General features: G+C 43.2%; 11 protein-coding genes, 2 long non-coding RNA genes and 2 pseudogenes across 35 annotated transcripts in view; 7 read left to right on the top strand and 8 right to left on the bottom strand.

Moving 5' to 3' along the window:
* Nucleotides 1-26,415: 26,415 nt before the first annotated feature.
* brinp2 (bone morphogenetic protein/retinoic acid inducible neural-specific 2) lies at nucleotides 26,416-167,462 on the bottom strand. Its single transcript, XM_056421463.1, has 8 exons — nucleotides 167,107-167,462; nucleotides 121,395-121,585; nucleotides 119,125-119,306; nucleotides 99,901-100,006; nucleotides 76,464-76,700; nucleotides 37,323-37,545; nucleotides 30,057-30,363; nucleotides 26,416-28,873 (listed from the first exon to the last, which is right to left on the bottom strand). The coding sequence occupies exons 1-8, from the start codon at nucleotides 167,460-167,462 to the stop codon at nucleotides 28,052-28,054; spliced, it is 2,424 nt and encodes an 807-aa protein (XP_056277438.1). The 3' UTR covers nucleotides 26,416-28,051.
* Nucleotides 167,463-309,999: 142,537 nt separating this feature from the next.
* astn1 (astrotactin 1) lies at nucleotides 310,000-772,960 on the top strand. 2 transcript variants are annotated; one of them, XM_056421820.1, is made up of 24 exons: nucleotides 310,000-310,318; nucleotides 389,477-389,658; nucleotides 416,406-416,656; nucleotides 416,974-417,116; nucleotides 423,899-424,048; nucleotides 439,466-439,573; nucleotides 441,207-441,353; nucleotides 447,834-448,001; nucleotides 469,098-469,182; nucleotides 475,250-475,324; nucleotides 482,635-482,772; nucleotides 495,142-495,292; nucleotides 544,428-544,594; nucleotides 549,025-549,219; nucleotides 557,872-557,999; nucleotides 588,741-588,845; nucleotides 596,565-596,753; nucleotides 719,393-719,670; nucleotides 724,862-724,995; nucleotides 726,607-726,758; nucleotides 750,492-750,627; nucleotides 755,611-755,711; nucleotides 757,613-757,796; nucleotides 770,250-772,960. In XM_056421820.1, the coding sequence occupies exons 1-24, from the start codon at nucleotides 310,000-310,002 to the stop codon at nucleotides 770,485-770,487; spliced, it is 3,924 nt and encodes a 1,307-aa protein (XP_056277795.1). In that variant the 3' UTR covers nucleotides 770,488-772,960. The 2 variants fall into 2 exon arrangements, with proteins under 2 accessions (XP_056277795.1, XP_056277796.1); XM_056421821.1 differs by having other exon boundaries at nucleotides 310,026-310,318; nucleotides 416,406-416,662.
* LOC130198689 (5S ribosomal RNA) lies at nucleotides 598,650-598,778 on the bottom strand (annotated as a pseudogene).
* On the bottom strand, nucleotides 599,123-599,239 carry LOC130198685 (5S ribosomal RNA; annotated as a pseudogene).
* A 326-nt stretch (nucleotides 772,961-773,286) lies between the features above and the next one.
* On the bottom strand, nucleotides 773,287-874,204 carry pappa2 (pappalysin 2). 2 transcript variants are annotated; one of them, XM_056420651.1, is made up of 27 exons: nucleotides 872,489-874,204; nucleotides 870,732-870,964; nucleotides 868,518-868,748; nucleotides 867,771-868,369; nucleotides 855,850-855,998; nucleotides 851,746-851,885; nucleotides 850,216-850,369; nucleotides 849,597-849,789; nucleotides 848,007-848,140; nucleotides 836,020-836,202; nucleotides 833,654-833,960; nucleotides 829,594-829,722; nucleotides 829,412-829,497; nucleotides 823,509-823,705; nucleotides 821,422-821,529; nucleotides 818,129-818,264; nucleotides 817,841-818,015; nucleotides 817,132-817,197; nucleotides 816,929-817,028; nucleotides 814,964-815,141; nucleotides 810,741-810,954; nucleotides 805,152-805,320; nucleotides 804,013-804,145; nucleotides 802,779-802,900; nucleotides 799,512-799,583; nucleotides 779,433-779,531; nucleotides 773,287-774,493 (listed from the first exon to the last, which is right to left on the bottom strand). In XM_056420651.1, exons 1-27 carry the CDS (start codon nucleotides 873,432-873,434, stop codon nucleotides 774,371-774,373), a joined length of 5,376 nt encoding a protein of 1,791 aa, XP_056276626.1. In that variant the 5' UTR covers nucleotides 873,435-874,204; the 3' UTR covers nucleotides 773,287-774,370. The 2 variants fall into 2 exon arrangements, with proteins under 2 accessions (XP_056276626.1, XP_056276627.1); XM_056420652.1 differs by lacking the exon at nucleotides 829,594-829,722 and having other exon boundaries at nucleotides 872,489-872,703.
* Nucleotides 874,205-877,664: 3,460 nt separating this feature from the next.
* cop1 (COP1 E3 ubiquitin ligase) lies at nucleotides 877,665-896,077 on the top strand. 2 transcript variants are annotated; one of them, XM_056421181.1, is made up of 20 exons: nucleotides 877,665-878,353; nucleotides 878,498-878,557; nucleotides 879,114-879,211; nucleotides 879,465-879,529; nucleotides 879,677-879,778; nucleotides 884,429-884,497; nucleotides 884,587-884,646; nucleotides 884,736-884,815; nucleotides 885,277-885,340; nucleotides 885,603-885,717; nucleotides 886,709-886,844; nucleotides 887,013-887,156; nucleotides 887,490-887,598; nucleotides 890,056-890,137; nucleotides 890,238-890,354; nucleotides 892,262-892,379; nucleotides 893,339-893,463; nucleotides 893,587-893,747; nucleotides 893,838-893,882; nucleotides 894,963-896,077. In XM_056421181.1, exons 1-20 carry the CDS (start codon nucleotides 878,004-878,006, stop codon nucleotides 894,978-894,980), a joined length of 2,118 nt encoding a protein of 705 aa, XP_056277156.1. In that variant the 5' UTR covers nucleotides 877,665-878,003; the 3' UTR covers nucleotides 894,981-896,077. The 2 variants fall into 2 exon arrangements, with proteins under 2 accessions (XP_056277156.1, XP_056277155.1); XM_056421180.1 differs by having other exon boundaries at nucleotides 879,659-879,778.
* Nucleotides 896,078-897,251: 1,174 nt separating this feature from the next.
* On the top strand, nucleotides 897,252-923,246 carry xrn1 (5'-3' exoribonuclease 1). The gene is made up of 41 exons (XM_056420743.1): nucleotides 897,252-897,469; nucleotides 901,017-901,249; nucleotides 901,887-901,984; nucleotides 903,085-903,194; nucleotides 903,292-903,402; nucleotides 903,495-903,580; nucleotides 903,711-903,798; nucleotides 903,942-904,110; nucleotides 904,308-904,375; nucleotides 905,073-905,210; nucleotides 905,545-905,690; nucleotides 906,654-906,743; nucleotides 907,419-907,575; nucleotides 907,668-907,787; nucleotides 907,889-908,058; nucleotides 908,384-908,501; nucleotides 908,629-908,724; nucleotides 909,049-909,152; nucleotides 909,832-909,966; nucleotides 910,062-910,224; nucleotides 910,909-911,022; nucleotides 911,118-911,216; nucleotides 911,306-911,421; nucleotides 912,093-912,239; nucleotides 912,653-912,742; nucleotides 912,873-913,008; nucleotides 913,149-913,205; nucleotides 914,871-915,003; nucleotides 915,081-915,150; nucleotides 915,717-915,903; nucleotides 915,995-916,087; nucleotides 916,170-916,241; nucleotides 916,490-916,522; nucleotides 916,623-916,703; nucleotides 916,823-916,960; nucleotides 917,084-917,213; nucleotides 917,299-917,471; nucleotides 919,083-919,199; nucleotides 919,346-919,448; nucleotides 919,577-919,770; nucleotides 922,883-923,246. Exons 1-41 carry the CDS (start codon nucleotides 897,395-897,397, stop codon nucleotides 923,231-923,233), a joined length of 5,109 nt encoding a protein of 1,702 aa, XP_056276718.1. The 5' UTR covers nucleotides 897,252-897,394; the 3' UTR covers nucleotides 923,234-923,246.
* A 10,954-nt stretch (nucleotides 923,247-934,200) lies between these two features.
* col15a1b (collagen, type XV, alpha 1b) lies at nucleotides 934,201-1,002,593 on the bottom strand. Of its 2 annotated transcripts, XM_056420364.1 has the most exons (43): nucleotides 1,002,459-1,002,593; nucleotides 1,002,176-1,002,240; nucleotides 974,401-974,588; nucleotides 964,919-965,128; nucleotides 964,378-964,530; nucleotides 961,995-962,069; nucleotides 961,358-961,450; nucleotides 960,829-960,943; nucleotides 960,624-960,655; nucleotides 960,359-960,541; nucleotides 959,834-959,860; nucleotides 959,679-959,741; nucleotides 959,523-959,600; nucleotides 959,384-959,446; nucleotides 959,151-959,300; nucleotides 955,927-955,980; nucleotides 955,769-955,804; nucleotides 950,337-950,465; nucleotides 950,174-950,233; nucleotides 950,041-950,076; nucleotides 949,851-949,892; nucleotides 949,550-949,612; nucleotides 948,523-948,558; nucleotides 947,764-947,847; nucleotides 947,609-947,674; nucleotides 947,278-947,313; nucleotides 946,867-946,929; nucleotides 946,692-946,781; nucleotides 945,963-945,998; nucleotides 945,776-945,829; nucleotides 944,310-944,366; nucleotides 944,025-944,084; nucleotides 941,346-941,427; nucleotides 940,825-940,850; nucleotides 940,622-940,720; nucleotides 940,370-940,514; nucleotides 939,903-939,967; nucleotides 939,208-939,339; nucleotides 938,978-939,082; nucleotides 938,524-938,598; nucleotides 938,187-938,384; nucleotides 937,455-937,570; nucleotides 934,201-936,707 (listed from the first exon to the last, which is right to left on the bottom strand). In XM_056420364.1, exons 1-43 carry the CDS (start codon nucleotides 1,002,467-1,002,469, stop codon nucleotides 936,485-936,487), a joined length of 3,774 nt encoding a protein of 1,257 aa, XP_056276339.1. In that variant the 5' UTR covers nucleotides 1,002,470-1,002,593; the 3' UTR covers nucleotides 934,201-936,484. The 2 variants fall into 2 exon arrangements, with proteins under 2 accessions (XP_056276339.1, XP_056276338.1); XM_056420363.1 differs by lacking the exons at nucleotides 1,002,176-1,002,240; nucleotides 1,002,459-1,002,593 and adding an exon at nucleotides 978,342-978,893.
* A 3,891-nt stretch (nucleotides 1,002,594-1,006,484) lies between these two features.
* LOC130197525 (solute carrier family 12 member 7-like) lies at nucleotides 1,006,485-1,046,652 on the bottom strand. Of its 4 annotated transcripts, XM_056420222.1 has the most exons (27): nucleotides 1,046,373-1,046,652; nucleotides 1,045,828-1,046,010; nucleotides 1,035,821-1,035,912; nucleotides 1,035,088-1,035,219; nucleotides 1,029,505-1,029,651; nucleotides 1,027,410-1,027,464; nucleotides 1,025,827-1,025,957; nucleotides 1,025,626-1,025,735; nucleotides 1,025,418-1,025,522; nucleotides 1,024,470-1,024,681; nucleotides 1,024,161-1,024,328; nucleotides 1,023,868-1,023,966; nucleotides 1,023,701-1,023,758; nucleotides 1,023,298-1,023,472; nucleotides 1,020,246-1,020,364; nucleotides 1,020,005-1,020,103; nucleotides 1,018,415-1,018,534; nucleotides 1,018,213-1,018,317; nucleotides 1,017,719-1,017,887; nucleotides 1,016,609-1,016,804; nucleotides 1,016,327-1,016,496; nucleotides 1,015,979-1,016,110; nucleotides 1,014,392-1,014,499; nucleotides 1,011,369-1,011,538; nucleotides 1,010,748-1,010,762; nucleotides 1,010,366-1,010,499; nucleotides 1,006,485-1,009,183 (listed from the first exon to the last, which is right to left on the bottom strand). In XM_056420222.1, the coding sequence occupies exons 2-27, from the start codon at nucleotides 1,045,991-1,045,993 to the stop codon at nucleotides 1,009,092-1,009,094; spliced, it is 3,279 nt and encodes a 1,092-aa protein (XP_056276197.1). In that variant the 5' UTR covers nucleotides 1,045,994-1,046,010; nucleotides 1,046,373-1,046,652; the 3' UTR covers nucleotides 1,006,485-1,009,091. The 4 variants fall into 4 exon arrangements, with proteins under 4 accessions (XP_056276197.1, XP_056276196.1, XP_056276198.1 ...); XM_056420221.1 differs by lacking the exon at nucleotides 1,046,373-1,046,652 and having other exon boundaries at nucleotides 1,045,828-1,046,306; XM_056420223.1 differs by lacking the exons at nucleotides 1,027,410-1,027,464; nucleotides 1,029,505-1,029,651; nucleotides 1,035,088-1,035,219; ... (1 more) ...; nucleotides 1,045,828-1,046,010; nucleotides 1,046,373-1,046,652 and adding an exon at nucleotides 1,026,573-1,027,400.
* A 305-nt stretch (nucleotides 1,046,653-1,046,957) lies between these two features.
* On the top strand, nucleotides 1,046,958-1,058,274 carry LOC130197526 (uncharacterized). 4 transcript variants are annotated; one of them, XR_008832484.1, is made up of 11 exons: nucleotides 1,046,959-1,047,305; nucleotides 1,048,957-1,049,543; nucleotides 1,049,628-1,049,913; nucleotides 1,050,141-1,050,245; nucleotides 1,050,354-1,050,444; nucleotides 1,050,620-1,050,673; nucleotides 1,055,521-1,055,655; nucleotides 1,056,037-1,056,171; nucleotides 1,056,364-1,056,432; nucleotides 1,056,537-1,056,631; nucleotides 1,057,919-1,058,274. It is a non-coding gene; the product is annotated as an uncharacterized LOC130197526 (long non-coding RNA). The 4 variants fall into 4 exon arrangements; XR_008832486.1 differs by having other exon boundaries at nucleotides 1,046,963-1,047,305; nucleotides 1,048,957-1,049,170; nucleotides 1,049,774-1,049,913; XR_008832483.1 differs by having other exon boundaries at nucleotides 1,046,958-1,047,305; nucleotides 1,048,957-1,049,913.
* Nucleotides 1,058,275-1,083,680: 25,406 nt separating this feature from the next.
* LOC130198337 (cysteine-rich secretory protein LCCL domain-containing 1-like) lies at nucleotides 1,083,681-1,105,027 on the bottom strand. Of its 3 annotated transcripts, XR_008832621.1 has the most exons (16): nucleotides 1,104,620-1,105,027; nucleotides 1,103,667-1,103,958; nucleotides 1,097,859-1,097,977; nucleotides 1,094,970-1,095,102; nucleotides 1,091,670-1,091,785; nucleotides 1,091,231-1,091,331; nucleotides 1,090,799-1,090,966; nucleotides 1,090,621-1,090,681; nucleotides 1,089,232-1,089,298; nucleotides 1,087,949-1,088,079; nucleotides 1,087,763-1,087,806; nucleotides 1,087,583-1,087,655; nucleotides 1,087,196-1,087,265; nucleotides 1,085,825-1,085,958; nucleotides 1,085,441-1,085,593; nucleotides 1,083,681-1,084,382 (listed from the first exon to the last, which is right to left on the bottom strand). XR_008832621.1 is itself a non-coding variant. In XM_056421489.1 (15 exons), exons 1-15 carry the CDS (start codon nucleotides 1,104,736-1,104,738, stop codon nucleotides 1,085,542-1,085,544), a joined length of 1,680 nt encoding a protein of 559 aa, XP_056277464.1. In that variant the 5' UTR covers nucleotides 1,104,739-1,105,027; the 3' UTR covers nucleotides 1,083,681-1,085,541. The 3 variants fall into 3 exon arrangements, 2 of the variants coding, with proteins under 2 accessions (XP_056277464.1, XP_056277465.1); XM_056421489.1 differs by having other exon boundaries at nucleotides 1,083,681-1,085,593; XM_056421490.1 differs by having other exon boundaries at nucleotides 1,083,681-1,085,593; nucleotides 1,104,821-1,105,027.
* Nucleotides 1,105,028-1,109,762: 4,735 nt separating this feature from the next.
* Nucleotides 1,109,763-1,122,899, top strand: LOC130198443 (neuropilin and tolloid-like protein 1). 2 transcript variants are annotated; one of them, XM_056421609.1, is made up of 7 exons: nucleotides 1,109,763-1,109,805; nucleotides 1,116,540-1,116,581; nucleotides 1,118,187-1,118,314; nucleotides 1,120,140-1,120,368; nucleotides 1,121,065-1,121,178; nucleotides 1,121,272-1,121,416; nucleotides 1,122,240-1,122,899. In XM_056421609.1, the coding sequence occupies exons 1-7, from the start codon at nucleotides 1,109,778-1,109,780 to the stop codon at nucleotides 1,122,760-1,122,762; spliced, it is 1,209 nt and encodes a 402-aa protein (XP_056277584.1). In that variant the 5' UTR covers nucleotides 1,109,763-1,109,777; the 3' UTR covers nucleotides 1,122,763-1,122,899. The 2 variants fall into 2 exon arrangements, with proteins under 2 accessions (XP_056277584.1, XP_056277583.1); XM_056421608.1 differs by lacking the exon at nucleotides 1,109,763-1,109,805 and having other exon boundaries at nucleotides 1,116,457-1,116,581.
* On the top strand, nucleotides 1,122,796-1,125,725 carry LOC130198444 (ATP synthase subunit C lysine N-methyltransferase-like). Its single transcript, XM_056421610.1, has 4 exons — nucleotides 1,122,796-1,124,178; nucleotides 1,124,573-1,124,710; nucleotides 1,124,820-1,124,870; nucleotides 1,124,971-1,125,725. The coding sequence occupies exons 1-4, from the start codon at nucleotides 1,123,897-1,123,899 to the stop codon at nucleotides 1,125,190-1,125,192; spliced, it is 693 nt and encodes a 230-aa protein (XP_056277585.1). The 5' UTR covers nucleotides 1,122,796-1,123,896; the 3' UTR covers nucleotides 1,125,193-1,125,725.
* Nucleotides 1,124,085-1,126,780, bottom strand: LOC130198445 (uncharacterized). 5 transcript variants are annotated; one of them, XR_008832630.1, is made up of 5 exons: nucleotides 1,126,412-1,126,780; nucleotides 1,125,855-1,125,902; nucleotides 1,125,008-1,125,126; nucleotides 1,124,528-1,124,701; nucleotides 1,124,085-1,124,202 (listed from the first exon to the last, which is right to left on the bottom strand). It is a non-coding gene; the product is annotated as an uncharacterized LOC130198445 (long non-coding RNA). The 5 variants fall into 5 exon arrangements; XR_008832632.1 differs by lacking the exon at nucleotides 1,125,855-1,125,902 and having other exon boundaries at nucleotides 1,126,412-1,126,778; XR_008832629.1 differs by lacking the exon at nucleotides 1,126,412-1,126,780 and having other exon boundaries at nucleotides 1,124,528-1,124,721; nucleotides 1,125,855-1,126,405.
* Nucleotides 1,125,824-1,153,433, top strand: part of LOC130198442 (E3 ubiquitin-protein ligase MARCHF6-like) — a 50,927-nt gene continuing 23,317 nt past the window's right edge. For 3 of the 6 annotated variants that reach the window (XR_008832627.1, XM_056421604.1, XM_056421602.1), the window contains exons 1-25: nucleotides 1,125,824-1,125,959; nucleotides 1,126,988-1,127,087; nucleotides 1,127,293-1,127,366; nucleotides 1,127,470-1,127,613; nucleotides 1,128,007-1,128,079; nucleotides 1,128,171-1,128,351; nucleotides 1,128,837-1,129,077; nucleotides 1,129,432-1,129,493; nucleotides 1,129,809-1,129,841; nucleotides 1,133,317-1,133,368; nucleotides 1,136,362-1,136,420; nucleotides 1,136,520-1,136,600; nucleotides 1,136,851-1,136,919; nucleotides 1,137,611-1,137,685; nucleotides 1,137,920-1,138,054; nucleotides 1,138,168-1,138,287; nucleotides 1,140,834-1,140,934; nucleotides 1,141,069-1,141,206; nucleotides 1,142,900-1,143,092; nucleotides 1,143,198-1,143,267; nucleotides 1,143,370-1,143,551; nucleotides 1,143,630-1,143,764; nucleotides 1,144,082-1,144,171; nucleotides 1,145,927-1,146,059; nucleotides 1,146,644-1,146,779. Coding sequence is in view for 5 of the 6 variants with exons in the window: in XM_056421604.1 (XP_056277579.1) it covers nucleotides 1,125,941-1,125,959; nucleotides 1,126,988-1,127,087; nucleotides 1,127,293-1,127,366; nucleotides 1,127,470-1,127,613; nucleotides 1,128,007-1,128,079; nucleotides 1,128,171-1,128,351; nucleotides 1,128,837-1,129,077; nucleotides 1,129,432-1,129,493; nucleotides 1,129,809-1,129,841; nucleotides 1,133,317-1,133,368; nucleotides 1,136,362-1,136,420; nucleotides 1,136,520-1,136,600; nucleotides 1,136,851-1,136,919; nucleotides 1,137,611-1,137,685; nucleotides 1,137,920-1,138,054; nucleotides 1,138,168-1,138,287; nucleotides 1,140,834-1,140,934; nucleotides 1,141,069-1,141,206; nucleotides 1,142,900-1,143,092; nucleotides 1,143,198-1,143,267; nucleotides 1,143,370-1,143,551; nucleotides 1,143,630-1,143,764; nucleotides 1,144,082-1,144,171; nucleotides 1,145,927-1,146,059; nucleotides 1,146,644-1,146,779 (2,696 nt within the window). In the remaining variant the exon portion in view is untranslated. The other 3 variants (XM_056421606.1, XM_056421605.1, XM_056421607.1) reach the window with 3 other exon arrangements.

The raw sequence follows: 1,153,433 nt of genomic DNA, 5'->3' as shown, positions 1-1,153,433 counted from the left end.
GGCGGACTGGAGGAGGGAGTGGGGGGGGGAAGTCCTCCTGAGCCACAACACCAACCTCAGCGGAGGAGTGGGCTTCCTCTTCTCCAGGGCCTTCAGCCCGCGGTCACTGGAGGTCAAACACATCGTGGAGGGGAGGCTGTTCTTTGTGAAAGCACGGTTCGACCTTTTTTAATGTTGTTTTAATTAATGTCTATGCTCCAACAAGCGGGGCAGAGAGGAAGCTGTTTTTATCCAAAATTAATGATGTTTTAAATGACTGTGCCTCGGAGGATTTTTTATTCTTGGGGGGGGATTTTAACTGCACAGAGGATGATTTTAAAGACAGAAATCACACAGAGCCACATCCAGCTTCACAGCAGGTGCTGAGGAGGCTGGTCCATTCTCATGGCCTGGTGGACGTGTGGAGAAGGATGCATCCGGACTGCCGACAGTACACATGGTCCCACGTTAGGGAGGGAAGGATCTCCTCAGCCAGGTTAGACCGTATTTATGTTTTTAAGCACCATTTTAGTATTTTAAAAATGTGCAGCATTGTTCCGGCTGGTTTTACTGATCACTCTTTGGTTTTATGTCATGTTTTTATTAGGAACTTTTTACCCAGGAGCGCATATTGGCATTTTAATACAGTTTTAACTTTCGATAGGAGTTTTAGAGAGGTGTTGTTTTAATTTGGGGCATTTTAGGCTGAGGAAGAGTGATTTTAATAATCTTAGGCAGTGGTGGGACCGTGGTAAGGTAGAAATTAAGCTCCTTTGTCAGCAGCACACTTTCAACGTCACTAGAGACGTCACCAGATCTATGAAGGACCTGGAGACTGAGATAGTGGACCTAGAAAGTTTGAGTGAGTCCACAGGAGATCGAGGACATATTGAAGTCCTCAGTAAAAAGCGGCTCTCGCCGACCTGTTCGGGTTAGAGTACAAGGCGCACTGGTCAGGTCCGGATTCCAGCGCTTCGCGGTGATGTACACTCCCTCTATCTTCTTCTTCGGCCTGGAAAAGAGGAGTGGCCAGGGGCGAGTGATCCAGTCACTGCTCACGGAGGCAGGGCAGTGCGTGGTGCAGCCAAGCCAGATCCGCAAGCGAGCGGTGGGGTTTACTCCTCCCTTTATGCCACTGAGTATAGGGAGGAGGGAGAGTCGGAGGGGCTCTGTGGGAGCTGCCTCAGGTCTCCGAGGAGACTAATGAGGAGCTCGACAGACCCATAACCCCCAAGAGCTGAAAGCTGCCCTGCAGGAATGCAGGAGGCGCGCCCGGATCGACGGCCTCCCCGCTGAGTTTTACAAGAAATACTGGGATGTCCTCGGAAGGGACATCCTAGACGTCTTCAACGAGAGTCTGGCCTCTGGTTCCATGCCGATATCCTGCCGGAGGGCAGTGCTGACGCTACTGCCAAAAAAGGAAACCCGCAGGATATCGGTAACTGGCGCCTGTGTCTCTGCTGTGTGTGGATTACAAGCTTCTGTCCAGGGTCCTCGCCTCCAGGCTGAGGGGAGCTATGGAGCAGGTCCTCCATCGGGACCAGACCTACTGTGTGCCCGGCAGGTCCATGGTGGATAACGTCCACCTCATTCGGGATGTTTTGGAGGTCTCCAGCTCGTTGGGTATGGATACTGGTCTGATTTCTCTAGATCAGGAAAAGGCTTTTGACCGCGTTGAACACGGTTTCCTCTGGAAAGTTCTGGGGAAGTTTGGGTTCAGCGCTGGTTTCATAGCTAAGATCAAGGTGTTGTACAGTAATGTTGAGAGTGTGCTGAAGATAAACGGCAGGCTGTGTGCTCCTTTTAGAGTGAGTAGAGGGGTCCGGCAGGGCTGTGCTCTGTCCGGGATGCTCTACGCACTCTCCCTCGAGCCCCTCCTCATTAAAATACGCTCTAGCCTGCATGGTTTGGTTTTACCTGGTTTTAATGGAAGAATGATTTTATCGGCGTATGCCGACGACGTCGTTGTTTTTATTAAAAGCCAAAAAGATGTAAACCTTTTAAATCAAATAGTACATGATTTTAGCACGGCATCATCAGCGAGGGTGAACTGGAAGAAAAGCGAAGCCCTCGCTGTGGGGGAGTGGCGTGGCGGCCTCCCGGTTCTTCCACAAAAACTCATATGGAAGACGGACGGTTTTAAATATTTAGGAATATACCTGGGGAAACCGAGCATGGTCCAGAAGAACTGGGAGGGCGTCACAGAGAAGATAGAGGGGAAACTTTCCAAGTGGAAGTGGCTGCTCCCCCAGATGTCTTTTAAAGGTAGAGTACTGGTTTTAAACAATCTTATTGCATCCCAACTGTGGCACAGGTTGACCTGTTTAGACCCTCCTCGGCTTCTTAGCCAACATACAAAAGAAGATGGTGGATTTCTTTTGGGAGGGTCTACACTGGGTGCCACAGGGGTGCTGTTTTAGCCAGAGAGGAGGGGGACAGGGCCTTGTCCACCTGGCCAGCCGGACGGCCACTTTTAGATTACAGTTTGTTCAGAAGTTTTAACGAGTCCGGGTTTTAGTGTGGCGAGTCGTGGCCAGCTGCATCCTCAGTCGTGCTGACAACCTAGTGCTGTACACTGCTCTGTTTTAATAGACCCAAGCTTTTTAAAACTAAGTGGGCTGCCTCCTTTTTATCAGGGTGTTTTTAAGTCGTGGGCCCTTTTTAAGCACGAAAGGTGCCCACAGTCTGACTCTCTGTTCTGGTTGTTGAGAGAACCATTAATTCACGGGGCAAAACTAGACATTAGCAGCAGCGTCACCCCTGGACTAACGGGGGCGCTGCTGCGAACAAAGACCCTTTCTCTGCAGCAGTTGGTGGATGCAGTGGGGCCGACGCTGAGCGACCCCCCTGTGGCGAGGAGGCTCCTGGAGCTGTGGAGGCAGAGGCTGACCGGGTTGGAGAGGAGCCTCCTCAACGACTACAGCCAGCAGAGAGCAGAGCCGGACCCTGCAGACCCCTTCCCAAACATCTCCCTCAGCCCGGGGCTAGGGGGACTCACCGGCCCCCTGCTAAGAACGAGCCACCCAGAAAACTGCACACTGAACAAAGCAGACAAGAAGACTTTGTATTTTAACCTCGTGAAGAGCATCAACAGGTCCAGACTGTGCAACAGACCGCCCACTGTGTGGTCAGAGAGACTTGGGCATGGAGGCCCTGGCCCGCAGTGGGGGTCCTATACAAGCCTCCCCTAAAGAAAAGGACCGCTGACCTCCAGTGGCGGATTTTACACGGTGCTGTCGCGTCCAACGCTTTTATTTCGGTAATCAATCCCGCTGTCCTGAGCCAGTGCCCCTTCTGTGACCTCCGGGAGACTATTTACCATGTTTTTAACGAGTGTAAGAGACTTTTGAGTTTCTTCGCTCTTTTAACAGTGGTTTCTAGTCTTTTAATGTGGTTTTACAGAGAAGGTTTTATCATGGGAGCTGCCTACAAAAACAGAAAAGAAAAGTGGCAGCTCCTAAATTTTTATCCGGTGAAGCAAAAATGGCAATTTATTTAACTAGGAAGTCCCGGGTGGAAAACAGAGAGGGGCAGGAGGCCAAGGCAGTGTGGCTCTGTAACATCAGAGCCAGACTCTGGCTGGAGTTCAGGTTTTACAAACACATTGGAGACCTGGATGCTTTTAAACAACGCTGGTGTTTTAAAGATATTGTTTGTTCTGTGGTAGAGGAGGAGCTGGAGTTTGCACCACTTTTTATTCGGTAAAACATGTTTTCTTTTTTTAATGTTTTGTTTGTTTTTATTTTAAATAACCTGATTTTTTAAAACACTTTATTTGTAGAGAAACGTTGTGATGGAAAAAATGTAAATTCTCTCTCTCTCTCTCTCTCTCTCTCTCCTTCAGCAAGCGGCATGGAGCTGTCATCCTGTCAGTCCTCCATCAACCAATCGATTCGCCTTCCTCTGCCCGGCCAGGGACAAACGCCTGTATTGCAATCCCTCTGTTTTCTCGCGCTCTTCTTACCTCTTCCCCAGACCCTTTTCTCTCCCACCTCTTCTAAGTAGTTTTGGCAGGGTGGATAAATAATCCATTCTAAACTTTATTTCACCTGGACAAGAAACATTGCTCTTCTAGACGGAGGTAAATAGTGGTGTGCCAGTGGCGTTTAGAAAGACTGATAAAGGGTGGGCAGGAGTGATCGTCTCGTGGCTCAGACTAAAGTATAGCCAGATATATTCAGACCGAAAGGCCTTTTGGTTTCCAATCGTTCATCTTGCTGACATTGACTTTATGTTCTGTGGGGGAGGATTTGACTTTGCCCCAAACCAATCACGAATATGCAACCACTCTGATATTGTTTTCCTTAGAATAGAGTTAGCATGACCTCAAAGACTGACTTTAGATTTCTGTGAACCAAATTATGACTTGCCTTTACTAATACAATTCTGTATTCGCGAGTATTTAGACTGCGCTTATATGAAGACACAGGCTGTTCCAAATCACATACTACCGTAATGCACACTCCACACTCATTCAGTGTGTGCTGCATAGTACACACTCGATAAAGCATTCATTTCCCAGCAGGTGGTCAAGACAACCAGCGGCTCCATCTCAACTGAAAACGATGGCATCGTGTTCCAAACCAGGTGTTTTTTGGATAAACTGACCCCATATTGGGAAAACATATGGTTCTTTCCTTTCCAGAAAACAGATTAAAACTAATAACAGCTTTCAGCCTGGCTCCATTTCTCACAATTCTGACGGCCACGTTGGTCTGAAGGCGCCCAGGCAAGGCGAAGCATTGTGAGGCAGTTGTTCCATAAGCTCTTGTCTCATATTTAGAAATGATCTATTTTCTCTACTTCGACAAATATATATATATATGTGTGTATATATATACAGTATATGCATATATTGTCATGTGCAGACCTTATAGGGTTAATCCTGTCACTGTTTTGATGGGCAAAGAGAACAACCAATTAGAGGTACTGAAGATGACATGTGACAAATAAAGTTTTGCTTCTGATAGCGAGAGGTCCACTGAAACAAAGTGATGCCCCACGTTCTTTATTCCTCCGTCATTATATTCCCGGTAACACCGGGTATACAGCCGGGATCGCTGTACATAAACACATGTGCTGACAGACTGTCACGCTTGTAGCTCGTAGCTAGCGCTAGCTTGAACATGGTTATAATGGCTAATTTATTATTTCTTGGCCTACTTTTATGAAAGCAAGACTTGCAATAAACGTTCCGGTACTAATCTGAGTTAAGGCTGCTCATCATAGTCGGTCTCCACGTGTTCAAGGGGACCGGTGACGGTCTTCGCTCCCAGCCTGACGCTGGTGTGCTCGACACGGGCTCACGCAGTCAAATACTGTGCATGCCTCCTTTCACAGTTCAATATGATAGGCTATCGCAACCTGCTGACAGGGCGGAGTCACCAGAGAAGTTCAAAATAATAGTTTTTTTCAATGTCAATCGGCTCAGGCACCGAAAGGAAGCACCGAAATGTGCGTTGCATTTTGATCCGGGTGGCACCGGTTGTATTGGAACCGGTTCTCCTTTGGGTATGGGGGAAGGGGGGGGGGAAGGGGGGTGGGGAACAAATAAGGCTTGAGGTTTCATGGGACAGAAATATTTCCCCGTCATTATTTCCATCCCTTTCTTTGGAGTATATTTGAGGATTGGGATAGTGTGTGCTTACGGGTCTTCGGAGGATTGAGAAACCTTTTACTGCCAATCAAGCTAAATCAAAGCGGTGCAGAAAGTGTGTGGAAGTGTACCATAGATTCACCGAGAGGATTTATTTTGATTAAATCAATACAGAGAGGGTTAAGAACTCGATGCTACGGCAACGGGAGCCAAATTAGGAGAGCAAATAAGGGGATCAGTGCAGGAAGGCCCGACATGATCTACAGTGGGTACGGAAAGTATTCAGAACTCTTTAAAATGTTCACTCTGTTTCATTGCAGCCATTTAAAATCCAAAGTCAATTTTATCTCATTAATGTACACTCAGCACCCGATTCTGACAGAATATAGAAATGTAGAAATTTTTTCAAATTTGTTAAAAAAGAAAAACTGATATATATATATATATAGATCCTGGCTGTATACCCGGTGTTAACGGGAATATAATTACGGAGGAATAAAGAATGTGGGGCATCACTTTGTTTCAGTGAACCTCTCGCTAGCAAGCAAAACTTTATTTGTCACATGTCATCTTCAGTACCTCTAATTGGTTGTTCTCTTTGCCCATCAAAACAGTGACCGGATTAAGTATTCAGAACCTTTGCCCAGTATTGAGTCGAAGCACCCTTTTGTACAGCCAGGAGTCTTCTAGTTTTTCACACCTGGATTTGGGGATCCTCCGCCATTCTTCCAAACAGATCCTCTCCGGTTCCATCAGGTTGGATGGTGAACGTTGGTGGACAGACATTTTCAGGTCTCTCCAGAGATGCTCAATTGGGTTTAGGTCAGGACCCCAGAGTCCTTGTGACTTCACATCTCATGGGGTCATCGGACCCTATGAGACGGCATAGATCCTATCTGCCTGATGGATCATCGAGGTCTGGGTCGTGGAATTCCTGCTCCTGACTACGCCACTATCCTGTTGAGACTCCGCTCACTGTTGAGACTCTGCCCACTCCTCCTCCCCACCGCCATCTGCCTGATGGATCGTGGAGGTCTCCATCGTGGAATATGCCTACTATAAACTATTCATACACTGTCATATTCATTGAATGTATTTAAACTCTAAATATGTCCTCTGTACACATTACATCTATTGTTCTGTCCATCCTGGAGAGGGATCCTCCTCTGTTGCTCTCCTGAAGGTTTCTTCCCTTTTTTCCCCCCTGAAGGGTTATTTGGGAGTTTCTCCTGGTCCGATGTGAGGTTTTGGGGCAGGGATGTCTATGTACAGATTGTAAAGCACTCCGAGACTAATTTGTAATTTGTGAAATTGGTCTATACAAATAAACTGAATTGAACTGAATTGTCTGGGCCAGTCAAGAATGGTCACAGAGTTGTTCCGAAGCCACTCGTTTGTTATTTTAGCTGTGTGCTTAGGGTCATTGTCTTGTTGGAAGGTGAACCTTCGGCCCAGTCTGAGGTCCAGAGCACTCTGGACGAGGTTTTCTTCCAGGATATCTCTGTAATTGGCCGCATTCATCTTGCCTTCAATTGGAACCAGTCGTCACCTGAAAAACACCAAGGCTCTTCTCCCACGCTTGCTCAGTTTAGCTGGACGGCCAGGCGTAGGAAGAGTTCTGGTCGTCCCAAACTTCTTCCATTGAAGGATGATGGAGGCCACTGTGCTCTAAGGAACCTTGAGTGCTGCAGACATTCTTTTGTCACCTTGGCCAGATCTGTGCCTTGCCACAATTCTGTCGCTGAGCTCCTTGGGTAGTTCCTGACATGCACTGTGAGCTGTAAGGTCTTATATAGACAGGTGTGTGCCTTTCCTAATCAAGTCCAATCAGTTTATTGAAACACAGCTGGACTCCAATGAAGAAGTAGACCCATCTCAAGGAGGATCAGCAGAAATGGACAGCATGTGAGTTAAATAAAAGCGTCACAGCAAAGGGTCTGAATACTTATGGTCATATGATATTTCAGTTTTTCTTTTTTAATAAATTTGCAAACAATTCTACATGTCTGTCAAGATGGGGTGCTGAGTGAACATTAATGAGAAATAAAATGAACTTTTATGATTTTAGCAAATGACTGCAATGAAACAAAGAGTGAACAATTTAAAGGGTCTGAATACTTTCCGTACCCACTTATTATATTCCTAAGCAGTGTTATATCTATATCCTAACATCTAACAAAAGAAGCTGTAAGCTGGTCAGACTTTGGATATCTATAAAGACACTGAATTTCGTTGATGGATCCAGATGCTAAAACTTTCTTCCAGGAGCCGCCTGGCATTTTACAACAGAAGTCAAAGGGGCCGACATTAGTGACCTATGAAGGAGAGTTCTCTGGCTGAGAGGGTTAGGGTTGTCTTTATCCCCAGAGATGTGGAATACAACAGTCCAAATATAAATCAGAAGGTATTCTTTTATATCACTTCACTGTGGATTCTAAAAGGTAAGAGCAGGGAGATCTTCATGGGAGATAGCGAGTCACACAGTGGTGATGTACATCGTCTGAAAGATGGGACCTGAAGATTAATTTGTCAAGTTGTTCTAGTGAGAAATACATTTAAAAAAGTATACAATGGTGTTGAACATTATGATAGAAGTATATGATGGCCATTCTCATAAGTTGTTGCAGCATTGTACATTGGCTGATACCATTTGTTTTACCACACAAATTGATTACCGTAGTATGATTTTGAAATTCCTCAAATTATATAAAGGTAGCAAGTCCTTTATGAGCACCAAAGAAAAATCTGTGCTGTGATTTGGTATACAAACATTTGACATTTGTAGATTTCTGTAAGAATTGCTTTTTTTGCCAATTGGATGGCGAGCATCCCCTAATTGTCAATATACATAGAAAAGTAACACATTTTCAAAATGCTCTATGTCTCCCGTTTGTTGTTGTAAAGTTTCATGGGACTGCAGTGACTTAAGTTTTAAAAATGATCTTATTGTAGAAAATGGCCTCTATGGGGATTATTAACACGTCACAATAATTGAATAGGGCAACAAGAGTCTCCGCTGTCAACTCATTACCAATTCATACAATTCTAAGACTGCTTCAGGACCCGAGTGTACAGAAATATAAAAAAATATCACTTTTAGAATAGGCGAATGTAGCAGGACCGACGCCGCTACCCGTGGGTTTCCCCCACCAGCACCAAGGACCAGCCAGGCACAAAGAGGTTTCGCTCAATGACATATTTATTCTGTCAGACACACACCGAGCAGACCGCCAAACATGCGCCTCTGCTCACTTCTCCCTTCCCTCCAGCTCTGCTGCCCTTTATACAAGCAGCATCGGCTGCTGACTGATTGCCACTCAGTCAGAGCAGCTGACTGATTGTCAACCAGCCAGCAGCCGAGGCCAGATTGGGGACAGCTGCCACAGCGAACATTTGTTCTTGGATGTTTTTTGCCTCAAACTGTACGGGCCAAGCCTCAAGGAATCTCATGTTTGTGAAGAGTAGAAACATTCACATATCTTCAAGGTCAGAGGTCAAGATAAGTCAAAGATGGTTATGTGTTTTCCCTCAAAAGCCCTATAGCCCAACCTTGGAGCATCGTTCAGCCCCCTTGCTGTAATGCTCGCATCACATGGAAGTATACCAATGGATTCTGTTTGGACGTCTTATTTCATGTGGTACCGGTACTTTCACCTTCAGCCTGCTAACAGCGTCCTAAACAATATAATTTTCTCCTGGATCACAGCATTGACAGCCAGGGTTGGGAAGTGATGATTTATTGGAACCTACAAATGATGCACATAAACAGTGGAGTCTGTCATTTCCCGTGAAGACGTATTAGTCTCTCCGCATTCCTTTGAGACCTCCCACTTTTTTCTTACCGGTTTCGTTCCTCGGAGATTTTAACCCACAACGGAATGAGAGAATGAGTGATGGAGCGAGTGCGTTTGGTCGCATAAAGTAAGGGAAGGACAATAAAAGGATGACAAATTGAGAGGCAGAAAGGCTGGCTGACATGCAAATATCCCCCAGTGGAATATCGGTCCCTTGCGATCGAGATCCAGGCGTTTGAGCGCGAGCCTGAACAGAAGCAGGCGGTACACAACAGAACAGTTAATCCTGTTGGACTGATGAGACTTCCTGTCATGACAATTATCGCTTTGATAAATGACTTTTTTCACGGGAAAATATTTTAAATGTTAGAGTGATTGTGGACAATAAATCACTGAATTGAATATTTATTATTAAATGAATCAATTATCATTTATTAAAAAAAATAGAGCCAACATTCCCTGCTTAGCTATTAAATATCTGATAATCTTTATTTTTTTCTGATTTTGTATTTAATTTCTATATACACATACATATATATATATATATATGCATATACTGTATATATACACACACATCATATAAAGGAGAACATATATTGTGTATGTTAACAGTCCGATATCCGTTGTTTGTCAGTGCTCCATGATAACGGCTTCTACAGGGAATATGGCCGAAGAGGTTTTTAATGTCCTCGTTGTGCTTTTTTTTTTTAAAGTATCGGTTCAGGCACCGTTAAGGCACCGGTATCGTTTTAAAAGTACCGGATTAGCACCGGTTTCGGAAAAAACCCAAACGATACCCATCCCTCGTCATGTCAGTGTCACAAATGTATCACTGCCAACCCGATGCTGGAAGTTAGGGTCGAGTTTTGTCTTCGTACGATACGTTCAGAGAAGTTTATTATATTTTTCGTGCTTTTCCCAACTACACAGTAAATTTTGCAGTGTTAAAATAACACTTAAAGAGTTACATTTAACACTATTCCCGAATGTATATGGTCCCAATCAGAATTTGAGTTAAATTGACTCTTGCCCAAGTGTTGAAATTTTAGAGTTAAATTGAGTCTAAATAGAGTAAAAATTTAACACTACCTAACACTGTACAGTGTTAATCAAATTTAACACTACAGGTAAATAACTCTGGTGAGTGTTAATATAATTCTCATTAGTGTTGATAATTTAACTCTTATGTGATAACAAATCAACTCCAATAGAGTTAAATTCCCATCTTCATTAACACTGTATTGAGTTGTCAAAAGTTAACACTAGAAGGTCAAATAACTCTGGTAAGTGTTGATGTTACACACTACTGTGTTGATAATTTACTCTATTACAGTGAAAACACAACACTGACTGTGTACAATTCTAACATCCATTGACACTGGCATTTTTTAAATTAATGTACTCTTTGGAGTAAAATTACATCAAATTCATTTTCAAGTTAGTTTTTTTTAAACATACCAAATTAACAATAAAAAAATAGTTACCACAAATAATGCATTTCACATTTCTTTATTGTGCAGGGCAACAATACAAAACATTGACCTTAGATCTGCATGAAATGGCAATAAGGGACAATGTACAAGGAGGAGTCTGCCATGCCGTACTGCATTTGAAGATCAAATGGTTTAAAATAAAACAGGTCATTTATGTGCAATACCTTGACAAGCCTGTCAGGATGCAGCCTAACCTTAAAGGCATGGTAATGCTCATCGAAACAGATGGTTTCCAGCAAGTTTACACAGAGCAATACACAGTCATCTTTAACAACAATAGTCCTTATCTTACAAAACACAGGCATTTCAAATGCTACCTCAGTACAGATAATGAAGTTGGGGCGGTACTCTGTACCATAATGTTTTATCCACTTCGCAGAAAACACACTGGTAGATGATACAGCTCCAAGTTTGAAAGCAATCTCTGAACCCTCTTTTAGCTCATGAAGTGTCACCATCTTTCCTGGACCTAAAGTTAATCTTCCCTTGCTGAAAGACTCCCAATACATCCCCTTACAACTTTGATGCTTTTTGGCTAATGTCAGTGTAATGTTTTTAAAGCTTTTTAACTGATTCTTGAAGAATTTATGTTTGGCCTCATAACGCATGCACATGTGCAGAACTGGGCCGATGTTTCGAATATTACGAGGGTGCTTGAAAAGCCGTTGATGATCTGTGATTAAATGTTTGAGGTAAATGGTCATGCCTGGTGAAAATACAATATTTACTATCTGTAGAAGCAAAGGTAGAAGATGCCAGTGTTTATCACCCGTCTGTATTAAATCACCAAATATCAGAGGCATATTTCGCAATAAGCACGAAGACTGTATGGCATTCAACCCCAAATCATTACTTGCATCAAACAACTTTACTCTTGGTGGACGGTTTCGCTGCTGATTGAAACCATAGTCAAAAGCATGTATCCTACCAGCCAGTTGTTCAGCATTTAAGAAGTGTTCCTGAATGTACTGCAGAACAAGTTTGACCTCAAACTGGCCAACACCCTCTAAAATGTCATGCATTATATCCACAGAAAAATTGTTAGCTGTGTTGAAATACTGAAGTGAATTCAACAGACAACTGCATTTCACACCATATAAATAAGGTAGAGTAGGATTTGTTTGTAGAGTTTGACAGTGCTGTGCATGCATTGCGACAGTTCTTAGTACAACTTCCGGATCATCTTCACAGAATACAGTTTGAAAACAATGTTTCTCAAGTAGACAAAAACAACAGCAATATCGAGCACTAAATGACTCCACAAAGCCAAACAGACCGTGCAACCCAAGATTATCCCCAGTGACCTGAACTATGGTGCCATGAATGACACGTTTTAACATGGGAATTGGAAGTCCCTCCATCTCCAGTAGTTTCAGATCATTGACGAGTGGCTCAAGTATCAAATTAAAACCATAACGCTTGATATCCTGTGCATGAAAAAGGGCAGACAAATGAATGTTAACCAAAGATGAATTAAAGATTGGGGGGAAATTTCTTAATGTAAAATATATAGCACCTAATTTATGCAACCCCTTTTTTGAGCCGAGGGGATTTGCAGTTTCAAAGTCATCGTAATATAACTGAATCTGCAAAGCATCTTTTTCCGTCCTAAATAAGGGACTTTCTTTAAAATGAGTAGCATCACTCAAGTCTGCAAACACTCCTTCTTTTGGGCACATTCCTGAAATTGAACATATCTGAAAGTTCAGGATGTTTAAAAAGTGTCTTTACGGTTTCGAAAATGGGAACATATGAAAATGTATCGGTTACAATAACCTGGTCATATGTTCCAGTAACCTTGTTTCTTTTCCTGTCAAATCTTGTGCCAAGCACCTTTTCAACAGGTTCTACATCACCCCATTTTTTTGTGAAGAGTTTTTTTCTTTTAGCCTCTGAATTTAAGGGTGTGAATGGGTTTTCTAACTATTTGAGAGATTGTTCTATTTTGTTCTTATATTCTGTGTCCCGTGGAGATAAGCACTGTAAAGCTGCATCTTTAGCCTGACTATGAATCTCAAAAAACACTTCTTCCATGGATGAAACAAAACTATTTACAGTAGACTGACCTAATCCAGCTGCCTTGAGTTGTGCGACTGCACAGGCAGACATATCCACAGTGCTCCCATTGGAAATTCTCAATTGTTCAGATGTTGTGGGCGTCTGGTCTACATTAGCAGTCACAGAAGTGGTGGCTGCCTCGTCTGCATTAGCTGTCATCAACTCTCCTGCACTGCTTAAATTGACATCAGTCTGAACTCCTTGGTCATTAAAGTCAGTATGTTTGGTGTTCAAATGTTTCCTAAAACCTGAAAAAGTACCAAACACACAGCCACATCCAGTCTGAACACATTTAAGGCGAAGATTTTTTCCAGGCAAGTAACCATGAACCAAACGTAAATGCCTGACAAGTTTATTTGAAGAAGTTAACTCGGCCTGACAAACAAAACACTTCATGATGTTGAGTAACTTCAAGCACTAATGGAGCAACCTCGCCCTAACTTCGGCAACACGAGGACTCTCTTTGACTTTTCCAACATCGATGTTGTACACAGTCGATTGGATAAACGTGTACATGTTGTGGAGCATGGTGTTGAATGATGTGCCAAAAACGAAATGTGCCTTGAACAGTTCATCAAAAGCACCAAGAGAAGAGGTTGACCTGCAAGGTATGGCATTCTTGTCAAGGATGATGAAAAACTGGTGGATCACATTCTTCCTAGCACCGACAGCCAGGAGGTAGGGTTGAGTGCTGGTAGTGATAGTATCAAGGTGCTCTTGGATGTTTGTCCCAGTCTGAGAAGACAAACACAAGGAGAGCCATTACAATTACATAGTAATATTATCAGTATTGGGAACTATAGTAAGAAATGTAAATGATCAGTGGTGGGATTTTAAAATTAGAAAATTAGAAAAATTAATAACCTTCTTGAATACCACAAGATGCTTCTCTGCTTGGGATGCAGACACCTTTCCTGGTTTCTTCCGACCCTGAGCAGAAGGTGAAATCAGGTGCAGCAACAGTAAAAGCGAAGACAGGTCGCCGTCCCAACCTGAAACAGTTTTGTTGTTAACACACATCAGTATATCTGCAATGTCAAAAGAAATAGCCTTTAGTGCTTTTGAGGTTTCCTCAGTATACACCATGTTATCTTATATTAATATCTCAAATCAGCTTTACATATGTTAATAATCAATAGTTTACACATTTTGATATATTTCAAGTCTGAATGCAAAACAACAACAAACGACTTACCAAAGTCCACATCCACTTCAGTGCCATCCTCAGAAGGATCAGCTGCCAGAAGGTGTTCCTCAAGCTCCTTGATGGATGGAAGCTTTCTGCATTGTTTGATGATCTTTTGCTTAAATGTGGTTGGCCACTTCTCCAGAAGCTTGCCTGATGTATCCTCTCCAAACATCAGAACAAAATCCTGTTCAACCTAGTGTAGGGATGTTGGGGGACAGTGTCAGGATTTCATAATCTGCCAAACGTAATTGTTAGTTGTTGTTAGTGTCAATGCCCATTTCCTGTTCACAAGTGAAATAAAATGCTTGAAGATTAAATTGATCCCCAACCAATTTGATACATTTATTAGCCTTTTAAAAAAGATCCCAAAAGGTTACTTTTCTTGATTTTAGCATTCATACCACAGTAAACTGAATATCTTTAGGTTGGGAGTAAAATAACTTTTGAGGATGTACTTTTAGGCTTTAGGAAACACTGATCCCCCACTTAAAAATATAACTATTTAATAGAAAATAATCATTAATTTTACCACGAGTCGTGTCTTACATTTTGCATCAATAGTTATGGGGTTAGGGAAGAAGAAACATAGAAAACGTGAATTAATATGCACAAACACACACATAATACAATTTTAAAAAATAGAGGACTTTAAATGTAGCATAACCTTCTGGATATTCCAGTATATCAATTTTAAATAGCAACATTATATTACTATTACAACTTAAGTCTCCGTGAAATGTCTTACCTGCAGCCAAAAACTCCGTCAGAGTTGGTTCCGTTATTCGGACAAATTTTTGGACACTGCCGAGTTTCGCCTTCAGTAGCATGGCCCCTGTAAAGAGTAGCAGCACATTGGTCAGTTAAAAGTCTCTTTAGTTACACCCCGCGCACACCGTTAGCTTGTTGACGTTACAGCAGAAAGCAGCAGGAGCCGTTTTAGGGCTCGATCACACCAGACCCGATTCTAAAAAACGTAGCCGCACCAAAAACGCCAAGGCAAAAACACGCCGGGCAAAACAGCGCGGTGTACCTGTGGAACGGACCTGCGTGCGCAACTAACCGTTAATTTTGGGTTCAAGATATTTAAAATATGAAAGTCGCGCCGTACCATACGAATCAATGGTCTAGCGGGCGACGCGTTTTTGAGAGGCGCGTCTGGTGTGATCGAGCCCAGTAACACACGTCCTGCTCCTCTCGCTCTCAACGTGGGTCTCTGACGTAGGACGTCAGCACACTGCACTGTGCGCTGTTAGCTAGTCTGTAATAGTAGCTGCTAGCTTCAATGCTTCGCTCGTGCTTTAGCTTGAGTCATGATGTTGTTCTGAACGAGTCAAATAGAGGCGTGGCTGCGAGTTTCAGCAGAGCTGAGATCAGCTAACTTAAATCAACAGATGACTGCATAAAATAGATAAATATATTAATAATATACATTAATATAAATGTAACCGATTCAAATGTCCTCTCAAAGTCAACCATGTGGCTGCAAGAATACAATATCAGTAGCTAGCAAACTTAAGTACTTGAGTAGCTAGTAGTTTCATATCACGTTGTACGTAGGCTTTCCCGCCCGCACAAACGCAGCCAGGGATAATTAGTTAAGCTAACATTAGCCAATTTAGCATACTCCCAACACATAGTTTTAGCTATTTCATCGTCCTCACAGGCTTTATAAAGACTACAAAATAATCACCCCTCCACACTGTATTAACAGCTCGTCGTGCTGTCGAGTTTAAGTTAACTAACATTAGCTTGTTAGTCTTAATTTGTTGAACGTTGACCACACATATAAGCTAGTTCCCAACTCGGTCATGTTAGCCCATTGTAATTTGTCATTTTAAAATGCAAAGACAGTTGGAATAAGGCGAGCCAACATTATTAAGGTATTCTAAATGTTTTCCCCTGTTGAAATGCCAAAATAATGTCTTTAATAGGTGACTAAAAGACACTTACCGCAGTCGGTCGACGTTAGGAAAAGCGCGCTGAGAAAAATCTGTTAGAGCCGTTAGAAATGAGGTGAGGAGAGAGGCGTGGCTTCTCAGAGTACTTCTGACACCACTGTTTTAACTCCGTAAATGAACACCAACACCAGGGGGCATCTTACTCAAGCTGTTGTTGAAATAACTCTGAAAGAGTCAATGGACTTTGACACTGCATATTTAACACTGTGGATTTTACTGTGTAAAGTCCATGCTACACGTGTCAATTTATTATTTTTTTAAACTTCCATCTTCAAAAAAAGCTACAAAACCACCCAAAGAAAATCGTAATTTGATTTAAAATAACCACGGTTGTGCCGGAACTACATTACGCAAGTTACGTCACAAAAAACAAATCTACATTAATGAAAAGCAGACTCTTTACCTAAAGATCGCTGTGTTGGACCAACGCCTCTATTCCTTCCCTTCGGGCTTCTTATCCGTCCCAGATTGATCATCTTGTTGACAGTGCCACAGGCTCTCTGAGTATGACACTGGACTCGATAGCCCCTCTGAAGAAGAAGACAGTGAGGAAGAGGAGGTTTGCTCCCTGGTATAACCCTCAGACCCGCAAACTGAAGCAAACGTCACGAAAGCTTGAACGCATATGGCGTTCAACTAATCTCGAAGAATCCCGCTTAGTTTGGCGAGATAGTCTTAAAACATATAAGAAGGCCCTCCGTAATGCCAGAGCAGCCTATTACTCATCAGTAATAGAAAAAAATAAGAACAACCCCAGGTTTCTCTTCAGCACTGTAGCCAGGCTGACAGAGAGTCACAGCTCTGTGGAGCCGAGCATTCCTATAAACCTCAGTGGTAATGACTTTATGAACTTCTTTAATGAAAAGATTTTAACTATTAGGGACAAGATTAATATTCTCTTGCCCATAACCAGTGCCAATCTGTCCTCAAGTGGAATGGCCTTGGAAACCGCTGTATGCCCTGGTGTATATTTGGAGGGCTTTTCTCCCATCAACCGTGACCAATTATCTTCAACGGTTTCTACTTCGAACACGTCTACCTGTCTCTTGGACCCCATCCCGACGAGGCTGCTTAAAGATGTTTTGCCTTTAATTGGCGGCTCTCTATTAGATATTATCAATGTGTCTCTGCTAACAGGCCACGTACCACACTCCTTCAAAGTGGCTGTTATTAAACCTCTCCTGAAGAAGCCCACTCTGGATCCAGAGGTGTTGGCTAACTACAGACCGATCTCTAACCTCCCTTCCTCTCCAAGATCCTTGAGAAAGTGGTCGCAAATCAGTTGTGCGACTTTCTACATCATAATAGTTTATTTGAGAAATTTCAATCAGGATTTAGAAAACACCACAGCACCGAGACAGCACTGGTGAAAATTACAAATGACCTCTTAATGGCAGCAGATAAAGGACTCCTCTCTGTCCTGGTCTTGTTAGACCTTAGTGCTGCATTCGACACCATTGACCATGACATCCTGTTACAGAGACTGGAGCAGTCGATTGGCATTTCAGGCACGGCACTAATTTGGTTTAAATCCTATTTATCAGATCGATCTCAGTTTGTATTTGTAAACGATGACGCCGATAACCACCAACGTTAATCACGGAGTTCCACAAGGTTCTGTGCTTGGACCAATTTTATTTACCTTATACATGCTTCCTTTGGGCAATATTATCAGGAAACACTCCATAAACTTTCATTGTTATGCAGATGATACTCAACTATATTTATCGATAAAACCAGAGGAGAGCAACCAACTCGGTAAAATTCAAGCATGTCTTAAAGACATAAAAACATGGATGACCTGCAACTTCTTGATGTTAAACTCAGACAAAACCGAAGTAATTTTAATCGGCCCTGAGCACCTCAGAGATCAATTATCTGGTGATGTGGTTTCTGTAGACGGCATTGCCCTAGCATCCAACACCACTGTAAAGAATCTTGCCGTTATCTTTGATCGGGACTTGTCCTTTAACTCCCACGTAAAGCAAATCTCAAGGACTGCATTCTTTCATCTACGTAAGATTTCAAAAATCAGGCACATCTTGTCTCAAAAAGATGCAGAAAAATTGGTTCACGCGTTCGTTACTTCGAGACTGGATTACTGCAACTCCTTATTATCAGGCTGCTCTAATAAATCTCTTAGGTCCCTCCAGTTGATACAGAATGCTGCAGCTCGTGTTCTCACTAAAACTAAGAAAAGAGATCACATCACTCCTGCACTAGCTGCTCTGCACTGGCTCCCAGTAAAATCAAGAATGACTTTTAAAATTCTTCTCTTAACGTACAAAGCCTTGATTGGTGATGCACCATCATATCTTAAGGAGCTTGTAGTACCATATTGCCCCACTAGAGAGCTACGCTCACTAAATGCGGGACTACTTGTAGTTCCTAGAGTCTTAAAAAGTAGAATGGGAGCCAGAGCCTTTAGTTATCAAGCTCCTCTTTTATGGAACCAGCTTCCAATTTCAGTCCGGGAGGCAGACACAGTCACCTCGTTTAAGAGTAGACTTAAGACTTTCCTCTTTGACAGAGCTTATAGTTAGGGCTGAATCAGGTTTGCCCTGGTCCAGTCCCTTGATATGCTGCTATAGGCTTATAGCTGCCGGGGGACGTTTTAGGATGCACTGAGTACCTATCTCCTCTTTTTCTCTCCTTAAGGATGAATTTTCATCTCTCAATCACACGTTACTAACTCTGCTTTCTCCCCGGAGTCCTTTTGACTTCACGTCTCATGGGGTCATCGGACCCTATGAGACGGCATAGATCCTATCTGCCTGATGGATCATCGAGGTCTGGGTCGTGGAATTCCTGCTCCTGACTACGCCACTGTCCTGTTGAGACTCTGCCCACTGTTGAGACTCCGCCCACTCCTCCTCCCCACCGCCATCTGCCTGATGGATCGTGGAGGTCTCCATCGTGGAATATGCCTACTATGAACTATTCATACACTCTGTCATATTCATTGAATGTATTTTAACTCTAAATCTGTCCTTCTGTACACATTACATCTATTGCATCTGTCCATCCTAGGAGAGGGATCCTCCTCTGTTGCTCTCCTCCAGGTTTCTTCCCTTTTTTTCCCCCTGAAGGGTTATTTGGGAGTTTTTCCTGGTCCGATGTGAGGTTTTGGGGCAGGGATGTCTATGTGTACAGATTGTAAAGCACTCCGAGACAAATTTGTAATTTGTGAAATTGGGCTATACAAATAAACTGAATTGAATTGAATTATCGTCCTAATTCTTCCTCGTTCACGATTACGTTGATAAGATACAAGAATTGATATCCAACGAATATTCACGCATCACTTTTCGTCGGTGAAAAGGTGGAAAAACTGCATGGCTAACGGATATAATGTGAGAGATCTCAAACATTTTGGAATACCACTTCCTGCCAAATAGTGTCACAACCACGCAGATGACATAGGCATTGATGTCTGTACATGTAGATTGGATAGAAACGCTGCCCCATATTTCTTGATATTACACACTCCTTTATGGTAAGGGGAAAAAAAAAAGCCTTGAAAAGGTTTATAGAAGGCAACATGGGAAATGTGATGCAATCCATCTTCTACAATGTGACACTTTCTTCTGCTAACACGAGAACAGAACAATAGAAGCATTGTGCACAGCATGCACTTCAGGGCTGCTGCTGGCAACTGCAAGATAAACACGCAAACAGAACATTATTCATAAAATACATATGCTCAGAAGACTCGTGCAGGTCGACGACGAGATTTCCTTCAATGCAGAGTTATGAGGAAAGCATAAAAACAGGTCGCGTTGAACTCAAAGCCGGCGTCGTATTTCTCTCGAGGACATCGACTATAAAGGATGCCATACGAGGATGAGTGTCTGTATTTCCCAAAGTGATGCATTTCCTTCTTCATCTTTCTTTGCACTCAGACTCTACATTTCCAGTCGTCGGGCATGAGTTAGACCACCTGGGCCTCTTAGTTGATTTATGATTGATGGTTTCATTCAATCAGTAAGATACGTTGTGATGCACCTTTTCCTCGATCAGGTTTATGTGTTTAGTGATATTTGTGACTTCCCCTTTCTTCATCGTGTCGGTACGCTCGTTGGGAGACGAGCCGGTCCTCATCAGCATCGATCGCCGCGCAATGCATGCTGGTTGGATTTGCGTCCGACTTGATCTCGACTTACATGAGAGAGGCGGCCGCAGTTTTTTAAAGCCAGTAGATTTCCACTGACTGCATGATGGGAAACACCTGGCTGATCAGAGAGTTGATTGGCTCTTAGAACAGACGGGGAAAAAAACACGTTTTGGAGAAAATACTTTTTTCTTTCCAGTGTCGTTGTTAATAGTTAACGGTTTTGATTTGTTGGGTAATTGTTTAATCTTGTGCAATGGTCACTGAGGAAGAAGAGGAGGGCCCAACATTCTCTTCCTCTTCTCTGTTGGCTAGATGGGGGAGCATGAGAGTCACACTCAAGTGTCCTATGTTCCTGTTGGGACCAGGTTACTGTGTAGTGGCTCAGTCCAATTAGAATGATATATATATATATATTGCTATTCGCCAAGTGGGGTAAGAGGGTCGTCCTGCAACCCCAAGGTCGTCGGTTCGATCCCCGCTCTCCCCATTAGTTGCAAGTCGAAGTGTCCATGAGCAAGGCACTGAACCCCCAGGTGCATCACTGCAGCCCACTGCTCCTTAATGACTCAGGATGGGTTAAATACAGAGAATACATTTCATTGCCTGTGTACCTGTACTCTGTGCAATGACAATAGATTGAATCCAATCCAAACACAGCAAAGTAGCGCCGAACGTAAGAGAATGTTCTCATTGATATGATCATTTGACACCAGCAGCCATTTGCACCTAGATTCAAGATTACCCCCCCCCCCCCCCCCACATAATATCAATTTGACATATGATTCATCAGGAATGTGGTGCTACAACACAAGCGGTGCAGACCATCACAATTGTCCTTTGACTTACGAATTTTTCCTCAGCAGACTTTACAATCTGTACACATGTGTCATCCCTGACCTTTGACCTCACATCGGATCAGGAACAACTCCCAAGAAAATAGAAAAAAACCTTTCAGGAGGAAAAAGGGAAGAACCCTTCAGGAGAGCAACCGAGGAGGATCCCTCTCCAGGATGGACAGAACAATAGATGTCATGTGACCAGAAGGAATCATGACAGAGTAACAAGACATTCCATGAGTATGACATTTTGCTTTTGCAGTTCAAATGTGCAACAACCAATGTGAGTTTTCACTTCACATATTGGGCGACGCTACAGAAGAGAGAAACGGGAATGCTACCTCTAAAAAAAGAAAAAATATATGAATAAACATGCCCCTATCCGGGCGTTAATATGATTTTGTTTGACCATGTCTCATTAACGAGAAGGATGTTTGGACAAGTAATATTTTCATCAATTTTCCCACTGCGTTTAGGGATCAGAATGCAGTTTTCAGAGTGACCTTGTCTCTTCATGGTTGGAGGTAATGAATGAATTTGCCAAGTGAGATTTGGAAAGCAATATGAGGAAGGAATTCTTCTTTTTCTTTCTCTTTTTTTTGCGCTGCGTCGTGTGACACCGATGAGCCGTATCGGACCTGCATTTTTTTTCTCCGTCTACCACGATGTCTCACCGATACACTCGTACTCGACCGCCTTTTTCAGTTTGCCTTTCTGCCAAGGTCAAAACGAGCTCCCGACTTTGCATTTCAATGCGTCTCCAAACATGAATCATTCCTCCCGAATACACTTGTATTAATGTTATTTGCATATCATTTCAAAAACCCTGGAAGTCTTACAGTGTTATTGATGAGTACGTCAAATGACCCTCAGGTCCCACGCGTGCCATTCAATTCCACCACTTCTACCTCATTAATTCAAACATCTGACTTCCTGAACGTAATAAATCACTGAGTGACGAGCAGCCTGACCCCTCTCACCTCGCCCCCCCCCCCCCCTCCTACTTTTATTTCCTCAACCATATCCCACCACACACACACACACACATCTGACGTTCTCAACCTTTTTTCAGTGATGAAATATATCATATTTTATATTTGTATCACATATTTTCAACATACCCAGTGAAATATGTTTACCGTCAATTATCCCCGAACCAGCGCAACGCATATTTGGTTGAAAAAAATATGTAACACTCAGCACTGGGTCATCAGTGTCTGATTTAGAATATAACAAATTAATTTAAATTTATAGACTTGCATTTATATTTAATAAAAAATGTATTCAATAATGGATACTAATTTTAAATATAATTTTGAAAAGTCTCACGCACCCCCAGGGGTACACGTACCCCCATTTGAGAACCACTGCTCGATGTCATCTGTTACCTTTTCAATCTGTCCCCCCCCACTCTTACACTTCTTGGGGGGGGGGGGGGGGTCCAGAAAGTTTTGGCATGTGCAGTCTAAATAGCGCTCTGATGGATTAGCTGTCTTTAACGGGCTTGAAGATTAGTCCAAGGGCGAAGCCGCTCGTGTTTCTCGTGGTGCCGCGCCGAAGATGAATAACTGTTTATTAACCCGACGCGCAGCGACTCCGTCCACCACCTCATTACGGCGAGTCGGAGAATGAAAAAAAAGTTGGCCGACGTCGTCCATTTCTCCGTCACTCTCTCTCTCTCTCTCTCTCTCTCTCTCTCCAGCAGCAGATAAACCAGCGGCCTGATGTAATGTGACAGTGTGCGTTCGGTTCTTGTTTGTTCCCTGACAACCCAGGAAATTGGCTTTTCATCTTACAAAAAAAATACTGCACTCGGTATATTAGAGGACATTCGTCTTATTATGAGGGGGCCCGGGTTGTAATTGGAAGTTAATGCATTAATTTTTTCCGAGGCGATGCGGCGAGAGGGCCAAGATTTCCCAGGACCTTTGTGCCATTTAAAAAAAAAAAAAAAAGGTTTTATGTAGGAATTGCGGAAAAGCTATAGGTCCGATTTTTATAAAAATAGGTGTCGGGGGCCGAGGAAGAACCCAAAACAATTTGAAGCTAATCTGAATCACTTGCTGGATGCACAAAAGTAATGTTTCACTTTTGATTCCGCGGGGGGGCTCAGACATCCCCTTAAGCGAGGGGCGGGGCTTATCTTTGTGGCTCGTCTCTGTAAAAAAACGTTATAATTTCCTTCATCCACCACGGAAGAACTCACCACTGGTTCTGCTTTATACTCGTTGAAGACGTCCCACAAACGTCGGAACATCTAACGCCCTCGTGTTTGGGTTCATAACATTAATATCATATATATATTTATACATACTGTTGTAGGAGCGCGGGAATGAACGCTGCGGACAAAGTTAGTTTCTTTGGCTGCACACCTCTGAGGCCGTTTATTCCACTCACACAAACAAATCCCTCGTGACACTGACAACTCGTGACCTTTAACCCCTCAACGCCACCTCGTTGCCCTGGTTACGCTCCCAGCTCTTAAGGGACCCGGTCACGTATATTGTAAGCCACCACCCTACTAGTCCTGTGAATGATGTGATCCAAACAGAGTCCCCTACATACGTCCCCCCAGAATTCACCAAGACTAAAGAACAAACAACAACACTCAAAGTCTCGGGGCCTGAATCAATCGTCCAGCCCGACTCCACTTTGCTGGAGCCGGAACCGGAGGCAGAACGGCCGTTACCGGAAGCTTCCGGGCCGTGCAGCGGCGTGGTGGAAGTGTAGGAGGACGCCCGCGCCGCGGGGGTTCGGCCAACCTTACCGGCTGGTCCAGGTCCAGATGTGCTGGCTTAAGGCGATCCACCGACAATTGCTCCAGCTTACCGCCGACACCGACTTTTAAGATGTTCCCTTAGCGTCGTCCGAACTTTTCCGAGATATTGTGGCGCTCCAGTATTCAACAGCAAGACGAGTACTCGTTCAACGGATTGGCTTAGGCATGATGAGGGAGATTGGTTTAGATGAGGACATCAGGGTAAGCCAATCAGAGGCAGAGTAGTATAACAAAAAGACAAGGAACAAGAAAAGTGTGATTATGTCATTATGCAAACATAATTAACTCTCTGCATGTGCTTCTGTTTCTATTCTGTTCTCGGGCAATAGGCCTTTTTAAATAATGTCCATTTTGTTTTCAGGATAATGGGTGTTCGGACAATTGGGCTCTCCGTCCAATGGGCTGTTGTGGTTCTGAATAACAAGCCGTTGGACCAGCTGAGGTAGTGACCTACAGGAACATGGTGGCCAAACAGTGTTTTAACAGAGGTTGTTTTTGGGATGTCTATATGTACAGATTGTAAAGCCCTCTGAGACAAATTTGTAATATATGAAAATGGGCTATAAAAAAAAAACTGAATTGAATTGTTGACTTTATTGAGGTCAGTTTTGCTGATTCTCTGCTTTAAAAAAAAAAGTGGGTAAAACAGTTGTGCAGCGAGGAAGGTCGTGGTGAGGAAAGAAAATTATGAACTCGCTACGAAAATACATGGCTAAAGATGCTCAAGCATTTACCCTCTTTGATATTTTTATGATGAGTGTTTTTTTTCAGATGCAGTTTTAAAGAAAACATCAACAACAACCACCCTGTTGTATTATTACACTTCCAAATGGTTTTATAGAAGAATAGCAAAAACATATATGATATACATGTGACCGTCGCCGAGCAGATTTTCAGATTAACGAGGGGAGGTCGCTGGGTGTTGAGTCCACGTCTTCAGAGACCTGGATCCATCGCGGTCCAGGATCGAGCTGCACTGGACAGAGGGGGCGGGGCCAGAGGAGGAAGTCATGATCCATGGGGCTCAAACACAGTTGATGCACAATGTATTTTTCCTCATGTAATATTTTGTATGTGAAGATGTCGGCCATATTGTCCGCCAGGTGAATTGTTTTTGTTGCTTCTCTGCATTTTTGTTTTCTCGTCACGTGTTTTTTGTGTTACAGATGAGCTTAAACACAATGTGTTGCATAACGACAAAAAAGGGTCTGTGAATCCTGTGTGTGTGTAGTAGTGACTCTTCTTTACTCACAGGTGTGTGTGTGTGTGAATTGACCTGGATATGAAGCGTCAGAAGCACAAATTAATATCAAATGAGTTCCTTAATAGATAAGGCAAAGCCTCCTCCTCTTCACCTCTAATACGAAAATTATAAATACATAAAACTATAAAAAAATCATCAGCAGTGATATTATCAGTTTAGTGCATCTATGAATAATAAAACAATAGCTGACACCATAATTATTATTATCATTCTTATTATTATACCACGAAAAATGTAATTTTAAACTAAAATAACTTTTTAGTTAGGACAATATCCTGGTGAACACACCCTGTGTTTCTATGAGGTGGATAATTCCTGAATGTGAATTAAAAGAAGAGCGTGTCACCGTTGGATGTTTACTGGATGTCTTCAGCCGTCTTCAAGAGCAACTTTAAAAGCTCAACTTCAAGACGCAGGAATGGAGACGATGTAACAGGGGTGGCTTTTTTCTTTCTTCCTTTTAACTGACCCTCAAATGTTTATGTCCCTGTTGTATTATACCGTCTGACTGCTGTTCACAGCGAGAGTGAATGTGAAGACACACGGAACACGCCGGTGCCACTTCATTAGGCACACCGAGCTAAAGCTGATGCAGTGTGATGGAAGCGTGTAGTAAAAGCCGGCCCTCGTTAAGGTCGTCATGAGGAGCTTTTCAGTTTGGCAATGTTTAAAAAAGAGGTGTTGATTCAACTTAATGGTCCGTACATTACAACACACATCTACAGCACCACACATTACAGCCTGTGAAACGGATGCATTTGTGTTGGCCAGGTGGACCGAATAAAAAAAGGCAGCAGTTGTAACCCAATTGGTTCACTCATTTTGTTCGAGTTTTTTTAATTTTATTTTAAATTTTATTTTTTTACGGGGTTTAATCTGGAACACTGGCTTTGTCTTGTATTAGCACGTGTTGGTTCCTTGCCAGCTTCTCTGTGTGCATGATCGGCAAAACTCAATCATAAAGCAGTTTATTATGCAGTGAGGATTGGAAGCTATATTAACTGGTACTGAATATATTAACCGGATCACTTTAACCACAAATATCAATCACATTGTATTTGTTAATGTGAAAGGTAAAGAAAAAAAATCACAATAAACACCCAGAAGGGTACGGATACCGATACCGTCCACAAGGGGCAGCAGGTGGATGAGTGAAGAGTCGTTGGTCAAAGTTGACGTCAGCCACTAATTTTTTTATACTTATATAATTTTTATAAAGTTTTTGAGATTTTGAGGGAAGGTGGTTGGATTCTGAATGTGATCTGCAAACATGGCACACCTGTTACGAGAGTGATGATTGAAATCAAAGAAGGAAGAGAATCCCACATAGATAAACCACTTTGTTTTTACTGAAGCAAGCTGAGCACAGAAGAACTGCTGAAAATGACATACAAGGTTTTATTGACTTTCAGTGAGAAATTAGTGAAGTAAATGTAGAATCATATCGAGTATCATCCTGGTAAGTACCATCGCCGCCCTGCAGGGAAACCTTGTAGCTCCAGTCGCCGCGGTAACCGGCAGCTGACATTGGACGAAAAAAAGAAAGAAAAGAAAAAAAGATTGTTTTATTCGAGTCCAAACCAAATTATTGAAGAAAAAAAAAAGATTTTTTTTTAAAACCATAAGAGGCACCAGGTTCAATCAGTTGCAGAGTTTGTCTAATTGGAGAAAGAAGGTTTCTGCAGAACAATAACAGTATATGCGAGTGCTGGTGTGCACGAGTGACTCAAAGTTTCACGACACCAAAATCAAAACAAGTAGCTGCAGAAAGTGGGACTGGCATTTACATGAGAGAAGAAAAAAAGCGACATTACCACTTATCCTGGAGAAAGTGTCCGTTGTCCTGTGTGGGTAGAAATATTGAAATATAAAAATCAAAATACAGCCTCTGCTGAAAAAAAAATCAAACACAGAAACTAAATGTGCTTCTTATCTTAACATTGACTCTCCATATAAGGCGTGAGTTTGTTTTTTGTTATAAACATTTTTTTTGGTCTTTGCACTCGGTTATTTAAAAAGCAAATGTGCACTTGTCCACACCCGGGGTTAGATGGAGCGTTATTTACAGCGCTGTTTTCCTCAGACCTTTTTGTTTTCCACAGTTTCTGCCTCCCACCCAAAAAAAATAAATAACCCAACAATTAAGATAGTTTGCCAATGTGTTCACCTTCTTTTGGTATAGACACGCCACCAAGGACAGAACATCACTAACGGGGGCGTCTCACTCGGATGTTGAGCATAGATACTGTACTTACACGTTTTCAAATGCCGGATAAAATGGAAGGCAAGGGGAGGGGGAGTTTAAAAAGAAATATTCAAAGACGGTAACAGGATTCAGGTATATCAAATTCTAAACCGTGAAGCATAATATAACTCATTCACCACATATATCATATTATCCACCCTCTAACCCCCAACCCTCCCAATGAGCTTGTTCCGTAGCCAAAGAAAATAGTGTTAGAAAAGGGGAAATCTTCTTTTTCATTTACTCATGTTTGAAACACCCCTTAATATTTCCTCTTTACATATCAAAACCACCTTTATCTTTGCAAGGCAGATGTCTTAGGTATACTTCATGACGTCGGCTCTCTAAGGTTCCAAAAAGAAAAGAAAAAAACAACAATCTGTGTTGAGGGAGTCTTTTTAACTTAATCCAGTCGTACAGTTTGCCAAAAGCAGGGCAGTAATAGCAAAAAGGTAAACCTCCAGGTTGTACAGGAGAGCTTCTGAAGGAGTCCAAGTATCAGCTGTTCTCTCAAAAGTCCACAACATCACTCCACTGTTCATCAAAAGACTCTGGTAGCAATTTTTTTCTGGCAGAGATATGTCAAGAGAAAACCTGCCATGAGTAACTGTAAGAAACGCCTTTAGAGTTCTAGATGTTATTAATCCAGAGGCTTTGGGTCCAAGTAGATGCTTGTGTTGTACCTAATTAGTCTAGCAGCAACTCCACTTACTAGCAACACTTCCAGGAACCCTGACTCAAGCGAGCTAGCTGCAAAGCTGAGCCCGCTCCGGTTCAGGAGAGGGATTGGGAAGCTTGGAGTTGAAGAGCTGCAGAGAGTCCTTGATGCGTGCCACCTCTCCGACGGACAGCTTGAGCCGGTGGCGCAACAGACACGAGAACAGGTCCAGGGGTTGCGGCGCCGGCGGGGATAGCCGGTTGACCCGGTCCCTCATCTCCAGCAACATCAGAAAGGCGGCGTCCTGGGTACCCTGCGTGTACGGGTAGTCCAGTTGGAGGATGAGATCCTTGATGCCCTCGGGGTCAAAGTGCAGGCTGTAGCCAAACACCTTCAGTGTGTTGATCTTCATGTACCCGAGGTTGGACGTCTGGTCGTCCAGGTCCAGCGGTTCGTAAAAGAGAGTTTCGTTCACCGTCGGATCGTCCGTGAGTATGCGGCTCCGCAGGTAGATGTGTACCGTTTCAAAGAAGGACTTCCACGTGTTGCCCATGGTCAGTGTCCAGTTGTAACACTGGGCCGTGACGACGGCGTCCAGTCGAGTTCTCTCCCAGTCGGGGAAGTCCGGCTGGTTCACCGGCATGAACCAGCTCTCTGAGTGACTTCCCCCGAAAGGATTGACGTAAATCGCAGGCACGGGCTCCAGTGTCGAGTTCTTTGTCAAGCATATCTGGAAAGAAATGCCCATCAGCATGTGGATGAGGTTGGACTTATTTTTGTTACTCTTGAGCGTCAGCAACATTCTCTTCCTCCAGGCGGGGTTGAACCAACTGCCCAGGCGGACGTCGTTGCTGATGTAGATGGCGTGCACCTCGATTCTGCTGTCCAGTCGCTGAAGCAGGTACTTCACCTGAAGAGAGATTAAAGAAACGTGAGATCACATTCAGCGTTTCAGGTCGACAGACACCAACAGACAGATCACCAAGTATGCTTTCACAAGGGAACACGTATTCTCTTTTCATGGAACTCTGCAGATGTAAATGCAGTTATCGTATTCTTGTGCCGACCAAACGTAATTGTCCGGAGGTGGTGGTCTTGGACCATTTTTTAGAGCAACCCTAGTGCGGTTCCATTGCGTTTAAAACCCAACCCAATGGGGTCTCGGACCTCTTTATAGACTGACTTGGACTTCTGCAGAAGTCCCATATTTTCTTCCCATCTGGGCCGAAGAGAACTGTTACGCCCCCCTGACTCCTAGAGTCTTAAAAAGTAGGATGGGAGCCAGAGCCTTCAGGTATCAAGCTCCTCCTCTTTTATGGAACCAGCTCCACCTTCAGTCCTGGAGGAGACACAGTCGCCTCATGTGGACTGAAGACTTTCCTCTTGATGGTCTTATAGTTAGACCTGAACCAGGTTCACCTGGTCCAGACCTAGAGATGCTGCTATAGGCTGATAGGCTGCTGGGGGACGTTTAGGATACACTGAGCACCTCTCTCCTCTTCTCTCTCCTTATGGATGAATTTTCATCTCTCCATTACACATTACTAACTCTGCTTCCACCCCGGAGTCTTTGTGACTTCACAACTGGACAATTGGACCTGGCTGTGTCCGACGCCTCCTGCCCAGTGGGTCGGCCTCTTGTCATGGCCCTGCTGATGCGCTGATTTATACATATTTGTTACGCCCTGTGTACCCCTAGCATTCCTAGATAGGCCGTAACAAGAACCCACAGAATATGCTTAGTGGTCCACCATAATAGTCCCATTTATATAAAGTCATTTTAAAATAAATTTGAGAAGCTATTCACTGCATAGAAGTGACAGCTTTTGACACAAGAAAGATGAATTCCTTCCTTGATACACGCCCCTCTAGCAAATTCGCTGAACTTGCTTTTCCCACTGACATTGTGCACAGGACATAGCTTTTATTTTTAACTTGTGTTGTGTTTGTGGGTTTTTTCTTCATTAGCTGTTATGAGAGTTATATTTTTGTGTCATGCTAACATTTGTGCCATGGTCTTAAGTGTAATCAGAGACACTGTCTTTGGAACCACAGACGTTGGACCACATTAGGATATGAGAAGCTTTGAGAACCTCGGCATCCGGCATGTCCAGGTCCAAATTCAAGTAGTGGTCGAGGGACGCGGCGACGCTCGGCCGGCAGGAGCCGAGATGGAGGAGGTTGCCGTGATGACAGGCTCCGCATCGGGTGGCGTTGTCGGCGGCGCAGGAGGAGCAGGAGGTGGAGGAGGTGCTCACCACGCAGGGAACGGCTCCCTGGCAGGTGGGCTGCCCCGCGGGGCAGCTGCAGCTCTTCACCTCCTCGGAGAAGGAGCCCTGCACGCCGTGCTCATTGCAGTAGAGCAGAGACTGAGCCCGGCTCAGCCAGAAACCGACGGGCCTACGGGGGAGGGGAGAAAATAACACAATGCGTTGTGTATACAGCATATGGAAGGAGGATGATCCTAGTTTCACATTCGGACCACATGATGATCGCAGGTAAACGAAAATATACGAAGCAGAAATGTTCGTTTTTACTTTCCATTTTCATTATTTAAACGACCAATGTGTAATATATGTACTGTATTTATTTATATAATGACCAGATGTGTCGTACCATTCCGGTACTAAACGCCTGTTCATGTTTTTGATTGGTGTGACATATGAAAATAATTGGCAAGCAACCACGGCGTACTGCGGCCATCGGATCAAATAAAAACTGGACTGCAGAGCGCGGCCGGCAGGCTTTGTTGTCCAACCCGGCAAATTGAAATGTTGCGCTCGCCTTGAGGTTGTGCAGGTCGGTTCAGTGTCCTCAACCTGGCAACCGGCCTGAACCACGACTCTGGGGAAGGGGGAGGGGTGGGGAGAATATATATATATATATCCACTTTTATTAATCCCCAAGGGGAAATTAGTTCTCTGCATTTAACCCATCCTTAGTTATTAAGGAGCAGTGGGCTGCAGTGATGCGCCCGGGAAGCAACTGGGGGTTCAGTGCCTTGCTCAAGGACACTTCGACTTGCAACTAATGGGGAGAGCGGGGATCGAACCCACAACCTTGCGGTTGCAGGACAACCCTCTTACCCCACTTGGCGAATCGCAATATATATATATATATATATATATATATATATATATATCATTCTAATTGGACTGAGCCACTACACAGTAACCTGGTCCCAACAGGAACATAGGACACTTGAGTGTGACTCTCATGCTCCCCCATCTAGCCAACAGAGAAGAGGAAGAGAATGTTGGGCCCTCCTCTTCTTCCTCAGTGACCATTGCACAACATTAAACAATTACCCAACAAATCAAAACCGTTAACTATTAACAACGACACTATATTTATAATTTGGACTGCAGTGCCAGTTTTATACTCCCTCTGTCTGTGTTACATATGAAAGCCTTTAATTCAGACTAGTACTATGACGTGTAGCTTGGCTGAGCCTTTAACTACATGTTATCCACTTTTCATGGTAATGCTGGAGTTGGTTTCAGAGAAGCCAAGAAAGGAGTTTTAAAAAAAAGGTATAAAAGAGATTGTTATTGGAGCATGTGTGTGTGTGTGTGTGTGTGTTTGTGTGTGTGTGAGTAACTCTGTATCACACAGGCATTTTATCTAATGGAGGCAAAAAGATGTCTGATTGCATCGAATTCCATGAGAAAAGGACCCGATTTCTCACTTGATTTATTATCTCGGTACAAACCGAGATGGCGACGGCCAAAACGCCGAGCTCAAAGTAGCAGTCCACCAATCGTTGATGTCACAGTGACTACTACATCCACTTCCGATACACAGTCAATGGGGTTGAAGGCAAATCTTCTTCCTGTGCCAGAGCTAGAAAAATGAAGTGTTGCTGTGAGTTGAGAACAACCTGTACGGCTTAACTTGAAGTAATGTTCTCCCTTCTTTTTGGATCGATACCAGTCAAACTGTATGTCTGGAGCAGGGAGGCAACCAGCTTATTAAAGACTAGAAGCAGGGGGAAACGGCTAGCCTGGGTCCATCCACTTCATTAAAAATATAAGCTCACCACCACCTCTAAATCCCAGTCATTTACACTTGAAATGGTTGTTTAAAGGATAGGCTGGGAAAAAAAAGCCAGTGAGTTACAGAGTTTTCTGATTGCTTTAAACTTTCCGACTATATATACAGAAGAGAAAGAGATCGCATAAAAGACATAACATTTCCTGTGGGATAGCCCATCAGCTGTGTGTGTGTATATATATAAATATATATATGTGTATATTTATATGTGTATGTATGTACTGTATATATGTGTATGTATGTATATATATGGATATTTATATGTGTATGTATGTATATATATATTTATATATGTATATGTATATATGTGTAGAAATATGTATTTATATATATATGTATATATATATATATGTGTATATGATGTAAAAATATATACCCGCTCTTTGTGTATGTATATGTTTATATGTGTATATATATAGAGACAGAGAGGATATACATTTTTTATATCCCATGTGCTTCTTCCATTTCTCATCCCGCCATCTCTCAGATTATTCTCAAAAGGCATGAATTTAAAGTTAAAGGGGGCAACATTGATGACAAATGTTGAATAAGAGCCTTTAAATGATAATGTGCCCATAGACCACGCTGACAATCACCTCATGTGCTTTCCATATTCCATAGTTGAAAATGTAATTTATAGTCCACATTACTTCAAAATTGGATTGTTTATCCGTGGCAATTTGACACCTTCTTTCTTCCAGCTTATGGAAGGGTGAGTGTTTGGTGTGACTGCAGCGAGAGATGAAAATGCAGACATCCATAAATTACCGTCCACTTTGGCACGGTAACGGCAGCAACAAGTTCCGACTGGAAATTGGCTCTGCGGAGAGAGATTCGATCCCCGGGCTAAGTTCAGGAAATCACACACGACATTGCCCAAATGCTCGAGCAATTCCTACCCCTCAGGCCTATGTAAATAGACAGGGGGAAAAAAGAAGAGAAAAGAATGGTGATAAAACAAATGGGTTGTGCAGTGCAGCAACGGTGGAGCTTTTTGTGGCTGAGCGGCCCTCGAAACCGTCGTGTTGCTGCTAGGAACTGGGTTACCACTGAGTGATGGGGTGAGGCGGAGGGGGAGGGAGAGAGAGGGGGAGGGAGGGAAAGTGGAAGATGAAGGGAGAGAGGTAGAAGAGAGGGAGTGAAAGAGAGAGGGAGGGAGGGAGAGTGGAAGATGAAGGGTGAGTTAGAAGAGAGGGAGAGAGAGTGGGAGATGGAGGGAGTGAAAGAGAGAGGGGGAGAGAGGGAGAGTGGAGGAGAGAGGGAGAGTGGAAGATGAAGGGAGAGTTAGAAGAGAGGGAGCGAGAGAGTGGGAGATGGAGGGAGTGAAAGAGAGAGAGGGAGGGATGGAGAGTGGAAGATCGATCTCAGTTTGTATTTGTAAACGATGACGCCTCGATAACCACCAACGTTAATCACGGAGTTCCACAAGGTTCCGTGCTTGGACCAATTTTATTTACTTTATACATGCTTCCTTTGGGCAATATTATCAGGAAACACTCCATAAACTTTCATTGTTATGCAGATGATACTCAACTATATCTATCGATAAAACCAGAGGAGAGCAACCAACTCTGTAAAATTCAAGCATGTCTTAAAGACATAAAAACATGGATGACCTGCAACTTCTTGATGTTAAACTCAGACAAAACCGAAGTAATTTTAATCGGCCCTGAGCACCTCAGAGATCAATTATCTGGTGATGTGGATTCTGTAGACGGCATTGCCCTGACATCCAACACCACTGTAAAGAATCTTGGCGTTATCTTTGATCGGGACTTGTCCTTTAACTCCCACGTAAAGCAAATCTCAAGGACTGCATTCTTTCATCTACGTAATATTTCAAAAATCAGGCACATCTTGTCTCAAAAAATGCAGAAAAATTGGTTCACGCGTTCGTTACTTCTAGACTGGATTACTGCAACTCCTTATTATCAGGCTGCTCTAATAAATCTCTTAGGTCCCTCCAGTTGATCCAGAATGCTGCAGCTCGTGTTCTCACTAAAACTAAGAAAAGAGATCACATCACTCCTGCACTAGCTGCTCTGCACTGGCTCCCAGTAAAATCAAGAATCACTTTTAAAATTCTTCTCTTAACCTACAAAGCCTTGATTGGTGATGCTCCATCATATCTTAAGGAGCTTGTAGTACCATATTGCCCCACTAGAGAGCTACGCTTACTAAATGCGGGACTACTTGTAGTTCCTAGAGTCTTAAAAAGTAGAATGGGAGCCAGAGCCTTTAGTTATCAAGCTCCTCTTTTATGGAACCAGCTTCCAATTTCAGTCCGGGAGGCAGACACAGTCACCTCGTTTAAGAGTAGACTTAAGACCTTCCTCTTTGACAGAGCTTATAGTTAGGGCTGAATCAGGTTCACCTGGTCCAGCCCCTTGATATGCTGCTATAGGCTTATAGCTGCCGGGGGACGTTTTAGGATGCACTGAGTACCTATATCTCCTCTTTTTTCTCTCCTTAAGGATGAATTTTCATCTCTCAATCACACCTTACTAACTCTGCTTTCTCCCCGGAGTCCTTTTGACTTCACGTCTCATGGGGTCATCGGACCCTATGAGACGGCATAGATCCTATCTGCCTGATGGATCGTCTGGGTCGTGGAATTCCTGCTCATGACTACTCCACTGTCCTGTTGAGACTCCGCCCACTGTTGAGACTCCGCCCACTCCTCCTCCCCACCGCCATCTGCCTGATGGATCGTGGAGGTCTCCATCATGGAATATGCCTACTATGAACTATTCATACACTCTGTCATATTCATTGAATGTATTTTAACTCTAAATCTGTCCTTCTGTACACATTACATCTATTGCATCTGTCCATCCTGGAGAGGGATCCTCCTCTGTTGCTCTCCTCCAGGTTTCTTCCCTTTTTTTCCCCCTGAAGGGTTATTTGGGAGTTTTTCCTGGTCCGATGTGAGGTTTTGGGGCAGGGATGTCTATGTGTACAGATTGTAAAGCACTCCGAGACAAATTTGTAATTTGTGAAATTGGGCTATACAAATAAACTGAATTGAATTGAATTGAATTGAGTTAGAAGAGAGGGAGAGAGAGTGGGAGATGGAGGCAGTGAAAGAGAGAGGGGGAGAGAGGGAGTGGAAGATGAAGGGAGAGTTAGAAGAGAGGGAGCGAGAGAGTGGGAGATGGAGGGAGTGAAAGAGAGAGGGGGAGAGTGATATAGAGAGAGGTATAGAGAGAGGGAGGGAAAGTGGAAGATAAAGGGAGAGTGGTAGAAGAGAGGGAGAGGGAGTGAAAGAGAGAGGGAGGGTGAAAGATGAAGGGAGAGTTAGAAGAGAGGGAGAGAGAGTGGGAGATGGAGGGAGTGAAAAAGAGAGGGGGAGAGAGGAAGTGAGAGGGAGGATGGAGAGTGGAAGATGAAGGGAGAGAGGTAGAAGAGAGGGAGAGGGAGTGAAAGAGAGAGGGAGGGAGAGGGATGGAGGGAGAGTGAAAGATGAAGGGAGAGTTAGAAGAGAGGGAGAGAGAGTGGGAGATGGAGGCAGTGAAAGAGAGAGGGGGAGGGAGAGATAGAGGGAGAGTCGAAGATGAAGGGGGAGTTAGAAGAGAGGGGGAGAGAGTGGAAGATGGAGGGAGTGAAAGAGAGAGGGGAGAGGGAGATAGAGAGGTAAAGTGGAAGATGAAGGGAGAGAGGTAGAAGAGAAAGAGAGAGAGAGAGAGAGCACAAAGGTGAGCGCAGGAAGAGGAAAGGTCTGTCAGGTAAATTGAAGTTCTCTGTAAGCGAGTGCTGGGCTGTCAGTCCTGGGAGAGGACTTGATTACACCGTGTCACGGTACCGTGCGGGTAGTACCTCACCGCACAAAGGCCTCCGCCAACCGGTAACAAGACCCTTCATCCCTCTCTTAGTCTGCAACCCGCAGGCACATCTCTCTTCCACATTCTCTTACTTTCTGTCCTCCCTCGCCTCACCTGCTTTTCCAATTTCTCCGTCGGCGCGGCAACAAACAAAGCTGCCACGGAACGACGGCTGAGTGAAGCTTGCGAGGGTGTTTTCAGACGGGTCAACCGCGGCTGTAGAATTGACTCCGGCAAAGGGAGTCAGTCAGCCTGCCAAATTATTAGTCAAAGGCGGTTTCAACAGCACCCGTGTACTTTTTCCTTTTTCTTTTTCTTTGTCAGTGTGGTTCCAGACGTCTGTATGCTGGCACATTAACAACATGTTGCCCGGCATCGTGAGGAATTACAACCAAACTGGACGATCCTGAACCTCATAATTAACTATTAGTAGGTCCAGATGAATAAAACCGCTGACAGAATAACTTTTAAAATCGCTAGTTTCTGTTCCAGGCTGCAATATTCATGAGGTAAAAATAACACCATGGCATGTTGGTTTATTTCCAGTATCTAAACTGCTATTTCTTATGTAAAGATGTTGATGACAATTCCTTTTGCATGAAGTTGTTTCTAGGCCAGAGTCACAGGTCATTCATACCGATGATTCATTCGGGTACCTGCGGGCTACAGCTATCCACAGAGTGTTGCGAGGACGCTGTCATAATGCCCAACTGTTGTACACACTGAGACTATCGTACAGTCTTTTGACAGCACGGACGACACATAGCTGAAGCCGCAAATATGTATATCTAGAAATACGTGTTTTGGATGGGAATCGGTTTAAAGGGTAGCAATTGTGTACCCCGCTGGCATGTTTCCCACCTGTCCCGTGTGTATCACTTTTCGAGGTGTTTTATAGCCAAATTCAAAGCTGAGCTTATTTCCAGATAGATGGTTCCGAGTTTTCCCCAGCGCCCCTCTTGAGGCGGGCTGTTAGAGAGCCTACAGCTGTGATGAGTCGGCACAAAACTTCTCGTCATATTAAATCATGTCTTCCTCAGTTTTGGGATGGGTTCGTTGGTCCCGTTTGTCAGCAGGATTACGTAAAAAATACTGTCCCCCATCATCATTAAACTGGGTGTATACCGCGGACCGAGAGAGATTCAGATGTGGAGCAAATCACGAGGCAGATGCTCTCATCATATTTCAGTTATGGAAACTTTAGGGAAGTATGCGCTCCCCGAGTGTCTTTCTACTCGGGTTTGACTCTGGGGCTTTTGATGTGGCTCAGTGGTTAGATGGTTTGTCTTTTAATCAGGGTATTGGCAGTTCAATTCCCGCCCTAGTCGATGTGTCCTTGAGCAAGACACTGAACCCTGAATTGTTCCCTGTAGCTGCGTCTCCGGTGTATGAATGTAACATTATTGCAAGTCGCTTTGGATAAAAGCGTTAGCTAAATGACATGTGATCTAATGTACTGATTCCCGCAGTGTGACGGCGGCTTACCTCTCCCTGGGCAGACTGATGCGAGGGTGTTTGGGGCACCGCTTGCTCAGGGCGAACAGTTTCTTTACGACCTTCTGGGCTTTGCCCATGACCAGGGCGGTGCTGGACTCCAGCTGGGCGTAGCGCTTCTGGAGGGGCAAGTCGGCCGACCAGAACCTGGCGATCGTGGACGTGTTCAAGAACCGGTCGGCGGGTAAGCGCTTCAGCAGGGCTTTGAATTCATCTGCGGGGGGGGGAGTTCAAGGGAGGGGGACAGAAAGAAAAGGTAGAGAAAATGGAACAAATTGAGATGAGCTCTTAAGATCTTGTTGTAGTTCCACCCTTTTCTTTTGAGCAAAGCCATCCACTACCCTCTATTCTATTCCCAGATCTGTGCAAAGATAATGAGTGAAAGAGCAGGAGGAGGTTCATCTGTCACCAGAATAAAAATACAAGAAGCTGTTGTGTTCTAATGATTGGCAATTACAGAGTCGACAGATGTGCTTTAGTCTGACCTTCTACTCGTTCACCTCCCGGTGAGATGATCATCGTGTTCGCAGTAGCGCCATTTGTATCATTGTCACTTAGAAACACTCGTTGTCCGATTGTAGGGTATAGTGCCGCTTAAAGATGGTTGTATGTGTTTGAAAACCCAAACTAGTTATGACAAAAATCTATAATCGCATGCTGATGAGACCAATTACGACTCGTGGTGACGATGGTAGGTGAAAATGAAAATCAACCCCAGAAGAGAAATTACAAAAACAGTTCAGCAACAGCACCAAAAGCAAGTTTGACATAAATAAATGTGTTCAGTTTCAGTCCAAGGCATTTCATTTCACTCAAACCTCTACCAACAACACGTCAGTCAAACCCATCGCGGCATCGTAATGAACTCAATCCATAATGTCACTGAGCATGGGACATGACATGTGTTAGATTTCATTAAATGCTGAGGTCAAACTGTTGTGTGAACACAGAGCACTAGATTGCAGATCTCTACAAAGTTACATACAGAAAATGTGTTGTATGACCTTATTATGAGAAATGTTAGAAGGAGGCGCGCACTTTCATTAGACCCGTCTTTTCAATGTCACATTACCCAGAAAATATTCCACATGATTCTGTGCCATAAATCATCTGGCACGTCAAGTTCATAGATGGTTTAAAATACAGAGGCAGCCACCATGACGTCAGCCACAGGTTTTCTAAAGAGCCTTTGTGGCAGCTGGCAGCCGGAGACGGCATTCACCTGTCAGTCAAAGCGGCCATGTTCTCATATCCTTAAAGCCTCAATATAATTGAATAAGAACAACAATACATTGTTGTAAAGTTGCTTATTTTAACATGGAGGTCAATGGACTTTGACTCTTTTTTCGAGCCGACCTCAAGTGGTTACTTGAACTCCAGTTTTTGGAACTATCGAGTTTTCAGCACTGGAGTTCGCCGATTGGTACGCTTATGGTAAGAGTTCAATCTTTTTATTACCGTGACCTTTAGTTTGTAAAGTTGTCTGTAGTGAATGTGGCGAACGTCTTCAAGCCCGTTCTGAGAAAACCCCGATGACATCGACCTCCAGGGTTGTTCAAGGAGAATGAGTGGAATTTTGATGAATGATAATTCTTTGTTTAATACCAATACAGGGCTTTTACTTCACCTACTGCAAGAGAACTCGAATGAAAACTCCCGATGTTTTAAAAGTGAGAGCCCTGAGCTATTATTTGAGAAAAAGAGGAACATATGCACGGCTTTACTGGCCTCCTGTTGTTCTGGAAATGTTCTCAATGTTCTGTTCCGGAAAGAAAAAAAACATTCTCAAAGTTTTCCTCGATGTCCGTAGTCAGAACAGCATTGTACCAGACGCATGGACATCCCAGCCAGACACTGATCACATCAAATGGATGTTATTTCACAAGTGTGTGTGTGTGTGTGCTGAATCTCCAACATAAAAAAAGACCATTTGAGTAAATTGTACTTTGAATAACAGCGAGGCAAAAGACCACCCCCCACGCCGGGTTTGCCAAGAGCGTTCCGGTGTTGAGATCATCGAAGTTCCATTATGAACCAGAGGGCAAATATTATGCCAGTACGAAGCCTCTACGGGAAACTCAACACCTATTATTTTCTTTTTTTTCCTCCCAAAGCCAGCTGAGTGAGACTTCTCAGATTGTTCTGGGTCCGCCGGAGAATCCCATTCCCAAGAGTTGTTGTTGGCACGAAGACGGCGAGGTAAAGCCAAGCTGAGCACAGCTGATGAGACGTGAGCCTATTACGGTGTTCTGTGATCCCAGATGACACGGCGGTCCGCCTCTCCTTCCTCCTCTTCGTCTGTCTTGGTTTCCCTTCTGACAGTGTGTCTCGTGGTCTCTTACGGGGAAGTTGCTGATTATACTTTTGATGCACCAGAACATTAATATTTTCAGCTGCTTTTAGAAAAGACGTGCTTAAAAAGCTGAGTTGAAATAATTTGCGAAAAATTTGCTATAGAAATGATGCGCATTAATACATTTTACTTCTTGACATTGAAGTGAACACGTGTTTTTGTATTTTGATTGATATAGCTTTCAATTTTGGATTCTTGGTTCATGTTTACACTTTTGTATATAGTATACGGTTTTCTATCTATATTTAATGTTTAGAAAATGGTCTGTATTATTCAGCATGTATTCTTCTGGTTGTCTTGTAAGTTTCCTAAAGTTCAGCCTCACATACACTACCATTCAAAAGTTTGGGGTCATCCAGACAATTTCGTGTCTTCCATGAAAACTCACTTTTATTTATCAAATGAATTGAAAATTGAATAGAAAATATAGTCAAGACATTGACAAGGTTAGAAATAATGATTAATATTTGAAGTAAAAATGTTGTTCTTGAAACTTCAAGCTCAAAGGAAGGCCAGTTGTAAAGCATAACTGTTTTCAGCTGTGCTAACAATTGCACAAGGGTTTTCTAATCAGATATTAGTCTTCTAAAGCGATTAGCAAACACAATGTACCATTAGAACACTGGAGTGATAGTTGATGGAAATGGGCCTCTATACAGCTAGAGATATTTCATTAGAAACCAGACGTTTCCACCTAGAATAGTCATTTACCACATTAACAATGTATAGTGTGAATTTTTGATTAATGTTATCTTTATTGAAAAAACAGTGCTTTTCTTTGAAAAATAAAGACATTTCGAAGTGACCCCAAACTTTTGAACGGTAATGTAAATGGTATTTTTAGGAGAAAAAGCTGGAATTTAAAACAAACTTGGACGCATATTTGGATAGTGGCGCCAAGTTTTTATAAAGCAAATAAACATGTTTTCTTTAGTTCGATTGAAGCCTAGAAGGCACTCAAATAAAACACAATATTCCTGAGCATGTATTCCTCTGACTTCATGGCTCATTTAGCCAGAGCACACATTATTACAATATAGTCCATTAATCTCATTTCAGGACCACAGCCTCAGTTATTCAGCATACACGGCACACTTTGAAGGCTAACATATCATAAGCTACAAGATCCACATTAGCGCATTGCATTGTAAAGCACATTTTGCATTGTAAAGCCATATTGTCAGCACGTCCGAAATAAATCAACGCACTTTCTAATGACATTTTAACATTGTAAATGGACACATTAAACAGGTTGCCACACAAACTGGAATTTACTGCGATTGTCGGGGTTGCTAGATAATTGTTCCTTCCTGTAAACACAACCAGTTATCCATAGCTACTTTCTTCCAATACGGCTCACCGAGTAGTCAGGTAACCTCATCTGAAAACCTTAAGAGTGCCTGTTGCGTGGGGCCGTGAGGAATCAGCTCACGCCCGAAGCTGTTTTGGTTATCCAGCCAGATTGAGCATCTGCTGCTATCATAGCGAAGCTGGCTCACAGCTCCACTGTCTCCACTGCTCTCCTGAATCATCTGCACACTCTTCTGCAACACACCACACACTAACACTGGACTTGCTAAACCAAAACACTACACATACTATACCACCATCACACTACCCCAAAGACAATCACTGCCTGTGACCTGGAACCGGGGCTATGCTACATGATTACCTGCGCTCCTGATCGGCCCCTGCCCTGCCCTCTGGTGAAGATCACCCTCTGGACGGTCCGGCTGGGTGAGGTATGTTCCTCTGGTGAAGGTGCTTGGTGACCACCAGGAGGTGGAGGGATTTGGTCTGGGGACTGTGACCCTTGTGTGGAGGATCTGGGAGGACATCTGGGATTGTGTGGGCCACCATGGGGGACATCATCCTATGACATCACGGCATCACATCACACCACCAACCCTTCAACAACACCACCCATCACATCCCCAACAACACCCAGGGACCTATCACAGCTTCCTGGGCAGCGGAGACAAGATGAAGAAATGAGCTCAGGTCTGGAGACGCTTCAGAGAGGGAGAGGCAAGCGCTGGAGCAAGCCTGAAGGGAAGGAGAAGGGAACAGGAGGAAGAGGGAGGGCTGAGGAGGCTGACCTGAGGGAAAGAAGTGGTCTGCTGACAAGGGGCTGAGGCAGATAACTGGCTTCAAGGGGGGAGGAGACAGGCAGGACAGCCCTCCCTAATTGTTCTTTCACACTTTTTTCAATCCACCACCATCACTCCTCTCCTCCTCCCTCCCCTCACACCCCCCTCCTCCTCTGTCCCCCACCCTCCCCCCCCCTGCTGAGCTGCACATCCACTCCTCCCTCACCCCTCCCTCTCTCTCCTCTGAAGAGAGCTGTGAGCACCAGGTGGTGAGCAGCGCAGAGGCGCAGGTCCTGCGCCACCCAAGAAGCCCCTGCAAGCCCTGCCTAGGGTAGCCCCAAGACCTGGCCTCCTGCTGTCTGGCCTCCTGCTGCGCCTCCTCAACGTGCTGTGGAAGGCGCTGAGCCTGATCCCTGTCCCAAAAGTCCCAACACATCCCTGTCCCAACCCCCCCACAATCTGGCCTCCCCCTCCCGCCACCGACCGGGGTGGCCAGCTGGGTGTGATGCCACAGGTCGCCGGCTGGTTCTTGGCCACCTGGGACCTGCATCATCTATCACCCCTCCTCTTGATGGCTTGCTACCTCGCTCTCAGTGGAGTCCTGCACTGATGTCCCTCTGCTGACCTGTCTAGTCGTGATCCTTGTGAGTCACTTTCTCTGACTCCAAGTCATGACTTGTGAGGCTGCTGATTGCTCCTGCCCATGCTGTGGCAGTGAAGTCCATGCCTGGGACCACCACTGATCACACACTACTTGGATCACAGACAGTTTGTCAGACATGTCAGAATGTGCTGTGTGTTGTGTTGGGAGGAATGGGCCGTGTGCTGTCTTCCTTGGTCCTTCCCACACTCTGCCCCAGGGACTTTTTCTACCACCAGTAGTCAGTACAACACTGAGAGTAGTGGTCTCATTTCTCTGTGGTGGGGTGTAGGTGGGGGGGATATTAGGGAGGGGCAGGAGGAGTGGTGGGTGTGACAGTGGTGGTGTGTGATGTGAAAAAACCGATGAGAACCTGGCCAAGACCAGAGAGATGGAGAGGAGCTGGAGGAGTGGAGAGGCTCCTACACCTCCAGTGTCCCTGGGTGTGGAGGTGACATGGGGTGGGAGATGGACATGGTACCTGGCGACAGAACTGGCCAACTGACTGAAACTGAACTGAACTGGAAATGATCTGGGCTGAAAGGCTTTCTTTTTTCTTTTCAAGAAAGAAATCCTTCAACGTGTGCAGCAAGATGCTGGATTATTCTACCAGTTGTTTGTGCTGGGTGTTTTGTCTGTTTGCTTGTGTGCTGCTGGGGGGCAAGCACCAGCCCAGCCGTCAAAGCACTTAGGGAAACTGGGCTGGGAAGGCTGGCTCCATCATCCTCAGCACTGGGCAGGGTGGTGGTGGGTGAGGAGAGGAGGAGGTTGAAGTGTGGTGTGGACCACCCCGGACCGGACCACCTCCACCACCACCACAGAGGAGTACAACCTCCTCCTCTCCCTCCGCTCCGCTCCACAAGGAGAGAGGAGAGAGAACATTCACCTGCTGCGGCCTGAGAGGCACAACAGCTCACCTCTTGCCTCCATCCCTAACCCCTCCTTATATTTTTTTTTTTTTTTTTTTTTTTTTTTTTTTTGTGTGTGTTGCTGCTACTGACTCGACAAATTTCCCCTTGGGGATTAATAAAGTATATATCTATCTATCTATCTATCTATCTATCTTATCTCAATCATAATGCCCCCCCCCCCCCCATGTGATTTATGACCACAAGCCGGTGAGATCGATGCCTCCGGACGCCTCAACGCGCTCTCACTTCCCTCCATCTTTCTTTTGCTCCCTCCATCAGAGTGGCACACATTCATACACATCCACCAACTACCTCCCCAACCCCCCTATTCCTTGTCCTCTTTAACACTCCCTGCGCATTATTCTCTCTCTCTCTCTCTCTCTCTCTGTCTCTCTTTACACACTCTAAGAAGTAATCATTAGCGCTGCCTTCCCGCTGGAGGAATTTGTCTGTCTGTTTTTCTCCCCTCGTCTGACATTTATGACTCTGTGGCCTAAATTTATGGACAATTTGGCTCACTCAAAATCTATAAGAGAAAGAGGCCATTCCCCCCCCCTTACCTTACCCACACACCATAACGGGTGACCGCGCCGCCCTGAAAATCTCCATCTCCGGGCCGAGTTGGTGATTCATGACATCAATAGGTGCAGGCGACAGCTAAGTGACTGGCTGTGTTGAGGCCTGTTCATTTAACTCCTCACGAGAATGTAGGGGATATTACAAAGTCATGGTTTGAAGAGGCATCTACGGTGGAGAGAGAGAGAAGTCAACCAAACTCAAGCCAGCAGTGTGGCTGTAGGGGTAATAAGGGCAGTCCGTCCATCTCTTTAGTCCAAAAGGAAGTTTAATGGTTAACTACGGGAAAGAACTATTGGAAAAACATTGTGACGGACATTTATGGCTGTGAAGTCCAACGATTGGACAACTTTTTGGATGTATTGCGATCACTGTTGGTACTTAGACCTATGAAAAACATATGCACTGTAATTCGTATAAAAACCCACGTGATTGTGAGCCAGAATGAAAAGAAGTCTGAAGGTTGGGGTGGGTGGATGGATCGAGCACACTGTTGGCGACTGTCTTTCTATGGATTGATGGATGGATTGATTGATGGATGAATGGAATGGTCAAACTGTTGGCGACTGTCTTTCGATGGATTGATGGATGGATTGATGGATGAATGGAATGGTCAAACTGTTGGCGACTGTCTTTCGATGGATGGATTGATGGATTGATTGATGAATGGAATGGTCAAACTGTTGGCGACTCTCTTTCGATGGATGGATTGATGGATTGATTGATAGATGAATGGTTGGATTGATGGATTGATTGATGAATGGATGAGTCAAACTGTTGGCGACTGTCTTTTGATGGATGGATAAATGGATGGATGGTTGGATGGGTAAAACTGTTGCCGACTGTCTTTCAATCAGGGGGTTGGTGGTTCAATCCCCACCCTAGTCAATATGTCCTTGAGCAAGACACTTAACCCTGAATTACTCCCTGTAGCTGTGTCTACTGTGTATGAATGTAACTCGCGAAATGTATCTAGCTTTTGTTATTTTACTTGCATACTCAACGAATGCCAGCTCTGTAAGTTCGGTAATGAACTATTTATTTCACATAACAAAAAACAATCCTGAATTTAAACTTTTTTCTTTTTCTTTGCCTAAACGTGCTGCGTCTCTCATGTTGGACATTTATAGGCGAACTAACAAAAAATGGAAAATAACTTAGCGGGACACATTATGACGGTTTATGACCGGACTTTGCACCACTGTGATTTCAGTGTATAGGTACCAGTACAAGTCGAGCACAGCTCAGATTTTCGACTAATTATGAAAGATTATTGACTGATCTGAAAAATGAGCTTTTTGTGATGAATATATCATGTATTTACTCAAATAAACAGGGATTTGGTCAATTGGACATAAATGAAAACATAAAACATTCTAATGGTTATCATTGTATTCTGTTATGATCTGTAATATTTGTTTGCGAAATTACACAATTCAAATGATTACAAATATTTTAATTTAATTAAGTTTATTTTGTATAGACCAAAATCACAAATTACAAATTTGCTTCAAAGGTCTTATGAATTGTATTGTCATTTAAATGTTTGGGTTTGATGAAAAACTTTGGGTGGGCATTATTAGTTTTTAGGACAAAATGAGATTTTAACACATCATGACAACATCATAATGTACCTTTTATTGAGTAGATAAACCAGTAGGTAAACCAGTGACATAATTTCAGGCATCGAACCAACAATTTGAGACGTTTTAGGGCCCGTCCTGCAGCAGTAAAAGGATTTAAAGCCATTTAAACTATTCAAAGCCGTTTCCTTCCTGTATCGTTCCTGAGCTTCAAAACTATTTCGTCCCGTGATTCTTCTGACAGCGTCGGCGGCCTCAGTGGAGCGTACACAGGGCTGGCGTTCTGTCTGATGTGCATTCTGAGCTTGTCTCTTCGTAGCAACGCTCACCTTCCTTTGAGGGGATAATGTTAATCTGCAAGTGTACATATTTGGTTGGCAGCCTAATGTTTGTGCTTATTGAATCGTATTATTTTTCTCTCTCATCCCTGTGTGCTTTGAAAAAACACTCAGTTTCTCCTTCTTCTATATACATAGACTTTTTTTTTTCATGATGTGCATAATTAAAATATTCTGAAACATTTACACAAATCAGCTCTCTTTCCCTTGCATTTCCTCGCTGTCAAGCGTCACTGTCACAGATGGAATTAGCCTGTCACACATCTCGAGAACATCTCCCTTGTCTCCAGAGAGCGTCCCGTTCCCCCCCCCCCCCCCCCTGGCCACGGCGCCTCCTGTTTGCCAGTCACATCTCAGATCCTCTCATTAAATCATTAAATCCCACACGATTCCTCCCAACAACGACTTCAATAATCGCGGCCCCCCCCCCCCCCCCCAGCTCCTTTAACTAGTTGCAAACATGACAGACAATAAGGTTGCTGTTACGATGTCTGCATTTCCTCCTCCTCCAATCAGCAGCAACGCCGGCTGGGGGGAGACGGAGCGGATAAAACAGAGGGTCCAGAGCTGTCGAGTGAGCTGCTATCTCCATCACTTCAAAGTGTCTCAGCCACATGAAAAAAAACGTGCCATCCATCATACGCCGCTGCCGCCGCCGCTCGTCACGCAATAGTTAGCGGGGAGGATTTTGGTGCTGGCAATCTCTCTCTGTAAACGTTAAAAACGTCAATTGTCTCACAATAAAACAAAACTCATGGAATAAAAAATATATATATACATATTTTTATTTAAATATAAAAGAATTTATACACTGTAGAGACGTTGTAAATGTCAAAAACGTCCATTGTCAAATATTAGAAATTTATGTATATATACAGATATATAAAATGTACTTTTGTTTGATTCATGGATATTTGTACCCTTTAGAGTACATTCAAAATAAAACGTAATTAAAATGTATTTTTGTATTTGTTTGTATATATATATATATATATTTATTTATTTTTTAATAGACTGTAGAGACGTAAATGTCCAAACCGTCCATTGTCAAATATCAGAAAAAAACAAAACTGTATTTATGTGCATATATACTGTATATATATATATATATATATATATATATGAGATGAAAAGTCTCAGTGAAAAGTGTAAATGTTCAGAGCGTCCATTATCAAACATCTGGATCTGTGAATCCTGTCAAAGAGCTGGAGGGTCTCTTTTTCACTCAGCAGCTGATTGATTCATCACAATACGCACTTAATTACATTTGCTCCTCAATAAACGAAGCTTTTCGGTTTTCGGATTAGCCCATAATCCCCTAAAGACTTGCTGTTTTTCCAGACACATCTTCCGTAATTAGTTGAAAATCCTTCTCGAGGACGTGGGCGCCGTCTGCGCTTGACTCGGGCTCAACTCAAATTCATGGTCGACTATACGCCGAACTATTCCTCATTAGCGGAATAGTATTACAGTCGCATCCATCCCTGCAGAGGCTTTGGGAGACGCATCAAACAGACTGGAGCTGTGTTTCATCATGTGCTTTAGAAAGGAGAACATATATATATATATATAAAATATGTATATACACATCATAGCAGTAAGGGCGCAGTAAGTGACTTCTGTAGTAATGCTCTGTTCAAAAAGCCTCTTATTTTACATTTGATAAAACCTTGTTCTGATGCGTTAAACCTACATTTGGACTTCTGAAATCCCAGCAGCACAAACTTCTGAGCCTCGACATCAGCGTTGCCTCTGAATATGACCCGGCCGACTCTTTTTTCAGTCGTAGATCAAGTGCTGGCCTCGATTTAAGCGTCATATTTTTAGAACGCCATGCTCCAAATGCAAACTGTGGTCAGCGCATTTCTACATGGAGAACATTAATGGAGGATGTTGGGAGGGAAGCGGTGGGAGGAAAATGTCATGCTTCCCACAGTGCAGCAGACGATGATGACGAACGTGGTTGTATTGTTGCGTCCCGTGTATTAACGGAAGCATACTGATGTTTGTAACTCCTCAACTCTGACTTCATATCATATTGAAAGACATGGGACAAGTTTGGTTTCTTGGAGATCGTCAAGTGAGCTCCCTGGACCTCTTGGAGCCTCCTCTTTCTGTAACGCTCCGATCATAGTATCTATCTCCCCAATCTGTTCCAGCGAATACCACCATCTATTCCGTGAATTGTGTCTCGATGGCGAGGCTTTCAGTTGCACTTTTGACTGAGCAGGAGTCAGTTGGAGTCGTGTTTAGATTTAGAATTATAAAGCTCTTCGTAAATAAATACCGCTGATATGAGGTTCTCGTCGGGAAAACAGGAAGGAAAGCCCGCCTCCTGCTTGATTCGATTGGCTGCATTGGCCGAGTGTGACATTGATGAGCGGCGCGCCTCCGCGCCTCGCGCTTAAAGTTGAGAATATTTAAACTTTTAACCGCGCCCAAAAGGCGTTTAAAAGGCGCGTCTTAAAGGCGCGCTGCGCCATAGGGAATCAATGGTTTTCTGGTGTGATCGAGCCCTAAAGGAAGACCGTACATCTGGTTCTGACGCATCAATTTTCATAGCGAGTCCGAAAATCTCTTTCAAAGCTCAGGTGTGTGTCGGCCATGTCAATATGTGACTTTGGCATCTCGAGGTGGGAGTAACACAAACACACAGCAGTGTACACAACTACTGGCAATGTATGGGCACACAACAGCCTGTGTTTCATTTCATTTGTCCACAAACAAAACGCTTGCTCGTCACTCTAATCCCATTAAAGCAGTTTGGCGCACCAAACTCTTCCGAAGTACCACCATCTCTACCTGCTAGCTGATTAATAAAAGTGGTGTGATCCTTGTACTGTTATGTCAGCCCCCCCCCCCCCCTCTCCACCACCACGAGCTGAGAGGACACCGTGTACCAGTAGCTCTCATTCTAATTCTTCACCCGGTTCACCGAGCTCCATCTTTTCAGTGGAATACAAATAGACTAAATGACAGTCCAATTCCCTCCACTGTCAGGCGGTGCTGCTGGGGGGGGGGGGGGGGGAGGTACTTTGGGCACCTAGAACCCACGAAAGATGACATACTTTTCAACCGGCGTGGCATCGGCCTGAGCGGAACTGAAGCGCGCCTCGGTCAAAGCCCGACGTGTCAATATCACAAACCCAAAAAGAAAAGAAAAATCCAAAACGGGTGTTGGATTTCACACATACCGAACACGCCACCACCCCCCGGGCGTACCATTATCAAAAGCCATCATCATTCCACCGGCGAGAGACACGACATGGCGGTGGGAAGCAACGCTATCGGTGTGTGTGTGTGTGTGTGTGTGTGTGTGTGTGTGCCCTTATCGGCCTCCTGTGGGTGATTGTAACATGAGGGAGGAGACGAAAAATGCTCCAGCCTTCTCCGAGTCATGAAGAAGATCAATCTCAACTAGGAGCCACGTTTTCTCATTCGAGGTTGGTGAGGGGGGACATAAAAGCCTCGTCACTGACGTTCGAGGCAGAGGGAAATGTATAAGTTGTAAATAAAAAAAAAGAGAGGATGTTTCAAAGCCAGAGTGAGGATCACATCCTTGTGGGGTGTAGAAATGCACAACCTGGCTGGTGGTAAGACTCCTCATCGTTGACGGTTGACTATTTGTATGCACACATTAGGGAAAATGTTACTTTCATTACACTGGCGCCACTCAAACTAAATCACACACACACGATCCTCCTGTAGGACTAAGAGGTGTTATTCCGATCCCAGTGAAATGTTGCTACGGTAATACTGATACACACTGAACTGCCAGAAGCATCCGGAGGCCCGACAGCCTGTTTATTCAAATGTCTCCACTGACTGCGAGGTTTATTTCACAATCCCAACCTGATTCATGTAAATCTGCCTGGTTCCTTAGATAATTATTTTCAGTGTCAGTGAGTGTGTGCATCTGGGTGGGTTTGCTTTTTGGCTTTATGAGCGTGTGTGTGTGTGTGTGTGCTGGGGTTAGGAGAAGGTTCTGAATTCACATTAATTCCACATTTACCAGAAAGACGTTGCAAAATGTCCCACCCTTAGGGATCCAGCGGAAGTGTTTCTGATTTAATACCTGTACTTCTTAAACAGCGTCAATTACGTTGTGTCTACGCAGCTTGTTAGCCAGAGCACGCACCAATCGGCAGCTAGGGGCGTGGCTTTTGGTGTGTGTGAGGTGACTCTTCGTTCTCCTGGACAGGTTAGCGTATATGCTAACCTGATCCGATGTGAGGTGCTGGGTCAGGGATGTCATATGTGGACAGATTATAAAACCCTCTGAGGCAAATTTGTAATTTTGGATATCGTGCTATACAAAATAAACTGAATTGAATTGAATGCTAAAGCAGCATCAGTTCTATCATATTTGGGGTGTATTTCTTCATTGAAAATAGATTAAAGTACACCTTTAATCAGTGTAAAATAGGATTCCTCTACTCTCATAACTGTCTTTGTTAAGCCTTTGATTGATACATGGTTCATCCAATCACCTCCCATGTATTTCTCTGAAAGTGACACTTTCAAGAGAATTTCCAAATCCCTCAGATGCTTCTGTTTTACCAACAATCTCAGGTCAGATTAATTGAAAACGGGACTATAGAAAAGTTATCGGGTTACCTTGATCGGAAGATACGAGGCATCAAAGAATAGTAAGTCAAGAAAATCAGCAAGAATAAGGGAATATAATAAAACATGAGTGACGGTTGATTGGCCGGTCGGTCGGCCAGAGGTACTGTATTCATGAAGGAACCACACGGTCTTCAAGTCCTTGTGTTTGGCACTTTATTGTGTTACTGTTCAATTGCATGCCCTTTTGTGTCAATTGCAGAAAGGTGTGCAAATACCTTTTGGTAATCATTATTGCAATAGGACTTTAAACTTCTAGTTAGCTGTTAGCTTCAATTTAGCTAGTTCAATAAGACCTCAGCAGGCTCACTGATGTAAATGGCAGTATCAAAAGTCAGTTCTATACAATCAAAAGTTAACATGCTCTTGGTTCTGCAGGGCTCGAAGGAAATATGAATATATTCAGTCTATTTAGTCTATTCCATAAAATGTTTGGAGACAATTTAACAAGCACAGGAAACTGGTTTTAGAATAAATACGGTCAGAGGCGTAAAATAAAGCAAATTTAAAAAGGCACAAAGGAGTAGGATGTTTTAAAGAAAGCACAACATGTAGTAAATCACAACATATAATAATCCTTGTCAATCATCCCTTACGACGGACTAGAAGCGTGCAGCTGGTGCCAGACTGTAACCTCCTCTGTAATTTCATATTCTTTTCACAAGTCAGTTAGAGGTTGCCAAGTGTTGGACGATCTTATCCGTCAAAAAGATGTAACCAATTCCCTCAACAAAACACACTACAAAATAAATAATCTACATTCATACGAATCCTCTCCTTTCAACCATTCCACCCTTCAGACTCAGGAGCTCAATAGCTTCCTTCAACTTCCAGCTTTGCATGAGTAAAAAAAAAAAATCCTGTACTATTCTCCGGGTCAGATTGGGATGATCTCATCTGAAACAAACACCTCAGGAGGCCACCGTGCCTATAACACAGCTGTTTGAAGACACACTACCTGCCTGACTCACGCCAGGAGATCAGAAATGGATAATGGATTTAGGCATCATATCACAGAGCTGGGTGGATGGAGGGGAGGAGGGGCGGCGGAATGGTCAGTGGTTGATATCTAGCAAGCTATTTTCAAGAGGCTTCCACCTGAAACTATTTAATTTACCCGTGGAGAGAGCTCTCAGAGCACAGGTGCTCTTTACAATCTTCACAATTGCACGGTTGCGAGCGGAAGGTCGGTCAAGGACATTGTGACTGCTGTTGCTGAGAGAACGGGAGGAACGTCGTCGGTTCTCTTCCATTATCATCCACCGTGATTGACAGTCTGCGTCCGACTATAAAAGGTGTCGCTGTAGTAAATCGGAGGCTATTTGGTTGAAGGATTTGGGAAATCACTTTTCGGCAACATTGTGTTCTGGAAATGGAAATGTTACCAGTTACCAATGCGTGTTTTACATTCAAGTCTTCATCTCCCTAAATGCCACCACTTCAGACGACGCTGGCATTTCAACAACAAAAAATAGAGACGTCTTTCATATGTGCGAGGCTGGCGTCATTGATTCAAACTGTGTAAGTGGCTCCAAAACACAATCAATCTGTTTCCCCAGCAAGAACTGAGAGTCATTTAAAATGTCACTGTTTTTATCGCAACACAAGAACGCAGACGAAACAGCCGGTGCTACGTTGTTTTCTTTCCCAAATGTTGAAACTCATTCCATCCCTCATTTTTCACAAAACTGTATTTTTTTGGTTTGGACAGCAATTATCCTCAATCGTTCGATGCATTACTCACAAACTGCTCAAACTAAGATGGACATTTAATATTGCAACACAGATGTAAACAAATTAAAGGCTGCATTGTATAAGATATATCAAGGGCAGCTGTGGCTACTGATGTAGCTGTGTCTACTGATGTAGCTTACCACCACTGGGATGACTGTGTGTGTGACCACTGGACTCTGGACTCTGTAAGTGACTTCGGGTATTTAGAGAAGCGCTATATAAAATTGAAGGTTATTATAATAAATATACTCTGCTCTCGTTTAGAAAACGTGTCCCTGTTCATTTTATAAAGTGTTGTTTCGTAACTCCGAGAAGCTTGTCCTGGAGCTCGCCATTGGGGACAGATGTGACTTCGGTCTCTCGGTCAGTTGTACAAAATGTGTGGTTTGAAGTTACGCGACACGGTGACTTTTCCCAGCTGTTACGTTGCCTCAAAAACAAACTTCAAGCCACCGCAAAAATATTTTTTTTGTACTGCGATTAAATACAGTTGAATTGATAGGAATGTTACTTTGTTAGAGACCTAGTTTGATGCTCATCATCAAATAGGAATCTCTTCAGTCTGGCCAGCGCTAGCTGGCTATGGAGGTAACTATCAACCCCATAATTCATTGTGAGCTGTTAACAGCGGAGGCGTATTCATTCATTACTCCTCTGACTCTCTTAACTTGCGTACCTTCTATTTCATAACTGCCCAGAGACGGACTGCTCCGTTGTTCCATTACTCAACTCATCATCTATTTTACTTCCTGTCTTTTATTGATGTTTGCTGGTTTATGTTCGCTCTTTAATGGTTTATGCTTATTTAATCTGCCACCCCTGAGCCAACAATACTCAGTATTCAACCAGGCGTGCCGACATTGTCATCAATTAACATTCTTTCTTACGCATTGTGCAATAATTTTCGCTGCCGTGCTTGCCCAAAGGAATCTGGAAATTGCCGCGATGGGGACTTGTACTGTAGGTCTGTTGGGTTCTGCTCGTCAGCATGTGAGCAAACCCTGCAGCAGCCTCCCCGTTATTAATAAAGTATAAATGGAGGACAGGTGCATGATGGCAAACCCCTACTTAACCGTTTTAAACCATTCCTTAACACGCAGACCTCAGACATTAAGGGGGAGCCATTCCGGGGTCTGATGGCTTTGCCTAATAAGGGGGCATTAACCTTTGATGCTCCCAAGGTCTCGAATAGCAGAGGCAACCCAGATGGGCCCAGCGCCGCCTTCGCCTGCAGACAGATGGGTTCTAACGGTGCAGCCGCTCAAGCTGCAAATGATCCCGAGTTAGAGACGCACTCTGTTTATGTTTTTTTATACACCTTTTACATTATCGCTGAGGTTCCTTTTTATGTGTGAAGGTTATGAAGCCAAATGGATAAGTAGGCGATCGGCGTTGTCAGTGATTTACGGAAACGGCACCCACCAAAGATGATTTGCCGTCGGAGCCACTTTACATGCTAATATTTGGATTTTACAAACTGCACTTTCAATATTTATATTAAGACCTGCCATATGCCTGGTAAAAGCAACTGAAAACCCAATCATCAAATTCATCCCATGCAAAAGACTAGAAGACTTCACCCAGCGCTTATCTCCCTTCTAACTTATATTTGATTCAACAACGTGACGGGGCTCTCGGGATTGCAATGTCCACGAGTCGTTTTTTCCAATTCTACATCTGCCGGGTTGATTTAATACAATACGTTCTACAGACATACATGGTCCCCAGAAGATGAATCCCCTTCATATTCATCTGGCACCACCGTGACGTTTCCAATGTCTCCACGACTATTGGTGGGACTGCCATGCAATCTGATGCACACGTTCCCAGGATGCATTGCAATAACTGGGGCTAACCTCTGGCTTTCTAGCCCGAGAAGCATAACCAAGTCAAATGACGTTACCATCTATCATCTACTAAATACGGTAATATTGTCACTTTGTTTCAATTCAATTGAATTCATCTTGAGATCCTTCCGAGTCACTTTTAAGGCACTTATTGCACATCTGGGTATCTGGCGTGCCTTCTAAGATACAAAGGGCTGCCTTTTATCAGAAAACATGTCATTCAGATATGGCTCCCCTGCCTATGTCACATAGGAGTATCTCCACCCGTACCTCGACACCTTCCTTTTCCTGTGCGCCATATTGTCTCGCAAGCCAATCAGAGTGGACTGTCTTTCATACAGAGGGGTATACAGGTATCTTATAACAGAGAGTATGAGACAAATACTGTGTTATTTTGAATATTTAGGCATCTAAACATGTTGTTCCCAAAATACACGTAAGTAAGAACCGTGATATGTCCCCTAAAAGGACAAAATAAGGGTGTTGTATGCTGTGCAAATTGTAAAAGCCCTTTGGACTGTATGAATAAGTAGGAGTCAGTAGTTTTATTGTCACCTAATATGCTGACACAGGGAGTAAGTAAGCAGGTCAACCTTGCAACTAAATGAACAAAAAATATGATATCATGTTTCAATTGTTGCCGTTAACTTATCGACATCAAGGTCTATCTGCAGCATCCCCCCCCCCCTCCCTCCCCACCCTGAGTGTTCTCTGAAGCATCCTCTTCCTGAAACGACTCAACACGCCAAATAATACGACTTTCTGCTCTCTCTCTCCGCCTGAAGAAGAGCCATTTTGTTTTTCAATGCTTGAGAGTGTTCACCTTGTGATCCCTACAAGCTATGCTTTTGGAAAATTACTATACCTTTTTGAACGCACAAGGTGAAACCACTACCTCGCTCGCATTTTGTAGTTTATATTTGATGTTTTTTTCCTTTCATCCCGTATCTGTATCTGAGGCGTGTACAGAATGCTCTTGAAACCGCAGCAACAGTCAAAATACTCACAGGCTGCTAGGGATGAGAATTGATAAGATTTTAACGATTCCGATGCCTTATCGATTCCTGCTTATCGATTCGATTCCTTATCGATTCTTTTATCGATTCTTATTGGGCAAGGCGAAAAAAGAGCACAAACGGGTTTATTTACATTAATTTTCTTTTATATAATTTTCTATAATGCTGCACACACCATATACAGTATGTATACATACACATTTACATTTTTTTAAATAACCAAAAACATTTATAAATATTCCTCTTGAACTTAAAATAAAACTTACATAACTTAAATAAAATGTATTGTTTAATTTAAGCATGTTCCTAGAAATTACAGTGCTCCTTCCTTTTTTTTAAAGGGTATATGAACTGAGCTGCCAAAAATTAAACTAGCAGTGGCAAATACCAAGTGTGCAACCATCAATTGTATGGATCATCAACAATTCTTGTTCAGAAAAATAAGCATGTCTGCTTTCTCCGCGAGGATACGCGATCTCTCAGGACTTATTGTGTCTCCAGCCGTGGAGAACACTCTCTCAGATGGGGTGGAGGATGGCTGAACACAAAGATATGAGGAGGTGTACAAGACGTGCTGTAGCCTGTGACCCAGACAGACGACCAGCCTCTGAACCGGTCTGACTCTGAACCTCATCAGCTAAATTGGATGGCAATGGAGATTATTTATAGAGTGAAAGCTGGTTTACACAATGAAACAAATGGCACGAACAAAATCGCTGAATTTGCTGAGCTGACATAAAGCCACATTAAGAGGGGAGGCAAACACTTCCTCTGCCTCAATGTAGGGGGCTGACAATGGAAGATTATATAGCTACGCTAGCATAGCTATATGCTAAATTTAATAATGGATTAAAAATCGATATGCTCAGTTTAATAATGGGTTAACACGATAACGCGAACGTTTGCTGATAACACACGTCCTCCGATAATTAACACCGTTATGATCAAACATTTCTCAAACCTGGACTTTCAATCCAAACGTGAAGTGATCAATAATGGGAGACCAATGCCGGAGCTCAAATGTATGCTTCAAACGAAGGGACAGAAGATAACTTGATCGACTACACACAATAAAGGCAAATTGCTTCACACAGTGAGTGGTTGTGAGCACTTTTGAGGAGTTTACCTTGGAACAGTGGTCCCCAAACTACGGCCCGCCTCCACATTTGGACCGGCCGCCTGAACAATACCAGAGACGCGTTCCGATTTATTATTTTTTTCACCTGGCCCGCTGCCGTTGAGATTGCAATGAGACACGGAGAAAATGTGAAGTGGTGCTCTTCGCAACAAAACATCTTTGATGGGACGTGTCGCGTCTCGGCCAATCAGCGTTCAGATGTCGACAGCGTTTGGGAAGTTAGGTTAGCTTGAATGTTAGTCCGCTACATCTGCTGCTGTCACGCTGCACGGTGTAGCGATACTAACAAAGGACCCGTACGTTAAAAATGATGTGATTTAGCATATTTTTAGTATCGATACTTCATTAAAAGAGCGATCAGAGCGCAAGCGCTGCTTCGCTCCGTTAAATGCTGTCTGCACGCGCAGCGCTCACAGCTAGTAGCGCGCGCAGCGCTTACATCGAGTGGCGCGCGCAGCGCTCAGCCATAATGCGCGTACACAGGTGAGCACACTCTCACCTCACACTAGCACTTTTTGTCGTGTGAAATAGAGCCAAACTTTAGAACGCCTCTGCCTAGTTGCCATGTTTGCTGCAGTCTGAAGAAGAAACTAAAAAAGTTTGCGCATGCGCAACGCCACAGAGGACCGTTAGCAGAACCGTTAAAGAATTTGGCTGACGATCCCAAACAATCGGTTCACTGGGAACCGGTTCTAAAACAGAACCGGTTCTCGATTCCCATCCCTACAGGCTGCTTACACGACACACAATAATCACCCTCTTGGTGAGATTAATCATCTTTCTTCATCCTTGATGGGCAATAATACGGCCATTTTGAAGTGCTGACAGCCTGAATGTGCACGTGCAATCCCGAGATGGCAAATTGAGCCTTGGCTATTTCCTGCAGCGGCGTCCTTGACGTTGTTCTGTGGCAAGTGTGTCGGGAATGCAGGTGAGAACGTCTCTCCAACAAATCACTTGGATTTGGAGTCATCCACCCTTTTGTTTGGTCTCGGTGGAGCTGAACAGCTTCTCTGGCAAGACTTCCGAGACATTTTGGCGGCCCAGGGCGAAGTAAAGGGTTGGGGGGCTTTGGCTGCATTGAGCTCTCCTGTGTTCGGGCACAAAGGGAATTGCTTTGTACCTTGCCGGTGGGCCGGTTTGGAGAGATTGGTCGAGATAAGAGATCACCGCAAGGGATTCGACGAGCAGGTTTGGCGGCGAACTTGCGCCGGAGAACTGAAAACAGACTTCCCCCAACCTCCTCCCCACGCTTAACCTTTCAACACAGAAGGGAAATAATTAAAAGTTCCAAATGAAGAGCCCCATTGTGAATTTATGAATAGCAAATTCAGGTCCTAATCATCTGCGACCAATAAGGTGCCGACTGCTAAAGGCGAGTGATGAGGGGGTCGTAAATGTCCGATGTCATCTGGCGTGAAACGAAAAGGTGATCGGCGCCCCATCGCGATGACTTGTGTCTGCCGACTGGCCCTGACTGACGTAAACAGATATAAAGTGGTTAATGAATCGGCTGCTTCGTTAATGGAATCGCAGCAGAACTGAGTGGCTGAGACACTAATTGTTTCAGCTGTCTTTATAATGGGGTTTTGGGCTTGAGACGGAACAGGCGGCGAATGTAGATGACTCGTTGGAGAAGTCTGCTCTTCGTGCTAAAGCTACTTCCGGATACTTTTAAACTAGTTCTAGAACAGTCTTTTAGAATAATTTGAAACTGTATTCAAGAACGCAGCTTAGTTGTATGTTAACGTCATTTTCAGGACTTTTTTTTACCTTAATGTGCGTTCACACCAAAAGCGATGCGATTTTTTCGCGCAACTGAATCCCATGAAAAGTCAATGTAGCGTGTGGCTGCAATAGACGCAACATTTTTCCCAGCGGCGTGTTTGGGGCGACGCAATGTGGGCGACGCATTAACAGCGGCGCAATTGTCGCCCCTAGTTGAAATATTTCAACTTTGAGGCGATAATTTCGCAACTTGGGCCAATCAGCTCTCAAGTTGCTCTGCGCGTGATCGCTGTCCTGCCGCAGTTGAATCAGAACAAGAAGGATAATAATGTTCTGAACACAATAAGACGCGTTTAGATGTTCCGCTCTCGTCGCGCTGGAAGCGGAAGTCTTTCAGACGTAACAGTAACTTCATCGGTGAAAGTCAACGAGCTGTGTGAGTCTACGGGTGATGTCATGAACCCAAACACAAGGGCGTTAGATGTTCGTTTGTGGGATGTCCTCAACAAGTATAAAGCAGAACTAGTGGTTAGTTCTTCGTGGTGGATGAAGGAAATGATACGGTCTTTACGGAGACCAGCCACAGAGTTAAACCCCGCCCCTCACGAGCGTCGCGACGCTCATGGCGTGAACACGGCAAATGGTCGAGCGAGTAAACTCACGCGTTTTGGCCGACGTGACAAATCGCGTCACTTTTGGTGTGAACGTACCTTTAGAAGTAGTACAACTCATTACGACTTATCAGGCTCGATAGATCTAAGCCTGTGTCTCTGAATAAATTGCATCTATTTGAAATATGAAGGTGTGTGTCCCCCCTGTCTGACTCAAACTCTTCACCTCGTAAAAGTTCATTCGAGAGGACGCACTTTACAAGGCTCTGAAAAGAGGAAAAAAAAGCTTCGGAGGCTCGTTAATGAGCACCTCATTAACTGGGAGGCCTGTCTGCATGGCCGCATGCAGCTGAGACTCACACTTAAGCGCACACACACACACTCACACACACGCTGTGATGACATTTGATAGGCTGTGTGTGTGTGTCCGTGTTCTAATTGAGTCTCCAGAGATTCCAGTTGGCACACATGGCACCAGAGAAGCCTCGGTCCAGCCAGTCAGGCCAGCAGATTAAAAACTCTGCCTTTCAGAAGAATTCCCCGACTCCGTTAGCCGGAGTTTCACCCGATCGGTTTGACCCGTCCATCTTGACTATGATTCCATTAAAAGTCCATGCATTTTGGGTCACAAAGTTAGACGGCAGTTCATCGTGCTATCGTGCAACTGCGATTTGTAATCCTCCTTTAGTGTATTCAAAAAAATTAATACAACGTGTATCTTTGAGTATCTTTTTATCGCCCGCCGTGTCTCTGGACACAAAGTAGCAGCTCGGGGTCGGCCGTGCACTCAGCTGTGTTATCCCCTACCGGCAGTGGGAGTGGTGAGTGATAAGTCAGCAGGCTGTCAATGGCAGCAATAAAAGTGTGAGTCACCGCAACCACCAAGAGGTCCTTGAGCGTGCAACCATAAGCGACCTCCATAAATATTATGCAGCTTGCTGCAGTAGAACACGAGATTGGACAGACGGTGAGTTGCACACACTCACACACACACATTTGTGAACGATCGCATTATCGTCCAGGTGGAGATGATTTCCCCGCGCGAGATTAATAAAGTATCTATCTCTATCTATCTAATAACTGGTGAACTGCAGTAGAGTGATACTGTCTGTGGTGTTTGTCACTATGACATCATACAAATGATGTCACTGTTCATGTAAAATAATGAATTCAAACGCAACATAGAGGCTTCAGTTATGCTCTTGGATTCATTATTTTGGTGAAAAATGACATACCTGTGTTTCCAACACTGGTGAAGCCATATTCATTATAATGGAGCTCAGAATCCTCCGTCGCCTGTGTGTGTTTCTCTCACCTTGCTAAATCCTCAATTTGCTCTCCCAGCATCCCTCAGTGACGCCGAACAAACCCCCTCGTTCAAAGTTCAAAGCGCCTGTTTACAGGTGGGCCACCTCACGATGAACCCTCGCGGGGTTTTTCCATCTCCGTCCGACTGCGTGGCCGAGCCCTCCGTGACTCGGTGTGACTCGCACCGTCCCGTTAAATGGTGTATCTGGGCGCCCCCCCCGCCTTAGTTCCGCTCCACGGAAGTCGTCTCCAGGAAGTGAGCCAGGCGACGCGATGAGAGTGTTCATTAAACCCCCCCCCCCCCCCCCACTAGAGAAAATAAAGGTACCTTCTCCTCTTATCTCTATCTTCGTGAAGAGAGTTTTTCTCCAACCTTGGGGGGGAGGAGTAAAGGGTTAGGGATGAAGAGTATAACGGTCCAGGCTGTGTTACTGATCCTCCTTTTATCCCCTGCTGTGAAAAGAAAATAAACTCTCCCGGCTGCGTTCAAAGAGTTTGATGTACTGTAAAACAAATTAAAAGTACGGCCCCCGTCATTTAAATCTTAAACGAGGAAGAACCTGAGCTACTCCCGTCTCTCCCGTCTCATCATCTCTCTTCCACGCATGCCATTTCCTCCCCTTCCTTTTTAATATTCCGCCACTTTCCTTTTGATGAATAATACTTTTTATTCATCTCCTCTGTCTTCGCATTCCCTCTCTCTTCTCCTCCTCCTCCTCCCTCCCCTCTGCTCTCACTTCTCATTTCCTCCACCCAGCCCCCACCTTCCCTATAATCTCATCTCTCTTGCCTCTTTCCTTTCATGTCCTCCCTTCTCTCTCTCTCTCTCTCTCTCTCTCTTCCGTGATTTACTCTCCTCCCCTGCTCCATCTCATCCTTTTTCCTCCTCTACATGTGTTGAAGGATTAATGGCGACCGGGTTATGGCTTGCAGAGCCACGGTGTCATCACCTCCTCTCACCCGGAGCAACGTCCTGAGACGAACTGCCGCCCGCTGCCTCTTTGTCAGCTCGTGCCCTTGGGCTATTTATAGGCCCGCGGTGTGATAAGTAAGGAAGGGAGGCCAAAGAAAGGGAATATTGAGTGCCACTGATGAGCTGCTCTATTTTTCATGGGATCTTGCTTCTGTCCGCCGTCACTTGGGGCTATGTTGTTTCTGACCAAAAATAAATGCAACAACAACAACAAAAAGACTACCTCTCTGTATCCGTCAGTCCAGAGTACGTCTCTTTCTCGCTATTTCTATATAATCATCTATCCTCTCCATCCCCAAAAAAACCCTCCTCCACAGACATCTGTGCTTGTTAGCCAGTGCCAGCGGTCAAGTCTTCTGGGCATCATACTGACCACTCGTTCTGTCCTCCTCCCTGTTCCTTCTCTGCCTTCACTTGTGTTGCTGTGATGAAGAGTTTTTTATCAGCTGGGAGTCGCGGTAGCTGTCGAGGCAAGACGTTTCGACTGCAGATAGAGACAACCGCTGACCTCTGAAGTCAGACACGAGGAAGAGAACATCAAATAAGAAAGATGAAGGGAGATTACGTAAAAGAGATAAGAAAGAGCAAAAGCCAAATGAAATACACTTGCTATATAGTTGGGGAAAAAAGTAAGAATCTTGTTCTCTCAGTCTGGGAGTTTGTTTTTATACCTGGCATATAAATCTTATTATTTTGTACTTTTCCCAACAGATTTCAATGTACATAATATCCATTTAGAAATATGTGTTATTCAATTGAATCCATGTACTCTATCAATCAGGCAAAATGTCAGCAAAAGAAAAACAAATATTTCATCACAGATTAAATTAATGTTTAGAACTTCGGGGGTTCATCTGGAAGTCCTGACTGCTTTTCATACAACACCTAGCCTCGCTTGTTAACAAAATTAGCAAAACGCATTCCATCTTCGTGATAAGTAAGTAAGAGATTTGTAATTGCAACTCTTTTTCTTGAGTCCAGCTTAGGACTGGTTGTCATTTGAAATATGATGATGCCAGACCTCAAACCAGCAGCCTTAAAGTGATACTTTAAGGGCCCCGTCTACATCCGGGATATGATCACACCGTACACCCCGGCACGTTCGCTCCGCTCGGCAACAGCCAATCGACTTGTGACTCCTGCACTTCGATCTAATCACTCGAAATCCAGACGGTTTGCTGTCCTTGCTCCTCAGTGGTGGAATGAGCTCCCCACTGACATCAGGACAGGAGGAAGTCTCTACAGCTTCCGCCGGAAACTAAAAACACATCTTTTCCGACTATGTCTGGATTAAAACACAGATTAGCACTTCAGTGGCACTGAAATGGCTCTTATTACGGGACTTTTGTAGTTCGACTATCTTGAAGAAATGTTACTTTCTGTATTCTTGTTGTTCTTAGTTTGTACTCTTGGTTGAATGCCCTTATTGTAAATCGCTTTGGATAAAAGTGTCTGCTAAATGACATGTGATGTCATGTAATACTGATACCAACAGAGTACTGAGTTTGATATCATCATTTCAATGGAAACGGTTTGTGTGCCACTTGCTAGTTATTCCCTGCCATGCAGCGGACATGACACAAAATCGCTGACTTTAGCGGGTTAGCTTAATCAGCACTGTTGCCCCCGTCAGCACTGTTTGCTGCTAGCCACTGGCATCTCTTCAAACACTCAAGCCTGGTTTGAAACGTTGGCTAATTGTTATTAGTTTGTGACGTTAGCTAGGTTTAGCCAGTCATTTAGCGTGCCAACAGACGTGTTGTCATAATGTGAGTATGGTTCTCTCAAAGTGAGATGGACTTGTTAGATGGAAGAGGGATAACATAACTTTTCCTATAACAAAAGGAGTATGCACTAAGTAAGAACAAATTAACATATGGAGGATATCATTGGCATGGTAATGATTATTGTTATCAAAAAACTATTTCATTTAAGCATCACCAAACCACCAGTGTCTCTTTTTTCATAGTCAGTGAATCCGTTGTCTGGTGGATATGTTTTCACAGCATTTTTTTTTTTTAAAGAAGATGTGAGATTTAGACATTTCACAATTCTCCTATTTATTGGAAGAAATAAAATGCTTTGCAATTCCAGTGGCTGGTAACCGTGTGTTGTTATATGTCCGTGTGTTTCCATCACCAAACAGACACACACATCCACAGGACTCCTTAATCACTCTTTAAATGCTTTTTGCTCTGCTGCCGGTTCCTATCGCAACTCTCAAGACCGTCACCGGCGAGTGAGCCAGAGAGGGAGAGCAAACTTACTGACTTGACTGGCTGTTTTTTAGACCGAGATCATCTGAATAAACTTCAGTACCACAATAATCACACCGCATGTCCGCGTCAGCAAAACATAAAAGAAGACCACATGGCCATTTAAGTGAAAGATCTCGTGTTGAACCAAAACAAAGTGTAAAATGAAAGAAAAAAACATCCTGCAAGTGTGTTTCTCCTCATCTTGCCTAATTAGCTGTGACGGATAAACAGCAGAGCATCTGGATGTTAGACGCTCATTAAAGAGACAGTAAAGCAAATTGCACATGTAGATTGGCCGTTTCCGAGAATGAATGGAAACGGTCTGGAGAGAGAATAATGATGAGATTTAGTTGTTTGTCACGTCTGACTGTACATTTGGCCTCGGCGGTGGAGCTATAAGAAAGGTCAAGGACTCACCAAAATATCACAAATATTCCTCTGAGGGAGTGGAATATACTCAGTAAATTCCATAGAGCACCTTAAATGAGCAGTTACGTAGACAACCGAAGAGTTGGTTGAAGAAAAACATTGCCTTTACAGCGGAGATACGAGGGAAAGGGGGTATGGGTAGGTGTCAATCATCTGGAGATCATTACTATCAACTTTAAAGGCAATGTGGCCGTCGTGAGATGGTTTGTTCCAGAACAATAGTCTTATAATTGAAGATTCACACGTTTCTACAAGCATAACTATCCATATAAAGTTAGCAGAGTTTCAGTTAATTACAATTTAGGTGTTATTTTTAAAAATAATTAGTGAGAATTTTGATAACCAAAGTAATTGCTTGGAAATGGGAACACAGCAGCACCGATACAAAGAAGTCTGATGGGGCGAGAACCATAAGCCGTCTAGTCTAAATCTAAACTAGTCGAAAACAAAGACTGGATTGGGACCAGTATGTGGGCTCAGGAGGTTTTATTAAGAATTAAGAATCTCTTGAGTAGTCTTTTATTCAACATGTATATCTGGAGTACATCTTCAAGCCAAAGGAGGTAGCCTTAATGTTCCTATCGTTCTGATAATAGTAGCTGGTTGAGCTTTATTGAACCAAAGCTGTTTTATCTATCAGGATCATTGAAGTTGCTTTTGAAATGTCAGGAATGTCCATTTATACACACATTTGAGTCAAGATTCAGAGAAGAGGTCTGTTGTTAATAGGGTTGTACTGGTTTGACATTTTCAAGAAGTGTGTCCAAACCACTTTGTTTGGAGGTAAAACTGAATGTTTCTTGATTTCAAAGGAAAACGGTGCGCATACAAACACAGTAAGCACCGTGGGTTAATTTAAAAATGTGATCATTTGTGATAGTTTGGTTCATTTTCTTTTTCCGAAAATAGATTTTGTGTAACCTGACTGATCGTCTCACTGCTGATGTTTTTCTGCATTGCAATGTTGCTGCATTCCCAGTCATAACTGTTGAGTATGAGATTAAGAGAGAGAAGGAAGGACACCATGGTATGTCTGCAGACTGCTCACTGCCTCCAGAAAACTATTCTCCATATTATTGTGACACTTAAATCCACAGAGGACTGATCAGAAACACAGAGCTTAAGTGTGGTACTGCTTTGCCATCGTGGCTAACCCATCCACCCACCCTACAAAGGACCAGCACATGCCACACACACTTACCCCATAACCAGAAAATGACGTTTGCCTCACTTCAAATCTTTCCTACATTGTGCTATCACAGTTTTTTGTCTCCCTTTGTTGGAGCACAGTGGTCAATACCAGAGAGCATGACGTGTACCTGAGTGTTTGATCCAGAGGCACGAAGACAGTGTTGGCAGGCCAGGTGAACAAGTCCGTGGCTGCCTTGTTGCCATTGGCAACAACTTTAGAAGAAAAGAGAAATGCCCGATGTTAAAGCACGCCGGCAACGGGTTTGTGTTCCAGAGTGACTCATAAGACGTTTTGTCTTTTCATTGCGAAGCAGAGGAAAAAAAGATTAAATCTAACATGGAAGCAGAAGGGGAAGGGGAAGATTCTCAGAAAAGCCCCCCCTGGGATCACGGACACAGTCGGTCAGATAGGATTTGTAACTATGAGTATCACACGCTAGTTATAAGAATTTATGGAATCGCCTCGCAGAGCCGACGTCAGTCGATGAGGAAGGAGAAACGCTCGTTGGCAATCAGGGGTCCAGGCCAAGGGGGTCGACACTGAACTTCTACCGCTCTGAAACATGGAGAAGACTTCAAAGAGATACTTATTGTACAAACTCCCACTCTGTTTCTGTTTGACTATGCGGTTACATTTGATCTCAAGAAATGAATGAATATATACAGGACTGTCTCAGAAAATTAGAATATTGTGATAAAGTTCTTTATTTTCTGTAATGCAATTAAAAAAACAAAAATGTCATGCATTCTGGATTCATTACAAATCAACTGAAATATTGCAAGCCTTTTATTCTTTTAATATTGCTGATTATGGCTTACAGCTTAAGAAAACTCAAATATCCTATCTCTAAATATTAGAATATCATGAAAAAGTATACTAGTAGGGTATTAAACAAATCACTTGAATCGTCTAATTAACTCGAAACACCTGCAAGGGTTTCCTGAGCCTTGAAAACACTCAGCTTGGTTCAGTAAACTAAATCACAAGTATGGGAAGACTGCTGATCTGACTGCTGTCCAGAGGACCATCATTGACACCTCCATCAGGAGGGTAAGACACAAAAGAAGTTTCTCAAAGAGCAAGCTGTTCACAGAGTGCAGTTTCAAAGCACATCCACAAAAGTCTGTTGGAAGGGAAATGTGGCAGGAAACGCTGCACAACCAAGAGAGATGACCGCAGCCTTAACAGCATTGTGAAGAAGAGTCGCTTCCAGAATTTGGGGGAGCTTCAAAGACAGTGGACTGAAGCTGGAGTCCAGGTATCAAAAGCCACTGTTCACAGACGTGTCCGGCAAATGGGCTACAATAGCCGTATTCCCATGGTCAAGCCACTTCTGAACTCAAGACAACGGAAGAAGCGTCTGACTTGGGCTATGGAAAAGAAGCACTGGACAGTTGCAGAGTGGTCCAAAGTCCCCCAAATTCTGGAAGCGACTCTTCTTCACAATGCTGTTAAGGCTGCGGTCATCTCTCTTGGTTGTGCAGCGTTTCCTGCCACATTTCCCCCTTCCAACAGACTTTTTGTGGATGTGCTTTGAAACTGCACTCTGTGAACAGCTTGCTCTTTGAGAAACTTCTTTTTGTGTCTTACCCTCCTGATGGAGGGTGTCAATGATGGTCCTCTGGACAGCAGTCAGATCAGCAGTCTTCCCCATACTTGTGATTTAGTTTACTGAACCAAGCTGAGTGTTTTTCAAGGCTCAGGAAACCCTTGCAGGTGTTTCAAGTTAATTAGACGATTCAAGTGATTTGTTTAATACCCTACTAGTATACTTTTTCATGATATTCTAATATTTAGAGATAGGATATTTGAGTTTTCTTAAGCTGTAAGCCATAATCAGCAATATTAAAAGAATGAAAGGCTTGCAATATTTCAGTTGATTTGTAATGAATCCAGAATGCATGACATTTTTGTTTTTTTAATTGCATTACAGAAAATAAAGAACTTTATCACAATATTCTAATTTTCTGAGACAGTCCTGTATATATATGGACAGGGCTTTTAACTCATCTAGTCAGTATTGCCAGCATTCCGCTGTGATCTCTGATGTGATTCTCCAGCCTGGCAATAGAAGAACTGGGAGCGACTATGGGTGAGTGGGTAGCAGGTCCGTCTTTCAATCAGGGGGTTGGAGGTTCAATCCCCGCCCTAGTCGATGTGTCCTTGAGCAAGACACTTAACCCTGAGTTGCTCCCTGTAGCTGCGTCTACAGTGAATGAATGTAACAGTACTGTAAGTCGCTTTGGATAAAAGCGTCAGCCAAATGACATGTAATGTAATGTAAAAGAACTGTAATCTTTTACCATTCCATGGCTGAATAACAACATGATTGGGTGAGGGCGACCTTCACCGAAGGTTTCATGAAATCCATTAGAGCTGAATTAATGTTTAAAATGTGTGTGTGTGTGTGTTTGCCCTGATACAATGGAGGGAACTCATCACTCGGAGGTCAGCTCGGCCACTGTGCGTTTGAGTCAAGTATGTTGTCGAAACTGAACGACTTTTTGGAATAACTTTTAAAAGCTATGTTTGGAGAGAAGTGCAAACTGTGACAAAGAAGTCAATTGTGAGAAGCAGCCGAAGGGACATTCAACTTGGCCCGAGATAATGAACGTCTATGGATGTTTACCCCCCCCCCCCCCAGCCCTTCACCACCACTACCACCACCGTTTGGATTCTCCCGCTGCTCATCACTCTCTCTCCTGGCTATTGTTCACACTAGAACAAACCACCCAGCCTGCCGGTGAGACGGGGGAAGATTGGAGCCAAGAAGCCGGGACACGTTGCTCCCTTCACACTCCACATCCTCACCGGATCATCGATTATCCTCAGGCATTGTATCTGACACTCGGAGGAGAGTCAATGCAGGCCAACTCACTTTTCATAGGCTCAAGCTCATCGCCGAGCAATGTCAATAATGGGACACAAGGAAAAACCAGTGGCGATATGTTTCACTTGCAATGGCTTCTACATTATCTGTGCAAGACATTCCTCTTGATGGTCTTATAGTTAGGGCCAAATCAGGTTCACCTGGTCCAGACCTAGAGATGCTGCTAGAGGCTGATAGGCTGCTGGGGGACGCTTAGGATACACTGAGCACCTCTCTCCTCTCCTCTCTCCTTATGGATGAATTTTCATCTCTCCATTGCACATTACTAACTCTGCTTCCTCTCCAGAGTCCTTTTGACTTCACGTCTCATAGGGTCCATTGGACCTGGCTGGGTCTGATGCCACGGCGCTGCTGATGCCCCGCCCACTCCTCCTCTCTACCTCCATCTGCCGAGGTCTGGATCGTGGAATATGCCTACTACCAACTATTCATACACTCTGTCATATTCATTGATTGTGTTGTAACTCTGTATTGATTCCTTCTGGTCACATGACGTCTATTGTTCTGTCCATCCTGGAGAGGGATCCTCCTCTGTTGCTCTCCTGAAGGGTTCTTCACTTTTTTTGATGTGTACAGATTGTAAAGCCCTCTGAGGCAAATTTGTGAGAATGGGCTATACAAAATAAACTGAATTGAACTCATAGTGTAATATATTGTATTTCTACAATGAGAAGAATTCTACTTTGAGGTAAAGAGGGTGAGGCTTTAATCAGGTTGATTAGCCCGAGGTCTTCATGGTATCTGTTCAGCTTTCCACACACATGTGGACGCCGCTGGCTATTTGTTTGAGAGTGATTGCACAGGGACTCTTACTGCAAATAGCAATTATGGATGTGCAGCCGACTCCAAGTGTCCGTTTGCTGTTCAGCATTTCACCGCTGAAATGAACCCTCGAGGCCCTCAAGGACCAAGTTGTCAAGATGTCCATGCATCAGGAAACTTGGATCTCTTTGTATTATTTCTGTCTCCACAGTCACACAGAGCATATTACATGCGTATTTAATCTTAATAACTCTTTCTGCTTTGTGCCTAACAGTTGTTTCCTCTTCATACAAATGGATATAGCGATGCACTTAAAAAACGTCGGGCTGGTTAATCAGCTGAAGGAACATCCGTATGTCTGAATCCCTGCAGGTCCTAAAGAGTATACTGTGTATTTCTATTTTGGGCATTTTTTTCTTTTATTATTGAAAAATATATATTTTTCTGCTGATGATACCATTTTATCCTGCAGACACCGCCGGCAAAAACTATTTGCTTTGATGCACTGGTCAATTTGGATTTTCTTGGCTCTGTGTCTTTTTGTCTCTGGATTTATCATCAATTCACCAATAAAATAGCATTATTTGATGACTCATTTGTATATTTACAGTAATATTTTCAGCAATAGGTGCTCAGTGTATTCTAAAACGTCCCTCAGTAGCCTATAAGCCTCTAGCAGCATATCTGAACCTTAAACTATAGGCTTATAGGCTACTGGAGGACATTTTAGGATACACTGAGCACCTCTCTCCTCTTCTCTCTCTCCTTATGGATGAATTTACGTCTCTCCATCACACATTACTAACTCGTTTTCCTCGCTGAGGTCTTTGTGACTTCATGTCTCATAGGGTCCATTGGACCTGGCTGGGTCTGTTTCCTCCTGCCATGGCTCTGCTGATTACCTTCGCATTGAAAATGCGGAAGGTTATGTTTTGATCGCCGTGTATTTATTTATTTATTTGTATGCGTGTTATTCGCAAAACACAAAAAGAATTAAACCGAATCGCATGAAATTCGGTGGGATGATTGGTTATTATCCGGGGACCATTTGATTAGATTTTGAGATCAATCGGGTCAAAGGTCAAGGTCATGATAAGGTCAAAATCTTCTTTTTACCATAGCACGGTAAATTTTTATCCAATTCAAGATTCAAGATGTTTGCAACTAATGCCAACATGTTCATAATTCAATGCCCAATCTTGTGATATGCGAAGGTATGCGCTCTACCGAGTTCCCATTCTAGTTTATTCAGAGTTCTTCCTGATCCGATGTGAGGTCAAAGGTCAGGGATGTCGATATGTACAGATTGTAAAGTCCTCTAAGGCAAAATTGTAATTTGTGATATTGGGCTTTACAAAATGAACTGAATAGAATGGAAAAGCTCCTACAATATTAACAACTGCGACAACAAAAGCATGCAGGAAGAACAATTTGGTTGAGGGAACAGACTGAGAAAAGAAGAAATGAAGCGGAAGCAAAGACGACGGTCTGTGCCAAATGCAAAAAAATAAATGACAAGATAGAGGAACATTGCCAAATCTTGAGCCGAGCGAAATCCATCCATGGGACAAAAATAATCCTTCCTTCCTTTTGTTGTTTTGACAAGTCCGGGAAAGTGCTCCATGTACTGAGACGGTGTGCTCCGTGGCGCCGAGATTCAAAGCAGCGAGCTCCTGAATTCATGCCAGAACTATTTGTAGGTGGAAACAAGTATCAAACAGATTCCTGTTCGCTTGCAGGGATGCTTTTTAATTAACACAATGGAGGAAGAGAGACAATTAGACCATTTGTACTGCATCACTGAACTACACGAGGAGCCACGCGATGCAGTCGGATATTTAAAGGGCCGGTTCACCCAGGAAAAAGAAAAAAAACATCTCGTAATATTCAGCTATGCTGGTTTGGAGAAATCAATCTCTTCCTTTTAGCACAATGCAGATGACTGCTTTTTAATAGAAACTATTAGTTCACAATACTATTCTCAATGCTGTGAATGTCACCAGGGAAATTCCATTGACCAGAAATCATCAAAACCGTGACACATAATATTAAAACTGTCTGCATGACTAGATGCCAACTGATGAAAACTGGAAACAAATTACATTTTATGTAATCAGGTTGAAGCAAAACTCTAAAACAATTACTTTTATGAAAAAGATTGTGGAACAAGATGTATTGATCATGCAAATATACCCAGGCGCCTGAAAGAATAAGTTGACATGTCAATGTTTCTGTTTCAAGAATATATTTCTTCTTCTTTTTCTTCTTCTTCTCCTTTCACCCTCCTCTTTCTTCTTCTTCTCTCCTATCCTTTCACCCTCATATTTCTTCTTCTTCTTCTTCTTTTCCTTCTTCTTCTTCTCCTATCCTTTCACCCTCCTCTTTCTTCTTCTTCTCTCCTATCACCCTCATATTTCTTCTTCTTCTTCTTCTTCTTCTTCTTCTTCTTCTTCTTCTTCTTCTTCTTCTTCCATTAAGGCTCATGATAACTTAAAGACAGCTCCAAGCCAAGTTTAAATAGTATTCATCCACTCCATCCTCTACCATTAACGAACAGTTGTGATGCGTACTATGGTGTATTTTCACTAACTTTGACCAAAATATATTTTTTTCAAAACTCAGTTTGTATAGTGTCAAAAACTGGAACCCTGATGAGGGAAATCACGGGACGAATCTGTTTCTTATACAATTATAAAGTCCCCCTGTACAGAGTGACCGCCATATGGGAGTGTGGGTAATTGAGTATACAAGTCGTGCTTTTTGATTACTTCAATGTGTACTTTGCCGCTTGGTCTGACTGGCGGTCCTAATTGTCACAACCTACTTCTTCTTCTTCTTCTGGACATTGACGTTGGAAATTGGTTCAGCCAGCAATGCTCTTCCAATTAACGCGCTGCGACTGTTGTGAGCTCCAGCAGCTAACGATGCCGTGGTGATATGTAGTGAAGATAACAAGCGTTTCAATATTCCTCTGCTAATGAAGAAGCTGCTCCGCTAAACAAAAAGTCCACGGCCACACGATCGTCTCTCTGGGGCTACATCGCCGGTTATGAAGAAAATGTATTATTAAGACGGGTAACGCTAACATTTGACTTCTTTAGGTATTAAAAGTCCCGGCTGCAATGTTTAGATGATGCAAACAAACGGATGCTGACAGGTTAAGTTTACTACGCAATATGTTTGCATTACACTTAGCTGATGCTTTTTTCCCCCTAGGTCTCACGGGACACGTAGAGAGAGACAGTCCCTGCTTACGTGTCCCGTAGATTTCAAACTGTCATCGTGTCCCGTAGATCTCACACTTTGGACTCCTAATGTCCACCACTGTTATTACGTCACATGTAGCTGACACCTTTATCCAAAGCAACATACAATCATGTCCCATTCATACACCGTAGACACAGTGTTTTGATAAAGTACACATCGACTAGGACAGGGATTGAACCGCCAACCCCCTGATTGAAAGACGGACCTCCTAACCACTGACCCACAGTCGCCCATCATAGGCTAATATTTGCTAACATGCAAATAAGCACAAAAGAGAAAGTGATATAATGTTTTCATTATAGAACGACAAGTACTATTACTTTTAAGTACTGTTGCTTTTAAATACATATTTTTGTGAATATGTATATATATATATACCCCAAACATTTAAAATGGGTTTTATGTAAAAAATAAGTTTAAAAATGGGCAAATGTAATCATTAAAAAATATTTAATAATACACACACAAAAAAATCTAAAGAACCACATTGAAAACTGTTACAATGTATTTAAAAATGAACTAGTAAAGCGTGTGCGGTCGGTCTCGATGTGCCTGGTTGATCAAACCTTGTGAATGCTTTTCATTTGATGAAGATTCTGGGACATCTTCTCTTTCCTCTCTCGGCGGGGAGCTGCCTGTGACCCGCCCTCGGAGCCGCGAATTGAACCTCAATTACAGAGCAGCTCCGTCTTGTGTTTCATGTACGAGTGACCTCATTAGTCACTTACACCTTTCTTCTCGCTCTCCACGACACATATGATGGCCCAGAACTCGCATTTCCCACACCAGCCGAAGTGTAATATTTCAAAGCTCCGGCTTAATGGCTTGGTTGTTGGGTGAAAAGTGTTATTAATATGGTAATTCTAGCTAACCCCTCTCAGAATACCATTATACTATAGCCTCTTACATTTGGCCCTTCCACCTGCGCAGAGTTGCGTCTCAGGTCGGTTAATCAACTCCTGAGGTCACACTTTGGGAGGAGAATGGAGCTGCTGAACGCTTTATGTTTATTTCTACTTAATCTGAATCGCGTATTACTTACTCTAAAGTACCTGGTGGTTATGATTGAACATGGGCACCGTAGTCAATCCCACACACACTGGCCTGCCACCTGCAATTCTCCACTAGGGCACCCAAAAGGTATAATATTATAGGGAAATAGATATACTAAAGCACTAGGATGTGGTTCGATACAGAGGGCGGGCAGAACCAGGTATCAGGGAATGAAGCTGACTCAATTTCCCGATTTCAGAAAACTAAAAGCTGCGATGTTCCAGACGCAACTTATAGAATAGAATAGAATATACACTTTTATTAATCCCCAAGGGGAAATTAGTTCTCTGCATTTAACCCATCCTTAGTTATTAAGGAGCAGTGGGCTGCGGTGAAGCGCCCGGGAAGCAACTGGGGGTTCAGTGCCTTGCTCAAGGACACTTCGACTTGCAACTAATGGGGAGAGCGGGGATCGAACCCGCAACCCTGCGGTTGCAGGACGGCCCTCTTACCCCACTGAGCTAAAGCCGCCCCAAATTCATTCACACCTTCCCAGGACATCTTGCCTCCGACATTAGATCCATCCAAAAAGACAAGTAAAGAACACACTCGCAGGGAGAGAGAGAGCTCTTATGTCTGTTATATAAAATATATATACATATATATATATACACACAAATCTATTAATACATTTTTTAAAAATATATTTATCTATATATAAATATATTTTAAAAAGTATATATATAACTGTATATATATAAGCACATTTATAACTGTATATATATAAGTACATATATATGTGTATATATATATATATGTATATAAGCTTTGTTTTGAGGGTATTATCCTCATTTTATTTTGTGTGTGTTGCTGTGTCTTGATGCTTTGGCAATATTGTTGTTGCAACATTCATACCGATAAAGCCTTATTGAATTGAATCGAGAGAGTGAGTGAGTGAGTGAGTGAGTGAGTGAGTGAGAGAGAGAGAGAGAGAGGACTTTAGATGAAACGTTGGCGATGCACTGGATACGGACCTGTGGGCGTACAGTATGTGTGCATCTCTTCTTCTTCTTGTGTGTGTGTGTGTGTTTGCGTGCTCGCGTGTGACTAACCAAGGAGATATTTATAGCTCATTACTCAAACACACGTTGCCTCCAAAAGTACTACGAGGCCTCTTTTTTTTCGAAATAGATTTAACGACAAACAGCACAAAGTTAGGCTCTTGGAAAAAAAGAAGGAAAATAAACACGACGTCAGCGGGACAAGAAAAAGGCCTCGCAATCACGTGTCTTACCCCCAACATCGCCTTTCAATACCCTGCCGGTGCATCTTTATAAAGATTTAATATGCTGCAAAAGAAAAAGAAAAAAAAGAAACTTTTGCAAAGTCAGGTGCTGCCACAATGAGTCTAAGTAGATGCACAGAAATGCTGTTTACCCCAGTAATATTACTCGCTAAGCAATTTTAGAAGAAATGGCGGCGCGCGCGGAAGACACACACACACGCGCACACACACACACACACACACACACACACACAGCGTTTAAGAGAAGCTGCCAGATACCCGTCTCCAATTAATTGCTGCCTTCACCTTCCGAGTCATTCCGAGAAGTGAACCGGTGATGTGTTGACATGGAGCAGCAACACACACGCGGGAAAAAAAAGACACTTCAGCTACTTCATGAAGTGACACCTGAGTTGTTCCGCATCGTCAGCGCCGACACACACACACATCTCTTCTCATCTTCTCACGATGAGCGGTTGTGATGGGGCCGCCTGGCGAGGAGGAAATCCAGACTGCGCACCTGATGGGGCCGTCGCTGTGGCTCAGCACGCTAACGCGTAACTTCCACGCGGCTGAGCGCCCAACTTTGTCACGCGGCCGTTATGTCGAGTAATGCAGCGGCTCAGAAAGTCCTAACGGGCCGGATCCCGGAGCGATCATTTGAGTCACGGGTTTTGAGGGACACGCTGAGACGAGAGTGACTCCACGTGTAACTTAACCTCTAAATCATCACACATTGATGAGACGGCTACTCTGAAGCTATCCTTTCGGTTTCATTACATTTAAAAATGTTCCCTATTTATTCTGATCCCCTTTCGAGATTTTTATGGGGGAAAAAAACAGGAAATTTCTCTTACATATTAAACGGTGAGTTCATAAGCAGTCAAATGTGCTCTTGTTCTGTTGCCAGGCATCGTATTTGGTCTGAACGGTGTGTTTAGCTAACGGAATCACCAGTACACACACACACTGCTGAGTGCATCGCCGCAAGATACATTCATCACACAACGACTTTGAGCCGCTGGTTTTTGAGTCTGAATACACTTTTTTCTAACTTCTGGGAATTGTTTTGCAAATGCGACATGGTTTTTAAAAGTTGGACTGACATGTTTGCCTCCAGCCTGCACACTTTTGGTATGAAAACATTGTAAAAAAGGATAAGTGCGGCACATTTTGCCGCATTTTTATTGTTATTATTATTATGACCTTTTCAGCTTCCCCATTATCACTTGTATTTCTGTTTCTTTATCACTCTCTATCTTTTACATACTACCAGTTAGTCAGAGCTTCGGGACTCACGTGTCCAAGTGGAGGTTGTCGTGGGTCAAGCTGGCCTACAGCCAAATAAAATTCGGATGAAGTCGATGTTGAATAGAAGTCGTTAACGCAGTGGTCGGCAGAGATTTTAAAGAACCTAATGCAGCATCCGACATGGTCTATTCAAAGAAATCACATGGCTGTGCAACAACCAGTGGCTCCTGATTAGACGCTCGGTCCTTGTCAACCACGAGTTGATATCAGAGATTCGTTGGATTCACTTCAGTTCCTTGGTCATTCCATCTGCCAGATGGATCACGGAGGTCTGGATCGTGGAATATGTCTACTACCAACTATGCCATGGCCCTGCTGATGCCCCGCCCACTCCTCCTCTCTACTTCCATCTGCCTGATGGATCATGGAGGTCTGGATCGTGGTCCATGCCTACTACCAACTATTCATACACTCTGTCATACTCATTGAATGTGTTGTAACTCTGTCATGAATCCTTCTGGTCACATGACATCTATTCATCCGTCCATCCTGGAGAGGGATCCTCGTCTGTTGCTCTCCTGAAGGTTTCTTCCCTTTTATCCCCTTGAAGGGTTGTTTTGGAGTTTTTCCTGATCCCATGTGAGGTTCTGGGACAGGGATGTCTATATGTACAGATTGTAAATTTGTAATTTGTGAGAATGGGCTACACAAAATAAACTGAATTGAATTGAAGTCATTTAGAGCTTACTTGACAAATCATCTCAGTCTAAATAAAGAATATATAAACTGCCTTTTCCCCTATATAACAACAGCCCTACCAGAGCCCCTCAAGCCCCCTCAGAGACTCTGGAAACACATGTACAGTATGGCATAGTTATGATGTGTCTATCTGAGGAGAAATCTGCATCAACAGAGCTGTATTCCAGATAAGTTATCATCACACTATGCCGACGACTGCCCCGTGTTCATGTTCAAGGACGGCGCAACACTTCACAGGTACACGCTGCGTGAACTAACTGTTGTTAAAAGAATGAACTGTATCCAGCTTGGAGCTGTAAATCATCAACATCCCATCCGCCAACTGAACAGTCTCACACAACACAGTTTCTGTTCAGCGGTCCAGACTCGGTACATCCTGTCGCAACGCCGAGCCAAACAACACATTTTGGTCAAGCAGCCTCTCAGAGAAGATTTTTAATGAAAATGGTTTCTTGGAAAAGCTTCGTTTGAAAGGTTTAAACTCTGGAGAACATTTCTAGTCAAATTGGAGTGTTTCATTTTTGTAACCCACAAAAAATTGTGTTCATTACACATATCATTGTAGCCCGTGTACCTGAGTCCATGAACTCTTGGTTGAAGCCATCCCAGGCGTCTCTGCTCTTCTCCAGGTTGCCCTCCATGACCTTGATGTCGGCGAAGGGACAGTTGCACTCTGGGAAGCGCGGCGAGCAGCGGCACCAGCAGTCGTTGTCGCGGCAGAGCAGCTCGCCCTCCGAGTTGCACGCCACGTAGCTGAGGGCCGCCTCCACGAAACGCCCCCGCAGGAACTCTGGCAGGACATCTTGCAAGCCTAAAAAAAGAAGGAAAAAGGGAACACATGGTAAGGTATCACTTGTATTTTAATAGTAAAGTGTGTGTTCACACGTTGTTTTTTTGAGGGCTGAAATTGGACATGTTGAGAATATGGAGCGACATTTTTAGCCTTTAAACAGAAAATGAGGGACTTTTTTTCATATACATTTTGAAGAACATTGGGAATATTTTGCATAGAACATTTACTAAGTATACCATTTCTCTACGGATTGTAAATATTGATGCACAGCGCATTTTAGAAAACACATTTCCTTAGAGCCACAGTAGCCATAACCACTGGAAATCAACTGTTTGCAGAGACATCTGCTACACAACCTTTTACAAATTGAATGTACAAATTCAAATTCATATAACTTGATGATAAATGATGTTGTGTTTTCACAGTATCTGACACTAACAGCTATCGTTCATGTTCCAATATATACAGCAGAATAAGAGCTAATTTAGTGCTCATATGCACAGAGATACTGAAGCTCACAGCGTGTCTTATATTATCTGAGGCAAATAGAAAAGACAGGAGCTCATTAGCTGGCTGTGTTTATTGACTTTTGGTTAAGTGAGCGCTCCACACCACAGACTCCAGCGCTCTGCATGTGTAGCGAGGCCAAAACATGTACAATGATGCTCCAAAGGACCACGTCCTGCCTAACCAATCAAAAAGCACAATCTTGATAAAATGTTGGTCCAACAATCATTTCCAAATGTCATCTTCAACTCTGTGACGACTGGGAGTGAAGTAAATAATATATTCTTATATTAGCACATTGGAAGATCAATTACAACGTGCAAATTAGAAACTTTCTTTAAATAATAATCAAAAGGCTAACAGTGAGGATAGATTTGGACGGGGGGGGGGGGGGGGAGCTCCCTCAATTGTCACCACCAGCTGCCACTGGTATGACCAATCTGCTTCCCTAACTTCTTAATAGTGTTATAATTAGTGGTAAGGAGATGAGTTTCCTCTGTTGGGTGGCAGGACTTAGCCTTAGAGATAGGGTAAGGAGATGAGTTTCCTCTGTAGGAGGCCAAGCTCAGCCTTATAGATAGGGTAAGGAGTTGAGTTTCCTCTGTAGGAGGCCAAGCTCAGTCTTAGAGATAGGGTAAGGAGATGAGTTTCCTCTGTAGGAGGCCAAGCTCAGCCTTATAGATAGGGTAAGGAGTTGAGTTTCCTCTGTAGGAGGCCAAGCTCAGCCTTAGAGATAGGGTAAGGAGATGAGTTTTCTCTGTAGGAGGCCAAGCTCAGCCTTATAGATAGGGTAAGGAGTTGAGTTTCCTCTGTATGAGGCCAAGCTCAGTCTTAGAGATAGGGTAAGGAGATGAGTTTCCTCTGTAGGAGGCCAAGCTCAGCCTTATAGATAGGGTAAGGAGTTGAGTTTCCTCTGTAGGAGGCCAAGCTCAGCCTTAGAGATAGGGTAAGGAGATGAGTTTTCTCTGTAGTTTTGGGTTTTGTCAGGTTGAATCCGTCCCTCGACCAATTAAATACCCGCCACTATGCGCCTCTATCTGTGTGGAAGGGCAGGAATCCCCTGTGAGAAACTCATGTCCAGACACACTTCCACTCACAATAAAATCTATTCTGAGATAAGTTATATCACTGGTCAGGCTGTTCTCTGGTCAGGGCTCGTGGCTATTTACTGTGAACAGACTGCATGCTTGTGATGAGCTGAAATGAACACGTGTTGCTGAACATTGTAGAACAACTTGCGTCCTCTAATGGTGGGGGGGGGGGGGGGGGAACATCCCACTTTCAACCACACCGCTTTGATGATTTAAATTCTACCAAAAAATAATAATACTACTGCAATGCTTAGTGCAGGGGCCTCAGTCTCATGACTTCGCTGTCTATTAAAAACAAATCAAAAGCCCACATCTCAAAAGGTCGTCGTCATCCGTGAGGAAGCAGCAGGCGGCGTTCAGTGTTCCCGCTGCGCCCCTGAATCCCGTCCGTTGGTTCATGTCCGTCCATCCGTCTGATAATCACGGAGAAACTCCCTCGCCCTTTTCACTCCGGATGGCTTCCAAGTCAAATCTACCATGGATATGCACGCCTCTCCTCCAGTTTATCATCTTTCAATGGCTTGGAAAGCGATGGAATTAGTCACATTTCTTTCCTCTGCCATTCTTTGGCAGGTGCTTTGAGGTTCTGTGTGTGTGTGTGTGTGTGTGCGTGTGCTAGTCGTAAATCTGGCAGGGTGTTCTTCAGTTTTTGGAGAAAGCTAAATAACACTCTTCCCAACACCAATCGCGATCCAACTCTCTGTCTCTCTTCCACCTCGCTGTTTGTCGAGCTGTCTTTCTAAAATGTTTTCTTTTTTCCTTCAGGCACAATCACGCTGTCACTCTGCTGAGAGGCCATGTGGTCATTTCCATCAACGGAAGTAGTTTCTAAGTAAGCCTTGGTATAAGGCAGGGGTTCCCAAACTTTTTAGACCACGCACCCCCTTCTACATCCCGACCGGGTTCACGCACCCCCAATCCCCCAAACCATAAAAAAAAAACGCAACAGAATGCAAGAGTTGTTGATGGGGGGGGGGGGGGGGGGTGCTAGTGAGAGTGTGCTCACCTGTACGCGCATCACGGCTGGGCGTGACGCGCGCCGGCATCGAGCCGAGAAGAGTTGTTGACGGGAGGGGAGCGATGCGCGTTATGGGAGCGGCGGCGCTGGGCTTAGCCCAGAATCAGAATCAGAATCAGAATCAGAAACAGGTTTATTGCCAAAGAATGAATGTTTTCACAAACAAACGAGGAATTTTTTTTGGTGGAAGGTGCAACATTTGGACATGACAAACAACAATCAACGCAAGGAGGGAGGAGGAGTGGGAGGAAGAGGGAGGAGGAGGAAGAGGAAGGAGCGGGAAGAAGGAGGAGAGAGGAAGGTGGAAGAAGAGGTGGTAGTCCTGGGGGTGACAGTCAGTCAGTTCCGGGGTCCATTGATGAGCCCGACCGCCGTCGGAAAAAGCTATTGGTGTGGCGGGAGGTCGTGGTCATGATGGACGCAGCCTCCTCCCGAGGAGGGACTCGAACAGGAGTGTCCAGGGTGGGAGGGTCGGCGACAATCTTTCTGGCCCGCTTCAGTGACCTGGAAGTGAACAGGACCTGGAGGAAGGCAGATTGCAGCCGATAACCCTCTCGGCCGAGCGGATGATGCTCTGCAGCCTGCGCTTGTCTTTGGCTGTGGCTGCAGGGTGCCAGACGGTGATGGAGGAGCAGATGATGGACTCAACGATGGCCGTGTAGAACTGTACCATCATCTTCCCTGGCAGGTTGAATTTCCTCAGCTGCCTCAGGAAGAACATCCTCTGCTGGGCCTTCTTGGAGATGGAGCCGATGTTCAGCTCCCACTTGAGGTCCTGGGAGATGATGGAGCCCAGGAAGCGGTAGGACTCCACAGCGTCGGGGAGTCACACAGGATGAGAGGGCGGGTGGGGCTGCATTCCTCCTGAAATCCACAACCATCTCCACTGTCTTCAGAGCGTTGAGCTCCAGGTTGTTCTGGCTGCACCAGGTCACCAGGTGGTCAGTCTCCCACCTGTAGGCGGTCTCGTCTCCGCCAGAGATGAGTCCAATGAGGGTGGTGTCATCCGCGAACTTTAGGAGCTTGACGGACTGGTGACTGGAGGTGCAGCTGTTGGTGTACAGGGAGAACAGCAGAGGGGAGAGAACACAGCCTTGCGGGGAACCCGTGCTGGTGGTCCGGGAGCCTGAGACGTGTTTCCCCAGCCTCACGTGCTGCTTCCTGTCGGTCAGGAAGTCTGTGATCCACCTGCAGGTGGAGTCGGGCACGTGCAGCTGGGAGAGCTTGTCCTGCAGCAGGGACGGGATGATGGAATTGAAGGCAGAGCTGAAGTCCACAAACAGGATCCTGGCGTAGGTTCCTCGGGAGTCCAGATGCTGGAGGATGTAGTGAAGGGCCATGTTGACTGCATCGTCTGCAGACCTGTTGGCTCTGTAGGCGAACTGCAGGGGTCCAGGAGTGGGTCGGTGATGGTCTTGAGGTGTGACAGGACCAGCGTTCAAGGACTTCATGACCACAGAGGTCAGGGCGACGGGCCTGTAGTCATTGAGTCCTGTGATCTTGGGTTTTTGGGGACGGGATGATGGTGGAGGCCTTGAAGCAGGCTGGAACGTGGCATGTCTCCAGGGAGGTGTTGAAGATGTCGGTGAACACCGGAGACAGCTGGTCAGCACAGTGCTTCAGGGTGGAGGGGGAGACGGAGTCCGGGCCCGCTGCTATGACTGGGGTCTGCTATTTAAACAGCCTGCTGACGGATCTCTCCAGGATGACGCGAGGCGTCGCTGAGTTGCTGGAGAGTGCTCCAGAGGTGTGAGCCCCTGATGGGCTGGGGAGGGTGGGCTGATGGTCTGTGGCTTGTTGGTGGGGCTGTGGGGATTGTCTCAGGACTGCTCCATTGTCTTTCAAAGCGGCAGTAGAACTCATTTAGCTCGTCTGCCAGAAGCACATTGTTCATGGAGTGGGGTGATTTGGGCTTGTAGTTGGTGATCTGCCTGAGCCCTCTCCAGACAGAAGCAGAGTCGTTTGCTGAGAGCTGCTGTTGCAGTTTCTCAGAGTACAGTCGTTTAGCATCTCTCACCGCCTTGCTAAACCTGTATTTGGACTCTGTGTACAGGTCCTTGTCCCCACTCCTGAATGCCTGGTCCTTCTGCAGTCTTAGCTTCCTGAGCTCCGCTGTGAACCAGGGTTTGTCGTTGTTATAACTCACCCTGGAGCTGGATGGAATACAGCTGTCCTCACAGAAGCTGATGTAGGAAGTTACAGCCTCTGTGTACTCATCCAGGCTGTTGGTAGCAGTCCTGAAGACATCCCAGTCAGTACAGTCAAAGCACGCCCGTAGATCCTCCAGAGCCTCACTGGTCCACTTCTTGAACTTCCTCACCACAGGTTTGCAGAGCTTTAGTCTCTGCCTGTATGAGGAATCAGATGAACCATGACGTGGTCAGAGTTTCCCAGTGCAGCTCGAGGACGGCGTGATAGGCCCTGCTGATTGTTGTGTAGCAGTGGTCCAGAATGCTCTTCTCTCTGGTAGGGCATTTAATTAACTGTCTATATTTAGGAGTTCGTGGCTGAGGTTTCCTTTGTTAAAATCCCGAGTACAATAACTAAAGAGTCCGGGAAGGTCCGCTCCACACACCGTATCTGTTCGGCGAGGGTCCGCTGTGCCTCGTGCACGTTCCCCTGCGGCATGTAAACTCCGGCCAGGATGAATGAAGCGAACTCACGTGGGGAGTAGAAGGGTTTGCAGTGAATGATAAAGATTCCAGGTCCGGCGAACAGTGCTGTAGAATCACCGTTACGTCGTTGCACCAGCCGTTGTTGAGGTAAAAGCAGATTCCTCCACCCTTTTTTTTTTACCGGAGAGCTCCGTGACCCGGTCCGCTCGGAACAGCTGGAAGCCAGCGAGCTGGAGCGCAGAGTCTGGTATCGAGCCACTAAGCCATGATTCCGTGAAACACAGAACGGAGGATGAGGAGAAGTCTCTGTCTCTCCCCACCAGCAGCTGGAGTTCGTCCAGTTTGTTGCACAGTGAGCGGACGTTGGAGAAATATGCCCGGCAGCGCTGTCCGAGATCCCCGTTTCCGTAGCCGTACAAGCGCTCCCGAACGTTTCCCTCTCCGCCGGCGTTTCACCACGTGGGCGAAGGTGAGCACACCTTTTACAAAAATGTCCAGTAACTCCACAGAAGTAAAAAACGTTGGAAGTAAATCCGCTGGAGTTGTTCCCCTGATGTTCAAGAGCTCTTCTCTGGTGAAAGAGCTCTGGGAATCCCAGCAGAAAACAGTATTTAAAACGAAAACAATAAAAAACATCGCGCACCAACACACCGAGGCGACCTTTCGCGGCGCCATCAGGAAGAGTGAAGCAGCGAAATTTGTCGACATAGAAACACTCTCAGACAGCAGCTTGCTGTTACGTGCGCCTGCTGCCAGTCTGACTCCGCTGTTTTGGGTGAATGACGTCACGTGCGACCTGGAGGTGTTAACCACTTGTGTGCCAAATCTTTTTTCTTTTGTTTACATTCGGGGCTAATTAAAATACATCCGGGGCTTTAGCCCCGGGTTTTTTAGCCTAGGGACGCCACTGGTTAAGACCGAAATGACACTTGAGAGCCCTGAGAATGTTTAATATTAATTATTACACCATTAGACCACCATTACATTTTTCCTCTCGCGCACCACACTTTGGGAATCCCTGGTATAAGGAGTCGGATCATTTCGTTTTGGACTCTTGGTTGATGATACGGAGACATAAAGGAATGAGAATACCTGATGCCATGGTGCTGCTGATGCCCCGCCCACTCCTCCTCTCTACCTCCATCTGCCTGATGGATCATGGAGGTCTGGATCGTGGTCCATGCCTACTACCAACTATTCATACACTCTGTCATATTCATTGAATGTGTTGTTACTCTGAAATGATTCTTTCTGGTCCTTCTGGTCACATGACATCTATTGTTCCGTCCATCCTGGAGAGGGATCCTCCTCTGTTGCTCTCCTGAAGGGTTCTTCCCTTTTTTCCCCCTGAAGGGTTGTTTGGGAGTTTTTCCTGATCCGATGTGAGGTTTTGGGACAGGGATGTCTGTGTGAACAGATTGTAAAGCCCTCTGAGGCAAATTTGTAATTTGTGAGAATGGGCTATACAAAATAAACTGAATTGAACATTCTGTTTGTTTTCTACTCCTGATTTTTTTTCGTTTGTTTTTTATAATATTTTTATTAAAAATGTCCTCAGTTCCTCGAACATAATTGATTCATATAATTGTTCCTTTCTTTCACTGGTGGCTTAAAAATGGATGATATTGTACTTTCACTTGCATTATATTAGTTATGAAATTGTCAGCTCAAATCAAGCCATCTGATTGAATACAATATGCACATGGCACAGCAATGACTTCTAATTCCTTCACACTTTAAGAAGCCATCACTTCCACCAACAGGGAGCAAGTAATAGCTACAACATGATACAGCATGCAACAAAAAAAAAGCTTCAAAATGGGAAACCTCACAGAGGAGTGGATGGAGCAGAATAGGATTCACCTCCTGAATGACTTCAGGTCCCCGTGTGTTTCTCACCATTACCACTCCCTCCTCAGCACCACAAGTCACACACTATCTGTTGCAGGTCTTGACACCAGAGAGATGATGAAGTAGAACTATTGACCACTTAAACCACTTGAAAGTGGAGCAACATCCTGCCGGGCAACCCACCTCCACCCATCAAAGCCCACCTGCTGTAGCTAACCCTTCCTCAATAGTTGCACAATCAATGATGTAAATAAAGAGCTAAGTATTAAAAATCGACATAACGCTAGCATGTGCTGGCCGCTAGCGTTAGTTCCTCAGTATGTGCAGGCAGCCAGGACATAAAGGCCTATTTTATTTTATTCGTAGTTATTCATGAGAAGAAGAAAAATCATTGATACCCTGAGCTATTGCTTTAGTACAATGGGTTATTGTCAATGAAATATATAAACAACTAAGAGCGTAAAGCTCTGCAACTTTTTTGAACCAGCTTTTGTTGAATGTTCAATCTGCGTTCATCCGATCAATTTCACACCCGAGTAAAGTCCCATTTACTTATACAACACATTTAAAAGCAACAGGAGTTAATCCAACGGGCTTTCCAGGGGAGGCCGATGCCTCTATAGCCTACCGGTATCCAACAAATAAAGACATGAATTCCATATAAATAAATAAAAGGACAAGCACATAAAAGTACAAATGTAGTAAGAGGATAGGGGAAATGTTATTATTGTATGATCCAACAGTGGGTGTCGGGGCAACTGTGGGTCAGAGCTTAGCAGGTCCGTCTTTCAATCAGGAGCGGTTCAATCCCCGTCCTAGTCGATGTGTCCTTGAGCAAGACACCCAACCTGAATTGCTTCTGGTAGCTGTGTCTACGGTGTATGAATGTGATTGTATGTTGCTTTGGATAAAGGTGTCAGCTAAATTACATTTAGTGTAATAACAGTAGAACACACACCAGTAAGAGGTCGGTAGGAGTCCAAAGTGTGAGATCTACAGGACACGTAAACAGGGACAGTGTGAGATCTACGGGACACGTAGACATGGACAGTGTGAGATCTACGGGACAGGTAGACATGGACATTGTGAGATCTACGGGACACGTAGACATGGACAGTGTGAGATCTACGGGACACGTAGACATGGACAGTGTGAGATCTACGGGACACGTAGACAGGGACATTTTATAGAAAGAAGAAAATGCTAAATGCAAAAAAATGACAATGGGAATTCAAATAAACTTCATACTTCCTCTTACGGTTGTCAATACTTCTAGATCACAACAACCTGGAGTCTATTAGGTGAGATCAGGACTGCTTATGCGTTACATTGGGTGTAGAGCCGAGACATAGTGTTGTTCGGACAGTTTAATGGGACAACGACAGTGTGTTCACCTCCATTGTGAATACCTCAAGAGTTGCTGCACATACATAAGAACATGGTGATGAAGAAAACGCCCCCAGGGGGCTTCCTTCCATTGTTTTCCATTTTGATTTATAGCCTATTTTAACTTAAATTATAATCAATCGAACATGGGTGCCATTTTTATTAATGACGTACTGCTCCGTGGAGGCAGTATTAAGACACTCGTTTAATCACTCAATAGATCAATCAATCACCAACCCCTCCACGCTGCAGAGGGGAGCAGTTTGAAGCCATCGATCGCTTACACGGTGAGAGTTCAAAGTGGAGTTCAGCCGACAGGTCATCTGTCAGCGAGGGCAATGTAAGTAAGCAACGAGGGGAGTCGGGAGAAACGGAGAACAGGCTGGGTGGTCAGGGAGAGGGAGGTAGGAGACTAATAAGGCATGAGAGGAACTGTAAAGTGACTGAAGGGGGGACACGTTTAAATGCAAGCTGTGCTAAGTGGCATACCATTATCTACTTGTACCTTTCTCTTTCTATTTAGAGTTACTTTTGACAATAGAGTATTGAGCTTGTAATGAAACTGAGCAGTTCTTAGCTGTCTAATGCGTTGAAAAGGTAACTAAGATTTAATTCAGTTTATTTTATATGGCCCAATATCAGAGGGCTTTACAATCTGTACATATACGACATCCCTGACCTTTGACCTCACAAGAAATAGAAAAAAACCTTTCATGAGGAAAAAAGTGAAGAACCCTTCAGAAGAGCAACAGAGGAGGATCCCTCTCCAGGATGGACAGAACAATAGATGTCATGTGACCAGAAGGAATCATTACAGAGTTACAACACATTCAATGAAAACAATAGAGTGAATGAATAGTTCATTGTAGGCATGGTCCAGAATCCAGATCAAGCTTAGGCTAGTTTATGTTAATGGGATAAAGAAATTCGATGTTTCTCAAAGTATACACCTATACACTCTGTCATATTCATTGAATGTGTTTTAACTCTAAATCTGGCTCCATGGGAACAGCACTCAGCACGGCCAGCCAGCCAGTCACTGCTGGTCCTGAATGAGCGCTGGAAGCGGCTTCATCCAGACACTCGTCCTGGAGGCGGAGCTGTGCGACTACGGATCATATATGAACCCAGACACAGGGCGCTTGATGTTCCGACATTTGTGGTATTTCCACAACAAGTATAACGCAGAAATAGTTGTTAATGTCCCATGGTCGATAGCTGAAATGAAAACTGTTTTACAGGAATGTGACCGGGCTATGTGCTGGTAACTAGCGAATTAACCGCAAAGTGTTGAGCGAGTAAAATCAGGTAAAAAAGCGTTGCAAATATTCAATTCCAACCGCTGAAATCTTTCTTTGGTAATGCAGAAGGACATGAGGTTGCTGGGCTCTCGCATAATCAAACAGCGGACACGATAGCCAGGTCAACTTCTTCTGACATTTAATAAGTGGGACCCCAAGATGGCGCGATTGAGATTCTGACGTCACGTGAATACGCTCTATATGTACAGATTGTAAAGCACTCTGAGACAAATTTGTAATTTGTGAAAATGGGCTATGCAAATAAACTGAATTGAATTGAATTGAAAAAAGTCAAGGATGCTTGAATAGACCTTCCAGGTCAAGTTACAATCACAATTCCTATTAGGATTAGGATTTTGGATTCCTCTTAACATGGATACAAAACACTTAAGTCTATTAAAAAAAAAAGACGAATAGAGTATTATAATTTCAAAATGAATACGTTCTCCTACACTGAAGACTATACTGAAGAACAAAGCAATTCTACTTTGCTGACTGTAACGTTGCTCTGGTGGGAATGAAGCCATACTATGTGAAAATCTTCTGGTTCGACCCAACCGTCTCTCTCTGCCGTAACTTTTAAATGAGGCTTTATAGAGCAAATATCAGTGAGGATTCAGAAATGGGATTGACTATTCTCCCTTCAAATTGGTCCTGGAAACAGATTTTTTGGCAGACTGATAAGGTGATGAGAAAAGTTAACTCATGCTTTTCCCTTCTTTCCAAAGTCTTGAAGAGGATATGCATATCCTCCACAATTCATTGTGGGTGTTCTTACGCAGATGACACGCTTGTGTATTCTCGCCTCTAAACAAAGGATTCGGTCCTCGGTGGGATTCAAAGGGTGCCTGTGGGCGGGATTGTATGAGATTCAACTGTTGAAGGATCCTTTCGTAAAAAGTGTCTGCTGACCACGTTAGCTGGTGACCCATCAATGCGGTTGCTCGTAGTGGAGGCAATACATTTGAAATACATGCCCATCAGTGTTTATGATCTATCTGAAGATAAATAGAGATTATGGAAGGAATAATATTTTGTCTTTTTGCCCGGCAACCGTCCTATTTCTTGTCTGGCACCTGTTTCCAGTCCCTCCCGTTGATTTCAGGACCGATCTCTGTTTCCTTCTGACGGGAGCTTTTAGGGTCATTACCCAGAAGGTGTTCCTTCCATCCAGCCACAGATTTAGATCCCCCCCCACCCTCCAGTAGACCAGAAATAACCGACTCACAGGCCCTTCTTGTTCTTTCTCTCAATCTCCAGCAGAGACCACACTTATCTTTTACATTTTGGGCAATTCAAAGCTCTTAGACTCCCTCTCGAACCAACACCCCTCCGTTACCAGCGTGTGTCCGAGTGCTCGATGCACTCTTGCCGCTATGTGCTCCCTGCTGTCGAGGCGATGCTGCTGCTCGTACCCTTGGAGGACTTGGCCTGCTCTCAGAGCCTTGGGCTCTGGCGGCAAATCAGCTTCAACGCACGGTCCAGTGGACGGGCTGGCACCGAGGGTGCTGTATCACACACATACCGTTCCGTCTCGTGTCATGTTTATCTCTATGTCTGCCTTTTTATTCTTTCTTTCCCATCTGGCTGTCAATTGGATTTTCTGCAGACTTGCTGCAAAGCAGGCAATGCTAAACAAATTTCAGCCAGGGGTTGTTCTGTGCTCTCTCACGATAGATTTGTGTTCTTCAGAAAAGACATTCAGCCACATGGCCAACGAATGCAAAAACAAAGGCAGTAATGTTGGGAATAGATAGACTTTGAGTCTAAAAAAGGGTAAAATGCCTCAAAGTGCTTCCTCCACCTTTCGACATCCCTCCCTCACACAACCCTTACATCCGAGACTCTCGTTTAGGCATTGTGATGTCAGAGGCGACAGCGGCGGGGCATTTTGTCGAGCCGTTTTTGTGTCGCGTTGCACACTTGACAGGTGGTGTGCTGAGAATTTGTTTCAGTGACTGCCCAGAGTTGGGCCCGAGCAGTGGGAGCCATTTGACAGGCCTCTCGCCCTGCAGGAGCTCACGAGTGTCGTACAGCATCTGTCCCCAGGCTCGGCTTCCGCTATTGATGGAATTCCAGCAGAGTTCTGAAGGCGCATTTGGGGTGCTGTGTCAGGGGCAGGAGGGGGGGTCCGTTAGAGGTTTTCCTGGAGTCCCTCTGAGAAGGCCACCGAGCAGCTGTCAGCAGGCAATGCTGTCCTTTTTTACTTGAAAGCGGGGGGGGGGGGGGGGGGCCTGCAGGTTTATTTGTGTGCTTTCATTATGAAACCCTTTTCTGGCTAATACACACACAGAGAAATTACTTTGGCTGTGTAATATGCTGAGAGCACATCTATATTTCGTTCCAGGGACATCTATTATACATGCATATTTATGTCACCGGGACCCTGAACACACAATAGTTGGAATTGAAAAAGGAACATCTGCTGGTATTTAAAATGGACTGCGGCTGTGTGTACATACTGTACGTTTACATAGTTTTCATGAATTCATGATATCGGTTTTGCGGATACATTTTTTTGCATTGAGGGGTTTTTGTGTTATGGTCGAGGTCGTGATGGATTGAGTCAGTACAGGTTCTCTGTGTTACATTTACTCGACTGCGAGAGTGCGAGCCAAGGTCCAGCATAGACGTTTTTTACGACTGAGACAAGTACATTGAAGCCTTGAGCAGGGAAAACTTGAAAGCGTCTCGTCGAGAGGGGACAAGTGCCAGGGAAGCAGCTTTCTACAAGAGAATGCAGAAAAAGGAATAGGGCATACTATTACATATTAAATGTTCGGATTTATTTGCTAAAGTCCTTTCAGGGTAGAATACAAATAAAGTGAATACCACTACGATCAGTTCTTTGTACTGGAGACCCTAAACATATTCGTCGAGGAGGACTAAATTGCCCATTTTGTACCTACCAGTATGAAAGGGAGATCAAAGTCTGGTGGACTTACAATGTGTCTTTTCTTATTTCCAGCCTGAGGTGGAAGAAAGCTGTTTGGCTCGGACAATTCTCTATATGTATGCAATAATGTGGACAGGAAGGGTATGAAGATCGGAGTTTTGAATGGTATGTCGGCAAGTGGACTTTCATGCAGGAAAATATGTTTGCCTCCTGCGACAGACCTGCGATTGATCCTCCACTACGCTCCTATGGAGCCCACACTATCATTAACTCCCATGTTACTTTGGAAATTTCAGATAGAAGCATAATGCATATGTATTTGAAGAATATCTCCAGACATGTACGTCTTATGCTACGTTCACACCAAAAGCGCCGCGATTTGTTGCATCGCCTAAAACGCGAGAGTTTACTCGCGTGACCATTTGCCGTGTTCACGCCAAAAGCGTTGTGAAGCTCTGCGAGGGGCGGGGCTTATCTCTGTGGCTTGCCTCCATAAAAACCTTGATCATTTCCTTCATCTACCACGGAAGAACTTACCACTAATTCTGCTTTATACTTGTTGTGGACATCCCACAAACGTGCGAACATCTAACGCCCTCGTGTTTGGGTTCATGACATCACCCGTAGTCTCACACAGCTCGGTGACTTTCACCGATGAAGTTACTGTTACGTCCGAAAGACTTCCGCTTCCAGCGCTATGAGAGAGGAACATCTAACGCGTGTTATTGTGTTCAAAACAGTATAGTCAGGTACTCATACGAGGTTGTATTAAAGAGCTCCGGGTGCCCACAAACCGCAACGATAAGTTTGTGCATCTTGTTCTGATTCAACAGCGGCGGGACAGCGATGACGCGCAGAGCAACTTAAGAGCTGATTGGCGCGAGTTGCGAAATTATCGCCTCAAAGTTAGTCCACAGTGTATCCTAAACCCCCCGATCTTAAAAACTCTATCTCAACGATTACTTTGTTGAGGACACTGTCCACTGACAGACTTTGTGTTGGTACGTATGCCAATGAGTTCCTTGGAATGGCGGAAGTGCGATGAAAGGGGGGTTGAGGGGCGAGATTGAATAAGTACACGGGTATGAACAGAGGGTTGAGTGAGGAACGATGATGGGCATGGGCGAGAAAATGTAGCAGCAAGGCCAAAAGCTTGTTTTTTGACAGCGAGGTGGGAGGGCTGTGGGCAGTGAAAGGCTGCAGGGTTTATGTTCTCCAGAGGACTCTTCGATACACTTTCCTTCGCTCTCATCACAGGAAACCACAGGACGGCGATGAAGCAAGAGTTCACACTGAGATGTTGCACCAATCCTCCGTGTCGCTCCGTGGGAGGGGGGGGGGGGGGGGTTGGCCTTGCTGACACATTTCCTGGCCCATGCCCATCATCGTTCCTCTTTCAACCCTCTGTTCATCCCCGTGTACTTATTCAATCTCGCCCCTCAACCCCCCTTCTCATCCCTAATTGTCCAAACCCCCTTTCATCGCACCTCCGCCGTTCCAAGGAACTCATTGGCATACGTAACACCACAAAGTCTGTCAGTGGACAGTGTCCTCAACAAAGTAATCGTTAAGAGAGGGTTTTCAAGGTCGGGGTGTTTAGGATACACTGTGGACTACGCTCAGTCCTGAGAGACGCTGATTTTGTGGACAGATAAATGCGACCGGATGGACTTCTAAAACGTTCTAATCTTCCTCTTTTTTAATCTTATCAAATCCACACTTGAGCTTGTTATATTTTCTCAAACCTATGGATTTTTTTTCTTCTTTTTTTTTAGCATTATCTTTACACTCAAGTTTCTGAGTTGCCTCCTATCAGGGCTCTAAATATGGAAGCATGAGACGTATAATTTTAGCGTCTGTACGGGACTTAACTAATTCCAGAGTAAACCCATCTGCGTCATTATTTGAAGATGTAGTATAAAAAGCGAGAAAGTCCTCTTCGGGCAGGTGGGACGGGGACGTTGGATGGGTCAAATAAACATTGGGAAACCAAAAGTCAACATTGGCTTATTTTACCGTAGTTTAGTTACGTAACTTCCACTCCTAATTTATTATGCAGTTACATAACGCCAGCATATTTTTTCAGAACAATCATTATTAGAACCCCAAACATGATCTTTGCTAAAAACCCGACCAAGTACTTGAAAAAGTAAAAAGTAAAAAAAGAAAAGTAAACCTACGCTGGAAGAAAAGACAGTTTGCATTGAGCGGAAACTGACCCGTCGCCCATGAAACGTCCAAAGCGGACGCTAGAGGGGTACAACATGGTCTCAAGCATAGGGCCACCGACCAAGTGTCGCTATTTGCCGACGTTGGGATCAAGGAAGTGTTGTCATGACCACCACAGCATGTCTTTCTGTGCGATTCCATGTTTGGAAAGGGCAATGATTCAATCACAATCGTCTGGGGAAAAGACAGACACCGGCTAACGTCTGCAGAGTGGATTAATATTTAAAATGATGGTACTGGGGAGCCGAGGGAGATGCTCCTGTTATTATTAACACGTTAGCCGGGTCGCTGCAGGTCCTACCAAACCTTCTGTCAGGGCTGACATTCAGAGACGAGCCACATGTAGGCCACGGACACTGTTGTCTCAGCCGCCTTCGGGTGAAGTTGGTTCTCCGTAACCCTTTGCGTGTGTGTGTGTGTCGGGGGGGGGGGGATCTCTTTCCTGAGAGAAGATTACGTAAACTGAAAGCTGCTCGATTCAACTGGTGCAGCGGTTCCTGCATTTGTGTCCTGGACTCTGGATGTGTTGTTGACGCAGTCATATTCCTACCGCCAGGCCCGGGGTGGGTAATCGGGAGAGTTCCCGGTGGGCCGCTTCACTTCTGGGCCGGTCGAGAATTGTATTTGTTGACATTTATCACGTTAGTCCATCTTCTCTTAAAGTGGGCTACACACGTTCCGCATTCTGACACCGCAGCCTCTGCATGGGTTGTACCATGCGAGGAAGTTCACCCCTCCCAAATAATAGAGTTGGTTCAGTCCATTATGGAACCAACCAACTCAATTTGAGAGAGGAGCACTTCCTAATCGAGTTGGTTCGGCCCTTCGCCGTCTTTTCCAAAAAGTTTTCTCAGCTCCTGATAGCTGGGCCGGCCCGACCGCAACGATACGCGTCAGGGAGGATGGACGGGAGGAAGAGGGAAGGAGGGGCTGAAAAAGCCAGGTTGAAAAAAAGAAAGGCATTGGAGGAGGATGCTGCCAAATGTGCCAAGCTTACAGATTTATTTTCAAGAGGACAAACACAAGTGTCAACTGGTGAAGAGAGACAAAGGCCTCATGATTAGCAACATAACTATTCGGCTAACGTTGTAGCCGTGATTAATATCATTGTAGCGTTGTCAACCTATTCTCAAGCAAAATATTAAATTGAATTAAAATATTAGCCTTTTAAATCACCCAAAATATGGCAATCCATAGACTTTGCAAATATTATGGAAATATTGATATATACTATTGATATTGAAGTATGCAGTAATATCACTCTTAATTTTTCTTTGTAGCTTCGGAGCAGCAGATAAGACAGTCTCCTGCTGAAAATGATGAGCCCGACATTTGCAATGAGGAGGCCATGACTACAGGGACAGGTAGAGAGGATAACAGAGGAAACGATATGAATTAAAGTTATATATTCTAAGAAAGAGCAGTATATGACAGTACTTGATGAACCAATATGCATTGTTTGCTCAGAAGTGTGTGTAGTAAAGGAGTAAATCACCACTATATAATACTCATGCAGAAAAATGATAATGACCATGACAATGACCATGACCATGACAATGACGGCCCCCATGAGGTCTCACTCCAACAAATCTGGCCTACTGCCTAATCTGAGTCTGACACCCCTGCTATGCCCTTCTGCCTTTTTTTAATGTTATGCATATTTTTTGTTAACTTCTCATTTTAAGTGGATTATTATTGTTGTATTTAACCTTTACATTATTTGTTGGACCATGGTATTAATAAAAGAACTACAGGATAGTAAGAGCTGAACTGTTGCTTCATTTATCCAATTTCCACGACCATGAAAAAAGTGGGCTGGTCTTGAGCCTGAAATTCCCGGGCTGAAAAGTGGCCCCACTCCGGCCCTGCCTACCGCCCACACTCAGACACACACATTCACATCCACAACACAGCTGCACGACTAACAACCCGAAGTGGAGCGCTAAAAGACTAAAACAAAACATTCGGCACAAACGGTAATGACGTTGCGAATCCACTTCAAAGCATGCCTCGGAAGTCCAGGCTGAGGTCAGGCTGTTTTTTTTTGTTGACAATCATTAATGACGAGAGAAGGACGGCCGCCTGAAGGTACACAACACACACAAACACACACACAAACTCAGTGGAGCATTGAGACATTCAGGGAATAGAAAACTTGTTTCCACTTGAGAATGTACAGCTTCCGAATTTCCACCGAATCAACACGAAATGATGTCACCCGTTTCTGTCCTAGAATTCTGATAGGGTTGCTTTTTCTTTTTCTCCATGACTTATCAGCGGTGTAGAGGCTCAACACACACACACACACACAGCGGTTCATCCTCCAACAACGGAGGGGCTTACATGCAGCATTTCATCGCTATTAATTGGCTCGTCGGGATGTTTTCTGAAGCAAGCTTGTTGTTGTTTTTTCTCCTGAGCTTTCATAAGTGGCAAAGACGTTTTGAGGGAAGGGGGGGGGGGGGGGAATCAATACATGCACCTATGTTGCAAAACACGGAGGCGGAAATCTTTATGACTCCTTTCAACGTTGACAAAGGCGGTGCAGACCAGATCTGCTCTTTTTGCTCTTAGCTTTTATAATAATAGCCTTGGGAATGTACACTACCCATCTGTTTATTAGAGGGAACTGACATTATTTAGCTGGAGGAAACTCAATAAAATAGGTTCCAGTAGTTTAGACTGTCCAACTCAGACAGACCAGACGTTGCTGTGGCTCAATAGGATCCTAGTCGCGTGTCCTCTTGTCTGCGCGACATCACGGTCGGTATGAATAGTTTTGATGCTAAATATTGGCAAACGAGTATTCCGCATTGGTATGTACATGCCTTTACTTGGAAGTACCGCACAGAGCCAAATAAGCAAACATTATTTGAATGTGTCTTCCCACAGAGATACACATTACTTAAACGTAGCTTCAACCCCATTCCTTAATTGATGATTGCGCTATAGGCACCTAGATACAGATTTTACTTTGCCCTACGAAAGCTAGAAACAACTTGCATGACCTAATTATTGTTGATTGGGCTGCCGGGATCGGAGTTCTGAAGTTCCATTCAAAAGCAAGCCATCAGACGAATTGGCTGGCATTAGAGGGTTGAGTCTACCCTCGGATGTTGCTGTGTTTCTCCAATCCCATTACAAAATCCACAGACAGCAAATACATCATGAATTACACCATTAGCAAATAGAAGGACACTTTAGCTCTGTAACGGAGTGCAATACAACCCATATATAGAAAGTATATATACATATAGGGCATTTAAGAGATTACATTTTTAGCAAAAATACAGTTAATCTACGACCAATGTCTTATTTACCCACACATACATCTTTCTTAGAACTGGACCTGACAAATGAGGTGTCTAAATGTATTGTTCCTGACCTGTGTGTACAAATATGTATTATTTATAGCTCAATGTGAAACTCTGAATGCCCTTAAAATGTATTTTCTTAGCCAGCCGCTTTAAAAAAACTATTATGTGTGTATTCTGAAACATAATAGTTGTTTAACATGACAGCGTAACTCTATTGTACCTTCACTGTGGTCGACAACATTATCCCGTCTTATATCTCAATAACAGCATCTCTTATTAGTCAAGGGCCACTTTGAAACTGGAAATATATTTTCTTTTTATCATCCAACTTCATGTTTAGCAATTCCTTCTTCATCCGTGTCACAGCACAGAGCAGCTTGTATAACACATTGTGCTGTGCTATTAATATGTTCTTATTGTTGTGGGTTCTCCAACACCCCTGCTGACACAGCAGTGTGAAATTGTCTTTTTTTTCTTTTTTTACTGGCACTGAACAATCTGTAAATCTGAGTGGGACTACACATTGTTCTTCTCTACCAGTGCAACACATCCTTAGACAACCGTTGGTATGATATCTTACGAAGAGCTACTTTGTTATTTTTCTACAAATATCCAGCAACCAGAGCAATCAGTGTTGAGGTATCAAAACCACCTGGTTAGGTTCGGAAAAGATTGGGATGTGGGTTAACATAACGACGAAAGTGACATTACTTAAAAATTTTAACATTTGTTGAAAATTACTTTTGGGTTCAAATATCGATGGTCCTGGTGTTACATAGGTACAGAAGTACGTCAACGTCTGGGTTAAGACAACCATAGAAATGGTGTTAGGCAACAAATCAGTCACAGTGGGTTAATCACGGATGTGGCGTAACTTAAGTATTCAAGTTATGTGACAAATATGTCAATGTTTGGGTTAAAATAACTACAGATGTGTGTAGCTGTATAACTTATGATAGCTAAGTTTAGGTACACTCTGTCACTCATTGATTGTGTTGTTTCTCTGTCATGATTCATTCTGGTCACATGACATCTATTGTTCTGTCCATCCTGGAGAGGGATCCTCCTCTGTTGCTCTCCCAAAGGGTTCTTCCCTTTTTTCCCTGTGAATGTTTTTTTCTTCTATTTCTTGGTAGTTGTTCCTGATCCGATGTGAGGTCAAAGGTCAGGGATGTCTATGTGTACAGATTGTAAAGCACTCTGAAGGATAATTTGTAATTTCTGATATTGGGCTGTATAAAATAAACTAAATTGAATTGAAACTGAATGATTCGTGACATTTAAGTCAACTTATTAGTTTATATAAATGCATAATAATATTCATTTTATTATCACATCATATAAATATGGTTTGACACATTATGTTATAACAAACATGTTGATACATGCAGCTTTAACTTTTTGTTTTCAGGTGTGGGGTCTTCAGGTTATCACGTGACAATGTTCTAGGCTTGTTAATACCGTAATAGGTGTGTGATGACGAGTCTAAAACACTCATACATGGAGAGGAAAACCTCACAATGCCTTATCCAATACCGGATTCTTACAAAGAGACGTTATTTGTTAGACGGCACACCGCAGCCCGATCCCATGCTGATAATACTCATCACTTCAGAAGCACAGAGCACGTCGACCGCATTCCAACACTATTGCCTTCGGCCCGCCGTGGCAAAGCAAATTACACTTAAGCTTAGGAGAAATCTGAAGCGTAGCCACTGTGGAGCAGCCACTCGATGAAACGTGGAAAAACCTCGGGATTAGGACGGTCCCAAAGACGAATTTAAATGACGGCAATAGAGTTTGGTCCCCCTTTAACTTCTTTTTTGGAGGAGGTTACAGATCATTGCTGGTAATGAATCTCTTAAAGGAGAGGAACAGGCTGGGTGGACAGGGAGCATAATGGTATTTTGATATTCTCTCCTTTCTTTTATGCTCTTTTAATATTTGTGTCCATTAGCCAGTCTGCCCACAAGCCTGTGATGTTCCGGTGCGTGTCAAAAAACATCATCATTTCAGCAGAAGTATCTTCTACTGGATTATTACGTGATACAATCCACAGAAAATTGGTTCACTCATTCGTTACTTCGAGACTGGATTCCTGCAACTCCTTTTTATCAGGCTGCTCTAATAAGTCTCTTAGGTCCCTCCAGTTGATCCAGAATGCTGCAGATCGTATTCTCACTAAAACTAAGAAAAGGGATCACATCACTCCTGCACTAGCTGCTCTGCACTGGCTCCCAGTAAGATCAAGAATCACTTTTAAAAGTCTTCTCCTCTCCTACAAAGCCTTGATTGGTGATGCTCCATCATATCTTAAGGAGCTTGTCGTACCATATTGCTCCACTAGAGAGCTGCCTCACTAAATGCGGGACTACTTGTAGTTCCTTGAGTCTTAAAAAGTAGGATGGGAGCCAGAGCCTTCAGGTATCAAGCTCCTCCTCTTTTATTGAACCAGCTTTCACCTTCAGTCCTGGAGGAGACACAGTCACCTCATGGAGACTGAAGACTTTCCTCTTGATGGTCTTATAGTTAGACCTGAACCAGGTTCACCTGATCCAGACCTAGAGATGCTGTTAGAGGCTGAGAGGCTGAGGGGGACGCTTAGGACACACTGAGCACCTCTTTCCTCTTCTCTCTCTCCTTATGGATGAATTTTCATCTCTCCGTTACACATTATCAACTCTGTCATATTCATTGAATGTGTTTATGTTACTCCTTTTTCCCCCTGAAAGGGTTTTTTCTATTTTTTGGGAGTTTCTCCTGATCCGATGTGAGGTCAAAGGTCAGGATGTCTATCTATACAGATTGTAAAGCCCACTGAGGCAAATTTGTAATTTCTGATATCAGGCTATACAAAATAAACTGAATTGAATTGAATAGAATGCCTCAGAAATGGAATTATCTCTTGGTCATTGAATAGAAATATGCGATGAGCTGGTTAGACAGCCCTGGAAACTTAAAATGCTGACCCCATTGAAAATCCAAGGGATATGATGCTGTGACCCTGAAAAATTGTGATGTAAAAAAAATTAAAGACGGGAACGACGTAATATATTTTTTTAAATCTTATTTTCTATTATTATTTATTCACAAAACCAAACAGTAAGGATGAAAACGTCCTTCTTATTCCTACCTAGAAATTATTACAAAACAAAAAACATGAACTTTTTTAGAGATGCTAGGTGAGCACAATGTTAACACACAGCATCACTGTGGAGAAATGTTTCATGCATAGACTGTATAGAAGAAGTGGACATGGTTATAATACCAATTACTGGCAAAATGCCATTAGGCGGTTTAATTCCAAGCGGACCTGCTGATGCAGACGTGGCGCAGTACATCAGCGATAGCCGGTACAGACACAGCCTCTTTTCAACAGGTCGGCCGCCTGTTCGTTCCTTTTTAGGATTAGCCACGTTCTGTAACCTCACATTGTTTACTCCTTCTATTCATATATATTCACTCAGCCCACGGATTTTTACACCCATGCTCCTTATTCCCCGCTCGCCGCGGTGATTGTTTTCTACTTGTGTCACGACAATGAATTCCAAAAACGAATGGCGCTCCCAGTGAAGTAACTGATCATCACGAGTGAAATGTAGACTGTAGATAGTCAACACAAAGACTTGTTCTGTCTGTGTGGCTGTGAAACTGGACACACAGCCTATTGCATATATTTGTACCCTATCCTCCCTTTCTTTTTCCTCTGTTTTATTCTCTGGCACTTCAGCATCAGTTCTATTTTTTCTTATCTGTTGTTACTGAAGCACTTTAGTGATCAATCGCGGCCCCTCGCCAGACGCTCAATTAATGCGAATAACTGCAACCCCGTAAATCTGCACCATGGACAATATTAGTGTTACGGTTTCGAACCCGCCACGGGGTTCGAACCCGCCACCTCTGTGTTCTGCTGCTGGAGTTCCTGTGCGCTATCCACTGCGCCGTCCACACGTTACCATTTAGACACTCAGGCTCATCTGAGCCTTCCTCCCTGGTGACGAGCTGACTGGGCGTTGGCACTGCACACCTGCTCTAAGTTACAAATCAACACCAGAGACTACAAGAACCCGGTCTTCACTCCTGCTCCTCGCCAGATCATCCCATAGACTCACCTGGCAAGTACCAGGAGAGGCTTTGAGCTACATTGTTGCTATCCGTACTTTGTAGAGCTGTTTTCAGTACTTTTGCTGCATTCCTTCTGACACCTTTTTTCCACTCCAGACCTGCCGTGCCACGACCCCCTGCCTGGACTCTGACTACTCTTCCGAATGCCCCTAAGTATCGTTTATATCTTCTATATCTACCTGAATACGTATGCTTAACAACAGCCTGTGAGTTTTATGGATTCAGGTATATATATAGAGATATACATCGATTTGCCTGTTTTGGACATTAAAACGCCTCGTTAGGCATTACCTCATTCCCTGCCTTCGGAGTACTGCATTTTGGGTTCAGACACCACTCAGTCCTAACAATTAGCCTGATTAGCGCAGTTGTATGCGAGATTAGCCGTGCACACGTGCGACACAATCTCACGCCTGGCGGAGTTTATTAAAGGTTGTCAAGCCTCGAACGTTGCCAACGCTTCTTTTTCTGTTGTCAACTGTTATTCAAACACAAAGGATTGACACTTTGTGTGGGATTTCCTTCAGCGCGCAGTGATCCAGGTGCAGTTGAAAGGGGGTCAGGGAGGGGTCAGTGTGTACGGTCCGTTGACAGCTCCACCCCCCCCGAGAGACAGAGAGCCGGTCACGGAACAACAGTCATAAGAACGACTGCAGCGTAAAGGTAAAGGATCATCCCGGCCAACTAGTACACAGAGGAGGTCAGAGGCTTGGCAGGGGGGCTGTGTGTGTGTGTGTGTGTGTGTGTGTGTGTGTGTGTGTGTGTGTGTGTGTGTGTGTGTGTGTGTGTGTGTGTGTGTGTGTGTGTGTGTGTGTGTGTGTGTGTGTGTGTGTGTGTGTGTGTGTGTGTGTGTGTGTGTGTGTGTGTGTGATCAAGCCTTACCCTTTAGGTGGATCTTATTTTCTGGGCTGTGCACCAACACCGAGCTAACTGAATCCAAGCTGTCATAGTTACTGCAGCCGAGAGGGCCCGTCCTTGTCTCGGTTACCTAGGAAACAAGAGGAAGGACAGATCTATTTCAAATATATGTTACTGTTGTTGCATCTCTTTTGGCTCCCTCCACACAACGACACATTAGCGCTGAACGAGGCCTCTCTCTCTCCCACCTGCCGCCGCCGCCAGGGAGAGACGGAAATGTGTGTGTGTAAGAGTGAGAGAGAGAGAGAGCTACACAGGTGTTTCTGAGGAGCGGTCTCAGATACAAAGGGATGGTCGAGCTGAGTCGGGTGTCTTGGTCTGATAATGACCGGCGGTGCACGTGTGTGTGTGTTAAAAAGCAGGGGATATTTGTAGTGGGTGCGTCAGATGTTAAAGATGAAGCATTGAATAGGGTGATCAGAATTATTAAAATAAGGAACATGACTTTCTTGGAATATTTATATAACTTCTTTTGACTAATAAGAGACAAAACAGGAAATATAACATTATTTTTTTCATTGTATAAATCATAACTTGTTTTTTTACCCAGGCGCAGATACAAGGCCCACTGTCCAGAGATCCTCCCACTCCACTTGCATTGTTGGTATCCTGCCCTTCAGGACCCATTATGCTCAAATAACAGATCTCCATGCAGGGAGTGAAGGCGTAACTCGCCAGTGCTAAGACTACATTATATGAAACGTCATGTTACATTCATACACTGTAGACACAGCTACAGGGAGCAATTGAGTCAAGGACGCATCGCCTAGGCCAGGGATTGAACCAACAACCCCCTGATTGGACGATGTACCTGCTAACCCCTGAGCCACAGTCGCCCTTCTACCATGTCTCCATGGTACCGTGGTCCAAACTACAAATTATTCACACGGGCAGTAGATTCTTTATGGTCACTGGCAATCTGCATCTGAAGAGGAAGGGGAGGGGCCAGTAGTCGACCATTGTGATTGAACCAGCATACAGAAATAGCCAGAATGGAATAAACCGTTGTTTCCCAACGACAGTTTCCCGCCACAGTGGCGATTCCCCTGTGGGCTCCTAAGATCAAAGAGTCAGCGAGTCTAGCTATCGTCTTCAAGCTGTCTCTCTCCTGGGGCGCCACCTTCCACGTTTTTGCAGTTTTGCGTTTTTTTGCCAGCTTCAGGCGATTAAAAAAAACAAAATGAAAAATGAACTCTACTTTTGCACGAGGCAATGTCAATCTCACATCAGGACAAACAAGGCAGGCAAGGAGATCAAGAGGAGGCCCAAGGCAGGCCCAAGGCAGCAGCAGGAGAGGCCACCAGGCAGCCAATAGCCAAGGCAGGCCCAAGGCAGGGCCAAGGCAGCCAAGCGGATCAAGCCCAAGGCAATCAAGTCAAGGCCAAGGCCCAAGGCAAAGGCAGCCAGCCAAATCAATCAAGCAGGAAGGAGGCCCAATGGGAGCAAGAGAGGCCCAGGCAGCCAATAGGAGGCAGCAAGCAGCAGGCAGATCCAGGATCATGCAAAGCAGGCCCAATGCAGCCAATAAGGCAGCCAATAGCCAAGGCAGCAACAGCAAATAGGATCAAGCAGCAAGGCAAGATCAAGCATCAGGATCAAGCAGCAAGCCCAAGGCAGCAAGGCCCATCAAAGGGGAGCAACAGGCAGCCAATAGGATCAAGGCAGCCAATAGCAGGCCCAAGGAGGCCAATAGGATCATTCAGGATCAAGAGAAAGAAGATTCAAGATTTGTCACACACACACATTTGTCACACACAGTAACATGAAATAAGTGTGATGAAAGTGGCAAGTGCAACAAGTACAAGTACACAACATTTACAATAAAAACAACATAAAAAACACAGTGTGTGTGTGTGTGTGTGTGTGTGTGTGTGTGTGTGTGTGGGCAGGGCAGTTGTGGGGTATGGGTGGGGTCCTGGTGAGGTTCACAGTCCTGATGGATGGAGAAAGAAAGAAACTCTCTCTCTCTCTCTTCAGCGTGCGCGACTCTGGAGGCGCACGGAGGCGCCTGCCTGACCTGAAACAGTCTGTTGGGTTGGTGGTCATGATCCTGATCCTCTGCCTCTGCACCCTCTGGTTCACCTCCTGGTACACAAGGGGGGGGGTGGGAGGTGTAGTGTTTTCCAGTCAACGAGCCGACTACTCTCCTCAGAGCCTCCTGGTCCGGAGCGCCAGAGCCAGGCCACCAGGCTGTGATGCTTCCTGTGAGGACGCCCTCCAGAGTCAGTAGAAGGACTGAAGGATCCTGAAACTTTAAATTTCCTCAGCTGCCTGAGGTGGTGGGCGCTGCTTGCCTTTTGCCTTCACAGAGTGTCTGTTTGTTGACCCATGTCAGATCCCGTGATGTGGTGGACCAGGTATTTATACCCGCTCACCTCTCCACAGTAGTCCCGTTAATCCCCAGTGGTGAGTACGTCCTCTGTTGTTCTCCTAAAGTCCACAATCAGCGATTCTAGTTTTGTGACATTCATGATGAGGCTGTTGTCCTGGCACCAGTGACAGATCAAGAGTCAGGCCCACCACCAGGCAAAACTTTTGTTGACCTGGACCTGGCCACTTGTGTGTGTGTGAGTACGGACAGGGAGGGGGGGCTGGCTGCAGTCCGGGGATCTCTGTGTTCAGGGTGAGGGAGGAGAGGTGTGTCTGCACCCTGACCACCTGTGGCCTGGTCAGGAAGTCCAGGATCAAGCAGGGCACAGGGGTTCAGTCCCAGCTCAATCAGCTTGGGCCAGTCTGGAGGGACTATGGTGTTGAAAGCTGAACAATAGGATCAATGAAGGCCCAAGGCAGTCAATCCCCCCCCTCTCTGTGTCAGATGAGAGGGTGTGTGTGAGTACCTGGGAGACAGCATCATCTGTGGATCTGTTTGGGGATCAAGCAAACTGCAGCCAATGGATCAAGCAGGAAGGCCCAAAGGCAGCCAATAGGATCAAGACAGGAGGCCCAAGGCAGCCATTCATACAAGCAGGAGCCAAGCATTCTTGGGCACAGGGACAATAGGATCAAGCAGGAGGCCCAAGGACTCAGCCAAGGCAATTCCTGTAGGATGTCAGGATTCCCAAGGTAAGCAATAAGATCACTTCACCGCCCCAAGGCGGGGATCATGGTTGTACTACAAGGCAGCCAATAGGATCAAGCAGGAGGCCCAAGGCAGCCAATAGGATCAAGCAGGAGGCGGGCTTTCCTTCCTGGTTTCCCGACGAGACACCGGTATTTAATTACGAAGAGCTTTATAATTCTAAATGGAAACACGACTCCATCTGACTCCTGCTCAGTCGGAAGTGCAACTGAAAGCGCTCGCCATCGAGACACAATTCGCGGAATAGATGGTGGTATTCGTCGTACTCTTCCCCCCCCCCCCCCCCCCATCCTGGCTCTTTGTGTGGAGGAAACAAAGAAGAGTCTCGGTCATGTCTAAAGATCGCCGAGCTGAAGAGGTGCCCCTGAATTTTTCCGTCATTAAGCTCCATCACAAAGTAATCATTGCCCACATATCACAAACATCAGTCGTGCTTCATACATGCGATGGCAAATATGAAACATGGAGAGCATCCCACTTGACATGCTGTGAAAGAGATGGGCCGCTGCTAATCAGGGCGACACAATGACGAGAGAAAGTGACACAAAAGTCAAGTGTACATAAAGACACAAGACCAATGTTGAAAGAGCCGGAGACAAAAAAAAGACAAAAGACCAGGGAAGAAAGGGAATAAAAGGGTACAAAAGGACATCCAGAAGAATGAATAAGTGAGAGCGCAACAACTAGTTAATTTCCAGAGCCCGAGCCATTCTCCGGCTTAATTACGCAATGTGGTAAATGGCGCCCACCCTCACACTCATACGCCTCGCACGAAGACGGCATCTATTATCCCCCAGAAATGGAAGTTATACCTTCAAGGCGCAAACAAAAAGCGATGCATCTCTCCAATATATCTCCGAGAGAGACATCGCTGTAGATGTAGTCAAAGATAAGCGAGACGTAAAAAAAAGAGAGAAGCAATGGGGTGATTAGCGGCGGGGGGAGATGCCGTTTTGGGTTGTTTCTCGAGATGAGGGCGAAGATAATCTCTGCTTTTAATAATGAGCGTGACTCAGCTGCTGCATCGCATTCCTGTTTTTGTTTTAAATTCAGACTTCTACGAGTGTGTTCAGGTTGAACTAAAAGAGAATATTCCTATTTGAGTGTTGCTAAATTAAAATTAAAATGGTTCAACTAGAGTGGAAAATGTGCACTTGTCCTTGAGTCATAAGCATATTGAGCTATAAATATATTATGGATTAGGGAAGTAGGAGCAACAAAAGACTTTTTTACATTATGTATCGTCAGTCGGGTTCGATGAGCTCGGTCATTTGATATTCTCTCGAAAACATTGAGCCTAATTCATTCATTTGTGTTCAAGAGAAACCGTAATCATATTCTAGGTTATATTATAATGACGTGACAATTTAAAAAACACACTGACGCAAATAATTAATAAACAAGATGAACGTATTCTGCCGTTAAAAATCGCCAAATATAGGCTTACAGGCTGCTAGCTAAACCATTGTTTTCCAATGGTACGCCTTTTAAATGCAGCGCTGCGCGTTTTTCTAGCGTTTTTTTTAAGCGCGCATAAAAGTTAAAATGTTTTCAACTTTAAGCGGGAGGTGCACAGTCGCACCGCTCATCAATGTCACACTCGGCCAAGGCAGCCAATCGGATCAAGCAGGAGGCGGGCTTTCCTTCCTGTTTACGTGTGGTATGAACTGCGGGAAATTCAAAAGAAAATGGCAAACTCCGACGAGACACTAAAATCAGCGATATTTAATTACGAAGACCTTTATAATTCTAAATGGGAACACGACTCAACTGACTCCTGCTCGGTCGGAAGTACAACTGAAAGCGCTCGTCATCGAGACACAATTCGCGGAATAGATGCTGGTATTCGCCGTACTCTTTCCTTTTTTTAATATATAGATCGTGAACCCAAAACCTCTTTCCTCCTCCTCATCCCACAACACGTCTGCTTAAATCCATTTAGTAAATGAAGTTGTATGGCCCGGTTGCTCACGCAGGCGCTCCACAGGCGCTCCACAGGCGCCCCCGCGCTGTTTTGCCCGGCGCGTTTTTTGCCAAGACGTTTTTGAAGCGGCTCCGCTTTTAAAAGTCGCGTCTGGTGTGATCGCGCGCTTAGGATACACTGAGCACCTATCTCCTCTTCTCTCTCTACTTATGGATGAATTTAGACCCCAGAGAGCGATCCTCCTCTGTTGCTCCGCTGGAGATTTCTTCCCTGTTTTTCCTGATCTGATGTGCGGTCAAAGGTCAGGGATGTCGTATGTGTACAGCCCAATATCACAAATTCGTAATTTGTGATATTGGGCTGTATAAAATAAACTGAATTGAACCACTTGTCTCACAGTGGTCCGACGTCCAAAACTCAACGTCCAGACCGTCCAGGTGTTTCCATTTCCTGTTGGCCCTCTGAACGCGAGAAGTCCCCACGGAGATATTGTCTCGTGAGCAGTGTACAGGAAACAGTTACCCACTCAAAAATACTACCAGACTTACATCTCTATGTTTACCGCCATCACTTCCTCTCTGCTTGAGAGTGTTGATGATGCTGATTATCAAAAGTTCTATCCCCGTTGTCTGCACTTTACACTTGACTTTTCTCTGTTTGCCGAACCCAGAACGACGCTGTTCAAAGCGGAGAGCTTTGAACAGCGTAGCACGAAAACACACGCTGAGCTTGTTTGTACCTCGGCGAGCGGCTACACCCCCCCCCCCCATCTCTGCCTTTGTTCATAACTCCCAAGAGCCCCTTCACTGAGTCGATCTTTCAACCTGGGCCATTTAGCATTTTCATTTTCATTTAGCAACAGTGCAATCAGTGTTTCTCACGGCCCTGAAACCAAATTTATTTTTTGGAACGTATTCCTCTCCCTTTTTCATAAAGATTATGATTACTGATCTCAGAACAAAGAAGAACAAATGTACACTTGTATTGATCCCACAGTGGCGCATTTGACCCCTCCTTAGTTATTAAGGATCTGCAGTGAAGCGACCGGGGAGCAACTGGGGCGAGGGTTCAGTGTCATGCTCAAGGACACTCCGACATGCAACTCATGGGGACGGCCGGTCATCCCCACAGAGCTACAACCGACCCATCCTACACCGATGTAACCGCATGACTGTACCCCACCCAGGACAACACCATCCTCATCAAATACGCAGATGACACCACCATCCTGGCATTCATCAAGGGGGGCGAGTCAGGGTACAGGACCCTGGTGAACAACATATCGTTCTACGGAGAGGAGAACGACCTCATCCTCAACACAGACAAGACCAAAGAGATAATACTGGACTTCAGAAGGAATCCTCCTCCTCTGCAGCCTCTCATCATCACAGGGACTGGGGTGGAGAGGGCTGACGGCTACAGATTCCTGGGAATGCAGGTGACATCTGACCTGAGCTGGACTCTTCACACCACAGCCACAGGGAAACAAGCCCAGCAAAGGCTTGACGTCATCAGGCTGCTCAGGAAACTGGTCTGAACCGTCGCCCTCTCACCCAGGCCTCCAGAGGACTGATAGAGAGCATCCTCACCGCTGTCTGGTATGGTAACACCACCCGGGCGGAGGAAGGCTCTGCAAAGAGTCATACGGACTGCGGAGAGGATCACATGGACAAAACCTCCTTCCATGGACTCCATGTTTGTGCAACCTGAGACACGGCAGAGTGGACAGCATCGTCACCCACAGGACACGCTTCTGAAACAGCTTCTTCCCTGCCAGCTTCTTCCCTGCTTGATGGCAAAACAGAACTATTGAACAATGTGGAAACAATAACACGACACCACCTCAGCTCGCTTATCATGTACTACAGTGGTCCCCAAACTAAGGCCCGTGGGACGGATACGGCCCGCCTCCACATTTGGCCCGGCCCCCTGAACAATACCGGAGACGCGTTATGATTTTTTTTTCAGTCTGGCCACGCAAATCCTAGACTAGCCCCTGTCAAATAGAACGGAATAATGGCGGAAAGGTTAAGTAAGAGAATAAATAATGTTATTTATTTCCTGACTTTTTTCTGTGAAGATCCCGGAAAGGGTTATTACTATTTGGTTATGTGTGGCTTTCTGGAAAACAATAAATGTTTACATTTAGGCACCCCTGCGATCGTCACACTTTTTCTGTTACAAACGGACCCCGGTCCCCATCAGAGGTAGAGAAAAGTTATGTGGCCCTCACAGGTAAAAGTTTGGGGACCCCTGATGTACAACATGTAAAATAATAAATACTATTACCATCTGTGAAAATGTGCAATATCCCCACATAACCTTCCTCCACCTCTCAAAATGTGCAATATCTGCATATAACTCTCCCCTTTGCCTTCTTTTTTCCACAAGCCAGGATCAGCACTCAGGACTAGCCTATTTATTAATATTTGCCCTCTGTTTTTAATGTTGAGAACCTGTTTTTAAAACTGTATTTAAGAGTGTTCATACCACCACCTTATTATCGTGTGTTTTTATCTCTGTTGACTCGGAAAGCCCTGCACAATAATTCAAAATGTGTCTGGACTCTTTATGCATAAATGGCAAATACGAAACCTTGAATCTTAACATTGCACTGCATATCAAAAGATTACCCTTCTCTTGCCTTCCTCTTAAAGTAAAAGAAAAAAAGTGGATTTCAATGAGCTCCTGCATCTGAATCTGAAGACCGAGCACAACTGGAGCTGCTCCGCCACGTCATTAGGGGCCCAACGGCAGGCATGTGCACAAGGACTCCCTAAAAGGTCAATAGAATCTCGGGCTGAGCTGTCATATTGAATAGATTGCTGTTCTTATTGTCAACACAATTCATAAAAAAAACACAAACCAACTATTATCTGTGTATTCAAAGCCTGGTATATCTTATTCTAATGCTGCGTTCACACCAAAAGCGAACGACGCGAATTAAGAGGCGCGAAAAATTTGCCTCATGTTGAAATATTTCAACTTTACCGAATAATTCGCCAGATGGCGAGTTGCGAAAGACGATCAGCGTTGAGATGCTCCGCCGTTGGTGAATCTAACGGCTGCTGCTAGTCATTCACGGAGCTGTGTGAGCCTACGGGTGATGTCATGAATAAATATATATGATATTAATGTTATGAACCCAAACACGAGGGCGTTAGATGTGTCAATGTTTGCGGGATGTCCTCAACAAGTACAAAGCAGAACTAGTGGTTAATTCTTCCGTGGTGGATGGCGGGAATGATAACCGTTTCCACGGACTAAAGCCACAGAGATAAGCCCAGCCCCCTCTAAAGTGCGAAGGACGTGAAAAGCCACAAATCGTCAAGCGAGTAAACTCACGCGAGTAAAGCGTTGAGAATATTCAATACGCTTTTGGTGTGCACGCAGCATTAGGCTCCATGAAACTTGTTCCTTTATTACCATAGACGTCTATTTTGACTCAATCCCACATAAACTGCTGTAAATACTCACTAGTCAAAAGTCTATTGATCTAAAAAAAAAGTCCCTCCAACAAATACACTTGTTCCTCCTGTTTGAGTAATATTTGCAAAAAGCCACCGTGCCCAGCTGTTTTAAGACATGACTTATGTTTGTGCAAACTTACAAATGCACAGTTAAAAAAAAGAAGAAAAAATAAAAGTCAAGCTTTGATTTTTTCCCATCCCTCCCATGTCCTCTACTGCACCTAATAGAAATTGAATTTTCAAAAGCACAATTTGTGCACAAACACACAGATCTCACTTCCCAGAAGTCACCTCTCCTGCTATACGACATCCTCAAAACAGCCATTTTTTTGACACCACAAATCATTACGGGACATTTCAGTAGCAGTGAATGTCAGGATATGGAGTTTTTGTGTCTTGTGTCCTGTTTTATTTTGAAGTCCCCTTCTCTCGTGTCCTCTGTTTCCCTGCACTTCCTGTCCCTGTGATTGTCTGCCCTGTCCCTGATTACTTCTACTTGTGTCCAATCACCTGCGCCTTCCCTGTGATTGTCTGCCCGGTCCCTGATTGTTTCCACCTGTGTCCAATCACCTGCACCTGTGTATTTAAACCCTGTTTATTTTCGGACTGTTTAAAACCCAGAGATTAAAGTTTCTGTGGGACGGTGTCGGCATTTGGATCCTCGCTCCCTGTGAAGGTGTTGAGTTTCAAAATGTGAAATGTTTTTGTACAGTTCTATGAACATTGCGCTTTTTTGCTAGATTTTTTTACCAACAGTATATCGATCAGGCGCGTCTTAGGCCTATTTTAGGGGGCTTCACAAGAAATTACTATCGACATCTCTCTATTCCTTGCATTAATATTTTTTTTCTCCATTGAATGGTATATTTGACACTGCACTAGTTCATCTTTGTCTCAGTGATGGTGTCCAAATAAGCATAAAATATCACTGACCCTGAAATGAACTGTTGGATACAATGGATAACTGGGCCCCCCCCCCCCAAAAATTAACCAAACTTAACCCTCACCATGGGGCTTAGCCCCCCCCCCCCCTTTCTTTTATTCCTGCAAGCGCCCCTGATATCGATCAATACAAAAAATGTTCATCTGTACCAAATGTGTGTTACTGCAACATGCGAAGGTTTTAAAGAGGATAAAAGTTTCCCTGCTGATTTTGGCTCTAGAAAGGCGGCAGCGCCGTGGTAAAAATACTCCTTTGTGCCGCACGCCGCCAGTTTCTCCCTCTTTTTTTTTTCAAAACTGCAAATTGCACACAGGTGTTACCGATTTTTATTGTCTGGAGCCTCGACTAAATGCGTGGCTGAGAGAACCTGCGCGTTACTGCCAGAGATAAAGATAGTGTATATCACAGCCAACTCCCACGCGACGTTGCAGCGACACCGAGCCCAGAGGCGTACGTGGACGCGGGTCAAGTACCGCCCACGCGCCGTCACTTTCCTCTCGGGTGACGAGTTGATCTGGCAGAACATGCACGCAGCAGGTGGCTCGCATTGCGGAGATCCTCATTTAGCAGAAACACGCAAAGGATGCTTCACTCTAAAGTGGAAGTGGTGGCGCATTCCTGCACCCGTAAGTGTGTGTGTGTGTGTGTGTAAGCGGGCGTGCTGAATCACTGTTTGCTATGAAATTGCTGGAAAATTGGAGTGTTTACCTGAACTGTCTCCAAGGAGGAAAACAGTTTTATTTCTGTCCCCATTGATGTGATTGTTTTTGGGTTTTCTCCATCTTTTGTTCAGGTGACAGTGATTCATAAGAGTGAAAAAAGTTTTCGTAAACTAAACATTTCTGAATTTCTCCAGACATATGTTTGTGATGATCTTCTTTTTTAAGTGTTGAAATAATTGATTTGTTTTCATGAAAATCCATTTTTGTTGGATTACATCGTTGATATGCAAATGCATGCAGGCACATATAATCATTATTATGTCATACGGGTGGTGTGGGAGGCAAAGCAGTGTTTGATACATGGCCTCGGGTGTAAAACATTTTTTGTATTTACATGCAATATAAAAATAGTGATAATGAGATTTAGAAGTGAATATAAGTTAAAGTAAAGTTACCAACACATATTTGTAGCTTGGAGTAGTTTGGAAATGTGTTGAAAAGAAGCTAGCTAGATTAGCCTGTTGGACCTAAGTGACATCATCTTTTCCAAACTAAGCCCACCAGCCTCATACCAGTCTGCAAAGTGTGGACAAAAACATCAATTCCTTATGTAAATTAACCAAAACTGGGGAATTGTATGAGCCATTGTCAGCATTACTCATAGTTCGTACTTGAAAAAATGGGGTTTCCGGAATTATTTTTCAGGGACATATTTTTGTCTTTATCAAATGAGATTGTAGATACCCGGGTCACGTCGGCGATCTACAATGTCGACATCGGGCAGCAATTTCCATTTTTTTGTCTTTGACATACAACCTCAGTCAGACGCTAACTGCCAAAAAAGCTTTAAGTTGTTCATTTAAAGTGGATATTGTTTCAAATAAAGACGACATAATGGACCTTCCAGGCTTTTTTCTTCAGTGTGTGTGTCAGTTTGGACTTTTCTGTTCTCTCGTTATGCCCGTGGTATTCAGGGATTACAACTAAATCATATTTTCATTCACTGTTTGGTTTCTCCTTTTCTGATTCATACTGAGTTTCATTGACTTAATCCGGAGGAAAATTAACCTCAAAGATGCGGGCGGCATCCCGTACCGCCTGCTGCACTGAAGATGCGGGTCTTAGCGTTTCAGACTTTGTTGTTTTTGCAGACGGCGAACACATTTGAATTGCAATGTCGGGTTGATTTTCCCCGTCCTCCCGGAGTGTCTTGGTGTCTGTGATCGCTCCGGTTCTCTCTTCGTGGCACGGTACTTCTGGGGTAGCAGCTGTCTTCCTGCTGTTGCATTCAACTCTCCCTGTTTCAATGTGAATTTTACTAATGTTGCAAAAACTGCTAGAAATATATACGAGGCTTTCTACTTTTTTGTTTTTTTGTTTTTAAGAGTCGTCGGTGTGTCCTTGCTGCTGACAGCTGGTGATATTTGAAAAAATATGCCACCGTGCATTTTAGAGCAGTTCTTTCTTTTCTCATGTCCTTTTTCCTCCACTTTGTGCACAGGAACCGTGATGCAGAGTAACCTTCAAGCTGTTGTTTTTTCTCCTTGAAAACAAGAGTTAAAATACTATCAAGATAGTACACACTGTTACAACCTGTGTGCTTCCTGTTTTATTTTGAAGGCCTTGTCTCTGGTGTCCTCTGTTTCCCGACACTTCCTGTCCCTGCGATTGTCTGCCCTGTCCCTGATTGTTCATGCCCTACACCTGTGTCTTGTTCCCCTGTATATTTTCAGTCTCTTGTGTACTGTTAAGTTGTAATAGTTTATTTTGATTTTGCACATTTACAAAAGAAGTCTTATGCTTTAACTTAATACATATAGAAAGATATTATCATAGGACTTATTTGGGAGAATATTATTCTGACTATTATGATTTATTGTAGAGCATTAGGGAAAGACACTGTTTACTGTGTTGACTGATAACGGACTTTCAGCCAACAACAAGGTGTGAGAGGTTTGACTAACTGGCGAAGAGTCGGTGATTGGCTGGTCTGCGACTTATACTCTTTGTACCGGGTGGAAATCGCTCTTTCGTTCTTGACCCGGGTCAGACAGCAACACTTGCTTGAACCTGTACCTGTGGAGCCTGGATCACTACGAAACCCACAATCGTGAGCTTTTGGTTGTTTGTTAAACTTTTGTTTATACTTCTTGCCGTTAAATATCGTTAAATCGATTCATCGCATTCCAGTCCTGATTTCCATCGAGCGCGAGGGGCCCATCATAACTCACCCTTTACTACTCCTTGTTCTTCATTCCATTTCACAGTAGCTTGATCCGTCATGTTTAAATCTATTCAGTTGTCGATTACAGTTGAGAAGGTACATTTTTTTTTCACACCTTTTGAGACTGCAGCTTTTAAAAGGATGCGGCTTATCTAACCAATGAAATTACTAAATGGGTCACAGTGGACCAATGTAACTGTTTCTGCAAACTAATGGCTCGATCACACCAGACTCGACTCTCAAAAAAACCGCAGATAATAGTTACAATATCAGGGTTTTTCCTGCATAGAGAAAATTTGGGCGCGCGCCTAAGCCGTTTTCCCGAGCGCCTATGACAAATCCCGAGCGCCTAAGGCAAAAAAAAGTCTGCGATGGAAAAAATAAAAACTGTGTTCATCAGGTGCATGTCAGCGAATATGTTCTCAATAGTATGTTTCAAGGAGGCTACAACCGAACCCTCGTTCTGTTTTGATCAATCGTAATCGAGTTCAGTGTTTCCCCTAGGTTTACAGCTTCAGGGGGGCGGGACTAGGCGGCGCGGCATCGGGCTCTGGCGACGAGCGGAGATGAGTTGTTGACGGGGGGGGTGAGAGTGAGAGTGTGCTCACCCGTGTGCGCGCATCACGGCAGAGCTTCGATGCCGGCGCTCGCATTGCTCTGTCGCGCGAGCCGAGAATTGTTGACGGGGGGGGGGGGGGGGGGGTAGACGTGGCGGGTGGAGATTTCACCCTGTTCTAATGGTAGGGGAAACACTGGAGTTGATAAGCGTGTCTTCTTGTTTGATCAATACGCAACTGTGAGGTGCGCGAATGGACCGAGCAGACAGCTGCTGATCACTCACTCAACAGCCCGACCTGCTCGAACAGACGGTCAAGCAAGACCCAAGGCACCCAATCAATCAAGCGAGGCACAAAGCTCATCGATGTCCCACTCGGCAAAGGCAGCCAATCGGATCAAGCAAGAGGCCCAAGGCAGCCAATAGGATCAAGCAAGAGGCCCAAGGCAGCCAATAGGATCAAGCAAGAGGCCCAAGGCAGCCAATAAGATCAAGCAATAGGCCCAAGGCAGCCAATAGGATCAAGCAGGAGGCCCAAGGCAGCCAATCGGATCAAGCAGGAGGCCCAAGGCAGCCAATAGGATCAAGGAAGAGACCCAAGGCAGCCAATCGGATCAAGCAAGAGGCCCAAGGCAGCCCATAAGATCAAGCAAGAGGCCCAAGGCAGCCAATCGGATCAAGGAAGAGACCCAAGGCAGCCAATCGGATCAAGCAAGAGGCCCAAGGCAGCCCATAAGATCAAGCAAGAGGCCCAAGGCAGCCAATAGGATCAAGCAGGAGGCCCAAGGCAGCCAATAGGATCAAGCAGGAGGCCCAAGGCAGCCAATCGGATCAAAGAAGAGACCCAAGGCAGCCAATCGGATCAAGCAAGAGGCCCAACAATCGGATCAAGGAAGAGACCCAAGGCAGCCAATCTGATCAAGCAAGAGGCCCAAGGCAGCCAATAGGATCAAGCAGGAGGCCCAAATCAAGCAAGAGGCCCAAGGCAGCCAATCGGATCAAGGAAGAGACCAAAGGCAGCCAATCGGATCAAGCAAGAAGCCGAGGGCAGCCAATCGGATCAAGCAAGGGGCGGGCTTTACTTCCTGTTTTCCAGACGAGACGCTCGTATTAGCGGTATTTAATAACGAGGAGCTTTGAGAATTTTAAATCTAAACACTCCTCATCTGACTCCTGCTCAGACGGAAGTACAACTAAAAGCGCTCGCCATCAAGACACAATTCGTGGAATAGATGGTGGTATTCAATGTACTTTTTTATATACGTATAGCTTGAACCCAAAACCTCCTTTTTCCTCCTCCTCCCACAACAGACGTCTGCTTGAATCTATTTTGTAAATGAAGTTGTATCGCCCGGTAGCTCACGCAGGCACTCCACAGGCGCCCCGGGCTCTTTTGCCGGGCGCATTTTTGCCAAGACGTTTTTGAAGCGGCTCCTTTTAACAGTCGCGCCTGATGTGATCGCGCCCTGAGGCTGTTTAATTTCCAACACTGAAGGAGAGGACTTCAATGGTTTTAGCGCACAGGAGGACGATGGCGAGAGTGATCAATGACTTTTGCTGGAAGATTCCTATATTTTTGCCGAGAAAATGTGTACTGTTCAATTCTGATACTGAAGAAAAGAACTTTAGTATTGTTAAAAGTACTGTTGTGAAAAAAAGCATTTGCTCTATATGTAGGTAGTTGTGGCTGTTACCGGCATTTATTTAATTAAAAGTTTTAAACAATCTTTCCTGTAACATCTAGTCGCGTTAATAACTTATGTTTCAACGAGGACATCTGCGGCTTATAGACAAGTGCGGCTTATGTACAATTTCTTTTCTCAAAAATTAGCAGGTGTTGTCTATAGTCCGGAATTTACGGTAAGTACTACTTTGAGGACATATATATTCTTAATTGTCTTTTCCCAGGATTCCAGTGTTTTGTTTCAGCTCAAAGCTCCCAGATTTCCCTTTCCTGGTTTTCCAGACTTTCCAATATTTGGTCCCCGATTTTTCACTTACGTTTTCGTTTTTCAGACCGTTGCAACTTCCCAACTTGAGAGGAATTGATCCATCTACACCGATTTAAACTGGATTCCACTCTTAACACAATCACTTGTTCCTTTTTTCCTCCTCTTTGTTGAGGTAGGTTCAATCTCCAAGACATCATTCCATACGTGGAAAGAGGTGAACAACTTTAAACGCCTCGCTGTTACTTCCGGTGGCTTTTGAGCTCCGCCCTGTTTTCCCATGTCCGATCGTTAGTTCGAAGTATCTCGCCAATTGCTTTGTTTATTCGTTTACTTGAAATAATTTCTCCATGTTCCTTATTGTTTTATTAATTTACAATAATTGTGATCTTTTTCTATGAAATCAATATCATGACTTGACAGCGCTGGATCGTTTTGTCATATTTTTGGGAATAAAATACCTTTTTGTTTTCCAACTTTATGTTTGAGTGCTGCTTTTGGGTCCGCGTTATGGTTACCAGATCATAACACACACAGAACATGACGGTGAAACTCTGAAACTAATCCCTCTTTTTACAACCAGTGTTTTTTGGGTGCTTTCACAAGCCCACATCTAGTCCGTTTTAATCAATTCTTGGTGCATTTCATTTAGGGAGCTGTGAACTCGGTATTCGCACAACAGAACCCGAGTGTTGGCATCAAGAACATGATCCGACCCAATAGCAGTCCACAAAAATAGCGACGTCCATGAAGACTTAACAACTGGAGACGAGATTTGTTCACCCGGTCAAAGCAACTATTGGAGCCTGAGATGAAAAATCTTAATGCGCTCCCTCGTTCATGCCGTTCTCAGCATATTCATTTATTAAATTGCGTACTGCAAAAAACGCCTCGGACTAAATGGAGAACGCACCAAAAGGTATCAAGACTAGACTCTGGCTTGTCAAAGCGCCCCTAATGATCCCAGTCGTGATGCATTGTGCTCCCTGTTGGTGAACACACAAACATAAGGGTTTAGGCTATAAGACGGGACGTCATTTAATATTTCTCTAATTGTGGCAATGTAACATAAAACTACTTCCAAAACTTGTTCAACGCCCATTAATCTTCAAATTCAACGTGTTAACTTCTGACAACGGGGAAAGCCTGGGAGGAAAAGTAAACCAGCGGTGCATGTTTTCTAACACAATTGTAATTAATCAAATTACCGCAGGAAGTAATTACCACTGAGGAAAACTGGAGCCATGACTGGGGGGCTTTGGTCCATTGGAAGGGCGAATCCAGTGTTTTACAATGGGATGAATATGGATACAGCCATAATGGCCACACACAGCTGTCCATGATTTAGTGTGTGATTTAAAGCATTTTTAGTTTTGCAGCAAAGATAAAAGCCAATTTGTTCTCGGGCTGCGGAGCCCTGGAGGTTAACGCAAATCATTGTTTACATCAGCTGTTAATTCACTAAATACTAAAACGAGGTGCTATACAGGGTCACTTAATAATTCCCAAGGCTGGATCCACTTTTATTGAATCTTCGAAAAATGTGAAACTTTAAAAATCGTCTACCACAATTTGACAACGTAATTACACGTCAGACATGTGGGGCCGTTGGGAGTTTTGGGATTCAGGTCAGTTGTCTGGTTTGTAAATGGTTCATTTCTAACACAAAGTAAGGAACTTTTTAACTGGTTCTGAAACTGTCTCACTTTAATACCGACAACTCCATGCGACCTACATAAGTAAACGAGAACATCTGAGAGAAGATTGTTTAATTTTATACCTGAGAATTATGTGAGAACAAGTAATGTTGGTTCCACCTTAACCGATTCATGACTTTGTGGAGGAAATGTGCAACTATTAAAATCACAAATATTTGACAATATTTGCCTGGGATTTTTTGGGGTCCTTCGGGAAGTTGAATTTCTATCTTGACTAGATGTATTATTGCATAATTTTACTTTTAGGGTATCCCTATTTCCCACTGCTTTAAATGTGACTTTCCATATCGTTTTGAATTCCACTCAAACACTATTCATATGGTAAATATTTTTTTAGCTTCACACACAGAATTACAGAATCCGACAAATTGTCAAAGTCACTGAGGTCACACCGGTAAATTCAACACTAAATATCACTAGATGGATTGAAACCAGACTAACTGATGCGGTAAACAGATCTTGATGGTCACATGGCACATGGCCCTGCTGAGACTCCGCCACTCCTCCTCTCTACCTCCATCTGCCTGATGGATCATCGAGGTCTGGATCGTGGAATATGCCTACTACCAACTATGCCATTGCCCTGATGAGACTCCGCCCACTGTTGAGACTCCGCCCACTCCTCCTCTCTACCTCCATCTGCCTGATGGATCGTGGAGGTCTCCATCGTGGAATATGCCTACTATGAACTATTCATCCACTCTGTCATATTCATTGAATGTATTTTAACTCTAATCTGTCCTTCTGGTCACATGACATCTATTGTTCTGTCCATCCTGGAGAGGGATCCTCCTCTGTTGCTCTCCTGAAGGTTTCTTCACTTTTTTTCCCGTGAAGGGTTGTTTGGGAGTTTTTCCTGATCCGATGTGAGGTCAAAGGTCAGGGATATATATGTGTACGGATTGTAAAGAACTGAGACAAATTTGTAATTTGTGAAAATGGGCTATACAAATAAACTGAATTGAATTGACATTGCTATTCAACGTATTTATTCCTAATTGTCGCCTTTTTTGAAAAAGATAAAGGTATTGGTTCAGTTCCGCTCACTTGATTACCCCCCCCCCCCCCCACACACACACACACACACACTTACTGTAAATATGTGTTGTTTTTTTTTTTAAATAGTGTGTACTTGTTGCTTGCTGCATCCTGCTGAGCATTGCCACTTTCATTTCACTGCACACCCTGTGTGTGTATGTGACAAATAAAACATCTTGAATCTTGAATCTTGAATCTTGAATCTTGAAATGTAGCAAAGGTGTAGCAATTTCAATTCCTTATCAATTGAGGCTGTGCAGATGATGCGGTTCTTTGGCCTGGTGCTGAACCATCAGAGTGGTGCTTTTCTGTGATGAAGCTTGTCAATAGAAACAACAGCTGTATTAGTAAGGTTAGAGTTCATCTCCAACAAACTTTCTTTTAAATTCAAATTGAATGTGCTCGCATCCACTGGAATAAAAGATTCCGGGAGCCCTTTTGTGTTCTCCGTCTCTCACGCGTAGAACCATTTCAAGGCTTTGTGAGCAAATATGTTGAGCGACGAAATGTTTTCATCTTCGAGCGAACTCTCGGCAACCTAAACGGTCGCTTCTCACCTGCACACGCGCGGCGACTTGTGGAGCGCCCGCGGCGAAACGCGCGGCGTCGACGCCCAGCGAGCACACTTTTTTAATTCGATTCGCTAAGTTGAAGCATGAACGCACAGCGCACCTGCTGCCGCGGCGCGGGCATCGACCAATCGGCTCTCAACCACACAGAAAAGAAGAAGTAGCGATTGCTTCCGCTTCGCCTCTAGTCCAGAGGAAAAGGAGCTGGAACCAGGCGCAGGAGATAGCGGGACTCATTTGTTCTGAGTACTTGGTGCAGATTTCCAACATAAATCCGTTCCTCTTTGCAATTAACGATGAAAAAGAGCTCACGCTCGGCGATGTGTTTCGGGGTCTCCTCGCGACATGCCGTGTCGCTGTGTCGTACGCGGGAGGAACTGACTTGCGTGCTGAATAATAAATGAATTGTTGAACCACTTAAAATTCTATAATTAGTGCCACTTTGTGCCATAAATCCAGCAGCTTTGATCAGAACTGATGAATGACCAGGTGTTTTTAACCCCCCACGTGCACACGCACACCCACGGGACAGCGCACACCAGCCTGTAACTCGGTCCAGATGGCAAACAGGATGCAGAAATACACTCCACCCCCTCAACTGGGACTTTAAAGAAACTTGACATTTGCCTCTCTTTAGTGCCTCTGTGGGTTGCCGTGTGCTTCTAATCCAGCCTGCCATTTATGAAAATATTTTCCTCTCTCTCGTCTCTCCCCGCAGCTTTTAAGCAATGATGCACCTTGGAAATCTTTTTTATTTATTTTTTAAATGGATTGTTTGTGTGCATAACCCTGAGAGCGAGGGGATTTCGGGGGGCTATTTTGTTACCGGGGCAGCACGGAGTGATACGTCCAAAAAGGGACGGATTTATCGGAGCGTTTACCTTGAAGCGTGGACCTGGGGGCCCGCTAACTCAGAAGTCTGCGGGTGTAAAAAAACAACTATTTCATAGTATTTTTCGACTGGCGCTTCGTACTGAAACGGACTCTTTCCAGCTCGGTTCGACAGCGTGGCGTAGAATACAAACGTGGACACGCCGCCTAACGTCGGTACGGTACCTTGATGGCAGCGGTGGCAATCTGGAGGTGGTGCAGTCGCCTCAGGGTGCTCTCTCGATCCGTGAAGTAGGACGCGGCCAGCTGATGGAGCAGCTCCAGAGACACCACCGAGCTGTTGCTGCTACCCTCCGACTTCTTGTTCAGCTTCTGCTTGTTCAGGAAAATGGTCAAGGACTCCTCTCCTGCAGAATCAATAATCAGTGGATAGAACTGGTTAGTTTGTCTCACCTGAACTCTCGTCATCTCGTTAATGGGAGAGTCACTTCCTTTATAACCGTTCAGCATGCCATGACTGACTATATATTATGTGTGAGGGGTTTCGGTCAGCAAGTACATTTTTTCCCCATAATCGGCAACGGCATAAGACATTAGAAAAAAATTAAATTAAATAAATATTTTTTTTAAACTCACACACACACACAGATGCATACATGCATTTTTCTTTCTTTTTTTTTTCTTCACAATACTCTGACTTTATGATGTTGTGTCCACTGTTTCGTCGTCCTCTAGGTGTTATGTCTATGTATTGTCTTGTAATAAATTTAAAAAAGGAACAAAAAAAGAACAAAAGTGAAAATATAAATGAAATTTGGGATCAGTGTGCGTTCGCTCAGCCACGATCTAACCGGCATGCAGACCGGCTCAGCCCATTTAGTGGAGGCTGTTAATTACATATAGAATCTAACTATTATGCCGCTGCATTCCTCTTTATCCTCCGTCTCCCACGCTGGTGCTCCACCGTATACATTAAGTGATAAGTTGCGGCACAATTAGATGGCCGGGGATGAAATGTTCACCTGAAACGTCACAAACATCAGACGGATTGTTCGGAGACTGTGAAAGCAGAACTTGTGCTTCATGTGGACAGTGTGTGAGTGGGTCGGGAGACAATGTGGCCATTTTTGGAAGATGAATGGGTAACATTGGCTTCAAATTATTCAGTTTTGTCCCGATATAAAGCCCATTACATCTTTTATAAGCTGGTGAAAAAATCGCAGATAATTTTATAATTTCACGATGGGGTTTTACCGTCTGAGACAAAGTCACCATGACGTCACCCATTGGTTTGTGGATATTCTGAAGCCGCAAGTTCAAAATTGTGACCGTCACCATCTTGTAGGTGACAGACGAATTGCCCCACTAGAGAGCTGCCTCACTAAATGCGGGGCTACTTGTGGTTCCTAGAGTCTTAAAAAGTAGGATGGGAACCAGAGCCTTCAGGTATCAAGCTCCTCCTCTTTTATGGAACCAGCTCCACCTTCAGTCCTGGAGGAGACTCCGCCCCCTCATGGGGACTGAAGACTTTCCTCTTGATGGTCTTATAGTTAGACCTGAACCAGGTTCACCTTGTCCAGACCTAGAGATGCTGCTAGAGGCTGAGAGGCTGAGGGGGACGCTTAGGATACACTGAGCACCTCTCTCCTCCTCCTCCTCCTCTCTACTTATGGATGAATTTTCATCTCTCCGTTACACATTATTAACTCTGCTTCCTCTCCTGAGTCCTTGTGACTTCACGTCTCATAGGATCCATTGGACCTGGCTGGGTCTGATGCCATGACCCTGCAGATGCCCCGCCCACTCCTCCTCTCTCCCTCCATCTGCCTGATGGATCATGGAGGTCTGGATCGTGGTCCATGTCTACGACCAACTATTCATACGCTCTGTCATATTCATTGAATGTGTTTATGTTGCTCCTTTTTTCCCCCCTGAAAGTTTTTTTTCTATTTTTTGGGAGTTTTTCCTGACGTTTATCATGACGTCGTCTCTTTTAGCGCAACAACGGTCTCTGTCCAGTTTTGCGGGTGTGTGGGGGTGGGGAGCCTTATCGATATGGCACGCAATTCCGTTCTCAGAGTTACTTTTGTCTTCGGAGATTTAGGCTGAAAATGAATCCCATCAGAAAGAGACATATGAGAAATGGGTCAATTGAACCCCGCCTCTGCTTTGTAAAGCTCTTGTAGCGCCACGCAATGTTCATCAGAGGGAAGGATGAGTGGAACATTACTGTCAAACAGACTTGGTTGAATGCTGCAGGTGCACGGTGTTATATTGTAATTGCAGCTTTTCACCCTTTCCCTTGAAAAGAAGAACCTCGCATATACCCCACACTCTTCCTTCACCTCCACCTCCTCCTCCTCCTCCTCCTCCGCAGTGCACTTACATGGGCTACGACTCCTCCGAGCCGTATAATGAGGAGCTCCTCTATTTTTGGTGCGTCCCGAACATTTTCCCAACCCCGAGAATATAAAAGGCGAGCGTGTCACCCTCACCTCCCAGGGTAGCAGAGACGAGGAAGTGGGTCCCGTACTTCTTGATGAGGTTCTCGTTGATTTGCTGCAGGGTCGGCCGTCTCCCCAGTAACCGGAGGTTGCGCAGGAACTCCGGCGCCAAGGGCAGCGGAGATCTGAGGAAATCTCTCTTCTCGGTTGCCAGGCTGTTCACCTTCCAGTGGCTGAACTCCCTGTAAAGAAGCACACGATAGAAGGGTTGAAGTTCAAATCTCAAAGGTAAGAAGGAGGGAAATATGAACTTTTTCAAACAGAAAATAAGCTGAAAATGTGGCGGGGTGGTGCTACGTATCTCTCTGAATTAATTCTGACTCAAAATGTCACAAATGCTTCACCATACCTCCCCTAAACCTTTTTGAATTTGTGCCCTACAATGAACGGGCCCTTTCTTGTCATTTCCAGTGTGTTGTACGAGGATATAGTCTATATGTACACATATTTTTGCATCTCCGTTAGCCGTGATCTGTCTTGCTTTAAATGCAAACCGGTAGCTTAGAAGGGTGATTATGCGCCTGAAGTCTACATGGTATCTTCCAAAAACATCTGAAGAATAATGTATACAATTTAGCAATGTAACTCGGTCGCTATCAACTAGACATTAACGAATAAGATGCCTCGGCTGGGCGACTACACAGAATACAAGCAATCCAACAGAATATACCACCCAATCCAACCTAATTGCTCATATATACAGTGTTCCCCCTACCATTATAACAGGGTGGCTGGGCGCCACCCTGAAATCTCCACCCGCCACCCTGTAATTTTCTCTATTGATCGTCTCTACGTGTCGCGTTAACACTTCTCAGCTCTCCGTCTTGCGTACCGCAGAGCTCCGATGCCGGCGACATATCTGCGCGCATCTGTATATATATGTATCTATACATGTGTATATATCTGTATATATATGTATGTATATATGTGTATATAGATATATATGTGTATATATACATGTGTATATATATCTGTATATATATATATCTGTATAAATATATCTATGTATATATATATTTGCAACGTAAGGGCCACTTGAATTCAATTCATTTTGATGACTTCTCAATGAGTTAATAATTACACGCTTACCAGTGGAATTAAGGACATTAAATTAGATTATTTTCCGTTTGCTGATGATATCATTGGTTTGAATATCGAGGACCTTGAGATCGGTCACTGCCGAGGTGCTGATCACAATGCCATATACGGTTAAAGTGAAAGGCGTGTAAAAAGCAGCCCTATCTGGTATGTTTCTGTGGAAAAGGGCAAATTAGTAATACCTTCAGTAAAAAGTGTTGCTCATCAACAACCCCACAAACCATTTTCAGACTTTGAGATGTTTCTTTTTGGTTTTCAAAGCTCGCAAATTGTTTTGATCCAGTTTCACAGCTGTTCTATATATGTTTACAGAAGCAACACGCAGCTATTTTCAGCAAAAAAAGAAAAGAAAAGCTCTCTGAAACCCACTGTGCACAGACAACCAGAGCAAAAGGTGGTCGATATAATTTATCATGAAGCAGCTAAAAGGCAATTTGATCAGGTGTTAGTGGAGACCAAAACAAAGTTCAAAAGTAGACTGGATATTTTAAATAATTCCTAGTGGACTAGAAATGAATGATATTGCTCTGTGCTTGATAAACAATCTGCACGATTTGTAAAATTGCATTTACAAATTCAAATGCAAAGCCATGTTGCCCTTATTGGCCAAATACTAAAATCCAGTCAGGTCAATCAATCACTCTCAATATGATAATGTAAAAAAAAAAAACCATTAACATTTTACTGTATTCTTTGTAGTTAATTATTTATTTTTAGATTATTATCCACAGATTAAGTAGAATAAACATCATTTTGTTAAGGATCACTACTGACTATTTAATCCGAAAGATTAAAACCATGTCAGAAATAGCTTGGCCGTTTCAACTTAATGGAAAGCAAATCATAGTATTTAATTTGAATAATTAGTTATTTGAACATAATTAATTTCTGACGCAGTAATTAAAATATCTTTCACAGCACCAAAAGCATCCTAATGCTTGTTATGGACCTGTTTAAATGTATGCCAATGTTGCTTACCGTGACTGAGGCTCTCTCAGTCCATTGAGTTCTATGGTAAACGCGTCCTTTGGATCAAGTTGTTGTATTCTTTTACCAAAAAAAACCAAAAATTCTAATTCAAACCTAAGGAAACAATATTTATTGGGGCTATTTTTAGGAGCAGATTTAGCGCTCTACAATATTTACGGCATGTGATTTCACTTTCATTTTGGACAACAATGGAGATGTATGGTATAGAGAAGTAATCTACAACAGGCTTTATAAACCTGTTTATGATCAATTAAATGTTGGACATGACATGTAATGTAATGTGTGTTTTCAGAGGATTTGTTGACAACAAGATACATGCTAAACAGCAGTCTCTTATCTATGTGCACTGGCTGTTCCTGGTCATGAGACGTGACATGATGGAGCTGAGTGAAATTACAATTATTCTAAACCACCTGGTCAAGAGAAAGAGGAAGATGTGTTAGTAAATAAAGGTAACAGGATGGTTAAACATTGAATCGGGTCAAAATGACCCAAAGGCGAGGGTTAAATATTTAATCGGGTCAAAATGACCGAAGGCAACTAAGGTTAAAAGTGTTTCCTTCTTTTAAAGACAAAACTTCACACAGAGCTGTGTTTTCAAAGAGGCTCCTACATATACAGTGCCAGCGAGGTATTTAATATCGTGGATGATAAATTGTTTCTTCAGTGAAACATCAGATTAGTAAAAAAAAAGAAGTATATTGAGACCCCATTGGTCCTGTCATCTTTAACACTGAACAGCAGAACCAGTGGCCTTGGTAACTGACTGACATTCACATATGTCCTGTTCACCCTCTGGAGGCGGGGGGCATTTTATACATTTTACAAAATAAATTAAATTCACCGTTTAAAGTCTTTTGCATGTGACACACCCCCACGTGTTATACATCAAACATTCCAGAACAATCTCAGCTCTGAAATGAGCCTCATTGTCCTCGCGCCGTGTTCTCTGCTCTCTGACTGACAGGCTGCTAAATGAGCCTAACCTGTGAGGTGGGAGGTCCTTTGTGATTTACTGAGTGTTCATTGGTTTTTTTTCCCCCGAAATGTTGACAGACAAACGGATTGACCAATCACGGTGAAGGTTTCGTGTGTCGCGTTCTCTCCGCGCCGCGTCACCCGACACGTCGCCCCTCTGTTCCTCTGTGGATCAGAGGGGGAGACGGGAGGAAGGAGGAGCAGGAGGAAACCCGACTGATTCATCCACGAGTTAAACTGATTTCTGCTCCTTATTTTCGCGGAGAAATGATTGTTTTAAAAACGGAAACAGTGTCAAACCGTACTGCCGCGGTTTAAAAAAAAAAAAAACTTGCGTTAATTGCGTTACAATATTTTAGTGCCTTAACACGGCCAAATTAATCGCATAGATTAACGCGTTAACGCTGACAGCCCTAGTATATATACATGTGTATATATATCTGTATAAATATATCTATGTATATATATATTTGCAACGTAAGTGTCATGCGCAGTCCAGGTTGTCGCAACGAGAGAGGACCCAAACGCCGACATTATTGCACAAAAACAATCTTTACTCCAAGAAACCAGGACGACAAAACACACGGACCAAACAGTACGAAGCCACACTGGGAATGAGACGAACAGGGTTTACATACACAGGCAAGGTGAGAGGATTGGACAACGGGGAACGAGACACAGGTGGACACAATGAGGGCGGGGCCAGCAATCACAGAAGGAAACAATCAGGGCCAGGGCAGACAATCACAGGGAGACAGACGACACAAGGACTTCCAAACAAGACACAAAACTAACACAAACTCAGATCATGACAGTACCCCCTCAAGGGACGAATTCCAGGCAATAGCGTTCCACAAGGGTGGGTGGAGGGGAGCGGAGGAGGTCCAAGGCTGCAGAAGCAGTCCGGGGCGGGCCGCAGGACGATAACCAGGCCGAGGCGCGCTCTGGAGGCGGGCGGAGGACAAGAGCGGGAGCTAGGGACCGGGCTCAGGAGAGGAAGTCCCAGGGTACGGGGTCTGGGATGGGGCTCTGTGGGACCAGGACCAGGCGACGAGACATGGGAACCAGGGCTGGACGGACAGCTCACGGGAACCGGGATGGGCGGGACGGGACACGGGAACTGTGACTGATCGACGGAGGCGGGATGAGGAGAACCAGGGCCGGGTGGGAAGGAGGCGGAACACCGGGGACTGGAGCCGGAACACCAGGGACTGGAACCGGTGACGGAAACCCAGGGACTGGAGCCGGAACACCGGGGACTGGAACTGGAACATCGGGGACTGGAACTTCAGGGTCTGGAGCCTGTGACGGAACCGGAACATCGTGGACTGGAACCGGTGACGGAACTCCGGGGACTGGAACCGGAACCTCGTGGACTGGACCCGGCGACGGAACACCGGGGACTGGAACCAGAACATCGTGGACTGGAACCTCAGGGTCCGGAGCCTGTGACGGAACCGGAACATCGTGGACTGGAACCTCGGGGTCTGGAGCCTGTGACGGAACATCGGGGACTGGAGCCGGCACAGGACCACGGGCCCGGAGGGACTCCCACATCTCCTCCAGAAGTACCTGAAACTTAGTTGGCCCGGCAGGAACCGTGCAGTGGAAACTGAAGGCTGGGTCCATTCTTGGTGGCTTCGTTCTGTCATGCGCAGTCCAGGTTGTCGCAACGAGAGAGGACCCAAACGCCGACATTATTGCACAAAAACAATCTTTACTCCAAGAAACCAGAACAGGACGACCAAACAGTACGAAGCCACACTGGGAATGAGACGAACAGGGTTTACATACACAGGCAAGGTGAGAGGATTGGACAACGGGGAACGAGACACAGGTGGACACAATGAGGGCGGGGCCAGCAATCACAGAAGGAAACAATCAGGGCCAGGGCAGACAATCACAGGGAGACAGACGACACAAGGACTTCCAAACAAGACACAAAACTAACACAAACTCCAGATCATGACAGTAAGGGCCACTTGAATTCAATTCATTTTGATGACTTCTCAATGAGTTAATAATTACACGCTTACCAGTGGAATTAAGGACATTAAATTAGATTATTTTCCGTTTGCTGATGATATCATTGGTTTGAATATCGAGGACCTTGAGATCGGTCACTGCCGAGGTGCTGATCACAATGCCATATACGGTTAAAGTGAAAGGCGTGTAAAAAGCAGCCCTATCTGGTATGTTTCTGTGGAAAAGGGCAAATTAGTAATACCTTCAGTAAAAAGTGTTGCTCATCAACAACCCCACAAACCATTTTCAGACTTTGAGATGTTTCTTTTTGGTTTTCAAAGCTCGCAAATTGTTTTGATCCAGTTTCACAGCTGTTCTATATATGTTTACAGAAGCAACACGCAGCAATTTTCAGCAAAAAAAGAAAAGAAAAAGCTCTCTGAAACCCACTGTGCACAGACAACCAGAGCAAAAGGTGGTCGATATAATTTATCATGAAGCAGCTAAAAGGCAATTTGATCAGGTGTTAGTGGAGACCAAAACAAAGTTCAAAAGTAGACTGGATATTTTAAATAATTCCTAGTGGACTAGAAATGAATGATATTGCTCTGTGCTTGATAAACAATCTGCACGATTTGTAAAATTGCATTTACAAATTCAAATGCAAAGCCATGTTGCCCTTATTGGCCAAATACTAAAATCCAGTCAGGTCAATCAATCACTCTCAATATGATAATGTAAAAAAAAAAAACCATTAACATTTTACTGTATTCTTTGTAGTTAATTATTTATTTTTAGATTATTATCCACAGATTAAGTAGAATAAACATCATTTTGTTAAGGATCACTACTGACTATTTAATCCGAAAGATTAAAACCATGTCAGAAATAGCTTGGCCGTTTCAACTTAATGGAAAGCAAATCATAGTATTTAATTTGAATAATTAGTTATTTGAACATAATTAATTTCTGACGCAGTAATTAAAATATCTTTCACAGCACCAAAAGCATCCTAATGCTTGTTATGGACCTGTTTAAATGTATGCCAATGTTGCTTACCGTGACTGAGGCTCTCTCAGTCCATTGAGTTCTATGGTAAACGCGTCCTTTGGATCAAGTTGTTGTATTCTTTTACCAAAAAAAACCAAAAATTCTAATTCAAACCTAAGGAAACAATATTTATTGGGGCTATTTTTAGGAGCAGATTTAGCGCTCTACAATATTTACGGCATGTGATTTCACTTTCATTTTGGACAACAATGGAGATGTATGGTATAGAGAAGTAATCTACAACAGGCTTTATAAACCTGTTTATGATCAATTAAATGTTGGACATGACATGTAATGTAATGTGTGTTTTCAGAGGATTTGTTGACAACAAGATACATGCTAAACAGCAGTCTCTTATCTATGTGCACTGGCTGTTCCTGGTCATGAGACGTGACATGATGGAGCTGAGTGAAATTACAATTATTCTAAACCACCTGGTCAAGAGAAAGAGGAAGATGTGTTCATATCAAGTAGCTGATCATCATTTCACCACTTCACTCTTGTCACAGCGGAAAACCCCGTGGCATGCAAAGATTATGCAAATAGCAGAAGAAAATGTACAGATCCACCTCATGCGCATAATTTTGCTGGCAAAGCAAGAGCCGTTGAATATTAGCACATTATATATGCATTCTCTCTGAGCAAAAATACCAGCGGTGACGGTGTTTTCCCAGAAGCACTCTCCCCGACACACACAATCACACACAAGAAAAAAAATACTCAGAGGGAGGTACATATACTGTATCATTGTTTCTTACAGTGCCTTTTTGTAGTCGAGAGTTTACTGTCCCCGACAACACAATACTGTAATTATGCTGTTGCATTATGATAACACAGAGAGACATGCAGAGTTTCTTAATAAGCACTAGATAATATGCATAGGTCATTCAGACGGTATTGTAAAGGAGGAGCAATGGGCGGTAATTGGCTTGTAAGAGCTGTGTTGCATATTAGTCTTCAAAGGAAAGCTTAGATTTCTAACCGTACAAACCATGACAAAGCTTTCCTCGGGAGCATATGGTCTAGTCAACTAGTGCTACATTAGCAGGTTCATTGTCACGTTATGCACCAATTAATGTCTGTGGCCCGGCCACAATCACAGTGCAACTTGTATCATTAGTTCTGGCCACGCTGTTGTTGATGTGTTTTTTTCTTCATGAAAGCAGAGCAACTCGGGGAGATTGAGTCTGAGGGCACAGTTCAGAGCTGTCAGCGAAATGTGTAGAAAGATAATTAGAGTGAAAACACAAGAGGGGCTAGAGCGGTATTGGCCTTCCCAACTCCTATCTATTTGCCCCTCCGCAGTGTGTGGCCGTTACTTTATCTGAACCATCTCGCAAACTGTAAATAACTATTTCAATGATCAACCCCTCAAGCAGTTCTTGGATTTCAAAAGTATTACAACAAACGCATCATGTTACATGTGAAAGTCCTTCAATTCACATTTTGATATTTTGTCATAATACTATAAAAATATGCAGTCAAGCTGCTTTGCATCCAACAAAACAGCAATTATACAGATATCATATTTAGAATAACATTACTATCTCCGTATCGCTCTTCGAACTAAAAACCATGGATTTGATCAACTGGACTCTTAACGCAATTGACACCATCTTCTCGACGAGAAGCTCGGGTTCGGGAAACCTGCCCGTCCTGCCGGGACGTTGGCAGCTGGTTACACGATGGACGCGTGGGAGCGTCGGCGTGTCGTGTTCCTAGCGGCCCTTTCCGTGGAGGACGTGGAAGACATCTACCTATTCGGAACTATGATTACAGGATTTATGCTGTTTGGATTTGGCGCTGCCCTGGTTTATCGGACAATTAAGGAAAAGGTGACAGCTGTTAAAAGCCCCCTAAGGCTGCCCGAATGCGCTGGGTAGAGTTGTTGGGACTCAGACTGCGGCATTAAACCGCCAGATTGATAACATCGTGGAGAAGCTGACGGCTCTGCAAATGAATTGGATCGATTTGAAAACCTCTTGGAAAATGGGAGGAAAATGGAGGGATAGTAGTTGCGCAAATTGAATGCAGCTACTGGATGACCAAACAATCCCAATCTTATCTGCTTTCGGCTCCCTCAACCAGAACGGGCCTTGGCCAAGGCCGTGACGAACAACAACTGCCCTGAAGATCGCTGAAGTGAGAATCTCTCATTCCCTTCCCCCTATCCACAGACACCTGTGGTTGTTGTCTCCCCAGGACCTTCCAAGGCTATCTCCATGGCAACGACCATCTTGCGGACTGAGAACTCTGTCTGTTGTGGCCTGGGGGATGAAGACATACCAGGCCACTCATACACAAACTTTCAACACACTGATATGCATTCACCACCCTCACCCCCATCCCACGCCTCCGCCTGCTTCGTACCCCAGTGTGACAGGACGGGGTCTGTGACTGGCGCCGTAATGGCTGCTGGACCACCCAGTATTTGGCTTACCTCCCCCCCCCCCTCCTCCATGTTGCAAATCATGTTTAAAATGTATGTGCTTATGTGCTCTCTCCCCTCATGTTATGCTGTAATCTTTCATCCTTTCTTGCCATTTTGTTGCCTCTGTACCTGTACTCTAGCAATGACAATAAATTGAATCCAATCCAATCCAATATTTGCAATAATATACTTGTTGATTTGGTCACATGTATATTATAGTTAGTCGCTTTTTCGGGCACACAAGCAGCAATCTAATGTATATCGGGTTGTAGGTAAAAGTATATTTATGTTGTGAACAGTTGTTGGTCGTGATTGCATCATAATACATATTTCCTACTGCAGTGGACCATAATGATATTTGCTGCTGAACTCACGTTCCATTTAGTTTTAAACCATAGATTGATAAAGTATCACATGTACACAAAATACTGTGAATGCAAGTGCACATTCCTGGATTACCTTCTAACATGAGTGGTTTAATTCTTTTGTTTACCTTCACTCACTGACAGATGATGAAATGATTGACTTTGTGATGAAACCCTGCCTCTTATTATAAACAGCTGAGTATAGTATTTTGGTAGTTGATAAGCCTTCAAACTCATGGATCCAATTGCACTCTACTGGATTCTATTTTATAATTTCCCATGAACCTGAAACACAATGATCACACCAGAGGAGCTAATTTGCCTTTTAGTTATAACAGGATGTTAAAAGAAATCAATATTATTATTAAAACTGTCTTTTCAGAAGGAATTTTCCCTTTTGTCGCTCAGCAGGACCCCAATTTCGTCTCGTTTCCTTTTTACATCTGTGAAACGAGTTGAAAAAAATGTTTTTGTCTGGAGGAAGTTTGTAGTTGCATTTCTCAATTCTCGCATTTCTCTCAAGAGGCTGAAGAGCACTTCTCCGCTAACGCACAGTACACCTTGTGTTTAGTGAGCATGGAGCAAAAACATGAAAGGCTTTTGGTCCCGTTTAAAACGTTGCTCAGTCCAGCCTCTTGTGGCCGAAATAAGTATTACAAAAACAAACACTTGTTGACCGTGAAAGAAAAAGAAAACGATCACAGATGGATGAAAAAGGAACATAAATTAAATAAATTATCCCGGCAAAACTCTTTTTACTTTACTTCTTAAGGCGTAAAACAAACAATTTAGACCAGACATAATTCTGAGTATCTTTTCTCCTATCATGTTTCATGGTATATGATATATTCTCCCAAATTTGGCCTCCCCAAATCTAAAACGGAAACCCTCTATATGTCCAAAGGCTCTGAATCATGTATTTACAAAAACCAAAAAAAGTGAGATGCAGCAACTTCTTTTTAACACAAGGACTGAAAAATCCCAACTAAAGCAAATAAATATTAAAAACGAACAAATATCTGCATAGCCAAATGATGCCACAGTAATATGCTCCCTCTTTCCTGTTCATTTGAGTTCTTTATTTGGAGCTTAAATATGACTCACTCGTGTCGAGAAGACTCTCTTCTGAACACCCACTCCTGCCATATGAGTAATAACTGTGATGTTTTCCATCTAACAGTTTATTGCATTTTTCACACACCTGCCAGTTGATTCTTTTATTACAGCCGATCCAAGAAATCTTACTGTATCCAGGCTGATAACCGCATGATAACTGCTCCTCGCTGCTTTATCCGTCACAGCGACCCTGCTGATTGCTGCAAACACACCCCTGCTTGTTTTTCAAAAATAGGCTGGACACAATCAGAGGGAGATGATTGCGGTCTGTTACAAAACCGACGCAATGCATCTGAAAGAAATACCACCATTTATGAAGCCGATGCCATTTAATTCTCTCGAGACGATGCAACAATATTTTTTGACAGTTCGGTACGACATTAAAAGGGAATTTATAGCAACCCCGATCATCAGCAGTGTTGTTCCAGCAAATGATTTTCATGAAGTAGTGAGACTTGATGGAGGAATATGTTCCTCGTGTGGATATTTCTATATGATGGACTTCATAAGCAAACATATTTAGAGATACCTTAGTATCTTGAATTGATCTTTCTGTGTAGAGAAAAGGTTTTGGTTTCCACAATTCTGATTAAAAGGAACTGAAGGAAAATGTATGGCATTATATGAGCAAAATACTATATCGACAAATCCAAATATACAAATAAAAAAAAGAAAGCCCTTTTTACACAATACTTTTTTTCTGCAATTTTTATTTTAATGGTTAGTTAAAATAAGATTTCAAAAAAATAGTTTTACGACCCGAGTGGCACACAACCAGCCGAAGTCAATCCAACTGTGCTGCTTGGAACAAATATAGATATTATAATTTCCAGCAGCAGTTAAATGACAAATACAATTTTGAATGTGAGCAAACTACGACAATTAGTCGGCAGCTAACGCAACGCATCAGCGGGCATTAATTTTTAGCTCAGCGTTTTAGTCCGGCGAGTCACGGGACGGTGTCACCGTTAGCTAGTCGCTGATGAACTGGAGCTGATGGAGACTGATGTGTGTTTTCTGAGCCGCTCCACGGTGGCTGAGCGTGGCACGAGGAGAGCCGATGGCGACGGAGACGCGCAGGGGGGGGGGGGGCTTCATTTGCTTCTCCGAGAGTTAACGGGGAGACTGTCGGCTGCCTATTTGGCTAATGATGATAGATGGTGTTAATTAAAAGGTTTTAGCACTGCGCTGATCGCGCCTGCAGCTCCAGCAGAGGGGATCTTTGGTTTTATTTATGTTTTTGAACATGGAGGTGAGAAAAAACCTGCCTCTGCATCAAATGTCCCTTTGATGTAAAAAAATAAAAATAAATAGCACTTGGACGCTATTAGCTGTCGGATTCAGAGAGCTGTGGATTATGTATTTACGAAACCCCACACAGGAGGAGAGGGGAGCCACTGAAAGGGTGTTTTACATCTGTCAGGGCAGTGTTTAATGATACCTCGCTCTATGCAACGCCGGGCATAATTTATCAAACATCCATACACACAACATTGATCTGAACTCGTAGTTTAGCTAAGTATTAGCTGTACTAACGTCAGCACTTATGTACTCATACGCTCGCATCTCTCGGCCATCTGAGACCTGGAGATCATCTTCGAGATCAGTACAAAAAAAGCTTTTTAATAAAACCAGGACATGTGTAATCCTTTTTCAGGTTAATGCTTTGTTCTTTTCTGTCATTATTATATTTGCATTTTCATTTGTATTGTTTAATTGTCTGATTTTATTTCATAGCACGCCTGATTTTTTAAATGTCAGTATCACCTATGTAAAGCACCGTGACATTTTATTTTTTTAAAGTGCTGTAAAAGAATATGATTAGAAGTATTACTCATGCTGTATATTATAATAATTAACACACTGACGATGTGTAAACGCCAAACAAGAAGCACCGCCTGGGCCGGGGAAAACGTATCCGTCTCTGGAGTTGCTAAAAGTTTCACTGTTCGCCCGTGAAAAGCTCCACCAGCTGCAGATATGCAATCGATGATTCAGTCACGTTATCGTAAATCTCTTCTATTTCAGCTTCCACTCATGTGATGGAGGTGTGTATTTATCCATCCATTCTAAACGTGCGTGAAGCCCTAAATGTACGTTTGCCATCATCATCAACATCATCTTTGCTCATTGTTAAAAAGAGAAATATTAAAAAAAACTGGTTTACAGGGAAAGGATAAAAGTTAACTTCCATTTTTTTTAAAAGAAGAGAGAGAATGTGAGAGAAACCACGAGTTCAGTTCCACCTCCCTTTCCCCCACAGCACGCCACAGGCCTATTTGTTCCGAGCTCGGAGTCATGATGAGAGGTTTGTGGTGTTGAAAGCGAAGCAGAGCTGCGACTTTATAATGAGCAGTTTCACCTGAATCGGCGACCGCGGCGTCACCGGGTAACGCCAAGTGGCCCACATGCTGTTCCCGACTGTCGGTTGGTGGAGGAGCTCGCCACCCTTAAAGAGCCACGGTGAAAGCCGAGCTCTCAACCCTCTCCACCGTCACCCTCGGCGGGGATGAGGGTGGTTTCGCGAGGGGGGGAAGGGTGGTACAAAAATTCTAATAATAATCTGCCGATTTTTCCTCAACCTAAACCCAATGTAATCTGGGATGTTTGCTGCTGTCTCCCTGTCACTGAGTGGGATTGAAATATAGTTCACTAGAATTAGAAATAAATATAAAATGGGAAAATGCTAATAATAACCACAATAATATAAAATGTTGCTTTTTTTTGCTTTTTTTTGAAAGCCATCTGATCATTCTATGCTACGTGTGTGCTCTGATTAAAAAATATACTCTTGAAACAATAGCCATTTGGTGTTGTTATTTAGCCTTTGCTGAGGCCACGGTGCGGCTTGACGGAATCACATTTTCAGAACCGCATTTTTCCGCCACTGCAAGGCTATGAACGTGAGATTGGCAGTTTGAGCAAATTGTCAAATTGCCGAGTTTTTGTGTGTTTTATCTTACCACAAACTTTGAATTAAAAGCTGCTCTACACGAGTTTGGTTCTGCATTTAATGCAAACCATGGTGCTGCATGTATTTCTCCACCAATTAAGTCAGTCATTGGAGTCAATTTGTGTATGCATGACATGTTAATGAAATGTTCTCTTATAGAGGAAAAGGAAATATTAAATATATCATTTGAAGTTAAGGAGCTAAAACATGGAAACACAATTAGTGTCGTCATTCAAAATAAGGCTGGGCTGCACCAACAAGGATTCATTTAATCTAAGATCAGTTATAATCAGAGTTTAGCTAAATTAGGTATAACATGAGTAGATTCAGATTCAAATCAAGCCGACAGTAAGGGGTGGATTTACAGCCCGGTGGTCCAATCTCCTTGTTCAGCTCCAGAATTTCAAAATTCAGCCGCAGCAGCGTCTTAAAACTCAACTGAGTTGAGATGGACCGGAAATCTTTTTCTGAAGGAACTATTATTTTTCATTAGTCCATCTAAAAAGAGGCAAACATTTTAAAAGTGAAATCTCCTCAACTGGATCACAAAGGAGTTTAAATTAAATCTTTCGCAACTGTTAACTAGTTTAAAAGTTTGACGACTTAATCCATGGACGACATGCTTTATCAGTTGGTAACAAACGTGACCCTTTTTGTTAAACGTCGAAAGTATACCCGAATGTGACAGTATATATTCACTTCATTATCAGCGCTGCTTTCATTATCTTTTCATTGTTGACGAACAGCTCTTGGACCCTTCTTGGATGCCACAGTGCATGACCTATTTGGATGTATCATTCACACGTCAAACGATGTGACGGATCTGTCCCATCAGTTCCGCGTTTACAACCTGGAAAGCAGCCAGACGGGTTTCGACTTTTTAAGAGCTCGATGCCACTGTTTGAATCCCAAGTGTCTTCAGGAATGTCGGGAGCCAGTTGGAGCGCTAAAATGTGAACTGCTCTTGAAGATGAAATCTTTATTCCCAGTATGGACTGACGTTCCCACTTTTAGGAGTCCGTGTTCTTGATAATTGCCCCCGAACCTCAAAATAACCGAAGTTCTTCAAACACTCAACCAATAGTTCTCGTGCTTCGCAACAAGGGCTGCTTTACTTTTTAAACCCCCGAGAGCCGGAGTCCATTACCCCTGAGATCTGAGTTCATTAAAAGTCCCTCCTGTCTTTCGGGAGCCCAGTAGAAATAGACCCTCCACCCAGCCCGGCAGGTGGAAGCCAGCGCATGATTTTTTAATGACCTCTGAGTTGCTCCCACCAGAGTCATTATACTACGTCTCCTGAAAGGGATTCAACTTTCCCTTGACTGCAAGGGACCCCGACCGGGGGGCGGGGATCCCGTTACGACGGCTAATGACAGGAAGGGAACGTTACAGATTATGTTATGGCTTGATGGTTGATTCAGTAGTATTTCCAGGTGAGCGCGGTAAAGTTTTTTCAAGTGAGTTTGGGGGGAAGTCAATCCAATTTGAATGTTAAATTTGAACGGTGTGTCCTAAATCTGTGCGAGGCATCACCTGCCTACTTACCAGGCTGGCGTATCTAGGTTGAGTGTCTGTCAGCTATTTAAAAAATGTTTCACGCTTCAGCTGAATCTTGTTGGCTTAAGACACCTCACTTTATACAATATGTCAAGGACACTGCTGGGATTTCACATGATTGCAGGAAATTGAAGGAGACATTTTTTTTTATACTTTAAAAAGGCTTTAAGTTGAAACTTTAATATGAAGGTTGAGAAGTAATAAGGTAGTAATTATAATTATGTAAAAACATTGAGAAAATATGGTAAATGGTTTCCAGACAATTTTTATTTTTTATTGTTGTTATAGTTTAATTTATCCGAGAGATACAGTTAGGATTTTCGTTGATAAAGTATATTGGCATATAAAGTGAATTGTTGCACAGTTAAACCAACCATCCACAAATTACCGTGGTGTCGTGGTCCAGACTTTGGTTTAGTTTGTTTCCTGTTTTATTTTAAAGATCGTGCTTCCTGTGTTTTATTTCACTTCCTGTTTTTGTCTTTTCCCCGCCTATTTTCTTACTCACCTGTGTATTAGTTAATTCGTCTTTTGTGCATTTAGTCTGTGTGTCTCCTTGTGTCAGTGTCTGGTCATCTTCCTCTTTTTCCCAGTGGGCTGAGTCAATCAAATGCTCCAGCCATAGTGCGTATTTTACATTTCAAGTTGCAGGTCTGCAAATTCGGACGCATTTGCTTCTTAATTTTTTGGAAAGAGTCCGAATTTGGCACTAATTATGGGTACATTAGCGTTCTCGATGATTATTTTCAAGTATTTATTCAGTTCGAAGGAGGACCCAGAGGCAGAAGACAAGGTAGGTAGGTCGAATTAAACAAATAAAACACATTATTAACAAAAAGCCGATTGCAATATATATATTTTTTAAATGGCAGGAAACTCAATTCTGAGCAAATCACGGCTGTTTAGAAAAACACGAAGGCTGAAAACACACAAAGACAAACTAAAGGAGAACTTTTAAACAGATACGGGAAAGAAACGTAACAAAAAAACTCCAGACCACGACTTCAAAATGCAAAAGAAAATGTTCAATTGTTAGCAGACATCTGTTTTCTACCAAATAGATTTGTTTTAAAAAGAAAACATCCACACTGTGCTGAGATGTGGTTGTTTTCACAAATTTGAATAAAGTGAATACAGTAAGCATTTCTTGAAAAAACATATGAATTGTCTTATACTTAGTACCAAATTACATGGTTTGCAAGGACTATCAAAATGACATATATGGCTTATATTGTAACATGGAACTACTTGGATGGGTTTAAACGTAAGGGGCGGCTGTAGCTCAGTGGGGTAAGAGGGTCGTCCTGCAACCCCAAGGTTGTCGGTTCGATCCCCGCTCTCCCCATTAGTTGCAAGTCGAAGTGTCCTTGAGCAAGGCACTGAACCCCCAGTTGCTTCCCGAACGCATCACTGCAGCCCACTGCTCCTTAATAACTAAGGATGGGTTAAATGCAGAGAACTAATTTCCCCTTGGGGTTTAATAAAAGTATATAAAATAAAAAAAATAAGTGTTCATGTGACATGGTATGAGACACCATCAGTTGACAGAGAAAATCAAGTTATTCTGTCCAGATACATTTATGAAAAGGGCGTGTTAAGTGCTCTTTCAGTAAAGGAGCTCAGTACTTATTCCACAACCCACATAACCTTTGGAATTACAGGTTAAGGTCACACAGTAATCTAAACAGTCAGTTTTATAGGTGGATGTGTCATAATGTTACAAGGAATTCCAGTTTAATATGGATTGAAATATGTCGAGGTTGAGTTTATGAGCAAATAAAAGTCGGATATATGTTTTTTGGAACATATACCCAGAACCTGATGTATATGTCGCGTTAAATATTACCAGTTTATATAAAGAATCCAGAAAAATGGTCTTGTGCACTGGATATATATAAATATACACTACCATTCAAAAGTTTGGGATCACTTAGAAATGACTTTATTTTTCAAAGAAAAGCACTTTTTTTCAATAAAGATAACATTAAATTAATCAGAAATACACTCTCTACATTGTTAATGTGGTAAATGACTATTCTAGGTGGAAACGTCTGGTTTCTTATGAAATATCTCCATAGGTGTATAGAGGCCCATTTCCATCAACTATCACTCCAGTGTTCTAATGGTACATTGTGTTTGCTAATCGCCTTAGAAGACTAATATCTGATTAGAAAACCCTTGTGCAATTGTGTTAGCACAGCTGAAAACAGTTATGATGGTGATATAAGCTATACAACTGGCCTTCCTTTGAGCTTGAAGTTTGTAGAACAAAATTAATACTTCAAATATTAATCATTATTTCTAACCTTGTCAATGTCTTGACTATATTTTATATTCATTTGATAAATAAAAGTGTGATTTTTCATGGAAGATACGAAATTGTCTGGGTGATCCCAAACTTTTGAACGGTAGTGTATATATTGTTGTAATCATCCTGAAATAATAAAGGCTTGACATGGTTTGATTCAATAGTGCTGAGCTTATTCCAACTTTAACGGAGGCTGTCTGAAAACATTCTGCAGAGAAAGATACAACAATAAAAAAAACGAAGGTAACCCAGAGGATGGGTGGCGTGCTCCGCCTCTGCACGTCAACCCACCTGCCTTCCTGTATTAGTATCAGACCGGAGAAATCAAGAAGCCTTACTTCCCCCCCCCCCCCCGTGTGTCGTGTGTGTGTGTGTGATGTGTCCTATTTCCGTTCAAAACAGGAATAAACCACATACACACAAAAAACAACTCGGTTCTCGGATTATTAATATTTGTATCCGCTGCTCCGGTCCCCAGAAGAGAGCCGAGGTCCATCACTTCCCCACGAGATACCCTCGTCTGCTTTGAAATGGATTCATTTCGAACGAGAAGGCTTCAATTTTGATTGTTTCTCCGGCTGAATAATTGCTTTGAAGGAAACTGAGATTAAATATCTCGTCCGTCTTTGACATATAAAAAGTGCCCTGCCACAGTTCATTTATTGAGATACCCTCTGCCTGGTACTTTCTGCGGCTTTCCAGTAGCACATTCCTAAAAAAAAAGAAGAGGGCATCGCTACGTATATGGGTAGTTGAATTATTCATAACACTTACCGCAAGGGGAGATTACGAATTCATGTCCATAGGTATCCCCAAATCACAAGGCGAGGTAGTTTGGAAAGTAATTCTTAAAGTAATGGAATGAACGTACAGTGTGGTTACACAGATTGTGTGCACGCTCATGAAATATGTAGGGGGAAGGAATGGCCAATTAGACACACATTCCTTTTCCCTTAATAGCACTAAGAATGAACTGGTAAAATACTCACTGGGATATATTAGCTCTCAGCTCCTTTCATTATCGTCTTGGTGGCTTTCTGGCTGCTTTCTGTTTCAGTGTCTGCAGTAGGGGTGTAACAATGGCTGCTTTCTTTGGCCGTTTATTTCACAACTGCTTTGTTGTCTGCGTTCAATTGTGTTCTCCTGTCATTCCAGCCCGGTCTCAATCCGAGGATGTCAGATACTCGCGCTTATGCTGCAATTTTTTGCCGCGAGTAGATCCCATGTTTTAAATTAACTGTTTTTATGTGACCTTTTGTATAGGTCAGGTTTTTGAGCTGATACAAATTTGTATCAGATAAAGATGGCGAGCTACCCACGAGTTTGATCAACATGATGACTGCCCACTTTGACAAAGTTTATTTTTCATTATAAATATGTGTACTTAATTTATGTTCTTTATGTTCAGTAAAAATCCTTAAAACTCAACAATTTGATTTTGTGTTTTTCCCGCACGAATTGAGCGCCATCGTCGAACCTGGAGACAACATCCATAGACTTTGGTAAAAAAAAACTTGAAATTGAGCCACAGGTTACACTTAACATTGGGGAAATAATTGACTGGGACCTTATATTGGCTCACTATGTTTATAGAATGTAGTCCCAACATCTTTTGATAAACAATTTTGTGAATTCATACATGTATAAGTATAAAAACTATTCTTGAACATAACCTACCTTCCAAATCCCAAAATTGTTGTGAGTGCTAGAACTCAAATTAGTGTGGAAGTGCTCCATATACAATGAATTGAGAGTTCTAGATGACACTCGGAGCACCCAGGGCTACATATTCTGTTTTAAGAGCAGAGAACATTGCAATAGAATAAAGCAAAGTTAGAAAAAAGAAAACAAAGTTTCTGATTTTCCATAAAATCAGCATCTCTTTCATTGTCTATGGAGCAGCTTTAACTTTGAGACTTACTTTTCTGGTTTCTGGCTTTGAAAGAGCGAAACTCATGTTCACACATATTGATTGAGCTTTGCTGGGCCATGGAAATAATATATTTTAATTTTAATTTTAGGTGTCGTTGCCCTTTAACAAATATTTCAATGGCTCGAGTGAGATGAATGTAAATTGGGTGTGAAATGTGTAAAAAGCCATTATAATTAATTGGCTCATATTGCAGAATGTTATTGCGTTAAAAGAACAAGACGTGGAGAGAACTTTTCTATTAAGAGGACATTTTCTATTCATATCCGAGGAATGTATGATAATGTATGAGTTTACACAACATTTCCTCTTTTTCTCTGGCCCATCCTCGATAGTCCTCTTCTCGTGCCTCTGCCCCACTTAAACATTAAATATACCCTGTCATAGAACCTAAATTGCTGCTTCAGAAAAAGTCATAATTCAGCTTGCCAACAAAAGCAAAAAAAAGAGACGTCTGTTTGTCTTATCTCGTGATCGGGACCATTTGAACCAAATACGATCTGGCATTGTGAGTGACACCTTGGCCTCCTCCGCCAATGTGACCTCCACCACCAATTCCCACCACTTTGTGAAATGATACGGAATCATAATTCAAATTGACTGTGAATTAAATTAAAAGAAAGCGCGCACCGGTAGCCAGCCGACAAATGAGTGTTGTTTTAAATGCCCCACTGTATTGCCCTGGAGGCTTTCCCCCCACAGACAATCTGCAGAATAACAAAGAATGGCTTTGTTTTACGTTTTCATTTCTTAATGTCTCCAGCTGGGATGAAATAATTGACTCGGTACGTGTTAAAATGCAGATCCCGTGGCACTTATTAATGCTGTGAGCTGTTGACTAAGTCCTGGTGTGATGCCATTTCTACCTCCACATTCACATTGTGCACGGATATGTGGGCATGAAGACCAATTACAATCCAATCCCGGTGCACGAGTATGGGGTGAAGATTGACTGCTGCAAAAAGACTTCCAAAATATAATGGTTATTAGAAGCGGTTGATGGCAGCCCTGATAAACACAGCGCCCTTCCAACAGGAGGCAACTGCTCTCATATTACTTCCAATTTGACACAGTGCTCGCTGCAATATATTGTGTTCAGCAACCAACCAGGTTTAGAGGGGGTGGCATCAGTTGATCTTTGCTTATGCTTTATGAAGAAAAAGCAATAACTTGTATGGTTCAAAGTAATTCAAAGCTCCCCTTCATTATTATTTCATTTCAACAAAGACCAAAAGAACAACTGAAAATGAATTATCACCCAACTCTACTATTCTACAAACCTTACCAAAGCGCTTTAAGCTGGCGGTCTTGGTTTACTTCTTGTTTCTAGTGAAGGAAGGCAGCTGATTTCAAGAAAAAATGCATTATTAAACCCAAGTACACACGTTGGCTAGCTAGTGTTGTCTATGAGCCAGATGTTTTATCTCTGAACTTGGTGTACAACAAAAACAAGAGTAGATCATGAATAATAGATGTACTGGGGATCTGAAACGAATAACAACATTATTGTTGCTAGCACGTTAGCCAAAAGACGGTTTTGGAACTTGATTTTTAGCCGCACACATGTCAGTAACGTACATGTAAACAGGCAAGAAGTCTCAAAACGGTGTTATATCGACACCGCCCGCAAACAAAGAGGAACAATAGCATTCCTTTCGTAGTCAGAAGTGTGCTTCTTGCTGCTTCACGTCTATGGTAACTCTCTTCTGAACTTTTTTTGAGTCTCCACCAACTCCTGAGAAAAAAATGTTTTGCTAGCTTTATCGCTTGGCCTTTGGAGCAAGGCTGGTAGCATGTTTGTTTGTCAATGAAAAGAACTGCCTGCTGCTGGAAACAACGTTGATGAGAGAACATTGACCGAAGCAAGACGGAGGCCATTTATCAAGATGCGTTCTTGTCTACTTGTGGACTCGTGAATCGTCATCAGTCGCGGCTCAAGTACCGTTCCAATTCAAAGTCAAAACGCCTGGATGAGACTTGATCCACCCATTTCCCCGAGGATGCATCAGAGATGACTTGTGCGTACTTCTGGTCAGCCAATATCCCAGAATGCATTTCGCACCAGCGACAGGGAACAATGGCGGAGGAGAAAATACACGACTTAAAGTTGATCTTTTCTAAATACTACTGTTGTTGAGTCACGGAATGTAATTTTAAGATGTTTTCAGGCGAGACGGTGGTTGTTTAAGCGTAACATCTGTGGTCGGTTTGTCAAGATTCAGCAGACTAAAAATATGTGCCGACGATTTCGGAGATTTGAAGTCCTGCTCGTGGCACCAGTGAGACTCGCAGCACCGGGCTGTCAACGAAATGCTTGAAGTGAATCGGAGTTCCCTCTGGTAAACAGTTACCGTTTTTATGGCTGGGGCTTTTATTGTGAAATAAAGGAAGTGGATATTTTCCCTGTAAAAATGTAATCTTTTATGGTTTACAAACTTTCTAGTGTTGAGGATTTTAGGGTTCCGTGTATCGTGTAATACTTGGATTTCATGTATTGTGACCAAATCATTTACAAAACATGCTGTTAGTTTAGAAATGCAATCCATTTTATTTCCGAGGCTACATTTAAATGTATAAAAATCCAACGGGGCCCATCGGACCGCCAAAAATCAACACTGACCAGTCTTCAACTGTATCTATCTTTGTTTTGGCATCGCCTTGTAGCATTTTTTAAATCTAATTACATTACTATACTACATTTGCATGCAGCCGTTGCTCCGCAACTCTAGCGGACCGAAATCTGTGCCAGGAAGTGCACCTTGCAGCGTCCTAGAAAGACCTAAAAAAGTCTGTGCCGTGGCAGTTTGCTTGCCTCCATTAGTTTGCCAGTTCCCAGTGTGCTAAACATTAGGCGTGCTGCCAAACAACACAATGTGGAAGAATTAACTGGTTCTTAGCAAAACCTGGCCAGCGTCTGCTCTTATCCATATGGTCAATTTGTCTTCCGCTCTCACACTGAAGGGAAAACAAATGAGAGCACACACACACACAAACAACCACTTCCATTATCTACCCCTTTCCAGAAACAACACTGGCATCCTACCTTTTTCCTTCTTCTTTTCACCAATCATTTTTCTTGTTAACTGACCACCTCCCTTTCTTTTTATTCCTCTCTCATTCTCTCTCTCTCTCTCTCTCTCTCCCATTGATTGCCTCTGCATTTGCTGTTTTGTCTCGCTGTCTCAGTCGGTTGTTCTGTAAGCCCTTTGGCTATCTCAAACCGGAGAGTATATTCCACCCACAGATTTGTCCGTCAATCATGGGAGTGAGGGATACGCTCAAACAAAGCAAAACGACTGCTGCAAAAAGCGTCAGCAATAAGTTAAGGCCAGAAAAGAAAGGGAAATGGTTGAGAGAAGTCAGGGTTTTCCTTTTATGGACAGTGAAAGCAGACGAGAGTTTAATTTCAGAAAAAAGGAAAATGACTTTGATTACCCTGACCCAACATCGTGTTGTATTCGGACAACATTTTCAGAAGCCAATCTCAAACTTGGTTTGATTTGGCATACTTGCCAAATACATCCATCTGATGTCAGTGGAATTATGCCTTTTTATGTATTTCTGTCTGCTCGCCAGATCATGAGTCATTCTGCCTCAAGACACAGCAGGGTGAAGAAACGAGTCAACCTGCTGCTAAAATAACTTCAGATGCCAACGTCCATGGCAACAATGTGAAATACCCAACTGGGTTTTGTCAAGAGCGTTTCTGAGGATGGTTGCCAATGGTTACATTGGTTACGCAGCTGTGTAGATAGACCTTTAGATAGTTACATTCTACTTGGTTTTCCTGGAGAAGGAAGAGGAGAATTCCGCTGAACTGAACTTTTATGGCAGATGCATTTACACTGAGACTTGTTCTAAAGGGCTTTCAGAAAGTGTGAGTGAAGAAAACAAGGACACTGTTGCTGGATGGAGTCGGACGAGAGGCAGCCAAATCAAAACTGGCGATTGACCATTTTAAAAAGAGAACTTTATATGTTAATGATGCGCGCAGATTGGACATATACTGATCCTCCACCTCAGCACACAGAACAGAACGTTGGTATTTTAGTTTTTCCTGGATTTCTCAAACGGACGGCTCTAAAAATCTTTGAACGTGGGTTCTCAGTTCAGTCATGTGTGGTGGCAACTCTTTGGTTTTGAAAAGACCAGAGGGGGGTGCAACTAAAGCGTAGTAAGCCACAAAGAGTCTGTTTTTGACAAGTTGGGAGTGAGAATGTCCATCCATCCATTTTCAACCGCTTATTCTGGGGTCGGGTCGCGGGGGCAGCAGACCCAGCAGGTCGACCCAGACTCCCCTCTCGCTCACAACATTTTCCAGCTCATTCTAGGGGATTCAGAGGCGTTCCCAGGTCAGCCGGGAGATGTAATCCCTCCAGCATGTCCTGGGTCTTCCCTGGGGTCTCCTCCCAGTTGGACGTGCCTGGAAAACCTCTAAAGGGAGGCGTCCAGGAGGCATCCCAATTAAATGTCCGAACCACCTCAACTGACTGCTTTCGACGTGAAGGAGTAGCGGCTCGACTCCTGATGTCTGAGCTCCGTACCCTATCTCTGAGGCTGAGCCCGGCCCCCCTTCGGAGTAAACTCATTTCTGCCGATTGTATTCGCGACCTCGTTCTTTCGGTCTCTACCCAAAGTTCGTGACCATAGGTGAGGGTTGGAACGTAGACCGACTAGTAAATTGAGAGCTTTGCCTTTCGGCTCAGCTCTCTCTTCAGTGAGAATGTGTTTTAACAATTCAAACCAACATCAAGGACGGGGGTACACAGGATACACATTGACACACTGCTATACGCCATTCAAGAGAGGCTATAAGGCTGTCTCTCTCCCTCCGTTAGGGAAATCAGACCATGCCGCCATTTTTCTGCTTCCGGAGTATAAACAAAAGGAGGATGGAAAGAGCGTAGACGAGGAACGTAATGCGGTGGTCTGACCAATCAGAGGCTGAGCTACAGGACGCTCTGAGTATTGTCGACTGGGACATGATCCAATCCAGTTCCAGTAGCGTCAGCGTTGGATGCAGCAGTAGCAATGAGATAGCAACGCTTAACGGGACACCATCGCCCCACGTAAAAAGTTAGGGTCTTTCCTAATCAAAAGCCGTGGGTTGATAGATCCATCCGTGAAGCTGTGAGCGCGCCGCTGCTGTACTAACTCCTGCTCTCCCCGCAACATGGACGTAGTACAAGGCAGCGTCTCTGGACTGGGGAGGAGAGGGTGAAGAAGCCAAGAGGAGTACCGAGACAGAGTGGAATCACAGATGGAGCAGCCGCGCACACCAGGCGGCTATGGCGGGGGCTACGGACTATCAGACAGATCACAGAGACAGAGAGCAGAATGGTGAGATCCCTAGCGGACGCGGACGAGCCATTTTTATGCACGGTTTTTTGAGGCTAACAAACAGCGCTTAGCTCGCCGGCTACACAACAACAACACCGTTAGCCGAGGTGAGTTCTACAGCTGGGGATGAACACACACTCTCTGTGACCGAGCACAGTGTGAGGAGGGCTCTGTTGAGGGTGAACACCAGGAAAGCTGCAGGTCCAGATGGCATATGGGCGAGTACTGAAGACCTGTGCTAACCAGCTAGCTCCAGTGTTCACCACAATATTCAACCTCTCCTGGCTGAGTCCGTGGTCCCGCCTGCTTCAAGAGATCCACTATTGTCCCTGTGCCCAAGAATGCTTCTCCAGCATGTATGAATGACTACGACCGTGCCCTCACCTCGGTGGTCATGAAATGCTGAGAGGCTGATAAAGGACTACATCTGCCTTTCCTCCTTCCTCCATGGACCCGCTGCAGTTTGCTTATCGCCCAAACAGATCCGATGATGCTGTCTCCCAGGTACTGCACACCACACTCTCTCATCTGGACAGCCAGAGGGGGCTATGTGAGACTACTGTTCATTGATTATAGTTCAGCTTTCAACACCATAGTCCCTCCAGACTGGCCGGCAAGCTGATTGAGCTGGGACTGAACACCCCCTGTGTGCTTGGATCCTGGACTTCCTGACCGCCAGGCCACAGGTGGTCAGGGGCTTCACCCAAATCCTCACCCTGAACACAGATCCCCCCAGGCTGCGCTCCTCAGCCCTACTGTACTCCTGTACACACATGACTGTGTGGCCAGGTTCAGCTCAATACCATCATCAAGTTTGCGGATGACACAGTGGTGGTGGGCCTGATCCGACCAACCGAGGAGAAGGCCTACCTGGAGGAAGTTGCTGATCTGTCACTCTGGTGCCAGGACAACAGCCTCATCATGAATGTCACCAAAACTAAGGAGCTGATTGTGGACTTCAAGGGAAGGTACAACACTCACCACCACCACTGGGGGATTAAGGACTACTGTGGAGAGGGGCGGTATAAATAAATGGGAGTCCACATCACCGAGGATCTGACATGGTCAACAAACACAGACACTCTGGTGAGAAGGCAGGCAAGGCACCACAGCACCTCAGGGACCTCAGGCAGCTTTAAAGTTTCCCAGTCCTTTTCTCCTTCTCTCCTACTGAGAGTAGAGAGAGAGCAGCAGAAACATCACTGCCCTTTGGCAACTCACGCTCCACAGGACACAGGAAGGCTAGAGAGAGAGTGCAGCTGCTGCACGCACTATTGAACACTCCCACACCCTGCAGGACTTGCAGGCCACCAGGAGGTGCAGACCCGAGCGGCAGGATCATGAAGGATCCTCACCACCCCAACAACAGACTGTTTCAGCTGCTGCGGTCAGGCAGGCGCCTCCGTAGTCACGCTGCAAGAACAGAGAGACTGAACGGAGTTTCTTTCCTCAGGCCATCAGGATTGTGAACTCCGACCTCACCAGGACCCCACATAGACCCACAAACTGCCCTCTTAGGCACACACACACACACACACACACACTTACTGTAAATATTGTGTTGTTTTTATTTGTAAATAGTGTGTACTTGCCTTTGCCCTTGTTTGCTGCTGCCATTGCCACTTTCATTTCACTGCACACCCTGTGTGTGTATGTGACAAATAAAACATCTTGAATCTTGAATCTTGACCCCGTCAATCGAAGTAATTACATTATTACATTACATGTTATTCAGCTAACTCTTATATCTAAAGAGACTTACAATCATGTTACATTCATACACCGTGGACGCAGCTACAGGGAGCAATTCAGGATTAAGTGTCTTGCTCAAGGACACATCGACTAGGAACCGCCAACCCCATGATGGACCTGCTAACCACTGAGCCACAGTCGCCCATTATCTAACGTAGTTAAGAGTTTGGCAATATTTATTACAAGATGGGAATAGCAGCATACACTTTAAAACAAACTCACTCTCCTGAAAAGGAGAAATGGTTGTTCGTCCTCTCCAGTGTGGTGATTAATCATTTGAGCGCATCAAGAACCATGTCCCATGAAGAATAAACATACCATGGTGATTTACATTAGAGGACAGTGTTGCTAAAGGCAATTACTACAGCCACACTATGTCAGTGATACGTAAACCAGGCGACATGAGTCCCCATTAATTACTGAGGGAACGCAACATTGGTGTCCGTCTCTAAAACGCCAGCAGAGAGATTAGAATTTTCAAATCCGTTAAATGGATATTAGCCGAAGTGAAATCAGAGACTCATCTCAGCTCTGCCTCGTGGCTTTCTTCCAATCTACACGTTTTCTCACTTCCCTCGATTTTAAATTCATGAGGGAACTCCCCTCCGGTTCAAAACCACCTTCCCAAACTCGTGCACCCACTGCATGGCGCCGATAATTAATCAGCAGGCCGTTTATTAAGTCAGAAAGCTGCAGCTACCCTCCTCTGCCTTCAATACTGCCAACCTTTCATCACCACCAAGTTTCCAAAGAGTTTTTAGACTTATAATAATTTAAGTGTTTCCAAATCAAATACTTGAAGATTTCTTGTTGCACCCCAAAGAAGGCCATTTGACTCTTTCCCAATACATTCAGCAGAAGGTCGCCATCTCGATGTCGATGTCTTCAAACAGTCTATGTGAAGAGATAAATAGCAGTACAGCGAAGAGGGAAAATATGTATTTTTTGATTTTAGGATGAACCGTCTGTACACAACTCAAACAACGTTTTGCCGTTCACGCGTTGCGGGAAAAGTAAGCCAGCCGTGCAGCTTTCATTCCTTTATCTGAGATGCTTGAGGGGTTTCAATCCAGTCCCGCCTGCCGCTAATAAGCGTTCTGAAAAATGGAGTCACACTTGTGCGAATGGATTTTAGAGCGCAAAAAAACATGGCACAAGAACAATCCCCATAAGTGGTTTCAATCAATCGTGAAGGCAAAATTACGTGAACTAACAAAGGATCATCTGAGTTTGCCTTGACGAATTACCCCCGTCATTTTCTTTTTTAATTAAAGTAAAAGGCTCATATTTATACAAGATTTCTTTGAATCGATGGTAACTCAGGGTCTAAAGTCAAACTCATCTAGTTTCTTGTAGAAAGACCAGCAATATGGAGGTTAAGTGAACAGCAGGGAAGATAAAGAGGAAGAAATAGAACAAATTATGCCAAATGCTTTCAAATGTCCCTGTATGCCCAAAAAATAAGACGCCAATATAATTATGAAATGTATAAATATATGTATATAGTAGATAAGCAACGTCACAAGGCTTTAAAAACAGACATGTAGCCTGTTGAGTAAATCTAGACTAAAACTAGCGAATTGGTCCCAAGTGTTTACTCATTGGTTTACAAATCAAATTATAGTACTGCATGGTGCACATATCACAACTCGATTCGGGATATGGAATATTTTTCCTTCAATATCCAATTCACCTTTCAACAACATCCCATGTCAACATGTGTGACTTCACAGCGCGTTGAGAAACACAATGCAAGCCTCGTGCTTCACCGCACGGCAGCCCTGCGTTAATAGGGTGACCAGACGTCCTCTTTTCCCCGGACATGTCCTCTTTTTGAGACCTAAAAAATGCGTCCGGCAGGGATTCCCAAAACGTCCGGGATTTTGCTTCGTCGGATATTCGTGTTTCTCTGGGTCTTTCACAAACTAGTATTTACCCCTTACAAGTTTTGGAAATGGTATCTCCCTTACGTTCCACCTTCTTGCGCGAGCTCTGAATGTAGAGAGAACAGTCATTGGTCGACCGATCTAAGTGTTGCCAGATACACAATAATTATCCTCCAAATGCAACCATTTTGAGCCTTTGGTACGATACTTCACCGTTTGCAATCTGGCAACACTGAGCACCTTGCCACCTCCACTAGTTGCATTGTTGTTTGTGCGGCATGCTGTACACTACAACCAGCGACGCCGCTCCCATAACAAGCACTACGCGCTGTGCGTAGGGCACCAAGTCCTAAGGGGGCACCACAAGATAGGCAACAAAAAAAATCCTCATAGTTATAATAATTATAATGCCGATAATATTTCAGTCTAGAAATATTAGGCACCTTTTAGGCATGTATATCACAAAACAGGCAGAACAAGAGAGATGTTTAATTGCTCAGCACCCCGACACACTGACTACGACTACCCCCCCCGAGACGAAGTGTCCTCTTTTTCACAAACTCAAATCTGGTCACCCTAGCTTTAAAGACAACTAACCGATGAGCCATTTCCTGCCCGTTGTTCGTGACTGTGGTCAGAATTTGATTAATCCGCACAGCTGCATTTATCTTGTTTGTGGGTTTCTGCTGGAACAGCATTTGTTCTCCACTCGTGAAATGTAACTCCAGAGTTAGAAGTTGTTTACTAAAATAGGAAGTAGGTTTACTCGTCCTATATTTAGAAAGAGATGCGTCACTCTGAGTTGTTGTCCAGTTAGGGCTGATTTCCTACTCGGAGACGGTAATAAAGCACTCTGAGACAAATTCGTAATTTGTGAAATTGGGCTATACAAATAAACTGAATTGAATTGAATAATAAACCTTTTTTTGCTTTAGACTGCCAGGAGCAGCGTCTTCTCGCACCACAAAACAGGATCCAATGTTTCCAGAAACAAGAAAAATACCTTGCATCACTCTGCGTTGGCTCAGGTAAGGCTTTTATAATTACATTTTATGTGTGATTTAATCTATAATTCAATTTATATATCAAATTCTTCATCACAGCATGGAAAGTGGGAACATTCTGATTCACAAACATACGACTTGCACTTGTCCATCTGGGGAGCTTGCATGGACGAAAAACATTGGTCAAACTCATCCCTTCCAGTAAAATACCTTTAAAATTATAATCTCGAGTCATATTGAAGGGGGAGGGGGGCGATTGGCTGGCATTCACTACAACGGGCAGCCTGATTGGACGTGAATGTGAGCAGCTCGCTAATCAAAGATATCTCCAAACTCGGCCGATCAGATCGATTGATTCTTTGGAACCCATCCCCCATGTGTCTGTGAGAGGAGACAGGAAGAGAAGTCGATTGTGTGTGTGTGTGTGTGTGGTTAGGTGTTTTTATTCAGAAAACCTAATCTTTTGATGATGGAAAAGAGGAAAATATTGCCTGGATTTCCATCCCATCAGTGCTGTATCTAATGTAATCTTCTTTGACGGAAAGCTCCTTTTGATGTTTTATTGTCTGTGTAGCTCAGAGTTCTTTTCCTGCACTTCCTTCCATCTTTCTCACTATCTCTTTCACTCTCTAAGGCATACACACAGACACACACACACACAGGAAGCTGAGGGTATAATATGTGTGTGGGTTAGGGGTTAGCCTTGATTTTTCTCAAAAGGACTTTCATTTCGCACAAGGGACTCCTGGGATTCGGTGCATCGGAACCAGGAAATGCAGTTTCCGCTACTCTCTCGTACGATCTGTGCACCTTCTGGTCGGCGGCTCGATGCGGGGGCGAGAGACGCGTTGGCAAGGCCGCCTTCCAATTTTCTGTTTTTGGCTCGCGAGCATCAAAGTCGGTTAAGGCGAAACAAAGAATTAAGATTATTGCACATTTGAATACAGTTGCCGTTTATTTTTGGGCCTAAATTCACAACTAATTTGATTTTGTTTCACAATTCAGCAGCTGCCAATCTGTATTTTACCGCCCATTGTGATGATTGTACTTACTGTTAAACATTATGAAGTCAACCCTCTGAGAAGTGATGTGACCTTCTCTTCCAGTGTTTGGCTCCAGCATGAATACTTTGCTGTAATCTAACAGATGAAACGGGAGCACGAATGACCTTCTGAAGATCACGTCGACAGAGAAGGGACCTGAATATGAAATGTGTAGAAAGGACGGTTTTATAGAACGGGACCAAAGAGAAACATGACGGATGGTAAATGGCCTTGTACTTGTATAGCGCATCTAGAGTCTTCCGACCACACTACTCGTTGTCATTCACACACATTCATACACTGATGACAGGGGCTGCCACCTGTCAATCACGACCCTAATCAATAATTCATACCTGTTCGCAGGAAGCAATTTGAGGTTAAGTGTCTTGCCCAAGGACACATCGAACCGCATAGCCTCTGATTGAAGGGCGAGCCAGTTCCACTACGGAGTCGCCCCCCCCCCCCCCCCCGCCGAGTCGCCTGATGATCAGTGACTTGAGGCTGCAGGGTAACGGTGGCCAACGTGGTACTACGTGGTTGGCGTCGAGGGTTAAAAAACACAGCATGGTTTGGCTCAAAATGAGTTGTAAGCTTGGAACGTAAACGTGGGCACATTTCAATGACACGATTGGCGCGAATGACGCCAACGGCTCGGCTAGAGCGAAGCTGAAAATTCGCCCGACGCTGAGTTGCGGAAGCCAATCAGCGTTGAGATGCTCCGCCCGTCATCACTGACGTCGTGCCGTTGGTGAATCTAACCGGCTGCTGCTGCTCTAGTAGCGGTGGAAGCGGCAGTCGTTCAGACGTAGTCGGAGAAAGCCGAGCCGTGTGAGCCTACGGGTGATGTCATGTATACATATATATGTATAATATTAATTAATTTAATTTCTGTAGTTTTTGTACAATACAAAATGTCATCATAGATGCAACCTCAAAAAACCTAACATCGACCAGGAAAAAAAAAAAAATAAAAGGGGAAAAAAAAAAAAAGAAAAGGAGAGGGGAGCAGCTGAGAATCTGCAATAGGCCAGATGGAAGAGATAATCTGATGTAATGTGTTAAAATACAGATATGCATACAAAAAAATAAAAAGAAATTGACAGAGTTAGAGAGTGTATATAGTTCATCCTCCAGGATGAGACTGTGAGCAGATGCAGACAGCGGGTGATGGAGGAGGTGAGTGATCCACATGAGGAGTGACAACAGTGTGGGATGAGGTAGGACAAGGCCCACAGTCACCCAGGGAGCATCCCAGGGGGATAGGATCTCGCAGCAGGAGGTCCGTCCCATGACCCATGATTCAAGACAATTGATTCAAGATTCAAGAATTTTTGTCACATACACACAGGGGGTGCACACACATATGTGGTGCAACTATCAGCAAGTGATACTGTCAGCAGGAATGTGTTACAACACAACAACAAAAAACAACAACATATTTACAACAAGTGTGTGTGTGTGTGTGTGTGTGCAGTGTGTGGAGGGATGTGCAAGTGGGGTCTATGGGGGTCACAGTCCTGAGTCGGAGTTCACAGTCCTGATGGCCTGAGAAAGAAAACTGTGCTCTGTCTCTCTGTTCTCTGTGGCGTGACTTGAGCGCCCTGCCTGCCGCAGCAGAGCAGCTCTGTTTGGGTGGTGAGGATGATCCTTCATGATCCTCTGTCTACTTCTGCCTGCACCTCCTGGCAAGTCCTGCAGGGGTAGTGGGAGGGTTCAACAGTGCGCTCCAATCCGAGCCTTCTCTGCCTGAGCCCTTCCTGTGCCGGAGCAGCCAAGTTGCCCTGTGATGCTTCCTGTCAGGACAGTGCGCACACTCAGAGTAGAAGACTGACTGAATGATGGGAAAAATTTTAAATTTTTCAGCTTCCTGAGGTGGCGCTGCCCTTCTCAGCTGCCTTGCCTTTCTCACCAGGTGATGTTGTAACCGGGTGATGTGGATGTGTGATGTGAGTGGGACCCCTCGTATTTATACCCAGTACCCTCTCTCCACAGTCTAGTCCCCAGTGAGTCTGTTGGTCCTTGTTGTACCTCTCCACACCTCCACCTATTCCCGTGGGGCCTCTTAGTTTGGTGACAGAGGCTGATGAGGCTGTTGTCCTGGCACCACTCTCCAGGCACTCACTCTCCTTCCAGGCAGGCCTCTGTCAGGCCCAAACTTGATGATGGTGTTGGAGCTGATGATGAACCCAGTGGTGGTGTGGGTGCACAGGCCATGTGTGTGCACAGCAGGGGCAGGGGGGGGCTGAGGACTGAACCTAGGGGTATGGGAGATTTGGGGTGAGACTTTGGACCCTGACCACCACCTGTGGTCCTGGGCACACCTGTGGCCTGGCGGTCAGAGGGTGTTCAGTCCCACCCAGCCAAGCAGCTTGCCCAGTCTCTGAGGGGCCTATGGTTGAAAGACTAACTATAATCAATGAACTATATCTCACGAACAGCAGTCTCACATAGCCCCTCTGGCTCTCCAGATGAGCAGGTGTGGCAGACAGTATCGTGAATCAGCATCAGTTGGAAAGCAACTGCAGCGGGTCCATGGAAGAAAGGAAGGGAGGAAGGGGGAATCCTTATCCAGCCTCAAAGCATTTCATGACTCTTTATGTGGGCATGAGTGTAGTAGTCATTCAGTAGTCATTCATACATGCTGGAGAAGCATCAGGGGACAATGGGCATCTCTTCAAGCAGGGGACCCCACGACCACGGGCCAGAGAGTTGGGAAGCTGGTGGGAGCTGGGTTGAGCCAGCTGGTTAGCAAGGGTACAGTTATGCTGCCCAGATATGCCACCTGGACAGCTGTGTTCACCCCTCATCCCTCCCCTCCACCACCCTCTGGTCACAGAGAGTGTGTGTGTGTGTCACAGAGAACTCACCTCTACTCCCAGGTGTTGATGTTGTCGTGGCGCTGTAGGCTTGTTGTTGCTAGCCTGAAGCCTGTTAGCCTTCAAGTGCAAATATAAAATGAGTCGTCCGCTGGTCCGCTGCTGACAATTCTGTGAGGTATAGGCTGGTCTGCTGTGGTCCCCTTGTGAGAGTCCGTGGCCGCGCTGCTCGCCTGTGTGTCGCTGCTCCATCTGTGATTCCTTTCTGTCTCGTACCTCTCCTCCGTCCTTTCATAGACTCCTGCCAGTGCCACCTGCCTTTGTGCGGATACAAGACCGGGAGTTATATAGGCAGTACGTGGGCGTTCACAGCTTTCATGGATGGTCATCATGGATCCGGGCTTTTTTGGTTGGAAAGACCCTACCACCGTGGGGGTGCGAGGGGGTCCGAAGCGCTGCTATATGCTCTCATTGCTACTTCCGCAAACTCGATGACCCCATGATGGTATGAACTCAAACACGAGGTCGTTAGATGTTCTGACGGTTGTGGGATGTCCTTAACAAGTATAAAGCAGGACTAGTGGTACATCTTTCCGTGGTGGATGGAGGAAATGATAACCGTTTCCACGGAGTACAGATAGAGATAAGCCCCGCCCCCATTAGGCGCAATTGAAGCGAATGACGCGAATAAAGCACAAGTTGTCGGGCGAGAAAACTCACGTTTTAGGTGAGAACGCAGCATTAGGCCCCTAGAGATTGCAAGAGTGTGTGTGTGTGTGTGTGTGTTGGAACATTGCTCTTGCAGTCCTCGAAGACGCCACAGGGGGTGCTATGTTACGAACTGACAATAAAATGCACGGTGGTCGTGTCATCTGCAAAGAAGTGGAATACAAACTGTTCAGAGGCATCTTTTAAGTAGTTGTTCAATGGATTGTTTCTTTCTAAAGGCGCAGCTCTTCATGAACTATTTCCGAGCCGAGGATTCGAGGCTTTTTTCCGTGAAGACTTTCACTGCGAGTTATTTCCTTATCTTTGAATTGGATAATGGCCAAATGGAAAGGCACAAAGACTTGTGTACACAGACGCACACCCACGCAGTCCTCTCTCACTCAGTCTTCCAGAAACGTTTTGTTTTGACAGATTTGGCTTTGCATTCCGCTTTTAAAAGCCAAGCCTCGTCTGGATGGCTTATATTAAAGGTTAATGGGAAATCTCGCTCTGAGAGAGCCTTAAATCAATTTGTAGTTATTCACTTTTCTAAGGACGGGACAAGGTCTCTTTTATATTCACATGCTGCTTTACTGACGCTTTACTTCACACAATCACTGTTCATTTGAAAAAGGTAATACATCAGTCATTATGGCCGTCTCCCTGAGCGCAGGTTAATGCATTACGAGGGTCTCTGATGGAGCACTGACTTCTTTTCACTCGTCTGTTTCTGCGAGCTCAACCGAGGCCTCTTGTGCTTTCTGCTCAGAGAATTCTCCGGGGGCCGCAAAGCAAACAGAAACGAGGAGCAGCCGTCTTGTTCTTTCAATAAGATGTATGCATACGCTTCTCTTTCTTTATCTCTCCCGCTGTTGGTGTGTGTGTGTGTATATATGTTTATATATATGTATATATGTGTGTCTGTATATATATGTGTGTGTATATATAGTAGATGCATCTGTGTATATATATATATATATACGTACTGTATATATATAAATGTATATTTATATATATATGTATTTGTGTATGTATATGTGTGTGGATATGTATATATGTATGTGTGTATATACATATGTATGTATATATGTATACATATATATATGTGTATATATGTATATATATATATAGAGAGAAATTTATACATAAAAATATATACAATATATATTATTTTTTTCACGTGATGGTGTTACCATCGTAATCGGTATCAGTTTGTTCATAGAGAATTTTTTTTCAGGATGGTTCGGACTTTTGGAGTTCTGGCCGCCAACCGTAACTGTAAGGTCACGGTGGCCTTGGCCTTTGACCTCAAAACCCTAATCCGGTCATTGCTGAGTCCGCGAGGACATTGGGGCGAAATGTGAAGCGTAACATTTAATAACAACAGTTAGTGCTGAATCAGGTTCACCTGGTCCCGCCCCTTGATATGCTGCTATAGGCTGATAGGCTGCTGGGGGACGTTTTAGGATACACTGAGCACCTATCTCCTCTCCTCTCTCCTTTGGATGAATTTTCATCTCTCCATCACACATTACTAACTCTGCTTTCTCCCCGGAGTCCTTTTGACTTCACGTCTCAGAGGGTCATCGGACCCTATGAGACGGCATAGATCCCATCTGCCTGATGGATCATCGAGGTCTGGATCGTGGAATTCCTGCTACCAACTATTCATACACATATTCATTGATTGTGTTGTTACTGTGTTTTAATTTGTGTGTAATGATTCCTTCTGGTCACATGACATCTATTGTTCTGTCCATCCTGGAGAGGGATCCTCCTCTGTTGCTCTCCTGAAGGGTTCTTCACTTTTTTTCCCCCGTCAAGGGTTGTTTGGGAGTTGTTCCTAATCCGATGTGAGGTCAAAGGTCAGGGATGTCTATGTGTACAGATTGTAAAGCACTCTGAGTAAAATTAGTAATTTGTGAAAATGGGCTATACAAATAAACTGCATTGAATTGAACACGTGGAGGCAAAGAAAGACGAGCATCTCCGGCCGAACTTTAAAGGTGTGAAAAGACCCAAAGACCGACGGCGACATGCGTCGCTGTCGCCTTCACTTCTTTTGTTGCGCAACTTTATGAAAAAAAGAGAACGTTGGTCCGCCAATTCAATTCAATTCAGTTCATTTGTATAGCCCAATTTCACAAATTTGTCTCGGAGTGCTTTACAATCTGTACACATAGACATCCCTGCCCCAAAACCTCACATCGGATCAGGAAAAACTCCCAAATAACCCTTCAGGGGGAAAAAAAGGGAAGAAACATTCAGGAGAGCAACAGAGGAGGATCCCTCTCCAGGATGGACAGAACAATAGATGTCATGTGTACAGAAGGACAGATTTAGAGTTAAATACATTCAATGAATATGACAGAGTATGAATAGTTCATAGTAGGCATCACACAAACACACACAACCACACACAGTGTGACCAGCAGGGAAGTGTTCCCCGCCACACAGGCTGTTGCCTCCTGACTGTTTCCATCACAGAGCCGCGGGCCTGTTTCTGACCCGCTGCTCGGTTCCCGGCAAGCGCTCTGAGTCTCTCGTGGGCCACAGAAGAAGCCCTCAGGAAGAAAAGAAAGAAAAAGGCCAGGCGTACTCCCCCCCCCCCCACCCCCACCCTGTGTGTCAAATCAGCGGCCAATCTTCCTCGAGTCCCCCGTAAGTAGAGGTGGAAATTAGACGCAGACCCCCGTCCCTGCGGCCGTAAGAACCGCTTGACGTCTTTGTCGTTTCAGGAAAGATGGGAATGGAAAGGAGTGTGATTGTTGCGCAGTGTGCGTTTGTTCCGTCACGTCCGGATCCACCCCGAGGAGGACCGCTACTCTTCTTTCGTGTTTGAGGCGATGCCATGTTTGATTTGGCAATCGTTTTGAGGGGATTGCAATCAGTCCGTCGGACTGATTTGCATTTTAGCTAAATGGTATCAAACATGACACTATAAATGTATACAATAAATTAGCATATACAAGACGGTAGCAGAGACATAATAGGAATCAAGAAAGGTATGTTTTCCTTTTGGGAACCAACTAATAAATGTGTGAGCTGAAATCAAAATGTAATTCGTAAATAGATTGTGAAAATGATTGTCACAGATTAGGGCTTTAATTTATTAACACAATCATTATGTTTTATTAATGTTCTTACCTAACTAATAGTATAGCCTACATATTTCTCAGATATTTGTAAAAAAAAAAAAAAAATCCACCAGAAGAGCCAAAGAAGAAATCTTGGAGTTAGTTAGTCAAACTGTCCAAACCCCCAAATATTACGTTTAATTATCATATAAAACAAAGCAAAGAAGCAAATCCTCATATTTATTACATTTTAAGCACTTTTGCCTTTTTTGGTTGATAATAGCCTTTTGCCGATTCATTTTCAATCTAATTTATCAACTAATATGTCATCTCTCCAGCCGATATAGTAATATGAAGAAAAAAAACACTTGGTCTCTCCCGGTTGGAAACAAACCAGCTTAGCTACTACTTCTCGTCGGACACATTTACAAGAGCAAAAATAATAACGTTGAGGTCTCTCGCGCCAATAGCCATCGCGGAGAAGAGGAATAGCACAGAGGTCACGACCCCTCCCTCCGTACACAGCCCTCCAGCTTGTTTGAGTCGGATCAACGACGAGATTAAAGAATTGAATGGATGCACATGTGTGATGGATGTGGCTAACGTGCGCTCCCATCTCCATTACCCCTTATTAAAACGCTAATGAGAACAGAGCCCATTGTGCTGCTCCCGGTCTGTGGACGACTAATGCAGAGGACAGACTGCCGGCGCCTATCCCCCCCCCCCCTCCACACCCAAATGATCATCACATATCAATAAAGTCAGGAGTGTAATTAGAGGCACTGGGGAGGTGCTCTTCACACCCGAAGGAGACGATGTGTTCTTTTCTCGCTCTTTTGTCCTTGTCCACGAGACGCAGGATAAGTGGGATCGTAATTATGGTCTAATTGCAACATTATGGGCTTGATTTGGACCGCCGGTCCTTTCAGTCAGACATCCATTGTTCTAGACGCCATCACCGCCATCACCGCCATCACCCATCCGATTTGGGAAATGTTTCATCATTAGTCCCATCAGAAGTACACCGAGTAGCATTTGCGGTATATAGCACGGAAAATGTTTAATATTTCATATTAAAAGTCACAACAAGGGCCATTTTTGTTGTTGCAAGAAAGAAACTGAAAGGCTTTTAAAAAATTTGACTTAAAATGGACTCTATCTGGATCTGCTTGGGGGGGGGGGGGTCTTGTTTCCTTGAAGCCCTGGTTTCAATGCCACTGTCATACAAAAAGGGATGAAGTGTGGCCGTTTTCTCGAGGAGTACTTTAGAGCGGGAAGCGCTGGCTGAAATGGACAAGTGCTTTGTTGTGGTGGCAGAATGCAGGAGGAGGAGGAGATGAGAAGCAGCAGCCATTTCTGACGTAGCAGGAAGCCGTGACCTGATCCTATCTCGGATGGAGGCACTTGCTTTGAGGACTTCATTGGGAGATGAGTGACCTCATGCAGCACCCCCTACTGACGCAACAATCTGATGCTCCCGGTTGCCGAGTAACTGAGAGAAACTTCATTTCCATCAGGAAAAGGAAGTGAAAAACACAAAGGGGGAGTATCAGAACATTTAGGTTGTTTTATGAACTGAAAGAAAGGGTTCCCCACACACAATCCTCTTCATAAATTCAATTTCAATTCAGTTTATTTCATACAGCCCAATGTCACAAATTACGAATTACGCCTTTACAATCTGTACACATACGACATCCCTGACCTTTGACCTCACATCGGATCAGGAAAAACTCCCAAATAACCCTTCAGGGGGAGAAAAAGTGAAGAACCCTTCAGGAGAGAACAGAGGAGGATCCCTCTCCAGGATGGACAGAACAATAGATGTCATGTGACCAGAAGGAATCATTACACACAAATTAAATCTATTGATTCCGTTGCATCTGGAAAGGTACCCGAACTATTTGCGATTGACACAAATGATCGCAAATACAGAGCATCTCGATCAGGGTTCCTACGGTCATGGAAAACCTGGAAAACTCATGGAACTTTGTAAACTTGTTATATTCATATGTTCATTTCATGCACTTTGATTAAAAGAATAAACATTTCTAGAAATATGAAGTATTTTTAATCAAACTATTGTCTCTCAATCAGTTGTGTCATTTAAGGTTATATACTCGTGTGTACGCCGAGATATCACAACATGTTTGGTCATGGATATTTATTGGTCAACATGTTTATGAACCCTGTTATTCAGGCTTCAGACCATAAAGGTGCGTTCACACCAAAAGCGAAACTATTTTTCGCGTCGCCCAAAACGCGTGAGTTTACTCGCTCGACCATTCGCCGTGTTCTTGCCATGAGCGTCGAGATGCTCTGCGAGAGGCGGGGCTTATCTCCGTGTCTCGTCTCCGTAAAGACCGTTATCATCTCCTTCATCCACCAGAATAACTAACCACTAGTTCTGCTTTATATTTGTCGTGGACATCCCACACACTAACGCCCTCGTGTTTGGGTTCATGACATCACCGTAGGCTCACTCAGCTCGGTCACTTTCACCGATGAAGTTACTGTTACGTCTGAAAGACTTCCGCTTCCAGCGCTACGAGAGCGGAACTCAAGAGCTGATTGGCCAGAGTTGCGAGATGACCGCCTCAAAGTTGAAATATTTCAACTCGGGGCAAAAATTGCGCCGCTGCAAACGCGTCGGCCACATCGCGTCGGCCACATCGCGTCGCCCCAAACGCACCGCCCGGGAAAATATTGCGTCTATCGCAGGCACACGCGTCTGTACGTTGACATTTCATGGGATTCGGTCGCGCGAAAAAATAGTTTCCCTTTTGGTGTGAACGCACCTTTAGGCCGACCATCGCGATGCCGCCGGACACACCTGTAAGAAGGTTTTCCCTCAGTTCATAAACGGTTCATAAATAATCGCTCACTTTGAAATATTGTTGGATTTCAAGTGTTTTGCTATGTTCCTGTTCGGACCGGGTCGAGTCCCCACTCTGGTCCTCCCCCCTGCATGCAGTGGTTCGGTCTGATTAGGGAGTGAGCGGTTGCTCGTACTCTGCTGTGGGGCTGCGGTTCAATTTGCTCTTCGTTAATATTCTCAGAACTTTTTGTTCTTTTTGCTCGTTTCGTTCTGTTTATTAATAATAAAAAAAGAAGCGTCATCTTTGTCTCTCCTCGCCTACAGGCGCCCGGACCGCCTCACTATAATCCCTCATTGATGTCGAATTACTCCCAGTAATGCCGCATTACTAAACCCATTGTAGGTGTTTACATTACTTCTCTAGAATAGCTGACCTTGCACTTCCTTGTTTTGCATCGGATCAATAAAGTTCATCCCACTTGATCCGGAGGAAGGATACAGAACACGACGACACAGATTCAACTGCAGTCTTCAGAGGATTGAGATTCGGGATTACCAATAAACCAGCCTCCTGTGATCACACGCTCGAATAAGATGACACACACACACACACACACACTGGCAGGAGAGCATCAGCATGCTGAAGCGGAGCATAAATACAATTAGTCCATGTCATGCAAATATCCTAGCGAGTAAATTGCATTTTTTTCTTCTTTTTGCATTTAGATTTTCTGGCAGTAATAATTGTTGTTGTTTGTAGAAATCAGACAGGAAGAGTTTTCCATGTTCCCTCAGTTCGCCGTGTGATCACAGGAAGTGTCCCGCAGCTAGAGAGGCAGACTCCTGACAAGACGTAACGCTTTTGTCACGGAAGAAAAAACGTCACCCGTCATTTCACACACACACACACATCTAAGTGATGCTGTCACTTCAATTCCACTTGAGGCGCAGAGAAAGCAGTTGGGTTTGGGTTTTTAAACGAAACGCCTCACGTCAGGAGAGGAATCTTTCACGTGTATCCATAAGTCACCGTCGTATATATGTAACCGACGACGATTTCAAAACGGACATCATCAGCATACTTTGTTTTATATATATAGAACTTGACGACAAAATAAGTTCCCGATAATTAGAGCGTCGAGCTCTCTACCTTTCTGACAGCCTGCGACACCTTTCAAGAGAATCTATTTTTAAAGGGAGCAGAAGGGGTATGTTAAAAAACGATTATATATATTTATTTCCAAGTAGAGGAAATGGAAAATTCAAATTGCAGCCTCAGCTGACGCGGCGTATATTCATCACTTTTTTTTTTGCTATTCAATTTGGGATAATGGTGACAGGGGCCGGCGTGAACTCTGGACCCGGCTGCATTATTCATACAGCGTGGGGCTAACGGCCTGCACACACACACACACACACACACACACACACACACACACACACACACACACACACACACACACACACACACACACACACACACACACACACACACACACACACACACACACACACACACACACACACACACACACACACACACACACACACACACACACTCCTCTCTCTCCAGACCCTGCTGTAGGTTCCAACCCATAATTTGCATTATCATGGTTAACATCAATAACTTTAAAAGGTTAGGTGTCAGCTGCTTTCGTTTCCTGATCGGAGAGCAGATTATGTCGGTAAATGAATACATTCAGATTATTTCTCCACTCTTAAAGCAGGTTTTGCTTTCTACTTTTCGAACTGAAAAGCCTTACTTACTCTAATCTTCAAATAATTTGGTTCCCAAACTCATTTGTTCATTTAAAAAAAAGAGAAAAAACGAAGGAAATTTAATTAAATATTAATACTAGTGAGTAAATCACTGTGCTGTACAACACAATGCATACATTGATTGATGGGAGTGGGGGGGGGGTTTACATCACCTGAAATTAGTGTATGCACATTCATGTTTCTCTGATTGTAATTCATATATACTTAAATATCACAAGTTGTAATGCTTCTCATGAAAAGCTCTGACTTTAATCTCTCACACAAAATACTAATTTCAGCATTTCCTCTGATCTCTGTTCATCTAAAAGGCTCTCAACGCATTTTAATTATAAAAAATATACGAGTATGAGCTTACCGTAAAAATCTGTTGTCTTTTTCATAGAATTACTTTGTATTCATCAACTCATGTAACATGATGCTAACTCAGTTCTTCAAACCAATATAAATAAAACGATACCAGTATTTTTTTGTGAAGGAAAAACAAATACAATTTATTATTATATAATTATTATAAGTAGTATAATAGGTATAGTAATAATAACAGTAATATTAATCAAGTTTAACAAAATGATTTTATTAAAATACCACTCATCAAAGAAAGGGGAAACAAATTATATGAAATAATTAGGCAATTTCAAATTAAAAACCTCGATGGAAGCTGATTGCGACTGCAATAGAAAAAAGAGACTCGGGTTTGCCTTCCTCCAGCTTTTAGAAGAACAATAAAAAAGTCAAATATATTTTCTCAAGTAATCCAATTAAAGAGTTAATGGACTCTCCAAACCAACGTTTCATTCTCCTCCAGCACTGGAAACACCATCTTAGAATGACAAAGGGGCTCTTTGAGATCCTTCCTCCACACAACAGATATATATTTTATATTTTAGCCGCTTGGATTGAATTTCAACCCATCCCGTGTTTGGACAATGATGCACATTCGGAGTAAAAGCGCTGCAAGATTTGTATTCAACGCTCTCGTACACAAACGCTTGATGGAATTCTAATATCTCTGTATTTACAAAAGAAAGAGCCGAATAGATAAACATCATCAAATTAACCTCCAGCGTTTGTTTCCGTGCATATTAATCATCTTGTCACGATGTGGCAATATTTTCTTTACTCGGTGATGTTTGCTTGAATAAGAGTTGGCCGCTCAACATCACACAGGAATGTTAAAATATCTTATGTATGCTTGGAGTATTAACTTTGAACGTTGCCAGGGGAGTGAGTTTGCGTATGTGTGTGTGCGTGCTCAAGAACTGCTGACTCGTCACCCACTGCTCTTAACCAGCCCCCTGGGCAGCCAGTGAGACACGACTGTGAGCCAGTGTGTGTGTTTGGCCATGAGCTGAACTACCCAGCTGACTGCAAATGTGGCTCCGCCTCCAGCACAGTGATTTCCTGCCTTTTTTGCCCCTTGCGCCTCACCCTCGTGGTGTACATGCATATCGTAGTACGTCCATGAAGCCGAAATAAACGCTGCGGTGGCTGGGGTGTGTGGTTAGGCTCAGCTGTGGAGGGGAGTGGGCGAGGGGCTTCAGGGAACAGGTGCCGGGAGGAGGCCTAATTGGCTGCAGGGGATCAAGGGTTGTTGGCTATTCCCCTATATCAGGTTCGATAGGGATGGAGCAGTGGTAGTTACAGACACGCTGTCATGCATTCATCATATCAAGCTCAGTCTTTGTTTAAATGAATATATATATAAAAAAACTCTTTATCCTACCCGACCATCAGATCTACTTCATCGTCCTCGATGACTGGATACATTCGTGATAACTTTCAAGTAAATCTATTTTTATGACCTCTTAAAGTAAAAAACTGAAAACCATTTATTCTAAGAGGAAATGAAAATTCTAATTACAACCAAAGCGGACATGGTATATATGTGTATATATATATGTGTATATATATATATATATATATATAATGTGATAGAATATATATAAATATATACGCAATGTGATAGAATATATATATATATACACATATATATATATATGTGTATATATATATATATATTAGGGCTGTCAATCGATTAAAACAATTTAACTAATTAATCGCACATTTTGAAATTCATTAATCGCGATTAAAAGTTTGTTCTTTTTCTTTTTAAAGACTAAACTTCACACAGAGCTGTGTTTTCAAAGAGGCTCCTACCTATAAAGTGCCAGTGAGGTATTTAATATTGTGGATGATAAATTGTTTCTTCAGTGAAACATCCAGATTAGTAAAAAAAAAGAAGTACCGTATTTTCCGCACTATAGGGCGCACTGGATTATAAGGCGCACTGTCAATGAATGGTCTATTTTCGATCCTTTTTCATATATAAAGCGCACCGGACTATAAGGCGCATTAAGCGGAAAAAAAACAGTCAGATAAGTCAGTCGATCAAACTTTATTAAACGCGTTCACAATAATTCTCAACATTATTCAAACGTTAATGAGCGTATTCACAATAACTACCAACCTTATTCAGTTGTATTTTGGGATCCTTTTACACACACTGTAATATTATGGTGAAGCACAGTATTGTAACGGACTGAGGGAAATGTTATGTCCGGATGTAACTGAACGTCTCACGAGCTGGTAGCTGTGAGGCGTGTCTGTGATTGGACAGCGAGTGATGTTGTTGTGTATGTTGTTGTGTTCGGGTTCGGATCGGAGCTATGACCCGGAGCAGACGTGAAGCTGGTTTTGAGGTTTCACGGCGGTTTGTTGTCGTTTGGCGAGGCTACGCCAACAGTAGCTTGTTCTATGTTCCTTGAATAAACACCCTATAAGCCATCTACGTCTCGTAGCGTTCCTGACCCAGGGTCGCTACAGTATGTATTACTCCGCGACGTTCCTGGCTACGGTAGCCGTAATGCTGCAAGCGGTGCGGCTTTGTAGTTTACCAAAGTCGTACTAAAACATTTTGACTTAGCGCCGTGAGCGCCTTGTACCACACAAAATCGCTTAGAGGTCAGTAAGCAAAACCAGAATTAATCCATATATACGGCGCTTCGGATTATAAGGCGCACTGTCGTTTTTTGAGAAAATTAAAGGCTTTTAAGTGCGCCCTATAGTGCAAAAAATACGGTATATTGAGACCCCATTGGTCCTGTCATCTTTAACATTGAACAGCAGCAGAACCAGTGGCCTTGGTAAACTGACTGACATTCACATATGTCACTTTAACCCTCTGGAGGCTGGGGGCATGTTCTCCATTTTACAAAAAAATGTTAATTCACCTTTTAAAGGCGTTTTAATGTGACACATACCCATGTGTTATACATCAAACATTCCAGAACAATCTCAGCTCTATATATTGAGGCACATTGTCCTCGCGCCGTGTTCTCTGGTTCTCTGACTGACAGGCTGCTAATGAGCCTTACCTGTGAGGTGGGAGTCCTTTGTGATTTACTGATTGGTTGTTTTTTTCGCAAAATGTTGACAGACAAACGGATTGACAAATCACGTTGAAGGTTTCGTGTGTCGCGTTCTTTCCGCGCCGCGTCACCCGACACGTCGCCCCTTCATTCCTCTGTGTATCAGAGGGGGAGACGGGAGGAAGGAGGAGCAGGAGGAAACCCGACTGATTCATCCACGAGTTTAAACTGATTTCTGCTCCTTATTTTCGCGGAGAAATATTTTTTTTAATAACGGAAACAGTGTTAAACTGTACTGCCGCGGTTTGACACTCAGAGGAGTGTAAAAACTTCAAGGCACACCGGAAGTAAACAAAGTTGCGTTAAAATATTTTAGTGCGTTAACGCGGCCAAATTAATCGCATAGATTAACGCGTTAACGCTGACAGCCCTAATATATATATAAAATGTGATAGAATATATATAAATATATACGCAATGTGATAGAATATATATATACTGTATATATATATATATATATATTCTATCACATTGGACATTACATTTTTGCCGGCAATAACACTGCCACAAAAGTGTCTATTTTACTCCGTTTCTTCTCTTACTTGTTGAATACTGGACCATTTATCCTCTACAGACCTCAAAGAATCATTGAAACTCAACAAGAGAAGAGAAAATCCAGCTCTCACGGCGCATTCACGTTCAATGTGCGATGAAAGCTTCCAAGTCGACACTTCTCGGTCCTCTATCTCACACACGAAGGTCAGTATATTAATCACGAGGAGTTCTCCTTCGCCTGTTGAGAATGGATACTGTCGTCTGTGCGTGTCAAGTTGGAGGAAAAAGTATACTTTTATAATAACATGACCCTTTATTCACAAAAAATATGCAAGTATGGATTTTTGGGGCATGTAAGTTCTAACAATTTGCATTTTTGATACATGTATTTTTTTTAAAAGGCACTTAAGTGTACTGTCAGCTAGATCACGCCATTTTCCGTTGGCTGGTTAATTTTTTAAATAAAAAAACACAGTATCTTTTGATCTTCTTCCGTCCCACACACACACACACACGCACACACTCCTATATTCCCAACAGTGGACCTCCAGGCTACTCCAACCAAGTGTGTACCTGCTGTTTCTGGAAAAATAGAATATAACATGTACTTTGCAGGTCATTTTATGCGTGCACACGCACACAAACGCACACACAAACACATACTTGTAATCAAATCCCTGTGAGGACCTTGACTAGGAGGTGTTGTGTGGGGACACAACACACACATCCTTGTAATCGCATCCTTGTGAGCACCTTGACTAGGAGCTGTTGCGTGTGGACACCACACACACACACACACACTCTGACACCTCTCACCTGTAAATCTTGTATCTGGTAGAAAATCCCTGCTGGAACCTCTCTCTGAACTCCATGTACTCCGGACATCGGTGGAAAGGTCCCTTCTCCGACAGCAGCCAGTCCAGCTGCCCCCCGCTCTGCCTCGTGTTGAAGCCCCATGCTGAGGAGCTGGACGAGGCTGAAGACGAGGACGAGGACGAAAGGGAACCGTGGAGCACCTTCCCGCCGCTCGCCCCGCCCACTTGTTCAGCTCGGGCGGTCCACGGCAGCCATAGCAACACCCACGGCAACCATAGGAGCATCAAGGAGGACGCCGACCATTTAGCAAGGCAGGCGGAGCACCTCTCTCTTCTCATTGGCCAAGGAGTCGCCATGGTCCAGGTGGTGATGTACTAGGGCACCTAGGACCGGCATTTCTTCTGACAGTCACCTCCCACTGGCCTGAACAACAAGACACAGAACAAAATATGCTTTACTTAATATGATGAAACATTTAAATTGGAGTCACAGTCATGCGGTGGAAACTACTATTGTGATTGCGGTCCAGAATAATAAAGGCAGCACAACGTTCCCCGAAGTGGTATCCATTAAAATCAATCATCACGTCTTCATGTTCGTTCTAAATGTGCATGTGAAGGGTATTGTCAGAGATATTTGTAAAACAGCAAAATAATTTCACATATAATCAATGTATGAACAAGGTTATTTTGTGATTGGGCGATTTCATATCAGTTCAATCTGAGTTTTACAAAAGATTATCTTCTTCATTATCAACGGATCCGCGTTGCAGACGGACACAGACTTCACACACAAAAGAAGATCGACCCAACCAGAAAGCCACGACATACAATTGCCTCTTTTACAAATCTCGTGACATGTGATGTCTCACGAACACCATCAATCATTGCGTCTTCATGTTAGTTGTAAATGTGAATGTGAAGGGTATTCTATCTGCATGTCAGGGACGCACATAATTACTGTCATCAACCTTTGAGCATTAATTTAAATGTACAAATCAGATAGGCGTTGCTTTCCTTCCTCCAAAGAAATGACATTTTACTGATGAGGGCACTGCCTCTCGCTACAACGGAATATTGGGCGTCTCTTAAGCCATTTAGAGTTTCTCATCTCTGGACAAATCCAATACTCTACTTATGCCACATGTATGTATTAGAATTGGTCATGTGTACGAGTTTAAGTCATTATGACCCAATGTGGCAGATCAAAGGAGCTGTTGACTTGTGAGGGCTTTCAATATGACATAGGTTTCTGTTTCACTTCAGACTTTAACCATCCACCTGATGGTTAATCCGGCCTGATGGATCACGGAGGTCTGGATCGTGGTCCATGCCTACTACCAACTATTCATACACTCTGTCATATTCATTGATTGTGTTGTAACTCTGTAATGATTCTTTCTGGTCACATGATATATATTGTTCATTTTGTCACATGTCATCTATTGTTCTGTCAATCCTGGAGAGGGATCCTCCTCTGTTGCTCTCCTGAAGGGTTCTTCGCTCTCCTGAAGGGTTCTTCCCTCTTTTTTTCCCGTGAAGGGTTGTTTCGGAGTTGTTCCTGATCCGATGTGAGGTCAAAGGTCAGGATGTCTATGTGTTCAGATTGTAAAGCCCTCTGAGGCAAATTTGTAATTTGTGAAAATGGGCTATACAAATAAACTGAACTGAATCCTAAAATGTAATCGCTCACGGGCTTCTATCAGTCTACACTGGGAGAAGATCAGCGGGCGTTCTTCATACCCAACATAACGGCTGAAGGTGGAGTGAGGTGGTTTAGCGGCAATGGACCCAAAGTACAAGGAATATATATATTTGCCTATGATTAGCCTTTTTTATTTTCAGGAATAGCACACCATGAAGTTGACATTTCTCATTTCCCTGGCGGTCTCCAGCGAATCTCGTCGGTGTCCAATATAATCTATTAATTATCTTGAATTATGTTCTGTCGAGTTCAGAGTTGGTTTCAAAATGACCTCATTAACAGTATCCGAATGATCGAAAGGTATTAGGAAGAGAAATAGTGACACTGAGGTTCTAATTTGCAGATAATGGGTCGGGGCAATACAACGGTTGCTCTTTGAGCCGAGAAGGTAGGCTGAACAATCGAGAGAGAAAGATTTAAATGTTAGCTGCAGGTCTTGACCGACAAAGAGAGGCATTACTCCAAACTTTAGGCAAGGAAATTAAATGTGACAGAGGGGAAACTTATTTTTGTTAAATGTATTTAAACCTCTATTTAACCATTGAGATTTAACCCGGCCAAGACAGGCAGCAACATAAGAAACACATAGTTACAAACAAAAAAACACAGAACAAGACGAGTTCAAAGAAACAAAGTTTCATAAACAAGTTAATTTAAGAAACTGACATTTTTGGGAACCTGCCTGCATTTCTTTCCTTTTATATTTATATGCATATGTGGGGTTACCTTCAGAATGGAAAGGCGTGACACCAGTTTATTAATGCGCTTCAATGTCGCTGCAACACTGAAGGCGTTAATCTCACTTTCGAAGACAGGGGCTAATTTTGGACTAAATCTCTGCATATTACCTCCTTTTTAAAAACGGGGGAGCACCGAGATGCTTGGCGGGGTAGTTGGGGGTGTATTTCACCCCTCTCTTATTATTTTAGGTTTTAACGGAAAAGCAACGCAATCCTTTTTTTCCTGTGGGTAAATTCGCCCAACGGTGCATTACAGACTGCTTTCTGTTTTTCTTTTCTTTTTCTCATGCTTTGTGTGTTTGGACAGCGATGTCATCACCCGCCTCCAATGTGATCCGGGGTGTCATCAGCATACACGCACACGCGTGCCAAACCCAAGGCACCAAATCACACCGCGGCTCGAGCGCACAGCTGCTACGTATTTAGTCGTCGCGGACAAAACACACACGCTGCGTTCGCACTCTCCTCGAGGTGACACTTCTCGAGACTTTACGGCACCCTTCAGAAAAGTCGAGGCTTGCCCCTCATTTCGCAGGATTGCCGGAGAGGAGTCTCCGGGGACGAGTCGTCGTATCAGAATGGAGATGTAAAGCGGCCGCACGGAACGCTTTAAGTGGATTGGGATGCAGAGTATTCCCTGTTTATCGTACAAACGAATTAGAGAATTAATTTCAGGTGGATGAATGCAGGCTCAGACATGAAGAAAAAACAAAAACAATACTCGGGGCACTGCATTTTTAATTTTCACTCGATGCACCGAGAGATTACCGCAGTATGAAAAGGCAATTAGCGAAATCATCTGTCAAACGAATGTATTTATGCTACTAAAAGCCGGATGAGAGCCTGATGGTTGGGACGGTGTGCTGATGCAGTTTCTGTGTACTGGCCCAAAGGTAACGCTGCTGTAAATAAAGAATGTGCTGCCTAGTGGATCATCCTTCTGAGGGAATCACGTAACATAGAATAAAAAACCACGCATTCCACAGAAAAACCAACAGGTAAATATGCCAAATGTTCTCTATTTTCAATAAAAATGTGTCCTATTACACAGAAAAGAGTGTTCAGAGGTAATAGTACGTAATGTGAAACATATACACTTACATTTGGATTTGAAGAAATTAACAAATTCACAAGCGCTGCATTCGGACAATTTGGAAAAAAGCGTCGGCTCTGCACAATTTATCTTCTGCACTCCCAGTGGACAGGAGTGGTAGTGTTCCCAAATACAGGAGTCCCTTTAGAAATAAGACTAATTGGCTGGTGTTAGCACCCAGGCTTTTAATCAAATTTAATGGATTTTGGTCATTTTAGGTGACTGGGTGATGATTTGCACTTAAAAAAAAATGAAAAGTAAGACTTTATTCCAATAAATCTGCCCTTCCTCTCATCCTGGAATCACCTCACTGATTGAAAACCTAATGTCCATTCAAGTTATTACAACTCGTCATAGAAAACTTGGAAAAGCTTACACTTGACCGTATCCGAGTGCAAGCATAATCTGAAAGGCATTTTCACTTTGCGACTTTGAAATGATGTTTCATCATTGTATAAAAGAAATTTTACTTTTTTTGTGTTTTTGCACTTTTCTTTCTCACAGCAAAACAAATTAGCATATAAACAATGTATATACAAGGTTATTTTATGATGATTAGGCAAGTTTGATGTCAGTCCAATCTGAGTTTTACAAAAAATTATCTTCATCCACGCTGCATCCAGACTTCAGATACAAAAGAATTGAGAGCAGCAAAATTCAACCAATCAGCAAGCCACAACATCTAATTGCCTCCTTTACAAATCTCGTGACATGTGATGTCTGACAAACGCAAATAGTGTTGCAGCCCGACTGTCTGCGACAGAGCAATGAGACGTTGAGCTGAACCTTTATGAAGCCGACTGAAAGGACAAATGACGACTCTGTTGGAATGAAAGAGACATGAAGGTGAGATGAATAATGGGAAGGGATGAAAAGAAAAGCACCGAGGAGAAAAATCTATAGGAGTGGAAAATGATGCGAGGAATGTTTGTCTCAAAGACCTTGAGTGTGTACCCATAATGCACTTATTTCAAGTCACTGCTACAAGGAGGATACAGAGGAGATAATGGTAAATTAACCTGTACATGTATAACTCTGTACTAGTCTTCCGACCGCTCAAAGCGCTTTAACAATACATGACATCATTCACCAATTCATACACTGATGGGAGGAGCTAAAGTTACACCAATTAGGAGTAGCTAACATTCATTGTTTGCTACTCTGTAGGCACAGCTATGAGAGACATTTGGGGTTAAGTGTCTTGCCCAAGGGCACATCGACACAGACTAGCATTGTTTTTCTTCTTGCCTGTTCTCCAACTGTTCCCTGAACCAAAACCTGAAAATCTTTTTGCTTTTCGTGGACTTTACTTCCCGCTTTTCTTTTTACAAATACTAGCGAAGCGTCTGTTTTCGGGGGCTGATTGCTCGCCCCCCCCCCCCCCCAGGACTTCAGCGTTACGGCGGATAAGTCGATTTGGATGGACGATGGGCCAGGTATCTGAAGGAGAGGCACATCTCGATGGCCTGTCCTTCTTTTTATAGTCAGCTGATGGAAAGCATGTCTACTCATGGCGAACCAAATGTGGTCACAAGAGCACGAAGCTAAAAGGGACTATTTACCATCGTGGTCGAGAGTCTCGGTCTAAATCTTGTGAGAATCGTTCGAAATCTTCAGGAAGAGGTCTTAATATCAAAAGGCTGAAAATCAATCTAGACCCAAGGGACGGCGTGGCCTTTTGCAAATATATTTATCTGGACAGCAGACTGGATGAGTGGACGTAGTCATCGTGACATCACCTGAAGCCTCGGGTTGGACGATTTTGTTGTCGCCACCTTGGATGACGGCCGTTACCAAGTTGGTTTTGGCAACCAATGAACATAAATTAACATTTGGAATGTTGAAAAATGACGTAGAGACGCCGTTTAGGGCTCTGGTGGCGGCTGCGTCATGTCAATACAGTAAGCCCAGCCCTAAAGCGTCCCCTGCTTTATGGTCTGTTTGACTCTAAACGGACCCTACTCTACTAAATGAACATCATGCTGCATTGAAGAAGACTTGAAGCTAGAGATTGAGACATAAACTCATGTTTACAATGTTTACTGAGGGAATACATCAAGAGAGAAGTAGAGTCACTGTATAGACTTCGAAACAACCAGAGGAGTCGCCCTCTGCTAGTTAGTAGAGAGAATGCAAGTTTGAGGACACTTCCGCATCGGCTTCACTCGGCAGGATGTTGCCACTTGGACCCACAATTTTAAAAAAACTTTTTTTTTTTCCGAGATACATTTAGAAAGTTCCAGACCAAAGCATGAAGTTCATGGCTACAACGCCTTCATCTGGCCAGAATGACCCTCTGGGACCAGAGCGCACACTCCCAGAGGGACAGATGCCTTCCTTCACAGGCAGAGGCAGTATAACGTATATACAGGACTGTCTCAGAAAATTAGAATATTGTGACAAAGTTCTTTATTTTCTGTAATGCAATTAAAAAAACAAAAATGTCATGCATTCTGGATTCATTACAAATCAACTGAAATATTGCAAGCCTTTTATTCTTTTAATATTGCTGATTATGGCTTACAGCTTAAGAAAACTCTAAAATCCTATCTCATAAAATTTTAATATTTCCTCAGACCAAGTAAAAAAAATATTTATAACAGCTGAGTGTTTGTCAAGGCTCAGGAAACCCTTGCAGGTGTTTCGAGTTAATTAGACAATTCAAGTGATTTGTTTAATACCCTACTAGTATACTTTTTCATGATATTCTAATATTTAGAGATAGGATATTTGAGTTTTCTTAAGCTGTAAGCCATAATCAGCAATATTAAAAGAATAAAAGGCTTGCAATATTTCAGTTGATTTGTAATGAATCCAGAATGCATGACATTTTTGTTTCTTTAATTGCATTACAGAAAATAAAGAACTTCATCACAATATTCTAATTTTCTGAGACAGTCCTGTATATATATATATATATATACTGTGTGTGAGGTGGCTTAAACACCTTGGAAGTGTTATTGACTCCGAGGAGACGTCGTCCCCTGGTTTCTCCTCTACTCCTCGGAGCTGTGAGCTTTGCCTTTCAAATGAAGCTCTGCGACTCCTCTAAAAAAAAATAAACGCCTCCCCCCTCAGAAATAAGTGATCCCCCAATAATTGCCAGGTCTCCCTCAACCCCCCCGAGTCTCCCCCCCCCCTCTCCCCCACTAATTATCAAATGCATAAAACATGTGGCGAATGCCAGCGAGACAATGTAGGGGGTGGGGGTTAGAAACTGTGAATTCTTAGACCTGACATTTAATGTTTGTCTTGCATTATTCACACACCCTTTGCGTATTTACCCTTCTCCCTCTCTCTACCGACTCGAGAGGGTAAAGCGAGGTAAGATTTGTAAAAATTAAAAGAAGAAGAAGAAGAAAAAAAATCCTGAACATCTCGAATCCATATTGGTCGAGGGAGAGGAGGGAGAAGGATAGGTCGTCCGGGTGGAATGGAAAAATCGACCACGTGTCGCGTTCAAACAACATCTCGTAGAGTCAAGGGGGGGAGGGGGCGGCTCATGTTTTTATTGGATTCATTATTTGTTTTTTCTCCTATCGTCGCCTTCAACCGGTAAAGTGCATCTCGTAGTCCTCTGTTTGCACAGAGAGGGAGGATGGGTGGTGGGGAGGGAAATGAGAAAACATGGAAAGCTCTTGGAACAGTGATGAGAAGCGTGGGGGTGCGGGGGGGGGGGGGTGGGGGGGGACACACAGATTGACGGCATCTTAAGCCGAAAAAGAAGAAGAAAACAAATGTGCCTCTTGGAAGAAGTGCGTCCCGTCGCCGTCGGACTTCCCACGCCGAGGGGACAGCAGCTCGTGTCCAACGGCATTACATCGAAAACAGATATTTCTATCGGTATTAAAATCCCAGTTTTCCCTCCGCCGCAGACGACGTGACATCGCCAGCAGAATCCATCGCCGCGCAATCACAGCAGCTGGGAACCCTTCACTCGGTCTGACGCCGCGGACCTGTGTATCCGCGCTGATTGTGTGCGTGTGTGTGTGTTTGCACATATGCTGCAGAGGCACCTCATGCCGGGTGGGGGGGGGGGGGGGTGCATCAGCATTAGAGGCCAGCTGTATTCCTTGAGCCGAGCGCGCTCGCTTCTCGGCGATTACGCGAGTCGGCATGCAGCGATCGCCGGCCAGCCCAACACACCTGCTCTCGCCCCGTAGCTCAGGGTCAGCTCACACTGATGCCGAGGGAGGGGCGGGGAGGGGGGGTAGAGAGAGAGAGAGCTGGACGAAAGCGAGTGGTAGGGGGGGTGGGTGACGCTAACGGGATGGGATGGCAGTCGAAGGAGAGACGAACACGGAGGTTAAGAGGGAGAGACAGAAAGAGAGGGAAAGGAGACGAGGAGACGAGATCCCATCGACATTTGGATGTGAGCTTCACTCGGTGGGGGGGGAGGGGGGGGGTGAAGAGCCTACGCCGGACCTTGGGTGGACAGCTGAAGAGCCGCAGGTGTTTTACTGGACACCCCCCATCGCAGCTCTCCCGCTGACCACTGGCTTTAAGGCATTTCATATTTCTATTACAGGTTTTCAGACATTTTATGTTTTTCATGATGCCAATGAGGCATTCTCTAATGATAACTTGTTGTAGTAGTAGTAACAATTATTACTTAAATGTTTATTTTCTTTCCAATTTAATTCATTCTAGCTTGGCCTTATTGATACGGGAGGTTCAGGGGAAAAAACGATGTTGCCAAAGCATCAAAATGCAAAATAAAAGTCACACTAATAGGGTCCATTGGACCTGGCTGGGTCTGATGGTCTGAAGCCCCGCCCACTCCTCCTCTCTACCTCCATCTGCCTGATGGATCACGGAGGTCTGGATCGTGGTCCATGCCGACTACCAACTCTTCATACACTCTGTCATATTCATTGAATGTGTTGTAACTCTGTCATGATTCCTTCTGGTCACATGACATCTATTCATCCGTCCATCCTGGAGAGGGATCCTCCTCTGTTGCTCTCCTGAAGGGTTCTTCACTTTTTTTCCCCTGTGAAAGGGTTTTTTTTCTATTTCTTGGGAGTTCTTCCTGATCCGATGTGAGGTCAAAGGTCAGGGATGTGGTATGTGTACAGATTGTAAAGCACTCTGAGGCAAATTTGTAATGTGTGATAATGGGCTGTACAAAATAAACTGAATTGAATTGAGTTTGTACTCGTGGTTGAATTGTCCGATTGTCTCTTTGGATAAAAGCTCCAGCTAAATGACATGTGATGTGATGTAATGCAACAATAGCAGCCGCACGTTGCCGCATCTTTCCGTCCCCGAAAGGAAGGCCGGAATGACCTCCTCCACGTGTGGACCACTCAGAAGGGAAGATGAGCCGATGTGCAAATGTGGAATAATATCTTAAAACCCTGCCGCACCCCTCGCATCTTCTAGCTGCCGAGCGGCGCAATCACTCTCGGCAGAAAGTGATATTTGCCGAGCTTGTTTAGGAAATGACGACTACGCCTTTTTTGCCAAGAAGTCCTCGGGTGAATGGAGAGAACAATAAAGCACGGCTTGTGCGCCGATGTGTTCAGTCATACGGTGTTATGATTAGAAATAGGGAAGCCGGTAACATTTTCTCTCGGTGCGATGAGGTAATTTGACTGTAAATCTTCAGAGAGAACGACACGGTTCAAGCGGGGAAATAATGACTTTTAGCCGTCAATATTTCATGAGGCTTTTCTCCAATCTCCAAATCCCTCTGAGACGATTCGGGGCTGAGGCCCCGCCCACTGAACTGGGGGGTAAGAAAAACGGGAAAAAAACGTGTTAACAATCCAGCGCAAAGGGAAAGATCAGGGGGTTAGAGTTCTTTTTTTTACCGCAATTAAAAAGTGTGACTGGATTAATCAGCCGAGGAGACAATAGGAACGGGGCATGAGAGGGCATCTGATTAATAAAAAAAAAAGGAAAATAAAAAGAGAAACATGTAATTGCCTTTTTCTCAGCTTTGGAGCGCCTCCGGGCTGATTCGATTTTTAAACAAGCAGGTAGTAGAAAACCCACTCAAACACATACACACACACACACACAAACGTCTGGATAGCAAATCAGCAGAGCAGCAGCGTAATGGCAATAATGTAGGGAGGCACTCTGATGTGTTTGGGTTTGGGAGCTGCAACCTCTGCAATTTGCGTGTGTGTGTGTGTGAGTGTGAGTGTGTGTGTGTGTGTGTGTGTGTGTTCACGTCCCTGTGCAGCACATGTTACATCCATGTGTGTTCCCGTCTCATCAGTGTGCTCCCTGGTCATCCTCCAGCTCGACAAACAAGCAGCCATATGGTCAATTAAGGCCCATCAATACCTCGGCTAACATCCTTACCGGCTGATAATTAAGAAAAGCACAGCCTGTCAGCAGCTCGCTGTGCTGGAAATCATATTATCCCACCTCACAGAGCACGCCAATGAGGAAGACTTTTTTTTTTTAAGACCTTGCTTGACTTATCACACAGTATTAGCCATTATCTTTGTTCCAATGATGTCTGTACTGTCTCAAATGAACAGGCTAATTCAAGAAAGAAAGAAAAAATACGTCTGCTCGAGAAACCATGGCACAAAAAACAAGAAATTAATATGTGAAATAGGCCCTGTTTTGTCGATTGGGTTTTGGTCCCAACTTGCTCTCGAGGCCAAGACGGATTGGCTTTGGTTTCGACAATAAACCTCATGGTACTGAGGGAAAAAAGTGCAAAGAAAGAAATATATGTTGTCATCTAAAAACTACTATTAGGAACTTTCATTTTGTGTTGATTTTTGCAGGGTCTGTCAGGGTCGGTCAGGAATGGTTCTGGTTCTTCCTTTACATGGGTGTCGCTTTCGGCGCCGTCCAAGCCACTATGTGAATATAAACTAAAGTATTAGTAGTAGTAATAGATCCATTAATAAACATCTAATCCCAGGAGATGCACATGAACAACAACAAAAACAGGACTTTAGGGCATCTGGGAATCTGTCACCTGTCACTCAACACACTGCATGATTCATTCATAAATAAGTAAGTAAGGTACAACGTCTGTATGTAGGGTATCAGCCGGAGTGAGACAGACGAAGAGGCCCAATCACAGACGAGCATTCCCCCAAATGACCGGTGCCTTCCAGCCTCCTTCATTAAATCCACTGGAAAGTTGTTGACAGGTAGTGAAGTAAAGCTGCAATATTTAATGAAAAAGTAGTCGGCCGCAGGGCTTAAAAAATGCAATCAATTGCAAGTTGCTGATTACCTGCCTCAAACTGGTATTAAGAATCAGGGGAAACAATTTGATATCGATCAGTTATGTACAGAATAACTGGGCTCTCAAAGTACAGATAACTGTAAAGTGCTTCTTGCATCCTGAGGCATTGCGGAACATTGGATTAGCTTTGTTGAAATGCCATTGTACCTTCAAAGGATTATCAGAGAAGTAGTAGAAATTAGCCTAAAAACAGATTTAGTTATTTAATTTGAAAAATGTACTTGAATTATGGATGATTTCACAGAGGCAACCTTTCACAAGATGCTCTGCACGTTGTCACGCTTCCCTTTCCACACTGTCATTGCAAAATGTTTGAGTGGGTACAGTGTTGTGGATGGAAATCGCAATAATGTACATCTTTACATTTGGGCTCAAACGCACAAACAAAGAAAAGGGGCGTGGCTTATATCTGTGGTTTTAAGGTGCGTTCACACCAAAAGCGAAACTATTTTTCGCGTCGCCCAAAATGCGTGAGTTTACTCGCTCGACGATTCACCGTGTTCTCACCATAAGCGTCGAGACGCTCCGCGAGGGGCGGGGCTTATCTCCATGTCTCGTCTCCGTAAAGACCGTTATCATCTCCTTCATCCACCAGAATAACTAACCACTAGTTCTGCTTTATACTTGTTGTGGACATCCCACACACTAAGGCCCTCGTGTTTGGGTTCATGACATCACCCGTAGGCTCACTCAGCTCGGTCACTTTCACTGTTACGTCTGAAAGACTTCCGCTTCCAGCTACGAGAGCGGAACTCAAGAGCTGATTGGCCCGAGTTGCGAGATGACCGCCTCAAGATTGAAATATTTCAAACCGGGGTGAAAATTGTGCCGCTGGAAACACGTCGCCCACATCGCGTCGCAGCCACACGCGTCTACGTTGACTTTACATGGGATTCGGTCACACAGACATTTGTTTCCGCTTTTGGTGTGAACGCACCTTAACTCCGTGGAATAACTCACCACTAGTTCTGCTTCATACACATTGTGGACATCCCACAAACGTTGGAACATCTAACCCTCCCGTGTTTGGGTTCATAACATTAATATAATATATATATTCATACATAACATCACCCGTAGGCTCACACAGCTAGGTGAATTTCACCGACTACGTCTGAATAACTGCTTCCATCGCCATCAGAGCAGCAGCATCCAGTTAGATCCACCAACGATGGAGCATCTCAACGCTGATTAGCTTTCGCAACTCGGCTTCAGGGGAAACATTTTTTTTCTCCTGTCTGAGCATTTCTCTCCTTTTTTTCCTCCCTCTCTCCGCCTCACTAGTTCATTTCTACTCCATCTTTGAGTACGATAATTACACAAGCTGACAACTACTTAGTGGAGCAGCCCCATGCAATCCGCATACATGCACACTGCAACATCTCCTTTATTAGTTGCTAGTTTAATCCCTCCCAAATAGGCCCACACAGTCGGCTGGGCCTCGGTTGATATTCTGCGGGCGGTAGCAGAAAGGGGCCATAGGGGATGGGGGGGGGGGAGGGGAACTCAAATTACACCGTAGCATACAGCTATATGGGCTCACCTGAGGCGGTGCTTGGAATATTCATGAGATTCACTTAAGCCAATCTATCCTTTGGCGTGAACAATCTGCTTTCCTGCAATGATGCAGAGTGGTCACTCATTGACACATTGAAAATTGCCTGGAAAAATTAAAATTAAATTTAAAAAACCTAAACGTGGCAGAATGGGAACAGGAGCTGGCAAATAATGTATGTCAAGTACTTACACAAATACATGAATACTTCATTTTGAGTTCAAATTTAAAGCTGCACTAATCACTTTTATGTATTTGTGTGTAACTTGTAGAAAAAAATGTGTTGAAGTTACCCGTAACATTAGCAACTTACAGTCCTCTCTTATTGATATAACTTAAGCTCAGATGTGCACCTAAAGACTTAAGCTAAAGTAATTATAATTAACAGAGAAGATACAAAGCAGGCCATAGAATATTTAAATTAACCAAATGTCAGTGTAAACAGGTATGTCTTGATGGAGTTTAAATGATATTATGGAATCTGAAACCCTTAGGGGTGCAGGCTGAGCATTAACCGTTAGCTAACCATAGTGTAGCATTTACAAGCTAACAGGGCAGATATTTCGCTCGGGTAAAAAAACAAAGTTTTTACGTCCAAAACAGAAGTGGAAGGAGAGTGAATATTTGTCAGCTGGTCAGACACACACCTTGACATGGATGCTATGTTGCTATGTGTCTTAATGGCTACTTATATTTAAGTATGAAGTTAGCCAATTGCCTCATTTAAACTCTTTGTAAGCTAACAAGGTTTGCTAGCTGCCTGGAGATTGGCTGAAGGTGCCAACTTCCTGGAGAGGAGAAGTTTCTCAACTACTGTCCCAGTGCAGAGGCTCGCATAGGAGAAATATAATACATATAAATATAAATATCATGACATACATAGCAGTATCATAGCTGCAATGATTATTCCCACTAATACACGGACAAAAGGGCTTTGACCGAAAACACGAACTAACCACAATGTCGTGATAATAGCTCGACAAGCTGATTCCGAAGATATTCAATGCCACAAATAGAAACCACGTTGGCAACCGTCCACATCCATTAATGAGCTGATGGCAGCTTTTTGGGGACATACAGCTGTTTTAAATGATGCCTCCAGATTCTAGTTGTAGGATTGTAGAGGTGCTACTTGGAGAGTTATAAATTGGTACTGCCTAACTATGCTGCCATTGCCATATCAAATTTGGTCATGGGGTTAGTTTTTAATCTGTGGATGAATTTGCTGATTTTGTGCAATCATATGCTTTTTTTATTACACTGATGATTGCTGGCACATTTCATGTCAGTCTGAAGGTGGATTGATTTTTGGAGGTGTTTCAAATTCCTATTAATATAGATCCTCTTGCGTTGGTTAAAAGCCTCAGTGATGGTGTCAGTCTAGTAATATTTTCAGCTGCCTCTGATACTGCAATTCGTGACGGGCCGCCGGTTTGACCGGCGGCATCCATTAATCAGCCGTGTAGTGAATTCTGCCATCTGCCAATACTGCTACGTTGACAACATAAACCATTAATGGCTTGAAATAAGCCATAGCCAAAAGCCCTTTGCGTTTTAAAGAAAATCCATTATCAACCAAACAGCTGGATATTTACCGCTTGGTGATTAGTTACAGCCATCGGAAGCTTCCGTAGAGTCTGACAAACATAAAGTACAAGCCAAACCCACAACGACAGGACGGTGTGCTGGATGTGTTGCTACTCAGACAAACCCACGCCTCCTGCTTCGTCATTCCGGACTATGAAAATAGAATAAAGCTCCTCCGCCAGTCGTTTGCCCAATAAATGATGATGCATACATGCAATCGCTGAGCTTTTTGTTTATGTATTCACCAGGCCAGCCACAACTAAAGGCTGCCAACGTATTCTGATCCACAAACCTATGAAGTTTTTTACACAATCAGTACTAGTGTTTACAATGAATGGGACTGATGGAACAGTTAGCAGTACCGACTGGGTATATCATGTCAAAGGAATACGCTCAAGGAACAGTTGGCTGTTAAATTAGCTGGCTTAAGCTCTGATGGTCTATCAGAACATTGCCAGGAAGGCCATATGTGTGCTAATGGGCCAGCCATGGTGTTACAATGAGTCCGGTGATAAAGGTGGTCAATGTTCCCACTTGCCAAATCGCTCCGATCCACACCGACAAACCTGGAAATGGAGGGGGACGAATTCTAATTCAAACAGTTCTGTATCAGTTCTCCATAACCATATCTCAATTTCTTTGGAAAGCAGTCATTTATGGCTGCTGTGCTCAGACATTGGACACACGCAGCCAATACTTGATGTGAATGAGAATGAGGAGCTCATCAAGAGGCAGAGATTTGCATGATTCAGTGGAACGTGACTTTCCGCCAGTAAATTGGGATTAAGGAAAAGGGTTGGATTTAAAAAGACCCATCCTACAGGAAGCCACAACCAGTGGGGTGAGTACATTTAATTAAGTATTGTACTTATAAATACAAATTTGAGGTACTTCGGTAGGTCGATTTTCAAATTCACTACATTCAAGTTGAAATGATTGTACTTTTCAGACGTGGTTCTAGAGATGGCAGTGTTGGTCTGACAGCTCCTAGGTTGGTCCACTACTTTTGTCCAAACTGAAATATTTTAAAAAGCTATTAGATTGATTTCGATGAAAATGTGAAATTGATCCCTAACAAGTCCTACTGACTTTGGTAATAGCCCAACTTTTCTGTTTTTACTTCTTTTATGTCATGAGATTTACTTTACATTAGTTCACTGAAAATGTGCCATCCCTTGTAGGGCCATCATCAGGTCAATATACAAGTGTCCAATACTTTGATGAAGTAAATACCAGCCATCCGAATGATATTTGGATAAGTGTAAAATTCCCATCATCCTCTGCCGCAGTTCATGTTTAGTGCTTATTAGCGAATGTTACAACATTAACATGGTGGACGAAGATATGTCAATTGTAGTTGTATGTTTAAATCTTACCAAACTGAACATTTCTTAATCATGTACTTTAAAAAACTTTAAAAAACACAGTTTTTTAGCACATGGTTAAACTTTATAACTGACCTTTTTGGTGCTCTGCTGCATTATGGGAACCTATTTATTATTTACATAGTTGGATCTCAAGTGCATTGTAAGCTGACATTTCCCCAGACATAATGGATCCTTTGTTCAATGAGTTTGACTTCATGGTGTTTTGGTCACACTTGCGCTGACAGGGGCTATGCCATCCCTTTTTAAGGCCATTTCCCAAGATAAGTAATGGCCAACGCGGAACTCATTCATCTTCAATAAGTGGTGAGCAGGCAGGTGGAGAGCCACGGGCCATCTGGCAGCCTATACAGGCAAGCGAGTTTGTTCTAAAACTGTCATGTTTATGCTCATTCAGCGCTCGCCCACACGGCTGCTAAGCCACAGTTTAATCTTACAGTTTCTTTGCTTGACCTATGAAACGACACTCAATCACATCGAAGGTTAATAACGTGTAATAGCCACATTTAGCTGTGCCGTGAATTTTCATTCAATTATATACGCTTAATTGTCCTCTCACTTATGGCAAGGTGTTAAAGAGCACTGCAGAGCAAGCATGACCGAGTGGGTGATTGACATCAAAACTTTATTTCAATGTCAAGTAATTATTTGAAAGGGACAATGTGGAGGAATTACATGGCATCGAACAGTGCGGTGGCAGATAACATACAACCAATTTGCATGCCAACGTTTGTTCATAAAATAATTTCCACATACAATATCTGCACATGGCAACTACAGCATGGTTACGGTTACACTAAAGACACATTACTTAACGAATCAGTTTAACAGGACGTGAGAACAGAAATCCAGGAAGCTGCTTGTCAAACAAATCATATATTTTACTTAAATCAATTCAAACATTAATTTAATTTAAAGTTGGAAGTCTTAACTACACCGCTGGTCGTAATTGATTCATAATCACTGTACAGACATGAAATTCGTAGACATTTTTTTCCCGGAGCATGAAAATAATTTAAAGGAGAAATCTGAAAATTGATAAACTAAGCTTTACATGTCACCTGACAACTTCTGTTTTGAATGCACAGACAACCGGTAATGATCTTCTTACTTAAAAGTGGGAATCTTTAAGATTTTCCTTTCACTAAATATTTGTTAGTCACTGTCTACTGCCAAAGGTGGGAGCACAGTCGTGTTTGAGCCCACCTGAGGAATGTATTGCAATATTTATTTATTTAGTGGTAAGAAAAAAATCATGTATTATTATTTTCTACATTCTATACATGTCAAAAACGATACTGTGCACCAAATCCTACAAAAGTTAATATGGACAAAGACTCCAGTCTGTACAGTCCCTTTTTTTTCACTCAAATGTAAACTCTAAATCAACAAGGACTGCAATCTCAAGGATTGCCTTTTAGTAGGGAAGCAAACAAGTTAATTTTGTATAATTTCCAAGGAAATTGTATCAGACTTGGTCAAAGGAAAGACAAACTGCCTTTTGTTAGAAGACTTCACTGTTTCATGTCCCTTAAATTCATCCAGCTGCTTTGACACGGCACCAGCGACACAATACCTGCATAACAGCTGGCGGATTGGTCAAACACCATGCTGTCCCATGGAAAACTACCTTTAAAACTGCTACATTGTTTAGCTGTGTTGTTTCGGCGCGTTGTTTGGCTACGTTGTTTGGCTACGTTGTTTGTCTACGTTGTTTCGCCACGTTGTTTGGCCACGTTGTTTGGCCACGTTGTTTCGCCACGTTGTTTCGCCACGTTGTTTCGCCACGTTGTTTCGCTACGTTGTTTCGAAACTGCTACATTGTTTCGATACTGCTACATTGTTTCGCTGTGTTGTTTGGCCGCGTTGTTTGGCTACATTATTTTGGCACGTTGTTGCGCTTCATTGACAGACATTTTTGGTCCAGAAACATCGACATTCAACATATCTTGAAGAAACATACCAAGATGCATTTTTGGGGATCGGTCTCTTGCACTATAAACACAGGCTGGAAAACCTTGCATTGTCCAGCCACAGTCAAGTGTCAACTGCTTCATACCAATTTTACCACGGCTAAGACAGCATGGGTCTGCAGATGGCCTCTTTCTTGATGTCTTTATCCATCCTCCCAATAACACAGTGATAAATCCAATCTTTGACTATGATCATTCTCTTCTATATCAAATAGTTTCTGGGCCCAGATAATGTGTTGTGTTGTCCCTACTAAGCGTGTGGGGGCCAGACCAGTCACCATTGGTAAACATTACATTCTGTTTTCATTACTTTGGTATTTTCTGAAAACATTTCTCATTTGCTTCCTCTATTTCTAGATGGCCAGACAAATATATGATCCTTTCACTGTACTAATCATACGGGTCGCATAGCATTCGTTCTAGTACTCCTAGTTCTTTTATCATTAGGAGAAAAGGTTCGATGTGGAACCTCGATTCATCTTTTTGTTCGGAACACTCCATACTCTCCAATAATCTCTACATCCGAGTGTTTTTAATAAACAGTGGAGCATCTGTTGCATAATTCAGAGGTCCTAAAACTTCCTCTCCAGACCAAAATGAAAAATGTAATCCCATCCCGTGGGGCCAATGTAGCCTCATTATTCATTGCCACTAGGTGTCTTTTGCAAACCCCAGCAGAGCGCAGGGCCGGGAAATATTGTATGTCCCAACACATAGTTTAAGAGAAAAATAGAAGCTTATCCAGTGCATGTGTGGGATGTGATGTTTTAATTCTGTGTGGGCCGAGCCAGTCACAAGCATTGTGCTTTCTGCTCCCGTCACCACAGAGGATGGGCGTAATAGAGCAGGAACCTTCGGGACCCTGTCATCACAGAAACAAATTCCTCATTGTAACAGTATCGCTGCCGGAGGCGACGGGTAATCAGGGCCAATTGCGAGGACATCGCACGTGTGTTACTTGCTTGCTTTAAGCCGAACACTTCAGCCATAATGCAATCAGCTCGTGTTTGCACGACGGTAAGGGAAAAAAGAAAACTCACATCCTTGGACCGTTTCCAAAGAAAATCATCGATGGGGAGCGTGTGTTTCTATTTAGACCTTATTAAAACTGTGCAAATGTAATCTGGTGAGCCACAAGCGGTGGAATTTGAATTCCTAAGACTGGCATTTTGGGTGAATCAATAAAAGAGGAAAGTCAAGGCCTTTTTATAGGCTGGCGTACATTTTTCTCAAGATGCATCAGTCTATTGGGACACCCTGAAAAGATATGTCTACCAGGATGTCTCAGGCTCAAGGAAATTCAGGATTCTATTTATTAAAGTTTAACAATATTTATTGGCAAAAGTTGATAGACTATTAACATTCACGATCTTGGGGCCGGAATGAGACCAACTGCCAAAGTCCAACACAGCTCTGGTCTCTATGTCTGGCTGGCTCAATCTGAAAGAACTCTCCTTCGGTACAAATTCAGCTTTATTTAGGAATCAGTCACTCCTCTAACACTTCAAACGTTAGTAATTTGCTAGTTTAAACAATGCAACACTTTGGTTGGCTTACGGCCAAAACAAAATGGCGGGGTCAAACGTCATACTTCCCGGTGAAGGACAGGAAGCTCCTTCAGAATAAAACTTCTCATGTTGCCTTCATAATAAAGGTAACATCGCAGGTTTCCACCGTTTTAACTATCATCTCTAAACAATAAAATATCATTAATTCCCACGCATCATACAGTTAATTGTTACACTTGTCATCACATACAGTTATAGTGTCTTCCTCTTGTACTTTACAATACATTCATCTTAATATTCTTCATAATATTCCCTATAAATGATCATATAACCTTCTTAATGCATTGTACTGTAAATATAAGACTTCCTTAATGTACATGTGCAAATTAAAATAACCGATTCTAACTCTACACCCCCGAGAGAAACACTGTTGGCCCACGGTGAAGGAGAAGGCTTGATTAAAGGCGTATTCCTCTTTTCAACATCATCAGCAGCAACCTGCCTTCATTTACGGGAACGCATTCACAGCTCATTGAAATGTGTTTAAGAAGTCTCCTCATCTGTAACAGACATACTCGACAGTCTCTTGGGTCTCAGTTGGTATGGATACCTCACACACCCACACACACATGCGCACACACGTGGGGAGTGTATCTCCCACTGCATCACAGATAGATTGAGAGCTATTTCTTAATTATCCCTTCCCCCAGGATTCCTATAGCAAACCATTTAGTTAGCAGCACTGCCTCCTCAATAAAGCCAGAAGAGATCTTGTAATTGCTTCACCAGGCCACAGCGGTAACACTTCATTTGGCAGAGCGGGAAAACTGCAGCCGTGTCATCCTAATATTGGCCCGCCGGTGCAGCGGCACTGTTATTTAATCTCCACTGGAACAACGGCGGTGGTTTTGAACCTTTTCCCTGTATCGCATCACACCGATCTAAATCAGGTCAGTTGAAACACAAAAGTGTCAGTCAAGTGTTTCGGTAACTACTGAAGAAATGACATGTAAGGCCGTTATTAACCTCGTGAGCCTGTAATTCCACAGCCACATGCTGTTCTTCGCCCTCGCCTTCATTTTCAAGCTGGATTTGCCACACAGTTCATTATCGCTGCTCGCAGACAATAATTCATCTTTGGCCCTTGTGAATATGGAGTGTTATCTCTATGCAATTTTCACCTTGAGGAGAATCTACTGTAAACCATTTAGCAGCGCTGTTCTGTTCTTCAAGCCTGGCTGGATTAGCGCTGGGGAGTTCCCGTAACATCGGAGCGCCCGAGGAGTACCCAATTATCGCGGTGTAAGCGACACGCAGGGCTAGAAATGAGCACAAAGCTGAGAGTCATTGTTCATGGCAAAATGCATGATTGAAAAACCTAATAGCAGTCTATATTTATGATAATGACCAAACATTTCCAAAAGCTAGCGCAGAGGTCCGATGAATCCAGGGGCTTCTATGTGGACACTTTTAGGTGATAGCTGGTTGGTTCCAGCTTTCGTAGATATAGAGACGAAGAATAAGGCTCCGGAAATTGTAGATAACACACAGAATCATGTTTGTTTTTTCATGTAATCATAATAACGAAGTATGAAGAAAAGCAGAAGCCTTAAGCTGCTCTTCCGAAGTTATTTGAACCCAAACCACAAACTTTTCCGAAAACGAACAAATCAGTTTTGTTGCCAGAACCTAAACAAATACTTCACGATATTTTCCTTGCCTCAATGTAACCGAGTAGTTTCCTGTGTTAAGTTAATTTTGAAACGCCTGTGCGCATGTAATGAGCGTAGATTGGTTGGTGGCTTTCGGAAAGAAGAAATCAGGTGAAATCTAAATCCGGTCTCAAGTGAACAGTCTGTAGAGATAGATGTCTCTGTTGAGTAACAGTTATGAGTTTGGGTTTTAGTCGAACTGTGAAGTAGATTCACTGAAGCACAGCATTTGAATAGGAATTTAAGGTACTTGAACCTTACTTCACCCCTGTATTTCCATTTTGTGGTACTTTAAAATCCTTTTATCCAAAGCGACTTACAATCATGTTACATTCATACAGGAGCAATTCAGAGTTATATGTCTTGCTCAAGGACACATCGACTAGGGCGGGTATGGAACCACCAGAGGGACCTGCTAACCACTTGCCCTCAGTCCCTAATGCTACTTCACTACCTCTCTTCTTGTCATAAACTCAAGGATGAAGTGTTCCTTTGTGTGTTGATGATTGAACTTCCAAAGCTAAATAAACTCTTGGAAAACCTCTTGGATCAGCGAGAAAATCCATCATCACGAAGCTAAAAAAACGCCCTGTTTTCAGAGATTTGTGGTTCTTGCAGGACAGCTAGGGTACAAACATGTATGGATATGATGCATTGCTGTAAAATGCAACATATATTATTCCAGCAGTAATATTTACATGTTCAATACTTTAAGTACACTAATACTTCCATACTTTGATATAATTAATTAATTAAGGGTTTGAATGCTGGGCTTGTACTTGTAGTGGAATATATTCAAAGTGTGCTAGGGGTACGTTTAACCATGTAAATGATCTGAATACTTCTTAGAATACACACATTTAAAACATCCATGCACTCCTACCTCCTCGTATAAAAATGCACGCATATCATGTTTGTATAGATTAATCTAATTGGAATTTTGCATGAGGTGTTTTTTTTTTACGTGTTGTATTTCCATTGCGCACAATGTACATTAATAAAGTGGATATTCTGTTCATTTTTGCTTCCTGTGGTTGCAGCACCATCGTACTCATAATGACGAGTGCAGAATAGAGGCATGTACACATCGGCTCCTCGCGGGTAAGGAGGCTTCAAAAGCAAAATGGCCACTTTGAACGAGCAAAGTGTAAGAGCAACAAACATATTGCATCACCAACAGCCCCGACCCCCAAACCTCTACTCGCCGGTTTTCTGCTGGAGATAGAAAATGATCAGAGTCGCGACACTTTTTGAGAATAACCAACCACCTCGTTGGGACTACAATGTACTATAAGCGCCCAATAACAAGCCCGAGTGCTTATGATGCCTCATGAGCAACTCTTACCGCGAGCAGTTACCGCCGGAACGCTGCCAAACCATAATTAATGTAATGAGGATAAACGCTCACGAAAAACGTCCTAAAACCTTTGCCGCCGTCCCAGAGAAACTCCGCTGCTCTGAACCGTGTCGGGCCCGGCAGAAGGTTCGGAGAGCCTAATTAACAGCGGCGGAATTAATTCCTGTATCAGTTTACGATTAACACGGAGGAGTTTTTCGCAGTGAGATTGAAATCGTGCCCCTGGTTTTGGATTTTTGTGCATATTCCCTCTCTGTATTTGTTTGCCACCTGTGCTTATCTCTAGTCTCTGATATCTTTATGTCCTGCGTTTGAGGCTCTGTTAAGAATCGGAGCACACAAGGTTTTAAATCACAAAGCATTCAATCAAATATTTAACTGTCCTTAACATCTGTTCTGTCCATAAACCCACGGCAGCCAATCAGCCCTTCATCTCTCGCTCGCTTGTATTGTTTCGCTTGATGTTCATTAAAAATGGAAAAATGACAGAAATTCGTTCTGCTCGGAATTCATTAGGAATTGCGGTTGGTTAATAATTACAATTGACATATACTGTAGTTGTGTCTTACAGAATTGTAATGTTTCTATTCAGTACTTGATTGCTAATCTAAGATGAGCAGTTTTTTGTTGTTTAAATAGCTACATTGAGTGTATGTGGACCACGGGAAGAATAACCAGTTCTGATGCTCTGTTATGAAACAAGAATATATATATTTTAATTAAACCACAATAATTGCAAGAATCTCTTTTACAAAAGAGTTCTGGCCAAGATGGCTGACGGTTTCACACAACCACCGCATAAAAACATAGATAACAGCATAAAGTAAAAAAGTTAATGTAATTTGGTCAATACCACGATCCTCCATTCCACAATATTATATGATATCGGAGATCACTACCGATTTGTGCCTGTCAATCAGAGCGGCGGAGGCGGGTCCCTCCTGGGTCTCGCCCCGTTTCACATAGAAACGGATGGGATGGGAAATGTTGCTCTCTTTCTCAGCTGTAAGACAGACGGTCCAAACCAAGAGCAAATAATAACAGACATCATCCATTCAGCCTGAACACTGTCTTCATGTCAGCCATTTATCATGTTAGTGAGGGGTTGTTCAGTTCTGTGTGCCCCGAACAATGAGCGGCGAGTGATGTACCCACCGTTTCCAGTCAACACCGGAGCTGCACTGGCAGGAACTTCACTATAATGAGAATAGCTGGCACAGTTGCATCGATCTCATCCAGACCCGCAAGAAAGATGACCGCGAAACAATGGTCGAACAATATGACGGCAAATTTTTTGTGGAAACAGCCATCAGTGAGAATGACCCCCATCCCTCAACAGATCGGCAATGTGGGCAGCTAGTCAGAGGTCTGGTGACTAAAATATAATTACAGCACGTTGCTGAACCGTACGTGTTTCAGAAAGACATTAGTGATGCTGAGCATTGGTCGGGACTACTGGACCTCATATTTCCTAATCAGTGTAATTATTTAGTAAAAAAAAAGCAAATGGTTTGTGTCCTTCATGTGCGACTTATTAAGATCCACTGAAGCCTTCACTTCGAGCGAGAGTAAAACTCTGAAGGTTAAGTTAAATATGATTATAGGCTGCTAAAAAGTTTTTAAAAAAGAAGAAAAAAAGAAGCATATTTCTAAACAACCTTCCCTGTCTGTATCGCTTCCTTTCCCAGAATTTCACCATTCATGTGCACCAGACTTTGTCATTGCGTCGGATCGTCTGGTGGAATCTTTTAATGCGACGGTACCCGGGAGACGTAACGTTAGCCGGGGAGTTCTTTAACGTGATTGCAGCCACCTCATTTGTGTGTGTGTGTGTGTGTGTGTGTGTGTGTGTTGTCTGTCAGCTCTTTTGAGGGGTTTTATGTTTTTATTTTTTATTTTTTATATGTGAAGACACAGAACCCACGGTCCTTCCAGCATTTTTTCAGAGCTGGATTTCAGACAGCAGCTACAAGCCGCGTCGCAGACTTTAAAACGAGTGCCTAAACTCAACCACTTCACAAACTTGTAACTCGGTGTAACTCCGCTCACGCAGCCATAATGCACTCTCTCAGCCTCACCTTACCACTCTGGTGGATGAGATTTAGAAGGCGAGAGGTAAAGGTTAACACAGAGGGATCAATGTCGATGCATTTGCTGACATATCCCTAAATGACTCCCGCCACTATTTTGAAAGAAAAAAAAATCACTCCCAATACACTCAGAGGGCAGCTCTCATTGACTTTCTACTTGTCTGTCGGTGACTGTGTATAGGTGTGTGTATGTTTAATTGCCACCGTCCCCACCACTCCTCCAACAATTAGTTTAATGGAGCGTTACTCCAGTTTCTGGGTCGAAAGGGTCAATACATCGACATGAAGCACAAGTGCAGCCACTCATATCGCCCTGGGCCATCGTACACGGAAATCCACCACTAGAGCCAGGGTGTTGCCTGGTAAATGGTAACGGGACCTGTATCATTAAGTCTTCCGAACACTCAAAGCACTTTAACACTATATTACATTATTCACCCATTCATACACTGATGACAAGTAACATTCACACACCGTAGGCACAGTTACTGGAGCAATTTGGGGTTAAGTCAAGGACATGTCGACATGGGCTAACGGAGCCCGGGATCAAACTGCCAATCCTCTGATTGAAGGACGATCCCACTCTATCAACGAGAGAGTCTGGGAGCGTTGGGGAGAACGATGTGCGAGTCGTGAAGACGAACAAGACTTTCCAAAGAAGGAGATTTACCAACATGTAAGTGATCAAAATATACTTCTTGTATGCATCCCATATTCCCATCTGAACTGTATGTTCATTATATTGAGTCTGGATTAAATTACTTTACTTTATCCAGGTAAATCTAATTTTATAGTAAATTGCAATGGGATTGGATTGATGGAATTAAGGGTAATCTGTCATAATTTGATGGAAAAGCTTGTGATTTCTTCATCAAAATGGATTAAAATTACAAAAAACATAATAACGGTTTCCTTGTAAATAACCTTTGCAACGCAGTGCCTGCATTCCTGAGTAAAGTTGCATACCATCTACTCTGCACACAAACCCAAACCTTTACCCAGTGGCAGTATCTTGCTTCTACACTGTATGTATGAATCGTCATTTGTGTAGAAATTGGTTATATTCTATAACTTTGGACCGAATCGGACCAGCTATTCTATTTTTGGGTCAGCTGTACCTCATGTGGGAGAGTGGTCATCCTGTAACCACAAGGTACCCGGTTCGATCCCCATCCGTCCTCGAGCAAGACACTGAACCTCCAGTTGCTCCCCAGGTGCTTCACTGCAGCCCACTGCTGCTTAATTACGAATGGGTCAAATGCAGAGAAGAATTTCCCCACTGTGGGATCAATAAAACTCTAAATTCTTTCTTTCTATTTACCATCACACATGCTTTTCAAATAAAGCCAAATCGGTTTCATTAAGCTCAATTAGCAAAACTGAATACATTACAAGACTGAATCCTCACAGGGTTGGCACACGGATACTCCAGTTCAAATAAGACCAGCCTCCTTAAGTGGAGGCATTGAGTAAAAAGTGGCCCGTATTAGGAAAAGCAATGACTCTGTATCTGAAAAGCACACTCCTGCAATCGTGTGTCCAAACCTTGAGAGGCCAGAAAAGAACCAGTTCAAAGTTATTGATGGGAACACCAAATGACAAGGATGAATTTAAAAAGGAGCCAAACAAATGAAAAGGGAAGACTGAATCTTTTAAAGCAACTTCAGCTCTAAATGCATGGTCTAAAATAAATGCAATACATGTATCTATGTTAAATGAAAAGTGGACTGTATTTATTTTAAAAATGTTGACTTCCTTTATTAATTGCGAGAGAAAATATGTACTACATTAAAGCTACTGTGCTCCAAAGTGCCTTTGGCAAATATTTCTCCGTCTGAATGCTCAGTACTGTCCCCGTTAAAAGCGATTACCCCCAAAGCCACCTGAGATACTGTCAACAGAGGACATCTGTGGAGACGCACCTTATCTCCCCCTTTTTTCGATCCTCACACTAGAAATGAGTCTTCTGAAAGAGTGCGCCATAGTTTTCACGTCACATCTCAACAGCAACAGAGTTTGCAAGTTTGCGGTCCCGATCTCCAAGGTAACGCTAAAAAGAGAGGAGGGGGGCGGGGCTACTTTACATTACATAACATGTCATTTAGCTTTTATCCAAAGCGACATACAATAAGTGCATTCAACCAAGAGTACAAACTAAGAACGACAAGAATACAGAAAGTAACATTTCCTCAATGAAGTCGAACTACAAAAGAACCATAATAAGAGCTATTTAAGTGCCACTGAAGTGCTAATCTGTGTTTTAATCCAGACATAGTCGGAAAAGATGTGTTTTTAGTTTCAGGCGGAAGATGTAGAGACTTTCTGCTGTCTTGATGTCAGTGGGGAGCTCATTCCACCACTGAGGAGCCAGGACAGCAAACAGTCTGGATTTCGAGTGATTAGCTCGAGGGGGAGGAGTCACAAGTCGATTGGCTGTTGCCGAGCGGAGCGAACGTGCCAGTGTGACCATATCCCGGATGTAGACGGGGCTCGATCTGATCCGGAGCCCACCATTTCCTTTAATCTAGCCATTCACATTCGTGCTCTTTATTCCTACGAGCGCTTTAGAAATCTGACATGCAAGCAAGTTTATTTACCCATTCAGCATGGCTGCCTTGCCTCTGATGTCTCGGGTTCACATGAGGTGTGTGTGCGCAAGCTTTTATCACGGTGTTGTTCCTCTCTCTCTGCCCCTCAGGTTACAATGTGCATCCACTCCGTCCTACTGCAGATGATGTTCCTGAGGTCTGTTCAAGGTTTTTCTTTTGTTTGTACACATGCATGATTTAGGTTGTAAGCAAAGTAGATTCATCCATTCCTGTTCTCCCTGGGGAACCCCTCAGCCGTCCCTGGCCAGATGAGGTGTATAATCTCTTCCGCTTGTTCTAGGTCTACCCCGAGGCCATAACCCAGTTGAATGGGCCTGGAAAACCTCTAAAGAAGACAACTCGATGCTCACAAAAATAGGTAAAGGTCCTGAACGTGGCAGAATGCAATACTCAAGTCCCTTTGTTTTAAACATTTGGGATTTCAAACTATGAAGGTATATTTTGTCTCTTTTTTTTAGAGCAAAGATTTTTGATTTGCATCCAAAAATAATCAAAAAATTAAAGAAAAAATTGATATATTTTCACATACAAATGAGAAATCTGTTCTCGAAACAAGAGGATTTATCATGTCTCATCGTTTCGATTACAAAGACCGAAGACTAGAGAGAAGAGTCAATAATGTCGTCTACTACAGTCGTACTGCACTCATAATTCAATATTCAATAATGAGAAATGTGTGCGTGCAGACCAAGACCAGCATATGCAGGCAGCATTTTACAGACTGTTACTGAGAATTCCAAACAAAACTGTGACGCCAACAATGTGAGTTTGCTTTCAAGTTACTTATCAGTCTACAACCTTTTCAAAATTCCGGGAGGATTTTTTCGACATTCGTCACATCTACTGACATTCGGGCTTCTAATCTTGTTAGATCTCCGGGGACGTGTGATTCCAGTCAGAACAACAGTTCATGTCAGCCCAGCCTCTCGTTGTAATCCTTCACACACCAAAGGACAGTTCAGGACCCGGGAGATGTCCGTAAACAGCCGAACATGTTTGAAATTCTAATGGTGCTTACGATGGAATCTGGACTGTAAATGTCTCCGAAACGTTCGGGCCAAGTTATGATCCGCCCGTGGACTGAAGTTTACTCTTTCTGTGGGGCTCTCTTCCCTCTTCGTCCACATTCTGACTACATAGTAATTCTGTTTTACATGAACACATGGTGTTGTGGGCAGGATTATGACATACCCGTTCCTTTTCTTGACTTGTTGCCTTTTTTTGTTGTTGATACTGTTTCTTTATGATAGGTTGCTGAAGGGATGACGCCATGGCAAATTTCCTTCGGAGTTGGGATTACGACAAAGAAATGTATGATACTTATATTTTGTTCCGCAAAATAATCTTCACAAATGTGAATGAACACCAATTCTTCAAGCAAAAAAATAATGTTTGTCTGTACACAACCTCCACCTTGGTTGCCTGGCTTCACTCCACCACCACCAAGCTTGATGGGTTCACCGTGATAACGTTTATTGCCCCTGAACACCTCTGTAGTCTTCATTAGCCACTTGTGAATTCTTAAGCTTTTACACATCTCAAAAAGCAGTGATCCAACAAGTGGGATATCTAGTGACTTGTTGTATGTTCTAGATCAGGATCTCGTGTTAACCACAGACTTTTCAGACCATAAAGACTCATTCAAAAGACCAAGGAAGAGGGATTGCAAACAACTAACTCATTCCAGGTTTTAGGACTCATTCTTGCAGCATTTTATTATTTTATCTTTTAAACCTTTTGTGAGAAGAAGAGCATTATCGGGCAGGGAACTTATTTGCGAGCACATTAATACCGAAAGGCGTTTGTATCTCGATGCGATTGTCTTGTTAATGAAAGACATTAGTCAAACACATTACTGCTCTGTTGCTGATTTTATTCGTGCCAGTACAATGAGAAAGAGTCTGACTTGGAAATATTGAAAAGTTGTTAATGATTTCAATTAGATTCAAATTGCTCTAATTTAGCCCCAGTCCATTTATAGTGTTGAGAAAGATGGCAGAGTGTCTCTGTGGGTGAGAAGAAAACGAAGGATCTCAGATTGGAGGTGACGTTAAATCTATCACTGTGTCCCAGTGTAGTGTTTAAGTGGATTAAGTTGTCTTATCTCACTGTTAATGTTGATGTATGCTTATGGTATATGTGCTGTGGGTTTGAGCAATTACTGGCCACTAACGAGACTTACTTAGCCTTTTAACTCAAATGATTCAGTGCTTTTAGTGAGACACATGGGTTGTGTTCAGGAAGGGGCATATAGAGTCCCACTGTCACTTTTATGCAATGGTAACTAATGGTAGGAAATTGGCAGTAAACATATTGTCCACATACTAGCTATTTGTGCACAGCAAGTCATTAGAAATCATGAATGTCCAATGCAAAATATTGGGGCAATACATCTAATATTTGTTAATTCTGGACTAAAATGGAGGATTCACCAACGTACTGACTGACACTGGCATCCCTAGCTGCTAGCGTGGCTAACATTACATGACATCACATGTCATTTAGCAGACGCTTTTATCCAAAGCGACATACAAGAAGTGCATTCAACCAAGAGTACAACCTAAGAACAACAAGAATACAGAAAGTAACATTTCTTCAAGAAAGTCGAACTACAAAAGTACCATAAGTAAGAGCCATTTAAGTGCCACTGAAGTGCTAATCTGTGTTTTACTCCAGATAGTCGGAAAAGATGTGTTTTTAGTTTCAGGCGGAAGATGTAGAGACTTTCTGCTGTCCTGATGTCAGTGGGGAGCTCATTCCACCACTGAGGAGCCAGGACAGCAAACATCCATCCCTAGCTGCTCGTGTGGCTAACATGTTAGCCATCCCTAGCTGCTAGCGTGGCTCACATGTTAGCCATCCCTAGCTGCTAGCGTGGCTAATATGTTAGCTGCCGATAGCTTAGCTTTACAGATGTTGATGTTTGCTGAGGAGAACTCCAACAGTCTTTGGATTCAGCCTTGAGAAAGGTGTAGCTTAGCTCACTGCCTGATCAGAAATATATTATGTTTGATGAGAATTCAGCATATTGATGAATCCAGAAAGAAATGTACAAAAGTTAACTCAATACATGCCCTTCTGATCACAGTATTGACTCCACGGAAATCTGCTTTGGGTGAACCGATTGAAATAATATTGAGTTCAAAGAATCACATTTGAAATACAACCGACGTCATCCAAGGTCTAAAGTTCATATTAATGATGTATTTTTCGTTTTTTACCTTTTCAAAGATAGACTCTGACAGTAAAGTCTTGAATTAATTCTAATAAACCACAATGTCCAGCGAAGATCAGTGAAAAAAAGGAAAAGGCAGCAGATATGTAACTAATAGAAATATACATAGGAAGATGGTGAATAGTGACAAGTCGGCAAGAAGATATTGCATTGGGACAATTTAAACTAACAAATGTACCCGTAATGAAATGATCAATGATAATTATCCCATGAGTAAACCAGTAAAATCCCCAACAGATGCTCACATCTGGGGTCCTGGGCTCCCAAGTAGACTAGCCTGACCACATCATTAGTGCTGATCCTACTATTACAGCTCCTGGTTTGGCTTCATTCACTTGCATGAAGGAACATACCGAGTCACTGACATAATTATCTTTCACTCTAGGAAACAGGATGTACCAAGCTTGCAGTGTCCTGTCGCTTAAAAAAATGAAAAAAATCAATAACACATGTATTGCCTTGACTCCAGAGAAGTTGTGAGGCTAAAAATGCTTCTTTAGGGAAGTCATTTATTCCCGCTGTCTGTAATAGTTGCCGGCGCCTCTGCAGTGTCTGCTGAGTGATGTTGTTTCCTTCCTGCACCTGTTTAAGGAGGGAAGCTACTGCGCGGCTGCTAAATGGGGGCGGCTTTTCTGCATCTCCGAAAAGAAACAAGGGTGAAATTGATCACCGCAACTCTTCCTAGGCCCCAGATTTAAGCAGCTCTAAGAGGTTTTATTTTTGTTTGTGTTTTCTTGTGGTCATAGCTGCTTATTTCCCCACTATGCAAACGTCGGGAACGCCTCCCCGAGGCTCTTTAGAATTGCCGCTGCCATTCGACGCTTCATTTTCCTCAAAGTGATACGGTTGTAAAGTGGCTGTGTCGATGGGCTTTCATCCCACCCCTAATAACACGACAGCTGAGCTGAACTGAGAGGAAAGGAGATGAGGAAACCAGAGTGGGACTGAAGGAGCTGGGTGATGACCTCACAGATAACACAATGCTGAGGAGGGGGGGGTCATAATTAAGGAGCTGTTGGGTCAATTAAATGTCTGTAATAGATACAGCAAGCATCTCAAATCATACGCGTGAAAAACAGATATTAATCAACATGCTGATTTGCCAGAAACATTTTGGAGGATTTACAGACAAGGGGGATAATTGGTAGACTTGATGGCTTTGGACCCCTCAAAGACAAAAATAAAATGTCAATGTTAGGGTTAGAGTTGCGATGTGTTACTCTGAGAACCTTTTGTGAATAGATACGCTCCGTTTGTGTGTCATTGTTTTTGCCAGGACGAGCACAAAGACAAAAAGAGCTTCTTTACATACACGTTAGACATTTCTTGAACTGCTCTGGTTTCTGGTGCATTTTAAGAGCTTTCAATTCAATTCAGTTTATTTTGTATAGCCCATTCTAACAAATTACAAATTTGCCTCAGAGTGCTTTACAATCTGTACACAGACATCCCTGACCTTTGACCTCACATCGGATCAGGAAAAACCCTTCATGGGGAAAAAAGGGAAGAAACCTTCAGGAGAGCAACAGAGGAGGATCCCTCTCCAGGATGGACAGAACAATAGATGTCATGTGACCAGAAGGAATCATTACAGAGTTACAACACAATGAATATGAGTGTATGAATAGTTGGTAGTAGGCATGGACCACGATCCAGACCTCCGTGCTTTCACGATGTTCACTTTCCTTCAGTTTTCTTTTCTCTCACTAAAGTGGAAATCCCTCTCAAACCTGGTCCACTTCAGAAAGGACACCCCCCTCCACCTCCCCTACCACTTCAATTCCCATTGGACACCATTAAAACCTCTTGGGTTCGAAGGATCAATAAACAGCCCGGAGAGCTTTGCTGCTATTTTTCCCCCAAAAAGAGAGAGAGGGGAAGAAGCACAGGTGTGTGACAAAGGCAGGAGAGGTTGAGAGAGGCTGCTTCTGGATATAAAAGAGACTTTCAACACAAAGTGTAGACAGAGATTGATGGAGGAAGTTGCCTCCAGATTTAGCCTTCAGATTGGTATCTATCATACGCTCCGGGGAAATTAAACTTGTTCGCCTCGTACAGTGCTTGATCTCATGAGAGCCGAGTTCAAAGTAAATAGTGATGTGAGCGTAGAAGGATGTGGAAGATGGCACTTCAAGAGCTGCATTAATTGTCTCCATATATAGTGTCGGTGCGCCGAGAAAAACCACTTAACGGAGGCAAAAGGCACCGTGGCTGGAATTGATTGCATAGAAATGATCGGAATGTCTCCAGCTGACCGCCAACCGCAGTATAGGTCGCACGCTTTCTTTCAGTCGAGCAGCAGTTGCATTTTTTTGTTATCGACTAAACAAGGCAACTCTTATTTTCGTACGCAGCGGTGTCGTGGGCCTGAGAATATTCCCTTAACTTTTCTCATAATTTGACGGATTTCTGTTCTGCCATGTCCCTTTGAGTTCCTCCCTGCACTCCTTCTCACCTACATTTAAGAAACTCATTTGGTTGAATAAAGTCCTGTGTAGAAATATGTATATCATTATAGTATTGTATTTGAAGAAAAAAACCACTTAACTTCCTGATTGACCTTTTGCATTTGAATCCTTCCTTGAGGGAGCTCCATCTCCATCTCCATCTTGACTTGCGTCACGTATGAATATGCCCAGAAACCAAAATGGCCTTTCCACATTCCCTCTTCCAGCTGGAATGAAAGGTTATTAACCAATGTTTTTATAACTGTTTGATATATTACCCTCTTGGTGAGCATTTGTTTCTTATTCTAATTAAAGTTCCGACATTAATTTCATTTTGTGGCTGACGAAGGCCCTGCTGGAGTTTGAGCTGAAGGCGTTTACGGTGAACCTGCATGATTACGTCTGCTTTTGCCCGGAATCCGCCAACCTTAAGGAAGGCTTTATAGAAATATCAAATATTCCCGCTGACAATCATCAGAATTAAATTGAGACTGTTTCATAACCAGTTAAAAGAATCCTTCCTAAGTCTAATGCACCTTTTGTGATCAGGGAAAGCAGATATTTTCTTTCTGTTATGCCGCGAGTTACATGTTCCGATCTTTATGTCGTCCATATTGTAGCTATTGTCTTGACAAGTGTTGTGTTTTTACGCGGCCTTGTCTCTTCAGAGAGCCTTTACTATCTCTTCAGACATTTACCTTTTACATTCAGACCTTGTTTTGGATTCACACGACCACAAATGCATTTTGGATGTTTTTCTAGGGCTCGGCCGTTACTGTGGCGTTATATAATGACGAGCAGGTGGGTTGGGCGCTGAAGCTCAGAGCAGCACTGTCATGCCAACCAGTGGCGGCTGGTGACATTTTGGGGGGGGGGAGGCGCAGTTGGGCGACGCGGTTTAAATAGCACTCAACAATGAGAAGAAAAGAGGTTTTGAGTAAAATATTGTAAAAAACAAAGCTTTAATTAAAGAACACAGCGTGCTCAACACTGTCCAATAACAACTATCAACCCACTGTAACTTTGGGCATGAGAGGTTCAGAGCAGAATGCTTTAAGAAACTTTGGGTTGGGTTTCAGAGGTTTACAAAATAAAAGAGTTTCACCCTCACATGAAAGAGGTTCAGAGCAGAATAGAGTCGGAAAGAGATGCATCACATGTTACATTGGGTGTTTGACAGAGTAGACCCACTACGTGTTAAGAAAAGTAGCCCTCCTCTCTTTAAAGTTGGCAAACTTCTCAATAACTCTCTGGTTAAAGTCAATCATATCTGTGACGAGCCTGTTTCTATTATTCTGGAGGGAATGTGTCTGTTTTTCAGAACTTCTTCGTTGTGTTTTCGATGCCAGTTCGGTCTCCTTCTGCTGCTCTGCAGACAGGGTTAGCTTCATGCTGTTAGCTAGTTAGCTCCATGCTCTTAGCTAGATAACTGCGGCAAGATTCGTGCTTCTTACACTTGTCTGAAGCTCTTTAGATCCCTCACCCCGTTGTAGTCCAGAGAGTTTCAGTCCCAGGACTTTGGAACAACAGACAGGGGAAACTAAACAGCGCATTACTCACTGAGCTCCAGCTAACCAGCTTCGGTTAGCAACCTGCTCGCGTAGCTCCGTGGAGCTCTCTGGGCTGAGGGGACGATACCGGTCTCTGATTGGCCGAATAGTCCAGTCACGTGAAATAAGAAACAATGTGATTGGCCAGGACGCACATTTTTGTGCCCCAAGATTCACGTTTCATCCGCCAATGAGAAGCCGTCCTTGCCGAAACGACCGTGAAATGTTTGCTCGCTGCCGCACGCACATGTTTGGACGGCGCCCCGAAAATGGGGCGGGGCTTCTCTCCGTGAGGATGAGTGGCGATATATTATTTATGTCACATTTAACTTAAGTGGTTGTTGACAGGCTGACGGTCTCCCACACACATTTAGCGCGTCAACACGGTATATATTTATTTATTCTTTTTTTGTTGTTGGCCGCTGTCACTTCTCTCAGTGTAGGAGAGCGGCTCCGTGACGCCGGGAGCACATCGCCCCCGGCAACGCTGCCATGCCAACTCAAATCATGTGTAAAAAAACTTTTAAAAACTCAACAGTCACCCCCGGGAGGGGGGGGAAGAGATAAAGCCGGCAGCTAACGAGAAACAAACACCTCTCTGTGCTCTTGATGCTCAGCAAGGGCTGGCCACAGAGAGAGAGAGAGAGAAAGAGAGAGAGAGAGAAATTGAGATAAAGGCAGGGGGGGGGAGAAATATGAGAGAGAGAGAGAAAAGGGGTCACCATGAGAGAGAGAGAGAGAGAGAGAGAAAGACGGGGTCAAAATGAGAGCGAGAGAGAGAGATGACTAACCAGCGAAAAAGAGAGTTGTAAGAGTGTTTTTTATGTGGCAAATGACACACTTGTCACCTGATTTAGAGTTGTTATATCTGCAGGACGATATATATATATATATATATGTATATACATATATATATTAGGGCTGTCAGCGTTAACGCGTTAATCTATGCGATTAATTTGGCCGCGTTAACGCACTAAAATATTTTAACGCAATTAACGCAATTATTATTATTATTATTATTTTTTTAAACCGCGGCAGTACGGTTTGACACTGTTTCCGTTTTTAAAACAATCATTTCTCCGCGAAAATAAGGAGCAGAAATCAGTTTAACTCGTGGATGAATCAGTCGGGTTTCCTCCTGCTCCTCCTTCCTCCCGTCTCCCCCTCTGATACACAGAGGAACGGAGGGGCGACGTGTCGGGGACGCGGCGCAGAAAGAACTCGACACACGAAACCTTCAACGTGATTTGTCAATCCGTTTGTCTGTCAACATTTCGGGGGAAAAAAAACAATGAACACTCAGTAAATCACAAAGGACCTCCCACCTCACAGGTTAGGCTCATTTAGCAGCCTGTCAGTCAGAGAACCAGAGGACACGCGCGAGGACAATGAGGCTCATTTCAGAGCTGAGATTGTTCTGGAATGTTTGATGTATAACACGTGGGGGTGTGTCACATGCAAAAGACTTTAAACGGTGAATTTAATTTATTTTGTAAAATGTATAAAATGCCCCCAGCCTCCAGAGGGTTAACGTGACATATGTGAATGTCAGTCAGTTACCAAGGCCACTGGTTCTGCTGCTGTTCAATGTTAAAGATGACAGGACCAATGGGGTCTCAATATACCTCATTTTTTTTACTAATCTGATGTTTCACTGAAGAAACAATTTATCATCCACGATATTAAATTACCTCGCTGGCACTCAGGGGCGGCTTGTCCATAAGGGCGATTGGGGCGACGCACTGCCTCGGGGAGAAAAGAAAAAAGTCGCATTCTACCACTAGACGTCTGCTCTGCCTCTGTATGTCATTGTCCAATCAGGTAACAGTCATTCAGTCAGCCTAAAGTCGTGCTTCAAATGGCCCCGCCCCTTCTGGGGCGACTTTGGGCGAAATGAAAATCGCCCCAGACCTCTCCCATTGACTCCAATGTTAAACCCATTTTTTTTACAAAACAGAGCTCTCAATGCATTCTCTATGGCTTCCGGGAGGAGTCGACCGTCCAGGTCTTGTCATCAGTAATCGACGTAAAAGCGTCTCTGTACGTCATACAGCTTCGACAGAGGCGTATTCAGTCGAGATGGCCGGTGCTCAGGCCAACAGCAGCGATTCAATTCTTTCTTTGAAAGAGACTCCTTTCGATCGGCGTAACAATGAAGACACATTGGCAACAATATAAGTCGGACCTCCTAGAGCAGTGGTCGCCAACACGTCGATCGCGATCGACCGGTAGATCTCGGAGACGTTCGCTGTCACTCTCCAAAATAAAATTAAAATAAAATCAGAAACACATTGTTCCTCATTCTCGAACATTTTCTAAAGTGTCTTCTGAAACGTTTTCTTCCTGACGATCGAAGTCAGAAAAGATCTCCGCCTGATTTTAATGAACGCCTGTAAACGGGTTCTCTGACAGCCGTGTTGTCAGCTGTGCTCCTGAAAGAGGAACGTACCACTACAGGTGAGGCGCAGGGGAAATGCAGAAAGACCTTTATTGATAACTTCACATGTTACACAAGGTCAAAGTACAGAGACATAAAACTAAGTCATCAATAAATAAATGTTGAGATGCCTGTACCTTAGTGTAAATGTTTACGTTACGGCATTAACAAGTTGCGCCTGCGCATGCGCGACAGCCGAGATTATTGGCGATTTGCCAGGTTTTACCTCCGTGAGTTCGGCTTTTCTGGTGTTGCCCTTCAAAACAAAAGCTGAGCTTTTTTCTTGTCTGGTGGAGCAATCTGGTTTACTTGAAAGTGATTACAATTGCATTTATTCTATTATTTGAAAAAGCTCAGATGCAGGAGTCACAAATGGTGATCTGATATTTATTATTATTATAATTATTTAAATCTTGTTGAAAAAAATCACCAAATCAAAGACCAGGAGCTGGATTACTGACAGCAGCTAACAGACGGCCTCAGACTGTCTGTGCTTATGAACTAACTACAAGCTCACAGACAGAGTTCAGTCACAGCCGTCACACTGACTGGAGTCACATGACTTGATGGCATTGTGATGATGCTACACATAGACAGCTGTCTGAAAGTCTGTGGTTTTGGGTTAATCATTATCAAAAAAATTGCCCCCCCTGAGAATTTTTTCAGGAGCCGCCACTGCTGGCACTGTATATGTAGGAGCCTCTTTGAAAACACAGCTCTGTGTGAAGTTTTGTCTTTAAAAAGAAGGGAAACACTTTTAACCCTTGTGTTGCCTTCGGGTCATTTTGACCCGATTAAATATTTAACCCTCCCCCCGCCTTTGGGTCATTTTGACCCGATTCAATGTTTCACCCTCCTGTTACCTTTATATTTACTAACATATTTTACCCTTTGGGTTCAATTTGACGCCAGCAATTAAAACCTCCAGAAAATTATTAGAATTAATATTGTTTTCCAAGTTTAAGTGTGAGGCACTTTATGTTTGTTTGTTGACTACCGAAAGAACACCGACATTAAACATTGAATGGGGTCAAATTAACCCGAAGGCGGCAGGAGGGTGTAATATTGATTCGGGTCAAAATGACCCGAAGGCAACACAAGGGTTAAACGGTGAATTTAATTTTTTGTAAAATGTATAAAATGAGCCCAGCCTCCAGAGGGTTAACGTGACATATTTGAATGTCAGTCAGTTATCAAGGCCACTGGTTCTGCTGTGTTCAATGTTAAAGATGACAGGACCAATGGGGTCTCAATATACTTTTTTTTTTTTACTAATCTGATGTTTCACTGAAGAAACAATTTATCATCCACGATATTAAATACCTCGCTGGCACTGTATATGTAGGAGCCTCTTTGAAACACAGCTCTGTGTGAAGTTTTGTCTTTAAAAAGAATGAACTTTTAACTTTTAACTTTTAATTGCGATTAATCGCGATTAATTAATCGCAATTTCAAAATGTGCGATTAATTAGTTACTTTTTTTTAATCGATTGACAGCTCTAATATATATACATCATAGGAATTGATAATCTGTGATAAAATGATTGGTGCAAGAGGAAGAAGTATTACTTTAAAAAAAATGTTTTACTCCACACTGTTATTGGATTAATTGTAAATTACATATATTTACATATATATATTTATATATATATATTTCCAATAGCGAGCATGGCCACTTTAAACAGTAAGAACACCTTCCTCCACCACGTCTGCACAAAGTGCCCATTAATCGCCGCAGTGATTACCGAACTACCCTTAAATGAAAGCTGCTATTCTCCATTTCCAGAGGCCGTGATTAGACACGGAAGTCCTGGAGGAGGAAACGGCCCTCGCTCCTCCTTCTGTGGCCGAGGCGCCGTTTAAAGTGGATCCCGAGGGGTGGAAGAAGGAAAAAAATTGTTAGTGGAAAAAAAGATGCATCGGAAAGCAATTGTTGCTGTATCCGCCTCGCGCTTACTCTCTTTGTATTCCTTACATATTCTCTCATTCCCCCTCTCAAAAAACTCTTTCCTCTCGCCCTAAAAATCCATATCCACGGGCATCCTCCCTATCTTCTTTTGAGCTTCGCAGGAAATGGAGGAGCAACTTCCCTCTCAGGCTCTGATTCAGCCTCCTGGCTCTTCATCAGCCTGCTTCTTCATCGCCATGAATCACATGTATTTATACTTCGTTAAACAGGAGAGAGGAAAGGGGACAAAAGTCTCAACCTAGTACATTAAATACGCCGCCTTCCTTGACTGTACGTCTTAACCTTCCCACCTTGCCGATAAGGAATGTGTGGCGTTGCAAGGAGGAAACACAAGAGGTTAAAGATTGCCGATTCAGACGAGCTGCAGAGAGAGAACTTGTGTTATAGGTTGACGAGAAGCCTGAAGGCTCAGTGGGAACCTGATAGGGGTTAAAAGGGTTATCCATTTGTGTACCGCTGAAAGGCAAAGACCGTCTCGTCCATCATGGGAGTCGGTATCTGACAGGAAGGCTTCTCCACAGATAGGATCAGCTAAACTAAAGCACGTATATCACCGCCAGTTGTTATAGCATTTATCTTTTTTATACTGTTTTCACATGGTCGGCAGTATTTATAAAAATACGTTATATTGCAGTACTGAATAATCATTTTGATATTTGTGACACCACAGAAGATAAAAGTGTGATCTTCAGTCAGTCAGAGGAAGTTTAGATTCATCCCTCATGGGTGGTGACGCGGCCAGAAGACAACCGTCTGATCGATAAGTTGTCAATATGACTTCACGGTTACTCCTTATTCGTACGTAGACGAGACATTGAACCAACAACCTTTTCAGTCAGCGCTCCCCAGCGTCGGTATGCGACGCACAGGACTTTCAACTTATTTAAATATGAGAAAGTCAGAGACACTGATGTAATTAAACTATGCCATGGCCCTGCTGAGACTCCGCCCACTCCTCCTCTCTGCCTCCATCTGCCTGATGGATCATCGAGGTCTGGATCGTGGAATATGCCGACTACCAACTATTCATACACTCTGTCTTATTCATTGATTGTGTTGTTACTGTGTTTTGATTTGTGTGTTATGATTCCTTCTGGTCACATGACATCTATTGTTCTGTCCATCCTGGAGAGGGATCCTCCTCTGTTGCTCTCCTGAAGGTTTCTTCACTGTTTGGGAGTTCCTTCTGATCCGATGTCAGGTCAAAGGTCAGGGATGTCTATGTGTATAGATTGTAAAGCACTCTGAGACAAATTTCTAATTTGTGAAAATGGGCTATACAAATAAACTGAATTGAATTGAATAGAAGTTGAATGGATCAAACCGACATTGGACTTTCACCCAAGACACTGGTTAAAAATAAACAACTATTGACTCATTTTACTTAGTTTTTGTTGTGTAACTTCCTTACTTCACCGATTCCAGTTGCATTATTTATAAGTAACAACGGTACTGTAATTGCGAAATTGTACCTACTTTTAAATGTTGAGCATGAATGCAGCTTTGGATTATTAACTATCAGGTAATGGTTACGTTTTAATTTTGAAAAGCTCATCGGGGGGATTAGTCATCCAGAGACTGTTCGGGGAACTAAAAGGAAGTTAGAAGTTCAAACAAATGTGCTAATCAACAACCTTTGTCCTTGACATGTGTCATACTGAGCGACAGTGGGCGAGCACAGTCGTCCTTCAATCAGGGGATCGGCGGTTCGATCCCCGGCTCCGCTAGCCCACGTCGATGTGTCCTTGGGCAAAACACTTAACCCCAAAATCACTCCCACTGCTGTGCCTACAGTGTGTGTGTGTGTGTGTGTGTATGTTAGTTAGTCCTGAGCAGCAGGTAGCACCTTGCATGGTAGCCCCTCCCTTCCTGTTGATTGATGTCAAGTAGTGTTGAAGCACTTTGAGTCGTCAGAAGACCAGAAAAGGGCGTAATTGTACCATTTATATAATCAGAGTTCTTTGTTCCTTGTTGATTTCGACCTTCTACAGTTTACGTAAGTCCATTTGACCTTTTCGTTTCTAATCACAATGACACAATTAGAATTGCGATATTTCCTTTGCCAGTTAACCTTAACATGTATAGCACCTTCAGTGAATCTCAGGCAACACAGTTTAGGAGAAGAAGCCCTGAACAAGATCCTGATTTTTTAAATTGTTGTACCATTGGAATCATTTTGTTCTCTTCTTGCCCAAAGTCCTCGGGTTCAATACAATGCCACGAGTTCTCTGAAAAGCGTTTACACAAGTAATGTATTGACACGGAGGTCATGACAAAGACAACTATTGACACTGAGTCCCAGAGGCCAACATCCATCTGACCTCTATAGCAGATGTGAATCTGTAGCCGTTTGATGGACATCCCAGTCTTTAGGCGGTCAGTCACCACAAGACGAACGCTGGCAGTTAAAACAATGTTTTAACCACTAAAGATCATAAACTGTAATATAGTACACAGTTATTAAAGGGCTGTGTCATTGGAATGGAAGCACTATGTCATACCTCCCTACAAAACGTAAGCTGTTTTCTTGCCAGAGGCCGCTGATTCTTCCAATTACATATTTTACGATAATGAATCAATTAGTTCAATGTTGTGTTTAATTTAAATGCCGAACAATGGTGCGAACGGAAAGGGCAATGGAACACGATTTCTTAAAACTGAAGGATAAACTAGTGCTTAAGGGCATAGTTAGGATAATGACACATCATGAGACATTAACTTTTAAGATTATAATGAAATACTTGAAGTGCCATAAATAAGTAGAAATGAGTTAACAGACTGGTAAATAGGCGGTAGAAGTATAACAAATCAACAACAAGAAAGACCAATTAACAAACAGGGAATTGGGCCATCCAGCTCCAGGTGCTCTGCCTAGATGAACGAGTTCTGGGGGGGAAACCAGTTAATCAGAAAACCAATTTACAATCCCAGTTTCAGGGTCCCTTGATTTGTTACAGGTGTGTTGGCAAACAAAATGGAACAACAGGAACGGCACAGAGCTGCGGATATTAAGACCATCTGGTGTCTGGCTGGCCACTGACGTCTCTTTGCCGCCCTCCTGTCAGTCATTGAAGGATTGGTTTTAAAACACAAACGTTGGTTTTTAAAACACGAATGTTGGTTTATGAAACGCTGAATGGTTTATGTCTGCTCCTCTGCCACATCGGGAACCATCCAGACTGCTCTGGTGGCCTCGGACAGGTGAGCTGTCGGTCCCCCTAGGGTAAAAACTAAGAACTGCAGGTAGCTTCTGTTCTTTAGTGTTTGCCGATTGTTAAATCACTGCTTTCACTACACTATTATTCTTGTATTTTATGCATGTATAGCTTTTTGTAAATTGTTTTCATTACTTTTTAAATATTATTCAAATGTCCATTTATACAGTTTTTCTTTCTATTTTTTAGTCCTCCAATTTATATAGCTCTTTGAATTGCCGTGATGTTAAAATGTGACATATATTCATATCAAACACTTGCCCTGCTTGTGTCTCTTTTGAATTGTCTTCACATCTGTATCTGTTTATAAGGCTGTCTGACGGATCACGTTTGATTTTATTGCGTGTTGAAGTTGTTGAATAATGATGCTCGCTGTCCTTGAATCTTCTGTGATAGATGGTATTCATCGTAATACACATGGCAGCTTGTTGAGTTTCCCTCGGCTTCAAACTGTGACGCTCTATGTGGCTGTAGTTATGTTGGGAGTAAAAGAGAAGTCGCATTAAGAGCAAAAAAAGTCTACAAAGTATAAATCAGGACTTTCACCCAGGCGACTGAGGTTTGAGTCCCACGTGAAACCAAAAGTCCTGGTTGCCTAATTTTAAGTATGTAACGTAGCCTCCTTAACTATGTAACAAAATTACTGATTTGAACTAGAACTACAATTTGTACCGTAATCAAGTAGTTGCCTGAACCTAACTACCCAAATGTTTTTAATATTGAACACAGAAGTTAATTTTCTTTCAAGAAAATCTTAAAGAAAGGCTACATTTGAGAAAACTCAAGCTAGAGGGCGACGTAGAGCGTCATAGTTGTAGTGTAGGACCATTGACCAACTTCAATAACATGATTTTATAATATAATATAATATGTTCTCCAGTTTTACAAATGGATATAGAGTCTCAATAATATTCCAAGGCTTGAATAAAATAGAGGGTTAAACTGATGTACTAATCCCTACCGGAGGTGATCACGAGCCTTGGAACGACTTCCAGAGAAACATCCGGAACAATATGTTTTTGCACTATTCAGTTATTTTTTCCGAATATCGGCTTGTTTCAGTAATTTCCTCCATCAGTTTTATGCAGAAATTCTTGTAATTATCAATATTCTGTGTGGGTTGTCCGGAGTACTCAAATCCAAGACGTATCCTCATAATTAGGCCATTAGGGCCGATACGTATAAAAAAAGCCAGAATCCACAATAAGACAATATTAATGCGCCGACTCCAATGGCTCGTGTGGTTCATCCTGGACCCCCTTATGTTGTGGGCCAGCTGTTCAGCTCAGCGATCTGCATCTGTATACCATCCCATTATATTTCCATGCCACTTAAGCTGATGGGGAGAATGTGTTGTGGAAAAGACGTTAAGGATCTGAGGTGGCCGTTAGCGAAGCGGTGGGATTTATTACGCCGGGTAGTGGTTTCTAGCGATGATGGGCATCAGCAGTAAATAAACTGGCTCATCAGTGCGGCTTTCAGTGCACGACCGCTGACAAAGCCCCGCGCCACAAATAGCTCGTGACTTACGATTGCGATCGGACGAGAGATCGTTTTAGAATAACGTGATGTGACTCTGCGATGTCAAAACGATTTGGACCTGATAACCCATGAGCAAACACATTGGAGCTGAATGTTGATGAGTTAACACGTTTCCTTCACTGACGTGTCGCTTCTTTTCATGTTGTTGGTATAGTTCAGGTGGGTGACCCTGATCAATATAGACATAATTATTGATGTATATAGAAGGCATGTGAGGCTTGAGACTTTGTCACAATAGTCTTTCTAAATTCCGAACTCATTTATTTTTTATTATTTCATTTATTTTGTATCGGTGAAAACAGTTGGTGGGTTGACAGGTGAAAAAAAAAGAAACCGCTTTTGCCACGATCTTTTAAAAAGGTTATTTTCATAAAATCCTTTGTTCTAATTGCAATACTAGTTTCATCCACAAGAGGCTGAAGTGCGCCACCACCCTGCGTTCTAAAATAGGACTTCAAATATTCATTTTTTCTCTCATGTTTTGAACAGGCATGCACTCTAAACACGGGATACAGTGGTAAATTATGTAAAGGAATATGAAAGTTTATCCTGACCAATCATACTTTTTCCATCGTGATCGAATCATAAAAACAGGAGATAAAATCGAATCAGATCTACAGGATTAAAACACCAGAATATATTTTTCTTGTCTCCTAGGGGAACCGTGAATATTTAATAATAAATAAATAAATATTTTTTTATTTATTAGTGTAGCGTATAACGTTCTTCTTCAAACATGTCCATGGCAACACCAGACAACTGTCTTCCCCCGCAGCGTTATATATTAAAATCTCCATAACAGTCTGTGTCGTGATCTCTGTTAATTCGTCATGCTGTTTAGGGTTAAGTTGAGTGTGTCACTGCTGTCACATCTTATTATTAAAAGTGTGTTTTGGCAGATAGGAGTTCAGATGTTTGGTATAGTCTGATCCAACCAGGTCTGCCTGATATAAAATATATAAAATATATGCAAATGCATTCATCACAAATATGAAATATTGTTTACAGCCGTTTCCCACATTTATGATTTGAAGGTTGTTCATCGTTTTGTCCAATTATGAGAAAGTGTTTTTAAAATATAGTGGAATAATGTTGACATACACCAGTAGTTCTCAAACGTTTGCAGCCTTGATAAGGCTACTCTCAATTCATGCTCAATATTGAGCTCTTGTTTTGAAGGGCAACGGCAGGAAAGCCGATCTCACGTAGGTAGGATAAGGCAAGTCGCCAAGAATCTCGGTCGTCGCACGTGCGCAGCGTAACCCGGTAACGCCGTAATGTAAACATTTGCACGAAAGTACGGGCATGATGCTCTTTATTACCTTCGCATTGAAAATGCGGAAGGTTATGTTTTGATCGCCGTGTATTTATTTATTTGGATGCGTGTTACTCGCATAACTCCAAAAGTATTAAACCGAATCGCATGAAATTCGGTGGGATGATTGGTTATTATTCGGGGACCATTTGATTAGATTTTGGGATTGATCGGGTCATAGGTCAAGATCATGAAAAGGTCAAAATCTTCTTTTTACCATAGCGCGGTCAATTTCTATCCAATTGGCATGCAACTAATGCCAAAATGTTCATAATTCAATGCCCAATCTTGTGATATGCGAAAGTATGCGCTCTACTGAGTGCCCGTTCTAGTTTATTAAAGACTTAGTTTTATGTGTGTGTACTTTGTAATATGTGAAATTCTCAATGAAGAAATCAGCATTTCACCTTGCGCCCCGCCCCACCTGTAATACTAGAGTTTGAGAAACCACTGATATACACCAACAACTGTCTCTTCTTTTCATGCTAATTTTCCAGCGTGCCCAAGCTCCAAATGGGATGTCGGGGTGAAGTAATTACACAAAAGAGCGACCACAGAGTGAGTCTCGCCCGTCACATGTACTCAGCCTGGGGTCCTCCACTGTAGGGTTGACTGGTCCATCCACCCATCATCAAATGGCAACATATGCCACTGTATCCTTCCCAGAAGCCCCTTGTGACAGTTGACTCAGGTATTTGGAATGTTTTTGCTTCTGGGTACAACAGGATACTGACACTGAGCTGACTTGTTTGGACCTATGAGGTGTCATGGTTGCCAACTTCATTGCAAGTGTGAAAAAGACTTTAGCGTGTGTAAGTGAACAACACATCATGTGTAATAATGAATAATGTTGTGTTCGACACCAACAAGTCTGTTAAGTAGAAGAACCATGTTGACGATGTCATTCTGGAGTGAACTCAAGGTGTTTATGGACTTATTGTTAGAGACCTTTATTGTTAGAGACCTTTGCCCGAGGCCAATCCCCTTCATGGGTTCTTTTCTGGCCTGCGCGTCATCTTTCCACCAAGATTGCTGAAAATCGGGCCATGAGTTTTTCTGTTATTCTCAACACCGAACAAAAATCATAACATTTTTGGCAGAGGTGATTGGAACCACCCTTAAAAAATGTTAATGTCTGTTGAAAATGACAAAAAGCTATTCTTTCAGCTAACTTTATCACATTTCTTGAGCCTTTTCATCGGCTGAAAGCTCAATCTAATCCATTCAAACTAGAAACTAAAAAGGGCTCCTGGAAAGCACTGACCTCCACCAAGGCCGTGCCGTATCTCTCAACGCTAACCAAAGTGAAGGAATAATTATTTGTGTAATCGCCCCCGGATCCGCTCTAAAATGTAATGGGCGCTCCCTTGACCCTCGCTAAACCGTTTACTGAGTTTCACGAAAACCAGGCAAGTTGTTTCTGGATTCCTTCAGACAAACACAAACAGAAAACATCAACTCAAGTACGTTTTGCTATATTGCTTCCAAACTGTAAGCAAGTAAAATAAAAACCTTTCAGGGAAACAGGAGACCAACATATCCTCCAGACACTCGCTCTCAGGGCGCCAATTTAATGCATCGGATTTATCTTTGTGCTATTTTACTATCGCGCTTCGACGTGAGAGGATACGGTTGCGGAGGAAAGTGCAGGGAAGGCGTCGGGGTTGTAGCTGTGTAACGTTAGACGTATTGATCGCGGTTGAAGGGAAACACGGCAACCGTTTGTGGCGTTTGGTTTATGCTCCGCCTCCAAAGTGCTTCGTGAGCACTGCAGTACAGCCGTGCTTCAGCCTTCCACTAAGTAAAGTACTGGGTTAGGTTGAGGTAATAAAACTACTTAGTAAAGTACTTGGTTAGGTTTAGGTAATAAAACTACTTAGTAAAGTACTTGGTTATTAGGTAATACAACTACTTAGTAAAGTACTTGGTTAGGTTGAGGTAATACAATTACTTGGTAAAGTACATGGTTAGGTTTTGGCCACTAAATTACTAATAACTCATTTCTTCTCAAAGCTTACATGCAGCGTGAGTTCATCACGAAGTACCATCAGAAAAACGTATCAACAATCATCGTCAATGTGGGTCCAGACCTCTTTATTTGAGACGTTTGTAACTACATGTCAATACAAATAAAGAGCGCTGCTTCACCAGAACATCTACATGTGCTGCACGTTAATTCATCACTTGTGAAAAACTGTTTCATCACATAAGATAAACCCCAGGGTTCACGTTGCTCTTTCATTTGACATTTACAATACCTACGTACACTTATTGACTGTGGCCGCATCCCATTCATGAAATGTGTCTAGTTCTGTCTTCTTTACATGCTCTTTTGCTGTTGCATAAAATATGTCTTCTGGCCACAAAAGTGATTTTTCAGCAACTCCGGTCTCCGGCTGGCTGGTTATTTAATTTAATTTTAACGACGCTACTACATCTCCGCGGAGACCTAAAATGGCAGCAGATAGATCTGGCTTCGAGATGAAAAGGTTCACCTTCGTACACTGGAGTGATGTTAGCTGGCTTATTTTCAGAGGCCGGTTTATTACCGGTCTCCTCAATATCTATTGCGTGAGGTGACCGGTGTAACGTGATAAATCACACAAGTCCGGCGTTCGCATATTTCTTGTGTTGGCTTTTTTGCCAAGGACAATAAATTAGCCCAGTATAAGTTTTAATAAAAGATAATATCCGATAAACAGTTTTGGGTCCTTCCAGCCAGGCGACTCCAGGATGTGTTGGGTTCCGATATCAAACTCTCTCTCCTCTCATCTGGGCTTGCGAGGTTGCAGGCAGTATTTCTTTGGCACAAAAAAACTAAAAAACGCAGCAATATGCAGAAGACACCCCGCTGCATATGTCAAGAAGTGTGTTTATAAAAGCCGCCTCGTCTCTTTCCTTATCTTAAAAGCACTCTTGAAAGGAGCTTTATACATTTAGCCTGCAGGTGTTATCTTTCATCTGTCCATCTCATTTTTAAGTCAGATCTGCACTCGGATGTATTCACACATCTCAAGTTAAAACACTACACATATGTATATAAATATATATATATATACATACGTCTTACACCTGACAGGCGCTTGACTTTTTTTCTCATTTTTTTTTTCTACTTCTTACTCTCGGAGTTTCACCGTGGGTAAACCGTGATAGATGGCAGCGGCCGCGGGGCGTGACGGGGAACGGTGATGGATGGCGTCGGTGACAGCGGGCCACGCCTTTTGTGGTTTCCGTCCCTCGAGAATGGCCCCAAAAAAAAGTGCCGTGATGAATGGTTCCACTTTAAGGGACTTGATGGGCCGCTGCAGTCAAAAACGTTACTCCGAAGAAAAAAGTTATCCGGCGGTATTAATTCCGGGCGGATTCTCTCTGTCCAGCTCACGGGATGGAAATGATTTTCCTTCTTTATTATTATTCTGATTATTCATAATTAATTGCAAAAAGATTCCCTATATCTATCACAGTTTGCAAAGTTTTAGCAGGGCATGAAGGACTCACAGGGTCGAAGCATCCTCTCCTGCTGGCCTGAGGAGGAATTACAGGGTTTTATTTTTGTCCTCAAATATCAAATTTCACTTCTTTATGAATAAGTGTAGCCCCAATAATTCACTTCAAATGTGTACACAAAACATATTTAAACCTCAACAATCAATTACAAGCTAAAAAGGAATGGCTGAAAAATATATTAAAAGCCTTTTTGTACAGAACGGCTATTTTAGGATTTGTTTTCATAATAATTATGTGATGTCGTGTAATATCTATCGCTCATACTTGACTAGTAATATATAGAAATGTGTAACTATTACATATGGAGGTGTATACATGCTTTTAATGTTTGTGGTGAGGGGATTAAGCAGAAGGGTGTAGTAGAATTGTTTCACATGTGCCGTTAAATATAGTTTCCTTTTGTTGATAAAGAAGGTTGAAATTCATTTGTAAAGCAATCGTATTGACAGAAAGACATTTCCATAACCTTATTGCATTATTGAGTGGCCATTAGCATGAATCTTGGTATTCATTTCAATATTGTTTATGTTATGTGTTTCTTAGTAGTTTATTATAATTCCCATAGTTAAAATAAAATATATCTTTTGTGCATTAAAATATTATTTTTGTAAGTTAATCAAAAAATACATTTATATAAAAATATTGTTATCGTTTACATAATATTTTGACCACGTAGAGTAACTAATAATCACATGACGCATGATCACACAAATCCATTCAAATGTTATAAAAAATGATGTAATCTTGTTTATCTTTTTACGTGGATTTCTCTATACTAACATAACTTCAATAGATCCGCATATAGAAAAAAACATGTATTATGATTGCTTATGTGTCTTGTTTTTTTGTATTTCCCCCAATTTATCTATACTATAATGTTTATTTTGTGTTAATAGGTTACTGCTGTAAAGATAATACAAAGAATTCCACCCTAAAAAGGGACAACACAACATGAAGAACAGAAGGTCACCGAGCATATGAGTGCATCTTGAGCACAGAGCGTTTCCTCATGGCCGCCCCCGTTTCCCCTCCAGAGGCAGATACTCTCATCCAGCACGACATCCCATAAACTGGCCATCTTTGTACCGTACACATGGCAGCGCTTTGCTCCAGGCCAAAACTGACAGATTGCGATGCGTAAAAAAAAACCACAACCAAGACCGTCCTCGTGTGACACTTCCTGTTCTCTACGTTGCCTCAGGTGTACGGTACACACTCGACTAATAAGCAACCTCGAAAAAAACAAACATCGCACACTAAACCGCATAAATGCTTACACGACTCTTCCACACTCCCCCGCGATCTGATTTATTCATGGGTGCTGATGAGGCTGCGAGGCCAACGTAAGCCTGGTTGCATCATTGTGCGGGTAAATTGCTGTTAGTCGGAGCCGCTTCCCAGATTTACAGCTCCTTAATGGGCCGGAATTGGAGGAGCGATGGTCGGTTTAATTAAAGAAGCTGAAAGAGCTGAGGAGCAGCTTCCAGGGCGCTGAAGGAGGAGCAGGACGGGGCTGGCTGATCAAGGGTGGCTAGGTGTGTTTACAGGTGTTTAACATTATTTATTCAGGGAGTTTGTACAGAGCCTCTGCTAGAGAAGTTTGGTATTACGGCAATAGTGCACATGAGGGTTATTACATCGTTATTACATACTTTTTGTCATCATTCTTCTCAGGAATACATACGTACAAAGTCATTGTACAGGGAGTTTGAACGGAGCACTTTTCCTCTTATTCCAGCGTGCCTTTATCATGTATCTCCAACACAGTTATCTACTGGGCCTGTGCGAGAGAAATGTAGCAATACGGAAATATTGCACCGCGAGCCATGAGGGTTATTGCATCATTTTTGCCATCATTCTTCTCAGGAATACATACATACGGAGTTATTGTACAGGAATCAGATTTCAGAATCCAAGTCCAATTTCTAGTCTCCGTTAGCTCTGTTTTTGGTCTTCTCATGAAAGATTATCTGGTTCTTTAGCCTCCTCAGACTTTGCCGCAGCAAAGTTGCCAATATTCTTGGCAAATACTTGGTGAGAAGGTACTCTTGTTAGCCTGTTACTGGTAGAAATAATCTCCAGAGGTGTTAACATGATCAAACTTGAATGATCTATTCCCTAGAATATATGATAAGAGGAAGAAATACCGGACGGAAATTTTGTGAGCAACTTCACGGATCTTTATTTTTCCTGTAATTGTCGTTACTTCTTGAACTACACTTAAATCAAAGTTGACGTGCATGTGCGCCTTCCCCGTGCACGTTTTGCCTCCATTTTTAACCCAGCCATTACATAATCCCCTGCGGGCCAGCTCCTTTTGCTTTTTTTTTCACCTGAAAGTTTCTGGATCCATCCTGCTGTGATTCTTCTGTGATGAGCAAGAGGGCAGATGCACCCTGAGGAGCTGCTCACGGTTGCTTATTAAAAGACAATGAAGCTGGGACACTGGTGGTATAATGAGCCTAAAGAGAATACCCAGCATATGTAATTCATAGCTTTGAATATCCTGAATGGCACCATATTGGCTCCCGATATTTCCTGTTTGACGTTCAACAACTATTTTCCACACGTATGTCGAACAATATCTGCATTTCAATGGAGACAGCCTTCAACTGCCAGTCAGAAATAGTCCTGTAAGATATATATATATATATAAATATATAGTCATCGACACAGATGTAGTCATTATTTGGCATTATTCACCGTTTGTGGAGCAGCTCCATGATTGGTGTCTCCCTGACGTCGTCAATACAGAGTCTCTGCTAAGCAGGTAAAAAGAAACGAGCACATTGTGAACCATTTTAACGTAAAATTTATAATAATAATCCATTTCATTTCTATAGCACTTTTTAAGGTACTCAAATACACTTTACATGTCACATTCATACACCGTGGACACAGCTACAGGGAGCAATTCAGGGTAAAGTGTCTTGCTCAAGGGCACATCGACTAGGGCGGGGATTGAACCGCCAACCCCCTGATTGGGAGACGGACCTGCTGACCACTGAGCCACAGTGGCCCAAAAAGCTAAAAGTGCCCTATAGAGTTGTTTTATCTAGTAAGAAATGCACACAAGCTTGTACTGCTCTCTTGTTGTGCATGTAGTGTTTCCGGCCTAAATTAATTGTGTTTCCTTGAGGTCCAAAGTGTCAAATCCATTTCCTTTCGCTTTTGAGCAATTTTTGGGATCTCTCAAATTCCACAGAGCCGTCAGAGACCGTATATAAGAACGTTGTTGGTTTGGGAACTGCTTGTTTTGAAGCCGTGAGTTCTTTTTGCGACCAGAGAATGGAGACGACCATATATGGAATGTGCAGGAGTTGCATAGAGACGCCGTATATGGCTCTGTCAATCACAGTAAGCCCCGCCCTAAAGCAAACTCTGCTTTGTGGTCTATTAGACTATAATCCATAATTTACAAAATGAACATCACGCTGTATAGAAGAAGACTTGAAACTAGAGATTGAGACCACAAACTCATGTTTACAATGTTTACTGAGGGAATAAGTCAATATAAATAGTATATACTTCTATACAACCAGAGGAGTCACCCCCTGGTGGTCAGAAGAGAGAATGCAGCTTTAACACATGAAGCATATACTTCTATACAACCAGAGGAGATGCCTCCTGGTGGTTAGAAGAGAGAATGCAGCTTTAACACATGAAGCATAGACTTCTGTACAACCAGAGGAGACGCCTCCTGGTGGTCAGTAGAGAGAATGCAGCTTTAACACACGACGCATATACTTCTATACAACCAGAGGAGACGCCTCCTGGTGGTCAGTAGAGAGAATGCAGCTTTAACACATGAAGCATATACTTCTATACAACCAGAGGAGATGCCTCCTGGTGGTTAGAAGAGAGAATGCAGCTTTAACACATGAAGCATAGACTTCTGTACAACCAGAGGAGACGCCTCCTGGTGGTCAGTAGAGAGAATGCAGCTTTAACACACGACGCATAGACTTCTATACAACCAGAGGAGACGCCTCCTGGTGGTCAGTAGAGAGAATGCAGCTTTAACACATGAAACATAGTCTTATACACAGCCAGAGGAGTCGCCCCCTCATGGTCAGTAAAGATAATACAGCTTCTACACATGAATCATATACTTCTGTACAACCAGAGACTGTAATATTGTTTTAGATGTTTTCAAATCGGCTGTATTCACACACTGAATACCCAGCTCCACTACTCCATAGCACTCTATATATTTGAAATTCTATAGCTACTCCTTCATATATATTGCTGTTTTTTAATATTTTATTTTCTTGAACTGAATTTCTGGCTCAGTAAATCGAGTATTACGAATCCATCTCAGAGGAGTCACTTTTTGGGGACTGCCAAAAGCTGCTGTGGCCCAAATTATACACGTATGGCCACTTTAATCATTAGATCAAATAACCACATGCAAAAGAACATAATGTCCCAACATTTTTGAAGACATTACAAAATCGTCTTTAGACAACCATCGAACCGTCTGGGTTCGCCCTTCTCCAGGCGGGTTGATGAAAAGCCCGGCGATGCCGATAGAATCGTCCCGTCCCCTTTTCATTTTCAAAATGAATCTGCATCAGCTCCGTGCTCCTTTTGTGAGGTTACAAAAGACGTGATTTATTAGTCTGACACGCACCCTGGCTGCTCCGGGACTCCGAACACACCTCCTTTATCTTCCCCCCCCCCCCTCGCTTAAAGCCCTGAAATTGCAATCACAGATACACAGACACACCCAGAGCGAAGGCGCAAAGCATCGTACAATAATTCACATTTCATCTCTTATTCATTAACTTACTCAACCTCAGATTTAGAACCTCATCAAGCCCCTGGTTCGACACGCTTTAGAGCGGCTGTGTCTGTGTGTGTGTGTGTGTGTGTACAGAAGTCCATAGGAGGGAATAGAGGCCACAGGGCTTATCTATTAACCAGAGAACAATCTCAATGACCTTTCTGTCTTCGCTAATTTCACACAATGGCCCGACCTTTAAGCGGGTCCGTCGCTAGTTAAGGATCTTTACCCGCGACAATGGCACCACGCCGACAACGAGGGCTGTAATTGTCTTCTTCATTATCACCGAGCCCCTTCCTCCTTTTTCACTGGTGGAAAGCTGGTATTGAAATTATTCATTTTTCAGTTTATTGTGACAAAAATGTTTCAATAATCTAAATCGAGCGCTTTGCCTCAGTTGTATCGGGTAGCAGTGCCTTTTTTTTCAGCATCAAAAGGTTGATTGCTCGTTGCTGGGGGGAGGGGTGGGGGGTGCCTGTCAACGCTTTACAATGTAATTAACGTTTTTTTTGTTCAACCGCGAAAAAACAACAAAGTGTAAAAATGACAAGTTGCTGCTTTGATGCTAAACTAGGCTGAAGTAGGTTTACATTTTTATTAATTCATGTAGCCCAGTATCTCAGATTAGTTATGTGCCTCAGCGGGCTTTACAATCTGTACACATACGACACCCCTGACCTTTGACCTCACAGATGATGACGATGGCTGTGAGATGAAACCAGCGCGGTAAAAAGTAAATATTTCACCACCTTCTTCCCTTTCAGTTTGTGGCGTCACTCTGAGTTTTTGTCAGAGCATGTCAACGCGACGTGTTTTGGTCTTCTTCCCCCCCCCGACAGTAATCTGGTCATTTGATTTCCCTCAGCGGCTTCTTAAAGGCAACAGAATGGAGGCTTAAGGATGAGCATAAACTGCCCCACCCTTTTTTTCATCCATGGCTTCATTTAATTGACTAATCTGCTCCGCTCGGCCCCTGAGCGCAGTAATCCAGTTGTTGACTCAAAGAGGGGGCCCTCACTTCAGATAAATGAGAGGGGGAACATTTTTTTTTTCAAAATATCCCAAACCGAAGCTGAATCTTCGCCCCAAACAGAGAGAAGGGGAAGAAGAGGTTTGAGAATTCTATTAAGATGTACCAAACGACAGTTGCCAAAGCCATTGAATCCCGCTTCCGTTCTGCTTAATCCTAGCCCCCCATAGATGTGAGCCTGCAGGTGAAGCAGGATGGATGAGTCATAGAGAAAAAGCTTAGAAGAGAGACATACTATATATAAATATATATCTACTGTGTATATACATATTTATATCTATATATAAATATATATTTAAATGTATATATATAAATATATCTAAATGTATGTAAATAAATATATATAAATATATATAATATATTTATATATATATATAAATATATGTATATTTCTTGTCCTGCAGATGAAAACAACTAATAAATCAGGTGACAATAGAAAAAACACTTGTCACTTTTTCGCGGGTTGTCGTGTGAAATGTGTGCGAGGGCACAACAGTTGCGCGAGTGGGTGTTGGACATGAGGGGTGGCACTTAAATTTAGACGCTGAACCCTTCTGTCACCTCTCTTAGACACACACGCACACTCTCTCACCATCTTCCCTCTCTCTTTTCTTATTCTCTCCCTCCACTCGCTATCATCAGCAACATAAAACGAGTTGCGTGAATCGCGCGACGGACTTTTTATGGTGGCGACGCACATTTGCATGATGGACAAGAGAGGACGTCTTGAGAGTTTTCATGAAATGCAAATGCAAAGTCGTGTCCTGTGTGTTTTCCGTATTGATCTACTCACAAGATGAATCACACACCTTCTGCCTTCACATTGATGCAGGGTTTAATTAACTGAAGGCTTTCACTTCACACAGTATTAAGCTTCTTTTTGGAGGATTTAAATAAATTAAACTGGTTGGACATTGCTGGATTATACAATTTGATTTCCACTATTTCCAAGCAGCATTTATCAATATTTTCATATTTACAGTGGATCAAATGACTAATGCGGGAGGTTTCCCGAAACTCTTCCAGCTCTTTCTTTTGGTTCTACCACCTGCAAGTTTACTCTTTTAGTTATTTTCCTTTTATATATATCTATATATATATAGATATATATTTAATAAAACCATTTCTGTTTTTCAAAAGACTTTTCTGTCCTTCCATGAACAGATTACAGTTGTGAAACTTTACAGGTGTGTGGTTAAGATTTAAATGAAGTCCCGACATCAAAGCTCCCAAGTGTGTGTTCCCATCGTAAAAATGGCAATAAATCGGATTAATTTTTCATTCATCAACCAACTTCCCCCTTACTCAGCACCCTGACAACGTTAGCGTCAAGCTGGGGAGACGGTCCAGCCACCTGCTTTGCCCTCTCCATCGCCGTGCAGTGCATGCTGGGAACAAAAGTTATTGCTTACTTTCTATGTGTGTCGAATCCACAACTCTTGACCGTAATAAAACCTTGAAATCCCTTGTTGACACATTATGAATAATGTATTTGTCCCCAGTTAATTCAGATTAAATAGCCACTTTGGTAACATGTGAATAAATATAGTCTGGGAGTTTATCTCAACGTCAGGAAAATACCAGAAATACATCCCAGAGGCTGCAAATAATAATTATTTCATGATCCGATAATAATTGTTTTTGGTTAATCTGCTCTTCATTTGATCTCGGTGCCTTTCTACAAACATTAAAACAATAGCAATTGTGTCCTTTAGAATTAAAAGCACAGACGAGCCCTTTCCCGCCCTGACAGCAAAAGAGGGCGGAGCCAAGGAGGGGTTAAATGAGCACACCTGTGAGCTGGGGGAACCAATCAAGTCACAGAACCAGCATGGAGATCAGAGAGAGGAGCGAGAGTGGCTGAAGGAGAAGGAAAATAAGTTTATGTAGGATTCAGTTTGTCGTTAGCTTGAAATGTCAACGGAAGCAACTTAGGAACGGAGCCGGCTGATTGGACCACGTCATGGATCCCTGAGGGAGGAGGACGGATCCCAGTAGTGGGCTGTTAAGGAGCAACTTGGAAGGTAAAGACCGGACCTGGCTTTGATGCCACAAGATACTGGAATGGTGTGTTCACACCGGACGCGTCGAAAAACTCCCACTGCGCTTCTCGCTGCTCTCTCTCTTCTTCTCTCTTTGATACGTGTCTCTGAGACTTTTCCACCTACGGCGGCAGATCTCCTCTGCCATGAAACACATATGCCAGCGGTTGGTTCATAGTAAAGTACAACAAATAGCTTCTCCGACCTTCTTCCACGCTTCATCTTTATAGCTACGGTTTCGGTAAGTAAAAAGAGTCGTGTCATAAAGTTCGGGGTCCCCACAAACGGCGACAATAATCTTTTCCTCCATTTTCTCAACCGGCAGGACGATGACGAGCGGAGCTGCTCAACGCTGATTGGCTGACGCAACTATGACTCACGCGTTTTTGCTGCCGGAGTTGGGAAATTTCAACTCGCGCGTCGACGAGCTGCGTCTGTTCGCTCTGTTCGCCCCGCGGCAAACGCTCTCTTCGTGCTGCTTCAAACGCGTCTGACGCGCTGCTCGCTGGAAAATACGCAGCTACGCAGCTTCTACGCAGCTGTGCATTGACTTTGCATGTAATCTCGACGCACGTTGAAATTTCGACGCGTCCGGTGTGAACACACCATAAGTCCCTACAAACCCTACTCTCCAGGCGTGCCCCTCTCTGTTTGCCAAACAAACACACGCACTGAACTGGACTTTCCTGAACTATCCTAAGACACTCACTCATGGAGTCTGATTGAACAGACCTACCAGTCCTCCCTTCTCAACGCATTCATCCCCCCCCCCACCCCCCACACGTCTACATGTTATTTAGTTACCTTACTCACGGACATTTATGGCCATCTCAGGCCTCTATTTTAGTTTCTCTTGTTGCTCATGGACAGTGGGCTGAAGACTGTAGGGAGTCTATTCCAGAGTTTGTCTTTTTGATTTGTCCGGTTGTATTTAGAACGGAGAAGATGGTAAGCGAATAAACATGTATTTTTGGTTTGTGTATTTTTCTGAAACCTGTGCCCTTTGTAGCATTCACTTAAAGTGACAGTTTAAAGGTTACCCGATAAACACATTCTCCTGTCTGGAGCCCAACGCCTACCTTTAACGGTTTAAAGGGAATCCTACGCTCCAGTAGTGACACACCGAAGCTGCTCTGTCACTGTGAATAAGCTCCCGTTATTAATACACAATAACCAGCCATCTGCTTTGTGAATAAGAAACCACGTGTGGGAGGGGTTACACTGTACAGTAGAATATTTGTGTTTGATTTTAAGTTCCTGGAGATGTGTCTTCCATCTCTGGTTCTTCCAGTTATGAGCTGGGCTAATCATTAAATACTTGTTGTAATTATTGCTGCATCAAATCGGTTAGTGAAAGGTATTCTGGGAAAAGAACAAAAGGTTGGCTGAATTTAAGTGCAGTGGCCAAAAAAGTGATTTAGGAAAACAATGCAAAATCAATCCGGAATAATCAGGAAAGCTTTTTCTTAATCGGGCTTTCCAGTTCTGCATCTTCACGGAGATTTCTCTTCTCTAGCATATTTAAGCTCGTTGTTTTTTGTTGTTTTTTCCCGACCAGTGAAGCTTCTAGCAGCTACAGATATGTCTTTGTTCAGGCATTGGTGGAAACAGCCCATAATAAAAGAATAAAGATTATAGGCCAGGGGTTCAGAAGCACAACTTCCAACAAATGCTAATGGACAAAATAACAACAAAACAAAGATAATGCTGGAGCGTTAAGATGAATGTACTTTATGCTTAACAAGTACATTGAAACCCAAACCCAAAGAGAAAGCAAAGCCAAAGGTAGATTACAAACGGTGAGGTCAAACAAAGCAGGACTAAACTATTCAACAATTAAAATGCAAATAAAGCAAAACAATACATAGACCACATGATAACTAACCTTTTACATATGCAATAGAGATAACTAACTATTACATAACAATGTTCCTTTCTCATTTTACATAAGTTGCGTAAGTACATAAGTTACGTATTTACGCAACTCACGTACTTACGCAACTCACGTACTTGACTCATTTTGCCCGATAAGATTCCATTATTAATTTTCTATTGAGTGCCATTTAAAAAAGTATGGATGTTTTGTAACAAACGTTAACACGTGACAGGAAGTGTCTTTGGGATCTGTCACAAAACCCGTAACGTATATTTGTTTAATGTGACGTACTTTGTTTTGACTCCAAAATGTATATTTGTGATCTGGCTTTGCTAATCATCTCTTAGCAAAGCCAGATAATTGTTTCTGCAAACATAAAAATATAAATTTGATCAGTTACATTGATTTGTTTGTTGATTTAAAATAGTTTTAATAATGTTGTAGTTATGTGTTAATGTGTCTGTGTCATCATGATAAAAATGATTACACTTGTGTTGTCAAATGTAAACATTTTCGACGTCCCTCTGGAACAAAAATCATGATTGTTCTCATTTCATCATTCATTTTTTAAGTTTTTGTTTTTTCAGTTAAAAAACAACATAAAGGCAGTAGTACAAATGCCCCGTCACCTTCCAGGACTGTGGATTGGGAGCGTATTGGTGTATCTCTAAACTTAATTTTTTTTGCAGGGAATTGTGTGTTCGTGCATTTGTGATTTCTTTTAATCTTTCAATCATACTAACTACGTCGAGCACAAAAAGTATGTGGTTGGACTAATATGTACAGTATGGATTCATGTGTATAAAGGAACGTGAACGTTTGTCTGTGTGAAATTAATCTTTTTTTTTTTTGTGCACTAATAAAATATATACCTATGTTTTGAAGAAATCATATTTAGTTTTTCCAATTAGGAAGGGTTCGGCAAATGCACTGATGAAGCGTGCAAGGTTTAGTACCTCCAATAAGGTGAAGAACCACTGGTCTAAAGAGCTTGCCAGCAGTCCGGGCACACCTTCCCCAGACTGACGAAGGACATCTAATCGTTGGAGGATTTCCGTACGCGCCGCCTCCAGTAATCTGAAGTACATCACATATCTGGCCAAGCTTCATTTCAAGAGTCTAGAAAACAGATAAACGAGTGACAGAGATGGAGATAACGCTAATCCCAGAGTGTATTTGGGTCGAAATGGGCGGCCGCTGCACAACGACAAAGGAAAGAACGGCCCGAGGGCCACGGGGAAGTAGAGGGAGGTAGAGGGGGGGGTTAGAGAAAATGGTTACAGGAAGGGCGATAAAAAGAGAAGTGGCTGGATGCAGAAGGAGGGAAACTTAAATGTTCATTCGAGGGACGTGTCCGGCATTGTAACAGCAGCATAGTACGCACTGTACCATGGGCACCCTGAAGCTCATGATTACTTTGTAATACAAATACTACAACATAAGCAACTTGTCACAGCAATCCCAGTTCTGACCATCTTCTGGGTCAAGGCTGCTTTTGTGAAGAGGTCAATATTTGTCCTAAATTGCATAGAATTATATCGATAATCATTATGTGGACTTTATTGATCCCACAGTGGGGAAAGTCTTCTCTGCGTTTCACCCATCCTTAGTGGCCGGGGAGCAACTGTTCAGTGTCTTGCTCAAGGACACATCAACATAAAATTAATGGGGGTGGGGGGAGAGGGAATCGAACCGAGTACCTTCTGGTTACGGGACGACCCCTCTCCCCTATGAGGTACAGTCGACCCAAATGGCTGTACGGCTATGGTTTGGGTATGATTGGACAAATAATTAAGATATTCACATCCAGAAAAGATAGTCTTTGGGTAAAAGCTGCATGAACAGATATTTGTTTTGGTCACTTGGGGGCGACACTACGTGATAAACAGAATATCTCATTAAGCAAAGGATGCACAGGGGCACTGCGGTGCCAATTAAGCTATTTTTACATGCATTTTTAGGGCCACTTGGGGATGTCGGCACGCCAGGATATTGACATATTATTAATTTATAGAGTTGTTGGAAGGAAAGAAAGCCCTATTTTTCACTTCACGCTATCGTTTCGTACTTTTGAAAGCCCGAACCAAAATGATCGTCCCTCAGATGCCGTACCCCAATGCAGTGAAGAACAAACCAGCACAATACAAATTACACGACGCACAAGATAACTCGAGAATGGGGAGCGGTGACAAAGAAAACAATGACCACATTAATTGCTTTAAGAAACAGCCATAGCACTGAGCTAATTTTCCCATTACAATTTAATATCCCTGCCAAGCATTTCCTGATAATAAAATCCACTTATGCGCCGACGCAATTTCATACTAGGTGAGAACATTTTAGTTTCCAATTACAAGAACATCGTAGATAAGCGGGCAATATAATGAGATTGTTGGGATGGGGTGGGGGAGGGGTCAATGATATAGAAAACACAATCCAGTGGTTGTTGGCTTTTTATCCTAGCAACAGTGCTTCTCCAACCAACCACGTTGTGAGTTCAGTCTGGCTGTGATGACGAGGACGAGGGATGACGAATCTTTTCAGGGCGAGATCTCTCTGACGGAATAAAATGTTTGACTAACGTGTCAAATATTTGAACTCTTCAAAGCAGCCGACATGCTCTTGATCTCTCTCTCGACAGTCATGAAAGTGTACACGACGACCCCCGGTTAGAAAAGATGATGAAAGATGAACAGAGATTTGTTTAGTTTAGTTTTTGTGTCTATCTCGCTGTTATCTGGAAGCCCCGATGAATTCATTGAATTACAAAGCCAGAAAATCAATTTTCACTTGGCGGGGTACACAAACGTATTACCTTGAATATAATAGACACAAAAATACCTCTGCATTTCATTAAATGTTTGGTAGGGATCTCAAGCAAACTAATACTTGAGTGACAAAATGCATTTTAAAAATCCAGGGACTTTTTTTGTGCATGTAATGGGTGTATGTACATTGTGACATCATCATGGTGTGTTCAAATGTCATGTCAAATATAGTTTATTGTTAAAAACTTCAGTCAAGAAGAATTAGTTGACAAATTGGCACTCTCGATTATCCACCAACACTGCTTTTGTTGTTGTTGTTGTTGGTTTTACACGAGCAAGCTGCACCAGCCTCAGCATCTGTAGCTCAGTTATTTCTCTTTGGATGGTTTACAGACAAAAACATCATTTCTTGTGCGTTTTGGGTCCATAATCAATGTCACTAAATTGCCCCCGCCTTGTATCACTTTGTGTTGTGTTGTCTGTGTGGATGGGCCCGCCTACATGAGCCAGCACCCATACAAGAACCTTTTTGAGAACACTAAATCCGAGCCTGGCTCGCAATGAATTAATTTTGGCAGATACAGATTATTGATAGAAAATGTTGCATTTTTTAAAAACATTTTGGATATTAAAAATTTTTTTTGCTCAGGACTTCTAATTAGTGGAACACAATTTAAAAAATTAATTTGTTTGTGCTTGTGGGGAAAAATTTTTTTTGCCCTTATTACAGATGGCATTACTTTTGACAAAGAAAATAATTGAATGGATGAATTAATTAACTTTTTTCCTTGGATAAAAAAATCGTCTTTATAGCAAACACTTGACTATATCCAACTTCACAGTTGTGATTATTTGCTAGTCTAGAAACAAAAAACAAAATTGACCTCATTCATTAATATGTGCATAGACACGCTCCAACTTTATGTATAAAATAAGCGTGAACCAAAAATTACCATCTTCTTGCAACACGTTCGTGAATCCGAATAATTCAGGAATTGACAAGCTTGTGTCCCGCTATCTGCAATTAGCATAATGTAAGTTTCACAGTTTTTAAATATATTTGGCCTATGCTTTGGTGAATGAATGGTTTAAATATTGTTGTTTTCCAAGAAAGAAAAAAATCGTAAATTGATGTGGTTTAATTGGGGATGGATTTTTTACATTTTCTAAGACAAATTCTCTAAACACATTCTCTAAACAAATTCAATATGAAACTCCGAGACGATCGATGAATCCTGCAGCTGAGCATGAAAACGTTGGTACAAACCGTTTCAGCCTTGATTTGTGAAAGATAATTCAGGTAATTTATGTTGATAGTCTTTTTTTCTCCACCGTGTGATTTTAATGCGCTCTAATATATATTGATTGAACAACTACCAGAGAAAACAAATAGCCGACTAACTGATTGATCAAATAATCATTAGTTGCATATTTTGGCCGGCGTGAATGAAACTACAACCGGCACTCTGTCTTTTCTCTGCAGCGTTACTAATACGATGAATCTATCAACTTCCATCAGTTATTTATGACGCCTTAACAGTCCCGCCTAACCACATACATCACGACTCCTTTTTTAATTAGCACTGAATGGCTCTTGTCACAATGACGGAGAAGGGGTTGGGAATATTAATGGGCTGGTGACGGTCGGGGTCGCCATGGAGCTGTCCATCCCCCCAACCAATGCATCAATTCACCATTCAGCCTCCATTGGTGCTCCAGCAGCTCTACGCTTCCTTCTATTTAGTGAAAATGGTACAATTCCGGCTATCGCAATTTCTACATCTGTCGGAGTATTATTTGAACGTGCATATTTTTGTATTAACTTTTCTTTTTCCCCACCCTCACTCTACTTCTACATTGTCCACCAGACTTCGTGACCCAAACCGAACCACCGAATATGTATAAAAAAGAAGACTGACAAATGTCAGAGTTCTTTTATGGCTGGATGAAAAGATATTTATTTTTCGGAAATGCAAGGGAATAGGCGAGTTATATCCATGTAATATTCAAAGCTCGGTAGAGGGAAAGCTTTACAAAGGTGTCAACAGCTTCTCCGCCTGTAGCACAAACCTGTACGTGCACAAATCCATGACTCAATTATCAAGCCCAGCTCACTTCCAGCAGTGGCATGAAAGCGTAGAAACGCACGAGGAAAAGAAAATTAACACGGCCATTTTATTTTTCAGTACTTGTCAAGAAAAGGAAGCCCCCATATTTGTATTTGTTCTTTGTACAAGAACAATAAAAAACAAGCAAGTAATTAAAAAATAAGTTTGGAGATGTTCAGGGATCCCTTTATATTAAGTTGTGACATCAGCTTTGCCTCTGCTTCTTTTAAGAAAGTGTGATTTTGTTCTACACTCTTAACTCTGAGATTCGCTAATCACGTTAGCTTGTGAGTGAATACGCGAAAATGCGTACAGGGTTTGAGTGTTCACTCAAGCACACGGGGATGACGATGCCTGTCCTGTGTGTGTGCCAAAAGTTAGTGTGCTTTCATATAATATTCAAACGCTCCCATGGGGCTTTTACATCAGGGAAATATTAAAAGCTCCTCCATAACCGCTGCTCCCTGCTTTACCAACTGTTCCGGCTTAATCCTCAGACGGTGGAGAGAGACTCCCCTGAGAGCTGCCAAGTGAACTCAAACCCCGGCATCGTATTCCGTGTCCCTGCCCCTCAAGCAAGACTTGGTATTTAATGCATAGGTGCGCCGGCTGGCAGTGACGGACGGGAAAGGTGCGCTGAAGTTGAAGTTCCGCTGGCGACAATGCAAAGCCGTCAGAACAGAGGCTTGCCTGTGTGAGACGCCCCGCGAGGAGAGGGAAGGAGGTGACTATTCAATTATAGTTTACAGAAACTTTGGCTGTGAATTTGTGACATCAATTTAACTTTAAAGCCGGGGTGATACCACTTAGGTCTGATGTAGTTATAGGTACCCACCCCCAAAAAACATTTAAAAAAACAAAACAGGTGCTTGGTAGCGCCCCAATGCTTCCAACTGTGACACTTTTAGATTCCCCTCTAGCGCCAGTTTTGGAAGTGTAAGGCGTGTCAATTTACGCTCGATACATTAATATTGTCTTTTCATAATAGACTTCCATCTTCATAGGAAGTGTGTAGTTTGCTCTCTTTACGTGCAGTAAGTGTCTTTTCAAAATATGCTTCCAACGTGGGTTTACCTGGTTAGGCTTAAACAGAAGTTCTTGGTCAGGTTTAGAAAATATCATGGATCCAGTCAAGTAGCTTTTTGTTTCATGAAATGATTAATTCAGTATGATTAATCACACACTCAATGACACATGATAACTATCTTTATTAAGTATGTAATAGAGATAACTTGCTATATTATGTAGGGATGCACCGATCCGATCGGCGCCGATCCATATCGGCCGATATTGCCATTATCGGTTTTGATCGGCGTTCTCAAAACGGCCGATCAGATGACGTAACATCTGCGAGAACTATCAGACGTTAGTTAGCGGAAGGATTTAAGTGACAACATCCGGTTTTGCAAAGTTCGTGGAAAGAACCATGTGAAACAACATCCGTTTATCAAAATAAGATGTCGACAAATCATACACGAACATATAAAAGTAAACTATGAACTGATTTTGTATCTTTATAGATCTTTTCTGAGATTTAGCTTAAATTATGCTAACATTAAAACATTTTTACTGTACCAAGGAAGAGTTTATAAAAATAAGTCAGACTTTTGTATGTTAAAAAAAGTCCTGTAAATAGATTTCCCCAAGAGTTCCAGGAAATTAATGATGCAGATGTGTTCCATACATATCTGAAATCCCCTACAATAGCAATCAAACAATTTTAATGTATCAATTAGGACATTTTTCAAAGTAAAAGTCCGAAATGTTTAAAGAAATCTGTAATTTCTTTCATGTTTGAGTTGCTTTATATATGTATTTCCTCATAGTCCTAGGCAATAATGCTACACAATGCTTCAATCGACACCGTGATCGGTATTATCGGATCGGCAGATACTGATTCCAGTGATCGGTGGTCGGTATTATCGGTGATCGGCAGGTACTGATTTCAGCGATCGGTGATCGGCAACAAAAACCTGATCGGTGCATCTCTAATATTATATAACAAGCATACTTACTCATTTTACATAAGTTGCGGAAGTACATAAGTTGCGTAAGTAAATAATGTACGTACTTACGCAACTCACGTACTTACGCAACTAACGTACTTACGCAATTTACGTACCAAAGCAGTTTACGTACTTAAGCAATGTACGTACTTACGTAACTCACGTACTTGCGCAACTCACGTACTTCAGCAACTCACATACTTACTCCCATTAAGGAACACATTTTTTGTATTTCAAGTTTTGTGGAATGTAAGGTTTAAATGAGGAGTATATGAGAATTTGTATGTTGGATAATTTTCGGAAAGAAGCAAAATAGCCATTTTTTTATGTTTTATGATTTAACAGCTCTACGTCAGATAAGAGCTTCAGGCACAAACAAGGTTTGATAACACAACCCTTCAGTCATGTGCGCTGCTTATTGAGATGATGAAGGTGCTGCTGGATGAATATTTAACAGTGATACCACGATCATAAATCTTGTCCATGTGTCAAGGCCTTTACACACTCAGTGGGATATTCATCACCATAGACGTCATGTTGTGGAGCCGGTAATGTATACATTTCTCTAACAAGCACGGGAACCTGTGACACGTTTGCCCAACACAACATATGCAGTTTTCTCAATGCTGTATATCTAATTTATTTCATAATGTAATGTCTCCCATCATGCAGCGGGTGTCTCAACGCTCCATTCTGCGGCATGCTACATTGCGCTCTGCCTCGGGGTACAGACGTGGGCTGAGACATGGTGCAGTCCAGCCTTTTGAAGCCTGCTCTTTCATTCTCACGTCCCCCTCTTTTGTTCACACTTTCTTTTTCACTGAAAATATAAAATGTAGCTATTTGACATAAACACTTTTTATTTTTAAATACCATGAATTTAGGTGGGTTGCAGCTTTTTCTTCCATTCAATTTCTTTCATTTAATTCTGTAGCACTCATTCACAGGGTCATTTGTGTTTCTTTTCATCTTATACACTGAATTCTTGAATGAACCCGTAATGCATTTCTCACAGTTCACCCGACAATGAACCGGTCATGTTGTCCAATTTGGCCACATTAGGGTAAACTGAGGGTTTTGCAGGAGTCGGCCAGTCGATCTCAGTCATTCATCCGATGGATAAAGAGACCTCTGTGTTGCTTGTTCTATTTGAAAGCTGGCCTCTGAAGCAACATCCAATTTTTGTTCATCAATCACAGCACCGGCGAGAGACCCAAACGTTGGTGACAAATACTGGCCGATGCCACCAAACCCCCGACAAAGACATACGTTGCCAAAGAAGTAGAATGGATGAAATGTTTCAACGAATATCACGAGTTCCCGGTGAGGAAAGACATAACATCCACGGCACATGCAGGCAGGAGAGCTAGTCCTGGTGTACATTTACAGGACCTCGGGAGAGAAAAAAAACAACCTCTACGGCTGCTTTTAAACATCACACTCACAAAGGAAAAAAAACGGCCAGTTGAAGTCAGTCTCGCTCGGCGAGCCTTGTGAAAAACAACAGTGGGATGTTTGAAATGGGCCTCGTGTGCTGCCAGACTTGAGAAATGCAAAAATGAATTGGGCTGTGACCACATGGAGGAGTAGCTGAGAGGCCTCAATCTGAGCAGCTCCTATATGACGGTGTGAGTGAGTTACAGTTCTGTTCTGCTTTTACGCTATACTCCTGCATGTGACTGGATGACCTCACGCTTAAGTAAAAAAACGGTGCTTTGGCTGGGCCCAAGAACCATGGGCATGGTGGCCCCTAGCATGGTGGCCCCTAGCATGGTGGCCCTTAGCATGGTGGCCCCTAGCATGGTGTCTCCTAGCATGGTAGCTCCTAGCATGGTGGCCCATTGCACGGTGGCCCCTAGCATGGTGGACCCTAGCATGATGGCTTCTAGCATGGTGGGCCCTAGCATGATGGCACTTGCATGATGGCGCCTAGCATGATGCTGTGTATGAACGGGTGAATGACATGTAGTGTTGAAACCAGAAGTTACCCAAGAAGGTGGAGCAACACTGAATAATAATAATACATAAAATTTCTATAGCGCTTTTCATAGTACTCAAAGACACTGAAAGAGATGTTTTTAGGTAAACACAAATATTACACTTTCGTGGGAAAAAAATAAACTGAGAATAGGCTTAAAGTTCGGAAGACGAAAACACAGACAACCTAGAGACCTGTCAATCACAAAGTGGACTATTACCTTTAAAAAAAACGCATGCTGTCTTGAAGAAGACTGAAAACAAGAGATTGAGACCATAAACTCATGTTTACTGAGGGAATAAATCAAGTAAAAATTGGGTAATTTTCTCGACCTGAAGCCATTTGTGCGATCAATGCTGCTGTTTTACTGTTTTCCAATGTCACCAATAAACAATCCGGTCTGAATTGCTAGCCCCCCTTGATGTAGTGTTCTGTAAAGCAATCCAGCTGCATTCATGCTGTTAACGACCAGACTTATTTTTGCAAACCTGTGGAGTTTCTGCCAGATGGCCATGAGAAATGATGAAACTTTTCAGAACCGAAAACCCTGCTTTGTTCCATAATCACATTATTATTATTATTTTTATGCTGGCATCTAATAAAAGCCATGAAGCACCATCTTCTCAAATAAAATGTTCAATCATTATTAAATGGCTTTCAAGACATGTTCTTTTGTGCAGTTTCTTAATCGTATAAACTATAAGTGCTTATGTCACTCTGCACCATTTATTCTCTATAACGTAGAAAGTCGGACTAACTCAAATGAACATCTTTCATACATAAAGAATGGCCAGGCAGTATTATTTTTTTCCAGTGTGGTGATCTTAGTTTTTTTTCTTCTGTACAAACTATGTGGGTGGATATGATCAGATCATGTATGCATAGTCAACCTGCAGTGGTATTATGAAATCTGCCAATGGCACCATGAACCTCTCTACGTGGGTGCATAAGCAACTGGAAAGTGAACCGTAAAACCGAGCTACGGCATTTTTTTTGAGAAGCATCCATCAGTTTTTTTTGTGAAAGAGTAAACCAGCGTATAGCGGAAGCAGACGCAAACGTTTCCAGACAACTGTTTCTGGGATTTTTATATTTTGATGCGTAGTAGTTACAGAGCTGGGGCGGGGGGGGCGGGCGTTGCCTGTGTTTTTAAAAGTTGACATGACCCCCTTCTGTCAAGTGAGCTTACATCGTATCACTATTGAGCCGTTTGGAAACTGTTAAGTACATTCCGCGCGTATTGATCCGGTTTCATCAGACATTTCTGGTTTCCGGCCACACCGCTGTACCGCTTGTGCACTCCGATTCTCACCCACGATGTGTCAATTTAAATCTCTAAATCCGATGTGATCTCTTTCCTCTTTTTCGTGATTTTCCGTCTCAACTTCTTTCTATATTTTTTCTTCTTCTCCAGGCAACCGATCTATTTTCTACTCGGCACTCTCACTCCTCACTTGCCCCGAGGTAATCGAACACATCGCCTCCTGTGTTAACGGAGCGTTTAAAATCTTTCCCCGAGCTGGAGGTCGAATCGCTTTTGTGCTTTTTATCAATAAGCAATAAAGAGGGAGACAGGGAAAGCGCCGAGCACACGCCGGGCCACACGAGATCGCTGCATGATGGCAATAGTAATGCCAAATCCATAAGTCCGTATTTCATCCAGGAACGTGGAAGTGGGGAGCGGGATTTGTGTGCCGACGGCGGCCATTGCGGAAGCACCCCCCCTTCTCTCCCAGCACTCTCTTGACAAATGGCCTCAATTGTCCCCAATATTGAGTTCTGCTGAAGAGCAGCCTATTATTGACCTTGGAGAGTTAAAAGTACAGCTCGATGTAGAGAAACGAGTAACGGCCCCCCGACATCCATTTCCCATCAATCAAACTTCAGTGTCCTCTTTAAAAAAAAAAAAAGTGTGTGCATGTGCGTTTGTGTCCTCAGAACCCCATTGTTCAGCCCTTTGGGCACGTTGCTCGGTTTAAATCACCTCATCAGCTTTAACGCCCCTTCTGTGAGTTGATTCGCCCATCGCCTTCCCGGTCAAGGAGACACGCGCTCATGCACATTTGATTCGCTGATTACTTCGGTCAAGGAGACGCACGCGTACCTTCGCCCACCTTCACCTGACATCGCTTACAAAAACCTCGCTCTGCAGCCGACGCCCTCCAGAGGACACACGGGTCTCGGGGCGTCTTCGACCGGGCGTCGCTGCGTTGGGAGCGCTTTGATCGATAGGTAATCCCTGATGGAGGCGGCCCCTTCCTGAAAGAAGTTCACTGGATCCCGGCCAGACGGCGAGCAGAATAATAATAATAATAATAATCATTTATTTTATATAGCGCTTCTCAAGGCACCCGAAGTCGCTTTACAGAGTCCAGTAGTCATACACACACACACACACACACAGTCATCCCGGTGGTGGTAAACTACATCAGTAGCCACAGCTGCCCTGGGGCAGACTGACGGAAGCGTGGCAGCCAATCAGCGCCTACGGCCCCTCCGACCACCACCAACATTCATTCACATCCATACGAACCGGGGTGAGGCTGCGGTGCATGTCTTTATGATGGTGGGGGAAACCGGAGTACCCGGAGGAAACCCACGCAGACACGAGGAGAACATGCAAACTCCACACAGAAAGGACCTGGAACGACCGGGACGACCGGGATTCGAACCCAGGGCCTTCTTGCTGTGAGGCGACAGTGCTAACCACTGAGCCACCGTGTTGAAGGCAGGTGATGATCGACATCCGTCTTTGGAGTTCAGGGGGGCGGGGCAGACGAGGGGACAGAGAACCCAGCAGGGCTCTACTATGTGTTATAAATGTGTTATAAGCTGCTGCTTGTCAGATGGTTCATGAAGAGCACCTTTGTGTCCCGACTGGTAAAAGCTCAATGAAAAATGAAGCAGCTAGAATCTGTCTTTTGCCTTCATTGGGAAAGGTTACAATGGACCCTCGGCAAATGACAACTTGAGTCATCTCGAACCACAGCGACCAAACGTTCGTTCCACATCTTTTGAAAGAGCGACTGAATAACTGAGAGGATAACGACTCATTTAAAAATGAACTATGAGATTCTGTGTAACTTTGTTCCACCATCTGCCATTGCAAGAAACCGCCTCCTAACTACCACTCTTGGTCAGACAGGGCCAAATAATACGAGGACTAATTGGGTCTGGGCAGAATACCATTTTACTGGATTGCTCGGCTCTGTCTGCCGATGTGTCTCGTATCGTATCTGACTGGACTCCGGTTCAGCTTTGGACATCCTGTATAATGCCAGGAGAACATTTTTCTGTTGAACTTAGTGTAAACTGTTGTAGTCACGGTAGTCTTTCTGAACTAGACTTCTTGTTGGTCCGGTGTTGGTGTACTTGAGTTTGGAATTATCCTGAAAACGGTTAGTGTCAGATTTGATTGTTCTCTGGTCTCTTTTGTTAGAGAAGGACATATTGTTTTCATTGTTTTTAAATAGATTTTCGCTGTGTTAGTTTGACTCTTTTTCCAATATCACCAATAAACAATCTGGTCTGAATCGGGTAGACCCTGTTCCTGTGTTTTTCTACCGTCTACTACAACTATAAATTTAGTTTAGTTGGATTGAGGATGCAACTGTGGGCCTTCTTCCCATTTTTGTTCTATAAAAGCAATCCACTAGATAACCTTGTTTTCGTTTTAATGGTTTTGAGAAACATTGAGTGGGACCCTTTCCTTGTTTAGTTCCGTAAGGCAGCTTCTGTTTTCCAGGTAATTGCAAACAAGGTCAAACGTGTTTTTTAGTTTGTGTTGTTAAACTGTCCGGAAGATTCACTTTTCTCCAAATTCGTGATTTAGTGGAAAACAATTGGGATCATGTTTAAAATTCTGTACCCTATACTGTTTTTTTGCCGTGAAGCAATTTGGTAAATGTCTTGTTATTGACCATTTGAAGGCAACCTAGAACTCACTGAAGCTAATTTTGTGGAAAAATGTTGGATTGTGTCAAACATTTATGACCCTATATAAATTCCCTATATTTTGCTGTCGGTTAATACAGCAGGTTTCCTATATTGCAATTTCCCAATATAGTAGAATGAATTTGGGGAAAACCTTCAAATGAATAAGTATGAAACAATCGGATTGGGTTGATAAATGTGGACCCTCTTGCTCTTTTGTGCTGTACAGCAATCCATCAAATTAAATTTCCATTTTAGAGGCAATCAATATAAAATCCCTCAATGTAGCAATGAGCTTTACTTGGCTGAGTGATCATGATTCGTTTAGTAAGAATCAATCATTTTTGTTTTCCATATTCTCACATTGACACTTTGATGTATTAATTGCTGTTAGCAATTATGATTGTAAGTCAGCCAACCAGTGCAGTCCAACTTTCCCCATGGATTAAACAGATCGATTTATGACACTAGTTCACCTTTTAAATATGGCAAGTCACAATTGGATTCACAAAGGGACGGAACATCTGAAATGTCCTCTTTTGATTGGTTTCTGTTCATGTATATTCATTTTTGCTTGAAGGAAATGACTTCCCTGATTACTCCCTGGATAACGGTTACGCTTCCAATTCAAATCTGCCGTTGAAGTTGAAGATATGATCGGCTGCATTCACCAAATGTTGTTGTTGTACAAGTTAGGAGCATAACAGATTATTGTCTACATTTTTGGAACGAGTGCAGGCCTTAAAGTAAATAAAAATGAAGCGCCGCATCCCAACTGGATGACTCAGGGTTTCACCGAGTCGCAGCCGACAGCGAGCTCCCGCTTTCCAATTACACGCGGGGGGGGGGGACTCTATAATGCAGAGCAGAGATCACAAGATGGTCACACTCTGCTTCACCGTGCTCTGAAACCGGCCGGTGGTGGTGGAATGTAATCTTAAAAGGAACATTTCAATTTTCCCACCATTAGTTTTTTCCGGAGATATTAATTAAGCATAAACCATTAATCTCAATTTTTTGCCCATTTCTTTGCTGTCCCTCTTTACACTCGGTAAAACACACTCTCTCCCCCCCCCCCCCCCGCCCCATCCAGTGAAGTCAGAGTGCTGCATAAACCGCCGTGCAGCAGATATGCAAACAAAAACATCCGCTGCATTAGTTTCAGTGCACACGTCTGATTTAATGTTAAAGTTGAGCGCGTTGTGGCTGCACTGCAGTAAAGACACCACATGGCGAGTTATCGTTAAGCTCCACTCTGTGATGAGACACCATGAGATGGTTAATAATGATGAAAGCTGGACTGCTTCAGGAGTGAAATACTAAATTAGTCATTATTTGTATTTGCATAATCTGTCCGTTTTACATGACCCGTGAAAGTGAGCCGGCTCACGAGAGGATTCAAATGCATCGATATACACTAGATTAATAATTTAGATAATTGAACCACATCTTTGGTATTCGGTTGCAGAAGTAAAAAACGAATGCTAATATAAAGTCACATTGACATTTGCAAAAAAACTCTATAACTAAGACGCATTTAACGCGGTTTTAAGAAATGTAATGCACAAGTTTATCTGCCGGGTTGATGACTCAGGAAATGAGATCATCATGTTTTTATCAAATATAAAATTCAACCCTACACGATACCAGTCCCAGCTGTGGAGACACTGGTACAGCTGTCTATTTATAAAGCATGTGTCGCTCTTTGTTTGTTTTTTACTTGTAGTTTTAAATGTATTTTATTTTTAATATTTTGCACTATCTGGACCTTGAGTCTGTAATCAAAGTTTGATTGATTGATTGACTATACTGTATACCTTGTCCACAGCATGTCGTGTGGCTCACTTCATATTTTTGGTGTAGGATAGTATTGTTTTTGTCTTTTTCTCATTAATGTTTATTGAATATTATAAATTTTTTCGCGGCCTTGAATTAACCCCAGTTTCCATTCGGGGGTTGCACATCAGGGCCAAAAAGTAGGCAAGGCTACGGGACCAATTTTGGGGTCGAGCGTCTTGCCCAAGGACACATCGACATGCACTAGCTGAGCCGGGGAATCAAACCGCTGATCCATCTGATTGAAGGACGACGCTGCTCTCCACCGAGCCGCAGATGGTCATCCTTCTAGCCTGTTCCACAAGCTCACCATGTTAAGTCTTCCATCTTCGCCCCATATCTTCAGTACTGAAGAAAAAAATCAATACGTACTGAACAAATACATATATGCGGTTATAAAACGTTCCTGATCCATAAAGATCTGGAGAAGAATAAAAGGAATGTACTGCTATAAGCAGGAAGGGAATATGAACCCATCTCATCGCTTACGATATACCTAATATGTACCGAGTGCTGTGTAACCGATGCGCCCGTAGGTTCAGATATCTTTGATTCCTCTTGGATGAATGTGCATCAAACATTTAGAGCATTTGTTTTTTGTGTTGATGACCATTCACTCAAAAAGGTCAGGGTTCACTTCTACAGCCTCGTTCCTCCCTGTAACGCCCGCGGGACGCCGCCTCGTGAATAATGTGCATCCCGCCCGCCAGCCAACGCCGATGTTTTTTCTTTTCTTTTTCCAATTACCACACGAGCTGTAATTCCCTGGTGCTGGAAGTTATTCAAAGAAATAAATAAATAAAAGAAAAATGAGTGTGTGTGGGGGGGGGGGGGAGGGGATTCAGAGGCTTGACGTTCTCATTCTGGGCCAGTAACAGAGTTTAATATGATATTGCTCTCAATCTCGGGAGCAAATCTTCTCCCTCGTAAAGAAATCAATACCACGCCTTTTCTTTTCTTCTTCTTCTTTGCTATGCTCTTTACTCTCTCTTGCCGCTGCTCTCCATCCCGTTGCCCCTGGTGCCCGACTCCGAAGACACAGGGAGTGCCCTTCAATGGGAACTCCTCTCGGAGGTGTAACCACTGGACCTCCACGCCAGCTGACCCCTTCCTCCTGTCTCTTCCCTGAGTAAAGGCGTTAAGCCTGAGCTCTCCGGTGACCTGCAGGGACCCCCTCGGCCCTCTCCCTTCCTCACACCTTTCTCTCTCCCTCTCTCTTCGGCGGCCAATTAAAAAGCAGAGCCAGGCGGTGACGCCGAGTGATTGGACGAGCCACCGGGCCCGTTTCCCTGCACCACGTCTCGCGGTGTCAGTGTCTCATCCGTCTCTTTTTTTTATCCCCGCCGACTTCCCGGTGTCCGATAAATCGTTTTTCTCAGCAAGCCGTCTTTGACCGAGGCAATCAAGAAATTCCACTTTCATCCGCCGCCGATATCAAAGCCCGGCTTTGCCGTTGAACCATTAGATGGTGACTTTTGAGACGACCCCGGGATAGTTTGGTGAGCGGATGTGATTCATTGTGATGTGACAGGACCGTGCGCCCAGAGGGAAACGCATCCTGGCCACACCTGCGCCACAGAGGAGTTGTCATTTTACAGCATTTTTTTTCAGGGATGAAATGCAGCTGGAAGAATCAGTGAAAAGTGTCTTTAGATCCAACAGAGGCAGCAGCTGGCCCGGCGGACAGCACCCTCCTTCCTGAGGGTCGATTCGCCTTTCCCCTTGAGGGGAGCAAGGAAGGAGACCAAACGGACATGGCGGATTCCCAATAATGGATGATATGATGGATACGAGGGACTCTAGTCCAGCGTGGCCTTCCTGACATGTGGTCCGGAAGGAAGGGAAGACCAAAGGTATGCTATCCATATCTCTAATGGGGAGGGGTGGGGGATGGGGGTCTTTTAAGAGGACGTATCCTGCCTATTTTCAGGTTGATATTTGTGTTCTGGGTTTCTATCACGGCATGTTTACGTGCCTTTATGTTGTGTTTTTTAAAGGGAATATTCTGAAATATTGTTGTCATATCTACCAGTTGACTTGAAATGATGCAACACCTGTTTGTGGATATTTATGGATGTAATCATGTGTGTTGGACAACTTTTTTTTGTTGCAGGATTGGATCGTCTGGACCTTTCTACGGCGTCACAAGACCGTTTCTATTGGTTTGTGATGATCACTATGAGGCTTCAAAAACGTTGACTGTAGCTGCTGCGGTGGTCCGATCTTGACAAATGGAGTGGATAGTTAGAATCACAAGAATCATAGGTTTCCAGAACCATATGGCACGAGTACCTAACTGTATTCAACATTGGTCCGAAACAGCCCAGCTTCAGAGACACCCAATGACTGACCTCAAAGAGATACACAACCAAACACTTGGGAAACACCCAACCCATGACAAAGAAAACACAAAACGACCACGAAGAGACTCAACCCCCAAAGAGAGACCACAGAGATGCACACGAAAGCAATAACAACAAGAGGCTGAACAACTATACGCGATGTGTGTCGTGTTCTTGTGGAGAAGAGGCGGTGGGGCCCAATTTGCTCTGAATGGCTTGCGAGAATGTACAAAATGTATTTTCTACTCCTATGAATATTTTTTTATCCGGAGTGGCAGAAAATGGGGAAACATACTCCAAGTTGCTGCCTTGAAATTACTCTTGTTGACACTCTTTTACATCTGGCATAGAGAGGCAACGAGTCATCAGATTTTAAATGATGAACAATGTCCGGCCCTTTTGCTCACACAAAGACGAAAACCCATAATTGACCAATTTTGATTATTATTATTATAACTATATTTTTGCCAAATAATGTTCCGTCCATCCAGTAATAGATGCATCAGCCAGTCGTTTCAGACTAGATGTGGAGAGTACTCCTACGGTCTCCAGCCAAACGTCATTTGGGCTTTAATTGGTGAGAAAAGCTCGGAAATATTTTGTACTGAAGACATAATTCAGTGAAATACATAACTGGTTATGTGGATCATTCAGTTGATTTTTTTTACTTTTTAGTCAATTCAATAAAACTTTTAATTTCCATTCACACAGAATGGGGTCAAAGTATATTTGTATGATTGATTGACATATAAATACAAGTTGAGAATGAAATAAAATAAACTGAAAAGAAAAAAATTGTGCAAACGAAACTACCTGCATTGTTAGATACCACCAGAATACAATATTTGTTCTTCATAACCTTTAATAATGTGATGCGTGTAGTAGTATAAGTAGTATGTGCAATGAGAAATCCCGGTTCAATGGGAAAGGCAGATAATTAAAATGTATGCGATAACTTTATTAATAGTCATTTAAATTTATGCCAAAGAGCACATTTATTGCCCTGCAACTAGAAAAATGGAAATATGAATTTCAATTAATTCCATGTGACCTTTTCTTTTTACATTCTCAGAAAAAAAAGTGGGCGAGAGAATAGGATTTTTATATTCAATGGAGGCCCCAACCACAATGGAGTAGGGACATTGTGTTTATGTGGGAGGTGCTACACACTGATTACTTGATAAATCTTCGACCTATAACTTATAATACCGCTCATTATATTTTGTGCTATGGATTTGCCATGTACACATTGTTGTCCTGTAAATAGAGGATCTCTCATTGCTCTTTTTGTGGCGTCTAAAAGTAGCTCCAGTCCCCCATGTAAATGTTGATTATATTTATTATATCCACCAGGAGATAATGAGATCAGTCGTGTGTGTGTGTGTGTGTGAGCATCTCTGTGTCAGTCCATGCTCCACCAAACGGAATAATAAAACGCGGTTGCAGTGACTCGCTTCCTCAGAGCGTTTGATACGTTGTGATCGCATCTGCACGGATTAAAGAGATATCTGTGTAAAATAGATATGCCGGCATCGTGGTCCAGGCCTACGACTAATTATTCATCATTTCTATCATATTCATTCAAATTCTGTGACCCTATAACCCCCCCCCCCCAACGCCCAACCCCTCCTATACACTGATTTGCATGTTGGAACTTTCCAAAAATAATCCCCGCCCAAAAAAGAAATAATATATATATATATATGCCAGGATGACCACACAACAAAGGAGAAACACATCTTCTGTCACAGAGAGCCTCTGATGGAGGAGCCTCAAGCCCCATCGCTTCAGATCACGTTTATCATGACAAATGAACACACACACACACACACACTCACAAACACAACTTTATGCTTTCATCAGCTCGTCTAACCCGGGGTTCCATGACCTCTCTATCTGTCACACTGAATTTACCAGACACACACACACACACAGCCTTTATCCACACACTTTAAAGTTGATTATTTGGCCACTAGGCACAGATGAATGCACACACACATATACACACACACACACACACATTTATGAGCCGCATCTGCCCCCCAACCGGTGCTTACAGATGTGTAAACACATGTAAACAACACACCTGTTCACCCGAATAAATGCGTACTACATCAGCAGTCTCTCTTAACCCCCTCCCACCGCCCCTCCCATGCTTGGATCCCTCCCAGTCAATAGCAGCAAATCCCCCTCGCAGCCTCTAATCCGATGGGCGTCTATTGGAGCTCAGCTAATGAATGCACGGGGATCATATCGCAATAATCTCTACGAAGCCTCTAATTGAACCGTATGCTAAACGTGATCTACGACTCCATCAGGGAGCCGACGTCTCCCCTTTTTGAAAATGTTGGTGACCTTGACTGGCTTTAGTGTGTCACTGTCGAGGCGAAGGTCCAATCCCGTTAGAGTTTTTCAGCGAAGCTCGACCTGATTCAGGCCGGTTCAGCGGCGGCGCCAAAGCGAAAGCGACGCGTCAAACTTGGAACGACCTCCGATCCCTCCGGAGGAAGTACGGAGCCGACATCTTAAACACAGCACATGGTGTGATTGACCTGCGTTGACCTATTTATTCTAGAATTACATGAAATGAAATAGACTTCAATGTCGTTGTTGACTTTATACTATTGGCCAACTGTTACCCAAAGCAGCTCACTTTGATGCAGGCAGATGAAACCATTCTACTGGACAGTGGTTAATGATCCGATTGAGTTATAGCTCCGCCCCTTGTCACATGTTTCAGTTGTTTTTCATACATTATCAAAGGCTGTTTGTCACTTCGGCTCGGCCAACTGGTTCTCTGGTGCCAAACCACATAATCTGCCCTTTATATTGTGTGTGTGTGTGTGTGTGTGTGTGTGTGTGTGTGGGGGGCTACAGCACATAGGACAGGAGTGGTTTACCCTTTTATGACCAACGCAATTATAATGACCATTCGCTAAGGCAATCGGTTTTATACGCGTACCTCGGGTCGCAGCTATTCACATGCACCGACGTGACACGCAACACGCTGACATGCACGCAAAGCAGTTGCCCTAGCAACAGCACGTCAAGGAAAGAGCATCCTGTTGAGATGGACGTGAATCGAATAAATACGGTGGGTCTTCGTCTCGGACTACACAGAGAGGCTAAAACCCAGGGTATCCATTAAAAAAGCAAAGCGCTGTACATGTTGAGTGCTCAAGACGGCCTCATGTATCCGATAGCAGAGAACATTTCCTTTGACAGGAGACGTGCTTCCTTAATAGTCCTTCCATCCTTCCTGTGGCCCGGCCTCGTTCTGGAAACTCTGGAGCCTCTCCGAGCTGCTTCTCAGCCGCACAGCTCGAGTATCTGCCTGTATTTCTCCCCTTAACTGCTTTATTATTTATAAATATCGATCGGGATCAAAAGTCTCTCGTACTTAATTCACCCTTCAAAGACGGCGCACGCACACAAACACACATAGACACGCGCGCACGCACACGCATCTACCCAGAATTGAATTTTAAGATATTCATGCCTTTGGTAATGAAAATCAATGTGTTTCGCTTTTTGCTGTTGTCAAATTTGATGTTGGATTGACATGAGCGCTTGCCAAAAAAAAAAGAAGGCACGCATGACTAATATCAAAAGGAGCACGTAGCGGTAGTTAGCCAAAACGAGCGGGGGCGGGGGTTATTAGCCCTCATTTTTTTATATCTTCACATGAATTAAATATGTAATCAGGCATGCAAAACCGAGCCAGGAAAAATTGGGTGTTTTGAGCTTGGCTGTAAAATGCCTCTTCAACAAATAAATTAGCATTATTTGGTGCATGCTTATTGAGGGAACACATTTCCTACCTTTCACTTGACTTTCAGTTGAGGAAAGTATCACGTTTCCCTGTAACAACAAAAGAGAGGCGGATAAACTATGTGCTGATGTTTCCTTTTCAACGCGGATCATGATGAACACAAAACCTCTGCTGCGAGGTGCACAAACTGAAATGGACTCGCCCATCATATTATATCCTTTATTTTTATCATTGTAGTTCAAGTTAAGCCAAGCTGATGCTTTAAACATACAATTGAACTCTAATATTGTGTCTATATTTAAGTGTTACTCTAAAGCTTTACTAGGCTAGCATGTAGACACATACTACTTAGAATGACTGTATAAGGAGGTGTGGTTGCATACAATGACACATAAAAGGTGTTTGGACTATATCCCCCCCCCCCCCCCCCCCCCAAACACATGATCTCAGAGTGATAAGCATCTACTGATTAGTGTTGGGCCACTGAAGATAGAAGAACTCCACAAGTGAAAATCACACCATTACACCAAGCCATTCTCATTGTACCCTTGGCGGCATAATGTATCTCACCCGGTACTACAGTTCGGTTAGCTTTAGTTCAAGTTTGTAGTTTGGGTTAAATTTTAGTACGGGGGCTGGCCAGATATAACACTTGGTAGACATTGTGTGAAATTAGCATTTATTTTGTAGCCACATGGGGGCAGTAGAGTTTAAGTTATGCATCAGTTGCGTCATAATATAGATAGTTACTTTTCAGACAGACATGGGAAAGGTACCCTCAATGGCAGATCCGTTGGTCCAGTAGCTAACCCAGACTAGTTAATGCTCTCTTTAAAGTGTAACGCGTTGGCTAAATAAGGGCTATATACACATCCGGCAGACACTGAGCAGCATTAGCATTCAGTCAAAGTAATGTCAAATATTCTCTCTCCTCTTAGTAGCTCTAGGTAGGATAAGGTACGCTCTTTTGCCTAGCAACAAAGTAAAGGTATTTTATCCTCACCACTAAGCCATCTGATGGATGGATTTTAGCTTAAGATGAATCGTTTGCAACAAATACAGCAACGTTTACACTGTTTTGAAGCGTTTATGTTGCATTGGTTTGGGGTTTTGCGGTCAGTTTGAACCGAGGGCTTTCACAATTGGTTATAAGGTTTTTTTCCTTATTATGAAACCAGTCAGGAACTGCCAGTGGCGCTACACTGGTAACATAGTGGGCATGTCGTGGGTTCATTCACAGCCGCCACCTGCCAATGCTGAACATTGATGAGGTGTGACCAAACCACACAGTCAATGTGCCAAAAGACAATGAGCTAAAGATCATACACGGTTACATCACTTTCAAGGGTTTCCCTGGGGGGTTTATTCTTTGTATACCTCTGGTCTCCTGTTGGCATCTCTGCACGACACACCACCAACGAAAGTAGGTAATCTCTTCTCTCACATATGGAACCACGATCGCAATGACTGAACGGGCAGGAAGGTCATCTCGCGGCATCCTCCCAGATGTTCTCCGCAAAAAACGATTCGGCAGCCTGATAGGTTTTTAATAAGCGCATCCGGGCCGCTCCACTACATCCCACTCTGAAGCGACCCACTCAATCAGAAAGGGAATGAGGCCGATGTTTGGCCCGTAGAATGTATTCCAGGGTGCGCCAATATCTCACTAATGTGGAGGGCCACCAGGTGAGGCCGTGATCCGTTCCTTCCCACGACGGGCAGATTCTCTTCCCGCCATGCGTGACATAATGAACGAATATAAAGTAATGTGTACGGTCTCTCCACTTCCCTTTCATCTCTCTCCACCTTATGGAACTAACTCTCGCCATAAGACGACTTGAATACCTGAATCTTGATAAAGGGTCAGGAAAGTGTACAATTGGTACATTTCTGCAGCATAACCTGTTTAAGGCTCGAGTCAGGGTGGAAGAATTCACCTTCATTGGCGACAGTAGATAAAATCAATGCCGGAAAAGGGGGCGCGGATGTCAAAACCAATGACTCGGGAGGATTTAGTTCAATACGCTGATCAACGCCGCAACTGGTAATCATTGTGTTTCTCGCCGCTAAACGTCCTTCCCAATCATCGTCAGGGAGCGGAGGCGAGGCGGGAGGATCGGTGACAGAGAGAGACTTGTAGTGCTTGGACAGGGCATGAATAATGCACGGCTCGAACGCTGGGAGAGTTTGGTGTTCCTTAATGTTTCTTCTTCCAGCGTCTGACGGGGACCTGGATAACAGGGTCTAGACCTCGATATCACTTATGCACGACTCAAAAGTAACATTGCGCTTCATTTCCAAACCACAGCAAACCAGTAAACACAACTGGATGGCGTTGGTTTGTCTGAGAATGTGAAACGACGGCAGTTCGCTCTTCGGGAATGGCCAGGAGAATCGGTCGGTGTAAAAGAGACTGTTAAATCAAAGGAAAGGAGTTCTATTTCTTGGAAGTGTAGCTCTGATGAACTAACCCTATAATTTGTATACAACCCATGTGAGTCAGGACAGGGGATGTAGAGTATCCGATGTGAAACCAGAACTCATCGTTGACTTCCGAATTTAAGCACCACATCTAGTTATTTTAAACGTTGACTTTTATGTCACGTCAGCAGCTTACAATTGTAACGTATTTCCAAAATTGGATGTCTGGTAAAGTAATAATTCAGCCAACGACCTTCTCTCGTTCTCTCCTTTCCAACGGGATGATTTATTCTCTGATCTCACATGTAAAATACAAGCTCGGTGCGATTGCAATCACAGCGGGAGTCCTTTTCAGTCAGCACAGGTCAAAACCTTTCCCAAAACAAGTCCGGCTCTTCCAGCACCCACATTCCTTGACGCCGTCCTGACCTCGGGTCACTGCTGGTGTTGCTGATCATTTGTAAATCACATCAAAAGCAGAAAAAGAAGACAAAAGAAGATGAAGAAGACACAAGTTATCTTGGTGTTCGAGTTGGGAAGTTCGAAGGGGAGTGAGAGTAGATTGTATCCACATGTGGGGGTCCAGAAGTTGGAAAATAGTAAAAGAATTGGGTGTGCGTTTATTTATTTTTTGGTTCTGAAAAATTGTGACGATTCTCCTCAATTCCACGATAAACTCAGCGGGACGTTCAAAGACAACATTCCGTGACAACCACGAAGAAGACAAAGTTGTTTTTTTACTCAACCTTCCAGAAAACAAATTCCCGGTGGGAAAGACGGACCAATCCCTCAACTGATTGTCCAAAGAAAAACTCATTAATGAGATCGACCTTTTTTTTCCTCCACAACTCGACAGCTTAGTCCGTCAGAATACTCGGAAGCGGCTTTAAAAAATGTTTTTCAAAATCCTCACTGGATTAAATAAAAAATAGATCATTTTTTTTCTTCTTTTCTTCCTTTTATGCAGTAGTAAAAGGGGTATTAAAGTAAAACAACCCATATGCACAACACACACACACTCGTTCACCCCCTGTGTAGATTGAGATGTTAGCAACCGCTTCAGTTGGGAGCCCAGCTAAGGATGAATGTACACACGGAAAACAATGGAGCATTAGCCCCCCACCCACCCACACACACACCTTACTCCAGCTGCAGTGGGGCTGCATGCAGCGTCTCCGTGAGAAGGGGGCACACACTTTGATGTACGAAGAGAAAAGGAGATGGGGCCGAGAGGAGAGAAAGAAGGAGCTTTCATGTCGCTCCCGACCGACACTTTTTTGTTGTTGCCTTGAACGAGGCGCTGAAGCAAGGCACACCTCCAAGGTTTCAGATTGTCAGCGCTGCAGATCGGAGCGGCGGCGGCTCGGGTTATTGTTTCCTCCTTTTGTTCTTCTTTTCTTTTCCTTTTACCCAGAGGTGCTCTCTCTAATGACTCTAATTTCTCTGGCAAATCTGTCTGATAAGAAATTCAGAGAGCTCAGCATACCAGCTGCTGGCAGCATGTTTTAGAGGTCACCGCGACTGAACAGCCACCTATAATTGGAGTTGAAGTCTAACTATAACAAAGAATAAGGATGGTCTTCTTAATAGAATACTGAGTGAGTTCATCCTCATGAAGGCGATTGAGAACCACCTGCGCTAATGGGTTGATTGTTTCAGCCATTTGTAAGGTAATTATGTCGAAATGTATCAGATTCCATCAATGCGTCTTCAATCTGAGCGTTTGCAGCTTTCTTTGTGTTTATTATTATCTGTATTTAAAAGGGACCATGTACAGTTAAAACATAGATGTCACCATTCGATGCACTGTACCAGATTGTCGCTTCAGCTAATTTGCATCTGTAGTCCCCTGACAGACCTTACAACATAAAACAATAACAAAGAGTATATGTGTTAATAGTAGGATAAATACACACAATGCAAAGTTACAGTACAGTATTTTAAATTTATGAAGAACAAAAGTAAGTATTAAAAACCATTAAGAGTGAGTAATTACCTTCGCATTGAAAATGCGGAAGGTTATGTTTTGATCGCCGTGTATTTATTTTGTATTTATTACCTTCGCATTGAAAATGCGGAAGGTAATGTTTTGATCGCCGTGTATTTATTTATTTGTATGCGTTGTTACTCGCATAACTAAAAAAGTATTAAACCGAATCTCATGAAATTTGGTGGGATGATTGGTTATTATCCGGGGACCATTTGATTAGATTTTGGGATCGATCGGGTCAAAGGTCAAGGTCATGAAAAGGTCAAAATCTTCTTTTTACCATAGCGCGGTCAATTTGTATCCAATTGGCATGCAACTAATGCCAAAATGTTCATAATTCAATACCCAATGTTGTGATATGCGAAGGTATGCGCTCTACCGAGTGCCCGTTCTAGTTCATTTATTTATTTGTATGCGTGTTCCTCGGATAACAAAACAAGTTTTAAACCGAATTGCATGAAATTTGGTGGGATGATTGGTTATTATCCGGGGACCATTTGGTTAGATTTTGGGATCGATCGGGTCAAAGGTCAAGGTCATGAAAAGGTCAACATCTTCTTTTTACCATAGCACGGTAAATTTGTATCCATTATATTAAGAGGGAGGAACTCCTTGCAGCCAGGTTCCAACATGGTGGAAAACCCGAAACCAGAACATTGAAGGGAAAATACGATACCCAACCATTTCTTAGTTATATTTCTGTTGGACGCTCCCCTTGAAATACAGCCGCTCCAAGGAGCACTCTTTTCCAGACTCCAGCTGTGTGGCTGCGGATGGACTTGAGCACAACCCTTCTGCTCCCTGAATTAGAACAAACCGACTCAAAATAAATGGGCATCAGATCAGAGCCGACATGTGTAAGATCAGACGTCTGACTGTCCATCACGATTACAGTAATGAGGACGTCCGCGCCCGGACGGATGACCCACAGCCTCATACCAGCTCGGAGATGAATGAGCCTGAGATGAAGGAAAAAGAAGAAAAAAAGAAGACGTATAGCGGGAATTCTGCTGACCGACGGGCAGGTGATAGGTTTTTTCCTCTCTATATCATGTAAAATACAGGTGAGGGAGGTGAAATGATGAACAGAGACCGTAGTATCTTTTTAAAAGCTGAAGCTGGGGAGCGACCAGACGACGCGTTACGAGCACGACGACCTCCAAGACATTCCGAGAGCACCTTTTGGTCCAGCTTTTATTGAAAGCTTAATCACACACACACAAAGGAGAGAAGTGGAACTGAGACAGGTTATTATATTCTTCCCTTTATTATTTATTATTTATTCCTTATCAGACTCCCCAAACAACCTTACCGGGTGGGTGGGGAGAGCGGGGAAGCTCCTCTGATTGTTGAGTTTAAGATACGGTAAGCAAAAACATAACACACATTTATATCTCTGTCAGCAGGGTCAGCCCCTCGGCGGCTCCCCCCGGAGGGCGTTAGGGGAACCACTCGGCCTACTCCACCCACCTCGACGTCAACCTGAACTTTACGTGACATCAGTGAAGTCTTCAGTTTAACGAAGCAGAAAACCTCCAGGTAGACTGCAGATCAGTCAGATTACAAGTTTGTGAAATCTCATCGACACTTAGTGTGTAACGGATTGGAGTTCTGACTTGTGTTGCAATGAATTTAAAACTTTTAATGTGAAGACCTGGCGTACTCACGAAAGCCAGGGAAGACTTGAAGGGGGGTTTATTAGATTGATCATAATGTTGCGGCAGGTGATCTCCATGTTGCCCCGGGCCTACTGCCGACTTGACATTTCCAGATAAATATCTTGGTTATCACTGCAGTGGATGATTTTCTGTGTCGATCTGGAAAGAAGGAATGAAGTCTCTTTATCTGTATTATTCCTTCCGAGGAGGAAAGTTCTGACACAGCTTCTCAGGGAACTCTGTGACACAAGATTCAACGACGCAACAGTCACAGCCTTCTTCATACAACATGTACGCCTCTTAGCCCCCAGTCAAACAAACAAAAGTGCTGATTCTGGTTTATTCGACAACTTTAAAGAAGAAGTCCCCTCTCCTTTGTCCGATAGGGTCAGCTCCTTATCTTGATCACGACTCAGAGACCTTGTATCTGCTTCCCCTACCCTCCAGTGTGGGATCCCATTAATTTGACTAGCAAGCTGGTGTACTCCGTCTTTTCCCAAAACATGACGGTACTATATTTTACCATTACATCACTCTTTCCCTGTACGTTACAACAAGGTAAACACGGTCAATGGAAATGTTGCGATCCATCCGCAACAGACTATTGTCCATTAATGTCGACGCTTTCTGTCCCTATGTTGCCATTTGCACTGAAACCCGTAAATATCTAGTCGAGCACTTTATGGCAAGAAAATAGCGAACAGGACATTATTGACGATACAGTACTGCCTCGGGTACCTTATTGCTGTTATAATACGGTTGCCTCCGACATTATAAATTAATAATAAGCTGCACAAAATAGTTGGAGCCACCAAACGTTGTGTATCGCATTTCAGTAGCTGAGAGAAAATTGTCCCTGTGTTTGGGGCTATAAATGTTCGGATAAATATAAACAGGTGTGCAGGACATTATGGCTCAATGAAGTACACCCTGTGACACACTCTCAACCAATCAGCATGCTTGATTTCATCTATCCGTATTAAATCAGACAATACGTAATTTGCCATGCCAACTTAGACAAATTCACCAGATACAAATATTAGAGATGCACCGATCAGGTTTTTGGTGCCGATCACCGATCACTGAAATCAGTACCTCCCGATCCGATAATACCGATCACCGATCACGGTGTCGATTGAAGCATTCTATTTATTGTGTAGCATTATTGCCTAGGACTATGAGGAAATACATATATAAAGCACCTCAAACATGAAAGAAATTACAGATTTCTTTAAACATTTAGGACTTTTACTTTGAAAAATGTCCTAATTGATACATTAAAATTGTTTGATTGCTATTGTAGGGGATTTCAGATATGTATGGAACACATCTGCATCATTCATTTCCTGGAACTCTTGGGGAAATGCATTTACAGGACTTTGTTTAACATACAAAAGTCTGACTTATTTTTATAGACTTTTCCTTGGTGCAGTAAAAATGTTTTAATGTTAGCATCATTTAAGCTAAATCTCTGGAAACGATCTATAAAGATACAAAATCAGTTCATTGTTTACTTTGTTCGTGTATGATTTGTCGACATCTTATTTTGAAAAACGGATGTTTCACGTGTTTTTTTCCGCTAACTTTGCAAAACCGGAATTGTCACTTAAATCCTTCCGCTAACGTTATCAAAACCCTCGCGCGCTCCCGATGGAATGTGTTTAGCGTGAGCATCAGTCTATAGGGTCAGACATGTGAGAGTCGGCTGAGTCGACCCAGTGATTCAACTCGGGGGACGGGGACGCCGCTCGCTGCGTGACGATCCCCTCGTGGACCTCTCACTCTGCGGTCCTCGCCGGGCGCATCGTCTCCGTTGCGGTGCGCGGCGATTGAAACGTCTCTGATAGTTCTCGCAGATGTGACGTCATCTGATCGGCCGTTTTGAGAACGCCGATCAAAACCGATAATGGGAATATCGGCCGATATGGATCGGCGCCGATCAGATCGGTGCATCCCTAACAAATATGAAATAAATTGGCTGATACAAGGTGGACTAATTTTGTATTGACTTAATGATTACTAGTTACTGACGGGAAACTCGGATGCCATATTTCCGTAACGATGCGAGCTGCAGTCCAGTCGGCTCCGGGTGAGTGCAGCTCTTTGATGCAGCAGGATGTTTGACTGAGCAGACACATTATCTCTCGGATGCGAGTGTTTGGGTTAAATAACACTTTAAATGGATTTGCATTACGGTCCTGGCCGAGGGCATTCCCCACATAAGCATCATCAGATACGGGATTTGAGAGATTATGCATCTGACCGTCAGCGATAATCAAAGCAATTGGGCCATGAGGTTTACCGTTGGTATGTTTTGGATCGGCAGCTGGAGACTCTGACCGGAGTCACTGCCCACCGAAGTGTAAACGCCGAACGTGTGTTTTATTACCGTCGCATTGAAAATTTTGAAGGTTATGTTTTGATCGCCGTGTATTTATTTATTCATTTGTATGCGTGTTACTCGCATAACTCAAAAAGTATTAAACTGAATCGCATGAAATTTGGTGGGATGATTGGTTATTATCCAGGAACCATTTTATTAGATTGGGTCATGGTCAAGGTTATGAAAAGGTCAACATCTTCTTTTTACCATAGCGCGGTCAATTTTTATCCAATTGGCATGTGTAACCCCCGGCCCATGTAGCTCTGTATAATATACGATGGGCGGGTTCCTGTGTTGTGTTTAACAGAGGGACGGTGCAGCCAACTGGTTCATAATGCACGCCACAGCATATTTATTCACGAAACTAAACTAAACACCAATCCCCATACAACGAAAACCCACAAAATGTATATAACTCGCTCTCTCTTCCTAAGAACCTCTACAATACCACAAATACAACCACCACAACAAATATATTAAATATCACAAATAAAACAAATAACACAAATGCACTCACACCACACCCTAGTACACACACACACCAACCACACCCCGGTTGCAGGCCCGAGTCGTTGCTGGAGATCGTAGTGACCTGAAACGGTCAGCACATCTCGTAACAACACTAATAATCGCTACTCGCGATTATTAGTGTTGTTACGAGATGTGCTGACGCTTCGAAGCGTGTGTCGAGTAATGGAGAGGGCGTTTCCTCGAAGAGCATATATAGGCTTGCTTCATTTAGGGGAGGAGCCAAAAATGATGACGTCCGAAGCCTCGCTGCCCGGCTGTACCACGTGACTGCTTCGGGAAGTGGTTCAGATTTTGCCGGGAGGTTTGACAGCAATATAAACCCCTCAGGCTCCATTCAAAATGTGGGTTGTTGGTTGAGAGTTTGGAGAGTTTAGAGAGAGAGAGATAGTTTGGAGAGTTAGGAGAGTGAGGAGAGAAGGATAGGTGATAAGATGGAACTGTTGAGAAACTGTTATTTCTGAATAAAAATGAATAAAATGTCCCCTGTCCTGTACATCACTGTCCAAGTTAAACAAGCATATTCAGTCCCCTCTTCCTAGTTACACACACACACGTTCACTGTCCTCTGCCTGCTTAAGCCCATGCCATTTTCCTAAAGTGACATAATTACTTTATTACATAACCTGCCATATCATATGATACTACCATTTTGGGAACATTTACACACAGAATACATTCAAAAAATATTTCATTATGCACATATGTGATAATTTATGTACAGAAATTATTTGGTCATACATTTTTGAAATGCAGTCATTCCCAACAGCCATAACAGACACAAAAATTCAATGCATCACATTATGTGGTTCAGATACAGCTGCCTGTGATTATACACTTGGCCAGTAGGTGAATCGTGAGCACATGAAGCTTCGAGTAATGAACCCTTTCTCGAACCAATTGGCTGAAGTGGTTCGATGCCTCATGAGGCTTCATCTCACCATCACTAGCGATTATCAACACTACTACATTTAGTCACTGGGCAGCATACATTCAACACACTGAGCGTTACCTGGTGTAGATCCTACAGGCATAACTATTGGTCAGCCCTTTGTCATCCCACCATGACTTTGACGCAGCTCAACAGCTGTTGCTGTCACCTCTTTCACCACCATACCTCCGTTGAGGCTACGCCCCTCTAACTGATAGTGAAGCTGGATTGGCGGTTGGTCTCCCACACCAGAAAACAATGACCACCGATCACCAACTCAATTAGAAATTTAAATAAGCAAAACTAATTAGAAAACTCAAATATTATTATATATATACACCTTATTATTATTATTCGTAACTTTATCAAAATATATTATCAGGGCTACACATGCAACTAATGCCAACATGTTCATAATTCAATGCCCAATCTTGTGATATGCGAAGGTATGCGCTCTACCGAGTGCCCGTTCTAGTTTTTATATTTTTTACACTTAACTTTTAACTTTCGGTTATTGTACTTTATTTTTCTGTCATGTTACATTTGCACACACCCCATGAAGCTTTTTTTGCAGTATGAAGTCATTTCTCAGTCCCGTTTTTATCATTTTGGTGAACGGTGTGACAGACCACACCGTTTCTACTCGAAAAACGATAATACAAAATTTGGTTTTCGACATTTATTTAGATGTATCTACCATTCTATTCATATATTTCACTTATTTTGCGAGCCCAAGAACGTTTGGTAAACCAATTTCCAATGCCGAAACAGTTCGTCCCAATGAGTAAAGGTATGTTTTCACAAGTGATATGAAGAATTAAAAAAAATCTAATTTTAATTTTCAGCTTTAGGGCCATAATATCTCATTACACTTGTGCCTTCAAGTTTCAAGTTTCAAGTTTCAAGTTTTTTATTGTCACATCCCCTTTTATACAAGTATAATCGGTTCGTGAAATTCTTATGTGCAAAACACCCGACAGCAGTAGCAGACTAAAAAAAGAATAAGAATGAGAATAAACTATACAATATCCACACACAAAAAAGAAGAAAGTATTAACAATATATATATAAAACAGTGTAATAGAATATACATCATGACAATATATATATATAAAACAATGTAATAAAATATACACTTTTTGAGACTATATATATATATATGTATATACATACAATATATATATACAATATATATATATATAAACAATGTAATAAAATATACACCATGGCCATAGATATTCACAGAATATGTTCTGGTGTGTAGTGTTAATGAGGGTCTCAGTCCTTGTTCAGCAGCCTGATGGCCTGACTGAAGAAGCTGTCCCTCAGTCTGTTTGTCGGCACTTGATACTGCGGTATCGCCTGCCTGACGGTAGAAGGGTGAACAGTTTGTGGCGGGGTGGTTATTGTCTTTCAGCATCCGTTTGGCCCTGGCCACGCACCGCTTGGTGTATATGTCCAGGATGGAGGAAGCTCACCTCCAACGATGTACTGTGCCGACCGCACCACCCTCTGTAGTGCCCTACGCTCCAGGGCGGTGCAGTTCCCGTACCAGACGGTGATGCAACCTGTCAGAACACTCGATGGTACTGGTGTAGAATGTTCTGAGGATGCGGGGGCCATGTTGAATTTCCTCAGTCGCCTAAGGAAATACAGGCGTTGTTGTTTTCACCACGTGAGTGGTGTGCGTGGTCCATGTGAGGTCCTCGGAGATGCACGCCGAGGAACTTGAAGCTGCTGACCTCTCTACTGCAACTCCGTCTATGGAGATGGGGTGTGCTCTCCTCTCCGCTTCCTGTAGTCCACGATCAGCTCCTTGGTCTTCTTGACGTTGAGGACGAGGCTGTTCTCCTGGCCCCACTGTACCAGTGATCCAACCTCCTCCCTGTAGGCTGTCTCGTGTCAAGCCGGTGATCAGCCCCAACACTGTTGTGTCGTCAGCAAACTTGATGATGACGTTGGAGCTGTGCATGGCCGTGCAGTCGTGGGTGTACAGGGAGTAGAGGAGAGGGCTCAACACGCATCCCTGAGGGCCCCGCCGTGTTGAGGGTCAGCGGCTCTGAGGTGGTACCGCCCATCCTCACCACCTGGCGGCGGCCCGACAGGAAGTCCAGTATCCAGCTGCACATGGTAGAGTGCAGGCCTAGACCTCTGAGCTTGGTGTCGAGCTTGGCGGGAACAAGTGTGCCTCGTTAAATAGAGAGCTGAGATCATTCTGCATTTTTTAAATGTAAAACACAGTATGTGTCATATAAAAGGTGAATTTAAGAAATTGTTTCAAATCGAGAAAATGACCCCAGACCCCAGGGGGTTAAAGGGGTTTGTTTTGTTCAGTTGAAGAGTGACAGAGGTGTCCGATGCTGTCTGGGCCGTAAAGGTCCCTGAGGCAAATCTGTGATGTTCAGTCATATAAATAAAATTGACTTGACTTGGCTTGACTGACTCCAATGAACCCACTTGGCAATATACACAGTAACGTGAAATCGATGGTCACTAACCAAAATGCATCTACCGCGGTGTGTGTGTGTGTGTGTGTGTGTGGGGGGGGTGGGGGAGGACTGTTCACAGTGAGGTCCGTAGATCATCCAGAGAACAGATGTTGCAGGTATTGCTTTCTTTAAATGTAATCTTTTGGATTATACGGGCTTCGCATACAGAATTCCATTCATCTGCACTCTCCTGATGTCAGACAGAAGCTTAAGAAGAAAGAAAAACCCAGATAAAAACAACTTATGATCCACATTGTTAGATATTGATAATGGCAGGAAAAGGCATTCAAATATTTTTGTGACTGGTTTAATTCTTTGGAAAAAGTACAATAATGATAAGCTGTAGCATGGGAGACCATGTGAACCATTTTTAATTGTCAAGTATGGTTTGATGAAGACATTTTTATATAATGATCAAATGTTAAATTTATATGACGCATAGTCATTTGACAGAAGACCTGGTCATAATTCGATGGAATAATTAGATCTGTTTTTATACTCGTGATTTGACTGAAATATATTTCCTTTATCACAGGAGGAAACCTCCGGTTCAGAAAAGTGAAGCCAATGCTGATGTTAGAAGTCAATAGAAGATGACTCCACTTCTCTCTTGATTTATTCCCCTCAGTAAACATTGTCAACATGAGTTTATGGTTTCAATCTCTGGTTTAAAGTCTTCTTCAATACAGCATGATGTTCATTTAATAATTGATGATCCATTTAGAGTCAAACAGATCATAAAGCAGGATATGCTTTAGGGTGCGGTTACCTTGTGATTGACAGGTCTCTACCGCGGCATCTTTAACCCTTTAAAAATTTATTTTCAGTTCATAAAGTTTATTTTAACATTCCGGTCCCCTGAACGTGTCTTATTCAGCATCCGGCTGAACTCTCTCATCACTTGTGGTCAAAAAAATCAAAATGCAGGTGACCTCCAAAAACCAAGATGGCAACCGGCCCAAAAACTAAATGGTGGATGCCTAAAACCAAGATGCATACATGACAGGTCGGTCCACTCATTCAGTGTGGGTAAAGTGAGTATCAGAACCAGCAGCAGGGCTTGCATCAGTTCTGTCATCGATGGCTTCAACCAACCATATCAGGGTACAGAGAGAAGGCGGGACCGTCAATCAATAGTCAATTACTCCACTTGTCATTGGACGGTAACGCCTTCCTGATCCAGCTCGAGTGTATTGCTTAAAGATTTTTCACTAGCACATACATATAAATAATGTACATAAAAACATCATGTGGGCCAATCAATACCCGACACGGTTCATAAAAGGGATAAAAACAGCAGCTGTGTAGAAATACCACATAGAGCAGGTTTATGAGAAATCATATTTCAAAGGTTGACGTTGTGTACCTTGCTGCGCTCATTTTCATGGCAGTGCTTTTCTTTTAAAAAATAATTACCACAGTGACTAAAAACACAGGATTATGTTTTGATACAAGCCATGATAACATGTAACGTAACTTTAATTTGCATAATACTATCAGTCTCATATGGAATCGCAAACATTACATTTTTTTATGTATTATTTATTCATAATTGAATAATAAATCTTTTGACTAAATTGTGTCGGTAAATCGATCCAAAATGTGTGAATTGATTAGAGAAATTATCAAAAAAACTTTTCTGATTATCACTGTTTTATTGTCTTTTATTTGTTGGCGGATCTTCATTTAAAAATGCAAATTCTTCTTAAAAGTCTGTATTTCCCAATGACAACTTTTTCGGTCAACGAAACCAATCTCCGCCCCCTTCACCTTGCAGCCAATCACATTTAGGGATCCAAAACACTGTGGGATGCAGTCGGTGGTAAAAGGTCTGAAAGGGGTTGTCACGAAGATGTCGTTCAGTTAATTAGCTTTTTTAGTTCCGCTAACCCTAACCCTATTAAAAACTTTTTTCTTTTAATTTGTCAGGAAATAATCCATGAGAACTGTGGCATGGGCAAGTTCGACTAAGCCCTCATCTTCAGAGTGAATTTGGGACCATATTGGATTGCCAAATACGAACACGTCTGTCAATTTATTCACATGGAGACTCACCAACCTGACGTATGTGTTGAAGGAGAAAGGCTCATGGTGGTGTCTGATTGTAAATGTCTTGGAATCAACTTTTAAAAGTACGTTAAAAAGAGGTGACCAGTACTGTGGGATTCTACCTGGCAATTCGGACCATGATTAACTATAGAAACAACCAATTTCTGCAAGCCACGATATTATCCCACATAACACACAATTATGTATCTTTTGAACCGGGCCACAAAGCAAGCGTGACAACTCTGAAAAACCAACTTACAGAAACACTCAACCGAAAGGCCGACAGCCATCACCATTTGTCGTGTAGGACAAGTAAGATTTATTAGTACAATTCGGACATTTCTGAACATTTTGCAGATGCTTGCCTGCACCTCCAACATCGGGGACGGAGCGAGTTTGGGCAAATGTTCTTCTCAGTGAGAGCCACCACCGAATTAAGAGAGAGCAGTAATGACATAACCTTTACACTGAAGAGGTGAGAGAATGTAACTGCTACTTAGTATTGTGCTGTACGGTAGTGCCGGCTGAAGCCTCGTACTGAAAGCATTAGGCCACTAATGTGTTCTAACCTGCCCAGAGACCAGAGGAAAATTAGCTCATTAGCTAACTCTGGCACATTTATACTCAGATGGCAACTGAAAGGTTGATTAATGTGCACTGTTCCCAGTTAATGAATGAATTACTTTATGAATGGATGAATAAATAACAAAGAGATTCCATCACGTAATTATAATGGCAGAGGAAAATGACTTATCCTCATTTTGAGCTCCAAGATATGAATTTATGGTTAATGAATGACTTTAGTTGGGGACATTTTTGGAAAATATGCTTCATCTGCTTCCTGGCCACGAGTGAGACGATACAGCTTACTCAAAAAGGACTGCAGATAGCAGTGGGTTAGCTTAGCTTAGCACAAAAACTGGAAACACAACTAGCCCGGCTAATTTTTAAATAGTTTTTGGACACAAAATCATTCTGACAATTTGTAAAATATGTCCTCGTCCTTAAAGCAAAGCAAACCAGCCTTAGCTTCACATTTGCTCGTCTCGCCCTTAAAGCAAAGCTAACCAGCGTTAGCTTCCAGGGTTTTTCCTGGGTCAAAATGGGTCTTCGGTGCTCTCAAAACAGAGCACGGTCTGTGTCTCTCTATCTATTCACGCACCTCACAGTTGCGTATTGATCAGACAAGAAGACACGCTTATCAACTCGATTACTATTGATCAAAACAGAACGAGGGTTCGGCTGTAGCCTACTTGAAGCATACTATTGAGAACATATTCGCTGACGTGCACGCGATGAACACAGTTTTTGTTGTTGGTTTTTTTCATCGCAGACTTTTTTTTGCCTTAGGCGCTCGGGATTTGTCATAGGCGTTCGGGAAAACGGTTTAGGCGAGCGCCCACATTTTCTCTATGCAGGAAAAACCCTGGCTTCACCTTTAGCGCACGGACACAAAAGCGCCATTCAGATTTATTTTCTCAATCTCGGCGAGAAAGCAAAACCGATCTATTCCCCGAAATATGTCGAATCACTTCTTTTAAGCGAATATCAAAACTGTCCATTGGTTTTCAGCCACAGAATTATTTGGGACCATTTTCTTTTCAACACTACTTTAAAACCACAGAACCTCCAAAGCGTTGTGGTTCCTCAGGTACCGAAGAGACGGAATATAAAACCCATTGTTAACCCACGGCAGGCTGGCAGACGGATGGCATAAGCACCTCCACACCGCCCGCAGACAGAGAAATGGTTCCACGGCCATACTTTAACTTTAAAAGCCTTTACACAGTTTATCTTTAAAAGCACAGGCCCACATGCTGAGGGATGAGACTGCTGGCGAATCTGAAAGTCTAGCTATTATGTATCAATCGTTGCAACAAAAAAAAGGCTGCATTTTCAATATCTCCCCGTGTCCTTGCAGTGTGAAGGGCAGAGCCGTATCGTATAGCACTAGTCAATCTCCAAAGAGCACACGCCTTTACATTCATACATGTAGCCGATGCGCTTTCCTGCGGAGTGACTAACAGCGGATCACGCTTTGCTCTTCTTTGGCGTTTTGAAGCGGGGGTCAAAGGTCGGCCCTGAGAATGCGCAACCTTGGTTGGTTGTGAGGGGGAAATGAGTGGTAGAAGTGAGAGCCAGTAAGAGAGGTCAAAATGGATTTCTCTTTTCAGAAAAGGACAATATGAAAGCAGGGATATTATCTTGTCTGTCATCGAGAATACTTTCTATTATTGTGATTGGAGAATGTTCCAGAAGACTCCAGGAGAAATTCAGCCACCTTTCTTTAGAATTTTTTCTCTCTTGCAGAATTCATTTAATCTGAATCCATGCTATTGGGTAGGAGGTTTGAAATAAGGCTTCATCAAAAACACAGATGCTGCCTCTCTTTAAAAACTTTATTTTTTAAAGTGAGAGCGCTGGTAATATCCGCAAAAAATTATACTACATCAGTGAGAATAATGAAACTGACATCTTTAAGAGGTCGTTTCTGGAGTCGTTAGCTATGAAATGTGTCTGTTGAGGCCCATCTATTTCAGCTGAGGGACACTAGCATATGAAGTTATTTTCATACAGAGGAATGTACTTTTGCACATCTATATTAGCGGCTCCAAAAGTACAGACTGGGGACCACCCGGTGCCTTTAGTTGACTGTACCGCAGGGCTCTGAGCAAAATGAGAAGGGGTTTGAATTATTATTTTTAACTCCTTTCGCCAAGACGTCCCTGCACTGAGAGAATGCATGAACAAATAAGCGGTGAGTTATGTTTCTTTTCCCTCCTGCTGCTTTTATCATCCTAGAAACTGACAGCTTCATGATTCTGAACCGAGACAACAAGCGGCAACAAAAGCAATATTAGAACTCGTCTTTCCTCCTCCTTGGTGTCGTCTAATGCTGCCTGCGGTCTCGCGTTAGGGATGAGCGCTAATCTAATAAACATGCCAGGCGGGATGTAAGTGCTCCGTGATGCATTTGTATTGAGAGGCTGAAAAGATGTGAGAATTATTATTATTATTTTATTCCAAAGGCGTTCTTATGTGTGACATTTTCCAGATTTATTTCCCCTCAAAATAGTCTAAAATAGGACTTTTATTTTTTTTAAAACGTCTGCTCCCAACTAGCTCAGTTCATTGCGCGGGTGAATGTCTTGCCGTTTTTTAGCTAACGCTCCCCGAACAGGAGGAAATAGAGCGTTTGTCTGGGACTATTTTAAACGGTGGATGTATAGACATTTGGTGCTCTACTGAGTATTTGGGGCAGCGGGACGATATGTGTGTGTGAGTGTGAGTTGGGAGGAGTCAGAAGAAACTAGTGTGTTTGCATGTGTGTGTTCATGCTAACGAAGGAACATGTCTCCCGTTGCAACGGTGTGGCTCATTAATGTGTTTTTTGGACAACAGTGTGACATAGATAAATCATCTCAGGTATTGTACACAATTTTTTATTGTACAGTATGTATTCCAAATCAGTGGGGAAAAGTTTCACTGCATTAACCCTTTATTTCAAATGGCCCAAACTTTTGTCACACTGTAAGATATTCTCACTAAAGGGGCACGTCTCCTGTGGAAAGTGAACCGAGTTACATCACCGGGATAAGTCGTTCTAGGTGTGTCATGTACGGTGAACAGGAAGTACGTGTTACACACTGGGGGGCATGAAGTTTGAAGGATGGTCAGACTGGTTATATTACATTGAATTGTGTTGGGAGTTTGACAAACACAAGGGAATAAAAGAACGGATATCTTGGCCTTTGCTGCATTGATTTTTTTACCACTTTTCTTTTCTTTTTTCACTGTTTTTTGCAAGCCACCCCAACTATGGAAGTGTAATACTAAATCACTGGTGTACCCTTTAATATCCTGTTATTGATTTCAGCCATATTGCCTGGCCCTAGTCTCATGCAAATGTACTTCACAGGGGAGGCTCGATGTGGAAAATGTTGGGAGTTTGCAATATCAATAGTTTCTGTTCATTTGGGGTATTTGACTGTTGTCGAAATCAATCCTACAGTATAATGGTCCATATTAGCAATAGGGCTGCAACAACGAATCGATAAAATCGATAAAAATCGATTATTAAAATAGTTGGCAACGAATTTCATTATCGATTCGTTGTGTCGCGCGATTATTACGGCGCTCAATAAGTTACGGAGTATAAACAAAGTTGAGTTGAGCGCAGAGCGGCGCAGGAGAAACAAGAGCGGAGCGAGAGGGAGAGGAGAGACTGAACGCTGCGTTCTGAGAGCCAATCAGCGCTGAGCTGCTCCGCTGTTGATGAATCTAATTGGCTGCTGCTGCTCACGTGGCGCTGGATGCGGAAGTCCTTCACGTAGTCGGAGACATTCACGGAGCTGAGTGCGCCTCCGGGTGACGTTATGAACCCAGACACCAGGGCGCTACATGTCACGACGTGTGTGGCATTTCCACAAGAGTATAACGTAGAGAACATGGTTATTTATTCCGTGGCGGATGGCTGAAAATATTTTACCATGGAGAAAGGCAACAGAGATAAGCCACGCCCCCTCACCGTATTAGGCGTTTAACTCATAAATAGCCAACTCAGGAGAGTAAAGCTGTCAGTCTGTTTGTGACAGGTTCATCCACATGACCAGTGAACAGGGTTCATCACCATGGTGACCAGTGAACAGGGTTCATGCTGACCAGTGGATCTCCAGGACCTTTCCATGACTTTAAACCACATTTCCATGATTAAACATTAAATGAAAACTCTGTGTATACATGAACAAGTGAGAAGATGTAGTATTTAAAATAACAATGAGAATTCCAAAGCATACCGTATATATACCGTGTAAATTAACATTTGAATAAAACAAATTTGCATTACTTTTCCAAATATTTTGGGATTTTATTTTTTTCAATTACTTTTCTAGGCCTGCTAATAGCCATTTAAAAATTCCATGACTTTTCCAGGTTTTCCATGACCGTACGGACCCTGTTTTGAATAAAGGGTTGAAAATTACAGTGTTTTTGTCTCCGATTAATCGATTAATCGATAAAATAATCAACAGATTAATCGATTATCAAAATAATCGTTAGTTGCAGCCCTAATTAGCAACACTAACTGTTTCAGGCAATCAATATTACCTTTCTACTGCCCTGATGTCAGCCCAGATGTACACTGCCATTTACCATTAATTGTGTCATTAGTACTATGTATATCATGCACTCAACCTTTCATTTATATTCACCGTGTTACACAATTTCATGGAAACGCCCCAGGTGCCCCTCACTTCATTCTATATATTTAATGTATCTACTTTCATAGCGTACACTATTTGTTGCCTGGGTCCTACTTTGCCATGGACCTATGTTCCCAGGTTCCTTCTGTCCCAGGTTCCTACGTCAACAGGATCCTATGGTCGCAGAATTATATGTACTCAAAGTCTGATGTTTCCAGGGTCCTATGGTCCCAGATTATATGTTCACAAAGTCTGATGTCGTCAAAGTCTGATGTTTCCAGGGTCCAAAGGTCCCAGAATCCTATGTTCCTAAAGTCTGATCTACTCAAAGTCTGATGTTTCCAGGAACCTATGGTCCCAAAGTTCTATGTACCCAAAGTCGTATGTTTCCAGGGTCCTATGGTCCCAGATTATATGTTAACAAAGTCTGATGTCGTCAAAGTCTGATGTTTCCAGGGTCCAAAGGTCCCAGAATCCTATGTTCCTAAAGTCTGATCTACTCAAAGTCTGATGTTTCCAGGAACCTATGGTCCCAAAGTTCTATGTACCCAAAGTCGTATGTTTCCAGGGTCCTATGGTCTCAGATTGATATGTTCACAAAGGCTGATGAACCCAAAGTCTGATGTTTCCAGGGTTCTATGGTCCCATAATTATATGTTCCCAAGGTTAGGGTTATGGGCAACATCATATTTAGCACTTTTTTATCAGGTTCCCATTACGTACTATAACTTGGGAACCAGTCCGTTCTTTTTCCCAGGTAGCCCAAGACGCACGTATTTCAACGAAAAAAACTAAAATGTGTTGTCTTCACCTTAAAAAAACAGTTCTGGTGCCTGGACCTAAATGGAGCCGAGGGGTCCAGACCAATCGTGAGTAAATGGCGAGCTGGGAATGATAAGAGGTTGACGGAAACACAGAAAGCTTGGAAAGGAAACTGGGGAACACAGCACCTTATGTCTCCTTTCTTGATATGTGTGACAGGACCTCTCTCCCACCCCAGGACTGTGCCGGTCTGGGGTGTTAGGTGTAAATCTAAATGCAGCAGCCCCCCCCCCCCCCACCCCCACACACACACAGGATCTCTTCTGGGGCCACATACAGTCCTCAAGGCAAAGCAGCTGACAGGTAAATGTTGTGCTTACATGCTTCAGTGAATCTGTGAGAAATTGCACAGTGCAAAACCGGCATTCTGGGTGAACGATGGAGCAACAATATCACACACACACACACACACACACACACGCGCGCGAAGAGACACACTGAGAGGAGAGAGAGGAAGATATCCATTGGGGAGGAGAGACCGCAGGAGCACAGACACGCGCGCACGTCAGTGAGATGATGCAAGGCGGAGGTTGGAAGTCAGATTCAGCTCGTTTCTGTCACATAAGAACCGGGGTTTTACGCACGCTCGCGCGCCTGGCAAAGTTCTAGTACGCAAAGATTTCGCACACACACGTGCGCGCGCGCACACACATACACACGCATACATTTTCAAAAGGGCTGTCATCCAGTATCTGCAATTCTCATTTAATGAATAAAAAACAAATAAAACAAAACTTAAAATCAGACACAATGCACAAGAAAAGAAAAGAAAACCCTCGCCGTGTAATTATACTGACGCCTGAAGACCCACGTGTAACCCCCCCATCCCCCATATGTATTTGCACGCGCACCCTCAACACATATTGACAAGAAGGAACACACGTTCCTCCCGCCGCGCATCGGACGAGTCCCTGTTATTTCAGATCGGTCTCTCTCTCTCTCTCTCCCTCGACCCCCCCCCCCCCCCCCTCTCAGCTCGTCGATCATGCGTCAGGTCTTTTTCGAACGCCGCCACACCGCAACTGACCGTTCGCGCACGACCGGGGGGATCTGGGCGCTGCGCGTAAAATACAAAAATGTGCGCGCCAGGCAAAAAACGCGCAGAGCCGGACTCTTTCTTTTTTTGAACTGTACACTTTTTTTTACTTCTTCATAATAAATTCCCCTCCTCACGCGTGGAGACACGCAAACTCACCCGGGGTGCGAGCGCAGGTCCTCCCGGTGCGTCTCCTGGCGGCGTGTGTCCGTGTGTATCCAGTAAAACAAAGATACAAAAGAGAGTGCAAGAAAAAAAAAGGTGCTAACGAACAAGTGGACAGCGGCCAACTGCCACCGAGTCACCGACTCCCCTCCTTCTTTCTCTTCACCTCTCCACCCTCCTCTCTCTTTCCTCTCTCTCTCTCTCTGGTTCCCTCACTCTTCCCCTCTTCCCGAGGGCAGGTTGGGCAGTAATAATCCAGACATTGTCCTCTTCATCAGAACATCAGTGAGGAAGACTCCGTGTCTCGTCGCGAGGCAGGACAGTTCGGAGGAATTTGGAGTGGAGACGCTGCTCCAAGTCCCCGGACAGACGGAGCTCTCCGAATTAAGATGGCACGTGCGTTTGCTTTCAGGGATGAACAAGAAGAAGAATAAGTAATTCCCAGCTCTTCTCTCACTTCCTTCACAGGACCCCCTTTAAAAAAGCAGCAGAAGAAGAAGAACAAAACTCTCCCTTCAGAGGAGTCCGAGCTCACCTGCGGCCAGAGAGGATGCGCGCAGGTACCACACACTGTGCACCCTCCTCCTCCTCCTTCCTAGTCCTATGTGTATGTTTTTACTCCGCGTGTTGTTATTCCCAGTCTGCTGGGTCTCTCCGCGCCTCGGTCATCACTCAGTGTCCAGCCCGGGCGTTGTGTTGCTCCAAGTCGCTCAGGGAAGCGTGTCTCTCTCCACCAGCGCTCTCCGCCCCTCTCCGCTCTCTTCCTCTCTCTCTTTCCCTCTCTCTCGCGTCTCATCGGCCACGCCCCCTCTCTCGCTGTCTTGGCAGCGATTGGCTAAAAACCGCAGAGGAGGAGGAGGAGGAGTTGAGAGAGGGAGCTGCGCGTTGCAATGATGCGCGCTGAGGAGGAGAGAGGGGGGGGGGGATAGGAGAGAGAGAGATAAAACAGAGGAAGATAGACCTGGGATGAACGAGAGGATGAAGTTTGAGAGGAAGATGAGAAACGTGGTATGAAAGAGGAGTTAAAGAGGAGGGAGAGTGTGTCAGCCGGGAAGGATAAAGGATGCAGAGAAAAACAGCAAGGGTGTGTGTGTGTGTGTGTGTGTGTGTGTGTGTGTGTGTGTGTGTAGGGTGGCTTCATGTGTTTAAGTCCTGGCTAATGAAAGGAAAAAACGCTTCTCTTCTTTTTTTTTTTTTTTACCCTCTCATTCACTTGCAGGGCTTTGGCCAAATTCTGTCTGACAACGTCTGCAATCAGTCGCACGCCTTCGCCCGTCCGCTTCTCAGAAGGTTCTGGTGTGTGTGTGTGTGTGTGTAAGTCCGGCCCTGGGGGGCGTCGGGGAGGGGAAAGTAAGTAAAAGGCCCCTGAAGCCGCCTCCGTAAAATGGAAGCAAATGAGCTGGGCCCTCGGATATTGCAATTGGTCGCTGTGCAGCCGTACATGTGAGGGGAGGGGCGTGTTACATGAAATCACTCGGCAGGCTCTTTTGATTGATTGGGGGGGGGGGGGGGGGCTGATTTAATATGGACTCGGTTAACTCGGGAGACACGTGGAGCGTTCATCACCGGCAGCCGGGCATGGAGAGAACGTGCCGGGCGGGAAATTCCTCCTCAGATCCATCTGCGGCTATTTTTAAGACTCGCGTCACTCCCTCAAATCAAAAGGGGTCAAGGGTCGAAGGCGGACAATGTTGCGCACATTTCATACGGGGGGGACTGTGTTTTATCCCCCAATATTTGAACAAAGAAGACGTTGGAATCGGACTGCGTGGTGATACTTTCACCTCACAGCAAGAGCGACCCTGATTGGATCCCAGGGTTCGGGGTAGGCGGTACTTCTGCGTGGAGTTTAGCTGTCCAGGATGTAGCCCGCCTCCATCCCAATAACCACGAGAGATCGACGCCAGCAAATCCATTCTCCCCCAAACCACCACCGCGACCCTGACCAGGATTAGTGGATCAGATAAAAAACGGATGGATGGAAGACATTGTAATCGTTAGACACATTCATATTAATGTTTGCGTCCATATGTCATGACATTATTAAGAGGGTTTATAGAACGGGGGAAGCTCAACTCAAGCAATCTGACATTACATAACGCAGCGCTCTGACACCTTTGGACCTTCGGCGTCGCTCTGCGTCTGCGATGAACTCGTAGGACTACGGTGTTGTCCATGGTTGCTTGGCGACATAGTCATGGGGGAGGGGCAGCAAACAACCAAGGGAACGAGTTGCAAATGGAAAGTGGAAACTGATCAAATCTGCTCTGAAATGGAAACAACGTTGATGTACGTGTGGATCGAGCTAGAACCCATCATGAATATTCAAAAACTATGTGATGCAGGTCGCGACACCAGAAGAAATCATGGCCGTGCAACCTACTTCTGAAGGTGAAGCCAATTTGGAAGTGCCTTGAATATGCATTCTCTCTCCTGGCCACCAGGGGGCTTCTCCTCTGGTTGTATAGAAGTATATGCATCATGTGTTAAAGCTGCATTCTCTCTACTGACCACCAGGGGGCTTCTTCTCTGGTTGTATAGAAGTATATGCATCATGTGTTGAAGCTGCATTCTCTCTGCTGACCACCAGGGGGCTTCTCCTCTGGTTGTATAGAAGTATATGCATTCTCTCTACTGACCACCAGGGGGTGAATCCTCTGGTTGTATAGAAGTCTATGCATCATGTGTTGAAGCTGCATTCTCTCTCCTGACCACCAGGGGGCTTCTCCTCTGGTTGTATAGAAGTATATGCATCATGTGTTAAAGCTGCATTCTCTCTACTGACCACCAGGGGGCTTCTCCTCTGGTTGTATAGAAGTATATGCATCGTGTGTTGAAGCTGCATTCTCTCCTGACCACCAGGGGGCTTCTCCTCTGGTTGTATAGAAGTATATGCATCATGTGTTAAAGCTGCATTCTCTCTACTGACCACCAGGGGGTGAATCCTCTGGTTGTATAGAAGTATATGCATCATGTGTTGAAGCTGCATTCTCTCTCCTGACCACCAGGGGGCTTCTCCTCTGGTTGTATAGAAGTATATGCATCATGTGTTAAAGCTGCATTCTCTCTACTGACCACCAGGGGGCGACTCCTCTGGTTGTATAGAAGTCTATGTATCAATTGTTGAAGCTGCATTCTCTCTCCTGACCACCAGGGGGTGACTCCTCTGGTTTTAAAGAAATCTATGCTTCATGTGTTAACGCTGCATTCTCTCTACTGACCACCAGGGGGCGACCCCTCTGGTTGTATAGAAGTCTCTATAAATGACTCTACTTCTCTCCTGATGTATTCCCTCAGTAAACATTGTAAACATGAGTTTATGTCTTAATCTCTAGTTTCACGTCTTCTTTAATACAGCGTGATGTTCATTTAGTACGTTATGGTCCATTTATATTTAAATAAACCATAAAGCAGGTTATGCTTTAGGGCGGGGCTACCTTGTGTTGACAGTTGTCTCTGTCAGCGTTTGGTTGCACTGTCTCTAACCTCTAGTGTCGCTATTGGTTGCAACCCCCCACCCCCCCCCAAAAAAAGATGAAAATGCAGATATCAAGATTACAAAAAGGTATTAAGAAAACCAAGAGCTGTCACGCCAATCAAAACACCTCCAACTAACAAGTGAAGACAAACGAATCGGGAGCCGTTATTAATGTCACCCGGCAGCTTCTCATTGGCTACTAAAGGGCTATTTACAAAAAACGCTAATATGAAGTCAAATCTCAAAAAATAATATAGCACTAACCTATGATAAAGAAAATAAATATGCTCGCTGTTTAGTAGAGCATCCACTTTTCCATTGCAGCCACCTTTTGGAAACCAGCCTGAGATTTTATTTATGAAATCAAGACGACATAAGTAAAAATGTGTCTATGACTTTCATGAATCCATTGTTGATTATGTTTTCTCAAATAGAAAATGAACGTTACAGACGCAAATCGCACTCATACAGTGACATATCTTGACGCTCACTATCAGTTATGAATGTAAAAGAAGCTAATTTCACCGCATTAACAATTGATGTCGATGCAATTCATCACCTAAATAGACCTTTTTCTTTAGGGCAGACATGTGACTGGGGAAGAAGAGCACAGGTGTTCCAGAGAGGCAGGTTTCATGTTTCATTATTCACGCCTGGCTTTGCTTCCTGCCAAGTGTCAATATGACAGTTGTGGAAAGGTAATTTACAAATAATATTTTCAGGGCTCTCAAGTGTCACGCATTGAGCGTGAGACTCACGCATTTCGGTCTTAACCCTTGTGTTGCCTTAGGGTCATTTTGACCCGAATCAATATTACACCCTCCCCCCGCTTTAGGATTAATTTGACCCCATTCAATGTTTAATGTCGGTGTTCTTTCGGTAGTCAACAAACAAACATAAAGTGCCTCACACTTAAACTTGGAAAACAATATTAATTCTAATAATTTTCTGGAGGTTTTAATTGCTGGCGTCAAATTGAACCCAAAGGGTAAAATATGTTAGTAAATATAAAGGTAACAGGAGGGTTAAAAATTGAATCGGGTCAAAATGACCCAAAGGCGGGGGGAGGGTGTAATATTGATTCGGGTCAAAATGACCCTAAGGCAACACAAGGGTTAAGTCACGCACTCCCGCCACACATCGTATTTCTCACGCTGAAAAAAACTCTCGGCTATTTAATGTTTTAATGTGCAGCCTTAAACATGAGCTGGCCGCGCTGCCCTCACCGTGGAGGAATCAAGCGCTCCCTTGGAGTTCTGCTGTGAGGTGCCACTTATCACCCAATCCAAAAAAAGAAATGGGCTACACAATAGCCAATCAGAAAAAAAAACGTATCTGTTGTATCTGGGTCAGATTTAATCCAGCAACCAATGAAAATAAAGCATCCTGGAATTGCTGCTGATGGAAATGTCACTCTTGCCTGTCTTCAAAACTTGAGAGCCCTGTATTTTACACCTTCCTTTTGATTCAGTAACTATATATTTAGGTACGGTACATCCGCAAACTTATTATTCGTGTCCACTGAAGAAACTAACATTTATTTGAAGCGGACTTGTATCTGTAATTCCCTGAGTTTGATATTTGATCCCTATTTTCTGACCTGCTCCCTATTTTGAGACCTGCTAATTATTTTTTGACCGGATCCCTATTTTTTTACCTGCTCCCTATTTTCAGACCTGCTAATTATTTTTTTACCTGCTCTCTGTTTTCTGATCTAGTCCCTATGTTCGGATCTGCTCCCTATTTTCTGACCTGCTTCCTATTTTCTGACCTGCTCCCTATTTTCTGATCTAGTTCTTATGTTCGGATCTGCTCCCTATTTGCTGAACTTCTAATTATTTTTTGACCTGCTCCCTGTTTTCTGATTTGCTCCCTATCTTCTGATCTGCTCCCTATTTTCTGATCCCCCTATTTTCTGACCTATTTTCTAACCTGCTCCCTATTTTGATTTGCTATTAATGCCAACTCGACACTTTCTTATAATCTTCCCACTTTATTTTGCCGTCGAGCCGCCATCACACAAATTTGTCACATTGGTGGTTGCAAGGTATTGTGTAAAAATACGAGCCCCCTCCCCTCCCCCGATGCAATGAGCTGTCAAGAGTCCGTGGTCATTTCACGGATGTACGTGAGAACAAGTCAGGGAGGAAGACTCTCTTTACACGGCGGGTCATGCATAGTGTCTAAGACCAATCTGATGCGGCGCGATGTCTCTAAGCCAATCAGATCGTTGCTGTCAAATTTTAAAGGAGTTCTCTGCTCTGCTGCCACACTCAAAGAAATGACTCATTGAATGAACTCAATTAAATTGTTGGCAGGTTTTCCATCCAATAATTATATGCAACTCCAACTCAAATTTAGCACATCAGTGCAATACAATGTAATTAAGTTAGTCCAACTCATTTGTATCAAATACATCTAAAATAAAATAACGATATTCATTAAATTAAATAAATTTGTGTTTGTCCAACTCAAAATATAAACTAACTAACTAAAAAAATACGCAAACTCCACACAGAAAGAACACCCCGACTGGGAATTGAACCCATGGCCCTCTGGCTGTGAGGCAACAGTGCTAGCCACTACACCACCGTACAGCCCTGAAAGTGTGTTCACCTCATGCAAACAACTGATTTTCAGAAGGCGCATGCGCAAAGGGTAGTCCTCAATGAAACACATTTATTTTGAGTTGATATGCACACCATCTAACCTAAATAAATCTAATAAATGAAAGTATTCATACATTTTGTGTTACACCCATTAAATATAAATATCTATTTTTGTAATTGATTTATTTAAATTGATCAAACAATATTTAAATGTGTCACCTCTAAGAAGGGCTTGAATCGTTTTTGTGAGTGTAACTTAAATAAATCTAATAAATGAAAGTATTCCTACATTTTGTGTTACACCCATTCAATATAAATATCTTCGTTTTGTAATTGATTTATTTAAATGTATCAAACAATATTTAAATGTGTCACCTCTAAGAAGGGCTTGAATCGTTTTTTTGAGTGCAGCTGTCGTTTCAGCTCGAACCTGAAGGCGACCCTCCTCTACCTCAGTCACCTCCAGGCAGCAACTCCTTTCGTCACCACCACCAGTGCCTGGACTCCCGCGGGGATTCTGTGGGAACTCAGCGTCACCGCCCCTTGAGTATCCTGGTTCAGGACAGAGTCTGATCGCCAAAGACGAGAAACGTGGTATGAAAGAGGAGTTAAAGAGGAGGGATTCACGATTCCATTTTTGTTTTTCACTAATGAAGACCACCACAAAAGTTATGCGAGTTTACAGTTGTTTTTTTGTGAAATAAAGGAATGAAGGGATGATTATTGTGCGGAATGAGAAGGGAAGAAGGGTCGTGAAGAGCGGGTTGGAGGGGTGTGATTGGAGACTGCTGGCATCTGGTGGTGGTGGAGACTCGTGGGTGGAGACTCGTGGGTGGGGGTTGTCTCTTGTGAAGCTCTGGCGGTGCAGAGTCCCCCATTGTTCCTATAGTCCTGTAGGAGAGAAATGGGAAGACAAGAACGGGGTCCGGAAGGAGGGATGTCGGCGCTGAGACGAAGAGGGAGTGAATGGTTCGACGTGTTCAAGTACCGAGGGCTCGGATGATTGGCTGAGTAAGGGGCGTGGCCTTCCTTCCCAAACTATGTTTATAAAACACCATTTACCGATGGAATACAGATTCTTGTTGAATTCAGAGTTCAAGTCACTCCTGAATGAACGAGCGTCGGGAGAGTGACTTCTTTCTCCACTCAGGGAGACTTCTGGCTTTTAGAGAACATGGACAGCAGTCTCCGGGACAAAGGTTCAGGTTCAGGTTACTTTATTTGTACCCGTACAACTCGAAAAACATTACAATCAACACAAAAGAACAGACAAACATGAGGATAAGACTACACAAAGCCATATACTGTAATTCTGAGGTGTTCCCCCGAAAGGTCCTGTGCGTTATTTTAATCCCACACAGTTGATGTAACGGAACTAAATACTGCGTTATGTCGAAGACAACAAAACTACCGTGTCACGAAGAGGATTGTGTTATGGGTTAAAATAAGTTTTGTTTGGAGACATAGTTGCTTATGGATAAGGACCCGCTGCCACAGTGTGCGGCCGGCAGAAAGGGAAGTTGGTTATATGTGGACTGACATCAGAGGAGCAGTCCAGGCCTGGTTTGGCAGAGCAATAAATAGATGGACGCCTTGCGGTGTGAGCGCTTCACGGGGACGGCGAGCGCATTGGACCGAGTCCCGGCGCCGGCGGGATCAGACGAGCGCAGGAAAGCAATGTGAATTTAGAATTATTTTTTTTTCATCGTCAAAACATTCACCACATCCCGGGCGTTGTTGCTGTTGTGTCTGGTTCGGGTACACACACACACACACACACACACACACACATACACAACAGCTCTTGGCAACTTCCTCAAAAAACATGTTTTCTTTAGCTTTTTTTGTTGTCTCGATGGCGATGGAGCTGTTCATTAACAGCATTTTGAAAACAGAATCGTGAAAGTACCCCCTCCTCGGTGACGGCGATAGGGGAACATTTTATTGGCAGGACGAGCCGGTGTTAGAGCGAAACCATTCGGCATTTTGTTAACACCACGCACGCCAAGTTTAGCTTCTTTTTTCTCTTTCTTTCAGTGCGTCCTGGATCGGAGGTACGCTCGTGTGGGTGAGATCACTCTCGTCACACCTCCACCACCCGTCTCGAAACAAATGAGGGATTAAAAGCGGAGACGTCTAGATGGGAGAAGAGCAAGAGGATGACAGAGGCTCACTGGAATCCACAGGAGATGTATTTCTTTTGTCTCGGGGCTTAGAAAGTACAACACCCACTCAGTGGCTCAGCTTGATCTCTCTTCTGTATTATTACCGGGACTTTTCTTCCTCCCTTTTTTCTCTGGCCTGTGTGTGTCGTGATTTTTAAATTACTGGACAGCGGGGACATTTTTAAAATGCATTAAGTATTATATCACAGCCGAAAGATCTCACATGTTTCTTTTCCTCACACGTGAACAAGCAGGAGTGTCTGATGGCCGCTATCTCACAGGAAGACAGATGCCCTTCTGTGACAAATGCCAACACCAGAAGTGAAGCAGCCGATCAAACAGGGATACACGATCAGATGGGTGGTAAAAAAAAAAATCGAAAAATGTCTCCACAGACAGATGGAGATTGGCAGATGTGTAGCAAGTCAAATCCAAATCAAATTTTTATAGTAACCCCCCCCCCCCCCATACACACACACACTTACAATCTTAGTCGGACACCTGTGTCAAAACTAAATGTTCTATTACCATACAAAATGTAGGTGTCATCTTGAACCGTAAATGGTTCTTCAGAGTGATGCCACAGAAGAACCATTTCTGGTTCCACAAAGAACCTTTCAAACCATTTCCTTTAATAGTTCTTCAAATAACCTTAGATTGTTCTGAAATTGTTCTTTAAGGCACCATTTTTGGTTCCACAAATATCTTTTCAAACCAGGATTCATTAAAGAACCATTTCCTCAAAGAGTTCTTCAAAGAACCTATAAAGGTGCCTCAAATGAAAAAGTGATGCCACAGAAGAACCATTTCTGGTTCCACAAAGAACCTTTTAAACCATTTGATTAAATAGTTCTTCAAATAACCTTAAAAAATGGTTCTTTAAGGCACCATTTTTGGTTCCACAAATATTTTTTTAAACCAGGGTTCTTTAAAGAACTATTTCCTTTAAGAGTTATTTCAAATAACCTATCATGGTGCCTCAAAGGAAAAAATGGTTCTTCAGTATGTGATGGTTTTTCTGTGTAGTATAGGAGAAGAGAGCCGTTATCCTCTATTCACTTGGTTGATGAAATATTAATACAAGAAGATGACTCCAACCTTTTGTAGAGAATTATAAAGAGAGAGAAAGTCCACGTGGTAGTTGCTCCTGGTGGACGGATGGGTCAAACCAACAGGACAGAAGTCAATGTTGGCTTATTTAACCATTCTTTAGTGATGTAACTGAGGCCCACTTAACTGACACTGCTTTAACATATGATATCATATGATATTCCTTTATTCGTCCCACAGTGGGGACATTTCAAAAATCACAGCAGCGGTGCACATCAGAGCATCAATGAAAATAAATATAAAACACAAAACTAAATACTAAAAACTAAATACTAATACTAAATATACAGATATTAACATATATTAATATAACATAACATATATTAAGATATTAACATACTAATAATGTTAAGTTTCACTTTGAATAATAGTTCTGACAACTACAGAGGAACTAACTTAGGGTCTAAGTACTTCCTGATTGTGTTCCCACCTCATCCAAAGAACCATGAAGATTATGAATACTATACCAATGACGGACAGCAGCAATACAATCCACATTTGTTCTTTTTTATTTCTTGATGTTTGACTGATGTTTGAAATAAAAGGAGATGCAGAGGAGGAGAAGGAGGCTGACAACTAGAGAAGGCCTATCTCAACTAACTGTGATGGTTATTTATTCTCTGCTTTAGAACATAACCTCCATGACAACAATCAATCGCTAACTTTTTACTTCTCTGCTTCACTCCCACTGATGTGTCTTCACCACTCTCCTCTCGCTTATTACCTCCAACCTCTTGCTCCGTCTCTCATTGTCTTATTTTCAATTGGGTAATGCAATTCAATTGCAGAGGGCTTTACAATCTGTACACATGCAACATCTCTGACCTTTGACCTCATCGGATCAGAAAAAACTCCCAAAAAAACAGAAAGCAAACTTTCACAGGGAAAAAGAGAAGAAACCTTCAGGAGAGCAACAGAGGAGGATCCCTCTCCAGGATGGAGAGAACAATAGATGTCATGTGACCAGAATGAAGAGTTACATAAACATTCAATCAATATGACAGAGTGTATGAATAATTAGTAGTAGGCATGGACCCCGATCCAGACCTCCATGATCCATGTAAACAGAAGAGAGGAGAGGGCATCAGCAGGTCCATGGCAGGAGGCAGGTCAACGGAGGCAGGAGGCCGGACCCTCTAGGCAAGAAGCACACCGAAGGAGGCAGAGCCAATGAGGTGAGAGGCCAGGCCCTCTAGGCAGGAAGCACGCCGAAGGAGGCTGGGCCAATGAGGTGAGAGGCCAGGCCCTCTAGGCAGGAAGCACGCCGAAGGAGGCAGAGCCAATGAGGTGAGAGGCCAGGCCCTCTAAGCAGGAAACACGCCGAAGGAGGCTGGGCCAATGAGGTGAGAGGCCAGGCCCTCTAGGCAGGAAAGATGCCAAAGGAGGCTGGGCCAATGAGGTGAGAGGCCAGGCCCTCTAGGCAGGAAGCACGCCGAAGGAGGCAGAGCCAATGAGGTGAGAGGCCAGGCCCTCTAGGCAGGAAGCACGCCGAAGGAGGCTGGGCCAATGAGGTGAGAGGCCAGGGCCAAGGGGCGGGAGGCGGGGCCCAGCAGCCGGACGGGCTCCAGACACAGCCACGATCCAAGGAACCGTGGCTGTGAGGCGAGAAGGCACAAGGACTCCAGGGAAGAAGTAGAATTAGTAATGTACAATAAAGAGGTGTGAATTCATCTATAAGGAGAGAGAGAAGAGGAGATACACCGTCAAATTTGCAGCGTCAATTTAACACTTATAGAATTAACGTAACTCTGGTCAGAGTTATTACATTATATTCTGGCTGGCCTGCGATCCCCTACAGCTACAGGGATGTGATGTGCAGAGTTGGTAGGGAGAGATTAATGAGCTCCCAATAAGGGAAGAATACATTTGGTGCCGACACATACAGATGTATTATTTGTCCAATAATAATCATTGTCTCTGTTTTGTTTTATTACAAATGTGATATCTTTGGATTTCAGAGTTTATAGGGATCGTGGAGATTTGTTTTACACTCTCACGTTTGAATTTTTAACGAAACAAAAGCAATACAACCATACATAACATACTTATTAGAAACAATGACATTGCCTGAATTTACACACAGACAGAAGAAGTCAGCTCCTATAACTGTGAAAAAGAAGAAGAAATCGTAAGTCTGTGAATCTTCGAGCCGCAGGCAAATCATCTTTTCACGCGGCGGCTCTGATAGCACACGCCTGTGAAGCTGGGCCTGCGGGCTATGAAACGTCTTCACACAGTTGGGACACCTTTGTGGCACTCAAATAGACACCGACGTGCCACAATAACATGATTATTTATATAATTGTTCCAAAGAGGATGGTATTATTTACTGAAACTGATCTGTAACCTTGCGTCACTATCGGCTGCCACTAAACACGTCGCTACACAATCCTGTACGCAATAAGCTCGAGATAACGTTCAAGGTAAGTAAGAGAAATGAAAAATCACACTGACATTTATTAGAAAGTATATATTATTATAAATCAAGAAAGATATTAGATTACATTTAGCTGACGCTTTTATCCAAAGCGACTTACAAATAGAAACCACTGTGCCATAGCTACATTTTAGGCGGGAAAACATTCAATGGAGAGATGAAAATGTATCTATAAGTAGAGAGAGGAGAGAGGTGCTCAGTGTATCCTAAGCATTCATAAGGAGAGAGGAGAGGAGAGAGGAGCTCAGTGTATCCTAAGCGTCCATAAGGAGAGAGGAGAGGAGAGAGGTGCTCAGTGTATCCTAAGCGTCCATAAGGAGAGAGAGGAGAGAGGAGCTCAGTGTATCCTAAGCGTCCATAAGGAGAGAGGAGAGGAGAGAGGTGCTCACTGTATCCTAAGCGTCCATAAGGAGAGAGGAGAGGAGAGAGGTGCTCAGTGTATCCTAAGCGTCCATAAGGAGATAGGAGAGGAGAGAGGAGCTCAGTGTATCCTCAGCGTCCATAAGGAGAGAGGAGAGCAGAGAGGTGCTCGGTGTATCCTAAGCGTCCATAAGGAGAGAGGAGAGGAGAGAGGTGCTCAGTGTATCCTAAGCGTCCATAAGGAGAGAGAGGAGAGAGGTGCTCAGTGTATCCTAAGCGTCCATAAGGAGAGAGGAGCTCAGTGTATCCTAAGCGTCCATAAGGAGAGAGGAGAGGAGAGAGGAGCTCAGTGTATCCTAAGCGTCCATAAGGAGAGAGGAGAGGAGAGAGGTGCTCAGTGTATCCTAAGCGTCCAAAAGGAGAGAGGAGAGGAGAGAGGAGCTCAGTGTATCCTAAGCGTCCAAAAGGAGAGAGGAGAGGAGAGAGGAGCTCAGTGTATCCTAAGCATCCATAAGGAGAGAGGAGAGGAGAGAGGTGCTCAGTGTATCCTAAGCGTCCAAAAGGAGAGAGGAGAGGAGAGGTGCTCAGTGTATCCTAAGCGTCCATAAGGAGAGAGGAGAGGAGAGAGGTGCTCAGTGTATCCTAAGCGTCCATAAGGAGAGAGGTGCTCAGTGTATCCTAAACGTCCATAAGGAGAGAGGAGAGGAGAGAGGTGCTCAGTGTATCCTAAGCGTCCATAAGGAGAGAGGAGAGGTGCTCAGTGTATCCTAAACGTCCATAAGGAGAGAGGAGAGGAGAGAGGTGCTCAGTGTATCCTAAGCGTCCAAAAGGAGAGAGGTAATCAGTGTATCCTAAGCGTCCATAAGGAGAGAGGAGAGGAGAGAGGTGCTCAGTGTATCCTAAGCGTCCAAAAGGAGAGAGGAGAGGAGAGGTGCTCAGTGTATCCTAAGCGTCCATAAGGAGAGAGGAGAGGAGAGAGGTGCTCAGTGTATCCTAAGCGTCCATAAGGAGAGAGGAGAGAGGTGCTCAGTGTAGCCTAAGCGTCCATAAGGAGAGAGGAGAGGAGGTGCTCAGTGTATCCTAAACATCCATAAGGAGAGAGGAGAGAGGTGCTCAGTGTATCCTAAACATCCATAAGGAGAGAGGAGAGAGGTGCTCACTGTATCCTAAGCGTCCATAAGGAGAGAGGAGAGGAGAGAGGTGCTCAGTGTATCCTAAGCGTCCATAAGGAGAGAGGAGAGGAGAGAGGTGCTCAGTGTATCCTAAGCGTACAATAGGAGAGAGGTGCTCAGTGTATCCGAAGCGTCCATAAGGAGAGAGGAGAGAGGTGCTCAGTGTATCCTAAGCGTCCATAAGGAGAGAGGAGAGGAGAGAGGTGCTCAGTGTATCCTAAGCGTCCATAAGGAGAGAGGAGAGGAGAGAGGTGCTCAGTGTATCCTAAGCGTCCAAAAGGAGAGAGGAGAGGAGAGAGATGCTCAGTGTATTCTAAGCATCCATAAGGAGAGAGGAGAGGAGAGAGGTGCTCAGTGTATCCTAAGCGTCCATAAGGAGAGAGGAGAGGAGAGAGGTGCTCAGTGTATCCTAAGCGTCCATAAGGAGAGAGGAGAGGAGAGAGGTGCTCAGTGTATCCTAAGCGTCCATAAGGAGAGAGGAGAGGTGCTCAGTGTATCCTAAGCGTCCATAAGGAGAGAGGAGAGGAGAGAGGAGCTCAGTGTATCCTAAGCATCCATAAGGAGAGGAGAGAGGAGAGGTGCTCAGTGTATCCTAAGCGTCCATAAGGAGAGAGGAGAGGAGAGGTGCTCAGTGTATCCTAAGCGTCCAAAAGGAGAGAGGAGAGGAGAGAGGTGCTCAGTGTATCCTAAGCGTCCATAAGGAGAGAGGAGAGGAGAGAGGTGCTCAGTGTATCCTAAGCGTCCATAAGGAGAGAGGAGGAGAGAGGTGCTCAGTGTATCCTAAGCGTCCATAAGGAGAGAGGAGAGGAGAGAGGTGCTCAGTGTATCCTAAACGTCCATAAGGAGAGAGGAGAGGAGAGAGGTGCTCAGTGTATCCTAAACGTCCATAAGGAGAGAGGAGAGGAGAGAGGTGCTCAGTGTATCCTAAGCGTCCATAAGGAGAGAGGAGAGGAGAGAGGTGCTCAGTGTATCCTAAACGTCCATAAGGAGAGAGGAGAGGAGAGAGGTGCTCAGTGTATCCTAAGCATCCCCCTCAGCCTCTCAGCCTCTAGCAGCATCTCTAGGTCTGGATCAGGTGAACCTGATTCAGGTCTAACTATAAGACCATCAAGAGGAAAGTCTTCAGTCCCCATGAGGCGACTGTGTCTGCCTCCAGGACTGAAGGTGGAGCTGGTTCCATAAATCTGAGGACCAGATGACCCAGGTACCTCGTATTCCTGCAGTTGTCCCCCCCCCCCCCCCCCCCAGGGTCACGCTCGTAGACCATCTCCAAATCCACAAAACACAATTTGAGAATTCACACTCGACGAGTCAAAACACCCGAGTATAATCCCTTTTTACATTTTCAATGAGAGCTTTGCCCTGACTTACATGAGATAACGGAAGAGAAACTTTTAGTTCCGCTAGCTTTAGTTCTGTTGGTGCAGTGTTTCGTTATCCAGCAACAGGCTCATTTTTCCTTCTCTCTAATTGGTGGAGAGCTACAATGTGTCTGATTGGTTGTCTGCATGCTAATACTTTCTTATTACCGATTGGGAGGCTACAACTACAGGGTCGTGTTCATTTATTCTGGAATAGTGGAGCTACGTGGTTTTACATCATGGAGAGGATGCAGCTCACTGGCAGCAAACGAAAGAAAAAGACGTGGTAGCAAAAAATAATAAACATGGCTCCAGCCCGGGCGAACAGCAGAAGTTATTCGCAGTATTTCCATCGGGCATCAGAATTATCACCTCATTAAAAATGAGCAATTGTGGCGGAAAAAGAAGAAGTGTATCTGCACATATAAGATTCACCTGTGAGGAGGAATGTGATTCACTTGTTCCTCTCTGGGCTCCTTTCTGAGTGTCAACGCACTGCGAGTGTGATTCTACCACAGTGGAGACTCGGTTAAGACATTACTTCTCTAATTAGACCGAGAATAGAACACGATGGCGCACCTGCTTCTCTCTCTCTCTCTCTCTCTCTCTCTCTCTCTCTCTCTCATTCACTCTCTCTCTCTCTCGCTCTCTCCCTTCCAAAGGCAGCGGCCCATTTAAAACTGAAGGACCCCCAGAATAGGAAATGAAAAACAAATAATATTTGATATCTATGCTAATTACAATATTATTATTATTATAAATTTGAATTTTTTTTCCTCAATTGTCTTATAATTGTATGCCAGTGTCTTTGGTGATATACCAAAAAAAATATTTTTTCATACGTAATCAAGGACAGGTGGGTTTAGAGTCGAGTTCAGAGATTAAGTCAGGGTTGGAAATCTTCAAAACATTTTTGATATTCCTTGTTTGAAATTCTTAGTACATCCAGAATCAAAAATAATATTATATAATAAATTAAATGCTCCGACAGAAAGAAAAGCATAAAATCCGGTATCACTGTTTTTGGTCTCAAAAATACCAACCCTGCTTATATGTTTAGCGTGACTTATTATTATTATGTCTTTATTTATTATAAATTGTACACGTACGTTATTAGCGCATGACATAATTAGCCCTATAGAGACTTTCCAGGCTTAAGCTACTAATAGAAAATAGTTGCCAACATTAGCACAACACACTTCACATCATATTTCACATCAACAAACAAACTGTTGCGTAACTTATTTGGTGTCAATTATTCCCAACGAGAGCTAAAGCTTCTGGGAAATGTAGTTAAAACGAGCAGCGCTGCCACCGGCGTCGCCGGAAATACTTCAGCGTATTTAAATTGTGCCCGTTGCTTACTGAGGGAACAGGAGGTGTAGCACTTAAATCATTCGGTACAATTTGGGGCTAAAAAACAAATGAATCGGCACAACATGAAAGAACTGCACGCGTCGCACATTCAGCCGCCGTTTGCATTTCCTCCGCCGCTCCTCGACCATTTCCGCTGATTTAAATCCACTTTGGAGCTAAATTTGATTTGACAGTGTGTAACACTCTTCCCCTGTGTGTTGTAGAACACACACACACACACACACTCAAAACTCGGCCGGCCTCAATGTCACGACGGCGAGGCAAAGACAATTTCGGTGTGTGAATATGTAAATACGGTCACGGCGCGGTGACATTTGCTGCCCTCGTTTGGCTCGTTCCCCGAGACGCCTCCGAATTAGAAACCTTAATGACAACCAATCACGCACAGATGGTCAAGCTCTGGGGGCGCACGGCCCGCCTGATGCCCGCCTGGGCTCCTTGTGGCATCGCTCTTCATGCCAACGACACACACACACACACACTCGCACTCGTACAATGGACAATATGGGGACGCACATGCAAACAGGCTTGCCGGCACTATCATGCTAAGAAAGCAGGGACAATAGAACACGTGATGTAGAACACACACACAGTGCACACACACACACACACACACTCACACTTGTACAATGGACAATATGGGGACGCACATGAAAACAGGCTTGCCGGCACGAGCATATTGAGAAGCAGGGACAATAGATCGCATGATGCAGAACACACACACACACACACTGCACACACATACACACACACACACACAGTGCACACACACGTACATCACCTAGACAGATGCCACCCGTGCCCATGGGGGTGATCACGGTCGTAACTAGAAGGTCAGGTCTTGGCAGTCCGTTTAAGGCCAGTCGAGGCTCTGCTTCTGTGTGTGTGTGTGTGTGTGTGTGTGTGTGTGTGTGTGTGTGTGTGTGTTTGTACAGGGGTTATTGTTGGGTGTCTCAGGTAATATGTCCGGTGAGGCTTTGTGGCAGATGTCGACCATCCGTCTTGTAAGGGCCGACATATTGGAACACTCCCTGCGGTCACATCTCAGGAGGCGGAGAGAGAGAGAGAGAGAGAGAAAGAGAGAGAGAGAGATTGTGTGGAGTTTACACAGAGTACATAGTACAGACTCTGGCCGGCTTCCTGCAGTAATTAGTTTGACCCGTCTGTTTGTTCTTCCTGCCTCTATTAGATGGAAAACGTTGCTTTTGGGAGGAAACAAGTGTTTCCCAAGGCAAAGGGAAGGAGAACGATCGCTGACGTGTGCCGGACACAAAGAAGTCGGTCAGCAGATGTGTCATGATGTGTGTTGGATGTTCTTTCTCTCTAAAATAGACTTCTGTTAAATGTCAATATTAGATTGGATCTGAAGACGCATGTGTTATTTTTTGTCATTGTATTGAACACATTGAAAATGCGCTCGCAGCTCATTTAGGATCAGTGTGGGAACGGAACTTGAAACGGCAAAACATCCGGCAGACAATAGACCTACAGGAAGATTTTTTGTATCATAATGATAAATTGGGTCATGTGGTCATAGTTTTGATGAGTTGTGTTTGGCATTTGGTCCGTCACCATCTTGTTAGGTGACCATGTCGTGACGAGAGGCTGGAGCAGTGACTGGGATGCGCATTGCTACACCTCTACCTCTAGCATACCCTGCATTATGGTCTGTTTGACTCTAAATGGAGCATTATTTTCTAAATAAACATCATGCTGTATTGAAGAAGACTTTAAATTAGAGATTGAGACCATACACTACAGGAAGCTATCTGGAAGGTAGGGACAGACTCATGTGCAGTCGTCTCCGGTGGTTTCTTCCGTAACCTTTTTTAAAGGAAGGACAGTTAATATACAGTATATATATATATATATATATATTAACGGAGCTCTGCCGCGTGAGCCGAGAAGAGTTGTTGACGGGGGGGGTGCAAGTGACTTTTTTTCATCGGCATCGGAGCTCTGCGGCGCGCGAGACGGAGTCGGAGTCGTGTTAACGCGACACTAGAGACAGAATGACATGCTGCTGTAGAGACGCACCAACAACAGACGGATTGAAGCTCTATTTCTGCATCGCGTTAAATGCGTTAAAAAAAATTATCTAATTAATCCTGTAATGTAATCATAACGCGTTAACGCGTTATTTTTCACAGCACTAATATATATATATATAAACATATATATATATATATATTAACAGCTTAATATATATATATATATATATATATATAGACACTACCGTTCAAAAGTTTGGGATCACTTAGAAATGACTTTATTCTTCAAAGAAAAGCACTGTTTTTTCAATAAAGATAACATTAAATTAATCAGAAATACACTCTCTACATTGTTAATGTGGTAAATGACTATTCTAGGTGGAAACATCTGGTTTCTAATGAAATATCTCCATAGTTGTATAGAGGTCCATTTACAGCAACTATCACTCCAGTGTTCTAATGGTACATTGTGTTTGCTAATCGCCTTAGAAGACTAATGGATGATTAGAAAACCCGTGCAATTATGTTAGCACAGCTGAAAACAGTTATGCTGGTGATATAAGTGATACAACTGGCCTTCCTTTGAGCTTGAAGTTTGTAGGACAAAATTAATACTTCAAATATGAATCATTATTTCTAACCTTGTCAATGTCTTGACTATATTTTCTATGAAATGTTCAATTCATTTGATAAATAAAAGTGTGAATTTGCATGGAAGACACAAAATTGTCTGGGTGACCCCAAACTTTTGAACGGTAGTGTATATATATATTAACAGCTTAATATATATATATGTATATCCGTTTTTTTAAACAAGACAGTTAATATATATATATATATTAATGTTTTTAAATAAATATTTTCTTTTTTTACATATATATATTAACAGCTTAATATATAAATATATATATATTTATATATATACATATATTAACTGTTTGTTTGATAAATACAGTTTGAGATAATTAGTCAGACTTGGAACTGCCTCATATGCTTATGTTGCTAATATAGCTAGTTTACGTTAGGGGTGTTCCCGACTGGGAATTTACACTTGCCGTACTTTTGAATTGACTATCGGGGTTTTATTTATGGAGGTGGAAAGGGGGGGGGGGGGTGCTCATTTGGCTTTTTGGCTTCAATATTTTCCAAAACAGAAGAAAAAGAGCTCAAATACACAATAAGGTTGGCATGAGAATGGATTTCATAATAGAACCTATTCCATGCATTCACACGATTGGTTGAAATATTCTGAGAGGAGCCTAATTCTGAACACCATTGTCAAGAGGCCAATTACAACCAGGTGCACCAATTCAACACGCCGCATGCCTCATTTTGAGGTCGGTGGCACCAAAAAACGACTTTGTGCTTCACGGGGAAGCTCAAGTGCATCTCAAATAACGTTTGCATGGGTGCCAGTCGACGGAGACCGAGGGAGATGGAGAGATCCATACACAGCCATAGCACCGCGGCCATGTCGTAGTATTATGCCTCATTATACATCGCAAATTATCCGCCACTTGTTTCTAAATGTATCGACTTTCATCGTTGGCCGCTCATTACTGCGTCCGTCGGGTCGACGAATCGCAAGGTGAGATGCTGACGAGACGCGACACGCTTGTCGATGGTTGGAACATGGGGTGTGTGTGTGTGTGTGTGTTACGCTGCACCGACAACAGCGTGCACTGTAAAGACTACAAAACACATTTAATTGGCCCTGTTCGATGAAAGCTTTCTGACAAATACAAGAGAGCGGGATTACCAACTGCACAACAGTCGTTGGCTTTATGGTCGACACATTTAATTAGTGATCGTATGGAAAGCCAGCTGCACGAGTCCAAACGAGCGCTCCTTTTCATCCGTCTTTTTCATTTGCCCTGATGAAAGTCCTTCCCTTTTAATATCTAAATGCCCTTTAGTAAGTGGAACAGTGGGAGTCGTACGTTTCGTTTGGTGAGTGAATAATGTAAAAAAATACATTTAAGCTTACAAAGCTGGAAGCTTTGTTGGTGTAATAATACGTCATGCGAGGACTCTTGAAAAGGTTGCTGACGGCAATAAATCCATTCAGACATCGCAGGGTGAGGATGCATCCATCAGCCTTTCCCAGCATAAAGCCAATTATCGTATTTAAAAAGGTATACAGTTCAGTTTTTTTCGATTCAGTTTATTTTGTATAGCCCATTTTCACAAATTACTAATTTGTCTCAGGGGGCTTTACAATCTGTACACATAGACATCCCTGTCCCAGAACCTCACACAGCATGGTTGTAACTCCAGTCTACAATGTGAATAAGAGGATTTTATACTGAATCTCAAAGAAACTGTCATTATGGCGAGCTTGTTTCATATTGCCCCACCAGAGCGCCACGTCACTAAATGCAAATTACTTGTAGTTCCTAGAGTCTTAAAAGCAGAATGGAGCCAGAGCCTTAGTTAAGCCCTTTTATGGAACCAGCTTCCACTTGGTCCGGGAGGCAGACACAGTCACCCTCGCTAAGAGTAGACTTAAGATCTTCCTCTTGACAGCTTTATAGTTAGGGCTGAATCAGGGTTTGCCCTGTCCAGCTCTCGATGCTGCTATAGGCTTATAGTTGTCAACGTTAGATGCACTGAGTACCCATCTCCTCTTTTTCTCCTTAAGGATGAATTTCATCTCTCAATCACACGTTATCAACTCTTCTCCCGGAAGTCCTTGACTTCACGCCTCATGGGGGTCAATGACCCTATGGAGACGTGCATGATCCCATCTGCCCGATGGATCGCCTGGGTCGCGGAATTCTGCTCATGACCACGCCACTGTCCCTGTTATATTCCGCCCACCTCCTCCCACCGCCTATCTGTTGCCTGATGTGATCGTGTGGAGGTCTCCATCAGGAACATATCATGAACTATTCACACACCGTCATATTCATTGAATGTATTTTAACTCTAATCTTGTCCTTCTGTACATATTACATCTATTAATTCTGTCCATCCTGAGAGATCCTCCTCTGTTGTTTCCTGCAGGTTTCTTTCCTTTTTTCCCCTGAAGGGTATTATTATTTGGGAGTTTTTCCTGGTCCGATGTGTGAGGTTTTAAAGCAGGATGTCTATGTGTACACAGATTGTAAAGTTCCTGGGAGACAAATTTGTATCAGAATTGGGCTATACAAATAAACTGAATTGAATTGAATTAGCTCAATGCTTCAAGAAAAGCAAAGTCGTCATTGTGCGCTATGTGGAGGTGGTACCGCTTCTTGTTACCACAGAAACAAAAGTACTATGCAAATCAAATATCATTTGAATAAAACCAAAAGCAGACAAAAGGTCATGCGAGTTGTCTAAACAGAGTAAAACTCCATTATGTCCAACCAAACTGGATATGAAGCTCAGCTGAAGTGTCCCAAATATTGATTTATTCTCTTATAATTGAGGTCAGGGAACACTGTGTTCATTTAATAGACGCGCCAGTGCTACAGTCAGACTTGACAATGCCTCCAGTGATTTCAGCTTAAAACATCCTCTGTTTTTCATGGCTTATCCTGATCCACGTCACGGCGGTAGCAGAATAAGCAACATCGTCCGAATGTCTCGCTCTCTAGCGACGTCCTCCAAGGATCCCAAAACCCCTCTGGGGGAGATGACCGAGGGTCCTTCCCCAATTGGATACAAATAGAATACCTGAACAATTCTTACCGAGACTTGGTCAGTGGCACTCTTCATCACTTTTGTCAGAAACGGTCCATGACATGCATACAGTCTCTTTTCAGAAGAGACTTCTAGTTTTAAGGGTTTATCTATGGAACAAAACTACTCGGCAGTCGGTTAATCATAAAAAAAGACGATGCTTTGGTTTAATACAAACAGGTTTTGTTGAGACAAAACGGAGGAATTCTTCAATGTTGCCATTGTTCAAGTTTCATTTCAGTTCCTCATCAGTTCAGCTCACTTGACTTTGGCTAAAAGACTGCAAATCCCATAATGCACCACCACCAGGCCAGTGCAGGACTGCTAAGTACTTTAAGTTGGAACACTTGGATATGGAAGGTCTCTCAAATAAGTAAATCAGAAGCTAAAGTGGTGATTAAGGGACGAATCAAAAAGATATGTCAGAATGAATGGAAAGAAGGGAGCAAAGGAAGATTACATTTATTGTTAAACAGATGTTATATTGGTTTATTATTAAACAGATGTTTAACAATAAACCACTGGTTGGGAGTGCAGGGTCTTGTGGATGAAATAGGAAAGAGGAGAGGGGGATGACGAGGCTGAGGAATGGCCATACTGGGCTTAATAGTTCACTCTGTGTGATTAAAAAACATAATTCTGGAAAATCTGACTTCTGAAGAAGAGGAAACGGTGTGTTGTTGTTCTGTCAGAGGTTCGAGTCAGCGAGAGATATCTTAAAAAGGGGGTTAAGAGAGATGAGAGAGGGAAATATAGTGACTACTGTCCTAAAAAAAAACTTTAGTGATATATGCTGGAAGGTTCTGTTTGAATATTTAGAGGCGGCACGATTAATGAATAGAATATGAGTTATTTAGTTTTTATGTTTTGTGTCTGCGCCCACAGAGAACATGTTTTGTTCTTCACGTATAGAATGCTGCTCAAGGTCTTCGTCACAGTCCGTTTCCGTTGGGATGAACATCGGCATCGGAGCTCGGAGCGTCGCCGCCGTGCCGACCTGGATGCAGCAGTTAGAAAGACGGACCCAGGGTGGGGCGTCCCTGTTGGTGATCTACCTACATGACCGTGTCCGATGTCTGGAAGGGTTCGCAGCCTGGCTGTTCTCCCGGTTCTAGATCCTGAGCGTTTATTCTGATGTTTTATCCGACTTCTCACTAACAAGAGCCTCTTTCATGTCATCTCCATTCAGCCGCTTCTGTTTGCCGCTCTGAAGGTGCGTTCACACCAAAAGCAAAACTATTTTTTCGCGCGACCGAATCCCATGAAAAGTCAACGGACAGACGCTTGAGGCTGCGATAGACACGATCATTTTCCGGACGCCGTGTTTGGGGCGTTTGGGGCGACGCGATGTGGGCGACGTATTTACAGTGGCGCGTTTTCAGCGGCACAATTTTCGCCCCGAGTTCAAATATTTGAGGCGGTCATCTCACAACTCGGGCCAATCAGCTCTTGAGTTCCGCTCTCGTAGCTGGAAGCGGAAGTCTTTCAGACGTAACAGTAACTTCATCGGTGAAAGTGACTGAGCTGAGTGAGCAAAACTCTGATCCAATCAATGCGCCACCCCACTTGGAACCCACTTTCAAATGTTGGATGCTAATCTTAGCTGTGGTAATGTCATTTCTACCTGCCAGAGCTAAATCTGGTTAAAACATTAGGTAACAAAGTATTAATTAATTACTGCAGATTACACTGTGTACGGACCGTGATTGTTAGTGGTTAGTGATGCCTTTCCGTGAGCACTTGACGCTGAGACTGGCTGACTCCAGGTTTTGAAATATGATACCCTCTGAGGCATGCCCATTTTTGACAACTCTGAGGCATCAGGTAGTGTTGACTGCCAGGCTGCTTTGTCGTTGGTATACAGGTTAACTCACAGGCATCCAGTTGGTTTTAGATACCTGTAGAGCGGACATTAAGAGGGGCTACTCGAGTACTACAACACTAGTTATACTTTGTTACTCATAGCAAATTTGGATACTTCTTGTTAGCATAGGACCATCTGCAAGATCCTTGTTTTCCACAGTCACCTGGTTGGTGGAGCCTCCGCCCAACCCCATCTAGCCTGCTGCTCCGTCACCCGCTTCCTGCTATCCGGCCTGCTGCTCCTGGCCCCTACTGCCCCATCCCAGCCGGCATTTTCAGAATGTCCACAGCCTTTTGAGGACATGCTCCAGGCAAAGGTGAGCCTCAGATTTCATTTTAACACATTCAATTAATGAAAAACAAGTAGATATGTTTAGGGATGATAGACATGTTATAGAATAATAATTGAATCAAAATTTCACCAAAATACTGAGTTCGACCTACTAGTATTTTCACTCTAATCTCAAAATGTCCCTTTTCACCATGTGACTGGTTTCCCCAGAGCCCATCACAGTTTTGGGTTATAGAACATCTGTTGGGATGGCAGTAAAGACAGAAGGACTATGTACAGACATTACATGTGTACAATACTGTACTGTATGTAAAGAAGATGAAATCTAATATTGTTACGAATAATATTGTTGAAACATTGAAACCTTCTTTGAGTGTGACTCAGAAATTATTTTTACAAAGATACCAGATAACGGTGGAGGAGATCAGGAGGAGGACTGCTCCACCTGATTGCAAACTATTCAAAGACAGACCACAACAAGCGGCAGATACAAACTGTCCATCACGACGGGCATTTAAGCGCAGGCGAAGACAGCGAACCCGTAACTAGTCTTTCCCCAGTTTTCCGACCTGTCCCACACTGCCCCAATAAAATATTTAGATAATATTTATAGTGTATTAAATTCTGCCATCCTTCGTGCTTAGTAAACTAAGCTGTTTGCGTGTGAAATTTTGTTTTACCATTTTACTGTGTGTATGAGGGTTGTATTTGGCCTTTATTTTCAATAAAGAATATGTCACACCCCATCAGTCATGTCTCTCCTCCATCATGTGTGTGTCCTCTGACGATACATTTGTAAAAAATAATTAATGTAAGTTGGGGTTTCATTAACTTGTAACACTCTACTGGAATAAACCCTTATGTGAAGCTGTAGAAATTAGTGTTGACATAGTGTTACCATGACTATTTGCCTTAATCCACATGCCTAACATGTCGGATCTGTAATTTACACCATGCGATTTCAGGCCCAGCTAGCTAAATTATCAGACTAGTTAAATCAAGATGCCAAGTTCAATACACTTCCAATTCACGACACATACACAGTGATGTAGAACATGAAGATATTTAATTAATGAACACAACAAACAACAAATTGCTAATTGTTAATATTTTCAATGTGTGTCAACACACTTTTAAAAAATATCCACCACCACCTCTACCATTCCTGGCCCCAAGGTGTGCGTGAGGAGGTCAAATTGATCATTTGACCTCACCTGGTTGTGAGGTGCTGGAGCTGTTGTCTGGAGGAAAAGATAAAAACATAAATTCAGGATAAATAATGTCTATTAAACCTGTCAGAGCCCAGATATAGGATGTGGAATATTGCAAATTACTTGAACTCCGTGGCTCTCCCTGTGGCCACAGTGGGGTCTGATGCCGGCAGCATGGCCACTTCTTTAAATTCGATGCTCCTGGCAGCCAGAGCACCGACAGAGGAGCACAGGTCCTTGGCTTCGCCTTAACAAAAATGGGAAAGACATATCATGACACGAACACAGTATTAAATTCAGATTTGATGCACATACCAATGTGACAATGAAACACTTATTGACACTGGGGTGTAATAGTTTGGAGCTGGCTTTCTGAAGTTCTTTATTGATATAAAGTAGTCTTTAAAGTCTTTAAAGTAGTTCTTTATTGATATAAAGTAGTCAACACTACCTATGATGCCTCAGAGTTATCCAAAACTGGTGGCAGTCTCAACATCAAGTGCCTCACAGGCATCCAAAGCTAATGGAAGCAGCCTGGGGTCAGCCCCTCTTAATGTCCGTCTAGATGCCTTACAGGTATCTAAAACCAACTGGATGCCTGTGAGTTAACCTGTATACCAACGACTAGGCAGCCTGGCAGTCAACACTACCTATGATGCCTCAGAGTTATCCAAAACTGGTGGCTGCCTCAGAGGTATCCTTATTCCAAAGCAGCCTGGAAGTCAACCAGTCTCAACGTCAAGTGCCTCACAGGCATCATTTGAAAGATAACCACTAACCATTAACAATCACTCAAATACAGTGATTAATCTGCAGTAATTAATCTTACTTTGTTACCTAATGTTTTAACCAGATTTAGCTCGCTAGCAGGTAGAAATAACATTACCACAGCTAAGATTAGCATCATCTATCTGCTAGCTAGCAGGTTGAAATAACATTACCACAACATTAGCCGGCCCAAAAATAGCTACGTACCTTTGAAATTGTTGAACCAAGTGGGTTAAATGCGCTCCAAATGCGCTCCAAGTGGGTTTGGCTCCAAATGCGCGGGTTTGAATATGCAATGCGCTCCAAAAAGTGGATTTGAATATGCGCTCCGCTCCAAGTGGGGGTAGCGCATTGATTGGATCAGAGTTTTGCCTGGAAGGCGCCGGTGAGGGCTCAAAACACCATCGAGCGAGCTGAGTGAGCCTACGGGTGATGTCATGAACCCAAACACGAGGGCGTTAGTGTGTGGGATGTCCTCAACAATTATAAAGCAGAACTAGTGGTTAGTTATTCTGGTGGATGAAGGAGATGATAACGGTCTTTACGGAGACGAGACACAGAGATAAGCCCCGCCCCTCGCGGAGCGTCTCAACGCTTATGGCGAGAACACGGTGAACGGTCGAGCGAGTAAACTCACGCGTTTTGGGCGACGCGAAAAATAGTTTTGCTTTTGGTGTGAACGCACCTTTATGCTGCGTTCACAGCAAAAGTGTTGCGCATATTCTCAACGCTTTACTCGCATGAGTTTAATCGCGTGACTATTTGTGGCTTATTCGCGCCTTAGAGGAGGCGGAGCTTATCTCTGTGGCTTTACTCCGTGGAAACAGCTATCATTTCCTCCATCCACTATAGAAGAAATAACCACTAGTTCTGCTTTATACTTGTTGAGGACATCCCACAAAAATGTGCGGCAATCGCAACCATTCACATCTGTAAATCGACTTTTCATGGAATCTACTCGCTTTGGGTGTGAACGCAGCATTAAGGCCTTTCTCTCGGTTGTGTGTCCCCAAATAATGCATTCTTCCTTCTTTCTAGGGTATGATTTTTTTTTCCAAGTGACCTTTTCCTGTCTCTGCCAGATGTCGTCTGCAAAGAGAAAAACGTCCTTTACCGCTGCCAAAGCTTGAGTGGATACATTTGTCTTGTTCTGCTGTGGAGTCAGATCATTATCAGTCTTGTTGAATCACGGCGCATGTACTTGTTACGCTGGCATCTGGTGGGTGGCCTTCATATTCGTGATGGAGATCGCTGTTTCAACTGAGGGAAGTGAATACATTTATGGTTAAAAATCCTCGACATGTTGGAGTCAAAGGTTTTCCCAGGGTGAATACTGGTTCTCTCTTTTTAAAAAAATTGTTAGCACTCAAGAAATCTGAAAATACTGTTAACTGCCTTGAAAAAATAATTTTAGGAATAAAACGCTTCATATTTTAGGCTATAAATACAATATGAACAATCGAAAAAAATTGGAATATAGATAGATAGGAATGAAATTGGAAACTTTGGCGGGTACAAGTGCTACTGAAGTGGAGATTTATGGACTTTAAAGATATTTTTTGTTAAAATACATTCATGTATTAAAAAAATATAAATAATTTTTCAATATGTGAAATCTACAAACTCAAATAGAAAAAGCAGTACAATAAACCCCTAAATGTGCTGAGAAAATGTTGCACACATGTACCAGCGTTTCTTATAAATATCACCACTTTGATATGAAGGAGGCTATTCATAATATAAAAAAAGTAATCGCAAAAATAAATTTTATTGACATCAAACTGCACGATAAAAAGCCAACATCTTTTGGTGCATTTTCAAAAGTCCAGGGACGCGTGTCATTTTATATGCACAATGTCTTTTCAAAATAAACTTCTATCTTTCCAGAAAACAGCCCAGTCAGGTTTAGGCAACACAATTACCTGTTTAGGTTCAGGACACGATTTTGGTTTGTGATAAAATAACTACAGATTTAGCGATATTTAAGTAAATAACTCATAAATGAACATTGACTTCTCGTTTCACGAACATTTTGACTGATCCACTCATCTCCCCTCCGGCCCTTCCTGTGTGGGTCGTCTTTAAACTTCCTGTTTCACGGTGACTCGGAAGACATACAAATTGATTTTGATATTTACAATTTACAGCGCATTAATTTTTTTAACCGCAGATTTAATTACGAACGCCGGATGCGAACAGTCAAGACATTGCCTCCACTTCATGTTAATTATAATACAATTCATTTTTAAATACATTATTTTGAATTACCCATAACTAATTAAGACTGAAGGAAAAAATAAAATACCTCACTGTGGGTCAGTGGTTAGCAGGTCAGTGGTTAGCAGGTCCATCTTTCAATCAGGGGGTTGGCGGTTGAACCCCTGCCCTAGTCAATGTGTCCTTGAGCAAGACACTTAACCTTGAGTTGCTCCCTGTAGCTGCGTCTACAGTGTATGACTTTAACATGATTGTAAGTCGCTTTGGATAAAAGCGTCAGCTAAATAACATGTAATGTAACAAATGGAGAGAGCGAGGAGAGAAACTTAGATAACGGCATCTCACTATTTTCCTCGCCTATAATGTATCTATGACACAGTGGCTTCTATTTGAAAGCAGACAGTTTTCATTGAGACATTGCATATCCCCAAATGAGGCCCTCGGAGTGTCCTCGGACTCATTCGATGCAAGGCTCACGAAGAAGGAACCGAAATGGGAGGAGCTTGGCGACAGTGGCGAGTGCTCCTCTGCATGAATACGTCAAGTGCTCTCGCTGTTGAGGGGAAAAGCTCTCCAAATATTCCCCGTGCCTCGGGGGTTTGCACAGTATCGGTTTCTTATGTTAATTCCTACCAGTAAAGCAGTCTCCGGTTACCATGGCGATGGCTCGCTCCTCTGCAAGCATCGATGGTAACGGGGGACCGGCCTGCAGATGCGCTAACCGACGACGATGGTGCGTTAAGCCGGAAGCACAAGCATGCTAAAAAAAAAAATGTTTTTCGTCCACATGGATCTGGACATGAATGAGTGAATGGTGCCTTTCACGTTCAAGAGGCGCACAATGGCCGCTTGTCCTCGTTGGCGCTTATTTTTGGAAGACGGCCATTTAGTCCGACACAAGCGGCCCGACTGTTCAGCGGGACCAGTCCCCGTGTCTCGCGTGTTTTGAAAGAAGAAGAAGAAAATGCTTTTATAAAAACTGCTGAGGGCAGCAATAACTCACTCGTCTGCAGTGTCACATTCAAACCTAATTTTGAAAGATGTGCTGACGACAGGCTAATCCCTTCATCACAACGCTCTGGCTCACCGTCGGGAGACAAGAAAGGAAAAAAATAGCTCTTCTGATTTATTACTTTCTTCACTTCGCTCCATAAATATATCATCATACATATCTTCTCAGATTGGCTATCTCTTTATTCAGTCGTGGAAAGGGTTTTACTACATACTTTACTTGAGTACAATTTTGAGTTATATTTGAGTATTTCCATTCTCAGCCACTTGACTCTTCTACACCACTATATGTATGGCATGTCTTTAGTTATGAGTTACCTCGCACATTCAGATCAATAATACAAAATATAATCAACTAATAAATGATGGTGTATCATTTTTGGTTGAGATTAAACTCCCCATGGGAGAAATTCTCGAGCTTCTCTGCATGAGCCCAACATTCAATTCAATTCAGTTTTTTGTGTAGCCCAATATCATAAATTACAAATTTGCCTCAGTGGGCTTTACAATCTGTACAAATCCAGATGGAGGTAGAAAGGAGGAGTGGGCGGGGCATCAGCAGCGCCATGGCATCAGACCCAGCCATGTCCAATGGACCCTATGAGACGTGAAGTCACAAAGACTCCGGGGAGGAAGCAGAGTTAAGATGAAGATGGAGAGATGAAAATACATCCATAAGGAGAGAGAGAAGAGGAGAGAGGTGCTCAGTGTATCCTAAACGTCCATAAGGAGAGAGGAGAGGAGAGAGGTGCTCAGTGTATCCTAAATGTCCATAAGGAGAGAGGAGAGGAGAGAGGTGCTCAGTGTATCCTAAACGTCCATAAGGAGAGAGGAGAGGAGAGAGGTGCTCAGTGTATCCTAAATGTCCATAAGGAGAGAGGAGAGGAGAGAGGTGCTCAGTGTATCCTAAATGTCCAACAGGAGAGAGGAGAGAGGTGCTCAGTGTATCCTAAACGTCCATAAGGAGAGAGGAGAGGAGAGAGGAGCTCAGTGTATCCTAAGTGTCCATAAGGAGAGAGGAGAGGAGAGAGGTGCTCAGTGTATCCTAAGCGTCCATAAGGAGAGAGGAGAGGAGAGAGGAGCTCAGTGTATCCTAGACGTCCATAAGGGGAGAGGAGAGGAGAGAGGAGCTCAGTGTATCCTAAGTGTCCATAAGGAGAGAGGAGAGGAGAGAGGAGCTCAGTGTATCCTAGACGTCCATAAGGGGAGAGGAGAGGAGAGAGGAGCTCAGTGTATCCAAAACGTCCATAAGGAGAGACGAGAGGAGAGAGGTGCTCAGTGTATCCTAAGCGTCCATAAGGAGAGAGGAGAGGAGAGAGGTGCTCAGTGTATCCTAAGCGTCCATAAGGAGAGAGGAGAGGAGAGAGGTGCTCAGTGTATCCTAAGCATCCCCCTCAGCCTCTCAGCCTGTAGCAGCATCTCTAGGTCTGGACCAGGTGAACCTGGTTCAGCCCTAATAACCTTTAGCAGCTTTAACATTAAAATGATCCACACATTAATACATCAATGACAGTAATCCAATATTATAAGTTGGTATTTGTATTTCTACACTGTGCTATTGCACCAACCAATTGCCAAGATGGACACCAGTTAAAAGTGCTCAATCGATGATGCGTCGGTTACCTTTTGGTCAACCTCAATTGGATATGATTGATCAGACTTTATTAGAAATTGTTGCATTTTTCAAAAACATTTATTCCAAGCAAAAACACGAGTTAAATTCATTGTTCAAAAGCTTTCTTTTTTAAATACAGCCCTTATTCAAGTTGAAATGAGAGCAGAACATATGTGTATTCATTATTAGAGCACGTATTATCAATAATTCATCCAGTTAAATTTGAAAACTAATAATGAATATTTTGTTTCGACGTTATTCAATTGACCTTCCTTCATTTCATTTGAGGGTCAGTTGTTGACGACATAACAGACATTAATACAACCGCTAAGCTACTTCAATACTGTGGCAGCTGTGGGGGGTGGGGTCTCTAATTGGCCTCGGGTGCTGGCTGATTGGTAATCAGCCGGCAGCTGACACCAATTAAACAAATTAGAGACCCCACCCCCCACAGCTGCCACAAATACATATGGACCTCTTACTGAGACATTACTGAGATGTTCTGGAGCTTTCTTTTAAAAGGTTAGATCAGACCAGGATCACGATCACGGCGAAAAGTTGTGTAAAAAAGTGATCTTTTGACAGTGTATTGGCATCATAGCAGCAACGTTACTACCGTTTCGATGACTCATAAGCACAGATATATCTAGCCATAAGCAATAATCTTTCCCGGACTGTATCCACACTGTAATTGCTACAATGCACATGCTGCAGAAAGTCATTGTTATCGAGATATGTTCAAACTCATCGGGCTGTTCGCATAAACTGTTTTGAAAATTAATTTGGTGTAATTTTGTTTATGAGCTGTGTAATCAATATGTACGTGATCAACCTAACCTCTAACCTTGAGCCAGGACAGGTAGCGCGCTATAGAGGGTTACAGGTTTAGGATGGAGGACGGGACATTCACCCAAAGCCAGATATTAAACGCAGGGTTGGTAATCTTTTTTTTTTCAAACACATTTTTTTGCAATTCGAATGGTTGCGATTGACGAACATTTTCGGCGGGCGACGCAAATGAGGTATGTTGCGCGAATCAAAAAATTCTCCTCACTCGCCTTTAACTTTCAATATTTAAACTTTGATGAAAAATTCGCCCGCCGCCGTTGTTGAATCTAACTGGCTGCTGCTACTCTAGTAGCACTGTAAGTCGTGAAAGTCACCGAGCTTACGGGTGATGTTATGTATAAATATATATGTATATAATATTAATGTTATAAGAATAAGAATAGAATAAGAATATACACTTTTATTTATCCCCAAGGGGAAATTAGTTTTCTGCATTTAACCCATCCTTAGTTATTAAGGAGCAGTGGGCTGCGGTGAAGCGCCCAGGAAGCAACTGGGGGTTCAGTGCCTTGCTCAAGGACACTTCGACTTGCAACTAATGGGGAGAGCGGGGATCGAACCCACAACCCTGCGGTTGCAGGACGGCCCTCTTACCCCACTGAGCTAAAGCCGCCCCTAAAATTATGAACCCAAACACGAGGGTGTTGGATGTTCCAACGTTTGTGGGATTTTCTCAACAAGTATAACGTATAACTAGTGGTTAGTTCTTCCGTGGCGGATGGCGAAACTGATAACTGTTTCCACGGAGTAAAGCCACAGAGATAAGCCCCGCCCCCTCTAAGGCGCGAATGAAGCGAATAAACCCCAACTTGCGTGCACTTGCTGGTGTCTCAAGATTAACAATCCTGCCTTTAATTTATTCATCACAAAAGTTTGGTACTAAAGTAACGCCACTTCCTGAACACAATCTTTCTCTTCAACCTAACCATGAAGTTGTGTGACGTAAAGATGTTTCACATTGCAGGGGGTTTGATTGCTCGTATTACTGAATAAACACCGATAAACGGTGAGCACATTCAAAGCAGAAAGGAACAAAAGGTTCTTTTTTTCCTCTTCAAAAGGCCGAAAAAGACTGCAATGGCTCAATTTTGTAACAGCCGACATCTGTGAGAGATTACTTCTGATTGACAACTGCATAAGAGGATTTGTGGAGTAAGCTCCAAAGTAAACTGCATATTGTTTTAAATCCATAGGTAGGCTTAAGATTGAGCTTTCTGTGATGAAAATGGTTCTTATTATTATTGTAACGACGTGCGTCATGGCAAAAGTGCTTTCCACACAGTCAAAGGAACCCATTCCATAAAGGGCATACCCACATGGACATGAACAGGGAATTATGTAACTGTAAACCGTTGCAATCCTCCAGCAGCGGGTTAAAGGGCTGAACGGTAATCCAGCCCCGGTTTGTCTGAAGTGACACGTTTGCACCTTTTTTAAAAAGGGCTGTGGCTGCAACCGCCGCGGGATGATTCTGAGACAGTTATTGGAGCTCCAGCGGCACGATAACAACGGCCTTTTTGAAAATTTTATTTCTTTTTTCAGGCCCTAATCAACTTTACAGCCCACGCAGAGTCTGAGGGGCGAGCGAGCGGGCCGGGGAAGATGAAGCCTCGCTGTAGTTTGGCAACGGGGGGAAGAAGAAGTCTCAAGATGAAAACAGGGAGATCTTTCTCTTGATCAGGCCCCTCGGCCGGCCCCCACCCCCCCACCACCGCTGCACCTGCTAGTCACAGCCCCTGATGTATGTGCTCTCTTCTTCCCCTCCCTCTCTCTCTCTCTCTTTCCCTGTCTCGGCTTTCACTGACTTTCTTTCTTCTCCTCAGTCTCCTCCCCTTATCCATGCCATTCCAGCGCTTTTGATTATCGGCAGCGACCCAGAACTCATGCGGGCGAATCTATTAGATTCCATCTCAGCCTGGCGCTCGCATTCACGGGAAAAAACCTATTCTCTCTCAGAGTCTCTTCCCCTTTGATCATGAACACCGGATCCCTGAATAATCCGGGGCGAGAGTCGGGCCCGCTCGCTCATCTGCTCTGTTCATCACTGTGTAATGCGTCGAGTCGAAGGGTCCGCGCCATACGTCATTCTGCCAGAAGAGAGGAAGTCTTAGGAATCAATTAGTGCTAAAGTAATTGGAGAGACAGAATGGGAAGTTTTAGGGATTCTTCTACAGGGAAGTTGTGTGCAGCTCACGCTCTGACGGAGAGGTCGGAGGCCCCCCCCCCCCCCCCGAGCTGCAGAACAGTGACGGTAAAGATCACAGCGAAGACGCCATACATACTTCGTATTCAGAATAACGCTATATAAGTTTGAATTATTCTTATTATTACTACTGCATGTAATGAATTATTAAAAGGAATCTCTAAGGCTGGCATTATTCTGTATTTTTCTGACTGTCGACCAAAACCAGCAATGCTCTACCTCCTTTCCCAATGCTCTACCTCCTTTCCCAATGCTCTACCTCCTTTCTCAATGCTCTACCTCCTTTCTCAATGCTCTACCTCCTTTCCCAATGCTCTACCTCCTTTCTCAATGCTCTACCTCCTTTCCCAATGCTCTACCTCCTTTCTCAATGCTCAACCTCCTTTCTCAATGCTCTACCTCCTTTCTCAATGATGTACCTCCTTTCTCAATGATGTAACTCCTTTCTCAATGCTTTACCTCCTTTCTCAATGATGTACCTCCTTTCTCAATGATGTAACTCCTTTCTCAATGCTCTACCTCCTTTCTCAATGCTGTACCTCCTTTCTCAATGATGTACCTCATTTCTCAATGATGTAACTCCTTTCTCAATGCTGTACCTCCTTTCTCAATAATGTAACTCCTTTCTCAATGCTCTACCTCCTTTCTCAATGCTGTACCTCCTTTCTCAATGATGTACCTCATTTCTCAATGATGTACCTCCTTTCCCAATGCTCTACCTCCTTTCTCAATGCTCTACCTCCTTTCCCAATGCTCAACCTCCTTTCTCAATGCTCTACCTACTTTCTCAATGATGTACCTCCTTTCTCAATGCTCTATCTCCTTTCTCAATGCTGTACCTCCTTTCTCAATGATGTACCTCCTTTCTCAATGATGTAACTCCTTTCTCAATGCTGTACCTCCTTTCTCAATGATGTACCGCCTTTCTCAATGCTGTACCTCCTTTCTCAATGATGTACCTCCTTTCTCAATGCTCTACCTCCTTTCTCAATGATGTACCTCCTTTCTCAATGATGTACCTCCTTTCTCAATGCTGTACCTCCTTTCTCAATCATGTACCTTCTTTCCCAATGCTCTACCTCCTTTCTCAATGCTCTACCTCCTTTCTCAATGATGTACCTCCTTTCTCAATGCTCTACCTCCTTTCTCAATGCTCTACCTCCTTTCTCAATGATGTACCTCCTTTCTCAATGCTGTACCTCCTTTCTCAATGATGTACCTCATTTCTCAATGATGTACCTCCTTTCTCAATGCTGTACCTCCTTTCTCAATGATGTACCTCCTTTCTCAATGATGTACCTCCTTTCTCAATGCTTTACCTCCTTTCTCAATGCTGTACCTCCTTTCTCAATGATGTACCTCCTTTCTCAATGATGTACCTCCTTTCTCAATGATGTACCTCCTTTCTCAATGCTGTACCTCCTTTCTCAATGATGTACCTCCTTTCTCAATGCTTTACCTCATTTCCCAATGCTCTACCTCCTTTCCCAACGCTCTACCTCCTTTCTCAACGCTTTACCTCCTTTCTCAATGCGTTACCTCCTTTCTCAATGCTCTAACTCCTTTCTCAATGCTGTACCTCCTTTCTCAATGCTCTACCTCCTTTCCCAATGCTCTACCTCCTTTCTCAATGCTCTACCTCATTTCTCAATGATGTACCTCCTTTCTCAATGCTGTACCTCCTTTCTCAATGATGTACCTCCTTTCTCAATGCTCTACCTCCTTTCCCAATGCTCTACCTCCTTTCTCAATGCTCTACCTCCTTTCTCAATGATGTACCTCCTTTCTCAATGCTGTACCTCCTTTCTCAATGATGTAACTCCTTTCCCAATGCTCTACCTCCTTTCTCAATGCTGTACCTCCTTTCTCAATGCTTTACCTCCTTTCTCAATGCTGTACCTCCTTTCTCAATGCTGTACCTCCTTTCTCAATGATGTAACTCCTTTCTCAATGATGTAACTCCTTTCTCAATGCTCTCCCTCCTTTCTCAATGCTGTACCTCCTTTCTCAATGATGTAACTCCTTTCTCAATGCTCTCCCTCCTTTCTCAATGCTTTACCTCCTTTCTCAATGATGTAACTCCTTTCTCAATGCTTTATCTCCTTTCTCGTTGCTTTACCTCCTTTCTCAACGCTTCACCTCCGTTCTCAATGCTGTACGACTTCTCACCTACTCTCTGACACCAACCTCCCAAGCCCATTCCTTTCTACTACTGTAAGCCTGAACATTACCCAGCAGGGCTAAAATATAGTTCAACACCAAAGCATAGATTTCCCTCCAAAAAATGACAGAAAATATAACATATGAAACAGATTTAATGGGTTATTGAGAATGCTCGCGCAACCCTGTGGCACCTTCATTCAGGGAGATTTGTTTCCCCCGTCATTCTGCACCATAAGTAGCCATGACGTTAGCTGAAATGCACTCGCTAACGTTGTTTTGTTTGTTTTGGTCGTGGAAGTTAGTGTAAGCATCAAATGAGTGTGCGATTAGTTTATGTATGTAAGTTATTAACATTAGCCCCAAAGACATTCGCATGGTGCAAATGTTAATCACACAGATGTACATATTGCATTTATTACAGTTTTTCTCGATTGATTACACACAAAAACTGGAACTTATAACACAATGACCACAACCTGTAACTCATGTGCCAACTCCCTAAACCAATTCTGCTAAACTATAAGCACAAGTATCTGCTTTAGACACAGATTTTAATTGTTACCCACACTTTATTCAAAACACTAAACACCATCCTCTCTACTTTGCACACTTCATCAATGCCAAAACCTCCTTGTGTCTAGACAGAACACACTGCTATTCAATTGGCAAAACTTCCATTTCCATGGCTGTTGTGCAATTTGGAATCAAGGCTTTAGCAATATATGGGCCACAGGTGACCTCCTGATTTGAAGAAGAATGGATGAAAACATGGAAGTTAGAGGAGACTAGAGAGGCAGAGGAGTAAGGGTAAGAGGACGAGGATGAGGACGAGGATGAGGAAGAGGAGGAAGAGGTGGAAGAGGAGGAGGAAGAGTTGGAAGAGGAGGAGGATGTTGATGAGGTCCTGTGGCCAGACAGGAACCGATGACAGGACGAAGACACATTTTGTTCTTCCTTTTTTATTTACACTTTTCTTTCTTTTTTTGTTGACTGTTGTGGTCTATTTTCTAATGTTTGTTCTGTGAAACAATTTGAAAAAAGAAAGAAACATTTGTTGTATATGCGTGTGTTATTTTATTTTTTTAGTTAAAACATTATACATTTACAATATTTTACAACAGGAGAAAGCGTACAGTAACACTGGACATGAAAAGGCATAATGCTCCGGATAAGGCCTTCATACTGGTGTTTTCCCATTTCATCGTAGTGTTTTCCATTGAGCACATCAGTGTTCTATCGATGCTGAGAATGTCTACTCATATGATGGGCTGTGTTTGTCATTTGAAAACAAAATACCCTTTTGAGGTGACATAACACTGTTTTGAAAGCAAAGTTGCAATTTGCAGGAGATATAAAGGGTTTTGCATTTTGTGAGTGGTTTTGGGATTTGTGTTTAGAGTTTTGAGAAAACGAGGCATGCTTTCAAAAAATGTGTTTAAGCAATTGAGAAAAACTGTAATATTTAAAGTATATTTTGCGATCAAGGTAATAAAGGAACATATCACTCAGGGTAACATCGTGTTTGTCACACATGTTGGACAGCAATGGAGCTCAATGGCACAGGGAAATAAGATACATCCAGCTTTGAATACAAGGACCATTCTTCTGGTGGGAATACGATCATTGTTACTTCTGCTCTTTTTTTGGAATTTGTTGACTTGAAGAAAAATGGAGAACATCAGCAGCGTTATCCATTAAACTGCACAGAGAACTGCCATTTCAGGTAATGCTGACACAGTGAAAATCATCCAAATGATCATTTTTAGCGTTTCTCTGAGACCAATGTACCAGAAAGGTTTCACTCCGTCCTTATCTTTGTTGTTATTACTTAGTTATTCTGGACTGTCCAACAGCACAGAAGAAAAAAGAAAAAAAGGGCGAACGCATCGAAACACACTTGATATTATTTGAATACTGAAGAATTTTCCACCCCCAGTGTCTTTTAAGAACCACCATCAATAACGAATGAGTGATAGTCTGGGCACTGTTTGCTCCACTTATTATCTCCAATCACAGTTAACTTTTTATGATTTCTCTGTGGCTGGCAGAGGCCGATCCACTCGCCTCTCTTGGTCTTGATTTCTATTTATTCATTCATTTATTTGAGCTTAGATCCCAAACATTGCCCTATTTTGGAGTTTACAAATATTTCTGACGATGGAAGACTAGGAGAGGAATGGCGGTTAATAGGAGACCACAGGGCTGCTTATATATTAAATGGACGGACAGTGGTGACACAGAAAACACAATCTTCTTTTCATATAAGCTTTGCATCCAAATCCAAATCGTCAAAAGAGTCGTGGGATTTAGAGTCTTAAAGCCCTCAGCAGGTTTGAGTCCCAATGAGATAACAATAGAGTTTTACTCTGTATGTGATGTGCTTGTTGACTGTTTTCTTGATGTCTTCATTGTAAAAAAATATCAGCAGAAAGTGAAATTTGATTTAAGTTCTTACCGTAAAACTGCACAAATCAATATTTCTATATGAACAATGGATCAAATTAGTAAGTGAAATGGGACAGCCTGGTCTCCTAAAAATCACCTCCCAATACAACAGAAGTGCATTGTTAATCCAGTTTTGAGCGGTTTTCTTCTGGATTACAATTTTTTTTTTAAAGTATCACAACAATGTTTCAAATCTAAATACAGAAGTTTGTGCAATCAACTGGGGAAGACAGATTTCTGTTCAGGAAATGTATGCAAATTAGCACAAACCTAATAAGATAATGCCTCATTTGCTGAGGTAATCATAACATTTCATTAAAACTTTTAACACAAGAAAATCAATCGCTTTTATGTAAATTTTGTGATGATATATATTCGTTAAAGATGCCTACATTCCCCTGGGGTGATCTGCCCTTGTCAGCAGTAACAAAGGCGCCTCAATGCTTTCTGCTGAGCTCAGCATGTGCTAAGCAGATAATAGGTTGTGGTTACAGGAGGTAAGCAAATGCCAATCAATGATCTATATATATATATATATATTCTCTTGTTGAGCACCTTGAGAATTACAGTTTTTCTCAAAACTGCACACAGAAACCTGAAAACCTCACACAAAATGCTAAACCTGACACTCCCTTTGCAAGATGACTCTTTGCCATCAAATCTCTTAACTGTTCACAAAATGGAACTCATTTGGTACACAGCCATTTTTTCAAAAGACACACATACATTCATTGAGTACACACAACTAAGCATGTGCTGCACACTACCAAGCATTTACAGCACACAGAAGGGCAAAACTGAAAACACAATCATCGAAATGGAACACACCATACGAATGACAATGACTCATTTCTCCTTTTTCATAGTCAAACTTAAAACAGCACACAAATATACAGCAAAAAAAGGTTTATTCTGGTACACAGAGACAACAGTACAGTACTGTAAACCGGCCTGCTCAACCCCCCCCCCTTCACAGAAATTCCAGTAATTAGGCATCACGCCTCCGGTTCCTGACTGGCCAGAGGGGCCTCATCTACATCGCAGGCAATGTTATCCCTGTCCAAGCAGCGTTGGAAGAATCGCCTCGAGTGATGAAGCCCTGACGGGCCTCGACAGTCACGTCGCCGCAAGCCTCCTCCATGGCCTGGAGCATTGGGACCTGGTCCTGTGGGTTCCGTTCGTATACCTTCCACCTCCAAGCTGAAAATAATTCCTCAATAGGATTCAGGAAGGGTGAATAAGGTGGAAGGTACAGAACAGAAAAATGTGGGTGATCCTGGAACCACTCGCGCACTTGAGCAGCCCGGTGGAAACTCACATTGTCCCAGATGACAACATGATCGACCCGCTGTTGGTGTCATGATAAGTCACGGATGTCGCAGAGAGAGAGGACCCAAACGCCGACATATTCTGCAAAAACCAATATTTAATTTCCAACTACTAACAGGACGACAAACACGCGGACCAAACAGTACGAACCCACACAGGGAATGAGACTAACAGGGTTTACATAAACAGGCAGGTGGAGGTGGTTGGACAACGGGGAACGAGACACAGGTGAACACACTGAGGGCGGGACCAGCAATCACACAGAAGGAAACAATCAGGACCAGGGCAGACAATCACAGGGAGACAGACGACACAAGGACTTCAAAACAAGACGAGACACAAACTCCAGATCATGACAGTTGGTCATCTATTTGGCCAGGTGGTACCAGCAGGTCATGCAGGGCATCTAGGAGGACGAGGAGACGGGCGGTGTTATCGGCCCCGAGGTGGGCATGATGGTGCAAGATCCCATGTTGATTCATCGCAGCACACATCGTGATGTTCCCACCACGCTGCCCGGGGACCTCAACAATGGCCCGCTGGCCAATGACATTTCTGCCCCTTCGCCTCCTCTTTACCAGGTTGAAACCCACCTCATCGATAACGATGTACTGGTAAAGTACATTTGCTGTGTCGTGTTCCTGGATCCGCTGACACAGAGAGCATGAGAATGCAAGTTACAGTATGGACACAGTGGGCTACAGTGAGACACTGTAGAGAAGGTACAATATTGAATGACAGGTACATGCATGTGTCAGTGCTGAATGTAGGGTACTTACAAGCACAAACTCTCACCGTAACTCCTTGATACGGTCTGTGTTCCGTTCAAATGGGACCCTGTCCACTCGTTTCATCCTCATAGTATTCCTTTGAAGGATGCGGTCTAATGTGGATCGGCTGACAGTCTGGACATTTCTAAAGGATCCTCGCTTTTAATGCTGCAGTCCTGATTGCAAATTGCTCAACAGACCTGAATGTTTAGAGATTTGACTATTTGTGTGTGGTAGGTTAATGCTTTGAGATTTTACTTGAGAAGTGTGTGCAACAATTGAACATTGTGTGTAGTGTTTTGACAACAAGGTGATGTGTAATTGACAGTGTAAACAAAAAAAATCAGAGTCTAATGCAGATAAGGCAGTGTGAAGTAGTGCCAAATTGGGTCGAACGATTGGTACATGAAGAGAAGGTTGTGCAAATTGTGCCGAATTTTAGCCTTTTGGGTGTTAACAACTGTGAAAAACTGTAAGTTAAATCCAGTGGCGGCTGGCCAATAGAGGGCCACGGGGCCCGGCACCGCCTTGAACCACAACAATTTTTATTTAACTTTGTCTAACTTTTAAATTAAGTTATCATTCTCATGTCACCATTTCAATAAAAATGTGTTGAGCTTGTATTAAACATAATATAAGAAATAATAGCGCTTAAAACAAAGCGCATATTTTGCAAGATTTATTTTTATTAGAGCAAGAAAACATGAAATAAATGATGTCAAATAAAACAGTCAAATAATATGAATAAATACATAAATACAAGTCTTTGTTTAGAGTCCTCCCTCCACTCCTCCACAGTTTTCAGAGTCTGGCCGGCATCGAGTCTTTCGGGCTGAACACACTGGCTGTAGGTTGTGGACCTCGACATGGGTGGTCCAGGAAGAGGAAGCTGACCAGCAGGAGGAGGAGGAGGGGGAAGGCCAGCAGAGGTCGGGCCGGGCTGCCCCCCATCTGGAGGAGGAGGAGGATGCGGGGAGGGGACCTCAAAGAGGAAGGGCAGAGGACAGCCCATTGGCTGGAGGGCAACAGCCGAGAGAACCTGGCCAACACACAGAATGTTTTTCGACTCCTCATCAAACAATACAACACAGTAGAGATTATAAAACACCAGAACAGCTCCATGTTGAACTCATACACTGGGTCAGGGGCCACTGGGTCAGCTCAAAGAGCTGGATCTCCATCTGAGCCCAGCGACCTGCAGACCTCTGGAGAGAGAATGTTGGATGTTCCATCTAAACATTATACTTCAAGATCATATCGAACAATAAATGATAATGCAGATCATGCGACACTTATTCATTGTTTGAGCTCTATAATAAAACAGAGGAACGGTTACTTAACAGGATTTTATTTACTCACATCAGTTTGTAATTCCAACATTAAAAACTCTCCAAGATCACTATCTATATATATATATATATCTATAAATATATATATTTTGACTGTATATTGTCACTAAATGTGACTGTGGTTGGCAGGTCTGTCTTTTAATCAGGGGGTTGGTGGTTCAATCCCTGCCCTAGTCGATGTGTCCTTGACCCTGGACTGCTCCCTAGCTGTGTCTACGGTGTATAAATGTAACAGGATTCTTAGTCGCTTTGGATAAAAGAGTCAGCTAAATGTAATATACAAATCTATTGTTTGTTGTATTTCGGAAATTATCGAATCAGAATAAAGACAATAGTTGACGTTGCTTTGCTATTTTACCGGTTAGAACTAAATCAAACTTTTATAAAGAGTAGAAAAAAATACACTTGTCAAATAATGGCACAACTAGGTCCTGAACCCCAACCATCCGCCATATTTGTGAATGACAGAGCAAAGTGGTCATCCTGTAACCACAAGGGAGCAGGTTCGAATCCCGTCCTCCACTTCATTGTGTCTTTTAGAGAGACTCTGAACCCCAAGTTGCTAAAATGCAATAAGTTATTATCTGAAACAAATACAATAGGCCGTGTTCACACTACTACGAAATCATTTAATAACACGTACCTTCCGCTAATTTTACACTGAGCACTATGACGGAGTTTTAGACGAAAATACCGAGGACGGGGGAGTTCGGAAACGCTATAAAATAATATATATATAAACATTTATTCTAAATATATATATAAATAAATATACATATAAATATATATATTGTTTTGTTGTCAAATCCCCAGGGCTGCCGACCCTTGACTTAGGTAATTATGATTTTTTTTGTGACTGGTCCCGTTAGAGATCTATGCTTGGCCATTACTGAGCCATTTGGACAGTTTATCGATCAATTACAGTACAAGGGGTCATCATCGATTGCCACACAGTCAATGTTCAGTGTCCTATACAAAAAAAAAAGGTAAACAAACACGTGATTATTGTGTGAAACAAGGAGTGTTTGTTTTCAATTCCGTGAGCGCCTCGTCACTCGCCCTCTCGCTCACTCTGCTTCTCTCTCTCTCTCATCCAGCTGAAGCGAGAGAAACAGCGAAAGGAGGAGGAGAAGGAGAAGGGAGGGGGGAGCGAGAGAAGGAAACCCGAGCGACGGAGATGGCGAGCGTCAACATGGGGCCGAGACCGCTGCCGCGTCCGCTGCTGCTGCTGCTGCTGGGGCTCGCGTGGGTCCTCATGGCCGCCCTCGCGCCCGGCGTCCGAGGTCTGAACGGCCACGAGGACCAGGACACCGAGTGCAAGATGAAGAGCGTCACCGTGTCGGCGCTGCCGTTTCTGCGGGAGAACGACCTGAGCATCATGCACAGTCCGTCGGCCTCCGAGCCCAAGCTGCTGTTCTCCGTGCGGAACGATTTCCCCGGCGACGTCCTGGTGGTGGACGACCTGGAGAACACAGAGCTCCCGTTCTTCGTCCTCGGTGAGTGCCTGAAACGCGACGCGTGTGTCCGCCGCTCATTAGCCGCCCCCCCGGTCCTCCGCTCACTCTTAATGTTTTACACCGGAGCACCTGTCTTGTTAGCTTAGGCCTGGTCCTCTTCCATGTTTCCACTGCTCCGAAAGACTCTTTTGGCTATATAACAACCATTATTGATACCTAACGCCATTACGCAGCGTGTATGTGTCATAATTACGTCAACCAACGGCTGTTAATTACTTCAGCGGCTGGTATTGATGAGCGAAGTCAACACTTAGCACCTCCAATTGCAATAATAGGCCGCATAGCATCCATATGCTAACAAAATAATATAAAACGCTATATATATATTTATTTATTCCCCCATTGTTTTATTAACCATACTCGTGTCAGACTATAGCGTCCCTTTCATGCCTTGCACGCGCCTGGCTCGGTTAGCTGAGCTTCATGTGTTGGGCAACTACTTGCTAGTGAACGCGCACGCACACTAACGGCGGGTATGCAGCCAAACTCCTGTCACGTTTGTGCAACTTTAAACGCGTCTCCATTTTTGTTTCCCCTTCTGTGCCTGTCAGTAACTTCAGTCATGGTTCACGCCGTCCTGTCCCTTTTTACTGGCTTTAATGAAACCGACATTTGACACCAAGTTGAGACGGAAGTAAGTCCACTTCCACCCGGCGGTCAGTGATGTTCGAGGAGCGGTGACTTTGACGGACAGGCAACGCAAAAGTTTGCATCGTGGACGGCCGCTGTCCGAGGTTCTGATTGGCCGCTGTCCGAGGTTCTGATTAGCCGCTGTCCGAGGTGCTGATTGGCCGCTGCTGCTGCGAGGATCTCCCCCTGCTACTCAGAGCACTGTGTGGTTCGCAATATTACACTTGAACACACACTTTTGTCAATTTTGTGTCCTTTTTTCGTCATGATTAAGTTGTAATTTAGTCTTTATTCTTATTGGCCCCAAGGCGGCAATCGACCTGCGGGTGTGTTTGCTGTTGAATAAAAGTCACTGAGCCATCTCATCTGTCACTTTTCACAACAGTAGCCTGTTTTTAAAATGCATTTTTTAACATATATTTTTTATTTTGTAATGGATGCTGCAGTTTTCTCTCTCGTGGCAGATGTGACTGAGGACGTGAGCAGCAGATCGTTACATCTATTTAAGGGAGGGTGTGACGTGCAACTGGATTTGTACTGATTACATGTCCAGCATCCTCATCCCCGAGACGGTCATGACAATCACGGAGGTTTTACTTTTTCCACAAACTCAAAACTGTAAAACTTGAAGCATTAAGAACCCAGAAGAGATCATTTCATACCTGCTGAGCTTTAAATCACCCGCATTCAGCTTTTTAAGTTTGTTGTCCAACCGGCTTAAACTATACCTGCAGTTATGCAAACTGCAACAATTAATTTTTCCTTTTGAATCATCAAATAATGGTTCAGACTCCAAAGTGTCAGAAAGTAGTGACACATTTTGTTTTAGATCCCAAGATGAGGTCTTTTAGATTGCTTATTCATCTCTGTTAATCTCATGATCAGTACCGATCAAGATTCAAAAGATTAAACATGACAGTTTACTCTTGCTATTTGACGACCGCAAATAAATAAAACATTGTGGGTCGGACAAGTAAAAAAGGACTTTGGGTAATTAGATTTCTAAAAACAATTGCCTGGACAACATCTGAAAGTGTTTGGCCTTTTTTTTGTTTCTTGACCAACCATAAACCTTTGATACCTGATCACACATTGTGTTTATGAGCCAGTCCTCAACTTGCTCTGTCAGTCTTAAAATTACAGACGTTCCACAATTTTTATCTTCATTGCCGTTATAAATTCCGATATCTAATAATTAGGGCTGTCAGCGTTAACGCGTTAATCTATGCGATTAATTTGGCCGCGTTAACGCACTAAAATATTTTAACGCAATTAACGCAACTTTGTTTACTTCCGGTGTGCCTTGAAGTTTTTACACTCCTCTGAGTGTCAAACCGCGGCAGTGCGATTAATTAGTTAAATTTTTTTAATCGATTGACAGCCCTACTAATAATATAATAATATTATTATTATTATTATTATGTAACAGCTCTATATCTGTATTGGTGTAATATGATTGCTATCATCGTTGCTATGGCCTGGCTTAGTTTTAAACCTGTTGTAAAACTCAAACGAATAAATACAGAGAATAAATTCCATATATAAGTTTTTTTTAATCATCTGACATTTTGCTAGCTGACTCTACACTCTCTGCTCGCACCTCTGCCTCATCGCTACTGAGCATGTGCAGCTCTCCACCGAGACGAGACAAAGTAGACACCGGAGAAGTATTAATAACGTCAAAAAGCACTGCAGTGTGTGTATATAAATATAATATAATATGTGTTTTTTAATTGACAGACCTATGGATTCCGGGGATGTTTGCAGAACTATTTTAGTTCCCTTTTAAAGGCCCGAGGCCAGAGTGTAAATACACACTGGAGAAGCTGCAGCCTTTCATTCATCTATTATTATTTGTTTCCTTCTCTTTTGTCTGTTTAACAAAACCTCTTCCGTGAAACACGGGCTGCCAGCTTTGAATCTTAAACAAATAAACAGGACAGCAGGCTTATGGAAGCACCAAAACCCCCGGCCATGTGGGATGAATGCAGGCCATGGTTCCTCCAGCGGTGGACGTGGTGTGTGTGTGTGTGTGTGTGTGTGTGTGTGTGTGTAGGGGACATTCTGCCAGGTGCTTGGAAACCGTGATGTAAAACACACCGCGAAGTGTGGAGGTCACGTTGGCTTTCTTTTGAGTTGACAATCTGGCAAGACGGACTTTAGGTTTAAGGACGTTTACTGGATACGGCACAGATCTGTGTTTATCGCGTCTCAGGATGGTTACGCCATGTAATGTTGGAATTAATTGGATATTCCACTCGATATCCATCGTTTTAGTATTGGATACTCACCGTGTTCAGTATGGGGGGGGGGGGGGGGGTGCGATGCTCCGTGTGTCATGTACTGTTTGGTCCAGATCCTTTAGAGGTAAAGAGGCACCAATTGCAATTTTGTTCGCATATTTATTTTTTATTTTTTTCAAAGTCTGATTTTCTTATCGAACAAAACTGCCCCAAAAATAACTTCAATTGTCCATCCATCACACATTCTAAATGTTATCTTTTTGACTTTGTTATTGTCAACTACAGAGGTTGTTTTGCAGAATATTCAATATGAATAGGAATCACATGGTAGTTTTCTTTTTCTTTTTTTCTTGTATTTGCTTTGATGAAAATGGCTCTCGTCATAAGTTCTTCGACTGATGTAACATTAGCCTCTTAAAGCTACGGGTAAGAAATCATAATTCCCTCTGATGTCTTCTTCTGTGTTTCTGTGAAAACATCAAGTGGATTTATTTAAGTTTATTACATTGGAACACATCATAATACTGTTTTTACAGATTAACTATTTCTGTTATTATACAGTTACTACGGTGTCCGTTACCTGAGCAATGCCACACTGTCCCTCTTCCAATGCACCGCTCATTGCTCCTGGCCCTCTGAAGGTCAGACTCTGTCGAGGATAAACATTAAATTGAACTGTAATTTGTTCAAAGTGCTTCCTCCTCTCTCCACATACATATTGTCCCTTTTTATTTTGTTTTTTCGAGTTTGCATTCCAATATGTAATGCTGCGTTCACACCGAAAGCGTTGCGAATATTGGTGGGAGTTTAGTTGCTTGACTATTTGTGGCTTTTCGCATCACTCGTGTCACTCGCGCCTTAGAGGGGGCGGGGCTTATCTCTGAGGCTTTACTCCGTGGAAACAGTTATCATTTCCTTCATCCACCACGGAAGAACTAACCACTAGTTCTACTTCATACTTGTTGAGGACATCCCACAAAGGTCAGAAAATCGAACGCCCTCGTGTTTGGGTTCATAACATTAATATTACAAATATATATTTATACAAAACATCACACGTAGACTCACACAGCTCGGTGACTTTCACCGACTACGTCTGAATAATTTTCGCTTCCAGCTCCATTAGAGCAGCAGCAGCCAGTTAGATTCACCAACGGCGGAGCGCCTGAACGCTGATTGGCTTTCGCAACTCGACGCCGGGCGAATTTTTTCGCCAAAGTTTAAACATTTTAACTTACGGCAATTCACGTGAGTCTATCGCAACCATTCGCGTCTGTACATTGACTTTGCATGGAATCTACTCGCGAGAAAAAAATTCGCAACGCTTTTGGTGTGAAGTTATCAGAACGCTCCTGGAGCCGAACCCACCCGCTCGCCGCTTCCTGTTCCTGTGGCGTGGGTCGCATATCGGCCGGCTGTAACGCACAGTGTGGAGGATAAGAAGGAAAAGGGGAGTGGCTTGTGTTTTCAGAATTTATTTGTGCATATTTTTATTTATTTGTAACTCACCTTTTGTTGTTTGGGTTTTCAACAACACAACAATACATATTTTCATACATTCACTTTCTTTGTCAATTTCTCAGTTGTATGTCTAGAGCAGGGATTCCCAAAGTGTGGTGCGCGAGCTGCCTCTAGGGGGTGCGCGAGAGGAAAAATGTAATGGTGGTCTAATGGTGTAATAATTAATATTAAACATTCTCAGGGCTCTCAGGTGTCATTTCGGCTCACGCACTCTCGCCACACATCGTATTTCTTACGCTGAAAAAAACTCTCGGCTATTTAATGTTTGAATGCAGGGGTGCTCAATACGTCGATCGTGGTCGCCGCAGAGCTCCGACGCCGGTCCGCGCACATCGAGACGGAGCAAAGAAAAAAGTCACTCGCACCCCCCCCCCCGTCAACAACTCTTCTCGGAGCAAACTCGCACACCCCCCGTCAACAACTCTTGCATTCCGGTGCTTTTTTTTTTTTAAGGTGTGGGGGATTGGGGGTGCGTGAACCCGGTCGGGATGTAGAAGGGGGTGCGTGGCCTAAAAAGTTTGGGAACCCCTGGTCTAGAGAACAACACACATCACATGGTGCTCACTCCAAGAACAACAAGAAGAAGAGGGGAAATAAGGCCGATAATGAATGGAATGCATGAAACAATAATGAAATACCTACAATACAAATAAAATAAAGTAATTTAAATCATAATTGTCCACTCCTGAGTGTAGTAATGTATCCTCCTCTCCAACATCTCGTCTTCGGCTACCCCCCGGGTAATCATCTGTAAGTTTTTTAAAGACCTTACAGAGACACAAATCAGACTATTTTTTTTACATTTTTTCAGCCGAACAGTCTTAATGTTCTCGTCAAAGTTGAAACCATGAAGCTGTAAAGCCTCATTTTGGGAGGAGGCACACTGAGATTCTTATATTTTCCTGAGCCCATCAACCTCTTTTGAAATAACATTATTTCAACAGTGTATCTGCTTTTTAAATGTGTGTGTGTGTGCATGTGTGTGTGTGCGAGTGGGGGTTGGGGGCCATTTAAATCCCCCTGCCCCACCTATACTTTTTTACAGTGGCTCGCATTTTCTCTCACCAAATTGCTTTCCCTGTGAAGCAGCTTAGAAGCAATTTGAGAAAGGAGGATGGATCGTCTCTGACTGACAGTACATTTTAGCCTTAGGACCCCGCAGCCACTCGTTAGTGTCGGAGAAGCCCCGGGCCGCCTTATTAGGAATTTACCCTTTTTCGGTGTTGTGCCATAAAGTGTGAGGAAATAAAGTCGCCCTCCGGGACGGACCGCGGCTGTGTTGGCTCTGGCAGGGATATTCTGCACATTTTTTAACCGCCTCCCGTTCATATCGGCTTTCTGCGACAATAATTTGGCTTCCACTTCCAGAGGAAGTTTTGCATTGCAAAGATTCCCACAACTGAGAAGCAGGAAACTTTCCACCATTTTAAGTCATGGAATAAGTCCCCTCATCAGGTCCCCTCTGAACATGAGTGTTCAATACTTACAGTGGCGATAAATGCTTCACCGCGCTCAATCGGACATCTGCCGACGGAACCCCTCCCCCCCGAAAGGTTATGACAAAGCATTATGGGTTCTGCTTACCCACGACTCCTCCACAGAGTCCTCTCAGTGTGAGTGGACACTGGCCACAGGAATGAGCACCAGAGGAGAAATAAACCGACGTAAACCGAGGCTTTTTCTCGTTCGATATGAATAATCGGTGGGAGGAATAGTGGCAGTGACCGCCGCTCGGAGACAATGGACTGTGGCCGCGCTCCCACCAGCAATTAAAGCCGCCGGTGGCCGGGGTAACCTCTCCTGGCCTCTACAAGCAAAACAAAACAACAGAAAAGTCTGCATTTGTTGAATTGGAAAGTTTTAAACTTCAAACAACAGCGGTGACTTTACGGCGGTTGATCACAGTGCACCGCTGACCGGTCGGCACATTCTGTAATGTTGCACATCGAGCATGTTTTGACGGTTGCGAGTTGAAAGTGACTTTTTTGCCTGGTCATTAAAAGTGAGAATTAGCTGGCTGGTGAGTAAACTGCTGATTCAGATGTACCCCCCCCCCCCTTGGGGTGTTTGAGGCAATTTCTGTGGGCTTGGTTTTTGGTGCTGTTCCCTCCACACAAACTATGCATTCATCTTTTACATTGGTTGGTTATGCCTTTTTTTTTGTGCCAGCATTAATCTGTCAAGTAGGAGACACATTTCTACGCACATAAAAAAAACACAACTTTTATGTAATCAAGGCAATGTTGGCAGCACATGTCGACTCGGGGGAATCACCCGCGGTCCATTTCCATACTGAACGCCCATGTTGAATATTTGAGTTGTATAACGAATTTGCCATATGAATATGTACATGTCATTATTCATGTACCTTGCTGGTGGAAATTACTCTATCTTCTGATAGATGAATTATTTTATCACAAAATCCAATTCCCCAAGAATGTATGGCTTTATTGTTGGGCTTTAACCCTTGTGTTGCCTTAGGGTCATTTTGACCCGAATCAATATTACACCCTCCCCCCGCCTTAGGATTAATTTGACCCCATTCAATGTTTAATGTCGGTGTTCTTTCGGTAGTCAACAAACAAACATAAAGTGCCTCACACTTAAACTTGGAAAACAATATTAATTCTAATAATTTTCTGGAGGTTTTAATTGCTGGCGTCAAATTGAACCCAAAGGGTAAAATATGTTAATAAATATAAAGGTAACAGGAGGGTGAAACATTGAATCGGGTCAAAATGACCCAAAGGCGGGGGGAGGGTGTAATATTGATTCGGGTCAAAATGACCCTAAGGCAACACAAGGGTTAAGCAACGTGCCCCTACGAGCTCTTTCTCTTGTGGCTTCGTAGGGCATTGCTTTTCTGTCACTCACACAGACTCCAATTATTCACTGTAAAATATTTGTTCTCAAACAAAGTATGAAAACCCTGCTTTTTTCATTATCCTTTAAATGTAATTATTTTATTTTTAATTGTGTGTGTCGATGTGTGTATATATATGTATTTTTTTATTTATATACAAACAATTCAAAATAGAATAATCATATACAGAGATTATATACAGGACTGTCTCAGAAAATTAGAATATTGTGATAAAGTTCTTTATTTTCTGTAATGCAATTAAAAAAACAAAAATGTCATGCATTCTGGATTCATTACAAATCAACTGAAATATTGCAAGCCTTTTATTCTTTTAATATTGCTGATTATGGCTTACAGCTTAAGAAAACTCTAAAATCCTATCTCATAAAATTTTAATATTTCCTCAGACCAAGTAAAAAAAAGATTTATAACAGCTGAGTGTTTGTCAAGGCTCAGGAAACCCTTGCAGGTGTTTCGAGTTAATTAGACAATTCAAGTGATTTGTTTAATACCCTACTAGTATACTTTTTCATGATATTCTAATATTTAGAGATAGGATATTTGAGTTTTCTTAAGCTGTAAGCCATAATCAGCAATAAATCAGAATAAAAGGCTTGCAATATTTCAGTTGATTTGTAATGAATCCAGAATGCATGACATTTTTGTTTTTTAAATTGCATTACAGAAAATAAAGAACTTCATCACAATATTCTAATTTTCTGAGACAGTCCTGTATACTTCGTAAAAATTGTGTTTAAATATAAATATGTATGTATATATAGTGTTTATAAATATAAAGTTTATATATAAATATGTGTATATATATAATAATTATTTTATATCTACATCCATATATATCTGTATTTATATATTTGTATGTATATATAAATATATATATAGTTATATTACGCATGTAATTGCAAACAATTCGGTCAAATGTAAAAAGACACAGCTGTAGTTCAGAGTTAGTTTAATTAAAATATTAAGTTATGCATCTTAACACTCAGTCAAACTGATTTAACGTTACAGTGAATAAATGATAAACCCTTTGTGCTCGTTAGATCCTCCAAACCAAATTATATCTCATGTGTAACCGCTACGGAGACATCAGAGCCAGCAGAGCATTTCAATTAAAAAAAGTCCTGCAGAGAGCAGCATATTATATATATATATATGAGATCAGGCTGCTCTCTGCGTCCACACTGAGTTCACTGCTCCCGCGTGCAGAACCTCAAATCTCCGCCGCATATCTTTATCAGGCTGAATCATAACAAACCGACCACAGATTAGATTTTTCTGACTTTTCCAACTAACTTATCGCCTGAAAACATCCTAAAATGACATTCCGTGACTCAACAACAGTCGTATTTAGAAGAAGTCAACTGTCAGTTGTGTATTTTCTCCTCCGCTATTGTTTCCGGTTGCTGGTTCGAAATGCATTCTGGGATACCGGCTGGCCGGAGTACGCACAAGTCTCCTCTGTCCACGAGAACACAAGGATACAGAGAAGAATGCTGATTGATAAACGGGTCATGTTCCAGTGCCAGTTCGTCTCTTAATATTCTATGAGCCTACCAGTGATTTACCCTCGTGTAACTACCCGTGTACCGGAACCTGCTTCGGTATTTGTTAACCTGCTTTTGAGTCTGCTTTTTAACCCTAACCCTGTGGCTCCCATTCAATATTTAGTTTCTTTCATTTGGGAGGGTCTGGCTATTTGTCCAATGGCGAGTTGCCTGAACTGAACATTGTCGAATTTAAATGTACATAACCGTGACTCAGAAAACACATTTTGGTTTACTGCTCATGTAGAAATGGGCTGAGCCAGAACCAAGCCTCGTACACTTGCCGGAGAAAAGAGGACCGAGGGGGTATTTTGTCACGTTTTCCATCTGTTTTATCTCCACCATTACTGGCTTGAAAAATAAATATATATATATATATATATATATAAATATTTCAGCTTGGCAGCTTCGCTTCTTATGCACCTTCACCTCTGCAGCCCTGCACCCAAGGCACTAATCCTGTCTCAGTTTCATGTTAATTAGGGTCAATCGGTCGGAAATAAAAAAGTCTAGAGCAGAGAAGATGAGCTCATTGCATCATCAGTTTCTTTTTTTTATTTCAACTGTCCACCCGGGAGGGCCTTGCCTTCAGCACAACAGCATCCCCCACTTCCTCCGTTGCCCTATGTTGAGGATAAATCAGCTATTTACATCCAGCGGACATTAAGGGTTGTTTTGGTGTCCGTGCACGGCGAGGACTGCGGACCGCGGGGGAGAAGCACAGCAGGAGACGGAGGGGAAGCAGCCACAGAGACACGGTGAGGCGCGTAGCTGCCGGTGGATGGTTTCCACGGTAACGCGATCGGGTGCTGAGACGGGGGATTTAAATGTAAACATATTTTTTTTTTTAACCCTCACCGGAGGAGGAGAAAACAGGAGGGAAGGAATGCATTGAGTCCACATGCTGCTCCTATCTGAATGGTGATCATCAGAAACAGAACACTGAGGTTTCACCCCCAGTTTCCGCTTTTCCTCATTCTACAGTTTCTCTGCACGATTAAGTCTTCCATGCATCTTAAATCTATTTCTAATTTTAGACTATTTTAAAGTTGTTTGACTTGTTTAAATGTGTTTCGACATTTAGGTACGTGTCACTGTAAGACTCATGATGGAGTTTGATGGGAATTAATCAAAAATACTGGAAATCATTCATGTTTTCTGAAGCCACGTCAATCCTTTATCGAAATACGTCTAATTAGTTTGAGCTTTTTAACGTTTGCGTGCACCCAACGTTAAAAATCACTAGAACTCAAAGACCGGCGGTTCTCCGTCTGGCAGCAGAGAAAGCAGAACCGCCATTGACTGGCAGCCTCATTAATGTTGTCAATGTGGAGCTCCACCAAACAGGTAAACGACGTGAGGTATGAAGTGTTAGACACGTCGGTAAAACCTGTGGAGAACGCTCGTCGTGATCACACATCTGTTACTGGTAAGGTCATTTACTTAATGTTAACCATGTAGTGGGGGTCTCAAACTTTTTGGGATCACGGATCCCTTACATCAGGGGTCGCCCAACCCCCGGGCCGCGGTTGGAACCGGGTCGCGGAAAAAAAGTGAATAAATAAAGTTTATTTTTTTAATCATTCGGAAAAATCTATTATTTTGAAAAAGGACCGGATCCACCCGTGTGTACGTCTGAGCTGCGTTCAGGAGTCTTAAAGTTCGGGTTTATCGCTGCAGGCGAGTCTCACGCGCCGAACCCTCTGCTGGCGGCACAGTGACAAAGAATCTTAAAACAGATTCAACCTGCTCAATGAATTCTGTCACTTCAGGGAAATGACAACTGTTTTCAAGTTGGTCGATAAAGTCGCTGCTGTGTGGGCGAGTGAACAGCGGAATATTCTACATGTTTCAGACGTTGACCGGGTGGAAGAGGTTTTTAAAAGAGTTTGAGCGGTACTCCAACCACAAAAGACCCGGCTGCAAAAGAATAGACCTGCAACCCATTTGTAAACAAACCCACCCGGTGAATCGAGCCCGTCCGAGCAAGAAGAAAATGTGTTCGAGATGCAAATGACGGTGGCCTTAAGGGACATTTCGCACAACAACTCTGCCGGTGTTCTAATGACAGCGACCAGAACTCGGTTTGGAGCAGCGGACCAAACACACGTCTGTGTCGCCGTCTCCATTAGCGGCTCGTTGCAGGTCAACAAGCGCACGGCTCACACTAATTCGGCGTCATGATGAGTTGTAGTTTTGGCACTTTATGCCCTTCGTATACTTGTATGACGTCATATTTATTACGTCATTTATATTGCCGGTCCGTGAAAATAATTCCTGACATGGAACCGGTCCGTGGCTCAAAAAAGGTTGGGGACCTCTGCCTTACATGACAGAATTTATAATGTTGTACTTTCAGAAAATGACCAGCATGGTGCTAATAAATCCAGACATTTAAACAAAAATACATTTAAAAACGCTTTATTTTTTTAAAATAAGGAAGTTCTTGTAACATATTACAATCTTTGGAGCTCTGAACAAATCATCAGGAAAAAAAATGGAGCAATAAAAGATTTAATCCAGCCTAATTACCAAAGTTATTGTAATATTTGCATTACGCTCCATCACATGCTTACCTCACTAAACTACTCACTTGATGAGCTCACCTAATTCAGGTGCGAGCTCGTCTCTCACTGTAGAGACTTCCTCCGTCGTTGGAGTGATGGATGACAAGCAGACTCTGGGATCGTCCGCCGACCGAGGCTTCATCGCTGTCACTGCGGAGGATGACGACTCCATGCTGCGTTGACACCCAATGGTCTTTACTCGTGTGACTATTTGTGGCTTTTCGCTTTATTCGTGCCTTGGAGGGGGCTGGGCTTATCTCTGTGGCTTTACTCCGTGGAAACAGTTATAACTAGAACGGGCACTTGGTAGAGCGCATACCTTCGCATATCACAAGATTGGGCATTGAATTATGAACATTTTGGCATTAGTTGCATGCCAATTGGATACAAATTGACCGCGCTATGGTAAAAAGAAGATTGTGACCTTTCCATGACCTTGACCTTTGACCCGATCGATCCCAAAATCTAATAAAATGGTCCCCAGATAATAACAAATCATCCCACCAAAGTTCATGCGATTCAAGTGGATGTTGACCTTTTCATGACCTTGACCTTGACCTTTGACCCGATCGATCTCAAAATCTAATCAAATGGTCCCCGGATAATAACCAATTATCCCACCAAATTTCATGCGATTCGGTTTAAAACTTTTTTTGTTATGCGAATAACACGCATACAAATATACAAATATATAAATATATAAATAAATAAATAAATACACGGCGATCAAAACATTACCTTCCGCATTTTCAATGCGAAGGTAATTACGCCATCCACCACGGAAGAACTAACCACTCGTTCTACTTTATACATCTAACGCCCTCATCTAAAAGAGCGACGTTGCATGGCATGTTGTTGTTGTTATTGTTGTTGTTGGGGGAACATGTCTTGTATCCTCCTCCATAGCTTAGTTTTTTTCTTTGAAGGCGGCGATTTTGTCGCCGACTTCCAGCCCGGGCCCGCTTCTTTGAATATTTCCTCTCCCGTTGTCCCACCGGGCACTTCCTTTGCCGGACAGGAAGTCCCTCACAGAGGATAGCAAACCTTTACAATTAACTGAGCTTCACTCCAAATGGATGCCGATTGGTCCGACTGACTATAAAGTCGCTCACAGGAACTCGATCTGTGTTCAGTAGCTGTGACATCACGTCCCGTTATCTTCCTCGTCGGTGTCATTTGAGAGTGGGATAGCTTTGAGTTCATTGGCTGCCTCGGTCCCGGGCTTCATCTCACACATTTTAGCCGCCGTTGGAAGTGTAACTTCTTGTTTAGTTGTCCGTTGGGCCCCATATAAGAAGCCCCCTGTGCGCCCTCTGAAGTTGTGGTCCGGTGAACTGCCCGTGTTCTCCGGCCGGTTGATTCCTCCCTCGTTCGACGGAAGAAAATGGCTTCGTGGCTTTGTTTGCTGCCGCATGAGGACACCTGGCGCCATCTTGCTCTCTGACTGATGCAACAGCTGCTGCATGACGAGTTTGAAGGGACTGATTCATGACTGACTGACGTGATGTGTCACAACCATATCAGAGTTTCTAGTGCCCTACAGCCAGACTACTTGTGGTTCATTCACGCACAACGTGCCAGAGAGGGGGCGTGGCCTATCTCCGTGGAAAAAGTTATCATTTCCGCCATCCACCACGGATGAATTAACCATTAGTTCTGCTTTATAATTGTTGTGGACATCCCACAAACTCCCTCATGTTTGGGTTCATAACATTGATGTCATATGTAGGGCTGCAACCAACGATTATTTTAATAATCGATAATTCTTCAGATTAATTGATGAATCGGATAAAAAAACAAAAACATTAATTTCCAAACAAGGACCGACAATGCATTACTCGGACGACTATTTGTGGTTTATTTAATCGCGCCTTAGAGGGGGCGTGTCTTATCTCTGATTGCTTTGCTTCCTAAATAAACTCATAATTTCCTTCATCCACCATGAAGAACTAACCATTAGTTCTGCTTTATACTTGTTGAGGACATCCCACAAACGTCGGAACATCTAACGCCCTCATCTGGGTTCATAACATTAATATCCTAAATATATATTGATACATAACCTCACGCGTAGGCTCACACAGCTTCGTGACTACGTCTGAATAACTGCAGGGTTTTTCCTGCATAGAGAAAATTTGGGCGCGCGCCTAAGCCATTTTCCCGAGCGCCTATGACAAAAAAAAGTCCGCGATGGAAAAAATAAATAAATCACCGCTGAGCGAGGCGCGCGCCGGCATCGGAGCTCTGGCGCGCGCGAGCCGATTAGAGTTGTTGACGGGGGGTGGGGAGGGTGAGAGTGTGCTCACGGCAGAGCTTCGATGCCGGCGCGCGCATCGCTCTGTCGCGCGAGCCGAGAATTGTTTGCGGGGGGGGGAGATTTCACCCTGTTATAATAGTAGGGGAAACACTGGAGTTGATAAGCGTGTCTTCTTGTCTGATCAATACGCAACTGTGAGGTGCGCGAATGGACCGAGCAGACAGCTGCTGATCACTCACTCAACAGCCCGACCTGCACGAATAGACGGTGCGCGGTAATTTTTCGCCCGAGTAGAACAAATTTCTACTTTGCGTAGAATCTCCTCGCGCGAAACATTGGCATTTGGTATGAACGCAACATTAGCAAGGCCACTTGGGAACAGCTCGCCAGAGCAACTTGATCTAAAGATAACGTGAAGATCACGCCAGATTCTTCAAAATCTAGTTATCAGAAAGATACAGTAAATCCAAGAATAATCTGATTTACCAAGAAAGCCTATTTGTGGAGAATTTAAAGACGAAAAAAAGCAAGCAAACCAATAAATCAGTCCAGGGCAGAAAGTCACACTCGACTACATCACCATTTTTTTCGCCGGCTCCCTCGCAGCGTGTTGATATTTTTTTTTTAAAGAAATGGCTACGGCTGCCCACATTGTGTTTTATTAGGCTGTCGGACCGGTGGAGATCAAGGGAGAGAGAAACTGGAATCTGTATGCAGGCGCACAGAGGCCAGTGGGAGAGCGCTGAGAGCTACACAAACAGTGCGGGCAATGCCTCCAAATATATATTCTTCTTACAACCTTCGCTTTAAGATCAAGATGTAGCAATTTATGGCGACCCATGAACAGGCGGCCCTCGGAGACCTCTCGAAGCAAATAAAATTCAAGATTGAGGAATCTTATCATTACGTGAACACACACAGACACACACACACACACACACACAGACACACAAATCCGGGGGAAATTCATGAATACAGAAAGAATGTAAAACGGATTCCGCCGCGGCGCTCGGATAAGCTTCCGTCAGAGGAAGCACGTGGGGGAAGATCTCGCGGTGAGAGCGGCGGGCCGGTTTCTCCGTCCCCCCCCCCTCTGATGTCCTGATTTCATCACCCCGACAGAAGCAATACATCTTAATTTGCCACCGTCATCACGGGCTGGCCTCGATCTGTCAGCTCCTCGACCTCGGGAGGAAGGTGTTACACTCCAGAAGGACATCGGTTCAAATGCAGTACGACATCCTTTCTCACCGTCTTTTTCTGTCAGAGGGCCAGTTAGTTTGAGGTTGAACTCGGGACAGTTTGGGTTCTCCTGATGAATGCAGTAAAAACTCTAAAACTTTGAAGTCATCGCAGACTTTGATTATTAAATCGTGATAAAACTGCATTGAATCAATTTATCTTAATAAGAGCTGTATCATATTCTTGTATGCGATGTATGCCTAATATGCAATATCAAAACCAGCTTAATTGTCAGTGATTTATAAGATTTTCTCTCACTGCAATATATCAGATAACTTGATTGTTTGAACTTGATTACACTTTATGCAAATATTAAGGAGCCTTGAAACTGATGAGATGTAAAAGGATATGAGCATAGGCGGAAATGTAACTGAAGGCAAATGTTAGTCCGAGAATTAAAACCAAAGAAATATACATAAAAATAAAGTAATATAACTTTATTCTTGTCCTTTTTAACCTCAAGACAGTTGGCAAAGAAATAACCATACATCGATACAATGAATTAACTAGTCATCATGCCTAGGGAGTGGTTACCTTGTGAGTTTTATACAGCCTCTATGTCCAAATATGGTCACTTCCCTTAACTGGTTGCAAAAAAGCCAAGTTGCCGACGGCCAAAAAAGCCCAAGGCGTCGGACAAATAAAAATAACTAATATCACAATACCAGAACTTGTCTCTGAAATCCTTTACTCCCTGCGCAGAGAAGATGCACCGTCAGAGTCACTATTAGTCTGCATGAGGAGACACTGAAGAGTGGCAGTTCACATGTGGGGGGTGGGGGGCTGCAAAGGAACGTCTGGCTTCAGGCTGTAGTCAGAATAAAAGGGATTGGGTCAGCAGTGGAATCAAAACATCCAGAGGTTAATGTCTGGCCCGTCCAAACAAGCGATTGATTACTTGACAAGATTGTACGGGGAGGGGCGGGGATACTTAAGGACCACCAATGGAAACCAAAGGCAAAGTATTGGTTGCCAAGTCCCTATAATGGTCGCCAATGGCAACCTCACTGTTGTGCCGAGTACCCCGTGTCTTTTTAAGCCCGCAGTTAATTCAATCAGCGCCCCGATGTCGTGGACATCCGATTCATTGCATCTGTTCCCGACAGATACTCGGCCTCCTGATATCCGATCATGACTTTTGTCAATCAAATGCAGCTTAATGGTCAAAAGTCTGGAGCCATGTTTGCAAGAGTCTGGAGTGAAACACTGCTGATCAGCAAGCCGTCTGACATGTTGAAGCTCGTGTTTAGTTGACTTGCTTTTTATTTGCAGCTGTACCTACTGGCACATCTCACTCTCCCCGTGGCATCTCCTGGCCTTGTTCTGTCAGCCTCTCCGTCTGAGCCTCGCCGATCAATCAGTCACAACCCGAAATAGGGCACAGACACAGTAAAAAAAACAAATACAAAATAAATAAAAATGTTTATCGGATCCCGGGTCATTCCTCTTTTTCGCTGTGGCCTTGATATGTCAAGCCTGGCATGTTCTTTGACTGAAGAGGAAGTTAAACGGACTTTTTTTAGCTGGCCAGGTTTGCAGCTCTCAGAAAATATTGCTGAAATCTCATCCACTGAAAGCCATCATCCCTAAACGGGAGCACTGATTGGGTCACGCAATCATCCACACTCGTTAATAAATAATCAGCTTTTTCTTTCAGATTGGTCGAATCGCGAAACGTGCAAACAAGTTCCCGTCAGGCCGTCCCTAAAAAGCCGACATTCTGAGCCTTCACGGCTTCAGTGCCGTCGTACGACTTCATCCATTCTTCAATCGGCACGCAAGTTCCTCTTTAAACGCTTAATGTGCGAATGGAGTGAATGATCCACCTCCATAAAAGTTGTTGGAGAAGTTGGAAACGGGGAGGGGGGGGAGTGGGGGGGGGGAGTTTGGAATATTCCCCCCCGAGCGCTCTGCTTTATTTTTTTAACGAGCGAGGCACAACCAACCAAGGGATATGATTCTATTTCTGACTCTAATACCGCGATCCATACCTCTTTTTTTTTCTTCACCAGAAGCCTCTTTCCACAACTATTTTTTATTTTTATTTTTTTCACCAGAAGCCTCTTTCCACTTTTTCCATTCCGTCCAGTCTCAGGACGACCGTGTCAAAGGTGATTTTTTTTTTAGACGAGACGAGGCTGGCGAGTGTTTCGCGATGCATGCCAGCCGCGCGCACGTGTTGGTGAAATATTTACATAGATAGATATATACTTTTATTAATCCCCAAGGATAAATTAGTTCTCTGCATTTAACCCATCCTTAGTTATTAAGGAGCAGTGGGCTGCAGTGATGCGCCCGGGAAGCAACTGGGGGTTCAGTGCCTTGCTCAAGGACATTTCGACTTGCAACAACTAATGGGGAGAGCCGGGATCGAACCGACAACCTTGGGGTTGCAGGACGACCCCCTTACCCCACTGAGCTACAGCAGCCCCCAGAAATGCTCATGAATTTTCAATTTCTCAGCTATTGCTCCGCTGGGGAGCTCAGCGCCAATAAACCATGCGGGTGGGAAGCAAAATAGAGGTTGTTCATTATTTAATGGACAGTGGTGCGGGGGTTTGGGGTTAAAGACTGACCAGTAGCAGCTTTGCCTTCAAGCGACACTTAAAAAACACACCAATCAATACATTTCAATTGTAAAGGAGACAAACGGTAATTATCACGTCTCACCTCTCTTTGCAAACGTCTCGGCCTTTTCCAAATCGATAGGTTAAGTGCAAAAAAAGTGCAAACGTTGAATTTGTAAAGCGTGAGCAGGACGGTGCGAATATATTTTGATCTTCGGCAAGAGTAACTCGCAAAATCGAACAAACTTTGCAAAGAACGGGAGGAGGCACGAATACAATACTGCAATACAGACGGAGCCCAGGAGTTTGGTTTAGCAAGTGTCACAACACATTTGCAACTGATTCAAAAGACCAGAGGCTCGAGGGGTTGCCTCGGTTACAAGGCAACTTTTCTCTGATTTGTTTTCCTACTTTGAGATAACAAATGTCTACCGGAAGGAGATCTCCACTTGAAGGCCTGCAATAAGATATGTGGGGTGCCGGAGGACTTTGCTCAACCTTCTGACGAGAGCTTGGAAACATGGCAGCGCTGCGTGAGCTCCTCTCAAATCTGATGAGTTCCAGCAAATAGTTTCATAGGGGATGATGCGCTCTGTGGAGCGGTTGTAAAAATTGTATCCAAATTAGTTTGAACTCGTTCTTCTTCTTATGCTCGCGTTCACTCGCGTGACTTTACTCGCTTGACAAGTTGTGGTTCATCTGCTTCATTCGTGTTTTAGAGGGGGCGGGGCTTATCTCGTGGAAACAGTTATCATCTCCGCCATCCACCACGAAGAACTAACCACTAGTTCTGCTTTATCCTTGTTGAGGACGTCCCACAAACGTCGTAATATCTGACGCCCTCGTGTTTGGGGGGGTTTGTAACAGGAATGAACAGATCTTTCCTTCTTGATAGAGCTGTGTAGAATGAAATACTACATTGTTGTCACTATTATTATTAATTCAACTTCTTTTGACACAGGCCGTTTAATAGGATTATAAAGCCTTTAAGGTTTTACAATGACCCATCCATTTTACCAAACCATATACAGTAAATAGGACTTTATTAACATTGTCACCCAAAAGTAATTTTAGTGTTAATGTCATGTTTTTGAATCCTCATTGTTACAAAGACAAATTCATAAAACAAGATTTGTTTTTCTTGAGGCGGAAGACAAGGAGAACAAGTCGGAGGACAGCAGCAGCGAATCAAATTCATCGGGGAATTCATTATGCTCATTCGCCAAGTTGAGGCGAATGAGCCGAATTGTTTGCTTCGGCCTATTTCCGTTATTCGCGCCACCCGGCAAAAATGTGCGCCAATCGCAAATATTCACGTCTGTACAGTAGATCTGCATGTGTTCTACTCGCGCGAAAAATTCACATCTCTTTTGTTGCATTAGAGCTGCGACTGTAGTAAAAAACTAAAACTGTACTTTTTTTTTACATGGGTTGTTGCAATTCCAACTTCTAAGTCTTAACAATATCTCATTTTTGGGACTCCCTCTCAATAAGAAATGATGCAAGTGGTAAACTAAAGCCACGACTTCACAATGATTCTTAAAAAAACCGGAGAATGGATGATTTTTCTGGCCGATCACGATCTCCCGACATTACGGGGATGGACGTTTTTTAACCAGAGTCGGCACCTCGCCGGCTCCTTTCATTACGAGATATCAATTAGGAGGATTTGTTCCTGTACCTTCCAGGCTGCTGTGACTCTGAGCCATCTTGTTATCCCCCCATTCCTTCTGCCTGTCAGTCCCGCTGCTAACTGATGCCAGATCTGCCTCTGTTGTTTCAAAACGCAAGTTAAGCATCAGCTTCGCATCTGTCTGCCGTTCATCTTCGCGTCTGTGTACTGACAAGACGTGTTCGTCACGTACCACATCGAGGACGTGCGTGACATATGCAAAACGGAGCTCGGCAGTCGGCGTGCGGGAGTCCTCCGACTCGTCGAGCGCGCCTCTCGAGTAGGGATGGCTATCGTTTGGGTTTTTTCCGATACCGGTGCTAAACCGGTACTTTTAAAACGATACCGGTGCCTAAACGGTGCCTGAACCAATAGTTTTTTTTTTAAACGCACAATGAGGACATTAAAAACCTCTTTGGCCATATTCCCTGTAGAAGCCGTTATCATGGAGCACTGACAAACAACGGATATCAGACTGTTAACAAACACAACATATGTTCTCCATTATATGATGTGATATGTATCGTCATGTGCAGACTTTATAGGGTTAAACCTGTCACTGTGTTGATGGGCAAAGAGAACAACCAATCAGAGGTGCTGAAGATGACACGTGACAAATAAAGTTTTGCTTCTGACAGCGAGAGGTCCACTGAAACAAATTGATGCCCCACGGTCTTTATTCCTCCGTCATTATATTCCCGGTAACACCGGGTATACAGCCGGGACCGCTGGACACCAACACATCTGCTAGCAGACTGTCACGCTCGTAGCTAGTAGCTAGCGCTAGCTACGAGCTAGCTTAAACATGGTTATAATGGCTAATTTATTATTTCTTGGGCTACTTTTATGAATGCAAGATGATACGGTACTAATCTGAGTTAAGGCTGCTCGTCATCATCGGTCTCCACGTGTTCAGGGGGACCGGTGACGGGTTCACGCAGTCACACACGGCGCATGCCTCCGCTGTCAAACTTAAATATGAGAGGCTATCGTAACCTGCTGACAGGGCGGAGTCACCAGAGAAGTTCACAACAATAGTTTTTTTCAATTTCAATCGGCTCAGGCACCGGAAAGAAGCACCGAAATGTCCGTTGCGTTTCGGTCCGGGTAATACCGGTTGTATTGGAACCGGTACCACATTGGCACCGGTTTCCGGTACCCAACCCTACTCTCGAGTTGCTTACTTACAGAGAACGGGAGAAAGAAAGAGAAAGAAAGAGTTAAGCCGGAGCTCGCCCGAACATTCCCACAAATAGGGAGCGACGGTAAGCTGATGATTAAACCCCTCGAGGGCGACAGGTAAAGGGAAGCGGGAGACAGCCGGCGTGAGCGAGACGGGCGGGAAGGCGACAGGGAAGGAGACTGAGGGCAGGAAGAAAGATGGGGATGGGGGGGGGGGGGAGGAGGTAAGACAAGGTCAAAGCGCCAGAGAAAGAGTTGGAGGAAAACAAACACATCTACATGGGGAGGAAGCTGAAACACTAACGGAGAGAGGCGAGCCGGTGGATCTATTCGATGAGCGCCAGTAACTGTCAGCGGGTCCGGGGGCCCGAGGAGCTGCGTGCTGATGAAGCGCGGCTTTGTTTGCTCGGCAGTAATGTCATCAGCCTCAAGATTAATGGGGTAACGGAGCCTCGTCGACTCGTGATCTGTACCCGGGCCCACCTCCGCCGACGAAAAACAGTGTCACCATCGCAGTGGGAAGTTGTACCGACGATCGTTAACGGACAATATATTCAGGGATAACATTTAGAAGTTGATGATTTGAGTAACTCAATGAAATAATGTTTGGGTGAGTAAAAAAAAGCCTGGAGCCTAGTTGACCAAAACGACCAAAAGGATTTAAATCTGCCAGCTCGGATCGGTATCGGCGGGGAGTCGAAAGAGTGATCAGGGATCGGCGACGTGAGTTTTACGATCCGTTGCACCCCCGCCTACTTAAGATCGTCATTCCAAATATTCAAACTTCTGTTCGTCCATAAGCACCAAACCTCTCAGCGGTTGTCTGGAGGTAAAACGTGCCGACGGCCTTTTGACCGAAGCTTTCCACCGGCATGTTGCACTGAACGCACTATTTCTTGCGCTACACGAACGGGCTGACCTTAAATGACAAAATGAAGAAAAAAAAGGATTTTCGCATGCCCTAAAAATACCCAATGGAAGCAAGATGTTGCATCACGCTGTAGTTGACGGAGCCCAGGAAAGGAAACCTCACTCCCACCCACTGGGAACTTTACTGTCGGCAACAAAAAAAGTAGTTCCAGGCATGATGCATTTCTGTAGCTATCAGTCTCGGAGGACTTGGTCGTGGAGCCCTCGATTCTAGTTCCTTCCGAGCTCTTTCCCCTCTTTTGTTGTCTGCCGGCATCTTGTCCTTTGGGGACAGGCACTTGGGGAGAGGTGGAATATTAATAATTATCGTCCAATGAGGCGATCCTGCATAGATAGACGGCAGAGAAACCGTCCGGATGGAGCAAACTCGTGCGATCATTTATGAAGCGGAACCTTCGTCATTATGTCAATACTCTCCAAACCCTCCTCTTGCATCTTTCATCTGGAAGAAAGTAGTTCCAGTGTAAACCATTCGTCGTAGGGCTGGGAATCACGCTACGATATTATCACACTGCGATATTATTGAGATTTTGCGATCTGCTGACTATTGCCATGTCAAACATGGCGAAATATTGATATTTATTTTCCTAATTTCAAACTTGATAAAATCAGTTTTGATCTCATAACGTAAAGTTTTTTACTCACTGGTTTATAGCCGATGAACTCAAAACATTGAATTTCATCAACTCTTCCCTTTGACTTTCTTGAAAGTCATCTATAGTGTTGATTGGCATAGAAACAAGAGAAGATTGCATTTGTATTGTTATACAAGTCTTAACTTTAGTAGTTTTAATAAAAGAATAATTCTGTTATCCTCAGAAGTGTTTTCTTTGCTTATCTTATTTGTAATCTATTTTCCCCATCAACACTTGGCCGCACCGTGTCTGTCACCTTCACACGCGTACTGATTGAGCCCCTTCATGTGTTTCAAGTTTCACACTGGGAAATAGCAGATTATGCTGAATCCAAACGAGCTGACGTTGCACATTTCACCGTACAGCTGCTTTACTTACATATTTCCACACGGAGGCCCCCCCAGCTTGAAGAGCAGAATAAACAAAAAAAATAAGAGCTCGATGGAATAATGAATGCTTAAAAAATAAATGTAGTCTTTAAAAAAAATTTGAAAGAAATACTGAAATAGATGATAAACAAAGTATAGTACATTTTCTCACAATCCGATGGTCTAATTGATTGATTTAAATTCAATTTGATATAATTTAATACCACTACTGCACACAGAACAAAAATGGTTCTTAAATGGTTCTTTAAAAGGCTTTGTGGTTCTAAGAAGAGGCGTTTGAGGCATCATTATAGGTTCTTTGAAAAACTCTTTTAGGAAATGGTTCTTTAAAGAACCCTGATTTGAAAGGTTCTTTGTGGAACCAAAAATGGTGCCTTAAAGAACCATTTTTAAAGGATCTTTGAGACACCTTTATAAGTTCTTTGAAGAACTCTTTAAAGAAATGTTTTTTGAAGAACCCTGATTTGAAAGGTTCTTTGTGGAACCAAAAATGGTGCCTTAAAGCAACACTATAACAATTGTACCTTAAAATAACAGCTTGAAAAAAATTGTGCCGCTACAATGACTTTTAATATGGCGATTTGCGGCTCCGCCATTGCCATCGGGGGTCTGTGGGGAAATAACTCCGCTATGTAAGATTCTGGAGCCGCCCGCTCCGGGGCGGATGTATTTCGACCTGCTTTTTGGCAGTGATTACGCAATGTCATAAAGTGCCACTCCACGCTCGCAGCTCCAGTATAAGGGTAGCTTTTTTATGTAGCTTTTTGGTGTGGTCAACAATATTGTATTCGATCACACGTACTCCACATTCAAACATTTAGAAAACAACGTATATAGGCTGAAACGCGACCGGTATTTCATCTAAACTAAATGTTGTCATTCTTTTGGTTATGTTGTAACAATTCGCCCTTAGCAACTCAATCAAGGGGAAAAGGTACAATATGCTAATAAAAAAAAAAGGGAATGGGCGGATCTGCGAATTCTGGTGTTAACGCTCTCTGCTCAAATGGTCGTAAAAGAAAAACACAGTCGATATACGGAAACCCAAATGTTATTATATTAAATCAAATTCAATGCATCTGCAAGCCCCCAAAATGAACACATACACTAAAAAATCAAACCCACTCAAAACGAAGTATAATCCCCGGATCCCGACAGTCCCCAAAGTCTTTGCAGTCCCCCAAAACAAAATTAAATGACTGCACCCGTACACCGCCCCCCCCCTCCCCCCAAAAGCCGGCAAACAGCTGACCGACCAGGCGGAAACGTGGCGAGGCGCCGCGTTCACTCCCCGCGCTACTTCACCCTAGTCCGGTAGGTGCTGGGCCCAGTTCACAGTGTTCCTGCGCAGTCTTCGTATTAGTGATCCCGTCCGTTGGTATAAATCCAAAATAGAAACAGTCGCCGGATTGCTGCCGTTCTGAGTCCGCCGCCTGTCAGCGCGCTCCAAACAAAAAAACCCTCGCGTCACCTCCCCCTCGTCACCTTTTATAACCCGTGACACGTACAAATAATAACAATAATAATAATTATAATTATAATACAGGACAACACATGATCCCAACTCAATACAAGTGTCTGCGAGGCTGCGTCTATCGTAACTGGGTATTTACGACACTGAAGTAAACGTTAAATACCTCAAAAACTGAAGGGGGCGCTAAAAGGGAAAAACTACATAGTGGGGCTTTAAAGAACCATTTTTAAAGGATCTTTGAGACACCTTTATAAGTACTTTGAAGAACTCTTTAAAGAAATGTTTTTTGAAGAACCCTGGTTTGAAAGGTTCTTTGTGGAACCAGAAATGGTGCCTTAAAGAACCATTTTTGAAGGTTCTTTGAGACACCTTTATAGGTTATTTGCAGAACTCTTAAAGGAAATGGTTCTTTAAAGAACCCTGGTTGGAAAGGTTCATTGTGGAACCAGAAATGGTGCCTTAAAGAACCATTTTGTAAGGTTCTTTGAGACACCTTTATTGGTATTTTGAAGAACTCTTTCAGGAAATGGTTCTTTAAAGAACCCTGTTTGAAAGGTTCTTCAAAGAACCAGAAATTGTGCTTAAAGAACAATTTTTTGAAGGTTCTTTGAGACATCTTTAAAGGTTCTTTGAAGAACTATCTAAGGAAAATGTTCTTTAAGGAACCCTGGTTTGAAAGGTTCTTTGTGAAACGAACAATGTTTCTTCTATGGCATCACTCCGAAGAACCATTTTCGGTTCCAGATAGCACGTTCATTTTTCTGTGTGTGGAAAAACAACAACAGATTATTGCGTAACAACTGTTTGGACTGTTTGTACATTTGCAGTTTAAAACATCCAATGATTGATTTTCTTTTCTTCAAAGAACCTTTACAAAGTAGACGATATATATTTCTAGATGGCTGACTCTGTGTTGGTCGTTGGTTCGCAGCAGACTTTCAGCCAAGAAGCTAATTGTCCAAAGCAGTGAATTGATGTGCCGAGCGTCCCACGACGGCCGTAAAGCCCGAATGTCCAGCTTCAGACTAACAAGAAGACATTTTATGTCCACCCTCTACTACACCCTCGTCTGTGTCCTTTCACTCAGCCGCTGATCCCGCACAAATGGAATGCTTTAAACCTTTTTCCTATTGAAGTGACGAGTCTCTCTTTCTTCAACAACGGCACTGTATTACAGTTTGGAAATTGTACAGGCTCCTCATGAATTATCTTGAGGGAGACGCAAGACATAACAACACCACTGAGATGGGAAGATAACAATACCTCAGGATGTCCTTGCCAAAGGAGTCACCATTAGCTTCCATTCTTTTCACACCGTCTCCCCCAATGGTCAGGGCGTGGGGTGAATCAGCCTGTATCTGCCGTTATCCAAAAATAAGCCTTGAGAATAACACTGCAGGGTTTGTATGGTCATGGAAAACCTGAAGAAAATATAAAGTTTATTCAAATGTTTATTTCCAGGCCTGGACAAATCCTTGAAAAAAAAAAATCATGAAAATGTGTTTGATTCATATGTTCATTCACACAGATTGATTAAACAAATAAACATTTATATAAATATTTATTCTTTTAATCAAACTATTGTGATTTAAGGTATACTCGTGTACATACCGATATTTCACAAAATGTTTGGTCATGGAAATTTGTTTTAAAGTCTTGGAAATCCATTGGTCAACATGTGTATGAACCCTGACACTGTACAATATTCCTATCACCATTAATTCTCCTGGAATTCCCAAATAGCCAAGAAACCGTATTTGCCACAATTACGAGCTCCGACGAGCTGCACTGCCTGATGGATGATTCTAGAGTTCATTGGCTCCCATTGTTTTTCGAAAAAAACAATTGTTTCTTGGTATCGCCACAATAATATGATCCAAGATCTGAAAAGGTACAGAACGTCTATGGGTCCACAATGACTGGGGATGCAAAATGACTTCTAGGTATTCCCAATGGTCAGGATTATCGATATTGTTAAAAACTGAACTTGATTAAAGGTTAATTCATAACATCACCTAAGAGAGGAATGGGGATGCCTAGTTGAAATAATTGGTTATTTCATTAGAAAATCACAATATTCCCATTTAGGAGGGGAATGGTGATGCATAATATTATCTGGGGATGTAGAGATTGACAATGATCTGGGGCCTCGGGATACAGAAAGCTTTTTTTAGGGATACCCAATTGTAAATATAATTTTTACACGATTTTAAGGAATCCATCCGGGATGCCCAATGGTTTCTAGGAATGCCCAATGAACAGGATTCTTAAATAATAATGAAAACTCGCATCCACGTGGTGTTCTAATGAATTGGAAAACCAAATTTTCGCAGTAAAAGGGTGGAATAGGGATGCCTAATATTATCTGGTGACGCACAGTTGTTTTCGAGTGGTGCCCAATGGTTGAGGGTCTTTATCTCTCTACTTTACATTTTCTTACAGAATGTTAGCAGCCGGGTTGAAAATGCACATTTCATTTGAAGTGATGGATTACAGCCATCAGTACAGCAGCGTGCCCCTGACGGCTATCCGTTGGCGATAATGGGAAGCCAAACTCCACAGGCAGAGATATGGCCGGGTTTAGACTTTGGTCGGGCAGTTACGGGGAGTCAAAATGTCCTTTTTGAGAGACAAACGCAACTTCGGCTGTTGTGTTTCTGCGGCCGTAGTTCAGAGGAGATGTGTGGCTTCGCATAATAAGCGGCACAGCTTCATATCACAGAGTTTGGGGGAAGAGTCACATCGGTGTCAGAATAACTGTTTTCTGAATATCTCTTCGGTTCTCACCCCGGACCCTTCTCGCGGCGACTTTGAAGCGTGTACCTGAACCCGACGTCTCTGCCTGTGAGGGACTTTTGCAGTGAAGCCGGTGCTCCCTGGTAGAAGGTGGAAGTGAACATCTGCCGGTCTCAAAACATATGGCCATTAGGCCGTTTTTGAGTGCCAGCGCAGAGTAGGGCGGGAGGCCATAACTATTTATCTGACGGGACCCCGCAACATAACCCTGTCGGCGGAAACAATAAAAAGGGAACGGAAGGCTTGATCGCTCACTGTAACCTCACTTTGATTCACGACGCTCGAACAAGAATGTCGCATCACACAAAATGACTTCTCTGATGTCTGAGAGGCACCCACACACACACACACACACACACACAGATGTGATTGCATTCACGAAGATGCATCTGCATACATTTTCTCCTTGTCTCTCATTGTTTGTGATGGAGTTCCACAACTCTCCTCCTCTGGGCCATATGCGCAAACAGATGTTATCGCCTTGGCCCCGAGGACCTGCCTTCACAACTGAAGCTGAGGAATTGTGTTTTTTCTTTCTTTTTTGTGTTGTTGTCGTTGCTTTTGGTTGTATAGCAGCATTCAACATTTGCATTCCACAACACACGTTTCACTCCAGCTGCACTATAACAACGCCTTCCTCTTCCTCACTGTCAGGAGGTTTTTTTTCAGGGTTCGTACTGTGATAGAAAAACTGGAAAAGTCAGGACATTATATAATGGCTATTTCCAGACCTGGAAAAGTTCTTTTTAAAAAAATCCCCAAAGTTTTGGAAAAGGCATAGAAATTCAAGTATGCATTTACGCTGAGTTAAACAAAATAATGAATATGCTTTTAAAAGAATGACGCTCAAAATATAATTCGGCATACGCTCTTTCAAAGCACATTTTTTCACGCTGAACGCACCTTATCTGAAAAGACATAAATGTTTATTCTTTTAATCAAATTATTGTCTCTCATTCAGTTGTGTTATTTAAGGTTATATACTGTATGATATGATATGATATTCCTTTATTTGTCCCACAGTGGGGAAATTTCAAAAATCACATCAGAGCATCAATGAAAATAAATATAAAACACAAAAACACAATACTAAAAAACTAAATACTAATACTAAAGACTAAATATACAGGGGGGGGAATAAAGTAATGTTATGAGTAAAGTAAAGTGCTGAGTCTACTGCATTGTGTTGTGCAATTGGAATGTGTATGCTTTGGAATTGTCATTGTTAGTTTAAATATAACATTTTCTCACTTGTTCATGTGAATATACACCGAGATTAAAAAAAATGTTTGGTCATGGAAATTTGGTTTAAAGTCCCGGACATCCATTGGTCAACATGTGTATGAGTTGTGTTTTAACGGAGGGAAATAACATTAACATTTTTTTTTGGTGAGCCGACTTGGCTGAAGCTCTTTACTGAAGTGAGACGTCCCCGTTTCTGAAGCGTGCAGATAAACCGCAGCCCGCCACACGTGGTGAACTTCAATACTGCTCCGGGCGGCTGCCACACAATTAATTTCACACGGATCAAATTATCAGAAAACACAAGAAAGCACTCTCCTAAGTTTGCCCCCCCCCCCCCCATCTGCCCACCGCCGAGCTCTATTAATATGCCTCCATCTCGCAGCATTCTTTCCCGGGCCGGTGAAATTAAACCACAGCCTGCTTTATTTACAAGACCGTCGCGTTTAATTAGCGCGCCGCCGATTCAGCAGCCCGAGTACCCCTCAAGAAAAGAAGTGCTGCTTTGCTTAATTACTGCAGGAATTAAATTTTAATAAAGCTAACAGAGGAACTCGACACGCAATCGGGGAAGCCATTAAGTGGATGAAGAGCAGGACGAGTGAAATTAGTCTTCTGGTAAAAAAACAAAAAAATGCAACAAGGCCAAGCGCTCTGAAATTGACATTTGATTAAAGCGTTGCAGGAGATATGAAACTTTTTCTACATTTTGTTTTGTTTTAGATCTTTCGCAATTTGTTTTCTAATACAGCACGACAGCAATATGATTTCCATGAAAGAAATCTGCGCCTCCTGAGAAGTATCAGCGCATACTTTTCCCTTTTTGTTGTTGTTATTTTTATTTGGGAAACGCAACACGTGACGACTAACGATGAGTTATCATCTGATGTTGATTGGCGCCGCGCGGCTCGTTAGAGAAGCGGCCGCTGCACCGCCGTGGCGCTGAGGACTGTCCGGGCCTCGGACAAATGAGAATTCATACGCCCGGCATGACAGGGACGGCAGACATAATTAAGATGGATGTCGGTTTGGCTCGATGCTGTCGCAGTAAAACAAGCGCTCCCTCGCAGGAGAAAGCAAAAAAAGAAAAGAAATGCGTCGCATGGTAATCACCAATTTGGTGCTGCTTCGGCCTCGAGGATAGCATTCCCACAAACTCCGAGCCACGGAAAGGGAAGCCTGCAAACTCTGAGCCACGGAGGGGGAGAATTACTAGTGTTAAAATAAGCAAACAAAGCAGGCTTTTTGGGGATTTTGTTTCTTTTATGACTATAGTCATTACTCCGTCCGGCATATGAAGCAAACAGAAATGTAAGAATGCATAAAGACATTTGTTGGCGGTATAAACTGTAGCCGGTAGTGCAAGTTGCTTGTAAAGAATACAAATAAATACAAAATAATTGTCAAGAAGGAGGCTGATTGCTTGAGGCTCTTTGCCACTGTTGTCTCTCAGCTCTGCCAAAACAGTCATTGTGAGTCATTATTCGTGAATGTATGGCTCCGTAATGACTGCACAGAGCGTCTACGCTTATTCACCGTTGGCGCTGGCAAAGTAACTTGGATGCTGACATTTTCTGTCAGGAAATGAAACGTCTCAATTAAGAGACTGCTGCGCAAGTAAGTGTTCATGCAACGGGGCTAAATATGGATTCATGTCACGTAGTTTATGGGTTTAATGTGTTCGCTATAGCATTAGCAACTCTATCTCCCGGATTCTTTTCCTCAGAAGCTAATACTTAGTCCTTTCACGACATGAATCAAATGTTCCCGTATGAATTGAAGTTTTATGATATTAATATAAAGGCCTGAAAGTTACCACCATTTTTCAGTGACTTTGATTTCCATGAATTCTATGTAACTAGGGCGGTGACTTAAATCCTAGGCATTGAAAACCAAATATCAACTGATAAAGGAAAACGATTGGATAAAGTAACATTTTTCTCTGGAAAAAGTTCCACTGAGAGATATGAAACCACAGACTATGTATAGGAAGTGGACGTCGTCATTGTGACCTGTCAATCACAGTAGACCCACCCTAAAGCATGCTCCTCTTTGTGACCCTAAATGGACCATAATCTACATAATGAACATCATGCTGTATTGAAGAAGACGTGAAACTAGTGATTGAGACCATCCACTTATGTGTACAATGTTTACTGAGGGAATAAATCAAGAGAGATGTATATTTCATTTTCTATAGACTTCTATACAACCAGAAGAGTCGCCCCTGGTGGTCATTATAGAGAATGCACGTCTTAAGACATTTCCACACATTCCGCCTGCATGAAAAATAATTCAATTACATTTTGACATTATTTAAAGAATTTTCTTCATGTGAAGTCACTGTCTTCGCTCCATTGAATATACATTTCAAGACTCTTAAATGCCATCATATTTGAAAAAGAAAGATATGCTTGGGGGGCCACAGTGGTGGCATCTTGACATTAATGTGTCCAAACAGTCTGTTGCTATGGAACATGTTGAATTAATTGACTTGCTGGCCATCTAAGCGACGAGATCTGTGTCGTCTTCCTGTTCAATTAGCATTCATGCTAGTTTAGTTAGCAAGCTTGCTATCTGCCACTGAGGCAGAGCCAGAATAGGATAAAGGGTTCAAGTAGGGTGACCAGATTTGAGTTTGTGAAAAAAAGGACACTTCGTCTCGGGGTAGTAGTAGTCAGTGTGACCTAAGCATAACTCCTGCATGATGCCCCCCCTGAGATGGGAAAGGGACCCACGGCGGCGCGCCGACGCTGGGGGCTGAGCGATTAAACATCTCTCTTGTTCTGCCTGTTTTGTGATATACAGGACTGTCTCAGAAAATTAGAATACTGTGATCAAGTTCTTTATTTTCTGTAATGCAATTAAAAAAACAAAAATGTCATGCATTCTGGATTCATTACAAATCAACTGAAATATTGCAAGCCTTTTATTCTTTTAATATTGCTGATTATGGCTTACAGCTTAAGAAAACTCTAAAATCCTATCTCATAAAATTTTATATTTCCTCAGACCAAGTAAAAAAAGATTTATAACAGCTGAGTGTTTGTCAAGGCTCAGGAAACCCTTGCAGGTGTTTCGAGTTAATTTGACAATTCAAGTGATTTGTTTAATACCCTACTAGTATACTTTTTCATGATATTCTAATATTTAGAGATAGGATATTTGAGTTTTCTTAAGCTGTAAGCCATAATCAGCAATATTAAAAGAATAAAAGGCTTGCAATATTTCAGTTGATTTGTAATGAATCCAGAATGCATGACATTTTTGTTTTTTGAATTGCATTACAGAAAATAAAGAACTTCATCACAATATTCTAATTTTCTGAGACAGTCCTGTACATGCCTAAAAAGTGCCTAATATTTCTAGACTGAAATAATATCGGCATTATAATTATTCTAACTATGAGGATTTTTTTAGTTGCCTATTTTGTGGAGCCCCCTCAGGACGTGGTGCCCTCCGCACAGCGCGTAGTGCTTGTTATGGGAGCGGCGGCGCTGGTTGTAGTGTACAGCATGCCGCACAAACAACAATGAACTAGTGGAGGTGGCAAGGTGCTCAGTGTTGCCAGATTGGAAACGGTGAAGTATCGTACCAAAGGCTCAAAATGGTCGTATTTGGAGGATACTTATTGTGTATCTGGCAACACTGAGATCGGTCGACCAATGACTGTTCTCTCTACAGTCAGAGCTCGCGCAAGAAGGTGGAACGTAAGGGAGATACCATTTCCAAAACTTGTAAGAGGTAAATACTAGTTTGTGAAAGACCCAGAGATACACAAATATCCGACGAAGCAAAATCCCGGACGTGTTTGGAATCCCTGCCAGACACATTTTTTAGGTCTCAAAAAGAGGACATGTCCGGGGAAAAGAGGACGTCTGGTCACCCTAGTTCAAGAGAATAGAGGGATGGATGTCTAGCGTAGTGTCGGCTTTAAAGTCCATCTTTTGAGTCTTTCAAATTAGTAAATGCACACAGTTTGGATATTTAACAATGGAACCGCACCATTTTTATTTGTACATATTACAATATTATTTTTCGCTTTAGCTAACGTAATACAATGAAGAGGGACTTCGTTCTAATTTCAGTATCCTCTTTAGAATAGAAGCCGCGGGTCTCGGTTGTCTGTGTCATTCCTCCCTCAGGAGCACGGAGGACTAGATTCATGTTATTTGCGAACATATTAGTTATACTGGTCTCTGTTTTTTAACCGTAATTGCCTGAAATCCTGACATTCTTGATTGCGTGACCTCGGTGATTGAAGAGCAGCTTTCTCCGAGGGAAGTGAAATATCCGGGTCGGTGAACAATGCTGGCGGATCGAGGAAGCAGAGTTTGAGTGGAAATCGATGCAAACTTCCGTACAGTACAAAGACAAGTGACAGGGAATTACCGAGGGAGAACAGAGAGTGAGTCAGACCCAAGACCATGTTAAATGGTTTCCTTGCTCCTCTCCAGTCGAGGAAGAAGTGTTCAGATTTTAAATGTTAATAAAAGCAAAACCACATGTAAAGCATTTAACACCTGATCCTGATTCAATTCTCAGTACAAAAGATAAAAGCCCTCATTAAACACAATAATCCTTCACTACCAAGAGGGCATTTTAAGCCATATTATATTATTAGAACTGACACGATCTGATGTATCTTACAAGATAACCACGTGTTTAACAGCATTTCTTATTTGACTCAGTAACTCTTAAGCTAAAGCGCCTAATGGTTTGTTGCACAGAACCATCTGAAAAGGACGACTGTGGGTCAGTGGTTAGCATGTCCCTCTTTCAATCAGGAGGTTGGCACTCAATCCCTGCCCGAGTCGAGGTGTCCTTGAGCAAGACACACTGAATTGCTCCCTGCTACCGAATGTAACATGATTCTAAGTTGCTTTGAATAAATGCATCAGCTCAATGACATGAAATGTAAAAGCCGTCATTGGAAATTGTTTGACTGAAGTATTTTTTATCTTCTTTTTTTAAAGCGCCTACTTCTTGCACAAAGTCGGTCTGGAGTAGAGCGAGAGCGTATTTTCTGGCAATGTTCTTCATTGCTCTTCTTTCAAAGGAAAAAAATGCTTTCCACTTCTGATATAACTGAAGCTACCGCGGCACCTACGCTCACCTCTTCAGAAGCCGCCATAAGAGTCTTTGCGGCAATACGATACCGCCGTTATCGCGCCATTCATCAGATCAAATGAAGTCAATTCAATTAAGTCGGGAGGTCTATGACAATGTGTGTGTGTGTGTGTAAATGAGCTCATTAGCATATCTAAGCAATTAGGCAGCTTGAGATCTGACGAATGCATGGATCATATTGGCTGAGCAGCTGTAGCAGTGTCGAGCCGATTCCCACCGGCTCCAGTCGCACCATTGGCTTTACTGTAGCTCTGCTGCTGCGGGGGTGGGGGTGGGGGTGCTCTCCACATCCTGCCAAAAGCTGGCTGCAGGTCGAAAAAAAAGAGGCAGTAAGAGACAGGTCTGGTTCTCGCCGCCGGAGTCTGAGCTGAAGGTGAACTTGGATTATTTGGTCTGATCTTGCATTGAATCTGACCCGGTGGCACCGACGACAATCATTCAACACGAATGCACGGTAAGTGTTCTTGCTCATGGGCAATAGAGGTGTCGACATGAGTCACCAAGTTGATGACTTCCAAAAAAAAACTTGTCACTCGACTTGGACGTGGACACCAATGACTCTCGTGACTTCACTTGGACTTGAAAATACTTGATTCCTACATGAGGGCAATGAATAAAAAGGTGTCATATAAAAGCTTGCCACAAGTCAATTAAATACCCTTCATGGCCCGAACCAACTGGAGTTAAGGCCATTCATTGGCAGCAAGTCGCCACTTAAATCCCCAGATCCACTTTGTGAGAACCAATTTGACGGCATCCAATCAAAATACGGGAGGGATCCGTGAGGAACTCGGGAATAATACCTAGGATAAAAGTGTAGCTCTTGCCTTTTTTTATTCAACCGCAGCACTACTGCTCTTGACTTTCTGCTCCGCTTCTGTCATTTGAATAGCTTACACAAGTCATTTAGCTCTTCTTTCCTTTCACATCACCCGCTCTCTTCGATTCACGTTCAGCATCCTGATTCTCGTTGTCTCTCCTCCGTGAGAGCACTTTCAGGACGCGTCTGGGAGGGAGTCGAGCAGAAAGACATAAGCTAGCACATCTCCCGAGAGTCACAGCGCAAGCCAGTAAATATTAGGTTAATTGCTCGAGCACATTAGCGCCTGTTCCTCGCGGTTGCCATTAGCGTCCATTAAGATTAGCTTCCCTTTAACTCGACAAGACGCGGTTGAGACCGGGTACGGTGCTGAGGGACGTCGAGCTTTTGCCTCCTGGCCGTCCCTCAATAATTTACGCGAGGACACAATGAGTCCTGACGCTCTCCACGCGGTACATTAATCTGACTCCATTACATTTGACGTGCCGTATTGCAGCAGTCATCAGTTAGCTTGAGCTTAATGTAAACGCGCAACAGCCACATTCATTTCAGATGGTTTTTTAAATGACCGAAATACTTTTTTTATTATACTTTAATATATTTATTTGTTTTACTACAGTAGAACACGTGTTTTAAATTTGCACATGTGATCTTAGCTCAGCCAATGAAAAGGCTTTGTCTTTCTTCAATAGATCGCTGCCACTTCAGAGCATTTTTTTAACATTACGTTAACCAGAGTTTCTGTGGCTTTTCGTTTAATTTCACAGCATTATTTTTTGCTAACTTTGTCAGGATTCAGAGCTTTCTTTTGTACTCAAACTGATAAATTAGCTTTTAGAAGACTGACTTTTTTTTCTTCCCCCTAAATGATTTCATAACTAAAACCGTTTTTGTTTTGTACACTTCTTGTTACATTGGTTTGACCTGGTATAATACATTGTTTAGATTTAAGGATTATTTTTGGGGGGAAATTATTATAAAAAATCTTGTTGCCAGTCTGGGTTTAGTTTACCATGCGGAACATGTGTGCAATAATCACGAGATTGAGCAATAACTTGCAGTATCGCTCCAAAAAAATCCCTCTCTTCCGGCTTTAAGTAATCCCAGCTGTTTGGGCCAATCAGCATCCTGCGGTATCTTCTGGGTTGGTTTAAATGTGTGCGATGCGACACAGAGAGGCGACTGCTTGATCAAAGAAATGTGATTTCTAAAGAGGTAGGAAGAGATTCATAAATTGCATCACTTTTATCAGAAGTGGGGAATGTTTCTCCTCCCTACTGGCTTGAGTTTGATCGACTGATTGGTTCATCCGATCACCTGCCAAGCCTTTTTTGAAAGTGCCTGTCTTTTTCCAAACGGTTCCAAATGTTGGCGTCTCAAACGAATCGGTGTACCGCACCAGCTGGTCACTGTGATGTTGCACTGTATGTGTGTGAGGACCTCACTCGGCTCTGCTTCCATACGGACTGGTTTGTTTTTCGTAAACATGACTCACTCTAGGACAACAGAGAATAGTACAGATGTTTCCAGAATTGCTTTCATTCATGTTCAACCGTGAGCCTTGTTGACGAAGATACATTCAAGAGTGTTTCTTTTTCCATTTAATTTCCATAAATCTCCATAAGAGCATTTTGAAAGAAATGAAACAGAAATGAGCTCTTAGGAGTGTTAACATGAATTAGATGACATTCATATACATGTGGACATTAATCACGACATGTTCTCTTAACCCATGTGTTGCCTTCGGGTCATTTTGACCCGATTCAATATTTAACCCTCCTGTCGCCTTCGGGTCAATTTGACCCGATTCAATGTTTAATGTCGGTGTTCTTTCGGGAGTCAACAAACAAACATAAAGTACCTCACACTTAAACTTGGAAAACAATATTAATTCTAATAATTTTCTGGCGATTTTAATAGCTGGGGTCATATTGACCTCAAGGGTAAAATATGTTAGGAAATATAAAGGTAACAGGAGGGTTAAACATTGAATCGGGTCATATTGACCCGAAGGCGACAGGAGGGTGAAACATTGAATCGGGTCAAATTGACCCGAAGGCAACACAAGGGTTAAAGCACATGGGTCAAACTCGGGACCCGCGGGCCACATCCGTGTCGCGTCATTCACTCGCCTGGCGGAAATGAGGCGTTAATCACATCTAGATGCACGTGTGTGTGTGTGTGTGTGTTTGTGTGTGTTTGTGTAACCACATTGACTTTGTATTAACAAACATCCCCAGTTCCCCCATTATGAATTCGTCCATCAGGTCTATTTCAGTGGTCACTAAGGTTGAAGTGAGTGCTGCTTCATGTGTTTCAGTATTTATAATATAATCAAAAGAAAAAGTAATACTGAAAACGTGAAACTTTTTTAATGACACTTTTTGTTTAATTTATTGAGAGTTTGTGTATAAAAGCTGCTCCTCAAGACTCTGACTTGTAGAGCAGCTTTATGTGTCATAGGTTCAGTGAGTGAGCCATAAGTCACATCTTTTGAGGCTTTTTAAAACTACTTCTCACCAGACTTTTTCATTTCATGTTTGTGCATGAAAGCACTGTTTAGTATTTGGTTAAGTCTGAAGTTACTGAAAAGCTATGTATGTTGTATTAGATAGATAGATATATACTTTATTAATCAGGCATGAGAATCCCTCACCTTTCGGCGAAATTCGCCGTTTTGAAACCAAAATAGGTGACTGACGTGAATCGTGTAGATCCGAAGAGTTTTTGTTTTGGGGTAGGGGGGGGGTCAATTGGCCGGCCGGCGTTTATGAGATTGGAGTGGGACACGGAGAAAATGTGGAGTGGTGCTTTTCGCAATAAAACATCTTTTTTGAAGCCAATCAGCGTCAAGATGGCTTCAGCGTTTGGTGGTTTAGGTTAGCTTGAATGTTAGCCCGCTATCTGCTGCTGTCACGCTGCACGGTGGAGCGATCCTAACAAAGTACCCGTACGTTAAGAGCGATGTGATTTAGCATATTTTTAGTATCGATACTTCATTAAAAGAGCGATCAGAGCGCACGCGCTGCTCCGTGTCGAGCTGTCTGCGCACACTACGCAGCGAGTGCCGTTAAGTGGCGGAATTTTCGGCTTTAAAATAAAAATTAAAAAAGATGCCAGAAGTGAAATGTTTAAGTTCAGTCTGTAAAGTTCTGCTACTGTAACTCTCCAGTTGCTCATCCTGATGAACTCTGTATCATCTGGTCAGATACAGACTAACAGTCTCATAGTGATAATCAATGCTATGATGGCTCCATGTAGTTTCATTAATATCTTGTAGGCTAATACTAATAATACTGCCATTTGTTAAGTGTTGAAAAGTTGGTAAAAGTGAACCATACAGATATTTTATTTATTACTATTATAGATAAATATACCAGGATCGTATTTATGGTACTGTTTTATGGTATTGTATCAGTATCATGATATTTATGGCAGGTATGGCATAGATTAGAACATACGTGTCAAACTCATGGCCCGGCCAAATGTGCCCGCCACGTCATTTTATGTGACGGCATTCTTGTGTCCTTAAGATTCACTTGTTGGTTCATAATTGACTGTAAAAGGGAATATAAATAAATAGTTGTGTTGTGCATACTGTGATATTCTGAACACTCAGGTTCAAACTGCAACATCTTTTCATGAAATACATTTGAGAAGTTAAAAATATCCCTCGATTTAGGTCTCAGCTTGTCATTCAGGGGTGATAGTGCGTCCCAAAGCCAGACCAGTGGAGAACCACTGCCCAAACCAGTGGAGAACTACTGCCCCAGACCAGTGGAGAACCACTGCCCAGACCAGTGGAGAACCACTGCCCAGACCAGTGGAGAACCACTACCCAGACCAGTGGAGAACCACCTGTCTCAACTGTGACAAAGCTTTTAACAAAGTTAATGTAATAATGTTTGTTTGATCTTTGATAAAGTAATGTGGGTTAAAATAAATATAATTAAATAAAATAGATGTATTGTATAATATTAAATACATTTGCATATATAGTTATACATTTATATAAGTACACCTAAATAAACAAACAAATGCAAAGACAGTTATTTAACAATATGTTCTGGAATTATACCGTGTTAGTGACAACCGGCCCTTTGAGGGCAGCCATGAGGCGGATGTGGCCCTCGGTGAAAATGAGTTTGACACCCCTGGATTAGAAGATCGTGACAACCAGGTAGAGGCAGAACAGACTCAAGGAACAGACTCGAGGCTCAGCAGAGCACAAGACTTGAAGACTTGTTCACGCCAAAAAAAAAAGGAAGTTGGCTCATGAATGACTATATTATATACAATATTACTATTATTATAGGGCCCACTGACTTGGTGTCAGAATGGAGGAACTATAGATTATCATACAACGTCCAACATCGATGTTCGTGGAAGTCACCAGCACCCCAAGGCGCGCCTATCCTTCTCACCTTTTTCACCCCTGACCCGTTTTCATGCCTGATTAATCCCCAAGGGGAAATTTGTCGTGGCAGTAGCAGCACCAATAAACCAAACACACATGAATAAAAAATAACAAATAAAATATAAAAACAGGGATGAAAGATATAGAAGCATACAAAGCAAAATATAAAATAAAATATATATGTATATATACAACATATATGCATACACAATACACAATACTAATGACAATTAAACTAAATATAAAAACACCAAATATAGACAGTGTGCAAAATGCAAAGTGTGTGTGTATGTGTGTAGTGCAAATGAAATGTGTGTGTATGTGTGTAGTGTAAATAAAATAAATGAAATGTGTGAAGTACAGATCAACATCGTGTGGATATGAAGTTATTATTGCAGTTATTGCACTATGATCTGGCAAGAGGTGATCTGTTGTAGAGCCTCATAGCCGTCGGCAGGAATGTTCTCCTGTATCTGTCCTTGTGGCAGCGGAGCGTGAGGAGACGTCTGGAGAAAGTCCTCCTCTGTCCCTGTAGGAGGTGGTGGAGAGGGTGGTCCTTGTGTCCTTAAGATTCACTTGTTGGTTTATAATTGAGTGTAAAAGGGAATATTACTATTACAGACCAGTGGAAAGCCACTGGTCAGACCGAGAACCACTGCCCCAGACCAGTGGAGAACTACTGCCCCAGACTGGTGGAGAACCACTGGTCAGACCGTGAACCACTGCCCCAGACCAGTGGAGAACCCACTGTCTCAACTGTGACAAAGCTTTTAACAAAGTTAATGTTATAATGTTTGTTTGATCTTTCATACAGTATTGTGGGTTAAAATAACTATAATGAAATTAAATGGATTTATTTTATAACATTAAATACATTTGCATATATATTTATACATTTATATAAGTACACTTAAATAAACAATTTAAAAAAATGCAAAGACAGATATTTAACAATATATTCTGGAGTCGTTAGAATTATACCGTGTTACAGTTACAGCCGGCCCTTTGAGGCGGATGTGGCCCACGGTGAAAATGAGTTTGAAACTCCTGTCTTAAAGGAAACATACAGCTAAAATTAGCATCTTATTACAATTCATTTGACAAGTTAATTAAAAGATAAAGTCACTAAACATGGAGTCAAAGCCCAAATAAAACACATAGTACCTTGTTCCTGTTCCATCTCCGAGCTTATCAGTTCATAGAGTAACTTATGTACTCATGAACACCTTTTCCTACAGTACACCGTCAACTAACGTACTTTTTCGCAATGTTACGAGATTTACATCGACTTCCGGTCTCGCCGGAAGAGCTTCAAAATAAAAGGACATACAACTTACAAAGGCACTTACAAAATAAAGGCTTAGGGGAAATAGTCACCATATTAACACAACCTTTTCAGAGTCATTTACACTTACTATTGACCCACAACTCTGAGTGAGTCCTATATCCGTTGGTGATATGTACGCCACAAGGTTGTCAGTAGGCAGATGGCTAGTGTAACTTGTACAAAACATGTAAATTTGTTGGGGATATAGCACTGGCTTGTAAATAGCCGGAGACGATCTCTTCATTTTCCACCTCCAACTCGTGACCATTTTTAATCAGGCACCAACCAATCACCCTCATATTTGACTCCTGGCATTTTTATTGTGCTTTTTAAAATGAACACTATTAATAGACACTCGGAATCTCATACATTTAAGTGGTCCTTTACACATTGCTTAAAGAAATAAAAGGTGTTTAATTTCAATAAAGTCGATGACTCCTTTGTCACGGGAATAATTGGTTTTGACATTCCGTCACCCCGAGGGCTTTTATTCCCTCTCTCTCCTGCAGTTGAAGACATACAAAGGAACGTTATGGTGCTGGGCTTTGATATGTACTGTACGTTAGAGATTTCTTACATTCTGCCAAGCAGCCTACATGGTATTTGGAAATATAGTTTTTTATTTCCTTTGTTTACATGTACAATAAATAGCACTAACACACAGTTTGTATTGGTCATGGACAAACTGGGAAAGTCATGGAATAAAAAATCCAAAAATGTCTAAAGTTTTGGAAAAGTCATGGACATTTGTTATTTTCATGTGTGCATTTACGCTGAGTTTTAAATAATGAATATGCTTTTAAAAGAATAACGTTTAAAATATAAGCCGGCATACGCTCTTTCATACTCACAAATCTTTCGCGCTGCAAGTGAACGCACCTTATCTGAAAAGACATAAATGTTTATTCTTTAAATCAAACTATTGTCTCTCATTCATTTGTGTCATTTAAGGTTATATACTGTATGCTTTGGAATTCTTATTGTCAATTTAAATACTAAATGTTCTCACATTTTCATGTATGCAACGAGATTTCAAAAATGTTTGGTTATGAAAATTAGGTTTAAAGTCCTGGAAAAGTCCTGGAAATCCACTGGTCAAAAGGTGTATGAAGCCTGCTAACATAATTGGCAGAACCACCTTAATATGATGTAGACAATATATGACGATAGAGAAAGCTTAATATTGCTTTAATAAAAACAATATAAAACATGTAGCCCCGAAGTTTAATAAATACGAACAATCAACTGGCGGCAACTGACTTTGAACATTCGCACCACTTCCCGCCATGTTTCTATTCCGTTGCCTTTGCCAACGCCCTGGTGACCGAGGGTCCGGCTGTTCTCCCACTTGTTTATCACACAGCGTACAAATGTAACTCTGTTCATTCTTTGGCTCTCCTTTGTGGTTTAAAACCAAAAGAATCAGCAAAAGGGCGCATTTTCAGTCTTTTTAAGAACAAAAGCCATCTTTCCCGCTAGAGTAGTCGCTAAATGGATTATTACCAGACAACAACATCAGAACTAAAACATCTCCAAACGGCCAGTCTGTTTAGAAAGTTGTGAACATATGACTGCATATATTAAATGTGTATTGTACTACAAGACAAAGACTTTTAGATGGTTTGGTTGTCCTTAACGCAGCGTCGGCTTACTGTAATTGGTCAAGATTTGTATTTACTGTTCACCTTGGAGGCACGAGAGAAACATTTCTTTTTACCCAAGAATTCGAGGTTGATAGAGGATGAGAATAATATACAAATGGTCTTTTCTAGGTGAAGTATCCATTTTAACTTGGTTATAGACGGTCCTTAGCTGACTCATTGAGGCTTTTTCTCTGTCTTAATATCTTAAGTCTTAATATTTGGCGGTACGGATAATCCACAATGCCTTTTTTTTGATGGTTTTGCCTTTTTTGAAACCATGACATTTGAGTCATGTCAAAGGTTTTTCTTCTTTATTGTCTGCTAAACGAACATCTGCTTGTGGCGACATAAGACTCGGATGAGATAGATTTTACTCTCACGGTTCTCTACTTGGACCAGTGTCGACAAAGGGAGTATGACCGCTGTTAAAATTGTCAAGTGCAGAATTGTTTTTTGAATTCTGTTTAAACCAAAGCCACAGTTCTGAAAACTCTGGCGCTCGTTGGAAGGTAGGAAACCCTCATTCATCAGGGGGAAATCCATGGCCACGCTTTAGGTAGCTCCTCATCACTGTGCACACACTAATGACTCATTAAACCGCAGAATTGGATTCAGTGTGGAAAATCCACATTCAGGTGCAGCGCCACTATGATGTCGCCTCCGGCAGGGCTATGCGATTCTAAAAAAGTTTTCACAGTAATTGTGCTGAACAATTTTTATGTGAATAAAAGTGAATTAGATAACTGTCGCTATAAGTCTTAGAAAAGATGACATCAAACCTGATTCTCACTTTTTCAGGTGCCTCATTAAAACTGTTTTTTTCCCTTTGGGTCAGAAAGTCTCCACGTATTAGTATCTCACTCACTTTCTGTTTTGTTTATCATAATGACTTTACTGATTAGCACTGTTAACCAAACGGCAATTAGCGTTGGCAGATGTATCATCATTGAACGCGCTGCAGAGTGCCACAGGCATGAAATCACCCTTTTCAGATATCTGGGGCTTCAAACAGCACAACACCTGTTTTCTTTTAAAGAATGGCAGAAAGGAGTCATTGACCGGAAGCGCTGTGCCAAGCGCTGTGCCAACGGCTGCTTGTTTCAGTAGTGGCGTTTTGCTTTGCTCTTTTTCTTTTTCTTTTCACGTTTTTGTCTTAGTACGGCCTGACCGCTCTGCACTGCTCAGCTGATCGCGCGCGCCAGGCAGAAGGAAGCTGCCTGAGACAGACCTGTGATCCCGCAGGACCTACGGAGAAGGGCTCGCGGTTGCAGATCGGATACAAACCGGTACTCGTCCGATCATAACGGGAACGTGAGGTGGCGAATAATAGACGGATGAGCTCGCGCGCTGGTAATGACCGAGAGGGTCCCGTGAGAGGAGTCCATGGTGAAGGCGGCGCTTGCGAACACTGTTGAACTGTTATTGTGGGGATGCGCCTGCCATTTGCGAGAGAGAGAGGTTCCGCGCCATTGTGTGTTGTCGGTTGCCGCCATCAGCTGACGCTGAGGAAGCTGTGGACACCATCCACTCTGGAGGCTATGACGCTCGCCACACAACTGCTTCGGTCAACGACTGGGATGTGCTGTGTGGACCGCACGGGAGGACATCAACTCGCTGCTGCGCCCCAACAACACCTGGGACCTGAAGGCTTCTTGGCGCTAAGAAAGCAGAAAGCTGCTTTCAGGTCTGGAGAGACTGAGATGAGCTGAAAGCCGTAACCTGAAGGGGAGGGCAAGGACTCCTGGGAGGGTCCTGGAGCTGGGCCAAGCAAACCCAAACCAACACAAGTGTGGTCTGGAGGTGAAGCAGACTGGTCTGCAGATCAAAGGGGGGAGAGAAGGAGGGGGGGGCTCCTGAGGGGGAACGAGCTGAAACTGTTTTTTCAATTTTCAGTTCCTTCAGTCCTCAGCCTCCCCACACATCACCTCCCTCACACCACCTCCTCCCCTCTGTCCCCCCTGCCTGCTGCGAGCACGATCGCCAGTATGGCAATCCACCCCCTCTCCCTCCCCTCCTGACTGGCTGACCGAGGTGGGTGAGAAGACAGCTGGAGAAACTACGCAGAGCGAAGGTCCCTGATGGCATCAGCCCAGGGGGGGCAAGACCCTGCGCCCCCCAGCTGTCTGGTGTCCTGGCGCCTCTTCAACCTCAGCCTGAGGCTGGGAGGAAGTCGGCTGAATGGAAGAAGTGTCCCAGTCGTGTCTGGTCCCTCTCCCCTCAACGATCACCGACTTTAGCCGGACGCCCTCACCTCCCATGTGATGAAGGTGCTGCTGGCTGTGCTGGTCCGGCGGCCCGACCGCAGGTATCATCATCGGTGACCTCTGCATTGGACCTCTGCACTCGCAGTGGGCCGACCATCATGGTGGACCCAACCATATCATCTCTAGCTGAGCTCGAGGATGTGTCTCTGTCTGTGAGTGTCTTTCTTTGACTTCACCAGTGCATACCATCCAGCCACTGCTGCTGAGTGAGAAAGCTGCTGAGAGTGGAGCTGCCGTCCACCATCTCCTGGATCTCCATCTCCACTGGACCCTCACAGGCAGACCACAGTTTGTCAGAATGTCGTGTGTGGTCAGTGATGTTGATTGTGATGTGTGGAAGCCCTAGGTTCTATTCTGTCCCCCCTTCACCCTGTACACCAGTGACAGTACGGAAACACGCCATCTGCATCTGCAGAAGTACTCTGATCTTTCTGCGTGTCGGTGTGGGGGGGGGGGGGGAGGACAGGGCAGAGCAGAGCAGGCAGTGGTGAGTGACGATGAGATGAGAACCAGAACCGAACAAGACTGGGTGGCCAAGACCAGAGATGGTGGTGGAGGCGGAGGAAGGCGACACAGCCTCTCCCTCTGAGTGAGTGGGGAGTGGTGGTGGTGTGGATGGTACAAGTACCTGGTACCTGGGGCGTCGAAGTCGCAGCCGACTGAACTGGAAGGCCAACACGCTGTGTTGTGTACAAGAAGGGATGAGTTTTTTCTTTTTCCTGCTCGATCCTTCAGTGTGCAGCAAGATGCTGGGTTATTCTACCTAGGTTGTTCGGTTGTGGCCAGTGTGCTGCTTTTTTGCTGTCTGCTGGGGAGCAGCATCGACACCACACCCAGCTTAACAAACAAAAAACTGGTTGAGCATCATCATCATCTGCCAGCTGGAGGAGCACCTGAAGTGGTGGTGGGAGAGAGGGTGAAGAAGAAACTGGTGTATTTTGACAACCGACCACCCTCTCCACCACGTTGCTACTGACTCGACAAATTTCCCCTTGGGGATTAATAAAGTATATATCTATCTATCTATCTTGTTTAGCAGCAAGTAGGTCCCATGTCCTCTACAGTGTACTACTATCATCTCTGCACTCTATCAAAGACACACATAACAACTTAACACCTCCATGTCCTCACCGCAAGCTCTCAATGAGAACTGAACCCTCGAAGGGAGCGCAACGGGCTCGCGGGGTTGGAAGACAGGAGCCGGTAACTGCGGTCACCTGGAATTCTATTCTTTTATTCGTCATGGCCTTTCATCAGGCGTGCTGGGATGCTGTCAGACAGCGAGGTGCTTTCAGACAGTCGATCAACTGCTGTCCAAAAAAGCAATAAAGCAGTGCATCGCATCGATTGAAAGTTCGAAAGCCCTGTGAATTGATTTGAAGTGTTTGAATCGATTAGAATCAAGTTGAAGGTCCCCGTCGTTGAGGATTTTTTTCCCCTTTTGCTTAGCGATTACCCGCAGAGCACGGTTTGCACGGCTAAACAGGAAGCGGGGGTCGCTTGGTTGAGACATGCTGAGCTGCTTTAGTTTTAGTGGCTGAGTTATGAGAACAGCAGAAGGGCTTTCTCTGCGTCTCCGGTCTAAGAGTAATTGACAACGCATTTGAGTGCTTAGCCTGTGAGAACTAAGAGAAGTTTGAGGCAGTCAAAGGGTGTTTTCAAACCCTCGGTCATTTTTTCTGGCGCCAGGGAACAAATTAAGTGGATGATTTTCTACGAGGCAAAACATTCCATCAAGACAGAATGCTGTCGATCATTGGCTAGTGTTGTTGATTGTCTAGAAACAGGAAGAAGGTCCTTTGTGCACAAAAGTACTCACAAGGCTCGGTCAGATCTGTTTTAGGTTTGCTAGCAACGGATTGCGCTCAACCCCATCTCTAAAAGCAAAGTCAGGGTTCGTACGGTCATGGAAAACCTGGAAAAGTCATGGAATTTTAAAATGGTCATTTCCAAGCCTGGAAAAGTTATGGAAAAAACTTAAATCATAAAAGTTTTGGAAAAGTCATGGAAATGTGTTATAATCACATGTTCATTTACGCCGAGTTTGAAATAAGTAATATGTTTTTTCAAGAAAGACACTCAAAATATAAGCCGGCTTACGCTCTCAATACGCACAATTTAGAAAAGATTTAATGTTTATACCGAGATTTCAGTTTGGTCTTGGAAATTTGGTGTAAAGTCATGGAAAGGTCATTGAAAAAGTCATGGAAATCCATTGGTCAAAATGTGTAAGAACCCTGAAAGTACACCTGGTTAGGGGGACACTGAGCACTTCGAAGTTACTTCCCACCGCCAATGACATGCCACAGAATTTGTTTGTGACGAGCGAGACAACTTCCTGTTAGGAGTCCCGGCGCAATTATTTCGGTATGATTGTTGCTGAGTCTGATTCAAATGGGAATAAATGGTTTCAAACCTTTGCTGTTTACTACGGACAACAAGACAATAAAGAGCAGTCTATGACCAGTGGAATACATAGTTTTTTTAAATACATTGTCCAAGAAGTGGATAGTTATAGAAACTGGTTGCAGCACCCATAAAACCCAATGTTGGTCGAACGTACACAAAGTAATCACCACCTGCGATCATAAAATAAAAACAACCCGCTTAAGATTTCATAGCCATCTCTGGATTGCCTAGTAAATTATTATCTCCATATGCAGAACAACCCCATTAAAGTATAAATGATTGTTTCACTGACGAGGGCGTCAGCGTATAAGCATGAAGCGGCTGAGGTATTCCTAAATACAATCCACCTGCCTGTCCATCTCACTCTGTGTTTTGATGAATATTTAATTTTTAATTCACACCAAAACACGTCACCCATCCATCAATCACTGTCGACGGTGAGATTGTAAATGAAACATTTTTAAGCCTTCTTTCGTACGAGGGGGTTCTCTCCGTTTCCTAGCAGCCGTTGCTCTCGGCATTGTTTCAGGAAAACTTCTGCTACTGGTAGCTCTACTGGTAACAGGGTTCTTACGGTCATGGAAAACCTTGAAAAGTCATGGAATTTTAAAATGGTCACTTCCAGGCCTGGAAAAGTCATGGAAAAAACTTAAATCATAAAAGTTTTGGAAAAGTCATGGAAATTTGTTGTAATCACATGTTCATTTACGCCGAGTTTGAAATAATTAATATGATTTTTAAAGAAAGACGCTCAAAATATAAGCCGGCGTACGCTCTCAATACGCAACATTTTCTACATTTTTCATGTTTATACCGAGATTTCAGTTTGGTCATGGAAATTTGGTTTAAAGTCATGGAAAAGCCATGGAAAAGTCCTGGAAATCTATCGATCAAAATGTTTAAGAACCCTGTGGTAAGATACCAGTAGAAGGGACCGCAGTGGGTGAGTGGTTAGCAGGTCTGTCTTCCAATCAGGGGGTTGGCAGTTCAATCCCCGCCCAACTTGATATGTCGTTTAGCAAGACACCTAACCCTGAATGGCTCCCTGTAGCTGTACGGTGTAAGATTGTAAGTCGCTTTGGGTAAAGGCGTTAGCTCAAATGAAATATAATCTAATATTGAGCTATCATACAATACCTGAGTAGTCGACAGGCAGAATATGGGATTTGATGAAACATCACGTGACTGCTGAAGATAAATTAATTCTAATCAAATGAATGTTGGACCATGATGTTGGATTTAAAACACAATATTGCAACCAGCAGAGTCGCACCGAGTCAGACAGTTGTAGTTTTATGAGTGCACATACTTTAGTTGGGGTGGCCCCGTGAGGGTTCAACCTCCTTCTATAGCAGCGCCTCACAGTGTTTCTCTTTTATGGCTCACTCCTCTTTGATGACTCCTCCCGCAGCGGAGTGTCAGCCTTCTGGCGGGGGAAGTGGGGGGCGGGGGGGGGGACATGTTTAGGAGCTGGGAGGATTTACTGTCACGGCGCAAGGGGATGGGTTGCAGGGATCTGTTCGGGGGGGGGGGGGCTACGTCTGGTTTTGAAGATGCTGCCGTAGCCAGAACCAGCAAAGAAAATGTTCCACTTCCTCACTTTATTTGTTTTTCACATTGGTGACAAATGAAGAAGAAAAAAAAGCAAATGGCAAGAAATTGCGCACTACAATAAGATACATGCATGAAATATGGAAATAGTTGGACATTTTGTCAAATATAAGCTGATGCGCTTTGGATGAGCAGATTGATTCATGGTTGGTGGTTGGGACGAAGCCAAGCTAGCTGTTTCTATTCTCTGTGCTAACCCGCGCTAACGGGCCATGATATTTAGCCTACTAGTGCAATACATATTCTCCGATAAGGAAAGTAGAAAAAGAGCATTCCCCGAAATTCCTGGAAATAATCACTGTCCAAATGATCTATTTGATATCTGCCTAGATATCTCTACACAGACACTGAAACCACCATCAGGAAGAGTAGAGGAATAGTAGATCATCCATTGTTGTTTTTTTTACAGTAAAAATGATATACAGGACTGTCTCAGAAAATTAGAATATTGTGATAAAGTTCTTTATTTTCTGTAATGCAATTAAAAAAACAAAAATGTCATGCATTTCTCATTCATTACAATCAACTGAAACTTTGCAAGTTTTTTTTTTTTAATATTGCTGATTATGGCTTTACAGCTTAGAAAACTCTAAAATCCTATTGTGTTTCAGGTGTTTCGAGTTAATTAGGCGATTCAAGTGATTTGTTTAATACGTTTTCTTAAGCTGTGTCATAAATCAGCATAATAAAAAGATAAAAGGCTTGCAATATTTAATGAGAATGCATGACATTTTTTTTTTTTTAATTGCATTACATTACCTGAAGAATGTTCACAATGCAAAGTGGATCAACAAGAAGGGCTTTCAAAAACTAAATAATGAACACATGAGCAATACAAATGCTAACATGCTGCCCTGTTGGGAAGGAAGGCATGTCATCAGAATTGTTTATTGGCCAAGAACGTTGAACATATATGGAATTTGACTGGGTGAAAGGTGCATAACAATCAACATAGACATATAAAAATAATAAATGGTGCAATCGTAGATACATAGGGTAAATAACAAACAGATAACAGTACTTTAGTGCATGGAGACACAAAAGGTCAAACAAAGGTTAACAAAGAGGATGAAATGTGGGTGTTCAGCCTGCGGAATGACATGTACTGGGAAACATTGTAGATTAAAGATGGAACATAAAAGCACATGAAAATACCTCATCTTGTGACGAAAGATCCTGAAAGATGCTAAAATTAGGGAGTCAAAAGTATAAAATACCCGCAATTTGACATCATATCTTTTGGACGTTGTCATGGTCCTATAGTGATTTTTTACAGCAGTGTACTGTTCCAGTTGTATTTGCACCATTTTAAGCCCTCCCTGTCTCTCACACTTGACCATCTACCAGGTGACGTCAGTCAGTCCTTGAGGGTTCAGGGTTTGAGGCCTTCAGGGGGGCATTGGGATCGGGCCACAGCTTGAGGGTTCAGGGTTTGAGGCCTTCAGGGGGGCATTGGGATCGGGCCACAGCTTGAGGGTTCATGGTTTGAGGCCTTCAGGGGGGCATTGGGATCGGGCCACAGCTTGAGGGTTCAGGGTTTGAGGCCTTCAGGGGGGCATTGGGATCGGGCCACAGCTTGAGGGTTCATGGTTTGAGGCCTTCAGGGGGGCATTGGGATCGGGCCACAGCTTGAGGGTTCAGGGTTTGAGGCCTTCAGGGGGGCATTGGGATCGGGCCACAGCTTGAGGGTTCAGGGTTTGAGGCCTTCAGGGGGGCATTGGGATCGGGCCACAGCTTGAGGGTTCATGGTTTGAGGCCTCCAGGGGGGCATTGGGATCGGGCCACAGCTTGAGGGTTCAGGGTTTGAGGCCTTCAGGGTTCAGGGTTTGAGGCCGAGGTTCAGGGTTTGAGGCCTTCAGGGTTCAGGGTTTGAGGCCTTCAGCGGGGCATTGGGATCGGGCCACAGCTTAAGGGTTCAGGGTTTGAGGCCTTCAGGGGGGCATTGGGATCGGGCCACAGCTTGAGGGTTCAGGGTTTGAGGCCTTCAGGGGGGCATTGGGATCGGGCCACAGCTTGAGGGTTCAGGGTTTGAGGCCTTCAGGGGGGCATTGGGATCAGGCCACAGCGTTCCATAGAGCCCTGTCACATTTTTTAATACGTTGAACCGTTGACGTTCTACCGGCGAGAACTTTCTTTGACGCCTCGTATTCCAAGCCGAGTACAGGCCGCTGCATTAGGACGCACACCCTTTTAACATCTCCAAGGTGTAGACGTTTAATCCTCGTCTGAATCAATGTATCCACCTAGATTAGACGAATTAAAGGGGTGGGCGTTACTTGAAAATCTATCTGCGCCCGTGTCTCGCATCAGTTACGCTCAAGGGTCGCGCTCTCAGCTGTGGGAAATAACCCCGAGCCACAGGGTGGTTGTCGGGGCGGTTTATGTTTATGCAATGTCAACTACGCTTCCCCATAATTAATATCACCTCTAAACTTGAAAGTCAATATTCTCCCATAATAATTAACATTCACCTCGCCCCCTGGCCGAGGGTCAGCTGATCTTGACATTTAGTTCAAAGGGATATTATGGTCAGGGATGTATAAAGCACAGGGTCAGACCGGCAAGTAGTTGCCGATTGTAAAAAAAACTAACCGGGGATGAAAAGGTGACAAATTAGATTTCCCAATGGGATGCTGGAGGAAATCGTTTGTCTTTTTTTATTACCAGAAAGGTTTCCTGCTGTATGGTCATGCACAGACCTGTCTGGAAGCAGGAGGAGGATGTAGACATAACAACACCATCCCTCCTGTGCTTTAATACCATGAGGTGTGCTATGTAGCTCAATGTAATTGTAAAACCACAGCAGAGAAATCTGACCCCAGGGCTCTCAAGTTTTGAAGACAGGCAAGAGTGACATATCTATCCCCCCCCCCCCCCCCCCAGAACGAAACTTTCGGATATCAGTCGCGCGCAATTCCAGGATGCTTTATTTTCATTGGATGCTGGATTAAATTTTACCCAGATACAACAGATAGGTTTATTTTCTGATTGGCTATTGTGTAGCCCATTTCTTTCTTTTGATTGGCTGATAAGTGGCACCTCACAGCAGAACTCCAGGGGAGCGCTTGATTCCTCCACGGTGAGGGCAGCGTGGCCAGCTCATGTTTGCGCGCTGCTGCACATTAAATAGCCTAGAGTTTTTTTTCAGCATGAGAAATACGATGTGTGGCGGGAGTGCGTGACTAAAGACCGAAATGAGTGACTGTCACTCTCAATGCGTGACACTTGAGAGCCCTGCTGACCCTATGTTTGGGTCAATATACCCGACGATACACATTTTACTGATAAGGAAAAATTACTTTGGCACCACGCACCTACATTGTTGATGTTCAAAAATGAAGTTAGATTCATAAAATTGTGTTACGTCAGAACATTGTTGGTATTTCAAAACGTTCGTCCGGTCCATTCATGTGAATGTGATACCTCCAGAAATGACCGGAACGTAGCTCTTCCAATTTGGCACAAACCTCCACTTGGACTCAACTATGAGCCGATTTAGAATTTGGTGGTCAGGAGTCACGGAACTCTCTAAACATATGTTTGGCCATAACGCAAGAAATCATATGCTAGCAGTTTGAAACAAATGTCTAAAAAAGTATAACATGAGGAAGTATAACAGACGTAAGCGTAAATATAACATAATACTTGTTGGCGGTGGCATACGACCGTGAGGCGGAGATTCTAGTTTGATTTCGTAACACATTGAAATTTGTTAATTGCAATGTATTCCTTTTTCAAAATGTAATCACATCAAATTAAATTGATAATTCGTGGAAAAGACATATCCATCCGACAGTTCTGTAGTACGGCCCTCAAACCCGTTCCACGGGTTCGGTGTGGATACTGAATGTTTTGCCATCTCTCCACAGGGATTAATTTGTTCGAAAAAACATGTATTATTTGCATAATTCATCAACAGCTTGTTTTGTGTATGGATTAAGGTAATTATGGGTTACTAGTAAATCCGTCTCCTTGTACACAGTGAAGGGCGGAGGGATCGGGAGCATTTGCATGATAAAACCAACCGTGTCCAACAACGTCCAGGAGTGAAATCTCCTTCTGCTTACAGATCTCCATCTGCATGTCAGATTATTAAGTACCTGAATTCATTCCCTTATGCCTTTTGTCATAGCAATGGGAGCTGATTTTAGTATTGTAATTCCATAAAGTTGTGGGGGAATTTTAAAAGATAGATTAAGAAAAAAATAGTTATATTTAAAGCAAGAGACGTCGAAGTCCTGCTTCATCAACACTGTTGGCATTGAGTGTTATCTTCTGACTTAGTTTATACAGATGGGTAACATCTGCATGTCAATGGAGGTGTTAAGACCCGCAGAACACATTTAAATTAAAATGTCAGTCAGATCACACTTGAATGTAATCTGTACGGGATCACTTTCTACACCAAACAATCCATCCATCAAGTTGGAAGTCCTCTGAAACTCTCCGTCACAGAGGAGCCCGTCCTTCCTCACCCATCGTTTCATTGGACACAGGAATGGCCGCCAGATGTTGTGGCACATTACGGTCCATTGAGCAACATTTCTGTCACAGAACTGTACGTAAAAAGTAACTTTATTTTTATGTGATTTGAAGGGATCCTTCCAACCAATTATATGGCGGACAGTACTGAAAGCCAAACTAGCGTAAATGCTATAAAAAAGTAGCCTCATTACAACTTTTTCTATTTTAAGTTCATGACGATTGGACCGGTCGGCGTTCATCCAAACAATGTTAGCATCAATCAAAATAGGTATGAATGAATGTAATTCTATAGAGTTAAAAAAACAATAGATATTCATAACGCTTCCTAGTTTGCGGATGATCGCCCAGTGTCTTCACACTTTATGTAGAGAGAAAAAAAGATTTCACTTTTCACTATTGTGAATGACTTGAGAAATTGCTTTTCCATCTACTGACACCATCATAATCCCTAACACGAGCCAAATCCATGCTTACCCAGAATGCTTTGACTTGGGAAGCTTCTTTCAGAGACACATATGACATACAGTGTTAACACTCTTACTTCAACACACACACACACACACACACACTATTTATTTAAAATCAAATTAACAATGTGAATAAACAGACGAACATATCCATTTTATTGCATTCATCTTGTGAGGTGGCGGCAACCAGCTCGTCGGCAATTTGTCACGTGATTGGAGCTCAAGATTTTTATACATACACACACAGGGTGTGCAGTGTGTGAAATGCAATGTGCTCAGCAGGAATGTGCAAGGGCAACACAACACACACTATTTACAAAATAAAAACAACACAATATTTACAGTAAGTGTGTGTGTTTGTGTGTGTGTATAAAGAGGGGGTGTGTGTGTGGGTTGTGGGGGTCCTGGTGAGGTCGGAGTTCATGGGAGTAGAGTTCATAGGTTGCGCAGCCGGCACTACTCTCTCTGCAACCCTTCCTGTGTCCTGCGGAGCAGTTGCCAAACCAGGCTTCCTGTCAGGACGCCTCTACAGCTCCAGAGTACTCCTAGCCTCCACTGTAGTCCCGGTCCCTAATCCCCAGTGGTGAGTCCTCTGTTGTCTGTTTACCTTCCTAAAGCATGTGTGTAGAGGGGGTACAAGGGGGGCTGAGGCGGGGGGGGGGGGATCCTGTTCAGTGAGTGGGGATTTGTGTGTGTGCCCACCCTGACCACCTGCAGCATCCGTGTGGATCTGTGGGGCGAAGCAAACTGCAGCGGGTCCATGCCTCAAAGCATTTCATGACCACGGTGAGGGCCACGATCGGTAGTCATTCATACATGCTGATCTCTTTGAAGCAGGCCGGACTCAGCCAGCAGAGGTTGAATATTGTGGTGAACACTGGAGAGCTGAGGTTAGCACACAGGTTCAGTATCGCCCAGATATGCCATCTGCAGAGTGTGTGTTCATCCCCAGCGGTAGAACTCACGCCGCGCTCTAACGGTGTTGTTGTTAGCCACGAGAGCTAGCGTGTTGTTGCTAGCCAACCCCGTGCATAAAGGTCCTATAGGTCGTCGGCACTCACCATTCGGGTCTGCTCTGGTAGTTTCAGATAGTCCGTAGCCCTGCCATAGGGCGCCTGTGTCGCGCTGCTCCGTACGTCCCCATGTTGCCGACAAGACGGTTATGAGCAGGCAAGCAGGGCGTCACAGCTTCACGGATATCAACCGCTTTGGTTAGGAAAGTCTAACTTTTACCGTGGGCATGATGGTGTCGTTTCGTTAAGCGTGCTATGCTACTTCGCTTACTTCCACTCTCCGCTGGCGTGAACTGAACTGGATTGGATTGATCCTGTTCCAGTCTATAAACAGCCTGTAGCTCAGCCTTCTGATTATTGGTCAGACCATTCGTTCCCTCGTCACTACCGCTTCAGCGCGATCTTTCCGGAGGGAGAGGGAGAGAGACAGCCTGTAGCCCTCTTGAATATAGCAGTGGTCCAACGTTTTTTTTTTCTGGTATAGCGTAATGTGCTGGTGAAAAGTTGGCATGACTTTTTTAGGGTCCGATAGTGCTAGTCCGGTGTCCGTGTGGTGTGGTGTGTGACGGCGTGTGTGATGACTGCCGAACTCCCGGGGGAGGAAGAAATGACGATGAGATCATCAGATGTTCCAGTTTTCGAAGCAGGAACGAGAAAGACACAAAACTAAAAAAGACACCGCTGAGGAGCTGCGACGGACGCGGCGGACACAGCCGCGCCATCACTCTGCGTGCGATTACCGTTAGCTGGATGAGAAATGTTAGCTGGATGAGAAATGTGCAGATCCTGAGCCCCACGGTGGACCAGGCCGCCGATTCTAGGTCTGCACCCTGTTTTAATTTAGATTAGGCTCGGGGGAAGGTAGCACGGTGATCGGGATGAAGCCGAAGCCAACATGGTAAAGTAATAATATTTTTTAAAAAGAAGTGCGCAGCTCTTCTCTGGGCGCTCTCGTCTTTCTGGACGCATTTAAAGGAATGGAGGCTGTCGATGATCTGATTGATTTGTCCCTCATCTTGGTGACTTGCTGATGAATGTTTTCGATATTATCCGTAATTTTGTTATGCGTTTCTTTTTTTGGCGTCCGTCACAGCTTTTCCTGATCCGATGTGTGGTTTTGGGACAGGGATGTACAGATTGTAAAGCACTCCGAGACAAATTTGTAATTTGTGAAAATGGGCTATCCAAATAAACTGAATTTAATTGAATTGAATTGGTAATTGGCCATGACACTTTAAAATACATGTTTTCTTTATGGCTGTCCCTCCGATTCACGACAGGACGTTTTAACTGTCAAGTCTGCGGGCTGAAAATAAAGTCTAGCTCACACTGGGTCTGGGATCCGGTCAGCCAGACCACATGCCGTGGTGGTCTGGTATTGAGTTCTGGTCTCAGTGTGGTGCGGACAACATGCACCAAACGTTCGTCTCCATCATTTTCCTCCGACACGGGAGTTCCTCTACCGTGGAGAGCAAAGAGAAACCCTCGGGCTGGAGCACAGCTGAGTCCTGTTGAGTTGTTGCTGAAAAACAACAGGTCCTTCAAATTAAAAGCTTAAAGCAAACAGGATAACTAGGGGACCTTTATTTTGAATAATTGATAAGAAAGTGATTCTTCAATAAAACAAGTCTGCTAATACAGCAGGGAGGAAGAGAAGGCTGCCACTAATAATGGGGCTTTTGTTGTGAAGGATGTCTAAGAAATGAAAACATGCAATAATCCACCGGTTTTATTTAACCTGGCGTAGCGTCCAATCTCGGCTGTAGCTGGACACAAGAAATGTTGAATTCGGAATATTCAGATAACGTATTGCTCATCGTGGCTGACACTTTGTTGTCAGAGTCAAATGATGATGAATAACTTCAACTATTGAGGTCACAAAAAGGTTAACCTTGACCCCCCCGTCCCCGTCCCACGAGCACAATCATTCACATACGTAGGCGTCTCATCCATCACGTCTCAGGGAAGTCAGCGGCAAAAGCAAGATCCAATTGAAACGCAGAGTGTCAGATAGCCCCCCCCCCCCACCCCCATCAACGACTCTGATCCACCTATCAGCACGCAGCCATTGAAAATCACCTCCAATTTGCTCCATGACTGGAGATTGCGAGGGGGGGGGGGGCGGGCATTGTTCCGTTTAACGGGGACGAGCGCGTCGATCATCTCCAGACGAAGGAGGAAGAGAGGGAGGGAAGGAGGGAGGGAGAGACTGACGTGGGGGTGGAGAGAGGGGGGAGGGGGGGTGTAATCTTGCAAAATCAGTCGGACTGAAAGTACAAAAAGTCTTCGATAAAAGGGCTACCTTATTGAAACTACCACATGACCGCGGCCGAATGCGTGCTAGAATACACACACACACCGGAAATCACATCTGGTGTAAAAAAATAGGAAAGAAAGAAAGAGGCTCTGATATTTCTCTACAGAGGCCGTGAAATATCTAATAACAGCGACAGTGACTGTGTATTAATTTGACTCCTCCGTGCGTTTACACCCCCCCCCTCCCGGCTTTGTATGCTTTAGAAATTGTCCGTACAGGACTACAGGACGGTGCTTCTTTCATTTCCAACCTGACAACCTCGTCTCTGTGTCGCCGCTTCCGAAGCCTCGCAGCGGGCGCAATGACACCGAGAGTCACCTTTTTGTTTGAATTAGAGCTATGTCCTCAAAAAATTTCAATTAATCTTTTTTCCCTTTCTTCTGTCTTTCGCCCCGCGACCCTCGTCGGAACCCTCCCACCGAAGCCTTTCTGTATTCTCGTGGCCGCCGTAACCGATCCGCCAACAAAGAGAAGTAATAGAAAAAGCCCCGCTGTGCCGAGCTGGAGTCAAAAACCCTGGGAGCTGGTTGACATGCAGGGTGTGGAGGTCCCTGCAAAGTTATTGAACTTCTTTTCATTTTTTCTCCTTTTTTTTCTTTTTCTTTTCCCAGCAGCTTTTTATATTACCTGGCCTTTTTTTCTCTCCGTCTAAAGCCGGGAGCCTGCTTTTTTTTTTTTAGAAGGCTCACTGCCCCTAGATTAGGCTCTGCTAGGTTGTCTGTGTGTTTGTGTTTGTGTGTGTGTGTGTGTGTGTGTGTGAGATCAATGAACCGGAGCCGTCTCGTGGTCAGAGCAGCGCGGCGGTGGTGGTTGAGATTTGCGGCTACATGCCGCCAAGTGGCTGGATGGTGATAAGTTCATTGTTGTGCATCATGCGTTCCCTAGATAAGCCCCCCGGCACATTGTGTGGTGGGGGTTGGGGGGTGGGGGGGTTGTATGGGTTCGCCGCCGGCGTAAGCCAATTACGGCCAGTCAGCGTTCTGGCCAGCTGACGTTCCCACCTGTCGGGCTGTTTACTGTGTTTTGTCAAATGTACCACGTGCACACGGGTATAAAGGTCCCACGACTAAAAATAACGTTTTACATGCAGAAAACTGGCAGCCATAATCGTCCAGTGTATTAAAAGAATCAAGTGGTGGTGGTTCTAAAGACAACTGTTGCAGAAGCTTTCTAATCTGAGGAGATAACCCCTGTGTTACCGCTGCCCGATACTGGAGACGACGAGGCCGTACCAAAAGCCTGACCTGGAGACTAGAGGGGATGGAGGGATGCCGCAGAGTTAATGAGGGGATGGAGGGATGGAGGGATGCCGCAGAGTTAAAGGAAATGTAGCGTCCAGATTTTATTGAGCTTCATGCATATCGGTGTGAGGCCCCATTTGTGCTCGGTATTGCAGTTCCCATCTTGACCAATCGAATAGCCACGCCGTCACATGTGGGTCCCTATTTATTTTTGTAATGTTTGCAATCAACACGACTAGCATTCAACAATTATAATCAAGTGATTATTTTCCCTATTTTTCATCAATTTATTTAGTTGTTGTTTTATTATGTTTAACAAAAATATCTCAAACATAATTATGTCAAATCACAGTGTACTAAGAAGCCACAACTATCACTACAAACAAAGTAATGCAACTAACCATCTACAACATTTGCGTATGAAATGAATCATTAATTGATGATTGATTTTTATTTCAATTGACTAATATATTCAGCTAAATCTTTCATCCATTCAGGTAGCCGAGAGCAAAAAGATGATCTATAAAGATATATAAAACTGAATTGAATTGAAAGATGGCAACAGCTCAGTGATTGGGAGAAAAAAAGACCAACCAATCACACTAGGCGTACATTGTTATTCGATCCATTCAGCATTGATGTTTTTGTCTGAAGCCAGCCTTCCAGTGGATAACCATGCCTCACCGTAGCGAGGGGCGTGGGGGGCTCAACCGACTCCAGTCGTGGCTTATACAAATCGCCTTGCTTTCCTCACGTCTCTCTGCTTTTCACTGAAGTGGGATAAACGGAGCGGATGAAACAATGCGTCGTTACAAGGGTTAGAGAGCGTGCTCTCTTTCCCGCTGAAACATCCTACCACATATTAACAGGTCCCATATCAGGTATGAAGGACATGAAAAGTCTGCAACAAAGTTCTGGGTACATCAAAGACTTAAGTGACCGAACACAATAAACTGAACATAAACCAATAGGACGATTCAATTATTAGTATTACAATGATAACAATCAAGATAATACACCACAACACTTGGAACCCCCTTACCAATACCTGATTTAGTATTAGTAGTTAGAACAGAATCAAGGCAAAACTCACGTAAAGGTGACGGAACGGAAGCTGAACAAAATTCATTCACGCAATTCACGTCATTCACGCAATTCACGTCATTCACGCAATTCACGTAATTCATGCAATTTACACAATTCGCGTCATTCACGCAATACACGTCATTCACGCAATTCACGTCATTCACGCAATTCATGTCATTCACGCAATTCACGTCATTCACGCAATTCACGTAATTCACGCAATTTACACAATTCGCGTCATTCACGCAATTCACGTCATTTGCGCAATTCCCGCCGCCCGGCAAAAAATCTTTGCATGGGATCTACTTACGTGAAAAATCCCCAATGCTTTTGGTGTGAGCGCAGCATCAGCCTCCTCCGATTCGGGTCTTGTTTTCATACTCTCGCCGGTTAATTTAAACCAACAACGTAGTCGTGGCTGCAACAGTGAAAGCGGGCTGTGCCGTGACTGACGTCAATTATAAGATTCGTTTAGCTTTCACTGCTTTGCACGTTCCAAGAAAAGGTTCAGTTAACCGAGTTAGTATAGTAGTTATTGTTGTGTCTGCAGCGTATTATAGTAGCGACGAGGCCTCTGGGGCACCTTTTGTGCAACATTTACATTTAAAATATGACATTAATCACAAACATTTCTTTGGGGGAACTTTTGTCAAGTCTGAGACTGCGAACAACAATCAATATTTGGCCTTGCACGTCCATGTCTCTACTCAGGTAGCTGAGGTGTTTTTTTCTTCTTTTTAGCTTGATCTATGGTAGGAAATAAAAATCCAGATATTTCAGCCTCATTCCTGTTTAATAATCCCTGACATTAAAGACACAGGAGACAAGTCTGGCCATGTGCGAAGGTCTTGCTTCACAAATGAAGAAAGGCCCAGGCTTAACTTTCTCATCTTCAGGTACATCTGGCTCTGCTTGTCAGTATGGGACCCAGACATTCTTGCATATTATTGTTGTGATTGGGAGGGTCTTACCTTGCCTTCCACTCGATGCAAGTTGGGAACGTCTTTCATCCAAAGTTATATCCCAGAAGTTTAGGAACATCCCACGATTACCTCCATGTGGACATGTTGTGATTTTCTCTGAACTTTTTTTAGTGCGATAATACATCCTTATGAGGAAAATGTTTATTGCACAAATGTAATGGCCGTAGCATAATGACAGCAACGACCTCCAGATTGGTTCCCGATAAGTTTCCAATATAACTCTGTCTGCCAACGGGAAAATGAAGGCTGCATTCACGGCACAAAGGAAGCGTGTGAACCATTGACGGATAGGTCTTTTGCTCTTTTCCCATAGCCAAAGAGTACCAACGTAAGTTATTTGCAGTCACTGTGCAAAAAACAAAAAGGCGGTTTGGTAGAAAAACTGAACGCGCTCGGGGGTCTTAACAACTGTGATACCACTTGGAAATGCTGAGGAGGGAAAAGGTTGTCTATTTCCACTCAAATGGTCCTTGCTGAAGGGAAAGAAGGAAACAATTATTTACGGTGAGCGAATCTGTGAAAACAAATCCTGGATTGCATTCGTTCACGACACTACTTTTTATTCAGTGGTTTATCAGCACTGCGGCCATCGTCATCCAAGCGTGAGCTCCTCGCTTGCTCTGTATATTCTTTATGAACTAGTTATTCAGGCGGTGCTGAGGTACTTGCGGTACTTGGCAGGCATCCTAAATTGCCTTTTGGGAGAGCCAAGCAATCCCCATGGAGCGCCATGCTCAAGTAGTCAATGTGACGTGAGTAGCAGGGTCACTTTAATCTTTCTATTTGAGTTTTTTCCTCTCAGCTGTAAGACTTTTTTACTTCTCAAGTGGGACTGTCTGGCACTTGATGAAAACTGGACGGGTAAATTGCCAGGGCACACGACTGGAAAATGCCTAAGTGGAATTGTTTTTGGCAATACAGGGAAGTAATGCCAACCCCCCCCCCCCCCCCCCAAAAAAACAGAATATATGAAAAAAGACTGAGACGACTGGTTCCCACATAATATGTTCATGCCTGTGGTAAAGAGAAAAAAGAAGAGAAAAGAGAATGCATGAAGAATGAACAGCATCTGGAAGCTGATCCAACGAGCATGGGAGCGCAATGGGGATTAAAGATCTTTTACCACCATCAACACGCATTTCTCTGAAGCTGTTTTCCCATTCCAACAAATGTGTTCGCCAATGAGACGTAACAGCAATTCTAATTGCTCTTCGTCTCGGTGTGTGTGTGTGTGTGTGTGTGTGGGGGGGGGGGTTGGTCGACACCAAGACGACTGCATTACAGGCGAGCCTATAAATGGAGTCTGTTAATCTCATTCTGCACGGAAGCGGCGCTCGGATACCGTGCTACAGGTTGGCCAGTGGTTCTTAGAGGGGAGGGGGGGTTGGGGGCATATTATACATTCACCAACGGGGGTTTAATTTTTGTCTCATTGGGAGTCTAATCTATGACTATGTAGCCCATATGTCCTACATGAGAAAATGTGTTTTTATTTTTTCCTGGCTACTTAAAATGTTAGTTTACCCAAATTATAGACCTATTGGTATTCAGAGGATTGGACGTAATGTATCACCCACCCAAAAACTTGTTTTACTTAGTAGCTACAACGTCATGCTTCGATCCAGCAGCCATATTTTTAAGAAGGCATTTTCGTAGTATTTGGACCCTCACATTCTAAATGACATAAATGTACTATAAGATTAAACATGAAAAAAAACAGGATAATGGATCATGAAGCATAGGTTGTCCTTGCTCTGAGACTCAATGACACATTTTCTAAATGTATTTAAGCAAAATCCACGTCTTCAACATGCAAGAGTCCAAAGAGTCGGCATTCCCAGCTTCGTTCAGTTTGCCTTCACTCACTTCCATTCAAACGGCTTCTTTTTTTCTTTTGGGAAACTCTCAATCTCGGCAACAATGCAATCCATCTGCTCCGTCTGGCCTCCGATGGGATTCATCTCGGTGATGACATTTGCTGAAACTCTGCAGGATGTGTGTGACTTTCCACAAGTGGAATTTCTTATCAAGGCCAAGTGGGGTCAGTCTTGTTGAATCTCATCAAACCAAGCGCTTCATGCATTTTACAAGGAGCTGCCGGCAGAACCGCCTGTGATCTCGGCTCACCTTGAAGTGGACCACCCCCTCCTCGACGCTCCGTGTCCCATACATAATCATGCAACATTACATTTTAAATGAAGAACTTCTCAAGCTACCACAAATTGCCGATTGCCTGCTGTCTCGGTTAATATGTGGAGTCCCGCATCGAGTAGCTTGTTAGGAAAAGGGGCCGACTTTGATTGATTGCGCTGTTTCCTACTCTCAGTCATGTAGAAAATTGGCAAGGCCGAACGAAGAGCACCTTAAAATGAGCCCGGAAGCGGTCCACGGGGATGTTTACGCGCGTCTGTGAATGGCTCGTACAGCTTTTAGTTTAAAACTCGATGAAACTGTAGAAATTGCCCTAGAATGGCCTTTCACTGCTTTTTGAGTCGATGTTATGATTATGTTAAACAAAGGAAAGAATGGAGGCCAACGCAAACCACCTCAGTGTCGGCTGAAGAAGAAGAGAACATGTTGCTAATCGTTTAGCTTCTCCTTCTACTAACCGCCACAGGCTATATTAGTAAAAAGTTGGAGATAAATATTGCTAATTGGCGAAACTATTAGAGAGACGGCCAGCTGTGGGGATTATTCTCTCTAATCAGTGTAGCATGATAGCATGGAGGAACTGGAAAGCTGACGAGCGAACGGCTGGCTGCTTAGCTAGCTTGCTAACGTTGCCATATTTTCGTGCTGATTAGCCAAAATGGTAGGAAAAGATCTGCTCACGGCGATGTGCATTCCTCAACTCATTTAGCAGCTAGCTAGTTCGCCACCTATCTTGCCGAGTCCACCATCCTCTTCTGTAAGAAGAGCCTAACAGCGGGCTAGCGGTCAGCGGCGGCCTCCCACCGGCTCTCCTCCCTTCCAGGAGCGTAGGTTGGTGACATGTTCGTGGAATTCCTGCTACCAACTACGCCACTGCCCTGTTGAGACTCCGCCCACTCCTCCTCTCTACCTCCATCTGCCTGATGGATCGTGGAGGTCTCCATCGTGGAATATGCCTACTATGAACTATTCATACACTCTGTCATATTCATTGAATGTATTTTAACTCTAAATCTGTCCTTCTGTACACATTACATCTATTGCATCTGTCCATCCTGGAAGGATCCTCCTCTGTTGCTCTCCTGAAGGTTTCTTCCCTTTTTTCCCCCTGAAGGGTTATTTGGGAGTTTCTCCTGGTCCAATGTGAGGTTTTGGGGCAGGGATGTCTATGTGTACAGATTGTAAAGCACTCCGAGACAAATTTGTAATTTGAGAAATTGGGCTATACAAATAAACTGAATTGACTTGAATTGAATGTTAACTTTTCTCAAGTTGCACTCACGGTCCTCGGTGCGACTTTACATATTGACGGTGAAACCGGGATGAAATGAGAAGCAAACGGAGCTTGCTAGCCAGCGAAGGTCTTCAGAGAAGTATTCCTTCGCCCACGAGACATCTGCCGCCATGTTTACTCACAGGAAAGTGGTCCATTGGCCGTGTTGTATGTAGGGATGTCTTGGATAAGGATTCTGGCCGTGTTTGGCCGGTTGCTTCGGCAACAGATGGGTAACTTGTGCTTGTGTTGAAGCAGCAGTGGAGCGTTCACACCCTGAATTTTGAATTTTAGATATGACCTCCAATCAAAATCCCCCACTCTGTATCTCTCTCCCGTCTTTCTTTCTCCCGGCCGACTCATCCCAACCAACTCCGACTCCACCGACCCTCCTCCTCTACTAATCCCCTTTCAGTAGCTTTAATATTAGTGCCACCCCCCCCCCCCCTTTCCCCCAGAAAGAGTGGCCTCTTTTACTTTTCTCCCCCCCACCCATCCTTGCTCTAACCCAGGGGTCGGGAAGCTATGGCTCGCGAGCCATATATGGCTCTTCCGGTCACGGCATATGGCTCCGAGACAATTTTGAGTTGAAAAAAAAAAAAATCTCCGCCCACCCCCCTGTCATTTTCTCTATCGCGCCAGATTACAGCAGAAGTAATTTAAGGTCCCTTATCTTAAAGAGCACGTCTTTGTTCTTTTATTAAACTAAACGTCTGTTATTGATCGTATCTACACAGCAGCATGTCACTTCTCGGCTCGCCGTCTCGCGTGCCGCAGAGATCCGATGCCGGCGTGTGCGCGCATTGGAGCTGAGCAAAGAAAAAGTCATGCACACACACACACCTCTCTCTCCGCTGCTGCTGAATCCCAGTACAAGCACACACAGCTCCTCGACCATATGGTCCCCCGCCCCTCCCCCCCCCCCCGCTGGGCAAACAGGCTTCGGGAAGAAAAACAAGATTTATTTTTTCTCAGCGCCGTTTGGCTGCTGATTTTCCCTCAAACAAATCTGCTTGCAATTGTCCTCCCTTCTTTCTGAGAGAGCCTGCCAATATCGGAATGTTCAGGCACGTTGAAATTTAAAACAAACGCGTTAGCCCGTTAGCGTTAGCCTCTTGTATCGGCCGCCACCACGGTGCTGTATATGGGTTTTAATAGAGATGCACCGATCAGGTTTTTGGTGCAGATCACCGATCACCGATCACTGAAATCAGTACCTGCCAATCCGATAATACCGATCACCAATCACAGTGTCGATTGAAGCATTCTATTTATTGTGTAGCATTATTGCCTAGGACTATGAGGAAATACATATATAAAGCAACTCAAACATTAAAGAAATTACCGATTTCTTTCAACATTTATGACTTTTACTTTGAAAAATGTCCTAATTGATACATTAAAATTGTTTGATTGCTATTGTAGGGGATTTCAGATATGTATGGAACACATCTGCATTATTAATTTCCTGGAACTCTTGGGGAAATCTATATACAGGACTTTTCTTAACATACAAAAGTCTGACTTATTTTTATAAACTCTTCCTTGGCACAGTAAACATGTTTTAATGTTAGCATAATTTGAGCTAAATCTAAGAAACGATCTATAAAGATACAAAATCAGTTAATTGTTTACTTGTATATGTTAATGTATGATTCGTCGACATCTTATTTTGAAAAACGGATGTTGTTTCACGTGGTTCTTTCCGCTAACTTTGCAAAACCGGATGTTGTCACTTAAATCCTTCCGCTAACTTTATCAAAACCCTCGCGCGCTCCCGATCGAATGCGTTTACCGTCAGCATCAGTCTATAGGGGCAGACATGTGAGAGTCGGCTGAGTTGACCCAGAGATTCAACTCGGGGGACGGGGACGCCGCTCGGTGGTGAGGATCCCCTCGTGGACCTCTCACTCTGCGGCCCTCGCCGGGTGCTTCGTCTCCGTTGCGGTGCGCGGCGATTGAAACGTCTGATAGTTGTCGCAGATGTTACGTCATCTGATCGGCCGTTTTGAGAACGCCAATCAAAACCGATAATGGGAATATCGGCCGATATGGATCGGCGCCGATCAGATCGGTGCATCCCTAGTTTTTAATAAGCCACAATGTCTGGAAGCACCGTGTTATGTGAGAAATGGACTTTTCTCACCAGACTACATGTCAACGTCGAGGCTGGACCGGTGCAGAGCCGTCAGCTCCAAGTCAGACACTTCATAGCTTCCCCCAAAAGGAAGACACACATTGAGGCGTAAGAGAAGTGGCTGAATGGATTTTGCAGCCTTCAGGTTGGCAAAGAAAAGTGTTTGTTTTTGGTTATTCAAACTGATCAAGCACAAATCTGAGGATGTGAATTGAACCAAAATCGTTTTGGATATGTTTGTGGCTTAAAATAAGTGTTTGTAGCTCGCATACAACTTACTTAAGTTACTGAAGGTATACTTGTACAATACATCGTAGGCTATATGTTACAGAAGTTGTGTAACCAACATGTTGGAAAGAGAGAGAGAGAGAGAGATGGAGAGAGACGGAGAGAGAGACAGACATAGAGGGAGAGCCATTGAGAGAGAGGGAGAGAGAGAGGGAGAAAAAGAGAGGGAGAGAGAGGGATAAGGAGAGAGAGAGAGGGAAAGGCTGAGATAGCGAGAGAGAGAGAGAACCTGCATACAGTATCTGACCGAGAAACAGATCTCAGTCTCCTGAGATTCAGAAGTTAAAACCCCCAAAAGGCCATTTGCGTGGTAAACAAACAGAGGCAACAACAACAACAACAACAGCACAAGCTCTGAAAACCTTCCTCACACATGTGGCAATCCTCTCAATAAATGAATCGTCTCAATATCCCACACATTTGCAGGTGCAGCTGATACACAACAAATAATAAAAGAGCTGGCTTTGATTAGACCGTGTCTTATTCAAACTACACAGCCGTCCCGCTGCATTGTGGGTGATTTTGCCTCTAGCTCTTTTAGAAACAACTAAAAATATATATTTGCAACCTCTCAATACTTATGTACTGTACAACCTCAGTGTAGAATACAATTTCCCATGGATGGGGGTGGAGGTTGGAGAAGTATTGACAGACAGATGAATGCCTTAGCTGACAATATAGAATAATGCTAATTACATTCAAATGTGGTGTAACACACAACTATTAGCCACCATAAACTGGTGTGAGTTTATTGATGTTTTCTTTTGATTGGTAATGACTTCAACTTTGCATTTCCAAGAGGAAAGCAATGTTATTTTGGTCATTCCAAATGTCACAGTCATAATAAAATCAATTTAGGAAAGATGGATGCACAGACATGTACGCGAAAATGTACATTTTTGAGTCCTAGCTTTATATTATAGGATTATAGGAAGGGTGGCACGATCACTGAAGGACGTGTGGATGAATCGTGGCATCCAGAACTCTGACGAGAACAAAAAACAATGCAATTTGCAAAGACGCCACATCCATAGATCATATTTACCTTATTCAATTCAATTGAATTCTGTTAATTTGGCATAGCCCAGAATCACAAATGACAAATTTGCCTCCAGAGGGCTTTGCAATCTGTACACGACCGCAATCCACGAAACGCTTTCTTCATGAAACATGGAACCGAAAGCTGAGCAGGACTCGGCTGTGCTTGGAAGAAAGGAAATCAAATGTTTATCATCTTGATATTTGGAGCAGTGTGTACTCTTCAGCTCTTCAGGAGAGCACTCGCAGCGGTGAGAATCGATATCGAGACCTCAGAAGTTACTCTTTTCTCTTTAGAAAAACAACAACAACCTTCGACTTTTACTTTGGAGCCTGTGTTTGTGTTTACGTATTCATCTTTCTGGAAAGCAGCAGAGCAGAACGCATGCATGCTGATTCCAGATGGAACCAGATTCATATTCACAGCGCAGGACCACCAGAGGCCTGCATGACATCATTCACCCATTCACACCCATCCAATCACTGGTGGGCGGGGCTAAAGCTAACACTCACACACCGTAGACACACCTACAAGAGACATTTGGGGTTAAGTGTCTTGCCCAAGGACACGCCGGCATGGATTAGAAGAGCTGGGGATCGAACCGGCGATCCTCTGATTGAAGGACGCCGCAGTGCACACAATCTCATGCAGAATATTCTCATATATATATATAGGGAAGTTCTGAAACTGGGCACTTCGCAAATGATGGAAAACAGGTTTCCGGACGCGCGTGAATTAAGTTATCAACATCAGGAAGTGTACAACAAACATTCAAGGCCTCACGATCGTGCTCTTCATCGGCTCCCGGCTCCTCCGCCCCCTCAGCCTTCCAGCGTCGGGGATACCTGTTGAAGTATTTTCACAATAAAAGTCCTGTCTATTATTGTCTGCATTAAAGTCACTTTCACAATAAAAGTCCCTTGTCACTTCACGGAATTCAACCGGCTTCGTCAATCTATAATACTAACACAGTCACTCTCATGCAGCATACATTAATTCTTGCCATTTACATTTGCATAGAGTAAACAGTACCCCTATGCTTCATAATACATTAATAACAATATCAATATTCTCCCTAATATTTTCTATTATAATATCTTTCTATATGTATCAATTTAAAACATAAGACCTCTGCAGATGTTACCAAAATAAACTATTACAACCTAACAATATATATATGTATATATATATATATATATATATATATATGCGGAGACATTACAGCGCGTGCCACGTTTTTGATTGATGGTACTTTGTGATCCGTTGGTGTGGTTGCCATGGGGATACATATCGTCACTCCCGTGTCCTTTTCGCTCGGCGCGAGCAAACAGAAATCTGAGCAGCGAGAGCGATACAAGAGTCGTGCCGAGCGTGTTTGCTCTGAATCATAATTCAAGCGTGACTCTGCGACGTAGATCGGGATTCACTTTCTCCGGGGAAAAGAAGTTGCAAAAAAACCCAACCGATGGACACTTTTTAGATCGCTGTGCATGTTCAACTGAAGACGTCCGATGCAACAGTTTGTTTCGTCGCGTGGGAGTCGGAGGCTGAAACAGAGGAACACTGGGAGACAGGGAATTTAAGCACATGGTAACAAGACACAGGTGGGACCAATCCTGACACTGATGAGCATAGGAGACAGGTGTGATGACAGGTGAAAACAATCAGGAAGCCTGGAATGAGAGAAAGCGAACATAAATGACCTGAACCTCTCTAGCATATCGTCGGGTGCACAGTACCCCCCTCTAGGGCCAACTCCTGATGGCCCAGGCTGATTGTAAAAGCCTCAGGACCGTAACCCTTCCAGTCTACCAGGAATTGCTTGCCCCTCCCTTACGGACGACCTCCAGTAGTACGGGACCTTGTAACGTCACCCCTTCAAAGAACTGGGCTCACACCGCTTGATTCTACTAACGTGAAACGTTGGGTGCACTCAAGGTCCTGGCCAAACCTTTGGCCTGGACTGTAGGAGGGGCCCCCGCCGATGAATCCCATAACGGCCTTCATCGAGAGCACCAGCCCAAACTCTGCGACAGCGTCTGATCATGGCATGTGCCGATGGAACCATCACCATGGAATGGAGACCAGACCGCCGGCCAGAAGGGTATGTGGGCAACCTCTGGTTCTCGAGGAGACAGCGTGGCGTAGGCGACGTGGCGTGGTCTCTAGTTCTTGGTTCAGGCGCTCCGACTGTCCATTTGACTGAGGTGATATCCTGATGACAGGCAAATGATTGTGGACCCCCCGTCGGAAACATGTCATTAGGGAATCCATGGATCCTGCCCATCTTAACTTGAGATGAGGTCTGCCGCCATTACATTTTCTTCATGGATGGCCACCAGAAACGTTGTTGAATTAAGTGGAAGGATGGTCTTCTACTAAAGAAAAGTGTCCACCTGATATATTCTAGATTCTTGTGATCTGTCCAGACTAAAACGTCCAGCCAGTGTCTCCATTCACAGGTAAGCACATGGATGCATCTTGTTGTCTTCTGCAGAACGTTGAGACAGTACTCCTCCAATTCCACCATAAACTGGCGCTGGGGATCTGGAATGGTGACTTTCGCAGGATCCATTTGGATATGATTAGAACACTGAAATATTCAAGAATTCCGCAAAACCTCATTCACAAAAGCTTGAAAAGGAATGGGGGCCCGGTAAGAGATCATCTTTTCCGGGCATGAGCGAGTTGATGACCGCTGCTGGCAGTAGAAAGCTGGATAACATCCGGGTTATGCGCGACGCCTCTCTCTCTCTTTTCAGCGGTTATCGATCATCCTGTCTCAGTGGAGAGCCTGCTGGTCCTTTATCGGTTCCGAAAGTCCTGTGGAAAAGGCCGCGAAGAGCCGGAACATTTTGTATTTCGCGCTGACTTTGTCCAGTTTTCCCCGTGATGAAAAAATCACCCCCGCCCACACCGACAGAGCGGAAAGCGCTCTTGGGTCGGGGTCCATAATGTGGTCCAGTCTGCTCTGTTACGATCTCAGACACACCAATCAGGATGCATAGAGACAGGTGGTGTGATGACAGAAAACAATCAGGAAGCCTGGAATGAGAGAAACGCTGTGTTTATCTTGTGAAACGGACACTTCACCCCCCCCACCACCAATCCCCATCACAGAAATCTGCCCTCCGCTCCGGAGGACGGGCTTGAAGGACACCCTCCTTGTCGTCGCATCGGAATAATGATCCGTAGATTAGCACCCCGGCTCCGCTCCCCCCCCCCCCCCCCTCTCAGCCTTGAGGATGTGGCGTTCTCCCTAATAGTCTTTCATTACAGCGACATTCGGGGGGGGGGATGCTTTAAGGAATCAATAACGCCAAAGTAATCCTTGCTTATCGGCCCTCTTGACCACATAGGACGTCCCGCCGGAACGGGGAAAAGCTCCGTGAGAGGAAACTGAGACGCTGGCTGCATTTTGTGGCGGGGAGTTACTTTTTTTCCATCCGTTTTTTTGTAGTTTCAATTTTACATTTTGTATTTAATGCACATATTTATATTTTGGTTATTGTGTGATGCATTGGCACATTTTTGTAAAAATAAAGGTATTTTAACCCTTGTGTTGCCTTCGGGTCATTTTGACCCGATTCAATATTTAAAAGCGGATGACATGTAGGTCGACGACGTGTTCTGGTCTAACATTTTCGAATACAATTTTTTTTAACATTTATTTTATTTTGAATTTTATTTTGTATTTTGTATTTCCTTTAATTAATTTTTAAAAAAATTACATGTATTTATTTAAAATTTAAAATTTACATTTTCAATGTTTGTTTTTAGTTTTCTACTGGGTTGTGATTATAATCTTATGAGTTTTGCTCTCTATTGCGCCTACGATAGTTACGACTTGATACATTGTTTCATTATTTTTACTTATACGATACAATGTATACACTTCACTTGTGTTGAATAGCATTACATCTGCTTCAGGAGAACATAATGACACAAAGTATTCCGTCATTCTGCGGTTCTCCTTCTAATGCCGAGTAATCATTCTAAAAAAAAAGACAGAAAGAAAAGAAACCCTGGATGGGAGATTGCAGCGAATTGCAGCATCTCGTGGACCAGAACCGCGTCTCATCACCTTCGTTGTGTTGCCAGCAAAACAAAAGATCTCATAACCTAATCCATAATCCAGACTGCATGGACACCTCTTAGAATACCTTATGTTACATTTTTGTATTCATTTTTTTCTTGTAAAAAACTGATAACGGGGCAGGCAAGAATCCAACGCCGTTATATCACCGGATCTTTCTCCCTCAATCCGACACCCGGTTTTACTGTCATCACTGTCATGAACCCCCGAGGTTTTTTCTAATCTGCTGCTTTGCAAAACCGGAGCTCTTTTCATTAACCTGGGACATTTTTTCCTCCTCTTCTCCATCTCCCTTTGAATGCCACGCTCATTCTAAACACATGTAAGAAAAGCTGGACATGTGGAACCGTCGCTAAACCATCAGGTTCCTCCGTCAATCGATTAGGGGAGCGGAACAAGAATAATGCTCTTTGAGCTGGAATCCTCTTTGTCGGTACTACCCATCCGATAGTGCTTGGAATAAAACATTAGGCTTTAAAAAAAAATAAAAAAATGTTAATCCTCGGGATTGATGCCGCCTCGATTTAATGGGAACTCCTTTCAAACGAGACGGTTTCTGCATTCGGAGGACGTACACTAAGAACGCGGCCTAATCAGATTACAGTGGGTGGTCGCTCTCGCTTTTTTACCCCGTCTGCTTTCCAACCTCTTTCTTCCTTCCTTTCCTTCCTTCCTTCCTCCTTCCCTCTCTCCGAACTCTCTTCTAGCCCTCTTACATGGTTTTGTGTTCTCATTAATCCAGCTCTCATGGAAAACTGCCCCCCCCCCCCCCGGGGGAGAGAGAGAGGGTGAGAGAGAGCACACTTTTTAATTTGTGTTATTATTATTATTATTACTATTATTATATTTTAAAGGGTCACACTCGTTTGCATTGAGGTTAAAACCAGTCGGGACTCTTCAAATCTGTTTCCACGAGCAGAGGGGAACTCCCTTCCCACTGCGGCACAAGGGGCATCAGTCATTGTCAGGGCAACATCTTGTTACACACACACACACACACACACACACACACACACACAGTGTCAGTGTGTTGGGTCTGTAAACAGGTTGTAATCTATATTAGGGTTGTGGCTGTTACCCAGCATGCTCGTGTCTCTTCTGCCAGTAATCAGCGTAATGGTCTGTCTCACAAAAGGAGGTTCGCTCTAACGGCGGGGAGCGCTACACCGGGGGGGGGGGCTTGTGGTCTTAACGTGTGCACCAGGTATTAATGATGCCGGCTCTGACCGTGAATAGTTTAAACCAGGTAAGTGCTTCAGGAGGTGGGCGGCATGGAGTGTGTTTTGGACAATTACATTTGAAACATCATTTAGATAAATACTTTAATTGGGAAGAAAGCCTGGGAGGTGAAGGAGGGAGGGGGAGATCTTCACACTACTGGTTAGCCATTAAAACACGACTGGTTTTAATGGCTAACCAGTAGTGTGAAAAGTTGTTTTCCCCGCGAGGTTCGCCATAACTCTTTTTAGCGAGGTTAGCAAGGCTAGCATGCTAACATTAGTGTATAGTAGTATGCTTTTGTTAGCATGCTAGCCTCCGTCGACGAGCGGATTAACTGTCGCTAACCTCGCGGAAAAAAAAGCTTTTTGTGGCTTTCATATTGGTGAATTTTTCTGGACAATGTTTAACCTAAAGGACTGAGTTATGCTCAGTTTTGACTTCCAGATTCGTCGACTCGTCTAAGTTTAACTCCAACGGAACTTCGTCAGCTAGCATAAATACAGGGAACGCTGCATTTTAGCAGGAGTATTTGCTTTTGTTCACTCTTGGCTTCCCTTTTATTTGGCAAAAATGCATTTATTGTATCTATTGAATAACAAATGTATTTGATAGCTCATCATATAATGGTATGATTTATATGGGTATAACATAAGGATATTATATGGAAATAATCTAGCATTGACACATTTGGGGAACTCGCACCAAAGGGTAATTCCAAATTATTCAACAGCGCTCCAAAAACACAAGTAATACATTTCCCGTAATGCAACAGTTCCAGCTTCCGCTATACCCCTGTGTTTCTAACATTATTGCCCTGGTTTGTAACTCAACACTTGTGTCGTTGTATGAGATCATGGACGATGTTTGAAAGCCCCGTACTTGAAGGAGGCGGGGCCAAAGGTGGCGTGCAACTCGATACGCGCTCCCGAAGTAAAGCCTCGCCTGCAGCTACATTCTCAGGAAGTAATCGTTGTCTTGTTGTTGTGTAGCTTGTGTTTATATTTAGATCTCTACGCTGGGCCTGACAGGGACTCGTGGGGGGCTTTTGTCTCGTGAGCGCTGGGCATCTCGAGCGTTTTGATGCCTTACCTTCAACTCCCCCCCATGGCTTCCCAATCCTCCTCTTTCCCGCCCGATTCTCACCTCCCACGCCAACACAAGTGCTCAGTTCTGTTTTCTCTTTCTTTTTTTCTTTTGATCAGGCCTAATCCTCATTATTATTTACAAGTCGCGATTTCTGCCGCAGCGGAAACAAGAAAAAAAGAAAAAGCCGGCGGCGCGCCGCGGACTGTGATCAATTATGGACAGCACGCTAATGGGCCGTGTCCCCTCCCCCCTTTCTGCTGCGCATTGTGCTCCACGCCGCCTCTCGGTTCAGTTCATCGTGACATCTGTGTGGAAAAATGAAGCTTTGAATAATTCTAAAAGCTAGAAAGCCTGTGCACTATTTGGGTAATAAGTGTGTTGGCAGCGCCGCCGCGTGACGCTTCCAATTAGCGAGATAGTCTGTTTTATGGCTGGGAGTCCAAAGTAACCATAGGAAGTACAAATGTGTGCAAATTAGAGGGGGGGAGGGGGGACATACAAGGGATCTGATCGGATCCTCATCATGCATGTGAGAGGGAATGAGGGCTAACCGCAATGAGAACTCTGAACCAGTCATCACACAATGCAACACACACTTAAAGCCCCATCATGGAGTTTTTCCCTTTTAGCGCCCCCTTCAGTTTTGGAGGTATTTAACATTTACTTCAGTGTCGTAAATACCCAGTTACGATAGATGCAGCCTCGCATACACTTGTATTGATGACCAGATGAAGTCAGAAACCAATAAATTATGTCAACCGATAAGGTAAGAATATTCAAAGATTTTACATAAATATGACTGCATAGTTTTATTCATTGTGATATAGAATAGAATAGAATAGAATCAGCTTTAATGGCCATGTAGGTTTGCACATACATGGAATTTGACTCCGGTTTCACTTTGCTCTTCCGTACTTATACACACACACAATATACAATAAGCGGGATAAATATAAAAAAGACATTAAAGACAGTAGTCAAAAAGTGCAGATAGTGCAGATGGAAGAGTCTGATTAATTGTTCATCATGGTGACGGCCAGTGGAAAGAAGCTATTTCTGTGTCTGGTGGTTTTGGCGTACAGTGCTCTGTAGCGCCTACCAGAGGGCAGGAGTTGGAACAGCTTGTGTCCAGGGTGTGAAGGGTCTGCAGTGATCTTTCCTGCCCGCTTCCTGACTCTGGCGGTGTACAAGTCCAGAATGGAGGGAGGCTGGAACCAATGGTTCTTTCTGCAGACCTGACGATCCGCTGTAGTCTGACTCTGTCCTGTTTGGTGGCCGATCCAAACCACACAGTGATGGAAGAGCAGAGGACAGACTGGATGATGGCGGAGTAAAAAAGGATCAGCAGCTCCTGAGGCAGGTTGAACTTCCTGAGCTGGCGCAGAAAGTACAGCCTCTGCTGGGCCTTTTTGCGGATGGTGTTAATGTTGGAGGCCCACTTCAGGTCCCGGGAGATTGTGGATCCCAGAAACTTGAAGGTCTCCACCGCAGGAACAGTGCTATTTTGTATGGTGAGCGGGGATAGTGTTGGGGGGCTCCTCCTGAAGTCCACTGTCATCTCCACAGTCTTGAGCTTGTTCAGCTCCAGGTGGTTCTGTCCACACCAGAGGACCAGCCGTTCAACCTCCGTCTGTCGCAGACTCGTCACCGTTCCTGATGAGGCCGATGACCGTTGTGTCGTCTGCGAACTTCAAGAGCTTAACAGACGGGTCCTCTGAGGTGCAGTCGTTGGTGTAGAGCAGGGGATCCAGGTGCGCACGGGGTGCGTGAGCTGGTCTAGGGGTGAGGAAAAATGTAATGGTGGTCTAATGGTGTAATAATTAATATTAAACATTCTCAGGGCTCTCAAGTGTCATTTCGGTCTTAACCAGTGGCGTCCCTAGGCTAAAAAAAAAACTAAACCCTCCGTCAACAACTCAACTCTCTTTCTGTTGCGTTTTTTTAAGGTGTGGGGGATTGGGGTGCGTGGTCGGGTCGATGTAGTGCGTGGTCTAAAAGGTTTGGGAACCCCTGGTGTAGAGGGAGAAGAGCAGTGGAGAGAGCACACATCCCTGGGGGGCGCCAGTGCTTATGGTCCGGGTGCTGGATGTGGTTTTTCCCAGCCTCACCTGCTGCATCCTGTCTGTCAGGAAGTTTGTGATCCACCGGCAGGTGGGGGCTGGCACGGCGAGCTGGGAGAGTTTGGGTTGTAGAACCTCCGGGATGATCGTGTTGAATGCAGAGCTGAAGTCCACAAACAGAACCCTTGCATATGTCCCTGGGGAGTCGAGGTGTTGCAGTAAATGGTGCAGTCCCATATTTATTGCGTCATCCACCGACCTGTTTGCACGGTAGGCAAACTGCAGGGGTCCAGCAGGGGCCTGTGGCGTCCTTCAGGTGGGTCGACACCAGCCTCTCAAGGACTTCATGACCACAGATGTCAGGCGATGGGTCTGTAGTCATTTAATCCTGTGATGGAGGATTTCTTGGGCACCGGGATGATCAAGGGCGCTTGAAGCAGGAAGGGACTTCACAGCTCCAGTGATCGGTTGAAGATCTCCGTGAAGATGGGGGACAGCTGGTCAGCACAGACTTTCAGGCAGGAGGGGGACACGCCGTCTGGGCCCGGAGCCTTCCTGATCTTCTGCCTCTGAAAGAGCCGACTCACATCCTCTTCGCAGATCCTCAGTGCCGGTGGGGGGTTGGATGGGAGAGGTGAGGCAGAGAGTGGAGGTGATTGTTCGATGATGGAGCAGTTGGGCGGGGTGGAAGTGGGCTTGTCGAACCTACAATAGAAGACATTCAGGTCGTCAGCCAGTCGGTGATTGTCCTCAGTGGGGGGGGATGGTCTCTTGTAGTTGGTGAGTACTTCCAGGCCTCTCCAAACTGACGAGGGGTCGTTGGCTGAAAACTTTTTTTCCAGCTTTTCAGTGTAGCTCTTCTTAGCTACCTTGATCTCTATCGGAGATGAATGCTAACATAACCAAAAGAATGACAACATTTAGTTTAGATGAAATACCGATCGCGTTTTCAGCCTATATACGTTGTTTTCTAAATGTTTGAATGTGGAGTACGTGTGATCGAATACAATATTGTTGACAACACCAAAAAGCTACATATTCATAATTTACATAGGAACGTGTAATTCATTAGAAGAGACTTCGCTTGCGTCGCCCTTATACTGTAGCTGCGAGCGTGGACTGGCACTATATGACATTGCGTAATCACTGCCAGAAAGCAGGTCGAAGTACATCCGCCCCGGAGCGGGCGGCCCCAGAATCCTACAGAGTGGAGTTATTTCCCCACAGACCCCGATGTTCCATGTCCTGTTCTGTCTCTTCTGTGTCTCTCTCTGTCTTCTCTGTTCCTGCACCTGCCCCTCAGCCACTCTTGTCTCGTTAATGTCTGATGTCGCATAATCTGTTTCTTTTTATATTGTGTCAGTCTTTCCTTCCCTTGTCTGCTGTCAGTCTGCGTTCTTGGTTCCTGTCCCGTCGGCTCTTCCCCGTCTCTGATCCTGCCTGCTTCTGACCCTGCCTGCCTGCTCTGCCCTGACCGCCGATCCTCTGCCTGCCCCTTTTTGACTTGTTTATTATTTAACTGTTTTGCCTCATTAAAGAGTGCTTTTTGTTATTTATATTGAATCCAGCCTGTCTTTCTGCGCCTGAGCCTCACCACGTCACACTTCCCTTGACACGATGGCAATGGCGGAGGCGCAAATCGCCATATTAAAAGTAATTGTAGCGGCACAATTTTTTTCAAGCTGTTATTTTAAGGTACAATTGTTGCATAATGTTACTTTAATAACCACACGATGAATACAGAGACGATGGAAGGTAGCACATGTCGTCATTTTTCAGGGAAGAAAGGACAAAAAGTCTTGTGAAAATACCGTGAAGTTCTTTGTCTGTGAAAACCATCCACACTTTTATTTAATAATCCCAAAAATAATGAGGGGCTGATCGCAATATGGCATTCAAAAGATCGGACCTACTAGGTGTGTGTGTGTGTCTGTAAATGTCTTCATAGACAAATCAGTTTGTTTGTTTTTTGAGAAAAAGGAGATTTCTGTTTCCCGTCACAGCAATGTGACGACTGCATTTCAGCGTCGAGTTGAATCCTGCTCCACGTTGACATTCAGTCACTGAAGGAGCTGAAGAAAAACACATTCAGCCCAATTTGTATCCACGCATGTCCTCTGACCTGCAGTAAGAAGCTGCACTCCGTTGCAGCAGCAGAACGATGCGTGGTGTTGAATATGAAATCCAGCGAGTGCATTTCATATTTCATACCTCCCCTCGGCGCTCTTACCTCTCCTGACTTAGGAGCCTGATGCATCTCCGCTTCACACTTACATAAGTAACACAGAGCTCTCCGTCCGTCATGCATTCCTAATGTGTTTCTCCGTGTGTGTGTGTGTGTGTGAGCATCACTAATACAGCGAGGAGTTGCGTTGTGTTGAGGAGGCCGAGGTGTGGCATGAAGCACAACGCTGCGTCTGCTATGCCGCTGTTTCATCTCCATCTATTACATTTCAGAATTCCTTCCTCCTCGTTCCCTCCGAACAAAGACTTCTCTCTCTCTTACATTTTTACAAAGAGCATCCAGTGATCCACCATTTTTTTTTTTACATAGTGTTCATTAATTTACCTTTAAAGTAGTTTTTAGCCATTTTCTCATGTGTTTGCTATACTGTATTGTATCTGTGCTATTGTGGCCAGGTCGTCTGTGTAAATGAGAATTGGTTCTTAATTGATTTCAACTGGTTAATTAAAGGTCATATATATATATATACAGTATATATACATATATATATATATATACCTGGTTAAATAAAGGTAAAATATTTATATATACAGTATGTATATATATGTATACATGGTTAAATAAACACTATATGTATATATATATATATCACCACTGAGCCGGAGTACACACAATCTCATGCAGAATATTCTCATATATATATATATATATATATATATATATATATGAGCTCCTGTAGCTGATGGAGGGGTTTCAGGCTTTGGCTGTTCCTGACCCCCCATTTATTCCTCCACCCCATCATCCTCGTGTAGCAGAGGCGCCACAGAATGTCATTGCATATTCATAATTGAATATTCATCATGCATAATAATACAAATTCAATGACTGGATACAATGGTGGAAACTAGAGGTGGAAAGGTTCCGAAGCCGAGACACGTTTTCTCATCAGGCTCAGTGCGACACGTGTTCTAATATTTAGTTTTTAATTTTGGTGCTGCATCGGTGTCGTGTCAAGAAAAACTTTATTTCCAAAAAGTCGGTCGGATACATCCTCCAGGGAACGAAGTGAGCTCTACCTAATGTCACAGCAATCCACTCAAAATATGTTTTAAAAAAAAAAGTATTTCAATAAAAAACTAAATATGTCAAACCGTTTCAAGGCAAGAGAGGGAACATGTCAGAGATCACCAACATCCTGCGGAGTCGAAGCGTCCATGAATGTCAGAACTAAATATCATACCTGCCGCTTAGAAATCACATTTACATTAAATGAAAGGGAAGATGTTATGAGGGAAGCGTACGTATTTTTGTGTTTTATATTTTTTTGACCGTGTACGGGTGGTGGAGGGATTCAAACACAACAACACAGGCCTTTCACCTAGGAGACTGTTGTTTGTGAGAACTGAGAACTTTGTTTACTTAAACATAACCAAGTCATAGTGTTCTTGCCTTATTTGATAAAAACATTAATAAAAAGATTTCTGTAAATGTGCCAGTTAGCCAAGAGGCTATTTTTTTCATCTGTAGTCCAGAGAGGCAGATGTCATAAAACAAACCTAAAAACATAAGATTACATATCCACTGTTTGTACAGTATTGCTTTTTGTTGTTTTTGTTTTGTTTTGTTTTTGCACTTCACGTCCTGAGCCGTAAAACCATTTCAAACTGCGATCTTTATCCATAAACATAATTATATATATAATAAATATTACAATATTCCACATTGTGACAAAGTTTTAAGGGTGTTTATTCTAAATTTGTTATAAATTCTCATTAGTATCGTGGATATAATGACACAGAGAGTAATTGGATTGGATTCAATCTATTGTCATTGCACAGCGTACAGGTACAGAGGCAACGAAATGTATTCTCTGCATTTAACCCATCCTGAGTCATTAAGGAGCAGTGGGCTGCAGTGATGCGCCCAGGGAGCACCTGGGGGTTCAGTGCCTTGCTCATGGACACTTTGACTTGCAACTAATGGGGAGAGCGGGGATGGAACCGACGACCTTGGGGTTGCAGGACGACCTCCTTACCCCACTGAGCTACAGCCGACAAATAAGTTAACAAAATGACAAATCAGGTTACTTTAATGCAGCTTTTTACACCAATAATCAGCTGAAAGCTGAACTCATTGAGCAACATTATTATGGCTCGTATTACTTACTTTAAGACATTATAATTTACTTTTTTAAAACTTTTAATAGTATGTAATACTTACTTGTAATGTGCTTTACATTGTGTGTATTGTGTGCTCTTCTTACCACATATATTGTTGTCGTGTGTCTCGTCCTGTACTGTTTGTTTTATGCTTATTATGGTCTGTCAAAGAACTACAGATCAGCTGTGTCGCTACAATCTGGTACAGTCGCATCAAATGGTGACATTTTATGTTGTAACTGTACATGGTCCCTTTTTAAATAAAGATAATAAGAAAAAACAATACAAGTAAAGACCCTTATTACAATGTTGTTCATGAGTGCGTATCACATTAAAATGTTCAATCCCAATGTTGGACCTCGGCCCATCACCACCACGAGGTGTCATTTCTGGTTACTTACATTACGTCCGCTACTCAGAACTCATCCTGTGTCCTCTTTTTGTCTCCGGGCAGAGATCTCTGGTAATTCCGAGGACATCCCCCTGGTGCGCTGGAAGCAGCAGTGGCTGGAGAACGGCACACTGCTCTTCCACATCCACCACCAGGACGGCGGCCTGGGCCCCCCGGAGCCCACCGGACACCCGGCCACCGACTCGGCCAAGGAGGAGCTCCGCATCCTGCACATCTCCGTCATGGTAAATACAAACTCTTCCGTTCCCGAAAGCTGCTGAGAATAGAAGAAGAAGAAGAAGAAGAAGAAGAAGAAGAAGAAGAAACGAAAAAAAAGTTCAATACCACTAACATCTTTTCGTTTCGACGTGCTGTCAAAATAACTTTTTAATGGTCCCAAAATCTGTCATTTGCAAAAATTAAGAAGATAAAGGAATTCTTTTTTGTCTTCTTTCTTGCCGTTTCATTAAGATGGATCTAAATATATCAAGGAGTCCCCCCCCCACATCTCCTAAAGCTAAAACACAGTTGTAAAAAACCGTCATTGAGATAAGTTAACGTGCTCCTCTTGTTTTAGTTCCCCCGTGTGCTCCAAATGAAGCAGCTGACTCTTTAATAATCATGTTCACTTATATAGCACTTTTTAAGGTATTTAAAAGACAATTTACATGATACATTCATACACCAGGGAGCCATTCAGGGTTGAGTGTCTTGCTCCAGGACACATCAACTAGAGCGGGGATTGAACCTCCAAGCCCATGATTGGAAGACAGCCCTGCTATCCACTGAGCCACAGTCGCCCCAAAGTAAAGGTTTAAGGAGAACGGTCAAAATAAAATAAATCCAACAAAAGGCAACAACATTGACAAATTGGGTTATTTACAGAAGGTATCTGTGTCTACGTTTATCCCAAATGTACACGACACTCAGAGTAGCTTAGAGCTGACACACGGAAGTCAGGGATGGGCAGATGGAGTTGGTATTTCTTGTTCATTTCGGTCCCAGAATGCAGATTTTCTCACGCCCGCACTGTATCAAACCTTATCTGCTCCGCCGGGCGGAGCGGGAAATGAATCCTTAGATCTCGGAGCGCTTTCCCCTCTCTCGCCTGAGGAAATGCATATTTATTAGATCTTAGATATGCCACACCTACTCCCCCTACAACTGGGCTGATGGCTGATGTGTTTTTTTTCAGAAACATTGAAGACGTATTATAGCTGAGCACGCAGGTCGTTTTTGTCCGCTCGGGGTGGAGAGACTTTTGCCAGGAAGCCGCGTCTACCGAGATGGGGGCGGGACGGCCTTAAGACAAATGTCCTTGACCTTGAACCTTTTGGACGCGCTGGAGCGTTGGCGTGTCTTTTTACGTGGAAACGACTCTTCACTCACTAGACATCACCGCGGAGTCCAACAGGGGAAACCGTTCTGTCTTTATTTGATAGAGATAGCGAAAGAGAGACAGGAAACGGGTGGAGAAGGGAAATGGCATGCAGAGACAACCAGGGTAACTTCTCTGAAGGTGCCTTGAGATAACAATTGTGGTAGTTTATTGCATTTCATACACTGTGTGAGGTGAGCATAAAATAGCTCATGGCTGAATGCAGCTGTGGGGCGGGGTGAGAGCAGGACCCTCCAGGTGATTGAGCTTGTCACCTTAGAGAAACACCTTTAAGTAACTTTTATTTTGTGTCAATACTCTGAGACAAATTTGTAATTTGTGAAAATGGGCTATCCAAATAAACTGAATTGAATTGTCAAATGTTGGCGGTTTCTGTGCACTAACGTGGCTGGCCGTGTTTCTGAGCTCCAGAATCCCTTTTGAAAACCGTCCGAGTTCTGGTTCGTCTGAGTGTCTGTGTAGTTTGTCGGTTGCACGGATGACAAGTATTAAGCATAACTATCTAGAAATAGACAGTCTTTTCTTCTTCTCCTCATGGCTTTGTTTACTTGTGTAGATCTGATCAGAGAACCGGGTAAAAGTTCCTCACCCTAACTCTAAATGACAACCCTCTACAAGTCTAAATTCATCAGCAAGCCAGAGGGCATTAGTCATCTTCGCGTTAAAATAAAATCCCGACTTTCTTTTCACATTTACAGACAGCACACTGCAGCAAGGAAGCAGAGCGTTTAATCAGCCGTGGTTCATTGGCTGGCCACCGCGCCCACCACGAGACCGCGGATGCCTAATGGATGAGTGGGAACTCTGGCATTTCCCAGGCTCGAAGGCGAGCCAGGCTTATTATTGGCCTAATCCTAAAGGGGAATGGGGTTCAATGAACTGCGCCTCAGTCGGGTTCCTCCAGCCTTAATGAGGACCACAGTTCATGTCAGCCGGTCCTGTTCTAATTCGGCGTTGAAGCCAATTTGAACCAAGAAGTGATTCATTGTCAACAGTTGTACTCTTATTATTTTTGAAGCGCACTATTCTAAAGTTTGAGTTTCCTCACGCAGGGTTCAAAGCATCCCCCCCCCCCCTGTGCATTCACATCCAACAAGGTGACCACAATGTTCTCCTCATCCATAATAGATGATTAAACTTGTGTCTGCCTGCACCGACCCCAGGCAGTCCATACGCACATGTTCGGCTTCAGCAGAGCCGGCTACAAAGTCCAAATGAGTCAATGACATCATAGGGAAGACTGATAGGGGTTTCCAATCTCAGGGTTTTGATTCAGTGTAAAGGTCTGCTGGGATGAAACAAAGCCCCTCCCTGTGCCACCATGAGACCATTCGTTTTTTTTATCCTGCGGTCAAGTTTCAAGTTTCAAGTTTCAAGTTTCAAGTTTTTATTGTCACATGCCCACTTAAGTATAGTTTATTGCATTGAAATTCTTAAGTGCAAAACACCAAAACACCGATACAGCAGTAAAAAGAAAAAAAAAGAATAAGATGAATATAAACTATACAATACAAAAAAAAAGAAAGAATTAACAATATATATATAAAACAATGTAATAGAATATACATCATGGCAATATATATATATAAAACAATGTAATAAAATATACACTTTTTGAGACTATATATATACATACATGTATATACATACAATATATATACAATATATATATATAAACAATGCAATAAAATATACACCATGGCCATAGATATTCACAGAATATGTTTCTGGTGTAGTAGTGTTAATGAGGGTCTCAGTCCTTGTTCAGCAGCCTGATGGCCTGACTGAAGAAGCTGTCCCTCAGTCTGTTTGTGCGACACTTGATACTGCGGTATCGCCTGCCTGTGGTAGAAGGGTGAACAGTTTGTGGCCGGGTGGTTATTGTCTTTCATCATCCGTTGGCCCTGGCCCGCACACGCGCTTGTATATGTCAGGATGGAGAAGCTCACCTCCAACGATGTACTGTGGCCGCACCACCCTCTGTAGTGCCCTACGCCCAGGGCGGTGCAGTTCCGTACCAGACGGTGATGCAACCTGTCAGAACACTCTCGATGGTACTGGTGTAGAATGTTCTGAGGAGGGGCCATGTTGAATTTCCTCAGTCGCCTAAGGAAATACAGGCGTTGTTGGGCCCTTTTCACCACGTGAGTGGTGTGCGTGGTCATGTGAGGTCCTCGGAGATGTACGCCGAGGAACTTGAAGCTGCTGACCCTTACTGCAACTCCATCTATGGAGATGGGGTGTGCTCTCCTCTCCGCTTCCTGTAGTCCACGATCAGCTCCTTGGTCTTCTTGGCGTTGAGGACGAGGCTGTTCTCCTGGCACCACTGTACCAGTGATCCAACCTCCTCCCTATAGGCTGTCTAAAGCGGTAGATGGGTGATCAGCCCCAACACTGTTGTGTCGTCAGCAAACTTGATGATGACGTTGGAGCTGTGCATGGCCGTGCAGTCGTGGGTGTACAGGGAGTAGAAGGGCTCAACACGCATCCCTGAGGGGCTCCGTGTTGAGGGTCAGCGGCTCTGGTGGTACGCCCATCCTCACCACCTGGCGCCCGACAGGAAGTCAGTATCCAGCTGCACATGGTAGAGTGCAGGCCTAGACCTCTGAGCTTGGTGTCGAGCTTGGCGGGAACAATAGTGTTGAGCAGCGCTGTAGTCCACAACCAGCATTCGGACCAGTTCCTCCTCCAGGTGGAAAGAGGCGGTGTGAAGTGCCATGGCAACGGCGCCGTCGGTGGATCTGTTTGACGATATGCAAATTGCCATGGGTCCAGCGTGGCGGGCAACATGGAACAAATGAAGTCCTTGACCAACCTCTGAAGCATTTACTGACAATCGAGGTGAGGGCTACGGGTCTCCAGTCATTCAGGCAGGTTACCTTGGGGTGTTTGGGACAGGCACAATGGTGGACATCTTGAAGCTCTCAGGAACAACAGCCTGGGACAGGAGAGGTTGAAGATGTCTGCGACTCCTGCCAACTGGTCTGCACATGCTCTGAGGCGCCCGGATGTATTTGGTTAACTGGGAGGGCTACGGCCCGGAAGAGAGATGCTACGTCCCGGCCCGACACATCCTGGAGTTTCACCGCAGGCACCCTGACCAGCCCTCAAAGGGCTCCGTGCCCACGGGGGCTACTGAGCCAGACTTTCTTCCCTCTATTTCTTTGGCAGCATCAGACATCGGGAAGGATGAGGAGGAGCCATCCTCCGATAAGGACAACTCACCCGCCGATGAGGAGAGGGTGAGATGTCTGAGGAGTATTAGCCCTTCTCCAGATCTCCTCCTCCCACCCGGCATGGCGATTTGTTTGGGACGTCAGGAGCCGTCCCTTAGAGTTTCAGCTCCACAGCTTCCTTCTCTTGGTTGTTTTCATGTCTGCCTTTTTTTTACTAACTCTCATGCCATTCCAGGTCCTGCTTCACACCTGATCATCCCTCATTCCCTTCACCTGGTCCTCATGCCCATCTCACCTGCAGCCCATTCCCTCATTAGTCCCTCACTCCTTAGGTCCCCTCACTTGTCCTCTGCCAGATTGTCTTAGCGTACTGTGTTTCTTTGTTTCCGCCTGTTCTGTACTGCAGTGTAAGGATTATTAATTGTTACCTCTGTCTCATGAGTCGTGCTTTGGGTCCCTGGTTATCTCACCTGTCAATCACCTTGTAGCCCCGCCCTAAAGCATAGCCTGCTTTCTGCTCTATCTGACTCTAAATGGACCATAATCTACAAAATGACCTCATCTTCATCGCGCTTTATTGAAAAATAATTGAAACTAGAGATTGTGATCATAAAGTCACGTTTACAATGTTCACTGAGGGAATAAATCAAGAGAGAAGTAGAGTCATTATATAGACTTTTATACAACCAGAGGAGTCACCCTCTGCTGGTCAGTAGAGAGAATCCATGTTGAAGACATCCGCTTCACTTTTCAGAACAGGATGTTTTCGACCTGGTAAGAGGATTGGAAACCCCTTCAATATTTGTATTGATGTAACGGGAACATTTGAAAGATTTCACGAGGATCTTTTCATCTCTTTTGGAAAGTACACAACGATAGAAAGTACACAGGGTGATAGCCAGGACTTTGAATAGTCTAGAGGCCCCTGCATGATGCAATCCCACACCCCCTTTGGAGCAATTGACTAGCTGGACAAATGTAGTGTTGAACCTCAAAATAATTGTTCATATTTTAAATTGTGTTTATTATTCATTTTTTCTTTATTTTGTTTAATTTTATTTATTTATTTGCTAAATTGATATATACTGATCCTCTAAATATCAGAATTGAACTCTGGTGTATGTTTTTATTGTTCTGCGTTGCGACGAAACGTTAAGTTGAGTTTGTGCCGTTCACCCTGCGGCCGTTCGCCAGTGATCTTTGAAAAATGACGACCCTTTATTATCATGAGCCGGAGCCACAGGGAGACATGCACACACACACACGCACACACACGCACAAACACACACACACACACGCACACACACGGACACATACACACACGCACACACACAGGGACATAAAGCATTAGTTTACGGGAGAGAGAGATGGTCATCGTGACACGGCTCGGCTCGCAGGGTATTGACATTCATGCGGTGACCTCCTCTAAAAAGCGGTGTTGATGGCATTGATCGTATAAACCTTAAATCGATGCGGCCCGACCACTTGTAAAGCGGCCGATGCTCAGAGCATCACAACACGGCGTGCTTTTGAAAAGCTTGCAGAGCGCGGCGGACCGATCCATGGCTTCCCTTTGGGGCGGTGCTGCTGCTGGATCTTTGTGATGCAGCGAGGCTCGGTGTCTCGACGAAATCCAAACAAGCAAATGAAAAAGCACACTTTAATAGAAAGAATCTTGCCCAACGGGACCTTTTCATTCATGTGTTTGACAGAATGTAGTCATTTTGGTGGCAACGTCAGCGGATCCCGTTTTGAATTGTGCCATGAATTACGGATGTGGTGTTTTATTTATTTCTTTATTTAATCTGACGTATAGCTTTACGACATACCCCACATTTTCGCGATCATTTCTCTCAAAATTATCTATTTAAATCGACAGATATGAATCAAGGGGTTAGGACCTGTTGAACGTCCTAGCTTTAAGCAGCTCATCATACTAAAATGTTTATAATTCAAAGCAATTATTGAAACAAAAGAGCAATCATTTTATTTTCTAATCACTGTATTTGTCAGTTTGGGCCAAAGAACACAGATCACATTACGAATTGTATTTGTGTATGCATGTTTCTTTTCTTTTCTTCGGATCAATTGGAGAATCAATAAAGAATCAGAATGACATCAGTCTCGATAAAATATAATAGATTATTAAAATATGTGGAATTCATGCTACAATTAAAACAGGATAATAAAAACAAACAAAGAAAAAACGATTATCTCTTGCCAGTGACCACCTTACATATTTTTACAGAAAGAATGTTTTACCGTGGTTCACCAGCAGGGGGTCACGACACGTTCATCGTGAGCACTTTTACACGTTAATAATAGGTTGTTTATTCAGCGGAAGTTACCGAGTAATGCAGCTTATGAACGTTCACAGTATGGATGCACAAAGTATTTAAAAGTCATGTTCTCCCTTTTATTTTATTATTCTTTTCAGATAAAATATTTGTTCCTCTTCGTTGGAGAGGCTAAAACTAAAATGCACCGCGGCGCTCCCCCCTGTCTTTTATGTATTTCCACACGTACGATCCACGGTAACGGAACTCAAATTAGATGAAGGCGCTCATCTGAAAAATAGCCAAATTCATTAAATGTTCAGAGTCAGAAAACGGAAGGTCAAAGGAGCACGACTACAAAAAGCATGGATCATTTCTCTATGAATGCGTTTCTTCCATTAATTTCCTCTCTGTGTGTTTTATAAATAAGACCTACAAGGGAGCAGAAGTATCCTACCTTATTCTCCCCTTTTTGCACATTTCTGAAGGAAGAGCTCTGACTTTATACTTTAGACTTTTAGCTTGAATTGAAGGTCTTCTACAGACTTTATAAAAGAAAGGACAATTATGATCACAAATGTCGCCTTTGACTCTGGCTGCTGTAATAACTTAATGAATATATATCTCTAGCTTAATGGCCACTTGCACCACTGAAGATTAAAGTGACCTCTTAGCTGTCACCTCAGCTGCCTGTTCAGAAACCATAATTAGCCGTCCTTACACACAAACTACATTTTTAAATGTTTTTTTCAGATCCGAGCAATAAATAGGAAAGTTAACGACAGTGTAAAAAAGAAATGCGAGACACGTTCGGTGTCATCTGAGCCCAGGCGCTCGATAGCCGTCACAATTCGCTACGTCGTGAGGCTTTATGCAGAACGCTTGAGACGTTATTATTGCCGTTGCATTCTACTGCATATTTCTAATTCTCAGAACATTTTGTAGAAACAGTGAAATTGCTACAAAATGAGTCGGTCACACCTGAGCGACGCCAGAAATTAGTTTTGGATTTGTGCAGATGGAAAAGAATTTATGGCAAGTGAAAATCGAAACAAATTCAATGCATATTTATATATATATTAGTGCTGTGAAAATAACGTTAACTCAGTTAATTAAATTACAGGTTTAACTAGTTTTTTTTTTTTAACGCATTTAACGCATGCGCAGAATGAGCTTCCAATCCTTCTGTTGTTGGTCGTCCGGACGAAAAAAAGTCACTTGCAAAATGAGCCCAATCCACCACTTCAATCTGAACTCTGTCCGCTCTCATGCAGACGGTCTGTTCATCGGTAATGATCCTTCCGAGGTTCACCTCCGGAAACCTTGTTACGACTTTTACTTCCTGTAGATCAGGTCTCAACATCGCCGATCGCGACTCGCCAGTCGATCGCGGCGTAGTGTCGGTAGATCGCATGACATTAAAAAGATTGGCCCGCCCCTGACATTTTCTCTATAGCACGCCTTCGTTCTTTTATTTAACTAAACGTCTGTTGTTGATCGTATCTCCACAGCAGCATGTCATTTCTGTCTCTTCGCGTTGCGTTAACACTTATCGATCTCCGTCTCGCGCCACAGAGCTCCGTGCGCGCATCGACCGAGCAAAAAAAGTCACTTGTCAATCTGTCCACCTGTCCGTGTCCGGGCCGGTGAGGTTTCAGCTTGCAGCGGTGTCCCGCCGTCCCTTTCATCACGGCCCAGTTCATGAAGAAAACCCACACAGTCAGTTTGCCTCAGCAGCTGCCAGAGGAAGACTAGAGGCCTTTAGATTGTGTCATGGTGGAGTTAATGGTTGATAAACAAGAGAAAATGTTCTTTTAACCTCCACAGCTTCCTTCTCTTGGTTGTTTTCGTGTCTGCCTTTTTTTTACTAACTCTCATGCCATAAAAAGCGGCGTTGATGGCATTGATCGTATAAACCTTAAATCGATGCGGCCCGACCACTTGTAAAGCGGCCGATGCTCAGAGCATCACAACACGGCGTGCTTTTGAAAAGCTTGCAGAGCGCGGCGGACCGATCCATGGCTTCCCTTTGAGGCGGTGCTGCTGCTGGATCTTTGTGATGCAGCGAGGCTCGGTGTCTCGACGAAATCCAAACAAGCAAATGAAAAAGCACACTTTAATAGAAAGAATCTTGCCCAACGGGACCTTTTTATTCATGTGTTTGACAGAATGTAGTCATTTTGGTGGCAACGTCAGCGGATCCCGTTTTGAATTGTGCCATGAATTACGGATGTGGTGTTTTATTTATTTCTTTATTTAATCTGACGTATAGCTTTACGACATACCCCACATTTTCGCGATCATTTCTCTCAAAATTATCTATTTAAATCGACAGATATGAATCAAGGGGTTAGGACCTGTTTAACGTCCTAGCTTTAAGCAGCTCATCATACTAAAATGTTTATAATTCAAAGCAATTATTGAAACAAAAGAGCAATCATTTTATTTTCTAATCACTGTATTTGTCAGTTTGGGCCAAAGAACACAGATCACATTACGAATTGTATTTGTGTATGCATGTTTCTTTTCTTTTCTTCGGATCAATTGGAGAATCAATAAAGAATCAGAATGACATCAGTCTCGATAAAATATAATAGATTATTAAAATATGTGGAATTCATGCTACAATTAAAACAGGATAATAAAAACAAACAAAGAAAAAACGATTATCTCTTGCCAGTGACCACCTTACATATTTTTACAGAAAGAATGTTTTACCGTGGTTCACCAGCAGGGGGCCACGACACGTTCATCGTGAGCACTTTTACACGTTAATAATAGGTTGTTTATTCAGCGGAAGTTACCGAGTAATGCAGCTTATGAACGTTCACAGTATGGATGCACAAACTATTTAAAAGTCATGTTCTCCCTTTTATTTTATTATTCTTTTCAGATAAAATATTTGTTCCTCTTCGTTGGAGAGGCTAAAACTAAAATGCACTGCGGCGCTCCCCCCCCCTCCCTGTCTTTTATGTATTTCCACACGTACGATCCACGGTAACGGAACTCAAATTAGATGAAGGCGCTCATCTGAAAAATAGCTAAATTCATTTAATGTTCAGAGTCAGAAAACGGAAGGTCAAAGGAGCACGACTACAAAAAGCATGGATCATTTCTCTATGAATGCGTTTCTTCCATTAATTTCCTCTCTGTGTGTTTTATAAATAAGACCTACAAGGGAGCAGAAGTATCCTACCTTATTCTCCCCTTTTTGCACATTTCTGAAGGAAGAGCTCTGACTTTATACTTTAGACTTTTAGCTTGAATTGAAGGTCTTCTACAGACTTTATAAAAGAAAGGACAATTATGATCACAAATGTCGCCTTTGACTCTGGCTGCTGTAATAACTTAATGAATATATATCTCTAGCTTAATGGCCACTTGCACCACTGAAGATTAAAGTGACCTCTTAGCTGTCACCTCAGCTGCCTGTTCAGAAACCATAATTAGCCGTCCTTACACACAAACTACATTTTTAAATGTTTTTTTCAGATCCGAGCAATAAATAGGAAAGTTAACGACAGTGTAAAAAAGAAATGCGAGACACTTTCGGTGTCATCTGAGCCCAGGCGCTCGATAGCCGTCACAATTCGCTACGTCGTGAGGCTTTATGCAGAACGCTTGAGACGTTATTATTGCTGTTGCATTCTACTGCATATTTCTAATTCTCAGAACATTTTGTAGAAACAGTGAAATTGCTACAAAATGAGTCGGTCACACCTGAGTGACGCCAGAAATTAGTTTTGGATTTGTGCAGATGGAAAAGAATTTATGGCAAGTGAAAATCGAAACAAATTCAATGCATATTTATATATATATTAGTGCTGTGAAAAATAACGCGTTAACTCAGTTAATTAAATTACAGGTTTAACTAGTTTTTTTTTTTTAACGCATTTAACGCATGCGCAGAATGAGCTTCCAATCCTTCTGTTGTTGGTCGTCCGGACGAAAAAAAAGTCACTTGCAAAATGAGCTTCCAATCCACCACTTCAATCTGAACTCTGTCCGCTCTCATGCAGACGGTCTGTTCATCGGTAATGATCCTTCCGCAGGTTCACCTCCGGAAACCTTGTTACGACTTTTACTTCCTGTAGATCAGGGGTCTCAACACGTCGATCGCGACCTGCCAGTCGATCGCGGCGTAGTGTCGGTAGATCGCATGACATTAAAAAGATTGGCCCGCCCCTGACATTTTCTCTATAGCACGCCTTCGTTTTATTTAACTAAACGCCTGTTGTTGATCGATCTCCACAGCAGCATGTCATTTCTTTCTGTCTCTTGCGTTAACACTTATCGATCTCCGTCCTCGCGCCACAGAGCTCCGTGCATGATCGACCGAAAAAAAAAGTCACTTGTCAATGTGTCCTCCTGTCCGTGTCGGTGAGGTTTCAGCTTTGCAGCGGTGTCCCCGCCGTCCCTTTCATCACGGCCCAGTTCATGAAGAAAACCCACACAGTCAGTTTGCCTCAGCAGCTGCCAGAGGAAGACTAGAGGCCTTTAGATTGTGTCATGGTGGAGTTAATGGTTGATAAACAAGAGAAAAATGTTCTTTTTAACCCTCCTGTTACCTTTACTTTACTAACATATTTTACCCTCGGGGTCAATTTGACCCCACCAATTAAAACCTCCAGAAAATTATTAGAATTAATATTGCTTCCCAAGTTTAAGTGTGAGGTACTTTATGTTTGTTTGTTGACTACCTAAATAGCCCTTTAAATAAATAAAAAAGTTGATATTTCTTATGTTTGACACAGTGAAAAACAGCCTGGGGTCAAATTGACCCCAAAGAACACCGACATTAAACATTGAATGGGGTCAAATTGACCCGAAAAGGTAACAGGAGGGTTAAACATTCTGTTTAGGATGAAGATGTATTAATGTTCCATATGGAAGAAAACTGCTAAATAACTGCTGAGTTGCAGCACCATTGTATAGAAGAATGTAAAAATGTATATATCCGTCTTTTTTCATAAATCTCTATGTTCTCACAAAATATACCGAGAATATCGGTAATATGTGATTAATCATGATTAATCCACAAAAACCTGTGATTAACCCGATTAAAATGTTTAATCGTTTCACAGCCCTAATATATATATATATATATTTATATATATATAAACAGTATATATGTGTGTGTGTGTGTGTCTATATATATGTAAATAAATATATATGTATATATATGTGTGTGTATAAATATATATATATATATATCTGTGTATATATATATGTGTATATGTATATATATCTGTATATTTATATATAAGTATATATGTGTGTATATATATATAATATATATATACACACATACAGTATTTATAGTATATATATATATTATATACTGTATATATATGTGTGTAGATATATGTATATATACATGTGTGTAAATAAATATATATATTTGTGTCTATACAGGACTGTCTCAGAAAATTAGAATATTGTGATGAAGTTCTTTATTTTCTGTAATGCAATAAAAAAAACAAAAATGTCATGCATTCTGGATTCATTACAAATCAACTGAAATATTGCAAGCCTTTTATTCTTTTAATATTTAAAAAAATTGTAATTGCATTACAGAAAATAAAGAACTTTATCACAATATTCTAATTTTCTGAGACAGTCCTGTATATATATGTGTATATATATATGTGTGTGTATATCATTTTGATTTGTAGTATTATAGTACTATTTTTTTCAGTACCTTATTCTTCAGTGGTATAGGTATGTTTTTAATCACGGTAGAAACATGGCAGCACGACTGTGCAGCTGGCATCGTTATTTCTTTCCTCCCGGAGAAAGAACCTCCTCTCGGTCAGTGTCGGAGGGAGGAAGCACCTTTCTGACCATATGCTTCCTAGCTGATCTATTTGTGGACACTCTGTCGCAGGTTAAAAGGGATATTCTGTTAATTGGTTTATTCATTCCACCCGGGACACTCCATCTCACGGTGTCACTTCATCAGTGACTTCCAAGCCCTTAATGGCAGCGCGGCCGATAGCCGGAGCACCCCGCGCATGCAGATGGTGCCAATGTTTCACTGCTGCACGTTTTCTTCTGAACCAGGAAGGGAAAACCATCAGTCTCAATAGTTGCAAATGTGCACAGAGAGACTCACAGATGCAAACACAAAAATTCACAGATGCAAACACAAAGATTCACAAATGCAAACACAAAGATGCACAAATGCAAACACAAAGATGCACAAATGCAAACACAAAGATTCACAGATGCAAACACAAAGATTCACAGATGCAAGCACAAAGATTCACGGCTGCACGTTTTCTTCTGAACCCGGAAGGGAAAACCATCAGTCTCAATAGTTGCAAATGTGCACAGAGAGACTCACAGATGCAAACACAAAAATTCCCAGATGCAAACACAAAGATTCACAAATGCAAACACACAGATTCACAGATGCAAACACAAAGATTCACAGATGCAAACATAAAGATTCACAAATGCAAACACAAAGATGCACAAATGCAAACACAAAGATTCACAAATGCAAACACAAAGATGTGTTACGAACTCAGACACTTAGGAAGTAGGACCCAATTGCACGACCCGGGAGACAGAGATAAAGTATTTGTAAGTACTTTATTTTTCGGTTCTGCAGTGAACAAAATGAAAGCGCTCACGTAGTGAGGGATCAAAAACTTTTCAAGAGCACAACATAACCCGACCTGATCATGGCAAAAGACCAGGCAGACTGACAAGGAACACTGGGAGAGACGGGAATTTAAGCACATGGTAACAAGACACAGGTGGGACCAATCAGGGGCGGGGCTGACACTGATGAGCATAGGAGACAGGTGTGATGACAGGTGAAAACAATCAGGAAGCCTGGAATGCGAGAAAGCGAACATAAATGACCTGAACCTCTCTAGCATATCTGTCGGTGCACAACAGTACCCCCCCCTCTAGGGCCAACTCCTGATGGCCCAGGCTGATTGTAAAAGTCGTGGATAAGAGTCTTGTCTACGATAAATGAAGCAGCTATCCAGCTTCTAGCCTCAGGACCGTAACCCTTCCAGTCTACCAGGAATTGCTTGCCCTCCCTATTACGGACCTCCAGTAGCTTACGGACCTTGTAAACGTCACCCACTTCAAAGAACTGGGGCGGTGGAGGGGGCGGGAACAAGTGTGCTCTCACACACCGGCTTGATTCTACTAACGTGAAACGTTGGGTGCACTCTCAAGGTCCTGGGGTTGCAAGCGTGCGACGCCGGGTTGATGACTCTGGACACTGGAAACGGACCCACAAATCTCGGAGCCAGTTTCTTTGAGGCGACATGGAGTGGCAAGTCTTTGGTAGAGAGCCAAACCTTTTGGCCTGGACTGTAGGAGGGAGCGACCCTGCGATGAACGTCCGCAACAGCCTTCATCCGAGCTGAACTTCGGAGAAGAGACTGGCGAGCACCAGCCCAAACTTTGCGACAACGTCTGATCATGGCATGTGCCGATGGAACCATCACCTCTTCCTCGTTGTTAGGGAAAAGTGGAGGCTGGAAACCATTGACACAATGGAATGGAGAGAGACCTGTGGCCGCCGTAGGAAGGGTATTGTGGGCAACCTCGACCCATGTGAGGTGGTCACTCCAGGTGGTCTGGTTCGGGAGACGAGACAACGTGGCGTAGTCTCTAGTTCTTGGTTCAGGCGCTCCGACTGTCCATTTGACTGAGGGTGATATCCTGATGACAGGCTGACGGTGGCACCTATGAGTCGACAAAACTCTTTCCAGAAGGCGGAAATGAATTGTGGACCCCTGTCGGAAACAATGTCATTAGGGAATCCATGGATCCTGAATACGTGATTCATCATGACCTCTGCGGTGACTTTGGCAGAGGAAGCTTGGTCAATGGGATGAAGTGAGCCATCTTTGAAAATCGATCAACCACTGTTAGAACCGTAGTCTTGCCTCTGGATGAGGAAATCCTGTCACAAAATCCATCGAAATGTGTGACCAAGGACGATGGGGAATCGGCAGCGGCTGGAGCAAGCCCATCTTAACTTGAGATGAGGTCTTATTACACGCACACACCGGACAAGCCGCTACATACTCGGCCACATTTGTCTTCATGGATGGCCACCAGAAACGTTGTTGAATCCTGAACATTGTTCTTGCTACTCCCGGATGGCACGAAAGCACAGATGAGTGAGCCCAGTGGATGACCTTGGGTGAAGAGCCTCAGGAACAAACAGCAGATTGTTGGGACACTCGCTAGGCGCTGGATTCATGACATTTGCCTCTTTAACGTCTGACTCCACTTGCCAGGAAAAGGCTCCGATCACCCGGTTAAGTGGAAGGATGGTCTTGGGCTCTACCGCAAGTGGTTCGGGATCGTAAAGACGAGACAAAGCATCGGGTTTTGATTCTGAGACCCGGGACGAAAAGAGAGTGTGAAGTTGAATCTACTAAAGAAAAGTGTCCACCTGGCCTGACGGGAGTTGAGACGCTTAGCCTTTCTTATATATTCTAGATTCTTGTGATCTGTCCAGACTAAAAACGGTTGCTCTGCACCCTCTAGCCAGTGTCTCCATTCCTCGAGGGCAGCTTTTACAGCTAACAATTCCTTGTTTCCCACGTCATAATTTCGCTCTGCCGTTGTCAACTTCCGCGACAGGTAAGCACATGGATGCATCTTGTTGTCTTCTGCAGAACGTTGAGACAGTACTCCTCCAATTCCCTCATTGGAAGCATCCACCTCGACCATAAACTGGCGCTGGGGATCTGGAATGGTGAGTATGGGAGCTGATGTGAATCTATCTCTGAGAAGTTTGAAAGCAAGATCCGCCTGGGGGGTCCACTTGAAGGGAACCTTAGAAGAAGTCAGAACATGCAGAGGAGCAGCAACAGAACTGAAATTCCTAATAAACTTCCTATAGAAGTTAGCAAATCCTAGGAACTGCTGAACCTTTTTCCTGGAGTCTGGTGTGGGCCACTGGGATACTGCACTGACTTTCGCAGGATCCATTTGGATATGATTAGGTGAGACTATGTATCCTAAGAAAGACACCTCTTCTGTGTGGAACTCGCACTTCTCTGCCTTGACATATAGCTGATTATCCAGTAGTTTCTGCAAAACTTGGCGGACATGGTTAACATGAGATTTAGCGTCTGGGGAGAAAATCAGTATGTCATCCAGATACACAAACACTGAAATATTCAAGAATTCCAAAACCTCATTCACAAAAGCTTGAAAACAGCCGGTGCATTGCACAGTCAAAAGGCATTACCAAGTACTCATAGTGACCATTCTGAGTGTTGAATCCAGTCTTCCACTCATCCCTTGTTTTATTCTAACCAAGTGATATGCATTTCTTAAATCCAACTTGGTGAATATCTTGGCCGTTGAAGCAGTTCAAAAGCAGATGACATGAGTGGCAGAGGATAGCGGTTCTTCACCGTAATGTCATTTAGTGGACTGTAGTCTATGCAAGGTCTCAGAGACCCGTCTTTCTTTCCCACAAAGAATCCGCTCCGGCTGGAGACGATGAAGGACGGATAATCCCTGATTTGAGTGAAGAGGAGATGTATTCATCCATTGCTGTTCTCTCAGGTCTCGAAATCGAGTAAAGTCTCCCCTTGGGAATGGGGCTCGGTAAGAGATCAATGGGACAGTCAAAATCTCGGTGAGGAGGTAGCGACAAGGCTTTAGACTTGTTAAACGCTTCTTTTAAATCATGGTAACAGGAAGGTACCTTGTGTAGATCAGGATAGTCAGGGTGATCTATAATGATCCTACTAGAGTCTGTTGGTGCATTAACAACGAAAGTTTACACCTGCCCTTACAATCCTCTCCCCAGTCTATAACTTTCCCTGAAGGCCAGTCTATGTGAGGATTGTGGATCTTCAGCCAAGGAAACCCCAAAATAATCGGGTGCTGAGTCGACTCAAAAATATGAAATTGCATGCTCTCGGTATGGTCCTTATTTATAGTAATCCGTATGGGCTCAGTGCAATGGGTAACTGTGAACAACAAGCGGCCGTCTAAGGCACTGGCACTAACAGGATGAGATAGCGGGACAGTTTTATTTTTAGCTGTTTGACTAGGCCCCAGTCTATAAGGCTTTCGTCAGCCCCTGAGTCTATTAACACACCCTGGTCAATGGTCTGATTGTTAATACAAATGTCTACCTGAGTAACAGGTCGAGGAGGGAAGTCTGCGGGAAACTTGCTCACCAGCGCCCTCCTTTTGACTGGTGAGCACGATCTTTTCCCGGGCATGAAGCGAGTTGATGACCCGGCTGGCCGCAGTAGAAACAGCAACCCTCCGTAGACGGCGCTGCCTCTCCTCCAGAGAAAGCCTGGTTCTTCCAAGCTGCATGGGTTCACCGGAGTCATTCGGAAGTGTAGTCCTCTGATGGTCCGGTAACATGAGCTGGAAATCCTCCGCTGGCGGCGCGACCCTCCGAGGCGAATTCTGGAAGCTGGGAATAACATCTCGGTTGCGTCGACGCTCCCTCTCTCGTTCGAAGACGGTTATCGATCCGGATGGCCACAGCGATGAGGATTCCAGATCCCGGGTGTCTCCAGTGGAGCCAGCTGGTCCTTTATCGGTTCGAAAGTCCTGTCATGAAGGCGTCACGAAGAGCCGGAACATTCCATCCGCTGTCCGCTGCTGCTGTACGAAACTCGATGGCATAATCAACCACCTGACGGTTGAGCTGACGTATTTGAAACAGTCTTCTGCTGGCCTCCGTAGCAGGCGATGAGTGGTCAAAATCGCCTCATAGTCTCTATGAAATCGGCCAATGAGTAACATAGTTCGGTGTCTCTAGACCATTCTGCAGTAGCCCAGGCTGCAGCTCTTCCCGTTAAATGAGACACCATAAACGCCACTTTACCATGCTCAGATAAAAAAGCTGCTGGGTTGTGTTGAAAATGCAGATCACACTGTACCAGAAAGGCTCTGCAATTCGAAGAGTCTCCGGAAAATCTCTCCGGAAGAGCCAGCCGTAACGGGGAGGAAACAGCCTGACCTGGGTCGTCAGCTGGAGTATTGACAGGCAAATTCTCAGCTGTGGATGACCTCACCAGAGGAGCAGTCTGTTGATGAGTGAAAAAATTATTCATTTGGGCAACCAGTTGTTGCATCTGTGTAGATAATTCTTCCTGAACCCCGGCCTGGCGTCCTCTCAGCTCTTGTATTTCCGGCTGACTTTGTCCAGTTTTTCCTCGTGATGAAAAATCGTCACGCCCTGTACCGACAGAGCGGCGTGAAGCGTTCTTGGGTCGGCTGGGTCCATAATGTGGTCAGTTCGTTCTGTTACGATCTCAGACACTTAGGAAGTAGGACCCAATTGCACGACCGGAGACAGAGATAAAGTATTTGTAAGTACTTTATTTTTCGGTTCTGCAGTGAACAAAATGAAAGCGCTCACGTAGTGAGGGATCAAAAACTTTTCAAGAGCACAACATAACCCGACCTGATCATGGCAAAAGACCAGACGAACTGACGAGGAACACTGGGAGACAGGGGAATTTAAGCACATGGTAACAAGACACAGGTGGGACCAATCAGGGGCGGGGCTGACACTGATGAGCATAGGAGACAGGTGTGATGACAGGTGAAAACAATCAGGAAGCCTGGAATGAGAGAAAGCGAACATAAATGACCTGAACCTCTCTAGCATATCTGTCGGTGCACAACAAGATGCACAAATGCAAACACAAAGATTCACAAATGCAAACACAAAGATGCACAAATGCCAACAAAGATTCACAAATGCAAACGGAAAGATTCACAAATGCAAGTACAAAGATTCACAGATGCAAACACAAAGATGCACAAATGCAAGCACAAAGATTCACAGCTGAGCGATGCGCGCGCCGGCATCGGAGCTCTGCCGCGCGCAAGCCGAGAAGAGTTGTTGACGGGGGGGGACTTTTTCTCCCCGGCATCGGAGCTCTGTGGCATACGAGACGGAGAGCCGAGGAGTGTTAACGCGAAACGTAGAGACAGAAATGACATGCTGCTGGTTAGATACGATCAATAACAGATCGGTCAGGTACGCAAAGGCGCGAAGTAACACAAGTGGCATTACGCATTGTTGATTATTTTCGCGCATGCGTACCTGCGTACCAGTTATGTGCACCCCTGATCATTCATACACTGATGGGAGGGGCTAAGGTTCCACCCGCCAATCAGGAGTAACTAACATTCACACACGTTAATACAGCGTAGGCATAGCTACGGGAGCAATTTTGAATATATATTGATATTGGAAAAAAATTGAAACCAGAGATTGAGAACTTAAGTTTCAAGTTTCAAGTTTCAAGTTTCAAGTTTTTATTGTCACATCCCCTTTTATACAAGTATAATCGGTTTGTGAAATTCTTATGTGCAAAACACCCGACAGCAGTAGCAAACTAAAAAAAGAATAAGAATGAGAATAAACTATACAATATCCACACAAAAAAAGAAGAAAGTATTAACAATATATATATAAAACAATGTAATAGAATATACATCATGACAATATATATATATAAAACAATGTAATAAAATATACACTTTTTTGAGACAATATATATATATGTATATACATACAATATATATATACACTATATATATATAAAACAATGTAATAAAATATACACCATGGCCATAGATATTAATGACGTTAATGAGGGTCTCAGTCCTTGTTCAGCAGCCTGATGGCCTGACTGAAGAAGCTGTCCCTCAGTCTGTTTGTGCGGCACTTGATACTGCGGTATCGCCTGCCTGACGGTAGAAGGGTGAACAGTTTGTGGCCGGGGTGGTTATTGTCTTTCATCATCCGTTTGGCCCTGGCCACGCACCGCTTGGTGTATATGTCCAGGATGGAGGGAAGCTCACCTCCAACGATGTACTGTGCCGACCGCACCACCCTCTGTAGTGCCCTACGCTCCAGTGCGGTGCAGTTCCCGTACCAGACGGTGATGCAACCTGTCAGAACACTCTCGATGGTACTGGTGTAGAATGTTCTGAGGATGCGGGGGGCCATGTTGAATTTCCTCAGTCGCCTAAGGAAATACAGGCGTTGTTGGGCCCTTTTCACCACGTGAGTGGTGTGCGTGGTCCATGTGAGGTCCTCGGAGATGTGCACGCCGAGGAACTTGAAGCTGCTGACCCTCTCTACTGCAACTCCGTCTATGGAGATGGGGGTGTGCTCTCCTCTCCGCTTCCTGTAGTCCACGATCAGCTCCTTGGTCTTCTTGACGTTGAGGAGACACACGTGAGGAGACACACGTTCCAGCTGTTTGCCCCGAAGTTAGCAACAACAGACGGCAACAAACTTTTAATCTTTTAATTTTTTAACCTGTATCAGGAAAACACAATTTTTAATGTTAACATGTAGATATGTGTCTTGGTTTGGTGCATCCCTCATGATTACTGACAACAGCACACACACACACACACACGTCTTCCCTTTCCGCCCACCGCAGATCCAACCAGAGCACACTGATGCTGAAAATCTGCTTCTGGAAACATTTAAAGGTCTCCGTAAATCTCAACTATGATCGTTATGGATGAGAAAACCCGACAGGCAGTCATTACCTCTTCCTCCTGGAACGTCCCTGAACACAATAGCCTGCATCCTCGCTTATGAGGCCTGTTCCAGCATCCAGGTGCATCGACTACACATAGAGGGAATAAAAAGCAATTTTAACTGGTCTGTTTAATTGAAGACTGTTTGTCATTAGCATCCCATGAAGGCTGCTAATGTATAATGTGACTTTTTTTCAATTTTTTAAACGTACCGTAGCTTTAAATGCAACAGTCTCTGATGATGCTACATTAAGAAACACTGATTTCGTAATGTCTTCTCAGCTCTTTGAAGCACCCGACTCGAGCGGCTTCATTTAACTCCAAAGGGAATAAATGTTTACGTGACAAATGTGCGTCTTCTACACCCCCCCCCCCCCCCCACGCGCTATCACCATCAACAGCTTCATGCTATATTAGCTCTTGCGAAACACACCAAATTGAATCTAATGGTTCAAAACCATTCCTATCATTAATACTCATCTCCAGGGCTTGTGCGACGTGTGTAAAAATTGACTTTCACGTCTGTTCAAAGTCAAAACCGGATCTGTATTATACTTCGACGGCATTAAAACACTGTCAATTTCCAGCAATAGCATCGTGGCCTGATATCGCCTCCGTTCTCCGGCCCTCCGGCGACTACACGACGACGCTGATTGCGTTCGAAGCGAGGAACTTCCTTTTTGCTATCTCGTGGCTGTCAAGACGATCTGGATCTTTCCGGCCCCCCCCTCCTCCCCCCCCTACGTCTTCATGCCTCGCATCCCAGAGACTAAGTGACAGATTGATAGCTCAGCTCTAATACCATGCCGGTCTCCGTCAGACGGAGTCAGGCCGCGATCTCCTCTCTCGTTCCATTCAGGACTTACATGACAGGGAGTGTAAGTCATGAGGAGCACTCGCGCCATTATAACATCATCTTCATCCGCTTGGTAAGTGGATTACGGGGCCGCGGCGCCGGCGCGCTTCCATGTGTGGTTTGGCTTTATTGGCTCTCGAAGGAGAGGACACGGCCCACTTAGTCCTCACATTGAATCCAAGTAATGGCTGACGCGAAACAGCTTTTTTCCATTTGGTCCATGTTAGCCCCGTCTCCGCACGGCCGCTAATGCAGCTTGATGGGTTTTAATTACATTTGTCACGAGGTAGATTTGATTGAGGGCCATTTGAAGTACTTGACATTTGACTTGTTCTGGTTTCCTCAGGGAGGACTGAAGCAATGGCACGGCTGAACATTACATATACACTTTAATAGTTACATATGCTCAGTTCTGAAATTCCTTGACTCGTTATTAACATTAGGACCAACAAGAACAACATTGTACCTATTCTCTCATGCTGCGTTCACACCAAAAAAGTTGTGAATGCTTTACTCACGTGAGTTTACCTGCTAAGAGGGGGCGGGGCTTGTCTCTGTGGCTTTACTCCGTGGAAACAGTTATCATTTCTGCCATCCACCACGGAGGAACTAACCACTAGTTCTGCTTTATACTTGTTGTGGACATCCCACAAACGTCGGAACATCTAACGCCCTTGCTTTTGGGTTCATAACATTAATATAATATCATAATATATTTATACATTACATCACCCGTAGGCTCACACAGCTCGGTGACGTTCACCTGTTACGTCTGAATGACTGTCTCTTCCAGCGCCAATAGAGCAGCAGCAGCAGTTAGATTCACCAACGGCGGAGCATCTCATCGCTGATTGGCTTTTGCAACTCAATGCTGGACGCATTTTTCACCAAAGTTTCAATTTGAGGCGAATGATTCACACAATTCGCGGCAATCGCAACCACTCGCGTCTGTACGTTGACTTTGCATGGGATCTACTTGGTGTGAACGCAGCATAACAATTAATGTTTTCTGTCATACAAAGTAACTTATGAACTTAGCAGAGAAATGTGTCATAACTGACCCTTTTCGGGCCCACACTGTCACTAACTGCAGCTCCTTGAGAGATATGAACTCATTTTTTGGCAAAACCTTAAAAGAAGCAGGAAGAGGGGTTGATAATATGCTTGAAGAAATGATCAAGGATATCAAACTGTTAACCTAACAAAGGCATTAAAGAACAACACAAAGCACACACTTTATTCACCGTTTCATTCATTGAAAATCCAAAGCGGCATGTGTCGACATTCAGTACAGTGGCTAGCGTAGCATAGAAGAGTTAATGCTCGTTCATGATGCGCTAACGTACTCTTCTAATAGCCAGTTCAATCAGGAGAGACTTATTCCGAATTCAACAATAATCCTTATTACGACGGTAACAAAATGGAATTATGCACGATCTTTTGCGATCGGACTCTATCCTGAACCAGGATACACAAGGGGCGGTGACGCAGAGTTCTGATTCGCCAGAATCCCCCCTGGAGGCCAGACACTGGTGGTGGTGGTGGTGAAGAAAGGAGTTGCTGCCCCCTGCTGTTGAATAAGTGTATGACTGCCTGCTGCCTGGTGGTGGCTGGGGTGGAGGAGGGTCGCCTTTAAAGTTTGACAACAACGATCTGATTGGCTTAGAGACAACGTGTCGCATCCAATTGGTCGCTTGAAGTGGAACCCCGCCCACATCAGCCGATGGCGTAATCACAGGGAGATTGACACACTATGCATTACCCGCCTTCTAAAGAGATTCTTCCTTCCTGAACTACCGCTAAAGCCCCATATGGGTTCGACACTTGCAAGGGTTGGCCGTTGCTACACTGTGATTGGCTCGTCTGCCTTTGAGGGGCGGGACTTGGCGTATGGTGTTTCAGCGAAAGAGCAAATTCAAAAGTGAAAGGGAATTCATGCACTTCGTAGAAAGAAACATCCCATGGCAAGTTAACACCTGGTTTAAGCTTCATTTCACCCGGTCACAGAGAAAAGCCTTTCAAACAAGGAAATCCCCCCCCCTCCTCCCCCCATCCCACCCTGCAGCCCTGACAGATAACCGCTCCAGCGCCCCTCTCTGCAGTCAGTCGCCTCCGTTTTAATCAACGCAACAGTCGACACGGGTTACGTGGCGCTTCACTCGAGGCCCAGCGGCTGCACGTTCCAATGTCTCTTCACACCGCTCTCCAAAAGCTACATGTACATCTGGGAATGTGAGCTGACAGCCAGGGACATTAACATCTGTGCTTTCATCATTTTAGAATGAAAGAAAAAGTAGTCAAACTGTTTTATAAGCAGGGTGTCAGCCTCGATCGGAGTGAATGTGACCTTGTAACTCAGGGGCATGGAAGAGTGGGAAAGGGGGGGGTGGGGATTGACTGACTGACTGTATGATTATTTTACTATATATTTGAAATATTTCACAGTATATTAAGCTTTTTCGTTTTCGTTTGCTATTAAGAACTATCCGACAAGCCGTCTACACACTTGTGAAGTTGATGTTGCTCATACGTTAGCAAACCATTGTTGAATGCAGTCATCGGGCAACATGAACATTAATTTGTCCAATATTCGCTCAACCTTCTCGCTCTGTTTTGGTCCCCACCAACTCCTGAGGGAAGTATCTCTTTAGTGACTCTTTAGCTTAATTGTTCACTACCTTAACGAGCTAACGTTGTTAGCTAACGCATGTTGGAGCTCGGCAGATATTATACAGTCGGTTTTATTTGAGCCTCTTTTGCTGATAATAGCTGAAACTGGTGAGGTTAAACCAAACAATGCCCGAAACTGGCAAGCTAGATTTAAAAAAAAGAAAAAGTCCAACCAAAAAACACCGGTAACCTTTTTGCAGTGAAAGTTGCTAGTAGACCAACACACTCCCCCAAATGTACATTATGAACATAAACACATCCTAAAACTAGAACGGGCACTCGGTAGAGCGCATACCTTCGCCGCAGCCACATTTTGGCATTAGTTCCATGCCAATTGGATCCAAATTGACCGCACTATGGTAAAAATGAGATGTTGACCTTTTCATGACCTTGATATTTGACCCGATCGATCCCAAAATCGAATCAAATGGTCCCCGGATAATAACCAATCATCCCACCAAATTTCATGCGATTCGGTTTAATATTTTTTGAGTTATGCGAATAACACGCACGCATACAAATAAATACACAGCGATCAAAATATAACCTTCCGCATTTTCAATGCGAAGGTAAAAATACCAAAAGAATGACTAGCAAACCCTGCCTTAAATGAAAAACGGGTCACCATATAGTGCGGATGTATACCCAGTAATTCAGTTTCATTATGGAATATGTGGGTGTCCTTAACTGCTGTCTTTAGTCTACGGTCAATGTGTCATTGACTTCATCAGTGACTTTCAAAGTGCTGAAAATGTAATCATTACTAACTAAATTACTCCGCTCTCCTTTTGGACCACTTGTGCATGCAGATGTCTTGGTGGTGTTTGTTATGTCCTTGGTTATGCAGATTAAAGCCTCTACTTTTGCTTTTTCAATTAATATGACCAACTGAACCTCCCCTATTTTTCTCCAGTCTCAGATTTCCCAAAATGCATGAAAGGGGATTTTTTTCAAATGTAAACGAATGATTAAAATCCATGTTTCATTTGATCGTTTTTCGCTTAGTTTTTCCAAAACGCTGCTCGTTTGACTGAGCTGACACACAGTTTAGCTCTAATAGATTGATTTTTTTTTTTTTCTTCAGTTTTCACTTAACCTCTTGTTATTCAACTGTTGTGCTGGCCAGACTATCGTCGGGCAATTAATGTGTATCATTGTCATTTGGCCTTGTACCTCTCAAATCAATCAAACATAATTAAAAAGGGAAGGAAGTGCAGCACAGACGGAAACATGTGTACACACCTGGCTGAAGGGAGCACTTCAACTAATCCCACCTTGACATTTTCACAACTCGTTTGTTTGACATTTTCCAAATTGTACAATGTATCTGATTGAGATTTTTCATCAGATGTGGTTCACGTAACTTATGGGTCCAACTCACAATCTGTGTGTTATCTCTCCTCATCTTCAAAAAACATCCCTTTCAGTGACCTTTAAAAATGCAAATAATAGGATTAGATTTTTTTTCTTCTTTTAGAATCGGCAGAATAAAACTGAACATAAATCTGCGCTGTTGGCCTTCTTTCATGGAAGAGATGTGTTCTGTTATTCAAACTGACAGTCGCTGTCTCTCTCCAGTGTTTTCCACGTTTGACTCGCCTCGACTTTGATCCGCATCCAGCTCCTCAGCCACGTTTCTCTTTGACTCCCTCCCCTCCCTCGGTCTCATTTTCTCTGCGGTTTATGTCTGATTCTGTCACTCTCTTCCAAAAGGTCTAACGGGAGAAATGTAAGAGAACAAATTATTCGGTTTGTCGACTACTTCTGCCAGGAGTCAAATATTGCAGACATTAGAAAGAAAGGAAGGTTGGAAATCCTGGAAACTATTTTGTTTTGGCTGCAAAATATTCACTCAAATGTTGATTAAACCACGCTTTGCTGGTTCAGCGTAGAACTTACAGACTTACCGTCGTTTAGTTGAGACGTAAGAGGGACTTCCACACGATGTACAAAGCAGCAGTGTCGGTTGTCTCGGCCCTCGTTGATGAAACGTTGTCGGTATCTATAGAGGTGAGCCGAGGCTAACGCATCTCAAATCAATTCAGCTTATTTTAGAGAGCCCAATATCACAAATTACAAATCATCCTCAATGGGCTTTACAATTTGTACACATAGACATCCCTGTTCCAGAACCTCGCATCGGATCAGGAAAAACTCCCAAATAACCCTTGACGGGGAAAAAAGTGAAGAAACCTTCAGGAGAGAACAGAGGAGGATCCCTCTCCAGGATGGACAGAACAATAGATGTCATGTGACCAGAAGGACAGATTTAGAGTTAAAATACATTGAATGAATATGACAGTGTGTATGAATAGTTCATAGTAGGCATATTCCACGTGGAGACCTCCACGATCCATCAGGCAGATGGAGGTAGAGAGGAGGAGTGGGCGGGGCATCAGACCCAGCCAGGTCCAATGGACCCTATGAGACGTGAAGTCACAAGGACTCTGTGGAGGAAGCAGAGTTAATAATGTGCAATGGAGAGATGAAAATTCATCCATAAGAAGATAGAGGAGAGGAGAGAGGTGCTCAGTGTATCCTAAAACACATGTCATCGATTGCACCTGTCCTTATTCAGAAAGCCTCATTTGATACATGGTGGAATGAATAATCACAAGACTGTATTTCATTTGTTTTATGCTTCCCTTTCATCAATGCCAACACTTGCTGTCACTCCATAAACTCCCAAGTGGTCAAACTATTCCATCTAAAGGAAATATTGAACCATATCTCTAACAGTCGGGGACCTCTGCACTTTCAATGTTTATAGCCGCTGACCCTTGCCCACATGGAAACGGGCCAAGTGCTTCTCTGTCTCAAGGTGAAGTGACCGCTCAGTCGCACGAGAGCTGCTGTCCTTTCAAAACATCGTCGGTGTTATTCGCTAAATTGCCTCTGGAGCCTTTTTTATAAAAAAAAAATCTCTACTGTTGGCATCGCTGCTTTGACTTTGATCCGTATCCGACTTGGCAAGATTCTCTCAATCTGTTCTCCCCTTTGACTCTTCTGTCTCTCTCTCTCTCTCTCCCTCTCTCTCCTCCCCTCCTCTTCTCCAAATGTCACCCTCCTCCCCCCCCAGGGCGGGATGATCGCCCTTCTGCTGTCCATCCTGTTCTTGGTCCTGATCCTCTACACCCGCCGCCGCTGGTGTAAGCGCCGCCGCATCCCCCAGCCGCAGAAGAGCGCCAGCGCCGAGGCGGCGAACGAGATCCACTACATCCCCTCGGTGCTGATGGGAGGCCAGGCCCGAGAGAGCTTGAGGAACTCTAGGGGTCAGGGGCCCAACTCCAGCGGCACCCTCAGCATCCGGGAGACAACGATTTTGGACGGGTACAAGTAGGATTTGGGTCGATGGATCGGGTTTGGGGGGGTGGATGGATGCCGAAATGCCAAAAATGTTATATAATTCCACATTTAACTCAGAGAATAATCGATTTGAATCGCTTGAAACTCAGTACTCGGAGAGCAGCTGCGCACCTTCTTTTTTTTTTTATCCCGAAGATTATAAAAGTTTATCGTATCTATACTTATTCTGTTTACCGCTCCGTCAAGCATCTCAGCAGCTTGTGATGTTTACTCTGATTTCGATCAGTCAAGATCGTGTTTCCCAAATTGTTTTTTGTTTGTTTTTTACCTCATCCCCTCAGGTACGAGTATGACATAACGGACCTGCGCCACCACCTGCAGCGGGAGTGTATGAATGGGGGCGAGGAGTTCGCCAGCCAGGTCACCAGAACCCTGGACTCCCTCCAGGGCTGTAATGACAAGAATAGTATGGACCTCACGCCTGGTGAGTTGAGACAGGTCAATCAAATAAAAAGATACAAGCAAAACAGCCTTAAAGTTCCACTGATCCATAATAAATCCAATGTAAACAACACAACAAGACCACAGAGAGGCAAAGTTAGCAAAACATTTAGCACTTCGGAGAAAAAGTTCTTCAGGAGGTGGAGACCAAAGCCTGGTGTCGAATTTTTTTTTTTTAATCTACATACAAATGCAGAAATATATTTGTTATTTTTCTTTTACATTTATAGAAATCGAAATGTATTCATGTGTGCATTGGAATGTATTTGTGAATCCTTCTGCGTACATTTGTAAATCCAATATATTTGTGAATTATTCTATTGTGAATCTTTGCGTTTGCATTTGTGAGACACTGTGTGCATTTGCAATTATTGATACTGATCTGACTCCATAACAAAGGGCCGCAAACATCAAATGCATCCTAATATTGCAAAGAAATTAGCAATGAAGCCGCTTTGATGTTAAAGCTGAATTTAATTAAATTCAATTCTGTTTATTTTGTATAGCTCATTATCACACAATACAAATTTGCCTCAAAGGGCTTTACAATCTGTACACATAGACATCCCTGACCTTTGACCTCACATCGGATCAGGAAAAACTCCCAAGAAATAGAACAAAACTTTTCACGGGGGAAAAAAAGGGAAGAAACCTTCAGGAGAGCGACAGAGGAGGATCCCTCTCCAGGATGGAGAGAACAATAGATGTCATGTGACCAGAAGGAATCATTACAGAGTTACAACACATTCAATGAGTATGACAGAGTGTATGAATAGTTGGTAGTAGGCATGGACCACGATCCAGACCTCCGTGATCCATCAGGCAGATGGAGGTAGAGAGGAGGAGTGGGCGGGGCATCTGCAGCGCCATGGCATAGTTGGTAGTAGGCATGGACCACGATCCAGACCTCCATGATCCATCAGGCAGATGGAGGTAGAGAGGAGTGGGTTTTATTATTTGGAGCCAGCATAACACCTGATACGAGTTACCTGTGACAGCTGTCGGTTTTCACGAGTGTCTAATCAGCTGATAATAAGAACTGCTGTGTTTTCACTCCATGCACCACCATGTGTTGCTAAAGTTCTACAAACTGGCTCAAAATAAATCTATCAGCTGGAAAGATTTTAACGGGATTGACGAGCCAAGGGGGTTTTGAGCTGGTTACAATTTGCAACCTCACCAACAGTTGCCACTGAATCCTCCACGGTGGACCTTTTTAAAGTCACAGTCATGTCAATTTCTCTGTAAAGTACTGATCAAACAACTGTGTGCGATGCGACAGTTATGAACCCACAGAGAATGTTCCACTCTTCACTACATAGAGCTTAACCACAATTTAGTTCAAGGGTGGCGAGAAACAGGACTCAGAATGAGCTCGACCATTGCTGTATTTCTGCTGGATGTGTAAATAGGAAACATATTCCCAACAGCAGCGTCATACGTCAGTCAACCTTGTTCTGCTGCCCTCAAATCCCCAAAATATTCCTTCTTTAACTGTTTAATGTGTAACCTTATTCATAGAGATGCACCGATCAGGTTTTTTGGTGCCGATCAACGATCACTGAAATCAGTATCTGCCGATCCGATAATACCGATCACAGATCACTAAAATCAGTATCTGCCGATTCGATAATACCGATCAAGATCACTAAAATCAGTATCTGCCGATCCGATAATACCGATCACCGATCACTGAAATCAGTATCTGCCGATCCGATAATACCGATCACAGATCACTAAAATCTGTATCTGCCGATCCGATAATACCGATCACTGAAATCAGTATCTGCCGATCCGATAATACCGATCACGGTGTCGATTGAAGCATTCTATTTATTGTGTAGCATTATTGCCTAGGACTATGAGGAAATACATATATAAAGCACCTCAAACATTAAAGAAATTACCGATTTCTTTAAACATTTAGGACTTTTAATTTGAAAAATCTCTTAATTGCGACAGTAAATATGTTTGATTGCCAGGCTAGGGGAAGTCAGGGACGTCCTGAACACATCTGCATCAGTCGTTGCCTGGGACTCTGAGGAAAAACATATCTAGAGCGCCTCAAACATAAAAAAAATGACATTTCTTTAACCATTTAGGACTTTTACTTTGAAAAATGTCCTAATTGATACATAAAAATTGTTTGATTGCTATTGTAGGGGATTTCAGATATGTATGGAACACATCTGCATCATTCATTTCCTGGAACTCTTGGGGAAATCTATATACAGGACTTTTTTTAACATACAAAAGTCAGACTTATTTTTAGAAACTCTTCCTTGGTACAGTAAAAATGTTTTAATGTTAGCATAATTTAAGCTAAATCTCAGAAACGATCTATAAAGATACAAAAGCAGTTCATTGTTTAATTTTATGTTAGTGTATGATTTGTCGTCATCTTATTTTGAAAAACGGATGTTGTTTTACGCGGTTCTTTCCGCTAACTTTGCAAAACCGAATGTTGTCACGTAACGAAATATTGCTCAACACTGCATCGTCAGCATCGAGTTTGTCTGAGTAATATATTGGGACACCAGCAGAGTTAAGTGCTTCTTATCTTGTGCCTTACTTTTTCTAACAATTTTGAATTGCATACTAACTAGATTCTGTGGCAGAAGCTTCCACTTATTACAAAGCCTTATTTATTCTCCTCCTGCACAGACCTACGATTTATTTTGTGAGAGACAAAGTAGTAAGCTTGCATGTCAGAAAGGTTACTTTAGCTGGTATTGGAGAGGAAATACAAATAGTTTTCGAAGCAGGCAACAGTGTGATTACATTAGCACAGTTGGAACCATTTAGATAATGAGAGAGGTAATTAGATTTTTAATTAAATACCACGTGTTATTTTCTCATATCGGTGCAAAGTAATCATCAAACGTATCGTAGACCAAATGATGGTGGACTATAATGTGAGGTTCACAAACACGAAAGGCACACCACAACTGGGACCGCAAATACAAATGTGGCCCTCGAACAGCAGTTTTCATAATCCGTGGAAGAACATGAGCTGTTACTCCGTTAGACAGTCCACCAGACATGAATATCAAACTGCAGGTATTCACTCGAAGAGTTTACTGCTCACACTTGGAATAATCAAAAGGCAGAGAACTCCTCCTAGGAATATCTATTTTTAATAATCAGTGGACATTTGAGTTGAGCACCGCTCCCACGAGGACGACTGTATGCAGTGAAGCAGGTTTGACGAAGATATGCCCCCCCGCCCCCGCCCCCCCCACCCCCTCCACCACCACCGCCCCTGAATTCTAATTAGCGGCGCATTCGCTGCTCGGATTCATTAAGGCAGCCATTCCCAAAGTGTGGCCGCGAAGGTACTGCAGGTGGGCCGCGAGAGGTCATTTACAATAAATAAATAAAATGTTTTTAATTTTCAATTTTGAAAAGTTTGAAATTAATATAAAAATATTTATGATTTAAATTACGTGTTATTCTTTTATCTGACCTTTTTTTTAAATCCGTGACGTGTCTTGTATCTCGTCAATAGCGGGAAATCTTAGTTTATGTTTTGATCAGAGTTTTGATCAGAGTTGTGATCAGCGCCGCCGTTCCCATAACGCGCACTACGCGCTGCGCGTAGGGCACCGAGTCCTGAGGGGGCACACAAAATAGGCAACTCAAAAAATCCTCATAGTTACAATAATTATAATGCCGATATTATTTCAGTTTAGAAATATTAGGCGCCTTTTAGGCATGTATATCACAAAACAGGCAGAACAAGAGATATATTTAATCGCTCAGCACCCCCCCCCGTTAACACTTCTCGGGTCGCATCGCTCTGCCGTGATGCGCGCAAACACAACCGCGCGCATAGGTGAGCACACTCTCACTAGCACACAACGCTCGCCGTGGGGGCCGCAGAAGATTTTCAGATTTCAAATTGGGCCGCGGCATTCTTGAGTTTGGGAACCGCTGCATTAAGGGATCGGTCACAGTGGAGGTGCTCACACGCGGCGGCCCGATGAACAGCCCGACCCCAGGGATGATGGAGGCGGCATAAACACGTGCATTATGCATTTAAGATGGTTTAATGGGTCCACCTTAAATTCTACAACGGTTCTTTAGGGTCATGCCTGTTGACGATGCTAAATATATATTGATTGAACATAGTGAAGTATATTTGTTAGTATGGCAGCTTTGCTCTATTACATTTCTCTGTTAAAAGTTTACAGTGTAGATTAAACTTTTAGCCATCCAAATACGAAGCGTTTCATGTGCACTTGTTATTGAAACACTGAACCACCTATGCTAGCACAAACAGGCTAACATGCCAGTTTGTGATAGCAAGTTAAACTTACATCTCTTAGTTCTGTTAAGAGATCATATTTATTGATACATAACCCGTCATGAATGTCATTGACAGTGCTAAGAAAGGGTAATGTTTAGCATGTTGTTAGCGTGCTAACAGTAGCACCAAACACAGCGGGCATCTGAGGCTGGTTGGCAATGACTCGGCACAAGCTAATCGCGTTCCAGAGTGATAACAAATCTTTGCACGGCAATCCAGCCGGTAGTTTTGAAACAAAACAATAAATGTGTTGTAAAAGAGGTGTATAAGCACTGTGGAGATAGAAAAGAAACACTAAGCCAGTTGTAAAATTATATTTAGAGTTTAAATACATTCAATGAATGTGACAGAGTGTATGAATAGTTCATAGTCAGCATATTCCACGATGGAGACCTCCACGATCCATCAGGCAGATGGCGGTGGGGAGGAGGAGTGGGCGGAGTCTCAACAGTGGGCGGAGTCTCAACAGGACAGTGGCGTCGTCGGTAGCAGGAATTCCACGACCCAGACCTCGATGATCCATCAGGCAGATAGGATCTATGCCGTCTCATAGGGTCCGATGACCCCATGAGACGTGAAGTCAAAAGGACTCCGGGGAGAAAGCAGAGTTAGTAACATGTGATTGAGAGATGAAAATTCATCCATAAGGAGAGAAAAGAGGAGATAGGTACTCAGTGCATCCTAAAACGTCCCCCGGCAGCTATAAGCCTATAGCAGCATATCAAGGGGCTGGACCAGGTGAACCTGATTCAGCCCTAACTATAAGCTCTGTCAAAGAGGAAGGTCTTAAGTCTACTCTTAAATTAGGTGAAGATGCAGGTGATGTAAGCGTGATGGAGCTAACATTTTATTAGGACTATACAATCTGTGAAATGCATCTTGACATGTCTTTGGGAATAACACTGACAAGATAAACCTCTTGTGTTGTTAACAGTTCAGGTTTGATTAATGTGAATTGCTTGCGTGCCTAAAAGTAACATTATGCAACAATTGTATCTTAAAATAACAGCTTGAAAAAAATTGTGCCGCTACAATTACTTTTAATATGGCGATTTGTGCCTCCGCCATTGCCATCGGGGGTCTGTGGGGAAATAACTCCGCTTTGTAGGATTCTGGGGCCGCCCGATCCGGGGCGGATGTACTTCGACCTGCTTTCTGGCAGTGATTACGCAATGTCATATAGTGCCAGTCCACGCTCGCAGCTCCAGTATAAGGGCGAAGCAAGCGAAGTCTCTTGTAATGAATTACACGTTCCAATGTAAATTATGAATATGTAGCTTTTTGGTGTTGTCAACAATATTGTATTCGATCACACGTACTCCACATTCAAACATTTAGAAAACAACATATATAGGCTGAAAACGCGATCGGTATTTCATCTAAACTAAATGTTGTCATTCTTTTGGTTATGTTAGCATTCATCTCCGATATCACAATGAATAAAACTATGCAGTCATATTTATGTAAAATCTTTGAATATTCTTACCTTATCGGTTGACATAATTTCTTGGTTTCTGACTTCATCTGGTCATCAATACAAGTGTATGCGAGGCTGCATCTATCGTAACTGGGTATTTACGACACTGAAGTAAACGTTAAATACTGAAGGGGGCGCTCCAAGGGAAAAACTCCATTATGGGGCTTTAACTTTAACATACAACTCATTTAAATTTAAAAAAATAAATATTTTTCAGTGTTTTTAACTCCTTCTCACTCAGGATAAAAAGGTAACTTTACCGTATTGACAAACAGAAATTCACCAAATATGACAAGCTGATCTTGAACAGCAGATTAATTGACAATCATTTAATATTAATATATATATATTATAACATTATTCCACATCCTGTTTTATTATATGTATGTATATAGACGTAAGATGTAGTTATACCTGTCCAGTACTTAAAGATACCTTTTTGGGGATTTTGTTTTTGTTTTTGAGGAGATACCATCTTATTCTGAGGGTTAATGGGGTAATTCAATTAACAGTAAAGGATAGAACCTCTCCAAACGTTAGGCATCATCCTCTGGGGACAATTTTTTCACAATCCAGCAAATTGTCAACCAAAGTGCTGGTTTTATTACATAATGGGGTTTTATGATATTATTTTATTTTTTATTGGTTCCCTGGAATTCATATCATATTATTTACCAAAACAGATAATTCCCTCTAAGAATGTGTTCAGTACATTCCCTTAATGGGTTTTAATTTCAAGCCAGCTTTTCTCCCCTCAGTAAACAAATTGCCAGCTGTGTTTCCTTGAGCATCACTACACTTAATCCCTGCTACACTGTGGTTTTAAAACCTTCAACATCCAGCCAACAACAACACAATTATTATGTTGTTGTGTCTTCATCTTTTCCAAGTGGCTGCTTCCTCGTTCCAGAGAGAAAGCTTTTAAGTTCGTGCCCGCCGCTTCTCCCCCGCTCTTAACCGTTATCCCGCTCGTCCGCAGTGAGCGACAACACCAAGCTGGCCCTGATGAACAAGTACAAGGACAACATCATCGCCACGAATCCCATCGACAGCAACCACCAGCAGAACACGCTGCTGCCGCACAACACCTCCACCAGCCAGCGCAAGCGCCTCTCCAACAACACCCGCGGTAAGTCCACCGGCGCTCTGTCGGAGACGAGCGGACACACTGACAGCCAGATGATTATCTTTATAATTTTTTTCTTTTGAGACCGTTTGACAGGGTTCTTACGGCCATGGAAAACCTGGAGAAGTCATGGAATTTAAAAATCCTTGAAAAAAATTAAATCCCAAATGTTTTGCAAAAGTCATGGAAATTTGTTCTATTGAAATGTTCATTTACACAGTTTGATTAAAAGAATAAATATGTATTCTTTTAATCAAACTATTGTCTCTCATTCATTTGTGTCATTTATGGTATATACACCGAGATTTCACTAAATGTTTGGTCATGGAAATTTGGTTTCAAGTCATTGAAAAGTCCAGGAACTCCATTGGTCAAAATGTTTATGAACCCTGGTTTTATTTTTATGAATAGCAGTGTTCCCCCTTCCATTATAACACCTGAAATCACCCCCTGCCCCTCTGTAATTTTCTATATAGCGCCAGATTACAACTAAAGTAATTTACGGTTCCCTTTCCTAAAGAGCAGATCTCCACCTTGTTCTATATTTAAACTTTACGGCCGTTTGTTATTGATCGTATCTACACAACGGCATGTCATTTCTATCTCTACGTGGTCGCGTTAACACTTCTCCTCCGCCACCGATGCGAATAGACTCTTGCATGAAATTAGTTAAAGACTTCTTATACTGCAGTTCATCTTTTTTTAGGTTGGCAAAAGCACCAACTATAGGTGTTTGTGCGCAAGATGGAAGAAAATAAGACGTTCGGCATGTGTTAAATTAACGGATAGAAAGAAGCTTTTCTGGTGCGTTGAGATGAGGGAGACGCCATTGATTAATCTGTCACAGTTTTTGTAATCGACAAAGAAATATTTCTACATTTCTGAAAGAGTCATATTTAAAGACACAAGTTTATAAAAAAAATGTTGAAGTTAAATAATCCTGATCTCATTATTGACCAAAATCAACCTGATTTGACTTTTGGCTGCGTAGAACCCCTTGAACGTCGGATTCACAGTTATGTTTCTACGCATCATTGAAAACGTTTCCGATGAAAAGGCCCAAAGTGGAGGTACGAGGTGTCGGACACGCAGCAGTGTTACCGATCATCGCCCAGCGGCACACATCTTTTATCAACAATTGTTTATCTCTCGCAGCTCCGCAGGATGCAGGAAACCACGGCGAGTCACTGAATGCCACTGCGCAGGTTTAATCATTGACAACATCACGGATGCCCTTTTGGAAAACTCCTAAGGACCCCGAGACATTTTCAACTCGCTGGGCAAAAGTTATCAATAATACAGGGAACCAATACTTTGCTCGAAAATAGAGGATAAACTCTGCGTTCTAGATGGGAGAGATGAATGCCCTTTGGACCCTGACTCTGTAAAAAGTGTTCAGTGGGAATGTGCTGTGCTTGTTTAGCGAACGGATACACCTCGCGGTTCTTTGCGGTCTTTTCGACAACATCTCTCAAACTGTATTTCTTGTCATTCCCCCGTTGAAGCCAATCCGAAATGCTTTATTTTCTTACACTCATGTTACATTGATACACGGTAGACACAGCTACAGGGAGCGATTCAGGGTTCAGTGTCTTGCTCAAGGACACCTCGACTATGGCGGGGATTGAAAGACAGAACTGCTAACCACTGACCCACAGTCGCCCTGAGGTCGCATTGAGGTTTTCGGAAATAAACAGTGTAGTCTGGCTTAAAAAATTGGTTTGTTAACTATGTAAAACGTAAACGATGAAGCATAAGTACGGAAGACACATCAACATTATCGCTCGTGTAAAGGAAACCAGTCTCCTGGTTGAAAGTCCTGTGTTCATTTGACCCACCTTCTCACCTTTCATGCTGCGTTCACACCAAAAGCGTGACTATTTGTGCGAGTAGATCACATTCAAAGTCAACGTACAGACGGGAACGGTTTTCAATTGATGTGAATTTTCGCCGGGCGGCGCGAATGACGCGAATAGAGTGAAGCCAAAACATTTGCGAGAGCCAGTGTTTGTGAATCTAACTGCTGCTGCTACTCTAGTAGCGCTGGAAGCGGCAGTTATTCAGACGTAGTCGCTGAAAGTCACCAAGCTGTGTGAGCCTACAGGTGATGTTATGTATATAAATGCTATATATATGAATAAATATATATATATGATATTAATGTTATGAAACCAAACACGAGGGCATTAGATGTTCCGACGTCTGTGGGATGTCCTCAACAAGTATAAAGCAGAACCAGGGTTTAGTTCTTCCTTGTTGGATGGCGGAAATGATAACTGTTTCCACGGAGTAAAGCCACGGAGATAAGCCCCGCCTCCTCTAAAACACGAATGAAGCGAATCACGCAATCGTCGCGCGAGTAAAGTGTGTGAACGCATCATTACACGATGCGTTATTTATCACGTGTGCATTTACATTTACGTGAGTACAGACTGCATTCAAGGAATCCAGGAGCATTTACTGTCGTTCCGTAACCCGGGCCGACCTGAGCAATGCAGTCGCAACTCTTTTGCGACACAATGTGCCAAGCACAACAACAGAACAACAGTGGTGCATTCTTTTTCATTTGCGTCCAGAGGAAGGTAAACAGCAGAAACCAAAACAAGTTTCTGGCCAGAAAAGTGTTGCCGACATCTCAAGGATTACATTCGACACGAGGGAAACATCGTCCCTCAACTTTGACTGATTGTGTTTACATCAGTGATGCTCGGTGCTCAGAGCCCTGCTGGGGTTGCCTTCGTTCCTATCGATATCAGACAGCCAGCACGAGGCTGGGTGGTGGAGTGGCCTCAGATCCGTATCTGCGTTAGCTTATCGTCCATCTCGGCTCCTCTCGTCGGGGCAGTTTAATGGTATTTGGGCTGGTTGGTTGGTTGGCGATCAACTTCAAGGTCGGCTGCAATTAATCCAGTCCCCACGCTTTCCTTTTGCAAAGTTTTTTTATGTATTCTGTCATATGCCATTAGAGCTCCGCTAATAAACATGGAAAAAAAAACATTTTAGCGAAATCCATGAGAGCTACGAGCATGTACATGCGATGCAAACTGACAAACAAGATAAATAAGTGCATTCTTATTGCACACTGCAGGGTTCGTACGGTCATGGAAAACCTGGAAAAGTCATGGAATTAAAAAGAAGGGTTCTTTCCAGACCTGGAAAAAGCCTGGGAAATTAATTAAATCTCAACATTTTTTGGAAAAGTCATGGAAATGTGTTTTATTCATATGTTCATGTGCAGTTTGATTAAAAGAAAAAAAACATTTATATATTCTTTTAATCAATTTATTGGTCTCATTAAAATATATTTAATTCATACGCAGGGTTCGTACGGTCATGGAAAACCGGGAAAAGTAATGGAATTTTAATATGGTCATTTCCAGGCCTGGAAAAGTCATGGAAAAAACTTAAATCATAAAAGTTTTGGAAAAGTCATGGAAATGTGTTATAATCACGTGTTCATTTACGCCGAGTTTGAAAGAATGAATATGTTTTTTTAAAGAAAGACGCTCAAAATATAAGCCGGTGTGCGCTCTCAATATGCAAAATTTTCTACATTTTTCATGTTTATACTGAGATTTCACTTTGGTCATGGAAATTTGGTTTAAAGTCATGGAAAAGTCATTGAAATCCATTGGTCAAAATGTGTAAGAACCCTGGATACGGTATAGAGGTTTCAGTTGATGTAACGGGGACATACACTATCCCATTATGATGAACAAGTGAAAAGGAAAGGCAGCAAAGAAAAATGTAAATGTCATTTTTGGGAAATTTCTACTTGACCTCGGACCACAATGCACTTGGCTGCCCAGAGGCTTTATTATCAGCCCAATTAAAAACAACTGTGCGGTGTTAGTCGCCATGGAGGAATACAACCTCATTAAGAGAAAGTACCACAGAGTTTTTCTCCCAGCTGTCAGCAGGGATTGTGTTTGTTAAGCTGCAACACAAGTGAGGAGGTATTCAGCTGTGCCTTTCATCACAGACGCCATCCAACGCATTTGTTCGAGCAAGCGTCCATTTTTTATTTACTTTGCGTTCACGAATGGTGGGACGTCAACGCGGCTCATGGAATATTTTGGATTCTCGAGTTATGCGAATATTTGCAGTGCTTTACTCGCGTGAGTTTACTCGCTTGACTATTTGTGGCTTTTTGCGTCATTCGTGCCTTAGAGGGGGCGGGGCTTATCTCCGTGGCTTTAATCCGTGGAAACAGTTAGCATTTCCACCCTCCACCACGGTGGAACTCACCACTAGTTCTGCTTTATACTTGTTGAGGACATTCCACAAACGTTGGAACATCTAACGCTCTCGTCTTTTGGTTCATAACATTAATAGACTATATATATTTATATATTTATACATAACATCACCCGTAGGCTCACACAGTATGAATAACTGTCTCTTCCTGCACTACTAGAGCAGCAGCAGCCAGTTAGATTCACCAACGGCGGAGCATCTCAACGCTGATTGGCTTTCGCATCTTGGCGTCCGGCGAATTTTTCGCCAAAGTTAAAATATTTCAACGCGCCTATCGCAACCAATCGTGTCTGAACGTTGGCTTTCGAAAACTTCGTAACGCTTTTTGGTGTGAACGCAGCTTTAGAGGAGGCACTTTTATTTCCTGTACGACCTTCACTGTTTCCGTGCCCACCTGCACTCAGCATGGCTGTCCAGCTATAAAAGTTCAAATCATAGAATTAGAGAAAAAATAACGTTCCTGGAAACCCTTTTATCAATATTTGGAGGATGAGAACAAAGAGCGAATGCCCCCGAAGGCCCACACAGTGGAGCATCTCCAAATAACGGTGTTGGAATATTTAAACTAACTTCACTGCCCTGAAACCCAACACAGCCTTATTTACTTTCCCAGCCAGTATGCAAGGCTTTATACCAAAGTGATGAAACAATCTAAAAGGTCCAAGGCTGTGTTCAGACACTCGTGCCACGTCCCCAAAAAAAAGACTCCTCATTCATTTGAATGAGATCGCTCTCTTGGCACAACAAGGTTTTCTCAAAAAAACAAATGTCGGGTCCTCTGGCAATGTCGCCCGGCAACGTGCTGCGTTTGCCAATCAGACGTTTGCCACTACACATTCCAAGTGGTTACTTTGAAATGTGAATTACATAATTGTACTGTTTACCAAGCCATGACAAGTTGTAAAATGCTGCCCGGTAGTGTTAATGGAGATAGATTACAAATTGTTTTAATGAAAGCGAGCCCCAGTGTGTGTATGTCTTCCTGACCTCTTGTGGTTCAGTGGACAATGACTCTTCAATTCAGTTTATTTTGTATAGCTCAATATCACAAATTACATATTATCCTCAGCGGGCTTTACAATCTGTACAGATACGACATCCCTGACCTTTGACCTCACATCGGATCAGGAAAAACTTGCGGGGGAACAAAGGGAAGAACCCTTCAGGAGAGCAACAGAGGAGGATCATGTGAAGATGTCATGTGACAGAGTTATATAAACACACACAATGAGTATGGCAGACACCCTATGAGTCACAAAGACTCTGGGTCAGTAATGTGTGATGGAGAGATGAGAATTCACCCATAAGTAGAAAGAGGAAAGAGGAGATCGGTGCTCAGTGTATCCTGAAACGTTTCCCAGCAACAAGGCACGATCAGTGGGAAGTTGTCAAAGTACTGAACATTGTTTTCAGGAGAAGAACACGCTGCACCTCGGACAACGGTCCATATGGTATGTTACGAAATTAATTTTGGGTGCGATGTCCTGTATATATCCAATACTCCGAGCATTGGGCAACAACACAAAGATCTGAATCCGTGTGTCTTCTGCTTGTTGCGTACGTTGGTAAGTTGTCTGCGTTGACTTGGTTTCACACGGGGTCATAAAGTAGGACATCACATGACTGGCTTGTGTCCTGCTGCACACTCGGAAACCAAACGGAGGAGGTCTCCTCGTCTCCTCGCCTCCTCGTGTCCTGGTAACGAACTGGGCTCCTTGGTCCTTATTTTTCATCTAAAGGAATGCAGAGTGAGAAACCAGACGGTGGCGGAGGACGCACACACGGATCCCTGCACGCTCATTATAATCGTTGTCTCAAGCTTTGTTTGTGAAAGTACACGGATTTGCCTTCCTAATGCATTCAACACACACACACACACACACATACAGGTTGGTGTTCTCCAAAGCCAGCTGCATAGGAATGAAGCCGTCTCATCAGGCAATTCGATTTTGAGATTTTGCAGTTTTTGAGTCGCCGGTTCCAGTCGACAGTTTTCGTCTCCGCCATAAAATTATGCACAGACGGAGCTGATGTAGACAACTTCTGTACACGTGGGAGGAAGAGGAGGGTGAGGAGGAGGAGGAGGAGGAGGCAGGCGAACGGAGAGGCATAGAAGACACCTCCACGCTCATTATTGATGAACCCGATTGATGAGTAGGCCCCGTTGGGTCGTGGACTCGTGTTCAATTCAATTCAGTTTATTTGTAGAGTCCAATTTCACAAATTACAAATTTGTCTCGGAGTGCTTTACAATCTGTACACAAAGACATCCCTGCCCCAAAACCTCACATCGAACCAGGAAAAACTCCCAAATAACCCTTCAGGGGGAAAAAAAGGGAAGAAACCTTCAGGAGAGCAACAGAGGAGGATCCCTCTCCAGGATGGACAGATGCAATAGATGTAATGTGTACAGAAGGACAGATTTAGAGTTAAAATACATTCAATGAATGTGACAGAGTGTATGAATAGTTCATAGTAGGCATATTCCACGATGGAGACCTCCACGATCCATCAGGCAGATGGCGGTAGAGAAGCGGAGTGGGCGGAGTCTCAACAGTGGGCGGAGTCTCAACAGGACAGTGGCGTCGTCGGTAGCAGGAATTCCACGACCCAGACCTCGATGATCCATCAGGCAGATAGGATCTATGCCGTCTCATAGGGTCCGATGACCCCATGAGACGTGAAGTCACAAGGACTCCGGGGAGAAAGCAGAGTTAGTAACGTGTGATTGAGAGATGAAAATTCATCCTTAAGGAGAGAAAAAAGAGGAGATAGGTGCTCAGTGCATCCTAAAACGTCCCCCGGCAGCTATAAGCCTATAGCAGCATATCAAGGGGCTGGACCAGGTGAACCTGATTCAGCCCTAACTATAAGCTCTGTCAAAGAGGAAAGTCTTAAGTCTACTCTTAAACGAGGTGACTGTGTCTGCCTCCCGGACTGAAGGTGGAAGCTGGTTCCATAAAGAGGAGCTTGATAACTAAAGGCTCTGGCTCCCATTCTACTTTTTAAGACTCTAGGAACTACAAGTAGTCCCGCATTTAGTGAGCGTAGCTCTCTAGTGGGGCAATATGGTACTACAAGCTCCTTAAGATATGATGGTGCATCACCAATCAAGGCTTTGTACGTTAAGAGAAGAATTTTAAATGTGATTCTTGATTTTACTGGGAGCCAGTGCAGAGCAGCTAGTGCAGGAGTGATGTGATCTCTTTTCTTAGTTTTAGTGAGAACACAAGCTGCAGCATTCTGGATCAACTGGAGGGACCTAAGAGATTTATTAGAGCAGCCTGCTAATAAGGAGTTGCAGTAATCCAGTCTCGAAGTAACGAACGTGAACCAATTTTTCTGCATCTTTTGAGGCAAGATGTGCCTGATTTTTGTAATATTACGTAGATGAAAGAATGCAGTCCTTGAGATTTGCTTTACGTGGGAGTTAAAGGACAAGTCCCGATCAAAGATAACGCCAAGATTCTTTACAGTGGTGTTGGATGCCAGGGCAATGCCGTCTACAGAAACCACATCACCAGATAATTGATCTCTGAGGTGCTCAGGGCCAAGTAAAATTACTTCGGTTTTGTCTGAGTTTAACATCAATAAGTTGCAGGTCATCCATGTTTTTATGTCTTTAAAACATGCTTGAATTTTACCGAGTTGGTTGCTCTCCTCTGGTTTTATCGATAAATATAGTTGAGTATCATCTGCACAACAATGAAAGTTTATGGAGTGTTTCATGATAATATTGCCCAAAGGCAGCATGTATAAGGTAAATGAAATTGGTCCAAGCACAGAACCTTGTGGAACTCCGTGATTAACGTTGGTGGTTATCGAGGCGTCATCGTTTACAAATACAAATTGAGATCGATCTGATAAATAGGATTTAAACCAACTTAGTGCCGTGCCTGAAATGCCAATCGACTGCTCCAGTCTCTGTAACAGGATGTCATGGTCAATGGTGTCGAATGCAGCACTAAGGTCTAACAAGACCAGGACAGAGAGGAGTCCTTTATCTGCTGCCATTAAGAGGTCATTTGTAATTTTCACCAGTGCTGTCTCGGTGCTGTGGTGTTTTCTAAATCCTGATTGAAATTTCTCAAATAAACTATTATGATGTAGAAAGTCACACAACTGATTTGCGACCACTTTCTCAAGGATCTTGGAGAGGAAGGGGAGGTTAGAGATCGGTCTGCAGTTAGCCAAGACCTCTGGATCCAGAGTGGGCTTCTTCAGGAGAGGTTTAATAACAGCCACTTTGAAGGAGTGTGGTATGTGGCCTGTTAGCAGAGACACATTGATTATATCTAATAGAGAGCTGCCAATTAAAGGCAAAATGTCTTTAAGCAGCCTCGTCGGGATGGGGTCCAAGAGACAGGTAGACGTTATTGGCGTTATTCTACTTAACAAAAGGTTCCCTCCACTCAACGAAGATCAGGTTTCCCTTCGCCGCGGTGATAACCGCGAGCGCCATGACGCCGTCCTCCCGTAACTTCAGGATGGATGGGATGGAAACGAGCCAACGGCAACAATATAACGACGACTGGAGAGCGAGACCCCGTTGGAGCGCATGAAGCCAGATGTTTACCAAAACATTATTTATTTTTTATTTGGAAATATTGACAGGTACGCAACACAGTAAACATGTACTTTAACCGATACTTCCGTTGTTTTTCATCTTTTTGGTCCCACCCGACCCTCCGGGACACCCACCTAGAGGACAGGACAGTAAATACATAAAGATTAATGAAAAAGAGGTCACCTCATTTCGCCGAGCCAGACGTCTACACACATGCACGGACCTAAACACACACATCTTTATTTGTTTGTGTTTGTTTCTGTTTACATTTGGCTCACATGACGCCATGTGGGGAAGACTGCTTTTAGTTCCTCGTCCTTTGTTCAATACTCAGTAACGTCAAAGCCAAAAGAACGATGAGAAAAGATGACTTCCCTTCTCTCGGAGACGCCGGCCGTCATTAACCCTTCATCTCCTGTCGTCGGTCCTCTCCAGCAGACGTCGCCGTGACGACGATCTCCGCACACATTCTCCTGTTCTATGGCATTTGCCGTTTGTTTTTGCGAACTTTTCCAACACCCACGCGTCAATCCTACTCAGCATCTGCGAGTGTCTTTGATCCCGCAGCTCACAATTAAATGTGAGAAAGTGGAATATGGCGTCCAATTAGCTCCACAATCTAGTGAGCCACAGATCATGATTTAGATTGATGGAATATGTTCACGTTGTGGTTATTTGGGTTGAACACAAATGTCTAACGCTCAGCCACGGGGGGGGGGGAAACATGTTGTCACATATTGGACTGTTGAATCGTTTCACACTCGTTAGGTTAATTAAAACTAAAGGTGCGTTCACACCAAAAGCGAAGCGATTTTTCGCGTCGCCCAAAACGCGTGAGTTTACTCGCTCGACCGTTCACCGTGTTCAGGCCATACGCGTCGAGACGCTCCGCGAGGGGCGGGACTTATCTCTGTGTCTCGTCTCCGTAAAGACCGTTATCATCTCCTTCATCCACCAGAATCACTAACCACTAGTTCTGCTTTATATTTGTTGAGGACATCCCACACACTAACGCCCTCGTGTTTGGGTTCATGACATCACCCGTAGGCTCACTCAGCTCAGTCACTTTCACCGATGAAGTTACTGTTACGTCTGAAAGACTTCCGCTTCCAGCTACGAGAGCGGAACTCAAGAGCTGATTGGCCCGAGTTGCGAGATTACCGCCTCAAAATTGAAATATTTCAACTCGGGGCGAAAATTGCGCCGCTGAAAACGCGTCGCCCACATCGCGTCGCCCCAAACGCGCCGCCCGGGAAAATATCGCAGCCACACGCGTCTGTACGTTGACTTTTCATGGGATTCGGGCGCACGAAAAAATAGTTTCGCTTTTGGTGTGAACGTACCTTAAGAGTGAAGGAAGCTGCCATAACCTTATTGTCATCCCGTTCACGAGCATATGTTCTCCGTTTCTTGGAGTCTGTTAAATACCAGTGGTATACTTGAAAAAAAACAACAACATTAAAGCTCCACTGACGTCAAGTTTCTTAGTAATAAGTTTGCATGAAGAAAAGCTGAAAAAATCCACGAATCAAGCCAAATAAATCTTTGTTGTCTGAGACCAAATTGATCAATTAGTGAGCTGCAGTCAACGAGAGCCCAGATGACCTCTCCCCCTCCCCCACCCCCTCCCCCGCAGAGCGTTATGGCTTGTTCATGCTATGGTTATTAATATTCCAAATTGAAACAACTTCTACACTGAAGTGAGGCAGATGAACGGTTACACACACACACACACACACACACACAGAGATTCCATGCTTTATTGCTTGATTTTATTAATTAGTGGAAGTCATTTTTTTCTACTTCGTCGTATGTATATATATATATATATATCCGGCTTCTTCAGAAGTCCGCTCTCCTCTGCGTCTTTACGTGATTCAAAGCTGTGTTTTCATCACGCCGAAAAAAAGAAAAAGAAAAGTTATTTTCATTTTCTTTTTTTTACGTCTTTTTTTTTGTTTTGAGATTTTGAAATGCACGCTGCTCTTTTCTAATGAATCTCGCTGAGGGGAGCGGTTGTATTTCCCTCTTACAAATCCTTCTTTTCATAAGCTGTCGTCCATGGCAACCCCCCCGGTCAGGAAGGATTGTCCCCCTGGTGTCATCTCCCCCTATTCTCTCCCCAGCTTCTTCTTACTCGCGGCACCTTTCTGCTCCGGCTTCAATGACGGCTGATGGATACCCGCCGTGCCAGATTTTGTCTTAATTCCTCAGGAGGCCCGTCCACTCTCCTCTCTGAATGTTGAAGGCCCCCCCCCCCCCCTGCTGGTGGAACTGAACCCGCGAAACCCTGTGGAAAAGCATCTAATTTCCGCACTAATTGGACATTTTCAAACTATACGGCGGTAAACTTTCATATTCTCGTTTCTTTTTTTTCTTTCTTCTTGACTTGGTGCTGTGAATGTTATTTCAGCTTCAGCTCACCTCAAACGCTTTTTGTTGTTGTTGCTCTCGTGCTTCACAGAGAAAGAAAAAAACAAAAACAGGATGTCTCACTGCATTAAAAGTTATTCCAGTGGAGTACTTCCAATAATGTGGCCGACGGTCCTTTTATGTTCTCTCCTCTAGTAAACTCAAAGCGGTCCTCGGCGGCTCTCTGCTCCATTCAGGTGTTTCAGAAAGCCTCATTTTTACCAAAGGTTGCGAGCTTGAGAATTCTAATGAAATATTAAAACCCCATATTAACTGCTGGTTTGGTATAAAAGTACAAAAGTACAAGCAATAAAGCATGCCTAGAATTTGAAAGTGTTCTCACAGAGCCTGAAATAAGGAGGCTGAAAATTAATTGCTGATTTCCAGCCCAATTGTCACATTTTTCCAACTGAAAAAAAAGAGATAACAATATAATATGGCTTTATATAATGGCTTACATGTTGGTGTGGATATGGAAAAGTCTGTCATGCCAGCCACTTTTTGCTGAAATTATGAATTGATTGTGGATCGACTATCGCCATATTGCACCAGTATTGTTGGGTTTGACTCCCGGTGCCTCATCAAATATTTACACATTCACATTTTTTATAAATAATCATCAGTCATGTGGTTACAATCATTGGGCAAATAATAAAGGACAGCTAGAACAGTGTGGGGGGTTTGGTAAAATGCCATCTCTTGACTATATTTACTTAATGCAGTGGTTCTCAAACTGAAGAAAGATGTTCACGCCCCAAGAATATTGTAACAAAATGGTCCATGCTAAATTTGTATTGAAATAACAACTTTTTGTGACTCATAATATTTTGCAATCACTGTCAATTTAACCAGATTGCTCCATCAGACAAACAACTAATGTCTTTTCAATTACTTTATTAGAATACTAATACAGTTCTATCTGTTCAAAAAAGAACTCGGATTTGGCAAAAAAATGCTTATTTTGGCTACAATTAACCTGTTTTGCACTGAATATCTTTTCAAGATATTAACAATAAAGTGCAACCTGTGAAAAACTAAACAAAACTCAAGTGCAAATATTTGTCAATAAAGAGCTGAGTTTTACACTGCATATCTTTTGAAAACAACAATAGCGTGCAACCTTTGCAAAACAAAACAACACAAGTTCAGATATGTGTGAGTCATCAGGTGTTCTCATTATTAAACGGGTTGCAGGCTTGATACTGCCACTCTCAATAAAGCTCAATGTTGAGCTCTTGTTTTGAAGGGCAACGGCAAGAAAGCCAAACTCACGGAGATTCTTGGCAAATCGGCAAAAATCTCGGCCGTCGTGCACACGCAGCCTAACCTGTTAACGCCGTCACGTAAACATTTACAGTAAAGTACAGAAGTTTTGCGTTTTATTTATTAATGACTTACGGCGTTTCTCAATTCAAAGTACACGAGTACAGACTTGTGTTCTTTTGGAGTCTGGTCTTGGGAGTCCAGACTCCGGAGGACGGGAGGACGGTCTTTCTGCGATTGGGACAGCAGCTGACTTGATGACGTCACCACATCAGCTGTTCTTGCTCCTGGGTTTACTCTAATTATTCACTGTAAATTATTTTTTACAGTCAAATAAACAAAACATCCTAAAATGACATTCCATGACTCAACAACAGTAGTATTTATAAAAAGTCATCTGTCAGTTGTTTATTTTCTCCTCCGCTATTGTTTCCGGTTGCTGGTGAAATGCATTCTGGGATATCGGCTGGCCAGAGTACGCACAAGTCTCCTCTGATGCATCCTCCGGAAAGTGGGAGGATCAAGTCACATCCGGGCATTTTGACCGTGCTTTGCGAGAAGCGAACTTTGAATTGGAACATGTACTCGGGCTGAGACTGATGACGTTTCACGAGTCACGAGAACACAAGTAGAGGAAAGTACGCACAAGTACTCATATTGAGAAACGCCGTTCGTTTTATGTCCGTGTACTTTGTAATATGTGACGTTCTCAATAAAGGTCTTGAAATAAAAAAAATCTGCTTTTCCCTTCGAGTCCCACCTGTAATGCCTTGGCGCTCCACTAGAGGGGAGAACCACTGACTTAATGTTATTATTTTTCTGAGCGTGTGACTCCTTTAGTCCAAGTTAAAAGGGTCGTTTACCGTCGTGTGGTTTCATTGGCTCCACCCACATCATCTCCATTAGTACCGACGTACTAGAAGAAGAACAACAGGCGAGACGCCGAGGCGCCCACAAAACCAGCAGAAACCAAAATCTAATCTAAAAACATCATCAACATCCTTTCCAGGGAAATGATTGCTTTTGTTCCAAAGGGTAATGTAATACAGTGAGACACCTCTTTTTACAGAACTTTATGTTTTTACGTGTCACACATTATTAAAATGTCCCCGCACGCTGAATATTTAAGTATTTTTGCCTCACTTTAAAGAAAGTTGCTCTGATGTGATGATAAACTAAAATAATGTTCTACTTTCACAGAGTTTAATCTTTTAAAGCAGTCGTAGTTATAACTTCCAAATGTGCATATATTTTGTAACTCTTCAAATGTTTGTGTTCATTGCAGTTTTTTTTCTTCTATAAGAGAGATAATTACATTTCTGTGATTTATTTTGTCTACTACGGGGGATTTCTGATGAAAAATGTTAAAAAGTAACATTTTGAAACCAGTGCTCGAGATATAAATCCTGATATAATAGAATGCATGGCTTTTATGCTGTGATGGTCAGTGGATCAAACATCTTGGTTTTCATGGAAGTCAATGGGGACACTTTTTGAATTATTTGTCTGTATTTTGGCAATTTTTTAAAACTTATTTTAAAATAATTTCAAATTAAAAAGCACTCCTGCAACAATGGTTGCCTTATGCATTAAAACAGCCGAACAATGCCGGAACTAAAAAGCCAAACTTGTCGGAGCTGGTGATGCACAGGAGTCAACTTTTGTTATTTTGTGTTTCTTGAAACAATTATAATAATTTATATTATAACAATATTATATTGAAACACATATTTCTCTCTTCCCCAATCACAACATGTGTCTTTATTTGACTGCAGCTTCTTAATAGCACAGTGAATACTTTTCCTAAGGCCTTTGTTCCTTGCCCGTAAACATTACTTGAATATTGCTTTATTATTAAATCAGTCGTGTGAAATTCTGCTGAAAGAATGGCGTCATCAAAAAATAAAATAGAAAAAGAACTGCCATCCCACTTGTGAAGTGAAGCAACCAACGGCAACATCTGCGCTGTCAGATAGTCACGCCTGCTAATTATATTTACACTACGCATTCATTTCTTCAGTGCGCATTGTTCTAAAAGCAACAATTTGAAAAGCTGATGAAGCTGCTGTCATGAAAAGGTGCTTCTCGGTCTGCCACGTTGTCGTTGCTGCCAACTGCGTTCCCCTTCGCACGTTCATTTATTATTTTCGGTTGTTGTTCCTTCTTCTCCAGTTTAATCAAACGCTGGGGTTCTTTTTTAAAGCGCTCGTCGCTGAGCAACGTTTTGTTTCAGTTCACACGCGTGTCCCGCTGAGGCAGCAAATCTTTGCTGCATTGATGCCGCCCCCCCCCCCCCCCCCTCCTCACTTTGTGATGATCCGCTAAACGGACGAGCCTCCATACATGCCCTCTGAGTAACGCTAATGGCTGAGACGCATTACAGGCACGACGTACTGTAAGAGCAGCTTCTGTTATGATCGTACTGTAGCTTTAAAAGGCGGCCTCCTGCTTAGAAGACAAAACAATCCCAGACTAAGCTTTCTGCTTCCTTCTTTTTCTTTCTCCACCAGTAGTTCTTCAGGGCTCGTTGTGGGTGTGGTTAGCCTCAACTGCAGAGTGGATGGAGGGGGGTGTGGTTATGTGGCAGCGGGGGTGTGGTTATGTAGCAGCGGGGGTGTGGTTATGTGGCAGCAGGGGTGTGGTTAGTCGCCAAATCAACCATTACAGTAAAACCAGCACACTTGCGGGAGGAAAACGTGTTTTTCAGACTTTTCTTGAATATATAAAACGGGGAAACTTCTGCATGGCTTCCATCTCCAATAACATCCATTTTATTGGTTGAAGGGCATTCCTCTGATCTGTTCCAGCCTCGATGCCGCCGGCTGCCCTTTCTCTGACATCCTCCGTGAGGCAAAATACCCAGAATTTTTTCTTCAATTTTGTTCCTCTTCTCAGATCTATCTTTTATTTGAATCCCACAGCGGGTTCAACATTCTTGAACCCAGACGGGGACTCTGGAACGGAGGCCGACAGCGAGCCTCAGCTGGCCTTTTACACCGACCCCAACCGCAGCCGGCGCCGGAGTCGAGGTATGAGAAACGGTAACGCCAACAGCGCGTGGGGCTCAGGGGGTAAGGAGGACTCGCACACACACACATGGCATCACCGTCGCCGCAACGCATGACAAGTAACCTTTTGCAGTGCAGATGGATGGCTCCATGGTGTGTGTGTGTGTGTCCGTGATTATGCCCCTCCCCTTTTTTCAAAAGGACATACATGGAGCTTTGTGTTCACGGTGTGTGTTGTGTTCGTACATGTGTGTGTGATTGTGTGCTCACACACACATGCCCCTCCCCTTTTTTCAAAAGGACATACATGGAGTTTTGTGTTCACGGTGTGTGCTGTGTTTGTACGTGTGTGTGTACTTGATTATGCCCCTCCCCCTTTTTTCAAAAGGACATAAATGGAGCTTTGTGTTTGTACATGTGTTTGTGTGTCTTTGTGTGTATTTTGCACAGTAGTTGTGAGCATGCAGTGCTGATCTCAACCTGGTCGACTGGAACAAGACAGGACGACGAGATCGGACATTTTTTTCCTCCCCAGTATTTTGATATCGGATTGCAAATGAAGAACATAACAATAAATAATATTTCCCGTGGCAAAGTGATGGTGCGGCCCTTATGCTGCAGCGTCAAAGTGCAGCAATGGGGTTGTGGGAGAGCGGCGTCACGTTAATGCATAAGATAAAAGAGGCAATGCCCTCGAAATAATAACTGCTGTCAGACGGCGTTACGAGCCTTCGCGGCGGCGCCCTCGGAGCCAATTACTCCCCCCCCACGCCGCCGCGCGTGCACAGGTGGCGCCGACGCAGAGGCGATGCCTCCAGAAGTGCAGCCGACACCTTTAATTAGAGCGAGGCTTTAGAATAGAACAAGGGGGGGGGGGGGGGATTGAAATGTTATGAAAATTTGAATCTACTTGTGAAAAAAAACTTCTGTGTTGAGTCACTCGATTGAATAAACTTTCCGCCGCGATACGATAGGCCGGCTCTCCCTTCAGAGGACGGCCTCGGGCGGCGGCTGCCCCAGTCATTTAAAAAGTGACAACGTAATCTACAGTTATTCTACCGGTGAGAAACTAAACCTCTCTTTGAAACAGAGCGCGAGTGGCTTCATTCAAGGTCACTGTGTGTGTGTGTGTGTGTGTGCGCGCGCCGCCCTGCGGGTCACACGTTTAACACTTTCCGCGTTGCACTCTGGAGAGAGAGAGATAAGAGAGGCATTTTGTGCTCGGGCAGAGCGAGAGAGAGAAGAGGGATGGTGGCAAAACAACCGCTTATCAAGGCCCATGTCTCCTCTTCTTCTTTTTCTTCTTCTTTTTCTTCTTCGTTTTCTTCTTCTTCTTCTTCTTCTTCTTCTTCTTTGTATCCCTCCACATCCTAGCCTTTGAAACCTTATTTCTGTGCCACTGAGCGGCGTCCCGTCTCGACCCCTCTGAAGTCTTATTTGATCCCCCAAAAAGTGACTTTCATGAGCGCTGAGCCCATAAAATAAAGACTCCCTGTGTAAGCTGTTTGTGTTCCGCCGTGTGTGTGTGTGTGTCTGTAGGGGGCATGTCGTGGTGATGGGGGCTTATAAAGCAAAAATGTAAATAAAACCTGGCACCTGCTTCCTACTTCTTCATCGTGTGTTGTTCCCACCTCTCTCCCCCCCCCCCCCCCAGGTTCCCCGCGGAGCCCCATCAATAAGACCACCCTGACGTTGATCAGCGTCATCAGCTGCGTGATCGGCCTGGTCTACTCCTCACACATGTCCTGCAGCATCGCGGTGCGCGTGATCCTGCACGTGCCGGAGCACCTCATCGCCGACGGTAAAGACGCACACACACTCTCACACACACACACACACACACACCCTGTTTGTGCTCAAAGCCCCCGGGGGGGCTTAGCTGGCATTTCTCCCCGGCGCTCTCCCGGGAGTCCGGCTCGTTATTCCTCTCAAACTGGGAGCCGCACGGGTTATTTTTTGCGTTCAAGCTAAGACAAAAGGTAAATGCCAGGTCCCCCCCCAGCTGAGACCCCACGACAGATGTGCCCTCAAAGCATCACAGCACATCGAGGCCAGGTCGCGGTGACCACCCGCCGCTGGCCTCCTTCATCACTCTTCCCCCTCGCGCTCTCTCCGATATACATCTGACCACTGCGGATGAAAGGGTGTGTGTGTGTGTGTGGGGTGGGGGGGAGCATTGCAGGGGGTGCGACTGGAGTCCAGATATATTATAGACTACGAGTGGGACTTACTCATCTATCACGTGAAGGGCTGATTTCATTGGGAGCCTTAGCCGGCGGCACCAGGGAGGGTAACTTTGAAAGCGGAGATGAAAGATGACTGTTGAATTACAAAAAACACCGGGACCGATTTGGAATGTTTCCATACATGTCTTTGCGAATCTCATCGGACTAGATTTTGACGTCGCGGCGAATCAGCCGAGAATCTGGATTCCGAGGGGGGGGGGGGAGTTATTAATGCCAGCAGCTGTGCAGGTGTCCGCCCTGGAATGCTCTGCAGGGAAACACGTGGAGCGACACCTTTTCTCCTTGACTTTCAAAACGGGGAAAGCAGGGTTCGTACGGTCATGGAAAAAAACCTGGAAAAGTCCTGGAATTTCTTAAATGGTTATATCCAGGCCGGCCTGGAAAAGTCCTTGAAAAAAAATGAACTCTCAAAGGTTTTGGAAAAGTCCTGGAAATGTGTTCTATTCATATGATAATTTACGCCATTTAATTAAAAGAATAAACATGTGTGTAAATATGCATTCTTTAAATCATACTATTGGTCTCTCATTCATGTGTGTATACTATAGGTGTATATAAGGTGTATACTATATGTGTATAATATAGGTGTATACTATAGGTGTATACTATAGGTGTATAGAAGGTGTATACTATAGGTGTATAGAAGGTGTATACTATATGTGTATATCAGGTGTATACTATAGGTGTATACTATAGGTGTATAGAAGGTGCATGCTATAGGTGTATACTATAGGTGTATACTATGTGTATATCAGGTGTATACTATATGTGTATATAAGGTGTATACTATAGGTGTATACTATAGTTGTATACTATAGGTGTATAGAAGGTGTATAATATAGGTGTATAAAAGGTGTATACTATAGGTGTATAGAAGGTGTATACTATAGGTGTATACTATAGGTGTATACTATAGGTGTATAGAAGGTGTATACTATAGGCAGGCACGTGCACAGATAGACCCCTAGTGGTGCTCAAGCACCAGCCCTTTTGCCCTGGATGAGAAAAGTGCCCTTTCTGCTGGAGCCACATTTTTTCTTCATTATCAGTATTTAAGAAATAAAGTTACTCTCTGTCATCAAGTTCCCCCAAATGTGTATGGATGTCTGTCGGGGCCCTCCTCCACTTAGAGCGCAGTAAACGCAAGAAAAAACAACACTTGTAATAACTATACTTACTAATTGAGAATGAGGTCATGCCAGGAAATATCAGACTTCCGTGAAAACGTTATAATGCCTCAGTCTGATATTTCACGGCATGACCTCACTCTGGGTTAGAAAGTAGTTATTACAAGTGTTGTTTTTTCTTGCATTTACTCTTTTCATCCGAGCGGTGGAGGTTAGTAAGTCGTTTATTATATGGCATTTTTTCGCTCCTAATGTTTTGTAAATAAAAACAAATTGTAATATGTCATTTTGTTCAGCTCTCATGTCTTCTCACGACACGATGTGTTTCAGGTGTTTCCTCGCAACCAATTACTTAACTTCAAGTTATAGTGATCAATAGAAAAATCATTTTGCCGATGGGTGCCCTTTTGGGGGGGTTTGAGCATCTGCCCCCCAAAATGTCTGTGCATATGCCTGACTATAGGTGTATAGAAGGTGTATACTATATGTGTATATAAGGTGTATACTATAGTTGTATACTATAGGTGTATAGAAGGTGTATACTATATGTGTATATAAGGTGTATACTATAGATGTATACTATAGGTGCATACTATAGGTGTATATAAGGTGCATGCTATAGGTGTATACTATAGGTGCATATAAGGTGTATACTTGAGTATACACCGAGATTTCACGACATGTTTGGTCATGGACATTTAGTTTAAAGTCATGGAAAGGTCATGGAAAGGTCATATAAATCCATTGGTCAACATATGTATGCACCCTAGAAAGTAATCATTTGTAGATGTTCGTCTGTTTCAATAACAATGTCGACCCAGATGGACTGTAACCAAGGACAGGACAAACTTTTGCAAATGGCGACCCTGGAGTCTCAAAGGGAAATGTGGGTTCATCATCTCAAATGATATCTTGTGGAAATAGATGATACATGTCCAAATGAAATCCGAAAGCCATCACCGGCCGTCTACCGGAACCTAATAATACCAGTCACTCAGCTGCTCATGAAATTGGAGGGATGTTCAGAAACTATCACAGAATGGTTTGCAATTGTAGCGACTCGCCAGAGGGTGGATATGAAAAAAAGAAGAGGGCCAAACAGCCAAGAGTCTCCACAGGCTTATAAAGAATGTTGATATGAAGCAGGAGGAACATATTTCTTATCTTTGGTTAGCTCCTCGGCAGACGAACATTTGTCAAGACGAACATTTGGCGAGCCAAATGGCCTCAGGAATGTCGCAAACTCAATACCTGTACAAATTGAAAGGCTCCCAAATATTCATGCCAAACAACAATCCAACCAATCGTCGTTGAGCGGGTTATTGCTGAACAGTGGTGGTTGAGGAAAATTTCAGGGGATCATTAAAAATGTCCGTTCTGTCTCCGGAACCATCAAGAAACCATCCAATACATTCAGGGGATCATCAGAGTGGTTGGGATTCATCCTCTGGTAACCATGGAGACCTTTTCTACGTGTCATGGCAACAGACGGGGAGTCGTCCGTGTTATCATCTTACAATTGCAACCCTTTCAGTGTGTGTTTTCACTTCATGAAAAAGTCACCCTCATATTTTGGTTGCCTGAAATTGTGTCCTTCAGCGGCTGTACTTACAGGGTTCGTACGGTCATGGAAAACCTACAAAAAGTCATGGTTATTTCCAGGCCTGGAAAAGTCATTGAATTGAACAAAATCCCAAAGGTTTTGAAAAAAAATTCATGGTATGTTAATTTACGCGGTATATACTGTATGCTCTGGAATTCTTAGTGTTAGTTTAAATACTTCATTTTCTCACTGCACTGATATTTCAAAACATTTGTAGTCATGGAAATTTGGTTTAAATTCAAAGAAAAGTCATTCTAAAGTGATGGAGATCCATTGGTCACCATGTTTATGAACCCTGTACTTAGCTCCGCCCTCTCCAGACCAATAATTAATGTTATGGCGACTTTGTCCACTTCTTCAACGCAAGTCTATGAGTTATGTTGTTCTCTTACTCTGCACCTTCCTGTCAAGGTTTTCTTTTCAATTCAATTCAATTCAGTTTTATTTGTATAGCCCATTTTCACAAATTACAAATTAGTCTCAGAGTGCTTTTCCCACGCACTAAGAAGGATGCCCTCTTATCAAAGACCCACTGAGTGACTGAGGATGTCACGGTTCCGTGGAGCGGCCATCTTGGACTGTAGTGTGACACTTTCTCGTAGCTGTTTGTTCTTTTTTGATGCCCAAAATGTTTGTTTGACGTAATAATCCATGAACAAAATTTAGCACATAAAATGTGCCATTAAAGAGATAAAGGTTGCCGATGGGTGTGTAAAGTTTGAAAGATTTAACGAGCTTCTTCATGACGTGGGACGATTAGACATACGAGATGTGAATGGCCATTAGCGGCATGGGCTCTATTTTTAAAGTGATCGTCATCGGCATGAAGTCATTTCATATGACCCGGTGCATATAGGGACAGGTGGCCTCCGACTTCCTGGCTGGACGTCTTTGGTTTTGGCTGGTTGTATTCTCAACACGTTTCATAAATACTCCTCGCCTCGGGATCCCCCAGAATGAGCTGGACAATGTGGCGGGTGAGAGGGAAGTCTGGGTCGGCCTGCCTGGTCTGCTGGCCCCGCCCCCCGACCCCGCACTAAGCGGATGAGAATGGATGTACGTATGTAAATATGGCTGATGCAGTCCTTGTCTTGTTTTTACGGTGGCCTTGAGGGGTCAAAGCACAACACTTTCCAAAACCACAAAACATGACATTTCAATTCAATTCAGTTTATTTTGTACAGCCCGATATCATATCACAAATGATAAATTTGCCTCAAAGGGCTTTACAATCTGTACACATTTGACATCCCTGACCTTTGACCTCACATCAGTCACATAATATGTCGTTATGCTTTTTCTTTTGCTGTTGTGTTTCGTGAAATGTTTTCTTTTTGTGAAATAAGATTTTTTTGTGAAATGTATGAAATATGGATCAAATGTTTGTGTAGCGTGTTTTGTGTAGGCCTAACGTGATATGTGAAATTTGTTGTCAAATATTTTCGGGAAATACTTTTTTCCGTCTCCATTCAAGTTGATAATCCTAACCTTCTTAATCCAAAATTAGGCCCAATTTATCAAAAAGTTACCGTAGTTGAACGATGCAAGTTTATCAATTTGCAGCGAAATAACTTATTAAAAAAATGTCCACATTAAAACTTTGATTGAAAGCGCCCTACTTGTTGTTGGCAGATGTAGACAATGTGTTGACCCACCACTGCAACGCAACACTACTCCCATCACATTGCTTTATTTATGCCACGACTGCTGCTAATAATACACGTGAAGATTGGAGGAAGGGAGGGCTGCTTGTTGCAGATTGATGGGGAGTTCAGGGGAGCTCAGAAACTGTTGGTAAATGTCGGTGTTTTTTGAAGCGTAAAACTTCAGAGCAGCCAGGAAGGTTTTCCGAGTTTGAGGAGTGATTTTCTTTTTTTATTCTTCTTCCAGATGCTCGACATGATCCGAGCCCCTCCTCACCAGGGGGCGTGGCCAATTTAATACCCAAAAATCACCATTGATTGAAATGCACACTTTGCAAACGGCACTAACATGCCATTTATTTATTCATGACATTGTCAGAAACTTTCACCGTTCTAATCCTCGCACAAATATTTAATCCAAACAGCGCGGAGCAGGACGCCTACAAAACGGGCTATTTTCTTCACCGTCGGCGCATTGTGTGACTGCGGGGCAACAAGGTGGCGGCCTGTGGTTCCTGATGATAAACCAACAGGAGTGTCAGTCCTGCTTATTGCAGCTATTGTTCCATCAGCCGAGCACAGTGCGAGTGTGTGTAGCTTCTGGCTGGATTTCAGCTCAAGCTTCAAGGATAACAAAGAATCAGGATTATTGTTTAATCAAATATCACAGTGGTAGCTGAGAAACTTGTTTGAGTTTAAAAAATTTTAAATTTCATTTGGGTATTTACCTCTAAAGCTGCGTTCACACCAAAAGCGTTGTGAATTTTTCACATCCCAAGCAAAGTCATCGTACAGTGCTGAGCGATTAAACATCTGGTAGGAGTTTATAGCATGCCGCACAAACAACAATGAACAAGTGGAAGCGGCAAGGTGCTCAGTGTTGCCAGATTGGAGATGGTGAAGTATAGTACCAAAGGCTCAAAATGGTCTTATTTGGAGGATAATTATCGTGTATCTGGCAACACTGAGATCGGTCGACCAATGACTGTCCTCTCTACAGTCAGAGCTCGCGCAAGAAGGTGGAACGTAAGGGAGATACCATTTCCAAAACTTGTAAGGGCGTAATAACTAGTTTGTTAAAGACACAGAGAAACACAAATATCCGACGAAGCAAAATCCCCGACGTTTTTGGAATCCCTGCCGGACGCATTTTTTAGGTCTCAAAAAGAGGACATGTCCGGGGAAAAGAGGACGTCTGGTCAGCCTAACTTACTTCAACGTGCGAGAATGGAGTTAATCCCACATATTTGCATCATTTGTGTCATTTATTTCTATTATCTGAAAAATTTCCCCTTGGGGATTAATAAAGTATATATCTATCTATCTATCTTAAGTTTGTATGTGATCACGCTGTGCTAGTTTTCTTCGCATTTGGTTAAAGTACCTATATTTAAATTACCTATATTTAAAGTACCTGTATTTTTACATTACAGTTTGGACCTGCTGTCTTAAAATAATGAGATTTGAGCTGCATTGAAGTCCACAATAGACGGGGTGGTGTTTTTCCTTTTCATATTTGAACTCGTGTTTTTCTTCTTCTCATACCTTCCTGCTTTCCCATCCTCCCTCCACCTGATATTTATTTCCTTCTCCCCCCTCTCTCTTTCATCCTTCTATTCGGTTTTCTTTCCATCCCCTCCTCCTTCCATCCTCCTCCTCCAGGATCCAGGTTCATCTTGCTGCAGGGGAGCCAGCTGGACGCCTCGGACTGGCTGAACCCGGCGCAGATCTTGTTGTACTACCAGCAGAATTCCAGCGGGCCGTGGCTCGGCGAGCTGTGCGGACGGCGCCTCCTGGACCCCTGCGAGCACCAGTGTGACCAGGAGACAGGTGAGCCCAGGACACAGGGTGGTTACCTCGACTAGTTTCCATCGTCAAATCCACCGAGAATAATTCAATTCAGTTCAGTTATATTTGTATAGCCCATTCTCACAAATTACAAATTTGCCTCAGAGTGCTTTACCATCTGTACATATAGACATCCCTGACCTTTGACCTCACATCGGATCAGGAGAAACTCCCAAACAACCCTTCACGGGGGAAAAAGGAAGAACCCTTCAGGAGAGCAACAGAGGAGGATCCCTCTCCAGGATGGACAGAAGCAATAGATGTCATGTAGACAGAAGGAATCATTTCAGAGTTACAACACATTCAATGAATATGACAGAGCGTATGAATAGTGGACCACGATCTAGACCTCCATGATCCATCAGGCAGATGGAGGTAGAGAGGAGGAGTGGGCGGGGCATCAGCAGGGCCATGGCATAGTTGGTAGTACGCATATTAGAGTTACAGATTGTGAAATGTTGGCATCTTTTACCTATTCATTACGTCCATAGAGATATTTATTATGAGGGTTACGGGTGAAAGATATATTAAACACTATGCAGATTCAGTTGGCATGTAGAATGCAACAAGGAATTTCAATGATAGCCTGTGGATGTTGGTTCAATGTGCACAACATTTATTTTCAAATCGGGTAAAAAACATTATAATCTGTGTATGCTTCAGTTACTCTGTCAGCAATAGTGAATATGTATATGAGACAGGATACCGCTCAGTTTCACCTTTCATTAGAGCAGAAATAAGGAGTCTTTATTGGAAAACGCCTAAACATACCCTTAGTAATAAACACATGTAAAATCTTAATTTTCTGTGAAATTATAATCTACTTTTTACTTTGCTTTATGCTATTCTCCCATTGTGTTTTCCACCTTAAAAGTCCCAGCTATAATCATCTGCAGGCATCTATTTGACAAAAATATTCAGGCAGAAATAGAAATGTCCTACTTATGTGTGTTCCAACTTATACTCCTCAATGCCTGCAGCACATAAAGTGATTCTGACTGTTAGGGGGAATTACACTTCAGAGTGTTACCTTTCAAAAACCATTACTTTGGGCATGCCTGGATAGGCGTTTTTTGTAAATTTGCTACGAGGTTGAACTCTGTTGAACCAAACAGCGCGAGCCAATAACACAATAACACGAATGATGGTAACACCTCGAAGGTGTTGCACTGATAGGGCACCGTGGCCTAAATGTCAACTGTTCTTCTTCCCATGTTCCCCCATTCGGTCGCCTTGTGCACATGCGATGATGAACGGATTCTTTAGGTTTTGCATCTGAAAAGTCTTTTCTCGCGTTCTGTCGCCTCGGTGGCACTACCTCTTGAAAAAACCCGGTTTCAAGAGCGCAAAAACACATGTTGAGTCTGACATCTATATTTTTCAAAATATGTTATTTACAGTGAGAACTGAGCGAGAAGCAAAAGCCTCCCATGGGATCGTGATGAAAAAATGAAGGAAAGAAAGTGTAAAAGATCAATGGGATCGTCCAGTAAATTTGAAACGCAGAACAAAGTCTTGAAGTTTGACGCCATCATAGGTAGGGATGGGAATCGAGAACCGGTTCTGTTTTAGAACCGGTTCCCAGTGAACCGATTGTTTGGGATCGTTAGCCAAATTCTTTAACGGTTCTGCTAACGGTCCTCTGTGGCGTTGCGCATGCGCAAACTTTTTTAGTTTCTTCAGACTGCAGCAAACATGGCAACTAGGCAGAAGCGTTCTAAAGTTTGGGTCTATTTCACACGACAAAATGACAACGACGCCACTTGTAACGTGTGTAAAAAGTCTATTTCGTCGTAGGGAGGAAATATGACAAATATGAATAAGCATTTGAACACAGCATGGAATTAAATGACAGGAGTGTCATGTGTTCGATGCAGCAGCAGCTCAGCTAACGTCGGCGCTTCAGCTCTTTCTGTCCAAGGTAAACTCCTCAAAAGTGCTCACAACCACTCACTGTGTGAAGCAATTTGCCTTTATTGTGTGTAGTCGATCAAGTTATCTTCTGTCCCTTCGTTTGAAGCATACATTTGAGCTCCGGCATTGGTCTCCCATTATTGATCACTTCACGTTTGGATTGAAAGTCCAGTTTTGAGAAATGTTTGATCGTAACGGTGTTAATTATCGGAGGACGTGTGTTATCAGCAAACGTTCGCGTTATCGTGTTAACCCATTATTAAACTGAACATATCGATTTTTAATCCATTATTAAACTTAGCATATAGCTACGCTAGCGCTAGCGTAGCTATATAATCTTCCATTGTCAGCCCCCTACATTGAGGCAGAGGTCGTGTTTGCCTCCCCTCTTAATGTGGCTTTATGTCAGCTCAGCAAATTCAGCGATTTTGTTAGTGCCATTTGTTTCATTGTGTAAACCAGCTTTCACTATATAAATAATCTCCATTGCCATCCAATTTAGCTGATGAGGTTCAGAGTCAGACCGGTTCAGAGGCTGGTCGTCTGGGTCACAGGCTACAGCACGTCTTGTACACCTCCTCATATCTTTGTGTTCAGGCATCCTCCACCCCATCTGAGAGAGTGTTCTCCACGGCTGGAGACACAATAAATCCTGAGAGATCGCGTATCCTCGCGGAGAAAGCAGACATGCTTATTTTTCTGCACAAGAATTGTTGATGATCTATACAATTGATGGTTGCACATTTGGTATTTGCCACTGCTAGTTTCATTTTTGGCAGCTCAGTTCATATACCCTTTAAAAAAAAGGAAGGAGCACTGTAATTTCTAGGAACATGCTTAAATTAAACAATACATTTTATTTAAATTATGTAAGTTTTATTTTAAGTTCAAGAGGAATATTTATAAATGTTTTTGGTTATTTAAAAAAATGTAAATGTGTATGTATACATACTGTATATGGTGTGTGCAGCATTATAGAAAATTATATAAAAGAAAATTAATGTAAATAACCCATTTGTGCTCTTTTTTTCACCCCTTGCCCAATAAGAATCGATAAAAGAATCGATAAGGAATCGAATCGATAAGCAGGAATCGATAAGGCATCGGAACCGTTAAAATCGTATCAATTCTCATCCCTAATCATAGGTCAACCAGTGTAAGTGACCAATGTGTCCGTGTACAATGTAATGCATTAAGTTTACTAACTACAAGAATGTTGGAGTGTGCAGTGTCGCGGACCCCAGCCGCACTACAGTGAAGCGTACTGATATTTCCAGATTTGCTTTTATTCATGTTCAACCATCAGCCCTATTGACAAGATAAATGTATCAGTTTCTCCTTTTCCATCAATCTCCAGAAGAAAAGTAAGCGCTAAGGAACAAATGAACAGAAATTAGTGTAAACATTAATTCGATGACATATAATATACATGTGGACATTAATCACAACATGTTCCCTTTCTTAAAGGGCACATATAACTAAACTCTAGCATTAGCATCTTATTACAATACATTTTACAGGTTAATTTGGTTCCAGCTCGGTGCTTAGCCGTTCATAAAGTGACTTATGTACTTCAGAAAAATACTCATGAACACCTTTTTTAACTAACATACTTTTTTTGCGATGTCATGTTACGAGATTTACATCTACGTCCGGTCTGCCGGAAGAGCTTCAAAACAAAAGCACCCAAAACATACAAAGGAACTTGCAAAATAAAAGCTTAAGGGAAATAGTCACCATATTAACGTAAACCTTTTCAGTCATTTACATTCAGACCTCTGCCACGGTTTTCATAAATTGAAGTTCTACAAAAACATAATGTCATAATGACATAATGTCTTCATTATGCTGATGACAACCTGCATGATGTTTTTGAAGAACTTCAACCATTTTTTTCCTGGTAACTTTTCAAGAAAGTAGGAGGCTCCTCCAGCCTGAAGACTTCATCTTAACCAAGCAAGTATTCACCACGCCGTGGGACGAGGCTGCTGCTGGCTGCCTACAGTTCACTGTCTAAGGCCACATTTACACATAGCCGGGTATTTACAGAAACAAATATTTCTGCCCCTCCGTTTTCAAAAATAACGTCGTACACACAAGGTCATTTTCAAAAAAGTTTCTGTTTATATGAACCCGCATAAACACGCCCCCGGGCGTCATCATAACTATGCCAAACCTGTAGTCGGCAGTGTAACGAGAAGGATAAAGACATGCAAACCAATCAGAATTCTCAAAACCAACAACAACTAGGAAAAACACGACCAACTTTCTTTTCCTTTAGAGAGTAAATATGGCGCGAGGTTCATTTGTATGGACAGACAGCGAAGTGGAGCTGCTGCTTCGAGTCGCCTTAGATTATAAGGCAAATGAAGCACTCGATAATGTGGATTGGGAATCATACGTCTTGGGAGTATAGAAAGCTGAAGGACTGCTGACCTCCGTGCAGTTTTTCGCCTCTGCTCCTCGATGTAAAAAATCAGTTGTGTTTGTAAATACAAACAGGCCAAAATGGTTTGCATTAACGCACAAATGAGCACAACTTGACACCATCCATGATCAGTAAGCAAACTAACTGTAAACATCGGACGCTCACATGACGTGAAGTATTTTTAGTCGCATACTGTGACGTTTGACAACCTAAAACTCTGTTTGACCTAGTTTACACGCAAACACAAAAACGGAGTTTTCAGAAATCTCCGCTTTGGCCGGAGTTTTTAGAAATGATCGTTTTCCGTGATAAAACCTCCGTTTTTGTGTAAATGAAAGGCCAAAACGCATGAAAATATCTGCGTTTTCCCATTGTGTAAACAGGGTCTAAATAGCATCTTTTCTCACCGCGACAACATTTACTGCTGCATCATGTTTACTGCGTAGTGGACGTAATGAGTGAAATGCAGCGGAGAGCGCCTATCTGCACAGTAAATCTGTCTGCTGAGTGTTTGATGGTTATTTATTTGTGCTTCAGAACGTAACCGCCGTGAAACGGAGGAAATAACTTAGACGTAATCGTCAAAGTAACTTTTACAACGCCAATAGACCTTCACGTTTTTGTTTTATATCATTAACAAATCGACACATCAGGGCTTGAAAGGAGTCACGAGACCTAAATGCTCGAGCTAGTTTGTGTGACATCTCACCAGAACCAAAAACAAACTCGTATGGGGTGTGTCAATCAAATTAATGTCAAGAATCGACAAGAAGAGATATAGCGCTGGTCTTTTACTTTGACACTTTCATCTTTTGACTGGTTTTGTTGATTTCCAGTTTCATTTCAAATGTTGGAAGAAGACATTTTACTTAAAAAACCCTGTAGAGCTAACGTTAGCAGAGACATTAGCATATCGTTAACTAGCGGTAGCGCTACTATGCTACGCTTGCGATACTGGAGGTGTACTGAATGTAAACACTTTTTAATGATTGTAACTGTGAATTTCAAAATACGGGCTTTACATTGTCTTCTGTCTGGTGATGTGGTGGTTCACTTTTACACCTGTAGCTTTAGCTTCTACCCTGTTTGTGTGCTCTACGTTCTTATTGTTTTTATCTATTGTTTTTAATGTAATTGTAGTTATTACCTTCGCATTGAAAATGCGGAAGGTTATGTTTTGATCGCCGTGTATTTATTTATTTGTATGTGTGTTTGCGTGTTATTCGCATGAGTCAAAAAGTATTAAACCGAATCGCAGGAAATTTGGTGGGATGATAGTTTGTTATCCGGGGACCATTAGATTAGATTTTGGGATCGATCAGGTCAAAGGTCAAGGTCAATGTCATGAAAAGGTCAACATCTTCTTGAATCGCATGCAATTTGGTGGGATGATTGGTTATTATCCGGGGACCATTTGATTAGATTTTGAGATCAATCGGGTCAAAGGTCAAGGTCATGAAAAGGTAATAATCTTCAATTGTTATCCAATTGGCATGCAACTAATGCCAAAATGTTCATAATTCAACGCCCAATCTTGTGATATGCGAAGGTATGCGCTCTACCGAGTGCCCGTTCTAGTTTTTATTATATAGCTCCTCGGATGTTTTAATTATGTGATGTAAAGTGCCTTTGAGTACCTTGAAAAGCGCTATATAAATCGAATGCATTATTATTATTACCTTTTTTATCTTTTTTTTTACTGCTGAATCCGTTTGCATATATCCTTCAAATACATATTTTAGACCCTTCTGGATGCTTATCTTTCCATCCTATTTCTTCATGGAGTGAAGTCAGTGAGTCTGTGAGAGTGCGGGTTTGGAATCGGTCTCTTTAGGTGCTTTTAAAAAGAGATTGAAAGAGTTGGAAGAAGGTTCATCTGGTTGTAGATGTGTTTTTTTATACTACGGTATGTGCCCCTGTGTGAACTGGGATATGATGACCTGAGTCTAACTTTTGGTTTTACTTTTATTGTGATCTAAACAAATATTTTCCTTTTTTTATTGTCTGTCACTGTTTTATGTTGTATCTTGTAACAAATATTTTTAATCTCAATGAGGCTTTTCCTGGTTAAATCAATTTAAATAAATACATTGATGGAGGAGCATCAGATGGGGCGGAGCAAAGGGTCAACTCTCTTATTCCACCAGGTCATACAGTTTTTTATATGTTTAATTCAGTGGAAAAAGGGGAAGCTCCGCCTCGCTTCATGTGCAACTTCGTGGACAACACATTTGTCTGTGCAAAGCTTTAAAAACTGTGTGTAGTTCGAGACAGAGGAGGCACTCTAGGTCTCGAGTCCCAGTCCGGCAAAGCCTCCACAACTCGCAGCGGTTATCACTCGCTGGGGCTTTAATTGTTTACACTTGTGACCATGACTATGCTCCACTACACCGCAGGGCCTGGAAATGGAAAATAGATTGTCTGGAGCACTTGACCTGACTTTCGGAGCTGATCAATTAGTTTTCATTTGTACTACCGGGGACAGCAGGAAGTAAGAACCATATAGTTTAATCTGTATGTATTTTTCGAGTGGAGAAAAACGTAAAAAGGACAAATTTAAAATCTGAATTAATTATCGCAGATAAACTGTAATGCGTTTATCTCAAGCGACTGGAGAGGGAACAGATTTTGAGTTTTTTTTTTACAAAGGTCAAGGAGTAATTTGCCAAAATGTTAACGACTGCTCGGAGCTCCTTCATCTGGTGTGAAATCGTGGCCAAATTGCTTTTGCTTTAAAAGGTGAAATCAACATTTTAATTCATGAGATTGTTTCCTCGAGGAGCAACAGTCCAGTTTTATGTAAAATAAATAATAAATAAAACATTCAGGTCCCAGCAACAGTTTCAATGATAGAAGGAACATACATCATTCTTATTACTTAAGGAAAAACAAACAAAGAATAAAAATAACATGGCACGTCTGATAGGTGTAACTATTAAGTCAGCAGCACAACCACAGTCAAGGCATCCGAATTATACTTTAATTACAGTTCAACTCATTAAAGCCCCCGTTGTTTTGATGGAGACATCTGGTGGATTACCACGGCAAAATAAATGGTAATTATGCATTTTTACAGGGACAAACTAAAATACATGCCTTCAGCCCCGCGCTGCATCTCCTAACCAGCTACCACTCAGCTCACCGCCCCTCCAGACTGCTGGAAAGAAAACCCTGCCGAATGCCACGATAAATCAGTTTGGAGCCACTCCCCTTCTTGATGTCGTTCACTTTCACTCATTAGTTGCGCCATATGCTTGTTTATTAAAAATCTCACTCAAATTTGATCCAATATCCGGTTGAATATTATCGTTACATTGGAGTGAGCAGACAGCATGGTGGTCTGTGTCCAGTGGTGCTCAGCTTTTTCTCGCGTGAGTTTGATCGCTTGACTATTTGTGGCTTTTCGCTTCACTCGCTTAATTCGCGCCGAAGAGGGGGCTGGGCTTATCTCTGTGGCTGTACTCCGTGGAAAACGTTATCATTTCCGCCATCCACCACGGAAGGACTAACCACTATTTCTGCTTCGTACTTGTTGAGGACATCCCACAAACCTCGGAACATCTAACGCCCTCGTGTTTGTGTTCATAACATTAATATCATATATATATATACATACATGACATCACCCGTAGGCTCACACAGCTCGGTGACTTTCACCGACTCCGTCTGAATAATTGGCGCTTCCAGCGGTACTAGAGTAGCAGCAGCCGTTAGATTCACCAACGGCGGTGCAGCTCAATGCTGATTGGCTTTCACAATTCGGCGTCAGGCGAGTTTTTCGCCAAAATTTCAATATTTCAACTTGAATTTCACCTCATTCGCAACCATTCTCGTCTGTGCGTTGTCTCTACATGGGATCTACTCCCTCGAAAAATTCTCAAAGTTTTGGGTGGGAACGCAGCTTAAGAGGAGGGCCACAATGAGTATTTACGAGTGACACGGTGGTATCACTTTAACGTGTCACGTTGTTACACACAGTTACGGTACGCCGAGTGCCGGGTACATTCAGACGCAGTGGTATGATTTTGGCACATGGTCAAAGAAGCATTGCTATTTTATTTTGTTCTCATTCCTTTGTGTGACTTCGCTGTTAATATTTTCTAGCGTTGGTGTCACGGACCATTATTTGAGCCATACGCGGTGAAAGCCATACAAAAAAAATGGTATTCCGCCCTGCACACCAGTGTGTATGTGTGTGTGTAAAGGACCCTTACGCTCTGGCTGGATGAGCGATGGCTTGGAACGATGGGTGTACCCTGATCTTGATGGTGTGCCTGAAATGACTGATGGACGTTCAGTAAAGATGTCAATAACTTTTGATTGATGCCATGCGGTACATGCATTTTTTTCCTTTGCGACCTTAAAAAAGGAGTGAGAAAGAAGTAAATCCATTTCGGTATTGTTGTACTCCAGCATTAATATGTACTGAACTCTGAGAACGAGTGACTCACAACTGCTTAGAATTTATATCTTGTCACAAAATTGCTTTCTTATGCTGTCGGCTAAACACCTAAACCAGAGACTGGTGTTAAATGCAGCTGGTGCCATGTGCTGAGAACTCAAATCTGATGCTTAGGGACATTATATATCATGTAATTCCAGCGACTCGTTATTAGAGAAACGTTTTACCCCCAATTTCTTTTTTAAACCTTCATATTGGGGAAAAATTCCTGCTAATTAGCTAATCTTTGCAACAAAATTAGACTTAAAATAAGGTTCTTCATCACCTGGATGAAGTGCATTTTGCTTTTGCTTGCTGTTAAAACGATGAATATTACTCTTCTAAACTGATGGCTGTATATGACTGTATATGTACGAAGTGGACATAGTCGCATTGACGTCACCCGCCATTTTGAAGCATAGATATCTGCATTTAGGCCGTCGCCATCTTGTTTTCTTGCAACCGGTGAACTGAAGTGACCATATTAGGAATGTGGAGGAGTGACGTAGAGACGCCCTATATGGCTCTGGTTGCAGTAACGACCTGTCAATCACAGTAAGCCCGCCCTCAGGCATGCCTTGCTTTATTGTCTATGTGACTCTAAATGGACCATCATTTAATAAATGAACATCATGCTGTATTGAAGAAGACTTGAAACTAGAGTTTGAGATCAATAAACTCATGTTTACAATGTTTACTGAGGGAATAAATCAAGAGGGAAGTGGAGTCATTTTCTCATAGACTTCTATACAACCAGAGGAGTCGCCCTCTGGTCGTCAGTAGAGAGTACATCCAATTTTAGGATAGCTCTTGGTGTCTGGCGGTCAGTTTAGGAGGCGCTTTATTTGATAGGCGGCTTAGTTTTCTCTGAGCATAGCGCACGATCCATGCGTCAGTACTGCAGTCGATCAGGTTTGTTTACTTCTATCGGAGCAAAATCGTGATCGCAATTCATATTGAAATATTGTGCAGGAAATTGGCCCAAATAAAACATCTTTTTTGTTGTTGTGATATGCCAGGGGTCCCCAAACTTTTTCCTGTGAGGGCCAAATAACTTTTCCCTTCTCTGATGGGGAGCTGGGGTCAGTTTGTAACAGATATAGTGTGACGGGGGTGGGGGGGGGGGGGGGTGCAGGTGACTTTCTTTTTTTCACTACGCCAGATCTACGTCGTTTGATGAAGCCTCAAATCTGTTAGACCTACAACTACAGTCATTTTATTGTTCTGACCACAAATCTAGATAATTATAATAAACAGTTTAAGAGCAAAAGGCCCTCCGCTCTGACTAAGCCCTATAATAACAAATATACATTGTCATTATATATAACATGGTTAAAGTCATTCATGAACCAAATTCCTTTTTTTTGGCCTGAACAGTCCTCAAGGACTTTTCCTTAAGTCTGTTCTGTCTCTCTCTTGTCACGATACTAACATTATAAATTCTATACGATCAAGTGTAGAGTTACATAACTTTACAGACTGTCTGCATTGTAGAAAAAGTACTTAAACATTTCACTTCTGGCAATTTTTTAAATTTATTTTTAAAGCCGAAGACGGTCTCAAGAGCTCCGCCGCTTCCCTCGCTGTGAGCGCAGCGCAGACAGCATTTAACGGAGCGGAGCAGCACGTGCACGCTGATCGCTCATTTAATGAATTATCGATACAAAAAATGTGCTAAATCACATCGATTTTAACGTACGGATACTTTGTTAGTATCGTTACACCGTGCAGCGTGACAGCAGCAGATGTAGCGGGTTGACATTCACGCTAACCTAAACCACCAAACGCTGTCGACATCTAAACGCTGATTGGCCGAGACTCGACACGTCCCATCAAAGATGTTTTATTGCGAAGAGCACCACTTCACATATTCTCCGCGTCTTACTGCAATCTCAACGGCAGCGGGCCAGGTGACCCCCCCCCCCCCGTCCCAAAACAAAAATGTATTGTTTTCCAGAAAGCCACACATAAACAAATATGCATAACCCTTTCCGGGACCTTACCTAACCTTTTCGACACTATTCCGTTCTATTTGATAGGGGCTAGTCTCGGATTTGCGTGGCCAGACTAAAAAAAAAAGAAAACAAAAATCATAACGCGTCTCTGGTATTGTTCAGGGGGCCGGACCAAATGTGGAGGTGGGCCGGATCCGGCCCGTGGGCCGTAATTTGGGGACCACTCTGATATGCAATTATCCGTCACTCTCTAGAACAATCAGTAGGGATTAGAAGAGAGTAAGAGTAATTTTTATAAATGATACAGAGATTTTGTACTTGTTTATCTCAACCAATTCCTTTTTTATATTTCAATGGCCCCCCTTGCCTCTCTGCTTTATTCAAGACATTCAAAGTCCAAGCGACGAGAACAGCGTGCTGATAAAACAGAATAGCATAACTCTGTGTTGTTTAACGAGCGCTCTGCCAGTGAATACATTTTGATCATCCCCGAATCCACTTTGCAGGGAGCGGAAGTCTGTAAACAGAATAATAAAACGTTGTTTTAACAAGTCCTTTAAAAGTCCTCATCTCTGCAAGTAAATATTTTTTATTCTTCTTGTTCTATGTTTCTAATCGTTCAGAAGATATTAAATTATTAAATTCAATGATCTCCTGTCATACATAAGTTCTTATGTTTTTTTTTTAAGTTCTCAAGACGTTTTATTCTCTTTTTTTATGTACAGCGCTTATTAATGACACGTCCTCTGTGGAGGCCTTGAAAGCCTCGCCAGCAAAAAACAACAACTCACTTTTAAAAATAGCTTTGGCTTGATGAAGACGGTGCATGACAGAGGCTAAGAGAAAGAGAAAAAAAGAAACTTTAAATGAGTTTCTTTATGAGAAATGCCTTCATTATCTTCCCATTAGATGAGCCTTAAATAAGTATCAGCAACTTAATAAGCATCGCAGAGGTTTTTTTAGACATAATTCCATAACAAATTCTCGGATTCAAGTAATAGATCTAATTCTAAAAAAAGTATTATAATAATAAATAATAAATAAATAATAAAAAAATAATAATAATAAGAAAAAAATATATATATATATATTACATTATTATTTTTTTTCATTTATTTATTATTATTATTATTTATTATTTATTTATTTATGAAGAAAGTGGCCAGAATGGATAATTTTAGTGTTACCTGGTTACTTGGAAAGTCTCCGCCGGTGCGTCACTCAAACTTTAAGTGCAATCTCACATTTAAAGAGGATTGAAGCGTCTTTCCTGTTTTTGCATCCATTATGCATCAGAGTGAGCTCCGAGACCTTTTAAATGAATCAAAAAGCCGGGGCCCGGTGTGTCTCACGCCTGCTTTCTTGGAACCGTATCTGAGGTTCGCCCACGTACCTAAATCCACGCTCCTTAAAAAAATTAAGTATGAGCCGGGTGGGCCTGGCAAGGCGAGGCCTCTGTAATTGTGTTGTATTTCTTTTAATGATGTGTTTGTAACAAAACTGTCCTGCACAAGTGCAATTATATACAGTGTTTCCCCGAGCATTATAACAGGGTGGCGCCCCGCCGTGGGTCCCTTTCCTATCTCAGGGGGGGCATCGTCAAGGAGTTAAGCTTAGGGCACCAACATGGCTAGCAGCGGCACTAGTCCCGCCCCCCTGAAGCTGTAAACCTAGGGGAAACACTGATATATATATATATATATATATATATATACTGTATATATGTGTGTGTGTGTGAGGGGGCTGCAGGAATATTGCACTGTCGCTGTAGACGGCTTAACTCCAATCCACATTGCTGCAGAAGGAGATTCTGCAGCAATGAGATTTGAACATGTGCATTGTGGCATCACCTGTTGGTTTGAGGACCGACGTTAAGAAGCCTTCGAATTCGCCGCCGACCATTTTTAAATAAGGCCGTCACCATCTGGGCTTTTTTTTTTTTTTTTTTTTTTTTAAAGTTACCAAATTTGAAATGCGGAGGAGTGACATAGACATACAACTCTGGTAGCGGCGGTGTCCTGTCAATCACAGTAAGTGAATCATTTTGTCATGGACTCTCATACAAACAGAGGAGTCGCCCCCTGTTGGTCAGGAGATAGAATGCAGCTTTAACACATGAAACAAAGTCTTATATACAACCAGAGGAGTCGCCCCCTGGTGGTCAGGAGAGAGAATGCAGGTTTAAGACACGTTCGCATTGGCTTCACTTTAGGCTTCACTTCAGGGGGGCGAGTTTCGCTCCAGAGTATTGGATTATGTGAAACACACAAGGACTTGTCTTCCCTGTAGGATATTCCCACATCATAACTCACACGTAATGGATCAGCGTGCGGATGGATATCTAAGTGATGAGCCGAGTCATTTTGTCACAACAATTAGTTGCTGCCCACTCAAAGGATCTAAGGTTCCGGGCTATTTAAAAGAAAATCTGTAAATGTTCTGATCGCACTAACATCACTTTAGTTTTGTGTGTGTGTGTGTGTCATAAGGTGACAAACAGCAATGAAAACGAAGCTGGCTCAGCACCTGCATATTCAGCAATTAGGGGATGTAACACCTCGCGAGTGTAGAACAAGTTTAAGCTTGAGTGGCGTGACCTCAGAGGGCAATGAAACGGCAATTAAAAAGCAAGGCATGGCGTCGAGCTTTGTTCAGCTGTCTTTGCAGCTAATCTAAATGAAATGCTGAAACTCCTGTGATCTCATTTCCCTTTTTCTACTTTTTTTTTCTTGGACACAATTTACACTGTCAGTCAAATTGTGAAATTGCCTTCCCGGTGTCAATTATTTCAGCACTCTCGCTGCACATTTAATAAAGCGGCAAAGTATAAATGGTGTTAAGAGAAGGGGTGGTTTTCAGTCCACTACCGCACACCACCGGGGGAAACATGTTTGCGTAAAGGTTGGAAGGGCAGAGCGTGCGATTGAATGAGGTAGCTAAGCAACTGTACGAGCGCTTTGAACTCGACTTAATTCAACGGGGATGCCGTGGATTCATTTGAGAGGCGGGGAATGTGGGCTTTGCACATTTTGGTTTACTTGAAAGTGATTGAAATGTTCTTTATTCTATTATTTGAAAAAGCACAGATTAACAAAAAGCAATAAAAAGTCAGCATAGACCTGGGGCATGAACAATTTTCTTCCTCTAAAGAGGAACGTGACAGAAAAAGTTTGAGAACCACGGGGCTCAACTGTTTAAAACCCAATCATCTGTTTCTTATGTGAATTTATTTCCCCCATCACACTTTGTTGCTCAGTGAAAAAATGTTTCTCATTACGGATCGACATGAAGACCAAAACTATGAAAACAGAATCGGCATGTAACTCACGGCATGTAATTCACCTGAGCCAGATGTCTATGTCTCTGGTGAGCGGCTCCAGATAGTGCCTGAATATAAATACCTAGGTATCTACCTCGACTCAAACCTTTCTTTTAAGAAGCAGGTAAAAAACGTGGCAAAGGTTGTCAGATTTCATTTAATCAATTTCAAATACATAAGAAATAACTTAAACATAGATACTGCAAAACTGTACTTTACCGCAATCATCATTCCATATCTGACCTACTGCTTAACCAGCTGGGCTCAAGCAATTCAAATCCTGCATAAGCAAGCTCTAAAAATACTGGATCAGAAGCCCAGGAGTTATCACCACTGTGACATTTTATCTAAATACAGTCTCCTGAACTGGGATAACCTCATTAAACTCGCCAATATGTGTCTCGTTTTTAAAGTTTTTAATGATATGGCTCCTCCCCCAGTTGGTGAATTTATTAAACAAAAAACACAGAGTAGCAGACAAACTAGATCTGTGGAGAGAGGCGACTGCGTCGTCCCATTTAGGAGGAGTTCTTTTAGTCAGTCTGCCTTTTCAGTGAAAGCAGGACACCTCTGGAATGCCCTGCTTCTGAATATACGCACTAGCAGAACTTTTTACTCTTTTAAACACGGCCTGAAGAACTGGCTTATTACCAGTCAGATGTGTGAACATGAACTGTGACTCCCTCCTCAGTGATTGTGTAAATAATTATTGTTTTTATGTCCGTTTAAAAAAAAATTTTAAAAAAGAAACCAGCTCCTCAGACTTTCAGCAGTTTGGTCAAATGTTTGTTTTCTTTCCCTGCTTTTTGGTTAATAGTTTGCTTTTAAATCAAACGGACCGAGCTGTAGAGCTGAAAGGCTGAGCGGTTTCTTTGAGTCATGTGTCTGGACATTAAACAGAGCACTTTTCATATGATCTTTCTTTCCTGGTACCCTAGTACCTATTTGAATTTGACATATCAGACACTTCAAGTTGTTGCTGCAGCCCAGACTGAAAGAGCAAGTTCATTTTAAAAAGTGCTCTATTTTCTCCCTTCGTCATCCCCCTTCACATGCCGTGAACCTCAACTAACTGAAGCACTCGAATTGCTTTGTATTGTCGGGTCAAAAAGCAGAAAGTGTTAAGTAAAAAAAACGATCTGCCAGATCCTAGTGCTGGAAAAAGTTCCGGATTCAGAAAGTTCTAATATAAATTTCACAGGATGCTATTGGCTAACCCTTACAGGAGGAGGGCTAATCTTATCTACTAGACAACAATGCTACTCCCACTAGCATACTTCATATACATTCCTTCACAATAGGAGTTTTCAAAATAAAATGTCTGCTTCCGGTTAAAACAGCTGTTATGACGATCTCTAGTAGAAACTCCCATTCTGACTCCGCCTCCCAAAGTCAATACATTTCATTCATACTCACGTCATGCCATAGTTATAATAAGCATAAAACATCTTACAGTTGCAAGAATAATATAATAATCATATTTTCATTGACAGTGACTTTCTTCTATGTTTTCAAAATACATTCTTTGGAATATCCTTCATAATATCCATTATTGATTTTCCTAGCTTTCTTATGTATTAATTTAAAACCATAGAATTTCTTATTTTCATGTGCAAGTACATCTAAAAACCATTACAACTTTACAAAAGACAAAAACGGATGTTGGTGGTTTGTAGAGCTTGTACGGGTTGGGTGTACAGTTCCAAGTCACTAAGCGGTTACTATCTCCTTTTGTCTTTGTATCGCTTTATATGATACATTTTCTTTGTTTCACTCGATTGTACTCGTCATGGACAGAATTCAACAGTAGAACAAAGATTGATCTCGACTATGATCATGCCTTTAAAATACAAATGCCAGACTGCTATGGTCACGTCTTTTTTTCTTTTCCATTCGGGCACCACGAGCAGGTCAATCAGCGAGTCTGATTTCCTTTTAGCCTGGCAGGTACTGACAGCTGACCTTTATCCATTAACAGTGGAGTACAAGCCCAGGGCCCGTGCCCTTCATTTGCCTCCTATTGTGCATGAGCGGAGCATGAGCGGAGCATGTTGTACGCGTTACCTCCGAGTAACCCTGTAAAACCACCGGTGAAGGCCCCATCACTCATACCGAGGCAAGTCAAGGCCGGCGTTTCTCCTGGGTGCTGACGGACGAACGAATAGTTGACGCTTCAACCGTTCTTTGTTAAAGGCTTCACGCCAAATGCCCAGCATGGTCTCAATCCACATCCCTCCACCATTATGTTGTTCTCCACCAATTGGGGAGGTGTTGAAAGATATGGCTCATATATATCAATCAGTTATCAGTAGATCCATCCATCCATCCATTCTTATCTGCTTAATCCGGGGTCGGGTGGTGGGGGCAGCAGACCCAGCAGGCCGACCCAGACTTCCCTCTCACCCGCAACACTTTCCAGCTCGTTCTCGGGGATTCCGAGGCGTTCCCAGGCCAACTGCGTTATCAGTCCTGGGTCTTCCCCGGGGTCTCCTCCCAGTTGGACATACCAGGAACACCTCTAAAGGGAGGCATCCAGGAGAAATCCGAATTAGATGCCCGAACCACCTCAGTTGACTCCTTTTGACGGGAAGGAGTAGCGGCTCAACTCCAAGCTCCCTCCTGATGTCCAAGCTCCTTAATCCCTATCTCTTAGGCTGAGCCCAGTCATCCTACGGAGGAAACTCATTTTGGCCGCTTGAATCCATGATCAGCTATCAGTAGATATTCACCCTGTCTTCATATAAAGCCATCCCACTTGGGGTCCTGAACCAGGGGTTGACAAACCCTTTTTGTATCACAGTGCCTCTGTTTTTAAGAAGATACCGCTGAGCAGTGTTGCATGTGATCCTATTAGCAGAAAGTTGCCGTAGGCCTGAATGCTTAGTGAATTTTGGAAAACCGCAGTCCCCCGACACATTTTTTCTTTTCTAAATAATGGCCAGTGCCAAGTGTCTATTCATTAGACTAATCACTGATCTTAATCCCTTCCCTTTCAGGTTGGGGATGTCATTCAGTTAATGGGACTACTGAAGTCAGATAACAGTGAAAAACTGAGCCTATTAAAAGTAGACATTGGGAGTAAGGATGTGCGTTAATTTCAGTATTTATTCCTCGGCTATCTGGCATTGTGCAATTGATCTCCAGGAAGTACTCGGACAGAAAGTTATCCAAGGAACCCAAAGAAGTTGACCAAGTGGTTTGAGGTGTGAAGTAAGAATCATCGTAGTTCCTAGAGTCTTAAAAAGTAGAATGGGAGCCAGAGCCTTTAGTTATCAAGCTCCTCTTTTATGGAACCAGCTTCCTATTTCAGTCCGGGAGGCAGACACAGTCGCCTCGTTTAAGAGTAGACTTAAGACTTTCCTCTTTGACAGAGCGTATAGTTAGGGCTGAATCAGGTTTGCCCTGGTCCAGCCCCTTGATATGCTGCTATAGGCTTATAGCTGCCGGGGGACGTTTTAGGATGCACTGAGCACCTATCTCCTCTTTTTTCTCTCCTTAGGGATGAATTTTCATCTCTCAATCACACGTTACTAACTCTGCTTTCTCCCCGGAGTCCTTTTGACTTCACGTCTCATGGGGTCATCGGACCCTATGAGACGGCATAGATCCTATCTGCCTGATGGATCATCGATGTCTGGGTCGTGGAATTCCTGCTCCTGACTACACCACTGTCCTGTTGAGACTCCGCCCACTGTTGAGACTCCGCCCACTCCTCCTCCCCACCGCCATCTGCCTGATGGATCGTGGAGGTCTCCATCGTGGAATATACCTACTATGAACTATTCATACACTCTGTCATATTCATTGAATGTATTTTAACTCTAAATCTGTCCTTCTGTACACATTACATCTATTGCATCTGTCCATCCTGGAGAGGGATCCTCCTCTGTTGCTCTCCTGAAGGTTTCTTCCCTTTTTTTCCCCCTGAAGGGTTATTTGGGAGTTTTTCCTGGTCCGATGTGAGGTTTTGGGGCAGGGATGTCTATGTGTACAGATTGTAAAGCACTCCGAGACAAATTTGTAATTTGTGAAATTGGGCTATACAAATAAACTGAATTGAATTGAATTGAATTGTGTTTTTTGTATTTGTGATTTACTGTTACGGGTAAATTAACATGATGTGAATGGAGGACAGAACATGACTTAAGTATGAATAAATACATAAATAAATACAGGGATGAATAAATTAAGGCTTAAATCAATGTATAAATAAATAAATACAGGAATAAATGAATAAATGCTTAAATCAATGTATAAATAAAAAAATACAGGAATAAATAAATGAATGCTTAAATAAATACAGTAATAAATAAATATAGGAATAAATTAATATAATTTATACCTAGACAGGGCATCATTAAATCAATCTATTTCTACATTTCTGTATTTCTTCATTTTTTATGTCTATTTATCTGTCCACACTTATTTCTTCATTTATTTATGCGTGACATGTATCGATCCTTATATGCAAATAAGCTGAAGCAGTAATAACTATAACATGTCTTGTAGCTTTCCTGACACAGGGTCGCTACCCAGGGTAGGCTAAATCATAACAAACCGACCACAGATTTGATGCTTAATCTACTAATTTCTTGCCTGAAAAAAATCCGAAAATGACATGCCATGACTCAACAACAGTAGTATTTAGAATGTACAGACAGGAACGCATTGATAAACACCGTTCGTCTACAGGTCCAAGTGCTAGGGATCGGTTGCTTCGGTCTTGCTCCCCTACTTGACCAATCCTGTTTAACAATGAGGTTCGGACCACCCCAGCTCATTTTCATACAAGGACACATAAATGTCACACATAAATAAATGAAGAAATACGTGTGGACACATAAATAGTGACATACATTAATAAAGAAATACCGAAACGTAGAAATAGATTTATTTAATGATGTCCTCTTTAGGTATAACTTATTCCTGTATTTATGTATTTATTCCTGTATTTATTTATACATTTACTTAAGCATTTATGTATTTATTCCTGTATTTATTTATACATTTATTTCAGCAATCATTTATTTATTCCTGTATTTATTCATGCATTTAATTATTTATTTATACTTAAGTTATTTTCTGTCCTCCATAGCTACATTATCATGGGGACCGAAAACATATTCTCAATATCAGCTACAAATACCAGTTGGGGATGGGGAACTGTTGTGCTTTCCAAAGTCAGAGAGTCGGTTTTCTTTCTCACTCCCAAGATAACAAGACACAGAACAGAGTGGAGTTTTTCAGTGGATGCCATTTGGCCACGAGCAAGAGGAAACAAAAGCAGCAGCTCACTCAGCAGACAGATTGATTACCAAAACCCGCCAGGAAACCCACTCTCTCCTTCCTGCTCGCGGGTCTGTAGTCACACAACTCGGGATGACTTTAAATGTGCACTTACATTTTTGTAAATGTTTAATTTTCTTGGGCTTTGTGTCTTCCTTCTTGTATTCCTTCATTGTCTCTAGATGTGGCCTCATGTTGGAAAAAACAACGGCGCAACATAATTAATCCCGTTAGCTTCGGGGCAAAACTACGGCACTCGGGGAAAAGTTTGTCCATCTTATTAACAAAGTTCTTACTACTCTGGCATTTGTATTCTTCACTTTAGCTTTATGGCGACCGAGATCTGCTTGTGAAACACAGTGATTGATACGTTTAAGAAAGCGAGCTAAAGAAATCAGTAATCCTGAAAGCCGTTGCACGATAGCTAGCCGTGAACAAACCAGTGCTAACCAGCCGAACACATTAGCTCGCTAGCTGGCCGACATTCGCGAAGGGAGTTAGCTCAATGACATTAGCTAAGGGAGCTAGCTCACTGACATTCGCCGAGGGAGCTCGTTCAATTGCCAAGCGGGAGAGCAAATAAGCCAGCTGTCACTAATGCTGATGTTCAGAGGACAATGAGAATTATAAAACAATTTTCCTTCATATCTCTAATGCTGCGTTCACACCAAAAGCATTGCAAATTCTTTGCACGAGTAGATCCCATGCAAAGTCTACGTACAGACGCGAATGGTTGAGATTGATGCAAATTGTTTTCCGGGCGGCATGTTTGACGCAAATTGCGCGGGGCAAAGAATTTGCCTCATTCACCTCAAGTTTAAATATTTCAACTCTGCCGAAAAATTCGCCCCACGCCAAGGTGCGAAAGCCAATCAGCGTTGAGATGCTCCGCCGTTGGTGAATCTAACTGGCTGCTGCTGCTATAGTAGCGCTTGAAGAGGCAGTTATTCATACGTAGTCGGTGAAAGTCACCGAGCTGTGTGAGTACGGGTGATGTTATGTACAAATATATATGTATATATGATATTAATGTTATGAACCCATTCACAAGGGAGTTAATATGGGATTTCCACAACAAGTATAAAGCAGAAATAGTAGTTAGTTCTTCCATGATGGATGACGGTAACGATAACTGTTTTTACGGTTCAGGGTTGGAAACATTTATTGGATTATGAGATTTTTGGTTTACGGTTCAAGAAATTACTAAGTGAACGAGTCCTTCCTTTTCCGATGTTATTTTCCGACTAATGTTTTTATTCATAGAACCTGTCATACAATATGAGGACCATCGATTTTCCACCCGAGGCAAACAAATAATTGTAAAAACTTTACACATTGAGGTTTCCATGTCACAACAAGTGTGACAGTGAGCCAGTGTTTCACATATTGTGTCCTTATCAAACCTTTCAGGATACCTTCCGTTGGCATGAGGCACAATGCAGAGCTCTAGTCGCTTTCATAAACTGCTATTGCCCGGATATTGACGGCCACAGCTCCTTTTTAAAACGCTCCCTGCTGGAAAATATTGCTTTGACCAAAATATGGCTCAAATCTCGTGAGAGAAACCCAACAACGACTACATCATTAACAATAAGAGATGAGTGAGTGTTTTCTAACCGCTTGAAGAGGATAATCTTTTGGATGGCTCTAATGGAGTAGAAATTAAGCAGAGGAGCAAAAGGACTTCTCCATTGAATGAAGAAGTTGGAATGAATTACTGCCTTTCTGTTTGCAGGACAATGCCTTTGCCTCGACGGCTACATGAAGGACCCGGTCCACAAGCACCTCTGCATCCGCAGTGAGTGGGGGCCCAATCAGGGGTAAGTAATGATAATCACCCTTTGACGTCTTTACGATTGCTCACTATCGGCCAGAGGAAATATTAGGAAAGTCATATACAATGAAGGAATCCTCCCCTACATGTTAAACAAGGCCATTTATTGAGTTGGAGAGACACAACCAAACGAACGGTGATGAATTCATATTCTGAATCGGACAAAGTAATTTGCTTCATCATAAAACATTTTTTTTAAATGTCAGACAGGACTAAATATTCACACAGTATGGCTGAAATCTGTTCTCTGAATTCACAAAGCACACTGGTGAAAACACATGCCGTGGAAGGCTCTCACATGTTTACTTCATGGTAATAAATAAAAAGCCTCTTTGAATGTCACATGATGGATGGCCATCAGTTTTCTGTCGGCAACACAGAGATCCTCATGATTGGTCCTGAAAAGCCAATTTTCGTGTGGCCCCTATCTTCAAATACATACGCCACTTATATATGAGAAATCGGGGTTTTCTTTTTTTTGTCTCTGAATTAAAATTTGAAAAAACAAATACATGATGTCATTAATTTTTGTTTTTGTTTTCTTCTTTAGTTCGATAGCGGAAATGAAACCTTGTGGCTCTTTTGTGGATCTGGAGACCATCTCTCATGCCTTTTATGACTCCATGTCTTGACTGTTATGACTAACTCATGTCATTTATGTTTCGCGCCTGCAGCGAGGCTCTTCACTGGTACCAAGGAGAGAGCAAATCTCTTTTGTACTTGCAAATACAGACATTCTTTGAATATTCTCCGATAGGTTTTCAATCCATTTCTTTGGCTGGAAACACGATTCCCTCGCTCCCTCTTCTACGCTCGGACCCATCTGGTCCTCTGATCCTTGTTATTTCAAAGTTCAATTACGAAACTTTGTGGAGGGCTTCTTTTTACAAAATCCATTTGACTAAATTAAAATTGAGTTAACGGTGCTTTGAAAGTAATTAACAAACCTACCGACCGAACCTTCCTGCCTGGCTGACCCCGTACGACCTGTTGTCACTGTGACATCATCAGCGGTAGTTTCTTGCTGATTTGACTCTCCATGAACAATAAATATGTCTCTAGCTAAAATTGGAGTGCCTCTAAACCTTTAAACACTTTGGCCTAACAAGAAGACAGTGGTATGAGTTTTAGCACAAGCATTACATCACTTTTCGGGCTGATGGTGAGTCAGTAAAATAGTTTGAGATTTAATCAAAGTTCCTGTGGTCAGCTCATGTCTTTAGGTGCAAGGTCACTTCTTCTATATTACAATAATGATTTCAAGTGATGACTTGATATCGTTTGGCATTGAAAAATGCTGTTTCAGACCCCCGTCCAAGGAATGCATATCAACGCCTAATTGGGTTCACATCTGCTTGTTATAAAGTCCTTGACATTTGGCTAACACTACAGACATATAGTGCCAACCGCTGGGTGACCACTAATAGTGTGTGTGAAGGGGGGGGGGGGGGTGCTGCTCCGGAAAGTACTTCACACTTTAGAGACACATTAGTGTTGAGCTATTGGACGGTTCCTTCTGGGATTACTACGGGATTATGATTATGGATTACTTTTATATCGTTAGTCGTCTGTCAACCTTTTTTCTTTCAGTTCTGGAAATTCAGACTGTGAAAATATACTCATTTTCTCAGAGATGATGTCATACTATTACTGTGGCATTTTTTTTCTCATTTGTATGACTTGGTTCTTGTTATAGTATTGCTGTTAGTTAATTGATAGCAATGTTATTGTATATGAGTGTCAAGACCCCCCTGTGCTCACCTACAATATGTCACACACACACATGCCAACCAGAAAGACACTCACCATGATGCAATGAGACGGGAAGCCAACTCATTAAACCAGAAGAGCCACAAAATAACAACAGACACAACGGGAGTATACACAGACCAAGAGACACAAACAGACCATAAAGAGACACACATTGATTACAAAACGACCACAAAGTGACCAAAAAGAGACACAAAACAACCACAAAGAAACAGCAATGCCTTCAAAGAGACGAGATTACCCAAAAAAGACACAGAACAACCGACAGATGGAGGCAATTTAGAATATAAAGGTATAGAAAAAGAACAACATTAACATGTTCAGAAAAAAAATATATATATGTAAACATATTAGTGCTGTGAAAAATAACTCGTTAACGCGTTATGATTAAATTACAGGATTAATTAGTAAAAATTTTTTTAACGCATGCGCAGAATGAGCTTCCAATACGTCTGTTGTTGGTCGTCTCTACAGCAGCATGTCATTTTTGTCTCTACGTGTCGCGTTAACACGACTCCGATCTCCGTCTCGCGCGCCGCAGAGCTCCGATGCCGGCGTGCGCGCATATCGGGACGAAAAAAAGTCACTTGCACCCCCCCCCACAACAACTCTTCTCGGCTCGCGCACGGCAGAGCTCAGCCGCGATGCGCGCACACTGGTGAGCAAGTTATGTGCACCCCTGTGTATACATGTATATATCCATCTTTTGTCATGAATCTTTATGTTCTCACAAAAATATACCGAGAATATCGGTAATATGTGATTAATCATGATTAATCCACAGAAACCTGTGATTAATTTGATTACATTTTATTATCGTTTCACAGCCCTAATATATATATATATATTTTTTCCCTTTTAAATTGATTATGAGCTGGAAACTAAGCAGCAATGTGATATATGACAGGCAGACACCTCATTAAATACAAAAACAAAAACAGTTAAACACAAGTAAATGTAGTTTGTGTATTCAAATTCAAATGAAATGTTAATGAATAACACAATGAATCAATGTTCAATGACACTTTCCCAATGATTTTATGAATTAGTTGAAGTTAATGTTGATGTATTGTTCAGGTTGTCAGATGTGTTTTTTACTTCATTAAAAATGTCGCCCATTTGTACCAAGCTGTAACCTGGATGACTCGGCAGATTCATTTAAGCGCATCCTGCGTTGGTTCGTCACCGGGTTACAGCGAGAGCAACCGCGTCCTTTGGGGTCCGTGGCATCACCGGCAGCGCGCCGTCTTCCCTCCTCCTCACTCCCGCTGTTAAGAGAGACGCGTGCGTGAACCGAATTCTGTCGGCTCGGGTGAGAGACGGAAAGAAAAAGGCACGCCGCCGTCTTCTCGGGTAGGGGAAACCTAGGGAGGAGAGGAGCGGGAGAGGAGAGATGGAGAGGAGGGGAAAGGTTTGAGGTGCGAGGCTCACACCGGTACTTTATTGAGGGAAATAATCGTGCTCTAATGACAGGTACGGTAGATAACTGTCGTAAGAGCGCCGGCGGCGCCCAGGCGCAGCGTCTGTGGCGGCTAACCTGTCGCACTGGAGAGGACACGGGTCCACACGGGTCACGATGCCCTGTCCTCTCTTCTGACGAACGGCCCGGTCACGGTCTCATGCGAGGAGGGGCAGGAAACTTCGGGCGGCGGACACGACGCGCGGGGGGGGGAGAAAAACCGAGCGCAGGGCGTAAGACCGAGTTAAGGGGAGAGGAGGCGGAGATCAGTAACTCCTCTATATGATTCGCGATCGTTCGGGCCTGATGAATGACGCGTGCACATAGACAGTGGTAGCTGTTATTCTCGCACGCGCACCCGGATGATGTCAGATCGATCTCCGCGGAGAGAAATGCTGGGTATTCAATAATCTAGTCTCCTTCCAAACACGCTCGAGGTTACTAGGCTCGTAGAGTGGCTGGCGGGACACTTATTAATATTCTTATTCTTAGGACAAACTCCGCGACGAGGACTCGGTGTTACGAGTCCCTCTCTTTGTCCCCGAACCAACCACGGCTCGACGGAGAGACGGAGGTCTACCGGCTGCAGCGATATCTCTCTTTAGTACAAAATGTCAGTTACCAGTGTGTGAGGAATCAGTATGTGCCCTGAGTGACGTAGATCAGTGGGTGTAGCCGTGCAGATGTCGCTCAGACTCACCTCGGGCGGCGGGGTCCGCTGGTCTCGGTCTCCTCGGGCGGGTTGACGGGTGAAGAAATAGGACTCACAAAAAAGTAGGTCCACGAACCGAATGTAAAGTTTAAGACTGCAAGGCAGCCAAGTATTTTATTCAAAAAAGGAAGAAAGAAATAAACAAAGTACAATTATTAATGATTTCCTCTCGGGAGCCTGCCTTAAAAGTCACAAGAACTTAAAAACTCTTTTCTTCAGCCTTTCAGAAAAGAAAGAAGAAAAATGGACAGGCGCCCGTGAGTTCTTCACGGACGCCTGACGCAAACCACAACATATGAAAAAACCCTTTTTTCTCAAAAACTCTCCCAAAGACCCTCACAAACTCTCTTTTCCTTTTCCCTGTCCGTCACCTTTATACCCTCGGCTCCTCCCACTTTTACCGGATATCCGTCCCCCTCTTTGGGGTGCTGATGGGGGGTTCACCCCCCCCCCCTCTCTTCCTGAGAGGTTCTGGAGAGACTCTCTGTCCCACTTCAAAGAGGGGGACCGTTGTCTTCTCTTATCTCTCAGGCATTTAGGGTACCCGCTTTATGATCCTTTCAGACCTGGTGAGACTTCCCGATGCCAGTGACATCAAACACACTCTAACCGGGGGTCAGGATTCAGAACATATTGGGAGACATATATCACATTATCATATCAATGACCATTGATCTACAGGCAGGTTAACACACATGAATCCAGGCTGGTGTTTATTCACTTCGTAGTAACAGCCTCTCTGGCCCATTTGGTCAGGATATGGGCTTCGAACACCCAATCAACCAGGTCTTCATTTGAGTATCACAAGAGGTGCCATGGTCCTGTCGTGTCGAGCCGGTTGTAAACGCCTCCGCTGACCCCTCAGGACCTGTGTTCTGTCACACCTGGCCCTCTGCTTCTCGTCCCAGCGATGGCCTCGATGCTTTCATCTGATTTTACAGCCACTCTCCCTGTCGGCCGGCATGATGGATTCCTTGTTGCTTTCCTATTGTCGTAGTCTAATGGAACTGGGGTCCCCTTTGATCTGTTTTATTACCCACATTCCGCATTTACTTTTCCCGGCCTGGTCTATTCTCGCTAATCCCAGAAAAATTCGCATTTATTTGTCCCACTTCTAACACCGCGCTGTGCATGCATTACCTTTTTCTTCCCCTCAACGTTGTTTTTTGGGAGACATCTGAATCTTCCTGTCAGCCCACCCAACTGTGCACCTCTGGGCCTCGTCTCCCCGCGGTGACTCCGATGTGTAACGACCGCGGCCCCGCGGCGCGTTGAAGCGGCTCCCCCGTCTCCTCCCCGATGTTCTTTTCTTTTCTCTTTTTCGTTACAGTGTGCAGGAGTTTGGTGGGGAATGACATCGGGCTGCGGTCACTTCGCCTCCTCACTGTTTAGTCCCCGAGCTGCCACTCCCCATTAATCTCCATCATTCTCCCTCCTTCACCCCTGCCTCTTGGCATCAGTCTCATACCCTGCCTTCTCTCTCTCTCTCTATGTCTCTCTGTCTCTCTCTCTGTATCTTTCTCTCTGTGTTTCTCTCTCCATCATTCTCCCTCCCTCACCCCTGCCTCTTGGCATCAGTCTTGTACCCTGCCTTCCCTCTCTCTCTCTCTATGTCTCTCTGTTTCTCTCTCTCTCTCTCTGTCTCTCTCCCCATCATTCTCCCTCCCTCACCCCTGCCTCTTGGCATCAGTCTCATACCATGCCTTGTGTCTCTCTCTCTGTGTGTCTGTCTCTCTCTCTCTCCATCTCTGCTGTCTTTCCGCCGTCTGCTCTCCTGCTCTCTCCATCGCCCTCTGTGTCTCACTCTCATCCCTCCCTCCCCGCAGTTAAATGGATGCGAGCCAAAGTTTCTCAATTGACATGTTTACACACAGCCCGCCTCGTAAATAATGCTTGTGATTTGCGTGGGCGGGGCATGGGAGGGGGGGGGGGACTCTGGGAAGGGCGGGAAAAGGATTTGAAGTGAGACACTGAAACCCAGCTCATGGGCTTTAAGGAGTGGTGGAGAGGGTTCAAATAAGGGGGAGGACTGAGAAATATAAGTTTATTATTTATATTTTATTCCCTCTTTCCTCTGATCCGTTTCTGCTTCTTCTGTTTGTTTTTCTTCAGTCCCTGGCCTTACACCATCTTCCAGCGCGGGTTTGATCTGGTGATGGGAGAACAGCCCTCTGATCGCATTTTCAGGTAAGGGGGGGGGGGGGGCGGGGGGGAGACTGAGGGTTTTATCTAATACGCTTTTCTTTTTTTTATAAAGAAAATTGCACAGGTTTAAATAACTTTTTGTAATTCTGCAACAGGTTGGAAATACTGTCACCTTAAAATGTGTTCTGTAATGCAGTGAGACCATTTTCCTATTTTGAAATGGGACAAGCTGTCACGCCGATGTCACAGGTAGCGAGGTGCAGGAGCTCATGCGCAGAGAAACAAGCCGGATCGAAACTTCAATAACAAAAAGGCGCTCTTTAATGAGGCAAAAAACACCGAGGAGACAGAGTAGAAAGAGTAGACACAGAACAGACACAGAACAGACCCTTACACATGCAGTCACTTGTGTTCTGATTCATCTCCGAGTAACACGTTTGTGAAATGTATTGGAAACAAGAGTCTTAAATTTGATGGGCGTAAATAATAATGAGGAAATAATAACATGTGTGTCGCAAAAGTTATTATTTCCTCATTATTGTGGCATTAACGTCTCTATGTTTAAGGTCCCAACGTGATTTTGAAGGGAGTCAGTACTTTCCTGAAGTCAATTTTGATCTGCCCTTGATGCAAATAGCTATATCCATTAGAGGTTTTCAAATATCAAGAAAGAAAGTTAATTATCCGGTTTCCAGCATAATTAAAAATCATAACCTTTTTTTTTGGAGCTTGCCGCATGGAGTGAGATCAGCTCCTCAGCGTTTAATTGATTTCCTAGCTTTATTAGCCATGAGGGATACGCATGGATTTAAATTTTTAAAAATGGGCATTTTGATTGGACCACTCCAAAGTGGGCGGGCTTAAAATGCCGAACAATAAGGAGACACGTATTCCTTGTTGCTCAATGTCACTGATGGATTGATGGACGAATGGCATGTTATTGGCTCAGTGTATCCTAAACGTCCATAAGGAGAAAGGAGAGGAGAGAGGTGCTCAGTGTATCCTAAACGTCCATAAGGAGAGAGGAGAGAGAGGTGCTCAGTGTATCCTAAGCGTCCATAAGGAGAGAGGAGAGGAGAGAGGTGCTCAGTGTATCCTAAGCGTCCATAAGGAGAGAGGAGAGGAGAGAGGTGCTCAGTGTATCCTAAACGTCCATAAGGAGAGAGGAGAGGAGAGAGGAGCTCAGTGTATCCTAGACGTCCATAAGGAGAGAGGAGAGGACAGAGGAGCTCAGTGTATCCTCAGCGTCCATAAGGAGAGAGGAGAGGAGAGAGGAGCTCAGTGTATCCTAAGCGTCCATAAGGAGAGAGGAGAGGAGAGAGGAGCTCAGTGTATCCTAAGCGTCCATAAGGAGAGAGAAGAGGAGAGAGGTGCTCAGTGTATCCTAAGCGTCCATAAGGAGAGAGGAGAGGAGAGAGGTGCTCAGTGTATCCTAAGCGTCCATAAGGAGAGAGGAGAGAGGTGCTCAGTGTATCCTAAGCGTCCATAAGGAGAGAGGAGAGGAGAGAGGTGCTCAGTGTATCCTAAGCGTCCCCCTCAGCCTCTAGCAGCATCTCTAGGTCTCTCCAGGTGAACCTGGTTCAGGTCTAACTATAAGACCATCAAGAGGAAAGTCTTCAGTCTCCATGAGGCGACTGTGTCTCCTCCAGGACTGAAGGTGGAAGCTGGTTCCATAAAAGAGGAGGAGCTTGATAACTAAAGGCTCTGGCTCCCATCCTACTTTTTAAGACTCGAGGAACTACAAGTAGCCCTGCATTTAGTGAGCGCAGCTCTCTAGTGGGGCAATATGGTACGACAACCCATAACGGGGGAGTTTTTCTAAAAGACTTCTGATCTTTGAAAACGCTTCAACTTTTGTCCAAAGGGGCCGCCAAAATCGATTTGTATGTCCAGGCCTTTTGAATTATGAACTGTAAAAACGGAAAAAAAGCGTAGCTGTATTGTTCTTAAGTTGTCAACGCGCCGCTGTCTTATTTTCTTACATTTGGCATCAAGCTTTATTCTCTACTTGTAGCCTTCATTTTCCCTGAAGATTGCGACCAATTTAAACACCGATAATGTCATCAAGCGGTAGCCCATTACATCTTGCTATTATAAGACATGTACTTTATGATAATAAAGTTTAATAAAGGGATTACTCTTTTTATTAAGCACGATTGGCATTTCAGGTAAGCGGGAACCTTGTGTTTTATCTAACCTGCACCAAAAAAAAGTAACGAGTTGTAATTCTGCAACAGGTCGGAGAGACTGTCACCTTAAAAGGTGTTATGTAATGCAATTTTGGTACTTTCAAATAGGACAGTCACTTTTTTTCCCTTCTGCCAGGTCAAGTAATCATTGTGTTTCATCTCCAACGAACACGTTTGTGAAATTTATTTGATAATTGCCGTAATTAATAAAGAGGAAATAATAAGTTTTGCGACAGTGTGGCCTCGTCTTTCTGAGAAACACAATGTTTCCCCCAAAAAGACACAGCCGATCTAACGGAGGATGCACCACCAGTGTTTTATTATAAGTGCGACAGTGCAGCAGCAAAAACAACAGCTGGCAGTCCCCCGTACATCCGAAGGGCTTAAAATCCGTCACCCTCCATGCTGGGTATGTTCCCCCCCCCACCCCGCCTCTAAAAGAGGCCCTTTGGCCTCTAACTCCATCCAGCCGTGTGGTTTAAAAAAAAAAAGTCTTCGTCCTCGGGTTCTGCTGCCGCACAGCCATCCATCCTAATTTCAAAAAACATTCACCAAAGCAGATAACACCGTTAAACACAGGAGCAAAATGAGCCAATTAGAATCGCAGCGGAACTCGGAGACAAAGCCGACTCCGGGATGCAAAATGCTTCAGCGTCGAAGGAGATGAATGCACACACACACACGGCGAGGCAAAGAGGAGGGGGAGTGGCCCTCTGAGGACTGCAGCTTTGTTTTCTCAACAACACTTTTTTCTCTCACGGGGGACTCTCAGTGTTTTCCACCTCCAGACTTTCTCGCGGCGGTCCGTCTACGTCGTGCAGCGTCGCGCCGGTCCCCAGTCGTCCATTAAGATGGCGGCGCTCGTTAAGCGGCTGCTAATTTGTTCCCGCGGTCACCGTGCGCGCGTACGTCACACGGCATCGCAGCGAGAGTTTCAGCATGCAATCCCACAAGAGATGACGCCATGACTCGTGGGAGGGTCGATGACAGCTTCCTGTGAAAAGAAAGAGACAACGTGGACATTTTTGTCTTTTAATTGACTTCTCGATGCCGGTGTTAAATGGCAGCGCTTTGATCTGCCGAAAAAAGAACTTGACTTTTAAGCAAAGGGAGTAATCGGGCAGGATGTAATGAAGTGTTTCCACAGCGGTGCAATCACCGTGTTCTTAAAGCGACCGGTGACACATATGCACGCTGGCCTTTGCTTATGCTAAGTTAGCAAATTAGCAAATGCAAATTGCACAATTGTGAACGGGGGTAATATGTGTAGTCTGCATAAAAGAACAAAAAAAGGCTGTTAACCATTCAATCAACAAGTCCCCCCTCCTTTGTGCCATAAGTAAGAATGCATAATTCATAAGCGCTAATATCGCGTTTGATGTTAATTAGGGTTCACTGCTACGCTTAAACGGTACCTGTTGTGATCTCGAATGTGTAGCCAGATCAAAAGATAATGTGTTTCTAAAGGTTATTCATGCACTGACGGTCCAGTATTCAATAACAATACGTAGTTTAGGCTGTTCAAAGTCCCTCAACTCCGACAAGCTTCATTGCACTGGTGCTTGAATATGGCGCAGGTGGTGTGACGTCACATCGTTGAGCGATCGACAGCCAACCACAGTGGATGTGTTCAGAAACCAATGTAAACAACGTCGAGCGCTCGCAAACAAATGCTGAGAACTTGATAATAATATAGAAAACGGGCGAAATATGGACGATGAAAGATTGTCAGATTCAGCAACTGGATACTTGTATGAACCATTAAAAGCAGACTATCCCCATTTAGTGAATTGTGACAGCGATGATAGCGATGATTCTGATGAAGTTGATGCCGAAGGACCGCCGGTCCAGATGCTTCACCGTGCGGACCGTGCACGCAAGTCGGCGGACGTTTGGTGCAGTTGTGGGAAATGTGTGCCACAAAAAACAGACATAGAGTGCATTTGTTGTAAAGAACACAAACTTATGTCCGATGATATAGTGACATTAGACCTCATCTGCTTTACACAAAAGCGTGAGCTTGATAGCTACATCGCGCATAAGCCAGCGCTGGAGATGTCTTTCATTGATGCAATGATCGGCCGACATGTTCGGGGGTGCTAGTGACTTTTTCTTTGCTCCGTCCGTCCCGATGCGCGCAAACCGGTGTCGGGAGCTCCGCGGCGCACGAGACGGCGGGCAGAGGACTGTTAACGCAACACGTAGAGACAGAAATGACATGCTGCTGCTGTAATGTGGCGCTATAGAGAAAGTGACAGGGGGGCGGGCCAATTTTTTTTATGTCATGCGATCTACCAATACTACGCCGCGATCGACTGGCAGGTCGCCGCGATCGACGTATTGAGCACCTCTGATATAGATTGTGTAATTCTTGAGGCCACCGATCTATCCCAAGAAGCAACGCGTGTAGAAGTGGCTCCGGATTGGCTGAATTCCTTTCAACGACTCTACGTCATAGTGACCTTTGACATGAGTAAATAACTGGCAAGATGTCTGCGCCCTGAAGCGTTCACGGACTCGGAATGTTGACAAAGAAATGTAAAGCCTCGGGCTATGCGTGACTTGTTGACAATAGCGGCGGGGAAAATATGATTTATTTGATGCGCCTAATGGATGTAGCACGTTGTTGTTTTTGACTACAGGTACCCTTTAAAGTTGGAGAGTGTCGCGTTTTAAAGATTGATGATACTCATTCAGTGTGTTTACATGATGGTATAATTCGAATCTTGCTTTAGTCGGACTATGCTATCTTTTGGGGGATCTGCTATTATCCCAATATACATGGCAGTGAGTAATTTGAATCATTGGCCGAAAGCATCTCATATCCGATACGATAGGTGGCGCTTTCTTCATTACCACTCGTGGTGATACAGCCATTTCCGCTTGACCTCTTCACCACTACCAACAACAACCAACAACATCAACATTTCGAGAAAGAACCATGAACTTTAGTATGTTCAACTCCTTCAATACATGAAGCATAAATTCTGTCTGCTCTTCGGTCCAGAAATGTGTGGTGGCTCTTGTGTTCTCCAGAGCGTTGTTTGTTTGTTTTCTGCCGGCCAGGCTCCCGGCAGTGACAACTCATCGTCTCTTTCGACTTCCGGGTCACGACATGGGAGGGAGGGAGGAGGGTGGCGGGATCTCAAGCATGCGCAAAGACGCAAAGTCCAGTTCCTAATCCAATTCACCGTTACATGCCGCGATAGTCGAATTATCAACCGGATCGGATCGAGTTATCCAGGGGTGTTAATCGGATCGTAGTCGGACCGCACATAGTCGAACAAAGGTGTTTACATGAAACGGATAATTCGATTTCAGTCCGACTAAGCCAGTTATTCGAATGCATGTAAACACGGTCATTGACTCGCAGCTGAAGAATAGTGTTGGAGCTCTTCTTCCAACACTCCGTTGTTTACAGATGTATAGCCCTGTTTGGTCCTTTCGGCCCATTATTTATGTTTTTCTTTGGTTGTGTTCAGGGTTTCTGGTATTCATTGCGGCCATTAGCTCACAGTGTCCTCCTGCTCAACGAAGAGCTCTGAAAAAAAGGAAACCTTTGCTCAAAAGGTGATATAAATAAATATGTATGACATATAAATATCCTCAAGGCAACTTGATGGCATTATTATGAAGCGCTGATGCAGCGGAAAAACCATTTGTCTTTGAAATGACGTGGATATGGATATTGTTTTTGCACAACGGGAGAACTAGGACCTTGGTGGAGTGTTTACCTTAAAGGGGAACTGCTCCAGTTTTATACGTGAAGATCAGGATTTTCTCATTTCCTTTAGTTTTTCTTACCCCATAAAGTAAATATTTGGTCAGCATTTCTTTTGAGCCGAGGGATAGAAAAACCGTCCTGCACTTTGGCCAATTCAAAAACCTTGATGTTTGTTTTGAGTCAAATGTTTTCTCAACTAACACATGGAGTCCCTTGGAACTAGATTCAGAACCTGGTGTCCCCTTAGGGCTCGATCACACCCGACGCGACTCTCACAAACGCGTCGCTAGCGAAACCATTGATTTCCTATGGTACCGCCTTTCATGCCTTTTAAATGCCGCGTGGCGCCTTTTTCTAGCATTTTTTAGGAGCGCTTAAAAATATTCTCAACGAGGCGCACCGCTCATCAATGTCACACTCGGCCAAGGCAGCCAATCGGATCAAGCAAGAGGCGGGCTTTCGTTCCTGTTTACCCGCTGAGACACTCATATTAGCGGTATTTAATTACGAAGAGCTTTATAATTCTAAATCGAAACACGACTCCAACTGACTCCTGCTCAGCCGGAAGTGCAACTGAAAGCGCTCATCATCGAGACACAATTCGCCGAATAGATGCTGGTATTTGCCGTACCTCTTTCCTTTTTTTATTTTTAATATCGTGATCCTCCGCGCTATTTTGCCTGGCGCGTTTTTGCCAAGGCGTTTGTGAAGCGGCTGCGCTTTTAAAAGTTGCGTCTGGTGTGATCGCGCCCTGAGGCTGCGTTCACAACAAAAGCGTTGCGAAATTTTGCGCGCAAGTAGATCCCATGCAAGGTCAATGACGGACACGAATGGTAGCGATTGATTCACATTTTTGATGCACGGCGGCGTGGAATGATGCGAATTGTGCTGTGCGAAAAATGTGCCTGGCTGCTTCGATCTATATACATATATATATATATATATATATATATATATATATAGGCTATTCATTTTATGAATCCAAACACAAGGCCGTTAGATGTTCCGACGTTTGTGGGATGTCCACAAAAAGTATTAACAGAACTAGAGGTTAGTTCTTCCGTGGTGGATGGCGGAAATGATAACTGTTTCCACGGAGTAAAGCCACAGAGATAAGCCCCGCCCCCTCTAAGGCACGAATGACGTGAAAAGCCAAACAACGACACTCGATGGAACCGTTTGCTTTTTGGTGTTTTTTGCTTGGTTGCAATCTGCAACTTCACCACTAGTTGTGCCAAATCCTATATGCTGGCTCTTTTATGTAAACGGCTTCAAGGCGGTAAAACTCAGCACGGCTCGTTTGATGAAGCTTTTCAATCCTTTTTCCCAATCTTGTTTTTTTCCGATGGGTTTCTGTATTTGTCCTTTTCGTGTGTCACAACGCCATTTTTCTTTCTTCAATCTCGACCAATCCCCGCCCCCTTTCTCGTCCTCTGCAGATTCACATACACCTTAGGAGAAGGGATGTGGCTGCCGTTGAGCAAGAGCTTCGTCATCCCGCCCGCCGAGCTCGCCATCAACCCCTCGGCCAAGTGCAAGACGGACATGACGGTCATGGAGGACGCGGTGGACGTACGGTGAGATAACGTTTGCTGGTTCCATTTTCCACTGTTAGCGTTTCTCCCGACACTCAACAGGAAAAAACTCCAACCAAAAAGAAGTAGGATCTTGCTAAGCTTTGAGATTTTACCCCTTCTCATATTGCGCCATTCCAGATGAAAATATATATATTGGCTTTTCTTTCTTAGGACCATCTGTTTTTTCTTCCTATCGGTATACTCTTACTTAATCAGCATTTGGTGGTTTTTTATTCGTTATTGTTGCAGCGAGTCTTCAGCGGCCCGTTGCGCTTGATGCTGAGGTCTTAGCGGTCATGATTTAGCGGGTAATAAAACTTTAACATCTCACACAAAATCAATTATGAAGAGGCAGAGAAGCTAGGGTGAGGGGAAAATAAATAAATAAAGAATTACTCGGCTATAGAGTGCATTTCGATTGTTAAATGGATCATAATTCCTCCAAAGAAAATGTACTTTTGTGTCTGTGTTGCAGCGAGAACCAAAACAATGCTGCAGTATTAAAGTGGACTCGGCCGAGGCGCATCAGAATAAAGGGGCGGGGCTCAGAGATGGTAGTGTTGTACAAAACTTCTTGATAAAAAAAACCCATTATGACGAAAAATACTCATGATTGGATGTCTAGACAGCTGATGGAGTTTGTTGTCGTGTTATGTGTGTGTGAGTGTGTGTCTGTGTGCGCGCTGAAAGATGTAGTAGATCGTTGTGTGTCACTATGGTTCCCATTTCACATTCTCCAATAAACTGCAGTTGTCACTATTAAATGTTAACATTTAGAGAAATAAATTTAGCGGAAATTGCTATTGCAATCGAGCATGAAGAGATCCTCGGCTTCAAACAATGATTGAGTGGTTATTATTAAAAATGGCTCCGGATAAGTCATCGTCTGTACTTTTAGCTCTTTTAATATCTTCAAATGCGTGATCTGGGCCAACCACTTCCTCCGGATGACATTACAGAATGTACCCATCCGAACACAGGTAATGACATCTCCTTTGTTAAAACAAGAGTTATTGATGACGTTCTGCTTCCACAACGCATTTCCCAGAGGAATTGGAGGAGCCGCTCACAGCTGGAAGAAAAGATGAAACTAGTTGTTGTCACACAAAATGTGTCTAGTTTCATTATCAGTCGCATTCTTAAGTTGCACTTTCAGTGTTGTTTGCCTGTTAGTCAATGGTTGAGTCTGAGTAATTGTGTCTGAATCACAGTTAATTTGCATAATTTTTTTAATGGCCAGCCGGGGGCGACTCCTTCGTTTGTAAAAAGAAGTTTCTGCAGACTCCTCCGGTTGTATAGAAGTTACTGCGTCGTGTGTTAAAGCTGCATTCTCTCTCCTGACCACCGGGAGGTGATTCCTCTGATTGTATAACAATCTATGCTTCATGTGTTAAAGCTGCATTCTCTCTCTACTGACCACCAGGGGGCGACTCCTCTGGTTGTATAGAAGTCCATGCTTCATGTGTTAAAGCTGCATTCTCTCTCTACTGACCACCAGGGGGTGACTCCTCTGGTTGTATAGAAGTCCATGCTTCGTGTGTTACAGCTGCATTCTCTCTCTACTGACCACCAGGGGGTGATTCCTCTGGTTGTATAGAAGTCCATGCTTCATGTGTTAAAGCTACATTCTCTCTCGACTGACCACCAGGGGGCGACTCCTCTGGTTGTATAGAAGTCCATGCTTCATGTGTTAAAGCTGCATTCTCTCTCTACTGACCACCAGGGGGAGACTCCTCTGGTTGTATAGAAGTCCATGCTTCATGTGTTAAAGCTGCATTCTCTCTCTATTGACCACCAGGGGGCGACTCCTCTGGTTGTATAGAAGTCCATGCTTCATGTGTTAAAGCTGCATTCTCTCTCTACTGAACACCAGGGGGTGACTCCTCTGGTTGTATAGAAGTTTATTCTACTATAGTTCTCTCTTGATGTATTCCCTCAGTAAACATTGGAAACATGAGTTCATGTCTCCTTCGATACAGCGTGATAAGTAGGTGTATATTTCCCCTCCTCCTAACCTTCCAAAGGACATAACTATACTCTTTATTCAGTGTTCCGCATCGTTCCGGATCAACGGGAGTTAACGTGAGCGCGTGTGGTTTGACAGTAGGACTGTCCGTGTGAACACAAGAGCTGGGCTAATGTAATTAGCGGTGGGGATTTGTCTTTTAGTGTATGCCGGAACATGCCCCGTCAACTAGTGAGTGCAGCACCACCGTGTCAGATCCGGCCCTAATTCACCCGATGGCTATTTGTCCTGTGAAAACCACGTCGGGTGAAATTAGTCTCGCTCGAATGAAGATCCCCATCATCGTTTTTTCTCATTAGCATGTGGGCAATCAAGGAGTTTTTTTTTCTTCCTCTTTTTCGTTTCCCCTGCCACCGGACAGTTTTCGAGCCCTCGAGGAAACTGACCATGTTTTTCCAGCTCATTATCGGGGGGGTGTGTGAGGTCACATTCTCAGGTTTTAACATCATATCCCATCATATTTTAAGATTTGCCGTGACAAATTGTGGGCCTTCATAACATGCAATAAAAGAACAAAATTAGTCACTGAGATTTTACGAGCTTATTATTATTATATATTATATAAATGTGTGTTTTGCCTTTTTTTCAAACCTGGAGGGTGTCATGATGATCACATTGTGCAATCCACATTTTCTTCATAATGAAAAGTTAGAGCAAATATCTCTGTAAATGGAGTATTATTGGAAATGCATAAAGCAATATGACACAAATTACAAAAGGCGACATTATCAGAGGAACATAATAGTTATGATAATACATCTCCAGCTGGTGTTAAAGATGAAGAGATATTGTTTTGTATCGGGGGCTCCTGCTGTGTGTTTGTTCTTGGAACAACTTGCATTCTCATATTTATGTGTTTTCTCCTGTTAGCCATTAGTAATGTGCATATTTAAAGATGAAAAATTTTACAAATAGATACCATTATTGTGGAAAAAACTGGAGACAATCACTAAGAAGATGTTAACACACACATGCATATATTTATATATTCATAAATATATATATATACAGTGCATCCGGAAAGTATTCACAGCGCTTCACTTTTTCCACATTTTGTTATGTTACAGCCTTATTCCAAAATGGATTAAATTCATTATTTTCGTCAACATTCTACACACAAAAACCCATAATGACAAAGTGAAAACTGTTTTTTGCAAATTTTTGCAAATCTGTTAAAAATAAAGAACGAAAACATAACATGTACATAAGTATTCACAGCCTTTGCCATGACACTCAAAATGTAGCTCAGGTGCATCCTGTTTCCACTGATCATCCTTGAGATGTTTTATTGGAGTCCACCTGTGCTAAATTCAGTTGATTGGACATGATTGAGAAAGGCACACATCTGTCTATATAAAGTATCACAGTTGAAAGTGCATATCAGAGCATAAACCAAGCCATGAAGTTCAAGGAATTATCTATAGACCTCCGAGACAGAATTGTATCGAGGCACAGATCTGGCGAAGGGTACAGAAAGATTTCTGCAGCATTGAAAGTCCCAATGAGCACAGTGGCCTCCATCATCCGGACATGGAAGAAGTTTGGAACCAGCAGGACTCTTCCTAGAGTTGGCCGCCCAGCCAGACTGAGCGATCGGGGGAGAAGGGCCTTAGTCAGGGAGGTGACCCCGATGGTCACTCTGACAGAGCTCCAGTGTTGTTCAATGAAGAGAGGAGAACCTTCCAGAAGGACAACCATCTCTGCAGCACTCCACAAATCAGGCCTGTTTGGTAGAGTGGCCAGACGGAAGCCACTCCTCAGTAAAAAGCACATGACAGCCCGCCTAGAGTTTGCAAAAAAGCACCTGAAGGACTCTCAGACCATGAGAAACAAAATTCTCTGGTCTGATGAAACAAAGATTGAACTCTTTGGCCTGAATGCCAAGTGTCATGTCTGGAGGAAACCAGGCACTGCTCATCACCTGGCCAATACCATCCCTACAGTGAAGCATGGTGGTGGCAGCATCATGCTGTGGGGATGTTTTTCAGCGGGAGGAACTGGGAGACGAGTCAGGATTGAGGGAAAGATGAATGCAGCAATGTACAGAGACATCCTGGATGAAAACATGCTCCATAGCGCTCTGGACCTCAGACTGGGGCGACGGTTCATCTTCCAACAGGACAACGACCCGAAACACACAGCTAAGATAACAAACGAGTGGCTTCGGGATGACTCTGTGAATGTCCTGGAGTGGCCCAGCCAGAGCCCTGACTTGAACCCGATTGAACATCTCTGGAGAGATCTGAAAATGGCTGTGCACCGACGCTCCCCATCCAACCTGATGGAACTTGAGAGGTTCTGCAAAGAAGAATGAGAGAAACTGCCCAAAAATAGGTGTGCCACGCTTGTGGAATCATACCCAAGAAGACTTGAGACTGTAATTGCTGCCAAAGGTGCTTCAACAAAGTATTGAGCAAAGGCTGTGAATACTTATGTACATGTTATGTTTTCCTTCTTTATTTTTACTGTGCAAAAAACAGTTTTCACTTTGTCATTATGGGTTTTTGTGTGTAGAATGTTGAGGAAAATAATGAATTTAATCCATTTTAGAATATGGCTGTAACATAACAATGTGGAAAAAATGAAGCGCTGTGAATACTTTCCGGATGCACTGTGTATATATATATATAAAATGTATATATACTTTTAAATGTTTACATTTTTTGTCAATTTAATTACAAAAATTTCACACACTTATCCCACAGGAAAGCCAAAGAAAATAAATGAAATCCCAAAAGTGAAAGTATTCCCTATTTACAAGTAAACATAATACATATATATAGTTTCTGTTTTGCTTGTTAGCACTGCAGGGCCCCAAACCCCCAGTTAGGAAACACTTGGGAAAGACCATTCTTGTCTGATTTATTTATTGCACATAAACCCAAAATAACTACTTTATTAAATTATCTTTAGAGACATTCAAATTATGCATCTAAATTGTGTTGGGCATCGAACACATCGGTCTGAAATACACACACATGCACACACACGAGAAGGAGCAGTTTGGGGTTTCGTTGCCTGGCTCAAGGGCACCTCGGCAGTGCCCAGGAGGTGAACTGGCACCTCTCCAGCTAACCGGTGCACACTCCGTACCGACAGAGGTTAACAAATCAATCCGGAAATAATATAGCGATTGTTTGAAATGTGATACGTGGCGATAAAAAGAACAATTCCAGTCATTCCAACTCAGATTCTTAAGGGCAACTGTGGGGCAGGTCTGTCTTTCAATCAGGGGGTTGGTGGTTCAATCCCCGCCCTAGTCGATGTGTCCTCAAACAAGACACTTAACCCTGAATTGCTCCCCTTAGCTGTGTCTACGGTGTATGAATGTAACATGCAAAGTGTCTTTGAGTACCTTTAAAAAGCGCTATATGAATAAAATGTATTGTTATTAGACACAATCATAGCAGCACTGCAAACAACAGTAATGGAACGTTTTTGTATCTCTTAATTTCCCTATCTGACCAATAACGCTCTTGGAAGCGACGCATTACGTTATGTTTTTTTATAGTTGCATCCTTGTTTATTTCTTGTTTTTTTGTCACAAAGTGCATCATAATAACTGTAAATTAATTCCGTTCAGGGGTACAGTTTGACAATTTTCTACCCCCCTCCCCCACGCCCGCCCACCCGCCATCTTTTTCAACATTTCTTTTAAATTTTAATTTTAGCAGCTTTCTCTCCACGACGCCGTGTAAATAACTCATTTCCGTCTGATCTGGGATCTGATGAACGCTCTTGTGCGGTGCTCCCCGGGGGGGGGGGGGGGGGGGGGGACATAGCTCACACACATCTTGAAGCTGATTCACTCCACCTTGTCCCACGTTTGATGATCATTTGTCACTCCGGCAGATGGATAAGTAGCAACGAGCCGTGATCTGCCTTCCCTTCACGGCAGTTATGCCTGAATGAGGGAATCAGCCGCCGTGGTTGTTGTTGTTGTTGTTCTCCCGGCGTGTTTATTAGTGCTCTTGTTGCATCGCCTTGAGCCTTGCTGCAGAAGACTTGTGTCCTGCTGGTTAGACACAATTGTATTATTCATGCCTTTCTTATATTTTAAGCTGTGAGGCAAATCGCCATAATTGAAAACACCATATTCCATCTCCTCTTTGCTTCTGCGTTGTATACAAGCAAATTGAGTTGATATTATTCTTCTTTCTTATTAGAAAAAGAAAGAAAAAAACACTTATCAAATGCATCACAGAAGCAATCTTTAGAAATACATTTACATTAAAATCTGCCCCTTTTTGATGATAATTTCCACTCCTCTCTCTGAACTCAATCACTCACTAATGAGGAAATTGCACGGTATAACTTGTCATTTAAACCTCAGGTGGTACTTTTTAGTGCAAATGGGCTGAATGAAATGTTCTTTATGCTGCTTGTTTTGACGCACATGTAGTTCTAGCCCTCTCCTTGTTTGCTATCCTTGTTAATGGCGCCCAAGAATTGAGGCTTATTACAGCTGTTTGTGACCAAATGTTAAATGTATCTCAGGTAGTGCTTAGTGCCCATTGATTTTCATCACAATCGATATAGGTTGTTAAAATTATACATTCTACAATTTTTCTTGCCATTTTGAAAAAAATATGTTTGTAAAATAAAACATGGGTTTCTCTGAGCAGACAGATACAGTTTCAAGGTGGTATTGATGAGCAGTAGCTCACAACAATTCAATTCAGTTTATTTTGTATAGCCCATTATCACAAATTAGCCTCAGAGGGCTTTACAATCTGTACACACACGACATCCCTGACCTTTGACCTCACATCAGGAAAAACTCCCAGAAAATAGAAAAAAACACTCACGGGGGGAAAAAGACATCTTCAGGAGAGCAACAGAGGTGCTCTCAACATGCCTGGGTGGTATGTTGTGAGCTCGTCACTACTATTGGCCGTGGTTTGCACGTCTTGAAGTCTGGAAGAAGGTTTCGCACAGAAGGATTCTGAAAGTGCCAAAGAATTAGCCGTCATAGCCGTGGTGTACCGGACCCCAGCCGGACAATAGTGAAGCATACTGAGGTTTCCAGAATTTCCTTTATTCATGTTCAACCATGAGCCTTGTTGACGAACATACATTTAAGAGTGTTTCTTTTTCAGAAATAACCTTAAGAGCATTATGGAAAAAAATACAACTAAAATGAGCTCTTACGAGTGTTAACATGAATTAGATGACCTTCATATCTACATGTGGTCATTAATTACAACTTGTGGGTATTTTATCATGGCTAAGAAGCCATCACAGTACCTGATTTGATCTGACCGCTGATGAGACCTCAGCAGGTCCGTACAGTACGCCCACATTCTTCAACCAAGGTCAACACCTTTGCACTTTGAGGTCCAATAATACAGGGGGAATCAAAATAATAGGGTCTAAGGTAATTTTCTCGATTTTACACAATTTCTTCTTATAGGCACTATACATTAATATTTTCAGAACAACCTCAGCTCGCTATATAATGGAGTTACATTATCTTAAGGCACAGTGTAAAAGTGGTAATTTGGCCCTAAAGCTGAAAGGTTGAAGTCTGATTTATTAAAATGCTTCATATACAAATTATACTTCAATTCAATTCAGTTTATTTTGTATAGCCCATTATCATAAATTACAAATTTGCCTCGGAGGGCTTTACAATCTATACACATAGACATCCCTGTCCCAGAACCTCACATCAGATCAGGAAAAAACCCCATGACTTCATACTACAGATCAAGCGTCATGTGATGTATGCAAATAAAAAATTAACATTGTTTTCAAACAAAATACTCACTATATATTTTAGTCTCTTTTTCAAGAACGGTTTTCCAAACGAGAACAGAACACACAATTCCACAAATTCCATTCAAGGGCGGAGCTCGACACAAACGCCACACGGCCCGCCCAAGCTCTCGGTGTAACAGTTTAGCTCCACACCTTCCTTTTTGGATTAGTTGTTTTCATCCTGTCTCACTAACTATCATGTCATTCCAGATCCTGCTTCCCATCTCGTCAGTCCAACTCCCTTCACCTGCCTCTGATCGCTCCCTCGTTAGTCCCTCATTACCTTCACCTGGTCTTCATGTCCATCTCACCTGTTGCCCATTCCCTAATTAGTCCCTGTCTACTTAGGTTCCCTCACTTGCACTTGTCCTCTGCCAGATTGTCTTGTGTTTTTCCGACCAAGCCCTCAAGCGTTCCACAGTTTGATTATTCTGTCTGTTCCGATCCTGACGACGTTCTCAGTAGTGATGGTGAGATGAAGCCTCATGAGGCATCGAACCACTTCAGCCGATTGGTTCGAGAAAGGGTTCATTTCTCGAAGCTTCATGTGCACACGAAACCACCTACTGGCCAAGTGTATAATCACAGGCAGCTGTATCTGAACCACATAATGTGAAGCATTGGATTTGTGTGTCTGTTATGGCTGTTGGGAATGACTATAAAAATGTATGACCAAATAATTTCTGTACATAAATTATCACATGTGCATAATGCAATCTTTTTTGAATGTATTCTGTGTGTGTAAATGTTCCCAAAATGGTAGTATCATATGATATGGCAGGTTGTGTAATAAAGTTATGTCACTTTAGGAAAATGGCATGGGCTTAAGCAGGCAGAGGACAGTGAACGTGTGTGTGTATAACTAGGAAGAGGGGACTGAATATGCTTGTGTAACTTGGACAGTGATGTACAGGACAGGGTGTGGTGGAATAAATGTTCCGATGCCTTGTGAGAATTCAAAAGTATTTTAAGCACGGTGGTCTTATCACACTTTATTATATAGTAACAAGTTCACAAATGATCAGAATGTGAGCCAGGTACAAACAAGTGGACAAGTGAGTCAACGAGACCAATAAGTCATCAGACAATAAGTAATCACACAATCAAGTCATGGAAACACCCAGCTGAGTGGAGCAAAATCTGAACCCTCCGAATGAGAAGTCTCAGACTTAATGCTGCCTTCTTGGTTGATTCTCCTCCTCTTTATACACCTCGCCGAGATGTACACATTCCAGAGTCCATCTGTTTCCCCTCAAGTCATCTGATTGTGACCTTTTCGGTTGGTCCCACCCAGATCATCGGTGATGTGATCTTTTCGGTTGGTCCCACCCAGGTCATCGGTTTGTGACCTTTTCGGTCACCACCCAGGCGGTTTAGATTACCCTCCATGGCATTTGGGAGAGACAACTGTTAACACATTTTCTCCTCCAACACAGGGGACATTTTATTCATTTTTATTCAGAAATAACAGTTTCTCAACAGTTCCATCTTATCACCTATCCTTCTCTCCTAACTCTCCAAACTATCTCTCTCTCTAAACTCTCCAAACTCTCAACCAACAACCCACATGGAGCCTGAGGGGTTTATATTGCTGTAAAACCTCCCGGCAAAATCTGAACCACTTCCCGAAGCAGTCACGTGGTACAGCCGGGCAGCGAGGCTTCGGACGTCATCATTTTTGGCTCCTCTCCTAAACGAAGCAAGCCTCGATACGCGCTTCGAGGAAACGCCCCCTCCATTACTCGACACACGCTTCGAAGCGTCGGCACATCTCGTAACAACACTAGCTCTCAGGAAAGAAACTTTGTTTGAATTATCTGTCTCCTGAGTCGTGCATTTGGGTCCACCCCAATCCCGTCGTGACACTCGGCTTGCTGCGTGCATCACGTACGATCTTTTGAGAAGGACACGGAATTACGACGTCTACAGATATTTCGGTTCCCTGAGATCTGAATATAAACATTGCGTAAATCTCGACTCCACGGGGTTAATGCCCCCACACACCAAACAGACATCAAAGAATTCACTTATTCCCTTGAGTTGAACGGCCTATCAGAGTGATTCCTCTGATGGGGCAAAAAGCCATCAACAAGGGGATTAATGTACAACACACACTGCCAAAACTAGGGTACACAAACGCTCACAAACAGCATGAAATTGGCGGAGCGTGTCATGGTCTTTCGGATTGTTAATACCAGGAGTAAATGCAAGGCCCTTGATCAAATAGCATGACTCAGACATTCTATTCAGATTTAGATCACAAGCTAAAACTAGATATATTCATGTACCACTGTCTTTTTGTCCATTTAACTTTGTGTAGAGCTTCATTGTCGCCGATTGATTTGTTCCAAATATTTGTTGCACTTTCATCAAAGAGCGTTTACACTTTTTTACTTAAGAAATACATGCCCCCAGGAGAATGTACCCTTTAAAGGACTAGGGAGTAGGATTTAGGAGGATCCACTGGTCCTATTTCACAAGGTGGATGATAGTATCATGGATGATCTTATCTTGCCCAATTTTTCCCATGCGCTGACCGATAACCCTAACCATTGGTGTCTTTTGACCATTCATTAGAATTGCCTCTTTTCCACGGAGCCAGACATCTTTCTACGAGAGCCCGGAATGGACAAACCAAACACTCACTTTTCGAGAGAACCTTTTACGATGTTGAGTTGAACCAACCTTAAATCAAACCGATGATATGTTGATCAGGATCAAAGGAACACAAGAATTGATAACCAGCACTTTCATATTTTTTCAAATGTGATGAATGTTTCTCTGTAGCTTTACTGAAGAGAAACAAAACATGACTTTTTCGTTTGTTTTTGCTTGATATTTAGGTTGTGCTGCACGCAACCGTTGGATGTGTGTCTCGACTGTAATTGCAGTTGCCAAATAATTTCGCATTCTCACTTGCTGTGAGTTTTATCATCTGCCAGGACTCTATTCAATAGGTCCCTTCTGAATATATAAATCAAAGCAATGGGCAATTATAAAAGAATAATTGGTTTGTGAGGTACCATCAAGTTTACTATGAGAGGAAGGAACTTTATGTCCTTTCTCACGGGGAGAGCAGAAGAGTAGAGGGAATTGGGTGGCAGTGCCTGAGAGGTCCTCGCTTTCTTTATGTCCCGAGACAAATTCATGGCAATACCAACACGAGTCCTTGTTCATCACAAGCAGCATGTATCCGCTCTAAGAAAACAATGAGGTCCTTTCCACTTTGTTGTCCATCTCTATCAAATCCCAAACACTTGTATTGCTGTCCTTGCAAGAAGTTTACGAGGAACGTCAAAATCCCGTCAACGCTTCGGGCGAGGTTAGAGCTGAATGGGTTCACGGCACGATTCATCTGGCACGTTTCATCTAGCAAGCCTACTACCTTGCATCGCAGTTGTGCTGTGAAAAGTCGTGGCTCTTTTCATGATGACTGTACAGAATGAATTAAACATGCAAGTGTTTGTGATTCATGAGAATAGATATGTCGTCATTCGGTGAAATGTGAGAGCATAGTGTCACAGCATGTCTTTCAAAGTAGAACACTGAGGGACCACGTCCTTTTGCCACATGAAACATGATCTAAAGAAATGTGATATCTGAATCAAGTCGAATGAAAGCATATTGCTGACTCAAACTCAGTAGTTCATTAGTAATGCCTTACTCTCATTAGCTTGTTTGAAGTTGATATACAGTGTTACTGACACCATTTCAGAGCTATATTTTCATGTGTTGTAAATGTCTTCTTCTGACCGTGTCCACGAGGACCCCCTTGTGATGTAAATGTCGTCATCAGACAGTGTCCACGAGGACCCCCTTGTGATGTAAATATCATCATCCGACCAAGTCCACGAGGACCCCCAAGTGATGTAAATGTCATCATCCGACCGTGTCCACGAGGACCCCCATGTGATGTAAATGTCCTCATCCGACCGTGTCCACGAGGACCCCCATGTGATGTAAATGTGGTCATCCGACCCTGTCCACGAGGACCCCCATGTGACGCAAGTCCTGATAGGATAAGAGAGAGAGAAATGACGAAGCATGATAGCCCATCTACAAAGCAATCAATCACCTCACGTAGGTGATGACAGCAGGATGTAGTTATGTCATCTAAAGGTCTTTAGTGCACTCGCATCATGCAATGTGAAGCCAGAACTACCTGGATCTAATCTATACAATGTAAAATACCCCTGGGTTCTAACTTTAAGGTGTAAATAAGGTCCTCAAAGGTTAGCACTCTCAAGAACAGCTCGTCATCGACCAATGAGTCCACCAAAGGTTTGGTGTTTTTTAAAGTCTGCTCCGGAAATTGTCAGAAATAAACTGAGTTGAAGTGGTTGAACAGCCCACTTTGCTGCAGTGATGTCGCGAGGTGCTGCGCGGTGTCAGTGCGCCATGACATTGTTGTTGGATGTGCACCGGCAGTCTTTCCATCGCCTTTCATCGACCCACCGAGCCTCAATGAATGTCGCACTGTACTCTGAGAACTCAAATCAGTCCTCGGTATTATTAACACACAAAACAAACGTTCCCACAACTAAACAAGTTTTTCTTTTGCCCACTCCTTTCCACCTCAACAGAGAGGAGCTGATGATCAGCTCGTCCTTCGAATCGTTGGAGGTCCTCCTGGACTCGTTCGGGCCCGTCAGGGACTGCACCAAAGACAACGGAGGCTGCAGCCGCAACTTCCGCTGCATTTCGGACCGAAAGCTGGACTCCACCGGATGCATGGTGAGTCATCTCTTTTTTATTAAAAAAAAACTGTGGCTGGGAGCTGCCATACGTTTGAGCCAAAGGGTCAGAACCTAAACTTTGCGTTATATTTCTATATAAATCACATTTAAAGTGCTCTCCAGCCGTACAGCAGTACAGTCGGTTCACATCCCTTTTATGATTGATACGAGTAGATGACACTGAAAGCCTTCACCTCCAACACTCCTGGGATTTTTTGATCCGACGCCCACTCATACGGCCGAACCTACTTCAGCAGTTCATATTCCAATGTTGAAAAAAAATATTTTGTTTCGGCCATCAGTGTTTTAGTCTTGTATAAATATTCATGAGCATATCTACGGGGCCGAGATGACCCGTATCAAGGACAAAGCATCAGACCTGCACACAACAGCGTGTCCGAGTAGGCAGTTTGACTCCATCTCATATACCGCCCTCCCCCCCCCGTTGGTCGACAACGCATTCATTAACTCTAGGTGGTGCTTAGCAATCAGGTTTATCTTCCGTCGCCATCTGTCGGGGACTCCAGCAATACCGGTCTCGTTATTTGCAGAATCTTAGCGCCTCCTGCTTGTGTTTTGCATCTGCTAAATCCCCCCCCCCCCTCTTTCTACTGATAAACTGTCATGTGCCCCCCCACCCCTCAACAACGAAATCTCTTTTCAAGTACTCTCAGGTGGACTCGGGAGATGCTATTCATGCTATCCAGTACACTCCATCCTATCCCAAACAGCTTGTGAGAGGGTTTTTAAATGGAAAAATGTTTCATTTTCAGATTAGAGCATATGCATGCATCTCCAAGCAATTATGTATGTACGGTAAACAGTAGCACGGAGTATTTAAATGTTATTGTGACAGGCATGCGAAACACGTGGAGCACGATTATTGATTACTCCTATTCTCTTCCATCAACATCATCTGACTTTAATCACCTAGTCTGAGGCTCAACGTGAGTATTGTGTACACTGTAAAAGCTCATTCTCATCAACTCAACATACTTTAAAAAAACTTCAAGTTAATTAAATGTTACATGTACGTGTTTACAAAAAAATGCAGACGACCAAGCTGAACAAATGTACGTCTGAGAGTTCGCTCAACTCATTAAATTACGTTTCTAAAGGAACATGATCGGCATGTTTCCCAGCATGCGTCTTTTGAGAGTGAGATTATTATTTATTTATTTTAATTTAAATTTTTCTTGCTGTTATGTCATTTGGAAAAGTCATGGGACTTTAAAATGTTTATATTAGGACTGGAAAAGTTCTTGAAAGAAATATATTTTACATGACATGATTCCAAAAGTTTTGGAATCATGTCATGTAAATTTGTTGTGTTCATATGTTCATTTACGATGAGTTTTGTATCATGAATATGCTTTTAAAAGAATGACGCTCAAAATATAAGCCGGCATACGCTCTTTCATACTCTCACATTTTTTGTGTTGCAAGTGAATGCACCTTAACTGAAAAGACATAAATGTTTATTCTTTTAATCAAACTATTGTCTCTCATTCATTTGTGTCATTTAAGATATACTTACTTACTTATGCTTTGGCGTTCTTATTGTAAGTTTAAAACTAATTTGTTTTCACTTTTTCATATCTACACCGAGATTTCACAAATTTTGTGAAAAGTCCTGAAAGTCCATTCGTCAACATGTGTATGCACCCTGTGTAATGTAGGTGAGTCATGAGTTGAGTTCCCAGTGTAATACCCAACACTTAGATTAGTGGGCATGCTCCTGCATATAGTTTAAAAAACTTAAACTACAGCAGCTGTAATCTCCTCACGTCAAATGAAGACAGAGACGATTGTTGAGTGGTATTTTTGGTTATCATTAGTGACAAAGCCCCCTGATAATTATATATTATGTGGCGGAAAAAACAAAACCAAGTATTTTAATTGCCTTAACAAAAAAAGTAATTTTGTTACCTGCATTTTTGTTCTCTATTACTACAGTTTACAACGTCAACCAAGTGTTTATTATTGCAACCGCAATCCAGTTGAGAATATGTTCCCCCCCGAAAAACCTAATAAAGAGTTCAGTCCAGCTGTGTGGGAACGAGTTGACTCAGACACTCAACGCTAACATCTACAATAACACACAATAACAGTGTTAAGAATTACATGTTGGAATAATTCATGGTTTGCCATTAGTTTGTTTTTTGTATTAGCATGCTCACGTTAGCTAATTAGCACTGAACATAAAAAAGACAGGGTTTTGTGGGTATTTGTTCATAGATCAAACTACAAGTACAATTGTAATGTTGACCTGAAGATGGCGCTACCATAAAAGTTTGTCTGTACTAATGCCACGGCAATCCTAATAGTTGCGTAACTATTATATTTTAGTTAGTTAACAATAATAATCCATATTGCGCTTTTTAAGATACTTTACATGAATACACCGTTGACACAGCAAGGGGAGGAATTCAGTTATTGCTCAAAGACACATCGACTAAGGCTGGGATTGAACCGCCAACCACCTGATTGGAAGGCGGACATGCTAACTGACCCGCAGTCGCCCCAAAAGTTAGCTAGTCCAATCAGTGTAGATGGTAATAGAAGTGCATTAAAGGAGTACATGTATCCGTTGTGCTCAGCCATCACATCTTCAGTCGTTCCCATATTTTGTGAAATCATTTTTGCTGTTGGCCGTGTAATGTTGCCACGCTGAAGTAACTTGTAAGTGTCAACAGTGACGTTCAGGCGCAGCCAGGCGGCGTCTTTGCCGAGTCTTGGTTTTTGGTCGTTCTGTAGCTACTTCAAGTAGAATCCTGAGCAGCTACAATACAAAGAAGCTTCTATTCGCTGATGCAATAAATCACTGAGCTTTTATGAGTCTTAGTTGTGCCTTTCATTAAAAAACTAATGCCAAGAAAAACCACCATCAATGCTCCCACGTTAACCACAACATATCTCACTTGTAAATATAACGTATCAGTGGGAATCAATTGGACTCCACGGGGTAGTGTCCTCTATCTGAAATTGCTTCGTACCCGGTGTGATGGGAGGCGACCGAGTTGCAGCCACGTTGCACTGAAATGTCAGAGACCAAAATATCCATCCAATTTCTGTCTTGTACCAAGAGATGACAGTGGGGAGATTTCAAGTCAGGGCTTTGAAGTCGAATGGACATCTGACTTTGTCACTCCGTGCAGTGTTTACCAAACTTATTTTTTTCTGTGGACCCACCTTTAAAAAAAATAAAATACAAACTATCACACTCCAATTCACAATTTGAGTTATCTATAAATCGCGAGAAGAGCGAATTTGTGCTTAAATGAAAGTTCCAGACTACCTTTACTGCCATTTCCACTGGGGCATATTGTAGCGATATCATCAAAACCGTTTTATATTTATGTTATTAAGAATAAATTACTTTACAACTGATACCAAATAAATGCATTTAGGTGGATTTTGAATTTCATTTGTTTTGGTTTCCTTTCATAACATAAGATTAAATATTATACTTTGGCTACCATTATCAGAACAACATTAACATTCAGTCTTCCTTCGTGTGGCCTAAAAGGTGTACTGCAGTTATAAGAAAGAAAAGAAAAGAACTACATTTACACTTTTATTGATCCCACAGTGGGAAAATTCCTCTCTGTATTCACCCATACTCAGTTGTTAAGGAACAATTGGTGATTCACTGCCTTGCTCAAGGACATTTCAACATGAACTAATATGGAGAGCGGGAATTGAACCGGGTACCTCGTGGTTACGGGATGACCGCTCTCCCCCATGAGCTACAGCAGACCCACATTTTCTCAAGATGTTAAATAAAACAAAAAGACTGTTGTCCCGATATTCTTCCTTTACACATTATTGCTTTCAAACAACAGCTTCCATCTACTAGGTGGCTTCATTATGTTGCTCTTTGTTGCAAATCCTTGTCAAAAGCGGACAAAAATATAATATTTATATCAAATGTGTTCTCTCTCAAATGAGTGCAACATGAATCCAGTAAAGAGACGTCTTGCCAACGTTTGGAGGTGCCAAGAGACTTTTCTTTTGTATTTTGTTCTATTATTTATTGTCCTGTTATATTTTCATCCCTCTGAGTATATTGTATAAGTATCATGTGATATTTGTCTGAGAACACTTTGTGCTTATTCGTTAAACATTTCTCTTCCCATCATGCATCATGTTCACTGAGCTTCACGGACCCTCGTTAAGTCAATTCGGAGACACCGTACGGTGTGAGCGATATATGATAAGTCTTTCTTTTTTTACTCTGATGGATTTAAGATATGTTTTTGATTAGCCCGGTCAAACAGACACATTTTAAATAGAAGGTGGTGTTTGGCACCACAACTTCCGGTGTCTAGGGACTTCCAAAAAACATTCACCAAGAATTCAATAAAGTTATTAAAACAAGCCAGAAAGATTTTATTAGGGTCTCCCAAAAATATTTCGTTGTCTTTATTTCACGTTTATATCTGCAGTACACCTTTAAGCCACACGAGGGACCCCCTCGGAGATGACATGGTTTTTGTAGACGAACCAGGAAGTTAGCGTCGCACCGGTTCCCGCCATTTTTATTTGTTTATTTTATCGCAGAAAAATAAGCTCTTTGTCAAACACAGAATATTATCTTCACAAATTAACTCCACTTTTAGAATCTTCGAAGTGTGAATGCAATCGGCAGATGTAAAAAAACACCGTTAAGCCACGTATGTCACATATGTGTGAGGATGTTTTGTTGTCTCTTGCAGACATTTTGTACTAAGACAGGTAAAGCTGCACAATTAATGAAGGGTATGTACTGACATATGTTATGTTGTTGAACCAAACATTTACATTTCTTAAGCGTTGGCCTTAATTCAGGCATCTAACCCAAAACCCATACATTTCCATGTTTTCAGAATCATCCCTGCACCACTGTAAAGCCCATTGACGCCTGCGTGCAACATTAATATGAACGGTTTAGCGAATGAGAGGAAAGGAACAGAGCTGATGAATCTGTCCGCTGTCATTCATAATAGATAGATAGATAGATGTATACTTTATTGATCCCGCAAGCGGGAAATTACAGGCAGATCCAGGAAGATTACAGCATAACACGAGGGAAGAGAGGAGAAAATAAAAAAACAACCCCCAGAATATGCCCCTAGAGGGATACAGTGTGGGAGCAGAAAAAAACACCTCAGCACAAAAGCACATACATCTAAACAAGACGTGCAACGTGGACGAAGGGGGGAGGGGAGGTAAACCAAAGACTGAGTGGTCAAGCTCAGCCGTAGGGGGGCAGAAGGTAACCAGCGTAGACAGGCAGCCAGCCATCCGGCAGCCCGTTAGAGCGCCAGTAGACCACACTGGGGGCATAAAGCAGGCGAAGGCGTGGGATGGGGGTGAGGGTAGTGAATGCATATCAGTGTGTGTGTGGAAGTTCGTGTGTGAGTGGCCTGGTAAGTCGTCCTCCCCCAGGCCACAACAGACAGAGTTCTCAGTCCGCAAGATGGTCGTTGCCATGGAGATAGCCTTGAAATGTCCTGGGGATACAACAACCACAGGTGTTTGTGGATAGGGGGAAGGGAATGAGAGAGGTTCTCACTTCAGCGATCTTCAGGGGAGTTGTTGTTCCAGTAACGGCCTTGGCCAAGGCCCGTTCTGGTTGAGGGAGCCGAAAGCAGATAAGATTGGGATTGTTTGGTCTTCCAGCAGCTACATCCAATTTGCGCACCTACTATTCCACCACTTTCCTCCCATTTCCCAATAGGATTTCAAATCGATCCAATTTCGTCGGGCAGCCTTAGGGGGCTTTTAACGGCTGTCACCGTTTCCTTAATTTTCCGATAAACCAGGGCAACGCCAAATCCAAACAGCAGAAATCCTGTAATCATAGTTCCGAATAGGTAGATGTCATCTACGTCCTCCACGGAAAGGGCTGCTAGGCACAAGACACGCCACGCGTCCATCGTGTAACCAGTTGCAACGTCCCGGCAGGACAGGCAGGTTCCCCCGAACCCGAGCTTCTCGTCGAGAAGACGGTGTCAATTTCGTTGAGAGACCAGTTGATCAGATGATCAGTTGATCGGTCCATAGTTTTAGTTCGAAGAGCAATGAGGAGAGAGTCTCTCAAGTATATGACAGACAAGACATGACGATAGGAGCCAAGCAGGGAAGGGAAGGTCATGGGGAGGAGAGGGAGAGAAAAATGCGACCGCCTTCGGAGAGAGCCAAGAGATATGATAATGTATGAAACGTCATGATTTATCATACATTGATCGCTTCAAAATGGCCGATTCGCCTTTTCAAGATAAAAAATGAGATGAAGTGGAAATGTGTCAGTTTTGAAAAAGGTGCGCCCCCAGAAACAGAAGGTGAAGAGCGGCAACACGAGAGGCGGCTCATTAAACCAACTGCATGAACGGGCTCGAGGTTGCATTCTTTTGAGATGACATCAGTTGCATTCGGCTGCCTTTATATCTCTGTGTTCTAAGGAGACATTTATCAAAGCCCCCCCCCCCCTCACCTGCTCCACCCTGAGCGTCTGCTGGACTTCTGTCCCAGAGGAGATATTTCATTTTATTCTTTTCTTTACTTTCTAAACATACTTTTTTTTTCCTTTATATTTTTAAACAGACTTTTTCTAAACAAACTTTTTTTAAATTCTTTATTTTCAAAAACAGACTTTTTTTCTTTTCTTTATTTTCTAAACACTGTTTTTCTTTTCTTTATTTTCTAAACAGACTGTTTTTCTTTTCTTTACTTTCTAAAATAGACTTTTCTCTTTTCTTTATTTTCCAAACAGACTTTTTTTCTTTTCTTTACTTTCTAAAAACAGACTTTTCTCTTTTCTTCATTTTCTAAACAGACTTTTTTCAATTCTTTATTTTCTAAAACAGACTTTCTTTTCTTTATCTTTTAAAACATCATCTTTTTATTTGTTAAAGCTCGGTGTTCTCGCCCCACATTCCTGGTCTGCATTCTATGAGCTTTCCTTCATTTGCTGAATCTACCTAGAAGTCACAACCCAGACGCAGCTGCTGCTGCCTTCGTACATTAGATAGTAATTACACGCAGTGAGCGGAGTACAAATTGACTGGAATTGGCAGCACGGATTCACCCCGTGCTTCTATTTATGTAAATCCGGCCCACCGAATGTGGACCGTTATCAATCACAGAGGAGATGCAGAGTGGGAGAGGCAGGTGAGTTTAACGAGGGACTTTCACAAGCTTCTATACGACTGGGCTGCCGATTGTTTATTTGGCGGCAGCCTAATTGCCTGATTTTAATAATTATGATTTTGTATCCTTTAAAAGCCTTTACAGCCTTTTTATTTTTGTGTGCAACTCATCTGCACATCAATAGATTTTTTTTACTAATGCTTACATAGAGCATAAATACAACGCAAAGAAAAAGCTCCATAGTTATTTCCGGCGGAGAGGAAGGTTGATCTTTCAAAGGCAGCAATTACGTTTTGAGTAACAGACAAATACAATATAGTGTTTCCATAGAACACAGACTGAATATATAAGAAGTAGACGTGTTCATCGTGACATCACTCGTTGGTTTGTGGACTGCCAGTATCAAATCGTTGAGTTTGGTGATGTGGCTGTCGGCCATCTTGTTATTATGCCTGTCGTCTATTTGGCTTTTTGCAATCAGTGAACGGAAGTGACCACATTTGGAAATGAGAAGGAGTGAAGTCACATACCCACCTGTCAAACACAAGGTAGCCCCGCCCTAAAGCATAACCTGGTTTATGGTCTTTTCGACTCAAAATGGTCCATCCTTTGCTAAAAATACATTACGTTGTATTGAAGGATTGAAACTAGAGATTGAGACATAAACTCATGTTTACAATGTTTACTGAGGGAATAAACCAAGAGATAAGTAGAGTCATTTATAGAGACTTCTATACAACCAGAGAAGCCGCCCCCTGGTGGTCAGTAGAGATAAAGCAGCTTTAACACATGAAGCATAGCCTTCTATACAACCAGAAGAGTCGCCACCTGGGGTCAGTAGAGAGAAAGCAGATTTAACACAGGAAGCATATACTTCTACACAACCAGAGGAGTCACCACCTGGTGGTCAGTAAAGATAATGCAACTGTAACACATGAAGCATGGACTTCTATACAGCCACAAGAGTCGCCCCCTGCTGGTCAGTAGAGAGAATGCATATTTAACACATGAAGCATAGGCTTCTATACAACCAGAGGAGTCACCCCCCTGGTGGTAAGTAAAGTGAAAGCAGCTTTAACACATGAAGCATGGACTATGACAGAATGAGTTTTAAGACACGTCTGCATTGGCTTCAGTCAGAACTGGAGTTGAGGACAGACACACTGCATAACCTTTAACCTGAAGGCACATTCACTCAAAGTACGTCTCAAAAAGGGAAATTCAAGGCTTTACAACCATCAGGCTCAGACCCACAGTAGGATTCTGCTCGTCGTTCCTCCGGCTGCGCCAATCATTTCAAACCTCTCCTTGAAAAAGTGTTTGCACCATTCCCAAATTTGCACGGCTGCCGGTTTAGTTCTCATGTGAAATATTCGCTGACGAGTATTCTGCTTTTTCCGTGCCTCTCGAATAGCTCCCCACGGTTCCTCCATGGATTGGTTTCGTGTTTGAATGAGACGTTTCACTATTATGCTTACAAAAACTCTTAGTCATTGATCTTTGCTTGCATACACACACACACATCGTGCTGTGCCCGCCCGTCACCCCGCGGCCCCGCTCCCAGCTGCCGTTGCATATATTAATGTGTGCTTTAGTAATTATCTTGTGCCTGTCAAGCTTATAAATGAGCCTCTCATCCGCCTAATCAGGGAGGTACAATGGCCCCTAATCAAATAACACCTTGTCTGCGTCGGCGCCGCCCGCGGCCGGTCCCGTCGGCGCCGAAAAGCCCTCGAGAACGCCGCTGCCGGCGCCTCTCGCCGTGCCGGTGTATCGCGGCGGAGAGCGTGATAATCAGGGGACGACTGTGAGCGTAATTAGCTCCGTCTTGTCACTTTTTCTCCTCGCTGGGGGAAGCGGGTGGATGTTGTCCCCGGAGCAGATTGCCGCCAGGATGGAGCGACAACCGGCTCATACGAAGTTGTCAGGGCATTGGTATAAAAACCTGCAGCGTGTTCATTGGCCACGGTTCCTTCGGTCACGGAAAACCTGGAAGTCATGGATCTTTAAAATGTTTTTTTCCAGGCCAAAATATATCCCAAAAGATTTGGAATAGTCATGGAAATGTGTTGTACACATATGTGCATTAACGCCGAGTTTTAAATAATTAATATGATTTGAAAAGAATGATGCTCAAATTATAAAGACGGCATACCCGGGGCGCACATTCTTCGCGCTGCAAGTGAACGCACCTTAACTTTTAATCAAACTATTGTCTCTCATTCATTTGTGTAATTTAAGTAAGTAAGTAAGTAAATCTTTATTTGTATAGCACCCTTCACAACACGAATGTACAAAGTGCTTCACATCCTTAAAATAGGTAAGATAAAAATAATAAAATAATGAAATAAAATAATAAAATAAAAATAAAAAAATAACATCAAACAGATCATTTACGATTTAAAATCAGAACATAGAACATGCACAGGGAGCAACAATCTTAAGGTTATATACTGTAAGCTTTGGAGTTTTAAATACTAAATGTTGGAGCACATCTATCCTTATTGGAGCACATCCATCCTTCTTGGTGCACAACAACCCTTATTGGAGCACATCCATCCTTATTGGTGCATATCCATCCTTCTTGGTGCACATCCATCCTTATTGGAGCACATCCATCCTTATTGGTGCATATCCATCCTTCTTGGTGCACATCCATCCTTATTGGTGCACATCCACCCTTATTGGAGCACATCCATCCTTATTGGTGCACATCCATCCTTCTTGGTGCACAACAACCCTTATTGGAGCACATCCATCCTTATTGGTGCACATCCATCCTTATTGGAGCACATCCATCCTTCTTGGAGCACATCCATCCTTATTGGAGCACATCCATCCTTCTTGGAGCACATCCATCCTTCTTGGTGCACAACAACCCTTATTGATGCATATCCATCCTTATTGGAGCACTTTTATACTTATCTTAAATCCATCCTTCTTGGTGCACATCCACCCTTATTGGAGCACATCCATCCTTATTGATGCATATTGTTAAGTATTCAGAAATCCCCTGGTGCTGAATCGAAGAAAATGTCCGGAGTCGAAAAGTTCTAATAAAATGTATTTAATAAAAAGTATTTCCAATCGTTGATAATAACTAATAACTGTTCAGATACAGAGTATAACTCAGCTGAGGGAGCCTAAATCACTGCGTCCACAGACCGCCAAAGCAGTTAACTGTCTAACAGAAGTCAAGCTCACTAAATCTAATCCTCAACTGAGGGCTTCTCACAGGATCACGGCCTACATGCAGCTAACCTGCATGCAGTGCATCTCTGCCATCATCCAAAGGTCAAAAGCATTGTCTCTCTGGTCAACATATGTTTTTATACCTCCCGTTCGTCCCGGCCCCAGGGGAGATATTCACTTCTCATTGGTTAACCTGTCTAGGTAAAACATTAGTCCTAATCCACTCATTGGCTGAGCCGTCTGTCCGTCAGTGTTGAAAGCGTGTCCACGCCTCTTGACACTTGAAGTCATCTGTCCCTCTTCCTCTGCGTCGTTCTATCCCCTGCTCTGAATGGCATCACAGGGGTCCTCAGGATGCCTCTCAGTCTGCTACCCCCTGCTCTCCGAGCCAGGTGTGAACTTCGGGGGAAGGGGATCCCTTGCTGCAATTGATCTGTTTCTTGTCACACAGAAAGATTCATTTTACCAGTTGCAGTAATCCATTAAATAATAATCCACAGACATTTACCAAACAATATTGTAAATTATTAAACAACACACATTCTATAACAACATGTATGAAGTTATGGTATATTAGTAAATCCTAATTTGCACATTGCTTTAGTAAATTGTCTAATTCAACAATATCCACCCTTATTGGAGCACTTTTATACTTATCTTAAATCCGTCCTTCTGGGTGCACATCCACCCTTATTGGAGCACTTCCACCCTTATTGATGCACATCCACCCTTATTGAAGCACATCCACCCTTATTGAAGCACATCCACCCTTATTGATGCATATCCATCCTTCTGGGTGCACATCCACCCTTATTGAAGCACATCCACCCTTATTGATGCATATCCATCCTTCTGGGTGCACATCCACCCTTATTGAAGCACATCCACCCTTATTGATGCACATCCACCCTTATTGGAGCACATCCACCCTTATTGATGCATATCCATCCTTCTGGGTGCACATCCACCCTTATTGGAGCACATCCACCCTTATTGGAGCACATCCACCCTTATTCAAGATTCAAGATTCAAGATGTTTTATTTGTCACATACACACACAGGGTGTGCAGTGAAATGAAAGTGGCAATGCTCAGCAGGAATGTGCAAGGGCAACAAGTACACACTATTTACAATAAAAAACAACACAATATTTACAGTAAGTGTGTGTGTGTGTGTGTGTGTGTGTGTGTGTGTGTGTGCCTAAGAGGGGCAGTTGTGTGGGTCTATGTGTGGGTCCTGGTGAGGTCGGAGTTCACAGTCCTGATGGCCTGAGGAAAGAAACTCCGTCTCAGTCTCTCTGTTCTTGCAGCGTGACTACGGAGGCGCCTGCCTGACCGCAGCAGCTGAAACAGTCTGTTGTTGGGGTGGTGAGGATCCTTCATGATCCTGCCGGCTCTGGTTCTGCACCTCCTGGTGTACAAGTCCTGCAGGGTGGGAGTGTAGTTCCAATAGTGCGTTCAGCGAACGCACTACTCTCTGCAGAGCCTTCCTGTCCCAGCGGAGCAGTTGCCAAACCAGGCTGTGATGCTTCCTGTCAGGACGCTCTCTACAGCTCCAGAGTAGAAGGACTGAAGGATCCTCTGGGAAACTTTAAATTTCCTCAGCTGCCTGAGGTGGTAGAGGCGCTGCCTTGCCTTTCTCACCAGAGTGTCTGTGTTTGTTGACCATGTCAGATCCTCGGTGATGTGGACTCCCAGGTATTTATACCCGCTCACCCTCTCCACAGTAGTCCCGTTAATCCCCAGTGGTGAGTCGTCCTCTGTTGTTGTACCCTCCTAAAGTCCACAATCAGCTCCTTAGTTTTGGTGACATTCATGATGAGGCTGTTGTCCTGGCACCAGAGTGACAGATCAGCAACTTCCTCCAGGTAGGCCTTCTCGTCGTTGTCGGAGATCAGGCCCACCACCACTGTGTCATCCGCAAACTTGATGATGGTGTTGGAGCTGAACCTGGCCACACAGTCATGTGTGTACAGGGAGTACAGTAGGGGGCTGAGGACGCAACCCTGGGGATCCTGTGTTCAGGGTGAGGGATTTGGAGGTGTGTCTGCCCACCCTGACCACCTGTGGCCTGGCGGTCAGGAAGTCCAGGATCCAAGCACACAGGGATGTGTTCAGTCCCAGCTCAGACAGCTTGGCGGCCAGTCTGGAGGGACTATGGTGTTGAAAGCTGAACTATAATCAATGAACAGCAGTCTCACATAGCCCCCTCTGGCTGTCCAGATGAGAGAGTGTGGTGTGCAGTACCTGGGAGACAGCATCATCCGTGGATCTGTTTGGGCGATAAGCAAACTGCAGCGGGTCCATGGAGGAAGGGAGGAAGGCGCAGATGTAGTCCTTTATCAGCCTCTCAAAGCATTTCATGACCACCGAGGTGAGGGCCACGGTCGGTAGTCATTCATACATGCTGGAGAAGCATTCTTGGGCACAGGGACAATAGTGGATCTCTTGAAGCAGGCGGGGACCACGGACTCAGCCAGGAGAGGTTGAATATTGTGGTGAACACTGGAGCTAGCTGGTTAGCACAGGTCTTCAGTACTCGCCCAGATATGCCATCTGGACCTGCAGCTTTCCTGGTGTTCACCCTCAACAGAGCCCTCCTCACACTGTGCTCGGTCACAGAGAGTGTGTGTTCATCCCCAGCGGTAGAACTCACCGCTACGCTTAACGGTGTTGTTGTTAGCGGCGAGCTAGCGCTGTTGTTGCTAGCCTCAAACCGTGCATAAAATGAGTTCAGGTCGTCCGCTAGGGATGCGTCGGCACTCACCATTGCGCGGGTCTGCTCTGGTAGTCTGTGATAGTCCGTAGCCCTGCCATAGGCGCCTGGTGTCGCGCTGCTCCATCTGTGATTCCACTCTGTCTCGGTACCTCCTCTTGGCCTCCTTCACCGCCCTCCTCAGTCCATAGACCGCTGCCTTGTACTCGTCCATGTTGCCGGATACAAGACCGGAGTTATAGGCAGCAATAGGCGTTCACAGCTTCACGGATGGATCTATCAACCCACGGCTTTTGGTTAGGAAAGACCCTAACTTTTACCGTGGGGCGATGGTGTCCAGCGTTGCTATGAGGCTCATTGCTACTTCCAAACTCGCTGACGTCACTGGAACTGGATTGGATCATGTCCCAGTCGGCGACACGCAGAGCGTCCTGTAGCTCAGCCTCTGATTGGTCAGACCACCGCTTCACGTTCCTCGTCACTACCGCTTCCGCGATCTTTTGCGGTACGGAAGCAGAAAAATGGCGGCATGGTCTGATTTTCCGAACGGAGGGAGAGAGACAGCCTTGTAGCCTCTCTTGAATGGCGTATAGCAGTGGTCCAACGTTCTTTCCCCTCTGGTAGCACACGTAATGTGCTGGTGAAAGTTCGGCATGACTTTTTTTAGGTTAGCCCTATTAAAGTCCCCAGCCACCACCACAGCCGCGTCGGGATACTTGTTCTGATGCCGACATAACACATCATGTAGGTCCGATAGTGCTACGTCGGTGTCCGCTTGTGGTGGTATGTAGACGGCTGTGGTGATGACCGAGCTGAACTCCCGGGGAAGGTAGAATGGACGGCATGAGATCGTCAGATGTTCCAGGTTCGGCGAGCAGGAACGAGAAAGAGTCTTAATGTTCTTGGGGTCGCACCACATGTTGTTAGTCATGAAACAAACCCCTCCACCCTTAGATTTACCAGACTCTTCCGTTCTGTCTGCACGGAAAACAGAGAAGGACTCGGTTGGGCATATGACTCGATCCGGCACCAGCGGGGTCAGCCATGTTTCCGTCAGACAAAAGATATTACAGTCCCTCATGTCCCGTTGGAATCTGATCCTTGCCCTAACATCATCCATCTTATTTTCCAGAGACTGGACGTTAGCAAGAAGGATGCTGGGCAGAGGTGGACGGTGGGCTTGAACTCTCAGTCTGTTCCGAATTCCGCTCCGTTTCCCTCGATGTTTTCGTCGTCTCCCCGTAGTAGCGGCTCCACTGTTGTTGATGTGGTTCGCTCGTACGATCTCTGCCGGCCACGCTGGATCGATGGAAAAAGTGGACAAAAACCCTTGTTTTGCGCAAAAGTTTATGTCCAAAAGTGTGCTGTGGTCGTATGTTGTTAGTGCCGATGTGTTTGTGGCAAAGAAAACATTAAAAATAAACACAAAAACTAAAAGAGCGCACAATCTCCGCGGAGCTACCTCGACCGCGTCTGGACACGAAAGCACAGATGAGTGAGCCCAGTGGATGACCTTGGAGTGAAGAGCCTCAGGAACAAACAGCAGATTGTTGGGACACTCGCTAGGCGCTGGATTCATGACATTTGCCTCTTTAACGCCTGACTCCACTTGCCAGGAAAAGGCCCTGATCACCCGGTTAAGTGGAAGGATGGTCTTGGGCTCTACCGCAAGTGGTTGGGGATCGTAAAGACGAGACAAAGCATCGGGTTTTGATTCTGAGACCCGGGAAAAGAGAGTGTGAAGTTGAATCTACTAAAGAAAAGTGTCCACCTGGCCTGACGGGAGTTGAGACGCTTAGCCTTTCTTATATATTCTAGATTCTTGTGATCTGTCCAGACTAAAACGGTTGCTCTGCACCCTCAGCCAGTGTCTCCATTCCTCGAGGGCAGCTTTTACAGCTAACAATTCCTTGTTTCCCACGCCATAATTCCGCCTGCCGTTGTCAACTTCCGCGACAGGTAAGCACATGGATGCATCTTGTTGTCTTCTGCAGAACGTTGAGACAGTACTCCTCCACCCCTCATTGGAAGCATCCACCTCGACCATAAACTGGCGCTGGGGATCTGGAATGGTGAGTATGGGAGCTGATGTGAATCTATCTCTGAGAAGTTTGAAAGCAAGATCCGCCTGGGGGTCCACTTGAAGGAACCTTAGGAGAAGTCAGAACATGCAGAGGAGCAGCAACAGAACTGAAATTCTAATAAACTTCCTATAGAAGTTAGCAAATCCTAGGAACTGCTGAACCTTTTTCCTGGAGTCTGGTGTGGGCCACTGGGATACTGCACTGACTTCGCAGGATCCATTTGGATATGATTAGGTGAGACTATGTATCCTAAGAAAGACACCTCTTCTGTGTGGAACTCGCACTTCTCTGCCTTGACATATAGCTGATTATCCAGTAGTTTCTGCAAAACTTAAGGACATGGTTAACGTGAGATTTAGCGCCTGGGGAGAAAATCAGTATGTCATCCAGATACACAAACACTGAAATATTCAAGAATTCCAAAAACCTCATTCACAAAAGCTTGAATAACAGCCGGTGCATTGCACAGTCCAAAAGGCATTACCAAGTACTCATAGTGACCATTCTGAGTGTTGAATCCAGTCTTCCACTCATCCCCTTGTTTTATTCTAACCAAGTGATATGCATTTCTTAAATCCAACTTGGTGAATATCTTGGCCGTTAGAAGCAGTTCAAAAGCAGATGACATGAGTGGCAGAGGATAGCGGTTCTTCACCGTAATGTCATTTAGTGGACTGTAGTCTATGCAAGGTCTCAGAGACCCGCTTTCTTTTCCACAAAAATCCGCCCGGCTGGAGACGATGAAGGACGGATAATCCCTGATTTGAGTGAAGAGGAGATGTATTCATCCATTGCTGTTCTCTCAGGTCTCGAAATCGAGTAAAGTCTCCCTTGGGAATGGGGGCTCCTGCACGAGATCAATGGGACAGTCAAAATCTCGGTGAGGAGGTAGCGACAAGGCTTTAGACTTGTTAAAAGCTTCTTTTAAATCATGGTAACAGGAAGGTACCTTCTGTAGATCAGGATAGTCAGGGTGATCTATAATGATCCTACTAGAGTCTGTTGGTGCATTAACAGGTTGCTAAAGTTTACACCTGCCCTTACAATCCTCTCCCCATTCCTTAACTTTCCCTGAAGGCCAGTCTATGTGAGGATTGTGGATCTTCAGCCAAGGAAACCCCAAAATAATCGGGTACTGATTCGACTCAAAAATATGAAATTGCATGCTCTCGGTATGGTCCTTATTTATAGTAATCCGTATGGGCTCAGTGCAATGGGTAACTGTGAACAACAAGCGGCCGTCTAAGGCACTGGCACTAACAGGATGAGATAGCGGGACAGTTTTTATCTTTAGCTGTTTGACTAGGCCCCAGTCTATAAGGCTTTCGTCAGCCCCTGAGTCTATTAACACACCCTGGTCAATGGTCTGATTGTTAATACAAATGTCTACCTGAGTAACAGGTCGAGGAGGGAAGTCTGCGGAAACTTGCTCACCAGCGCCTCCTTTTGACTGGTGAGCACGATCTTTTCCCGGCACGGCGAGTTGATGACCCGGCGGGCCGCAGTAGAAACAGCAACCCTCCCGAAGACGGCGCTGCCTCTCCTCCAGAGAAAGCCTGGTTCTTCCACGCTGCATGGGTGCACCGGAGTCATTCGAAGTGTAGTCCTCTGATGGTCCGGTAACATGAGCTGAAATCCTCCGCTGGCGGCGCGACCCTCCGAGGCTAATTCTGGAAGCTGGGAATAACATCTCGGTTGCGACGCCCTCTCTCTTTCGAAGACGGTTATCGATCCGGATGGCCACAGCGATGAGGATTCCAGATCCCGGGTGTTCCAGTGGAGCCAGCTGGTCCTTTATCGGTTCGAAAGTCCTGTCATGAAGGCGTCACGAAGAGCCGGAACATTCCATCCGCTGTCCGATGCTGCTGTACGAAACTCGATGGTATAATCAACCACCTGACGGTTGAGCTGACGATTTGAAACAGTCTTCTGCTGGCCTCCGTAGCAGGCGATGAGTGGTCAAAATGCGCCTCATAGTCTCTATGAAATCGGCCAATGAGTAACATAGTTCGGTGTCTCTAGACCATTCTGCAGTAGCCCAGGCTGCAGCTCTTCCCGTTAAATGAGACACAATAAACGCCACTTTACCATGCTCAGATAAAAAGCTGCTGGGTTGTGTTGAAAATGCAGATCACACTGTACCAGAAAGGCTCTGCACGAAGAGTCTCCGGAAAATCTCTCCGAAGAGCCAGCCGTAATGGGAGGAAACAGCCTGACTTGGGTCGTCAGCTGGAGTATTGACAGGCAAATTCTCAGCTGTGGATGACGTCACCGGAGGAGCAGTCTGTTGATGAGTGAAAAATTATTTATTTGGGCAACCAGTTGTTGCATCTGTGTAGATAATTTTCCTGAACCCGGCCTGGCGCCTCTCAGCTCTTGTATTTCCCGGCTGACTTTGTCCAGTTTTCCTCGTGATGAAAAATCGTCACGCCTGTACCGACAGAGCGGCGTGAAGCGTTCTTGGGTCGGCTGGGTCCATAATGTGGTCAGTCTGCTCTGTTACGATCTCAGACACTTAGGAAGAAGGACCCAATTGCACGACCCGGGAGACAGAGATAAAGTATTTGTAAGTACTTTATTTTTCGGTTCTGCAGTGAACAAAATGAAAGCGCTCACGTAGTGAGGGATCAAAAGCTTTTCAAGAGCATAACATAACCCGACCTGATCATGGCAAAAGACCAGACGAACTGACAAGGAACACTGGGAGACAGGGGAATTTAAGCACATGGTAACAAGACACAGGTGGGACCAATCAGGGGCGGGGCTGACACTGATGAGCATAGGAGACAGGTGTGATGACAGGTGAAAACAATCAGGAAGCCTGGAATGAGAGAAAGCGAACATAAATGACATGAACCTCTCTAGCATATCTGTCGGTGCACAACATTACTCAGGGTGGAAAAATATTGCGTTGACCACCTGTGCAATATTCACATAAGAAAAAGAGATCCACTTGATCTATTTTTGACCTAGGCGGTAAATAAAGCTCAGTGTTCTGTAAAATACAACATTGTTTAAGTAGAAGCTACCTATCAAGGATGGTGGTCGTGTCAAGGTTCTGAAAAGTGCCATAAACATGCATTCTTTCGACTGACCACCAGGGGGAGAGCCCTCTGGTTGTATAGAAGTCTGTGCTTCATGTGTTAAAGCTGCATACTCTCTACTGACCACCAGGGGGAGAGTCCTCTGGTTGTAGAGAAGTAAATGCTTCATGTGTTAAAGCTGTATTCTGTCTACTGACCACCAGGGGGTGACTCCTCTGATTGTATAGAAGTATACGCTTCATGTGTTAAAGCTGCATACTCTCTACTGACCACAAAGGGGGCGACTCCCCTGGTTGTATAGAAGTCTTTAAAATGACTCTACTTCTCTCTTGATTTATTCCCTCAGTAAACATGAGTTTATGCTCCATTTAGAGTCAAACAGACCATAAAGCAGGGTATTCTTTTGGGCGGGGCTACCTTGTGATTGACAGGTCTCTACCATGGTGTTGTCTGTGTTTTCGTCTTACAAATATAAAACCATTTGATAGTTTGTTTTCATTTTCTAAAAGTGAAACATGACATTTTGGTCCCTTCTGGTAGAAACAAAAAAGATGGGGACGGCCTGAATGCCTCACACTCAAACCGTCTCCTATACAGTCAAGTAAACACTTTTATTTCCAGTAGGGTTAGGAATTTTATTCAGTACCAGTATCTTCAAATGTTGTCATAATGTATGTAAATGTTGGAAAGACTTTTTGGTAAGATGAACTTCCAAAAGTATACATTATTTATAATAAACACACGGCTAAATTGCGCTGGTGAGAATGTCGGTTTGAATATCTGTGCATCAATCAATTACTGAACGGTAGAACGGTGAAACCGAAAGTGCACCTTTTTAAAAAACCATTTCAATTATTAAAAAAGAAAAGAAAAAGAAAAAAGGAAGTGAATATTCACAGTGTTGCCTCAATTATTGCCAGCGAATAGCTACGCGTCTCCTTCGCTGACTTGTCTGCTGGTGCACACCAATGATGCTACGTGCCTAACGCAGCGATCCCTGACCTGCGTTTGACTTTTTAACCTCAGATAATACACACACACACCAAAAGAGCATCTGGAAGTTGCCATTATCTCATTAGCTGACAAAACATCAAACACAAGCTTCAGCGTTAACTTTCCGCCCAGTATTAATAATGTTAACGTTTTAAAAATTATAATGCTCGTCTCACATTCTTTGAGTTTTTAATTATTTTGTGGCTAAGCATTCAAATGCCACCCTTGATTGTTAAAGTTTGAGTTGGAAAGCATCCCATTCAGCGATTCTGATTCCTGTGAAAAAAGCCCTTGTCGTGGAAGATGACCTGCCCCTTTAAGACGTGTCTTCAGTGGCGTCCACTTGACCTCAAGTCGACCCCGATGATTTGTGTTGCATGTTTCTGTGAAGTAGGGGGGAGGGGTTACTAAATCTCCGAGCTGTTTTGTCCTGCATCGAGCCGAATGAGGGGCTGACCTTTGACCTGCGGCGCTAATCTTATCGCACTGGCCGCAAAAGAAAAAGAAGAAGACATTTTAAAAAACATTCCCTAAACTCAACTTTCTCCATATTTAAGGGACGTTTCTCTGTGAAATTAACACTTCCGTGGGGTTCTTCTCTCTGTCTGCAGTGTAGAAGAAAAAGCTTCCGGCAAATATATCATCGCTGTGCTATCAGTCAAAGAGATTTTATTTATGTTATGCATATAGTGTGTAAGATAGATATTACTGTTGTGCAGCAAAACACAGCTTTTTGACAACAACAATCATCCTGTAATAAGTAGGTACATGTGTAAAACAAAGTAAAGTCTGCATCCTGTGTGAGTGTGTGTGTGCATGTGTGTGCGTGTCAATGTTTGAGACAATGCAACAAACAAGGCATTATCAAAACTATTATTCAAGTAAGTCGACAGCAACTGTCTGTCAAATAAAATGAAGAAAGTTTCATTGAATAATATCTCTCTCTTCAAATGGATGAATTATAAATAATACAAAACTCTAAACAATAAATAAATAAGTCCAATAAGGGCCAGATTGAACGAAAATAATGATAAGCTTTTGAAAAATGTGCATCATTATGAACTCAAATTATATTTGAACTGAATTGCCTTTTCCCTGCAGCTTCATAATCATTTCATTCACACGTGAAGGGACGTCCATCAACAACAAAAAAGCCCCGGATACTATATTCTTCTCATCCTCTAAAGTGAGACATGTACTTTATTTGAGGTTATTAAACTATGGGTTCAGCTCTCGTCTCTCCGTGAACATCACGAGCATTCTGATCAGAGTGGGCTCCGAGATTGTTTTTTATGTGCCTTCCTTTTGGATTTGAGTGCGTGTTTGCTCAACTAATGGGTTGGTTGCCACTTTAGCAATGGCCTTCAAGTTGTTAACATCTGTATGACATTAGTGAACGTCTATGTTACGGTTTGAGCAGTTTCCGACTAAATGTACGCACGGTTATGAACCCGGAGCAGCATTAGTACGGAGTGTGTTCTATGGTTCTGTAGATCATCATCCACTCCCCCTCTAATTGGTTTTAGATGGCACTTAATATGACGGATCCCGAATAACCCAGACGGCGAGGGTCTCGGGGTCGGGTTGTAACTGGTCCATATTATATATTATTCCAACACTTTCCTCGCGTAGGAGCGATTGCAAAAGTCTCGGACAGAGCTCGAGGACGCTCTGGTGGCGGTCTGCGGCCATTCAGAGCGAATCGGAGGCATCGTGCCTTCGGCCGTTGCGCTCGGGGGGGGACCCGACGCCGCGCTACCTCGCCATCGTTATCGGCACAGCCACGAGAGGTCCTTGTCAGGTCCATACAAACATGAGTGGCCGCCGGCGTTTGAACAAATAAGCATTGCTGTCATTTCTCTGATGGGTTCAGTCTCGAAATGAAAACAAATAACACACACAACAGGACCAGCTGAATTCAGAGAAACCCTCCAAGCTACTGTTCAAATGACCTTTTCACTGAAGAGATATGACACGCAAGCAAAAGAGATTTCAACACAAAGTCATGGAAATGATTTTAAAATGGCCATGAATGTAGAAATGTTGAGGATATCATGTAAAAAGAAAAATGTAAGTTACGTGCCACGTTCAAACCACTGCTGACGATCTGTATCCTCACATTGCCTTTTATTAGTATTATAAGTATTTCTAAAGTAACCAAAATAAACACATTGGTATATGCATTTAGAAATGTAGATGATAATGTAATTTTTTTGTTTTTAAGTTACGTGCCACGTTAAAACCACTGCTGATGATCTGTATCCTATTATAATTATTTCTAAAGTAACCAAAATAAACACATTTTTGGTAAAGAAATGAGTTTAACCCTTGTGTTGCCTTCGGGTCATTTTGACCCGATTCAATATTTAACCCTCCTGTCGCCTTCGGGTCAATTTGACCCGATTCAATGTTTAATGTCGGTGTTCTTTCGGGAGTCAACAAACAAACATAAAGTACCTCACACTTAAACTTGGAAAACAATATTAATTCTAATAATTTTCTGGAGATTTTAATAGCTGGGGTCATATTGACCTCAAGGGTCAAATATGTTAGTAAATATAAAGGTAACAGGAGGGTTAAACATTGAATCGGGTCAAATTGACCCGAAGGCGACAGGAGGGTGAAACATTGAATCGGGTCAAATTGACCCGAAGGCAACACAAGGGTTAAAGCAAGAGCAGCAAATGTGTGTTGTAAAGTCAAAGGTGGTATTGTTGGAGTTGGACAACATCACACCACCTGGACAGGACTCACTGGAAGAAAGAGCGGTAGACTTCTACGTTACATCTATTAGCGTTTTATTCAGAAATCAGGATACAGGTGGACAATCATTTGTGGACCCTTCTCCAGAGCTCTGACCGATGGCCTCGGCACCGGAGAAAAAGACCACGACTTAGAGCGCGTCATTTTTTTAAATAGCGAAAGGCACAGTTCTGATTCGTCAGGAGATAAGGGGTGTCTTCTCATTGGTTCTGTTGCCTCCGCCTGCCGCTCCTTCATTGGTTCTTCTCGTCTGCCAATGAGTGCACATGTATTGAAAAGGTGGGGGAAGAGGAGATAGTCCCTCTCTTGTAAGAAGACTCCCTTCGGGGCCTTATCTCTTCAGGAATGGGGCCTGGATCTTCTCCAGGCCCCACACACCGGGGCTTCTTCCCATGTGTGAGTGTGTGAGCGTGAGGGGATAGGTGAAGGGGGTGACCTCAGGAGAGTGTCTAAAAGGAGAATAATGGCCACATCTGGACCCTTCCTATGCTCTGAGAGTATAGAGAGCTCTTTGTATGTGATCACCTCCGGAATCACCAAGTGTCACTGTTATCTTTCTTTAGATCAGTCAGGCACCAGAGTGCTCCGCTGGAGATTTTAACTTCCATTCAGTGTTTTCCATTTTACACATAATCTATATGCAAACAATACTAAGCTATGCTAAACTATAATATATATTCTTTAACAATCCCTCTTTTCACATCCGCTGGATGTGAACCCTTCCTCAGGGAATATTTATTTCCCTCTTTATGCCAGATCTTGTCATGGCCTGGCCTCCTCGTCCTGTTTTAGCTCTGTCATTTGACGTGAATGAGTCTCCTGAAATACAATCTTTCGTTGCCTAGATTAAGGTCCCATAAGACCTGTAAGATACCTATTTCTCGGGGAGAGTGTCTCTCTCTGTTAGGGATGGGAATAGGGGCGTGGTTTCTGTCATGTGGTACTCCGATCCACCCTCTTAGATCTTCCCTCCTAGGGAAGTCAGTAGGTCTGTGTGCATTAAATCTAGTGTGCAGGTGTCAAAGGAAAGAGGTGAAATTGAGAGTGGTCAGGCAGGGGGGGTCTTGCATCCTAGCGGCTGGTGAGTAGCAGGTTGGCATCCTGATAACCAGTTGACGATCCGGTCCCCGCTGCAATCCATCTGCTTCAACCCTGGCTGGTCCTGGAAGTCCTTCTGGTCCTTCTGGTCCTCTGCTCCGCCAGGCGCCTCCTCCGGCTGTCGATGGGGTCTTTATCTGGCTGTCTTGAACTGGATTTCGTTTGGATTGTCCTGGTCAGGCTTGTTGTTGTTCTTCCACTGGTGTCGCATGGGCCCTGGATCTTCGATGACCTCATGGCAGCAGCATCGTGGGGTAGCTGTGCTCTCATTGCTCCTCAGTCTCTGCTTCCTCAGCCTTCCTGTTGAGATATCTGTTGATGAGACCGCTATCTCTAATCCCCAGAGTCTTAGACTCAAATCAGCCAATCCTCACTCAAAGGTGAGTCCAGGCTTTAACACCTAGTGATTAGTTCAAAGTTCCGCTAGAACAATGGAGGGTCAAATGTCACTAACCCACGGTCCAAACGTCGGTCAAGTCACTAACCAAGTATTTTCAAAATAAGAGTCTGCCTTTGTTATTGTCCATATTAAAATCATTTTCACATTAAAAGTCCTGTCCTTGTTATTGTAAGTCACTTATGAATGAGAAAACACAACACAACAGCCACTAGGCCGGCTCTATACAGAATGTGACACTTGACTATAAAAATCGTATTTTTTCTATATTTAATAAGTATCTAATACTTTCTAGGCTTGAATTGCAATCTAACTGAGTCGGAGGAACAGCTTCACCCCGTGTGGAGGAATCATCTATTAAATGGCCATCCGTCCCAACAGAGTCTTAATTACTTATCCAATCTAACTTTATTTATCTTTACTGGTTATGATAAACGTAATTGATCCTATCTGTGGCCCTTGACTAGGGCATAGAAATATTCAAATCCTACTAGGATCTGATAGCAGGCAGGTATTCGTCCAGCACCTCCTCTCTCGTGCCTTGAAAGCATCATGGGAAAACAAACAGTCGCACCTGGTGGTGCAGCTAATGGCAAGTCTCACACAGTGAACAGCTGATCTGCAAATGTACAATGTGTTATACGGTCTCTCTCCTTGAAGCCTCCTCTCTGGGCGGCCAGAAGTCCTATGACTTCAAAACACCATGTCCACCTGGGCTCAGTCCACTTCCCATGTGAACCTTCGAGTCTTACCCAGTCACCTGGTTCCACTGATGACTCATCAGCTGGCTCCTATTGGGCTTCAGCAACCTATTTGGAGAAAAACTTAGATCTGGTCAGTTATTATTTTTTTTTTCCCAGAATATTCTCTGAAATATGTCAAGTCTAGGACTGTCTCCTCTTTGTAGACCCGCATGGGTCTTCATGTCAATAACTCATGGAGAGAAATGTTCTCCTCCTTGAGGATAATTTAGCCATCATTGTCTCAATTGCTTCAATTGTTGATTAGCTCATGACTATCACCTGTGGGCAATAGAATAGACTGTGTGTGAATGTGCTCTAGAAATATTTCTCAACTTCTTGTAGGTGTTGGTTTGCAAAATGTGTGCCATTGTCAGATCTGATTCTCCTTTAACAGCATATCTCAGCATCAGTTTCTTCTTTAGACAATTCACCACTGTCTTTGCAACCTTTCATTGCCTGTCCTCTCTCTGTCTCCTTCTTGTCTCCTTTCTTTCCAACCTTTCTTTGCCTGTCCTTCCTACTTTCTTTTCCTTCATGTAATTCAACTTGCTTCAATCTATAATATTAACATACAGTCACCTCAGGCAACATACATTAATAACAATATTCTCCTAATCTTTTCTATTATAATGTCTTTTGGCAGGTTCTTCTCTAAACCTCACATGACTAATCCTACGATAATGGCAAGGGTCAGTCCCATGACCATTAGAACAGTTTGTCTGCCTTCCAGCTGTTCCTATAGTGGTTTACGGGGGCCTCTAGCAGGGCTATCAGGATCCCGAAACCCACGGAACGACCTCTGTGGCATCAACATTTTTCGATCTGATTGTGTTTCTGTCAATGTCCTTGTTGGACAGGTGGCTGGGGCACAATGTGTCAGGTGGCCAAGGTGCCTCTGCCTTACCCTTGACCTGGACCATGTGTGAAGTAACCTCCTTCACTGTACAGACCAGTCCACCTAGGCTCAGTCCACTTTCTTTTGTGAACTTTGACCCTGACCCAGTCGCCAATTTTGACCTTTTGTTCTTCCCCGCTGGTGTCGCATGGGCCCTGGACACCTGCAGGGAGCTGTGGTAAGGATGTTAGCTTTTCATGTAGTCACTCATTTCGATCATTTGGACATCCAGAGGCACGTGACCTCCGTCTCTGGGTGGCCCTGGCATTGGTCTTCCGTCAGTATTTCATGAGGGGTCAAATGCTTTTGGCACCTGGTGATGTTCTCATGGACATCAGAGCTAAAGGTAATGCTTGAACCCACGTCAACTTGGTTCCCTCACAGGCCTTAGCTATCTTTCCTTTGATTGTTTGATTTGCTCTTTCTACCAGACCTTGAGATTGAGGATGATACACCGAACCATATTTATGGGAAATCCCCAGTGAGGCCTCAACTTCTGCCAGCAGTTTGCTGTTAAAATGTGCTCCATTGTCTGATCTGATTACTCTGGGTATTCCGTACCTGGGTATGAGTTCATTTCTCAACCACTTTACCACGGAAAGCGAGTCTTCTTTTCGGGTCGGGATTGCCTCCACCCTCTTGGAGAACCTGTCTACCATTACCAACAGATATCTCTTTCCTGCGACTACATTATCTGGTCCCATGTCTGTGTAGTCTATCATGATTTCTTGAAGCATGCTGAGGAACCGGATCCCATGGGGACTGAACGGCTTCTTTGCATTGTGGTTTCCACAAACAGTACATTCATCACAATACAAATTTACCATACTCTCCATATGTGGATGCCACCATAGGTGATTGATATTCATCAATGTTCTCTTTTTCCTTCATGTGAGGCCGCAGCATCTTTTAACAGAAGGCACGAGTTGGGCAGGAGCCACTATTCGCCATCATGGCTTCTCCATAGTCCTCTTTAGAGGTGGAGTCTCTGGTTGCTCCTTTTCTTCCCCATGACACCACTCATAAGGTCCTGCTTTAACTTGTATTTCCACTAACTCGTTCTCAGTTAGTTCAGTCTGTTGTGGTAGTTCTGGTCTGCATATCATCTGTCTTGGCACATAGCCTCCTGGCTTTGGCTGCAGCGTCTGCTGCGTCATTTCCTGTGCTGACATTGTCTTTGGTGTTTTTGTCCTGTCCTTTACATTTCATCACGGCTACTTTTCTGGGCAGCTGTACTGCGTCTAGTAGCTGTTCCATCTGAGCTCTGTGTTTGATTGGTTGGTCACCGAGGTGATAAAATGTCGTCTGACCCATGCAGGGTCAATATGTACAGCTCCATGCGCATACGCAGAGTCTGTGTAAATATTGGCTGTCTTTCCTGTGGCCAGAGTCAGTGCTTGAGTCAGTGCGATTACTTCTGCAACCTGTGCTGATGCTGGTTGTGGTATTACGCCTTCTTTCCTGATCTCATATTCACCTTCTTCAGTCTGCTCTACCACTGCATATGATGCTTTGTTTCCTTCCTGTGTCCTATAGCAACAGCCGTCACTGAATAGGGTCATGTCTGGGTCTGTTAAGGGGGTGTTATGCAGGTCTATTCTTAGCTTGTTCTCTTTTACTGCGTGTTCTTCACACACATGTGGAGGACCATTCGTGACTCTGTCTGCCATGTTGTTTAGTCCTGTCTCATAGGTTACATTAGAGGCCGACAGGTGTTATGGAGCTTGGTCTTTCTGGCTGCGCTGAATGTGAATTCTTTGCTCAGCAGAAATGCTGCCACACCATGTGTTGTGTGTATCATTACTTCATGTCCCATGGTTATGTGTGCTGTTTTATCTAGTGCCTTGGCTACTGATGCCACATATCTTCCGCATGTGGTTTGTCCTGTCTCTACTACATCTAATTTAGATGAGTGGTAAATAATACACACCTGTCCTCTTTGTTTCTGATACAGGATGGCATTGACAAAGCCATTCCTTTCAGAAACATCAAGGTGAAAGGAGAGCCATAATCAGGGCTCCTGAGGGCCGCAGCTTGGGACAAAATCTGTTTAACGTTCGAAAAGGCCTCTGAGGCCTCTGATGTCCAATCCAAGGTGGCTGTCATGTTTCTTGGACCTGCAATGCGCACTATGTCCCTTAGGGGGGCTGTCGCCCTGTGTAGTCTGGTACATGTGAACGCTGTAACCAGTTAGGCCGAGAAATGAGAAATTGCGACTGTCTGTGGCTTGGTGGTGTAGATGCTTTCTCTTGGCTGTTAGTTATAGTGAGTCCTTCTGCTGAAATCTGTCTGCCTAGAAAGGTAACCTGTCGTCTGCAGCACTGCACTTTTTCTTTTGACTTTGTAGCCCTTATCTGATAATAGGGTCAAGAGTGCCAGGGTCATGTCCAGACACAGCTCAGCTGTTTCTGCCAGCAGTAGGTCGTCAACATACTGAATTAACACAACACCTGCTGGGATCGTTAGAACAGACAAATGTTCCTTCAGTGCTTTGTTGAACAGACCGGGGGAGTCCCTGTATCCTTGTGGTAACACAGAGTATGTGTAGCGCTTACCATCATGGTAAATGCAAAATAGGGTTGACTTTCAACCGCCAGTGGTATGGAAAAGAATGCATTCCAAGTCTATGACAGTGAAGTATGTCATAGTGGGTCGTAAATTAGTCAGCCAGATGCGGGTCTGGAACGGGAATGGGTCAGGTATCGTGTCGGCTTAATTATTAAAGAACGGTTACATTTATTTATTGGCCCCAAATCAAGGCCCATTTTCCAAGTTTTAAATTTAATTAATTAATGTATTCCAGGGCTCTCCCTCTCCAGTACCTCTGCCTATAACAACCATTCTATGATTTAAAATATATCTAGTCTGTTCCATCCTTAAGGGATGCTTGTGATGATTAAATTGGAATCGCACGCAGTTTTAACTCTACCTCTATGGGAGCTATCAGAATCAGTCACACATCAGTTCACCCTTCAGTCCTAAAATGTCTGAAAATAAGTTAAGCATGTTGTCAGTGTCCCCATGATCAGTGTTCTCTACTATGTGTGTGGCTAAGCATGTGTCAAACATGTGTCTCTTAATAATGACTGGACCTCGATGTGTGTGCAGTTCTTTAATGTTTCTCAAATGTGGAGTAATGCTTTGTGCACTCAGTCCGTAGCATCAGCCTCTGCTTTCACCATTGTTCTTCTCTGTGCCTCCACTCTGGACAAACTGTGATGTGGAGCTGCGGTGTCAACGATTGCATTCAATCTGCAACTCTGGTGTTCATTCACCGCCGCTGCTACTCCTTGTTCAGTGCATAGATCTCAAGCCTCCTCAGCTGGGTCTTCACGAACCTCAATCTCGTGTTGCAGGCAGTCCTCAGGAATTCAGATCTCATCTTGTATCAAGGAGGAGTTAGGGCACAATGTCTTGGTCCCCTGGTGGCGAGTAGGGATGCAGGACTTTGAACCAAAGTCTCCACTGCAGGCTGGTGTCATGCAGGTGTGATGTCATCATCATCTACTCTGTCCCACCGGACACCTTGCTTCCTGTTCAGTGTCTCTTTAGTCTCCAGTTGAATCATTGGGTGACTAGTGGGTGTGGCACATTTCTGTTCAGTGAGTACAGTTCGCTGTCAGCTGTTGGATCTGGGCACGCCTAATTTTGTGTCTCTGGTCCGGCCTGGTGCCGTGGATCACTATTGCCTTGTGGCTGTGGCTGTGTGTTGGGTGCTTGTTATGGCGGGGTTAGACATTATGAGAGTACTGAAGTGGTTCTGACTGAGACTGCTTAACCCTGTGGTGGATAAGGACAAGAATTAGCCCAATGTCCAGCCTGACTATAATTAAAAATTATTAATGCTCGTCTAAGCCTCCGTTGCCCCAGTAGTTACTCCTCTTACTCCTGAGCGGGCTTCTTTTATGCATATTATCTCTCTGTTATGGGCCCCATTTATGGGCTGCTGACCCACCTGTTGTGGGACATAAGGTTTGAGGGAACTAAGCTTGAAGCGGTGCAAACGTGGCTTGCTGTGGCTGTTGATAGATCAGTGCTTATGGATTTGGAGGAGGAGCTGGGTACAGACTATACAGGACTTAAGGTCCATGTAGTTGTGCTGCAGTCTGCTGCACCGTGGCTTGTGCCATTTACTTCTGCTTTGGTCAGGTCATCTTTTCTCTGCTGTTTATTTTTATCTGTTTGTCATCTGACCTGAGCTTCTAAGTCATAGAAGTTCATGTACTTTAGTCCTACTATCCCTTTCAGTTCGGTCTGTATGGTCACAGTCACTGATGATTCTATTGATAACCTAAAAACTGTTCAGTCATGCTATATTCAAGGAAATCTTTCCCTAGTTTGTCATTCTACAACTCTCTGATTCTATCTAAATAAGCTGCTCATCCTCACCATCAAATGGTGGCATCATCATTATCTTAGAACCATCAACCTTTTTTCTCAGTTTTTTTATTATTTTTAATGTGAACTGCTAAGAGAGGTGCCTTGTGGCTGGGAAAAACTTCAGTTATGCTTGAAAGGGGTCAAATCTTTAAGAGAGACTGAGGAATATAAAATAGATGACTATATAAAATAATAAAGGGATCAATTTAAAACTGAATACCCTCCAACCTTTGAATTAGAAGTCTCATTCTCTACTGACTGAGCTAGCCAGGCAATTTATCAGTTAATTTAAAGAAAATTAAAACTTTGGCAAAACAATGCATTTCTTTAAAGCATCATTTCAAAAGTAAAAGATGGTCGACACTCTACTAATTAATAGTTATCTTCAAAAATTCTTCCGTCCTTCTGTTGTCCCTGACAAGTTGCTTAGTCTCTTCGTCATCTGTGGTTCTGGATTTAAAGTCTGCATTCACCTGTCCCTGCACTGCATTAAGTGTAACGATGCCTGAGATGGAGGCCTTTATTCCTCCATCTTCCACTTCTATTACTGGCATCTGTATGAATGGGTTGCTTGAATGATATGATGGAGGCGCTGTCGGGCCTGCTCTGCTGTCTATTTTTAGATTAGTGTTCTTTAGGTTTGGGTATAACCTGCTGTCCTGCTGCTGAGCTTTCTCTACCCTGCCGTCTCTTATTGATTTTGTTTTACGTTCCAGTTCCTCAAGGGCCCATTGTTTGACCTGCTTCTCTTCGCCTCTGTTATTCCTACTCTAGCCTTTTTACGGGTTGAAATTATACTCAAACCCTTTTTTATCTGGTCATATCTGTCTTTTGCATCTTCTACATCCTTGTCTATGCTTTTCCTCATGCTTTCTCTTTCTTCCTCGTTGGGGAGAGAATTGTTTGGTCTTAACCATCCCCTTTGTATCCAACTTCCTTCTACTCTTTTGAATACGTTGCTTACTTCTGCCCAATTCAGGCCTGCTCTGTCCTTCACTCGTTCTTTCAACCAATCTCGCACTGTCATCTCTCCTTTGGGTGGGCTCGTCATTATGTGTTGTTGTGTTCTTTTATCTTTATCTGGGTATCTGCAAATGTCCGTTTTCTATTAATATTAAAATACGCACTTATTAAAACTATGTTTCAGAAAGAAAGGTGATGTTCACACTCTATCAGTTTATGGGAAAACAAAACATTTGCACATCGCATAAACAGGTGTCAGTTTCTTAACAGCTCATGAGAAATCGACACTGTACATCCAACGGACGACTGTAATAATAACCACTATTTTTCCAAAAACAGTAAACCCAAAACTATCCTTTGAAACCGACTAAAATAAAATAAACCTCAGTTTTTAACGGTGATGAGAAATCAATTACTGTGACGCCTAACGGCATTACTGTAATAATAACCACTGTCTTTTCCCAAGAAAACAGTAAACCCAACACTATTCTCTAAAACTGTCAATCAAAACAGATAAACAAATAAAAACTCAGTACTAAAACAGTGATGGAAATCAATTACCAGACCGGACGGCATTACTGTAATAATAACCACTATTGTTTCTTAAAATCAATAGTAAACCCAACACTATATCTTATCTTCAAAAGTTCTTTGTAACTGTCCTCTCTCAACTTCTCTCGCTCAGAGGGCCTACAGGGGCGGCCCGCGCAGCTAAGTGGGGAGGGGGGCGGCTGTCTGTGACGGCGCGTGTCGCGCGGTGATCCGCTGCAGCCTCACAGCTGTTCTCTCCCTTCTGTGTTTACGTTTCTGCTCTTGCCTTATTGCAGTGTTTAAGCTGAGTTTCCTCGTTGTTTCGCAGTAACCTCCTCAATCTCAAACTCGTAACTGCTCTTACACATAGTACACAATCGCCATATGGGTGTTCTTTACTCGGCAGCGTGCCTTTCAAAACAATAAATCCTTATTTGTCACTCGTGCAATTCAACAGACTAGAGCTTGCGTTGACACCGTAAGGTTTCGACTCTGTTCTGTTGATTCCACTTTGACAACACTTATTCACCACCGGTATTCAACATTCATTCACAGTTTATGCATTACACATGTGTTCTGATGCGGGCCCTGACCCGACTTCGCCCCTTGACCGGCTCTCTGTAGAGTCTCTCACGGCGGGCCCCTGACCCGCCTTCGCCCCTTGACCGGCTTCCTATGAAGTCTTTCACGCGGGCCCCTGACCCGCCCCAGACCGGCTTCCTATGAAGTCTTTCTACGTGCGGCCCCTGACCGTCGCCCCAGACCGGCTTCCTATGAAGTCTTTCTACGCGGGCCCCTGACCCGCCTTCGGCCCCAGACCGGCTTCCTATGAAGTCTTTCACGCAAGGGCCCCTGACCGCCCCAGACCGGCTTCCTATGAAGTCTTTTTCGCCCCAGACCGCTTCCTATGAAGTCTTTCTATGCCTCCTGAGGTCTTTATGTCAAACTGTATCGTGATTTCCTTTTTACGCTTTTATTTTAATTTTAAATCAAGTCAAAACATTTTGCAGTTTCAATACTCACTCAATACTCCTGATCAAATTTAGAGTATTCAATCTGACTGATTTAAATGAATAGGTTCAGTCCTACCTTATTTTGTACACGGTGTTTTGATCAGGGTTCTTGGAGTGGGCCTTGAACGCAGTGTCGTCCGGGGGTCTCTCGTGCTCGTCCTCCTCAGGTCTCTGGACCGGATTTCACAACCATTCTCTTGCTACCATTTGTTGGAGTTGGACAACATCACACCACCTGGACAGGACTCACTGGAAGAAAGAGCGGTAGACTTCTACGTTACATCTATTAGCGTTTTATTCAGAAATCAGGATACAGGTGGACAATCATTTGTGGACCCTTCTCCAGAGCTCTGACCGATGGCCTCGGCACCGGAGAAAAAGAACACGACTTAGAGTGCGCGGCGGCCATTTTAAATAGCCGAAAGGCACAGTTCTGATTCGTCAGGAGATAAGGGGGCGGTGTCTTCTCATTGGTTCTTGTTGCCAGCTCCCGCCTCTGCCGCTCCTTCATTGGTTCTTCTCGTCTGCCAATGAGTGCACATGTATTGAAAAGGTGGGGGAAGAGGAGATAGTCCCTCTCTTGTAAGAAGACTCCCTTCGGGGCCTTATCTCTTCAGGAATGGGGCCTGGATCTTCCGAGGCCGCCCACACCGGGGCTTCTTCCCATGTGTGAGTGTGTGAGCGTGTGAGGGGGATAGGTGAAGGGGGGGGAAAGTGAGTGACCTCGAGTGTCTAAAAGGAGAATAATGGCCACATCTGGACCCTTCCTATGCTCTGAGAGTATAGAGAGCTCTTTGTATGTGATCACCTCCGGAATCACCAAGTGTCACTGTTATCTTTCTTTAGATCAGTCAGGCACCAGAGTGCTCCGCTGGAGATTTTAACTTCCATTCAGTGTTTTCCATTTTACACATAATCTATATGCAAACAATACTAAGCTATGCTAAACTATAATATATATTCTTTAACAGTATTTTCCAAATTACAGTCGAAGACCTTTTTTGCAGTTGCTTGATCTTGATGAGTAAAGCGTTCGTAACCTTCATAACCAGTCCACAACCGTTGTGTTTCTGTAAGGGTTGAAACCCCTGAAGCTACTTTTGAAATGACCTTTTCACTGAACAGATATGACACACAAGCAAAGGAGATGTCAACAGAAAGTCATGGAAATTATTTCAAATTGCCATGCATGTAGAAATGTTGAGGATATCATGTAGACTTTCTATTTTGAAAGTTGCGTGCTACGTTAAAACCTCTGCTGATGATCTGTATATATATATATATATATATATCTGTAATACCTATTCGTAGTATTATCTTTATTCCAAAAGTCTGGGCGACTGTTGGTCAGTGGTTAGCATGTCAGTCATTTAACCAGGCAGTTGGAGTTCAATCCCTGCCCTTGTCGATGTTATTGAGAGAAACGCGTACGTAAACCGATTCGGTCGCCTCGGGTGGGAGACGGAAAGAAAAGTCACGCCGCTTATTCTCGTGTAGGGGAAACGGGGGAGGAAAGGAATGGGGAGGGGGGGGGACGGGAGAGGAGAGAGGGAGAGGAGGGGGGGGAAAGGTTTGAGGGGCGAGTCGGCTCACACCGGTAACTTTATTGAGGGAAATAATCGTGCTCTAAGGACAGACGTGTAGCAAACTGTCGTAAAAGCACGTCGGCGACGCCCAGGCGCAGCGCTTCACCGCGCGCTGCTAACCTGTCGCACTGGAGAGGACGCGGGTCCACGGGTCACGATGTCCGTCCTCTCTTCTGACGATCGCCCCGGTCACGGTATCCTCGCCTTGTGCTTCGAGGGGGAGAGGGAAACTCGAGCGAGGGCGAAGACCGAGTTAAGGGGGAGGGAGGCGGAGATCAGTAACTCCCTCTATATGATTCTGCGATCGTTCGGGCCTGATGAATGACGCGCGTGCACATAGACAGTGGTAGCTGTTATTCTCGGCACGCGGCACCCCGGATGATGTCGGAACGATCTCCGCGGAGAGAAATGCTGGGTATTCAATTATCTGGTCTCACCCCAACACGCTCGAGGGTACAAGGCTCGTAGAGCGGCTGGCGGGACACTTATTAATATTCTTATTCTTAGGACAAACTTCGCGACGAGGACTCAAGTGTTACGAGTCCCTCTCTTGGTCCCGGAACCAACCACGGCTCGGCCGAGAGCCGGAGGTCTACCAGCTGCAGCGATTTCTCTCGTCAGTACAAAATGTCAGTGGAGAGTGTGAGGGATCAGAATGGTCCCTGGGGGACTGAGGTCAGTAGGGGTAGCCATGCAGACTCACCTCGGAGGCTGCGGGGTCCGCTCTCGGGTCTCCGCCTGCGGTCTCCTCGGGTGGGTCGACAGGTGAAGAAATAGGTCTCACAAACAAAGTAGGTCCACAAACCGAATGGTAAAGTTTTAAGACTGCAAGGCAGCAAGTATTTTATTCAAAAAAAGAAAGAAGAAATAAACAGAGTACAATTACCAGTCAGTTCCCTCACGGAAGCCTGACGCTAAATCACAACAACTAAAAAAACTCTTTTTTCTGACCCTCTCATTTCCTCTGTTCGTCACCTTTATACCCTCGGCTCCTCCCACTTTTACCGGATATCCGTCCCTCTTTGGGGTGCTGATGGGGGGTTCATCCCCCCCCCCCTCCTCTCTTCCTGAGAGGTTCTGGAGAGACTCTCTGTCCTACATCAAAGAGGGGGACCGTTGTCTTAGCTGGTTTAGATGAGCTCGGTCACCTCCGTGACCTGTCTCCGGGTGTCTCCTCTTATCTCTCAGGCACTTAGGGTCCCCGCTTTATGATTCTTTCAGACCTGGTGAGACTTCCCGTGGGCAGTGACACAGAACACACTCTAACCGGGGGTCAGTATACAGAACAGATGGGAGACATAGGTTACATTATCATATCAAAGACCATTGATCTACAGGCAGGTTAACACACATGAATTCAGGTTTGTGTTTATTCACTCCGCAGTAACATCCTCTTGGGCCCATATGGTGAGGATATGGGCTCCGAACACACAATCAAACAGGTCTTCATTTGAATATCACAAGAGGTGCAATGTTTACATCTGGTGTCGGCGTGGGGCCCCTGAGTGAGTTCAGACAGAGGGTCACCGGTTGTAAACGCCAAAGATGACCACTCAGGACCCTTGTTCTGTCACACCTGGCCCTCTGCTTATCGTCCCAGCGATGGCCTCGACGCTTTCATTTGATCTTACAGCCACTCTCCCCGTCGGCCGGCCTGATGGATGCCTTGTTGCTTTCCTGTTGTTGTAGTCTAATGGAACTGGGGTCCCCTTTGATCTGTTTTATTACTAACATTCCGCATTCGCTCTTTCCCGGCCTGGTCTACGGATCCCCTTGCTAATCCCAGAAAAATTCGCATTTATTTGTCCCACTTCTAACAATGTGTCCTTTAGCAAGACCTGAATTGCTCCCTGTAGCTGTGTCTACAGTGTATGAATGTTCTGTCACCTTGGATTAAAGTGTCAGCTAAATGTTTTTTTTTACCAAAGTCTATGGATGTTGTCTCCAGGTTCGGCTATGGAGCTCAATTCGTGTGGGAAAAACACAAAATCAAATAGTTGAGTTTTAAGGGAACTGAACATAAAAATAATTCAAGTACACATATTTATAATGAAAAAGAAACTTTTTCAAAGTGGGCAGTCATCGTGTTCATTCAACTCGTGGGTAGCTCGCCATCTTCATCTGATACAAATTTGTATCAGCTCAAAAACCTGACCTATACAAAAGGTCACATAAAAACAGTTAATTTAAAACACACAAAAAATGTAATAGCAGTAACCAAAAGCGCTGACATAGTCAGGGAAATACAAAGGAAAAGAAAAGAAAAAAACATGTAATATAACAAAATGGGTGTCTAACATTGACACAAAACATGCTAAGCACATTGCACAGTCCACAACACAAAATTCACTTAAACGTAATCAAGGTACACTCGTGCTGCACTCACCGCTGTCTGCACCCAATCCAAACAGGAAGTGGCGACCCTTGACCCGGATATTTATTAGGACTCGGGTCCTGAATTGGCCAATTAAAAGAGTTTCCTCCCTGAGCCAATCAGTGGGTTACATGTGCGTTATAAAGTTAAAGGTGGTATTTTCCAAATGACAGTTGAAGACCTTTTTGCAATAGCTTGGTCTTGATGAGTAAAGCATTCGGCACTGCCTTCATAACCAGTCCACAACCGTTGTGTTTCTGCACAGTTCTGCCTATTGGACAAATTCAGAAAAAGTGCATTGTTGTTGTTGAGGATTTGTTGCTGTTTTGGCAAGTAGGACAGCTCTGATTCACTGTAGCCTCCAGGAATTCATCTCCATTAAGAAGCGGGATTAAAAGGCGTGGCGGGGTTCAAGAGGTTTCCCAGAGCCGGCTTTGCACGGCGAGCTCCTTCCACTGCCGAGCAGACAGCACTCTTACTCACTGTCCAGTTATTAAATGGTGGAAGATAAATGCTGAACACTTTCCCAACAAAGACCCTTTATCTTATGTCAGTGAATATGCTTCATTGAGTGTTATGCGCTTCATTTGGAGATGAAATATGCTCTTTCCAGTTATTTGCAGATGCATACTGTAACAACACTATTTCATCCCTACTCTGTCATATTCTGCCACTTGTACAGACTCCTTCTCTGGCCTTTTGCATGCCATCTTCACGTATGGTTCATTTTGTGCAGCCATGACTGTTATATTATATTAGATTTAGATTAGATTTATATTGGATTTTACTTTATTCATCCCCAGGGGAAAATTTCTGCATTTCAGCAGCAAAACATATTTTTTACAAATATACTATACAATACAATAAAATAGCAGGGCATATTACATTTAAGAATTTCAATAATAAAGGAAATGAAAATGTAAATAAGGAAAGTGTATACAGCGTCTCTAAAGTATAAAGCGACAGCGCTGCAAGGTTTATTGATGTTCAATTTGAGGAGGGTTTGGCCAGAGGGGATTTATTATGAAGTCTAATAGCATTAGTTCATGGAAACACAGATAATTAACATCATGCAGCTGTCGGGATTATTTTTGTTGTAAAACGGTCGCTGTTTAGGCAACACAAATAGTTCACATTGTGAAAAGCTCACGGTTATGTTTCGGCATCATTCATACGCCACGTTGTGAAATGGTCACGATAAAAATAAAAAAATATCCGTAAGATAAGACTTTATTGTGTGAATATTTGACCTGAGATATCCGAGGTCCATAACTGAAATCATTCAAAGCCTTCTGAACCGTTTATTATAACACTTTGACCTGCAGACTTTTGAAAAGACACTGATGTGTGCCGCAATTGAACCCTCGATGCTAAGTACTTTATGTTTTTTCTAGGGCTGTGAAACGATTAAAATTTTTAATCAGGTTAATCACAGGTTTCTGTGGATTAATCATGATTTATCACATATATACATTTACAGGGCTCTCAAGACAGGCAAGAGCTCCGAGAAGAGTTGTTGACGGGGGGGGGGGGGGGGGGGTTTAAGACCGTGATGCGTGAGTCTCACGCTCAATGCGTGACACTTGAGAGCCCTGCATTGCTTACCAGTGCGCGCGCCAGCATCGGAGCTCTGCCGCGCGAGCCGAGAGAGGGGTTGTTGACGGGGGGGAGGGGGATGCAAGAGACTTTTTTTCGTCCCGATGTGCCAGCATCCGAGCTCTGCGGCACGCGAGACGGAGATCGGAGTCGTGTTAACGCGACACGTAGAGACAGAATGACATGCTGCTGGTTAGAGACGACCAACAACAGACGGATTGGAAGCTCATTCTGCGCATGCGTTAAATGCGTTAAAAAAACAAAACTAGTTAAACCTGTAATTTAATTAACTGAGTTAACGCGTTATTTTTCACAGCACTAGTTTTTTCTTTTCATACGTCGTCTCTGAAGTTTCTTCTGCTTTAAGCCAACGGTGCTTTTGAACTCTAAATAATGTAGGACGGTGTGGAAATGATTTCAAAGTTCATGTTCTTCTTCACCTGGAGGCATTTGTCCATTGCGAGGTCCTCAAACCTCTCATGTTGCGAAAATAGTGTTGGACGTGGAATTGCAAATCAATTTTTAGATGAGACTGCAATATATAAAATAACATTTAAAAAAACACAGCAATCTCATTCTTTTATGTGAAGACATAGGAAAATAAAAGCTTTCTCTTGATATGTATCATTTCCTCAACGTGTCAGTCACGTTATGTCATTACAAGTATTGATTCCACATTCATGGCTATAAAAGAAAACAGAATAAAAGAGCCAGGAGTAGTTTTTTTAAATCGGATAACACTATGAAAGGTTTGGGTGAGTGCTTTTGAACGGAGGATTATCAATGACGAACCAGGATTATAGACTGGCGTTATGGAGTTCTGAAGTGATAACAATCCACAGACAAAAGATTCTGGCAGCCGCATATTCTTAATGATTATCGTCCGACGGGCGGCTGGAACACGGCCCAGAGTTATCACTATTCCAACATGCCGGAAGCATCTTATGGCAGTCGATATCAAGAGCGATCTGTTGTTGGCAAGCCTTTTGCAGCCGTCGATACGAATTCCTCCTCGGCCCGCGACACATATCCACGCGGCACATCGATTGCACCGAGCCGCGGTGATTTAAAGACTCCGTGCCACAGATGTGCGAAGAGATTCGACGTCTCGTGTGCTCTCTGCATGGCAGGCGATGCATCATCTGTCACAATGGGCCCTGACAGAGGGTACAGAAATCAATATCACCTCATCGGGGGAGGGGGGGGCAAGACCAGGGAGTGCGACATTCAACAGGTGTCCCCATTCTGTACTGGTCCAGAGGTCTTTACTCTCTAAGGTCGATAAAATAGCAGTTATACATGAGCTCAATAATCTCTAAGAGTGGGATGTAAATGCAACATCTGATCAAAAACATAATTAAATAAGTAAAAACATCTTTAAATGATTTGGGTTTATGGTTGATAAGAAATAACAAGACGTACATGTCCAGATTCAACAGGATGGGTGCTGTATCATATCTCACAGGATTAGGATTGATCAATCCCGGATTAGCACCCGTGAGAAGGCTGTTCATTGGTGCGTAACATTTCAGGCACCAGGCTCTTCCTCAGACTCCAGAAAGATACGTAAAGGAGTTATCGGCAGAAAAATGAACGCCACATAAATTACTACTCAACGGGCGACAAGGCGTCACACTAATTGTTGACACACAGGTGATAGGCCAAATACATATCAGGAAATGCAACTTAAGGTGCTTTTATACTACATGATATCATTCACCCATATATATATTAGGGCTGTCAATCGATTAAAAAAAATTAACTAATTAATCGCACATTTTGAAATTCACTAATCGCGACTACAAGTTTTTTTTTCTTCTAAAGACTAAATCTTCTAAATGAACGAGTAATCACTTCAGACAGCGTGTATTTTAGACACTTGTTTAATTGTATTCTTTTTTAAAGACAAAACTTCAAACAGAGCTGTGTTTTCAAAGAGGCTCCTACCTATAAAGTGCCAGCGAGGTATTTAATATTGTGGATGATAAATTGTTTCTTCAGTGAAACATCCAGATTAGTAAGAAAAGGTATATTAGAGACCCCATTGGTCCTGTCATCTTTAACATTGAACAACAGCAGAACCAGTGGCCTTGGTAAACTGGCTGACATTCAAATATGTCACGTTTCTCGATTTTACAAAAAAAAAGTAAATTCATCTTTTAAAGTCTTTTGCATATGACACATCCCAGTGTTTCCCCCACCATTCTATCAGGGTGAGGCCCCGCCCCCCTGTAATTTTCTCTATAGCGCCAGATTACAGCAGAAGTAATGTACGGTTATTTTCTTCAAGACGTCTTTGTTCTTTTATTAAACTAAACATCTGTTGTTGGTCGTCTCTCCAGCAGCATGTCATTCTGTCTCAACGTGTCGTTCACTCTTCTCGGCTCTCCGTCTCGCGCACCGCAGAGCTCCATGCCGGCGCGTCTGCGCGCGCATCGGGGCGGAGCAACAAAAAAAAAGTCACCTGCACCTTCCGCCCCGCGTCACCGACACGTCGCCCTGTGAATATCGAGGAGCAGACGGGAGGAAGGAGGCGGACTGCCGCGGCTTGACACTCAGAGGATTGCAAACATTTCAATGCACACCGGAAGTAAACAAAGTTGCGTTAATTGCGTTAAAAAATACTTTAGTGCGTTAATCGCGGCCAAATTAATCGCATAGATTAACGCGTTAACGCTGACAGCCCTAATATATATATATTCCAACCAGTCAAATAACTTTTCTTGGTCAGTGGCTTTCGGTATTTGGCAACAGCATACCACCCATCATTAGTAAACGTTGACAGCTGCTGGCGTCTATAGGACCAGCCAATCCACACGGGGCGGGAGAGTCAAACAAACACAGGACTTGTGTCCAGGAGACTGCTGTTCCTGTGAGAATGTGACCTACTAGAAGCAACTCTGACTCAATGTCATCATCAGCTGTTACAGGTGAAAGTAGAACACTTTTTTTGAAAGGAACAATACAAATGTAAAAGCAGTATTGTTACAAGATACAACTGCAGTAAACAACAACAACAACAACAAAAAGGTCTACTGTCAAATTCCTCCTTGAGGCTTTTATGTTATTAAATGATGAGTCTGGGTGACTGTGGGTCAGAGGTGAGCAGGTCCGTCTTCCAATCAGGGGGTCGACGGTGTCACGGGCGGTGTAAGGGAGGAGTAAACACAGGCAAAAGTGATAGGTTTCAAAATGCAGGGGAATGTTTATTCATCAAACAAATCAAAAAAAGTCCATCCTTCAACAAAAAGCGTTCCGGGGGAGGAAAAGGTTCTTTAAACAAAAACTTATCGTAAGCACGTCTGCGTGACAACGTCCTCCTCTCTTTCGTCCGCTGGGCTCTTGTCCTCGGCATGGCTGTGCTTCAGCGCCTGGCTTGTCCAGCTCCTTCCCTCCCTGTGCTCGGCCCTCTGTCTCTTCTGAAGCTTCCCAGCCCTGCCTCAATTAGCTGTCATAAACACTTGCAGCTGGGTGCGTGGTGAGGCAGTCTGGGAGCTGTAGTTTCCGCCCGAGCGGCCATTTTGTCATGTGGCCGCCGTAATTGAGTGGGGATATCGCGTCCGTCCACTCCCTGTCCCCTTGTGTTGCCACAACGGTTTCAATCCCCGTCCAAGTCGATGTGTCCTTGAGCAAGACGCGTAACCCTCCCTGTAGCTGTGTCTACGGTGTGTTAATGTAACGTGATTGGAAATTGCTTTGGATAAAGGAGTCAGCTAAAGGACATGTAATGCAATGAGAAGGTCTTGTTATTGTCGTTTCTCATGCAGTGTATTAGAACTACAATCTGCTATAGGATGTATAAGAGAAACTGAAACTGGGCACTTGGCAGATGATGGACATCAGGCTCCGGATGCGCGTGAATTGAGTTCAACAACATTTAATGGCAAGAAGTGTGAATAAACAATCGAGGCTCACGATCGTGGTCTTCGTGATGATCTGGGCTCCTCAGGAGCCAGCTCGAAGCGCCCGGGTCAAGACGAAGGAGAACGATATTTCCACAGTACAGAGTCTTAGTCGCAAAATCAGCCAATCACTCACTCTCAAAGGTTTAGTTCAGCCTCTAACACCTTCCTGTTGGATAAAAGTCCGATATCAAAATGGAGGGGTCAAACGTCACGAAACCTGGGTCAACCGGCTTCGACAATCTGAAATACTAAACTAACAGTCACTCTTATGCAACATACTTTAATTCTTGCCATTTACATTTGCATAGAGTAAACAGTACCCCTATCAATATTCCCCCTAATATTTCCTATTATAATATATTTACCTTTGCATTGAAAATGCGGAAGGTTATGTTTTGATCGCCGTGTATTTATTTATTTATTTGTATGCGTGTTATTCGCATAACAAAAAAAGTTTTAAACCGAATCGCATGTAATTTGGTGGGGTGATTGGTTATTATCAGGGGACCATTTGATTAGATTTTGGGATCGATCGGGTCAAAGGTCAAGGTCATGAAAAGGTCAACATCTTCTTGAATCGCATGAAATTTGGTGGGATGATTGGTTATTATCCGGGGACCATTTGATTCGATTTTGGGATCAATCGGGTCAAAGGTCAAGGTCAAGGTCATGGATAGGTCAAAATCTTCTTTTTACCATAGCGCAGTCAATTTATATCCAATTGGCATGCAACTAATGCCAACATGTTCATAATTCAATGCCCAATGTTGTGATATGCGAAGGTATGCGCTCTACCGAGTACCCGTTCTAGTTCTATATGTATTAATTTAATGCATAAGACGTCCTCTGCACATGTGCAATATCAAAATAAACTATTACAACCTAACAGATGACACTTCACCACCCCCCCGAGCAGATGTGAATGTATGGTAGTGAGATGTTTGACTTTGTCTGACAATGTCTCTCGATGTCAAGGTGACCCCGGCCGGTCTCCCATCCACCTTCGCCATCCTCTGTTTTCCCTTTTTGCCCCTCCCTGCGTGTGCTCTCAGCTTTTCACACCCCGTCACTCCCCATCTCTCCACCAGATGTCCTCGCTGCGTCTCCCTCCCCAGTCACATGATTGCCGCACCCACCGACGCACCTGCTGATATTATACAGTAGATGGAAATATACTACACTTGGTAGTATTGCTTTCTGGTCGCCAAATGGAAGCCTGTTGACCACCGATTCTCGTAAGATCTACTTGGTTCGGGTGGCTTCGCCTCTTCCAATGAAATGAGCAAACCAATGTGCACTGCGGTGGCTGGTCTTGCTCACGAGGCACAGTTGCATGAAGCGTTCCCACCCTTGTTTGGTCAACTCTACCATCGTCTTACGACAGTAGTTCAATCAAGAGAGACGGGCATTTAAAGTTTAACAATAATTTATTTACAATAGCATATTGAAATCGTGCAACGTCTTTTTAGCGATTGGACTCTATGCTGAATTTGGATAAGCCAGGGGTAGAGATGCTGATATCCGCGCAGGCAGAATCCCCCAACTGGAGTCCAGACACTGGTGTTGGTGTAGAAGAATCATTGTTGTAATGTCGATTGGAGGAGCCTGGGGTGGAGGAGGGTCGCAACGACTTGAGCTGAAAGGCAACTGACAGCAGCAGAGGAGAACACATTTTAAAGTTTTACCAACGACGCTGTGATTGGCTTACCAATGCCTCGAGATGGTTGGTTCATTCATCATACCTGCCCCCAATCAGCTAAAGGAGTAATCGCTGGAGGACTAAGAGACTGCTTCTTCTGAGCTACATTTCAAACGTTGTAAAGCAGGTGTGTCAAACTCATCTTCACCGAGGGTCACATCAGCATCACGGCTGCCTCTTAAAGGGCCGGTGTAACTGTATAAACTACTCAAACATACCGCCAAATAACTCTCTTTGCATTTGATTATTGTTTATTTAAGTGTAGAAATATTGTACATAAGAACATTTCTCTAATATTATAATGTAAACCCATTTAATTTCAAACCTTCAAAATAAAAGCACAGGCTAGTTTTCTTCAATTTCTTAACCCTTGTGTGGTATTCATTTTTTTGTTACTCAGAAGGTGTTGTGGGTCTGTTGGACCCGCTGTATTTTTGGGCTTTTAATTCAACACAATCAAACAATTTGATGTTAAAATACTTAACAGATGTTTTCTTCATCCCAATTACGAGCAATATAAACAGTAAATATGGTTAATATTTTCCCTTTAATTTTGTTATAACACGTTTACGAATTAAAGTGCTACTGTTTTTTTTGTTGATAAAATCAAGAAAACTAATTTTAATCAAGATATGAGTGGACAATATTCAACAAATTTACAAATGAAGCAAGTTTGTTCATAACTATTGTTTTATTTATTTGAATTTGTATTGAATTTCATTAGTCATCAGGTAATTTTACATAGCACAACACACAGTTTACATTACACATTGAACACATTACATTGTTGAACACATTGCCTTTTCATACCAGCCTATTCAACATATGAGTGGCAGAGTTTACTGTGTGTGTGTTGCATATGTACTTCTTGCACTTGATGCATGTATATTGCGTCTTTCTGTCCGTCTTGGGTCCACACACTTCGCACTGTTTCTTTTTGTTGCTGCCGGCCGCAACCTAGAATGATGAAAAGATCATGAATTTTACTAAAACCTCTGTCTCGTAAGGTATGAGTGTCAAACATATACTGCAACAGCATCACACACACTTACCTCAGGCTCTGCAGATGGTGGTTCTGTAGGTTGGGTGGATGGGGCGCCAGCATTGTTCTCCTGAATCCTCCTCACGGTGGCTGCAGAGGCTGAGGTTCTCGGAACATGCTGTCTTCTTAGGATTTGTGGTTTCACCAGTGCCTTTCCAAGTTCCCCAAGAAAGAGGCGCCTCCTCTGGAGCTTCCCTCTGTTCCACTCTGGGTTCAATGCCATCCAGATGACAAAGGCGTTGTACGCCGAGATGTCCAGCATGTCAAAGAAAATCACCAGTGGCCAGCGTAGGCTCCTCCTCTTGCAACTGTAGGCAGACACCAGCTTGTCCAAGTTGTCTACTCCTCCTTTTGAGGCATTGTAGTCCATAATTATCTCTGGTTTGTAGATTCCAAGCATACGAGGAAGTCGCATCACAGGCAGCCCAGATCTTTATACCATACTTGGCAGGTTTCGATGGTATGTACTGTCTAAAGGGGCAGCGGCCCCTAAATGGCATCAGCTGCTCATCAACGGTGACATTGACACACCAGGCCCACTCACATACACACATAAACACACACATACTTAGCTTACAGCAGGCCCACAAACACACACACACACTTACAGCAGGCCCACTCACATACACACACGCGTGCGAACACACACACACACACACACACGCGGGCACGCACACACACACACACACTTACAGCAGGCCCAGACATGAGGAGGACAGACTGAAGGTACACAGGACCAACAATTTCCACACTTTTATTAGCCCGGGTCCAGTGGACCCGAACACCCTGTATGTAATACAAATGTGTAGGGGGGGGTTACGGTTTGCTGTCGATGAAAATTTTGTCTGATATATGTTCTTCGCAGAAAATTAGCCAAGGCCAATAAGTCTGAGTTTGAAAAAATAATGAATCATATTATTTTTGTTTTGATGAAAAATGAAAACGGGTCCCACAGACCCGAATACCATACAAGGGTTAAAGAAAAGGTGATCACGTGTCTTTCAAGCCGTCAGGGGCCACATAAAATGATTTGGCGGGCCGGATTCGGCCCATGGGCCTTGTGTTTGATGCCTGTGTTATAAAGGCTTCATTTCCGTCTCCAGAATTCCCCAAACCTTCGTCCGCAGGATAAAAGTTACGGTACAAACACAGGACTTTCACCAGGGAGACCGCTGTTTGTGTCCCGTGTTGAACCAAGTCAACTCAATTCTTTAACGAACAAATACACTATTCATAAAGCAAGTATACGCGTGAGTAGACCTTTAAGTAAACCTACGTTGAAGGTTTACTTTGACAAGACACTGAACATTTCCTGTGAACGAGGCCATTCATCAAGTCACAATATGCAAGCTCAGTAAGCTCACGTGTCCAGCGATACATATTTTACACAGGTTCCTATTGAGGTCTCAATAAATTGCATTCTGAAATGCAGCGATGACAGGTATATGCTGAGAAGATTTCCCTATTTTTTGAAGTTGGTGTAAAGTAATAACTCTGAATCAGCTGCTATGTTTTCTACATAACTAAACTCTGCTAATGGGAATTATCATATTTGATCCTACACTGAATATTTTACAGTTTTTTCAATATTCTATATCTATTTGCACCAATGCAAAATATCCAACTCCTAAAGAATATCAGTGCATGGTATTAGAATTCAACATATTTACAGTGTATAAGTTTTTCTTGTGTATTCTTTTACTATAAGTAAGCAAAAAAATAAAAAATACGATGTTTAAAAAACAAATGGAACAGCAAACAACAACAAGCGTGTCAGCGTTATTCACCAAATGAGCCACCTGGGTGCTGTGAAGAATACAGTGGGCTTGAATAATGTAAGAAGCAGTCGCCGGTCCCTCTGAGCCAATAGGAAACCAGCTGCTTAGTTATCATTCCGAGGGTGCGGCGCCTTGTTAAAATGCACTCCATCAAAGTTTCCTTTGAAGTAATAGCTGACGGAGGACATAATAGAAGGGTGAACTGTTGATCTGAACTGTTGTGAGCCTCATAGCCTCATACCCGAATCTCTGTATCTCTCCTTGTGGCAGCGGAGGAGCGTGGAGGAGACTGGCCTGAAAGTACCTGTCTGTAGGAGAGGTGGTGGGTGGGGTCCGGGGTCCAATATGGACACCAGTTCTTTCAACGACTCCTCTCCACCACGTTCCACAGGCTCCAGGCGGCAGCAAGTCGATGGAGCCAGCCTTCTAAACCAGTTGTTGTTAACGGCTGGTGTCCGGGCTCCGGCTGCTCCCCCAGCAGACGTCGGCTGCTTGAGGAGAGGAGGTACTTTTGTCTTACCCCACCATGTCGTCCCCTCCACCCCCAGGACACTCAGTGTAGTAGAGCTGCCTTCCTCCTGAAGTCCACCGCGGCCGGAGGTGGGCCAAGACCCAGCCTCCACCTGGAGAGGGAGGGGAGGGGAGCCATTGTTTATTGAGGGCCTGGATGTGCGCTCCAGCAGGGGGACAGAGGGTTCTCAGCGCCAGCTGATGGCGGCGCCAACATACCGAAATGGAAATGGCGGATCTCTCGCAAAACGGTACGGCGCACGGCGCATCCCCACGCCAAATGTTCAATGTCAAGCGCCCCTTCACGCATTATGGTCCGTCATTACCAGCATCGCCTTTTATTCGCCAAAAGCTCCAGACCCTCCTATGATCGACCGCACGGAGGGGTTGTACATCTCCTCGCTTTAGCCTCCCTGACACCGACCTGGCACCAAATGAGCCCTCCTCCGAGCTCCAGCGGGATCTCCAGGTCCGGACTGAAATCAAGACAAACGTGAAAGAAAAGAAAAAGAAAAGAGAGGTGAATGTGACCTGACAGGGGGGGCTCTGAGAAAAGAAGAAACATTGAATGAGGCCGTGGAACGAGAGAACCGGGTGGAGTCAGTAACATCTTGACGTGAATCTCCAACACTTGTTTCCAAACTAAAGATTTGTCATTTCACCCGTCAAACCAGAAGATAACCCTCTCTTGGATTATGTGGACGTTGGAATTTAAAACCTGCATTCTTGCCTCCTCGTCGGAATAAGGATCCTTTAGAAAAGAAAAATGTTTTTAATGCGTTTCATTTGAGATGACTGCCATTTCATCGCTGTTCTTTTCATCCCCTGCGCCACAGTAAACAGTCATGCACGATGCAAAAGGCGAATTTATTTTCTAACACAGACAAGATAAATAGTTACAAAGTCCATTTGAGAGAGCGGAGTATTGATGATGCAAGAATTGATTGACTGGCTGAGTGTGTGATGAGTGAAGCGGGAGAGAACGTTCTCCTTGCATGAAGACAACGAAGTCACAACACGTGTGTTACGGCCTCTCGCGGGTGCCTACACAGAAACATGAAGGTGCCACCTGGAACTGAAAATGGTTCTTCAGAGTGATGCCATAGAAGAACCATTTCTGGTTCCACAAAGAACCTTTCAAACCAGGGTTGTTTAAAGAACCATTTCCCTAAATGGTTCTTCAAAGAACCTATAAAGGTGTCTCAAAGAACCTTTAAAAATGGTTCTCTAAGGCACTATTTCTGGTTCCACAAAGAACCTTTCGAACCAGGGTTCTTTAAAGAACCATTTCCTTAAATATGTCTTCAAAGAACCTATAAAGATGTCTCAAAGAACCTTTAAAAAATGGTTCTTTAGGGCACCATTTCTGGTTCCACAAAGAACCTTTCGAACCAGGGTTCTTTAAAGAACCATTTCCTTAAATATGTCTTCAAAGAACCTATAAAGGTGTCTCAAAGAACCTTTAAAAAATGGTTCTTTAGGGCACCATTTCTGGTTCCGCAAAGAACCTTTCAAACGAGGGATCTTTAAAGGAGTGCATCAAACGAAAAAATGGTTCTTCAGTAGGAGATGGTTCTTCTTTCTGTGTGTACACGGGCCGTACCATACATGTATAAGAGAGACATCCTTGGCAAGGGGGGAACAAACGGTGAAATAATGTGGCAACTGGTGAGAGGGAGCACACACACACACACACATGATGTTGCTCTCTGATGGCTTAATGGATGGTTAGGTCACTTATTTACCTCGACCTTCATGGTACCCATATAACCATTTTTTTCGTCCATCTTTAGTTGCCATGGAGTTTTCTCCTGATATTCACATTCTTAACAGCACATGTACAAACTTTGGTTGGAACATTTTTTAATCTAGCATCAAGTATTTAATGAGTGTTTTATGAACAAAATAAAAAAATTGTATTTCCCATAAGGCTCAATTGTTGGTGTTGTTGTTGTTGTTTGCTAAGCTTAATGTACATAGGTTAATGTAACTAACCTGCTGTCTCTTCTTTGTGACTATTTAAATGTGTTTAATGTTTTTTAAATACTTTTTTTGTTCTTTGTGAAACTCTTACAATGCCATCTTGGCTAGGAATGAGATTATATATCTCAAAGGAATATATATATAAAAAAGGACCATTTAATAAAAATTAAGAAATGATCTGCATTTTTTAAATAGTATTTATTTATGGTTACAACACAAGCATATTTAATTTAAATGAGAGAGAAGCAGAAAGTCCTCACACTTCGGCAATCTGAAACCAGCGTCGCTTACTTGACTAATGAAATATTTCACTACTCATAAGCAACTTTCTGATTGCAGACGATTAGTCTTTTTCTTTTCTGTTTTCTCGTTCTCCATCTGTTGCAGGCTCCCGCTGTTCCGACGGATAGTGTGAGAGAGTTACATGAAACATCCTGCCGAGTGCGCCTTTAAAGGAGGAGAAGAAGAAGCTCGGTGTTCACACAGGCTGCACTAATGGGAACGGGGATCTGACTGTTAGCATTCTGTGGCGCAGATGTTACCGGGTCTGTTTATCTCCCCATCTGGGATCAGTGTTAATGTGGCAGCCTGTCACCGCCTCGGCAGCTCTAAGGATGCTGGAGAAAAATCTGTAATTGCGAACAATATTCATTTAAAAACACTTGTGTGTGGTGTGTCTCTCCCCCCCCTCCCCTCCCCCCCCTCTCCCGTGCAGTGCCCTCCGGGTTTGAGCCCCATGAAGGATGGGACTGGGTGCTACGACCACCACATCGGCATCGACTGCTCCGACGGTTTCAACGGCGGGTGCGAGCAGCTGTGCCTCCAGCAGCTGGCGCCTCTAGAGGATGACCCGACGCTCTACAACATCCAGATGTTCTGCGGGTAAGAAATAAAGCGCATTTATCCGCCTCCTATTTTCAATTGCTGTGGTAGGAGCGGTCAGTAAAATCAACGCGCATTCTTTTCATAGTGTCACTTACATACTTTCTTTTATTTGCAGAACAGACAGAAACAGAAATTAAGCTCATATTAAACAGAAAATACGGCTTTGTCTTTATATGCAGTCTAAATGCGGTTCTTAAATGCGGTTCTTAATATCCGGTTCTTAAATGCGGTTCTTAAAATGCAGTTCTTAAATGCGGTTCTTAAAATGCGGTTCTTAAATGTGGTTCTTAAAATGCGGTTCTTAAATGTGGTTCTATAATGCGGTTCGTAAAATGCGGTTCTTACAATGCGGTTCTTAAAATGCAGTTCTTAAAATGGGGTTCTTAAATGTGGTTCTATCATGCGGTTCTTAAATGCGGTTCTTAAATGCGGTTCTTAAAATGTGGTTCTTAAATGCGGATGAAAAATCATGTGCCCTTCCGCTCTCTTGCCAAACACACCTGGCTGTACTCAGGTGACGTCTCCATATAGCTTGACTTCATCATTGCATCATCATCATGTCAGCGTGATCAACAGTATATCAGCATATTTTGATCTATGGCCCGATTACAATGTACCCACATGGATGAGATATGGTGTCGATAAACTCAAATCGACAACTATCATTTTCATTTCAGAAACCAAACCAAATATGGTTCACACCAACATCATTCCACGTGTCATAATATCAAAGTTTCTGGATTAATGGAAACTTTGCAAATTAATATTTTACTTTTGATACTTAATCTGTACCTGAGTGAATTATCCATTGACATGAAGAAGAATGGCTAACGCAGCTAATTCATAGCAAACATCATTTGAGTCGTCAAAGCTCGTGTCAAGCGTCATTATTTTAGTTTTTATGAGTTGTTCAAATACATAGAATAATATGTCCTTGTTCTTAAAAAAAGGATTTAACCTAAAATGCAAAAAATGTCCGGTTCTATCAGCATAGACGTAAGGCCGTAAATATGTTTGTGTGATTTATTTGCACGTCGATATGTATTTTCAAACTGTTTTCGTCAGTAATCTTCTGCTGTTCTGTGGAAAGAAATGTAAACAATATTTGATATCGAGCAATTTGATAAATTTTTCCGAGCTAAAAGAATAAAGGCAATAAACACATTATGTATTCAAAATGTAGCCCCTAGTGTACACAACAACCCGAATGCTCTGTAGTTTAAAGACAGCAGCCGTTATCACTCAGCACACACCACTTCCACTCCTTTTAATCTTACTATTCACAATAGAAGACATATTCACAATGAGTGTTTTCCTTCAAGGACATTTAATAAAATAGCTGAGTGGCTGAGAAAATACAAAAAATGTCCCAGGCGGACCACGCCTCCAATGAAGTGCATTGTGAACCGGGCAGCTCCCAACACGTCTTCCTGCTTCTTGGCTCCTGAAGGCACCTCAGGTCCATGTTACCTGACGCCTCTCGGTTCGAAAAGTACTTTTTTTTTTCCAACTGATGTCAGAACACTTGACTCTCCTGGCGATGGTTCAGTTTATTTCAATTCAATTCAGTTTATTTTATACAGCCCACTATCACAATTTTGCCTCTGAGGGCTTTACAATCTGTACACATACGACATCCCTGACCTTTGACCTCACATTGGATCAGGAAAAACTCCCAAGAAATAGAATACATACATATATATAAATATATATAGTTATCCATTAAAGACCAGCATCTGGTGCTTGGTGTGTGTGTGTGCTTTATTCACTCCCCGCTCACGTCCACCAGTGTGAGTCAGTACAGAGATCCATTAATATATACTGGGGAAGTAGAGGGGCTATTATGAATAAATGTAATGCATTTGGTTGGTTAAGGCGAAGCTGAATTATTCCTGTTCAGACCAAATGAAAGAAGCATTAGTGTCACACTGGTTTGGACCAAGCAAACAGACCATTAGCTGGAAAGCATCTCTTGGTAGAGTTGGAACAGTAAGGAATCTTATGTTGAATGGTCTTCTTGGTTACAACTGACCGGCATGGAGTCATGAAGTAGGAGAGAAGAGGGGCATCAGCTTGGCCATGGCAGGAGGCATCAGACACAGCCAGGTCCAATGGACCCTATGAGACGTGAAGTCACAAAGACTCCGGGGAGGAAGTTGAGAAAAGAGGAGATAGGTGCTCAGTGTATCCTAAAACATCCCCCAGCTGTCACGTTCTTGTGACGGGGTGAGGCTCAGGTGCAGAGTGACAGGCTGGACGCAATATAAATAAATAAATAAAGCACTCTTTAATGAGGCAAAACAGTTTGCAAAAAAACAAGGTCCAAACGGGGCAGGCAGAGAACCAAGCACTAGTTCTGCTTTATACTTTATGTGGAACATCCCACAAATGTCAGAACATCTAACGCCCTTGTGTTTATGTTCATAACATTAATATCATAGTTATATTTATACATATATGATCCGATGTGAGGGCCTGGGACAGAGATGCCGTATGTGTACAGATTGTAAAGCCCTTTGAGGCAAATTTGTGATAATGGGATGTACAAAATAAACTGAATTGAATTGTATTGAATATATATTTATACATAACATCACCTGTAGGCTCACACAACTCGGTGAGTTTCACCGACTTTGTCTAGATAATTGCCGCTTCCAGCGCTACTAGAATAGCAGCAGCCGTTAGAGTCACCAAATATTTCAACTTGAGGCGAATGATGCAAATATTTAGCTTTTATCAATTTGCGTAATTCGCACCGCCCGCCGAAAATGTGCTTCAACCGCAACCACTGGCGTCTGTGCATTGACTTTGCGCGGGACCAACTCGCGCAGGTAGTTCGCAACGCTTGTGGTGTGAACGCAGCATAACTGTTTCAGTCACACCTGTGCTTTTCCTCCCGTCGCCTCTCAAACTGCCTTCAATGGAGCAGAGGCCCGTTGTTACAGGATGGAGGTGCCATTAGATCGCGGTGAGGTCACGCCCCCTAAAGCCAGCACACAGCCTCGGTGAAGCACCGCTGGTGATTTCATTTCACAGACCGATTCTTCTCCTGGGCTGGGTGGACACTGAGTAACGTCTTCCTCAGCGCTCATTTTCTGAGTCGGGTGCCAAACTTCAATCTAAGCAGAAGTTGCTGTTTTCTTGCCGTCGTCTTTGCATTAACCTCCATGTATTGCGGGCACAGCGTACGCCGGTGTTTGATTTCATTCTCAACAAGAGCCGTGCAGACATGGCTAAATCCTCTCTCTCTCTCTCATCCCAATCCCTGCCTCCTCTGCCTTTGACTCATTTCACAGTACATTATACACCGAGGTGTCAAAACATCATCATATGAAAGCACCTTGAGACGACTCTCCTGTTTTCTTTTTTAGATGGAGGATTTTGTTCCAGTTGAGTAGAATTGATTTAGCTGGCGCTCCACCGTTGAGTTGTTAGGTGTGTGTGAGTTGTGCATATTTTGAACATGGTGAAAAAGCAGGCGATGATACCTCAGTCACGAGGTTTAAATCAACATGTCTGACTGCTTGTAATTTAGTTTTAGCATTTGAAAGTGTCCCATCAGACGGTAGCGTGTTCGTCACATGGGTTGGTAATTAATGCCAAGTGGGAGGGATGAACAGTTTCTCAATATTGACAAAGGATGGAAGCCCTGAGACGAGAGGAAAACAAGAAAAAAAAATCAGCATACAAATTATTAATCAGTAAATAGTGATGATTTAAGAAACAGTAACAGGAGAGAAATCAATTTGGATCAGACTTTGAACAAATGAATCACCTCATTGAACCATCCTCATGGAGTGTATGTCTAAAAAAGTATATGCAGGTGGGAATGCATTGCGGGTGTGCATGTCGATATGGAAGCTTGTGTGTGAATGTGGGCATTTATTGATGTAGATGTTCATGTATGTGGAGATTGGCATTTGTACTCGCTGTGGGCGGGACTACGGATACTGATACTACTGTTTTGAATGTACTCAGTTTGTTTTGTTGTCTTTATTTTTTTAAATGTCAAGGATTGCTCTGTTTTGATGAAAATGCAAAATAAAGTCTTAAATAAAAGAAAGAAATTGAATCACCAGAACGTTTTTCTCGACTCTCAGGGCTCGGTGTTTGTCATCTATATTGCGATCATCTTTTCTATTACAAGAGAGCCGTTGAAGATACTTTTGAACCAAATACAAATAATAATTCAATCGTCACAATGGCTCTTCAGCTCCATATAGCTATCCCAAACTGCTTCTTTGATCGTAATGCCTTTCACAACTTTGAAGTGGACTAGCCAGCAACCATCACACAAAATGCCCTCACAATTCTGATGGAATTTCAGAAAAACATACCGGCATCACTTCACTCTATCAGGAATTCCGAAAGTGCAAGAGCTGAGCAGACGCTAGCTAAATGACTTGAACCCCCTCTTTCCCCTGAAGGTGCATCGAGGACTACAAGCGCGGTCCAGACGGGAGGTCGTGCTTGCCGCTGTCCGAGGCCTGCACCGAGGGCATCGACTGCGCCGAGGCGACGGACATCCCCGCTAACCAGACGGTGTTCGGAGACCTGTTCTACGGATTCAACAACCACACCAAAGAGAGCACCTCCGGACAGATTCTCAGGGCCACGTTCAGGTGAACATGCAGGCTGTTTGTTTAGTGGGGCATGAGAGACATTGTTCAGCCTGCTCGTAGCTCAGCAGGGGAAGCGCTAGCGCCCAATCAAAAGGTATTCGGTAGACGGACTTCCACAGGGACGCATGCTGTCTCATGTTTAATTTCCCTCCTATTCAGACAGTCACGGGGCATTGAATCCTACCCGAACCCCTGATGCAACGCGCCTGTTGTTGTTGGTTTTCTAAGCGCTATGCATTCCAACCCTTCAGACTCTCCCTGGTTGATGTGGTTTGTATCACAAAAGTAAGTACGTGAAATATTTATAAAGCACCTTTCAAAACCGAGGTTACAAAGTGCCTAACAAAATATAAGTTTATAAGACAAACTTCCCAAAAGGAGAAGGTGGTACAATAACAACACAGCAATACAAGCACCATAGCTCAAAAAAGAGACTTACAGAACCCAGGAGAGTCTGCTGACCTGACTAAGGGAGTGGCTTGATCGATTTAAAATCAGCAGGCCTTGTTCAGAGGACTGAAGGGCCGAGCAGAGTTGTGAACAATATCAGTTCACGAATATATTCCGGCGCAAGACAATATAAAGAACTCCTAAAGAAGAGGAGGAGCATCGTCTATTGCCTCCTACTTTAAGCCAATGAAGTGCAGATCAGAACCGTGTTACTGTGAGACCATTATGAGCTCTGCATCTAAGAGTTTGGAAAAAACACTCACTGGGTGGCTTGGCTGAGGCTGGAGAAAAGAGTGAGAGGACATAAAAGCATGGACAATCATTTCCAACTGCTGGATAGATAATAGCGGGTGTAATTTTGTAACGTTCCTCAGGTGATGTGTTCATCAAATTTCTGCTGATGCCTTAGTTTTGGGGCAAAAGCCAGATATAATTCCTGCAGTGATTTCATTGAAAAAGCATTGTGAGACATTTACAATTACTAATCTAAGCCAGACACGTATGAGTAGTAGTAATGTTTGTGATTAGTAAAGTTGTGCATCATCAGCCTATCAAATATAAAAGTTAACCAATTGAACGCATTAATATAGAAAAAGAAAGGGGTCCGAGAATTGATCCCGAGGCACCCCACAAGTTAAAGGAGCCCAGGTGATTACCTTGTCATCAAAGAAAGTCCATATCAGTCTAATGTAAGATTATTTTTGGGGTCAATTTCTTCCCTATGCAAAGAGATAGGAGTGATTGAAAAGCCTGCTGCCCTCAGGTGTTGTCTTTCATAAAACATGACACATTTCACCTAATCTCAGGCTAGTTAATACTCTGAGGACAAACCGAACATCTTTAGAGAGGCTTTAAGGCATAACCAGCTCGTATTCCTTTCACAATTTTATGATGTGGGTGGTAAGAGCACTTTAAAAGGTGGTTAATTATCGCTGTCTGCATACTGCACTCATTTCCACTGAAGGAAGACCAGAAGGTCAGCAAAGTCATCTTCAGTCCAGGAATTTAATTTAGACCGTGCACAGATTTCACCGCCCTGCAGGCAACTCCAAGTTGTAGAAAGAGGGCGGTGAGGTACAGTTAATATCACCGACAGTGTGAGTCTCAAAAGCTCTGATCTCATTTAGAAGACGTAAATGGTGAGCACCAAAAGGCTGCCTGTGCAGACGAGACGGCGGAAGAGGAAGGGCTACTCTTTCGGGGAGGCATGGTTAATGCAGCGGATGAATAAAAAAACTGACCAGGAGCCAGTGTGCTCAAATTGAATCTTAATTAGACCAGATGAACTGTAGTGATGTGAAAATGTTGCCGGAGGAAAGAGACCCAAATGGACACCGAAGATCCGTCAGGAGTTCAAAGTCAGGTGGAGCACTCAGCCCAGGAGTTATTACAGAAAACACTCAAACACAAATGAAATCAAGGGAAACAGTGGAAGGCCGCCTGTGGCAGTACTGGGCTTGCAGGGAGTGCTACAACTGTACCCCAGGAATCAGGATCTATATCGAATGGCTGCATGCTGTACGTGAGAGATGTACCAGTTAAATGGAGGAGCGGTTAAAAGGGCATCGTGTCGTGTCAATCTCTATTCGATTCTCATCAAAGGCAGGACCGCTCAATGGGAGGAAACAGTATCTTCGAGTTGAAGTAAATGCTCTTGAGCTATATCACATCACACTTTGAACCGAAAGCCTGCGTTACAAGCTTTACATATTTGGGGAATTTACCAGGCAAGGAAGGGTCTTCCAAAAGACCTTCTCTACTTATCAGACTCAGCTTCAGCTTTATTGCCCATGTATGTGTGCACAACCATGGAATTTGACTGGTTACACGTACGCTCTCGTCGTACATACATGTCATTTACAAATAACAGATGCATATAAAAAAGATATTGAAGACAAAAGAATAGCATCATGTATGTACAATATAAAAAACAATAACACTGGATGTTAGTGCAGAAAGAAAGTATGGCGAGGCTTGAGTTTTGACTGCATTTTTATCAAATCTAAATTCATTATCGAATCCATTTATTTGTTCCAAATGCTTTGTCTGCTCCATTTTTGGTATTTGCAATGTGTATATATATATAAATATATATACACATATATGTATAAATATATATACACATATGTATGTATATATATATATATATATTTTTCTTTTGCTTATTCCTAAGAAAAAGATACCATATAATAATACATTTGAATAGGTTTTTTCTCTCCAAAAAATGCCAATTGGGTCCTTAACGTAAGCGGCAAATTAGAGGAATAGTAAGATGCAGCGTTGTTGTAGATTCACCAATACTCTGAATTAAAAGTGCAGGGCTCCTGCTGACCTTTCTTATAAATAAAGAAAATCTGTCTCCAGACAAGAGCCAGCAACACGATCGCTTGGAGCGTTCTTCAAACACGAGACCGAAACGCAGCAGGAGGGAAGAGTTCCTCCGCCCTCTTGAAATGCTTCACAGTGGATTCGTTTTGGCTCAAACGCACGTCTTCTTTGAGAAGTCTCCGAGGCTTTGAATAGGCCGTCCTGAGGCGGGATCTCTTAATCACTTCCTGCTTTGGCTGTGCGGTTAAACTGACACTGCAGCTGTCAAATGACAAGCTTCTGGAAAGCTTTTCGTAAAGTCAGTTTCATCTCACAGTCGCTAGAGGCAAAAGTGCAAAGTGGCCTTCAACAGGCATTGACTTAGTCTCTAACTATTATGCAGTCCAGACAGCACCGTCCTCCCTTGGCCTCTTAGATTCATCGCTTGCCCTTGAGTGAAGGCGAGCGAGGAGGAAGGAAGGGATGGACGGTAAGGAAACCTTTCTGTGATGTTCACTGGCTCTTCTACAGAAGCCCCTCCCCCGCTGCTCTGGAGTGGCGCAAAGCATCTGTCACCGTCGCTCAGCGGGGATGAAAAGTCACACTTGAATATTGCATAACCATCAGCGGATGTTTGTTGTCGTTGTTTCCCCCCCCCCCCCCTCTTCCTCCATACCATCATCTTTACTACATTTTTACTTTTATCTTATTATTCTCGTCTCGCTCCCTCGCAGAAAAACACCATCCTTGAGTACAGAAAAGGGAAAACGAGCCCTCTTGGTAAAACGTTTTATTTACTGGTAGGAAGAAAAAGACCTGGGGGGGTAAAACTAAATGTGTCTGCTCCTTGAGCCCCTGCCAGGAGACCTGAAAAGTGAAAGCTGCGAAAAGAAGTCTGGTTGTATAGAAGTCTATATAAATGACTCTACTTCTCTCTTGATTTATTCCCTCAGTAAACTTTGTAAACATGAGTTTATGGTCTCGATCTCTAGCTTCAAGTCTTCTTCTAAACAGCTTGACATTAATGTATGTGAATTATGGTCCATTTAGAGTCAAGTAGACCATAAAGGAGAGTCTGCTTTAGGGCGGGGCTACAGAGTGATTGGCAGATTGCTACCAGGACGTTGTCTGGTCTGAGAGTTATTACAATGTTTACCCTTTCACATTGTGTTTGCAGATTATAAAAGTTCATCGTGTTCAACATTTTGGTCGTCTAAACATTTATTTTTCCTCGTTCGGTTGACTTGTTGTCACTTCTGGTTGCAAGGAACCAAGATGGCAGCTATCAAAAAACAAGATGGCGACTGCCAAACCAGAGGCTTTAAAACGGCAGTCCACAAACCATCTGGTGGCGTCACCGTGATGGAGCAGACGCATGTCAAAGCAAACACATGGCTGCAGTTGGTTGGTCTCACACACACACACACGCGTGGTTTGAAGCTCTCCACCTGGCACGTCTGTCCCGTGTTTCATTGTTTAAGCTCAGCAGCCCAAAAAGGCCTTTGAGCAGGGAGCAGGGAGCAGGAAGCCCCCCCCCGCACAAGAAAAAAGAAAAAGTGACAGCTTATTCATTTGATTTCCTCCCAAGTGAAATTGTCAGCCCAGTGTTTGGCAGCAAACCGGCTGGGGGGTGGGGGGGAATCACGAGGGGGATTTGGATTACAAAGCGACACGAGGTGTGAGCACCGGTGGCCCGGGAAGGAGGTCCGGTCGCTGTGACATCTCGGGAGCACTGATCTGGATTCACATTACAGAGCTCGGTGACGAGGGGGGGTCTCGATCTTCCCGTCTCCAGTAATGAGATGTTAAAAGCTAACCCCCTCTCATTACTCCCTACACTGGCCCCCATCCTCTCCTCCTCCTCTTCCCTCTCACACGACGAGCTCAGAGCAGCTTCTAATGAATATTTTAGTGCCCGGTGTTCTCTTCTGGATCTTTGAATAAGACCACCTGACAACCCCTCCACCCAAACTACGTTGTGCCGCCTTTGTTTTCTTCCTTCCTTTGCCTCCCCCCCCCTAGATCCCCCCTCAGGAGGGATACCATCATTGACTTAATTAAAATATGAAACGTGTCAGAGTAATCAGAGGGATCACCGTGAGGAAAACAGAAACAGTGATTGGGGTTGCGTTTCGTCTCGCTCCAACCCGACAGGTGGCCGCGTCACCTCAGCTCTCACTCCGACTTCTGCCAGTTCCGCAAAAAGTTTCTCGGATTTCTGTTTCACTCTCGCAAAATTAATTATCGCGTCCCACGAGTAAGGCCAGACGGACGTTAAATGTAAAGCTGCGTTCACACCAACAGCGTTTTTCGTGCGAGAAGATCCCACGCAAAGTCAATGTGCAGACGCGAATAGTTGCGGTAGACGTGAATTGCGCGACGCGAAAAATTCGCCCCACAACGAGTTGCGAAAGCCAATCAGCATTGAGATGCTCCGCCGTTGGTGAATCCAACTGGCTGCTGCTCTAGTAGCGCTGGAGCTGTGTGACCCTACGGGTGATGTTATGTATTTATATGATATTAATGTAATGAACCCAAACACAAGGGATGTTCCGGAATTTGTGGGATGTTCTCAACAAGTATAAAGCAGAACTAGTGGTTAGTTCTTCATGGTGGATTACAGAAATGATAACTGTTCCCACGGAGTAAAGCCTCAGAGATAAGCCCCGCCCCCTCTAAGGCTCGAATGAAGCGAATGGCACGAAAAGCCACAAATTGTCAAGCGAGTAAACTCACACGAGTAATGCGTTGAGAATATTCGCAACACTTTTGGTATGCGCGCAGCATTACATGTCGTCATCAGCCGAAATGAGCCATCGCAGGGTGTGGATCGTTCGTCACGTAGCACCTCTGACGGGCGGAGAGGTGACGTGAGGTCGATACAAGAGCTTTTTCCATCCAACTGCAACACACATTTTAATGCAAATATGTTACAATCAGAGCAGTGATGCTGTATAGTACTGTATACCACATGATTTCACTCCAGATGCATAAACGATGTCTACACATATTATTCTGGCAATAGCTATATGATCCTTTTTTTCTTCTCCAATTTTGTAATAATAAATCGAGCGTAACATGGTATCAAAACACCACGCCAAAATTATGTTCTCAAAATCAACACTAAAATATGTATTGTATATGTATAAATTATCGAACGTCCGATAACAAGCCGCCAAACGTTCGATGTAGAGTCCACGATCGTCGTCCTCGACTCCTTTTCCAAAGTCGAGATGGTCACTTTATGGCGTTTGGGGATATGTTTATAGATCGTGGAGTCATATGTCACACCAAAAGTGTTGCGAATATTCACAACGCTGTACTCGCGTGAGTTTACTCGCTTGACTATTTGAGGCTTTTTGCGTCATTCTCTTCATTCGTGTCTTAGAGGGGGCGGGGCTTTTTTTCCGTGGCTTTACCATCCACCATCGAAGAACTAACCACTAGTTCTGCTTTATACTTGTAGAGGACATCCCACAAACGTCGGAACATCCAACACCCTCGCGTCTCGGTTCATAACATTAATATCGTATCTACATATACAATACCGTATATTCATGTGAAAAATCCGCAACGCTTTTGGTGTGAACGCAGCGTAATACCCACGTACACACACAGCGGTCTCCTGGCTGAAAGATGGCCATTTGTTGGAGCCTACCCACCGCTGAGTGGGCTTTTGTGCTCAACGGGTTCGGGCGTTTCTATTGTCCGAAGCTCCAAACGCCGGCTGAGACCAACCTGCTGAGTGATGCGACCGCTATCATTACCCCCGACAGCTGCTCTGAGGCTGTTGGAGGACCTTGCACATGGGACAGCATTGGTGGAATGTCACCGCTTCTTTATCGTTCATGTCATTGAAGGATCCCAACGGGGACAGATCAGCACAGGCATGCAAAGCGACGTTTGAGGGCGTTTCCTTCCGCATCAATTTATTGCAAACTGTCGCAGCTTGAATGAGGCTCGTGCGAACGCAGTCGCACATGGATTTATAAAAATCGGAACCGGGGCGTACAGCGTTGTACATCTGACGAAAAGAGTGCGCATGCATATTTCTGCCACGACTATAAGTCATTATTCTACACCGTTTAATGCGTTGGTAGTCCCTTGGAGGGATGCAGATTCGGCCCACCTTCAGGCCTTGATACCACACCAGCAACTGATTACCCTCACACACCCAACCCCCACACACACTACCCCCGGCCACGCCGTGACCGCGCAAATAAAATGTCAGTTTAATGATGGTATTGGAACACAACCCCACCGACGCCGTTTCTACTCCAGCTGGTGGTCTCCGCTGTTCTCAAACTGTGACTTTCCCCAAAGCAACAGCTTTTTGATTTGTAGATAATTGCGTGTCCTTTTCCTTTCCTCAAAGCTCATGCCCGGAAACAAACTGCGGTAAATCAACTAGTATTTTTATGCCGGCGGGGAAACGTTCACCGGGGTGAACCGCGAGGCCCTTTTAGTGCTTGTTTAGCTGTCGCAGTTTGGCTTTTATGAGTCATATTTTTAATAGAAGTTCGTCTGAAAATCATCCATTGAGGTTAATTGAGATGCTCCAGGTCGTATTTGCGTTAATAGCTGGTGTCATAAATGGTTACTGCCGTGGAATATTCTCAGCATGCAGGAAGTTGTCATTAGAAAGGTTAGCGTCGAATAACACTCACAATGTTTTTCTCGTCGTTGGTGTACTTCGGGTCCAGAAGCTTACAGGTCAGCCATGTTGGTTGCAGTCAGTATTTGATAAAACAGTTTCTGGCTTGGTGCATTTAAAAGTGACGACCCTGGAGTTCTCCGGATCCTCTCCGGGAGTTAAACAAAGATATATTCTCATCGGCATTCCGTTACCGAGACGCCTGATTTATTGGAGCCGCTCCACCGTGGAACCTTGTTGTGAACCTCACTGAGACAAAGAGTAATGGCGGCAACGAAAAACGAGGTGAGTTCAACAAAGAGTCATCGACAGCGACAGACAAACAAGAAAATGAGTCGCGGGCAGAACCAACGCGATGATAAATGCTTCATGCGAGACTCTGTCTCGTCCATACGCCGCTCAGTCTTGCATAATTGTTGCCATGTATTGATTTCCCCCTTAATGAGGTGCCAGAAGGTGTTGCCTCGCGCAGATTAGAAGCTCACTTATTTATCCATCTTGGATTATTCTCCGTCCTCTCGGCCCGCTTCCATCCTCCGTCATCAATTTTCGTCACGCTCTTTCAACGCAGCGTTGGCGTTGTTGTTTTTCTGAGATCGTATCATCGGAGAAAAAACGCGACTGAATATTAATTATGCTCTGCGTTCATGAATTTGATGAAAACAATCGTAATCGTGAAAATGATTTTCCACTCCCAGTGTTTGGACCAGTCCATAAAAAGCATTTGTTTACTGATTGCTTTGCCGGTTTTCCATTCCTGTTTTATTTCATTATTTATATATTTTCATTAAAGGTCAAAAAAAAATAAATAAAAAAAAAAAAAAAAAAAAAAATATATTAAAAAATCTCTAAATTGTTGTCTCATTCTTTTGGACTTCTGATGACTTGACTTCACTCACCAGACAATATTAAACATGACAACATAAAAAATGGCTCATACTAGCTGCCAGAAAAGAAGTATCATTTGTCCAATGGAAATGTTGTTATTTTTTCTTCAACTGTGTGAGTCCCGGTCCACAAGGTGGCCTTTGAATAGTTAGTAGAGCAGAATTTCTGCGGGGGAGATTATTTAAACCTCAAATTTTTAAAGAAGACGTTTGATATCTGTGGCTTATGTTGTAAATGTAGCCCCCCTTACATCCTTTTTTATTGTTTTTCCTGGCCCCATTCATAATCGTTCCTCCCCGGTTCCTTTCCTCCACCCTATTACCTCTCTATTCTCTCCCATCTCTCGACATCAGGCAGAAGAACTACGCCCGCGGCATCGAGCAGCAGCTCCCGGACGGCATGGTGGTGGCGTCGGTGCCAACGGAGGTCCAGTGCCACGAGGAGCTGTCAGACCCCGTCCCCGACCCAGAGTACCTCACAGGTATGAGACCTCATTTCACAGGATTCACTCGGCTCGCTCGCAGCTGCGCGGTAGTGTCGGAAATTCTAATTACTCAAAAAGAAAAGTCCTCATCAGCGGCCTTGAGGAGCCCAAGGCGTTCGCTCATACATTCTGAAATGTCGGCCGTCATGTATAATGTTCGTGCAGTTTGCCGTGGCGAGGGGAAACTTACCCAGTGCAGGGAACTTCATTCATGTGTGCCCCAGTGACGATATCCTCCTGGACCAGGAGCCAGGACCCAGACTTCAAATGATTCCATTCTTCCTGGGTCCTGGTGGGGTTTTGTTCTTATGTTCGTGGATCCAGGCGGTTTCTTGGTAGAGCACCTTGCTGCTGCAGGATTGTCAATCCTATCTTTGAGAAAGGGGGTTTATTTGGCTGGCAACAATGGTTTAAAAAGAATGAATATGCCCAGATTCTGTTTTCTTATACAACCTAAACATGAAATGTTGTGAGTTACCGTATCTGGCCGGGCACGAGATGCTCTCTAAGAGGTTTTCCTCCTACATAAATCTGCTCATAACAGCTAAAGCATCATTACACTTTATTTATGATTCCAATGAGAGACTCGCAGCACTTGATGGGACGTATTACTTTATCGTTATTTAAGCAAAACTGCAGACTTTTCCCTAAACATTATTTGTAATTTCTGGGTGTGTTTGATCTGTTTGGCTCGACTCATCATCCTTGGATCTATTTCAGACGTTTCCATGTGGAATGTACAATTGGATTGGGTTTCCACTTATTTCACAATAGCTTATGTCTGCATTTCATCCTCAGTTTGTAATGCCGGTCACATTGGGTTATTTTGCATTTGCACACATTTCACAGAACAGGTTCTGGACACAATGTTTCTTGTCGTGAAACATAGATGTGGACTTTGACATTTGAGTTATTTTCTGGCCTTTAGGTTTGCTTGTTGGTCTTGACAGACGAGTCAGAAGTAAAGAATAATTCTATGAAATATTGCATTCATGCTCACATCCTGTACTCATTACGATCTTCCACGAGCAGCCTCGGGCTATTGACCAACATTGTTCGTGTTGCATTGTCACACATTAAAAAAAAGTTGCCAGAAACCGAGCAAACATCTCGATGAATAAATGAAGAGATTTGAAAGCAATTACCAACAATACTGACGCAATACAAAATGCAACACCAAAAGCTGTCTAGATGTGTGTGGAATCAATCAACGGCAAGATAATTATCTGTCACATTTGGTGACGTTTGAATTCTTTGCTCGTCAGTTTGTGACACGCAGACACATCACTAATATGTCAACTGCCCGCATCTAATTGGTTGTTTTCTCACTGTCATCCGGCTCTGAGAAGTTTAGGATTCACAAATTACAACTTCTTGAAGTCCTCCACTCTGGCATTATTATGTTTGTCAAGTGTCTGGCATCCATCAAACCCATCTAGCACCGACTGTCCTGTCTCAGCTGGACTCTGCTTTGTATCGTGGCAGTGGATTTTAAACTAGAGGTCAGTTATTTACATTTCAGGGAGAGATGTGACCAGACATACAAAACATACAGTAAGTCCATATATGGAGAAGGTTAGAACATGGGCATGCAAGATATTGATCATATATGAAGAAGGTCAGAATATAGATATGAAAGACATTGATTATATACAGAGACGGTCAGAACATAGGCATGGAAGATATTGATCATATATGAAGGTCAGAATATAGATATGAAAGACATTGATTATATACAGAGACGGTCAGAACATAGGCATGGAAGATATTGATCATATATGAAGAAGGTCAGAATATAGATATGAAAGACATTGATTATATATAGAGACAGTCAGAACATAGGCATGGAAGATATTGATCAAATATAGAGATGGTCAGAACATGGGCATGCAAGATATTAATCATATATGGAGATGGTCAGAACATAGGCATGGAAGACATTGTGTTATGGTGAGAGGGCTCTGTGGGACCGGGACCAGGCGATGAGACATTGGGAACTGAAGCCGGACAGGACGGATCACGGGGAACTGAGGCTGGACGGGACGGAGATGGAACAGGGGGCACTTAAGCCGGCCGGACGGGACGGAGACCGGATGGGGAGAACCGCGACCGGGCTGGACGGAGACGAGACATAGGGAACAAGAGCCGGCAACGGAGCACCGGGGACTGGAGCCGGAACACCGGGGACTAGAATCAACCTTGACTGAAGCACAGAGGCCAGGGCCCGGAGGGACTCTCATATGTCCTGGAGAAGAGTGTCCTTCTCCTCGGAATTGCCGGGGGCTGCCAGGGTTGATGACTCGACGGCTGGTAGACGGGCTGCAGGGGTTTGGGCTGGTAAACGGGCGGAAAGCCGGGATGGTAGACAGATGGGTAGCTGGGCTGCTGGAGCTGGTAGGTCCGACGGAATAAGTCTGAAACACTCCTGTGCTGGGTCCATTTTCTCTGGTCAGATCGTTCTGTTATGGAGTGGTGTGGAGGACCCAAACTCAGCAGGAGTTCTCAACATAAAAAAAGGTTTATTTACCAGGATATTGAACAGGAACACGGACAAACAGCAGACAGGAACAAAAACGATCCGACACCGAACAAACAGAAAGACAGACTAAATACACTGGGGAACGAGACACAGTTGGAGACACAGGTGGAAACAATCAGGGTGTGGCTGGAAACAATCAGGATAGAAACAGAGAAGCACAGGGAAGGAAGAGCAGGGAAACAGGAAACGAGACAGGGACTTCAAAATAAAACAGGAAACACTCAGATCCTAACACATTGATCTCTAAATAGAAAAAAGTTGACCCAACTAGCATGTGTCCAGTCACACAGAGTTCATTTAATAATATCAGCATGTGTAATTCTATAACAAAGCTGGAAATATATACTAATACATTGTGTTGAGACCTCTCATAAACTGCTACAATATTACTTCCACTGTTGTCAATCTTAACATGTATACAGGATATAATAAATCTCCACAGTATCTCTGACAGTAAAGAGACACTCTGGCAAATGTATCCAACTTTCCGGTAAGCATCTTTGGGCCATTCCATAATTACCTTCGCATTGAAAATGCGGAAGGTTATGTTTTGATTGCCGTGTATTTATTTATATGCGTGTTCCTCGCATAACACAAAATCTTTTAAACCGAATCACATGAAATTTGGTGGGATGATTGGTTATTATCCGGGGACCATTTGATTAGATTTTGGGATCGATCGGGTCAAAGGTCAAGGTCAAGGTCATGAAAAGGTCAACATCTTCTTGAATCGCATGCAATTTGGTGGGATGATTAGTTATTATCCGGGGACCGTTTGATTAGATTTTGGGATCGATCGGGTCAAATGTCAAGGTCAAGGTCATGGAAAGGTCAACATCTTCTTTTTACCATAGCACGGTCAATTGTTATCCAATTGGCATGCAACTAATGCCAACATGTTCATAATTCAATGCCCAATCTTGTGATATGCGAAGGTATGCGCTCTACCGAGTGCCCGTTCTAGGTTGGTGTACTTTGATTCGTGGCAGGAAAGCAGTGGTGGACTGAGATTGCGCAATACTCTGAAGCATTTGATCGGTCACACAAGCTGAGAGACTCTTTCTGGGGTTCAGTTCTCAGCGTGTCTTGAAATCTCAGCATGTCTTCGGAAGGCGTTCTTTTTATAATGCTAATGATCGGTGGGGCGGCGGCCGAAGAGCCCGTTCATTAATGTGCCACATTTTTTAAATGTTCATATCCATTCTTGTCTCGGAAGGATTCACGGTGGATGAAATACATTTTCTTTTGTTTACTTATTCATTGTGTTTCGTCAGAGAGGCTTCCTGCTGAATTTTCATCGTTGTCGATGCAGCGTGCGCAATATTTTAGTCCACATTCTATTGTCTATTTTGCAACCTGCTCAACATGCACATTCTCCGCCAGACCAAAGTTACCTGAGGCGCCGCTCTATATAGACTCACGTACGGACCCTTTGTTCTGCTACCTGTCAGCACGACTCACAGGGAGCTCCCCATCTAACTCAATAATGGATGCACAGAGAAAATAGATAGAGAACATTAGTTAAATCTTTTTCTTTCTTTTTTTATTTTGCAATGGGGGAGGGGGGGGCGCAACACCACTGTCAGGATTCATTAGTCGGCTGCAGTCGGAGACAGTCGGAGGCTATCTCGCCGCCGCTCTCTTTCATTACCGGGGCAATACATGGCAGCACAATGTTTGAGCAGCAGACAGCCAGAAAGAGAGAGAGGGAAAAAGAAGGAAAAGAAAAAAAATCCTAACTAGCCACACACACACACAAACATAAATATATATATATATTTATATAGACATGTCTATATAATCAAGCCATTCCAGAAGGTCAACGATTTGTATCCATCCGTCTGGACGCCTCATTATCCGCCTGTGTTTGACCTCCGATGGCCTCCAAATGTTTTCAAATCATCCGGAGCAATAACTGGAGAAAAAAAACGTTTGATCGACCAGTCGGTTTGGAATATTATTTCTTCTTTTGAAATCCATAAACAGCCACTTAATGACGACCGAACACGAGAATAACAGTTCTCTTATTACACCCCCCCCCCCCATCCCCCCTTCTTCCCAAGTGCTGTCATTTCAGTTGAATAAGATGCTGGACTTTGTTATAGACTTGTTATTGGAAGTTTTTCGTATATTAAAATCTCTCTGATCTAAAAAAGAACTTCTGTTGATCACGTCCCAGAGCCTCCATCACTATAACACACACAACATTTTTGGGCCATATGGCCCCAGGGCTCACAGCGCACACAGGACCCAGAACAGAGGCACATCTCCTCTCACGGCCAGGCTGTGTTGGGGCCTGTGTCTCTTTTTATTTTTTTATTGAAGACGAATATCCTGAATTGATATATCTTTTCAAAAGCGTCCAGCAGGATGCCACAGAAAGCGCACACCGTACTCTGGGGGAGGGGGGGGGGGGGGAGTGTGTTGAGGTGGGCCAAAGAAAAAAAGAGGGGGGGTGGAGGGGGGTTATGTGAAAATCCAGCCTCCATTAAGACCAGTGGACCAGCATCTGTTCCAAAAGGTTGAAACTTTTGTTATTTTAACTTAAATGTGTTTTGATTTTATCTATAAATATATGAGTATTAAATAGAACATATATATTATTTATTTGTTATTTCCGCCCTCATTCTGTTCTCACTGCTGTTCTTTTGATCTTTTGTTTTGCAAAATAATATATATATATATATATATATACCACAAAAGAACTGATGACAATACAGAAGTGAAACACATTTCCCTAAAGCTTTGTTGCTTTTCCAGGTAGTGAAGCGGCAACATTATTATTTTTTATATTTTTTTTCTTTGATTTCCCTCAACTGCTGTTATTATAATAACAATAGGTGTATTCAATTGAGCACTTTAATTCACAAAACGTACAATCTTCCATGTGCTGAAGTGGTTTTCCCCCCCGATGATGCTGGTTAACATACAGTATAAGGAAGAAAAACAATTGACTTAAAAAACCCGAGTAGCTTTTCCCAAAAGCTTTTGACCATAACTCGCAAAGACTCACAAAGGGATAACATAATAAATATACAAATAAAAATGATTCAATTATTTTAATTTCTTTCACAGAAAACTTAATTTCCCCAGATCCATTTTTTTTAAGTGGAAAGGGGAAATAGTTGCACGCTCATAAAATAAAATCAACAAAACATCTGTATTGCCTTTACCAATGTATTCCTCAGGGTTTGCCTCACCCCTCCCTCTGGGGTACGTTCCCTCTCTCTCACTCTCTCATTTGCAGAAATGTAATATGACACGTATAAGTATTTTCTTGTAAGTGTTTGATCCCCTGAAGATAAGAATCGTCACGTCTTTGCTGACCTCCCGATGATACATTTATATGAATAATCTGTCACTTTCCCATTATGCATTTCGCTGGGAGGCTTTTGAAGAGCTAAGTGACAGTTGCAGCAAAAATAATGATATTTCGACCGAGGAGTGGAGGGACCTTTTTCATATTTGAGATGCTTCTTAACCCTCCTGTAAATAACTCCATGAAAGGTTTATTGTTTGGTGTTGATTGTCTCTTTTTGTATCAGTCTTATTGATTTTGATGTATACCTTGTATATTGTATTGTTTGAATAATTTATAGATGTTTTAATCTACTTCCTCTTAGAGATAATTTGGTCTTTTATTTTGAAAGTTTGAAAGGAATTTTCACATTTGTTTTATGTTAAAATAAAAACGTGACGGTACGGCTACAGATGTTACGGACGGATGCGTATTTTATATAAAGTTTAATAGTTTTAATGGACCTGTATGAGGCTAATGCTCTGACGGTGGTGATAGGGTGGTGATAGTTTACTAGTTATAATTAATGTATTGTCACCTAAACAAAGAAAATAAAGGAGTTACACCAGCAGTAAGTCTTCACGCCAATTCATATATGGGGATCCGTTACACCTCCTGGTATGATCGTTTCTTACATACGAGTCCATTTGACCCGGTTAATGTTGAATCATACAAAAGTGGTCAGAAACCCCAAAAATCTAAAAACTATAGTTTGTACCTCATCACCAACAACATTACTAACAATTCAATCAGTTTTTAGTGGAATTAAGTTATTCACCCCTTCATAGATCAGAGTTCAAATAGAAGAACTCACTCATTTTTATGAATAATAAATGTTCAAACAATTGTTTACGTGCATTGGAAACATCTAGATATAAATTGCATTAGTCTACCATAACACGTATTTGCTCCTACATTTTATTTGCATTTTGTAAAAAAAAAATTTATGGGGTGATATCAATAAATGGAGATGTCCTCTTTGGGGTCATATTGACCAGCTCACTCAAAATCAAGCCAAATGAGTCATAAAGATTTGTATTGAAAGTAAACTTTAGTTATGTTTATTTAATGTGTTAATAAATTGACAATGGCCCACGCCTTGTAAGAAATGATGTCAGCGTCATATAAACGCCTCAAAGAAGCTGACAGGCCCTGGCAGAGAGTATGTATCGCGGTGTCGAGTTCACGTTTGGACCATGGGGTGGACAAAATAACAGAAATGGTGTTTAATGAAATGCAGTCCTGCTCAGTGGCCTTCATTTGATCACTGGTCTCACATAGCCCCCCCTCTGGACAGCCAGAGGGGGGGCTATGTGAGACTGCTGTTCATTGATTATAGTTCAGCTTTCAACACCATAGTCCCCTCCAGACTGGCTCAGGGTGACACACTTCCAAATCCTCACCCTGAACACAGGATCCCCTGCGTGCTCCAGCCCCCCCACTCACTCCCCTACACTACATGACTGTGTGGCCAGGTTCAGCTCCAACACCATCATCGTGGTGGTGGATCTCTCCTACAACGCAGAAGGCCTACCTGGAGGAAGTTGCTGATCTGTCACACTTGGGGACTTGGGATGAACGGGACGACTACTGTGGAGAGGGTGAATATGGAGTCCACCTGGGAGATCACCGAGGATCTGACATGGTCACAAAACACAGACTGGTGTGAGAAAGGGCAACAGCGCTTTCTACCAGCAGAGGAGGAAATTTAAAGTTTCCCAGAGGATCCTTCAGTCCTTCTACTCTGGAGCTGTAGAGAGCGTCCTTTGGCAACTCCGCGCTCAGGGAAGGAAGGCAGAGAGAGTAGTGCGTGGCTGAGCGCACTATTTGAACCACACTCCCACCCTGCAGGAGAGCCGGCAGGATCATGAAGGATCCACACCACCAAAAACACAGTTTTGTTTCAGCTGGTCAGGCAGGCGCCAGTAGTCACGCGTGCAAGAACAGAAGAGACTGAGAGGAGTTTTTTTTTTTTCATCAGGATTGTGAACCCCGAACCGACAGGACCCCCCCCCATAGACCCACACAAACTGCCCCTCTTAGGCACACACACACACACACACACACACTTTACTGTTGTGTTGTTTTTTTTTTTAAAATAGTGGTACTTGTTGCCCTTGCACATTCCTGCTGAGCATTGCCACTTTCATTTCACTGCACACCCTGTGTGTGTATGTGACAAATAAAACATCTTGAATCTTGGTTAATCTTTGTATCTGCATTTTAGTATTCTCTTTGACTGTGAATGTATATATGTATATATTTATATGAATACATATATATATATATTTTTAAATATATATATATGTATTTATATACATGTATATATATATATATATGTATTTATATATATTTATATATGTATTTATATATATTTATATATATATTTATATATATATTTATATATATATATATATTTATATATGTATATTTATATATATATTTATATATATTTTATATATATATATATATATATATTCAACATCATGAAATAACGACGGTCGGATCTCTTTTAATAGCGACACACATAAACAACTGTTTACTAGGACTGATTCACAGGGGGAGAGATATTGAAAATCATGGTCAATTAATTGCAGTTTAGAAAACCCGTCGCAACCGAGTCCTCTTGTTTGCTCCCAAAAGTCTCATAAATATGCATGTTTCTGTATAATTGTGTCATCTCTGTCTGCGTACAAAGCAGCGCTTCAAGAAATGTGAAGCTTTGCATTCATCAAGTGGACAGAAACAAAACTCAGGCTGAATACTAACAAGGCTAAAAATATAATAGAAACAATCAGTCATGATTGAAGCAGAATAAGTTCCGGTTGAAGATCTAGTTATTCCCTTCCCCGCTCCCGTAAGGACTCACAGTTTTGCTTATTTTCATCTTCCTACGTGATTATTACATATCAAGGGAATCTGCAGGAGAAGAACTGGGAATGTTTCAGGCTTTTATTTGTTTGGCTCATTTGAAGGAATACGAAGAGACATATAAGTCACGGTGTCTCTACAGATTTGGTTTGCAACAATGACAGTTGGGCAACTGACTCTTCTCAGATAAATCCCGCCTGTGAATGCAGATTGGCCAATCCTTGTGCAGCATTTGGTTTTGGAAAAGATCAAGTTTTGGTCGAAAAAATAAATAAATTGAAGTTTAGTTATGCTCACACACATGGAAAGGAACAGCGGCCTCCTGGGTGAAAGTCCCGTGTTTGTTAAAACGAGTCACTTTCTCATTTGCCTCTATCATAGGGACCACTGCCGTTAGAGGTCGGCCACGTCAACAGATAGAGGGCCAGGTGTGCTAATGTAATAAGATACTTCTTCTCAAGCTCTTTAGTCTTCACAACACATTACTCTCGCGAGTTTACTCGCCCGACAAGTTGATTTGCGTCATTCGCTTCATTCGCGCCTTAGAGGGGCCGGGGCTTATCTCCGGGGCTTTACTCATTTCCGCCATTCACCACGGAAGAACTAACCACTAGTTCTGCTTTATACTTGTTGAGGACATCCCACAAACGTCGGAACATCTAACGCCCTTGTGTCTGGGTTCATATTATTAATATCATATATACATACATATTTATATATAACATCTCAGTGCTGGTTGGCTTTCGCAGCGTCAGGCTTCGCCCTATTCCCCGGCGAAAAAATTCACGTCTGTCGGAACCATTGACGTCTGCAGCGCGTCTGCAGCGCTTTTGGTGTGAACGCAGCAAAAGCAACTCAAGTTTAAAGCCCAAAAACTTTTTTGAAAGTGAGCCATTGGTAGCCCCCCACCCCCACAGATACATTACCATCACTACGTTCTACGGGGCAGTGGCGGCCTCACTTATTGGCCCTCTGAAACAGATGGCCCGACACACTCTGATTCAATTCATTATTGTAAACAGTTGCCGCCTCTCTCTCTCTCTGGCGTGGAAGGCGAAGGAGGGGATGACACTTTGTCTCGGCGCTTCGACAAGCCGGGCCGGGGGAAGGCGGTGGCACCATCCGCACGGAGTCACGTGGGGCATCTTCTCACCTCACTGCACCTGTTCTCTTGGCCCAACACACACACACACACACACACACACATACATCCGTCCCACCTGTGCTCCGCCAGCCCCGGCCCGCTTGGCTCGCCGCCCGCCTCCACTCGTCTGCTGGCAGGCCGTCAGCATTATCGCTACGCCTGCAGTTAATGGCGAAGGCCTCGGGTAATTGTCCGTGGGGGTGGACAGACGTGTGCCGAGGCGGCGGGAACGATGTCTGGCGAGGCCACGCCTCCTCCGTCCCTTGCTGATTGAGCGCCAGGTTGGGCTGCCTCGCGGCCAGAGTATTTGTCGCGATGTCAGCACTTCCTTGTCTCGCGGACTCTCTCTCCTGGCCCTCGCAAAAAAAAGAAAAAGGTGAAATCATTCATCTTCCTCTTCATCCCCGGGCGTGGAAGCCATTCATCACGGAGGGGCCGGAGACCTCCATCAATTATTCCTGCCGGGGGGAGAAGGAGTGAGGAAAGGGAGGCTTTTGAAAGGCAAATACATCTTGATTTAATTGGAAAGCAAGTATGCTCAAGGGCTGCTAAGCAGATTTCCCCTAAGATCTAGCTTGAGAGATAACATAGAGAAAGAGGGAAGACAGACAAAAGGGCTGTGGAGAGAGAAAAAAGAGAGAGAGAGAGAGAAAGCGAGAGAGATGTGAAGGGGTAAGAAAGACGGAGAGGAAAGACAAAAGATGAAAAACTGAGAGCAAAGAACAAAAGAAGAAGAGAGGTCCCAATGAGCCAATGAATGACGGACATTTGTCTCCGCCAAGACTGGACCTCGTCTTCCAACACACACACACACACATATATATGTATATATATATATATATATATATATATATATGTATGTTATTATATATACAGTTATATATATATATACTGTAAATATGTTATTATATATACAATCTTATATATAGTTACACAATTGTGTATTTATATATATATATAAATTAAAATTAGATATACATCTCAGAATCACACTTGAGCTAAAATGTATGAAATCACTGTGAAAGATTCACAGTGATTTCATACATTTTAAAATTTGACTTGGCATTCATGCTGAAAGGTTACCCATAGCCATCAATAATGCACGCTCATTGGTCCGGATTGCGCTTTCGGAAGGAATGAATATCATTGGCCATCAGTGCATTTTCATATCTACCTTGATTAGACATGAAATTGATGATCACACGACCCTCGGGCAGAGACTTCGTTTCCGGGGGTCGGGTCGTCCCTTCAAGGTCATCCTTAGTGTGTCCGTACTCGCTCGCGGTTTCATCCCCCCCCCCCCCCCCTCTCGGGTTCTGCCCCGCGGCCTCTCCGCACTCACTGTGAGCCTTAAGATACGACAGCGTCGGAATGGCACATCATCTATATTTCATAAGGCCTTGATATAATTGGTGGCAGCAGAGGGAAGGTCACGTCATCGGGGGGCGGGGGGGTGGGGGACTGCATACCCTCTCCTCGAGAAGTGGACCTTAACACTGAAGAAGACGAGGCAGGGGTGTCACCCGCTTTCCAAAAAAGATATAATTTTGAAAAAAGTTGTAAAAAAAGCGTGCCACATTTTTAGGCAATTACAAATTTGTCACATTCTTTTTGTTGCTTTAGGCCTCCGAATTATGACACATAAATAAGAAGAATTTTAAAAAAAACAGTTGTCTGATGATTTAATTGCAAAGCTGGGGAGACGCATCTCTCAGCGCTCACTTTCACTTCACTTCTTTATTCATTAATTTTTTTAATTGCTCCTTTTTTACAAAAAAACAAAGGAACCCTTCTCGTGCATCTTTCCTGCGCCTTTCTCAAAATCCAATGCCACTTCAAGGAGATTTATAGACACGGATCTTAAGAAGAAACGATATCGCCAACGCCTCGGGATATATTCTGAAACTGTATCATGGAGAATGGAGAGAAATGGATAATGTGTGTCCACTGATGGTTTACCATTGAGTGACATTTCTTTAATTCTCCCCTTTGGCTCTCTTCTTCCTTCTCAATGTCCGCTTTACACTTAACTCATCTTTTTATATTTTAAATAAGACAGGTATAATCGCATCAAACCGACGAGCCGGAGTCTGCAGCATATGTTTAATGTGATACACGAGGAACCGCTTATGCATTATAATTGAGCCGGAACAATGATGTATCCGGATGCTCTATTGATACAAATGAGTGAAATGAAGTCAGCCTCAACACACCGGCTGTTCTCTTTTTAATTCACTGCAAGATCCACAGAGCATGAGCCAGAGAAATGTACATGCACAATGACACGTTGCATATAATAATACTCATAATTCTTTCTGTGACTGTACGATAACTACTCAACACAGACTTCCATACTGAGACCTCTCATCCAACTCCACTGCAACAACAGTTATCTGTGGAAGCCGGATTCAGCATTTACCACCGATGAGGCTGGAAGAACAGCATTGCTGCTTAAAGTAATATATATATATATATATGTAAAATCTGAAATAAAAAACGTATTAATGTTCTAATTCTGATCAAATTGTATATACTGTACATACTGTATATATATATATAAATATATATATATACATATATATATATACATACATATATATATATTATGCTGAATATATATATATATATAGATATATTTCTCAGGTGAGAAAAAGAGAAGAAAACAAAGATACATTTTCTAATTCTGATTCAAGTTGTTTTCTCTCCGGTACACATTACTATAAATACACATAAACAAAAGTTTTTTCCCAGGCTTTCTGAGTGGCTTAAAAAAAAAAAGATGTTACATAGTTTGTGAAAAGGTGGGCCAAAAAGTTATTTCTCGGTAATTTTATTTTGTATTTATTCATTTTAATGTATTTAACCAGAAAAAGCTTCATTGAGATTTAAAATCTTCTTTACAAGAGAGTCCTGGCCAAGAAAAGCATTAGCACATTAAACAAAGTTTCAGACATACAACATAAAACAGTGACAGACAATAAAAGAAAGAAGATTTTTATTTTTTGAAAAAAAAAAAAAAAATTGTATTGGTGTATTGAGGTTGTAATACTACCACAAGAAGCTGCATTTCTCAACTCCCTGAAAGCAGTCATGTTTTTATTCCTGGTGAGTTTTGACTATCTCCCTGGACAGGATGCATTAAGCGTTAGCACGTGATGGAGCATTACTATCATCTCGTTTCTGTTTCACAGCTGGAAAGAAGAAAACGTTGAAATATTATCTATCCCAAATCTAAAGGAAAGAAATTACAGTCAGACTTAGAAATTGGATCACCTTTGAGCTTCCATAGTTCTGTGGAAGTTGGATGCAGACAAAAAATATTAGTGTCAGTACCCTCTTTAGTGTCCTAAAGAAGATGCTTTAAACTGATCCATCCATCCATGAACATACGCTACAAAATCATATCAATGAAATCCTGTATTCCTTCACGTCGTTGGCGAGTTCCCCCTTTAGTGCAGTGAGAATATTACACGGTCATTATGACAGCTTGTGGATGTCTTTGTTTCCATTTCACAGCGCAAACTGCCGGGTTTGGAGTTGTTCCTCAAGGCAATAACCACCTGACATCACTCATCCGGATGGAGTCACAGTTCTACTTCCCGTCTCGTTGGAGCTGTTACAGCAAATCGCCATCATGAGCGCTCGTCCCCGGCAGATACTATGAGGTCTTTTTATTTTTTTGCTTGGGTTACATTTCATACAGAGTACCAGACGTCAACAGAAAGTCATCATCGGTGGCGCCCTCAGCACTAATTCAGGGCAGATGGAGGGTAAACGATGAAATATGATGGCGGCGGCGGCGGCGGCGTGCGGAGCGAGTCTCTTCATCAACGGCTCCCCGGTCCGGGTCGTTCATCTTCGGAGGTGGCTGAAGGGCAACTGTACAGCCCATCATTTCACGGGCTCCGTCACCCTCTTCAACCCCCCACCTTTCCTTTCCTGGGGGAAAAACAAAAAAAAGTAAACCGTTAAATGCTGACACGGGAGATTCTGTCCCTTTCTCGTAGGTTTCTTGAGCGCAGCGGGACGAGAACGCCCTGATGTCCGTGTTGTGCACTTTAAACACGCCTCGCCCACCGAGGGAACACTTCCTGTCACTTCAATCGTTGTGATTCGTAGGTCACGTAACGAGGAAGTACAAAGGCTGCTAAAGCCTCCACTGAGAGGGCAGGAAGTGAGGTGGGCGGGTCCAACAGACAGAAAAACGCGTTGTTAGTTATTTTAACCCAAACAACGATCTGTTCTGGGCGTCTGCATGTCAGAATGTTTCACATGTGCACACAGGCTTTGCACTTGTTTTCTGGGACTGAGGAGTCAGAAAGTGGGTCATTGACCTTCAAAATAAGAGTAGGCATGACATGTGGAAAAAAACGCGGTCCCAAACGTTGAGTTCTCGTTTGGTTGTCGAAGCCTAACTAAGTATTTCTCAATCTTTTCCTCAACCAAAATAAACAATGTGTTGCCGAAAACCTTACTAAGTGTTTCACGTAGCGTATTTGCCTTCACCTAAAGTATTTCACGATGTATTAATAAGCCTCATTAATTGGTTTCGTTGCCTAATTTTCTTCATGTTGACACTTGTTGCTGGACTTTAGTTGTAAAAGGCACAGAAATTGAGTCGTAATAATTCCTGAGATCAATTACAAGTGGTGGCATGAGGATACTTACACACACACACACACACACACACACACACACATGCTCACAAGGAGAAAACAATAGCAGTGCTGCTGCTGCTGCGGCTGATAATTGACTTTAGTTTCTGCGGCCGGGTCCCCGCTCGTCTTCTCTTCCTCTCTCTTGTCCCTTCATGCTATCAGCTCACTTGCACATTTGCTCTCTCCATCTGGCTCGCTTTCACACAATTTTGGAAAAATCCTTTCTTTGTCACGTCAACAAAATATAAAGATATGATGAATTATTATTTTTAGTCCATCGCCAGTGTTCATTTCAATGGCAATTTTCAGAGTGTGTGTCAATTGAATGAAGCCGCTCTCCAACTCTGGTTTGTCCTGCTGTGTTAATGAGCTACTAATGTCCAGAAAGTCATTCATCAAGTTCCTCAAAATGTCAAGTTGCCAGTTGCATTCGTTCCATCATTCCATTAATGCTTTAATAGTTCCATTCTTTTTTTCTTATTTTTTTCTTCGTCTTTTTTTCTTCTTCTGCCCTTTATGGCACAATTGCATTTTTCGATCAGTAACGTCAACAGGTCTGAATTGTCATCTCTTTATCTGCGGTCAGAAGGCGGTTAATTCTATTGCACTCGAAAAATACAACTAAAAATACACACGCTCATTTAAAATACGATGTTAGAATGCAGCAGACCCTCAGTGGTAATTATTTTTAATTTGTTCCTCGGCGCTGATTAATTGTAAGTGGAATCGCTCCAGCCATTTCCCCGTGTTTTAAACGTCAGTTAATTAGCTGACGGGCATCGGATGTGATAATGAATTCAGCCGGGGGGTGGGGGGTCACAGCGTGTTACCGGGGAGGGCCTGCAGCCGGTGTGTGAGCAGGAGGCTTGTGGGAGACCCAACGAATTATTCGGGCCCCTTCCAACCTCGATTTATTTTTTTAAATTTAAAGGTTTGAGTAAGAATTAGGCTGAAAGGCCACTCGAGTGCTCCAGCAGCACGACGCAGGCTTGCCAAATAGTGAGCCCCCCATGATCCATCGCCGACCAGTTGTGTTTGTCTTCAGGAGGTGGGGGCAACGTAGGCCGGAGCTTTGATTCTCTGGTCGAGAGAGGCCTGGGTTCTCCTGGGTCATACAGGATGTACAGTAGACTTGCATTATTTATGTTCTCGTATTCCCCTTTGGGTTGCATCAGGCTGGATCTGCTGTGGTGGTTTTTTTGTGTTGGTGTGTGTGTGTGTGTTCTGCATGCCAGAATGTTTCACATGTGCACATACTTTGTACTTGTTTTCTGGCAAAGGAGTCAGAATGTGGCTCATAGACCTTCAAAATAAAAGTAGGCATGACATGAGGAAAAGACACGGTCCCAAACTTTCTGAGTGGTCACAAACATGAACTCAGCTGGAAGGGGAACGCTGTGCCCTCGACAACGCATAATATTTGTTCAGTATGTTTCCTTTCATGACAATGTTTCGGTGTCTATAGTTTTAATAGAAATCTTAAATATTGAAGGTTCTTATGTGTTCGTCAGGTTATTCAAGTTCAGAATAATAACACGTAGCAGCGTAAATTTGTGGCTGGAAAGAAATATGCCGATGTCTGCTTCTCAAGTATAGACACTCACGCATGTTATCGTTGTTGTTCCATGAGGGAGGGGGACTGAGCCCGTTGGACGGTCCAGTCCTGTGAGAAGGGCTGAGCAGATGGAATTCTTCGGATTCTTCTTTTCCTAGATGGTTCAGGGCCAATCCGAGGTCAGGATGACGTGATGTGACGAAATCTGTGTATCAAAGGCCCGAGAGGCGAGAGAGTTCTTTTCCTATCAACCTGTGTGTTGTAGGAGAGAGCGCTTGTTCTTTGCTTGTGATCAGAGAGTAAATCTTACGGAATGAGAGAAGCTGTTGGCTCATTTCTCCCACATTTCGCGCACACTTTCAATAGCACGTTGGAAAGCTCACCATTTCAAGGTGAAAAAAAACAATAGGGGTGACTTAATATCTTACTTGTAGTTAACTTGCCCTCAGTTGGAGTATTGTGTTATTTTACTTAATTTGTTATTCTTTTCTCATTTGCACTTTCTCGATGTGAATGTAGCTCTCATTTCTTTTTTCTTTTTTAAAAATCTCACAATGATTGACAGCAGTTATGTCCTCTGTGACGTCTTCCCCTGTTTGAAGCTCGCTGACCACCCTGCTGTACAAGTTGGCAGTGAGAATATATTGGAATATTTGACTATTGTTCTCTAGGATCGCAAACACGGATAAAACGCACCAGACCATTTTGACTTTTTAAAATGATTTTCTTTCGCATTTATCAACTCAAACAACAATTCTGTAGAATACAAATATTTGCAGAGGAAAGCACTGAAATTGACGAAAATGCGATGGGCCAAGCCAGAACCCCTGTAGCCATAGTATGTTGAATGGTTGCCAAATAAAAATACATTTATTAAATAACTGACTGAAGTGGTTTCAGTTGGCTGATTGCCAATAGTCCACATTGATAGGAACAAAATTGGCTGCTAGAAACATGTTATGAATCAGACGTTAATTTTGCCCTTATTTTGTGCATTTAGGGATGGGTATAATTATTATTATTCAGATACCGGTGCTAAAACGCTACTTTTAAAACAATACCGGTGCGAGTATAGCTTTATGAGTCAACGTAATGTTATTTTATTTGGTCGATTTCACCAAGTAATCAAACCATTTATACTTTAAACTGACAGCGGTCATAGTAAAGTGAATTTAATTCAAAAATAACTCCCACAGCGTAAAGCATACATTAGACACAGAGTGGGAAGTATTTCCAATTCCACTTGTAATTGCTCTTCTTAATTTGTATACATGGATTGTGTGAGTGTTTGTTATTGTACACATGTCTATATGCAAAAAGAGATGATTTGAATAAGGCTACTCTGGAGGATGTCTGGAGTCAACATTCATTTATTTTTATTTAATCATATCAGCTGAGGGTGTATTATTATAGATTTTAATTAGGCACGGTATAAAGGTGTGAATGAAAGTGAAATGTGGCGTTGGCCCTCTAGTTAATCATGCATCAGGACTGGGAGTATTTATAAAGACGGGGAGGAGACCTGTGTGGGCAGTGTCTAAATCCAGAAGGCAGGCAGCGTGGCAGTGATTCATATTTCCCTCTCTCCCCAAGTCCCTCATAATTAAAGCCGAAGCATATGGCCTCGTGACCACGTGAGCACAAAGGCACCAGCGGAACCTTCTTGGCATCTTCTTGTGAGTCCCTGCAGCCTTCTTTCGACCCAGCGGAAAGGAAAAGCGTGTCACCTTGAGTTGTCACAAGCCACATCTGCCAGCCTAATTACCACGTGCTCCAGCTTATTGATAATGTTTCTGGCAGTTTGGGTTTGTTTGATGTTAACTATAAAGAAGCCCCACCTGCCAGACCCCGTAGACACAACGCTAAAAGGGGCAAAACACAAAGCCACTACAATGAGAATCATAGATGCAACGTGACCACAAAGAGACATTAAACAATCACAATTGACTGCTAAACAACCACAAAGAGATGTAAGATATTTGAGAAAACACACAAAACAACCACAAAGAAACAGAAAACAATCTCATATAAATACACAACTTCAAATAATCTCAAAACAACCACAAAGAGACACAAAACAACTTCAAATAATCTTAAAACAACCACAAAGAGACACAAAAAAACTTCAAATAATCTCAAAACAACCACAAAGAGACACGGAACAACTTCAAATAATCTTAAAACAACTTCAAATAATCTCAAAACAACCACAAAAATACCCAAATAATCTCAAAACAATCGTTGTTGACTTCCGGAAAGGCCACACCCATCACCCACCACTGACCATCAACGGTGCGGACATTGAGCAGGTCAGCAGCACCAAATTCCTGGGGGTGGAAATCAGTGAGGACCTCTCGTGGACAGCAAACACTACATCGCTGGCAAAGAAAGCACAGAGGCGCCTCTACTTCCTCCGGAAACTGAGGAAAGCAGGGAGCCCCCCATCCATCATGTGCACCTTCTACCGCGGCACCATCGAGAGCATCCTGACCAACTGCATCACTGTGTGGGGCGGAAGCTGCACAGACCACAGCAGGAACGCCCTGCAGCGCATAGTGAAGGCAGCTGGAAGGATCATGGGTGCCTCACTCCCCCCCCTCCCATCCCTGCAGGACATATACAACACCCGCCTCACCCGCAAAGCGACCTCGATTGTGAGTGACCCTGCCACCCCTCACACGGTCTCTTCAGCCTCCTGCCCTCTGGGAGGAGGTACCGAGCCTCCGGGGCTCACACCGCCAGGCTGTCCAACAGCTTCATCCACCAGGCTGTCAGGAAGCTGAACTCTCTCCCCATCCTCCCACTCCGTCCTCTTTCAGACTCACATGTCTGAATGCTGCTAGCACAATTTATGTTGTCTATATGTTTACATGTTTCTTACTATTTTTGCACTTTATGTTGTCTATGCACTTTATGTTGTCTATATGTTCACAAGTTTTTTACTATTTTTGCACTCTATGTTGTCTATATGTTGCACAATTCACTTTATGTTGGACAGAAGAGAAACGCAATTTCGATCTTCTGTATGTTTGCACATATGGAAAATTGACAAATAAAACTGACTTTGACTTTGAAGAGACAAAACAACTTCAAATGATCTCAAAACAACCACTAAGAGGCACAAAACAACTTCAAATAATCTCAAAACAACCACAAAAATACCCAAATAATCTCAAAACAACCACAAAGACACAGAAAACAACTTAAAATGATCTAAAAATAACCACAAAGAGACACAAAACAACTTCAAATAATCTCAAAACAACCACTAAAAGACACAAAACAACTTCAAATAATCTCAAAACAACCACAAAGAGACACGGAACAATTTCAAAGGGACGCAAAATGACCACAAAGAGATGCAAAATGACTGCTGTATGCAAAAGGAGGCAGTCACATTGCAGACACAGCAATAGGAACCTTTCTTCCAGTGGGAATATGAGGGACATAACTGTTTGTAGAGCCATTGGAATACATTTTTTTATTTAAACGCAAATGCCATCGATATCAATTTGGAGGTGGGGACAATTAAAAAATTCTGAAAAGTGATCGGGACATATCCGCCCCGACCATAAACCATGCCCATGAAAGCAAAGTAATAAGTACTTGTACTAGAGGAGTCACCGGGTAACCTCCATTGTTGTATCTTTTGGGAACCGTGAACCAAATTATTGCAATACATAGAGACCGGGTCTGAGAGGAACTTGTTTCACTGTCTTCCACTGCGGAAGGCAAGATGTTGGAATACATGCGCGAAATGAAGAAATAACCTTTAAACTATATCTAACAAACAAAAAAATTACGTGATATATTCCAGTTTTTCAATTACACCATACCTTCCAGGGGAGACCTGTTTTCGTTGAAAGAATAATGTACACAGTAGTGTACTCTGTTATTATATTATATGTTATATATTCATAGTGGTCACTGGCCTAAAAAAATCACATTTAAAATGATATAGAAATAATTATCAGATTTTTATTTTAATATTTGCTCTGATTCTTTGCATTAGAAGTTGGTTATGTATTATAAGCTTTGTAAAGCTAGTGGTAGGAAGTTATACAGGCCACGATTCCTTCTCTCATATATGTTTTATAATGCTGTGAAAACATCTTTAAATAACTATTTATAAAATGTTCAGGCCAAAAACTATATTTTACAAGATTTCATTTAAATGTTCTCACTGAACATCATTTTTCATTGAATAATGCAATTATGCATGTGTCATTTCGCCCAGCAGCACTGTGCGTCCCACCAGCTGCTAACAGCTAGCTTTACTATCTCTCCTCCTGCAGATTTTTAAAATGATTTCTTTTTCTTTTTCACGATGTAGCGTCGTCAGGGTAACAATGGGGTTCATCCCCTCAGGTTTATTAGAGCCGCGCTTTGAAGCGTCTTTTGTTCTGCCGCGGCGGCCCCAAACGACTGTCACATGATGAAGTGTGCATATGGCGTTAAGGTGCATGCTGGAAAATCGCTCGTGAAGGAGGCATGCGATGCTGAGGATTCGGAAAACGAGGAAGCGCTTCTCAACGGGAACAGAATCTCAATTAGCTCCACGATGTGTGTGCCCTGTCCGCCTAAGTGACAATTCTACACTGCCTACAAGCTGCCTGGATTTCTCGGCTGCTAATTCCAGCCCTGAAATCTAGCCAACTCGTTATGCTGCGTTTACACAGCAACGCTTTACTAGCAACGCTTTACTCGCAACGCTATACTTGCAACGCTTTACTAGCAACGCTTTACTAGCAACGCTTGACTAGCAACGCTTGACTAGCAACACTTTACTAGCAACGCTTGACTAGCAAAGCTTTACTCGCAACGCTTTACTAGCAACGCTTTACTAGCAACGCTTTACTAGCAACGCTTGACTAGCAACGCTTTACTAGCAATGCTTTACTAGCAACGCTTTACGAGCAACGGTTTAGTCAAGTGAGTTTACTCGCCTGACCATTTGTGGCTTTTTGCGTGATTTGTGTGATTCGCTTAATTCGCTCCTGAGAGGGGGCGGAGCTTATCTCTGTGGTTTTACTCCATGGAAACAGTTATCATTTCCTTCATCCACCACGGAAGAAACAACCACTAGTTCTGCTTTATACTTGTTGAGGACATCCCACAAACGTTAGAACATCTAACGCCCTCGTGTTTGTGTTAATTTCATATATATATATATCTATATGTATACATAACATCACCCGTAGGCTCACACAGCTCGGTGATTTTCACCAACTACGTCTGAATGACTCCTGCTTCCAGCGCCATTAGAGCAGCAGCAGCCAGTTAGATTCACCAATGTTGGAGCATCTCAGCGCTGATTGGCTTTCGCAACACGGCGTCGGACGAATTTTTCGCCAAAATTTAAATATTTTAACTCGCATCACACAATTCGCGTCATTCTCGCCGCCGGGAAAAACATTTGCGTCAATCGCAACCATTCACGTATGTACATTGATTTTAGTTATGGGATCTACTCACATGAAAATTTCGAAAAGAAACATTGCGATATGTTATTGAATTGAGTCAAATTACCAATATCAACATGTTCCCCTCCTCTGGATAACATTCAATTCAATGAAGTGTTTTATAATCTAAACACATACGACATCCCTGACCTTTGACCTCACCACCGATCAGGAAAAACTCCCCAAAAAACTGAAAAACCCTTTCATTGGGGAAAAGTGAAGAAACCTTCAGGAGAGCAACAGAGGAGGATCCCTCTCCAGGATGGACAGAACAATAGATGTCATGTGTACAGAATGAACAGCATAATATGAATGTTTAACAATCCATCTGTTGTGACGCATCACGCGTATTATGAACCGACCTACGATTTTATTATCATCCCTAAAGCATTGCTACAAAACAACAACCCAAGTGCTAAGTGAGCACAGTTCCGTTATTATATAAATGCTACGTGAGAGGACTATGAAGGGAAAAAAAGCAATAGAGAAAATAACCCAGGAGGAGACATCGGATAGCGATAGGTGGACCCACAGGAACACTGTAGGAACACTTTCTGGTTGTCCGAAGGAACAGTGATATCAGAATTAGTGTAAAGCATTGTGTGTGTGGGGGGGGGAAGATGAGCACAAGTGGGGAAGGCCTGCATTATGGTAATGCTTCACAGTAATCTGTCTTCGCCTTGAATTATGGAAAGCACTTGGCCGAGGCTCCTACCCGACCGTCCCCGAGGTGTCTGCTCATCGTTTCCGAGGTCCAGCAATTTTTGTTCCAGCAATTTTTTTTCTTCTCTTCTTTCTTATCAGAATGGTCTGGGGGAAGAAAATCTGTGCTGCGCTGTATTACATTTAGTTTCCCCGTTAGATCTGAGAATGGGCCTGCTGGATAAGTCCTATAGCCCCCCCCCCTTCCCCCAACTCCCCTACATTCTTTACTTCTTCCTCACTCACTCAACCTTCCCTCCCACCTCTCTCTTTTCCCCGCTAAATCATTCATTCCCAGACTTATCCGAGAGTGAAATGGAGCACAGGCCAGGCTAGTTAATGGGGTTCTATGAGGCATAGGATTACTTTCCTACCTGAGCTCATTCCGATGAATCTTCCTTAGAGAAGCGGTTGAAATATCAAAACCGCTCTCTGCCGTACGGGAAAAAAACATACGGGAGATTCCGCCCCGTGATCCGACAGCTTTCCGGTGTCGAGCGTCGTCTGGTATTCGCTGCCCAGCATTCCTGACGGGACGCAGCCAAATTTAAATGGGACAAAGACGGCGGGAGAATCTTTATTTCTTTGGAAATCAGACTATTGAGTTTTTTTACGCTTCCATTTTGGTTCTCATCCAACACAAGATCTCTCCTATTCAAGTGTTTTTATGTAATTTAAATAGGGGAGCATTCAGTACATCGGTGAGCAAGACCTGGGAGTCCAAGGATACTGGGGGTTGTATTTAATGTCACTAAGTGCATTACACAAGTACCCTAGTAAAGTACAATGTTGACGTTCTTTAACTGGAAGCATTTCCATGCCATGCACCTTTTTTAATTCTACTCCTCTAAAGTCCTTGAACCGATATTAGTTCCCTTGGAAACTAGAAAGGTGGACTCATTAGAGTGCGGTGCCACAACCACTGCTGTGATGTTTGATTTAACGTGAACCATATGTGTCACTTTATTAAGTTGTAAACATGTATATTTTCAATATGTGGGCAGTTTTTTAGATAATGGCTGTTTAGAATTGGGACGTTTAGGTCTTTATTACGATAGCGGGTCCGAAATATGCAGTTTAAGATAAAAATATCAAGCTCGGCCTCCCTTTACTACAGTGACGTCACCAGCGTTCGAGTTACTCCCTCACACACACACCCACACACACACACACACACACACACGTACACACACACAGACAGACAAACAACCAATCTCATCCAGGGTTCGTACGGTCTTTGAACACCTGGAAAAGTCATGGAAAAACTCAAATCTCCAAAGTTTTGGAAAAGTCAGGGGCATTTGTTGTATTCATACGTGCATTTAGGCTGAGTTTTAAATAATTAAAATGCTTTTAAAAGAATGAAGCTCAAAATATATTTTCATACTCGCACATTTTTTTGCACTGCAAGTGAACGCACCTTAACTGAAAAGAGATAAATGTTTATTCTTTTAATCAAACTATTGTCTCTCATTAATTTGTGTTATTTAAGGTCATACTGTATGCTTTAGAATTCTCATTGTTAGTTTAAATACTACATGTTCTCACTTGTTCATGTCTGCCCCGAGATTTCAAAAAACATTTGGTCAAGAAAATTGGGTTTAAAGTCATGGAAAAGTTATTCATTGGTCAAAATGTGTATGAACCCTGCTCAATATCTCACGGCGGAGATAATTAAGTGTTCTGCATACCACACAGATGTTTTCAGCTGATGAAATCCTCCCTAACCAATCAACAACCAGCAAACGATATTGACCTGGTGTTGGTCCGATGATAACTTCCAAACGTCATCTTCAATTCTCTAACGTCTTTTGATGGAGCCAAAAGCGGTGCAAATCTTTTCTGCGTGTAGATCCCATGCAAAGTCAACGTACAGACGCGAATCGTTACGATAGACGCACATTTACGCCGGGTGCCGCGTTTGCCGTGTATTGCACGTTTAGAATATTCGCCTCAACTTGACTTTGAAAAAAATTCGCCCAACGTCGAATTGTGAAAGCCAATCAGCGTTGAGATGCTCCACGGTTGGTATATCTAACTGGCTGCTGCTGCTCTTATGACGCTGGAAGCGGCAGTTATTCAGAAGTAATTGGTGAAAGTCACCGAGCTGTGTGAGCCTGATGTTATCTATAAATATATATGTGATATTAATGTTATGAACCCAGACACGAGGACCTTACATGTTCCGATGTTTGTGGGATGTCCACAACCAGTATGAAGCAGAAATAGTGGTTATTTATTCCTTGGCGGAAATAATAACCGTTTCCACGGAGATAAGCCACGCCCCCTCCCGTGAGTGAAGCAAAAAGCCACAAATGGTCAAGCGAGTAAACTCACTCATGCGAGTAAAGCGAATATCCGCAAAGCTTTTGGTGTGAACCCGGCTGTAGACTTTGCTCTGGGGACTTCGTCTTTGACTGCACAACAAAGGCATCCTGGTGCTGTAAAATTAGAAAGTCTAGGTGCACAAAGCTTCACGCAGCTTAACTCGGCTGTTTTATCTCTGTGTTTGGACAATGAAACAGTAACAAAGATGGATCACTGAGCGAAAGAAACACTGCAATAGTTGGGAATTGAACTCTGGCTCTGATTGGAGGATCCATAGAAGGACTGGAAAGTCGACGTCCCAACGGGTTACTTCACACAGTGCCTCCCTCACAGAGCTGGAATATTGATGACATCTTGCTTTGATTTATGTAACTGCAATGCACCGTAGGCCCCAGCGTTGTCCCGTCCGGCCCGTATGAGTTTAAAAGATAAAGTTCCGGCTTTACCCTGCGATGATACACTCACCCAAAGGAAATACAACTGTTTTTAAAAAAAAATATATATATATATATACAGAAGTCAGTAACCCTGTCTCCTATAATGCATTATAATAGTGGTGGAAACGTGGAACATACTTCTGTATGAATCATTTAAATGTGTAATAACAGTGATTTTGAAGTAATAATAAAGTATGTTAATGTTTTACAATCTTGATTCAATATAACCCTATGATTCTTACAAAAATGAGTCAGTGAGTGAGCTAATAATAATTAAAGTGCTCATATATAAGTGCTTATCATGATAAAATGCTCTATAATGTGTCATGGGTGAATATCTATTGTTGCTTTTAACTACAGTGACATTAGTATGTTTATCTTGCATTATTGAAATGACCAAGTGTAGCCTCGATTGGTAACAACAGAAGTTATTGTACCTTTTGCAGAATAAATGTAGTACAATTCAGGCACCTAAAAAGTAAATGTCCATCGCATGGCATGTAATCAACGAGCCATCACTCCGTCCACCGTCAAGTAAAAACACAAATGGATGCGGTAATAACATTCAAAAATAATTGAAACACTTTTATGCCAAATTAAATCAGCTGGAGTTCAAAGTGCAGCCCTGACCAAGCTTTTTCTCTTGGAGAGAGAGAGAGAGACAGAAAAAGAGAAAGAGAGCAAAAGAGAGAGAGATGGAGAGAGAGAAACTGTGTGAACTTGGGGGTGGAGGAGGAGGCGGAGGGTTATGTCGCGGAATGCGCTCCACCTGGCGCCAGGGAATATATATATATATATATATATATATATATATATGTTTGTGTGTCTTTTGTTCCGAGGAGCCATTTCCCATAAGAGGGGATAAATGGGTGGAGCTGAAGGTGAGGACGATGCAGCGCCATCACATTTAGAGGCGTATTCATCACGTTCACGGGGTGGTGTCATAATGTTGCCTTTTCACGGCGTGCACTCGGTATAGACGACTTGGCCTTGCACGCTCGTCATACTTTATATGGAATTAGTGTTGCCGTGTTTGTGCCCCCAAAAAAAGATAATACGAAGGGGGGGGGGGGGGCATTGATGGACCAATCTTGTCATGAATTTGTCACAAATGGTCATTTGTATCTGAGTCACTCGACCAGTGTCACCTCGAGTTCAAATACCATGAAATACATTTTTTTCTCTCTTTCTGAACGGAGAATCAAAAGACAAGTCTGTCTTTTGATTCTCCATTCAGAAAGAGAAAGTCTTGATGAATGGAAGGAAGTATTTTTTTTACGTTGTTTTTTTATCACATTCCGCATTTAGTTCATGAAAAAGTATAAAATACCACATAATCCTTTTAAAAACGATGTTGCTCGTGAGGAAGGCGTCATATTTATTTCCTAGCTGGACATAAATGTGTTCTCTCTGTCTAAAAAGAAGAAGATATCTAATATTGGAACTTATTATCAACCTCAAAAAGGCTTAAAAAAGGAAGGTTTTAAAACATTTGCCTTTGTACCAACCCAGGGAAGAAACAAATCATGTTCAACAAGAGGAAGACCACACCAGAACATCCAGACCACACCAGAACATCCAGACCACATCAGAACATCCAGACCACACCAGAACATCCAGACCACATCAGAACATCCAGACCACATCAGAACATCCAGACCACATCAGAACATCCAGACCATACCAGAACATCCAGACCACACCAGAACATCCAGACCACATCAGAACATCCAGACCATACCAGAACATCCAGACCACACCAGAACATCCAGACCACATCAGAACATCCAGACCACATCAGAACATCCAGACCATACCAGAACATCCAGACCACACCAGAACATCCAGACCATCCTTTAAATCGGAGGCATGCGAGAAAAACAACTACATGGTAGTTTTGTGCAATAACTAAGCCTTTAATGCTATTATTTTCTTTCCGCATTTAAATTGACTTGGACCAGCAGCGCTCTGAACCTCACAGGGTTTGTGCGGTCATGGAAAACCTGGAAAAGTCCTGAAATTTGAAATGTTTTTTTCCAGGCCTGAAAAAAAGCGTCCTTGGGGGAAAAAATTAAATCACAAAAGTTTGGGAAAAGTGATGGGAATGTGTTTACGCTCTGAGTTTGAAAAAATGAATTAGTTTTTAAAAAGTCATAGTGATGTATTTCTGAAATCCAGCCCCCGTCCATCAGTTCCCATAAGAAGACAAGATGATTTATATGCCGAGGCCTTTTGCCTTTGCCCCCCCCCCCCCCCTCGGCACAAGCTCTTGTCAAAAGGCCTGATCCTGCAGTCGTATGCAAAAAAATTAAAATAAAAAGACATGAAAAATGACCCTTGAACTAGCTCGGGTTTCATGAAGTGCCGTTCTGTAATGATGAGATCATGATGTCCGGGAGGGCGATGATTTGACCCGATTGGTCCTCCAGTCCGTCGTAAAGCGGCTCCGCCCCTCCCCCTCTGTGGCTACGTGATGGATGTTTCCTCTTGCTCACCGTGTCCACGCGTCGCGCTCCATCTGCCACCGGCTATTTGAAGCGGCGGATAAGACGGCGGGTCGTCAGCCCGGGGAAGCGGAACGCATTCGCGTTTGATGGGCAGTGCATCAAAACTGAAAAACCCTTGCTACACGGGTGACTTCCTTCAGGGCAAAGGAGAAGATGAATGGAGAGGAGTCAATATCTACTGGGCTTTAAAGGAAGAATAGGAACAGTATGGAGTACCGGGGTGTTTTTAGCTGTTTTTCTCTCTCACAGGTGACTGAATTGGCCTCAACGGTGACTTAAAACTGAAAATATGTTGGCCATTTATTTTCGCATTGAATTTGGAGTTAATCCAGATACGATGAATGTATGCGTCAGCTTATTAATACACATGTGCTGGTCCAGCCCTTGTGCTATCTAGGATGTGCTATCTTCAACTGGTGGAGTTCTTCCCTTTTTTTTCCCCGTGAAAGGTTTTTTTTCTATATCTTGTGAGTTTTTCTTGATCCGATGTGAGGTCCTGGGACAGGGATGTCGTATGTGTACAGATTGTAAAGCCCTCTGAGGCAAATTTGTAACTTGTGATATTGGGCTAGACAAAATGAACTGAATTGAAATCATTTTCTTTCCATCTCAAAGGTGCAAAATTACCCTTTTTCTGTCTTCAGGTCCCTCTGGTTCTTTATCATTGGGATCAATTTGCACCTTCGGTTGTGATGTCGTTTATTTGTACCCCACAGCCCAAAAAACGGTGCAGCAACATCGTCATGTGCAACTTTGTCTGCATCTGGAACAGCAGGATTTAATTCAATTCAATTTAGTTTATTTTGTACAGCCCAATATCACAAATGATCCTCAGAGAGCTTTTATGATCTACACACATACGACATCTCTGTCCCAGGACCTCACATAATTTAAACATACGTAATATTGTCACCTTCCTAAAATAAAGTTATTTTTACAGGTTTTTCAGAAAACATAAAAAACTGATATTGTGATATTATCATGTGATATTGTGATACTACATGGGTATAACCACATGATGTGTTCAACTGAGGATGTAGGCGATTTTACCAAAGGTGGCCAGGATCACAAGATGATTTAGGCAAAACTAAAACTAAAATGTCAAAAAATTACTTCGCACATTATTTTAGGAAGGTAATGATATTAAAAAATGTGTACATTTTGTTCGTCTTTTTATTTTTTGAGCTGCCGTTTGCTGTCCCTAGTTTTTCGAAAAATATAAAGTTGTAACCGAAAGTTTTGCTCTTTCTAACCTGACTGTCAAGCCCTGTACCAATAATGCATTTCTGAATGGCCGCCCTCTGTGAACGCTCTTTTAGACCTTTTCTTTGACACAGATTGAGAACGGCGTCGCGCCCTCTAGGGGTCAATCAGCTGCTAGAATCCATAATGATCCAAAGAGAGAAATGGTAAAAAAACAACCTTCACGTTCACCATGTCATTATTTTTGTAAAGAGAACTAGGTCATCATTATTCTCTAACATCATCGGCAACAATGCCGATAATGTCCATACGCTTTTAGTACCATTCATCACTCAAAGTCTTTGAAAAGCCATGGAAATTTGTTTCATTCATATGTGCATTTACGCTGAGGTTTAAATAGTGAATATGCTTTTTAAAAGAATGACGCTCAAAATATAAAGCCGGCATACGCTCTTTTTCTTCTTCTTCCCGCGCTGCAAGTGAACGCACCTTAACTGAAAAGACATCAATGTTTAGTCTGTTAATCAAACTATTGTCTCTCATTCATACCCCTCTCAAATAGTATGTGACAATGGGTCAAACCCAGAAAATATGGTAATGGTTTACATTTTGATTTCCACACCCTCTCCCAGGGCTCTCAAGTCTCACGCATTGAGCGTGAGACTCACGCATTTCGGTCTTATCTCACGCACTCCCGCCACACATCGAATTCCTCACGCTGAAAAAACCTCTCGGCTATTTAATGCTTGAATGCAGGGGTGCTCAATACGCCGATCGATTGTCCCGCTGCAGAGCTCCGACGCCGGTCTGCGCGCATTGGGATGGAGCAAAAAAATAGTCACTAGCACCCCCCCCCCCCCGTCAACAACTTTTCTCGGGGTCGAAATAGTCACTAGCACCCCCCCCCGTCAACAACTCTTTTCGGCTCGATGCCGGCGCGCGCAACGGTCAGCTGTATCGGGTGCTGATGGAAATCTCACGCTTGCCTGTCTTCAAAACTTGAGAGCCCTGCTCTCCATCAAATAGGGGGGATACGAACATCCCATCCTTTTCATTCCATTTAGTGTTGCTGACATCATAAATATTCACTGAAGGCCGCCCTCGTACAGGTTCTCTTAGATGCAGCTCCATCGTCTTTTCTTTGTTTCTCTTCTGAGCCGAGGCTCTATAAGTGCGGCCGATGGAGTCCGTCACCACCGTCGGACCATGCCTCATTAAGCGTGCCTCGCGCCTCATGTCTCATCGTCAAATCAGGACGTTTACTCCGTGATTAAAGCTTCATCACAGAATATTGCCCTTTCTCTGCGAGGTTAAGGCGTCTAATTTAAGAAATGAATCCTCTGTTATCCGCCATCCTCTCCCCCGCTTGATCGCGTCAACGATCTCCGTGAAGGTTGTTGACGAGGCGGCGAGAGCTCGCCGCTTTGTACCGTTATAATTAGACGTGGCGAACGGCACCGGGGTGGCAAACACCTGTCGTGCGTTTGCATGGTTTTACACGTCATCGTCGGCGTGGCGCAACACCTCCGTGCCACGAAGGGAGAGAACGTTGCTAAAAACGGATGGAAATTGGTTCAAGGTTTGATGCAATTTTCTGAGAGGAAAAACTCGGACACATTTAGGGTAGGCCACTGGTATGAAAAGTATAATCCGAGGCAGATGTTTGCCTTCTCTTTCATCAAACACTGACGGCTTGCCTTCTACCGATTACCCCGAATGGAATTTATGTTAATTTCACGTGTGTGCATTTGTATTTATTTCCCTTCCGTAGATCGTGCTCCACTTTGATCTAACACCTAGAGACTTTGCTCGCTTCTCTCTCCTGTCATCTACTATAATATTCATATTTATCAATCCACATTCTTCAGGTAAAATAAACAGGAATGAGACGTAGATCCAAACCCTTTGATGTCACGCTGAAGACGGCAATCTCCTCCGCGATAGGAGTAAATACACATTCAAAGCATTTCTCTGTGTTTTTTTACATACATATAGATACTTATTTGTATGTTTTTTTTCTGTGTGCTACTGCAGGTATGGTGAACTACAGCGAGGTGTCCGGCTACCCGCTGGTTCAGCACTGGAGCCTCCGCTCGGTGCTCTACCACGTCAAACTCAATCAGTGGGTCCTCTCTCAAGGTAAATCACTCTGTGCCTCAGGTCATTCATTCCATATTTATATATTATTTGTTTTTGTATTGTATATTTCTGCTGGGGGAGACCATGAGTTTGGGGGGGGGGGGGGGGCTCTCTCGGTGGCATGAACTCTCACGTTCTCCGTGTGAGGGAGAAGAAGAAAAAACGCCGCCATCGGCCATCAATTATTCATGCCGTGGTAATTAATGTGACGCACGAAGGTTAGCGCCTCATCATACCAGCTTGGCTGCTTTGTTTAATTTATCGTTTTTTTCCTCAGCTCCGTGATTAACTGGACGATTGTCGCCTTTTTCCTTTGGGCTGCCGGGTTGTCCGTGTGTGTTGCCGTGTAGACGTCAAACACAATCAAGGCAAGACTGTGCAGTTTAAAACGGTTACAATGCCAATAATGAAGAAAAAAGGAAAGAAAAGTGCCGTGACATTATTGGAAAAATATGTAAGTTCTCACAACCTCTCCGCTCTGCTCGGTGTGAACAGTTGACATTTTGTTCACGGCTTCCCAGTTTCTTGCTATGATGTAATTTTATCTTGTTTCTTTTCAAGAAAACGTGATTTTCTCGTTGGTGGACTAGCATCACAATATATTAAATTAAATTAAAAAGTATTATTTTGCCAAAACGGTCCAATTCAGAAAAATATGAATTCAATTAAATTCAGTTTATTTTCTATAGCCCAATATCACAAATTACAAATTTGCCTTAGAGGGCTTTACAATCTGTACACATATGACATCCCTGACCTTTGACCTCACATTAGATCAGGAAAAACTTGCAAGAAATAGAAAAAACCCTTTCACTGAGAAAAAAAAACAAGGAAGAAACCTTCAGGAGAGCAACAGAGGAGGATCCCTCTCCACGATGGACAGAAGCAATACTATCGACATTTTTATAATTGCATTAAGCTGGTACATTTTTACACTATACACACTGACTGCTACCAGTCAAGTCTTATCCTTATTCATTATATTACATCCTAATTCAATTTGTATCCTACTATTAAACTGTATCTGCAGTTACTATTAATAAAAGCCTATCAAATAAATGTGGAGGAACAAAAAGCACAACACTTCTCTCTAAATGTAGAAGCATTAAGTAGCATGAAATGGAAATGCTCAAGTCAAGTACAAGTACCTCAAATGTGTACTTATGTACAGTAGAACGAAATACGTCTCTTCTTATCAGCAGCAGCTTTATGCTAATACACTTCATGAGCATGGAGAGACCATCACCTCGGGGCGCATTGCAGGCAGTGTGGAGATGGTGGTGCTAAAAGGTTCAAGTTGGGTCTATTACATCAAATTAAAGCCTTGTTGAAACAGTCAATTATGGAGCGGTTGTGCGGTCGGCCCGGCTGCGCTTCCTCGGAGAGAAAACCCCGGATGGCAATAAATGGGTCGGGGTCGAGTTCCCTTTAATCGAAAAATTAGCAAAATGTCACTTCTAAAGGGCAGAAAGCAACAAAAAAAAGCTGCTCAACAAGCGCAGCCAAAACCAAGAGGGCAGCACCTTCCCAACTGGAGGGATGACAACTGCTGTGTCGATTGTATAATAACTAACGTACAGCAGATCCAGAGGCACACATCGGTGCAAGTGTTTGGTGGAGAAACCCTACGGCGCGTCACTAGGCGCTTCCAACGACGAGACCTGTGGGCATGTGCGGAACATGAAATGCCCTTTGAGTTATTGAATGGGATCTACAAAGGTCAGTCCAATGGTAGCCGACACCAGTGGCTTGGAGCCAGAGACACGCTGCTTGTGTTTGGGTTTTCAGGAGTGACCGTGTGAACCGGTGACTCTGCGTCCAGACCATGTGGGTTATACAGCGGAAATTGATACACCTGTTATTATCGTATTATTAATATCGACGCCAACCCTTTTGCACGAGTCGCTACGAGCAACCGCGCACGCATCGCGCTAAAGGTCACCAGTTATCACGGTCACGAATTCATCTGAAACACCATCCTGATGGTATTCTGTTGACCTTGAGTTCGGTTAGCGGTTCTGACAAGCAAACACGCAGCGTGATGCTGGTCACGGTTATAATTAGATGTTCATTTGTCTTCTTCTGTTGCAAACATCTTTGATGACGACGGCCTGAAGTTATGCTGCGTTCACAACAATACTCGCGGGAGTTTACTCGCTTGACTGTTTGTGGCTTTTTGCTTCATTTGTGCCTTAGAGGGGGCGGGGCTTATCCTTGTGGCTTTACTCTATGGAAACAGTTATCATTTCTGCCATCCACCACGGAAGAACTAACCAGAACTAGTGGTTAGTTCTGCTTTATACTTGTTGTGGACATCCCATTAACATCGGAATATCTAACGCCCTCATGTTTGGGTTCATAACATTAATATCATATATGTATATATATATTTATACATAACATCACCCGTAGGCTCACACAGCTCGGTGACTTTCACCGACTACCTCTGAATGATTTCTGTTTCCAGCACCGTTAGAGCAGCAGTTAGATTCACGGCAGAGCGTCTCAACACTGATTGGCTTTTGCAACTGGCTGAATTTTTCGCCAAAGTTCAAATATTTAAAATTGTGGCGAATGAGGCAAATTGTACGTCATTCGCGGCGCAAATGGGCCTCAAACGCAACCACTTGTGTCTGTACGTTGACTTTGCTCATGCGATCTAATCGCGCGAAAAATTCTTAACGCAGCTTAAGGTTCTTGCCACGCAGAGTAGATGTTTCCTGTACGAGGAAAAGAAAACTATATTAATACATTGTTTAATGACAGCATTTGATTTTACAGCATCTTATTCGATGCGTAAAAGTTCCAATACACCGCCACGCAAACTTTTCACCCAGTTTCCAGCTGCCTTCATGAAGCTCCAGCAATAAATATGTGAAAATGAATTAAGCAGGAAGGGTGATGCATATGTATAGGAATCCAGCTTTATGATTGTCAAATTTTGGGACCATTAATACACAAGTTTAACGAAGCTTGAGGAAAATTATACGGTTCGATGAGTGGAGACCGCATATTAATAAAAGTGCAAAAAAAATAAAAAACGGGAATACTTGAGCTTTCTATAACTCCATGTTATAAGTTACTGTAATAAACATATCTTGGGTGTACAACATTGTAATATACTGTTATTTTCAGAAGAGACACTTAAAAGCGTCGGGCGCAAAACAAAAAACGTTGGTCACGATACACGAAGCAGGTGTTGCTAGGAAGTCGGCTTCATAATGATGTTGTCAGAAGACGAAGCAATTATACAAAACAGATGTTATCATAGCGGCACGGCAGGTTGGTGATTAAATCTCTTGTTTTCTACGGGTTCAGATATCCAACAACAAAGACACTAAAATACATCTAAGTGAGAACCACCGCTCGGCTGCATGGAAACAAAGTGTCGATGACCTCAGCGAGTGGGAGGAAGCCGAGCGGACGTGCCGCAGACTGACAAGCGTGGTCGCGATTACGTTGGACATAATGATGTCGCTCGTTGTCGAGACGACGAGGAGGAGGAAGAAGACGTTGTGTAGCCATTTTCACGTCGTTAAAGTTCTCCGTGGGCGACAGAAATGTTCTGGAAACACGAGCGTGGTCGCCTTCGTATATGGAATAATTAGATGGGTCTGTCGTCTCAGACAAAAGCAACAGCACAAACGCTGACGCGGCGCTTTAACAATTAGCAACCGGTGTGGACGGCAAAATGAAAACTTATCTCAAATATATAAGAAAAAATAACTATTGACATCTCACTATTTTTTGCATTCATATGTATTATTGTAATATTTTTTCTCCATTGAATGGTATATTTGACACTGAACTAGTTCATCTTTATCTCAGTGATAGTTTCCAAATGAGAATAAAATATCACCATGACCCTGAAATTCGGTCTCGAACAATGGATACCCGGGGACATGGCCAGACATACCGCTGTCCTTGGGGCTTAGCCCCCCCTTTCATTAAATCCTACAAACGCCCCTGCACACACATACATGGAAGAAGAAGAAAAGACATTCAAAAAACACTTACCAATTGTGACTCTCATCTCCATATGTGCCTTTTAATTACTATTGTTCCTTCAAAACAATCCACCATGGCGTGTTCCCTCGGTGTTTGTGGTTTATTTATTTTAAGCCCCCCCCCCCCCCCCCCCACACATACTAATAAGTCCACATCCATGTTTTGCCTTGTGCAGAGGAGTTCTCTTTCTTTCATTCAAAGCAATGCATTGTGGGTGGCCCCGTTTCCAGTGATTCAGGCTCAGGTTGGCATCGTCGTGTAAAAAATGAAACCCGGCTCGGTTTTTACATTAAAGGGAACAATGAAGTTAAATGGAAAGGAGGTCCGCATTGGAGGAAAGTACACACCATTCCCCGTCTCTCTGATAGCCCGTCGTACATACATCACGAGGCTTTCTATCCATAGAGGGGCCGAGTCGCTCTGCCATAGAAGCTTCACAGAATAAGATAACTGTGGAACGGTATTTAGTCAAGCAACCCGTCCGTCTTCTGAAGGCTCCTGGCATTTGCCTCTCTAGATAACTTGGGTTGGCCTGCTGGTAAATGAAAATCTCCTGAAATATAACCTTTGTTCACTCTCCCTAGCCTTTTTAAAAATGCATTTCCCACCTAAAAATGAGGTTGTGTTTTAAATGCATGCATTATTCCTAAAAAAAACCATCATAAATAGTTCCCGTTCTGATAAGTGCAGCCGCCCCTGAGTAAATACAGCCGTGACACCTCTAATGCGTTTCCAACGGGGCCGCTGGGGCTTTGAAAAGTGGCTGCCGCGTCTGGCCGAGGACACGGTTCCTATTCCCTCTTCGCCTCAGAAGCATCCCGGCAGCATTTTTCTTTTTTGACTCCCATCTCCCACTTTAGCTCTTCATATTTCAACAGTCACCGGAGGCGGTTGAGGCGACTGGTTTCGAACGCCTGATAGCGAAGCCCCCATTGCTCAGACTCTTGTCTCTCACTCACTGCGTACCCCTGATTTAATTTCTGAGCGAGCGCAGAGGTATTAATACCGTTTCTCCCGGAGATGATAACCGCGAATCGCTGTTGCCCTTTTCCCCGATTTATTTACTCGGATAGAACCCGAGTGAGCGCGCGGTGGTCCTTTTTGTTTCCAGATGGGATCTAACATGCTTTTCTTTCCTTTGTGTTCTGGGATCTTCCGCCCAGATCATTGAGTCCGCTCCAATACGTTAAGTGTCCTCTGCCTTGTTTTAAATTATTAATTGAAAAAAAACCATTGCTTTTTTTCCCCTGCACCGGTTTGCGCCTTAAGGGAGATTCGCTGTCTACATTAGCTATGAAAAGACATCCTGAACCCTGAAGCTTCTGCTGCCACTTATCCCGGTCTCACTAAAGAGGGACAAACTAACATCTCGGGCCCTTCTCGTTGAGTGGAGGACCCGATGTTTAATATATACACTGCGTTCACAGTGTGGAGAAGAATTGCTCGCGTTCTGTTTGAAGCTCGAGCTGGAAGCTTATCGTCATGTGTCCTGCATTATTTATTCACTCACACCAAGCGTTCATCAGGTGATCTGATTCTGAGCCTTACAAAATTGTAGGTCACACACACAACACTTTTTAAATCACGAGGATTTCACTGTGGATGACTGATGAGATTTTGTATTTTTTTTTCTTCCATTGCTATGTAATGTCCATGTGTGGTTAAAATGGTTCATAAATAATTAATAAGCAACCGGCTCAGATTTCCACTGAACCAGTTTTGGTCCCCGATCTTCTGACATTCTACCCGCTGTAAAAATATCAAACACCTTCAGCCTCCATTTAACGCATCTGTGCTCTGAAAAGACATCACATTGACGGCATGTCATTTTCAGACACTCTTTGATTATTCTATTATTAGTTACTCTAATTATTACGAGGTGACAACCAAACATCGATCGGCAAACTGTAATTAGGCATGGCTCTAAATCCTTGACTTAAAGCTTTTTAATACAACACTTGTAATTACTCAGGGCCAAACTCGGGCCAATCAGCTCTTGAGTTCCGCTCTCGTAGCGCTGGAAGCGGAAGTCTTTCAGACGTAACAGTAACTTCATCGGTGAAAGTGACCGAGCTGAGTGAGCCTAACGGGTGATGTCATGAACCCAAACACGAGGGCGTTAGTGTGTGAGACGTCCACGACAAATATAAAGCAGAATTAGCGGTTAGTTATTCTGGTGGATGAAGGAAATGATAACGGTCTTTACGGAGACGAGACACGGAGATAAGCCCCGCCCCTCGCGCAGCTTCTCGACGCTTATGGTGTGAACATGGTGAACGGTCGAGTGAGTAAACTCACGCGTTTTGGGCGACGCGAAAAATAGTTTCGCTTTTGGTGTGAACGCACCTTTAAGCGTTGCAAATAGTCACAACACTTTTGGTGTAAACGCATGATAAGAACAATATTGTTGTTGTTAATTTAACATTAAAGCATGTAAACATGTTCTCGTAGGAACGCAAAATACAAGCATGAACTCGTAAATGAGCATTATACATTCACTTGAAGCTATTAAGTTAAAATACAACCAAAGGCCTGCAGAACTAATGGCATCCCCATCAGCATCAACTTTATTGTGTTTAATGGCAATTAGAAAATATTAGCATGCTTATTAACACGCCAAACAAAGATGGTGTACATGCTAATCATACCCGCGTTTTAGCGTCATCAGTGTGAACACGGTGGATGAATACAATCAGTCTTTAATGAGGTCTCCTCGAGCGCTAATGGCTGGCAGCCAATCATAACAACTTTGTGTATTATCACACAAATCACATAATATTGCGGATGCTAATATATTTGATGGGGATAGTTGGTTGAGACAATCAGGACAATACATCAGTTCTCAATCATATTAACATTAAAAATGATCCCGCCACTACCTCCTCCCACTTACCATGACATAATCGTCCCCGCATCTGATATTTGTATGCTATTTATTCTGATAATCTTCATTTCAACTACACATTTTGTACATTTAAAAGGAAGAAGTTTTTTTAAAGTAACTAAAAGTGGGAGTATGCATTTTGCAGGGTATGTGCAGTGGGAATATAATATACAGTAATTCCAAGGCTGCCATTCTTACCCTGTAATGTAAGTAACTAAAGTTTATTTATATTGCACTTATCACAGACAATGTGCCACAAAGTGCAATACAGTAGTCAATTCAAAACAATTTGGCAATAACAGGGGCCAAAACATTTCAACAGTTAAAAGAGCAAATTAAAATAGACAGTAAAAGATGGTGCAATAAAATAAATAAACAGAAGATAAAAAGCAGGCCATAGAATATTTAATTTAACTAAATGCCAGTGTAAACAGTTATGTTTTGAGATGGAGTTTAAATGATACTATTGAAGCTAAAAACGTTTGGAGTGCAGAGTAGTTGGATGTAAAGTAGTTGGATGTGGAATAGTTGGATGTAGAATAGTTGGATGTGGAATAGTTGGATGTAGAATAGTTGGATGTAGAATAGTTGGATGTGGAATAGTTGGATGTGGAATAGTTGGATGTAGAATAGTTGTCGGGGTTCCCTTTAGTTCGTAAGTCTTCTTGAGTCTCATTGGAAAGATGAATCAAAAAAACTACAAGACAAACTACCTCCCCCCCCCCCCCCATAACACTCGGCTTTATTCTCTCTTTTGTTTCACATTCCGGGTTTTGTTCTCACTGCATTATTATTATGATATATATTTTTTTGTATTTTCTCCACAGCCTTCAGCTTGGCCATCCATTCTCTGGACGGTGCGACGCAGCGTGGCGACTTTGTCTCCATCCTCAGGGAGTTTGGCAACCACTACGTGCAGGAGGCGATGTACGGCTTCCAGGAGTCCTGTACCATCTGGTACCCCAACAAACAGGTCCAGAGACAGCTGTGGCTGGAGTACCAGGACATTAGCAAAGGTAGGACACACACACATACACACACAGAATGAAATTGACGCACAGTAATTACCTTGCATCGAAGGTGTGTTGGTGGCGCTGTGGGATGTGTGAGGATTAATAATCTGTCACACCCACATAAACACACTGAGGCTCTGGATATTGAGGGTGTGTTGGGGTGGACTGGATTGATACGTTACACATTTGCAATAGGCACGACTCTTGATCATACTTCGGCTGCTTGGCAGGAGAAATATGTAAAACCTCGCGCGGGACCACTTTTAAGAAAGCTCTTCTCTTGTCCCCTTTCTTTTTGGCGGTACCTGTGTTGCGGAGGAAAGTAATGGGCTCCCAGAGTGGCAGTGTTGATGGAATGCTTTTGGGGCACTTGTTTCAACCATTAGTTGTTGTTGTTGTTGTGGTGTTGTCCCCATCTGCACTCTTTGTGGAAGAACCCCTTGTGGCTTGTTTTGTTTGGTCAATCCTTTATTCAATTTAATAACGTTTTTATTAATCCATGAAGGCAATTGTATTTTGGGCATGAGTATAAACAGACAGGAAACAGACATACGCACAGACAAATGGGGTTTGGGTTGTTGTGTGGGCACCATAAACCATGCCAACGAACACAGAGGAGCACTTTTCCATTCTATTCTTGGGTGTTTACCCTCAATCGTGTTTAGTGTTGTCTGAAAAGTGTCTGGAAATCACTGAAAGCTTCCGGTAGATCTTTGGTAAGCTTCAGAACTTTGTTCAGATGATGTCATAACACCCAATACACCAGCCAACGCCACTCACACAGCACGCTACGTGTGAACAAACATCAGTTTGTGTTTAAAGGGCCATTGAAAAGGCCAATCCCAACAGGGGTGCAGACTTATTCATAATAGGCTATCTTGCTGTGAAGTTTTACAGATAAAGATGTCACATTAAATAAACAAGGAATACGATAAAAGCATACTGAAATGAACTGGTCAAACGCCATCGCTTCACCGACCTCTTTGGAGTCAGTTTTGCACATCCTATTTTCGCAGGGAACAAACTTGTTGAAGCAACAAAACATATTTGATATGTTAAAGGAAAAGTGGTTTGGTTCAAAAGAAGTGTGTTTGTTAAGTAATCTACGTAATTTAAAAATATAATATGTGAACTTTCAGTTTCACTGGGGACCCAAACTCCCATCTCTCTTCTCAGCAACCATTTTGTATGTTTTTCCCTCCCCTGATAAGTGTGGGTGGAGTTTTTTTATTTTTTATTCTTGTGTGTTTAGTTTATTGGTGCTGCTACTGTGACAGCAAATTTCCCCTTGGGGATTAATAAAGTATATATCTATCTATCTATCTTTCCCACAGGGAAACATAAAGGTTCCCGTCAAAATAGTATCTGTATTTCTCGCACAGGTGGGGTCGTTAGAAAGAGTGTGTGTGCATCTGAGATTGGGATGGTGTGTGTCACTCTCAGTCAGTCAGACAGACACTCTATTCGAATTACTATAGGACCATATTTATGAGAGACACACACCCACATGAAAGAAACCCTTACATTAGTGTCCCATATCCAATAAAGCTGTATTTAGGGCAGGGATGCCAGGGTGAAATTGGATAGGGGGCCAGATTTGTTTCAAGTGAGATTTCAGGGGGTCGGATTACACTTTCGGACTGAAAAGGCCAAACACTGACTCAACACATGGATAGGTAGGCTATTTGAAATGATTCATGAAGGCCTACACATCATTAAGAAATTGCATTGGCACCAAAATTGCCTCACAATGAGGCCTACAATTACATAGCCTAAAGCAGGAGACAGTTACCCTCTAAAAACGTAACATTTTCCTATCCATGCAAGTAGCCTACATATAAAAATTAGAAATGCACCAAAAAAGCCACAGGATGTGGCTTTTTTGAAAGAGTGGGGAAAAGCCCACAGCACCTGGTATTCCCAGGCGGTCTCCCAACCATGTACTGACCAGGCCCAACCCTGCTTAGCTTCCGAGATCGGACAAGATCGGGCGAGATTGGGCGTGTTCAGGGTGGTATGGCCGTAAGCGACAAGTGAGCCTGCAAATGAGCCTTTTAAAGAATCGGAGACCCGATCTTCTATTTTTCTTTTTTACTCCATAACATCCCTGTTAGGTTGACCACATTAACGGCTGTTTTACAACTCTTATTGGATTCTTAGCACTGATCTACACCTGTAAGCACGTCGACCTTACTTGTCATCACTTTGGGCAAAGACCTAAACCTTCCCGATCTCCCCTCCCCCCGTCGAAGAGAAAACACCTGTAAGGACTTTGCACCTTGCCCCCCATCCCCCGAAAAAGAGAAACCCGGTAGTTGGGGATGTACCATCTACTAAATGAAGCCTGTGGCTTTTTTGAAAGAGTGGGAAAAAGCTTACAGAACCTGGTATTCCCAGGCGGTCCCATCCAAGTACTGACCAGGCCCGACCCTGCTTAGCTTCCGAGATCAGATGAGATCAGGCGTGTTCAGGGTGGTCTGGCTATAAGCAAAAAGTGAGCCTGCAAATGAGCCTTTTAAAGAATCGGAGACAAAAATTGATAAAAATAAAATAAATAAAAAATGGTCCCCTTTATCAACCGCAGGCCGGATGTGACGTACAGTCGGGCCGAGTCCGGCCCTAGGGCCGTAACCCTGGCACCACTGATTTAGGGGGAAAGTTAGAGGATGAGAAACATTGTTTAGTCTGTAAAGTGTGCTTCTCATGTGTGGTGATGGACACACATCAGGATAGAGATGGTTCCCATAACAACCACCTGGTCCTTTTGTTTGATGTTTGAAATGTGTACAACTTTATATATGGGGCTATGAACAGGAGTGTGTGTGTGTTGGTGTGTGTTGGTGTGTGTTGGCATCAGTGTTGGGAGTAACGCGTTACAAAGTAACGCGTTACTGTAATTCCACTACTTTTAGCGGTAACGAGAGTGTAACGAAGTATTTTTTAAATCAACTAACGCAGTTACAGTTACTGAAATTTAAATGAGTTTGTTACTCGCGTTACTCTCTTTTGTGAAAAATGAACACTTGCAGACAAGAAGACAAGCTAGGCTACTTTAGCTGCTTCTGATCTGACATCGCAGGACCTTGGTGGCGCAATGATATTGTAACGTCTCGGACGTTATGGACTGATGACACGGAGACGGGACGACGTTATTATTCCTCCCTTTATTGGGCATCCACCAACACAGACAGTGTGCTCCTCTCAGCTCAGCAGCGCGAACATCAACAACAACGGTTCCCGTCAACCACCCGTAACTTCCGTTTTCCGACAGGTTAACCCCGCCTCCCCTCTACTCCGCCAATCACAGGCACGCCTCCCCTCTACTCCGCCAATCACAGGCCCGCCTCCTCGACCAGCATCACGGTGCCACACTGTGATTGACAGCCACTTCCAGTGTTGCCAGGTCCGCGGTTTTTGCCGCTGGTTGAATTTTGTGTCCGCTGGTTCGGGTAGACCTATTTTGCATGCAAATTACATGAATATCTTTAAATAAAAATCCATATTTTAAATGAAATAATTTATTTATACCCAAATCCTACCAAACTGACTCCAGATCAGCACGTACACGCCTCACTAGCACCCCCCCTCAATTATATGCAGCACCTCAAGGCACCTTTGTTTTCTCTTTTAATTAGTATTAATACTGTAGGCCAATCACTTTTATTTCATTAGGCCTAATGTGGTTAAAAAAAAACTGTTAAATCACTGAGACAGTTATTTTGTATTAAGTTAACTAAAAAAGGGACTTTTGTACTCCTGCTTGATTTGAAGGCCTGTTGCCCTGTTGATTGCAATAAATAGGTCTACAACATATGTTTATTGTGTTTGACTGTTCATGACATTAAAAAAGCAGACATAAAAGTAACTTAAAAGTTACTTTCCCTAGTAACTAATTACTTTGGATATACAGTAACTAGTAAAGTAATTCAATTACTTTTAAAAGAAGTAACTAGTAACTATAACTAATTACTAATTTTCAGTAACTTGCCCAACACTGGTTGGCATGTAGGTGTGTGTGTGTGCGTGTGTGTGTGTGTGTGTGTGTGTGTGTGAGCGAGGGAGTAAGAAAGACTGTCCCACATTTACAAAGAAAGAACGGCTCTAAACGTGACACTTCTGACATCTTTTAGCCTTCAATTTCACTGCCAGGTCAAATTGACCCGAACATCATCTCTGTTATATAAACCTGCAGGGGGGGGGGGGGGTTGCAAATACATGAAATTTTTTGTGTTTGTTTTTTAAATTGATTACACTAAATACGGCAAGCAGAAGAAGTTTTATACAGAAAAAGTACTTGGATATATTTTTCCTAGATTTTCAAACTTTGAAACGGGTCAATTTGACCCGCAACATAACAGGAGGGTTAAGTAGCCTACGTAATGTACCAATATAAAACGTTAACTTTCAGTTTCACTGGGGACCTAAACTCCGATCTCCTGCGTGAAAGTCTTATTCAACATCAGAACCATCAGCCCCAAACTCTTCCCTTCACGGACTATATCACCCTTTATACTTTGGTACCTGACTTCCTCCTCCTAGAAGCGTGATGTGGGCACAATGTGGCTGTGCGGGTCAAAATGGTGTCACATCATGATACACGGCCCTGGAGAGTGAGGCTCAACGGGCTGAACCGGTGACCCATTTTTTAAAACAACCTTTAAGAAGCACCTGATATAGTTCAAGTTCATGGAGCGCTGCTTAAATTTATATTTAACACTTCACATTTGTGAACTTTGGCTTATAAAGATTTTGCTTAAATATATACACTCCCGTTAAAAAATTTGGAGTCACCCAGACAAAGGAAGGTCAGTTCTATAGCTTCTCTCAGCAGCATAACTGTTTTCAGCTGTGCTAACATAATTGCAAAAGGGTTTTCAAGGGTTTTCTAACCCGACATTAGTCTTTTTGAATTGAAAACCAGACGTTACCACCTCAAATCGTCATTTACCATATTAACAATGTACAGAGTGTATTTTTGATTAATTTGATGTTATCTTCAATGAAAAAAACAGAGCTTTTCTTTGAAAAATGAGGAAATTTCTATGTGACCCCAAACTTTTGAATGGTAGTGTATATAATCATTCTCACAGTAAGATTTCGTAAAAAAATGTGTTGTTAACTATCCCAAACTTCTATCGGCACTGCTACTAATACCTCCAACCCACAACCAGTGTATTGGTGTGAAGAAGGTTCAAACTGTCACTAAAGGCTCTTTATGTCGGTACATTCGCTGAATGAAAGCGAAGCTGACCATCACCCCTGGAAGTTGGCGTGACCATTGGTGTGTAGCAGCAGTTGTGTTGAAGACAATTGGACTTGTAAAAGGTGTAATTGTGACCAGCAGAGGCCGTTTCCCCTCAGCGGCTCCAAACTGTCCAGCCACTTTCCTTGCCTCCCTTTGGCCACTTTTCCTTATTCCTTCCCTTCCCTCGTCCAAGGACACCCCTTGGTGCCTCACCGCTCACTCCCCGTTACCTCTGCGCTGACAGATGGCATTAGAAGACAGAACCTCCCTTGTGAAGAGTGCCATTACTCTTCATTTCCTCTGACACAGCGGTTGTGCCGACTCTGTTAAATGATTCAACACAATCAGAAAGGAGGAAGAAGAAGAAGAATATGCCGCGCTTGTCGGTTTTGAGCTTCTTTTCTGTAAACTGTCACTTGGAGTTATTTTTCCACTATTCATGCTAGATCAAGGCAGATGTCTTTTTGTGTTGTTGCACGGATTGATGTCAGTGTACCGGCACCAAGATAAAGGTTTTTAAGAAGTCTTTCAAGTTCATAAATGTTGTGGGTATTAGAGATGAGCCTTTGTTTGTACATGTGTCATTTGGTGGTGACAGTGTGTGTCATTAATGAACCGATCCTAAAACAATACAGGATCATTACATTTGCCTACATTACTAGCGTTGCAGGGACAATTTAAATTGTTCACGCTGACACGATGAATAACCGATAACTGCTAACCGATAATTACTGTAATCGAGACCGACGTAGCAGATTTTAACACAAAACTAAATCTCAATACATTTTCAGTGACACTTTAATATACATACCCTGTAGTTCCACATGATTTGCTGGAAAGAAACTGATATGGCGCCATCATTTTTGGAAGGAATTTGTCATTTTGTTCCTCTCGTTCAAGAACATGGAAATGATCTAATAATTCTATAACATCACAGTGATATCACGGAACACAGATACCAGAGTTCATACATCAGAGTGACTTTCACTAGTCTAGTTAGACATATCTATTGCCAACATAACCTGCTTGTAGGCAACGCTTAGAGTGTCAGCTGAAAGGGCAAACATATGAATTCAGATATCCCGAAAGTCATGTTTCCAATCATTATTAATGTTTGAAGTTGGATTTTACTGGATTTGCACTTTAAAAAACAACTGCTCATTAACGCAACTCACAAAACTTAAATGTGACATATGAAAAAAACACATTATGAGCTTATGTCCCTGAGATACTCAGAACTATTTCTGTATTTCCATTATAATTGGTACCAAATGATAAAGTTATTTCCTGGGTAATATCATGAAATAATTAGACAACATGTAAACATTTTTCATAAAGCATTGCCCAAATTCCATGCAAATTTACAAAAAACTGCTCCTGTTCACAGTGGTCACAATTCTAACTCTAAAGTTAGGTAAACCTTGAAAGTTGCCATTGACGCAGCTGTGATGCAACTGTTATCTCTCCCAATGTTGCGGAAATACTAATTCAATTCAATTCAGTTTATTGTATACGGCCCAACATCACAAATTACAAATTTGCCTCAGCGGGCTTTACAATCTGTACACATACGACATCCCTGACCTTTGACCTCATATCGGATCAGGAACAACTCCCAAGAAATAGAAAAAATAACTTTCACGGGGAAGAAATGGAAGAAATCTTCAGGAGAGCAACGGAGGAGGATCCCTCTCCAGGATGGTCGAAACAATTGATGTCATGTGTACAGAATGAATCATTACAGAGTTACAACACATTCAATGAATATGACAGAGTGTATGAATAGTTGGTCGTAGGCATGGACCACGATCCAGACCTCCATGATCCATCACGCAGATGGAGGTAGAGAGGAAGAGTGGGCGGGGCTTCAGCAGGGCCATGGCATCAGACCCAGCCAGGTCCAACGGACCCTATGAGACACAAACGTTGGAACATCTAACGCCATGTTTGGGTTCATAACATTAATATCATATATATTTATACATAACATCACCCGTAGGCTCACACAGCTCGGTGACTTTTGATGACTAAGTCTGAATAATTGTTGCTTCCAGCGCCATTAAAGCAGCAGAAGCCAGTTAGATTCACCAACGTCGGAGCATCTCAACGCTGATTGGCATTCGCAACTCACCTTCAGGTACATTTTTCGCCAAAGTAGAAATATTTCAACTTGTACATTAACTTTGCATGGGATCTACTCGTGTGAAAAATGTTTTTGTGTGAACGCAGCATAAAAAGCTCTCGTTGGGCCCACATGGGACTGAACAGAATCTGATTGTCTGAACTGGTGCCAAATCCACCCAGAGTGTTATTTTCCTGACAAACAGCGAGTCGGCTTGCAAGGATCTGAAATGATTCAATCTCAGCGGGTAACCGTTTCAACCCGGCGCAGGTCCGTTCGTTTCCAGGAAATGAAACGGACACCACTGGCAGAAAAAATTAAATAAAATTGAAAATCAGAGTCATCTTTCTTAATCTCTGCCTGGCTTCTTGGAATCGTCTTGGCCTTTTTTGGAGGGAGTAATGAGCTCTAAACACAAAGACGTGCCAGGCTCCCTCTCCATCTTCAGCCGGATCATTTTCTGCATCTTAGCGGCGTGAAGGCGCAGCTTGTTGCTCTACAGTTTTTCAAACCTCATTTGTGTATATTGTAAATAAAAACATAACAAATGGAAACAGGGAAAAAAAGAAGAACAAAATATTGTATGTGTTATAGACAAAATCAAAACACAAATCAAAACATCCAAGGAAGTGTGGCAATTGTGCATCGACGTGCGTTGACTAGAGCTCAGAAGGTGAGGAGATGGCGACGCTGTGTGAAGTTAATTGAAGATTTCCACCACTTATTTAATGACCGAGCTTTAAAGCAACACTCACATACGATGCCTGACTGTCATGGCTGGAGACGTCATGTTTGTAGAGACGGGGGCCCACAGCCCATTAACCGTGGTCAGCTCGTGTGCATCTGCGGGTTTTGGCCATTGAAGCCTCATCTGGCTGGTTAATAGCGGAAATAGGTTTCGATATGAGTTTGCTATTGTCAGACAAATGACCTCTGTGACCTCGGCAGGCATAGGGCGTCAGCTTGGAGAGTCAAATAACTTTCAAAGGCTCTTAGCTTTAGGTGCCATGTGGAAAACTCAGTTGATGGTTGGATTGTTCACATCTGCTGAAGTTTGAATTATTTTCATTTCACTCTAACTCCATGTTCATCACATGTTTTGAATTCTGACAATAAGCTAGTTAGATAGTTTGATTTAAAAGTTATTTTACTCGTTAAAGAGGCTCTCAATTGGTTTGGGATTGACCACCATTACTAATTTAATGTGGTTTTATAATTCTTCACAGGTTCTTTGATCCTCTGCTGCTATTATTTTATGTTTTTATTAATACATAACATCACACGAATAAGATGGTCATCAGATCGGCCTTCTTTTTTACCTAAGGCTTAGAGAATCGAGCTTCAGGAAAAACTTTTTAGAACAATAGAAAACGTCTTTATTCATCATTGCCTGAACTGTATCTCATCCTTCGTTTTTTTATCTTTCACACGTTTTATTTTTCAAATTTTTTTCTTTAGTTTAATTGATTGGGTTCAGTCTTTGCAAGTTTTATTCTGTTTATTTCTATTCGTTCTTTTTGTGTCTTCACTTTGTTGAAAGCACTTTGAACTTCTCCCAAATCTATTATTGTTCGTATCATTTATATTATTTTTATCATCATTATATTACTTGATATGGATATCATAGCAACACCTGTCCACAGAAGGCTTCAAAGAAAAAAGACGGAAAATCCATCCACTAAAGATGGATTTATTATGGATGGATTGAAGTTTCTTATGATTTACATGGGTATTATAACCGTGTTTCCTTTTAAGTCACGATGTAATACCTCTGTTCAAAAACAGCTGAGTTGGTAGTCCGCTCCATAAGCTTTGCTCCTTTCACAGATTGTCCTAATGAGGTTTTGTGAAATGCAATGTGGTCGTTTATTGAAGGTGTGTGTGTGTGTGTGTGACATAAAAGCTGAACAAAGTGTTGTGTTTTTCAAGATATGACAATGCATTGCATTGTTTTTTTTGTAATTGTATTCAAAGTATTTGCATCGTGTGGTTATACAGTGATGGTTTTATAGTGTAGGATGAGTGCGTCAGACAGGATCCTCATATCGGATGGTTCTTCATATTCAGGGTTATGCAAATAGGTTGGCTGAGGAAATATCATGTATTTCAATGACTGACGGTGCAGCATCACCTATCATGTATTACATTACATCAGATTTAGCTGATGCTTTAATCCAAAGCGACATCCATTCATGTTACATGCATACACTGTAGTCACAGCTAGAGGGAGCAATTTAGGGTTAAGCGTCTTGCTCATGGAGAACATCGAATAGAAAATGTAACCGCCAACCTCCTGATTGAAAGACGGACCTGCTAACCACAGTCGCCCCTATCATGGGACATATTCTTTTGTTCATGTCTGTGATGGAGACTTACCCCTTGACCCCATACTGTGCGGTAATCGACCGTCTCGCTGCCTATCGTACCAGGCGGCAAGCCCCGGTTTTAATAAACTGAAGCCAGTGAAGAAGTGTTCAAAATTTGCATTCAGATTGAAGTCGGATTAAATGTCTAGAAAAAGATGACTCTACTTCTCTCTTCATTTATTTCCTCAGTAAAAATTGTAAACATGAGTTTATGGTCTTAATCTCTAGTTTCAAGTCTTCTTCAATACAGCATGATATTAAGTAAGTTAACGATGGTCCATTTAGAGTCAAAGAGATGGACCACGACGCTGGGTATGCTTTAGGGCGGGGCTACCTTGTGATTGACAGTTAGCTACCACCACCTGGGACGTATATCGTTTATCTTCTTCACTCCTCCACCATCAAAATATGGTCACTTCCTGTTCCCTGGTTGCAACGTTCCAAGATAGCAAGAGCCAAAATGTCGGATTCTAGGCTTCCTGAATGGCCGTCCACAAACCAATGGGTGACGTCACCACAACTTCGTCCAGTTCTCACGGTCTAGGTTCTGGACGTATGACGCAGGAGGTGGCCGTACCTTGTATTGTTGTGGCGTTAATTATGCTGACTGGGTCTTATCTTATCTCACCAACTGTGGGTTTGTCGGAACTCCAGATACTCAGATGTGCATCAGCACTGCTATATTTGTTCCTTCATGTGTCCCCTTAAAGGGACAGTATCTAAGTTGTTTTAGAATAAAGTGATTTAGATTGACATCCTGATGTCCATTAAGTGCTTTCTTAGGCTTTATGATTCTTGTAGTCCATTATTGTAGCAGTCCAAATTGAATGACTACATTAACAAAAGAAGAGGATAGAAGACATAGATATGGTGAGAAATCAAGGAAGAAGATGATTAAATCAGTGGAGAAATACAGTATATAGCAGTTATGAAGGCTTATTGAAGGGTTCGATGCCGATTGAAATGGTTATGAGTCGGATACAATGTCCTTCACAGTCAGTAGATCGCAACTGTTCCACTGACGCTGTATTAAAGGCTTGTCAGGTGGGGGTGTTACCTTTTGTATTCATTCGGTTTTTGATCCCATAGTATTTAAAGTGGTTCATTTAGCAATATGTGCTCCGAGAACTGCCTCCGTACTTCTTAGAAACGCGATAGCACAAGAGGTGTCTCGAAATGCCTTCAGAAAACACACAGGGCGGATGTGAATAGGATTATCCTCATTTAGCCCGATCCCTCGTCTCACTTGGTGAACGGTCACGTGAAGTCAAATAAATAAAAACATATTGCGAGGACCAGTTTGCATTAAAAAGCGGCTTCAAAATAATATTTTGCCGCTTTGGAGTTCTGTCAAAACACCTCTGACGGCAATTAAACTGTGAATAGGCTTCAAAAGCACCTAAAGGTGACATTATGGAGCTGGTTATGTCGTAAAATGCTCCCCCTCCCCACCCCACCGATTTAGATGTCAGCTCTTCACCAACCTCCAGCGTGGCGTCGCAGGTAGAAATAGGCGCCATATTTATTAATCTATTAGGGCAGGTCATTGATTGAAAAAGCAGCGGGGGGAGTGTAGGGAGCAGAGGAGGAGGAGGATGAGGAGGATGGCAGTGAGGAAGAGAGGGAGAGATGCTATTTGCAACTGGCCCTGACCTCCGCGACCCGTCTACGCCCACATCTTTCAATACATGAATTCATGATATTTACTTTGTTCTACTGGATGACCACATGTTTGACTTGATTATTCACTTCACGACGACAAAGCATATTACAAATATTGTTTAGGAAAATATATATATATATATATATATATATACTAAAATAGAATGGATTACAAGCAAGTAATTAAAGCTGCAAGCATCGATGAACGGGTCCTCGCTGGCAGGGGGCCGGCCGAGAATGCATCCATTCAGCTGATCGATTTCAAGCTGCAGAGTCCCAGACCAGTAGAGAACCACTAGTCCAGACCAGTTGAGAGCCACTGCCCCAGACCGGTGGAGAACCACTACCCCAGACCAGTGGAGAACCACTGCCCCAGACCAGTGGAGAACCACTAGTCCAGACCAGTGGAGAACCACAGGCCCAAAGTTAATTTAAAAATTTGCATTTGATCTTTGATACAGTAATGTGGGTTATAATCAATATAATTAAATTGGTTTATGTTACATTTAAAAGCGTCCCTTTGAAGGCAGCCATGAGGCAGATGTGGCACGCTGTGAACATGAGTTCCACACCCCTGCTTTACTGTAATAAATAAATTAAATTTTCAATTCAGTTTATTTTGTATCGCCCAATATCCCAAATTACAAATTTGCCTCAGAAGGCTTTACAATCTGTACACATACGAATAATAAAGCAGGCAAATACTGGAGCCACTGCCCCAGACCAGTTGAGAACCACTTACCCAGACAAATGTTGATCTTTGATACAGTAATGTGGATTTTAATCAATATAATTAAAGAAGATTTACGTTACATTTACAAGCGACCCTTTGAGGGCAGCCATGAGACGGATGTGGCCCGTGGTGGACATGAGTTCAACCCCCCTGCTGTATAGTAATAAAGCCGGCAAATATTGGAGCAGATATTACTTGTTTTACATATTCAAACTGCGTGGTCATTTCTTGAGCTTCTGGTGCTAACAAATTTAAATAAGTTAAATTGAAATGTCATCGTTTTCTATTACTATTTTTACTTTTTTTTTGTCCTTGTTTATTGGGTTGTCTAAAGCATACTGGGCTGACTTTATTTTCAGTATCACTGTAATTATCCCCTTATTCAACAAAAAACATGCTATTTCTTGAGTTCAATAACCACGGAATGCTTCAACAGTACATCTCATCTCATGGAGCAATATTATCAAAGATCTTTTTAATGTAGTTGAAATGTGAAACTATTAGGCTCTTAGACTCCATAGAACACGGTGTGCTGGCTTGGTGTGTGTTCCCAGAACACCCAAATCACAGTCGACTTATTACTTCGTATTATGTATGTCTTTATTTAATGCGGGGCTCTGCGGGATAGTCGCCATCATTTTAACATATTTCACTCATAATACGAGATATGAAATATATTCAGGCACACGTCTACACCTGTCTGCTCTCATAAACCACTTTTGAGTTTTTCAATTGGGAAAAGTTGTGAAAAATGTGAGCAAACCTGGCAGCTGTTGGCTTTGAAGCTGATGACTGTGTTATGAATATGATAGTTTTTTTTTAACCGGGTTTGGAAAAAGTCTTCTTTGGTTGGCAGCTGCCACAAAGGTCAGCAGTTAATTGGTCGGATAAATGGCTCGTTATGAAAAGATGTGGTGAGTTATTTTTTCTTCCTTCAACTCGGAGCGAGCGTCCTTTGACTCGACCACATCAGGAGTTTTGAAGATGTTGTCCTTTTTCTATTTCTTCCTTTTTTATGTGGCAAACCAAACCTCCGTCAGCTAAACAAGGAGAAGCTCTGGCTGCATGAGATTAGAAATAATAATAATAATAAAAAGGGGGAGGAACTCTGGTGCCATCTTAAGCAATAACAGCCACCATGACACCACAACCCCACCTCCTACATTTATAGACTTTGACTATATTGGGATTGATGTACACATCCATTGACAAAGTGTGACATTTAAGTATGAGTCCAGTCTGGCCTTTTGAGGGGGGGGGAGGGGGGGGTTGGGAGGAGGGGAGAAATAGGCCAATGTCATTAGTCTGAAGATGAAGAGAGGAAATAAAAAGACAATAAAACAAGGAAGAGGAGATGGCAGCAGAGGACATGAGAAGAGCAGATGGAAAGAAAAAAAGAGAACAATTTGGGTATGTTACAAGGAGGAGGAGGAGGAGGAGGAGGAGCATATTTGCGGTTCGGAGGTGTCGGGGAAGACCGGAAGGCGTGGGGCGTTCCCTTAAAAGTTTCCGCTTGCTCCAAGCCACAAAAAATCTATTTTGTTGTGCTTATGCGGGCACAAATTCAGTGCATCAAGTGTGAGAGTGTGGGTGTGTTGGTGTGTGTGTGTGTGTGGCAGAAGAAAGAAAAGAAAAAGCCAATTCTCAGCCAACTCGTCAAGTCTAACGAAGTGGAACCGCTCCAGCAGCGGAAAGCTGGAGATCTGCGATGAGAAACAGATCGTCGGGCCGCAAAATCTGGTTGACGTTGTGCCCCGTCAGCACATCCGCAGACAGCCGGCCTCACCAGAACCGACGAGAGCCAACAGGGTATCGGGCGTCTACAGGAATCACATTACCGCTGGGTTATCTGGGAGCTGCAACAAATATTGTTTTTGCCTTTTTTTTTGTTGTACTATTTCCATCATCATGTTTTGCTCGTGTGTGTCCTGCCCTGGGGGTGACATTATGTATATTTATGCTAATGTGACCACTTCTACGTGTTTGAGTTGGTGCATATTTTTTTTGACAGAAAATCACATCTTGCTCGGTTTTAATCGTGAATAAAAAACAAACTGAAAATCACAGTATATGTATCGCAAGTACAAATTTCAGTTAAGAACTCTAAACGCATCGTAAAATAGTTAAAGTTCTCCCAGACCGGACAACACCATGGCAGCGACCTGTCAATCACAGTAAGCCCCGCCCTAAAGCGTACCCTGCTTTATGGATTATTTGACTCTAAATGGACCATACTTATATACATCATGCTGCATTTGTGAAGACTTAAAAACTAGAGATTAAGACATAAACTCATGTTTACAATGTTTACTGAGGGAATAAATCAAGAGAGAAGTAGAGTCATCTTCTCATAGACTTTTATACAACCAGGATTGCTGCCCCCTGGTGGTCAGTAGAGAGAATGCAGCTTTAACAAATGAAGCATATACTTCTATACAACCAGAGCTGCCGCTCCCTGGTGGTCAGTAGAGAGAATGCATGTTTCTGGCACTTTTCAGAACCTGGAGGCTACCACCATCCCTGATAGGTACCTTCTACTTAAATAAGTAGAGTTCTGTACAACCAGAAGGGGGCCATTAGAGAGAATACAGGCTTTAGGCACTTTGCCTCCTGGATCCTCACGAGATGCTTCAGCCATGCCGATTGTAGCTGCAATTCACATTTATCCCATACGCTGATGACGTGCACATATGTCCACGCGCACCCACAATCGCAGAAAAGAAGGCCAGGCGGCCTTGAAATCTGCTTATCCGCCAAACAGCTGTGAGTCATTTTTACCTTGCGGAGCAAAAAAAACAGCCTTTTTAGACAGATGTATTTCATCCACAGCGGGAGCACCTTAAAGACATCATAGGGAATGAATCGTCTGTCTGAGGTCAGCTTTGTGTTTGATAACTCAGGGTGTTTGAAGTCGTGAGGGATTGCAGCATTTTAGCGCCCAACATGTTTCCAGATAGATACATGAGTCTTGCAAAATGTATAAAGCTGTGTTGCTCATAAGATATTCATGCATCCACAGCTATGGTCAGTACAGTACGTGCAATATTACATTTAACTTCATTCTTGAGTCTTAAAGATCAATGTCAGTCAAACGTGCATTACTTAAGGTATTTGTTGACACGATTCACTTTGTACTTTTTTCCTTCTTGCACAGTGAAGTGTCCTAATGAGAATAACTGCAACTTGTTACAATGTATAACTTTATTTCTAAGAGAGAATATTCCAACAACAAAACAATTACAGCCAGATTAAGGTTTTTCATAAATTGGCAGAAAACCGTTTATCTGCCATCTCTGGCTTATTTGTGTGTATGTGTGTGTGTGTGTTTTGACGCTCAAACATATTTTTTTAAAAGCTCTTTTTCTCAGCCGTGGCCTCCGTTGACGCCAGAGACAAAAAGGGGGTGGCGCGTCCTTTTTCTGCAATTAGTCCTGAGCTCTGTGAGGCACTAGTCCTTGGCTTTGCATACCATCGATTTGAGTCGTTGTTGCAGCCATTGCTCGACAAACAAGTTTGCATTGATTGTGATTGCATTAAGTAGAGCAGCTTACTCGCAAAAAAAGACGCTCTATGTTTCACACACTCTGGAATTCGGGCAGGAACGTGGTGCCAATTTGGCTTTTGCTGCAATGAGGCTACAAAGAGGAAAGTGGGAATCAATCTGTATTGATCTGATTGGATCAATGCAGCGAGATTTAGTCTGTTGGTGGGGGTTTTTTCTTCCAATTTTCCTTAAATTGAACTCCATGTAAACATTCTTAAGTCTAAAATCTGCATAGAAACCAGCTGTGTTTGCTCTCAGTGCGCTCCAAACAGCTTACCATAGGGGATACCGGGCAAATCCCCGGGAAGGCTGACGGAGTTGGGGTGGTCCAATATATCGGCACCACCTCATCACCAACCAGCCCTCCCTCTGACATCGCAGGTCCCGACTACATTCTACGCTTCACAGAAAACATACGATGTTGGCAGATGCTGCGTTGGGAATCTTTCGCGTGAGTAAATCCTATGCAAAGTCAACGCACAGACTCGAATGGATGTGAATGAAATACAGTCTCGGTGAAAGTCCCAGAGCTGTGTGAGTCTACGGGTGATGTTATGTGTACATATATATGTATATATGATATTAACGTTATGAACCCAAACACAAGGGCGTTAGATGTTCCGACATTTGTGTGATGTCCTCAACAAGTATGAAGCAGAACCAGTGGTTAATTCTTCCGTGGTGGGTGAAGGAAATGATAACTGTTTCCACGGAGTAAAGAGATAAGCCCCACAGAGATAAGCCCCGCCCCCACTAAAGTGTGAATGAAGCGAATAAACCACAACTTGTCGAGCGAGTAAAGTCACACGAGTTTTCATATGAACGCAGCATAATGCCTCAAGTCGATAATCACTCACTGACATTTATACTACTCAGTATTCACACTCAGGCTTACATCTTCTGTCCGCATCTGATCTCTTCCGTCCGTCTAACTTTGTTTTAGATGTTTTTAAATGTCAATCTCTCGCTGTAGCAGCTCCATGGCCACTACCCGTGGGTTTCCCCCTCCAGCACCAAGGATCAGCCCGGAACCACGAAGTTTGGTTGAAAGACATGTTTATTTGGTCTCACACACACACCGAGCAGACCGCAACACTACGCGTCTGCTCACTCTCCCGTCCCTCCAGCTCTGCTGCCCTTTTATACAAGCGGCTGCTGACTGATTGCCAATCAGTCAGAGCAGCTGACTGATTGTCAACCAGCCAGCAGCTGAGGCCAGATTGGGGACAGCTGCCACATATCCCCACCACCCGATTTAGGCCGGTGCTCCATCCGGCCTAACCTACTCCCCCTCCCCCCCCCATGAGAGCTTGGGCAGAGGAGGGGCTCTGGGGGACCGGGCTCGGGACGTGGGGGATCTGGGGGACCGGGCTCGGGACATGGGGGCTCTGGGGGACCGGGCTTAGGATCTGGGGGCTCTGGGATCCGGGACGGGGGGGACGGGGAGCTGAAGCCCGCCGGGCCGGGGAACGGGGAGCCAGGACCGGCCGGGACTCGGGACGTGGGGATTCTGGGGGACCGGGACGGGGGAACGGGGAGCTGAAGCCCGCCGAGATGGGGACGGGCCCCGGGGATCAGGGGTCGGTAGCGGCGTCGGGTTCCGGGGACCATGGGTCGTCGGCAGCTCCGACGTGTCCTGGACCTCGGCAGCTCCTGGACCTCGGGGGTCGGCAGCTCCGACGGCTCGGAGGTCGGCCGCTCCGACGGGTCCTGGACTTCGGAGGTCGGCAGCTCCAACGGGTCCTGGGGCTCAGAGGTCGGCAGCTCCGACGGGTCCGGGACCTCGGAGGTCGGCAACTCCGACGGGTCCTGGGGCTCGGAGGTCGGCAGCTCCGACGGGTCCGAGACCTCGGAGGTGGGCAGCTCCAACGGGTCCTGGGGCTCAGAGGTCGGCAGCTCCGACGGGTCCGGGACCTCGGAGGTCGGCAGCTCCGACGGGTCCTGGGGCTCGGAGGTCGGCAGCTCCGACGGGTCCGGGACCTCGGAGGTCGGCAGCTCCGACGGGTCCTGGGGCTCGGCGGTCGGCAGCTCCGACGGGTCCGGGACCTCGGAGGTCGGCAGCTCCGACGGGTCCTGGGGCTCGGAGTTCGGCAGCTCCGACGGCTCCTGGGCCTCGGAGGTCGGCAGCTCCGACGCGTGCTGGGTCTCGGGGTTCGGCCGCAGAGCCGGCGGGTCCAGGAAGGCCTTGAGGAACCGGCGGTTCTCCTCCGCCTGTGCCCGCCCCATCGCCTCAATTCTGGCCAGCATCTGGCCCAAGCTGTCCATCAGCTCCACCTCCGGATCTGGCCGCATCCTTTCCAGGCGCTGGGTTCCAGGGGGCCCCATGTTGGGCTCCAGTGTAGCAGCTCCATGGCCACTACCTGTGGGTTTCCCCCTCCAGCACCAAGGATCAGCCCGGAACCACGAAGTTTGGTTGAAAGACATGTTTATTTGGTCTCACACACACACCGAGCAGACCGCAACACTACGCGTCTGCTCACTCTCCCCTCCCTCCAGCTCTGCTGCCCTTTTATACAAGCGGCTGCTGACTGATTGCCAATCAGTCAGAGCAGCTGACTGATTGTCAACCAGCCAGCAGCCGAGGCCAGATTGGGGACAGCTGCCACACTCGCCTACTCAAAACTTAAGCGTGTGGGTCTTTTTTCAGTGACGAGGGAATTATCATTCCTCTGTCTCAGACACTTCGCTCTTGTTTAACCCAACGAGACAAAGCCCGACATCCCCTCACCCGAAACCTCTTTTCTGAAACACGCTCCGTCGCTGAAGTGGAAGGCGGCGGGGGTCGGTTTGGGATTCATTATGCACGGTGACCCTCCTCGCTATTTTCTAACCGTGCGCCACATGATCCGTGTCATGTTAGGTCTCTCCGACATCCCCTCTCCTCCGCAGGAATATTAATTCCACTCTCAAAGCCAGTCAAGGTCGTCCCCGCAGAAGAAATGTTAAAATTGTTCATTCTCCATTGCCGTCATCGCCCCCCTCCTTCCACCGCACGCTCTCTCGCCCTCTTTTATTATTTCTGGTTTGGTTCACACCAGAAAAAGGAGCGCTTGTGACTTGTTTTCCAAGCGGTGAGGTTCTTCTTCATTCCCTTTTTTCCCTTTTTTGGGGGGTTTCTGATCTTCCCTCCTCCCACTTTAAGCCCCACCTTAAAGAGGCAGGAGGAGGAGCCTGCGGGGAACTCTCCGTTAAATGTTCGCACTGTTGCATTCTTGACACTGCTGCTTTGTTCCGTCATCTCTCTCCTCTGCCTCTTCCCATATCTGTTTCCTCTCTTCTTCTGACATGTAGAACACAGAACTTTATATGACACAATTTATACAATCTATGGAATTTCATAATTACCATTTTACTGATTGCTCCATTGAAATTGAAGTATGATCGGACTACAAATGACGTGGAACAAGGAGATAATTTAGTTTTGTCTAATCTTTCACAAAAGCTGAGATGGACTGGCGGCCTGTCCAGGGTGTCCCCTGCCTTAGCCCTATGTCAGCTGGGATCGGCTTCAGCGCCCCCGCGACCCTAATTAGGATGAAGCGGTATTGATAATGGATGGATGGATGGATAATCTTTCACAAAAGTAAACAGACTAATTGAGAGCCACTGCCCCAGACCAGTGGAGAACCACTGCCCCAGACCAGTGGAGAACCACTGCCCCAGACCTGTTGAGAGCCACTGCCCCAGACCTGTTGAGAGCCACTGCCCCAGACCTGTTGAGAGCCACTGCCCCAGACCAGTGGAGAACCACTGCCCCAGACCTGTTGAGAGCCACTGCCCCAGACCTGTTGAGAGCCACTGCCCCAGACCAGTGGAGAACCACTGCCCCAGACCTGTTGAGAGTCACTGCCCCAGACCAGTGGAGAACCACTGCCCCAGACCTGTTGAGAGCCACTGCCCCAGACCAGTGGAGAACCACTGCCCCAGACCTGTTGAGAGCCACTGCCCCAGACCTGTTGAGAGCCACTGCCCCAGACCAGTGGAGAACCACTGAAATCTATTGGCAGAAATGGAATTCCATCAGCGTATGACCACCTTGATTTGCTAAGAATGAGTCCTTCATATCTACATGTTCTCTTCTCGGAGTTGGCCGTGTTTCCAAAATTTTTTATCAAAATTGCCTCAAACTTGCATTTGTTCTAACGTCGAATCCTTTGGTTGGGAAAAGAAGTCTATGAGACATAAATAGATATATTTAGACTCTACTTCTGTCTCGATTTATTCGCTCAGTAAACATTGTAAACATGGGTTTATGGTCTCCAAGAGTTCCACACTGATGAGCTTCTCGGAAGCCGTGCTGGGGACAAGCTACATCAAGCGGGAACGCCTCCTGCTGACTCAGGTAATGAAATGTCAATAACTCTGCAGGTAAATATATACTATGTATATATATTTTTCTTAGCATAATCTATACACACAGCACACAGTGTAATTATCACACAATGCAATGGTATTTGTTTTGAGTCTTCAGCATATTGATATTAGGTCCAGGCTGTGTGGTAAAGAGTAGTTTTTGCCGGACGTCTCGCGCTCGATGTAAATCAGAACCGGTATGCGATGGATTAAGTTTAACAATATTTAATGGCAAGAAGTTTAACAAACAATCAAAGCTCACAATCGTGGGTTCGTAGTGATCCAGGCTCCACAGGTACAAGCTAATGCAAGCAAGTGTTGCTGTCTGACCCAGGTCGTGAACGAAAGAGCGATTTCTCAAAGAGGAATTAGTTGTCAGCAGCCAATCAACTACTCTCAAAAGTTAGTCCTTTGTTATTCAGTCATGCAACACCTTCTCGTTGGCTAAAAGTCCGCTATCAAAATGGAGGGGTCAAACGTCACGACCTTGGGGCACAACGTCCCTATATTTCTATATCCCTAATATTTCCTATTATAATATCTTTCTATATATATTAATTTAAAGCATAAGACTTCCTCTATGTACATGTGCAGAATCAAAATAAACTATTACAACCTAGCAGTGGCCTTAACTGGGTTGTGAAAGAAACCATTTGGGACCCTCGTTACACAACTGTCACTGCTTTAGACCAACCCCCAAATCCTCTGTCCCACACACACAGAGGCTTCCCCATCATATGGTTTTCTTAGAAGATATGTCATGATTAAAAACCTTGAGTGCGGTTTCGATGCTGAAGCCTGCTCGACTGCCTATGAGACAAGTCAAAGGGCAAAGAATACTCGGATGCTTTCCAAGCTTCGTGCTTTATTTCGACATTCAGATTTGAAATCTGCATTTAAACGATGCACTATTCAGCCTGTTTAACTATATTTCTGTACTGTTAGTAGAGTTATATTTCAGTGCGCAGGATTGTTTTCAATTGGTGTGATTTAAACTTTTCTAAAAGACAATTAAAAGATAGTCGTCCAAAGAGAGAGGGATCATTAACACTGCAGGACCAAACCAATGGTTTACACACACACATTTCTTTGAATTAAAGTTTTTGGTCGTTTTTTTTAAAAATTCACAAAAGGTTTTTAGCTAACGGAACCTTAAAGCCATATTTGATGGCGGTTAGCCTTCCAAAAACCTTTTCCACTGCAGAAACCTGCTCACTACTCCAATAAGCCTGCTTTGGAAAAAGAACGGGAGATGAAGCTGTGATTGGTTGAATTCATGTTGTGCCTAAAACACCCAGTGAATGCGCCGTTTAAGTAGCTATAGTGGAGTTAGACGGCCTCAATGCACTTCACAACATTCACTGCAGATCAAATAGGACCTTCTGTCTGTTGTGCAACATGGCTTTTGAGCTCCGTCTGCACTATTTATGTCTATTTCCCCATCTATAATGGTAAAAACTCAGTTTGCTTAACAAAATGAGGAACAAAAGAAATCCACGGATGGAAACGGGTCGTTCCAACTCCACTGGCTGTTCATTTCGTTCACCTCTTTTTTTCAGAAGCAGAAAGGCATTTGCTTGGATTTTGCTGGTTTTGAATTGTTCCTGATATTGGAAAGTAAATGTGTTTGATGCATTTTAATGAGAAGCCGTCTTATTGTAGAATGAGGCATTTTCTTATAAATAGCATTAATTTCACAGTGGATTTTTATACACAGACTGGCAATCGGCAATAATTCATTGGACCCAGCCTTCTCTTGCTTTCATTAACGAGGGATTAGGCAAGCACAGTCTGTGTATCGTATGTGTGTCTGTGTGTGTGTCGCGCTTCGAAGACACCTCCTTAACTTCCAGAGTGGAGCCGGTCTGTAATTTAATGAGGGCGTGTGACAGAAGTTTCTTTCCTCGAGAAGGAAAGAGCGAGCGAAGTTAAAGAAATATCTGTAAAGTCAGTCGGGACGTCTTCGTGGTGAATCCATCACCGTCCCCAGTGTCTTCAGAATTTTTTTTCTAAAAAGCAGCGGGGTTGACAATTTTTGTAATCTGCCTCCTGACTTGAGTCCATTTTTAATTTCAAGCCACATAACCGAGCTGCGTGCATGTGCGTATGTATGTGTGTGTGTGTGTTTGCGCATCTTGGTGTGTATCGGCACACAGGGGGGACCTTTGTAATATGATTGCTTCTTTTAGTTCTCGTCGCTGCTCGGTTATCAAAAAGCGATCACAGAGTCACACGCTGTTCTCCTGCCATTACATGAGGATTATTAACTGTATTAACTGATAATGTCACATTCAGAAAAGACGTTCTTCATGTCACAATGCAATGTCCAATACACAACTATTAATAGCACAATAACACAATTCAAAAGGACTCCTGTGCATTCCCTTGGATATATATATATATATATGCATATATATATAAGCATTTGTATTGTTTAGTTTTTTATCATTTTGACATGCTTTGGAATTGTTTCATATATAACATTACATATCTTCAAAATTGATGCATGTGTGTGTGTGTGTGTGTGTGTGTGTGTAGGTGTGTGTGTGTGTGTGTGTGTGAATAAATAAAATAACAAGCGATTCAAAACATCCCCCATGGGGATGAATAAAGTAGTTCCTCCTTTCCCACCCTAACAGTATGCCAAGGGAGAAATAATTGGGAGCTGGCAGATAGCTGATAAACACTGTGACATCAGTTTATTTTCTTTTTCACTTCAAACAAAAGAGAAAATGTGCGATTTAAAAAGCAAAATATTGCGATTTCAAACGAATGACAATGGCGCTTACGCTTGCTCTTGAAAAACTTGATTTGTATCTTGATTTCTCCTTTCAGATGTCCATGAATTCCAATTAATATATTTTAAAAAAACAATTACGCTTGACAAATAACCCGGTGCTGCAGATATAAATACCACCGCGTAGAGCATGTGAAAGCCTTTACAATATATTATACGCTTAAACGTTGATGGAGAGGCACATCAGAAAACGAGAAGCCTTTCAAAACACTTTGATATTAACATTCCCCAGATAGTTAAACACTCGCGCCGGAGAGAAACTCATCTGATTATTTAGTATTCTGTGTTCTTTCCCCCTCTCGAGGAACCCGACCACGCTGTTCAACACGTTCCTCACTTGATGCTTTAAACCTGGCGGTGATGAGACAGAAGACCTCACATGCACGCTGACATGCGGACAAATTGGCAACCGGAATTAATTAGACCGAGTTCCACATTCTGAATGTAGATTGGATGCCTTGGAAGGAAGGAAAGGATGCCGGGAGAATCCTGGGTCTAGTCCTGGGTCGAGTACTTGGACAAGTACTTGGTCGAGTCCTGTGTCGAGTACTTGGTCGACTCCTGGGTCGACTCCTGGGTCGAGTACTTGGTCGACTCCTGGGTCGAGTCCTGTGTCAAGTACTTGGTGGACTCCTGGGTCGAGTCCTGTGTCAAGTACTTGGTCGACTCCTGGGTCGAGTACTTGGTCGACTCCTGGGTCGAGTCCTGTGTCAAGTACTTGATCGACTCCTGGGTCGAGTCCTGGGTCGAGTCCTGGGTCGAGTCCTGAGTCGAGTACTGGGTTGAGTCCTTGGTCGAGTCCTGTGTCGAGTACTTGTTCGAGTCCTGGGTCGAGTACTGGGTCGAGTCCTTGTTCGAGTCCTGGGTCGAGTACTTAGTTGAGTACTGGGTCGAGTACTGGGTCGAGTCCTAGTTCGAGTCCTGGGTCGAGTACTTAGTTGAGTACTGGGTCGAGTACTGGGTCGAGTCCTTGTTCGAGTCCTGGGTCGAGTATTTGGTCGAGTTCTGCATTGAGTTCTTGGTTGAGTCCAGGGTCGAGTCCTGTGGACCCAACATGGCGGCTGGCCGGTGAGGCTGTTTACTGATGAACCAACAGATTGTCAACACATTCAAACTTAAGTTTACTTAGTTTTTATGTTACCTTTGTTAGGCTTAGGCAAAAATAATACTTTGGTTAGGTTAAGAAGAAAAAATACTTAAATGTGTTTATGCGGAAAATGATTAGTTATTTTAAGGCAACTAAGGTATTAGTTTAGAGTTAGGCAACCAAAGTACTTAGTTAAGTCTAGATAACAAAGTACTTTGTTTGGATTAGGCAACCATAGTACTTTGTTTGGGTTAGGCAACACAAATACTTTGTTTAGATAACTAAAGTACTTTTTTAGAGTTCGGCAACCAAAGTACTTAGTTAGGTTTAGATAACAAAGTACTTTATTAGGTTTAGGCAACACAAGCACTTTGTTAGGTTTAGGCAACTAAAGTACTTTGTTAGGGTTAGGCAACAACAATACTTTGTTTTTCATTAACACAAGTTGTTGGTTAGGTTCAGCCAACAAAAAAACTACGTCAAGTTTCGGCAACAAACGTACTTTTTTAAGTTTTGGCATCTAAAGTATTTGGTTAGGTTTAGGAAGAAGTAAGGTTTAGAAGTCGGCATTGTTTCAGTTTCAGACCAGAAAAAAAAAACTTATTTGAAGCAACTAATTAGAAGACAGAGACCTAATACGATATACGATATTGCGTAGACAGACATTTACTTTCGGCTGATTCATCAACTGTCACATTTTTTATGTATCACAGGCTTTTCGATCCATTTTTCTGTAATATAATTAGATTTTTTTCAGCCCCTGTTCATAAATCAGCACACTTGTTATGTGTCATAGTTTAAAGTGTTGCCGAGTCAGGGCCCAGCGCATGCGCTCCTGCCATCCACCACATCTAGTCTTTTTTTCAACCACAGCTGCAAAAATGAAGTTAGTTCAAAGTAGTAGTTCAAGAGTATATTACCTTGCAGTTGATAATCTCTGGATGTTTTTAAAACTCAGGAGGCCATGCCGGTGTCGGATGTCAAGTGTTTCACTGAGAATATTTTGAAAAGGATGTAAAGATGTGGAGCGAAGGCGTCGATTCAGACCGTTTCTATGCCTACGGACACACCTGATATGTAAGCAGCCTGCTCTGAATGGCGGGCTTGCACCAAAAGCATCGGCAGCAGGAAGGAGACGTGAAAAGAGCGCTTTATTGCAAATGTGCTGGATTTGCAGGATTTCTCAGGGACACTTTATGTGTGAACAGAAATCGACGAGCTAAGGCAGTCCGGATGAGGTCAGAACATAAGGTGATCAGAGTTCTGCACATGAACTTGATGTTGACTGAGCTCCTAATGAGCACACATCGTCTTTGTCCGGTGGAGTCCAATCACTGCTTTGCATGAGTAAATATTGTCACAGTCATTCTTTAATGAGCTCTCTTATGAGCCATGCTGCAGACTGTGGAGGCTGTGTTGAACCTCGGTTCATGACTAATGGCAGTCTATCAACCAGCTGCCATTGTGTGCATTGCATGTGTACATGTGTGTTACTGTTAATGTCATAGTTGGGTCGTTGCACTGGCGGGAAATGTGGTTATGAAACAAAAGGATCATGGTCGTGCTACTGAATGTCTGATTTTACATGGAATTGCTTGGTGCCTCCCGATAAATCATGATGTATACATATATTTATATTAGGGCTGGGCACGTTAACGAGTTAATCGTGCGTTAACGCAGCACTTAATTAACGCCGACAATTATTTTATCGCGCATTAACGCATGTTTTTTTTATTTTTATATATATTTTTATATATATATATATTTTTTTATAATAATTTTTTTAGACAAAAGACAATACATAGACATAACACCTAGAGGACTATAAACAATGCAGACGACAAAACAATGGACATAACATCATAAAGTCAGAGTATTTGTGGGGGAAAAAGAATCTCAACAAATGACGGCAGGTATGAGACGCCCTCAAGACACACATCACACGGAGAATACACGAGTTGTATGAAAAGGAGAGGACTGCAAAGCGACAGCTTCACAACGTGCACCCTGTTGCTCTCACTGGGGACGACAGGACATCGGGTGACTGGACATCGGCTGACCAGACGTCCAGTTTTCCCCGGACATGTCCTGCTTTTGAGCCCTAAAAAATGCGTCCGGCAGGGATTCCAAAAACGTCCGGTGTTTTGCTTCGTCGGATATTTGTTTTTCTCTGGGTTTTCATAAACTCGTATTTACCCCTGACAAGTTTTGGAAATGGTATCTCCCTTCTTACGTGAGCTCTGACGGTTTAGAGGACAGTCATTGGTCGACCGATCTCAGGGTTGCCAGATACACGATAATTATCCTCCAAATACAACCATTTTGAGCCTTTGGTACGATACTTCACCATCTCCAATCTGGCAACACGGAGCACCTTGCCGCCTCCACTAGTTCATTGTTGTTTGTGCGGCATGCTATACACTACAACCAGCGTCGCCGCTCCCATAGCGCACTACGCGCTGTGCGTAGGGCACAAAGTCCTGAGGGGGCTCCACAAAATAGGCAACTAAAAAATCCTCATAGTTATAATAATTATAATGCCGATATTATTTCAGTCTAGAAATATGAGCCACCTTTTAGGCATGTATATCACAAAACAGGCAGAACAAGAGAGATGTTTAATCTCAGCCCCCCCCCCCCCCCCCAGACGAAGTGTCCTCTTTTTCACAAACTCAAATCTGCTCACCCTACTGGACATCACTCGGTAACCACAATGACCTCGGAGTTACTGAGCATTATATTGATGAGAAGTGGGCGCTGCATTCACACGCCCTGACTGATGAAAACAGAGGAGACACATGATGCTGAAACGTGCGCGGGACACTTTACTGAAGTTGCACAGCAGTGGAATGTTTCAGATAAAGTCACCACACTGAGCAGATAGAGCACCAGAGATGATCGCTGCTGCGAGACGACTGCCTTTGATCATGACCCTGCTTCAGTCTCCAGCGCTCTGTCACAGTGTCTCTGCATAACAGTGCATTTGACAATGTCCTGACAGATTTTATGGCACTTTAGTTCATATGGCAGAACATTTAAAATAAGTGTCAAGTTCTAGGAATTGACAAACTGCACTGAAAGTGTTTTCTGGTGTCTCACTCTAACAGGGACAACACATGTTATGGCACTTTCATTCATATGGCAGAACATTTCAAATAGAAGTGCGCTATACACTACTTTTGAATGAATTATTGGATTTTGCGTATACAAATGCGATTAATCGCGATTAATCGCGATTAATCAGGGAAATCATGCGATTAATCGCGATTAAAAAATGTAATCGTTGCCCAGCCCTAATTTATATATATATAAATATATATTTTTTTAATCTATATATGTAAACAAATTATATATATATATATATACAGTATATATTGTTTTTAATCCATACATATATGTATACTGTATATATATTTTTAAAAAATCTCTCTCTCTATATATACAGGACTGTCTCAGAAAATTAGAATATTGTGATGAAGTTCTTTATTTTCTGTAATGCAATTAAAAAAACAAAAATGTCATGCATTCTGGATTCATTACAAATCAACTGAAATATTGCAAGCCTTTTATTCTGATTTATTGCTGATTATGGCTTACAGCTTAAGAAAACTCAAATATCCTATCTCTAAATATTAGAATATCATGAAAAAGTATACTAGTAGGGTATTAAACAAATCACTTGAATTTTCTAATTAACTCGAAACACCTGCAAGGGTTTCCTGAGCCTTGACAAACACTCAGCTGTTATAAATCTTTTTTTTTACTTGGTCTGAGGAAATATTAAAATTCTATGAGATAGGATTTTAGAGTTTTCTTAAGCTGTAAGCCATAATCAGCAATATTAAAAGAATAAAAGGCTTGCAATATTTCAGTTGATTTGTAATGAATCCAGAATGCATGACATTTTTGTTTTTTTAATTGCATTACAGAAAATAAAGAACTTCTCACAATATTCTAATTTTCTGAGACAGTCCTGTATATATATATATCTATCTTTTTTAAGCTTTGTTTTGGTTGCTATTAAGTGATGGAAACATTCGCCCCACCCATTATGTGATCAATAACCATCTAGAAAGTTGAAAGACAGAATATAATTTCTGGCTTTGTGTGTGTTTTCAGAGTTCATAGTTATTTCACTTTAAACAAACTTTAAAACCATAATTGGTCTTTATTGCTTTTCATTGTTAATAGTAAGCAAGTGTTCATAAATATTTAATCAACCAGCCATTTGCCATGTATTAATGATGGCTCTTATAAATGTTTTATGTACCTGGGTCATGAATTTGTTAAGTGTTAAAGATGAAACTGACACCAAAATTACTCTGATTTTTGTATTTGGGATAGAGTTGTTCATGCCTACACATTTTTTTTCGCACTGTCTTAGACAAAATGAATAGCGTGTATTAATTTTGACAAATGGGCAAAGTTTCCCATCAAACTATCATTATCGATATTTCCTGGTTTCACAAAATCGGGGGACAAAAATCTCTCTCCTCCTCCTCCTGCATTATGGAATAAAATAGAAGAATACGCTTACCGTGCACACACACACACACACACACACACACAGAGTGTTATCCCATCCCATGCTGTGTTGTAAGATAAGCCCTGGATGAGTGTGTGTCAGGTGTGTGCATACGTAGCAGATGGAACCCTTCATTTAAAAAAAACACACAGTCGACAAATATATTCAAATGTATTCATGATATAAAGCACGATGTTCCACTGCTAAGTTTTGTGTCTCGGGAAGCACAAATATATAAATATATAAAGATGGCGAACATATGGCGGCTCTGTTTCACCTGCCTCGGCGTCTCCACCGTCATCCCCGTGGTTGGATGGAGGAACGGATTTGTCATCATATACTAACAATGTGTCAGTTAAAAAAATAATTATTTTCCTCTCTCTTTTTGGGGGGGAGTCGAGTCAACACAGTCGAGCATGTTACTGTGAGTTGATTTTAATAAGGGAAACAAATGGGAGACAGCTGCCAGTTAGTCATAATTCAGGTTTAATAGAGGAGACCGACTGATGATATTTTGGAAAATGTCATCTTTGTGATTATTTTTGATTAAAATTGAAACAATCACAGATGTTAGTTCGTCCCACGAATCTTTTTTTTCTTTTTCCCCACTCGCAGATAAAACTTTACTTTACTTTGTGAGTTCTATGTTGATGGATTCAAGTGAGTGATGTAGGAGTCCTTATACCACTTGCATGCTCTAGATCATGGTCTGGGGGGGGGGGGGGGAGGGGTCAGGATCTCAGTCAGTCAGGTTCCACGCTCTCTAGGACTCGAACCTCCAAACCAGTTCCCAGCTATAAAGGCACAGTTTCTGAAAGAGTCTGTTTCCGGTTAACCCTGAAAACCCACGGTGGAAGTTGTGAGGCGAAAACACGAACATTTCCCAGACCGGTTGTGGTAGCGGCCCGTCCCGAAAGCATCTATTTGACTCTAAATTACCATAATTTACGAAATTAACATCATGATGTATTGAAGACGACTTGAAACAAGAGATTGAGACATAAACTTATATTTACAATGTTTACTGAGGGAGTAAATCAAGAAAAGTAGAGTAATTTTCTCATAGACTTCAATACAACCAGAGGAGTCGCCCCCTACTGGACTTTGGAAAGAATGCAGCTTTAGGGCACTTCTTCATTGGCTTCACTTTTCAGAACCAGAGGTTTCTACTTTACTACAGCCGACTGGTCACCATCCATGTATGTAGTAAAGCATCAGGAGGGGTGGCACGTGTTGCATTTTTTTAGGGATGTCCATCTGTTAGAACCAGCGACCACCGTGTTGCTACATTAATGTATCGCGTCTTTATATATTAGCATAGCAAGTTATCAAATCCCGCAATGCGTAGCATGTGTTTATTGTACATGATAAAGTCAACACGGCTTTATCGAATTGTTTCCCCTCTGCTGCTCCTCGCGACTCGTCAAGTGAGCCGCCATGAGTTTAAAGTGGGAAATTACCGCCATTGTTTGTGTAGGAGCACCTCACATAATCTCGGTGAAATAAAAAGAATGGGAGAAAGACAAACAGATTCATGTTGATAAAAAAAAAAAAATTTAAAAGAAGAAGAAAGGTGCTCCGACCTGTGCAGAACTGGTTCCCCTTATCTCTTATTCAGCATCTTGATTAACTCGAGTGGCCCCGCGCTGAGGGCTTGTTTTTAAAGGTAAACATACATTTGTGTGTTTTTATTCTTTACCACACATGAGCAAAAAAAGAAAGAAAGAGAAGCTCCCCAGTGAGCCGGTGAAATGGGGTTTGCCTGCTTTACATTTTCTTTTTGTGGCTGCAGCTGTGCCCACCGTGTTCCTCCTCCTTCATCGGAGGAACCCCAGCTGCATGTCGGGGGGGCGCGTGTGCGTGCGATTGGGATAATCGAGACGCTAAATGAAAACTAATCCCCACTACGCTGTTGGAAAGGAGACAAAAACACACATCCACACATCCATTAGATTACATTACATGTCATTTAGCAGACGCTTTTATCCAAAGCTACTTACAATAAGTGCATTTCAACCTAGAGTATGAACTAAGAACAACAAGAATACAGGAAGTAACATTTCCTCAACATAGTCGAACTACAAAAGTACCATAAGTAAGTGCTATTTAAGTGCCACTGAAGTGCAAATCTGTGTTTTAATCCAGATATAGTCGGAAAAGGTGTGTTTTCAGTCTCCGGCGGAAGATGTAGAGACTTTCTGCTGTCCTGATGTCAGTGGGGAGCTCGTTCCACCACTGAGGAGTCAGGACAGCAAACAGTTTGGATTTCGAGTGATTAGCTCGAGGTGCAGGAGTCACAAGTCGATTGGCTGTTGCTGAGCGGAGCGAACTTGCCGGGGTGTACGGTGTGACCATATCCTGGATGTAGACGGGGCCCGATCCGTTCAGAGCACGGTATGCCAGAACCAATGTTTTGAAGCGGATGCGGGCAGCCAGCGGTAACCAGTGAAGAGGGCGGAGGAGCGGAGTGGTGTGGGTGAATTTCTGGAGGCTGAAGACCAGACGAGCTGCTGCATTCTGGATGAGCTGCAGAGGTCGGATGGCCTTAGCGGGTAGACCAGCCAGGAGGGAGTTGCAGTAGACAAGGCGTGAAATGACCAGAGCCTGGACCAGAACCTGTGCCGCCTTCTGAGTAAGAAGAGGACGTATTCTGCTGATGTGCAGCATATACCTACAGGAACACGTTGTCGCAGTGATGTTGGCCGTCAGGGAGAGTTTACTGTCTAGTGTCACCCCGAGGTTCCTGGCAGTCAGGGTAGGGGCCAACACAGAGCTGTTGAAGGTGGTAGTCAGGTCATGGGTGGGGGAGCCTTTCCCTGGAAGGAATAGTAGCTCGGTCTTGTCAGGGTTGATTTTCAGGTGGTGTGCAGACATCCACTGAGAGATGTCGGTCAGACAGGCAGAGATTCGCGCCGCCACCTGTGTTTCGGACGGTGGAAACGAGAAGATCAGTTGGGTGTCATCGGCATAGCTATGGTAGGAGAAGCCATGCGAACGAATGACAGAGCCGAGAGAATTTGTGTACAGAGAGAAGAGGAGGGGACCCAGGACGGAGCCTTGAGGAACCCCAGTAGTGAGAGGACAAGGATCAGACAAAGATCCTCTCCAAGTTACCCAGTAAGTGCGGTCGTTAAGGTAGTAAGAGAAAAGAGCGAGTGCAGTGCCTGAGATCCCCAGGTCCTGAAGAGAAGAGATAAGGATCTGGTGGTTCACGGTGTCAAATGCTGCAGAGAGGTCTATAGAAGGATAAGGACAGAGGAGAGAGAGGCTGCTCTAGCAGTGTGAAGCTGCTCGGAGACAGCAAGGAGGGCAGTCTCTGTCGAGTGGCCGGCCTTGAATCCAGACTGGTGAGGGTCAAGAAGGTTGTTACTGTGGAGATAGGAGGACACTTGGTTAAAGATAGCTCGCTCCAGAGTTTTGGAGAGAAAAGGAAGAAGAGAGACCGGTCTGTAGTTGCTGACTTCAGACGGGTCGAGCGTGGGTTTCTTCAGGAGAGGGTTGACTCTCGCCTCCTTCAGAGAGTTAGGGAAACAGCCAGTTGAGAGGGAGCTGTTAATAAGATGGGTGAGAAAGGTCAGAAGGTCAGGAGCAATAGCCTGGAGAATGGGAGATGGGTCACCAAGCTAAGAACTTGATTGGGAGACAGGGGGGTGAAAGAGGAAAGAGAGGGGGATGAAGAAGTTAGTGTTGGTGAGGTGATAGAAGATGGATTGGTAAAGTGGAGGCCTCCATCGTGGAATATGCCTACTACGAACTATTCATACACTCTGTCATATTCATTGAATGTATTTTAACTCTAAATCTGTCTTTCTGGTCACATGACATCTATTGCACCTGTCCATCCTGGAGAGGGATCCTCCTCTGTTGCTCTCCTGAAGGTTTCTTCCCTTTTTTCTCCCTGAAGGGTTATTTGGGAGTTTTTCCTGGTCTGATGTGAGGTTTTGGGACAGGGATGTCTATGTGTACAGATTGTAAAGCACTCCGAGACAAATATGTAATTTGTGAAATTGGGCTATACAAATGAACTGAATTGAATTGAATTGAATTAAAGGAGGAGCGTATGTCATCTATCTTGTTTGTAAAGTAGTCGACAAAGTGGCTCGGCAAAAGGTGGAAGGAGGAGGGGGACAGGGGGGATCAAGGAGGTTGGAAAAGATAGAGAAGAGTTTTTTGGGGTTAGAGAAGGAAGACTGAATTTTGGTCAGATAGAAAGAGCTTTTGGCTGCAGAGATAGAGGTAGAGAATGAGGAGAGAAGAGATTGATAGAAGAGCAGGTCTTCCGCTTGATTCAATTTGCGCCATTTCCTTTCCGTCGCTCGCAGGGTGGCTCTCTCGGCGCGCACCGAGTCCGACAACCACGGAGCCGGAGAGGATTTCCGAACCGGTCGTGTCTTAAAAGGACAAAGAGAATCAAGAGATGAAGACAGAGAAGAGAGGAGAGTGTCTGTGGCAGAGTTAGGCTGCATGAGTGAGAAGGAGTCAGTTGAGGGGAGAGCAGATAGGACATCCACACCGGAGAATTCACTTCCACTGCCATATGTGAGTTGGGGCGGCAATTAATTTGGGCTCCACCTCCAGGATTCCTTTTCTAAAACGGAATAGATTTTTGAATTGAATGCCGAAGCTTCCACTGTCACACACACACACACACAAAAGTACCCCTCTTGTGAGTACAAGCATGTTATCATGCTACTGAATTGCCCCCTGCAGGCCAAACCCAACGCTGCACCTTTTAGTGGAAGAGTGAATGGGACTGACTGCACTGTAACTGAGCATCGGGGAGGGAAGGAAGGGGTCCGGGGGGCGTAACCTCCCTCCCTCCCTTTTGTTTGCTTACTGAGATGTACCAGTCTTCCTGTAGTTTATTCCCGGGGGAATAGGGGAGGGCATTGGCATCACAGGGATTTCACACCTCAGTCTGAATCAGGCATTTCTTCTTCTTCTTCTTCTTCTTCTTCTTCTACGTCTCCGTCTTCGTTTTTTTCTTCCTTCTTCTTCTTTTTCTACGTCTGAGAATATACTGGTGGCTTTCAAAGACCTGAGAAATATCCTGAACCGAATGGTGATGAGCTCCTCCTCCACAGGAGCGAAGTGGAGGGTGAACCTCACTCGGGGTCAATTTATACACCTGTTTTTGTGTGGAATACTGATTCCATCATTTTGGACAAGCATAAATGTTTCGGACAGAAAAAACCCAAATATATAGTCCTATCTACCCCAAAATAAATCATATGACAAGTTAGTCTGCCCTTTTTGGGGATAGAAATGGTATGATAGGACATGAGAGGTGTGAGAGAGAGAGAGAACCTGGAAGTCTTTTTTGGGAAGGAAAACACTTTATTTTGGAATGTGATGGATGTGTCAGCAGTTGCAATGCATCATGGTCACTAACTGGAGGTCACAGCTGGGACTTATTTGTCTTCACACTTCGGTCACAATCACAAAGTACAGTCATGCCGGGACGTAATTTACCTTGGGGAGAAATGCTATATTTGTCCCCTCCTTTATTTTTCAGGCCCAGTTTGTCACGAAGATCCTTGTTCAGCCACCGGAGAAGAGATAGAAACATATTGTATTGTCATCTGAGTTGTTTTTTGGTGGATTTCGAATTGACTGTTGCTGAAATTGTCCACTGTGGAGTTTTAGCTGGATAGAAGAGTGAAAAGATGGAAAGATAGGTCGGTAGGTGGTTAGATGGATAGAAGACTAGGAGCCACTTGAAATGGGTGGAAACAATGTTCAATTTAAAACTTTTTGGGAAATTGGCATAGACATTTTTTACCAGGAAGGAAATACACTTGTTAGAGCTCAGGCATGCAAAAAACGCATATTAGTGACAAACATCAAATGTAAATATAACTTTTGTCTATTTTCAAGAAAAACTCCACAGGATCCTTTCAACAAGCAGCCGCGAGTGCTTCCCAGTTTTTGTGTTTTTTTGCCCGGGGATTTTGCCTCACAGGCTATAAACAAACTCTTCTATACCGCTGGAGGGTGTTGTATGGAAACTTGTGAAGACGTGCAGACACGACTTAGGGCTGTAAAAGAATCCAGCACCCCTATGCATGACTTATTTCATATGTGTGTGTGTGTGTGTGTGCTTTGAAGCCAACCGACACCCTGGCAGGTATGTGCACAGTGACAGCGAGCCGATGGAATAGCGGTGCACCAAATTTATCGTGGTTCACGTCCGGATATTGCCTGGGAATCCACTGTCGTACATTATATTAGGGTTAGTCATCGACTATGTGACCAATCATATTTGTGCCTCTCCAGCTGTGCACTGTTGACTTGGACCTAGTTAGTCATACTAAACCGCCATTGAGGGAAAAATTCTGTTAAAAAACCCCAAAGGCATTATTTAAATCAATGGGGGGGGGGGGCATCAGCAGGGCCTTGACAGGTGGCTTGAATGTGTCTGCCTCCCGGACTGGAAGTGGAAGCTGGTTCCATAAGTCTATGCAGTCATACAGACATGTACCTGACCCATACAGGATGTGTGAGGCCCATACTGGTATTGATATTTGGGAAATTACAGAAAGATAGTAATGATTATTTAGCTATTATTGACTATTTTACACAACCAATAACATTTAAAAAATGTAATCTCTGGCATTTATGCACAATTTCATGTCATTAATCATATCCCATTTGTCAAGTGTACATACGCACATACACATTTATATATTGATCTATGCAATAAGCTAATATGATATACAGAATACAAGAATTTTAGAATTTTAATCTCGAGCCAAGGCTTGCTTAGTCCAGATTTAGCCCTCTTTGCTTTTTATAACCTGAAGTGAAACAAGAGGGTGGAGCTAACCGAACATGGAGTGAGACATTTTTAGGTGACCGAAATGTTACAATTTGCTTTCATGAGCTGAAAACCCCACGATGAAAGTGTTCCGGCTGTAAGGCGGAATCACGGACGTTTCCCAGATGTTGTGGTAGCGGCCCGCCCCGAAAGCATCTATTTGACTCTAAATGGAGCATAATCTACTAAATGAACATTAGTTTCAACAAAGACTTGACACAAGAGATTGAGACATAAACTCATGTTTACAATGTTTACGGAGGGAATAAATCAAGAGAAGTATAGAGTCATTTTCTCATAGACTTCTATACAACCAGAAGAGTCGCCCCCTGCTGGACTTTGGAAAGAATGCTTTCAGCACTTATAGAAATATACTTCTTCATTGGCCTCACTTTTCAGAACCGAAGGATTCTACTTGACAACCGGTCACCATCCATTTATTTAACGCATCTGGAGGGAATTGCTTTTGTGTTGGCTGCAGACAGCATTCATTGTACCCGCAAGTACATTTGATTATGAGGAATTCCTACTTCTGGAATGGTGTCCTTGTGGTTCAAGTGGCCAATCCAACCTGCAAGGTTATATTACAGCCGGTCTAAATCCCTCACAGCATTAAAGACATTCATCTGTTAAGGCACACATTACTGCACTTTGCCCCCTCTGCCTCCCCTCTCATGGTATAGCTAACAGTCAAAGGGAATACATTTGGGTAATCGGTATCCCAAACAATCTCGGGAAATTGTTGCAATCACCTCTTTGTGGAAACTGCCATTAGAGCGGCTTTCCGCCACATGCTGTGCAGCTGAAAGCAGCCAATCTGATGCAATGGTTTCCTCACCCGGCGAACACCAACGGATAGGTTTGAACGCTCAGATGTAAGCATTTGTTTTGCTTTTTCAGAACATCACAGACACCGAACGCTCATGGCCACCGATGACACGACTTTAAAACAGCCAACGGGGGAAGCAAAACGCATCCTAAATGCAGAGCTTGGGGGTCTCGGATGTTTAAAAGGGCATTTTAACTCCAAAAGAAGTGAAAGGTAAGAATGAGAATGACACACTCAGAGCCAAGTCTACATTGTATGTAGAAATGTATATTCCACAGATCTTTATCTAGCTTGATGTAAAAATATATCACACAAGTTTGTTTTTAATCGCTCTCGCCACATATGACGACACCGCTGCCTCTAATTAGGAATAGGCTTACATTATTACATTAGCTAAACATGTGCACCTGGCATCATGATTTATGACAATAAAAGCATGTTCTCTACCTTAGCCAAAGGTGTCTACCTCAGATGACCGTCGCCCTGCCGAACCCCAACGAGCCGCTTGCTGAGGTGTGTGTATGTGTGTCTGAAGTTTGCCATTGACTCAAACTAGCGGGGGTGGTACTTTCACTGATGGGCATAATCCGTTCGGTTTGAACAGAAAGATGGATCCGGAGTCAGAGAACTCTTAACCCTTGTGTTGCCTTAGGGTCATTTTGACCCGAATCAATATTACACCCTCCCCCTGCCTTTGGGTCATTTTGACCCAATTCAATGTTTCACCCTCCTGTTACCTTTATATTTACTAACATATTTTACCCTTTGGGTTCAATTTGACGCCAGCAATTAAAACCTCCAGAAAATTATTAGAATTAATATTGTTTTCCAAGTTTAAGTGTAAGGCACTTTATGTTTGTTTGTTGACTACCGAAAGAACACCGACATTAAACATTGAATGGGGTCAAATTAATCCTAAGGCGGGGGGAGGGTGTAATATTGATTCGGGTCAAAATGACCCTAAGGCAACACAAGGGTTAAACAAAATAATCAGGGGAGCCAAAGAGGATCATTTGATGTGAATAGACAAAGATTTTTTTTTCTGGTGCATTGTGTTCTGTTTTTTTTTCTTCTCTCTCTTTTTTTTTATTTTTCACCTTCAGTTTGACAAACCGCTGCCAACTCTGACAAATGGGTCCGTGGTTTTTATCGTGATTAAAGAAGCACCTGCGACGTCAAAATCAAATCCCTCTTGTCCGTTTGATTGCGTCCATCCTTGTAAGAAGATGCACATCCATCAAAAGCTTTTTGCACATTAATTTGAGTATTTCTCTGCAACTTTTTTTATCTACACTCCAAAAGCTTTTTAATTAAGCAAAAAGAGTTTCGCTCTTTCCTTTCTCAACTGTTCGATGCCTGCATGCGCCACAGAGACATTTTTAGACACTCTTCACTTTGATTTGATTTCACTTCGAATTGAAATGATTGTTGTACAAATACGGCAAACACCTGGGCTGCTGTGACCCCTGTGCCGGGGCCTTTAAGGGCCCGGCTGCAAAGCTTTCTCTGGTTCTTCTTTGTCTTCGTACTTCTTTCTTTGAAAGTTTCTCCAGAAAGGTTCCTGCATCTTTCGACACTTCCCCGAGGTCGACAGTTCTTTCGGGAACCAGCGCGACTAATTACCGTCAATCACACGTCAAAGACGACGCCCTTTTTTTCAGACCTATTTTCTTTTACCTATGATGGAAAGAAAAATGAAAAATAGAAAAGAAAAAAATAGAAGAGAAAAAAAGAAGCAGCTGATCAAGGAAGTGAAGAAGATAAAAATCCAAATAAGACAACATAAAAGAGCAAGTGCCATCGGCAACGTACTACTTCCATCCCAGAGCTGATGTTGCCAGTTTGCAATGTGCCTTTTAATTAAATTAATGTTGAAAACATGCGATGGAGGAGCCAAAAAAATACAATTGTGAAAATAATAAAAATTGCAACAATTGCAACGTGACTTTAGGAGTGCCGAGAGTTGAATTTGGGTGCGAGAGCAATGCAAACATATTGCCAGCATGAAGGCGGCATTGTGTACAGAAGTGTGTCAGTGTTCAGTCTCCGGAGGAAACTCGTCTCCACGTCTACTACCAGAGGCACGGGTCCATATCGCTACACATGTGTCTGACAGTGGGACTCCGGCTGTTTGATCTGTCTCCGGGTTTCTGTGCTGCATCAACAACTGAGCAATACATATTTCATGCTCTCTCTTCTCTCCCCCCTGCCGCCTGAATTGCGATGAGCGCTGGAGGTCCACGGGGTTCTGTTCCCACCACGGAGTGATCAAAACCCCTCCGTGTCCACGCAGTCAGAGGAACTCTTAGGCGTGTGGACCGCACCGGAGCGAAGGGGATGTGGCGGAGGTCATGAAAAGCAACCCGAGCTTGGCCTCTCGCCTTCTCCATCTCTTTTGCTCGACTTCCTGTGTGTGTGTGTGTGTGTGTGTGTGTCAGCATGAGAGGCGATCGAAGACGAGTGTTGTTTGGAGTACATGGCCAAATAAGAGTTCTCAAGCTTTTCTGGGCATGCCAGTCGACGATTAATTGGCTCCTCCCATCATATGCTCCAGCATATGATGGGAGGAGCCAACTTGTGTTCCAAATTATTTTGCCATGGCAACCGCAGGTCTCAATACTCCATACCCACTATCGCTGAAGGTCGACATAACACATATACTGTTTATCAGCGACACAATATATATATATATATATATACAGGACTGTCTCAGAAAATCAGAATATTGTGATAAAGTTCTTTATTTTCTGTAATGCAATTAAAAAAACAAAAATGTCATGCATTCTGGATTCATTACAAATCAACTGAAATATTGCAAGCCTTTTATTCTTTTAATATTGCTGATTATGGCTTACAGCTTAAGAAAACTCTAAAATCCTATCTCATAAAATTTTAATATTTCCTCAGACCAAGTAAAAAAAAGATTTATAACAGCTGAGTGTTTGTCAAGGCTCAGGAAACCCTTGCAGGTGTTTCGAGTTAATTAGACAATTCAAGTGATTTGTTTAATACCCTACTAGTATACTTTTTCATGATATTCTAATATTTAGAGATAGGATATTTGAGTTTTCTTAAGCTGTAAGCCATAATCAGCAATAAATCAGAATAAAAGGCTTGCAATATTTCAGTTGATTTGTAATGAATCCAGAATCCATGACATTTTTGTTTTTTTAATTGCATTACAGAAAATAAAGAACTTCATCACAATATTCTAATTTTCTGAGACAGTCCTGTATATATCGATATATAGATATCTATAGATATATGTGTATTTTTAGTTTTAGTTTTTTATCTCCCGGCGTTGTGCTCAAGAAGAGCAGCAACTCAATTACACTTGGCACATTGCAGATGTTGTGTTCCTCTGGGGGGTTTCAAAGATTGAGACTGTGGGTCTCCCCCTCCCCCCCCCCCCCCACACACACACACACACCACATGGGAGATATTATTTGAGTGATTATCGTACCAAGAGTGGCGGATGATAAACAATGACTACGATGTTGTTTCAGTCGGCTCAGTGCGATCACCAAATTGGCACCATCAGCGTACAGCTGATCTGGATGCACACGCACACAACAATAAAGATGACATATTAGAAAGGGATTTATGACCTGTTTCACTTTCTATATGATACGAGCCGTGAGTTCTGTTACCCGTTGGACCTCTAATAATAAAAAGCTTGCCAAATGATCTATGAGCAGCAGCTTGTTTTTCGCAATGTACCCATGGAAGTACTGAGCACTATGAATGGATTACTTTGTTCCTGAGAACTTTAAGTGGAGTGAGTTTGGGCCACATTCTGGAGCATCTTTTATCGAGGATTTTCTATTCAACGGGAAATAATGACGTTCTCGGAAGAAAGTGAATATGAAATATAAAAGTGAATGAATACCAAATGTCATGTCTGTATCTCTAGATAGGAATGAGTTGTGTCTTCGAGGTCTACTTTGTGAAGCTAATTATATCACACAGGCAGCAAGGCTTTTAAAGTTTGCCGACTGCCTCCAACCACAACAACTTCCTGTTGTTCTTAGAACGCTGGAGAGCAGGTCCCTTTCTCCACTCAGAACCTTTATCCATCATATCTGAATTTCAATTTATTTTTCTGCTCCTTTAAATAAAAATGTGGACGAGATGCGATGGCATTACATCAATAGCATCAAGAGGGTGTACATGTTTGAATGTGGATGCATAAAAATAACGGATAACAAAAAGGACTAGAACTGCCAGTGCGAGTTGTTCGTGACAGCCAACACGACTGATTCATACCAGTTGGTGTTCACAATGCCTTGATCTGAATCCCAGTTTACCCAGTCTGGTTGATAAGGCATGAGGCAGGAGATCAATCTAAATATGGAAGCATTCCTCAAACCAACCAAATGGAGATGAGCATGAGCACATTGTCTTGTCTTTTCTTGTTTCTGGACCTCTGAATAGTTGCCCATATTATAATTTCTTTCAGCGATTAATGTCTGTTTTCCAAGTTGGGCACACAACAAAAACGATGTAATCTACCAGTGCCTGAGCCACTACAACCAGCACCAGTGGGTGTGTTCAGCCTTCCAGCCTCAGGGATGTAGCAATCCTATCATGGCCTGCTGCACTTCAATGCACCCTTGAATGCTCCTTGTCTTTTATATCTTGAGAAATATGTACATGTCAGGTTCTTAAAGACCCTAGAGCCCTGCTTCATGTTTCCAGGCCGCATATATACACGTATTGGTGCTGGTAGTTTATATGCTATGAGCTGTATTGTTAGGACAACTTGTTGTGTTGTATCGGCGGTAAGGTAACACGTCCATGTTGACCCGTTGACCCGTCTGCCGAGAAGCTCTCCATCTTCTGTGAGCTATTGTACACGTAGAGTGGATACACAGGAGCAAAAGGTTAGAGAGCGAAATCTTTCCTGATGCGGTTGCCATGGCAGTGGTCAAGATCAACTAGAAGACACCGGCTGAATGGTTGCTTTGCTACCGTAATTCTGAGAAGAGCCTGTGTTCACATGTTTGAATGTGAAGCCATTCAGACATCGCTTGAGCGAGACGTTACAGGACTGGGTTTCATTTAAAGAGGCTTTGCTTGACGAAAGCCCCCGTGAAACCGGAGTGGGCGTGTGGCGGACTTTGAAGCCGCGGCGGCTGCCAGCCCCTCCAACCAGATTCGGCTCCTTTCTTTTTCTAGGGGGAACTGTCTAGGAGAGTTAGCGGCGTGTTTACTATGAGTTGTCACTGTTTATTACTGCAAAAATAAACGTATCCAAAAGAACACCTGTTCCAAGACGAATGGCAGCACAGCAGATTGTTTTAAGTCTCAGTTTAAATTAAACTTTTTTTTTTCTTTTCCTTTTTCTTCTTCCTCTTTCTCTTTTCATTCAGTTCAATTCAAATCAGTTTATTTTGTATAGCCCATTATTAAAAAATTTACAAATTTGCATCAGAGGGCTTTACAATCTGTACACATAGACATCCCTGTCCCAAAACCTCACATCGGATCAGGAAAAATTCCCCAGAGATAGAAAAAACCTTTCACAGGGAAAAAAGAGAGGAAACCTTCAGGAGAGCAACAGAGGAGGATCCCTCGCCAGGATGGACAGAACAATAGATGTCATGGAGACAGAAGGAATCATTACAGAGTAACAACACATTCAATGAGTATGACAGAGTGTATGAATAGTTGGTAGTAGGCATGGACCACGATCTAGACCTCCATGATCCATCAGGCAGATGGAGGGAGAGAGGAGGAGTGGGCGGAGTATCAGCCGCCATGGTATCAGACCATCAGACCCAGCCAGGTCCAATGGACCCAATGAGATGTGAAGTCAGAAAGACTCCGGGGAGGAAGCAGAGTTAATAATGTGCAATGGAGAGATGTAAATTCATCCATAAGGAGAGAGAGAAGAGGATACAGGTGCTCAGTGTATCCTACAACATATCCCTCATTGAGAGCAAACTCATCATAGACTGGTGAAAAAGTCAGCAACACAGATGCAGATCCTCATCCCAACACGGGGTAGTTCATAAAAGGCCCTGAGTTATGTCACACTCCGTCGGTGCAATGCGGAGTTCTACACCTTGTGTTCGTCCGCCACATCCTGCCCATTAACCGGCGTGATTAATTGTCTTCTTTCGCCCCCGGTGCCAGCCTCCTGAGTCAGATCACGGCTGCAGGGGCCACAGATCGGACGGACGCTGGAAGAGGATAGATGGGAATGTTACTTCACCACCTACCCGCCGTCCTGATGAGGCGGAATGCGTATGAAAAATGTGTATTACATTGCCCCAACAGCAATTTTTAAACTCTGCTGTGGAGCTTCGTAAATATATTCTTGGTGCATGGGGACGAGTTAATTCAGTGCCTGAGCAGATACTCATGTTAAGCTGTTTATTTTTCTTTCCACCGAAATCATCAAAATTCCTCCTACTCTGCTTTCACTTTCCCAGATTTCACTCAACATCTGAGAAGATTTTTGCTTCTTGAGTATAAATATATATTTTTTTGTTGCTAATACTATGGCATCCCATCTGAAGACTCAAGCATAGTAACAATCGCTTCTACCTTTGTTCCAACCTGTCATAATAAACTGTGCAATTTGCATGAATACACAAAAGTGCGGAGTTGGTGTGTAACGACCCGTGAAATGGCTGTAGGCAAGAGTCTCCAGTGAGATGCGAAGGGAGTCGGAGGGCATTCCATGTTGAATAATTAAGTAAATGTAAATATGCGGGCATTAATATGTGATGTAGCTCCATACGTTACGTAATTGAGCAAGGTCAGCGCTCACAAACGACCTTCTGAGCCACTTTGTTTAACTGAATATTGCATTAAAAATGTACCATAGACATCTACGCTTGGACGTGAGGATAAATAACACATAAGAACATATTTAACCCCCGCCAGCCCCACCCTCATATGCAGCATTTGTAGAACGTTAAATATGGTTTACCATTTTTTTTTACCTCTCGTCACATGGTTACGGTAATATAAAAACGGTCAATGCGTGGAGACATGTGCCTTGGAGACAAACCACTTCTATGCCTTAAATAGATTAAGGCTTATAAAGTCTCTACATCTTCCGCCGGAAACTAAAAACACATCTCTTCCGACTATATCTGGATTAAAAAACAGATTAGCACTTCAGTGGCACTGAAATGTCTCTTACTTATGGGACTTTTGTAGGGTACGTTTGACTTTCTTGAAGAAATTTTACGTTCTGGATTCTTGTTGTTCTGAGTTTGTACTCTTGGTGGATGCACTTATTGTCAGTCGCTTTGTATAAAAGCGTCTGCTAAATGTAATGTAATGTAAAGAGTGCGTCGGTGTGGTGTCCATCCAACTTGATTAAAAGTGTTCCGGCAACATCAGCAAACAACCCCACACGGGTGACATGTTACCCCACACGTGTGACCAGATGTCACACGTGTGGGGTAACATGTCCCTTAATCCTGATTGGTACACCGATCATATGTTTCAGATACTCAATCTTACATGTGAAGCGCTTAGAAGCCAGCACTTGGAAATATATTTCCCTGAATCATGTGATTTTTTTGTCTTTTGGGGACTGTCTTTTTAAATGGAGCTTGAAGAGGATCCAGCACCCTGAACAGGTTCAGTAGATAGTGGATGGATGGATTTCCATAAAAAAAGGCAAATAATCAGGATAGTGCGACATAAATTGTCCACGACGTTATGATCTCCCTTCCGAGTGTGTCCTCACCCTACGCCGAGGGCACGGAGAGTTATGAGGCGGTAGCCGAACAAGCGTCGGCACTTCATTTGTAAAATGCCGTCGCCACGTCGAGACGCTGCCGTATCGTAATCAGCACAGAGCACCGGGGAAAAACGCCGCCGCCAAAGAAGAAGAAAAAAGAACAACGAAAGCTGATATATTATTATCTCACAGCTTAACGTGCACTTTTCGAACAAATACTACCGGTAATGTTGGAGCTATTTATTTGATATTAGTATTTATTTATTTTATGGACAAGTAGTTTTGTTTAATCATTCAGGTTGTTTGCTGAGATGTTTTGATATATTAAAATACCTTTTTCTTGAGGTAGTTTTTAATTTAGTTTAATTCATTGTTGTTGTTGAGCTATATTTAGTCTTTTGATTGTTTATTTGTTCACTAATTGGGTAACACTGTGGGCACCTGTGGTTATATGTAGGAGTAGGCAGATACAGGACCAGCATGCAACTGGGTAGGCCTATGAAGAGGCAGCCTTAGGAGTGCCTTTGTTCTTTTGTTTGTTTGCTTGTCCTGAATGGACGTTGCTTTCTATTGGCTGCGTAAACCACCAACACTCATGCTGTGTCAGTGGCAATTTTATTTATGTTTGGTTTTGCATTATTGGACAAATGGCCACGACAGGTACCACTACAGAACGTTGCAAATAAGCCTGTAATTACCAGGGATTGACATTAGAGACACCTCTGGCTATGACGATCCATGCAACAATTGTCATTTGTCTTCAATCATATCAACGGAAAAACTCCTAAATCGCCGCCATGGTACACGTGAGGACGGTGCCACCTCCGGAATTCCCAGTTTGGTAGCCGGTGTAAAATGCAGACTAGTGCAACTGTATAATGATGCCAGCTTCGCTCTCTCTTTATCCCTCTGATCCAATTTATTTTCCATAATTTCTCTACTGTTCTTAACCTTCCAGTATGTGCAATTCAAATGACTTTTGAAGCCATTTATAGCCATTTAAGTTCAAGCTTGTCACAGAGATGCTGAGAATAAATAAGCAAGCTAAAAATTTTACAAATAAATGTGAAAAAATTAATGGGTTGCTTCCTTCCCAAAGGTCGACCATGCCAAAGCCATGGTTTCTCATCCAGAATCTTAAAGACAATAGTTGACACTCATTTTCCAATAAACTGGAATAAACTCTGCAAAGTAAACCCAACACCCTCGCAAGTCTGGCAGGCGTTATTAGAAACCAGTTGGCAACGCTTCCACCAGTCAGGTCATTGAATTCCCTCATTAATCCCATGCTGCTCCCCTCCGAGGAATCCCCTCGCGTTGTTTCTTTTTTTTCTTCTTTTTTTCCTCCCCTTCTTCCTTTTGCCCTCATCCCATCAATCCTTCCTTCCAACCTTCTGTACCCGTCTCCATACATCTGCATATCCTTCAGTCATTGACCCCATATGGAGCCATAAGAATCCCACCGAGCTCCTTTCCCCTCCGACGCTTTAATCTTTTATTCCTTGTCTTTTCCCACAAGCTGCACCCACCCTATGACGTCCATTCCCCTCTCCCTCTCTTCTTTGCGTCTCCCAGGTGTGTCAGTATGGAGGACTCAAAATGACTTATGTATAAATAAATAAATGCATGAATAAATATAGGAATAAATAAATAAATGCATAAATAAATGTATAAATAAATAAATGCTTAAATAAATGTATAAATAAATAAATAAATGCTTAAATAAATGTATAAATAAATAAAGGAATAAAGGAATTAATAAATATAAGTTATAAATCAACAGGACATCATTAGATAAATATATCTCTACATTTCTGTATTTCTTCATTTATTTATTTCTCTATTTACGTGTCCACACGTATTTCTTCATTTATTTATGTGTGACATTTACGTGTCCGTATATTCAAATGAGCTGGGCGGTCCGAACCTCTGTCTAAAGCATGATTGGTCACAGGAGTGTGATGCACCTGGTGTGTTGTGCTCTACTACTTCTGCCTGGCACATGAAGCTGAAGTTGGCTCGCTCAGCTAACCGTTAGCAGAAGTTAGCCTAGACAGCTTTTTGACTTCAGCCGTTTATCATTTCAGTACACTGAATACAGACTCGTGTTTTCTTGGAGTCTGGTCTTGGGAGTCCGGACTCTCGAGGACGCAGGACGGTCTTTCTGGTCTTGTGACGTCACCACATCAACTGTTCTTGCTCATGAATTTACTCCAATTATTCACTGTAAAATACTTTACAGTGGAGTAGAATGTGTTGCGGTGTTCACTGTTGTTTGGCGTAGGCTACGAATAAACGGTAATAACTATACAACGTCACGTAGCTTTCCTGACCCAGGGTCGCTACAATATGAAGTTGTGAATCTTAACCCTCAGTCAAATTGACGTAACGTTATCTTTTAATAAATAATAAACTCTTTGTGCTATTTAGATCCTCCAAAACCTAATTATATCTCATGTTTAGCCGCTACGGAGACGTCAGAGCCAGCGGAGCATTTCAAAAAGTCCTGCCGAGATCAGGCTGCTCTCGGCGGCCACACAGCGCTGAGCGCCCGGAGCTCAGAGGTCCCACGAGCAGGACCTCAAATCTCCGTCGCATATCCTTATTAGGCTGAATCTCGATAAACCGACCACAGATTTGATGCTTAAACTACTAACTTCTCGGCTGAAAACATCCTTAAATTACATTCCGTGACTCAACAACAGTAGTATTTAGAATGTACAGACAATAATGCATAATAAACGCTGTTCGTCTACAGATCCAAGTGCTAGGGATCGATTACTTCTGTCTTGCTCCCCGACTTGACCAATCCTGTTTAACAATGAGGTTCGGACCGCCCAGCTCATTTGAATATACGGACACATAAATGTCACACATAAATAAATGAAGAAATACGTGTGGACACGTAAATAGAGAAATAAATAAATCAAGAAATACAGAAATGTAGAGATATATTTATTTAATGATGTCCTGTTGAGTTACAACTTATATTAATTCATTCCTGTATTTATTTCTGTATTTATACATTTATTCTTGTATTTATTTATTTATACATTTATTTAAGCATTTATTTATTTATTCTTGTATTTATTCATGCATTTATTTATTTATACATAAGTCATTTTAAGTCCTCCATATGTCAGTGTGTCCCCGATGCTAAACTCTATGTCCACTTTTTCATGTTCAAATTAATAACTCAAGAAAACACCCAACTTGCTACTGGCGTTCCTTTTCCTCCACCTCCATCCCCATGAGTTTCTTTTTCTTTTCCTCTTTAAAAAAAATACTTTTTGCATATCTTCACTCCCTTCTCTCCCCTCTTGTATCCTTCTTTCACATACGGACATTTCCCATCGCGAGAATACATCTCGTGGGGGGCTGGAAGAGATGAGAAGCTCAGCAGTTCCTGCTCGCACTGGGAAAGGAAACTATCCCACACCATTGATTCTCACCAAAGGCGTTATCCCTCTCTCCTCTCACCTTGCTTCCTTTCTTCCTTCAGCCTAAGCTCCCACTGAAGCTCTCGGAGTTGCTCCTCCACACCCGCTGTACATGCTCCTGTCCACCGTGTGATTACATCTGTATGCCACAGGCACGGGAGAGAGTGTGAGAAAGGTAGAGGATTATGTCCTCCCTCACCTGTGTGTGTGTGTGTTTGTGTGTGTGTGTTCATGCCGGTTCAAGGAAAGTGTGAGACACAGGAGAGGAGGTATGAGGATAGAATTGGGCGAGACCACGTGTAGAGAAAAGAAGAGCTAGGAATGAGAACTTTTTTTTACGAGGAGAAGACGATGGAAACCGAGAAAGGAAAGGAAAGGAGGTAGTAGAAGGAAAGGGACATTAATTAAAGGTGTGAAAAGGTAAAGGAGGTGAAATAAGTGGAAAGTCAAGATGACAAGTTATAAAAAGAGGAGAGAAAAAGGGGCTAGGAAATTATTGTGAAGTAAAGATCGTGAGAGGAAAGATGACAACTGGAGAAGATGGCGAGTGGATGGATGAGGAAAGGAAACTAAATATAATGATTGCAGAGAAGAGGAAAGGAGAGGAACGAAAGATAATGAGTGGAAAGCTAAAGAAAGGTAGCGATTGAACAGCATAGGACGGGAAAATAACCAAATGTAAGTAAAGATTGTGAAAGGTGAAGGAAATAAGAGTAAATGAAAGGAAAGGAAAGGTGGCAAGTGGAAAGAGAAGGAAAGGGAAGTAGAGAAAGGGAAAGATGAGGAGAGGCAGTTCAGCACATAAGTCGGCCAGTTGATATTTTCAGACAAATTGATGAGCATTCAAACAGACGCAGTCGGCTAGAGGGGGGATGAATGAATACACCCGTAGGCAGGAGGAATAAAGAGAGGAGAGAGACGGAGATGGACGCAGCAGGAAGCTGCCATAGAGTTCATCATGCATGTGTGTAGACGACTTTCACCTTGCCCACGGAGGTTTTGCCTGGCGTTGTTTTTTCCCCGGCGGGCGTGCCCTTTGCATTCAATTGGCAAGATAGAGCCGTCACAGCAACTCGCTCGGGCATCCCTTCTGCTTCATATGTTTGAACCATAATAAAACCATAATCGTATGCATTTCCCGGGCGGGATGAAGAAGACAAAATACACAGTTCAGAAGGAGTTCAGAAGGAGCCCGTCCACCAGTTGGCAGCCGGTGGCGTTTGCCCCGTTTGCTTCAGCGAAAATGCTATGTCATCATCTTCTTCTGTCTCTGATACAAATGTGTTTATCTAGTCTTGATCCCCGGCAGTCTGGCCCCGCCCCTCGAAGAGCTGCCCCCGTGAAGATCTTTCCCCCGTCTCCGTCAGATCCACCGGCACAGGGAAGACCTCGATTCCCCTGCGGCCGATCAGAAAATAACTCAAACTTTGGCATTTGCCGAGTTCATTCAGTTTGTAACCCGGCATTTACGTTGTCCATGTTCTGGGTAAGTCATTGTGTATAGCGGCAAAGCTCACAGCTGCACATTTAGGGACATGCTTCTCTCTTTTTTCTTATGACAAAGAAGAAGAATACAACTTAAAAAAAGGCCTATATTGAGTAATGTTCAATACATATACAAAAGTGTGCTGATTTGTAGCACCGGTGACCTTTTATTCGGAGAACTAGTAATAAATGAAGTACCGGGGCGTTTCAGTTCAAACCACTGGATGCTTATCATGATAAAGGATCATTGCTGTAGCCAGGTTCCATTACCCTGAGATTTGGGTTGAATATTGATGATATTGCTGAAGATAAAATAATTCTTTATTCTAATGCTCGCTTATTAAAGACGTATTTTATGTATTTATTTGTATTCTTATCTTTCCCTGTAGGACTGAAATATAATTCACATTCAAGGGCACTGACATTAATTTTTTCTCAAAATCCAAAGGGATTTTAGAAGTCTGTTTTATCTTTCGCATCTGAAGAAATGTCCTGTGGATTGAGATGGTTGGCCACAACAATGTGCTAATATATTTTCCACTTGACCCAGACTAAGCGCCTGTAACGGCAGTACTAATGGAGACTTAATATATATCAAATAGATGCTACTTAGGCAAAGCAGCAGTCTGCTTCCAAATGGGAGAGAATCACATTTAGTAATCGTTCGAGCCGCATCAATACAAACCAAAATAAATGAATACAAAGCTGCTCACGTTTAATGACGTTTAATGTCTGAATCCATTGTGTCGGTATTCGTCCTCACGCGTACCCCTCCGACTTTCTGGCAATGTCGAGTGAGTTACTTCCTGCCCCTGTGGATCATCATCCTGCCAACTTCCTGTCTCGTTTGGATGCCCTAATGTTCCGAAAGTCGTTGTCCGTGACACACGTCCATTTCATTTTGTTGTTTTTGTTTGTTGGAAGACCTATTGCATCAATCGTCTACCGGTGGAGCGTGTGTGATCAACCCAGCCAAGGAGACATTGGCGATGGTGGGGGTCCGTTTGACGGTAGCCGGTTCTGAAGCGTCCATCTCCATCGCATCCCAGAAACAGATCATCAATCACTACATTTAAAGTATTCTTTACCTTTTTTTTACCACACTTAATGTAATGGTGCAACAAACTGGAACCCAAAAGCACGATGATTGCTTGTACTGGGTACAGGGAGGGTCAAAAGCGGGAGATCAGTCCGTGAGGCAAACAAGTCCAAAAAGGGGCAGGCAGAGAATAGAAGGTCAGGACAGGCAGGGTCAGGAATTCAAACTACGGTAACCCTGGAGAACTTCGCACAAAAACACAAGACAATCTAGCAGAGGACAAGTGAGGCGACCTAAGTGCTGACGGACTACTGAAGGGATGGGCGTGAGAACCAGGTGAAAGGAGTGAAGAATGATCAGGTGGTAATGGCCGGGTCAGAAATAACATGAGAGTTAATTAAACCAGCAAACAGAATGAAAACAACTAATATGACGGGGAATCTGCAACACTTAAAGAAGTTACCCTGTGCTAATTGTGTTGAACCTGTAGGTGTAGGACTATATGGGCCGGTGCCCTGCGCCGCCATCGCTTCCCGGGTCCCCGCCCCCCTCGAACATGGTCCGAGAAACGCCTCTGGCAGGTCAGGACTGACGTAAAATGGACCGAGCGACCAAGAGGTGGGGCCTGGCGGGCTTTGGACTCAGGAGCAGCTTACCAAAAACAGTAGAAAGCCAGTAGAAAATTCCTTTTACACAACGCCCTCCTGTTCAATTCATCGAGGTGACAGCGACCGGGCGAGCAGACTCTCTTTTTTCGACGCCGTTCATCTCCGAGGGAATTGTAGTCAGGGGTATCGCAGACCTTCACGACTTTTAGTGCAAACCCCAGTCAATGAATTCTTTCCTCGGGGGTGAGGGATGGGGGGGGGGGGGAAGCCCCACTTCTCTAATCCCCTTGTCTTAACCTCACAGGCTGAAATAAATGACCAGGTCCAAGCTCTCCCTGCTTGGAGACTTTCCATCTATCCATCTATATATATATATACTGTATATATATACATATACATATACATATATATATATGTATATGTATATATATATATATATACATATATGTATACATCCAGCATTATCAGACAAGATGTTTTTGTCCCCCCCCTTATCATATGGAACTGGCTCTCTGATTAAATGAACTTTCATCATCTCCTCCACACACCCCTCCTCCTCCTCCTCGTCTTTGTCAATGTGTGTGTGTGTGTGTGTGTGTGTGTGTGTGTGTGTGTGTGTGTGTGTGTGTGTGTGTGCGTGTCTGTCTGCAGTCAGATCATTTTCCATATTAAGTCATCCGGTAATGAGGCGAATCACATTAGATGAATGGATAGGCCGGCTAATCACATAAAGTATGTTAATCGGACGCATATTGTCATGGCTAACTGTTATGGCGTCGTATAATGCGCGGGGGGGGGGGGGGGTCGCGTACGCGGTGCCAACACAGGAGCAAGCGGGCGTGACTAATAGGCGAGGGAGGCCACGTGTCAGGCCCCTCCCGTCCTTCCTCTGACTCATCATGCCCCAATAATCATTTTGAATTTCCAGACGCGACAGCCCTCCCTACCCACCTGGGGGGGGGGGGGGATATCATCAGCACTCTCTGCCTAATTACCTTAAAGGCGCTGTCGCTCTCGCCTAATTATGACTTGGTTCTCAGCGGCGTGTCTCAGAAGGGCGGGCTCTGAATTTGAACCGTTGCAATCCGGTTTACTTCCATGCCCCCCCCCCCCCCCAACCCGCCCCCCTACTTCATAAGAACAGATGGTACAGTTCTCGTTGAAGGGGAATCCTATACCCGAAAAGTGCTCCGGCTGAGACCCTGAACGCCTCATTTAGTATGGATGAATAGGCATTGCCAACCATTGTGAAGTCCTCCTCTCACACCTGGAATTGGCGAGCGATCACACATTTAATGGCGCTGTTAGTATTTCTATCTCTTTGTCAAGTTCCAATCCATTTATGTAACAGACATTATTCAGTATTTCTTCTTATTGTGAACAAATCCCATGAAAAGGCCAAAAGCAACACGGTGGTGTATAATATCAATACCCCTCTTCCCCGTCTCAAAGAACCTATTCAGTCTTTTTGAAGAAGTTAATTGTTAGAAATGTCACACTAAACTAAATAGAAGGTTATTCTCTGTACACTGAAGACAGTATTCTGTACGGTACATCCACCAAAGTCATCAACAGACGACAATACATCCAGAATGCAGCTGCCTGGGTCCTCTGCCACCACCTAACCCAGAGACCACAACACCCCAGTCCTTCAAAACCTCCACTGGCTCTCAGATCCAACCAAAGCGACTTGCAATCATGTGACACGCATACACACAGCTATAGAAAGACAGACCTGCTAACCACTGACCCACAGTCGCCCCTCACAGTAAAGAATACAGATCACATGCAAACCCCTCCACATCTCAACCCCTCCATACCCGAACCCCTCCACACCTGAACTCCTCCACACCTGAACCCCTCCACACCTGAACTCCTCCACACCTGAACCCCTCCACACCTGAACCCCCCCCCCCCATACCTGAACCCCTCCACACCTGAACCCCCATACCTGAACCCCCCATACCTGAACCCCTCCATGCCGGAACCCCTCCACACCTGAACCCCCCCATACCTGAACCCCTCCACACCTGAACTCCTCCATACCTCTCAGGTATTCTCCATCACTTGCCACTTTCCAAACTGCTCTTAAAACCCAACATTTCAAACTGCTCCTGTGGTGCAATTGATGTTTCGTTTCACTCTGTTACTGCCATGATGTCATCTTTCTGCCTTGTTCATATTGGTATTGCCTTTATGGTTTCCCGTCTTACCATGTAAAGTGTCTTTGAGTACATTTATAATGCGCTATATTCAAATACAATATATGATCAATAATATTATTTGTATTATTCCAGTCGTGCCAGAGACAAACATAACCCCGTTTGGGGATTAAAGAAAACAGAAGAACATCTCTCATGCAATGAAATAGAAAATACGTAAATTCACAGAATAATACAACAATTAAATGGGTGTATTCGGAGGAGTTTAAGTTACTCAAAACATAACTATATGTCACTGTCAGTGCAAATTACTTCTTTTATTTATTTGTTAATTATTCATTATCATTTCACCACAAGGCGGCAGCGCGGCAAAATGAAGATGACCCTGTGGAGATATGAAGGGCTCATCCGAAGCTAAGAAAAACACAATGATTCTTAGTTTTGGATAGTTATACACCAATGGCAGCATGGTCATGAATTCAAGATTACATCGAAACGGAATGACTTCATGGCACTTTGTTGGGACAAGCAGACTTATATTCATGCACTTAAAGCACTTAAAAGATTATTTTTCTGCTGTGAGTAATAAATCAGTGCTCCTGACTTATAGTGTCTGATTAGTTTAAGTTATGAGAAGTAATGCACAGCGGATGCCATATATAATATGAATGGAGTGAAGCGGAGGGCGGACCTTTGTGGCGGCTTCAATTGAAGGTGTAGGGGATGAGATGAGTGGACAGATTAGCCTTCAGCTCATTCAATAGATGCCCAGAAGATGCTCATTTCCAGCATAATTATGATTATTTCTTTAATACATCGATCCAATCCACCGTTCCACACATCGATAGGATCCTTGTGTCTCTTCGACCGTCGTTTCAGCACCACCCCTCAAGCTCTTCAGAGCCTCCTGTGCGCGTCGTCTTTTTTTTTTTTTTTTTACATTAAAAAGCGTTCCAAATACAAAATCCAGACCACATGGAGTCATCCATATCCTCACTGAATACCACTGATTGCACATCTGCAGGGAAGTGGAACTGAATTGACATGTTATTGTACAGAACCCAGCAGTCACTCTCATAAATGCCCCCCCCCCCCCCCCGAGATCCAAACTGTATTAGATGGGAGGCTTCTGAGGAGCCTGTAATGTGCTGGGAACTGAACAAGAGGATTTATCATACTTTCATGATATCCGTGTATCATAACCAACTTGTTCATGAAGCAGTGGACGGAGGCTCAGAGGCGCCTTCATTTCCTCCGAGATATAAAAAGAACAAAATCAAAGTCACTTGAATTATTCTCGCCGTGGCGTCAGTAAGCCACACACACTGCAGTTATTGCGCATACTGTATCTAAGGCTCACGCCTCTCATTGGCTGAGCGACAGCTGCTAGCAGACTCACCGTCAACCATAATGGATGAGGTAATCGCACCCGTCTTTACAGCGATCGCCTTTTTGGGAAGACTTTTATGACGAGTATGAGGAGCGTATCTGTCTGGATGCGGGGGATGAATATGTCCCACAACCGTTCGCCCTCGGAACAACAGTTTACAGTTTTACTTTATTACACGTATGTCGGGTAGACGGTACGGTAACGTGGTGTTGGATGAGAGAACGGGTCGGCACAATGAAAGAAAAAAGAGAAGGAAACAGAAACGTGAACACGAAGCATACAAATATAGAAATACAGTAATAAAATGGGATGACATGAATACAAATATATTTCCCCCTTCGGAGTGTTAGGCGTCTCTGTAAACGTTGTCCCTCGTATGCTAGATACATCCTGTATGTCTGGGTGGATTTTTAAGATGCAGCCACAGTTTTTCACATAGTACCACAGATTACCACATAGTACTACAGAGTACCACAGAGTATCACATCGAACCACAGAGAACCACAGAGTACCACAGATTACCACAGAGAACCACAGAGTACCACAGAGTACCACATAGTACTACAGAGTACCACAGAGTATCACATCGAACCACAGAGAACCACAGAGTACCACAGATTACCACATAGTACAGAGTACCACAGAGTACCACAGAGTACCACAGAGTACTACAGAGTACCACAGAGTACTACAGAGTACCACAGAGTACCACAGAGTACTACAGAGTACCACAGAGTACTACATAGTACCACATTGAACCACAGAGTACTACAGAGTACCACAGAGTACCACAGAGTACCGCATAGTACCACATTGAACCACAGAGTACCACAGAGTACCGCATAGTACCAAATAGTACCACAGAGACGGTGAGTACAGACCTGGGGATGAGGCTCTGATGGTTCTCCTCTCCGTTAGCGATCATTAGCTCATGAGTGTATTTACACAGAGAGGAGAAACCACGCGGAGGGACACCTTCAGAACATGGACTGTTTGGTTTATTTACACACACTCACACACTCCATTGTGGGGGATTAATTTGTTAGTAGCAGCATGATTCTCAGAAGGAGACCCAAACAAACACAAACACAGCTGATTAGCACATCATGATGAATGTTTTAGCGGAGAAGCGTCAGCGCGCAAGTTCCACGGAAAGTTAGCTGAGCGATGACTCCGCTTACATGTTCCTGATCAGCTTCATCAAACACACGATGGGAAGTTGTGATGAGGGGTGTGTGTGTGTGTGTGTGTGGTCTTCTTCTTCACACAGTGGACTCTTCTTCTTCATATAGTAGTCTCTTCTTCACATAGTGGTCTCTTCTTCACACAGTGGACTCTTCTTCTTCATATAGTAGTCTCTTCTTCACATAGTGGTCTCTTCTTCTTCTTTTTTTCTTATTCACGGAGTGGTCTATTCTTCTTCACATAGTGGTCTCTTCTTCACATAGTGGTCTCTTCTTCACATATTAGTCTCTTCTTCACATAGTGGTCTCCTCTTCTCCACATATTAGGCTCTTCTTCTTCACATAGTGGTCTCTTCTTCACACATTGGTCTCTTCTTCACATATTAGTCTCTTCTTCACATAGTGGTCTCCTCTTCTCCACATATTAGGCTATTCTTCTTCACATAGTGGTCTCTTCTTCACACATTGGTCTCTTCTTCACATATTAGTCTCTTCTTCACATAGTGGTCTCCTCTTCTCCACATATTAGGCTCTTCTTCTTCACATAGTGGTCTCCTCTTCTCCACATATTAGGCTCTTCTTCTTCACATAGTGGTCTCTTCTTCTTCACATAGTGGTCTCTTCTTCTTCAAAAAGTGGTCTCTTCTTTACATAGTGGTCTCTTCTTCTTCACATATTAGTCTCTTCTTCTTCACATAGTGGTCTCTTCTTCACACAGTGGTCTCTTCTTCACATATTACGCTCTTCTTCTTCACATAGTGGTCTCTTCTTCTTCACAAAGTGGTCTTTTCTTCACATAGTGGTCTCTTCTTCTTCACAAAGTGGCCTCTTCTTCACATATTAGTCTCTTCTTATTCACATAGTGGTTTCTTTTTTACATAGTGGTCTCTTCTTCTTCTTCTTCACATAGTGGTCTCTTCTTCTTCACAATGTGTTCTCTTAGCTTCATCTTCCCTAACCTGTGCAGCTTTTAACTGGAGTATATAAAGTAGCAGAGCCGGTGACAGGTCCACCTGCACTTGACCCGCCTCTGTGCAGTTTGATTGACATCCCGCCCCCTGAAGACGGCCTTTACCTTCTTCACAGCCGTCGTGGGATAAAAGAGAGACTTCTGCAGCGGTTTGACATTTAAAAACATGAGCTAATCAAGACGTGGAACATTGTCTCGCTGCATATACGCCGGACAAGCGGCAGAAAGGTCTCTCGTAAAGCATTTCAAAAAGCTTTTCAAACGAAGCTTCACCTCGCCAATTTCAAGCCGAGCAGAGCACTTTCAAAAAGTTCAGACAATGGTTTTCCCATTTTCCGAAAAGATGAGTGACGAGACAGATTTTTGTCTCCGGCTGATGAAAGAGACGGAAGAGTTTCAGACTTTCCAGTTAAAACACCGACAGCAAAGATGATTGAATAGTGAGAGGAAGATTTGTGGTTATTTTAGGAAAAAATCTGTAAATGGCTTTTCTCGCCATGGTCGGTAATTTCAGTAAATAATGTGTTTTGTTGATATAAGATATGGAATAAGTAATGGGATTAAACACATTAAAGGAACAAGAGAGCTCGACTAGACGGTTTTCATGGGAACGAGGCTGGATCACACAGTTCATTTTCCCCACACAATAATCCAACATGTGTTCTTCCACACGCAACATCAAGCGCCTTCACTGGATACTATGAATTTTATTTTACAGTATTAGTTAGGATGCAAAACATATGAAATAATAAAATATGATCAAACTCCCCAAAATAAAGTAGTTCCCACCAGCCAATCATTTAACAAACAACATGCCACTTTAATCCATCAGTAATATAATATATGATGATATTTTGTATTACATTTTGCTGATGTAAGGTACATTAACCATAGTACCATTTCCATAACAGGTCTTTTACTCTATTACATCTAAGTTCCGGGTAAAAAGACAGTGTGGGGATGTGTTTGTTGATACGTTCCAGATATGTTTTCTCACGTTCCAACTTTATTATAACATGCAACAGATTTACAGTCGGCGTTGGCAAACAATGCTGATTAAATATGTTTATAAAGAAGAAAATCAAACAAACAAGATAGCAACATATAATAGAAATGTAGGGTCGACGGTAATTAAAATGGATGAACCGAATGTAAACAGGACTATTATGAATGTACAGGACTGTCTCAGAAAATTAGAATATTGTGATAAAGTTCTTTATTTTCTGTAATGCAATTAAAAAAACAAAAATGTCATGCATTCTGGATTCATTACAAATCAACTGAAATATTGCAAGCCTTTTATTCTTTTAATATTGCTGATTATTTTTTACAGCTTAAGAAAACTCTAAAATCCTATCTCATAAAATTTTTATATTTCCTCAGACCAAGTAAAAAAAAAGATTTATAACAGCTGAGTGTTTGTCAAGGCTCAGGAAACCCTTGCAGGTGTTTCGAGTTAATTAGACAATTCAAGTGATTTGTTTAATACCCTACTAGTATACTTTTTCATGATATTCTAATATTTAGAGATAGGATATTTGAGTTTTCTTAAGCTGTAAGCCATAATCAGCAATATTAAAAGAATAAAAGGCTTGCAATATTTCAGGTGATTTGTAATGAATCCAGAATGCATGACATTTTTGTTTTTTGAATTGCATTACAGAAAATAAAGAACTTCATCACAATATTCTAATTTTCTGAGACAGTCCTGTATATGAAAAAGGAGAAGTCTCGTTCACAGTGACTTCCTGTTTTGATGTGGTAGGAACAGACATTGACAACAATGGGGTTTTTTTAAATACAATGAACAACGTCATTTGTCCAGCCACCATAAGCTATTTCATTATTGGGTTTACTTTGAGCAAAATGCGGAGATTGAAAGGAGTAAGAAAAAGTGTACCATCTCAGGTCGCACTCTGTAGCCTCCCTGTACACATATTTACATTCCTCACAACTTGATTGGTTGATGCCGTTATTCTGAATTCAAAATCTCTGGAAAAAAACGCCACATTTCCGGCAAAAGAAAAATAATCCGATACATTTTCGCCGTATATTATATTAGCGCTCTGTTTAAGAAGTACTCGAGGTAAAAGACATCAACAACATTGATAGGCGAGTTAAAAAGAAACCGCCTTAAGTGTAATCTTACAACCACAGCCATCCCTCAAATCACCTCTTCCAGCTTCTGCCCTCAGGCCAAAAGTGCCCTCATGAAAAGATCCATGAAAAATCGTTTCTCCCTGTTGCCCTAAAATATCTTAATTATTAAGGACAGCTACTGGCTACCTGAGCACACTGCATGTTCTATCAATTTATTAAACATGCTTTAGCCCTCACCATCAAATACTGTGAACCCCCTATAATGTGGCTCCCATTAGGTTCATTGTAAGCGGGTTTTAATGTCTGTCTGGGTGCAGGATTTGTTGTGTTTTAATGCACCTATTTTAATAGCAGACTGTGCAGGTGCAAACCAAAGACAAATATGCCTTTTGCATTCAAAAGTTCTGGTGCTATCTTATGATATTCTATTCCATCTTGACGGTAATATCTGGAGCTTCTGGGCGGCCCGGGAGAATAGGCCTCGATGTGCAGGGGTGACGCCACAGATAACAACATGGCCCGCAGTTCAAATTGCATGCAGCACCATCTTTCTTTTTATCATGTTGCTCGGGTGTGTTTGAACTAATGCAAGCTGATAAAAAAACAAACTACACATTCTTGTCATATTGATATGAATAAATAAGAAAGTTCACTGAACAGATACTCATGCTGTTTCAACCCATTACAGAATTTCGGCGGCAGCTGTGCAGTGGTCTCTGAAGGTATTAAATATGGATCATCAAGTTTCAAGTTTCAAGTTTTTATTGTCACATCCCCTTTTATACAAGTATAATCGGTTTGTGAAATTCTTATGTGCAAAACACCCGACAGCAGTAGCAGACTAAAAAAAGAATAAGAATGAGAATAAACTATACAATATCCACACAAAAAAAGAAGAAAGTATTAACAATATATATATAAAACAATGTAATAGAATATACATCATGACAATATATATATATAAAACAATGTAATAAAATATACACTTTTTTGAGACAATATATATATATATATGTATATACATACAATATATATATACAATATATATATATAAAACAATGTAATAAAATATACACCATGGCCATAGATATTCACAGAATATGTTCTGGTGTATAGTGTTAATGAGGGTCTCAGTCCTTGTTCAGCAGCCTGATGGCCTGACTGAAGAAGCTGTCCCTCAGTCTGTTTGTGCGGCACTTGATACTGCGGTATCGCCTGCCTGACGGTAGAAGGGTGAACAGTTTGTGGCGGGGTGGTTATTGTCTTTCATCATCCGTTTGGCGCCGCCCACGGACCGACAGGTGTATATGTCCAGGATGGAGGAAGCTCACCTCCAACGATGTACTGTGCCGACCGCACCACCCTCTGTAGTGCCCTACGCTCCAGGGCGGTGCAGTTCCCGTACCAGACGGTGATGCAACCTGTCAGAACACTCTCGATGGTACTGGTGTAGAATGTTCTGAGGATGCGGCGGGCCATGTTGAATTTCCTCAGTCGCCTAAGGAAATACAGGCGTTGTTGGGCCCTTTTCACCACGTGAGTGGTGTGCGTGGTCCATGTGAGGTCCTCGGAGATGTGCACGCCGAGGAACTTGAAGCTGCTGACCTCTCTACTGCAACTCCGTCTATGGAGATGGGGTGTGCTCTCCTCTCCGCTTCCTGTAGTCCACGATCAGCTCCTTGGTCTTCTTGACGTTGAGGACGAGGCTGTTCTCCTGGCACCACTGTACCAGTGATCCAACCTCCTCCCTGTAGGCTGTCTCGTCGTGCCGGTGATCAGCCCCAACACTGTTGTGTCGCCAGCAAACTTGATGATGACGTTGGAGCTGTGCATGGCCGTGCAGTCGTGGGTGTACAGGAGTAGAGAGAGGGCTCAACACGCATCCCTGAGGGGCTCCCGTGTTGAGGGTCAGCGGCTCTGAGGTGGTACTGCCCATCCTCACCACCTGGCGGCGGCCCGACAGGAAGTCCAGTATCCAGCTGCACATGGTAGAGTGCAGGCCTAGACCTCTGAGCTTGGTGTCGAGCTTGGCGGGAACAATAGTGTTGAACGCTGAGCTGTAGTCCACAACCAGCATTCGCACACAACAGTTCCTCCCCTCCAGGTGGGAAAGGGCGGTGTGAAGTGCCATGGCAATTGCGTCGTCGGTGGATCTGTTTTGACGATATGCAAATTGCCATGGGTCCAGCGTGGCAGGCAACATGGAACAAATGAAGTCCTTGACCAACCTCTCAATCATTTACTGACAATCGAGGTGAGGGCTACGGGTCTCCAGTCATTCAGGCAGGTTACCTTGGGGTGTTTGGGGACAGGCACAATGGTGGACATCTTGAAGCTCTCAGGAACAACAGCCTGGGACAGGGAGAGGTTGAAGATGTCTGCGAAGACTCCTGCCAACTGGTCTGCACATGCTCTGAGGCCGCCCGGGATGTGGTCGGGACCTGCCGCCTTCCGGATGTCCACCCGCTTGAAGGCTCTGCGCACGTCAGCCTCTGAGATGATCAGCAGGCTGGTCTCCTCAGGCGGCGCTGCCTTCGGCGGGCTGCCGTTCACGTCGAACCGAGCAAAGAATGTATTTAGCTCACCTGGGATGGAGGTAGAGGAGTTCTCTTCACCGCTGGTTCTCCCTCTGAAGTCCGTGATTGTCTGTAGCCCCTTCCACACACCTCTCACGTCATGGCTCTTGAGCTTTTCCTCCACCTTGTTCCTGAACTCCCGCTTGGCAGAGCTGATGGTCTTACGGAGGTCGTAGCGGGCTCTTTTGTATTCCGCCATATTCCCGGAGTCAAAGGCGGTGTTACGCGTGCGGAGTGCAGCGCGAACATCGCCATTTATCCACGGTTTCTGGTTGGGATAAATCCGAACCGACTTGGTAGGAACAACGTCATCTATGCATTTCTTGATGAACCCGGTGACTGAGGACGCGTACTCACTGACGTTGTTGTCCGACGCGACCCTGAACACATCCCAGTCAGCACGTTCAAAACAGTCCTGTAGCATAGACTCCGATTGGTCCGACCAGCGTTGCACTTCCTTCACAGCGATTGGTTGCTGCTTTAGCCTCTGCCTGTAGGCAGGGAGTAGTTGGATGGAGCGGTGGTCCGATTTGCCGAACGGTGGGCGGAGGAGGGCTTTGTATCCATCCCGGAAGGGAGTGTAGCAGTGGTCGAGAATCCGCTACCCCCGCGTGTTGCTTGTTATGTGTTGGTAGAACTTGGAGAACTTTCTTCAGGTTCGCTTTGTTGAAGTCCCCCACAATGAAAGCAGCCTCGGGTGTGCCGACTCCTGCTCGCTGATCGCCCGTAGAGTTCCTTCAGCGCTATGTCCGTGTTAGCTTGAGGCGGAATGTACACAGCAGTTACGGTGACTGCTGTAAACTCACGGCGTAGCCAGAATGGTCGACACATGAGCATTAGGTACTCCAGGTCCGGGGAACAGAACGACTTGAGAGTATGTACATGACTTTGGTTGCACCAAGATCTGTTTATCATGAGACATACCCCCCCTCCACGATCTTTACCAGAGAGAGTCTTTGTTCTGTCCGCGCGGTGGACGGAAAATCCTGCCGGCTCGATGGCTGAGTCGGTAACCTCCTCCGACATCCATGTCTCCGTAAGGCAGATGATGCAGTTGTCCTTAGTTTCCCGGTGGAATTGAATACGAGCCTGTAGGATCATGGTGGTATGTGCATGGATATAGTATGCTTGCCACGGCGAGGGATGCTGGGATTTTTTTGGAAGTAGGAGATATGGGCTAATAAGTGGTGGGATTGTTTAATTTATGTATTTACCCTCAAAATAAACCGTCCACCTAGCACACCAGCAGCCAGCTGAGAATGGAACGGATTACTTAAAAGTCACGTTTATTTTTCTCTCTTTATGAGGCTCATTAAAATAAATCTGAGGTCAAAAGCTTAGTGCTCTTTCTCACCGCCTCAGTCTGCAGCAGAAATGTAGATAAGTGCGAGGGGAAAGGTTAATTAAGACATACAGGACTGTCTCAGAAAATTAGAATATTGTGATGAAGTTCTTTATTTTCTGTAATGCAATTCAAAAAACAAAAATGTCATGCATTCTGGATTCATTACAAATCAACTGAAATATTGCAAGCCTTTTATTCTTTTAATATTGCTGATTATGGCTTACAGCTTAAGAAAACTCAAATATCCTATCTCTAAATATTAGAATATCATGAAAAAGTATACTAGTAGGGTATTAAACAAATCACTTGAATTGTCTAATTAACTCGAAACACCTGCAAGGGTTTCCTGAGCCTTGACAAACACTCAGCTGTTATAAATCTTTTTTTTACTTGGTCTGAGGAAATATTAAAATTTTATGAGATAGGATTTTAGAGTTTTCTTAAGCTGTAAGCCATAATCAGCAATATTAAAAAGAATAAAAGGCTTGCAATATTTCAGTTGATTTGTAATGAATCCAGAATGCATGACATTTTTGTTTTTTTAATTGCATTACAGAAAATAAAGAACTTTATCACAATATTCTAATTTTCTGAGACAGTCCTGTATATACAGTTCTTCCATGATGCCTCTCAAGAGGTAGGTGTGAAATTAAAATGGAACTCAGTTTTCGGCGAAGCTCACACCGACATTTTCTTTTCAGGCTGAGAAAAAGCGCTGCGAATAAGGTTGTTTAAAAATTTAAAAAATAATAAAGCTTCCATGTGGGATTTTGGAAGAAGCATTGAAGTTCTTTAGTCTTTTTTGTTTTCTTTTTTCTTTTTTTCCTGAAGGGTTATTTGGGAGTTTTTCCTGATCCGATGCGAGGTTTTGGGGCAGGGATGTCGATGTGTACAGATTGTAAAGCACTCCGAGACAAATTTGTAATTTGTGAAATTGGGCTATACAAATAAACTGAATTGAATTGAATTGAATATGTATTGACCACATCAACCTAAAAAACTATATGAAATAGAAAGAAAAAAAACCAGATCGTTTTTTTTCTAATAATATAACTTTTTAAAGCATGCCCCGCCCCCTCTTTCTTAAGTGACTGAGAACAAACTGCGTTCTGAAATGTTATTTTTTTTAAAAGCTGGACGCAAAAAAAATATGGATTGAAGCAGAATATTTAGAAGACGATGCCAGAAAGAGATTTTTTTTTTTTTAATGGTCAAAATATGTTCAGCAGAGGCGGAGCTTTCCTGACCTTTAGTCCCGAGTAAGACACAGTGTTTTTCATCTCTTATCTACCCCCGCTCCAGTTTGTAATGCAAAAGTGTAAGTCTCAAGCCAAAGTTAAAATAACATGATACATGATCTGTATTTTCTCAGAAGCATTTTTTCACTTTTGTCCGAAGCGAGACACAATAGGTGCGTTCAAACTAAAAAATGTGAAATACATCCGTCTCAAAATAACTTTGTTTTTCTCTTTAAATTGACCTTTGCTATGCCCCGCCCCTGCATCTCCTCCATCAAGCTGTCAATGGAGCCCACACTGTCACTAACTGCACCCCCTGAAGAAATATTACCAGATTAGTGAATTCAGAAGCAGACAGAAGGTTTAAAATATATATACAGTATATATATATATATATACTCTACCGTTCAAAAGTTTGGGATCACTTAGAATTGTCCTTATTTTTCAAAGAAAAGCATTGTTTTTTTCAATGAGGATAACATTAAATCAATCAGAAATACACTCTATACATTGTTAATGTGGTAAATGACTATTCTAGGTGGAAACGTCTGGTTTCTAATGAAATATCTCCATAGGTGTATAGAGGCCCATTTCCATCAACGATCACTCCAGTGTTCTAATGGTACATTGTGTTTGCTAATCGCCTGAGAAGACTAATGGATGATTAGAAAACCCTTGAAAACCCTTGTGCAATTATGTTAGCACAGCTGAAAACAGTTATGCTGGAGATATAAGCTATACAACTGGCCTTCCTTTGAGCTAGTTGATTATCTGGAGCATCACATTTGTGGGTTCGATAAGACTCTCAAAATGGCCAGAAAAAAAGAACTTTCATGTGAAACTCGCCAGTCTATTCTTGTTCTTAGAAATGAAGGCTATTCCATGGGAGAAATTGCAAAGAAACTGAAAATTTCCTATAGCGGTGTGTACTACTCCCTTCAGAGAACAGCACAAACGGGCTCTAACCAGAGCAGAAAGAGAAGTGGGAGGCCCCGGTGCACAACTCAGTAAGAAGACAAGTACATTAGAGTCTCTAGTTTGAGAAATAGACGCCTCACAGGTCCTCAACTGGCAGCTTCTTTAAATGGTACCATAAACGCCAGTGTCAACGTCGACAGTGAAGAGGCGACTCCGGGATGCTGGCCTTCTAGGCAGAGTGGCAAAGAAAAGCCATATCTGAGACTGGCCAATAAAAGAAAAGATTGGTATGGGCAAAAGAACACAGGCATTGGACAGAGGAAGATTGGAAAAAGGTGTTATGGACAGATGAATCCAAGTTTGAGGTGTTTGGATCACACAGAAGAACATTTGTGAGACGCAGAACAGGTGAAAAGATGCTGGAAGAGTGCCTGACACCATCTGTCAAGCATGGTGGAGGTCATGTGATGGTCTGGGGCTGCTTTGGTGCTGGTAAAGTGAGAGATTTGTACCAGGTAAAAGGGATTTTAAATAAGGAAGGCTATCACTCCATTTTGCAACGCCATGCCATACCCTGTGGGAAGCGCTTGATTGGAGCCAATTTCCTCCTCCAACAGGACAATGACCCAAAGCACACCTCCACATTGTGCAATAACTATTTAGGGAAGAAGCAGGCAGCTGGTATGCTCTCTGTTATGGAGTGGCCAGAACAGTCACCAGATCTCAACCCCATTGAGCTGTTGTGGGAGCAGCTTGACCGTATGGTCCGCAAGAAGTGCCCATCAAGCCAATCCAACTTGTGGCAGGTGCTTCAGGAAGCGTGGGGTGACATTTCAACAGATTACCTCAACAAATTAACAGCTAGAATGCCAAAGGTCTGCAATGCTGTAATTGCTGCAAAAGGAGCATTCTTTGACGAAAGCAAAGTTTGAAGAAAAAAAATAATACTTCAAATACAAATCATTATTTCTAACCTTGTCAATGTCTTGACTATATTTTCTATACATTTTGCAACTCATTTGATAAATAAAAGTGTGAGTTTTCATGGAAAACATGAAATTGTCTGGGTGATCCCAAACTTTTGAACGGTAGTGTATATATATATACAGACACACAATAAAGAAACAACACTGTTCCTGTAAAGCTGAGGAGGTCTTTATTTGCTGTCATTACAAATCAAAGGCAAATGAGACTATACCTTCAGTTAGCGTAGCATAGTGTGAAGGCGCGATGATGGTGTGCTAGCATACTCTGCTACAGTTAGCTCCACTGCATTTTAGAAACATGTATCTCGATCCAATCTCTCCGGGTAACAGAATCAATATTCAATTTATCCTCAGTCAACGGTTCATATATCTCACGAAAGTAATTTTTGTGCGTTTTTAAATGCATATAACCTTTTCAAAATAAACCAAACTACTCAGTTAGGTTGTGGAAAAGATCATGACATATTTCATTAGGTTCAGGCAACAAAACTACTAGGTTAGGTTTGGGCCAGAAACCCACTTAGTAAGACAAAGCTTGTCCTTTGGGTTAAAATAACTATGCAAATTCTGTTACTGAAGTACACACATTAATTCAATTACATTTTAACCCAGTTTATTTCGTATAGTCGTATATCACAAATTACAAATTTGCCTCACAGGGCGTTGCAATCTGTCCGACATCCCTGACCTTTGACCTCACATCGGATCAGGAAAAACTCCCCCCAAAACACCTTTCCTGGGGAAGACAGTGAAGAAATCTTGAGTCAACAGAGGAGTATCCCTCTCTAGGATGGACAGATGCAATATATGTCATGTGACCAGATGAACAGCATTACAGAGTTACAACACATTCAATGAATATGACAGAAATTAGGATTACTGAGTAGTCGGCACGGACCACGATCCAGACCTCCACAATCCATGTAAACAGAAGGAGGTATAAGAGGAGGGGCATCAACAGGGCCATGGCAGGAGGCGGGGCCACAGAGGCAGGAGGCCGGCCCATTAGGCAGGAGGCATCGCGAAAGAGGCGGGGCCAATGAGGCATGAGGCCAGGTCAGGATGATATGGATGATATATTAATAAACATGGGGATCAAACAGAGGTCTGCTGCCTGAAAGATGGCCGTTTGTTGGACAAATCCACCTCTCCGCTAACCCGCTGTGTTCTTTGTGGTCTTGGTACGGCCCTCGTTGGGCCTGAAAATGAAGAAAATCTGAAGAGAGTCTTTGAACATTGTGCTTGTTCTGCCTCACAAGCTTCTCTCCTCAAAAGAGTACAAACTGACGACCCTTTGGTGAATAGTTTTTTTTCCTTCTTTTTGCAGCGGTGCTATTGTCCAAAGTTAACCTACAGAAGTTCGGCATTTACTCCCCACCAGTCCTTTCACTTTGTTGTGGACATTTTAAATCTCCCCTTTGTAACGACATCAAACAGGCAGGTGTGCAGGCCACCCAGCACTGTGATGTCTGTTGATATGTGGGGTATTGGATGCTAAGTAAATATGACTGTCTATGTGTCATTCTCCCTTTCTTTTATGTTTCTTTGATGTTTGAATGAAAACCGGTCGCAGCCTTGAGCATCCCAGTCCCATTCATGCACACTTCATCCGTATGATGACATTTATTCTAGGGAGTTTTTTTTCTTTCTCCCCTAGGTTTCAAAAGGAAGCAGGTTAGCCTCATTCGTACTTGTGTTTGTTTGAAAGTAGGAAGATGAGGACCGTATGGGCCATTTGGCGGATGCGGCTGCTTTAATTGCGACGGTGTCTTTGTGGACTGCCCTCCTCCTCCTCCTCCTCCTTTTTCTTTTAACACTGTAGCTCCAAAATCCACATTAAAGACAGCCACCCAATTACTGTAACTTTGACTGAAGGCGTGAAGAGTCAGCCTTATGAAATCACGTACATGAAGTCGAGGCAAATAACAGTCAAGATTTTAGTTTTACATCTGTGGTCACTGGAGACTGGTCAATTGCTCAAAAGCTTCAAAGAATCTCGGGTTACATGCTTTTCATCAGAAATAAATGTATTGGTGCTGTTTATACTGGCTTTCTCTTTAGAAACGACACATTCTCACTCACCAACTCATCCAATACAACAGCTTGTTCAGAGGCCATACCTTTCAAATGCATACACGTCCGTTTTCACAGGAAACGATTAGTTTATGTTCAGGCAACAAAACTACCTTTTTAGTTCTCTAAAATGATCATGGTTGTGGTCGAAATAAGCATTTTCTTAATCAAGCACTCTGCGTACAGGACGTCGTAACGTGACAATAGCGTTACATAATGTTAAATAGCATTACGTGACCTTAAAATAAGTCAGGGAATGTTGTTGGACCAACCATCCAACCCAACTTTATTGATCTTTATACTATAACCTGACTTCCTCTTTTCCTCCGACCATAACTTCAGCCATGTGGAGTTCATTGTTATGACTTGAGGACAAGTAACCAAACTGTCGTATTTGACAAGTTGTGGAATGAAAACAGAAGCAGAAACACGATAGCCGAGTGGTTCGAGCTCATACCTCGGGATGAGTACCGAAAACCAGTGCCAATATGGTGACTTCGCCATGTCAGCAGGTTACTTTAACAGGTCATTTAACTTTGAAAGTGTAGTCATGCACCATTTTTGACTGTGCGTGAGCCCGTACGGAGCACATCAGCGGTCAGGCTCGGAGCTCCGTGGCACCGGCTGCGATGGGGAGATCGGTCCCCCTGAAAACGTGGAGACCGATGATGACAAGAGCATCGTTAACTCAGATTAGTACCGTAACGTTGGTTGCAAGTCTTGCATTTATAAAAGTAGGCCACAAATAATAAATTAGGCATTATAACCATGTTTAAGCTAGCTCGCAGCTACAAGCTACGAGCGCGACAGTCTGATATCCGTTATCTTTCAGTGCGGCCATGAGAACAGCTTTTGCAGGGAAGATAACCAAAGACGTTTTTAATGTCGCTATGTCTTCGTTTTTTAAAAGTTTTTTTTTTAAAGTATTGGTTCGTTTAGGCACCGATATCGTTTTAAAAGTCCCGGTTTAGCACCGGTATCGGAAAAAACCCAAACGATACCCATCCCTACTCATACCACATGAGCTCATGCATTAACCGTCTCTCTTTCCCCACATGTTCTGTCTCTCTTCACTATTGCTGTCAAATAAAGGCACAAGATTCAAGATTCAAGATGTTTTATTTGTCACATACACACACAGGGTGTGCAGTGAAATGAAAGTGGCAATGCTCAGCAGGAATGTGCAAGGGCAACAAGTACACACTATTTACAATAAAAAACAACACAATATTTACAGTAAGTGTGTGTGTGTGTGTGTGTGTGTGCCTAAGAGGGGCAGTTGTGTGGGTCTATGTGGGGGTCCTGGTGAGGTCGGAGTTCACAGTCCTGATGGCCTGAGGAAAGAAGCTCCGTCTCAGTCTCTCTGTTCTTGCAGCGTGACTACGGAGGCGCCTGCCTGACCGCAGCAGCTGAAACAGTCTGTTGTTGGGGTGGTGAGGATCCTTCATGATCCTGCCGGCTCTGGTTCTGCACCTCCTGGTGTACAAGTCCTGCAGGGTGGGCAGTGTAGTTCAATAGTGCGTTCAGCCGAACGCACTACTCTCTGAAACCTTCCTGTCCTGAGCGGAGCAGTTGCCAAACCAGGCTGTGATGCTTCCTGTCAGGACGCTCTCTACAGCTCCAGAGTAGAAGGACTGAAGGATCCTCTGGGAAACTTTAAATTTCCTCAGCTGCCTGAGGTGGTAGAGGCGCTGCCTTGCCTTTCTCACCAGAGTGTCTGTGTTCGTTGACCATGTCAGATCCTCGGTGATGTGGACTCCCAGGTATTTATACCGCTCACCCTCTCCACAGTAGTCCCGTTAATCCCCAGTGGTGAGTACGTCCTCTGTTGTTGTACCCTCCTAAAGTCCACAATCAGCTCCTTAGTTTTGGTGACATTCATGATGAGGCTGTTGTCCTGGCACCAGAGTGACAGATCAGCAACTTCCTCCAGGTAGGCCTTCTCGTCGTTGTCGGAGATCAGGCCCACCACCACTGTGTCATCCGCAAACTTGATGATGGTGTTGAGCTGAACCTGGCCACACAGTCATGTGTGTACAGGGAGTACAGTAGGGGGCTGAGGACGCAACCCTGGGGGATCCTGTGTTCAGGGTGAGGGGTTTGGAGGTGTCTGCCCACCCTGACCACCTGTGGCCTGGCGGTCAGGAAGTCCAGGATCCAAGCACACAGGGGGGTGTTCAGTCCCAGCTCAATCAGCTTGCCGGCCAGTCTGGAGGGGACTATGGTGTTGAAAGCTGAACTATAATCAATGAACAGCAGTCTCACATAGCCCCCCCTCTGGCTGTCCAGATGAGAGAGTGTGGTGTGCAGTACCTGGGAGACAGCATCATCCGTGGATCTGTTTGGGCGATAAGCAAACTGCAGCGGGTCCATGGAGGAAGGGAGGAAGGCGCAGATGTAGTCCTTTAAGAATAAGGTGTCTTCCGTCTTTTTCGACCAAAAGTATTTAGGCAACCAAATACTTTTGGTTGCCTAAACATAACTAAACACTAAACACACAGGTTGCGGATTAGCATACGCTCCTATGAATATTTTTGTCATAGTTATTCAATTCAGTTTTCAATTCAGTTTATTTGTATAGCCCAATTTCACGAATTACAAATTTGTCTCGGAGTGCTTTACAATCTGTACACATAGACATCCCTGGCCCAAAACCTCGCATCGGATCAGGAAAAACTCCCAAATAACCCTTCAGGGGGAAAACATTTGAAGAAACCTTCAGAAGAGCAACAGAGGAGGATCCCTCTCCAGGATGGACAGGTGCAATAGATGTAATGTGTACAGAAGGACCGATTTAGAGTTAAAATACATTCAATGAATATGACAGAGTGTATGAATAGTTCATAGTAGGCATATTCCACGATGGAGACCTCCACGATCCATCAGGCAGATGGAGGTAGAGAGGAGGAGTGGGCGGAGTCTCAACAGTGGGCGGAGTCTCAACAGGACAGTGGCGTAGTCGGTAGCAGGAATTCCACGACCCAGACCTCGATGATCCATCAGGCAGATAGGATCTATGCCGTCTCATAGGGTCCGATGACCCCATGAGACGTGAAGTCAAAAGGACTCCGGGGAGAAAGCAGAGTTAGTAACGTGTGATTGAGAGATGAAAATTCATCCCTAAGGAGAGAAAAAAGATGCAATAGGTGCTCAGTGCATCCTAAAACGTCCCCCGGCAGCTATAAGCCTATAGCAGCATATCAAGGGGCTGGACCAGGTGAACCTGATTCAGCCCTAACTATAAGCTCTGTCAAAGAGGAAAGTCTTAAGTCCAATCTTAAATGAGATGACTGTGTCTGCCTCCCGGACTGAAATTGGAAGCTGGTTCCATAGAAGAGGAGCATGATAACTAAAGGCTCTGGCTCCCATTCTACTTTTTAAGACTCTAGGAACTACAAGTAGTCCCGCATTTAGTGAGCGCAGCTCTCTAGTGGGGCAATATGGTACTACAAGCTCCTTAAGATATGATGGTGCATCACCAATCAAGGCTTTGTACGTTAAGAGAAGAATTTTAAAAGTGATTCTTGATTTTACTGGGAGCCAGTGCAGAGCAGCTAGTGCAGGAGTGATGTGATCTCTTTTCTTAGTTTTAGTGAGAATACGAGCTGCAGCATTCTGGATCAACTGGAGGGACCTAAGAGACTTATTAGTTATAGTTATAGTTATGATGACCATTTAAGAGGGCACTGACAAAATACGTATTTAGTCAATTTGTTGGTTCAGAGGCTCAGCAGAGGCCGAAATGTTAAAAGCATGAAACATGCCACTGCCTTTTGTTATTATCTATTTGTATTGTTTATCTTGAAACGATACATTAAGCGGGATACCGAAGTTTTCCTGTGACTAAGGAAGTTTATTTTGTCTGTGATGTAGCACTGATGCTCGAGGGGGACATAGAGCACCATGGTTTGTAGCGGAGGGCCACATAGCGTTGGTATTTGACAAAGTGATCTGACCTCCATACCTTTAAGCGTCTTTGTGTCCTTAGAAAAGCGCTATAGAAGTCTGAATTATCATTTTTATTTTGTTAGCATTTCGCGCATTATCACTGAACCACTTGATGTACAATGTGATGTATGGATTCGTCCGATATGGATGTAATTCCTTGGAATTATATATATCGTCCCAGTTTGGGTTGTCCCAAGAGAAAAGCTTTCATTTTGAGTACCTAATTGGTAGTTGTGGCAGCGGGGGGTGCGGAAGCACAGCTGCAGAGTAAGTGAAGCAGAAGGTGTGGCTCGAGGAACGGTGCCGGAAGGGGCAAGGTGGCCTCAGCTGCACCGGATCAGGAATTGTCTTCCTCTATATAGACGCAGAGCTAGCGCTGGAGAGAGAGACCGGTACCTGGCCACGGAGCAGCCGGGACGCAGAGTTGAAACGAGCGAATAAACGCCATTCTGATTGCAACCTTGCCTGTGTGTGAATCCTTTGAGCCGCGGATACCCACGAACCTGTCACAGTAGTACTGTTTTTTTTAATGATTATTATGCCTCCGAACACAATCCAACAAGCACTGCTCCTCCCATGAAATCAAACAGTGAAGACACCATGTCTCCGTCAGCAGGAAGCTAGCAGATTTGTTCAACCACTCACACACACAGCCATGTGATTGTGCATGGAGCGATAAACCAGGCACTCAAAATGGCATCAAAACAGGTTTTGATTCTGCCCGTCCCAAAGAAATACACCAACGGGCTCATTACAGTGACGCATGGAAAGGCGGATACACACACGCTGAGTGGTGGCCAACACGAGGAAGGCAACCTGCTGAGAACACACATCATTCATTAGCAGGAAATTAATCAAGGCCGAGGAACTCATTACAGTTTTTCTCCATTGCTTTGGCTCAATTCTTGTAACAGAAATGACATTCTCAAAGCTCTTAGTGCATTTGGTAAAATAGCCTATATAGTTCAGCACAACTACATAGATCACCTTCAAAAGGTCATATCTCAGCCAAAACAGTTAACTCAAGCTTCAAACCCAAATCATTTTCTCATAAAAATAGTCAGTGCCCCCAAAATGAAAACTTCCTTCTCGATTGCTGTGGCTCATCTCTCTCTCGAAAAAAAGGACATTCTCAAAGCTTAAATACATTTGCCAAAATAACCTAGATGGTTTAGCAAAACACTATGGCACACCTGCAAAAGGTCATATCTCTCCCAAAACAGACAACTCATCAGTCAAAACGAATTCCTTTTCTCATACAAATAATCAGTGCCCCCAAAATGAAAAGTCCCTTCGTCATTGTTTAAACACTGCAGGTCAAAATGTTTAGATGTTTTGTCAGTATGGCAGTGGACCATAGACATATCCCTCATGTGCACATTTCAATCTTGGCTTAGTCCTTTGACACTGAATGGTTACTGTAGTAGATGTTTTCTTTCCAGAATACTATGTGTATCAAACAGAACAAAGATTCATTCAAGAGGAGCCAACAAGGTTTCACATCACATACTGTATTGCACTTATACTGCCATGGAAATTATTACAGTAATTGCAAAACAGAAACAGAAAATGTGTACACAGCAAAAAATTGTGTCAAACAAAAAGCACATAAAACTGAAAATTAAGTATAGCCTACACTACTGTAACAAAACATACAGTAGGAAAGTAAAGCAAAGCTGGAGCTCAGAGCTGGAGTTCATCCTCACTCTCCTGCTCATCCTCGCGCTCACGTCTGTCTGGCCACATCTGATGTTCTCCCTTGCGATGCAACGGGGGAAGAATCGCCGTGCATGCCGCAACCATCCCCTGCACTGGTCTGCTGTGACATCGGCACAAGCAGCATCCATTGCCTGGAGAAGGGACCTCTGGTTTAGAGCCCGATGCTCATATACCCTCCACCACCATGCACCCTTGCTCCTCTTCCTCTTCTTCTTCCTCGAACAGGCAGTTGCCCTTGTTCGTTTACCTGGCCAGGTGCTTCCATGTTCATACTGTAAACTGTACTGAACTTTGTCACGCCCTATATATTTGATGGAAGCATTTATACTCCTGGATAGCACCTGTCAGCTAACTAAAATGACTGTGTGATTGTTGATCGGATGTGAGAAAATCCCCCTTGATTAGTAAAGTTCTAGTTGAACCTGAAAATGAAGCCGATGATCCAAGAGATCCATATTACAGAATATACCGTGATGTTTTTCATGGTATTATGTGCCTGAACGATGTTGACAGTGGAGTGAACTATTGTGCAGGTGATGATGTACACAAGGAAATTATGCCAAGATGTTTTGCAGAGAACAACCACTTGACTGAGAAGCAACAGTCAGTTTAGACCAGCAAGATGTATTCAATTGGTAATTGGGCTAACTGAAGGCAATTGTACCTAACCGTTTGCACAGATGTGCTAAATCATTTGAAATGTGTGCAAGCTGTAGGCAATTGTACTTGTCATTTGCAAGGAGTTTCTAAAACAATTGCAATTTGATTACAGTTTTTCTCCATTGCTTTGGCTCAATTCTTGAAACAGAAATGACATTCTCAAAACAACTCGTGCAAACCTCCAAACCACTGGGCACTTGTTCACAACAGATTTGAATTTCTCAAAGGATTTGTGTGTGAATCCCTCTTGTGCCTGTTCACCCCTCATGTATAATCATAAAGACGCTGTAACTTGGGCCTGCAGGGAGTCGGTCCATAATCTAACGTCGCTTTTCATGTCACAACACAAATAACTGTCTTCTCTTTGTGTGACTCTTGAGTGTGCGAGGCATGAATGCACATTGTGATTATCAGCGGGCAGGAGAGTGACCGACATTCGTTCTCAAATCACAGCACAGCCTCAGCTCACACAGCGCAGGATGGTTTCCAACAGCGGGGAGAATGTGAAGCCCTCCTGGAGGGGGATGTTCCTAGTCATCTAATGATTAAAAAAGAAAAAAGGGAAAAATAACAGCTGTAGCAGCCACTGTAAGCAATCAAGTAATATTCTTGTAACCATCTACACCTGGAGGCAGCAGGGCCTTACTAGGCCCATACTAATGAAAGCGTGTGTCAAATTGGATGCCTGGTAGAGCCTTCGGAAGAATTCAGCCAACAACTTCTCTCGTTCTGGTCGATTTATTCTCTGATTACAAGCAAAGTATTGCGATTGCAATCACAGTGAATACTCTCACAACACACAGAACTCTCTCTCCCAGGCAAACTTCGGCCTTTTGATACACAGATTTCGTCACATCATGTCATCCTGACCTCTGATTGGCGCTGAACCGTCTAGGAGGAGAAGGATGCCAAGAATTCCATCTCCTCACCCCTCCCTCATGTAACAATATCGAAAACATGCGTAAGTGTTGTGTTATGAGGCGCGTATCTATACTTGAGAAACAGACATCAGAACATTTTCTCAGACACATATTTCAGCTACATGTTGTTATTCTGAACTTGAGTAACCTGACAATAACATAAGAACATTCAATATTAATATTAACACTAACCCAGCATGGAGCCCAAACAATCGTGCAGTTCCTTCCTTCCTTCCTTCCTTCCTAACTTCCTTCCTTCCTTCCTTCTTCCGACGGCACTATAAATTGAGGGACGCTGTAATCAGCGGTGTGACTCGCTCAGTAAGTGACGGCATCGATCGTCTGGGATTTAAGAGTCAGTCTTAATATTGGCTGGTTCCGGGAGTGGAGTAGTGTTAAGACGCGGGTCACCAAAGAGGCAAGAGGGTTTTTTCTAACAAGGATGGATGGACACGGCGGACGGAGGGTAAAGCTGCTCTCCACTCTTATTTGGAAACGACCACCTCAATCAAAAAGACGCCACGGTTTAGAGACGTGTGATTTAACTGTTCGATCCCGAGCCGAGGCCAGAATTAAGGTCCGAAAACAGTGTTATACTTCTACAATTGCGTTCCTGAGTGCCGTGCCCTTGAGAGAGCTAAGCAGTTTCCCAATTGTCGGAGTTACAAAAGAACAAATGCAAGAAGAACGAAATCAAATGCAGTGCCTTGTTTAAGAGGCAAAGTGAGATTAAGTGTGAAGCTTCTGGGAGCTTTATTTCTATAATGTGATGAGGCTAAAGACATAAACACAGACAGGACTTCCTGCAGAATAAATAGTCGGATTTCTGATGCCACGTAACAGCGTAAGTAGCTGCTGTGCAATAGATTAAAAATAAATCAAAAGTCTAAGAGATTATTCTTTAATCACTCTGAAAAAATGCACCGGTCTGTTATGTTTATTGGACTACTTTGTATGTATTAAGCAACAATGGAAGGCAGAATGGCATTAGCACTCAATCTTGTAAGATATCCCATTCCACAGAGTTCTTCAACCATCACTACATGAAGATACGACATACACTATATGGCTAAACGTGTATAAACACCTGACTTTTGCACAAATATGAGATGTACTAGTATGAATATACTTTTTCTGGGATAGGAAGGCATTCCAAAATGTGGATCCTTGCTCCAGGAATTTGCTCCCATTCAGCCACAAGAGTAATTGTGAGGTCCAGCACTGATGTTGGGGCAAGAGGCCTGGTCACTCCTTTGTGTTCCAGTTCATCTCAAAGGCGATAGATAGTTACGGCTAGCTCGCCACTTGATCCACCATGCTTTCAGTTACAGAACATACACCGACAGTTTTTAAATTACCGTCATGACAGCCGTTATCAATTAGCTAATGCTTAATGCTCGGAACAATTGCCATACAACTCCTAGCACCGATTCCTAATGCCAATCGCTAGCATATCATATCAAATTCTTATGATATATGATGCCTGAATGTATTTTAAATGTGATAGCAATTACACAATGTGCAGGCTGGTTGAAGAGGTGAAAGCTACTCTAAGCTATTACCAAATTCAATGCAGTCAATTAATTTGCCATAGCCATGTTTTGACGAGTAGTTGGTAGTCATTTTGCATATGTTTAACACAATATGTAAGATTCAAATAGTTTCCACTAAAATGTTGAAATTTCTACCTAAAGCCATCAACAACTATTTTTCTAGCAAAAGAAAAATGTTTTGGGGGTTTAGTGGGTTTTCGTTATATCCATACCTGTGTGAGAATGTTTTTATTTTGTGCTTGTGTGTTTCCATATTCATATCTGTCTCAGGGGTGTTGTGTGCCAAGCAACCGTCTTACACTCCAGCAGTCTCCTGAGGCTAGATGTTGGAAAACACAACCGCCCACATGCATAAACACAAATGAAAACCTGAGATTCTTGATCCTAAATTGTGTGAACTATGTGCCAGTCACACCACAAGATGAGATCGACCTTTTTGTATTTTTTGTCTTATTTTGCATTCTGCAAAATGAAATCTAAATGCCCTCCCACTCGTAAAAAGCACTAAATCCTACGACAGTTGATACCAAATCCAATAAATCTAAATATTCTTTATATTGTGTAATCTTATCTCCCTCGGTGCTGCCACGTAACTAACATCCTGGATTGAGAATAACTGGCTGCCCTCAGATGGGTGCCAATGCAAATGTACATGTTTCAACAACATAGACCCATATTCTGGGAAATCACAAATTGAATTGTCAACAAGCAATTTCCTACCTGGGAATCAAACTTCTTCAGAGAGTTCCGCGAGTACACCCAAAAATAAAAATCTGCCGCGCCTTCTTTGAGAGACGCCGTCTCCCTCCGCGAAAACATTCCACCTGAAAATAGTTGCCTGTCGCTCACAGCGGGCTCACTTTAATATCAGTTGGCTAATTTGTTTGTTTCTTCCAGCAAGGTGGGAAAAGAGTGCATGAACACCAGCAAAAGCTCTTTCATGCACAAGGGCCTGAATTAGAAAGATGCGTTTGTATTTATAGCGCCTTCGTTTAGTGTAAATGTAAGATGTGCTTAGTTTGAGTGAATTTAATTAGAATGCAAGGCGGTTGTTGTGGTGGAGCACGGGTGGGAGGGCGTCCTCGGGTTGTGCAGTGAAGTTGGAAGACTTTCGTGTCACGGTGTTTTGCACACTGCTTGTATTTCCCCTCCCCGGGCACTGCTCGCGAGACACATTCCCTTTTAGTAACAAGAAGTGAGTCTGTCGACTTGTCAGGCGGGAGTAAGGCTTTATCAAGGTCGGTGAGGTAAAAAAAGTCAATTTCCAGATTGTACATCACGCTCTCTGATGGCACACGTTGCTAGAGGCCAGGCGGAGAAAGAAACTTCCGGCGCTCAGGCATCCGTATTAAATGAGCAAAACAATTCAGCGTTCAGTTGAGCCGTAGTGGAAACAAGTCCACATTGGTTGAAAACTCCCTGCGTTCATTAATCTAATTTTGTTCTACAGATTTGTCTTATTAAACTACCTTATCGTCGGGGAAACGGTGGCTCGTCGTCTACGTCTTTGTGACTATATCACCCGAAACAAATTGTGTTTGCAAGCAGTTATCGAGTGTTAGTTATACACTAAGAAAATACATTTAAACATTTAAGGTGTGGAGGCAGATATTTTTGTATCTTCAGAATTATAATTGTTGAATAAGAAGTTGTAAGTCTTGTCACCCACCATGGCCACTAGTTCCACAGATAAGGCAGTGGTGCTGTGACTGGCAGGTACATCTCTTTCCCGTTATCTGTCGGGCCTCTGGATAGGAAGCACAGACACACTAACTGTTAGTAAACTCAGTAAATACTGATGTTCACTGAGAATATCCTGGGAATCACTTTATTAATACTCGGTGGCAACCTCCGGTGGCATTCTCTCTCCTCACCAGCAGGGGCCACCGGTTGTAGGAATCAAGTCTGATAGAAGTCTATGAGAAAATGACTCTACTTCTCTCTTGATTTACTCCCTCATTAAACATTGTAAAGATGAGTTTTTGGTCTCAATCTCAAGTTTCAAGTCTTCTTCAATACAGCATGATGTTCATTTAGTAAACTATGTTCCAGTTGGAGAAACAGACCATAAAGCAGCAAAAAATCAACCTGGAAGAAAACATGGATTCCTGAAAAAAAAGAAGCCTAGCCTAATCCCAAGGTACCTTTTTCCCACAAACCCTAATTCCCTTCATATTTACAGCCTAAAAGTGTAGTTATCCATTAGTAAATGTCACAGAATGTCACATTGAAGTCCAATTGAGCCACCATATATGTACAGCTCGTACTGGTGTATGTTATCTGAGTTGCCTAAACACACTTGTGTCTTGACAGGTCACATTACGGCGGCGTGCTAGCTTCGGTCACATGACTCAAACTCCTTTTTGATGAGGTCCGCATGTCATCGCAGTAAAATTATCATGGGAGTCGACACACTCTGTACATGTGCTCTGTCTTTCTCCATCGTGGTCTTTGTGGCTGAGGTTTGTCAATGTCTCTGTCAAAGACCATAATGCCTCTCTCTCTCTCGGTCTCTGTCTCTCTCTCTATATCTCTCTCTTATTAATTAGCACACTTAAACGAAACGTGAGACACCCAAAGCCTTCGGGCCAAATCGCTCTGCCATAATTTCTTTGTTAATTGCCTCTCTGGGGAGGCATGGGAGTAGAAGAAGCCCCGTGGTAACTTAGTCCGCCACATTCAAACACTGAGACGCTCACTTCCCCTCTCTCCGCCCAATCACTTGTGGCTTCCTCCCCCCCGTTTTTCTTCTTCTTTTTCCGTTCCCACTTACCCTCACTCGGTTTCACACTTATCATTTCTAACGTCCCTTTTTCTCTCAAATACGCCCTCCTCTCCATTCTGCTCTTTGGTGATCTTTCACTTTCTTCCCTCTCTCCCACCCTCTTCCCCCTACTTTGTTATTCTTGCGGTCTCCCCCCAATGCAGTTCTTCATCCCACCTTGACAAAGAAGTGTACATTAAAGCACAGCCGCGACACCCTTGCACCGCTGATTTATGGCAACAGATAGATGAAGTATCTCCCAGCATTCGTGAAAGGGAGCGAAACGCCGCGAGATGGCAGGCTTTTTAATTCCGTCTTCGCCCTGCGGTGGATTATGCACCTCGCTGCGCCTGACTGAGGGGGTTGGGGGATGAGAAGTTTGAAACGTAAAGAGCACTTGATTTATCTGATATCTCACTTTGACGTGTCCAGCATGTTACGGCTCTTCTTTCAGGCGCAACGCTCCAGGATGTAGCTCCATAGCGCTTGAGCTCAGACACGTGTAATAAGTCATCATAAGCATGTCTTCAAACCGACACTTGTTCATCAGCGTGTCTCTTGCTCTCTACCCAACGGCTCAATACGCGCGATTGGGATTTTTAAGATCTGCTTTTATCCTTTCCCAAAGTGTCAGTGGCCAAACTTATAGGCGAACAAAAGTAGAAACTGCGTGTCCCTTCCTCAGCTTTTATTATATTGCATTCTCTGGAACACTGCTTAGCACCTGTGCTGGTATTCCTGGCTGTTTCTCCAAACTGGGGACATGCTGACCATCACCTACTGTGATACTGTATTACACTGACAATGGACTTTAAAAAAAACAATCTCATCCGTACCTTTAGGATACTTCTTTAGATGCATTTACACTTTGCTTTTTTCAGCTTTGGACATCTATCAGATATCAGAGATTAAATGTGATTTTAGGGAGGAGGGTAAGATGGATGGTTGTTCTACACCGACAACCAACGTCTTCGATCCGAGGGCACAATCCGTCATAAAACATCCTTAAGTGTACGTGCAAAGTGATGTGTTCAGGGAAGTTTGCCCAGAGATCATGGGGAACAACCCAAACCCTGTATTTGTGTTTAGTTTGGAGGACTTGGATGCAGAGTTGTCGGTGCATAGAAGACTCGTCTGTAAATGTCCAAATAAAATGGCTCAAAAGTCCAACCGTTCCACACATGAACTCCTCTCTTCCTGCACAGTGGGAGAACTAAGTGTAAGAGCTGACCTCTTGGCACACTCACGGGTGTCAGAAGACACTTTCCTGCCGCTAACACTGTTTAGACAGATCAGTGGGTGGGAGATCTCTCCCTGATTCGATGGAAGACTTTCTCACCTTTTAGAGTCTATCTATCAGTTACTGAACCAAGCTGCTTTAGTTTTGAAATGGCTGCACTGTAAATGTACTGAGGCGGTGATACATTTGTTTGACGTTGACTGACCATTCAATCCTATTGGAAAGCCTTGTCAAATCCATAAGTACCATAATTCACTGCCCACGGATGATCCACATCTGCGGATGATCCACATCCGTGGGTTAAAGCGGCGGCGACGTCTTGGGAGAATTGTATCTTTGCGATCCTGAGCTTTTGATCAAACTCTCACAGTCTCCACTCAAACCCACTAATCATTACAGACGTCAGAGAATGAAGAATAAGTAGGACATTGTAGTGCTGCTAAAGTGACCTTCCCTATTGAAATACCCCCAGTGCACCTTTGAGAAAGGCAATTACCCCACAACAGTTCCTTCCATGAGCAGAATACAGGGGGGCTGTGATGGCGTCCCACCTGTGAAGAAGTGCGAATGGGCAGTGCAGTTTAACTTTCCCAGGCAGATGAAAGGTTACATGTTGGGTTTTTACCGTGTATTCTGTCCTCTAAAAATCTACTGTGTACTTCGGGCAAGTACATTAAAGGGTGGCATGGGGATTCTTTTTGACACGGTTAGGCGTTAGGTAATTTTCACACTTCAAAAGGTCTGGAACAAAAAAAGCTTGAACCGTGGGGTTGAAGGCTCACTCCCACTGATGGAAATACCCGGGAATAGGTTGTCGGAAGTGTTAGATCTGGCATTTACCCAAAAAAAGAACAAAATGGCATGTATGATAAATGAAATGGTTGCTATGGCGATAACCTTCCACGGTGTCTCTTATCTTTAAGTAAATGCTAACACGGTGAAATCAAAGAGCATTTTAATTACCCTGTTATGTACTCGGCAAAAAGGTGACCTTTGGTAAGGGTAATGGTTGTTTAGTTGGATGGCAGTGACCTTTACTGGTCACAGAGGTAGAGGGTGTGAGGGAGCTGAGGAGCAGTCACACATGTTTCGTGTTTAATACTTCAAGATTCAAGATTCAAGATGTTTTATTTGTCACATACACACACAGGGTGTGCAGTGAAATGAAAGTGGCAATGCTCAGCAGGAATGTGCAAGGGCAACAAGTACACACTATTTACAATAAAAAACAACACAATATTTACAGTAAGTGTGTGTGTGTGTGTGTGTGTGCCTAAGAGGGGCAGTTGTGTGGGTCTATGTGGGGGTCCTGGTGAGGTCGGAGTTCACAATCCTGATGGCCTGAGGAAAGAAACTCCGTCTCAGTCTCTCTGTTCTTGCAGCGTGACTACGGAGGCGCCTGCCTGACCGCAGCAGCTGAAACAGTCTGTTGTTGGGGTGGTGAGGATCCTTCATGATCCTGCCGGCTCTGGTTCTGCACCTCCTGGTGTACAAGTCCTGCAGGGTGGGAGTGTAGTTCCAATAGTGCGCTCAGCCGAACGCACTACTCTCTGCAGAGCCTTCCTGTCCTGAGCGGAGCAGTTGCCAAACCAGGCTGTGATGCTTCCTGTCAGGACGCACTCTACAGCTCCAGAGTAGAAGGACTGAAGGATCCTCTGGGAAACTTTAAATTTCCTCAGCTGCCTGAGGTGGTAGAGGCGCTGCCTTGCCTTTCTCACCAGAGTGTCTGTGTTTGTTGACCATGTCAGATCCTCGGTGATGTGGACTCCCAGGTATTTATACCCGCTCACCCTCTCCACAGTAGTCCTGTTAATCCCCAGTGGTGAGTACGTCCTCTGTTGTTGTACCCTCCTAAAGTCCACAATCAGCTCCTTAGTTTTGGTGACATTCATGATGAGGCTGTTGTCCTGGCACCAGAGTGACAGATCAGCAACTTCCTCCATGGTAGGCCTTCTCGTCGTTGTCGGAGATCAGGCCCACCACCACTGTGTCATCCGCAAACTTGATGATGGTGTTGGAGCTGAACCTGGCCACACAGTCATGTGTGTACAGGGAGTACAGTAGGGGCTGAGGACGCAACCCTGGGGGGATCCTGTGTTCAGGGTGAGGGGTTTTGAGGTGTGTCTGCCCACCCTGACCACCTGTGGCCTGGCGGTCAGGAAGTCCAGGATCCAAGCACACAGGGGTGTTCAGTCCCAGCTCAATCAGCTTGCCGGCCAGTCTGGAGGGGACTATGGTGTTGAAAGCTGAACTATAATCAATGAACAGCAGTCTCACATAGCCCCCTCTGGCTGTCCAGATGAGAGAGTGTGGTGTGCAGTACCTGGGAGACAGCATCATCCGTGGATCTGTTTGGGCGATAAGCAAACTGCAGCGGGTCCATGGAGGAAGGGAGGAAGGCGCAGATGTAGTCCTTTATCAGCCTCTCTCAGCATTTCATGACCACCGAGGTGAGGGCCACCGGTCGGTAGTCATTCATACATGCTGGAGAAGCATTCTTGGGCACAGGGACAATAGTGGATCTCTTGAAGCAGGCGGGGACCACGGACTCAGCCAGGAGAGGTTGAATATTGTGGTGAACACTGGAGCTAGCTGGTTAGCACAGGTCTTCAGTACTCGCCCAGATATGCCATCTGGACCTGCAGCTTTCCTGGTGTTCACCCTCAACAGAGCCCTCCTCACACTGTGCTCGGTCACAGAGAGTGTGTGTTCATCCCCAGCGGTAGAACTCACCTCGGCTACGCTTAACGGTGTTGTTGTTAGCGGCGAGCTAGCGCTGTTGTTGCTAGCCTCAAACCGTGCATAAAATGAGTTCAGGTCGTCCGCTAGGGATGCGTCGGCACTCACCATTGCGCAGGGTCTGCTCTGGTAGTCTGTGATAGTCCGTAGCCCCTGCCATAGGCGCCTGGTGTCGCGCTGCTCCATCTGTGATTCCACTCTGTCTCGGTACCTCCTCTTGGCCTCCTTCACCGCCTCCTCAGTCCATAGACCGCTGCCTTGTACTCGTCCATGTTGCCGGATACAAGACCGGAGTTATAGGCAGCAGTACGGGCGTTCACAGCTTCACGGATGGATCTATCAACCCACGGCTTTTGGTTAGGAAAGACCCTAACTTTTACCGTGGGGACGATGGTGTCCGCTAAGCGTTGCTATGAGGCTCATTGCTACTCAAAACTCGCTGACGCCACTGGAACTGGATTGGATCATGTCCCAGTCGACGACACGCAGAGCGCCCTGTAGCTCAGCCTCTGATTGGTCAGACCACCGCTTACGCCTCGTCACTACCGCTTCCCGCGATCTTTTGTCGGTACTCCGGTAGCAGGAAAATGGCGGCATGGTCTGATTTGCGAACGGAGGAGAGAGACAGCCTTGTAGCCTCTCTTGAATGGCGATAGCAGTGGTCCAACGTTCTTTCCTCTGGTAGCACACGTAATGTGCTGGTGAAAGTTCGCATGACTTTTTAGGTTTGCCCTATTAAAGTCCCCAGCCACCACCACAGCCGCGTCGGGATACTTGTTCTGATGCCGACATAACACATCATGTAGGTCCGATAGTGCTACGTCGGTGTCCGCTTGTGGTGGTATGTAGACGGCTGTGGTGATGACCGAGCTGAACTCCCGGGAAGGTAGAATGGACGGCATGAGATCGTCAGATGTTCCAGGTTCGGAGCAGGAACGAGAAAGAGTCTTAATGTCCTTGGGGTTGCACCACTTGTTGTTAGTCATGAAGCAAACCCCTCCACCCTTAGATTTACCAGACTCTTCCGCTCTGTCTGCACGGAAAACAGAGAAGGACTCGGTTGGGCATATGACTCGATCCGGCACCAGCGGGGTCAGCCATGTTTCCGTCCGACAAAAGATGTTACAGTCCCTCATGTCCCGTTGGAATCTGATCCTTGCCCTAACATCATCCATCTTATTTTCCAGAGACTGGACGTTAGCAAGAAGGATGCTGGGCAGAGGTGGACGGTGGGCTTGAACTCTCAGTCTGTTCAATTCCGCTCCGTTTCCCTCGATGTTTTCGTCGTCTCCCCGTAGTAGCGGCTCCACTGTTGTTGTTGTGGTTCGCTCGTACGATCTCTGCCGGCCACGCTGGATCGATGGAAAAAGTGGACAAAAACCCTTGTTTTGCGCAAAAGTTTATGTCCAAAAGTGTGCTGCGGTCGTATGCTGTTATTGCCGATGTGTTTGTGGCAAAGAAAATATTAAAAATAAACACAAAAACTAAAAGAGCGCACAATCTCCGCGGAGCTACCTCGACGGCGTCTGGACACAGCCGCGCCATCACTTATCTGATGTAATAAGTCCAGCCACTAAAACGCTGCAGATTTAAACTCTTCTCCTTGCACACACACCCAAAAGCAAAACCGTGTGCATACTTTACCTAAATGTACTTTGCTCTAATTATAGAAATGACTCATACATTTCCCTATACCCTCACTGCAAGGATAGATTGAACACATAATGTCACTAGATTGCGTAATATTAAGACAAAGTCGGATGAACGCAGGACGTTCACCCAGGAGACCGTTGTTCGTGTCTCGTCTCATTTGAACTGCAAGTCACGTACTTAACTCCACGTACGTACATTTTTTAACAAACGTACTTATTTTAACCCGATCCACAACTTAACCGAGTACTTAACATGTCGTTATTTGGTGGACATGAGTAGGAAAACGAACAACATACAACATTCTGGTCATCCTGCAAACCGATACGTTAAAAAAGATAAGCCAAATATATTTGGAAGAGAAAACAAAGGATGACTGTGGAAAGAAACAAAACATGGCAGTTCAGACAACTTCCTGCTGAAACTACTGCTACAGACATTATGGATTATGTTTGGGAATTAAATCTTCATATTTTTATCAATTAATCTCATGATTTCTCAATTAAATTATTAACTGTTTGATCTACAGATAGTCTGCAAATATACAAATAAAATCATTCCAAGCCCCAGGGAATGAAACCAAATGTCAGTTTGATATTGAGTATTAACTATCATTGAAATTGAAAATAACCAGAAAGTATATTAACATTTTGTTTTGCTAAATAAATTGCTAATTAAATGACAAAAAACGTTTGTTTTTTCAGCTCGAGAGCAAAACAAAGAGGCATTTTCTGAATTGGATAATCTGGCTAAACATCGTTGCCTTAGTGCATGTGTTCTTTTTCCTCTCTTACCCTTTTGCAGTAATTTTGACAAAGATGATCTTTAGAAGTGAAATTACTCAAAAGAGCCCAGGCTGCACTAACCTGGAGTCATCCTTGGAGCAGATTCTTGAAAGGCGTCATTCCTCCTGACACACCTCACCAATAAGCACAACACGTTTATTAGTCAGGTTGTTTATAGTCTGAGTGGGAATAACAGCAATGTTGCAAACATAGCTGTTATTCTTGTTATTCATAGCTTGAGACTTGAATCAACGCAGGATTATTTAATGAAGAGGGTTTTGCCATTTTAAAATATGACACTCGTCATCAAAACAGTATATATCTCTTTATTTAGTCTCATATTGTGTATCTTTTTTTTATTTTTATTCTTTTTACAAAGTTAACTTTTTGTGTGTTTCAAGAGTGTCAAAACACAAGATAATTAGTAGACCATAATAGAAAGGGATACTCGTCTTGAAATAATTATAGTATGGTTTCATGTCACATAGTTGAAAACAATTCTGCATCACAGCTATAATGATCCGAGTGTTCATCCCGGGGGATAAAAACATTTACATTTCTTTCTTTCTTTCTTTCTTTTAGCAAAGAGTACTTCAGGAACTTTTTTGGGGGGAGGGTGTGCAGGAACTATGGCCCGGGAACTAAACCGATTTCCTGCAGGCAGAATTTGGGGCAAAATCGGCGAGCGATGGTGACGGGAGGGAGAGAAAGATGAAAGGCTGAAAATTGATTTCCAGAAGTCTGAGCATGTGCACTACCTTCTGTCTTCTTGGTGTGTGTGTGTGTGTGTGTGTGTGTGAAACAGAATTCGAGTATATGCACGAAAATTCTATTTATGTATCTCTTTGTCACTTCCTGTCATTCCTTCTGTCTCTCAGACACACACACAGACAGACAGACACACACACACACACACACACACGGCATGTGTCAGAGAGCTCTGAGAGTGTCTGCCAACCGGCGTAGCTCTTCTCCTTCTACACTGAACCACATTGACAGCCATCGCTACAGTGGGATACATGTGTGTATATGTGTTGTGTATATGTGCGCGCACCCTCAAAGACACACAGACACACACACTTGTGTGTCCGTGCGTGAGAGGTCATTACCAAGCCGTCGTCCATCTGCTCTGTCCCGACCAAGTGGAAAGTTTCTAACCAAGTCCTCCAAATGTATTATGGAGGCCCGTCTATAACACATCTGCCTCTTTCATGTCTGCACTGTGTGTGTGTGTCTGTGTTTGTGTGTGTGTGTGTGTGTGTGTGAGAGAGAGAGAGAGAGACACAATGATTGGATGAGAAGGAGGAGGAGGAGGAGTGAAAGAGAAAGGTCATGCAATGATGGCAAGATAGTAAGAGAGGAGAGTGGGACGCTGGAGTCAATGAATGGACATTAAGGCAAACACAGGGTATCTACAGGAATAAACCAGTGAAATTTAAGACTTTTTAAGACCACGTCTAAATAAAATGTAAGACCTGACTTACGATGGAAATATACATTAATCTAAATTAATTAATTCAAAGTAAACACACTGATGTCTGTTCAAAATTTACAGTATGGTGTAATGCAAAAGGATCACACAAATGTCATTGCTGTTGTAAATTATATTTATTAATACATTTTAAGTCCCATGAACAAATGTCTATAAAATTAAGTAAATATATTTTTAAAATACGTGCAACATAGTTCCTTTTGAACAAAAAAAATCTATAAAATAACATAAATAACATTTCCAGCTGCTTTTAAAATGCAAATTCATTTACATAATAGAATGTGTGTGTGTTTGTGTGTGTGAGTTCTCATGTCTCTATGTGATGGATGTTTGTGCACAGGTTCATGTCTCCTCCTGAGCTTTTGTGAATATACTAGGAAAACAATCCTTTTCAAACTGTATTAATATAATACACTCAGCAGTTTATCACTTTATCACTCTACCACTACCTGGTGCAACAACATGTGCAATATGCTGAAGTACTTTTTGTTTATATACTTTGTTTATATATATATATATACTTTTTATTCAGTCTGTACATATATTCTACTGTTTTTAATGCTTATTATATTCTACTGATGTTTTCTTTTTTAATGCTTATTATATTACTTGTTTCTATTTTATTATTCGTTTATCAGTGAGCTATACTACTGTGATCCTGTAATTTCCCCACTGAGGGACTAATAAAGGAATATCTTATCTTATAAAAACTTCCAGTTGACATTTGGTCCATTCTCCTGGAAAAAAGAAAGAAAAAAGGCAGACATTAGCCATACAACAGTCAACACATCTCTTCATGACACCACCACTTCAGATTAATGTCAGACTGGATAAATATGAATGGATACTATTTTTACAAATTAAGCAACGTGAGCCATCTCTTGAGCCTAGTGAACACTATGTAGACATATTGACAGGTAAACACCACTCTACTACCATTCCAAAACTATTTTTAATGAGTCTAATTAATGTGTAGTGGCCTATGCATAGCTGTTATTAACTTGACACACGAGTAAAGCTTAACTATATGATACACACTCATATACATGAGGATAGTTAATACATATATATTTATGGCAGACTTACTTTGAGATGCTGAAGTAGGTCCTGGGCGGTGTCATGGCCCATGAGCTGTGCTCCATAGGATCCTGACGGGACCTGGTCATTTCACCAATAGCGCACATGAAGTCCAGCTGTCTGCTCGCGGTGGTCTGTTCCAGAGTCTCGTCAAACAGAATGAAGAACGCGCCGCCCTGTTGAACTTCGGTGATGAGCTCTTTGTTGCACGGCACTGGATTTCCTCCTGTGACCTCCAGCGTTGTAGCGTTGACGTTGTAGCGTTGATGTCGTTGCTGGCGGCAGAGCAGGAGCTAGCGGCAGAGCAGGAGCTAGCCCCGCGGGCTGCTGGCGGTCTTCGCGAGTCTCTGTGCTTCTTGCTCTGCTCGTGAGATTCCACCGCTGGAAAGTCTCCCGACACATAACGCAGCTTCAGAAGCATTTCACCGACCGTGACCAGAAACACTCGTTATTTTCAAGCCGTTGTTGAGCTTGCATCCTGCCATGTTTTCTAAAGTAGCCGATGCTTCACGTTGTAGGCGGATTGATAGGACCGAAGGGGCGTGGCCCCGGTGACACCAGAGACACCGCAGAGCGACCGGATCAAAATACGGACCTGGCAGAACAAATTGCCTCACATGACACCCAAAAAATGTAAGACCAATCCAATCTGAATTTAAGACAATTTAAGACTTTTTAACCCTTGTGTTGCCTTCGGGTCAATTTGACCCGATTCAATGTTTCACCCTCCTGTCGCCTTCGGGTCAATATGACCCGATTCAATGTTTAACCCTCCTGTTACCTTTATATTTACTAACATATTTTACCCTTGAGGTCAATATGACCCCAGCTATTAAAATCTCCAGAAAATTATTAGAATTAATATTGTTTTCCAAGTTTAAGTGTGAGGTACTTTATGTTTGTTTGTTGACTCCCGAAAGAACACCGACATTAAACATTGAATCGGGTCAAATTGACCCGAAGGCGACAGGAGGGTTAAATATTGAATCGGGTCAAAATGACCCGAAGGCAACACAAGGGTTAAGGCCTTATTTTTAGGAAAAGCAATTTAAGACTTTTTAAGGACCCGCGGACACCCTGCAAACAAGAATTTCATTGAGGATGAGGGCAGGGGGGGGGACTTAGTGGAGTTTTTTCTTTTCTTTAAAGGACACTTTCCACTGGAGATGGAAGCACCGGAGTAGGTTGTCAGAGTAGTGCTGATGGGTTGAGTCATGTTCACCTCGCCATGTCATCAAGTCAACCCTCAGACCCTCAATGGGGATAAATAAAGGAATTCACCTAAAGGGCGGGAGGAAGAGAGACGGACGGACAGATAGACGGACGGACAGGCATACAGACAGATGGATGGAGAGACGGACGGATGAAGAGACGGATGCATGGACAGACAGATGGACGGATGAAGAGACAGACGGACGGATGAACAGACGGACGCATGGACAGACAGACGCATGGACAGACAGACGCATGGACAGACAAATGCATGAACAGACAGACGCATGGACAGACAGACGGACGGATGAAGAGACAGACGGATGAACAGACAGACGCATGGACAGACAGACGGACGGATGAAGAGACAGATGGATGAACAGACAGACGCATGGACAGACAGACGCATAGACAGACGCATGGACAGACAGACGCATGGACAGACAGACGGATGGACAGACAGACACATGGACAGACAGACGGATGGACAGACAGACGCATTGTCACATAATCAGTTGTCATGAACACATGCAGCCTCTTCACAGATTTGTGTGAAGGGGCGTTAAGGGGGACCAGGTAGTCTGGTTCTACACGTTAAGCCTCATAACCTTTTTAATGGTTTACAGCTCGTGTTTTTTTCTTTTCTTTTACATATCATGTGAACCGTTATATGATGATATAAGTGTTCGTTCATGATGGATGAAACGGGCACTTTACCGAGCACCCCGCCGGGCTGTCCTTTTGTTAGAAGTCACAGTTTGATCGCACGCGGTTCTTAGATGTCGGGCGTTATCACGCCAGCCTTCAACAGGACAGATGTTGGGCGGCCATGTTCACGCAGCCGCGGCCACCTGCTACCAGCTTCCCTTTCTTACCGTTCACATAACATACCATGCGATGAGACCAAAGCTCAGAAGGCAACACACATCTGGCCGCCTCGGGTCGTGTGCATGTTTCGTATAATAAGGTGCACAACAAATCACTATGAGTCTTTATGTAGAGTGATTCAAATAAATAAATAAAAACAGAGTGAACTAAGAACATTCCAACCAAATGTATTTGTTTAAAAAGAAAATGTATTCCCAGAAGAACAGTGTCACCCATTTCAAGCGGGTCTTGCCAAACACACACACACACACACACATAAAATAATCTCAAATCTCGCTCGCTACTCGACCAAATGACGTGTTCGGGGTAGATGTGGCGACGGGTTTGTGGCGTGTCGGGGAGCATCGGGTCAGTCGCCTCTCTGGTCCTGTCTGCCCGCCTTTACTCTTTGCCCCCACCCCCCACACACACACACACACACACTCCTCCAATCACCCATCAGGTATGTTCCCCTCTCACCCCTTCTCCTTTACAATTTCTCGGCCTCTGCCTTTGTTCCATATGTCCGTCCTTGGTAATTCATCTACACTGCCTCTCTCTCTCTCTCTCCCTCTCTCTCCGCCTCCCTCGACCCAATCCATTTGTCCACACTAGTGTGACGAAAAGGCTCAGGGTTGTGTGCCCTGCCAAGCCGAGTGCACAGATTTGGATAACCGCTGTCTGGAGATGTGTCCGAGATAGCGGCCCACAGTCACTCACTCCTGGCCCCGGCTGCCAACTGTGTGTGTGTATGTGTGTTTGTGGAGAGATAACCCCCCCCCCCCCCCCCCACCTCCGGAGCCTCTTGCTCCTGTCACACCCCTGAAAGTGCTTTACAGCTGATGGCGAGGGGAAATTCGGCGTATTACAAAAGTGGACACCTCGAAAAATAGATATAGAGGGGGTTTGATAAGTTTGACAGGTAGTCCAGGGCAAATTTGGAAAAGAAGAAACTCATGATGTGACGGAATATGAAGACGCGTCGAAATCCACACAGACGGCCCTGATGTTGAGTTCTATCCAGCTTTTTGTCCGACTTTTTCAAAAGGGCCGTCAGCCCCGTATTCCTCCAGGTGCTTTCCCGCACCTTTTTTTTCCTGCCCTCATCTCACAGATGCTCAGTTGGATTCCCTTCATGCGATTGGAGAGGAGGTCGTGGAAAACGAGAGGCAATTTGCGTGCTCACTTAATATGTATGACCCCCTCCATTGGCCATGTACAAGGGGAGAAAAAGTCCAAAAGGAAAATTCAACTGAGTCACTCCGGCTTTCTCAAGAGGCCCCTTAATTCTTGCCAAAGCAAACCCAGCGGCAAAGTAGAATCGGGCCCACCTTGAGGACGCTGCTGGAATATCGAGTCGGCCCGCCACGGAGCGTGCACGCTTTAATAAACCGTCACCCAGATGCTGAGGCCCTGGCGTCAGATCCCAAATTGGCGCCGACCCATTACAAACCACAGAGCTCCACTGATGGCCACTGAGCAGCTCTCCTGCGGGCAGTGGAGTTCTATCACATTAACACAGATATAGGCCCTCATAGATTTAAATATGCTGGTTTATTGATTTACCTGCTTGACCCTTTAAAAGTCATACAACCTCACTTTCTTCACGTTGTTCCGCAGGTGCCTGTGTGTCGGCGAAAGCGTTTTCTTTTTACGAGAGTGCTTTTGAGTCACGTTGTCCTTTATGATACGAAACATCCTTGAGAGGGAACAGGCCGGCACATGGAAGAGTAGGGTACTCGCTTTCCGGATGAAGGGAAGGCTGAAGCACTCGTGAAAAGAGGACGGAGGGCGAAGGGCGAACCGGCTGGCAATTCAGGGGGTCGACCTCCACATCGCGCTGTATTTTGCACAATGAACTCGTTGGTGTTGTTCTTGTTGTGTACCACTTGTGAGTCGATAAGACAGTTGTTTGCAGTATTTGTCCCGCCCCTGCTCCACTGGGATTGGGCGTGTCCGTGTGCCGCTGCTGCTGTTTGAAGATGGACTTCCTCTGTAACAGGAGTTCCTCTTCACCGTGTGCCGCCTCCCCTCATCTCGTCAAAGTGGCCGTGACTCGTTTTCCCCAAGTCTGTGTGCTCTATTTCTGTTCTGCGGCGGCTAGCTGGAGGCGGAGTTCATCACCGTAGCTGGAGGCGGAGTTCATCACCGTAGCTGGAGGTGGAGTTCATCACCGTAGCTGGAGGCCCGGCTGGCCTGCATGTGTTTACTCACATTGATGGTTTCTGAGTGCCTACGCGGCAATTAATAAAACACGGTGACAGCGCACCGAATGACTTCTGTCAGGATAGAAGTGCACGGCTAACGTAATTTATAGATATATATTTATGGCAAAATCCCATACAAAATGGATGTTTCTCTGTTTAGATATTCATCTGGCCTCTGCGTGTGTTCATTTTGATAAACCATCAGGGGCATCGGAATGAAGCCGATTACAAATCACCGCCGTCTATCCTTTCACTTTTATGTTCCATTTCTCTTCCTTTGATTTTTCATGCAGCAGCAGCAGCACGTGACGGCCCCACAACATACGATCGACACACATCACATGCACTGCCATATATCTGTTTTTTGCTCGAGAGCTTTGAAGTGTGATCTCCGTCCCCACGGACCCTGATGAGAAGTAGCACGTTTTCTGTAATTTCTCTCGGAGGACAAAAAGGTTCTGTTTGCAATCTTTTACCCTCGGAGGCGTTCTTTTGATTTGATTAATCTATAACAGGGGTCAGGAACCTTTTTGACTGGGAGAGCCATGAAAGCCAAATATTTCTAAATATATTTCATTGAGAGTCATATAGTATTTTTCACGTATAATTTTAATGCTACTTCTGGTGCTGCATGGTGCTAGGGGGGGGGGGGGGGGTGCAGGTGACTTTTTGTTTGCTCCGCCCCGATGCGCGCGAGACGGAGAGCCGAGAAGTGTTAATGCGACACGTAGAGACAGAAGTGACATGCTGTTGGTTAGATACGATCAATAACTGACGGCTGTTTAGTTTAATAAAAGAACAAAGATGTGCTCTTTAAGAAAAGGGACCTTAAATTACTTCTGCTCTAATCTGGCACTATAGAGAAATATAAAGGGTGGCGGCCGGAGATTTTTTTTTTTTCAACTCAAAATTGTCAGAGAGCCATATGCCGTCACCGGAAGAGCCATATATGGCTCGCGAGCCATAGGTTCCCGACCCCTGATCTATAACCTTTATACAAACAGCATATATTCAACAGCATTTGCCAGCCGTTATTTGCATGTCTCCGCTGGGTTTGCTTACCACGTGGATACTCTTCTAAATCTAGGACCGGTCTTCCCAATGAGACTTTTCTGGCTCCATTAAAAACTTTTCTATCCGTTTTTCTGGAAAATGCAAATTTCAGAAGATCCAAAACAAGCTCAAACTTTGCATAATTGAAATCATTTTGACTACAGTGCCTCAACTACATTGTTTCTACTGAGAGGTAACCGCAATTGAGCTCAGTTAATCGCTTGGCACGGCACAGGCTGAAGTGCTGTATTGGTATTGTCTGAGAGCCAACAGTGTTCAGTAACGGGGCTGATCAAAGGGTATGGAGAAGGCTGCTGATAACAAATGACCGTTTAGAGTCTAAATCACCACTTGCCTTCAGACAACCTTTACTGAAAAGGTATTTGTCTGCCTTATTTCCTGCTGGTTTTAGCCCTGCAGTGGGAAAGCAGCTAAACTGAACCGATAGGGATCCACCTATATCTATAAAAACGTGATGAGGTTTGGCACTGAATGCCGTCGACGCGATCAGATGAGGTGTAAACGCAGTGCCGCCGCTCCTATAACGCGCACTACGCGCTGTGCGTAGGGCACCAAGTCCTGAGGGGGCACCACAAAATAGGCAACTAAAAAAATCATCATAGTTATAATAATTATAATGCCGATATTATTTCAGTATTGAAATATTAGGCACCTTTTTGGCATGTACATCACAGAACAGGCAGAACAAGAGATATATTTAATTGCTCCCAAAAAGTTACGATGGTGACCCCCCCCCCCCCCCTCCGCTCGCCGTGGGTGCCCTTTCCTATCTCAGGGGGGGGGGGCATCATGTAGGAGTCATGCTTAGGGCACCAACATGGCTAGCAGCGGCACTGTGTAAACGTAGATACCCCAGTCTCGCTGCCATTTTGGAATGGTAAAAAAAATAACATTTTGGAAAGTTTGGGTGATATGAAATGAGCTATATATAAATCTGAGTGCAACATTTTGGTGTAAAAAGGTGAATAAAATCCTTTTTTAGCTCAGCGAATCAAGCCTCCCAGGAATTGGAAGGGAATATGTATTTTATCGGCCAGAAATCTTCTCAAATAAGAACCATTTTCATGAAAATTATTCTTAAGTGACAGGTTTGGACATTTGCATTGAATTATGTAAGAAATAAGAGGAGTGCCTTTTGCTACAAGATGGAGTTATTTTTGATTTGTGGTGCCAGACTCATTGCACATCGTCTTGGTTGAAAAGGTGTGATATGGGATTTTTATTTGACACCCTCTCCCTGTGTGTGAGCTGCTTGAGATGGAGGCCGAATATTCTGGACACTTCCAGCTTCCTGAGCCGAGGAGTGTGGGCAAAATAACGAGCGGTGTTAATTCTGAAGATGAAATGATTCCATAGGAAAAAACGACTCACCACAATAAGGCAATTGGTGACTAAAAGGAGGGGGTGGAATAATTTAAGATGTTCACATTGGTAATATCGTGTTGTCCAATAGCATCAATGGTTTTTAGATCAATGGTGATATTGTTACACTAAATGAAACATTTTGAATGACATAAGCCTCTCAGTCAACAGGATGATGTGAACAGAATTACAAAAGTGTAATTCATAGAGGGTTTTCAAACTCCAAACTGCTTCGATGTAATACAATATATATTTGTATATATATATATTTATATATATTTATTTATTTATATATATATATACAGGACTGTCTCAGAAAATTAGAATATTGTGATGAAGTTCTTTATTTTCTGCAATGCAATTAAAAAAACAAAAATGTCATGCATTCTGGATTCATTACAAATCAACTGAAATATTGCAAGCCTTTTATTCTTTTAATATTGCTGATTATGGCTTACAGCTTAAGAAAACTCAAATATCCTATCTCTAAATATTAGAATATCATGAAAAAGTATACTAGTAGGGTATTAAACAAATCACTTGAATTGTCTAATTAACTCGAAACACCTGCAAGGGTTTCCTGAGCCTTGACAAACACTCAGCTGTTATAAATCTTTTTTTTTACTTGGTCTGAGGAAATATTAAAATTTTATGAGATAGGATTTTAGAGTTTTCTTAAGCTGTAAGCCATAATCAGCAATATTAAAAGAATAAAAGGCTTGCAATATTTCAGTTGATTTGTAATGAATCCAGAATGCATGACATTTTTGTTTTTTTAATTGCATTACAGAAAATAAAGAACTTCATCACAGTATTCTAATTTTCTGAGACAGTCCTGTATATTTATTTATGTATATACGTATATATATATATATATATATATATATATACTGTATATATATACACGACCCATTAGGGATTTATTGTAAATTGTGTTGACACCTAAGATGACATGAAAAATGCGAGACAGTCTGTGAAGGCAGCACGTTCTCCGAAATTACCCGTACGAGCCAATTAAGAGGGATTCTGTCTGTAAGAGATGTGTGTAATTAAAAATCACCTCATTAAAAACATATTGATGCCCTTCCCTCGCCGTATGCAGCTGGCAGGTGTCTCGCACAAGTCGTGCATATTTCACAGATTAAACCGACTGATGTTGCTCAGTTATAGATATTGAGGATTCTTAAGGTGTGCAAGTAGTCCAACGTGTGTGAAGTGAGCCAACTAGAAATCATGTAGAAGACAGAAAACCAACGTCCAATAACCATTGGACCTCATTAAGACCAGAGCAACCATCAGTGCTGTTAATATAGCTGTGAGGGTTGAGATTATTATCTTTCATAAGAAACTTCTAGGACATACTGATTGCATTTATAGGCGAGACAGAAGAAAAGATAGAATGTAGACTTCAGTCCAGAGCTTAAACTACCGTCACGGACTCTTCTTGAGTAATGACTTGATGGTTTATGAGTCAATCCCAATAAGATATGGGCTTTATTTCTGTTTTCATGGTACTTTAAAAAGGCTTTACAACACAATTCATACATCTTGGGAGTTTTTCCTGATCCGATGTGAGGTGCTGGGACAGGGATGTCGTATATGTACGGATTGTAAAGCCCTTTGAGGCAAATTTGGAATTTGTGATATTGGGCTGTACAAAATAAACTGAATCGAATTGAATGAAAGAAAAAAATATTATAAGAATTGTCCTTGTAATGTGTTTAGGAAAATGGTTATTATTAAAACAGAACATATCAATAACAGATATTGGAGTAAAATAAATAGAAAACAATGTGATAACAAAATATAGACATAAATGTGAATAAATACATACTTGCAAAATAGATTAAACTTACATTCCAAAAGAAAACCATAAGCAGTTAAAACTCAAATAAAAAAATCATTACGGCTCTTTACTCTATTTTTTTTTAATAATCATGTTCTAAAGGTGTTGAAGGTGAGACTCATGATCTCAGTATTTAAACAATCCTGAGAGCCTTGCGTTGAAGATTAGTAGTTACTGTGCTATGCCTTTTGTGTATGATACAAATTCATTCCAGCTCAACAAGAGAATACTGACAAAACGCAGGGATGTAATTGAAGAGGAAGAAGGCAAAAATTACATGTTATTGGTTTTCATTTCATACTTAAGAGACTTGAACTTGTGACCTCAGACTTGAGACTTGAGCTGTGACCTAAGAATTGAGACTTGATGTGTGACCTAATACTTGAGACTAGACTTGTGACTAAAGGCTTGATGGTTGACTTGGACTCCTTCTGAAAGACTTGAGACTTGACTTGGACCTGTGACCTAAGACTTGAGACTTGAATTGTGACTAAAGGCTTGATGGCTGACTTGGACTCCTTCTGAAAGACTTCAGACTTGACTTGGAGTCCTTCTGAAAAACTTCCGACTTGACTTGGACCCGACTCAAATGACCTGTGAGCATCCCTGCTACAACCACACACTCAGAGTGTCAGTGATGGCTACCCACTCCATTGCCAGCAGATGTGCTTGTGTTGGTGCGTGTCAAATGATTTGTGGCTCTACCCTGGCGGCCAATATATTACCATTGCATCTGTACATTACCACAGATAAATTAGTTGTAGAGAGAGAGCAATCAAAGAGACTGACTTGTGTTTGGTTTCTACATTTGTATTCGGAGCACTGCAGCAGTGTTTGCTTGCAAAATATTTGCGTATCATCCGAGCTTCGGAAACTGTTTGCTCTTTGTTGCGGTCGCTGTACACACCGTTTGACAAAAAGCCGCCACGAAGGCAATCGGAATCTGCAGGCAGCTCTCCGTGACAAAAGCTGCAACGAGATCCGATCCCTCCCGAGAGTACGACGATTAAAATAAAAACCTTCCGACATCGGCTGGCTCCGTAACCTCATGTAAGAAAATAGCCAAAGCTGTTTAATGTCCGAGCCAAAAGAGATGACACATATTACACAAGTTTTTTTTCTCCAGCAATTCCTTTAAACAGGCAGAGAAGCATACGTGATCATTTGGATGATTATGATTATTCAGGCCGACTGCAGGTACGCTCTGTGTCTTCGAGTGGCCATTAGACTTCATGGACGATTGACTCTTTCTCCTTCCAACCTGTAATGCGGTGGGCTTATAAACAAAAAGGAGGCACCGTCGGGGACAGTGTGTGCTTTCCAATGCAATCAGAATGGAATGAAGTTAGTGTGGCCATACCTTAGAACCATTTAAATGTGACTGTGGCATGGAAGCGAGCGTGTCTTCCTTTATTTGCAGAGAATTTGCACAACAGAAGGAAGACAAATGGCTTCTTTTTTTCTCGTGGATATTTGCGGCTGTCTCTAATCCTTTGATCTTTTTCATTACTTTATGAACTTTTAAATCCATTACAACGGTTAAACGAAAGCAGCGTGGGTCCTGTGACTATTTGCCGACTGCTTGACAGAACAAACACGCAAGAAAAATGTCACCGCCTCAATTTCTTTCCAAACTCTGCAGGACTTTAATTTCAACAACCTTTAACTGATGTTCAATGGCTTCGCCCCTGTAATTGCATTTGTTTGAAACACTTTTAAGGACTTGATCAATGCCGGCCAGATGATGGGGCCTTTAAAAAAGCCACCGCACCGCGTCTTCACTTCTTTGTTTTTGTGGGGACTTCTTCTCTTGGAAATCACAGTGTCATCGGCTCATGGAGCGACCGTCTGAGCTCCATAGTCGGACTGACATTGTATGACGGGTACGCCCAAGCTGTGTAGGGCGTCTCGGCCTGTTGGAGAGCATCCACGCGGTTTGTCAAACGTTATTATTTTTCAGTTTGATGGCGGATTTTCTCCAACTGCTGGAGAACATTTGCAAATATATTGAACATGAACATTCAGACAAATACATTCCATGAATTGAAGTATTTAGCTTCGACTCAATTCTCGAGACAAAGTTACACTGAGCGAAACTAATTCACTTTATTCATAACTCCAAAAGCAAAACATTTATTGTTTAGCTGAAAGACATTGCAGTAAAGGTTCAAACTAAGTTTTTAAAAGGACAAAAAGTTAAAATGTTGAAACATTGAAGAACTGAGATCAACTCATTTTAATACATGGGACAAAACCAAATTATGATTAAAGAGTAATTTTGCACCCTGAGCAAGTTTTAGTACAAACTTATCTTCTGGTATGATTTTTTTATTGTTCGAATTATGGATGACGTACACTTACCGGTGTTCTCCACCTTTGCTAAAAAAACTGTTTTGTTCTCCTCCAAGATGCCATTGAGGACTGGCACAGATTGAGGACTGGCACAGATTTTATTTTTCCCATTACAAATAATTTCCTCCGACACCAAACAAAATATTAAAGACAAGTGTTCATTGTATTTTTCTGTGTGAAAAATGTATTTGATAACCGAGCAGGTACAAACAATAGAATGCGATAGGCGCTTGATGCGTGAAAAAGGTCACCAGTATTGTGGGTAATAATCACCGTTATTGCTGTTGCCACCCCTCGCTCCTCTCCTAATCAAGCTTCCGGTTCCCACGAACAAGCTTAGCGAATGTCTCACGTATCAGCCAGTAATTGCAGTGAGACTTTTTCCATCTGCCTAATTACTGATACTTCTTGCTGCACCAAATGGACCTGCAGCGCGATTGATGGTGAAGGTTGGTGGTTGGTGGGTTATTATATTCCATTTGCTGGGACCGCTCGAGCGGCAAGCCTACGCTCTCTGAAATGTCTTCCATAGGTTATTTATAATCACTGTGAAGTGGTAGAGAGAGGCCAACGTAAAGTTGAAGAGAGGGAGAGAGAGAGATATGAAGGGAACACAAAACACAGAGAGATCAGAGCAGAGTGGGAGTAGTACACTCAATGTATCATCACACAACGGTTGAGTTATTCCAGGTTTTTGGCTCGTTTCCCGACAGATGTCCAGCAACCAAGTCGATTTCCGCTCGTTACATGCATGCTGTCTTTTCAAAATAAACCTCTGTCTTCGTAGGGAACAACTTAGGTCTGTTTTGTAGAAGGTTGTGGATAGAATTGGGCAACAACACTTTGTGGTTGGGTTTAAGAACAAAGGTAATTGTTAGATTTAGGCAACAAAATGACATGGTTGGGTATGAGAAAAGATTTTGGTTAGGTTTAGGCAACAAAACCAGGTAACCAGATAATTAGACCCACTTGCCATGTTGTTGCAGGGTTAGGGTTAGGGGGGAGTTTGGAAGAGGGGAGTTATTTTCTTTTGTTTTGCCCGAACCAATAGGTAGTGAGTGAGATACTGTATATCTCTTTCCAATAGTATTTGCCTTCGACGTGGAAGCTCTGAAACGTGTCACTCAGAACAAGTGCTGTTTTCTTTAAGGTGACAGAAGAAATGTGTTAATTTAAATTAAAAGTGAATGTCATGTAGGCCTGGTGTCATTTTCCTGGAAATGCTTCTGCCCTTTTCTGGCAAAAGTATGAGGGAAGATGCTCCCCTCGATCTAAGTCCCACCTGTCGAGACCGGTCAGCTATTTTCCAGACGGGCACGCCAGAGACACAGCATTTGGTTGCCGGAAAACTGATGTAGGGATGGATGTAGATTTATTGTACTCTTTCGGTACTCTTAACAGTATTTAGTTATTTCACGTATCTGTACCTTGTTATTCCTTTCTTGACTTCATCAATACTCTTTTTCTATTTAGATATTTGCCTTTTTTTATTTCATCATGTGTTGCCTGCATTCTTTCATCACCTGTCTTTTCTTCTCTTGTTCTTTCATGTCAACCATGAAATAGACTGACAACATAGGGGGAAGAAATCCACGTAGCGCGTGTTAGGAAGCTATACTCGAGTGAAGGGTTTAAAAGGTTCCTTGTTTGACCTTTCCGGGATGCTGGTGGTGGTGAGTGCCGTCTGTCCACTTCATAATCTCCCATTAGTGGTCAGTTGGCCGGGGTTCTGCTGGGAAGTGACTGTAAGAGTCCAGACCATCATGATATAGCAACATTTAAAAGGAGTTTTAAAGGTGTCCAAGTCTGAGGCTCAGATACAGACGGGTCTGCATTTTAAATTTTACATATTGACATATATTTATCAAATATATAGATATTAAACATAATAAATGTATTTAAAATTAATATAAATTTTCATACATTTGACATATAAATTAAGTCTTCTTAATCATCACCAATTAATTTGTTAACCAACCAGATATTGGTCAGTAATTGGCTTGTAAAGCATCTATAAACATTATTTGGCTAGCTATTATAAGTGATAAGTTTAGTAATACTGTTGTTAATGATTAATACATATTTCGTAATAACGTCTTTAAGATAAATAGTTCATACTTTTGTAAATTATTCATAATTGGTTTCTGGTCCATCTGTCAATTAAATGTATAAAATGTTTTTACAAATTATTTCTTAAAAGTTTACAAATCAACAAAATCCTTAATATCGTAAATTAAATGTTCAATGCAATGGAACAGAACTGTTATTAATAGTTTAGCCAAATGAAATATCTTAACACCGATACAATATATCATTTGTAATGTAAACATTGCGTATTACACAAACTAATTCTAAATAACATATATTTTACACATCTTAATACTTAGTAAACATTATTATGTATCATTTGTTTGTAACTAACTAAAGCAGTGTACCATTTAAAAAGAAAATAAAGAGTATTGTACCGACTTCCCACTGAACCTCATGTGGAGACTGAAAATTAAAGAAAAGGTTGGCAAGTAAAATGATCACCCCCACATACACACACACACACACACACACTTAAACTGTGCCAACTGAGATCAAGTAGCGAACATTAAAGTTGCATACGCTGCAAACCTCCAAACTGTGTCTGACATTTAGCTATAACAATTGATTCCACTTGCTGTACACCAGCGATGCATGAATTACCAGTGACAGGCAGCGAGTCCATTCTTCTTAATCTGTATGATGTGCGAGTTGACATGAGCTGTGGGGAGGATAATTGCTGAAGAAGCGGCTCCCCGGGGAGGTGTGCTTTCTCCTGGCTTTGGTTCTATACCTACACAGCCAGAGATGTTATGTTCAACCCTATAGCTTGTCAACAGCCTTCAGCAATCTGAGCCGCTGTAATAAAAAGTGACTGAAACACATCCTGGATATAAAAGTGAGTCTCCTCTCCTGCTGCAGTGAAATTGACAAAAGGAGACAACGGACCATGTTTCACCTCCAACAGTTTTATTTTGTGTTTGTTTTAGTCTTGGCTCTTTTTTACACACCTCCAACTGTTTGTAATATGATCGATTATACTGCAAAACAAAACTTCTATAAAGATTATATTGCTTAAAATGAGCACATCGGTTTTCACCTGATAAGATAAGTCCGGGTGTCCAGCTCTGTAGGCTATTCTTTTTGTTTGCGTAGTATAATACAAGCACATTAATAAGCAATATGCTCAATAATCAAAGGGAAACACCTCATTGGGTCCATTGGACCTGACTGTGTCTCATGCCTCCTGCCATGGCCCTGCTGATGAAAACAACTATTACAAAAAGGAAGGCGTGGAGCTAAACTGTTACATGCCAAGGGAAATTCGTAATTTGTGATATTGGGCTGTACAAAATAAACTGAGTTGAATTGAATATGCTATGAGATGAATGTACACAAAAGAAAGGTGAGTAGCATTGGTTCCCTGCAGAGGTTTTGACCTCGCACAAAGACAGAGTAGAAGAAGGCCGCGTGCTCGTGAAACATGGATGGAAACTGCTGGATTTGAAATACCGACTCGAATTTGTAAATGTTTTATGAGGAAGGAAATGCACAGCATGCATTTGAGACACAAACACACACATGCTGCTGAGTAGCACTGAAAATATGTTTTAGAAGAAAACTCCAAAAAGCCCCTTTGTCGATATTTCCAGACAATGAAACACTTTCGGCCTTCATACCACCGAACACGGAGCTGATGGTGATCTGATTTTCGAGGTCAATTTATTTTCCTCGCCCTTTTTTTGTTGCCGGTTTTCTGCAGTCCCTTGCTGCTAAACAACGCTCCAAAATGTGCTCCAAAAAGGCTCCACCACCCCCCCCCCTCCGTCCGCCGTGTGACTGATCGGATACCGATGCGAGCAAGAACCGACTTGACAGTCCACTTGGCAGAAGTTTCGTAGAAAAGTCCCGAGACACAGCCGCACTTCAAACCCCGCCTCCAAACTGTTTGGGTCTGATTAGGAGCGCTTGTCACGGGTGTTTTTTTACTATCCCGACTTTCTAAAAATCAATGTGGACACACTCTGGATATACTAAGAACAATTTATTTTTGGGCTGGCAATCTGAAGGAATCTTTTGTTTCTGACCGATGGACGTGGACACAATGACACACATCGGTGTCATTGTGAGTCCGTTAAGACGCTGATGGGTCCGAGCCCTGTGACCTAAGTAATTGATCCTTTAGGCATCTTGGAAGGGCGTTTGGTATGATGATACTTCTGAGATTATGTGACGAGCAAAAGTTGAAATTAGATACATCGAGTTTCTAATTAAGACAATTAAAGCTTCTTTTTTTACATTGTACCAATTGTCATATGTGCTGTATCTGTCTCAGACTAACGGCGTGGGGGTGGGGGGGGGGGGGGGGTAATATGCGGATGACTTTGTAAAATAGTCAGACTCCTTTCTCTCGCTTTGTTTTTCATCAGTCTGTCTCAGTCCGTTTGGATGAGGCGATAGTTTAGTGTCAGATCCGGTCCGTGAAGGTCAGCGCCTTGTCCGATTCGCAAAAAAACAATCTCTATCTCTCTCTCTCCCTCTCTCTCTCTGTGTAATCTCTGTGTGAAGAAAATGCCAGCTGCCAGTCTCATTTAGAGCGATAAGAGTCCCCGGCCCCCGAATGCACCCGCGCAGCCACCCAGAGCAGAATAACGCCGAGAGAATAAATATGTAGATGATACCACAAAAAAGAAAAATGGGGAGGTGAAAATATCCAAACTGGCAGATTCCACAGAAAAGAGAACCATTTTATTAAAGTGTGTGTGTATGTTTTGGCTGTTGAGTCTTCACTGTATCTCCCGGTTGTCAGGTAAGATTGATTGCCCCTGCTATAGATTTTTGGCAGACAAGTCCCCCTACAACCGTCTTATATCTTATTACCAACAGCCTCAGACGCTCAAATTGATCTTTATCGGTGTAAAAAAAGAAGTAGAAGAAATCCCCCGTGGCAGCTTCGACCTTTATGGTTCTCACCTTTTATTTGAGACTTTTTTCTCTTGTGTGTGTGTGTGTGTGGAAACACCAGGAGGCACACCAACAAGCCTGATGGAGAGTCATTTATTTGGCATGTCCAAGGTGATGGGGACGGGATTTTCTTTAAAAAGAAATTTAAATTGTAAAATGTTGAGTTGCAGTCGCACGAGGGAAGTTTGTCAGGGAAAAATCACCCAAATCATAGAAAGTATATCCCTAACGTCTCTAACTGAAACACAATGCAGATCCATTGTATTAGTCAGCCAACGTCTTTATTTCACGGCAAACAACCAGACATTTCTTATGAAACCTAAAAAAGCCGTTGGTTTTCTTCAATTTACAGCGTTAACCACGTTTTTTTAAAACAACTCCAATATTCATTCTCCTTTTTGGTCTCCACCACAGAATGTATATAAGAATTCAACGTAGTTGTAGTGACGTCACCCATTGGTTTTGAAGTTGAGTTCAGCGTTTCCTTTGCCGTAGTCAGCGGCGTTTGTAGGATTCAAAGAAAGGGGGGGCGGTAAGTGGCTGGTCATGTTTGCGCGTGCAGCCACGGGTATCCATTGTTAGAGAAAGAAATGTCAGGGTCATAGTGATATTTTATGCTAATTCGGACACTATCACTGAGATAAAGATACACCAGGTCAGTGTCAAATATACCATTCAATTGAAACAAATACAATAATAATATGTATTAATGCAAAGAATAGAGAGATGTTGATATTTACTTATTGTATTTCCAATTCAATCGTTCACACTCTCGCTCACCGGAGACAGTTTGTAACTCTTCCCTTACATTTACCTCAAGTAAACCTAAATGTAAACAGGTCACAATCATTAACAACTAATTCAATTCAATTCAGTTTATTAGTGTAGCCCAATTTCACAAATTACTAATTTGTCTCGGACTGCTTTACAATCTGTACACATAGACATCCCTGTCCCAAAACCTCACATCGGATCAGGACAAACTCCCAAACAACCCTTCAGGGGGAAAAAAGGGAGAAAAACCTTCAGGAGAGCAACAGAGGAGGATCCCTCTCCAGGATGGACAGAACAATAGATGTCATGTGACCAGAAGGACAGATTAGAGTTAAAACACATTCAATGAATATGACAGAGTGTATGAATAGTTCGTAGTAGGCACAATGGAGACCTCCACGATCCATCAGGCAGATGGAGGTAGAGAGGAGGAGTGGGCGGAGTCTCAACAGGGCAGTGGCGTAGTTGGTAGTAGGCATATTTCACGACCCAGACCTCGATGATCCATCAGGCAGATGGGATCTATGACGTCTCATAGGGTCCGATGAACCCATGAGACGTGAAGTCAAAAGGACTCCGGGGAGGAAGCAGAGTTAGTACTGATAGATATTCCGTGCATCATTTACCTTGAGATAAACTCCTGGTGTCTTTGACGAGAGATGTTACTTTGCAGAGTGAGAAAGCCAGCGCAGCAGCCTCCCCAAGGTCCTAGTGTCCGGACATTATATCGTTAAGTATGATGATAGGCTACTGAATTGTAATTTGAAAGTGGAGAAAATATACAAACCAGAACGCTATCCATGTGAGAAACGATAGTTTCATTTAATGACATAAATAAATAAAAAGTCCCCCTAAAATAGGCATAACGTAGTCGTAGCCATCTTGGATTTGGGCTGTCGCCATCTTCATCTGCTTGCAACCAGTGAACAGTAGTGACCATATTTGGACTGCTGAGTGACGTTGCAATAAGACAAATATTACATATGGCTATTTGCTGGTAGCAACCTGTCAATCGGGATAGCCCCGCCCTAATTCATACCACGCTCTATTGTTTATTTGACTCATAATTTACTAAAGAACATCATGCTGTGTTGAGAAAGATTTGGAACTAGAGATTAAGATAATAAACTGATGTTTACAATGAAAAGTAGAGTTTTTTTCTCATTGACTTCTATACAACCAGAGTAGTCGACCCCCTGGTGGCCAGTAGATATAATGCAGGTTCAAAGCATTTCCGCATTGGCACTTTTCAGAATAGGAGGTTGCCGCCTGATCTCCACCAACTCCAGAGGGTAAATATTAGACCTAGCAGCTAGATGTTCGACTCTCTTCAGGAGCTAGCTTCGTTGGGAATCAGTGGAGTGGAACTTAACGATCCAGCTGATTCCCCATGAAGTCAAAAGGACACCTGACCGACTACTTCATGAACTTGCCTTTCCGTATGTTAATATTTCCTTCTTCCTCACACTTTAATCCCTTTTTATCTCATTGTATCCTCTTCCTCTTAATGTTCTCTTGTCTACACATGCAGAAGGGAAATGATACCTTTTAGAGAATCTGCAAAGATCAGCCACCTGTTTCAAGTGACCATCATAAATGTGGTCCTTATGGAAATTGCACATCTTCTTTCTTTTCTTTTTTGTTCCAGTGGCTGATCTTTAATGCTCTGCTTCACCACACGTCCTCTTGTTTCCTTCTCGCTTTTAAACTCATAGGACAGTCTGGTGTACGGTGTCCGGCGGCTCCTTAGTGTCAAGTTAGTGTCCCGTTACGATGGACGTTAGCCGGTAGTTTATCTTCTTGTGTTGAACGGCGGCCTTTTTTAATCAGGTCTGCATAAATATGTGACATAACAGCTGTCATTGTTTTTCTTTGACCTGAATGTTGTAGTGTTTACTCTGAAGTTATTTTGAGTTTCCTAATGCCCCGAGGCCTTTTCACAACAGCTCCTTGACCTTTCTCTGCTCTCTACGTGTTCATAATAATGTTTTTAATGCTTCATTGATTTCATGTGACGTGCATGTGTTCTTATCCGAACAAGTATCGCAAGGTTTTTTTTTAAAAAGGGTTTGTGTGTGTGTTTGTATATAAATATATTCATTATGTACGCATCAATGCGAATAAGCATATAATCGTATGTTTTTGTATATATGTATAAAGCAATAATGTGTATATATGAGTATATATATACATACATATATATGTATATGTATACACATATATACATATATATATACGTTAACGTGTTAATCTATGCGATTAATTTGGCCGCGTTAACGCACTAAAATATTTTATTGCAATTAACGCAACTTCCGGTGTTCGTTGAAGTTTTTACACTCAAACCGAGTGTCAAACCGCGGCAGTACGGTTTAACACTGTTTCCGTTTTTAAAACAACTATTTCTCCGCGAAAATAAGGAGCAGAAATCAGTTTAAACTCGTGGATGAATCAGTCGAGTTTCCTCCTGCTCCTCCTTCCTCCCGTCTCCCCCTCTGATACACAGAGGAACCGAGGGGCGACGTGTCGGGTGACGCGGCGCGGAAAGAACTCGTCACACGAAACCTTCACCGTGATTGGTCAATCCGTTTGTCTGTCAACATTTTGGGAAAAAAACAACCAATGAACACTCAGTAAATCACAAGGACCTCCCACCACACAGGTGAGGCTCTATAGCAGCCTGTCAGTCAGAGAGAAGAGCAGAGAACACGATACCAGGACAACTGAGCCTTATTGAATAGAGCTGAGATTGTTCTGGAATGTTTGATGTAGAACACACGTGGGTATGTGTCACATGCAAACACCATTAAAAGGTGAATTTACATGTTTTTGTAAAATGTATTAAATGAGCCCAGCCTCCAGAGGGTGAACGTGACATATTTGAATGTCAGTCAGTTTACCAAGGCCACTGGTTCTGCTGCTGTTCAGTGTTAAAGATGACAGGACCAATGGGGTCTCAATATACTTCTTTTTTTTTTACGAATCTGATGTTTCACTGAAGAAACTATTTATCATCCACAATATTAAATACCTCGCTGGCACTTTATAGGTAGGAGCCTCTTTGAAAACACAGCTCTGTGTGAAGTTTGGTCTTTAAAAAGAATGAACTTTTAACTTTTAATTGCGATTAATGAATTTCAAAATGTGCGATTAATTAGTTAATTTTTTTTAATCGATTGACAGCCCTAATAAATATACATACATATAGAAATACATATATATATATACATATATGTATATATATATACACATCTATGTATACATATACTGTATATAGAGATACATATATATATATACATATACAGAGACATATATAGATAGATATATATATATATATCTCTTTGGTTCCTCGTTTCGTATCGTTTCAAAATAAAAGCCCGGAATACAACGAAATTAAGTCCATAGTGAGATAAAAAGGCTTGTTCTCTCTTTATAGAATATCAAATATACAGTGAAACTTTAATTCTGGAGTCTGACCCTGTTCCTGATGCTGTGTTTCAAAGCAAACACAAAGAAACGGTCATCATCCAAACATTAGTCGTGTTGCAGTCAGTGACGGATGTTCTGGCCCGTGAGGTCTCAGGCCGAGCCTCGTCACGCCTCATGTGGTTCCTCGATTACCAGCAGTTCTCTAACCTCACTGAGCCTCACTCAGTCGGCTCTCCCCCGGCTCGGAGGTTCATTAACACGCTCCTCCCACACGGGGGGATGAGAAAGAAAGAGACCGCAAGACCGCCATCAGCAGAGGAAACATTTTGCCACACGACATTACTCTGGTCTTTAGTAGCGGGCGAGCTCACGCCACTCTGCCTCTTATAGACCGCAACAATTCACACATCTGTGAGTGAAAGAGAGCCGGCGGTAGAATGTTTGACTGTGAAGCACACACGGGCAAAAATAAATACAATCGAGTGATGAATCGCTCTCGGCCAAGGTTTCCGACAAACCCACCGCGATGGAGCAGAAAGAGAGGTGTACTCGAGACTGAGGCAAGAGGTAGAAACTAAGCGGCTTACATGGACGTCCTCTTAAACTGCGTTCACACCAAAAGCGTTAAGAATTTTTCGTGCGAGTAGATCCAATAAGCAAAGTCAATGTACAGATGTGAATGCTTGTGTTTGACGTGCTTTTTCCCCAGGCGACGCGAATTGCACGGTGCGAAAAATTTGCCCAACCCCGTGTTGCGAAGGCCAATCAGCTTTGAGATACTCTGCTGTTGGTGAATCTAACTGGCTGCTGCTACTCTGTAGCTGTCTTATCAGGACGTAGTCGGTGAAATTCACCAAGCTTACGGGTGATGTTATGTATAAATATATATATATGATATTAATGTTATGAACCCACACACGAGGGCTTTAGACATGTCAACGTTTTTGGGATGTCCACAACAAGTATTCAATTCAATTCAATTCAGATGGACCTAGTCGTAGAGAGTAAAAGCTGCCCCCTATTTCTTTGGAGCATGTGGCCAAAAAGGACACGCAGCACCTTTTCATGGTTCAGATTTCAAAATAAGAGTCACAATGGCTTTTGGTTTCCCAGTCAGTGAATAAAATCCTCCGACAAGTGAACACTGCCAAGAAAAGATATGCTGGGACTATGTTGTCAGACATTCTTTTGCAAATATATATATGTATATCAACGACGGGGATTGTATTACGTTTGTTCATTAGTGGTTCCTCATTATGTAAAAAAGAAAAAAGGTTGCTTGAATCAGTAGGATATCAATGGCATCCCTAATGGACATGATGGCTCCTGAGAGTCATTTATTTAGCTACGACTCATTATTTTTGTCACTGATGAGTCCGGGCTGCTGGGAACGCCATTAAATAGCTCTAGAAGCCAGCGCTACCGTTTCCCAGGAGGTCACTGTAAAAGATTCAGACCGTGAAGACCAACGGAGATATGCTTGGTGCATATTGTAGCGTCCCAGGTGAAGGGGAGATATATATGTCCAAGAGAAGAATGAGGAGACAAAGTTAAAGGTTCGTGAAAGTGAAGCTGATGAGCGCGTGCTGGCAGACAGATGCCATTACAGAATGCCCTCTTCGGTGTCCGTGAAGGAGATGCCACTGATGGGCCCGTCAGGCGGCGGTCAGCAGCCCAAATCAGCACTTAGACAAACACGCTCCACATACTGCGGTAAACATGAGGCTTCCGGCAAGATGGCGTGGGCCGCATCTGTGTGTGTTTATGTGCTTGTGAGTGTAGGGGGGGCAGGGTATGTGTATCGTTGCATTAAAGCCATGTTGGACTTTAAATTGGGTATGATGTAAGACCAGATATGTTCCATCTTCTTTATCTTTTGATCCATGCCAGTGTGAATGTATATATATTTATAAAAATATATATCAGGACTGTCAATCGATTAAAAAAAAGTAACTAATTAATCGCACATTTTGAAATTCATTAATCGCGATTAAAAGTTGTTCTTTCTTCTAAAGACTAAATCTTCTAAATGAACGAGTAATCACTTCAGACAGCGTGTATTTTAGACACTTGTTTAATTGTATTCTTTTTTAGAGACAAAACTTCCCACAGAGCTGTGTTTTCAAAGAGGCTCCTACATATAAAGTGCCAGCGAGGTATTTAATATCGTGGATGATAAATTGTTTCTTCAGTGAAAAATTCAGATTAGTAAACAAAGGTATATTTGAGACCCCATTGGTCCTGTCATCTTTAACATTGAACAACAGCAGAACCAGTGGCCTTGGTAAACTGACAAATATGTAATGTTAACCTTCTGGAGTCTGGGCTCATTTTCTCGATTTTACAAAAACATGTAAATTCACCTTTTAAAGGCTTTTGCATATGACACATCCCAGTGTTTCCCCCACCATTCTATCAGGGTGAGGCCCCGCCCCCCTGACATTTTCTCTATAGCGCCAGATCACAGCAGAAGTAATGTACGGTTATTTTCTTCAAGACGTCTTTGTTCTTTTATTAAACTAAACGTCTGTTGTTGATCGTCTCTACAGCAGCATGTCATTCTGTCTCGACGTGTCGTTCACACTTCTCGGCTCTCCGTCTCGTGCGCCGCAGAGCTCCATGCCGGCGTGTCTGCGCGCGCATCGGGGCGGAGCAAAAAAAAAAGTCACCTGCACCTTCCGCCCCGCGTCACCGACACGTCGCCCGATGTTTCTCTGTGAATATCGAGGAGCAGACGGGAGGAAGGAGGCGGACTGCCGCGGTTTGACACTCAGAGGAGTGAAAAAACTTCAACGCACACCGGAAGTAAACCAAGTTGCGTTAATTGCGTTAAAATATTTTAGTGCGTTAATCGCGGCCAAATTAATCGCATAGATTAACGCGTTAACGCTGACAGCCCTAATATATATACATATTTAAATATACACATATGTATATATATTTATCGATACACATATGTGTATATATATATATACATACTTATATAAACATATTTATATCAACACATATTTATATATACATATTTATAAAATGTATATAAACATATTTATATTTATGTATATATATCTACACATATTTATATATACATATTTATATAATGTATATCAACATATTTATATTTACACATATTTATGTATATATATTTATATTAATTGTTTCATTCAATCAGGGTCAGGCATTATCCCTGTTATCACATATATAAATATTTTCTATCCGCATTCATAGCACTTTCTTTGTATAAATGTTTTACAGCAAGTACAAGAAAAAGCACATTGGTATTATGGGATTTCTAATTGTTGTTTATTTTACATTAAGTTAAAATAGGCATTAGAGCGGATGAGCGTGAATACATTTAACGGGTTTGTTCTGCCCCGAGATATGGATCCAAAAATAGAGCCGTCACAAAGCGACTGAATTCATACAGCTGTGAGGTGCACACTCAGCTTGCCCACGTGACTTCAGGACATGATTTTGAATCAAATTCAAAGCCCCCTGAAAATGTGGATTCAATTCTCTCATAACGGGCAAAAAGAATTGGAACACATTGTTAGTTTATTTTTTGGCCTTTCAGTTATTTTAATTGTAAACACGTGCACATATGCACCATGCGAAGATCATTTTGAAACATTACAGTCGGCCAGTTGATACACTATTTTTTTTTATTATTTAATTTCATTCTTTTTTTTACTGAAAGTAATAATAATAATAATAATAATAATAATCATTTATTTTATATAGCGCTTCTCAAGATTCAAGATTCAAGATTCAAGATGTTTTATTTGTCACATACACACACAGGGTGTGCAGTGAAATGAAAGTGGCAATGCTCAGCAGGAATGTGCAAGGGCAACAAGTACACACTATTTACAAATAAAAAACAACACAATATTTACAGTAAGTGTGTGTGTGTGTGTGTGTGTGTGTGTGCCTAAGAGGGGCAGTTGTGTGGGTCTATGTGGGGGTCCTGGTGAGGTCGGAGTTCACAATCCTGATGGCCTGAGGAAAGAAACTCCGTCTCAGTCTCTCTGTTCTTGCAGCGTGACTACGGAGGCGCCTGCCTGACCGCAGCAGCTGAAACAGTCTGTTGTTGGGGTGGTGAGGATCCTTCATGATCCTGCCGGCTCTGGTTCTGCACCTCCTGGTGTACAAGTCCTGCAGGGTGGGAGTGTAGTTCCAATAGTGCGCTCAGCCGAACGCACTACTCTCTGCAGAGCCTTCCTGTCCTGAGCGGAGCAGTTGCCAAACCAGGCTGTGATGCTTCCTGTCAGGACGCCTCTACAGCTCCAGAGTAGAAGGACTGAAGGATCCTCTGGGAAACTTTAAATTTCCTCAGCTGCCTGAGGTGGTAGAGGCGCTGCCTTGCCTTTCTCACCAGAGTGTCTGTGTTTGCTGACCATGTCAGATCCTCGGTGATGTGGACTCCCAGGTATTTATACCGCTCACCCTCTCCACAGTAGTCCCGTTGAACCCCAGTGGTCAGTACGTCCGCTGTTGTTGTACCTCCTAAAGCCCACAATCAGCTCCTTAGTTTTGGTGACATTCATGATGAGGCTGTTGTCCTGGCACCAGAGTGACAGATCAGCAACTTCCTCCAGGTAGGCCTTCTCGCGTTGTCGGAGATCAGGCCCACCACCACTGTGTCATCCGCAAACTTGATGATGGTGTTGAGCTGAACCTGGCCACACAGTCATGTGTGTACAGGGAGTACAGTAGGGGCTGAGGACGCAACCCTGGGGGATCCTGTGTTCAGGGTGAGGGATTTGAGGTGTGTCTGCCCACCCTGACCACCTGTGGCCTGGCGGTCAGGAAGTCCAGGATCCAAGCACACAGGGGGTGTTCAGTCCCAGCTCAATCAGCTTGCCGCCAGTCTGAGGGGACTATGGTGTTGAAAGCTGAACTATAATCAATGAACAGCAGTCTCACATAGCCCCCTCTGGCTGTCCAGATGAGAGAGTGTGGTGTGCAGTACCTGGGAGACAGCATCATCCGTGGATCTGTTTGGGCGATAAGCAAACTGCAGCGGGTCCATGGAGGAAGGGAGGAAGGCGCAGATGTAGTCCTTTATCAGCCTCTCAGCATTTCATGACCACCGAGGTGAGGGCCACCGGTCGGTAGTCATTCATACATGCTGGAGAAGCATTCTTGGGCACAGGGACAATAGTGGATCTCTTGAAGCAGGCGGGGACCACGGACTCAGCCAGGAGAGGTTGAATATTGTGGTGAACACTGGAGCTAGCTGGTTAGCACAGGTCTTCAGTACTCGCCCAGATATGCCATCTGGACCTGCAGCTTTCCTGGTGTTCACCCTCAACAGAGCCCTCCTCACACTGTGCTCGGTCACAGAGAGTGTGTGTTCATCCCCAGCGGTAGAACTCACCTCGGCTACGCTTACGGTGTTGTTGTTAGCCGGCGAGCTAGCGCTGTTGTTGCTAGCCTCAAACCGTGCATAAAATGAGTTCAGGTCGTCCGCTAGGGATGCGTCGGCACTCACCATTGCGCGGGGTCTGCTCTGGTAGTTTGTGATAGTCCGTAGCCCCTGCCATAGGCGCCTGGTGTCGCGCTGCTCCATCTGTGATTCCACTCTGTCTCGGTACCTCCTTTTGGCATCCTTCACCGCCCTCCTCAGTCCATAGACCGCTGCCTTGTACTCGTCCATGTTGCCGGATACAAGACCGGAGTTATAGGCAGCAGTACGGGCGTTCACAGCTTCACGGATGGATCTATCAACCCACGGCTTCTGGTTAGGAAAGACCCTAACTTTTACCGTGGGGACGATGGTGTCCGTTAGCGTTGCTATGAGGCTCATTGCTACTTCATAAACTCGCTGACGTCACTGGAACTGGATTGGATCATGTCCCAGTCGACGACACGCAGAGCGTCCTGTAGCTCAGCCTCTGATTGGTCAGACCACCGCATTACGTTCCTCGTCACTACCGCTTGCCACGCGATCCTTTGTTTATACTCCGGAAGCAGAAAAATGGCGGCATGGTCTGATTTCCTAACGGAGGGAGAGAGACAGCCTTGTAGCCTCTCTTGAATGGCGTATAGCAGTGGTCCAACGTTCTTTCCTCTGGTAGCACACGTAATGTGCTGGTGAAAGTTCGGCATGACTTTTTAGGTTTGCCTTGTTAAAGTCCCCAGCCACCACCACAGCCGCTCGGGATACTTGTTCTGATGCCGACATAACACATCATGTAGGTCCGATAGTGCTACGCCGGTGTCCGCTTGTGGTGGAATGTAGACGGCTGTGGTGATGACCGAGCTGAACTCCCGGGAAGGTAGAATGGACGGCATGAGATCGTCAGATGTTCCAGGTTCGCGAGCAGGAACGAGAAAGAGTCTTAATGTTCTTGGGGTCACACCACATGTTGTTTGTCATGAAGCAAACCCTCCACCCTTAGATTTACCAGACTCTTCCGTTCTGTCTGCACGGAAAACAGAGAAGGACTCGCTTGGGCATATGACTCGATCCCGCACCAGCGGGTTCAGCCATGTTTCCGTCAGACAAAAGATGTTACAATCCCGCATGTCCCGTTGGAATCTGATCCTTGCCCTAAAATCATCCATCTTATTTTCCAGAGACTGGACGTTAGCAAGAAGGATGCTGGGCAAAGGTGGACGGTGGGCTTGAACTCTCAGTCTGTTCCGAATTCCGCTCCGTTTCCCTCGATGTTTTCGTCTCCCCGTAGTAGCGGCTCCACTGTTGTTGTTGTGGTTCGCTCGTACGATCTCGGCCGGCCACGCTGGATCGATGGAAAAAGTGGACAAAAACCCTTGTTTTGCGCAAAAGTTTATGTCCAAAAGTGTGCTGCGGTCGTATGTTGTTAGTGCCGATGTGTTTGTGGCAAAGAAAATATTAAAAATAAACACAAAAACTAAAAGAGCGCACAATCTCCGCGGAGCTGCCGCGACGGCGACTGGACACAGCCGCGCCATCTATGAGAAAGTCGAAGTCGCTTTACAGAGTCCAGTAGTCATACACACACAGTCATCCCGGTGGTGGTAAGCTACATCAGTAGCCACAGCTGCCCTGGGGCAGACTGACGGAAGCGTGGCAGCCAATCAGCGCCTACGGCCCCTCCGACCACCACCAACATTCATTCACATCCATATGAAAAGTAGGCATGAATTAAACATTAACAGATGTTTTTCAGACAGTTGACATTGTATGTGCAGATTTTTACATAATGCTCATTTTAGTTATGCATATTTGGAGGACATTTTGGTTTTTGGGGGGGGGGTTCATAATTTTTTTCATTATCACCTTTATGAGACAGTTTAGATACAGACCGGAAATATGATAGAAGAGCAAACAAAAGGTGTGGAATCGAAACCTTGGCCATTCAGGCATTACAGTTCCTTGTCCGTCTGTCGTGAGCCTTTAACCACAGTTTGATGGCGGCGCAGGAAAAACAATAGCTAAACCGTTAATTGTTCAAATGCAGGGACAAGAACAACAGGCGGACACGAGTCTAAATGTTCTGAAACGTGTGTTTGTGTAGGATCCAACATAGCATAGTGAGTGGTAGATTGAGAAAATGTGTTCCTCAGTCAGGTTTTATGGGTAAATTGTGTGTGTGTGTGTGTGCCAACCAAATCGCTCGCTCACTTCAGAGCGTTTGCTTAGCATATCTGGCCTGCAGCAAACACACTGGACCTCATGCCGCTCACACCCCAACTAAGAAAATCCACCATATTAAATTAATTCATTCCAACGGGGGAGTAAAATGGCCCTTCTTCACCAGCAGACCGATTAGCAACCACAAATAAATTATTAGGCAAATTAGTCAAATCTGTTATCCCTCGGAATTCCTTCCGTCCCCATCGTCGAGTCCTTAACGCAAGGTCAGCGATAACTCCCAGGTTAATTAGCCGCTCCAGCAGTTAAATAGCGATTTGTGAATTGATGCGACGGGGAAATGGGGTCCGCCCTCTGGGTGGAGGTTTGCGGGTCAGCTATTAAACAGCGGGGGGGGGGGGGGGGGGGGTACACCACGGATCGAGCCTTCGGGTAAATGGTCACCACAGATTTGTTTAAGCGCTCCGATTCCTGCCACCTTGCTAAAGGGGTTTGGAATGCGTCGCGAAGAAGAAAGAAGAAAAAAAGAAGCAGCACACCCCGAATCTTTTTTTTTGGTTCATCTAGTCTCATTTGGTCCCTTTAATTCTGTTCATCAATTTTCCTCCGACACAACAAAAGGCGAAATCCCACCAAAACAACCCCCCTTTCATAAATTACTTTGACATCAATCTCATTTGGAAAGGTACTCCGCCCTTAGACCAGCGGGGAGCTTGTGATGTACGTCCCTGTGACCATCAAACGTTCATCTCGGGCTCGAACCCATTTTGAAAAGGCCGTGAGGCGTGTGCCCTGCTTTTTGTCTGCTGAACACTTGGAGCAATGTGCACGATGACTCCTGCTACCTGAACTGATTCCTGCGCGTCCAATGATCCGCCACCACCACCTGGTGGATCCAAGCGGGTACTACTCAGTCACCCGAATCAGGGGAGTCACAGCGGATGGGTGTCTTCCACACATCGGGCTGGAGGAGAGAGGGGCTCGTGAGTTGGCAGGCCCTTAAAAAAAAAATGTCAACGGGCGAAACATCACCAATATGAATGCTAACTTAAAAATAAAAGACGAGGGGGGGGGGGGGGGATTGTGTGTGTAAACTAGTAGCTCTGACTGCAGGAGAGTGTGGGAAGGAATGGGGTGGATTGAGAGGTATTATATGAATCTGAAGAGCTCTGAGCTCCATCTGTTGTGTGCCGTAGAAATGATGAGTCATTTCGCTCCATTCGGCACGGGTCAAAGAAGCAGCGAATCCCCCAGCTTAATGCCGATACACACACAAACACACACACACACACACACACACACACACACACAAACCCAAAGATTACTAATACATGCTGCGAGTTTCCCGTCCTGTATCTTCAGCTTAGTGACGCCAATTAGGTCTTAGCTGGTATGAGGGATTTGTTTTCGGACCGTCAGGATGCTGTGACTCTCTTCTCCACCATGTCGTCGGACTCACTTGAAACAAACGCGTTGAATTCGGTGCAGAGGTATCGTCTATTTTCTCGTACCACAAATTCTTCTTACTTTGTTAAAACCTGGCGCCCATGTGGCCCACGCGTACGGCTGGGCCATACACAAACAATCAAAGGTCACAATGTTTTGGACCTGAATACCTTGATGTTGCAACGATATTGTTGGAATGTGTCAGTCATGTGGACATAATGAGGAAGTGGGTACACGCAAATAACAGAACAGTCGCATGACTTTACTGTAAGGCAAGAATAGTTATCAAAATCTAGCATGGTATCTTGTTTCACATCACGATATTGAAATCTTATTTGTGACCCGGGACATACGCCGCACAATACCCAGAGTAAACTGGAGCCAGAGACTACTGTACCAAAAAATATGTGTATTATTGATTCGTAAATTCTAGATTCATACATATCAGTACACAAACTAGAAAGTACATCGTGTGGGTCACAGTCAGGGAGGTCAGTGAGAGTTAAATAACACAATAAATACAAATAAAATGTAACTTTTCCCATCAAACGCACGATAAGTGGCACAATGATAAAAAGCCCATGCAAAGCATATGACTGCTCTATCCCTGTGCCCCCACAAACACCTCCTCAAAACCCCAAAAGCTAAAATAAAAACATAAAAAGGCCCATGCAATTGACTCAAAAACGACACTAAAATATCATAGGCCTGGGAGTAACAGTGGTTGCTCCTTCAAGGGCTGTTTCAAAACAAAAGAAACATTAATATAGAAAAAGGAACATGCATTAAAACATAATGATACATTGCCCTGCCGCTCAACCGCCTAGAGCTAGCTGCTATGCTAGTAGCGGCTAATGTAGCCTTGTATTTCTGTTACAAAATGACCAGGGAAAAACGTACTAGTGACATCACTCGTATCGCAAACGTGTAATAAACCTTAAGCCATTATCGTTAAGCAATTTTTTGACACAAAAGCTTTTATCTGAACCTACATATGAAACCTGAAGCTAGCTTTGACGCTCCACCCAAGATCCAAGCACATTGATCATTGATGACGAAGCGACTAAGCTAACTCACTTTCAGCACTTTCATCCACAAACAAAATATGTCTCCACGGGCATAAAGGCATCAAACACTCTCATACACACACACCAGGGCTCACAAAGCTGTATTTTGTATTTGTTATGGGGAGGAAGTAAAAAGCAGAGAAGGAGCCGGCGTTTGTGTGTGTGTAGAGAATACGATTCTTACCACGCAGCAATAAGGAATATTTCACCTTGGGGAGACGAGCAGCTGGAATGGAGACATCCGTACAGGGGGAAGTGCGTTATCTTCCGCCATAATGCGCACCTGAAGTCCCTGAACGCATCGCATCCAGCTTTTTTGCTTTTGTGTACAACGAAATCGATGTGCATTTAAAGTGCTATTGTTCACTTTCTCATGTTACAATTATTTCACACAGGAGCCTTTTTTCTTTTCTTTTTTTTTGGAGACTTTCAGGGGTGGCCAATAAATCGACAACTATAATAAAATAATAAAAATGCATAGTTTTCAACAAGTCAAGAAGGTCTTTGTTTCTGCACCAGATAATCTCATGTGGCACTATTACTACTGATTAAGTTCTGACATTATCCTCTTTCATCAGTGCAACAGATTCATTGCAAATCAAGCAAACACACTTCCTTCTGACGTCTTCAAAAGAACATTCTGAGATTCTGAGCACTCACTCCCTGTTTTCTCTCTGTCGGTTCGCCGACGTTTAGCCAATCAACCGATCGGGATATTTTCATGAACGAGTATTCAATATACAGGACTGTCTCAGAAAATTAGAATATTGTGATAAAGTTCTTTATTTTCTGTAATGCAATTAAAAAAACAAAAATGTCATGCATTCTGGATTCATTACAAATCAACTGAAATATTGCAAGCCTTTTATTTTTTTAAATATTGCTGATTATGGCTTACAGCTTAAGAAAACTCTAAAATCCTATCTCATAAAATTTTAATATTTCCTCAGACCAAGTAAAAAAAAAGATTTATAACAGCTGAGTGTTTGTCAAGGCTCAGGAAACCCTTGCAGGTGTTTCGAGTTAATTAGACAATTCAAGTGATTTGTTTAATACCCTACTAGTATACTTTTTCATGATATTCTAATATTTAGAGATAGGATATTTGAGTTTTCTTAAGCTGTAAGCCATAATCAGCAATAAATCAGAATAAAAGGCTTGCAATATTTCAGTTGATTTGTAATGAATCCAGAATGCATGACATTTTTGTTTTTTTAATTGCATTACAGAAAATAAAGAACTTCATCACAATATTCTAATTTTCTGAGACAGTCCTGTAGGTAAAGTAAATGTCAGAAAAACGGTGTGTGTGTTCAAGCTGATAATGTACAATCTGTGCAATTTATTAGAAATAAGGTACTCAATATGCATTTGACACATTGCTGCCAGGGCCAACTGTGGACTGCTGGACGTTTTTTCAATGTCATGTGACTAATTATTTACATTGAACTACAATATGCCTTGAGCATACTCTTAATAATATTCACTGTATGTGCATCGCACTTCTTAGTTCGAACAGAAAATGAAACCACAGGTGAATGTAAATGAGGCAGAACACCCCCCCCCCCCCTTTCCCCAAAGAAAACATTCAGAATCTTGAATAAGAAGTCCTTGACTCAGTGATCATTACAACTTGAGACAAGTTATGTGTTTTGGTTTTAGCCAGATATTTATGAATTGGACCTGCATGGTTTTCCCTCTGTGAAACAGCAACTTCTGCTAACGTTAGCTGATGATAGCCGCTAATAGCTATCGGTCTTACCAGACCAAGTCAGGGCGCAGTGCCAAAACCCCTTTAGTGGATGACTCAGCAAGACATTTATTCCTTATGAGTTCAACCTTTGATTTAAAAGTTAATTAAAGTCAGACATAAGACATACATAAAACATCTTTGCTGCATACTGAGCCGTGAAATAATTACTTTGAAGTAAAGTGCAGAGGATTAAGTGTGATAATATGCTGTCTATGTTTATATGTTTAGCCGTCAGCCGTCTTCAGGCCTGGCTGCTCTTTCTTTTGAATACTACCCCCCCCCCCCCCCCTCCTTCCCGTGGTCCCGGCTGACACTGAACTAAACCAAAAACTAAACTGAGCTAATCATTGCCAATCGACTTCACCCCAGAATAGGTGCCCAGCTGTCCTAATATAACTGCCACATTTCATTTCCATCTGCCAAGAGGTGGCAAGTGGAGATGGAATGATGAGAGCCGATCAGTGGGCAGCGGGCCGGTCTGAAGCGTTTACGTCTCTCCCGCCGCTGCAACCTGCCGTTCCGTTAGACTTCATTTAACCAGCACGTGGCCCCTTATTGGTGAGGGCTCACCGATCGGTTGGCCCCCCCGGCGACCCAAACATGAGGGCCCCTCGGAGGACACCTACAAGATGGAGTTTGCAGAGAGAGGGAGAGGGACCCACTAATGCAGCTAGTTATTCTGGTCCCCGGTACACAGAAGGCAGCGATGTTATTAAGGGGATTTTCATTTCGTTACACCAGTTCCATTTCCCAAGTTTGGTGTCATTTATCTTTTCTACTTTGCTCAGGGTCCTACTGCTCTTTGGTCAGCCTTTTTTTAAATTTTTTTATTTTTATTAAAGCCCCACAGGCTTTACAGCGGGTTTGGGCTTACACCGTTGGGAAGAATTTTAAAGAGATTATTATGTAAGGTTGTAGGAGTTCTATTTACTTTACTGATTTCACCTTGTACTTTGTATTTTTGGATCATTGACCAACACAAAGCACGATTATTTTGTTTAGCATTGCCTCCTGCTTTGTTGTATTGTTAATGTTAAATTCAGGTACGTTTGGGATAGTTATGATTATTTGAATTGGGGTTGTATGAGCTACTTATCCAAAGTCAGTGTATTGACTACATTAGTAGTCAATACATCATTATTATTATATTGAAAATATTCCCACTTCTTTACCATGTCATGGAAAGCCCGATAGGGGACGGAAGCCACTAGACTTCATTGACAAAAACTTTCTTTATTTTTTTACCTTGCAGAACGCCAAAGTCACGCAATAACACAAAGAAACAAAATATATATTTTTATTTTTGCTCTTGAAAAGCCGGGGTGTGATAGTGGGTGGCTGAGAACCGGACGTGTGAGTGTTTGTTTATCCCGGCTGACATAAGTTGAACAATTTTTTATTTAGATTCAATTCAGTTTATTTGTACAGCCCATTTTAGATATCTCCTCTTCTTACAAAGCTCAAAGTGCACAAGGGAACTACAGTAACTTTGAAATACATGCCGCCAATACGCTGAACACAAAGAAAAGATTCACTTTTGAAGGAGTTGTTGAACAAAAAGTCAACAGGAATTATTCCTATTATGTGTCGGTCCCTGAGACCGGGCTCATAAGCCTGAGTTGTGTTCCGTCAAAGGTAGCTCGCAAAACAAGCCCATTCCCTAATTGGCGCTTACGTTTTAAAATTGCCTCTTATTTTTGTTGTTTTTTGTCACCTAAGCAGTCTCCCAAAATGCTCATCTGAGGAATCCCCCCTTTTAATGAAGAGAAATGGCGTCAAAGTTCCCCCCCGACCCCATTCTCTAGCGTCTCTTGTTTGTTCTGCAAGTGGAAGTCCCGCCCTTTCTGAGGCAGTTTATTGGGGGGAATAATTATATTATAGAAAGTGACATTTCAAAACGGTGAGAACGCTTCCTCAGAGTTGTATAGATGCACAACAACCATGACCGACACATGGCTGAGGAAGAAAAAGAAGGAGGAGAATAGCCTGGTTTCATCACATGTTTTTTTTTGTTAAAGGGTTAAAGGGTAACTTTAGGTATTTTTGTATGTCTACCTAAAAGATCTTGTTTTTGCTCCGATTCTTATAAATGTCTGACAACATGTAGAGAATCCTACGCCCCTATTCACCGTGTCATGTGACTGGTTGCCGTAAGACAATCTTAGAGAAGTCTGAACTGTTGTGTTGGAGGACAGAGCACATAGTGTTGACATATTTCTAATGTCTCGGCTGAACATTGAGCGAATTTTGACGATGTGGATGCAACGCGATATATAAGATCGATTGTTAGACACAATGACAAAAGGCCCAAATCAAAGTAAAGAATCACAGTATGTGTTTATTGATGGGTAGGGTGCTTTTCATAATGTTCTTACACAGGTAATGCTTTTATCCAAAGTGACTTACAATCATATAACATTCATACACCGTAGACACAGCTACAGGGAGCAACTTAGTTGCTTTCTCAAGGACACATCGACCAGGGCAGGGATTGAACCACCAGCCCCCTGATCGGAAGATGGACCTGCTAACCACTGACCCACAGTCGCCCCAATTATTGGTCATCCTTTGGCGTTTAGTTGCCACGCTACATTGCAGCGCTTTCCCTCATAGCAGGCCCAATGTTAATGTTGTTGTCCTCATTGGTCACTTAGACAATGAGGCATGAGGGTTGAAGGTTTAAAAATATTGAAGTTACCCTTTAACTCTAGTCCCTTACTTTCCGATATCATTACAAGGGACCATGTGACTTCACATACTGTCTTTGTCTTTTGCAAAGTGCTTCCTAATAGTGTCCTGGAAATATTATTTAAATCGATGTCTTTTGACCTCTGCCAGGAAACTCGCCCTCAGAGGAGTCGGAGGAGCGCGACAAGGAGCCCCGGACGCTGACCTACCCCGCGTACATCGCCAGCCTGCTGGACACGGGCTCCAAGCGCATGGCGGCCGGCGTCCGCATGGACTGCAACAGCCAGGGCCAGTGCCCACGCTCCTGCCACCTCTGCCACATGAGCCCCAGGGTGGTGCAGGGGCGGCAGCGGTCCGAGCCCGTCCTGCTGCAGATCACCAAATCCGCGCCAATATACGAGCTGGTGTCCAACAACGAGACCTACCAGGTGAGTTCGTCATGTTTGTTATCAGGAAATTATCGGCCCTTGGTGACTGCGTCTTCTCCCTATTTATTGGCCACGTCCTCAAATGTAGGCTTTTCCACTCCTTTCTTGTCAAAGCCAACTTAACTTGCAGCTATAAACACAGCAAGTCCAACTTCAGACAAGTCTATAAACGAGTCTGGCATAACATATTGTTGTACAGGGATGATCCGGCAATGGCCAAAAAGCAAACCTGTGATATCTCAGGAACGCATTCAGGGCATATAGTTTACAAAACTTGGACATCCGCCCAGACTCAAAGATGAGGGCTACGTAGACAACTGGAAGACTTTCTGGGGAAAGCCTGATCTGATGAGGAGAGACGGCATCCATCCCACGTTGGACGGAGCGCGTCTCATTTCTGCGAATATGACCAAGTTGATCACCGGACTTAATCCATGACAACCCAGGGTTCAGATCAGGAACCGGGAGCAGAGTTGTAGTTTAACACCCTTCTCTGCTCTTCCATTCGAGCAGTTACCCACCCATGACTCTAGAGTAGAGACTGTGTCTGTCCCACGGCCACTTCAATTAAATAAATCAAAAGTAAGCAGAAGAGGAGTCGTACACAATAACCTTATACAAGTTAACACCATTATTTCAGCAGTGCAACAAAACAGGTCTATTAAATGTGGTCTCCTAAATATTCTATCTCTGTCATCTAAAGCTGTGTTACTAAATGATTTAATATCAGATAATCACATTGATTTATATTGCCTAACTGAAACCTGGCTGAGCCTTGAAGAATATGTCTGCCTGAATGAATCGACTCCTCCAAGTCATATTAATACTCACATTCCTCGAGGCACCGGTCGAGGAGGTGGAGTAGCAGCCATCTTTGAATCGAGCCTATTAATTAATCCTAAACCAAAATTACACTACACCTCATTTGAAAGCCTTGTTCTTAGTCTTTCACATCCAACCTGGAAAACACTACAGCCAATTCTATTTGTGATTCTGTACCAGCCACCAGGTCCATATTCAAAGTTTATATCAAGTTTGGTTCTTAAAACTGATAGTTATTATTGTTGGAGATTTTAATATCCATGTGGATGTTGATAATGATTGCCTTAGTGCTGCATTCATCTCCTTGTTGGACTCGATTGGCTTCTGTCAGAGAGTACAGAAACCCACTCACAGCTTTGGCCACACGCTTGATCTTGTTCTTACTTATGGCGTTGACATTGAGCATTTGAAGGTCTTCCCACAGAATCCTCTTCTGTCAGACCACAACCTCATAACTTTTGAATTTATACTACCGGAGTGTACTCCGTTAGTCAAAAGTTTCTACACCAGATGTCTAACTGACTGCTGTAGCTAAATTTAAAGAAGCGATTCCTTCTGTATTTGATTCGATACCACGTCTCAATATAACAGAGGACTCCTGGTCTAACTTTAGTCCATCCCAGATTGATCATCTTGTTGACAGTGCCACAGGCTCTCTGAGAATGACACTGGACTCGATAGCCCCTCTGAAGAAGAAGACAGTGAGGAAGAGGAGGTTTGCTCCCTGGTATAACCCTCAGACCCGCAAACTGAAGCAAACGTCACGAAAGCTTGAACGCATATGGCGTTCAACTAATCTCGAAGAATCCCGCTTAGTTTGGCGAGATAGTCTTAAAACTTATAAGAAGGCCCTCCGTAATGCCAGAGCAGCCTATTACTCATCAGTAATAGAAAAAAATAAGAACAACCCCAGGCTGACAGAGAGTCACAGCTCTGTGGAGCCGAGCATTCCTATAAACCTCAGTGGTAATGACTTTATGAACTTCTTTAATGAAAAGATTTTAACTATTAGGGACAAGATTAATATTCTCTTGCCCATAACCAGTGCCAATCTGTCCTCAAGTGGAATGGCCTTGGAAACCGCTGTATACCCTGGTGTATATTTGGAGGGCTTTTCTCCCATCAACTGTGACCAATTATCTTCAACGGTTTCTACTTCGAACACATCTACCTGTCTCTTGGACCCCATCCCGACGAGGCTGCTTAAAGACGTTTTGTCTTTAATTGGCGGCTCTCTATTAGATATTATCAATGTGTCTCTGCTAACAGGCCATGTACCACACTCCTTCAAAGTGGCTGTTATTAAACCTCTCCTGAAGAAGCCCACTCTGGATCCAGAGGTGTTGGCTAACTACAGACCGATCTCTAACCTCCCCTTCCTCTCCAAGATCCTTGAGAAAGTGGTCGCAAATCAGTTGTGCGACTTTCTACATCATAATAGTTTATTTGAGAAATTTCAATCAGGATTTAGAAAACACCACAGCACCGAGACGGCACTGGTGAAAATTACAAATGACCTCTTAATGGCAGCAGATAAAGGACTCCTCTCTGTCCTGGTCTTGTTAGACCTTAGTGCTGCATTCGACACCATTGACCATGACATCCTGTTACAGAGACTGGAGCAGTCGATTGGCATTTCAGGCACGGCACCAATTTGGTTTAAATCCTATTTATCAGATCGATCTCAATTTGTATTTGTAAACGATGACGCCTCGATAACCACCAACGTTAATCACGGAGTTCCACAAGGTTCTGTGCTTGGACCAATTTTATTTAGCTTATACATGCTTCCTTTGGGCAATATTATCAGGAAACACTCCATAAACTTTCATTGTTGTGCAGATGATACTCAACTTTATTTATCGATAAAACCAGAGGAGAGCAACCAACTCGGTAAAATTCAAGCATGTCTTAAAGACATAAAAACATGGATGACCTGCAACTTCTTGATGTTAAACTCAGACAAAACCGAAGTAATTTTAATCGGCCCTGAGCACCTCAGAGATCAATTATCTGGTGATGTGGTTTCTGTAGACGGCATTGCCCTAGCATCCAACACCACTGTAAAGAATCTTGGCGTTATCTTTGATCGGGACTTGTCCTTTAACTCCCACGTAAAGCAAATCTCAAGGACTGCATTCTTTCATCTACGTAATATTTCAAAAATCAGGCACATCTTGTTTCAAAAAGATGCAGAAAAATTGGTTCACGTTCGTTACTTGAGACTGGATTACTGCAACTCCTTATTATCAGGCTGCTCTAATAAATCTCTTAGGTCCCTCCAGTTGATCCAGAATGCTGCAGCTCGTGTTCTCACTAAAACTAAGAAAAGAGATCACATCACTCCTGCACTAGCTGCTCTGCACTGGCTCCCAGTAAAATCAAGAATCACTTTTAAAATTCTTCTCTTAACGTACAAAGCCTTGATTGGTGATGCACCATCATATCTTAAGGAGCTTGTAGTACCATATTGCCCCACTAGAGAGCTACGCTCACTAAATGCAGGACTACTTGTAGTTCCTAGAGTCTTAAAAAGTAGAATGGGAGCCAGAGCCTTTAGTTATCAAGCTCCTCTTTTATGGAACCAGCTTCCAATTTCAGTCCGGGAGGCAGACACAGTCACCTCGTTTAAGAGTAGACTTAAGACTTTCCTCTTTGACAGAGCGTATAGTTAGGGCTGAATCAGGTTCACCTGGTCCAGCCCCTTGATATGCTGCTATAGGCTTATAGCTGCCGGGGGACGTTTAGGATGCACTGAGTACCTATCTCCTCTTTTTCTCTCCTTAAGGATTAATTTTCATCTCTCAATCACACGTTACTAACTCTGCTTTCTCCCCGGAGTCCTTGACTTCACGTCTCATGGGGTCATCGGACCCTATGAGACGGCATAGATCCTATCTGCCTGATGGATCATCGAGGTCTGGGTCATGGAATTCCTGCTCCTGACTACGCCACTGTCCTGTTGAGACTCCGCCCACTGTTGACTCCGCCCACTCCTCCTCCCCACCGCCATCTGCCTGATGGATCGTGGAGGTCTCCATCGTGGAATATGCCTACTATGAACTATCCATACACTCTGTCATATTCATTGAATGTATTTTAACTCTAAATCTGTCCTTCTGTACACATTACATCTATTGCATCTGTCCATCCTGGAGAGGGATCCTCCTCTGTTGCTCTCCTGAAGGTTTCTTCCCTTTTTTCCCCCCGGAAGGGTTATTTGGGAGTTTTTCCTGGTCCGATGTGAGGTTTTGGGGCAGGGATGTCTATGTGTACAGATTGTAAAGCACTCCGAGACAAATTTGTAATTTGTGAAATTGGGCTATACAAATAAACTGAATTGAATTGAACTGACAACATGTGGTGGTCAAAATATCACAGCGACCTCACAAAACACATTTTATTTACAAAGACCCAGGACTTTTGTGGACCGCTAACACCGTCAGCAATGTTAGCCGCTGACTTTATTGTCATTACAAAGAGTACAGTGACAATTGCCCTAGAACTTGTATTGTATTAAAAGTACTCATAGTACAAGTACCAGGCAACGAAGGGCAGTTTTAGCATCCGATCAGATGTGCACAAAGAAGCGGTAGAAGTGCAGTGCAATGTGCTCGATAAATAGCCGTCACCACGTTGAGAGCTATTTGGAGGCCATCTCCATATTACCTTTAAGGAGAAGAATTCTCTATAAACTCATTTAGATTTCCTGAGTTTGGTTTTTAATGTTGGTATATCCACACACTGGCGTACGGACGGGGAACATCAAGGCCTACAAGAAGTCGGCTTTTAGTATTTATCGCAATTGTGACTAATTTCCATCCAGCGAGTGACATGAGAGTCAGATGACTTGTATCTGATTCAGAACCACGTGTGAAAATGGCCCATGTCAGAAATGAAATCACAGTTGGGACACTTTTGCCTGTGGAGCTTTAAACCTTCAGTATCCCTATGGAGCTGCTTCTTTGTGTGTGTGTGTGTGTGTGTATCACAATACCAACGGCAGAAAACCCCCGGAAAAATCAGGAACGGCTCGGGGTTTCAGAGTCTCACACAACCAGAAGCCTTTACAATCGCTAGGCAACCGCTCCTCCTCCCTGAGCCATGCCGTCCCCACTATCGACAAAACTGGCTTTTTTAAATACCTGAATGAGGGAGTAAACACACTCAACGCATTCGTCGGAGCTCGATTGGGCCACATGGAAACGTGACCTTTGTTCCGTTTGCACCGGGCACCTGTAATATGACGTCGTTTGTGGATGACGTCCTGCAGCTATGGATGTGATCGCACTGGGTTGGGCCTGTTGTAGTTTGATGTTAGGTTTGATGTTTGTTTTCGCCTGTCGTCTCTCTCTCTCTCTCTTTGTAGGCTTTGCAGGAGGCGATGATGAGCATGCTGTGGTGTTCGTGCAAAGGCGCCGTCATCGACGACTGGTGCCGGTGCGACTCCAGCGCTTTCGGCGCAGACGGACTGCCCACCTGCGCCCCGCTTCCCCATCCCATGTTAGTAAAAGTGACCTCTTCTCCAAACACGTGCCATCCCTCGATTGTCACCGACATCCAGTGGCGGCTGGTGAATTTTTTGGGGGGGGGGGCGCAGTTGGGCGACGCGGTTTAAATAGCACTCAACAATGAGAAGAAAAGAGGTTTTGAGTAGAATATTGTAAAAAACAACGCTTTATTTCAAGAACACACCGTGCTCAACACGGTCCAATAACAACTATCAACACACTGTAACTTTGGGCATGAGAGGTTCAGAGCAGAATGCTTTTAGGAACATTGGGTTGGGTTTCAGAGGTTTACAAAATAAAAGAGTTTCACCCTCACATGAAAGAGGTTCAGAGCAGAATAGAGTCGGAAAGAGATGCATCACATGTTACATTGGGTGTTTGACAGAGTAGACCCACTACTGTAAAGAAAAGTAGCCCTCCTCTCTTTATTCTTTAAAGTTGGCAAACTTCTCAATAACTCTCTGGTTAAAGTCAATCATGTCTGTGACGAGCCTGTTTCCATTATTCTTGAGGGAATGTGTCTGTTTTTCCGAACTTCTTCGTTGTGTTTTCGATGCCAATTCGGTCTCCTTCTGCTGCTCTGCTCTGCAGACAGGGTTAGCGTCATGCTGTTAGCTAGTTAGCTCCATGCTCTTAGCTAGATAACTGCGGCAAGATTCGTGCTTCTTACACTTGTCTGCAGCTCTTTAGATCCCTCACCCCGTTGTAGTCCAGAGAGTTTCAGTCCCAGGACTTTGGAACAACAGACAGGGGAAACTAAACAGCGCATTACTCACTGAGCCTCCAGCTGACAGCTCCGGTTAGCAACCTGCTCGCGTAGCTCCTTGGAGCTCTCTGGGCTGAGGGGACGATACCGGTCTCTGATTTGCCGAATAGTCCAATCACGTGAAATAAGAAACAATGTGATTGGCCAGGGCGCACATTTTTGCGCCCCAAGATTCACGTTTCATCCGCGAATGAGAAGCCGTCCTTGCCGAAACGACCGTGAAATGTTTGCTCGCTACCGCACACACACGTTGGGCCGGCGCCCCGAAATTGGGGAGGGGCTTCTCTCAGTGAAGATGAATGGCGATATATTATTTATGTCACATTTAACTTAAGTGGTTGTTGACAGGCTTACGGTCTCCCACACACATTTAGCGCGTCAACACGGTATATTTACTATTTAAATAATTTGGTATATAATGTTTTTTGACAGTATATATTATATATTTTTCTTCTTCTTTTTTTTCATCTCAAAATTTTAAGAGGGGCGGCGCCCTAGCGCCCTCTATGGACGCACCGCCACTGCCGACATCCCTCAAGCGAGTTGTCTTCAGGGATCCACGCGTGCACCGACTTTTATCGTTCCGGCCACGTATGGATTGCAGCATGGTCTTAAAATGTGTCGTCGATTTTAAAGCGGCCATTGATTTATTTCTCCTGGGAGTGCCAATCAATGAAATGAGCTGCTGCGTTGATCGCTTGGCAGGAAGGCCTCTGTACACATTACATGGCTTCAGATCACCGGCTGTATTTGTGACACCGGTGAAAATGCTAGCCGCCGGTCGCGATGGTTTACGAGCCCGGCTCGCTGACAGCATCTCTGTCACTCTGTTGCCAGGCTGAAGCTGTCCTACACCTACGAGCCCAGCAGCTCATTGGTCATCATGGAGTGGAACCACACCGAGCCGCCAATCGGAGTGCGGATCGTCGATTACCTCATAAGCCAGGAGAAGGTGACGGAGAGGACCGACCACTCCAAAGTTGAGACAGGTACGTCGGCCGAGAGGTTTGGCCACCGATGCTGTTTGAGGACCAAGAGTTGGAGAAGTATCAACTGGGCTAATGTTGCCGGGCAGTTTTGGTAAATGCTAGTCAGAAAAAATAAGCCATGAATGTATACATTCTACTGACGTGCAATGACCATCGGTTTGCAGTACATGGGACCATCCCTGTTTTTGGTTGTGTGTCACTTTCAGATGAGTCAGTCAGCTGACCATGCTGAACATTGTATTCACACTGGCTCGAACCGTGAACCTGGCAGCTTGTCAGCACCATGTGGCAACATGAGCCCAATTTGTTCATTAAACCGACTGGTAGAAAATAACTCGGCGCAAAAGTGAAAAGGGAAGGATCTCGTCATTCAAGAGTCGGTGAGGGCCACTCCACTGCACTTCCACTACAAAGGTAATCAGTAACCAAACTCCCCAATGCCAGTGGTCAGTCTGAAACGGGTGGGTTTTACATTTCAGGCCCAGGTGTACACATCACGGCAAGTGTTAAAGGCCTAAATCAGTTCTTAAAGCCTCCACAAGATGGCTGTCACCAGTAATAATGGTAATGGAAAAGTGAAGCGTTCATTTAAAATACTTATTATTAGACCAATTCTCATAAAATAAATCGGTGTTGAATGTATGTGGTGCATATGTATCTAATCTACAGTATTTGCTTTCAGAAAAAGGATTCTGGCTATTAGTCACAGTGGTTATGACAAATTGCCTATATGCCAGTGGGACTGTCAACTCTGTGTATAAGTGTTTTTAAAGGGTTCTTAATCTGTATGCGCAGCCTAATCCATCTGCTCCATTTGCTTATTCTGTATGTGTGTGTGTGTGTGTGTCTGTGTGTTTGGCTCTGTCATGCAAAACAGATGCACCTTTATGAATGGGAGCTGGCAAAACAAGTGTGCAGTTTATGTTAGCAGTAATGAACCCGATCCATAATGGAGACAGGTGCAGCTCCCTGCGAGTGCCAAAGTTTGTTGAGGCTTAATGATAGAATAAACTGTATTAGTCGGAGCGGTGAACATCCTTAATCAATGCAGCATACTCAGATGGGAGGAGAGGTGAGCCGTTGGTGCAGCAGTAATGTTCTTTAGAGATGTTTGTGTTCTTTATAAGAACTTGAACGGGAACAAAACTTATTGAAGTCAGTATTTCCAAGGTTTAATCCTATTCATTTATTCACTTTTCATCTATAGGGCCGGATAAACGATGGCCCTGCCTCTTAGTCCTCTCTCGTATTGCGAGTCCAGTACACATTTCATAGATTGCTGATGTGTGAAGACGTAAGCCGTGATCAGAGGGCATTCTGAATCATACGTGACGGTTCAACAGTGTGATTTCTGCCCGGTGCGGCCACGGAGATGCAGGTTTCTGGAACGTTACTGAATAAAACCACAGGGGGAGAAGTTTGGATCATATTTTACTGGCAGGGAATCAAAACAGGCATTAGTGTCGTCTGTGTGGCTCCTGTACATATTTAACGGTGCAGCACAGCACGCACGTTCTGGAAAACAGTTCACCAATGTTCGAACTCATTGAAAGCACATGTAGAACGACAGAAACAGGAATATGTTGTGGAAAATCATAAAGGTATAGAGTCAATCACATAAGTAATATGTCATATTCGAAAAGGATGCCTCATTGGGACGTGCGAGCTGGAAAATCTCCTCCTGGCTGACCTTTTTGGGTCTTTTTTTAGTTTTCGGGCCCACAATATTTCAACCTTTTAACACGTTTTCAGTCACTGCATTCTACCAACATCTAGCGAGTGAATATAGTGGCACATCCTTTTGTAGGAGCTAGCAGAGACCAAAACGGAGTGAACAGGGACTGTAGGTCAATCCAAATTCCTTCTCTATTGTCCATCAGGATCATCACTGGACATGTCTGAGAAAAGTCCTGGAAAATATTAATATTCATTGTATCGCTATATATGTTGCTGCATGGCTTGGTTAACCTAGTTAGGCTACACGGACACAATGCGTGGGCCATGAACCTCGTTCACTACCTGTACGTCTCCCTCCCTGCTCATTTCGTCAAGTATTCTTCTTCTTCTTAACTTTGTGGACATTTGATGAAACACAAACTGATGATGAAGCGCTGTGCCATCTTGAATCCAAAGTACCACTCTCTTCTGGCCTCACCGTTACCAGGGCTCTCAAGTGTCACGCATTGAGCGTGAGACTCACGCATTTCGGTCTTACGTCACGCACTCCCGCCACACATCGTATTTCTCACGCTGAAAGAAACTCTCGGCTATCTAATGTTTTAATGTGCCGCAGCGCGCAAACATGAGCTGGCCGTGCTGCCCTCACCGTGGAGGAATCAAGCGCTCCCCTGGAGTTCTGCTGTGAGGTGCCACTTATCAGCCAATCAAAAAAAAGAAATGGGCTCCACAATAACCAATCAGAAAAAACCCTGTATCTGAGTAAGATTGAATCCAGCAACCAATGAAAATAAAGCATCCTGGAATTGCGCGCGACTGACGAAAATATCCGAAAATTTCGTTCTGCGGGGGGAGTGGGGGGGGGGTGCTGATGGAAATGTCACTCTTGCCTGTCTTCAAAACTTGAGAGCCCTGCCATTACCAACCTCCAGGAACTCCTCATGTCAGCTGATGGGGGGTCGAAGTGGTACACAATCTTGTATATCCAAACCATACCATAGCCACAAACTAATTGATGTATTAACACTGGGGCTTTTGCAGTTCCCCACTTTGCCAGGGTGGTAATCCAGCTTTTCTGTCAATAAGGTCATGCTTCTTCCTTGTGGGAGTAAAGAAATGGAAACTGTACCCATCAGTGGAACCTCTGCGCTAATTTATCGTGAAATGTAGGCGAGATTTGTTCTTCTTTTTTTCCCCAAGACCTTTCGGTTTCCGTTTTCCGTTGGAACGTTCCCTCTCTCGCCGTTTGAACAAGCTCCCCCATTACCGCCGTGTTCCACAGCCCCGTGAAAAACTAATGTTTGTCCCGTCCCCTAATCTGCACTGTCAGAGCGATAAATGTAGAAGATTGAGCAGAGGGAAGAAACGGGGGATGCTTAAGTATTTGGCGTAACTTTCTGCGGTTCTGAGAACATTTTTGGGGTCTTCGATATTTCGTGTTTACTGAAGACTTAAAATTCAAACACAGTTCTTATCTGGACACAAAGTCAATCATTCGGGGCATCGGGGTTGTGCTTTGGTACAACATCAAAGTGTACCGTTTTTGGAACGCTTTAATCAGGATCAGACGCATTGAAAGAAACATTTTCTTGATGACGCAAACAGGAAGCGGTCCGCAGTCTCGAGTCCAGATGAAAAATAACCTGCTGAAGTTTCTTTCTTGTTGATTCAGAGCTGTGGCAGACAGAGGGAGGGATATTCCAATCCGATAAAGCAGTTATTGTAGCTCGCTGTAACTACCATGGAGCTCATGGCAGTGCTTTGGTACTGGGCAAGACTCGCAGAAACTGCGGCTATTCAACTGGATTGTTTCTGTCACGATAGGCTTTTCCAGTTTACCGACTCTGTTGCACTCTAAATAAGACAATGCTGAGTTTCCATGGCGCACTTCAGTCCTCCTCATTAACTAACGGGGGGCTACTTTCTCACACAAGGTCTTTACTCTGCCCTCGGCTCCACGCGAGCATCATTTCTTCAAAGTGTTCCAGCCGGCTAATCACTTGCTCTTAAGGATGGCACAGATATGGTGTCACAAACTCATTGGAAAAACCGACTCCCGCCTGCCCATTAATTGCTTCAAATCACACTCACGGGCTCGTCATTGCAAAACCAAAGCAGAGGATGAATATATCAGACTCCAATTGTTTGTTGCCTAAAGCCCCAGTTTGGTCCACTCTCATGACGCATTAATATATATCTATATATATATATAGATATATATTATGCATTTTTATGCCTGCCTTGGGATCTTTGTGGCTTTGTAGTTTTTTCACATACGGTCAGCAACTGTGTGATATTCTCCGGTCCTCTGGACCGTATGTGTGATGTCAGTACTGCATCGCTACCCAACACGTTCTCATTTCAGCTACAACCCAACTTGACGCTCTCAAGTGTTTACCATTCAGCATCAGTTTTGGACTGGGCTTGATCCAGACAGTGTATTTTCTAAATAAAACTTGCGTGTTCACAGGAAACGTAGGTTCAGCTCAGTACATGCATAGAGTCTCTTGTAAAAAAAATAAAGACTTGGTTATGCTGAGGAATAGAGAACATGGTTTGGGTTCAAATAAGTACATTTGTCACGCAAAATAAGTACGTCAGTTAAGTACGTGTGTTGCTTAAAGATGTTAGCAGCTTTTGCCTGGGTGAAAGTCATGTGGCCCACGTTGTAACCCAGGTTTTGAAAGTTGCTCTATGCATATAGGTTGATAAACTAATTGTATTTTTTTTCTGATGAAATTAGAAATAGCACGAGAGAGATTAGCATCTGGTCCAATAGAGACAAAACGACCTGCACTTTTCTGCTGCAGCATAGTGATGCTGGCGAGGACTCGAGTCTCCGCATCAGTTCAGGCTGTTTTAAAGCGCGGGGCAGCTGTTTTGACTTTGTGACCACTCAGAGACATTTGTTGTTGTGCTGCTGGTTGAGAACCCAGCATCCAAGTTTCTTCACTTTGGACCAGGTTGAAGTCCATCAAAGCTTCTCTCATGGGAAATAACATTGTATGTGAGGTCCTTTTTTGGCAAAAACACCCAAGATGTTTTTTTATTCTTTCTTTAAAAAGGACTCGCTCTGAAATAACAGGCCTCCGCTTTTGAGCTGCCACAAAGTGGGATTGCAAAACTGTTGATTTAAAGATGTAAGACAAGATTAGCACTTGTGCTGGGATGTTTCATCTTGTCTCCATCATGCAGACCTTTAAATGGATATACAGTAACTTGTTTCAGTCTTAGTCAAAGTGCACCTTTTAGGCCACACTGCCAAAATAGCAAGTTATTCATAATTCGTTATCCTTCCCAAATATTCAGTTCTAAAAAAAAGCGCCTGACAAGAACGCTCAACTATTGGGCCAGATGACTTTGGCCCAAAGCTGAATCTATGTTAGGACGCTGATTGGCTAAATTGTGTGTCACTCATTTAAATCTTTAATCAGTAATAGGCTATATTGCTTCTGAGACCCTCCTCTTCTGGGCTAAAACGATTCGGCCCCAGCGCTGACAGGCGGAGAGGACGTGCACGAAATGTACATTACATCTATTGCACCTGTCCATCCTGGAGAGGGATCCTCCTCTGTTGCTCTCCTGAAGGTTTCTTCCCTTATTCCCCCTGAAGGGTTATTTGGGAGTTTTTCCTGATCCGATGTGAGGTTTTGGGACAAGGATGTCTATGTGTACAGATTGTAAAGCACTGAGACAAATTTGTAATTTGTGAAATTGGGCTATACAAATAAACTGAATTGAATTGAATTGAAAAAGCATATATTCTTTCTGCAGATATCCTAATTTAAAAATATTACTGGTCTATATTCCATATCCCCAAAACACAAATATTGACGATTTGTATAATTTATATATATAATTAAATTTATTATTATAATGTCTTTCCAGAGAAAGCTTCACACTTGCACCTGTTCACCTCCCGCACATTGGCCAGATAACTCGCCGGTCAGGAGTCTTACGCGGTTCACCCAGATCACTTTCTATAACTTCTGGGTGTTGAAGTTGTCAAAAAACTCTCTAACAGCTCCCTCTCTGTGCCAATTTGATTCCCCGATGTGTGAAATTTCCTAGCTCTAATCACACTGAGTGAAGGCGTTCCAGCTCTGGTCGGGGGGCCTCGACTGCATTCTCAAAGGAGGCAGAAAAACAAACCCACGAGTCTTTGAGAGCCGCCCACCTAAGCATCTGGTCTTTAGCGGAGGATTGATCACTTCGGAGACCACGCCCTCATCGTGAATGCACAGGCAAAGGTGACCGTCGCTGGGCTGCGTTACAAGAGGCTGGGGTGGGGGTGGAGTGGGGGGGACAAGAATCTTCCGCTCCTCCTCTCATTCACCTTTTCATCGCCCTGAAATCCTTATCTCCTCTCTTTTGATAATTTTTCCCCTGACCATTCTTTCTAATCCTCTCGATCCCAGTTATTCCACTTGCCCCGTCCCTGGCCTCCCCTTTCTTTACTTCTCTCGCTTCTCTACTTACCGCTTTCCTCTTCTTGTCACTGCTTTACCTCGTTCTTCTCGTTTTTCATTTTCTCTCTTTTTTTCTTCCTCTTTTCTTCAATTTCTTTTTCCCTTCAAAAGGCATCAAGACTATTGGGTCAAACATGGATGAACCAGCATCTGTTGGTGGTCAACTCTACCATATCTGTTTAACATACTGTGCAGGAGGACCTCTAAAAAGGGAGAGTTTGGATGTTTCAGTGCATTTCTACATTACACTTCACAATATATATCACTTTAAAGGGTACTATTTAAATAGGACAGTCAGACAGGCCTCTCCAACTGGGAACTGAAGCAGGTATATCCATCTCTATACTCTCTTCAGAGAAACAAATAATAATTTCACCTCGCAGTACACAGGGGTTGATTGATTTATTAACACCAAATTGTACAAAATAACACAAAGCCCCAAAGCGAGGTAAACCACAAAAAAAGTGGATTTAAGCGGATATTGATTATTTGTAGGTGGTTAAAATAAATGTGTCCTTGCTTTGCCACTGGTCTGGTTTCTCCACCTTAGGGGGCACTTCAAAACATCCAAACCAAACCTTTAAAGTAGCTTTTATTGATGTAATGTAAACATGTACTTTAACTGATGTTTCCATTGTTTTTCATCTTTATGTCCCTCTGGTACACCCACATAGAGTACAGGAAACTAAATACATAAAAAATAGATACAAAGCATCACTCTACAGAGTAAATACCCAGTCATTACATCAGACAAGTACAATATATCCAGACATTAAATGACAATAGGATTTTTCATCACAACGTCCTCATGACAAAGGGATGACGAAACCCTGAGCTCTATGGAGTCCCAACATCAAGTTGTACAGGACAATAAAAGGAGTTATGATTGATGTCTCGCACCAACTTTAATGATAATCTAACAGGCAGTTCCCACCCCCAGATAAGTGACGAGGAGAATCCATCAACGGTAGTGTACGGGCTTGTTTTCTACAATTACGGACGTAATGTATCAGTCAAGGATATTTTGATAAATGAATCAGCTTAATATGGCTCTGGTGATGATAATATCGGGCCTCTGGGTTTTCAATCGCTGTTTAACGTGATGATATCAGCCTCCTAGACTTTAAGACGAGTACATCTGCTCTGTTGTAGACTTATTTTTTTAACATCTTTTTCTCTTTTTTCCCAGTTTTTAAAATGTGATATCTAAACATTAAAAAGAGGCCCAATTGGATTATGCCAATAGGATGGATGAGGAGATGGTGGTTGTACTACATCCTCTCACCTATGTGTATCTTTCCCTGCTCTACCATAAGGTTCCAGAATAAAAGCAGAACGTCTTCATCCATTGCTGGTGGACATCTGCATGTTAACTATATACAAAAATATTTTGTCTTCACACTCGTGCCACTGCTCGTTTGATGCTGCTAATAAATACATACGAAAGATGATTGCTGCACTGAATTGTATACCCACAAATGGCTCGCGTGATACATTCCAGAAGGACGCTCAAAAACAGAGCATCGATTTACGGGAAAAAGGGCTCCGAACCGGCACCGCTGATCATCGGTAAAAGCAAAACAAAACAAATGGACCAAATAACTGCTCTCAACTTTCTCACTGGCAGTTCATCGGAAACAGATGTCGGAATACCCCCCCCCCCCCTCCCATCCCCACTCCCGCCCCACCGTTCATCACCAAAACATCCTCAGAGCCGTGTTGTTTGTACGCAGAGCATTATGCTTGTTGACGGCTGCACGGTTGCATTTGTGTATTGTTTTTTTAGTTTTTTTTAAAAAATCTTGTCTGCGGTTATGTAATAATAGATACACGTCGACATACGTACAGCTGCTGATTGCAGCATCCAGGACTCAGCCAGAGCCGGAGCCGACAACAGCTTGTTTGTGCAGGAATCTCTCCCTTAACAAGCTTCAGGCACACAAGGTGAGATCATAGGGAAAGCACGGGCCCACACACACACACACACACACAAGCATATGTATGGTCCCCCAGCAGATGTGGGGAAACTTCATGAGGAGGAAGTCTGCTTTAAGTCAGGGTACGCTTGGCTGGACCGGTCTCGCTGCGAGAAAAACAAACACCCCCAAAGCTGTGAGCTTTCCGATGATGTAACCGCTTTGATCAACCAGCGAGGGCAAGGTTTGCTCAAGGGTCAGTGGAGCAGGGATTCTGATCAATCAAAGCATTGCTCAACCTGTCGGTATCACACACACGTGTCTCACCCCAGAAATCTCAGCGCCATTCACTTCCTTCGGCTTTGTATTCATCTCGAGTCGTAAAGGTCGGTGGTCCCTTCATTTCTAAATGTTCACACACATGTGACATTTGAACCCTGACCATATTGTCCAGGTTGCAGAGGAACCTGGACAATATGGTCAATTGGACAATGGACAATTTTGTTTTACAAGTCTAGGGAATCCAGAGGCATTCTCAGGCTGGACTCAAGCATCTTCTGTGTTTGCCCCCCAATTCATGGTCCAGTTGGATGCACTCATACACCTTCCTGGGGAGGTATTCTATCATGCCTCCGAATCGGAAGCCTGGATCACCTTTGCTGTCTTTTCTTTCAATGCATTGGTGCAGCGGTTCTGGTCTGTGGTATATAAGTTCATATAAGTTCATCGTGGATCTAATTCAATTCAATTCAGTTTATTTTATATAGCCCAATATCACAAATTACAAATTTCCCTCAAAGGGCTTTACAATCTGTACACGTACGACATCCCTGACCTTTGACCTCATATCGGATCAGGAAAAACTCCTAAGATATAGAAAAAAACCTTTCAGCGGGAAAAAAGTGAAGAACCTTTCAGGAGGGCAACAGTGGAGGATCCCTATCCAGTGTGGACAGAAGAATAGACTTCATGTGTAGAGATGGAAGCATTACAGAGTTACAACACATTCAAGTGTATTAAGGAGGCATCAGACACAGCCAGGTCCAATGGACCCTATGAGACTCCGGGGAAGGAAGATCTTTGGCCTTAACAAGTACCTCTCAGTTGTACACAGCGTTAGTTAGTTCACTACTAGTGCTGCACGTCGGTTAAAAAAATGCAGTTTTTGAGTGAGTAACGAGATGAAAATCCCTCATTCTAACAAAATAAAACTTTATTTGTAAATACCGGGTTTTTCCATCTTTGCCAAACCCACGAAGGGTCACCGGCTCGAGTGGACATCCGTCTCTAGGAGATCCGGGGACTTGATGTATAGCCAGCCAGGGGACTGTTGCATATCCTCAGGGCATCCTCCTTGGAAAACATATCTCCAAAAGATAAAGGATCATGTAACATGTCCCCACAGCCAGCGCTCCATCCTTCAAGGCATACACTTCAATCCCCCTCCCCTGACCCGTTTCAGGGTCCGTCATCAGGTACTAATTAGCCATGAGAGACTTTACCAGAGGCGGGGTGGGGGGGGTAATTACCTCTAATCACATTAACCCATGGCACATGGTGTGATTCACATATTTGAGGGCAATAAGAGCTCTGTTGCTTTACCCTAAACCGTGGAGCTAGAGGACCAACATGGCAGAATCCTTCATCAAAGAACTGAGATGTTATTGGAAAGTTTATTGCACGTCATGTATTATGGTGTGCAGCAAAAATTAATCTTGTTTTCAGGCCTTTTGTATTTGTCCAGGCTTTCTTTGTGTCTATGAGGCCATGCTACCTTATCATAGAATGTAAGTTCCAATGGCCCCATTCCCCCTTACCCTTTATATTTGCTTGTGTTTCCGAAAAAGATTGTATTTAAAATACCTTCCATCGTAAGTGTAATGTCTCCCGGAGGGGAAAGAAGTGACACCTTCTCACAGAGGAATCCCACTTCCCACCGTGGGACAGCTCTTCTAAGCATGGCAGGTCCAGAAGTGTTAATGAGATTTTTTATTTTTTTATTTTGACGGATATTCATTGAAAACGGTCACCTAGCTCACAGTGTTGGAGGCACAAATCAGCTTGTAGTATTAACTCATTTTGATCTGCGCCATATTAATTCATCCCACACGGCTGAGTTATTTATTGTATTTATACTTTGAACTGCCGGTTACAAAACAGTAAACTTGGGTGAATCCTTTCATCAAAAGCTCTTTGGAGGCATGATCACCAAGAAGATAAATGCAGTATATGTCAGAGGTTCTCTGGTAAATCAGTCTCCCTGGCGTGTGGTCATGGAATAAATAAAAAGTGGATTTGTTACTTTTCCACACACAACCATCACCTCGTTCACTGCATACAAACGAACAGCAGGGCGCACTGTGTGTTCTGAAAAGAAAAAAAGGCCTTTGCGTTGCAGTGCCACAATATCAGTGCATTAAAGCAGCCAAAGATTCCCTTTTTTTTATCGAAATAGCTACCTCCGTTTCACCCTTTGTGAGTCTATTTGTGAGTCGTCGTGGCAACATGTGGTTCCTGGAGACACCGGCTGTTTGCAGTCGATCATTTTTCTATTTGATTCGCATCACAGACCGTAGGCGTGCGGTTGAGATCAAAATGAAGGCCGAGATAGAACAAATGGGCACGGTCCAAGCAAAGGGCGCCAGCAGTAGAGGTGGGGGGGGGGGGGTAGAAGGGGGCGGGGCCATTGGACCCCCCACCTTACGGATCATGTCTGATGACACGAGAGGGTCTTTTCACAGGTTGTGAATGTGCTGGATTTGATGTTGAACAGTCTAATAAATGCTTTAATACAAACAGTATATCAATCATACCTGTTGAGCCAAGATGAGATATTCCTGACAGTATCTGGGCACAAAAAGGAATTTAATAACAACAATTTTGAAGATACTTGACACGGGGCTCTTGGGAGGGTTTTGTTGATCACTATGATGTTTCATATGAGAAGTAGCACAACTGGGGGGGGGGGGGCATCCGGTTTCTCGATGACATACGATACCTCAAACGCTTTCATGGCGTTCAATGCAGTTTATTTTATAGAGCCCAATATCACAAATTACGAATGTGCCTCAGCGGGCTTTACAATCTGTACACATCCCTGACCTTTGACCTCACATCGGATCAGGAAAAAAACCAAGAAATATTTAAAAAAAACTTTCACGGGGGAAAAAAGAGAAGATTGAATACATTTTTAAAGTTAAGAGCTAAATCAAGAGGCTATATTTGTGAACGTTGTCCTCTTGTGAACAACTGTGCTGAGAAGTTATGTGAAAAGAGGAAAAGATTGATAATCTCGGACGCTGTTCCAGGAGGATCCGGAGTCTCAACCAAGACGTCGGGGTTATCCCTAACTTATCATATCTACTATAAACTCGGTCTACTATCCTTTCATCAGAGCTGCTCTTTTTGGTGCTGAAAGGACAGCGGCCCGGCTAAAATGTCTTCATTGTGATTCTTCACTGTGTAAATATGAGCATTTCCACCAATTTCCACTGCTGGTCCAGATCAAAAGACAGCATTTTTATTTTTTTTACGGGCCATTGTTTTTTTCCGAAAGGAAACTTCACCGCGGGACTTTTTGGCCCCCACGATCGGATCGTTAGTAGATTCCGCTCTGTAGGAGGGGGGGTCGGCGCGGTTGGAATGGATCGCCAATGGGGATTGTGCGTCACTCAAGTCGGTGTGAACCGACACATTTGTCTAAATAGAAGTCGGTTGCGTGAGACGAGCGGCTGACGGAACGAACACTCCAGAAAGCACTTTTAAAAAATGAATGTGTGTGAGTGTGCTTATAAGAGAGGGGAGCTCAATTGAGACGGGGGGTGGGGGGGAGGAGCCAGAGAGATGAAAAAAAGCATTGAAAGAGCCCAACATCTTCACCTTCCTTCATATAAACCATGCACACTCTTTTATGAGCACGCAGGTTTACTTTTATTGTTGTTCTTTCAATCATTTTATTTTAAGTTTTTACAAGTTACACATTACCAGACAACCAAAAACAACAAATAAATAAAAATGACATAGCAGCATAACAACCAACTATACGAACAAACAACAACGACAGAAAAACACGGACATAAATCGAATTTAAATCCTCCTCCATATTTAACCATAACTATATCATTCTCAACATAATTTTATTTTCAATTCATCCAGGCTACTTGTCGCATGCCCGCCGCCGCCCCCCCCCCCCCCCCCAGGAGGTTTATGTACATACAACATGTTCGTTACACAGGAAGCCAGACACATCGACATCCAATGCTAAAAATGAAAAGGGTACAACAGAATTGCAGAACTATTATGTCCGTCAAAACCATTACATCTTACATTTGTTTTACTTTTATTGTTCTGTAACTGTTTACTTGTCTACCAAGGTATGACGGACAAGCAGCCCTTCTCAGTTGTGTTATGGACTATTGTATTCACCTTTATCCAAGGTGTTATTATATTGACGCATTTGGATATATTCATAGTTGGCGTGCGAAAAGTTACAGAACAACGTATCGCCTCTCTGAAAAAGTAATGTTCTATGAATGTTCTACGAGCTTAGATCCCATGCAAAGTCAACGAGTGGTGCGATAGACGAGAATTTTCGGCGGGCACCGCGAATGATGAGAATTGCGCGACTAAAAATTCACCTCATTTGCCTCAAGTTTAAATATTCCAACTTTGGCAAAAAATGTACCCGTCGCTGAGTTGCCAAAGCCAATCAGCGTTGAGATGCTCCGCCGTTGGTGAATCTAACTGGCTGCTGCTGCTCTATTGTTATTGTTAAGTTATTCAGACGTCGGCGGTGAAAGTCATTGAGCTGTGTGAGCCTTCGGGTGATGTTATACATGATATTAATGTCATGAACAAAAACACGAGGGCGTTAGATGTTCTGACGTTTGTGGGATGTCCTCAACAAGTATAAAGCAGAAGTAGTGGTTATTTCTTCCGTGGTGGATGAAGAAAATGATAACTGTTTTTATGGATGTTGATATGACACAGAGATAAGCCACGCCCCCTCTAATTCACAAATGAAGCGAATCATACGAAAAGCCACAAACAGTCGAGTGAGTAAACTCACGCGAGTAAAGCGTTGCGAGTAAAACGTTGCGAGTAAAGCGTTGCGAGTAAAGCGTTGCGAGTAAAGCGTTGCGAGTAAAGCGTTGCGAGTAAAGCGTTGCGAGTAAAGCGTTGCGAGTAAAGCGTTGCGAGTAAAACGTTGCGAGTAAAGCGTTGCGAGTAAAGCGTTGCGAGTAAAGCGTTGCGAGTAAAGCGTTGCGAGTAAAGGGTTGCGAGTAAAGCGCTGCGAGTAAAGCGTTGTGAGTATTCGCAACATGTTTGGTGTGAACGCAGCTTTATCGTCCTCGTTCTGCTACCCCTCGCTGTCCAAATGGGATGTGGGTCTCCAAAAGTTCAAAACAATCCTCCCTCTCTCTGTGTGGCCAATCACAGTGGTCTGGTAGTGGTTGTGACCGCCACCGACATGCCAAGAAACTACAGTGAGGGGTTTGTCCGTGATCACGTTGTTGTTGTGTCGCTGGTCTCTCTGCCTGTTGTTTAATGGAAAGGTAGACAACCAAATCCAGATGTTATTTGTTAAGGCTTTTACTGCCAAGAGAGTGTGTGCGTGTGTGTGTCGGAGTGGATGCCAATTACAGATATAGTTACAAGGAAGCTGTCTGCTTTATCAGTAGTGGATGAAACCTGTTATATGGAGGAGAGAGGAGAACATCTGTGTGTGTGTGGGTGTGTGTGTGTCCGCTGAGTTCATCGGGTTCATGATGTGTATTTTTCTCTCTCTCTGACTTCTGCTGAAGTGGATGCCGACTACTTTCATTGTAAAACATGGTGCTATCATAGCAGGAGAAGAACAAGTACAAGAAGAACTAGAAGAACAAGAAAGAGTAAAGCAATAATGAGGTTGCTGTTTGCATTCACACTTGAGGTTAGCTTAGCATTGTTACATTGTGAAATACATCTCAGTTGCCATTATTTTTATGTTGCTGGACTTTTAGTATCGCATAGCATCGGCGGAGCTGGAGTCCAGATGTACTCAGACCAGCTTAGCTAGGCTTAAGTACTGGAGGCAGTTGAGTTGGAAAATCGGCCTTTTTCCAAATTTCAGAAATACCCACAAACTTTTTTTTTTTTTGGTGAACCGCAGGCTCTGAGGCACAAGGTGGAGGGGGTATACAAATGGCACCCCCTGCACGTGGTGTGGCACCACGACACAGAATGTACCGGAGAGGGCACCTCACCATATTAGCGCCCCAGGAAGGGCACCCTAAAAGGCTCCTTACCACATTTTCTCCACTGTAGTTTCATACTAAAAGGCACTTCTACATTTTCTTTTCTGAAAGGTCATCCTAGAGGGCACCTCATCACATTTTGTTCAGAAATTGTTTGTAATTGCTCAGGTATGTCACACAACCTACGATTATCTTTATAAATGGGTTGGATTCAACGCATTAATTTCTTATAGGCTAACCTTCATGGACATAGCCATGCCCTGAGTCTTTAATGCATGAACATTAATGTTAATCTGTTCTCAGTTTTCAAGAAACACTTTTTCAGGGGAACAACATGTTTTCATTGTACGAGTGTGTGTGTGTGTGTGTGTGTGTGTGTGTGTGTGTTTGTGCGTGATTGTGTGTGTCCGTGTTTCAATTGAAGCATTGGATAACAAGTCATAAAAGAACACTTAAATGTACAAAAGGGAGTTAATTGACACTGTTGGTTAAGTGTTATTAATTTCATTTCCATGTAGCTCTACAGGTCTAATAGACATTAAGATTCCACAGTTAAAACATAATGATCTTTTGAGCACCTGTCCTTTCTATTGAGAGGAGAAAAACAGCAGTGGATTGCACAAACATACACACACACACACACGCACAGACACACATGCACTTAGTGTCCAGGCCTGCATAACTGAACTGAAGACAGCAGGCAGGACTTCAAAAGGTGAGACATCCCATAACTCACATCAGTCTCCTGGCAATCCTTGATTTTTCCAACAAATCATACTGAAAGAATGCCGAGGGTAAACAACTCCAGCTGAATGACAAGTTGCTCAGAATTGTCTCTTCCCGCTCTAAAAGCCGGGTGTCCACGGTGTATGTCAACTTTTGTGTACGTCAAATGTTCCACTGCAGGTGGGACGGTTTGACTTCACCCGACACAATTCAATTATGTTCAAAGAGGCGATTAATTTGGCGTTATGTTACGTTTTTTGGGTATTTTGAGCTCATTCTATCGCACAGTAAGTATGCGTCCATCTGTTTGTATGCAAATTTTGTAAAAAAATTGAGCATTTAATTGTTATGCTTGGGCTGAGGTGGTTAAGTGGGATGGTAACAAAATGACAAAATACAGCCCGTTATCCTGAAAACAAACGGCAAAAAAAAGCAACAAAATGACTTATTTTCGCAACCTGCAATACATCTTAAAACGAGAAACATCTTAATAGTTTCTTGCGTATGCACCTGAAGGCTGCATGATGTATTAATAATCAACTGAGGCTAAAGCTACACAAAGCAGAAAAAAAAATTGCCATCCTTGCTTGCTGATGATTGATGTCGTAGACCTGGAAGCTCGGGAGGAGCATTTTAGTTTGTGTATTGCAGGCTCAATTACTATTCCTAAATTTACTATTTAATTTACTACCATTTAATATAATATAATTGGCAAATGTTATGTCCACCGCCAATCGGAGCCAAACTCAGAAGAAAGCCCTGAAGTCTGAGTCTGTGGCATGCATGAACGCGCAATTTCATGGATGTTTGTCTTATTTCCAATCGGTTTGTGGGTTTAAAACACGTGAGAAAGAACAAGCAGATCTGTGCCTGGAGTCGTAAATTAAAAATCATTCATATTTTATTTATAAAATCAGACCAAGTATCTCACCAAAGTAGCTGCCTGAAATCCTTTGATGCCCCCCTCACCCCCCTCCCCCAGGAACTATCAAGATACAATTTCCCGTCTCAAGCTGATTTATGGATCTCCCTGAAAAGACAGATTTACAACACTTCCCAATCGAACCTTAAACAAGTCTTTTGAATGTCATCAGGCCAGCAGGTGTGGTGGAGATGAAATGCAGGATCACGTTCCTCCGATGGTGGGAAAGTGTATACCAGTGGTCCCCAAACTACGGTCCGCGGGCCGAATTCGGCCCGCCTCCACATTTGGACCGGCCCCCTGAACAATACCAGAGACGCGTTCCGATTCATTATTTTTTTCACCCGGCCCGCTGCCGTTGAGATTGCAGTGAGACGCGGAGAAAATGTGAAGTGGTGCTCTTCGCAATAAAACATCTTCGATGGGACGTGTCGCGTCTCGGCCAATCAGCGTTCAGATGTCGACAGCGTTTGGGAAGTTAGGTTAGCTTGAATGTTAGTCCGCTACATCTGCTGCTGTCACGCTGCACAGTGTAACGATACTAACAAAGTACCCGTACGTTAAAAACGATGTGATTTAGCATATTTTTAGTATCGATACTTCATTAAAAGAGCGATCAGAGCGCATGCGCTGCTCCGCTCCGTTATATGCTTTCTGCACGCGCAGCGCTCACAGACAGCGAGCACACTCTCACCTCTCACTAGCACCACCCCCCCCCCCCCCCCCCGCGCTGGCCCACCAGAGCAGACAAGGGAAACGTTATGTGGCCCTCTCAGGAAAAAGTTTGGGGACCCCTGGTGTATACCTTGTTACACCAGCTGAGAGAAAATACATTTCCAATATGTTTTATTAAATGTGAGTGTCTCCAAATGGGCCCGTCATGTCTCGCCTACAGACACGTCTTGTTTCATTCAGCTCCTGCGGTTCGCCACAATCTGTAATCGGTTCACAATATAAAAGACATATTTCTCCTCCATTTTTATATTTATCTCACTTGTGATGGATAACAATTGTGTTACGGTAATTTAATCAGCATTCGTACGGTCATGGAAAACCTTTAAAAAATAAGGGAATTTTTAAATGGTTATTTCCAGGCCTGGAAAAGTCATTGAAAAAAAAAATCCCAAAGGTTTTGGGAAAGTCATTGATATTTGTTATATTCATATGTTCTATTCACGCTGTGTATATATTGTATGCTTTGGAATTCTCATTGTTAGTTTAAATACTACATCTTCTCACTTTTTCATGTATACACCAAGTTTTTACACGTTTGGTCATGGTGAGAAAGTCGGTTGGGGAGTGAGAGCAGACGGGTATGTGAGCATGTGAAAATGGATCACCCATGTGTACTTGGCGAACAACTTTTTAATCACAGTCCATTTGACACTGCCAAAAGGCAAAATTTGTATTTTGACATCCGCGATTGAGGTGAGGCCAAAACGTAGAATATGGTTCAAGAGAGTAATATAACGGATTTTGTCTGGAAAGAGGGGGGGGGGGGATTCCTGTGTATCGCAACTTGGGGGTCTTGTGTTTGTAGCTCTGGCCTTCATTTTGGTTGACAGACCTGGGAGCGCACAGGCAATGCAACAATGTAGTCAGAAAGAGCAAGAAATACGTGGTAGGAGGCCGGTTTGTAAACGATGATGGATGTTTTCAATTAATTAGGTCTATTTTTATCTAACCAGGTTTTTTATCCAACCAGATTTGCCTAGCAATGTTGCCCCCTTCAGAAACTAAGGGGGTAATATTATCATTATCAATTAATCAATAAGAAAGCTAAACCTACGAAAATAAGGCATAAGTTTTAAAAATGCAAAAAACGTGGAAACTTTAGACCATTGGTTCTCAACTGGTCTGGCTCCGGGACCCACCATCTCCCCTTAATGACAACCCAAACCGCGGAACATTCTCAACTTCTCAAATTGATTTAATGAAAATAGGGTGTAATTTGAACCTGAGATAGAATGGAGACAGAATACGTATTCCTACACAAAAACAAGTTAAATGATAAATCAAAATGACCAGTTGGTGACGATGCTAGAGAGGGAATTATTTCTATAAAAGCTGCATTTTAATTAAAAAACAAAAAGTGCATCTTCAGGACACAAGGTATTAAAACATACATAACAGTGAGGAATCTCCGGCCACTTTTAAACTAACCCAACAGCTTTTATGCAAAAACAAATTAAGTAAAACAACTAAGAAGACTTAAATGATCTAACAAGACAAACTATGACTAAAAAGGTCACTGTCTTGAGGAGCAGCTTTTCTACAAATTCAAAATAAATTATATAAAAAGTGCAATTCAAAATAAATGAAAGAAAATTGCAATTCAAAAGGATTCATATATACACAATTTAATTGTCGTGTTATTACCTCATCAGTAGGTAAATACTGAAAAACATTTTGCTTTACAGAAAATTAAGCGGCACTCAATTGAACCTGAGGTGTAACCCCGGCAGGAATTTCTAATGGGAGAAGCTGAATGTTATATTCAGTAAGATGTTTAATTTAATTATCCTAAAAACCCAAAGTCCCCCCCATATCAGGAAGTTTTGATCCAACCTGGCACACACTGCTGAAAACATGGAGGGACGAGCCGGGGAAAAAAACGACACTCCGCTGCATAAAAAAGTCCCTTCAAAATAAAATCACATGATGAAAAGAAACATATATACTGTATATATATTTTTGTTAAGGCCCACTAAACACAGGTCCGCGACCCACTTGTGGGTCACGACCCACCAGTTGAGAATCACTGCATTAGATTAATGCCGTTCAAAACGCTGTGGTGACAAAAGACACATTGTCATTGTTAATAAGATTTTTTGCACTTTATGTTTGAATGACAAGCAGCCACGCCAAGGTAGCAGCTAGGTGGGCCCCCCACGCCAACGGGATCTGGCCATGCTGGCTCCAATTGACTTCAAAATCTCAGGATATTTTGGCTTCACTTTTAAAAAGTGGATAGGAAGTGGAGACTCGTCATCCAATTCAAATCCGCCGTCTCTATCGACAGCCAACCAGCTTAATCATAAACGTTGAGAAGCAATCCAGTACAGCCAGCTCTCTCGTTAAGGCCCCGTACAAAAAGCGCAATGCGTTCTGGTCCCAGTCATCATGAGGCCACTTCACAGAAATAGGCAGCCAGAAAATAGGCACAGGAAATTGTTTAACCCCTGGTTTTCCTGTGTTTATCTTGCCCTCTATTGCAGCCGAAAGGGAAAGTAATGAGAAAAAGAGCTCTGTGCCGTTTCCTCCTGGTTTTTTTCCAACCACAGAAGAAGCTGAATCGGTGTTATCCCTCACTCAGTGGTGTATTGGTGTCTTGGCATGTGGTTACACTGCACCCTCTATCCCTACTACTTATGTTTAATACCACAGGATGAAGCTAAATGTCCTGCATTCAACATGTACCGGGGCAGAAGTATAAGCAGGCAACGACTGCATTGTGACAAAGTTATATGAGGATTATTGTATTCGGATGTATGACGCACGTGAGCAGCAGTTGGATGTCGTAGCTCTACTAATGCATCATTTATTAAGATGATTACATGTTTTGAAATCTTTAAAGTGAACTTTAATTGCTGAATAAAAGCAGTGTATTTAAAAAGAAAACCCAGCACTTCCCCGTATAAAGGATAAAAACAGCCGTCAGTGAATGTGCTGCTTTATTCATCACCTGTCGAGGGAACGGCGTTCTGGATAGCGTCGATCGACACTTGTTAAAAAAAACAGAGGTGCCTTAGACAGAATGTGGAAACAAACATTACGCCGGAGACATCCTCTCGGTCTTGGGATGCCTTGCGGCCGTCGTTGGTGTGTTGTTGCTGATGAAGTTTAATAAAGTGCCTGGTATGTTCGCTTTCACATTTGTTGTTCGGCATGAGCACGATTAGCTGGATACCGGCAAAGGGAAGAAGTTCATTTTTAAGACGGCGACAAATAAATGTTGGACGATAGAATATTGTATTCAGTTTATTTGTATAGCCCAATTAGCCCAATTATATGTATGTGATGCAAACCACAGGAACAGTATGTTAAATGTCAACGTTTCTTTTGCATCGGTCATGAGTGAGTGAGTAATAGTCAAAGGGGCAGGTGGACGCCTGAACGCACTACGCGGTCCTACCAGTGGTGTCGCACCTTTCAACTGACGCACAAGAGGCTCGGACATGTCGAGACATGCTGCCATATGCCGATGAAGACAACTCGATGAAGAGCAAAACAAGTTATGCCACAACAGGCATAACTTTAGAGCGATGGAGGAAGTCAGTGGACATAGCATGAAGGCCAACAAAGTCCACGTAATAAGGAGGTCGGGGGTGCAGATGGGTGGGTCCAACACAGGACTTTCACCAAGGACGCCGTTTTTCGTGTCCTCGGTGAAAACCAAAAGTAAATGTTGATTTTACACTTGTTACATGACATTATGCAGGAAAGTCTGCTTGGGGAGGTTGTGGTTTATTGGCGCAAGTTACATTGTTACGCTGATGACATTAAGCTGTTAAGTGTTTTAAGACTAACTAAGGATCTTCATTTTCCAAAGTTGGCCAAGTAATTTGGCTGCCATGTGGTTCACCAATTGCTTTACCACAAGGCATTGTGCGCTCATGCAGGTGTGATACGAGAGATATTTCTCAAATGGATTTTTAGCTCTTAAACGACGTAATTTGACTTACAATGCCAAAAGAATGTTGGGCCCATGGGTTAGGCCGGTCCAGAGAAGTGCATCTATTGCTGGGAAGGGGCACTGCAACTTTTTGATGTTAAACTCAGACAAAACCGAAGTAATTTTAATCGGCCCTGAGCACCTCAGAGATCAATTATCTGGTGATGTGGATTCTGTAGACGGCATTGCCCTGGCATCCAACACCACTGTAAAGAATCTTGGCGTTATCTTTGATCGGGACTTGTCCTTTAACTCCCACGTAAAGCAAATCTCAAGGACTGCATTCTTTCATCTACGTAATATTTCAAAAATCAGGCACATCTTGTCTCAAAAAGATCCAGAAAAATTGGTTCACGCGTTCGTTACTTCGAGACTGGATTACTGCAACTCCTTATTATCAGGCTGCTCTAATAAATCTCTTAGGTCCCTCCAGTTGATCCAGAATGCTGCAGCTCCTGTTCTCACTAAAACTAAGAAAAGAGATCACATCACTCCTGCACTAGCTGCTCTGCACTGGCTCCCAGTAAAATCAAGAATCACTTTTAAAATTCTTCTCTTAACCTACAAAGCCTTGATTGGTGATGCACCATCATATCTTAAGGAGCTTGTAGTACCATATTGCCCCACTAGAGAGCTACGCTCACTAAATGCGGGACTACTTGTAGTTCCTAGAGTCTTAAAAAGTAGAATGGGAGCCAGAGCCTTTAGTTATCAAGCTCCTCTTTTATGGAACCAACTTCCAATTTCAGTCCGGGAGGCAGACACAGTCACCTCGTTTAAGAGTAGACTTAAGACCTTCCTCTTTGACAGAGCTTATAGTTAGGGCTGAATCAGGTTTGCCCTGGTCCAGCCCCTTGATATGCTGCTATCAGAATCAGAATCAGAAATCAGAATCAGAAACCGGTTTATTGCCAAAGAATGTTTTCACAAACAAACGAGGAACTTTTTTTGGCGGAAGGTGCAAGAATCGCGCACCAAGACACCGAGGCGCCGTCCGCGGCGCCATCTAGGAAAGGGTGGATGAAACATGACAGCATAACATGAGGGAAGAGAGGCGAGAAAAAGAAAAAGCCACCCCCCGACTATGCCCCTAGAGGGGTACAGTGTGGGAGCAGGAGAAACAAAAAACACCATTGCACATAAGCACATACATACATGACTTGCAACGAGTAGGAAGGGGGGAGGGGAGGTAATCCAAAGACTGGGCGATAGCCCCGTCATTGGGGGCAGAAGGTAACCAGCACCGACAAGCAGCCAGCCCGGTCCTTCGCCGTCACGGCGCCGGACGCAGACCCCGTCCTGTCACCCTGGGGGGGCAAAGCAGGCGAAGGCGTGGGATGGGGGGGGGGTAGTGAGTGCTTTTTCAGTGTGATGGTTGTGTGTGTAAGTGGCCTGATGTATCGTCCTCCCCCAGTCCACAACAGACAAAGACAAAGGCTTATAGCTGCCGGGGGACGTTTTAGGATGCACTGAGTACCTATCTCCTCTTTTTTCTCTCCTTAAGGATGAATTTTAATCTCTCAATCACACGTTACTCACTCTGCTTTCTCCCCGGAGTCCTTTTGACTTCACGTCTCATGGGGTCATCGGACCCTATGAGACGGCATAGATCCTATCTGCCTGATGGATCATCGAGGTCTGGGTCGTGGAATTCCTGCTCCTGACTGCGCCACTGTCCTGTTGAGACTCCGCCCACTGTTGAGACTCCACCCACTCCTCCTCCCCACCGCCATCTGCCTGATGGATCGTGGAGGTCTCCATCGTGGAATATGCCTACTATTAACTATTCATACACTCTGTCATATTCATTGAATGTATTTTAACTCTAAATCTGTCCTTCTGTACACATTACATCTATTGCATCTGTCCATCCTGTAGAGGGATCCTCCTCTGTTGCTCTCCTGCAGGTTTCTTCCCTTTTTTTCCCCCTGAAGGGTTATTTGGGAGTTTTTCCTGGTCCGATGTGAGGTTTTGGGGCAGGGATGTCTATGTGTACAGATTGTAAAGCACTCCGAGACAAATTTGTAATTTGTGAAATTGGGCTATACAAATAAACTGAATTGAATTGAATTGAGTCCAAAGTCGAGAAACACAAATCTCTCTAGCACAGTAAATGCTATTGATTAAATGTGATCGTAACACGACTGGCCTGTTTGTGCAAGATGAACAGGGATTTTTACTAAGTTAGGTGGTTTGCCCAATCTCCCTGTGTTTAGGCACTAAATGTTGTATTATTTTATTGAATTAAACTATTTTTATGAGTTTTCCCAATGATTCTTTGCCACAAATCCCTTTTTTAATTATGTTGCACATGTAAACTGAAAATAGTGTTGTTGTTTTTTTATTTTTTGACACCTATTTAGTTTGTGTCATGGTGTCTGTTTTTTTTATAACCTTGTAAATGACGTCACGTTTTTATTTAGAAATCAAGACATTTACAGACATGGATTATGCAAACGCTGATGCGGTTGGACCTCGAGGGGAAAGAAAAGTGTTTGAAGGTTGTTGTTGAATCTACCGGGCAAAAGTGGGTGGAAAGTGAAAGAGCGGCAGGTCAAGGTGCCCTGGTACATGAATGTGAAACTGGAAGACCTGCGTGTGTCATTGTGACAACTATGTTCTTTTTTTAGGTAAATGAAAGTTGATGGCTAAGTGCCATTGTGTTTCTCTCTGCAAACGTGATCCATGTTGTGATTACGGCTGTTAACTGACCATTTGTGTCAATAAAATGTAATTGTCTTCAACAACCATTGACTTTTTTTTTTAGATCACATCCCCGGTCAGATTGTCTACCTATTTAACAATGTATGCAAAAAGAAAATGCTAAATATAGATGTATTCACGTCGATGCAACATAAGTCATGGTTCCATAAGTACCAACCAACGTCAACCAATGACGTCATCTCATCCATCCATTAATTAATTAACCTGCGACTTTTAAAGACAAGGAAGTAGTGTGTTGGGCCTTTTGTCCTCTCCGGCTGTTTCACTCTGCGTTCTAATCAAAGTGCCATGGCTTTGATTTAAATACATCACAATTTGAAGATAAGACGCTCTGACCTTCATTTCATTGGCAATTTAGTAAAGAAATGTGTCTTCCTCTATGCTGCAGAAACCCTTTTGAGCTTCGTGGACGACATCCTGTCTGGGGCCAGATCTCCGTGCGTGATGTTAGGGGACATCCCCAACATCCTGTCCTCGTCCATCAGCATGATCATCCGCTGCCTGGACCCTGACACCACATACATGTAAGTCACTGTCTTTTTCTCATGAACAAACATACAAGATAAACCGACCCGGCAACCAGATCTCAGTCCCAATTAGGTCTTAACACTCCTGTTACCTTTGGGGTCAATTTGACCCCATTCAATGTTTAACAGGTCTCAAATATATATGATTGACATGTTTTTTGCTTCATATTTCATGACTTTTATTGAATTCACACAAAGTTGGTTTGGATCATATTGAGGTCACTATAACATGCACTTTCATAATCTTCAAAAAACTTCAGGGCCCAAACATAACCATAGCTGTAGTAGTGCAAAAAACACTGATAGTTCACACATGATGTGGGGGAGGGGAAATATGGTTCCCATGAAGATATGGATAGTTCACTGTCAAGACTGGATTAGGGTAGACCCAAATGCACAACTCAGGAGACAGATAATTCAAATAAAGTTTCTTTACTGAGAGCGTCTTCAGGAACGAAACAGACAGAATAATCAAACTGTGGAACGCTCGAGTGCTTGTTTGGAAAAACACAAGACAATCTGGCAGAGGACAAGTGCAAGTGAGGGAACCTAAGTAGACAGGGACTAATTAGGGAATGGGCAACAGGTGAGAGGGACATGAAGACCAGGTGAAGGTAATGAGGGACTAACGAGGGAGTGATCAGAGGCAGGTGAAGGGAGTTGGACTGACGAGATGGGAAGCAGGATCTGGAATGACGTGATAGTTTGTGAGACAGGATGAAAACAACAAATACAAAAAGGAAGGTGTGGAGCTAAACTGTTACAGTTCACATAACATGGGCAACATGTACAAACATGTCCTTTTTTATTTAAAGGACTATTTAGTTAGTCAACAAACACACATAAAGTAGCCTACCTGCCACCTAAACTTGGGAAATTATTTGAATTCTAATAATTTTCTGGAGTCAAATTGACCTCAAAGGTAAAAGATGTTAGTACATTTGAAGGTAACAGGAGGGTTAAAGAACATTTCGCACAAACCTCAGCCTTACTTGCACACTTGACACAATTATTTAAATTCTATACAATCTACTGATTCCAGTTATGAGTAGGGATGGGTATCGTTTGAGTTTTTTCCGACACCGGTGCTAAACCGGTTCTTTTAAAATGATACCGGTGCCTAAACGGTGCGTGAACCGATACTTTTTTTTTTAAATAGCACAAAACGACAATTGACAATGACATTAAAAACCTCTTCGGCCATATTCCCTGTAAAAGCCGTTCACATGGCGTACTGAAAAAAAAAACGGATAGCACTGTTGCGTTCGTAGTTAGCGCTAGCTCGTAGCTAGCACGAGCTACGAGCTATCTTAAACATGTTTATAATGGTTAATTTATTATTTGTTGGCCTACTTTTATGAATGCAAGACTTACAATCAACGTAACGGTACTAATCTAAGTTAAGGCTGCTCTTTTATTCATCGGTCTCCATGTTTTCAGGGGGACCGGTGACGGCCTCCCCATCGCGTCCAGCCTGACCGCTGATGTGCTCCGCACCGGGGCTCACGCAGTCAAACACGACGCATGCCTCCGCTTTCAAAGTTAAATGATAGGCTATCGTAACCTGCTGACAGGGCGGAGTCACCAGAGAAGTTCAAAACGATTGTTTTTTTCAATTTAAATCGGCTCAGGCACCGAAAGGAAGCACCGAGATGTACGTTGTGTTTCGGTCCGGGTGGCACAGGTTGTATAGGAACCGGTGCCATATTGTCACCGGATTTCGGTACCCAACCCTAGTTATGAGTGTGTATTGTGTTTGTGCCTCAATTGAGTATAGTGCTTTTTGAGTGTGCTTAGGATTGTCCCACAATGCATTGCACAAAGGGAATGGAGGAGCTTCTGTACTCACAGCTGGAAAAGATTAGAGTAATTGCAAATGTGGTGAGACGCCTCAAGAATAGACCATTGAGAACCAATAAGAAATCCTCTTTGGAAAATATTTGCTTTTGTTCTCTTTAATCGTAACCGTCATTCAAAGTGGCAGTTTGACTGACGTCATTTCCTGAATATGGCGGTGAAGTACGCGTATGAGTCCTTTTAACAACTGTAAAAACAGTATCAGGTACATATTAGTAATAGAGCAATGTGCAATGTAGTATGGAGTCGGGACACTGTATTAGTTGATTTGCCAAAAACAGGCTATGCTAGCGGGAATTAGCTGTAAACTAGCAAAAAAAAAGAAGATTACTTTTCATTTGCAATGTGTGTATATATATGTAGCTAAAGTTAGCACAACATGCACCGGGATTTCCAGTTTCTCTATTTGCTGTTTCTTTTTTGTTATATATATATATATTAGGGCTGTCAGCGTTAACGCGTTAATCTATGCGATTAATTTGGCTGCGATTAACGCACTAAAATATTTTTACGCAATTAACGCAACTTTGTTTACTTCCGGTGTGCGTTGACGTTTTTGCACTCCTCTGACACTTTCCGTTTTTAAAACAATTATTTCTCCGCGAAAATACGGAGCAGGAATCAGTTTAAACTCGTGGATGAATCAGTCGGGTTTCCTCCTGCTCCTCCTTCCTCCCATCTGCTCCTCCGATACACAGAGAGACAGAGGGGCGACGTGTCGGGGGACGCGGAAAGAACTCGTAACACAAAACCTTCACCGTGATTGGTCAATCCGTTTGTCTGTCAACATTTTGCGAAAAAAACAACCAATGAACACTCAGTAAATCACAAATGACCTCCCACCTCACAGGTGAGGCTCTATAGCAGCCTGTCAATCAGAGAGCAGAGAACACGGTGCGAGGACAACTGAGCCTCATTGAATAGAGCTGAGATTGTTCTGGAATATTTGGTGTATAACACGTGGGTATGTGTCATATGCAAAAGCCTTTAAAAGGTGAATTTACATTTTTTTGTGAAATGGAGAAAATGCCCCCAGCCTCCAGAGGGTTAACGTGACATATGTGAATGTCAGTCAGTTACCAAGGCCACTGGTTCTGCTGCTGTTCAATGTTAAAGATGACAGGACCAATGGGGTCTCAATATACTTCTTTTTTTTTTACTAATCTGGATGTTTCACTGAAGAAACAATTTATCATCCACAATATTAAATACCTCACTGGCACTTTATAGGTAGGAGCCTCTTTGAAAACACAGCTCTGTGTGAAGTTTGGTCTTTAAAAAGAAGAAGAAAAACAATTCATTAATCGCGATTAATCGCGATTAATGAATTAAAAAATGTGCGATTAATTAGTTAATTTTTTTTAATCGATTGACAGCCCTAATATATATATATATACAGTATATATTTATATATACACATATATATATGTGTGTATATATATATATACATATATATATATATATATATATATATATATATATATATTATCTCTGGGGACTTTTTACTTAAGGTAAATCAACTTTCGAGTGTAAGTAGCCCTTATAATTATGTCTTAAAAGTTGTGAGCTTGTTGATATGTGAGCGAGCTCCAGCGGCTGGGAGGCGGAGCTAAGGGAAATGCTAGTGCACTTGCTCCTTCGTCCCACCTCTCTGGAAAGAAAGCGGCTCCGCCTCCAGAGCTATGTGTAGTAATCTATGAGACATTTCTCTTGAATTATTACCTCAGTTTATTAGCTCAAACTTTGTAAACAGGCGTTTATGGTCTCAATCTCTAGTTGTAAGTCTTCGTCAATACATCGTGAACAAGTCCAAAGTGAAATACATATTGTAGATGTCCTTTGGGAAATAGTGTGTGTTTTTTCATCAAGGGAAGCCCTCTCACATATTGTACTAACCATGTGTATGATGTGGCACGTTTACTGACCGTTGTAATTCAGGTTTATCGCAGAGCTAGGCATTACGGTTACGGTTTCAACTAAGATTAGTTTATGTTCTATTTTTAGCAAGTCAAATTTAAATCAGGAGAATCTGAAATCTACGTTTTTAGTCTGCACATTCTGATAAAATCATAGAATAATAACAAAATCGTTAAAAAAACAAGCTTTTACTCCATGTTACCTCCAAATGTGTTGTCTGTGGAGGCCTCCGCGAGGAACTTTTAACAACGCGATGCGGTAACCACACCAGATGCTCTCGTACACACATGCTGACACTTATCTCACAGACGGCCTGCCAGGAGGGAAGCGCACTTTCTACGGAGGAAACGAGGCAAATTAAAGGTGGAGAGAGACACAACTAAAAATGGAGGAGAAAAGTTTGGGGTGAGGAAAGGGGTGGGGGTGGGGGGGGGGAGGATTGAGAGGAAAAAGACCAAGAGGGGGGGAAAGCCCAGTTTGGATGTATGTGAGCCGAGCGAGCGGGTCGACTCATGCCCTTTTGAACCTGGCTCCCGCTCTCCATGCTGTCTGGCAGCTCATTCTTCTCTCCGAAGCCGAGGCGTCGCCGCTCCCTCCGGGGGCTCTGCACACTCCGTATATTTTCTATATGGAGTGTGCAGAGCCCTAACAAGGCTTGGGATCGGTGCTTTTGTGAGAGAGGAGTGGGGGGATGTACTGTGTGGGTAGAATTGTCATTATGTAAGCGTAGCACAGGAAAAACACTCTGCAGCCGCCACGGTTCACACCGCTCGGAGGAGAGGTTTAAAGTGTGTTGCTTGGGAAATATCACCTTTTTCGGCGGGGTGTGCAAATTTATAACGCGTACTTGTGGCTGCAATTTGATTCAAATGACATCTCTGTTGATGAGGGGAATAGGATTTGCCCGTCTTTGGTGCTGCAGGTGGATGCAGTCTGCAGGTTTGCTCACTAGGTGGAGATATTCATTCAGCCAAAGTGACCGGTCATTAGCCCTGTGAAGTGCTGGTTGTTAAGTCTGGAACTTAGTGGAAGTCATGCAACAGTTTTCAGTTTTCCAAAGGGGAACCTTTTAAAAAGAAGTAACCAGTGCATGAAATGATGATCAAATTTAAATGGCCAGGGGGTGTCTATACGACCGCAGATTTTAAGATTCCACATTCGCTATTGGCAGCGTATTTTCTCTAATCCCTTCTCGTGTGTGTCTAGGTTCCGGCTGTGGGCCGTAGACAACACAGGCCGCCGTTCCAGTCCAAGTGAGGTCACCATCAAGACTCCGTGTCCAACTGTGGATGATGTCAAATCTCAAGGTAAGGAAAAGGGAGCCAAGGGAGGTGAATCATCTTCCAGAAGGTGGCTCACAGGGATGGGTTATTGTGTTCCAGCTACTACGTCTGCATTGTTGCACTTGTGTGAATTTATCTGCCGGGTCTCAGGGCTGCAGTCAGTCAGAGATGATATTGGTGGGATAAGGTTTCTCAATTTTCTCGTAACAAAATATATAAAAGTTGCTAACTCATAGGACAGACATTTGCAGTTGTGTTTCAAGACCACACGAAACAGATGTTGAAGATCAGTTCATAGAGCGAGTCGTAAAGTCACTGGGAGACTTTCGCTCTCTGGAATATGATTTTGTATGGACACTGTAAACCACAATTCAATAAGGATATTGACTAAGATATATATATATTTTTAATCTTGATGCAAAGATGTGATTGTGGATGCTGCAATCATCATCAAAAGGTGCTCCAACCAGTGAAGTGATGCTACCGGCTTATGCCTGGAGACACATGAACGGTGTGAAACACAATATGTCTCCTTTGGATTGGATTGGATTCAATTTATTGTCATTGCTAGAGTACAGGTACAGAGGCAACAAAATGGCAAGAAAGGATGAAAGATTACAGCATAACATGAGGGGAGAGAGCACATATGCACATACATTTTCAACATGACTTGCAACATGGAGGAGGAGGGGGGGGTAAGCCAAAGACTGGGTGATCTAAGCCCAGCCATTGGGGGGCAGAAGATAACCAGCACAGACAAGCAGCCAGCCGGTCCAGCAGCCATTACGGCACCAGTCACAGACCCCGTCCTGTCACACTGGGGTACGAAGCAGGCGGAGGCGTGGGATGGGGGTGAGGGTGGTGAATGCATATCAGTGTGTTGAAAGTTTGTGTATGAGTGGCCTGGTATGTCGTCCTCCCCCAGGCCACAACAGACAGAGTTCTCAGTCCGCAAGATGGTCGTTGCCATGGAGATAGCCTTGGAAGGTCCTGGGGAGACAACAACCACAGGTGTCTGTGAATAGGGGGACGGGAATGAGAGAGATTCTCACTTTGTGGCTCTGTTTTGGAACAGATTGCATTGGCTTTGTTAACCAGGACAGGTGGATAAGTTCCTTACCTCATTATAGAAACAAAACACCCTTTTCCATGTGAAGAAAACCACTTTGTTATGAGATGGATATGCTCAGGATTATTCATTTAGATGTTATGAATGTCTGGATATGCATGTAGAACTGTACATCTGTCTTATTCATCTAAACTGCGAGGTGGGATCTCCAGTATAAAAAGGGGAAGGGCAGAGCGTCCTCTTCCCGTTAATGGAGACAACAAACAGTTGGTGGGAAAAGTCTCCGCCCTAAAGGACATTGCATTCTAACCGATTAGTGGACTGATTGAGGACAAAAATACTCAGTTAAACCGACAGTAGGTCATTTATTTTTGAAATATGTTGCTGTATCAGTTTAAATTGGTTGTATATCTCATCAGAAATTAATAAATCCAATGCTTCAATGAAAAGAAAAGAGGCAACAATCTGGTATCCTTGTCTGTCTGTAATAAGCGCTGCATATACACTAATACTCAAAGGTTGCTAGCCTGACGTCTGTGAGCACCAACAATAGCCTTGTTGTGTATTACTTGTTTATGCTCATAATGGTAATTGTTGGTGGCTGAGTGGCTTTGGAGAGAGGAAGACGATTGAAGACGTCACCTTGGGCTTTATTTGAATTTGGATCAGCTTGTTTTCCTATTTTTTTTCTGACATTTTATGGACCATGTGATTGTCAGATGGACCATGTGATGAGCAGATGAATCAATAATGACCACATGTGTTAGTTGCAGCACAAATCGACCGCCATTAGTAGCCGCCGTGCTACTGTGCCAAGTGTTGTGTTGACCCCCATGACCTTGTATGCCCCTTTCAGAAATAGCCGACAAGATCTACAACCTGTTCAATGGTTACACCAGCGGGAAAGAGCAGCAGACGGCCTACAACACTCTGATGGACCTGGGCGCCCCAACGCTGCACCGCGTGCTCTACCACTACAACCAGCGCTACGCGAGCTTTGGGGAATTCACCTGGAGGTGTGAGGATGAGCTGGGACCCAGGTAGGAAAAAATCACCACACAAAATATGAACCTGATATGTATAGGAACATTTAGACTGAAAATAAAAGTGTCGGAAGATGTCGGAAGACAGTCTGTAACCATGACTGTATTTATGAAAGGATTTAAAAGGTGCCGTGTGTATTATTAACACAATATCAATATTTAATGTCTTTAATACCACAGTTATTTTCAATAAATCCCACCCCCTGACCCAGGACCAGTTATCATTTGACTAATTTCTGGATTTCTCAGAATAAACATATGTGAAAGCAAAGGCCAAGAACAGAAGTTTTCAAACTTTTAGATGATGCAAATTAACTGATTGACACCTTTTATGCAGCATTTTGCATTTTAACCTGGTAGATAAGGAAGGGAAATAACAGAAACGGTGGAATACATTAAGAAAGGCTTGGCGTTTCGCTTGTATTTTAGAAGTGCCCTGATACTTAAGCTCAAGGATGTATTCCTTGAGGAAATTGATGATTAATTTTATCGCCAATTTACCAGAAGGACCCAACGACATGGCTGGGGCTGACTGAATAGCTCTGTGGCTTTCACAGAATACCCAAAGACAGAGCCATTTTAACAACGTGTTGACCGTAATCAGCCTCTGAAAGTGCAGCGTGTGCTTGTGCGCCCTACTCCCTTTATGAGTTGCCCTCCCACCATGAAAGTGCAATCTGTCGACCTGAACTTCCAACAAAAACTGAACAGCCTGCAAGATTGCAGAAAAGTGGCAACTGGACAAAAGAGTCTGGCTCGGTTGGTTGTGAAACACCACTTTACACCAATTTGAGCACATGGACCTCTTAGAAATGAAATGGTCAATACCATATGTGAGGAAACTTAGACACTGGTTTAGCTGGCCATAATAATTGAACATACAGTGATTTGAAGTTAACTTTCTCCTCGACTGGTCGTTTGAAACTCTTAAACTCTTAAACAGCTAGAGACCTAGCTTACAAAACCAAATACTTGGATACGATTTCCTCGCGTTGGCTGTGGCTCAGGAGGTATAGCGGGTTGTCCACTAATTGGAGGATCTGCAATTCAATCCCTGCTTTTCCAGTCCGCATGTTGACGTGTCCTTGGGCAACATACGGAACACCAACATTCTCCCAATGATCCTACGAGAAGACCAAAAACCACGAATGAATGACTGTGTGTATCAAAGCCCGATGGGTCTTATTCATCTGAGCTCCATTGTTGTCCAAGAACGACTAAGAACACATCAGGGAGACACACGTTTCACTTGGCGACATATTCCGAGAAGGAAGTAAGAAAGCAAGGAGCTCCAAAACCCTGGCTCCTTCCAGGACCTCCTCTCTCCTCTCGGCCGGCCAATCACAGCACGAACTGGGTGTGACTGCTGAGTAAACGCTTTTTCAATCCGCCCGTCTGACAAGCAACACTTGCTCCTCAAGAGCAGGGAATATCACACTTGCAGATGCTTGAGTTGTGCGGCAACTTCCGGTTCTGAATAAAGAAGCCAACGCAAACCTGCATTCTTATTCATGTCCATCAGGGGGCGACTCCTCTGAATGCATGAATAATTCTAAGGCTTGTATAGAAGTCTTTAAGAAAATGAGCCAACAAAGTACATTTGAGTACCTTTTTAAAGCGCCATAAAAATAAAATGTATTTTGATTATATTATTACTCCCTAAGCAAACATTATAAACATGAGTTTATGGTCTCAATCTCTAGTTTCAAGTCATGATGTTCATCAAGTACATTATCAAGCACTACCCCATGGCTTGAATGCTTGTTTGTGACTAAACAACTGTTGTTCTTGTTGCTGTTGGGAGACATTTTCCTCTTTGTCTTGTTGCTCTTCTTCCTTCATTCTATCATCGTATTATTACCTAAACTACCATGCCTGGACCTCATTGACCAAATCTCATTTAAAATCCCCAACAGTTCTGATAGATGTGTATCCCGAACCACCCATTTAATTAGAATGGCTTTTTGGGGGAAATTTGCACACACACACATATTTTACAATTAGCTCTATGATCAGCTTCTCCCCGGAGTCCTTTTGACTTCATAGATCCTATCTGCCTGATGGATCATCAATGTCTGGGTCGTGGAATATGCCTCCTACCAACTATGCCATGGCCCTGTTGAGACTCCGCCCACTCCTCCTCTCTACCTCCATCTGCCTGATGGATCGTGGAGGTTTCGATCGTGGAATATGCCGACTACCAACTATTCATACACTCTGTCAAATTAATTGATTGTGTTGTTACTGTGTTTTAATTTGTGTATAATGATTCCTTCTGTACACATGGCATCTATTACACCTGTCCATCCTGGAGAGGGATCCTCCTCTGTTGCTCTCCTGAAGAGTTCTTACCTTTTTTTCCCCCGTGAAGGGTTGTTTGGGAGTTTTTCCTGATCCGATGTGAGGTTTTGGGACAGGGATGTCTATGTGTACAGATTGTAAAGCCCTCTGAGACTAATTTGTAATTTGTGAAAATGGGCTATCCAAATATAACTGAATCAGCCCCATTTAAGATATTTTAATCAGGAGATTCTTGTTTAGAATTTAACAATAATGTATTTCTATATGTATAATTATTGAAGAGTGCAAAGTCTTTGGCGATTGAAATAGGATTACAGAGGTGTCGTGATGCTGAGGTCTGACAAGGCAGAATACCCCTTTTGAATTGTAAATTGATTGATTGATTGATTGATTGATTGATTGATATATTTATTTGTCGTTTGCCAGAGTACAGGTACAAAAGCATCGAAATTACAAGAAAGGGTGGATGAAAGATTACAGCATAACATGAGGGAAGAAGGCGAGAAAAAACACCAACCCCCCGACTATGCCCCGAGAGGGGTACAGTGTGGGAGCAGGAAAAAAACACCTGAGCACATAAGCACATACATTTTAGACATGACTTGCAACGAGTAGGAAGGGGGGAGGGGAGGTAATCCAACAACTGGGTGATCTAAGCCCATCCATTGGGGGCAGAAGGTAACCAGCACCGACAAGCAGCCAGCCGGTCCGGCGCCAACACAGCAGCGCCAGCCACAGCCCCGTCCGGTCCCACTGGGGGTAAAAAGCAGGCGAAGGCGTGGGATGGGGGGAGGGGGGTAGTGAATGCAATCAGTATTATTGAAAGTTCGTGTGTGCGTGTTCTGGTATGTCGTCCTCCCCCAGGCCACAACAGACAGAGTTCTCAGTCCGCAAGATGGTCGTTGCCATGGAGATAGCCTTGAAAGGTCCTGGGAGAAAACAACCACAGGTGTCTGTGGATAGGGGGAAGGGAATGAGAGGTTCTCACTTCAGCGATCTTCAGGGGAGTTGTTGTTCCAGTAACGGCCTTGGCCAAGGCACCGTTCTGGTTGAGGGAGCCGAAAGCAGATAAGATTGGGATTGTTTGGTCTGCCAGCAGCTACATCCAATTTGCGCACCTGCTATTCCACCACTTTCCTCCCATTTTTCAAATCGATCCAATTTCGTCGGGCAGCCTTAGGGGGCTTTAACGGCTGTCACCGTTTCCTTAATTTTCCGATAAACCAGGGCAACGCCAAATCCAAACAGCAGAAATCCTGTAATCATAGTTCCGAATAGGTAGATGTCTTCTACGTCCTCCACGGAAAGGCTGCTAGGCACACGACACGTCCATCGTGTAACCAGCTGCAACGTCCCGGCAGGACGGGCAGGTTCCCCCGAACCCAAGCTTCTCGTCGAGAAGACGGTGTCAATTGCGTTGAGAGACCAGTTGATCAGATGATCAGTTGATCGGTCCATGGTTTTTAGTTCGAAGAGCGATGAGGAGAGAGTCTCTCAAGTATAAAACTAGACAAAACATGACGAGAGAAGCCAAGCAGGGAAGGGAAGGTCATGGGGAGGAGAGGGAGAGAAAATGCGACCGCCTTCGAAGAGAGCCAAAGAAGAATGTGGATTCATGTCAATTCTTTTAACTTTCAACATTTCTAGAAAATGTAATCAGCTGGCACCTGATATTTACTTCAACGCTGTAAAATGAATGAAAACTACTTGGTATGGTAAAGATCATGATTTGGGATAAAATAAGTGCATTGGTTACGTAACTTAGGTTCCAAGTAAGCATGTTACATTAACTAACTAACTTATGGATGTAAGTTTGTTTGACCATCCTTCCACTCCGAACTCTTTATGCTGCGGTTATTCACGCCGTCTTGCGTACATTTGTGTCAATCGCAACAATTCGCGTCTGTACATTGACTAAACGCAACATTACATAACTTCACCGGATTTCCTCCTTTGCTCTTGAACCATATTTAAGTTTGAGGTGAGGTCCACGAGAGGCCTCGACCTCACCTCAAACTTAAATATGGTTCGTAATAGTTGGGGTGCCTTCACACATGTGAGTACGAAGGGAAGAGACCAAAACGGAAACCCCCTCGTAGAAAAAAAACCACTCAAGGTCAGACACTCCACTGGGAACCGTTACTTAATCGCTACAACGGCGAAATCTGTCCAGAGGCCACATGGTCCTTGTCAGACCCTTGTAGAGTCGCCTTTGTTTGTGGGTTTCTTTTGAGATCACCTTTTCTTTGGCCTCTTGAGAAGGAATACACCTCTCCCACCCAAACAATCTGCGGTACCGCAGTAAACATCCGAGCAGACAGGCTCCCCTCCAGCACACACACACACACACACACACACACACACACACACACAGAAATCAGAATCAGAATCAGAAACAGGTTTATTGCCAAAGAATGTTTTCACAAACAAACGAGGAACTTTTTTTGGTGGAAGGTGCAAAAATCGCGCACCAAGACACCGAGGCGCCGTCCTGTGCATCTGTACATCCATACTCTGGATGTACAGATGCACAGTTCCATCTCCCCTAATCAGCCCAGTGTTTTCATAAAGGGAATTCCTCAGTTTCTCTCCGTCACAAACAACCAGGGCCGAATCAGATTTCAGTTAGCGAGTCTAAATCCAGATAAGAAGAGCCGCCGCTCTCTGGCCCCGAATCAACGTAAACTCCTATCGGCCGAGTAAGCAATATCTGGAGGCCGACGCATGAACAAATGTGGCTTGATCTTTTGTTGTGGCTGCGGCTATTCCGATCGTCTGTTTTTAGAAACGTATCGGATCTCACCGACGTGACGCCTTGGACAACTTTTTTGTCGCCCCTTTTTTTTCATACAGCATCGCATACGTTTTTACTGGAACCATAAACTCACCGCGAGGCTTTCTTCTCTGAGGCTTGACCCTGTCATCGCCAGGGGGGTGGAGGGTCGGTACCCATCACCATTTCAGGCCCGCCGCTTTGGCTCCAGGAGGTTTTGGCTGGGCCCCGGTCCATGACATGGTCTGTGGTTGGACTCCGTTGCCCTTTGATGAACTGCGATGAAAAGAAATATGTGATTTTTCTTTCTGTTTTTACATGGCAGTTTCTCTAATCAGAGCTTTGTGATAATACGTATTGTTATGGTTGGAATTTCTCTCTGGAAATCATAATCATAATCACAGCAGACTGTTTACTTTTCTCTCCAACTGTGTGTTTCTGTCCTTCTGTCAATTATTAAAACCAGAAGTCCTCGTAGAAGTGCCTTTCAGCTGCTTGTTTTAAATGACATAAATACACATATATACACATATATAGATATATATATGTGTATATATGTAAATATATAACGCTGTTCGATCAAGTCAGTGTTGATTTATTTTCCAGTAGCTTTAACCCAACACAGCAATCATTTTTAAAACCCAACAAAAAATGTTCTTGTGGAGTTTCTTCTAAAAGAGACTGTATGTCATGAGAGAACACTGACTTTTCGTGTGAATGCTTACAAACATCAAACCATGATACCTTTAATTTACATCATTGCTTTGAATCGCATTTTAAGGTTGAAGTAGAACTATTTTCTCGTCATTGTTTCGAGTATGACGAGAAATCTTTTAGTGTTGCTCATTAATTGTTTTGTTTTATTCTCCTGCATTTTGCGATTCACCTAGTTCAATTGATATTATCATTACTCTCAATAATAATGTAAACCACAACATGTAAAGTACTACTCCAATAACAAGCATTAGGCTTATGTGTGTATGTATGTGTGTGTGTATGTGTATGTGGGGGGTCTTAAATGGCACTTGCGTTTTATCTCATAGACCATGTGTGTGTGTGTCCCACCACCCCCCCAAACCAACGAAATCTGTGGCAAAATATTGGAAAACATAGAGTGGTCTCAGACAAATGAAATGAATGAGACTCCGGGCTCCCGGAGGAGACTGACATCATCGGCGCTGTTATTTTCTCTTTGTGCAGTTTGGAGGGCATAGAGGTCACCGTCGGGGGCTCAGTCCACACGCAATATGCAAACAAGGGGAAGTCGTCCTGCTGAGCGCCCATATGTACGCATACGATTGAAAATACCCTCCCAATCCAAAAACAACCCCATAATATATGCAAAGTACCTTGTTAGCCGCGTAGCTGCAGGGAGGATGTCCCTTCTCGTGTTTCCCTTCTTGTAAAATGGTTTGCAAACATGTGCCAAAAATAACGCATGGGGAGGGAAATTTGAAATAAATTGTGGCTCATTATGACATGCAGGAATAACACTAACACAAAGCGGCACATGTGGTGATGTGCTGCGTGTTTACAGAGCAGTGGCCTCGGAGTCGGTTACGAGACAGGAGATGAAGCCGAGGACCACACGCGGTCTGTATTGTTACAGCGTCTCGCTCAGTGCCAACTTTAATTTGGACAACGCCAAAGAATTGCAGCTCATCATCCAAATGAAAAAAAGAGTTGTGGTTCATCCTTTGAATGGTTGTTTGACAAGAGGATATTTGTTCGCCACAGAGACCAAAGTTACAAATAACATTTTTTTTAAATTAAAAACAATATTTTCTTACTTACTGGTGATGGTTGGTTTTAGGATCAAGATTTGGATCACGAGAGTGGACCATGTGCCACGTATTGAACAAGAAAGGTTTGCGTTTCTCTCCGCTAGACGAACCCCATTCAGCTTCATGCCGGAACCGTCCCGAAGAAAAGGAAGTCAATTAATACTTTTGAATTTTGATAGGCCGATAGAGAAAAACAAGCAACACTAAAAGACACAGGATTGGTTCAAAGATAAGAGTTAACTTCTGTTTCTTATTGTTTTATATTTAGTTTTTGTAAAGCACTTTGTCATCAATAATAGCCACAGAATAGGAGTTTCTTTCATCTCTGACATCAGTTTACCTCCATATGGTCCTCAGCTGAAGTAGTACATTTCGATCATATTCAATTCAATTCAGTTTATTTTGTATAGCCCATTATCACAGATTACAAATTTGCCTCAGAGCGCTCTACAATCTGTGATCATATGACTTGATACTTATCAACTGATGGAATATACCCCTTTATCAAATTCCTCTTATTTAGGAGCACTTTAAGGACTGAGACCTGCTCATTAGTGATGTTGGATACAAGATGACAATCCCACCTCACGATCCATTGAGCAGCTTTAGGTCGTACCACATGATTTCCTTCGACTTCTGTTCAAGAACATTGAACCAAAGCGTGTTTTTTCATCTTTCCCATCATCAGTCATGTTGAGATCACCATTGCGTCCCCCTGCCATCTTCTCCCTTGTCAGTGCCGTCTCTGTTGTCTTCATTCCCACCTCCCCATCATTACTTGCATGCCAATCATCATCGCTATCATCATCATCACATGCACCTCATAGACTACCACATGAGCGAGTGCCCACTGATGATGAGCAGAACATTGTATTGTTTGTGAATTCACTGTGTGTGGTTTGCTCTCGCCGGCCCATTTTGCACTCCAAACCGATTTAAGTTGATGCGTTGGGGAGGGAAACCAAACAGCTGCAGGGCAGTGAAGTAATCTGCTGAAAGTGGTCGGCATGTAAGGAGGAAATCTGGAGAACTAGCTCGCCGGAGAGGTGAAAACACTCAGCTCTTTGTTCATCAGTACGGTCCTTTAATTCCCTCTACCTGGCGCGAATGTGCAGCCCGATGTGTCATCAGTTCATCAGCATAATGCGCCGAGGCTCTGGTGACTCCGGTGCGTCCAGCAGACTTGTGGCTTGGCATAACGGTGACGCCGTGCTGTCGAAGTGCTGGTTTGGCTGAGTGATGGGGAGAAAGTGTGTGCGGAATGAATGAAATCTTCTCCCGCTGCCATTTTCTGACTGCAGACAAACACATGACAGGGTTTCACCGCGAGGGCCAAGCGGGCTGCACCGGGCTTAATGATTATTTATTGCGCTCGGTGTCCCTGTGTGTTTATGTGAACTCGGCGCATCGTGTTACTAATGGAGGTGATATTTCAGCTGGCTTGGTTTGGCTGAAGGACAAGTTCATGCATGTCAGAGTCCCTCCACTGCCCCACAGTATTACAGCCCTCCATTAGCCCTGTTTTTCTCGACCAGCTCTTTTTGGGTCAATACTGGAATTTGTCCGGAACAGTATACTTTATCCTGCTTACCACTGTGAATGCTTTGGGGAAGCAGTGGTGGATGGGAAGGTTTTAGTTTTTGTCACAGTGATGCCATTTGAAAACAACAGCAGAGCCACGGTGCGAATTATGTACCGTGACAGTCCAATGCAGGAGTGCCCACACTTTCTTGGCTGGCGAGCTACTTTTAAAATGACAAAGTAAAAAATAACTACCTACATTAATAATGCTAAATATCTTTCTATGCTTTACTGCATATATATATATATGTGTATATATATGTGTATATATATGCATATATATGTGTATATATATATATGTGTGTATATATATATGTATATATATATACATACTGTATATATATATACAGTATATATGTGTGTGTATATATATATGTGTATATATGCATATATATATGTATATAAATATATATTATGACAGATTAGAATTCTGCACATTTTTGGTTATTACATTTCACTCTGATCACTTGCACTGAATGGAATCAGCCAGGGTTGTATAGTCCGGACAGTAGCTGCTGGTAGCCTCAGTTCATGGTGGAACTGTGTTTAGACTTAATATTTTTCATGTGGGAAAAGGCTGACTCGCAAAACTAAGTAGAGCCAAATAATGCAGTCAAGAAGGTAGCACATTTCCTCATGTTTGGGTACCTTTCCTCTGTGAGTAAGTTCCAAAACTGTCCATGAGCTCTGGACTTCAGCTGAATGTCAACATCTCATCCTCCATTCCAGACCACTGGCTCCAGTAAAGCAAAGTATTGAAAGCATCTGTCAAACTCTGACAGACACTTGTCAAGCTACTCGTGTAGCGCGGTCTATGTCGCGCGCACTGTGTAGCCAGGGATGGATTAACCAACGGGCCTACAGGGGCCCATGAGCTCAGGGGGCCCCTAGGCCTGAGCCTCCGCGCGTGATGTCGCTGTTATTACCTTCGCATTGAAAATGCCGGAAGGTTATGTTTTGATCGCCGTGTATTTATTTATTTATTTATTTATTTATTTATTTGTATGCGTGTTATTCGCAAAACTCAAAAAGTATTGAACCGAATCACATGAAATTTGGTGGGATGATTGTTTATTATCCGGGGACCAGTTGATTAGATTTTGGGATCGATCGGGTCAAAGGTCAAAGGTCATGAACAGGTCAAATTCTTTCGCAGAACTCAAAAAGTATTGAACCGAATCGCATGAAATTTGGTGGGATGATTGTTTATTATCCGGGGACCAGTTGATTAGATTTTGGGATCGATCGGGTCAAAGGTCAAAGGTCATGAACAGGTCAAAATCTTTCGCAGAACTCAAAAAGTATTGAACCGAATCGCATGAAATTTGGTGGGATGATTGTTTATTATCCAGGGACCAGTTGATTAGATTTTGGGATCGATCGGGTCAAAGGTCAAAGGTCATCAACAGGTCAAAATCTTTCGCAGAACTCAAAAAGTATTGAACCGAATCGCATGAAATTTGGTGGGATGATTGTTTATTATCCGGGGACCAGTTGACTAGATTTTGGGATCGATCGGGTCAAAGGTCAAGGTCAAAGGCCATGAACAGGTCAAAATGTTCTTGAATCGCATGAAATTTGGTGGGATGATTGGTTATTATCCGGGGACCATTTGATTAGATTTTGGGATCAATTGGGTCAAAGGTCAAGGTCATGGAAAGGTCAAACTCTTTTTTTACCATAGCACGATACATTTTTGTCCAATTGGCATGCAACTAATGCCAAAATGTTCATAATTCAATGCCCAATCTTGTGATATGCGAAGGTATGCGCTCTACCGAGTGCCCATTCTAGTTAACATTGTATTGATATGAATATGATGATATGACACGATGCGCCGTAGCCGGTATATGCTAGGCTTAAGTCATTCATGTCAGTAACAGGGCCCCAATAGTCCTACTCAGGGATGGATTACCGAATGAGCCTACCGGCACCAGGGGCCCCTGAGCTCAGGGGGCCCCTAAGCCAGAGCCTCTGCGTGAAGTCGCTTTTATTAACTTTGTATTGATATGATGATATGACACGATGCGCCGTAGCCGGTATATGCTAGGCTTAAGTCATTCATGTCATGGTCATATAATTCGCGTTATGTTGTCTGCTATGTTGCGGGGGGGGGGGGCCTTGACACGTCCAGGCCCAGGGGCCCGTGGTTTCTTAATCCGTCCATGTGTGTAGCGCACACTGTCAAGTTACGCACACGCTTTCCGGGTATGGAAATCAAACTAATGTGCTAATTAGCTAGCAGGAGTTTTGCCGTAGCTCGTGCGGTTGATTGCGCATGTGTGGTGATCCGGGTCTCTGACTGGCTGATCTGTATGTCAATCAAGTGGCAAATGCCGTAGGGAGGATCTTTTTTTAAAAATGTCATGCGATCTACCCGCACTTTGACCGCACTGATCGCGATCGACCTATTGGTCACCCCTGGTCCAATGTATCCGAAGCATAGAGATGGAATAGAAGTAGAACAGGTCTCACTCAAACCAATTTGGGCCGGATGTTCGGAGCGGTGGCCATTTGTATATCTGTGCAGCAGCCATTGCGACCGCTGTAGGGGACAACTTCTGTCAAACTAGAAGTTGGGTGCAAACTCAATGAGGTCTGGGTCGTAGCCTTACGAAGTGCTTCATATACTTGGGATGCTCGCCACGGTGTAGGAACGCCCATTGCTATCGCAAATCATTCGCAAAATGTCCAGCTCATTTGTCTCGAGCATGGTGAAATTCACAAGCTAGCTAACCAGCTAACTAGTGGACAGCTGGCTAGATAGCTCGCTAGCTTATTCCACATTAAAGCATGGTGGAAAATAGCAAGCTTGCTAGCTAACTAGCAGATAGCTGGATAGTTAGCTAGTTAGCTAGCTTGCTATTTTCTACACTGGTTACAGAAAATGAGCCAAACAGCAGGCTGGTAGGCAGTGGTTGCGCTGGGCCTCGGGGTTCCTCTGTCTATGGTAGGCCTATGCTGTTTTAATAATACATGATAGCGTTTACACACCACAATATAGTTTGTGTTTGAGGTGTTGCAGTGTTTTTTAATGACTACATCACAAAGTAGGAGGGGAGCTGAGGTGGCAGTCCAGTGGGGACGATGCTATTTGGTGTCAAGAAAGACTAAATTTTTTACACCATCTTCTGGCGGACCTGATCGAATCAGGGTCCTCATTCCCTAAAGAGCATATCGGGCTAAGATCATGTTAGCTTCAGGGCTCTCAAGTTTTGAAGACAGGCAAGAGTGACATTTCCATCAGCAGCACCCCCCGCAGAACGAAATTTTCAGATATTAGTCAGTCGCGCGCAATTCCAGGATGCTTTATTTTCATTGGTTGCTGGATTAAATCTTACCCAGATACGGGGGGTTTTCTGATTGGCTACTGTGTAGCCCATTTCTTATTTTTTGATTGGCTGATAAGTGGCACCTCACAGCAGAACTCCAAGGGAGCGCTTGATTCCTCCACGGTGAGGGCAGCGCGGCCAGCTCATGTTTGCGCGCTGCGGCACATTAAAACATTAAATAGCAGAGAGTTTTTTTCAGCGTGAGAAATACGATGTGTGGCGGGAGTGCGTGACTTAAGACCGAAATGCGTGAGTGTCACGCTCAATGCGTGACACTTGAGAGCCCTGTAGCTTTATGATGTTTATGAGTTCAGTCGGGTAGGCTGCACTGAAGTCAATGTGGCATGAGGTTATTTTGGCTGTGCACACCTGCATTTATATACTTGGACTTGATCTTAGTCCTGAGTGGCGTCAATGATTCTGAAGAATAAATGTTGATCAGCTGATACGAACGTGACTTTAGTGGTGGGCTTAATTTGCACTTGTGCTTGAAGACATATTTTGGCACAACCACATGATGATCTCTGATACAAACAATATTAAATGCATGCATATGTTGTCCTCCTTTTTTATGAAAATCTCTCATTCTCTTATACTCATGACAAGTGTGTGGATGTTTTTAAGGGCACGATGGCAACAAAAAAAACACTTTACATATTCCTCCTCTTTGTTCCCACAGGAAGGCCGGCCTCATCCTCACCCAGCTCGATGAACTGTCCCCGTGGTGTAAGGCTCTTCTTCTGGAGCAGAAGATCGGCCTCCGCAGGATGTCCCTCAAGTTCCTGTCCTGCCGCTACACCGACACCAAGGCCTTTGGGCTGAATTGGTCGCACATGGGTCAGGACGTACACAAGGCCTGCAACGAGCAGACGCTCGCAGTCATGTATAACGACTACGGCGAGCCCAAGGAGCTGTGAGCTGTGAGAGGGTTTTACTCCGTCAAACCCAACAAAGCAACAACTAAAATGCAGGTTTCATATTTGTTTCCACGGGCTATTTGCATTTATAGTGACATCAGTAAATTACTTGAAATAACAACCTCTCAAGCTCTATTTAGCATCACCAGATTATTGGAAAAGGGTTTAAATAGTTAAATTGAACCTTACAGGTAGGAGATGAGTCTGATAAACATCTAATCAACCGGGGCTGAAAGACCATAGCTCTTCGCTGTACTGAGTCGATGCTGAAGTCCATTCCGCCCTCATGATGAGTTGAAATCAGCGCGTCACAATAATAGCCATCCCTCCTTTAGATGCTTAATAATGACAGTTTTTCTTTGTTGTACATCAAAATGAGATACAAAATGTTTACTTGGAGACCAAGTTTGCCCTTTTTATTGGATTGCTGTGTAATTTTAATATCTGAAGTTGGCGTTTGATGGGAAACTCTGCAAAAGCAGGAATGAGCACAGACAGCAATGACAAATCGAGGCACCTGTTGCCAAGGTTGTTTATGATTCAAATGCAGAATGGCTGAAAATGAATCCATCTCGCATTCTATGTTGACATTAAATGCAAGTATGTTAAATAAACAGATGACTAAACATGCATTTTATTTCACTGGTTGGACTCAACAATCTTTGTTTTAAAACAGATTTCTTCTTTTACTCTTTGTAGCAAAAATCTGACATTTTAATACTTCTAATCTAAATGGGAAAGCGCCTGTTTAAATCACGTCTTTGGATATTTTAGTGACGAATTACAAAATACTCTTGATGTCAAACTTGAGGCCCAAAAACATATTCAATACAGCTGTTTGGCTCAGCTGGACACAACTTCTGACCTAAAGTGAACACTTTGTTGTCTTAAAGTTGACCTGAAAAAAAAGGATCCAGGAACCTTAGAGATTTAAAACATTCATTATGGCTTCAGTTTCGCCGGTACGTTCCGACCATCGCTTCATATTTAGCTTCTGATGCCAGTCGTACAATTCTTTTTTTCGGAATGACCGCACATGTGGCATGTGAAGTGGCCGCTGTGTTGTGTGGACAGCTTTCGCTAGTCTTCTTTCTTTTTCTTTTTACATATTTCAAAATGAAGTCAGCGTGGCAAACTGGTACTTTCAAACTTGGGTGTGTCATTGAAACCGGTGGAAAGGGGGTTACGGTTAGGGGATTAGGGGTTAGGGTTAGGTCGAGGTTTATCTGGACAGATATATGGTTTGCTGGCAGTTATTCTAGTCACATAAACATTCAAAACAAACCTTGTACATAGAATTCTCATAATGTGTTAGCGATATATCCTGCTGAATGTAGTTATGAATGTTTGCATTCTTAAGAGTAGCTACATTAAAGGAGTTTTACTGAACAACAGAGGAAGTACACAGATGAGTTCATTTCCTCGAAACCTTTTCTGAAAGCTGCCAAACCATTTGACAGTATTAACTTACGATCTAACCGATGAGCGCTCTTCAAAGTGGTAAATCTGTATTGAAACTGCAAATTAACAGCGTCTTAAAGGGCACCTTTGCCATTTCTTTCACGCTGGACCCTATTTTCCCATGTGGCCGATGGTGGAAATGTTGCCGAAAAGTTGATCGTAAAATCCCAGTCTCTTTCCGTCAAGACTAAAGCCACCCCAAACTGCTGCACTTGTCAGACGTAGGCTGGGATCTCAAGCTTATTTCTAAGAGGCGGTTTTTAAGATTTATTCACAGCGAGCAACATTTCTCAAAATTCGGGCTGAACATTTGCAAACGGACCTCTGAGCCGGTTAGCCAAGATGTAGAGAAAAGAAGTCCACAAAAAAACGTCTAAAAAATGGGGTCCGAGTTAAAAAAGTACCCTTTAATGTTTTCAACTGCTTTTTTGTGTATTACAACTTAATGCAATAATGTCTTTGAACGGATTTATTGGACATTTCCACTAATACTGTGCTTTTATGGTGACGCTACTTTAACTTTTGCTCTCTGTTATTTTTAATCTTAGTATTGATGTTTGAGATTGATGTCAAAGAAATGCAAATTGTATATTAGCTGTTGGTTTTTAACAAATCTCATATGTGAATCCTAAAATGAACACTTGTAGATTTTTTTTGTATAGGCAGCACAGAGTATTTCATGAAGCGCATTAGTGTTTTTCTTCTGCATAGAAATATACAACAGGCGATATTTTACATTTCCTTGTGTTTCAGAACACATAGTATCGTCTTGTTATATCTGTCGTGTGGCGTAGTCTAGCATTATGGATTCATAATTACAGTTGTGATGTAAAGAGGGTTTTTACAGGCAACAAGGTGGAGACCTGTGGGAGAAATGGCAACCACCAATCTACTATCTCTGCATGATAATATTTTGTCTATAATGTCTGTGACTTCATCATAAACTTCACTTTTTTCCCACTTTGATCTTTGCTACTTCAAAGGACAATAAAGAATATCTGACGAAAAAGTAGCCGTATCGATGTTCTTCCATGTCGGATGTCAGAAAAAAATCTTCTAATTTGTTTTGCAACACAATAATGGAAAAAACACGCGACAGATTGCGCTTTTAGAATTAATTTAAAATCTAAAGCTGAGGGAGCTTCGATAACTGCATAATCGATAGATTCAATGTGATCCAATTATCTGTATGAAACGTAGTTCTTTCTTTTCAATTATTTATTGTCAAGAAATCTGAAAAAAAGGTATCAGGACAAAAAGTGTGTGTGTGTCAGCCAAATTGAATTGTAGCATTTCAGTATATAAGTACATGCATAGAAACCAAACAAAACACAAGTCCACTGTTAATGAATCAGTCAATCAAGACTTTATAAGGGTCGATATAAAGTTGCAATTTATTTCATACAAAGTATAAAGTACTGTAAAATATCACAAGAGAACGGATTACTTTTTGTGTCCTTTTTTTTGGATACAACATTTGGTAACGAACACCAGAACCAGACATACATACATGCAAAGCAGGAGACAAGTTTCAAGTCTTTTTTTATTTTATTTTTGTATCTTCATTTTTGGTTTATCTGAACATTCAACCACTGATTTTCTGACTCGAACATTACAATTTTAAGTGCGTCTTTGTTCCAGTGGAAATACATAATAATTCTGACAGTGATATTTATCATTCGCCCGACTTCCCCTTTTTTTCGATAAGGAATTAATCGTTTGTAATTCCCAAAAAGAGGACGTGAATGCCGTGTACATACAGAAAAAATATACATGTTTGGGAAGATTGCTTTACTGGATCTGTGGTATAAATAGTGTGTTGCCTAAAACGTGATCAGTTAAGATATGTTAGGTGAGCCAAATATATTAGTCTATACATGTTAGTCTTTACAGGTTTCCTTTGACATTGCTTAAGGATCTGATGAAGGAGATGTCGGAGTGTTTGGAAATAATTGGTAATGAGACGGTAGAGATTATGTTTTTTGGGTTGTTTTTGTATTAAAGTCAGCTTCGCCCACTCAACTTCGATCTGACAAGTCACTTGGTTTTCAATCTGCATCGGACAAGACTTTGGAGTTAGTACTTTGGAATACTTCCGTGTTTCGGCTCCATGAACCAATAGTAGCCCTGATTGGAAGGTATGTACAGTTATTTTGACACAATCTTCTTCACAGGAGAAAGAAACAATGTGTTCACGTGCGGATGTTCGTGCGGGAAGGAATCCCGTTTCTTTAGAACCACCGTGACTCTCATGCGGTGTCATTCAAAATGACAAAGATTGCTTCGGATGAAACTAAACGACAGATGGCAGTTTTTTTTCTCCGCATTGAAAATGTGAAAAGTTTCATATTTTGTTGTTTGTGTAATTGTGGTCTGTGGGTTGACTGTTAAGCAAAAATTCAGCGTCTTTCATCCCTCCATCTTATTGCATTCCTCCTCCTCCTCCTCCTCCTCCAGAGTCCTTGGCTCTCCTCTTATTCTCCTCGGCGTCCGGATCACGGCAAGTGCAATCGTCCTGGTTGCAGTCCGCCCCGAACTGAATGACCTGTCAAAAAACAAGCATTATAGTGTAACGAGGTAGATAATTTGAGTCCCTAATATTAGCACTACGCGGGTTTCATGTGACCCGCGTAGTGCCTGCGGGATATTCTTTTTCATATTGGGCCCATGTCTAGGTTCATTAGGAGAGGTTGGAAAGTATTTTATCAGCACAAAAAAGAAATGGAGCCACTGAGCAGTTTGATTCCAAATATTATATAAAGATTTATATAAAAACAAATTTACAAATAAATTACTGTACAACATTAATTTCATATTAAAATACTATATCTACACAAGTCCTTTGAAATAGTGAATTGTCTCTCTGCTCCTTCAGTTCGATCCCAAGATCCAGTTCGTTCTTCGTTTTCTTTCAATGGTCAGTCAGTTGTTAAAATCAAAAAGTCAAAAGAATAAGTCAGTCATGCGATATGTTACATCCTTATTCCTACCACACTAGTGCACTCAGGTGATAGGAATTGAAGAAAGGGGTTGCCTTCTCCTCAGCAACAGAGATTATCTGCAGTCCAACTCCTGGTGAAAGGAGATGTTTATGGGTGGCTCGCCATCTGGAGGTGTTCAAGGAACCTCAAAAAAACCAGCCAAGACGTTGGCAAAAGCCGCAACTCCTGGTTGGCCGAACCACCTTTCTCCCGTCACATGTGAGACACTTCCTGTCTCACACCCACCGTGTCAAACTGTTTCTTGTTCTTGTTCTTACTTCTTAATCTCCCACTTCAACGTCAATTCTCCTTCTTTGGGACTTATTGTCGGGATTTATTGTCCCTAATCCAATCGGGAGTCTGCATTTCTCTAAACAACCAATGAGAAGCATTCAGGAAAGACTGATTTGATTGACACCCTGCTCAACAAGCAGAAATACACTTATCTAGAACTACATTAAATAAATAAATTAGACAGAAGGAAATACTTCAATCAGTGTGGTTGAATCGCAATCAGAAGATCAAATAAATAAATATAAATGTATAAATAAATAAATAAATATATAAATCTTAGGGACTATCTACCTACTTGAGTAGGATATGTACAAATATACATATGTATATACATATGTATATAATATATATATGCACATATATATGTATATATATTTATACATGTATATACACTTACATATTTATACATATACAGGACTGTCTCAGAAAATTAGAATATTGTGAAAAAGTTCTTTATTTTCTGTAATGCAATTTAAAAAACAAAAATGTCATGCATTCTGGATTCATTACAAATCAACTGAAATATTGCAAGCCTTTTATTCTTTTAATATTGCTGATTATGGCTTACAGCTTAAGAAAACTAAAATATCCTATCTCTAAATATTAGAATATCATGAAAAAGTATACTAGTAGGGTATTAAACAAATCACTTGAATCGTCTAATTAACTCGAAACACCTGGAAACACATTTTCAAATGTTTGATTTTGTTTTGCTGTTATAAATCTTTTTTTTTACTTGGTCTGAGGAAATATTCAAATTTTATGAGATAGGATTTTAGAGTTTTCTTAAGCTGTAAGCCATAATCAGCAATATTAAAAGAATAAAAGGCTTGCAATATTTCAGTTGATTTGTAATGAATCCAGAATGCATGACATTTTTGTTTTTTTAATTGCATTACAGAAAATAAAGAACTAGAGTAGGCCATATACATATATATATATATATATATATATGTATATGGCCTACTCTAGTACAAGTAGGTGAAAATAGAGAAGGATTGATAGCAGAGGGCTGAGAGGAAATATTACATCAGAGTTCTTCCCCACAGGGCTGAAGCATTTCAACTGTAGCAAAGAGCACAGCTTTGAATGGTAAAAACAGACCAGAAAAAGAAAAATCTGAAAATGAAATTTGCTGGAAACCAACCCCGGCGGCTGGTGAAAGGTAAAGCGCCGCTTAGTAACCCGAGTGTCAGTCTTAGTGGACACATTGCGTGTTTCCTAAAAACATTTCACAGAGAACTCCAACAGCCCCCCGGAGGCCGATAAAGCGTCACAATGTCAAATGGTTCAACCCGGCCTCTGGAGTGGCGAGAAATCCTTGAGGGTGGAAACGGCGGAGGTGAGCGGACAAACACATGTTAAGAATCAACAAGGGGGAGGCTGCCGGCTCTGGTCTAGGAAGCGAGCCATCACCACAGGTTGCAAAACAAACTCTAGTGCCCCACCAAGCAAGTCTGCTGCGAGAAATGTAAACATTCGCTCCAGAAGGAGAAGGAGCGAGGAGGGAGAGAAAAAAGGAGAGGGGGAGACAAATAAGGACGACTGCGAGCGAGGCGAATGGAGGCGGTGGCTGATTGACGTTGGCGGCGTGAGGGGGACGGTTTTTGGCAGAAAGGCCCGAGGGTTCACTTTAAAAATGCCAACAGTCCCATTTTAACGGGAATTGCCGCGACCATTAAATGTTTCCTTAACGTCTTGATTCATCGACGCGGGCGCAGAGCGAGCCGAGCAACCCCTCCGCCTCTCAATACATCCTAATAACCTCGGGAAGGGAGAGAGAGGGAGAATGGAGGGGGGGGGGATAGGGGGAGACAGAGAGAGGGAGAGATTGGGAGAGAGAGAGAGGGAGGAAGTGAGAGATGGAAGGAGAGGGGGAAAGAGAGCGGAGGGGACAGGGGGTGGAGAGAGAGAGGGAGAGAGACCGTGAGGGGGGTGGGGGGGGAGAGAGGGGGAGAGAGAGAGAGAGAAAGGCAGAAAGAGAGTCAGAAAGAGAGAGAGAGAGAGGGCTTGTTTTTGCCTCACCAACAGGAACCAGAGCCAAGTCTTCCTCCTCTCGGCTGTTTGCTGCAACACATTCACGAGCTCAACTCATGCAATGAGAAACCCGCTCGGAGTTCTGAATTCAGGCCTCGCAATCCATCAAAAAACAGTCAAACGTAAAAGCTTCAAACTTTAATTAGAATCTCATTTTAAACGTATCTCTTTGTTTTTCCCTTTACTACCCCGGCCCTCTTTTAACCAATCAAATGGAGATTGTATGTTTCCATAAATGGTGTGGCAGCAACAATCCTCTGAAGTTGGACGATGACCGAATCCCACCTGAATCATCTCTCACTCTCTCACGTACTGTATCTGTCCTCCTTTGTCATTGCTGCTCCATAAAAAGGCCCCTGAAAGACGCAAATAGATATGAATATTGAATAAAGTATTTGACGGTGACGCATCAAAATAAATAATAATAATGTAACCTTTATTGATCCCTTTATTGGGTAAATTCTTCTCTACTTTGGACCCATCCTTAGTTATTAAAGATCTGCAGTGAAGGGTTCAGTGTCTTGCTCAAGGACAAAAGGCCAACATAGTCGTCTATAATCAATGCTATGATGGCACCATGTAGTTTTCATTAATATCTTGCTGTAGGCTAATAGTAATACGAATGTGATTTGTTAAGTGTTGAAAAACTGGGCAGGAACAAGCTGGTAAAATGGGACCCATACAGATGTTTTATTTATTATTATTGTTTCATATTTGTGGTATCGTATTGAATTCTGGTATCGTATCGTAAGTATCGGGTATCGTGATATTTATGGCAGGTGTCGTATGGAAGTTATAATGTTGGTATCGTGACAACCCTACATGCAGCTAATGGGGAGAAGCAGGGATCGAACTGGGTACCATGTGGTTACGGGACGACCGCTCCGTTTATTTAGACTTTTTTTTTTAGCTGTGTGGCAGCAGAGAAAATACGTGATGCCGCCGGTCAACCTGTCACGTCCTCCATACGCACCTGCACCAGCCGAGCCCCGTTGGAAACGGAGCTCTGTGAACGCCGTCGCTCTGCAGGATGCCTCTTGATTCACTCGCCAAGTGAACAGCGGCCGACTAAACCGCAGACCGACACCTCACTGGCGCACGCCATGACTCATGGCGTGCATGAAGGGGACAGCCGAAGAACTGGCCAACTATAGGCTGTAGGAGTTAATAGGCAGAATACGTGGCTGTACAGTAGCCAAATAGGGTATAGCGTGGGGGGGAAAACAGGAAAAGGAAAAAAGAAAAAGAGGTGTTTATGTAGAAGTAGTTGAGGGAATGAGTGGCCTGGTTTCCACCGCTGGCCCGACCCCGGGGCTCGCTCATTATTATTCATACCATTCCTCTGAGCCACTCAACATACACAGCAATCACAGAGCAATTAGTGTAACGCGAATCATTGGCATTTGTGGTTCACACGAACAAGCCGTCGTCGCCGCCGATACGCACGGAGATGCTCGAGGTATTTGTCGAAACCGATTCACTTATCCAGGATCTCCACTTTGGTGATGCTTTGAAGGGAAGCTAAACCTGTTGCAGTGCATTAGGTAGATTACGCCCCACCGCTGGATGGAGTGGGCAGCTGGACCCTGGTATGGGTTCTGACGTCCCGAAACTTGTCCCGTTCCCTCTGCTCAACGCGAGAAGGTGAGAAGGTGTACGGCAGCAGTGAAAACCAGCCTATTTACCATTTGAGCGGAAAAGCCTGGAGGGCACAAGTCTCCTGTGTTGTTGCGAGTAAAGATGAGAGAGAACTGAATGGGCGCAGTCGTTAACAGGAGAGAGGGGAAAGTAGCGGGGGTTTTGTGTTTGTTTGCTTAGTCCAATTCTCCTGCGTGGCAGTGCGACGCTCCCTGCCAAGAAAGACAGATTTCTACTACGGTAAACATGAATAACCTGGCTTTAAATCCGGCTCCCTCGGCCCTCCGAGCTCCATCTCTATTGCAAAGATGCGGGAGCCGGAGCCAGCTGCGCTGACGCTTTGCCGCCTTTTAAACAAACGCGTACGGATATTGTTGAAGTTGTTATCCCGTCTCTCGGAATGTATTGTGATTTTTATTTATTTTTAACAAAAAACAGATCGTAAGAAAACGATGGAAACCAATTTTTTTCTTCCCAGAGTAAATATGCCGGCGGGTGTGAGGTTGCAGCAATTAGAAATGTCCATTTGTTTACCTTTCTGGTGGAGAGTGTGGACGGGCAGCAGTCCCCTCCATCATACTGGCAGTAGGCCCGGTTGTTGATGGTGTCACACCAGCCATCCCCTCCGAAAGGCTGAAGACCAGTTACAAACAAGAAACAGTGTTAATGGTCTCACCATTAGGATAATTTCCATATTATCTTAACCTTAAATATTTTCAAAGAACTGGAGCAAATGTCCATGAAACAAATCTAAATAAACAATCATGCGTTATTACTTTGCCCCAACAAAGTTTGTGCAGCTGCCAATCAGAGCTGAAAGATAGATAAGTGAAAGCACTGAAAGCTAGAGTAGGTACAAGACTGAAAGCTAGAGTAGGTAAGGGGCTACAAGCTAGAGTAGGTAAGGGACTGAAAGCTAGAGTAGGTAAAGGGCTGAAAGCTAGAGTAGGTACAAGACTGAAAGCTAGAGTTTGTAAAAGACTGAAAGCTAGAGTTTGTAAAGGACTGAAAGCTAGAGTAGGTAAAAGACTGAAAGCTAGAGTTTATAAAGGGCTGAAAGCTAGAGTAGATACAAGACTGAAAGCTAGAGTTTGTAAAGGACTGAAAGCTAGAGTAGGAAAAGGGCTGATAGCTTGAGTAGATACAAGACTGAAAGCTAGAGTTTGTAAAGGACTGAAAGCTAGAGTAGATACAAGACTGAAAGATAGAGTTTGTAAAGGACTGAAAGCTAGAGTAGGTAAAGGAATGAAAGATAGAGTTTGTAAAGGACTGAAAGCTAGAGTAGGTAAAGGAATGAAAGATAGAGTTTGTAAAGGACTGAAAGCTAGAGTTTGTAAAGGGCTGAAAGCTAGCTGAAAGTTCTTTTAAGCAATCATAGGTTAGGGCACTTAACACTTTCAGTCAGCCACAGGTATCTTTCTTCTTTTATTTATTACTGATGGTTGTATATTTTGCTGTTTGAAATAAACAAACAAACAAAACTCAGAGTAGGTAAAAGACTGAACGCTAGAGTTTGTAAAGGGCTGAAAGCTAGAGTAGGAAAAGGGGTGAGGGCTAGAGTAGCTAAAGGGTATATGTGGCAGCCAACAAGAGGTTTTTGCTATGTTCGTCATTTGGGTGGTGGCGGTCGATTTGTTTAAAGTCTGAACTTTATTTTCGTCACAGGTGAACGAAACATCACATGGAGTGCCCCGTTAAATGACTCGAGACCCAAGCAAAAGAAAAAAGAGAAAAAGAAAAACATGGAGGGAAAATTGTTTCTTTTGGCATTCCGGGGTAAACAATCAGATAAACTGACAAAGATGTATTCGGTGTAATTAAGCAAAGAGAGGTTTACTTTTTCCGTGTCCTTGAGCTGACCTTTTATTTCATCGAGGACAGGAATGCTTAACCTTACTTAGAATACTTTTTTGAAGTATACTTTGGCTTGTGTGGGAGTCCTTCTGGAGAAATTCTGGAGTGGCACGCACATGTGTGGAATTTAATTTACATAAGATCTCACACACGTCACGATGAAAACTTTTTTTTAATGCTTTCTGCAAAACCTTGCGGGGCATCCCTGAAGTGCCAGCAATATGAAAATAAGTGCCGAGTGCCAAAGATACTTTTGGCTTTTTTCTCCGACGTTCTGATGGAGTCGTTTCAAAGACCCGGGGCTCGACCTAACCGGCGCGGAGTTGGGGGGGGGGACGCAGCTGCTGAGAAGATCTTTGCCGTTTTTCTCTTCACTTCAACAGAACTCCCTACTTGACAAATGAATACATCTGTTTAATCGTTCCGTTTCCGAATGAATACTTTACCAGCAATTGAACCAGATGCCTCACCCAAATCACCATCTTTGAATTACCTTTAGTGCCTTGTGCAAAATTGCTTATTAACCTGGTGTCAGTTTTCTTTGCGTCCCGAGTCGAGCGTTGTTGTGGGTTTGATCTCCAGTTTCACGTTCACGTTTCAGCCTTGAAATTAGGGCTGCAACAACGAATCGATAAAATCGCTAAAAATCGATTATTAAAATAGTTGGCAACGAATTTCATTATCAATTCGTTGTGTCGCGCGATTATTACGGCGCTCAATAGGTCGCGGAGTATTAAAAAAAGTTGAGTTGAGAAACAGGAGAAACAAGAGCGGAGGGAGAGGAGAGACGGAACGCTGCGTTGTGAGAGCCAATCAGCGCTGAGCTGCTCCGCTGTTGATGAATCTAATTGGCTGCTGCTGCTCTCGTGGCGCTGGATGCGGAAGTCATTCACGTAGTCGGAGTGACATTCACGGAGCTGTGTGCGCCTCCGGGTGACATTATGAACCCCGACAACAGGGCGCTACGTGTGTGGCATTTCCACAAGAAGTATAACGTAGAAAAAGTGGTTATTTATTCCGTGGCGGATGGCTGAAAATATTTTTCCATGGAGAAAGGCAATGGAAATAAGCCCGCCCCCTCACCGTATGAGGCGTTTAACCCATAAATAGCCAACTCAGGAGAGTAAACCGCTGTCAGTTCTGTTTGTGACGCTTCATCCACATGCTGACCAGTGAACAGGGTTCATACACATGCTGACCAGTGAACAGGGTTCATCCACATGCTGACCAGTGAACAGGGTTCATCCACATGCTGACCAGTGAACAGTGTTCATACACATGCTGACCAGTGAACAGGGTTCATACACATGCTGACCAATGAACAGGGTTCATACACATGCTGACCAGTGAACAGGGTTCATACACATGCTGACCAGTGGATCTCCAGGATTTTTCCATGATTTTAAACCAAATTTCCATGATTAAACATGTTGTGAAAACTCTGTACATGAACAAGTGAGAAGATGTAGTATTTAAACTAACAATGAGAATTCCAAAGCATACCGTATATATTCCGTGTAAATTAACATTTGAATATAACACATTTGCATTACTTTTCCAAACATTTGGGGATTTTATTTTTTTGCAATTATTTTTCTAGGCCTGGAAATAGCCATTTAAAAATTCCATGACTTTTCCAGGTTTTCCATGACCGTACGGACCCTGTTTTGAATAAAGGGTTGAAAATTACAGTTTTTTTATCCGATTAATCGCAAAAAATAATCAACAGATTAATCGATTATCAAAATAATCGTTAGTTGCAGCCCTACTTGAAATTCAGTTTTTCAATTCAGTTTATTTGTATAGCCCAATTTCACAAATTACAAATTTGTCTCGGAGTGCTTTACAATCTGTACACATAGACATCACTGCCCCAAAACCTCACATCTGACCAGGAAAAACTCCCAAATAACCCTTCAGGGGGAAAAAAAGGGAAGAAACCTTCAGGAGAGCAACAGAGGAGGATCCCTCTCCAGGATGGACAGGTGCAATAGATGTCATGTGTACAGAAGGACAGATTTAGAGTTTAAATACATTCAATGAATGTGACAGAGTGTATGAATAGTTCATAGTAGGCATATTCCACGATGGAGACCTCCACGATCCATCAGGCAGATGGCGGTAGAGAGGAGGAGTGGGCGGAGTCTCAACAGTGGGCGGAGTCTCAACAGGACAGTGGCGTAGTCAGGAGCAGGAATTCCACGACCCAGACCTCGATGATCCATCAGCAGATAGGATCTATGCCGTCTCATAGGGTCCGATGACCCCATGAGACATGAAGTCAAAAGGACTCCGGGGAGAAAGCAGAGTTAGTAACGTGTGATTGGAGGCAGGTCTAAGTGGGTTAGATGCACGGCTCCGCGCTATCGAAGCTCAGACAGCTATGCTAGTTAGCCCGCCCTCTCCCGTAGCCGGCGCGGAGCTACAGTCAGCTGATAGCTGTTCCCCGGCGGTAACCGTGCAGCCGGGTGGTTGGGTAACTGTTCGCAGGAGTAGTAAGTCTATACAGAAGCCCGCTGTGCACCAACCACTTCACGTTTCGAACCAGTTTTCCCTGCTCAGCGACACACCCACTGAGGAACACACCCTGGTTATCGGGAGCTCTATAGTCAGGAACGTGAAAATAGCGAAGCCGCGGACCACAGTCGTGTGCCTCCCGGGGGCCAGAGCGGGCGACGTGGAGTCTTGTTTGAAGCTGCTGGCTAAGGACAAGCGGAGATACAGTCAGATTGTAATACACGCCGGTGGTAATGACGCCCGAGCCCGTCGGTCGGAAGTCACTAAAATTAATGTGGAATCGGTGTGTGCTTATGCCAAGACGTTGTCGGACACCGTAATTTTCTCTGGCCCTCTCCCAAATTTGCAGACAGACGAATTGTATAGCCGAATGTCGTCTTTCAACCGCTGGCTGTCGAGGTGGTGCCCAGCGAATAATGTGGGCTACGTAGACAACTGGAAGACTTTCTGGGGAAAGCCTGATCTGATGAGGAGAGACGGCATTCATCCCACGTTGGACGGAGCGCGTCTCATTTCTGCGAATATGACCAAATTGATCACCGGACTTAATCCATGACAACCCAGGGTTCAGATCAGGAACCGGGAGCAGAGTTGTAGTTTAACACCCTTCTCTGCTCTTCCATTCGAGCAGTTACCCACCCATGACTCTAGAGTAGAGACTGTGTCTGTCCCACGGCCACTTCAATTAAATAAATCTAAAGTAAGCAGAAGAGGAGTCGTACACAATAACCTTATACAAGTTAACACCATTATTTCAGCAGTGCAACAAAACAGGTCTATTAAATGTGGTCTCCTAAATATTCGATCTCTGTCATCTAAAGCTGTGTTACTAAATGATTTAATATCAGATAATCACATTGATTTATGTTGCCTAACTGAAACCTGGCTGAGCCATGAAGAATATGTCTGCCTGAATGAATCGACTCCTCCAAGTCATATTAATACTCACATTCCTCGAGGCACCGGTCGAGGAGGTGGAGTAGCAGCCATCTTTGAATCGAGCCTATTAATTAATCCTAAACCAAAATTACACTACACCTCATTTGAAAGCCTTGATCTTAGTCTTTCACATCCAACCTGGAAAACACTACAGCCAATTCTATTTGTGATTCTGTACCGGCCACCAGGTCCATATTCAGAGTTTATATCTGAATTCTCAGAATTTATATCAAGTTTGGGTCTTAAAACTGATAAAGTTATTATTGTTGGAGATTTTAATATCCATGTGGATGTTGATAATGATTGCCTTAGTGCTGCATTCATCTCCTTGTTGGACTCGATTGGCTTCTGTCAGAGAGTACAGAAACCCACTCACAGCTTTGGCCACACGCTTGATCTTGTTCTTACTTATGGCGTTGACATTGAGCATTTGAACGTCTTCCCACAGAATCCTCTTCTGTCAGACCACAACCTCATAACTTTTGAATTTATACTACCGGAGTGTACTCCGTTAGTCAAAAGTTTCTACACCAGATGTCTAACTGACAGTGCTGTAGCTAAATTTAAAGAAGCGATTCCTTCTGTATTTGATTCGATACCACGTCTCAATATAACAGAGGACTCCTGGTCTAACTTTAGTCCGTCCCAGATTGATCATCTTGTTGATAGTGCCACAGGCTCACTGAGAATGTCACTGGACTCGATAGCCCCTCTGAAGAAGAAGACAGTGAGGAAGAGGAGGTTTGCTCCCTGGTATAACCCTCAGACCCGCAAACTGAAGCAAACGTCACGAAAGCTTGAACGCATATGGCGTTCAACTAATCTCGAAGAATCCCGCTTAGTTTGGCGAGATAGACTTAAAACTTATAAGAAGGCCCTCCGTAATGCCAGAACAGCCTATTACTCATCAGTAATAGAAAAAAATAAGAACAACCCCAGGTTTCTCTTCAGCACTGTAGCCAGGCTGACAGAGAGTCACAGCTCTGTGGAGCCGAGCATTCCTATAGACCTTAGTGGTAATGACTTTATGAACTTCTTTAATGAAAAGATTTTAACTATTAGGGACAAGATTAATATTCTCTTGCCCTTAACCAGTGCCAATCTGTCCTCAAGTGGAATGGCCTTGGAAACCGCTGTATGCCCTGGTGTATATTTGGAGGGCTTTTCTCCCATCAACCGTGACCAATTATCTTCAACGGTTTCTACTTCGAACACGTCTACCTGTCTCTTGGACCCCATCCCGACGAGGCTGCTTAAAGACGTTTTGCCTTTAATTGGCGGCTCTCTATTAGATATTATCAATGTGTCTCTGCTAACAGGCCACGTACCACACTCCTTCAAAGTGGCTGTTATTAAACCTCTCCTGAAGAAGCCCACTCTGGATCCAGAGGTGTTGGCTAACTACAGACCGATCTCTAACCTCCCCTTCCTCTCCAAGATCCTTGAGAAAGTGGTCGCAAATCAGTTGTGCGACTTTCTACATCATAATAGTTTATTTGAGAAATTTCAATCAGGATTTAGAAAACACCACAGCACCGAGACAGCACTGGTGAAAATTACAAATGACCTCTTATGGCAGCAGATAAAGGACTCCTCTCTGTACTGGTCTTGTTAGACCTTAGTGCTGCATTCGACACCATTGACCATGACATCCTATTACAGAGACTGGAGCATTCGATTGGCATTTCAGGCACGGCACTAATTTGGTTTAAATCCTATTTATCAGATCGATCTCAATTTGTATTTGTAAACGATGACGCCTCGATAACCACCAACGTTAATCACGGAGTTCCACAAGGTTCTGTGCTTGGACCAATTTTATTTACCTTATACATGCTTCCTTTGGGCAATATTATCAGGAAACACTCCATAAACTTTCATTGTTATGCAGATGATACTCAACTATATTTATCGATAAAACCAGAGGAGAGCAACCAACTCGGTAAAATTCAAGCATGTCTTAAAGACATAAAAACATGGATGACCTGCAACTTCTTGATGTTAAACTCAGACAAAACCGAATTAATTTTAATCGGCCCTGAGCATCTCAGAGATCAATTATCTGGTGATGTGGTTTCTGTAGACGGCATTGCCCTGGCATCCAACACCACTGTAAATAATCTTGGCGTTATCTTTGATCGGGACTTGTCCTTTAACTCCCACGTAAAGCAAATCTCAAGGACTGCATTCTTTCATCTACGTAATATTTCAAAAATCAGGCACATCTTGTCTCAAAAAGATGCAGAAAAATTGGTTCACGCGTTCGTTACTTCGAGACTGGATTACTGAAACTCCTTATTATCAGGCTGCTCTAATAAATCTCTTAGGTCCCTCCAGTTGATCCAGAATGCTGCAGCTCGTGTTCTCACTAAAACTAAGAAAAGAGATCACATCACTCCTGCACTAGCTGCTCTGCACTGGCTCCCAGTAAAATCAAGAATCACTTTTAAAATTCTTCTCTTAACGTACAAAGCCTTGATTGGTGATGCACCATCATATCTTAAGGAGCTTGTAATACCATATTGCCCCACTAGAGAGCTACGCTCACTAAATGCGGGACTACTTGTAGTTCCTAGAGTCTTAAAAAGTAGAATGGGAGCCAGAGCCTTCAGTTATCAAGCTCCTCTTTTATGGAACCAGCTTCCAATTTCAGTCCGGGAGGCAGACACAGTCACCTCGTTTAAGAGTAGACTGAAGACTTTCCTCTTTGACAGAGCTTATAGTTAGGGCTGAATCAGGTTTGCCCTGGTCCAGCCCCTTGATATGCTGCTATAGGCTTATAGCTGCCGGGGGACGTTTTAGGATGCACTGAGTACCTATCTCCTCTTTTTTCTCTCCTTAAGGATGAATTTTCATCTCTCAATCACACGTTACTAACTCTGCTTTCTCCCGGAGTCCTTTTGACTTCACGTCTCATGGGGTCATCGGACCCTATGAGACGACATAGATCCTATCTGCCTGATGGATCATCGAGGTCTGGGTCGTGGAATTCCTGCTCCTGACTACGCCACTGTCCTGTTGAGACTCCGCCCACTGTTGAGACTCCGCCCACTCCTCCTCCCCACCGCCATCTGCCTGATGGATCGTGGAGGTCTCCATCGTGGAATATGCCTACTATGAACTATTCATACACTCTGTCATATTCATTGAATGTATTTTAACTCTAAATCTGTCCTTCTGTACACATACATCTATTGCATCTGTCCATCCTGGAGAGGGGTCCTCCTCTGTTGCTCTCCTGAAGGTTTCTTCCCTTTTTTTCCCCCTGAAGGGTTATTTGGGAGTTTTTCCTGGTCCGATGTGAGGTTTTGGGGCAGGGATGTCTATGTGTACAGATTGTAAAGCACTCCGAGACAAATTTGTAAATTGTGAAATTGGGCTATACAAATAAACTGAATTGAATTGAATTGATTGAGAGATGAAAATTCATCCCTAAGGAGAGAAAAAAGAGGAGATAGGTGCTCAGTGCATCCTAAAACGTCCCCCGGCAGCTATAAGCCTATAGCAGCATATCAAGGGGCTGGACCAGGTGAACCTGTTCAGCCCTAACTATAAGATCTGTCAAAGAGGAAAGTCTTAAGTCGACTCTTAAATGAGGTGACTGTGTCTGCCTCCCGGACTGAAGGTGGAAGCTGGTTCCATAAAAGAGGAGCTTGATAACTAAAGGCTCTGGCTCCCATTCTACTTTTTAAGACTCTAGGAACTACAAGTAGTCCCGCATTTAGTGAGCGCAGCTCTCTAGTGGGGCAATATGGTACTACAAGCTCCTTAAGATATGATGGTGCATCACCAATCAAGGCTTTGTAGGTTAAGAGAAGAATTTTAAAAGTGATTCTTGATCTTACTGGGAGCCAGTGCAGAGCAGCTAGTGGAGGAGTGATGTGATCTCTTTTCTTAGTTTTAGTGAGAACACGAGCTGCAGCATTCTGGATCAACTGGAGGGACCTAAGAGACTTATTAGAGCAGCCTGATAATAAGGAGTTGCAGTAATCCAGTCTCGAAGTAAGTGGAAATGGACCCGACCCTTACTTTGCCCACATGGGGTTCGTTTTAGGGGTCAGGGGCTCATGTTGAAGTTCATTATTATTTACATTCCCTTCCAGGAAGCGTGTATATCTTGCTCTCAACAGAAATGCACAGACCCGTGAAGAGTGTTGAACCAGCCAGCGTTGGCCGCGTACTTTATTCCCCTAATGGGTAATTAAAAGGTCAACTGGTTTGTGTATTACAATTATACAATAACTCCCTTCAAATCAGCGTAAAAGAGAGCAGCAGCAGCCAACACCACACTAACATAAATATTCCACCTCTTGGCATTGGCTGGTTCGAAGGGAGCATGTGCTGTCATCAGCACCAGCAAAGCTCTTCATCAGAACATTATAAAACATGTCAAGCAGCACTATATTCTTCAAGTATCTGAATCAATCTTTTAATAGCAGACTATCTATCATCTCAATTTCCTTCGCTCTGTTGGCCCCTCCAGCCCAGAACCTTCTGACAACTGTTTGGAGGAGCCTTTAAATCGGAAAGACAGTTCAAGGTGTGTGTATGTGTGTGTGTGTGTGTGCGAGTGTATATGTGTGTGTGTGATTGAGTGAGTGAGTGTGTGTGTGTGTGTGAGAGAGAGAGTGTGTGTGTGTGTGTGTTTGTGTATGTGTGTGTGCATGCATGTTTGTGTGCACCGTAATGTGCCCGGCATTGTGGGATATAGCCCATACGAAATGGTGAATCATTGGCTATTTGTTTATGCTCAGAATTAAAGGTTTTGTGTGACTAAGTGGAAGCATGATAGTTTTTCTTTAATCTTGTCTCATCAATTATCATGTTTCTGTGAATGTGTCACTGGTGACAAATCATCTTTTATTTTATTTTTATATTGGAGTTTTTTTTTTTACATATGGCTGGAGCATCAGACTGAAGGAACAGTGGTAGGACGAGCTCCAGGGAGCACAGGATGTTAGAGACCAGAATGAAGAGACCAGATTATCGAATGGTTGTACTTCCTTTAAATTTTGGTCAGACTTTGGATTGAACAGTTTTGTGCACAGCAACAAGTTGCAATCTTGGCTTCCACCCCTGCAATCTTACCAAAGTGATACTTTCCTCCTTCTGAGTCTATATCATGCAAGTGCATATAAACATTTGTTTTAAAGCTTTAGATAAATCTGGTGAACAGTAAATGTGGCAAAGCAATCAAGTTTCCCAAATCTTGCTGGGTTTCTCTCAATTCCTTGACCTTTTTAAAAAGTTTCTCATTTACAGACATTCGCTGCTTGTGCTTCCACATTAAAACATGGCGTGTCAGCATGTCACCTGTTAAACCCCCTTTTAACAGGAAGAACTACTTCTACCACATGTTTGCCAGAATGTGGCTGATTTGTATGTCCTTGTCTCATCCTCCCAGCATGCAGCCAGTGAACACTGCTCTGTTCTCTACCTTTCCACCTGTGAATCTTAAACCTCCTACATCAACCCAGTTAATGGCGCCATTCTCTGTTGTGTGGAAATACCCTCATGCGGATGTCCCAAAACTGTATAAAACTCACAACTTCCCTCATAAAACCGTAGACCAGTGTATGGTTCATAACTATGGATACCATCAGTAATTTGGAACATGGATTGATGGTACTGGACTGCAGGTGAGCCCCATATACCTTTGTTCCAGGAGCAGCTCAGAGTGGAGTTGGTAGATTTTTCCAGTGGTTAAATTCTGAGTAACTCACTGGAGAGATATCTCAGGCAAGTCCAACGGGAAGATTCAATGGAGGCCCAGAACATAATATACAGAATAGGCCTCGAACACAGCGGGACTGGAACATATGGCAAGGGCAATGCACATTTGGCCTACTCTGTTCGGTCTGTTGCCACGATAAATTGGAGTGACTGAGAATGGATTGGCTAATGAGATGGGGAGGAATTCACGATATGGTTAATCATTTAAAAATAAAACATGTGCTGTCCAGAAAGTTTATAGCTAGATAGGCAAGGTAAAATATGTCCTTTCCATTGATAAGGAGGCAAAATCCGTAACATATTTTCCTCTAAGATGATCAAGAATCCTTCAATCTTCCTTGAATGACAAGCTTTGTAATCGGAAAGCTAAGAAAGCTTTTCCCAAATGATTTGCTCTATGGAGACCTGTGTGTTCTACTTCATTTGGACCAGTTTAATTCCACTTACTGAAAATGCAACCAAAATCTAATTATTATGCTGTCCAACAGTTGTCTTTTGGCTGAAAAAACAATATATACTCTAATACCAAAGCAGCCTATTACTCATGAGTAACAGAGAAAAATGAAAACAACCCCAGGACTCTCTTTAGCACTGTAGCCATGACTTCATGAACTTCTTCAATGAAAAGATTCTAACTATTAGAGGCAAGATTGATGATCTCTTGCCCTCAGCCAGTGCCGATCTATCCTCAAGTGGAGTGGCTGTATACACTGGTGTATATTTGGATGGTATAAAAACATGGATGATCTACAACTTCCTGAATCTGAAGTTATTTTACTCGGTCTAAAACACCTCAGAGATCAATCAGCCAATGATTTAGTTTATGTTGATAGCATTGACCTGGCATCCCAAAACACTGCGAAGAATCTCGCAGTTACTTTTAATCGTGACTTGTCCTTTAACTCCCACGTGAAGCAAAACAATCAGACACATCTTGTCTCAAAAAGATGCTGAAAAACTGGTTCACGCATTTGTTGCTTCTAGATGAGATTACTGCAACTCCTTATTATCAGGCTGCTCTAATAAGTCTCTTAAGTGCCTCTGGGTTGATCCAGAATGCTGCAGCTCGTGTTCTCACTAAAACTAAGAAAAGAGATCACATCACTCCTGCACTAGCTGCTCTGCACTGGCTCCCTGTAAGATCAAGAATCACTTTTAAAATTCTTCTCCTCACCTACAAAGCCTTGATTGGTGATGCACCATCATATCTTACGGAGCTTGTAGTACCATATTGCCCCACTAGAGAGCTGCGCTCACTAAATGCGGGACTACTTGTAGTTCCTAGAGTCTTAAAAAGTAGAATGGGAGCCAGAGCCTTTAGTTATCAAGCTCCTCTTTTATGGAACCAGCTTCCAATTTCAGTCCGGGAGGCAGACACAGTCACCTCATTTAAGAGTCGACTTAAGACTTTCCTCTTTGACAGAGTTTATAGTTAGGGCTGAATCAGGTTTGCCCTGGTCCAGCCCCTGGATATGCTGCTTTAAGGTCTAGTTTGCTGGGGGACAATTTATGATACACTGAGCTCGTATTCCTCTCCTTCTGGACAAATTAATACCTCTCTATTGCACATTACTAATTCTACTTCTTCTCTGGAGTCTTTGTGCCTTCTCGCTTCTCAGGTTTCCATGGATCGTGCATGTGTCTGGAGACGGTTCTGGCTCCTGGGCCCTGCCCCCTGTCTCTTTGACCCTGCTTCCTGCCCTCTGGCCTCCTGCCTCATTGACCCCGCCTCCTTCCCGATGCCTCCTGCCTAATGGGCTGGCCTCCTGCCTCCTGCTATGGCCCTCCTTAAATTTGGAATTCTGGGCTATGCTTAATATACTGAATTGAATTGAATTGAATTAAACACGTATGTGTTTCAGAAGAAACAGAGCCAAGTATAGAAAAGGTTTTCAGGTGTTGGTCAGTTCACTGTGGGTCCATTTAGTATTCAGCTCATTTCAACCCTGATCTCCCATCTAAAGCAAACAGCAAATCTTCAGGTGTTTGAGCTTCAATCAGACATGTTCTATTGGTGTACATCTGGCCTCATGTAGACCTTTTGAGATATAACCACAACTACCCCTCATCATCGATGTGAAACCCATTGTTACTTTTTTTTTAGACTAGGAAACTACTTTGCAGTGTTTCATCGTGTGATCAAGGGGATTAACACAGCGCCCACCAACCAAATGGTTTCTGTCCTCTTTGCCTCAATGCCTCATATTAAGTGATGCATGAATCAATGCATTTAATTGTCTGTCTGTTATACACCCGTATCAAATTATTTCTCCCTATTAATCACGCGGAGAACATTCTGAGAAAGACACTGGTCATTCACAGCAGGTCTTTTATAACCGATGCATCTCTTTCTAAGGCTTTACAGTAGAACAGAATGGCCTCAGACGGTCTGTTCTACGTGTACCGGGTCCGCTGTGCTAATGAGGTGCCTGAGTTAACTTTTGCACTTATTGCCAGATGTATTTGGAGAAAGAATGAAAAGAGAGGCAGAGTAAAAGAACGATTGGGGAGCATTGGCATCTGGATGAGATCTGGCATTGCGGACTGTGCAGCACATGTGGTCTGGTATAATTTACAGTGTTGTCATGGAGGAGCAGGTCAGAAGCAACTGTTTTGCCGGGAAACATTCACGGGAAGGTGGAAGGGGAAAATGTAGTGCTGGCAGGTAGGAGGAATATTTTAATACCGTGAGACATCAACAGTTTATGTGTTCCAACTGTAGTTCCAGTGGTTCTAAACCCAACGGATGAATGCCAAATCTGTCATCTCTATCTGGGTTTATGAATTTAAGATGCTTTACCGTGCTCTGCTAGAAAATCCCCGAACAGCAATGGACGTTTAATTGCAAATAAATTTCAATTATGACACAAACTACAGCACAAGGAAATGGGATGATTTTAGACAATCCCAAAAGTCTAAAGTTGTGCTACAGCGGCCTCTAGAGGCTGCAATGTGTAGATCTAACATTATGAAGATGTTGGACGGAACAAACAACTTACTGATCATTTTGCCACTCTTATCTAAAGTGCGAATCAGAGTAATGGGGAGTGTATCTTGAAGACGCTCAAAGGAGGGGGGGGGGGAGCATGACTACATCAAAGTCAGAGGTATTAGGACTTCAATGTGCTCAGGACAATTCATGGAAAAATTACATTGGGTATGTTCAAACTTTCAGACCAATTACAGGAAGTTCTGGCTGGCTATCGTCAGAATTGGAAAAAGGTAAAACAACGCAACTAAACATTATGATTGAATGAGTGTGATTACTTTATAATGAGTCAGTTAAAAAAACTTACAAAAATGGCAACACTTCCTTCTGAGAGGATGAGAGCAAGGATTAAAGAGAGAGAGGATACAAGAGACAGGACATGATTTAGCAAGGATACGAGAGAGAGGACATGATTTAGCAAGGATACGAGAGTGAGAGGATACGAGAGTGAGAGGATACGAGAGAGAGGATACGAAAGCGAGGATACAAGAGAGAGGATACGAGAGAAAGTGGATACGAGAGAAAGAGGATACGAGAGAGAGGATAAGAGAGCAAGGATACGAGAAAGAGGATACGAGAGAGAGAGGATACAAAAGAGAGGATATGAGAGCAAGAATACGAGAGAGAGGTTACGAGAGAGGCTACGAGAGAGAGAGGATTCAAGAGACGATACGAGAGAGAGGATACGAGAGCAAGAATACGAGAGAGAGGATACGAGAAAGAGCATATAAGAGCAAGGATACGAGAGAGTATACGAGAGAAAGAGGATACAAGAGAAGATACGAGAGAGAAATGATACGAGAGAGAGGATACGAGAGAAGGAGGATACAAGAGAGAGGACATGATTTATCAAGGATACGAGAGTGAGAGGATACGAAAGCGAGGATACAAGAGAGAGGATACGAGAGAGAGAGGATACGAGAGTGAGAGGATACGAAAGCGAGGATACAAGAGAGAGGATACGAGAGTGAGAGGATACGAAAGCGAGGATACAAGAGAGAGGATATGAGAGAGAGGATACGAGAGAAAGAGGATACGAGAGAGGATAAGAGAGCAAGGATACGAGAGAGAGGATACGAGAGAGAGAGGATACAAAAGAGAGGATATGAGAGCAAGAATACGAGAGAGAGGATACGAGAGAAAGAGGATACAAGAGAAAGAGGATACAAGAGAAGATACGAGAGAGAAAGGATACGAGAGAGAGGATACGAGAGAAGGAGGATACAAGAGAGAGGACATGATTTAGCAAGGATACGAGAGTGAGAGGATACGAAAGCGAGGATACAAGAGAGAGGATATGAGAGAGAGAGGATACGAGAGAAAGAGGATACGAGAGAGAGGATACGAGAGAGAGAGGATACAAAAGAGAGGATATGAGAGCAAGAATACGAGAGAGAGGTTACGAGAGAGGATACGAGAGAGAGGATACGAGAGCAAGAATACGAGAGAGAGGATACGAGAAAGAGGATATGAGAGTAAGGATACGAGAGAGGATACGAGAGAAAGAGGATACAAGAGAAGATACGAGAGAGAAAGGATATGAGAGAGAGGATACGAGAGAAGGAGGATACAAGAGAGAGGACATGATTTAGCAAGGATACGAGAGTGAGAGGATACGAGAGTGAGAGGATACGAGAGAGGATATGAAAGCGAGGATACAACCTCAACAGCTTCTTTGCACGGTTTGAAGCACAGAACAGCACTCGTCCACACAAGACTCCGCCCCCTCCCCATGATCAGGTTCTGTGCCTGTCTGCTGCCAGCGTGAAGAGGACTCTCTTGTCTATCAACACCCACAAGGCAACAGGTCCAGACAACATCCCTGGTCGTGTGCTGAAGGACTGCGCAGAGGAGCTTAAGGACGTCTTCACGGATGTCTTTAATACTTCTCTGAGACAAGCTGTTGTTCCATCATGCTTCAAGGCAACCACCATCATACCTGTGCCAAAGAAATCCACTCCGTCCTGCTTCAACGACTATCGTCCAGTGGCACTGACCCCCATAATCATGAAGTGCTTTGAACGACTAGTCATGTCGCATATCAAATCCATTCTCCCCCCCACCCTGGACCCTTTCCAGTTTGCATACCGTGCCAAACGGTCCACGGAGGATGCAATCTGCTCTGCTCTCCACCCAGCCCTCACCCACCTGGACAAAAAAGACTCCTATGTAAGAATGCTGTTCATAGACTTTAGCTTAGCATTCAACACAATCATCCCACAACAACTAATCTGCAAACTTGACCAGCTGGGGCTCAACACCTCGCTGTGTAACTGGCTGCTGGACTTCCTGAGTGAGAGGCCACAAGCAGTACGTGTTGGCAACAACACCTCGAGCAGCATCACACTGAGTACAGGGGCCCCTCAGGGCTGTGTGCTCAGTCCTCTGCTCTTCACCTTGCTGACTCACGACTGCAAAACCAGCTACAGCACCAATCACATGGTCAAATTTGCAGACGACACAACATTGATAGGTCTCATCACCAAGGATGACGAGACCCTCTACAGGAGGGAGGTCAACCTTCTGACCACATGGTGCGGAGTCAACAACCTCCTGCTCAACAACAGCAAGACCAAGGAGATCGTTGTTGACTTCCGGAAAGGCCACACCCATCACCCACCACTGACCATCAACGGTGCGGACATTGAGCAGGTCAGCAGCACCAAATTCCTGGGGGTGGAGATCAGTGAGGACCTCTCGTGGACAGCCAACACTACATCGCTGGCAAAGAAAGCACAGAGGCGCCTCTACTTCCTCCAGAAACTGAGGAAAGCAGGGAGCCCCCCATCCATCATGTGCACCTCCTACCGCGGCACCATCGAGAGCATCCTGACCAACTGCATCACTGTGTGGGGCGGAAGCTGCACAGACTACAGCAGGAAAGCCCTGCAGCGCATAGTGAAGGCAGCTGGAAGGATCATGGGTGCCTCACTCCCCTCCCATCCCTGCAGGACATATACAACACCCGCCTCACCCGCAAAGCGACCTCGATTGTGAGTGACCCCTGCCACCCCTCACACGGTCTCTTCAGCCTCCTGCCCTCTGGGAGGAGATACCGGAGCCTCCGGGCTCACACCACCAGGCTGTCCAACAGCTTCATCCACCAGGCTGTCAGGAAGCTGAACTCTCTCCCCATCCTCCCACTCCGTCCTCTTTCAGACTCACATGTCTGAATGCTGCTAGTACAATTTATGTTGTCTATATGTTTACATGTTTTTTACTATTTTTGCACTTTATGTTGTCTATATGTTGCACAATTCAATTCACTTTATGTTGGACAGAAGAGAAACGCAATTTCGATCTTCTGTATGTTTGCACATATGGTAAATTGACAAATAAAACTGACTTTGACTTGAAGAGAGAGGATACGAGAGAGAGAGGATACGAGAGAAAGTGGATACGAGAGAGAGGATAAGAGAGCAAGGATACGAGAGAGAGGATACGAGAGAGAGAGGATACAAAAGAGAGGATATGAGAGCAAGAATACGAGAGAGAGGTTACGAGAGAGGATACGAGAGAGAGGATACGAGAGCAAGAATACGAGAGAGAGGATACGAGAAAGAGCATATAAGAGCAAGGATACGAGAGAGGATACGAGAAAGAGCATATAAGAGCAAGGATACGAGAGAGGATACGAGAGAAAGAGGATACAAGAGAAGATACGAGAGAGAAAGGATACGAGAGAGAGGATACGAGAGAAGGAGGATACAAGAGAGAGGATACGAGAGAAGGGATGAAAGGGAGAGGATACGAGTATGGGTAGACACAGCTAACACAGGGGATCAGGACAGCATGTAGTTATGTCACGAGTACTGCTTATGTGCAATTAATTACAATGTGTAACCAAAACTAACCAGATCAAATGCAACATATTTGTTACAAATCATCAATAACTATCAATATCCATAACAGAATTATCTGGCTGGAAATAAGAGATGTACGAGCTATATTGTCAATTTATAACTTGGTTAGTATTTATTGACCCTCCCAAAAACTGGGCAAAAATGTAATGCGATAAAGCTGGAGAAATGGTGGATATCTCATTTCTCTTCGTGGCTCGCTCAAAGATTTGAGTATTGTTTTCTCCTTTGTTTCTTTAATAAATTGACTCTGGTATCTTGAGTAATGATGACAGCAATGATACAGCAAGTTTTGCTATTATTTGAAAAAGTCTGGCTTGGGCAGTAACTTTAATAAGCTGATGCCCAGAAATGGTGTAATTGTATTAAGGTTTAAGTACTCCTTGATAAATAACAGGATGAAGGCCAAACTAAGTTCTCCCTGACCTAGAAGACTTTGACAGCAAGCAGACATGAAAACATAGCAGACACGGTACGCAAGAACCAAATTACACTTTCACCTGCAGGAATGATTGGGAAAACAAGACGTTGGTTAAGCAACCGCTATCAAACGCCATATTCCCAAAGACCCTTTGTGCTCAGACGTGACACGTTTCTACCAGGTAGTCCCGTTCAGTTTCTACGCTTTACATCACGACTGTAATGGGGAAGACATCTTAACCCAGGTACTCTCAGCTGCAGCAAATCAATGTATAGCCCTTTGCTAGGTACAGTATCAGTCAAGACTAAAATAGCCATTCACTCATTTAACAATTCCAAAGACCTTTGTTGAGATATCTAGATGGAAAGTATTCGCATATACACTACCGTTCAAAAGTTTGGGGTCAGCCAGACAATTTCGTGTCTTCCATGAAAACTCACTTTTATTTATCAAATGAATTGAAAATTGAATCGAAAATATAGTCAAGACTAGGGCTGCAACAACGAATCGATAAAAATCGATTATTAAAATAGTTGCCAACGAATTTCATTATCGATTCGTTGTGTCGCGCGATTATTACGGCGCTCAATAAGTCGCGGAGTATAAACAAAGTTGAGTTGAGCGCAGAGCGGCGCAAGGGAAACCAGAGCGGAGGGAGAGGACAGAACGCTGCGTTGTGAGAGCCAATCAGCGCTGAGCTGCTCCTCTGTTGATGAATCTAATTGGCTGCTGCTGCTCACGTGGCGCTGGATGCGGAAGTCATTCACGTAGTCGGAGACATTCACGGAGCGAAGTGCGCCTACGGGTGACGTTATGAACCCAGACACCAGGGCGCTACATGTCACGACGTGTGTGGCATTTCCACAAGAGTATAACGTAGAAAACGTGGTTATTTATTCCGTGGCGGATAGCGGAAAATATTTTTCCACGGAGAAAGGCAACGGAGATAAGCCACGACGCCACACTGTGAGCGCTGCGCTGCGCGTGCAGACATTTAACGGAGCGGAGCAGCGCGTGCGCTCTGATCGCTCTTTTAATGAAGTATCGATACTAAAAATATGCTAAATCACATCGTTTTTAACGTACGGGTACTTTGTTAGAATCGCTACACTGTGCAGTGTGACAGCAGCAGATGTAGCGGACTAACATTCAAGCTAACCTAACTTCCCAAACATTGTGGACATCTGAACGCTGATTGGCCGAGACGCGACACATCCCATCAAAGATGTTTTATTGCGAGGAGCACCACTTCACATTTTTTCCGCGTCTCACTGGAATCTCAACGGCAGCGGGCCAGGTGAAAAAAATAATAATTCGGAACGGGTCTCTGATATTGTTCAGGGGGCCGGTCCAAATGTGGGGACCACTGCTCAGGAGAGTAAAGCTGTCAGTCTGTTTGTGACGGGTTCATCCACATGCTGACCAGTGGATCTCCAGGACCTTTCCATGACTTTAAACCAAATTTCCATGATTAAACATTTTGTGAAAACTCTGTCTATACGTGACAAAGTGAGAAGATGTAGTATTTAAACTAACAATGAGAATTCCAAAGCATACCGTATATATACACCGTGTAAATTAACATTTGAATAAAACAAATTTGCATTACTTTTCCAAATATTTTGGGATTTTATTTTTTTCAATTACTTTTCTAGGCCTGCTAATAGCCATTTAAAAATTCCATGACTTTTCCAGGTTTTCCATGACCGTACGGACCCTGTTTTGAATAAAGGGTTGAAAATTTAAGTTTTTTTGTTATTTTATCCGATTAATCGATTAATCGATAAAATAATGAACCGATTAATCGATTATCAAAATAATCGTTAGTTGCAGCCCTAGTCAAGACATTGACAAGGTTAGAAATAATGATTAATATTTGAAGTATTAATTTTGTTCTTCAAACTTCAAGCTCAAAGGAAGGCCAGTTGTATAGCTTATATCACCAGCATAACTGTTTTCAGCTGTGCTAGCATAATTGCACAAGGGTTTTCTAATCAGATATTAGTCTTCTAAGGCGATTAGCAAACACAATGTACCATTAGAACACTGGAGTGATAGTTGATGGAAATGCGCCTCTATACACCTATGGAGATATTTCATTAGAAACCAGACGTTTCCACCTAGAATAGTCATTTACCACATTAACAATGTATAGTGTGTATTTTTGATTAATGTTATCTTTATTGAAAAAACAGTGCTTTTCTTTGAAAAATAAAGACATTTCTAAGTGACCCCAAACTTTTGAACGGTAGTGTACTTCTGTATTTGGTGCAGGGCCGCTTGGTTGTTTGGACTCTTACCTCACATGACTGGATGCAATGGATGTCCTGAGGTTCAGGGTACCACTTCATCGTCCCGGTGCAGACTATGCTCTGGAAAACAAAACGTGCAAGAAGTTTGATTGAGCAATTCCGTCGTAGGACACGTAAACAATATCGCACCCAGTCACTCCAGCTCCCAAGAGGCATTCAGGGAAAACCTGTTGATTTTATTTATTAAGTACAAATAAATGGACGATGATGGCAACCAAACCATGGAGTGTGTTTTCCAAGATAATATTTGTTTCCTCTGTGAGTATTGTTTAACGGGAGACAGAAAACATGTGCCCTCTTATTCTGATTCATGAACCGTCAGTTATGTCATTTTAAAGTCCATACATCATTTGAGTTGGATCTTTTGGTGAGGTTGTTATGAAATAATGTCTGAAAAATGTATGCTTTTGCCTGATGGTGTTGAATAAAAAGCACATGGAGTGTCATCGATGTTCATCCTCTAGTTAAAATGAATGCCTTCTGGAAAATCTATGTGATTCTGCCTTTAAGTTGTGTGAAAATATACACTATAAAACACCAGAAGAAGAAAAAAGCAGGGAACTCAACAAAAACATTAATTCTATGGGAACCTATAGTTTATTATTTCTAATGACGAAACAATAAATTACACTATATTGGTACCTTTATTTGCCAATGAACGTAGCACTTGACCTGCCTTACCCTGAACTGTTATATAAAACATGAACAAGAATGCATCGTGCACTCATTCTGATTGCAGACCTGCAGACATTGCAGCGTTGCCACGGACATATGCAATGCATTATGACAATTTCAAGCTTTTTTGCAGCATGAAAAACCTCTTGATGGAAGATAAACAATTGTCACGTACAGTACATCTCAAGTTTTTGCGCTTTGAAATCTGGTGCAATGCTCTGGTCCTCTGCCATTTATTTGACCCCAGGAATTTACACGGTGGGTTAGCAGATAGCTCGATTGACGAACAACCACGGACAGAGAAAGTGGATCCTTCCCCTGCGATTTCCTGTGCAGCCCGACCCAGCGCGGGAGACCTGAGTCTGACATTCAAGATTACACAGTGCCTCGAAATCAGGAGGCAGCGCCAGCGATATGGCGTAAGTAACCAGACCCCCCCGTCCAAGTATTTGACCTTGGCAAGGGCGGACTAACTGGCTGGCTGACCACCCAAAAAGTCAGGCGAAATTGGAGCAGTGTTTGCATAATTATTAACATAGAAGCGATTCCTGAGATATGATATTTGGTAACACGACCCACCTTTAAAAGTCCAAACAACAGCCCTCCGACTCAGAACCCAAAACCTGACATTCCAACGGGTTCATTGTATACACTGCGTGTGTGAGAGATATGTGTGTTTCTTGAAAGGCTTTGACGTCAAACTGGAACCTTTACTCTCGTCTATCTGCCTGCGATTTCCAGTAATGCAAAAAGCACTTGAACGATAACAAAAACACTCTCGCATACGCACGAGTGGGGATTCAGTTGTGTGATAGTGGGCGGTTAGCTACGGCGCAGCCGGGAATTAAAAATGTTTTTCAATTTTTTGTTTTTATTACAAAGATACCGTCTTGCCAATGATTCAGACAAACATCTGATATGAAACACATTTGCACATATTGTGATGAAATCTCAGCTGCTATTTGACAGATTTTTAGGCATTCTCTGTGACTCATAGAGACTTTTGAATTTGAGATCATTCCTGTGTTTGTTTTACTACAATTCTTGCAAAATATGTCCAATTCAATAAGTCTTTTTGCTTTCATGGAGGTTCAAAAATATTTGACTTACACCCGGAAAGGTCAATTTCTACTGCAACTTTCCGTAGTGGGGAAGGATAATGTGGCAGATCACTTCAGTAGATTCAAAGGACATGACCTGAGTCCAGATAAGAATAATCATTGATCTCTATTAGAAACTGGACATTATCCCAACCAATTGAACGATTTCACGGTGCATTTGTTGGAGACATTTCGTTGGTGTTCCTTTTGAAATTGGAAGGTGGTAATAATTTATTTCCAGTGTGACCGGTGTTACGGTACATGTAGTTCAAATCACGCAAAACTGTCTTTTAACACACCGTTAGCTCTAAACTAACAAAGAACAAGCAGAACTTTGTCGCACTTTTTTACGTTTGTATTGATTAATTATGAAGGAAACATTGCAAGCAAACACAGCAGCGAATGTTTGATGTTTTTCTACATTGACCGTCCCCCAAAATGAGTTGTCTTTGTCTTCTACTTGGCTTCAGTGGCTCAGTCTGCAGCAGTAGCTCAGTGTACTCCGTGGTTGTTCAGACCACCAGATGTTTGGATGCATAATTCATTCTGACGGGTGTTTTTGTGTCAAAAGGGACTCAACGCCGTTTGTCATGGCAGCCAGGGAGCAGAACAATAAGCATTTCACGAAAGCCTGCCAAGATTTTCCAAATGGTAGCAAATCCTCTGGCCCGTCGCTCCGTTGTGGTTAATTAAGCCAATCGGGCGTCCTCATTTCTCACCACATCTTGCCTCGTCGAACAACAAGAAACGTCAATAAGTGCAAGCTGATCTGTACGGCACTCCCTCCTTTAAGCCTTGTGTTTTACTGAGCGGGATCAAATTGATTTGAAGCATAAAGTATATATTAAATACCAGTTTGTGAATAAAATGTGTTTGACAACAATGTTTTAGTTTTTTTTCCTTACTGACTCCTTGAAAACTGCATTGAACAACTGCACTTAAGCTGCCAACAGTTGATCTTTTGAATTCTTAGCTGTAGCAGCACAATGGTTCCGCCAAACAAAGACATAATTACAAGGATCTGATGTTTCCTGAAAAACTAAGAATCCTCCAAAAAGCAATTAGAACGTGCTTGGATGGAACTATGTTTGAAGTCATCCACGGTTCCGCGTGTGTTAATTTAAGGAGCACTCGCATGGAAAGCTGCTCAGCCCCTGCAAACCGATATATTTGTGTGAGGGAAGTACTAAAGTAAAGTCACGTGGGTAATCTCAAGGTTGAGCTTGGTCACAACTAATTGTTGACAGCCAGCGTTTCAAAGTGCAGATTGGTGTTGCTTCTTGGAAAGTGTTGCTTTGTGTAAACCTAATGTGAGCTAACTCACTAATAAACCATGCTAACGTGTTAATGAGCCAAGCTAACATTGACTACGACTAAAGGCATCTACACACCGTTTTTTTAAAGGAGAGAATAAAGGACAGGCTAGAACAGAATCCCCGGAGACAAACCAAACTGCAGTATCTTCCCCTCCCAGTCTCACCTGGACTTTGGTGGGCAGCATCCAGTGCTGTAAAGAGTCAACTGTAGCTCCATTGGGCAGAACCACCGGGTCACACAGATCCATGTCTAAAGCCGCAACGCATGTTGGGTAGCAAACAGCACCTGCAAGGAAATTATTATTTTTTTAAGAAAAATAAATAAATCAAATGACACTTACCTCTGACCTCATTAGCATCTGTTGAATGTATTCATGTTCAAACATTGAGGGAAAAAATATACCACATTACTTGAAACCACACAGTCACCTATGGTCTGGACCTTTGGCAACCATTATTATGAAAGGGCTTTTAGCGTTTTACTGTGTGTGTGTGTGTGTGTAGGTGTGTGTGTGGGTGTGTGTGTGTGTGTGTCTGTCTGTTTGTTTGTTTGTTGCTGTGAGTCTAGCAGTTGAGTTTTCAGAAACATTTAATAATGGTCTTCCATAATACATCAATGTAATTGAACTATCGCTTGAAAAACACATGTATTGTCTGCTTGCCACAATGCCGTAATGTAATATACAATGTGTAGTGTTTGCTTTTCACGTTTTTTGTATCAGCCATCGTCGTTCTCCCTCACACATGGCACCTTGGAGAAGTTTCAGTTGGTTGCATTCTGCAACCTCAGCGTTAGATGGTGCCATATATAACATACTGGCCTTTTAAATGCATAGATGCAAAGCATTGATTTAATTTAACAAATTTAGAATTTTAACGATATCAATTATTTTTAAACACACTATAGACAATCATGATGGGATTGACCAATTACTGGTGTTTGGGACCCAGTTTTTTTTACCCTTTACTCCATTCTGTCAGTTGTGTGAAGAAACCTTTGCTTTAGTCGACTATATGGTACTTTAATCTGAGGAGGCGATACACCAAGTCTTATGTTAAAGACGAGACTTTAGAGGTTTGAGAGATGGTCAAAGAAATTATCCCGATCCATTCAAACTACAATCATTTTTAGAAATGGTTGTTGTTTTCTATTCACTTCTGAATTTAGCTGGTCAATGACTTCAGTAAAAAAGGAAAAGAAAATATGTGAAAAAGATGCTCTCCTACTGTGGTTGCCTTTTCTATTTCAGTCTTGTGGCGTGTAAGCCGACAAGCCAACGATAAGACGACCTCCTGTGCTTAGCTTTATTTAGTTTAACAGAAGGGAGAGAATATAATCAGGGCTGTTTATTTTTAATGGATTACATTCCCATCCCTGACAAAGAAGGTTACACTCACCGACGTCCATCCCCTGGTCGCAGCTGTACTCTACAGAGTTGAGGTCGGCGGGAGGAGAGCACGATCCGTGGAGCTTGGAGCACATGGTGAACTCGCCCGTCCAGTCCCCCTCCTTAGTGCAGCGGATCTCCCTCTAGAGACAATGAACCTCATTGAACTATGTGGGCACAGACATTAGTTCCATCCATAATATAGTAGTTGCCAAGTGTTGGAGACATTGAGCGTCCTTTTCGGCCGAGCTGCAATATCAGTGATGTAGTTTGGCAATTCCCTGATGATGTTCCTCACATGTGGTTCTGCAGAGACCTACTGTGGAGCAGGAACAACTGAGGGGGGGTCTTACCAGGTTTTTATATTTCTGTCCGTGGATGGCTTTTGCCAACACAACAGCTTCACAACCCGTTGAGGATACAGTCATGAGACTTTTGAAAGTCGTGTAGTTAAGATCAAGCGCCAGCTTCTGGGTTCCGACGGGTGAAGCACATGCGTCTTAAGCATGCATTCTCTCCACTGACCAGCAGGGGGAAACTCCTCCGGTTGCGAAAAGAAGTCAGATTGTATTGAAGTCTATGAGAAAATTACTCTACTTCTCTCTTGATTTGTTCCCTCAGTAAACATTGTAAACATGAGTTTATGGTCTCAATCTCTAATTTCAAGTCTTCATGAATACAGCATGATGTTAATTAAGTAAATAATGGTCATTTAAAGTCAAATAGACCATAAAGAGGAGTATGCTTTAGGGCGGGGATCACTGGGAGTCGCCGCCACGACCAGAGCCGTATACGCCGTCTCTCCGTCATTCCTCCACATTCCAAATATGGTCACTTCCTGTTCACTGGTTGCAGAAAGCCAAGATGCGGCGGTCAAATCGAGGCTTCAAACAGGTTGTCCACAAGCCAATGGGTGAAGTCACGATGACTACTTCCACTTCTTACATACAGTCCAATGTAAGATCAAATTAAAGTGTAAATTCGAAAATGGGTGTCGTCTAAGCAAGGACGTCGGAAGTATCCATCGTGACCAAGTTAAACAGCATCCAATATAGAAGACCTTGACCATCTGATCTAAACATGACTTGTGATAATGATGTGACCAAAAGTTAGAAAACAAACAAACAGGACAGCTGTTCAAACTCTTACATCTTCCGTGGCATCTGGGCACTGCAGGGTGCACCGGGTGTCGTAGTACAGGCCGTTGGTGCAGGTGTACATGCCCTGGAATACATCAGGTGGGGCCGGGCAGGATATTGGCTCACAGTTAGTTTCCTCCCACTGTCCCCCTTCCAGACACTCCAACTTGAAGTACTTCCTAGAGACAGCAGAAGCCAGGAGTTACATTATCTTTTTGAGCAATAATTAGGGCCAAAAATACAGTTAATGCTCGATTCTTTTTGGGGGGGGGGGGGGGGGGGGTCTGAATTCTAAGCATACTGCTGTACATTAGGACCAGAGAATGTTTCACGGTTATAATCGACCTGACCAATGAGTGTAAAACAAATAAATGTAACATGGTGGCTGAAAGCCTCTTGTGTAGTATCATACAGGACCATTGAGGTTCACAAAAACAAACTCCCTCCCGAACTGTATGCACTCAATGCCCCCGCTGTGTGTGTGTGTGTGTGTGTGTGTGTGTGTGTAGTATTTGTGGGAGAGCCCACCCTGTGTGTGTGTGTGGGTACATGGTGTCAAAGTTGAGAGTAAAACTCCTGTTTAAATCTCTTTAATAGCTGCTGCTGTTCACTTTCACATGTTGGACTAGTAAAGCATCAGGGGTTATTAAAATGTTTGCACATTATGTTTGAGAAAGAGTAACTCGTAAAAAGATACCCAGCTGCAAATGGATCTTTACATACGATGGTTTTCCACCGTATTAGGTGGAAACTATAAAATGTGAATGGTTTTTATACTGCCTCATATTCAAGGCAGCAAGGAAAATGTGTATTACATACACAAGAAGTCCATCGAGTGCAGGATATTAAACTCTCCTCGTGCGGACCCTCTCGTCTTATTAACAACATGTGAACTGTGTTGAGTAATGAGCAGCTACCCCCAAAACAAACTCTCTCCGCGGAGATTGTGCGCTCTTTTAGTTTTTGTGTTTATTTTTAATATTTTCTTTGCCACAAACACATCGGCACTAACAACATACGACCGCAGCACACTTTTGGACATAAACTTTTGCGCAAAACAAGGGTTTTTGTCCACTTTTTCCATCGATCCAGCGTGGCCGGCGGAGATTGTACGAGCGAACCGCAACAACAACAGTGGAGCCGCTACTACGGGGAGACGACGAAAACATCGAGGGAAACGGAGCGGAATTCGGAACAGACTGAGAGTTCAAGCCCACCGTCCACCTTTGCCCAGCATCCTTCTTGCTAACGTCCAGTCTCTGGAAAATAAGATGGATGATTTTAGGGCAAGGATCAGATTCCAACGGGACATGCGGATTGTAACATCTTTTGTCTGACGGAAACTTGGCAGACCCAGCTGGTGCCGGATCGAGTCATATGCCCAACCGAGTCCTTCTCTGTTTTCCGTGCAGACAGAACGGAAGAGTCTGGTAAATCTAAGGGTGGAGGGTCTGCTTCATGACGAACAACATGTGGTGCGACCCCAAGAACATTAAGACTCTTTCTCGTTCCTGCTCGCCGAACCTGGAACATCTGACGATCTCATGCCGTCCATTCTACCTTCCCCGGGAGTTCAGCTCGGTCATCACCACAGCTGTCTACATTCCACCACAAGCGGACACCGACGTAGCACTATCGGACCTACATGATGTGTTATGTCGGCATCAGAACAAGTATCCCGACGGCTGTGGTGGTGGCTGGGGACTTTAACAAGGCAAACCTAAAAAAGTCATGCCGAACTTTCACCAGCACATTACGTGTGCTACCAGAGGAAAGAACGTTGGACCACTGCTATACGCCATTCAAGAGAGGCTACAAGGCTGTCTCTCTCCCTCCGTTAGGAAATCAGACCATGCCGCCATGTTTCTGCTTCCGGAGTATAAACAAAGGATCGCGCGGAAGCGGTAGTGACGAGGAACGAATGCGGTGGTCTGACCAATCAGAGGCTGAGCTACAGGACGCTCTGAGTATTGTCGACTGGGACATGATCCAATCCAGTTCCAGTGACGTCAGCGAGTTTGCGGAAGTAGCAATGAGCCTCATAGCAACGCTAACGGACACCATCGTCCCCACGGTAAAAGTTAGGGTCTTTCCTAACCAAAAGCCGTGGGTTGATAGATCCATCCGTGAAGCTGTGAACGCCCGTACTGCTGCCTATAACTCCGGTCTTGTATCCGGCAACATGGACGAGTACAAGGCAGCGGTCTATGGACTGAGGAGGGCGGTGAAGAAGGCCAAGAGGAAGTACCGAGACAGAGTGGAATCACAGATGGAGCAGCGCGACACCAGGCGCCTATGGCAGGGGCTACGGACTATTACAAACTACCAGAGCAGACCCCGCGCAATGGTGAGTGCCGACGCATCCCTAGCGGACGACCTGAACTCATTTTATGCACGGTTTGAGGCTAGCAACAACAGCGCTAGCTCGCCGGCTAACAACAACACCGTTAGCGTAGCCGAGGTGAGTTCTACCGCTGGGGATGAACACACACTCTCTGTGACCGAGCACAGTGTGAGGAGGGCTCTGTTGAGGGTGAACACCAGGAAAGCTGCAGGTCCAGATGGCATATCTGGGCGAGTACTGAAGACCTGTGCTAACCAGCTAGCTCCAGTGTTCACCACAATATTCAACCTCTCCTGGCTGAGTCCGTGGTCCCCGCCTGCTTCAAGAGATCCACTATTGTCCCTGTGCCCAAGAATGCTTCTCCAGCATGTATGAATGACTACCGACCGGTGGGCCTCACCTCGGTGGTCATGAGATGCAGTGAGAGACTGATAAAGGACTACATCTGCGCCTTCCTCCCTTCCTCCATGGACCCGCTGCAGTTTGCTTATCGCCCAAACAGATCCACGGATGATGCTGTCTCCCAGGTACTGCACACCACACTCTCTCATCTGGACAGCCAGAGGGGGCTATGTGAGACTGCTGTTCATTGATTATAGTTCAGCTTTCAACACCATAGTCCCCTCAGACTGGCGGCAAGCTGACTGAGCTGGGACTGAACACCCCCTGTGTGCTTGGATCCTGGACTTCCTGACCGCCAGGCCACAGGTGGTCAGGGTGGGCAGACACACCTCAATCCCTCACCCTGAACACAGGATCCCCCAGGGTTGCGTCCTCAGCCCCTACTGTACTCCCTGTACACACATGACTGTGTGGCCAGGTTCAGCTCAACACCATCATCAAGTTTGCGGATGACACAGTGGTGGTGGGCCTGATCTCCGACAACGACGAGAAGGCCTACCTGGAGGAAGTTGCTGATCTGTCACTCTGGTGCCAGGACAACAGCCTCATCATGAATGTCACCAAAACTAAGGAGCTGATTGTGGACTTTAGGAGGGCACAACAACAGAGGACGTACTCACCACTGGGGATTAACGGGACTACTGTGGAGAGGGTGAGCGGGTATAAATACCTGGGAGTCCACATCACCGAGGATCTGACATGGTCAACGAACACAGACACTCTGGTGAGAAAGGCAAGGCAGCGCATCTACCACCTCAGGCAGCTGAGGAAATTTAAAGTTTCCCAGAGGATCCTTCAGTCCTTCTACTCTGGAGCTGTAGAGAGCGTCCTGACAGGAAGCATCACAGCCTGGTTTGGCAACTGCTCCGCTCAGGACAGGAAGGCTCTGCAGAGAGTAGTGCGTTCGGCTGAGCGCACTATTGGAACTACACTCCGCAGCCTGCAGGACTTGTACACCAGGAGGTGCAGAACCAGAGCCGCAGGATCATGAAGGATCCTCACCACCCCAACAACAGACTGTTTCAGCTGCTGCGGTCAGGCAGGCGCCTCCGTAGTCACGCTGCAAGAACAGAGAGACTGAGACGGAGTTTCTTTCCTCAGGCCATCAGGATTGTGAACTCCGACCTCACCAGGACCCCCACATAGACCCACACAACTGCCCCTCTTAGGCACACACACACACACACACACACACACACTTACTGTAAATATTGTGTTGTTTTTTATTTGTAAATAGTGTGTACTTGTTGCCCTTGCACATTCCTGCTGAGCATTGCCACTTTCATTTCACTGCACACCCTGTGTGTGTATGTGACAAATAAAACATCTTGAATCTTGAATCTTAATGACACGGCAGGACACGTTTTATTGGACCTGAATGTGAGCGAAACTCAACATAGTGTCGCAGGTGTTGGACTAAACCCAAGAATAATATTGCTCTTTTTATATATATATATATTAGGGCTGTCAATCGATTAAAAAAAAGTAACTAATTAATCGCACATTTTGAAATTGCGATTAATTAATCGCGATTAATCGCGATTAAAAGTTAAAAGTTCATTCTTTTTAAAGACCAAACTTCACACAGAGCTGTGTTTCAAAGAGGCTTCTACCTATAAAGTGCCAGCGAGGTATTTAATATTGTGGATGATAAATTGTTTCTTCAGTGAAACATCAGATTAGTAAAAAAAAAGAAGTATATTGAGACCCCATTGGTCCTGTCATCTTTAACACTGAACAGCAGAACCAGTGACCTTGGTGACTGACATTCACATATGTCACGTTAACCCTCTGGAGGCTGGGGGCATTTTATACATTTTACCAAAAAAATTAAATTCACCTTTTAAAGGCGTTTGCATATGACACATACCCACGTGTTATACATCAAACATTCCAGAACAATCTCAGCTCTATTCAATGAGGCTCAGTTGTCCTCGCGTGTTCTCTGCTCTCTGATTGACAGGCTGCTATAGAGCCTCACCCGTGAGGTGGGAGGTCCTTTGTGATTTACTGAGTCTTCATTGGTTGTTTTTTTCCCAAAATGTTGACAGACAAACGGATTGACCAATCACGTTGAAGGTTTCGTGTGACGAGTTCTTTCCGCACCGCGTCACCCGACATGTCGTCCCTCCGTTCCTCTGTGGATCAGAGACGGGAGGAAGGAGGAGCAGGAGGAAACCCGACAGATTCATCCACGAGTTAAACTGATTTATGATCCTTATTTTCGCGGAGAAATAATTGTTTTAAAAACGGAAACAATGTTAAACCGTACTGCCGCGGTTTGACACTCGGTTTGAGTGTAAAAACTTCAACGAACACCGGAAGTAAACAAAGTTGCGTTAATTGCGTTAAAATATTTTAGTGCGTTAACGCGGCCAAATTAATCGCATAGATTAATGCGTTAACGCTGACAGCCCTAATATATATATATATATATATGAAGAACATTGAGGTTTGAGTGTTTATGATGTATTCTTACGCTGTTCCATAAAATCCCTAAATCAAATCAATTCTGCTAATGTTATCAAGCAGTGCGTAACAGAAGTCTTGTAAAAGAGGAAAAGAAGATTCCTTCATTAGAATCCCTGTGTTGGCATTGCACAACCCACAACGTGTGATCCATTGTTCTTGCTGCTGTTCAACAACATTTGTATGTCATTTTGCAGAGAGAAAAAAAAGATATGTAAATCAATCTATATGATAATTCAAGGTGTCAATCATATATATATAGAACCCACTGGAAGGAATCAAAACAGGAGATTATACAAATCTAGCATAGCATTTTTTTTTTTTATGAGTGATGTTAGTATAAATGCCCCTCCAAACACTGCCTCCACGTCTCAAAACACGTACCGTGGCGTCTTCTTCTTGAGACTCCCCGTTACATAGAAGCCCGGGTTGCATTTGTAACGGCAGATGGAGCCGACGTCGTGTCCTGAGGCCACGCAGTCCGCCGTCAGTAGCTTGGCGGCGGGTGTTTCCGGTACCTCAGGACACTCGATCTTACAGTAGGCCTCTGGGAAAGACCACAGGCCGTCCTCCAGACACACCAACCTGTCGCTGTCACCTGAGGGGGGGAAGAGGTTATCAACGGGATTATGGGAATAAAAAACTACTGGCTCGATTTTGTAATGGTGGAAGGATAAGGCTTGGGCAGAAGAAGAGGCTATTGCATTTTGGAGCAGATCCGCTTTATTTTTTACTTATGGAATAAATGGTATCAAATTGGTTTTGTTGATATGCAGTTTGCTATGTCGGTTTGTATTTTAACGCTCCTTAAGTGACCACTAACGAGATTCTCGTCAACTGTTTCTCTATAAAACCCGAGAGATGTTTCTGTGACATACTAACATATTAATATCAAGTAACAAGTCACCAATGTGTAACTGACTTCACAACCTTCAGTGATGTCAGACGTCGTGGTGACGCCACCCGTTGTTTTTTAGAGTGACGTTTTGAAGCCTCGAGTTCTGGGTTCTGGCCGTCGCCATCTTGGTTTTTTGCAACCAGTGAACGGAAGTTACAATATTTTGTAATGTAAAGAAGTGACATCACGGCTTACTGTGATTACCTGCTTATGGTCTTTCTGACTCTCGTGCAAAGTTGGTGCCATTTTGACATGCAAAATGTTACATTTTAATAACTTTTTAATTAACAAGTGAACATCGTACTGTGCAGCAGTGGGGGGGGGCGGGGCTTCAGGGCTCAAGCAAGCAGGGAGACTCTGACTCATTGACAAGTGAGTTTTGTCTCACACCTTATTAAGTTGTTGGATACACAAACTTTAAAGTGTGCCATACTAACTTATGAAATCAATAACATTAACACCTCAAAATACCTCCACTAATTAAATCAACGCTTTACTTTATAATCGCGGTGGTTTGATCAAGGCAAGCGATTAATGCACTAAATTGGATTAATGTTTCCTTTCCAACAGCCAGTACCCACAGTCCCTAACTAGGACTGTGGGTACTGGCTGTGGTATAAGAAGGAGGCCTACTCAAAACAGTTTTTTCAAGGTGGAGCTTTTAATTCTGATATGATGCTGGGTAGTTTAATGAATAATAGAAAAGGCCCCCAAAAGTATAATTTACTCAGCTATTTTGGAGTACAATGAGTTGACAAAGTAACAAAATCCAATACTTTTCCTTCCTAAAACATCATAATACATCTATAGCTGGTTGGCGCCTTTGTAGACGGTCCCACTAAACATTCTGTATCGTACAGTTATGGGGAGACAAGAGGCTTCAGTGTTGCTCAAAAGCTAATCCTCGCTCCGCCTGCATCGCCACACATGATGATGAGGTGGGAATTGCAATCCCCCCTCAACTGTTTACTGTTTTTACTGGGACTATAAAATGTAATGAATCTTTAAAATGGCCTAAAAAAAAATTTGCAAGGCGTTTAAAATGTTGCGCAAGAATTGCAGTGATGAAAATCTATCGTACATTGTGCTCTTCGCAGCCGAGTGACGCCCGGCGGCTTTCCAGCACATTTCTACCAAAACCCCAAAAAAGCCACAAATAGAATTATATCTGTGCATATCTTGTGTTGAATACATGAGTTCTGACTGCTGACTCTACTGCGACGTTGTGCTTGTTCCATCTAATCGCTTCAAGAAGCATCCACTACATTGCGTAACTCCCATTACTAGAAAGGGGGGCAATGCTTCTTTTTTAAATTTTCCTATTTCAGTGTGTAACTATGATTTTGTGCGTGTGTGGCGGTGCTCATAATTACAGGGTGCCACGGCCAATATTTGTTCTGACTCATTATGGTGCAAGTGGTGTTTTAAAAAAAACATTGTGGTCACATCCCAGCGGAGGGAAATTGGGCCAAGTGTGTTTGTGTGTGAGCGGCACGATGACATGTAGATGTTTCTGTCAATGTTCATCGAGTAACTGCAATCCAACACTGACGCTGTTTTAAAAAGTCATAAAGCAAAAGAGGAGAAGAGAGTTTTTGTGGGGGGAAGTTCACCACACTGAGCTGTGACTTTGCAGCAGCAGAGAAGCTCCTCTTTTATGGAACCAGCTTCCACCTTCAGTCCGGGAGGCAGACAAAGTCACCTCATTTAAGAGTAGACTTAAGACTTTCCTCTTTGACAGAGTGTATAGTTAGGGCTGAATCAGGTTCACCTGGTCCAGCCCCTTGATATGCTGCTATAGGCTTATAGGCTGCTGGGGGACGTTTAGGATACACTGAGCACCTCTCTCCTTATGGATGAATTTTCATCTCTCTATTGCACATTACTAACTCTGCTTTCTCCCCGGAGTCCTTTTGACTTCACGTCTCATAGGGTCCGATGACCCTATGAGACGTCATAGATCCTATCTGCCTGATGGATCATCGAGGTCTTGATCGTGGAATATGACTAGTACCAACTATTCATACACTCTGTCAAATTCATTGATTGTGTTGTTACTGTGTTTTAATTTGTGTGTATTCCTTCTGTACACATTACATCTATTGCACCTGTCCATCCTGGAGAGGGGTCCTCCTCTGTTGCTCTCCTGAAGGGTTCTTCCCTTTTTCCCCCCTGAAGGGTTATTTGGGAGTTTTCCCTGATCCGATGTGAGGTTTTGGGACAGGGATGTTGTGGCAGCGGGGGGTGTTTAGGCTCTGCTGCAGAGTGGGTGGAGCGGGGGTGTGGTTCAGGGAACAGTGTCTGATTGTCATCAGCTGGTCTAATACTGGTCTAATTTGTGAAAATGGGCTATACAAATAAACTGAATTGAATTGAATTGAGAAATTGATGGGATTGAAAGGTGTGTCTGACTGAGGATGTTAAAAAAGTCAGTTTGTCAAATGAGGTCCCTCAAATTTGTGGTGATCAGTTTATCTCGTGAACAGAGAGCAGCAGCCAATGAGAACTAACAGTATCTTTATTTTGAGAACTTTATTTCCTTAAACAAATGTGTCTTCTCACGGTTAGTATGAGCACTTTTCTGAAGTTTTTTATATCTATTGTTGGATGTCTGATCAGTGTTCGCACGCAATGCATCCTGGAACATGTAGGCACCAGGGGTGTCATTAGGCCTAATTTAGGGGGGCTTTTTTTTGCTACGTCATTAAATTAAACTATTTCTCAAACAGACACATTATTTATAACTTTAACATGCTACATATGTGCATGCGTTCTGCTTCGTCTTTTTTCTCCCCTTTCAAATTGCAATCCAGTAGAATATCACCATACTTAACGATATAATCCCTGGGCACTAGGACCTTGGGGAGGCTGCTGCGCTGGCTTTCTCACTCTGCCAAGTAACGTCTTGTCAAGCCTGGATTATAGCCAATGAGTTTAGCTCAACGGAACTTGTAAATCCAGGTAGTTACAGAATGTCGGTAGTTGTTAACGATTGTTAGCTGCTTATATTTAGGTTTACTTGAGGCAAATGAATGGGAAGAGATAGAAACTGTCTCCAGTTAACAAGAGTGTGAATGAGCGAATTCGAAGCATTTCTTTTCTTAGCATTACAATATATTTGTGGTGGCTGGGGCGTGATTACGCTCAGCTGTGGAGGTATGTGGAGTAGTGGCTCAGGGAACAGGTGCTGGGAAGAGGCCTAATTGGCCTCAGATGTGGGGAATCAGGTTAATTGTCTCTCTCCTATATTAGCTGCAAGGGAGATGGAGGGACAAGACCGGCAGAGCAGAGCTACAAATAAAGTATCTTGCCAAATGTTACACTACCTGTCTTCATTCCTTGGTGCTAGGGGGAAACCCGGGGAGAGTAACAAGACCTGTTACAATATTATTATTATATTTTGTAATGGTATATTTGACACTGAACTAGTTCATTTTTATCTCAGTGATAGTGTCCAAATGAGCATAAAATATCACTATGACCCTGAAATTCAGCCCCCCCCCCCCCCCAAAATTGTAAAAATATGACAAGGCATAGCGCTCATCTTGGGGCTTAGCCCCCCTTACTTTGAATCCTACGAATGCCTCTGGTAGGCACAATCTACATTTCCCATCAACACTGATTGGACGTCCACATAAAAGCTGGCAAATCTTCCCTAGAACAACCCACAACCAGAACAGAACTACTTGACTGAATTGGGATGGCTTACCTTGTAGTATGGATGGTGATCCGCAGGTGAAGGAGCACTGCTTCCCAAAGGTGGTGCCCCAGGGGCAGCTGAAGATGGCGTGGTAGACGTGAGACTGGTCGGGCGGGCCGCAGTCGACGGGCTGACAGCTGATGACTTGATCCCACGAACCGTGGAAGCACTTCAACTGCGATTCTCTCTAAAGCAAAAGAACTTGTTTGTCTCGTTTCCAAAAGGATTCAAATAAGGAACGAGGGGAAAGAAAGTGACCGACAAACCCTCTCAACATGCCTCATGACATATTCGTATCACGGCAGAATATTCAAGCCTTTGCCTCAACCCTTTGTAATCTTTAGAAGTGATCATTTGGTTTCCCTCATAATCCATAAGAGGTTGGAGTTACCATAGATTTTGAATACAAAGAACAATACAATCACAACTGTTGAGAAAACAAAATGTTACAAAGAGTGGAATAAGTTATTATAGTACCACTTTCGAATTTGTGGAAATTATATATATATATAATTATTTATTTTATGAGATTGAATTGTGCGATGGTTAGTTGGTAGTGTGAAGATAAACTAACCAACGACTGAATATTAAGGAGAGCAGAGATGGGATTATTAGCATGATTAAACTACTGATGAATAACACTAAATCCATCTGCTTATAGGGAAGTGGTTTATGATTGTTGTGCACGAGGCCCTGTTATGACTAGGGTTGGGTACCGAAATCCGGTGCCAATAGGGCAGTCTGGGAGCTCCCTGGCAACTGCTTGTCATCATCGGTCCCCCTGAAAACGTGGAGACCGATGATGACAAGAGCAGCCTTGACTCAGAGCAGTATCATCACGTTAATTACAAGTCTTTTAAGCTAGCTCGCGCGAGCTAGCCTACGAGCTGGCACAAGCTACGAGCTTGGCAGTCTGATATCCGTTTTTAATGTCGTCAATGTCAATCGTCGTTTTATGCTTTTTTTTTCAAGTATTGGTTAAGGCACCGTTTAGGCACTGGTATCGTTTTAAAAGTACCGGTTTAGCACCGGTATTGGAAAGAAAGAAAAAACGATACCCACCCCTAATGACCCATTCATGTCAGAGAGGGTGTTGCTCCTCACTAGCAGATCAAAAGCTGCTCATACCTGCTGTGCATTAAATAGAAAATTGTTTAAAAAAAAAAAAAAAAGTGTGTGACAGCAATGGTCCTATTAGCGTCCTCGGACCGTGACCTCCGGTATTCACTGGGGCGTTTTGCAGCCGAGTGTCAGCTTAGGTGGTTCGGATGCCTCCTGGACACCTCCCTTTAGAGGTTTTCCAGTCACGTCCAACTGGGAGGAGACCCCAGGGAAGACCCTGGACATGCTAGAGCAGCGGTCAGGAACCTTTTTGACTGGGAGAGCCATAAAAGCCAAATATTTCTAAATATATTTCATTGAGAGCCATATAGTATTTTTAACGTATAATTTTAATGCGACTTCTGGTGCTGCATGATGCTACGGGGGGGGGGGGGGGGTGCAGGTGACTTTTTCTTTGCTTCGCCCCAATGCGCGCGCACATGCCGGCATCGGAGCTCTGCACGCGCGAGACGGAGAGCCGAGAAGTGTTAACGCGACACGTAGAGACAGAAGTGAAGTGACATGCTGCTGGTTAGATACGATCAATAACAGACGGCTGTTTAGTTTTAAAAAAGAACAAAGACGTACTCTTTAAGAAAAGGGACCTTACATTACTTCTGCTGTAATATGCGCCTAATCTGAGAATTATTATTTTTTTAACTCAAAATTGTCTGGGAGCCATATGCCGTCACCGGAAGAGCCATATATGGCTCGCGAGCCATAGGTTCCCGACCCCTGCGCTAGAGAGATCATATCCCAGAGGGAAGTCTGGGTCGGCCTGCTGGGTCTGCTGGGTCTGCTGCCCCCGCGACCCGACCCCGGACTAAGCGGATGAGAATGGATGGATGGATAAATATGATGAATATGGTGTACCTGGTGGGGGGGGCGGGATCCCTTGCTGTCGAGGACCGTGATGCTGAACCCGCGGTGACACTGGACCCAGCAGTGAGAGGACTTCCCTCCTCCCGTGCACCTGCGGAGACACGGTGACGTATATCGGTTCTTTCGCTTTTTTTTCTTCCACTATGCTCGCAGAAATTGTTCTGGGGGTTTCATTTCGAGTTGGGGGGGCCTACCTGACCGAGGCGTGCTCCAGCTGGGGGGGTACGCAGCTGTCCAGCTGGCACGGCTGTCGCAAACAGCTGTTTTTCAGGGATGGAGAGGGATGAGAGGCAAGGAGAGGTTAGAGCGAGCAGCTGAAGCCAAATTCAATCTGATTAAAGGAAGGTGTGTTATGGTAGGAGTTCAGCAAAAAAAACATTGCTTATTTGTGCCCACAGTTGCTTTGTGGGTAATACGGGGTGTGCGGTTTTTTAGACAACGAAGAAGAATGTGTAGAATTAAAGAGACCGTTTATCTGCTTCTGCTGCATCTCTTTTCATCCTTATTTTAAATTAAAAAAATTAATTGTCCACAGCGTCCAAAACATACCAATATTTTCACATATATATATATATGTTTATGAATATAAAAAGGTTTGTTTATGAATATAAAAAGATTTATATAAGGTTTCCAATGTATTTTGCAAAACATGATCTTAAATAAATAAACCGTAAACACTAAATGTAAATAATGGCCAACACATCTTGTACATGTTATTTTATATCCACTCGTGATGCTATTAATTATGATAATATTATTTGCCGTTGCATGCAGAAGTACCTCAACTTCAAAACGATTTGTTTTTTAACCTCCGGTTCCCCGTGTGTGTGTGTGTGTGTGTGTGAGCAAGCACGCGTGTGTAGTAGTAGGTAGTTGTGGGAGAGCCCACCCTGTGATGCGCACCCGGTCAGGGCGAAGGAGCTGAAGTGGCAGGACGTCCTCAAGGCCACGCCTCCCACAGCCACCGAGGGGGAGGAGAAGAGGAGGATGACCGAGGCCGTAACGAAGAAGGGTTGCGAGAGGTCATGGGTCACGTTCACCACCAATGGGTTCCGATGGCACGAGAGGTCATGTGTGCCTGGGTGGACGAGAAGGTTTTTAGGAATCCTTTTAGCTTTTGACCTTTTGGTTTGTTTACCTTTTGTTGTCCATATGATTAAATACACACAAATCAATACAAGTAAAAAGTACCGAGTGAGTGGTTCTTCCCAGTCGTGTCGGACAGGAGGATGGTGGCCGTCCTCCGACACTGCTCCCCGGACCACGACCCATCTGAAGCCAGGTACACCAGCACAGAAGCTGCCACTCCAGGATGGACAAATCCCACCTGGGTCAATAAAGAAGAAAAAAAGCGGCAACGATTCGTGTAAATAACCCCCATGGAAGGTTTATTGTTTTGGGTTGATTGCCTGCTTTGTATTTACCTTATAGGTTTTGACACATGCCTCGATGATATTGTATTTTATGAAGAATTTAGAGGCTTTATGCTACTTTCTCTCTCATTGATAAATCAGACTTTTATTTTGAAAATGTAAAAGGAATCGCAGTTTTGTTTCACAATTGAATGTGAACTTGACAGTACGGCTTGGATCTTTGTTACGGACGGATGCGCATTTATATATTTTTAAAAGTATAATAGTTGAATGGACCCGTATGAGGCGTTAAAGCTCTTATTGTGGTGACAAGTTTAATGAATGTATTTTGACCCAAAAGAAGAACAAAAAAGGAGTAAATTCAACAGCAGTAAGTTTCATGCCACTTCATATACAGGAATGTATGGGAGCCCGTTACCACCACTGTGAGAAAAAAATGAGGATCCTGTAAGTCATAATTATGACTGACTATATCATAATTATGACTTACTATATCATAATTCTGAGATAGTAAGTCAAAATTATGAGATAGTGTCTCATGAAATAGTATCTCTTTTTAATGAGATAATAAGTCGAAATAATGAGATAGTATCTCATTATTATGAGATGCTGAGTCATAATTATAAATAAATAAATAAATATAAATATACACTTTTATTAATCCCCAAGGGGAAATTAGTTCTCTGCATTTAACCCATCCTTAGTTATTAAGGAGCAGTGGGCTGCGGTGAAGCGCCCGGGAAGCAACTGGGGGTTCAGTGCCTTGCTCAAGGACACTTCGACTTGCAGCTAATGGGGAGAGCGGGGATCGAACCCACGACCTTGCGGTTGAAGGACGGCCCTCTTACCCCACTGAGCTACAGCCGCCCCCAGATAGTAAGATAGTAAGTCAAAATTATGATATACTAAGTTATTATGATGAGAAAGTATCTCATTATGACTTACAGGATCCTAATTTTGTTCTCAAGGGCTTCCATAGATATCCGTTACAATTTAATTTGTTGGAAGAAAAAAGAAGAATGAAATGAAAATATATCTTGACTTGCCATTGCAAGAAAAATCGAATTTGATAAAAAATTAAGTATCCATGTTATGTTGCTACGTTATGGAAGTTAACGTTCTCACCAAACACAAACAGCGTTTTCCTGGATGAAAGTCCTGTGGTTGTTAAACCAGTCCATCCACCCCTTCTCTACTCTTTGCTAAGTCCCGCCCCCGTAAGACAAATAGGCCAATTGTAGCGCAGCAACGTTCAGCTCCGCCCAGGGTCTGTCTGACGGCTAACCTGCTCTGATGCAAAGATTTTCATACAGTTGTTCATACATTGTCTTTAACTTAATATGTATTATGAGAGGGCAGTTAGTGACTGTTGTATTTCTAAAAAGATGAGAGAGTAGAAGCAAGGGGCGTGGCTTAGCAAAGGCTCTACCACGTTTAGACTGAAGTCCAGTGGCATCACTCTAAGTTGGCCCCGGGCTCTGCTCTCTTCGATGGAACTTCACGACCACCTGATTAGCCGACAGATGGATTTTCTTGAGTATCAGTAAGAAAATACAGTGTGTTATCGCGGAGGCCCTTTCAAGAGTCTTTAGGTCGAAGGCGGCCCTCCAGAGACGTGCCTGGTGCAGAGAACGTCCCTAAAAGAAGCGTAAAGATGACGCCTTCAACGAAGAAGTGGAATTGATGAGGAGACAGAAAAAAAAACAATGTGTGAGCTCGAGCACGGCGGATGTAAGGTTTTTGAAGCAATCGTTCAAATCGACAGCTTGCCTACGCTTAGTTTCAGGGTTCGTACGGTCATGGAAAAACCTGGAAAAGTCATTTTAGAATGGTTATTTCCAGGCCGGGAAAAGTGATTTCAAAAGTTTTGGAAAAGTCATGGAAATTTGTTATATTCATATGTTCATTTACGCAGTTTTATTAAAAGAATAAACATTTATAATATGTAATCTTTTCATCAAACTATTGTCCCTCGTTCATTTGTGTCATTTAAGTTATATCTATTACTCATGTATACACCGAGATTTCACGAAATGTTTGGTCATGGAAATTTGGTGAAAAGTCATGGAAAGGTCATGGAATCCATTGGCCAACGTGTGTATGAACCTTGTAGTCTGAACCTGCAGAGCCAATGGTGGGAACTGTGTCTGTGGAAAGATGACATCACACAACCGTGAGCAAATATGAGAACATAGACACAAAGATAGTCGGGAATGGAGGACTAGGTCCAAAAGACTGCACACGAGCTGGGACATCCCAGAATGTTGGTGCTGCACAGATAGGCATTTAGGAGAAAATCTCTCTCTGCCCATCAATTCTAATGTGTTTGATCATAGGCAAACAATTAGTATGTTGATTTAGGTGATTTGTGATATCATAAATAATTACTTTTTTGTTGTCTTGCTATGCATTGTCTTAAGCCATAATAAAGTGTTAGTATAAATGATGTATTTCTAATGATTTATTTATCAATACAAAAATGATTCCCTCAGATGCCAGAGTTGAAATAACTTATTTGAAGTATTTAATTCTGAAAGACATATCAATTTCATAATGCGTGGTCTTCCCCACTGTTCATCAACCAGTAATGGTCATTATTGAATATTTGTGATGATTAGTAGCCGCTGAGTAAAAGATAGCAAAGAATGCACATGTGTAAACAAAGAATAAGTAGACTGTTAGTCATAATTTGAGTAATCGTACCGATAATTTGCACTCGACCTTTTTCCTGGAAAAAGAGTCATTCAAGTTTTTAAAAAACTAATATAAATGCATTTCTTAGAAGTTTGGGATTGTGCATGTGTGTGTGTGTGTGTGTGTCAAGTGTTAAGCCATGCAGACTGTGTGAGAGGCCCCTTTTTGTAAGTATTGAAAGCTGCTGGAAGCTGCTGAAGATGGAGTAGCGACCTGCAGTCATTCATTGGAGGGGAAACCAGATATGAAACGTACACACACATATACTCGTTTTCCTCCATTGTGGGGCTGGCACTTTTTTCCTCAAATGTGGGTCCCACTCCAGTGGTTCTACCCCTCTGTTAATAATCAAACAAGTTTTTTTTTAAAAGGTCATATATACTAGTGCACAGACACACAACACACACACACACACACCTTTAGCCAGAATGAATGCTCCAGGTCATTTGAGTCGGACTGGGCTGTGCAGGGGAACCAGGCATCTGTGGGCAGCTTCTCCCCCTCCAAGTGCTGGTACCTGCAAAGCTTCACACAGAACAGGAGGAATACATAATTACATGAACCAGTCTATGCGACCTAACCTTAGCTTCCCTTTTAATATGAAAAAAAACTTATTTGTTTCGTTTATTACACCTTTACTCATACAGCGTGAAAAGTCCCGGTGTAGGGGACTCTGTTTGGATCACATAATTCACAGGACTAGTAGGGTGGCTTGCAATATACGTGACCGGGTCCCTTTAAGAGCTGGGAGCGTAACCAGGGCAACAAGGTGGCGTTGAGGGGTTAAAGGTCACGAGTTGTCAGTGTCACGGGGGATTTGTTTGTGTGAGTGGAATAAACGGCCACAGAGGTGTGCAGCCAAAGAAACTAACTTTGTCAGCAGCGTTCATTCCCGCGCTCCTACACCGGGACATTTGCCAGTTCTGAAACACTGGAACCAAAGTGTCTGACACCGAAAGTCCTCCCGTGATGAAGATGGCTTAAATCCTGGCGCTTTTGTTTATTGAAGGTTTTATACGTAGATCAGCAGTTCTGTTTTTAGCTTTCAATGTCGGACATCTGAACGTCTCAACGAAAACTTCCATACATGGAGCGATAGAGACAAAGTAGTAGTGATAATACATATGTAGTAAACTAAAAGTTTGTAAATGATAATGAAGGAATAAATGAATAACACATGAAAAAACAATACAAAATAGAATGATAGAATTAAATATAAATTTGATATAAAAAATTTAAAAAATTGATAATAATATAGAAATAATTAAAACCTAAGTTAAGAATAAGTAAAGATTACAGCAAAATTAAAATACAATTTAAAGTGGAAAACAAATCTTAAGTACAAGGGAGAAGATTAACAATCGGATATTGATTTTTAAAAATGAATTATGTTCTTTTTGTCACGACCCGGAGTTTGTGTCTTGTTTTGTGTCTTATTTTGAAGTCCTTGTGTCATCTGTCTCTCTGTGATTGTCTGCCCTGGTGCTGATTGTTTCCTTCTGTGTGATTGCTAGCCCCGCCCTCATTGTGTCCACCTGTGTCTCATTCCTCGTTGTCCAATCGCCTCCGCCTGCCTGTGTATGTAAACCCTGTTCGGCTCATTCTCAGTGTGGCTTTGTTCTGTTATGTGGTGTCACGGATGTCGCAGCGAGAGAGGACCCAAATGCCGACATAACTTCTGCAAAAACCAATATTTAATCCAACAAACTAGACAGGATGACAAAACACGGACTAAACAGAACGAAGCCACACTGGGAATGAGACGAACAGGGTTTACATACACAGGCAGGCGGAGGTGATTGGACAACGAGGAACGAGACACAGGTGGACACAATGAGGGCGGGGCTAGCAATCACACAGAAGGAAACAATCAGGACCAGGGCAGACAATCACAGGGAGACAGATGACACAAGGACTTCAAAATAAGACAAAAAATAAGACACAAACTCCGGGTCGTGACACTTTTCTGATCTGAGCAGCTTCATTGGCTAATTGCCTTCATTCTTCGACAAATAGTGTTTCACGTAAAACCATTAAAGACTGGATGAAATATTGATTTCAAAGCATAGACCGTTGTATTATAGCCTGCAATTTGACATGGGTTGTATTGATTTTAAAGGACTTGATCTGCACTTTTTTGAAACGACACAGGAGTAGATCAGGCTGGACTACATGGTCGTATGGGGCGACTGTGATTAGCAGGTCCGTCTTCCAATCAGAGGGTTGGCGGTTCAACCCTCGCCCTAGTCGATGTGTCCTTGAGCAAGACACTTAACCCTGAAATGCTCCCTTTAGTTGTGTCTAGTTGTGTATGAATGTAACATGATTGTAAATCACTTTGGATTAAAGCATCAGATAAATGTAATGTAAAATAAATAAATAAACTAAATTCTAATTATAATGTTGTTTCAGAATGGAGCCAGAGCTCCTTACATTGTTGGCCCAGAGTCGAGGGGTTTCCCACGGCGGCCTCCACTGGGGAGTTCATTGTCGCCGCTTCATACCTTGGTGAGTGACGGCTCCCCGGTGGCGGCGTGGGCGGGACATCGGTCGGGGTCCTGGTGGGAAGCGGCGGCGGCGGACGCCCATTGGTCCGTGTAGCCCAGAGGTGTGAAGTAGCCGCAGTCCCGGATGCTGGAGCTGCGCTCGAACTCCTCGCACACGCCGTCGCCGTCGAAGACGTAGCAGCGGCTCGGCTCGCCTTGGGGGGTAGAATGAGACGGGAGGATTTATGAAAGGAAATAAAGCCTGGTTTCCTAATCTGGCACTCTCATCCCCCCATGCTGTTACCCTCCCACCCAAGTCTACTTGTCAGTGAACCATATTTGAGCAGATCTACTTTGTGTTTTCATTGGCCGCTCGCAACGTCAGCCACGTCAACGCCACCATATCTGACTCTCTCCATGATGTCAACAGGCTGTTAAATCAAAAGAACTGAACTTTGACTTCAATTAATTATTGAAGATCACAACCATTATTTTTGGTTCAAGCTAACGTGGCCAGTTAGTGTAGTCCCAAAGGCGCCTCAGTAACCCATAATCATAAATCACCAACCAACAACAGCAGCATTAAATAACAGAGAGATTATTCAAAGTTCTGTTCATGTCGACTACAAAACAAAACAACAGACAAGAAGGTATTTATGTTGCTATTATTATTACGTCTGCTTTTTTAAATATAATTTCTATCGACTTTTATCACCCCCAATGTACCGGAGTAACATCTAATACAACATGATTCGCTTATTTTCACCCCCAAAAAAATACATGTGTTGACAGGAAAACTAAGACCGCCAATTAGTTGACCGGTTGATTCCTTGGGTGTTGACGGACAGATGCGCTCGGCTGGAGATGTTTCTGCATGACTCCCTTTATCTGCAGAGAGGATGTTGATCTCTGCTCACAGGGAGGTTAAATACTGATGTTTAGTCGTGGCCCTCGGCAGGGGCGGCCCTCGCACATTTGGCGCTATAGACGAGCTTCACTCGTGGCGCACCCCCCCCCCCCCCCAATACATTTAAAGCGATTTTGCACGAAAACGGAATTGCCAGCAAAAAAATATATATATTATTTTTTTTCTTTTTGCTGGGCGCATTTTGTTGCCCTCTGAATGGCGCCCTAGGTGGCCGCCTATACCGCCTGTAGGAAAAACCGCCCCTGGCCCTCGGGGTCTGATGCAGGTTTTAAATGGCTTTTTTTAAACTCCAGAATATGGCCTGGGCCTACTTGTAATACATTTCACATCCAAATCTTACGCTGCATTCACACCAAAAGCATTGCCAATTTTTTTACGCGAGTAGATCCCATGCAAAGTCCATGTACAGACGCGAATTGCACCACATTGGGCCGGACGGTGAGTTGAGAAAGCCAATCAGCGTTGAGATGCTCCGCCGAAGGTCACAGAGCTGTGTGAGCCGATGGATGATGTTATGTATAAATATATAGATGTACACATGTTATTCAATTCAGTTTATTTTGTATAGCCCTTTCTCACAAATTACAAATTTGCCTCAGAGGGCTTTACAAACTGCACACATAGACATCCCTGACCTTTGACCTCACATCGGATCAGGAAAAACTACCAAAAAACCCTTTCACAGGGAAAAAAGGAAAGAAACCTTCAGGAGAGCAACAGAGGAGGATCCCTCTCCAGGATGGACAGAACAATAGATGTCATGTGACCAGAAGGAATCATTACAGAGTTACAACACATTCAATGAATATGACAGAGTGTATAAATAGTTGGTAGTAGGCATGGACCACGATCCAGACCTCCATGATCCATCAGGCAGATAGAGGTAGAGAGGAGGAGTGGGCGGGGCATCAGCCCCAGCCAGGTCCAATGGACCCAATTAGACGTAAAGTCACAAGGACTCCGGAGAGGAAGCGGAGTTCATAATGTGTAATGGAGAGATGAAAATTCATCCATAAGCAGAGAGAGAAGAGGAGATAGGTGCTCACTGTATCCTAAACATCCCCCAGCAGCTTTGTAAAAAAACTTCAGTTTTGTCAGAGTTTAACATCAAGAAGTTGCAGGTCATCCATGTTTTTATGTCTTTAAGACATGCTTGAATTGTACTAAGCTGGATGGACTCCTCTGGTTTGATCGGTAGATATAATTGAGTATCATCTGCATAACTGTAAGACTCTGTTCTGTGTCTCCTCTGTGTCTTCTCTGTGTCTCCTCTCTACTTGATTGTTTCATTCCCTGCACCTGCCCTCAGCCACGCCTGTCTCCTTGATTGTCTCTGCCTGCCTGCCCTGATTTCCGATCCTCTGCCTGCCTTTTTGGACCTTGTATTTTTTTGTAACCTTTTTGGCTTCAGTAAAGAGTAATTTGTGTTATCCACACCGAGTCCTGTTCGTTCCTTTGCACATAAGCTCTTGCCCCTCGCTACCCGTGGTGCGAACCGTGACAATAACGATGAAAGTTTATGGAGTGTTTCCTGATAATATTGCCCAAAGGAAGCATATATAAGGTAAATACAATTGGTCAAACCACAGATCCTTGGGGATGTCCGTGACTAACGTTGGTGGTCATCAACGGTTCATCTTTTACAACTACAAATTGAGAACGATCTGATAAATAGGATTTAAACCAACTAGGTGCTGTTATGAACCCAGACATGAGGGCGTGAGATGTTCCGACGTTCGTGGGTTGCCTCAACAAGTATAAAGCAGGAATAGTGGTTATTTTTCCCGTGGTGGATGGCGGAAATGATAACTGTTACTACGGAGTAAAGCCACAGAAATAAGCCACGGCCCCTCTAAGACGCGAATGGCGTGAATGGCGCTAATGACGCGAATGGTGCGAAAAGCCACAAATGGTCAAGCAAGTGAACGCAACATCAACTTCCTTGCAAACAAACCAATATTTTATTATTTATGCTTGTTTTAACGTTACTTATTGACGTTTACAAAAGGCCTTATCATATTTCGGGTGTCCACTAAAGCTATAGCTTAGAGCTATGAATTAAGTTAAATCCAGTTGATAAGCAGCAGATACACGGAACATTTTGATTTTCTTGCGGGGAACTGGTTTAACCTACACAACTAAAGCTACGGAAAAAACGTGATTATTGTAACCCGAACCACAATCTCTTACTAACCAATTACTAATCCTATGTGAAGCCAAAAGTCCTGACCTTGATCCCCCATTTCATTAGTTTTTTTCTGCTTTGGTCAAACTAGTTTTTCTAAGATCTCTAAGTTTTTGACTTGATTTTGTTAAATTTGGACGTTCGCAGTCCAAAAACAACGTTATAGTGCAAAAGATGTGACGGGTTGTGCTCATTTGCCAGAAGTATCAAAGTGTAAAAACTTTACTGTGAATATAATTAATGATCCTTTAATGGAAGCAGGACACAGTGACACAGTTGCACCTGAGCTATGAGCAATGAATATAAGAGCAATAGAGTAAGGGCATGACATAATGTGCAACACAAGGCAACAGCGTGTAATGTAGTAGCTATTTGTGAAGAAAACATTGGAGGCACTTTGAAGGCTTTTCAATTCAAAGTCTGCGTATCTAAAGAGAGACGACATGACAATCCTTGACTTAAAGTGAAGACCATCTGTTTTGGATCTGAGGTCTGCAATGCTGTAATCATATTGTGCAATTCAACCTTCATTTAATCAGGCAGTTAAAAGGACAAGTCATAGAATCTATAAAAAAAATTCAAAAAAATAAACCTTTTCAACGAATGCAGCTTGTCCGTGACGAAACGCTCGTAAAAGCAGCCGGTGTGGTTACTGCGTAACTATTATGGTACGTTCCATTAACACAACCAGAGCAAACGTGGTGAGAAAACCAAAACAAATACCCTGCCTATGACTAAGAAGTACAACTGAATAATTGTTTTTTTAAGTGTTTAACGCGTTCGCCGAGTTGTTTTTCAGACTCTAGTCGTGATGTCTGTTATTGTAAAAAAAAACGAGAGATGTAATCGCTTCAGTCACGAGATGGTGAGAGAGGAGGAAAAGGTGGCGGTGGGGGCGGGGGGGAACTAGATGATGGACATTTGAACTCTTACAAGCTAGGGTCAACAACACATGGCCTAAAAAGGAAGCAACTAGCATCAACCCACCGTTGTGAAATCACTCCCAGAAAAAGAAAAAAGAAAAAAAGGTTGGATGTTATGAAGTCACTTATTCAAACTGAGCTTCCCCGACAAGTGTGTGATGGGGGGAGGGGGGGGTCTCGTCTCATCCGAATCAATCCGAGCAAATCGAAACGAGGACACTGGTGGGACATTGTTGTTGTTGTGTATTTTTATTCAGTCAATCATTGCAATACAATACAATAGTATTCTATATACAAAACATAAAGACTGAAACAGTATAGAAAATGCCTATAAATTCCTATCCTAAATTATTATTATGAAATAAATCTGATAATTAATATGACATTCGTGGGACAGATATGGACGTGACGCTCGCGCGATGAGGCTCTTAGTCACGTAGAAACTTCAGCGCGATGCTGTGTTCATTTGGACAAAGCTCGACTGTGAGGAGAATAAATAAACTTCAAGAAATAGACACTGCGGGGTGAGAGCCCCAACAGGTGAATTTGCGTTCAGGAACTCAATCTTGAACACCCACCGAGTTTAGTTTCTTCCGGCAGCCACGTGACTCCACACTAATGTTTCTCATCTTACCATAAATGTCAAGTTGTTTATTCTGGGAACAAGTCGTGCTTTTTTTTGCCTAAACCCTAACCAAATTCTTTCAAGCTCCATGTTGGGTGTAAAAAAAAAGATGACTACCACCCCCCCCCCCCCCCCTCCCTCCAGACATCAATAATGCCCTGCATGATTTGATTGTGACCTCCTATGACTCAGCTGAGGGGTCAATCCTCAGAAGCGAAAGATAATGAGAAAGAAAACGTGTTACTTACTGTACATGAATCCGATTAAATAAATGGGGGAACAAAAAAAAATGTAACACATTTTTTTTTTTTTTAAGCTGTTTTTTCTTCTTCTTTCTTCTCTTTAAAAAAAAGCCACAACATCATAATCTTCGATGTAAATCAATGCGCTCCATTCATCAATATTCCCTCGAGTCCGCGTCGATCGTTTGAAGATATTGTAAACTCAGAAACATATTCAATAAAGGGGACATGCCCACGTGTGTTTTGAGGCTGAGCAGCTGCTGCTGAAAAGTGTTTTTGTTTTTTAACGGTGAAACGGCTAAGAAATCATAAACTCACGTTTCAGTCCTCCGCTCATCTGTTTCCTCTCATGCTCCTTAACTAAATAGCCCTGTGGAATCGGTTCGAGCCCGAAGCTTTTATGTCTTGTAAATTTAAATTGATTGGCTTGAATGTTCCTCTTATTATCGCCGCGTGGTCCAAATGAGAGATTTTGCCGTCTTTGACACTAAACGTTTTAAATGGGGTGCATGTTTTTGAACACCATATACCACAACCCCCCCGCCCCCCCTCCCAACCCTCCTTTCTACTTCCATCTGTCTCATGGATCGTGGAGGTCTGGATCGTGGTCCATGCCTACTATAACTATTCATATTCATTGAATGTGTTGTAACTCTGTAATGATTCCTTCTGTACACATGACATCTATTGTTCTGTCCATCCTGGACAGGGATCCTCCTCTGTTGCTCTCCTGAATGTTTCTTCACTTTTTTTCATGTGAACGTTTTTTTTCTTCTATTTCTTGGGAGTTTTTCATGATCCGATGTGAGGTCAAAGGTCAGGGATGTCATATGTGTACAGATTGTAAAGACCGCTGAGGATAATTCGTAATTTGTGATATTGGGCCATACAAAATAAACTGAATTGAATTGAATGTTGCACGTGTATGAGAGGGAACATCTGGAGGGTTGGATGGAGTATTCCGGTAATAAAAAAAACTACAACGTTTAAAAAGGCCAGTGGAGTAAGTCTCACTCACCATTGCAGTTGAAGCTCGTCTCCTTGCGGCATTTCTTGGAGCAGCCGTCGCCGTCCAACAGATTGCTGTCATCACACTCTTCTGTCCTGCAGAGAGAGAGAGAGAGAGAGAGATAGAGAGAACCATCTTTATTCCCCACGTCGTCTACGCTGACCATGTGGATGACGTCATGCCCAACAAACCCCTGAATGAGGCCGTCCCCGCAGTACGACTGCCCGTGGGTGTAGAGGAGAGGAGAGGAGGCGTCGCTGAGGAGACCGTCTGCTTCCACTTGGACCGTGTACTGGTACTGGACCCCCTGTCTTACAGAGCTGGAGGGGAGAGGAAACAGAAGAGGAGGAAATGAGACCAGTGGAAAGGATGAGGAGAAGAGGAGAAAGGGGATTAGATAAGGGGACAGGAGGAAAGGAGTGGAAACAGAGGGAAATGAAACAAGTGGAGAGGAGGAGAGGAAGTGGGGAGAAAAGAGGAGATGGGACAGAAAGAAAGAGTTGGAAACAGAGGGAGAGGAGAATGGAGAAGATGAGATGAGGCAAGAAGAGAGGAAACAGAAGAAAAGGAAGTGGGGAGATAAGAGGAGATGGGACAGGAGGAGAGGAGAGAGACACGACCAGAGGAGAGGAAATGAGAGAAGAGGGATGAGAGGAGAAAAGATATATACAGGAGGAGACAAGACAGGAGGAGAAGGGAGGGGAAGAGGAGAGCAGACGAGATGAGGGGAAACAGGAAGAGAGGCAAGAGAGGAAGAGGAAATGACACAAGTGGAGAGGTGGGGGACAGCAGGAGAGGCGAGAGAACAGAAGAAGAGGAGAGGAGAGAAGGAGGGAAGATGAAATGAAAGGAGACAGGAGAGGAAATGGGAAGAGGGAGGGATGAGAGGAGAGAAGATAAGACAAGAGGACACAAGACAGGAGGAGAAGGGAGGAGAAGAGGAGAGCAGACGAGATGAGAGGAAACCGAAAGAGAGGAAACAGAGGGAGAGGAAATGAGACAAGTGGGGAAAAAAGAGGATAGGAGACGAGATAAGAGGAGATGGGACAGGAGGAAAGGCGAGAGAACAGAAGGAGACAAGAGGAGAGGGGAGGAGAAGAGGAGGGAAGACAAAATGAGAGGAGACAGGAGAGGAAATGGGAAGAAGGGGGGACGAGAGGAGAGAAGATAAGACAAGAGGAGATGGCACAGGAGAAGGGGAGAGCAGACGAGATGAGAAGAAACAGGAAGAGAGGAGACGAGAAGAGAGGAGATGAGAAAAGACCAGAAAAGAGGAGAGGGAAAAGGGTTTTGTGATTGCTTAAAACTGTAATTGAAATGAAACAGACTTTGCAAACAGCGGCTTGTGGGATCGCAGCCCCCAAAGTGGGATCCAGTGGCTTCCCTCTGTAACCTTGCGGCGCCCCATGACCTCATGGCCCCGAGGCTCCAGTGTCGGGAATATCGATTTGCTTTCTATAAAAAGAGCTCTCATCCTCTCATCCCTGTGTTTCTGTACAAGAAGGAGCGCATGTCCCCCGTCCCCCCCCCGCTAACTGAGGTCTGTCCGGTTCCTCCAGACTTCCCTTTTACGAATTATGACTCGGGCAGGAAATGGAGGACTTGAGAGGTGCACCTGGTTCATAAGCCTGCATGAAGTGGGCGTGACCGTCTGTCTGGGAGAGTGACAGCAATCAACAGACGCCTCAGCGGTGTGTGGGGGGGGGGGGGGGGGTCGACAAGCGCTTGTCTGGGAGATCGATCGAAGCGCTCCAGGAACCCCCCCCCCCCCCCCCCCACACACACACACACACACACAGCCCACAGTGGGAGTAGATTACGTTTCTGGAACGTTCCCGGAAACCAACAATGTGACATTCACTGCCATTGAACACGATAGATCCAGGAGAGAGGGAGATGAAAATGTGTCTCATTACCCTATCCCAAAAAGAATAATTAGAAGTATCATATCAGGTGGCAGGACACCCAAGATATTCCTCATTGCCAGTACTTTTGGTTCATTTTGTAACGCTTCCACACCTCACCTACAGTACCCTCATACTCTTCCTCCGGCGCTCCCTCATCCATCTTTTGCGTCTCTCGTATGCGGTGTGGTGTATATATCGTTTTTCCGACCCCCGCTCCCCCATCCCACCTCCTCTCTTCCTTTTCATCTTTCCCCTCCCTGGGTTTTTCCCCTCCTCTCCCTCGCCTTCCAAACTCTCTGCTCCCAAACGCTCTCTTCGACTCACATCAACCCCTCTCTGCCCTCTTCAGCCCCACATAACTTCATTCCCAGTGGATCGTACATCTTTTTGCACTTAGACCCAGCTTGTGTAAAAACGCAGTCGACGTGTTTTTTTTGTTGGCGTTCCTTTCTTCAAAGCCGTGTCCACCTTGCTCTGCAAAAAGAGCAACGGAGCATTTGCCATATTTGTTTTAGAAAATTGCCACACCATATGGACATCAAATGAGCTGCAGTCATGTGACATAACTGCCATGTCCCTGCAGCTATTTAGTAAGATACAGAAAAACTGGCTTGCGGGTTTTCACATTTGGATTCCGGTAATCATTTGGACACCATGTCGGCACGAGACGGGACGCTTGGACAGACTTGTTCAACTTCAGCCCCGAGACGTCAGCATGCATTGATGGAGTACATGCTTGTTGAAACCGATTTGGATCAGCAGCCAAAGCTCCACTTCCCCATGCTGGAAACATTCTGCCTTTTGGAGCTTTCCAAACAGAACCAGACCCAAACCGTTTAGAGAGACCGATAACTGTGGATTAGCAGATCTGAGGACACGCGCGCGCACACAGACACACACAAACACATGCACACACACACTCACATATACACACACCCAAACATACACACACACAAACACACACACTCACATATACACACACCCAAACATACATACACTTAGTCATTCACACACACACACACACTGACACACAAACACATGCACACACACACACACATGCACACACACACTCACATATACACACACCCAAACATACACAAACACATGCACACACACACTCACATATACACACACCCAAACATACATACACTTAGTCATTCACACACACACACACACACTGACACACAAACACACGCACGCACACACACACACAAACACACACACACGGAGACACACACACGTACATTAACATAGACACACACAAACGCACGCACACAAGACACACACAAACACATGCACACACACACACTCACATACACACACCCAAACATACACACACACAAACACACATACACTTAGTCATTCACACACACACACACTGACACACAAACACACGCACACACACACATACAGACACACACAAACACATGCACACACACACTCACATATACACACACCCAAACATACACAAACACATGCACACACACACACACTCACATATACACACACCCAAACATACATACACTTAGTCATTCACACACACACTGACACACAAACACACGCACACACACACAGAGACACACACACGTACATTAACATAGACATACACAAACGCACGCACACACAGACACACACAAACACATGCACACACACACTCACATATACACACACCCAAACATACACACACACAAACACACATACACTTAGTCATTCACACACACACACACACTGACACACAAACACACGCACACACACACACAAACACACACACACGGAGACACACACACGTACATTAACATAGACATACACAAACGCACGCACACACAGACACACACAAACACATGCACACACACACTCACATATACACACACCCAAACATACACACACACAAACACACATACACTTAGTCATTCACACACACACACACACACACTGACACACAAACACACGCACACACACACACACATGCAGAGAGAAAATGCTGGGAAACTTAAACTCCTTTTTGCCCCTTAATAACTTGATTTTTGTCTTATTTTTCCTATAAAGCTGCTGAGTGTGTTTGCGTGTGTGTGCATGTGTGTGTGTGTGTATGTGTGTGTGTGAATGACTAAGTGTATGTGTGTTTGTGTGTGTGTGTATGTTTGGGTGTGTATATGTGAGTGTGTGTGTGTGCATGTGTTTGTGTGTGTCTGTGTGTGTGTTTGTGTGTGTGTGTGTGTCTCCTTGTGTGTGTTTGTGTGTGTGTGTGTGCGTGTGTTTGTGTGTCAGTGTGTGTGTGTGTGTGTGCGTACGCGTAATACATTATTGCAAAATAAGGGGAGCAAATAAACATTCGTCCACCGACCTGTCAGTGAACGTCTGCTGGCTCCGAGGCGGGGGCGGGGTTTCACTGGCGAAAGGCGGCCGCCGGCCCACCCGGTACAGCAGCGGGTGGCAGCCGGAGCACCGGGGGCTGCCGGGGGCCGAGGACAACATGGCGGCGTCCACCTCCATCTTCTCGTCGAAGGTGCACAGTTTGACGGCGGCGATGGCGGCGCCGCGGGTGTCCAGGCGCAGTGTGAAGGGCATGTCGCAGAAGACGTGCTGAGGGCCCAGGCTGACGCTTTGCCCCGCGTCCGTGATCAGCTCCACGTTGGCCACGGCCGGGTTGTCTGGGGACGGGGAACACACAGAGGTCAAATATGCTTGCTGGTATTTCTGTTGTGTTGAACATCTGGAACATCTCATTCAAAAAGATATAAAAAAGACTGTACATAATATGTCAGGGATTGGATTTTGCCCTGCCAGATTAAAAACACCGGTACTGATGCTGACTTGATTTGATGATAGAACCAAGATGTACTTATGTCAGACAAGTGATGCGCAAACGTTTTATTTGCTGTGGTTTGTCTATTTATTTGTTATTTATTTTTGGTCTGTTTTTGGTTGTTCTTTACCTTTTTCTTTACCCTTTTCTTTCTCCTTTTCTATCTCTTTGTATTGTATCCTTAAACTTCTCTCTTGTTAATTTGTAAAATCAAAATAAATATACATTAAAAAAATTACGAATTGTCAGGGATGAGTCCCAATGAACATATTTGCCATGAGCAACATCCAATGACAGTACAACTTGTTATTCACGTAATTATGGATGAGGAAGCATACTTGCGAAATGGAGGTGGAAGGGTCACTTCATTGAATAAAATAATCCAAAACAAATTTGTGCAAAATATAATGTGCACAAAATCGTGAATAGGGGTACATTTGTAATTTGTGATACACAAAATACACCGAATTGAATTAATGCAGGCCTATTTACCAGGATGCATTGTGGGTGAGCTTTCGATGCCCGGATGGTCCTCACAGGCCATATCCTCTTGCCCCCGCCCTCTCTCAATTTTCCAACTGCCAAAACACTGCCAAATGTATACTCGTCCGTAACGACCTCTGCACTCGGGCTTTGAGGTTTCATTTTTGCAGTTGGAAGCGTAGCGAGTTTGCAAAACGAGAGCAGAGGACCAAGGTGCCCGCTTTGCTACAAAGAGAAGAAGACTAAACATCTCGCTGAAGTCGTAGCCAGTTGCTCTGTCACGTGACGCTGGAAGCAGGAAAAGACGATGTTGCAGCTTGGAACTCCGCCTTTTGTTCAGGAATCCATTGCTTCGATCAACTGTATTTCCCATCAACACTGATTGTATTTACGTTTTTGTGATTGACGTTGTCACGCCGGATACGTCTCTGGCAGCGGCAGCTACCTGTCAATCACAGTAAGTCCACCCTAAAGCATACCCTGATTTATGGTAGAATTGAATCTAAATGGACCATAATATACTAAATGTACATCATTCTGTATTGAAGAATACCTATAACTAGAGATTGAGACCATAAACTCATGTTTATAATATTGACTAAAGGAATAAATCAAGTGAAACTTAGAGTTATTTTCTCATAGAATCAGAATTCTTTGTGCAACCAGAGGAGTCGCCCCCTGGTGGTCAGGAGAGAGAATGCAGCTTTAACAAATTAAGCATAAACTTCTATACAACCAGACGAGTCTCCAGCTGGTGGTTAGTAGGGAGAATACAACTTTAACACATGAAGCATAGACTTCTATACAACCAGAGGAGCCACCCTCTGCTGGTCAGTAGAGAGAATGCAGCTTTAACAAATAAAGCATACACTTCTATACAACCAGACGAGTCTCCACCTGGTGGTTAGTAGGGAGAATACAACTTTAACACATGAAGCATAGACTTCTATACAACCAGAGGAGGTGGTCCCTGCTGGTCAGTAGAGAGAATACAACTTCAACACATGAAGCATAGACTTCTATACAACCAGAGGAGTCGCTCCCTGCTGGTCAGTAGAGAGAATACAACTTCAACACATGAAGCATAGACTTCTATACAACCAGACGAGTCTCCACCTGGTGGTTAGTAGGGAGAATACAACTTTAACACATGAAGCATAGACTTCTATACAACCAGATGAGTCGCTCCCTGCTGGTCAGTAGAGAGAATACAACTTCAACACATGAAGCATAGACTTCTATACAACCAGAGGAGTCGCCCCCTGCTGGTCAGTAGAGAGAATACAACTTTAACACATGAAGCAGAGACTTCTATACAACCACAGGAGCCGCCGCCTGCTGGTCAGTAAAGACACTTCTCCATCGGCTTCCCTCGGCAGAACCGCAGGTTGCTACCATCCTCGTGATGGAGTGACACTTACTGGAAGAGACGTAGGTGATCCAGAGTGTGAGTGTGCGTGGGACAATTGGGTGGAGGAAGCTCAGTGTGAGCGTGCAGCCCTCCGTGTCGGGACACGGCGAGGTCAAGTTGGTGTCATAAAGGCTGAGCTCGGGACTCCAGGCCTGGAGGCTGGGATCACAGGGCTGCTCCACGTCAGGCGGGCCTGGGGTTCAATGACATCACATGGGACACACGCATCAGTATTCATGTCTAACATTCACCTGTGTATCAGATTTGGAAGGTGGCTCAGCACCGACTTGATACCTATCTAAGTCTTCATAAATAAGTTTTAGTTTTATTCTCAATAAGTAAGTTTTAGTTTTAGTCTTAATAAGTAATCCCTCTTGTAAAGAGGTTCTTCTCTTTTCTTGTTTTTTTTTTTTACCCACTTAATAGCAACTAATTTTACAAAGGTTTCAGTTTTACTTTTAACAATAACAGCAAACCCGTGAGAGCAGAATGTTTCCAGTTGAGTGTGAGAGAAAATCATGCTACCTTCCTTAAAACATGGCATGCGTTCAAAAACGCAGTAGTAACACCATGACACCGGGCAAAACTAGTTGATAATTGTTAGTGTTAGGGATTAGCACAATGGAATTACATTATAGTCGTTTTATTGACAGCTGTGTCCCAGAAAGCCAAATAAAAATCCGGAGGCTAATGAGGTGTTACACATTTCTGCATATTTTCCAGCGACTAACGTGCAAGACATATTAATAAAGACCAGCCGTCTCTTGGCTCCACTGCGATACCAAGTCTGCTAAGAAGCACTGAATTCGTTATTTTATTTTATTTTATTATTTTATTCTAAGACTCTATTGAGGGTTTTTTTCCGAATGAAGCTTGAAGCTGTCAGTGGTCATATTTTATGTCGTCATCGCCCAAAAAACATTATTAAATCCTTAGTTTGAATAAAGAGATCCATCGGATTATTATTTTTTAGATATATTTTCTTCAATCTTTTAAAACAAATTTAAAGTAGGCATTGATTAGACATGTACAGTTGTCTTTCAGACAATTGACAATGCATGTGCAGATTTGTAGATAATGCTCATTTTAGTTATACATATTTATAGCAAGAATTGTAAAACATAGGATGAATAACAAAAAAGAGACAGAAAGAAAGAAGAAAACAAAAAGGAAACCATGCATAATTAGGGAGTGATCTATTCTCAATTGCACATTCTCTATTGTACATTCATTAATTTATAAAAATAAAATCAGTTCTATGAGGTATGTAAAGATTTTTATTTTTTTATTGTTTTTAAATTAATATAACTTATCAGTGCGTGCGCTTGCTCTCCAGCAACCAAAAAAATAAATAAAAAGAAACTTCTTTCTGGAAAGAAAACTGTTTATGGACCGGAGTGGAAAGATTAAACGGCAACAAATATGTATTGAAGCCAAAAGTATAAGAAACGTTGAAAATGATTGTGAGAAAATATTCAAGTCAATCCATTGCTTTCTTAAAAAATAAAAGGGCACACATCATAAGGGCCAATCCCATCCATTGATTTCTAATTTGCTTGTCAACGTTATGAATGAAGCTTCCAGTTATTCTGTTCATTCCAGGGTGCATTTAATGTGTTTTGCCAGGACAACTTCAGAAGATCATATAATTATATATTTCACCACTCCCAAGTTGCCACACAATGTATGAATGCAGCTTCAAGGTCTCCCATGGATGGTCAAGATTATAGATTGTTTGCATCCCAAAATAATTATAATCCCCAAAGTATTGAGATGCATTTACGTGCGTTGTATTTCAATACTTTCAGGAAAAAAAGTGAATATTCATAGATATTTATCAAAATACTTTACCTGCAGCATTACAGCGCGGCTTCTTATATGGTTTGTGGTTTTTTACATACTTTCCATGCTCATATTTTGTCAGTGTTACGTTCAGTGTTTATGATATTTCTGTTTATGTTCTTTCTTTTCGCTTTACTTCTGACTTAGTATTACTTTTGCTCGTGTAAAGAATATATATTATAGTTTAGCACAGCCTAGTATTGTTTGCATAAATATTATGTGTAAGATGGAAAACACTGAATGGAAGTTAAAATCTCCAGCGGAGCACTCTGGTGCCTGACTGATCTAAAGAAAGATAACAGGGACGCTTGGTGAGGTTCTGTTAGCCCCCCTCCTCCGCATCCACACATTCCGGAGGTGATCACATACAAAGAGCTCTCTATACTCTCAGAGCATAGGAAGGGTCCAGATGTGGCCATTATTCTCCTTTTAGACACTCGAGGTCACTCACTTTCCCCCCCCCTTCACCTATCCCCCTCACACGCTCACACACTCACACATGGGAAGAAGCCCCCGGTGTGTGGACGGCCTCGAGAAGATCCAGGCCTCATCCCTGAAGAGATAAGGCCCGAAGGAAGTCTTCTTACAAGAGAGGGACTATTAAATCAACTATCTCCTCTTCCCCCACCTTTTCAATACATGTGCACTCATTGGCAGACGAGAAGAACCAATGAAGGAGCAACAACGGCGGAAGCAGAGAAACAAGAGCCAATGAGAAAACCCCACCCCCTTATCTCCTGTCCAATCAGAACTGTTCCTTTCGGCTATTTAAAATGGCTGCACACTCTGAGTCGGGGTCCTTTCTCCAGCGCTGAGGCCATCGGTCAGAGCTCTGGAGGGGGGTCCATGCATGTTGTCCACTTGTATCCTGGTTTCTGAATAAAACGCTTATAGATGTAACGTAGAAGTCTACCGCTCTTTCTTCCAGTGAGTGTCGTCCAGGTGGTGTGTCGCTGTCCAACTCCAACAAATGGTAGCAGAGGATGGTTGTGAAAACCGGTCCAGAGACCTGAGGAGGACAGCACCTGAGACCCCAGACGGACCACTTGTTCTAAGACCCGCTCCGAGAAACTGATCGAACCGCGCGGTGTCAAAATAAGGTAGGACTGAACCTATTTATTTCAAATCAGTCAAATTGAACACTCTAAACTTGATCAGGAGTATTGGATGTGAGTATTGGAACTGCTAAATGTTTTGACTTAATTTAAATAATAGAATAAAGCGTAAAAAGGGAAATCACGATACAGTTTGACACTAAAGCCCTCTAACATAAGTGAGGCCAGCGATTAACGTTGGAAGGTAGACCTCTAAGGAAACTGAGGCCGCATTTAGTCAAGCCCTCTAACATAAGTGAGGCCAGCGATTAACGTTGGAAGGTAGACCTCTAAGGAAACTGAGGCCGCATTTAGTCAAGCCCTCTAACACAAGTGAGGCCAGCGATTAACGTTGGAAGGTAGACCTCTAAAGTAAAAACTGAGGCCGCATAGAAATTAAACACATGTGTATGCATAAACTGTGAATGAATGTTGAATACCGGTGGTGAATACATGTTGTCAAAGTGGAATCAACAGAGCAGAGTCGAAACCTCACGGTGTCAACGCAAGCTCTAGTCTGTTGAATTGCACGAGTGATAAATGAGGATTTATTGTTCTGAAAGGCACGTTGCTGAGTAAAGAACACATTGTATGGCGATTATGTACTACGTTTAAGAGCAGGTACGAGTTTGAGATTGAGGAGGATACTGAGAAACAAAGAGGTAACTCCATTTAACACGCAAAAATACAAGAGCAGAAAGGAGGGGCGACAAGCAGAGAGCTGCTGCGCGTCCCCGCTGAGGGCACGCGCTTTTCACACAACAGAGCAGCCCCTCCCCTACCCACTTAGCTGCGCGCGCCGTTTTACACCCTGCAGGCACACAGAGCGAGAGAATAACAGAGCAAGAACAAGGACGGAAGAATTCCTTTTGAAGATAACTATTAATTAGTACAGTGTGCGACCATCTTTTACTTTTTGAAATGATGTTTTAAAGAAATGCATTGTTTTTGCCAGATTTTTAATTTTTCTTTCAAATTAACTGATCAATTGCCCGGCTAGCTCAGTCGGTAGAGAATGAGACTTCTAATTCAAAGGTTGTAGGTTATTCAGTTTTAAATTGATCCCCTTTATTATTTTATATAGTCATCTATTTTATATTCCTCAGTCTCTCTTAAAGATTTGACCCCTTTCAAGCATAACTGAAGTTTTCCAGCCACAAGGCACCTCTCTTAGCAGTTCAGATAAAAATAATAAAAGAAAAACTGAGAAAAAGGTTGATGTTTCTAAGATAATGATGATGCCACCATTGGATGGTGAGGGAGGAGCAGCCTATTAACGACAAACTAGGGAAACATTTCCTTGAAGATAGCATGACTGAACAATTTTTAGGTTATCAATAGAATCATCAGTGACTGTGACCATACAGACCGAACTGAAAGGGATAGTAGGACTAAAGTACATGAACTTCTATGACTCGGAAGCTCAGGTCAGACGCCAAATAGATAAAAATAAACAGAGCAGAGAAAAGATGACTTGACCAAAGCAGAAGTAAATGGCACAAGCCACAGTGCAGCAGACAGCAGCACAACCACATGGACCTTGAGTCCTGTATAGTCCGTATCCAGCTCCTCCTCCAAATCCATAAGCACTGATCTATCAACAGCCACAGCAAGCCACGTTTGCACCGCTTCAAGCTTAGTTATGCATAAAAGAAGCCCGTTCAGGAGTAAAAGGAGTAACAACTGGGGCAACAGAGGCTTTAGACGAGTATTAATAATTTTTTAATTATAGTCAGGCTGGACATTGGGCTAATTTTTGTCCTTATCCACCACAGGGTTAGCAGTCTCAGTCAGAACCACTTCAGTACTCTCATAATGTCTAACCCCGCCATAACAAGCACCCAACACATAGCCACAGCCACAAGGCAATAGTGATCCACGGCACCAGGCCCGGACCAGAGACACAGAATTAGGCGTGCCCAGATCCAACAGCTGACAGCGAACTGTACTCACTGAACAGAAATGTGCCACGCCCACTAGTCACCCAATGATTCAACTGGAGACTAAAGAGACACTGAACAGGAAGCAAAGCGTCCGGTGGGACAGAGTAGATGATGATGACATCACACCTCTGCATGACAACATCCAGCAGTGGAGACTTTGGTTCAAAGTCCTGCATCCCTACTCGCCACCAGGGGACCAAAGACATTGTGCCCTTAACTCCTCCTTGATACAAGATGAGATCTGAGATCCTGAGGGACTGCCTGCAACACGAGATTGAGGTTCGTGAAGACCCAGCTAAGGAGGCTTGGAGATCGATGCAGAGAAGCAAGGAGTAGCAGCGGCCGGTGAATGAACACCAGAGTTGCAGATTGTATGCAGTCGTTGACGCCGCAGCTCCACATCACAGTGTTTGTCCAGAGTGGAGGCACAGAGAAGAACAATGGTGAAAGCAGAGGTTGAAGCTACGGACTGGGTGCACACACAAAATTAACACTTGCATTACTCCACATTTGAGAACATGTAAAGAACTGCACACACATCGGAGGTCCAGTTAATATTAGAGACACATGCTTAGACACACACATAGTAGAGAGAACACTGATCATGGGGACACTGACAACATGCGAAACTTATTTCCAGACACTTTTAGGACTAAAGGGTGAACTGATGTGTGACTGATTCCGATAGCTCCCGTAGAGATAGAGTTAAAACTGCGTACGATTCCAATTTAATCGTCACCAGCATCCCATAAGGATGGAACAGACTGTAGATATATTTTTTAAATCATAGAATGGTTGTTATAGGAAGGTGTACTGGAAAGGACGAGGGCTCCCTGGAATACATTAATTACTTAATTTCCTAAACCTGGAAAATGGGCCTTGATATGGGGCCAATAAATAAATTTGTAACCCGTTCTTTAATAATTAGGCCGACTTATTATGATCAGATCAACGTGCTAATTTTTGTTTTAATACTATACATGAGGTAAAAAAGTGAGAGTCGGATTAACAAAGGGCCAGGTCAAACTAAATTTTTTCTTGTTCCTTTGTGAGAAGACACGAGGTCAGTGGGGGTGAGACACATTAGCATAGTAGAAGACGCCAGTACGTGGTTGTTGTTGTAAATTACATCCGACACACCAGTTACATGCTGCTGCTGTTCTCACCAACACATTTTGACAATTTGGATTTAAGAGATATTTTTCTTTGAGTACTATTGCCAGTGTTGAAGATATAGTGTTGGGTTTACTATTGATTTTTGATAAACAATAGTGGTTATTATTACAGTAATGCCGTTAGGCGTACGAGTAATTGATTTCCATCACAGTTTCAGTACTGAGATTTTATTTGTTTATTTTTTGATTGACAGTTTTAGAGAATAGTGTTGGGTTTACTGTTTTTGGGAAAAGACAGTGGTTATTATTACAGTAATGCCATTAGGCTTACGAGTAATTGATTTCTCATCACCGTTTCAAAACTGAGGTTTTTATTTTAGTCGGTTTCAAAGGATAGTTTTGGGTTTACTGTTTTTTGGAAAAATAGTGGTTATTATTACAGTCGTCCGTTGGACGTACGAGTAATCGATTTCTCATGAGCTGTTAAGAAACTGATACCATATGCGACGTGCTAAATTGGCAGTTTTGTTTAAAGTAACGAATATTCTCCCTTCATTCCTTACCCAAGCACAATGATGACGCTGTGAGTTCAGACAAGACATGGTTCTCCTGCATTGATATGACAGACGCAAGCATTTTTATTTTATTTCTCTCCTTTCTTCTAGAAGTTGACTGTTTATTAAGATTATTATTATTGAAAAGGATGGATTTAGGAATTCCATCCTATTTCAAAAGAGGGATAGAAGCGATAGAAGCACACAACAATCTATGTTGACGCCAGACTATTAAGAGGAGGGCCAGAACAAGTACAGACTAATAGATCAGATATCAGTAGGTTTAGAATCAGTGACTACAACGAGAACCATAAAAATATTTTTTTTAAATCATAAAATGCTTGATAAATGAAAAGATGTAATCTTATTTGTGTTCCTTCCATAGTTGTGGTGATAGTAGATGGGGTTCAACGTCGACGGATTCGAAGAAGAGCCGCCACTCCTGTACACATAACTTGCGAGTGTTTGATCACATCCCATATAGTGCACACAGGCACACACTTAAGGTATAGAGTTACAAGACGCATCAGGTCCGACAACAGAACACATTTTAACAACAAACTGCTGGGGAAAGTTGATATGCACTGGGCATAACCCACAAGTTTGGGTCTGTATATCACCCTCAGTCTCAAGGATTGGTTGAGAGAGCCAATCAAATTATTAAAAGGAAAATGTGCGAAGGCGCTTCCACTAGGTACTGATGACCATGAGATCATTACCAGGGGGGAAGACGTCACCAAGTGAGTTGTTAACAGGAAGAAGTATGCCAGAGCCACCCAGAGATGGAGGTCATATGCCACCTCTGGATGTCTGTAAAAAATTGAAATGTCAGAATACATAAAAGCTCTAATTTCCCTCTCACCAAAGCTCTCTCAAACCAGGTTGTTCGAGCCCAGACGATCGATCAGGAGGCAGCAGAGCAACCAAAGTTAAAGTAGGTGACTGGGTCAGGGTCAGGGTCAGGGTTCACAAGAGGAAGTGGACTGAGCTTAGGTGGACTGGTCTGTACGGAGTGAAGGAGGTTACTTCACACATGGTCCAGGTCAAGGGTAAGGCAGAGGCACCTTGACACCACCTGACACATTGTGCCCCAGCTACCGGTCCAACAAGGACATTGACAGAAACACAATCAGATCTAAAAATGTTGATGCCACAGAGGTCGTTCCGTAGGTGTTTCGGGGAGCCTGATAGCCCAGCTAGAAGGTCCCCCCCGCAAACCACTATAGGAACAGCTGGAAGTCAGACAAACTGTTCTAATGGTCATGGGACTGACCCTTGCCATTATCGTAGGATTAGTCATGTGAGGTTTAGAGAAGAACCTGCCAAAAAAGACATTATAATAGAAAAGATTAGGGAGAATATTGTTTTTAATGTATGTTGCCTGAGAGTGACTGTATGTTAATATTATAGATTGAAGCCAGTTGAATTACGTGAAGTGAAAGAAAAGTAGGAAAGACAGGAAAAGAAAGGTTGGAATGACAGGAAAAGAAAGGAGACAGAAAGGAGACAAGAAGGAGCAGAGACTGAGACATTAGAGCTAGAGTTAGGACTACAACACAGGAAGATGTGTGCAGACAACATCGACTGTCACTGCTCACCGTCTCCTGTCATTAATGGCACCTCGATGTGCAAATGTTTTGTTTTTCCCCATAAGCTGTTTTAGGGTTCGAGCACGAGAGAGGAGGGTGCTGGACGAATACCTGCCTGCTATCAGACCCTAGTAGGATTTGAATATTTCTATGCCCTAGTCAAGGGCCATAGATAGGATCAATTACATTTATCATAACCAGTAAAGATAAATAAAGTTAGATTGGATTGGATAAGTAATTGAGACTCTGTTGGACGACGGATGGCCATTTAATAGATGATTCCTCCCACACGGGGTGAGAAGCTGTTCCTCCGACTCAGTTAAAGATTGCGAATTCAAGCCTAGAAAGTATTAGATACTTATTAAATATAGAAATTAAAATACAATTTTTCATAGTCAAGTGTCACATTCTGTATAGATCCGGCCTAGTGGCTGTTGTGTTGTGTTTTCTCATTCTACGTGAAGTGACTTAGAATAACAAAGACAGGACGTTTATTGTGAAAATGATTTTAATGCGGACAATAACAAAGACGAGACTCGTATTTTGAAAATACTTGGTTAGTGACTTGACCGGAAGTGACGTTTTGACCGTGGGTTAGTGACATTTGACCCCTCCATTGTTCTAGCGGAACTTTGAACTAATCACTAGGTGTTAAAGGCTGGACTCACCTTTGAGTGAGGATTGGCTGATTTTGAGTCTATTACTCTGGGGATTAGAGATAGCAGTCTCATCAACAGATATCTCGACGCTGGAAGGCTGAGGAAGCAGAGGAGCCGGGAGCCAATGAAGAGCACGATGCTGCCCATGAGAGTCATGTCGAATCCAGGGCCCATGCGACACCAGTGGAAGAAGAACAACAAGCCTGGCCAGGACGATCCAGACGAAATCAAGTTCGAGACCACCGGATAAAGACCCCATCGACAGCCAGAGGAGCAGAGGAGCAGAGGAGCAGAGGACCAGAAGGACTTCCAGGACCCAGACCAGGATGAAGCAGATGACGCAGACCAGACAGGATGAAGCAGATGGATTGCAGCGGGGACCGGATCGTCAGCTGGTTATCAGGATGCCAACCTGCTACTCACCAGCCGCTAGGATGCAAGACCCCCCCCTGCCTGACCACTCTCAATTTCACCTCTTTCCTTCGACACCTGCACACTACAGATTTAACGCACACAGACATACTGACTTCCCTAGGATGGAAGATCTAAGAGGGTGGATCGGGGCACCACATGACAGAAACCACGCCCCTGTTTCCATCCCTAACAGAGAGAGACTCTCTCCCCGAGAAATAGGTATCTTACAGGTCTTATGGGACCTTAATCTAGGCAACGAAAGATTATATTTCAGGAGACTTATTCACGTCAAGTGGCAGAGCTAAGACAGGACGAGGAGACCAGGACACATAGCCACTTAGGGAGGCTAGGCCATGACAAGATCTGGCATAAAGAAGGAAATAAATATTCCCAAACGAAGGGTTCACATCCAGCGGATGTGAAAAGAGGGATTTGTAAAGAATATATATTATAGTTTAGCACAGCCTAGTATTGTTTGCATAAATATTATGTGTAAGATGGAAAACACTGAATGGAAGTTAAAATCTCCAGCGGAGCACTCTGGTGCCTGACTGGTCTAAAGAAAGATAACAGGGACGCTTGGTGAGGTTCTGTTAGCCCCCCTCCTCCGCATCCACACATTCCGGAGGTGATCACATACAAAGAGCTCTCTATACTCTCAGAGCATAGGAAGGGTCCAGATGTGGCCATTATTCTCCTTTTAGACACTCGAGGTCACTCACTTTCCCCCCCCTTCACCTATCCCCCTCACACGCTCACACACTCACACATGGGAAGAAGCCCCCGGTGTGTGGACGGCCTTCGGAGAAGATCCAGGCCTCATCCCTGAAGAGATAAGGCCCGAAGGAAGTCTTCTTACAAGAGAGGGACTATTAAATCAACTATCTCCTCTTCCCCCACCTTTTCAATACATGTGCACTCATTGGCAGACGAGAAGAACCAATGAAGGAGCAACAACGGCGGAAGCAGAGAAACAAGAGCCAATGAGAAAACCCCACCCCCTTATCTCCTGTCCAATCAGAACTGTTCCTTTCGGCTATTTAAAATGGCTGCACACTGTGAGTCGGGGTCCTTTCTCCAGCGCTGAGGCCATCGGTCAGAGCTCTGGAGGGGGGTCCATGCATGTTGTCCACTTGTATCCTGGTTTCTGAATAAAACGCTTATAGATGTAACGTAGAAGTCTACCGCTCTTTCTTCCAGTGAGTGTCGTCCAGGTGGTGTGTCGCTGTCCAACTCCAACACTCGCGGCCATTTCTCACTTCTCATTTCCTCCATGGCTACCACCACCACCACCCTTACAGGTATTGGACTCTTCCACCTTTCATCCCCTCTTTTAATTCATTCTGAATTATTAACCACTTTAATGCTGCACAGAAACAAATACAACCCTTCTCAGTGGGAGCCCAGGCTCCTGAAATAGGCAAAGGGGTCACCGCCCCCCCCCCCCCCCCCATACCCCCACCCAGGTCTCAAACCTCGAAACTGTCAACGTTGTGGCATAAGTAATATTTTTTGGAACGTGAAAAGACAATTTTGCAAAAAAATCGAGCCAACATTGTACTGCCATCCAACTTGCATTTTTTGCGTTTCCAGCCTTAATATCCGCATATATTTTGTACAATGTTACCTGCCCCTCCCCCTCTCCGATTAAATTGCCCATCTCTGTTGGCTGACGAAGTGACCACCCCGTGCATCGCCTAGTGGGAGCGAGTGAAAAGGGAGCCGGGGGAAGCCAGCAGACTGGCTGTCTCCTCAGCTGTGTGCATACCACTGTTTAGAGTAAGACTGTAATTGACTCTTTATCATCATTATGGTCCCGCAGCGACAGAGGGGGGGAGCCGTAATGCCCCCCCCCCCCCCCTGTTCCTCCTCGCCGCTTGTTTTCAAAGCGTAAATTCCAGCCGAGGATTTCCACATACTTGGGTCGAGTTTCTGCGGAGGAGAAGGAGGGCTGTCTGTCTATCTCGTTCGCTCTCTTGGCTTTCTTGTGCTCCTTTTTTTTCCATCTTTTTTTCTTGTTTCCCCCCCGCCCGCCCTCATGCCAAAGAAGCCCGAGCTTCTGCAGAAATTATGATTGGAATAACAAGGACCATGTGCTTACATGACGCGTTTCAAAGTGCAGTGCTACAAGATTCTTCTTTGTTTATGACTGAGGTTCAACGTTTGAACGGCAACCCAAACATGAACCCGAGTAGACGACTCGCCTAATAATCCTTGTTCTCGCTTTGGCTGAAACAAGACAGAGACAGAGGGAGGTCTGTATAGCGCAAGGCAATTATCATTTCATGATTTTCGGCTTTTTCCTCATCCAGGAGCCATTAGCCTCGCACGCACCTGAAGTTTACAGGAAAGAGTGTGTGTGTTTGTGTTTGTGTGCGTGTTTGTATGTGTGTATGTTTGTGTGTGTGAATTTTAAAAGTGGTGTCCCCCACGCGACATCTCCTCGTCAAGGTGTATGTGTGTGTGTGTGTGTGTGTGTGTGTGTGTACAGCTGCAGCGTGGAAACGAGAGACAGAAGTCGAACTCAAAAGGACCGCCGCATTCCTCACCTGTCAATAATCATTAACAGAGAAGAGTGTATCGGGGCGGAGAACTCGGGTCAGCTGCAGATTTTTAGGGATGAGAGAGGAGTAATCAACCGATTGGCTTCCTCGCCGCTCCTGGATTTCATTTCAACGGTGAAAAAGTAATCTACTTTGATCGAATGATTCGTCAGAAAGAAGGGGGCGCATTAAGAAAAGGAACGGGGAGAATGCTACAATCCACACATGGCGATTTCTGACTGACCGACTGCCTCCTCGGGCATCCAGTAGCCCGACGTGTCACAGATGCGAGGTGAGGTGGCCTCGGAGGCATACTGGTGGAAAACGCCATCCGTCTCACAGTCTGCACAATTGACACCAGACACCTGGAAGGAGGAGCTGGAACACAAGGAAACAAGAGTTTCCGATTAGGAAACGTCCCAATTTGTCTTTCATAAATATGTCTCTTTCAAGACCTTTTTTTTTTGGTACTCTCCACGGACAAAGCCAGAAAGCTGAAGGAGGGCAGACAAACAGGTGAAGTAGTGCGGGATTTCAAAAGCTTTGTGTTTTGCCAGGATGTTGACAATCCCCTAATCTATTTGAACACAGTTGTTTATTGCTCATGTAATCAACACACGAAGTGAGGAAGTATGACGTGACCCACATTCTAAGTGTCTTTGTTCAGGTGGTCATCGTGCACTGGCAAATACAAATACATGAACCAATTTTAAAAAGTACTGGGAGTACTGGGCATTAACTCTTGTTTGCAGTGTGTTTCAAATCACCAGGCATTACGTGTTAACCAGCCATTACACTGTTTGCCAGGTGCCCATCGTGTTTTATGACAATTTGTATTGCAAACTCTGTCATCTTCCCTAATGCTGCGTTCACACCAAAAGCGTTGCGAATTTTTCATGTGAGTAGATCTCATGCAAAGTCAATCTAGAGACGCGAGTGGTTGCGATTGACGCAAATTTTACCCGGGCGGCGCGAATGATGAGAATTGCATGCCGAAATCTTAGCCACATTCGCATCAAGTTGAAATATTTCAACTTTGGCCAAGTTGCGAAAAGCCAATCAGTGTGGAGATCCTCCACCGTTGGTGAATCTAACTGGCTGCTGCTGCTCTAATGGCGCTGGAAGCAGCAGTCATTCAGACGTAGTTGGTGAAAGTCACCGAGCTGTGTGAGTCTACGGGTGATGTCATGTATAATTATATATGTATATATGATATTGTTATGAACCTAAACACAAGGGCGTTAGATGTTCTAGAACAAGTATGACGCAGAACTAGTAATAATTTCTTCCGTGGTGGATGGCGGAAATGATAACTGTTTCCACGGAGTAAAGCCACAGAGATAAGCGCCGCCCCCTCTAAGGTGCGAATGAAGCGAATGGCGCGAAAAGCCACAAATAGTCAAGCGAGAAAACAAACTAGTTTTTGCTGTGAACGCAGCATGAGATAATTTCATGTAAATCCGTTTTATAATCCATCTGGGGTCAAACTTTGAACTTGTTAACGAGGAGTCATCGAATGCACCTTTTGTCCCAGCAGACTCAGGCTCGTCCTGGCGTGTGTGGTTCAGAAAAGCAGTGGATTCATGGTGGGACTGAGCTGGCATGCAAGTTGTCAATTACTCGTCTACTACTACGAGTGTAGAGGCAACACATTGCTGGCATTGTTTTCACTCATGGCAAGTGCAGTCCTTCATTAATTCTGCACTGCATGAGTCAAATAGTAACATATCTAACTATAAAGACTTTGTCTGTCCATCTGTCCTTTCCATATCTAAAAAAACCAAACATTTGAACAATATACCTCAGATAAATGAAGAAAACCATGCAAGCGTACCCCTGATAAAGTGGTCCCCTTATCGGTGGCAGCCAATAGATAGAGACGGAATCGGGACTCTGGTCCGTCACGATGGGGGCCAGAGGGATGGGGGCAGGCTGCAGCTCTGTCAGCCAGTTCTGGTAGACCAAGTCCAGATAACAGTGCATCCGGGCCACTTGGTTGGGTGTGAAATGATTGGTGCAGTTGTCGTCTGACGGGGTGCAATGCAACAACAAAAAAGTCCAGGTAATCATCATAGAAAATAATAAAATCCTCATAAAACACATTTAAAAAAGACAATGCAAGTCGCTTGTATGAAGTATATGTAGAAGTGTGTGGTTGTGTGTTACACATGTCAAGAGGTACATTACTTTTTCATAACAGCCTCATTTCTTTTCACTTGATATGAGGACATGTCATACCATGTCCCCAAAAAATTATATTTGTAACCAATAACCACATGTTTTGTATTCCTGGATTTTCAATTATTTTTTTAACACAGTGTCTACTTTATGTCCTTGCTTTTCTGTACAATGTACATTGTACTTGTTCTGTGGGTCAATGATTATTTTCGTAATTTTTCGATTATTTTCTAACAGTACACTTGCTGTTACAGTAATTGTATTATCCAGCGTACCTGTGTAACTCATGTAATTGCTATAAGGGGTGTCGTGGTACATGGTGAGTCCACAGCTGTCCTTGACCACACCGGGGTCTCGGCAGGCTTTGGATTTGGGTGTTGGTGCGGTGTCGGCACACAGATCTCCTGTCTCCATGGATGGGCTGGTCTCCTGCAAAGTGCATATGACAGAACGACTCGCAAATGATCACAGAATAGGGTAAAGCTTTGAAAGACATTGAAAATAAGTCATACAAAGAACGTGGCAAATGGAGACGCTTTCCCACATAAAGTAGCATTTTGGATCAGACAATATACTGTATGATACCGAACAATAAACATTTGATATCAAAAGTGAATGCAGTGCAGCTTTGTAAAGTCAAAAATCTTGATCACATTACAAGACTGTCAAAAAAAACGACCCCATCGGTTGTTTGTACAAGCAGTGTGTTATGACCCGGCAGTGACCTCAAAATGCTGTGCCAGTTATGGCGGGAGCAAAGGAGGAAGTCAGGTGACGTGGTTTAAAGAGCGACGAAGCCCATGTATGCTTTTGGTGTGGACAGATGGGTCACACAAACATATGAACCCAGGAGACGGCTGTTGGTGTCCCAAATTCATCGTCGAGTAATATTAGGTTCAACTGTAATTTACGGTTTTTACTCGTCGTCTTGTGGTCGAAATAAGTACAACAGAGCGCTGAATACGACATTTGAAGGTCATGTTAGGTTGTAATCGTTTATTTTGATTCTGTAGTCTTGAGAATTAAATTAATACATATAGAAAGATATTATAATAGGAAATATTAGGGAGAATATTGATATTATTATGAATGTGTTATGAAGCATAGGGTTGTTTACTCTATACTCTATTACTGTATGCAAATGATAAATGTAAATGGCAAGAATTAATGTATGTTGCATGAGAGTGAATGTTAGGTTAGTATTTCAGAATTGTTGAAGCCCGTGAAGTGACTTTAATGCGGACAATAACAACTTTTATTGTGAAAATACTTGTTTAGTGACTTGACCAGAAGTGACGTTTTGACCCAGGGTTCGTGACGTTTGACCCCTCCATTTTGATATCGGACTTTGAGCCAACAGGAAGGTGTTAAAGGCTTAACTAACTTTGAAAAGTAAGTGATTGGCTGATTTTGCGACTAAGACTGTACTGGGGAAATATCGTTCTCCTTCGTCTTGAAAACACCATGGAAGCAACTTGGTAGCCACGTCCTAAAGCATACTCCACGTCATGGTCTATTTTACTCTAAATGGTAGCTAAATGTACTAAATAAACATCAAGATCTTTCGAAAAATAATTAAATCAAGTCAGAAGTAGGTTCATTTTCTCATAGACTTCTATACAATCAGACTTCTTTTTACAACGAGAGAAGTCACCCCCTGATGGCCATTAAAGTGAATGCAGGTTTAGAGCACTTCCACATTTTCAGAACCAGAGGTTGCCACCTGATCGTAACAAACAACATCACACGGTCAAAGGGGTCGGAGGACTTGTAAGTATTGTCAAGAGAAGCTTTAACAGTCCTACCTGACACGGGTCATCACAGGAGTCCCGCTCGCTCACGCCCTTGAAGACATGGTACAGTCCAAGGATGTGGCCCATCTCGTGGATCATGGTGTTGTGGTGGCCCACAGTGCCAAAGTACGACGGGTTAAGCACCATCCCACCTGAGGACAAAAGATCAAATTCACAGACACCTCATTTCATCGCTCTGACATGATTTTAAAAAAGTAACCTCAAACAGGTTTAGTGCCCCACGGCAAGACACAAAACAAATGTGCTATTGCTGTGAATGTCCAAAGGCTGTGTGGCAATTCAACTCCAGTTTTACTCTCTGCCACAGAATTTCCAAAAGACCAACAACAAACCTCCATTGTAAAAACAGTAAGCACTGTGACATTTAAAACCAATTAGAAAATGCAGTAAAACTTAAGTACTTTAAACAAAAACAGGAAACTGGATGCTGTTACATGGCTACGAGTGGACGTGAGCCATTTTTGCCTGCTGTGAATCTCGAGGAACGCTCTGCAGAAACCTTTGTATTCGCCATTTTCACTCATTTCCCAAATAGCTGACACCTACCACCAGGCACGTGCACAGATAGAGCCCTAGTGGTGCTCAAGCACCAGCCCCTTTGCCCTGGATGAGAAAAGTGCCCTTTTTGCTGGAGACACATTTTTTTATTCATCCGTATTTAAGAATAAAAGTTACTCTTTCTGTCATCAAGTCCCCCCAAATGTGTTTTTATATCCGACGGGGCATTTATTTGAGTTCTTGTGAGAATTTCGCCCCGACATGCTCCGCGGCGCTCACGTGCCGCCCCCCCCCCTCCTCCTCCTCCCCCCGCCGCGCTCCTCCCTCCTCCTCCTCCACTTCCTCCTCCGCGCAGTGCTCCTCGCGCCACCAAACGGGTGCACCTCCTTCTCATCTGACCCACAGCACCAGACCAACAGGTCATGACGGTGTTTGTCCCCTGACGTTGTTTTGTGATAAATCAACCACAACATTACGCTGCTGAAAACATGACGTCACAACTGGTCCGACGTTTCCTAAAAAAATTAATAAACAAAAACTCACGAAATCCGTGATTTCAAAGCCTCGTCCAGCTGTTTACTGACGTTAGTTATGTTTAGAGAATAGAGAGAGGGAGAGAGAGAGAAAAGAGAGAAGAGAGAAAAGAGAGAGAAAAGAGAGAGAGGGAGAGAGAAGAGAGAGAGGAGAGAGAAGAGAGAGAAAAGAGAGAGAGAGAAAGAGAGAGAGAGAGAGAGAGGAGAGAGAGAATAGAGAGAGAGAGAGAGAGAGAGAGGGAGAGAGAGAAGAGAGAGAGAGAATTCTTATTCCGTTCTATTTAACGGGCTAGTCTAGGATTTGCGTGGCCAGACTGAAAACAAATCATACGGCCTCTCTTGTTCAGAGGGCCGGGCCAAATGTGGAGGCGGCCGTATCTGGCCTGCGGGCCTTAGTTTGAGGACCACTGCTCTTGGCTGTTGATGTCTATCAATATCGCTCATTTTAAAAATGAGGTCAGAGGGCAATACGGATCCGTATCAGACCAGCGAGGAGGGCGATACGTGGCTGGCATGACGACCCATTAGCCAATCAGAACGCTTGTACTATTGTTGCTATATAATAATTCATCTTTATTCATAAAGAAAATGTAAGCTAGTGGTCTGATGCTGCCAGAGGAAACGCAGGTCGAGGACAGCTATCAGTTTATTGCTGCTAATGCTTCAACTCTGTCAGAATTTTTTTTTGGCATTGGGTGCCCTTTTTTTGGGGTTTGAGCACCTGCCCCTCAAAATGTCTGTGCACGTGCCTGCCTACCACCATTATCTAATGAAGAAGAAGTTATGTAGTCTCGGAAATAAACCAATGGCACTGAAAATGCACACAAATATTCTGCCAAACACCCAAACAACGAAAGCACAAGATCACAGTACAGATGCAAATTAGCTAGACTCTGGTAAAGTGCTTCAATTGGTGACATTTATGTTTTAACTGTACATGGTCCCTTTAAATAAAGATAATAATGATAATAACTGGAAAACAATCGAGAAAGGTGCACCAAATTCATAACCTTATAAGTTCATGAATATAACATAAAGACTTTGTTGACGATATGACTAGATAACTACTAGACCTGTGGACTATAATATTCCTCAATGCTCTTCTGCTATGTTTACTTGTGCTCAGATCTTTTTTTCCACTGAATTAAATTAAGTAGTGTTTCTTTTTAAAATGGTTCAATAATTTTTTTTTACATTATTTGCTAATGTAAATCCTTATGGCAAATTTTTTTTTATTCTCACAGTATTTTCTTTAATGCATACATTAAAAATACAAATCTTCTTTTATGAAAAGACTAAAGAAAAATTCAAATCAAGTATTCCAAAGAAATTTCTTACAAGTACTGCCTTTTTATCCTGCTAATTGCAGGATCAGGAACAGTTGTGACAGTTATTGATATTTTTTCATTAGAAACAGCGTGTTTTGTTGGCGAAGACATTGAACAATTAAGACATTAAATACGAAGGCACTAACCAACAGGGTGCCTTGTCATTTACCAAGTCGCTTTTAAATGGAGAACAGATGCTGAGCGACTGAAGCAGATGTTCATTTGAACAGAGTCTAATTTCGATATTTCACATCCTGTGTTCCTCCGGAAGCAAAAATGACTGTTAATCCAACCTTAAACAAAACTGGTTTGGCAAAGAAAATTCATTCAAATCTTCTTCATATATGTTTTCGGAAGACGGCTGAAAATAAATTTGTTGCCAGCTAATTTGTTGTGTGTGTCGTAGTGTGCATATAAAACTCCACCTGTGTTTAGCTTCTGAGGCTATGGCTGAACATTTCTGTCATTAAATCAACCAGTTACATTTTTGATTGCTCAGTTATCAATTTAGCTTATTACAACAACCAGAGCTCAAAGGGACATTACTATCTGAATGAAACAGCTTATTTTAATCTGACCGTCAAGCAATGGTTACATATAAGCTTCCTAATTATATAAACTAAAGAAAAAGCACAAAGTCCTCTGCGAAAGTGTACTAAAATGATCTGTGGGTCAGTGGTGAGCAGATCTGTCTTTCAATCAGGAGGTCGGCGGTCCTAGTCAATGTGTCCTTGAGCAAGACACTTAACCCTGAATTCCTCCCTGTAGCTGTGTCTACGGTGTACGAATGTAACATGATTGTAAGCCGCTTTGGATAAAACAGTCAACTAAATGTAATGTAATCGTTTCATCACAATTGTGCCTACGATATATATATAAAACAAGACAAAGCTTTCATTGTTGAAGGTGGTTTTTATTGAGGTTAAATGTATTTGGTCGTGAATAGGAACTCATCTGACAGCCTCTCCTTTCCGACCTTCGCTTCGGATAAGGAACCCCCCCCAACAACTTTTAATGAGCCCACACTGCCGTTTGGTTGGTTGTTGTTGGGTTGATAAGCTGTTTCCAGTGAAAAGGGGCCTCGCAATTGGAAGAGTAGGGTTTTGCCAAAGTGGACAGAAAAGTACGGAGGGGAAGGGAGGAGACGAAAGGATGGATAAAAAAGAAAAATAAGAAAAATGACATTCAGGAAAGGAGCAAAGGGCAATAAGAAAAAGAGATAATGGTGTGAAGAGAATAAAGGAATAAATACAGAGGCAAGAGATATGGCAATATAGTCTGTGTAGGGTAGGGTCCATTGGACCTGGCTGTGTCTGATGCCTCCTGCCATGGCCCTGCTGATGCGTCCACCTTCCTCCTCTCTACCTCCTCCTGTTTAATGGATCGTGGTCCATGCCTACTACCAACTATTCATACACTCTGTCATACTCATTGAATGTGTTGTAACGCTGTAATGATTCCTTCTGGTCACATGACATCTATTGCTTCTGTCCATCCTGGAGAGGGATCCTCCTCTGTCGCTCTCCTGAAGATTTCTTCACTTTTTCTCCCCTTTCACAGAGTTTTTCCTGACCCGATATGACGTCAAAGGTCGGGGATGTTGTATGTGTACAGATTGGAAAGCCCTCTGAGGCAAATTTGTAATATGTGATATTATGCTATATGTAATAAACTGAATTTAATCTAATTATGACAATTGCGTATAATATACGGTAGTTTGATGTCATGTAATGTACCTTGATGGGTAAGAGCCTCCTTCGCCCACGGCCAGGTTGCAGCTCCTGCCAGATCTTCTCGAACCGAGTTGCTGGCGAAGAAAACATTGAGCGTGTCGGCACCGCTCAGGTGCAGCTCCTCCTTCAGCTCTTTCACACTCATATAGGCCCTGCAAACAAGGAGAAAACATGAACATTTTAGGTATAGAATGTAATACTATTTAATATTAGTTAAGTTCTAGAACCCAATGCAGAGGTGTAGACTTTACAGGTAATACAGGATAGGAATGAGCGTTCATGAAATAAGACTTAAAACGCTTCCCTTGTTTCCTGAGCTTGCAGACCAGATGAAAGCATGCCTAATACAAGTTAATATGTGTGTCATTATTTTTGTATAAAACTGGCCATATTCACTGGATACATATCTACCAGCTTTTACTTTTGGATAGTAAAATGAGCTAAATGCAGTCATTAAACTGTTTAGCATGTTGCTAAAGAATCTTGGCGTTATCTTTGATCGGGACTTGTCCTTTAACTCCCACGTAAAGCAAATCTCAAGGACTGCATTCTTTCATCTACGTAATATTTCAAAAATCAGGCACATCTTGTCTCAAAAAGATGCAGAAAAATTGGTTCACGCGTTCGTTACTTCGAGACTGGATTACTGCAACTCCTTATTAGCAGGCTGCTCTAATAAATCTCTTAGGTCCCTCCAGTTGATCCAGAATGCTGCAGCTCGTGTTCTCACTAAAACTAAGAAAAGAGATCACATCACTCCTGCACTAGCTGCTCTGCACTGGCTTCCAGTAAAATCAAGAATCACTTTTAAAATTCTTCTCTTAACCTACAAAGCCTTGATTGGTGATGCTCCATCATATCTTAAGGAGCTTGTCGCACCATATTGCCCCACTAGAGAGCTACGCTCACTAAATGCGGGACTACTTGTAGTTCCTAGAGTCTTAAAAAGTAGAATGGGAGCCAGAGCCTTTAGTTATCAAGCTCCTCTTTATGGAACCAGCTTCCAATTTCAGTCCGGGAGGCAGACACAGTCACCTCGTTTAAGAGTAGACTTAAGACCTTCCTCTTTGACAGAGCTTATAGTTAGGGCTGAATCAGGTTTGCCCTGGTCCAGCCCCTTGATATGCTGCTATAGGCTTATAGCTGCCGGGGGACATTTTAGGATGCACTGAGTACCTATCTCCTCTTTTTCTCTCCTTAAGGATGAATTTTCATCTCTCAATCACACGTTACTAACTCTGCTTTCTCCACGGAAGTCCTTTTGACTTTACGTCTCATGGGGTCATCGGACCCTATGAGACGGCATAGATCCTATCTGCCTGATGGATCGTCTGGGTCGTGGAATTCCTGCTCATGACTACGCCACTGTCCTGTTGAGACTCCGCCCACTCCTCCTCCCCACCGCCATCTGCCTGATGGATCGTGGAGGTCTCCATCGTGGAATATGCCTACTATGAACTATTCATACACTCTGTCATATTCATTGAATGTATTTTAACTCTAAATCTGTCCTTCTGTACACATTACATCTATTGCATCTGTCCATCCTAGGAGAGGGATCCTCCTCTGTTGCTCTCCTCCAGGTTTCTTCCCTTTTTTTCCCCCTGAAGGGTTATTTGGGAGTTTTTCCTGGTCCGATGTGAGGTTTTGGGGCAGGGATGTCTATGTGTACAGATTGTAAAGCACTCCGAGACAAATTTGTAATTTGTGAAATTGGGCTATACAAATAAACTGAATTGAATTGAATTAAAGCTTTCTGTATCATTACGACTGAAACATAGGCTACGTGAAACATTGAGCACAATTTCCCCAAAACATGATGAATGAAATAAATAGTTTAAACCGCGGGCTTGTCACGTATTGAAGTTAACTTTGAAGTAGAACAGGCTCCTTTGGAATTGGAGACGCAGACTAACTAGCTGGGGGGGAAACGTGCTTTAAGCTATTATGCTAAGCTAAGTTCACATAAAGTGTATTTTCTTACTTGTGGGTATTGAGAAAGTGAATTTAGCAACCTTGTAGTCTTGTTTTTAGCAGACGACAGTTTCATTTAACCCATCGACATCCCTCTCTTGTAGCTTCCCAATTATAATGTTGCTTTTGTATCTGGAAAGCTTTTACCCCCGTCACCGCTAAGTCACGCTAAGAGTGCTTATGGTTAGGGCTGAATCAGGTTCACTTGGTCCAGCCCCGAGAGATGCTGCTATAGGCCTATAGGCTGCTAGGGGACGTTTTAGGATACACTGAGCACCTATCTCCTCTTCTCTCTCTACTTATGGATGCATTTACATCTCTCCATCACACATTACTAACTCAGCTTCCTCTCCGGAGTCTTTGTGACTTCACGTCTCATAGGGTCCATTGGACCTGGCTTTAATTGGGGTTCTCAATTTGCAGTAGAGCTGAGGGGTGGAGGGGGGGGGTGGGTTTGGTTGCTTGATGAGGAAAGTAGAATATCAGTGAATGTTAGTATGGGTGTATCTGTGTAGTCTGCTTTACAATATGTACAGGCCAGGGGTACAAATACATATGCCATGAGGCTACCTGTGTTCCCTTTACGAAGCCATACTTGAAGTTTTACTTCAGCTACTTCGAGTGAATTTGGATGAAAAGCTTTGTCGATTAAATAAAATTAAAATAAGTCCAAGCTTTTGATCCAGCCAAACTTATATTACTTGACCATGCTACAACCTTTAAAGAAAAGGAAGTGTGTGTTTCTCTTTCTCCATCAGAAATATAATTTCTATAATTGCTCATTAAAAGAATACATCATTTTTGGACCAGTGCCTCATGCATTGTTCCAACCGCCTGAAGGACAAACAGGTGAGCTTGTGACCGTAGAATCTCACTTTTGCTGGGAAAAAACCTTGCTTTATAAAAAGCAGTAATCCCCATTCTCCCATATGCTATGTTCAGAAATGAAGCACTTTGCCTCTAAATTGGTCCAAAGCCACAAGTCCTGCATGTGTGTAATCCTTCTACTCCTAACGCGATCCCTCCCTGAGTGCATGTGTTGTGCTGTAAGAGTAAGAGACTGTATTTTCTCTGGCCAGTGCCTGACTAAATGAGGTTTATGATTTAAGATACGTCAGGGAGACCCTGCTCTCGCTACACTGTTGGAGTTGAGTTCAGCAGCATTCATCACCCTAGACAGAGTGTACCGCTAAAGAGTCGACTCTTCAGCTTCTGAGACTCGTAGGGGGTGGGGGGGAGGACATCTCCAAGGTCTACAACTTGGTCTACGGCCAACCCGGACAATAAATGGCAGTGTACGGTTGAAAACCCACGGTTAGGAAGTCCAGCACTGTGGTAATCTACATCAGAGTCAGCATCAGCATCAGCGCTGTCGCCATGCAAAACTGTAGATGTACAGTATGTCCACTCTAAATGTGATCACTGACGGGTCAGTTACTTTGAATCCTGGAGAATCAGAAGACACCCTATGAAAAGATATCGCACTAAAAGCAGCACAGACGTTTCAATATGTTATGCTCAGAGAAGCTGCATTCATGCGCAACAACGTTCCAAGTTTGCTGGTTCAACAGAGCATGCACATTTTTTTAAGGAACTAAACTGAAACAACGGCTTTGGCTGTGAGCTAATAAATGCGTTGACTGCCACTGGGCTGATCGGATATTTGTAGCACCCATTATTAAACTGCATAGATCCCTTTGACCTTCTGTACATCATCACAGACAATGTGGTTTGTCGGCATCTCAATCACATTAATCTCACTAATAGCACATGAATATGGAAATATTTGTTGGGGTGGTTAATGCCTGTAACGGCTTCCGGGCCATCACCCGTAGGTTTCCCCCTAAAGCAGCCTCTGCTCACCTCCACCCTCCCACACCACACCCCTCTCTCTACTGCTCCTTTATGGGAATAGTGGCGACTGCTGGCTGATTGCGAATCAGCCAGAGCAGATGGCTGATTAGCAACCAGCCAGTAGCCGAGGCCAATTGGAGACCCCACCCCCACAGCTGCCACGATGCCCTTGCATAACTTCAATCTATTGCACTCTGCCATGGTTCCAAACAATGTGCGAACACTCAGGTGCGTTGTCATTGTTCACAAACTGTGTACGAGCCCAGTAGCTTATGGAGGCGGGGCTTCACAAAAGGACAGTTGTTTTACGGATCTTACAAGCTTGAATCAACAATCTCATTGAGATAGCGTTGCATTCATTGCTCTGGGAAACTTCGCAAGAGTGTTTTTATTAGTGGATAAAATAGAAATAGACAATAGAAAAGTTAATATTTGCAAGTTATCCTTCAGGGGTGCAGACCAGAGCTCTTTGCTCTGAAGGATTTGTAGACCATAAGCTGCGAACATTACATTACATTACATGTCATTTAGCAGACGCTTTTATCTAAAGCGACTTACAATAAGTGCATTTCAACCTAGAGTACAAACTAAGAACAACAAGAATACAGGAAGTAACATTTCCTCAACATAGTCGAACTACAAAAGTACCATAAGTAAGAGCTATTTAAGTGCCACTGAAGTGCAAATCTGTGTTTTAATCCAGATATAGTCGGAAAAGGTGTGTTTTCAGTCTCCGGCGGAAGATGTAGAGACTTCCTCCTGTCCTGATGTCAGTAGGGAGCTCATTCCACCACTGAGGAGCCAGGACAGCAAACAGTCTGGATTTCGAGTGGTTAGCTCGAGGTGCAGGAGTCACAAGTCGATTGGCTGTTGCCGAGCGGAGCGAACTTGCCGGGGTGTACGGTGTGACCATATCCCAGATGTAGACGGGGCCCGATCCGTTTAGAGCACGGTACGCCAGAACCAGTGTTTTGAAGCGGATGCGAGCAGCCACCGGAACAAATCTTAGACATGTGTCTCGGCTAAAATGAACATGTTGTCCCCTGCTACCCGATCACTCCTCCTCCTCCTTCGTCTCTCTCGCTCTCTCTCTTTCTTCCTCGCTCTCTGTCCATCTTTTCCTCTTCTCTTTTATGCACTGCCAGAATCCTCAGTGTACCTGGCCGTCGCTCTCGAAAACAAATTTGTGTTATAATGACGGCAGCTGGCTTGATCAAAAACTAAAAACCTCTGGCCCGGTTACTGGCGAGCAGCAGCTGCACACATATAGGGTCACTCAATCTGAATACCTGGCCGAGAGCACAGAGAGAAGGCGGAGGGGGGGGGGGGGGGGGGGGGATATTAAAGAGAAAACAGATCCCAAAATATATTTTTTAAAGGGTTCCGTGCTCCACAAATACCAGCGAAACGCCATCTTCACATCAATTGTCTCTCCATACATGTGTGCGCATCAAGGTCCCTATTCGCAACATCTGAATCATGATTATAAAACATAATCGTGACTCATCTTTTTGTTAATTAAGTCGGTCCATCACTAAATTACTGCGCTGATTGAAAATGTATCAATATTTTGTTAGTGTAAAAGGAGAAAAGAATTAACCGTTGAGCCGAAATCCAAAGCATGGCCCAGCCGCAAGAGCAAACTGGACCGTTTTGGGTTCCTCCGGTCGGGCTTTACGTTCGTTGGACAGGTTTTGGTGGACCTCCACCATCATTCAGGGTTAGACAAAACTTCATGGTTTGGCTTGAAATAAGATAACAGATCGTCACGGGACATCATTTCGTCAGTAAAGAAAATCCCTCACTCACTCCTTTGGTTTCGCGTAAAGCGTTGCGGATATTTGTAATGCTTTACTTACGTGAGTTTTCTCGCTTGACTATTTGTGTCTTTTCGCGTCATTCGTTTAATTTGACATTTGCTTTCAAAACCTGAAAGAAATACAAATTTATAAAAGAAGCCGAGGCCGTATGTATGGATGTCTTCCAGAAGAAAAAAAAGTTCACGGAACTCGATCTAACCTTAAGCCGGGATTTATAAAAGCATGCTTGCATCAACATCAACACATTACATTGACCTCTCCAATTCCCCGTCATGAATCAAGCTCAAACAGACTATGGCAGACTTATTTTCAATAGTTCTTTGTTGGAATATCCTTTTTGCAATAACAATTGAATCACGCAGGGAATAAATCACTGAGCGTTTCATGTAATTGAGTTGCCAAAGGAGCAGACCAAAACAACAGAGCAAGGTGCTGTCTGCTGTCCAGCTCTTTTCATTAGAGTCCATCTTCTCTCTGCAGGGTAGAGAACACACAGGGAACATCTGACCATAACAATGACCCAATCTTTTTTTTCTTTCTCTTTTCAGTCTGCCTCGCGTGTCCATCCCAGCGAGCTCGTGACAAGACAGCATAAATTACCATTTGCTTGTGACACACTTCGAACTTCCAGCATATGGCCAAGCAATGAGACCACACACTCAATTCAGGTCAACTCTAGAAGCAACGTGTTCTTTTCCAGCAACAGCCGGTTTCGCATTCACACAGCTGCTCGGCACAGCGCACCCACAGGCTCCTGCCTTCGGCCGTTTTATTTTATATATTCTTAGTTATATTATCTTTAACACTATGTGAAGGGGTATGCAAATCATCTTCTGTCCTGTAAAGGATACTAAGCATAGTGCATACCATCTCCCATAGCTTTTGTCAAGGAAACAGTCACTTGTGGAGAGTAAGATTGATAGATGTTATAGTTCCCAGGATGTTTCAATGTCTACTCATCAAAGGACCTGATCATTTGATTACAAATCAAAGGACCTGAAAACATTGTTTAAGGGAAATCATTGTTTCCCTTAAATACATATTTTGTTTCATTGACTTTTCAGTGCACCCTTGGCAGACTTCTTAGGGACTCTGTGTAACGGTGACTCTTCTTGCAAGAATAAATGATTTTATAGACAAGTTCTGGTTCTTCGATATTCGTCATTTCAGTTTAAAAAGAATCAACATTTGGTGCAGACACCTTTTGCCGTCACACCAGTTCGACCTGTTGGCCCACTGAAACAGTTTCTAGTTAAAAGCCTTACTCGAGGTCATCGTATGTTTTGGGTAAGGAAGGCAAAGAAACTATAGACTCCAGCTTACTTCAAGTGTACAATATGTTGTTTTCAAACTCCGCCGGTGGTTTCCAGTCATTCAGCCACGTTGTTTTGGAAAGGCCCACTCTCTGTGACATATGCGCAAGGCCTACTCTCGCTATCTGTTCCTAACGTCCGTCTCGAAATGAGAAAAAGAGATTTTAGGTTTGCTGCAGACTGATTTATGTCTACGGGAACCGGTCTCTTTCAGTGTTTTTTAATAATAGATTGAAAGAATTGGAGCAAGGTTCATCTGTTTGTAGATGTTTTTTGACTGGCGTATGTGCCCCTGTGTGAACTGGGATTTGATGACTTGAGTCTTAATTTTGGTTTTGCTCATGTTCTTCTTTTTTTATTGTCTGTAACTGTTTTTAATTCAATTAAATTAAATTCAGTTTATTTTGAATAGCCCAATATCACAAATTACAAATTTGCCTCATAGGGCTTTACAATCTGTACACATACGACATCTCTGTCCCAGGACCTCACATCGGATCAGGAAAAACTCCCAAGAAATAGAAAAAAAACTTTAACAGGGAAAAAAAGGGAAAGTTGTATGTCTGAAACTTTGTTTAATGTGCTACTGCTTGTCTTGTCCAGGACACTCTTGTAAAGTGCAGCTAAGTCATCAAACATCGGATTTGATGAGGATTTTGACATGTTTTTCATAACCGCGTATAAATTAACAATTAGCACTTGAAAAAATATTTTTCCTTTCAACGGGAATCCAATGGGGAAAAAAGATTGGTTGCTCTTCAAGTTTGTATCACTCACATTACCCAACAGTTTATATTGGGAGCTGTTACTTGGCCATCCGTACCAGTTTCTGACCAAAATACCAAAAGGCCTCTGTTGGTATTTGAACATTTATTCATTCAGAAAGCATTTTTCCTCCTCTGAAATCCATATTCCCCAGTGTGTGTCTGGCTATCTGCCAAGTGGTAACGCACGTCTGTCCTTTATTCATAGTTCAGCAACTATAATCCATCACGGTCAGTCATTTTTTGAAAGAATGTGATGATGTGAACAGTTTGTTTATCTTAAAGCTTGTCTCTGATTCGTGGAAGCTTTCTGCCTCTCCATAAACTTTATGGTCCAAACTAATAGAATCTGAAATGTAGGTATTGGACTTAATGGCAATGTTGGACTTTTGCATTTTGAGTCATGTTGAATCCGTTCGTATTCACTACCTACATTTTGAAGAGTTGGATTTTTTTCTGACACCAATTGTGTAACAGAACACCAAGTAAACTTAATGTTCAACATTATTACTACACAGAAGAAACCCCATGCATAAATACATAGTGCAGTCTATGGTTTAATGAGCAGCACTACAGCACGACAACACTACTGCATAGGCGATTTGCTTCAGTGACATGGTTTGGGATTTGAATGAGCGCCCGCGGAAGTGTAATAACATATGTTGTCAATTGGGAGGGAGGTCAGTTTGACCTTAATATGAATGGAAAAAACTATTATTTTGTTTTTTTTTAAAACAACCTTATTACATCCTTGTGTAACGGTCACCCTGTCAACTCCAGACGTCAAGCACTGATGCATGGTTAAAAAACAATGTTGTGTTTCCCACTGGCCCAGTGTAACTGGTGTGGTTACAATTTGGATGGAGGACTTAGTCTTTAAAAGCCTGGGCCGACGACTTCACGGCTGTTTGGAGCTCTGCATGAGCCGTCTGTCAGACCAATCGCAAGGCAGCGCGGCTGCCCCTCGAGTTGTTTAGTAAAAACAAGCGTGTGCTTTGGCCTCTTCACCCGACATCCCCATTCTGCAGAGCTCGCTGTAGAACCACCGGGGGGAAAAGCGAGAGCACTAATTTCTGTTCATTTTGCACATCGCTGCTGAAGCACAATGACACATTCACCTCACGGGGAGAACTGGTCTTATTAGTAGACATTTATGCCCTCTCGCCTCTGGAAAAACATGTTGTCCTCAGTGGCTGATATGAATCCCCCTTGGTGCTTCTCTCCATCAATGTAGGCTTTTACAGTTTCCGCCTGTCTTTGGGCTGATTACTAAACTGTCAAATGTTTGTGACCATCGTCAGCGACGGAGTGCACTACAGATCAGTGCACTGTATTGCAGTGTACTTCGTAAAGTGTCCGGTAGTAGACACAGCCAGTCTGATATCTGTTTTTTGTCAGTGCGGCCATGAGAACGTCTTTTACAGGGAATATGACCGAAGAGGTTTTTTATGTCGTCATTGTCAATCGTGGTTTTGTGCTTCTTCTTTTTTTAAGTATCGGTTCAGGCACCGTTTAGGCACCGGTATTGTTTTAAAGATACCAGTTTAGCACCGATAGCCTATAGGAAAAAATCCAAACGATACCCATCCCTAATGGTACCTGGTACTTTTTTTGTTTTCTATTTGCAAAGGCTATGTATGGTACTTGGTACTTTAGGGGTTTTCTATTAGCAAAAGTGATGTATGTTACCTGGTACATTTTGGGTTTTCTATGAGCAATAGTTATGTATCGGACCTGGGACTTTTTTTGTTTTACATGGCCCAATGTTTCTATTAGAAAAGGTTATATATGGTACCTGGTACTTTTGCGGTTTTCTATGAGTAAAAGTGATGTATGTTACCTGGTATTTTTGGGGTTTTACATACTCTCAATTCGACTGGACCTACCTGGAACCGTTTTACATGAGTAAAAGTTATGTGTGGAACCTGGTACTTGTTTGGGTTTTCTATTTCCAAAAGTGATGTATGGTACTTGGCACTTTTGGGGTTTTCTATTCGCAAAAGTTATGTATGGTACCTAGAAGTTGTTGTTGTTGTTGTTGTAGCAACTCAGTTGAGGTTCCAAGCGAGTTAAACCAATAGTAGAAGGTGGAATTAAAACACTGCAGAACACTGTTTGGTCAGAGTCACTATAATCCTCAGGATATCCCACACAAATAACGCCATTTTACATAACCCAAGATACAGTCAATAGTGGTTTGAGCCGAATGGATGGGGATACTGTTAGGATTTGAGTTGTTTCCTGTTTTATGTTGAAGTCCCTGTCTCGTTTCCTGTTTCCCTGCTCTTCCCTCCCTGTCAGGCATGAAAACGGGTCAGGGGTGAAAAAGGTGAGGAGGATAGGCGTGCGGGGGGGAGGGGGGGGGTGCTGGTGGTGACTTCCACGAACATCGATATTGGACGTTGTATGATAATCTATAGGTCCTCCATTCTGACACCAAGTCAGTGATCGGGCCCTATAATACTATAATAATAGTAATATTGTGTATAATATGGTCATTCATGAACCAACTTCCTTTTTGTTGTTTTTGGCGTGAACAAGTCTTCAAGTCTTGAGCTCTGCTGAGCCACGAATCTGTTCCTTGAGTCTGTCCCTCGAGTCTGTTCTGCCTCTACCTGGTTGTCACGATCTTCTATACCATACCTGCCATAAATATCATGATACAATACCATAAAAACAGTATACCATAAATACGATACTGGTATATTTATCTATAATAGTAATAAATAAACTATCTGTATGGTTCACTTTTTACCAACTTTTTCAACACAACAAATAGCAGTAATATTAGTATGAATACAGCAAGATATTAATGAAACTACATGGAGCCATCATAGCATTGATCATTGATGATACACTATGAGGCCGTTAGTCTCTGACCAGAGGATAGAGTTCATCAGGAAGAGCAGCTGTATAGTTACACAACTTTACAGACTGAACTTAAACATTTCACTTCTGGCATCTTTTTTTATTTTTATTTTTAAAGCCGAAAATTCCGCCACTTAACGCCTCGCCAGAGCGCTGCGCTGCGCGTGCAAACAGCTTGACACGGAGCAGCGCGTGCGCTCTGATCGCTCTTTTAATGAAGTATTATGACTAAAAATATGCTAAATCACATCGCTCTTAACGTACGGGTACTTTGTTAGCATCGCTCCACCGTGCAGCGCGACAGCAGCAGAAGTAGCGTCTAACATTCAAGCTAACCTAAACCACCAAACGCTGAAGACATCTTGACGCTGATTGGCCGAGACGCGACACGTCCCATCAGATGTTTTATTGCGAAGAGCAACACTTCACACTTTCTCCACGTCCCACTCCAATCTCATGAACGCCGGCCGGCCAATTGACCCCCCCCTACCCCAAAACAAAAACTCTTCGGATCTACACGATTCACGTAAGTCACCTATTTTGGTTTCAAAACGGCGAATTTCGCCGAAAGGTGAGGGATTCTCATGCCTGCCTGTGCTTGTCTGTTTCTTTCCTGATTGTTTCCAGCCACGCCCTAATTGTTTCCACCTGTGTCTCGTTCCCCTGTGTATTTAATCTGTGTCCTTCTGTTGTCTTTTGTCGGATCGTCCCTTTTTGTTCCGTGTGGTGTTCGTCTGTGTTCCTGTCTTGAAAAGAAAGCCTTTTTTTTCTCAAGAAACACCGGTTGCGTTTGGGTCCTCCGCACCACGCATCTGTAACAGATACTAAATGCAGCATAAAATCTCTAGTCTCTTTTTCGGTCACAGATAAAGATAATCATTTTTATTTAAATTCCACCGTACCTTAGAATAATAACAATAGTTTTGATTACCACAAATGATTAAATAAAGGCATGGTCCCTCATTTATCTAAAGAACAAATTTCCCTTCCTCTCTGATATCTGCAGAATCAACTTTTATCTCGATCAATTTAGTCAATCGTAAATTCCACAGCATTACTTCGATGACTGCTGGGTTTCTCTTATATAAATAGTGCTTTAATTCACAATTATGTTTTTCCCCTTATATTTTGGGGATCGCAGAAAAGCTCGGTATGGCTATGCAAACACTGCCAGCACATATGTGCCAAAATAAAGGTCTGTGAATAATCCCTTTCTTTCCTTATCAGTTTTCAATTTGAAGAATCTGCAGGAAATTAAGGGAAGCACTTAGAAATAATTGGGAAATGAAACTAGTATGTGTTGCAACATGACTTTTGTCTTCTAACCTCACCTTTCAGAGGACTCGGGATCAAAGCAGGTCTTGTAGATATCAGTGACCTCCGGGTCACAGCAGTCTCCGTCATCGTAATCGTAGTGTATGCTGTTGCACTCCATGTTACAAACTCCATCCTGCCTCTTCCAGTTGTAGCAGGGCCCCAGTCGAAGGCAGTCCCCGCCGTCGTGGCCCGTCCTCGGGTGGTCGCACTCGGGGTCACATAGGCGGTTTCCGATCTTCCCAATTCGACAGTTGCTGAGGATGAACCGCTGTCGAAAGCTGGAGTTTCTGGCAGTGTGCACGCTCAGATGGAGCGTGATGTTGTAGGGGCGAAAGGCCTCTGTCAGAGCCCAGTGCTGGAGCTGGATCTGATCTTCCGATACGGTGGGGTTCCCGCCGTCATCTTCGGAGAGGTTGACCACACGGTAGCGAACTTGTTTGGCGGCGCGGAGCTGCCAATTGTTGTTGTAGCCGAAGATGATGTCGGTGTTGTCGCAGGGTGTCAGGCCGCAGGGCGGCGGAAGGAACGAGGACACAAGTTCTTGTTCGGGGATGGGAGTGATGATGACGGTCGGATGCAGGCCAACTTTGTAAGGAGTCCATAGCTCCTTTGCCTCAAAGTTGAAAGCAAAATGATGACTACAACAAACCAATTTCCACATTTAACAATTAAACAAGTAATGCTGAGTAATATGACACTACAAATTAAATTTGTCAAATACCAAACAACTGAAGGTGTAAAAATGAAATATGGTTAGTTACCTTAGTGAAGTCGGCCCACATCGCCAAAAGTGGCTCGCCCTTTATGTCATTTGAAAGATGCTGCCCCAGCAGCTCCCCGTGAGAGCGGGCGTAGCCCCACAAGACCACACCCCCTACGTGGCCCCTGAAGCTGTGGCCCTGATCCGATTGGTTACTGCCGAGGAAGAGGGTTCTGCACGTCTTCATGAAGGGACTGTAGAGATTCCCCGACTGGAGACTGCTTTCTCCCACCTGGGGGGGGAGGCGGTGAAGACGATGTTACGAACGTGATGAACGATTGATGGGCCACACCAAAAGACATTTTCCTGAATTCATAAGACTCGTATTCTGCCAGGGTTTTACAGCTGATGTTGTGGTGATGTCATCTGTCTGTCAACAAAACGAAAAGCCTACTACATATTCACTCTATTCCCCCGAATGCTCCGATTGGCTGACACTACAATGGCCAACGTATCAAAGCCTTTAGTTATCAAGCTCCTCTTTTATGGAACCAGCTTCCAATTTCAGTCCGGGAGGCAGACACAGTCACCTCGTTTAAGAGTAGACTTAAGACCTTCCTCTTTGACAGAGCTTATAGTTAGGGCTGAATCAGGTTTGCCCTGGTCCAGCCCCTTGATATGCTGCTATAGGCTTATAGCTGCCGGGGGACGTTTAGGATGCACTGAGTACCTATCTCCTCTTTTTCTCTCCTTAAGGATGAATTTTCATCTCTCAATCACACGTTACTAACTCTGCTTTCTCCCGGAGTCCTTTTGACTTTACGTCTCATGGGGTCATCGGACCCTATGAGACGGCATAGATCCTATCTGCCTGATGGATCGTCTGGGTCGTGGAATTCCTGCTCATGACTACGCCACTGTCCTGTTGAGACTCCGCCCACTCCTCCTCCCCACCGCCATCTGCCTGATGGATCGTGGAGGTCTCCATCGTGGAATATGCCTACTATGAACTATTCATACACTCTGTCATATTCATTGAATGTATTTTAACTCTAAATCTGTCCTTCTGTACACATTACATCTATTGCATCTGTCCATCCTAGGAGAGGGATCCTCCTCTGTTGCTCTCCTCCAGGTTTCTTCCCTTTTTTTCCCCCTGAAGGGGACTACTGTGGAGAGGGTGAGCGGGTATAAATACCTGGGAGTCCACATCACCGAGGATCTGACATGGTCAACAAACACAGACACTCTGGTGAGAAAGGCAAGGCAGCGCCTCTACCACCTCAGGCAGCTGAGGAAATTTAAAGTTTCCCAGAGGATCCTTCAGTCCTTCTACTCTGGAGCTGTAGAGAGCGTCCTGACAGGAAGCATCACAGCCTGGTTTGGCAACTGCTCCGCTCAGGACAGGAAGGCTCTGCAGAGAGTAGTGCGTTCGGCTGAGCGCACTATTGGAACTACACTCCCACCCTGCAGGACTTGTACACCAGGAGGTGCAGAACCAGAGCCGGCAGGATCATGAAGGATCCTCACCACCCCAACAACAGACTGTTTCAGCTGCTGCGGTCAGGCAGGCGCCTCCGTAGTCACGCTGCAAGAACAGAGAGACTGAGACGGAGTTTCTTTCCTCAGGCCATCAGGATTGTGAACTCCGACCTCACCAGGACCCCCACATAGACCCACACAACTGCCCCTCTTAGGCACACACACACACACACACACACACACACACACACACACTTACTGTAAATATTGTGTTGTTTTTTATTTGTAAATAGTGTGTACTTGTTGCCCTTGCACATTCCTGCTGAGCATTGCCACTTTCATTTCACTGCACACCCTGTGTGTGTATGTGACAAATAAAACATCTTGAATCTTGAATCTTGAATCTTTGGGAGTTTTTCCTGGTCCGATGTGAGGTTTTGGGGCAGGGATGTCTATGTGTACAGATTGTAAAGCACTCCGAGACAAATTTGTAATTTGTGAAATTGGGCTATACAAATAAACTGAATTGAATTGAATTGAAAGAGGTACGTATCATCTGCATACGACTGGATGATGAAGGAATTAGCAGTATTATTTTACAATGCGAGCTCAGTAGCTGTAGTGATTTCATCCGTGGCACTTTTAGGGCTGAGCCTGGAAGACCGCGGAAAATAGATGATTGTTGTGACACTGATCAAGGACCCAGAGGAAGCCAGTGAGGTGGACCTCGTGTCGGAATCGATTTTGCCGAAATACAACCTTTGTGAACCAAAGCTCAGCCAAAACCACCCACCTTAGCGCCATCGACATACAGGCTCATGTTGTGGCCATTGTACGTGGCCATCAGGTGAGTCCAGGCGTTGACTCGGTACCGCTGGTGGCTGAGGACGGTGGTGGATTTCGCAGCTCGGTCTGTGCGCAGCGTGAAGTAGAAGCGTGCGTCTTTGGCGCCGGCGGGCTCCGCGGTGCGGATGCCTACCGACCAGCCCTTCTCGCTCAGTGAATGGGAACAGTTGTCAAACACACCTATGGCAAAGAGGTAATGGGGGGTGTTAGAGCCATTTTGTTTGTTTTTGTTTTGTTGGACCTCCCACCAGCAGGGGGCGTAGGGCCACTGTCAATTAAGACAGGGGCCAATATAATCAGGCGGAGCACGAGGGTCAGGTGTTGCTAGATTGTCAGGAGCACACAGTTTTTTGACTGTTTTTATTTCTTTAATTTTGGGGGGAATAGACAAATGGGTTTGGACATAGAACGTATACTTTGGTTTGTGCTGGAAGCCATACAACTTTATAAATAAATAACCTTTTACATTACAAACTGGACATTGCATCGGTTTACTGCACGCGTAGAAACTCAACCTCCAAGCAACCATAGTGACCTTTTTTGATAGGCAACGGGGGTCACTACAGGGGCAAAAGAATGATATTAATTTGGAATACAATGAAGGAAAAGCCTGCAAACGTTTATCTGACGGAGTCAAGTAACAGAAAATGTACAAATAATCTATTGCTCCTGAGACAACATGGGGCAACATGCCGACGCACACAGATAGAGAGACTGGAGAATAGAGATAACAGAGAGGGGAAGCTGGACGGAGGAGGTATTTCACTCAGCCAAAGCATGGCCCTGATGTTTCCATCTGCCTTTTGCAACAACACACACACACACACAGATCCACATCTGCTCCCCAGATGTGTAACACTGGGGACAGCGAGGGGTCAGGGAAACCCTTCAGCCTCCTGAAGCGCCGTATGGGCTTGCACATGTGCATGTGTTTTACACACGGTGTGCGAAGTGGAAGAGGTTAGGAAGCAGAGGTCAGGAGGCTTTGGCTTTGCCAAATGAATTGGATTACATTGCATTACCGATAAATACGTAAATACATTTGTATCCGTCTATGCATATATACTGCATTACATGACATGCCAAAAGGTGCTACATGCTGCACTTAAATCATCAATCATTATTGATTCGAGCAAATGTTTTCTGTCTCTCATGAATCAGCAGATGGCCGTGGTGAACCAGTGCTGCCAAAGAAGTGACAGCATTTAGTTTGCAACTGGAAACAAGAGGGCTTCATGGATAGTAATGTGGTCTTTATGTTGTGAGGCATTTGCACTACCACATAGGGTTCAATGTTTTAAAACTGTTTTGTGTTTTGTTTTTGTTTATTGTTTGACCGGAAACCCAAACATTGACATAATACAAACATGTTGGGAAACAATTGCCAATTGTACACATTCGGGGGAGCATTGATGGCTTGGAGAAGTTATCTAAAAAGTGCGCTGTGGAGTAAATAAGGACAACAATTACCTCTAAAATACTAAAGTAAAGTGAAAGTACATTACATTACATGTAATTTAGCTCATACACCGTAGACACTGCTACAGGGAGCATTTCAGGGTTATGTGTCTTGCTCAAGGACACATCGACGAGGGCGGGAATTGAACTGCCAACCCCCTGATTGAAAGGCAGACCTGCTAACCACTGACCCACAGTTGCCAGTTTTAATACTACATTATTTAGAAAAAAACTCAACTAACTCACCTGCGATGATGGCAGGGTTGCTCTGCCCTCCCTCGGGCTTCACCCACAGCTCCAGGCTGAACGTGGCCCTCGGCAGCTCCACCCCCATGGCCGACTTCACCTTCAGCTGCTCCCGACGCCCGCCGAAATACAGGGTGGTCATCGAGGAAGGGGGCACCCTGGGTACAGGACTCCCCCAGGGAGAAGAGCTGCCGACGTGCAGGCTCACGGGCGAATCCGCCTCCTCCACGTCCCCGGAGTAGTCCTCGGTGCTGTCCTCCGGGGTCCCGACAGACTGCCGGTCTCCATCCCCTTGCTGCTGCAGCCTGTAGAGGACCTGGAGCCCCGCGGTGTCGGTCGAGCTGTTGGGGGGAACTTTCTCCCAGCTGGAGTTGCCGTCGTCCTCGTAAGAAAACGTCCCGCCGAGGCTGCGGGTGACCCGGGAGCGGGAGGCGCGTGCGGACTTCGCGCGTAAAGAAGAGGAGACTCTCTGCCCTGCGTCGTCGGGCAAAGACACCCCGGGTTTCTGAGTGGTGCGTTCACGGACATCACTTGAGCGTTTCTCCAAGATGTGCGCGGCGGACAACGTCGCATCGCCGCCCCCCGCTCCCACCGCCACAGCCTCGGCGTCGTCGGCCCAGCCTCGCCTCTCCTCCCCCGCCGCAGCGACCCGCGGCAGCCCGGCGTCGAACCTACACCCACCCGCACAAGCCGCTGGAGTGCTCTCGCCAGTGTACAGCTCTCTGCGGGTCGTGCGCGTCCTCGGACGGGCCGCTTGAGGGCGGTGTTGGGTCCTCCAGGCGCCGGAGACGGTGCAGGGTTCACCTGCCAGCCTGGAGAGCTCGCGGTCCGCCCGCCGGGCCATGGCGCGTTTGTACCGGCGGAGCGCATCGGAGCGCACCGGGCTGAGCAGCCACGTGTTGGTGATGAGGAAGAGGAACACGGCCAGGAGTCTGAGCAACAACATGGTATCCAGTTATGGAAGTTTTTGTTAAAGATAAACTGTGTGTGGGGGGAGTATGCCTCTGGCTTCCAGGTCAGCAGGAGGTCTCACACCAGACTGCGGGGTTGAGACATGTTTGCGCACATTTACCCTGGAATAGAAACCACGTCTTCTTTTTTGGGGGCTGTTTTTTTGCGGGTGGAATACAATAAATGTATTTTTTGTTCAAGAAATTCGGAGAATAAATCCCAAACATAAACGATCAGTGCATTCCAAAGGGGTTCAAACTATAACAAAGAGGATGCAACACTCAAAGTTGCTCACGCGGAACTTGATGCATACCGAGGCTCTTGCTGTGTGTTCGCTCCCGGGTCGGGAGGTTCTGCAGCATCTGTCACCGGGGTTCTGTCTCGGTAGCAGTAAAGACACTATTTCTAAAAACTGAAATTAACAAACACCGAATAGTTTTATTCCAAAGACAGCGCACTTCACCCGTATTTTAAAAAGAAAAGAAAAGATGCAGACTTGAATTGCAGGAATAAATAGGCTGAATTCACTCGTTTGGTTTTACCTGACCCGCAGCGGCAGCATCCTTTAGTGCGTCCCGGTTCCAAAACAAATATGGCTGTAAGATGATTTGGGAGTAGTAATATTATACATATAAAAAATCAAAAGTCATTCCGAGACGAACTGAAGTGCCGGCTGTCCTACTCGTTGAGCTTGAGCTTGTTTAAATATTAGGCCATTATAATACAAATTATACCAAAAATAAGTCGCGGGTTCGGAGTCCGCCGCGCGTCAGCTCTTCGGGTCTGTGTTGTTGTTGTTGTTGTTGTTGTTGTTGTTTTTGTTGTTGTGCGTCTGAGTGCGCACCTCAGAAGAATGACTTGCTCCGCTCCTCTGCACCGGCCCATGCAGTCGTAGTAATATCCTCCTCCACCTCTTTCTCTCCCTCTCTTTCTCTCTCTCTCTCTCTCTCTCTCATTCTCTAGAGTCCAACGTTTTATTATTATTATTGAGGGAGCCCCTGCCCCTACCCTGACATCACCGGTTAGGGGAAGTGTGGTGGAGGTGGTGGGGAGGAGGGAACGCCCCCCCCCCCCCCCCTACACACACACACACACACTTTGCCTCACACTTGTGTTTTACAAGGGAAATCCTCTCTCTTCTCTCTCCTCATTCCCGGTCTCCCTGGTGTAATGTGTGTGTGTGCGCGTGTGTGTTTGTGTGAGTGTGTGCGTGTGTACGTGTGTGCGTGTGTGTGGTGGTGGTGTGTGTGTGTAGGGGGGGGTCAGGCCTGGAAAGAGGTTGGAAACGTCTTTTTTTTATTGTTCGTCCTCATCTTATCTCACCCAGGAAGAGTTCAAACCCTTTTCACGAAAGTAAAAATTGCAGCAACACACAATAGTGCAAGTTTAAAAAAAAAGTAATACTATAATTATAAAAAATAAAAATAATAATATTATTAATAATAATAATAATAGTGAACTTGCTTAGAAAATACCACTACTTTTAATACGTTTTGAAAATATATTTGATGCACTTTGAATTTATTTTCCTCGCATTGGAGTATTTTCATAAAAAGAGTTACGTGAGTATCAAAAATACATTTTACCGGATTACTTGACAGACGAGTGGCGTGTTTTCCTGCGGTTCGGTCCCGTGCTCTTGTCTGTTCAAGTGACACATAATGCACAGCCGGGAAGTAACAAGTTCAATACTTAGTACGACAAACACTTCAGTTGAATACATACAGATCATACTAAATACCTAGTTATTGCCCCCCCCCCTCCCCTCCCTCACACACACACACACACACACACACCCTTTGTCCACGTCTTCCTAATGGGAGGCCCTATGGGTCACCCTGGCCGTGGAGGGCCGAGAGCCCCCGCTGCAGTGACATAATTGTGTCTGAACTCTCCTTTGCTACCCCTCACACACACACACACACACTCTCTCTTTTCAAAGTGAGGGAGGTGAGGTTTGAGTGACCCCCCCCCCCCCTCTTCCTTTCACTCCTTCATCTACCCATCTCACTCCCTCATGCTCTGGCTCTCCTCAGTGGTACAAATCAGACAGGCGCCACATCTGCCTCGCACATGAAGCGTGTGTGTGCGTGAGTGTGTGTGTGTTTTTGGCGTGTTTGTGTGCGTGTTTGTGCGCATGTGTTTTTGGCATGTTTTCCACCCTGATCATCTAAATATGCGACCTGCTCACATGTGCTGAACTCTTTTACTCGGGGTGGACCGAGCAGCCAGGCCTATAGTAAACAAATACACAACATGGAAATGATGTTGTTGTTTGCTGTTTGTCTCTTCTAGGGCCAAAACGGTGTGTTATAGCTGATGAAGTCAACAATATATCTTGCAAATGAAAAAAAGAAGCCGTCCAATATACTCACACCCAGAATGAGTGTGACTCTTCTATAAATCAGCACCTACTTCTCCCCTCACACCCTGCAATTTTATTTTATTTTTGTTAGGCTAAATGTGCAAACAGGGCCCTAGCTGTGATGCAGGAGATGGAGATAGAGAGGAGGCCGCTTGCAGTCACGGCAGGGGCCCCCCAAAGGGGCAAAAAAAACCACAAAAAAGCGGTTCCTAAAGAGTGGGCGGCAGGAATTCCACAACCCCAGCCCGCCTGACTGAGGGAGCTGCCTGCTAGACATTCAGCGTGTTCCTACTGCTGCCCTTTGAAATCCAGCTGCAACTGAAAAAAAAAATCCAGGCTGAAGTTGGGGACAATTGAGGAGGGGAGGAAAGAAGAAAGACCAAATGCAGCGAGGCAGAAGCTTCTCGAGGGGGACGAGTGCAACAGGGTGTGTGCATGGACTGCGGGTGTGACTCAGAGGGTCTCACCTCTGAGTCACACCTGGAGTCACGTGTGTGTGTGTTTATGTGTGTGTGTGTGTGGGGGGGGGGGGGGGGGTTCCGGAGTGTTTTAATCTAGGGAATGAAATTGTATGAGCTCAAACTGGTATTTGTGTTTTACGTTATGTGCAAGTTGCGCAATATACTTTTTTTCTTCTTTAGTTCCTTTAATTTATTTGATATCTTACTTCTCCATCGTCTCTTTAAAAAAAACAGAGGTCTTATTATGAAAGATATGTAAATCCATGCTCTAAACACATATCTTTAATTAGTATTTATATTTCATATTCTGATGTATTTGTATGTATTTAATCTAATTAAACTAAATATCGCATGCATATTCCTTCTTATATACCATACTTATTTTTAATTAAATGTGTTTTCTGCATGATGGACCTATGCGGCATGCAGCTAAAGACATCTCGCTATACACACGGTGGTCCTCACTGAGCTCCGAAATGACACACATGCGCTTTTCCTTCCACAAACACCAGCATGGGAAAGTCCATATTTGCGTGTGCCGCATACGCCGGAGGATCCCTTGTGAGAAAGCGGAAAAGCAAGTAGCAGGCTGGGGGGTGAACTGTGAGCGTGAATACGTTAGCGCGCCTCGGCTTGTGTTTGCAAAGCTGCAGGTGGACGCTTGAATGAATGGACGCGCGCGCTTTTCTTGGCTCCCATTGCACTTGGGAGGGGAGGGGGCGGAGGGGGCCTACCTGCCTGTTTTTAATGTGAAGGCAATATCATCTGTAAAAAAAAGAAGTAATTAAATAATGACAAATATGAAGAGACACTGGGTTTCTGTGTGTTTACTACACTGTTATAAAGGCTATATGACACACGCTTTAATAGGATGTGATATTCCTGGTATAAAAAAAAAAAATTCTGACAGGGGCTTTTCATTTTCAGACACTTATAGGTTATTTAATTCTAATATTGAAATATTTCTGCATTATCCCTCTGAAGTGTGCGTTAATGGGAATCTGCTGCAGTTTTAGCGGTGGAGCTTGCTCTCTACAACAGTACAATATACAACAGAATGGATAGGAAAGCCCGAATTTGCTTTTATGTAATGCCACATGGATCATAATTCCACATATTTGAGCTTCAGTGCAGTGGAATTCATTTCGCATGCACGTGGCCAAATAAATTGAAACTGAACATGGTTTTAGTCCAAAACTGTAACTGATTATTAATAGTGTTATCTTAAATACAAAAGGCCTCCATCCTATATGCTAAAATGGCACAATAAAAGCCACAACTGCGTGATTTCTTAAACCGCTTTTTACAGTGCAGTCGCACTCCTTCTCGCTAGGGGGCGGTAGCGGGGAACCGGGAACGCACTGGGCACCTGGGCAATCGAGGAAACTCGAAGAGATTCTTCCCCGGAGCTAACAGTAGCTAGCCGGCTGCTAATCTTCTGGACAACGCAGTTGTATGGTTGTTTTATTGGCCCCTTTCAATGTCCGCGCCTTTCGTCGGTCGTACTTCAGGGGTCCCCCGAGGCGCCGTCTGTGGCGAAAGCGAGGCGGACACCGACGGACAAGTTTGAATGCGCTGGATGTTCGGTGACTCTTGCTTTCTCCCCCAGGATGCTAGCACGCAAGCGAGCCAGCCAGCTAGCCAACCTGCTGGAATAGCCAAATAGCAGCGGCGTCCGGATGCTTTAAACGGCAAGCAACACAGCGGATTTCGGGGAGTTTCTTGTCGTCCTCGCACGATGTCAGGCAACCGGCCACAGCCAAGCGCTGGGGGGGCGAGTTCAGTGCCCAGCACGAGTAACGTTAGCGGTGGCGCGGGAGGCACCGGGAACACAAACGGTGGCGGCGGCGGCGTCAGCAGTAACGGCAACAACTCTTCAAACGTCGTGCCCTCCCGGAGCCTCGCGGGTGCCGGCGAGGGGACGATGTCGGTGCCGTCGTTGGCCGCCGTGCAGTCGTCCCGGGGCGGCTTCGCGTCCCTGAGCAGACCCACCGCGTCCTCGGGCAGCAGGAAGAAGTCCCTCCACCAAGCACCCCTCTACAACGGCCTCCTGAATTCCTACGAGGATAAAAGCAACGATTTCGTTTGGTAAGTTCATCTCCGGACCGCTTTTATAAAGTGCATTTTCTGTAGTTGACTTTAGTAGCATTTTACCGAAAGCTTCATGTCAAGTGTTTCTAATGTCTGACCTGCATTTAACATGTGTATGTGTTTCCCTGTGTCCCTTTCCAGTCCCATTTGCTTCGAAATGATAGAAGAGGCACACATGACTAAGTGCGGCCACAGTTTTTGGTAAGTGGGGCGCTTGTTTCACGGGAAAGGGGGACATGAAGTTCGTTTTGAGAACGATGTCGCTGATCGACCAACGTGGAGCTGATCAGAAGTAACATCAAGTGATGCTGTTCGACTCTAGCCATCAAAACTAACCAGTGCCTGTGTTGGTGATGCTTCCAGGTGGGGATGGAGGAAGAAAACTTTACCTTCCTCCAACTGTCCACCCCTACCCCTAAAGAAAACATTCTACACTATAAAAAGTAACTTTTGGTTTATTGTTTCCTACTTAAAAAACAACAAATCAAAACCAGTCTTTGCATCATTGAGGAAAGCCCCTTTTTACCCTTTGAATTATTAATTTTCATAATATTTCAGATTGTCTGTGTTGGTGCAGTACCATCCTCAAACCTGAATTTATTACATTTTTCAAACCGTAACAAAAAGATCAAAAGTTGAGTCAAAACGCATACAAAAGCAACTTAGGTTTGGCTTAACTTGGGCAGGAATACGTCCCGCGGCAGCGCTGTTCTTTCAGAATTATCCCGCAGTACTCGGCTGTCTCTTCCTCCTGCAGTTTCAAGTGCATCCGCCAGAGTCTGGAGGACAGCAACAGATGTCCCAAGTGCAACTACATCGTTGATAACGTGGACCAGCTCTACCCAAACTTCCTCGGTAGGTGTTTTGACTCGAGAGAGTTAAAGGCTCGCTGAAGGGTGTCAAGAGGAGTGGCCTTTTTTCTGCTTTTAGCTGTCATAAAACATACACAATTGCAAGTTGATCAAATGCACGTTGTAGATCGATTCCTGACTCTTGAGTGTTTATAGCACAACTAAAACCGACTCACCCAACGTGTCTCTATTGTGAATGTTGTGTCATGTACTTAAGTAGCATTTCCAACTCTCCCCCCCCCCCCCCCCCATCTCAGTAAATGAATTGATCCTTAAACAGAAGCAACGGTCGGAGGAGAAGAGGCTGAAATTGGATCATCCCGTGAGTACAACACAAGCGTACCGTAGCTGCTTTCTACACACATATTTTCACTCTCACTGTTCTTCTTCTTTTGAATACATTTTTTAATAGTCTGTTGCTTGGAACTGATCGATTTCTCTGAGCCCGCAGAATGGGTCGAGATGGCAGGTGTTCCAGGACGTGTTGAGTCCCGACCAAGAGAACCTGGACCTGGCTAATGTCAATCTGATGCTGGAACTCCTGGTCCAGAAGAAGAAGCAGCTGGAGGCGGTGAGTAATGCTACGGTCACACAAAACGTGTGAGTTTGCCGTGTTCACACCAAAAGTGTTGCGAAGCTCTGCGAGGGGGCGGGTCTTATCTCCCTGGCTTGTCTCCATATAAACCGTTAGCATTTCCTTCATCCACCATGAAAGAACTAAGCACTAGTTCTGCTTTATACTTGTTGTGGACATCCTACACATCGGAACATCTAACACCCTCGTGTTTGGGTTCATAACATCAGCCGCTCACACAGCTCGGTCACTTTCACCGATTAAGTTAACTGTTACGTCTGAAAGCCTTCAGCTTCCAGCGCAACAAGAGTGGAACATCTAACGCCCTTGTGTTTGGGTTCATAACATGATATCATATATATACATAACATCACCTGTGCCTGTTTTATTCTCTGCGATTCCGGTACCATCATAAAGACATGCACCGCAGCCTCACCCCGGTCGTATGGATGTGAATGAATGTTGGTGGTGGTCGGAGGGGCCGTAGGCGCTGATTGGCTGCCACGCTTCCGTCAGTCTGCCCCAGGGCAGCTGTGGCTACTGATGTAGCTTACCACCACCGGGATGACTGTGTGTGTGTGTATGACTACTGGACTCTGGACTTTGAATTGTAAAGCGACTTCGAGTGTCTAGAGAAGCGCTATATAAAATAAATGATTATTATTACTTATAAGAGGTTGTATTAAAGAGCTCCGGGTGCCTGCAAACCGCAATGTTAAGTTTGTCCTCCGTCTTGTTCTGATTCAACAACGGCGGTACAATGACGCGGAGTAACTCAAGAGCTGATTGGCCCGAGTTGCGAAATTATCGCATACAAATTTTCGCTGCCCAAAACGCCCCAAACACGCTGCCCGGAAAAATGACGTGTCGATCGCAACCACACTCTGAGGCGTCCTTGGGTCTCGGTTTAGGGCTGTCTCCCTGAGCGTTTGAGGGCTCTCTAGCAGGTGTTTTCAGCACTTTATTAACCTTTTCCATAAGTCAGCATTCAATGAAGGCTTTGCTCGAGGGAATTGCCCACAATTGATTGCAATGTGCTGTTGAACACGGGGTTTCCAGTGGAAGCATCGAGAGGTAAACAAAGAGGCCAGCACACACTGGTTCAGCCTTGAGAATTACATGTACTCAGAAAAATCAAGGATTAAAGTTGGAGATATACAACCAGAGGATATTTATGAATTTTTTCATCAAACATTTTATTTTGTCATTGAAGCTAAATATATAATTTTAAATGACCTATTTAGTGAGGGAAAAGAAACTGAAAGACGTTCGAGAAAGTATAAGATAAATACCCACAATAGTACATCTGATTTTTTTGCCGTTGTCATGTTAATGTAATATATTGCTCATTCATTTTCTACCCATACAAGAGAGTTATGTTTGACCACATGGTTATGGTCGATCAAAGCGTTAGCTAAGATGTTTTGAAGTACTCATTCATAGGCGGTATCGCTTTTATCGACTCGCTTTTCCACCTACACCAAGTTTTAATTTTAATATTTGTGGAAGTATCGACGCTTCCAGTCATGTTTTTCCATGCACCTTTTCTTAAAGATGCACACAAAAAACAGGTGAATTGTAACGCACGTAAAGAGAACAGGTGTTGGATCACAGTCTGTGGTGACGTTTTGGACCATAACTTTGTTATCTAGTCAATCATAACGAGAACACATCCAATAATATTAAAGACAAAAGAAAAATGTGGAATTCTAGAAGGATTAAGTTGCATTTTAATGGGTTCCTGCTTTTATAGCTGTTAAACTGTCATAAAAGGTGGCGTCGTAAGTTCCTCAGAAACAAAGGACGAGTTCCGTTTCCATCAGCGTTGATGGAGGGAGTGCTCTGCCTGTGTATGAGGTTGCGAGGGAGACAGGACGGCATGGGGGACTGGCACATAACCCCACCACGTTAACTGTCTGTGAGGAGATGCTTCAGGCTGTGCTTGAAGAGTTCAAAGTGCCGAGTCATCGGGAATCATCCGCGAGAGTGTGTTCCCCAGATTACTCTTCTAAAACCAGGTGCCCATCGCTCTCAACATAGCCTGGGAAATCACTCTCCTCCCCCCTTCTCTTGACAATCTGTGTGAAGTTACAGGAGAAGAGAAGTAGGAGCCACAACATATCCTGTTGTCTTGTCACATGATCAGCGCGCTCCTTTTTTAATGTGGCAGCAGGAGTTACCTTTTTTAAATGAAAATCTCTTCTTCTTTTTGTGGAATTGTGCAGCCTCACACTCGACGAGAAATTGCAGATGCATCATCACATTGTTTTTAATGAAATGTGGCAATGCGTATTAATTAGAAAGGATTGTGTGCGTTTGGGAATAGTTGGCTAATGCAGCGATGCTTTTGCAGCTTTGACCCTTCTTCTTTTTTGCCCACATATGCCGATGAATAAGGATCACCACCCACCCCGAGTATTTACAAGTTTAATTTATACTAGAGCTGCTAACAAGAATGATTTTCATTGCTGTCATTCATTTGTCGATTTTTTTCCCCTCGATTTTAATGGATTTGTTGTTTCCCAAAGCCCAAGATGATGTCGTCGTCAAATGTCTCGTTTTGTCAGTGACTAAAAGATATTCATTCCACTGTTATCCAAGAAGAGAAAAAAACTGAATTTTTATACATTTAAGAAGCTGGAATCAGAGAACCAAATGACAGGCAAATGGAGCTTCTTTGCAGGATCTAATCGGTCAAGAACTTTCGGTTTCTGTGGCGTCCGTGAAGAGCTAGGTTAGCATTCATGCGCTTGCTAGAGGGTGTCTCTGTGTCGGGGTCCCCATTGTGTGTGGTTCCGTCTCTGTTGACTGGAGGTGGAGACTAGAGAGGGCACTCGGATGCTCAATTGATGTTTATATTTGTCCTAATTTACATGTTGTGCAGGCAGGCAAGGGGGCGACAGCTTTGTTCTAAATTTGGTTAGGGCTCTTTTGTTTTTGGAGTTCTTTGTTCTTACACACATTAATAGTAAATAACGGATTCGGGCGAGATCGCTGCAGTTTCTAAAACGTCTTAAAAAAGCTTCTCCTGGTGTATTTATGATGTTTTTTTATCGCTCTGACCTTCCATACCAACCAATGCACCAACATGAGGCTTTGTTTTTGTTTGACCACACATACTCTGAACTAGCGGTCCCCAACCCCTTTTTTTATATATCAAAGTCTAAAAAATATTTTTTTTTGAAAAAGGACTGGAAACACCTGTGTCTGAGCCTCTCACAAGGTCACGAAATAGGTGACACATCTCAAGAGGTCATATAATACGGGGGGGGAAAGCTAGCAACGGCACACGCTATAACAAACCCACACGGCAGCGAAAATGCGTGAAACAAAACAAACGTCTTTGGAGAGCTTTTTGGCGAGGGGAAAGGCCAATAAAAAGACAGAAGAAGAAGAAGAAAAGCCTCAAAACAAAGCTGCATTCAGGAGTCTTAAAGTTCAGCTTTATCGCTGAAGGTGAGTCTCACGTGCCGAACCCCCAACGACAAAGAATTGGTCTTAAAACATATTCAACCTGCTCAATGAACTGTCACTTCAGGGGAAACGACTGATTTCAAGTTGTCCGATGAAGTCGCTGCTGTGGGCACGGCGGGTGAACAGGGTGATATTAGACGTGTTTCAAATGTTGACCGGGAGGAAGAGGCTGAGCCATCGTTCTTCAGCTGGAGCTCCATCACTTGTCTTTGCTTTTAAAAGAGTTCGAGCTGTACCACAAAAGACCTGACTGCAAAAGAATAGACGACCCATTTGTAAACAAACACACCCGGTGAATCGAGCCAGAAGAAGATCTGTTCGAGATCGCAAATGACGGTGGCCTTAAAGGGACATGTCACGCAGCAACTCTGCCGGTGTTCTAATGATAGCGACCAGAACTCCGTTACGGAGCAGATGGGACATAACAAACACACGTCGGGTGTCGTTGTCTCCCATCAGCGGCTCGTTGCAGATAAACAAGCGCAGGGCTCCACTAACTCGGCGTAATGGTGAGTTGTATTTTTGCACTTCATGCCGGTCGTATAATTTTTATTCCGTCATATTTATATGGCTGGTCTGCGAAAATTATTTCTAACACGGAACCGGTCCGTGGCTCAAAAGGTTGGGGACCGCTGCTCTAAACGACAGGGAAATAACTGTGCTGCGACTAATTACTGCTGCAAAACATTTTTCCAGATTTCCGAACATCAGAAAATGTGGCTCACATTTAATATGAGCGATATTGTCGCTCATATTAATCGCGCGTACCGATAATCAATTATTTTTCAAGCAAGCCCTGGTGGAAGTATCTCGCGGTGGATGTTGTACCGCCCCTTCTCTGGGGTTTAAAAACAAATATTTGTTTTTCGACTGGATGAAGAATTGTACAAATGTCAGCAATGGGTCCAAAATATGACTTGACCCCCTGCTCTCATTCGAATCACGGGAAACCTGTGACCAACACCCGTGACCCCTCGGGTTCGGGGCCGTTTCCTGTCTGATTCGAACAGCGCTCGCTCCTCATCATCTGGGCCTCGTTTTGATCATTCCGCGTCTGCACACCAACTCCGTACCGGGGAATGGAAAGAGCAGCGAGAGCATTTTCTGAAGTGTTGTGACTTAAAGGAAATGGTACTCGGGTGAAAGTGAACTCATCTCGTGTGTTTCCAATAGGAATCCCAAGCAGCTCAGAGACAGATCCTCATGGAATTCCTGAAAGAAGCCCGGAGAAACAAAAGAGAGGTACCGACGTCTTTTAATAATCGTAGTATAACTGTAACGCTGGGTGGCAAGCCGTGTTTATCGGTGTGTTTCTTGCTCTCCGTCAACAGCAACTGGAGCAACTGCAGAAAGAGCTCAGCTTCCTTGAAGAGGACATCAAGCGTGTTGAGGTAAAGCAGCCAAATGCTAAATGTAAAGGCGGAGGTGGATTATGACATCCTGTAATATTGTGACATAGGACTTTAACATGTTATTCCAGGAGATGAGCGAGCTGTCCTGTCCGATGATGGAGGCCGAGTGTACGGTGCCTAATGTCGAGGCCCCCTCACCAGCACCCAGGTACAGCCGACCTCTGTGTTTTTAACAAGTTCTAACTACGAGTTCATCGTCCTCCCAATCAGCTACATTCAGAGAGAAACATAGAAGGACCTTGCATTTTTTAAACATTTGCCTTTTTGCGCTATGATCACTGCTATACCTTTTTATAAGGGGACCAGGCCAAATAGTAGCAGATTTAGGTAAAATAGGATCAAAACATGGGACCGGATCTTGGTAATATAGGACCAGATCTGGAGATAGCAGGAAGAGAGCGGAGAATAAGATCAGATCTAGGTAGAGTAGGACCAGATCAGTTCTGGGTATTGAAGGACCAGATCAGTTCTGGGTAGAGTAGCAGTTCTGGGTAGAGGAGCAGATCAGAATCGGACCACACCTGTGTAGAACCATTTGGTCATGCATATACTGGTGGTGTTGTGGCTCCTGTCCGCTGACTGATTGTGTGTTGTTTGCTTGTTGGGTAGCTGTAGCAGTATTATGGAGCCAGCAGACTACAGCCAGCCTCCAGGATTTGGTGGAACAACCCAGGTATGTACGAGACACGGGGATTGGATTATCCATTTTCTTTCACGTTTACGTCTCTTTATTTTCATTATCTTTTTGGATTTGTTAATGTTTTGTTTGCATATCTGTATAACATGGATCCAGGCCATGGTTTTGCTTCAAAAGGAATATTAGAAAATGTTCCCAAAAAAAGGAATGTACACATGTTCTCCTAAGTTTTGAACATGCAGTGAAGTGGTCAAGCCTGAGTTCAGCGCTGACCTGACTGCACACTTTGTCTCGCCAGGGCAAGAGACAAACCTGGTACAACAGCACGCTGGCGTCGAGGAGGAAGCGGCTGACGGCTCACTTTGAGGATCTGGAGCAGTGCTACTTCTCCAACAAGATGTCGCGCATCACAGGTGACTCATCCCGCGGGGGAATGGCGGCGTCGCTCTCTCCCAGCACAGCGGCAGCATGTCCGAGGACATCTGTAGGCAGATGTGTTTCTGTTGACCACGTTGAAGGAAGCACACACATTTTCACAACTTCAGAGGGTTGACGGCTGCCTCGCGGCTGTGTTATTGCTGAAGATAATTCTTTTTTTTTTAAAGAAAAGACATGAAGACTGGATTTTGCCACAACCTCCACTGCTTGCTGTCAGAGTGTGCTCTTTCTGTTGAAAAGCTTTGGTTCTCAGCGAAGGAAGAATGCTGCGAGGCGCAAAAGCACAACATTTTCCTTGTGGTTCTGATATTATATGATAATCTATTGCTGTCAAAATGTGACACGGCTGCTTCGGCATTCGGTATAGCCCCCCCCCCTCCCCATCCCCCACGCCACACACACACTCGTCCGCCTATTCTAAACAACTGTCAGTTAGCTGCTGGGCTAGCCAGCTGCTAACTAACTTTCCAGTAAGATGAGTCTCGGGTAACCGACATTATAATGCTTCCATGATGTGTGAAATATGAAAAAAATACCAGAGGGAATTAAAGCCAGTTTTAACTTCCTAACTTAGCTCTAAGCAGCGTTTTAAAACTAACGATGCCACGTATTTTTATTTCCATAATTATTTTAATTGTGCATTTTTTATTAATTATCACTTTAACAATAACAAAGAAAAAGGATATCATGCAGAATTCTTTACGGTGGATGTTGATTTCGGTTTGGTGAAAATAATTATACCTGGAGCCTCCTTCACCAGCTGCTAAAACAAAAAGCAAGCTTCTCGTCTGTATCGCCCGATATGACACATCGATGATCGTAATCGGCGTCCAGAAGGCTGATCGGGGCTCTTCTACTCTTTCCCCCATCACACACAGCATACAGTCGATGTCCCTGTTGCTACTTGTGCACCGTGTGTTGATTGTGTGTGTGTGTGTGTGTGTGTGTGTGTCTCTCTGTGTCCAGATGAAGGCAGAAACTTGAACCAGTTGGATGACTTCATGGAGTGCCTGTCTAAGTTCACCCGCTACAACTCTGTGCGGCCGCTCGCCACCCTGTCGTACGCCAGCGACCTCTACAACGGCTCCAGCATCGTCTCCAGGTACAGGAAGCACGACATCGTCTCGTACACACTAATCTTCAGAGGCTCAGTGTGGTTTTTGACATTTTGTTTAGTCTTTTGGTTGTCGCCGTTGACTGTTTTCTCTCTCTGTATAACCTTCATCAGTCGCTCTCTCTAGCAATGACTCCATTCTCACCTGTCCTGCAGTATCGAGTTTGACCGCGACTGTGACTACTTCGCCATCGCCGGCGTGACCAAGAAGATCAAGGTGTTTGAGTACGGCACGGTGATCCAGGACGCGGTGGACATCCACTACCCCGTCAATGAAATGACCTGCAATTCCAAAATCAGGTGAGCAGCCTACACATGCACAGTAAACGGTTTTCTTCATTTATACAATCACATCAGCTTTTATTGGCACATGGTGGGACGAAAAGCATAATAAATCAGTAGATGTTAATGCCCAGAATATGAAAACAATGTCCCCACTATTTTTGCTTTGCAAGGCTGTGAGTTGCAGGCCTGCATAGATCAAAACTGACCCATCAGATGTGTAAAGGCGTATTTCGTTAAAGTCATTGTAGAAACCGAGGCCTGGGTTTAAAAGAAACGGTGAATTTAAGAACGTAACAAATTGTGTCGGTGAGCCTTAAAGTGACCCACGACCTTTTTTCGTTTTTGTAGCTGTATCAGCTGGAGCAGCTACCACAAGAACCTTCTGGCCAGCAGCGACTACGAGGGTACTGTCATCCTGTGGGATGGGTTCACCGGCCAGAGGTCCAAAGTCTACCAGGTATGATCTATTCAGGAGGCTCACACACTGACCTCAAAAAAGAAAATGTCACGTTCCTCCATTACTTCCTTCTTTCAGCACAGTGGTGGAGAACACCATGAGTTTTTAATCCAACTAAATGTTTGACTGGTGTGTTAACTTCACATCTAAATGAATGAGAGCACACAAGACCACGTGAGTTCCTAAGTTCTCATGTGACCAGTTGCTTTAAGTTGGCTATTTTTAAACCGAGTCCGGTGCAGCGCTCCCTCCAGATGAAATGTGGCATTAAGTGTGTTGATCACAAATACACAATGTGAGGATGAGAGTGAGAACAAACAGACCCGCACACCCCCTCCAGTATTAGCGCACCACCATAGGTGCATAGGTTTTTTTTGTGTCGCAAAAATGGGCCGAAAAAACTGCAATACATGAACAGCCCAAACATGTCACTTCATAGAATGAATACAGGGGATACACCTTTTAAAAAATCGAAATATATATATGTGTATATATGTATATATATTAGGGCTGTCAGCGTTAACGCGTTAATCTATGCGATTAATTTGGCCGCGTTAACGCACTAAAATATTTTTCCGCAATTAACGCAACTTTGTTTACTTCCGGTGTGCCTTGAAGTTTTTACACTCCTGAGTGTCAAACCGCGGCAGTACGGTTTAACACTGTTTCCGTTTTTAAAACAATTATTTCTCTGCGAAAATAAGGATCAGAAATCAGTTTAAACTCGTGGATGAATCAGTCGGGTTTCCTCCTGCTCCTCCTTCCTCCCGTCTCCCCCTCTGATCCACAGAGGAACGGAGGGGCGACGTGTCGGGCGACGTGTCGGGTGACGCGGCGCGGAAAGAACTGGTCACACGAAACCTTCAACGTGATTTGTCAATCCGTTTGTCTGTCAACATTTTGTGAAAAAAACAACCAATGAACACTCAGTAAATCACAAAGGACCTCCCACCACACAGGTGAGGCTCATTAGCAACCTGTCAGTCAGAGAAGACAGAGAACACGGCGCGAGGACAATGTGCCTCAATATATAGAGAGCTGAGATTGTTCTGGAATGTTTGATGTATAACACGTGGGTATGTGTCATATGAAAACGCCTTTAAAAGGTGAATTAACATTTTTTTGTAAAATGGAGAAAATGCCCCCAAGCCTCCAGAGGGTCACGTGACATATGTGAATGTCAGTCAGTTACTAAGGCCACTGGTTCTGCTGCTGTTCAATGTTAAAGATGACAGGACCAATGGGGTCTCAATATACTTCTTTTTTTTACTAATCTGGATGTTTCACTGAAGAAACAATTCATCATCCACAATATTAAATCCCTCGCTGGCACTTTATATGTAGGAGCCTCTTTGAAAACACAGCTCAGTGTGAAGTTTAGTCTTTAAAAAGAAGAACAAATAACTTAATCGCGATTAATGAATTTCAAAATGTGCGATTAATTAGTTAATTTTTTTTAATCGATTGACAGCACTAATATATATATGTATATATATGTACAGGGGTGCACATAACTTTTCCAGTGAGTTACTCAGGTGATTACCGGGAGATGGTGTTTGGTACTCACTCCATATGTAGCGTCAGCTTTTGTGACGTCCACCTACGGGGGGGGGTGCAAGTGCGCACACACCGGCATCGGAGCTCTGCGGCGCGAGAGACGTGAAGTGTTATCGCGACACGTAGAGACAGAAATGACATGCTGTTGGTTAGAGACGATCAACATCAGATCGGTCAAGTACGCAAAGGCGCGAAGTAACACAAGTGGTGTTACGCATTGTTGATTATTTTCGCCCATGCGTACCTGCGTATCAGTTATGTGCACCCCTGTATATGTATATGTGTATATATATATATATATATATACACACACACAGTATATATATATACAGGACTGTCTCAGAAAATTAGAATATTGTGATAAAGTTCTTTATTTTCTGTAATGCAATTAAAAAATGTCATGCATTCTGGATTCATTACAAATCAACTGAAATATTGCAAGCCTTTTATTCTTTTAATATTGCTGATTATGGCTTACAGCTTAAGAAAACTCTAAAATCCTATCTCATAAAATTTGAATATTTCCTCAGACCAAGTTAAAAAAAAGATTTATAACAGCAAAACAAAATCAAACATTTGAAAATGTGTTTCCAGGTGTTTCGAGTTAATTAGACGATTCAAGTGATTTGTTTAATACCCTACTAGTATACTTTTTCATGATATTCTAATATTTAGAGATAGGATATTTTAGTTTTCTTAAGCTGTAAGCCATAATCAGCAATATTAAAAGAATAAAAGGCTTGCAATATTTCAGTTGATTTGTAATGAATCCAGAATGTATGACATTTTTGTTTTTTAAATTGCATTACAGAAAATAAAGAACTTTATCACAATATTCTAATTTTCTGAGACAGTCCTGTATATAAATAAATAAAGTTTCCTTCTGCTCTCTTTTTTAAGGAACATGAAAAACGGTGTTGGAGTGTCGACTTCAACCTCATGGACCCCAAGCTGTTAGCCTCCGGTTCTGATGATGCGAAAGGTACCTGAGGACCAGTAACGCCGTGCCCTACAGGGCACAGTCATGAATTCTCTCTGCAGCTCATAGAGGAATGTTCACTGATCTGTTTCCTGTGTTTCAGTGAAACTGTGGTCAACCAATCTGGATAACTCTGTGGCCAGCATCGAGGCCAAGGCCAACGTCTGCTGTGTGAAGTTCAGCCCGACCTCCAGGTATCATCTAGCCTTCGGCTGTGCAGGTGAGTTCCCATTTGTCTTTGTTACTGTTGATGTAGGACACCATCAAACTAGGCGCCAACTAGGCTCGGGTGACATGTCTAGTGTCAGGGTTCGTACGGTCATGGCATACCTGGAAAAGTCATAGAATTTGTTAACGTTTTTTTCCAGGCCTGGAAAAGTCCAGGGGGGGGAAAGATTCCGCACGTTTTTGGAAAACTCATGGAAATTTGTTATGTTCATATGTGAATTAACGCTGAGTTTTGAACAATGAATATGCTTTTAAAAGAATGACGGTCAAAATATAAGCTGGCATACGCTCTTCAGATTCGCAGCGCACATTTTAACTGAGAAGACATAAATATTTATTCTTTTAATCAAACTATTTTCTCTCATTCATTTGTGTCATTTACGGTTATACTGCATGCTTTGGAATTCTCATTGTTAGTTTAAATATGAAATCTTCTTACTTTTTCATGTATGCACCGATATTTTTTTTTTTTTTTTGGTCATGTCAAATTTGGTTTAAAGTCATGGAAATCCATTGGTCAACATGTGTATGAACCCTGTAGATTATTGTTCAACATGTTAATGGTTGACCACAGTGTTGGTCCTCAATTGTCCATAATAACGGAACAATATTCAATCATGCAACGCCTGTTCTAAATGTAAGAGGGCCGAGTTGAATGACTTTGACATTCAAAGCTTTGTTTCAGGTTCGATACTCCAAACTACTCCGTGTAGCCCTGACTCCAGCTCTTGTTATGCTACGGCATCTATTTAGGGATGTTGTGGCTTTAAAAAAAAAAACGAGAAAGGAGAGCCAGAGAACGTAAACAAAGTGATCTGTGAGTTATGCAACGGACAAGAGAAACCCCTTTAATGTCCGCTGAAACGTCAGCATCCAACTAAACATAACAGACCGCCACCGATTCCACCCACAAAGACGGTGCTTCTCAAACGGTTTCTGTTGTGCCGCCCCAACAAAATTGTAAAAAAAATATTTTGTATTGAAATGACAACGTTTTGTGACTCCATCTGTGCTTTCTGTTACTTTGCAATCACATTCAATTAAACCAGATTGCTCCAGCAGAATAACTAATAAAAGTTTTCAATCACTTTATTAGAATACAAATCCAGTGCAAAAAAGAACCAACAGTTGGCAAAAAAAATAGCTTATTGTCGCTGCAATTAACCTGTTTTGCACCGAGTATCTTTTCAAGATAATAACAATAAAGTGCAACCTGTGAAAAACTTAAGACAAAACAAGTTCAAACATTAGGCAATAGAGTTTTACTGAGTTTTTACACTGCATATCTTTTGTAAACAAATAACGTGCAAGCTTTGCAAAACAAAACGAGTGCCGATATGCGAGTCATCACGTTTTATCAACGCTGCAATGAGCTTGCAGAGTGGGAGGGGGGAATGTTAAAACTTGTTTTATTGATCTGATTTATAGTTCTCATACTTCTCATGGATTTTGTAAGAAGATGCTTTAAAAGCCTTCAGCATACATGGTGTATAAGCCGGTTACAGTACAGGATATGACACGTGTAAATAAAAAGAATTGGCAGACTCCGGTGGTCCAGATTAATTAATTTTGCTGCCCGAGAGTTTTAAATATTCCCCATGTACACAAACGACCCTTTAAGTGGCCAACGTGGGGAAAACACAAACACTTGTGTTATCCGGCGGGGAAATTGCCCCGGCTTGTTTACCCCCATGCGCCGTGTCTTCACTGAGCCCCGAGGGGAAGAAAAGAAAAACGTCCACGTTGTTGTTGTGAAGCTTTGGTATTGGAAGAAAAGCCAGCAGGCCATTCCCCGCATTCAGCCGCTGTTCCACCGTGGCTGCCCGGCCTCGATAGGAGTGACACTGGAACAATGCATCCTGTTTTATTTAATTGTTGTTTTCCTCTTCCTGCTCGCAGACCACTGTGTCCACTACTATGATCTACGCAACACCAAGCAGCCCATCATGGTGTTCAAAGGCCACCGAAAGGCCGTGTCCTACGCCAAGTTCGTCAATGGAGAGGAAATAGTTTCTGCGTGAGTCCATTTGCCCTTCTGTTGTTTAGCAGTGCTGTGCAGAAATGTTATATATAGAATAGAGGCTATATATATATATATATGTATGTATGTATACTAATGATTATTTTAATAATCTGTTGATTCATTTTTTGAAGACTGATTTTTTTTTTTTACTCTTTCAATCCTTTATTCAAAAACAGAACTGGCAGTGCTTTCCTCGCCCGACTATTTGTGGTTTAACCGCGTCATTCGTGCCTTAGAGGGGGCGGGGCTTATCTCAGCCAATTTACTCCGTGGAAACAGTTATCGTTTCCGCCATCCACCATTGAAGAACTAACCACTAGTTCTGCTTTATACTTTTTGTGGCCATCCCACAAACGTCGGAACATCCAACACCCTCGTGTTTGGGTTCATAACATTAATATAATATATATTTATACATAACATCACCCGTAGGCTCTCACAGTCTGAATGACTTACGCTTCCAGCGCTACTAGAATAGCAGCAGCCAGTTAGATTCACCGCGGCAGAGCAGCTCAACGCTGATTGGCTGTTGCAACTCGGCGTCGGACACATTTTTCGGCGCAGTGGAACTATTTCAACTTGAGGCGAATATTTTGCAATGTCCATACTTTTCGGTCGTCCCTTAACTAGAGAGGAATTTCCCCACAGAGATCAATAAAAGTGTACATTTATTTTTTCTTTGTCACAAAATAATAATAAAGAAACGGCAAGAGCGTCTTTTTAAGGAACTGAACAGACGAGCAGAGTTACGTATTATATTTATTGGTAATCGAGCATCGGTATCAATTAGAATCTTCAGGACACCCGTCCGTACTTCTAATCTCGCCCCTTTACCAACTGCTTTACCAAAGAATGATGACACATTTTATTTCCTCATTTCACGCACTAAAAGATGCTCGGATTCACAAACTGACAATTGATAATCTTCTCTTGCGTTACCCTTTCTGCTCCAGCTCCACAGACAGCCAGCTGAAGCTGTGGAACGTCAACAAACCTCACTGCCTGCGCTCTTTCAAGGGTCACATCAACGAGAAGAACTTTGTGGGCCTGGCATCCAACGGAGACTATGTTGCCTGTGGTGAGCATCGCTAAAAATAAATAACAAAATAAAAGACGACTGTGTTGCAAATGAGCCTGTGGAGGAAAAACATCATCTTGTTTTCTTCTTTGTGTGTGTGTGTGTGTGTGTGTCCGTACACAGGCAGTGAAAACAACTCCCTGTACCTGTACTACAAAGGCCTGTCAAAGACACTGTTGACATTCAAGTTTGACACGGTGAAGAGCGTCCTGGACAAAGACAAGAAGGAAGACGACACCAACGAGTTTGTGAGCGCTGTCTGCTGGAGAGCCATGCCCGACGGGGTGAGCGCCTTGCGTCATCACAAATACATTTCATTTTGTTCATATTGTCCTGTGATGAGGTTTTTATAAATGATGCTTTTTGTTTTTCAGGAGTCAAATGTCCTGATTGCTGCAAACAGTCAGGGAACGATTAAGGTTAGTTTTTTTTTTTTAGTCGCTCGTGAAACTCACTCATCACTATTGTGTTTGACATTTTCCCCTGAAGGTCCGTTGCTCAATTAATAAGGATAAGGATGTTTATTGTCATTGTAAAAACATACAACAAAAATTAAGTTGGCAACTCATCATACAGTATATCAGTAAGGGGTAAAAAAAAACATGTATATAAACATTAAGACAGGACATTTCTAATTTAAAACAAGACATTTAAAAATAAATAAAACATAAAACAGGCATCAATGGCTTAAAACTGAACAATAATAATATAATCTCGTGTCTTTTTTGGTTTATGTGACTAGATGCCTGAATAAACAAGGCAGACAATTAATTTACATTTGTTTCTGTTAAATTAAGTACCTTTCTAATGTTTTATTTTCCTATTTTTAAATCTAGCATTGTAATTGAAATGAGAGAAGAACATTTATTAGTTAGAATATTTATAATTCATCCAGTTAAATTTGAAAACTGATAATAATTGTTAAGATGTTATTTCTTTCAGTCAGTTGTTGACTACATACAGGGGTTGAAAGAGCTGCTATATGCTACTTCAATACATCTGTACCTAAATCATAGCTCATGTTAGACATTACTGAGATGTTCTGGACCTTTGCATGAGGACATTTCCTCTAACTGGACCTTGTTGAACACCTCCTGACTTAGAGTATATGTAGTATACATCTGTGTCTTCACACTATCTGTGAAGTTTCCGCCATGTACCCCTTTTTTGAAATTGTAAACGCCATGACCGCTCGTTGGTGTTATTTTACAGGGTTCGTACGGTCATGAAAAACCTGGAATAGTCCTTTAAAAAAAATTCAAATCCCAAAAGTTTTGGATAAGTCATGGAAATTTGTTATCTTCACATGTTCATTTACGCAGTTTTATTAAAAGAATAAACATTTATACAAATGTATGTATTCTTTAAATCTAACTATTGTGTAATTTAATGTATATACTGTACCACCAAATCATGGAAACCCATTGGTCAACATGTGTATGAACCCTTTGTTTGTTTCCAGTGCTGTAACGGGTCTTTGTCCTCTCCTCCCCGCTCAGGTTCTTGAGCTTGTCTGAGGCCCCGCCCCCCGCCAATCTTCAGCATGTGACAAAACGTCCATCAGCTTCTCTGTGTTGGCTTGAGGACCAGTCTGAGAAGCCCAGGCGGCCTGCTGGACCCGGATACCTGACGACAGCGGGAGACCTGAATTGAACTGAACCACCAACCCACCACCATCTACCGATCTCTGGTCTTATTTTTAATGAGCAGTTGCAGCAGAAAAGACTTTGGGCCAGTACATCAGGATAGCAGGAGGCGTGCTGTCATTTTACAAGCAAAAGAAACGAGGACCTCTACTAGCTTGGGCACACAACGAAACAAGAGACTTCAGCAAGCCTGTTTATGTTTGTTTCTTTCCGTTAAAATATCGGCTACAATAGAAATGCCTCTTTATAATTTTAGGTGAAATCAAAAAGTGTACCCTTTTTTAGTTTTTTTTAATTAAACTGTTGCTCTCGCGGGTACATCCAGCCAAACGCTACCAGTGTGATGCTTTTTCCTTTTTCTCCTTTTAAAGGCCAAAGCACAAGACATAATCACATGCTAAGACATGTATTTTAACCCCTCCCTCACACTCACACATGCATTGTTTGTCAACCGACTTTCTTCCCTCTTTACATGTAGTTTTTTCTTTGTGTTTCTCTGATTGGGAGAATCCAGTTTTAATAAATAAGACTTGAATTTCATTCTGTCGGGCGCATTTTCGGTTTCTTTTCTGTCTTCAGTGTAGAATTTAAGGTAGTGGCCGGAGGTCAAGGACCACTGTTGAAGTCATGGACCACTGGTGGGGTCACAGACTCTCACGAAGCTTATTTAAGTCTGCGATGCCACATCAAACTGGATCACTCTTTCCACCTCGTTGAGCTGCTTGTTTAAAAGTGAGAAGCTCCCCGAATCGAGATTTAGTGTCTCTGTATTTTTAAGTAGCAATGGAATTAGTCTTAACACATACTGGAGGTAAAAATATCTGAATTTTGAACGTGACGCAACATTGTCAACATCGGCACGGAGAGTATTTTGGTAAACCCTGCCAAAGACCTACCTATTTTATGATAACCGAGTGAGAAAGAGGGTGTTTTGTATTTGTATAACTGAATAAATTATTTCGAAACGGTTTGGTCCCATTGGGTCTTTATATTTTTAATTTTTAAAAATATATTTATTTGGGGGCATTTCAAACATTCTCTTGACCGCCCATGTGTTCAGTTAGTCAGTAACTATGGAAAAAGCCCATATTGACACTCAATAAAGTCTCAGACATTGAACAGAAAAAGGAAGAACAAATTAATTGGATACTGCTACAATTTCATAAATAATGACCACGATTGATTAATCTCTTGTTTCTGTCTACCGGGGATATCTACTAGATTATTTTAAAACTCTTCCAATCATTTGAAAATATTTTTCTTTATGTTTGTGTGTGTGTATACACATACTGTATACTGCATATATGCGAGGGGACGTTTTAGGATACACTGAGTTATTTCTCTTCTCTCCCCTTTATGGATGAATTTACATTGCATATTACGAAGTACTTCTTCCCTGGAGTCTTTATGCCTTCTGAGATTGCACATTTTAATTTAACAATTAGTGCAAATTTATCAAGGCAAATGTTGTTAAACATGTTATTTATGAGTAAGATCGATAGATACTGTATTCATCCCCAGGGGAAATGTATTTGTAGCAGCAACAAACAAGGCCACAATATATACAATACACTAAAATAAAAAAGCAATGCCACGATTATGACAACAAACTATTCATGATTATGAAAAATGTATTTATTTGTATGCGTGTCACTTGCATAACTCCAAAAGTATTAAACCGAATCGCATGAAATTTGGTGGGATGATTGGTTATTGTCCGGGGACCATTTGATTAGATTTTGGTATCGATCGGGTCAAAGGTCAAGGTCATGAAAAGGTCAAAATCTTCTTGAATCGCATGACATTTGGTGGGATGATTGGTTATTATCCGGGGACCATTTGATTAAATTTTGGGATCGATTGGGTCAAAGGTCAAGGTCATGAAAAGGTCAACATCTTTTTTTCCCTTCAAAATCTTCTTCTTTTTACCATAGTCAATTTCTTTCCAATTGGCATGCAACTAATGCCAAAATGTTCATAATTCAATGCTCAATCTTGTGATATGCGAATGTATGCGCTCTACCGAGTGCCCGTTCTAGTTATTTATAGATTGATACAAACAAACAAATAACGGAACGGATGTTCTCACAGTAGCGGCGGAGGGATTTCGCAGACGGACCACTGACTAGTGGCAGACGGAAACAAAACCGGACTCTCCTCAGCAGGTTCTCATGTTACCCAGTGAAACCGTGGTCGCATCCAGTTACCCCCGCACAGCTAAACGGCTCCTCTCAGACCGGACTGTTTACTGATTTGACCCACAGGTCCAGACTTTCGTGGTGAAGATGGGAGTGCCGAAATTTTACCGATGGATCTCGGAGCGCTATCCTTGTCTCAGTGAAGTTGTCAAGGAGCACCAGGTAACAGACCAATGGTGGAAAGTTGTTCGCTTCACGAGCCTCTCCTGCCGTAAGCTGTGGTGCTAGCTTAGCTAGCTGGCGGCTATCAGCGAGCTAAGGACGTGGTTCGCGGGCCGTGAAATAAAATGCTCACTAATACTTGGTGACACGGCTCTTAGCAACCCCTCCTGAATATCATTATTGAATTTCACGCAATAAAGCTAGACGTCACGTTTACCGAATCCCAAGACGAACTCGCTTCCTCTGTCGCTACCATCTTGGCTTACGTGGAACGTTACACGCAGGGTCAACGTACATGCGAGTTCCCACGGTACTATCGGGCTGTTTGGGCTCTTTGTTGGGACTAGAACATTCAGAAACAACCCCCCGCACCTCACACTAAACCCCTCACGGTCGACTGAGCTCACCTACTTTTTCAAGAAGGAGATAATGAAACTAACGTTAGTCGCCAGCTAGGTTAGCTAGTTACTTTCAGCCACCGTAGCTCTGAAACGCGAATGTTGTTATTTTAAAACGGAGTAATTGTGCAGTTCAGCCCGTATCTGCTCTAGCTTACACTAAGGGGGAGTTAGTTAATCGTATATTATGGTGTTAGGGTCACTTTAGCTGAGCTGGAACTGATTTAGTTAGCGAGCTAGTTCCCAGAGTCGTAAAAGGCAGATGGTGTTTCAGAGCTCCAGCTGCAATTTCATCAGCTGGACGTGGCTGTGTCACGCATTGCGTAAGTCAGCTTTGACACGCTTAAGACAATAACAAAATATGTTTTTAAAGCTGGCAGTCTGGTATAGGATGGATATGGAGAAGATGTATTTTGTGTGCCTTTTTCTTGACAGTTAAGGTCACTGCAAAGCTCTGATTTCATTTTGCCCCTCTTTTACTGCAGCCTGAATGTCATGGATAAATACATTACATTATACGTCATTAAGCTCACTTTTTCCCCAAAGCGACTTACAATAAGTCCATTGAAACCATGAGTACAAACTCGGAACAACAAGAATCAAGAAAGTAACATTTCTTTAAGAAAGCCAAACTACAAAAATGCCATAATTAATACCATAAGAAAGTGCTATTCAAGGGCCACTGAAGTGCTAATCTTCTCTTTTTTTCAAGGTATACAAAGAAAAGATTTGTTTTTAGTTTCTTGCGGAAGATGTAGAGACTTTCTGCTGTCCTGATGTCAGTGGGGAGCTGGTTCCACCACTGAGGAGCCAGAACAGCAAACGGTCTGGATTTTATTGAGTGATTAGCTCGGAGTGATGAAGTCACAAGTCGATTGGCTAACAAGAGGTATTGGCTAACTACAGACCGATCTCTAACCTCCCCTTCCTCTCCAAGATCCTTGAGAAAGTGGTCGCAAATCAGTTGTGCGACTTTCTACATCATAATAGTTTATTTGAGAAATTTCAATCAGGATTTAGAAAACAGCACCGAGACGGCACTGGTGAAAATTACAAATGACCTCTTAATGGCAGCAGATAAAGGACTCCTCTCTGTCCTGGTCTTGTTAGACCTTAGTGCTGCATTCGACACCATTGACCATGACATCCTGTTACAGAGACTGGAGCAGTCGATTGGCATTTCAGGCACGGCACTAATTTGGTTTAAATCCTATTTATCAGATCGATCTCAGTTTGTATTTGTAAACGATGACGCCTCGATAACCACCAACGTTAATCACGGAGTTCCACAAGGTTCTGTGCTTGGACCAATTTTATTTACCTTATACATGCTTCCTTTGGGCAATATTATCAGGAAACACTCCATAAACTTTCATTGTTATGCAGATGACACTCAACTATATTTATCGATAAAACCAGAGGAGAGCAACCAACTCTGTAAAATTCAAGCATGTCTTAAAGACATAAAACATGGATGACCTGCAACTTCTTGATGTTAAACTCAGACAAAAAGCAACTAATTTTAATCGGCCCTGAGCACCTCAGAGATCAATTATCTGGTGATGTGGATTCTGTAGACGGCATTGCCCTGGCATCCAACACCACTGTAAAGAATCTTGGCGTTATCTTTGATCGGGACTTGTCCTTTAACTCCCACGTAAAGCAAATCTCAAGGACTGCATTCTTTCATCTACGTAATATTTCAAAAATCAGGCACATCTTGTCTCAAAAAGATGCAGAAAAATTGGTTCACGTTCGTTACTTCTTGACTGGATTACTGCAACTCCTTATTAGCAGGCTGCTCTAATAAATCTCTTAGGTCCCTCCAGTTGATCCAGAATGCTGCAGCTCGTGTTCTCACTAAAACTAAGAAAAGAGATCACATCACTCCTGCACTAGCTGCTCTGCACTGGCTCCCAGTAAAATCAAGAATCACTTTTAAAATTCTTCTCTTAACCTACAAAGCCTTGATTGGTGATGCTCCATCATATCTTAAGGAGCTTGTCGTACCATATTGCCCCACTAGAGAGCTACGCTCACTAAATGCGGACTACTTGTAGTTCCTAGAGTCTTAAAAGTAGAATGGGAGCCAGAGCCTTTAGTTATCAAGCTCCTCTTTATGGAACCAGCTTCCAATTTCAGTCCGGGAGGCAGACACAGTCACCTCGTTTAAGAGTAGACTTAAGACCTTCCTCTTTGACAGAGCTTATAGTTAGGGCTGAATCAGGTTTGCCCTGGTCCAGCCCTTGATATGCTGCTATAGGCTTATAGCTGCCGGGGACGTTTTAGGATGCACTGAGTACCTATCTCCTCTTTTTCTCTCCTTAAGGATGAATTTTCATCTCTCAATCACACGTTACTAACTCTGCTTTCTCCCGAAGTCCTTTTGACTTTACGTCTCATGGGGTCATCGGACCCTATGAGACGGCATAGATCCTATCTGCCTGATGGATCGTCTGGGTCGTGGAATTCCTGCTCATGACTACGCCACTGTCCTGTTGAGACTCCGCCCTCCTCCTCCCCACCGCCATCTGCCTGATGGATTGTGGAGGTCTCCATCGTGGAATATGCCTACTATGAACTATTCATACACTCTGTCATATTCATTGAATGTATTTTAACTCTAAATCTGTCCTTCTGTACACATTACATCTATTGCATCTGTCCATCCTAGGAGAGGGATCCTCCTCTGTTGCTCTCCTGCAGGTTTCTTCCCTTTTTTTCCCCCCTGAAGGGTTATTTGGGAGTTTTTCCTGGTCCGATGTGAGGTTTTGGGGCAGGGATGTCTATGTGTACAGATTGTAAAGCACTCCGAGACAAATTTGTAATTTGTGAAATTGGGCTATACAAATAAACTGAATTGAATTGAATTGTTGCTGAGCAGAGTGCTGGGGTGTATGGTTAGACCATGTCCTGGATGTAGACGGGGCCCGATCTGTTCGCAGCAGATCGTTTTGGTTCTTGGTGTATATCAGGCTGGAGGAGACCAGTAGATGAGTTGCCCCCATCCCCCCTGTTAACTCAACCAACCAATGAGTTGGTTGGCGAGTTAGACAAAACTGCACTGCAATATATCTGTTCGCTGCTGAGATCTATTCCAGGCAGCCAGGGAACAATTAATGACGCATCCCCTGTTCCTTTTTCCTCAGATTCCAGAGTTTGACAACCTCTATCTGGACATGAACGGGATTATACACCAGTGCTCCCACCCAAACGATGAGGATGTGCACTTCCGCATTTCCGAGGAGAAGATCTTCGCGGATATCTTCCACTACCTGGAGGTGCTCTTCCGGATCATCAAGCCTCTCAAGGTCTTCTTCATGGCGGTGGACGGCGTGGCGCCGAGGGCAAAGATGAACCAGCAGAGAGGCCGACGATTCAGGTAGGGGGAAGGGGCAGCAAAACACAGACATTATCTCCTCTGTTTGTGTGTGTGTGTGTGGTGATACCCAGAGTGGGGTCAACTGGGGTCATATGACCGAGCTCCATGAACTTGTACCAGACCTGATTTTAGTGTTGTTGTGGCTGTCTGCCGTTTGTTTTGAACACTGTTCATATGTTATAAACATAGGATTAATTCATTTTACTCCTACATTATTTAAATCTTGCATTATTCTTTTCATATATATTTATGCAACCTTGCAGCCCTCTCCTTTGGAAATCCTCCTCCTCTTGGCCTCAAACACAGTTCAATGTGATTTTTCAGTTTAGGTTGTTGCGGTAGCTTTTCTTTTCTTGCGAAGACCAAATGACGACCAATGACATTGCAATGAACACAATGCCGACTCGAGTGTACAACGTGGAACATTCACTTTTTACTGATCTGATCAATTCAACACATTTTTGCAAATGCATTGTGCCTCTGGTATAATTCTGAGACATTTGTGGTGCAGCTTTACACGGCGGAATGAGCCTCCAGACACTTGCTTTGGTAAAGACGGAAGAAACCAGACATGAGGCTGAGGCTCACCAGCTTTCTCTTTCCTCTCTCTCTCCCTCTCTCTAATCTGTGCGTCCAGGTCGGCCAAAGAAGCAGAGGACAAGATAAAGAAAGCTCTGGATAAAGGAGAAGTGCTTCCCACGGAGGCTCGCTTTGACTCCAATTGTATCACTCCCGGTAGGAAAGGCTCTGCAGCTTTACACAAAACCAACATCGCACATCACAATACCGTTCCACATTAACAGGTAAACATCTCTAAAAGAGTGTAGACTATTTCTCTAAATGCATTTCGCAACACAAGCGTTTGAGAATTATACGGCGGGTTTCTTCTCGACTCTCTACGCCACACACTCAGAGTTCCGCTTGACTTGCTTTGCTGGGACCCATTTCTTGTACCTGGCTAATATAGTTAGCGGGATCATTTTCAGGATATGATTTCATGAGTCAGGCTTTTCGGTTTGATGGAGCAAGTGCTGCAAAATCACCATAGCAACGCATCAAAACATTTTAACCTGCTCGACCCTTCCCCCTTTTGAAGTCGGATTAACAAGATAGTTTGAGCGCGAATCAGCCTTTGAGAAACCGAGATGTCAAGCATCGGGTTAATTTAAGCTGGATAATAGGACTCTTGATCGACTAAGTTGAACCACGCACAAGAAATAGGTTCACTGTGGTTCATACGCACTCAGCTGGTTGCTTTTTTCATTTTCCTTTGGCTCTGATTGTTTTGGTCGGTGCGAACACCCTCAATGGAACTGGTGCAAACCAAAGTAACGCTTCACAGTGACGTTTGGTGAGCGTCAATCGTGGCGCGAAAGCAGTCGACCACAGACGAAACAAATACATGTGGCTCTGCTCACAACCAGACATTTTTATTTAAACTAGTGCTGTGAAAAATAACGCGTTAATTAAATTACAGGATTAACTAGTTTTTTTTAGCGCATGCGCAGAATGAGCTTCCAATCCGTCTGTTGTTGGTCGTCTCGAACCAGCAGCATGTCATTCTGTCTTAACACTACTCCGATCTCCGTCTCGCGCGGCTCAGAGCTCGGATGCCGGCGTGTGCGCGCACATCGGGACGAAAAAAAGTCACTTGTACCCCCCCCCCCCCCCCCCGTCAACAACTCTTCTCGGAGCTCTTGCCTGTCTTGAGAGCCCTGTAAATGTATATATGTGATTAATCATGATTAATCCACAGAAACCTGTGATTAACCTGATTAAAATGTTTTATTGTTTCACAGCCCTAATTTAAACATTTTCTTTCATCCATTTTCCAGGCACCGACTTCATGGCACGCCTACAGGAGCAGCTCAAGTATTTCGTCCACACCAAGGTCTCCGGTGACCGGATGTGGCAGAACGTCAACGTCTACCTGTCGGGTCACGAGGTGCGTTGGCGGCACGCTCGAGTTGATATGTCTCTTCCGATGTCTCTTTGTGCAGCGTTTGCATTTATCTTCTCCACCACCTTTCCCCCCTCCACAGACTCCAGGGGAGGGAGAGCACAAGATCATGGAGTTCATTCGCTCCGAGAAAACCCAGCCAGATCACGACCCCAACACCCGCCACTGCCTCTACGGCCTGGATGCTGACCTGGTAGGATTGGGTGGGGGTGGGGGTGGGGGGGGGCATCATTGCTCAAGCCCCCCAAGTGGATCCTGATGCCGCCTCCCCCCTCTGTCTCCTAGATCATGTTGGGGTTGACAAGCCACGAGCCAAATTTTTCCCTGCTCAGGGAAGAGGTCCGCTTCGGGGGGAAGAAAAACCAGAAACGGTCTTCTTCAGTTTCTTTTTAAAAAATTTAATTAATTAATTTTTTTATTGTTTTATTTCATGTTTTGTTTACCCGTCTGTCGCGTTCCACCAGTTTTAATTTATTATCTCTGGACCCTCTTTTCTTTTAGAATAACGGCTCCAGAGGAGACAACTTTTCACTTGCTTCACTTGTCTCTGATGAGGGAGTACATCGACTACGAGTTCTCTGAGCTCCGGGTGAGAGAGAGATCGAGACACACACACACACACTATGAGGATCATCATGAACAGCCTTATGGTTTTAATGGATGTTTTTGTGCCTTTAAAAAAAGATATATTCCATGTTACAGGATTGTATAATATTATGTTTATTTTTTCAGAATCATATTGGTTCTAATTATGATTTGGAGCGAATAATAGACGACTGGATCCTCATGGGCTTCCTGGTGGGCAACGATTTCATCCCTCACCTCCCCCACCTTCACATCAGCCACGACGCTCTGCCGCTGCTGTACAAGACCTACATCAGGGCCCTGCCCACCATGGGGGGTGAGAGACGCCCACTTTTTTTCAAATAACCGTTCAAAATGTTGCGTGTAAATATATAGATGGGTGTTTGTCGTGGCCTTTGGAAGCCGTTTCAAGGGTTGCTCATGTCAAATCGTCTGTGCATGTCGTGTACAATGTCGAAGCGTGTTCTGCGTCCTATGAGTTCCACCTCAACTGACTCCTGTGTTCTGACTCAGGCTACCTGAATGAAAACGGCCACTTGAACCTGAAACATTTTGAGAAGTACATGGAGAAGCTCGCTGAGGTGAGGCACACTGTCCACAGATCCACTTCTGATTATTTTCAAGTTTGACATGCATCCTTTTCAACTTGCACCTTTTTAAAATAGGAATTCATATTCATTTAGTTTGGCTTTGAATTATGCTGAAAAATTTATTTACGAAGTGAATTCTACTGTATAAATAGGCACATGATTAACATAATACAAAATTGTAGAAAAAGTATCCAAAGCAGAATATTTCACAATAATTAAATGGCAAGAGAATTTTTCAACCTCTTTTTGCATTTCCTTCCAAATTGGCTCAAAACACAATATTATATACTATATATAATACTCTATTTTTTATTTCCGGGATGCACATTTAGTTTCTTATGGCTTTGGAGTCTCGATTTTCTCAGTGGCAGACAGAATAATGAAATGGAGGCTTATAGGGAACCGAAATGCATCCGTCGTCATTATTCTACAGCCGCTGCATTCACTTCACTGACGACTGGCGACTGTGGGTCAGTGGTTAGCAGGTCCGTCTTTGAATCAGGGGGTTGGAGGTTCGATCCCCGTCCTAGTCGATGTGTCCTTGAGCAAGACACTTAACCCCGAGTTGCTCCCTGTAGCTGCGTCTACAGTGTATGAATGTAACATAATCGTCTCGTACTACTTGGAGAGAATTGTTGCGTTCAGTCTGCAAAGAAGTTGTCTCACAAACTTTACTTCCTTCTTTCAGTTCGACCGGGAACATTTCAGTGACATCTTTGTGGACTTGAAGTGGTTTGAGAGTAAAGTCGGAAACAAGTATCTGAACGAGGCCGCCGGACTAGCGGCAGAAAAGGAAGCTGCCGCTAAAGCCGCAAACAAGAACAAGGTCTGCTATGACTTTTTATATTATTCATGGTTCGTACGGTCATGGAAAACCTGGAAAAGGAATTTAAAAACGTTTATTTCCAGGCTTGGAAAAGTCTTTGGAGAAAATGATATCCTATAGAAATGTGTTCATTTACACAGTTTTGATTAAAAGAATGAACATTTCTTTAAATATTTATTCTTTTAATTAAACTATTGTCTCTCATTCATTTGTGTCATTTAAGGTACTGAGATTTCACAAAATGTTTGGTCATAGAAATTTGGTTTATAGTCATGGAAATCCATCGGTCAACATGTTTATGAACCCTGTTTATTACGTGTGTGTGTGTGTGTAGGATTTTACCTTGACAGAAAGAGTGATTGGAGAAGGAAAGGAAGGTGTCGCCGAAGAGGAGGAGGAGGAGGATATGTTTGAAACTGAATTCAGACAGTACAAGCGCACCTACTACATGACCAAGATGGGCGTGGATGTGGTGTCTGAGTGAGTGCATAGAAAGCCTGATCCTCGCACCACAATACTAGCCCGCAATGTCCAAAAGTAACACATAAAGCGTCACCCTCCACACTGGCATTAGCCCGATGACGCAACAGATAATACATTTAGTTGCGATGGTCTCTAAATCGTCTCGCAGTAAGCAAGTTGCAATTTTCAGCACAATCATTTTTAAAGCTATTGAAGCTCCGAAAGTTAAGAACAATTTAAATTTTTTTTCTGTTGATACATTTTCTACAGTATTATCTAAAATATTTGTACTCCTGTGTTTTATCACTTAATAACCATTGCAAAAGTGTTTTCCAGGATAAAGTTTCAATGTTCCTTACACACACAAAAAAAGAAGTAATGTTGGCATGTTAAATTCAGTTTATTTTGTATAGCCCATTATCACAAATTACAAATTTGCCTCTACACATATGGCAACCCTGTCCCAGGACCTCACATTAAATCATGTTAAAATAGTGTTGTTGTAATACTCATCTCGGACACTAGAGGCCACTACCCAGTGTTGTAAATGGGATCAAAATACCATCTCGTTTTCCTCCAGGTGACTTTTAATTGACATAACTTGCATTTTTCAAAACTCATTTTTACACACAATACATGTTGTGTTTAGAGTGCATGTTGTAATAAAAACACAGTTTTTACAGAAGAATACAATTTCATAATTAACTAAAATAATTCTGGCAACAACTTTTTTTTCCCATATGTTTTTAAATCATAAACACAGAAATGACTTTCCTCTTATACCTTGGTCGAGTGGTCCTTTTATACTAAATGTTTTGGTCGGTGCTTGTGAAGTTTAGTCGCCCGTCAGCTGTTCAGAAACATAATTTGAGAAATGAATGGACAAATATATTTATTGATTTTAACTTCTTTTTTTTTAATGAATATTTAATGCCCATACATCAACTTGCAAGCAACCCTGACATATTCTCTCTTTTGCAGTGACTTTCTAGCCACGCAGGCCAAGTGTTACGTGGAAGGCATCCAGTGGATTCTACACTACTATTACCACGGTGTTCAATCCTGGAGCTGGTGAGAACTGCTTTCTATGTATTCTCTAGTTCATTAATTTGGATTATGTCATAAATGTTCTTGAGAAGTGCGGGAGTATCGGAGAGCTTCGCTGGAATCTACGGTCCATAAAAAACGAGTCAGAAAGAAATACAATTGGGGTTCGTACGGTCAGGGAAAACCTCGAAAAGTCATGGTATTTTTAAATGGTTATTTCCAGGCCTGGAAAAGTCCTTTTACATTTTTTTTTGAAATCCCCAAAGTTTTTGGAAAAGTCATGAAAATATGCATATTAATATGCTTTTAAAAGAATGACACTCAAAATATAAACCAGCATACACTCATTTTTTACACTGCAAGGGAACGCACCTTAACTGAAAAGACATAAATGTTTATTCTTTTAATAAAACAATTGTCTCATTCAATTGTGTCATTTACGGTTATACTGTATGCTTTGGAATTCTTATTGTTACTTCAAATACTACATTTTCTCATATTTTTATGTATACACTGAGATTTCTAAACGGTTTTGGTCATGGAAATCCATTGGTCAACATGTGTATGAAGCCTGTACAATGTTTTGAGTCATTTCAGCACTGTTATGGAAAGTAATTCAAAAACCCATTAATGTATAGTTGGTAAGAACATCCAGCAATATTTAAATCATATTTAATAATGTCCGCCTGTCTTTTTTAGGTACTACCCCTACCACTACGCCCCGTTCTTATCCGACATCAGGAACATATCGGGGTTAAAGTTGACCTTTGATCTTGAGAAACCCTTCATGCCCTTCCAGCAGCTGTTGGCGGTCTTACCCGCCGCCAGCATGGAGCTGCTGCCCGAGAGCTACCGGGTAACGCACACATGACGCCGTCTGTACGCACACGCACTTCAAAATCCAAAAGTGGCATATAAAATGTGATTAACTTTTTAAAAATGTTACAGCACCTTATGACCAGTGAGAACTCCCCCATCATCGAGTACTACCCACTTGACTTTCAAACGGACCTCAATGGCAAGCAGCAGGAATGGGAGGCGGTTGTTCTCATTCCATTCATCGATGAGGTAAACACACACAGAGGAAAAAGCGCTCACGCAATTATGTTAAAAGGGCATACTCACGTGTGTGTGTGCGTGTGTGTGTTTCATTTCATTTCATTGAACAGAGGTGCCTACTAGCAGCCATGGACCCCTTCAATAACAAGATGACGAAAGAAGAGAAGGGCCGGAATCGCCACACGGAGTGTGCGGTGCATTCGTACAGCGCCGACCACGACTTCACGTACACCTCCAACCTGCCGCTGCTGTTCCCCGACATTGTCCACTGCCACGTCAGGTAGACACACACACACACACACACACACACACACACACACACACACACACACACACACACACACACACAGGGCCTTCTAGTAATCTAAGTACACGTGTTTTAACTCTGAGCTTTGATGGAATAGCTCGTGATGGAAGTCTATTTATCAAATTTATTCACACAACAGAAATGTCACACTTTTTTTTCATATACTTTTTTTCGATTCTTTACTGTGTTCCTGTCGCATTGCAGGTTCAGGAAGTAGCTTTTACTGTTTAGTTGGTGCGTACTTTCTCACACATTCGTTGGCTGCAGCATGTTGACCGTGTTTGTTTGTGCGCCACAGGAAAACGGACATCCCGATGGACGCCTGGCACGTGGCGTTGGACCACGTGTGCAGACGCTTCGACCGCTCGGCTCTGTACTTCTGTGGCTTCCCCACGCTGCAGCACATCAAACACAAGGTGTGTGTGTGTGTGAGAATATACAGTAGTAGACTACATGTAAGGAGAGTGATTAAGAATAATCTCCACTTTTCTTTGTCCCTTTTGTCTCCATGTCGCTTTCTTCTTACGGGCTGGACCCTTGTAGTTCTTCAAAAAGAAGAGTGGGGTGGTCGTGTTCCAGCAGAGCAGCAGAGGAGAGAACATGATGCTGGATATCCTCCCCAGCCCAGACGGCGAGCCGGTGAGCAGATCAGTGATTTACAAACTCTCCTTATTAGAAGGAACTGAGACACCGTGGTTTCCAATGCCTCCTGCCATAAATGTGACGGCCTTTAACTTTTTTTTGCTTCTGAGATCACTCCACGCCATTCAAAAAAACGTCAACACATTATTCTTTACTGTGAAAAGGTCAGAAAATAGGGAGCCGCATGTGGCAGTCCCATTGCAGTGGCGTTCATGTCAAAAGTGATCTATCTCTCTCTCTCTCTCGACATCTTAATGCAACACAGTCAATAAACCCTTCAACTGAACCCTCATTGAATCCTTTCCCTCTGTGTCTCTTCAGGTTTGTGACCACGTTGCCGCACACGTGCTGGGGAAGTCTGTGTTCGTCAACTGGCCACATCTCGAGGAGGCTCGCATCATCGCCGTGTCGGATGGACACGTCAAGTAAGTAACTGTTTCTGAGAGATTCAACAATCAGTGTATGAAGTTTTTGCCATATTAGAAGCATCACTGATTGTATGGAAAACATATCCCCCCCCCCTGTCAATAACAACTGAAAAGAAAAAGAGTGTTGATGGGGGGCAGATTTTTTACAATATTAGCTGGCGAATCCTTGGCCATAACTTCTCCCACTGCAGCGTGCACGTCCTCTGGCGCTGACTGCGTTTTTATGTCTGCGTGAAGCTAGGGTTGCACGGTGTCCCGATACGAAATGGTACCGCGGTGCCAGTACATTCAAAACGATATGGTTTTGCATATTTTTACGATAGATACTTCATTAAAATAGCGCGTGATCAGAGCGCACTCACTGCTCCGCTCCCTGTCGTGCTGCCTGCATGCATTGACTGCAAGGGGGCGGGGCTTCTCAGCGCTCACACACAGCGATGATCGCTGGGGAGATCGCCAGAGACAGACAAAAGGCCGACATAGCCGTGTAGTTTTCCTTAATATCTTGCTGTAGGCTAATACTAATATTAATGCCATTTGTTAAGTGTTGTCATCATATTTGTGGTGTCGTAAGTATCAGGTATCGGGATATTTCTGGCAGGTATCGTATCGAAGTTATAATTTTGGTATCATGACGACCCTACTTGAAGTGGAGTTATTTTTCCCCGTTTTGCAGGTTCTGTCTCGATGAACCACCTGGTGTCCAAATCGTGTATGACAGGCCCTCCACGCCTCCCCCCACCAAAGTCACCTGCCCTTCTGACAAGGAGCAGAAGGACTGGGTGAAGGATGTGCAGGGACTCACGGAATAGTAAGTCTCCATGAGAAGTTAAACTAAGGTAAAGCGTGACCTATTTCACGTGTGTGTGAGATTTGGTTCTTTAATGTGATTTGTCTTCCTCCCAGCTTCGTGAAGAGGAAAGGCATCATAGTACATGACACGTCGGTGGTTTTGTACGGCCAGTTGTTGTCGGGAAGGAAATACATCCCCAAAGCCAACGGGGTGGTGGAGCTTGAGAAGCAGTGGTCCAAGCAGGTCCTGCCCTTCGCCTACCAGACCATCGTTAAGGTACACGCCAGAAATGGGCACGCGGATAAGAGTCATCGGGGCCCGTGACCATGAATGTGACCAGTATGTTTCAACCCAAAAATCCCATTGAGATTAAAAATCTATTTTTCGAGGGTGACCTGGACAAGACAGGCGTCAACATAAGAAACACATAGTTACAAACAAAAACACAGAACAAGACGAGTTAAAAGAAACCTAACGGTTAAGAGACAGTGACATAACCAAGTTAATTTAAGAAATATATATATTATCAGAAGGTTGCGTGTTCAAATCACATCAGGGTCACCAATGTAGGATCGCGGGAATGAACGATATGGACAAAGTCACTTTCTTTGGCTGCACACCTCTGTGGCCGTTTATTTCCTCACACAAAACATTTCACCCGTGACACTGACACCTCGTGACCTTTAAACCCCTCGACGCCACCCCGTTGCCCAGCTCTTAAAGGGACCCGGTCACGTATCCTGCACACCACCCTACGAGTCTTGTGAATTATGTGCTCCCAACAGAGTCCCCTACACATTGATTTTAGTATTTAAATTTTAGTTTTTGAACTTTGAGGCCAGGGGGTGAAAGCATGCAGTTTTTATGCTCAGTCTCTCAGACATCTTGTTAACGGACACCGCTGAAGCCCCCCCCCCCCCCCTGTGTCTTTAAGCTTACCCATATTCCCTGTTTCTCCAGGACATCAAGGCCTTCTACTCGTCGGTGACCAGCTTCACAAGCTTAGATGAGCTCTTCCCTCCGGCCACCACCGTGTTCATGGTGGGCAACCCGTACTACGGCGCCATGGGCGAGGTAAGGGGGCCGCTGGATTCCCCAAGGAACCGTCACGTCTCTAAATGTCTCACCCACTGAATCTCCGCCCCTCTTTTTTGTTCCCCACTCCACAGGTGCAAGACTCGAGCGATGTCATCAAAGACGGCCGGGTGCGGGTCGTCTTCAATGTGCCGCACGAGCCACAGCTGGAGCTTCTGATCCAGAATCAGCACGTAAGAGACGATTCAACTGAGAGGTGACTCCTCCCCCACCCTATGTGTCCCTCACGTGCGCTTTCTTGCTCTTTTTTTCCACCCCGCAGAAGTACTGCGTGAAGTACAGCCCCGGGTACTTTCTGGCGTCTCGTCTCGGCATCACCAGCTACCTCGTGTCCCGCTTCTCGGGAAGCATCTTCATCGGCAGAGGCTCCAAGAAGAAGTGAGTGGTTCAAGCACAGGATTTATTTATGTAAAAAAAAAAAGGCACTTTCTCGGCGTGTTTTTTTAAATCTGAAGCCTAATTTCGGACAGATATGGAAATAAAGTTCCACGTAAGGCATACAACTGGAAGGCAGTGTTCCTGCCCGTTCTGTATTTTTCAGTGTCAAGGAGGGTTCTGTTGGTTCCACTGTAGCGTTGCACCCGTACGTTCAAAATGATACAGTTTTGCATAGTTTTAGTATCGATAGTTAAAATAATTATTCCGTGAATTAAGATGAAATATGAACTCTACAATTGCTCATACTTATGGAAGGCACTATGTAGTCATCTGGTCAGATACAGATAAAACGCCGATATAGCCATGTATAATCGATGCTATGATGGCACCATGACGTTTTCATTAATATCTTGCTGTAGGCTATTACTAATATTAATGACATGTTAAGTGTTCAAAAAGCAGGTGAGGAACAAGCTGGTAAAAAGGCAACCATTTATTTTATGTAGTACTATTATATATATATATAGATAAATATATTGTATCGTGATATTTATAGCAGGTATCGTTTCGAAGCTATAATGTTGGTGTCGTGACGACCCTATTCCGCTGATCCAAACCCCTTCCCCGCCCTCCCGCTGTGCACCAATGTTTCCCCCCTTCCCCGTTTGCAGCCCCTGTGGGGAGCAGAAGGCCAACGTGGGCCTCAACCTGAAATTCAACAAGAAGAACGAGGAGGTCCCCGGGTACACGAAGAGGACCGAGAAGGAGTGGCTCTACTCTTCTGCTGTGGAGGAACTGCTGGCGGAATACCTGGACAGGTAAACGACAACAAAAATAATCTGTGAGAACATTAATGGGATATTTAGAATTTATAGAAGTGGGGTTTCATGAAGTACTTATCCACAGTCGGAGGACTTACAAAAATGTAATGGTATGATAAAGAGCGTTGGTTCCAAGATGAAAAGGTGAACATATTTTTTAGTGTGCACTCAACTTTTTTTTGTACTTGGGGGTGTGCCAGCCCCCTCCACCTCCATCTACTCTAAGTAATTATGGATATGTACCTCATACTTCAAAACATTCCTACTTTTAGTGAGACCGTGAGGTCTGAGTTTGATGAAAAGCCGGATCAACACTGAAAGTCTGTTATAACTCCCTACAGGGGAAACATGTTTAGTTAAAAGATGCACTATTTCAACATTTTAAATCAGTTTTTTAATTGCTTTTCCAGATTTTCTGAAGTCTTCAACTTGGTGTCCAGAAACAGTCATGATGATGTTTTCTATGAAGATGACGTCTGGCCTGCCGAGGACCAGAACGGGTGAGAAAAAATACACACACACAAACGGAAGTTAATTTTCCCATGCCGTACCTCCTAATGAACTTTTCTCAGAAGTCATAGTTTGAACAAACTCTTTAACTTCTGAATTCACTGAATTCCCCCCCCGCAGTGCGGAGAAGGTTGGTGAGATCACCTCGTGGCTGAAAGGCCACCCGGTGAGCTCCATCGGCAGGACGTCGTGTGACCTTCTGGTGCTGGACTCTGCCATTATGGAGAGGATCGAGGATGCGGTGGAGAGAGCCAAGGTGACACATTGTCGGCGCGTTCAAAACCATCGCACAAACCATCACACGTCTACTCCAGTTACTCCGAGCAGACGTACCATTCACACTTCCTCTCTGTGTCTCTCTCTCTCTCTCTCTCTCTCCCACCGTCATTCTCTTAGGTGAAAAAGAGCACCAAGAAAGTCCGCGTGACAGTCAAGCCTCATCTTCTCTTCAGGGTGAGTGTGTCATGTATACAGTTTTGGGTTATGTTTACCGAACTTTTTAGCTGACTTCTTGCACACGTCACAAAATAATCTTCTAACCAATCAAATTAGAATGTGTTCGCAGCGCTTTAAGATCTTTTGAATCTGTCATTTAGCCAACGCATTTATCCAAAGCGACTTAGAATCATGTTGCATTCATACACCGTGGACACGGCTACAGGGAGCAACTCAGGGTTAAGTGTATTGCTTTTTATAATTGTTATGATTATCGTTATTATCATTTTAATCATTATTATTGATGTCCCTCTTGAACGCTATGCATCACATGTTATAAATGCATAAATAGGGTAAATGCATATCGACTGTTCAGACAACCAGTACATGAAGCTCGGCATAAATACAGTAACGTGGTCCTTTGGCACCTCTCAGAGGAAATGTGACCACATTGTACATTTTCACTATTTTTTTATAGTGAAACTATGATTTGAGGAATGTGTTTGTGTTCCAACATAAATGAAAGTCGGCACACCGAGTCAGTGTTGGGGGCTGGAAATCGTCAACTAATATTCTGTGTTTTAAATTAGTTTTTTCATTTTGTCCCAGGTGTAAATCTGCTATACTGATAATAATTAGGGCTGTCAATCGATTAAAAAAATGTAACTAATTAATCACACATTTTGAAATTCATTAATCGCGATTAATCGCGATTAAAAGTTGTTTTTCTTCTTTTTAAAGACAAAACTTCACACAGAGCTGTGTTTTCAAAGAGGCTCCAACCTATAAAGTGCCAGCGAGGGATTTAATGTTGTGGATGATAAATTGTTTCTTCAGTGAAACATCAGATTTGTAAAAAAAAGAAGTATATTGAGACCCCATTGGTCCTGTCATCTTTAACAATGAACAGCAGCAGAACCAGTGGCCTTGGTAAACTGACTGACATTCAAATATGTCACGTTAATCCTCTGGAGGCTGGGGGCATGTTCTCCATTTTACAAAAAAATTTAAATTCACCTTTTAAAGGCGTTTGCATATGGCACATCCCCACGTGTTATACATCAAACATTCCAGAACAATCTCAGCTCTCTATATATTGAGGCACATTGTCCTCGCGCCGTGTTCTCTGGTTCTCTGACTGACAGGCTGCTAATGAGCCTCACCTGTGTGGTGGGAGGTCCTTTGTGATTTACTGAGTGTTCATTGGTTGTTTTTTTCGCAAAATGTTGACAGACAAACGGATTGACAAATCACGTTGAAGGTTTCGTGTGACGAGTTATTTCCGCGCCGCGTCACCCGACACGTCGCCCCTCCGTTCCTCTGTGGATCAGAGGGGGAGACGGGAGGAAGGAGGAGCAAGAGGAAACCCGACTGATTCATCCACGAGTTTAAACTGATTTCTGCTCCTTATTTTCTCGGAGAAATAATTGTTTTAAAAACGGAAATGGTGTTAAACCGTACTGCCGCGGTTTGAAATTCAGGGGAGTGAAACAACTTCAACGAACACCGGAAGTAAACAAAGTTGCGTTATTTGCGTTAAAATATTTTAGTGCGTTAACGCGGCCAAATTAATCGCATAGATTAACGCGTTAACGCTGACAGCCCTAATAATAATATATCATTTTTTACCAATAATGGATAGTACTGACAAAGTATTGATTGTTTGTGTTTGTGTGTGTGTAGCCCTTGGAACAGCAGCAGGGAGTGGTTCCAGACCCGGACTCCGATTACCGCCTGTTCGACCGGGTCATCAACGCCAGGGAGAGTTTCTCCGTCCCACTGGGACTCCGGGGAACCGTCGTCGGCATCAAAGGAGGTAAGAAGACTTCTTCGTACCGTCGCAATGTGCACGCCACACACACTCTGACATGCCGTTTGTCCTTCTGCTTCCAGCCGAGCGCGAGGCCGAGGTCCTCTACGAAGTCGTTTTTGACGAAGAATTCGCCGGAGGTCTCGACATCAGGTAATCGCGTCTGCAGCGTTATCATTTGGCGGCGTTATTTCATGTCCAACAGAGCATAATTATAAATGGCTATATATATTGATAAAAGCCTCCCACTCTACATCCGTGATTTACGACTCATTCATATGACTCCTCCCTCTTCAGGTGTATGTCACATGAAGAGGGAGGAGTCGTAGGGTTCGTACGGTCATGGATTTTTTTTTTTTTCCAGGCCTGTAAAAGTCCTTAATTAAATCACAAAAGTTTTGTAAGAGTCATGAACATTTGTTATATTCACATGTTCATTTATGCTGAGTTTGAAATAATGAATATGTTTTGAAAAGAAAGACGCTCAAAATATAAACAGGCATACGCTTTTCTTTTTTCTTTCGTGCTGCGAGTAAACGCACCTTAACTGAAAGGTTCGGTGGCCATAGCAACAGTAGCTCGTGTATACACCGAGATTTCATAAAATGTTTGGTCCTGGAAATTTTAATTAAAGTCATGGAAATGCATTGGTCTATATGTGTATGAATCCTGTCTACATCAGAGTGATTTCTGATCCGGTCGTATGACTCCTTCTTCAGGTGCACGTCGCCTCGGGGTTACCGCCTCCCGCCCTGCGCGCTCATCAACATTTCCCACGGAGTGCGAGTAGATCACGGTTCCCACAAACTCACCGCCATCGTCAAACCTCAGCCGGCCACGGCCGCCAACTTCAACTCCCCTCGGCAGCTGAACCACTCTCCGCGGTCGCCCTTCATGTCGACACAGGTAAAGGGGGTGGAGCCACAGTGTTAGCCATTGTGTGTCCCGCCGCCGAGCCGTTTCTTTCCTCTTACTCCTTTTCGCTCTGTTTTCGCAGCATAACAATAAACAAGGCGTGGTGAAGCCGGCGTCCCAGGCCAACAACAGGAGCTCTCCCTCGAAGGGTCCCATCCAGAAACAACAGACCAAGGTAAGCGGGCTCCTCTGCTTGTGTACATCTAACTAATATACACATTTAGTTTTGTTCTCATTTTGTGTCTGTGTCTCCACAGGAGTACACAAATGTGTGGCAGTCTCTGCAGAACTCTGGTCCTCCCGTCAAGCCTCCTGCTCACTGGCACAACGTACGTCTGTGTGAGAGAGAGCTCATTTCAATTGTGAATGAGAAAGGACTAATATTGCACCATGCTGTTCATATTAGTTTGCATATTTGTTGTGATTTGAGGTTTGCAACTTTCGAACATTTTAATTTTTTTTCTACGTGAGATCATTTGATATTCTTGTGAAGTGTGGGCATATTTTATATATAAAATGGAACCATAATGCTTGCAGTAAAAATAATAACAGCAACTTTGTGCCTTTCCAAATCTAGGAAGGACTTTCCCAACAAGGGTCCAACAACACCGTAAGTACACACAGGTGTGTGTGTGTGTGCGCACACACGTTTGTGTACAGTGAGCTGTGTGTGAATATCTAGCTAGAATAATGGTGTGTGTACATTGCAGGCCCCAGTTGGCGGAATCAGACTGTTGAAGAAAAATGAAGACGCCAACTCCCTTTTCCCCCCTCAGAACACAGCCAATAAGGTACACACACACTTTAAATGGCCTTTTCCTTGACTTGGTTGAAGAGCCTTTCTAACTCTAAATGAAGACTTGTTTTAATTGATGAAGTGAGTGTTTTTTTCATATTTCTCTTGGTTTAGGCTTCCACTGAGTTTGAGGACCTGATCGCCAGTCTGAATATTTCCAAGGGCAGCCAGCAGACGCCACCCCCTCCTGCTCCTCCACAAGTGCCCCCCAGCCAATCAGATGGCCCGTTGTCCCCTCAGTCCTTCGCCATGGTGAGTGTCGCATGTCGTACGACGTCCGGGACACCTGGAAAGATCTGGAAGGACTAAGAACCCGTGAGAATGTGGTAAAGATATGAAGCGGGTTGTTGAGCTGGGTTTGTTTTGTTTCCGCAGAAGGGAACCCTGATGCTGAAGGAGATGCTGAAGATCGACGGCGCCGGAACAGGAAGTCCCTCCTCCTATCAGGAGGCGGCCGATACCGGCGGCCAGCAGCATAACAGGCGACGGTCCTCCAAAAAACTAGGTAAGTAACCAATTACTACACAACGGGTAAATGTACACAAACCCTTGTCTGTGTACAACTTAAGCCATGTCATCCCGTTTTCCAGCAGCCAATATGAACGCCCCCTTCGGCGACAACGCTGCATTAGCTTCCCCCTCATTGGCCGGCTCTTCCAACATCCCCATCACCGTGATGACAAGCAAGGCGTCGGAGCTGGCATGCGTCTGCGTGGGGCTGGGCATGGCGCCACCCGACTTCAGCTTTATAGGCAGCAGACAGGTTTGTCTCTCGTCTCTGGCTGCATGCTTTAAGGATCTCTGATTGGTCGCATCGGACTCAGTCCTTTTATTTCCAGTTAGATGTTGCCTGGCGACTCCTTACTAGCTAACCTTGAACAGATTGCTCAATTGTATATGATGATGATGATGGTTTATTTGTCGTTTGCTAGAGTACAGGTACAAAAGCATCGAAATTGCAAGAAAGGGTGGATGAAAGATTACAGCATAACATGAGGGAAGAAGGGAAACAACAACCCCCCGACTATGCCCCGAGAGGGGTACAGTGTGGGAGCAGGAAAAAAACACCTTAGCACATAAGCACATACATCTTAGACATGACTTGCAACGAGTAGGAAGGGGGGAGGGGAGGTAATCCAAAGACTGGGTGATCTAAGCCCAGCCATTGGGGGCAGAAGGTAACCAGCACCGACAAGCAGCCAGCCGGTCCAGCAGCCTTTCACGGCGCCAGCCACAGCCCCATCCTGTCAAACTGGGGGGACGAAGCAGGCGAAGGCGTGGGATGGGGGTAGTGAATGCATATCAGTGTGTTGAAGTTCGTGTGTGAGTGGCCTGGTACGTCGTCCTCCCCCAGGCCACAACGGACAGAGTTCTCAGTCCGCAAGATGGTCGTTGCCATGGAGATAGCCTTGAAGGGTCCTGGGGAGAAAACAACCACAGGTGTCTGTGGATAGGGGAAGGAATGAGAGATTCTCACTTCAGTGATCTTCGGGGGAGTTGTTGTTCCAGTAACGGCCTTGGCCAAGTCCCGTTCTGGTAGAGGGAGCCGAAAGCAGATAAGATTGGGATTGTTTGGTCTTCCAGTAGCTGCATTCAATTTGCGCAACTACTATTCCTCCATTTTCCTCCCATTTCCCAATAGGATTTCAAATCGATCCAATTTCGTCGGGCAGCCATAGGGGGCTCTTAACGGCTGTCACCGCTTCCTCAATTTTCCGATTAGCCAGGGCAACGCCAAATCCAAACAGCAGAAATCCTGTAATCATGTTTCCGACTAGGTAGATGTCTTCTACGTCCTGCTAGGCACACAACACGTCAACGCTCCCACGCGTCCATCGTGTAACCTGCCCGTCCCGGCAGGACGGGCAGGTTCCCCCGAACCCGAGCTTCTCGTCGAGAAGACGGTGTCAATTGCGTTGAGAGACCAGATGATCAGTTGATCGGTCCATGGTTTTTAGTTCGAAGAGCGATGAGGAGAGAGTCTCTCAAGTATAAAACAAGACATGACGATAGGAGCCAAGCAGGGAAGGGAAGGTCATGGGGAGGAGAGGGAGAGAAAATGCGACCGCCTTCGAAGAGAGCCAAAGAAGAGATGTTTGGGACAGTGTGTTTACTGACAGCTAATATAACTCCACGCAGCTCTGAGGCCAGAAACCGTTATTCTGTACCTTTAAAAAAAAAAAAAAAAAACTTGCCGTAACCAGCCTCAAGGCAGATTAAAAACAAGTGTTTTGAAGCCTTAACAAATGGTCCTGTTTGGCAAAGATGAGATGCACGCTGGCTCAGAGCCGGCAGACATACACGTAGAAAGTGTGTGTACGTATACATACATACATAACACATGCCCGATGGTTCACCTCCTCCCTCCCCACAGGGTCGGGCGTTCGTGTGTCAGGTGAAGCTGTCCAACGGGCTGATGGTTCACGGTCCTCAGTGCCAATCAGAAAGTGACGCCAAGGAGAAAGCTGCCTTCTTTGCCCTTCAGAGACTGGTACGACACACACACACACACTATGGAGTCATTTGTCATCCCATTGAGCTTCAGACAAGGTTTCCACTAACACATAACTTTGGGATTTGTTAATAATTAGGTTTTATTATTCAGATCTCTGTCTGTGTCCTCCTGCTCATCTGTAGAACTCAGTGGGCACTGGCTTTCCCCTCCCACCTCTATACCCGGGAATGGGTCAGATCCGACCCCCGCCTTTAGGAGCAATGACCTCCGTCTTCAACCAACAAGGTCGGTCTTCCTCTCCTTCCTTCAGAAACAACGTGTTACTACATAGACAGTTACTCGCTTCATTTGAACCTCCTGTGTGTGTGTGTGTGTACTGTGTGTTCTGTGTGTGGGTGTGTGTTGTCGTCCAGGTGGTCTGCTTCTGCCCGCCCAGGGTTTCGGCCCCGCTCCACTGTGGGGAATGCCGCTGCCTCCCCCCCATCACCCCCACCTCCAACAGAACCAGCCGTTCTTCGGGCCAACAGGAACCTTCCCCGGTGCCGGGCGCCCCCAGCCTGCAACGGCGCCGCCCATGGCCTCCCACAACCAGTTTATTCCGCTCCAGGTACGTCGGCGGAATACCTCGCTGTGTTTCTGTGGCGTGTGACGCATTCCTTGAGTTGTAACTCTCGGCAAGGCCATGTTTGGCCAAATATACACTTGTGGTAACTTGGGTTGGGTACAGGAAACCGGTGCCAATGTGCTACCCGGACCGAAACGCAGCGCACATTTCGGTGCTTCCTTCCGGTGCCTGAGCAGATTAAAATTGAACAAAACTATTGTTATGAACTCCTCTGGTGACTCCGCCCTGTCAGCAGGTTGCGGTAGCCTCTCATATTTAAGTTTGACAGCGGAGGCGTGCGCCGTATGTGACTACGTGAGCCCGTGTCGAGCACACCAGCGTCAGGCTGGACGCGATGGGGAGGCCGTCACCGGTCCCCCTGAACACGTGGAGACCGATGATGACGAGCAGCCTTAACTCAGATTAGTACCGTATCGTCTTGCATTCATAAAAGTAGCCCAAGAAATAATAAATAAGCCATTATAACCATGTTTAAGCTAGCTCGTAGCTAGCGCTAGCTACTAGCTACGAGCGTGACAGTCTGCTAGCAGATGTGTTGATGTACAGCGATCCCGGCTTTATACCCGGTGTTACCGGGAATATAATGACGGAGGAATAAAGACCGTGGGGCATCACTTTGTTTCAGTGTAACTCTCGCTGTCAGAAGCAAAACTTTATTTGTCATCTTCAGTACCTCTAATTGGTTGTTCTCTTTGCCCATCAAAACAGTGACAGGATTAACCCTATAAATATACATTCATAAAAACATATATATGCACATACATAAGTACACTATTTACATATGTGGCACCCTGGAAATTTTAAGGGCAAATCTGGTCAGAATTGTTATTGTATCTTGCCCCATCATCCTTATTTTCTTGTTATTATCATTTTAAACGCTTTGTGTTAACTTAAAACTCGCCTGCTTTCACCTGAAGCAGCTGCAGGGCGATACTCGTGTTCGCCAGTAGGTGGCAGTAGCGAGTTTTGCCATGACTGGCGCCGTAATTCTTGTTTCAACAAGTTAGACCAGCATATCACAGACAGTGACGCAGCTATTAATGCGAGTCTGTCTTGGTGTTTACAGATGAGACGCGTACACAAGCGCCATATATATATTAATGTTATGTTCGCTCGCTTTGGCGGTACTATATTTTGATAGTTATTAAGTGTGTAGTAGTTAAAGAAAAGACGGTTAATTAAGGCTAGCGCCGTTTAGCTAGCGGATGCTAATCGTGTTTTAGCATCAGTAACCTGGCCTGAGAATTCCATTCCATTGTCTCTGTCGTATGTCTGTGTTCTGGTTCTGTGACGTCGCTAGTGACGTCACGGAACACCGAACCAGAGTCTATAACTAGAAGTGATTTCCAGCAGGCTACAACAGCCCTTCTGTTTGCAATAAGATAAAAAAGAATATATACTTTACTTCTTTTTAAATATATATTATTATTTGTTTAATAATATTAAAATGAAGTAATATCAGGTTTCCTGGTGGAAGTCACTTCTTGTCAGTGCCTTTCATCTTCGTGATGTCACTGACAAGGTCGCCATGGAAACATTGTTACTGACAAATTGTGGGAACGAGTAACTGTCACTCCCTCACTGGTAAAAAAACCAATTTGTTGTATGTTTTAAATAAGATAAATATATATATATACGCATATATGTATATACATATATGCACATACATAAGTACATATTTACATATATATATATATTAGGGCTGTGAAACGATAAAAAAATTTAATCGGATTAATCACAGGTTTTTGTGGATTAATCATGATTAATCACATATTACCGATATTCTCGGTATATTTTGTGAGAATATAGAGATTTATGACAAAAGACGGATATATACATTTATACATTCTTCTATACAATGGTGCTGCAACTCAGCAGTTATTTAGCAGTTTTCTTCCATATGGAACATAAATACATCTTCATCCTAAACAGAATGTTTAACCCTCCTGTTACCTTTCGGGTCAATTTGACCCCATTCAATGTTTAATGTCGGTGTTCTTTGGGGTCAATTTGACCCCAGGCTGTTTTTCACTGTCAAACATATAAGAAATATCAACTTTTTTATTTATTTAAAGGGCTATTTAGGTAGTCAACAAACAAACATAAAGTACCTCACACTTAAACTTGGGAAGCAATATTAATTCTAATAATTTTCTGGAGGTTTTAATTGCTGGGGTCAAATTGACCCCGAGGGTAAAATATGTTCGTAAAGGTAACAGGAGGGTTAAACAGAGCATTTTTCTCTTGTTTGTCAACCATTAACTCCACCAAAGGTGGACAGATTGACAAGTGACTTTTTTTTTTTGCTCGGTCCCGATGCGCGCGCACGGAGCTCTGTGGCGCGCCAGACGGAGATCGATAAGTGTTAACGCAACGCGAAGAGACAGAAATGACATGCTGCTGTGGAGAGACGATCAACAACAGCCGTTTAGTTTAATAAAAGAACAAAGACGTGCTATAGAGAACATGTCAGGGGGCGGGCCAATCTCTTTAATGTCATGCGATCTACCAACACTACGCCGCGATCGACTGGCAGGTCGCGATCGACGTGTTGAGACCCTGATCTACAGGAAGTAAAAGTCGTCACAAGGTTTCCGGAGGTGAACCTGCGGAAGGATCATTACGATGAACAGACCGTCTGCATGAGAGCGGACAGAGTTCAGATTGAAGTGGTGGATTGGAAGCTCATTTTGCAAGTGACTTTTTTTTCGTCCCGACGACCAACAACAGACGGATTGGAAGCTCATTCTGCGCATGCGTTAAATGCGTTAAAAAAAAATAACTAGTTAAACCTGTAATTGAATTAACGCGTTATTTTTCACAGCACTAATATATATATATATATAGACGCATATATTGTGTTTGTTAACAGTCCGATATCCGTTGTTTGTCAGTGCTCCATGATAACGGCTTTTACAGAGAATATGGCCAAAGAGGTTTTTAATGTCCTCATTGTGCGTTTAAAAGAAAAAAGTATCAGTTCAGGCACCGTTTAGGCACCGGTATCGTTTTAAAAGTACCGGTTTAGCACCGGTATCGGAAAAAACCCAAACGATAGCCATCCCTAGTGGTAACCCGCCCCTTTTCCGAACAGGTGACGAAGAAGCGAGTTTCAGCCAACAAGAAGAGCCAGGACACGTGGGAGTTCTACAGCGCCGCCCACACAGTGTCCAGAAACCAGTCGCACAAGCCCCAGAACCAGCCCTTGGACCACTCGCTGGCTCAGGAGGAACCACAGGGCGGCCAGCCGCAGCAGCACGGCGCCAACAGCAACCACTCCCCGCCAAGTCCCGGCCCGGCGGACGCCGCTTCAGCGACGGCGGCGGCCTTGCACACGCCCCCTCGTCAAAGCATCCCAGCCACGGGCCACACCCCCGGCTCCTCCTCCAAGAGGAAGAACAGGAAGCTTGCTGTCAACTTTGAGGCGGCTAAAGTCTCCGAGTGATGAGCGTGTGTGTGTGTGCTTGTTGTTTTAAAGCTGCTGTTTTTAAGCCCGACTCGACATCTCTGATCAAAACCTCACAAGTGTGAACGTTTCGGTTCACAAAAATCGCTTCCACTTGAAACATTCTGCTCTTCATGCGTGAATGAAAACTGATCATGCCTTTTTTCTTTCTTCTTTTTTTGCAGCTTTGGCTTTTAAATCGTCCTCTCCAAGTTGATCAACGGCGCGTTTCATTTCGGCTAAAAAACCAACCCCATAAATTGTTATGAACATGTTTTTCCTTTAATGGCACCACACATGTGAAACTAGTACTACGTACGCGTTCTAGAACCGCCGAAGAAGAACCGGCGAAGTGAAGCACTGCCTTTTTTTTACAAAAGGACATCATATTCGTACATGTATGCATTTTAGAAAATAATCCCGGAACGGCTCAAAAGAAAAAAGGGGAGGAGTTTCCGCTGCCCAGGAGGCCCACGCGTTGATCTTCACTCGGTTCTCGGGGACGACGTCCTTCTTTTCTCTTTTTACGCCGTTGGTCTTTATAGAAGAAGTTTGACCTTCATGCGATGCCGGGATCATGAGCTTCTGTGTCTTAATCTTGCACGAAAACGTCCTTTTGGCCTTTTGTTCGCCTGCATGGAAACGTAGCATCCGCTGCGTGAGGTTTGGGTCAGCGATGTTTAATCGGTCCACGATTGATTTGAATGTTTCCCCTTTGTTTGTTTTTCCTGATCAAGTTTGACAGCTTGTTTGCTGCCTTGCTTTTTATACTGTTTTTGTTGTTGTTGAAAACACGGCCAAAGTAAAAAATAGTGGAATGCCCACGGTGCAGAATTATGTGAGAATCGATACACAAACGTGCACAGTTATTGCCACGGCAACAGTCCTTAAGTCCAATTCCACCTACAGTGTTAAAATTGCCAGCTAATTTTTAATTTATAAACTACCTTTTTGTGTGGGAAGTAATTTTTTTTTTTTTTTTCAAAGTTTCATTTTAATTGTCATTGTCTGTCTGTTTTCAGTCTCGCCTACCAGAGCTGCTGCCGTACTGCCATATTTTATAAGTAATGGCATTATTAATAGGTTCATAAATTTGATGATGGCTGATTTTGAGAACATTCACACACAGCCGGATAGCGAGGGGGGGAAAGAAAAAGCATTGATCCAAGCTTGTGTTGAAAAATGAATTAGCTTTGTGTCTGATGCAGCCAAAGAGCAGTCCATTGGTTTGTTCCCAACGCTCCCAGTACGCATCAGTTAGTTTAGGGGACGTTCCTCCAGGTCTTGGTTGTTTTTCTAAAGCTGCCGGGCTAATTTAAAATTCTAGGTTTTACTGCACATCTGGATTCATCTACACGTGATATAGAATTGATAACATTTTAAGATCTTTCCTTTTTTTATTTTTCGTCTTTCAAGTTTTGGATTTTTATCGATACCCTTTTATCGACAGTCTTGAAGTCTTTTCTCAGCTAATTATTGTTTAAATGCTCCCAGTGAAGTGTGTTTAGGCCGTCCTGGTTTTAAAGCACACGGCGTAACCAGATGTTTTAAGGCTGATGGACTCTAACGAGCTTTTACAACATTTTGGAAAGAAGCACACCTGTTGTATATCTTTTCTTTTTTTTCTCTTTTTTGTTTGTTGGATAAATGATCCAGGAGCGTGCTGTACATAACCATTTAATAAAGTCAATCTTTTGTTAGTGTGTGTGTCGGACGTGTGTCTCTTTTCTGTATGCGACTTATCTTTGTGGTACGAGTGCCTTGCTCAACGGCACCAGGAGGTTGCAGAGAATGACAATCTGTAGAGGAGTTCTTCCACTCTGTTCTAAAACTTAACACACATTTCACTCATTTGTTGCTTTTAATCATGAAATCGGTCAATATAATAGTTTGTATTACAAGAAGTATCGGGAAAAGTGAAAATGGATTTTAAAAATCCAGTGTAAAGTGTAATGATGGCATAACTATTCACGCCCTTCAGGACAGTATTTAGTAGGTGCACCTTTGACACTGTCTCAATCAGAAATGAAATCTGCCAAGTCGTAGTTTCCTTGCAGATCGAGTCATATTATCCCCCAGTATTTGGTGATATTGTTCTGCAATATCACCAAATACTGATGCCAATACCTTCACAAGACTCACAGAGCGTGACGCTGCTTCATGGTGGAGACGTGTTTGATTTTCCTAAACATAGCGTTACACTTACTTTTACCGTTGATACTTTTAAGGTTTTTTATTACTTACTTTTAATGCACTGTAGCTTCGCATTGTGTGTATTTTGTGTTCTTACCACGTATACTGTTGCAGTGGGTCTTGTCCTGTATATACAGCTTTTTTATTCTTTTAGGTTTGTTCTGGTCTGTTAAGGGACTACAGATGGAAATGAGCTCTAGCTACAATCTGGTACAGTGCATCAAATGGTGACATTTTACATGGTCCCTTTTTGAATAAAGATAATTTTTTTAAAGCCTCTATGGCCAAAATCACCATTTCTTTTTCTCCTGACTTCTACTTCTCAAATACATTTTCTCTGAGTTGCTTGGCGTGTTCTTCGGTCTTCATGTTTGATTATTGCAGCAGGAATATGACGACCAGAGACTGGACCTCCCCGACGGGTGTTTTGTAATACTTGTTTATTGACAGTTTTCTATATTCAGTTTTTTAGGGCCCTTGTGACGACTTCGTCGTAGAGGAACCTATTGTATTTCGAGGAGTCATTATTCTTTTCCTCTCCAAAGAAACGTGTTCCAGACGTTTTCATCATACCTCAGCCCATGGGAAATTTTACATGCAAAATTGTTTTATTTTGGAGTTTTAGTATTTGTTTATTAAGAAATGTTGCTATAGCGCCCCCTAGAATGTACATACCTTCAAAAGCCCAATGACCAATTTACTTGAAATTGGCAAACATTTCCACTTGGAACTGCTCTACAAAAAAGCCTTTCAGACCCCTAAGCTACACCTACTTAGATTTTCTGCCATTTTCAATCTGGTAAAAAACACTTTTCTTTCATCTCCTCCTAGACGCTGGGTCCGATTCACACAAAATGTTATGTGGTTGAACCAATTATGATTATTTGTTCAATCTCATAAAAAAATTATAAAAGCTTGTTTATATCTCATTGACTTTAGAGGATATGGGCCAATTAACTTCTTAAAGGGTGTGGCGTAATATGTAAGACACATCACTTCCAAAACACGTGGCCTATCCTCACCGGTAGAGTTTAGAGCAGCATGCAACTCGGTTATTTTGATTTTTGTGTGTTTTTTTCCGTTCATTTCTTCATACATTTATCTAACTATCTCATCGTAGGTAAATCTTCAGATCGACTTCATTATTTCCATGCAGGAAAAAAGCATCTAACTCGTGGTCGCCATGAAAATGAAAGAGTTTTAATCCTGCCAAAAATAATCATTCATGATGCTGGTCCAGTCCTGAACATTTGATCTCATACATATGTTATGCCCATCTGAATTATTGTTTTAAAAAATTAGGTTATTAGTGAGGAAACATTAAACACTATTTTTATGAATAGTGACAATGAAAATATTATGGCCTTCAATGTTTATGTCAAAAAAGTATCAGGACACTGCAGGGAATCAAACCCCATCCCAGTAAACCAGGAGTAACATTACCAGTGAATTTTGCTTTTTGAGGCTACAGGGGAGGTAAAGTCTGTGTGTGTGTGTGTGTGTGTGTGTGTGTGTGTGTGTGTGTGTGTGTGTGTGTGTGTGTGTGTGTGTGTGTGTGTGTGTGTGTGTGTTTGTGTGTGTGTGTGTGTGTGTGTGTGTGTGTGTGTGTGTGTGTGTGTGTGTGTGTGTGTGTGTGTGTGTGTGTGTGTGTGTGTGTGTGTGTGTGTGTGTGTGTTTTAAGGAGCTTGTAATACCATATTGCCCCACTAGAGAGCTGCACTCACTAAATGCGGGGCTACTTGTGGTTCCTAGAGTCCTAACAAGTAGGATCTGAGCCAGAGCCTTCAGTTATCAAGCTCCTATTTTATGGAACCAGCTTCCACCTTCAGTCCGGGAGGCAGACACAGTCACCTCATTTAAGAGCAGACTTAAGACGTTCCTCTTTGACAGAGCTTATAGTTCGGGCTGAATCAGGTTCACCTGGTCCAGCCCCTTGATATGCTGCTATAGGCTTATAGGCTGCTGGGGGACGTTTTAGGATACAAATAACCCATAGTTACACACTAGTCTGTAACATTTAGCTCCATACCTTCATTTTATTCGTTTTTTTCATCCTGTCTGCCTGTTTTCCTCACTATCATGTCATTCCAGATCCTGCTTCCCATCTTGTCAGTCCAACTCCCTTCACCTGTTCTCTCACCTGCCTCTGATCACTCCCTCGTTAGTCCCTCATTACCTCCACCTGGTCCTCATGCCCGTCTCACCTGTTGCCCATTCCCTAATTAGTCCCTGTCTACTTAGGTCCCCTCACTTGCACTTGTCCTCTGCCAGATTGTTTTGTGGTCTCCAGTCCAAACCCGCCAGCGGTCAAGATTAAGTTGATCTATTTCTGCCAGTTTTGTTCCTGTTGGAACTCTGAGTAAAGATCTTTATTTGCATTTCAGTCTCCAGAGTTGTGCTATTTGGGTTCATTCTAAGCATCCCTTGACACTAATCTCACTTATTATGCGTCTACTATGCATAAGTGATAATCAAGGCATTCTGATGTTTGATTTCAAAATGAAAGACCGTCGAAATGTTCTTCATGAGCTGACTTCAAATAAATTCATTATGTCTAATTTCAGATTCGATAAGAAAGAAAACAGTACATAGTCACAAACTATTACCTTTTCCAGGACATTTAACTCAGTTTTTTAATGGGATGCCATATTGAGTATCCAGCTTTATTCTTTTTGTTTAGTTGTCACATTACTCTGTTGTCCTACAATGCCCCAAATAATAAGTAGAGTATCTTAATGTTATCATTTACATTTCAGAAACCTAAAACTTTTAGTGGTATTTAATTGTTATGTTTTCTAGCATTCTTAAAATGTTCTGCTTTGTGTTTTCCTAAAACAGTACAGAATCCCACTAAAGTAATTATTTAGTACATTTTGAATGTAGTTTCATCGAGGGACTTTCCATATTTGTTTTCCAAAATATTTTTATTTTGGGAATTAAAGGCACAAACTGCAGCTCCAGCTGCTCTCTTAAGGCCTTCATTCTTCGTGATACCAATTTTTCCATCCGTCACATTGGATCTAGAAAATAACAAGTTAGAAATCAGAAAGATGAGTGATTTGCGTATGTTTTTACAAAATTAGACCTACACGTGTCCAGTCGCCGTCGCGGCAGCTCCGCGGAGATTGTGCGCTCTTTTAGTTTTTGTGTTTATTTTTAATATTTTCTTTGCCACAAACACATCGGCACTAACAACATACGACCGCAGCACACTTTTGGACATAAACTTTTGCGCAAAACAAGGGTTTTTGTCCACTTTTTCCATCGATCCAGCGTGGCCGGCAGAGATCGTGCGGCGAACCACAACAACAACAGTGGAGCCGCTACTACGGGAGACGACGAAAACATCGAGGAAGCGGGCGGAATTCGGAACAGACTGAGAGTTCAAGCCCACCGTCCACCTTTGCCCAGCATCCTTCTTGCTAACGTCCAGTCTCTGGAAAATAAGATGGATGATTTTAGGGCAGGATCAGATTCAACGGGACATGCGGATTGTAACATCTTTTGTCTGGCGGAAACATGGCTGACCCGCTGGTGCCGGATCGAGTCATATGCCCAACCGAGTCCTTCTCTGTTTTCCGTGCAGACAGAACGGAAGAGTCTGGTAAATCTAAGGGTGGAGGGGTTTGCTTCATGACAAACAACATGTGGTGTGACCCCAAGAACATTAAGACTCTTTCTGCGTTCCTGCTCGCGAACCTGGAACATCTGGCGATCTCATGCCGTCCATTCTACCTTCCCGGGAGTTCAGCTCGGTCATCACCACAGCCGTCTACATTCCACCACAAGCGGACACCGACGTAGCACTATCGGACCTACATGATGTGTTATGTCGGCATCAGAACAAGTATCGCGGCGGCTGTGGTGGTGGCTGGGGACTTTAACAAGGCAAACCTAAAAAGTCATGCCGAACTTTCACCAGCACATTACGTGTGCTACCAGAGGAAAGAACGTTGGACCACTGCTATCGCCATTCAAGAGAGGCTACAAGGCTGTCTCTCTCCCTCCGTTAGGAAATCAGACCATGCCGCCATTTTTCTGCTTCGGAGTATAAACAAAGGATCGCTGGGAAGCGGTAGTGACGAGCGTAATGCGGTGGTCTGACCAATCAGAGGCTGAGCTACAGGACGCTCTGAGTATCGTCGACTGGGACATGATCCAATCCAGTTCCAGTGACGTCAGCAGTTTTGAGTAGCAATGAGCCTCATAGCAACGCTAACGGACACCATCGTCCCCACGGTAAAAGTTAGGGTCTTTTCTAACCAAAAACCGTGGGTTGATAGATCCATCCGTGAAGCTGTGAACGCCCGTACTGCTGCCTATAACTCCGGTCTTGTATCCGGCAACATGGACGAGTACAAGGCAGCGGTCTATGGACTGAGGAGGCGGTGAAGGACGCCAAAATGAGGTACCGAGACAGAGTGGAATCACAGATGGAGCAGCGACACCAGGCGCCTATGGCAGGGGCTACGGACTATCACAAACTACCAGAGCAGACCCCGCGCAATGGTGAGTGCCGACGCATCCCTAGCGGACGACCTGAACTCATTTTATGCACGGTTTGAGGCTAGCAACAACAGCGCTAGCTCGCCGGCTAACAACAACACCGTTAGCGTAGCGGTGAGTTCTACCGCTGGGGATGAACACACTCTCTTTTAGTATTTGTTTATTAAGAAATGTTGCTATAGCGCCCCCTAGAATGTACATACCTTCAAAAGCCTGTGGGTTGTTGCCCCCAATGACCAATTTACTTGAAATTGGCAAACATTTCCACTTGGAACTGCTCTACAAAAAGCCTTTCAGACCCCTAAGCTACACCTACTTAGATTTTCTGCCATTTTCAATCTGGTAAAAAACACTTTTCTTTCATCTCCTCCTAGACGCTGGGTCCGATTCACACAAAATGTTATGTGGTTGAACCAATTATGATTATTTGTTCAATCTCATAAAAAAATTATAAAAGCTTGTTTATATCTCATTGACTTTAGAGGATATGGGCCAATTAACTTCTTAAAGGGTGTGGCGTAATATGTAAGACACATCACTTCCAAAACACGTGGCCTATCCTCACCGGTAGAGTTTAGAGCAGCATGCAACTCGGTTATTTTGATTTTTGTGTGTTTTTTTCCGTTCATTTCTTCATACATTTATCTAACTATCTCATCGTAGGTAAATCTTCAGATCGACTTCATTATTTCCATGCAGGAAAAAAGCATCTAACTCGTGGTCGCCATGAAAATGAAAGAGTTTTAATCCTGCCAAAAATAATCATTCATGATGCTGGTCCAGTCCTGAACATTTGATCTCATACATATGTTATGCCCATCTGAATTATTGTTTTAAAAAATTAGGTTATTAGTGAATGTAGGAAACATTAAACACTATTTTTATGAATAGTGACAATGAAAATATTATGGCCTTCAATGTTTATGTCAAAAAAGTATCAGGACACTGCAGGGAATCAAACCCCATCCCAGTAAACCAGGAGTAACATTACCAGTGAATTTTGCTTTTTGAGGCTACAGGGGAGGTAAAGTCTGTGTGTGTGTGTGTGTGTGTGTGTGTGTGTGTGTGTGTGTGTGTGTGTGTGTGTGTGTGTGTGTGTGTGTGTGTGTGTGTGTGTGTGTGTGTGTGTGTGTGTGTGTGTGTGTGTGTGTGTGTGTGTGTGTGTGTGTGTGTGTGTGTGTGTGTGTGTGTGTGTGTGTGTGTGTGTGTGTGTGTGTGTGTGTGTGTGTGTGTGTGTGTGTGTGTGTGTGTGTGTTTTAAGGAGCTTGTAATACCATATTGCCCCACTAGAGAGCTGCACTCACTAAATGCGGGGCTACTTGTGGTTCCTAGAGTCCTAACAAGTAGGATCTGAGCCAGAGCCTTCAGTTATCAAGCTCCTATTTTATGGAACCAGCTTCCACCTTCAGTCCGGGAGGCAGACACAGTCACCTCATTTAAGAGCAGACTTAAGACGTTCCTCTTTGACAGAGCTTATAGTTCGGGCTGAATCAGGTTCACCTGGTCCAGCCCCTTGATATGCTGCTATAGGCTTATAGGCTGCTGGGGGACGTTTTAGGATACAAATAACCCATAGTTACACACTAGTCTATAACATTTAGCTCCATACCTTCATTTTATTCGTTTTTTTCATCCTGTCTGCCTGTTTTCCTCACTATCATGTCATTCCAGATCCTGCTTCCCATCTTGTCAGTCCAACTCCCTTCACCTGTTCTCTCACCTGCCTCTGATCACTCCCTCGTTAGTCCCTCATTACCTCCACCTGGTCCTCATGCCCGTCTCACCTGTTGCCCATTCCCTAATTATTCCCTGTCTACTTCAGTTCCCTCACTTTGCACTTGTCCTCTGCCAGATTGTTTTGTGGTCTCCAGTCCAAACCCGCCAGCGGTCAAGATTAAGTTGATCTATTTCTGCCAGTTTTGTTCCTGTTGGAACTCTGAGTAAAGATCTTTATTTGCATTTCAGTCTCCAGAGTTGTGCTATTTGGGTTCATTCTAAGCATCCCTTGACACTAATCTCACTTATTATGCGTCTACTATGCATAAGTGATAATCAAGGCATTCTGATGTTTGATTTCAAAATGAAAGACCGTCGAAATGTTCTTCATGAGCTGACTTCAAATAAATTCATTATGTCTAATTTCAGATTCGATAAGAAAGAAAACAGTACATAGTCACAAACTATTACCTTTTCCAGGACATTTAACTCAGTTTTTTAATGGGATGCCATATTGAGTATCCAGCTTTATTCTTTTTGTTTAGTTGTCACATTACTCTGTTGTCCTACAATGCCCCAAATAATAAGTAGAGTATCTTAATGTTATCATTTACATTTCAGAAACCTAAAACTTTTAGTGGTATTTAATTGTTATGTTTTCTAGCATTCTTAAAATGTTCTGCTTTGTGTTTTCCTAAAACAGTACAGAATCCCACTAAAGTAATTATTTAGTACATTTTGAATGTAGTTTCATCGAGGGACTTTCCATATTTGTTTTCCAAAATATTTTTATTTTGGGAATTAAAGGCACAAACTGCAGCTCCAGCTGCTCTCTTCAGGCCTTCATTCTTCGTGATACCAATTTTTCCATCCGTCACATTGGATCTAGAAAATAACAAGTTAGAAATCAGAAAGATGAGTGATTTGCGTATGTTTTTACAAAATTAGACCTACACATGTCCTTAAAACAAGGCTTGATGTGCTGTAACAATACAAAATATTGATAAACTATGTCTAAATATCAATCGGGGTCTGTTCAGGTCCCCTCCATCTCTCAATCTCTCACTATTTCTGTGTGCTTGCCCTGTATCTCGGTGCTGCTAATCATCCATTAGTCTCCCTATTCACCTGCTAAACTGCCACAAATACCTCATCAAGTTATTAAAAATGTGTGTAGAAGTCCATCATCCTCCTCATCCTCCTCTTCATTTGAGCTGATCAACATTACTGATCAACAAAACACACACACACACACACTCTCTCCCCTGTCTGTTCACAGCTGTTATGGGAACCATCTCTATCCTTATGTGTGCCCATCACCACACGTGAAGCACATTTTACAGACTAAACAATGTTTCTCATCTTCTCACTTTCCCCCTTTATTGGACATGGGCCACTAAAGTAAGGGTTTCTTTCATGTCTCTCCTAATAAATATGGTACTATAGTAGTTAGAATAGACTGTCTGTCTGTACATGTATGTCTGTGTGTGTGCATCCCAATCTCAGACGCGCACACTCTCTTTCTAACGACCCCACCTGTGAGAGAAATACAGATACTATTTAGTCGGAACCTTTATTTTTCCTTGCGGGAAAACTCCACCCACACGTATCAGGGGAGGGGCGACATATATGAAAGCGGTGCTTAGAGTCCTACCAACACTGCAGATACATACGACTGCACCAAGAGGATGATTTTTAGTGATGGAGCTGATGTTTAGCTCCCACTTGAGGTCCTGTTATTGAGCTGACTTTAACTTGAATTTCCTGAAAGTCTGTACAGTAATATCTCATTAAAATAACCATGGGCATAGCAGAGGTCACCAATAACAAGAATGCAGTGTCATTTCCTTCAAGACTTGTTATGATCTGCTTTAAATAAAATTCAAATATTGGCAAAATATTAACATTATTTATTTTTCGCTAACTTTAACTTGAATTTCCTGACAATTTCCTGAAAATAACTTTCTTGGGACCGTGCTCTAAACCGTAACGAAAGTCGGCCATTTTGAGTTTCGTGTGATTTTTCCGTTAATTCTTGTGTATTTCTTGCCACTATACGTTACTGAACACCTAATGAAGAGAATTAATCAGATCCACTTCGAATGTTTTATGTTGATGCATGTTGTCTCATGCCATACAGTGGATACATCAAGTGGTGGACTGTTTGCACACAAAAAATCCAGCATCTCTCCATGCAGACATTCTCGGGCCACGTGAGCCAGCCAGCACCCCCGACGTCTGCAGGAGAAACGAGGATGCGCACATCGCTGCTTGCAGCTTTTATTTCATTTTGTGATTTTTGTTTAGTTTTTCACTTATTTAAAAATTTGAAATAAATAAATAAACACGTATACAATAATACAAAATGGTTTTAGCTGTCGACTTATACTTTCATGGATTCATGTTAATAAATATATGACACGATGGGCATATCCATCATTTTCATGTCTTTGAATGTAAAATGTTCATTATGACTTTTTATTATTTTTGAATGATGCTCTGATGGACACAGTGCAGGAAACTGAAGGAGTCACCAAATAAAATAAAATAAACACAAAATAAGACATTTATTCATGAAGCATCGTCAGTACAAACGTCCTTGTTTGAACAACAATAATAATCATGAAAACTACGCGGCCTCTTTATCATCGTGAAACTGCAACTCTATCAATGTTTGGTGAGAAAAGAATCATTTAGTGTGTGTACAAAACCTCTACAGTGTAAAAACAACAACATCTCAACAACAACAAACACACATATATATATATATATATACATACATATATATATATATACATACATACATATACATGTTCCAATTTGAAAGTGAACTTGCTAGATTGTCATGCTATGCTACTGTATAAATTAATTAAAAATCACACATTGATTTCAACTCTAATACTAATGCACTTGTGTTAATGTTGACACTAATTTAATCATGTATCGCAAGCAGCAGGGCTAAAGTTCAGCAGAACATTATTTATATATTTTCTTTAAGACATTCAATCTCTAATGTTGGATTATGGGATGCCAAATAGTGATGAGGAAATGCACCGTACTGCGTTTATGAATAAATCATTCAAGATTCTTGGGGAACATGGCTTAGTTCTTTGAAAAAAAAAATGTCTTCTTCTTTCCCGTCTTGCTGGCTAATTGCTTTCATATTCTTATAATAACTGCAGCTTCAACGGTTAGAGAGAAGATCTTAGTGGTAAAAAATGTTTTGGTAAAATCCAGCCAGTTCTTTTTTGGGGGAGATTTTTAGTCGCCTGAAAAAAGGGCACAATGGAGCGATATGCGAGCGATGCTGTGATTGGTTGAATTTGCTGAGACTCATTTCCATATCGAGTGTATTTACATATAAAAAGAGCTCTCTCATACAGTATGATTTTCTGTCTGGTGATAGTCTATATAGACTGTTTACATTGTTAAAAAATACTGTTAAAAACCAAAACCAACAAATAACTGATTCAACTGAATCAGTGTTATGGGTTTATGTTTTAAACTAATAAGAACAAATCAACGAGCACACTATTTATTTATTTTTACCTGTCAGTAGTGTGTATGAATTTGCCAATCAAATAGTCCTTGGAGGCAATGCACTGCTACTTCCTGTTTGCTATGAACTAAAGATGCGTTGGGAAATTACTGAAATATATATTTATATAGCAGCAACGTATTGCCGCAGACAGGCGAGGACAGTGTTGGTTTTGATCTTTCCATGGGCGTTGATGACAATGTTAGAAATATAGAATTTTACAGAGAATGCCTGATTTATTGCATATCCTAAAAACTCTGTAGAGTAAATATATAACAGCTGGCTTCCATACACACCACTTAAATACTGTAATGTTCTGAAATCGGGTCAAATTTCCAAATGAAGCATCTTTACCCACAAGTCAGTGTTCTGTAGTCCTGTTGACTACCCATCATGACTATGTACATCACAGCTAACAGTTCAAAGCTATGTGCACACTTTAAAATAAACCGTAACATAACAACACTAAGGAGAACACACACATATGATGCAGACGTGATGTTGTATGGAAATGGTACAAACCCAATGGCTGCACAGAACTATAGGACAAAAATATCCCACAAAATAAATGATCATCTACAACTATGGCATGCATTTGAAAAAACTACAGAATCCCTGAGAGGCAAGTGAGAAGAAAATGTATTCTGTTAATCCATTTTCTAAATCTGACCTAAATGATGAGTGATTATGACTTGAGAACGAGTGAAAACAACAAACAGGATCATCTTCTCAGTTCCTTAAATTTGTTTTCTCATGTGTGAAAGGAGTGGAGGGGGGGTTGGGGGGGGTCAGGCTGAATTCAGGATGAAGTTGTTGTTGTAATACTAATTTTGTCTACGGGAGGCAGAAGTGCAACCCGACCCAAAGTTAAAGAAATAACTTTTCAAAGAGTTTAACTTGATAAGTTAAATAAAAGTGTTCCCCCCTTTTCTGAATCACACTGAGAATCATCATCATTTCTTTCTTGCCTTACTTTCCTCTCAGGGCTTCCTGTACATCACAGATTTGCAGTTGAGGAGATGCCACTCGCATCAAGTCTTTAGCTTGACTCACATCTTTCACTTCAACAACACATACATGTGTGTGTACGTGTGTGTGTGTGTGTGTGTGTGTGTGTGTGTGCGTTCCAAACGTCCCGTGTGGTGATGATACGCTGTGCTGCTACATGTTCATAGTGAATATGTGTGATGAAGCTTTAGACCGGGACCTGGAGGCGTGGCAGCATCCTGCAGTGTGGGGCTCACCGTGATGTGTGTGTGTGTGTGTGTGTGTGTGTCTGCGTATGTGTGTGTGTTCCCTCAGGTCCTCCTCTGATGGGCGTTCCCCACGTACGTGTTCTCCACACACAGCACGATGTAGTGGCTGGAGCAGGAGCGTGTGTGCTGCCCCAGCAGGCGTCCCGTCTGCAGCAGCGCCGCCTGGCCCGTCACCGCCACGTCGGCTGTCCTCCACGCCTCGCAGTAGTTGGTGGTCTGACGGATGCCCACCGCGCTGGAGCCGTGCCACACCAGCTTCTCTGGCCTGGGGGGTGGGGTCAGAGGGAGAGAGGAAGTAATGAGGGGAGGTTACATCTCACGCTCTAATCTCACCCAACTCACATCTGGATTTAGCGAGATGTGAGAGAAAGATGAAACAAAAATAGATGCTTCCGGTTCCTCCAGTGGTTCATACTGACTCCTCCAGTAAACCATGACCACGAACTGTAACACCCGGTTCCGTGTCTCCTATGTTCCATGTCTCCTCTGTGTCTTCTCTCTCGTTTAATTCCCTGCACCTGCCCTCAGCCACTCTTGTCTCGTTACTGTCTGATGTCGTACACCTGTTTCCCCCCCTATATATTGTGTCAGTCTTTCCCTTGTCTGCTGTCGGATTGTCGTCTCTTGTTCCGTGTCCTTTTCCCGTCGTTCTGTCTGTGTTCCTGATCCTGCCTGCTTCTATCCTGCTTGCCTGCCTGCCCTGGCCGATGATCCTCTGCCTGCTCCTTTTGGACCTTGTTTATTTTTCAACTGTTTTGCCTCATTAAAGAGCGCCTTTTTGTTACTTATATTTTGTCCATTCTGTCTCTCTGCGCCTGAGCCTCACCCTGTTACACTCGCCGTGACACGAACAGCTGAAGGATGTCCGCATGTGACGGGCATCAAGAAGTTTTCACGTCCTCCCCCATTCTCTTGTTTCAGGGGGTCTCGTTGAAACAGTAAACATGGATGAACTGGCTTTCGTTATCCTGCCACATACAAACTATTTTCCTTTTTCCGTGTCCACACTCACCAGGCCGAGTCCGACATCACGTTACGCCCGTCGAAGGAGTAGACGGGGGTGGAGGGGTTGAAGGTGCCTCCGTTCCCAGAGAAGATGGACATCCAGCTGCTGAACAACACCTGCCCCTGAGAGGAGAAGATACTTGTATGTTTATTTGATAAATACACACATCCAACATATAGTGGAGGAAATTAAATAAATATATATGCCGGGGTCCTTTGTAATGCCATCAATATCTTTTACAATAGATCCTAAAAAAATTGGGGATACTTAAAAATTAGTGTTTAAAATTGCAGTTTTTAATGTGTAATAACACACATGTAATAACATACAAAGACATACAATGCCTCGAAAGAAATATTCACCCCACTTGAATGTTTAACCCCTTTGTGGCTTTTCTACATGAAATCATGGTCCCTTAAATAGTTTTTATTTTTACACAAATTTGCAAAAAAAGGCTTCTTTCATGTCAAAGCGAAAAACTATTTAAAACAATGTCAATTAATTAAAAAAAATACAATGTACAAATAAGTGTTTCCATAAATATTTCCCCACTTTAAAGTGACCGACTAAAGTGTATGAGTTTTTTTATGGCATGCTGTATTATGACTTTTCTTTATGACATACAAGACTTTTTATAGTCTACTTTATACAATGACCAAACTATTCCTTTCACCCTAGTGACACACATCAATTTGAGGATGTGCCATCTCTAAACAGGAAGTGGAAACGTCTTCTCACCTTGAGGTTGACCACGGGCATGTCAGTGCGGTCCGCCTTCCTCACGATGGTGGCCAGGTCCTGCAGGTGTGAGGACAGGAAGGCCCTGTAGGTGCTGGTGAGCCCCATGGCACGGGCCTGCTGGTAGCACTGGAAGTCGGCCCCCCGAATGCCGCGCATGTCCCCTTTCAGAGGGGCGTTCAGGGCCACCAGGTGGAGCTGAGGGAGGGGAGGAGAAGAGATGGATGAGTAGTCGGAGACGAGGAGAAAGTCCACGTGGTACAAGCCTGACACACAGGAGGCCCCGCGTGGTCTTATGTGCAGTATGTGTAGGGGTGTTTGTGTGTGTGATGCTCACCCCAGGCACAGCGGTGACAGTCTGCGGTAGCACGTTATGGGTGGGGTGATATCCTCTGCCGCCCTCTTGAAGCTCCTGTTCAACAAAGGCTGTTAGAGGCTGTTCTACATTTATAGTTATGAAGGTTTCTTCCCTTTTTCCCTGTGAAAGGGTTTTAAATATGTTGTTCCTGATCCGATGTGAGGTCCTGGGACAGGGATGTCGCATGTGTACAGACTGTAAAGCCCTTTGAGGATAATTTGTAATTTGTGATATCTAAAATAAAGTTAATTGAATTGAAAAATTTAAAGATAGAGTTTCCATTACTACATATACATTTATATATATATACATATATATATAAATATATTTTAAATGTATATATAAATATATACATTTATACATATAAATGTATATATATATACATTTATATGTATAAATGTATATGTATGTGTGTGTGTGTGTGTGTGTGTACCCGGCTGTGGCTCTGGCTCCTCTGCGCTCTGCTCAGGTCTCCAGGTCTGCTGAGGGTGTGAGACGAGAGCGAGCTGGACGACCTGGATTGGATCAACTCTCCGAGCTGAAAGAAGACGGTCACGGTTAAAAAGCCCACGATCTCACGTCGACTCCCTAGAGTACCGGCCACCTCCTCTCCCCATGTCAAACGTCCACACATGTGACACGCACACACACACACACACACACCTGGATCTTCCGCCAGCCGCCGCCTGTTCTGATGTACAGCTCACCCCCCCTCTCGGACACGTAGGCCAGGGTTCCTTCGGCCGCCCGCTGGCTGTCTCTGCCCAGGGCGTGGCTCGTCTTGTAGCTCACCACCTGGAACAGGAACCAGAAAAAAATCATGGATTTATGGACATAATACAATGTTAGAATATACTGTATATTTATTTGAAAGTATAAGACAGTAAAATAAAGCAGATCGAGCAAATAAAGTCTCAATAATTGCAAATGCACACAGAGAGACTCACAAATGCAAACACAAAGATTCACAAATGTGCATAGAACAAATGACGAATATAGTTGATTTACAATGCATACAGAAGGAAATTTAGACTGAATTAAGGCGACGTCTGATTGGCTACAGATAGGTCTATGTTGAAAAAAAAAAACAGATTTGTGAATCGAGCCACGACAGGGGAGTCTCAAAAACCCACAAACAAATGTGAAGCGATACACAAACAAATACATACAAATCCACAAAGAAATGCATTTGTGAGTTTAATTTATTTGTAAATCCTTCTGTGTGCGTTTGTAAATATATTTGTCATTTGTTCAGTGCGCATTTGTGAATCTTTGTGTTTAGATTTGTGAGTCTCTCTGTGTGCATTTGCAATTATTGAGACTGATCTGACCCCGGAGGAAAGGGCTCGGTATCTTACAGGGTTGTCATTTCCTGGAGACCCCGTTGGGCCAGGCGGACCAGGAGGGCCCGGGACACCGGCGCCTGATGACGACAAATCAGAAACACATTTAGACATATTGAATATCTATATTTACCTTCGCATTGAAAATGCGGAAGGTTATGTTTTGATCGCCGTGTATTTATTTATTTATTTGTATGCGTGTTACTCGCAAAACTACAAAAGTATTAAACCGAATCGCATGAAATTTGGTGGGATGATTGTTTATTATCCGGGGACGATTTGATTAGATTTTGGGATTGATCGGTCAAAGGTCAAGGTCAAGGTCATGAAAAGGTCAAAATCTTCTTTTTACCATCAATTTCTATCCAATTGGCATGCAACTAATGCCAACATGTTCATAATTCAACGCCCAATCTTGTGCTCCAGCGAGTGCCCGTTCTAGTTGTAAGTTGTATTGATGTAAGCTGAGGTCCACATTATACCCGATCCAAATGCAGATGCGGTTCCTGGGGGTCCAGCAGGGCCGGGTGGCCCTCGGGGACCGGGTCGTCCGAACCCAGGGGCACCGGGTTGACCCTCGGGACCGACCGGTCCTGAAGGGCCAACGATGGACTCTCCTTTTGGGCCCTGCAGGATCAGACCGTGTGGGAATCAAAGATATCCAACAGTACCAAACATTTATTACAATTATCATTTCAATACCTGAGTACCTAAATAATATTTTAGTATCTTACCACAAGACCTGACCTCCCGGGCAGTCCTGGAGCACCCGGCACACTGCCGTCACCCTTCTCTCCCTTTTGACCTTGGTATCCCTGGTCGCCTCCAGCACCCTGAGAGAACAAACCCACTGAAGATTACTACTCGGTGTCAGTGATGATTCATATTTGGACTGGACATGGCTCCCTGTTTGATCTACGGTGCGTATGGTACTCACCACAATTCCATCTGGAAACTCGGGTGCTGAGAAGAAAGATGACTTGTTGTGAATGATACACTTTCTAGCAGTTATTTATCATCATTATATATATTATTTATATATAAATATATATATATAAATATATAACTATATATATTTTTATATATTTTAAAAACTAAACAAAAATATGATATAGATATAAAAATATACATATATAAAAATATATATACACATATATATATATATTTTTATAAATGTATATTTGTATATATATATAGCATATTTTTAATATATATATATATTTAAAACACTAAACAAAAAGATTATATATATATATATGTGTATAAACAAAAAAGATTATATATATTATAATATATTTATATTATATTATTATATTATATATATATATATATATATATATAAATCTTTTGTTTAGTCTTTGGAGGATGATACTTTTGCGGGTTTTTTTCCATCACCTTCCCGGAGCGTCGTACAAATCGAGTGTCAGGTGAGAGCGAAAGTCAACGAAAAGTCCTTACCAGGTGTGCCTGGCTCTCCAGCTATTCCCACATCTCCTTTATCTCCTTTAGCCCCGACTGCATCCCTTCCTGTCACCGCAGCCTACACACACACACACACACACACACACACACACACACACACACACACACACACACACACACACACACACACACACACACACACACACACACACACACACACACACACACACACACACACACACACACACACACACACACACACACACATTAACATGGCATGGATACCAGCATGTGTACAGACTGCTGAACACAGAGTGTGAGCTTGTTATGAAAACCTGTTAAACACAAGGGATCATGCAGCTGGAGGAGGCACCTTCTTTCTGGACTCTGGTGGTAACAATACAAAAGCTTGGGCAACACAGGGTTAAATCAGCTTGTTTCCATGAATCAGATCAGTTCTTCCAACCGAGAACAGACTGCACATTGATTCGATATGTCTCACCAGTGTGTGTATAAACGGTTCTTTTGGTTTTTACGAGGCAAATACGTTTTATAGTCAGTTACTGTCCAGGCAAATTCATATGAAACTAGAACGGGCACTCGGTAGAGCACATACCTTCGCATATCACAAGATTGGGCATTGAATTATGAACATGTTGGCATTAGTTGCATGCCAATTGGATAAAAATTGACTGTGCTATGGTAAAAAGAAGATTTTGACCTTGACCTTTGACCCGATTGATCCCAAAATCTAATCAAATGGTCCCCGGATAATAACCAATCATCCCATCAAATTTCATGTGATTCGGTTTAATACTTTTTGTGTTCTGCGAGTAACACGCATACAAATAAATAAACAAATAAATAAATACACGGCGATCAAAACATAACCTTCCGCATTTTCAATGTGAAGGTAACCATGCTGCGTACGCAATATGAGGGCAACATGGGCACTATAATATCCATGTGCCCCTCAGAGATTGTTAATACAAATCATTGTAATACAAAATGAACTAATTTACTTACATTTGGAAAGGGATTTACAAGTAAAGGTCCATTTACCATTTTTATATATATATACTGCAGCGGTTAAATGTGGTTTGCTCACTAATTTATGACTTCTGGAGTTTAAATAATTATCCAGGCATCATGCCTTTTATGTATTTAATGGTTTCTTTCCTCAAATTGGATGCGACCTGCTGCAGTTACAGGTGCAGTGTGTGACATTGGTTCCATCTAGCGGCGAGGTTGCAGATTGCAACCAACTGAAACGCCTCTTGCTAACGCGTAGAAGAGCTGTGGTGACCAACAGGGAAACCAACAACTCTTATTATCATTTGATACTTACTACTTATCGTTTTACATTTCCGACATTATGTATGCTATAATATGTATGCTTCACGCTGTTCCTTTCTTTTTATCCTTATTGTGTCAGGATTTCCCTCCCCCATTCATCAGTCAGGTGAACGTTTAGAGATGGTCACACATGCATGGAGGAGCCCGCCACCACACCTCGAAACCTGTGTCTGCTCTAGAAATAGATGAGAGTATAGAAAATGTGGGTGTTCATTTGCAGCTGACTAATAATGCACGTGTATTCCATATCTGGCAAGAACTTGCAATACTCAGGGTTCATACACATTTTGACCAATGGATTTCCATGACTTTTTCATGACCTTTCCATGACCTTTCCATGAGTTTTTCCATGACATTAAACCAAATTTCCATGACCAAACAGTTTATGAAATCTCGGTGTATACAGTATATACCTTAAATGACACAACTTAAGACAATAGTTTGATTTAAAGAATAATTATTGATATAAATGTTTATTCTTTTTATAAAACTGTGTAAATGAACAAGAATAAAACATTTCCATGACTTTTTTTTTTCATGGACTTTTCCAGGCCTGGAAATAACCATTTAAAAATGTTATGACTTTTACAGGTTTTCCATGACCGTATGAACCCTGAATATTTTACATTCAGCTCCGACCCCCATATCGTGAGATACAACCCGTTGGAACGTTAACGCCTGGTGAAATGGACCAAGAGACATTTTAGTCGTTGTTGTTTTTTAAGGATCATTAGGACGGGAGGGATGGAGGTGAAGTGGGGTAAAAAGAGCCCTTTGTATCCCGGACAGAGAGCGGCGGCCATGCTGCTGCACCCACACACCAACAGAACCAAAGAATGGCACCCATTTCAAGGTGAAACGGACCAATCAGGGCGGTCCGACTCTGACTTACTCGTCCCTTTTTGCAGTGCGGTCTGCGGCGCACCGGAAACACGGTCTTTAGAATCCAAAGAAGAGCAGCATGATCAGACTACACGAGTCATGAGCTTCAAAGGCAACAACAGAAAGGACAAAAACAAACCGACACTTTTATGTCGAAATCAAAATGTGTCGTACCTTTTAATGGGATTTATGAGACTACGGTATTTTTGTAGTTATTTTAATGGTGTGTACAAAATGCTCAATCACTGGAAAATTGGAGCTGACGTTATCATTTTCAAAATTTAAGTACATATGCACTTCAATGGTGTTCAATGGAAGCCAAACCTGTTATATAAAATAATGTATTTCCTCAATACAAATAAGTTTATGCTTTTCAAAATGCCTTTTTTTGCTATAACCAACATATGTCTGTGAAACAAGCCTTTCGAAATGTGCAAAAATTAGAGAACTGAAAAGATTTCACAGATGGAAACTTACTCCTTTGAGCCCAATAACTCTTCCTGGGTTTCCTGGTGGTCCTGGAGGACCAGAGGGTCCCTGAGAGAGAGGATTGATATGACATTAGTGGCCGGCTTCCTTTCTCAGACAATCAGAAGGTTTCTAAGTGAAGTGAAAACAAAACTCAGAGGTTTGTTTACTATGTTGTCTTATTTGTAGGGATCTGAACACATCTGTCTAAACTCCTGAAATGCATTAAAAATGTGCTTTAACAACAAGGAGATCGCATATCTTTTCACTTCCTTTCCTCTCGCTTTTTCTTACCTGGAGGCCGCCAGAATCTCCTCTGTCACCTTTCCTCCCAGCCATACCAGATCGTCCCTACAGGAACAGGAGGAGCAAAACATCAGAGTATTTATTAATAGAGGATCCTTTATGACGTGCTTTGAGTGGGCCGAGTGCTTGTGGCTTCTTTTCTTTTCTTTTTTTTGGGTCAATAATCCCAATAATTGCAAAACATAATTTTCACAACCAAAAAATGCAGGAGGTGAAAATCTGCAAAACCTAAGTCACTCAGATATCTTCCAGTTAGTCGCGGCCATTTAATGCCGTTTTGTTATTTTGGTCGGGCAATCTTAATTTTGAGAATCCTAATCACAGGTAAAAAAGTTTCTGAATAGGTGGCACAAACACAAAAAACTGATTAAGAAGATATGTAACCCTGATAACATTGATAATAATAACAATAATAATAATTATAATTACAATAATAATAATTATAATAATACTGATAATAATAATAATGAAGATATAATAAGGTAGCCCTGTCTACACTAGGAGTTGAGTTTTCTAATTTGTTTGGGTCATTTGAGTTTTCTAATCTGCTTGGTTATCTGTCCGTCATTGTTTTCCGGTGTGTGAGACCAACCGCGAATCCAGCCTCACTGTCAGGTAGAGGGGCGGGACCTAAGCGGAAGGGAATTGTTGTGATATAGGGGACCGCAACAGCTGTTGAGCCGAGCGGCGGTAATTGGGGACAACTAAGGCGATGGATTGGTCAGGAAATCAGGAGTCAGCACATTAGTGGCCTCCTGTGATTCAGGAGATGCATGCTGATGACGCAGAAATGTTTCCTGTGGCTGTTGCTCCAAGACTGCTGTTTTCTTCTCTCAGACATTCATCAATTTGTTTCTTCACCTCCTTCTCCCAACACTCCGTGGTCGTCGTGAGTACTCATAAACTTTGCACTGCCCCTTTTTGTGTTATGCTTGTGTGGACAAGTGAAGCGGCCACTACCGTTTCAGGCCTCTCTCCAGACATGACTCAGGCCTGCAACGGGGATATTGTTATCGTGTGTGTGCCAGGGTGTGTGCATGAGTGTGTTTATTGTATTGTTGACCTGCAAGGAGGGAGTTATACACATGTTGGGGTTTGTTATTATGTAGGGATCTGTACCTCCTTTTGTTTTGCCTATGTGTAAATAAATATCCGACTGCGTGTCAAGGCAGTTCATATATTTTGTGTCTGTCAAATTATAAAACAGGTAACTGTGCCATACCTTTAAAACTTTACCCAGGACCCGGCCCATAGTATATTATCTTCTATAGCTACATGGGACGGGTGTTACAGATAAATGGATGAAACTGTTTTGGTTTGGTTCAAAGATAATCCAGCATTATGAGAAAATACATATTGGGGTCATACATTTTTCATATTGAGTTTTGGGTACCAGCACTAAGTAGACTAAATCTACAATGAGGATGTTCATACAACAAATACTAGATACTCACAGGACGACCAGGGAAGCCATATTCTCCTTTTTGTCCAGATGGTCCTATTGGGCCCTGAAATCAACAGAAAGAGTGCAGTTATAGATTTCAGTCCATAACATCATGAATACATCGATTTGTGTTGAGCTCCTAATTTAACACATGCGAACTGGTCGATATTCACATTCTATTCAACATTCAAACTCACCATAAGTCCGGCAGGACCAGGGAACCCACGGTCACCCTGAAAAATGTGAGTCGAGAATGTGACATTAGTTTGATATTAATGGCAGCAATATACATGATGTCAATGGTAGCAACAGACACAATATCAATGGAAGCAATAGACATGATGTCAGTGGCAGCAACAGACATGATGTCAATGGCAGCAATAGACACAATATCAATGGAAGCAATAGACATGATGTCAATGGTAGCAATAGACATCGGCCCTCTGGCTGTGTGGGTTTGAACCAGTTGTTTCTCCAGAAGAAAGTTTTTTTTTCCTAATCCGATGTGAGTTCAAAGGTCAGGGTTTAGATTGTAAAGGTCAAAGGTCAGGGTTCAGATTGTAAAGGCCTCTTTTGCCTCTGGAAAATGTGTGATTGTGGGCTCCACAAAATAAACTGAATTGAAGCTGTATGCGGCCCCTTGTTCAAGTCTTCCAGAAGCTCTCTTGATTTTGATGGGCCTTGGTTTGGAGAGGGAGTTTGATTTTGTGGTGTTTTGACCCTTGTGCCAGCCTACAATCAGCAGAACTTGCATGACAATCGCTTTGTATATTTAAATTTAGCTGCGGAATTTTAAGGAATTACAACAACCAGATAATCAACATGTCTAGACATTTGCTGCACTGCTGATGCATCTACCAGCAGAAGAAATATTGACATTCTGATCCGGTCCATTCTGATACAGGTCAGGGGTCACTTTCTAGTACCTTGATGCCTTTGGGCCCCTGTGGGCCTTTTGGCGCCGATAAGAGGGATCCGTCAGCAGCGATAGTCACGCCTGGCTCGCCCTTCTCTCCCTGTTAGTGCAAAGAAACCCAGAGTATTGTATTTACATGTTTGAACATTCTCAACATTTATTTGTGTTGTATTCCAAATGTTCACCTTGAATCCGGCTGGTCCCTGGACCCCTGCAGGGCCGATGTCTCCCTTTGGTCCCCTGGGGCCCTGGGGAATGATCAGTTAGGAGTGAGCTGGCACGTTTAGTGAGAGTAATAAGCATTTTAATAGTGAGGCAGTGAAGCTTTTTATAAATTCTAGAGTTGATATATATACAAATAAAATAAATTATAAAGGGCTAAGTAATATTAAAGGGAGAACGATCGGAGGCCAAAACATACTGTACCTACCCTGTTTAGCCCAAAGACAGCGAAAGCACAAACACACAAAAAGAAATGTTACACTGCTTTAAAAAAATGGTTGCATCTTCACTCATGAACTGCAAAAATACTCATATTAAAAGTGTCGGGAACAAAGTCAACAGGTGATAGAAATAGTGTTGCAAAATGTTCTTACAGGAAATCCAGCTCTGCCAGGCAAGCCTTCAGGGCCCTGCAACATTCCGATAAAACAAGCACACACACAAACACACACACACACACACACACACACACGTAAGCATGCATAATGTGCAGACAAAAACACACAGATGCAAGCTAAAGCAGTAGTGCTGTGTAAAACGCCAAAGAACGCTTCAGAAATGCATTGGTTACGCTGCACATATACGGTATGTCCCTGTATCTGGCCCATCTTTGTATGACATGCATCACACACTCCTTCTGTCCTCATTATCAGCTGTTGTAAACATTGGTGGAAGACATTGTGCTTAAGGCTCAGTGCTACGCACCCCGGGGCCCGGCGGTCCTCTGATCTCTGTGAAGTTGAAGATGCTGTCCGTTGCATTGAGCAGCAGCTGTAGGGGAACTAGGCAATGAGTAAACGTGGACACATACAGCGGCGCATATGTTCAGATATTTGCTTTACGATTCACTCAACACGTACGTCCGACAGATTGACGAAAGGTCCGGGAGCTCCAGGAGGCCCAGGTGGTCCAAGGACACTGAGTCCATCAATGCCACGATCACCCTTCAGGACCCAAAACAGACAAAGGCAGGGCTCTCAAGTGTCACGCATTGAGCGTGAGACTCACGCATTTCGGTCTTCAGTCACGCACTCCCGCCACACATCGTATTTCTCACGCTGAAAAAAACTCTCGGCTATTTAATGTTTTAATGTGCCGCAAACATGAGCTGGCCGCGCTGCCCTCACCATGGAGGAATCAAGCGCTCCCCTGGAGTTCTGCTGTGAGGAGCCACTTATCAGCCAATCAAAAAAAAGAAATTGGCTACACAATAGCCAATCAGAAAAAACCCCGTATCTGGGTAAGATTTAATATAGCAACCAATGAAGATAAAGCATCCTGGAATTGCGCGCGACTGACGAAAATATCCGAAAATTTCGTTTTGCGGGGTGCTGATGGAAATGTCACTCTTGCGGGGGGGGGTGGGGGGGCTGATGGAAATGTCACTCTTGCCTGTCTTCAAAACTTGAGAGCCCTGCAAAGGTCAGTTTATTATAATAGAAATGTGAAAAAAAGTAGATCATCGAGAAGACAGCAGCAAACACGGAAGTTGTACTTAAACCTACAATGTTACAGCTGTTATAAAAACATGAATCATAGTCACTGAATATCGAGTGTCATACAGCATAAAAACTGTGCAGACAGCCTCGTCTAATATCCAAATGGTTCAATTAGCCTACCTTGGGTCCTTGATGACCATGTTCTCCTTTGGCCCCCTGTTTGTTGAGTAAAGGGATGTAAACAGTGAGTTATGTGATGTTAACAATCATCTATAAACCATCACAAATGGAACTGATATATGCTTTGTGAGCAGTTCAAATATTGGTATGAGTTACAGACCAAACTAGAGCCTCAATGTCAGCTCAGAACAAGCTAGCTAGCTAGCTAGCTACTGCTAGCACTACAGCTAATTTCCCGATTACTAGTTAGCTCCTGCTAGCACTTCAGCTAACCTCATGGCTACTAGTTAGCTACTGCTAGAACTTCAGCTAACTTCCTGGCTATGTTCAAGATGTGTGTGTCTTTGTATGTTGCTGATTCTAATGAAAAATGTGCTCACGAAGCTGGTGTGCTGTAATGAATTTACATGAATTAAGCCGACGTCCTGCTGGAGAGACAGCGTAAATGTTATTTTCCAAGACGTTATTACACTGTTATGTAACCTATGTATTCACTGAGTTTGACATCGTAATCCCCAACAAATCTCTGTCATGTTGTCGTCAAGACAAGACAGTGTTTCCCAGTGTTTCCTCTGTTTCCCTGTCCATCTGTCTCCTGTGTGTTTACCCTGTCTGTCTAGGGCTCACCAAGAGGGTGTGGCTGTCTCCTCCCTCCCCTGGGCGGTGATTGCCGGAGCAGCTGGGACTGATCGTCAATTAGGACGCTGGCTACTTAAACTGTACCCATACCCCTTGATGTTTGTTGGATCGTTAGTTTCTCTCCTGTTGCCAGACTGTGGTTCTGCTCAGCAAACAATTAAAGAAACCTTTTTTGATTTTTGAAAGAAAGACTCCTTGTGCTGCTTTTGGGTTCCTGCCTTGCTCACCCCTAACAATCTCATTGCTAATGAAGCCAAAATGACAACGTTTTGTGAGAGCCAAAATGCCAAATGTTGCTGTATACACTAAATGGCAAAACTGTCATACTCCCGAAGTTAATGAGTTAAGCACACATGACATTTACACATTTGTTACATCATTGACTCACCCTAGCGCCTGGTAGTCCAGCAGGACCTTGAAGACCCTTTGGTCCCGAGTCCCCTGGCTCACCCTGTAATCACACACACACAGCGTGGACAGAGGTAACACATTAGGCAGCACTTCCTCTATCCATGTTTAACGTCATGTGGTTTGTTTCTTTATGAGGTTTAAATACATACTTAATCCATAAATGATGGGAAATGCTTTTCAAGGGGTGCGACTCACTGGAAAAGTATCGGTACACCTTCTAAAAAGGTGTGAGAAAATAGTCCTGTTTCCATTGCCGGTGTCCTTCAGGATCATCTTACCTTGACAGAGATTCCTGGAGCACCTGTGGCTCCGTCCTCACCCTACAGAAGACATGATGGACACCTTTAACTACTGAGGAGGAGCAATAACATGTGGCAACGCTACTCAGGGAGCAATCCCACATTAAGTATCAATAGATGTTCACTATAGCTACGTTTGGCAAGCAACAGATTTTTATAAATATATCACCTTGGTACCCTCATGGCCAGGTAAGCCGGGGGCACCCTAGCAAAAACAAAACAACACTCACTGTATAAGAAACAATGTAGTAAACAATGTAATCTATATATAAAAACACACACACACACAATCTCGCACTGACCTGTGGGCCTCTGACTCCAGCTCCAATGAGCATGTCACTCTTCCCGGATCCCTCCATATCCTGGAAGCAGAAACACCATCTGGTCTTACACATTGAACCGACTGACCCATATTCATTAAAATAGGTCTTAAACAAGATATTTTGGTATGAAAAGCATTTCAACCTCGACAAAGAATTTGGTTCCTGGAGGGCCGGGAGGTCCCGGCGGACCCGATGGGCCTCTGTTCCCCTGTGGACCACTTGGCCCTGGTGGCCCTGGAGACCCAGCTGAACCTTCAAATCCACATTCACCCTGCAGGTGATAAAAGCTGCCCGGTTAATAGTGACTAATACAAATATTTGTTTACCAGGACGTCTAGGGCTCAAGGAAATTCAGGATTCGATGAATTAAAGATTGATAGACAATTATCGTTCACGATCGTGGGGCCGGAATGAGATTAGAGTCCACAATCCAACACACTCCGTGTGTTAGTTTCTGTCTAGCCAGCTCAATCTGAAAAGAACGATTCTTCCCATCACACCACCTCTTTATTTAGTAAATCAGTAACTCTCTCTAACACCTCAAAAGTTAGTAATTCATCAGTTTAAACAATGCAATACTTTGGTTGGCTTATGGCAAATTCTCAAGATGTCAAACGTCACACTTCCGGTCATTTAGACAGGAAGTTCCTTAAGAATAAAGCATATTATGCTGCCTTCAAAATAAAGGTTACGTCTCGGAATTCAACCAGCATCCAATCTAACTATCATCTCTAAACAATAAAATAACATTCATTTCCATGCATCATACAGATAATTGTTACATTTGTCATTACTAGGGTTAGGTACCGAAAACCGGTGGCAATATGGCACTGTGTGTGACTATGTGAGCCCTGCGGAGCACATCAGCGGTCAGGCTGGGCGCGATGGGGAGACCAGTCCCCCTGAAAACATGGAGACCGATGATGACAAAAGCAGCCTTAACTCAGATTAGTACCGTAACGTTAATTGCAAGTCTTGCATTCATAAAAGTAGGCCAACAAATAATACATTTGCCATTATAACCATGTTTAAGCTAGCTCGCAGCTACGAGCTACGAGCGCGACAGTCTGATATCTGTTTTTGGTCAGTGCAGCCATGAAAACTGCTTTTACAGGGAATATGGTCGAAGAGGTTTCTATTTGACATCATTGTCAATCGCCGTTTTGTGCTTTTTTCGGTTCAGGCACCGTTTAGGCACCAGTATCGTTTTAAAAGAACCGGGTTAGCACCAGTATCGCGAGAAAAAAACCCGATACCCATCCCTACTAATAACACAGCACACACTCCTCCCTGATAACAGACCCCTCCTCAATAACACACACCTCCCCCATTACACACTCCTCCCAAATAAAAGACTCCTCCCCAATAACACACTTCTCCCCATCACACACTCCTCCATAATAACAGACTCCTCCCCCTTCACACACTCCTCCCCAATCACACACTTCTCCCAAAAAACACTCCTCCCCATCACACACTACTCCTTAATAATAGACAACTGCTTAATAACACACGCCTCCCAAATAAAACACTCCTCCCCATCACACACTCCTCACTAACAACAGCCTCTTCCCCAATTACACACTCCTACCCAAGCACAGACCCCTCCCCAATAACACACTCCTCCCCCAATCACACTCCTCCCCCATCACATACTCCTTCCCAATAACACACTCCTCCCCCATCACAAACTCCTCCCTAATAACAGACTCCTCCCCAATCACACACTCCTCCCTAATAACAGACCCCACCCCAATAACACACTCCTCCCCAATCACATACCCCTCCCCAATAACACACTCCTCCTACATAACAGACTCCTCCCCAATAACTCACTCCTCCCCAATCACATACCCCTCCCCAATAACACACTCCTCCCCATCACAGACCCCTCCCGAATAAGACACTCCTCCCCCAATCACACACTCCTCTCCCATCACACACTCGTTCCCAATAACAGACTCCTCCCCAATCACACACTCCTCCCCCATCACACACTCCTTCCCAAAAACAGACTCCTCCCCCATCACACACTCCTTCCCAATAACAGACTCCTCCCCAATAACACACTCCTCCCCAATCACACACTCCTCCCTAATAACAGACCCCTCCCCAATCACACACTCCTCCCTAATAACAGACCAGGTACACCTGGATCGCGCTAGCTCAGTTTTTTGTCAGTGCGGTCATGAGAACGGCTTTTACAGGGAATATGACCGAATAGGTTTTTATTGTCTTCATTGTCAATCGTCGTTTTTAAAGTATCGGTTCAGGCACCGCTTAGGCACCAGTATCGTTTTAAAAATACCGGTTTAGCACCAATATGGGAAGAAAAAGAAAACGATACCCATCCCTTGTCATTACATACATTTATAATATAAACAGTGTCTTCCTCTTACTTCTCAACAATACATTCACAATACATTCATCTAAATATTCTTCATAATATTCCCTATTAATGATCATATCGTGGGCAGCACGGTGGCTCAGTGGTTAGCACTGTCGCCTCACAGCAAGAAGGCCCTGGGTTCGAATCCCGGTCGTCCCGGTCGTTCCAGGTCCTTTCTGTGTGGAGTTTGCATGTTCTCCTCCTGCCTGCGTCGGTTTACTCCGGGTACTCCGGTTTCCCCCACCATCATAAAGACATGCACCGCAGCCTCACCCCGGTTCGTATGGATGTGAATGAATGTTGGTGGTGGTCGGAGGGGCCGTAGGCGCTGATTGGCTGCCATGCTTCCGTCAGTCTGCCCCAGGGCAGCTGTGGCTACTGATGTAGCTTACCACCACCGGGATGACTGTGTGTGTGTATGACTACTGGACTCTGCACTCTGTAAAGTGACTTCGGGTGACTTGAGAAGCGCTATATATAAAAAATGATGATATCCTTCTTAATTTAAAACACAAGACTTCCTTTATGTCCTTGTGTCACGGGGAGTGTAACAGGGTGAGGCTCAGGTGCAGAGAGACAGGCTGGACGAAGTGTAAATAACAAAAAGGCGCTCTTTAATGAGGCAAAACAGTTAGAAAACTAGAATGGGCACTCGGTAGAGCGCATACCTTCGCATATCACAAGATTGGGCATTGAATTCTGAACATTTTGGCATTAGTTGCATGCCAATTGGACAAAAATGTATCGTGCTATGGTAAAAAAAGAGTTTGACCTTTCCATGACCTTTGACCTTTGACCCGATCGATCCCAAAATCTAATCAACTGGTCCCCGGATAATAAACAATCATCCCACCAAATTTCATGCGATTCGGTTCAATACTTTTTGAGTTCTGCGAAAGATTTTGACCTGTTCATGACCTTTGACCCGATCGATCCCAAAATCTAATCAACTGGTCCCCGGATAATAAACAATCATCCCACCAAATTTCATGCGATTCGGTTCAATACTTTTTGAGTTTTGCGAATAACACGCATACAAATAAATAAATGGCGATCAAAACATAACCTTCCGGCATTTTCAATGCGAAGGTAATAAACAAGGTCCAAAAGGGGCAGGAAGACAGGCAGGCAGGGTCGAAGCAGGCAGGATCAGGAACATGGACAGGACGAGGCGGACAGGTGGGCAGGGTCGAAGCAGGCAAGATCAGGAACATGGACAGGACGACGGGAAAAGGACAAGGAACCAGAGACGACAATCCAACACCAGACAAGGGAAAGACTGACACAATATATAGGGGGGGGGGGGGAACAGGTGTACGACATCAAGAGTGTACGAGACAAGAGTGGCTGAGGGCAGGTGCAGGGAATTAAACAATTAAGAGAGAAGACACAGGAGACATGGAACATAGGAGACACGGAACATAGGAGACACGGAACCGGGTGTTACAGTACCCCCTTCTTAAGGGACGGATACCAGACGTCCCAAAGGATCAACAAGGGTGGGTGGAGGGGAGCCGGCGGAGGGACCAAGGGCATGGCAGAAGCAGTCCGGGGGGTGGGCCGGCGGGCGACCACCAGGCGAAAGGCGCGCCGGAGGGCGGGCCGGAGTACAGGGATGGGTAGCTGGGGTACCGGGCACAGGAGAGGCCGGGGTCTGGAGCCAGCTGGGATGGTGACGGGACACTGGGAACTGGAGCAGGATGAGATGGCGACGGGAGACTGAGAACCAGAATCGGGAAAGGGGATGACTGCGACGGGACACTGGGAACTGGAGCCGGACGAAATGGCGACGGGACACTGGGAACCGGAAGCGGGCAAGGGGGAGACGGCGATGGGACAGACGAGAGTGGGACAGGGGAAACGGCTGGGACGACAGTGGAACACGGGGAACTACCACCGGGCGGGAAGGGGACGGAATAGGAACAGGAGGGACCAGGGCCGTCCGGGGCAAAGACGGGGCACAGGGAACTGGGGCCGGCCAGGACAGAGATAGAGCACGGAGACCTGCGGCCGGCTGGGACGGGGCAGGAGGAACTGGGACCGACCGGGACGGAGACGGGGCACGGGGAGCTGGGACCGGCCTGGACGGAGATAGAGCCCGGAGAACTGGGGCCGGCTGGGACGGGGCAGGAGGAACTGGGACCGGCCGGGACGGAGACGGGAGAGGGGGAACTAGCGCCGACCGGGACTGGGCATGGGGAGGTCGGATCGGCCGGGACTGCAGCACGGCGGAGGCGGCAGTGGGAACCGGTGGCGACTGCGGCACCGAGGCGACAGCGGGAACCGTCGGGGGCTGCGGCACCGAGGCGACAGCGGGAGCCGGCGGCGGCCGCGGCACCGAGGCGACAGCGGGACACAGGGAATGCCGGACAGGAACGCCGGCGGCTGCCAGGGGGCAGTGGAGAACGGCCGGGGCTCCGACAGGTCACGGGGAATGCCGGACAGGAACGCCGGCGGCTGCCAGGGGGCAGTGGAGAACGGCCGCGGCTCCGACTGGCACGGCGAGGGCTGCTGGGGCTTGGGCTGGTAGCCAGACAGGGCTGGCGGTGCCGACCCATCAGGCGACCGGGAACCACAGCCGGCCCGACCCTGCTCGCTTGAGAGTTGCAGATCCCTCAGCTGTACGGTCAAGCAACTCTGTTGGTCGTGGAGCTCCTTGTACTTTCCAGAGATTAACCGCTCAATTCTTAAAAGACGCTGCTCTTGCGTCTGGAGAGCTGATCGCACACTGTCCTCTGCTGAGCCAATCATGGTCCGATTGTTCTGTCACGGGGAGTGTAACAGGGTGAGGCTCAGGCGCAGAGAGACAGGCTGGACGAAGTGTAAATAACAAAAAGGCGCTCTTTAATGAGGCAAAACAGTTAGAAAATAAACAAGGTCCAAAAGGGGCAGGAAGACAGGCAGGCAGGGTCGAAGCAGGCAGGATCAGGAACATGGACAGGACGAGGCGGACAGGCGGGCAGGGTCGAAGCAGGCAAGATCAGGAACATGGACAGGACGACGGGAAAAGGACAAGGAACCAGAGCCGACAATCCAACACCAGACAAGGGAAAGACTGACACAATATATAGGGGGGGGAACAGGTGTACGACATCAGACAGTAACGAGACAAGAGTGGCTGAGGGCAGGTGCAGGGAATTAAACAATTAAGAGAGAAGCTTATTTCATGCTTATTGTTATATTACCTTTGGTCCGGATGGCCCAGATAACCCTTGGTTACCCTGAAGATATTCAGAAGGAATAAAGAAAGAAGTGTTAGCCAGTGAAAAAAGGGGGATGACCACGATTACGTGACTTGATATCGTCCAATGAGCTGCCAGAACCAGGAGGAAACAATCCATACCGTCTCTCCCACAGCTCCAGGTACACCTGGATCCCCATCTTTTCCTGCTGGACCCTGGACACGAGAACCCAGAGAGACACAAGTAGAGGCAGATGGACGACAACAAGTGATGAGTCACAAAGAATATGCTGACATAGACCAAATGTTTTAAGCTTAGCTTGTTTATCGACCCTTCAGCCATTCCAAAAGGTGACAGCCCGTCAGTCTAAAGGAACACCGGTGACGAGACAGTTTCCTGAAGTGATGACATCATCCATCCCGACGTCTGTCCAACTCATCACAAGAGTCAAACGTTTATATAGTGCTGAATCGGCGTTAAATGATTGGCGTCACCGTCTGAGACCAGCTCCAATGCCATGCATATACTCATTTTATTTAGACAAATTTTGACACAAAGGTGGAGTCAGCAAGGATGATGTCATCGTCGGGTTTCTCATCCTTTTGCAGGAAAGATTACGTTATTCCTTTAACAAAGCAGCATCAGACCAAAGGACAACAATGTTTCTGTGCATTCTTTATTACAGAATGACAACATGGTGTACCAGAGGCCTTGGGGCTTTTTCAGTGAAACACTCAATTCCAAGGCACACTGACTTATTGCTCATTTAGATTATGACTAAAAGCCTAAACTCGGACCCAACTATGACATGGGGGCTAAAGATGAAGATGCCTGACGATCAGTGAAAATATTTATTTCATAAATATTCAATTAAATGTCAGTTCATAAACGTAATTTTATATATTCTATTCTAAATCAGATACTGATGGCCCAGCACTGTGTAGTACATATTTTTTTCAAAGAAAAATGTGTTGCACTAGTTCGGGTACTTGGCTGTAAACATATTTCATCACTGAAAATAAGTTGAGAACCACTGGACTAACCTATTGACTAATTCCCCCATGCATATTCATGAGTGATAATGTTGCATTCAAATGTGCTAAATGTGCTAAGAAAAACAAACACATGGCTGAAACACGCACAGCGAAATGTTGCGAAGGCGATTGACAAAAATATATTGAAAACAATTAATTTATTGGTTTATGTAATGCATGTAGCTGTAATATTCAGCTTTATCTTAATATTTTATTGCACCATGTAAAACATAAAGAGAGCTACATACCATGCGGTTGGAAATTCACTGAATTTGAATAATAATAAAATATTTGATGTCCTAATAGCTCTAATAGCCGTAGGTCTGGCTCGACCCACAGTGTATTGTGGTCTACTCATCCCGAAGTTTGATTCTTATCATATTATTTTGTAAAATGAAGCGAAAGTATCCGTAATAAATTAAGTTTGAGTGATCAAATCTGTGGTTTTGTATTAATCTGAGCACATCAGTGTACCTTGGAAACAGCCAATATATAGCAATATGCAAGAAGAGAAAAAATAAAGAAAAACTCTTTCTTAAAAAAAGGCAGATTCGTTCCTTTACCAATGTCGTAGAAAAAAGAAAAAAGCAAAGTGACAGCTCGAGCCGAGCTTAAAAGACACGTTTGAGTTCAGTTCATTCTCTGGGAAAAGTCACGCTTCGTGCTGAAATGTTTAATTTGGAAATGACATTCGAACTGGAAGTAAATGAAGCTCATACAGTGCAAAAGCACAGGAGGGATTAATAAAGGGGTGAAGAAAGCAGTGACACACACACACACACACACACACTCAAACAGCAGTTAGCTTAAATAGAAAACTGTGGCAGCCAGCCAGCAAATAAGACAACATGGTTTTGGAGATAATCTGCAGTCGTTATTCTGAGTATTGGGGAAGTCGGTGTGCATCACGGGTGTGATTGATTATCTCAAATTATATTCATACAGATTATTATATTACTATATTCCTCAATACTCAGGTACTTGACTGCAGCTCTGCCTTTTATTGTTTGCTGGTATCACCAAGCAAAACCAGGAAAATGTATACCTCGCCCGAACCCCAAGCAGACCCAAAGTCAAGCCCAGAACCAGAGGCAAAGCTGGACTCGGGACTGAACCCGGAGCTGAAACCAGAGCCCAGGTCATAGGAGCGCCCCGAGCTCACACCTGAACCATCAGGCCCAGAACCACTAAACCAATCCTCATCAAACATCTGAAACACAGTGAGTGGAGCAGAGGGTGGAGAAAGAGAAGGAGAGGTGGAGGGAGAATGAAATAGGGACTCTGGTCATTGGCCACGACACACACACACACACACACATATGGATCATTACAATAGGATTTCTGAAGAAGCAAACTGAAGGTGAATTTTAATTGGAGGGGAAGGTGGAGATGGAGGAGGAGAGGAAAGACGGACAGACAGGAAGTCAGCAATGTATTCGCATGTAAGTAACAGAATTGAAAGGATAGCACATCTGAACATATTTAAGAGGACAGCTTCTCCTCCAATGGCATCAAAATGTATTTATATTGTTTAATTATTATTCAATAGATGCTCAAAACTGAAAGAATGAAGATGTGTACAGCCAACACTGTGCTGGAGTTATACCAATTGTTGTATTCAGACACTGTTGTAGGTTTTAAAACAGTGTTCTTAAAACGGGCCAGTGTGTAGTCATTAGGGGGAATTTAATGCCTTTAATAGTGCTTATAGTTAGGGCTGAGTCCAGCTCCTGGTCCAGCTCCTTGATATGCTGCTATCGGCTTATACTATAGGCTGCTGGGGGATGTTTTAGGATACACTGAGCACCTATCTCTTCTTCTCTCTCTACTTATGGATGAATTTGCATCACTCCATCACACGTTAACTCTACTTCCTCCCCGGAGTCTTTGTGACTTCACATCTCATAGGGTCCATTGGACCTGGCTGTGTCTGATGCCTCCTGTCATGGCCCTGCTGATGCGCCCCCCCCCCCACCCACCCCTCCTCTCTACCTCCATCTGTCTCATGGATTGTGGAGGTCTGGATCGTGGTCCATGCTAACTACGAACTATTCATGCACTCTGTCATGTTCATTGAATGTGTTTATGTAACGCTGTCCTTCTGGTCACATGACATCTATTCTTCTGTCCATCCTGGAGAGGGATCCTCCTCTGTTGCTCTCCTGAAGGTTTCTTCACTTTTTCCCCCCTAAAAGTTTTTTTTACATTTTTGGGGAGATTTTCCTGATCCGATGTGAGGTCAAAGGTCAGAGATGTCATATGTTTACAGATTGTAAAGCCCTTTGAGGCAAATTCTTAATTTGTGATATTGGGCCATACAAAATAAACTGAAGGGGGGGGGGGGGACTTACTGGTATTCCAGGTTTGCCTGGGAGCCCGTCTCTGCCGGGGGCCCCGGGTGGTCCGATGTGCCCCAGAGAGAGGCCTTCCCCCGTGTCCGATGATGACAGGGGTCCCGACGGACCGGGAGGTCCCGGAGGCCCCGGTAGGCCAGGGTGACCCTGGTGTGGAAAGAGGGTTTGTTTAGATTATGTCCACAAAGTAAGAGCTCTGACCTCTGACCTCTGCTGGCGGTTCCTCTCACCCTGATGAGATCAGCTTCCAGGTCCAGGTCTTCAAAGCCAGAGCCCAGGGCATCCTCTCCGTACTGTAACACACACAACACACACAGTGTGTGTTACTTTTCTTTCACCCTTCAGGCTGGACTTTACTGAGACACTCACGGGCACACTGCGGGATCGGGGGGGTCCAGGAGTCCCAGGGAGGCCAGGAGGACCTGGTAGACCAACTCCGGGGTCTCCCTGCAGAGAGCGAATGCAACAGTCGGTCAGTGCGTTTGGTGACATGCAGGTAAAGGGAGGTGAAATTAGGAGGCCTACCTTCTCTCCTTCAGCTCCTGCTTCTCCAGCCAAACCTGTAAATCCCTGAGATCCCCTCTGTCCCTGGGCGGGAAAACACATTTGGGTTATTGCACGCGATATTTAAATATGTAAATTCACGGCGTAGGAGACAGAAGAAGAGACGCATGACTCACTGGATCTCCTTCATGACCCTTGCTTCCCTAGGGAGAGAGAGAGAGAAGGAGCAGGGGGGGGGGAGGAGAGAAGGAGAGAGGGGGGAGAGAGAGAGGGAAAGAGAGAGAAGGGGAGAGAGAGAGAGAGAAAGAGAGATATTTAGCATCAGTACTGAATCATGAGAACTCAGACACGCTTCTATCTCCTTGGGCGCACACACACACACACACATACACAAACACAAACACACACACACACACGTACACAAACACACACACACACACAAACACACACACACACAAACACACACACATACACAAACACAAACACACACACACACAAACACATACACACACACACACACACACACAAACACAAACACACACACACAAACACAAACACACACACACACACACAACACACACACACAAACACACACACACACATACACAAACACAAACACACACACACACATACACAAACACAAACACACACACAAACACACACACACACACAAACACAAACACACACACACAAACACAAACCTGCTGTCCGTCTCTCCCTGTTGGCCCTGGGGATCCAGGAGATCCCGGTGGTCCCTCGGTCCCCCTTGCACCGGGCTCAGCATGCCCAGGTAGAGGGCCGGATCCTGGGTGACCGGGGGGGCCGGTTGGGCCTCTTGGACCGGGCTCTCCACGCTCTCCCTTGGACCCTCGTCTGATATGACCCTGCATATGAAATACAGTCAGCGTGAACAACAATAACAGGGAGTAGAAGGATTTGGTGAGACGGTTCCACGTCTGAACTCACGTCTCCTGACTTCTCCCCCGGCTCCTCCGTCCCTGTGACAGAGTGTGACATCATCAATGCTGCTGCTTTAATACATATTCTCATCTTCCGCTATCACAAAGGGGCTATGTGCATATTATAGGCTGCTTACAACGTATTCTTGATCATAATTTAACTCGTGTGTCATCATAGCGGTTCAATGAAAGACATCAAGGTTCACTCTGACCTGTGATCAGCATTTCTTCGTTGGCCTCCGTTGGGGTCTGGTGACCGGAGTACTCGTCAAGCTCCACCTCCGGAGCCTGAGTGGGCGGAGCTCTTACTGGAACACTGTCCTCCGCCTCCTCGGGGAAACCAAGAAGACTATTTAACTTTTTTTTTTAAGCCCTAACACATCACAAATTATTCTTCCTCTCGGAGTGAGACATTGTTAGTCCAGGAAATTGGATTCAACTATTTTGTCTGGTTGCAGTTATTCAAGTTCTGAGAGACAGTTTCCTTTGAAGCTTCAAAGTCAATGCTGATTATGGGATGTTTGGGGTCAGGCTGACTTCCTTGGCCGAGGGAGAATACAAGTTGGTACCGGAACAGAGCAGAAACACACACACACACACACACATGGAGGAATCATGATGATAAGAAGTGGGGGAAAGCATCACACACAGCAGAGGACAAAACAAGCTGATGCACACACACACACACACACACACAAACACACACCCCTTGTTCCCAGCTCTTCATCCGGCCCAGCTCACCTGTGCTGTGCCATGTTTCCCCTCATGGGTTTTCTTCATCATCTCCTCCTCCCTGTCGTCCAGAGCATCGTCTCCACTGCTGTATCCCGAGGCCTTTGACAAACATTTATGACAAACAAGCTTAGAGCAACAACAACAACAAACTGAAAAAGATCTCAACCAATGACGATGCAGTCACTTACGTTTTGCCAGTTATACAAAGGAATTATCGAAATAATGAGAGAAGAAAGGGACATTTGTGAAAAGTCCAGATGCTCGCTGAGGTGTTGAGTTTGTTTCAGTTATCCCAGATAAAAGATGATTAAAGCTTCATTTGAGTGGATCATGGGGGTCCCTGTGTCGGTCCGAGTGGGCTGGAGTCCGGGCTGAAGAGTTTTCAACAGGCCTTTAAGTTTTCATACGAATTTTTAAAAAATGCAGATCCGATGGCATCAACTACTTTTCCCTGATGGTCTTGTCGGTCATGTAGACGCGTCAGTATTCCTCTGCATCTATCCTTTGACCACGAGAGGGCACTGTTGATTGATGTGTATAATATTTGATATATGACCAGAGGATGATGTTTTGAACCTAAATAGTGATTGAGGAGTTTGTGTGTGTATGTGTGTTTGTGTATGTGTGTGTGTGTGTTCCTCACATAAGGATCATCGTCTTCACACTGCTCCTCAGCTGCTCTGGCATCATCTCTTATCACCAGCTGCTGAATGGATCCCTGGGAGAACGAGAGGAGGAGACAACACGGTCTATATCACAAGGTTGTACACATGTTCAGAGAGCCTGACGTCTGAACTGTATACTCAACACAATTTTGAGGTACTTCTGATTTAGTTTTATGTTAATAATACTCTCACAAAATACCCGATCAGTCACGAATTATACTATGACCCCAAAATGTATAAGGCCGTTAAAACTCCCTTCAACTCGGCCCGCTTCAACAATAATAGTAATGCTGCTCTCACATTAATGCAGAGTAATTATAATTTATGATTATAATATAACGATATAACATACAAATGTTCTGCAGAATGTTTACTTATAATATTTCATACGAAGACCAACGGAATGGACAGGAAGTGGAATATGGGGTCAGATCAGTTTCAATAATTGCAAATGCACACAGAGAGACTCACAAATGCAAACACAAAGATTCAAAATGAGGGTGACATCTGATTGGCTACAGATAAATCTATGTTGAAAAGAAAGCATTTGTGAATCGAGCCATGGCAGAGAAGTCTCAAACCCACAAACAAATGTGTAGCGATCCACAAACAAATACAGTGCGATCCACAAAAAACAATTTTCATTATCATGAAGAAAGTATCTCTGATCCTAACTTGCCAACAGAGGAGCATTCACACACAATAATAAGTAATAGTGCTGGCTGATATAGTTGTAAGGGAGCATCGAGAGGGACATTTTCAACATAAGCACATGCTGCTTTAAAAAGACAACAACACCAATGACACACACACACACACACAGCCAGAGAGACCTAGATATTGCAGTTTAAAATGAGTTTAAAATCGTCCGAAGAGCAATTCAGATGTGAAGAGAGAGGTGTCGTAGTCTTTGAGTCTTTAATGTCTTTGGAATAGTCCTGCTGACAGACTCCGCCCCCTTCTCCCCCGGTGTAACCTTACGACAGCCTCATCCTTAACATGGTGGCAGACTCAAAGGCCTTGAGTCTAGCCCTTGATCTGACCACAACTAAGCCTTGTTGACATCTGGGACTTCCTCGTCTGCTATCCACTTACTCCCCCCTCCCCTCCTCCCCTCCTCCCCTCCTTCTGTCCTCCCATCCTCCCCTCTCCTCTCTCCCTTCTTTTTTCACCATCTCTGGCCTTTCCTCCCTTCTTTCTCTCTGATCTTCTATCGCTTTATGGAGTAAAACCAGAAATTCGGTGCCCTCCTTCCATCCTCCCATCCTCCTCTCTCTCCTCTCTCCTTTCCTCCCTTCTCTCTCTCTCTCTCTGATCTTCTATCGCTTTATGGAGTAAAACCAGAAACTCGGTCCCCTCCTATCCTCCTGTCCTCCCATCCTTCGCCCTTCACCCTCCCCTCTCCTCTCTCGCCTCTCCCTTCCTTCCTTCTTCACCATCTCTGGCCTTTTCTCCCTTCTTGCCTCCTCTCTGTCTCTCTCTCTCTTTTTCTCTCCTTCTCTCTTATCTTCTTTCGCTTTATGAAGTAAAACCAGAAACTCGGTCCCCTCCCGTCCTCTCATCCTCCCGCCATCTCCTCTCTGTTCTCTCCTCTCCTCTCTCCCTTCCTTCTTCACAATCTCCGGCTTTTCCTCCCTTCTTGCCTTCTCTCTCTCTCTCTCTCTTCTCTCTCTGATCTTCTATCGCTTTATGGAGTAAAACCAGAAACTCAGGAAGTTGCACTCGAGACGGAAAGTCGGTCGCCATATTGAAGTTTGTGATCTCACAGTGCTCCAGCATTGCTCATATTTACTAAATTATTTGTAAATATGATCAAAAAGTTATCCATGAATATTAGAATCATGCTTAATTTTACAACCTGGGGATTAATACAGTTTTCTAATCTAATTTAATCTATATTGACGAGTGGAGGCAATCGAAAACGTATTTTATAAAATAATTGCTGTTCATTTTCAGGAACTTGTTGGCACTTCCACAACCAAATATATTTGAAAACATTAACATGCAGCTTCTATTTTTTCTATTGTCGTTTCTTTTTTTGGTTTTCTGCTTTTTTTCCATATGCAACAAGATACTGTAAGTAAAAGTAAAATTGTCAGTATTTCAGAACATAACTTGTTTTAGTATAGGCAGGATGAGGAGACAGACTCTGTTGCATGGTAATGAGAGGCACAACACACACACACACACGCGCACACAAAAATCCAGAGGCCAACCTCACACACTGATATTGACCCAGGACTCATTCTGTCCCTCTCTTTTTCCGCAGAATAAAACTCCTGTTCCTTCAAAAGACGACATTCAGATGATGTATGTATATATATAGATATATAGATAGTTTTAGGTTAAATATTCACTTACCACAAACTTTTCGAGCCCCGTGCTGCCCGCGTTTGCCACGAAGACGCCCGAGTTGTGCGTGAAGTTCAGTCTCTCGGGCCTCCGGTGGAAAGTGGTCCTCTCGGCCTCGCCGCAGTCTATGTAGAGACGCACCTCGTCACGCTCCACCACCACCTGAGGGCCGGGGCCACATACAGTTACTTGTTGTCATGGCGTTTCTAATGATTGTCAATAAATATGAGTTTTTTTTTAAAGTTATAATTTCCTTATTAATATGTTAGTCTATGCAACATAATAGAGCCTCAAAGGTTCAACACCTATGCCTATTCAACCGGGAATGAAAAGGATACAAATATACATTTGGCTTTTTCTTCACTGAGGTGGAGCATGAAAATATTGAATATTAATGTCTGGATGAGCTGAACGTCTCTGTCGGTGCCCTCCTGCCCTCCTCCCGTCCTCCCGTTCTCCCGTCCTCCCCTCCCCCATCTTCCCATCCTCACTTCCTCCCGTCCTCCCATCCTCCCATGGTTGGTCAATATTTGTGTAACGTAATGGTCACCGTGAATCGTGTCCACTGGTCGGTCATATCCGGCACGCTGAAGGCCGCGGCCTTATGGCTGTGGGCGGCCTTCTCCCCGTCGGTGTAGTACAGTAAGATGCTCTGGAGGCCCCCCCGCACCGGAGTGAGGGCAAGACCCAGCTCCACCACCTTCTGACTGGCGTCTGTGATGGCGAAGAGCACGCCTCCCCTCTGAGTGGCCGGACGCACCTGCGAGAGCGAGAGCAGAAGATATCACAAGAGGGTTTATGCTTTGGCTTCTCACTCCGTTTATGAAAATTACAGTTACACCGTGGGGCATATTAACACATTAATACACAACACAGAGATCCACACAGGGACATTTGAAATGGGTATCAAAGAATACATTTACAGATCTAAAGGGTTATTAATAATGTCTGATTATACAAGTTAAAGAAATAAAAATAATAAAATTAAATATAATTCCTGGATATGGATTCTTGCTTTATGATCCAAATTCTCCAAGGTGTTGAAATAACATGACCTTTTTCACGAGGTTTAGTTTTTTGTTAATGTGTAATATTTATTATGCTTGCTATGTTTTATAAATATATTATATTGTTTATATTGTTTTCTTCAATGACTTGTACATTTATTTTGTTCATGTAGTCTTAATATTTGTGTTCATCTTTAGGGTTAAAGTTGAGCAAAACGATACAATTCAATTCAATTCAATTCAGTTTATTTGTATAGCCCAATTTCACAAATTACAAATTTGTCTCGGAGTGCTTTACAATCTGTACACATAGACATCCCTGCCCCAAAACCTCACATCGGACCAGGAAAAACTCCCAAATAACCCTTCAGGGGGAAAAAAAGGGAAGAAACCTGGAGGAGAGCAACAGAGGAGGATCCCTCTCCTAGGATGGACAGATGCAACAGATGTAATGTGTACAGAAGGACAGATTTAGAGTTAAAATACATTCAATGAATATGACAGAGTGTATGAATAGTTCATAGTAGGCATATTCCACGATGGAGACCTCCACGATCCATCAGGCAGATGGCGGTGGGGAGGAGGCTGGAGTCTCAACAGGACAGTGGCGTAGTCATGAGCAGGAATTCCACGACCCAGACGATCCATCAGGCAGATAAGATCTATGCCGTCTCATAGGGTCCGATGACCCCATGAGACGTAAAGTCAAAAGGACTTCCGGGAGAAAGCAGAGTTAGTAACGTGTGATTGAGAGATGAAAATTCATCCTTAAGGAGAGAAAAAGAGGAGATAGGTACTCAGTGCATCCTAAAACGCCCCCGGCAGCTATAAGCCTATAGCAGCATATCAAGGCTGGACCAGGGCAAACCTGATTCAGCCCTAACTATAAGCTCTGTCAAAGAGGAAGGTCTTAAGTCTACTCTTAAACGAGGTGACTGTGTCTGCCTCCCGGACTGAAATTGGAAGCTGGTTCCATAAAGAGGAGCTTGATAACTAAAGGCTCTGGCTCCCATTCTACTTTTTAAGACTCTAGGAACTACAAGTAGTCCATTTAGTGGCGTAGCTCTCTAGTGGGGCAATATGGTACGACAAGCTCCTTAAGATATGATGGAGCATCACCAATCAAGGCTTTGTAGGTTAAGAGAAGAATTTTAAAAGTGATTCTTGATTTTACTGGGAGCCAGTGCAGAGCAGCTAGTGCAGGAGTGATGTGATCTCTTTTCTTAGTTTTAGTGAGAACACGAGCTGCAGCATTCTGGATCAACTGGAGGGACCTAAGAGATTTATTAGAGCAGCCTGCTAATAAGGAGTTGCAGTAATCCAGTCTCAAGACGTGAACCAATTTTTCTGCATCTTTTGAGACAAGATGTGCCTGATTTTGAAATATTACGTAGATGAAAGAATGCAGTCCTTGAGATTTGCTTTACGTGGGAGTTAAAGGACAAGTCCCGATCAAAGATAACGCCAAGATTCTTTACAGTGGTGTTGGATGCCAGGGCAATGCCGTCTACAGAATCCACATCACCAGATAATTGATCTCCGAGGTGCTCAGGGCCGATTAAAATTACTTCGGTTTTGTCTGAGTTTAACATCAGTTGCAGGTCATCCATGTTTTTATGTCTTTAAGACATGCTTGAATTTTACAGAGTTGGTTGCTCTCCTCTGGTTTTATCGATAAATATAGTTGAGTGTCATCTGCATAACAATGAAAGTTTATGGAGTGTTTCCTGATAATATTGCCCAAAGGAAGCATGTATAAGGTAAATAAAATTGGTCCAAGCACAGAACCTTGTGGAACTCCGTGATTAACGTTGGTGGTTATGGTCGCGTCATCGTTTACAAATACAAACTGAGATCGATCTGATAAATAGGATTTAAACCAAATTAGTGCCGTGCCTGAAATGCCAATCGACTGCTCCAGTCTCTGTAACAGGATGTCATGGTCAATGGTGTCGAATGCAGCACTAAGGTCTAACAAGACCAGGACAGAGAGGAGTCCTTTATCTGCTGCCATTAAGAGGTCATTTGTAATTTTCACCAGTGCCGTCTCGGTGCTGTGGTGTTTTCTAAATCCTGATTGAAATTTCTCAAATAAACTATTATGATGTAGAAAGTCGCACAACTGATTTGCGACCACTTTCTCAAGGATCTTGGAGAGGAAGGCTAGGTTAGCGCTCGGTCTGTAGTGAGCCAATACCTCTGGATGCACAGTGGGCTTCGTCAGGAGAGGTTTAATAACAGCCACCTTGAAGGAGTGTCGTGGCCTGTTAGCAGAGACACATTGATAATATCTAATAGAGAGCCGCCAATTAAAGGCAAAACGTCTTTAAGCAGCCTCGTCGGGATGGGGTCCAAGAGACAGGTAGGCGTGTTCAAGTAGAAACCGTTGAAAATAATTGGTCACGGTTGATAGGAGAAAATCCTCCAAATATACACCAGGGCATACAGCGGTTTCCAAGGCCATTCCACTTGAGAACAGATTGGCACTGGTTATGGGCAAGAGATTATTAATCTTGTCCCTAATAGTTAAAATCTTTTCATTAAAGAAGTTCATAAAGTCATTACCACTAAGGTTTATAGGAATGCTCGGCTCCACAGAGCTGTGACTCTCTGTCAGCCTGGCTACAGTGCTGAAGAGAAACCTGGGGTTGTTTTTATTTTTCTATTATTGATGAGTAATAGGCTGCTCTGGCATTACGGAGGGCCTTCTTATATGTTTTAAGACTATCTCGCCAAACTAAGCGGGATTCTTCGAGATTAGTTGAACGCCATATGCGTTCAAGCTTTAAATGACGTTTGCTTCAGTTTGCGGGTCTGAGGGTTATACCAAGGAGCAAACCTCCTCTTCCTCACTGTCTTCTTCTTCAGAGGGGCTATCGAGTCCAGTGTCATTCTCAGAGAGCCTATGGCACTGTCAACAAGATGATCAATCTGGGACGGACTAAAGTTAGACCAGGAGTCCTCTGTTATATTGAGACGTGGTATCGAATCAAATACAGAAGGAATCGCTTCTTTAAATTTAGCTACAGCACTATCAGTTAGACATCTAGTGTAGAAACTTTTGACTAACGGAGTACACTCCGTAGTATAAATTCAAAAGTTATGAGGTTGTGGTCTGACAGAAGAGGATTCTGTGGGAAGACGTTCAAATGCTCAATGTCAACGCCATAAGTAAGAACAAGATCAAGCGTGTGGCCAAAGCTGTGAGTGGGTTTCTGTACTCTCTGACAGAAGCCAATCGAGTCCAACAAGGAGATGAATGCAGCACTAAGGCAATCATTATCAACATCCACATGGATATTAAAATCTCCAACAATAATAACTTTATCGGTTTTAAGAACCAAACTTGATATAAATTCTGAGAATTCAGATATAAACTCTGAATATGGACCTGGTGCCGGGTACAGAATCACAAATCGAATTGGCTGTAGTGTTTTCCAGGTTGGATGTGAAAGACTAAGAACAAGGCTTTCAAATGAGGTGTAGTGTAATTTTGGTTGAGGATTAATTAATAGGCTCGATTCAAAGATGGCTGCTACTCCACCTCCTCGACCGGTGCCTCGAGGAATGTGAGTATTAATATGACTTGGAGGAGTCGATTCATTCAGGCAGACATATTCTTCATGGCTCAGCCAGGTTTCAGTTAGGCAACATAAATCAATGTGATTATCTGATATTAAATCATTCAGTAACACAGCTTTAGATGACAGAGATCGAATATTTAGGAGACCACATTTAATAGACCTATTTTGTTGCACTGCTGAAATAATTGTGTTAACTTGTATAAGGTTATTGTGTACGACTCCTCTTCTGCTTACTTTTGATTTATTTAATTGAAGTGGCCGTGGGACAGACACAGTCTCTACTCTAAAGTCAAGGGTGGGTAACTGCTCGAATGGAAGAGCAGAGAAGGGTGTTAAACTACAACTCTGCTCCCGGTTCCTGATCTGAACCCTGGGTTGTCATAGATTAAGTCCGTGATCAACTTGGTCATATTCGCAGAAATGAGACGCTCCGTCCAACGTGGGATGAATGCCCTCTCCTCATCAGATCAGGTTTTCCCAGAAAGTCTTCCAGTTGTCTACGTAGCCCACATTATTCGCTGGGCACCACCTCGACAGCCAGCGGTTGAAAGACGACATTCGGCTATACAATTCGTCTGTCTGCAAATTTGGGAGAGGGCCAGAGAAAATTACGGTGTCCGACAACGTCTTGGCATAAGCACACACCGATTCCACATTAATTTTAGTGAGTTCCGAGCGGCGGGCTCGGGCGTCATTACCACCGGCGTGTATTACAATCTGACTGTATCTCCGCTTATCCTTAGCCAGCAGCTTCAAACAAGACTCCACGTCGCCCGCTCTGGCCGACAGGTATCGTTATGCATGTGGCATGTTACCATGGGTACATACATACATGTGGCATGTTACCATGGGTATATACATAATACATATATGGCTGTGACATAAGATCTTACCTCTGTCCCAAATACATTGATGAGAAAAACCCACAGAATTATGAGCGAAACTACATTTTTTTTGGATCAAATAAATGAATACTTCCCAAAAATGGTGGATACATTTGAGTCGAAGACTTCTCTTACTCCATAAAAGAATACAATCATTTAATCAAGTCAGAGTTTTCCAAAGTAAAACCCAACATTTGTACCATGCATGAAATAGCTACATTATCAGGAATTATGGAGCATAATCTGTTTTTATAGCACCTCAAGTAGCTATTTCACGATAGAGATCTGGGACTTTTATGCAGTCAAAGAATGATGACGTTTTTCTATTTTATTTGTAATTCATAAGGGACAATTCAATTCAATTCAGTTTATTTGTATAGCCCAATTTCACAAATTACAAATTTGTCTCGGAGTGCTTTACAATCTGTACACATAGAACACAGGTCAATGTTTGATACTTCTGAATAAAATCCAGAATATATATATCTGTGGTGGCTGGATGTAGTTAGGATTAGTTGTGGAGGTGTGTGGGTGAGTGGCTCAGGGAACAGGTGCCGGGAAGAGGCCTAATGGCCTCAGATGTGGGGAATTAGGTTAATTGTCTCTTTGCTATATCAGCTGCAAGGGAGAAAGAGGGATGTGACAGGCAGAGCAGAGCTACAGATAAAGTATCTTGCCAAACGTCACACTACGTGTCTTCATTCCTTGGTGCTGGGGGGTGGAAAATTAGTAGTGATGGTGAGATGAAGCCTCATGAGGCATTGAACCACTTCAGCCAATTGGTTCGAGAAAGGGTTCATTTCTCGAAGCTTCATGGTGCACACAAAACCACCTACTGGCCAAGTGTATAATCACAGGCAGCTGTATCTGAACCCAGGGCCGGAGTGGGGCCACTTTTCAGCCTGGGAATTTCAGGCTCAAGACCAGCCCACTTTTTTTATGGTAGTGGAAATTGGATAAATGAAGCAACAGTTCAGCTCTTACTATCCTGTAGTTCTTTTATTAATACCATGGTCCAACAAATAATGTAAAGGTTAAATACAACAATAATAATCCACTTAAGATGAGAAGTTAACAAAAAATATGCATAACATTAAAAAAGGCAGAAGGGCATAGCAGGGGTGTCGGACTCAGATCAGGCAGTAGGCCAGATTTGTTGGAGTGAGACCTCATGGGGGCCATCATGGTCATTGTCATGGTCATTGTCATGGTCATCGTCATGGTCATTATCATTTTTCTGCATGAGTATTATATAGTGGTGATTTACTCCTTTACTACACCCACTTCTGAGCAAACAATGCATATTGGTTCATCAAGTACTGTCATATACTGCTCTTTCTTAGAATATATAACTTTAATTCATATTGTTTCCTCTGTTATCCTCTCTACCTGTCCCTGTAGTCATGGCCTCCTCATTGCAAATGTCGGGCTCATCATTTTCAGCAGGAGACTGTCTTATCTGCTGCTCCGAAGCTACAAAGAAAAATTAAGTCATATTACTGCATACTTCAATATCAATATCAATAGTATATATCAATATTTCCATAATATTTGCAACGTCTATGGATCGCCATATTTTGGGTGATATAAAAAGGCTAATATTTTAATTCAATTTAATATTTTGCTTGGGAATAGGTTGACAACCCTACAATGATATTAATCAAGGCTACTACGTTAGCCGAATAGTTATGTTGCTAATCATTAGGCCTTTGTCTCTCTTTACCAGTTGCCACTTGTGTTTGTCCTCTTGAAAATAAATCTGTAAGCTTGGCACATTTGGCAGCATCCTCCTCCAATGCCTTTCTTTTTTTCAACCTGGCTTTTTCAGCCCCTCCTTCCCTCTTCCTCCCGTCCATCCTCCCTGACGCATATCGTTGCGGTCGGGCCGGCCCAGATTATCAGGAGCTGAGAAAACTTTTTGGAAAAGACAGCGAAGGGCCGAACCAACTCGATTAGGAAGTGCTCCTCTCCCAAATTGAGTTGGTTGGTTCCATAATGGACTGAACCAACTCTATTATTTGGGAGGGGTGAACTTCCTCGCATGGTACAACCCATGCAGAGGCTGCGGTGTCAGAATGCGGAACGTGTTTAGCCCACTTTAAGAGAAGATGGACTAACGTGAAAAATGTCAACAAATACAATCCTCGACCGGCCCAGAAGTGAAGCGGCCCACCGGGAACTCTCCCGATTCTCCCGATTACCCACCCCGGCCTGTCTGAACCACATAATGTGATGCATTGAATTTTTGTGTCTGTTATGGCTGTTGGGAATGACTATGAATTACAAAAATGTATGACCAAATCATTTCTGTACATAAATTATCACATATGTGCATAATAACATATGTTTTGAATGTATTCTGTGTGTGTAAATGTTCCCAAAATGGTAGTATCATATGATATGGCAGGTTGTGTAATAATGTTATTATGTCACTTTAGGAAAATGGCATGGGCTTAAGCAGGCAGAGGACAGTGAACGTGTGTGTGTGGAACTAGGAAGAGGGGACTGAATATGCTTGTGTAACTTGGACAGTGACGGACAGGACAGGGGACATTTTATTCATTTTTATTCAGAAATAACAGTTTCTCAACAGTTCCATCTTATCAACTGTAAAGAATCTTGGCGTTATCTTTGATCGGGACTTGTCCTTTAACTCCCACGTAAAGCAAATCTCAAGGACTGCATTCTTTCATCTACGTAATATTTAAAAAATCAGGCACATCTTGTCTCAAAAAGATGCAGAAAAATTGGTTCACGCGTTCGTTACTTCGAGACTGGATTACTGCAACTCCTTATTATCAGGCTGCTCTAATAAGTCTCTTAGGTCCCTCCAGTTGATCCAGAATGCTGCAGCTCGTATTCTCACTAAAACTAAGAAAAGGGATCACATCACTCCTGCACTAGCTGCTCTGCACTGGCTACCAGTAAAATCAAGAATCACTTTTAAAATTCTTCTCTTAACCTACAAAGCCTTGATTGGTGATGCACCATCATATCTTAAGGAGCTTGTAGTACCATATTGCCCCACTAGAGAGCTGCGCTCACTAAATGCGGGACTACTTGTAGTTCCTAGAGTTTTAAAAAGTAGAATGGGAGCCAGAGCCTTTAGTTATCAAGCTCCTCTTTTATGGAACCAGCTTCCACCTTCAGTCCGGGAGGCAGACACAGTCACCTCGTTTAAGAGTCGACTTAAGACCTTCCTCTTTGACAGAGCTTATAGTTAGGGCTGAATCAGGTTTGCCCTGGTCCAGCCCCTTGATATACTGCTATAGGCTTATAGCTGCTGGGGGACATTTAGGATGCACTGAGCACCTATCTCCTCTTTTTTCTCTCCTTAGGGATGAATTTTCATCTCTCAATCACATGTTACTCACTCTGCTTTCTCCCCAGAGTCCTTTTGACTTCACGTCTCATGGGCTCATCGGACCCTATGAGACGGCATAGATCCTATCTGCCTGATGGATCATCGAGGCCTGGGTCGTGGAATTCCTGCTACCGACGACGCCACTGTCCTGTTGAGACTCCGCCCACTGTTGAGACTCCGCCCACTCCACCTCTCTACCGCCATCTGCCTGATGGATCGTGGAGGTCTCCATCGTGGAATATGCCTACTATGAACTATTCATACACTCTGTCACATTCATTGAATGTATTTTAACTCTAAATCTGTCCTTCTGTACACATTACATCTATTGCACCTGTCCATCCTGGAGAGGGATCCTCCTCTGTTGCTCTCCTGAAGGTTTCTTCCCTTTTTTTCCCCCTGAAGGGTTATTTGGGAGTTTTTCCTGATCCGATGTGAGGTTTTGGGGCAGGGATGTCTATGTGTACAGATTGTAAAGCACTCCGAGACAAATTTGTAATTTGTGAAATTGGGCTATACAAATAAACTGAATTGAATTGAATTATCACCTATCCTTCTCTCCTCACTCTCCTAACTCTCCAAACTATCTCTCTCTCTAAACTCTCCAAACTCTCAACCAACAACCCACATGTTGAATGGAGCCTGAGGGGTTTATATTGCTGTAAAACCTCCCGGCAATATCTGAACCACTTCCCGAAGCAGTCACGTGGTACAGTCGTGCAGCGAGGCTTCGGACGTCATCATTTTTGGCTCCTCCCCTAAATGAAGCAAGCCTCGATACGCGCTTCGAGGAAATGCCCCCTCCATTACTCGACACACGCTTCGAAGCGTCGGCACATCTCGTAACAACACTAGAAATTAGTCACACGTGTATCTTCACCAAGTCCATCTCTGTCGGCTGAACCTATTTACCACATTGATCTCATCATCTCGACATAACAAAGCTTGTGATCTCGCAATAACAATAAAAAAGAAGTTGCCTGAACCATGTCCATTTAGGGCTTCTGTACTTTTGATTTTTGAAACACCGTTTGTGTTGTCCCTGTTTAATTTTTTTTAAAGGGTTACCATGGCTCTAAATGCAGCAGGCTATCAAATATAACTAAGTATTCGATGAAGTATTACTTGTTATATTATATTGTACTGATTTTTAGGGCTTCCATACCAAAAAAGGTTCAAGTCTTTAGCATTACCGTGACGATGATGGCAAAGTCCCGGTAGAAAGACCCCGGCACGAAGGTCTTCGTGAGGCGGCCGATGTTGGCATCGGGCCCGAAGTTGTAGGCCGGCAGGCCCTCGTATCCGGAGGCGAAGGAGACGGAGGGAGGGAGGGGGACGCCAATCAACTCTGTCAGGTCCAGGTGACCTCCTGAGCCACGCTCTGACGCACACAGAGACAAACGTAGCAAAATGTGAATGGAAACAAATAATAAACAAATAATGAAGGATAGTAACAGATAAGTATCTTTTTTCTTCGTCTTTCATGTCTTGACCCAAACAGACGCCCGCGAGGGAACCGTACGCCCCAGATGCACAGAACCGTCTCCTTTCTGTCTGCTACCTGTGTGTTGTTCAATCCACGAGACAGAGAGGGGAATCATCTTGACACAGCTTTATTTGACTTGATTTGATCCAGACTCGGGCCCACGCCTCGCTGCTCTGCCCCCGCATGAAAATAATTCTTCCGAAAACAGAAGTGCACACGAACACAATGGCCGGCAATTAGGAGTATTCAGCGTGTAAGTGAAGAGATGGCTTCACATTCCCCTGATTCCCCTCACCGAGGAGTCCATCTCCTGTGGCGACTGACTCTCACCTTCAGCATTCCAGCCAGGATCACTCATGCTACACACACACACACACACACACACACACACACACACACACACACACACACACACACACACGCACGCACGCACACACATATATATATATATATATATATTAGGGCTGTGAAACGATTACATTTTTAAATCGGGTTAATCACAGGTTTTTGTGGATTAATCATGATTAATCACATATTACCGATATTCTCGGTATATTTTGTGAGAACATAGAGATTTATGACAAAAGACGGATATATACATTTATACATTCTTCTATACAATGGTGCTGCAACTCAGCAGTTATTTAGCAGTTTTCTTCCATATGGAACATTAATACATCTTCATCCTAAACAGAATGTTTAACCCTCCTGTTACCTCTCGGGTCAATTTGACCCCATTCAATGTTTAATGTCGGTGTTCTTTGGGGTCAATTTGACCCCAGGCTGTTTTTCACTGTGTCAAACATATAAGAAATATCAAATTCTAATAATTTTCTGGAGGTTTTAATTGCTGGGGTCAAATTGACCCCGAGGGTAAAATATGTTAGGAAATGTTAAGGTAACAGGAGGGTTAAACAGAAAATTTTTCTCTTGTTTGTCAACCATTAACTCCACCATGACACAATCTAAAGGCCTCTAGTCTTCCTCTAGCAGCTGCTGAGGCAAACTGACTGTGTGGGTTTTCTTCATGAACTGGGCCGTGATGAAAGGGACGGCGGGGACACCGCTGCAAAGCTGAAACCTCACCGACCCGGACACGGACAGGTGGACAGATTGACAAGTGACTTTTTTTTTGCTCGGTCCCGATGCGCGCGCACGGAGCTCTGTGGCGCGCGAGACGGAGATCGATAAGTGTTAACGCAACGCGAAGAGACAGAAATGACATGCTGCTGTGGAGATATGATCAACAACAGACGTTTAGTTTAATAAAAGAACAAAGACGTGCTATAGAGAACATGTCAGGGGGCGGGCCAATCTTTTTAATGTCATGCGATCTACCAACACTACGCCGCGATCGACTGGCAGGTCGCGATCGACGTGTTGAGACCCCTGATCTAACAGGAAGTAAAAGTCGTAACAAGGTTTCCGTAGGTGAACCTGCGGAAGGTGAACAGCACGAGCGTCTGCATGAGAGCGGACATAGTTCAGATTGAAGTGGTGTATTGGAAGCTCATTTTGCAAGTGACTTTTTTTTCGTCCCGACGACCAACAACAGACGGATTGGAAGCTCATTCTGCGCATGAGTTAAATGCGTTAAAAAACAACAACTAGTTATACATGTAATTGAATTAACTGAGTTAAAGCGTTATTTTTCACAGCACTAATATATATATATATATATATACTTGAAATCACATCCCTGTGAGGACCTTAATTAGGAGGAGTTGCGTGGGGACAACACACACACAAGCACAGATAGAAATGCATGTGTATGCATTGGGCACACATCAAACACACATCTCGCCCACGCGAACGCGCACAAAGCCCTGACGAGAACAGACAGGCAAACATTTGGGGGTCTCTAATTGGTCGGCCCGACCAACTGGAAGCGTATCTGATTAGAGGGTTGAAGGAGTGTGTCTGTGTGACAGCGTTTTGTAATTTTTGGGTTCAAGGCGCGCCAATCACACCCCTAGTGAAGTGAAGCTGTGCACATTTAGTGGATTTATTGTTGCAAACTGGTGGGGCACTCAAAAGATGTGCAAACCAAATATGCTCACGTAACAAACAAACACACCAAAGCCGGGCATTTTACGAGAAGTGGTAACTCCAAATATCTCAATAATCGGGTCTTGTTTGAGGTCTACCTCATGATTAAAAATGTTCTCATTTTGTCAAAAGAAATCGACAATGCTTTAAAGCAGTAAAGTCACCTGTAGAAAAGCTTTAGTTGGGGTAAAAGTTCAAATAGGTCATATGTATTCTTTCAGCTTTGTTAATAAATACCTCAGAAATTGATATAAAACATTTTTCATTTATAATATTAAAAAGTAGCTTAATCACACCAATCTTAATCACAGCAAATTAAAACAGCAAAGAAATTGGATGCTTGGTGGAGACCAGTCCGGAGCTCAAAGCAGAGTAATAATTGACACACATTCATCAGCTGTCGACAAACACAACTCCACATGACACGTATTGTAAATATGGATGTGTAAATAGACAACCTTGTTTAGAATATATCAATATTCTATGAATGTAGCTCAGGGGTGCTCAATACGTCGATCGCGGCGACCTACCAGTCGATCGCGGCGTAATATTGGTAGATCGCATGACATAAAAAAAATTGGCCCGCCCCCCTGTCACTTTCTCTATAGCGTCACATTACAGCAGAAGCATGTCATTTCTGTCTCTACGTGTAGCGTTAACAGTCCTCTGCCCGCCGTCTCGTGCGCCGCGGAGCTCCCGACACCGGTTTGCGCGCATCGGGACGGAGCAAAGAAAAAGTCACTAGCAGAGTACATGCTTCAACTTCATTTACATAGGAAAAAAATGTCACACAAACATCTTGTAAAAACAGGTATTTCAATATGTTTCCGGGGATTTTACTGATTACCAGATCGATTCGTCACTGCGTTCATCAGTAGACTCGTTCTCGAAGCAGACTACCGATAAGACAAACTGTATCCTTTGCATTCATGTCCACAAATCAAACCGGTCATGTGATCTCCGAGTCGCTCCGCGTCACATTTTTCCCGCACTAACTCCCTCCTCCTGAACCTAATCCTCGTCATGTCGTTTCACATATACAATGGATCAAATCACTAAAGTGTACTTTAAAGGTGTGTTAGTTGTTGTGGCAAAACCCATGGAGGGTCTTCATAGAGGGCCACTTTTCCCTCACTACTCAGCATGGAACCTAAAAGACGAGTGAATATGGAATATTTATATTTGGCAGTTGTTGCTTTGTTGTGTTATGAGTCAACAGTAAACACGATTATAAAGTTCAACTATGTTGGGTTTACTTGTTTCTGCCGCCTCCAAGTGGACAAAAACAATGTATTGATGCAGGTTAAAGGATATTTTTGATGTTGTTTTTTCTTCATCTGCGAACTGGCCCTTTATTGGACGGGATGTGTGATTGTATTGTTATAGAAGAGTCTAAATCAGTCCGTTCCCAACCTGGGAGATGATGAACAAGATAGGAAAACATTTATACTACACAAACTACGGACTCATTTTCCTGTTTCTTTAAATAACGAAATACTGTGTAGATTACACCTGAGGCTTTCTGATTTAATCGGTCCTTTCTAGCTCAAGTTATGATGGCTTGCAGCCTCCCCCCCTCCCCCCCCCAGTAACACTCACCACTCTTCCAGTGTTTCAGTGCTTTGTATTGGGCCCTGGCGCCCCCCTCCGGATGCAGGGGTCCAGGGTCTGCAGTGCTGCGGCCGAGGATTGACGCCACTGGGCTGGGTGTCGGGGTCATCGGCGACCCCTCCAGAGCCATATTGGTCACCCCCTCATCCCTCACCGTCACCACCCACTCGGTCGCCCCTGGGGTGTCGGCAGGGCCCAGGGAGGTGATGGATGAAGAAGGGATGGAAGGAGGAATGGAGGGTGGTGCAGCAGAGCTGGTGCTGGTTTCAGGGTTGGCCCAGAATAAACCCCACCACTGGGCATGCACGGGAGAAGAGAGGAGGAGGAGGAAGAGCGAGAGAGAGAGGCGATGGGCTCCCATCCTTCGACTTCGCCTTACATGAAAAAAAACCGCAGAGCCCGTCAACTGCAGATGCCAACACGTGCACAGGGGCAAGTGGTCTCCAGCTCTGGGAGGACGCACATGCAAGTTGATGGCACCCGTCCAGCAGATCCAGAGGCACAAGAAATATTCAGGGGACGACCTTCTCAGCTTCTCGCTGTCCTCTATGTTCCTTCTCCCCTTTCCTTTTTCTGTCTCTCTTGTCTTCTCTCCTCGTCTGTCCGTTTCTGTCTCTTGCCCCGTTTTGAACTGCCCGACATCTCTCTCTCTATCTCCCCTCCTCTCTCCCTGTGTAATTACCGACTCCCCCTCCTCTGGCACTCCACAGCGCAGCAGACTTGATTTTCTCCCCCCATTTTTTTTCTTTCTCTCAGACAGGCAGATTAGATAGTTAGTTCACTACTCCCTCCTCCTCCCCCGTCTCTGTGTGTGTGTGTGTGTGTTCCCTGTGTCATACTTGCGGCCTCTCGGCCTCCACCTCACCCCTCCCCTCTCCTCATGAACATAGAATCACAGATTTAGGATAACCCTTCACGTGTTGAGCAGCTAATGAAAGCAGCTTGAAGAAAACGCCACTATTTATTTCTTCTTGACTTCTTTTAAACCACTTCTTAAAACCCATTTTTATAGAATTGCTTTTAAATTATGTCTTCCTTTTATGCTGTTCTTTAGTTCCCCTAATTTAGTTTGTCTGTTGTTCTTTATTTTGTATTTGTATTTTACCATTCCATATGTTTTGAAATGATTCTCTGTAGAGCACTTTGTATACTCTGCTTTTATTATTATTATAATAATAATTAGTATTATTTTTAGAGAGCCAACTTCTTGACGTCAAAACCTCCGTGTAGGTCTCTACTCATGACGAGGTGAGATGACAAAGTACCATAAATGGGTCCAGAGGTATTGTCAGGGATTTATCTTTATAAGGACGTGGGGTGAAGCATCACTCCCTCATCTGGAATTGGACGAAACAACAAACTTGGAAGTCAGCCATTTGTCTTCGGAGTAGACTGGAATTTGGAAAAAGGGAATCAAATTATGCTTATAATAAGCAATAGATTAACTGCCCGATGATTCTACTATTAATACTAATTATACTGATTGGAAGTTAAATTGTACCGAAGGGAGAAAACATATCGGCCCCAAAAATATTTAAAGCATGCACCGCCCATTCCTTTTTTACAGTGTTATGAACATGTACCTGTGACATTTTTGTTTCCGTTTTTTGGGAGTCTTTCCTGATCCGATGTGAGGTCCTTCGGACAGGGATGTCGTATGTGTACAGATTGTAAAGCCCTTTGAGGCAAATTTGTAATTTGTGATAATGGGCTACACAAAATAAACTGAATTGAATTGAATGCATATTCAATTCAATTCAATTCAGTTTATTTGTATAGCCCAATATACAAAAAAAATAGTATATTCTTTCTCCCTGATTAGTCGTGTGTAATTGTGCATTAATTAACAGATCAGTTTGACTGTTGCATTATATTATTACTCTTAGTATGTAATTGTAACAACTCTCGCGCCGTTACCCGTGGGTTTCCCCCAAAAGCTCCAAGGATTACCAGACACCAACGAGGTTCCGTTAGATAACATACTTTATTTGCCACTCACACAACACAGAGCAGACCGCAAGACTGCGCCTCTGCTCACCTTCCTCTCAACCTCCAGCTCTGCTGCCAATATTGCCAATCAGTCAGAGCAGCTCACTGATTAACAACCAGCCAGCAGCCGAGGCCAAATTGGAGACAGCTGCCACAGTAATATGTAACCTTTTGGACACACTGAACTCTGAAGACCACATCACTTCCTGAGAGAGCCGGTTGGAGATGCATAACTATGGTAACCGGTGGCAACTGTGACCAAACACTAATTTGTTCTCTGATTAAAAAAAATCTCGAAAAGAACAATATTTCAATTACAGCGTTATTGATATAAGATGGCTGTCAACCCTGGTGTGTTATGAATATTAGCATAGGATGTGTAGGATCTTTATGACGGTGTAGTGTCCACTGTTTGCGTGCAGTATTTTTTACCAAATTGTTTCTCCAGAAATAGTGCCATATTAGTTCCATACTAAGGTTTTCGACATGTTTTAGCCTACATGGACAATCCCAGTCACCACCTCTGTAGAAGCAGAGACAGCACATAAGAAGTAGACGTGACCGTTGTCGTTTTGTAAACCACAGTCTTTTGCCATCTTTTAAAAAATGTTTGCAACCTGAAATGAAATCGCACGCTGAAAAACACATTTTTAGTTGTCCAACATGTTTCAATTAACTTTCATGAACTTAACTGTAAAATGGTTCAAGTTCTCATACGAAAACACGGAGAACTCCATGGCAGCGACCTGTCAATTATGTTTTAGCCCCACCCTAAAGCATATACCCTGCTTTATGGTCTATTTGACTCTAAATGGACCATAATTTACTGATGATGTATTGAAGAAGACTTGAAACTAGAGATTGAGACCATAAACTCATGTTTACAATGTTTACTGAGGGAATAAATCAAGAGTGAAGTAAAGTCATTTTCTCATAGACTTCTATACAACCAGAGGAGTCGCCCCCTGGTGGCCAGTAGAAAAAACAATGCTTAACGTCTGTAAACCCATCTCTGCTGATTCAAATCAATCTGCACTGAACTGAAGTAAAGTCACTTAATTTCAAGGTTCAGATACGTTTTTGTTAGAACACACGTTTATATATTTTGAAAAGCTTAAATTCCACTGTTAAAAGAAAGTCACCTGACTGAAATTAAGATAAAGAAAATATGAGAAAAATACAAAAGGTTGGATGGGAAAATGTATAAAGTGGACTTTCTCTCTGCTGCAGCTGACTGGTCAGGGAGAGCGGGTCAGAGGCCCCGCGTAGGGGATGACAAAGGGATGCCTGTTCTGTCGTGTTGCACTTCTCTAAATGTTCCCTGAGGTCCAAGATGAGGGGCGAGAGTTGCTGCTGAGGATCCCTGGGCGGAGGGGTTTTGTTCGGGCCGTGATACACACGGCACTTCTCGAAAAGAAACCCGGTGGAAAGACGCGTGGTAATAAGAGTCTCCGCCCTCTTCCACTTGAAGACCCAGGAATTATGGTTGCAAGGAGACAGTTGATGATGCTGACATGAGTACTACCTGGAAAGGCAACGTCAGAGAGAACAGTCTAATTCTGCTATGTGGTTTTTCTATTATTTAGATCTACGACTCCATTAATTATTGACAAAAGTTGCTTATGTGACACATTCAGCAACAAAAAAAAGTAACTTCTTAAGTATACAATTTGGATGAACCCGGATTCATGCATTCATAAAACAAGCACACTAGAATGTCTTCCAATGCCGCCTTCCAGTCCTTGATCGGCTATATTTGTACTTTTGACAACTTTTACAACTTAAAAAATTATAATTTGAATGGGGCTATTCAAGTGTCCGTAATGGGAAGAAGATTTATGTCAAATGGTAAATGGAATTGAAATTGTATAGCACTGTTCTAGCCAAAGCACTTTCACACTACATGTCATCATTCACTCTTTTCACACTGATGGCAGCGACTCAATGCAAGGTGCCAACAGTCCCTTCATTCATAGCAATTTGAGTCATTTGGGAGTCTCGCCATCGACATGGACATGGACGATAGCGGAGCCAGGGAACAAAGCGTTAACCCACTGCAGGACAAATCAAGCCACATTCCCCCCTTCACCTCCCCAAAACAAATATCCGCTCATTTACAGGAGTCCAAAACTATGGAGAAAAGTCTTTCTCTGCCCATGGCATCACATGACGGACTCTGAAGTTGTGATTGCCCCGTTTCCACAAGAGATGCGTTCAAAGTATCTCACGCACTGAATGTGTCACACGCTATTCACACCGCGATCAGCTTGGTCATTGGGTTGGTATTTCCTGAGTGCTTGCAAAGAGGAACATCTGATTGGCTGTGGCTAACGAAAAGGTCCGCCGTAGCCCACTTGTTTCAGCTGAAAGCTTGTTGACTACACACACAAACACATTGTTTTTGTTTGGCTGGTTGCATAGCTCTATGGAGAATAAGTGTGACACATTGGCTGTGTTGTTTCTACATTTAAAATACATACCTACATTTAAAATTAAACTTAAAATATGCATCCAAAGATATCAGGATGTGGCGCTTTAGGTTGGGAAGCAAATATTCTCATCTCCGTGATATCTCGTTCCACTCCATTGTTCTCTCTCCTATGCTGCCTTGCTCGGGGGGTTGTGGGTTTCAGAGTGCTATCTTGATCAGATCCTGGGGAACACCAACACATAACAAGTCGTGGGAGGAGAGGGTTGAGGTGGTCTCTAATGGAGCAGATGATAGGTTTAAGATTTAAAGAGTGGGTGAGGGAGGGAGGCACTCCCCCGGGGGGAGGCTTGATTAGTCTTGGATTATCCAGGGATAAGGGGATGTGGAATGGGATGGGATGAGGATGGGTTGGAGGGGGGTCAGGAAGAGAATAGGGGGTCACCTCTGACACGTTTATACCAACACAACCCACGGTGCATACCGAGGGCGCCTGTTCTTACAATAAAAATTAGCAAATCTGCGAGTTTATATTATCACCTTCATGAGGTGATAATATAAACCCGCAGATTTGCTAATTTGTATTGTTATAGCAAGTTAAGTTGTTAGCACATCCAACAAACATGGTGCAGCATTTGCATTCATTTGTAGTCCGGCCACTTGATTCATTTAATTCCTCCTCCTTTTAGCTCCGTTTTGGTCTCCAACAACTTCTGAGGAGAATATCTGTCTTTTTTGTGGCTCCATGCTCGACTACGTTCCCTAGCTCGACCTGAACTGTGTCCGTCTTCTGGTCTGGTAGTGTACAGTGGGTTTATCACAGCGCGAGAGTGAAGTTGTAACAACAACAAGCTAAAAGACACTCAAACACACACAGACGTGTGGAGTCTAACCATATAAACCATTAAATTAGTTACATTTACACAGAATTTCTGAATCAAGTGACAGGATGTTTAGGCGCCGACAAAAAACTAAAAGAAAGTGGGCCCTTTCGTGTCTGCCACATTCTGTGTTGCTGTCCCTCTTTCTTTCTATACATGGTGACCCCATTTAGGGCCTCTGGATTCCAGGGAGAGTCACCCCATCACCTCTCTCTCTCTCTCTCTCTCTCTCTCTCTCTCTCTCTCTCTCTCTCTCTCTCTCTCTCTCTCTCTCTCTCACTTGCCGCACTACCTAGTAAACCACTGCAACAACACACTTTAATTGGCTTACTGTCACGGCCAATCACATGCAGATCATAGGAATTTATGAAAAACCACTAAAGTGGCTTCGGGAGACAGAGGGGTCACCACAAGACGCTGCATTCCTAATCATTGTTTAGACACTGTAAGATGTCACGTTCTTATATATAGTATACGTCCTACAGCCTGTATTCATTTTTATTTCTTTAGCCTTGAAAAAGGATGTTATATCCATGCAGTTATTCAATGATCAGTATCTAAAACATAGAAATATGATAACTTACTATTGTCAGTAACTTCAAAACCGGCACAACAATGGAGACGACTTAACTTAACACACGGGTCCCATAACAAAACCCTGTTCTCAAGCGCTCTGGCACTGCCCAGTGGCCAGAAACAGTACTGCACACATACTTGAGAACAGAATAGATCAAACCAAACAGCCTATGGTTTAAACTCCTTCATGTTATCTTCATAGAAAGTACCAAATTAGAGTGTTATACACTGTATCACTGTCTTGTAAGAAGAAGAAGTTTCACTAATTAAGTGGGTTACATAACATCGACTTTGAAATAATATCAAATGCACACTTTACATGATGAGAGGTGTTGATGAAGAGGTACTTAAGAGTTTGGGCTGTGTTCAGTACATAAGAGGAAAAAACGAGGTCGGGTATATGGGGTCATATCAGTCTCAATAATTGCAAATTAAAACCCACAAACAAATGTATAGCAATCCATAAACAAATGCAGTGTGATCTACAAACAGATCGTATTCTATACAATGTATTCAATGTGTGCATTGGAATGTATTTGTGAATCATTCTATGTGCATTTGTGAGTATAATTTATTTGTAAATCGAATATATTTGTCAATTTTTCTGTGCGCATTTGTGAATCTTTATGTTTCATGTGTGAGTCTCTCTGTGTCCATTTGCAATTATTGAGACTGATCTTACTCCATGTAGGAACACCTATCTGAAAATATTTCATGCGTTTAAAATAGTTCATAACAGTCACAATAATTTACCCAGACAATTCATATACCCTTTAATTTGGCACATAGGCAAGAAACACAGGAAAGTGTTTCTGTAACAGACCAACAATGCTTGTGACGGTCCAAAGCTGTTACATAAGAATTACATCATTCCTGTTTTTGTCTGTTCAGAAGTCCTACGTGTGCGTTTGAGGGTGCGAGTTGGTTTGCTATGCCAATTAGAGCGAAAGAGGTTTTTGGCCTTCCGGCCAGTGATCACTTACTTGTTTTGTCAACCAAGCACAATCTGTGCCACTCAAAGGGCCTTTTTCTGTTGTGTGATTACATCCCCCTCCTCCAGTAGGTTTGATTGACACACCCTCTCAACCAACCTTATATGGCAGGAACGTGAGTGAGCGGGCTGCGAACGTCAACAGAGAGGACCTGTCAACGGTAACAGTAAAGCACACACACATTTTCAGACGCGCCTGCACAGGCAGTCAATGAGGCCTGTGTTGCAAAGCTGCTTTTCTCATACACCTCCCCCTCCCTTCTCCTGAAAACCTACGATGTGTTTTTATTCCATATTTCTAGGCCATGTCTAGTCAGGAGATGTTGTTGAGTGATTACATTTATAAGCTCTTATATGGGAAAGACCAGCTAAGAGAAGCAGCTGTTCGATGTGGCGTGGTGAGTCGTTATCCACATTGCGTCCACATTTAGCCAACGAGCCGCCAATGTGCATCAATGACACGACCATGGAAACTAAAAACATGGGCCAATAACAAAGTAAGTAAAGACTAAGGCCAATTATTTCAGATGTGTTAATTTCTTTCATTTTTGTCATTCAAAACTGTTTCAGGGCAGCGATCTGAATTTCATCTGTGACTGACGCTAAAAGGAATATATGAGGCACCAAAATAAAGAACCCGAAAAAAGAACAAAAGAGAAGAACATGATCAAGTAAAATCAGGTAAAAAGTAGAACATTCCCCTTTGCACAGACACAAATATGACGAGGTCAATACATAATGTGTAGGAAAATAACCATTGTTTCATATATTTGTATTACTCATCCAAGTTGTCTTAGTGAGAAAAAAGTCTCAGAACTTTCCTAAACTGAGTATCTGTTGGTTTGTCTGCGTAGAGGTTTGTTCCCACGACATGCAGTTCCCAGCTACGCCACAAAAGGGCAGCACTTCCTAGACTGAGGTTCAGTGGGTTGAGCAGGACCAGGATCCGGAGATCTGATCGGGTCCCCCTTTTGTGTCTGTGACATGCCTGGAATGTCTGAGATGATGTTAAGACGTGCACACATACACACACGCGCGCGCACACCCACACACACACACGCGCGCACACCCACACACACACACACACACACACACACACACACACACACACACAAACAAGCACACACTCTCTCTCTCATACTCTTTGAACCTCTCGCTCAACCTCCAACCCGGCAAAGACAAAGGGGGACTACCTGCAGGCAAAGGGGCGGGGAGGCCTGGGAGAGATCAGTATTCATCAGTTCTCTTCCGAGGAAGTATACAAACAGCAACAGTGTGAGTGAATATAATGAATAGAACCACTGATAACTGATTGTAGGAACATCTCCGTACACACCTGCTTTGGTGGAGGAAGTTCAGTAGATAAATATACCACACTGTGAAAATACTCCACTACAAGACTCAAGCGTCTTTGAGTACTATGAAAAGCGCTATAGAAATTGTATGTATTATTATTATTAAGTCCTGCGTTCAAACCCTGAGTAAAGTAAAAGTATTATGAGCGATACTAAAGGTATCAAGAGGAAAAGTACTGATTGAGTAAAATGTTCCTTGTTTTATTGTATCAGATGTTTCTTGATTATTTGTATTATCTTTATTTAAAAGGGACCATGTACAGTTAATAAATGTCACCATTTGATGCACTGTACCATTCCATATTATTATCACTGCTGCAATCAAGTTCAGGGTTCTTACACATTCTAACCAATAGATTTCCAGGACATTTCTATGACCTCAAACCAAATTTCCATGACCAAACGTTTTGTGAAATCTCGGTGCATACATTAAAAATAGTGAGAACATTTAGAATTTAAAGAAAAAAATAGAATTCTAAAGCATACAGTATACCTTAAATGACACAAATAAATGAAATACAATAGTTTGATTAAAAGAATAAACATTTATAAAAATGTTTATAAGAATAAACATTTATAGAAATGTTCATTCTTTTAATCTAACTATTGGCCCTTATATGCAAATCCATCTGTTTGGACTGTAAATAGTGGTTCAGCTTTGGTCACACAGAAAGACATTGGCCCTAACCCTAACCCTCGCTGTGGTGAGCTAGTCTGTGATGGAGGAGCCGTAGCTCCGCGAGCCGTGTGACAACACTTGAGTGTATAACTGCTTATATTTTGAGTTTTTTGATTTTTAAAAACTATTAATTATTTCAAACTCAGCGTAAATGAACATGTGAATATAACACATTTCCATGACTTTTCCAAAACTTTTGGGATTTCATTTTTTCCAGGACTTTTCCAGGCCTGTAAATAACCATTTTAAAATTAAAAAACTTTTCCAGATTTTCTCTGACCATACGAAGCCTGCAAGTTAATTTGGCATTTTCAAGCTGTTTCAAGTGTCTTTTTAAAGAGTTTATGCAGCTTGAGAAGTGGTGTTTTTTTCCCAACACATAAAGGAACACTTCGTCATGTTCACAACACATCACAAGCATTCAACATCTGGAGGTTGGTGGTTTTCACTGGACTATTACGGGGTGGAGAACCGTCACCTGTAAAACAGCTCAGGCTGTCACACGTATTAAAATAAAATGTACAATATCTGCCTCTGACATTCATAAAGTTAAAGTATGACGTTACATCAATTGCAAGCACTCAAGTAAAAATACCTTGAATTTGTACCTTGTTTCTACACATGATCGCAGAAACATCAATAGAAGCAATTTGAATAATGTAATTTTTCTGATAATTTTTTGTAGCGGTCCTTTTGCACAGTTGTTGTATAATTGAAAAAATTGTGACAAGTTAATCTGCTGCTGGGAAAAGAGGGGGAGGATGTGCAGAGGAAGGGAGCGACAGAGGAGTAGGGGGGAAAAAGAAGCAGGCACGGACAGAAGCTTCTTTAGGACAAGAGAAGAAAGGAGGAAAGATAAGTGGAGGAGAAAAGAAAACAGGAAACAATTGGGAGTCAGAGAGGTTATCAGAGAAGGAGAGCTTGACCCCAGAGGGTAGGATTAACCCCAGAGACACACACACGGACACACCAAAAGTCATCAGACGGGAAAGCTGGAGGCCAAACGCTTAATAGCGTTTACCTGATCTCTCTTTAAGGATCCAATTGTGTGCGCATGGCTATTTTGTCTTTTTTTTCTTCACAAGTGATATTGCCAGTGGATCACCAGTTTGGGCAATACAATTTTTTTTAAAACACAAATCTATTTCAAGGGAAACTCCCCTGTTAATCTCTAAAAATGTTCAATAAATTACAGACCTGTGGGATTTCATCAAAAGCCCGCATTTCAAAAAGTAAACACACACACACGTATTTAAGAATTTAAGAATTGCAAAGATGAGGAATGTTTTGTATAATGACTATCGAGCAGACATCCAAGCATCACGTTAGAATAGTCACAGGGCCTCAGATAGACATGCAGCCGACAAGACTGCAATGTGACTTGCAAATTCAGTTTATCTAATTTTTATCTTAGATTTGAGCAGATTATAACAGATTATCTCAACGTTACCGAGTAGACAGCGTGCGCTTTAACCCCAGGACTCAAATGTTAAATGAACCATTAATCGTGGTGAAGACCCAAGGCACAGTTAGACAAAAGTTAAAACAGTCTTATGGTAAATGGTGCGTGAGAGCAACACGGACTCTGCAACATGAGGGCTGATTGGTTTAATGGCTGTCAGGCTGCCTGCCAATCCACAGGTCATTAACACAGTAGGCATTTGAGTCTGCTAATGTTAGATGAACTTCTTACTTTGAACACACACACACACACACACACACAGACAGACAGGCACGCACGCGCGCACACACGCCACACTGCAAGGCCTACACCATTTTGAGATGAAAGAATGCATTGTTGGGAGGTCGAGGATGGACATCTGCAGAAGGACAGTTTCCATTACATAAAGTGTCCTGGCTTTCACCCCAGCCATTTCTTCTTCTTTTTTCTTTTTTTGTGTGGCTGATTTCATTAGCACATGAAAACTAGGAAATGTGGCAGGAATTCTTCCATGTTCTAGAAAGGGTTTTCTGTAATACTGTAAACTTTATTTCATACAATGCCTTCAAACATTCTTTGAGATTACAATCATTTTCTGTTCATGATATCTTACAGTGAGAGCAGACAGGAATCATTAGAGATGAACTGATTAGTACCCAAACAACCAAGCCGGTCAATCAATTTCTAAAAGAAAATGTGGTGATACATCTGTTTATGACCTGATTGTGCATGTGTCGGGCACAGGGCATTGAATGTGTGCGTGTGTGTGTGTGTGTGTGTGTGTGTGTGTGGGGGGGGGGTGTGTGCGCGTGGGGTGTTGGGGGTGTTTGCTCAGCTGCAAGTGTTGTCCCCAGTGCAAACAACCTCTCATTGCTTCCCGCATCGACTCGCCTCCTCCTCCAATACGAATGTTAATGAAACACATGGGAGGCACGGTGATTGGGAGGGAGAAGGGGTGTAAAATTCAAGCATGTCTTAAAGACATAAAAACATGGATGACCTGCAACTTCTTGATGTTAAACTCAGACAAAACCGAAGTAATTTTAATCGGCCCTGAGCACCTCAGAGATCAATTATCTGGTGATGTGGATTCTGTAGACGGCATTGCCCTGGCATCCAACACCACTGTAAAGAATCTTGGCGTTATCTTTGATCGGGACTTGTCCTTTAACTCCCACGTAAAGCAAATCTCAAGGACTGCATTCTTTCATCTACGTAATATTTCAAAAATCAGGCACATCTTGTCTCAAAAAGATGCAGAAATATTGGTTCACGTTCGTTACTTCGTGACTGGATTACTGCAACTCCTTATTAGCAGGCTGCTCTAATAAATCTCTTAGGTCCCTCCAGTTGATCCAGAATGCTGCAGCTCGTGTTCTCACTAAAACTAAGAAAAGAGATCACATCACTCCTGCACTAGCTGCTCTGCACTGGCTCCCAGTAAAATCAAGAATCACTTTTAAAATTCTTCTCTTAACCTACAAAGCCTTGATTGGTGATGCTCCATCATATCTTAAGGAGCTTGTCGTACCATATTGCCCCACTAGAGAGCTACGCTCACTAAATGCGGGACTACTTGTAGTTCCTAGAGTCTTAAAAAGTAGAATGGGAGCCAGAGCCTTTAGTTATCAAGCTCCTCTTTATGGAACCAGCTTCCAATTTCAGTCCGGGAGGCAGACACAGTCACCTCGTTAAGAGTAGACTTAAGACCTTCCTCTTTGACAGAGCTTATAGTTAGGGCTGAATCAGGTTTGCCCTGGTCCAGCCCCTTGATATGCTGCTATAGGCTTATAGCTGCCGGGGGACGTTTTAGGATGCACTGAGTACCTATCTCCTCTTTTTCTCTCCTTAAGGATGAATTTTCATCTCTCAATCACACGTTACTAACTCTGCTTTCTGACCGGAAGTCCTTTTGACTTTACGTCTCATGGGGTCATCGGACCCTATGAGACGGCATAGATCCTATCTGCCTGATGGATCGTCTGGGTCGTGGAATTCCTGCTCATGACTACGCCACTGTCCTGTTGAGACTCCGCCACCCTCCTCCCCACCGCCATCTGCCTGATGGATCGTGGAGGTCTCCATCGTGGAATATGCCTACTATGAACTATTCATACACTCTGTCATATTCATTGAATGTATTTTAACTCTAAATCTGTCCTTCTGTACACATTACATCTATTGCATCTGTCCATCCTAGGAGAGGGATCCTCCTCTGTTGCTCTCCTCCAGGTTTCTTCCCTTTTTTTCCCCCTGAAGGGTTATTTGGGAGTTTTTCCTGGTCCGATGTGAGGTTTTGGGGCAGGGATGTCTATGTGTACAGATTGTAAAGCACTCCGAGACAAATTTGTAATTTGTGAAATTGGGCTATACAAATAAACTGAATTGAATTGAATTGGGTGGGGTTGGGGGGAGGGAGGGGGGTTATTTCACGGGGTCTCAAGCCCGGACGGCCCGGAATGAAAGACAACCTTTAGAGAAATGTGACAGGAAAATATTATCTCATGGTGTTCCGTCCGCGGCCCCTCTGGCAGAGAACCATCCATTGACGAGCGCCCACTGGAGTCGCAACCACAAAATTCGCTATTGTTTGGATCGGCAGGAGCAAAATGATATTTTTCTGTGTTTGTGAGTCTGTTGAGACTTTCTAACAGGATGGTCCTTGTGCAGATATGTCAGCACTAAACTGAGGTCTAGCACAAAAAGCTATTCTTTAAACACATACTGTTCATGTTGCGGGCCGATTTCTCCAAAAACTTAGTTTACTTAACTAGTCCGAATTTAGATTTTTGTACTCTAGTCTAGATCCTAAAAAGGATCTAGGCCATGTATCTTATAGTGGTAAATTAGTCCCAAGTGTCCTGAGCACATTCTGTCCTCCTTCAGTCATAGAAGTAAAAACAGGATCGATCTCGGCGCAGCATGCGGAAACAAATGGTAGCCGGTAGAGCAGGTGTACTCGCAGCCCTTTTATTCTATGGTTTGCTTTGCAACTTTATAAGTCCGACAAACATCAAGTCAGTTTTGAAAACAGCTGTCATCAACCCACCCATAGTCTTCTGTAGTCATGGAGAAATATACGGAAATTACGCCGGTCTGTCAAACCAAGACGTGGTTACATTTGGATATGGAAAACACGCTTTGGCCGTATCGTTCATTTTTCCATCTCTGTATGAACGAGTGAAGAAACGCACGAAACCAGCAACTTTACTTCAGCTAAACCACAGTCTGATTATAACACTTTTCTTGCTGTTATCTGGAGATATCCACCCGTGCCCCGGTCCGCTGCACACTACACCAGTGAAGGAAGCCAACCCCAACGCAGAAGTTACATGGAACACAACGGTCTCACCTGGCGCTGGTTGGAGGGAGCTGCCTTTTCGGAGTGGAGGGGCTGTTGCAGCGGCCGATGGGCCATCGCTATTTTTCCAGACCGGGTTTTACGGTCGCCCGCTGGTCGATCCGCAGCTTGCCTTGGGGGGACTACTAGCGCTGGAGCCGAGCCTGGAGGCTAACGTGACGGCAGACAGCACCGCGGGTTTGTCGGATCCGTGCGGTTCGACATCTCCGATAAACGAGGCGGCCACTGCACTGACTGAGCCACGGCTTGCTTCGACTAACGATGACTTCTGCTCAGGTAGTCAACGTGGAATTGGAACGATTAACCAAAACGTAAACAAGAAACTGCTAAATCCCGCGATCTCAAAGAACAGGAAGTGGGCTATCTTCCGAACTGTCAATCATTCAAGAACAGTGTGGGATCCTAGAGTTAAGCCAAAAGGTCTCCTAGGTGGGCATCTAAACATAAGAAGTATTCAATCTAAAAGTGATCAAGTCCATCATCTTTTGCTTGATTCCAATTTAGACTTTCTTTGTCTATCTGAGACCTGGCTCCATAAAATGCTCCATCAGCAGCAATAACCGTGCCAGGTTTCAACATTTACAGGAGAGATAGGGTAGGATCTAAGGGTGGTGGTGTCATGATCTATGTGAGAGATCATATCCAGTGTAATGAAATCCAGTGGTCTGTCTGTAAAGACTTGGAATGTATAGGTCTTCATATAATTTTATCACCACAAATGTCTTTTACGCTTATTGTAATTTATCGACCTCCCTCTTCCAAAAACAGTTTCTATGAGGAATTTGAGAAACTTTTAAAAGAATGTAATTTCAGTAAAGAGGTCATTATTATGGGTGATTTTAACATAAACTGGGAGGAAAAATCATCTAGAAAGAATCTTAAACGGATAACTGATGACTTTGACCTTGTACAGATGGTCAGTGGGCCCACAAGACTAACCAATTCTTCCAGGACCCAAATTGATTTAATATTTAGTAATAGGCCTGATAGAGTTCTAAAAACTCTCAACATGGTAACTGGACTTTCTGACCACAATCTAACTCTGGTAGCCAGGAAACTAACCAGCAAGCGGTTTAGGCCTTTGGTCAGGGAGGATGAATCCTTTAGAATTCCCAAAAGAAATCTAGATATCTTTCATCATACTCTTCAACTTATTGATTGGGATGATCTACTGTTGGGAATAGACATCGAGGAAGACAGTAAAACATTCTCAGATAAGTTGGAGAACACTATGAAGGATTTCAGTTGCAAATTTAGGCACAAACATATCAAACACTCTGTTCCTTGGATGAATGATGATATCTTAAAAATAATGAAAGAACGGATTCTGCCTTAAAAACTGCAATTAAAAATAAATCGAGCCATGACAGACAACATTTTGCTATGCTAAGGAACAGAGTGGTAATGAAATTAAGAAAGGCTAAGGCAGATTTCTTCATGACTGTAATAGAAAAAGCGAGAGGTAAAACTAAAATGGTCTGGGATCAGTTACACAAGCTAATGGGACATCCCAACAAAGTAAGGAAGCTGCAAGAACTTAACATTAATGGTAAACTGTCAAATAATCCAGTTGAAATAGCAAAAGCTTTCAATCACTATTTCATTGATTCTGTTGCCACCATTGCTAAATGTTTCTCCCCTGAGATTAGACCTGTCTGTACAGTAAATACATTGGAGCCAACTTTCATCATAAGAAGTGTCACTCACTCAGACGTCACAAGAATAATCAGTTTTCTTAAACCATCCAAAACTAAAGATACATTTGGTATGGATGCCGTTATGCTCAAAACTCTTACCAAAACACTAATAAATCCCATCAGCAATATCATCAACCTCTCAATCTCTCAGAACATGTTTCCCAGTGTTTGGAAGTCGGCTGCTGTTATTCCAGTATTTAAAGAAGGAGATCGCCTTTCTCCCTCTAATTACAGACCAATCAGTATCCTGCCTACAATATCAAAAGTTGCAGAGAAGTTGGTAGCTGAGCAAATGATCTGCCATTTGAAAAACAGTCCCTTTGCCCTTCATCCAATGCAATTCGGCTTTAGAGCCAATTATTCCACTGAGACGGCCACCTGTTTCTTTACCGAAAAAAATCAAATTTCTACTGGACAAAGGGGTGTTGTTGGAGCTGTGTATCTTGATCTCAAGAAGGCATTTGACACTGTAAATCATAGTATTCTTTTGTCCAAATTGCACAGTTACAACTTCTCCTCAGGTACACTTAAATGGATGGAATCATATTTGCTTAATAGGTCACAGTCTGTCCAAATTCAAAAACATCAATCCGCTGCCCTCCGCTTGTCCACAGGTGTCCCACAAGGATCTGTCCTGGGCCCATTATTATTTTCCTTATATATTAATGATCTGCCATCAGTTTGTCCTCATTCCAATATTCAAATGTATGCCGATGACACCGTCATTTATCTGCATGGCAGCAATTTGGGAGATGTAGCAAAAGAACTCACTACATCCATGGCTAATGTGACTACTTGGTTAACGCAATGTTGTTTACAACTCAATATATCCAAAACTGTGTGTATGTTTTTACCAAAAGAAACTCTGATAGTGTAGAACCGGATGTTTTTGTATCTGGGGAGAGGCTAAAGGTTGTATCTGAATACAAGTACCTGGGAGTACTTTTTGATTCAAATCTGTCTTTCAAATCACAGGTGAAAAAAGTTTGTAATCGGGTAAAATTCAATCTATCCAATTTCCGATTCTCGCGCAACTACATGTCAACAGAGGCAGCTAAAACATTCATGCATTCAATGGTTATTTCCCATATCACCTACTGTTTAACAACCTGGTCACATGCTAGTGCCACTACGCTCAAACCATTACAGTCATTATACAAGCGTACACTCAAAACTCTTGATAAAAAAAAAGTTCTGTCTCATCACTGTCCTATTCTAAAAAAATACAACTTGCTTAGTTGGGATAACTTGATTAAATATGTGCACGTCTGTCTGATGTACAAAATCATACATGGATTGACCTCTCCTCCTCTCAAACAATTTGTCACCACACGAACTGGATATCGGCTCACAAGAGGTGCAGCAAGAGGGGATTGTATCGTCCCTCTCAGGAAAAGTGCTTTTAGTCATGCTGCTTTCTCAGTACAAGCAGCAGTTCACTGGAACTACATTCCAGGATCTATCAGAGAGCTACAATCATTCAACTCTTTTAAAGCAGAAACAAAGAAATGGTACATTACTACCCAGCTCTGTCAGCACTAGACTGTAACTACCTCCTCCATCTGTCCAGGTTGGACTTTCATTTTGTCTGTCTGTCAGTTGTTGTCTGTCTGTTGTCCGGTCTCTGTATGTCTTGACTTGCTGGTCGGTCGTTTACTCCACCTGTGTGTCTTCTCTTGTCGTTCACCTGTTTGCAGTTGTATGTCACATTTAGTCTGTAAGCTTTTATGTTGTATCTCTGACATTATGTTTTTATTCTGTCCATTTTAACATTGTTCTCCCCTATTTTATTTGCTTTATCTGTAGATTGTATTTGCAATCTTATGTTTTTAGGTTTGTTCTTAACATCAGCAACATTGGGACTACAGATGAAAAATAGCCTCTTGGCTAACTCTGGCACATTTACTGCAATGTTTTTATCAATGTGCACTGTCCCTTATTAAATAAACCATTTAAAAAAAAATCTCCGTGGCTTTGTTAAGCTGCACAGCTCTCTGACCCTGCGGGGAGTCCCTGAGGATCTAAATGATACAGAACACACTGGCAGTGTTTTTAGATGAAGTTAAAACATGTTCTTCAACGATACAGACGTGAAAGGAGACTAAGAAAGAAGTTTGTTAGTTTCAGGATTCTCAGGAGTGGTGAACGATGTTTGACAAATGATGGTGATAACTGAACAAAAACTGCAGATGGCTTCTGGCAAAATGTATCGTTTTTTTGACAAAAGGGTGACCAAAAATAAGTGACGCTAACATTGCAATGAGATATGATTTTTATAAATTCAAACTTAACTAGAGGTGAATTAGGAGTGTTGTAGTTTCACTCCCATCTGAACTTTTACTGAGAGGACAGAGACCTCAAGCAGCACTATGAAGCCGGGTTTCTTAATTATTATTATAAGCGGGTCCACATTTAGTTTGACTCGCGATACGGTAATTAATAAGACACAGACCGTACGGTTGGTTTCATACCTGAGTTTAGGAGTCACAGTTTGGTGCACTGAACAGTGAGAAAAAAATTATAAATGCAGACAATTACTGTCTGTTTGAACCAACATAATGATGCTATATCTTACTGATAAGGGTATTTACGGTATTCTACTTAGTACAGGTGCCGGAAAAGAAGAAGAAGAAGAAGAAGAAGAGTCTGACCAAATGCAGGTTTCTAAATGATACTCCAATATGTGCGGCGCATTGCCGTATTAATAGTCCATAAAAGTCCCCATAGAGGAAAGAGCAAAGGTCACAACATCTGCAATGATGAAGACGTGACCGACTGATTTGAAAGGGAAAGTGTATGATTTCCTTTAGCCACAGACTCCAAAATGTGCAAAAGGATATCAAAGAAAACAAAAACACAAAAGAACAGTGTACTTTCACCGTTTACCTTCAGACCACTTTCTGAAAGTGTCCTCCAACCGAGAAAAGAGAACAACCAGCATGACAAACTCCGAGAAGACAGTGTGGTCTTTTTGAGCGTCACTTATTAAAGAGCCCGTTTAAAATGATATGTTTAAATCAGAGCAGAAGAAAAAGCAAGAAAAAAGCAAGTTATAGGTAAAAAATAACTGTCTTACGTGACACAAAACTAATTGCAGGTCAGGTTATCATTGTCAGTTTACTGGCTAATATCATCTCATTAGCTCTCTGAACTCATCTCTGTAAGAAGGAGTTGGGCTGGCATGGAGGTCCTTCTACATTGTTATCAGTCTAGATGCTGTGAGTGAGTGTCTCACATGACAGACAGCAGACGCAGGAGGCCGCCACTAAGGACAAGGACAAAGACCCTGATGTGTAGTATCAGGGGTGTTTGTAGGACTCAAGGAAAGGGGGGCTAAGTCTCATGGGGAGTGTCATGTTAGGATATGGCTGCGCAATTTTTTTTGGGGACCCCGGATATCCATTGTTTCCGATATTTCATTGATTGGTTCAATCAGAAAGAGTGTGATTTTGCTCTGTAGTTTGGCTTGCATTCAGTATATAACAGACAGATTGTCAGGGTTATAGTGATATTTTATGCTCATCTGGACACTATCACTGAGATAAAGATGAACTAGTTCACTGTCAAATATATCATTCAATGGAAAAAAAATACAATAATAATATGTATTAATGCAAAGATTAGAGAGATGTCGATAGTTATTCCTAGTATTTCGAATTCGCTCGTTCACACTTTCGCTCACTGGAGATTGTTTCTAACAGTTCTTCTCTTTCATTTGCCTCAAGTCAAATGTAAACAGGTAACAACGTTAGGCCTATTTTAGGGGTGCTGAAGCTAGTACAGAACGCTCTCCTGTGTTTTCTTCAGGCTGCATCAAACATTTAGACCTTAAACATGTTACTTTTTCCAATTCCCTTGACCATTACCCTTGAAATACATTCAATTAGTCATACGACATGGTAATAACATGGGCATTGCTTCACTTTTCTCCAACAACACCACTACACTGAACCAGATGTGAAAACTGTTTGTTACATACCGGAACAGCTGAGCGCCAGGAAATTAATTGGCAAAGATCTCAATTCTAAATTTGAAAAGTCTTTCCCATAAAAAAAAACCAACAACATATGTGCTGGGTTTCAAAAAAGGGTGTTACAGCGCATAAGTGTTACCATTATTGTGTATTCACATTTAATGCAGCAACGATGCATGTAAAAGTCTCAAATAACAGCCATAAAGTGTGACACAAAAGGAATGCGTAACACTTTCTTCAAGTAAATAGAGTTTTTGATTCTCTTGAAATACTTTCTTTGTACGTGTCTTGCCCCGACGACAAGATAGTATGGAACAGACATACAATGATAATGATTCATGCTCCACTTTTTAGGCGGTAACTATGGAAACGGGGTACCCAAACACCAACAACAGAACACTTTCCTTTCTAAAAAAAAGAAGAAGAAAAAGCATTACAGTCAAAGCTGTCGTTTGTATCGCTTAAAAAACACAATTTAACAATTGCTTCTTCTACTCTCGCTTGTCTTGGGAACGTCTCCTCTATACGGGACATGGAACCAAGGCGAAAGAACGACATCATCTCAATGAGAATCACATCATGGAAAAACAGAAATGCATGAGACCCAGAGAAGAAACACACATTCTTATTTTCAAGTTTCCAGTGACTGATTCTCCCCCCATATACAGCAATGACACCTTTTACAGTTGCCCCATTGTACCCGACTCTGTTCCACTCAAAGTCACTCTGGCTGAGTGAGCACATTCCAGACCGGATGCCGCTGCAGCAGCGAGGGCGTTCGGTTCCTCCAATATACTGAAGACATTTAGGTGCATGCCCTTTCATACGACATTCACACTTGCCAGGTTTTTAAACTCATAACACACTAAAAGGAGCTCGGTGGGAGTTTCATATCCGTAACATCAAGAGACCAAATCGGGTCAAGAGGAAGATGAAAGGCTTACAAGCCGACACTAAAATATGTTTTTGACAGCAAATTTAATAATGCGACTTCGGTTTTTGCAGTACAGAACAGACTCCTACTGGGCTCACCTCATCATCATTTATATTGGCTAAACATGGAATCCTTTCAGAGCAGCTCAACCAACGGTAAATGGAAAGTGAAGGTTCCTGGTGCCTGGAAAAATAGTGTTTTAGGGAGGGGGACAGGGTGAAGTTTGGAGTGCCGAAAACAGTAAGAAAAAAGTTTCTCTTTCAGCTGGTTCTGTTTCTGGAGATGTAGAGATTGACAGACAGATGAGATGGTTCACCTTTGTTGACAATGAAGCTCAGCCAAAACGGAACACACCTAAACCTAAACTAAAAAAAGAAACCTTGACGTTGGATTTGTTTAACATGATCTATGGTTTGATTTCGGTCCGCGAAAGATTGTGTGAATGCTAAATAAATAAAATATGGTTTCTGTATGGTTGGGTGAGATAACTACAACCCCCGGTTGAGTTTAGGTGAAACTGTGATCCCTTTATTACGCAGCATTACAAGATTAATGGCAGATTTTTAAGCGGGAAGAGGCGACTTCGGTCTCCTGCATGAACGTTGTGACGCTAACATGTGGATGGCCACTACAAATCCTGATGCACTGAAGACGCCTGAACTTTGCTTCAGGCAAACTGCTTGTCGAACAGTCCAGAGTGCACAAAGCCCCTCCCTGCACAGCTTGGACTGCAGTTGGATTATAAATGTAATGCATTTGTGTCCAGACCACCAACATCCATATCAATATCACAACTGGAGAGAATGTATCTTCCTAGCAAAGAACAACAATGAATGTTCATGGAAAAGTTGTTTTTGCAACTGTTTTCAGCAAGAGATGGACAGACAGATGAGATGGTTCATCCAGTCACCTTTGTTGAAAGTGGCTGTGTTGAAGGGGGGGAGGCGCTGTCTCCAAATAATCTTCGACAATCCAACAGCACTTGGCCAGGTGTGCAGAGGTAAAAATAAATTGTTTTGAACTTCTCACACACTTTCCATTGTTTTTACACAACTACCACTTTTAGCGTGACCAATCGGATGCAATGCTGGGAATGCCACCAAGAAAAGCTTGTGTTCGCCACCGCGTATGTGAAACATTATCGTGTCTCGTCCATGACTTTAACACTTTTGCCTTCGAATGTGGCTGCCTTCTACATTTTAGTTAATAGGGTACCACAGTGTTTTCAGTGAGAGATTTGATTTATGTAAAGCTTCAACATTTTCATATTGGGTTAAAGTTACCAGAACATGATAGTTAGCGATACCAAACACCAAATACAGTTGGAATAAGCTTTGCGTCCAGGAGTCAAAGAGATGACATTTATTGTGTTTCGCTCAGGGGTGCGCTTGACTTGGAACACTGGTATTCCAAGCTGTGTTTTTTACTTTAAACATATGATTTTCTAATCACAGGACTATCTCTAACCGTCCAGCCTCTGGCAGTCCGCAATGTGCTAAGAAACTACAACTAAATCCTGGATTATGTATGTCTATGTAAATGTTCGACATCGAAAATGTGTTCCTTGATGCATTTAAAAAGAAAAACAACACCCACCTAACCTACACCTGCTGTATTCAACTGGTACAGGGACAAGTGTGTTTCTCGAGGTAGCACTTGAAAGATCCGCCTGAATCGACCCACAATCCTCTCTGATGTTCTCAAGCACACAAACACTACCAGCGCAGAGCAGATGAAACCCCTCAGACCATTACCACACACACTAAACACTCCATTTCTCACCCTGGTGCAGCATCCTGCCTACTCCAGCAAACTTCATTGTACACACACACACACACACACACAGAGACACACAGATAGGGGAGGCTATAGAGGGCAGAGGAAGCCTGTTCTATCACCAAATAAACAAACTATCTCTCTCCAACAGAGCCGTATAAGAGAAGCCTCACAGCATGGAGTAACGAAAAGAAACCCACAGCTGCAGACAGAGGTGTGAAAATGGAAATGATAAGGCACTTGCAATGGGTCTTGTGAGGGAGGAGTTGTTCCCATTAATTTTCAAGTCTTGCCATTAAAGACGGAAAACGTTTTACCATTGTTATTTGGCATGTCGTGGACTAATTCACTGCATCCTTTTTGGTTGTTCTAGAAATGGCCCACAGTGAGCAGCTCTACTTACCCACAAGCCTGTCAATGCAGGAGCCCTGCTCAGCCTCAAACCGGATAAATACATTTTAATGTGTAGGATAATGAGTTAACTAGTTGGGTTCTACATTTGACACGTCAAAGTTGACAAAGTCAAATGGATATTCAGTTAAGTGCTAGTGTGACATTTTTAAGTTTTCTCACAAATCTGCAGTTTGCTCTGATAACGGTGGCAGTACCGAGCCAAATAATGTGTATTTCGTAAAGACTTGATTAAAAAATGTACACGCCAGTGGTTAAATAAAGGATTCTCATTTCTCTGTCTGAAATTACCACTATCGCTCGTACATTTCAACCAGCGCAGCTAGCTTTAGTGAAGTTAGCATGTTTGGCTAACTTATACAGGACCTGAGTTGGCGTTTTTTCCGAGGCCAGACTCATTTCTTGTTCAATTAAATGTTTCTTAATTAACCCTTGTGTTGCCTTCGGGTCAATTTGACCCGATTCAATGTTTCACCCTCCTGTCACCTTTATATTTACTAACATATTTTACCCTTGAGGTCAATATGACCCCAGCTATTAAAATCTCCAGAAAATTATTAGAATTAATATTGTTTTCCAAGTTTAAGTGTGAGGTACTTTATGTTTGTTTGTTGACTCCCGAAAGAACACCGACATTAAACATTGAATCGGGTCAAATTGACCCGAAGGCGACAGGAGGGTTAAATATTGAATCGGGTCAAAATGACCCGAAGGCAACACAAGGGTTAAAGGTTCAAGGTTCTCGTTTTAAGCTTGAAAACATTCCAAGTCAAAATCCAAACCATGAAGTCAACATCAAACAGCCCAGTTAGCTTTAAATTTGCAGTTTACCTGAGAAAAAATGACTGTTTAGTTTGAGAGAGGACGATGAAAGAAACCACCATCCAACCAGCCGCCAATAAAACATGTTCACGTTGAACATTAAATAAATTGAGGCTACATCTGCGCTTTCAAAACTATAACATCTTAAATATTAGCCAATGTCATTCTATATGGTCAACAATGTTGACAGGTTTTTACTGCCACAAGATGACAAATATTCTTAATTTTACCTAATCAACATGAGAACTTTACGAACTCTAACATAAGTGAGATCCAGTGCCATAAAATAAATTCAAATGGTTATCAGCAACAGACTTAATTGCTTTCCTCAGTGATAACATTTTCTAATGGGATTTGAAGATTAGTTAGAGCTGTATCAACATGAGGAAGAGCTCCTTTACAGTTGAGTTGATGAGAAACAGTGTTCACCCTCCATTTCTTCTGTGATGGAGCCAACACAGCTGTGTATTGCTTGACAGTGTCTGCAAAGAGCTGCAGCAGCTCTTACCTTCTATAACCTGCAGGGCAGCGGCCAACCAACACAGCACGACTGGATGCAGGGCGAGAGACCACCTGAGGAGACACATCAGTCACATAAATTGCATTTTATAAAGACTAAAGACATCAAAAACAGGTTTAAAAAGTATCAACAAATTAATAAAAGAAAGCTGAAGAGATGTTGCTACATTGTTGGTCCTCTCTGAGCTGAAGTGAAGATATGAAATGGATGGTGAAGTCAGGTAGAGTCCACTCTGCTTTCTTTACGCACAGAAAAGGTTGAATTGACTTACCCTTGAAACATTTTAGCGAGCAAAGAAATAAAAATCCAGGTTTGGACGTGAACTCCAAGTGCATGTGTGTGATGGAATTGTGGCAAACTCCGTGGTCCCTCTGCCTCACTGTGTCAGACCTGAAGTCACACTGCTGCTCTCTCTCTCTCTCTCTTTCCCTCTTTCTCTCTCTCTCTCTCTCTCTCTCTCTCTCTCTCTCTCCCACAGTACAAAGGCTCTCTCAGTTCTGAGCTGAGTTACTCTCAGACCCACTGAGTTTGGAAATTTGACTCTCTTAAAGGAAAAAATGAAGGAAAAACTCCCCCTGACTCACTGAGTGGACCCTCTCTCCTAACCTGCTGCTGGACTCAAGTTATTTTACATAATGACATCATGTAAATGTATGTTTAACTCCTCACGGGGGTGCCATTCCAACTGTGAAACGTGCAGCTAATATTAGACTGAGATTACATTTCCCCAGAACACCAAAATCAATAAATCAATAGTTCTGCGCTTTAATCAGTCCGAGATGAAAATTATTTCAGGCCATTCTAGTCACACTCTGGCACAAACACTGATTTATTTTTATTTTTATAATGCACAAATACCCATAAGTCTTGTGTTCTGACAGTTATTTTACATTTCACATCAGGGTAAAGAAGTCCCTTTAAGTGCTGAACTTCTGTCCCCAAGCATCAGGGGTCAACAAGATCTGAGGGAGTCTCAGGGAAATTATCCATGTTGTGATGTTAACACCCCACTATTAGCACATGCTGGAATGATAATGGCTCAGAGAGAAAATAAAAGGTACCCCCCCCCCACACACACACACACATACCACCCACCCACCCCACCCCACCCCACCCTCTGTCCTCACGGACTGCATTCCGTTCTTAACTAAGCCACTTGTGTTTTCCCTCTTTAGCCGTCTCCCAGATTAAGCTCTCAGACATAAGTGGAAGAGAAGAAAACACTTTTTAGCAAAGTGCAAGCTGTGGGATGATGATGATGATGATGATGATGATGATGATGATGATGATGATGAATGTCAATTTGTTGGTATTTGGGTCAGAAAACAAACATTTGTTTGTCTTTGTTACACATTTGTTTTCCAAATATAATTTTGTTTGGGTCATTTTAGTCTGTTCAGTTCTATTCAATTCAATTCAGTTTATTTTGTATAGCCCAATATCACAAATTACAAATGTGCCTCCTACAATCTGTACACATAGACCCTGTCCCAGGACCTCACATCGGATCAGGAAAAACTCCCAAGAAAAAAGAAGAAAAAAAAACCTTTCACGGGGTAAAAAAGAGAAGAAACCTTGAGGAGAGCAACAGAGGAGGATCCCTGTCCAGGATGGACAGAAGCATTAGATGTCATGTAGACAGAAGGAATCATTACAGAGTAACTACACATTCAATGAATATGACAGAGCGTATGAATAGTTGGTAGTAGTCATGGACCACGATCCAGACCTCCATGATCCATCAGGCAGATGGAGGTAGAGAGGAGGAGTGGGTGGGGCACATCACCAGGGCCATGGCATCAGACCCAGCCAGGTCCAATGGACCCTATGAGACGTGAAGTCACAAGGACTCCGGAGAGGAAGCGGAGTTAATAATGTGCAATGGAGAGATGAAAATTCATCCATAAGGAGAGAGAGAAGAGATAGGTGCTCAGTGTATCTTAAAACGTCCCCCAGCAGTTCTAGATTTAAGTAATTTTAAAGGGGTAATAAACCCCTCTCTACAGTATAGGTTGTACCCTCTCTGTTTCGGCTCGTATTGCGTGCTCTTACCGTTCAAGACAGATGCAATTGTTTTATTTCGATGAGATCTTTCTTAAATTTGGAGGCATGTCAGGTTGAGATAATCACACCCGCAAGCTGATATATACTGTATATATACTGTATATATATATACACACATGTATATCAGCCATGGCCCTGTTGATGCTCCGCCCACTCCTCCTCTCTACCTCCATCTGCCTGATGGATCACGGAGGTCTGGATCGTGGTCCATGCCTACTACCAACTATTCATACACTCTGTCATACTCATTGAATGTGTTGTAACTCTGTAATGATTCCTTCTGGTCACATGACATCTATTGCTTCTGTCCATCCTGGAGAGGGATCCTCCTCTGTTGCTCTCCTGAAGCTTTCTTCCCTTTATTTTCCCCGTGAAAGAGTTGTTTCTATTTCTTGGGAGTTTTTCCTGATCCGATGTGAGGTCCCAGGACAGGGATGTCTATGTGTACAGATTGTAAAGCCCTTTGAGGCAAATTTGTAATTTGTAAAATTGGACGATACAAAATAAACTGAATTTAATTGAAATATATATGCATGCTTGTGCCCTTCATGATCTTATAATATCTGAGCCAGGGCCAGTAGAGGACATCTCTCATGCATGCTGCACTTCCGTTGAGCTGAACTCATAATATAATTCGATTGTGCAAATCTGTGGATGTTAAAACCAAATTTGAATTAAGATACAAACCCATCTTTTTATTTTTTTATGTGCATCCTGGCCACCACACAAGATTCCCATCAAGGAAATAATAATGCTTGACAGTGAGCAGGACAGCACAGCATGTAGCAGAGATGCAGTGGCGGGCCGTGGGCCTGGGGCCTGGGCCTTCAGTGAGGTCCTACACAGTCCCACCCGAATTAATCCACCTCTTATTACTATCATTATAATGCCATGGCTCTAGACCAGGGCTGCTCAATGCGTCGATCGCGACCTACCGGTCGATCGCGGCGTAGTATTGGTAGATCGTATGACATTAAAAAAAATTGGCCCGCCCCCGTCATTTTCTCTATAGCACGTCTTTGTTCATTTATTAAACTAAACAGCCATCTGATGTTGATCGTATCTACACAACAGCATGTCATTTCTCTCGGCTCTCCGTCTCGCGCGCTGCAGAATGCGCGCATCTGGACGGAGAAAAAGAAGAAGAAAAAAGTCACTTGCACTAGTTTGTTCACTAAACAGGGCATTGTCGCACCCAAAGCAGTTTCACCGTGATGATAAAGACACATAACTATTCACTGAAAATAAAAGAAAGAAAACAAATAATTTGCAACATAGGCTATTTGCCATTTTATTTTGTGCCAAACATACATAGTCCTACACATTTAATAAAAAATAGAATACATTGTAGCCTATGCCTACTCACCGAAGACTGATTATTTGAACACAAAATCCATCCTTCTTTCTTTCCTCATTGTGGGTTGAAAAAACAGCTTTGTAGTCCGCGAATTAATTCCTTTATCAAATTCAGTTTCTTAGTTCTGAGGTTTTGCATCTACCTGCCCATAGACCCCGCCTCTCAATATTGGTAATCCAATCAAAAAACGTGCACGCCCTCCGCCTGCTCGCTGCTCCTGTGCCGGTTCCGGGGCCTTCTAGAAGGCCTAGAGGAGCCAACTCTAAAGCTGATTGGTTGACACAACATTGTCATTCCCATTCACTTGAAGCTACTAGCGCCCGCAATGTTGATTCTGAAGGCCTAAGGGCAGATTTTAGCCCCCTGGCAACACACGATGGCTGAATATGATTGGATAAAAGATCTAACATAAAGACCAGCCCTCCAAATCTCAACCTGGGGCTGGCAGCAGCGCAACCAAGAGGAACGCTATGAAATTAAGAGAATAACTCTTACTCTGGGAAATAATTTAATACATATTTGTGGGGAAATATATTTAGAAAAAAATATATATTCTGATGATGTTTAGGCCAGCAGAGAAGGCCTTGCTGGCCCTGACGGCCCGCCACTGCAGAGATGTAGCTCAGACACTGATTAAAGCACCAGACCTAGGTTGTTTTTGTTGTTGTGGTTCTGAGCGTGCTGTCCCAACTAACCGCTCAAACAGGAAACCATTTATCCAATGCCACAGTAGCTTCAGGATAGCCTTTGTTCTTGTGTGCAACGGTACAATTATGATTTTGGAATGAGATTCTAGCTTGGCTCTCATCTGGGTCAGACTGGAACGTATTCCATCGGACAAAAGAATAAAATAAATCACCTTCTGGTATGCCACAATAGGAAATCAGCACATTTTAATGATGGATACAAACATTCAAGTTTTGATGCGTGACGGCTCAGTTACCAGCATGCATCATCGTTTCTTGGGAGTTTTTCCTGATCCGATGTGAGGTCAAAGAGGTCAAGGATGTCGTATGTGTACAGATTGTAAAGCTCTCTTGGACAAATTTGTAATTTGTGATTTTGGGCTATAGAAAATAAAACGTAATCAAAACATAATAATAATAATAATCATAGTGATCTAAATCTCACCAAACACTGATCGAGTTTCATTTCTTTTGTCTCACAACTTCCTGCTTTGACATTTTCTCGCCTCTTTGTGTGTCAACATCTTTCATGTCATTTTATGGGAGTTTCTCTGAATAAACAGACTCAATTGTTGACAGGCACAAATGGTACCTTATGTACAGATAGATATGGACACATTGTATTTTTCTCCGGATTTGTTGTTGATGCCGTTATTTTGCCGAATGGCTAACAGCGCAGTACAGAATCCCATTATATGTTGAAACAAAACACATACAATATACGTCTATATATGGGTCACAAATAAAAACAATAAACTTCTCAAATCCACCCCTTACTGCGCTGTCGAACAAATAGCAGATCAGTCCTACGTTCACATATTTAAATGTGATAATATGCATTCTTTTGGGGTGCAGACATCAATAAAGTGGTGGTCATTTTGGGAAGATTATCTTCCTGAACTAAAAAGGGTAAGTATCATAAACTTGAGCCAACTTTTCTGCACAAATCAGAATTTCCAAAATAGGGAAACATTCTCATCGCCTATTTATTCATGGGTCAGTGTGAAGCTTACTTCCGGGGGGGGGGGGGGGGGGGGTTGGCCTGCAAACATGTCATATTCGCAGTTAAAGGAAAATGATTTGCCCCCTCAGAGAGTTGGAAGCAAATGAAGCGGCAGCACGGTGGCTCAGTGGTTAGCACTGTCGCCTCACAGCAAGAAGGCCCTGGGTTCGAATCCCGGTCGTTCCAGGTCCTTTCTGTGTGGCGTTTGCCTGTTCTCCTCGTGTCTGCGTGGGTTTACTCCGGGTACTCCGGTTTCCCCCACCATCATAAAGACGTGCACCGCAGCCTCACCCCGGTTCGTATGGATTTGAATGAATGTTGGTGGTGGTCGGAGGGGCCGTAGGCGCTGATTGGCTGCCACGCTTCCGTCAGTCTGCCCCAGGGCAGCTGTGGCTACTGATGTAGCTTACCACCACCGGGATGACTGTGTGTGTATGACTACTGGACTCTGGACTGTAAAGCGACTTCGAGTGTCTAGAGAAGCGCTATATAAAATAAATGATTATTATTATTATTATAAAGGAGGTGTCATGACCAGACTTTCCACTGACGCATAACGCCATCTTCTTATACAGCCTGATATATTATATCCCAAATGACTGTTTTCTCTCCACCACATTTAAATACCCAGCCTGAGGCTGAGAGGAATGCCTCGGCGGTCTGGTTCTCTCGCTCGCGGCCTGAACATTTAACCATTGTTCTGCCTGCAGAGTTAATTGCCGCAAAGGCGACATTTACACTTTGCCAAATGGATAATTGCAATCAGATGCAAACTAAAGGGGCTAATATAACTTAACTGCAACACGTTAAGGGTGTGTTTGAGCTGTGATATAATGTAAGTGATGGCGCCATCAGCGGCCGTAATCAGCGGCCGCAATCCTCTCTGTTAATTCGCTCATCAGAGTTCTGTATAGTCTTGGTTTTTTGTTGCTCAGTTTTTTTTAACTCTATGTACTAATGCCTAAATATTTTGCACCAATACAAACACTAAAGTCAGATACATTGTTAACTCAACAAAAATCAACAAAAATCACAAAAGTTGCATCTTTCCTTGCCTTCTCATGTTTTTGTTTTATGTTCGTTATGGTCTGTCAAGGGACTACAGATGCAAATTTGCTGTAGCTACAATCTGGTACAGTGCATCAAATTGTTACATTTTTGTGTTCACTGTACATGGTCTCTTTTAAGTAAAGATAATGGTAACATTTTTTTTTTAAAGTTTGCCCTTGGACTGCCCCACAGTGATCAATGGCATTTTGGCTTCTGATGCAGTGACCTGAGGCAAACGCTCTAAATATAATAACTTACAAACATGACCAACTTGAAAAACGGCTCTTGTCATACATTGATAAGGTTCAGATACTGAGATAAATAAAAAGCACTATGTTTGCAACCGCCATTGGAGCCGATGAGCCTGTAACCAGCGACAACAATTGGTGGAATGCTTAAAAAGGACAAAACACACTTCAACTCAGGAATGAACATCTCCCCAGTGCAACCACACAGTAGTCATTTTTTACAGTGTACAGAGTCAGTTAGGGAGCCCCTGGAAGAAGGGGTGCAGAGATCCTTCCGTGGCCCCAGACGCTGAACTGAGCTCAGGCTGTGCTGCAGGTAGATCACGGGCCTCCGGCCTCCTCCGAGAGAGTGAGAGGCAGTGTACTATACTTCCTCTGTCTGACATCTTTGCCCATTATAAATCTCAAAGTCCTGCCTTTTCCCTCCACCAACAGTCCTCTGGGGTTCCACTGGCCAACAGTGTTTTCATCCAAAAGGATTCAGAACCTCTTGGCACTACGAGTAGATGGTGATGACCTCCCGACCCCCTCCACGAACTAACAGGACGCGGTCCAGGCCGTCCATCAGGACCTCCAGGAACTCCATATCTGTGAGGCACATTCTGGTTAAGGACATTATGCACATTACAGCAACACTTGCTGCTATTATTCAGATTAATTCGCTTTTTACAGTTTTGAAAAACTCAAATTATGGGTGGGAAAATTGTTTTCCTTCAATGATGGAATCTACTCGAGAACTGTACTCAGATTTGATGTGCTTGTACTCTACTTGAGTATTTTCATTTGATGTTTCTTTGAACTTGCACTTCACTGCATAGTTGGTCTAAATTGTTGCAACACTTGAAGCAAATCATTTTTGTATAAGTTTATTTTCAATCAACCTAAATAAAATAGTTAGTCATTTTGGGTAATACATTTATTCAATTAAGATTATGAAGAGAGTTAAATGAGACTATTGATAGCACTCTAATGTATTCTAAGTGAGAAGCTACAGTATGAATGTGTCCGAAGTAAGAAAAAAATATATGCCTTTGTTTTGCAAAACAATTTGGAAACGGCTAGCCTGGCTTTGTCTTAAGGTAAAAATATCTACCTTTTTGGTTTTCGTTTGTTGCACATAACCAACAATATGGATTAGACACAATAGATATCCCAGGTATCATGTATTTATATGATGAATCATTTGTACTGGATTTGGGGTTACAGTAAGATTATCCACATACTGTTTTTCAACTATTCTTTTAATACCCAGGTGTCAAACACAAGGCCAAATCATTCCCGCCACGGCGGCTTGAAATGCAAAAAGAAATGTTGCTTTTATTTTGAAGGTCATTTTTTCTGCAGCAGAGTGCCGTCTGTTCGCTCTCCTGCATGCTGCGCTCACACCAAGAGAGAAGCGAACTCTTTACGTGCATTTGATCTTTGATACAGTAATGTGGGTTATAATAAATATATAACATTTAATTGGATTTATGTTATACGACTGCAACAAATTTGCTTATATATATATTTTGACATTTATAGAAATGCATGTACAATTTTTGTACAATTGAATAAACAATAATCAAATGCAAATAAAGTTATTTCACAATATGTTTGGGAGTAGTTACAATCATAAAGTGTTAATGTTACAACCGGCCCTTTGAGGGCAGCCATGATGCGGATGTGGCCCACGGTGAACATTAGTTTGACACTCCTGCTTTAATGCGTCAAACGTTCTCTGAATAACTGAACGACTTGTTCTCTGATTTGCGGAAAACCCAAGGATACAGTTGCTGTCCCCTTTCTTGTTCTTCGGTGGGCCCGGCATGTTGAGCAAGACCAGCTGCGAGTCGCGGGACTTCTTGAGCACGACCTCGTTCAGCTTCACGGCCGTGTGCATCCTACGCACGTTGGACTGGTTGCTGCATTGGACCACAGACATTAAAGAGAGCGTCGGTTATCCTAATATTTTTTCTCAGGACGATAATCTTACGATTAAACTCCAGGAAGCACAGCATGAGTGGCGGGGGGATATAATGATCTTAGAGGCAAATGCGGCTTTCATATTTGTCTTCATGCAGCAACATACAAACAGAACTGGTGATCTACGTTCACAAAAGCATGCACAGAGAACGAAGACATGCAAACAAGAAGCAAAAGATACACTTACAGATTCTCCCACTCGCTGGAGGAATGGATGAAAAAAGAAAAACATATCCAACATTAGCACAATAATAAGGGCTGCTCTGGAATTATCATTTTTAGATGATCTATAGATGCAGGAAGGTCTTGGATAATTAGAGCTCCTCTGTCGTCAAACAGGATGAGCAAATGAAATGATAAACTGCAAGCTAAAAGCAAAATGATTGAATGCACTTAAGAAGACCCTTGAATAATACGATGGGATGTGTAAATTGTTCGAAGCCCCGCCCATCTCATCATGCCCAGTTGGAGCGGGCTGATGGAAGGCTCCGACTGGCCAGTCTGCGTTCAAGGGGCGGGACTTAGTGAAGATGGCAGGACAACAATTAGAAATTTGCCACGAGTAGTTCTTGCAGCATATTTAAATACATTACAACACATGTAACTACAGATGAAAAATAGCCTCTTGGCTAACTCTGGCACATTTACTGCAATGTTTTTATCAATGTGCACTGTCCCTTATTAAATAAACCATTTAAATAAAATTATTATTAAAGTGCAATACATTAAGATAATAATAAAACATTGAACCCAACAAAGAATTAATAGTGGTTTGTGTAGTATATAAAGTAATGTTTAAGCTACTCACGGCCTCATGTTGAAGAGGTCTTTAACGTCCATGCCTTCTCTGTGTCTGTTCCTCTCGTTGACCAGTTTCTCTTTGGTCCAGGTCATTTGGACACGGTTCGGCGGTGCACCTGCATCTCTGTCATTGGTTGCGGAATGAGACGCCGTATTCCGATCGTGGATCAACTGGGCCTAAACCCAGACGATGAAAAAGACAGTTTAAAAAAAGAAAAGAACACTATAAGACACATTCTCGTACTTCTCTAACTTCTCGTAAAAAATGTTTTTTATCTCAATTCAAAACCGTTCTCCTAAAGGCTCGACTTAAAAACATCCAACTGATTCGACGTTTCCGTTCAGCAGCATCCTGTATTTTTCTTTGCATTTTTTTTTCACATCTTAACCTCAAAGCATATTGTTGTTGCAAATATGTCATTATGTGGGATGTTCAAACATGACCAGAAGAGGATACGAGTACAAATTATTTCGAGTTATATTTTGACATGCAGGTAAAGTACACAGAAAAACACACTGTCTCCTCGATCAATGTGAGCCATTTAAAAAATATTTACAGTATAAATATAATATAAAGTATTCCAAAATTTAAAAAGAGTCATTTAAAAAGAATCAAGTGAAATCTTCTGAAACACTGAAATGTAGCATATCTAAAGTGCCTTTGTCACAACAATAAATGCAAAATCCAATGAGTCTCATCCAGGTATCTGTGTATACTTCCTCTTTTTAGTTTTTGGGGCGGCTGTAGCTCAGTGGGGTAAGGGGGTCGTCCTGCAACCCCAAGGTTGTCGGTTCGATCCCGGCTCTCCCCATTAGTTGCAAGTCGAAGTGTCCTTGAGCAAGGCACTGAAACCCCAGTTGCTTCCCGGGCGCATCATTGCAGCCCACTGCTCCTTAATAACTAAGGATGGGTTAAATGCAGAGAACTAATTTCCCCTTGGGGATTAATAAAGTATATATCCTATCCTATCCTATCCTTACCTGGATTGTTCAAATCTATACAAGCACGACTATAAAATAATGTATATTCCTTAATGCTAACCTTCTAGTATCATACGTCAGATAACTCTTCACCTTAGCCAAGAAAAGAAACCACACAGGCTTCATACACATTTTGACCAATGGATTTACCTGACTTTTCCATAACTATAAAGCAAATTTCCATGACCAAACATTTTGTTCTCGGTGCAAATATGAAAAAGTGAGAACATTTAGTATTTAAACTAACAATGAGAATTCCAAAGCATACAGTATACCGTAACCTTACATGACACAAATATGCAGAGCATATACAGCTTATATTTTTTAGATTTTGAGCGTCATTCTTTTAAAATTATATTAATTATTTAAAACTCAGCGTAAATGCACATATGAATATAAAACATTACCATTTCCCCCCCCTCCCCCAAGACTTTTCATGGACAGGTTCAAAGGTAAACAACAGCAGATCACGAGACTCCTCTCGTGATCTGCAAGCACGACTATGGGTTGAGGATAGCTGTATCAGTTTAGTATTTTATAGTTTGGTATAGCATGTCTACATGTGTTTTAATGTGTAACAATTACACCTAAATATTTCAAAATAAAATATATACTTTTGAGTGCATACTATTTATAGTGTAGTTTTGCATCAATGTTTACAATGTTTTTTATTTTTTTTATTTCAGAGTTGTGCATAGCTCTTATGTTTATTTTGGTGACACAATTTAAATTTCAATTGACCCTTCGCCAAGTCCCGCCCTTCAAATGCAAACCAGCCAATCACAGGTAATGTGATGTTTCACTTTACACTGTGATCTGTAGGATTTAGCGTCTACCTTTATTCTTTTTACTTGTTCTTTTTATACTGCTGAATCAGTTAGACATCATAATATAATCTTCAAACACATATTGTTTGGTTTGCTTCTCTCTAAAAATCTTTTTTTTCTTTTCCAAAAAATTTGATCATATTTATTCAGGGAGCTTGTGCAGTCATGATGCAGCAGGGGGCGGGGCTTAGCAAAGGCTCAGAAACCACTTTTCCTTGAACTCTGTGGAAAACGTCATGGGTTTAAGGAAAGATGGGAAGGAGAATTTATGAGGAGTTAGATATTACGTAGTTATGAGGCGATAGCCAGCGGATGTTAGTGACGTCGGTCTGCAGCGGTGAAACCACAATGTTCCGGAGATGGACAAAAAAGAGCATCTCAGATACTTCGCCTGTGTCATCACGACATGAACAACCCGGTTCATAGTATGACTTCATTAACGAGGTTGGAATAGAAGTGAAAAATAATAATAGAGTGAAACCAAGGGATTGTCACAGAATGAACTAAGTCTCATTGTTCAGTTTCAGATATGCCGAATTAAATATGTGCCCCCACTAACAACGTCTCATATCCCTTTATTGTTTTAAGGATTATATGCTGATTATAATCTGATCATAAGAATACGCATTAAACACCACACAAATCGGTGTGACCTGGACGTGTTGACTTGATGTGGTTTTAAAATTGTAATGTGACAAAATAGTTCATTCAAAAGATGATAATCATAAACATGACTCAGACTGAAGAGCTTGTTCAGTTTAACACTTTTATCAAAGCTTCTCTAACTTAAGTCTCATAAAAGAATGAGGCTGCAGTACAACACCAGAGAGAGAATATTTAAACACATCAGTTTTTTCACTTTTCAGCAACAGCAAAGAAACAACGTAGTTTGCCAGCAGGTTTAACAGATTATTAAAAGTATTTTCAGGTATAGCAACGGATATTCATATGATCTGCGTTTGTCGGTCATGATCATTTGTTCTCGTGGTGAGTTGCTTTAAATGTTACCACGAAATGATCTCCTTTCCTTTTGTAAAGGAAGATCCAGTTTAGCCGATGCCAAAGAAGCTAAATAAAGAAGCATTGAAGCTCCTTTCCTTTGCATTGAGAGAGAATTCGACCAGCACTTATCATGGCGGCCACTTCGAAACTTCGGGTCATTTCCGCGAGTAACCTTCCTAACCTAAAAGGAATATTCGACCACAGCCCGAGGGTTACGTACCTCTCTCTCCCTCTCGGTGCGGGACAGCTGCATCTGTTTGAGCAGTTGAGACCTCTGCTCCATCACCAGTGTCTTCTCATAGGTGAAGGCTGAGATGTCGCTTTCATGCTGTACGGACACACAGAATAGATTTGTAGTCACTCTGGTGAGGCTGATGTTCTCATTGAGGGTCGTTTAGAGAAACAGATAGCCTTTCTGTATCTTAACCTAGGGCAGTGGTTCTCAAACTTTTTCTGTCATGCCTCACTTTGTTTGTGCCCAACGCTCCAACAAAATTGTGACTAAATGGTCCATGCTGAATAGATATTGAAATAACAACTTGGTGTGACTCCTCCATTTAGTGCCTTTTCCAAGAAGCAATCACTTTGGTACAACAATGCAAATAAAGTTGTGCAAAAAAGCACTCATATTTGGCAAATGGCTTATTGTGGCTGCAATTAACATGTTTGGCATGGAATATATTTTCAAGATAATAACAATAAGTGCAACCTGTGAACAACTAAACAAACCAAGTTCAAATATTTGAGTTTTACACTAAAACTCTTTTCAAAAGAATGACGTGCAAAACAAAATCAGTGCAGGTATGTGTGAGCCATCAAGTTGTACCAGTTTTAATTAAAATTCACTCATATTCTCAAAATAGTCAATATTCCCTTGATCAAGTGTGCTGACCCCATCTCAGCTTCAGTGAAACCTGATCTTGTCTGCAGCTGAGGAAGGTGCTTGAAGAAGATAAAGATTTAATTCATTCAGCTTTCCAAATATGTCACTGCCAATTTCATCAGAAATTATTCATCCGCAAACTTAATCATTCTAATTGAATAAATAAATTTGACTCCAGAAAGTATATTTAAGACCAAATAAATGATAAACTGAGTCCACCTCCTCTTTGCAGAATACTATGTGTACAATTTAAATTGCATTGTCCTGTCCTTTATGGCATATGGCATCATATGACGGATGTTTATTGTCACAACACGTTTCCTCGTGAGAGGCACTGAGCTTCACTGTGAAACAGCTGAAGGCTCCCGTCTCCTCACAGAGCAGTTGATTTTATTTTCCCTTCTGCCAAATGTCTCTCCGTTGTACTCAGCTACACGTGAGTCGCAAAGGATCTTGGACGTTGCGATTGTGCATGCGCAAGCGTAACCTGTCAACGCCGTAAACGTAACATCACATTTACACATACTTTTGTAATATGTGAAATTCTCCCCACTGCCCCAGAGTCCCATCTGTAATACCTCGGCGCCCCACTTGAGGGGCGTGCCTCACAGTTTGAGAACCACTGCCCTGGGGTCATGTAGGACCACCACCACTTGACTCAACAATCATGAGACATTTTAGGATACACTAAGCACCCCCTCTTCTCTCTCTCCTAATGGATGCATTTATATATCTCTATCACACATTATTAACTCTGCTTCCTCCCCGGAGTCTTTGTGGATTGGACCTGATACCTCCTGCCTGGTGGGCCGGCCTCCTGTCATGGCCCTGCTGATGCGTAATTTGTGATATTGGGCTATAAATAAACTTAATTGAATTGAATAAGATACCAAAAGGAAATGACTGAATATCAAATTCTCTCACCATTTCTACCACCTCCACCACAGCATCCAGACGTAGATGGTAGAGAAACATCTGGAGATCCTTCTTCATCTGGATGGAATTGTCCTCCATATGGGCCACCGTGAAGATTCGCATTTTACATTTCCTCCACACCTGCAGAGATAAGAGATGGATCAGCTGATGGTTACACGCAGCTGATCGGCCAATCCAAAAGCACTAAATCCTGACTGCTTACTTCAGGAGGGACACGTGAGCAGGACACTTTCAGCAATCAATTTTAATTATGCACACAATAAAATCTGTTTTAAAAGGGTATGGTTTTAAATAATCTAAAAGGGAAAAGACAATTTAGACAACACACACACACACCTTGTGTTGACTCAGTAGAAATGGGAGCAGCATGAGCAGTCCACCATCGTGTACGATCCACCACACATCGATGGTTCCCTCCTTCAGACGATCTTGGTTGCCAGGGAAATGGTCGATGTTCTTGGCAACCAGCAGAGCCTGTTGGGCCGCCGTCGTCTCTCTCACCGTTTCTGCAGAAAGAGAGAGAGAGAGAGAGAGAGAAAGAGGTCAGGGGTCTGTGTTTTCCCCTCAACTCTTTCCACGATTGTTTTTTAATTTTGCCGCACACTTCATGCATTTTACCAATGAAGTTCCTCCTCGCGGAGGCGTCCCGGGCCTCAGTCCAACCCGTGGGCCAGGCCATCAGGACGGCGTTGTGTTTCATTCCTCCCAATCCCGCTGACTGGATGAGCAGGGAGAAGCCGTCTCGCAGGTTGGAAGACACCACAACGTGGGAGAAACCCTTCATCTTCTCTGCTGCCATGGTCGCTTTCAAGTTCTGAAGTGGCGGGAGGAAAGGGAGGAGGGACAAGGCACAGGGAAACGGTTTCAGGTAAAAAAAATTGGGGATTTAGATGTAAATTGAAGGTGTGCTGAATTATCAGGGTTTACACCGATGCTTGTCTTGAACATGACATTGAGTTTATATAAATTGTTTTCTAAAACTTTTAATGAGAGATATAAACACACTGAAGCAGGACTAACGATGACTTTATTGTATTTGTGGCGTAGTAGCTTACATTAAAAAAAGCATCCATCTGTCCTCACTCAGGACTGAATTTGACACTTTTACAACTTGATCATTTATTCATATACGTTGTGTTTTCAGCTTGTTCTACTGCCCCCAAGTGGCCAAAGAGAATATTTTAAATGCAGCTTCAAAATGTATAAAACACCTCCACAATCAGCTCGCTAGGATTTTTTTAAACTGAAATTTAAAAAGATAAAAACGGACAATTAATAAAATGTTGCAGTAGAGTCCCAGACTTTTGTAAAGAGAGTCATGTAGTACACATATTTATTTCACCTTGTTTATAGTTTTCTAAATGCATATGTACTTATTTTGCATATTATATCACTTTAAAATGGTTGTAGCTGCATGATAAATGATATAATATACACTTTATACAGTACACCTGTCAGCATGTGATTCAACTACAACTGTTCATCTCAGTAATCAACATGGATCAACAATTGACATGTTTACAAAAAACTAAAGTTCTTCAAAAAATTACAATCTATGTCTGTTTGCTGCTGTGGATTTTACAAGTGTGCCTAATAACGTGGCTACTATGGGTATAGGTTTAAATGTAAATTATCACAGCATTACATCACTGTGCCAGCAGCCGAGGCCAGATTGGGGACAGCTGCCACAATCACTTTTAAAGTTTGCACGCAGAGGACTGAACAAACCTTCTCTCCCGTCTTGGCTTCGTTTCCCCGGGTCATGAAGGTTCCCTCCAGGACCGAGCTGACGATGGTCAGCCCCTTTCCCGCTTTGAGCTGCGTCGTGAATGACAGGAGGCGAGGGTGCTTCACCCCCAGGTCGGAGTCCAACTTACACAACACCAGCAGCTGAGGCCTGAAGACCGAGACAAAATGTCAGTAGTAGAATACAAAGGGGTGAATAAGCATTAAGAATAACATATTACAAATCTATTGTTCTACTAAAAGGGCCAGTTTGACTCGTCACAGTGTGTTTACATGTCTTGTCACTACTAGACAAATCCACCTGAATCCGAGACTGAAATGTGCCCATTTGCTCCCAAAGCACATGATTGTTTGCATTATATTTTGCACAGATTTTTATTTTTAGACCTACAGGGAAAGTTGCTTTGGAAGAAATCCAGGCATGAAAAGAAATTAAGACCCTACCCTTTGGAAAGCAAATCATAACGCACACTCACCTCCAGTTTTTGGTGTGGAGCGGCACTTCCTCCAGGCGGATGAGAGCGTAGCGTGCTGCATTCAGGGACAGACCTCTGATCCCATCTCCCCATTCCTTCACTGCCCTGCAAAACCACACAAAAAAGTCCAAAGCGGGCCTTGTTTCACCTCGTTCCCAAACGCGACACAATAAATTGAGACCTTCGCAAGCGACAGACTCACCCTCTGTACTCAATGTACTTGTAGAGACAACCGGCTATCACCATGGCAACCAGGGCGTAGTACCAGGAGGAGATGAACATGAGAGAGAGACACAGGCTCATCCCCAAGAAGGACAGGGTCCTACAAGGACACGATATATTAAAGCGTGGTTTTAATAAAAGCTTTACGCTGCGTTCACACCAAAAGTGTTGCACATTTTTCGCGGGAGTAGATCTTCTGCAAGGTTAATGCAAGGACCCAAATGGTTACGTTTGATGCGAATTGCATGGCGAGAGTAATTTGCCTCTTGAAAGTCACCGAGCTGTGTGAGCCTACTGGTGATGTTATGTAAAAATATATATGTATACATGATTTTGTTATTAAAACAGACACAAAGTCGTTAGATCAGCGGTTCCCAAACTCAAGAATGCCGCGGCCCAATTTGAAATCGGAAAATCTTCTGCGGCCCACCCAAGCCTTGAATCACAACCAGCATTGACGACGCGTTGTCGGGGGGGGGGGGGGGGGTGCTAGTGAGAGGCTGTTCACCCACCTGTGCAGGGTTTTTCCTGCATAGAGAAAATGTGGGCGCGCGCCTAAGCCGTAATTTAACACTGCGCGCGCCGGCATCGGAGCTCTGGCGCGAGCGAGCCGAGAAGAGTTGACGGGGGGTAGACTAAAATTACAGGGTGACGGGTGGTCAGATTTCACCTTGTTATAATAGTAGGGAAAACACTGGAGTTGATAAGCGTGTCTTCTTGTCTGATAAATACGAAACTGTGAGGTGCGCGACTTGTCTGAGCGGCCAGCTGCTGATCACTCACTCAACAGCCCGACGTGCATGAATAGATGGTGCGCTCGCAGCGTGCAAACATTTTTTTTGGGAGCACCGAAGACCCATTTTGACCCAGGAAAAACCCTGCTGTGTGCGCGGATGTGTCGGCGCGCATCACGGCAGACAGAGCGATGCGACCCGAGAAGTGTTAACGGGAGGTGCTGAGCGATTAAACATCTCTCTTGTTCTGCCTGTTTTGTGATATACATGCCTAAAAGGCGCCTAATATTTCTAGACTGAAATAATATCGGCATTTTGTGGAGCCCCCTCAGGACTCGGTGCCCTACGCGCAGCGCGTGGTGCGCGTTATGGGAGCGGCGGCGCTGATCACAACTCTGATCAAAACATAAACTAATACTACAAGAGGGCGCCCCATTTGACATTGTTTTGTTTGGCGGTCAGAAAAATAGGTCAGATAAAAGAATAACACGTAATTTAAATCATAAATATTTTTATATTAATTTCAAACTTTTCAAAATTGAAAATTAAAAACATTTTATTCATTTATTGTAAATGACCTCTCGCGGCCCACCTGCAGTACCTTCGCGGCCCACCAGTGGCCCGCGGCCCACAGTTTGGGAATCGCTGCTAGATGTTCCGACATTTGTGGGATGTCCTCAACAAGTATAACGCAGAAATAGTGGTTATTTCTTCCGTAGTGGATGGCGGAAATGATAACTATTTCTGCGAATATTCGCAATGTTTTTCATTGTGAACGCGGCATTAGAAAGCTTATTTCTCACATTTTCTTGCGCTTCATCGGAAGCTGTTCTTACCAGTGATAGAACTTGAAGCGAGGCCTCCAGTTCGGGGTACAGAGCAAAGTCTGAACAGCACAGGCCAGGTTCACAAACAGATAGCACATGAGGAAAAACCTGAGCGGGGAGCAAAAACAGTAAGATTATCGAGGAGAGAAAGATTAAAAAGTAACGTGGAAATGATGGGGATGTGAACAAACGGACGATCTCTGAGGTTGGAGCGTTAGTTTGAGGTGTTTTACAGGGATAAGCCACGTACATGGAGAGGATGGGGGCCACGGCGTCCAGAGAAGCGATGAGGATCCCGATCTCACAGATCCCCACTGTCAGCAACAGAGCCCAGGTGGGCTCCCCATTAGCCTTCCCATGACCGAACACCTGTGTGTGTGTGTGTGTGTGTGTGTGTGTGTGTGTGTGTGTGTGTGTGTGTGTGTGTGTGTGTGTGTGTGAGAGAGAGTGAGTAAGTGAGTGAGAGCTTATCGTTGAGGTCATACACTTTCCAATTTCATTTTTTTGACTTTGAATCTTACTGCAATGTAGCATTGTAAGGATATTGTATATGTGATAACTGAGTGTTATTATTATAGCAAGTTATCAAGCAAAAACACCAGTTTAAAAGGCATCAAGGAAATTGTAATGCGTATATTTATTTTTACAATTGTTTAGACGAAAGAATTATTACAGATTATTCCACAATGGTCCTCCTGTATAAAGAAAACGTTGGTTTTCTTATCTTAGTTTGTTCGTAGGAGCCGTAAAATTCTTTACAGCCTGTTTCAGCCTGATGAATGTCACCCATTAAGGAGGTGCATTTCATTTCATTTTATTTATTTGTACAGGGACCGTACACATTAATCAACCCAAGGGTATATGTGTCAACGTTAGCAAAGGCTAAATTTCCCTGTGGCCAGATGTTACAGCCTTCACTAATGGAGAGAGAGGTTAACACAGTAACATAATAAAAAAGCAATAAACATACAGGTTACGATAAAAAACTGGCCTTATCATAAAATGATTTTTTTTAAACATAAAAATCAATAAGTATAAACACAATCACTGAGGAGGGAGTCACGATTCATGCTCACACATTTGATTGGTAAAAAGCCAGTTCTTCAGGCCGTGTTTAAAAGAGTGATATGTTCTGCTAGTGCGTGGAGATGCAGAGGCAGGGCATTCCAGAGCTGTCCTGCTTTCACCGAAAATGCAGACTGACTAAAAGAACTCTTCCTAAATGGGATGATACAGTCACCTCTCTCCACAGATCTAGTTTGTTTGCTACTCTGTGTGTTTTGTTTAATAAATTCATCAATTCATTTAGAACTTTAAAAACTAGACACATATTGGAGAATTTAGTGAGGTTATCCCAGCTCAGGAGACTGTGTTTAGTTAAAATGGCACAGTGATGATAACTGACTGGGCTTCTGACTGGGCTTCTGATCCAGTATTTTAAGAGCCTGCTTTTTTGTTTGATTATTTTGTTTATTTTGCCCCTAAGTGTACATTCCAGTTTTACTCTCCAAAGAGTTAAAACAAGAATTTCAAAACAAATAATAATAATAATAATAATCATTTATTTTATATAGCGCTTCTCAAGGCACCCGAAGTCGCTTTACAGAGTCCAGAGTCAAGTAGTCATACACACACACAGTCATACCGGTGGTGGTAACCTACATCAGTAGCCACAGCTGCCCTGGGGCAGACTGACGGAAGCGTGGCAGCCAATCAGCGCCTACGGCCCCTCCGACCAGGCTAGGGTCACGAAAAAAAAGACCACCTGTAGCCGACATGACTGGTGCGCAAATTAATTGGTCATTGTGGGTTTTTTTATTCTACAGTTGTGTAATATAGGATTTAAATGACTATATGTTTGTGTTGCCAATATGACCAATTATTAAGTTCACTATTTTATAAAATATCAGAATGTTATGAAAACAAATACAACATATATATTTATTAGGGCTGTGAAACGATTAAAATTTTTAATGGGATTAATCACAGGTTTTTGTGGATTAATCATGATTAATCACATATTACCGATATTCTCGTTATATTTTGTGAGAACATAGAGATTTATGACAAGACCGATATATACATTTATACATTCTTCTATACAATGATGCTGCAACTCAGCAGTTATTTAGCAGTTTTCTTCCATATGGAACATTAATACATCTTCATCCTAAACAGAATGTTTAGGATGAAGATGTATTAAATTGACCGTTCGGGTCAATTTGACCCCATTCAATGTTTAATGTCGGTGTTCTTTGGGGTCAATTTGACCCCAGGCTGTTTTTCACTGTGTCAAACATATAAGAAATATCAACTTTTTTATTTATTTAAAGGGCTATTTAGGTAGTCAACAAACAAACATAAAGTACCTCACACTTAAACTTGGGAAGCAATATTAATTCTAATAATTTTCTGGAGGTTTTAATTGCTGGGGTCAAATTGACCCAGAGGGTAAAATATGTTAGTAAATGTAAAGGTAACAGGAGGGTTAAACAGAGCATTTTTCTCTTGTTTGTCAACCATTAACTCCACCATGATACAATCTAAAGGTGGACAGATTGACAAGTGACATTTTTTTTGCTCGGTCCCGATGCGCGCACGGAGCTCTGTGGCGCGCGAGACGGAGATCGATAAGTGTTAACGCAACGCGAAGAGACAGAAATGACGTGCTGCTGTGGAGATACGATCAACAACAGACTTTTAGTTTAATAAAAGAACAAAGACGTGCTATAGAGAACATGTCAGGGGGCGGGCCAATCTTTTTAATGTCATGCGATCTACCGACACTACGCCGCGATCGACTGGCAGGTCGCGATCGACGTGTTGAGACCCCTGATCTACAGGAAGTAAAAGTCGTAACAAGGTTTCCGTAGGTGAACCTGCGGAAGGATCATTACCGATAAACAGACCGTCTGCATGAGAGCGGATAGAGTTCAGATTGAAGTGGTGTATTGGAAGCTCATTTTGCAAGTGACTTTTTTTTCGTCCCGACGACCAACAACAGACGGATTGGAAGCTCATTCTGCGCATGCGTTAAATGCGTTAAAAAAAAAAAACTAGTTAAACCTGTAATTGAATTAACTGAGTTAACGCATTATTTTTCACAGCACTAATATTTATAAATGCAGTCAAATAACCTTTTTGAGGGATTAGCTTTCCTGGGAGTCGGATCAGCCTTCCAGCGGGCAAAATACAGGTGAGAAATCATTATTGTTTATTATGTAATAGTAACTGTCATTTTGTGGTTTGGCGACGCTTGACTTTAAAAGCACACAAGATGCATTCATTTTTCCAACACTGACCTGCAAAAATGGGATGATTTCATCCCGAGCGATGGCCTGCAACAGCCGGGGGGCGCCAGTGAGGCTCTGAAGCCCCGCCCCGCAGCAGGAGAAAAACGCGCCAATCACAATCACCCAGGGCGACGGCCAGGCCAGAATGCCAATGACCGGGGTTTTGTTCACAGAGTAACCGAACCTGCAACGGCCACATCCACACACCATCAGAGGACCAACTGAGAGTCACTTAGGAAACAGGAAGTGCGCGTCATCTTCGTTACGGAGCATCTTTTGATACCATATCCTAAGTACACTGTACCTGTGTGAGCTACGTCAAAGACACCCAATGCACTATAACTTTTTCTCCCCATCAATATTACCTGTAAAATACCAATTATGTATTCTGCAGAGGTAAACAGATTCTTACTTGTCTCTCAGCACCACTCCTTCAATACAGGCTCCAAACAAGACCACAAAGGAGATGTCTGAGCGCCAAGTTTAGATGGAAAACTTTGCACGTCGTATTTACTTAACATCTCCTACACATGTACAAACTAGTTTTTACTGTAGTGTGTCTCTATGTTTTGAGGATACAAATGAACGAAGTGGTTAGAATGGCCATTATGGTTCCTACTGGGATGGACCTCTGAGCGTCTCTGAGATCACCAGACCTATTGGAGCCGGCCATGATACCTGAAATATCACACACACACACACACACACACCGAAGCGCCAGTCGGCTTTGGAGGAAGTATTGTGACCCTTTACTTCTACTGTCTACTTAAGTCTCTTTTAAAAGTGTTTCAATATATAACATCATCAGAATTTCTTCTCGATATATTTCTCTGACTCCTCCCCTATTAATATTTGTTAGGTATTCGATCTACCTGTGACGGAGGGGAAGTATATTCCCACCAGCAGAGTGAAGTAGGTTGCGATATCATTGGAGACGTAGGGCATGGACGTGTCCCCGGACGAGTCCTGGACTTGCACTGAAGGCTGGCTTTTCTTTTCTATGTTGGTATTAGCTGGACCGTATTCGCCCCACAGGTTGTCTAGGGGAAAGACGCGGAGGGAAAAAAGCAACCGGGTGAACATGAGGAGTTATTCTCATTGGGCGATGAAGGTTTCTGGAAGTGAGAGAGAAACAATACTAGATCTCAGCATCATAAGGGGCCGACGCTTCAGAATCTTACCATTGATAACCCCGCTCAGTAGCCCCGGTATGGCCTGTATTTCCGTCAGGTTGTTGAGGGTGAAGTATTCATCACAGGTTGCATTGGCATCGTCGCTTTCGCAGAAGATGCTCCACAGCTCTGTGAATGCTGTGACGTTTTTCACGAGCGCAGTCTTGGCACACGTCTTAAACATATAGTTCTTCAGAGATCGGTTTCCCAACAGACAGGTGCTGCAGAGGATGGAGACAAATGTGCCCACAAGAAATAACATTTGTTAGGTTTGGGAAAATAATGTGTTTGAGTTAAGCTGCGTGAGTTTCCTCTCTTGACTATTTGTGGCTTTTCGCGTCAAATGCTTCATCAGCATATCTCTGTGGCTTTACTCCGTGGAAACCATGTAGAGGACATCCCACAAACGTCGGAATATCTAACGCCTTTGTGTTTGGGTTCATAACATTAATATCATATATACTGTATTTATACATAAGTCACTCAGCTCGGTGACTTTCACCGATTCCGTCTGAATAACTTCCGCTTCCAGCTCCATTAGAGCAGCAGCAGCCAGTTAGATTCACCAACGGCGGCGCATCTCAATGCTGATTGGCTTTCGTAACTCGGCGTCGGGCGAATTTTTCGCCAAAGTTGAAATATGCCGAGCGAAAATGTGCATCTATTGCAACCACTAACATCTGGATGTTGACTTAACGTGGGATCTTATCATGCGAAAAATTTGCACCGATTTTGGTGTGAATGCAGCTTTAATGGCGCTGGATTCGATATTTAGCAGAGAAGATCATCTCCCAAAAGGGCGGCGACAAATTGCAGCAAACGGTAACAGCGGTAACAGAGGTAACAGCGATTCTAGTGTTGTTTACCGGAGGGTGTATGCTACGCTACGGTTCGGGGGCGAGGTTCTCAGCTGTTAAAAAAAAACGTGAAGTAATAAATGATTATTCAGTAACTCACTTAATCTCCGGTGGTTCAATGATCGTCTTGATGGCTCCTGCGTAAGTGGCCAAGATGGAAAGAACCACCCAGGCCAGAAACACCAGAGACAGTTTGTTAACATACCTGCAGAAAGAATGGGAATATATAAGAGTCTGCATGCTAATGTATGTGTGTGTGTGTTGGGGGGGGGGGGGGGGGGGGGTTGTGTGTGAGTGTCGACACTTACTTCACCCCTACAAATACTACCAGTGCCATCAGGAGCAGGCAGCATGTGCCATACACACGCATATTGTTGGACAGTTCTTCAAACATCGGTGCCTTCGGAGCGATGTAGATCTGGCAGTGGGAAGGTCATCAAGGTCAGAAAGTCATTAATGTACAGCAGAAGTGATGTGGCCGACCTCTTAGCACCAGAGTGGTAACATACCAGCAGAATCTCAATGGTGCCCAGTATGTACATGGATCCAGCGAAGGTGGTTCCCAGGTAGAAACAGAGACCCACCGCTCCTCCAAACTCAGGCCCCAGAGATCTGGAGATCATGTAGTACGAGCCGCCGGCTGCGAGAGAAACAAAATCAGTTAGTTTGACAGCTAATAGATGTATTTATTGGTATTTCAAGATGGAAATGGGGTTTTCCATTTTTTACTGGGAGAAGCTCTAATCTGATCAAAATGTTAATATGTTAAAGTATTGGTCTCATTCTCATAGAAATTAAGTGTCAGTGGAGTGAAGTAAGTTTTTAAGGGAATGCAGTAAAAAAAAAAAAAATGTTGTCCTTATGGCATTTAAAGCAACACTATGTAACTTTTGTACCTTAAAATAACAGCTTGAAAAAAATTGTGCCGCTACAATGACTTTTAATATGACGATTTGCGTCTCCGCTATTGCCATCGGGGGTCTGTGGGGAAATAACTCCGCTATGTAAGATTCTGGAGCCGCCCGGTCCATCCGGCGGATGTACTTCGACCTGCTTTCTGGCAGTGATTACGCAATGTCATAAAGTGCCACTCCACGCTCGCAGCTCCAGTATAAGGGTAGCTTTTTTATGTAGCTTTTTGGTGTTGTCAACAATATCGTATTCGATCACACGTACTCCACATTTGCAGTCCCCCAAAACAAAAGTAAATGACTGCACGCGCGCACCCCCCCCAAAAAGCCGGCAAACAGCTGACCGACCAGGCGGAAACGTGGCGAGGCGCCGCGTTCAATCCCCGCGCTCCTTCACCCTAGTCCGGTAGGTGCTGGGCCAGTTCACAGTGTTCCTGCGCAGTCTTCTATTAGTGATCCCGCCCGTTGGTATGAATCCAAAATAGAAAGTCGCCGGTTGCTGCCGTTCTGAGTCCGCCGCCTGTCAGCGCGCTCCAAACAAAAAAAAACTTGCGTCACCTCCCCCTCGTCACCTTTTATAACCCGTGACACGTACAAATAATAATAATAATAATATTATAATACAGGACAACACATGATCCCAACTCAATACAAGTGTATGCGAGGCTGCATCTATCGTAACTGGGTATTTACGACACTGAAGTAAACGTTAAATACCTAAAAACCTGAAGGGGGCGCTAAAAGGGAAAAACTACATAGTAGGGCTTTAAAGGTTGACAATTGAAGAATAGTTGGAAAAATTAAAATTATTATTTAACATTATTAATGCCAAGCAGATTCTAAGTGATTTTAGGTATGAAATGCAACAATTTAGTGGGCTTTCTGCCATTATGACTACTAATGTCTTTTCCCCAGCGACATCCTGTGAGGTTTTTAGTAACTTACAGGCCATCAAAAGGTATCACCATTTGCTTTCAGAGCAGAAATGCTGTTGGACAAAGGGCCAAATGTATTGTGTCGTATGTATCGCATCATGTCGAATCCCTATACTATATATTCAGAATGCCAGACAAGGTTCTGCCAGTACTAAAGGAAAACACTATATATCTTGATCTAAGCCGTTCGTTGCTTTTCAATATGGAAAATTTAATTACAAAAAATTATGGAGGCATTATACGCACCTGGGACCACTCCGTTGGTTGCTATAGCACTCATTGATATGGCTGTGAGCAAAGTCTGCGTGGAGACGAAGAAGACAGATGTCAGGTTTTGGATGGAAGAAAATACAGATGTTTGCCATGTGCAATTAATGTATTTTGTTTTGTATCGTTGAAGCAACAACTCAGTAGCGTGTAGGGCCGTGTGTCAATTTATAATTAAAATGACGTGCATTCAACCAAACAAAAGAATATTTTGTACTTCTACTACAGTAGAATATTATATAACGCTGATTGCTAAACCATGAACAAGTTCTAAAAAAAGGGAGTGAAATGAAAGAAAGACCGCTGCTCGTCATTCAGTGCGTTTACATGATGGTATAATTCGAATCTTGCTTTAGTCGGACTATGCTATCTTTTGGGGGATCTGCTGTTATCCCAATATACATGGCAGTGAGTAATTCTAATCATTGGCCGAAAGCATGTCATATCCGATACGATAGGTGGCGCTGTTTTCATTACAACTCGTGGTGATACAGCCATTTCCGCTTGACCTCTTCACCACTACCAACAACAAGCAACAACAACAACAACAACATTTCGAGAAAGATGGCGAACAGAGAGCAAGGCGAAGCTACATCCCTCTACTATTCTTGCATGATGTTAATAGTGACATTATCGTCTCTTTCGACTCTTTCAACTTCCGGGTCATGACATGGGAGGGAGGGAGGGAGGAGGGCGGCGGGATCTCAAAGCATGCGCAAAGACGCAAAGTCCAGTTCCTAATCCAATTCACCGTTACATGCCGCGATAGTCGAATTATCAACCGGATCGGATCGAGTTATCCAGGGGTGTTAATCGGATCGTAGTCGGACCGCACATAGTCGAACAAAGGTGTTTACATGAAACGGATAATTCGATTTCAGTCCGACTAAACCAGTTATTCGAATGCATGTAAACACGGTCATTGAAGCACGGCAAAAAGTACATGTCATACAGAGTAACGCATATATAGGTAACTACAGTTACAAAGCATAACGCATCATGCAGATCCACAGAGATCTCCTTTTATAGTCCACACCACATATTCTCCAAAAAAGGAAAGAAACAACGAGAAATGGAGAACTGAAATAGCATTTTTTTTTTTTTTTTAAAGAAAGGCCCTAAAATCGATTATTGGCTTTCTTAGTGATTCTACAGCTAACTCTGACCACATCCTGTCCCACTTCAGACCTAAAGACCTTCAATCTGTTTTTTAGTTTGAATTCCTTTCTCTCTAAATGGAATAAGTGGGATACCGCTGGCTGAGGATAGATGGGACAAAGGAGTTATCTGAAAAAAATCTAATCTAATTTTTAGGAATATCAAAGGTCATCAGGATGTTCTTTTTTATTAGAGCTCTCTCCGTCTGCCCCATAGGGGAGTGGGTTTGGGTTTGGTGGATTACAGAAGTCCCCAAACTTCCTTGTTTAATCTCCAAAGATGTCTGAACTCCCCGAAACAGAACAATGGCTCAAGGTCAGAGATCCTAATCCTAACCCCTAATCCCTAACCCCCATCCTATCCTCAATTATCTCTCTGGTCTGAAGGACCAGAGCCTGACAGAGTTGTGGGCGTGTCCTGCAGGAGGTCTGCTCACATCACATGAGCGATGACCATTTTGAGTTAAAATTTCTCAAACAGTCGGCTCTCTGTTTAGCCGCGGAGCCGCTGACGTACAAGCCTGGGCTGCAAATGTTCCGCTCGGGTCTTTTTTGTGTTGTTTTTTTGTGTGCGTTTCTCTTGAAGACCCAACTCTGAGCTCGGGCATGAAACAACTTCACAGGCGCAGAGGAGGGCGTGCTGATTGGCCTGCGGTCTTGTTGCCGTGCTCTGAATCTCAGACTGAAGCTCAGATTGATAGATAGATAGATAGATGGACAAATACTTTATTAATTTATTGCATTATGGCCGAGAGGGGACCTCACTTGTTTGTCTTTCCTTCATTCAGTGTCATTGGTGCCACCTGTCTATTTTAACCTCCTCCTCCCCCACCCCATTAAGCTCAGTTTGAGACCTCATTTCTTCCTGCCGCCCTTCTGCAGAAAACCAATACGGTTGTTTTTTGTGAATCACTCACGCAGATGCAGCACATGGAGACGATGGCGAAGGAGCCCAGGATTCCCGCTGTGCCCACGATCCAGGTGAGACGCAGGAAGAGGATCACACCCAGGATGTTCTGCATGCAGGGCAGGTAGACGCCGATGAAAGTTCCCATCTGGGGCACCTGGGGGGGTGGGGGGGGGGGGTTAAAGAGGGACACACATATATATATAAATACATACATACAGGTGTCACGGAGGTGAGGCTCGACAGGGGAAACAGATGAGACTGTTAAAACACAGCCTTCATGTGACCTCTGGAGTCCATCATGCACAAAGAGTTAAATACATTGCAGTCATATGACAAAAGATGTGCTTTTGAGTTTTTTTATAGGTGTTAAAGAAAATAAACTCTAAAAGAAAATAGTTGTTTTCTTTCGTGCTTTTATCATTTAATATTTTTAAACTGGTTAAGAATACTTAATATTGCAACTGAAGTCTTTTTTGTCATATTGTGTACGATGACTTGAATGAGACATTGATGCATTTATTTTTTTAATAAACTGCTCCATGAGAAAAACTTGACAAAATGTGAAATGATGCCTTACCTAACATGTTTTAAGATTCAGAAGATTAATTGTTAAACAACCTGCTAAACGTGCATCTATTCCTTCAACATCATGAAAAAGTCAGACGAATATGAAAATGAAGGCACATCAAAAATGACAAAAAAGGCCAGAAATTCTAGTTTCCATCCTGACTCATAAATGTACACTCATTTGTATTACTGGTGTGATAAGAGAAGACAGCTTATTTATGTATAAAATATTAAATATTAAAAGAATATATATATATTTTTTTTCATCCAAGAAGTTTTATGTATATATATCTATATATATTCTGACTCATTCATTTACACAATTATGTACTACTGGTGTAATAAGAGAAGAGAGTATTTTTGTGTGTGTATATATATATATACTGTCTTCTCTTATTATAACACCAGTAGCACAAATTAGTGTAAATTAATGAGTCAGGATATATATATATATATATATATATATATACACATCCATATATATATATATATATACATACATATACATATAAACCTTTTTCTCTCCCCTACAAGCAAGGGGATATATATACTGTCTTCTCTTATTATAACACCAGTAGCACAAATTAGTGTAAATTAATGAGTCAGGATATATATATATATATATATATACACATCCATATATATATATATATACATACATATACATATAAACCTTTTTCTCTCCCCTACGTACCATTTTGCCAGTTACAAACACTTTATCCTGAGCTTTCAGCTGTGGGTTTAAATACGGTGATGGGCCTGACGTTGATCTCCAGATGTCCCACATCTTGCCTCTGGTGTTTGTCCGTCTTTCTTTCCCTGTCTGGTCCTCTGCCCCTCACTCTCCCTCTGCAAGTCTGACTTATTCTGCTTAAGTATCCAAACTTCTGCTCTTAAAGGAAAAGCACAGCTCCTCAGGGGGCAGGTTTTCTCTGAGACGTTGTCAGTGCCTCAAAGCTACGGTCCAAGGTCCCACACGTGCCACCAAAAGACAGCGGGGAGACCGAGAATATTTTAAACATATTTGCATTTGCAGTTTGTATCCGTCAGTAATGTGGCAAATGAGAGCATTTTGGTTTTTTTCTTCTTTTTTTTCTGATACATTTCAGAGGATTTGTGGGGAAGTTTATATACAAGTGGGTATATGTTGAGCATTTTAGAGGCTGATTCTAGTCTTCTTCTTTTATTACTCAATGTATTTAAATTGAACTACCTCAAGCTACTTATACAAAAGTAAAAATACTGGGTTCATTACTTCCTCATCAGAATTGTATTCCTAGCAGTGTGGAGAAAACTTTTCAAGTAAGTGACCAACAGAATATGAATCAAGTAAAATTTGCCATACTGTGAAAAGCTGCGGTTATATTGCTTGACTTGATCCGCCCTTGAAACAAAACCAAAAATCAGTCTGCTGTTTTCTTCATGGGCTCGGCTTTATGGGCTAGGCTTTGTGTGTTGTCACAAGTTTTCCATCCCTATTTGCTTTTAGGCAAGACGCCTCAGGCCAAAGAATATATATATATTTATTTATGTATTTATTTTTTAAGCGCAAGGACATTTTTGATTTTGAGCTTTTTGGGAAAGAAAACATCCAAATTAAACATTTAGGTGTTTATTTTACTACCTTGTCTGTTTGCGTCTGCAGATTTCTCCTAAATTCTCCAGAAGGTGGCGTCAGATAATGCCTCATTACCTTCGCATTGAAAATGCCGGAAGGTTATGTTTTGATCGCCGTGTATTTATTTATTTGTATGCGTGTTATTCGCAAAACTCAAAAAGTATTGAACCGAATCGCATGAAATTTGGTGGGATGATTGTTTATTATCCGGGGACCAGTTGATTAGATTTTGGGATCGATCGGGTCAAAGGTCAAAAGTCATGAACAGGTCAAAATCTTTCGCAGAACTCAAAAAGTATTGAACCGAATCGCATGAAATTTGGTGGGATGATTGTTTATTATCCGGGGACCAGTTGATTAGATTTTGGGATCGATCGGGTCAAAGGTCAAAGGTCATGAACAGGTCAAAATCTTTCGCAGAACTGAAAAAGTATTGAACTGAATCGCATGAAATTTGGTGGGATGATTGTTTATTATCCGGGGACCAATTGACTAGATTTTGGGATCGATCGGGTCAAAGGTCAAGGTCAAAGGTCATGAACAGGTCAAAATGTTCTTGAATCGCATGAAATTTGGTGGGATGATTGGTTATTATCCGGGGACCATTTGATTAGATTTTGGGATCAATCGGGTCAAAGGTCAAGGTCATGGAAAGGTCAAACTCTTTTTTTACCATAGCACGATACATTTTTGTCCAATTGGCATGCAACTAATGCCAAAATGTTCATAATTCAATGCCCAATCTTGTGATATGCGAAGGTATGCGCTCTACCGAGAGCCCATTCTAGTTACCTTCGCATTGAAAATGCCGGAAGGTTATGTTTTGATCGCCGTGTATTTATTTATTTATTTATTTATTTATTTATTTGTATGCGTGTTATTCGCAAATCTCAAAAAGTATTGAACCGAATCGCATGAAATTTGGTGGGATGATTGTTTATTATCCGGGAACCAGTTGATTAGATTTTGGGATCGATTGGGTCAAAGGTCAAAGGTCATGAACAGGTCAAAATCTTTCGCAGAACTCAAAAAGTATTGAACCGAATCGCATGAAATTTGGTGGGATGATTGTTTATTATCCGGGGACCAGTTGATTAGATTTTGGGATCGATCGAGTCAAAGGTCAAAGGTCATGAACAGGTCAAAATCTTTCGCAGAACTCAAAAAGTATTGAACCGAATCGCATGAAATTTGGTGGGATGATTGTTTATTATCCGGGGACCAGTTGATTGGATTTTGGGATCGATCGGGTCAAAGGTCAAAGGTCATGAACAGGTCAAAATCTTTCGCAGAACTCAAAAAGTATTGAATCGAATCGCATGAAATTTGGTGGGATGATTGTTTATTATCCGGGGACCAGTTGATTAGATTTTGGGATCGATCGGGTCAAAGGTCAAAGGTCATGAACAGGTCAAAATGTTCTTGAATCGCATGAAATTTGGTGGGATGATTGGTTATTATCCGGGGACCATTTGATTAGATTTTGGGATCAATCGGGTCAAAGGTCAAGGTCAAGGTCGTGGAAAGGTCAAACTCATTTTTTACCACAGCACGATACATTTTTGTCCAATTGGCATGCAACTAATGCCAACATGTTCATAATGCCGGCGCGCGCAAGTATTTGCATTGCATTATCCAATTTCCACTACCATAAAAAAAGTGGGCTGGTCTTGAGCCTGAAATTCCCGGGCTGAAAAGTGGCCCCACTCCAACCCTGTCTGCAATTGATTCAAAAATGAAAATGATGAGGAGTTTGTAGCCCTACTTTCTGTCCATCACATGACCAGGACCAGAGGTGGATTCTTGCTCTGCGCACATTTCAAGTTCGGAGAATATGTTATGCAAATAGAGGAACTAATGCAAGTGGTCTAATGTTCTGTCCCTCAAAATTGTGTGTCTGTGCAGAAGAGGGGTTACATTTCCTCAACGGTATCTCGGACGTGAACATAATCACTCTCCAATGAAAGCCAGCCCTTGATCATCACAGTTATTGTGTAATCAGACGCTGTGTATCATGAAGTGTGACCTAATACCGGGTCAAAATATGAATCATAGAGGAATAAATCTGACAATAAAAAGTAATTAACAAGACATGACCTCCTTATAGTTGAAATATCCATGTCATATAACGTGCAGCACCAGTCCCTGAAGCCCAAATCTGCACCCCAGAGATGCGACAACGCGTTCTTGTAGGTACATGCTGCACATCAGGAGAATACATCCTCTTCTTGCGGCACAGGTTCTGGTCCAGGTCATTTCACGCCTAGACTACTGCAACTCCCTCCTGGCAGGTCTACCTGCTAAGGCCATCCGACCTCTGCAGCTCATCCAGAATGCAGCTGCTCGACTGGTCTTCAGCCTCCAGAAATTCACCCACACCACTCCGCTCCTCCACTCTCTTCACTGTTTACCGGTGGCTGCCCACATCCGCTTCAAAACATTGGTTCTGGCGTACCGTGTTACGAACGGATCGGACCCCATCTACATCCGGGATATGGTCAAACTTTACACCCCGGCACGTTCTCTCCGCTCGACAACAGCCAATCGACTTGTGACTCCTGCACTTCGAGCTAATCACTCGAAATCCAGACGGTTTGCTGTCCTTGCTCCTAAGTGGTGGAATGAGCTCCCCACTGACATCAGGACAGCAGAAAGTCTCTACATCTTCCGCCGGAAACTAAAAACACATCTTTTCTGACTATGTCTGGATTAAAACACAGATTAGCACTTCAGTGGCACTTAAATGGCTCTTACTTATGGTACTTTTGTAGTTCGACTTTCTTGAAGAAATGTTACTATCTGTATTCATGTTGTTCTTAGTTTGTACTCTTGGTTGAATGCACTTATTGTAAGTCGCTTTGGATAAAAGCGTCTGCGAAATGACATGTAATGTAATGTTCCCAGCCAGTTCACTGTGCATCTTTTGTACAACAGTCAATGCAAAATCCACAAATTAGATATAAAAATCCCACAAGATGAAAGACAATACCTGGGTTCGGTTGGTACCGGGCCGCACAGAAAAATTGTTTTTTTTAAATCGAAGTCAGAAAAATATTTTATTTTGAAAAAGGACCGCATACACCCGTGTGTGCGTCTGAGCCTCTCAGGTGGTCACGAAATATGTGACCGACTCAAGAAGTCACGTAATACGAAAAAAGATGTATTAAATAACTAGTTTTAAAGGATTTTTGAATGGATGCTAATTTTTTATATATTTTAAAAGAATATCACATACTGCCTGGCATGCCTTCAGGTACCCCTATTAGAGAACCACTGCTTTAGTGGATAAGAAAGATGCCAGAATTTGTTTTAATAATGCTTAAACCAGATTAGAAAATCTGACGATCCCTAGTAAACATCACACATCCAAAAAAAAAAAAAAAAAAAAAAACACTTGTTCCGCACCATGACAGCGACCCTCCTGATCCCATCCTCGTACTCGGCCTCCTCGTGCTCTCGAACGCCCTGGGTCAGGTTGGTGTAGTTGGCCAGCTTGTTGAGGAGAGATGACACCATCGGGTTGCTGTCCATTTCCTCCTGCAGGGGGACAGAGGGGAGACAGAGTGGAGGGGGAATGCACGAATGAAAAGAAAAAGCATGTGCATTTTGACTTTTGACAGGAACATTGCTCCTGTCCTTCCACCGGATTATTGATTACTTCAAAGACTCGTTGTGGCTTCGCTCCTCGTTATATTTCTCACCTCTTTGTGACATTGCAGCCTGTGCATAGTTTGAGGTACTCAGTCAGAGGTCTTATATCTGTTCCACAGTCCGGCTTTAAACTAGAGGGCACCGAGCGTTTACAATCAGGGCCCTGACCTTATTTTACAAACTTCCATCAGAAGCCTTTAAATTTGACTTGAATTGTCTTTTTGTTTTTAAATCAAGATTCTATTTGCTTCTATCTTACATTTCCATCTCATAATGATGAAAATGGTTGAATCAATCAATTATCATGATAAATATTACCCACATCTGAAGGTTTCTGATCATAGACTAGAGCTGTGCCTTGAACGTCTGAGTTTTTTAATAAAGTACCTTTCATGAATCTCAATTTGCTTGAAAAATGTCACCGTCATTTTTCTTTCATCAAATGGTTTAACATTCATAATCAGTGGACATTTAGATGTTGTCCTACCTCAAACAAGGCCATGTTCTTGCCTTCATAATAATGTTCTCTATCATTGTCTGTGTTGATGAAGGGACTGGACTCTCTCTGACCGTCATCTCCTAGTGGGAACACACGGTACACACACACGCACACTGTGAGACGCACACACCACTGAGCAGCTGGATCACCATGGCACTGTGTGCAGTATCTGTATACAATACTGCAATGTCAATGTGATGAGAAAACACACTAAAAACACATGAATTATGATTCACTTTATAAAGATTTATTTAGGCGAGTTCCATGTTTTGGCCATGTTTACTGTGTACATGTTGACTATCTACAGTTTTACTTCATATAACAATGTATTTCTATATGACCATATGACTTACATTCCCCCAAACAAGTCAATAGTACAAGACAATGAATATTGATCAATATGTGTGTGTTTATCTACAGGGTTCTTACACATGTTGACCAATGGATTTCCAAGACTTTTAACCACATTTTAATGACCAAACGTTTTTTTTAAATCTCGGTGCATACATGAAAAGAGAACATTTATTATTTAAACTAACAATGAGAATTCTAAACCATACAGTATACCTTGAATAACACAAATGAATGAGAGACAATAGTTTGATGAAAAGAGTAAAAATGTATGTCTTTTCAGTTAAGGTGCATTCACTTGCAACACAAAAAATATGCATGTATTTTTTATATGTTGAGCGTCATTCTTTTAAAAGCATGTTCAGTATTTAAAACTCAGTGTAAATGCACATATGAATATAACAAAATTTCCATTACTTTTCCAAGACACATTTTTGCGCCATCTTGACCATCTTACACAGAGTTTTTGTAACTACGTCAGGGGGAAATGAGAAGAAGGTTGACCTTGAGGAACCTGGCAAACATTATCAGAACCAGTGATAGTGTTTCCGATTACTTTAAAAGTTGTAACAATTCTATAAAAATTAATTAAAAAAACAAAAAATGTAAGGCTCTGCCACCTGTGATCATTTTGCTACAATTAGCTTTTTTTAAAAAGACAAAGCAACAGAGTAACACAGTGGGCCTTTTACAACACTGCTCAATTTTGGTCACTTTAGCCCCTGGTTGTCATGCAGTGGTCTCAGTTTATTACAGTCGGTATTTTATCACACTTCAGCCCGTCTTTATTGCCTTGAAGGAACCGAGACCTGACAGTGTTTCAGAGATCACTGAAGAGCATTTAATAAGATCAGTGTACTGTGGATTGCACATGACATGGTGAGGATTGTAACAACATGGAAGATGAAACGATGAGATGTGAAGTCTCTCAGAGGCCGCTGAGCCAAAAAACCCAGTCCTTAAAACATGGAAATCTTAAACCCCGGTGGTGCAGGATTTATATCGGCAATCAGTGTTTCGGTTTGCGTCACTTTGTAACCCGTGATGAAAGGGAATACATCAAACTGAACCATAAGGAAGTACGACAACTGCTCTGCCTGCCTTTGCAACAGGAATTATCTCAGCAGACTACGTTACAGATTGTTTGACACATTTAATCTGAAAGCCACTATATATCAGATCGAGGTGTCCGGAACACGTCAGTATATGATTGGCTAAGCAGTGAACAAACGCCTGAGCAACATTAGGTCAGCTGTAATAAACTTTCATTGAAGAGCTAAAACATATTGGATTATCTTTCAATGTTCACCTCAGTGATGGAAAAAACACCAGGAGGCCGGATGTGGTTTGAACACAACAATGACGTCGACATTATTGATATAGCTGGCCAGTAGTCGTATTAAGTCATTACATCCGCAGTAATGACTTAATGTTAAAGGAAAGCAAATAAAAGATAAGCTAGAGCAGTTTGGTTGCATCCAAATAGTTTGGCACAAGGAAAAGACAACACTTGCTGGGCCCACTAAAGTCAACGGGGCCATGGGAGAACCAGAACCAGGACTGCTAACTGCCTTGTCCACCGGGACTGCCAAAATCAACACAAACTGAAAGCACCATGTAGTAGCTTTAAGGACTGCTGTGAATCATAGGCTGACTAAAGGTTGATCAGACACAAATACAAAATGATGTGTTTTGTGCATACTGACACACACATAAACACACACACACATACATTACATTATTACATAACATGTCATTTAGCAGACGCTTTTATCCAAAGCGACTTACAATAAGTGCATTCAACCTAGAGTACAAACTAAGAACAACAAGAATACAGAAAGTAACATTTCCTCAACATAGTCGAACTAGGGATGGGCGATATGGCCTAAAATCCATATTGCGATATACATTGCAGCTATTGCGATAACGATATATATCACGATATATACTGTAAATCATAATAGAACCATTTCAGAACAGGTTACATAGACTCTAAGGAAAGCCAAACTGCTAAATGTATAAAACAAAAGAAGAAAGAAACTTAGTATGTCGTTTTGAGAACATTTGCGTTGCAGACGGTTGCAGCTCGTTGTCACGGTCGCGACCGTGTCACCGGGCTTGACGCGGTGGGGGCGTGGCTGCGGACTCCGCTGCCGCGCGCACACACCGACAAGCAATCACAAATCAACGGGACTATAAGAACCCCAGCTTGACACCCACGAGTTGTGGGATCATTGTACTATTGTCACATGCGTTATTGTTATACGTAATGTACACCCGCCAGAGGATTACTCGTTCCGTCAGCAGCCAGCCGATCATCCGTCTGCCTAGTGCCTACCCGTTCCTGCCTCGCGCCTCCCGCGATCACCGCCCGTCCCGCTGGGTCCACATCCGCTGGGTCCACATCCTGTACACATCGTGACACTCGTGGCACTTTATATTTCGCGGGTCATGGATAGATCGCGTCAAACATGCAATATCGCGATAGAGCAATATAACTAAGATCTCTATCGTAGGCCATTTTTTATCGTTTATATCGTATATCGTTTATATCGCGCATTCCTAAGTCGAACTACAAAAGTACCATAATAAGAGCTATTTAAGTGCCACTACATACACATAAGCTGTAGAAATGGGAAGATTTGCCTCTCTACCGTGTACACTGTATTTCTGTCAGCAAAGTATTCAATACACATATAGTCTGGTTCACCAACATACGTTCTCTTTCATGGCAGTAAAGTGTACACACAGCTACTCAAGCAATTGGCACAATATTGCTGAGTTTTCCGTTGGACTCTGGAGTCAGACGAACATACAAATATGTATACCTTTGTTGAACATCCACTTTCTCGGGTTAACATTGACCTTCAAAACCAACTACTTAGCTTAAACTCTCCCGGTGACAAAATAAGAGTCAAAGTTCTGTCGCAATTTTTAAATGCTTTACTGAAAGAAAGTCCATTCATCCATTTTCATCCGCATAATCCGGGGTCGGGTCGCCGTGACAGCAGATCCAGCAGGCCGACCCAGGCTTCCCTCTCACCCGCAACATTTTCTAGCTCATTCTGGGGGATCCCGGGTCTCCTGCCAGTTGGACTTGCCTCAAAAACCTCTAATGTAAGGTGTCCAGGAGGAATCCAAATTAGATGTCTGAACCACCTCAGCTCAGACATAAAGTTATCATCCTTTTTATCAATGAAGGCAGAAGTTAAATAAATGCACGGTAGATTTAAAAAGTATGAGTATCTCTGTCTGCTGCTCTCGCACATTTCATCTTTTTAACACAAAAGCTTCCCATGCAGTGTAGTGGATCAGTTCATCAAGTATATCACAGCATGTACAAACTGCTGCTAAATGATTAACAACTAGTATACGAAGATAATTGTGGTTGTGTTAAAATAAATATAACGGTACGATCATGCTCCTCTTTTATGGAACCAGCTTCCACTTCTAGTCCGGGAGGCAGACACAGTCACCTCATTTAGGAATAGACTTAACCCTCCTGTTGCCTTCGGGTCAATTTGACCCGATTCAATATTTCACCCTCCTGCCGCCTTAGGGTCAATTTGACCCGATTCAATGTTTAACCCTCCTATTACCTTTATATTTACTAACATATTTTACCCTTGGGGTCAATTTGACGCCAGCAATTAAAACCTCCAGAAAATTATTAGAATTAATATTGTTTTCCAAGTTTAAGTGTGAGGTACTTTATGTTTGTTTGTTGACTACCGAAAGAACACCGACATTAAACATTGAATGGGGTCAAATTAACCCTAAGGCGGCAGGAGGGTTAAATATTGAATCGGGTCAAATTGACCCTAAGGCAACACAAGGGTTAAGACTTTCCTCTTCGATAGCGCTTATAGTTAGGGCTGAATCAGGTTCACCTGGTCCAGCCCCTAGATATGCTGCTATAGGCTTATAGGCTGCTGGGGGACGTTTTAGGATATACTGAGCACCTATCTCCTCTGCTCTCTCTCCTTATGGATGCATTTACATTTCTTCATTGCACATTACTAATTCTACTTCCCCGTGACTTCATGTCTTATAGGGTCCATTGGACTTGGCTATGTCTGAAGCGGATCCTGAGTCCTTGCCCCTGCTTCCTGCATCCAGCCTCTGGCCTAGACCTGGCCTCCTTCCCAATGGCCATGCCTCCTTCTCTGTGACTCCTGCCTCAAAAGCCGACCTCATAGGTCTGGCCTCTTTCGCGATCGATTCTTCCTGCCTGGTAGGCCTCCTTCCATGCCCTTTCTCTCTACCGCCTTCTGTTTCATGGATTGTGGAAGTCTGGATCGTGGTCCATGCCTACTACTTATATTCATACTGTCATATTCAGTGAATATGTTTATGTAACTCTGTAATGCTTCCTTCTGTACACATGACATCTATTCTTCTGTCCATCCGGGGAGAGGGATCCTCCTCTGTTAAAAAGTTTCTTTTTTCTATTTCTTGTGAGTTTTTCCTTATCCGATGTGAGGTCAAATGTCAGGGATGTCGTATGTGTACAGATTGTAAAGTCCTCTGAGGCAAATTTGTAATATGTGATATTGGGCTAAAGAAAGAAAACTGAAACGAATTGAATAGCACTCTGCTAAATGCACTGAGGGTGTTTATATTTCAGAGAAAGCTAAGTCACATCAGTTATTTTTCTTCGATTGTTTTTGGTTTCCTCTGGTATGAAACACGGAAGACCCATTGACCCTTTGCCAAGCTCCCCCCCCTTGATGGAAGTTAGACTAACTTCCATCAAATTGCTAAATTTAAAATCTATAAATACATAATCAATGGTTTCTGCCAGATCTGCAAAAAGTGCTGTGTGCAGCCTAAGCAAAAATACTTCAAGCAGAACAAAACCAAAGACGACACCAGTTAAAGGATAGCTTTGGAAAATGACTGTACTGAGATGTTACTGTTTATACTGATAACATCTTGTCTAATCAGCACTTAGCGCTTAAAGTTCTGTGCCTCTGCAATGAAGCACATGTACAAGTACTGCCACTAATAGATGGTGATATTCGGAGCCCTGCTGATAGTGTATCAAAAGGGATAGTTAGGTTTTCGGGAATTTGCTCACAATGGGGGGGAAACATGTAGGGGCACTCTGAATATTTTTCACATTAGTTTCAGTTTAACCATCAATATCTACAGATGTACAATTGGTCTGTGGCTCTGGGAGTCTAGAGTAGGAAAGAAGTGAGCCTACCAGACCTCTGTAGCACACTTCTGCTCAAGTCTACATGCTTGGCCTAATGATAGCGTGCTACAAAATTTGCATTCTGGGAAATGTAGGATTAAGCGTTGTTGGGGCTGAAACCTTAAGGGCTGAAAGCCAGGATGTCACATTAAGTTTCCTCTTTAATCATCCTTTTTACGGTATGTTGAGAATAACAATCAGCCTAGCTTAGCATAGAGACTAGATATTTATGGGGTTAGTTTGTGTGCCTGTGTAAGTGTGTGAGTGAGAGAAATTATGAAAATCATACTGCTTCTAAATAAATGTTGAGATAAACAAATGCCTCCATGATTGATTTGTTTTTGGGTGACAAATATAAGAAGCTGTCATTTAAATTGAGATCTTTAGTCAGATATTTTTTCTATGCTTTTATGCCAATGTCCTGGAAATGACTGATTGTTACTTTCATTTTCAGGTGTTACCACACTCAGCCAAACAATCCACATTATTTGAATTTCCCAAAAACTCAGTGAACAACGAACTGATATAAGTTGGGGAGGGTAGGCCATAGCGTCCTGTTAAACAGGATTTGTCCAGCAAAAGCATGTTATCATCGTAGCGTGGAATTAACCAGCTGCAGACCCTTGTCAACAGAGCACACTGCATTCTGTCATGTTACCTCAAAGTAATTACCGAAGGTGATTGCTCCGAAAGCAGTGTGGACTAGTTTTGCTAAAAAGGAACAGCAAACACAAATAAATCTGACCTGAACCCATCAACACGCACAGAAAGAAATATTGAAAAAAAAGGCAAGGAAAGACAAGATATCCCAACATTAAAATCAGAATTTTTGGTTTGATCTCGTTGGTTAACCTTCAGTGCAAATCTCCCCCCAAGAAACTGAGGACATCTTGGTCACTTATTGGCAGATTTCTTCATCTTATCAGAATTTTTGGTTTGATCTCGTTGGTTAACCTTCAGTGCAAATTTCCCCCCAAGAAACTGAGGACATCTTGGTCACTTATTGGCAGATTTCTTCATCTTTGTCAAACATTAAGTTGCAATGGCTAACTAGACAGATACATAAAAAGAGCTGAGGCAGGTGTGGGGGTGGAGTCTCCAATTTGGCCTTGGCTGCTGGCTGTTTGGTAATCAGCCAGCTGCTCTGGTTGATTGGCAATCAGTCAGCAGCCTTGGCTGCTCTCATAAAAAGGAGCAGTTGAGAGTGGAGAAGAAAGAGTGGGCAGAGGTGCCGTCGTGCGGTCTGCTGTATGTTGTCAAATATCCCGGTATTGGTGTCGAATCTCTGGTGCTTTGGGGGGAAACCTACGGGTGACGGCCATGGAGTGGTCACAAGAGCTAATAATTTTTAAAAAACGTTAGAGCTTTGTAAAGACCAAACATCATTACAAAACACTGAATGTTAGATGTAGAAGGAAAGCAGGATTGTTGGAGACAAAACTTGGTTTAGGAGCAATCGAGTTAGCGTGCCTTCCCTGGGCCCAAAATTGCTATCAGTAGTGTGGGAAATTAATGAGTGAACAAATGAAGAGTCTGTCCAAGAACACAAAATGACCAGAACACACCTGCCAGGTTTAAACAAAGAGACAAAATGACCATAATGAGAAGCAACTATATAAACAGGCAAAGCAACCACAAAAAGACACTAAACAACCACAAAGAAACGCAACAACCACACAGAGACACTAAACAACCACAAATAACTGCAAAACAACCACAAAGAGACACCAAACAACCACAAAGAGACACCAAACAACCACGCATAACCTCAAAGAGACACAACACAACCTCAAAGAGACACAAAACAATCACACAGAAATGCAAAACAACCACAAAGAGACACAAAACAACCACAAAGAAACCCAAAACAACCACAAAGAAATGCAAAACAGCCACAAGGAGACACAAAATGACCACAAATAAATGTGAAATGAATGCGAAAAGGTGTGATGCCCTTGTTTTGGTCTTTTTTGTAACTCTTTCTGTCGTGGGTCTTGCCATTTGTGTCCATCTTGTCTCATAATCTGCTCATGACTGCAGACTGTCTGGTGTAACAAATAGCTGTAGCCTAATTTATATACAAAGAGACAGTCAGATGAGAAAAAACTAAGTTAGCTAAACTGCTGTACGGTAAAAGTACCATTGCCAATTTCTGTAGCTGCCATCTCTCAGCTTTTGACTTGCAACATATTAATAATCATAATTTCTGCGACATGGTGAACTGAAGCTAAACCACGTATATTAAATGCATTGCATTGGAACTGACTCCACTATCTTGTTGTATGCTGCGATTGTGGGTAGACAGCAGACAGCCAGCAAAACAGAGATACATGGTCTGTAAAAAATAAACATGAAAAGGCGCTAAACACGAAATTGGAAGCATTTCTATTGCCTCTCGACAGCTCTTAACATGAGACGGCTGAGCCGGTGGCTACCAGCTAACAGTCGCTTTCGCGAACAGCGCGCTATCAGCTGATCACGTGCACGACAACCATGCCCCTCCCCCCCTCACATATGTCAACAAAGCGAGGAACTCAGATCACGTCACACACACACACACACACACACACACACACACACAGAGGGAGAGCGGTTTTATTCTCTGCTCGGGTGGACTTGAATCCAATATATCTTTACATAGCAAATAGTTAGTAGCTGCAATATTATTGCTTGGAATCCCTGACAATTGAAAGTTCAAAATGAACGAGAGAGCTGAGCCTTTTGTCGGTAGACGGAGCTAGGCTACATTTTAATAATCAGCCTTAAAAATACTTGTACTCCTTACTAGGGATGCACCGATCTGATCGGCGCCGATCCATATCGGCCGATATTGCCATTATCGGTTTTGATCGGCGTTCTCAAAACGGCCCATCAAACCGATCGATCAGATGACGTAACATCTGCGAGAACTATCAGACGTTTCAATCGCCGCGCACCGCAACGGAGACTATGCGCCCGGCGAGGGCCGTAGAGTGAGAGGTCCACGAGGGGATCCTCACGCAGCGAGCGGCGTCCCCGTCCCCCGAGTTGAATCACTGGGTCAACTCAGCCGACTCTCACATGTCTGCCCCTATAGACTGATGCTCACGGTAAACGCATTCGATCGGGAGCGCGCGATCGTTTTGATAACGTTAGCGGAAGGATTTATGTGACAACATCCGGTTTTGCAAAGTTAGCGGAAAGAACCACGTGAAACAACATCCGTTTTTCAAAATAAGATGTCGACAAATCATACACTAGCTTATAAAAGTAAACAATGAACTGATTTTGTATCTTTATAGATCGTTTCTGAGATTTAGCTTAAATTATGCTAACATTAGTCCTAGGCAATAATGCTACACAATAAATAGAATGCTTCAATCGACACTGATCGGTGATCGGTATTATCGGATCGGCAGATACTGATTTCAGTGATCGGTGATCGGTGATCGCTATTATCGGTGATCGGCAGATACTGATTTCAGTGATCGGTGATCGGCACAAAAAACCTGATCGGTGCATCTCTACTCCTTACAGTTCTAACAGCTTTTCAAAGGCTTAAGTAACACAATGTGTGTGTGTTTGTGTTTACACCATGTGCCTGCTATAACATGTCAGCGTGCTTCCCTTTGTAAGTGTTCAATTTACACACTCAGTGCGTTTACATGCAATCGAATTATTGGCTTAGTCGGACTGAAATCTAATTATCCGTTTCATGTAAACACCTTTGTCGGACTATGTGCGGTCCGACTTCGATCCGATTAACACCCCTGGATAGCTCGATCCGATCCAGTTGATAATTCGACTATCGCGGCATGTAACGGTGAATTCGATTAGGAACTGGACTTTGCGTCTTTGCGCATGCTCGAGATCCCGCCGCCCTCCTCCCTCCCTCCCTCCCATGTCGTGACCCGGAAGTCGAAAGAGACGATAAATTAAATTCTCCGTGTACCTTCGGCGACGGCGTCTTCTCTCCGTTATCAACTCAGCCAATAGCGCCATTTGCATTCGCTGTACTCCTATTAACGCCATGGAAGAATAGTAGAGGGATGTAGCTTCGCCTTGCTCTCTGTTCACCATCTTTCTCAAAATGTTGTTGTTGGTGGTGGTGAAGAGATCAAGCGGAAATGGATGTATCACCACGAGTTGTAATGAAAACAGCGCCGCCTATCGTATCGGATATGACATGCTTTCGGCCAATGATTCGAATTACTCACTGCCATGTATATTGGGATAACAGCAGATCCCCCAAAAGATAGCATAGTCTGACTAAAGCAAGATTCAAATTATACCATCATGTAAACGCACTGAGTGAGACATAGAGTTTAATCAAGCATGCACATTACAACAGGCAGTGCATGCTGGGATAGGTTCCAGGAATAGGGTCTGAAAAGCGGGCCTCCACAGCTGTCTGAGTATGTCTACGAGCCAAAGTAGAGTTTTTTGTCTTACACTGTGTCCTTACCGGAGTGAGGTCCTTGTGAGTTGTCGTCATCTTCTTCCACCCTGAAGATTTTGCCCAGACTGACAGGTCTGCTGCCTTCACCCACCGCCGCCACGCTACTGCTGCTGTTGCCGCCGCCGCTGCCTTCTGCATCCTCCACAGGCACTACGGTGAAGTTGATGGGCATCTTGACTCCTCAGTTGTCTGGAAGAAAGTTTGAAAGAGGTAGTCCAGGGAAGGCACTTTGTGTTGTGCAACGTTAACCCACACAGGGAAGAGACCAACAAACATCCAAAGCAAGTGAAATCAAGGCCCCGGTGCGACAGTTAGAACTTTGGCTTGACCTCAACATGCTACTCGCTCTAAATCTTTGGTTCCATTCCTTTTTGTTGTGAGATCCAGTGTCCTCTAAACTCAGGGGGGGAAGTGCCTCTGCCTCCTGCACATGGGGCAGGCCAAAGTCCTGCAGCATGCATATTCTTTACTCTCTCCTTTTTCCCTTCCCTCCCTCCTCCTCCCTCAACCCCACGGCTCCCAAGACGATTGCCCCATGTGACCCTTTTTACCATATGAAAAGAGTTGGAGTCCATACATGGAGACCACTGCGGCTCCTCCCAGTGCTCTGACCGTCCCACTTCTCTGACTCACACCTTTGTCATGCCAAAAGGCAGAGAAACAAACTCTGAAGGATCTGTTAACGTTTCCAGATTACATATCAAATCCACTTTGACTGAAAACAGCTGGCTGGTGTTTCAGAATCCAAGTGTGAGCTGCTTTTCTTTCTCCGTTCCTCTGGCATTCCTTTGCTTTACTTTTGCTTCCTCTTTCCAGACTGGTCGAAGTTTCTGTCTGGCTTCCTCCAGGTAAACAAAAAGGGCGTTACATTTCTTTCTCCCACAGTGCATTATGGGTAGCGGTGCTGAATACCTCATGCTCACAGACATTGTGTCGGCAAAGGAAACGCCTTGAGAATCTTGGACACAAACTCTCCTGCAGTATAGGTGACAATGGACAGTCTCAGGGGAACAGGACTAACCTTGGTATTAACAATGGACAAACATAAACAGGAATTGTTTTTAGTTTGTCGGAATGGTTTAATTGGCACGTTTTCTCAAGAAGTAGGGGCATTTGTCTTGATGCACTGTAAACTTTCATAACTACTTTAGAAGGATATACAGCAGTGCAAGTAATATAAAGTGTGTAGTGCACATGTGTCAAACTCGCGGCCCGCGGGCCACATCCGGCCCGCGAATGAATTTCCTTTGGCCCGCATGATAAAATCTATTTACTATTAGAGCTGGCCCGCCGGTATATCGCACGCACCACCATAATACTACAGATCCCACAATGCACTGTCCGCGTGTCGGCACGTCAATCGCGGGCCCGCGAATGCGCGCCTCACAGTCTGTATACACACCACTTCTGTCAACTTTCAACTATCTCCTCCACAGAAAATGGCGAAACGAAAGGTGGAATTTGAAAACAGGAGTTTAAGACAGGTGGGAGGCACAGTGTATGTTCGCGGATGTAAATGTCAAAGCTGTGTAATACTGTGCGGAGACAGTGTGGCTGTAATGAAAGAACACAACATAAGAGCGCGATCACACCAGACGCCACTTTTAAATACGCAACCGCTCCAAAACCGCCGGGCAAAACAGCGCGTTGGAGTCGTGTTTCGATTTAGAATTATAAAACTCTTCGTAATTAATTACCGCTAATATGAGTGCATTGTCGGCAAAACAGGCGCGCCTAAAAACGCTACAAAAACGCACCGCGCGGCATTTGAAAGGCATTCACACGGCGATTTGCCGATTTTGAAGCAGTAAAAAACTGCGGTCAACTCAGCCGACACTCGGATCTCCTTGGTCAACTCAGCCGACAGTGCCGAGACTTACATTTCTGTGCACCTATAGACTGATGTTGACGGTAAACGCATTGGATCGGGAGCGCGCGAGGGTTTGATAAAGTTAGCGGAAGGATTCACGTGACATAACATCCGGTTTTGCAAAGTTAGCGGAAAGAACTACGTGAAACAACATCCCTTTTTTCAAAATAAGATGTCGACAAATCATACACTAGCATATACAAGTAAACAATTAACTGATTTTGAATCTTTATAGATCGTTTCTGAGATTTAACTTAAATTATGCTAACATTAAAACTTTTTTACTGTACCAAGGAAGAGTTTATAAAAATAAAAGTCAGACTTTTGTATGTTAAAAAATTCCTGTATATAGATTTCCCCAAGAGTTCCAGGAAATGAATGATGCAGCTGTGTTCAAGACAGTCCTGACTTCCATTATCCTGGAAATCAAACTTATCTATGTTCCCAATTGGGAGATATTTCAAAGTAAAAGTCCTAAATGTTTACGAGAAATCTGTCATTTCATGTTTGAGGTGCTTTATATATGTTTTTCCTCAAAACCCCCGGCATTGACTGATGCAGCCGTGTTTAAGACAATCCTGACTCCCATTATCCCGGGAATCAGACATATCTACGTTCCCAATTGGGAGATATTTCAAAGTAAAAGTCCTAAATGTTTACGAGAAATCGGTAATTTCTTTCATGTTTGAGGTGCTTTATATATGTTTTTCCTCAAAACCCCCGGCATTGACTGATGCAGCCGTGTTTAAGACAATCCTGACTTCCATTATCCTGGGAATCAGACATATCTACGTTCCCAATTGGGAGATATTTCAAAGTAAAAGTCCTAAATGTTTACGAGAAATCGGTAATTTCTTTCATGTTTGAGGTGCTTTATATATGTTTTTCCTCAAAACCCCCGGCATTGACTGATGCAGCCGTGTTTAAGACAATCCTGACTTCCATTATCCTGGGAATCAGACAAATCTACGGTCCCAATTGGGAGATATTTCAAATTAAATGTCCTAAATGTTTACGAGAAATCGGTCATTTCTTTCATGTTTGAGTTTGAGTCAGCCTTCAGGAGCGCTGATCAGCAAATATTACTACATTGTGACTGGAAAAGGACAAGAAGACTTGATCGGGCTACCAATTCTGCATCGCTGCCACACGTTATGAAGAATGCCAAAGATTTATGTCGAAAACTGAGTAATTGCTGTTCATACTTATCATTTCTGATCTTTTTAACGTGAAATCTTTGTAATTTTACAACCTTTTTCTTTCAGTGCCCCCAGACATTACCACCTGGCCATGCACGTCTTTGGTCTAATGACACAGGCAACAACCCTAAATGACTTAGGCGAACTTGTCATCAGTGCAGCGGTGGTTTTTTCCAGTTCCCACAGTGAGAGTAATGTTGAAAAACATTTCCAGAGACCATTAACAAAAGCAGGACATTGTGACATTGATGACACAATCATTGTGGAGCAAGACTTTGTGGTATGTAACTTAATAATTTTTTATAGCGCAACTATTTTATCCCAACTTGGATTTACATAAAGTAAAAAGGGAAGCTTTTGGCAGGACTGTATTCACCTGCATATTTATTGCCAAAATCCAATAGACAACCATTCTTCGGTGGTGACAGGGTTTACGTTTGTTTCCAAGATGTAAGAAATAAAACTAAACTTTAATTATTTTTGCGAGAATGATGTGGGACCAACACCATTTCAACATCATTTTGATGACATCATTGGACATCAAGAGCTTGAGAAAAATGGGGATCCAAATGTATCCTGAAGTATAACGTTTATCCCAACATTGGTGAAGTACTTCTTACCTCAAGCCGCTCTGTGGTCTGGCCTACTCCTGGGTTAGTCCTATTTTTCACATGTGCTTTGATATACTTTTATTTTCATAGCTATTTAATTTAAGTAAAGATAACATATTTTGGCAGGTGACCTTGGGCACCATGGAACAGGTCCCATTTACGACAGACTTTCGCAAGTGTTCAAAAGAGCTTCATGTAGACCCACACAGGTACTATAAGCCAAAATCATGATACTGAAATAAATGTGAATTATTCCATCCTGGATATTACAGAGAAAGATCAAGATCAGGTTATGGAGAAAAGTCAATGGGATCTGAAAAAGATCCGTTTTCAACGGAGACGACTGACCAGACTTGATGACTTTGTCCACACCTACAAAACCTACAGTGACTCTTTGAAGAGGAAGAAGAAGGTAAAATGTTTAAGTGCTTTGACATAATCCATAAAGGTCCTTGTATTGTTGAATATTTTGTTCTTTAGTGCAGCAATGACATTAAAAAAGCACCTAACCTAGCATAACAGTCTGTCAATCCATTAAATCAGAAATAATTTACTTTAAACTATAAAGTTGTGATTATGTAACTGTCATGGATATCCTCACAATTAATTCACTGTTAATATGTTTTGGATTATGTGTAGACACACCTGGTGGATGTTGAGAGGTGGAAGCAGAGAAAACAGAATAAGCGAGGAATTTATGTGACGCCCTTGACCAAGTCTTTTCTTTTCAAACAACACAAAAAGGTAAAACAAGTTTTAAAGCTAACAATTATTATTCAATATGTTGAAATAGCATAACATGTAATAAATACAATGTTTGTATCAAATACAATATTTGTATTTTTCTCAAAGCACAACAGAAACAATCACACCACAAGCTCCAACAACAACAAAAGATCTTGACCATAATGAAAAGGCCATTAAAGGGCTTTCAACAAGCTTGGTATGGTTGCACAATGAACAGGAATGTAAAACACCTGTAAATCAGCAGCTTCATGTTGTATTTTGTATGTAATACACTTGCATGAATGCAGTTATTAATACAGATTTGACCATGTTGTTAGTCTCGACGGAAATAGTTTAAAGCTTTACATTAATAATGCAATTTTTATATCTAGAAGCCAACAGATGATGAGGATGCACAGGGATGCACAGTTGATGCTCCATCACAGGTGAACTTATTGTTAATGTTTTAGCAATACATATATATATATATATATATATATATATATATTAGTGCTGTGAAAAATAACGCGTTAACTCAGTTAATTAAATTACAGGTTTAACTAGTTGGTTTTTTTAAACGCATTTAACGCATGCGCAGAATGAGCTTCCAATCCGTCTGTTGGTCGTCTCGAACCAGCAGCATGTCATTCTGTCTCTACGTGTGTCTCGCGCGCCGCAGAGCTCGGATGCCGGCGTGTGCGCGCACATCGGGACGAAAAAAAGTCACTTGCACCCCCCCCCCCCACCTCCCCCCCGTCAACAACTCTTCTCTCGGCTCGAGCAGCAGAGCTCCGATGCTGGCGCGCGCACTGGTGAGCAATGCAGGGCTCTCAGTCTCAGGGCTCTCAAGTCTCACGCATTGAGCGTGAGACTCACGCATTTCGGTCTTAACTCACGCACTCCCGCCACACATCGTATTTCTCACGCTGAAAAAAACTCTCGGCTCTTTAATGTTTTAATGCAGGGGTGCTCAATATGTCGATCGCGGTCGCCGCAGAGCTTCTTCAGCGTTTGGTGGTTTAGGTTAGCTTGAATGTTAGCCCGCTATCTGCTGCTGTCACGCTGCACGGTGTAGCGATCCTAACAAAGTACCCGTACGTTAAGAGCGATGTGATTTAGCATATTTTTAGTATCGATACTTCACAGACAGCTCCGTGTCGAGCTGTCTGCGCACACTACGCAGCGAGTGCCGTTAAGTGGCGGAATTTTCGGCTTTAAAAATAAAAATTAAAAAAGATGCCAGAAGTGAAATGTTTAAGTTCAGTCTGTAAAGTTCTGTTTCTGTAACTCTCCAGCTGCTCATCCTGATGAACTCTGTATCATTCAATTCAATTCAATTCAGTTTATTTGTATAGCCCAATTTCACAAATTACAAATTTGTCTCGGAGTGCTTTACAATCTGTACACATAGACATCCCTGCCCCAAAACCTCACATCGGACCAGGAAAAACTCCCAAATAACCCTTCAGGGGGAAAAAAAGGGAAGAAACCTGGAGGAGAGCAACAGAGGAGGATCCCTCTCCTAGGATGGACAGATGCAATAGATGTAATGTGTACAGAAGGACAGATTTAGAGTTAAAATACATTCAATGAATATGACAGAGTGTATGAATAGTTCATAGTAGGCATATTCCACGATGGAGACCTCCACGATCCATCAGGCAGATGGCGGTGGGGAGGAGGTGGTAGTCTCAACAGGACAGTGGCGTAGTCATGAGCAGGAATTCCACGACCCAGACGATCCATCAGGCAGATAGGATCTATGCCGTCTCATAGGGTCCGATGACCCCATGAGCGTAAAGTCAAAAGGACTTCGGGAGAAAGCAGAGTTAGTAACGTGTGATTGAGAGATGAAAATTCATCCTTAAGGAGAGAAAAAGAGGAGATAGGTACTCAGTGCATCCTAAAACGTCCCGGCAGCTATAAGCCTATAGCAGCATATCAAGGGGCTGGACCAGGGCAAACCTGATTCAGCCCTAACTATAAGCTCTGTCAAGAGGAAGGTCTTAAGTCTACTAAACGAGGTGACTGTGTCTGCCTCCGGACTGAAATTGGAAGCTGGTTCCATAAAAGAGGAGCTTGATAACTAAAGGCTCTGGCTCCCATTCTACTTTTTAAGACTCTAGGAACTACAAGTAGTCCGCATTTAGTGAGCGTAGCTCTCTAGTGGGGCAATATGGTGCGACAAGCTCCTTAAGATATGATGGAGCATCACCAATCAAGGCTTTGTAGGTTAAGAGAAGAATTTTAAAAGTGATTCTTGATTTTACTGGGAGCCAGTGCAGAGCAGCTAGTGCAGGAGTGATGTGATCTCTTTTCTTAGTTTTAGTGAGAACACGAGCTGCAGCATTCTGGATCAACTGGAGGGACCTAAGAGATTTATTAGAGCAGCCTGCTAATAAGGAGTTACAGTAATCCAGTCTCGATATGAAGTAACGTGAACCAATTTTTCTGCATCTTTTGAGACAAGATGTGCCTGATTTTTGAAATATTACGTAGATGAAAGAATGCAGTCCTTGAGATTTGCTTTACGTGGGAGTTAAAGGACAAGTCGATCAAAGATAACGCCAAGATTCTTTACAGTGGTGTTGGATGCCAGGGCAATGCCGTCTACAGAATCCACATCACCAGATAATTGATCTCTGAGGTGCTCAGGGCCGATTAAAATTACTTCGGTTTTGTCTGAGTTTAACATCAAGAAGTTGCAGGTCATCCATGTTTTTATGTCTTTAAGACATGCTTGAATTTTACAGAGTTGGTTGCTCTCCTCTGGTTTTATCGATAAATATAGTTGAGTGTCATCTGCATAACAATGAAAGTTTATGGAGTGTTTCCTGATAATATTGCCCAAAGGAAGCATGTATAAGGTAAATAAAATTGGTCCAAGCACAGAACCTTGTGGAACTCCGTGATTAACGTTAGTGGTTATCGGCGTCATCGTTTACAAATACAAACTGAGATCGATCTGATAAATAGGATTTAAACCAAATTAGTGCCGTGCCTGAAATGCCAATCGACTGCTCCAGTCTCTGTAACAGGATGTCATGGTCAATGGTGTCGAATGCAGCACTAAGGTCTAACAAGACCAGGACAGAGAGGAGTCCTTTATCTGCTGCCATTAAGAGGTCATTTGTAATTTTCACCAGTGCCGTCTCGGTGCTGTGGTGTTTTCTAAATCCTGATTGAAATTTCTCAAATAAACTATTATGATGTAGAAAGTCGCACAACTGATTTGCGACCACTTTCTCAAGGATCTTGGAGAGGAAGGGGAGGTTAGAGATCGGTCTGTAGTTAGCCATCTGGTCAGATACAGACTAACAGTCTCATAGTGATAATCAATGCTATGATGGCTCCATGTAGTTTCATTAATATCTTGTAGGCTAATACTAATAATACTGCCATTTGTTAAGTGTTGAAAAAGTTGGTAAAAAGTGAACCATACAGATATTTTATTTATTACTATTATAGATAAATATACCAGGATCGTATTTATGGTACTGTTTTATGGTATTGTATCAGTATCATGATATTTATGGCAGGTATGGCATAGATTAGAACATACGTGTCAAACTCATGGCCCGCGGGCCAAATGTGGCCCGCCAGGTCATTTTATGTGACGGCATTCTTGTGTCCTTAAGATTCACTTGTTGGTTCATAATTGACTGTAAAAGGGAATATTACTAAATAGTTTTGTTGTGCATACTGTGATATTCTGAACACTCAGGTTCAAACTGCAACATCTTTTCATTAAATACGTTTGGTCTCAGCTTGTCATTCAGGGGTGATAGTGCGTCCCAAAGCCAGACCAGTGGAGAACCACTGCCCAAACCAGTGGAGAACTACTGCCCCAGACCAGTGGAGAACCACTGCCCAGACCAGTGGAGAACCACTACCCAGACCAGTAGAGAACCACTACCCAGACCAGTGGAGAACCACCTGTCTCAACTGTGAAAAAGCTTTTAACAAAGTTAATGTAATAATGTTTGTTTGATCTTTGATAAAGTAATGTGGGTTAAAATAAATATAATTAAATTAAATAGATATTGTATAATATTAAATACATTTGCATATATAGTTATACATTTATATAAGTACACCTAAATAAACAAACAAATGCAAAGACAGTTATTTAACAATATGTTCTGGAGTAGTTAGAATTATACCGTGTTAGTGACAACCGGCCCATTGAGGGCAGCCATGAGGCGGATGTGGCCCTCGGTGAAAATGAGTTTGACACCCCTGGATTAGAAGATCGTGACAACCAGGTAGAGGCAGAACAGACTCAAGGAACAGACTCGAGGCTCAGCAGAGCACAAGACTTGAAGACTTGTTCACGCCAAAAAAAAAGGAAGTTGGTTCATGAATGACTATATTATATACAATATTACTATTATTATAGGGCCCACTGACTTGGTGTCAGAATGGAGGAACTATAGATTATCATACAACGTCCAACATCGATGTTCGTGGAAGTCACCAGCACCCGTCCCGCCTATCCTTCTCACCTTTTTCACCCCTGACCCGTTTTCATGCCTGTATAATAGTAGGGGAAACACTGGAGTTGATAAGCGTGTCTTCTTGTCTGATCAATACTAAACTGTGAGGTGCGCGAATGGACCGAGTGGCCAGCTGCTGATCACTCAGTTAACGAACAGAGGGGGCGCGCGCAGCGCGCAAACAATTTTTTTGGGAGCACCGAAGACCCATTTTGACCCAGGAAAAACCCTTAATGTATATATGGGATTAATCATGATCCACAGAAACCTGTGATTAACCTGATTACAAATTGTAATCGTTTCACAGCCCTAATATATATATATATATATATATATATATGCAATAAATGTATCTGTATTGTAAATCATTTTTTAGTGCAATTATTATTTAAGTATATGTCTTTCTCCAAAGGATCCAATATTTAAAAAAATATTTTGAATGGTAATTTGAAAGAGGGAAGACTAAAAAAGCTACAATATTAATCAAAAGTACCGTAATGAATAAAATAAGAAAGATGAATTAAAGATGGATGGAAGAGTAAATATGTTTCCCCTTCATAAGCAATTATTAGCTTTCCTTCTTTCTCTACAATTCATTTTTATAAAAGAAGGTAATGTGGTAAGAGAAACAGCAAAGAATAAAATATAAAAAAATAGCAGTTTTAGGTAGAAAGCAGTGATTGAATGATAATTAATAAAAATTAAAATGTATTTGTTCATGTGTAACTGATAATATGTCAAGTAGGCTTCATGTATCTACTTCAAAAAATATATAACATTACTTTTATGACCCTCAGCTCCAGGAACTGTGGGGACAAAATGACACAGAAGTGGTTGTGTCGGAGATCCCCTCTCAATTTAAAGGAAACAGCTTCATGATCCATCACAGCGAGCTATGAACCCTCAGACCTCACGAATGGCTTGCAGGCGAGGTATGTAGTTGTGATAGTAGAACAGAAATGATCAGGAAAAAACTCCCCAAAAGACTGAAAAAATTGCTCCACTTCACACAGGTCTAATATTCTTTGTCATGCTGCTTTAATGGGCTACTATATAAAGAACACATAGATTGTTGAGCCCTTGAACTGATTGACTATTCGGAAGGTGTTTAAATCCATCCACAGTTGCTTTTCCATTATTTTTCTATAGTCACGTACTTTTGAATGTGAATGCAAACTTTATTGTTGACCAAGTATTTTTTTACAACAAAAACAACAACAACAACAACACAGTTACCCATTCCATTTAGTTGTAATTGTCCAAAATGTAAATTAATTGATGATGTTTAATAGACTGTCTCTATATCTCTTAAGGTAATTGAGTGTCTCTTGCATCACACACTCAACGAGCTCCATTTGGGGAATAAACTTTATATCCTCAACTACTACACGGCTAATGTGATCCTCTTTGGAAAGAGAGAAGCTGTCAGGAGGAACAGTTTGTCCAAGGTAACTTGTGTATTTGTTGGGGAGCCAAGCATAGTTTGATAACGGTTTACATGTTAGCTGATGTTCATCACTGTGTCTTAACTATGATAAAGTAAATTCAATTTACTAGATCAAGACTTCTGATAGTAAGGTATTGACAACAACTTTAATATTAAACTCTTTTTACCATGTTAATGTTTGGATGTGTTACAGATCAACTTTGAGGACTACGAAGGAATCGTGTCTTTTGTGAATGTACACAACACTCACTGGAAGTTTCTGGTTAGTAGGAACTACATTTATATTCATCATTATGGTCTTTTATTGTTTTATGGATGTTGTGAATAATCTTTGACTGATATTTCATGTCTGTCTTGTGTTTTTAGTCCATCAGTGCTGCCCAAGGCAGCATTTATTTGGTGGACCCATTCCACACATCCACAGAGCTGGCAGACTCCAACAATGCTGCCAAAAGATTCCGGTACTTTTCTAATTACATTTTTTTGGGACCTAAATACATGTATTTCATTCCCTTATATCTATCATGTGTTGTAATAATTATGGTACAGGTGATAAAAGAAATGTAAGTATAGAGGCAACTATCAGAAGCAGGTATAGTTCGAATTGCATAACCCCTTAAACCAAGGCCTGAATCATATTCCCTGAATCAGGGAATATCTTGTTACAGAGGTTCTAAACCCATTTACATCGTGTCACCCAAAGTTAAAGCTTAGCATGTGGCTGGGACTTTGTAAGAATGCAGTGAGAACCCACGTGCGATTAGACAGGAGACTGAAGCAGCATTCAATTAGTTTAATTCTCTTTGCACGACAGCCAAACAGTATGTCAAACTTAGTTAGTTGGTGACCTCTAATGTGCTGTGCAGAAATAAAAAAAACTAAGACAGATTAGAAGTTAAGATGAAAAGAGAAGCCTTTCTCTGTATGGTACTAATGAGTGAATCGATATTTGATTAAGCACATAAAACATTATATTACAGAGCCTATATAGTCTGTATGTTAAGAAACAGTTGAAGTCAAAGATTAGACAAGGATGTTATTGGGTTGGTTCATGAAGTTTACAAACTGCTGGATAGCTCCCTTGCTGTTCCCGGGAGCAGGAACAGCACCTTGGAGAGCATTGCAACGCACAGTCTGACAGACAGACAGAGACACAGATTACAGGACTGTCTCAGAAAATTAGAATATTGTGATGAAGTTCTTTATTTTCTGTAATGCAATTAAAAAAACAAAAATGTCATGCATTCTGGATTCATTACAAATCAACTGAAATATTGCAAGCCTTTTATTCTTTTAATATTGCTGATTATGGCTTACAGCTTAAGAAAACTCAAATATCCTATCTCTAAATATTAGAATATCATGAAAAAGTATACTAGTAGGGTATTAAACAAATCACTTGAATTGTCTAATTAACTCGAAACACCTGCAAGGGTTTCCTGAGCCTTGACAAACACTCAGCTGTTATAAATCTTTTTTTTTACTTGGTCTGAGGAAATATTAAAATTTTATGAGATAGGATTTTATTTTGAAGGTAAGATCATTTAAAAATAAAATGTATACATTATTATTTTGGCCCCCAAACTGTTGAACATTGTAATAAATGTAGCACATGGTGGAATACAAAAAAAAATGTTTTAATTGTAAAACATTATTATATTAAGCTCCAAACTGTTACATTTTAAATAACAAAACAGCATGTAACCGTGGTCAAGTTAAAGGTGATTAATTTTCCCTAATTTTTTTAGATTCAGTCTGACAGCTGTTCCCGCTGGTTCCACAGCCAGTGCCTCGGAATGGACACACAAACCCTTCAGAAAGCATCAAATTCCAACTGGAACTGCTGTCTGTGTCCCTAATTATTGCACCAAAAGGATGTGCAACATTTTTTCCATTCATTATTTTACATTTATTCTAATTTGTGCAAAATAAAGTTTTATTTTATTTTTTCTGTAATTTCACTTTGGATAATTCACGGTTCAAATGTGTCACTTTAATGTTCTAAAATCGTAATTTTCAAAATGTTCTGAATTAATGTTCAAATGTGTGACTTTCATTTTGAAATATATTAGGATTAGTCGAATAAAAAACGACTTCCTGAACACATCTGCCTCAGTCATTTCCTGGGGTAATGAGGAAAAACATATATAAAGCACCTCAAACATTAAGTAAATTACAGATTACTCGTAAACATTTAGGACATTTACTTTGAAATATCTCCCAATTGGGAACGTAGATATGTCTGATTCCCAGGATAATGGAAGTCAGGATTGTCTTAAACACGGCTGCATTAGTCAATGCCGGGGTTTTTGAGGAAGAATATATATAAAGCACCTCAAACATGAAAGAAATGACCGATTTCTCGTAAACATTTAGGACTTTTACTTTGAAATATCTCCCAATTGGGAACGTAGATAAGTTTGATTTCCAGGATAATGGAAGTCAGGACTGTCTTGAACACAGCTGCATCATTCATTTCCTGGAACTCTTGGGGAAATCTATATACAGGATTTTTTTAACATACAATAGTCAGACTTTTATTTTTATAAACTCTTCCTTGGTACAGTAAAAAAGTTTTAATGTTAGCATAATTTAAGCTACATCTCAGAAACGATCTATAAAGATTCAAAATCAGTTAATTGTTTACTTGTATATGCTAGTGTATGATTTGTCGACATGTTTCACGAAGTTCTTTCCGCTAACTTCGCAAAACCGGATGTTGTGTCACGTGAATCCTTCCGCTAACTTTATCAAAACCCTCGCGCGCTCCCGATCGAATGCGTTTACCGTCAACATCAGTCTATAGGTGCACAGAAATTTAAGGAGATCGGAGTGTCGGCTGAGTTGACCGCAGTTGCAGTTTCCACGTTTATCCCCGACACGATGCCCCAGCTGTCTCCCAGGCTGCTCACACCTCTCTATGTGTGGCAGAACATACCTGTGTGAACAACTGTTCACTTTGATGAAGACTCGTCTGACTGATGAGCACCTTCAGTCCTTCACTCATCCTGAGGGTTTCCTCAGCTCAGAGCCTGACCCCAGACATGATGAACTTGTTTCCAAGATGAGACACCAAGTGTCTGGCTCAGACCAGTGAGCATCACAGAGCAGCAAACGGTGCTTTGACGCATTTTCAGTTTTAAATTTCATTTTTGCATTTTCTTATTTTTCTTTGAAGTAAATTATTTTTGGCTGTTTACCTGTAAGAAAACGTTTTTACTTGCAATTACTCTGGAAAAACTGCAGATAGTCATAAGCAATTAAAATATATATATATTTATGTATAATTTATCATTTTTATTTCATAATTAATGTTGTTTTATAGGCAATACTCTACATACCTTGTTAGTTCCAGGTTCAATATGTGCAATACGGTTCTTTCAATACGTTTTCAATAAATGTTGAACCCATATGGCCCTTGACGTGTATCAATTTCTTTATTTCGGTCCATTGTGTATTTGAGTTTGACACCCCTGGTGTAGTGTATACAGTGTAGGTGTGTATTTCTGTCTCTTGTCTTCATCAGTCTGGATTTTTCTATCGCATTGTCTGTTTGAATACTTAAGTACAGTGGGAGAGTAAACGTAACCAGTAAATATAACCGGCCTTCATTTATTATTTGTCTTGTCAGGTTTAGACTTACTATAGAATAGAACAGCCAATAATAACAAACAGTGTTATTCACTAATAATGTGCTCATTTGTCATCAATCAGTTTTAACTGTTTCCTAGAATGGTAATACAGCAAATAATGCAATGTAGTCATAGTGGAAGCGTGCTATACAAAGAAGAATTTGCATGAGATAGTTATAGTTTAATTACTTTTTTTCTATTTTTTGTTGCTGACATCATAATGCAAAATCCAACAATGCTGAAATTTAAATCCTGAGACGTAAGCACTGGGTACATTATTGTTCTGTTCCTGATATGATTTTCTCCCTGCTGACCTCACATACTATTCATACATGACGTAGGTTTGAGCGTGTAGTGCGTTCACACTGCATAGTGTGGAACGACAATAGCAATAATTTCTGAGTGTGAAACGTGAGCTTAATGTATATAATGAACTGCCCCACAATGCATTGCAGTTAGGTGCCTATAGAAAGCCGTCAGTCGTGTGAGATTTTGAACTCGGAGATAAAAACTGAATAACTGTCACTTTATTACATTTAAAGATGTCTTATGGCAAGAAAATATTTTGAATGTGCGGTCGGTTTAACTAAATAAGGCAATGTTTCTTTTACGTGGCTCTTCATCAGAGATGTGAGAGCTGCCACATATACTTTATATCTTCTAGAGACCAATAGCTACCTTTTCTTAGCTTTGTTTAGCTAAGTAAAAACATACTATATATATTTATTAACATAAACTAGGGCTATAGTTTTGCTATGTTAGCTTAGCTTAACTCAGTTTGTATTATTGTAGATTAGCTTAGTTTATCCTTCCGCTAATACTCCAGAATGTTGCGGTTTTAATTTGTTCCTAAACTGGTTATAGCAATAGCCTACCTGAACAAAGCAAACTAAAATTAGTTAAGCAAACAAAGTCATGAATTTTCCTTGGAGGGACAATGGGATGGCTACATTTTTATATTTATGTTATAGTTTGTCAGTGTTGACTAAGTGTTCAACATATTTACCATGCTAATGATTACGTCTGTCCTTTCCCAGATGTACCAAGGAAGTACTTGGGACACAGTGTTCTTTTGATACAGCTTTCTTTGGTCCATGACATTCACTTTGGTCTCTGGATCTGAAAACTCTCTCACTTCCCTTTCTTGAGTGTTTTTGTCTGACAGAGAAATCATATGTTGATCAATCCCCCAAGATTCTCCGACTAAATGTAATTTCAACACAAAGGTGGTAAAGTGATTTTAAATGCACGCTGCCCAGATGTTTAACCAGATGTTTGTCTTTGAAGAATGAGAGTTTGTCTACCCAGGCTTATTTCAAAACTGCTGAGCCATGTGATAATTAACATGAAATATACTGTGCCATGAAAAGTAGAGCTTAATGGACGGAACTGGATTGGAACAGCAGTGAAAGCAAACATGGTTCATGTTTAACCTGCAGATACCCCTTCTACTGCAGGCCTGATACCAGATTATCTCCTGGAAACGAAAGCTGCTGTTTGTTCAGCTTTGTTGAAAGAAGTGGTGTACGATGGAGCTGTACGTATTGCGTTTCCTTCCTCAGCGTTAAGCTAAGTGACAAAGAGCTGAGCTGTCGAATATTTTAAGTATGCAACACTTTTCCTTGTTGATTTTCTTCACTTTCCCTTGTGACTACTGTTGTTATAACTCTTGTTATAAAGCAGCTCTTTAGGTTTTTAAAGAAATTCTAAATCTTCTTCATCACATACTAACAGTGTCAAGCGCTCGTGACAATGTCTGCCTGTGTATTGCCAGCAGAGGGAGCTGTGGGTTCATGGAGGGAGAGGTATTCCGTCAATGTCCAACTCAGAGGGAAAGACATTTATAGCTTTGTGAGCCAGCAGTGGGGGAACGAGTGCAAATAGGTTTTAGCATAGTTCACAGCAGGAGGTAGTAACGAGCACAAATACTTCAGGGGCTGGAGGACTTGTGACAACAAGTACCAGTACTTTTAAAGACACTCAATCAATGTTTTGTGCTGACCCTGACTTCTGACCTCTGACCTCCGGGTGATACGCATGCATGTTTACAAGTGTGCATACTTTCTTACAGATGTCTTCTGAAAGATGCAGAGCCTCCAACCAGCTTGAAAATGCCAAAGATTCATGAGCTGGAACTGTTTCCCATTGACGTGATATCACTTGGCCCACGACCTGAACTACTCCAACTTTTTCTTTTTGGACAAAACTGCCGTTTTATACCTCTCAGATGGCTTAAGTTTGAATGTTGGGGGTGGAGGGAAAGCGAGAGTTGGAGGTGAAATCAAATCCCTTTTGCAAACAGCAAAAATGTCAATGCTGACGCAGACACGGGAACAGACTGCCCTCCCTCAAGACTATATTATTAAGTGGCTAGGTTCTATTTGTAGCATTTTTACCTGTTTACTGACTCCCCCCATTCCAAAACCAGGTAGCTGAGCAAACATACTGGAGGGTTTGGACGACCTCTTGTGCCATCACATGGGGAATACATTTCAACTGCAGGCACTGTGTTGTCGTCCTGCAAAACGCAATATCAGGGCGAATGTACGCAGGGCCCGGGTGCACTTTCTTTTCATTCTCGATCAGATCCAGGATCCTTTTCCCTCCTGATCATCTAATATGAGAATCCAACTTTTAATTATTCATACCGATAGCAAATTAATTGTAGTTTCCTTCTGGATAAAGCAATATTGCATTGTTTTTTTGAGCTGTAAATAAAAGTGGTTCTGTAAACCTTTTTTCGTTGTGGTTTTTTATGGTTGTTTATAATAACCATAAGGGTTCTTCATACTCATTCTACTATATCATAAAGTTTTGTTTGATCCCCCATTTGGTTAATTAGATTTTTTAAAATGTTGTTTGTTGTGATGAAGTGAACAGGAAGTACAGGCTTCGTTCTCTCTCTCAACATTGGTTGAAGAGCAGCACTTCTCTGAGGATAAGAAACAGTCAAGATAGTTTTGTCGACATCTGACAAAAGACTTAGCTAATTCTGCTGACACCATTTTAAAGGCGTTTAAGTAGTAGTGTTAGCCAAATACACTATACCAAATATAATCTTTGGTGAACTGGAGATAGCCATAGCTATCCATGGGAAAAAAAGTGGTATCCTCTTCCTGTTTAGGTTTCATATACGTACTTCCTTTGTGCTATACATTTGACCTTCATTTTCCACAAAAAACATACCCGGTGGACAGAATTATTTCAGAGTGAAAGAGGAGCCTCTTTCCCACTGTTCTAACATCTTGTCCTTAGTGGACATTTTTTTAATCTGCATTCATTCCCGGGACGAATAACTCAGCAGCTCCTTTTTCCATAGCTTTTCCATAGCTTTTCCATTATGCAACCAAGTTAAAGGGGGAACAATTGTCTAGTAACCCTCATACAGCCAACATCATCAAGCCGAAGTGGCGTTTGAGCCCCAGCCATCCAGATGACTTAGCAGCATCAAAAGCTGGTTGTTGCATGTTCCAGTGTCGGAATTAGTGTTGATTTAGACACCGCGTGAACTCATGACTTTCAGCCGTATGCATCTGTGGTATGGAGGTCGATCTGTGTCTATATTATGCAAAACCCCCCAAAAAATGTTGAGAGCAAATTTCTCTTTTGTAAGTCAAAATATATAAACTGAGAATAAATTATGTGTTATTTGTGCTTATAAAACTAGAATGTTCGGCTGAGAATCAAAAATCGTTGCTCTAAAAAAGAAAAAAACATTTGTTCTCCAAAAGATTTTACTCTCAAAAATAAAAATTGCTTAGAAAAATATAACTTTGCTCTTTCTTTTCTGCGTGTATGTTGTGAACTAACGGCACTAGCAAGCAGAAAGTTGGGCTTCATGTCAAAGCAGCCCTCCATGTCTCCACAGACTCGTCATGACTCTCAAGGTGCGTTCACACCAAAAGCGAAACTATTTTTCGCGTCGCCCAAAACACGTGAGTTTACTCGCTCGACCATTTGCTGTGTTCAAGCCATAAGCGTCGAGACGCTTCGCGAGAGGCGGGACTTATCTCCGTGTCTCGTCTCTGTAAAGACCGTTATCATCTCCTTCATCCACCAGAATAACTAACCACTATTTCTGCTTTATACTTGTTGTGGACATCCCACACACTAACGCCCTCGTGATTGGGTTCATGACATCACCCGTAGGCTCACTCAGCTCGGTCACTTTCACCGATGAAGTTACTGTTACTTCTGAAAGACTTCCGCTTCCAGCTACGAGAGCGGAACACAAGAGCTGATTGGCCCGAGTTGCGAGATTACCACCTCAAAGTTGAAATATTTCAACTCCGGGCGAAAATTGCGCCGCTGAAAACGCGCCGCTGTAAACGCGTCGCCCACATCGCGTCGCCCCAAACGCGCCGCCCGGGAAAATATTGCGTCTATCGCAGCCACACGTGTCTGTACGTTGACTTTTCATGGGATTCGATCGCGCGAAAAAATAGTTTCGCTTTTGGTGTGAACGCACTTTTACAGCATGAAAGTGAAGTGCTGCTACATTTAAAAATAATTTTGCAATATAATGTCAACTTACCTCCATGTCCTCTTCACCGCAACCTCCCGTTAGCCAAGAGCCAAGTCGAACCCTCCAAGAGAAACTCCTGGCTCAAGCCCACGACGTCCAAACTCAACTCGTGGCTTTTCGCTTTTCGCGCAAAGCTTTTTGTTGTTTTTTGAGCAAAGCTTCTTTTTTTTTGCAAATGTGTTTTATTTGCTCCAAAAAATTTTTTTTCATGAGCAAAACTAACACATCATTTGTTCCCAGTTTATATATTTATACTTACGAACAGGAAATTTGCTCTCAAAACCTTTTTTGTTTCTTTGCGTAATAAAGACACAAATCTACCTTCATACTGCTCGTAATAACTTACATAGGAAATAAAAACCCAAATGAGTATTTGAAATTGATGTTCTGTCCGAGTTGTCAACAGCTACTGAAACTACTAGAAATTATCACAACACACTCCAAACCAACACCGTCACACAAAGTGAAACACCTCTATGATAACGTAAGCATCTATTGTGTGCTTGTAATTTCTCACTGGTGTAATGGGATTCGTAACCAAATACCTGTATATATCTGGCCACTAAATGTTAAGGTGCGTTCACACCAAAAGCGATGCGATTTTTTCGCGCGACCGAATCCCATGAAAAGTCAATGTACAGACGCGTGAGGCTGAGATAGACGCAATATTTTTCCGGGCAGCGCATTTGGGGCGACGCGATGTGGGCGATGCGTTTACAGCAGCGCGTTTTCAGCGGCGCAATTTTCACCCCTAGTTGAAATATTTCAACTTTGAGGCGGTAATCTCGCAACTCGGGCCAATCAGCTCTTGAGTCGTCATAGCTGTCCCGCCGCTGTTGAATCAGAACAAGACGGACAATAATGTTATGAACACGATAACATATATTATATATTATAATGTTATGAACACAATAACATATATTATATATTATAATGTTATGAACACAATAACAGCGTTTAGATGTTCCGCTCTCGTAGCGCTGGAAGTCTTTCAGACATAACAGTAACTTCATCTGTGAAAGTGACCAAGCTGTATGAGCCTAGGGGTGATGTCATGAACCCAAACACGAGGGCGTCAGTGTGTGGGATGTCCACAACCAATATAACGCAGAACTAGTGGTTAGTTCTTCATGGAGGAAATGATAACGGTCTTTACGGAGACGAGACACAGGGAGATAAGCTCCGCCCCTCGCGGAGCGTCTCGACGCTTATGGCGTGAACACGGTGAATGATCGAGCGAGTAAACTCACTCGTTTTGGGCGACGCGAAAAATCACCTCGCTTTTGATGTGAACGCACCTTAAGGCCACGAGCAAAGTCGGTCCCCATTTGTCAAATTCAATTGGTTTAGGTTGCAATCGCGATCTTTGTCTTAACGTTGTTGCAAATAGATAGCTTGAATTTTTATTTGGCGGTAATTATTGGTTCGCTATAACAGTTAGTTTGCTAGTTGGCTTCCTTACAGTTAAATGCCAAAGGCTCTCTTTTCTCCACAAATCTAAGATTGAGCGTTTTTGTGGCAAAAAATGATTGGATTTTGGAACCAAGATCCATGGGTTTACGGTTTTATGAAAGCATTTTTAAGAGTGTAATATCTGCAAAGAGTGCTGTAAAGACACCAACATCCTTAAACCATATTATTATAAAATTCGGGCTTTTCATTTAATAATAAATTTGGTCTTTGGGCCAAAGTACTGTATAGTACATTGAAGATCATATACAGTGCCTACTTTGTCCTCGCCCTTCATCTTTTTTTAGAGATATTCCCACTCTACATACAGCAAAGCCCAGAACACCCAGTAGTATTTTCCTTTATTTCATCTCCCTCTTTCTCAAACTCTCAACGTTTGTCCGCACACAACATTTGAGAAAAACTGGATGTTCATTCGTCATAGTTAAAAAGAAAACGAACACTCTGACTTTCATAACTATTAGGATGAAAATAGTCAGGTCGTCGTGTGCTCAGATTGCCATATGCGACAGGAGGGCACCAGGCGAGCGTGGCCGGCAGTCAGACAACTATTTTTGGTGCGAGTGGAAAATGTCTACGGGGATTCTATGGTGGTGGGGACCAACAGCGGAGAATCATGGGGAAAGTCTGTGAAACTTGTGGGACTGTGGGAAACAGTGACCCTCTGCCACACTTTGCTGGCACTGGAGGTCTGCATGTGGGTTACCAACAAAACGGGAGGACAGAGAGCTGCCAAGCCCATAATTTCAGTTTGGGATCAGTATGTGTGTGTATGTGTGTGTGTGTGTGTGTGTGTGTGTGTGTGTGTGTGTGTGTGTGTGTGTGTGTGTGTGTGTGTTTGTTTGGTGTGTAGTAGGTGTGGAACTCTGGGAAAGCCAAAATTCACCGTCCTTAAAAAGAAAATATTTTTATTTTCATTAAAAAAAGTACAATCTGCAATGGGTGACATTATGTGAATGATATTCTTCACTTCAGAGTCTTGAAAAATACAACAGACAAGCGAGACCATTCATCTTTTATCAAACACTGTCCCTTTAGAAGTGTATTAGTAAGGGAGAAAAGATGGAGGCAGCTGGCAAATTAAATAAAAGATGGATGCAAAGGAGGTGGAAAATTAAGAATGAGGAGTAAATGGAGTATTTGAAAAAGGTGGGGGAGCTTACCTTCAGCTCTTCCTATATCCTTAGACGAACAAGCCCTATGACTACATATGACAGAATGGGATTATTTATTTATTCCACCTGTAATTAGTCAGCTCAAATGTATTAGATGTGCACTATTAAGTGCCATAGGATAGGAAAGGAGAACAAAATGGGTGGCACGGATGCTGGAATCACAGCCAGGTGGGTAGAGGGAAGTCCTTTTATGCAGTAGGTAAGATAAGAGGCCAAAGAAGAAGCCCGGCAGTTGTAGCTTCAAGCGAGACAAGCAGAACGGGGAGATTGTGCCAAGCGGTTGACAAGATTTAAGATGTACTGACCCGCATTGAACTGTGAACGGTTACTGTATGCAGTCCAACAGAAATGTTTGCCGAGGGAGTTTAGAAAACCGTTCGACTGAGTGAGATATCTGTCTCGCATTTATTTCTGTCGCCTGTCATCACCCACTCACTCGCAGAGTGGGCAAAGTGTTGGCAGCAACCGTGTTTCCCACTGGGACAACCTGTAGGCGCGAAAATGAAAAACACTTGTGGTCATTTGGAAACTGATTTGAACTGAAGGAGGCATCTCAATACGGTTCCCCCTCGCGTTAACACTGTTAGCTCTGTCAGCACCGTTGCCGTGGTTTGCACAGATAGCTGTGCCAGCCCCTTGCTACCATCGTCAGCGTCGGGCTGATGCTGCGTTCACACCAAAAACGTTGAGAATATTCACAAGGCTTTTGATGTGACCTATACATGCGTGAGTTTACTCGCTTGACTATTTGTGGCTTTTCGCCCCATTCGCTTATCTCCGTGGCTTGTCTCCGTAAAAACAGTTATCATTTTCATACTTATCTAGTATGAAAGAACTGACCACTGGTTCTGCTTTATACTTGTTGTGGACATCACACAAACATCGGAACATCTAACGTCCCTGTGTTTGGGTTCATAACATTAATATCATATATGTATATATATTTATACATAACATCACCCGTAGGCTCACACAGCTCGTGAATTTCACGGACTACGTTTGAATGAGTGCCACTTCCAGCGCCATTAGAGCAGCAGCAGCCAGTTAGATTCATCAAGGGTGGAGCATCTCAATGCTGATTGGATTTCGCAACTCGCCGTTGGGCGAATTTTCCAGCGAAGTTGAAAAATATCAACTTGAGGGCGAATGAGGCACATTTATTGCAGCACGCAATTAACGTAATTCGCAATCATTCACGTCTGTACATTCAATTCAATTCAATTCAGTTTATTTGTATAGCCCAATTTCACAAATTACAAATTTGTCTCGGAGTGCTTTACAATCTGTACACATAGACATCCCTGCCCCAAAACCTCATATCGGATCAGGAAAAACTCCCAAATAACCCTTAAGGGGGAAAAAAGGGAAGAAACCTCCAGGAGAGCAACAGAGGAGGATCCCTCTCCAGGATGGCCAGGTGCAATAGATGTAATGTGTACAGAAGGACAGATTAGAGTTAAAATACATTCAATGAATATGACAGAGTGTATGAATAGTTCATAGTAGGCAAATTCCACGATAGAGACCTCCACGATCCATCAGGGAGATGGAGGTAGAGAGGAGGAGTGGGCGGAGTCTCAACAGTGGGCGGAGTCTCAACAGGGCAGTGGCGTAGTTGGTCGCAGGAATTCCACGATCCAGACCTCGATGATCCATCAGGCAGATAGGATCTATACCGTCTCATAGGGTCCGATGAGCCAAAAGGACTCCGGGGAGAAATCAGAGTTAGTAATGTGTGATGGAGAGATGAAAATTCATCCCTAAGGAGAGAAAAAAGAGGAGATAGGTGCTCAGTGCATCCTAAAACGTCCCCCATTAGCTATAAGCCTATAGCAGCATATCAAGGGGCTGGACCAGGTGAACCTGATTCAGCCCTAACTATAAGCTCTGTCAAAGAGGAAAGTCTTAAGTCTATTCTGAAATGAGGTGACTGTGTCTGCCTCCCGGACTGAAGGTGGAAGCTGGTTCCATAAAAGAGGAGCTTGATAACTAAAGGCTCTGGCTCCCATTCTACTTTTTAAGACTCTAGGAACTACAAGTAGTCCCGCATTTAGTGAGCGCAGCTCTCTAGTGGGGCAATATGGTAATCCAAGCTCCTTAAGATATGATGGTGCATCACCAATCAAGGCTTTGTACGTTAAGAGAAGAATTTTAAAAGTGACTCTTGATTTTACGGGGAGCCAGTGCAGAGCAGCTCGTCCAGGAGTGATGTGATCTCTTTTCTTAGTTTTAGTGAGAATACGAGCAGCAGCATTCTGGATCAACTGGAGGGACCTAAGAGACTTATTAGAGCAGCCTGATAATAAGGAGTTGCAGTAATCCAGTCTCGAAGTAACGAACGCGTGAACCAATTTTTCTGCATCTTTTTGAGACAAGATGTGCCTGATTTTTGAAATATTACGTAGATGAAAGAATGCAGTCCTTGAGATTTGCTTTACGTGGGAGTTAAAGGACAAGTCCCGATCAAAGATAACGCCAAGATTCTTTACAGTGGTGTTGGATGCCAGGGCAATGCCGTCTACAGAAACCACATCACCAGATAATTGATCTCTGAGGTGCTCAGGGCCGCTTAAAATTATTTCGGTTTTGTCTGAGTTTAACATCAAGAAGTTGCAGGTCATCCATGTTTTTATGTCTTTAAGACATGCTTGAATTTTACCGAGTTGGTTGCTCTCCTCTGGTTTTATCGATAGATATAGTTGAGTATCATCTGCATAACAATGAAAGTTTATGGAGTGTTTCCTGATAATATTGCCCAAAGGAAGCATGTATAAGGTAAATAAAATTGGTCCAAGCACAGAGCCTTGTGGAACTCCGTGATTAACGTTGGTGGTTATCGAGGCGTCATCGTTTACAAATACAAATTGAGATCGATCTGAAAAATAGGATTTAAACCAAATTAGTGCCGTGCCTGAAATGCCAATCGACTGCTCCAGTCTCTGTAATAGGATGTCATGGTCAATGGTGTCGAATGCAGCACTAAGGTCTAACAAGACCAGTACAGAGATGAGTCCTTTATCTGCTGCCATTAAGAGGTCATTTGTAATTTTCACCAGTGCTGTCTCGGTGCTGTGGTGTTTTCTAAATCCTGATTGAAATTTCTCAAATAAACTATTATGATGTAGAAAGTCGCACAACTGATTTGCGACCACTTTCTCAAGGATCTTGGAGAGGAAGGGGAGGTTAGAGGTCGGTCTGTAGTGAGCCAACACCTCTGGATCCAGAGTGGGCTTCTTCAGGAGAGGTTTAATAACAGCCACTTTGAAGGAGTGTGGTACGTGGCCTGTTAGCAGAGACACATTGATAATATCTAATAGAGAGCTGCCAATTAAAGGCAAAACGTCTTTAACCCTTGTGTTGCCTTCAGGTCAATTTGACCCGATTCAATGTTTAACCCTCCTGTTACCTTTATATTTACTAACATATTTTACCCTTGAGGTCAATATGACCCCAGCTATTAAAATCTCCAGAAAATTATTAGAATTAATATTGTTTTCCAAGTTTAAGTGTGAGGTACTTTATGTTTGTTTGTTGACTCCCGAAAGAACACCGACATTAAACATTGAATCGGGTCAAATTGACCCGAAGGCGACAGGAGGGTTAAATATTGAATCGGGTCAAAATGACCCGAAGGCAACACAAGGGTTAAGCAGCCTCGTCGGGATGGGGTCCAAGAGACAGGTAGACGTGTTAGAAGTAGAAACCGTTGAAGATAATTGGTCACGGTTGATGGGAGAAAAGCCATCCAAATATACACCAGGGCATACAGCGGTTTCCAAGGCCATTCCAGTTGAGGACAGATTGGCACTGGTTAAAGGCAAGAGATAATTAATCTTGTCCCTAATAGTTAAAATCTTTTCATTAAAGAAGTTCATAAAGTCATTACCACTAAGGTCTATAGGAATACTCGGCTCCACAGAGCTGTGACTCTCTGTCAGCCTGGCTACAGTGCTGAAGAGAAACCTGGGGTTGTTCTTATTTTTCTCTATTACTGATGAGTAATAGGCTGCTCTGGCATTACGGAGGGCCTTCTTATAAGTTTTAAGACTATCTCGCCAAAAAATAATAGCTGCAGTTTTATTCTGGGCGGTGATTTAAACAGTGTTTCTTTTCGTTTCCATTGTGTTCTTTCTATCAGAGAGTACATTTCAAAAATCCATAGATAGATCTCGTCATTCAAACAGACTGGGTTATGCCAAATGCTTCCATCAGGCCAAATAAAGGCCGAATCAAATTACATTTTGTGATTTTGAAAAGCCTCCCCATCTGTGTTGTGTCATGAGAAAGTGGAGTGAAACAGTCCACAGTTATAAATACACCTCAACTCGATAGAAAAGCCAGCAGTGGGGAGATGATTACCATGTTTCGCCACCAAAACACAGCTGTTAACTATGTTGAAATAATAACGTCTAAATCTATGAGTGGTGGAGGGCTGAGTGGAGGAAGTCCAACCGCACATTTAAACACCAGCATACACACACACGCACACACACACACGTTGCTTCTCATCTTGTCCGCAGTGATTGTTTGCCCACATTGCACGGTGTGTGTCCGCCCAGGAGTTAACCGCCTGAGGAGCCGGTTACATAGCATGAGAGTGATTGCATATTTAGAGAGTGCCTCACTTCAACCCATGCCAGACAAATGCAAGAAATTCACAGAGATGTATTCATACATAACCACATATACACACACACACACACACACACTCGCACACACACAAACAAACACTCTCACACACACACATAAAGGTACGCGCACACCGGTGTGTTTCAGCCAGCTGTGTCCAAATTTCAAATACATCTCAAAAACCCTCATAATTGCTACGTCCATTGGACGTTTCTGTATTTCACTGACCAACACACACAATCAAAAAGGTTTGAATGCTAAAACTGGCAACACATGAATCTGATGTTAGACTTAAACAAATACCAGCCATGACTATGTATTCATTTTCTATGAAAAGACTCCTACTTTCCTCACAGCTTAATGTTATGGATTAAGCTTTCGAGGCCTGTAACTAGCATTATTTAAAGAGTCGTGAAATGACAGTTATACATATGGATGAAAGAAATAGCGCCAAAGTGGGGTGACTCAGTTTAGTTTGAAGGCTTTGGCCCTGACACAAATTTACTGAAGCATGCAATGTAAAGCAGTGTGGCTCACGGAGAGGAGCGTACGTCCTCCAACTCCCAATGACTTTACTCATCAAGGTCAAGGGGGGGCCATGTTTCCTTTCTTGTCAGGGGGCTCAGAATTCCAGTGCACTTGGCCTCTTTTGAATACTGCACACTCTGTTTCACAGAAGACTCAGAGAGAATATCCAATGCTATCTGTTGGAGCTATTTATTTGATATTAATATTTAGTTATTTTATTGACAAGTAGTATTGTTTAAATATTCAGGTTGTTTGCTTATTTAGGTTAAATGTAATGGTATATTGGAATAGCTTTTTCTTGTGATAGGGTTAACCCTAAATAAAAATATAAATGTTTATCAATACGCTGCGAGAGGCAGGACTTATTGCCTTTATATATATTTGTTCGCTATTTGGGTGACACTGTGAGCACCTGTGGTTATATGTAGGAGTGGGCAGGTGCAGGACCAGCATGCAACTGGGTAGACCTATGTTTTTTTACCAATGCAGGAGAGGCAGCGTTAGGAGTTTCTTTGTTCTTTTGTTCGTTTGCTTGTTTTGTTTAGTTCAATTAAATGGCTAAAAAAAAGAATCCTGAATGGACATTGCTTTCTTTTGGCTGCATAAACCACAAACCCATGGTGCATCAGAGTCAATTTGATTTAATTTGTGTTTGGTTTTGATTTATTAGACAAATAATATGATATGATTAGATATTATCAATGTGTCTTTGATAACAGGCCACATTCCTTCAAAGTAGCTGTCATTAAACCTCACCGCACTAAGTTGGTTTAAATCCTATTTATCAGATCGATCACAGTTTGTATTTGTAAACGATGAAGCCTCGATAACCAATTTTATTTACCTTATACATGCTTCCTTTGGGCAATATTATCAGGAAACACTCCATAAACTTTCATTGTTCTGCAGATGATACTCAACTATATCTATCGATTAAACCAGAGGAGAGCAACCAACTCAGTAAAATTCAAGCATGTCTTAAAGACATAAAAACATGGATGACCTGCAACTTCTTGATGTTAAACTCAGACAAAACCGAAGTAATTTTACTCGGCCCTGAGCACCTCAGAGATCAATTATCTGGTGATGTGGTTTCTGTAGATGGCATTGCTCTAGCATCCAACACCACTGTAAAGAATCTCGGCGTTATCTTTGATCGGGACTTGTCCTTTAACTCCCACGTAAAGCAAATCTCAAGGATTGCATTCTTTCATCTACGTAATATTTCAAAAATCAGGCACATCTTGTCTCAAAAAGATGCAGAGAAATTGGTTCACGCGTTCTTTACTTCGAGACTGGATTACTTTAACTCCTTATTATCAGGCTGCTCTAATAAGTCTCTTAGGTCCCTCCAGTTGATCCAGAATGCTGCAGCTTGTGTTCTCACTAAAACTAAGAAAAGAGATCACATCACTCCTGCACTAGCTGCTCTGCACTGGCTCCCCGTAAAATCAAGAATCACTTTTAAAATTCTTCTCTTAACCTACAAAGCCTTGATTGGTGATGCACCATCATATCTTAAGGAGCTTGTAGTACCATATTGCCCCACTTAGAGAGCTGCGCTCACTAAATGCGGGACTACTTGTAGTTCCTAGAGTCTTAAAAAGTAGGATGGGAGCCAGAACCTTCAGTAATCAAGCTCCTCTTTTATGGAACCAGCTTCCACCTTCAGTCCGGGAGGCAGACACAGTCACCTCATTTAAGATTGAACTTAAGACTTTCCTCTTTGACAGAGCTTATAGTTAGGGCTGAATCAGGTTTGCCCTGGTCCAGCCCCTTGCTATGCTGCTATAGGCTTATAGGCTGCTGGGGGACGTTTTAGGATGCAGTGAGCACCTATCTCCTCTTTTCTCTCTCCTTCTGGATGAATTTTCATCTCTCAATCACACATTACTAACTCTGCTTTCTCCCGGAGTCCTTTTGGCTCATCGGACCCTATGAGACGGTATAGATCCTATCTGCCTGATGGATCATCGAGGTCTGGATCGTGGAATTCCTGCTACCACCTATGCCACTGCCCTGTTGAGACTCCGCCCACTCCTCCTCTCTACCTTCATCTGCCTGATGGATCGTGGAGGTCTCCATCGTGGAATATGCCTACTACGAACTATTCATACACTCTGTCATATTTATTGAATGTATTTTAACACTAAATCTGTCCTTCTGTACACATTACATATATTGCACCTGTCCATCCTGGAGAGGGGTCCTCCTCTCTTGCTCTCCTGAAGGTTTCTTCCCTTTCCGTGAAGGGTTATTTGGAAGTTTTTCCTGAGCCGATGTGAGGTTTTGGGACAGGGATGTCTATATGTACAGATTGTAAAGCACTCCGAGACAAATTTGTAATTTGTGAAATTGGGCTATACAAATAAACTGAATTGAATTGAAATGGCCACGACATTATCCTTAAATTCAAGGCAAAACAAATACATGGGATTTACTTTCGATCCAACCTCAACTTTGACAAACACATACACATTTTTTACTGAATTTCAAACTCGAGACACATTTCCTCTCTCTTCAATTCTTTTTATATTGATTTCAATGATGAACTAATCAAACAACTACAACTGTTCTGTCAATGCCATATTGATCCCATACATATTTATGAACAGTATTTCATATTGCTTGTTTTGTGAACTGCACATACTGTTTGTATTATTGTTCAACTTCATCATCTCCATTACTCTCGGTAAGAAAAAGAAAGAGGCGGGTTGCCAGAAATGTCAAACTTTTCCTTTAAAAAAACAATATCCTGAAAAGCCTGAATGACAGCCTGCTTTCTGTAATGGACTTTTTGGCTGTCCGACTGAGAGTTATGACGTACAAACTAAATTTCACATAAATGAAGTGCTGCATGCCGACTCTAAATCCTTGGGTAAAAAGACTTGAATTGGCTGGCATGATGGCGGACTGACTATTTTATAACTGACAGGCTGGCTAACCGACTGCAGCAGATCACAGACATCCAGCGCCACTGGTCGCCTCTGTAACAGGGTTGTGTGGATTTTGACAGCTCTGCGATGCTTTACCCCTTTTCCCCCAGGAGACCCGGCCCGAACCCAGGATATTTCATCTTGGCTCATCATTTTTTCATGTGATTTATAAATTCAGGGAAAAGGGGTCATATCCATTTCAGAGCCATATGACTTAAATAAATGCTTTTTTAGAAGATACTTTTAACACGTTTAAAGCAGATTCTTGGTAAAATGTTTCCCAATTGCTTATTTTATAGTCATTCAAATGATCGTACTTTTAAATATTAACACAAAAAATATCAATAGCTACAAAATTAAATTGTTTATATTGGTACGTTTGTGACCGGCCCGCCAAGGTGAAAGCAGTCGAGCACACAGACAAAGCTCCTCCCACAGACTGGATCAAAAAGTGCTTCCCAAGAGAAATAGGCAATACAATAACATAATCATGATTCATATTTGACTGATCCATAATCGCATGTTTTACAGTGTGTGGAGCCCTAACAAAGAAAAAAGGTAAATTCCCCATCCATCCATTCTCATCCGCTTATTCCGGGGTCGGGTCGCGGGGGTAGCAGACCCAGCAGGTTGACCCAGACTTCTCTCTCGCCCGCGACACTTTCCAGCTCATTCTGGGGGATCCCGAGGCGTTCCCAGGCCAGCCGGGAGATATAATCTCTCCAGCGTGTCCTGGGTCTTCCCCGGGGCCTCCTCCCAGTAGGACGTGCCTGGAAAACCTCTAACGGGAGGCGTCCAGGAGGCATCCGAATCAGATGCCCGAACCACCTCAGCTGACTCCTTTCGATGCGAAGGAGTAGCGGCTCGACTCCGAGCTCCTTACCCTATCTCTAAGGCTGAGCCCGGCCACCCTACGGAGGAAACTCATTTCGGCCGCTTGTATTCGCGACCTCGTTCTTTCGGTCACTACCCAAAGTTCATGACCATAGGTGAGGATTGGAACGTAGACTGATCAGTAAGTTGAAAGCTTCGCCTTTCGGCTCAGCTCTCTCTTCACCAAGACAGACCGGTACAGCGCCTGTTTTACTGCTGCAGCTGCACCGATCCGCCTGTCGATCTCCCGCTCCATCTTACCCTCACTCGTGAACAAGACCCCGAGATACTTGAACTCCTTCGCTTGGGGCAGGCACTCTGTCCCCACCTGGAGGGAGCAATCCACCGGTTTCCGGCAGAGCACCATGGCCTCAGATTTGGCGGTGCTGACTCTCATCCCTGCCGCTTCACACTCGGCAGCAAGACGCCCCAGTGAGTGCCGGAGGTCATGGTCTGAGGATGCTAACAGGACCACATCATCTGCAAACAGAAGAGAGGCGATCCCAAGACCCCCAAACCTGACCTGCTCCACCCCCAGGCTGCGCCTAGATATCCTGTCCATGAAAATCACAAACAGGACCGGTGATAAAGGGCAGCCCTGGCGGAGACCAACACCCACCGGGAACGTGTCTGACTTACTGCCGAGGATGCGAACACAGCTTCTACTGCAGGCGTACAGAGACCGGATAGCCCGTAGAAACGGGTCCGGAACCCCATACCCCCGCAGCACCCCCCACAACAATTCCCGAGGGACCCGGTCGAAAGCCTTCTCCAAGTCCACAAAACACATGAAGACTGGTTGGGCAAACTCCCAGGACCCCTCGAGGACCCTTGCGAGGGTGAAGAGCTGGTCCACAGTTCCACGACCGGGACGGAATCCGCACTGCTGGTCTTGAATCCGAGGTTCGACCAGCGGTCGGAGCCTCCTTTCCAGTACCCTGGCATAAACTTTCCCAGGGAGGCTGAGAAGTGTGATTCCACGATAGTTCGAGCACACTCTCCGGTCCCCCTTTTTGAAAATGGGAACCACCACCCCGGTCTGCCAGTCCAAGGGCACTGTTCCTGACCCCCACGCGACATTGAAGAGGCGTGTCAGCCAAGACAGCCCAACAATGTCCAGCGCCTTCAGCATCTCAGGGCAGATCTCATCCACCCCCGGCGCCTTGCCACCAAGGAGCTTTTTAACAACCTTAGCGGCCTCTGCCAGGGATATTGGTGCGACCCCCCCCCAAGTCTACAGGCACTGCCCCCTCTAGAGGGGACATGTTGGCCGGATTTAGGAGTTCCTCAAAGTATTCTTTCCACCGTCCGACGATGTCCCCTGTCCGGGTCAGCAGCTCCCCCCCCCCACGCTGAGAACAGCCAAGGCAAACCTAAAAAAAGTCATGCCGAACTTTCACCAGCACATTACGTGTGCTACCAGAGGGGAAAGAACGTTGGACCACTGCTATACGCCATTCAAGACAGGCTACAAGGCTGTCTCTCTCCCTCCGTTAGGGAAATCAGACCATGCCGCCATTTTTCTGCTTCCGGAGTATAAACAAAGGATCGCGCGGGAAGCGGTAGTGACGAGGAACGTAATGCGGTGGTCTGACCAATCAGAGGCTGAGCTACAGGACGCTCTGAGTATCGTTGACTGGGACATGATCCAATCCAGTTCCAGTGACGTCAGCGAGTTTTGGAAGTAGCAATGAGCCTCATAGCAACGCTTAACGGACACCATCGTCCCCACGGTAAAAGTTAGGGTCTTTCCTAATCAAAAGCCGTGGGTTGATAGATCCATCCGTGAAGCTGTGAACGCCGCATTGCTGCCTATAACTCCGGTCTTGTATCCGGCAACATGGACGAGTACAAGGCAGCGGTCTATGGACTGAGGAGGGCGGTGAAGGACGCCAAAAGAAGGTACCGAGACAGAGTGGAATCACAGATGGAGCAGCGCGACACCAGGCGCCTATGGCAGGGGCTACGGACTATTACAAACTACCAGAGCAGACCCCGCGCAATGGTGAGTGCCGACGCATCCCTAGCGGACGACCTGAACTCATTTTATGCACGGTTTGAGGCTAGCAACAACAGCGCTAGCTCGCCGTCTAACAACAACACCGTTAGCGTAGCCGAGGTGAGTTCTACCGCTGGGGATGAACACACACTCTCTGTGACCGAGCACAGTGTGAGGAGGGCTCTGTTGAGGGTGAACACCAGGAAAGCTGCAGGTCCAGATGGCATATCTGGGCGAGTACTGAAGACCTGTGCTAACCAGCTAGCTCCAGTGTTCACCACAATATTCAACCTCTCCTGGCTGAGTCCGTGGTCCCCGCCTGCTTCAAGAGATCCACTATTGTCCCTGTGCCCAAGAATGCTTCTCCAGCATGTATGAATGACTACCGACCGGTGGCCCTCACCTCGGTGGTCATGAAATGCTTTGAGAGGCTGATAAAGGACTACATCTGCGCCTTCCTCCCTTCCTCCATGGACCCGCTGCAGTTTGCTTATCGCCCAAACAGATCCACGGATGATGCTGTCTCCCAGGTACTGCACACCACACTCTCTCATCTGGACAGCCAGAGGGGGGGCTATGTGAGACTACTGTTCATTGATTATAGTTCAGCTTTCAACACCATAGTCCCCTCCAGACTGGCCGGCAAGCTGATTGAGCTGGGACTGAACACCCCCCTGTGTGCTTGGATCCTGGACTTCCTGACCGCCAGGCCACAGGTGGTCAGGGTGGGCAGACACACCTCCAAATCCCTCACCCTGAACACAGGATCCCCCCAGGGTTGCGTCCTCAGCCCCTACTGTACTCCCTGTACACACATGACTGTGTGGCCAGGTTCAACTCAATACCATCATCAAGTTTGCGGATGACACAGTGGTGGTGGGCCTGATCTCCGACAACGACGAGAAGGCCTACCTGGAGGAAGTTGCTGATCTGTCACTCTGGTGCCAGGACAACAGCCTCATCATGAATGTCACCAAAACTAAGGAGCTGATTGTGGACTTTAGGAAGGTACAACAACAGAGGACGTACTCACCACTGGGGATTAACGGGACTACTGTGGAGAGGGTGAGCGGTATAAATACCTGGGAGTCCACATCACCGAGGATCTGACATGGTCAACAAACACAGACACTCTGGTGAGAAAGGCAAGGCAGCGCCTCTACCACCTCAGGCAGCTGAGGAAATTTAAAGTTTCCCAGAGGATCCTTCAGTCCTTCTACTCTGGAGCTGTAGAGAGCGTCCTGACAGGAAGCATCACAGCCTGGTTTGGCAACTGCTCCGCTCAGGACAGGAAGGCTCTGCAGAGAGTAGTGCGTTCGGCTGAGCGCACTATTGGAACTACACTCCCACCCTGCAGGACTTGTACACCAGGAGGTGCAGAACCAGAGCCGGCAGGATCATGAAGGATCCTCACCACCCCAACAACAGACTGTTTCAGCTGCTGCGGTCAGGCAGGCGCCTCCGTAGTCACGCTGCAAGAACAGAGAGACTGAGACGGAGTTTCTTTCCTCAGGCCATCAGGATTGTGAACTCCGACCTCACCAGGACCCCCACATAGACCCACACAACTGCCCCTCTTAGGCACACACACACACACACACACACACACACACACACACACTTACTGTAAATATTGTGTTGTTTTTTATTTGTAAATAGTGTGTACTTGTTGCCCTTGCACATTCCTGCTGAGCATTGCCACTTTCATTTCACTGCACACCCTGTGTGTGTATGTGACAAATAAAACATCTTGAATCTTGAATCTTGAATCTTGGGTAGACCCTGCTTTCCCTTCCTGAGCCGTCGGACGGTTTGCCAGAACCTCTTTGAGGCCGACCGAAAGTCCTTCTCCATGGCCTCCCCGAACTCCTCCCATGCCCGAGTTTTTGCTTCCGCGACCACCGCAGCTGCAGCCCTTCTGGCCTGCCGGTACCTGCCATCTGATCCAACTCACCACCAGGTGGTGATCAGTTGACAGCTCTGCTCCTCTCTTCACCCGAGTGTCCAAGACATACGGCCGCAGATCAGATGATACGATTATAAAGTCGATCATCGATCTCCGGCCTAAGGTGTTCTGGTACCAAGTACACTTATGAACCACCTTATGTTCGAACATGGTGTTCGTTATAGACAAGCAGTGGCTAGCACAGAAGTCCAATAACAGAACACGGCTCGGGTTCAGATCGGGCAAGCCGTTCCTCCCAATCACTCCCCGCCAGGTTTCTCTGTCATTGCCCACGTGAGCGTTGAAGTCTCCCAGGAGAACTATGGAGTCGGCAGGCGGTGCCCTCTCCAGGACCCCTCCCACCGACTCCAAGAAGGCCGGATACTCTGAACTGCGGTTTGGTGCATAAGCACAAACCACAGTCAGAGCTTTACTCCCCGCAACCCGTAGGCGCAGGGAGGCGACCCTCTCGTTCTCCGGGGCAAACTCCAACACGGCAGCGCTCAGCCAGGGGCTTGTGAGTATCCCCACTCCCACCCGGCGCCTCACCCGGGGCAACTCCAAGAAAGAAGAGAGTCCAACCCTTCTCCAGGAGCTTGGTTCCAGAGCCAACGCTGTGCGTGGAGGTGAGCCCAACTAGATCTAGTTGGTACTGCTCCACCTCCCGCACCAGCTCCGGCTCCTTCCCCGCTAGCGAGGTGACGTTCCACGTCCCTAGAGCTAGTCTATGTCGCCGGCGATCGGCCCGCCCAGGTCCCCTGCCCAGCCTGCCGCCCGGTCTACATAGCACCCGACCCCGATGATTGTCCCTGCGGGTGATGGGTCCACAGGGTTGCTGCTCGATGTCGTTTCTTCGGGCTGAGCCCGACCGGGCCCCATAGGCGAAGGCCCGGCCACCAGACGCTCGCCGACGAGCTCCCTTCCTGGGTCTGGCTCTGGGAGGGTGCCCTGGTTTCCCTTGTCCGGGCGAGGTAGCTGAAGCTCGAGTGCTGCTTTTCATCAGGGTTTTTGAACCGCTCTTAGTCTGGATTCTCACCCGAGACCTGTTTGCCTTGGGAGACCCTACCAGGGGCTAATGCCCCGGACAACATAGCTCCCGGGATCACTGAGCCTCTCAAACTCCTCCGCCACGTTAAGGTGGCGATTCACGGAGGTAAATTGTTTGACATTTTGATTGGAGTTGCTTCATGCTTCACCAGAGGTGATTGACAGCACCGTTAGAGCGTCTGATTGATTGTTTTCCTGCATCTTGCGAATTAAATCAAGAAACTAAAATGAGGCAGAAGGAGCAGATTTTATTCAGTCATATGCACGACTGTCAGGACATTTTTTAACAATAATGAAAAATGTCCTTTGTATTCAAAATGACTGACTATAGCTCTAAAGTCTAAAGGTGCGTTCACACCAAAAGCGAAACTATTTTTCGCGTCGCCCAAAACGCGTGAGTTTACTCACTCGACCATTCACCGTGTTCAGGCCAGAAGCGTCGAGACGCTCCGCGAGGGGCGGGGCTTATCTCCGTGTCTCGTCTCCGTAAAGACCGTTATCATCTCCTTCATCCACCAGAATAACTAACCACTAGTTCTGCTTTATATTTGTTGTGGACATCCCACACACTAACACCCTCGTGTTTGGGTTCATGACATCGCCCGTTAGGCTCACTCAGCTCGGTCACTTTCACCGATGAAGTCACTGTTACGTCTGAAAGACTTCCGCTTCCAGCGCTACGAGAGCGGAACTCAAGAGCTGATTGGCCAGAGTTGCGAGATTACCGCCTCGAGGCGAAAATTGCACCGCTGAAAACGCGCCGCTGTAAACGCGTCGGCCACATCGCGTCGCCCCAAACGCGCCGCTCGGAAACGCGTCTGTACGTTGACTTTTCATGGGATTTGGTCGCGCGCAAAAATATTTTCGCTTTTGGTGTGAACGCACCTTGGTTTAAGGCAGGGGTGTCAAACTCATTTTCACCGTGGGCCACATAGGTATCATGGCTGCCTCTTAAAGGGCCGGTTGTAACTGAAGCACTGTATACACTACTCCCCAACAAATTGTTAAATATCCTTTCTTTGCATTTGATTATTGTTTATTTGAGAGTAGAAATATTGTACACACGAATATTTCTCTAATATTACAACACAAATCCATTTAATTAGAAAACGTCAAAATAAAAGCACAGGATATAAAGGTGATCATATGTCTTTCATGCCGTCAGGGGCCAAATAAAAGGACGTGGTGGGCCGCTTTTAGCCCGCGGGCCTTGTGTTTGACACCTGTGGTCTAAGGGGTGACTGACAGGGACTTTTTAGCTCGAGCCAGACCACATTTGCGCCCTGTCTAGATGAGGGAAGGGAAATGCATCCTGAGATGTGGAGGTCAGTTACACAGAGCTGGTCTCTGTCTGTGCACAGTCAGGGGTCCTAAGCATCTTCACATCAGTTCACTTCACTGGGATTTAACTGAAATGTGTGAAGCGATACAAAAGATACACGAATATGCTAATGCATTGAAATGTCTCGTTGATTAATACAAGGAGATGAAAAATTAAAGATTTAATCTTTACAGCTGGTGATATTAAAATGGCTTATTTTCCTAATTGGACTTTGTAATGTAAGACTTTTTTATTCCCAGAAGATAAAATGTTGTGAATCTTGAATTGAAGTGATATTATTTTAGGCATTATGGTACAGCCTTAACAAAAACAAAATCTTAAACCCCAAATCAGGAAAAAAACATTTTCATCTGACCTGTAAGTGCTAGTTACCAATATCTCCAGTATTTATGAGCCATCTTAGAATCCATCTGTGTATTGCATGGCGTTTGCATAGGATTGTTTTATACTTGTGTGATCCAGACCAATCCAATAATGCTAGAGAAAGTCCAAAAGTCAATATTTATCAAAAAAAGACAAATTCTGCTAAATGCAAATCTGTTGACGTTTAGCCTTTCAAAAACCATTTCACTGCCTTCAGAAAACCTCTTCCCCTTGTTCCTGTGACTTTGGGAGATGTAAACATAAAGGGCTTCATCCTTGGCTGAGCTTAAACTTTATCTAGCTCAGCGGTGCTCGGTGAGCTTGTAAATCAGTTAGCTATAAACTATAAACGTAAACCTCTCATCCATAAGTAGAAAGAAAATAGTTTCCACATGAAACTGCTCAAAACAAGTTTGACTGATTATCTTGAGAAAAAGATCAGATTTCTCGAAAGAGATTTTGCCGTTGAGTTTTACAAAACTTTGTTCTAGAGTTTTATTATATTTGGTCATGTTTCTATTTTGGTGTGAACTGTTTCCTTCAGTCCGACTGTAAGAACATATCTCCTGTTTCGACTGCACTGGCAATTTATGTTTCCGTTATTGAAACATGCAAAGCCAACTTTTAAATAAGATCTGCTCCCTGGACCTTAAAGCAGCAGCTTTCTCTTCCTCTGTGTTCCCCACAGCTCCTGGAAACAGGAGCAGCTTTCTTAGAAGAAAGTTTACATGAATGTTTTGATCCGCAGCTAAATTTTAGACTGTGTTGAAATGCTCATGCCCAGATTCCTCAGGCTATCTGGACGCTGTAGGGACTGATATTAAAATAATGTGGGCACTCCAACCACATGTCTGTAACTTTATGTCCGCAAAAATTAAAACAAGTGAAATATAATACAAGATAGCAGAGTCAAGCCTGTAACTTGTGGTTTGTAGTATTACAGTTTAGTATTTCCTGATACATCCTGAGCCGGAGAATATAGTTTATTGATTTTATATCACAGACTCTTTAAAGCAAGAAGAAAAATGATGACACAATAACACCTCTGAATTTAATCTCCAAGTCATTTATTTGTAGTTCTGACATGCATGTTCCTGGCCAGCCAGGGTCCATATATATAAATCTATTAACAAAAACTGGGAAATGCAGCATAAAATAAAACAATATGTTACATACCCAATATTTACAAACATGAATATAATGATTGTCCTTTATAAAAAATAACAGCTTGAGTTACAAATATATGATTGCATGCAGAATCTGTTTCAGCATCTACTGCTTATCGCTTGTATTGCTCTTTGTATGGCTGGCAATGTATTAGAAATGTTAAGGAAAAAGTAGCATTACAAAGTGTTCAATACTATTTACAACATTATGTACATTAATATACAATCTGTATTTTACTGCCTGCATTGTTGGTGTACCACTGTGACAAATATATATATAAGGATATATGGAGGCCAAAACCAGACTTGATAGGAATGTAATACATTTGAAAAAGAATCCCTCTCCTTGTGTGCATATAGCCTGATTTATGGCAGCACAGATTTAATAGCTGAACCAACTTATGATATGATGAATTAAATCTTCAATATGCAACATTTGAAATACAGCCACATGGATCGGTCCCAACACACATGATGCTGCGAGACCACTCAGGTAAACAGGTTTACCAGCAAAGTGTGTTGACGTGGCGTGATTGATGGGTACGTGTGGCGCCTGACTCCCGGAGACCGGAGTTCGCTTACCTTCCAGAACAACATCAGTGAGTTAATGTTAGCTGAAGAAAGCGTCTTTGAGTTGCCTAACCATAACCTCCACATAGCCAGAGTTTATTTACAATTTATGTAACATTTACTGTAGTTTCGATGCATGGATAATAAAAATTTAAAAAAAGTTAGTTGAACTTTCAAAAATGTTGTCAGTAAACATCAAAATAATCATCCAATTGCAACTTCTGCAAACATATTTGAGATTAAAATATTTTCTACAGTAGAAGTAGAATACAATTCATGCCAATAAATGTAAATTGCAGTGGTGGTTATTATCATTGCAAAAATGTTACAGGAATCATAGTTCTAAAACTGTCTCAGATGATCCGGTACCAATGAAATGGGAAACTGCCCAATCCAACATCAATATAGTGATTAGATGTATAAAAAGATGTCAAGAAGGAAAATAAACAATAAATGATGCAGATGGACAGAGAAATCCTGCTAATACAAAGAAAAGAAGAAGAAAAAACACTGAAAATACTAATTAAAAATCTCCATGTTTGGTCCTCCATAGCATATACAAGACAGTGTTTTATGCTAGTTTAATGGGCACAAAATACCCAGGAGTTAACTTCAGCCCCGATGGTTTGACTAAATAGCCATCTAATCTTGTTCCCACAAGACACCAGAACAGATTTTATGACTTATGTATCATTTAGCTGCCGTGTGTCTTCATAGAGCTGAGACAAAATCTAAAAATATTTTGATAAAATCTCTGAGGTTATATTTTGACCATTGTGGTGAGCATTGAGAGCGTTGCTACATCTGGGGTGTACATTCTGCTTTAAGTGATACAAAAAAATATGAAGTCATGATAACAGAAAGATGCATGGCAGCCCAATGTGGTTATTACTGTCAGCACTTGAAATATAGGAGAGACGTAATGCAAAAGACATCCCGAATCATTGTTCACCAAACAGCCTTTGCTGAAATATAATTTGACACGGGTTCGCTCATGACCCAGAAGTAAAGAGGAGAAACCTTGAGTAAGGCAATGTTACACTTTAAGTATCAGACGCCGCATTATTTACCGTAAGAATGACTGTAATTACAGGTTGCAAGATGATAATGAGTCGGTTTGCTGGATGTGAAGTGGCCATGTTGGATGGCACTATGTCCTTTGAGAGTGTTTTCAGATGACAGCGAACACTCTGAAGGCTTTTCCACTTGTCAGGTTCAGTAGGCTGGAAGAAGAATAACGGCAGAGTGGTGGTTAACAAAAATTGCGTGTTTTTTTCCACTGTAATAAAAAGGTTCTGACATAAAGATGGATTTTAAAATGGATTGAAATTAGCTCAAGGTCCAACTCCATATCAACTAAGATACACATATATTAAAATATATGTATACATTCACATCAGTTATTCTCCATATACACTGAATATAATGTACTTCATATACTGTGTTAATCATACCTCTCTGAGGTGATGCCATTCTGGTAGCTGCCACTGTACTGCTTCCTTTTATCCACAGGCATCACATCGAGGTACCCTCCTGACTCATTCTGGATCACTCCAGCATGAACAGCAGCTCTGCAGATACTGGATTTCTGAAGAAAAAAATTGAAAACTGGTTGTTACATCCAGTCATTCCTTTTAGAAACAAATCCTGAGAATGATTCCCACTGTTACCGATAGCAGCGGTCCCCAACCCCCGGGTTGGAACCGTGCCGCAGAAAAAAAGTAAATAAAAAAGTTTAATTTTATTTTATTTTATCAAAGTCGGAAAAATATATTATTTTGAAAAAGGACCGGATACACCCATGTGTGCATCTGAGTTCAGGAGTCGTAAAGTTCGGGTTTATCGTTGCAGGCGAGTCTCACGCGCCGAATCCTCTGCTGGCGGCACATTTCAGTGACAAAGAATCTTAAAACTTATTCAACCTGCTCAATGAATTCTGTCACTTCAGGGGACAATTGTTTTCAAGTTGGCCGATAAAGTCGCTGCTGTGTGGACGAGTGAACAGCGGAATAGTAGGCTATACATGTTTCAGACGTTGACCGGGTGGAAGAGGCTTTTAAAAGAGTTTGAGCGGTACTCCCCAACCACAAAAGACCTGACTGCAAAAGAATAGTCCTGCAACCCATTTGTAAACAAACCCACCCGGTGAATCGAGCCCGTCCGAGCTAGAAGAAAATGTGTTCGAGATGCAAATGACGGTGGCCTTAAAGGGACATTTCACGCAACAACTCTGCCGGTGTTCTAATGACAGCGACCAGAACTCAGTTAGGAGCAAACGTAACAAACACACGTCGGTGTCGCTGTCTCCATCAGCGGCTCGTTGCAGGTAAACAAGCGCAGGGCTCACACTAATTCGGCGTCATGATGAGTTGTAGTTTTGGCACTTTATGCCTGTCGTATAATTGTATGACGTCATATTTATTACGTCATATTTATATTGTCGGTCCGTAAAAATAATTTCTGACACGGAACCGGTCCGTGGCTCAAAAAAGGTTGGGGACCGCTGATCTATAGAATAAACATCATTCAATACCCCCTAGTGTGCAGAAGATGACACCTTTTTAAGAATGGTTTGTTTTATGAATCAGTGTGAAATCACTGGTTGAATCCCAAAACACTGTTGGTTACGCATGTCCGCTTTGCCTCTGATCTGGAGCTCAGCGAGTGGAAACTTATGGTGTGGACTAGGCCCTCGTGAATGTTGTTAATTACCCCGTGCTATGATAAGTCAAAACTTCTACTGTGTGAATAGGCTCTAGCTTTTCCAACAAATCATTGAACGATTTGTAAGGTCAGCTTATGAAAACTGAGTGACAAGAACTTACATCTGAGTAGTATTTTGTCCCAATGACTCGGGCTCCACTGTCACGTAGACAGTTCCTGGGACAATAAGACCTGAGGAAAAAGCCAGAGGTCACTATCTGTTAGGATATTTTCAGCACATGGACTACTGTATGTTCTCACTGTCTTAAAAGTAAATGCTGCAAATGCTAATTTTCCTTCACTGATGATGTTATAAGGTAGCAGAGGAGCTCAGGGTATCTTAGGGTTTTACTTCTTTTTTTTAAAAATTTGGCAGGTCACATGTGCCAAACAGCGAACCACTACTACTGAAAAGGACTGTGACTCATCGGCTCGGCCGATTGTGGTTTAATTCAAACATTGAGATGTGTTCATTCCCCGGAGTGAACACATTTGAAGCAGAAAGTTACCTGGGACAGTGTCGCACAGGTTTCTTGAAAGGGCAGAAAAGTGCAACGGTGGTGTCGCATGATAGTGCCTTGACTGGGAGAAAAGAAAAAGGAAGCACAGCAAAATGACAGTGTTTCGGTTTGCAGACGACATGTGACTCTGTGTCCTCAAAGTGGTGCAAATGATCTGATGCTCCTTACCAGGCACCGACTCTATTTTGAAGGAATTTGCGCTTCTGTTTTTCCTGTGAATTTAAAGAAAGCTGCATTAAGATATGGTCTGTTTTGCATTGCCACGCATCATCAGGGAAAAGGGACTGCATTAAGCTCACTTTTTTTGCTTAATACAAGAATAAATAAAGGCTAAATACAGAGACCCATTCATACCCAATCGATTGAATCCCATTCTTGTGTGACTTAGTGAATTGTTGCTTTCGGCCCAGTCTGGTCACATCCAGCCATCCGCCGTCATTGTCAATAACACCAGAGTGCAACCCTGCTCCACACACGCTAGATTGCTGCAGTAAAGGACAAATATGTGAATATTAATAGGCGGCACGGGATATCTTAAACCAGGAGCCTACTATTTGATTACCATATTTTCATGTTTTCTTGAAAGCTAAGGAGGGGATTTTGTTAAAGGATTTGTATTTACAGCCGAATTTGCATTACACCCCCAGAATTACAGATTGACACTAGCTACTAGCTCAGTATGACAGGCAGGGTTCTTACGCATTTTGACCAATATATTTCCATGACATTTTCGTGACTTTTCCATGACTTTAAACCAAATTTCCATGACCAAACTGAAATCTCGGTCTATACATGAAAAAGTGAGAACATTTAGTATTTAAACAATGAGAATTCCAAAGCATACAGTATACCTTAAATAAAACAAATGAATGAGAGACACAAGTTTGATTAAAAGAATAAACATTTATATATATGTTTATTCTTATCGACATTTATAACAGTTTATTCTTTGAATCAAACTATTGTCCTTTATGTGCAAATCCATTTATTTGGACTCTAAATAGTGGTTCAGGCTTTGGTCTGATAGAAAGACATCGGCACTTTGCCTCAACACGTTGACAACCTGAGACTCTTGAAGTGAAGCCCATCGAGCTGAGAAATGAAAGTTTGCTTTCAACACAAGTGTCATATAGCAGGCTGGCATCTTCGGATGTTTAAAAGAATAATGTGAATTGTTAACCTTCAGTGGCCACATTACCTCCACAGTCAGAGCGTCACTTTGTTACAGCATCGGTTATCAATGCCTGCTTGTTACCGGAGAGAGACGCGCTGCTCGGCATAGCAGTGGCCCTCGCTGTGGTGAGCTAGCTGGTGAGCTAGCCGGTGATGGAGGAGCCGTAGCTCCGCTAGCCTGAGCTCCGCTAGCCGTAGCTCCGCTAGCTCAGCACTCTGATATCTGCTTCCTTTAGCATGGCTCGTTATTGTCGCCTCTCTCATGTTTAACATGTCTAATGTGTTGCCACCGCACAGAGTAGACAACATGGTTAAATCTACACTTCTCTGGCAAAGTACTTTTTTGGAGGTAGGTAGCCATGCATGTACCAGCCGATATCCAAAGCCAAACTTTATTCATACAGCACCTTTCGAACAAATCAAATGCCTTTTCAGGCCTTTACAGTTAAATGCCTGTTTCTTACCATGTCATAATATCCAGCCCCAACGACTTTTCCAGGACTGTCGAGGCAGCCTGGCGGACACTCATATCTATGGACAGGAAACATTGAAGTAAACACGTCAGGTGCTTTGTTTTTAAGACAAGCACATACTATTCTACTAATAATAGTATAATTCGGGGACCACCACCTCACTGCATGGATCCTGGACTACCTCACCAACCATCCACAGTATGTGAGGATACGGGGTTGTGAGTCAGACCGGGTCTCCTGCAGCACAGGGGCTCCACAAGGAACCGTTCTGGCTCCATTCCTGTTCACCATCTACACCTCGGACTTCAAGCACAACTCTGACAACGTCTACCTGCAAAAGTTCTCTGATGACTCTGCAATCGTCGGCCTCATCTCTGCCGACGATGACAGGGAGTACAGAGAACTGAACCAAGACTTTTTGGAATGGTGCCAGCGGAACCGCCTCCACGTCAACTCCAGTAAGACTAAGGAGATGGTGGTGGACTTCCGCCGTGGTAAACACACTCCTCCGGTACCAGTGAGCATCTAGGGACTGGACATTGAGATTGTAAAATCTTATAAGTACCTGGGTCTTCACCTGAACAACAAGCTGGACTGGGCTGACCACGCACACGCACTTTATAAAAAGGGACTGAGCAGACTCTTTCTGCTGAGGAGACTGAGGTCCTTTGGAGTACAGGGAGAACTTCTGAAGACCTTCTTTGACTCTGTGGTGGCATCAGCCATCTTTTATGGAGTGGTCTTCTGGAGCAGCAGCATGGCAGCGGCTGACAGGAAGAGGCTGAACAAGCTGATAAAGAAGGCCAGCAGCGTGCTGGGGTGTCCTCTGGATACTGTGGAGGTGGTGGGGGACGGGAGGATGATGGCAAAGCTATCGTCCCTGATGAACCACACCTCCCACCCCATGCAGGACACTCTCGCAGCTCTGCACAGTTCCTTCAGCCACTGGCTGATTCATCCCCGGTGTCTGAGGGAGAGGTACCACAAGTCCTTCCTTCCTGCTGCTGTCAGGCTGCACAACACACTGCAGTAGATCGCTGGAGATCCTGTCAAACTCTGCACTTTACTCCGCACTTTACTTTATTTCCCCCCCGTATATTTAGTATTAGTATTTCGTTTTTTTTGTACAGTGTTTTATATTTATTTTCATTGATGCTGTGATTTTTGAAATTTCCCCACTGTGGGAGAAATAAAGGAATATCATATCATATCATATTAAGCGCTTTTTACCAAAAAATTAAACAACTATCAGATTCTATCTGAACTGTCCTGATAATTCCCGACTAATCTTGGTCCATCAGATGTTTTCCAAAATTTGCATGCACAGCATTAATTTTGACATCCGTCCATTGCATTGTCACCACGTTCCTGAGCATTTACCTGTTACAGGTTGTCCCCTTGCACTGATCTCTCAGCTTGGTCTCACAGTCGACTTGTTGACCTAAAAGAACAAACAAACAAGGGCTTTTCACAATGTCCTTTTACAACTATTTAAACAATGTGCACTCTCAAAGCTGCACCATTCAGACAGGTGTGGTATGGCGAGAGCCGTCCTTACACATCTGCTCTGTGCTGACAACTTGGCTTCTCTCTAGGTTGTCATTGGGCGAGAGGTTTGGTGTCTGTGCCCTGGGTTGGGGTTCCCTGTCCCTCACTGGTTCCAGTTCCGGTTCAATGTAATTGGTCTCCTCAATCTCAGGAGCTGGACGCCTGTCAGCGCCACCATCTAAAAAAAATGCAATAGATTTAATCATTTTCTTTGTCTTACATCGATACAAGTTGTGTTTATGCTACACTTGGAACATAGAAAGCAATATTGCTGTGACCAAATACCGGCAAGAGGGGTGGCATGGGGTTCCCAAATGTTGTGAACTACTAAAAACAACTCATATTCTTTCAGTGAAACTATTGCGTACAATTTGGGGTAGAAGCAAAGCTATGCAAGGAGAAAAAACATAAAGAAAACCAAAAACTCGAGACAGAGACCCACCTTTGTAGCAGAGATTTGCCCTGCAACCCCCAGCATAGCTAGCTGGACAGGCAGAACACGGACTTCCATATTTGTATGGAGCATGACCCCACCAGTTGCCCCTGAAAAAGAAATCCAATCAATTATGGTTAAAAAAAATATTTAAAAAGAGAAAAAGTTGTGTTTTAAAATAAACAATTGTTACGGATTTTGAGGAATAATCTGATTCATGTTTGTTATAAGCAATGAATAAAACAAATTTAGCATTTGATGTCTACATAACATTGATGAACTCACTCCTTTTCCTCGTCAAAACCTGGTGCCTACATTACCCCAAACTACCAATAAACCAAAAAATTAAAACCTGAATCTGTGATAACTTTGTTTTCTGATTTTAGTCTTGATCTCTGTCATTTCAGGGAAGTTGTACATCATGGTATTCAAACCAGCAGACACGTACGGTGGAGAGTAGTTGCAGACCAGGTAGACGGCTTTAGTCCAGATCATCCCCCACACGTTCATGTTGTAACACACGTTGATGGCACAGCCAATGCGATTGCTCGTCGCCCACACCAACTGACAATTGAAACACATACACACACAGACACACAGAAACTTACACACAACCAGAGTGATGTGTTCATTGGTCCTCTCATATTTGTTGGGGCTTGCAGCTCAGGGGTAGGCAACCTTAGGTCCCGCATGCCACCATTGTCATGCGGTAGCTTCATCAATGTACATTAGCATTTGGTGTGTAAGAATTTTTGGAAAATGTTGAAGTGCCCTCTTATCTGAATGCCAAACTACCTCTTTTATGGCCATTGGCAGTTGCACGACCTGTTGTGTGGTTCCCTACTCTGATTGGCTAGTAATCGCAGCAATTGCAGAAATCGTTGCTTATTGCTGATGAACAACATTGGTGGGAAGTTGATAGGGTTAATGATTTTAACTTAGATGTGTCGGACCATCTTTCTGTGTTCCTCAAACCCAAATATGTACCTCTCATCAACTGGGTTAGACCAACTGTGAGGACCATCAAGGTGTGGCCAGCGGGGACAGACTCAACACTCCAGGAAAAGTTTCTACACACGGACTGGTGTACGTTTGCCTCTCAAGCCACCTGTGGCTCACAGATTGATATTGACCGCTATGCTTCCTCTGTCTTAAACTGCATTACCACCACCATTGACGGCGTCACTACAGAGAAGCAGATCACCACGTACCCCAACCAGAAGCCTTGGATGAACAAGGATGTGCGGCTCCTGCTGAAGGCCCGTAACATTGCCTTCAGATTGGGGGATGCACAGGCCTACAGCACATCCAGAGCAAACCTGAGAAGGGGCATCATAAAGGCCAAGCACTGCCACAAGCTGAAGATAGAGGGTCACTTCTCCAATACTGACCCCAGGCGCATGTGGCAGGGCATCCAGGCCATCACCGACGACAGACCAAGCAACGCCTACTCCACCGCTACAGACATCTCCTTCCTGAACGAGCTGAATTACTTTTATGATCGCTTCGAGAGGGACAACAGGGACACTGCCGCCAAGATGCCACTCTCAGCAGACCACCTGCCTCTCACACTCTCCACCACTGAAGTATTCACAGCACTCAGCAGGATCAATGGACGCAAGGCTGCTGGTCCTGATGGTATTCCTGGACGTGTGCTCAGGGCATGTGTGGAGCAGCTCGCTGGGCCATTTACTGACATTTTCAACCTGTCCCTTGCCCAAGCTGCTGTGCCTACATGTTTCAAGACCACGTCCATCGTGCCGGTGCCAAAACACTCCAAGCCGATGTGCCTCAATGACTACCGCCCTGTTGCACTCACTCCCATTGTCATGAAGTGCTTTGAGCGGCTGGTTCTGGCACACATGAAGGTTTCCTTCCCACCCACACTGGACCCACACCAGTTTGCCTCACGCAGCAATAGGAGCATAGACAATGCAGTCTCCACAGTACTGCACTCTGTGCTCACACATCTGGAAAATAACAACAGTTATGCACGACTGCTATTTGTGGACTTCAGTTCTGCATTCAACACCGTCATCCCCTCCAAGCTAATCACTAAACTTGGACACCTGGGCACCAACAACAACAGACCTCTGCAACTGGATTATGGACTTCCTGACCAACAGACCACAGTACTGTATGTACTGTAAGTTCAGGCAACATCTGCTCCGCCACTGCCACACTCAACACCGGTGTGTCACAGGGCTGTGTTCTAAGCCCATTCCTGTACTCCCTCTTCACCCATGACTGCCGGCCTGTATGTGGATCCAACTCCATCATCAAATTTACAGACGACACAACAGTGATTGGTCTCATCAGCAACAACAATGAGACAGCATACAGGGAAGAGGTACATCACCTGGCCATGTGGTGCGCCGACAATAACCAGCTCCTTAACACAAGCAAAACCAAGGAGCTCATCGTGGACTTCAGGAAGAAGAAAAAGAGCACGCACGACCCCATCCACATCAACGGGATGTCCGTCGATCGTGTTTCGAGCTTCAAATGCCTGGGGACCCATATCTCGGAGGACCTGTCCTGGAACACCAACACCTCCAGCCTCGTCAAGAAAGCTCACCAGCGCCTCTTCTTTCTGAGGACACTGAAGAAGAATCACCTGTCTTCAGCCATCCTGGTGAATTTCTACCGCTGTGTGATCGAGAGCATCCTTACCAACTGTGTCACAGTCTGGTACGGCAGCGGCTCTGTCGCGGAGCGCAAGAGACTGCAACGGGTGGTGAAAACTGCCCAACGTATCACAGGTACTCCACTCCCAAGCATTGAGGAGGTCCAGAAGAAACGCTGTCTGCATCGAGCTCGCGGCATCCTGAAGGACTCTTCTCACCCGGCTCACAGACTGTTCTCCCTCCTGCCCTCAGGCAGGCGTTTCAGGAGCTTACGGTCAAGGACCAGCCGTCTGAGTAACAGCTTCTTCCACAGAGCTGTTACTCTTTTGAACTCTACCCCCCTCTGATCATCATACACCACTCTATCCGCACTGTAGACACTTTATGCCATTTGTTGCACTATCGAGTTAATATGCACTGAATATTTGCACTAGTTTAGCAACCCCAGAAATATATATTTATATCTCCGCATTATTTATAACCTGTATATCATGTATTTATTATGATACTTCTGTTGCACTTCTGGTTAGATGCCAAACTGCATTTCGTTGCTCTGTACTTGTACATGTCTAATGACAATAAAGTTTAATCTAATCTAATCTAATCTAACGTGGATGTTTTCAGACAGATGTCAGCCTCCTCCTGTAGGGCTCAAATCTAATATTACAATGGCCCGTCTATGGGGGAAAGATATAAAAAGAAATATTTCGCAATGCAAGTCGCCTAGATAGGTGGAATTAATAGTTGCTGATCCCTGTTGTAGCTGAAGGCAATAATCATGCAACCCCTTACTGTATCAAAAGTAATAACTTATTGAAAGAAAGGGACTTGTTTTAATCAAACGGATCTGAAAAAATAAATCATTTATTGATTTACAGAAGAATAATTCAGGTGTTTGTATTCATTTTCAGAGATTATATTTCTTCTAAGAGGTCTACTCAATCTTAGTAACACCTGTGTGGGCTGTTGCTTGACCATGATAGAGTTTCTTCAAATATTATCAATGGTTTTTTTCCCCTCAAATATCCCAAATTGATATACTTTCTTAAATAAAAGCCTAAAATTATCTAAAGACATTGTTAACCCTTTGAGACTTGGGGCAGGGGGGGAGCAGCTCTTACCTGAGTGTAATGAGTGCAAACAGGTCCTGAACATCTGAGTGGGCAGTGTGGGTTGCATTCCTGGGAGTAGGGATAACTGTAGTACCTCACCTCATCATACCAGGCCTGGACATGGTAGGTAGGGGGGCGGTCCCTAAAGTCACATGGAAAGGGTTGTACTGTATTCTTTATATTATAACACCAAAGTATTTATATAAATGCAATCTTGTTTGTTTATGTATGTTATGAGTAGCTAAAGTGTACAATAAAGGCAAACAGTCTTGTCATTTTAATAGACAATTTTCACAGCAGACATTGGAATGCATGTTAGCAGGAAAGGGACATGTGTCAGTTGAGTTGAGTCATTTCCAGTCATAGCTTAATATTTTAATTGTTATTCCATTGTAACTCAGACATCATTATGGTCATAGTGCTTTTGGTGCCACAACTGCATGAGCAGAACACGCACAATTTGAACTAGAAAATGCATTTTCTGCTGAAAATGCATTGGAATGCTCACATCTGAAAGCTTGAAGCTGAAAAATGGAAACTAAATTGCTGAACAAGTTTGAAAAAAGCTGAAAAGGTCTGAAATATGAAATGAATAACTGAAAATGTCTGGAAATAGCTGAAAATGTCTGAAATTAGCTGAAATATTATTTTTTTAAAGCTGAATATAGCTGAAAATAGCTGCCAACAGCTGAAATAGGCTGAAAATAGCTTAAACATCTGAACATATAAAAAAGGGAAACTTCCTGCTGAAAATCTTGAAGCACATCATGGGTGGAAATGTATGACAACAAAAAAGTTACCTGCACCCCCCCCCCACACCTTCCCCGTCACCTTTTTCACCCCTCATGAGTTTGCAGGTATGATTTTTGTGATGGGGGAGGAGCCTATTTTCCGTGACGGGGGAGGAGCCTGTTTTCCGTTACGGGGGAGGAGTCCGTTTTTGTGATGGGGGAGGAGCCTGTTTTTGTTACGGGGGAGGAGCCTGTTTTCCATTACGGGGGAGGAGCCTGTTTTTTTTGACGGGGCGGAGCCTGTTTTTTGTGACGGGGGAGGAGTCTGTTTTCCCTGGCGGGGGAGGAGCCTGTTTTCCGTTACGGGGGAGGAGTCTGTTTTTTTTGATGGGGCGGAGCCTGTTTTTGTAACGGGGGAGGAGCCTGTTTACCATTACAGGGGAGGAGCCTGTTTTTTGTGACGGGGGAGGAGTCTTTTTTTCATTACGGGGGAGAAGCCTGTTTTTGTTACGGGGGCGGAGCCTGTTTTTTATGATGGGGGAGGATCCTGTTTTCCATTACGGGGGAGGAGTCTGTTTTTGTGACGGGGGAGGAGCATGTTTTTGTAACGAGGAGGAGCCTGTTTTCCATGACGGGGGAGGAGCCTGTTTTTTTATGGGGGAGGAGCCTGTTTGCCATTACAGGGGAGGAGCCTGTTTTTGTGGCGGGGGAGGAGTCTTTTTTCCGTTATGGGGGAGAAGCCTGTTTTTGTTATGGGGGCGGAGCCTGTTTTTTGATCAGGTACGATTGTCTGTGTGAAATCTTTTTGGAGGGAAAGATGTAATGGTGCTCTATGGGGCAAAATGTGGACTTGCTCCCTCGTTAAGGCTTCTCTAGAAAAATCTGGGAAACTGTTGGATTCCATAGTCACATGTCTACGACAAGCACAAGATTCCCTCCTACTTTACCAGAAAAGAATGCCTAAAGAGTGCTGAAGCAGTCCAACTCATGAGACCTTTTCACAAGTCTGAGAAAAGGCTTAATTAGCCACATTAAGTGAAAACACCTGTGTAGTGCACTGTGGGCGTGGCTTGTATTTAAAGACACAACCTGGATGAGATTGTCAACTTTGGAATCATACAGTGAGTTCTTAATGAAAATGTGTCTCCGTGGTCATTATTTACAATTTAGTTTTTGCCACATTTAGCCGCATTACAAGCTGCAAAGAAAACATGCTAACGCTGACATGTGTTGACCTGCGAAAGCCAAACGTGCAAGCAAACAGGAGCTTATTTACACACTTAGCAGACCTGGACAACACTAGCACACACTAGTCATGTTTCTGACCACCTGACAAATAGAAGTCCAATATTGACTCTCCTTTTTAGAAAGTTGCTCTTCACCTGATAAATGGTCCCATATTTTATTTTCACCAGCGATCTGCTGTGTCTCTCTTAGTTAGTTGAAACTTACAGTGTGCCTGGTGCATCAGCATTTCTTCCCAAGCATTGGCATCCGACACCCCGGGACCACATATCCCTCATACGTATGAAATTAGGTGAAAGTAAAGATTGTGAAATACTTTGTTAGGTTTAAAGAAAAGATCCTCATACGTATGAAATTAGGTGAAACTAAATATTGTGAAATACTAAGTTAGATTCAGGAAAAGATTGTGAAATACTTTGTTAGATTTAAAGAAAAGATCGGGAACTACTTAGTTAGGTTCAATATTGTGAAATACTAAGTTAGATTCAGGAAAAGTTAGTAAAATACTTAGTTAGGTTTACACAACTAACCTAAGTTGAAGAAACAATCGGCGTTTGAATGAAAATAACAAAAGAAATGCCATAACTACCCAAGTAATTACCCAAGTTTAACTCAACATTAACTTCCCGTTTCACATGGGGGACAAACAGTGCTCTACTGGCTTGTTTGTTGGAAACCATCCACCTCCACACCCTTTGTGGTCTTTACACTTCCTCGTTCATTATTACGTAGATAACATACAAAATAATTTTGTGGGATTTCTGAAAATCATGGCACATTATTTTTCCATCGGTTAAGCTACGCGTAGTGTGTTTTATTTTATTACTGATCAGAGCTGTAAGGGTGAACCAAACAACGATAACCAGCTAACATAGTTTAATGAACACAGCTCCCTACACTTCTTTGTAGCCTACATACACACCTGCCCCAGTGCGCTCCAAGGTTTTGACCTATTTGTGTCAACATGTGGCTCGGTCCATGTTCCCATCGGCAGGTATGTGCCCAGTGCTCCGCGCTCCTCTCGAGCTCGTAATCCCACACCTGAGGAGACACACAGAACATCCAAAGCATGAAGATCACATTATTATTCTCTTTGTCTCCGGTTTGCAAAAGACCTGAGACCCCACTCTGGATCCCCTAATGATTTAAGTGGGCTAAGTGGCCATTTGCCGTAGTTGTGGCCTTAATTGCTCCTCATTGCGTATTTTCAGATATCTCATTGCGCCGGGCAAAACAGCGTGACGCGCCAGACGTCGCACTCTTGCTGTGTTGTGGTATGAGGAGGTGGAAAAAGTTTTGGGTTTGCGATATTAAAAGAATAAGGATAGAGTAGGCAGGCCTATGGCGAATAACAGTATCTATTCCGCGAATTGTGTCTCGATGATGAGCGCTTTTAGTTGCACTTCCGGCTGAGCAGAAGTTAGTTGGAGGAGTGTTTCGATTTCGAATTATAAAGCTCTTCGTAATTAAATATCGCTAATATGAGTGTCTTGTTGGGAAAACAGGAAGGAAAGCCCACCTCTTGCTTGATCCGATTGGCTGCCTAGGCCGAGTGTGACATTGATGAGCAGTGCGCCTCCGCGCCTCACGCTTATTAAAGTTGAGTTTATTTTAACTTTTAAGCGCGCCTGAAAAACGCTAGAATAACGCACCGCGCAGCATTTAAAAGGCATGAAATACCATAGGAAATTAATGGTTTTGCTAGAGATGCGTTTTTGAGACCTGCGTCTTTGTGTGATCGAGCCCTAACTGACTATATATTCCACTGAAACTAATCTGAAAATAACCATACATACTGTACATGAGGCAAAGTAAACCTGCTCTTTCCTTTCGGGTACAGCGACTGTACGCATGCATCTCGCAAATTTAACACAGTATAGTCAAAACTAGGCCTCTCCTATCAAGACACACATTCACTCGGAACACACACACACATATACATGAGAAAGAAGGGGAACAGAGGTATCGCCACCACCACATCAACTTGCAGCCTTGTGCTACTCTTCAATGCGGTTGTTTCATAGCTTGTTTCCAGTAAGCTTTGGTCTCTTAAAAAAAAAAAACTGACAAATAAAAGCCAACGAAAATAGAGCCTCTATTTCATTTTACTTCTCTTCTTTCTTTTTTTTCTCACTTGAAGTCTAAATACCTGAAACCTATTTTGAACAAAGTCGACCGTGGTTATAGGATTGAGTAAATCAAATGTTGCGGCAAGGTTTAATTTACTGTTGACTTTGTTGAGCAGGGAGAAGAATAGGTGCAGTGTGCTCCGTTGCTGGCATGCTGTTTGATTGCATTACAGTTATCGCACGTCAAAAACCAATTGGATAACGCTTGACTGTGGAGTTGTAACTGCTCTGATTGACCACCATAATGTATTCCATATGTTTGGAATACACAATGTGCACACTGTTGCCCATTCACTGTGGCGCTGCTTACATGTCTAATTAGAGAAGGGATATTGTGACCATTTACTTCTCTGGCCCCAATTCAGCTGTGGCTGAGGTACCAACACTGGGGTGGTTTTCATGATCATAACATTATATTGTCACTATTGGATAGAATGTTTATGATTCAAATTTTGGTGAATGTTTTTCAGTTATATTCAATTATATGAGGCTTTTGGAAAATGTATTGACTGCAGTCAACATAATCAGAATACCAGAGAAGGTTGTCTGTTAAAAAAATTCAAAACAGGAAACATGCTTAACCCTCCTGTTACCTTCGGGTCAATTTGACCCCATTCAATGTTTAACCCTCCCGTTACCTTAGGGTCAATTTGACCCCATTCAATGTTTAATGTCGGTGTTCTTTCGGGTCAATTTGACCCCAGGCTGTCAAACATAGAAGAAATATCAACTTTTTTAGATATTTAAAGGGCTATTTAGGTAGTCAACAAACAAACATAAAGTACCTCACACTTAAGCTTGGAAAACAATATTAATTCTAATATTTTCTGGAGGTTTTAATTGCTGGGGTCAAATTGACCCCACGGGTAAAATATGTCAGTAAATAATAATAATAATAACCTTCAATTTTATATAGCGCTTCTCTAAATACCCGAAGTCGCTTACAGAGTCCAGAGTCCAGTAGTCATACACACACAGTCATACCGGTGGTGGTAAACTACATCAGTAGCCACAGCTGCCCTGGGGCAGACTGACGGAAGCGTGGCTGCCATTCAGCGCCTACGGCCCCTCCGACCACCACCAACACTCATTCACATCCATACGAACCGGGGTGAGGCTGCGGTGCATGTCTTTATGATGGTGGGGGAAACCGGAGCACCCGGAGTAAACCCACGCTGGCACGAGGAGAACATGCAAACTCCTCACAGAAAGGACCTGGAATGACCGGGACGACCGGGATTCGAACCCAGGGCCTTCTTGCTGCGAGGCGACAGTGCTAACCACTGAGCCACCGTGCTGCCCGATATAAATATAAAGGTAACAGGAGGGTTAAACATTGAATGGGGTCAAATTGACCCTAAGGTAACAGGAGGGTTAAATATGTCTGTTGTGTGGGGTTCATATCAGTATGAACATTTGCAGGTAACAAGTAAGATGTTGCTTTTACCGGGCAGTCTGACTGAAAGTAGCTTTGTGTTTACATCTTGGACTGCATTTATGGAAGCCTGATGCTACAGATGCCGAGTGAAGCCAATGCGGAAGTGCCTTAAAGCTGCATTCTTTCTAATGTCCAGCAGGGGCTGACTCCTCCGGTTGCAAAAATAATTCCATTTGCATAGAAGTCTATGAGAAAATGACCCTACTTATCACTTGATATATTCCCTCAGTAAACATTGCAAACATGAGTAAATGTGATTGAAATGCTAGTTTCAAGTTTTCTCAGCATGATGTTCATTTCGTCAAATAGACCATAAAGCAGAGTATGCTTAAGTTTAGGGTGTGGCTTGCTTGTGATTTCCAGATCATTAACAGGCAGTTTTCCAGTCCAACAGTCATCTGTTTTCCTTTTTTAGTTCATGAATGTTAGCTGTAACCTTTTTGTTTGCCTACAAATGTCTTATTCAGCATTCGGTTGCACCCTCTTGTGTCACTTTAGTTTGCAAAAAGTCAAGATGGTAACGGCCAACATTGCGACTGTATAAGGACAATCTCATGATCGACAATCCAACACCTCCATTTAATTTGCCTCTAAAATAGATATTGTGAACGAAAAACTATTGGATTTCTTCTAAATATATTTTTGCGACAGTACTGGAGGAGTCAGTATACAAAAACGTGTTTGTCCCTTAGGCCTTGTTGTGTTTCAAAAATCCACAGCCTGGAGTGTACTCCCTTAATCTCCCTCCTTGACACTTTTCTGAAATAAGGGTAAACTGTGTGACAATTTCTGTATCTTTCTGAAATCAACAAATCTACAAGCACTTCAACTTCACGCAGCCATGGAGGCTGAGGTAGGAAAATATGTAGAAATTGAATCTTTTCTCTCATGCTATATTTTCTTGTGTCCAATTTGGAGACTTTATCATGTATTGGCTTTCTCTGTGACTTTGGATTTTTCACCCCGACTTTAAGTTCTTCACTTTGCAGAGCCGAGTTTGTTTGAAGTGTCACAACTCTTGGAGGTTATGATAAACTTCAACACAAAGCTTTCAATGCTAGCAATCTAGGGTGGATACTAATGATCTCCGTCGGCTCATTATTCTCTTTGTGTTTTTGTTATTCATCACCCTCAATTATCCAGCAGAGAGGAAGATGGACTGCCCGGCAGACTTTGAGAGAAAGGTCACCGTAGCAATCTTGTTTCGCATTCCAAAGAGCATTAAGTTCCCAAAATACAGAGCTGTTTCCAACAATCTGCCAGGACCACCTCTGCTGCAGGAATAAGTGCAAGATGTGCAGTGTTTCAGCAAAAGATTCAGGATGAATGCTTTGGGAATTTTACTTATGCAGAATGTGTCACGTAAGTGCTTGTAATTCAACCTACAAGTGGTTGTGATTGTGCGAACCATTAAAGAGGTCTCAGGAAAACACATTTTCTGGGCAATAGATGACGTGCTTCAGATTAAACGGACGTAACAGCGCTTTAAAGGTATCTACCAAACGGCTTTTGTATAAAATTAAGAAGTCAGAGCTGCAAGGAAAGTGCAGCCCCTTTGGCCTCCAAAATCCTGCAATCTGAACACCAAATATGTTGCCCTCTTCAGCCCCTGGCTTCACCACATCATTATCATCAGTAATAGTATCCCTTGCTAAAGAAACACTGGATTAGTGTACATAACATACATTTACTCTTCCATGCCCCGCACTTCAATCGGCGAGGTTTGAAGTGTTTGAAATAGATTCACCGCGTTGGCCCCCGAAATGAAATGCGCAGAAGATCAAACAAAACATCGGCCTCGGCCAGGGTTTGACTGAAAAGAAAAAAAGACAGCAAAAACAGTGAGGCATGGATAAAGAGATCAGAGCGACAAGAGTAAGGAGAGGCAGAGCCGGGAGGAAGAGAGGGGAAGGTTGGTAAAGGGAGAGCAGGAGAACACTGCAGGGTGAAAGCTGGAATTGGGCCAGGTTCAACGAGGCTAGGCAAGCTGGAGGCAGATGGTGGCTTTGGATTGCAGATTGTTCTCTCTGTCTTTCCTCCCCTCTGCCGTCTTTAGCTGGCAGAGCTACACCCGCAGTCGGAGTCAGGAAAGTTCTTCAAGGACAGGGTCGATAAGTAACACAAAACAATCAGCATCCCATACCATGATGATGCGTTGAAAATGTGGACATAAATAAAACAGAGTTGCTGTTTTATTGCACTGTACAACCCAACAAACAAATACAACCAAATTAGTAATGGATGGCCCTGTGGGTAAGCTAGTTAGCCAAAAATGCTAACGATTAAAGTGTACGCTAGGGCAGAAAACACACTGTGCAACCCCCTCTCGTTCAGGTTTTATTTGTTACAGTGTTATAGTTTACTTCAAAGACAACACTCTCAAAAGTATTTTTGAATGCAGAGAATCCCTTTCCCTAGAGGCCAATACACACCACCAAAACCTTCGATGGCGAGGGCATGACCCGCCTTGATCTTTGGCGCCCTGTTATGGTTGCTAAAGTACTTGCGTACCGTGCTGCGAACGGATCGGGTCCCGTCTACATCAGGATATGGCCAACCCTTACACCCCAGCACGTTCAATCTGCTCGGTAAAAAAACAGTTGACTTGTGACTTCGTCACTTCGAGCTAATTACTCGACAAAATCAAGACTGTTTGCTGTCCTGGCTTCTCAATGGTGGAACCAGCTCCTCATGGTGGAACGAACTCCCCACTGACATCAGGACAGCAGAAAGTCTCTACATCTTCCGTCGGAAAATACAAACACATATTTCTGACCATACCTTGTATAAAAGCAGATTAGCACTTCACTGGCACTTGAATGGCACTTACTTCTGGTATAACTTATGGTATTAGTTATGGTATTGTTGTAGTTGGGCTTTCTTGAAGAAATTTTACTTTCTTGATTCTTGTTGTTCTGAGTTTGTCCTCATGGTCGAATGCACTTCTTGTAAGTCGCTTTAGATATTAGCGTCTGCTAAATGAGATATAATGTCATGCAAAGTATCATTGTACGGCCTTAAGTAAATCGTCGATCCAAAAGATCCATCAGTTTAACCCTCCAAGAATTTAATTATGAATCTTATGACGAATCAAAAACAGAATATGCAGGGTTGTATTTTTTTTTTTACAATTGAGGATACAGCATGTGTCACCAGCACCTACCATGTACTCCATGTTGGAGGCAGGTGGGTGGACCTGGCCTCGCAGCTTGTTGTGCAAGTCCAGGATGAGGTGCATGTCCCCCTCGCTGATGGCCCTCCTCCCCCTCGACCTTGCCCTCCACCACTCCTCATCATTGTCCCTGTACTTGTCCAGGATGGACTCCAGCTTGGTGGAGTTTGTCAGGACCACGGCCAGGGCGGTCTGGGTCAAACACAGGAACAAGCTGGCCGCCCCGACCCAGCCCGCTAAAGGAAGAGACCGCTTCATGATGGGCAGAACCCTTTTTTTATGTCTACAAAACAGAGAGGGAATGTTTCAGTAGAATAGCATGGGTTGGGATTTTCTACGCAGCTCGGTATTACAGTTGCTCATTATTTGGCCACCTTTTTAGGGACTGCATGCTAAATGCACACATGTCTCCCCTTCTTAGCAAGCTGACCTGCACTAATCATCTTTAGAAAAGAGCCCAGAGGCACCTTGAATCCGTCCTCTGTCTCTGTTTCAATAATGCTGCGATCATCTACCTCAAACAGTGAGGCTAATACAGCTTGCAGCAGCCTAAGTACATCTGCGGGTCACTGCATCACTACGCATAGTAGGACCAGTGTGGACCGAGTTTTCACACAAACGAGATTTAGTTGCGCATGCGTACTTGCTAACATGCACTGAAAGGGAAGGCGGATTTGTTATAAACAGATGCAATCATAATTATCTTGTTATCTTTTCTTTAAATGTTCGCTCCGAGAACTAAATAGTCCAATAATCTATTTTATGAAAAAGAAAATGAGTTTCACTAACACATTCCATTATAGAGGATATCGTAAGAAAATATACTTTTTTGTATCATGCAAAACGTGATTAAGCTGTAAACTCACATGTGGGTGACAAATGTACACACACAGGCCCAACATAATATTATACTACTTGTAGTGCATAGGTTTCCGCAAGTTTACCTTTTAAATTGCGCTAAACGGATCGAAATATATATCAATATCTCCCAGGTGAAATATTCCAGATGGCAGAGATCACTGCAGAGTGACCGTTTTCCAATCGGTGAAGATTTTATTTCCATTCATCACATAGAATGAGTCCAATGGAGTCGATACATCCGCGCTGGAAGAGTGACAGAGAGAGAGGGTAATGTCTGTAGGTACCTGTTGAATTCCTCGGCTGGCTCCGCGCGCTACTGGCTGCCTGCAGTCGCTGCTCATTTTGCATATATATGCCAAATTTGCGTTTAGCTGAGCAACGCGCAAAGCACAAAACCACGCCTCTTGCCCGCTCCCCCTTGTTGTGTACCCCGCATCTAACACACACACGCACACACAAACACACACACGCACACACAAACACGCACGCGTACACACCCGCATGCGTGTTGGAACTCCTGGGCTGATTTATTTGACTCTGCACCTGATCGCACGAGATGTCACGTGAGCAAAAACTAGCCATTGGCTAGTTTTGACCTTGTGTTCATGTCAAGCAAAAATTCAAAACTATTTTTTTATGATATACTAGCTAAAAACGATTCCTTAGGATTAGGAAGCCAACCATGCACTTATGACATTCCATTATATCTCATGTCTCTGTTCACTAGCAGAGATATTTCTTTACAATACAGTGTCCTCGCAAAAAGAAAACATGTTATACAGTAGGCTAATTACAATTTGCACAAATGCACAGACATCCTATTCCTGATGATCTGCAAGTGTTCCTTTTCCTCTAAGATCCCATTCAGATCATTTACTGTTTGTGTGTGTGTGTGTGTGTGTGTGTGAGTGTGTGAGGGTGTGTGTGTGCACGTGTATGTGCATGTGTGTGTGCGTGTGTGTGTGTGTGCGCGCGCGCGCGCGTGCAGTCTCGCATGCGTGCATGGATGTGGGTGTGAGAATGGCAGCAGCAGCCAGCAGGGTGGCCAGTATTCCCCCTGCGACGCAACCACAAAGCACTGATTCATCTGCTTTTTACATACACTAGAACATTTGTGAAAGTTTGTGTGCGTGTGCCTGTGTGTGTGCGTGCGTGCATGCGAGCGCTCGTGCGTGCAGTCTCTCTCTCACTGCTTCCTCTGCTCCAACGTGCTTGGTTCCGACTGTCCATCAGCACAAAGGAGTCTTCTGAAATGGCGTTGAGGTGGAGGAGTTGTGTGAACACATATCAAACAATGTAAAACACGTGTACAACAAGTCACAGGCATAATGATAATACATATAAGAACATTATGGCATAGCCTCTGTCACAGATGGCTCTGAAGCTTTTGGTTTCATCGGTTCTTGTAAATATACAGTATCCTCAAACTACTCTCTCACGAACCCTCGCCACACCATGCCAAAGTAAATGTCCATCAACCTGTCACCCAGACAGTAAAAGACAAAACCGTAGGCCAACGGGACAAAGGAATTTTTGTGCATGTTTTCTGTAAAAAAACTCACAAACTTTCTGCCAATCAACAAACCGGTTACTCAACCAGTAACTCAAACCTACTAAGCTGTGTCTACTTCCTCTATTATAATGACTGATGACTGAAACATAAAATGGTCTGCAAATGTATTGCTTTTGTTTCACTTAGTTAAAACATATGGTACTGTCCACGGTTTAAAATGATTCCTCCTGTATGCACATGCCAGAGGACATGGATTTGCTTTGCTGATTTTGTAGCATGTGAGGATGTTTTCCACATGTCCAAAGACGTGTGATTAGTTCTACAAGCATATGCTGCCCCCTCTTGGAGGAAAAAGAGACTTTTAGTAAAAGAAAAGGAAAAACCTTCTGCCCTCAGAGAGATATCTTATCTAATCTTAACAGAGAGGGCTGAAGCTCAAAAGAAGGCTATATTAATTGCCACATTAAGATTCAGAACAAAGACATCGGAGCAAACATCCACTCTGTGCAGTCTGGCTTTAAAATAATTTTAATCGTCTGTAAAAACAAAGTTTTCAAAAAGAGGACTATTGTAATCTTTTTTAATTTAATCACACACTACTGGAAGATAGAGACATCCAGGAAGCAGGGACATTTTTGTTTTGCTTGAAGAATTTGAACAGTGTATCTTGTTTGGTTCAGTGATGAGTCAATAGATAACTTGCAGATTTAGTTGTTTTCACCATCTGGTTTAATGGGTGACAGACATTCTGGATGGATCAAATATATACTCATTTCCACGAATATTCACAGGTCAGACCCTTCATAAGTAGACTCCAGGAGGATACTCCACTTTTCTACTTTGATGACAATCAAACATCCCAGAGGCATTTTGTTCTGAACATAAAACAGATTTATTTATTTTTGCCGCAAGCTTTTGCACTAGTGCACTATTTATTGAATGAATTCTCAAACACAACCTCCACCGTCAGGCAAGGGCCACGATAAAACCAATGGAACTTGAGTGTACATATGTGAAATAAACACAAAAATGTCTTCAGAATAAAGGGAACAAACCATCAAACCTCAAACCCAATCCCAGGTGAGTTAGCGGTGACCCCGAAGTGAAGCTCTGTGACACGGTCGCTGTCTGGCAACCACAAGGCCGTACATAGAATTGCGTCACCTTTTCGTCTTTCCCCGAGAGAAACATGACTCTGTGTGGCTATCGAATACAAAATGTTGACTATCTGCGTACCATCTCTCACATGTATCTGCTGGACTTTTTTATTTTGCAACTTTCAGTGTGCTTTGGCAACGTGAGCAATGGTCAAACAGTAGCGCACACAGACCGGCACAAAGAGTCCCAGATTTTAGGAAGCAGCCAGATAATGATTAACTTGCAGGCTCGATGACACAATCCCAAATTCCCCTGATGTCCAGGTCCAACTGACAAATCCACTTTGCGATGGGGAACATGCAGTGCGACATCGAGGACGCGGCCCTTATGGCCTCCGTCGCTCGGTCCGTCTGCCCTTTCCCAGACTACAACCCCGGTCCTCTTTTGAGCAACATGCTGTCCCTTAACTCCTCACATCACCTGCGGGACCGCTACGTGGAAGTCCAGTCCTCCCTGACCTCGGAGCAGCTGGAGGACTTCAACTGGAGCCTGAGAACCATTTTCGGCGAGAGGGGCAATGTCACCCTCGGCGGGGTGGGGGTGATGGCCCTGTCCCTGGCCGTGCTGTTCGACACGCTCGCTAGACAGGCCAGGGGAGAGCGGGTGTCGGACTCGGGCCCGTTCCAGGTTTATTTCTCAAGGACTTGAGTGGCTGCTACCCGCCGCACGCCAACACAGCCAGCGAGTACCTGAGGCTGGTCCCCCACATTGCGAACAACCCCACCAGGATGAGAGAGGAGACAGGGAGGTGGATATGCATCAGTCTGTATGGATACTGTAGTTGCAGATGTGAAACAGAGGACTTAAAAAACACTTTAACTAAGTTAATTTAAAAAACGTTGCAGTATCGTAAATGCGAGGAATAACTGAGAAATTGCGGCAACATGCATTCTCCAGCCATCTTGTGAGGGGTTGCTTGTTTTATAGACAATTTTCGGATTAAAGTGATTTTCATCACGCGGCTGATATTTAAACAAACAGTGACATCCCTGGTGTGCTGTATCCACATTCACGTGTGAGCAAAATTAGTTCAGAATGCATTTACTTTGTATGTTCGGTTCGGTTTGAGCGTTTGCAGATTGTTTAATGTCTTTCTTGTGTTTATGTGTGTGTGTTTGTTGTTGTTGTTGTTGTTGTTGTTGCCAAAGGTACTTGAGGCAGCTCCTGATCGATGACAACACTGCGGAAGACAACCCGGGCAGGAGCAATGGTGACATCGCAGGGGTCAACTTTATGCTCGGGCAGTTGGTTCGAAGCGGGCTGCGCATTCACCTGCTGCGCATCGCCAACTCCACAGCGGTGGACGACATAGTGAGGTCTGTTTTTGTGTTGAGACAAAGCCAAAAGAAAAACAAGGCCCCCGTAGAAAACGCCGCCACCAGTGGAGACGTGAGCAGAAGCAGAAAGAGACGCATTCCCGCCCCGGAAACCTCTGTTGTCTTCAACCTCAACTGCGATCCCGACGCGGCTAGCGATGTCTTTTTGGCCAAGGTGCGTGCTTCCAGCAACACACGAGAGGCTCTGAAGCGCTGCGTGCCATTCAACGGGCACCTGCCGAAGACGTGGTTGCACTACATTGCCCGGCTGGCTTGGCTCGACGTCATCAATGCCCCCATCTTTGATTTGGGACACGATCGCGAGTCACTGGTGGCTCAAAGAGAAAGCTTTGACCTGAGGGCCCACGCACACAGGAAGTGGGCAGAGTACTGAGAGGGGTTTAAAGTTTAATGATCAATGACTCACAGAAATCTATATTTTGGTTCACTACCAGATTTGATCAATCTTTGTCAATGTGGTGTGTGTGTGCATTGAATTGTGCGTCTTCTCTGTGGCACACAATTGTAAAAGGAATAAATGATTCATTGAATTTAAGATGAATAAAACTGATTGCTCCTGATGCTGCGTTGACTCATCCAGTGCCATTCGCCACATCCAAGCCCATTGAATCCATTAGTGTATCCATTCCTTTTCTCGCCAAGTTTGGTGTCAGGATTATTTTCCCTTTTGCTTTGAGAACAAAACTAGCTGTTTTATATAAATATAGATAAACGGTCACATACAGTAACTAAAAAGTACCTCCCTCTTAATCAGCTAGAACATTGAAATGCTGCTTACAGGTTAATGCATCAGCATTAATCCACTCATGTAATAAAATGCATTTTTGATTTAGGTCATCCCCATCCCCATCAGTTTATGGATGTGAATGATATCAGTAAGTTGTTTAAGTTCTCTGGGTGGTCGGAAACTATACAAAGCACTTTACAAGTAGGCCTACAGTCCATTTACCAAACGCGCGCGTACGCACGTTTTTTTCGGTTTCCTCTGCCCATCCTTGGACGCATATCTTCTGAGAGGATTAGTGCAGCCTAAAGGTGGAGCAAAAATTGTGAAGGTTTGTGTAGAATAATCCTTTGAGCTGAGAGAGAGAGAGAGAGAGAGAGAGAGACTCTTTGTGGCGCATTTGGAGAGGGACTGACTGATGGGCACTTTCCCCTGAGGAATGGACGTCCGATCAACGACTGTTTAATGGCAACATTTGTGACTGAGCTCCTCATCCTCTGTGAACAGAAATGGTGCACAAACTTCTGCTGCCCATTGGTGAGTTCACAGCTGTGCACCATGTTTCATAATAGGCAAACATCTAACTAAAAATAATCAAATAATCATTACAATTGGTTTATAATCCTGTTTCTTTTACATTACATTACATGTCATTTAGCAGACGCTTTTATCCAAAGCGACTTACAATAAGTGCATTTCAACCTAGAGTACAAACTAAGACCAACAAGAATACAGGAAGTAACATTTCCTCAACATAGTCGAACTACAAAAGTACCATAAGTAAGTGCTATTTAAGAGCCACTGAAGTGCAAATCTGTGTTTTAATCCAGATATAGTCGGAAAAGGTGTGTTTTCAGTCTCCGACGGAAGATGTAGAGACTTTCTGCTGTCCTGATGTCAGTGGGGAGCTCGTTCCACCAATCAGGAGCCAGGACAGCAAACAGTCTGGATTTCGAGTGATTAGCTCGAGGTGCAGGAGTCACAAGTCGGTTGGCTGTTGCCGAGCGGAGCGAACGTGCCGGGGTGTACGGTGTGACCATATCCTGGATGTAGACGGGGCCCGATCCGTTCAGAGCACGGTACGCCAGAACCAGTGTTTTGAAGCGGATGCGGGCAGCCACCGGTAACCAGTGGAGAGAGCGGAGGAGCGGAGTGGTGTGGGTGAACTTCGGGAGGCTGAAGACCAGTCGAGCTGCTGCATTCTGGATGAGCTGCAGAGGTCGGATGGCCTTAGCAGGTAGACCAGCCAGGAGGGAGTTGCAGTAGTCGAGGCGTGAAATGACCAGAGCCTGGATCAGAACCTGCGCCGCCTTCTGAGTAAGAAGAGGCCGTATTCTCCTGATGTTGTGCAGCATGTACCTACAGGAACGCGTTGTCGCAGTGATGTTGGCCGTCAGGGAGAGTTGACTGTCTAGTGTCACCCCGAGGTTCCTGGCAGTCAGGGTAGGGGCCAACACAGAGCTGTTGAAGGTGGTAGTCAGGTCATGGGTGGGGGAGCCTTTCCCTGGAAGGAATAGTAGCTCGGTCTTGTCAGGGTTGATCTTCAGGTGGTGAGCAGACATCCACTGAGAGATGTCGGTCAGACAGGCAGAGATTCGCGCCGCCACCCGTGTTTCGGACGGTGGAAACGAGAAGATCAGTTGGGTGTCATCGGCATAGCTATGGTAGGAGAAGCCATGCGAACGAATGACAGAGCCGAGAGAATTTGTGTACAGAGAGAAGAGGAGGGGACCCAGGACGGAGCCTTGAGGAACCCCAGTAGTGAGAGGACAAGGATCAGACACAGATCCTCTCCAAGTTACCCGGTAGGTGCGGTCTTTAAGGTAGGAAGAGAAAAGAGCGAGTGCAGTGCCTGAGATCCCCAGGTCCTGAAGAGAAGAGATAAGGATCTGGTGGTTCACGGTGTCAAATGCTGCAGAAAAGTCGAGAAGGATAAGGACAGAGGAGAGAGAGGCTGCTCTAGCAGTGTGAAGCTGCTCAGAGACAGCAAGGAGGGCAGTCTCTGTTGAGTGGCCGGCCTTGAATCCAGACTGGTGAGGGTCAAGAAGTTTGTTACTGTGGAGATAGGAGGACACTTGGCTCAAGATAGCTTGCTCCAGAGTTTTGGAGAGAAAAGGAAGAAGAGAGACCGGTCTGTAGTTGCTGACTTCAGACGGGTCGAGCGTGGGTTTCTTCAGGAGAGGGTTGACTCTCGCCTCCTTCAGAGAGTTGGGGAAACAGCCAGTTGAGAGGGAGCTGTTAATAAGATGGGTGAGAAAGGACAGAAGATGGTGTGCTTACTTGTGTAAATATTCTTTATCGTCTCTTTCGACTTCCGGGTCACGACATGGGAGGGAGGGGGGAGGGCGGCGGGATCTCGAGCATGCGCAAAGACGCAAAGTCCAGTTCCGAATCGAATTCAGAGTTACATGCCGCGAGAGTCGAATTATCAACTGGATCGGACCGAGCTAGCCAGGGGTGTTAATCGGACCGAAGTCGGACCGCACATAGTCCGACTAAGGTGTTTACATGAAACGGATAATTCGATTTCAGTCCGACTAAGCCAATAATTCGATTGCATGTAAACGCACTGAATGACAGCTATCTCCCCACTTGCAGCCGCTCCCCGACAGTGCATCGACTTGTTCTTCGAAGACAGGTATTCCATCGAGCCGTCCTTGTAGTGTAAATTCGACCACATTGAGGTCCGGGATGGGCCGTTCGGTTTCTCTCCCATCTTCGGGCGCTTCTGCGGGCAGGAGAGCCCGGCATACGTCCGCTCCAGTGGGAGGTACCTGTACATCAAGTTTGTAGCCGATGGCGAACTGGAGGCCATCGGTTTCTCCGCCCGGTACAACTTCACGCAAGGTGAGGGATGGACGAAAGGGAAAGAACACGGCGTACAAAAATAATCGACCAATTCTGTCTTGAAATTATAAACATTTGGTAAACATGGCCTTTGAGATGGATTAATCAGTGTTCTTTTAGATGAACTTTACTTGCGTGAGTTTACTCGCTTGACAAGTTGTGGTTCATTCCCATCATTCGCTTCATACCTATAATTAGCGCCATAGAGGGGTGGGGGGGTGGGGGGGCGGGGCTTATCTGCATGCCTTTAGTCCATGGAAACAGTTATCATTTCAGTCATCCATCATGGAAGAACTAACCACTAGTTCTGCGTTATACTTGTTGCGGACATCACACAAATGTTGGATTATCTAATGCCCCTGTGTCTGGGTTCATAACATTAATATCATATCATATATATATATATATATATATACTGTATATTTATACATAACATCACCTCTAGGCTCACAGAGCTTGGTGACTTTCACCGACTCCGTCTAAATAACTGCTTCCAGCGCAATAAGAGCAGCAGCAGCCAGTTAGATTCACCAACAGTGGAGCATCTCAACGCTAATTGCTTTCGCAACTCAGCGTCGGGCACATTTTTTGCCACGGTTGAAACATCTTAACGGTATATTTAAAAATCAGAATCAGTAGTTCAATTTCACAGTTATTTGCTCATTTTACTTAATTTGGGAGAGATATCATGCTTGTTTTCAGGTTTACGTTAGTTTTTTTGTTTGACACAAGAACATGTTTACATGCTTTAATGTTGAACAAAGCATGTTCTTTTCCTTATGCCGTCTGACCAAATTCACCTACAATCACCCTTGGTCTGAAAGCTCTGTTTTAGCTCCTGTCTCGTTACAAAGGTGCACTAAAAGGTGCACCATTTGAACCTTTGGAACATTGGACGCCTTGAGAACTTGTTGGGGAAAATCATATAACCTTGGTTGAACTTCTTAGAGTTAGCCAACATAAATAATGATGTACCTTGCTATGACGCTCTGTTATTTAACAGATGTTCTCCTGAATGCGGACTACGATCCCTTGTTATCTAGTGCGGTTGGGTCACTGTCACCTTGATCCAACCAGAGTAAATCATGTGCCCGGCTCTTCAAATAATTGATGTGATTGGTTAAAAGGTCTGATGGGAGGGTTACATTTACACTACAAATATGTGCTAAATATTCTAGAAAGATGGACTTGTTCACCTGTTGGATGTTGCCTTGTGCTCATTAATACAGTCCCGCTGGGTTGCTACATAAAATCATTGTCTCTCTACTCTTCATTTTTGCCACAACAAACTACCGTTACAAAGGTGCACCATTTTGTGCATTCGGTATCGTCATTCTCGTGACATGGAAGAGGAGACAAATCTGATTGGCTTTTTTAATCACGCGTTTTCTGATCGATGCGCACACACACACAAAATAAACTGGCTCGGGAGTGTCTCTTGATACCCAATAAGCAATGAACTTCTCTGTGAAATAAAAGCATTGAGTATTAGTTGTCCCTATGTGGACTCTAAGGTCACATGAGCATGTGTCGTTGTAGGGCACTTTCCCAAACAACAGATCTTTTTTGTTTCCCTCAACGATTCCTTTTGGGATTAGCAGACAAAGGGGGAAATAACACAATTCATGAATTTTCATTTTTCTGCGATATTGTTGACCCTGGATCTGGCGAGCTGCCGCACTGTCTAGTTGGCAGGATGATGTTGAGAGTATTACTACAAGCCCTTCAACTCCTTTCCTTGGCACTTTCTCCCAGTCCACCAACATGCAAGGAGTTTCACAATAGCTAACTCTTTTTTACGCAGTCTCCATCCCCCTTTGGGCCCGATTACGTATTCCAATTAAAACACACTTTGACACACATTTGCGATTTATTATGTCAAAATCAAAAAAGCGTTACATATTGTGACTTTGATATTGTTTTGGTTGCACGCTGCTGGGAATGTAGTCTCATTTCCATTTGTAGTGCAGGCACAGCAGCTGCAGCACAAATACACACAAACACCCCCCCCCCCACACACACACACACACACACCGTTAATGAAAGCTTGTCTTCAGGGGAATACAGCTTGTCAGTGCTGAGCTGCAGTAGCAGCTTAAGGGAGTCCAAGGCAGAAGCTTCATTAGCAGCAGATTTTATAGGCTACCTACACTGACGGGAGGGGGCAAAGTTTAATCTGCATCCCATCCAGCTATCTTTATTTCTTAATTTTCTTTCTTTCTTCCAAAAATGATCTGTATATTCTCATTTAATTCTGTAAAGCGTTGCTCCAGTTAAAGGTTAGTCCTGAGAGTCCGCCCCACACATTTTAGGTTCAGTTTTTATAAACAATTGCTAAACCTAGTGGCAAAGTCGGCAACATTCAGTGCGTTTACATGCATTCGAATTATTGGCTTAGTCAGACTGAAATCGAATTATCCGTTTCATGTAAACACCTTTGTCGGACTATGTGCGGTCCGACTTCGATCCGATTAACAGCCCTGGATAACTCGATCCGATCCAGTTGATAATTCGACTATCGCGGCATGTAACGGTGAATTCGATTAGGAACTGGACTTTGCGTCTTTGCGCATGCTCGAGATCCCGCCGCCCTCCTCCCTCCCTCCCTCCCATGTCGTGACCCGGAAGTCGAAAGAGACGATAATGTCACTATTAACATCATGCAAGAATAGTAGAGGGATGTAGCTTCGCCTTGCTCTCTGTTCGCCATCTTTCTCGAAATGTTGATGTTGTTGTTGTTGGTTGTTGTTGGTCGTGGTGAAGAGGTCAAGCGGAAATGACTATCACCACGAGTTGTTATGAAAACAGCGCCACCTATCGTATCGGATATGACATGCTTTCGGCCAATGATTCGAATTACTCACTGCCATGTATATTGGGATAACAGCAGATCCCCCAAAAGATAGCATAGTCCGACTAAAGCAAGATTCGAATTATACCATCATGTAAACGCACTGACTGACTGCCTCCCCTCCAAAGCCAATCCCCCAAATGTATCATAAAACATTACGAACGTAAATAACTTGGTAATTGCAGGAAGACTGGCAGGTAGCCTCGGTATCTGATTGGAGCCGGATCAAATGATTGGATTTGCCCAATAATACACGTACCCCCATTTGAGAACCACTGGTCTAGAACACGTTATCCAGCTTTGAATAACCAGGGTCCTGAAAACATTAACTATCCTTTTGTGAGATATTTTTCATTCTTGGCAGATCACAGATCACGACAAGTTGCTTTCGTCTGTTTATATTAAAATGTAATGAGTATCCCGTGCCAAATGTTAATCTCCTGTCTAATTCCTCTCCTCACTGGTGGCCGAAGAAAATGAATGCATACACACTTTTTTTTAATGAACTGCAGCAGTTTGAAAGGGTCGCTGCGCACTACATTTATCAGGTTTTGTTGCGCGATGTGTGAACAATGTGAGAGAACTGTGTTCTCATGTTAATATTTAAGTTCATATGTTGTGTGTACAAGATGTCTCTTCTTAGCTAAATGCTTTTAATATCTAATGTTGGATAGTTTGGACATTTGTAGACACATTGTTCAACAACAACTAGATGATAATCTACCAATATGCTAACGATAAAAGCGGGGTATGGTTTTAAAATAAACTCACTCTTATCTCCACTCCGTTTCCTTTCAAGCACATTTCTGTCCTGTGTTTCATTGGGTGTCAAATAAAGGGTGCGTTATTTGGGATTTAATTAAGGTTCTTTGAAGTTTCCCCTCACTCAATGTCAAACTACATAGAGTATCTCCAGGAGAATTTGGAAAACAAGAAAGAAGGGACATTTTTATAACCAAGCTGATCACACTGTTGGCAGGGGGCCTAATCCGTCCCGAACTAAACCGGTATATCAGGATTCATAATCCACCTGAGCAAGTAGATTCATCAGCACAAAGGTTTAGAACACAATTTCTCCTCCCTGTCTCTTGCTGTGAGACATGGAAGAGACATAGTGTGTGTTTTTCTTCATTTTTTTGATGAAGGGCATCTGGGGAGTTTAAATGAGAGCAGGGGGACTGCGCTGGTCCGTAGATTATGTGTAAACCGGGTCCAGCTGTGATTTTGTTTTGCAATATTTCTTTAATATTATCATTTTTATTCTGTTGTATTTTTTTGGCATCGTATTATTTTTCTCGGTGAATATTGCATAAGCACATTTCGAATACTTCAGCGAAGGTTTTAATATATTGAGAAATGATCAGTTTTAAACAACATCCACTTTCAAATCCATATAAAGAGAACACACATGGTACTCAACTCTATCAATAACGTGAAAAGCCTTTATGTTCCATATATGTGGAATACGACTTTAAAATGGTTTAATTTTGTATGTGACCGCTGATTGTGGAGAGACTTGAGTAAATGTTCCAAAGATGTATTTATTTGTTTGAATATTATGTTTTGCTTTCAGATCCGGAGTTCAACGGGCTTGGGGAACTGCCAGCTCTGCCATGTGAGTATTTAATTTATTTTTTATATCCTCTTAGACCTGCTGCAAATGGATAACAGTAACAGCTGAAGGTCATCATTCAAATTTTGACCTACTTTTATATAATGTGACTTGAGTCCTCATGTTCACTGAACGGATAATCAGAATCAGAATCAAATCAGAAACATTTATTTGCTACGGGTTTTAGACACACAAATAATTTGACTTGGCAGCTGGTGTGTACATTAGACAGACAAACAACAACAACAACAATCAAAAGTCAACATAGTGCAATAATTTTAACATTACATTTACAATAGTATAAGATCAAATAAATCTGTTCACGAGGGTCAGTGGGGGATCTGGGCTCTGTTCATGAGGGTCAGTGGGGGATCTGGGCTCTGTTCATGAGGGTCAGTGGGGGACCCGGGCTCTGTTCATGAGCCCGACTGCCGACGGGATGAAGCTGTCAGTGTGGTGTGAGATCTTGGACCTGATGGACCTCAGCCTCCTGCCAGAGTGGAGGGACCCGAACAGGGAGTAGAAGGGTTTGCAGTGGACGATGAGGGACTCCAGGTCCGGAGGACAGCGCTGCAGAGCCACAGCCATGTCCCTGCACCAGCCGCTTTTGGGGTAGAAGCAGACTCCTCGACCCGCCGGTCAGCTCCGTGTCACGGTCCGCTCCGCACAGCTGTAAGCCAGCCAGCCGGAGGTCCGCCATCGATCCACAGAGCCAGGTCCCCATGAAGCACAACACGGAGGACAAAGTGAAGTCTCCGTCTTGCCCCACCAGCAACTGAAGTTCATCCAGTCAAGTGCACAGCAATTAGACGCCGGAGAGGAACATGCCCGGCAGCAGGGGCGTTTTTTCCTACAGGCTCTATAGGCGGCCGCCTAGGGCACCTTTCAGAGGGGGGGCGTAAAAAAATGCGCCCAGCAAAACAAACAAAAAAACAAGATTTTTTGTGTTTTTTTGCTGGGCAGTTTTTTTTTGCGCCCCTATCTATATAGCCAACCAATATTTTGACATTTAAACGAAAACGGAAGGGGTCTCCTTGGTGTTATCAGAACATGCTAGCACAGAGGGGCGTTTGGTTAGAGTGTGTGTGTTCAAGAACTTTGAAGAATTAGTGAATAATATGTGCCACAAGTGACCCAGACCTTCTAAGATTGTTGTTTGCCAGCCATCAACAGAACAGAAAACAAAAACAACATTATGTTGATCAGGGGGGCGTGGCCGGAGCGTAGTTCAGCACAGACGTGACATTTTCTCAGGGATTTTGTTCTTTATTTAATGTTTGTTCATTGTTGCGATCGTTGTTCTGTTTATTTGAAAGAAATTCAGTCTTGCAGGGCAAAATAGCGTTTGAAAGTTGCAATTCCGTTTTCGTGAAAAATCGTTTTTAATTTTAATTTTATTTGGGGGGGGGGGGGGGCACGAGTGAAGTTCGCCTAGAGCGCCAAATGTGCTCGGGCCGCCCCTGACCGGCAGCGCTGCACGGAATCCGCAAGTGTGGAGACGCACCCACCCGTCCACCCCTCCTCCGCCGCCCCATAGCGTGGGAAAGGAGACCGCACCCTTTTTACAATCTCACATTGATAAACACAAAAAAATATTGTTATCCGCAGATTGTGAGTTTGAGCTGAGCAGTCCGGAAGGCTTTGTGGAATCTACCCAGATAGCCGGAGAGGGCCGAGCGCTACCCACTGAGGCTGTGGACTGCAGGTGGTACATCAAGGCCCAGCCAAAATCGAGGGTCTGTATAAGTCAAACTGCTGTTGGTGTGTGGTGGTGGTGGTGTGACATGTAAATGGTTTATCCTTCTCACAGCAAATACAAAATAATAGACTCTCTTGGCGAACATGTGTCTTCATTTTCAAGCTGGCAAAGTGGATATCAAGTTGATCAAGTTGCTAACATAGCTAACGTATATAGGGTGACCATATCCATAACACCAAAAAAGGGGGACACTATGCGGTATTTTGTGAGGCTGTCAATAATTGCATAGGACTTTGGCGTGCTCCCCTCTACAATACAACGTTGTGTGATTATACATGATGTATATGTAACAGAATAGTCTTGAAGAGTCTTAAAGTTTTTGTTCACAGTATTTGTATTCATTCAATACATTGTGGTGTTCCAAAACTGACCATTGAGATGAAAAGTGCTGAGTGCCACAAGGGATAACATTTGTGGACTTAAAATGTACACATTAAATCACAGGTCACATAAATAGTAAACAGATAAATTAATGTTTTAAAAGATTAAAACATTTAACACATGCAATAATACAACTGTTATAAGGTCATGATCTGACAAATCACTCACATTCACTATTTATACCTTGAATACTTTTAGAAATGGGTTAACATTCTCTCTGAATCACTTTAACAAGATTAAACATAAAGTCCTAAGCTGTATTGCACTGTAAAGACAATACACTGAGTATGTCTTGTTACTGCACAGGGCATATGTCCAAAAATGGTCATTACATATCAATTCTAGTTTCTACAGAGGAACCTTCTGATCAAATATGGTGCCTACATTTTTAATGCCGTAATTTCACTTATTTTATTAAGTCCTCCACAAACAACACTCATGTACTCACTTCGCACAACCATTCAAGCATAACATGTGTGAGTTTCATCTGCCATGTTTAGTTTAGTTGTTTGGACATAAAATGTAGAGAGTCGAGCTGCCAAATCGTCTTTTCCGGGACTCGGAAAAAGGAGAAAATCAAACTCAGACCTGGTCTCTGCTGATTGGTCAAATGGCACAACGGTGGGTGTAGTGATGTAGGGTGATCTCTGCTGATTGGCTGGGTGAAGTCCATATGATTATTGAACTCACTGAGGCGCGGGAAGGACACCGTTAGTACACCGTACGGAAGTGCCCATATATGGTCGCGCGGCTCCCAAAAGGAGGAAAAATCCGGACGGGGCATTGAAAATCTGGACTGTCCGGCCTAAATCCGGACGTCTGGTCACCCTAGGCCTGGGGCTTAGTGAAGGGTGTTGTGGCAAAATGATGAGCAGAAAGATATTGATTTGGTGAAACAACCCAGCAGGAAGTGTTTAATGAGCACAAGGCAGCATTGAACAAGTTCAACAAATCCATCTTTCTAGAATATTTAGAGTGTAAATTCAGCCCTCCCATCAGACCTTTCAGCAATCAAATCAGTTGTTGGAGTCAATGACCAGAACAAGTAGCCAGAGCCCTTCCTGCTTCCCGAACATGTTGTGTTCTTTTTAAGAGTGTTCCTCTGGACCAAGCTTACCGAAAGAACCTGGCACATGATTTACTCCGGTTGAGTCAAGATTACCATTTTCAGAACCTGGCAAACGATTTACTCCGGTTGGGTCAAGATTACCATTTTCAGAACCTGCTTATGATGCAGTTTCCTTTTATTGTTGCCCACATCCTCATTTCCAGGAAACATCTGTTACATAACCAAGTATCATAACAAGTTAGATAATTGTTTCTGTTGTCTAACTCTAAGGAGTTCAAACTAAGTTATATGATTTTCTCCAACAAGGGCTTTTGTAAGAAATGTGGAAGAGCCGTATGCTTTTTACCCACAGATCTACATGCGCTTTCTGGAGTACGAGATGCAGAACTCGAATGAGTGCAAGCGAAACTTTGTCGCCATCTACGACGGCAGCAGCTCGGTTGAGCACCTAAAGAATAAGTTCTGCTCCACGGTGGCCAACGATGTCATGCTGGTGTCCTCTGTCGGCGTGGTGAGAATGTGGGCAGATGAGGGAAGCAGGAAGAGCAAATTCAGGATCCTCTTTACAACTTTCCATGAGCGTGAGTGAATCTCCATTTATCTTCTATATGAGAGAGTAGAGGGCCCAACAATGAAATGATAACGCTTCCCCAGTGGCATTTTGGTTACTTCTCTATATTAGTTGCCGTCATCATTTAAAAATGTCATCAATAAACCTCTTCAAAAAGGTTATTCAGAAAGTATATTCGTCCAAATCAGAAAACTGCACAATACTTTCAAGAGGCATATGGCTAGCGACAAATGAGGAATGACTGTTAGCTGTGTAATAGATAGGGATTTTCATTCGATCATGTCGGCTCCAGTTACTGTGGGGTTTTTATTTTCATTCAATGAAGAATGTAAAAAAAAAAGTTTTACTCAGTAATTTCCGCAAAAGCATTCATAAGAACCCATACAACAAGTTTTTACAATTGTTCTGAACGTTTCAGACACAAATCCGTTTTAGGTAAGAAAGCAACTTTGTAGAGTGACAATATCAATGTTGGGTGTTTTTAACTTGCTGCATCCCATTGGCCAAGTTAAAAAAGTAAAGAAATGAAAAAGCTATGATTAGAAAATGACCTACTTGAATTTGGTGGTAATGTCCACATGGACAGAGTGACTTTGTATTGTAATTGAATTACACAAGCTAATTGATCCACTGAATACCATTTAACAAATACCTATAATTTAGCCTACTGTGTACAGCCCCATGACTCTAGCATTTTCTCCTTCAGCTCCGTGTGAAGCGGAAACTTTATTTTGCCATAGCAACATGTGCATCAACCACACCCTTGTCTGCAACGGTATACAGAACTGCGTTTATCCATGGGACGAGAATCACTGCAAAGGTACCCTACGACACAATAGGCAGAGAAAGCGGTCGATCGTTGGCTGCAGCTGTACGGATAAGTGATTCCTCTCTGTGTTGTCTCCCTAACTAGAGAAGAGGAAAGCCAGTATCCTGGACACGCTGGACCACACTAACATCACTATCATTGTAGTGACCTGTGGCCTGGTTGTCATCCTGCTCATCATCTCCGTCATCATCCAGGTCAAACAGCCACGCAAGAAATACATCATCCGCAGGTGATATTAAGTTCTTCCAGCCAATCTCCATGCAAAATTCCATATTTCGGGCAAAAAGACGATGGGAAAACCAGATGCACTGGTCTGTATTCTTATGGAGACAATGGCTCATGGCTAGTGGTGGAAAATAACCAAGTACATTTAGTTAACCATTGTGCTTTAAAACAATTTGATATATGTCAAAATTGGCTATTTCCATCCTATGCTACTTTTCTACTCTACCATACTTCAGCGGGAAATATACATTTATTTTGATTTAAAGTTACTTTGCAGATTCAGATTTTTGAATAAATATACAATCAACTAATACATAATAATAATAATAATAATAATAATAATAATAATTCCTTGAAAAACAATAGGTTCCTTTACAACAAATTCGTAATCCAATACTATAATGTATATTATTTTGAGCCATTCTGCGTAATGAGTACTTTTACTTTCAGTATATTTTCAAGCTAATGTTTCGATACATTTACTAAAGTATTTATACATTTTAGTATGACTACTTTTACTTCGGTAAGAGTACTTCCTCCCCCACTGCTAATGACTATGTGTAAAGTAGAGGCAATCCCTCTGTAGTTTCTCTTTAGTACCTAGAGTAATGTTTATGTCAATGTTGTATTTAAAGTTATAACACTGTCGCCAAGTAGTAAAATACAACAGCTTTAATGCAGCTTGAACAATAAAAACGTATTTGATAAAATGCAGACAAAAGCTTGACCGCTACCTTCTGGTGTCATTGTAACCAGTTCCTATTCGGGTTTATTCAATAAACTGGGACAATTAAGTTAGTTTAAAGAATTAATGTCGCTTTCCACAGAGAGGACTTTGACTCTGCCCTCCTCCACCCCGGTTTTGAGCCCCCTCACTACGAGCTCTGCACTTTGCGCCTTGCCCCGTCCGGCGATCTGACCGATGCCGCCATGGCCGAGGACTACGAGAAGTTCCACAATCTCCGCCGCTCCTCTTCCAAGTGCATCCGTGACCACCACTGCGGCTCCTTCCATGGCAGCGTGCACGGCAGCCGCAGTAACCTGAGCATTAGGGATGCCAACATCGTGGCTGACGAGGGGGCTCACCCGCCGGCGATGGTGAGCCAGCAGTCACCGTGCCTCCCCCACCACAACACGCCGATGGGACGAAAGAGCATCCTGGTAATGAAGCACAGTTACTCTCAGGACGGGGTGGAGGGGTACAGGGCGGAGGAGGAGGAGGAGGAGGAGGATTCGAGGATGGATGAAGGCCCCATCACCAGCCGGCCCCACATGCATCACCACCAGATCCACAGGGGCCCATCGGGGCTGGACCAAGCTGTCCACCGCACACTGTCTAATGACCTCTAATGTCAGGCTACACATAAAGATACGGGGGGAAAGAGGTCATCACCTTGATTCTTTATCTGGGGATGTGACAACCCTAACCCTTTTTAAAAATAGATTTCAGTGTAACTTATAGGAATAAATGCTGATCTTTTACAGCTCTTGTGAGTGTTTCTTGGTCTCAAATAAAAGGGAACTTATACATTGTGTATGCAACACAAATAGAGCTTAAGGACCAACCATTTATTATTTATAATAGAGTTTAACAGCAACTTTACATTTTTAATACTACTACTTTTAATGCATCACAGCTCCCTTTTTGTGTCACATATTTACATTTAAGATTATTTTATGAATGAGGTGTCAACGTGTTTTCTATGTTTGGACATCAGGCCACCACCAAAGCAAGGAAAATGTTGCAACTCTTGAACATTACTTTTCCTTACAGAGGTTTTTGTGTTGAGGATATGTCCAGAATCAAACAAGAATAGACGACGGATATTATAAAGTACAGGATATGATGGAAACGTAAACATCAGCATACATGCAAATGCAAACATACTGTTTTGCAGGTATAATACTGGCTTAGAATTTATAGGGTACGTTGCAGTGTGAAGGGATATATTATGTATTGGTTTGTTTTGTTTGTTCGGATGAACTTGTTACTGTTTATTGATGTTTTCAATTTGGGTGATTTCCTTCTGTTGACTGTCTTTTTATTTTTGTTCAATTAACATCTTCTTCTCCCTTCAATCGGCATGGCACCATGGCATTGGCATTTCATTTGCGTGTGCGTATTTATTTGAGGCTGCCACCTCGCTTTAAAAGGATTTCACTGACCAGGGAACGAGGGCGGAACCATCGTGCGCTCATCTTTGTCCCCCCGTCGGATGAGAAAGAGCGCTGCACAAATCAGAACTCACGAATAACAGGACCATTGCTTTTTCAGTGGCTCATTATTGAGTTAATTATATTTCTTTGTTGAAATTTTGGCTTTGCATAATGAGCAGGTGGGCACTGAATACAATAGGTTTGATTTATGACATTCACATTAGTTTGCTAGCGGGCTTAGCTAAACTATAGGTAGCCGAGTGCCAGCTGTCATTCGTGCATTTCAAGTTCAGCTAAAGTACGCTCGCGTTCCGTTAAGCTCGCGACATGTCACAAGAGGGGCCTCTCCTGGCCTCTGCGGAGGGACAATTGAAGAGCGACGTTAAGGTGAAAAAGAGCCGGAGTCGCGTGGGCGTCATTGTCACGGGCCTGCTGGGGGGGTCGCTTGTTGTCTTGTACGCGGTGGCCGCTCCGTTTATCGCTCCCGCCCTGCGGAAGTACTGCCTCCCGTTCGTCCCGGCGACCACAGCCCAGGTGAAGAACGTCCTCGGTGTGCTGCGAGCCAGATCAGGGACCCTGGCGGACATTGGCAGTGGGGATGGGAGAATAGTAAGTGATGTGTGCTGTCTTACCCTGTGGAGGCAACACACATAATATTATTAATAATAATAATAATATTACCAAGATCAGCAAAACCACTGCCATGGAAGTAAACAGGATGTCGGTGACCTGCTCAATATGTTGACTACATTTCCCAGACTCATATTTTTGACTTATCCACCTTTTGCATATTATTTCTACAATGGAAATCAAATATTGTTCAGAAAGTTTTTTCCAACACTGTTGCAAACAGCTGCAAGTTGCTAACTAATTACTTGTTCCCTGAAAAGGGCCTTTTTGTGTAACTACATTATTTTTCAGTTTTTGGTAACCTTTTTTCTGGCAGTTTACTGCTTACCTTTGTTCCATTTCAGGTTATTCACGACTCCCTCCCTCTTTGCAGGTGATCGCAGCGGCCAAGCACGGGTTTCAAGCGTCCGGCTTTGAGCTGAACCCCTGGCTGGTGTGGTATTCTCGCTACATGGCCTTGAGAGAGGGAGTCCACCGTTCCACCTCCTTCCATATCTCAGACCTGTGGAAGGTCAGTGATACCTGAATAACATAGTAATTAGTAGTGGTGACTCCATTTTGGGAAAATTCATTAATTTGATCACAGCAGTTGAAGTATTTTCTTGTCTGAATGTTGCTAGGTCAGTTTTGCTCAGTACTCCAATGTTGTCATATTTGGAGTCCCTCAAATGGTGAGTTAAAAAATAAATACAAATCTTTTTTTAAAAGTAATTTAGAGGAATCCCAAAGTTTTACTCTTGATGTCCTAATTATTGCTGTCCGTATCTGCAGATGGACCAGCTGGAGCTGAAGCTGGCAAGCGAGTTACCGTGTACAGCCAAGGTGGTGGCCTGCCGCTTTCCCTTCCCTACTTGGGTCCCTGAACATTCTGCCGGCGAGGGCATAGACACCGTGTGGGTCTACGACGCCAAGACATTTAAAAACCACCTGCAACATGGAATGGCAAGGATGACAACTCCAGAACATGAGGATAAATCAGATTCACACACATGAATGCAAACACTTGGCGTATAACTGAAATTCCTGGGGAAGACTGTTGTCCTTAAACACATCAATGTCCTTGACTGTAAGATTGAACCAAGTTGTGAAAAGGCCCTGATTGATACCGGCCTCGATGAGCGTTTAAAGTGGGTTGCCTCCTGTCACCACAGGGTTATCAGCCTCATCATGTCTGCACACTCATGCCTAAAAGCAGGTGAATGATCAACCAGGTATTTTGTGTTTTGTATGTGTGTATGCTCAAAACCAGCCCAGGAATAAAAGGGAACACAAATGGTACTGTTAATTACCAAATGAAAGTTAAAAGAAGTGGCACACGCCATGCTCGTAAATGATTGCATTACTCGGTTTAGCAATATAAAGTTTAATTATTATTTACAGAAGGAAAAAAGTGTTGCCAAGTGGCTGTCAAATGTAGCATGTCTGTCTCACAGAAAACTCCACTGTGCCCTATTGTATTTTTCTTTTCAGTGTGCGTTTATAAATAAAGGTTGATTGCGCTGGGCTGCCACCTAGTGGTAGAAATAGCGCACTGTCTAGTTGTGGCGCTGAGCTGGTCCTGACCGCGAGCTAATGCACTGTGAAGGGGAAAAGAGGTGTTGTTGTGAAACGCATGGTCACGCCACAGACAGTCAGCGCTCGAACTAAACACTTACTTGAAATGTGTACACGTAGATGGCTGCCAGTCATCGCTTTTATACTGACTGAGCGCGGAGCAGGGCCGCCCCAGTAGCCAGCCAAGATGGACACCGCAGAGGAAGGTAGCTAATGTTACAACTCGATCAAACTTGTCCGTGTTAACTAACCACAACTGATACAAACGAGGGGTTGAGCACGCGCTAACTCATTAAGTGCCGTCATTGGTAATGACCCGGTTCAGCATGTTCTGACAGTCGGGACAAGTGTTCAGATTTTAGCAAACGTATTATTATTAAAGAAGTCGCTAAGATGGCAAATTAGCTCGCCAGCTAACTACCGCTAGCATTAGCTAGCTGCAGCTAGTTGGCTATCAGCTGTGGTAAGACGCCGTCAGCAGCAATGGGTGACGATTTGCTTTAATGGACAAGACGACTCCCACAAGTGGGCCGTTATGGGGTGTCGACGTCCTTGCGGATGACCGTCTCTCCATTAAAGTCAGTCCCAAATAAGCTAACTAATTATGATATGTCAGGTTAGTTAATAGCACGCTCTCGCTAAATAGGTTTAACGTTACCGTTAGAATGTGGCTGAAAGGACACCAGGCGACCATAACGTTTCATTTGGGGGGACATACACCGTGCGACCATGCCACTCGACGAAGCTTTGTCATGACAGCTGTTTGGTGTTGTGTGTTTAGGTGTGATGAAACATAACGTCACGTGTTCATATTTAACATCACTAAATGTTTATACATGAAGTCAGTCAAGTGGTCTCTGGATATCCTCACTGGTGTTATGCCCCATGGCTAATTATAGTTATTTTGGTCATCTAGGGACACACATGTACTCCAAGGATTACAGTTTGCCCTACGAATAGGACCTGTTTGTATTCACTGTTGAGACACAGACGTATCCCAAGTCAGTGTTTAAAATCCTGAAACTTACATGTGCTGCAGAAAGCTTGCATGAAGAACAAAATAAAATAGGTGCCATCAGATATTATGCCATGAGCCTGTCACCAGTCCGAATCAAGGTAAATTACATGATCTGTGGTTAATACGAATAAAAATGCAGTGTGCATTTAATTTGAAATGGGGGGGAAATACAACATCTCAAGTTGTCAAGTTGTGCTATGTGTGCCTGCTGTGCAGGTGACATCTGTCGCGTGTGCCGGTCAGAGGCCACCCAGGACAAGCCACTCTACCACCCCTGCGTCTGCACCGGCAGCATCAAGTTCATCCATCAGGAATGGTGCGTTGCATTCATTTCCCTTTTTCTTCTCTTCTCTTTAAATCTGAAACCACAAGTTCAAAGAAAGGTGGGTTCTCAGATGCTGATTTTTTTGCGCGAGGAAGGGCTTACATTTCAGCTGTGAAGAATCATGGTAAAGTTGCCTGATTTGCCTGCATGACAATAAGAGTCAAACTCACAAAGGTTTCCTTTTTTGTTTTCACAGCTTACTGCAGTGGTTGAAACACAGCAGAAAGGAATACTGTGAATTATGCAAGCACAGGTTTACATTTACACCAAGTAAGTTGTTGTGTGCAGTGCATTAATATGCTGTTGCCTCCTCTGAACTGCCTAAATATGAAGACCCTCATTCCACCTTCCTCGTTCTCGGCTTTTTGCCCAGTCTACTCTCCAGACATGCCGTCTCGCTTGCCTGTCCAGGACATCTTCGCGGGGCTGCTCACCAGTGTTGCAACAGCCATCAGATACTGGTTCCACTACACGCTGGTGGCCTATGCCTGGTTAAGTGTGGTGCCTCTCACAGCATGTAAGTCATCCGACATGCTCAAATGAAAGAGGAGATATTTATCAGCAGTTGCACATTGTTTTTAGTTTTATTGTAATTGTTGAATATAAAATGAACAGTTAGCACTTGTTTAAAACTTAGAAGCAGAACTGAAGACTTGCAGCAACAAATGACTTGATTTAATTCAGGGAATGGAGCAAAGCGTAAGTAATATCGCTATTTGGTCACTTATGCTGTAAATAAAAGAAAGAGGTAAACAGTTTTATTTAGCATTACATGTAATACAATTCAAATAAGATTCAAGAATGTGCAGCATAGTTTTGAGTTTGTTTCATGCCACTTGTCGCTTTTCAGAAATGATTCTCCGATTGTGTTTGTTGGTTTTTCTGTTTGTTTGTTCTGCCTTTCTAACAGGTCGTATCTACAAGTGCTTATTTACTGGCTCTGTGAGCTCTCTCCTTACTCTGCCATTAGACATGCTTTCAACGTAAGTTTGAACTCTCCTCCGGTCTCGATCTTGCCCCTTAATTCTCTCTCACACTGCATCCTCTTTGTCGTGTGGCTGTTCTCCCTCGCAGGCAAAACCTGCTTGCGGACTCCCTCCAGGGCTGTTTTGTAGTCACTTGCACGCTGTGCGCCTTCATCAGCCTGGTGTGGCTGAGGGAACAGATTGTCCATGGTGGCGCCCCCCAGTGGCTGGAGCAGAATCCACCCCCTCTAGTTCTGAACCAGCCCAACGGTCCAGCACCGGCTAACGACGTGAGTCCCGTGAGACGTCTCCAATTGACATCTATCTGCACATAGAGCTAGAGCTGCCCTGTATATATTTTCTACCACTACATAGCATGTAGCATGACAGCTTCATATCTGTAATTGATAATAGTCCAATCTTTTTCTTGTGAAAGCGAAATCTCATGAACACCTTTTGAGAGTATTTGTTTTGACCTCCGTGAACAGGCTTCTTGCCACTACTCAAGAATTGATAAGACATTTTCACACAAGTGTCTGAGAGGATACATGGGGATATTTTGGAAAGAGGTGGCTGCAAACTACAATTTGAGTGGTGAGCGACAGCAAAGAACCTCAAAAGGGTTAGATTATAGTACACGGAGCTCGATTAAATCACACCTTTGGGACTCAGTGAAAGCCACATAATCTCCTTGAAGTGAGTGCAGGCGAGCTAAGCTGTAGGTGAAGAACTGTAATATGTTTGTTTTTTTGGGTGTTATTTCACGATTCTACAGGCTCCAGGTGGCAACGTCGGCGTCGACGCACAGGGTGCTGCAGCTCAGCAGCCTGCAGACGCCGCCCCGGAAGGACAGGCACCCGCCAACCCAAATGATGCCGGCAACCAGGGGGGCGTGGCTGGACTTGACAACGAGGAGGAAGATGAGAACCGGGAGGAAGATGAGGAGGAGGAGGACGACGATGACGATGAGGACGGCAGGGAAGAGGATGCTGTCGAGGCCAATAATGGAGCACACGGTCAGTGTGCACATCGAAACACAGACCGTTTTAAAGGAGTTGTTTTCAAGAGGAATTGACACAATTCTTACTTGGTGAACCAAGATATTAAATTATGATGTAAAACGCAGAACTGATATGCGTGTACGTGTCAGTTTATTAGAACAAATATGACTAGGAATGCTGAGGGAAAATATTTTTTAAGATTGAGAACATGCATAGCTTTGTGTGAACCAGTGTTTTCATTCCTCTGTTTCGGAATAAATATATGTAAATCATGGCAGGGAAAGCAACCTCCATGTTAATGTGGCCACAGAAGCATATTTTGGTGTTCCCTACCATTTCAGTTGTTTACTTTTCGTTCGTTCTTTGCAGAAGACTTTAACTGGAACGCCCTCGAGTGGGACCGAGCCGCTGAGGAGCTGACCTGGGAAAGGGTGGAAATCTATATATATATATATATATATATTTTTTTTAATTCCCAGAAAATGATGTGATGCAGCTGGGACCATAATGCTAAAAAAAAGCAAAGTGTGCAGGCAGGGTAGCAGGTAGTTAGATACATTGGGGCTAAAGCTTCTGTGACAGGAAATATCCATCTCTTGTGTGGCGTGTTTACGTAGCACTTTCAGGGATGCTGTTTGTTGTTTTGGTAGATACTAAGAATAAAAGCTGGTGTTAGTAATATAAGCATGTTTATCTGTTATGAAGGATCACTGTGACGTGACATTTTTTGTTTGTTCGCGTCCCAGATGCTGGGGCTGGATGGCTCCCTAGTTTTCTTGGTAAGTGCACACACACACACAAACACACACACACTCTTTCTACTCTCATACAAATTGTGCCTCAAAGGGCAATTTTTGTTTATTTCAACCTAACATATTTCCTATAAATGTGGCCCTTGTGGATGCTAACTTTGCATCGCTTGTAGAGATTCATGAAAACAACGATTCCTGCAACAACAAAAAATATATATATTAGGGCTCTCAGCGTTAATGCGTTAATCTATGCGATTAATTTGGCCGCGTTAACGCACTAAAATATTTTAACGCAATTAACGCAACTTTGTTTACTTCCGGTGTTCGTTGAAGTTTTTACACTGTTTCCGTTTTTAAAACAATTATTTCTCCGCGAAAATAAGGAGCAGAAATCAGTTTAAAGTCGGGTTTCCTCCTGCTCCTCCTTCCTCCCGTCTCCCCCTCTGATCCACAGAGGAACGGAGGGGCGACGTGTCGGGTGACGCGGCGCGGAAATAACTCGTCACACGAAACCTTCAACGTGATTTGTCAATCCGTTTGTCTGTCAACATTTTGCGAAAAAAACAACCAATGAACACTCAGTAAATCACAAAGGACCTCCCACCTCACAGGTGAGGCTCATTAGCAACCTGTCAGTCAGAGAACCAGAGAACACCGCGCAAGGACAATGTGCCTCATTATATATAGAGCTGAGATTGTTCTGGAATGTTTGATGTATAACACATGGGGGATGTGTCATATGCAAACGCCTTTAAAAGGTGAATTTACATTTTTTTTGTAAAATGTAGAAAATGAGCCCAGCCTCCAGAGGGTGAACGTTACATATGTGAATGTCAGTCAGTTACCAAGGCCACTGGTTCTGCTGTTGTTCAATGTTAAAGATGACAGGACCAATGGGGTCTCAATATACTTCTTTTTTTTACGAATCTGATGTTTCACTGAAGAAACAATTTATCATCCACAATATTAAATACCTCGCTGGCACTTTATAGGTAGGAGCCTCTTTGAAAACACAGCTCTGTGTGAAGTTTTGTCTTTAAAAAGAAGAAAAAAAACCTTTTAATCGCGATTAATGAATTTCAAAATGTGCGATTAATTAGTTAATTTTTTTTAATCGATTGACAGCCCTAATTACCTTCGCATTGAAAATGCCGGAAGGTTATGTTTTGATCGCCGTGTATTTATTTATTTATTTATTTATTTGTATGCGTGTTATTCGCAAATCTCAAAAAGTATTGAACCGAATCGCATGAAATTTGGTGGGATGATTGTTTATTATCCGGGGACCAGTTGATTAGATTTTGGGATCGATCGGGTCAAAGGTCAAAGGTCATGAACAGGTCAAAATCTTTCGCAGAACTCAAAAAATATTCAACCGAATCGCATGAAATTTGGTGGGATGATTGTTTATTATCCGGGGACCAGTTGACTAGATTTTGGGATCGATCGGGTCAAAGGTCAAGGTCAAAGGTCATGAACAGGTCAAAATGTTCTTGAATCGCATGAAATTTGGTGGGATGATTTGTTATTATCCGGGGACCATTTGATTAGATTTTGGGATCAATCGGGTCAAAGGTCAAGGTCATGGAAAGGTCAAACTCTTTTTTTTGCCATAGCACGATACATTTTTGTCCAATTGGCATGCAACTAATGCCAAAATGTTCATAATTCAATGCCCAATCTTGTGATATGCGAAGGTATGCGCTCTACCGAGTGCCCATTCTAGTATATATATATTATTTGTTTAGGGCAAGTGGCACGAGCCCCCTCCAGCTTTCCAAATGAACACTGTTCTCTCTATGAATCGTTTCAAAGTAGCACTCTAGAACAGCGGTCCCCAACCTTTTTTGAGCCACGGACCGGTTCCGTGTCAGAAATTATTTTTCACGGACCGGCAATATAAATGACGTAATAAATATGACGTCATACAATTATACGAAGGGCATAAAGTGCCAAAACAACAACTCATCATTACGCCGAATTAGTGTGAGCCGTGCGCTTGTTTACCTGCACGATGCCGCTAATGGAGACGACACAGACGTGTGTTTGGTCCGCTGCTCCTAACCGAGTTCTGGTCGCTGTCATTAGAACAGGCAGAGTTGTTGTGTGAAATGTCCCTTAAGGCCACCGTCATTTGCATCTCGAACTAATTTTCTTCTAGCTCGGACGAGCTCGATTCACCGGGTGGGTTTGTTTACAAATGGGTGCAGGTCTATTCTTTTGCAGTCGGGTCTTTTGTGGTTGGAGTACCGCTCAAACTCTTTTAAAAGCCTCTTCCACCCGGTCAACGTCTGAAACATGTAGAATATTCTGCTGTTCACTCGCCCACACAGCAGCGACTTTATCGACCAACTTGAAAACAGTTGTCATTTCCCTGAAGTGACAGAATTCATTGAGCAGTTGAATATGTTTTAAGATTCTTTGTCACTGAAATGTGCCGCCAGCAGAGGGTTCGGCGCGTGAGACTCGCCTGCAGCGATAAACCCGAACTTTAAGACTCCTGAACGCGGCTCAGACGTACACACGGGTGTATCCGGTCCTTTTTCAAAATAATATAATTTTCCGACTGATAAAAAAAAAAAATTTAACTTTATTTATTCACTTTTTTTCCGCGGCCCGGTTCCAACGAAGCCACGGACCGGTACCGGGCCGCGACCCGGGGGTTGGGGACCCCTGCTCTAGAATAGCCACCGTGGCTAACTCCGTTAGGGATCTTCGTCTGGTGCTCCGTTATAACGTAACCATTGTAATGCTGCGTTCACACCAAAAGCGTTGCGAATATACGCCATCCACCATGGAAGAACTAACCACTAGTTCTGCTTTATACTTGTTGAGGACATCCCACAAACCTCGAAACATATAACGCCCTCGTGTTTGGGTTCATAACATTAATATTACATATATATTTATACATAACATCACCCGCAGACTCACACAGCTCGGTGATTTTCGCCGACTACGTCTGAATGACTTCCGCTTCCAGCGCTACTAGAGTAGCAGCCAGTCAGATTTACCAACGGTGGAGCGTCTCAATGCTGATTGGCTTTCGCAACTCGGCTTCAGGCGAATTTTCGCGCCGCGCAATCTGCGTCAATTTTAACCACTCGCGCCTCTACATTGGCTTTGCAAGGGATCTACTCGTGTGAAAATTTGCAACGCTTTTGGTGTGAGAGCACCTTAAGTGACATCAAAGTGGCGACAGGAAAAGCCTTCTTGCCCGTGAACCCCCATTTCCAATGAATGCATAAACGTGTAAGGATCCTGGGCCAGTGAACGTCAATCTCACATGTAAACTAGTAATGTTTCTGCAGGGGGAAAGGTCAGCCCTAGATAAAGGTCCCTAAGATGCGGACCAACTTTTTGTCTTGCCTTTATGGTCATTACGACAGGCTGAAATACAGTGTACGCAGATCTCCCTTTAACAACCTCGATGTAAATAGATGTTTATGTGGTGCATACAGACATAAGTTGAGACCTGTGTGTGTGTGTGTGTCTTCTCTAGGAACATGTCTTCTGGGTGATGTCTCTCAACACACTCTTCATCCTGGTCTTTGGTGAGTGATGTAGTGCTGATGTACTGTATGATATGATATGATATTCCTTTATTTGTCCCACAGTGGGGAAATTTCAAAAATCACATCAGTGGTGCACATCAGAGCATCAATGAAAATAAATATAAAACGTAAAACACAATTCTAAAAAAACGAACTACTAAATACTAAATATACGGGGGGGAAATAAAGTAAAGTGCTGAGTGAAGTGCAGAGTTTGCCAGGCTCTCCAGCGATCTACTGCAGTGTGTTGTGCAGCCTGACAGCAGCAGGAAGGAAGGACTTGTGGTACCTCTCCCTCAGACACCGGGGAGGAATCAGCCAGTGGCTGAAGGAACTGTGCAGAGCTGCGAGAGTGTCCTGCATGGGGTGGGAGGTGTGGTTCAACAGGGACGATAGCTTTGCCATCATCCTCCCGTCCCCCACCACCTCCACAGTATCCAGAGGACACCCCAGCACGCTGCTGGCCTTCTTTATCAGCTTGTTCAGCCTCTTCCTGTCAGCCGCTGCCATGCTGCTGCTGCTCCAGAAGACCACTCCATAAAAGATGGCTGATGCCACCACAGAGTCAAAGAAGGTCTTCAGGAGTTCTCCCTGTACTCCAAAGGACCTCAGTCTCCTCAGCAGAAAGAGTCTGCTCTGTCCCTTTTTATAAAGTGCGTGTGCGTGGTCAGCCCGGTCCAGCTTGTTGTTCAGGTGAAGACCCAGGTACTTAAACGATTTTACAATCTCAATGTCCAGTCCCTAGATGCTCCCTGGTACCGGAGGAGTGAGTTTACCAGGGTGGAAGTCCACCACCAGCTCCTTAGTCTTACTGGAGTTGATGTGGAGGCGGTTCCGCTGGCACCATTCCAAAAAGTCCTGGTTCAGTTCTCTGTACTCCCTGTCATCGTCGGCAGAGATGAGGCCGACGATTGGAGAGTCGTAGGAGAACTTTTGCAGGTAGACGTTGTCAGAGTTGTGCTTGAAGTCCGAGGTGTAGATGGTGAACAGGAATGGAGCCAGAACGGTTCCTTGTGGAGCCCCTGTGCTGCAGGAGACCCGGTCTGACTCACAACCCCGTATCCTCACATACTGTGGATGGTTGGTGAGGTAGTCCAGGATCCATGTAGTGAGGTGGTGGTCCACCCCGGTCTGCTCCAGCTTGTCCCTCAGAAGCAAAGGCTGGATGGTGATGAAGGCACTGGAGAAGTCGAAGAATATGACTCTCAGTGCTTCCAGCCTTTTCCAGGTGAGAGAGCCATCACTGCAGCAGGAAGATGACGGCGTCATCCACACCGATGCCAGGTTGGTAGGCGAACTGAAGTGGGTCCAGGGATGAGCTCACCAGGGGCCGTCACTGAATACCTCCCACACAGTAGACTCGGAACAGTCCCTTAGAGCAGGTCTATTCAACTAGCGGCCCGTGGGCCGCATGCAGCCCGTTTGAGTTTAACTCTAGCCCGCAAGACTGCCTGCAAATCACTATAGCTTGGTAAGAAAAAATAAAACTGACGGACACGCCTCTTTTATACATTGAGACATCTAACCCAGAGCCATCGAGTTTCACTCCCCCCCCCCCCCCCCCTCCCCGTCAACAATCCTTCTCGGCTCGCGCGCGACTCTCACTAGCACCCCCCCCCCCGTCAACAACTCTTCTCGGTTTGATGCCGGCGCGCGCAACGCTCAGCTGTAATGCTCGCACAGGTGAGCATCAGGTGCTGATTTGATCAATATTCTGTGCGGCCCTCACACCCCCCGTGATTTTCTTATTCGGCCCACTTGCTACTGAAGTTGAATAGCCCTGCCTTAGAGCCTCCTCGGCTCCCTCGGACCATCGTCTAACTGTGCGGGTCACAGCTGGCTGCTTCTGTGCAAGAGTGGTGTACACAGGCAGAAGGTGCACCAGGTTGTGGTCAGATCTGCCCAGGGGAGGGAGAGGTGATGATTAATATACCTCCTTGGTGTTGGCATAAGGAGATCCAGTGTCTTATTGCCTCTGATGGGGCATACTGGGTGAAGGTGGGCAGAGTGGAGGACGGAGAGGCATGATTGAAGTCCCCAGAGAGAAGGAGGAGGGCATTGGGGTGTCGTTTCAACAGCCTTCTTGTCGCTGAGTGGATGACGTCAAGGCCGCTTCAGCGTTAGCAGAGGGCGGGACATACGCAGCTATCACAATAACGTGCGAGAAATCCCTTGGTAGATAGTTCGGCCTCATGCCAATAGCTAACAGTGTCCGTTGTGCAGGTCTGCTCCTTAACAGTGATGTGCCCAGAGTTACACCATCTATCATTCACAAACACTGCTAGGCCTCCTCCCTTCCTCTTACCGCTCTCCGTTGTCCCGTCCGCCCGTATGATGCGGAACCCATCGAGTGCAGCGTGTGTGCACGGAGTGAACTCCGTGAGCCAAGTCTCCGTGAACACCATGAGGCTACGCTCCGGTACTCTCTCTGATGCCGGGTCACTGCCGTCAGCTCGCCCATCTTGTTGACGAGAGACCTTGATGATCCATGATGATGGAGGGCAGGACAGGTTTAAAACGTCTTCTCCTGGCCCGACGTTTCACCCCTGCACGGCATCCCTGTTTCCTTCTCCGCAGCTTACATCAGGCAGCAGCACCGCCGTGTCCCGAAAAGCCACCAGTTGGTCCCTTGAGTAAACAACATGGTGTCCATGGCTGCATGCTGGGTCCCCAGATATGGTGGTGAAAATAGACAAAAACAGCAGAGAGACCATGACAAGCTTGAAGTGTCTAGCTGTCATAGTGCACGGATTACTCCGATAATCAGGAGGGGGGAAAAAAAGTAGCAACAGAGCAAAATAATAATAATAAATAATAAAATATTTTAAGAAAAGCTTGAAGTGTGTGGGAGCTGCTGTGAAAGGCAGCCACTCGTGCAGTGCCTAGCAACCATACAACTGTACATGCTGTCATTAGGATTCAAGCCTTTGGTGTACTATTGTCCATCATGCTGAACTACAGATTCTAACCTCCGCCATGTTTTTCCTTTCCAGCTTTCTGCCCGTATCACATTGGCCATTTCTCCGTGGTTGGACTGGGCTTTGAAGAATATGTAAGTACATGGGTTACAATATTCACTACTATTTAGTTTGTACACGCAGTGATGGGAATTCTCCAATGATGATGATGATGATATTATATGTTGTTGCAGGTCAAAGCGTCACACTTTGATGGCCTTGTCACCACCATACTGGGTTACATCCTCCTGGCTGCAGCTCTCATAGTCTGCCATGTATCCTCTTTATACAACACATTGTGTTGTGCATGAAGTGACCAATAGCAAGTCTCACACTCCTAGTTGCTGATTATGGCTGTTTCTAGCGAATCCACCCTTTACTCAATGTTTGTTGTCATAGAGAAACGCTAAATGTCAGGTCAGCGGTCCATCTTCGGTCCGAGAGTTAATTATGATGCTCAAAATACAGACTTGATGTGATTTCTCTCACATTGTGTTGTTGGTCCCTAACCGCGTCTCCTGCTAGGCGTTTGCTTCATTGGTGAAGTTCCAGCGGTCCAGACGCCTCTTGGGCATCTGCTACATTGTTGTGAAGGTGAATTAGTGATGCAAAAATTCTGTTTCGCTTTTTAGTCTGATGCTGCAAATATTTGCAACGATTTACTTGCGTGAGTTTACTCGCTTGACTATTTGTGGCTTTTCGCTTTACTCTTTTCATTTGCACCTGAGAGGGGGCTTATCTCAGTGGCTTTACTCCGTGGAAACAGTTATCATTTCCTTTATCCACCACGGAAGAAATAACCACAAGTTCTGCTTCATACTTGAAGGACATCCCACAAACATCGGAACATCTTACTCCCTTGTGTTTGGGTTCATAACATTAATATCATATATGTATATATATATATCTATATATATTAATACATAACATCACCTGTAGGCTCACACAGCTCAGAGACTTTCACTGACGACGTATGAATGACTGTCTCTTCCAGCGCTACTAGAGCAGCAGCAGCAGTTAGATTGGCTTTCGCAATTGGGAGTCGGGCAAATTTTTTGCCAAAGTTGAAATATTTCAACTTGAGGCGAAAGAGGCACATTCTTCGCGCCGCGCAATTCGCGTCAAACCCATCTGTACATTGACTTTGCATGGGATCTACCAGCGCGAAAAATTCTCAACGCTTTTGGTGTGAACGCAGCTTATATGATTAGGTACATTATGTGTACAGGAACAAATTGGGGGTAAAAAGAAATTGCACTTTTATTATTTATTTGACATGTCTTAGGTGTCCCTGCTGGTTGTCATGGAGATAGGCGTGTTTCCGCTGATTTGTGGTTGGTGGCTCGACATTTGCTCGCTGGTAAGACTGTCAATGGAAATGAAACCCTCATTTGATCCTGTTGATATCGTCACATACCAAGCAAATTAAATGCAATCAGGATGACAATTGGATTCACTTTGAGAATCTTTTTATATTAATTTTTTAAATTTATATATTACATTTATTGGACACATTTTAACATTTTTTTATTAATTTTTTTAATTAAAACACACACACACACAAACAATAATGTACGTCATTTGTTGGTTGCAGGAGATGTTTGATGCAACTCTGAAAGACAGGCAGCAGAGTTTTGACTCGGCACCCGGCACCACCATGTTCCTCCACTGGCTGGTTGGCATGGTCTACGTCTTCTACTTTGCCTCCTTCATCCTTCTCCTCCGAGAGGTCAGTGCAGGACTTTGACCGCTCCAAAAAATCTTTTTTGCAACTTGTGCAGAAGCTCACACGCCCAACCTGCAGTCTTTTAAAAAATGTGGTGCGTGTTTCTGTGGTTGCAGGTGCTCCGGCCTGGCGTGCTGTGGTTCTTGAGGAATCTGAACGACCCCGACTTCAACCCAGTCCAAGAGATGATCCACCTGCCCATCTACAGACACCTGCGGAGGTTCATACTCTCTGTGGTCAGTCAAGTCCCCTCCTCCTCTGTTTCATCCCAAACCAAAACCTTCTGTGGCATATCAATGCCCAGGTTTCTGTTTACTTTAAATACTTATGAAGTCAAAGACATTTATGAAAACATTGCAGACTTTAAGAGAAAAGAATAAAACATACTTGAAGCGGCAATTGATCCATTATCAACTTTGCCTGGTTGAGTTTTCCCCATCCCCCTAATCTTGATTAATAACACAATGATATTACAAATCCAATAATCTAGGGTGACCAGATTTGAGTTTGTAAAAAAGAGGACACTTCGTCTCGGGGGGGGGGGGGGGGGGGTGTGATATACATGCCTAAAAGGTGTCTAATATGTCTAGACTGAAATATCGGCATTATAATTATTAGAACTATGAGGATTTTTTAGTTGCCTATTTTGTGGAGCCCCCTCAGGACTTGGTGCCCTACGCACAGCGCGTAGTGCGCGTTATGGGAGCGGCGGCGCTGGTAGTAGTTTATAGCATACCGCACAAACAACAATGCAACTAGTGGAGGCGTCAAGGTGCTCAGTGTTGCCAGATTGGAGATGGTGAAGTATCGTACCAAAGGCTCAAAATGGTCGTATTTGGAGGATAATTATCATGTATCTGGCAACCCTGAGATCGGTCGACCAATGACTGTTCTCTATACCGTCAGAGCTCGCGCAAGAAGGGAGATACCATTTCCAAAACTTGTAAGGGGTAAATACTAGTTTGTGAAAACCCAGAGAAACACAAATATCCGACGAAGCAAAATCCCGGACGTTTTTGGAATCCCTGCCGGACGCATTTTTTAGGTCTCAAAAACAGGACATGTCCGGGGAAAACAGGACGTCTATCCCCTAAATAATCATTTATGGGATAGCTTCCGATAGCTGTCAGGGAAAACAAAAGCACTGTTCTCCTCCTGTTGTGGTTGCGTTAGTTTGACGTGCATATGTGCCATACATGGACTCTACATTTGATTGTACCCGGTCACAGGCAGAATTGCATAGTGAGGCTTATCGGGAACCAAGCTAAACACTGATGCTAACGTGTCATTTACTTCATAATAATAAGTTAAAGCATAAACTTGTCAAAGTGCAAAATGATCAGTCAGGCCAATTTCAATGTGAAAAGATTTATCGAAAGTAGTGATTCTCCGATTGATCGGCCGCCGATCATGATCGGCCGATATTGGTAAAAATGGCTTGATCGGCGATCGGCCAAAAGCGCCAATCAAAAAAGCCGATCACGTGACGTAAATTAATTGCGCGACTTTGCGCAAAAGAACAACAGAGCGGAGCTTGGCAGTGGCAAGCAAATTGACTTCTCCCGTCTGGAATTTTGTTCAGTGTCTGACAAAGACATCACATTTGCCATTTGTAATGTTTGTCGTTCTGAAATCCTTCGGGGTGGAAGCCGGCGAAGCCATTTTAACACCACACACATGATTAGGCATCTTAGAACACGCCATACAACTCAATATGCGGAGTATGAGAAAATAAACAAGCCAAAGCTAACGTCACTATCATCCCCATCCCTCAGTCAGCCTACTGTAAGTGATGCCTTTAAGGTACGTGAACCATACAGCAGGGACATTAAGAAGTGGAAAGAAATCACGCAAAAAATTATGGAGTTAATTTGCCTCGACGAACAACCTCTATCTGTTGTGGAGGAAAAAGGATTCCGTCGCCTGCTAACCTAACTGGATCCACGGTACGACGGTATTTATTTTCCACACACACACTCGCAAGACATGAATTGGTAGGATGAATATGAATGACTGATGACCGTGGTTTCTACAGAAATGATTAAAAACAAGACATACAGACAACGAATATGAATATATTACGGCTGTATCATGAAGGTGGATCTGTCCCTTTAACTCCGTGCTGCGTTACGGTGAACATTCCATCTACCCGTTAACAACGGTAACCATTTGAAATAGCAGAATGACTAAATGATGTAAACAATAATAATAATGAACCAGTGAATGATTAAAACACTACATGAACTAATATCTATACTATATACTGTTGAGTGTTGACATGAAACAGACTAACCGATGGTTGATAGTGGCAGCCTTTTAAAGAAAACGAACTCTGCTAGACTATAGATAAAAGATTACCATTCCCCTGCCATTCTGTGATCGGCAGTGATCAGCAATCGGCCGATCAGGATTTTGGTGATTGGTAATCGTTGATCGGCCCCAAAAATGCTGATCGGAGCAGCTTTAATCGAAAGTGTTGAATGAAGTTTATTGAGGTTAACAACAAGAAGGGCTTTTGCGATTTTAGATGTGATGCATCTTCAGTACACATCGGACCTGTGAATACAGCAGAGATGTAGAATCCCCCTGAGTGATGTAACCTTTTAGATAAAACACCTGGATCGTCCTGAGGGACACGACACCGTGGTCATGACAGGGCATGGGGAATGGACACATTGTGAAAGACGGAATGGCAATAGGTCATGACCCAAAACGTATTGTAACTTTCTATACTACTGTGTGACGGTACAGTGATACTTTACAGGTCTTTTTTTTTTTTCAGGTGGTGTTTGGCTCCATAGTTCTACTGATGCTCTGGCTTCCTATCAGAATCATCAAACTGCTCTTTCCAACCTTCCTGCCCTACAACGTCATGCTTTACAGGTACAACGAATTATCATCTGTCGCTCAGTGTCTCAAAGATGAAGATTCTCAACACGGGCGTGCGACCCAGAGCTGCTGCTCCTCCTCCTCACATTGACAGTATAGTTGTTTGCTTTATGTCGTTGTTTCTGCAGCGACGCCCCCGTAAGCGAGCTATCGCTGGAGCTGCTGCTGCTTCAGGTCGTCCTGCCAGCTTTGCTGGAGCAGGGTCACACTCGCCAGTGGCTGAAGGGCCTTGTGCACGCATGGACGTTCACAGCTGGATACATGCTGTATGCTCGAGACACACGCACGCACACACACACAAAAACATATATACACATATATTGCAACTTTGAATGTAAAATGGTACAATGGAATGAAAAAAATAAAAAAACATTTGTCATTAATGGGCAAAAATTCAATAGTAATTTTCAGTGGTACCCCAGCTAGGTAGTTTGCAATAATGCCAGATTGTGTTAATACAATCCTCACCTTGCAGTTCTCCTCTCGAGTACATGTACATGCTTGATACAGTAACCTGTATGAGTACTAGTACATTCATTTAAAATAGTTAACATACATTAGTTTTTACTACCTCGTGGGTCTCTAAAGACCTTTGAGATGACATACTGTGATTCGAGGCCGCGGCGGCGAACTCTAGCTAAAGGCTACATAAGAGTCGTTATTAGGAATCACACTGCACTTTCTATAAGAACAAGCCGACAGCGCTGGGAGACGGATGGTTAAGGTGAAGGTCTTAACCTTGAGTTGTTATGGTCACGATAGCCCATGGGTCACACCTGAAGGAATTGGGGTGGCGGCACCTCGGCAAGAAAAGCAGCGGGATACATAATACAAACTGGAGAGATTGAGGGAAAGGGACAGTTGTATTCAGCTTGGCCATGAGGCTTAAGGTGCATTCACACCAAAAGCGATGCGATTTTTCGCGTCGCCCAAAACGCGTGAGTTTACTCGCTCGACCGTTTGCCGTGTTCGCGCCATAAGCGTCGAGACGCTCCGCGAGGGGCGGGGCTTATCTCCGTGTCTCGTCTCCGTAAAGACCGTTATCATTTCCTTCATCCACCACGGAATAACTAACCACTAGTTCTGCTTTATATTTGTTGTGGACATCCCACACACTAACACCCTCGTGTTTGGGTTCATGACATCACCCCTAGGCTCAAACAGCTCGGTCACGTTCACCGATGAAGTTACTGTTACGTCTGAAAGACTTCCGCTTCCAGCGCTACGAGAGCGGAACATCTAAACGCTGTCATTGTGTTCATAACATTATTGTCCGTCTTGTTCTGATTCCACAACGGCGGGACAGCAATGACGCGTGAAGCAACTCAAGAGCTGATTGGCCCGAGTTGCGAGATTACCGCCTCAAAATTTAAATATTTCAACTAGGGGCGGAAATAGTGCCGCTGTAAACGCGTCGCCCACATCGTGTCGCTCAAAACGCGCCGCCCGGAAAAATATTGCGTCTATCGCAGCCTCTGTACGTTGACTTTTCATGGGATTCGGTCGCGCGAAAAAAATCGCTTCGCTTTTGGTGTGAACGCACCCAGCCATAAGCAGAGGGCTAAACCCTCAGCATCATTCCAATATTGTCAGATATATAATATCGGGTCGCTTTTCAGTGAAAACAGTTGTTGCCAATGCTGGACTGGCAACTTTTACTCCAGGATATTCCCCCTTTGAAACGGCCAAAATCTGGTGTCAGGCATGAGACTTTCTTAAGCCTAAAAAGAAGAAAAAAAGCCAAGAGGAGTTGCAGAAGTCAAGCTTTCTCTCAGGCCACTTGAATTGCAATATGCTTGAAAGGTTATGGAATTTGTGCTCAATGGCACCAAAACTACCCTGCTTTAAGACTATCTTCATCTCGTGTAACTGATGAAACGGTGTGGGTCACAGAAAAAGGACCTCTTCATACGACATGCTGTGTTCAAGGTTGTTCCTCACCAATGGCTTCCCCCACAGCGACCTTCACTCCTACCTGTTGGGGGACCATGAAGACGAGGACCACCAACCGAACGACAACCCTCCCGGCCGTCGTCACAACAGGATCCCTGGATTGGGGGAGGGGCTTCACGCCGCCCACCAGGCCATTCTGCAGCAGGGCGGGCCCGTGGGCTTCCAGTCGTACCACCGGCCGATTAACTTCCCCCTTAAGGTGACCCGCAGTTGTCATTCTTGTCATACAGTCGTTTATATTCTGCCACTGTTGGAGCCTGTGTGTTTTTACGATAACATTTTGACGTTCTTTTTGGTTGTTAAGATCATTCTACTGGTTGCCTTTATGTGTGTGACGCTGTTACTGGCAAGTCTGATCTGCCTCACCCTGCCGGGTAAGTTGTGGCCTCAAACTTTCTGCATCTTACTGTTGCCGCTTGCCTTCCCTCAAGTCATTATTTGCACCTCCACACCATACCCGTCTCCCTCTCTCCCAGTGTGTGCGGGCCGCTGGCTGATGTCTTTCTGGATGGGCAGCGCCGTGGTTCACGAGCTGTACACGGCGGCCAGTGGCCTGTACATCTGCTGGCTGTCCATTCGAGGCGCCACCGTGATGCTGTCCTGGATGCCACAGGGATGGACCATCATCATGGTCAAAGTCCATGAGTGGACCCTCATGGTAATGCGTCATTTCAAACAAAACCCCAAAATATGTGGCTATTGTTTGCATTTTGATGTGATGTCTGCCTACAAACAGATCCTGAAAACCATTGTGGTGGCCGTGCTCTTGGCCGGGGTGATTCCTCTGCTGTTGGGTCTGCTGTTTGAACTGGTCATCGTGGCTCCTCTCAGAGTCCAACTAGACCAGACACCTCTCTTCTATCCCTGGCAGGTAGGACATGCATGTGAACCACAGAATAATGACACAATTTTATCAGCATCGTGTCACTTCAAGTTTTACTGCTGACTATTATGGACTGGAGGAGAGCTTAGGGATGTCTTCAGCACAGTTCTGTTCAAATGTATATTTCTGTTTTTACAGAAAAAAAAAATAGATATTGGAGTAGATAGCCAGTCGGGTGAGAGGGAAGTCTGGGTCAGCCTGCTGGGTCCGCTGCCCCCGCATCACTTCCTCCTGTCACTTGCTCGAAGCAGCTTGTAGGAAATATTAATTAAAAGAAATAATAATTGTGTGTGTGCGTGTGTCAGGACTGGGCCCTGGGCGTGCTCCATGCTAAAATCATTGCTGCCATCACACTGATGGGCCCCCAATGGTGGCTCAAAACCGTCATCGAGCAGGTCAGTCGCACATCTTTCTAGCTTTCATGTCATCAAGAACAAAAAACAAATCACTGTAAAGATGAGAAATCTTTCTTCACTTGAACCAAAGTACAGTGGAAGATGCAATGGGTATGGAAAGTATTCAGACACCCTTACATCGTTCACTCTTTGTTTAATAGCCATTTGCTAAAATCTAAAAAGTTCATTTTACTTCTCATTAATGCACTCAGCACCCTATCTTGAAATTTTTGAAAATGTATTAAAAAAGAAACTGAAATATCACATGGTCATAAGTATTCAGACCCTTTGCTCATATTTCACTCACATGCTGTCCATTTCTTCTGATCCTCCTTGAGATGAGTCTACTCCTTCATTGGAGTCTAGCTGTGTTAAAATATACTGATTGGACCTGATAAGGAAAGACATACACCTGCCTATATAAGACCTTACAGCTCACAGTGCATGCCAGAGCAAATGAGAATCATGAGGTCGAATTGTGGCAAGCCACAGATCTGGCCAAGGTTACAAAATAATTTCTGCAGCACTCACGGTTCCTATGAGCACAGTGGCCTCCATAATTCTTAAATGGAAGAAGTTTGGGACGACAACTCTTCCTAGGCCTGGCATCCAGCCAAACTGAGCCATGGTGGGAGAAGAGCCTTGGTGAGAAAGGTAAAGAAGAACCCAAAGACCCAGGTGTCTGAGCTCCAGAGATGCAGTAGGGAGAAAGTTCCACAAAGTCAACTATCACTGCAGACCTCCACCAGTCGGGGCTTTATGGCAGAGTGGCCCGACGGAAGCCTCTCTTCAGTGCAAGACATATGAAAGCCTGCATAGAGTTTGCCAAAAAACACATGAAGGACTTCCAGACTATGAGAAATGAGATTCTCTGGTCTGATGAGACGAAGATTTAAGTTTTTGGCTTTAATTCTAAGCGGTATGTGTGGAGAAAACCAGCCACTGATCATCACCTGCCCAATACAATCGCAACAGTGAAACATGGTGGTGGCAGCATCATGCTATGGGGGTGTTTTTCAGCTGCAGGGACAGGACGACTGGTTGCAATTGAAGGAAAGATGAATGTGGCCAAGTACAGAGATATCCTGGAAGAAAACCTCTACCAGAGTGCTCTGGACCTCAGACTGGGCCGAAGGTTCACCTTCCAACAAAACAATGACCCTAAGCACACAGCTAAAATAACAAAGGAGTGGCTTTGTATCAACTCTGTGACCGTTCTTGACTGGCCCAGCCAGAGCCCTGACCTAAACCCAATTGAGCATCTCTGGAGAGACCTGAAAATGTCTGTCCACCAACGTTCACCATCCAACCTGACGCAACTGTCGAGGATCTGCAAGGATGAATGGCGGAGGATCCCCAAATCCAGGTGTCAAAAACATTATTCCCAAGAAGACTCATGGCTGTACTAGGTCAAATGGTTGATCTACTCAATACTGGACAAAGGGTCTGAATACTTATGAACATGTGATATTTTAGTTTTTCTTTTTTAATAATTTAGCAAACATTTCTACATTTCTGTTTTTTTCTTTCAAGATGGTGCGCTGAGTAGTAATAAGATGAACTTTTTTGATTTTACAAATGGCTGCAATGAAAAAATTAGCATTTTAAAGGAGTCTGAAAACTTTCCGTACCCAATGTATTTTGTCCACTTCGTAATGAAGGTGTACAAAAGCCTTTTTTTATATTGACTCATATTCAAAAGAACGGATGTAGATGTTGTCAAAGAAAGTAAAACAATTTTAAAAAATCCCGCAGGTGTATGCTAACGGCATCCGAAACATTGACCTCCACTTTATCGTGCGGGGGCTGGCCGCTCCCGTCATCTGTGTCCTACTGCTGTCCCTCAGTGTGCCCTATACCATCTGTAAAGGCATCACGCCACTGCTGGGTGAGTCCATGCATGCCGCTGTGTCCGAATTGAGGATGAATGGGGTCATAGGTGCTTTCTTTCCTTTTCATTCCCCCTTTTTTTACATGATATATTAATATCCACATTGGATTGGATTTTCCTCTGTAATTGTCTTTCTCTGTAATAACAAAAATCATAGCAACGTTATCGATTTCGAGCATTTTACACAGCACACGAGATAAAACTCCTCCCTCCCTTTTCCCTCGCCAATGGAAAACTCCACCAGAAAGATGGTAATTGGGACGTCCAGAGTTCGGTACTTAAAACACGAAATTCAGACAATCTTTATATACTCTGTGAAGTGTTTGCTTTGAGTTTCATCAAGTTGTGATTTGAAGTAAAAATTCAAGATTGACATTTAAACACCACATGTTCGCATTTAACTTCCAGAAAAAAAGATTTCCAGATGAATAGCGGATGAGTAAGAAAGCGAAACTTTAGCCAAAGTGCAATAGATTTTTTTTAGTCTTTCATTTACTTTCTTACCCCAACTCTGAAGTCCATCGGTCACCAGAGATAAGACACATCACTCTCTCCCCCTCCCTAAACCCCTCCCCTCACAGGTGTGCAGCCAGAGATGCAAACGCTGGTGGAAAGGAGGATCTATCCCTTCCTGCTGATGGTGGTCATGCTGCTTTCCATCCTGTTCTTCCAGATCCGACAGTTCAAACGTCTCTACGAACACATCAAGAACGACAAGTCAGTAGAGCGAGTGTGAAGGAACACAAGGGGGCAGTGTTTTACTCCAAGGAGGAGAGGGCTGTGTGATATGGCAGAGCAATTAGTCAAAAATGCACTCTCAAAAATAGTTTTCATAGCATCCACTATGTAGATGCCTTAATTGCGATATAGGGTTTTCTGTTCCCTAGAAATGTAATGAATAGAATATCTCTTGGAGAAAAACAGCATCCACATGTAGGATGGGATTTATTTATTTGAGTTAGTTAATTGTTTTTCGTAGGGTGCGACATGAGGAAAAGCGGGTAGAACCGTCACATTTAAAGTGGGTGACGGGGTCTACGGGCTGAATGTGCCTTTGTCTATGGGATGTGTTAAGTTGTTAGAACTGCATGTTGTCAAGCAATATATCCTCTTGACCGTGGGTCTAAATTTTCCAAAATCAAACTGAGCTTAAGCCTGCAAAACATTGTTTTCCGTGGGCGCTTATTGTGTTTTTAAGATTTGCCTAAAAGGATGAAATGCTCAGCTTCTCAGTGCTAGGCCACACTTTGGCCCAGGCAGCTAATTAAATCATGGAAGAGGCGGGCCTTAGTACTTTAACGCTGACCTTTCGATGTGCTCGGGCTAGCTAATTGGTCAGGGAGCTGTTGAGCTGTGAGGGAAGAGTTCATATCTCACACATCCAGATTTTTTAAAGGAAATCAACATTTAAACTGAAATTGATCACTAAAATCTCAACATAAATTGTCTTCAATAAAATGTTAAAAATGATTTGCAAACATCTGTCTTTCCCCGTTTCTCCTCCAGATATCTGGTTGGACAGCGACTTGTGAACTATGAACGCAAGACAGGCAGGAGGATGTCAACCTCCTCGTAGGCCCTTTTTAGTCTTTTGGGGGGGTTCTCTCCGTGCTTTGTCTGCCAGATACCAGCTTCAAACGGCAACCTCTAAACTTTTTGACAGTGGCCTAGTAGGACGTCGAAGAGTGAAGAAAAATAGTCCAAGGTTGCCAGCCGAACTGCAAAAAGAGTCGGCCCAGTTGAAACTCAGCGGAACCATAAAGTTGCTAACTGTTAGTCCATTTTCCATTTTTTGTGTGTCCTCAAAGCAGCTGACATTTTAAGTTGTAATTATATTATTATTTGAAGTCAGGACGGTTGAGCATAGCTTTTACCTCAGATTGTGCTTCCCTTCTGAATGTTTGTCGTGCAGTATTGTCTCGCTATACCCCGAGCGTCTCTCACTGGGACTCGCATGGCGCCTCAAGTGGAGCTGATCGGTGAGAAAGGACATGTCGTAGCAATGTGATTTGTATTTTTTTTTTTCTACTATTTTTATTTTACATGTTTTTTATGATTGATTGTTCGAGTGAGCTGTTCGTTCTGAGTTTTTTCTTTTTTTGGGGGGCGGGGAAGTAAAGATGTAGATGCATCTTTGATAATCTGTAAACAACACGTGACAAGTTTTCTTTCTTAAAATGTTTTCCTGTGCATTTCAAAACTGGGTCAGGAATATTTCAACTGGAAACTACAACCTCGGAACCTTTCAGAATGTGCCTGGCACACTGCTCTTCCAGAAATATTTATTCTGAGAGAATAAAATAAATATATATAGTCATGCTACTAAATAGCTGTTCAGACTCTTACCTGTCTGCATTCTGTCACCTGTGAGGAGACAACCGCTAAATAACATCACAACACTGATTTCAATCGGGTGAACTATGACAGGAAATGGAATGTTACTCATAAGCTCATCTCACTTGGAAATCGGTTGTCTGCGGTGGCATTCCTTCTTTTAGTGTTATATAACCTCATAATTCCCTTTAATATCAATTTTACATTGCTGTGAATAAATCTCCAAACAGCTTCATCGTCAAAAACTCAAGATTACATTTTACATCAGGGTAACTTTATATTTGAGCTCTGACCAAACTTGTTGTTTTACTCAATGGCCCTTGAACACATCACGATGTAGCTCAATGCGACCTCCGTTAACATGAAATTTAACTGATTTAGCCACGCCTCTTTCAACAGATTAATTTATTCACAATTTAGCAGTGTGTCGCACACGTATGCACATGCCCAGTATGAACGGGCATGATGTTTCCGATTTTGAAGTTTTTACGTCACGCGCACACAGCAGGCCATGCATCATCTCTATTTAATAATCAAAATGACATGATTAGCAGAGTTGGGAATGGGGCCACCACTCGCTGCCAAGCAATTTCAGTATGTTGGTGGGAGTAGAGTAAGATGTGAACGCTGCGATTGTTTTCCGACAAAATGTGTGTTTGTTTTTTGTTGAGGAAACGAGACAAAACCGTAAAAATTAAAAAAATTCTCATGCAAATGTTTTAATGTGCACATTTTACCACACCCATTTAATTTCTCTCCCAAAAAAGATTGAAAGATGTCAGTATTTCACTTTTGTGACTGCACAAGGAGTTTCACAGGATGAATTTGAGGAGTTTGGCTATAAAAAACATTTTTGTTATTGATATGGATTGTGATTTACGTTAATGTAGTGCTGCTGTGTGGAATGCTCTCAATATATATGAATATGATGCTAGAAAGTGACCTTTAAATGATCTTCTTAAACTGAGCTGGACATTTCAAATTTTGATCTTGAATTTTTAGAAACAAACTATTTCTATTTTTATATGTGCAAAAAAGGCAGTAGCATGGACTGTAACATAAAGCTATATACTCATGTCCGTTAATTGTTGGTTACAATAATAAATAGTTGAAATGACCGGATCATTGTGCCGTTTCTTCCTCACTGCAGACAATATTACCCTCAAGCATATGTTACTGTCTGATGTCTTAGAACGTCAAAGTAGAGTTTATCAATTTAAGTAATAAAACGTATAACTTGTCGACAGAAAGTAATACATTTTTTAAAGGTCATCGGGTAGTTTATAATTAGTCACAGTATAGTATGTTGTGGAATTTTATTATTATTAAAAAGTCATAGTTCCTGAAAAGGTCATCAAAAAGCCATAGCATGTTATTTAAAAAAAGTCAGTATAGTATGTTTAAAAGGGCATGCAAAGGTCATAGGACGGTATGGTTAAAAAAAATTGTAATATGTCAAATAAAGTAATAGAATAGACAGTATTGTATGAAAAAGAAAGTCCTAAAAAATATGAGTATAGTTTATTGACAAAAGTAATAGTCATCTGGGTTTTTCCTCTAAAGTAAGGAAAAGGTCAGAGTATGTCTTAAAAAAAAAGTTATATCTAAAAAGAGACACATTCATATTAAATTCATACATCAGCATAGTATGTTAAAAAAAAGTAATAAAACAACCAATAAAAGTCGGTATCGTATGTTAAAAATTGTCAAAGTTATGTTATTTATTTTATTTATCTGTATAGCAGGTGGGAAAATTATCACTTTCATCTATATTTATTGGACTAAAAGTATATGGCTACAGTCTGAAAGAACAAACCTAATTAATTAATAAAAGGTTTACAGCAACAGTTCTGAGATAATATCCTGAACCTCTGGAAAGAGCAGCTCTTGGAAACAGGATGTTGGGTTATTTCTGCTTAATCCAATTACCTTCCTGCCAAGGCAGTCTGAACAGTGCACAATATGAACGAACACATGCGGCTGAAACAAGACTTCTCCTGTCAGTCTAAAGACGATGTGTCTACTATGTGCTTAATTTTTCGCGAGCACAAAGAGGATAAACCTTTTTGTGGCGAGCAAATCATGGCCTAAGTGCCGGCGATTCATCCCTCCTTGATCTCCGAAGAGATTGATGCTGTGTCTGGGAGAGTTTGATTTCTTTTCCTGCCCTATTGTAAAATACTAAAAGCGAAGTGAAACATACTGTATACTCTGTGGCACAGCAGGCTACTCAGATCTGGGCATAAAATAACAAATACAGATTTTTACCTTGCTCTAAGTTCTAGAGATGGGCTGAGGGCAAACACAACTGAAGAATAATGTTGACATTTTAACGCCACTGAATTTGCAGCAGAGATATTTTACTTGAAAACTATCGGATTTGATATGGTTCCAATGTTTCTCTTTGACATTTCCAGTAATGGTGATAATGCAAAATTTTACTTTTGGTATATTGGATTACTGAAATTTACTCTGAAAATTCCTGATTATCAAATTCGCCACAACTTGTTCAACATGTCAACTTAACCCTTGTGTTGCCTTCGGGTCAATTTGACCCGATTCAATGTTTCACCCTCCTGTTACCTTTATATTTACTAACATATTTTACCCTTGAGGTCAATATGACCCCAGCTATTAAAATCTCCAGAAAATTATTAGAATTAATATTGTTTTCCAAGTTTAAGTGTGAGGTACTTTATGTTTGTTTGTTGACTCCCGAAAGAACACAGACATTAAACATTGAATCGGGTCAAATTGACCCGAAGGCGACAGGAGGGTTAAATATTGAATCGGGTCAAAATGACCCGAAGGCAACACAAGGGTTAAGCGGAAGTAGTATAAAACGTCTATATTCATTCAAACAATACAATATAAAAGGCATACATCAAAATCAATAAGGAAAATGCTAAACAGTCAAACAACTCAAAACAATAAACCCTTCATGACGCTATTTACAGGCATGTTTCCTTCTCATCAAACAAAAAGAGCAGGTATCTGGAAAAATCTGCGAAATAATTTGGGAATTGTTAATAAAACATGATTTACCCTTCAACTTCCACTGACATGCATGCAAACTAATACATAGTTTCACATACACACACACTGATAGAAACACATAGATACTCACATACGTACACACACACACAGGCAGAGACACACATACTCACACACACAGACACACTCATATGCACACACTCTTACACAGGCTCATGAAGGGCCTTCAGGGGGACAAAACATTGAATTCCCCTTCCTCATGTTCCGTCCTCATCTCTCATCCATTCCTGCCATTCTCATTCACACACTTCCTCTCCGGTGCAATTTAATTCTGCAGTGTTACCATCATAAGTCTTGTCGTGCGCAACGATCTGTCAGTAATTGATATGTAAGTACTCCTTCTGGGTGGAGCCATTTGCATTAAATCGTGTTAACTGATATGATAATGAATGTGAGAGGCCTGATGCAAGCAGAATGTGTAACGAGATGGATAGCTATTTGAATTATTAATAATACATAATATATTATATCAGGTCTCAGGGGTCCACGGCTCTGTCTGCATTTGTTGCCTGTCATTTACTGGGGCCGGCCCGGCTGCCTGGATATAAATAGTCTGTATTACATCTGGCATCTCCTTCTTTATCTGCCTCTTCATCATGCTCACTCTTCACTTTTTCTTCTCTTTACCTCTTTTTGTATTTTAGTTATCGTATAAATACTTAACACTGCAAACTAATTATATAAGGTATTACAAAAAACATTAAATAATTTACTCATCCACAATATAGGACAAAAAGGACAATATGAAATGTATATACAGGACTGTCTCAGAAAATTAGAATATTGTGATGAAGTTCTTTATTTTCTGTAATGCAATTAAAAAAACAAAAATGTCATGCATTCTGGATTCATTACAAATCAACTGAAATATTGCAAGCCTTTTATTCTGATTTATTGCTGATTATGGCTTACAGCTTAAGAAAACTCAAATATCCTATCTCTAAATATTAGAATATCATGAAAAAGTATACTAGTAGGGTATTAAACAAATCACTTGAATTGTCTAATTAACTCGAAACACCTGCAAGGGTTTCCTGAGCCTTGACAAACACTCAGCTGTTATAAATCTTTTTTTACTTGGTCTGAGGAAATATTAAAATTTTATGAGATAGGATTTTAGAGTTTTCTTAAGCTGTAAGCCATAATCAGCAATATTAAAAGAATAAAAGGCTTGCAATATTTCAGTTGATTTGTAATGAATCCAGAATGCATGACATTTTGTTTTTTTAATTGCATTACAGAAAATAAAGAACTTTATCACAATATTCTAATTTTCTGAGACAGTCCTGTACAGTATAAATATTCATCAAATACAGAGCTGCTATTCATGGTAATTATTACCGTCTGACATAAGGTCTTGCTTTGTTGTAGTAAAAAAATAATAGGATCTTTTTTGTCAAGTCACTCCACAATCAATAAAGGATGTTATGGAAAATCTCAATGGAACCTTGTAAACTGATTGAGTTTTTCTAGTTTGAATCGTTGAACAACATCTTTGATCAATAACAATTAAGAGACAATGGAGCATCCTGAACTGTGTAAGGCCATCCCTGATATGCATATATATATATACAGGACTGTCTCAGAAAATTAGAATATTGTGATGAAGTTCTTTATTTTCTGTAATGCAATTAAAAAAACAAAAATGTCATGCATTCTGGATTCATTACAAATCAACTGAAATATTGCAAGCCTTTTATTCTGATTTATTGCTGATTATGGCTTACAGCTTAAGAAAACTCAAATATCCTATCTCTAAATATTAGAATATCATGAAAAAGTATACTAGTAGGGTATTAAACAAATCACTTGAATTGTCTAATTAACTCGAAACACCTGCAAGGGTTTCCTGAGCCTTGACAAACACTCAGCTGTTATAAATCTTTTTTTTTACTTGGTCTGAGGAAATATTAAAATTTTATGAGATAGGATTTTAGAGTTTTCTTAAGCTGTAAGCCATAATCAGCAATATTAAAAGAATAA

Source organism: Pseudoliparis swirei, chromosome 8 (assembly GCF_029220125.1).
Source record: "Pseudoliparis swirei isolate HS2019 ecotype Mariana Trench chromosome 8, NWPU_hadal_v1, whole genome shotgun sequence".
NCBI lineage: Eukaryota > Metazoa > Chordata > Actinopteri > Perciformes > Liparidae > Pseudoliparis > Pseudoliparis swirei.
Note: the sequence above shows the minus strand (reverse complement) of the source record. Positions and strands in the feature narration are given on the sequence as shown.

What these genes read in the sequence shown, in the direction of transcription:
- brinp2 (XM_056421463.1), bottom strand. Translation starts at nt 167,462, where the DNA reads ATGGCGACTCCTTGGCCAATGAGAAGAGAGAGGTGCTCCGCCTGCCTT. An exon ending in ATCAGTCTGCCCAGGGAGAG is followed by an intron (nt 30,364 to 37,322) that starts GTAAGCCGCCGT and finishes CCTCCCCCGTAG; the next exon opens with GCCCGTCGGTTTCTGGCTGA. An exon ending in TGGACATGCCGGATGCCGAG is followed by an intron (nt 28,874 to 30,056) that starts GTTCTCAAAGCT and finishes ATCTCTCTTCAG; the next exon opens with GTGAAGTACCTGCTTCAGCG.
- astn1 (XM_056421820.1), top strand. Translation starts at nt 310,000, where the DNA reads ATGGCGAGCGTCAACATGGGGCCGAGACCGCTGCCGCGTCCGCTGCTG. An exon ending in GGAGCACCTCATCGCCGACG is followed by an intron (nt 441,354 to 447,833) that starts GTAAAGACGCAC and finishes CTCCTCCTCCAG; the next exon opens with GATCCAGGTTCATCTTGCTG. An exon ending in TCAGTGGGTCCTCTCTCAAG is followed by an intron (nt 588,846 to 596,564) that starts GTAAATCACTCT and finishes TTTTCTCCACAG; the next exon opens with CCTTCAGCTTGGCCATCCAT.
- pappa2 (XM_056420651.1), bottom strand. Translation starts at nt 873,434, where the DNA reads ATGTTGTTGCTCAGACTCCTGGCCGTGTTCCTCTTCCTCATCACCAAC. An exon ending in GATCCCGAGTCCTCTGAAAG is followed by an intron (nt 855,999 to 867,770) that starts GTGAGGTTAGAA and finishes CCTTGTTTGCAG; the next exon opens with GGCCTATATGAGTGTGAAAG. An exon ending in AGCTCCTTCGCCCTGACCGG is followed by an intron (nt 817,198 to 817,840) that starts GTGCGCATCACA and finishes CCTGAAAAACAG; the next exon opens with CTGTTTGCGACAGCCGTGCC.
- cop1 (XM_056421180.1), top strand. Translation starts at nt 878,004, where the DNA reads ATGTCAGGCAACCGGCCACAGCCAAGCGCTGGGGGGGCGAGTTCAGTG. An exon ending in AGGACATCAAGCGTGTTGAG is followed by an intron (nt 884,647 to 884,735) that starts GTAAAGCAGCCA and finishes ATGTTATTCCAG; the next exon opens with GAGATGAGCGAGCTGTCCTG. An exon ending in TCTAGCCTTCGGCTGTGCAG is followed by an intron (nt 890,355 to 892,261) that starts GTGAGTTCCCAT and finishes TCCTGCTCGCAG; the next exon opens with ACCACTGTGTCCACTACTAT.
- xrn1 (XM_056420743.1), top strand. Translation starts at nt 897,395, where the DNA reads ATGGGAGTGCCGAAATTTTACCGATGGATCTCGGAGCGCTATCCTTGT. An exon ending in CTCAGAACACAGCCAATAAG is followed by an intron (nt 916,704 to 916,822) that starts GTACACACACAC and finishes CTCTTGGTTTAG; the next exon opens with GCTTCCACTGAGTTTGAGGA. An exon ending in CCCCTCAGTCCTTCGCCATG is followed by an intron (nt 916,961 to 917,083) that starts GTGAGTGTCGCA and finishes TTGTTTCCGCAG; the next exon opens with AAGGGAACCCTGATGCTGAA.
- col15a1b (XM_056420363.1), bottom strand. Translation starts at nt 978,714, where the DNA reads ATGGGAGCCCATCGCCTCTCTCTCTCGCTCTTCCTCCTCCTCCTCTCT. An exon ending in CAGGCAAACCTGGAATACCA is followed by an intron (nt 955,981 to 959,150) that starts GTAAGTCCCCCC and finishes TCTCGTGTCCAG; the next exon opens with GGTCCAGCAGGAAAAGATGG. An exon ending in CTGGCCATGAGGGTACCAAG is followed by an intron (nt 949,893 to 950,040) that starts GTGATATATTTA and finishes TGTCTTCTGTAG; the next exon opens with GGTGAGGACGGAGCCACAGG.
- LOC130197525 (XM_056420222.1), bottom strand. Translation starts at nt 1,045,993, where the DNA reads ATGCCCATCAACTTCACCGTAGTGCCTGTGGAGGATGCAGAAGGCAGC. An exon ending in CTCACAAGGACCTCACTCCG is followed by an intron (nt 1,035,913 to 1,045,827) that starts GTAAGGACACAG and finishes TGTTCCCACTAG; the next exon opens with GAGATGACGGTCAGAGAGAG. An exon ending in CGCTTCAAGTTCTATCACTG is followed by an intron (nt 1,018,535 to 1,020,004) that starts GTAAGAACAGCT and finishes GTGTCCTTGTAG; the next exon opens with GACCCTGTCCTTCTTGGGGA.
- LOC130198337 (XM_056421489.1), bottom strand. Translation starts at nt 1,104,738, where the DNA reads ATGGAAATAAAATCTTCACCGATTGGAAAACGGTCACTCTGCAGTGAT. An exon ending in GTCTGCAACTACTCTCCACC is followed by an intron (nt 1,091,332 to 1,091,669) that starts GTACGTGTCTGC and finishes TTTCTTTTTCAG; the next exon opens with GGGCAACTGGTGGGGTCATG. An exon ending in GGGCTGGATATTATGACATG is followed by an intron (nt 1,088,080 to 1,089,231) that starts GTAAGAAACAGG and finishes CCTTTACTGCAG; the next exon opens with CAATCTAGCGTGTGTGGAGC.
- LOC130198443 (XM_056421608.1), top strand. Translation starts at nt 1,116,491, where the DNA reads ATGTTCCAAAGATGTATTTATTTGTTTGAATATTATGTTTTGCTTTCA. An exon ending in GGAACTGCCAGCTCTGCCAT is followed by an intron (nt 1,116,582 to 1,118,186) that starts GTGAGTATTTAA and finishes TGTTATCCGCAG; the next exon opens with ATTGTGAGTTTGAGCTGAGC. An exon ending in GGACGAGAATCACTGCAAAG is followed by an intron (nt 1,121,179 to 1,121,271) that starts GTACCCTACGAC and finishes CTCCCTAACTAG; the next exon opens with AGAAGAGGAAAGCCAGTATC.
- LOC130198444 (XM_056421610.1), top strand. Translation starts at nt 1,123,897, where the DNA reads ATGTCACAAGAGGGGCCTCTCCTGGCCTCTGCGGAGGGACAATTGAAG. An exon ending in ATATCTCAGACCTGTGGAAG is followed by an intron (nt 1,124,711 to 1,124,819) that starts GTCAGTGATACC and finishes GAATGTTGCTAG; the next exon opens with GTCAGTTTTGCTCAGTACTC. An exon ending in TATTTGGAGTCCCTCAAATG is followed by an intron (nt 1,124,871 to 1,124,970) that starts GTGAGTTAAAAA and finishes CCGTATCTGCAG; the next exon opens with ATGGACCAGCTGGAGCTGAA.